Genomic DNA, 1,140,963 nt, shown 5'->3' with positions numbered 1-1,140,963 from the left:
CTCCCTCTCCCTCTCCCCCTCCCCATCCTCTTAAAAAAAAAAAAAAAAGAGTAGTCAGGCTTTCCTTGAGATCCTTTTCACATGGGGGCTCCAGAATTATCTTTAGTCAATATGAAACAGCCTGCAGTGTGAATGTCAAGACTTGAAACCTGAGTGACATTACCTTCTCTACATTTGGTCACCAGCCCTGTGTTACTTACCAAAGCCTGGCGTCAGGCTTGACAAGGGTGCAGGCTGGGTTTGGAGAATGGATTCTAGAGGACTACAGCTTTCTACTTCGGTTAAACATCTGCAGGTTGCAAAAGTTAAACCTTGACATCCTGGAGAGTCAGCACCTCCTGAAGAAGTGTGCCAGGAAGGGAATTTTGGTTGCTATAAATCCTATTATCAAATGGACAATTGCCTGCAGTAGAATCTGCTTCCCTGAGTTGGGCCTTGGGGGCAGACACCTGATTGGGGATCCCCTGGCCCTTATCTCTGTGTTAAAAGTATTTGTTTCAATAGTGGGAGAACAAGTTGGATTAGGGCAGGTCAGGATGAAGGAAAAGGTAAACATGGTATTGAGTTTCTTGTTCCGTTCTTACTTTCTTGAGGCCCCTTAATAGGACAAAGAGGGTGTGAAAATGGGGAATAAAGAGTCAGGAGGTCCTCCTAAAGTTCGGTCTCGTCTTTTGTTGGTGGTTCAGGACCTGGACATTATTGGACAAGACCTTACCAGGGATTAGATCAAGATATGATCTGAGATGAGAATTCTATCTCCAGGCTTTCAAAAGATATCCAGAGATTGATAGAGGTGATCCATGATGGCCTAGTCAAGGAGTCTCAGGGAATGAAATCTGAGGAGAGGGAGAGATGTCTTCTGATAGGCTCCAACCCCATTTATCACATTGGTCACCCCTATAGAACTCAAATTTGCTTCCTTTTCTTTTTGTTCACAGACACTGTCTTTGCTCAGGCTCTCAATTTTTCCTGCTTGAATTTCTGCCAACAACCCCTCAACTATTCCCTCAACCTCCAATCCTACCCCTCCAGTCTTTGCTTCACCCTATGGCTATAGTGATCTTTCATGTATAGATCCAATCCCAGTCACTTCTCTGATGAAATGCTCCAGTGGAGCTCATTATGGACAAGGCGAAAACAAATTTTTTTTTGGCCTGCCAAAAAAAAGCACTTTTTAAGAGCAGGTGTCTCTCTACTCTCCATCATAATCTTCTTCATGCAGTAAATTCCAAAAATATTTATTGGTTGCTGATTACATACCAGGCTTTGCTCAAGGCCCTGAAAACTGCAGTGAGTGAAAGAAAAATTCCCTGCCTTTGTGGAGCTTGCATTACACTGGATGGGCAACAAACACATAAATAAAATGTGTGGTATATCAGATTGTGCTACGTGCTCTGAAGAAAAATAAGGAAAGCCAAGATAGAGATTGTGACCTTGGTGGGGGTTGTTCCAATTTTAAATTGAAGGGTCAGGGAAAGTAGTACATTTTGCCAAGGACTTGAAAGGGGTGTGGGGGGAGAAGCAAGAGAATATTTGAGGAAGGACCATCCCAAGCAAAGGGAACAGGCAAGTGCAGAGGTACTAAGCTAGGAATCTCAAGGAGAGTGGTGTGACTAGTCAGAAGGAGTAATAGGGGAGTAAACAAGGAAGTTGAGTGTTTGTCTTTTTTTTTTTTTTTGAGAGCCCGATTTTTTTTATAAACATATAATGTATTTTTATCCCCAGGGGAACAGGTCTGTGAATCACCAGGTTTACACACTTCACAGCATTCACGATAGCACATACCCTCCCCAATGTCCATAACCCCACTTCCCCTCTCCCAACCCCCCCTCCCCTCAGCAACCCTCAGTTTGTTTTGTGAGATTAAGAGTCACTTATGGTTTTTCTCCCTCCCAATCCCATCTTGTTTCATTTATTCTTCTCCTACCCTCATAACCCCCCCCAAGGTGCATCTCCATGTCTTCGTATCAGGGAGATCATATGATAGTTGTCTTTCTCCAATTGACTTATTTCACTAAGCATGATACCCTCTAGTTCCACCCATGTCGTCGCAAATGGCAAGATTTCATTTCTTTTGATGGCTTCATAGTATTCCATTGTGTATATATACCACATCTTCTTTATCCATTCATCTGTTGATGGACATCTAGGTTCTTTCCATAGTTTGGCTATTGTAGATATTGCTGCTATAAACATTCCGGTGCACGTGCCCCTTCGGATCACTACGTTTGTATCTTTAGGGTAAATACCCAGTAGTGCAATTGCTGGGTCATAGGGTAGTTCTATTTTCAACATTTTGAGGAACCTCCATGCTGTTTTCCAGAGTGGCTGCACCAGCTTGCATTCCCACCAACAGTGTAGGAGGGTTCCCCTTTCTCCACATCCTCGCCAGCATCTGTCACTTCCTGACTTGTTAATTTTAGCCATTCTGACTGGTGTGAGGTGATATCTCATTGTGGTTTTGATTTGTATTTCCCTGATGCCGAGTGACGTGGAGCACTTTTTCATGTGTCTGTTGGCCATCTGGATGTCTTCTTTGCAGAAATGTCTGTTCATGTCCTCTGCCCATTTCTTGATTGGATTGTTTGTTCTTTGGGTGTTGAGTTTGCTAAGTTCCTTATAGATTTTGGACACTAGCCCTTTATCTGATATGTCGTTTGCAAATATCTTCTCCCATTCTGTCAGTTGTCTTTTGGTTTTATTAACTGTTTCCTTTGCTGTGCAAAAGCTTTTGATCTTGATGAAGTCCCAATAGTTCATTTTTACCCTTGCTTCCCTTGCCTTTGGCGATGTTCCTAAGAAGATGTTGCTGCGGCTGAAGTTGAAGAGGTTGCTGCCTGTGTTCTCCTCAAGGATTTTGATGGATTCCTTTCTCCCATCGAGATCCTTCATCCATTTTGAGTCTATTTTCGTGTGTGGTGTAAGGAAATGGCCCAATTTCATTTTTCTGCATGTGGCTGTCCAATTTTCCCAGCACCATTTATTGAAGAGGCTGTCTTTTTTCCATTGGACATTCTTTCCTGCTTTGTCGAAGATTAGTTGACCATAGAGTTGAGGGTCTATTTCTGGGCTCTCTATTCTGTTCCATTGATCTATGTGTCTGTTTTTGTGCCAGTACCATGCTGTCTTGATGATGACAGCTTTGTAATAGAGCTTGAAGTCCGGAATTGTGATGCCACCAACTTTGGCTTTCTTTTTCAATATTCCTTTGGCTATTCAAGGTCTTTTCTGGTTCCATATAAATTGTAGGATTATTTGTTCCATTTCTTTGAAAAAAATGGATGGTATTTTGATAGGGATTGCATTAAATGTGTAGATTGCTTTAGGTAGCATAGACATTTTCACAATATTTATTCTTCCAATCCAGGAGCATGGAACATTTTTCCATTTCTTTTTGTCTTCCTGAATTTCTTTCATGAGTACTTTATAGTTTTCTGTGTATGAGTGTTTGTCTTTTATTAGTGGGAGTTTGACTTCTACTTTGGGTGAAATGGGAAGCTACTGGAGGGTATGAATTTGGGATGACATATTCTAAAAGGATCATTTGGGATACAGTGAGGGGAATAAACCATAATAGAGTTAAGGGCAGAAGCTAGGAGATCAGGTAGGAGGCTAGGCAAGAGACTAATGGCTTGAATCAGGGTAGTAGCAGTGAAAGCAGTAAATTCTACAATATCTATTAAAACATATTTTAAAGATAGAGTCAAATAATTCACTGATGGATCAGATGTAGGGATAAGAGTAAGAGGAGTCAGGGCTGACCGAAGGATATGGTTGCCATTTTTCAAATATGGGGAGAATTAAGTTTGAGGTAGAATTCAGGTGTTTGATTTGAGATATGTTCATTTCAATGCCTGTTGAACATTCAAGTAGGAATGTTGGAGTAGGCAGGTAAATACACAATCTGGAGTTCAAAGGAGAGGTCCAACCTGGAGACATACATTTGCAAGTCATCAAGATAGAAATAGTACATAGAACCATGAGGCTGGATGAGAATACTCTGGAAGAGTGAGAAGATAGAAGGAAGACAAAGGAAACCATAAGAAGGAATCACTAGCAAGTTAAGAGGAAAACAAGGGGGTGTAGTATCCTGGAACCCAAGAGAAAAAGGTGTATCAAGGAGAAAGGAGTAATTAGTTATGTTAAAATCTTCAGAAATATTAAGAAAGTTAGAGACTGGATATTGACCATTGGATGTAGCAAGATTGATGTTATTAATGACCCTGACTAGAAGACATTCAAGGAATCATAAGCATGAAAATCTGTGGGGAGGAAAGGAATTGGAGGTAGGGAAGATAGCCAACTGTCAGTGTCTAAAGGGGATGAGAAATGGGATAGTAGATGGAAGTGAGGTCAAGAGACAGTTTTTTGTTTTGTTTTGTTTTAAGATGGGAGGAATAACAGCTTGTTTACTAATTGGTGGAAATGGTCCAGGACAGAGCGGAGAATGGTTAGTGTGATGGAATAAGGTGTACACGAGTAGAGAGTTGGCCCAAGTTAGGAGCACATATGGTTCATCCTTATTAATAGGAGGGAAGGTTGACTGAATGAGCCTAGATGCAGGTAGGTGGGGAGATGATGTTCAGGGAATTTGTGAACATTCTCTTCTTACTCTTTTTATTTTCTTGGTGAACTAGTTGACAGGGCTGTCATCTGAGTCTGAGGATAGGAAAGAAGTTGTAGAAGGTTTGAAGATAAAGGAGAAGGTATGTAATGGCCACTAATGAGGAAGGGTTAGTAACTACAAGGTTAGTAACTACGCTAGGGTAATGTAAGTAAGATTGATGAGTGACATTGAAGGCCTCTGCAAGGTACATGGTCATAAACTTAAAGTGAGAGCAGTTGGCATAGGTGTGTGAATTTTCTAGCTATGTTCAGCTGTTGCACTTGTGTAGACATAGGTGGAGAGTTAGATTTAATTAAGGCTTGTGTTCTATCAGAGAGTGTAATGAAATGAGAGAGGAGAAAGGGAGCCAAGGGTGTATTCAAAAGAGTGATTATGACAAAGAGTCACAGAATCTAAGTGGGATGAGAGGTGAAACAAGGACACGAAGGGAATAACTGAGCTAAGGAGGAGGACAGGCTTTCCGAGGGGAGGAGGTCAAGGATTTTAGAAATAAGCATTTTGGAAGGATTGTCGTAAGGATGTTGAGATTGTGTCAGAGCTGGGTTACGAAGGAAGAGTGGCCACATGGCTGCAGTAAGAGTAACATAGTCTGGTTAACCTCAGAGTCAAAGCTGGGCAGGGTTAAGAAGGAGGGAAGCAGAATGTTCTGGAAGCAGCAGTGGCAATATTAGAGATAATAAAGGACAGTGATTATTCCACTGTAGGATATGAGAGAAAAACAGCCACCACTTGAGAGGGCTGTGGAGGAAGCAGTGTCCTCAGAGGAGGCCCCAGTTTCCAGAGCAAATAGGTGAAGAAAAAATTCAAAGACTTGAAAAAAAAAGAAGGGGGGGCGATTTTGCTGATTCTGACAATGAATTGCTAAGGGTTTCAGGACGTGGAGGAGCTGGGAAATGAGGGTCAGAGAACGAGATGGACAGGGCCATTTGGGATGAAATGTGAGAGATAAGGAACCTAGGATCCTAGGCTCCTTGTGTGACTGGCATGAAGCTGGATAAAGGGAATCATGGTAACATGATGGTTTTGGGGAGGACCATCATTGGGTTATTGACTTGGTCTATGGTCTCAAGGTGGCCAAACTAAATACTCTTGGTAGTCCGGGGCCACTTGTTGATGCTTGGCACTGACGATGTAGTGGCAGGGCAGGGGTGTTGTCTTCTCCAGAGCACCCAAACTCCAAAAATTTAGAAACCTCATCCTGGGGAGAACTAGTCTCTCCACTTCTGCAAATGATGCACAGCATCTGGAGTCAGCTTGGTTGAAGGAACTGGAGTTTTGACTAAGGAAGGAAGGAAAGTCCTGGTGGTGCTTGCAGCACTGACTGGCAGTGAGTTCCTGGGTGCTGGACCCAGATGACAAGGCCATTGTCATGGCTCAGTGGTGCTGTTAGGTGCTATCTTTCTGTAGACCTTCAATCTGGGGATTATTGTGTCAATAGTCATAAGAAGGCTGCTGCATATCTAGGACTTACATTCTAAATTCCAGACAGAAAAATGGGGAAAAGAGGTAAAGGATATATACATCCTATGAGGCAAAGATGTGCACGTACTTGAAATCTCTGAAGTTCTTCTTAGTTCACGTGGGTGGTTCTGCTAAGCATACCTGCCTTTCTCTATGATCTAGCTAACTTCCATTCTCTTTCAAGATTCAACTCTAAGTCCGTATCACCTTCTCAGGGACACCATTCCTTATCTCTGTAGGCTGAGTTAGGTGCCTCTGGTCTTTGTGTTCAGAGCCTATGATAGATTACAGTGCTGACCCCAGCTCTCCCGTCTCTCTACCTGTGCCCGGTGCCATATAACTCTGATTCTAGTCTCAGCCATTGCTTTGACCAGTTGGGGTTTTTTAAGCAGGAGCTTAAATTCACTTCTGTAGGGGCACCTGGGTGGCTCAGTGGTTTAAGCCTCTGCCTTCGGCTCAGGTCATGATCTCAGGGTCCTGGGATCGAGCCCCGCATCGGGCTCTCTGCTCAGTGGGGAGCCTGTTTCTCCCTCTCTCTCTGCCTGCCTCTCTGCCTACTGGTGACCTCTCTCTGTGTCAAATAAAAAAAAAAAGTCACTTCTGTAGTTAGGCTTGCACTTCCTCTTGTGTCTAAGCCTCAGTCATGAGAACATCCTGTTGGAGGATGAGAGACATGTGAAGCAGAGAGGAACCATTTTTATGAGGCCATTCTAGATCAGCCAACAGCAGCCAGGCACTTTGGGATGCCCAACCAAGATCATCAGAACTGCCTAGGCAACCACCCCAGATGTATGACAAATTAATAGTTATTGTCATATACACTGAAATTGTGTGGTTGGTTGTTACTCAGCATGACGGTGGCATTGGATCATTGCTGTGGAATCCCTTGGACATAGCTCTGCCCCAAGTCTTAGTCCTGTTTCTCTAACCCATGTTGGGGAACCCCTTTAGGATGGGTCATATTTTATTGGTGTATAACTAGCACCTAGCACAGTGCCTGGCACATAGAAATTACTCAGTGAAGCTTGTGAAAGGAATGAATAAATGAACCTTTGTTCAAGCTTTAAAAAGGAACTTGCTGCACAATAGGTGCCATAACTAAACAGTGTGATCGAATGAACTCACCCACAGAAAACCCGACAAGGTATGTGAAACTACAATTAAAAAATAAGCTCTCATCCCAGATTAAAGTGCTTTTCTACCACAGATGGTCATGTCTTAAACACTGGGGACTCCGTTTCATAGTTTATTATATTGTGTAGGAAGTTTAGAGATAATCTAAATCCCATAAATATACTTTATTTTTTAAAAAATTATTTATTTATTTGACAGAGAGAAAGTGTGAGAGAGCACAAGCAGGGGTAACAGCAGAGGGAGAGGGAGAAATAGGCTCCCCACTGAGCAGGGACCCTGATGAAGGGCTTGATCTCTGGACCCTGAGATCATGACCTGAGTCCAAGGCAGATGCTTAACTGACTGAGCCACCCAGGTGCCCCTGTTTTTTTTTTTTTTTTTTTTTTTTTTTTTAATTTTTTTAGGAACCTCCATACTCTTTTCCACAGTGGCTGCACCAGTTTGAATTTCTACCAACAGTCCTTGAGGGTTTCTTTTCCTCCGGTTCCTCACGAACAGTTGTTTCTTGTATTTTTTATTGAAGCCAAAGAAGATCGTATTTGTGAAAGGTCAGCAATCACCTGGTATGGCATGTTTTGGGAACTTAGAGAGTATTTTACCAATGAAGAAAGATTCTGCAGAGAACTAGTAAACAAGACTGGGAGTAACTAATATAATGTTAGATGTCAGTTACATGTACATTTTTATAAAAGGTTGGAAGTGGCAGGGCAGAATGGATTCCAGTTGTGGAAATCCTTGAATAAAAGGTTAGGGACATTTTGACATTATCTTTTACTCAGGAGAGATAGTTAAACAGCTCTTGAGCAAAGGAGTGACATAATAAAAGATTGGGTGAATCTTAACTGCTAGATTCTAGCAGTATTGTGTGTGATGGTTTTCACAGGAACACATTTAATAGTCATATTACATTTATGATTCATGCTGGATGTAAATGACCAAGGAATTATTTTGAAATCATAAGATATGCTATTCTCTTCCTGAGAGTCATTTAGCTTGTGTGTTAGGAGTCCTTGATCTACTATCTTTCCCCCTCTCTCAGGCTGTCTCATTTTCTTCTATTCTGATTTTAATACACTCCCCTGTCTCTGCTTGTCCAGTTCTATAAAAAACTGTTACAGCCAGGGGTAGAAGTCAGAAGGTAAGATCACATGGGACTCAAATGTAGCCAAAACCAGAATCAATATTGGGATAAACTTTTCTAGGCACCTTTTCCAAAGACACATCTCACCTGAGTGTTGGTAGTATTTACCTTGGGTGTGAGGGTGTCATTGTGTTGAAAATGTTTCTTAATCTACCAATTATATTTGCTACATGGGTGTCACTATTTCTTTTTATTCAAGTGGAACTTAGAGTCAGGAAGGTACATATCTTACCCAAATATTCTGTCATGTTAGTGATAGAAGCATGTCTTTTCAAAGAATGTTCTCCTCTCCACCTAACTTCCAATTTCACCTTACAAACTCCCATTCAACTTTTTAAACCCTGTTCAGAAATGCCTTTTCTGTGCAACATTTCCTTATCCCCATGCCCAGTTCTGTCTCCTCTCATCCCCACCTCCCTGATAGAAATGATCATTCTCTGGGTTGTACGACCGTCTGTAATTATGCATATTCCTTTTCATGTCTGTCTCTCCTGTTGGACTGTAGGAGCCTTGGTGTTCCTCCCTTTTGTGTCCCCAGCACCAGGCTGGGATACACAGTAGGAACTCTGTCAACGTTGGGAATCCAAAGAGAGAGAATCAAAAAGGAAAATTCTAAACTCTCCTAACAATCTAAGCAGAAGATTAAGGGGCCACACCCCAAACCATCACCACCTAGATTCATGTTTTTCGTCTTTAGAATGTTTGGGAGTGGAAGTTTCCCAGCCTTCCGACAGCCTTCAAAGAGATGTCAGTGCTGCCCCTCAGGGGTTCCCCCACGGACTCCTGCCGTTGTGTGCTGAGCTCTTCCCAACTTGACCCCTACCAGGGGCCCCGCCAAGTGTGGTTCCTTCTTCCGGCTCACCGAGTCTTCTGTGTGGATGCTCACTCTACTCGCTTTGTCCTGGTTTTCTCACATTTTCGCCTTCCAAGAACTTTGTTTTCTTCCTCAGGAGCAGATCCGTCTTCCCCACCACATCCTCCTCCACCCACTGCTTCCCAGGACAGCAGGCAAAAGGAGGCATTGTCTGGGCCCTCTTGTGTGTTTTCTTTTCCTTGATGTACCTTCCCTCCAGTTTTTCAAATCTGAAATCAAATAGGCACGAAGTGTAGTCAGTAGGCAATGAAGACTGAATGAACGCGAGCGCAGTTTCTTTAGGGGGCGAGAAAGAAGTCTACACTGGCAGGCCGGCTCTTCCAGCTCCTTCCAGCTTCCTACAGTTACAGCCTCTGGTACCACTGGCTTCGGGCTGAATCTGGCACGTGGGTCTCAGGGAAGCCAAGTCACAAAGCTTCACACACATCTCGGTTCTCAGGGTGCCAAAAGAGCCAGGGAAGGAGCAGGCAAGTTTCAAGGGCTGGGCAGGGGACCAGTTAGGAGAGGCTGAGGGTGGACAGCGGGGCAAAAGTGTGCTGATAACCCCTTTGAACTCCTCAAATGTGTAACAAAGCACAGCCCAGGTGATCCCACTGCTCTTACCTTTAATGTCTTTTTCCAGGTACTTTCCCCGGTGGCACAGTCAGGTCATTGTTCAACCGTGCCCCCCCCCACCCCAATCCCTGCATTTCATTGAGGGAACAATTCATATAAGAGTCACCCCTGGCCCCAGACTAGAAATTGTTGGAAATGGAGAGTTTGGCCTAGGAGAAGAGAAGGAAGCAGGGTTGACCAGTTCTCTGTGGAGAGAAAGTAGAGAAGAGATAGAAAACACGAATGGTGATTTTTCCTTGTATTTTTCTCTAGCAAGTCTCCACAAGAAGGATGTTTCATGCTTGTATAGCGACAGTTTTCCTAAACATATAATATAATCACATAAAACAATTATAATCTTTCTGGAGTCTTGAAATTAACAAACATTTATTTTTTTAAAAAATGCAAACATCTGAGACCTGAAATGTTGACAGTGGTTGTTAACAGTAATAAGAAGTAGAAGGTACACAAAGTTGCAAGTTAGTAGGGAATTTAAACTTACAGAAATGTAAGCAGTGGGCACCTGGGTGGCTCAGTGGGTTAAGCCTCTGCCTTCAGGTCAGGTCATGGTCTCAGGGTCCTGGGATTGAGTACCCCATTAGGCTCCCTGCAGGGAGCCTACTTTCCCCCTCTCTCTGCTTGCTTCTCTGCCTACTTGTGATCTCTCTGTCAAATAAATAAATAAAATATTTTTTTAAAAAAAGAGAGAAATATAAGCAGCATTAAGGGAATCAAGAGAACGTGAGTCTGGCAAAAGCAGGAAGCCCTTAGCACCTACAGGCCTGAAGGAGGAAAGGGAGCTCTGTGAAAGCTGAAGGTGTGGGAGAGCGGCCTCTGGATGGGAGCTGTTTCTGCAGCAGAAGCAGCCACTGCCAGAACTGTGATGAGAAGGGAGGGAGTGGGAAAGAAAACCCATCCTCTGGTTTCCTCCGGTGCTTCCCATTGTCTGAAGCCAGATGGCGAAGAAGCCCACTGATGCCACCCTCAGGGATCAGCCTCCCAGGGCCGGGAAGAGGGCAGAGGAGGGCAGAGAAGGGATCTGGGGGACTGGGGACATGCAGGGAGTGACCAAGCCCAGTCAGCCCCAGAATGAGGGTGAGGAGAGGGAGACTGAGTGAGGCAAATGCAGGGTGGGATCCTGCTTTTATTAAAATTTAGGCATTGTGTCATCCTGGATTTTTGCACTAATTTTGTTTTTAAAAAACTATTGCATTAAAATATTATTTGTCTTGGGGGCGCCTGGGTGGCTCAGTGGGTTGAACCTCTGCCTTCGGCTCAGGTCATGATCTCAGGGTCTTGAGATCTTGCCCCGCATCAGGCTTTCTGCTCAGCAGGGAGCCTGCTCCCCCCACCAAGGGCTCTGCTTCTCTCTCTCTGCCTGCCTCTCTGCCTACTTGTGATCTCTCTCTGTCAAATAAATACATAAAATCTTTAAAAAATAATGAATATTATTTATCTTGATTACTGAATTTTTTAAAAGATTTTATGTATTTATTTGACAGTGATCACAAGTAGGCAGAGAGGCAGGCAGAGAGAGAGGGGAAAGCAGGGAGTCCAACATGGGGCTCGATCCCAGGACCCCGGGATCATGACTTGAGCTGAAGGCAGAGGTTTTAACCCACTGAGCCACCCAGGCGCCCCTGATTACTGAATTTTTTTAGCATTGCCTGCCCCCTTTAAATTTTTTGCCACTGGCCACACTGTCATCCTGGCTCTAGAGGGATTCTCTCTGGATAAATGTATTGTGGGTGGTTTTAATTTTCTCATTTTTGCTGACCTGTATGTTCTAATTTTTCAAGTGAACATGTATTCCTTGTATAATAAAAACAAATGCAAAATTTTCCTCTTTGAAAGTAGGGATCCTGGAGAACCTGAGTGGCTCAGTCAATTAAGCTGTTAAACATCTGCCTTCAGCTCAGGTCCTGATCCTGGGGTCCTGGGATTGAGCCCTGTGTTGGACTCCCTGCTAAGCAGGGAATCTGCTTCCCCCTCTCTCTCTGCCCTTCCTCCCCAGTTCATGATCGCTCTGTCTCTCAAATAAAAAAATAAAATCTTAAAAAAAGAACTTAAAAACAAAAGTAGGGACTCATATTCGTGCAACATGGAGCAGACTCAGCAAGAAAATCAAATGTTTGTTGAACGAGTGAATTAAAAAATGTGTATATCAACTCTATTTCCAAATCCCACCTCTTCCCAAGTTCTAACTCAAATGCCACTTTCTCATGAAATATTTCCTTATATCGCTAGTTACATTGGCCTGTGAAGGCCTACACAATGTGTACATGGGGCACCCCGTCTCATCGTGACGCCCCCTCCTCCTGCCACCTTCCCTATCCCTCACTTGGTTCCTCTACATTAGCCCCCTCCTGGCTATCACTTCTGGCACGTGGGGAGCAATTGATTAATATTTGGTGAATGAATGAATGAATGAATGCATGAGTGAATGTGGCCTCTCCCTTTTTTTGTATCATTCCTGACATAATCTGTTTTGTTCTATATAGACGTGTATTTATCTTACCTCCCCTATTCTTTTTTTTTTTTTTTAAGATTTTATTTATTCATTTGACAGAGAGAGAGATCACAAGTAGGCAGAGAGGCAGGCAGAGAGAGAGGAAGGGAAGCAGGCTCTCTGAGGAGCAGAGAGCCCGATGCGGGGCTCGATCCCAGGACCCTGAGATCATGACCTGAGCCGAAGGCAGCGGCCCAATCCACTGAGCCACCCAGGCGCCCCTTACCTCCCCTATTCTTAAGCAACTCAGGCCGTCTTCCTACTCACTTTGATGGACCATTGGTGCCTGGCACATGGCTTGGAATGTAGTTAATGATAGCCACTAACAATGAGAGGAGGGAAAGTCATTTTTTTGAGCCAAGCCTTGTGTTATACATTTACAGGTATCCATCACTTCATTTATTTACCTAAATGGCTGTGAGGCTGCAACATCCGTAGGACTGGACGTAGTCGTAAAGAGAACTTTTGTTTTTAGTTGCACTTTACAGCTAAGGAAGGTGAGGCGTAGGAGGTTAAGTCGCATGGCGGAGATCACATTGCTAGTAAGTGGCGTGACAGGAAACTGCAGTTCCAAATTATACCAGATCAGTAGTTCTCAGAGCGTAGTCCAGGAGCTACTGGGGTTCCCAGAACCCTTCAAGGGGTCTGTACACTGAAAACCACTCTTGTGTGCCTACAGTGATTTTCTCAAGGCTACATGGCATGTGCTATCAAACACCTAAAATGCAGAAGTAGGGATAAGAATCCTGCTGTCATCTGTTAAGCGAGACACTAAAGAGATTTCCAAAAATGTAAAAGAATGCCAATCTTTTCACTTCATTTTTTAATGTTTTATAAAATATGGTTGTTTTTCATAAAACATGTTGTTTATGTTAACATGTAATGTGATTACTACTGTTATTTTAAAATAAATTAACAAATACTTAAAAATTTTATTGGTGTTAATTTCTAAGATGGTCAATATCAGTAGATGTGGCCCACATTTAAACAAAAACTCTTTGGGGTCCTCAATGTCTTTAAGAGTATTATGGGGCCCAGGGATCAAATTGCTTGAGTATTAGATGTACTAGGTAATATTTAAGTTTCTTAGCAGCTCTAAAATTTCAGGGTTCTCTACTCATGAAGCAGTTTAGGTCATACATAACTTTTGGAAGGCAGGGGCAGGGACTCCAGGTCACGAGTCAGTCTCTGGGGCAGCTCAGGGAAGAGGGGCCATCTTGGGATCGGATTCTGTGTCTAGGTTCCACTTTGTTTTACTGGTCTTGGGCACCTGGATTTATTCTGCTCTTAATTGCTCTGTGGACTTCTGGAAACTCCTGTTCCTGTTTTGGACTCACCCATAACTCCCAGTTATGACTCAGTTCTCCAAGACTCATTATTTTAATCTTCGTCCCTTGTCCTCTTTTATGCTTATATGATGTGTGTCCGTGTTTACCTTGACCCTTGACTAGACCCTGCTGCCAACTTTTATTTTATCTTCCAACCAGGTTTATTGAACATATAAAAATTCTGTGTACAAAGTGACGTGGACTGGCTGCTTCAAAACATGATCCTTTCTTACTAATATTTTGATAAGTCAGTCCACTGAGTGTCCAAAAGCAACTTACTCTAAAATTAATAGGAAAGTGCCCAATACACACTAAAGAAATGGCCTCACTACTGGAACTTTAATAGTTCTACAAGGTAATTAACATTGAGCCCCTGTGACAGGCTGTGGGTGAACTTATATGAGATATTAAGAGGTCATTTTGTGCAATGCCACTATGATGCCATCATATTTCTGGATCATCATGTTCCATTATCTTTTTTAAAATTATTTATTTATTTGACAGAGAGAGATCACAAGTAGGCAGAGAGGCAGGCAGAGAGAGAGGAGGAAGCAGGCTCCCTACGGAGCAGAGAGCCCAACACGGAGCTCCATCCCAAGACCCTGAGATCATGACCTGAGCCGAAGGCAGAGGCTTAACCCACTGCGCCACCCAGGCGCCCTTCATTATCTTTATTTTTTTTTTTGTAGTTTTATGGTTTTATTAACGCAAATATGACGTGTACATAAGCTGACTATTCATTTTCTTCGCGGCGCAGCCTGGCATTGGGATTGGTAACTCTGACTGCCAGTTGGGCTGCTCTTTCCACAATGGCTTTGTGGTTCTTGGAGGAGACATTGTGAGCAGTCGCTGCACAGTAAGATTTGTTGCCCATCGGGAGCACTTCAAGCTCCTTGACATTGTGGACTAGGAACTTCCATAAGGGATTTCCTTGCAGAGTGTAGTTAATGCAGTTAATGTTATTTTTTGTTTCTCCCATAACTAATGTTGGGAATCAAGATCTGGCCCTTCACCCTTCAGCGCACCCTATTGTCAATGCCTCTGGGCTTCCCGCCTGTTGCGCTTAATTTTGACCTATCGTACTGACTGGTGCCGGATGGACTTCTTGGTCCTCTTTTTAATGATCTTGCGCTTCACCAGAGGTCTGAGGGCAGCCATGATGCCCAGTAATAGATGGCTGCCACCTGTGCAGGCAGAGCTGAGGAAGAGAGGGGAACCATGTTCCCATTATCGGATTCCAGACACACCACAGGAATATTGGTGAGGTCTGAGGTTAGATGGCTGCTTGCTGGACTAGAACAGATATCACCCCAGCATGCTCATATGATGGCATCCCACAGCAGCCCAGATTAAGTCCTTGCACATCTATGCCCATGACTCCAACAATGGCTCCATTCTTCGTTGTGTCCTCCAAGTGCTGCTCCAAGGTCGTCTTCATCCTGCCTACCGTCCATCCAGCCCTGCCCTGCTGCCAACTTTCTATACTTAGTCTTCCATAAATGAAGGTCTTACAATACCCAAACACTTCCTGATCAACAGATTAGCCCCAAATATCTTATTTCATGTTGCCTGAGGGATATACGGGGTTACAACAGATTTCATGATTTAAATTCTTTCTCATTGATTATGTCTGGGGAGGTAAAGAGGTGGAAGGGAAACTCATTCTTTTATAATATCTTTTGAATTACTAGCTTCCTTGTTAGACTGACATCATTCTACCCTGGGAATGCTCATCTTGCAGGGTGCTTACAGAAGTACAAAGTGTATCACAGATCACTGGACAGTGAAAAATGAATGTGCCTTTTGGAATGGAAACTGCTTTGGGGAGCTTTATGGTGTTTTTTTTTTTTTTGGTTTTTTTTTTTTCTGCTTTTCAGTTAACCGAGTCACAGTTTGATGGAAGAGACTAAGAATATTCATGGGCCTCTGTTATTTCATGAAAATGATATTTTATAAAAATCCACAAACTTCGATAGAGTATATATTGTATATATAGTATACCTACTGGATATGCTTCATACTTTCTGTCAATTTGCTGGTATTTGATGTAATTGGTGATTTCTTCATGCTCTGTGGATGCATGTGGAGAAAGAAGGTGCTATTCCCAACCAAGTCATTTATCTGCTGTGAGATCTTTGGCCAAGTCTTGCCCTGGATCTCCATGACCCACGTCTGTCCCACAAAGGGAAGACTTAACTTTGAGGGACAGTTGTGAGGAAAACATAAGGTCCAGACCTCAAAGCCTTTTGGAAATTTAGAAGTACTATTTGAAACCTAAGTAGTAGTAGTAGTAACTATTTCTCGTGCTTAATTCTCAGAACACTATGGAAGGAAACCGAAAACTAGACATTGGCTCAGCTTGCCAGATTAGAACAAGAAGGCTAAATTCCAAAGCAAGTCAGTGGTGGAGCCTGCTCTACCTGCCTTTCTCCAGCCCAAAGAAATATCCTCAAAGCTGGAGGTCAGTCTGGGTCAGTGGTCTTCAAAGTGGGAATAGCACCATCTATTTCCAGATCCTCAGCTTTGTGTGGGAGCGGGGCTGCTTGCTCGCTCTGGTTCTCCTTCCCAAAACCCCACCCTCGGGTTCTCCTTCCCAAAATTGATTTCACAATCTACCCTTCTGCTTGATAAAAAGAATGCGTGCTCCTAACCTGCCGTGAACTGCCTGGGGGAGTCAAACCTCTGGGGCACCAAACAAAGAGACACTTTGAAATATAGATTTCTGAAAAGGATCCTTTAATAATTAATCAAAGGGAAAAAAAATCCTGCCTCCCTTTTTTCTTCCATTGTCTTATATATATTTTTTATTGGGAGGAATTGGCCTGTGTTATGACAGTCTGAATTCAGATACTGTGTACTGACGCAGCGGGGTGCAGGTGACTTCTCTCCTTCTATCTCTAGTTCATTGTTGAAAAACCTTTGCTCCTAGCAACAACCCCAGAAATCAAAGCAAACATCCAGTCCTCAGAATGCCTACCCCCCCCATATTTAAGATAAGCTGTTCCATTCAGTATGTTTCATTCAGTACTCACCCCAGGACATCTTTTGTGGAAAGAAAAGGTACCTCTAAATGGGTACAAGTTAATAATGCTGATTTCTTTCAAGGAAACTTTATCTGCAACTATCATATTATTCAAGATATACTGCATCAATTTGCCAGCAAAAGTTCCATGTGATTTCTTTCAGATTTCCTGTGCATTAATCGATACAGTATTTAATAAGGTGCTTTTATCAAAGCATATCCTGAAATATTTATTCCAATAGCAGTCAGTTCTCATCTTATTTCACTTATAAAATGTTTAATGATGCAAGTGTTGGGCTAATTAGCACAATATGCCTTTCTCATTCATTGGAAAGTTCAATCATGATGTCAAGCAAAACTAGTAAAGTTAAAATTCTGATTTTTATACATTGCTTTATTTTCAAAAATTGAACACCAGATATTTATGTACATGCACACATCAAAGAAATATTATATCTTCCTTGTATTTCTTGCTTTATGAATAACTTACGATGTTAGTTGAATTTATATTGAAACATAATTAAGTGATGGCAAATAGCATAGTTACCTTGTTTTTATAAATTATTCTAAATGTGAATGAATTAATTATATAAGATCTGCATTATTTGAATCTTACCTGCTTTTAGTAGTGTGTTGTACCTGATGTGTTCCATAACTTATTTCTCAGTAGTTGTTATAATATTCCTCAAAAATGCCTATTAATACATTTACTTGACTTTTAAAAGTTAGGCAGAAATTAACTCTGATGTAGTTTATTGGTTTGAAAATGAGGATCAGAGTTGAAAATTAGGTAATATGAGGCGTGTTTTTATTTTTTTTTAAAGATTTTTATTTATTTATTTGACAGAGAGAGATCACAAGTAGGCAGAGAGAGAGAGGAGGAAACAGGCTCCCTGCCAAGCAGAGAGCCTGATGCGGGACTCGATCCCAGGACCCCGAGATCATGACCCGAGCCAAAGGCAGAGGCTTAATCCACTGAGCCACCCAGACACCCTATGATGCGTGTTTTTCATAAATGGAATGAGACTTATCTCCAAGACTTTTAAAAAATATATATTTAAAATGTGGGATGAGGAAATTACTTTTATTGAAAAAATATTGAATTGGCTATGATGCATTAGAATTAATATTTTTTTCCAATATTTTCTGAACATATCAGATTAAACAAGATGTCTCTTACATGAAAGAGTAACAGGCAGGGACACCTGGGTGGCTTAGTTGGTTGAGCTTTTGACTCTTGATTTCAGCTCAGGTCGAGATCTCATGGGTCATGGGATGGAGCCTACCTCAGGCTCCATGCTCATTGGGGAGTCTGCTTGAAGATTCTCTCCCTCTACCTTCCCTTAACCCCCATGTGCACTCTCTCTCTAAGAAATAAGTAAATCTTAAAAAAAGGAGTAACAGGCATAACTGTATAATTCTTAATATTAACAATTATATAATCTGATAATAATTCTTAAAGCTATTTGAGTATACTACTTTTCAGAAATTAAGAAAGTGAATGACTCTAATTAGGAAACAGATTATTTTCTGGTTTCCAACTATTTATTTTCATTAAAACTGAAGGAAGAGGGGCACCTCGGTGGCTCAGCTGTTAAGCGACTGCCTTTGGCTCAGGTCATGATCCCAGGATTCTGGGATGGAGTCCCACATAAGACTCCCTGGTCAGAGGGAAGCCTTCTTTTCCCTCTCCCATTCCCCCTGCTTTGGTTCCTTCTCTCACTGTGTGTCTCTCTCTCTGTGTCAAATAAATAAATAAAATCTTAAAAAACTGAAGGAAAAACGTAATGAAATGCTGGATCTAGGCAGTGATCATTAATGGCTGCTAAACCATCAGGTGAAAAACTGATGGAGACCTTGGTAATGGGTAGATACAGCTAGTAACACTGAACCCACTGATACGGCCTATCACACACACACAAAAGAAACCCAGACTTTAGGTACCTCCAATGAAATAAAAAGTACAAACACACCAGCCATGAAGGACTCTTGCCAAAGTATCAAATCTGTATCTAATCAAGGCTCAAGATCTAAATATCAATTTTCAGGAAATACAGAGACCAAAGAGATGTAATCAACAAAATCCAGAACATCAAAAACATATCCACAGGACAAGTGACCCAGTTCTTCAACAAATCAATTGCAAAGGGAAAGAAAAACAAGGAGAAAGAATCTATTGATTTAAAAAAAAAAAAAAAAAGAGGGGCACCTGGGTGGTTCAGTGGGTTAAAGCCTCTGCCTTTGGCTTAGGTCATGATCCCAGGGTCCTGGGTTCAAGCCCCACATCAGGCTCTCTGCTCAGCAGGAAGCCTGCTTCCCCCTCTGTCTCTCTCCCTGCCTTCTGCCTACTTGTGATCTCTGTCTGTGAAATAAACAAATAAAATCTTAAAAAAAAAAAAAAAAGACTTGGGGCACCTGGATGGCTCAGTGGGTTAAGCCTCTGTCTTCGGCTCAGGTCATGGTCTCAGGGTCCTGGGATCGAGCCCTGCATCAGGCTCTCGCTCATCGGGGAGCCTGCTTCCCCCCCCCACCCCGCCCACCACCTGCCTCTGCCTGCCTCTCTGCCTGCTTGTGATCTCTCTCTCTGTCAAATAAATAAATAAAATCTTAAAAAAAAAAAAAAAAAGACTTAAGGGGCACTTTGGTGGCTCAGTCAGTTAAGCACCTGCCTTCAGCTGGGATCATGGCCTCAGGATCCTGGGTGATGCCTTGTGTAGGGGCTTGGTGACATCTGCTTCTCCCCCTCCCTCTCTCTCCCTCTGCCCCTCCTCCTGCTTGTGCTCACGCACGCATGCTCTCTCTCTTTCTCTTTCAAATAAATAAAGTCTTTAAAAAAAATTAAAATAAAAAAAAAAAAGACTTCAGAGGGGTGCTTGGGTGGCTCAGTCAGCTAAGCACCTGACAATTGACTCTTGATCTCAGCTCAGGGCTCGATCTCATGGTTGTGAGTTTAAGCCCCATGTTAGGTTCCATGCTGGGCGTGGAGCCTACTTAAAACAAAACAAAACCAAGAGAAGTATGAATAGAGCCAGATGTAATTTGTGGGCGTTGTTAGACTCTTGAGTTGAAAAACCAACACTGAAATCCAAACCAAATCAAAACAAAACCATGTAGGATATAATCTAGGGAAATTTGGACAATGGCTGGATATTGGATGATTTATATTTCTTAGGTGTACTGGTTTGTTTTAAAAGTGTCCTTATTTTTAAGAGATATTTACAGAAGTATTCTTTCTTTTCTCATCCCATGATGATTCTTGGGCTTTGCTTCAAAATGATCCAGCGGTGGCAAAGGGGTGGGAGTGGAGGACAGACAGCAGGAAAGGACTGAAATGAAAGAAGGCTGGCTATGGGTTGGTGAAATTGTCAAAGCTGGATGGGAGTCATGTGGAGATTCATTTTATTATTTTTCTACATTTGTACAGACTTGAACTTTTTAATAATAAAAATTAAAAGATAAAAACAAATCTAGGGGCGCCTGGGTGGCTCAGTGGGTTAAAGCCTCTGCCTTCCGCTCAGGTCATGATCCCCGGGTCCTGGGATCCAGCGCCGCATCAGGCTCCCTGCTGAACGGGGAGCCTGCTTCCTCCTCTCTCTCTGCCTGCTGCTCTGCCTACTTGCGATCTCTGTCTGTCAAATAAATAAATAAAATCTTTAAAAAAAAATCTAAAAAAAACTCATTGAAGGAGTACCTACTCCAGCTCTCAGCTGATAGATCAGTAAAACTAATTTTTTTATGATATATCACTGTGTGATTTTTGGCATATACCTTGAAAGGATTGAATGACTGATGTTGGTATAACAAACCTCTCCATTCCTGTATGCCTGTTTATATGGACAGTGCTTAAATGTGTAGAGACAAAAACAAGCAATGATTGTTCATGCGGAACTCTTTCATTTCATTTTTTTAAAAAAGATTTTATATATTTATTTGACAGAGACACAGAGAGAGAGGGAACTCAAGCAGGGGGAGTGGGAGAGGGAGAAGCAGGCTCCCTACTGAGCAGGGAGACTGATCCGGGGCTCTATCCTAGGACCTTGGATCATGACCTGAGCCAAAGGCAAATGCTTAATGACTGAGCCACCCAGGCACTCTGAACTCTTTTGTTTTAGCAAGAGGTGATATTTATCCATGAATTCATGAGCAAACAGGAAAAAAAGAAAAGCCCCATCCAGTCTTTTAAGAGACCTGTGTTTTCAAGAATTTTTTTTCTTTTTATGTTTAATAGTTGCTTATATTGTTATTTCTTTTTAGCGAGTGGGGAGGGAGAGGGAGAGAGAGAAACCCAAGCAGGCTTCATGCCCAGTGCAGAGTCTGACCTGGGGCTTGATCTCACAACCCCGAGGTCATGACCTGAGCCTAAATCAAGAGTTGGATGCTTAACCAGCTGAGCCACCCAGGTGCCCCAGTTATTTATATTATTTATCAGAGTAATATTTATGTTGTTTTGATCAATTATATACTAATGCCAACTATAACAACCCAATCCAGAAGAAATCTTTAATATTTGGAGACTTTGGGATCAGGAAAAAAAAAACTTCAAAAATTATACCAAAAGGGGTACCTGCGTCGTGCAGTCAGTTAAGCATCCAAAACTTGCTCTCAGCTCAGGTCATGATCTCTGGGTCATGAGATTGAGCCCCATTTGGGACTCCGCACTCAGTGGGGAGCCTGCTTGGGATTCTCTCTCTCCTTTTCCCTCTGCTCCTCCCCCACTCTCCTCTCCAAAAAAAAAAAACTTAGAAAAAAAAAACCAAAATAAAAATTACACAAAGATAAAAATCTAAGGGGAAATGTAATGGAAATATAATTTTAAGAAGAAAAAGGAATGATATAACTTAGAGTTACACAAGAGATTGTTCATATACTTTTAAAAATAGGTGATGGGTTTGGGGTGCCTGGCCGACTCCGTCAGTAGAGCCCGCGACCCCTGATCTCAGGTCGTGAGTTCGAGGCCCATGTTGGGGGTAGAAATTAACTTAAAAAAAATAGGCGATGGGGTATCAAATTAGAGCATTAAGATCATATGGATGTATTTAGAAGAATGACGTAACCATTTTATTTTGAAGTGTTATTTATGATATACTGTAGAGCTGCCCTCTACGCCCCCAGCAGGGCGTCGGTATCATATGATCTACCAGCAGTTACATCCTTTGCAATTCTTTATACTTATGTTCAAAAATGTTAAATATTAACCAAAAATATGTAGGGAGACTTTTGTTATGGAATTTTTTATTGAGTTAAGTTCACATAACATAAAATTAACCATTAACCACATTAAAGCATACAATTCGTGGCATTTACTATGTTTATAATATTGTGCAACCACCCCCTCTATTTCGAGACATTTGCATCATCTCAAAAGGAAACCCTGCACTCCTTAGGCAATAACTTCCATCCCTCCCCGCCTGTTTCCTAACCTGTTTTCTGTCTCTATGGATTTACCTATTCTGATTCCTATAAATGGAATCATGTGATATTGGACTCTCTGTGTCTGGTTCCTTTTACTTAGCGTAATGTTTTTGAGGTATATCCAAGTGGGAGCATGTACCAGCACTTACTTCCCTTTTATGGTTGAAAAATATTCCATTGTCTGTATATACCCCATTGTGACTATTCATTCATCAGGTGATATACATTTGTCTTGTTTCCACCTTTTGGCTAATAGGATCGTGTTGCTATGAACATGAGTGTACCAGTATTTGTTTGAATATTTGTTTCCAACTCTTTTGGGTTTCTACTTAGGAGCAAAATTATTGATAATTCTGTTTCACTTTTTGAGGAACTGCCAAACTTTTCCACAGCCACTGTACCTACATTTCCAGCAACCATGGGTTCCAATTTCTCTGCCTCTTTGAGAACTCTTGTTATTTTCCATTAAAAAAAATTGTGACTCACCTGGTAGGTATAGAGGGGTATCTCACTGTGGTTTTGATTTGCATTTCCCTAATGATGTTGAATATCTATTCATGTGCTTGTTGGCCATGACTACCTAGTTTTTACAGAATTATTTTGGGGGGTGTGCAAGCAAAAGTGTTATGGTCCACAGCTGTAGACATAAGCTGTGTTTCTGAAGGTCTTGTCTAGTACTCTTCTGTTCTCCAGCAGCATCATGCTCTCACCTCAAGGCTTTGTGAATTTGTCTGAGTGACCCTCCTCCCATCTAGAGGTGCAGAACTAAAAATAAAAAAATACTTTCCTTCTCAGTGGGGTGGCTGGCAGGTCTGTGCAGACTGAAACTACAATTTATAATACCAAATCTTCTTTCTCTGATCCCTGCTAAAGGAGCCCTCCTATGTTTTGAAGACATTAAAAAAAAGAGACTGAACTAATGAAAGGTTTAAGCAACACTCAAGGACCCACAGGGTATACTTACTAGTGCCAAAATAATATCTACCATTGATTGAAGGTCCCATGTGGGCCATGGTCTTGTGCTAGGGGATCTATTTACATGTCAACAAATAAAAAGACATCTAATTCAATAACAGTACTACTAATAAATAGGGCTGGCTTAAGGAATAGGCATGTCAAAAGCTTTTGAAACATGTTTTAAACCTAAGTGATGTACATAATATTTACACATTGTGAGTATGCTCTTCAGTCTCATGTGGCAGGATGTAGATTGGCTCACACAACACTCTTTCTTCCTCTTTCTACCATGGAAGTCAGAAGGCCAAAAAAAAAAAAAATTGCCTTCTAGATTCTCTGTTGTTGGGAGTAGCTATGTGATATAATTTTGGCCACTAAGAATGTAAGCTCTATGAGAACAGGGATTTTTGTCTATTTTGTCCTCTACTGGTCAAAACTCACCAAATTGTACACTCTAAAAATATCCAGTTTGCGTGGGGGATTAGGAACATTGTGGGAGTGGGAGGACATGACTTACTGGAACTCATGGCCACTGAAATGGATGATTCATGCATTCCATGGACACTGAACTACCATGAGTCACACTGTGCTGGGACTCAAGTGTGAGTAACGACCAGTCCTTGTCCTTGAAGAGGTCAGACTTCAAAACAAGACAAGACATCTAAAGAAATTCTTTAAAGAGGATAAGCTAAGATGTTGTTCAGGGGTACAAACTTGCAACCAGTAGTAAATAAGTCCTAGAGATCTAACACACAATATAGTGAATATAAACAACAATATTGTATTATAGTCATCAAATTTCCAAGGACTAGAACTTAATTATTCCAGCCACTAAAAATAAATTATAATTATGTAACACGAGAGAGGTGCTGGTTGTTGCTATAATGGCAATCATATTACAATATGTAATGTACCAAATTAACACGTTGTACACCTTAAATTTACATGATGTTATATGTTAAATATATTTCAGTTTAAAAAACATCCCGGGGCACCTGGGTGGCTCAGTCGGTTAAGCATCTGACTTTTGATTTCAGCTCAGGTCATGATCTCTGGGTAGTGAGATCACGTCAGGCTCCATTGTGGAGCCTGCTTAAGATTCTCTCTCTGTCTCTGTCTATGTGCCCCTTCTCTGCTCCCATGTGGTCTTTCTCTCAAAAAAAAAAAGAAAGAAAAAGAAAAAAGAAAAAAAAAAGCCATCCAGTTTGTTATATAATTTTATTTCAATAATGTGAAAAATAAGAGTGATTGTTAAGAAAATCAAAAGGCAGGTTACAAACTGGAAAAAAAAATAACAAATTTCTTAACCCTGCAGGAATCCTGAGAGAAAGGGAGGCACCAAGAAACCTATTTCTCGAAATTTCAAGTAAATTGCAGAGCTAGCTGATATTTAACCAGCCAACACTAGATGTCACCATTGTGCTGTGCAAATATAGCTGGCAGTCAGGCGTGCTATTTAATATTTAGGACGGGGTCAGGCTTTTCGAACGTTTCAAGATTGCTCATTTTTTCACCCCCGTTTGATGCTGGAATATGATTATTGTAGCTTTACCAAAACTCCCTGAACCTTGATCTTCTCTTGTTTATGATTCATTCTACATCTCTCGTGCTTGGTACTGCTTGGAGCCAAGCTCTAAGGGACACACCAAAGGGGGGTACCAGCCTCAGTGCTTCCTGTGAAGGATGGCCACGTGCAAGGTTCCTGTGTATCTCTGCCTTGGACCTGTGCTTGCGTCTCCTTGGAGGTCTCACAGGTGCAAGCCCCACTGCTAGAGCTGGAAAGAGAGCAACCCAGGGATGGGGGGACCATGAGGGAAGTGTGTGCAGGTGGCACTGCCCAGGCGGGAGAAAGGAAGAGACAAGGAGCCCACCTCCTAAGGGGCTAGATACACATTTAAAATGGGGAGACTTCTGGGTCCTGGGAAACTGAACAGCCTCCTGGGTTCTGTCACCAAAGGCTGAAGCTTTAACCAAGGCTCTTATCCAGTTGTTTGGTACAAGAAATCACATGTAATACACAGAAGTTATTGTTCCCAGTCTTTAATGATTCCTGGCTTTAGCAAGAAATATTAAGAAAGAATGTATTGTACACAAACTATAATAAGGGAGAAGAGAGCTCACTTATATTTAATTTGTTGCATGAGTAGTTAGTAATTTAGGAATTTCTGTTTAGGATAGTGTACTTCATGGATACCTGGGGTTTGTCCTGAGGGAAAAGAGGAAGCGCTCTTCACATATTAGAAATACAAGATCTCCCATTTGTGAAGCTATCTAGGTAAAGGCAATAACCCTATTCACAGGCTTATTTACCCTTGTACTTATGGAAAGTAACCCAGTCATCTAGGCAGAGTATGTCTCATCCATTTGGTGTATTGATGCTTTTAGGAATATTTTAACCTGTTTACATTTAATGTGATAAAATTCGGTTTGACATCTGTCATCTTAAATGCTTTTAATTTTTTATTTTTATTGCTGTCCTATTTAGTCCCTTTTGCTATGTGGACTTGGCTTTCTTTACTCTTTTATCATCCTCTGGTATTCTGGAAGATTTCTCCTGTTTTTATTCTACTAATGGTACTGTTGAGATTTTAAAACAGTCTCAGAAATATTTTAGGTGTAGAAAAATAGCATATAGTAAACCTTTGTGTACCTCCCCTTGGCTTTATCATATGTGAACGTTTTGTTATGGCTGTTTCACATGTTTCTAAGAACTAAAGCAGTGCAGATGTAATTGAAGTCCCCTGTATTAAATTGCATTTCCCTAATTGATAGATTTTTTTAAACTTGTTATATATGGTTATTTCCATAAACAACAGCACATTATTTTGCACATTTTGAATCACTTTCTGCAGCTTACTTTTTAAATTCAGCATGATGTGATTGAGACTTTTAAAAAAGATTTTATTTATTTGAGAGAGAGAGAGAGCATGAGCAGGGGGAGGAGGAGCAGAGGGAGAGAGAGAATCTCAAGCAGGTTCCATGCCCAGTGCAGCGCAGGGAGCCCAACATGGGGCCCGATGCCAGGATCCTGAGTTCATAACCCAAGACAAAGGCAGCCACTTAACTGACTGAGCCACCCAGGCACCCCTGTAATTTAGATTTAAACGCATAGTTCAAGTTCATTCATTTCTATTTATGTTTAGTATAGTATTTCATTTTGTGAGCTAAAGGTCAGTTGATTTAGCCATTGCCTTAATAATGGACATTAAGGTTGTTTGAGTTTTTTCTTTTGAAAAACTGATGCAGTGAACATTATTGGACATGTTTCTTTGTGCACATGTGAAATAATTTTTCTCTGACATAATTGCTGGGTCCATATGTAGGGTGAGGGAAAGTGTAATGCTGGTGATAAGGAATATGTAACTGGCAACAAGGCCTGGTTGATTTTTCTACCTTGACCATTTCCCTTTTTTGAGATACTGTGTATTTCCTTTATAATAGCCTCGGCTTGTCATTGGTTAGTTGAGGTGATTGGACAATGATATTCAATAGTCCTATAATTTTATGATCCTGTTTCTTTTTCAGGAGCAATTAAAATTTTTTTTTTAATTTTTTTTTACATTGGGAAGAGGCAGATGAAGAGGGAGAGAGAGAATTTCAAGCAGGCCCCATGCCCAGTGCAGAGCCTGACAAGGGGCCTGACACAGGGCTGGTCCTACAACCCTGAGATCATGACCTGAACCAAAATCGAGTCATACGCTCATACAGCTGAGCCACTCAGGTGCCCCTCAGGAGCAATTCTTAAATGTAGTATTGTTTCCCACTTCTAAATACAGATGAAGTAACCAAGACTGCAAATAAATTCATAATAACAAATGATACAGCAAAGGAAGAGATTATGCTCTCTAGTAAACTCCAAAGAACATTTTCCAAGGAACTACCTTTCTTTAAAAAAAAAAAAAAAGATTTTACTTATTTGACAGAGAGAGACACACGGCAAGAGAGGGAACACGAGCAAGGGGAGTGGGAGAGGGAGAAGGAGGCTTCCTACTGGGCAGGAAGCCCAATTCAGGGCTCCATCACAGGACCCTGGGATCATGACCAGAGCTGAAGGCGGATGCTTAACAACTGAGCCGCCCAGGCACCCCAAGGAACTATGTTTCTAGAAGACTACAGACTGAAGAGACAATGGGAAATATCCACGGTGGGGAAAGGGAAGGGGAATAAAAGGTTTTTTTCCAGCAGGTGTGGACAGGATTAGAATCTCCACTGGAGACGTTATTTTAGTCAAGGTGTAGACCTTTTATTGGTTTTAAAGCATTCCCACTAGGGAGAAGTCCTATGAATGTAGGATATGTGGGAAAGGTATCAGCTTTAATTCAAAACTGATTCAGCACTGAAGAATGTACCTGAGGGTGATACTCTTCAAATATACAGTGTGTAAGAAAACCTTTGGGTGCAACTCCCAACTTAGCACTAGAGAAGTCCACAGAAGAGTTTTGAAGCTATCTCAACGTAAGGAACGTGGGAAAACCTTCTATAGGAGTACAAAACTAACAGCATTGAGCCACACTGTGGAGAAACCCTGATTTTTAAAAACTCAGCATGATTTTTATGAGATTTACATGTTGAAGCTTGTAGCTCTAGTTCATTTTAACTAATGAATAGAATTCTCTACAGCCTACTTATCTACTTTTACTATTTCAAGGAGTGCCATAGTGAATATCCTCAAATGTGTTAAAGAAACAAACTCAGGGCACCTGGTGGCTCTGTGGGTTAAGCCTCTGCCTTCAACTCAGGTCATGAATCCAGGGGCCTGGGATCAAACCCCGCATGGAGCCCCGCATGGAGCCCCGCATGGAGCCCCGCATGGGGCTCTCTGCTCAGCGGGGAGCCTGCTTCCTCCTCTCTCTCTCTGCCTTCCTCTCTGCCTACTTGTGATCTGTCTGTCAAATAAATAAATAAAATTTGAAAAAAAGAAACAAATTCAAAGAGGTCTGTAAGAAGAAAGCAAAGGTGTCTTCATGTTTAATAGTTGGTAAGTACATGCTACTTATATAACAGGGTTACAGAATGAAGGGGATGACTCACAAATAGTAAGAAATCAGTAGAGGTAATATGCTCATTACATATTAAGTGAATAAACTCAACTTCGTACAACAAGCATATACTAACAAGTGTGGTTTTTTTTAAGCAAATAGAGCACACAAAACAATTTCCCACAAAAAATATGTAAAAAAGTTTGCAGTAATCATAATCTTGCTTTAGGGTAGGTTACCTAGGAGGCAAATATTAAACTTTTGTAGCCAGTGATAATGCTTTCTCTTTATTAATGGAGGCCTTAGACAGAGACTCAAATTCTACGTTAGTCCTGCATGAATACATCTACCAGTGAAGCCCACTCAGAAGCCCACATATGGGACACTTGGTATTTAGCTTTCCATCTTGCAGTACGGAAAGACACTCCAGAAGAAGGCTGGTAAAGATGCTGAATGAAACACTCCACGGTAACTACCACATAGCGTTGCACTGATTGGACTCATACTACATTGGTGTCCCATTTGGCTTATGCTCCTCTTTTTAATGCCTTTAGGTAACTGATATGTAATGTTTTAAAATACTTCTTTAGAGAAATGTAGGCATTGATTTCTCAAAAGCATGTATAAGAATATTCAGCCCTTTAAAGGTTTCTCTTTAAATACCATTGTTACTTACAGTATCAACAAAGTTTTAACCATGACTGAATCAAAGTTTCGGGGCTTATAGTTTTTTATTTATATAGAATGACCCCCTGTGCATGTGTGCAAGAGTTTTTTTAGGTTATAGGAATATAACCTACAGGGTCATAGTGCAATGGGTTTTCAATTTTATGATATTGCTTGGTTGCTCTTCAAAGTATCTGTATATTCACATTGTTAACAAAATATGAGTACCCATTTCCCTGTATCTTTCTCACTTGTTCTCATACTTACTATTCTCTTCCTTTGGATATTTATTAGCTGTATAATGGATATTATCATTTTTATTCTTGGTATTTCTTAACCTCATTTGTATTTTCCATCTCTGTGAAACTGTGCTATAGTGTGTAGTTTCACTAAAAGTTTTATTAACTCCATCTCCTGAGCCTCTAAGAACATGAATAATTATCCCCAAATACTAGAATTCCCAAATACTAGAACATGAGAAGCCAATGTGCCACAAGCCATGTCTAGCGAGAAGCCACCACGTGCCCCCTACCCATCCCCCAAGAAGAGACTGTCTGGTTGTATCAGAGCAATAGACTAGTCAGAAGAATTCTGCCTAGAATTGAAGTTCCCTTTGTATTGTTCCTACCTAGTTGAATTTCAGCTGAATTACAGAGCTTACAGTCCAACCTCCTCAGGACCTGCTGTTTATCTGTCTATGGAAATACGGAACTGGATGCGTTTGCAGATTCCCAAGTGAGGCTGAGGTCCTCAGTGACTGAGCTGAGGCAATGAGAACAGAGATAAAAGCCAGGGTCATAATGCAAAAATGGCCAAGACGCTTCCTACATCCCTGTGAGATCTCTGATGTCTTATCTTTCTAGGATCAGTTCCCTCAGTGGAATAATAGATCTTGAGGTGAAGAAGGCACATCTCCAACATTTTGTTTTTTTGTCAAGCCAACGGCACTGAGACAGAATAAACATTGGCGATTTTGGAGCTGTTTGGGTGCTGATCATGTGTAAAGGGAAAGTAAGAACACTTAAAGATTAATTTCTAGAGAGATACCATCCAGAAGGCTGAATAAATGTGTACAGATAAATATGCTTGTGTGTATCTACAGTTACAGCTGCTTCCCGTTATAGAACAGCCTGTGAGAGATGTTAATGGTAGAGTTCTAGATAGTACTGCGGCCATCCAGCTCTTCATCGTCGCTGACGGGGAGGTTTTATTAGCCTTCTGATTGCTCTCTTGCCTATCTTATATGCATTTTTCACGCTGCAATTACAACTTACAGATCTACAACGAAATCAGATCTGGTCCAAAGAGCAGAACCAGCTCCAGTACAGCAAATAAGAGAATCCCCAAATACTAGCGCTCATCCAGGATGGCCTTTGGCTTCCTCCGTCTCTTGCGAAGGTTTAAAGTCTGTGCCACCACAAGCCATTCAAAGAGCAGGTCGCCTCCTCCTCGCTGAGGTAGGCCCGCGTAGGGACCGCGCAGGAATCCGAAAAAGCTCCGGCCTCCCGAAGCCAAGGAAGGGCGAGTCCGGGAGACGCGCCGGCGGTGACGCACTTCCGGCGCGCCTCCTGCGGTCCACGGGCAGTCCGCCGCCCGCCGCTCACCTTCTGAGGTGAGTGAGAAATGAGAGGCTTCGTTATGGAACCTGAGGCTGGCAGTTCCGTGATTCCCGAGGACTCTGGGAGGTCGTCCCGGGAGGTTGACCCAGGAGGGAGTCAGGCGACGGCTTCGCTATCGAGGAGAGCGGAGCGATTTGCAGGCTGTCCGCCCCTTCCCCCCGCACTCCTTCACTCGTCGCGGCGGCCACTTCAGGAAATGGGGGTCGAGGCTGTGGGCCGCCGGTGGAAGGTGTGGCCCCTTGGGTGACCGACGTGCCGCAGTTTAGGTTGTTACCCCACTGAGCGCCTGTTAAGTGCAGTGTAGTTCCGGTTCCGGGGATGTAGCACTGAGTAAGACAGCCGCGAGGACTTTGAGGCTAACGGGGAAGTGGCTATTAATTCTGATCATGCCTCTGCCCCTGCTCGTAATAACCCCATTGATTTTGGACAAAAACGCTCTGAGTGTTCACGGGCCCCGCTTGGCCTGGTGTCTCGTAGCTTCTTTCTCCTCGGTCTTGCCCCACACTCCCTTTGCCCCAGCTTCAGGCTTCTTGGCCTTGTACTTGTAAAACATGCACCTTCTGGCCTAGTTAATTCCACTTCTCAAGTCTTCCCTCGACTGGGGCCATCCCCTGCTTGCACTGGCACTGTTGGCCTCATCATGGGTTTTCAGACCATTATATACCCAGCACATAACAAATGTTGTAACCTCACACTTACATTTTAGTGTAAGTTACACGAGAAGTTGTTTGAATCCCTAGGGCCAACCATATTGTCGTGCACACAGTATACCCCGATAAACATTGACTGAAAGGGCAGATGTATATTTAATTGCAGTGTAAGGTTATATATATCTATATAGATAGATAGGTAGATACTTGATATAAGAAAAGAATATAGGGGTCGCCTGAGTGGCTCACTGGGTTAAAACCTCTGCCTTTGGCTCGGGTCATGATCCCAGAGTCCTGGGATCGAGTCCCGTGTCGGGCTCTCTGCTCGGCGGGGAGCCTGCTTCTTCCTCTCTCTGCCTGCCTCTCTGCCTACTTGTGATCTCTGTCTGTCAAATGAATAAATAAAATCTTAAAAAAAAAAAAAGAATATACGCCCACCAGATCTCACTTAATTTGGATCTTCCAGGATATGACTTTCAGATTGAATTCTGAAGCTGTGAAGAGGAGTTAACAGGTTAAAAGGTGGGCGAATTGGGAAAGGCTGTTGGAGGCAGGGGGAAATAGCAGGTGCTAGGACGGATTTGGGACCCAATAAGCCATTTAATAGTTGCACTATGACATTTCTTTTAATTTGAAAAGTAGTGATGTATTTCTAGTAAGCAGACTGGGGAAATAAAGTGGCACAAAGGAAAAAATCATCAGTAAGACTACCATTCAGAGATACTGTTTTCAAATTTATATCCATTGAGTGGTTTTGTAGATATTTGTAAGCGCACACATGATTTTTATGCAGTTGAAGGTTGAAATAAATTTTCTCACAGCATTTGAATATTTTCCTATGTTGTGAAATACCCTACAGCATTTAAAAAAAGATTTTATTTATTTATTTGACAGACAGATCACAAGTAGGCAGAGAGGCAGGCAGAGAGAGAGAGGAGGAAAAAGGCTCCCCATTCAGCAGGGAGCCTGATGCGGCGCTGGATCCCAGGACGCGGGGATCATGACCTGAGCCGAAGGCAGAGGCTTTAACCCACTGAGCCACCCAGGCGCCCCGTACAGCATTATTTTTAATGGCTACTCTTTTTCTGATTTGTACTAGATATTTGGATATTTAAGTTTGCATCTTTTTCATATTAGAAATAACTGTGATGAATTGCTTATGAGTAGACACATCTTTGAACACATCTCAGATAAGTTCCTCAAGTTGAAATTTTTAAAAATTAACTACCTAAGCAAAGTTATTTTATTTTATTTTATTTTTAAGATTTTTTAAAAAAGATTTTATTTATTTATTTGATAGACAGAGATTGCAACTAGTCAGAGAGGCAGGCAGGGAGAGAGAGGAGGAAGCAGGCTCCCTGCTGAGCAGAGAGCTCGATGTGGGGCTTGATCCCAGGACCCTGGGATCATGACCTGAGCTGAAGGCAGAGGCTTTAACCTACTGAGCCACCCAGGCGCCCCTATTTTTAAGATTTTATACCTAAGCAAATTTAAACAGTACTGCATGTGTGTGGTAAGAAAAAAGGTTACTTAAGATTGTATAGTAAAAAAGAACTCTCCCTCTCTGTTTGGACCTGCAGGTCCATTCTCCATAGGTAACCCCTACTAACAGTTTTCTAAATTTGAGCAAATCACACACAACTGAATTGGCATTTTATACTTAACAGTATAGATAGGAATATGTTTAAGTAGGTATTTGTTTTGAGGAAAAATGGAACAATTTACATTCCTACCAGCAGATACTGGTTTTCTGTATTTTCTTCAGTATAAAGCATTATCTTTTTTTTTTTTTTTAATTTATTTGACAGAGAGAGATCACAAGTAGGCAGAGAGGCAGGCAGAGAGAGGGGAAGGGAGCAGGCTCCCTGCTGAGCAGAGAGCCCGATGCGGGGGCTGGATCCCAGGACCCTGAGATCATGACCTGAGCCGAAGGCAGCGGCTTAACCACTGAGCCACCCAGGCGCCCCTATCTTTTTTTTTTTTTAAGTTCCCAGTTGGATAGATAGAAAAATTACATTTTATTGTTTTAATTTGCTATCTTTATACAGTAAAAGGTAAACAGCTTTTGGCGTGTTTGCTGGCCACGTATAGGTGAATTGCCTATCAATGATATTTTCTAGGATGCTTGACTTTTCTTACTGGTATTATAAGGACCTGGGCTGTTTATACTTTTTACATATTTTGTAGAGTTAGTTTAAACCAGAAATTTTAAAGTAGTTTAATTTGTCATTTTAAGAGTTTTCACTTTGCTTCTTTGCCATTTGGCTTGTGATCCTACCACTGTGCTGGAACTGCTTGTGCTAGACGTCTCTGCACCCAGGGATATAGACTTACCTTTATTTTCTTTTAGTTTTTTTTTTTGTTTTTCACACTAAGAATTTTAGTGCATATGTAATTTATTTCAGTGTATGATAGGAGATAATTTAATTACACATTTTTTTCTTCAGTAGTTAACCAGTTTTTCCAATGTTGTTCATTGAATAATCTGTCCCTTTTCCCCACTGATTTGGAATGCCATCTTTCTGATTTACTTTTATGCTTTAGTCTTTCCTGGGTCTTAGATTCTGTTTTATTGTTCTAGCAGTTTGTTCTTGTACAAGGGTACCTTTTTCGTTACACATTTTGCATCTGGCATTGAAAGTTTTTTCTTTCCTATTTTCCGTTTTTATTTAAGTTTTAGTGACTATTTTGACTGTTCTGTATCAACTTTGGAATCACTTTATCAGATTTCTAAATAAATTCTGTTCATAATTTTCTTGAAAGTAATATTGGTTAGCTGCTTACAAGTATGGCTCTTGGGATCTGACCAACTTGAAATCCAAGTTTGGCCTAAAATCCAGGTTTGATTCTCTGTTCTTTGTGTGAACATGGTGAAGTTAATCTCGTAGCTTTTGTTTATCCATCTGTTTGGAGGGGGTTGGGAACCCAAAATGTAAATTTCTTTTATTTTTATTTATTTTTTTGAAGCTTTTATTTGTTTATTTGACAGAGACACAGTGAAAGAGGGAGCACAAGCAGGGGGAGTGGGATAGAGAGAAGCAGGCTTCCCGCCAAGCAGGGAGCCTGATGCGGGGCTTGATCCCTGAACCCAGGGATCATGACCTGAGCTGAAGGCAGACTCTTAACAACTAAGCCACCCAGACACCACCTTAAATCTCTTTTAAAGGAATGTTGTGAGGAGTAGATGAGAAGATGTGTATAAAGCATTGTAGTGTGGTGCTGAGCATGCGCAAGCTCTTTGTAAAAGGAAGTTATTACTAAATATGTAGATTAGTTTGAAGGAAAGTCAGCATTTGCAAAAAGCTTAACATTGATTGTTTCAATCTGGAAACATGTTTTACCTTTTCGTTTATGTTTGTCAATAATATTTTATATAATTTTCTTATTTCATATTTCTTATTTACATAAATTTCTTACTTACAAAAATTTCTTTTTTTTTTTTTTTTTTTTTTTTTTTTTTTTTTTTTTTTTTTTTTTTATAGAGAGAGAGAGATTACAAGTAGGCAGAGCAGCAGCCAGAGAGGGGAGGAAGCAGGCTCCCTGCCAAGCAGAGAGCCCGATACGGGGCTCGATCCCAGAGACCCTGAGATCATGACCTGAGCTGAAGGCAGAGGCTTAACCCACTGAGCCACCCAGGCGCCCCACAAAAATTTCTTATTTCATATTTCTTACTAAGTTTACTCCTGGGCTTTTTTTTTTTTTTAAGATTTTATTTATTTATTTGACAGAGATCACAGGTAGGCAGAGAGGTAGACCGAGAGAGAGGAAGGGAAGCAGGCTCCCCGCTGAGAAGAGAGCCCGATGCGGGGTTCTGTCCCAGGACTCTGGGATCATGACCTGAGCCGAAGGCAGAGGCTTCAACCCACCGAGCCACCCAGGTGCCCCTGGGTTTTTTTTTTTAGATTTCTAAACAAACCATTATATTTAAAAATGTGTTAAGGTACATGCTAAAATTTGAACAGTTCAAAAGGTATAGAGTTAAAAGAAAGTCTGTTTTCTGTCCTGGATTCCAATTTCCCAGTTTTCCTGCACCAGAAGCAACTTCTGTTGCCAGTTTCTCACATAGATTCCCTGGGTTCTTTTTTTAAATGTTTGCTTTGTTTTGCTTTTGTTTATTTATATTTTTGCCCTGCTGTATTGTTTTTACCGAGGAGAGATAGCACTACCTAGTGGTTATGAATACAGCTCTTGTGGCCTAAAATAATTACTTAAACTTTCTAAGTCTCCTTTCCTTGTTTTGGTAAAATGGAACAATGGTTTTACATATCCGCTAGTATTGTAATGAATATAAAGTGTTGAGTTCTGAAGCTGGCACATTGCAAGCCTAGAGAGAATGTCAGTTGTTATAGCAGCTAATACAGATTTGCACGTTTAAAGGAAGGTCACTGACTGGGCCAGGCTCACTCTTGGTTCTCTTTGCTTCTTCCCTCAGCCCCTGCCCTTCATTGAGAGGGAGCCCAGGTGATGGCAGCCATGCCCCTGAACGCCTGGCACCAGGTGAGCTGTGACTCCCTCAGATCCTTCAAGAAATCTTATTTGAAGGAAATGGGAAATAAGAGGAGTGATTTGCACAAAAGTGTTAGCAGGAAGGCCCTGCTTCATCCCCACAGTGTGACTGGACAGTGACAGATTGAGCAGCCAGAGACCCCAGCGTCCAGGAAACAATGGCTGGAGACGGCTAGAGAGGGTGAGGAATCAGAAGTACAGCCTCTGAGGATCTCTGCTGAGCTGAAGAGCTCCCAGGTTCAGTAGGGACCCCGACAGATTCATGAGATCTCATGAGGGGTTCATGAGCTAAGAGACTGAGACTGCTGGTGGAGGTATCCAGTGTTCAGTAGGAGTATTCAAGATCAACAAGGTGGCAAGATTCTTGGGAGGTGGGACCAGAGGGATGGTAGGAGAAACACAAGAAAAAGGGAGCCTATAGCATTTGTCCTCCAAAAAGAGAGCAAGTTAGAGGCTCGGGATCAGTGAGGAAAGAATTGGTTCCAGGAAGGGCACATGAATGTCTGTCTTGAGAGTCAGTACTTCTGGTTGAGGCCAGCAGCATGCTGCAATATGAAATGTGGTACTAGGTGACAGGAAATTTAATTTCAGAGATCTCCATCAGCCCTCAGGGGCGCTGTGACTTTGAGCTAGTCACCTGACCTCTTTGTGCCTCAGCCGACCTCATCTGTCAGATGGCAACAGTGCTGCTCATTCCAGGTTAGGAGAAAGATTCTGCCAGGTGCTTTGCAGCTCTGCAGTTTGCTGGGTTGTTGAGTGCTGCTTGATGGGCTTAGTCTTCTTCAGGCTTTTTCATGTCGCATCTCGTCATCCATGATCCTATCCCAAGTACCATTCCCAGATCATCCATCATCTGGGTTCCTTTCCATTAGTATGGCCTTGCCTGGAAGCCTGATCTCAACGCATCAGTTTATTGTACCCGTTGTACCTCCCACTTCTCCTGCACTTCCTGATAATTACAGGTTTCCCCATGTCACTATCCATGGTCACTGTTTTCAGATTTTTATCATTGACTCATCACTCTCCTTTGTCACCTTATTCATTCAATCTAAGTTCTTTTGTTCTTTTTTTTTTTTAAAGACTTTATTCATTTATTTGACAGAGATCACAAGTAGACAGAGAAACAGGAAGAGAGAGAGGAGGGAAGCAGGCTCCCTGCTGAGCAGAGAGCCTGATGCGGGGCTCGATCCCAGGACTCTGGGATCATGACCTGAGCTGAAGGCAGAGGCTTTAACCCACTGAGCCATCCAGGCATCCCCAAGTTCTTTTGTTCTTATCTCAGCAACCATTTGTCCCTTCTTTGGCTTTCCTGATTTTTTTGAAGATTTTATTTATTTATTTGAGAGAGAGGCAGAGAAAGCACGAGTGGGGCGAGGGGCAGAAGGAGAGGGAGAGGGACAGATTGACTGCCTGCTGAGGGAGGAACCTGACACAGGGCTCAGTCCCAGGACCCTGAGATCATGACCTGAGCTGAAGTCTGACATTTAACTGACTGAGCCATCCAGGAGCCCCTGGCTTTCCTGATTTTATCATCCCTTTCCTGGATATTGTCAGCAGAGCCTCTCCGTCATTTCGTTCATCTTCAATCTTGGGCCATCCCGTCCTCTAACATTTATTGCCAGTAAAATTCAGGCTCAGGTTCTTGAATTTGAGTTTGTTGTTGTATGGTGATCCATCTAAGTGCATTAGCTCACAGAGTTGAGGTCAGATTCCCATTTTATAAAGATCTTTCTATGTGCTGGACAAAGGTGGACTTGGAGGATAAGCCTGGAGTCAGGGATCGCAAGTTGCCATTGTCCAAAGGACAGTTGCTGAGGAGTTGAGTTATATGGTGACTCATGATGTTGCATAGGAGTCAGATCCAAGAAATATTTAGGAGAGAGAATTGGCAGGATTTGATTACTGCTTGCCAGAACTAAGCAGTGACTAGGGAGATAGTTGAGAATGATTCTCAGGTTCCCATCCAAGGGGACCAGGCTGAAAGTGTTGCTACTGGCTGAGACGGGAATCTAAATAATGACCAGCATCAGATGTGAGCACTTACCATTTGTTTCCCCTTGTACTGAGCAGGATTAGAAGCACTTTAAGGGAGAGTGACAGGCTCAGAATTGAACATGTCAGAAATATAACTGGCATGTGGGTCATTGACATCTGAGGCCAGCATGTGACTGATGTCAGGACCACATGAGACCTTGGAGTGGGGATCATGTTCACATGGGGAAGGCACCAAGGAGACAAGAAGGACCACATCATTGTGCTGTCTTGTCTGGGAAAGAAGAGTTTGGGCTGGCGGGCTGTTTGATTGGCAGAGGACAGCTTATCCGAGAGGTATAGAGACAGCCAAGGAGCCACTGAGCAGCAGTTAGGATCAGGAAGCACTTTGTCCTAGGAAGACTGCTGGGAGTTAAAGAGGCTCTCCCAACACCAGAGTTCTTTCTGAGGGAGGGGCTCAAGCAGAGGCAGCATAGCCCCCTTTGTGAGGGTGGAGGGGTGGGTGGCACAACAGGGTTCTGTATCAGGTGAGGCCTTCAGAGGGTGGGGCCCGTTTGGACAAACCATGACTATTCTCAGTAGGTGGCTGTGAGGATTGGGGTAGGCAGGTAGATGTGGACATATAGCAGGGCTCGGTGTAAGTGCGGGGAGCAGGATGGGTAGGCTGGACCCTGATCAGGAAAGTGGGGACGGCAGCAGGGACATCCCTGGGATGTCACCCATGAGAAGTATAGTTGGAGGCCAGTCATCTGTTCATAGAGTGTCTGAAAGACCAGAAGGGCATGTGCAAAAATGAAGAGGGTTTACTTCAGGGAGGCAAATTTGTGAAAGATTTTCTCGCTTCCAGTTTTCTATATTGTGACATTGCCTCTTATAATAGTAAGTCTCATGTGCAATTAGAAGTTGCTCTGACGGTGAAGGGAGTCTCAGAGTTGCTGGTTGTAGGTGTGGTCATTCATTAGCACTCAGAGCCATGTCCTTTTACTCTTCATTTCCTATCCATCATGGGACTATCCCTCAGAATCTCACAATGTCTCCTGTGCTCCACACTCTGGCTCTGAGCCAGATGATTGGCTCTGGGGCAGCAGGAACCTCTTGTTTTAGGAGGCGGTGACTTTGAAGGACGTGGCTGTCTACTTCACCCGGACAGAATGGGCTGGCCTTTCTCCTGCACAGAGAGACCTGTACAAGGAGGTGATGCTGACAAATTATGGGAACTTGACTTTCCTGGGTAAGGCTACTTTGCCTTTGGGACTCAGATACCTAGGACAAGGGTAGGGTGGATTGTGGTGTGAATCTCATAACCTTTTACCTATTTACAGGGGCAAAAACTTGCTACACCCTCAGCCTCAGAAGATGTCAGGCAGGGATGGAGGGAGAAGTCTGAGGTTAGTTTGGGTCTAATGTGGTTTGGCCATTATCTGGTGAGAACACTTCCCACCATAGGAGTTCTGTGCAGGGCACCATGGGAAAGAAGTATCTTCTGTTGAAGGTAGCGCCTTCGACTCTCCCAGTGGTGTAAGGAAGACTTCCCTCATTGCTTTTCTTTGCTTGCATGTGTCTCACATGACTTCACTGACAAACTTTAAGTGATTTTTCATGAAGAGGTCACAAATACTCAGTTTCTCTTTGATCAAAAATCTCCTTGGGTTCCCCATTTTCCAGCCCACTTCTGTGGGCCTTATCCTGACTGAGCTGCTTTGGGGTTTCCTCCTCTGACTGCATACACAGCCATATGTGGTATCTCAAGAACACTAACATGAGACTCCCTTCCAGTGCCGTTTTCTGCTTCCTTTTCAGGATACCCAGTTTGCAGACTTGCCCTGATCTCACTTCTGGAAGGAGGGGATTTGCCTTGGGGTCTGGAGCCACAGGACGATCCCCCTGCACAGGGTACCAGTGATGTCTCTAAAGGTGAGAACCGTCAACCATAGTCCTTCGTTAGATGCGTGTTTTGCCAGTTTTTGAGCACTTGCGGTGTGCTAAAATAGCACTTCCTTGTTTGAGAAGCTCTGGAGGATACTAATTATGGAGACAGAGAGCTAAAGAAGAGTTAAGTACTTTTAAGTACTGTTGGTATATTGTTGGTATATACACCGCAGGCTATGACAAGTAGGAAGGGTTAGACGAATTCCCACCTCGAATATCAGGTGACACTTCTTCAGTGGCAGGCTACGTGTTCTGCATGCAGCAGATAAGAACACATTGCCGATGGGGTGGGGGAAGATAATCTGGCTGGAGGAAAGGAATAATATAAGATCTAGTGTAATTCCTGGCATAATATAATATCTGGAGAAGGATTAGTGTCTGGAATATATAAACAACTCTGAAAACTCAGCAACAAAAACAAATAAACAACCCAGTTAGGAAATGTATGAAAGATATGGACAGACATTTCACCAAAGGGAACACAAATGAAAGCTTGACATCATTAGCCATCAGGGAAAGGCAGTTTAAAACCACAGTGAGATATCACTACACCTTGATCATGGATGTCACCATATAATTGTGAAGAGCTTCATCGTTTGATGTGCAGGAGAATTACCTGGGGAGTGTATTTTAAAATGGACATTTCTGGGGCCAGCCTGTGAGCGTTCATTGTTCTGTCTTTTTAAGTAAGTGTTTAGGAACATAGGCTTAGGACTGAAAGCCTAAGCAGGACTTCCTTTTGTCTACTTCTGTGCAGTTGACATGGTGGCCACTGGTTCTGTGTGCTTACTAAACTCTTAAGCACTTGAAGCGGGGGCTAATTCAAATTGAAATGTCCTTTAAGTATAAAATACCAGATTTTGAAGACTTAGTTAAAAAAAAAAAAGTGTAAATGAGCTCATTGATACTTTTTATGTTGACCTCATGTTGAAATAATATTTTAGATTTATTGGGTTAAATAAAATACATTATTAAAATTAGTTTTACCATTTTCTTTTTACTTTTTTAGGGTGGCTCCCATAAAAACAAAACTACATGTGTAGCTTTTGTTTATGGCTCACATTATATTTCTTTTAAACAGCCCTGCTCTACTACAGAGCATATCGTTAAGCCCTCTTATTTAGCCAACCATGCATAAACATCGTTGGTGTGTCTAGAAAAGCCTAGAACATAGAGGTTATGGCAGATCTGAAGACCTGAAGACTTCTGTCCTAGGGAACTTATTGCATGGAAATAGGAAATGAGAGAGCTGGCAAAACAACATGGAGCAGGAATGGGGACCCCTGCCACAGTGACCTTGCCACTGGTGGCATATGACATAAGCCCATGATTGCTATGTTTTAAAAATATTAGCTGGACCTCATATATAATTTGATTGGACTATGGGGGAAATTAAGGTATAAAATCCTGTTACATTGTTACTGTATTGCAGTTAATAACTTCAGAGGCCTGCATAAGGGTAGGGACAGGGTGATGCAGGGATAGAAAGGACTGTAGAGGTGTCAGGGTAGCACTGATAAAGCTTATCATAACATAAAGCTTAACATAAATGAGTCTTGATACAAAAATAGCTTTTATGGTGACAAGCACAGTAGAATTATCCCATGAAATTTGAGTTTCTCTGGAACATACAGCTCCCTGGGTATAGCAGGCTCTTGAGAATGCAACTGTGATGTTGGGACAAGGTCAAGGCTGGGATTATACAGGGTGTCAAAGTCTGGAAACCTAGGCAGGCGTACATAACGGTGTCAAAGACATCTTCAGTCTATTAAAAAATACATCTGCTTCCAGACTTTATGATCACCCTGTATATGTGAGAGTCCTCTAAATCCGTGGTTCTCACTAGGGCCAGCCACTTTTGTTCCCCCAGGGGACATTTGGTAATGTCTGGAGACATTTTTGTTCAGTATACAAAGGAGGGCGCAAAGCAAACCGTGTTCTCCCCTTTCTAAGTGGTTGAGCAGTCCCACAAGTCCCACATCAGCACATACTCAGCCATTTCTAACAGTTAGATGGCATATGCTCAACTCTTGTAGCTCAGCAGGTGTTGCTTCTTGCTCTTAGATTCTGTGTTTCTTCCTCTGTGAGCATTTTCAAGCATTTAAGTACTGTGAAGTCACAAGTTATTGGGGACATACAAGGGACAAACTCAAAATCTCATTTCCTCTTCCACAGCTACTATTTTCTGCCTCTGTGATATTTGGCTCTTCCAGTTTAATAGGTTTCTATTTCTGGCAGGCTACATGGAGGTTGGGATAGTAATCTCCAAAGGCTCTATAATTTTAGTGCTCTATTGTTTCCAGAATAATTCTCAGGTGGCATATGTCTTCCATTTCTCATGTCTGGAATATTGCCGAGACCAACATTGACAGTGAGTCCACATCCACTCAGGGAATTTCTGAAGAAAGAGATGAGATGATATCACATGGGCTGCCACAGAGTGTTTCTCCGGAAAGTGACTTTCCAGAGACATGTGAACCAGAGAAACACCAAGAAATCCCCACGGTGAAAAATATCAAAAGAAAGGATGAGAGTATCCTCTGTTCAAGGAAACACTTCAGATTTGAGGAGTGTGGGAGATGCTTCACCTTTTTTTCTTACTGTGTTAGACACCAGAGAATCCACACTGGGGAGAAACCCTTTGAGTGTAATGAGTGTGGGAAATCCTTTAATGGCAATTCTTCATTAATTCGGCACCAGAGAATCCATACTGGAGAGAAACCCTATCAGTGTGAGGAATGTGGGCAAGCCTTTAATAATAGTGCAGATCTGATTAGGCATCAGAGAATCCACAGTGGAGACAGGCCCAGTATCTGCCAGGAGTGTGGAAATGGCTTCCCCAGTAGTTCAGAGTGTCCACACTGGGGAGAAACTTTATGAGTTTAATGAGTGTGGAAAAGCTTTCACTGTTAAGTCAACACTAAGTAGGCATCAGAGGATCCACAGTGGAGAGAAACCATATGAGTATCTTAAATGTGGGAAAACCTTTGGAACTTCCTCCCAGCTACATCATCATGCATATGCTCACCCTAGAGAGAGACCTGTCCTGGACCTCGGTTCCTTTGGCCTCCCAGCATTTTTTACCCCCTTTCCATGGTAATTACCCTCCTGCTTTGTTTTTGGAAAGCCACTCAGCTCTCACTCAGCAGTTGATGTGGTATGTAGGTGAGGCTCCCTACCCCACTGCAGGGGTGCAACGTGTGGCCTAGTCTAACCCATCTATACTGTTCCTTCCTCTGCCACAGTGTTGGGTTCAGGTGACGAGGCCCATCTAATCAGGTGCTGAACCTACCAGGAAGCAATATTTCATTCTGCTGGACTCGGGTGTTAGCCTTGATCCATCATGAAGGGTGAGAAGAGGCTAGCCCTGCATATAAGAGAAATGCAGAGAACCAGATCTACCTCTGGGTGTTTCAGTGACATGAATCAATAAATTTCAGGTTTTTGCTTAAGTAGTTTTGAGTTGGGTTTTCTTTCCTTGGTGATACTGAGCCATTTCAATGTCTCACATGTTTCAAAGCCTTCAGAGTTAACATAAACTTAATTTGGCATCATTGAGTCCATGGTATGCAGAAACCTTTCATATGTATGATATGTTGGAAACACTGTAGCTGTGATTCTGATGGTTTGTACAGAGGCACTCTAGTATGAATGTGGGAAAGCCATTAACTCTCAGTTAAGGCATGTTAACATTCAGGTATCCCAAATAGATGGAAGTTACAGAAATTTAAGCACTGTAATGAAAATTTCAAGTTACTGTAGGTGCTTTTCTTTGTTTTAAGTAGGCTCCATGCTGAACATAGGAACCGAACTCATGAACTGAGATAAGTCACATGTTCTGGGGGCGCCTGGGTGGCTCAGTGGGTTAAGGCCTCTGCCTTCAGCTCAGGTCATGATCTCAGGGTCCTGGGATCGAGCCCCGCATCGGGCTCTCTGCTCTGCAGGGAGCCTGCTTCCTCCTCTCTCTCTGCCTGCCTCTCTGCCTAGTTGTGATTTCTCTCTGTCAAATAAATAACATATTAAAAAAAAAAAAAAAAGAAGTCACATGTTCTACTGAATGAGCCAGCCAGGTGTTCCTTCAAGTTACTCTAAAACTAAATCTTGGGGCACCTGGGTAGCTCAGTCTGTTAAGCATCTGCCTTTGGCTCATGATCTCAGGGTCCTTGGATCGAGCCCCACATCAGGCTCCCTGCTCAGCAGGAAGCCTGCTTCTCTCTCTCCCTCTGCTGCTCCCCCTCACTTGCTTCCTCCCTCTGTCAAATAAATAAAATCTTTAAAAAACAAAACAAAACAAACAAAAAACTAAATCTCTATCAATGAATATTCTGTAGGGAAGATGTCTGTATTAAATGGAAAGCCTTGTTTACTTCCTACTCAGTTTCTGACAGAAGTGGATGCTGAATTTTTAATCTTATTTTAGATCTTACCAGATGTTTCCTTTTTGACCGATCTATAGTTAATTATACTAGTGTTTTCCTAATATTTAGTCATATTTATGTTCTCATAATCCTAGTTGGATATGGTGGTACACATTTCTTTATATCTTGCTGGATAGTATTTGTTAGTATATTTAGGATATTGTCGTCTATATTCATATGTGTGATTGCCCTGTAATTTTTTTCCATCTTTGCCAAGATTGGGAACTGAGTTATATGAGATTGCTAGAAATATCTAGGAGGCTCTTCTTTTTCTGTACGTTAGAACAGTTTCAAAAGCCTAGCTATTATCTGTTCCCTGGAAATTTGGAAAAAAGTCCACCTAATAATAATGCTGGCTGGGCCAGTCGCTTTAGTTGGGGGTAGAGTAGAGGACAAGAGATCTTTGATTCTTTCCTTCTATGGCATTGATCCAAATACAGTATTTCTTCTTGAACCAATGTTGGTAATTTATTTCTTACTGACATTTACAAATCATTAGCCCTGCCTTTTACCCAGACTGTCCAATTTTTAAAAATATTTCCAGTGTATGTTCCTTGGCATTCCTAAATTTGTTGGTCATCAAAATATGAAGAGTTTTTATTACTCATACACTTGCATGCAAAAGCTTGACATTCATCCTTATAATGTCTGGAATAACATGGCTGCCATGACCTTTGATTTGGTAGCGGACTCTAATAACCGAGGAAATGACCTTGGTTATCTGTCTGCAGCAGGGTTCCTCAAACTTGACACTGTCAACATTTGGGACCTGATGATTTTTTGTTGGTGATATCCTGTACATTGTAGGATGTTTAACTTACCTGACCTCTCCCCACTAGATACTATTTGTAACACTCTGCCTGACCCCAGCCATGAAAATCGGATTTTTGTCCCCTAATCTAGAGATCATAAAGGTATAGTTTTGTAATATTAGGAGCAAATTCTCTTTTTTGCATGCATGTCAATCTGTGCCTTGTTTTGTCCCATGCCTCCCCGTACTATCATCTGCTTGTCATGACAGTTCTCAATTCCATATTACCTTGCTGTCTGCAATCTTGCCTTGAGAAGACAGCTTTATCGTCTCCTCATTTGACGGCAATTTCCCCAGTGGGGAGGACATTGGGAGGTCATCTTTCAGTAATGGACTTAAAATTGTGCAGAGATGCCAAAAGTGATTCAAGCAAGGAAATGGTTGAAGTCACTTGAGTAGAGGTTTGTTTGTTTGTTTCAGTTGTTGCCTCCCCAACAGAATATTAACCTTTTATTGTTATAGCTGTTCTTTAATAAACACTAATAACCAGCATATTGTGTGTGCTTTCCTATGCTAGGTAATTCCCATTAACTGGATCCTCCCAGCAGCTTTTGAAGTAGATACTGTTATCTTGTTTCAGTTAGGAAATTGAAGAACAAAGAGGTTAAGTAGGTTGCCCAGAGATACAGCTAATAAGTGTTAGAGCAGACTCAAACCCAGGCAGTCTGACTTAAGAGCCCTTGCGCTAACCATTACCCAGTATTGCCCTCCTGTCTCCACTGCTTGTTTTTTTTGTTTTTTGTTTTTTTTTTTTTTAGCTTTATTGTATGATTGACATACAACTGAGTCATTTTATTCACTTCTGCAAAAGGCTTTGCTGGGATTTTGATTGGATTGCTTTTAATGTACAGATGAATTGGGGAGAATGGACATCTTAACAATATTGTTTTTCAGTCAATGAATAATACATCTCTTTGTGTATTAGGTATTCTTTCATTTGTCATTATTTTGTAGTTTTCAGCATGCATATCTTGGACATATTTTTAGATTTATACCTAAATATTTTGTGTTCTTGTGCTATTGTAAATGGTACTGTTTTTGAAAATTTATTAAAATGGCATTTGTATCATAGAAAAGATTACTATTAGAAATTTCAGTTTCCAACAATTAATTTTTTTCTTTTTTGTACCTTGACTTTAATTCTTGCGAAACTCACTTGTTAGCTCTAGGAAATTTTGTAGATTCTTTGGGATTTTCTTTTCTTTCTTTCTTTCTTTGACAGAGAGAGAGAGAGAGAGAGAGAGAACACAAGCAGGGGAAGCTGCAGGTGGAGGGAGAGAGAGAAACAGACTCTGCACTGGCAGTGATCCCCACATGGGACTCGATCCCAGGACCCTGGGATCATGACCCAAGCCGAAGGCAGACTCTATTTAAAAATTTTTTTTATTTTTATTTTTTTTAATTTTTTCAGTGTTCCAAGATTCATTGTTTATGTGCCACACCCAGGACTCCATGCAGTAGGTGCCCTCAATACTCACCACAAGTCTCACCTACCCCCCCACCCCCTTCCCCTCTAAAACCCCTGAAGGCAGACTCTTAACTAACTGAGCCACCCAGGTGTCCTGGGATTTTCTGGGTAGACAGTTATGTCCTCTTGCAAATAGTAACAATTTTATTTCTTCCTTTCCAGTCTGTACGCCCTTTCTTTTTCTGGCCTTCGTTGTACTTGTTAGGACTCCCAGTACAGTGTCGAATAGTAGTGGTAAGAGCAGACATACCTGCCTTGTACCCAATCTTGGAAGGAAGGCATTCTTTCTATCACCATTCAGTATATTTTCAGCTGCAAGGAAACAATCCATACCAAATCCTATGTCTTTGTAGCCACTGCAACAAAACATTGAGTTTTAACAGTGCCTTTTTGGGCAGCCAAGTTTTGTGTGTGAAACTTAAGTTCCACTATAACTTCAGTCTACTTGTGGCCAGGCGTTTCAGAGAACTGGGAGAGAAGTTGATATTTTCCCAACCACTTTAAAGTCAGGAATAACAGCAAATGTGTCATGATCATATGCTATATTCTGGGTCTTAGTCTAAATTTAAGTTGATAACACAGGAGTTAGAGGGAGAGCCAGGTATTCAGGCCATGAAGTGACCAAGACAGGAAGTGGCCTCTGTTGGAATCTGAGGAGTGGCCAAGGCTTTAAGATAATTATGTTTGATGGTAGATACCACAATAGACCTGGGTATGAGTCTACATTTTCTTGTAGGTGGTACAATAGAACAGTACCAATTAGCTATTTATTAATCCTGAAGACTCAACTGGAATACTGTGTGGGCAGCTGGGAGTGGAAATTACTCGCCATTTAAGCAAAAAGGATTTCAGGTGGCTAGCTTTTCCCCATTCTAATGATCCTAAGGACATTGGACTAGAGTCTTGGACAGGGAAACCCAGATTGCAAAATCCTAATGAATTTCTTTCTAAATATCAAGAGTAGTGTGCACTCTGATTCATAAAATGTGACTATGCAGGAAATAAGTAACACTGCTTAAGTTCTAATTCTCCCCCATAAGTCACCTTTGACAGTAATTGTTCACCTGCCATTCACCTGTGACAGTAATCTTGTTATATTTACTAAATAATTTAAAGGAAAAAAAGACTTGCGTAAAAATCAATACAATGTCATGGAGAACAGGGCACCTAAGTTCAAGCCTTGGTAGGACATATCTGCTAATGCTCATGGCCAGGGTTGAAAGATGGCGCAGTATGTAGTTTGTCCAAAGCACTTCAGAGTACAACTCAAATCACACTGTCTCTCTGCTTGGAGTGGTCATTTACCAGAGATAATTGAGACATTTCTCCTCATTGGGGTAGTCTTTTGTTGTTGTTGTTGAGTTTGTGCAGATTAAAAGTATAGCAACACTCTTCCCCAAGCAAAAAAATCAAGCTCTTCCCAAGTCTTGCCACTCAATAAACACATAGGTTTCCATTATTCTAAAGACTAATAAAATTACCAACAATAAACACTTTGTTTCGTGTCCAGATTTAATGGACGTTGTATGAGTAAATGCCCAGAATCGGCAAGTCTGTAGATCTGAAAGTAGATCAGTAGTTGTTTGGGAATGGAGGAAAGCTTCACATGGGGGTTGTATTAATTTTCTGTTTGCTGCTGTAACAAATTACCATGAACAGTGACTTAACACACATTTATTCTATGTATTTATTAATTTATCTTATAGTTCTAGAAGTCAGAAGTCCAAAATGGGTTTCACTGGGCTAAAATCCAAGTTTTTTTTTTTTTTTTTAAGATTTTATTTATTTATTTGACAGAGAGTGATCACAGGTAGGCAGAGAGGGAGGCGGAGAGGGGGAAGCTGGCTCCCCGCTGAGCAGAGAGCCCGATGCGGGGCTCGATCCCAGGACCCTGAGATCATGACCCGAGCTGAAGGCAAAGGCTTAACCCGCTGAGCCACCCAGTGTTGGCTAAGGAAGGACTATTTTCTTGCCTTTTCTAGTTTCTAGAGGCTACTTTTCCTGGTTTGTGGCTCTTTTCCTCTAGCTTCAAAGCCAGCAATGTTGGGACAAGTTTCTCTCTGGTTTCACCTCTGTGGTTCCAGTGACCTCTTCCAGTGATCTCTCCACGTTTAAGGAATCTTATGAGTATACTGGACCCGTCTAGATAATCCAGGATAATCTTATTTTGAAATCAGCTGATAAGCAATTTAATTCCATCTGCAACCTTACTATTTCTTTGTTATGTAAACTAAGATACAAGTTCCAGGCATGTTTGAGGGGACCATTACTCTGCCTATCACAGGGAAGATGGAACGTGAGTGCTAGTGCTGATGGTTATGGGGTTTCTTTTTGGGAATGATGAAACTGTTCTAAAACTGATTGTGGTGATGGTTGTGCAATTCTTTTAATATACCAAAAACTACTAAGTTGTATACATTAGTGTGGGATATGAATTACATTTTAATAAAGCATGCGAGTGTGTGTGTGTGTGTATTCAGTGTTTCTAGAACCAGTTTCTGTAATCTTCCTGCCTGAGTCCAGCTCCTCTTCCTGAATTCCTGAATTAACTGAGTCTTAGTTAATGACACCGTCATCTATCATGTCACCCAACCTTTATGGCTAGAATAGATTGCTCCCTTTCTTCATATCTGTTATTTGATCTTTTTTAAAAAAGTCTCCACTGTTTTCACTTCCTAAATAGTTCTAAAATAGTATCCCTTCTCAATCCTGGTCTTTCTTTCTTTTTTTTCTTTTTTTTTTTTTTTTTTTAATCCTGGTCTTTCTTAATGTGACTGGATCTTTACCCCTGAGGACAGGGTTTTTTTTGTTTTTTTGTTTTGCCTAACTATCTCTTTGGCGTTGTGATGACATCTGTGGACCACTCTAAAACTAGTTATATCAAAACCGTATCAGGCTCTCTGCTCAGCAGGGAGCCTGCTTCCTTCCTCTCTCTGCCTGCCTCTTTGCCTACTTGTGATCTCTCTCTGTCAAATAAATAAATACAATCCTTAAAAAAAAAAACAAACTTAAAAAAATACAGTTAGGGGCTCCTGGGTGGCTCAGTGGGTTAAAGCCTCTGCCTTCGGCTCAGGTCATGATCCCAGGGTTCTGGGATCGAGCCCCACATCGGGCTGTCTGCTCAGCAGGGAGCCTGCTTCCTCCTCTCTCTCTGCCTGCCTCTCTGCTCACTTGTGATCTCTGTCAAATAGATAAATAAAATCTTAAAAAAAAAATACAGTTAAATGGTTTAAAAAAAATCTGGGATACATTAGTTTATGTGTGCCTTTAGCACTGTGGTGAAATGAAATGACAAAATCTAAAGGTGAGCCCTAATAACAACGATGACAATTTCAAATTAGGGATGAGAATAGCTTATATTTTGAGATACCTGCATTAACTGATATGATATGAAAATATCTGTGATTTCTATTGGTGACAAAGTCACAGGTACTGCTGATAGTAATGTGGTTTGTTGCCAATACATAATTGAAGGAAATGCTAAATTTCGGTTAGAGATCAGCGAAAGCAACAATCAACTTTCTCTGCCATTCCAGGTCTCCGAGGACCGCAGGTTAAGAAACCCCCACCCCCCGGGGCCCGAAGCCTGGGGGCAACCGAGCGGCGCTCCGGCGTCCTAGAGAGGAGCTCGTGAGTCTCTGGCGACAGGGCCGGGAGGTGACGCGCTTCCGGTCATGCTGCACGCTGCGCCTTTTCTGAGGTGAGTGGTGGGCCTTGTCGCAGGGCGTCTCTGCTAGGGGCGCACCCTTCGCCCTTGGAGGAGGCTGCCTCCTGCGTCCCGGAAACCGTGGCGGAGGGAGGCAGAGGGAGGCGGAGGCTGGCTGGCTGCCGGCCGGTGCTGCCCTCCCTTGGGAAGCTTCGCTCGCCCCAGCCCACAGCTGCCGCTTTGGGACGAGGAGCTGTGGACGGAAAGTAGGCGCTCTGTGTGCACGACACAGCTGCGGACCCTGCCCCTTGGCCCCGCCACTGTTTACCGAGCCGCTGCCTGACAGCTGCTGCTCCAAGTTCCGGGGATGCCGTTGGAAAGGAGCCAAGCGTGGGCCCCACCCTCCGGGAGCTTTTAGTTTAGTGGGAAAGTCACATAGTCATCAAACCTGATCCTTTCAGGCCACCCGCGTGGCAACCCAGTAGCTGTGGCCTGTTGCTTTCCCACTAAAGACCAACTCAACGTGTGCACAGGTGCCCGCATGGCTCCATCTTCTGCAACTGTGCACCCTCGTTTTGCAGCACACTCTTCTTTGGCTGTGCTGCAGCCTTCCTGGCTTTTCACCTCCAGACCATGCGTTTTTAACTTAGTTAATTCCTATCCCTAAGTCTTCCCATCTAGGATAGATTTCCCTGGCACTAATCACAGTTGCGATCTTTTATGAGAATCTTTGATTTGTGTGTGTCCTTTCTTTAGTCTAGACAAAGCTCCATGACAGAAGGTCACACCCGTTTTTCCTCTCTCCACTGTATCTCACACTTGGCCTAGAGTGAGTGAAGTATATGATAAATGTTTGTTGAGTGAAGAAAGCACAAATTAATGCAAATGTATAATCTCCGACTGGGAGAGGTGCTATACAGTAAAGGGAACACAGTATGAGTGCAGATTCTAACATGGGAAGCTAACCTGGCTTGTAGAGACAATCTGAAGGATGATCTAGTATTATCTAGGTGAAGTAGGGTCAGGCTGCTGGAGAGTATTTTAGGCAGACCGTATCAGTTACAAAGGTCCTAAGGCTGGAGAAGAGTAGTTCATACAGAGGCAGTAGCGGGTACGAAGGCCCTGAATTAGCACAGTAGGGGAACTGAAGGAAGGCCAGTGTGGCTAAATAGGGGGTGGCACAAGATGAGGCCAGCAGGAAATGACAGCATGCAGTGAGGTTAGGGAAGATGGTGGCTTTGGGGCAGAATATGACTGCTTAGTAAGAACACGAAGTGTCGGGGCACCTGGGTGGCTCAGTTGTTAAGCATCTGCCTTTGGCTCAGCTCCTGATCCCAGGACCCTGGGAACTAGCCCCGCATCAGGCTCCCTGCTCAGCAGGAAGCCTGCTTCTTACTCTCCTACTCCCCCTGCTGGTGGTCCTGCAGTGTCTCTCTTTCTGTCAAATGAATAAGTAAAATCTTTTAAAAAATCTTAAAAATCTTAAAAAAAAACAAACAACAAAGTGTCTGTAGGGGATGATATAGTTGAAGTAATAACCTAGCATTTTGGCATGGTGAGGTGGCCTTTCACGGTCCTTTACTAATCAGTCACCACTGGGTCCTAGAATGGAGTGGTGAACAAAGAGAAAAGAAAGACTCTGCGATTCTTTTCTCTCGATTTTCTTGGTGACTATTCCATAGTAACCTCAGAATCACTGTATCAGGTTCACTGGGATTATTACTGGAAGTGATCTAGCGTAGTTAACTGAAAACCTGACCTTTGGAATCTGGCACATCTGGTTGGAATCCAGGTTCATCTACCACCTTGTGACCTTGGTAAAGAAAATTATTCTCATAGCCTTGTTTTCTCATTTGGGAAAAAGAAAATTCAGAGCATTAAAGTGGAGACTGAATGAAGGAATATGTATTTTACATCCAATAACTTTTTTTTTCTTTTTTAGGTTTCTCTGTAAAAGTTTTGAGTTTTTAAAAATTTTTATTTATTTACTTGTTTGACAGAGCACAAGAGTGCGAGCAGGGAGAGGGACAAGCAGACTCTGCACGGAGGGGTGGGAGGGTATTCAGCGTGGGAGTGGATCCCATGATCCCTAGATCCTGACCTGAGCTGAAATCAAGAGTTGGATGCTTAACAGACTGAGCCACACAGGCTCAGTTTATTTTTTTAAAAATAAAGGCCTGGGTTTCCTCTTCTTAGGGTTTGCTCTTTGGTCTTTGCTTGTTTTGCTGTTTGTGTACTCCTGTTCCCCCTGTACTTACATCTTACCCAGGACAGGCAGAATGGCTTGATGGTGGTACAGGCTCCGGTGCCTGAGGGCAAGTTACTTACTCTTTCCAAACCTATTTCTTCCGAAGTCACACTTCATTGTATGGAGTGGGGTGAAGGAAGAAATACATGCCACTTCTCCAATGGGCATTGGATAAATGATGGCTGCTGTTGTGATTGGCCACAGGTTTGTTGGTTTAAAGGAGAGCCTTTGACTGGGCCAGGCTCACTCATGGTTCTTTTTGCTTCTTCCTCTCAGCCCCTGCCCTTCACTGAGAGGGAGCCAAGGTGATGGCAGCCATGCCCCTGAACGCCTGGCACCAGGTGAGCTGTGACTCCCTCAGGTTAGCCTTCAGAGACCTAATTTGAAAGAAATGGGGCAAGAGAGGGATGATTCTGGCAAGACTCTTAGAACCAAAGCAGCAGGAAGGCATCTTTTGATTCTCTCTCGTAGGACTGGATGTTGGGGAGAAAGTGGATGGTGAGGGGCTAAGCAGCCAGAAGGCTGGCAAACACTGGCTGAGGAAGTGTCCCGGGAATCAGTGGTCTCCTGTTCTCTAGTTCTCTGCTGAACTGGAGAGCACCCAGGTTCAGCAGGGACCCCCATGGAGGGATCTCAGAATGAGGGACTCAGGTTGGTGGTATAAGTATCCAGTGTTTGGTGGGAGTGATCGAGATCAGTGAGGTTTCAAGGTTCTTGGGAGGTGGGGGCAGAGGGCAAGCAGAAAGAAGACAAGAAAAAGGGGCTCCTAGATGTCACAGCTGCTGGTTAAGGTGAGGCGCCACCAGGCTGTGATGGGGGAAATGTTCTGCGCTAGGACAGGACACCTGAATTTAGGGATCCCATCAGGACTCTGTGGTCTTGAGCCAATTAGTTGAACTCTGTATTCTGATGGACTTTCATCTGTAAAGTGAGCATTAAGTACCTTACATTTGTGGAACTGGGAAATTGATTTCTTGAGTTGTGGTTCACTTTTTAACTGGGGAGTTGCTAGGTGTTGATTATCATTTCCTCTTCTCGGGACTTAATTTATCCAATAACTTAACATCCATGAACCATATCCCAAGTCCCAACCCTGGATTTCTGACATCTTGTAGGTCCCTCTCCCTCACTTTAATCGATGCAGTATCTTCCCGATAGCTTCCACCCTCTTCTGATCTTCTGTAAGGGCTGACGAGTCACTGGTACCACCGTATCACACAGTCCTGACCACTCAGTTTCCAGATTGCTGAGCGGTTGTTGACTCATTCTCCTTTGATACCACTTCTAGAGAGGCACCAAGTCAACTCCTTCTGCCTGCTGTCTCTTTCACTTGCCCCATATTTTATATTGCCATCATTCAGGGTTTGTCATTCCTTTTCTGGGATTTTTGTTGGCAGGTCATTCCAACTAGTTGCTCTGTGTACAGTCTCATGCCTTCCTCTCACTACTTATCACCTGATGCAGCTCAGTCTCCTGAGCTTTGATTTTATCCTTTCCAGGGTTCTCAAACTCTAGTGTGCTCCAGAATCATCTGGAGGGCTCATTAAAGCAGAAATTGCTTTCAGGTGGGGCCTACCAGTTTGCTTTCCAAAAGGTTTTCAGATTCTGCTCCTGCTCCTCCTCCTCCTCTCCCCTCTTTCTCTCCCCCACCTCCCCACTCCTCTTCCTTCTCCTGGTCTTCCTCCTGCTGCTGCTTCTGCTCTGGGGGGAACCACACTTTAAGAACCACTGTTGTAGTTAGTGCTGACTCATTAAGTCATTGAGTTTAGTGGGTCATGTTGTCATTTTAAATAGATCATTGTATGTGCTGGCTGAGGATGGATTCAGTGCAGGACAGCCTGGAACTGGAGCTGTTTAAGTGTCCCCAGCTGTTGAGCTAGGGTACTGATTGTATGATGGTGAAGAAGAGTCAGATTCTGAAAATATTTGGGCAATGAAACTGGCAGGATCTGATTACCAGCTGCATATGAGAAATGGGGAGTGACTGGAATGAGTTAGTCTCAGGTAAATTTCAGGTTGTAGTGTAGGTGTCTGGGCTGAAATTGGTACTGTTAATTGAGGGAAACAATATTGTCACTCATTGTGCCAATCAGTTTATATGAGTTAGAAAAGCCAGTTTTGGTTGGAAGATAAATTCGGTGTAGTTGATGAGTCAGGCATATTAGGTCACGAGGGATTGCTGGAACTAGTGGAAGATGGGGATCAGCAGAATCAGTTGAGGCATTAGAAAGTTGGAGGATATTCATTGCATGTTCAGTTAACTAGGTTGATACTAAAGTCTAAGGAGTGGGTAGAGGGTCTAATCCAGATGCTAGCACTTTCTGGGGAGGTAGAGCTAGGGCAATTGGAGAAGGGAAAAGGGGGGCTGTTGAAAAATCTTGAGACTTGGTTGGTAGAAGCGACTATAGATTGTTTTGGAGGTATAAAGAAAAGCAGCTAAAAGAGCTGTCCAGCAGCAATTTGATTCCAAAAGCAGATTCTCCCAGGAAGACCCATCAGGAAGTCCATCAGAATAGACTGCTCCAGGTGGCACTAAGATCTCTGCTAGATGTCCTTGAGTACAGGCAGGATAGCTCTTCAAACACAGATCCGGGTTGGATGGGACAGGCTCATCAGAGCAGACCATGATGCTCTCTTGTTAAGATGGGCTTGAGATTTGGGGCAGAATGAGCACTTGTGGGTGCCTGGGTGACTCAGTTGGTTAAGCAACTGCCTTTGTCTCAGGTCATGATCCCAGAGTCCCGGGATTGAGTCCCGCATCGGGCTTCCAGCTCCATGGGGCGTCTGCTTCTCCCCTCTCATGCTCTCTCTCACTGTCTCTCTCTCAAATAAATAAATAAATAAAATCTTTAAAAACAATTTAAAAAAAGAATGAGCATTTGTCGGGTACAGATGGATTACCTGAGGCAGTGAAGGGGGAACGGGTAGGTCCTGACATGCTACCTGTGAGTGAGAGTCTAGATCGATTGAAGCTAATGTCCATTCGTAGGTGTAACAACAAAATATTAGAAGTATTTATAAAATCAAAGAATTTGCTTTGGGAAGTTTAATTAGTGGGAGATTATCCAAGGTTTTTGAATGTTACCATGTTATAAAATATTGTATTTCATGTCTTAATGGAAGCTCTTCTGTTAATGAAAGAAGTTTTGGATTTTTGGTTGTAGAAATAGTGATTTAATGGTCCAACATCCAGTTTCTTCACTTTTTCTCATTAGCTATCCCTATTAGGACCCCTCACTCATAGTGTCCCCTATGCCCTGTACTCTGTCCCTGAGTCAGAAAATTGGCTCTGGGGCAGCAGGAACCTCTTGTTTTAGGAGTTGGTGACCTTTAAGGATGTGGCTGTCTGCTTCACCCGGACAGAATGGGCCGGTCTTTCTCCCACACAGAAGGCCCTGGACAGAAACGTGATGCTGGAGAATTATGGGAACTTGACATCCCTGGGTAAGGCTGCTTTCCTTCTGGGACTCAGAGCTGTGCTTTTCTGTTTCCTTCCTTGTTCTCTCCTACTAGGCTGGGTGTGCAGTGTGGAGAGGGAGTGGTTGTCTCTGGTATCCTCCACTCTGGCTCCAGGACTGAAACCAAATGACCCACTTCAAAGGTTCTGGGTAGGGAGAGATCTTGGGTCAGTTTGGTCGCAATTTATGGAATTGCTGTCCCCTGGTAAGAGTACATCTCATCTTCTAAAGGGCTCTGCACAATAAGGAGTGCATAGTTTCCATTGCCAGAGCTAATTTCTTAGCTTGTCTAGGGAAGGGTGTGACCCCTTCCCTGTGTCACTAACTTATCTATTCTTTAAGTAGGAAAGGATCACAGATGCTTGGTTTCTTGATCAAATCTTGGCTTTCTCCAGTCCTGAGCCGCCTTCTGTGGATCTTATCTTACCGAGGCCCTTGGGGTTTTCCTTCTTTTGACACATTGGACACACAGCTGAAAGGTGCCGTTTTCTCCCCCTTTTCAGGATACCCAGTTCCCAAACCTGCCCTGATCTCACTTCTGGAGGGAGAGAATTTGCCGTGGGGCTTGGAGGCACAGGAGAACCCATCTGCAGAGGGAACCAAAGACATCTGTAAAGGTAAGGAGGAAGGTTTAGAACTGGCAACTATGGAGCTTTATAGAGCACTGTATTTTCTTTCTTTCTTTTTTTTTTTTTAAAGATTTTATTTATTTGTTTGACAGAGATCACAACAAATAGGCAGAGAAGCAGGCAGAGAGAGAGGAGGGAGCAGGCTCCCTGCTGAGCAGAGAGCCCGATGTGGGGCTCGATCCCAGGACCCTGAGATCATGACCTGAGCCAAAGGCAGGGGCTTTAAGCCACTGAGCGACCCAGGCGCCCCAAGAGCACTGTATTTTCAAATGAACCATGCTGGGAAGAATTTAAATAAATGGTTGATTTCTCTTATAAGTAAAATAAGAAACCTTTCTCGTTAATTTTAACTCTTAACAAGATAACAGGTTCCCCTTAGGGTTCATGTAGTTTTTGAATCCATTACTCCTTTCTGAGTTTCAGCGTTTCCTATCTAAGTGGTTCCCCCTTCTTTGGACAAGATGGATTTGTTTAGAGGTGGTTTTCAGCACTTGCCATGTGCCAAGCTTTGTTTAAAAAGCTCTGGAAGATACATGCTATGAGGATAGATGTAAAGAGCTTTTAAAAAGTGTGTTAAAAGCTGTTGCTTGTATATAGGTAGTGGGCTGTGGAAGCACAGCAGAAGGAGAAGTTGGAGAAATTACCATTTAGAAGCTCAAGTAAACTGCTTCAGTGGCAGGGTTTATGTTCCAAGTTTGACTTACAACAATGGATCCCATGTGGAAAAAAAGGTAGATTATCTGGCCTAAGAAAAGGAGTAGAGGATCCAGTAAATTGTTCGGAAGAGTTTTGCAGTTTAATGTTCAGGGACAGTCACCTGGAGAGCATATTTTAAAAAATGGATATTTCTGGAGCACTTATAAGTATTTGTCTTTTCTAGTAAGCAGTAGAAGAGCATGAAGCTTAGGACTCAAAGCCCAAGTAAGCTTTCTAGAATCTGAGGTTAGCCTAGTCTACAGTATACTCTGATCCTTTTTACTTAGCCAGTGGTGTGGATGAAGGTAGTTGCTGTGTCTTACCACTCAGCCTTGTATGGAAAATCTAGAATGCAGGGTGTGTGGTGGATCTGAGGGCTCTATCCTTTTTTTTTTTTTTTTTTTAAGATTCTGTTTATTTATTTGACAGAGATCACAAGTAGGCAGAGAGAGAGGGCGAAGCAGGCTTCCTGCTGAGCAGAGAACCTGATGTGGGGCTCGATCCGGACCCTGAGATCATGACCTGATCTGAAGCAGAGGCTTAATCCACTGAGCCATTCAGGCACCCCCTGAGGGCTCTATCCTAACAAATTTGGGGCATGGGAGTAGGAAATGACAGAGCAGGTAAAAGCAAACAGGGAGCAGGAGCAGTGACCTCTGCCACTGTGGCCTTGCCTCTAGTGACATAGGCTCATATTTGGTTGTATTTGTGAAATATTAACATAGTATGTGCTTTGGATTGGCCTGAAGGAAATTGAAGGCACTGAATCTTGTTAAACTATTACTATACGCCAGGTGTTAACTTTGAGTTAGCGAATTGGGTAGGGGATAGTGGCATGCAAACATGGAAGAGGAAAGAGCATGTGGAGCTAACATTGATCACGTCTTATCAAAACTTGGCCTTCAAAGAGGAGAGTTGAGTCAGATAACACTGGGAAGTCATGACATAAAAGAAACTTTAAATTCATATGAATTCAGGGGTGCCTGGGTGGCTCAGTGGGTTAAGCCTCTGCCTTTAGCTTAGATCATGATTCCAGAGCCCTAGGATCAAGTCCCATGTCAGGCTCCCTGCTCAGTGGGGAGTCTGCCACTCCCCCTGCCTATGCTCTCTAGCTCTGTCAAATAAATACATAAAATCTTGGGGAAAAAAGGGGGTGTCTGAGTGGCTCAGTGAGTTGAGCTGCTGCCTTTGGTGCAGGTCATGATCCTAGGCTCCTGGGATCGAGTCCCGCATCGTACTCTCTGCTCAGCGGGGAGCCTGCTTCCTTCTCTCTCTCTCTGCCTGCCTCTCTGCCTACTTGTGATCTCTCTCTCTCTGTCAGATAAATAAATAAAATCTTAAAAAGCAAAAATTCATGTGAATTCAGATCTGAGCACAGAGTCTGAGGTTCCTTCAGAGTATGTGTAAATGGACGGCCAGGGCAGAAGGCAGGTGTAGAGTCTGAGGTAAATGTCAGGTCTATAGGAGTAGATGCAAGTGTACTCTACTGGAGTTTTCATTGAAATGGCACCCAGAGGGCAAAAAGAGCTGAATCTTAAATACTAAGGGATATTTAAATTTTACTGAGACAGGGAAGAGAAAGTAGGCAGAGGAGCGTCCCTAAGAGGGAACGTGGAACTGAAGCCAAGGGTAGGAGTTTCAGGGTAGGTACTTTGTAGAGGAGTAAATGGGAGATGAGGAAATTGAGGCAGCACTTTAGATAAGTTTTTGGTAAGTTTAGAATGAAGTATAACCATACCAACTCTTTTTTTATTATGAGCTTAATAAGTTGGTATCACATTTTATATACTTTTTAGGTACTTTGAGACTGGAGTATCAAGAGACAAAATTTACCTTGCATTGCAATATATGTGAATTCTGTTCTAGGTTAGGCTAGTATATTTCTTTCTTTTTTCTTCTTCTTTTTTTTTTTCAAGATTTTTTTAATCCTTTTTTTTTTTTTTTTAAGATTTTGTTTCTTTATTTGTCAGAGAGAGAGCACGCACAAGCAGGCAGAGTGGCAGGCAGAGGCAGAGAGAGAAGCAGACTCTTTGCTGAGCAAGGAGCCCAATGCGGGATTCGATCCCAGGAGCCACTCAGATGTCCCTTTAATTTTCAAGATTTTATGTATTTATTTGACAGAGCTAGAGAGCACAGGCAGGGCGAGTGGCAGACTCCCCACTGAGCAGGGAGCCTGACTGGGACTTGATCCTAGGACTCTGGAATCATGACCTGAACTAAAGGCAGATATTTAACTGGGCCAGCCAGGCACCCAGGGCAGCAGATGGCTTGAAATGAGTGGGTGTAGAAATGGAAGGGAAAGACATTGAGGGCCCTGCATCTGGGCAGCTTTGTTCTTTCAGCAGGAAGGTGGCGGTAATGGCTAGGAAGGTGGTGGCTTGGAAGAACTGCTGTGGGGATCCTGATCTAGATGATGGCAGATTAGGGGGCAGCAGGAAAATAAACAGTATTTTGGTCATTGATTGCCCAAGTCCTGGTTTTATCAGTGAGCACCCCAGTAGCAAGAAGGAGGCAGGGTGTGAAGAGCAGACCGCCAGGTCTCAGTTGTGATCACTCTCTTCCATACTGCTCGTTACCCTGTTCACTTCAGTCTCCAGTGTCTCCTCTCCCACTTCCTTTCTCCAAGGGCTCTTACTAGTTTAACTCACACTTGAAGGATGAACTTGATTAATGAGCAGAAGAGTCCCAGGTAACCCAGATTAATGTCAAAACAAAATTAGTCCAACATTTTCTATAAAACAGATTGACTTGGTGACACCTGGGTGGCTCAGTTGGTTGAGCATCTGCCTTTGGCTTGGGTCATGATCCCAGGGTCCTGGGACTGAGCCTGGCATTGGGCTAGTTGCTCAGCAGGGAGCCTGCTTCTTCCCCTGCCTGCTGTTCCACCTGCTTGTGCACTCTCGCTCAATCTCTGACAAATAACTAAAATCTTAAAAAAAAAAAAAAATTAGATTGACTTTAACGGAGGTAAAATGGTATCCACTCTTGGAATACAAATGCCATTTTATAGGTGGCTGTGTGTCTTCTTTTTCTAAAATGAGAAGAACTGCTCTGCAGTCTTGCTGTATCTAAGTAAACTGTATTCTTCCTTTCCAAATAAAGTTTCTGCATGTTTGAGATTCAGACTTTTGTGAGAGTCTGATAACAAGACAGGAATTTCCAGCAATTTTAGGGAAGTTCATCGTCCTCTGTGAACCTGCAGTAAACAACTTTGGGGGGATGCCCTGCAGCTGAGAACCTCTGAGTGGGATTTCCTTCTCTCTCTGCCTTGTCACAGCCTAGTGCCTTTAATGCTTAGTGTCTCCAGGCTTTGGGGCCGTTTGAGTATATGAATTTTTTAAAAGAATCTTTTTCCTTCACCTTTGTGTTCTGACCCTGTTCTGTTGTTCGTTCTGACTCTGAGTCTCGCCAGCCCCGGTGTCACCACTTGCTCTTAGCGCCTGTGCCTTTGCTATTTTGTAGGCCTAGGAATATGGTGAGGTGGAAAGATAATAGAATGTATCAGAGAGAAGTTATTCAAAAAAATCTGGAGTCTGGAAAACTTTAGGAAGCAACCTGGTGTGTGCTGTGTATACCAGTATCCTATCTGTCCTCGACTGTTCTCCGTGTGATATCTGGCACTTTGATTTTGGTAGCCTGGTCTTGCTAGCCGTCCAGTGTGGGGGTTGGAATAATAATCTCTAAAGGCTCTGTAATTTCCAATACTGTTTTGTTTCTAGCATAATTCTCAGGCGGCATTTGTGTTTTCTGTTATATTAGATACTGAGACCAGCGTTGGCAATGAATCCACATCAACACGGGGAGTTTCTGAAGAAAGAGATGTGATATTGTCACATGAGTTGCAGAAGAGTGTTGTTCAGGGGGCCAACTTTCTAGAAGCCTGTGAACTGGAAAAGCACCAGGAAATCCCCACAGTGAAAAATATTAAAGGAAAGGTTCCGAGAATGCACTGTGCAAGGAAACCCTTCAGATGTGAGGAGTGTGGGAAATGCTTCAGTTATTTTTCGTATTATGTGAGACACCAGAGAATCCACACTGGGGAGAAACCGTTTGAGTGTAACGAGTGTGGAAAAGCCTTTAATGGCAATTCTTCATTAATTCGGCACCAGAGAATCCACACTGGAGAGAAACCCTATCAGTGTGAGGAATGTGGGCGAGCTTTTAATGATAATGCCAATCTGATCAGGCATCAGAGAATCCACAGTGGGGACAGGCCCTATCTCTGTGGAGAGTGTGGAAATAGTTTTACCAGCAGTTCTGAGTTTGTTATACATCAAAGAATCCACACTGGGGAGAGACCTTATGAGTGTAATGAGTGTGGAAAAGCTTTTGTTGGTAATTCACCACTACTTCGACATCAGAAAATCCACACTGGAGAGAAATCCTATGCATGTAATGAGTGTGGCAAAAGCTTTGGAAGGACGTCCCATCTTAGCCAACATCAACGTATTCACACAGGGGAAAAGCCTTATTCTTGTAAAACATGTGGGCAGGCCTTCAATTTTCATACAAAACTAACTCGGCACCAGAGAGTCCACAGTGAAGAGAAACCCTTTGACTGTGTAGACTGTGGAAAAGCCTTTAGTGCTCAGGAACAATTAAAAAGGCATCTGAGGATCCATATTCAGGAGTCTTCCTGTTTATGTGATGTGTGTGGAAAAGTCTTCACTGGCAAAAGAAATCTCCTTCAGCATCAAAGAAGCCATACTGCAGAGAAAACCTATGAGTGTATCAAGTATGGAAAAACCTTTAGGACTTCTTCCAAGCTAGGTTACCATGAGCGTGTCCACCCTGGAGACAAACCTGTCCTGGACATTTGTCATTTTGGCCTCCCAGAGTTTTTCACCCCCTTTTACTGGTAGTAGATTACTGAATTTGCCTTTGGCTTTCATCTTCCACTCAGGAGCAGCATGTGTGACACAGGCCTGGCTCATTCCTGCACATTCCTTCCCCTCAGCCGTGGCTGGTGGTTCAGATGTCAGTAGTTTACCCAGCGTGGTCCAGTCCCAGCTGCAGGACTTGGCAGGAGTTACTAGGAAGAAATACTCTCCTTTTCCCCCCTTAGTCTTAAAGCTGAGAGGAGCTCTTCAATTCTTGTGGAGGCTGAGGAGAACGTCAATGCAGCAAAAGAGAAATCAGAGTTGAAGAGCAATCATCCTCGAAGCTTCTGTTTGAACAACTACATTAAACTATATCTGAAGCCAGAAATACAGCTTGGTTTTTGAGTTCCAGTAACCAATACAATTTAACTTTGTTTTGGTTTTGTTGTCTTTTTGTTCAAACAAGATTAGGTAGGTTTTCTTCTCTTGTAAGAGAGCCACTGTAACAAAAATCTTCCCAAATAACAAACCTGGTGGAGAAACGTTTTTATATGTATAATGTGTGGGGAATTTTTTTTTTTAAAGATTTTATTTATTTATTTGACAGAGAGAGATCACAAGTAGGCAGAGAGGCAAGCAGAGAGAGTGAGAGGGAAGCAGGCTCCCCGCCAAGCAGAGAGCCCGATGCGGGACTCGATCCCAGGACCCTGAGATCATGACCTGAGCCGAAGGCAGTGGCCCAAACCAGCAGTCCCTGTGATTGTGACGAGAATGGAAAACCCCTTGTAATGCAGGAGCCTGGGCTACATCGGGTACCAGCTATTTAAGCTCTGTTTCAGTGTTACTGCAAAACTGTGTCTGCGTCAAGGAGTCCTTTCTCAAGATTTAAGTCCTGACTTCGAAACCAATAACTACTGCTCTTAAGGCTTTCATATTTTTTTTTTTTTAATTTATTTCACACACAGAGAGAGATCACAAGTAGGCAGAGAGGCAGGTAGAGAGAGAGGAGGAAGCAGGCTTCCTGCTGAGCAGAGAGCCCGATGCGGGGCTCAATCCCAGGGCCCTGAAATCATGACCTGAGCCGAAGGCAGAGGCTTCAACCCACTGAGCCACCCAGGCGCCCCAAGGCTTTCATTTTGTTTACCCAGTTTTTATGTGGAATGGATGCTTTTCTAGGCATTAAACTGGGAAATGCCAAGCTGTTGTAGCATTTACAGCACGCCGTTTACCAGTTTGTCTAGAACAGCGTGCCCGCCGTGCCCTTCGATGTGGTCAGTGGGCCAAGGAAGTGCTCTAGTTCTCTCATAAGAGGGAGTGCTGAGGTGTCTCAGTAGGAAGACAAAGAGCTGGCCCTTTTACTTAGGGGATGAGTGTGGTCTGCGCCCTTCTTTGTCTCCTGTGTCCTTTTGCTGCCAACCATTGTGGCAGTCATCCTGCCACACTCCAGACTTACCTGCTCCCTGAAGTCTGGCACCTGGTGGCTTCACTGCCTCTTCTTTATTCACTAGCAGTTGGATGAGCAGTTGTGTCACATGCTTGGATTGACCAATGAGTGATAGGCTGGGGGAGTCACTTAACTTAAAATTTGAAGTATGATATACACACAGGAGGGGCGCCTGGGTGGCTCAGTGGGTTAAAGCATCTGCCTTCAGTTCAGGTCATGATCCCAGGGTCCTGGGATCAAGCCGCATCAGGCTCTCTGCTCAGCGGAGAGCCTGCTTCCTCCTCTCTCTCTGCCTGCCTCTCTGCCTACTTGTGATCTCTGTCAAATAAATAAATAAAATCTTAAAAAAAATAATATACACACAGGGAAATGTACCACTTGAAATATTACCAAGAACATAGCCTTATAATCACCGAGATCAGGAGAAAGTACATACCAGTACCTGATGCTTGGTTCTAGTCATTACTTATGTCCCCCGGTAATCTCTGTTCTGACTTCTACCATCACAAATGTTCACGTGAATGGAATCGTTAGTATAGATTCATTCTCAGTGCCACATGGTGATCTGTTAGGTGAAATGCCATTATTGCCTGTTGTTGGTAGGGATGTGGGTTATTTCCAAGGTAGTCTTTTTTTGTCTTTTTTTTTTAAGATTTTATTTATTTGACAGAGAGCATGAGCAGGGGGAGCAGCAGGCAGAGGTAAAAGCAGGCTCCCTGCTGAGTGGGGAGCCTGAGGGGCTTGATCCCAGCACCCTGGGATCATGATCTGAGCTGAAGGCAGTTGCTCAACTGTCTGAGCCACCCAGGTGCCCCAGGGGGATTATTTTGAGGGCAGGTCATGTAAAAGTCACTCAGAATAAAACTGGTGAGAGTAACAGGCTCTGGGACTTAGTTTCACATGTTGCCACATCAGCCATAGCTGCCCTTCAGTAAATGATGTCACAGCAGTGATATGCTTTTGACACTCATCCTGTGCCAGGCACTTTCCTAATCACTGCACACACTTAAAACAATTGTATGAAGTAGTTGTTGTCATTAGCTCCATGTTACAGTTGAGGCAAAGATGAATTTGGCCACCCAAGGATACAAGTAGCAGAGCAGGGGTTCAAACACAGGCAGCCTGGTTTCAGAGCCCGCCAGTGTCCTGGCCATCCCAGTATTGACCCGTTGAGATCAGAGGGAAGGTCAGTAACAGAAGAGGGGTTGTTGGAGGAGACTGATAAGTTCCTTAGAGGTGGAGGAGAACATCAATAAGTCAAGATGAGGCTGTACCCGAGGGGTAGATGGGGAGTAGGCAACAGCGAGGGAGAGCATAGATTGAGCTAAAACAGACAGTTTACTACAGACAGTATCTTAATATGGCACACCCAGGAGGCAGAGAACTTGGCTTTTAGGTCCCTTCTCCCTCAGAAACACCATTGGAAAATGAGTATTTTCTATCATGTACCTGAACCAGAGAGCTGGGTGTTTCAGCTTCGAGATGTGGTGACAGCCTGAGGGATGTTTAGATGTTTTCATCTTTGTGGACTTCTTTATTGAGTCATTAGCATCCATGGTCCCTGACCCCATGGCCACTATCAGGAAGCCCCCTCCAACTTAGTAACCATCTTTGAATTAGTCATGGTTAATGTATTAGTTTCCTGTGGCTCTGTGACAAATTATCGCAAATTAAGCAGAACAAAACAAAACAAATTTATTCTCTCAGTTGTGGAGGCCAGAAGTCTGAAATCCATTTTCTTGGGCTGAAGTCATGATGTTGGGAAGGCTGCACTCCCTGGGGCAGCTCTAGGGCAGAATCCATGCCTCTCCTCTTGCAGCATTTCGTGGCTGCCAGCATTTCTTAGCTTATGGCCACATCAGTCCTCAGTCTGTGCTTTTTGTCTTCACATCATCCCCTCTATGTCTGATCTCTGTTTGCTTCTCTCATAAGGAAACATGGCATTTAGGACCCACCAGGTGATCCCATGTTACACCAGCAAAAACTGCCATTCACAGCAATATTTACCAGGTTCTAGAAGTCAGGACCTGGTAGCTGTTTGGCTGTTACTCAGATGCACAAACGAGGTGGAAGGGGAAAGAAGTTAACAATTGAGCAATGCCTGAATCCCAGGCCATGCCGTGCACCTTAAGTGAAACAGCATATAGTATGTACAACAACTGTGTGCTCTTAGCCCTTTTTTTGGTTCAATGAGTGGAGGTTCAGAAAAATGAAGAGGTTGCCCAGTGTGTCATAGTTAGTGAAGGAGCCAGGACTCCTCAGTGTGATCCCTGTTAGGTCACACTGCCTCAAAAGCTGGCTGCTAAGTGTTTTGCACTTCATGAACAGACAGTGTTAAGTTACTGTACTTGATAACATAAAGAACTTATCTGTTTGTTTCTTTTTCATTTCCCGCCTACCATTTTTACTGCATTTTTGCATGACCTGAAGGTACAAAGAACAGTGGGGTGTTAGCAGCTTGCTGTTATCTAATGTGGTTTGTAATGTGGCCAAATGAGGGAATTCAAGGAAAACTACCTTCAGGAATCAGAAGTACTTGGTTTGGCTATTGATTTAGTCCCTGCTTTTTTATTATCATCAATGTGATCTTTTCTTTTTTAATTGGAATATTTAATCACTTGTATTTGATACACTTGCTAGGTTTAAATCTATCATCTTGCTGTTTGTTTTGTTTGTCCTATAGTTCTCCCCTTCCCCAACTCTATTCCCTTCCCTTTTTTGAATCAATTAAATTTTTGTGATTTCATTTTATCTCCTTTTCTGGCTATTCAGCTATAACAGTTTTTGTTTTAGTGTTTCTTTAGGATTTAGACTATGTTTCTTAAACTTAGCACACTCTACCTTTAAATAATATTATACGACTTTATGTAAATCATAAAAGCCTTATAAAAATGTATTTCCATTTATCCTCTCATAACCTTTTAATGCTGCTAGAAATTGTTCCACAGCTCATGAATGATCTGTTCATTTATTATTTAATTAGACTTTTAATTTTGAGATGATTGTAGATTGACATGCACTTGTAAGAAATAATATGGAGAGGTTCCATGTGTCTTTTACCAAGTTTCCTCCAAAGGTAACATCTTGCAAACTAAAGTGCAACAATCATGATACTGACACAGATATAGTCAATATACCGCACCCTTCCATTATCACAGGGGTCCCTCATGCTGCCCTTCTAGAGCCACACACAATCTTCTCCTTCACTCCTGGGAGCCACCAACCTGTTCTCTATTTCCTTTTAAAAGATCATTTTAAGAATGTTATGTAAATGGTACCGGACAGTATATAACATCTTGGGATTGGCCTTTCTTTTCACTGAGTGTAAATCTCTGGAGAGTGAATGAGATTGCATCCATAATCTTCCTTTTGATTGCCGAGTATATTCCATAGTTTAGATAACCCGCAGTTTGCTTAACTGCTCACCTGTTGAAGGACATCTAAGTCATTTCTAGTTTTTTGCTGTTATGAATGGAGCTGCTATAGACATTTGTGTACAGATTTTTGTATGAAAGTTTTCATTTGTTCGGAATAAATGCCCAGAAGTGCTGGGTCGTGTGATAATTGCCTGTTTGGTATCCGAAGAAAACGGACTGTCTTCCAGTGGGACTGCACCATTTTGTTTTACTTTCCACCAGTAACATATGAGTGATCCAGTTGCTCTCCATCCTCGCCAGCATTTGGTGTTGTCACTATTGTTCTGTTTCAGTCATTCTGATAGGTGTTTATGTTAATGATACTGTGGTTTAACTACATTTCCCTAATGGCTAATGATGTTGAACATCTTTTGTCATTTGTGTATCTTCTTTAGTGAAGTGTTTCTTCACATATTGCCCATTTTCTGATTGGATTGGTTGTTCTTTTGCTGTTGATTATTTTTTTTTAAGATTTTATTTATTTACTTGACAGAGATCACAAGTAGGCAGAGAGGCAGGCAGAGAGAGAGAGAGGGGAAGCAAGCTCCCCGCTGAGCAGAGAGCCCGATGTGGGGCTCTATCCCAGGACCCTGAGATCATGACTGGAGCTGAAGACAGAGGCTTAACCCACTGAACCACCCAGGCGCCCCTGCTGTTGAGTTTTGAGAGTTCTTTATATATTCCAGAAGTACAGCAAGAAGTATGGGCTAGCACTTGTTGTATATGTGTTTTGCACATATTTTCTACTCCGTAGCTAGTCTTTTCATCCTTTTAACAGGATCTTTTGTAGAGAACATTTTTAAAATTTTGATGAAGTCTAATATATCCATTTTTCCTTTTATGACTAATGCATCTTGTTTTATGTCTAAGAACTGTTTGCCTAGCCCTAAGTCCTAAAGATTTTCTCTTTCATTTGTTTCTAAACATTTTATATTTATATATTTATAGTTTACTTAATTTCATTTTGGGTTTATAAGTTGTGATACCTAGGTTGAGATTCATTTTTTCCCTATGAATGTCCAGTTGCTCCACCAGCATTTTTTGAAAGAGCCACGAATTGTTTGCATACTTTGTAAAAGAAATAAGCATATTTATATGAGTCTATTTCTAGGTTCTTCATTCTGTTCCATTGATCTATGTATATATTCCTCTGCCAATAATATACAGTCTTGATTGTTTTAACTACATAATAAGACTTGAAATTGGGTAGACCTATTACTTTCATGTTATTCTCCTTTTTCAAACTGGTTTACTTACTCTAGATTCTTTGCCTTTTCATATAAATTTTAAATCAGTCTTATCTATATCTTCAAAAAATCTGCTGGAATTTTATTATGAATTACATTAAACCTGTATATCAATTTGGGGAACACATGACATCTTTCTTGTGCTGAATCTTCCAATCCATGAACCTGGTATTTGTTCCCAATAGTTTAGATCTGATTAGATTTCTTTCGTCAGCATTTTGTAGCTTTCACCATGCACATCCTTTACATGTTTTGTTAGTGTTCATTTATTTTTAATTTTCTTTTCTCTGTGTGTTTCTTTCTGGATAGTTTTTAGTGCTATGATTTCAAATTCACTACATTTTTTAAAGTTTTTTTTTAAAAACATATACTCAATTCTGTCCAGTGTATTTTTTATTGTACATTACAGTTTTCATCTCTGGAAGTTTGATTTAGGTCATTTCTATATTTTCCATGTCTCTACTTAATTTTTGATTCTGTGGGATGCAGTTATAATAACTTTTAAAAACCATTGTCTCCAAATTCTGTAGTGACTATTTCATTAGTTTGCTAGGATTCATATTTAATTTCTTGGGTTATGAGTTCCTAGTTCAAGTAGTTAGTATTAATTTTAAACTATGAACTCAGTAATACAGGCTGTGATTATAATTTCTTAGGTGACACCCCCACTATCACTCCAAAACTGAGGCAAGGACTATAACCTCTTGCTATCTCTCTTTGTTAGTGGGAAGTTTTTTTTTTTTTCTAGTTCATCCTTTCATGGGTCCAGACATTTGGGTGGGGTAGGTGTGTGTGTGAGAAGCCCCAGTTCCTACTCCTTGTTTCATGTGGCCTCCTGAATATTATAATACAGCCTCTGCAGATATCAAGATCTTTACATCTCCACTATTACCAGTCATGTCGGCCAAATCAGCCAGGGCAGCTACCCTATAGTTTTTTTTTTTTTTTAAAGATTTTATTTATTTATTTGACAGAGATCACAAGTAGGCAGAGAGGCAGGCAGAGAGAGAGGGGGAAGCAGGTTCCCTGCTGAGCAGAGAGCCCGATGTGGGGCTCGATCCCAGGACCCTGAGCTCGATCCCAGGACCCTGAGATCATGACCTGAGCCGAAGGCAGAGGCTTAACCCACTGAGCCACCCAGGCGCCCCTATAGTTTAGTTTCTTGTTCAGTTTTAGTACCTGGGTATATTTTCCTGTGAGCTAAGTATAAAATGATGTTATAAATTATATCTTATTCTAAATTTCTAGATACTAGTTTATATCATTCACTATATTGCCTTAAATGGAATCCTACCTAGTGATATTTTTTGTCTCAAAATCATTGCTATATTAATATAGTTAATGCCATTATTCCTTTAGCTTAACATTTGTCTAGTATATCCACTCTTTAACATTCAATCCTTTTGCATTTTTATGTTTTAGTAGTACTTCATAAATATATAACATTTGTTCCCTAGGTGAACCTTAGAATCATTTCACAAGTTCCAAAACAAATCCTGTTGTGGTTTTACTTGGGTAGGGCAATTCCTCCCACTTTATTCTGTTTTTTCCCCCAAAACTATTTGAAATTGAACTTATAGATTAAATCAAGGTGAATGCCATTTCTTTGAAAAATTACATGCACCTTTCCATATACAAGTTTTTATTGGTGGTGATGGTGGTTATGGTTTAGCCCCTGAATATTTACGTTTCTCTTCATCTGTCTTAAACATTTATTATTAAATTTGTTCTTAATTTTTTGATTGCTTTGTTGCTTTTGTGAATATGACCTCTCCCTGCCCTGTATCTCCATGTAATAGATTGAGTGATTTGTTAATTTAATTCACAATATTAATAAGGAAATTTTTTTTAAGATTTTATTTATTTGACAGAGAGATCACAAGTAGGCAGAGAGGCAGGCAGAGAGAGAGGAGGAAGCAGGCTCCCTGCGGAGCAGAGAGCCCGATGCGGGGCTCGATCCCAGGACCCTGAGATCATGACCTGAGCCGAAGGCAGAGGCTTAATCCACTGAGCCACCCAGGCGCCCCAATAAGGAAATTTTTATAATATTGAGACATTCTTGAATTCTTGGAATGAACCCCAAACAGACTTTTGTTGTTTTCCCATAATTTTCAAGATAAGTAGGCAGAACATCCTTTACTATGTTATCTTAAAACTGGAAACACCAGAAACAGATACTTTAACTGGAGGAAGATCTGTCATTTCCTCCTGGTGGTCCGGGAGGAAGGGTTTTGGGGAGGTTCTGGGACTGTAAAGACAGAGGGTACTTAGAGCTGAGCAAGAGGATTCTTGGTTGCAGGCCCAGCATAGAGATGGACTTACAGAACAGTAAAATATGAAAACCAGCCTAAATTTTTAAGTGTGTTTGGTTTTAAGTATGTGCATATCATGTTTCCATCATTCCTCATTCCTAGAGGTATTCTATAAGGCTATGATGCTGGGTACTGATTTGAAGAACCCAAATCTGTGTGGCTCATTAAGCATGATGAAAGCTTATTTCTCACTCATATATCATCTGAAGGGAAGTAGTCCAGGACTGGTACGGCAGCCCGGTGGTAGCTCCTAGCAGCTCTGTCATCCCCAGGGACAACATCCTCATTCACATGGTTTACCCCCTTGTCAGCATTCCATCTAACTGAAAGGGATATTGGGCCAGGAATGGCATGTTCCTTTTCTTTAAGGGCATGGCATCACCTTTTCTTATAGCCTATTTGCCAGAAGTTGGTCACCTAGTCACACTTTAAAGAGGGTCATATGTGTCAGCAGACATGAAAACACCATTAAGGGTGCCTGCATGGTTCAGTTGATTAAGCGTCTGCCTTTGGCTCAGGTAATGGTCCCAGGGTCCTAGGATTGAGCCCTGAGTCAGGCTCCTTGCTCAGTGGGAGCCTGCTTCTCCTCTCCTCCTTCTCTCTCTCAAATAAATAAAATCTTAAAAAGAAAATTTAAAGAGGGCCAGAACGTGTTATTTTTTCTGGACTGTCTTTGGCTTGCTAGAAATTCTGTTAATATATATAAAGGAAGAACAGAGATTAACAGCTCTGCTTCTGCAGGCCTTTTGTAACTTGGCATGTGCCTGTGCTAGTCCTCTCAGGAGCAGGAGCTTCAGGTTCTTTAGGAGGCCTTCCTATCTGTAAATTTAGTGGCTGGTTTATGATCCAACATTTGGGCCCAGCATTTCTATGACACTGTGATCTCCTAATTCCTTCCTATTTCTTTAGACAAGCCCTCAGTCCTTGCTGAAGTTCTGCTAAATGAAAAAAAAAAACCCTTATTTCCAAGAGCAATGTAATCCCCAGTTATCACTCTGCCAAATCTTGGGACTGTTTTCCTATCTGAACAAGAGAAGCTGTGTAAAATGCTCATTTTAGGAAATAGCGATGATCAGGGACAAGGCAAAACAGTAAGGGCTCCTGACAGTGTTCAGTGTCATGATTCTAGGCATAAGATACATCCTACCTCCAGGGGCCCAGAAATAAAGAAGGGTCCTACTCTAGAGTTGGGGTTGGAGCCTTTGGATAATGTCAACAGGAGGTATTTGTTACATGCCTCCTTTGTGCCCGGCCTTGTGCTTTAGCTGAGGATAATGATGCTGAACAAGATAGATACAGTCCCTGCTTCCTGGAGTGAGCAAAGACAGTTAAACTGAGAAATACAGAGTGCTATGATGGCATGGAACTTGGGGCCTGCCTTATTCTGGATGGTCAGAAAAAACTCGCTTTCCAAGGGAAATGGGATTTGAGCCTAGAGTTCAAGTAACAATCAAGGTGGAGGGTGGGAATAGGAAGGGCATTCTAGGTTTAGAGAACAGTATTCAGCAAGTGGGGCTGAAGTTGAGAGAGGAGGAGGAATGGGAGAGCTAGGAGGCTGGGAGAGAGAAGTCGAACTGACTGCCAACCACATTCTAGTGCTGTAGCATCTCAGGGATCAGAGCTAGAGGAAAGGCCCACACTATCAAGGTTGGGAGGGAATTTAAGGATGGTCTAATCCTGCGGCTTTTAGTGCCATTCCCCTTCCCCCTTGGCTCATTTTGAAGTTTTATGGGAGTATTTTTGTATCAATGTTTGGTGGTGTTAGATGGGAACCAGGAGTGTCACGAATCCCGAAAGGCAAAGAAGGGTTCCACCTACTTGGAAAAGTTTTCACAGACTTTTTGGTCTTTCTGGATGTTCATGTAGGGAAAAACTGTTTATAAATGACCGGAATCTAGAACCTGTTTTTCAGCTAAATGAATTTTTACACAGTTTTAACATATGTTGATTTTCCAGGAATATAACTACTGTATAATCAAAAGAAGATTATACTGTTTCACTTAAACCTTACCAAGAAGCGTTCACCATTTTGGATCACAGTTTGCGATTTTTTGAAACATCAGTAAAAGACAGCACTGTGGCTTTGCCGTTCAGGTACATTCAATATGAAAATGCAAGTATCTGACCTTTCGATCTATAGCAGTCATGACCAGACATTTACATATTGAAATGTGTATTTTTACAAATAATTTTCCTTTTATTTCTCCTCTATGAAAGCATAGTATTATGGGGTTTTTTTTTTTTTGGTAGTTTCAAGTATTTATTTAAATTCTAGTTAGTCAGTGTATTGTGTAGTACTAGTTTCAGGGGTAGAATTTAGTGATTCATCACTTATATACAACACCCAGTGCTCATCACGAGTGCCCTCCTTTATACCCATCATCCATCCAGCCCATCCCCTGCCCACCTCCCTTCCGTAACCCTCAACTAATTTTCTATCCTTAAGAGTTTGCTTTATGGTTTGCTGCTTTATCCCCAGTGTTCATCTGTTTCTTTCTTTTTTAGAAGACTTTTATCTATTTATTTGACAGACAGAGATCACAGGTAGGCAGAGAGGCAGACAGAGAGAGAGGAAGGGAAGCAGGCTCCCGCTGAGCAGAGAGCGGGATGCGGAGCTCGATCCCAGGACCCTGGGATCATGACCTGAGTCAAAGGCAGAGGCTTTAACCTACTGAGCCACCCAGGCACCTCTGTTCTTCTGTTTCTTAAATTCCACATATGAGACATACGGTATTTGTCTTTCTCTACCAACTTATTTCACTTAGCATATACTCTCTAGCTCCAACCACACTGTTTCAAATGGCTAAGGTTTTATTTTTTCATGGTTGAGTACTGTTCCACTCATCTATCTATCTCACAACTTATCCATTCATCAGTTTTTAAAACTTGGGTTGTTTATATTACCAATGATCTTCTAAGTCATGATCTGTGAGCTTCATGACAGAAGAATAAAGCGGTCACTAGAAAACAGTTGTTACAAAAAGGCAGGGGTGACAGGTGTGACAGTCTGTGCACAGTGGCCCAGCCCAGAACTCCCAAACCCGGTTGCAGCTGCAGCTTTATTTCAATACAGATACCTGGCGCCACCCCCAGGGGTAAATCCAGCTCTCCCCTCTGATGCTTCCCCGGCCCACCTCGAGGAATAATGACCCTGCGGCCAGGTCCCACAAGAGAGGGGCGCGGGACACAGGAGGTCCTCTTACTGACACTCGGGCTGCAGGGGCGGGGCCAGAGCACCACCAAGAGGGAGCAACGCTGCTCCTAGAGAGGCTCGGCCGCGGCCTGGTGACGCACTTCCGACTGCGCCGTGGTAATGTCCGCAGCGGAGGTGAGTGTGGGACTGCGCTTGGCGGGGGCGGTACCCTGGTCGGTGGCTGTGGGTTGGGCAGGGATGCCGCTTGGGTAGGGCGATGATCCGCGGTCCTCCCGCGTCCGGCCTACATTCCCGCTTTGGACTTGGTGACCGAATTGGAAGGCGCAGCGTGGATTACTGCCACAGCACTCTGTTCCGGGAAGATGCCACTGACCTTTCGGGAAGATGTGTCGGAGCAGCCAGGGTGTGGAATATTTGCAGGGGTGAAACGGATTATGATATCGCGAGTCTTGACGTGTTGAACTCGTACAGGGACTGTTACCTATATGCACTTCTAATATGGACTGTATGCGCCTTGACCCTTAACATTGGGTAGTGAATCAGGGTTCAGTGAGCACAGAAAAAGCAGAGCCCCTCCGGGTCAGCGGGGAGTAGAAGCAGGCGGCTTTTCGAGAGCATTGTCTTCTGGAGCTGGCAGTTCCAAAAGGTAATTTGGCCTTGTCTCGGGCTGTTGGGATGACATGACTTGGGGATGATTTCTATGTTGTAATCACTTATTTACTCAGTTGAAGAATACACATAAAATACACATCATAAGATAGCTCCAGAGTGGCTCATTCATACCGTAATGAAAGTTACACGAAAATTATGCTACACTAAAATTATAAAATAGTAATTAAAACATGAAATACAAAAAAGAAAACCTCTGGAATGTGGCTAATCGTGTATTCAGAGGAAAATTTACATTCTTATAGGTTTTCATTGCCAAACAGGAAAGAATGAAATAATACATCGTGCATCTTCAAGAAGCATTTGGGCAGAGGTTTTTTTTTTTTTTTTTTTTTAATTTTTTTTTTTAGATTTTTTTTATTCATGCATTTGACAGACAGAGATCACAAGTAGGCAGAGAGGCAGGCAGAGAGAGAGGAGGAAGCAGGCTCCCTGCGAAGCAGAGAGCCCGATGTGGGGCTCGATCCCAGCACCCTGGAATCATGACCTGAGCTGAAGGCAGAGACATAACCCACTGAGCCACCCAGGCGCCCTGGGCAGAGGTTTTTTAACCTTATAGTACCTATTACTAGTTAAAACACTACTTTCCAAAGTTATTTAGTTTTTTTCTTTCCCACCACTTCAGTGTGGTTATGTTACTCAGTTGTAGCATAATTAGGCTCATTTGATGTTTGTATTCCTTTTTGATTTGTCACCCCATCCCATCCTGGTTGGTTTATTTAATATATGTATATTTATTTATTTATTTGGATATGTGAAACGTTACTATGGTTATGAAAGTCAGAAGAAAAAGGCTAACTCAGAAGCATCACTGCCCCCCTCATCTCTTCTACCCGATTTCCTTTCATCCTCTTTTCCATCCCAGGCTCCTTTCATTTCCTGTCCATATCTGCGGCAATGATTCTCCTTAGTTTCTTATTTATTCTTCTATTTCTTTTTTGTACAAGTGACCAGATACACACATATTTTTTTTAAAGATTTTATTTATTTATTTGTCAGAGAGAGAGAGAGACAGAGAGAAAATCACAAGTAGGCAGAGAGGTAGGCAGAGGCAGAGGGAGAAGCAGGCTCCCTGCCGAGCAAGGAGCCGGATATGGGACTCGATCCCAGGACGCTAGGATCATGACCTGAGCCGAAGGCAGCCGCTTAACCAACTGAGCCACCCAGGCATCCCCACACATATTTTTTTTTATGCTCCTGTTATTTGTACAAGAGGTAGCATACTGCCTTTTGCACTTTGCTTGTTTCATTTGACAATATGTTCTGGAAATCACTCCTTTTTATAGAGCTAAGTATGCTTTTTTAAATGTTACTCATGCATACTGAAGACTTCCTCTAGCATGGCATTTAAGAAGCATAGTAGTGGGGCGCCTGGGTGGCTCAGTGGATTGGGCCGCTGCCTTCGGCCTTGGGCTCAGGTCATGATCTCGGGGTCCTGGGATCAAGCCCCGCATTGGGCTCTCTGCTCCGCAGGGAGCCTGCTTCCTCCTCTCTCTCTGCCTGCCTCTCTGCCGACTTGTGATCTCTCTCTCTGTCAAATGAATAAATAAAATCTTAAAAAAAAAAAAAAAAAAAAAAAAAAAAAGAAGCATAGTAGTAGCAGGGCGCCTGAGTGGCTCAGTTGTTAAGTGTCTGCCTTCAGCTCAGGTCCTGATCCCAGGATCCTAGGATTGAGCCCCTCATTAGGCTTCCTGCTCGGAGAGAAGCCTGCTTCTTCCTCTCCCACTCCCCCTGCCTGTGTTCCCTTTCTTGCTGTATCTCTCTCTGTCAAATAAATAAATAAAATCTTTAGAAAAAGAAAAAAAAAAGCATAGTAGTAAAATGCGTACCCATGAACACACCACCCCACTAAGGAGAACATTTCCAGTAATGCTTCTCAACCCAGCTCCCAGCTTCCCCACCCCTCTAGAGGTAACAACTATCTTGAATTTTGTGTTAGTCATAGTCTTACCTATTTATAAAAATAATTTTATCTCATAAAATATGTCTGTAAACAATGTTTAATTTTTGAGCTTTATGCAAATGGCCTTGTAGTGTCTGTAGTCATCTGGGACTTGTATGACTCAATATTACGTTCCTGAAATCATCTCTGTTGTGGTGTGTAATTGTGAGCCATTCATCTATGCTGCTGGATAATATTCCTTTTTAAAAATGAGGACAGTTTATTTATGTATTCTAAATGGATATGTGAGTTGTTTCCAGTGTTTGGTATTCACATACTCACAATGAATAATTTTGTACATGTTTTCTACATAATGAGGGTTTCTCTAAGGCATAAATTCTAAAATGTAAGCATGAGTATTGAATTTTATCAAATGCCTTTGGCATCTGTTGGGATAGAGAGTGTGTTTATCTTTCTTTGATTTATTCATGTGGAAAAGTGTACTAATCTGTATTCTAATATTAAGCTTTACTCGCATTCGTGGGAAGATCCCTTTTAGTCATGGTATGTCACTGTAATGAAATACTGGAGTGTATTCCTTTATATTGGGGATTTTTCTGTCAGTATTCATAAATGAGACTGGTTTGTGGTTTTTGTATCGGTGTTGTGCTGGCATCATAAAAAGGACCAGGAAACTTATTTTGCTCTTCTCTCCTACAGTTTCAGTTGTGCTAGAATTACTCATTTCTTAAAGACTTGAAAAGATTTGTCCGTGATACATACAGGCTCGGTGTTTTGTGAGAGTTGGCTCTTTACTGGCTGTCTCAGTTTAATTAGGTAAAAGTAATCAGGGATTCCAGAGAAATAGCTACATAATAAAACTAGTAGAGTTGATTTACTAGATCCGAATAGAATTACATGTTCTTCTCTCATAGAATAAGTTTTCTTTGTAAGTACTCACACTTCAGCCAACAGAAAAAGACCTCAAAATCTGTAAAGCAGAAGTAAATAGATCAGGTTATTTAAACCCTGTGCAGTAAAGCCAGAAGTTATGAACAGAGAAGAAATTAGCAACAGACTATCCTAACAGTCTGTGGTCGGAGACAAAACACAATTGCTGACAGGCTATAAAATGTAATTAACATAATTAAAACATGAAATACTAAAAAACCTCTGGCATGTGGCCAGCGGTGTATTCAAAGGGAAAATTTATGGGTTTACAGATTTTAATTGCTAAATAGGAAAGAATGAAAATAAATGAATAAATCATGCAACCTCAAGAAGGTAGAAAGAAAGGATGCCTGGGTGACTCAGTCGATTGAGTGTCTGCCTTCAGCTTGGGTCATGGTCCTGGAATCCTGCGATTGAGCCCCGCGTCAGGCTCCCTGCTAAGTGGAGAGCCTACTTCTCCCTCTGCCTGCTGCTCTCCCTGATTGTGCTCTTTCTCTCTCTCACTCTATCTCAAATAAATAAATAAAATCTTAAAAAAAAAAAAGGTAGAAAAAAGCCTTCTGTAGTCCAGCTTCCCCCAAAAGCAGAACACAAGACAGAAATTTGTGTGCTGGCAGTTTACTTGGGAACGTATTCCAAGGGCAGAGTGGAAGACAAGGGGAATGAAACAAGAGGGAGAGCCAATACGAGGGTACGTTGTCGGGCTGGCTTGTCGACAGGCTACTGGTGCTCAGTTTTGCAGGATCATTGAGAAGCCTTGGAATCTCAAGTAGGAGACTGAAGGGGAAAGTATTTATCCACTGACCTCTGTCCCCTGTTGGTCATGAGTATTCTCATAGGCATTAACTTCTGCCTATCAGGACCTAGCAGGTGTCCCTGGGTATCTGCAGATGTCCCCCACAGGACACCAGAGAAGCCCCAGGGCAGGAATCAGCCATATGTGGTATAGATCCTTGAGGATGCGTTGGTGGGTTATACCCGCACAAAGCCGGTCAAAGTCTCTGGCACTGGACTGAGACCAGAGGATTTAGAGGGGAACAGAAGGTGTACCTCTCACAGAGGTACTAAGGAAACAAAGAAAGCCGAACTTAATGAGCTAAAAGGAAATAGAAAAGAGTGGTGTTCTAAAATAAATAGAAAAATTTGTTGTTTAAAAATAAAACAACATTCAGGTAGACAAACCATTGTTCAAGTTAACTTTATTAGTCTGCTCAGGCCACCATACAGAATACCATAGACTGCATGTTTCAAACACCAGAAATTTATTTTTCACAGTTCTAGAGGCTGAAAGCCCAAGTTTCAGGTGCTAGACAATTTGGCTCTTGGTGAGGGCTCTCCTTGGGTTGCTGGACCCAGCAGACTCACTGGGTCTGCATGTAGTAGAAAAAGAACGCTGGTGTCCTTCCTCCTTTTTGTAAGGGCACCAGCCCTATCAGAGTAGGGCTCAGATTTATGACTTTGTTTAACCTTATTACCTCCTCACAGGTTCTATATCCAAATATAGTCACATTGGGGGATAGGACTTCAACATATGAATCTTGGAGAGGACACCTTCCATCCGTAACATTAACAAAGGGGAAGGGGTCTAGAAAACACATGTATTCTTGTATTCAAAAGTGGGAAAAGCAAAGTAGCTCCAGATATGGAAGAAATGAAAAGAATCACGAACCAGTGGTTTCCACAACTCTGCACTCAAGTTGAAATCCTGGAAGACATGAATGGTATTTTAGGAAAACACGTATTTTCAAGATAAACGTTGGCAGCAGCAAAAACCTGAAAATAAGCAGTCCATATGTTTTGAATACGGTGAACAAGGGGTGCTGGGTCCTGGGACCCTAGATGATACAGTGACCCCCTCTCTCAGGGAGCCGAGGCTCTGGCTTCTTCACTGTCAGAGGCCGGAGAACAGGAGGAGGCAGCCTGGGACCTCAAAGGTAAGCCTGGGCCGTGCGGGAGGCTGGCGTCCCACGGTCTCTACAGAGATAGTGGGGCTCTTGAGGACACTCAGCTGTGGGAGGGAGCAGGCAGGTTGGGGGGGTGCGGGGAGCGGGCAGCTGTCTCCTTCAGCTCCCAGGGGCCTGACTCGGGTCTCTGTGTGGGGGCCGTAGCCCGGGCAGCTTGGCTTTTCTTGCAGCGTAATCGAGGGTGTTGCTTGTTTAGAGGGAAACAAGTAAGTCCAGGATCTTGGTAATGTTCTATTAAGCTGCATTGTTGCTATGTGGGTCTTTGTTTTGTTATCCTTTAGGCCCTGAATACTCTTTATGTCTGCCCGTGTGTGTGTGAGATCCCTGGGTTCCTGACAGCATCAGTGTCATGCTGGGAGGGGCCCTGGGCACTGAGCCAGTGAACGGATCACCCCCTTCTTTGCGTCTGGACAGTGGCTGCCTGCGTCTCACATCTGTGAGGGGCCGTGTGGTTCCTTCTGGGACGGGGCTCACCTCACGCTTTCTCTCTGTTTTTCCTCAGCTCCAGCCCTGCTCTGAGAGGGAAAGCACGTGACGGCCGCCATGCCCTGGACAGCCGGGCCCCAGGTGAGCTGTGGCTCCTTCAGCTCTTCCTCCGAACAGTTTCAAACGGAAGAAAACCGAGAAGGGAAGCTGGTGAGCTTTGGGGTGGAAGCTGGAGGGGCCCTCCTCGCTTCTGCCCGGCACTGGTGAGAAGAGCAGTGATGGGACGGGACGGAAGCAGCAGGAGAGCATCCCCGAAGGCAGGAGTGAAGTGTTCTGCACACCGAGGTGCTTCGCTCCTCTGGTGACAAGGAAACACGGGAGCCGCCCGTGGAGGGTGCTCCATTCGTGGGTGTGGATGGAGGGGTTAGCAGAGGATGAGGCTGCCCAGGGGCTGGGCCGTAGGTGAAGAGGAGTGGTGGGACTGGGTTAGCATGAAGGCTGGCTTGGTGGGGGCAGGGAGACGAGAAGAGTGGGGTCCCTAGGGGGGAAAGAAAGTCCTGTGGGACAGGATGTCTCACTGCATCCCAGAGAGGCCTTCGGGGCTTGGGTGCAGGAGCTCCAACTTTGGGTCTCTGTTAAGAGCTCTGGACCCTCCCCCGGCTCAGAGAAATAAGCATGCAAACCACGGTCTCCATACAGTTTCAAGTTCATGGGCCTCCATGGACTACAGTTTGGAAATAACGGTAGTCAAAGGAACTCCAGTAACATTGTTTGAGGCTTGCTCTCCTGCGGGCACCCCATTAAGCACTCGGGTGGATTGCTTAGTCCTGACACCCGCCCTCTGCGCTAGGGGCTGTGTTGTGCTCTTTCTGCCACAGAAAACATGAGGGCAACGGGGAGTAGAATGCCTTGCCCAAGGTCATACAGCCAATGTTTGATTTTTTTTTTTTTTAAGATTTTTATGTATTTATTTGAGAGAGAATGAGAAAGAGAGAGAGCACGAGAAGGGGAGGGCCAGAGGGAGAAGCAGACTCCTCACAGAGCAGGGAGCCCAACGCGGGACTTGATCCTGGGACTCCAGGATCATGACCTGAGTCGAAGGCAGTTGCTTAAGCAACTGAGCCACCAGGCGCCGCCCCCCCGCCAACTGTGTTTGATTCCTCACTGCTCATCCTTATGATACGTGTGCGACCCGTGAAGTTAATATGGTCAGAGTTGTGATGGCTTTGTAGGGAATAATTTTTAGGGGTGATTCAAAAAGAAGCTGACCACTTCAGTAAGAATTCCATTGGTCCAGGTTGGTGTGGGCTTCATCAAGGAAAGTAGTTGTTAAAGAAAAAGAATCCAGCTCAAGTAATACTTAACATAAAAAGCTTTAGGATGTTGAGAGTCAAAGGACTGGGTGGGGGGGTAGGTAAGGGAGAGGGAGGAATCAGGAACAGTCCCCAGGGTTCTGGCTGAGGTTTCCTGCACACGTGGTGGGGGATGTTGGGGTTCAGGAAGAGGCGCCAACTTCCTAGGGTGAAGGGTGGTGGTGGCGGCGGTGAAGGCATTTAATATTGATCAGAGAAGTTCCGTGACCCATCCGAGGTCACAGAGGAGTGACTTGCAGACTCATGCAGAGGTTGGACTAGAATTGCTGATGGCTGGAGGTCAGTAGAAGGAAGCAAGACAGATCCTGGAAGAGAAGAATTGAGGGCATATCCCTGCCAGTGTGTCTCCAGGGTTGTTGGGAAGGGGGCAGAGAGAGAGAAAGCGACCAGAGGCTACAGGTCCCCCAAAGGGAGGCGTCAGCCCTGATGGCAGAGCCTGTGCTGAGCACGTGGAGTAGTGACGCAGAGAGGAGCAGCTGGAGGGGTGGCCGAGTAGCTGGCCAACCGGAAAGCTGATCTTCCCTGTTTCCCGAACCTTCTCAGAGAAACAGTGAATTCTTGGGTGAAATTGAAAAGGAGGAGAGGCATGAATGGGAGAGGGTAACAGAAAATGTTGGATTTTCAGCAAAGATGCCTCTGGAAGCAGAATGGGCCGCAGCCCCCACCTTAGCCAGTCAGGACAGTGCCGAGTCTGGTGGCGCTCAGGCAGCTGCATTGCCTTTCGTAGCAGCAGCAGTGACAGCGGGCGCTGGACCAGATGGAGGCCAGAGCTCTTCTTCCAGGGTGGATGGAGGTTATCGGGAGGGGAGCAGGATGGAGAAGCTGAGATTTCGAGTGGGAATGCTGGTGGCTTGGTCCTGAGCTGCATCTGCCTCTGAGGATGGGGCCTAACGGAAACAGTGGAGTTGCCGTGGGGGAACTCGATTATGGGAATTTTCTTCCTGTCATCCCAACTTGGGATATCGTTTTTAAACGTAAAATATGGCATGAGGTTCCCTGCCATGAGAGAAGTCAGATATTCTCCATCATGTACTTTCCAGGTGCTATTTCTCAACCTGTCCCCTTTTCATTAATTCTGTGCTCTTCACAAGCTCCCTCCCCAAGCCCTTATACTGCCCTCTGCCCCTCACTTAGGGCCTGAGCCATGGAATTGGCCCTAGGGCAGCCGGAACCTGTTGTTTCAGAAGTCGGTGACCTTCGAGGACGTGGCTGTGTACTTCACCCAGACGGAATGGGATGGCCTGTCCCCTGCACAGAGGGCCCTGTACAGGGATGTGATGCTGGAGAATTATGGGAATGTGGCCTCCCTGGGTAAGGCCTCTCTCCCCCTGGGACCCGGACTCTGCCAGTTGGGGTTTCCTGGCTTATTGCCCCCTAACGGATTGCAGGTGGGGTCTCTGGTAATCCTTTACTGAGTGGGAACCCCAGGGGCTGAGATTCCTAATCCCCCTTGAGTCAGGGGTTGCTGGGAAGGGTGAACCTCAAGCCTTTTTTGGGCCCATACAGGACTTTGCCAGGACTGGTGTGCACTCTCTATCCACCCTCTAGAAGTTGTGGTTTGGATACAGTGTGGAAAAAAGAAACTTACTGTTTCACACAGCGTTATCTTTGGGTTCACCCTCACCCAACCTGCGTATCTTGAGGCCTTCTGGGCCCAAGTCTGGGCCATTCTCAACTCCTCCCACACCTTCTCAGGCACTCCCCCACGTACATATACCTTGCAGGCCTCCCATCTTTCCAGTTGTCCCCCCGAACCCCCTCTTAGCCATAGTCTTTAGGCACGGGATCCCCTAGAACTCTTTATTTTGCCTTCCCATTGCCAAGACAGTCTGAGGAGATGCTTAAGAACTCATCTGTGGGACATTATTCACCCATGTTTCCCATTTCTTTTCCCCTAAACAGGATTTTCGCTTCTCAAACCTGCTGTGATCTCACAGCTGGAGGGAGCAGGGGAGCTGGGGCGCCCATCTCCACTGGTGGCTGGAACAGAAATAGGCCCCCAGGGCCTCTGGACTGGTAAGGGACATACAGGTTGCCTAATATGGGGGAAAGTTTAACTCTTTAAGAAGGAGGTCAGCTTAAGCAGCATATAAGCATGCCAGCTGACAGAGTAAAATTTAAATAAATGATGATTTATAGAGATAGGTACAGTTGGACCTCTTTTTCTAATTTGTTGTTTCTGATTCCAAGAACAGATCTGTTTTCAGATGTCTCATTCTGATTCTTTCCAGTCCTAATTTTGGAATTCTACCTTTCTCAGATGAAATGAATGGATTCTGTGTTTAGGTCCTTGCTACTTCTAAGCATTGTACACTTAATGTGATGGGTGGAGAATTAACAGTCTTTTTATACAGAAAGACAGAATAGCCTGGCGGTTAAAAGTACAGTCTTTGGAGTAGACTTCCCTGAGGTACCATCCTAACTGCTCTTCCTAGTTACATGACTTCCTACTTGTGACTTTAAGCAGGTCCATTATTTGAGTTCTCTAAGGTATTCAGTGTTTTTATCCCTGAAAATAGAGTAAGAAAATGAGAAAATAGTGCTGGTCTTACGGGTTGATTACACAAGATAATACATATTAAGTGCGTAACTTGTAGTGTGTTCTCAATGAAGTATTAGTTTTTATTAGTTTTTGCTTTGGAGAAGACAGCTGTATAGTAAGCTGTGGGAAATAAGGTGGAAAGGAGAAAGTGCTCTCAATTCAGTGCTTCTCAAATGATATGCAAATGAATCACTTGGGTGTCTTGCAAATATGTCTGTTGTCATATCGTAGGACCAAGATTCTGCATTTCTGTTAATTCTCAGATTCTGCCAATGTTTCTGGTTCCTAGACCATACTTGAAGTAGCATGTTACTCATTGGCTTAAGCAGAGTAGTTGCGAGATGATTTCCCATTTCCCACTTGTGTCCTTTCAGTGAATCCTTCTTTTTAAAAAGACAGTTTCAGGGCACCTGGGTGGCTCAGTTGGTTAAGTGGCTGCCTTCGGCTCAGGTCATGATCTCAGCAGGGAGCCTGCTTCTCCCCCTGCTTGTGTTCTCTCTCTCTCTGTCAAATAAATAAAATCTTTTTCAAAAAATAAAATAAATAAAATAAAAAGATAGTTCCAGTGGATTTTTGTTCCTTGTGACCATTCAGCCAGATGATCCCTGACCAAGGAAGACATGTTTTGCAAAATGAGGAGTTTAAAACGCATTGCATATAGAAGGGAAAGAAATGATGTTGTGGAGCTCCTCGAAGGAGTCTGAATTTCATTCTGTAGTTAGCAGAAAATTCCGAAGTCTGAAGTTTTCGAATAACCATCATGATCTATGCTGAGAATGAAACATTAATTAGTGTGTGAAGGTTAATTGGAGCAAGGAATCAAATGGCTTTTAGGCAGACAGAAGGGGAAGGTAGGTACAGGGCACAAGGCCCATGTCAGCAGAGTGGACTCTCTTCTAAAAAAAAAAAAAAAACTTTCAGAAAACAAAAAACAAAAACTTTCAGAAGTCCCAGTTGGTGACTTCTGTTTAAATCTCATTTGCTGGAACTGTCTTATGGCCCCCCTACTGCAAGAGGTAGTTTTTATTGCTACCTCAAAAAAATTGGAAAACATATTAGTAAGGAAGAAAGGGAGAATGCAGTTGATTAAGTAACTGATAGCATCTGCCACACCGTCGGATTTGGTAAATAGAAAGTCACTAGTATAGAAAAATTGGCAAAGAATATAAGTGTGATCCACATAAGAAGTACAGATTTTAATACATGTGAAAAATCTTCACCTTCTTAGAAACCAATGAAATACAAGTTAAAATAGAGATGTTCCACCTAACACACTTGACATAGGTGGGCTGGGTCCAAGGACCCGGGGGTGGGGAGGCTCCTGTAGGACCAGCCAAGAGGGTCCTGGCTTTGAGCAGGACAGAAACCAAGTGCAAGCCAGGAGGAAGTGAGAGCAGAGTTTATTGCGTACATAAGTGATAGCAGATAGCAGATGGAGGGTTTGGGAGACTCAAAGGAAAGAAAAGTGAGTGTCTTCTTTGCTTGGGGTCTAGGGTTTTTACTGAGGACTGGGGTGGGTCCAGTATACATGTCCTCCTCAGACACCCAGGAGCTGGTCAGAACAAAGACAAGTGCCTAGGTGTCCTCCATAAAGCACTTATTACCTGGAGTGAGGTGGTTTTGGCATCAGGAGTTCTAGAGTCAGTGGTCTAGAAAATGTACATGACGACCTGCTTGGTCATTAGATGCTATCACCTGTGCTGGAAGACTCCAAAAAATCATTAACTCCTTGACCCTTGTAAGAAGGACATACATCATTTGTACTGTAAGGCATGTACAAGGCAGGGGTACAGGTTATAGCAAGAACAGAAGCAGGAAAAGAAGCAAAAAGCAGTTTTTCATGGAGTTCCTTCAGTTTCCCTAGTTCATACAGAGAACAGTTATATTGATGGAGAGAATACACCAAACTGGAATAGAGTTTTGGAGGTGAATGTGAATCTGTAGTCTTTCTAGAAAGTACTTTAGCAGTACATATCAAGAGCTTTTTAAAGTCTGTCCTTAATAGTCTGGATATTTTCTCCTAGACTATCCTAATAAAGTAATCAGAGACACAAACAAAGATGTAGATGCACAAAAGTTCATCATGATTTTATATAATAAAATGTTGGAAATAACATTTCCAACAGACATTCAGTATAGAGCCATTCAGTATAAAGAGAACTGATTAAATTAAGATACTTCTACAGGATGGAATGCTATTTAAAAAATATTTTTATAGGGGAGCCTGGGTGGCTTAATGGGTTAAAGGCTCCTGCCTATGGCTTGGGTCATGATCCCAGGATCCTGGGATCAAGCCCCGCATCAGGCTCTCTGCTCAGCAGGCAGCCTACTTCCCCTTCTCTCTCTCCGCCTGCCTAACTACTTGTGATCTCTGTCTGTCAAATGAATAAATAAAATCTTTAAAAAAAAATTTTTTTTTTACAAACTAAAGATACTGGAAAATTGTCATTATTAGTGTTAAGGAAGAAAAATATTTTCAATTTTGAATAAAAACATTTTTAGAAAATGATTGGAAGGAAAAGTCTTTGGGGAAGGAGATAACATCAGAAAAGTAGGTGTAGTTGTTAGATGGTTATATTTCATGTAACTTGAATTTTCTTCTTGGCATGTTTCTGATATTAGGGATGAATACTATTTTTATAATTAGGAAAAGACCAACAGTGCTTTGAAAATGATTGCTAGGGAAATCCACGTCACTTGGGTCTCTTGAGGGTGATTAGAATGAAATCCTGGGGCAGGGGGCTTAATACATGTGTTGAGGCGAGATGGGAGATGAAAAGCAGAGGCAGCATTTTGAGATCAGTTTTGAGAAGTTTGGGAACAAAGACATCCCTAGCTCTATTGGGACTGTAGAGATTCCAAAAAGAATGTTAGGAACAGGAGCTCCTGGGTGGCTCAGTCCCCTTGCCTTCAGCTCAGGTCATGATCTTGGGGTCCTGGGATTGAGTCCCTTGTCAGGCTCTCTGCTCAGTGGGAAGCCAGCTTCTCCCTCTCCCTCTGCCTCTCCCCCTGCTTATGTGCTTTCTCTGTTAAATGAATGGATAAAATCTTAAAAAAAAAAAAAAAAAAAGAAGAAGAAGAACAACATTGCATTAGGGACTGACCAGTTTTGGGATTGAGGGAAGAAGAAGGAAAGGCAAGGAGAGTTCTGCAGAGCTCTGGAGGGGGGGCGGGAAGAGATGGATCAAAGGGATAAAGTGGGCCTCAAGACTGCTTATCTGAGGAGAGAAAAAAGAAGGTGAAGGAGGAATTTTGGAAAGCCATGTGTTTAAGTTCTAAAAAGAGAAACCAAGTTCTTTCCCTCTCACCTCCTGGTGCTGCAAACTCTTGCCGTCCTCAGTGTTGCTACATGTTGTTGGATCCTGTGCCTTTTCCTTCTTAAGCAGTGTCCATTGTCATCAACAAGGGACTTAAGGACACGGGGATAGCAGAGACAAAACTGCGAATATAGTAAAGTGTGGAGTCATGGAAAGAATGCTCATCCGGTGGATAAAACCTAGGATTTTATTCCATTCCTGTCCCACTTAACCTTTATGTTACTGGTTATTTACGTCGAGGTTGGTAATCTTTTGAAATTGTTCATGCTCAAAACTGTACAGGAAGTGTGGAAAGCACACTGGAGAACAAAGTCTCCCGGACTTCCTGTACTGATTTGCTCAGTTTCTTGTGTGTTCTTCCAGGAGTTTTCTAGGCATGCCCATACAAATATATAAGTATATATCGGCCCATTTATTTTTCCCTCATGCAAATGGAATCTGCCTGACATCCATTTGTCAGCTTGTTTTTCCATTTAGTAGTGTATCTTGGACATCTTTTCACATCAGCACATGTGGATTTATTTCTTCTTTCCTTCCCCCATCCCCCCTTTTTTTAAACCAGCTACATATTGCTCTACCTTGTGGATGAACCTTAGATTCTTTGACCTAGTTTGGTGATTTTCAAGAGACTCTTGATTAATTATGATTCTTTATTCCTTTTACCATAGTTCTTTTCTCTAACATGGTTCTTACATGATATTTTGTGTTTTCTGGTTTTTTTTAATAGTAGATATTGATATCCAGACTGACAATAATTTGACAAAGGAAGTGTTTGAAGAAAAACACAGTACATCATTTGAACTTCAGAGGCACTTTTCCCAGGGAACAGACTTTTCAGAAGCCTGTATTCTAGAGAAACAGCAGGAAGTCCATTTAGTAGGAAGCATGAAGAAAGAAAATAGCGTCATTGATGGAACAGTGAAAGACGACACAAGCCCTGTGGAGGGGCGTTTGTTTAGTCAGAGTCCCAACTTGGGTCAGTGTCACGCCGTCAGCCCTGGAGAGCAGCCTCCTGAATGTATAGGATTGGAGAGAGCCTTCAGCTTTGACACAAAACTTATTCAGCATGAAATAATTAATTCTGGGGACAGACCTTTTAAACGTGAAGAATTAGTGGAAACCTTCAGGTGTAACTCTGAGCATCAAGATGGCCACACTGGGGAGAAGCCCTATCGGTGTAAAGAGTGTGGCAAAGCCTTTAGCATTAATGCAAAATTAATTTGGCATCAGAGACGTCATAGTGGGGAGAAACCCTTCAAATGTGTGGAGTGTGGGAAAAGCTTCAGTTACAGTTCCCATTATATCACACATCAGACAATCCACAGTGGGGAGAAGCCCTATCAATGCAAGGTATGTGGGAAAGCCTTCAGCGTGAATGGGAGTCTAAGTCGCCATCAGAGAATCCATACAGGAGAGAAGCCCTATCAGTGCAAGGAGTGTGGAAGTGGCTTCAGCTGTAGTTCTGCATACATCACACACCAGAGGGTCCACACTGGAGAGAAGCCCTATGAGTGCAAAGACTGTGGGAAAGCTTTCAGTGTGAATGCAAAATTAATTCAGCATCAGAGGATCCACACTGGAGAGAAACCTTACGAGTGTAATGAGTGTGGGAAAGGCTTCAGGTGCAGCTCCCAGCTGCGGCAGCATCAGAGCGTCCACACTGGGGAGAAGCCCTATCAGTGTAAGGAGTGTGCAAAAGCCTTCAGTAATAACGCAAAACTCATTCAGCATCAAAGAATCCACACAGGCGAGAAGCCCTATGAGTGTACTGAATGTGGAAAAGCCTTTAGTGTCAAAGGGAAGTTAATCCAGCACCAGAGAATTCACACAGGTGAGAAACCCTATGGGTGTAACGAATGTGGGAAAGCCTTCAGGTGTAATTCCCAGCTGCGGCAGCATCTGAGAATCCACACGGGGGAAAAGCCCTACGAGTGCAGTGAGTGTGGAAAGGCCTTCAGCGTTAATGCAAAACTAATGCAGCATCAGAGGATTCATACTGGGGAGAAACCCTTTGAGTGTAATGAGTGTGGGAAATGCTTTACTTCTAAAAGAAACCTGCTTGATCATCACCGAATCCATACTGGAGAAAAGCCGTATCAGTGTAAGGAATGTGGGAAAGCCTTCAGTATCAATGCCAAACTAACGAGGCATCAGAGAATACACACTGGGGAGAAACCTTTCAAATGTATGGAATGTGAAAAAGCATTTAGCTGTAGTTCTGACTATATTGTACATCAGAGGATCCATACTGGAGAGAAACCCTTTCAGTGTAAGGAGTGTGGAAAGGCCTTCCACGTTAATGCCCATTTAATTCGGCATCAGAGAAGCCACACCGGGGAGAAACCGTTCAGATGTGTGGAGTGTGGCAAAGGGTTCAGCTATAGTTCTGACTGTATTATACATCAGACTGTCCATACTTGGAAGAAACCCTACGTGTGTAACGTGTGTGGGAAAGCCTTCAGGTTTAGCTTCCAACTTGCTCAGCATCAGAGTGTCCATAGTGAAGGAAAATCCTAATGAGAAGGATGTAGAAAACTCTCAAAGTTAATGAAATGGATCAAGTATCATCAGATTCGCTGTGGTAGAAAAACCTTGAGGGAAATGAATATGGCATCTTCCCATGGAAACACATATTTCCCCTCTTACTTTTTAAAATCAGGAATGATGACTGGTTAAAAAGTAACAACCAAAAATATATAGCTTGTCTTACACCGACAACCAATTAGAAAATATGAAAAGATCCCATTCCCAACATCATCAAGAAAAGTGGCTCTCCTGGGAATAAACTTAAGTGTTATACAGGATTTATATGGAGAAAGAAATCTCCACTGAGGGCCATAAAAGGAAAAATAAATGGGGAGAGAGGGAAACCTTGTTCTTCGATAGGAAGACTCATGAAGATCCTCCCTCTACCTAAGTCTACTTCCCTTTCATTTTGGACACCAAGCATGTATCCCTTTTGTAAAGAGGATAAACAATAAAGATTTCCTTAGAAAGAAAGGATGAGTAAATTCTTTATGTTCATGGAAGGGAGAAAACCTTTCCTAAGCATCATATGAAAGCTAGAAACCAGCCATAAGGGAAAATATCAACACACTGGCTTTTCAAAATATTTATTTTCTTGGTATAAGAAACAAAAGAACAAAATGACAAAAGAAAAAAATATTTAATATTAAAAATATTAAAAAAATAAATATTTATTTTCTTGATAACCCCAAATAAAGTTAAAAGGTAAAGCACAAAAAGTAGAAATACCTTTGTGCAATTTATAAGTCTTTAATATGTAAAGATAGATTTTATAATCAAAAAAGTAATCTAATAAAACCGAGAAAAATGACATCAGCAGGCAGTGTTTTAAAATATTAAAATAACTTAATAAAGGGATGTTCAGTCTCAGTCCTCTAAGGATTGAAAATGAAACATGCACACAGTTGTACACAGGGAGCCCTCCGACCTCTCTTCCACAGACCCTCCAACAGATACACACATAGCCACAATGTCCCCTATGTATGCAGAGACGGTACACCTCCAGAGGCCACTGACACCTGCCCCTGCGTGTTCTGTAGCTGAAGCAACCAGTGTTGGCTAAGGATGCTATCTTGAATATTTCAAAGGAACCATTCCTGTTAGAAAGCAAATGATATGATATAGGACCCCAGCAGAGCGTCAGGGGGATGCCATTGTGTGTAACTCCCATCGCTCTGCCCCAAGGCTCCTGGGAGCTGAGCAAGGGTGGAGGCCAGACCCTGGAGCCCCCAGAACATAGGAAGGAGCATGGCCTTTCTTCCCACTGACCATCTGACCCTGCTCCTCTGGCTGTTCCAGATGACACACTAAGGCCCAAAAGTGCCCCAGGCCATGGGTCCAAGTCCTTCATTTACTTAGAAACAGGCCCAAAGATGGATGCCACTACCTCTGGTCACAGCAAATCAGCTGCTGATGTGGTCCCTTTACCCAGGCCACAATGCCACAGCACTCCCCAAACCATCCTGGTCCATGAGCAGCCATTAGTTGGGTTTATACCCAACTAGGCCTGGCCCTGGCTCGCAGCAGGGTCTGGCAGTTTCTCTGCCATGGCAAGACCAAGGTGGGGATTCTAGGAGGGTCAAGAGCCACTAAGGATAGAACATACTGTCTGGAATCGGCTACCAGTGTTCTGTGTGACCATGGTCTCTCTCTGGGTCTCAGGCTCTTGTCAGTGGGTAAGGGATGGTCCCAGAATTCAAGGCCCTTCCCACCCAGATGGTCCTTCAAGGTTTTCTTCCTCTCTGTAGGTTTGTTACTGTCCAGGACAGGTCCTCTGCTCAGAGCCCAAGGACAAGAGAAGGAAGAAAGTTAGACACCTGCAGAACCTCCTGAAGTCACATGGCTCCATCACCTAGTAGTCCCGCCATCTTATATCCTCAGTGCTCTTTACTGCAGCCCAGAGCTGCCTGGGTCCAGTGGAAGCCTTACCAGGTACAAAGGAGCCCTGGCGCTGGAGACCTCGGCCCCCTCACAAAAGCTCTTCTCTTTTTCTGAACTGGAGCTGTGACCCCAGAAAGGCCAGGATTAAATAAAGCCTTTCTCCCTTAGTCCCACTCAGTGTGTTCTATCCCTATAGCGCACCCTTCCAGCCTGGCCTGTACACTGGAAGGGCCCTCAGAGAACATCTGGTCCTGTCCTGTCCAGGTCAGAGGAAAATGGCTGTCCACGGTCGCCCAGCAGGTCAGGGGACAACCTGGGGAGAAAGGCCAAAGCAGGACAAGTCTTCAGTGTCATCTAGGGGAACAAGAGGCCCAGCACAGCTACTCCCGGGCTGGTATCCCTCTCCTCCTGGCACAGAGGCTTCTGGACCTCCACCTCTGAGGTCCCCACTTTGCCCAACCACAACCCCACTCTGTGCCATCCTGTCTGTTGATAGGGAACTGAGGATACCCTTTCCCTTCCACGGACCAAGTCTGACCAATGCTGGGGAACGGACGATGAGGCCAACCTCGGAAGTCCGTAGTCCCCCCGTGTACGGGCGGGAAGAGCTCCCTGCAGTCCCTCCTCCCCCCCACCCCTCCCCAGGCCCGGGCGCTGTACAGACCACGTGGTCCCCAGCAAATCCAATTCCTGCCAGAGCTCCCCGGGGCTATAGCCCTAGGTTTGAGCCCACTCTGCTGGGCCCTGGCTCCTCCGCCTGTCCTCGAACTGCCAGCGGCCCGAGCCTCTCTTCCGCTCCAGCTCTCCCTGCCACGGCTTGCCAGCCCTGGGTGGCTCTGGTGATCCTGCAGTGTGACCCCCCACCCTTGCCGGCCACCGAAATCCCACCCGCGCTCAGCCGAAGCCCAGCCTCCAGGAAACCCCCGCGCTGCTCCGCCGACTTCGCCCAGCCAGCTACGGTAAGGGGCAGTTGGGCCACCCGTTCCGCGTGTCGGCCACCCTCCTTTGGCCTGCGAGCCCTTGGCCCACGTGTTCCCAGGGTAGGGACCGGAGGTTCCGGATCCCAGACGCCCCGGGCCACCGCGCGTGGGTAGGGAGCCAGGCGACGGCTTTCTGCGGCCGCCTCACTCCCCGGCCCGCACGGGGGCGCCTCCCGCCCTGGCACTATTTTGGCCTCTGTGTGACAGGGGGCCGGTCGCGCGCGTCCAGGGCCCTGCGACCTGCACTTGGGCATGAGAATCCATTAGCAGCCAGCGGCCGCCAGCCTCGGGCCCCTGCTGTCCCCGGTGGCCGGTTCTTTCCCTGCAGCGCTCGAGACGCCCAGCCCGCTCTCCCCAGAACCGCCACCGTGAGGCTGCCGGCCGCGGGCGGCTCCTCCCCGCCCTGATCCCCGGGGTATCCCTGGAGCAGAGTCCTGGGGCAGCTGAGTCTGAGCTCTTGGTGCAGCTCTCCCGGGGATCCGGCGCGGGTGGGCGTGGGGTGGACCTGACCTTAGACGCCAGGAAGGGCGGGGTCCCAAGGACCCTTAGAACGCTTAGGCCAGGCCAGCGTATTGCAAACTTCTCAAGAAGTAGATCCCCCTCGACCCATCCTCTCTTCCCGGCTCCCCACCGCACAGGGAAATCTTAGAGGCGCATATTGTATACCCTTAAGCCTCTGTGGAAGACCGGGGCGGGGCGGGGTGGGGTGGGGGCAGTTGCCAGTGTGTCCCAGAGTCAAGGGCAGGGGTTTTGCTTAAGGATGATGCCTTGGAAGGTAAGAGGGGACACAGGACGGAAATCGGAACGCGTTCCACAGAATCCAAGAGTCCCACGCAGGGCCACGGATGTGAGGTGGCTGGGAAGAGCAATAGACGAGGCAGATGGGGTCCACAGCCCGGCTCCCCGGTGAAGGGCACATAGTAAAGAATGGTGAGTTGGCCTCCCCATGACAGTGGGGGAAGAGAGTTAGTAGTTAGTACAGGCAGCGGAGGCCTAGTCATGCTTTGCCGTGTCCCTTCTGCCCAGAGGGCTCTCTCTGCCTTCAGACTGAGCTCACTCAGCCAAACTCCACACCCGCCTTGCTGGCCTCCCTGGTCTCCTTCGCCAGCACTGGGTGCCCGGCCCTGTGTCCTCCACCAGCTCTCTGAGCCCTCGACCTGAAGTTGCTGTTTTACGACCTTATCCTGTGGACCACGAAGTCACTGGGGGGTGGGAGTGGGGGCAGCTCATCCTGCTAGGCCAGACCTTGCTGGTTGAAATCATTTCAGTTGAGCAGATAATGTTAGTGAGTCAGTAAGGGAAGAAGTGTTTCGTGCCTGTGTTTATATGGTTTATATGTCTTCATCAACAATGGGTGTCCAGGTGAATTCTCAGGGAGGCTCTTATGCTGAAAGAGAAATAAATTCCCTGGCTTGGGAGCCATCAGACAAGCACAGCCATCAAGCACAAAGGCCAGGAGAGCAAACATCTTAGAATTTAGTTGCATTCCGGTTGCCCACCAGAGGGCGCTCCACCCCCCAAATAAAGATCTGGAGGCTGACGTTGGAGATCCAGCTCTGGTGACTCAAGTTCTCTGACCTCAGTGTTTGCCCCCTCCCCCGGCCCTGCCCCAGTTGCTGCTGCGCACCGTCCCCGCCCACAAGCTGCCATTAGACTATAGCTGGCCAGGGTGTCTGGGGACAGGGGCACCTGCAACTAACTGGCTCTTCTCCTTGGGAAGCAAAGGTTAAGAAAACCACCAGCTAAACTGCCTGGTGTTTGCTAGATGAAGGGGGGGAAAATGCTGTGGGAACTTGCAAGACCTCTAACGCATGACAAAATGACAATTTTTATTTCTTTATAGTGGTTAAATACACATAACATAAAACTGACCATTTTAACTATCTCAGAGTGTCTAGTTCAGTAGCATTAGGTACATTCACAGTGTTGCACACCCATCACTACCACCTAGTTTCCGATCTTTTTCATCAACCCAAAAGGAATCCCCTATTAAAAAAGCAGTCTTGGGGCACCTGGGTGGCTCAGTGGGTTAAGGCCTCAGCCTTCAGCTCAGGTCATGTGGGATGGAGCCCTCCATCGGGCTCTCTGCTCAGCAGGGGGCCTGCTTCCTCCTCTCTCTCTGCCTGCCTCTCTGCCTACCTGTGATCTCTGTCTGTCAAATAAATAAATAAAATCCTTAAAAAAATAAATAAAAATAAAAAAGCAGTCTTCCATCCCCAGCGCCTGGCAAGCACTAGTCTGCTCTCTGTCTTTATGGATTTGCATATTCTGGGTATTTCCTTGAATGGAATCAGACAATATGTGGCCTTCATGTCTGGCTTTTTTCACTTAGTGTAATGTTATCAAGGTTCCCCCACACTGTAGCATGAATCGGCACTTCCTTCCTTCTTATTGGCAACTAATAAGTCATTGTGTGGATAAAGCACATTTCGCTTATCCATCCATCTGTTGATGGGCACTTGGGTTGTTAGCTTCTGTTTTCAGTTCTCTCAGGTATATACCTAGGAGTGGAATGGCTAGTTTATGTGGTAATTCTGTGTTTAACTTTTTGAGGAACTGCCAAACTTTTTTCTACAGGGGCTGCACCAGTTTACGGTCCCACCAAGAGTGCCCAGGCATTCCAGTTTCTCCACATCCTCATCAACATTTATTATTTGCTGTAATTTGTGTTGTTGTTCTATCCATCCTAGTGGGTGGGAAGTGGAATCTTGTTATGGATTGAATTTGATTTCTATTTCCCTGGTGAATCCTAATGTTGGGCATCTTTTTTTTTTCAAGATTTAAAAAAAAATTATTTATTTCTTTGACAGAAATACAGCGAGAGAGGGAACACAAACAGGGGGAGTGGGAGAGGGAGAGGGAGAAGCAGGCTTCCTGAGGAGCAGGGAGCCCAGTGCAAGGCTCCATCCCAAGACCCTGGGATCATGACCTGAGCTGAAGGCAGACACTTAACGAATTTAGGAAATATTTCTTAAATAAGACTCAAAAAAAAAAAAAAAAAAGGAAAAGAAAAGAAAAAAGGGCTAACCTCAAAAGACTAGATAAGCTGGACTGAATTAAAATTAAGAACTTCTGTTCATCACCATTAGGAGAGTTCAAAGGCCAGCCCCTGACTGGCTGGAGACACAGCCAGGGCATGTGTTCTGCCAAAGGATTCGTAGGCAGAGCAGAGGAAGAACCCCTATGACTCAATACAGCTCCCTCACAAACATGTTTTTTAAAAATCACGTAGGCCTGGCTTTGGACCCTAGCTCTTCTCACCTGTTCAGTGAGATCCTGTCCACGAGGTTCTGAGCCCCCGAATTAATTCTTGTATTTCCAAACTGGGGATAAAACCCCTGCCTCACTGTTGTGTTTCCTGTAAAAATCAAAAAAGGGACTAATTCGCCAAAAATGGATCATCGGTCAGCTGGGGAATTCTATCAATAGCCCTCTGTCCCTCCCTCCCACATCGGAGCTCTGCAAGGACTTGGGGGCAGGTGTTGGGCTGGTCTCTGGTAACTTGTTCAGAGTACAGGGGAGTGTAACTATGATATGTGAGTGGACAAAGAACAACATTCCTGGCTGAGGGAACAGCATGCGAGAAGTGTGAGGGTGGAAAGGTACAGTCAAGTTCTTTGGGGGTCGGGTTAAGGTACAATCAGGGGAAAAGTGAGAACAGGCTGGGCTTGGCAGAGGACAGATCTTAAATACCTAACCAAGGATAATGCTGGGTATTATTGGGAAGGCCACAGGCAACCATAAAAGTTTTGGGGACAAGGGGCGCATAAATGATGGGGAATGAGGGAGAGACAGAGAGCTTTGGAGATGAGATGAGGGGTAGTAAAATATTTCTCTGTACGCAGCAGCCATTTCAGGAATTCTGCTTCGAAAGAAGGAAGAAAGGAATCGGAGGGAAAGAGTATGTACTCATGGGGGGGGGCAGAGGTAGGGGGAGCGTGAGGTAGGGGAGAAGAGCGGGAGGGGATCACCTTCACCTCCTGCTCGCTCCTGTGGAAGGGGACCACCAGACAGAGGGGCTGGCTGGGGTCTCAAGTGGGGCACCTTGTTGGAAACAGTCTGGGTCCCCATCCCACACCAACAGAATTAGGGTCTCTGGGGTGGGTCCTGCACTCCAGGGGATTCAGATGCTCAAATCTGAGACTGTCCTGGCCTGGTAAGACAGCCACTGAGGAGAAAGGCCTCCCTGGTCTTCCCTTTCAGAGACACTGGTAAAAGAAAAAGGGTCACAGAACCAGGTGCATTCAGGGAGGCGGAGGTGGCCCCCCTCCCCTCCCTCTGTAGCCCATAGTGGCCTCACCCCAAGCCAGGCTTCACCCTAATGGGGTGCACCTGGAGATGAGAATCTGCACCCCCTCCTGGGGGCATCTCAAGCAGCTCTCCGTCTCTCCACAAACACTGGCTCTTGGGGCCGGCCCGAGCCAGAGCCTAAGACCTAGCCCTTAAAACTTTATCTCTCCATCTTGCCTCCTGCCCTTGACTTTCCTTGGCGGACCCCCATCCCATCCCTCTCCCAAGGCCACAGGGGCTAATAGGAAGAGGCCAGTGGTGGCCACGCCCCCGGAAGACACCTGCCCCAGGTTCTGACCCAGGGCTTGATTATCAATTAAGCTAAGGTTTAAAAATAGCAGCCCTGCAGGGGAGAAGGCTGTACCTTGGCGTGGGAGGGAGGGTCCCAGCGCGGGTTCAGTTCTGCTGCCTTCTCTGCTCCGCCTTTGACCTTCTACTTTCAGGGGTGAGTTTCCTGCCAGTGGGGGGATTGGTGAGGGCCTGACTTGTGGGCAGGAGGGACCCGTCCCCCTCCTCCCCCCCTCCCCCCCAACTAACATTTTGTACTGAAGCTTACACAAGAATTGCCGGTAAGGGGAGGGTCTCTGCATTTCCAGCTCTTGGGCGAGAGCAGAGAGGGTTTCAGTGATGTTGATTCTGCCCTCTGCTCTCTCTAGAAAGCCTTGTCTTACTCTTAGGGTGAAGTCCTCTCCATATGTGAGATCCTGGCTAATTGGCCTCACTGCCTTTAAGCTTCACCTGAGGGCCGCTTGCTCGTCCCTTCCCGCCCATCCTCACCACACTGGTGGGGGGGGGGGTGCTCTGCGAGTCGGCCCACTTCGAGGAGCCTGATGCGTGTCAGGGTGAATTTGTTAAAATTTTTTTTTTTTTTTTTTAAAGATTATTTATTTATTTATTTGATAGAGAGAGATCACAAGTAGATAGAGAGGCAGGCAGAGAGAGAGAGAGGGAAGCAGGCTCCCTGCCGAGCAGAGAGCCCGATGCGGGACTCGATCCCAGGACCCCGAGATCATGACCTGAGCTGAAGGCAGCGGCTTAACCCACTGAGCCACCCAGGCGCCCGAATTTGTTAAAATTTTTAAACAAGTACCTAGGCATCATGAGGACCCCAAATTGTCCTTTGGGGGAAGATGCGAAAGAAGGATTTGGCCAAGAAAAAGACTCCAGGTCTAGCAATTTTAAATTTAGGTTCAAAGAGCCACACCTGCGCAGAAACGATCCCAAGCTGGGCAGAGACCTTCCTCCCGCGCGGCAATTTGCATTCCCAAAGGCAACAACTCCTCCTAGGTTCTTAGGTGCGCACAAACATATGCAAAGACAGGTTCTAATGGCCACCCTTCTCTCACACCAAGCTGCATATTAGGCACTTTGTTCTGAACCTTGGGTCCACCCCTCCCCGCACCGACCCACCTGGGAATTTTCCTGGTCCTCCAGGCTGTGTCCTTTTTTTTCACAGCGGTTTCGTATTCCAGGCGATGCAGCCCTGTAACGTTTCACCGGTCCCTTCCCCGTGGCCGCGGGGTTTGTCCAGTCACCTGCTGTCCCGGCGGGCGCTGCGGCCCGAGCCTCCTGTTGCCTGGACTTCAGTGTTAGGTCAGAGGGCAACGGCCTTTGTACCATTTTTGGTTTTTTTGCCCTAGAGGGAAGAATCGGGTGGCTGAAGAAGTGACTGTTTTGTCTTCCTTCTGGTGGGGAGGCAGGAAGGACACGGCTCAGAGCCAGACCTGGGCAGGGAGGAGGAGGTGGATTTGAACCTTTTCCTTGTGTTTTCTAGTTATTTGTTCACCTGAGCTTCAGTTTTTAAAATATGGAAAATGTGGGGAGGATGCCGTGGGGTCACCTGCGTCAAGAGTTTAGTTCAAGGCCAGACGCAGAGCGAGAGAGCTCGAGGCGCCCAGAGTAGCAGCGTGTGGCGGTACAGCTGCCCGACATTGTCCCTGGGGTGACTCTGGGGTGACTGCAGGTGCATGTCGGGAGTGTGGGGTCTCCGAGCAAGGACTGAGATTGGTCGGCCGGCATTGGTTCCCTGGGGAAGATCCCTTCGTTTTGTCCCTGAGCTGTTGTGCTCCACTGTGGAACACTGGGGCTCCCCAGGCCCTTTCTGGGGCTCCCCGTTGGGAGCCTGGAGGGAGAAGGCATGTGGTCTGCCTTACGTCCTCAAAGCTCCGGTCCCTGGCAGAGTCCACAGATGAATGCACGCGCTGCGGGTGACAGGGCTGCCGCTAGCCGTACAGAATCTGTGTATTCCACCTGCATGATTCCATTCATTCCTCAGAGTTACCCCGTAGGGTAGGAGAGAGAATAGCCCCACCAGCCAGCCCCTCGGTCATGGCGGGGCCTAGCTCCATCCAAACGGAACCTCGTGTTTGCCGCACGCCTCTGGATTCTTCCACGCTGCCCCCTCAGGGCAGGGAAGGAAAGGAGCCTGTGACATGAGCCGAGTTGCCCCATGTTCACGCTGGGCATGAGTCCTCCGTGGAGAGCTATGGTGCCACACTAAAGGGTGACTTGGATTTCGTAGGCCTGGAAGTGTCATCTGTGGGTCTGGAAGGAAAAACAAACACCTGCTACTAACATCCCGAAATGTCTGTGTGACATTAACACCATCACTGCTGACATGTAGGATAAAACACTGGTCAGCAGCCAGTCTCTGGCATCCTTTTGGCAACACCGTGTTCTCAGACCCTTGCACACAGACCCCCAGCAGGGCCCATGCCTGTATCTGCGTCTGTTCTCTTGCTGCAGGAGCTCAGGACGAATTGGCTGCCCGGGCGCTGTTGGAACAGCCGTAGAACCCGGTGTCTAGGGGACTGCACTGATCTGAGAACATGAGTAGAGAGAAGGATGAGGCGTTGTTTCGTATACTCAGTATTTATGATGAGCCAGAGGAGACGAGGAACGTTCCCGAAGGCTCTGGCATTTCTTCCCAGCGTGAGCACCAACCACAGTCCCAACTAGAGTGGGTGTATGGGATGCCCCAGCAGGCCCCCGGTTCCCTGACACAGCGTGGACTGGTTTGTCAGGAGATGAGCTCCGGGACCCCACAGCAGTGGGTCCTCCAGACTCTGGGCAGATCTGAGTTCCCAGCCAGTTGTCTCCCCCAGGCAGAGCCAGCAGCCGCCGCACAGCTGGCCCCCAGGTAGGTGTTGCTTGAACCAGACTGGGGGAGGGAGCGGGAGCTGTCCTGGGGAGAGGAGATCCTGGCCCCGAGCTCTCCAGATCACACTGTGTCCCCCTACCCTTCGTCCACGTGTCATAGCTTCCTGCCAGGACCCACGTTTGGTAAGTCCCAGCTCGGACGCGTGGGCAGGGAAGGTGGCAGCCCAAGGCCGAGCCTTGGATGGGGGACGAGGCGTGAGGCCTGGTGTCGGGGAAAGCAGGCTTCTCCTTGGGTCCCGCGGTCCTGTTGCTGTGGGCCGCCCTCTCCGTGAGCCGGTGGGCCTTGATATTTCCCTGCAGGCCAGCCTTGCCCCTCACCTCTGCCCAGTGAAGAAGTCTGGTCGTTCCTCAGGACAATTGTAAGTGTCTTATTTTTTCTACACTTGGGATCTTTGCCTTCCCCACTCCTCCCCAAAAGAGAAGCTAGTAAGGAAAGGGGAGGGCGTGCGGTGTGCCTGGATTCTCTCCCATACCATAGGTGGGTGTCCTGCAGCTCCCTGCTGCCTTTGAACTTGGATGCCAAGTTCAAGTTCAAGTGAGGCCTTCCGCTCACAGTGTCTCCTCTTCTAGAGCTGTGTCGGGAGCGGGGGGTGTCTGAGCCGGACCCTGCTGTCAATGCTGGTGCACAGAGCTGTCTCAGAACCTCGGGTGAACACTCAGGAATTCAGTCAGAGGACGGGGCAGGTGGTTGGTTGCTCATGGGCGATGGAAGGCCACACTGTGCCCTCTGATGGGCACCCGCGTTCTCCTCTCCCCAGCCGCCCGTTCCCAATGAAGCGGTGGTCAGGCAGAGGGTCCCCCGGCGGTGCTGGAAGGTTGGCAGGCTCCGCCACGGAAAGAAAGTCTACGCCGTGGCCATCAGCAGCTCGACTCACCACGTGTACACGTGTGGCCACGGCTACATTAAGGTCTGGGACGAGAGCGCCCTGCATGCCCTCAGCAAGGCCCCGCAGGCCCAGCTGGACTTGGAGGTGAGGGGTGTTCGGGAAGGGCTGGGGGAACCTAGACTTGACCTCTGTTGTGTGACTTGGAGCCTGGCCCTCAAGGAGGTTAAGTGAGGGCGGGGACCATTCCTGCAGGACCACCAGAACTGTGTCCTGGCCTGCAAGCTGTTCCCGGACGAGCAGCACCTCATCACCGGGGGTCTGTCCCGGAGCCTGACCCTGTGGGATCTGGCACCCACACCACGCGTCAGGGCCCAGCTGGCCTCCACGGGTCCCCTGTGCTATTCCCTGGCGCTCTCCTCCAATGCCCAGATCTGCTTGGCGTGTTTCAAAGGATTTGTCGAGATTTGGGATTTGCAGAACCAAATCTTGATCAGGTACGCCCCCGGGGAGGGCTGGACGGTGAGGTCTTTGGGAAGGCTCGTGTCCCTTTCTGGACCTCCCTCTCCCCTTTGTGCAGTAGGACTCGGTGAGTCCGTGCGGAGACTAGATGTGGGGGCTTCCTGGGCCCAAAACGTCCTGGTTGTTGAGCCAGTGCGTGAACCTTGGAGATCTTCTCCCGCCAGGAAGCATGAGGTCCCCGAATATGGGTCCCGCTGCGTGGACATCGCAGGCAATAAGTTCTGGACAGGAGGCGAAGACACCAGACTCTATTCCTGGGATCTGAGGAGCTACCAGAGGTTACAGGAGCACGAGTTACGGCATGAGGTGTCTGGCAGACCCCAGTGGGCTGAGGGCGGTCCCTGTGCCCGGGATTGGGGGCCTGAGTTCCACAGGGGGGCGGGGTGTGAATGACAGTGTAGACCGCTTGGACCGCTGACTCGGGTCCTCCTTCCAAACAGATCCTCAGCATTACCCACGAGCCCACTGAGGAGTGGGTGCTGGTAGGCCTGAGAACAAGCGACATCATAATTCTCCACACACACCGGCCGGAGAAGTTTAAGGCGGTCTTGCATAAATACGTCAACCACCACAACCTCAAGTTTGCCTCCTGTGGTGAGTGGAAGCCAGGCGGCCCCTCTAGGAGTCCTGTCCCCCACACCCCCAGGATGTCTGGTCCTCTGCAGAGTCTGGGTCCAGCCTTGTTTCAGGCTCTGTTCTTCCCTCCCAGCCCCAAGCCCGGCTGAGTGGAGACCCAGGTGTCCGGTTCCCCACTGCTGTCACCCCTGCACCCACATCCCCCTTCCCCACTGCTGCTTCTTGCCCCATCTCCTGGTGTCCTGCCCGTCTTCTGTCCCCATCCCTCTCCTCTCCGACTCTCCCTGTAACTGTGCCTTCCTACACAGAACAGCAGCCTGGAGACGAGGGCCGGCAGAAAAGGCATGAAGCCCCATCTGATTGTCCTTTTGTGCAGTGATACTGAGCCCCATCCCGTGTGGGGCTGGAGAGAAGGGCCAGATGAGGGAATGGTTTGGCTCTTGTCTCTGGTTTTTCTAGATGGGCACAGTGGGCCAGAGGAAGAGCTTCTCTTTGCTCAGTCACCTTGGGGAGGGACCTGGGCCCGGAATGCAAGCTTGGTCTCTGGCTTCTCCATCTGCCTCTCCTTCGCCAGGGAGCTACTTTGTGACTGCGATCGACGAGTCGATCCACTGCATAGCCGCACCATCTCTACAGAGGTTGTTTCAGGTATCGGGAGGAGGACTCTGCAAACCCAGGCTCTCAGAGCTCACAGGCCCAGATCCCAGTGGGTTGGGTCCCGAGGACAGTGATGGAAACTATCCCTGGGGTAGTATATGGGGCCCTTTACTAGACCCAGGGGAATGAGGACTCAGGGTTCTGTGACCTCATGGGCTCTGCCGTGGGCCCCGAGACCTGCCCCGTTTTCTCCAGACTGAACCTTAGGTCTGTCCTTCACCTTGAAACTGCCCCCAAGTGAGGCCTTCATCTGTGGCCCCTGCCTGGCCCCTGCCTGTGATCACTCTTCTGGCCTCCTTCCGTGTAGGTAGAGGAGCCGACAGATGTCCTGTGTTGTGATGTGTCTGCTGACAACCAGTATCTGGTCACGGGCTCCAAGAACAGTGCCACGGTTTACCAGCTCTTGTACTGAAGTTTGCGTGCTGTGTTCCTGCTGGCGAAGACCCAGAGGAGGCCAGCAGGCCGAGGGGATGGCAGCCTCCATGGCCAGATACCTCTACCTGACCCTCGGTGGTTGGGCCTCTGTCTGTTCCCTCCGCCCAGGACATACCTCTCCTGTGCTCGCAGGTTTTTGATACGATGTAGGGGTTTTTCCTTTGTTACTATTCTTACTGCTGATTTCTGGATTTGGGTGGGGGAACTTGCCTTCGTAATGAACAAAATAGAAAAGCAAAAACCAAAATGGCATGATAACGGGTCAGTTTTTTCAAAGAGCAAACCCCTTGTGATGGATTTCTTAGACCCTCCTCAGCAACTACCAAGGTGGGGAAGGAATTTTACAGCAGACTTCGTTTGGCTTGCAACTTTTTTGGCTGGTCAGAGATTTCTTGGAAACTTCAGAAAGCTCAAGAAGAAAGGCATGTACCTGTGCAAGCCTTCAGGCCGTGTCACGGAGTCAGCACACCATCAACACCCCATTCCTGACCCAGATTAAGACTCCATGAGCTGGTGTAACCATATCCCAAGGAAGGGCTCGCACTCTCCCTCTCCCTCTGTCCCCCCTCTCTGCTTTTAGCCACTGCGTGAAGATAGGTGGCTTTATCTGAGTCTTTGTAAGGCCTGATTTTTGTTCTGGCATTCTGTAATATTTTTGTCTGGTCCTCTGCAGGTGGAAAAAGCCCAGCTCCTGAAAGCAAGCCATAGAGGCCTGCTTCCTTGTCCTTGTCCATTCTGCCTCCTCTGTTTAGGGTTGGCATGGCTGAGATAGCTCAAGTTTGTAGCTCAGAGTTGTCACTGGGAAGAGATGCAAAGCCAGGGACCAAGTGTGCCATCCTTTGACTAAGATACAGTCAGGTACCTGGGTCTTGCCGAGGGATCTTGAGTGAGGAATGAGTCTCTCGTTCCTGGACCAAGGCTAAAGGAGTAGGGGGCATCCCCGCCTCCCGCTCTGCCCCCAGGTTCTGGGTCCCCTTCTGCCAGCTCAGGGCAAGGAGGTGGAGGTCCTTGGGGACTGCAGGGCCATGAGGTGGAAGCATCCACTGGGCCAGACACAAAATTACAACAAGTGTCCACTGATAGGTGAATGGACACGGAAAATCTGATGTATCTGTAATACACACACAAGGGAATGTCGGGTTCAGCCTTTAAAAGGAAGGAAATTCTGACCTCTGCTGCAACACGGATGAACCCTGAAGGTCTTGTGGGAAGTGGAATGAGCCAGTCACAGAAGGACAAATACTGTGATTCTACTCCTGTGAGGTCCTCCGATCACTCCCAGAGACAGGCAGCAGAAGGGTGGTTGCAGGGGGCTGAGGGAGAGAGAGAAATGGAAGGTTACTGTTTGATGGGGATAGAGTTTCACTTCTGCAAGGTGACAAGGATTCTGGAGATGGAGGGTGGCCCCAGTGACACAGCAGCTTGGGCGTGCTCAATGCTGCTGACCTGTACACCTCCAGGTGGTGGAGATGGTGTAAGATCTGTTACGTGCATTTTACACAATTAAATCAACAACTAGGGAATTACAAAGATCAAGTTCAGAATAGTGGTGATCTCTGGGGAGGGAGGGAGAGAAACTGGGTTGTAAAGTGACAAAAAGGGAGCTTCGACTCTATCTGCAGTGTTTATTTCTTCAAAACTGAAGTTAATCAGAATAAAAAATGAGCGCCTGGGTGAGACCATCAGGAAAGGGGACCGACAAGCCACAGAAGGGGAGAGGATTTTGCAAATCCTATTTCTGGTCAGGGACTTCTATCCAAAATACACAAGGAATTCTTATAACTCAACAATAAAAAGACAAGTAAACCAATTGTACAGGGGGCGAAGGATTTGACTAGGTTTTTCTCCAAAGAAGACACACAGATGGCCAGTAAGCACGGGGAAGGATGCTCACCATCACTGGGAAAGCGCCAATCAAATCCACCCGCTAGGAAGGCTAGAATAAAACAGACAACAGCAAGTGTTGGTAAGGATGTGGAGCAACTGGAACCTTAAATGGTGCAGCTCCTTTGAAAAACAGTTCGGTAGCTCAAAGCGCTCACCCTAGTTACCACGTGACCCAGCAATCCCATTCTCAGGCATGTGTCCGAGAGAACTGAAAGGAAAAAAACCATGTAAGGGGGGAGGCAATAACTAGAGTGATAAAAGGGTTCTAAACTTTTTTCTGGAAAGGTGAAAGCCTGGAGTGCTCAGTTGGCTCAGTCAATAGAGCACACCACTGTCGATCTCTTAGGGTTGTGAGTTCGAGCCCCATGTTCGGCAAAAAGATTTTTTTTAAAAGATTTTATTTGACAGAGAGACAGTGAAAGAGGAAGCTGGGGCAGTGGAATAGGAAGAAGCAGGCTCTCTGCTCAGCAGGGATCGGGGCTCCATCCTAGGACCCTGGGATTACGACCTGAGCCTAAGGCAGGCGCTTAACAACTGAGCCACCCAGGTGCCCAAGATTATTTAAAAAAAAAAAAGGTAAAAGTCCCAGTTGATAGTAGGCTTCATAAGTCAAGTAGTAGCATTGGGATTTCTAGGTTAACTACTAAAAGAATATTAAATAAGGGTACAGTTTCAAAATAGAAGGAAAATGCTGGCATTATAGAACATAAGAATAACATTAGTATTTATAATCAGTATAATCTTAATATATATAATTTGATATTAATCTATTAATATAAACATAATAAAGCATTCCAAAAGAAGAGAGAATATATATTAACAAGAATTTTAAAAAAATTGTTTAAAAGATTTCATTTATTTGAGTGAGAGAGAGCTTGCGCGAGTGAGCGGGAGCACATGTGTGTCCACATGTGAGTGGGCAGGGGGGAGGGGCAGAGGGAGAGGCAGGCTCCCCTTTGAGCAGGAAGCCCAATTTGGGGCTTGATTCCAGGACCCTAGGATCATGACCTCAGCCAGAGGCAGACACTGAAAAGACTGAGCCTCCCAGGTACCAGTTAACTAACTAGAATTAAAATAAAACAGACAGAACAAAAAGGGAAACCTTATTCAAATGGTAGATTTAAATCCAGACATACCAGTAATTATATTAAATGCAAACAGAGTAAATATTCCTATTAATCTGTAGAGGATGTATGACTGGGTTAAAAATATCTCAAATATGTGTTTAAGAAAGACATATATGTATATTTAAAGAGATATATTTAAGAGAGACATATATATTTAAAGATTTTGTCAGAGAGCCCAAGCAGGGGGAGCAGCAGGCTCCCCACTGAGCAGGGAGCCCAATGCAGGACTGGATCCCAGGACCCTGGAATCATGACCTGATCTAAAGGGAGATGCTTAACTGACTGAGCCACCCAGGTGCCCCTAAAAGAAACACTAAAACAAGGATAAAGTATGAAACTCAGAAAAAGATGCTTCTTCTACACACTAAATCAAAGCAAGCTGATATTACTATTAGACCACACGTAGCTTAAAATGAAAAGCAATACTGGCAGTAAAGGAAAGACTTCGTAAGTGTTCAATTCAGGTTCATTTCAGCAGGAAGACAGGAGAATTCTATGCTTCATGCATTACTATAGGCTCAAAATATATATAAATTGACAAAACAGACAAATCTATCAATAACCAATATTTCAAACAGACCCCCCCAAAATAACAGATTTTAAAAAAAGAATATAGAAGATGAACATGAGTAGAAAATGTAGTTCATCGCCTATGACCAATACAGAATACATACTTTCTTCCACATACACAAAAAGCATTTACAAAATGCGATCATACCCTGAGCTATAAATTTCAGTGGATTTAATTCTTATAGAATGTATTCTATGACCAGGGTGCCTGGCTGGCTCAGTTGGTAGAGTATGTAATTCTTGATCTCAGGGCTGTGAGTTCAAGCCCCTCACTGGTGTAGAGCTTACTTTAAAAATTAAAAATAAGTTAAAAATGTACATTTATAAAAACTATATAATATATATATTTTATTGATGTGAAGAACAAAGGCAAAATAAAGGAGATAAAATTAAATTTCCTTCTAACTTGCAGCCCACTGACAAATACTTGAGGCAGGCAGAGTATGACACTCTCCAGAAATTCCCGATGGTTTTACCCTTAATGCTTTGCTAGAGGGAAAAACCACCCTGGCTAGACATCCCTACCTAGGCCTCCAGGATCCTCTAAATCTTTAACATACGAAAATCCTTTTGGAAACTTCCTTTGTCTTGATCTCCCCCATCTCCAAAGCAGATCACCACTTGCCCCTCAACAATCCCAGCTCCACTCCTTCTGCCCAGGGTCCTGCCCCGGGTCTATAACAAAGCCACCTTTTTGCACCAAAAACCTCTCAAGGATTCTCTCTTGACTCTTTGTTCCGGAGCCTCACTTCAAACACATCGCTATGACCACAGTGCGACCAATTAAGATAGAAATGAATAATAAAAACTAGAAATTTCCCTATTTTGGAAAATCAGAAATATCCTTCTAAATAATTAATAAAAGACTAAATCACAAAGTAATTGGAAGCTATTGTAAACCGAATAATGAAAATTTGCAGGGGTCAGCTGGAGCTGTGGGTAGAGCCATAGCCTCGCCTGGGCCGACAGGGTCGAGCCCCACCTTGCTGTCGTGGGAGACACGTGGGGGGCGCTCCCGCCCTGAGCGCCCAGGTCCCCGCCCCCCCCCCCCCCCCACACACACTTGGGCGGGCTCTTGAAAGCGGGGTCTGGGATGGAGCGAGGAAACAGTCTCTGGAGACAGCCGGAAACGGACGTACAGACCGGGTTCTGCTCCGAGTAAAGTTGGAGCAAAGGCAGGGGTCCAGGAGACGCGGTTTCACAAGTGCTGCAAAAGCAAACGCACCACTCGGCCACGCTCTGTCCATCTCCCCGCAGTCGCGACAGCACGGCGAGTTCTCTCACTTACGGCTTTTTATTCTTGGGAAGGGGCCGTGGTCCTTGCTCCCGCCTGGGGCTTGCGTTCCTGCTGAGTGAGGTCCCCGCCAGCTGGGGTCTCCTTCCTCGGTCTGCGGCGGCTCCGTGTCCGGGGGGCTTCTAAGCACCGTCGCAGCAAGTTTTTCTGCACACAGTGCATTGGAGCGCAGCAAAACTCTCATGCCCTCTCTGAGGCTCGAACTCAGGACCTTCAGATTATGAGACTGACGCGCTGCCCACTGCGCTAAGAGGGCCACGGCGAGAAAGATTTCTTTTTATCACTAAAGGGACGTGTCTATGGCCCCTTCCGCCTCCTGAGCCACCTTCACAGGTCTGTCTCTCCCTGCAGACCCGGGGGTCCCTGCCCCGCGGCGGGCCCCACGCCGTTGGCTTGTACCGACACGCGAGGGAGGAGGGTCGCTCCTGGGAGAGGAGCGGTTTCCGCGGAGAGAACGCGCGCCGAGCCCCGCAGCCCCGCGCGGACCCGGCCCTAAGCCGAGGCACGCCGGGCACGTGCCCAGGCTCCGAGGGTGACCCCGCCGGCGCGCTCGGGCACTCGGAGGGCGCGCGCCTGGCTCGGGTGCGGACAGGTGAGAGGGGGCCTCCGAGTCCAGGTGTTAGTCCAGAGGGCGGGGACGGGAGGGAGGACCTCCGGCTGGCAGTGCTGACCCGCTGGGACAGAGCCTGCGGGTGGGCGGCAGGGGGCGCCCCCGAGTAAGGGGTGGGTGGGTAGGGCCCCGGTAGCAGGCGTGGGGGGCTGAGCGGATGAGGGGGAGAGCGGGGCATGAAGTCTCCAGGCTTGGTCTTGGGTTAGGGGTGGGAGTGAGGTAGGGGAAGGGAGGAAAGATTTCAGAGGACTCTTGGGATGTGAATTCGGGAGGGAAGCACGGGGAGGAAACAATGGTTACTATGGACTTGCCAGTTTATTAGATTCTATTTTTGTATTTTCTTTCCAATGATTTGCTCCCTTGTTACATTTAAGGGCATCTCATCTGGAAGGTCAGAAGACTGGCACCATTTCCCCCAGCAGGGTTTTAAGTTTCATTGTAATAAGATGGGTGGGTGAACAGAACATACAACCATCCCTAGGAAGGCTTTCCTTCCTTATTCCTTTTTTCCCCCTCTTCCTTATTCCTGAAGGGAATTTTGTGCTGCATATGCCCAGACAGATGGCTCCCAAGGAATCATTCATTGCCTGTCCCATGTACCCAGCGATTATTACAGGTAAGATGACTACGTTGGACTTGTCAGCTTATTCGCTCCCCAGCTCTTGTGCGATTCTTGCTTTCACCCGAGTAGCAATATGTTTTCATATCTGGTAGGACTAGCCCTTCCCCCTCCTTGCGCCTTTAAGGGTTTTGGTGCTCCATTGCAAACAGGTTTCAAGTCACTCTTGTAACACAGTTCACACTGATTTCCTATCCTGTGCTTCCAGATTGTTCTCAGTTGTTCCCTCTGTGTCAGTTCTGCCTGCTGTCTTGACTGGGTGTTCCAGTCAGGTCTTCCAGGGACAGGAGCTGACCCACCTCTAAGTACGCCACATTCAGAAGGATGGGTGGCGGGGCTCTGGGCCCCACCCCAAGCCACCCTCTGCTGCCATCTCCTGCCCAGACCCAAGAGCTGGTGGGAGAGTGTGCACTGAGCAACGAGCGCTGCATGGAGAGTCAACGGCTTGGGTTTGGTTTTCTCTCAGCTGCTACCCAACCTTGACTTTGTGGCTTCCCCTTCTTTCATCCTGGGGTGGCACAAACTCTGCCCCAAGAATAGGAGGCCGAATCTGACAGGGGAAGGGCTTTTCTGGGGGGGGACGGGGGTTATCGGAGCCGTGAAGCCAGAGCTCCCTCTACCTCTCCCACCTTGAGAAGTTGCAGAGGGAAGGACACACTTTGTTCTAGGAGTCTCGCTAAACATGCTTTGCAAGGTGTCCCCACACCCAGGCTTGAGCCGTTTCTCACTGTCCTTTAGGGGAAATAGCCATTAGGTCCCTGCAGTGGTAAGACAGACCCTTGGCCTCCCAGCCAGGTGAGACATACCGTCCATCCATACTTCCTGCCGTCCTCCCGTCTGTCTGCTCTTCCTAATCTGTTTCCTGGGCTCCTCCTGCACAGCGGCCCGAGACGAGCAGAGATGCTTCTCTCTCTCCATCACTTCTTCGCAAACTTTCCTCTTCCCCTAGGATGATTGCTCTTTCTTTGGGGCAGAGGTGGGTGTGGAATCTTCTGGATCCTCTGCAGCAGGTATATAAGAACTAGTTTCAGCTTATTGATAGGCCTGAGAGGGGAGGGCCCGAGAGGAGAGGCAGGTGTGGCGGGGGGGTGGGGGTGGGGGTCGGGGCTTATTGTGAGGAGTCAGTGTTGGGAGAACCCCTCCGCCCCAGGACATGGGTGGACAGGGAGTGAGGAGCTGAGGGGAAAAGCAGGCCCCAAGGAATGTGAGGGGAGTTTCTGTCTTCTTTCTTTCCCTGGGGCTTTCTTACAGGTTTCTTCATTACTAAAATCATTCCCTCTTCACACTTAGCTCAGCTATGATGCCTCCCACGAGCCCCTCCCTTGATTCGCTGGTGGGGATTTGGTCCTCCCTCCTGTTCCCCTCCAGCTCTCTGGGCACTGCACATTGTGTTTGAGACGCCCAGCACCTTATCACCTCCGAGGAGATGGACAGGTTTATTTTCTCACATTTGGTCTCCTTGGCGTCCATCCCAGGGCCTCCTCCATGAATGAAAATCCATTCTCTCTGGGTGTTCCTGCAGTCAGTGATTTCAGGGATGCAGGGAGGAAAAACTGCTTTGTGTGTGTTGGGCCCCTGAGAGGACTTCGTTGACAGGGTCCTGGGGATTCGGCAGGAGGGCACTAGCAAATCAAGTAGAGCCTCCCGCCCTTCTGCCCCGGCAGGGAGGGTGAGGGTCTTGAAATCCACCAGCATGCAGAGAGAAGCCTTTCAGGGTCCCAGGAAGGGATGCCTGCAGTTTTCTGGCTCTTCCGCCAGGGGGAAGCCTTGCATCGCCTCTAACATCCAAATGGTTTGCACTGAATGCCAGGAGCCTTGCCTGTGAGACCTGGCCTCTCTGGTCTCTGTTTTGGCTTTGACCAGCTGCATGATCTGCAGAAAGTCTTCACTTTCTGGATTTGCTTCTCCTCTGTGAAGGAACAGGGCCAGTCCCTTCCATCTTATTCTAGGTTGCCAGCATCCCATAAATTCCCTGAGCTGTGGCCATGCCGCCGGGGAGGGGGGACTAAGTCCTCTGCCGTCTACTTCTCATAATGCCCTTACAAGACCAGGTCTTGGAGACAGCTGTGCACGGCTGCTGGAGTGAGGTGCCTCTGTTCGTCTCCAGGTCGGCCGTGATTGGTGGCCTTGACCTCTCTATTCCCGTAAAGTGGTGACCACACCTGCGCCGCCTCGCCAGGCTGCGGCCTCCAACCTAGCATGGACAGGCAGCCGCGGTGACTGTTGCTCATCACTGATCGTTTGAGCACTGTGAACCGGAGGACCTTTTCTGGCTTTGCTGAGCTCTGCTGCTCACTGCCTAGTGTGGAGGGGCCAGCATTCTCAAGGGCATCTACTAGAGAACAGGAGCAGCCTCCCAGAGCTGCCCCACCCCAGTCCCCTTGGTTCTAGTACCCTGGTGTCCAAACCTGGCTGCCCATCAAAATAACTGAGGAGTGCTTGTTATCCACCCACAAGAAAAGTACTAATTTAAAGCTTTAAATTCGTCGTCAATTTCTGAATTACTTATAGAGCTGAGAGGAGCTCAGCTAAGAAGGTCATTCGGGAGGAGGAACGCGTTCAGGCAGTGGTCTTTGTAGTGGTCAGTTTTTTTTTTTTTTTTTGGTTTTGTTTTGTTTTTAAGGATTTTATTTATTTATTTGACAGAGAGAGATCATAAGTAGGCAGAGAGGCAGGCAGAGAGAGTGAGAGGGAAGCAGGCTCCCTGCCGAGCAGAGAACCCGATGTGGGACTCGATCCCAGGATCCTGAGATCATGACCTGAGCCGAAGGCAGCGGCTTAAACCACTGAGCCACCCAGGTGCCCCTGTAGTGGTCAGTTTTTGAAAAACCCCAAACCTCAGATTGTTGTCTGCGTGCACCTTCTTGGACAAAAGGAAATTCTTAACTTGGGGAAGGTGCATATTGCGTCTTCTCTGTGGGTCTCAGGGAACTAACTGTATGTGGAATCCTGGGGGGGGGGTGGTGAGGGGGGCTCAGGGGCTCCTCCTGGGTGGGGCTGTGCTGGAGCTCCCTGGTGGAGCGGGCTTCTTTGTTTTGGGATGTTCATGGGAATCAGAGATGACAGGTGGCCGGTGACATCCACTCTTTCAAGGGGAAGGATTTCTTTTTTTTTTTTTTTTTTAAGATTTTTATTTATTTATTTGAAGACAGAGATCACAAGTAGGCAGAGAGGCAGGCAGAGAGAGAGAGAAGGAAGCAGGCTCCCTGCCCAGCAGAGAGCCCGATGCAGGGCTTGATCCCAGGACCCTGGGATCATGACCTGAGCCGAAGGCAGAGGCTTTCACCCACTGAGCCACCCAGGCGCCCCAAGGAGAAGGATTTCTTATATCTATTGCTGGGACCCCAGCTGGGCCAGCCAGGAGGAGGCCTGCCATTCGCTTGACACCCCATGTGGCTCCTAGGAACTGGTTTTGGGGCTTCGGGCCCATGTGGAAGAATAATATCCCACAGACTGGCTTCTTGTTGGTGTTGGGAGCCAGATTTCACCTGTGCTGATGGTTGGGCCAGAGGAACTCTCTGGCCATTGGGGGTGTCTTCTAGGAAGTTTCTGGTGACTTCTTACTTCTTGGAGTTGTTTTGAGGGATGTGGTTTGTTGATAGTAAGATTCATATGAAAAATAAACTCGCTAGACTATCCAGGGAAACACTGCAGTGTTGAAAAGGGGGAGGGTCCGTTAGTGCTTGTTTACCAGACATTCAAGCAAAAAGCAAATCCTCTGTAATTAGAACAGCGCGGCCGTGGCCCATGAGTAAACCAGTGGAATAGAACAGAAAGTGCAGAAATAAACCCAAGTACAAAAGGAAATTGAGTGTGGGATAAAGGTGGCATCTCGAATCTCAGAGGCAATGATAGCCTTTTTAATAAATGGTGCTGGGAAGCGGGGCAGGTATTTCAAAAGAGAATTAAATTCGTAGGTCACATCGTATGGAAGAGTGCACTCAGATGGTTCATGAATGTAGATGTAAAAAAATGAAACCATGTAAGTACTAGTGTGAAAAGGAAAAGCATGGGTAAATTCTACTTAAGCTCCATGTAAGGAAAGGATTTCAAACACCATAAAGTCAAAAGACAACTAAAAAATAGGGAGAAAGTATTTGCAACACCCAAAACTAAGAGCTTCGAGACAAAGAGGAAGAGCTTATGCTCCTAATACACAGAGAACTCTAGAGAACGGAGAGACAGAGGATGAACTCTCCAAAGGAAAAACGGGAAAAGACTCGAACAGACAGTTCACACACGCGCCCCAAGACCATGGTCTGCAAAAGTGGGACATAGTGAACACGCGTATTCGTAGCCGGAGATCTGTCGGTCCCAACAGCCGAGTGCCGGGTGCTGCCCTGGCTTGGCTCCTGGAACGTGGAAAGGACATTAATGAGCAACTGGCGAAATGTGAGTGCTGTCTGTGAATTAGTTAACGTCTCCACGTTCAGTTCCTGCTTTTGCTCCTGGCGTTTGCCGTTACCTAAGTGTTAACATCTGGAGAAGCTGGGTGAAGCGTGTGTGGGAGCTTGATTATTCAGTCGGAAAATGACTTTAAGAGAAAAGTTTTAAAAATTAGAAAGACAAACGGATAAAAGTGAGCGCCCTTTCGTCTCCCTCTAGAGAGTCTCGTTAGTGACTCCTTAGGGGGCTATGGGAGTTCTGTTTTTAACAAGCTCTTTTGGTATTCGGGTTCAAAGCCCCCTGGACCAGGTAGACTGTAAGGTCTGTTTTATTCATTGGCGCAAGGAATGTCTGAGAGTCTCCAACCTCAATAAATAATAAAATCTGCAGGCATAATGGCTGCCCGAGTTGGAGCTCAGACCTGGGCCGTGGGTGTGCCGGGCAATTTCATGTTTCTCTGTCAGGAAATACATCTGATATTTTTTAAAAAGTGTTAATTTTTTAAAAAGCATTTTATTTATCTATTTGACAGAGAGAGCAGGCAGAGAGAGAGAGAGAGAGGAGGAAGCAGGCTCCCCGCTGAGCAGAGAGCCTGATGTGGGTCTCGATCCCAGGACGCTGGGATCATGACCTGAGCCAAAGGCAGAGGCTTTAACCCACGGAGCCACCCAGGTGCCCCCATTTTTTTTTTTAAATCAAAGGCTCCCTGTGGATCAGATACTTTCTGCATTAACTGAATCCCCGAATTCATTTATTCAAAATATATCGATGGCTTTGTGTGCCAGGCTAACCCCATTTTGTGGGGATGAAAAATGGAAGAAGAGTCAGTTCCTGTCCCCAAGGAATTTATGATTCACTGGCTGAGACACACCCTGGGAAATAAAGCTAACAGACGCCAGAGTGTGGTCAAGTCTCAGGGGGGCTTGGATTTGAGCTGGACCTGCGGGGGCTGCAGATGGGCGGTTGGTCAGTTGGAATGTGGGGAAAGGGAACAGCCCAAGAGGCAGTTAGGGGGGTTGGTTCCGAGCAGAGAGGACCGTTGGGGGAATGAGAAGGCTGCTGGAGAGGGATGGCTCAAGGGGACAGCTTCAGGTCTGAGATGACTGGATGGAAAGGTAGTGCTATGAGCCAAAATAGGGGATCCGGGAGGGCTCGCTGGTTTGAGATAGGCGAGTCTCCCTTACCGTGCTCGGGTCTGTGAGCGGCCCCTGAGAACCCTACATTGGGGGCAGGAGACCAGCATGGCCACGCTGAACTAGCCTTCTGGAGAGAGTGGACCCCGTGCTCTTGGGAGGGGGGTGGTGGCTGAGGCCGGAGGGAAGGGTCAGGCACTTGGAGCTCGTCTGGTTTCAGGGGAAGACAGACATCCGTGTGCATATATTTCCCTGGCTTTTGAAAATGTGGGTCTGTTGAAAGGAAAAGAGGGAGGCTCAAAACAGACTGGCCCCCACAGCTGCCGGGGGAGGGGTTATGGAGGGAGAAGGGGCAATATGCACCGGGGCTTAGGAGAGGGGTGTTTGATCCAGTAACACCCGTTCTGACCCCTATTGTGTGCAAGTGGGAGCTCTGTCCTTCTTGAGTTTTCCCGCCTTTAAATCGGGAAGGAACACAACGAGTCTGGAAAGCACTGTGGTAGGATTAAGTGGCTCACATATGTAAAGTGACCTCAGGTTGTGTGCAGGACTTATAAATGCTACCATTTAATTAGGGGTCAGGAGGAGACTGAAGGAGCAAGTCAAGGGACTGCAGAGGCTTCCCAGACCCTGGGAAGAGTGAGTCCCAAGAAGTGGAATGGAGTCGTCGTGATTTCAAGCAGCCGCTAGATGCCAGGTAGGGAAGGCATATTAGCACGGGCAGTCCTCACTCTAACCTCAGGAGGGATTTTTTGGTTACCATCCCCAGTCTATGCTGACGTAGGCTGAAGGCACAGACTTACATTTTCTGTTCTGATCTGGACTTTGAGTATTAAGTGGCCCTTGGGTTAAAGGTTGGCTGCCCCTGGAGATGGTCATCTGCAGGATGTCTTTAAGTGCTGAGGCTCTGCTAAGTGCAGGTGACCTTACGATGTCCCCACCCTCCCTGGCTGGAGTGCAGGTTGATCATAGCTCCTGCAGAGAGACTGGCCATCCTTTGTCCTGGGAGTCTCTAGAAGCACACTTACTATATCTCTTTCCTGCATCCAGCCTTCCAGCTGCCGTCTGGGAAATAACTCCTTGAGATGTCCCACATCCGGCGGGCTCATCCTGAGCCTTCCTGCTCCAAGCAGGAAGAGCTTAGCAAGAGCAAGAGTTAGCAAGAGCTCCTAACTCTGCCTCTCCATCCCACCCATGCAGATCCTGCCGCCGCTGCCCATAGGGACCACATCCCTCCCTCCTTAAAAGGGGCCAGAGTGAACTTGATCCTTCCTCTGAACTTGGAGAGAAACTTCCCTCAGCATGACTCCTTTATACCTTTCCTGCTTTCCTGGGAGGATTTCTCTTTCTTTGGATGGTTTAGACTTTGCTGAGTTCCCTGGGTAAGAAATTGAATTCTCAAGTGTCCAGATTGAGGACAGGTGTGGGAGGGATTCAGGAAACCCAAGTGTTCATCAGCAGGGCTGAGGTAAGAGGACTGGGAGAGTCCCAGGGATCCCGGCAGACATGGACCTGGCCAGAGTGGCCAGCCAAGAGAGGTGGGTAGATTCTTGAGGTGGACAGCCACTGTGAGCCATGGTGAGTTAGGAGGGAGAGCAGGAGGAAGGAAGAGGAAGCAGTTGGGACAAGGGATTAATGAGGACAGACGTTGGCTGCGTCTGTTCCTGCCCCCAGAAATGCCTTTCCATGTTCTTCTGTCTCCCTCGGTTTTCCTCTAGAGCTCACCGTATCTGCCACTAGAGTATCTCACCCCCCATCCATTTGCTTGGTACTGGGTCCCCCATCCCTCTGCACTCACTCCATCAAATCTTTGCTTCACTGTTTCCTTGGTTATCTGCCTCACTCTGGAAACTCCACGGGGGCTGGAACCGTGGCTCACCATCTCTGGTTCTTAACGTACCAGACCCAGAGGCTGGGCTGCCAAAAGCCACCAATATGTGATCCTGACCAGACACATTCAGGGATACAGCAAGGGAGAGAAAGGACATGATGGTGAACATGAGTTTCCCGTTACCAGGGATACTGGTGGTTCCTCCGCTCCGCTCCGGGCTTGTCTAGAGCGAAAGGAGAAACTCCCCAGGAGGGGTACAACACTGACCCCCACCTTCAGCTTTCCTGGGCAGGGACCCAAAGAAATCTGGGAGGCCTACCTGAGGTTTGGGTTCGTTAGCAGTTAGACAGAAGGAGGCGCTCTGGCCTCACCTAGAGCCCTGCTCGGACACCCTAGTCCTCTCCCTCCGGCCGGGAAGTGCTGACCCCAGCTGCAGGATGCCCACGGGTGACTCCGTAGCAGCTGGGGACCTAGGGCAGCTGGCTGGCTCCTCTTCGTGGGGCCGAGGGTGGGGGAAGAGACCCTCCTCTTCACACCTTCCAGCCCATTCTAGGATGCAGACCATCGCCCAGATCATCCCGGGCTGTGGTGCTGCTCTGTGGACCCTCCATGCTCTGTGGCTTCAGACATTGCCCTTAGGGGACCGGAGTCCAGAAAATCCACGTTCTCCTGCTGTGGGGACTGGCCCTACACCGGGTATTTCCCATCCCCTTCCCAGAAGCCATCCAGACACAACTAGGGGGACGAGCAAGCCAGGCAAGGAAAGGAGCCGGGAGGAGCCCCAGACAGGGCCGGATGGAGGCCGTGTTGCACGCACGCGCGCTTGCGCACGCACACACACACACACACACACACACACACACACACACACACACTCGGCAGATGGGGAAGGGCTGTTGCCCGGGGGTGGCTGTTGTTTTCTGAAACAAAAATTTTCCCACTGGAATACGACTATTTGCAAACTCTCAGAAAAATGTGCCTGGGAAGACAGTTGGCTGGAACGCAGTCTCCTGCTTGTCACAGGCCTTCCGGGGACGCGAAGGTGCCACGCTGGGTGCCTTTCCACAGGAAGCTGGTGGTGAGACCGGAGAGTCGTCGGCTGGAAATGAGGACAGAGGAGGAGTCCGTGCCCGGGTGTCGGAGCGCGGGCATCGGTCTCTGCTGGAGGAGGAGAGTCCCCTCGGTCCCCGCACCACAGCCAGCCCACCCGCGCCCCAGCCATCTCTTGCCATGGAACAAAAGCAGAGACAGACTCAGGGACCAAGGAGAGGTTTAATGGAGGAAGAATGAGGACTCCTCAGGGAGGGACTCAGGTGATTCATCATTTCCAGAGGCTGAGTGGCTGCGGGGGCCTGTGAGGAGCTCAGAGAGGGGCCCAGAGGAAACCAGGCTGGGTGGCTTTGGTGCCCACAGATGCACAGGCCATGTGCCTTGGAGCTGACTTTGCTGGCTCCGTGAGTTGATCACTGGGGCGGCAGGTGGTGTCCACAGGCGAGCGTGGTCGGAGATGACCAGGCACTGACCTGGACCCCTGCTCCCTGCCTGGCCTGAGCCCACGGGGGCCCCTGCCCAGCCCTGCCACTCGGGGGAGGCGGCACGAGACCCTCTGCCCGCAGATGGGGCCTCCAGGGGAGGGCACTGCCTCCACATTGGTGGGGGTCCACGCCCACGCCAGCGCCTGCAGAGCTGCGGCCCCGCGCAGGGTGCTGTCACCGCGCTGGCCCGCGAGTGGAGGGTGGCCCAGGAGCGTGAACCCCATGGAAAACCAGCCCGGAGCTGGAGTGCCGGGGCCTCGCCTGCGGCTCTGCCACTTGCTGGCTGTGCCAACGTGGAAAAGTTTTCTTAAGACTCTCTGTGCCCCAGTGTCATCGTCTGTCACATGGTGATCTTAACAGTTCTGACCCGGTTACTGGGCTGTGAGGTCTAAATGAGGTAATACGGGCCACAGGTTCTTTTGAGCAGGATTTCTTTTGCTTAGAAGGACAAAAAAAAAAAAAAAAAATTGGAATACTCCCTAAGAAGTGTTCCTGATCTCAGTATCTTTGGGTTCCTGATGTTGGGGTGGGTGTGTGGAAGGGCATCAGGGGTTGAATGGCATCAGGGACTCCTCCAGACCGCAAAGCCTTGTGTCTGCGTGTATGTGCGTAAGTCACTTGCCCCTCCCTCCCCAGCGCAGGTTCTATATACTAAGATGCTGGGGGGGCGGGTCCTGACTGGAGATTGGATGCCTGGGTTGGGGGCGGGGGAAGGGGTGGTTCAAGTGTCTTTATTTGAGACCAGCGTTTCTCAGCCTGGGTGCTATTGACATGTGGGGCCGGATGACTCTGTGCTGTGGGGTGCCGTCCTCTGCATTGTAGGATGATTAGCAGCATCTGTGGCTCTTCGCCACGAGATGCCAGTTGTGGCAATCAAAAATGTCTCCAGATGTTGCTAAGTGTCCTCAGGGACGGGAGAGGGGGACAGACTGCCTCTGCCTGAAAGCTCCTGCTTTGTCCAGTTTTCTAGGCAGTGAGCCCTCCCTAAGTAGATATTATTCACTGTCCTGAAATGTATAACAAAGTCGCTTTTCTGAGCCTCCATTTGTCTGCGTCCTCCTGTGCACAGTCCGCATGGGGTCCAGTGAAAATCCTGGCAAAGGGTTTTTCAAAATTGGTGGACCGTGGGCTTTCCAAACCCCAGTCCCGCCTGATATAAATTACTGGTTCCTTAACCTGGCTGGGCAGCTGGATCAATTGGAACTTGGTTTTTATTGTATTTCTTTTTCGCTCAAACCTAAAGGGTTTTTAGAGCGTTAAGTGCAACATAAATCACTCAGTCCTTTATTATTAAAACCCGAGCTATGATGAAAATTAAACAGTTAATTCTGTGGAGAACAAGATCTTGAGGTAATCTTCTTTTGTGGTGAATACATTTTTTTTTTTTTTTTTTTTTTTTTAAAACCACAGACCTCAAATGGGTAGTTCCTCATTCAGGGGAAAGGCCAGAGAAGGGTTTTAAGGAGAAGACCCAGCAAGAAACAGATGTGGAAAAGGAATCAGAAGCATTGGAGGTTCCCACTGTTTAGGGTTCCCGGCTTGGGTGCCCTTGTGCTGGGGCATCCTGCTTTTTTCCTAAATGCTGTGGAGCTTGCTTTGGGGCAAGTCCTTTCAGCCGTGGGTCTGCCAGCACGAAGGCCCCCTGTCTCGGGACCAGGGTGCCCAGGAGCGGGCATCAGAGGCAAGCTTTGGAAATGCTAGGGTTGCAGCCGGGAGCGCCTCTGGGTGATGGACCGTCTTAAACAAAGCGGCTGGTGTTTGCCCTGTGGGATTTGGGAGGTCTTGTCAGTAACACCCGGGGTCAGAAGCAGCATGGCGTCCACCTCGCTGAGGTGCGTGTAGGTAGCACTGAGTGTGGTCATTTGAGTCCCCTTTGTATTCGGTGGCCTGGGCTGTCATCTGCACAGCTGGTCCTGTGAGCACGGTGATTAAGATTCCAACCAGCGCCTGGGGACACCGTGGCTGTGCCAGGGTAGATGTAACCTATGCCGAGACATCTAGGGTCCGGTAAGGGGTGTGCACCCCGGCCAGGATGCTGGCTGCTTGGAAGGCATAGAGACGGCTCTGGGCAGAGCAAATGGGGCTCTTATCCCGGGGTTTCTTAAGAATGCACTTGGATGCTGTTCCGTGTAGACCAAGTTGATGCTGTGGGTCATCCTAGACATGAACTGTAGGAGACTTGTGATTCGCAGATGGGCGTGGCAGCCCCAGGGCAGGGATATCTGCGGTGAAGTTAGTTGCAAATGGGCCCCTCAGAGAGGATGTTTCTTCAAGCCAGACAAGCTAACATCAATGGTTGTGGTGCAAATCACCCTAACAGCATCGAGTTGTTATGTAGACGATCTTGCTGTGTAGACTGCGAGCTGATGCTAGAGTGGATCCGGTCTCCACTGGTGGGGCCACAGTCTCATTTAGAAGAGCCAGGGAGGATGGGTGGGGCAGACGATGACCGGGTTGGCCCTGGATTGGCCATCTTTGTGGGCACCGAGTTGGGTCCTCTTTGACACTGTGACACAGTGGTTCTCCTGCACTTGCCTGCCAAAGTGAAGGGTTTCAGCGAAGCACAGAGATGAGGTCAGGGGCCTGAGACCTCAGACAGGCCTAGGACAAGCTGTGGGGGCTTCCTCTGCAGGCCTGGACCCTGGTGGAGGCTAAGCTCCTCCAGTGAACCATGAGGAGAATCTTACGGTTTGGCTCATTGCTGGTGCTGGAAGGAAGCAGTTTGAGCGATGGTCTTTGTAGTGGTTAGACAGTTTTTTGAACCCCCAAACCTCAGATTGTTGTCTGCATGCACCCTCTTGGGCAAAAGCATATTCTTACTTGGGGAAGGTGCAGATTGTGTTTTCTCAGTAGGTCTAAGGAGAACCACAGGTTCTGAGCCTTCGTTTGTCTGCCTCCTCCTGTGCACGGTCCACATGGGGTCCAGTGAAAATCCTGGCAAAGGGTTTTTCAAAATTGGTGGACCGTGGGCTTTCCAAACAGGTGGAAGGACAGGAAGCCCTTCTGGGTGGGGTGGTGATCTCTGTCCCCAGTGGGCTGGGCATCTCCATCTTGGAAGTCGTGGAGACGATGGAAACAGCAGGTGGCCTGTGACATGCAGCTCTTCAGAGGAGAAGGATTTCTTGCCTCTATTGGTGGGACCCCAGCTGGGCCAGCGAGGAAGCCTGCCATGCCCTCAAGGCCTCAGATGACCCCTAGGAGTTGGTGTTGGGGCTCCCAGTCCAGGTTGGACTCCTTCAGCAAGAAGACCCTATGGGTTGGCTTATTTTCGATGCCAAGAGGCAGACCCCACCTGTGCTGGTAGCTGGGCCAGAGGAGCTCTCTGGTCATTGAGGGTGCCTTCCAGGAAGTTTCTGGTGACTGCTTACTTCTTGGAGCTGTTTTGAGGGACACCGTTTGTTGAAGCTCTCTTTCTATCTTGGTGTGTTTGTCCTAAAACATATCTCAGATTGGAGGCGTCCCATCTCTGTGGCAAGAGCTCTTGCAATGTCCTGTGCTGTGAATGGGATTTCATGGCTTTCCTGTTTAAAATGCAACTGTAAATTTTACAGGACCTTTCTTGATGGTTGTTTTTGTTTTTTTAGTTTTTTCTCCAGGGCCTGGATTTCCTGCTGGTTCATTTTCCCTTCCTCAAGCAGCTTCTGCTCTTTCCCTTTCCTGCTGGGCTGTCTGTGCGTGGACATGATGTGTTGCCCATGGACTTCATTAGGGCCTGCGGGGTGCTGCCTTCCTGCCCCATGCTCCCAGCGCAGGGAGCACCTGCCTCCTTCACTGCTTCATGCCCTCTCGCAGTTCTGGCCGCCGGCCCCATGGTCCTGCGGGGGACTGGACGGCTGCATCTCTCTCAAACCACTCTCTTTCTTCCCGACTCTGTGTTGCAGAGCCATGACCCGCTGCCAGCGGCCTCCTGAAGGCTTGTGTGATGTTCTTCTCGATTTTGGGGTAGTGTCTGAGCCATACATATTCTTCCTTGCTCTTCCCGCTACGCCCTGGTGGCCCCTCCCTATCCTGGTGGGAGAGAAAGAGGCTGCCCGTTTGAAGCCAGGCTGGACAGTATTTCTGTCTTGGGATGATCATGATCTGACACGATCATCAGACTTTGTCTTTTCTCATCCTGGGCTTAAACTGCTTTCGGACTCGTGGTGCGTTGGAGGCTGGTGGGGGAGGGGGCTGGCGGTGTGAGCCATGGTAAACGCCCCCGAGGATGTGGACTCCTGTCCGGCCTCCTTGGTGGAGGGATGCGGTACAGGTGTCAACTCTCCGGAGCTTTCGTAGCCTCCTCACCTTTGGGGGCCAATTTCTTTTGCCTGTGGCTCTTCCGCTCCGTCCCGGTTAATCCAGCTGTGGTTTCAGCTGCGTGGTCTTTGATGAAATACCCTGTCTTCTGAGGAGTGTCTCCTGACTTCAGTGATTTTTCACGAAATCAGAGGCCAGAGAAACAGTGGCCCCGGAAAGGGGTGGCGAGCAGCAGCCCGGCTTCTCAGGACTCAGACTACCTTTGGAGAGGGATGAGGACTCTGCCCTCTAGGCCGCGCCTGCCTTCAGTTTCTCCTTCCTGGGCGCTGACAGTAACCCCTGGGGGTTGCTCCACCCTGAAGCCAGGGTCTTGTTGTGGGGGAAGAAAAACCCTTCAGAACTTCACTTTGGTTTTTAAAATTACCATTCCCAAACCTTGCTTTCCTTTAACCCTTTAAAATCTGTTTGCAGTTTCTGCTCTAACAAATTGTGTCGATCCCTTTTAAGGAGAGGGGAGTCCGTGAGATTCTGGGTCCTGTTCGGAGCAGTTAGTGGTGAGAGCCCGGGACCGGGCGTTGCAGGCAGGTCTGTCCTGTTCGGCCCAGGGCTGGTGGTCAGCAGCTCACTGTCCGTGTCCCAGAGGGGCAGGGTGGGGTGGGGATGGGGGGCGCTGGCCTCAGGGACTTCCCCCCCTCCCCTTGGTTTAATGCTCTGCTGTCATTGTCTTGAAATTCTTCATAATTTTTGGAAGAAGAAAGCCATGTGTTTTCTTTTAGCACTGGGCCCTACGAATCACTGACGTGGTTCGTCCCGACCAGGGGCAGTTCGCTGAGGGAGCTGTGGAAAGAGGCTGAAGAGGCTGGGGTTGACGAGCGGGGTTAGAGGGTGGGCGCGGACAGGAAGGGAAGGAGCCGTCTTAAAATCAACGGGATGCGGACGGCGAGATTAGGCATTTTGTATGGGACTCAAGGCAAGAACATCCGTGTGATCTCATCAGACTGGGAGCCCCGGGCAGGCGGGGACAGGTGCGCTTTGGTTCTTGGCTCTGTCACCCCCGGCATGGGCGCAGCACAACTCATGGTTGTAGTTAACCCCCCAGAGAATGGTTGTCAGACAGTGACAGGTCTCAGAACCCAGCTGAGTGACAGCGGAATGTGCTGCTATGGCAGCTGGTGAATTTCCTCCTGGTCAGGGCACTGGTTAAGCAGAAACCAGCTCCTTATTTGATGTTGTCGTGACGGTTTTCATGCCGCCTTTGGTGCATTCCTTTCCGTGGCCCTGAACTTGTGGATTACTCTGTGCCTTTTGAAGAGCGTCGTTCTCCCAGCCTCTGGCCCTCCAGTCAGGATTCTTTGTGTCTCTGCTGGGTTCCTTTTTCCTAACCGCCGCGACCTCCCCCAGTTGGGCACCATGGCACTCTTAACTCAGGCGCCTTAAAAACGTCCGCTGAAGGGGATGACGGAGTCTTCCTGCACGTGCCTCCCCGCTGGCTGGCACTCCCGTCCTCATCCCTGCAACTGAACCAACCCTCTGGTCACCAGTGAGGTGGTCTGAACATAGTGAAGATGCTTGCATGGCATCTGAGCTCTCTACCCTACCCCGACCTGCCTTCCCTGTCCCGGGAGCTAATCCCTTCCAGCTTGTGGGTGTGGACGTTTCCCTGCTCGTTACTGTGCCGGGATTTGCTGGAAAAACGCCTCCGGGTGATGTGTCTCTAGGAAGGAGATGGTGCTGGAGCCTATGAGAGGGTCTGTGTGTGGTGTCTGCTCCGTCCTATGCAGCTACAGCTCAGTGGGGGAGCCCAGAGGTACTTTGTTTTGGGGGTGGGGGCTTGGGATCCTCCCCTCCTACGTGCAGAGGGTTAGTTTAAGCACATTTCTCAGTTCCTGGCAGGTCATTGTCAGTGGGCTGTGCCGGGTCCCTCTCTTGGTGTTGCACTCCCTTTGGGTGAAGTTTCCCACGGCCATTCATCTCCCTTGGGGACAACCATTTGGGATGCTCAGTGGGGGTCCTTTTTTTTTTAGTGCTCTAACAAAACATCGTTACTGTCTTGTGTATAAGCACGTTTAGTTCACATAGATGAAATTGTTATGCCATTTCTTATTCTGTTTCCTTCCTCCTTTAGCACTATGTTTTAAGGTGCAGTCTTCCGCTCGACGTTCTTAAAATGTATTGCGATTACCCCAAGAGATTTTGTTTATGTGGGTTAAAACTATTGATACTTGCCCCATTAGAAATCAAAACAGACGTTTACAAATTTTTTTTATTCATTTCCAAATAGAAATGGTGAAAACATTGCAAGTTAAGATAAATAATATTTTAGCACTGTTATGAAAATAGTTTTGACCCTGCAGACTCCTTGCCCTGTAGTAAAGTGTCCCTTTGTTCCAGGATCCAGAAGGATACTATGAAGGGTGAGGTTTGGAAAGTGAGTTTCATTTGTCTTGCTTTATAAAATCTGCATCTGAAGAGAAACGGTGAAATGTGGTGTATTGTAGGAAAGTTTGCTCAGGTTTGATGGGCTTTGCCTCCCTGGTTTACTGATCATTGCCTGCAGTATGGAAGTTTGTTTTAGATAGCAGAGACTCTGTGTCTTACCAGAACACTTTTTGGTGTTTTATGTTGAATTTGTCCTGTTGTAGGATAGGTGATTTTAGTATATGTGCTGCCGAAGCGAGCACAGGATAGGTGATTTTAAAACACAAAAAACCAAAAACTTATCCGTTATGAACATGCCATATGTATATATGTATATGTATATAAACAGGCATTTCCTGTTTATTTTATAATCCATAAGGATTTTTTTTTAAGGAAACGAAGAGGATATTCACTTATTTTTGGTCTGTGGTTTTCAGTATATTATTAGGTTGTGCAACCATCCCCACTATCTAATTCTGCCTGATTCCAGACAGAATTAATTCCTAATTAATGAATTCCTTATTGTTAGGGCCCTAATTAATTCCCCAGCTTCCAATGTGAAAATGAAACCCTGCGCCCACTAGTGGTCGCTCCCTGTCACGGTACCCCTTCCCCGCCCTGGCAACCATGACTCTACTTCCGGTCTCAAGGACTTTGTCTCTCGTAGCCTCTTGGTATACATGGTATCACCGGAGATGGGGCCTTTTTTGTCTGGCCTCTTCTACATAGCGTCACATTTTTGAGGTTCATTCGTGTTGTAGCACGTGTTAGCACTTCATTGCCTTTTGTGGGCGACTCTCCAGTCATCCCCTCGTATGGATGTACTGTACTCTGCGGGTCCATTGCTTGATGGACATTAGACTCGCTTCCACTCTTTGGCTATTATGAATAATGCTGCTGTGAACACTGTGTACAAGTTTTTATGGGGACTGAGGGCTTCTCATTAGCCCCGTGTCCGCTTACTTTCAACAATTGGCACTTTTTGACCTGGATGACCAACGGGTTGTTTCTCAGGCGCCCATGATCGTGTATTAATCAGGTGTCCAAATCTCGTCTGACAACTCTTCAGATGTTTGCCTTCTCAAATAATTTAATAAGTAGAGGGGAAAAGAAAACAGAGGAAAGGGAACTTTTTAGGATATCTTCTACACCTGCAGTGGTCTTTGAGGTGCCCCAGAGGAGCCCTGGAAAAATCACAAAGATTTGGGATTGCTCCTTATTAAAAGAGGGCTGCTAGCAATTATTAGGTTGGTTTGAAGTGTTCCTGTCCTAAGATTTGCATTAGAGGAGTTGTCAGATCAGAAGACACGTTCTGCCTTCCTGAAGTTAAGCTTATATGGATGAAATGTGAGTGTAAATGTTTTAGAAGAATTGTGAGTGTGTGAGTGTGAGTGATGGGAAGTCCCTGGAGATTTGTCAATGACCTCACTGCCCACATGTGTGTGTACCCTCGGGGGAAGCGCCCGTCTAAAGTCTTAGGAAATAGTTCTGCACTGTCCTCAGATAGAGACATGTCCTCTCCTCCATTCTGGTGATACTGGTGAGAGTAACAGACAAGCCACAGCTACACAGGCTTTGTCGTCATACAGGCGTTCTGGGGCAACACTGTACAGCTTGTTCTGGGACACGCTTCCTCGGGGGCTCTGCTCTAAGTCCCAGGATGCAGTTTGTGTGTCTGAGACAAGGGACAGTCCTACAGCCTCATGAAAAATGACTGTACCAGGTACTTCCAACCATCCCGCCTTGAAAGAATAGACTCAAGGGTGTGAGCTTCTGAGCAGACGTCGCTAGAGCAGCTCTCCGACTAGCCCTGTGGGCCGCATCAGGATTTCCAGAACTCTCTTTGTTCCAGAAGCAAGACGGCGTCCTGAAAGCCGACCAGTAATCCAATCTCCAGTGGAACAAGAATGGATTATGTAGGACTGCATGAAATGATGTGGGAATTTTATTGTGCTTCTGTGTTTAAACTAATAATGTCTTGTTGCTCTATATTTTTCTGGTTCTGTGGGGAAGACTTTTCTCTTCTTCAGGCTCCCTGTAATCCACACAATTTAGTAGATTCTGCTTTTTGAAACAGAAATAAGGCATTTAAAAATGATCCTTGGGGGCACCTGGGTGGCTCAGTGGGTTAAGCCGCTGCCTTCGGCTCAGGTCATGATCTCAGGGTCCTGGGATCGGGTCCCGCATCAGGCTCTCTGCTCAGCAGGGAGCCTGCTTCCCTCTCTCTCTCTCTGCCTACCTCTCTGTCTACTTGTGATCTCTCTCTGTCAAATAAATAAATAAAATCTTTAAAAAAAAATGATACTTGGTTCCCTCTGGTGTGTAATGGTATCTCATCTCGCCAGTGGCTAGTGATGTCAATCTTGTGTTTGTTTTCAAGTAGGCTCCCTGCCCAGGGTGCAGCCCAGCGCGGAGCTTGAACTCACAACCCTGAGATCAAGACCTGAGCTGAGATGAAGACTCAGATGCTTAACTGATTGAGCCATTCCGGCGCCCCAGTGATGTCCATCTTTTTTGTGTTTGTTCGCCCCTCGCAGACACTTTCCGGTGTCTTCCTGCCCCTGCCAGGGGGTCAGCATGGCCTGCTCAGCTCTTCAGCCATGGCAGACAGACCTGCGCCCCCATCGCAGACAGACTCCTGCCTCTGCCAGGGGGTCAGCATGGGCTGCTCAGCTCTTCAGCCATGGAGACAGCCAGACAGGACTCCCATTCCTGCAGGAGGGCACAGTGCACCAGGCAGTCACCTTCTCTGAAAGCTGAGGAGGACTTCCCAGATTTGGAACCTGCTGAGTCCCTGAGAGTCATGGGGCAGCCGGGAACTCCCAGCTGGGGGTCGAGGAAGCCTCCGGCTCTTGGGCCCGGGCAACCTTGTGTCTCTGGAGTGGACTCATCAGCTCTTGCTGCTGCATTTGTCACAGTTATCACAGACTTGGGGCCTTAAAACAGCACATGCTATTATCTTACCGCTCTGGAGGCCAGAAGTCCAAAATGGGCTACTGTCAAAGCCTCGAGGGGCTTCTGCAGGCTCTGAGGGAGAATTTGTTTTCCTGCTTTGCCGAGTTTCTAGATGCCTCCGGCTTCCACCTGGGATGGCTGAACCTTTCCCACAGTGCATCCCTTGACCTCTGCCTCCCTCTTTCCCATCTAAGGCCCCTTGGGATTACTTGGGGCACTGGGGTGATCTCCCTAAAGTCAGCTGATTAGCAACCTTAATTCCTTCCAGGACCTTAATTCCCCTTTGCCTGGTAAGAGAACGTATTGACTACGTCCTGACATCTTTGGGGGCCCCTAATGCAGGGCAGTGTTGGGGTACTAGGTGGGGACCCGGGAGGAATGGGCTTGAGGTGTGTGGGTGCAGCAGACATGCGTAGGGGGAGCTTGCCGCCCTCGGGAACTCCCGCTCTGGCTGGGGGAGCGCCCGGAACACATATCAGGTCACATGCTCATGGTGCCATGGGGGAAAGTGCTGCCGGGAGGAGCTAGGGGTGATTGGGCCTCACTGAGGAGGTTCTCCATCTGAAAATAGGATCCATCGAATAGGATTCCTGCAGCATTAAATGTAATGTCAAAATGCATCCTGTAGACCATGAATGATTGAATTTTTAAAAAAAATAGTGATTTCTGTATTCTAGGATCTCAATTCTGTGGATGCCTGGGCCAAGCTGGCCCCCTGCCATGGGGCATCTGAGGAGTGGTGGGGCTCATTACATTGGGAGGAGGAGAGGTTGGATTCATGGTGGTCTAGACCTCCTGGTTGGAGGTGTCCCCAGCTTGGAGGACATCACCTGGTCCCACTGTTGCCACACCCAGCCGGTGTCCCTCCTAGAGAGAACGTGGGTCCAGTGTGTGGGAGCATGCGCCGGCTCTGCCCCACACTGCCCATGAGAGGTGGGGCTCTTCCTTAACCTCTTCAGTCTTGAATTTCCTTTTCCGTGCAGTAGAGGCGGTCACAGCACCTCTCTGCAAGGAGTGGGGGATACCTCAGGTCCACCGTTTAGCATAATACGGGCACTTCGCTTTCAGGGAAGGGATCACTGCTGGCATTATCTCAGAGGTGAAGAGACAGACATGCAGCAAAGAAGGGACAGGATGGTGAAGAGACAGGCAGGGAATGATGCAGCTAAGCCCAGAGTCCTGGGGTCCTATGCCCCTGCTTTTTGTGGTTACTCCCCGGTTGGGTGGTCCCAGTGTCTCCCCCCTCCCCACCCCATAGGACAGGCGCGCTCCTCAAGAGCTGCTGCCTGGAGAGAGAAGTTGACCACTTGACTAGAACTGGGTGAGCTTCCACGCAGAACGTTTCCACTTTATTGTCTGTAAACTCTTCTTTGGTAAACAAGGAGACAAGGAACCCACAGAGCAAAGGAGCACGCGGAGTCCAGAAGACAAAGGGCCAGCACCCTCCACGAACAGGGACTCTGGGAAGACAGCTATGCCATTAGCGAGGTGGTGGGTGGAACTGGGGAGTTTGGGTGGGTGGTGGCACGGGGGAGAGGGGAGTGGGAGGTAAGAGTCCACCTGGTGGCACAGAGAAGCCTAGATCATACAGCAGAGGAGCTCATGCATCACAGCGAAGAGGGGCAGGGAAGCTCCGCCCATGTCCCCGCCCACCGCCCACGAGGGTGGTGCACTTCCGTGGGCAGAGCGGCGTCCGGGTCGGGTCAGGTCCGGGGAGGTTGGAGAGGGCTCCCGGAGGCCTGTCAGCAACCCACCCTCCTCTCCTCTCCTCTCCTCCTGCTCTGCAGGCTGGTGGGTGCAGGTGGCAGGGGCGGAGGACGGGTGCTCACGATCTCGGGGGTCCGGGGAGAAGTGGCAGGGCAGCGGGGGCAGGGTTTGGGGGAGGCGGAGAAATAGCCCCCGACCCCGCTTTACATGGGGGGCTCGCTGCAGAGGACGATCTCCAGGTCCTTGCGGTAGAGCTTCCCCGCCTCAGCCAAGGACATGACACTCTTTCTGTAGTTGGTGAGCTGCTGGATATTCATTTCCTAGGAGACACGCGGAGAGAGAAAGAGCCCCTCACTGGATGGCTCCGGTGGAGCGTCCTTTCTGCTCATTCACAGACACACCCACCAGAACGCTCCTCTCCTCCCATCCCATCCCAGCAAACGTGGGCTTTGGAGTCAGAGCCCTGCATTAAACCCTCTCTCTTACTGGCTGCCTTGCTTTGGGGAAAGTAGTCAACCTTTCTGAGTCTCAGCTCAGCTGCCTCATCCGTAAAATGGGTACATTAACAGCGTCTGCCTCATTGAGGTGTTAGGATGGTTAGCTGAAGGAATGAACGCAAACGATGGGCAGTGCGCCCCTGGCACACAGCGTACCCTCCCAAATCGGCTAGTCCCTATCTCTGCATGCCTTGTATCAAGTTCTTGTGTCCCTGGGGCTCTGGTACTTGCTGTGGGTCCTTGTAGGTGAGGAAGAGAACACCAGGGAAGCTCCCTGATCTTGTCCCCTGGCCCCACGGAAAATACTTTCCTAAACCTTCCCCATTTGAACAAGGAATCCTAACTCCTGCCGCCTCCCAGCAGCAAAGCTCTCCTGCCTACTTCTTGTTCACTGGCTTCTGTGGCCATTCAGAGGCCACGAGGACAGGTGAGCCACGGACATAGGGCCACTGTCTCATGTAAAATGGAGGCCAACATTAGAACATCAATACCTAATATGCCTCGGGTTGAATACATGCTTTACAATAACTGATTGGGGTACAGATAACCAATAGGTCTAACATACAGCGGAACCATCACTTACACTATCTTTTTGTCTCCCTTCCTCCCTCCCTGGCCTCTTCCCTCCTCTTGTCTTGGCAGATCTTCCTTCCTCCCTCCTTCCCTTCGTTTCTCCCTCCCTTCCTCTCTCTCTCATTCTTTTCCTTTTTTCACCACCCCTTTCAGGCTGATGGTCTTTATCTCCATTCAGCTAATGAAAAAAACGGAAGTATAAAAACTATGGTATTTGTTAAAGGACTGGACCAACTCTACAGCCACGATATCCTCGGTCTCCCAAGTCTCGAAGTCTATGTAATTCTTTGCCTGGCTCACCTGTCCTCAGTCACCTCTTTTTGGAGTGCTCAAAGGTCAGACCTTTACGGGGGGGTCCCAGGACATCCCCTCATGTTACTGATTCCTGGTTCTGTGCCAGCAGCCACCCCGAAGGCACTTGGCAAGCATCGTTAGCTTTGGGGAGCATCTTCCCTAAAGGTCTGAAGTCCCTGGAAATACCACCTAGTTTGTTATACTATCCATCATTCAAGTTAGGAGCCAAGGAAGGGACCCCATATATCAACACGGAGCTGGAGAACCACCCCACCCCGCACGCCGATTCAGTGAGAGGGCTGTGCTCACTTTCGGTATCTAGAAGGTCTGCTTGAAGCTGAGGAAGGCTTTAGTGAGCTGCAGTGGTCCCAGGGGTGGTGAGAAATACTGAGGTTTGGGGCGCCTGGGTGGCTTGTGGGTTAAAGCCTCTGCCTTTGGCTCAACTCATGATCTCAGGGTCCTGGGATCCTGATCCGGCTCTCTGATCAGCAGGGAGCCTGCTTCCCCCTCTCTCTCTCTGCCTGCCTCTCTGCCTGCTTGTGATTGCTGTCTGTCAAATAAATAAAATCTTTAAAAAAAAAATACTGAGGTTTGATCGCACCAGCCTGTCCCTCAGGGACCTCAAACATGAATCTGTTCAGAATCCATGTCCGAGACCTCGCTCCATCCAAATGGAATGTGCACCTGCCATGTGGGTTCACAGAACACGGCCAGCTCCCCTCCCGGCACAGGTGCTGTTTCCAGGCCTGTGGCTCTCTCTGCTGGTTCTTGCTCTCCATCCCCAGGGGCCACATCCCGAGCTTAGGGCAGGTGGAAGACTCCCAGGTAAACGACTGTATTGGAATTATTGTTCTCAAACCTCCAGAGTTGCTTCCTAACCCCCAACACCTGTTTTTGTTTCTACATCTTCAGTGAACCTGTGTGGCTGTAGGATTTGTATTTTGTGGTAATTAAGAACCTAGGAGCACCTGGGCTCAGCTGGGTTAAGCATCTGCCTTCGGCTGAGGTCATGATCCTGGGGTTCTGGGATCGAGCCCAGCGTTGGGTTCTTAGTTCCGCAGGGAGTCTGCTTCTCCTTGGCCTTCTCCCTCTGCCCCCTCTCCCCATTATGCTCTTTGTCTTTCAAATAAATCAGTCTTAAAAAAAAAAAAAAGGTGAAGAGCAGAAAATTGAGGTCACTCCCAAGATTTAATGCTTGCCTTCAGGGTCGATTAACCTCAGGTGTGGAGCAGGGCCACATGGAGAATAATGATGCCTCATTAATACAATTACAGTTAAAGATATTTTCCACTAGGATGCCAACATTCCTTGGACACATAAGGTTGCATAAATAATTTTCTCTTAGAGTTTGGTGCCAGGAAGGAGTCCGCTGAGTTCAAACACCTAGTGAAGACATCCTTCTTCCTACGAAGCATATGCTTACTTATAATTTATTTTCTGCCTCTTTTAGAAAGCATTTGTAGGTAACAAAAAAAAATGTAGGATGAAAGAAATGAATCATGATATTCAGGACAAAGATGAAGCGGTCAGAAAGCAAGCAAGTGGCAGGGGAGACAGATTCAGGCTGCCGTGAATTTTTTCCCCTGAAATTGAGCAGTAAATTTAGCTTGTGCCTGGCAGGCAAGATGGTTAGGCAACGTGAGGAAGTATGGAGTGTTCATCATCTAATGAAAGAAAACAGCAAAACCATTTGCTTAGAGAAAGGCATCCCAGGAGGTGAAGGAAGGTGGCTGCTAAGCCCAGCTGTAGGCTCCTGGTGCCCCTGCTGCCCCCGGCCCCCTCAGCCCCAAGATGAGCCCGCCGCATGCAGTCTATCCTTCAAGCAACACCACCAGGCAAAGTAATAGTTTGGTTCCCTGCCTTTTGCCTTTTCTTTGAGGGGAACAAATGCTTCCGTGGCTCCTCTTAGCCTCTTGCCCACCTCCAGACTCTGCATTTTTTTTTTCAAAATTTTATCTATTCATTTGAGAGGGAGAGAGCGCACATGCACACACAGGCGGGGGAGGGGCAGAGGGAGAAATATCTTCACCTCCCACTGGCCCCTTCTTTCCCAAATCACTCCCTTTTTTCCCCGTAAATTTAAATTCAGTGAACATATATTATTACTGGAGGTTCTCCCAACTCTCTTGGTGGGGAAAGTCTCTTCTGATGGCGGCCATCAGTCGGGCTGCCGGCACCTCATCATCGCACACTGCCGAGGGCCAACAGGTGGGGACACCCCGAGTGTCTGGGGATGGCTGAACAGATAGAACGTGGTGGACACAAACCCTGGAATATTACTCGGCCTTGAAAAAGGAAGTATGTCGGTGCTGCCACAACATGGGTGAACCTGGAAGGTGTTATGCTCAGGGAGGTAGGTCCGTCACAGAGACAAGACCTGGATGCCACCATTTGTAGGAGGTGCCGAAAGCAGTCAAGTTGTAGACATGGTGGCCTGGTGGGGGTCTGGGGGCCTGGGGGCTGGGAGAGGGAGGGCTGGAGAGCTCTTGTTTGCTGGGCGCAGGGTTTCGGTTTGCAAGAGGAAGACCGTTCTGGACGGGGTGGTGATTACAGTGTGGGTGTCCTCAGTACTGCTGAGGGAGGCTCAGAAATGGAGAAGAAGCTTTGTGCTAAGGGGGTTTTACTGCAATTGAAGGAAACGTCAACCGAGCATCCATCCAGAAACCAAACAACAGCCACCACACTGCCATTGCCTAGTCATGGGTGATCAGAGGAGAGCGAACGCACCCCGCAGGCCTTCCCCCCTCCCTCAGAAGCCTCTCTCCTGCCCCAAGGCCAGCTCCCTCGGCCTCGGGGCTCAGCGGCTCACCTTCTTGTTCTTCTCATACAGGTCCTTCAGCAGCGCGTCCAGCTCATTCTCGTCGATGTAGCCGCTCCCGTCCTGGCAGTGGGGAGCAGGGGCACACAGAGCTCAAGAATCAGGCCCCACCACCCTTGACCTGGTCTTCCGATGCCCCCAGCTCCTCCCAGGGAGCCTGCAGAGTCTGACCTTCCCTCTGCTCTGTGCAGAAGGCGTTCATACTCGGCGGTGTCAAAATAATGCCGAACTGCTGACTTCCCCAGCCAAGGCAGGGACAGGACACTCTGGGGCAAACGTGTGTCCCGGTGTTTTGCATTTGCATTGAAAATACAGATGAGGTTCCAGAAGCATTTAGCGAACTCCCTAAGATGTCAGGATGAACACAGGGGCTATTTAAAGCTTACCCTCCAGGCTTTGGTTATAAGGGAGACTACCGGAGTCACCCAGGTGGGGCAGCAAAGGAAGGGGTGACGGCGGGGAGGGAGTCCTCTCCCTCCCAACTGCCTAGCAAAATAGTTGGCTCCGATGCATGATGATGAGCGGGCAACAAGGGAGCAATACTGAGCACCTCCTTCCCCCAAAGGACAAAGAAGAGCCGGTGGCTGGGGATCCCCTGCTGGCGGGGCCCCTGCTTTTCCGTCCCACACCTCTCTCCGTCTTACCTTGTCGTAAAATGTGAAGATCGCGTTGAACTCCTCTGAGGTCAGCTTCATGCCCTGTAAGGCCCGAGGTATTAAAGAGAGAAGCAAAAGCCTGGGAGAGTGTGTGTGCGTGCACGTGCGTGTGTGCATGCCAGTGTGTGTATGCAAATTAGCTCACCGCTTGTGTGTGCACGAGTGGGCGCGTATGTCCGTGTGCACGTGCGTGCACATGTGTGAGTGAGTGTGTTTGTGTGCACGTGGGAGCGTGTGTACATATATGTGTGTGGATGCATGCGTGTACAAGTGAGCAGGCACAGGGCTGTGTGTGTGCGTGTGCATGTGCGTGTGCGCACGTGTGTGCTGGAGGGCGAACAGGAGGGTAACAGCATGAAGTGCGTGGGGATGAGGGAAGGGAGGCAGCGAAGAAAAGCAGAGGCTTTTTTACCTGAAATTTAAGCAGGAAGTTTTCCTGTACAGGCAAGAGTCTGGAAAGGAAGCGTTAGAGCAGAGCTTAGGAGACAGGGCAGAGGCTGGATGGGACAGAGGGGGATGTGGAAGCCACACCTGTGGTTCTGGAAACCGTCTCTGAGCACAGAGGAATTAGTGGCAAGGTCTGCACGGAGGGAGGCGGACACACTGAGGTGCTGGGACTCTCTCTAGCTTGGTCTTGAGCTTCATGACACCCGACGTGTCACTTCTTACAGCCCTCCCCCCTTCCCCGACTGGTCTTCGAGCCAGGGAGGGTGGCACAGAACCGTAGGCAGAGGTCCTGGGAGAAGTGACCCTGGGGTGGGCGCGGGCACTTACCGGGACATCTCCGAGAGGCCCAGCTTGCCATCCCCATTCAAGTCGAACATCCGTAGCTGTTGGGGACAGACAGAGGTGCCTGGGTGATTTGCTTTGACCTTTCATGGGGGACCTTGACCCGCCATCCCCTTGCATTAGAGAGAAAGGGAGAGGGGTGGGTGTGCTCTGCCCCCTCTGAGGTCACCCGGAGGCCAGAGACCAGCAGGATCTAAATGGGTCCCTGCTTCTCTCTCCTCTTCTCGGGGTGAGGGCCCCAGGAGCCGGGCTGGCCAGCGGCAAAGGCCCACCCTCTCCCCGAGCTGGGGAGGTTGTCATGGAAACAGATGCTCCCGTCTCCTCCTAGCTCAATGAGGATCTCAGACGGAGGGTGTGTGATGCCAGGGACCAGCATCCCTTTTGCCACCGGGAGTCACTTCACCAGGGCCTGAAGACTCAGCCAGCAAAGAACCCTGGAAACCCCGAATCCCGCTGGTGTGGGGCGGGCCCCAGCCCCGTGCCTCTGTCCACTCACTATGGTTTGGGTGTATTCCTGCAGCTTGGGTTCATCATAAGGCCGGTTCGCCTTCTTCAGCAGGTCAGACAGAAATCCCTAGAACACAAAAGGTCTCTTGAGAGCTCCTGACACAGTGAGCCCCTCCTTCATTACTTGCTCCTTCAGTCAGTCAACACTGTTTTCTGAGGTCTCCCGTTTGTATGGCTTACGTCCCCCCTGATTCCCTAATCCCTAATGCTTGTGGGATGACCAGGAAGGCCTGGATGCAACTTCAGCCCCCAGGAGAGGCTGCAGGACTGGCTCTGGCACCTTAGGGATCCCAGGACCCAGGGCTAAGCAGCGCCTGGGCACCACTGGTTGCAGAGGGATGGTGGGGTAGACTCACAGGTGGGGGACAGATCTGCCGGAATTGTCTTGAAGGTGCCTGTCCCGGGCACTGATGTGCAAAGGAGTGGAGTGTGGCCAAGCTCCCCCTGGCCCCGTGGCTCCCTGTTACTCATTCACGTGGCCGTCCTGAACACGTCCACTGATTCGGAGTCGGGCTTAATTCCTGAGCATTCCATAAACCCATATTTCCCACTCAACAGATCCTCCCTCCCCAGGTTCCTTAAACCTACCACCACTCTGGCCTCAGCCCCATTCTCTGTGCCTTCCACGCCCTCCCCAAGGCCCATCCTACCTTGAGCTCGTTGGCTTCAATGTAGCCACTTCTGTCTGTGTCATACTTCCGCCAAGCCTGCAACGGACACAACAACCTATTTGCAAGGACCCGGCAATACCTCTAAGCCTCCTTCCAGTTCCCTTGAATGGACCTGGTTGGGTCTTGATGTTCAAGAATACTACCGGGGGATGGGGACGTGGAGATGGTCTAGCCCAGTCCCTTCCGGGTCACAGGTGAAGAAATGGGGAAATTGTCTTGGCCAAGGTCATACACAGAAGGGGAAAAAAAAAAAATCCCTGGGACGATATCTACCTACTCTCAACTGGCCTGGGTCTCTTTTTGGATCATTTTGTAACTACGGTTATGGTTTTCTTTTTGGGGACAGGGGATGGTTTTCTAAGGTGCTACCCAAGCAACTTCTAGCACTAGGATCTGGTGGATCCGATTTTTGCTGTGGGTTTACAGCATGTTCTTTTACTGCTCAGGAAGCTTCTGAAGGTCTGGGGGGAGGGGCCTGGGCCAAGGGTAAGAATCTTATGGAAGGGTCAGATACGGTCACTGTACTCCCTCCTCCATCCCTTCATCGTGGTGCCCCTGGCATCCACAGCCGAAGGGGAACGGACGTGGTAATGCTGTCAGCGCATTTAGACTGTCCCAAGGCTACTCCCCATCTATGTGGTAAAAAGCATTTCTTTCTCTGTGTTTTTAAGGAAACCACCCCTCTCCCTGATCAATCCAGAGGGCCCCATTTCCCCCAAATCTTCGATCTAAGCTGGTGCCTGAATATATTTCTTCTATTTTCTTTCAAGGTTTCTTCCCTTGACTTTTTCTCTCTTCTCCCTCACCTCCAAAGTGCACACCACACACCAGGGACACCGGGTTTACTAAGACTCAGCAGGTACTAACTATTTTGCCAAATTTGGATCCCCAGCATCCCCTCCCTTCTCTATGCCATGCCTCCCTTTTATTATGTGGAGGGTGAGTTTGCAGATAACCCAGCAAACAAGGCTGTGTAATTCTCATGGGATAGTGGTGACTCAGGGAATTTGGTAGTTTTTTTTTTTTTAGCCTGATTGTTTAAAAAGTTATGAGACCTGAGCAAATCCCAGCAAAAAGTAGACTTATGCCACAGACAACTTGGATAGAAGGTATTTGATCAGGGAAGTGTCTTTTCTCTGGCGAGGAAAATGCTTTGGTTCCATTCAAATATTCCTTTCTGTGCCCAGAAAGCTGCCCTTGAGAAAGAACCAGTAAGAGCAGGTTTCTCAATATGACGTCACCAACCACCTGCATGTACCCAGTGCCTTAGAGTTTAGCTCATCTGAGTCTTGACTGAGAAAATAGGCAGATAGCCCCTAAAAGTTGGGGCTAAAGTTGCCTAAAAGGAGGGTAACCTGGGGGTGCCTGGGTGGCTCAGTCGGTTGAGCCCTGCTCAAGCCCCACATCAGGCTCCTTGCTCAGCAGGAAGCCTACGTCTCCCTCTCCCTCTGCCCCTCCCCCTGCCCTCTCTCTCTGACAAATGAATAAAATCTTGGAAAAAAAAAAAAAGGAGGGTAACCTGAAGGCACCCCAGTCCTCACTCAGAGCAAAGCATCGCTTTGCTTTTTGCTTTTTTTTTTTTTTTTTTTTGGCGGGGTTGGGGGTGGGGCGCGAAGATCCTCGGCTGTTCTGACTTTCCTTCCCTCCTGGCCCCGCCTCCTCCCCAAGCTCTCCCCGTTCACTTCTCTTCCCGCCAGTGCTTTGTGCTCCTCCATCAGTGAGTGGGTCATTCTCTTCCCATTCAAGGAAAAGAGTTCAAGGGACCTGGGCTTTGTGAAATCTCAAAGAAATCCTGAGGCGTCACTAAAATTAGAAATTACAATGTTGTGCTTAGCAGTGGGACGGAGCTCTCTGCCCGCGCTAGCCTTTCAAGGCGGCCCAGGGACCAATTCCTGTTTCCAGCTGATGAAAATGGAACAAGCGGCCAAGCCCAGGGGGGTGGCGCTGCGGGATGGTGGGGTCCCCGGGAAACTCGGGTTAAAGGATGAAGACAGGTAAGAATATGGAATCATATCAACGACACGGAGAGAAACCACTAACGCCTTTGAGAGAGGGGGACACACAGAGAGAAAGGTCTTTTTTGCTTCTCTTTAAGTATTTCCAGCTCCCCTCACCCCCACAGACTATTCATCATCCAATTTTTGGCTGCCTCCCTCCCCATCAGGGAAGGAACCATCAGGCATAAGGCTCCCTTTTCTACAGACAGAAAAATGGACTCTCACAAAAGCAGCACTCTGGCAAGGAGATGCAGACTTTCCACCCCACCAAAAGACAGGCAAGAGAAGGACTAAGAACAGAATCCAGAATGTCAATGACTAGCTTACAGAATCTGGCCATCTTGAAAAGCCTGGAGAAAATCCTTGAAGGCACCATAAAATTAAATCCATATCTGAGGCTTAGGCAAGCTGCCACTTAAAAAATGACTTTTCTGCCCTGAGAATTGGTTCTTTCTAACCAATTTTCTACCCATGTGGGGAACTCCATGCCGTGTGGGTTTCTGGGTTAACTCTCCATTAGTTTTAGGCAGTAAATCACGGAGAGGGGATTACCGGTGTCTGGACATGGATTTAACACGAGGAAAGTCAAGTTGAAGGCCAGTCATTCTCTTAGTAGGCAGTGTGTGTGGGGTATTGGTTAAGTTTCCCTCTGGGGGACACATATCTTGAACAGCTAGGGTGCAGAGTCCAGAAAAATACCAAGAAATAATCATCAGTTTGCCAGGTATCAGGATTAGTCATGTATTTGGTTGAATCATATGGAATTTCCAATTTTTAATAAATCAAAAATGGTCAAATATCAGCGATTTCACCTGGCTGCTTCTATTGGTTCAATATTACTCAAAAAAAATTGAGTTTGGGTGGTCTGCTTCACTCGAGGATTTCAAAGAGTTTCTTTTGCAAAGATCTCTTTTAAGGGGGGGGGGCACTGATGTGTATACCACAGTGAAGAATCAGAACTGGAAGGGGTTTTTCCACTGGGTGGCTCAGTGGGTTAGAGCCTCTGCCTTCAGCTCAGGTCATAATCCCAGAGTCCTGGGATCGAGCCCCAAGTAGGGCTCTCTGCTCAGCGGGGAGCCTGCTTCCCCCTCTCTCTGCCTGCCCCTCTGCCTACTTGTGATCTCTGTCTGTCAAATAAATTAAAAAAAAAAAAAAGAGTCAGTACTGGAAGATGCTGCAAACCGAAATTCCACCTCTCCCCAGGCTTTTCCAGCTTTGGGGTGACACAGAAATCCATGCTCCCCGCTCATGCTCCTTGGAATCCTGACCTCAAGGGACACCAGTGTTATTGAGAACACAGTACGTGAGCTCTGGAAGCCAAAGGACGTGAAACAGGTCTCTTCATTGCAGGATTTCTGAGATACGGCAAGATGCAAATGACTATGGACCAGTTCCCAAAGGGGAGATAAGTGTGTACCCGGCATTTCCCACATTTACTTCTCACCGTGTTCTGCACACTTTGATGTGCACATACCATATGGGGATCTTGCTGAAATGTAGATTCTGAGTCAGTGGGTCAGGGACTCTGCGTTACTCACACCCACTCAGGATGTCAGTGATGCAGATGGCGCTGGTCCAGGGACCACACTCTGAGTCATGGAGCTCTAAAGGGTTTAGCATCGCCCCCCGGGGGACCACTCCCAGGCACTGGGGTGGGCCTGACCTGAACATGGGAGAATGGCAGCGCCTTGGCCTCACCTCCATGAACTCGGTGCTGGAGCCCACGTGCTGCCGAAAGCACAAAAGGAAGTTCTCTTCCGTTGGCAGGATTTGTGCCAGCTGCGGGGGGGCCAGAGAGCAACAGAGAGACACAGAGACGTTACTGGAGGGCCCCGCCAGGGAGCAGAGCCCACTCTGCCAGAGGGCGGTGAATGGCCAGTGGCAAGGCAGCGCGGGAGCAACATTTTGCTCTTTTTGAGGACAGCCCCTCAAAAGGGAAGAAGGATGTTCTGAGGAGTCTGGGTACCCACCACCACAGCTAGAGGGACAGATAGTGGAGCCCCTTTAAAAAATGCAAGTGTCCTGTCTCCCAAAGAATACTTAATAGATGATTCCAGCGGTATAAAATTCTAAAGAAGGCAAACGAATCTGAGATGAGTGGTGGCCTGGGATTTTTTTTTTTTAACCACAATTTATTATTATTTTTAAAAATTTTTAGTAAACATATAATGTATTATTAGCCCCAGGGGTCCAGGTCTGTGAATCGTCAGGCTTACACACTTCACAGCACTCACCATAGCACATACCCTCCCCAATGTTCATAACCCCACCCCCCTCTCCCTCCCCCCCCTCCCCCCAACACAAAACAGTTTGTTTTGTGAGATTAAGAGTCTCTTATGGTTTGTCGCCCTCCTAATCCCATCCTGTTTCATTTATTCTTTTCCTACCCCCTAACTCCCCCACCGTGCCTCTCAAATTCCTCATATGAGGGAGATCATATGATAATTATCTTTCTCTGATTGGCTTATTTCACTAAGTATAATACCCTCTAGTTCCATCCACGCCCTCGCAAATTGGCCTGGGATTTTTAAGGGCGGTAGAAATGCTCTATCTTAATCGCGGTGGTAATTATATGGCTATGCACAACATCTAAGTTCCCAGAACTTGGCCCTCCCAATCAGTGCAGCTTATTGTATATAAATTATACCTCAACAAATCTGATTTTCAGAAAATGCAAAAATACCCTTGTTCAGCCCCTTTGATTTTGCTCCCAGCTCCCAAATCCTGATTGGTCTGAGTCAGGTAAATGTGCTAATTTCCTTGCCAGGGATTGGCTTATGAGCAGGCATGTGACCTAGTTCTGGCCAATGGGATGTGAGGGGAGGTCTGCTAAAAGTACTCCCTGCAAAGCTTTCCTCGCTCCCAGAAGGAGCCAAATGAGAGGGATCCTTTCTGCATCCAGATGTGGGTGCTTGCAGATGCGATGGCTGGAGCAGCAGGCCAGCCTGAAGATGAAGGTGTTTTGGGGGGCAGAGAAGTGCAGAGAAGCAGAGCTGGGGACTTGGCTTCCTTCATCTAGAGCCATTCCTTCTCCTAGCGCTTGTCTCACTAGGAGGCTCTCATGGTTTAAGCCAGGAGTAGGTAAACAATGGCCCCTGAGCCAAGTCTGGCCCAATGCCTGTTTCTATAAATGAACTTGTCTTGGAACATGGCCATGCCCATTCATTTACATACTGTCTATGGCTGCTTTTCTGCCACAGTGGCAGAGTTGGAAGAATTGTGACAGAAATGATATGGCCTAAAAATCCTAAAACATGTACCATAATCTGGATCTTTCCAGAAAAAAGTCTGGTGACCCCCGGTTTAAGCCCACTTGAGTCAGGATTTTCTGAGACTTGCAGCTTAGACATCTATGCTCTTGGTGCCCTTCCCAAATCCCCCTTAGCTAGGCTGGTGGGCCAACCCTCATGCCGTGATGAACACCTGCTAATGGCTCAGAGCTGCTGCCTGCATCAGAGCTGCCCTCCAACAAACCACCACTGCTTCAGGCACCCACCTCCACCTCCCCGACCTGGAGGGGGCAGCCTGTATCCAAGGACCGACTGAACGGGGGGGGGGGGGGGGGTACAAAGGACCACCCCATCCCTTGCCCCACGAGGAGACCACCTCTGGAGCAATCCTCATTCCAGAGCTCCCTGTGAGATCAGGTCAAGACCCAGCTCCATCGGACACCACGTCCTTCCTTACCTCCTTCCTTTGCCTTTTCCTGCTGCACGCTTCCCTTCTTTCGAGAGTTCTCTCTCAATGAATCCTATCCACTTGAGTCCTTTCTCAGTCTTCGCTTCCGGGGCACTGACCTAAGGCAGCATCCCACCCAACCCACCCTGGGAGGAGCTATGTCCTCTTTCCTGCGCTGCCATCATTTTTCCTGAGCCTTAGACCACACATTATGAACTGATGGCTGGCGGCACGCGCACGCGTATGTATAGGAATGTATGTATGGATATGTGTGGATACGTAAGTTGTTTAATTAGACAAGGAAGCCATTAAACTTAGGTGACCTTAATGCCTTAGGAGCCTATGTGAACAAACCCAAATGGAAACCAGTCACAACAGCCCAGGAGGGGTTCCCAAATAATACAACCACTTAAGCGACAGCCAATCAGATACCTTCCTTGCTCTGTTCCCACCTCTTCTCTATAAGAGTCCTTCCCTGGTACTGTTGGGGGAGTGTTTCTGATCGCTTGTGGTTTGGCACTGCCCCATTTGAATCAATTTTTGCTCAAATACACTCTTAAAATTTTTAATATGCCTCAATTTGTTTTAGCAATATGTATTTATGCAAATGTATGTGTGTATATATAATATATAAATGATATGTGTTATATATGTAAATTATGTGTTTTAAAATTAATTAAGTAATTAAAACTATTGCCTTGGGATGCCTTTTGGCGGGCATGAACTCTCCTGTTCTCCAGTGGTCCTGCTCCTTCCTCTCTCAAGCTGGGCTCCTCACCCATTCGCAGTAGCTGCTGGGACCGTGAGAGCATGAAAGGTCTCCCTCCCTGTCTTCTTTCCTTGTGAGGCTCAGAAAAAGTCCTGCCTGTCCTCGTTGATCAGCCTAAGTGCCGGAGGTGGGGTGGGGGCTTCCAGACCACCTTCCCCTCTTTTAGAAGCTTAGAAGGACACTTGTGCTTGGCAGAGTGGAGGTGACGGGAACCCCCCTCCCCCATAGCTCTTAGCCAGGATGTAGGACTCACCTCTGCCATCTCGATTTTGCCGTCGGAGTTCTTGTCATACTTCTGCATGAACTCCTTCATCTTCTCCCCAAAGTTGTCACTCTTTGACATCTGGGGAAAAACAGAGGGGGCTGACTGTGCTGCCAGGCCCCACGGGAACCACAGATCTCTCACCTGCTTGGTGTGGCAGTGGCACGGAACATTCTACGCCCCAGATCTGCAGGCCTGGAACCGGGCCTGGCCGACGCTCTGACTGGTCAGGGCCCCACTCATCTCCTTCCCGAGATCCCTCCAAGTCCAAGCGATCTCTCCTCTGAGGCTCGGTCACATGGGGACACACACCCCTGTCCCGTGTAATTCATGCAATCAAACACGCCCCTCTGCCTTTGAGACAGGATTAAACCATAGCTTTGTCAGAAGGGCGAGGACTTATTCCCATCACTCAGATGCGAGAACTGAGGCCCCAACATTTTACCAAGGCAGCTTCTCATACAAGCCAACTTATTCCAGGAGGAAACTAGCACTACCCCAGAGCAAGGTAAATCATGCATTTTCTTCTCTCAGGTCTAAAGGGAATTCATGGTATTTTTCACTCTGATTTTAAGCCAGGAGGAAGGTGAGGAGAAAGTCTTCATATAGCTGAGGGGTAATTTCAATCATCTGTGAGATTATTGTGACTACTCCAAAGCCAGAGAACTTCAAAAGCTCCTTTGGCCCATCACTGCCCACCGTAAATCTAAGGTTCTCTGAAATTCTCCAATCTTAGCCTGTTTTGGGTGTGGCTGAATAGTTCCGTGTATGAACACGGTCTTCCTTAACCCTCACCGATGGGCAGTCTACTTGCGCAGCTGATGGCGTCTCTTGCCTTCTCTGATGACTTCTGGGGGGGTTGGGTGCTTCCTCGGATCAGGCCCTGGAGAATTCTACGCGTTCTTCAGGTTAGAGTCTGTTCTTTCTACCTGGGAAGTGGTTTCAATTTGCCTGGATTTATTCATCAATATTTCCTGCCTTATATGTTCAAGTGTGCACGGAATGCTCCTAGGCCTGGATCCCAGATGGGGTGAGCTGATTTAGTTTTCACAGAAGCCCCGGTGGGGTGAGTTGTCTGTCCATCCTACACACCAGTGCAGGCTGGGGTGCCGTGTCTTCTCCCGAGGTCACCAGCTGGTGTAGCTAGAATTGGAACTTGTGGCTCCCGCTTCCAAGGCTACTATTCCTTCTGCCCTGTAACAGCTGCTCTGAACACGAGTCGCGGAGGCTGTCAGTTGAGATGTTGTTGACAGACTTGAGATTCACCCCTGAAGCCATCTGAGGAGGGGAGTGACTAAGATTTCAGACTAGAAGCACTGATCCCAGAATCAGTTTTGATGCCTGGGATTTCTGGGATGCAGGCTTCATTATCCTAGTAATGAGGGGTGATGGGGGAACAGTTGATAAACCCATGAATCACTGCCGTCGCCTAAGCCCATGGCTGGACCTCCTTCTGGCTGGGGCGCTCTGCCGGGCTCTGGACCAGGAGCTCACTGGTGGATTTGCTGCTCGTCTCCCAGACTGCCCCATGGAGACTTGCTAAGAGGCAGGGGATCGGCCAACAGACACGTAGCAGGAGAGAGTGGGGAGACCCCCAAGGGACCAGCGGGAGCTGGGGGAGGTGACGGGTCTGACTGTGTATATCTGAGAACCAGACGCGGGGATCGTAATAAACTAGGTCCAATTACCTCAGCTTTTCGGTATTTCAGACAGTCCTCCCAAGGCTTTCACGAATTTAATAGTGTAAGCTTGTGACTACAGGCCCCACAGTGACCCTGCCGTGAAGGGGTGGGACGTGATTTGGAGTCGCTACAGGCAGGCTTAGAAAGGCGGACTGACACCTCCATGAACGAGGCCAGGCCGTACTCTCTGGTTCAGATGCTGGTTTGGAGCAACCAAGTTTCCCTCTAGGTCCTTGCTGAGGATTCCAGACTCTGTTGGTCTAGAACAGTGGTTCTCGATGGGGATTATTCTGTGTCTCCCACATGGGACCCTTGGTAATTTCTCGAGACATTTTTGATTGCTACACCTGGAAGGGGATGCTTCTGGTATCTCATGGGGAGAGCCAGCGACGGTGCTATATATCCTACAATCACAGGACAGCCCCCCCTCCACCTCCCCACGACAAAGAATTATCCAGCGCTGTCCATAGAGCTGAGGCTGAGAAACTCTGGTCTCGAACAAAGACACTTGAAACTCCTGAGGCATCCAATCGAGTCATGACCCCCCTGAGAATCTTAGACAGGCTCTGGACTATTCCTTAGGAAAATAAAAGTGTTTTGTACACATATACACAGACACAAACTTTGCAGTTTTGGGGGGTTCAGTAACCCTGGTATCCATTCACGAGCACCCCTCAATCCCAGACACCCAAAGGTATTGCAGGAAGGTTCTCTTTTTAAGGGATTATTCCAATTTTTAAAAAATTCTTACAAATGAAAGAAAAACTTGGAAGGTCAAGACCAGAGATGTCAGGATGGCTTAGGATATACAGAATTTGGGACAGACAATGCTGACCTAAGCCACGATCAGGTTGATAGAAAAAACCAAACAGTTTGACAGAGTACTGGGCTTACCATGCCAGAGCCTTTTCTTGCTTTCTCCAGCTCTTGGAAAAAGTTTTCTAGCTCTTTACCTTCAATATACCCATTTCCTGTGAAGAAAGCAAAGAAAAAGAAAAAGCAGTTGACCTCAGAGCTGAATAGTAAGACTGAGGGGGTGGGGGAAGTCAGGGGCTTCAGGGAGAACTTCTCCTTGGTTAACAAGCAGGTGTGTCTGGGTTGGCCTCCGACCACCGTACAGCTTGAGGGACGTGGGTCCTGCCCTCAGGGTGTTTCCAACTGTACAGCTGCAAGATCACTAACCGCGGGCCTTTGGGGTATACATTCAGTAGACGGAGAACACTGGGAGGGACCAGGATCCGGGCCAAGCTGGTAGAAGTGGGCGGAGCCGGAACTGGCTGCAGCTGACTGGGTGAGCCCAGGAGAATCTAACGGGGACACAAGGTCATCAGCATCCCAGCTAGTCAGCAAGTGGCAGACCCTGGTCACAGGGTCGAGACCGAATTTGGGTCTCTGGAATGGGAGGGTATACTGAGTTGAAGAGTGTCCCCCGTGCCCCCAAATCCATGTCCATGGAGAACATCAGAATGTAACCTCACTTGGAAATAGGGTAATTAGTGAAGCTGAAGCCATAGTAGATTAGGTAGGCCCTAATCCAATGACCTGTGTCCTTATAAGAAGGCCATGTGGAGACACAGAGAGACACACAGGGAAGAAGACTGTGTAAGACAGAGACAACACTGGAGTGATGTATCTCCAAGCTAAAGAATGCCATGGGTTGCCCGCAACCACTAGAAGCTGGAAGAGAGACACGGAAGGATTGTCCCCAAGAGCCTCCAGAAGGAAGCAGTTCTGTCGACGCCTTACTTCTGGATTTCCAGCCCCAGAACAGGAAGAGAAAAAAACCTCTGTTTGTTTAAGCCACCCGGTCTGTGGGACTCTGTTGCAGCAGCTCTGGGAAACTAACACAGAAGGGAAGAGTGGGGCACCCGAGAGCATCAGTCACCAGGATTATGAGGAGGGGAGGCAACCCACTGCACGGCCATGAAGAGAGGAGGCCCTCTGGTCTGTGAGCACCTGGGAAAACCCTGTTCTGCTCGCTCACTGCCTGTAGGACTTTGGGAAAGTTATTTAACCCATATCAGCTGCAAAATGAGTTATGACACTTAAATGGGATTTTGTATGTACCAAGCCACCCATTATGAGTGCACCGCAAATGTGACTGTTGTTCCAGTTCAACGGCCAGAACCTGTGTGGAAGATGGAATGAATCAGGGCAAAAACTGCAATGATCAGGACTGGGCCCCAAGGTCAGTGCCTGACTTTGAAGATCACATTAAGTGGTGAGAGGCCCTTTAGGTTCTCAAGTCTTAAACCAAGATGGCCTAGAGACTGGGTAAGCTGAGCCCATGGCCAAGGTCACTAGTCCCTGCTGTGATTGAGAGCAGGCATTTGTGGGTTGGAAATCAGACAGGCCGAAGGTAGTGCTTCCCCACACTCCCCCAAACTGGAATCTCCTGGGATCTTCTTTTTTTTTTTTTTTTAAAGATTTTATTTATTTATTTGACAGACATCACAAGCAAGTAGAGAGGCAGGCAGGGAGAGAGAGGGGGAAGCAGGCTCGCCACTGAGCAGACAGCCTGATACAGGGCTCGATCCCAGGCCCTGAGCTGAAGGCAGAGGCTTTAACCCACTGAGCCACCCAGGCGCCCCTCTCCTGGGATCTTTAAGAAAAAAACATATGGGTGTCTGGCTCCCACCCTCAGACGTGCTGGTTTGGGGTGTGAACTAAGTAAGCATCGGGTTTTTTTTTGTTTTTTTTTTTAAAGCTCCCCAGATGATTTCCATGAGCATCAAGTTTGGAAACCACGGGCCCAAAGTCAAGTTTCAAATCTGATCTAAAACAATTGAGCAAGGTTCCTATAGAGAATCGCCAACTGGTAGCTTTCTTCAAGGGCAAATGGAATTACAAGTGAAACAGAAACAATAAAAAAGGAGTATTTATCCTGGCCCTTGGGGGTGGGATGGGGTTGCGGTGGCGGTTGGGGTTCTCCCCACCCTCTGCCCCCTGGCATCCCCTGAGAATTTAGATTCCCAATTAATAGCCACAGAGGCGCCCCCTAGTGGAGAAGATGCCACAATAGACATGGCATGGACAGGATCCCCTGAGAGAAATGATGTATTTTTGTCAGCAGGGAAAAGATGTGATTGTATTTAGGGGGTGGGGGAAGGGGACTCGAGCTCCCTTTTCCCCCCTGGCATAGAATGGTCATCGTCTTGCGACAGTTGGAATTTCATGAGCGTGCCTCTAATGGCCTGTGAGGCCAGCGGGAGAGGGGGCGTGAGCGGAAGGGCCAAGGGCTTTCTAGGCAAAAGGCCGTCTAGTTGATGATGGCTCGGAGTTGAAGGAACAAGTGCTTTTTCTCTGCCTCGACACTCCCTGCAATGATCCGGAAGGATGGGTTTCAGCTCTGACCAGGATCTCACCCCACCCTCAGAGCTGGCCCTGCTCTGCCACTTCCCCGCCAGCTCCCGCACCTGCTGTAGAAGGGGGTAGCGGCCGGTTACCCACACTCCTTGCAGAGGCACCCACACCCACTTCTTCTCCTGCTGCTATTACTCACTGTTTCGCTCTGGGATGTCACCTCTCCGGACCTGTTTCCTCACCTATAAAACAGGGATAATGACGGTGCCTGCCTCCTGCGGTTGGCAGTGAAGACTCCACGGGGGTAAAAACACATGGAAAGTGCTGGCCCACAGCGAGCCTCCAAAATGCCAGTGGTCATCACCACCACGGGGAGTGTTTCTGCCCAGGCCTGGGGACAGCTTGCCCTTGGGCTGCTTGCTTCCAGCCAGGAAGAGTTGGGGTGCAGATGGAGGCCAAGCAGGTGAGGCCCGCACTGAGCCACGTCCCACTGAGCAACATGAACGGGAAAGAAGAAACGTAGAAGAGTACAGGCCTGTGGGACCCACCTTTCCCTTGCGGTTTCTCTGAAACTTACTAAGAATAAATGCCCTTGTGTTTATTCCTGTTCTAGAAAGGTTTTAAGATGGTTTAATAACCTCCAGAACCTGACAATCAGCCTGTGCCTTGCCCAGCAGGAGACATGGATACTTGTGAACATCAGGAATGGCTCATGGATACGCTTTTAATTTTTCAAAGCACATTCGCTTCTCTCTTTGCTTCAGGAGATAATCTGAAGCCTCACTATGTGTGAAGCCCTGTGTAGGTTGTCATGGGGGGTATATGACACAGCACAAGGCCGAGCTCCCATCTTCCAAGTTGTCATAATCCATTCAGACACATAGGATGCTAACAGGGCCGAGTAGAATCCTCTTCTTCGGACAAAGAAACTTGAGGCACAGAGACGGTAAGCAATCTGTTCAGGGACACACAGCAAGGCGGCACCAGAATTGGAGTATCCTAGTTGCTGATCTAGGTTTCATCCATTCATTCATTCATTCAACATTTCTTGAGCATTCACTTTGTGCCTGCTGTATGCTAGACCTCAGGGGTATAAAAGTGAGCTAGACGGGGTCTGCCAGGATGGGTCTTATGTTCTAACTGGGTGGGGATGGGTCAGGGCAGACAAACAGCAAGGAAAAGGAAAGAGGATGTAGTAGAACTGCGAGGGACTGCCAGGGCTACTTGACAGGGTGGGCGGGGAAAGCTTCTCTGAGAAACCCCAGCTACCAGAAGAGGAGGAGAAAGGGAAGACTAACAGTGGAGGCCGGGGGAGGAGCCAGGACCCAGCGACGGTAGAACGAGGTCCCCTCCCCGAGCCCACCTTGCACAGCCCTAGCAGCAGGAGGGCCCCAGAGGCTGGTAAGCCCCTCACACCCTACTAGGAATCCCACCACCACTTCCTCTCCGTGCCCCCAACAAAGAGACAAAAGGTGGCTTAATTCAACAAACCCATACTGTTGGAAGTAACAATAGTTCAACTAACCCATACTGTTGGAAGTAACAATAGTTCAACTTTGTGCCTGGTGCCCGGCGGTGGGGGGGTGGGGGGATTGGGGGATTTGGGGGGCTATAGACAGGTCCTCCATGTGGGCTTACTCCCCAGAGCGGTTCATGGTCCAGTGGGGCAAAGCAGCCAAACAAGAATTGTCAGGATCTACCAGCTGAACGCAGAGGGAGAGGGGCGGAGACTGGATAGGGAGGCAGGGGCTGTGGGGCCCAGAAGAGGGCATCCTCCATCATTGGAGGGAAAGGCCTTTGCTACTTGGTCTCTCTCAGGGCAAATCCCATCCATCCCCCAGGAGGCAGCTGCTATCCTGGTCTCGTCTGGATGGGGGGTAGGCCCGGTTGACCTACATCCTTCCAGAGCAGACTTCAGCACCAGACGAATGGATTACTTTTTCTCTGACCCCGGTATCAGGGCGTGGGGTGACTGGCCACCGAGCTAATCTCATGTGCACGGGTATTGATAAGAATGCGGTTACCATGGCAACCACCACTCCTTCGCTTCCTATCAAACCGCATCCTGAGAATAATATTAGGAAGAGGGGGCTGGGTGGGAGTCAGAGACCCTGCATCTTTCCTTACTGTACTCTGGCTACCATTCTTCGTCACCACCGTGCCTCAGTTTCCCCCAGTCGAAATTGAAACAACATTTCTTGGGGGCGCCCGGGGTGGCTCAGTTGAGTGTCTGATTTTGGCTCAGGTCGGGATCTCAGGGTCCTCGGATGGAGCCCTTTGTCCGGCTACTTCTTCCCGCTCAGTGTGGAGTCTCCTTATCCCTCTCCCTCTGCTCCTCCCCTCCCACTCGAGCCTGCACGCATGCACCACCCCCCAGATAAACAAACATACAAACAAAAGTCCTAAAAAAAAATAAAGTGAGACACCACTTCTTTACTATTAAGCTGATCACAGACACCCGGAAAGCCTTGACTAAAGGATGCTTTGCCCCCGTTGGAAAGAGGCCCCCTTGTTTCTCACTGAGATTCACGTGTACAGATTTTCTAAGAGTTGAACAGGGAAGAGAGTAAGAGGTATAATTCTGCTACCAGCTCCGTGACTGCCCGTGTGACATCGAGCGAGTCAATCTCACTGAGCCTCCATTTCTTGATCCCTAAAATGGGTATAACTGTTTATGCCCTTTCTGCTTTATAGAGCTGCTGTGGGAGCCACACAAGGCGTTATTGTGAAAGCAAATCCGGAAAATGTAAAATCTCACATGAATGGATGAAAAGCATCATTTCTAACCTCTGTCCTCTGAACCAGTCCATGGCTGTCAACTCTTCAGCTCAGAGTAGCGAGTACTGGTTTTCAGCCAAGCTGTCTAATAGAGTCACCTGGGGGGACACCTGGGTGGCTCAGTGCGTTAAGCCTCAGGTCATAGTCTCAGGGTCCTGGGATCAGAGCCCCACATCGGGCTCTCTGCTCAGCAGGGAGCCTGCTTTCCCCTCTCTCTCTGCCTGCCTGTGATCTCTCTCTGTCAAATAAAAAAATAAAATAGGGGGTGCCTGGGTGGCTCAGTGGGTTAAAAAATAAAATAAAATAAAATAAAAATTAGAGTCACCTGGGAGGCTTTTAAAACACCATTGCCTGGGTCCCGCCCCTGGAGGTTCAGATTTAATTGATGGGGGTGGGGACTTCTTGTGAGCCTGTTTTCAGAAGCTCTCTTGGTGATTCCAGCGTGCAGTCAGAATTAAGGACCGATTTATGGTGAGTCTCAAGTGTTAAGGTGTGCAAGAATTACCTGGGGATCTTGTTAAAGTGCAGAGTCTAATTCAGCAGGTCTGGAGGGTAAGGGCTTGCTGTTCCTAGTGGGGCATCAGAATTACCTGGGAGCTTGTTACAAGTGCAGAATCCCAGACCTTCCCCAAGAACTCCTGAGGCAGAAGTGCTGGGAAATGCCAAAATCTGTGTTTTCACAAGGCCTCCTACGCTTCAAGTTTGAGAACTAGGGGCCTGGACGCAGTAGCGCTCACCAGTCCGTGTCTCCCCGTGATGCACAGGTTAGAGAAATCCAGGACAGCGATTGCCAAATTCCAGACGTCCTCATTAAGGAATGTTCCTGAGACCCAGCCACCTGGTTGTCTGTCCGGAGTTCAGATTTATGGAAAGGCAAAGAGCCCTCTGCCCACCCAAGCCTGAGCACCCTTCGGGACCGTCAAACCCCACCCCCTGGGGCAAGAAATTTGCGTCCTCAGATTCTGCCCTGATATTAACATTATTTTCTGGGGTGTGCATCATTTATAAGGGGCGTCCCCTTCCCCACCCCATCTGGTTTCCAGGGCTCGGCCAGGTAAGCAGGTGAGGACGCTGGAGAGGGGGAGTTTGAGGAGGGAAGGAGAAGATATGAGTCACAGCCAACAGCCTCTTCATCCCCGGGGATCTCTGCCCACACCTGCATTTGTCCTGGCTACTCTCCTGGTCTTTCACATATGCGCGCGTGCACACACACACACAAACACACACACACACACACACACTCCTGCACACTCTTTTCCCAGGGGCTTCCAGGGGTGAGAAAACACAGTTTTCAGACATGACTTTCAGTCTGTGTTTCTGGGCCGAGCTGCTTCTCGAACAGTGATTCTGGAGCTGGGCTGGGTCCTCTGAGTATGGGGACATCTGGCAGCCGAACGCTGGGCTGGATCCCAGGCTTGGGGGAGGCCAGAAGAGAGCCAAGGAGGAGTGGGGGAGGGCCAGGCGAGGCCAGAGGCCCCAGATGGGTCTGGCTGGGCCAAGGAGGGCATGGCCTGCCACAGGCCGGGAGAGCTGCCAGGAGAGGCCCTGTTTTCCAGGAGCCTCGTGCTCGTTCTAGTAATTCGGGCTCCCCAGGTGTTGGAAGAGATTTCCCCGAAGGGTCTTCTCAGCCCTGGAAACCTCCCTCAGGGGTTCAGCCAGGACAGCCACTGAAGTCCGGAGGGGGATAAGCTGGGCGAGCGGGCAGGGACGCAGGCTCCCTGGGCTGGCAGCTTGAGCCCGCCGCGGGCTCAACCTGCCTTGTTTGTGAAAACTCGTCCCAGGGCTGCCTCCCCGGGGAGCCTCAGCTCCTCACAGATACAGCACCTCCCTGGCTGGTGTAATCACCCTCAAGGGCAGCTGCGGGGACCCAGGGCGTCCCCAGAGGCCACCAGTGCAGGGCGACCCAGCACGCTGCAGACACACCACAGCAAAGGGCCCTGTTAGCAAAGCATTTGGGGGTTTAGGGGTGAAAGTGGAGTGGGGGCTGATTCCTAAGGCTTACCCCGGGTGGGCCAGGAGGCCACCCCCAAAGAACCCCACGTCCTGCCATCACAACCCCCAAGCCCGTCCTTTGCTGTCCCTGATGAGACCCACAGACCCCCTAGAGATTGGCAGACAGGGTTAAAAGACAGCTCCCGCCTCGGATCCCCGCGCCAGACCCCTTGGACTCTCTTGTGCCAAGAAGCGATCGTTTTTAGGAGTCCTGGGATCACCCTAGGAATGGCGCAGCGATACTGCATTGTACATGTTACAGTGTTTGCCTAAACACTTAATATATACCAAGTCTTCTGTAACCCTGTTTGGGCAAGTCTTTTTTATGGTTCCAAAAGCCTTCACTTAGTATCCCAGTGCAAGCGGCCCCGACCTCTCCCCACCTTGGAGAGGCCCTGGGGCTTCGCTCTCCTCGCCTCTCCCTGCAGCCACAGCACGGACTAAGCCGTGAGGCTCCACCAGGCCTGCCTGGGTGCTCAGGCCTCCAGGTGCTCACGGTGCCTGGATCTGAGGGGACACTTCTGTTATTACCATCGGGTGTGGGAGGACATAGGAGGGAAGACAGGGCAGGGCCTTCCTCTCACTAATTTTCAAAGGCCTCGAGGCCCCCATGGGTAGCAAACAAGGCTCACTCCCTGTAAGAGGCTTTGACCCCCCCCCCCCCCCAACACCAGGGCCACCTGGAGGCAGGCAGATGCGCTGAGGCATCTGGGCAGATTCCCACACCTGGAGATACAGATCTTCTTGCATCTTTACTGTTTTGCGGATTCACCCCAGACACATAAGCTCTTAGAAAATTTGCAAACACGCCGGAAATTAACTTAGTTAAAGCAAATGCCTTCTAATTTTTACCTCAGCTGCGCTGTGGAGAGAACCACCATTTTCCATTCCCTATAACGTGTGGCATTCTCTCGAATATCTTCCAGCATTTGAGCTTCGTGAATAGTGAAAATGGGCTCATATGGTAATAGTGTCCTGCTACCATTAAAAAAACCAAACACCTTAGTAGTCCATCTTGGACATTTTCCCATGTCAGTGGAAAAGCTCCCCCTCCCTCTGCTTGGTTGCATAATATTCCCCTGTAGAGATGGGTACAATTCATTTTTCTGCTCCCTGGTGAAGGGCATTTCCATTAAAATTTTCAGCATTCCCAAGAACTCGGTAATAGATGCCCTTGTTTGTCTAACTTTTAGTACACGTCACGGTAGAGCTATGTCAGAGAGATTCCGGGGCTGAGTTGCAGTCCCTGTTTGGATCCAGGTGTCTGCTGGCCTCTGGGAGAGAGCCCATCCTGTCCCTGTGATTTCGTGTGGCTTCGAAAGGCTATGGTATTTTTCCCTGTTGAGCCACACCTTGGGTCTCCGTGGAAATTCCTACTGGTCATCCGTGGAACCGGAGCCTGATGACCCATCTGATCGGAACCACACAGACAGGCCAGTGTGGGCTCCGAGCTGGGCCTCGCACGGCTGCTTAGATAGTGCAGAGTAAGGACATTCTGGAGAAAGAGGTGACCGGGCAGCATGGGACGGGGCTCAGACATGGAGGGCCCCGTGAGGCTTACCCCGGGTAAGCCTCCGAGCATGGAGGCGGCATGTGCGGCAGAGCGTGGGCTTGGCTGCGGTCTTCCCTACCTCTGCCTCGGGGAGATGACATCTGAATTTTCCCAACTGCATGGCTGCAGCTGACCTTGGAGGGAGAGTCCAGGGATGGAACCAGGCACGAGGAGACAGGATCCCTGGGTGCCCCCCATCCTCCCACTTTGCTGTGTGGTCTTGTGAAAAGAACTTTGCCTCTCTGAGTCCCAGTTTTTCTCTCTCCAAACACCTACTCCTTCCTTTCTCCATGAGACTGATGCGGATTTTGAAAAGAATCTCTTAGGGCAGCGTCACCAGGATGACCTTCCTCCTGGTTAGTAACAGGCTGAGTTAGGGTCAGAGCCCCCCGCCCCAGCTCCCCTTCTCTTTGGCATCCAGCTTCTCCTAAGTTTGCCTCGTCTTTGTTTCCTAGAGGGTCTGGAAAGAATGGGGCAGTGGCTCCCTCCCCCGGGGGGCTCCAGGGTCCTGGTGGGCTGCAAACGGGAGTCCTCCCAGAGCTCTTTAAGTTAGTAAGAGGTAGGGGGACTCTGTATCAGGGAGCAAGTCCAAAGTATACACAGAAGCCAGACTGAGTAAGGGGAAGGCCCAGATAGGGCAGGGAGTGCCTCAGGGGAGAGGGGTGGCCTCCCCAGAAGTCTTTGGGTGTGCGGGAGGGGTTAGGTAGGGAAGGTATGGAGCAAGGCTGTCCACAGCCTCTTTCTGGATCTTTCTGTGGAACTCCAATCTGGCTGTATCCTCCTTTTCCTAAATCACCTCTGCGCCATCTCTGGCACTGTAAACCCCTTTGTTTTCTCTCTCTGTTAGGTCTGGGGCTCCTCCTTGGGACCTCTCTGAGGCAGTAGCCAGAGAGGGCAATGGGGTGTCTGGTAGGCAAGAATCAAGAAGCAAGCATTGAGCTCCCCTTTGCCATGGGAGCAGGAGGGAACCAGAGTCACAGTGTGGCTTTGGGGGGTGTGTGTCGAACTCTTGCGTCTAGTGTAGCTTAGCTGTGCTCCAGCCCACACCAGGACCCCTTTCCGAGATTAAAGAAACAGCTCATTGCCTCTGAGGCAGGGGGTGGTAGAAGGTTTTTGGTGGGCAAGTGGGAAGGTGGTTTCCAGCGTCACAGAAAAATCCCTCTTGCAACCCAAATGCATGTTCCCAGGGAATAAACCCTGGCCGGGAAGGAGCCCCACGACTCCCTTGCTAAGCCTGTGAGAACCCGCCCCGCATGCCCCCGTCCTCACCTGCGCCAGGAGCACCTCGCCTGCCCAGCAGCCTCACAGGGACTCCAGGAGGTGTGACTGTGTTTGGAACAGTATGAAGTCTCAGATAGATGTAAGGATTTGCATGATTATTGAATGTGCTATTGGTTGTCCCCATGAGGACAGGGGGAAAGTAGGAACCATGGAGTCCTCTGTTTGTTATAGCTGACTCATCTGGCAGGAGGCCGGTGGTATAACCTTGGCCACTGGTAACTTTCCTTGAATCCTGCAAGTCTCTGGTGCAGATAAACTGGCAGAAGCATCCTCGGGGAATGTGCACGTCATCTGGAATGCTAAGAGGCTGCACCCTACAGCCCTTTTCACCTAGGCAGTCTTATGGCTCAAGCTGGGGATCGGAAGTACCAACCCTCCTTAGCCCCATTTTACAGATTTAACAGCCTACCCGCCTCCTTCGGTAATTCACAGGCAGATCACCATCCCAACCCGGGGATTACCTGCCCGGTCCTCTGCCTGGCTCCCAACCCAGCTTTCTCAGGTGGCTCCCAGGGAAAAAACTTGACTCATTAACTTTGCTGGACATTAACCCTTGCCTCTCCAAACACCCTGGGCAGAGGGCTTCTGTTTAGCCACCTGCATGCCCTGCAGAGATGAGGAAAGGAGGAGGGAGGAATTAAGTGAGCCATCTCTGGTCCTCCCTCTGGTTCCCAACACCCCTCACTGTCAATCCCAGGCTAAAACCCTGATGCCACCACCCTGCCAGTGGTCCCAGATGCCTGAACATTTGGGATGCCCATCCTGGCCAGGCCCTGAGAAGGGAATCAGGTCACTTAGTTTTTTTTGGAAGAGTGGAGAAAACGTCTCTAGCAAGATCAGAGGCTCCTAAAGGGGTGGGGGGGGGGTCTCCCTTTATGCCTGAATCAGACCATCATAGACTCTTAGAATGCCAGCCCAGGGAGACATCTCCTAAGGTCATTCATTCTGGCCCTTGATTTTGGGGGGAGTCAGTGTCTCAGTAGGCATTTAAGATTGTGCTTCCCTCCACCCAGTGATGTCACCTAAAGCAGCCAGGACTATCACCATGAGGGAATATGTCAGGTTGTTCCCCCAACCCTGCCCCCACCACACCCACTGCTGCTGTGCACGGACCCATTTGCCCAGGGAGGATGGGAAATGGGCAAAGGAAGCCCAAGGGGTGTTCAGGGCCCCCAGGTCACTCTCGACTCCTGCTCCCAGCCAGTTCGTCTGGGGGAGGCCCAGGCTTTCCCTTTAGTATCCCCCAGCTGGTCCCAACCTCCAGGACAGAGGGTGGGGGCAGGCTAAGCTGGCATTAAACAAAAGGAGAACCCTAAGAAAGAAGCGAGTGGGCTTGAGACCTGTGGCTGCAGCAGCTGAAGGCAGGCCATTGCCTCGAAGAGAAAGGCGGGGATGATAAGATGGCAGGGGGAATCTCGGGGAGCCTTGCCCGCCCGGGGCCTCCTCTCCGGGGAAGCTCCAACTTGCCCAGAATGAGGCTGCAAAAGCTGGCGGGCTCTCCGCCGTCTATGTCGGAGAAGAAAAGTTGCTGACAGTTGTCACCTGAGCAGCCTGGGCATCTCCCAAACTCCAGACCCCGACCTCAGCAGGCTTTGGGGCCCAAACACCACCCCCCTCCCCGCCCCCGGGACGAACGTACACCTGCCCGCTTCAGCGCCGTCCCCTTCCCCTCCACCGCAGGTTCCCTGGGGGCCAACGGGCCCAGAAGTTGAGAGATCTACTGACCGTCTGCGTCAAAGTGCTTCCAGATTTCCAGGAACTGGGATGCCGTCAGCTCGGCCAGGTGCAGGTAGGGAGGCTGCTGCTGCGGGCTAGCCATGGCGAGCTGCTGGGAGACCTCAGGCGCACAGCGTTGTCCCTGCGCCCGGCTCCGCTCCCGCACTCGGCCAGGTCCTGCGCGCCACGCTGCCTTTATATATGGTCCGGAGGCTGCGTCCGCGCCTGACCACCGGCAGGGGGCGCGCACGCTCAGAGAATCGGCCCGGGGCTCGGTGGGGCGGCGGCGCGGGACTTGGCCGGGAGCGCGGGGTAGGGGCCAGGGGCGCGCAGCTGGGCACTGAGACCCCTGGAAGCAGAGGCCCCCAGGTGCGGAGGCTGGGGAGAGGCTGCTCTTGCCTCTCTCTGACCTTCTTGAGTACAGTCGTCCGGTATTGTTACTAGCACGGAGCAGTAGTAATAGCAGTAGTAACAGCAGCGACTCGAGTAGTAATAATACTATGAGCTTGACAGGCGGTAGCACTTCACCTCGCAGCTCCCTAGGTCTCTCTCAGGGCTCCTCTCGTCCGGCCCTTCCACGGTAGCAAGAACAGGGACCGCTTTTCTGAGGAGGGGACTTGAGACTTCACATGAGGAACTGACTTGCCCAGCAAAGAGGGGCCGAGCTAGAATTTGAACCCAGCTCTTTCCCATGCTCTCATGGCCCCTCAGTACAGCCCATGCTTGGGGGAGAAGCCAAGAGTTCTCAAGGCTTTGTTGGGGCGGGGTGGCTGGAAATCAGGGACACCCAGGGAGGATCCAGATGGAATGGAGGAGGGGCTTCCACGGTCCCCTTGGGTGGTGGTTGTCGCCCTCCCCTGCCTGACTGTGTCCCTCAGCGCACTGGTTACCCACCTGTCCCTGGACAGGCTCTGAGGGCTTTTAGACAGTTGTTCAAGGAGTGTCTCCCCTACTGGGGCTTAACCCCATCCACCTAAGGACATCATGGGAACCTGCCTCCGCCAGTGGGCAGAAAACATCCATTGCTGACCTTGGAATGTTCCATGCTGGTCTCAGAGAAAACAGAAGTAGCTGCTGAGGGCACAGTTCTGAGGACAGCTGACCGGACTCCCCAAGCTGGGCACTGGGCTCCCTCCCCATTCTCTCCAGGAGCCTGAGGCCTGGAGGCTTCGGCTGGCTGTGGGGCTGACTGTGGATACCCGTTACCCCTGGAGCAGGCCTCCTTTCTCCCCTCTCCTGCTGGCTTACTGAGAAATGAATTGATGCTCATTAACACGTGCTAATGAGTGTTAGCTGAACTGCCTTCCAAAGGGAGAGAGAAAGGGAAGGAGGTAAGTGAGAATCAAAAGAAGGTTGCTGGGGCAGAGGAGCCGGCAGGAGACAGAGGGGGAAGGTTGTCCCTTGGAGGCAGAGGCTTTAACCCACTGAGCCACCCAGGTGCCCCAAGGTTGTCCTTTGGAGGGAGGGACAGCCTAGAGCGAGACTCAGAGGGGCAGTACAGAGCGAATGCTCCAAAACCTCTTGATTTTGCAAATGTGTTTAGAGTCTCTTGCAGGAACACATGAAGGGAGAGAAGGAGTCCTAAAAAGCCAGAGGCCCAAATGTATTCCCCCCCTCCTTGTGCCAGAGGAGAGTCCGGGGCCTGGGAAATTCACCAAAGCTGCCGGGTTTCTCTTGTACTGCCTCTGGGAAGGCAGAATGGCTCAGGAGTTGGGGGTGGACACTCTGGAATCAGGTCTGAATTCCAGAATAAGCTGTGTGACCTTGGGCAAATTACATAACCTCTCTGTGTCTCAAATGTTCTCTTCTGCAAAATGGGAACGTGGGTATTTACCTTTTAGGATTGCTCTGAGGTTTCAGTGAATTGATGTTCCCACTGCCCTTCATGGATCCAGAGATCAGCAGTGATTAGCTTGGCAAGAGATTCCTTGGCCAGCATCCCTCCCCGGGGTAACCATGGCTCCCAAAGGGGCCAATCCCAGAGGGAGGCCAAGGGGAAGTCTAAGCACAAGGTCTTCACCACAGTGCTGCAGAGTCCCACAGGGTGCAGGCTCAACACCTTCCAGCTCTGTCCTTTGGGCTCCTCTGTCTCGCCCTCTGGCTCCTCCCCTGGTCCAGATTGGTGGGGCCAGTGAGCTCATCCCTGGTTCTCTAAGGAGCAAAGCCAGTACTTCCTTGCTGCTTTGGTTTTCCTGGTGAAGAAGAGAGAATAGAGCTCATGCTTCCTACTTTCTGGAGGCTGAGATGGGTGTTGGGTACGTTGCGGGGTTTCAGGGGGGGGATGTTGGCTTGCCTGGGGACGTTCTGGGTATGATGGCAGCGTGGCCACTGTGACCACCAACTCTGCCTTGGGACAGCCAGGCATCATTCATGTTAGATGCGTGATTGGAGTCTTTCTGGGAGGCCCGTCCCTGGGCCCATCTCAGACACAGAGGGCTGCAAAGCCCAAGCAAGTCCCTTTGTCCCCAAGCCAAGCACTGCAGAAACAGTTGTGTTGAGGAGTTACAAGCTCTGCTCAGGGGTCAGAAAACTGCAGGTTCAAAACCTACTTAGTATTTGTGAGGCCGTGAGCAAGCTCTTTGACCCTTGGAAAAAAATAGAGGTTAAAAAAAGTCATATTGGGCACACAAAGTCAGAGTAGGCACCAAAAATATTGTAGTCAAGGAGTTAGCTAGCAAGAATCCTGGCAGTGGTGTTTGCTTAACCGAAACGTAGTTATTATATGAACACAGGATATTAGAAGGAATTTTTCTGGTTATTCTGAAAAGGGGCCAAGTACACCACTTGTAGAGCTCTTGCAGAAGCCAGGTACCTCCTGTCTGCAGGACTTCTGAAGCCTGACCTTCACTTCAACCCAGGCCATGGGCTGTACCGAGAGAAGGCTTTGTGTGTGTGTGTGGGGGGGGGTATAGGGAGGGAGCCTCAGTCTTTGGGGAGTGCAGCCTTTGTGGGTGCTATGAAGCCACGTTTTGTTGGGGGGTCTCCAGAAGACCTTTCCAGATCAGAGGGAGTGCCTACAGTGGGACGGGGTTGGGGGGCTGTGACCAGCCCAGCCTGTCCTGCAGCAGAATTCTGGAGTCTTGGTCCCCTGTGGAGACGGAAGTGGTGCTGTTTCAGACTTAGAGTCATCTGAAGGCCCACATTGTCCTGTCCAGTGCCTGGAAGGATGGCACCCCATCCCTGCTCCGAGCAGCCTTTGGAGGTCGCTGTGCCTCCCAAGAAAGGTACATGTTGTTGAAGGGCATAGCAGAAGCCAGACCTGCTTCAATACCAGCCTTTGGTATTGAAGGAAGTCAGGGTAGAGCTGAAAACTGATCTAGGAAAACCTTTGTTCCACTCTGCTAGACCCTGACTCCCCGGAGCCCAGCAGCTCCTCCAGCCCACGGGGAGCAGGTAGGTGAGAAGAGCTCCTCTTCTCCCTCTCCTCCTGGGGAGCAGCTGTCCCAGAGCCAGGCCCCCTCCATCCCCTGCATCATGCTTAGCCCAGGAGGGAGCCAAGGTCCTTGTTTGGCTGCAGTGGGGGGAATGGAAAGCTTTGCATCGGAGGAAAGACTGGGGTTTCGGTTAGAATGGACCAAGTTTAAATAACTAAACATGAAGAGAAAACCGTGGACTCAGAAGATTGCTAAGGGATGGGAAAGAGATTCAAGGAGTGTGTTTGAAAGCAGTGATGACGCTTGTCTCTCCATGAATGGAGACTCTTATAATTCCCTTAGATGGCTGAGGTTTTGCTACCCTCCCAGGAGCTCCCTCTCTCATTTATAACATTAAGAAGGATGACGACCATAAGCATTCTTTAAATGCTTTGATAGAGGGCTTTGGTATGTATGTTTGGTTTGGCCTTACAACTAGCCTATCGGATAGGCAATGCCCATTTTAAAAGATAAGGATACCAAAGCTCAGAGAGATTAATACCCAACCCAGACCCAGCAGGGGTGGGATTCCGGGAACACTCTGGCTGCTGCACTTTCCAGTTTTCAGGGTATATGCAGTTCTTGGGGACCAGGTGCCAGGCCCCCACATTCCCCCAAGTGTGTGTATGCAATATGCTTCCTAGATCCTGGCCACAGGTTGCTTTCCTGTGGCCGGGAGTGAGGTCATGTCCACTGTTTCCAGGACGCCCATGAGTTCAAGTGCTGGCTGGCTCCCCCCCTTCCCCAGAAGGGGAAAATTGGGTACCTCTTTCCTTTTTGCTCCCCCAGCTCACCAGCTGCACCCCAGGTGCTGCAATACAATGTCAAGGATCGGCAAGGAGGCTTGCCCCACTCGCCCTCTGCCTCAGAGCCTTGAGTCGCTTTCCGAAGGGAGGGGGAGGGCCTGCAGACAGTGAGGTGGTGAGAGGCTGGAGAACAGATGACAACTTTGCAGCCAGCACCCACTGGGCCCAGATAATTGGCAGGGCTCCTCAGAGCACCTGGTGTTAGTTTGGAGCACATCAAAGAGAAAACCAGAAGCCCGATCCGGTTCCTCCCTCTGCCTGGAACTATTTCTTCCAGATATTGCTTCCTTGGTCTTTATAATGGTCAGGCCTAGCGGCCCGGGTGCCAGAAAGCTGGCTTTACTTCCCGGGAAGGAGGATAAAAGGGACGCAGGAGCCCAGCAGTTTCCATGGAAACGGATCAGGTGGAGGAGAATAGAATCCAGAGGAACCCAGAGGTAGGAGCAGGACTTTTGAGTAAACTCCGTCTGAAGCCTGAGAATCTATGGACAAAACAGTTGCCTCTGAGGAAGGGATTTGGGTCACTGGGATAGCAACAGGTTGTGGAATAAGAAAAGCCGGAGGGGGGCTGGTGAGTGACACTCACCCCCAACAGGCAGGGCACGGTGGCTGAGAGTTCAGGCTCCAGAATCCCATAGGTCCCTTTCAGGTTATGCTTTTGCTGCTAATCAGCAGTTCTGGCAGGTGATGGCTGTGTGAGCCTGGACAAGGTATCTACCCTCTCTGAGCTTTCATTTTCTCATTGGTGAGATGAGGACAATTCTAGTAACTTCCTTGTACGACTTTTGTGAGGGTTAAACATGGTAACTCATGTAAAGGGTGATGTAGGGCCTGGAACGTCATAAGCACTCAAATATTGTTACAGGTGGGAAAACCGATGGCAGTTGATAGGTCTAATTCAATCAGTGTAGCCCATCCCCCTGAACAACGTGACCAGTTCAGGGATAGGCAATGAGAAAGATTGTTTCTCAGAATGTGAAGGAGCTACAGAAAGGGCTCCCTCTCCACTTGCAGACGTTCTGTTATGAAGCTGTGAGGTCTGGAATTGCTGCAGCCATCTTGACACCATGAGTGAAGAATCTAAAGTGGCCTAAGTTGAGGAAGGGCACAGGATGGAGACTGATGATGAAGCCCACGTTGCAGAAGGTGGGTCAGAGAGACTGTAAGAAATTGGGTTGATATGATGTTGGGGTCCTGGAGCAATGGTCAAGAATGAATTCTTGAGACATTTTTGGTGCAAAAAAGTGGTTTTATTATAGCATGGGGACAGGACCCGTGGGCAGGAAGGGCTGCCCTGGGATTGTGAGGAGTGGCTGATTGTATGCTTTTTAGCTAGTGGGGATTAGAGATGGTGTAAGTCTTGCTTCTGGGAAGATAAGATTCATGAGACCATTCAGATGTATTATCAGTGGGCCATGTGTTTGAAGGATGATTGCTAGCATATATCTTGTGGGGAGTAGAGATAAGGGAAGTTTCCGAAGGGATTTTTATTTATTTATTTTCATTTTATAAAATTTTTTAGAGAGGGAGAAGAAGAGAGAGAATCTCAAGCAGACACCCCACTGAGTGTGGATAATATGGGGCCTGATCTCAGACTCTGAGATCATGACCTGAGCTGAAATGAAGAGTCGGTCGCCTAATGGACTGAGCCTCCCAGGTGTCCCCCCAAAGGGATTTTTGAAAAAGACTTACGGGATCTCGGAGGTCAGGCTAATGTCAAGGTAAGTTTGCTTTTCTCATGCAAAGTATTAACATTAAGGCAGTTGAGTTCCTCAAGTGAGGTCACTCTGCTTGTCTCAGGTACTTGGGCTGCAAGTTGTAAGGAAATTTTATTTTTTTACATTTCTTTGGTCTTTGACATCATTTGAACTGTTGGATCAAGCCGAGCCTGAAGTACCTTTGGACTTTCTGTTGTGTGACTCAACATACACCTATTAGTGTTTAAGCCCGTTTAATTTGGATTTTGTTTCATTTGCAACGCAAAAGTTCTCAGTCTTGACCCAAGAAGAGGGCAGTTGTTCTAAAGGAAGCAGGAATTGGGAAACCTTTTGGAAACAGGGCTTCTGTCTTTTCTGTTTTCTTAGGGTACCAGGACTCCCTTTCATAGATTCTGCCTCCATCTGGATCCTTCCTCCATTTTCTGCTCTCACACAGCAGGGACCCTCACACCTTGCCTTTTCCTTCCTACCGAGAGCCACACAGCGTCAGTGTGTTCTCAAGAATTATAGCTTCCATTTCTCCCCACAGCTTCGGCCTCTCTGTTTCCCTGTTCCAAATTCTGAAGGAAGAATGTGATTGGTCCAGGTCGTCTTCTTGTGTCGGGCCATTCAGATCTTAGGTTGCTGTTACGCTGGGCATGGCCCCCACCCCCTGATCCAGTCAGCCGTGGATCAGGGAGCAAGGGCAGTGCAAGGCGATCATAGTCTCTGTCTCAACTACTCAGCTCTGCCTTTTTAGCATGAAAGCAGCCACAGAAAATATGAACAAACAAATGAACATCACTCTGTTTCAATAAAACTTTATTTACAAAAACATGTGCTGAGCTGGATGTGGCCTATGGGCCATAGTTCACTGACCTCTGATCTAGTGGAAAGAGTTCTGGACTCTCTCTAACCTCTCCAAGTCTCAGTTTCTTCTATGAAACAGGGACCATAATAGCACCCATGTAGAAAGACTGTTGGAACACATCAGTAAAACGACGAATGGAAATTATTTAGCACAGTGTTTGGCACAGGGTGATAGATACTGGCTGCTTTGATTCTCTTTATTGTTGGATGGGATCGCAAAATAGTGGGATATTAGATCCACCAATTTGCTTTGTGATCGAGAAGAGTCCCTTCGTATTCTCTGAGCTGAGCTGGGAGTGGGTCCTCTCCTCTTCTCAGAAGGTGGGATGGGATTACCAAAGAAAGGTTTGGAGGAACTGGAGAAAGGCAAGGCTCAGGCAAGGAGGGCAAAGGGAAACGTAGCTGCCGCGAATCCAAATCTGTGTGGCCTCCTTGGGAGGCTGACTTGGCCTCTGCTCAGGGACCTGGCAGGAAGCCCTGGGCTCCATTTGCAAACAAACCTGCTCTGTTTCCTGCCAGCATGGGACTTCCTGGTGGCCAGGAATTTGGAACCGTTCACCAAGGCTGGGAAAGGGGTCCCTGAAGGATCAGTGTCCCAATTCCAGGATTTCCCAGGATGCAGTGGGGATGCTGGGATGAAATGCTCAAAGATAAGGGATGCATTCCATTCATGAATGAATTCATTTAAAATTTAATTCCTCCACACCGAAGTGGGACCCGTGGCCAGGGAAGGGGATGGGGGGGTGGGCGCCCAACAGTAGCTGCTGCCCCCAACTTAGGACCAGGTGCACCTGAGCGGTCCAGGCGGGGAGAGACAAGGCTGCCATTCTGGACCAGTGGCCATGGGGAGGACCCACTGTTTCTCCAAGTGACCTCCGCCCCTCACCACTAGGTCTCTGGTAATCCCTGCCCTCCCTCATACTCAGACACTGTCCTGGAGACACAGACAAGAAAAGGATGGAAGAGACAGCATTTATCCAAAAGAAACGAACTCCTCCAAAAGTTCCCTCCTAAGCCAAACAGTACGGTATTGCTATAAATCGGCAATTTTAACGTGTGCTCCCGCATTCCTGTCCCTGCTTCCCAGTAGGATGGGAACCCCTGGAGGATGATCACATCAACTACGGGAAAGAAAAAGCCTGTGTATTCCTTGTGCATCTGTCTGAGTGATCTGTGACCCTGCTACACTCAGTTTCTTTGTCACCCCCACTGGAATGGAAGTCGGGACCCGTCTGTTCGGTTCAGATTTTCCCAGCTCTCCTGGGCACTCAGTGAATAATTGTTGAATGAATGAATGAACGAACGAATGAATGAATGAATGAAGGGCAGCAGAGAGGAAGAGGATGTTTCCGTGTATAGAATCAGGACCCTCTGCAGGCTCTAGAAAGGACCCCAGGCTCTGACCTGGCCAGCTCATCTCCTGGCAGTCAGGGCCCAGGCAGTGGGCCCATCTGGGTTGCCCTCAGGAGGGCAGCTGCTCTCTCTGTCGGGGGCTGCAGCACCGGCTGGTGGGGCGGAGCGGGCTGGCTCTCAGCATCTCCTCATTCACTAATTCCCAGGCCTGGCTCCGGGCTGTGGCCTGCCCTGCCCTGGCTTCCTGACCACGTCACTGGGAATCTCCTCAGAGGCAGGCCACAGGATGGGGCGTGTGGGGAGCGGTTCTAGGCTGGAAGAGACCGCAGTGGGACACTTCCTGGAATCTTCAGCTGCGGCTGGGATCGCCAATGGTCTGAGACAGGAGCCAGAAGGCCGGGCCAAGCCTAGCCCAGCTGGTGCCGGAGGGTGACAGAGGAGCAGGTTCAGAAGGAAGAGGGGGAGTAGGGTAGGGCAGGGAATGTGGTTTTTCAGGAGATGCAGAGCTAGTTAGTGAGGTCTGGGCCTCCAGGGTCACCTGCTTCTAGTGGATGCCAATGGCACCCTGCCAAGGTCCTTCTAGCAAAGGGACAGCATTCTCCAGCAGCTGCGAGTGTTGACTGCTAGGACATTGTCCTCTGGAGAATTGCCACCTCGTCCGGAGATGCTCCGCACAACCCCACATGGGCTGACGACAGCCAGTGACTGACGGGTATATGGTGTCATGGGCCGGTCCCTTGCCGAGAGAGAGAGAGAGAGAGAGAGAGAGAGAACCCTGCGGCACCATTCATGCTCCAGAACTCCCTGTGGGATCTGGCCATGACCAGACCAGCAGAACCTGCACCTTTGCCCGGCTTTTCCCCTTGCCCCATCCCTCTTCCCTGCTTCTCCCAGGTTTCTCCTAGGGCCCCTCCCCATTCCCGCAGTAACTCCCCAGCACAAGAATCCCTGTCCCGGGCTCTGCTTTCAGATCAGACCTAAGACATAGCCTCAGACTAAAATCTCTCTTGCCACTTGCTGGGAAGCCCAGCTCTGCCGTCAGGACCCTGGTTTCCCACGGTGTCTAGAAACATGCGTTTTCACATGAGGGCAAGGTAGTTTCCAGAATCTCGGTCTGTCAGTGGCTCTGACACAGAGCTCTAGCACCACCGCTCATCAGATGCTTGTACCTGGACCAAGACTTTAGCTTCTCAGAGTTTCTCTTTCTGTGTCTGAGGCATTGGGGTCATTGACACGATCTTGTGGGGGGGCTGCGAGATAGGGAGAGCCGGGGAGCCAGGGACAAAGAATCTTGCTCGGAGTCAGAGAGATCTGCCCTGCTGCGTGAACTTGGGTGTGTGGTTAATGTTTCTAGGCTTTGTTTTCTAATCCATAAGACAAGGATAATATGAGTAGTGAAGGCACAGGTTCCTGAGGGCACTAAGGATATGTATAGCACTTAATACAAAGCCTGGCCCCTGAGTAAACATGAGCCAGAGGAAGTTTCTATGGGGCCTGCCCAGACTAACTACTCAATACAGAGTGAATGTTGTTCTTAGTAATAGGTATATGTCTACACTTAGTTGGTAATAATAATAATAATAATAATAAGCTTAAGTAATTTGGGAGAGGTACCTAAAAAGTGACCCAGGAGTGTGGCATGTTGGACCCTTGGGGCCTGATGCGTGGGGTGTGCGCTTACAGCCGGTCAGCACAAACCCCGAGACCACGGTTCTGCAGCCCGTCGCCGTTTGTCACCCTGCCATCTCCTCCACACTTGAGAGCCATTCCCCAGGGATTAGGCGCCAAGCACGCAGAACAAGGAGCCGCTTTTTTCTCTAGGTCTGGAGGAGGGGAAGCAAGGATGGGGAACAGCGAAGAGTGACCAAGGGCTTGTCCTTGCAGAGAGGATGGTTTGGTGGGAAAGGTGCGAGTTGTGCCGCTCAGGTGAAGCTGGGGTCAGTGACGTGTGGCTCCCACGTGCATCCAGCCGCCTCCTGTGTCTGTGTAGCCTGCAAGCTTAGGATGGCCTTTTCCATTTGTAAGCGCTTGGAAAGAACGAAATGGAAAATGATATTTTTAATGAAAATTTTATATCCCTTTTCGTTGTCTATAACCGTCTTACAGAGACCCAGCCGTGCTGTCTGTGGCTGCTTACATGGGGCAATGGCAGAATGGAGAGCTCCCAGCTGAGACCCAATGACCCGCAAAGCCAAAAACATTTGCTCTCTGGCCCTTTCCGGGACAAGGTGGCCAGGCCCTGACTTAGAGCATCATGCTGATCAAGAAAGGTCAGAAAGACAGAGTGCCTGGGTGGCTCAGTCATTAAGTGTCTGCCTTCAGCTCAGGTTATGATCCCGGGTTCCTGGGATCGAGCCCCACTTCGGGCTCCCTGTTCAGCGGGAAGCCTGCTTCTCCCTCTCCCACTCCTCCTGCTTATGTTCCCTCTCTGTCTCTGTCAAATAAATAAATAAAATCTTAAAAAAATAAAAAAAGAAAGGTCAGAAAGTAAGAAAAGCAAAAAGCACGTTGCTTCTCCCCTGCTCACATTTTGGTTTTCCTCTGCCTCCTCCCTTTAGTAACATTTCCCTTGCAATGCTCGGTCCTCTCTTAATGCCTGGCTGATGCCAAGGGATGAATCTGATTAATAAACTCGCACTAAGGTGTTGGTGACCTAATGCATGGCACCCTTCTTCTCCCGGGAGACTAGACTCAGGGAATAAATCTTTGCATGGTGGAATTTGGGGAACCGTGGACTGTGTCTTTGTGTGCGTACGTGTGTTTGTGCACACGTGCGTGAGAGAGACAGGAGAGGAGACTTATAATCCCAGAGAGTGGAAGCTGCTGAGTCCTGGCCCAAAGGAAATGGCCAAATAGATTCTTTGGGAACAAACTGGGGAATGAGCGGGAGGAGCTCACCTTAGCGGCTCCTGGAACCTCGGAAGACAGGTTAGATCAGGTGTTTCCTCTTCTGATGTGAGTTCTAAAGCTGCTCGGGGCAGGCTCCTTTGATGGCCAGAGGAGCTAGGAGGATGTGAAATCCGAGGACAAGGTGGGACAGTGGGGTACTCCCCTCTCCTAATGCTCTGCCCAGAAATTCGACCCCCTCCCCATGGTGTGGCCAGAGGACAGGTGATAGCTGACTTTGTGCCTTTGTTGGCCTCCACACTTGGCTCTGCCAGCCTTTGGTGCACCTTTGTGCAGCAGTGCACCTTTGTCCTTCTCTTCTCCCTGCTGCCTGGATCTGAAGGGCAGTCCCAGTGGGAGAGCGGGGCGGTTCAGTGTGCCCGCTGCTGTTCCTCGGCTGTCCCGCAGACTGCGGCTTCAGCCTCCTGACTTCAGGCTCTCATTGGCTGGACAGCGGCCATGGGGTTCTGCCCAGCCTGCCTCCCCTGCTGTTAATTCTCCAAGTTGCCCTTCCTTACCAGAACCAGGGCGAGCTTTCTGAAATGCCAGCTGTTATGGGCTGGGTTGTGTCCCCTGTCCCCCAACTCCTGTGTTGAAGTCCTAACCCGCAGTACCGCAGGTATGACTGTGTTTGGGGATAGGCCCTTTACGGAGGTCATTAAGTGAAAATGAGGCTGTTGGGGTGAGCCCTAATCCAATCTGGTGTCCCAAGAAGACGATATTTGGACCGATAGAGAGATACCGGGGGTGCACACACGGAGTGAGAGGGTCTCCGCTTGCAAGCCCGAGACAGGCGTCCAAGGGAAACCCGCCCTGCTGACACCTTGATCTCGGACTTCCAGCCTCTAGATTGCATGAAAATAAATTTCTGTTGTTGATACAATACAGCTATGGGAGCCCTTAGAAGACAGACGCCAGCTTACCTCTCTGTCTAAAATCCTTGACTCTCTATCATGTGCCATGCCTTGGGTTGGAAAGCTCTTTCCCCAACCTGGCAGATCGCTCCCACCTTCTCGATTCCTTCCCAGTGCACCTGCTCTTTTGGCCTCCTTGAGGGGAATGCCAGGTGGGGCTGTGATGGCCGTTCCAGGCTGGATTCCCCAGCAGCCAGTCCGGGTGCTCCTGGCGGACGAAACCTGAACCTCATGGATCCCTGTGGCCCCAGGACTCCGCTCACCATCGGACCTGTGGCACACGTGGCTCCTCTTGGTGAGGCACTGTTGGAGGTCAGTGCTGGGCTGAGACCTCACCTGCATGATCTCATTTACCTTCCAGCCCTAAAGTGGACGTTCTGCACTTTCTGTCTCCTTATTCTGCAGCGAGGAGTAAATATAATGAACCTGAAGTGCTTGGCACAATGACATGGGCGTGTGACAGCTTCTATGGGCTTTGCTTCCACCAGCTTGCACCTGCTCCCTTCTTCAGGGACCCCCCCTGCCGTCCCCCCCCCGCCAGCTGCTTCACCTGCAAGGGGATAGGAAGTGCTCATATGGGGTCAGGAAGAGACCAACACTTTATTTGATGTCACACCCCCGCTTGGCCTCCTTCCCTCTCTGTCCTGCTCCCTCACCCCTTACCTGGTTACTCTCGTGGCAGCATTTCCTTGGTAAATCACTTCTCTCAAGTGATTTGAGACACACAGATAAATCACAAATCCTTGTCTCAAGCTCTGCTTTTGGGAGAGTTGGATGTAAGATGGGGTTGGCAAACTTTTGCTGCAAAGGGCCCGATAATAAGGACTTCATAAATATTGAGGCTGTGTGGGCCAGATAGTCTCTGTCCTAACTACCCAACTCTGCTGTTGTAGCAGGGAAGCAGCCATAGACCATATGTAAATGAATATACATGACTGTGTCCCAATAAAACTTTATTGACAGGAAGAGGAGGGGGGCTGAATTGAGTCTGGGGGCAGGGCTTGCTGATCTTTGGCTGAAGACAACAGCCCTAGAAGCTTGGTGCTCTGTCCCATCCTTACAGGTGAGAACACTGAGGTATAGAGTAGCTGAGTAGCCGGTCCAAGTTCACGTGTGGGTCATATACAGCCAGGGCCTGCGGACTGGTTCTGAGTCCTGTATGCTGAACTGGTCCCTGTATGCTGAACTGGTCCCTGCAATTAGAGGTCTAGTAAGCCGATGGCTCCAGGTGTCCAGCAGGGAGGTAAGAGAAAGGAGTGGCAGGGGAGAAAGTCCTCGTTGACTTATCTCCCTTCCACCTCCAGAAGGAAGACTGGCCAGTGTGTGCGTGGGGTGGGTTGGCAAGGATGCTTGTCCCCTAAAGTCCTAGGTGTTTGCCGCTGATTTTCAGTCTGTTCACTTGCCTCCCTAAAACTCTGGGTGAACTGAAAAGGACTCCTGGAATCCTTTGCGAAACCTACGTGTTGGAACGATTTTAAAAATAGCACAGGGCCCTTTGACAAGATGAGCGTTAATTACCCTGAAGCTTTGGGGCCCCAGCAGTGTGCCGCGCGGCGGAGGCTCAGAGGGAGGCTGTCGGTACGCCCCGAATTTTCCAGCTCAGGCCAGGGAGCTGTTTCACTGTCAGGGTCTCCAACCTGAATGTGATTCTTGTAGGGAAGCGGCAGAACCTGCTTTCTGGGGCTGAGCTTTCTGGCCAGCCGTGTGTGTGTGTGTGTGTGTGTGTGTGTGTGTGTGAACTTTTCTTAGTAAAAATAATATATATTTATTGTAGTAAATGCTGCTAAACAAAAAGGAGAAAACCCACCCGCAATCCCATGCCCCAGGTTAGCGATTTATTAATACTTTGGTTTAATTCCTCCCAGTCTTTTGTCTGTGCTTGTCTCTAGATATTATTGTTACAAAAATGGGATCCTTCTGTGCCTACGGCTTAGTGTCAATGGCATATATTGACCATGGCATTGTATACCATTCTACAGTGCCTTTTGAAATGACCATGCATACTGTACTGTTTGTGTCTGGACCCTAACTTCTCTACTTACCAGTTTGCTATTATTAGAGAAAAAGCATCAACTGCAGTCTTTTTTTTTTTTTAAGATTTTTATTTATTTATTTGACAGACAGAGATCACAAGTAAGCAGAAGGAGAGAAGGGGAAGCAGGCTTCCTGCTGAGCAGAGAGCCTGATGTGGGGCTCAATCCCAGGACTCTGAGATCATGATCTGAGTCGAAGGCAGAAGCTTAACCCACTAAGCCACCTAGGCACCCCAATTCCAGTCATTTTACTGTTATTTTCTTTGAAGATTTTATTCATCCACTTGATAGAGAGAGAGAAAAAACGAGTAAGGGGAGGGGCAGAGGGAGAGAGAGAAGCAGGCTCCCCACTGAGCAGGGAGACTGATGTAGGCTCTATCCCAGGACCCCAGGATCATGACCTGAGCCAAAAGCAGCGCTTAAGTCATTTACTGTCATAAACAGAGCAGCTAAGTCTTTGTTTGCGTCCTTGATGATCCCCTTACGTTTTTAGGTGTGGAATGGCTGAGCTTGAGGGAGCCATTGGGGCAGTTGAAATCTCATCGAACTGTTATAAATGATCTGCAGCCTCTTGACAAGACATTCTGAGGGAGCAATTAAGGGCACAGGTTCTAAAGCTTGAGCAGCTGGGCTTGAATCCCAGCTCTGTCTAAAAAAGTTTTGGGACCCTGGGCACATTACTTAACTTCCATTTCTTTATCTAATGTTGGAACGACAGTACTGTCCAACTTTGTGCTCCTAGGATAACCATGTGACTCTCTGCCACTGCTCTGGCAGGGTTCCCTCCTGCTTTTCCCTTTGTTCTGCTCCCCCAGCCTCACTGAGGGAACATGTGAGTGGCAAGTCTACCACAGGGCCTTTGCACTTGCTGTGTGGCCATGGTGCCCCCCTCTCTCCCCTCTCTGCTCCCTTTGCAAGGACACTGTCCCTGCTTCCCCAAACACAGCATCACCTCTCAGTGAATCCCTCCATGAGCTGTTTCATTTTGAAGAGCAGCCAGGCGGCTGGAAGGCCAGGGAAGAACTGAGGGCCCTTCCTAGTCCTGAGCTCCCTCTCTTTTGGAGCTCCATTTCTGTCCTCATTCACACTCATTCTCTGCTGCAGTGGTCTGGAATTGCTTGCTGCCTTGAATGCTCTCCCTGCCTGCACCCCCCCTCCCCAACTTCAATGCTTTTAGTGCTGTTCTTTCTGCAGGGGGGAACTTTCCCTCCCCGCCACCCTCCTCCACCGCATCCCACTACCTCTTGCCCATCCTTTCAGGGTTCAGCTCGGGTCTCTGAGAAGTGCCCTCGATCCCTGCCCCCCACCCCAGCCTCATGAGTCTGCAGCCCCCATGCTTCTGTCCACGTTGCTTTTCTCACACCGTGTTTTCTTACTGGCTTCTCCAACACAACTGTCCTGGTGGACCCGGGGACAATGCAGCCCTCACTGTCGTGTCCTCCATGCCTTGCCTGACCCAAGAAGGTGCTCGTATTGTTGGGTGAATGAATTTATAATGAGGAAATAAGGCACCAAAAATGTCGGGGGTGGGGGGAATGGCTTCTGGGTGGGATACCTGCTTGTGGTCGTGGGGTGAAGTGGTGCCAGGGCCTGGGGTGTTGGGGTCAGGGCCTGGGGTCTTGGGCTCTGTCTCGGGCCAGGCACTTCCGCAGTGTTTTGGATAAAGCATCCTTATGTGTCTGGGGGAGTGACATTCTCTGCTTGGTGTCCCAGCTCTGTCAGATTCAAATGCTTTAGCCAGTTTCTATAAATGTGAACATTTCAATCGGGCAGCAGCTGCCATGGTAACGGGCTGAATCTTAGAACTTGGGGACTGGGAGCAGACCAGAGACCAGATAACTTTCAAGAGGCCCTTTTTGAATTGTGCTGGTGTGTGGAAACTCACTAAGGAGATCTGTCTTTGCCCAAGCGATGCTTGATATTCAGCGCTTCCCTCTCTCTGGGAAGGGACCTTCAGGGGTTTCACCAACCATATCTGTGCTATCATCAGCTTATCCTCTTGGACCCCAGGCGGTTTGGGGCTCAGATGAGGTAGGCTGAGATTTTTCTTGGGACACTGAGGTGGTAGGACTGGGAAGGGACATAGTAAAGCAGGGAGAGGAAGGTCACTCTCACCTTTAATATTCTGCTCTGGTCAAATTTGGAAGTGACAATCCAGGCTCATTGGCACATCCTCCTCTTGGAGCTTTCTCAAGTGGTAGGACATTGTTTTTTGAAACATTAACTAGTATTATTTTCCTCATGGCATTTTTCCCTTCCCATTCAGACTGTACTGCTGTGTGGTCAGTATTTTGCCACACATACAGCTGTGCATATGCATACAGTTGTTCAGGTTGTGCACTTTGCAAGTCCATCCAGGCTGTGTGTATGAGTTTCTCTGAATTGTGCAGTGTGCTTGCCCTGAGAAGGGAGATAACAGAAGAAAAGGGATATGCTTCAGGGATTTTGCATTCAAAAGCCTTGGCCTTGGGGGAATGAAATGAGCTCTAAGTATAGATGAAAGGATGGGGGTGCCTGAGTGGCTCAGTTGGTTAAGTGACTGCCTTCAGCTCAGGTCATGATCCTGGAGTCCCAAGATCAAGTTCCGCATCAGGCTCCCTGTCGGGAGGGATCTGCTTCTCCCTCTGACCCTCTCCCCTCTCATGCTCTCTCTCTCACTCTCTCTCTCAGGTAAATAAATAAAATCTTAAAAAAAAAGAAAAGAAAGGATGAGAGAATGGTGGATAACCAAGAATAAGGATTCTTCAGCCCCAGTCTAAATAAAGATTCCTTGAGGTATCAGAGGCAGAAGAGAGGTAGTAGCTCATTGAGAAGAGGACCCTGAACTCTGCAACCTGGCCCAAGTCCAGGACAGGACATGGGGGGTGTATGTGTAGCAAAAACCCCACCAGTCAGCTGAATCTGGGAGTCTCCGAGACCTGTGCCCCTTTTCCCAGATGGTGTTCCAGAAAAGAAATTGCTGCATGGTAGATCCAGGTCTCACAAGGTGAGGCATAATGGGATAATTTCCTTACTGTGGGCACAGCATCAGAGCCAGCCACGAGAGATGAACGATCCTGGGGCAGGATGGGCCATGACTGAGCAGACTTCTCTGTGGACCAGCAATCGGGGAGGTTGGGGTGGTGGCCAAATCAGGGGGCCCAGGTGGGGGGGATTGCTAGAATCAGATCTCCCTCCACCACCATCCTCAATGGTCTTGGAAACCCAGGTACAAGTATGTGGGGAAATGGGACCGGGGGTCCTCAGTTTGGTCCAGATTTAGTGTCTATTCTATGGCAGATGAGGAGTGAGAGTAGAGATTAAGTTGCAGTAAAGACAAAAAAGGTCTAAATTTCCATGGAATTTTTTTTCTTCAAGTAGGAAGAAAAGAAGAAGCAGGAGGAGGAGGAGAAGGAAGGGTAGGGGCTATTCCCTAGATAATCCCAAGTTAGAGCAATTTCAGGTTGTCCTCACAGAGAGAAGTCTGGGCCTCCAGGGGACACAGCCATGTCTCTCCGCCCCAAAGATCGCAGTGCCTACCAGCCAGAGAGACACATGACTGGTGACCTAGACCGAGATTCAGGAATCACAGCAGTGAATTGGATAATCCATTTAGAGGCAGCTGGCTGAGCTGGCCTGGTGGAAGGGCTACTGGGAGCCTGGCATAGGCAGAGAGACCTGGGGAGCAAGGGGTTGTGTGTCCTGGGCCTTGTAAAGCAAACAAATCCCATTTTTTAAGGTGGTGTAGCCCTCCTTAGAAGGGATCACTGGGAAATGTATCAACCAATACTCCTTATGAAAGTAATACAGCCTTAATAAGATGTTATTAAATAACATGACAAAAAATCGTATCGTGTGGAAGGAGCCAGATATAACAGAATATAATCTATAATATTTCATTTATATTGAACTCAAAAAGAATAGAATTAAACTATGTTGTTTGGAGATACATGATTAGGTGATGATTTTAAGAAAAAAGAAGGATGTGAGGAGAATGTGTATCTTTTTTTAAAAGGAGATTTTATTTATTTGAGACAGAGAGTGTACACAGTGGAGGGGCAGTGGGCAGAGGGAGAAGCAGGCTCCCCGCTGAGCAGGGAGCCGCACACAGGCTCAATCCCAGGACCCTGGGGATCATGACCTGAGCCAAAGGCAGATGCTTAATCGACTGAGCCAGCCAGGCACCCCAGAGAATGAGTATTTTTAGGGGGGAAGGAGGGAGCTAGGGTCAGAAAGGACACAGGTGGGGCTTCTGGGGTCCATTCCAGGTGGTGGTCATGTGGGTGTTTGTCCTCCGATTTACGAAGCTGCAAATTGATGTTGTATGCACGGCCCTCTAAATGTGTCCTGTTTCACGACATGGAAATAGAAACTATATACTTTGCCCGTAGGAAATTAGGAAAATAGGAAAAAGTACAAAATAGAGAAAAGTCACCTATGATCACTCTACCTAGAAGCTGACATTTTGGTGTGAATCCTTTTGGAAGGCGTGGAGCTCGGTAGTTAAGGAGAACACTCTGGAGTTAAACTGACCCAAGGTTCAGACCTTGGCCTTGCCACGTACTAAATATGAGAACTTGGACAAGTGATGTAAGTTCTCAGCTGCCAAGTAAGGGATCCTGACAATACCTGTCTAGGAGCGTTGTCATGGGGATGGAATTAAATAATGCACGAGGAGCACCCCGAATGTAATAAATGTCCAATCAGTGTTAGCTATTTTTAGTTCACTCCAATCGTTTTTAAAGCATATGTATATGTATATCTAATTTGTATATTATATGCATGTTTATGTAATCTATATGTTGTCTGAAATTATGATCACAGTTCTTAGTAGTTCTGACTTGAGACAATTAAAAAAAAGCAGTGATCCCTTACGGAAGTCTTTAGAGGGAAGTTTGATACATTAAAGCCTGAATAGTCTGATACAGCCTCCAAAGCTGTCTGTAACCTGCCCGGCTCCGTCATTCTCCAAAGGCTGAGTATTTGTCCGTGCCTTTCCTTACACACCCCCTTTGTCTGGCATCCCTTCTCTTTTTGCTGGTTGAAATTGGACTCATCCTTTGGGACCAAGTGCAAGTGCTTTGCATGACACCCTCCTTCATCCTATGAACTGGGGCAGAAGAGATTAGTCCTCTGCCTGGACATATCCTGCGGTGGGGTGGGGAGGGGGGGAGTGGAGAAACCCACACCATCTCCTACCACCAAGGAACAGGTGGAGCCTTAGTGTTTACCTATGAGGGTGATGGACAGGTCCCCAGATTGCTTCCTGCTGATTTGAAAGTCACAGGAAAAAAGTCTCAGGTCAAGGTTCAGGGTGGGAATAACCTACCTAGATGCTAGGGCCTTAGCAGAATTTTTTTTTTTTTAAAGATTTTATTTATTTATTTGACAGAGAGAGATCACAAGTAGATAGAGAGGCAGGCAGAGAGAGAGAGGGAAGCAGGCTCCCTGCTGAGCAGAGAGCCCGATGCGGGACTTGATCCCAGGACCCTGAGATCATGACCCGAGCCAAAGGCAGCGGCTTAACCCACTGAGCCACCCAGGCGCCCGGGCCTTAGCAGAATTTTAAGCAGTTCAAGCTACTCTGACTCCTTCCCTTCATTTCAAAGCTGAAAAAGATCACAGACTTGAACATAAGAGAGACTTTTTCTCATGTCGAAGAAATATGGAGGGGGGCACCTGGGTGGCTCAGTGGGTTAAAGCCTCTGCTCTGATGGGAGCATCACCCAGGCCACGCAGACTGATATGGCCCAGAATTACCCCGAGGATCCCTGCCGCCTCCTCACCACTTCCAACCCAGGGGAATCGAGACCAAAGGGGGATTTGAGAGGTGTCTGGGAGAGGCTGCAGACGTAGCAGGAGGGAGCGATAAGCATCTTCTGAATTGTGAGCTGAACCTCTTTGATCTGAAAGTCCATGGGAGGAAATTGGTTAGACCCCAACGGAAGCCTTTCCCTGCCACGGTGTCTGGGCGGGAGTTCTTGAACTTGCTATGGTCGCCAGGCCTGCAGCGTTGTGACACCCTCAGGATGGGCCCTGCTGCTGCAGCCATCAGACAGAGCTCTCCTTCTGTCAGCACTAAACAGGAGGGTTTTTTTGGTTTGTTTTTATTTTTTGCTGGTTCCGGCCCATGCCGTGACCTTGACATCTCTTCCCCACTATTTGGCAGGCACTGTCCCAGAGTCCAAGCTGCAAGATGAGGGCCCAGATTTAAGAGACCTTAATAGAAAATGCCAGCTGGACCCCAGCAAAGCATCATGGATATCCCACAGGGGACAGCTCGGGGCTCTGTCAGGTCTTCCCAGCTTCGTCCAAGGGCTGAGCACTGTGGCCAGCCAGGCCTTTGGGATGCGTGTGCTGCTGGTTTGTCCTGTTAATAGCTCTGAGGTTTTCTCTGGCCCCCTTAATGGTTTCAGGAGCACGCAGGATGAGCATGCCCAAAGCTGGAAGGGAATGCTACAATCACCTTGTCCACTCCTGGATCTCCAGGCTGAACCAGACCTCCTGGGAATATTTGCCAGTTGAAAATAATTCAGCAGGTGGTCTTATACCCTGCATCAGCGCCTGACATCCTAGGTACTCAGTGAATGAACACCGAATGAATGAATACAGGAATCGGTGGCCTCTGTAACTAACGACTTTTGAGCCAGGAAGTTCTTCAGGGAATGCTGAGAACTCGTGTTTACTCATTAGTTGTACGGCACCCAAGACAAGTGTGAGCTCAGGAAACTAGAGTCTCAGTAGAAAGAGGGGACAATAACAGCAATTACATATTTAAGATCTTGCTATTTGCTAAATGCTTTATACGAATGATCTTTTTAAATACTCACAAAACCCTTCAAGGTAAACATTATCCTCCTTTTAAATATTAGGAAACTGAGGGCCAGGGAGGTCAAGCCACTTAGCCAAGGTCAAACACCTAGCGAGTGGCAGATCCAAGATCCAAGTCAGGTTTTTCCAATATTAAAATAGATGGTCTTAGCCAATGTACTTAAAAGAAAATCTTTGGGCTCTGAAGCTAATACTAAAAAAATCTTTGGGGGAAATTCTCACCTCTCTTTCCTTCATTTGCTTCTTTCCTCTTCAGAGAAAGTCTTTCAAGAAGTGGGTAGAGTGTGGGCTGATAACCCCTTGCGTGGTTGGACATTGGAGCCACTATATTTCTGCTGAACCACCTTGATAAGGAAATAGTCTCTGATAACTTTGAGGTCTTCCATATATTTCCTCTTCTCAAATGGGGCCCAAGATTCATTTATCCATCCATCCATCCATCCATCTATCCTCCCATCCATCCATCCATCCATCCATCCATCCATCCATCCATGTATCACAGAATATACGATGCTCTGAATATGTTCTATGCTAGGGATACAATAGAAAATAAAATGGACACAGTGAATCCCTGTCCTCATGAAACTTACTGTCTCCTCTCTGAGTACCTTTGGACAAAGAAGGCCAATTCTATGATGGGCAGTGAGAGTGACCTTATACTATCCTCTGGTCTCCGTAGGTAATAGAAGGAAGGCAAAGTAGTAGGGTATAATACAATAGAGTCAAGTGGAGGGATTCTGGTTAACTAGAAAGCTTATGGCCCACCTAAAGCAGATAGCCAGTCCTGATTTCCAGCTGAATGTGGTCCTGCGACCCAGTGTGGTTAGATATTTGTATTTTGTCAAAAGAGGCTGGATATTTACATATCTTTGTATGAGAGAGCTCCCACTTTTTTTTTTTAAAAGATTTTATTTATTTATTTGACAGACAGAGATCACAAGTAGGCAGAGAGGCAGGCAAAGAGGGAGGAGGAAGCAGGCTCCCTGCTGAGGAGAGAGCCTGATGCGGGGCTCGATCCCAGGACCCTGGGATCATGACCTGAGCCAACGGCAGAGGCTTTAACCCACTGAGCCACCCAGGTGCCCCGAGAGCTCCCACTTTTAAGATGCGAACAATTCATTCTAGTAAATCTTCCCGTCTCCCCCACCACCTCTGTCCCCCTCCGTATACATTCTCAGCCCCTCCCCCACCCCCCATCATGAGTCTGATCAATTTTTGGGCTGTTGGTTTGCAGTTTTTCTTTATAGCCACTGAGTAGATTACGTAAGAGTGGAAATCCACATTAAAGAGATACTAATTCATCTTTGCTACTCTTTGATCTTTTTCAAAATTCAACCTTGGCACTTTAGCTCTACAACTATTATCCCTTAAGAATAATTTCTCCAGGGCGCCTGGGTGGCTCAGTGGGTTAAAGCCTCTGCCTTCAGCTCAGGTCATGATCCCAGGGTCCTGGGATCAAGCCCCACATCGGGCTCTCTGCTCCTCGGGGAGCCTGCTTCCTCCTCTCTCTCTCTGCCTGCGTCTCTGCCTACTTGAGATCTCTGTCTGTCAGGTAAATAAATAAAATATTAAAAAAAAAAAAAGAATAATTTCTCCAAAGCTTGCCTCTGGCGAGTAAGATTAGTGAGGTGTCCCTAGAGGGTGCAGGCATGAACGTGCATTTAGCTATGTGTGAATTACTATGATTGTGAAAGCTACCTTATTTAAGGTGGTTTAAGGAAAACTCTTTGATCTTTCAGAGCCCGCTTCGAAAGCAAGAGTAAGAGCAGAGGGACAGGACAATTCAGCTGAGAACCTAGAACTGGGACACAGACAGTCTTTCCTGTCTAGGTCACTGAATCGCGCCCAGCCTGAGGCAAAACTGTCCAAAAAGTGTAAGCATCAACGGCTGCCCAGTGGACCATGTGTGAGGGACTCGGGATCTCAATTTGCTACGATATTTGGGTTTTCTGTCCTGCTTCGCAGCTGTGCTTAGGTGCCACCCTTGAGAACAAAGACGTGCTCATCGCCAGCCAGCGCTGTCATTCCCTGCTCAGTGGCCCTAGGGACGGAGGGAGGGGGGGATGGGCTGCGGTGTTTAGCGAGCCCAAGAAGAAGCCACGCTCCAAGGAGCGATCTTGAATTTAGGTTATTTGCCTGCCGTGCGCTTTTCCTCAATGTCAGGCGCTCCTATGTCGCCCTGATGATTCTTACCACATCTCGGTACTGCCTCTGCTCTCGTTTACACAGGTCAGAGCAGTTGACCCATATTTTTTTGCTTGAATAATTTATTCTATAAGGAAAATTTGTCTCACCACCGTTAGGCCAAAGCCATTGTTGCTTGGCATAAATAGAAGGTGATGATAAGGTTTGCTACACTTTTATAAAGGCTTATCTGCACGTTTTGCATTTTGCACGCCATTTGTGGGATGCGTGAGGTCTGAGTCCTTCTGTGTGGAGAGGAGCGGATGCCGAGATGTGGGTCATACATAGGTAACGGGCTAGGGACCCGGTTCTCGTGTCTCTCTTTCTGGGAAGCTGTTAGTTCACCAGTGCATTCATTGGCTTGACATTCATTAGATCCGTCCTCTGTTCCCATCCCCATGATCCGTCTGCAGTAAGATCATCTCTGTGGGTCACGAACGCTGTCGTGTTCTGCCCTGGGTGTTTTGTGTGCTTCTTTGGTTGCAGACTGGGCTGATCTCCAGCCAGCACACACCAGGATCGTCACCCCGATGTTTATGGCTCCCGCCTGGTCTGATTGCTCGAAGCCTTGCCTTTGGTTCGTTCAGGTGGGTTGGTTGTGAAATATTTTGAGTATCACTCTCAGTGGCAACCAACAGAAACGGATTCAAAATAACAAAGTGGGGTGGATTCATTGGAAGGAGTTGGGTTCTCATAGAACTTGGTTGGAGGCTGAAGAAGCTGGCTGGGGATGGGGCAGAACCGAGGTCAGTTTGGAGTGGTGTGATGCGGGACACACTGCTTGGTCAGGCCCCGATGCTAGTGGGGATCGACCCTATAGGGCCCAGTCTCTTTGTCTGATCAAGACTAAGATCCAGAGAGGGAGAGTCTGATTGCTATAGGCCTTGGTTAACCAGATGCAACTTGAGTGACAAAGGGCAAGGCCTGGATTATTGTATCCCAAAGAGGTGAATTCTCAAAAGGAAACAGAAGTGCTAGGTAGTCAAAAAGCAATGTGTGTGGGACACCTGTGTGGTTCAGGGGGTTAAGTGTCTGATTCTTTGTATCAGCTCAGGTCTTGATCTCAGGGTTGTGAGTTCAGGCCCCTTGCTGGGCTCCAGGTTCAGATTATATTATATTATATTATATTATATTATATTATATTATATATAAATAGGTAACTTGTATCCAATATATCGTCTTGTCAGATCTGGGGGAGAAAAACCTAGGTACCTTGCTTGTTACTAGAATAATTGTGGGATGGGAAGAAAATGAGTTTTCCTATAAAAAATAAGGTTGGAAAATAATGGTAATATTTCCCCTCTAACCATTTATGGGAAAGAAGTGCCTTTTTCTTAGAGATTTTACATTTCCATGCTACGTTATTGTACTAACCCAAACTTGTGTATTTAATGAGAAAAATCATTGTAGCTCGAGTGTAAGTTTCTTATTTTGCTTAATGTAGGTAAAACTCTGAGTTAATATGTATAAAACAAGGACAATGAAACCTCACAGATGTGGGATTTAATGAGTATGTGACTAGAGTGTTGTCTTTGAGCCACAGTTCCTTTCACTGAGTAGTTTGTGAGATCTCTGGCAAATGCTTTCTAGGAAAGTTTTCTGTGGCCTGAGGCCAAGGCAAACCTCCCAGTATCTCTCTTGGGTTGATATTACCCAGGTAGGTATTCTGCCACAGATAAGTCTGTGGAGGCCTCCCTAAGTCATAAGCACTTTTACTGGTGCCTCAAAATAAACTAACTTGTACGTAGCACTCCCCAATTTATCAGCCTTCTGTGTGTGGGGGAAGTAGTAGTTATTTTCATGGCATCAAGTAAATCGAACCCTGAATGTCTGACTGAACTTTTTAAAAAAGACTGTATGTATTTGAGAGAGAGAGAGAGAGCAAGAGAGAGTAGGAGTGAGGGGTGGGGAGAGGGAGAAGCAGATTCCTTGCACAGCAGAGAGCCTGACATGGGGCTCGATCCCAGAAGAGTAGTTTTTTTGGTGAAAGTCATCTAACGGATCAGTGCTTTTCCAACTTCTGACAGATACATATATATTTTTAAAATTTCAGTACACACACACACACAGAAGCACAACATTTATGAGATAGCATGTAGCCTGACTACATGCAAGTACACTGTGAGTTTTTGTTCCTTTCTTTTCTTTGCAAAATGCTGATCAAAACCCCCTCTTATGGATTTTGCACAGTTCCACAGTTTTAAAAACAGGGGTAAAGATGGTCCAAGTTCAAAGCCAACAACTTCTGCCCTACTTGTTGTTGGTGGAGCTGTCCATATTCTTGATTTCTGCCTCCTAGACTGACTTGTTATATAGGAAAAAGCATCCTACAACCTCTTGAGTTAGCTAACAGAAGAGGCACTTTTTATTTTTTATTTTATTTTATTATTTTAAAAATTTTTTATTTTTTTTATTAACATAATGTGTTATGAGCCCCAGGGGTACAGGTCTCTGGATCACCAGGTTTACACACTTCACGGCACTTACCATAGCATATGCCCTCCCCAATGTCCATAACCCCACCACCCAGAAGAGGCACTTTTCAATATTAATTTTTTTAAATTTTTTTCAGCGTAACAATATTCATTGTTTTTGCATCACACCCAGTGCTCCATGCAATATGTGCCCTCCCCATTACCCACCACCTGATTCTCCCAACCTCCCACCCCCGCCCCTTCAGAACCCTCAGGTTGTTTTTCAGAGTCCATAGTCTCTTATGGTTCGCCTCCCCTTCCAATTTCCCTCAACTTCCTTCTCCTCTACTTGACTCTCTCTGCTTGACTTATTTCACTCAGCATAATCACTTCCAGTCCCGTCCATGTTGCTACAAAAGTTGGGTATTCATCCTTTCTTTCTTTTTTTTTTTTAATATAAACATATAATGTATTTTTATCCCCAGGGGTACAGGTCTGTGAATCACCAGGTTTACACACTTCACAGCACTCATGATAGCACATACCCTCCCCAATGCCCATAACCCCTTCCCCCTCTCCCAACCCCACCTACCCCCAGCAACCCTCAGTTTGTTTTGTGAGATTAAGAGTCATTTATGGTTTGTCTCCCTCCTAATCCCATCTTGTTTCATTTATTCTTCTCCTATCCTCCTAACCCCCCATGTTGCATCTCCACGTCCTCATATCAGGGAAATCATATGATAGTTGTCTTTCTCCGATTGACTTATTTCACTAAGCATGATACCCTCTAGTTCCATCCACGTTGTCGCAAATGGGAAGATTTCATTTCTTTTTTTTTTTTTAAAGATTTTATTTATTTATTTGACAGATAGAGATCACAAGTAGGGAGAGAGGCAGGCAGAGAGAGAGAGAGAGGAGGAAGCAGGCTCCCTGCCAAGCAGAGAGCCTGATGCGGGGCTCGATCCCAGGACACTGGGATCATGACCTGAGCTGAAGGCAGAGGCTTTAACCCACTGAGCCACCCAGGCGCCCCAAGATTTCATTTCTTTTGATGGCTGCATAGTATTCCATTGTGTATATATACCACATCTTCTTTATCCATTCATCTGTTGATGGACATCTAGGTTCTTTCCATAGTTTGGCTATTGTAGACGTTGCTGCTATAAACATTCGGGTACACGTGCCCCCAGAAGAGGCACTTTTATGCTCAGTTTTCCCTCTTTCCCACCCTGAAAAGATATTCTTGGGCCACAGGACTGGATGTATCAATGCAGAGCTGTGTGTAATGGAAACAGCCCTTGCTAACAGTCAGCCATGGCTCTGAGCGCTTTGCACACGTTCTCTCTCTTCATCCTTGCAATAACCCCATTCAGAAGAAGTAGACCTAATTCTCTCTTTTTTTTTTAAAGATTTATTTATTTATTTATTTGACAGACAGAGATCACAAGCAGGTGGGGGGGGGGGGCGGAAGCAGGCTCCCCGCTGAGCAGAGAGCCTGATGCAGGGCTCGATCCTAGGACCCTGAGACCATGACCTGAGCTGAAGGCAGAGGCTTAACCCACTGAGCCACCCAGGCACCCCAGTAGACCTAATTCTTATCTCTATTTTCAAATAAACGGATTCTGAAGGAGATTTTGTAACTTGCTCAAGGTCACACAGTTACGGTGAGGTGGGGTTGAGATTTCAACCTTGACCTCTCTGACTTCAAAGATGTTCGGTAAAATTTCTCCTTAACAAGTGTGGGTGCGGGAGCTGAATAATTCAGATCAATTCCACAGCACAGTATTTAGTTTTTCAGGGAAGGTCCAAATCACAGCCCTCACCCCTGGGGCCCCAGGCTGTGGCGTATTGTCCTAGGGCACAATGGTACGGGAAGATCAGCACCGGTGACTGTGACTGGCCAACACTGATGACTCCACCTTGCTCATGGCCCACACCGCATTCCTCTGAGCTCCAAGCAGGCTGCCATCTGGAGAAATGCTTCTTTTATGAGGAACTGCTAAGCCCACGAGACCCTCCTGTAGCAGAACATACTTTCCACTTGCCTGTCTCTTGGCTTCTCGCAAGTCCAGCCAAGGGAGCGCAGCCAACTCCCGAGAGCAGGGAAGGAGCGTACATATTCAAAGTACGTCTATTTGCAATCCACATAAATACACTCTCTAGTTCAAACTAGAGAGTCGGAGATACCTATGTAAATGGCCAATATTGTACCAGCGCAAGCTTTCCCAAGGTCACCTGGGCATTGCAACATTCTGCAGTCCAGACATCTGACATGAACCAGATGGCTCCCTTCTTTTTTCATAATAACGTGTTTACTTCTTCTCATCCTCTGTCTGACATTTATGGAGTACCTGGTCAGACGAGCAAAGAAAAATAAAACAAGGCTCATCTGCTATTGAGGTGATGCTGTCTCCTCCCTTCCACAGCTGCCTGTCACGGGGCTTTGTGCCTTGCCCCAGGCATCATCTGTCTCTTTCGGTTCTTCTGTTCTGTTTTTGCAAACTCCTCCCTCCTTTCCCCAGAGACGAACACAAATTAATGTGTGCAGTGAAGACCGGCGCATGGGGACATCAGGATTTGAAGAAAGCCAGTTTTCCCTGTGGTGGACATGATAGGCTCTGCTCCCCATGGTTCCTCCACTTCTAACCAACTATGCTAATTTGAATCTCGTAAACAAGCAGACGGTGCCTTCAAGGAGGCAAAGTGTGCAAAGTTGTTCTGAACTCCGCTGATGTTGTGGGTTCATATTTCCTGTCCTTTGTTCTTCACCAATAAGTATTGTTCTGCTCTCAACCTGCGTTCTCTTACCTACCACGCAGGATTCCCGAGAATATTTTGCCATCCTTTTTATCATAGTTAATAAGTGGTACATACGGAACTTCGGTATTTGGTCCATTGATACTCCACAAGGGTAGGTATTGGCATCTTTTCTGATCTCCTTTTGACTGCATGTGGTAGGTCTGGGTACATGCTTGTTGAATTAATTAATTAGAAAATGACATGAGCCAGGGTCCGTGTGATGATGGTCTTCATACCAAGATGTGGAATAAAGCCTGGCTCCATCTAGAAATGGTTGTGTTGTTCCTGGTGGTGTAAGATGGAACATTCTCAAGAGAAAATACAAAATGAGAACCCTGAGAGTCAACAGACATCTCTGGTTTAGAGGCAAAGGCCGTAGCAGCCAATGTCAACCACCATCTTTTCTGATGGTGCCCTTTTGATTGTCATGGGATGTGATTATGGGCATATCGAAGAATTAAGAAAACTAAACCTAGGAGTGGGCCATTAGGTATCACCATGAGAGAAATTTTGGGGGCATTTGCCCAAATGGAAAGATGATCAAAGCCTATTCCATAGCTGGGCCAATGCCCGTTATCTATAACATCTCCTAGAATTACAACAATCCAGACAGACCTCTCTTCTCTGTATTGGCTCAGGACCCCAAGATGCCCCCAGCATTATTGGAATTTTAGAGCTGGAAAGAATTTTTGATATCGTTGAGTTCAAATGACCTTGCTTCGTAACCGTCTTGGGCTAATTGAATTCCTTCATTTATTCATTGATTGAACCTCTGTGTCTTAAATGTCTACCAGATGCCAGGCACTGAGCTCGTGTTACTACAGGGGCACAGTAGTAAACAAATCACCACAGTCCAGACTACACTCTTAGCTCTTGTATCATTTACGTTCCAATGACAGAGAGAAAAGCAGTTGAAGAAGTAAATGAGCGAGATGGTTTCAGATAGTGGTGAATCCTATCTGGGAGGGAGATAAAGCAAGGGGACGAGACCGTGTCTGAGAGAGGGCTGGGTATGAGAATAAGGGAACATGCCCCTGCAGTGAATATTTGAATTGGCATCTAAATGACAAGAAGGAGTCAGCTTTGCACAGTTCCTTGTGAAGAATTCGCAGCTGCTTCTCTGGCAAATAGCACAAGATGAGAATAAGTCGTGAGATTCAAGAGCAGAAAGAAGACCAGTGTGACGGGATCACCGTGAGGGAGGGGGAGGCGAGAGACGGGCGGCTGTCATCTCATGCTCGGCTTTGCAAGTCATGGCAAGTGGTTTGGGTTTCAGTCTGGGTGCAGTGGGAAAACATGGGGGAGCTTTAAGCAGGGAAGCGAAGTGATTTGATACTGTCTTTTTAAAGGACTACTCTAGCTGTTTAAGGAAAACAGTCCATGGGCTGACAATGGAGAAACCTGATCCAAATACGTGATACCTCCTTAATCACACAGTGACTTAATAGCAGAGCCAGGGGTAAAAATACTAGGTTTCTTCCAACAACAAATGGATTCAGTTCAGTTGGAAAAACGTAAAAATAAAAGAGTAGTTACCATTTATTAAATGCTTCATGTTGCCAGGCTCAGTGATGCAACATTGTATCTAATAGTTGTCCTAATCATCGGAGATGAGTCTCATTCTTCTTCTTTCTATTTTATGAATAAAGAAACTGAAGCTTCAAGTTCACACAGAAAGCAAATGACAGAGAGGCGGAGTGAGGATTAAAACCCAAACTAACACCCATAGAGTCCACATGCCCCAAAGCACATCTCGTTATTTGCCGTGGGGGCGGTCTAGCCTCGTGGTTAGGTCGGTGGGTGTTGGAGTCCTGCCGTGTGTGTTCAAACTCCAGCTCTCTTGCTTACTACCTCTGTCACCTTGGGCAAATCAGGTCATTGTTTGCAATATGGTTGAAATTTTTGCTATATCGCATCCCTCTTCCCACCGCTTCCCATGGTGGTCAGTAATAAAACTCTGGGAAGCATATGACCCTTGTGCTTTGTCTCTGCAAAGAATGGAGAAGCTGGGAAGTCTGGGTCCAGGTTATAGCTATGGTTTATAGGGTAGATGGTACCGGTGCCTCAGGGAGAGGAACAGGTGCCTATCTTCTGCATTCTCAAGGAAAAGGAAAAGTGGAGCTGGGTGGGAGGATTCTGAATTAGTCCTAATGAGCGGCCTTGGGGCTGGGAAGGCAGAAAGTCCTGGTGGGTTCCTTGGTGCACATGTGGTCTGGCCTCTCTGAAAGTCAACTTCACGGGTTTCACACTGCTCAGTGTCTGTGCTCTTCCATGTGATGGTCAGCAGGGGGCAGTGTAGCCAATGTATTCTTTGTGAGTGAGGGGTTGTCTGCCTGTAGCCCAGGGGTCTGGGAGAGAGTTGATGCAGCCTGAAACTGCACCTGTCTGAGCAGCTTCTGAGTAGAGAACACCACCTTCTTTCTCCTCCGGGACCCTAGTCTTCCGTGTTTCCTCGTCTCCTGCTCTATTCTACATCTTTATCCCTGCCTTACATGCTCAAGTCTCACCTTTTTCTTTGTAAAGCATGCTCGTACCTGTTCCCTTCTGGCATCTTCCCAAATATTCCTCGAGAGAGGTGGGGGCAGGGTAGATATCTGTCATTTACAGATGAAGAAACAGACGCTCAGGGAGGTGTCCGGTCCCTAGCCCCAGTTCCTCCCTCCAATATACATACAGGACTGGAAAGCCAGGGGTCACGGCATGTCCTGTTTATCATTCTGGGGAAGGGGACTCCACCACCAGTGAACTACCTTCACCTTGGAATTAGAGCGAAAGCCGCCAAAGTAATAAAACAAGAAGGGGCTTGTTCAGAGCTGTGGGCCCTGGGGAACTGTCTGTCTCATGAGGGCCTCCAGGGAAAGCCAAGTCAGAGGGCAAAACCCTTTGAATACACACACACTCAGGACCATGTGGGGGATGGATCAGCTTTGTGCCTTTTAAGAAAAGAAGCTGCCGGAGTCCCTGGCTTAGGGCCCAGTTGGTTGGACTGAACCAGTGAAAGCTAAGATCATGTCCTCTGTGCAGAAACATCGGACCGTAAGCAAATGTCTCCATCTCTTTAAACCTTGTTTCTTCTCATGTACGATTGTAATTGGGTAACCGTAATGGGGCAGTCGTGGGAGAGCCTACACACTCTGCCCTGAGCCAGTATTGCTCTTGGTGAAACGGGGGCTTTACTATTTTCATAGCCACTCATTATGGAAGGTTGATTACCTCGATGGCTCTAATTAATGACTCCCTGTATCCTTACCCTCTGCCATGATAATTTCTGGACCCTACCCTCTCTGGCTCCAAGCTGGCCCGTGTCTTGCCTTGGCCCATAGGATGTGGCATCTCTTAGTGTCAAGCCTGGGCCTTCAAGAGCCTTGCACTCGTCTGTAGCCTCTTGCTTGCTGTTGAAGTCCTGCAACAACTGTATGAAAAAGCCCAGCTAGCCTGCCAGAGGATGAGAACCATGCAGTGGGAGACATCAAACCAGGCTACAGCTCATAGACCTCCAGTCACACGAGAGCGCCCAACTAAGACCAGTAGGACTGCCCACCGCACACACGGTTGACCTCAGATACACCAATAAGTTCAGCTGGGACCAGAAGAAGTGCTCAGCGGACCCATATATCATGAAAATAGCAAGTCCTTATCGTTTAGTGTTGCTTAATTCGGGGACAATTTATTATGCAGCCATAGCTAACTGATGCACTAAATTTTATGTAGGCTAACTGTAGGAGCGTAATGTGGTGGTGATACTCGGAGGGCTATAAACTGTGTTACTGAACACTTAAAGCAGGATGATATTTTTAGAGGCTCAAGGTCGGATATAGTTCATGGTGATTCGGCGTAAACCCTGGAATAAAACAGACCTGGTTCCAAATCCCTGCTCTACCACTTACTAATTGGGCACCTTTGGTCCAATTTCTCTAGGACTCAGTTTCCTCTTCTGTAGCATGGGGATAAAAATAGTAACTGGAAAGGTCATGACGATAAAGTGGGCTAAGGTATGTAATTAGCATGGTACGTGGCAGGTAGCAAGTGTTGAATAAATGTTAAGCGTTCTCACTGGTGGCATATTTAAACTTCACATGACATTGCTATATAGAGTCACATGGTTGGTGCAGGTCCAACTGGTAACCCAGGACAGGGCTTTGCCGGGAAGGTAGCCTTGGAAGGCTTCTACCGCTCTGATAAAAGAAAATTGCGATTGCATGTATATTTTTCCTCCTTTCTTTAATTAGAGCAGTCATCTCTATTGTATACCTTAATCAGAATCTCTTCAAGGGCAAAATTCCTGATTCAAAGAAAATCTGTATTGTGGGCTATGACTTACAATTATGAATATTGAACCCTACTTCAGTGCCTCATGGCAGACCTTATTTTCTTAGAAAGGAAATGTGCACACCATGCTCAGTGGTGAGACAGGAGCATAAATCTCTTTGCTGCAAGTTGCAACAGCCTACCTCCTATTTTGTTGAACAAGGAAACAGCAATTATCCACAATATCAAAGGTGGGAAAAAAAATCATCTGACTATAGAGCTCTCATGTAAAAGGCTTAACAGGAGATCTGAAAAGGAAATCAGATGTAGGTTTGATGTTCAGGGCAAAACTTCCTTCGGTGATCAATTCCTCACTGGCTTTCAGATAAACTAGTTGATGTTTATTCCTAGTGGAGAAGGACAGCTGTGAGGGAGATGGGGAGTCAGGGTGGAAATTCTTCCTGGACTGGAGAGGAATGCCGTGCTAACGTTTTGGTCCTGAGCAGAAGTAGGTTGAGTGAGCATTCACTGATTTTGTTGGCTCACAGTTGATTTAATTTAAACAATAACAAAAAACCAAACTTGATCCTTTCCCCAAAACATTGGCTCTTAGCCTTTTTTGTTTTGTTTTGTCTTGGTCATGTCATTGGGGTATCTGATGTTAATGATATACCTATGAACACCCACAACACTCTGTGTATCCCGTCAAGGGCTTCCTAGTCTCTCAAGTGCCTCAGCGAGCCTCATGGTTCCATTTTAAAGGGAATGACAAGTGTCCCAAGTTCCATTACCCAGTGATGGATCTTTTCTAGCCCCTTCTCACACAGATCGGATGGAGGCATTTCCTCCCCGTATGTTCTTCCAGGGATCACAGTGAATGCACTTGACATTATCACAAGAACTCAACTGTGAGTCGTCTGGCAGACACAGACTCTCCAGTGGGCCACAGAGGAAATCCGTGATCACACTGAGGTTTCTGTCCTAGGCTGCCGCCGGACTCCCACTCAAGTGATTCTGAGGTTCTTGGGTCAGACCTCCCTCCAGCTTAGCTCCCGGAGGGCGGCAGGGTGGTCAAGGTGAGTGGGCGCTCTGCTTCAACCTGGCAAACAGCTGATGGGCTCTGAGGGTCTAGAAATGGGGCTGCACCAGATGGTTACAGTAGGTTCCGTCTGGAGTGTTTGATGTTTGGGCCTTATTGGTTACTAGACATTATGACTATCCCCCCTGGATGCAAGTGACAGAAACCTACAGTTTTTATCATACGTCTCCAAATCAGGGGAGGAAGCATAGTGCCTTTCTCTCTTTCCTCATACCTGGTTCTCTCTCCTTATCTTTGAGCACAGCAGAAGCTAGCTGACTGACAGTTCCTAATTAATATCGTTTCATTTCAAGCTTCTAGCAGAAAATAACCAGTTTCCAGGTGGCAATTCAGAATTCTTGGGGGAAAGGTATCCATTGGTCAGGTTTGGGTCAGGTGTCCATCTCCAGGCAGCTGTGGCTAGAGGGTCACGGTCACGTGATACCATTTAGCCTGCCGTGGGAGTGGTGAGGAGGAGGGCAGTTACCCGAGAAGGGCACTGTGGCAGGCAACTTCTGAAATGGCTCCCGGTGATCACTGTTTCCTGGGGTTCCCACCTCTGTGCAATCCCCTCTCCTGGAGCGCGGCTGGCACCTAGTGACTCTTGATTCGGCTGAGTGGACTACACCCAAATGAGGTTGCAAAAGACTGGGACTTGCGTCTTGCTCAAACTCTTTCTCTCTGGTTCTTCTTGTGTCCTTATTCTGATAAAGTAAGCTGCCATATCATGCCCAGGGACGGAGAGGTCCATGGGGTAAGGCATGGAGGGCGGCGCCTGGCCAAGCATCAGAAAGGAATTAAATTCCGCCAATAATCATGAGAGTGAGTTTGGGAGCAGAGCCTTCCCCATTTGAGCCCTGACTGGCCTCCTGAAGGTAGCCTTGGAAGACACCCAGAGCCAAAGGCACCCAGCTAAGCTGGGCCGGGATTCCCGACCCACAGAAACTCTGAGATAACACATGTTTTTTTTTTTTCAGGCACTAAGGTTTGCTCCACCATTCCGGAAGCCCTGCCCCTAAGCTTCTAACTTTTGCGGTAGTTCATTTTGTAACAACAGATAATGAATCCAGGTACTTGGTGGGTGAAGGGGCTCGGAGGCCACGTGACCTGTGTCTTGTCCTAAGCGCACCATGCACCAGCTCTGTGGTTTTATGCCAGTTATCCTACTGATTCAAGTCACATTCTCGTCTGCAAAATACGCATAATAGTACTAATAAGGTTGTTATGGGCACTAAGTGAGTAAACCCAATGCCTGCTTGCAGATTAGGTATGCTAAGATTAATAGCTAACTAATTAATTAATGTTAGTGATAGCAATGAGGTTCGCTACTGTTCACAGCTCTGCTAACCCTAAACACTGGGGTTACGGGTGCCTCAGTTTCTTCTTCAAAGAAGTCTAAAGAACTCTGTGCCCCTTATGGAGATGCTATAGAGAGGAACATAAAATACCCAGAAAGCTCTCCGAAGCAAATGGCTACTTAGCTACTAAATACAAGGAGCTATTTCCATTCCACTCATTTTGGTTTTCATAGCGAAGAACCATTTCGGTATCACGGAGAAAACGAATGACAGAATTCATGCTCTCAGATTCAAAATGTCAAAAAATATGTGGGCTGATGGAATGGAATTTATTTTCGCAGTTTTTCCCTCACACAAAGGCATCCAACAACTGTCTGCAGCCAATTATTTGCTGTGTGGAAATGCCAGGGCACGACGCAGGTGGCAATTTATCACAGAGACGAGACCTGAAGATGAAGAGCGCGGGGGTAATCATGGGTGCTTAAAAGGTTTCTGCCTTTGAGGCCAAAGCCCGTGGTGTCAAAAGGTTTGATGGGATTTGCTCATTAATTCCAAAGCTTGGATGCTTAGTTAGCATGTTTTCATTTCTCCTCAGGGATGCTGTTTTTCTCCCACTGGGAGCTTGGCGGAGGTGGGAGAGGGCTGAGAGGGGGGAAGGAGGTGTTGGATTTGCAAAGTTCCCACTTGCCTCACCTCCCTCTTTACAGCACAGCATCCCAAGGTTGCTGCCCAGGCCTGGATTTCCTACCTGTCTCCTGCCACACTGTGTGTTTGGTGTAGCACGGGGTAGGGGTGGGGCTGGGGGGGTTGCTCGACGCACCTTCCCCTCTTCTCCACTCATTCACAGGGCTGAGCTGCGTCTGTCTGGAAACTGGCTGCTGAGTTTGGGGGGGGGGGGTGTGCTTTCTTTTTTTTTTTTAATCTTTTCCCTTTATTATTTTTTTATATATTAAAAAAATTTTTTTTAATAAACATATAATGTATTATTAGCCCCAGGGGTACAGGTCTGTGAATCACCAGGTTTACACACTTCACAGCACTCACCATAGCACATACCCTCCCCAATGTCCATAACGCCACCATGGGGGGTGCTTTCTGAGGCTCCCTCACGTTAGCCATCCTAAAGTTAAGCACAACAAAAGTCCTTTGTGTTGGGGGTGACCCACTCCTTGCTGAGAAACCAAGGGGCAGGAGAAAGACTGGAAGGCAAGTGTGGTAGCCAGACAGACTTCATGAAAACTAGCAGGCTCCCTGAGTAGGGCCTCTCACCACCAGGAGACTGGTGTCTGCTTGGGTAATTGCATTTCACCTTTTTTCCCCATCCAGCCCTGTCCCTGAGGATGATGGGGAGGGTAAAAGTGCCAGTCTCCTCACAACAGTAAAACAACACGTTTTGGCTTCCAGAATCACCATCCTCTGTCATTCAGTGGAATAAACGAGTTAAAAACCATTACTACCAACAATGAAACAATGAAAGAGGTTATCCTTGTGCTTTAAACCGAAAAGTGCCCGACGAGAAGAAAAACAGATTTTGGTGTGAGTCAGTGCAGTTCCTAAATCACCCTTTCCCCTACAAGTGATATAAGGGAAGGAAGTGACTTGTAAAACTTTGAGAATTCTGCCCAATACCCCCTGATTTGGATAGGAGACGATGAAGTTGCTATAGGAAACTTAGAGAAAAGTCAAAGAAATCTCTTCCAAGAGCAGAGGTTCCCGTCTATGATTTCAGTATCACAGGTAAGTCAGGAAAAGCCCCCTGCTGCCATATCTGCCAGGATTCCTTGCTGAATCAGGGGATTTGAGTTGAAACCTAAGGATACTATCCCCAAGGGAAAAGGGGTACCTCAATCTGGACTTTAACAGTAAGTCCAGTGATATACCAAAGGCTGCAGGAAATTAGCCAAATTCTTTCCACGTTCCTGCACCCAGGCTATAAGAAGGTGGGTGGAATGCAATTCCCAGGCCTGGAAATGTTGCTGGAAGGGAAGAAGGTCCCAGAAAAGGTTCAGAAGTGGTTAATGAGAATCCATCCATCAAAGCAAAAGGAAGAACCGGGGAGAGCTTTCTCTTTGAAGCCTGAGCAAGATGAAAAGAAGCAACATGGCAACTAAGTGAACATGCTGCAGGTGAGTGAAACGAAGGAAGAGTTAAATGAGCACAGCCAGTATAAAACAGGTAGGAGACTGCAAGGGAAAATAAAAAACCCAGGCAAACAAAAACCACGAAGGAACGTAGGAGAAGTCCCCTGCAATTGCTTTGAGCTACAGAGTAAATTAATAAGAACATGAATTTGATAAGACCAGAGTAAAAAACAAAACAAAACAAAGGAAAAACCTCATTTCAGGGATAAAATTTAACAAACCAAAAGATGAATGGAGAGGTCAAGGAAAGAAGGGCGAAGGCAGTGCTCACCAGCAGTTATCACGGAATGAATTCTACAGACTTACTGGGAAAGAAAGTCTAAATGTCTTTCGAGGATAAAGGGCATGCGAGACATTTTTAAACTTGCTCAAACCTGGCACTTACTAGCCCTCTTGAAAAAAAAGTTCTTAAAACCATGGTAAAAAATGACACAGATGGAGAAACAATGGTAAAAGGGCTCCAGATGAATCAACTTAGATATGACGACACGGAGGAATGAGTGACCATCTGTTGACATGTGGGCTGCTGTGCGTGGAAGAGGGCTTTGGGGCTAAAACTCGGTTTCAGTTCAGTTTGAGAAGCCTGTGAGGCATCCCAGCAGAGAGGTTGGGTAGGCGGCTGTGTATAAGAGACTAGAGGTTGAGGGGCGCCTGGGTGGCTCAGTGGGTTAAGCCTCTGCCTTCAGCTCAGGTCATGATCTCAGGGTCTCTGGGATCGAGCCCCGTATCGGGCTCTCTGCTTGGCAGGGAGCCTGCTTCCTCCCCTCTCTGGCTGCTGCTCTGCCTACTTGTAATCTCTCTCTCTCTCTCTCTCTATCTGTAAAAAAGAAAAAAAAATTAAAAAAAAAAAAAGAGACTAGAGGTTGAAAAAGAGATCTGGGAGGAAGATACACATTTGAGAATCACAGATGTAGAGAGGACAGTTGAGGCTTGAGATGGGGTGAGATCACCCCAGGAACGGATGTAGAGATGAAGGCCAAGGAATAAGACTTGACTTCCCCCAATGTTAAGAGTCAGGGATAAAGGAGAGGGAAGGTCAGTGAGGGAGGAGGTAAATCAGAAGAGGGTGGTATCTGGAAAGCCAAGAGATAGATGGGTATCAATGAGAAGTAGGTGACCAGCTGTGTCAAATGCTGCTTGTTGGAAGATCAAAGTAAAATAGGATTTTTCATTTTCATTCATGGGTGACATGATAAGGGCCATTTCAGTGGAGGTGTATAGTTGAGAGCCTGATTAGAGGGGGTTTTAAAGACATTTCAGAAACTTTTGCTGCAAATAGGGCGAAGAAGAGGGGCAGTAGGTGGCTAGGATGATGGGTCAAGAAAATTGTTTTAAAATGGGACTCGATGTTGTGAATAAAGAAGAAGAGGGATGATTTCTAATTCTATCAGGCAATTGACTGGCTGGCTCTAGCCTCAGTAGTGGGCTCTGGGTTGGAGAAGTAAATCTGGGAATCAGCAACATATTTAAGATTGTCTGGAAATTAGCTGAGATAACCTAGGATTACTGTTTCAAGAAGGAAAATCACAAGGTTACATAGTGCCAGGAATTTAGTAAAGATAAGGGCAAAAAGGGGAACCCTCTTACACAGTTGGTGAGAATGCAAGTTGGTGCAGCCACTTTGGAGAACAGTGTGGAGATTCCTTAAGAAATTAAAAATAGAGCTTCCCTATGACCCTGCAATTGCACTACTGAGTATCTACCCCAAAGATACAGATGTAGTGAAAAGAAGGGCCTTCTGTACCCCAATGTTTATAGCAGCAATGACCACAGTCGCCAAACTGGAAAGAACCAAGATGCCCGTCAACGGATGAATGGATAAGGACGATGTGGTCCATATACACTATGGAGTATTATGCCTCCATCAGAAAGGACGAATACCCAACTTTTGTAGCAACATGGATGGGACTGGAAGAGATTATGCTGAGCGAAATAAGTCAAGCAGAGAGAGTCAAGTATCATATGGTCTCACTTATTTGTGGAGCATAACAAAGAACATGGAGGACATGGGGAGATGGAGAGGAGAGGGAGTTGAGGGAAACTGGAAGCGGAGATGAACCATGAGAGACTATGGACTCTGAAAAACAACCTGAGGGTTTTGAAGGGGTGGAGGATGGGAGGATGGGGGAGCCAGGTGGTGGGTACTATGGAGGGCACAGATGGCATGGAGCACTGGGTGTGGTGCAAAAACAATGAATTCTGTTATGCTGAAAAGAAATTAATTTAAAAAAGATAAGGGCAAAAAATTCTAGGTTGGATGTAGCAACAAAGGAGGTTATTTGAGGTTTTTTAATAAAAGACTTTCAGGGGTATAATGAAGGAGAAGCAAATTTTTTCATGAGTTGAAAACTTACTGGGAGATGATGAAGTGGAAATCATGAGGACACAACTCTCTTAAGAACTCTGGCTGAGGGGCACCTGGGTGGCTCAGTGGGTTAAAGCCTCTGCCTTCAGCTCAGGTCATGATCCCAGGGTCCTGGGATCGAGCCCCATGTCGGACTCTCTGCTCAGCAGGGAGTCTGCTTCCCTTCCTCTCTCTGCCTGCCTCTCTTGTGATCTGTCTGTCAAACAAATAAATAAAATCTTAAAAAAAAAAAAGAACTCTGGCTGAAAAAGAGGTAGAAGAGAGATAGGGCAGTAATTGGAGGAAGATAGAGGTTTCAGAAATTTATTTTCAAGATGGTGGAGACATGCATGTCTAAATGTTGCTGGAAAGTTTCTCATGGTGAGGAGAAACTCCCCTGTGCCTTTGGGATGCAGTTTGGGGAGATACAGAAAGGAGAATGATAAATACAGGAGAACAAGAGAGAGACAGAGAGAGACCAAGAGAGAGTGCGTTGGTGGAATCAGTTTCCCTGAGAAGGTAGAAGGACCTGAGACATAGAACAGAAATGATTAGTCTTAGACACCTGCTCCATTATGAGAGGAAGGATAAGAAAATGGGTATAGATGCACATAAATTAGTGGTGGGTTGCAGAATACTGGAGTTCTCTTTTGATGACTTTGATTTCCTTTGTGAAGGAGGAGGTGAGGTCATTTCCTGATAAGGAATGAGCGAACGATGGGGCAAGAATTATGAGGAAAGTGGAAGAATTTTAAAATAATCTTTGGGAAAGAAAAAGAGACTAGTTGCTTAGAAACATAGAAAAGGGAGTAGGAAGAATGTAAGAGAGTCAGAATATAAGAGAGTTAATTGTTCCCCTTTCTCCTTTGTCCACTGTACCCGAGAAATGGACCTCTTTCTTTGTTAAAATGTTCAGTGTTCAAAATGGATGCTCAAGGAGGATGTGGATAAGTTGGGCTTGAATTCCTCTAGGTATCTTTTTAAAATTTTATTTTATTTTGCAGCAGGGGGAGGGACAGAGAGAGAGAGGGAGAGAGAGACAATCTTTTTTTTTTTTAAGATTTTATTTATTTATTTGACAGAGAGAGACACAGCGAGGGAGGGAACACAAGCAGAGGGAGAGGGAGAAGCAGGCCCCCCCACTAAGCAGGGAGCCTGATGTGGGGCTCAATCCTAGGGCCCTGGGATCATGGCCCAAACCAAAGCCTTGAGCCAGAGAGAAAATCTTTTTTTTTTTTTTTTTAGATTTTTTTTTCAATATTTTATTTATTTGACAGAGAGAAATCACAACTAGGCAGAGAGAGAGAGGAGGAAGCAGGCTTCCTGCGGAGCAGAAAGCCCGATGTGGGGCTCGATCCCAGGACCCTGAGATCATGACCTGAGCTAAAGGCAGAGGCTTTATCCCACTGAGCCACCCAGGCGCCCCCAGAGAGAAAATCTTAAGCAGGCTCCAGGTTCAGCGCAGAGCCCGACACAGCGCTCACTCTCATGACCCTGAGATTATGACCCTGAGATCATGACCTAAGCCAAAATCAGGAGTGAGACAGTTAACTGACTGAGCCACCCAGGTGTCCCTCCTCTAGGTTTCTTAAAGGTCATTGTCAACAAACTCCTTTTGTCCCTTCTGGTCTCAGCTTTGCAGCTAGTTTTTTAGTGAGCCTACCTCAATTCCTTGGCTTGGAGACATGAGGGGATGTTGATCTAACTCCAACGGGCACTCTGGAAACATTGGAACTGGGACTGTAGAATTTGGGTTGAGGCGGAGAGGATGTTCAACGAAGGAACTAGACTGTGAGAGTGCTGTTGACCATCTTCTATAGCAAGGTCACAAGTTTGGCCCTTGGGCCACATCCAGTTCCACTGCCTTTTTCTGAAATAGAATTTTATTGCAATAAAGCCATGTCTCTGCTTTTCAGCTACCACTTCAGAGTGGAGTGGTTGTGACAGAGACCTTCTGGACCACACACTGAAAATATTGACCCTCTGGTCCTTTTATAGAAAATGTTCATCAATCTCTGTTCTAGAGGAAAGATGGGAAGGTTTTAGAGGAAATATAACCTTGAGAAAAATCCCAACTCTGTGTCTATTTCCTTTTCTGCAGAATAAGGACACCATTCATTAAATCATTCTTTCATTTAACAAACATTTATTGATTGCTTATTATGTGCCAGAAGCTGGGAGTGCAGAGATCAATAAGATCCAGCCTTGTCCTTTCAAAGCCCACAGCAGAGACAGATGGGTAAACAAATCGTTGGAAGACCTAGACATAAATGCTATGTGAGTGCCATGGGGATGACGGGGAGGTGTCTCACCTGGCCCAGATGGGACTGGGAAGGCTTCAGAGAAAAACAGAAGAGGAGGGGCTGGCTCATCAGCCTGTAGGGTTGCTAAGGATGAGAATGAAACCAGCCAGGGATTATGTAGTGCGAGTAAATACATGGGGTACCTGGGTGGCTCAGTGGGTTGAGCGCTGGCTCTTGGTTTTGGCTTAGGTTATGATCTCAGGGTCCTGGAATCAAACCCCGTAGGGGGCTCCATGCTTAGTGAGGAGTCTGCTTGAGGATTTCTCTCCCTCTCCTTCTGCCCCTCACTGCTGCTCTTTCACTCTCTTTCTCTCTCTCAAATAAGTACATAAATCTTTTAAAATAGATAAAGGAAAGTCAGGGAGGGGGGGATTCTAGAAGCACCAACTTAGAAGGGGTAGGTGATGGCAGCTGGAAATGAAGCAGTGAGAGATGGACGGAGAGTCAGGAAATTGTCAAGAATATTATTGGGACACACAGGGAACCATCCCTTCACCCTGCTCTTGACACAGCTCCCTCCCTGATCATGGCCTTTCCTGTGGAGCCCAGATGTAGTTTCTCAACTGTCTCAGCAGAGTGCTCTGGCCAGCTGCCATTAATCAGTTGGAGTTTATCCCTGACATGAACTCTGTAGGGCATCTTAAGGTACACACAAGCAATTTGTTAATTACAAAACACCCCCAACGTGTAATGTGGTGTGAAAGAAATGAAAATCGAGTAATATGATAATATGTGTGGCTCAACCCAGATATCAGAATTTGAAGTATATTCCAAATATTTTGGCAATGTATGCCAAACACAAAACAAAACCCATTTTTCATGGATTCATCATAATTTTCTCTAATGGAAGCTGAGAAGCACACTCTCATTCCTGAAAATCGTGCATACAATGTGATTTGGCTGGACAGATGGATTTCTAAAGTGCATGGGAGTTTGAATAGATTTAGAAATGAGGCCAATGGTCTTCTTTTCTTGGTTTAAAATTTTTGGGAAATATTTCAAACACTCAGACAAGAGAATAATGTAACACCCATGCATCCACTACCTGCATTTTCAAAGTGCCAATATTTTGCTAGAGGTTCAGAGCTTAGTAAAAAGAATAAAGAGGCTCCAGATACAGTTGATGCCCTTTTTAAGTCTCAGTGCCATATCTTCTGCCTTCCCAGAGGTTACCACTCTCTGGAAGTGAGTGTGTCTTTATCATCTGGGTTTTTTTTTTCCGTATTTTTTACCATGTTTATATGGATAAACATTAAACAGAATTGTCTCATGTGTTTTCAAACATTATGTAAATGTCAGGCAACGCAAGACTGTTCTGCAACTTGCCTTTATCACTCCACATGTTTTTGAAATGTATCCACATTGATTCATGCGTTCATTCATTTTTTTTTTAAAAGATTTTATTTATTCATTTGACAGATAGAGATCACAAGTAGGCAGAGAAGCAGGCAGAGAGAGAGGGGGAAGGAGACTCCCTGTGGAGCAGAGAGCCCGATGTGGGGCTGGATCCCAGGACCCTGAGAACGTGACCTGAGCTGAAGGCAGAGGCTTTAACCCACTGAGCCCCCCAGGCGACCCTGTTCATTCATTTAATAGAGTCTTCTTTCTGCTCTTTGAAACCTGCCCAAATTGTTGAAAACAGAAGCAGAAACATCTGAAAGCTTCTCAGTGACCGATATGACATAATTTGGTCTCCATCATCTTCTCTCGCTTCCCTTTCTTCTCCTATGACTCCCTGACTCTTTTCCTCTCTCGCTCTGTTAAGGGTTTTGAATAGAAGAAGAAACAGCAATGGGAGAACCTTGTAAGGAGGGTCTGAATTTAGCACCCCATCTTCCGGAAAAGAACAGACATTTTTCAGGAGCAGCCCACATCTCTCAGATGCTGGTGAGAGCAAGAAGCCGGGCTCGGCATTTTTTATTTGTCAAGTAATCCTCAGTGTGACCCTTGGAGGTCTGCCTTGCCCAAGGTCATATAGCTAACAGGTGGAGAGTTTAACACAGGCGCTCAACCCAAGTCCGTGCTGTCGTGCTTAGCCGTTCAAAAAGAGAAGCCGTATTGATCCCAAAGCGGGACAGCACTAGGTGAGCTATTAATAGGAAGGAGTCCCCCCCGAGGCTAGTGCTTTAACAACTTTTGGTATTGATTCCACTTCTAAATTAAGTACCATAATCATTGTTAATAATAAATAATAATAAAGTGGGTACTTAAAAAAATCACAGGGTTGAAGGTCACTTTCGTTTTCTCACCTGATCTTCAGCCACCCACTGATTTCCAGCTCCCTCCGGGTGTTTCTGCCTGACTATTCCAGGATCCTCCCTAACACGCTGTGAACTAAACACAGTCATTTCTTTTCCACTTGACCATTTCCTCTTGCAGCGGATTCTGGCACCTCAGTCTGCTTCCATGGTCTTCTGGACTCTGGCTGCTCAGTCCCTGCTGTGGACCGCGTAGTGCCCACAAAATCCAGATGTTGAAGTCCTGGCCCCCGGTGTGATGGTATTTGGAGATGCAGCCAGATTGGGAGGTCATTAGGTTTAGATGAGCTGATGAGGGGGAGGTCCCCATGATAGGATGAGTGTCCTTATAAGAAGAGACCAGAGAGCTTGCTCTCTCTCTGCCATGAGAGGACACAGTGAGAGAGTGGCCATCTGCAAGCCAGGAACAAACTCCTGACCAGGAACCCAATCTGCCAGCGTGTTAATCTCGGACTTCCCAGCCTTCAGGGCTGTGAGAAATGTGTTTCTTTTCTTTTCTTTTTCTGTAAAGATTTTATTTATTTATTTGTCAGAGAGAAAAAGTGCACACACAAGGAGGGCAGGCAGAGGGAGAAGTAGACTCCCCGTTGAGCTGGGAGCCCGATGCAGGACTTGACCCAGGACCCCATGATCAGGAACAGAGCCGCAGACAGATGCTTTAACTGACTGAGCCACCCACGCATCCTAAGAAATACATTTCTGTTCTTTAAGTCCCCCAGTCTATGTTATTTTCTGATCGCAGCCTGAAGTGACTGAGATACTATCTCTATAGCATTTCAGTCTTCTTAACCTTCCATCCCTTTTCTGCAATTACCTTTCTTGTCCATTGATTCACCCACATATTTTCCTGAACTAGCCTGGTACTCCCTCTCCCCAAATAACAGCAGCCTTTTGAGATGAAAAGTGAAATCTCTTCTCCCCATCTTTTTCCTACTAGTTCCCCATTTTTAGACTTTGAAATACTCAGTCTGTACCATACAAGGGAGCACTTAGTTGTGTAATGTTATTTATTTTTAAACATCTTGTGTCTGCAGTAAAATGATTTATTGCTTCAAGGGTGGGCCATGTCTTCTGTGGTATTCCATATGCCGATATTTCCCAACTTTTTTTTTTTTTTTTCAAACTGCGCTTATCTCACAATAATATATGTTGTTTCTTAAACCCTTAAGAATTTTTGAAAAAGTCATTTTGGCGCTTTTTACATGGGAGAGAACAAAGATGTGATTTTTTTTTTTAAAGATTTTATTTATTTATTTGACAGATAGAGATCACAAGTAGGGAGAGAGGCAGGCAGAGAGAGAGAGGAGGAAGCAGGCTCCCTGCCAAGCAGAGAGCCCGATGCGGGGCTCGATCCCAGGACTCTGGGATCATGACCTGAGCGAAAGGCAGAGGCTTTAACCCACTGAGCCACCCAGGCGCCCCCAAAGATGTGATTTTAAAAAATAAGTATTTTAGGTCAATGTAGTATTAGTGATTATATTATGAATCTTATTCTAAAGTTCATTTAAAATATCATGATATTCGTAACATAATACTGATATTCACAACATAAAAACACATGTTTGGCTTTCCCCCATTTAGTGACTCAATCTATTAACTTTTTTTTTTTTTAAAGATTTTATTTATTTATTTGACAGAGAGACACAGCAAACAGCAAGAGAGGGAACACAAGCAGGGGGAGTGGGAGAGGGAGAAGCAGGCTTCCTGCAGAGCAGGGAGCCCGATGCGGGGCTCGATGCCAGGACCCTGGGGTCATGACCTGAGCTGAAGGCAGACACTTAACGGCTGAGCCACCCAGGTACCCTCGATCTATTAACTTTAACTAGGTAAGGATATAAATGAATTATGAAAAAATAAGTTTTAAGAAAGACATTTCATACTGTATCTTAGTTCTGAATATTTATTGAAGTGCAGAATGAGGTTTAATTATGTGTTATAGCACCCAGACAAGATGAAAACTGCTTTCATAACCCGCTGTTTATAATTTTTGTATTTATGCCTAAAAAGTAATTGATTTTGTTTTAATATTTTTTGTTTAGTTCCTAATCAGTAAGGAAGGAGAGATTTTGGCTGTTTTCAAGCACTTTCCCACAAATACTACCATTCAGATGCTCTACCTAATAGTTGAATAGACAAATTGGTTATAATTTTTGCTGCATTTTCTCTTTTTAACAATGTATTTTAATGCTGTGTAAGAATTTTGGTCAGAATGCCATTTAAAGATCTAGTGAAGATCATTATGAGGGAAACTGGAACATTATTAGCAAGTTTATAAACTTTGCTGGCTTCTGGAATTTCCACGTCCATGTTGCCTTCCTTGGTTTGCTGCCTTTAAACACTTTAAACAATGGTCCATTCCATGGGGCGAGAAGAGAGTATGTGGCCCACTGTGTGACCAAGAATGGGAACAATTTAAGATCGTGTAATGGTCAAAACCAAGCTTGAATGGGGTTCACCAAGTCAAATAAATGGTTCGAATGACTGAGCCATAAGAACACAGGTCTGGTTGGCACCAAATCTGTGCTGGTTCCTTCATGCTCATTCAGTGGTTCTGATTCCTGTGTTAATAGGAAACGCTAGATACTCATTGTATGTATGTAGTTTTTTGAATAGGAAACGATGCCATTCCTGCTTTTTATGATGTGAATCTGTATATTTTCCCCACTATTTTATCATGAAAAAATTTCAACACAGGAAAACTGAACGAATGAGTGCACAGCCATAGAATCCACCATCTAGATTCTAAAAATTGTGGACATCACATGACACTTACTTCACCACTTATCCACTCTTCCGTCCGTGTATCAGTCCATCTTACATGTGGTGCATTTCGAAGTAAGATGCAGAGGTCAGTACACTTCTCTCTAAATTCTTCAGCATATGGGTAACTAGAGTTCAACATTTGAATATTTGTTTACGGCTCTCTCTTTTTTTTCCAAGGTAACATTTATGTTTAGTGAAATGCTCAAATCTTAATTATACCATTTGATGAATTTTGACAGATACATATACTTCTTAACTTAAACTGCCTGTCTAGCTATAGACCATTTCAGACATCCCAGCCAACTCCCTCTGGGATTTTGGAACCATGATTTATACATTGTTGCCCCGCAGAATGGGTCTGAAGATGTAGTTAGAGACTCAGCAAGTTGATTGGTTGATAAAGGACCACAGAGCAGTTTTGTCTCTGTTTTCTTTGACACAGAAGTATAATCAGAGCAGGGACTGGAGAGCTGGTTGCTTTAATTCTTGTATGCTAATTATTTTCTCATTGTCATGCCAGTTGAGTATAAAGAATACTCAGAAGTTGGAAAAGAGTAACTAACCGTAGCTAACTTCCATCCAGACACTTACGCATATTTGTTAAAGTACATATTTAAAAGTTGGTACCAAATGCATTCATATTAACTGTTCATTTTTATCCAAATTTCCAAATACATCAGTGCAGGGCTTGGTTATTTTCCTTGAACTTTTTTAAAGTTTCAGATATCAGTTTTATTCATTCTTAACCTTTCATCTTTCCCCCCAATTTTGTAAACCCTCCTGCTCTTAGGACAAAAGAAATGAAACTTATCATTTTAAATAAAACTTCTGGCCTCATATAAGCCTTTCTCACCATGAATGTGTATTATAAAGTTGTTTTTAAATTACTAGAGGCAATTTCTAGGAATTATCTGCAGAATAGATTGGCCTTCGAATGAGGCAGAGCCAGGACTAAACCCTGACTGTGCTAAACCCTGACTCCATGGCCTTTGGCAAATCGCTTAATCACTTTGATCCTTGATTTCTCTGTTTATAAAAGGGGGACAATACACATATCTACTTCATGGAGTTGTTGAGAGGATTAAATGAATTTAAAAAGGCAGTTTTCAGTGCTGAGCACATATCATGTACTCAAAAACTGTTAGTTAATGTTATGATTATTTTAGTAAAGACTGGCTCAGTATATGCTTTGTTGTTTGAAATACTCCTGATAATATTTAATAAAGCTCAGGGAACATAGTAATTGTATTTAAGAGATCACATAGCCCTCATCTAGCATCTAATCCCCTAAAAGAACAATATCCACAGCTTTTCACTTTAAATTAATATTTATCAAGAATCAGAGGTAAAAAGCAACCAACTCCCACCAATAGCTAAAACGAAAGATTCACGACACCAAAAGTTGGTGAGGATGTGAAGGAACCAGAATTCTTTGTTGTTGTTTAGTTTTTATTTCATAATCATAAACTTAACTCTGTAATTGTAATCTAAGTTGACTTGGAGGGGGATAAGGAATATATGGAACCATGGAACTGCCCCAGGGAACACAAAGATCATAGGATATTTTCAGCAGATGCGGGTGATGGGGTTCTCTCCTAAGCTACAGGAGGGAGAGTCTGGTGCTTAAGATAGGACACAAGTCAAATTTATTAGATTTGTCCACATCAGCAATGGTGATCTTCTTGGTGGTCTTGCCCTTCCTGGATCCAAGGTGTTCTGTGGCTGCTACAATATTCCTGCCCTCTCTCACCTTGCCAGAGACCACATACATACATGCCATCTAATCATTCAGTTTGGGCAGTGCAGATGGAAAACTGGGAACCATTTGTGTAGGGTCCAGCATTTGCCAAGGACAAGATGCCAGTACCCATATGCTCCAGGATGAAATTCTCATCAAATTTCAACCCCCTGGAGGGATTTGCTGCCAGGGCCATTATGGTACATGAAGTCACCCCCTGGCTTGTAAATCCTGGAATAATACGTCAAAGCAGGAAATTTTATAACCAAACCCTTTCTCCCCGGTTCTCAGAGCATGCAAGTTTTCTCCTGTCTTTGGAGGTTTGTCTGCAAACAGCTCAAAGGAGATGCACCCCAAAGGCTTACCGTCCCTGGCAATGTCGAAGAACAAGGTAGGGTCGACCGTGACTGGGTGGTGTCTACAAGGGCCAGAATTCTTAGGTATGGTGAGTAGGAATGTAAAATAGTTCAAACACTCTGAGAAAACCATTTGGAGGTTTCTTCAAAGTTACACATAGATCTACCTACCCAAGAGTAAAGAAAACATATGCTTACAGAAATGTCTTGTGCTAAAATGTTCATAGCAGGTTTATTCACAATAGCCTCAAACTGGAAACTGAACTCAGATGTCCATCAACAAAAGAATAGATAACCAAATTGTGGTCTATCCATACAATGACATACTAATTAGCAGTAAAAAAGGAATGAACATCAAATATATAAAACAACATGAATATTGAATATTGACAGGGTGAATACTGACAGGGGTCAGAACGTGCTGCCCCAAAATATGGTGACTGGCATATTAAATATTTTAAGTTAAAGGAATTTGAGAAAAGACAGGTTCAGGAAGGACCCTCTGACCTTGCCCTGAAGCAGATCACGAGATCCTGATGTGAGATAGGCATTCCCTAAAACTGGAGGAAAGGAACACCCTTATCTGAAGATGGAAAGACTTCAAGAGGACTCTGGATGAACAGGCCTTCCTAAATTTCCACGACTGTACTACTCTTAGCTCATACTTGTCACACTTTCCCACAACTTTCTACTCCTCATTAAACTTAGTACAAAAATACTCAGATTTAACAGTTTCTCTAGATCTTCATTTCCTTGGGGAGGCTCCCATGTCACATAAAACATGTTAGTAAATTTACACGCTTTCCTCTTGTTAATCTGTCTTGTGTTACAGAGCCCCAGCTGAGAACTTAGAAGGGTAGAAAAGATTTTTTTCTCCCCTACCAAAAAAAAAAAAAAAAAAAAAAAAAAAAAAAAAAAAATTACTGGGTGGAAATGGGCTGCAAAGAAACAAACTGAATTTATAAAAATTTATAAAAATATAAATTCAGTAATGACTGAATTTATAAAAAATTCTAAAACAGGCAAAACTAAAATGACCATATAAAACAGCAGTGGTTGCTTCTTGGGAGTGGGAGATTGATTGGGAAGGGGCTTAAGGGAACTTTCTGGAACATTTAATAGGTGTTTGGCAAAAGTGGTTGAATAGTGCCTGGAGGATTTCAGCATATGACTGCATATAATTAGAAAATTAAAAAAAAAGAGGGGGGGGGGGCAACCAACCTGTCTATTTGGAAGTTCTTGGGAGATCTTTTCCTTCCAAACAGCTTTCCATTGGTTGCTCCTCATGCTCTCCAAAACTTGTATTTTTCCTTTTTTGTTTTTGCCAGTATAATGTGTAATTGTAATTCATTACAGGGTTAGTTTACATTTCCCCCAAGACTAATGAAGTTGGGTATCTTTTCATATGTTTATTGGACTTTTGGATATCATCTTTTAGAAGTGTTTGTTCTGGGACTTTTTTTTTGGCCCATTTTTTCCACTAGGGCATCTTTTCTTATTTTTTTTGTAGGAGTTATATATTTCGGATACAAGGCCTTTGTCATATGTATGTACTGTATATATCTTCTCTCACTCTGTATATTGTCTTTTCACTCTCAGTGGTGTCTTCTGGTGAATAAACATTCTTAATTTAATATGGTTCAATTTATATATTTTCCCTTTCAGTTTAGTGCTTTTTCTGCTTTGTTGTAAACTTTTTGCCTACTTCAAGGTCACACAGATGTTTTCTTATATTTTCTGCTAAAAGTGTTGCTTGACTTTTGAAATATAGATTGGCAACCCAAATGAAATATATTTTTATGATGGAGGTAAAAGTCCAAATAAATTTTTTCCATATGAATAGCCAAATGACCGAGCATCATTTTTTTGAAAAGACAATTGTTTCTCCTCAACTGATGCACATCCTGGAGGACTTGTAAAATAATGTATTTTATATATATATAATTTATATAAATAATTCAAACTCTACACACAGTTCTGTTTTCATATTTTTATGCAACACTGTCGACACACATAACCTATTATTAGCTGAATAGTATCCCATAATATGGATGTATCATGAAGAATTTAATTATTTCCCTAAAAGCAGACATTTAGAGTTTCCAGTTTTTGTTACTGCTGTTGTTAAGGTGCTGAAATGAACATTTTGTTCAAAGAGAGTGCCTGTTTGTTTCCTAAGGATAAAGTGCTATGCGCGGGAATCCCCCGGCTCAGGTGCAAGGGCATTTTAAAGTTTGCCTTCTGTAAAATTATGCCAATTTTTATGCTCACCCACAGTCTAGAAACGTGTTTCATCATATTCTCGCCAACAGTGGCCATTATCGATTTTTTTAATCTTTGCTAAATTAGTTGAAAAGGAAATTTATTGTTTTCATTTCCAACTTTTTTTTTATAATAGGTTAAAATTTTTTGTATATCCTTATTGGCAGTTTTACTTGTTTTGGATGGCCTGTTCAACTTTTCGCCCAATTTTCCTTTGCGATTGTCTTTTCCTTACTGGTTTATAAACATATATATGTTATAATAACAGAGTGTTCTCTTGCAGTTTGCCTTGTTTGGCTTTTAAGTTCATACTGTCTTTCGAGCACCGGTTTTAACTCAACTTGTATTACAAATCACCTTCTGCCTAACAGCCTTAGAAAGCCTTCCCTGCCCAAAGGACAGGTGGGCGGAGCCAGCGTGCTCAGGAAGGGTTGCCCCACCCCTCCCCACGGAGGGGGCGGGGCCAAAGACGCCCCGCCTCCGCGAGCACGCTCCGTCGTCATGGAAGCCGTGGGTAGGGAACTTGGCGCTTCCCAGCTTCAGTACCCGGCAGAGAAAGGAAACCTAGGTAGAGAGGGCTTCGGGCGGCGAGAGTCGCCGGCGTGCGTAACGTTGACGCGTGACGCCAGCCCGGCCTCGAGGCGCGTGCGCAATGTGTCTTTCAGGGCCCTCGGGCCACCGTCTGCCGACGTTCGGCGGCGGCGGGACCTGGAGGTGGGTTCCCGCTTCTGGTGTGGCGGGGGCGGGCCAGGGCCTCATTCTCGGCCTTTCGGAGAGCCACCTATCTCTGCAGTGGCAGGGAGGCTGGGGGCGCCGCAGACCTTTAGGAGCGACCGTTCCGGGAAGCGGCCCGGGAGCGGAAGTGGAGGATGGTTCCCTCGAGTGAGGAGAGAGCGTGAAGCTCTGCCTCTCTAGACTCGGGGGGCCGAGGTGGGCGTGAGCGAAGGTAATCAGACCCGGGTTCTGAGGCCGGGTCCTCTTGCGACTTTCCAGAGGGTGAAGCAGGGGCTGGGACTGAGGTTCCCTCTAGGTCAGGAGGGATCGGCCGCTCAAATGGAGCTTAGGACTCACTTCCATCAGGTGAAAGGTGCTCGTGGGTGCCCCTGGCCCAAATTAAAGCGCTGGATACACTCTAGCTAATTATTTTCACCGTTGCTGGGAGGAGGAGTTGCCAGAAACACTTCTAAAACTCCTTTGTAAGCGTTAATTGGAGAGAGCACTGTTGATGAGATCTTGTGGGTTTTGTGTCAAGCCCACGAATTTTGCAGGTTCTTCCTTTGTGGCTTCGAGCAGGGAGCTACAGGACTTTTCCACTCTAATCTGCAAAACAAGAATGGTAATGCTGACCCTCCTGGCAAAATTATGATGCCCCAAAGCTCTATGGAGTGCTTAATGAAAGGGGCAGAGGAACATACGGAAACTTTTTTCTTCTATTCTGTAAACCACGCGTTTTGTTGTTGTTTTTTATTTTTGGTCATGCATTGAAGTGCTGGAGTGAACTTGAAGTGAATTATTATGACACCTATTCAGAACCTAATCAGAGGAGTGCCCTTTGTGCTAAGTATCATATACATTCATTTGTTCAATAAATACTGTGTGTTTACTGTGTACTAAGCACTGTTGTAACCTTGGGGTGATAAATGAGTCAACAAAGGAAAGATCCTTGCCTTGTGGAGCTTAGATTCCAGTTTGGGGAAGAAAAAAAATAATAAGCACAATATATTAGAAGGAAAAGAAAGTCATGGAAAAAGAAAAGTACAGCTAGGCCCGTACCTTTACCACTGGTGGTAGTGCAAGATGGAACTAGGGTATCAGGGTAGATTTCATAGAAGAATTACACTTGAGTAAATATTCTAAGGAGATGAGGGGGTTAGCTATGCAGGTAATCTGGAGGAAGAGGGTTCCAGGAAGAGGAATACGAGACTTGCAGGTTGCATTGTACCTGGTGTTAAGTGAGCGGCAATAAAACTTGTGTGGCGAGAGCAGAATGAATAAGGAGAATAATAGACCATTAGGTTAGAGATAGGTTGGGGCTGGAGGGCACAAATCTTCAAGGTCCTTGTAGGCCACTGTAAAGACTGTGGCATTTACTTTGAAATGGGGAGGAAAAGCAGGCAAAGATAGAAGAGACCAGTTAGAAGGCTATGGCAGTAATCCAGCAGAGAATTGACAGTGTCTGCAATCAGGAGGCTGGTAGCTGGAGGTGGGTGGCTTCTGGGAATTTGATAGGAGGAAACGAAGGCTGGATTATAGACCTGAGCATTATTCAAAATATACATATGTATGTATGTGTGTGTGTGTGTGTATAGTCAATATCTATAATTTTTATATAAATATATCAGATACAGTCTTGAATTGTGTACCACAGGTGTAGTCTGGAAGAACAGTGGAGTGTTTGAATCACTTTAGTATTTATCATGTGAAGGTAATTGTCTGTTAGCTTAGGTAAGATTTCAGAGCTTACCTACAGCCATTAATTAGTATGTGAAATTAGACTAAACTCAGATTTTTTTCCAAGATAGACTAGAGTTGCCATCTAAACATGGTTGCAATTTCCAGTAAGCACAGTGGAAATTAAGACAAAATAACTTGTAATAAACCTTTGCTTGCTTTTATTTAGTATTTTATTGAATGTGACAATGCCTCATTTTTGCCTTCTTTCAGAAGTCTGTCTGAATATAGCTTCTAACTAAAAAAAAAAAATCTAAGATAAGAAAAAGTTATTGCTGGGCAAGTGTGACCATTAACTATACTTTACTCGTATTGTAAATATACTGTCACGAACAGAAATGGCTAAGAAGATACTTGTTACTTCAAGAAGTTTACAAGCTAGTGGAGTATATAGGGTTGTAAATAATTTAAACAAAACATAAGAGGATGAAAAAAGTGTGCCAAAAGAACAGTACAAAATAAATGCTAATAGAATACAGTCTTTCGGGTATTGTGTTTATCGTGCCTCAAGCTCACTTTTGTTTCCCATTTTAATCATGAAACATTGGCTTTTTGCGGGATGATGGTTGTGTTGTCAATTTTTTGTGTTTGACAAATTTAGATTCCTTTTGAAAAACTGGTGTAGAATGCGTTGAGTATACTAAGTAAATGCAGAACTTAGGAACTTAAGTGCCTATTAATTAACACTGAGCCAACAAGTGCTATGTAATACTTACAGTTCTGTCTTCTGGGCTGTATAACTTAGGCCAACACTATGCCATTAAGCCATGTTTCTTTCCCTTGTATCTCTTTCCTTCTCCAGTGTTTTTGGTTTCTTAGGTGGTGTTAGAACACAGAATGTAGGTTGAGTTGTTTATAATTTGTAAATTCAGTGAGGATAGTTCTTCAATTTAAAGATCCTCTATCAAAGTGTGTTACATTTTGGTGGCAAGAAGATACAATATTTTATAGTGGAGGCATGGAGTTGTCTGAGCAGATAATATAGGAATCTAGTTTAGAGACATGCCAGGTTGAGCTACAGTTCAGTTTCAGCATTGAGCTGAATAGAGGCTAACCAGTCAGGTACACCACAGTTAACAAGCAGTATGGTGATGAGTGTTAGTTGGTGGCTTGTAAAGGGGATTTGGTACCAATGTGTGGTACCAAAGTGCATGTCTTAGCAAGAGTGTGAGATCTGGATGGAGGATGTATTTGGCAGTTGTAGGTAAATAAGTGTGATGGCAGAGAGGCCTGGTAGCAATACCAGTAATGGGTTCAGGTGTAGAATCTTTTCCCGGAAGGAGGTGAGATTTGAAGGGAACTAAAAAAAGCCGAAAGTCACTTGTTAAAGCTTGGTCAAAGTTCAGGGGATGAATCTTAGTCCGACAGTGTGTTTGGGACCATGTGGGTGGTGTCTCAGCCATAGGTAGAGGAAAATTTTGGGTAGGAGCTATATAGATTATTCTGTTAATATGAGCTGCCATCACTGATGAATATTCGCTTTTTATATGCTAACATATTTATCCTCATCTAAAAAAAAAAATGATACCCTAACGTTTTTTAAAATAAGAAACAGGCTCAAAGATGTAATTTGCCCTGGCCCACTTTTTAACTGTGGATTTGAGTTCAGGTCTGTTGGATGTAAAAGCCTTTACTCTTTCTTTATTCCGAATTGCTTCATTGTGTACAGAATGTGCTGACATTAGTCTTCCCATTTTAGGTAGTTTGTCATGAGTATGATCTGATTTGCTGTGGATGAGATTTCACTTACTAATAAATTTGATTCATTTAATTATGTGTTTTCTTTTTCTAGATTTTAATTTAATTTGAAAATGAGTAAGTGCAGAAAACCACCACTGGGTTCAAGTCCTGAGACATTCAGCCCAGATGTTCTTGCTGACATTTTTGAACTCTTTGCCAAGAACTTTTCTTATGGCAAGCCACTTAATAATGAGTGGCAGTTACCAGATCCCAGTGAGGTTTTCACTTGTGACCACATGGAATTTAATACATTGCTTGATTTGAAGAACTCCCTAAATGAAGTAAAAAACCTTCTGAGTGATAAGAAATTGGATGAGTGGCATGAACACACTGCTTTCACTAACAAAGCTGGAAAAATCATTTCTCATGTGAAAAAATCTGTGAATGCTGAACTTTGTACTCAAGCATGGTGTAAGTTTCATGAAATCTTGTGCAGCTTTCCCCTTATTCCACAGGAGGCTTTTCAGAATGGAAAACTGAATTCTCTACACCTTTGTGAAGCTCCTGGAGCTTTTATAGCGAGTCTCAATCACTACTTAAAATCCCATCGATTCCCCTGTGATTGGAGTTGGGTAGCTAATACTTTGAATCCATACCATGAAGCAAATGACAATCTTATGATGATTATGGATGACCGACTTATTGCAAATACCTTGCGTTGGTGGTACTTTGGTCCAGATAACACTGGCGATATCATGACCTTGAAATATCTGACTGGACTTCAGAACTTCGTAAGCAACATGGCTACTATTCACTTGATCACTGCAGATGGGAGTTTTGATTGCCAAGGAAACCCAGGTGAACAAGAAGCGTTAGTTTCTTCTTTGCATTACTGTGAAGTTGTCACTGCTCTGACAACTCTTGGAAATGGTGGCTCTTTTGTTCTGAAGATGTTTACTTTGTTTGAACATTGTTCCATAAACCTGATGTACCTGCTAAACTGTTCCTTTGACCAAGTCCATGTTTTTAAACCTGCTACTAGCAAGGCAGGGAACTCAGAAGTCTATGTGGTTTGTCTCCACTATAAGGGAAGAGAGGCAATCCATCCTTTGTTATCTAAGATGGTGCTGAATTTCGGGACAGAAATGACCCAGAAAGCTCTCTTTCCGCATCACGTGATTCCTGAATCTTTTCTTAAAAGGCATGAAGAATGTTGTATGTTCTTTCATAAATACCAGCTAGAGACTATTTCTGAGAACATTCGTCTGTTTCAGTGCATGGGAAAAGGGGAACAAACAAAGCTGAATAATTTAAGGGACTGTGCTGTTCAATATTTCATGCAAAAGTTTCAGTTGAAGCCTCTTTCCAGAAATAATTGGCTAGTGAAAAAATCTAATATTGGTTGTAGTACAAATACAAAGTGGTTTGGGCAGAGGAACAGATATTTTAAAACCTATAACGAAAGGAAAATGCTGGAAACCCTTTCATGGAAAGATAAGTTGGCCAAAGGATACTATAATAGTTGGGCAGAAGAACATGCTGTGTATCATTCTGGGCAAAATTCTCTCTTAGAAGGGACCGCTGCCAGTCTTGAGTGTCACTTATGGCATATTTTAGAGGGAAAGAAACTGCCAAAGGTAAAGTGTTCTCCTTTCTGTGATGGTGAAATTTTAAAGACTCTTAATGAAGCAATTGAAAAGTCATCAGGAGGAGCCTTGAATTTGGATTCCAAGTTCTGGCCCAAACAGCAGTATAACTGTTCTTGTCACATTTTTACTGAAGAACTGATATTTTCTGAGTTGTTTAACCTAACCAAGTGCCTTCAGGATGAGCAGGTGGTAGAACCCAGCAACCAAATGAAGTGCCTGCTTGTGGGCTTTCCAACCCACGGTGATATCAAAACACATATGCCACTGGAAGTTCACCTCTTGGAATCAGCTGAACTCAAGACTTTCAGCTGTTCATTGCTTCATGATGGAGACCCGACTTACCAGCAGCTGTTTCTGGACTGCCTTCTGCATTCATTGCAGCAGCTTCATACAGGGGATGTTATGATTTTGCCTGTACTTTCTTGTTTTACAAGATTTATGGCCGGTTTGATCTTTGTACTGCACAGCTGTTTCAGATTCATCACATTTTCTTGTCCCACTTCTTCTGAGCCCCTGAAGACCTGTGCGGTCCTGCTGTGTGTTGGTTATCAGGACCTTCCCAATCCTATTTTCCAGTATCTGCAGAATGTGAATGAATTGTTGCGCTCTTTGCTTAAATCTGACGCACCCCAGCAGGTTTTACAGTTTGTGCCAATGGAGGTGCTCCTTAAGGGAGAACTACTTGATTTTTTGTGGGATTTGAATGCTGCCATTGCTAAAAGGCATTTGCACCTAATTATTCAAGGAGAGAGAGAAGAAATCATCAGCAGCCTTCAGCTATGATGTTGAACTTGTCCTGAGATTTAACTTTATGGCTTCTTACAGTTTCTATTGTTATTTCGGTCCTTTGCTATTTAAAAACCATTCATTTGGGGGAAAGGCCAACTTTTGCATCATTGGAAGTCTCATTATTTTGGGAAAACCACCAGCTAGTTCTGATCTCCTATACATGCCTCTAGGCACGGAGTTTGCCACGTGGTGCAGTCTCTGCAGTGATGATATTCAGTCTCAGATATGAGATGTGTGTATACAGTTGGGATGGACACATGCATACTTATTTAAGCAGTTTACTTGGTCTTACTTATTTGTTTTAAGATTTGCACCCACGTGCCTTCCTTCAGATTAGATTTTTTCCCAACTGATTTCCTCAGTGGCTAATGCTGTTAATAAATCGAGAGAGGTCTCTGATGAAAGGAGGTGAGCCACTCCTCAGCAACGCTGGTGTTCTTTAATACTGACTGTGTCAGTTACGGATTCGGGGGAATGCTTACCAGATGTTCAATATGTGCCATTCCTTGCCTTTAGGCCACTGACCCAGTTTACTTGTGTGGTTCAAATGAAGCTATGTGCTGTTTTCTGAATATTTAATGACCACAGCCATCCATCCAGAAAGGATATCAGGACAGCTTCAAACCAAAGATCATGTTTAAAACAATGAAAAATCACTGTGTCTAGTACACACTTGTATCATGAAAAGTTTCATTTAGGAATGGTGTAGAAATCTTTAACTTCTGGGAAATAATCTGTGAGCTAACAGATTTTTTTTAGATTGTAAAATAGTGTGTATGGACTCCTTTTGGGGACATATGAATGTAATGAACATAGTGAATCCTAAAGAAAAATTTTAACACTTCCAGAATGACGGTTCAGCATTCAAAATTTTTCAGTCTTGTTTCTTTGAAAGCAGCACTTTACCAAAAGATTGACCATGAGATGGTTATTTTATCAGTTGTGTCTGATTTCTTTTGAATTGTATGTATTTGACGTGTAAATGAGCTTTTCTGGCAAACTGTATTAAGCAGATCTTCATTACTTTGAAGTTCCACAAAGTGGGGAATGTTTATATTCTCACATGTGCATTTTAGACATTTTTGTTAGTTATTAAAAAGTAGATGTATTCTCTGATGTATTTGGTTGATAAATATTAATCTGAATTTTTTCATGTTCTTTGCTATTTTGAGTTCCATTATAGATTCATGAATAAAGTCATTAGCAGAGAGATTTTGTGTTCGTCTTTTTTAAAGAGAATCATGGGGGAAGTTAAAAATATATCTTGGAAACATTTTTTTAAAGGAAGGTTTGAATGGGAGTTAATGTTCCTTCATTTCCTCTGATTTGTATTCATTAAAATTTACTCCTTAATATTATAATATTTATGGAATTTCTACTTCAGGAAAGAAACTGAATACTGGTACTGGTATTAAAACTTTCTTTTAAGCACCTCAGATAAGCATTGAATGCTTATGTGTTTTTGTTTTTTTTTTTACACTAATCCATCTCTGTTGGAATACATAGCATAGTGGTATATATTAGAATATATTTTGGTATTTAACTTGACTTTTGGAATCAGTTGCTGTTCATCTGATTTTTTTGGATTCACATTTGCTCCATAGGTGAGAATAGGACTTGAAGGTTCAGATTGAACTTGATGTGGATGACAGGTACCAATGACTTATAAGAACTTCTCTTTGAGAAAAAAGGGAGAAAAAATGCTGTCCAAAAAATGAATGACAAGAAGACTCTAAGGTGAGACATGATTTATATATTAAAATAGCGTTCTTTAAAAAAATTATTTTTGTAGATCTTGAGATTTTTAACTTAATTGTTGAAATTAAGAGTTTTGTTGAAAAGAGTTTTTTAACAACCAGAAAATGTAAACTTCATAAATGTGTTTTCTAAAAACTTAGATGAAAAACAGGTCTTGTAAATTTAATTTTTCCACTGTTCATTTTTCTCCTCCCTAAGAAAAAGTTTTATATTTTAGTGGAGGCCTTTATATGTTATCCTAATGTTGCTTAAATATTTTAATGTGTTGAAAATATCTTTTCTCGAGTAAATTAAGCATCGAATTTGTGGACTCTACTCCATCTTTAAAATAGTTTTTTATGTTTAAAAAGATCCAGAGCGGGCGCCTGGGTGGCTCAGTTGGTTAAGCCTCTGCCTTCAGCTCAGGTCATGATCCTAGGGTCCTGGGATCGAGTCCCCACATCAGGCTCTCTGCTCAGCAGGGAGCCTGCTTCCTCCTCTCACTCTCTCTGCCTGCCTCTCTGCCTACTTGTGATCTCTCTCTGTCAAATAAATAAATAAAATCTTAAAAAAAAAATAAAAATAAAAAGATCCAGAGATCTTGGAGTGGAATGAAAGAAGCATTTAAAATACTAGGAAGAATTGGAAAAAAAAAAAGTTGTTCGATGCTTTTGTTATTTTACTTATTTTTGATGAGAATATACCTGGTCTTTAAAAATATGTAAACTTACTATCCATTTCCAGTTGAACTCATAATAGATAGACTGCTGTGGCATGGGTAAATGAAATCAGTTAATCCCTTACATTCTCATATTTTTAGAAATGAAAATGTTGATTATCAACTCAACCAAAATCTTATTTTCCATGTTTAAATACTTTTCCATATTTAAATTGATTTGAAAACAAAAGGGCAACACTGAAACTTCATTTAGTGTATTTTTGCTTTATTCTGAGATGAAAGAGATAAGACATTTTCAGGTTCAATTTTTTAAATTGAAACAAATGTTATCATTTTTAATTTAAGAAGTACAAAGATTTTACAGCATTAGGTTTTTTTTTGCTAATTTTTATGTTCTAAAAAATAACATTAATTAAACTGGTACAGTTAGGCCTTATTTAAATGTCCTTTGTTACCTGTTTAATACATTTTGAAGAAAACTTAGACTTAATGTAAATATTATCCTCTATTAAAATGATGAAAAATTATTATGCGTAGATGGGACAGATATGCAAGGCCTGACTGAAAATTTGTTTATTACATAGTTACTATTGAAAATAGAGATTCAATTGTTTGATAATAGGCCTCCCCAGCCCTTTTCTATTCTTTTTTTTTTTTTTTTTAATGGATTAAAACTCATTTCAGGCTGATTTTAGGAGAAGAACTAACCATAAAACAAAAATTTCAGTATTCCCTAATGAATTTCTATTTGGATGGAAAATATTTTTCAGAGCTGGCCTCATGGTAGCAGGTGAACCGAAAGCATATGACATATAGTAACTCATAATAAATAGCTATTTAGGGCATGTAATTAAAGCAGAAATTCTCAAAATTTATAATGAGTTCCTACTATTTTGTACTTTCTGATCAATGTATTCTTTATGTAAAGTAGCAGTCTTTGAATATGGAGTTCTGCCCCCCCCCAATCTGTTATTTATATTTTCTTAGTTTGAACCAATACGAATCAAAGTAACTTACCTTTGGATAAGTATAAGTTTATACGGTAATGTTTCGGGAAGAGGAGAAGCTGCTTTATAACCACAGATATGGTGAAGTTGTCCGTTGTTTTTTGTTAGTAAAAATATTTAGAACTTACCTGTCATTGATCATGGCTTAGCATTTAATCTTACTCAAGTGAAAATTTTATTTAAAAGTCTGATATGCTTGTGGTCACATACAGGTTGTATACTCATTTACAGGTTGTACCCAGAGTAGTGTTTTCTCTAATTTTCTTGAGATTTTACTCTTTCTGTCTTTCCAGAGTATCTTTATAGACCCAGTGAGGTGTAATTCTGTGTTTACTGTGTGCCAAGTGTAGCAGCATCAGTATAGCCTGTTACTGGACTTTTAATATAATTTATTATTTAGAATTGCAGCCACATTGTTCATTTGTGGGCTAAATTTGTCATGATATAATTAAAACATTTGTAGAGATTGCTCTTTAAACTGTTTGTGTACATTTTGCTGAAAAGCTACTTTTAGTAAAATGATTCTATAGACCTTTGTGGATAAACATATTATATTTACCTGTGTATCTGCATCTTTTTGCTATTTAAGCTTGTGCTTCAACACCAAATTATTTTACTCGGCAAGACAAATGTGCTTTTACGGTCTCGACTCTTGAGAATTTCTATTATTTTCAGTGAATTTCGGGATTGAAAAATTAGTCTACCTACTAGACCGGTTCAGAAACTTCAAAAGAAGCACAAACATATCCTAGTGATTTTTTTTACTAGAATAAACATCATTCCTGTAACCATTTGATAACTCCAGTAATATTAATCTCTTCCTGGAGCTGTTACACTTACTGCTTGAATCATTCAATCTGAGCATTACCTTAAATAAAGCAATATTACATTTTTCCTTTTTTTTCACCATTCTTTCATTTTCTTTCCACAATTACAAATTCAAGGGCAGAGTGCTATGGCATATGTTTATTTTAGATTTCATATTGCCAGTACAGGTGTTATTTTATATTTCGTGTAGTCAATTCATTTGTCTTCAGAATACTATTTTTTTTAATTATAGAACATTTACAAACATACACAAAATTAAAATCATACTAACAACCTTTGGCCAGATTCCATAACCACCAACATTTTGCTTAACTTGCTTTATCCTCCTACCTTTTTTTGGTGTATTTTAAAACAAATTCATGAAATCTTAACAGATAAGGACTTTATTGCATGTGACAAAATTAATATCACCCAATACTTAGTCCATGTTCAAATTTTTATGGTTGGTTCAAATAAGGATCCAAATAAGGCTAGCACATTTTATTTGCTTAATGTGCCTCTGAAGTCTCTCTATGTAAAAGTCCCTCACCCTGTTCTGTAGCTCCAACATTTTCTTTTCTAGGCCATCTTAACTGGCCTGTGCTTTTCCTCATGCTGAATTTGATTATGTTTTGATTTTTATCTCTATGCCACATATTTCTTATAAATTGGTAGTTAGAGGTAGAGGATTGATGACCTTTGGCAGGAAAACTTTGTAAATGGCATTGTGTACTTCCTTTTTTCATAAGATCAGGAAGTACAAAATGGCTAGTTGCCCCGTCTCAGTGACATTAAGGTCAGTTGGATTGAAATGTCAACCTTATTTATACACTGCATTTTTCTGTTGATCTTTCACTTCATCATTTTATATTTAATAGGTAATGATACTTAGCTCTATTAGAGTTTGCAAGTTATTGATTAATAACATTTCTTCAGTTATTAATTGGACTTTATAATATGTACTGGAAGTCATCATTATTTATTTTTTAGAAATAGTTTATTCAGGAAAAACCATGGAAAAAGTGCTTCATTTTTTAAAACACTTTATCAGTTTTCAGAAAAATAAGATGATGTTTTAGCAGCCCTCAAAGGTGACTAATGAAATTTTATTTGGTGGTTTTAAAACTATCTTTAGGAGCTCATGGATGGTTATGTATTTGATGTATTTTATTTATTTATTTATTTATTAACCAGTTACAAGTACTGTTCTCATTTGATGCTCAAATTATCCCATTTTGACTTGGATGGGTGAGGGGTGGGCTCCTTCAGGTTATTACCTACATAATTTTTTACATAATTTAAACAGCCTTTGAAAGCTTCTCTACTTTCTGGCACGACATACGCCCATGTCATCTATACTTCTGCTCAGACCTGATATCATCCTGACCTTAATGGGAATGTCTACAGTGCAGTGGTTCTCAAGACTCTTTTCCTTTCTTAAAAATTACTGGAGAATCCAAAGAGCTTTTGTTCATTGGAATTGTATCTCTTGAGATGTTCCATGTCAGAAGCTAAACCTCATAAACATTTTAAGTTTCATCAATTGAGAAATAACAGTGATAAAAGTATTGTGTTAACATAAACATATTTTACAAAAAATGACTTTCAAAACAAAAGCTAGAAACATGGAAGTGTTTACATTTTTGTAGATCTTTTTTGCATTATACTAGAAGATAGATTCTCATATCCATTTTACATTTAGTCTCTTTGTACTGCATTGTTTTAGTTGAAGTACTTAAGGAAATCTGGACTCCCAGTAGGTAGTTGGAAAAGGAAGGAGTATTTTAATAACCTTTTCGGATAATTATGGATGTTCTTTGATGCTTTTCTAAAACTTGACAGGTGATAAAGTTGATTGCAGAGAAGAATCTTAAACTATATTAATGAGACTTTTTGTACTCTGTTAAAATCCATTGGTCTGTCTTGTACTTTGAAGGGATTGCTTACCCATACGTGGTTTTGTAACCCCACAAATTCGTCATTTGGAAGATGAGTTCATTGAGTTATGCAGATCTTGCAAATGTTTTTGATATATTTGATTTATATGGTACCAAAAAAAAATCACATTTTTAAACTCACTGCTGATCTTTTTTTTATTTTTTATTTGTGCTTATTTAAAAAAATTCTTTTTAATTTTTTTATTAACATGTAATGTATTATTAGCCCCAGGGGTACAGGTCTGTGAATCACCAGGTTTACACACTTTACAGCACTCATCATGGCACATACCTTCCCCAGTGTCCATAACCTCACCACCCTCTCCCTACCCCCGCTCCCCCCGGCAACCCTCAGTATGTTTTGTGAGATTAAGAGTCTCTTATGGGTCTCTTATCCCATCTTGTTTCATTTATTCCTTTCCTACACCCCAAACCCCCCACATTGCCTCTCAACTTCCTCATATCAGGGAGATCATAGCAATCGCACTACTGGGTATTTACCCTAAAGATATAAATGTAGTGATCTGAAGGGGCACGTGCACCCGAATGTTTATAGCAGCAATGTCCACATTAGCCAAACTATGGAAAGAACCTAGATGTCCATCAACAGGTGAATGGATAAAGATGTGGTATATGTATATACAATGGAATTCTATGCAGCCATCAAAAGAAATAAAATCTTGCCATTTACAATGATGTGGATGGAACTAGAGGGTATTGTGCTGAGCGAAATAACTCACTGCTGATCTTAAGAGAAAAAAAAAATCAAAGTATTGAAAAGCTGTCGAACTCGGGGTGGTGGACAAAAATTTTCTAAAATTTTAATTTTTGTTTGAATGCTTGAATTCTCTCTAAGTGACAACTTTGTCAGTTTTCCTTGAAGTGAGAGCTCACCTTATTAATTATTAAGGAAATATCTGTCGAATACCCAAGTCTATAACTATAAACTATAATTACCAACTACATAATAGCTATAGTTTGTCTCCCAGTTGTTCTTCCAAGTAAATATGATGTTCCATGAAAAATACACAATTTCAGTTTGCAACTCAGTTGCACAAATGTTTTTCCTGGGGACAGCCATCCTACTTTGGTATGCAGCAGAAACGCTTTATATGTACTTCCCATTTCTTCACCTAGAATATTTAAGGCATTTGCTCAAGGGTCAAAACTTAATAAGATGGATTATTTTTACTACTTCAGGATATTCTTAAGTTAAAAAATCGCTTTTTTCCTACTGCCGTGACTATGTGCATTGAAGAATGCAGTGACAACTTTTTTTTTTTTTTTAAGATTTTATTTATTTTTTGACAGAGAGAGAGAGATCACAAGTAGGCAGAGAGGCAGGCAGAGAGGAGGGGGAAGCAGGCTCCCTGCTGAGCAGAGAGTCCGATGCGGGACTCGATCCCAGGACCCCGAGATCATGACCTGAGCCGAAGGCAGCGGCCCAACCCACCGAGCCACCCAGGCGCCCCTGCAGTGACAACTTAGAGGAGTTTTGTGCCACTACCTTGATTTGTGCTAAGGCACCAGCAGTTTTGCCCACCACTGCTTTTGGATCATCGTAGTATAAAGCGGAAATACATAATGTCTTGGTTTGGATCCACAGACCATAGTTTGAGAACTGCTATCCTAGTCTATTTCCATTGTATCAGCTGCTAATTTTTTTTAAATTAATTAATTAATTATTTATTTTTTTCAGGAAAGCAGTATTCATTGTTTTTGCACAACACCCAGTGCTCCATGCAATACGTGCCCTCCATATTACCCACCACCTGGTTCCCCCAACCTCCCACCCCCGCCCCTTCAAAATCCTCAGGTTGTCTTTCAGAGTCCATAGTCTCTTATGGTTCACCTCCCCTTCCAATTTCCCTCAACTTCCTTCTCCTCTCCATCTCCCAATGTCCTCCATGTCATTTGTTATGCTCCACAAATAAGTGAAACCATATGATACTTGACTCTCTCTGCTTGACTTATTTCACTCAGCATAATCACTTCCAGTCTCATCCATGTTGCTACAAAAGTTGGGTATTCATCCTTTCTTTCTTTCTTTCTTTCTTTCTTTCTTTCTTTCTTTCTTTCTTTCTTTCTTTCTTTTTTTTTTTTTATAAACATATAATGTATTTTTATCCCCAGGAGTACAGGTCTGTGAATCACCAGGTTTACACACCTCACAGCACTGATGATAGCATATACCCTCCCCAATGTCCATAACCCCCTCCCCCTCTTCCAACCCTACCTCCCCCCAGCAACCCCAGTTTGTTTGTGAGATTAAGAGTCATTTATGGTTTGTCTCCCTCCCAATCCCATCTTGTTTCATTTATTCTTCTCCTATCCCCTTAACCCCCCATGTTGCATCTCCACGTCCTCATATCAGGGAGATCATATGATAGTTGTCTTTCTCCGATTGATTTATTTCACTAAGCATGATACCCTCTAGTTCCATCCACGTCGTTGCAAATGGGAAGATTTCATTTCTTTTGATGGCTGCATAGTATTCCATTGTGTATATTTACCACATCTTCTTTATCCATTCATCTGTTGATGGACATCTAGGTTCTTTCCATAGTTTGGCTATTGTGGACATTGCTGCTATAAACATTCGGGTACACGTGCCCCTTCGGATCACTATGTTTGTATAATTAGGGTAAATACCCAATAGTGCAATTGCTGGGTCATAGGGTAGTTCTATTTTCAACATTTTGAGGTACCCCCATGCTGTTTTCCAGAGTGGTTGCACCAGCTTGCGTTCCCACCAACAGTGGAGGAGGGTTCGTTCCCCTTTCTCCGCATCCTCGCCAGCATCTGTCATTTCCTGACTTGTTAATTTTAGCCATTCTGACTGGTGTGAGGTGATATCTCATTGTGGTTTTGATTTGTATTTCCCTGATGCCAAGTGATGCGGAGCACTTTTTCATGTGTCTTGGCCATCTGGACGTCTTCTTTGCAGAAATGTCTGTTCATGTCCTCTGCCCATTTCTTGATTGGATTGTTTGTTCTTTGGGTGTTGAGTGTGCTAAGTTCCTTATAGATTTTGGATACTAGCCCTTTATCTGATATGTCGTTTGCAAATATCTTCTCCCATTCTGTCAGTTGTCTTTTGGTTTTGTTAACTGTTTCCTTTGCTGTACAAAAGCTTTTGATCTTGATGAAATCCCAATAGTTCATTTTTGCCCTTGCTTCCCTTGCCTTTGCCGATGTTCCTAGGAAGATGTTGCTGCGGCTGAGGTCGAAGAGGTTGCTGCCTGTGTTCTCCTCAAGGATTTTGATGGATTCCTTTCTCACACTGAGGTCCTTCATTTTGAGTCTATTTTCATGTGTGGTGTAAGGAAGTTGTCCAATTTCATTTTTCTGCATGTGGCTGTCCAATTTTCCCAGCACCATTTGTTGAAGAGGCTGTCTTTTTTCCATTGGACATTCTTTCCTGCTTTGTCGAAGATGAGTTGACCATAGAGTTGAGGGTCTATTTCTGGGCTCTCTATTCTGTTCCATTGATCTATGTGTCTGTTTTTGTGCCAGTACCATGCTGTCTTGATGACGACAGCTTTGTAATAGAGCTTGCAGTCCGGAATTGTGATGCCACCAACGTTGGCTTTCTTTTTCAATATTCCTTTGGCTATTCGAGGTCTTTTCTGGTTCCATATAAATTTGAGGATTATTTGTTCCATTTCTTTGAAAAAAATGGATGGTATTTTGATAGGGATTGCATTAAATGTGTTGATTGCTTTAGGTAGTATAGACATTTTCACAATATTTATTCTTCCAATCCAGGAGAATGGAACATTTTTCCATTTCTTTGTGTCTTCCCCAATTTCTTTCATGAGTACTTTATAATTTTCTGCATATAGATTCTTAGCCTCTTTGGTTAGGTTTATTCCTAGGTATCTTATAGTTTTGGGTGCAGTTGTAAATGGGATTGACTCCTTAATTTTTCTTTCTTCTGTCTTGTTGTTGGTGTACAGAAATGCAACTGATTTCTGTGCATTGATTTTATATCCTGACACTTTACTGAATTTCTGTACAAGTTCTAGCAGTTTTGGAGTGGAGTCTTTTGGGTTTTCCACATATAGTATCATATCATCTGCGAAGAGTGATAGTTTGACTTCTTTTTTGCCGATTTGGATGCTTTTAATTTCCTTTTGTTGTCTGATTGCTGAGGCTAGGACTCCTAGTACTATGTTGAATAGCAGTGGTGATAATGGACATCCCTGCCGTGTTCCTGACCTTAACGGAAAAGCTTTCAGTTTTTCTCCATTGAGAATGATATTTGCGGTGGGTTTTTCATAGATGGCTTTGATAATATTGAGGTATGTGCCCTCTATCCCTACACTTTGAAGAGTTTTGATCAGGAAGGGATGCTGTACTTTGTCAGATGCTTTTTCAGCATCTATTGAGAGTATCACATGGTTCTTGTTCTTTTATTAATGTGTTCTATCACATTGATTGATTTGCGGATGTTGAACCAACCCTGCAGCCCTGGAATAAATCCCACTTGATCGTGGTGAATAATCCTTTTAATGTACTGTTGAATCCTATTGGCTAGTATTTTGGTGAGAATTTTTGCATCTGTGTTCATCAAGGATATTGGTCTGTAGTTCTCTTTTTTGGTGGGATCCTTGTCTGGTTTTGGGATCAAGGTGATGCTGGCCTCATAAAATGATTTTGGAAGTTTTCCTTCCATTTCTATTTTTTGGAACAGTTTCAGGAGAATAGGAATTAGTTCTTCTTTAAATGTTTGGTAGAATTCCCCTGGGAAACCATCTGGCCCTGGGCTTTTGTTTGTTTGGAGATTTTTGATGACTGTTTCAATCTCCTTACTGGTTATGGGCCTGTTCAGGTTTTTCTATTTCTTCCTGGTTCAGTTGTGGTAGTTTATATGTCTCTAGGAATGCATCCATTTCTTCCATATTGTCAAATTTGTTGGCGTAGAGTTGCTCATAGTATGTTCTTATAATTGTCTGTATTTCTTTGGTGTTAGTTGTGATCTCTCCTCTTTCATTCAGGATTTTATTTATTTGGGTCCTTTCTCTTTTCTTTTGGATAAGTCTGGCCAGGGGTTTATCAATCTTATTGATTATTTCAAAGAACCAGCTCCTAGTTTCATTGATTTTTTTCTTTTTTTTTTTTTTTTTTGGTTTCTATTTCATTGATTTCTGTTCTGATCTTTATGATTTCTCTTCTCCTGCTGGGTTTAGGGTTTCTTTCTTGTTCTTTCTCCAGCTCCTTTAGGTGTAGGGTTAGGTTGTGTACTTGAGACCTTTCTTGTTTCTTGAGAAAGGCTTGTACCACTATATATTTTCCTCTCAGGACTGCCTTTGCTGTGTCCCACAGATTTTGAACCATTGTGTTTTCATTATCATTTGTTTCCATGAATTTTTTCAATTCTTCTTTAATTTCCTGGTTGACCCATTCATTCTTTAGAAGGATGCTGTTTAGTCTCCATGTATTTGGGTTCTTTCCAGCTTTCCTCTTGTGATTGAGTTCTAGCTTCAGAGCATTGTGGTCTGAAAGAATGCAGGGAATGATCCTAATCTTTTGATACCGGTTGAGACCTGATTTGTGACCCAGGATGTGATCTATTCTGGAGAATGTTCCATGTGCACTAGAGAAGAATGTGTATTCTGTTGCTTTGGGATGAAATGTTCTGAATATATCTGTGATGTCCATCTGGTCCAGTGTGTCATTTAAGGCCTTTATTTCCTTGTTGATCTTTTGCTTGGATGATCTGTCCATTTCAGTGAGGGGAGTGTTAAAGTCCCCTAGTATTATTGTATTATTATTGATGTGTTTCTTTGATTTTGTTATTAATTGGTTGATATAGTTGGCTGCTCCCACGTTAGGGGCATAGATATTTAAAACTGTTAGATCTTCTTGTTGGACAGACCCTTTGAATAGAATATAGTGTCCTTCCTCATCTCTTATTATAGTCTTTGGCTTAAAATCTAATTGATCTGATATAAGGATTGCCACCCCAGCTTTCTTATGATGCCCATTAGCACGGTAAATTGTTTTCCACCCCCTCACTTTAAATCTGGAGGTGTCTTCGTGTCTAAAATGAGTTTCTTGTAGGCAACATATTGATGGGTTTTGTTTTTTTATCCATTCTGATACCCTGTGTCTTTTGACTGGGGCATTTAGGCCATTAACATTCAGGGTAACTATTGAGAGATATGAATTTAATGCCATTATTAGCCTGTAAGGTGACTGTTACTGTATATTGTCTCTGTACCTTTCTGATCTACTACTTTTAGGCTCTCTCTTTGCTTAGAGGACCCCTTTCAATATTTCCTGTAGAGCTGGTTTGGTGTTTGCAAATTCTTTCAGTTTTTGTTTGTCCTGGAAGCTTTTTATCTCTCCTTCTATTTTTAATGATAGCCTAGCTGGATAGAGTATTCTTGGCTGCATGTTTTTCTTGTTTAGTGCTCTGAATATATTATGCCAGCTCTTTCTAGTCTGCTGCCAATCTAATATTTTTACCATTGTATGTTACAGACTTCTTTTCCCGTGCTGCTTTCAGGATTTTCTCTTTGTCACTAAGACTTGTAAATTTTACTATTAGGTGATGGGTTGTGGGCCTATTCTTGTTGACTTTGAGGGGTGTTCTCTGCACCTCCTGGATTTTTTTTAATTTTTTTAAAAAATATTTTATTTATTCATTTGACAGACAGAGATCACAAGCAGGCAGAGAGGCAGGCAGAGAGAGAGGAGAAAGCAGGCTCCCTGCTGAGCAGAAAGCCCGATGTGGGGCTCGATCCCAGGAGCCTGGGATCATGACCTGAGCCAAAGGCAGAGGCTTTAACCCACTGAGCCACCCAGGCGCCCCGCACCTCCTGGATTTTGATGCTTGTTCCCTTTGACAATAGACCTTCTGCTCTCCTCTCTCTTTCTTCTTCTTCTGGAATCCCAATTATTCTAATGTTGTTTCGTCTTATGGTGTCACTTATCTCTCGAATTCTCCCTTTATGGTCCAGTAGCTGTTTGTCCCTCTTTTGCTCGGCTTCTTTATTCTCTGTCATTTGGTCTTCTGTATCACTAATTCTTTCTTCTGCCTCATTGATCCTAGCAGTGAGAGCCTCCATTTTTGATTGCACCTCATTAATAGCTTTTTTGATTTCAACTTGGTTAGATTTTAGTTCTTTAATTTCTCCAGAAAGGGCTTTTATATCTCCAGGGAGGGTTTCTCTAATATCTTCCATGCCTTTTTCGATCCCGGCTAGAACGTTCAGAATCGTCATTCTGAACTCTTGAACTGACATAGTAATCAATGTCTGTGTTGATTAGGTCCCTAGCCTTTGGTACTGCCTCTTGTTCTTTTGTTTGTGGTGATTTTTTCCGCCTTGTCATTTTGTCCAGATAAGAGGATATGAAGGATCAAATAAAATACTAAAAGGGTGGCAAGGACCCCAGAAAAATGCACTGTAACCAAATCAGAAGAGACCCCAAATTGTGGGGGGGGGGAGAAAGGGGATAAAAAGAGGTTCAGAAAAAAAAAGGAAAAAAATATAAACAAAGAAAAAATATATATTTTAGATAAACTAGTCAAAAAACATTAAAAATGAAAAGAGTAAAAGTTTTAAAAAATTTAGCAGAAGAAGAAAAAAGAATGAAAAAAGAATTGAAAAAAAAAATTGAATTAGCCACAAGACTAAAGAATCATGGGGAGAAAGCCATGAGTTCCGTGCTTTGCTTTCTCCTCCTCTGGAATTCCGCTGCTGTCTTAGGTATTGAACCTGCTTTCCTTGATAGATGAACTTCATCCTAGCTGGATATTTTATTGATCTTCTGGGGGAGGGGCCTGTTGTAGTGACTCTCAAGTGTCTTTGCCCGAGGCGGAATTGCACCGCCCTTACTGGGGGCCGGACTAAGTAATCCGCTTGGGTTCGCTTTTGGGAGTTTCTGTTCCCTGAATGCTTTCCGTAGAGTTCCAGAGGACGGGAATGAAAATGGCGGCCTCCTAGTCTCCAGCCCGGAGGAGCCCAGAGCCTGGGGCCCCACTCCTCAGTGCGCCCCCAGAGGACAGCACCCAATCACTCCCATATCCCCAGCCTCCAGCCGCGCTCCGAGCTCACCCAGCCCGCGACCAGTTCAAGGTAACCCCGAGCTGAGAGTTCAGTGCTCGGCTCTGTCTCTGTAGCCAGCTTCTCCGTTCTAACACCTGTGAGCTCTGGGACACTCTGACACCCGATCCTTCTGTGACCCTCCGGGACCTGGGGCCATGCTGACCCCACGTGGGCTTCACCCTGGTTTAGCCTCTGGAGCAATGTCCCTCAGTGGAACAGACTTTTAAAAGTCCTGATTTTGTGCTCCGTTGCTCCGCCGCTTGCCGGGAGCCGGCCCCTCCCGCCGCGGTCTATCTTCCCATCGTTTTAGATTCACTTCTCCGCCAGTCCTACCTTTCAGAAAGTGGTTGATTTTCTGTTTCTAGAATTGCTGTTCTTCTTCTCTTTGATCTCCCATTGGATTTGTAGGTGTTTGCAATGTTTAGATAAGCTATCGAGCTGATCTCCTGCTACCTGATGTAGTCTCAGCCTGCTACTTCTCCGCCATCTTGACCTCAGCTGCTAATTTTTAAAAATGCATTTATTTTTAAAAAATTATTTAAAGTTTATTTTAATATTATTTACATCCCTGCGTTATTCCTATTTTTGAGGCTTTTAAAAAATATAAATGTTCAGTTTTTCCATTGCTAAAATCTGTGGAGATGAGTACATTTTTCTCTTTAGTTCTTTTTTTAAAATTTTATTTTATTATGTTAGCCATCATACAGTACATCAGTAGTTTTTGACATAGTGTTTTATGATTCATTGTTTGCATATAACACCCATGCAAGTGCTCCATGCAATACATGTCCTCCTTACTACCCATCACCGGGCTCACCCTCCCCCCACCCCCTCCTCTCTGAAGCCCTCAGTTTGTTTCCCAGAGTCCACAGTCTCTCATGGTTCGTCTTCCCCTCTGATTCCCCCGACCCCTTCAGTTTTCCCTTCCTTTTCCTAATGTCCTCCATGCTATTCCTTATGTTCCACATATAAGTGAAACCATATGATAATTTACTTTCTCTGCTTGACTTATTTCACTCAGAATATTCTCCAGTTCCATCCATGTCGTTGCAAATGGTGGGTATTCCTCCTTTCTGGTGGCTGAGTAATATTCCATTGTGTATATGGACCACATCTTTATCCCTTCACCTGTTGAAGGGCATCTAGGCTCCTCCACAGTTTGGTTATTGTGAACATTGCTACTATGGACATTGGGGTGCATGTAGCTCTTCTTTTCACTACATCGGTATCTTTGGGGTAAATACCCAGTAGTGCAATGACTGGGTCAAAGGGTAGCTCTGTTTTTAATTTTTTGAGTAATCTCCACGTTGTTTTCCAAAGTGGCTGCACAAGCTTGCATTCCCACTTACAGTGTAAGAGGGTTCCCCTTTCAACACAACCTCTCCAACATCTGTTGTTTCTTGCCTTGTCAATTATTACCATTCTAACTGGTGTAAGGTGATATTTCAGTGTGGTTTTGATTTGAATTTCCCTGATGACTAATGATGTTGAACATTTTTTCATGTATTCAGTAGCCATTTGTATGTCTTTGGAGAAGTGTCTGTGCATGTCTTCTGCCCATTTTTTGACTTGATTATTTGTTTTTGGGTGTTGAGTTTGAGAAATTCTTTATAGATCTTGGATAACAGCCCTTTATCTGTAGTGTCATTTGCAAATATCTTCTCCCATTCTTTGGCTTGCCTCTTTGTTTTGTTGACTGTTCCAGTTGCTATGCAGAAGCTTTTTATCTTGAAGTCCCAAAAGTTCAGTTTTGCTTTGTTGCCTTTGGAGACATGTCTTGAAAGATGTTGCTGTGGCCAATGTTAAAGAGGTTACTGCCTATGCTCCCCTTAAAAATTTTGATGGATTCCTGTCTCACATTGAGGTATTTCATCCGTTTAGAGTTTATCTTTGTGTATGGTGTAATAGAATGGTTGAGTTTCATTCTTTTGCATGTGGCTATCCAATTTTCCCAGCACCATTTATTGAAGAGACTGTCTTTTTTCCATTGGATATTTTTTCTGGCTTTGTCGAAGATTATTTGACTATAGAGTTGAAGATATATAGCTGGGCTCTCTATTCTGTTCCCTTGATCTGTTTTTGTACCAGTACCGTGCTGTCTTAGTGATCACAGCTCTGTAATATAGCTTGAAATCAGGCAATGCGATGTCCCCAGCTTTGTTTTTCTTTTTCAACATTTCCTTGGCGATTCTTTTCTGATTCTTTTCTGGTTCTCTACAAATTTTAAGATTGTTTGTTCCAGCACTTAGAAAAGTAGTTCTATTAAAGTGATTAATGGATTTCCAAATATTGAACCCCTCTTACATTTCTGGAATAAACAAACACTACTTGATCATGATGGATTTTTGGATTGTGTTTGCTAATATTTTATTTACAATTTTTGCATTAATATTAATAAATGAGATTGGTTTATAGTTATTTTATTATGCAGTATTTGTCTAGTTTTAGAATTGATGTTAAATTTGCATTATAAAAATAATTTGGATGTTTCTTTCAGTGCTCTGAAATGGCTTAAGCAGCATTTACATATCTGATATGTTTACATATATGATATGTTACATATCTGATATCTGTTTACATAATCTGATCTTTACAAGTTTAGTGGATTTCTTTGTGAAACTGAATGAGTCTACTATCTTTTTGTCAGAGGAGCTCTTTTATGACTTTCTATTTCTGTTTTTCTCTTTACATAATTCACTTGTTTAGAATGTTTCATATAGTTGTACAAAGTAGTCTCATGATTTTAAAAAAATCCCATTTTGACCTTATTTCTTTTGTGTGCTTGTGCTTTCTTATCTTTTAGAAATCAAGTTAACAGTTTCTGTTTTGTTGATTAGTTTTCAGAGAATGAGATATTTTGGTTTAGTAACTGGTTTTTTCTAACTCCTTGATTTATTTCTAAAAATTAAGATATAATTGACATGTAATATTATATTAATTTCAGGTATATAACATAATGGTTCAATATATATATATTGTGAAATGATCACAATAAATTTAATTTACATTTATCACTGTACAGTTATAATACTTTTCTTACAGGAAAGATCTGCTTTCTTTTGACTATAACACAGTATTATTAAATATATATTATATATGTATCATATATGTTTTGTGTGTGTATTTATATATTATGTGTGTGTGTGTGTGTGTGTGTGTGTGTGTGTGTGTGTGTGTATTTATATTTGGATGAAACTCCTGCCTCTAGGGTGCCTGGATGGATCAGTTAGTTAAGTGTCTGCCTTTGGCTCAGGTCATGATCCCAGGGTCCTGGGATGGACCCCTTCATTTTGCTCCCTCTCCTATGTGCTCCTGCTCTTTCTATCTCTGTCTCTTTCTCTCAAATACATAAATAAAAAATCTTAAAAAAAAACCCAAAAAACCCTGCCACTGGCAAACACCAATCTGTTCTCTGTGTTCATGAGCTTGTTTAAATTTTTAAAAATATTATGCATATAAATGAGATCATATGGTATTTATCTTTTTCCATCTGACTTATTTCACTTACCATAAAGCCCTTAAGGTCTATCACGTTGTTGCAAATGGCAGGATGTCTCTTTTTTTAAATGGCTGAATAATATTTCATCGTCTTTATTCATTCACCCATCAGTAGACACTTAGGCTATTTCCATATTTTGGGTATTGTGAATAATGCTGCAGTGAACATGGGAGTGAAGACAACTTTTGAGGTAGAGTTTTTGTTTCTTTCAAATTAAAAACTCAAGTGGAATTGCTGGATCATATGATAGTTTTGAGGAACTTCCATACTGTTTCAGTGGAGTAAAACATAGAGGCTGCACCAATTTATATTCCCATCAACAGTGCATGAGCATTTCTTTTCCACATCCTCACCAACATTTCTTTCTTTCTTTCTTTTTTTTTGGTAATAGCCATTCTAACAGGTGTGAGGTAATATCTCATTGTGGTTTTGACTTGTATTTCCCCATTGATAAATAATGTTAAGTGTCTTTTCATGTACCTATTTGCCATCTCTATGTCTTTGGAAAAATGTCTATTCAGATCCTCTGCCCATTTTTTAATTGGGTTGTTGTTGTTTTGCTCTCAAGTTGTATGAGTTCTTTATGTACTTTGGATATTAACCCCTTATCTAATGTATCATTTGCAATTATTTTCTCCATATCCATGAACATGGAATATCTTTCCATTTATTTGTGTCTTCTTTAATTCTTTCATCATCGTCTTATAGTTTTCAGTGTATAGGTCTTTTACCTCTTTGGTTAAATTTATTCCTAGGTATTTTATTTTATTTTTTGACACAGTTGAAAATGGGATTGTTTTCTTAATTTTTCTTGTGTTAGTTTGTTATTAGTGTATAGAAACATAATAGATTTTTGTATATTGATTTGGTATCCTACAACTTTATTGAATTTTTTTACTAGCTCTCACAGTTCTTTGGTAGTCCTAATATTTTCTGTTTATAATATGTCAACTGCAAAGAGTGACAGTTTTACTTCTTTCTTTCCAATTTGGATGACTTAAAAAAACAAAACACCATTTACTTGAGAGAGAGAGAGAGCATGAGTGGGAAGAAGGGCAGAGGGAGAGGGAGAAACAGACTCTCCACTGAGCAGAGAGCCCAACACTGCCAGATCCCAGGAACCTGGGATCATGACTTGAGCTGAAGGCAGTTGCTTAACTGACTGAGTCACCTAGGTGCCCCATGGGTGACTTTTATTTCTTTCTTTCGTGAAGTGCTCTGGCTAGGATTTCTGATACTGTTTTGAACAAAAGTGGTGAGAGTGGGCAACATTTTTTATTCTTGATCTTAGAGAAAAGATTATAGTTTTTCACCACTGAATATGACATTAGCTGTGTGACTGTCATTTATGGCTGTTATGTTGAGGTATGTTCTCTCTATACCCAACTTGTTGAGAGTTTTGATTATAAGTAAGTGTTGAAATTTGTCAGATGTTTTTTCTACATGTATTGAGATGATCATATGACTTTTACCCTCATTTTGTCAATGTAGTGTAAAATGTTAATTGACTTGGCAGATGTAGAGCCATCCTTACAGCTCTGGAATAAATAAATAAATAAATGCTGGACTTGTAAAATGAGTCTGGAAGTGTTCCTTCCTCTTCTGTTTTTTTTTTTTTTTTTTTGGAGTTTGACAAGAGTTGGTATTAATTCTTCTTTAAGTATTTTGTAGAATTACCAGTGAATGACTGTCTGGTCCTGGACTTTTGTTTTTTTGGTGGTTTTTATTACTAATTCAGTCTTCTTACTAGTAATCTGTTCATATGTTCTCTTTTCATGGTTAGGTCTTGGTAGGTTGTATGTTTCTGGGATTTATCCATTTTTTCTAGGCTGTCTAATTTGTTGGTATGTATTCATAATAGTCTCTTAGGATCCTTTATTTCTGTGGTATGAGTTTTGATGTCTCCTCTTTCATTTCTGATTTTATTTGAGCCCCTTCTCTTTTTTTCTTAGTATAGCTAAAGTTTTGTCTTATTAGTTTATTTTTTAAGAAAAACAACTCTTAGTTTCATTAATCTTTTCTGTTATCATTTTAGTCTACTTCATTTATTTCCGCTTTGATCTTTATTTTTTCTTTCCTTCTTTTAATTTTGGGCTTCGTTTATTCTTTTTCTCGTTCCTTGAGACTTAAGAATAAGTGGTTTACAGATACAGATGTAGTGAAAAGAAGGGCCATCTGTACCCCAGTGTTTATTGCAGCAATGGCTACGGTCGCCAAACTGTGGAAAGAACCAAGATGCCCTTCAACGGATGAATGGATAAGGAAGATGTGGTCCATATACACGATGGAGTATTATGCCTCCATCAGAAAGGATGAATACCCAACTTTTATAGCAACATGGACGGGACTGGAAGAAATTATGCTGAGCGAAATAAGTCAAGCAGAGAGAGCCAAGTATCATATGGTCTCACTTATTTGTGGAGCATAACAAATAACATGGAGGACATGGGGAGATGGAGAGGAGAGGGAGTTGAGGGAAACTGGAAGGGGAGATGAACCATGAAAGACTATGGACTCTGAAAAACAACCAGAGGGTTTTGAAGGGACGTGGGGGGGTGGGAGGTTGAGGAACCAGGTGGTGGGTAATAGGGAGGGCAAGTACTGCATGGAGCACTGGGTGTGATGCCAAAACAATGAACAGGGTTATCCTGTAAATGAACAACAACAACAAAAAAGAATAAGTGGTTTATTTGAGATTTTTCTTGTTACTTGAGATAGGCATTTATTGCTATGAACTGTCTAAGAACTGCTTTTGCTGTATTCCACATGTTTTGGTATGTTGTATTTCCATTTCCCTTTGTCTGAAGGTGTATTTTGATTTCCCTTTTAATTTCTTCTTTGACCCATTGGTTGTCTAGTAGCATGTTGTTTAATCTCCACAATTTTGGAATTTTCCTGTTTTCCTTTTGTAATTAATTTCCAGTTTTATACCACTTTGATTGGAAAAGGTGCTTGATCTTTTTTCGGTCTTTAAATTTATTAAGACTTGTTTTGTGTCCTAACATGATCTGTCCTGGGAAATATTCCATGTGTGCTTGAGAAGAACATGTCTTTTGTTGCTTGTGGATGCAATGATCTGTATAATATATCAAGTCCATGTGATTTAATGTGTTTTTTTAAGGCCAATGTTTTGTACTGATTTTCTGTGTGATTAATCTATCCATTGATGAAAATAGAGTATTGAAGTCCTTTGCTGCTATTGAATTGCTGTCTATCTCTCCCTTTATCTCTGTTAATATTTACTTTATCTATTTAGGTGCTCCTATGTCAGGCCCCCCCGTGGCAGTATAGGCAATGACTGGAGTCAGGGCCATCTCTGAGTCTACAAGCCATTCTGGGGGCCTTAACTATCTACATGCAGATGGGGAGAAGCTGTGGGGCCCTGGGCTGGCATCTTGCATGCACATAGCTGTTGAAGCTGATGCTGGCAGTATGGACCGGGTTTTGGTGCGGAGGGAGCATGGAGGGACTCAGGTAGCTGGTATCTGTGAGCCTAAAAACCTGCAGGGTGAAAATATCATGGCAAAATCCACAGGGCATCTGTCTGCAGGGGCTGTGCTAGCTTTTGGCTTCCTCAGCAATAAAAAAAGCTGGTGGGGTCCTCTGTGAAGCAGTCTGCTGAGGGCTGTAATGAGATTCTCAGCAAAGAAAGCAAGGGTTGGGGTCTGTAGCATCTGCAAGGGCTGTTGAGGTCCTTATCACTGAAGATTTTTGTGGTCCTCTGCAGAGCAGGCCACTAGGAACCACAGTTGATAACACTGTGAGTGATATTGGGAGGCCCTGCCCTTGTTTGTTGTTCCTAGCCATTTCTAAAGGTCTCAGCTTTGCTGGTTTCTGGGTAGGGTAAAACTGAAGTGGGTTCTTTGTGCAGTGCTCTGAAAGGCTGGGGAAACTTGTTGCTCACCCTGCTTTCCTTTTACCAGCATGGGGAACTCTCTTGGGCCGGGAGAGTTCCCTCTTGGCACAGAACAGTGCCAGCCTGGGGGATGGAATGATGCAGGCAAAATGAAACTTCTTTCTACCCTTTATGTATGGTTATTTTCATGTTTTTTGCTCTATTGTGTTGCTGAAGTTGCTTCTTCTTCTTCTTCTTCTTCTTCTTCTTTTAAAGATTTAATTGTTTATTGGGGCAGGGCAGACGGAGAAGGAGAGAGAGAATCTCAGGCAGACTCCCTGCTGAGCAGGGAGTCTGATGCAGGTCTTGATCCCACAACCCTATGATCATGACCTGAGCCAAAATTAAGAGTTGGATGGTTAACCAACTGCGCCACAGAGACACCTCTGTTGATGAAGCTTCTTAGGTGGACTTCTGACCTCTCCCAGAGCTATTTTTTGTTCATGGCTAAGTATCTAATTGTTTGTGTGTGTGTGTGGGGGGGGGAATGGAGGCTGGAGTCAACTCCTCCTCCATCTTGATGTCATTCTATCATCCAGTCCTCAAAAAATGTCACTCTACTGTCTTCTAGCTTGCATGTTTTTAACAAGATGGCTATTATAATTTGTATGTGTATTTCTCTTTATTAATTTTCCCCTCTTTGGCTGCTTTCAAGATTTTCTCTTTGTTTTGTGTTTTCAGAAGTTGGATATTTATCTTGCTTGGTGGTTTGATCTGCAGTTTGATAGATGCCATTACTTTTGAAAATTCTTAGCCATTATCCCTTCAAATATTTATTCTACCCAATTCCCTGTCTTTTTTCTTCTTTCTGGAATTCTAATTGTGTATGTGTTAGATCATTTGATATTGTGTGTATATATATATATATATATTTAAATTTTTACTCTTTTCTCTCTTTCAGTTTGGGTATTTTCAGATTCAGTAATTCTTCCCTTAGTTCTGTTACGTCTACTGATGAACTAGCCAGTGACAATCTGGAACTCTAACACTGTGTTTTTTATTTCCAGCATCTTCATTAATTTTTCTTAGTTACCATCTCTGCTGAAATTACTCATCTGACAATGAGTGTTGCTACTTTTTCCATTGGAGCCCTTGACAAATTTTTGTAGTTATTTTACTTAAAAATTTTTTATGAGATTTTATTTTTAAGTAATTTCTACACAAAATGTGGAGCTTGAACTCACAACCCTGAGATCAAGAGTTGCACACTACATGGATTGAGCCAACTAGGCACCCACATAGTTATTTTTTATTAAATGTTGATAGCTCCAACATCTGTGTTATATGTAGGTTTGGTTCTGTTGATTGTTTTGTCTCTTGGTATTATGAAGTTATTTCCCTTGATTTTTTTTTTTTAATACCACATCACCAGTGATTTTTTTGTTTGTTTGTGTTTGTGTTTTTATAGGGGACATGGAGAAGAAGAATCTGGACTGGGCTCCATGGCCATCCTTCAGCAGCTGCTCTTCCTTGCCCTTAAGCCTGTGCACGTATGAGGGATGCCTTCTCAGGACTCTTGCCATCATTTTTTTTTGTGAGTACACATTGCTATCTGTAGAGAGAGAAGCCTGCAGGTGGTGGTAACTCCCCTTATATCTGTAATCTTTAGGGCTCCCTATTGTGCCACCAGCCAGTACTTAGCCTCCACTATTTTGTTAATAATTCTTTAAAAATTTTTTTAAATTAACATATAATGTATTATTTGCCCAGGGGTACAGGTCTGTGAATCGTCAGGCTTACGCACTTCACAGCACTCATCATAGCACACATCCTCCCCAATGTCCATAACCCAACCACCCTCTCCCAACCCCTCCGAAACCCAGCAACCCTCAGTTTGTTTTGTGAGATTAAGAGTATCTTATGGTTTGTCTCCCTCCCGATCCCCTCTTGTTTCATTTTTTCCTTCCCTACCCCCCAACCCCCCCACTTTGCCTCTCAAATTCCTCATATCAGGGAGAGCATATGATAATTGTCTTTCTCTGATTGACTTATTTCACTAAGCCTAATACCCTCTAGTTCCATCCATGTCGTTGCAAGTGGCAAGATTTCATTTCTGGTGGCTGCATAATATTCCATTGTGTGTGTGTGTGTATATATATATATACACACACAATATATATATATACACACACTGTATATATATATGTATATATATATATATAATATATATATAAAGATGTGGTATATATATATACACTATATATATATAGTGTGTGTGTGTATATATATATATATATATATATATATATATATATATATACATACCACATCTTCTTTATCCATTCATCTGTTGGTGGACATCTAGGTTCTTTCCATAGTTTGGCTATTGTGGACATTGCTGCTGTAAACATCCAGGTGCATGTGCCCCTTGGGATCATAACATTTGTATCTTTAGGGTAAATATCCAGTAGTGTGATTGCTGGGTTGTAGGGTAGCTCTATTTTCAACTTTTTGAGGAACCTCCATGCTGTTTTCCAGAGTGGCTGCACCAGCTTGCATTTCCACCAACAGTGGAGAAGGGTTCCGCTTTCTCCACATCCTTGCCAGCATCTGTTGTTTCCCAACTTGTTAATTTTAGCCATTCTGACTGGTGTGAGGTGGTATCTCATTGCGGTTTTGATTTGTATTTCCCTGATGCTGACTGATGTGGAGCACTTTTTCATGTGTCTGTTGGCCATCTGAATGTCTTCTTTGCAGAAATGTCTGTTCGTGTCCTCTGTTCATATTTGTTCTTTGGGTGTTGAGTTTGGTAAGTTCTTTATAGATTTTGGATACTAGCCCTTTATCTGATATGTCATTTGCAAATATCTTCTCCCATTCTGTCAGCTGTCTTTTGGTTTTGTTGACTGTTTCCTTTGCTGTGCAAAAGCTTTTGATCTTGAAGTCCCAATAGTTCATTTTTGCCCTTGCTTCCCTTGCCTTTGGCGATGTTTCTAGGAAGAAGTTACTGCGGCTGAGATCGATGAGCTTGCTGCCTGTGTTCTCCTCAGGGATTTTGATGGATTCCTTTCTCACATTGTGGTCATTCATCTGTTTGGAGTCTATTTTTGTGTGTGGCATAAGGAAATGGTCCAGTTTCATTTTTCTGCATGTGGCTGTCCAATTTTCCCAATACCATTTGTTGAAGAGACTGCCTTTATTCCATTGGACATTCTTTCCTGCTTTGTCAAATATTAGTTGACCACAGAGTTGAGGGTCTATTTCTGGGCTCTCTATTCTGTTCCATTGATCTATATGTTTGTTTTTGTGCCAGTACCATACTGTCTTGAGGATGACAGCTTTGTAATAGAGCTTGAAGTCTGGAATTGTGATGCCACCAACTTTGGCTTTCTTTTCCAACATTCCTCTGGCTATTTGAGGTCTTTTCTGATTCCATATAAATTTTAGGATTATTTGGTCCATTTCTTTGAAAAAAATTGATGGTATTTTGATAGGGATTGCATTAAACATGTACACTGCTTTAGGTAGCATAGACATTTTCACAGTATTTGTTCTTCCAATCCTTGAGCATGGAACATTTTTCCATTTCTTTGTGTCTTCTTCAGTTTCTTTCATGAGTACTTTATAGTTTTCTGAGTACAGATTCTTTGCCTCTTTAGTTAGGTTTATTCCTAGGTATCTTATTGTTTTGGGTGCAATTGTAAATGGGATTGACTCCTTAATATCTCTTTCTTCTGTCTTGTTGTTGGTGTATAGAAATGCAACTGATTTCTGTGCATTGATTTTATATCCTGACACTTTACTGAACTGTACAAGTTCTAGCAGATTTGGAGTGGAGTCTTTTGGGTTTTCCACATAAAGTATCATATCATCTGCAAAGAGTGATAGTTTAACTTTTTCTTTGCTGATTTGGATGGCTTTAATTTCTTTTTGTTGTCTGACTGCTGAGGCTGGAACTTCTAGTACTATGTTGAATAGCAGTGGTGATAGTGGACATCCCTGCTGTGTTCCTGACCTTAGTGGAAAACTCTCATTTTTTCTCCATTGAGAATGATATGCATTGTGGGTTTTTCATAGGTGGCTTTGATGATGTTGAGGTACGTACCCTCTATACCTACACTTTGAAGAGTTTTGATCAAGAAAGGATACTGTACTTTGTCAAATGCTTTTCAGCATCTATTGAGAGTATCATATGGTTCTTGTTCTTTCTTTTATTAATGTATCACATTGATTGATTTGCAGATGTTGAACCAACCTTGAAGTCCTGGAATAAATCGACTTGGTTGTGGGGAATAATCCTTTTAATGTACTATTGGATCCTATTGGCTAGTATTTTGGTGAGAATTTTTGCATCTGTATTCATCAAGGATATTGGTCTGTAATTCTCTTTTTTGATGGGGTCTTTGTCTGGTTTTGGGATCAAGGTGATGCTGGCCTCATAAAATGAGTTTGGAAGTTTTCCTTCCATTTCTTTTTTTTCTTTTTTCTTTTTTTTTTTTTTTCTTTTTGGAACAGTTTCAGAAGAATAGGTATTAATTCTTCTTGAAATGTTTGGTATAATTCCCCTGGGAAGCCGTCTGGCCCTGAGCTGTTGTTTGTTGGCAGATTTTTGATGACTGCTTCAATCTCCTTACTGGTTATGGGTCTGTTCAGGTTTTTCTATTTCTTCCTGGTTCAGTTTTGGTAGTTTATATGTCTCTAGGAATGCATCCATTTCTTCCAGATTGTCAAATTTGCTGGTGTATAGTTTCTCATAATATGTTCTTATAATTGTTTGTATTTCTTTGGTGTTGGTTGTGATGTCTCCTCTTTCATTCATGATTTTATTTATTTGGGTCCTTTCTCTTTTCTTTTTGATAGGTCTGGCCAGGGGCTCATCAATCTTATTAATTCTTACAAAGAACCAGCTCCTACTTTTGTTGATTTGTTCTACTGTTTTATTGGTTTCTGTTTCATTGATTTCTGCTCTGCTCTTTACTATTTCTCTTCCTCTGTGGGGTTTAGTCTTTCTTTGCTGTTCTTTCTCCGGCTCCTTTAAGTATAGGGTTAGGCTGTGTATTTGAGACCTTTCTTGTTTCCTGAGAAAGGCTTGTATCACTATAGACTTTCCTCTCAGGACTGCCTTTGCTGTGTCCCACAGATTTTGAACAGTTGTGTTTTCATTATCATTTGTTTCCATGAATTTTTTCAATTCTTCTTTAATTTCCTTGTTGACCCATTCATTTTTTAGTAGGATGCTCTTTAACCTCCATGTATTTGAGTTCTTTCCAACTTTCCTCTTGTGATTGAGTTCTAGCTTCAGAGCATTGTGGTCTGGAAATATGCTGGGACAGATCCCAATATTTTGGTACCAGTTGAGACCTGATTTGTGACCCAGGATGTGACCTATTCCGGAGAATGTTCCATATGCACTAGAGAAGAATGTGTATTATCTTGCTTTGGGATGGAATGTTCTGAATAGATCTGTGATGTCCATCTGGTCCAGTGTGTCATTTCAGGCTTTTATTTCCTGTTGATCTTTTGCTTTGATGATCTGTCCATTTCAGTAAGGGGGGTGTTAAAGACCCCTACTATTATTGTATTATTGTTGATGTGTTTATTGATTTTGTTATTAATTGGCTTATATAGTTGGCTGCTCCCATGTTGGGGGCATAGATATTTAAAATTGTTAGATCTTCTTGTTGAACGGACCTTTTAAGTATGATGTAGTGTCCTTCCTCATCTCTTATTGTAGTCTTTGGCTTAAAATCTAATTGATCTGGTATAAGGATTGCCACCCCAGCTTTCTTTTGATGTCCATTAGCATGGTAAATTGTTTTCCACCCCTTCACTTTAAATCTGGAGGTGTCTTTGGGTCTAAAATGAGTTTCTTGTAGACAGCATATTGATGGGTTTTGTTTTTTATCCATTCTGATACCCTGTGTCTTTTTATTGGGGAATTTAGCCCATTTACATTCACGGCAACTATTGAAAGATATGAATTTAGTGGCACTATATTGCCTGTAAGGTGACTGTTACTGTATATTGTCTCTGTTTCTTTTTGGTCTACTACTTTTAGGCTCTCTTTGCTTAGAGGACCCCTTTCAATATTTCCTGTAGGGCTGGTTTGCTGTTTACAAATTCCTTTAGTTTTTGTTTGTCCTGGAAGCTTTTTATCTCTCCTTCTATTCTCAACAATAACCTAGCTGGATATAGTATTCTTGGCTGCATGTTTTTCTCGTTTAGTGCTCTGAATATATCATGCCAATTCTTTCTGGCCTGCCAGGTCTCTGTGGATAAGTCTGCTGCCTATCTAATATTTTTACCATTGTGTGTTACAGACTTCTTGTCCCGAGCTGCTCTCATGATTTTCTCTTTGTCACTAAGACTTGTAAGTTTTACTTTTAGTTGATGGGGTGTAGACCTATTTTTATTGATTTTGAGGGGGGTTCTTTTTGCCTCCTGGATTTTGATGCTTGTTCCCTTTGCCATATTAGGGAAATTCTCTACAATAATTTGCTCCAATATACCTTCTGCCCCCCCCCCCTTCTTCTTCTGGAATCCCAATTGTAATATTGTTTCATCTTATGGTATCACTTATCTCTTGAATTCTTCCCTTGTGGTCCAGTAGTGTTTGTCTCTCTTTTGCTCAGCTTCTTTATTCTCTTTCATTTGGTCTTCTATATCACTAATTCTCTCTTCTGCCATTTATCCTATCAGTAAGAGCCTCCATTTTTTATTGCATCTCATTAGTAGATTTTTTAATTTCAGCTTGTTAGATTTTAATTCTTTTATTTCTCCAGAAAGGGCTTTTTTTTCTCCAGACAGGTTTTCTCAATTATCTTCCATGCCTTTTTTGAGCCCGGCTAGCACCTTGAAAATCATCATTCTGAACTCTAGATTGGACATATTACCAACGTCCATATTGATTAGGTCCTTAGCCTTCGGTACTGCCTCTTGTTCTTTTTTTTTTTGTGGTGAGTTTTTCCACCTTGTCATTTTACCCAGATGAGAATATAAGAACGAGAAAATAAAATACTAAAAGGGTGGCAAAGACCCCAGAAAAATGTACACTAACCAAATCAGAAGAGACCCCAAATTGGGGGGAGAAGAAAGGGGGTAAAGGAAATTTTAAAAAATTTTTATATATATATATATATATACATATATATATATATATATACACACATATACATATATATATATATATATGTATATATATTAGTATATTAGACTGGTGAATAGAACAGAGCCACCCACTTGATTGTAGGTGTATTTTGGTCTCTTGGAAGAAACTATCTCCCCAAAGTTTAAAGAAAGAAAAACATATATATATATATATATATATATATATACCAGAATGAGTAAACACGATGAAGGGATGGAATATGACTGTAAAGGTGAAAATAAAAAAAATTCTTTAAAAGGAATTGATAAGATAAGTTTGTTGGAAAAAGAAAGTGGAGAGAATTTGCTCAGGCTCGAGACCAGAACAAAGCCCTGTGCAGATTTAGGGTATATATTGAACTATTGGAAGAAATTGTATCCCAAAATTTTTTATAAGGAAAAAACCTATATGTATACAAAAAATAAAGTTAGATACAATGAAGGATAAAAAATGACTATAATAATGAAGGTTTAAAAAATTTTTTCTTTTTAGAAAGGTATTGTTAAGATAAACTAGTTAAAAAATGTTAAAAGAAGAAAGAGGAAAAGTTAAAAAAATTAGAATAAGAAAAAGATAAAAATTTTAAAAATTTAATTTAACTTTGTAAGACCAAAGGATCATGGGGAAAAAGCCATAAATTCCATGCATTGCTTTCCCTTGTCTCTGGAGTTCTGCTATTCTCCTTGATCAGTGAGCTTGTTCTTGGCTGGATGTTCTTGCTGATCTTCTGTGGGAGGGGCCTGTTGTAGTGATTTTTAAGTGTCTTTGCCCTAGGCAGAATTGCAGTGTCCTTGCCAGGGGCCAGTCTTGGGAACTTTTGTTCCCTGAATGCTTTCTGTAGAGCTCTGGAGGATGGGAATGAAAATAGTGGCCTCCCAGTCTCCTGCCTGGAGAAGCCAAGAGTTCAGGGCCCCACTCCACAGTGCACCCTTGGAGAAAAGCGGTCAATCACTCCTGTCTCCCTGGTCTCCGGCCACGCTCCGAGCTCACCTGGCCTGTGACCAAGTGTTTCTGTCCCTGGCACACAGCCCCTTTGGAGTCTCCAAACCCAGCAGATTCCTGCCTCCAGAGAAGGAAGGTGAGTCTCCCCAGATCTGCCACTTGTGGGGTCCCTGCTCAAAGAACAGTGGTCCAACTGTGCCACAGATCACAGTTTAGGGTAATCCCGAGCTCAGAGCTCACTCCTTGGCTCCGTCTCTGTAGTCGGCTTCCCTGATCTCATACCTGTGAGCTCTGCTGCATGCAGATACCCCCGATCTTTCTGTGACCCCGTGGGACCTGAGATCACACTGTCCCTGCGAGGGCTCCACTCCCGCTTAGCCTCTGGAGTGATGTCCCTCTGTGGAGCAGACTTCTAAAAGTTCGGATTTTGTGTTCTACTGCTCCACCAGTTGCCGGGAGTTGGCTCTTCCCCCTGTGGTTTGTCTTCCTGTCGCTTCGGATTAACTACTCCACACATTGGACCTTACAGAAAGTGGTTGATTTTCTGTTTCTAGAATTGCTAGTCGTCTTCTTTTTGATCTCCTGTTGGGTTTGTAGGTGTTCAGAATGGTTTGATAACTATCTAGCTGAACTCCTGCGACCTGATGTCATCTCAGTCTGCTACTCCTCCGCCATCTTCTATTTCGTTAATAATTCTAGGTGAATTCTTCTTCCCTGCTCCAAGTAAACAGGGGCTTGTACTCAGTGTCTCTCTATAGGCACTTGTCTCAACCCAGATTTGGGACCAGTTGGCATTTCCTCAGCTTCATCTGTGATGGATCCAGGAAAAGTTATTCACTTGCAGTTTGTTCAACTTCCTTTCTCTTTCTGTGTGTGTGTTTTTTTTTCTTTCTATTGTCAGGATGGGAGGGATATTCATTCTAACTCTTTTCCAGCTTTCTATAACCAAGTAGAAACCAGAAACTGGATCTCCCTGTTTATTCCTGATATCACTACTGGTAGGGTGACTATTTGTCCTGGTTTACACTAGTATAATTATTAGTAGCATCCTCCTTTCACTCAAGAGTTTGTTTGAATGATAAATGATCATCCTCTCCTCAAAAACATTACATAACGAAGTTTGACCAGGAGCATGTGTTAAGTTTGGATGGATTTGTTTATCCTGGATAAAACTAAAATATTGATCATTTTGGTGGTATTCAAAAGGACTTTGGGAGAAAAGGTGTTAATGAAAGACACATCAACCAAACCCAATATGTAGTCTCTGGGTCTTGTTTCACTCTGAAAGGATTTTTATTAGGCAATCAGAGACATTAGAACATGGGCTAGACTTATTGTGATTTTGTCAAGTATTATAACGATATTATAGATATATTTTAAAAAAATATCTTATTTGTCAGAGATAAATTCTGGTGCATTTCAAGGTGAAATGGTTTGACAGTGAGAATTTATTTTAAAATACTCAAAAATATTGACGAGGAGAGAAATATGGTAGAAGAAAAACAAGAATGATGAAGTGATAATGACCGAAGTTAGGTAATGTGTATGTGGGGTTCATTATTTTATTATCTCATCTTTTTCTTACTTTTATCAATTTCTATAATAACTTTAAAATAGACAATGATATTATCAGGAACCTAGTTCTTAAAAAAAAAAAAAAAAGGTAATTATCCTACAGTTTACACTGGTGGAGGTGAATTTTTTCTTGTGGCTGATCAGAGAGGCCAGGTAGCCATGCCTAAAATTTCTTTTGGAAACTTTCTATGCTTCTGTGGTTATTTAGCAAACCAGATAATTGGTGGTGTGCTAGGTACAGGGAGACCAAAAAGAGGTGAAATACCATGGTTTCCACGCAGTTCAGTCCTGCAGTTCACACTGGACCAGGAGGAGGGCGTCGTGTCTTACTGCTGATTCCATTTAATGTCTCCTTTGTACGAACTTACGTTAGAAGGGGTGCACTCTTTTTTCTGGTGCAAGCTTCTGTTAGAAGGGATTCATGCAAACTTACATGAGAAGTGGGGGGTAACAGGGCTATGACCTGCATGAGGGGAAGGACTGTTCACTGTTTTTTTTTAAGATTTTATTTATTTATTTGGCAGAGAGAGATCACAGGTAGATAGAGAGGCAGGCAGAGAGAGAGAGAGAGGGAAGCAGGCTCCCCACTAAGCAGAGAGCCCGATGCGGGACTCGATCCCAGGATCCGGAGATCATGACCTGAGCCGAAGGCAGCGGCTTAACCCACTGAGCCACCCAGGCGCCCCCTGTTCACTGTTTTTAATAGTGGTATACCTAGTACCACTACTGGCACATAAAAGACATGAAATAAATATTGAATGAAGAAATGAATCAAGTCACATCTGCTTCTTGCCACATAAAAGGAACCTAATAAATGCTGTATTTGTTGAATTGAACTGTGAGTGACAGAATTGAAAAGAGAATTTCAGAGTTTATGTATCCATTTAGTGCTGGACCTCTTCCAAGTCTTTGAAAGATGCTCAGAAGAACCGAATCAGCCAATGTGATGTATGTGAACAGGAAAGGGAAGCCAAAATGAAGTGCAGTTTCATTTGAATCTGAAAGAACAATATACAGTTACATACATTACACCTTCTTCTTTCAGATATATTCATGGAAATGATTAGGAGAGGACGGTGATTCTCTTTTCCCTCTAAAAGTCCTCATGCTACATACCGCTCTGCAAGGAAATCAGGAGACTCTGTAATATCCTGTCGGCAAAATTTGAAACGACAGGTATCTTTAAAGATATAGGTGTAATTAATCATGGTCTGCTTGTTTTGATGAGCATGCAAGAGTGACAGGTTAATAATAAATCTCCCGCTCATCCAGGGAAGGTGGCTAGGAGGTGCTATGGTTTAATTTACATCTTTGGAAGCACCGAAGATTTAATAATCTCCCTGCCTCATACATCAAACTAACACCCCCGAGGCAGAAAAGCAAAACATTTTTAACTCTTAATCTGAGAAGCAATAAAATCCTATCTCGGGTCCCAAATAAATTGAGTTTCTGGTGGTTTCAATGGACGCCTAGTGTGTGTGATTTATTCAGATTCCAAAGCTATTCAGGACCCCTGGGAAGCTTGGCTGCAAACCCAGCAAGCTGGGAACGCCATGGGGATCGCCAGTCTAATCAGAAGGTCTAGACCAAGGGCAGTGACTGATTTTACCTTAGGTCTACCCAATTTATTTTACTTTTTATGTCAACTACCCGTAGATTATGGAATACAAACATACGTGAATTTGAGATTCAGTTGTAAATGATTGCTTTTATTTGGGATTGTAGCCATCTTTATGCGTATATAGTACCTGTTCTCAAAAGAGAAAAGGCTGTCTTGAAGCTTTACTTTCAAAGCGTAGGATTTTAATTTGTCTGGAGAAACTGGGATGCAGGTGGGGGGAGTAACCCTTCAAGGCACGGTGAGCGATTTGCAAAAGCTAAGCAATGTTCAGACTTCCAGCTCTTCATTTCTTAAGCAGCTAAGCTGTGAATTATATTGAATTTATTCGTTCAGAAAATGGTTTCCTTATTGATATCATCTTCCTTGTTTAAAGGAAGGGCCATAAGGATCTCAGAGAAAGAGAAAGGTAGACTTTGTGCATTTGCAGTACGCATGTGTGTATGCATTGCTCCAGTTTGTGAAATAATTTAAGGAATTAGACTATAAATTGTGGTCCCAGCTCATCTTCTTACTGATGCTGCTTTTAATTTCAATTAAATCATTTGTGGTATTTAATGCACCATTATAGGACATGGAAAAAAGAGCCTAAATTGGTGCCCTAAAATAGCTTATTCCCCCCCTCCTCTATGTCCCTCCAGCACTCCCCCCCACCCCCCATGGCTCTAAATTCCAGCTGTAAGTTAGAGTTGCATTTTGTCATGTCTTCCAAGGGCACGTTTACTGACATAGAATGAGCTTCAGGTTATTACTGGCGCCGTCCATTCAACTTAGCAATTAGGAAAACATTCCACCCCAGATATACCTGGGCTGCTTCTGCCTCCCTCTAAGAAAGGTTAGATTCTTCCTGTCAGGAGTTCAGGTAGGGCCAGGTGGGAGACACCCTGGAGGAGAATCTCTTCCCCCTTCTGTAATTAGCAAATGTCTATTGACCACCTTAGGTCCTGGGGATGTAAAGGCCCTATGAGGACAGAGGCAAAGAGCACCATGTCAGTTTCTTACTGCTACCATTAACAAATGACCACAAATTTAGTGGGTTAAAATAACAGAGATTATGGTCTTCCTCTTTTGAAGTTCAGAAGTCTAACATCAAGGTATTGGCAGGTTTGGGTTCCTTTTCAAGGCTCTGGGGGAGAGTCTATTTCCTTAACTTTTCCAGCTTCTAGAGGCTGCCTGCTTTCCTTGGCTCATGGCTCCTTCCTTAATTCACATCAATGGCTTCTTCTGTTGTCACATCTGCTGCTCCTCAGTGTGATCTCCTATCTCCCCCTTACAAGGGTTCTTGTGATTACATTGAGCCCATCTGGGTAATCCAAGATAGTGACTCCACTTCAAAACCCTTAATTTAATCTCATGGCAAAGCTCTGTTTTTCCATATATGGTAACATTTTCAGGTTCTAGGAATTAGGATTTGGATGTCTTTGCAGAGGCCATTCTTTGTTTCTTTAAAATTTAATTTTATTTTTTCAGTGTTCCAAGATTCATTGTTTATGCACCACACCCAGTGCTCCATGCAATACGTGCCCTCCTTAATACCCACCAGCAGGCTCACCCATCCCCTCACCACCCCCCAAAACCCTCAGTTTGTTTCCCAGAGTCCACAGTCTCTCATGGTTTGTCTCCCCCTCCAATTTCCCCCAACTCCCTTCTCCTCTCCTCCCCATGTCCTCCATGTTATTCCTTATGCTCCCAAATAAGTGAAACCATATGATAATTGACTTTCTCTGCTTGACTTATTTCACTCAGCATAATCTCCTCCAGGTCTCAACCATGTTGATGCAAAAGTTGGGTATTCTTCCTTTCTGATGGCTGAGTAATATTCCATTGTATATATGGACCGCATCTTCTTTAACCATTTGTCTGTTGAAGGGCATCTGGGTTCCTTCCACAGTTTGGCAACTGTGGCCATTGCTGCTATGAATATTGGGGTGCATGTGCCCCTTCTTTTCACTACATCTGTATATTTGGAGTAAATACCCAGTAGTGCAATTGCAGGGTCATAGGGTAGCTCTATTTTTAATTTCTTAAGGAATCTCCATGCTGTTTTCTAAAGAGGCTGCACCAGCTTGCATTCCCACCAGCAGTGTAAGAGGGCTCTGCTGGGACCATTATTTAGCACAGAATTTGTCATTGGATAGCTCTGCCCCTCAATAACTTAACATGACCATTAAGTAAGTTTCTTAACCTTTCTGAATCTGGGAAGTGGCATAGATAATACCCATCTCATAGAGTTGTGTTAAGGATTAAATGACTAAAAACTGTAACGTGTCTGACACATATTAGTTGAGTGAATGAGAAGTAAATGAATTATTGTTCTTAACAATTCAATGATATCAGGACATAGTTTCACCTTTTTGAGGACTTCTGAGTCTAGTAGAAAAGATGAACAGGAAAACCAATAATTATAACTGTGAGGCAATGTGACATAGGCTGTATTTGTCTCAGGCTCCAAGAGTCTTCCATGTGTGACCTCAATCAGTCCTTTATAGATGGTCACCTAACTTTGAGTTTTGAGGTGAAGGAAGGCAGAATACAGAAAGTCATCTGAGGCTGTGGCTGACATAAAATGTCAGGTCCAAAAAAGTTGTGTGGCTTTTTGTTTTTGTTTTTGTTCTGATGAGGTCATGTTTTTTCTAAGCAAAAGCTAGTTCCTGGTCTTGAGATATTCTATTAACTCTCTTGGCATAGGGTTTATGCGTTTTAACAAGCTGGGTCCTAGGAGAACTTAAAACTGTGTTGTATAGTAGAAGGAAAGACAGTTGTGTGGGTCTATAAGATAAAGTTGAAAGTCCTTCTGTTTTTTTTTCTCTTCTGCTTTCCTCCTCTTGCTACTGACCTTCATGCTTTCTATTCCCCAGGCAAAAGAGTGCTGAGCTGATTGGAAACATTCCAGGGTTCTAGTTGGGCCAAGTTGGCTAGAGACTCTGAATCCCTGTGTGAAAATACGGGCACTCTGGGTGGGTACCATTCGTGTTTCTCCCCCCATCCAAGCTGCCTGAGCATTGAGGACCCAGTCCACTGTTTTCCTTCTGTGTATAGCCTTTCTCTGTGTGTCAGCTGGATTGGACATGCATGCTCTCCCTATACTGCTTTGTTTCCCAGTTCTTTCCTCATCTTACTTGACCTTTCAGCGGCATGGGACACAGAATCTTCATCTAGCTTCTAGAACACTGCTTTCTTCTCTTTTCTTCCTATTCATGTCCACTCTATCTCAGCCATCTCTGCTGGGTCTTCCTCACTTTCCTGACTTAATATTCAAACTTGCCAAAGTTCAGTTAGGCTTCTTCTCTTTTCTGACACCAATAACCCACCCTTATGGATTTAAATACTATCGAAATACTGATGATGTTTGCATTCGTTTCCCATTCCTACTGTAACAGATGACTACATATTTAGTGGCTTCAAACAACACTGATTTATTACATTACAGTTCTTTAGGTTCAAGGTATGACTTAGCCTCACTGGGCTAAAATAACCTGTCACCAGTCTGCATTCCTTTCTGAAGGCTCAAGTAGACAGTCCATTTCTTTGCTTTTTGCACCTTCTAGAGGCCTCCTACATGACTTAGCTTGTGGTTTCCTTCCTGTGTCTTCAAAGCCTTTGACTTCTTATCTCTCGGACCTTCTTCCATCAGCTCTCCCTCTTTCACCATAGCCAAGGAAAGTTCTTTGCTTTTAAGGCTCTCTCTGATTTGATTGGGCTCAGTCACATAATCCAAGATAATCACTCTGTCTAAAAGTCCCTATTCTTTTTTTTGGGGGGGGGACTATTTATTCATTTATTTATTTATTTATTTTTAACATCTTAATTTTCATTTTATTTTCTTCAGTGTTCCAAGATTCATTGTTTATGCAGCACACCCAGTGCTCCATGAGATACATGCCCTCCTTAATACCCACCACCTGGCCCTCCCAACCTCCTACCCCCTCCCCTCTAAAACCCTCAGTTTGTTTTTCAGAGTCCATGGTCTCTCATGCTTCATCTTCCCTCCAGTTTCCCCCAGTTCACTTTTCCTTTCCTTCTCCTCATGTCCTCCATGTTATTACTTATGCTCCACAAGTAAGTGAAACCATGTGATAATTGACTGTCTCTGCTTGTCAAAGTCCATACTCTTAATCACATCTGCGAAGTCTTCCCCTGCCCCCCGCCCCCCGCCATGGGAGATAATATATTCCAAGGTTCTGAAGAGTAGGTCATAGACATCTTTGGGGAGACCTTGTTCTGCCTACTACAATGCCCATATACATGTCTCTAGCCTGGATCATTCTCCCAAATTCCAGAATGACGCATTCAACTACCTACTTGTTTTCTCCATTTGGATGTTTAATAGACACCTAGTTTGTCCAAAACTGGGTTCCTGAGTAGCTTCCTGCACTCCTGCTTCTCTTGAGTCTCTGTCATATCAGTTGGTGGTGCTACCTTTTTAGTTGCTTGGGTCAAAACCCAAGAATGATTTTTGACTTCACTCTCTCTGTCTCTCGTAGCTATCACTAGTCCTTCAGGTAAATCCTGGTGCCTCTACTTTTAAAGCTATCCATAGTGTGGCCACTTTTCCCCTCCCTTCCTGCTATCACCCTGTCTTAGCCACCACCATCTCCCCTCTACATCATTACAGTAGCTTCTTAATTGGTCTCTCTATGCTTTCCTCCCTTGTGTATTCAACACAGCAGCAGAGCCCTCTTTTTAAAATGCAAGTTGTTTAAAGTCTTTCCTCTTTCAAAAAAGTCACCAATGATTTCCTACACGATTTAGAGTAAAAGCCCAAGTCCTGAAAGTGGCCTGCAGTGGTGCTCTGTCCCTTCTGACATTTACATTACTCCTTCGACCTTCTCTTCTCTCTTCACTTTGTTTATTCCAGCTCTAGCCATAGTAGCTTCCTCATCTCCATAGCTTCCTTACTATTTCACAAATACTCAAAGCACATTCATACCTCAGGATCTTCACATAAGCTATTTTCCTCTGCCTGAAATCTCTTCCTTGAGAAAAGCACATAGCTTCTTCCCTTACCTCCAAGTCTTCTCAGTGGGGTCTACCCTGAAACCACTTATCTACTATGTTGACTTTTCCTGCTTTGTTTTTCTTGTACTCTATAGTATACTTATTTTTCTTGTTGTAGTCTGTTTCCTCTCACTTGAAAGTAGATTCCACAAAGGCGAAAGTTTTTTCCTGTAGTGTTCACTTTTGTATTCTTAGTCCCAAGAACAATGTCTGGCCCATGGTAGGTACTCAATAAAATTTGTTGCGTGGATGCATTGAGTTCCCTTTAGCATTGGTGAGTGGTTTTTAGGTTAGCCTTCCTTACATTAGAAAAAAGATCAAATTTGAATGTTGGGAGACTAGAGTGAATAATATAACATTGGGAGCTCTAAATTTAGGGTAAGATGCTTCTAGAAGTTGAACTGCTTGCTACTTGTAAATGTTTCTATTAGAGAAATAAGCAATTTTAAATAAAAAAATTAAGACCCCCAGATCTGTCTTTTAGTGCCTGGAGTGAGAAAAGGTACAATGAATTTAATCATTGTAATACTGTGACAGAAGAAATACATAAATTTGTTCTTCTTCCCTTGTGCGTAGTACAGAGCTCCTAAAATTTGAATTTCCTGAGTGATAGGGTTGATGGGAACATCTTTTTATCATTCATTATTAGACCCTTTCAACTACACCTGAGTTTATGCTAATTAAAATTAATAAAGGTACAGAATTAAGTATTCTGTCTTTGCTGTATGAACTGTGTTCAGGGAAAAATAGCTGATGAGGAAAGTTATTTTTTTGTTTCAAGTTTTATTTAAATTCTTGATCATTAACATATAGTGTAATAGTGGTTTTAAGAGCAGAGTTTAGTGATTCATCACTTACATATAATGCCCAGTGCTTATCACAAGTGCCCTCCTTAATGCCCATAACCCATGTAGTCCATCCCGCATCCATCTCCCTTCCAGCAACCCTTTTTCTATATTGTTTATAGTCTCTTATGGTTTGCTTCCCTCGTTTTTTTCCTCCCCCTATGTTCATCTTTTTTTGTTTCTTAAATTCTAAATATGAGTGAGATCATTTGATATTTTTCTCTGACTGACTTATTTTGCTTAGCATAATATACCTTCTAGCTCAATCTACGTCATTGCAAATGGCCAAGATTTCATTCTTTTTTATGGCTGAAAAATATTCCACTGTATGTATATATACACTACATCTTCTTTATTCATTCATCAGTCGTGGATGCAGGAGTGGTTCAATATTTCTGAATCACTCAATGTGATATATCACATTAATAAAGATAACCATATGATCCTCTCAATAGATGCAGAAAAAGTATTTATTTAATTGTATAATATTTTCTTATTTTGAAATAATCTCAGATTTACCAAAAATGTCAAGGATAGTACAAAAGCTACTTTTCCCCCCAAGCCATTGGAGAAGAAGGTACCAACCTGATGTCCCATCACCCCTGAACACTAAATACGGTGAACTCTTTTGCATTTCCTATAAATAAGGACATTCTCTTAAATAACCACAACACAGTCATCAAATTTAAGAAATTAACATTGATGTCCAGTTGTACTAATAACATCCTTTGTAACAGAAGTGCTTCCTTTGTACTTTTGTGTCAGGTGGTGTCTGATTTTGTTGTATCCCAATACTGATGATGTTCATTTTGATTAGTTGATTAAGGTGGAGTTTATCAGACTTCTTCACTGTGAAGTTACTCTTTTCTCTTTGTGATTAATAAGTATTTTATGAGGAGGTACTTTGGAAATATTTAAATATCCTGTTCTTCATCAAACATTTATTTTATTCATTTATTTATATCAGCAAATTCATGCATTCTCATTTTATTTAATGGGTTATAATCTGCTAGTCATTATTTATTTTGATGCTCAGATTTCTCAGTTTAGAAATACAGGAGCCCCACCAATCTGGCCTCTGTGTCTGTCCCATCCTACTTGGAGTACTTCCTCACTTCCCGGCACAGGATGTGCCCAGAGCATCTTGTACTTTCCTTGCTCTAAGCCTGGGGTCAGCCATTTCGCTGGTTCCTTTTCAGTGGAGAATAGTTCTTAGAGACCAAGATCAGGTGTTACTGCTGCTGGGTGTCATTGCCCCCAGTCCCTCTCACCCTCCTAGTGGGTAGAGCTAGAGAGAGAGAGAGAGAGAGAGAGAGAGAGAGAGTGTGTGTGTGTGTGTGTGTGTGTGTGATGTAATGTGTGGACCTTGTTTGTATTTAGATTCAGGTGAACTAACTGGGGAAACTTTATAGGAACTTTATAAAGGACTTGTTAATTTTGTTGCATGCAATAAAGACCTTGTGGTTGTGTCTTTAAAAAAGGTCTTTAGGGGTGTCTGAGTGGGGCAGTCAGTTAAGTGTCCCACTCTTGGCTTCAGCTCAGGTCATGATCTTGGGGTTATGAGATTGAGCCCTATATCGGGCTCTCCAGTTAGTATGGAGTCTGTTGGGATTCTCTCCCTCTTTCTCTCTCCTCCTTTATCTAAGAGAGGCAACTGACATACTTACAGGTGAACTCTCTCTTCAAAGTGGTTAAATGAGATGATAATAATGTAGGTAGAAAGGACTATGTAAATAATTTATTATTCCATATATACACATATGCTTATGTTCATGTATATACATACTGTATACATATGCATACACACATGTAAAGACACACACATGTATATAAAATAATTTGGTATATGAGTGTCTGAAATCTCAGCTCTCTGTATCCAATGTCTAGAGCTCATGTAATCCAAAATCTCCTTGTTAAACTGAAGTTGTATCACAAGCCGTGTGAGACACAGAAAGGTTTGGACTGTGTCTAGAGGAGAAGACTTGTTTCCTGACCCTGAATTTTATGTATTGTATACATTTTATTCCAAAGATAGAACTGATGGTCGGAGACATCATAACGTATTCTTGGCTTTGTTTCAGTTTTTGCAATGTTAAACAGTTATTTAGAACCAAATGCAAAATCTGTCTTTCGTCCTCTGTGAACTGTCATGGATGTGCCAGGAAAGACTGATACAGACATTAGTTCTTCTGTCCTGCACTGGGTATGGAGGCTGGCCTCTAACCCCCACAGCTGTTCCCTGCTGGAATGGTCAAGTTCCTGCGTGCTCTTTGACCTCCTCAGCAGCTGTAACAGCAAGCAATTTAGTGCAAAAGAATCTATCAATTAATCTCTTTGTTATTGGACGTTTCAGACACTTGTGTCTTGGTTCATACTGTAAATGAGGTGGGAAGTGGCATGACTCTTAATTGTCACAGGCATGTCCCATCGTGGTCGTCCTGCCTACTCAACCAGTGACCCATGGGGGCTCCAGAGCCTGGAGAAGAAGAGCGACAGTATTAGGACATGAGGCTGTGGATTATACATAACTTCCTCACCACTGGCAGTGATGCTACCCTTTATATCCCACTCCAGGAAGCATAGCAAAATGAATGATTTTCATTCATTTTGAATGAAAATGAATGAAATTCACTCGAGGCTAATAACCTCGAGTCTTCTTTAACTATGAAATTAATTATTCAAAAACTTAAATCCTTGGAACATTGCTAACAAGTAGTGTCAGGATATCATGGTCTCGAGCTACTGCTCTAATGGAATAATTTTAGTAAAGAAAAAAAGAAATAAGGCCACCTGAGTGGCTCAGTCAGTTAAGCACCTGCCTTTGGCTCAGGTCATGATCCCAGGGCCCTGGGATCAAGTCCCCAGTCGGCTCCCCGCTCAGCGGGAAGCCTGCTTCTCCCTCTCCCTGTGCTCTCTCTCTCTCACCCACTACCTTTTTCAAATAAATAAATAATCTTTAAAAAAAATTTAAAAAAAGGAAATGTAAAACGATCTCTACACACTTAGGCAGAATTGTCCAGAGGTCTGACTGTTGTCAAAGCTGAAAAATCCCTTGGAAATCTTCAGCTTCGCAGTTAATTACCACCTCCTTTGGCTGTTTCTCTTTTACTGCTCTTCTCTCCTCTTCCTGTGATTTTCCTTCTCGCTGCCAAACACACTTTCTCTTCCAGACATCATCAGTTTTCAGAATACATTTGCATTTCCTTTTTCCTTCCCAACATGTCCCTTCTTTGGGGCCTGTATTTCCCCCTCATGGGCTGCTTCTGTGTTACCACATGGACTGGTGGGAGGGAAAGCCGTGGCTTGTAGAACTGAAATATAACCAGCAACCCAACAGAGGCATTTTTTTTTGGGACTCTATGCTCTATGTTCCTGGTGCACCTACTCCCTTAAAGACCTTAGGGCACAGGTTTTAGTTTGGAGTATGTCTTTAAACTATCTTTTGCTTGTTACGAAACTTCAAAGATTTCAAAGTGTAAAAATGAGAAAATGAAGGCCATTCTGTCCAACATCGGTCGCATTCCTCAGAGGAACATGAACTCCTCAGCTACACACAATGACCGCTATCAACGGTTCTGGTCTTTATGCCATGTGTGTATCAAAATGTGAAATATAGAATATATGAAACTTAAAACAAATTGGGTCATGCTCTATATATTGTTTGCTGTTTATTATTTTACATAAACATCATGGGCATCTTTTCATATCAATGCACATAATGTTTCTCATTACATTTAAGAACTGGGATTCCAGAGTATGAATGTATATGATTTACTTACCTGATCCATTACTAATAAATATATTTTTCAAATTTCTCATTATTACCAGTGCCTAACATGTTTATCTTTATGCTTGTGTAGCTATATTTGTAGAATAGTTGCAATTGCTTTATCAAAGGATATGTACATTTTACACATTGGTGGATACTGGCCTAAACTTTATATGTAATCACTAATAGAAGCCCAGCATTTTCTCCTCTCAGTTATCGGAGATAATAACCAGATGAATAATAATAATTTGTAAAGGAAAAGTATTTTATAAGTTATTTTTATTCTATTTGTTGAACAATCACAGATATGCTAGGGGGAGGTGATAAAGAAATGGAGATTCATTGAGATTAAGCGATTCGCCCAAGCGATTTACTTGGACGTGGCTGAGCTGAGCCCAAGGCCCTCCTATTTAGAAGCCTGAAATTCCTACACTTTGTCCTACAGCACTTTGGCTTCTCACTTGGAGCATCAAAACTTGCACTGTGATAGAAGGAGTGAGGGTAGGTGAGGGAGAGGGAATGTGGTGGCCAGCCAACTTTATGCTAGTGTGGGCCACCCGTGGACATACAGACATTTCTCTCCCTGCCATTACTCCCTTGGTAATCTCATCCGGTCTCGGCTTTAAATACCATCTGCACGTCAATGACTCCCAAACTTGTATTTCATTCTCTCCTCAACATACCCTAGACCCAGCTCTGGCTCTTCCTCTCTCAGCCGGCTCTACCTGCACCGGCACCATCTTGCTTGTAACTTCTGCACCCTTTTAGTTTGTCAGGCCCAGATTCCTGATTTCCTCTTTCACACCCTCATCCATGGGCACTGTGACCAAAGGCCTTAGTGGGACTCCTGACCAGGTTTGGAATTAAAATCCAGGCATGTCTTATTCTCCAACATACCTAGATTATACTGCTTTATTCTAATCCTGTTAGCTTGAAAGGCAGTTCTGATCTCAGTCTTGGAATTTGCACTCTAGTTTAGGAGACTGTGAACTGAGTGAATGTTTGGAGATGAGATCAGATTCTCAATAAATTTATTTCTACTGGTTTTTAAGACTATAAAAGTAGAAACTCCGAGTTAAATTTATTGAAAACACAATTTAATCTTAGCTGAGAAGCTCAGTGGGCCCAGACTTTGCAAGCACACACGTCCTCCCTCCATCAGTTCTTCCACGTTGCGAGCACATTGATGGGGAGGCAGAAAATGGGGATGCGTGGAGTCTCAGAAGTGAGCCTCTTGCTCTGCTGCTTTTTCTCTCCCTCACGAGAGTACAGGATCAGAAAGAAAGTCTTCAGGTGGAAAGTGATTTTGAGGGCTTACACAGGAGCTGGGGCAAAGTGTATCTTCCTGAATGCACAGAGGAAGGCAAGCTCTTAAGTAAACTATGGTGAAAAGCTTAAATTATTGATCAGAAGGGGGATTTAACTTGTCAGGAGGCACTGTTATTAATTTTAGCATATCCTCTTGGTACTGGTGCCTCTGTGTCTATGTTTGTATATTGGAAGTTGTCGCACTCAGAAACCAAAGGTTGAATAGTTAATATATGTGCTCTTTTAATTATAATTCACTTGTCAACTGGGGCCTTCCTAGCCATAGGAAGTTTAGGGAAACTTGGTTCAAATCCTCCCTTTTCCAGCCTGGCTAGAGCTAGCCTGGCCCAGAGGGCATCCTTGGAATGCTAACATCGGAAAGTTCTGCATAGACCGCTGCACGTTGGTTGCCCCAAGCTCAACTGAGTCAGGAGCCATCCCTACACATCAGGCTGTTTCCAGGCTGCTTGCATTTAATGAAGTAAGCAGCTCCCCCGGGTGTGTATGCCCCCGCCCAGCAGCCGTAAACCATGTCTTTGGCTGCTTCGTGTCCCTCTTTCTTTCTCTTCCCTGCAACCTCTGCTGTGGTCAGCAACTTTGATTTCTTTTTCTCATCCAGAGTAGTTCTGCCTCTCAAGGTCCTTGGGGGCAGGGATCACACATTTTATTCCATGGAGGTATACCGTGAAATGTATTAACAAAGGTGGATCTCATCTAAGAGAAAATCTTAACCCAGCTATGTAGAGAATAAAATTGTGTCTATTACATTACATAATGAATATTTTGTACAAATACGGATGAGAATTTTTGACTCGGTTTGGAAAATAGTAAACTGTCTTCTTTCGGTCTCTCTCCCAAGATCTTATAAGATATAAATCCACCCCCAATTACACATTTTTTGTTCTTTTCTCCTGGAGTTTGTCAGGAAGGGCTAAACTGAGGATAGATCTTAACTGTTTTCTTGTTTTAGGGACATCATGGAATTTTACTCAGAGGTGTGTGGCTTGATGCATTAGCAAACCCCTCAGGATACTGGCTTTGCAAGGGGAATTGTGTCTGCATCTTAAAAATCAAGTGATGCATTTTTTCCTAATGGGAAGCATTAAAGATTCAAGTCTGATTTTTGACCAGACACCATAATAATGAGAAACTTGTCAAAGCCATTTATCAAGAAAGAGCTAGAGGGAGGTCAGGTCAGATGGATGAGACTCTGGGTGACCTAGAGCCTCCGAGTCAGGATCCCTTCTGTTCCTTTTGGACTGGGCACATCTGAACAAGGGTGGGGACCTGTTTGGGGTGGAGGTCAGAAGTCTCACCTGGCTTTCATTTCTTCTTACTCAATATGTCTGGAAGCAGGGAGAGTCAAGGAGTGTTATTTGTAGGGAAGTTAGCCAGGAGAAGAGGGAGGCGTGGGGAAAAGCATACATGGGAGATGGAAGGTGGGACAAGAGAATATAACATGTTTAGGAGCTTCCAGAAATCTCTGTGCCCGCACTTGAAACGTTGTGCTCTGGTCACCAGAGAAGAAGAATAATGATAATGGCTAGCATTTATTGCATGTGTACTCTATACCAAACACAGTGTTTAATGTGTGCATGAGAAGGTGTTCAGCTTTATTAAGTCACCAGAGAGACACGAATTGAAGCTACAAGGTGGTAATGCTACAAACCCATTAGAGTGGTAAAAATGCAAACATCAACAAATGCCAAGTGTGGGAAGGATTTGGAGCAACTGGGCTCTCTCTCTTGTACGTGGCTTGTAGGGGTTTCAGTCAGAATAGCCACTTTGGAAAACTGGCTGGGGAGGGCAGTCTGCTCTGATGGAGAAATTCTACCTGACCCAGAAATTGTCTACATATGTTTACATATATTTATGCATATGTATTTTACATCTATTTCTGTATAAGAAATTTCGAAGCAAGACTACTTGTCGAAGCCCCAAACTGTAAACAACTGAAATCTCCATCAAGAGTAGAACAGATACATAAAGCACAGAATATTCACAGATGGTGCTACTGGGTAGCAGTCGCAGTGAGTGGGCTCCGACGACGGGCAACACTGGCTGAATCTCATTCACTCAACGGTAACTCCGTGAGGTAGCTCCTTGTCTTACTCTCATTTTGCGGATGCGGTGAGTGAGGGCAGAGACGGGACGTTACTGCTGGAGCCCCAGCTAGTGAAGGAGCTGGGATTCAAACCCTGGCAGCTGAGTCCCACCCTTTCAGCACTGTGTCCCGCGTCCCCAAGCCTCTGGCCACACACACAGTGGGCGTTTCGTGTGCGTGCTGCGTTGGTGGAAGACACCGTGGAGCTGGTACCGGCCTGTCCTGCAAAAGGCATCTTCCAGCTAAGTGCGGTCACCACATGCCAGGCTGTATACAAGTGCTTCACCTAGAACGTCATGTCTCATCCTCACAACGGCTCTTTGTATCAGACACTGTTGTACCTGTTTTTACAAAAGGAGAAATAGATCGGGAGAGGTAAAGTAATTGACTCAGGTCTTATCACTAGTATGTGACAGAGCCAGGGTTCAAAGCCCAGTCTGTGTGCTGCAGAGTCTGGGCCCTTGACCATCCCAGACACGCCTCTCCGTACCAGCCAGCGCTGCAAAGCCGCAGGGCCAGAGGCCAGCAGGAACTACTGCTCCTGGTCACAGGACGTGAGTTCTTTGAGCTGTCCCAGTTGACAAAAGTGATGAGAATTTGAGACCAATGGGGGACAACTGGTTTCTGGGAAAAGTATCCACCATAGATGGTCTTCACCCACTTCCAAGGGAAGAAGCAGCTTGCATCTCTAAAGCCTGGACCACATCTTTCTGGAAACAAATAAGATCGTTGGTAATCTCTGCTGTTCTTCAATCCGGAGCTGAGAGGACCTGTACTAGGGAGGAGCGTTTCTTAGCAGATGGTGGAGCCGCACATGGAATTCTCCAGTGAACTCTGAAGCAGGCATGGGCCTATACCCTAAGGATCTCTAATGAGAGGAGGTCTGGACACTGACACCCTCTAGCCACTGGCTGCTCAAGGAACAGATGTGAGGCCTTATTGCTTTGCCAAGAGCAGAAGACTCTGGGGACTCAAGTTCTTTTGCTTGACTCTGTTGGAGGAATGAGAAGCAGGAGCATTGAGGCATTTCAAAATATTTCCTCCTGATTACGGAGTGACATCAGACTCCAGCCTGAATCATTACAGTGGGCTCCTACCTAGCCTCCCTAACTACATATAGCTTTTCCTCTTCCAGACTGACGTTAAGTCCATACCCAAAGCTCTGGCTGCCACTGCCCCAAGCACACCCGCGCTGTTGACTCTCCTGGTGTCTTTCCAAGTGCTGAATACTCCCTTTTTACATGAAAAGAGAGAACTCTTTTTTTTTTTTTTAAAGATTTTATTTATTTATTTATTTGACAGATCACAAGTAGGCAGAGAGGCAGACAGAGAGAGAGGAAAGGAAACAGGCTCTCTGCTGGGCAGAGAGCCCGATGTGGGGCTCGATCCCAGGACCCTGGGATCATGACCTGAGCTGAAGGCAGAGGCTCTAACCCACTGAGCCACCCAGATTCGATGGCGCAGTTCAAAGACCTCTCCCTGGCTATCCAAGGGCAATTAATTGTTTCCTCCCCAGTATGCCCAAAATATTTTTTCCTCTCTCTCTCTCTTTTTTTTTTAAGATTTTATTTATTTATTTGACAGAGAGTCACAGAGAGAGAGGGGACACAAGCAGGGGGAGTGGGAGAGGGAGAAGCAGGCTTCCCGCTGAGCAGGGAGCCCAATGTGGGGCTTGATCCCAGGACCCTGGGAACAGGACCCAAGCCGAAGGCAGATGGTTAATGACTGAGCCACCCAGGCGCCCCCTTTCTCCATCTTTTCAGTATAACATCCCTGCTCTAACAGATTTAGAGACTATTTGCAATCCTGTCCTGAAGTTGACTGTGAGCTTCCTATGGGCAGGAGCTGCGGCGTGCTCATCACAGCCCTAGCAGCTAACAGCACTCAGCTTGTCTTGGTGCTGAAGATACAGTTGTTGGATGAAATCCAAAAGCACAGAGTTTTAAGGTGTTAGATCATAGTTTCTTTGTAACCCCAATATAGCACTGACCAAAAAAAAAAAAAAAATGCTTTTCTTAGGCTAGCTTTCCTCTCTGTTGTCACATTGCTTTCTCATATGGACCCTTCTTGTCACTTCAGTGTTCGTACCAGAAACCCTAGCATTTAAGAACAGGTCATGAGTTGCTTTCCTCCACCTCAGCATTCTCATTGGAGTGGGTGGTGGGATGGCGATGGACGTACCAGTGATGTGATCTATTATGTAACGGAGTATTTGTGCAAGGGGAGCGAGAGCTTACTTGCTTTCTGTGCTCTGCCCCTCCCAGCTCCCATGATGGGTTAGCAGGTGTCAAAAGCTTTAACAAGCAGATTTTTAAAAATTTGATTTTACTTTGTAGAACAGTTGACTAAAGTTTATCATATATTGAGGCTTCCTTAGCTTTTTCCCGATGTTCTTTTCTGCTCCAGGACCCCCTCCAGGATAAGACATTACATTTAGTTATCCTGCTGACTTAGGCTTCTCTCCACTGTGACCGTTTATCAGACTTTCCGTGTTTTGGATCACCTTGACAGTTTTGATAAGTACTGGTCATATATACTGTAGGATGTCCCTCTATTAGAATCTGACTGATATTTTCCTCATGATTAGACTGGGGTTATAGTTTTGGGGGAGGAAGATCACAGGTAAGATGTCATTTTCATCATGTCATGTCAAGAGTTTAAGCAAACGTCAAAAAATGTCAACGTATAATAACTCTTCCCTCTTCTCAATTTTGCGTTCCTGTCTGTATTTCGTATCTCAGTTAATGGCTTCATCACACACGTAGTCATGATGGCTACACATTGCATCTGCTCTTTCTTCTCCATCTTCCGTCCAACTAGACATACTTATCAATTACAAGATGCTAGTGTATTTTTTTGTATTTTTTTCCCCCCATCTCTCATTCACTCTGCCTCTGGTTAATACTGTGTTATTTTTTCCTAGACTGTTACCCTAGCCCCCTACCTGGTCTCTCTGATTCCATTTCCTGACCTCTTCATGTCATTGCTCTTCATAGCCTTGTTCTAACATCAGCTCTACCTTCATTCATCTCAGAATGGTTCCCTGTCACATACAGAATAACATTTAAATTTGTTAGTGTGGAATTCAAGGCTCATCTAGTGCTAACTCCGAACAGCCTCATTTGCTACAGTAAATACTAGTTCCCTTACTCTTACCGCTAATGGTTTTTGGGAATATATTTATCTCAAAAATAAATAAATGCTTTCTATAAGTAACCCCCCCCGCCCCCTTTAGAGTAAATGAAATGGGGTGTGTGTGTGTGTGTGTGTGTGTGTGTGTGTGTGACTCGTGTATCACACCGGTGATGTGTATCTCTCCAGGCCACAGCTTTCTCTGAGAAAAAGAGCTACCCATGGCTGAAAGTCTGATATGAATAGGATGGGTCCACTTGCTGCATAGTTTATATCAAGTTAGAGAAGAGGAAAGGGAAAAAGAAGGTAAGAAGGACATCCTGTTGCTCAAAGGTAGGGGTGTGTGTGTGTGTGTGTGTGTGTGTGTGTGTGTGTCTCCGCACTCAACAAAACCTCTACTTGTTTTCCTTCCTCAGGGGCTAGATCTACAACCTCTATTCTCTCACACTCTCTGTGGCTCAGGAGCCTGGCCCAGCTTAGCTGGCTCCTCCACCTCTGGGTTTCCCACAGGGCCACGCTTTCTAAAATTCACGGGCTAAACCTCACCTCCTTCGAACTTCTGTAACTCAGAGAGCTTTTGTCACACTCCAGGAATGGTGTTTAAATGAACGGCAAATTCCTTCATTGTGCTTGAGTGTATAATATGGCTGTCCAAAATTTTAATGAGCAAAAGAAATTGGCTTTCAAATTCCATCTGCCAATTAGTCATGTAAGTCCACGATCTTCATTATTAAAGTTTAGAAGTGCATGAGGAATTTGTAAAAGTCTCTTCGGTGCCTGCTGCAGAATGCATAAGCAGTGTAGACCAGGGACCATTTTTTATGCCCAGCACTAGACGAAGAGAAAGGCTAACAGGGGTGGGAAGCAAGAGTGGAGAGAGAGGGAACCACAGGTCCAGGAGTGCTCACAGGCAAGAGTTTGGATAAGTCATTGAATTAATTAATCAGAAAGATTAATGCCCTCTCTGCATGCTTAGAAATATTGAGCTGTTAGCAGCCCAGTGAAGCTGTGTTTTGGGAAAAGGCAGAGACTGTGCAGAAATAGTTATACCGATTCAGAAATGTTTTCATTTTCTGAGCTCCTAAATGATGAAACTGTTTTCTGAGAGTGGAATAAGAGCTGTCACTCTGGGATGGGAAACATCCACAGATCATCCAATAAAAGCGGCAACTATAACCAAACCACCGATGTTTTCACAGTCCGAGAATCCCATTTATCCACGGTGTAGAACGCTTCCATTTTACTCTGGATAACTCTGTGTTGCCTGCAGCCGAAATAAAGACTGTTTATTAAGGGTTTCGGCGACAAGGTGCAGACCTTGAGAGACCAAGACAGTGGGTCAGAGATAGGAAGAACACATGGAGGGAACATGTCTTGTAATTCTACTACATCCATGTGGACTTGAAACAAACACACTCACTGTCCACCCATGTATGTATCAGCCATGTTCCTCCACTAGGCTCCCAATTTTCCCTCATTAATGCTAACAATATTTTGAAATACTCACTTTTAGTGTATTATCCACGTTGGTTATACCTTTATTAGTGCAGGTAGGCAATACTTGATTTAAAAAATGGTTGGCAATGTTGCTGCTACCTGATTTGAATTTTTATTTCCCCTCTCTCCCCCTTCCAGTGGGGGGGGGGGTTATTTTTCTCAAACCCTAACATAATTTTAGATTTTACCTTCCCCTTCATTGCCTACCAAAAGTCATTAGCCTCAGATTTCAAAGTCATAACCATCTCTATAGGGTCAGCAACTAGGACCAAACCATATCAGGGTCATCACTGGCTGTCATTAACTCCTCTGATGTGTCCATCTGCTTTTCTAATGAGGCAGGGACCTGAGGACTCTCCAAAGCTTCAATGGTTTAATGGGAAGATGAGGGCAATGGAGAACTTTTAAATTTGTTTTCATATTGACTTCTAGTGTTGAGTCTGCTCAGCTTATAAAAAACTACTAGCCCAGTCCCTGCCTCCTTCTAGCCCTTTCCCATGGCATTACTATGGAGGCTCTATCTTTTATGTTTAGTCTGCCTGGAAAATAAACAACTGAAAATTTTCCTCTCTTTGTCCCTGGTATCTGACACAGCTGATACAGTCTTGAATATCTAGGTATCTGAGAAATACGTGTTTGAATGAATGGGTGAGTTCTTATATATTCGTCTTCATTTCTCTAATAGGATATTATGATTATCAGGCAGACTTTTTATATGGACTCAAATCAAACATTTTCTTTTGGAGGGGGAGGGGGCAGGCAGAGGAAGAATCTTTTTTTTTTAGTTTCATTTTTTTCAGTGTTCCAAAATTCATTGTTTATGCACCACACCCAGTGCGCCATGCAATACGTGCCCTCCTTAATACCAACCAGCAGGCTCACGTATCCCCTCACCACCTCCCAAAACGCTCAGTTTTTTTCTCAGAGTCCACAGTCTCTCATGGTTTGTCTCCCCCTCTGATTTTCCCCAACTCACTTCTCTCCTTCTCCCGATGTCCTCCATATTACTCCTTATGCTCCACAAATAAATGAAACCATATGGTAATTGACTTTCTCTGCTTGACTTATTTCACTCAGCATAATCTCCTCCAGTCCCGTCCATGTTAATACAAAAGTCCTTTCTGATGGAGATGTAATATTCCATTGTATATATGGACCATAGCTTCTTTATCCATTTGTCTGCTGAAGGGCATCTTGGCTCTTTCCACAGTTTGGTGACTGTGGCCATTGCTGCTATGAACATTGGGGTACAGGTGGCCCTTCTTTTCACTATATCTGTATCTTTGGGGTAGAAACCCAGTAGTGCAATTGCAGGATCATAGAGTAGCTCTATTTTAAATTTCTTAATGAATCTCCACACTGTTTTCCAAAGTGGCTGCACCAACAGTGTAAGAGGGTTCCCCTTTCTCCACATCCTCTCCAACACATATTGTTTACTGTCATGTTAATTTTGGCCATTCTAACTGGTGTCAGGTGGTATCTCAATGTGGTTTTGAATCTCCCACAGAGAGAATCTTAAGCAGACTCCACTCCCAGTGGAATTTGGTACAAACACAAACTCGACACAAAAGTGAATTTTTTTTTAGGATGAGTTGTAACAAATTATAACTTTAAAAGAACTGATGAGTACCACACACATCACAAAATAAAAAAATAAGATTTTTATTCATCAGCTGCCTGCCACATTTTTATGATGATTTTCTTCTCTACTCTTGTCTACCTAGTCTTTGATTGCCTCTTCATATAACAGTGATTCTGTCACATCATTTTCTAGAGAAAATAGTTCAGTTTTTTCTTTAGGATGGTTGGCATAAATTGGTGTTTTTAATTATCATCAGTTTCATGTATATCACTGTGTGCTACCTCACACACAGACCCATTCACTCTTTGTAGTTCTGCTACACCTGTGCGCCCTGCAAACACAGGAACTCTATTATGTGAGATTTTCATCAAGAAGGGAAAGAAAACAGAAATGCGTCTGTAGTTGTATATACTGCATTATCAAGTATTTTCCTAACAGGAGACAATTTTGACTTTGCCTGCGTATTGATAAGAATGAAGGCCTCTGCTTGAAACCATACATACCTGATGATTGGCAGAATTTTTTGCAGATGAGCTCTTGGTCCTTCCCTTTGAAACTGTAGGTCTTCTCTACCACACGCTTTTGGTTCCATATGACACCTTCATGTCATGAATCAGTCCCTGATTCTGGGTGTTCACATCCACGACCGTTTAAATTATGACTCCTAGCTGCCAGACACAACAAGCATCTCATGTCTCCTAATGACAAGTGTCTCTCTCTGGGTCTCCCCTTGACAGTTAATCACAGGCAGTGCAGTCCTGTTGGCAGTTCTCTGATTTGCATTTTTGGGAAGTCACAAAACAGAATCAAGTCTGCTTTTCAGTTCTCTTCCAACCCAGACATAGTCTATATTGACGAATCCTCAGGACATGAGGCAAGATATATTTCCCCTACAAGCAAGAGAGTGGGTCATTAAACATGGTGCTGATAGTTTTTATTCCTAGGCGCTGTAAGAACATTATAATTAGTCTTTTAATTGGTGAGCTGAGTCTGATGTCCTAGCAGGAGAAGTCCAGCTCCTCAAATGGAATAAATTGAAATTGCTCACAGCCAAGGGACAGGCACAGAAGATGGCGTGTATGTAGAATTAGATGAGGAAACAGGTTGACATCAATCTTGGTGAAGACCTTAGTCTCAGGCCAGACAGACCTAATAAGTCCTTCCACTTACTGCCCAGGTGATTTTGGGCAGGTGACTTGTGCTTTGGAGCCTTAGCTCCATCTGTGAGATGAAGAGAATAACCCCATGGGCTTGTGAAGATCCCTGTGTGTCTCGCACTCTGTACGGATACAAAGGGCAAGGACTTCATCAGAAACGTTAGGTACCATTTCTTCTACCATTTCTTTCTCTTCTACGTCTATCTAGATGTCTAGCTCTCTGATATCTTTGGCTATTTAAGCCTTTTTCCAGAATCCAGCCTCTTCAGCTTTCTTCAAAACCAACTTTTTTTTTTTTTGATAACATTGTTCAGAGCTAAGTCACTTTCTGCCTGTTGTGCCTAAAAGTCACGTTTTGCAAATAATAACCCCACCCATTCATGTAACAATCTGCTATTTTTTTTAAAAGATTTTATTTATTTATTTGACAGAGAGAGATCACAAGTAGATAGAGAGGCAGGCAGAGAGAGAGAGAGAGAGAGAGAGGGAAGCAGGCTCCCTGCTGAGCAGAGAGCCCGATGCGGGACTCGATCTGCTATTTATCAAGTGTTTTCCTTCGCTGTTATTACTCAGTCTTCCAAATGGCTCTTTCTCTAATGGTGGTGTCACCGAGCTCACCATGCTCCGTCCTTCTCTTGCCCGTCAGGAGGCTGGTGCCCGGCAGGGACCCCCCACCCCCGCACCCCCCCTGCATGGGCAGCTCCTCCCCTGTGGATGCCTGGCTGCGGGTCATTCAATCTCACCACTGGGGTCCCCTTTCACAGGGGCCTCTGGCTCAGCCCCTCAGCTGTTCTCCATCATGGCATCCTACTTTACTATCCTACTAGCACTTTTCACATCCGATATTTTGTTCTTTATCCAAATTCTCATGCTACAACGTGGGCCTTGGGAAAGCGAAATGTTTTCCTCTGTTTCCTTAGGCCGTGTGTTCTTAGTATGGGTGACCTTATCCCCAAGGGGCAAAAACTGGTTCTCAAGGGAGCAAAAAAAAAAACCCTTCAAATATCACTTTTTAAGGCATAGAATGCAGATTTATACATAACATATAGACCAATATACAGCGCATACATATTAACATTTCGGAGGCATCATTAGAACAAATGTGTCTAAAAAGTCTCCTTAGGGGAGCAGTGCTGGGAAAAAAAAAAAAAGGTTGGGAACACTGCTTTACAGGATAGAGCACTTTTGAGCATAGAGTAGCCTCATAAATATTTCTTGAGTGTCTGAATCGTGCCTTTTAGTAGCTGCAGACACTGAGGTTAGGAGAGGTGAAGCGGTTAGCCTCAGCACCGAAAGGTGGTGGGCTGTAGAACTGAGCCTCCGACCCAAGTTTACCAGTTCTGGGGCTTTTTAGTCCAAGCTAATCAGTGAATGTCCAGTACATGCTTTTTGAGTTGATTTGAACATAGTAGACATTTTCTCAAGAGGAGGCAAAATGAGCTCATATTTTCTAAGTGGCACAGTCAATGTTCTCAGACATTCTATCCAGAAAAGTCATGCTAGTCTTCTCCAGGGGCATTCGTGATGTGTTCTGCATGGCTCATCTTTGAGATGGGACTCAATGCCATCTCCTGCTCTTGGTGAAAGTGTTTTAGTAATTGTTTGGTGTAGTGTCTTAGTAATTGTTTCACAGCATCTGTGGGCCAAAAGAAGCAGCCAACTATTCTGTTTATTAAGTAATCAGGCCCCAGATAGCTTAATAAGTACATATGTCCTAACAACGTAGTGCCTGTTGATCACCGCACACCTTCGCAAACCTTGGAAGCATACCACACACCACCCTCCGCATTTCTGTGCCACACTGATTTTCAAGTGGTGCTTGTTTTCATCATAGCACTTATTTGAAAACCCGCTTTGACATGATTTCGTCATTGGAAACAGTATAATAATCTAGTGTTGAAACTGTGGACTATCTTAATGCACTAGTTTCCCACAGATGTTGCTGTGATTCCTGTGAAAATTTAAAACATCCAGAGACACCACTGTGAATTCCATGTGGTACCCTGAAGTGCCTCAGCACACACTTTGAGAACTGTGGCGCTAGACCAAGGCAAGATATGAAGCCGGCTTGAGGTAGATGAGTGGCCAGAGAATTGGAAAGAAGTGGGAAATTTGGTATATATGGAGAGGTGAAAAACTAAAGCCAGGGAAAACTGGTCCAAAACGGTGAAGGAACAGGGTGTGAGGATGGAGGAAAGAATGAAATTTAGGGCCTGTTTGATTGGAGAACTCCCATGTAGTAGATATGGCTTTAAGGACTCTCACTTTCTTGAAAATGACCACAGTCCTCCATACGGGGGTGGCCCTGGCCACCGTACCATTCAGTGTGGCTCATCTCTAGCAGATGACTGAGCTGGAGGAATATGTTGCACTCGAGTCAGCCTAAGCCACTTGGATTTTCTCTTCTAAGAATTTGGAATTAAAATTTAGCATGTTCGTTTCCTATGACTACAGCAACAAATTACCACTAACTAGGTGGCTTCAAGTAAGAGAAATTTATTCTTTCACAGTTCTGAAGGCCAGAGGTCTGAAATCAAGGCACAGGCAGGCCTGTACTCGCTTTGGAGGCTCTGGGGAGAATCCTTTCATGCCTCTTCCAGTTTCTTTTCTTTTTTTTTTTAATATTTTATTTATTTATTTGACACAGAGAGAGAGAGAGATCACAAGTAGAGCAGCAGACAGAGAGAGAGGGGGAAGCAGGCTCCCTGTGGAGCAGAGAGCCCGATGCGGGACTCGATCCCAGGACCCTGAGACCATGACCTGAGCCGAAGGCAGCGGCTTAACCCATTGAGCCACCCAGGCGCCCCGTCTTCCAGTTTCTGATGGCTCTGGTGGTCCTGGGCTTCCTTGGCCATACCACTCCAATCCCTGCCTCTGTGGTCACATTCCTACCTCCCCTTTATGTGTCTGTGACTTCTCCCATTCTGTCTCTTACACAGTTGGTCGATTTAGGGTTCACCTGGATAATTTAGGATAATCTCATATCTCAGGACCCTTAATTATACCCTATAAGACCTTTTTTTTCTGAATAAGGTAACATTCACAGGGTATGGGTATTGGGATGTGAACATACCTTTTTCAAAGCCACCATATAATCCACTACTTGGGGATGCTTGGGCACTGAGAGGATGGGTATATGGGGCACTGGGATGACTGCTTTGTAAGATTTGGTAGAGAATAGGCGCACCTGGGTGGTTCAGTCAGTTAGGCGTCTGCCTTTGGCTCGGATCATTATCCCAGAGTCCTGGAGGTGAGGTCAAAGAGACAGAAAGCCAGACTGAAGGATGGTGACAATATGCATAAGAATGATGGCTTTCCTTTCTTAAGCTCTTGGTTTATGTTATTATCTTAATTCCGTCCTCACCGATCTGGTGCAGTAGTTCTCCTACTGTACAGATGTGGCCACTTAAGCACTGAGAGGCTATGGAGCAAAGTCCATACCGGGAGTAAGTTCAAAACTGGAGTCTTGTCACTATAGTAAGAAAAATCATTGCTCTGGTATTGTCCTAAAAGTTTTATACACATTGATTTCTACAGCTTTTTATAATGGTGAATCCATGATTTCTGGGTATTTGCACCCTAAGTTCTTGACCATGGCTCTCCTCTGCGTGGGCCCCATGGATCAGGATTGCTGAGGCTTGAGGCCCCAGGGCAACAGGCATATTTAACCACTGAAGTCAAAGGAAGGCTCAGTCTTCACTGCTCGTTGACCCAACTACCAGCTCACACTTTAGAAAGAACAGGCCCTGGCCTCATCTCTCACCCAATACAAGTGTGAGGTTCCATAGGGATCAGGCAGATCTAGAATAGGGACCGTCTTCATCCTTCCTATTGAAGGCAAATAAATGTAAGTGAAAGATCCCCAAATTTGATCTACTTATGAATACCATTATTAATTTTCAGTGGGATATCCATTTCTAGACGCAGGGTTTTTTTGTTTGTTTGTTTGTTTTTGTTGGTTTTTGCATTTGTTTTTCCCTGTGTTGCCTGCCCACCTGTCTATCTGGCAGTGAGAACAAGCCAAGCTTTCATCCCTATGCAGCAGCTGCACATGGGCCCTGAGGGAGCCCCAGCTCTCAGAAGCCCCAGACAGGCCTTTGGGGATTGGGGATTAAATGCTAGCTTAGGTCTGGCTCTGAGGTTCTCTGTGTCTTTAGATAACCTCTTCTTCTCCCTGTAATAATATGCACTTCAATCCTTAACTTTATACATCGACTGCTCTGTACACTTCAAGAATAACACACGTTCCTACTTGTATTTATAAACTGTCTCATATTTCTTCTGTAACCCTTCAGTCAGACAAGCGTGACTTGTGGCTGCAGTCATAAAGCAACTTGATTTTTGTCTTCACGTTTCTCTTTAAAATGTCTCTGTGGGACAAATGGTTTCCCTGCCCATTGGCTGAACGCAGTCAAGTGCCAAGACTTTTGTGGACCCTCCTGAGTGTCAAAATCCAGTCTCAGGACAGTTGTTAAAATGTTCTGTCCAAGGTGATAATCAAAGCTTTGAAAGTTGTGGCTTCCCTCCTTTTTGAGCTTGGGCTTCTGCCAGTAGGAACCCTCCAGCTGGGGAACAGAAGCGAGGTCACCTTCTTCTTTCCCGTTGTCTTCTATTTGGGCTCATTGCCCGCCTCCACACCTGAGCCCCAAGTTGGGCAACTCTTTTCCAGTTCTGTTGGGATTAGAGCATGAAGAGGGAGAAAAGAAAAAGGCAGTAAGAAAATTGTTACTTGTCTGATACTGCCATGATTAAGATGATACTTCCACCTGCGGGGCACTTTCAAGAGTCTTTCAGAAAGTTTACCCTCATCGCCAGGCATCTGTACCCTGCTGTTCTCTTACTGGGGTCAAATGCATTCCCCATTTACCTGGTTCTTTGCTTTTCCTTGGCCTCTAGGAACCTTTGCTGAAGTCCCTTTGTCTCACCAGATTTTCCTCTTAGAAAGGATCCAAAATAACCCTACACATCTTTTTTGAGTGGCCCATAGGAGCTCTATAGAAAACCCTCATGCCTTTTTTTACCTTGATACGTCCTGGGGGCAGGGGACAGGTTGTCCCCAACCAACGAATTCTTGCTTTGCTCTGCTGTATGCTGACTAGTTCACCCATCCCTTACCCTTTAGAATTTCCAGGTGGGATTCAGACACAAGCCCCCCTGTGACCCCGATAGGTTGAACTCACTGGTGGTCTTTGCAAAGCCTCCTTTTTTTGATTGAAGCATAGGGGATGGGGCTCACAGCTAGCTCTCTTTAAAGAAATCCTCCCCAGTCACCTACTCCTGACCCTTTTATGTACTCATGTGTGAAAGGCTTAAGAGTTGTCTGACCTATTTTCTTTGTAAATTCTTTATCTACTTCCTCTCTTTGCAGGTTGCTATCTATCCTGCCTCAGTTGAAATATCTATTTTATTTTTAAAAAGTTATTTATTTATTATTATTTTCTTAAAGATTTTATTTATTCACTTGACAGATAGAGGTCGTAAGTAGGCAGAGAGGCAGGCAGAGAGGGAAGGGGAAACAGGCTCCCCGCTGAGCAGAGAGCCTGATGCGGGGCTCGATCCCAGGACCCCGGGACCATGACCTGAGCTGAAGGCAGAGACTCAACCCACTGAGCCACCCAGGAGCTCCTTTATTTATTTATTTTAAGTGATCTCTACACCCATCATGGGGCTCAAACTCATGATCAAAAGTCATGTGCTCTTCTGGCTGAGCCTGCTAGGTGCCCCCTGAAAGTTCCATTTTAATATCTGTAATAAGATGTCACTTGTTTATTCAACTAGCATGAAGTTCCCACTAGACCAATGCTAATAGAAATATAATGCAAGCCACATACATAATTCAACATTTTCTAGCAATTAGATTAAGAACAAGAAACAAGGGGTGCCTGGGTGGCCCAGTGGGTTAAGCCTCTGCCTTCAGCTCGGGTCCCTGGTATCAAGCCCCATATCAGGCTCTCTGCTCAGTAGGGAGCCTGCTATCCCCTCCCTCTCTGTGCCTGCCTCTCCACCTACTTGTGATCTCTCTCAAATAAATAAATAAAATCTTAAAAAAAAAAACAAGAAACAAGTGATAGTAATTTTAATAACAATCTTACTTAACCCTATATATCCAAAATGTTATTATTTCAGTATGAAATCAATATTAAAAATTCTTAATGAGATATTTTACAGTCTTGTCTTGCACTTGGTGTTTGACATCTGGAGTTTATATTGCTCCACAGTCCAGTTTGGACCAGTCACCAGCTGAATGCTCAATGGTTCCAAGTGTCAGGTATATACTATGATAGACAGCGTGGCTGTAGACTGTGAGCTTTACAGGCAAGACTGGTGCTCTTCTTGTTCATTACTATGTACCATAGGCCAAGAACTGGATATCTGTGAAATTGAACTGAAATATAATAGAATGAAGAAGTTATCCAGGGAATTGTTCAGTGGCTTTGCACAACACATATAGTCTAAATCACTCAATTCTACATACATTTAGTTAGCCTACATAGTTTGTAATTCATTTATTCTACAAGCATTTTTGCTTCATAAAGGCAGAGGTATCTGTCCTATTTCCATGATCCACTGTAATTTCTAGTTTTGTGATACGGGGGTTCATGTAGTCAACAAATATTTATTCAGTGTCCATGCCGGGCCAGTTATTTTAGGTGCTGGGGATCCTGTGTTGAGTGATGTCTCTGTCCTCTGGGAGCTCACAGACATTGCAAAGTCACAAGGGCTATGAAGGAAAGAAAGGGTGATGTGATAGGGTGTGACGGGGGATGGGTGGGTGACGGAGGAGGGAGGAGGTGCCAGTCCTTTGAAAAACCAGGGGAAGGGCAATCTGATTGTCTCCTTGACAGTCTTACAGGCTGTCTCCTTTTCAGATGTACTGGCCTTTCATTTTCTCTAATATTCAAATTCATTTCTTTTGGCTTTCTGTATCTGTTGCCTGTGATGCTGTCTTCCTTGCTCTTCTCCAGCTGGTGTCTTTTCACATCTTGGCTCAAATGCATTCTCCTCAGTGTGAACCTCTCTGAGCACCCTATCTATAGGACATGTTACTTTAGACACTTCCTGTCATATCACATTTTGTTTATTTATTATCATAAACTGAAATGATCTTGTTTATTCATCTGTTGTTTCCCACACCACAAGGAAAACTCTGAGAAGTCAGGGACTTTGTCTTCACAATTGCTATACTCCAGTAGCTAGAAAGGCACTTCTGTGTCAAATGTATGACTCATAATTAGTGATCAGTAGATATTTATTGAATGAGTGAATGAAAGTCAAGAGTTAAAGTCCTTGACAGATGTCTCAAGGCAGGATAAGAGTGAGGCCACCGTCTAAATGAAGTCTGGGAAGAATCACACTTTTTTTTTTTTTTAATTTCTTCCATTTTATTTATTTTTTCAGCGTAACAGTATTCATTCTTTTTGCACAACACCCAGTGCTCCATGCAAAACGTGCCCTCCCCATTACCCACCACCTGTTCCCCCAACCTCCCACCCCTGACCCTTCAGAATCACACTTTTTATCTGTGGTCTCTGAGAAGAAAGATGGGGTTAATACATATAGAAATTATTCTTTTGGACTGTCTCGAGTTCTGGTTCTGGCTCCTTTGAGAATCTGTAGTTATGGACCATCCCTACTGGGTGAGTGGACACAGACATTTGCATATAACTTAAGAGGGTTCACGGACATTCTACCTGAAGATAACATTGGCGCCAAGTTAAAAATTTCTGTGGAAACGAGAACCGTCGCAGTAACAAGGAGAGACAAATGTTTCATGAGACAAGGCATGAAGCACCTTTCGGAAGTGAGGACGGGTGCCTGCTGGAGGGTGCCTTTAGGGAGAGAGGGTGTCTGAAGAATTCCTGAAAACCAAGGTCACTGCCACCAAACAGCGCAGCCTGGCAGTTGCTATGGACGCTTGCCTTGTCCAATCACAGTGCGGCTTGCTAGGCTGCGGGGTGCTTCGTGGTTGCTGTGGCAACGGATGGCAACAGCTCGGGCCGGGAAGCTGGAGGTGAGCCGGCGGCTCGGAGCTGCGTGTGGAGCTCCTCGGCTGCGGCTGCGCCTGTGAGTTGGACGCAGGGTCTTGGTGAGGAGCTGGGGACAGAACTTCCAGGCAGTCGCGGGCATTCCGGAGGCGGAGGTCCTTGCAGTGATCAAGGGGTCGCAGTGCTAGGGGCTTAGGGACTGGCCGGGGCATCTTCTCCTCATGTTCCCACCCTTTATCTCGTGGGTTCCCCAAACTTTCGAGACCCCGCTCCTCCTCAGCCTTCTCTGGCCCCTTCTTCTTATTCCCATTAAAACAGCAGAACCTCCGACCTTGGTGTTCACTTTGCTCCTAACTTCTATTTAGCTGTGAGGCCTGCGGTCCAATCATTTTCCATATATCCTCCCCCAGATAAGCTGCCCCGCTTCCATCCCTCCAATCCTTCCCACTTTCCTTCCCAGGAAGACTGTGAGGGTGAATGACTGACCCATACATCCTCAGACATACTTTCTCTCTGTGGTTACATTTGACAGCCATGGTCCTGTGAGGTGATTTTAATCATGAGCCTGCCTTTATTCTGGAGCCTTCTGGGCTCAGAGACTGCCCCATGATGGGGACTAGCGAGTGGCTGTTGCTATGACTCTTAATCCCCACCTTTGCTGGATACCAGGTGTATTGTCCTCTGTGTGTGCTCACCTGTTTGCCTTGGATTTGTTTCTTGTTCCTTTCCTCTACTGGGTCTTGTCCTTTTCGTTTCATAATACTTCAAATACTGTATTTTATCAAGAGGATTCTTCCCCGCTCTTCTTTACTCCTTAAAGTAATTGAGGTCCTCCTTCATGTCCGGTACTAAGGTAGGCGTTTTGCTGGAATGAAAAAATACTGTTACACATGAGATCTGTGTGCCCTCGATGAGGTTGTATGGTGGACTCACATTTTACTGTGTTAAGTTCAGAAGTCAGCGCTAAGGTCAAAATCGGATGCAGTCAAAAATATCTTGAGACAATCCCTTTAAATCACCTCGAGCAAACCAATTCTGAAATCGAACCATCGAAAAGCTTTCATTCTGAGAATATTTAAAATTCGAATTCATAGACTTTTCCTGTATGTCTCCATAAATTAGAAGAAGAATAAACTTGTCAGTTCCATTACGTCTTTATTCTAAATTTTGCTGTGACCCTCATTTCCTACTTGAGTTCCTTTCTTGACAATGTTGAGGAGGCTGGCACCCTTTGAAAGGCTACCTGGACATCACTCTTTGCTTCTTGGGCTGGTAAATCCTTCGTATCATTCATGTGGACCTTCCGGGGTGTCCCCAGCGTGTACTGGACTGACCGATTGTTCCAGCAGTGTTGACGCCAACACTAGCATTTTCAGGATTGTCTCACCTCGTCCTACAACCCGCTGACTGGAACAGAAAAGACAACCACCCAACTATTTATTTTATTTTTATTTGTTTGTTTGTTTTGACCACCCAACTATTTTAAGGGTTATTTTTCTGTATTTTGATTCAGCTAAGTATGAATATAGTTGAAATTCCATCATCCCCATTGATGTAACTCTCCTGGGGTCTTATTTTAGAGATTGTATTTGCTCTGCATAGGCATCAACACTTGATATCCAGAGTTTAATGAGTTTGTCTTTCTAATGGAAAAATAATGATTATCACTTTACTATAATTTGCATTTTCCAGATTACTAGTGAAATCGAGTGGTTTATGTCTGTTCACTCTTGATAATTGGTGGGGATTGCCTTTTTCCCAATTTAAATTTAACTGTCCTTCTTGTATTGATTTGTAGGATTACTGTACATACCCTGGATACTGATACTTTGTATGCTATGTTGAGATATGAATTAAATTAAATTTTCGTGTGTTCTTAGCTATTTTTTAAAGTCAGGTTGAGGATGTATAATTTATGTACTATAAAATTCACCTCTTTTAGGTGTATAGTTCCATGTTTTTTGAAAAATATTTAGCATGTAACCACAGTAATATATAGAACGATTCTATTAGCTCAAAAAGTTGTAGTCAATCCCCTTTCCCTATCTCCAGCCCTTGGAAACCAATGATCTGCAGCCCTTGGAAACCAATGATCTGATTCCTGTTTCCGCGTTTTCCAAAATATCAGGTAAATGGAATCATAAAATACATAGCACTTTTTGTCTGGCTTGTTTTATTTAACACATTGATTTTGAGATTTCTCCATGCTGTCACACATAACAGTAGCTCATGCCTTATTGCTGAGTACTATTCAGTTGAATGGATGGACACCTGTCAAGGGACTTGGGGGTTGCCTCCGGTATTTGGTGATTACGAATAAATAAAACTGCTATATACATCGCAAACAGGTCTTTGTATCAACATATGTTGTTTTATTTTGGATAAATACCCAAAGTGGGATGGCTAGATTAAGTGATAAGTGTGTGTTGAATTTGATAAGAAACTGCCAAACTGTGTTCCAAGTGACTGTCCCATTTTGCACTTCTGTCAGTATAGTGTGAGAGTTTTACTTGCTTGACAACCTTGCCAGCAGGTCACAGTTCTGTTACTCTTGATTATTCTTGTAGATGTGTAGTGGTATCTCATTCTGGTTTTGATTTGCATTTCCTTTATGACGAATGGTGTTGAACAATGTGTGCTTATTTGTTACTCTCTTTTGTCTTCGGTGAAGTTTCTGTTCATGTCAATTGCCCATGTCCTATTTGGTTGTCATCTTGTTGAGTTGTTTTTAATTTTGAGGAAGTTCAATTTATCACAGTTTTCTTCCATGGATTATGCTATCTAAAAACTCTTTGCCTAACCCAAGGTAACACCAATGTTATTTTCTGTTTTCTTCTCAAATTTTTATATTTTATTTTATTTTCATTGTTTTATTTTAATCATTTTATTTTGTTATTTCATTTTATTTGTATATGAGCAAATTTAGATTTATTTTGAGTGTGAGAATGATTCCTATAACGAATCACAAAGCAGAGAGGAAGTTATTATTTGTTATTAGTTAGTGGGTTAGTTCCACAATCTTCAAAATAGTTTTGAAAATGTTTTTCCACATTAGCAGCAAAAACATTTAGAACATAAAAACTCTTCATCAAGTTTGAAAGAAGCCCGCATAGCTTGTGAGTACTGCAATCATGTTTTAACTGATACACTTTGGGATCTGTGTAAAGTAGTGATTCTTGATCCTGGGTATGGGGATCTTTAGATTTTATGTTTATGTTCATCTAGTGGCAGACAGGGTTCCGAGCTTTTCTCCGATTCCTAGTGGGACTGAGACCTCAAAGGTCAAAGATTAGAATGAGCTTAGAATGAGCAAATATCAGAACACAGGGGCTAGTAATACACTCGATTATGGTCGTTATCACTGAAAGTGAAGAAACAACCATTTCCTGTAGGCAGTCTCTTCTCAAATGATTCCTTCCAAGATCTGTTCCCTCATTAATGCTTCAGAGGCACTTAGCATTTGGCTGCTCTTCATATACAATATCTTGCAAAGGGAATGAGGACTTGAAATAAGGCAAAAATGATTGTAGGATCATGGCTGGGAGGATTTCAGGTTGGGCAGAGAAGGATAAGTAAGAAATTGACAAATAACCAGATGCCTCCACCGTGATTTGATTTGAAAAACTGTGCAGTCTTTTTATTTCTTTGAGAATTTAAAATGCTTAAGTGCTGATTTTTTTTTAAAGAGTCATAGTTACTCCTTGTGGTAGGGAAGAAAAGTGGGCTTTTAAAATGGCATTCTTGGCTTTTAAAAAAAATGTTCTTTGCTTGATTGAAAGGCTTGTCAGAAAGTATATGATCTTCTCAAAGTAGTGCTCTTCATACAAAACAGTTAACTTGGTTGACTTTAAAGAAAAATTAGTGTGAGATGACTTAGGAAGAAATCTCTTGTAATTTCTTGGCAGTTAGTAATCTCCTGCATTTTATTTGGCATCTTCTTGCTTTAGTAGACTATCTAAAATGTCCTGCAAGTTTGCTCTAATAATATTATGATCTGACTGTGTCTGTATCTGTTTTTATTTCTGTAAACCACTATTGTAAGCTCAAGTTAAATAACTTTCCCTAATTCTATGTTCTGTACAACTATGTTGTTGATGCTTGTTTTTATTATAAACAATCCACCCAAGTTTACCACCGTGGCTTTGAAAAATCCCTAATTAAAATGGATTTCAAGGTTAAGCTATTTTTATTCATGCCTGAAAACAATTACCAATACTTGTGGCTCTTAAAATAATAACAGTGTTGTGAGCATATTTCAAAACCAGGAAGGCAGAAATTTGTGTTTATGAAAGCCAAAAAATTAGTCTTGCAATGCTTGGGAATGTCCCTGGTAATTAATTATAGGTGATGTGTATTATATGGAGCTCAAAGATTTTAGCAGGGAAAAAAGGGGGCCTGATGTATTTAACTTCTGATATAATTCCTGTCATTCTCAGAGGGAATTAAAGTTTAATAAAAAGGAATAACAAAGGGATATAATCTGAGAATAGTAATTAATAACTTTGGCTTGAAAAAATAAATAAATTTAAAAAAAAAGAAAAAAAAAACTTTGGCTTTACCAGGATGAGATTCCATAATAAACAGTAGGCTGTCATTTGCTAAATCATGAAATATTGTGGAGGGAAAAGGCAATATACTTTCACAATATGGCTCATCATGTTAGAACTGTTAGTGGTAGGGGAGTTTTGTACTTGTGAAACATTTGTGTTTTTACATCGCTGCTTGTAATTATAATTAAACAGATGGTTCCTGAAAAGAAAGTGTGTTCTTAGCAATTAAAACCATGGCAAGCAGCTTTTCCTCTTCCCCAACATACAATTAAACTGAATGGAATCGCACACCCTGTGGGTGCTTCAGAGGAAAGGTTCTCTGCAGATTCAAGTAGATTAGTATTCTGTTCCCCAGCCCTGTCATCTTGCCCCCTGCAAACTGGGAGCTTTGCAGCTGCAGAGGACTTCCAAACATGGGTTTTAGGAAGTAGTTACCTCTTCTCTGCTTTCTCCCCAAATCCTACTATTGCCATAGGAAGACTGACATATTATGTTTTTATTTTTAATTTTTAAATTAAAAAAAAAAAAGATTTATTTACTTATTTGGGTGAAAGAGAGAGAGAGAGAAAGCATGAGAGGGAGGGGCAAAGGGAGAGAGAATCTCAAATAGAATCCATGCTGAATGTGGAACCAGACGTGGGGCTCGACCCCAGGACCCTGAGATAGTGGTCTGAGCCTAAACCAGGAGTAAGACACTCAACTGACTGCCACCCAGGCACCCCTGATAGATTCTGTTTTTAAATGGGATCTTTGGAACAGTCTCTAACAACCATTGGATGTGTTGTTTCTTACATGGCTTTCTAAATTTTGGTCACTCCGCCCATGAAATTCCTTAAGGGCACAGGAAAATTAGACTTTTTTTTCTTCTTAAGACCATGAATGTTGACATGTTTTGCTTGTGACAAAAATCCTTTCATTTCAGAATTTTTATCTAAAGAATATAGAATTTACTTTGGATTCTAGGAAAACCAAATTCTGTTTCATTTACGATTCCTATTACAACAAAGAAACTTAAGGAGATTTTTTTTTTTCAACAAGGATTCAGCACCCTGTGAAATATTTCACCATTTGAAATACAGCTTTATGGCCAGTGGTCCCTCCCTTGAACTAACTCCCAGCAGTGTTAATGGGTCTCCCCCAGATCAGTGTGGTTTGAGCCTGTGGTGCTCTGTTCACAGATGAAACCTTGGAAGAAGTGTTTTGTTTGCACGAGCACAAATAGGCCCAAATATACTTTCAGTGATTTTAGGTACAGGCTTTTGTGCCCACAAGTAGCAGTTATTTGCTGGGGTAATTAACCATCTGCACCTTATTATGGGAGTGCAGCTGGCTAATTATGCCCAGTGGCATAGGGCAGGTTCAACTTCTCATCTGCATAAGAAGCGGATTTGCAACAAAGAGCACTGACCTTTACAAATGAGTCCCTAAATTTAACTAGTTCATTTGGAGGTCACCACTCATGGATCTTTGTTTTGTTTTGTTTTGTTCAGAAGTGAAATTTATATATGGGTAATGATATTTCTATTTGTAAAGCAATTAATAGAGAACCATAGGACAGCCATATTATTATGAGCCAGGGACAATGAGATCCCTGCTGAGTTCAGATTGCTTTGGTTCTTCATTTTGAAAAAGTGGAACATCAGTATGGATGTACATGTATTCGTGAACTTGTATGGAGACTTCAAATAAGGCAAATTGGCATATTAACCATTTCAGAATCATTTTCAGCGATGGTCATACATTATTCTTGTATCCATCCAATAGTTGTACATTACTGGATGGTTTGTTTGAGGAAACAGCAGAATCTTACATTTTAGGGCAGTTCAAATTCACAGACAGTACTAAGTGTGAAGGAGATCTGCTAGGATGAACATCCCATAATTTTCTGTCTAAAATTGTCCATAATTTGCCACTACTCTTGAAAGATATTTTTGCTGGTTATAGAATTAAAAAATGGCAGTTTTTTCTTCCAGCATATTTGAATTCATCATTCTACTATCTTCTGGCTTCCACTGCATTGATAAATGAGCTCTCAATGTAACCACAGATCCATTGAAAATAATCTTTTTTATTGGCTCTTTTAATAATTTTTCTCTTTATTTTTGGTTTTCTTTACCCTCTCAAAGACCAGTCCAGGTATGGATTTTTTTTTCTCTCCCATATATGCAGCTTAGAATTTGATGGGCTTTTTTAACCTGTATATTGGTCTTTTCCAACATTGCAGCAGATTACCCAGCTATTAGTTTTCAATTATGTCCTCTAACTCTTCTCCTGTCACTCAAGGCTCCCATGACATCAGTTCTCTGTCCTTCGTGTCTCTGACTTCCCTTGTATGTTTTCTCTTCCTCTGTCACTCCATGTACTGACCTGCCTGATTCTTCTGATCCATTTTCTAGTTCAGTCATCTTCTCCTCAGCTGTTTAAAATATGTTTTTACAGGGCACCTGGGTGGCTCAGTGGGTTAAAGCCTCTGCCTTCAGCTCAGGTCATGATCCCAGGGCCCTGGGCTCGAGTCCCACATCAGGCTCTCTGCTCAGTGGGGAGCCTGCTTCCCTTCCTCTCTCTCTCTGGCTGCCTCTTTGCCTACTTATGATCTCTGTTTGTCAAATAAATAAATAAAGATCTTTATAAAAAATAAAATGAACACTGTTATGCTGTAAATAAACAAAAAACATAAAAAAAATAAAAATAAATAAAATGTTTTTTACTTTTCTGAGAAATTTCTAAATTTAGTCACTGTATTTTTCATTGTTAGATGTTGTATTTGAATCTTTTTCAAATCTGCTATACAACTTCTTCTGACAGCATTTTGTTTTTTAAAAATTTTCAAACCTGAAGAAAACTTGAAGTAATTGTACCAAATATCCTTTACTTGGATCCATCATTTGTTGTTACACATTTGCTTTTGCTCACTCTCTCTTTCTCTTTTGAACCATTTGAAAGCAATATATGACTTGTAGAGGGAGACGTCATGACACTGCTCCTTTATATAAGTTAGCAGGTATTTGCGAAGGTGAAGAACATTCTTTTACATAACCACACTGCTGTTATCACATCAAATTGATACAGTATTGTCTGATACACACTCTATGTTCATGTTTCCCCATGTTTTTAAAGATTTTAATTATTTATTAGAGCACACGGGTGAGCCCAAGCAGGGGGACAGGCAGAGGGAGAGGGAGAAGCAGGCTCCCTGCCGAGCAGGGAACTTGATGTGGGACTTGATCCTAGGACCCTGGGATCATGATCTGAGCCGAAGGCAGATCCTTTACCAACTGAGCTACCCAGGTGCCCCTCTCCAGTTTTTGAATAAAATAAAATAGTTGTTTTTTAAAAAATGAAATCCAGGATCCAGTCAAAGATTATATGCTATGTTGAGCTATGAAGCTCTTAATTCCTTTTAATGTAGAACAGTTTCCTTGACATTTGGTGGTGGTGGGTTGTTTGTTGGGTTTTGTTTTTCAGGACATTGGCATTTTGGGAGTCCAGTTATATACAGAATTGCTGTAATTTAAAAAAAATGGATTCGTGTGCTCTAAAGATATCTTCAGGTTTGTCTATTAGTTCTTCAAACAGGAAAAACACAGTTGTTTTATAGTCTGTATCTAATAAGTCTCCTATATGAAAACTTTGATGATCTTTCTGACATTTTTAGTTTCTGCTAATTTTGTTTATGGTATCTAGTTTTCTTGTGTGTTTGCTTATTTCTTTTCCTCATTGTCCTTAAAATATTATTTGTAAGGATTTGTACTTTCTGAGGTATGGGATTGAAGCAAATTACATTTCCTTCTGTGAGACAACTCAAGATCTGTTAATGTGGGACTATCCTAGACCTAGCTCATGGCTTGACGTTCTCTGGCCAGTTTAGTGGATGAGCTTGGACTGCAGTTTGAGTCAGTAGTGTCCCCAACTTGTGGAATATTTTTTACCCTTTCCTTTTCTTTTTCTTCTCTTTCTCTGCTTAGCACCATCACAAATTCTGCTATGGCTTTCTAGGGATGATGATGGAGTGGCCAGTCTTAATTTTGGTCCCAGCCTAGGGTGAAGAGATTTCTCATTAAACTTCCCATCTACAGTAGGTTCTAATTGTTGAATTCCATCTCATTGCCCAGCATGGCCACCAAACAAAGCCCCAATTTTTTAAGAGTAGCAAATGCCCTGGAGCAGAAGGGGCTATGGAGTTTTAGTGCTTCACTTTCTCCTCTGGTGTTGACTACATTTGGATTTTGGTCTGGTAATTGCTCATTATATTGAGAGGCTTTTAAAAAAAATATTTTATTGATAGGCTTTTAATACTTTTAGGGAGATTAACATTTATCTCCCCTAAAGTTTTTAGTAGTGTTCACATGAATGGTTGGTTCAACCATTCTGCCATTTCTGGAAATGGAAGTCCTCTTTAATTTTAGGAGAAAAATGTATTTTTGTCCTTATTAGAAATGTAAGTTGGATATAGGTATTTTTCATAGTATCATAAAGGAAATCGATCTGGCCAAGCTCTGTGACACCAACACACTAAGAATTTCCCAGTCAGTATTTACCAATGTGATAATGAAAGAAGAGAAGGACCCTGTTATACGCCAGAGAGCTCAGGTACAGTTTTATAGTACGCAGCTAATCTCTGTCATTGGTTTTCATTATTGAATTCTGTTATGACAGCCAACCAGTGTGAATTAAAAGAAATACATTTGACATTTTAATAAAAGGTAGACATATAGCATTTAACAAGTAGCTGCTGGTGAGGATGTATGAGCTAGTGATTAGTGTTGAAAGCACTCAGTTTGATCAGGGTCAAGCTAACTTGCTGTTCATTTGTTCCTGGGAATTTCCACACCCTTAAAGGCTGGCAGAGACTGATGAAAGCCCCGGTCCCTTTCTTCATTGATGTTAAGCCCTGGAAGGGTCAATGAATAAATCCAGGTTCGCTCTAATATGTATGGCTGGCTTTCTTAAAGGGATTCTAAATATTTTCTGTGAAAGGAAATTTGATCTCCAGGCATTATTTTTGTCAGAGGGATTCGGTTAACAAATAAGATCACTTTCAAATAATGTTTGCAAAGAACCCAAAGTTGTTAATACTTAGAGGAAATGCATGTAAAATGTACCAGTTTTCTGTAAAGAATTTTCTCTGTCACCCTTTATAGGGTTATATGCCTCTTTAAAGTATGAAAATGAAGTATTTTGCACCCAGATGACCTAGAATTTTTGGATCAATGTGAACTTCCGCAGAGATCTTGCTATGTGCTAGTTTTATTCACATGTGAACTTGGGAAGAGCAGAATTATTTGTGTATGGAATTACCTGTCCTGTGTTACCTAATCCAAATATCTAATGCCTTTTCATGATTTTCAGATTTTTAGGCATCCTGGATGGTACATCCTGATTGATACCCTGATGGTTCAAATGAATTAGTCTATGCATTATATACAAGTGCAAAATGTATAAGCTTATTCTCTTCTATTCTAATAGAAGTAAGGTATTTTCAACTGGCTTTGGAAATAGCAACTCACACCATCACATATTACTTATTTGCAAGTCTTCCTAATAAACCCCAGGAGTAAATTTTAAGTAAATGTATGATTTCTGGGATGCCTGGGTGGCCTTGGTTAAGCAGCTGCACTTAGCTAAGGTCATGATCCCAGGGTCCTTGGATTGAGTCCTGCATTGGTCTCCTTGCTAACTGGGGAGCCTGCTTCTCCCTCTGCCTGCCTCTCTGCCTGCTTGTGCTCTTTCTTGTCAAATAAATAAATAAAATCTTCATAAAAAATTTACAATTCTTAAAAATAAAACAATTATCCATTTGAGAGTGATAAGTTTCAAGTAATAGAAACTTAGTTCAAACTTCAGTACAGCTTAATTAGCATAAGGAATTTATTAGTCCATTTAGTTAGGACACTAGGATGGCTGATAAGTTCAAAAGATGAACCACTTGTGTCAGGGCCTCAAGGTTTAGAACTGCCTTCTTTTCCTTTTTATTTATTTATTTATTGATTGATTTATTTTTTAAAGATTTTATTTATTTATTTGACAGAGAGAGATCACAAGTAGATAGAGAGGCAGGCACAGAGAGAGGGAAGCAGGCTCCCTGCTGAGCAGAGAGCCCGATGCGGGACTTGATCCCAGGACCCGAGATCATGACCTGAGCCGAAGGCAGCGGCTTAACCCACTGAGCCACCCAGGCGCCCTCCTTTTTTTTTTTTTTTTTTAAAGATTTTATTTATTCATTTGTCAGAGAGAAAACACGAGCACAAGAAGGGGGAGCGGCAGGCAGAGGGAGAGGGAGAAGCAAGCTTCCCGCTAAGCAAGGAACCCAGTGTGGGACTCCATCCCGGGACTCTGGGAGCTGAAGGCAGACACTTAACCAACTGAGCCCACCCAAGTGTTCCTAGAGCTCCTTATAATAGCAGTGTAATTCACTCATCTTCATCATTCTTTCCTCCTATCATCTGTCCATCCTTTTCACATTTCTGCTTTTATCTCCTTGGCTTGCCTTTTTTTTTTTTTTTTTTTGTTTTGTTTTGTTTTGCAAAAGATGCTTTTTCCATGCGGTGGGAAAGATGGCTGCCACTAGCTTTAAATTCATTTTCACCCCAGCAAAACCAGGGAAGAAAATTCTCTTTCTCAATAGCCAGCTATCATTAAAGGGAAGGATTCTGACTGACATTATTAGAGTCCCATGCTCATACCCAAGAACAGTCAGAGCATAGGAGAATTGAATAATTTTATTTTTCAAGAAATCCATACTCAATTAGGAATACTCTCCAACAGCTCTTAACTCCTTTTAACAATGTACTTTTATTTATAAAGTATTATTATTATTATTATTATTATTATTATTATTCCTTTGCTTATGTTTCTTCAACGAAAGAGTCACAAAAAAATGGTAGGCTGCAGATTTTTAAAAAATTATTTTTAAATTTTGCTAAGCCAGCAGGAGGGAGCCATTACATTTGTTGTTGATATTAAAATATGAGTAAGCCCTCATTGATTTGATGGTTAAATCCAAAATAAGGAATTTTAGTTATCAATTTCAGTATCTCTTCTTCATTGCAATAATTCACAAATACATGTGTATTTGTTTCATACAATGAAAATAGTAAGAATTTCCTGGTATTCATAAGAAGCTTATAAAAGAGTTCACCTTGAGTGATGTGTGTGGTGTGAATTGAAGCAAATTCTCCAAATGAACATTCCTCATGTGTAACAGCTGTAGAAGTCAGAGGCATTCTGTTTATATTTCTCCAAGCCAACTGGTCTTTAGAATCTGGTGGTAACAGACTCAATGGTATATAAAATGGAAGGTACTATATATATTTTAAAAAGATTTTATTTATTTATGTGACAGAGATCACAGGTAGGCAGAGAGGCAGGCACAGAGAGAGAGAAGGGAAGCACGCTCCCTGCTGAGCAGAGAACCTGATGCGGGGCTTGATCGCAGGACCCTGAGATCATGACCTGAGCCAACAGCAGAGGTTTAACCCACTGAGCCACCCGGGCACCTGGAAGTTGTTATATTTTAATAGAGCAAACATGTATTTAAAATATCTTGTCTGTTATATTTACATTAGCATATTTGACAAAATGAACAAGACCATAAAAAACTGCTTTTGCACGTTTTGATCTAATGGTTCTCAAGTTATTCATGCTGTAGTTACACATTACAAATAATGGACAGACTGCAATGATTTATAATGAATTCACTTTGTCAGGAGATTGTGGCCACAGAGTACAGCTCAGATGACACTTGTGTCAAAGAACATTAATTGGCTCATATAGCTCGGAAGTTCCTGGCTGGATCTCAGGATTTAAATGATGTCATCAGAACTCAGGCTCATGGTACTGCTTTCATGTGTGGCTTCATTCTTAACAGCCTCTCTCCTCTCATAGGGGCAAGAGGGCTGCCAGCAGCTTCAAGCTCATATCCCACTTTTTGGCAACCTCAATGGAAACAAAGCGTCCCTCTTTTTCAGCAGTTCCAGTAAAGTCAGAATTAAGCCTCATTGGCTATGATTGGTTTGCCTTTAGTCATTTGGCATGTCCAGAACCAATCGCTGTGGCCAGAGAGATGTGATATTAGGATAAATCCCTCTGGCATTGGGGTAAGGAGTGGGGTGCTTCCCCGAGGAAAAATGATATTAATACCTGAAGAAGGGTAAATAGATGCAGGGTAGTAAAAACTTACAAATATCTGACAAATGAGTCCTTTTTAAAATGAAAATATCTTTGAGGGGCCCATGGGAGGCTCAGTTGGTTAAGCATTCAACTCTTGATTTCGGTTCAAGTTATGATCTCAGGGTCATGAGATTGAACCCCACATTAGGCTCAGGGTGCTGAGTGTGTAGACTGCTCCCTCTCTCCTCTTCCCCACCTCCCTCTCATTTATACTCTCTCTCTCAAAATTTATTTTTCTTAAAAAAAAAAAAGATATCTTTGAGAAAGCGAGCATAAGTGGTTTAGTGATTCACCTACCCACCTGACTATTCAACAAATATTATTGACTCCATACTAGGCATTATGTTAAGCAGTGTTGAGGGTGATGGTCAAGGTGTCTGACCCATGGAACTTGTTCTCTGGTGAAGAAGACAGACACAGAAATCTAGTTACAGGGCACCTGGGTGGCTCAGTTGGTTAAGGAACTGCCTTTAGCTCAGGTCATGATGTTGAAGTACCAGGATCAGAGTCCTGCATCAGGCTCCCCTCTCAGCAGGGAGTCTGCTTCTCCATCTGACCCTCCCCCATCTCATGCTCTCTTACCCTTTCTCTCAAATAAATAAATAAAATCTTTTTTTTTCCATTTTATTTATTTTTTTCAGCGTAACAGTATTCATTGTTTTTGCACAAATAAAATCTTTTTAAAAAGAAATCTGGTTACACAAATTATTTACTCAATATGTGGGCAGTGAAATTGCTATGAGACTTTAGGAAAGGCTTTCTAGAGGAGGCAGTGATGTTTCAACTGACATCTGTAGGGTGAATCCAAGTTAGCATGGAAAAGCGGGACTGAAGGAGAGGGTTCCAGAGATTTTACCTCTAAATAACCTTGTAGTTTGATCAGGGCAAACAGGACAGCCTAACAACCTAGATTGAAGGGGACCAGAGTACACTGGTAAGGTTAATGGACTTGGAATGAGAGGCTAGGCATTCCAGAAATAACTATGCATTTTACCATGTCATCCGAGGGTGTCTGTAATAGTGTCTCATAATTCAGATCCATACATGGACTGAGACTCTTTCTGAAAAATCTAGCTAAAGCTCAGAGAGTCTCAATTTTAATATACATTTTCAAAATAATTTATTGCTTTTTGTTGTTATTGTTCTTCAAGTGAGAAAAGGCTGGGAAAATATGTCTTTGGTTGCTTGGTGGAGAAATGTAAAATGTTTACTTCTGGCCATTGAAGTTCCACAAGTAGGTATTCATTGTTAATATAGCAAGTTGTCAATATAACAGTTGTTTCTCAACCTGATACCTAAAATCAATCACAATGTCATGACAACAGCTCTATAAATCTTGGATTAAGTGACATGAATGGATAATCCTGGTTAATTTTAGGAATCTGAGCAGTGCTTTATCTTCATTTCCTGGGAACTATTTGTATTATGCTTCATTTTTGGGTTTTATCTTCAAATTAAAAAAAAACAAAAAAAAAAACCAAACCTCTATTTTTGCATTGGAAAATTCTTTAGGCATGGATTAGGTTTTCTCCCCTTATACAGTTTACCCTTGGTAAATAAGGATTTCTGTTCTGAGAAGGGTAGAATGGGTAGCACTGGTCTGTCCTCCTGTAGAGGACAACTGGAAAACCTGGCCTGGTTATCAACAGGAGCTTGCTTCAGGTAACTAGAAGGATAACAAGACAGTGAAGAATTATCAGGCCAGCTCTAAGGGGAACAGGGACCCAGAGAAGTGAGCTCCAAACTTAGAACCCCTGAGAGCACATGCGCATTCCAAGGAAGACGCCAGGAGATGAAGAGTCAGCACAGTGTTTGTGGGCTAAAGCAGCAGGGATTGGTGACCAGGGCCTGCCAAGTATAGAGGGGGCCCAGTAAATTCCTTTTTGGGTTTAGACTTCAAAGGGCTGCTTAAGAGGAATAGGAATGAGCTGGAATTTGGCACATAAAGCCATTTGAATTAAAAAAAAAATCATAGAGTGGGCAAAGACATCTGCAAAGATCTATAACTGAAAAGTGCATCCAGAATATTTGAAGGACCTCAACAAATCAGTAAGAAAAAGACGACCCAACAGGAAAAGTCAAGAGACTTGAATACTTCATAAGACCTTTCATAAAAGGGGACATCCAAATGGTCAATCAACATATGCAAAGATATTCAATCTCATTAGTAATCAGGGAAATGAAAATTAACCACAGTGAGCTATGATGATACCCCCACCAGATGGCTAAAATTTAGATTGCTAATAGCAAGTGTTAGCAAGTTTGGGTGGCCCCCAGATCTGTCATACTCTGCTAGTGAGAGTATAAAATAGGTACAATGACTTTGGAAAACTGTTTAGCATTATCTCCCATAGTTTAAGATATGCTTACCTATGACCCAGCAATTCCATTCCTAGATATACACTCTTGTGCACAGACAGACATTTGTAAGACTGTTCCTGTCTTTTTTTTTTTTTTTAATTTATTTGACAGAGAGAAGTCACAACTAGGCAGAGAGACAGGCAGAGAGAGAGGAGGAAGCAGGCTCCCTGCTGAGCAGAGCGGGGGGGGGGGGGGGGGGGGGAGGGGGAGGGGGGGGGCTCGATCCCAGGACCCTGGGATCATGACCTGAGCCGAAGGCAGAGGCTTTAACCCACTGAGCCACCCAGACACCCCTGTTCCTGTCTTATTCACCATAGCCTCAAACTGGAAACAACCAGATATTAACCAATAGTAGAATAGATTAATGAATAATAGTATATTTCAAACAGTGAACTATTAAACTTAAATGAAGAGAAAGATTACAGGTATATGCACTGAAATAGATACATAAAGTAGAACAAAAGAAGCCAGACAGAGAAGATTGCCTACTGTGTGATTCCATTGCTTCAAATATTAAAAACTGGGCAAAACTGTAATGTTTAGCGATGATTACTTAGGTAATAATGTCAAGGAAGTGATTTCTAGGAAAGTGAAGATGCTGATTGCCTTAAGTGGGAAGAGATGGCTTAGTGACTGAGAAGGGATGTGTTTGTCCTTGGGGGGGAGAGTGGGGGTGGTGTGCTGACAGCATTTTTTTCTCTTTACCGGGATGATCATTTCATAGATGTTCACTTTGTAAGAAATTCATTGAGCTGTACATTTTGGAGATATCTTTATGTATGTCTATAAAATTTCACAGTAAAGTATTTGAAAAGGCAATATCACTTTATTTTTTATCTACCTCATTGTAACTAAAAGCGGAATTTATCAAGCGGTCAGCCGGCAACAATGCTTTTCACTTAGAGATGTGACCAAGCCTGAATGCGGGTGGATATGCAAAGCCAAAGTCAAATTCCAGTTTGATTTCTGGGTGCTTGTTACTGTATGCTGGAGGTCATATCATTAAGTTTCATCTTCACTCCTCAGAGCCAATATGATTTTTTTATAATTAATACAGTGCTTCGGAGATAGTAGATACTCTGTTAAGTTGAAAGATAATTGAATTCCCATGTGAGAAAAGGAATCTATTTTGAAACTGTAATGTTTGTAGATTCTTGGTTTAAATCATGAAAAGGATGTGAATTGGAGCTCACAAATAATAAATAAGAAATTTCTGCAGCTGTGGCTCTCTCTGTTCCTGTTGTTACTGTTAAAAAGAAGACACAACAGAACCCAAATACTGTCGTTTGTGCTAAGCTCCTGTCAACAAACACAGACTTAATATCTAATATGAATGCAGTTTCAGACTTTCCTAGGAATGTTACTTTGAACCAGTCAAACTGGAATTACCTGGGCAGCACTAGTGAGGTAATTTACCTGATAGGTCCCATCCATCTCCCACAGGAAAGTGAGGTTGCCTGAAAAAATCCATTATTTTGACTTTCTCTTCCTACCCTCTTCTGCCTATTAAACCTGTCTGTTTTGTAGGGCTTTTTGAAGCTCCTTTCTTTTTGCTCAAAGAGATGCTGCCTAATTCATGAATAATTGAAAAAAGTCAATTTGATCTTCAAATTTACTCTGTTGAATTTTGTTTTTTGTTTTTGTTGTTGTTTTAGAGAGAGAGCACATGCATGAGAGAGTGAGCAGGGGAAGCGTGGAGGGAGAGGGAGAGAGAATCCCAAGCAGGCTCCACGCTCAGTGCGCAGCCCAACTCCGGGCTCTATTTCGCAACACTGAGATCACAACCAGAGCTGAAACTGAGACTGAGCCACCCAGGTGCCCCTGAATTTTGTTTTTTTAACATTGCCCTCTTCCTGTATGGTCCATAGTTGGCTGTTTGACTTTTCCCCTGCCTGTGTCTGGCCTGGTTCTGCAGTTTGAACAAGTTTCTAGCACTTGACATTTTTCTTTGAGAAGCTGTTCTTTTTGTAATTTGACGCTGAAGAAAATTAGTTTTCACCAATGCATCTTGTGATATTTTGATTTATAATACAAAATACGTATTTGGTCTTCACTATTTCTGGTACAGAGGTCCTAAAACCCTTGGAATTTCCTAAGTAAGGAAAGCAATAAAGGGGTCTTTTGTTATGGTAATGAGCTAATTTTTGGACTCTGCATAAGGGTGAGGAGCCTGGTTGCCAGGAAAACCAACCATCTAATTAGAGGGTTACAACTTTCAGTCCCTGCCTGCTGACCTCTGGGGAGGGGAGGCTGAAGTGGGGAGGCTGGAGGGGAGAGGGGAGGTTGAATGGCCAATGGTTTAATCAGTCATGCCTATGTGGTAAATCCTCTTTAAAAGTTCAAAAGGACAAGGTTTGGAGAGATTCCAGATCAGTGAACATGTAGAGATTTGGGGAGAGTGTTGCCCTTGGAGAGGGCATGGAAGTTCTGCACTCCTTCCACTATCTCGTCTTTTGCATCTCTTCTATCTGACTGTTCCTGAATTATATCTTTTATAATAAACCAGTGATCTAGTAAGTAAAATGTTTCTCTGAGTTCTGAGAGTCACTCTAGTGAATTAATATAACCTGAGAAGGAGATCTCGGGAGCCTCTGATTTATCTCTGGTGGTCAAAAGTAACACTCTGGGCTTGTGACTAGCATCTATTGGTAATGGGGGAACATGGTCTTATAGGACTGAACTTTTAACCTGTGGAATCTAATGTTGTCTCTGGGTAGATGGTGTCAGAACTGAGTTGAATTGTAGGACAGCCAGCTGGTATCCTGAGTGTTGCTTGTTGGTACAGGGAATAGTGTCCCCCTTTTGCCCTCCCCTCATTGAATTGGTGGCCAGAACAAAACACATCTTCATTTTCTTTTTCTTCAACATGGGTCAAACAAGAGGATTCTTTTCTGAAATTTGTCTCTTTTATCTATATCAGATATCAGAGGTCACACATTCTGCAGAGACATTATTTTCAGGAAGTATTTCAAGGAGAAGAGAGCAGAGGCCAGTGTGAAACCTATGAAATCCAAAGTAATCCAATTTAAAAGAGATCAAGCAGATAGAAAACCAAGGAGCATAACAGCTTTAGAAACAATAGAAAAACAGAAGATGAAGTAAGATTAAGAAATTAAAATCAATCCTTTTATTCTGAGTTCCTGGAGAACCCCTCACTAACGACAAAGTCATGTTGTATTTGAGCATTTTCCCTATTTTTTTTCTTTGATCTTTTCCTGCTAAAATGGTGTTTGGGGGTAAAGAAATATTTGTTAATGTTCCAGAGTATAATTGCCCTGCACTCACTGTAGCAGTATCAGAAACTGAAGACACGAACAGATTCATTGCTTTTTTTTTTTTAACCAAACTTTCTGTGAATACTAACACTAAGAACAATTATATGCCAGATACTGTGCAAAGTGAAGTACTTTACACACATTATCTCATCTAATCCTCACGTTGAACACCTTGAGTAGAGGTGGTAGCTGGCTTCCAAGATGGCTCCCAGTGATCCTCCCTTCCTGGTATTCACGTCCTTGTGTGGCTTCTTCCACAGTGAATAGGACTGATCGGTGGGACTGGTAGACGTTGCATGAATGTTGGTGGTGATTTTGGGGTCCACAGAGGACATTGTAGCCTCTCTCATGGTCTGTTGACTGCTTGCTGTGAAAGTCACCACTCATCATGCTGCAAGGACACTCAGGCAGCCCTGTTGAGAGACCCATGAGGAGAGAACCGAGGTCTCCCACCCAGAGCCATGTGAGCCAGCCATCTTGGAAGTGGATTTTTCCAGCCTTAGTCAAACCCTCAGATAGCTGCAACCCTCACTGCCATCTTTGACTACAACCTAAGAAACCTGAAGCCAGAATCACCTAGACCAGTGTCTTTCAAATTCTTAAATCACAGAAACTGTGAGAAGTAAGAAACTACTAAGTTTGGGGGCAATTTGTTACCTGGTATTAGGTAACTACCGTTATCTCCATTATACAGAGGAGAGAACTAAGGCTTGGGAAGATTGGGGGGAAAAGTTGGTTTTTTTTTTTGTTTTTTTTTTTTTTTTCAAAATTATGCGAAAGCATTTTTAGTCAGTCAACCTATATATTTAGTAAAATGTGTTAGAGGCATGTGGGCTAGTGAACTGCACCGTAAGTATGAAATATAGTGTTTCCAATGGGAGTTCTTTGAGATTTGTTTTCATCTTACATGTTGCTTGCTGGGTAGAAAAGATTTTCACTTGTTCTGAGATCTAACCTGGGAACACATATGCCAGTTTTTTATTTGGCTTTGCAACAAAGGAGAGACTTGGGAATGGAAGAAGAAGGTAGGAATAAAAATGCGAAATTAGTCTTTGAGACCTTCAGGATGAAGGGAAAGCAAGAAGAAATGGGTAGAGATGAGGGATGGGGTGGAGTTCAGGTGATCATGATATAGTTATTTATGCGACATGTACATGTCCCCGCAGTGTCGGGGGACGTTCACTAATTTAATGATAGATGTCATGAAATTCTGCTTTACCAGACAGCAACCCATTCTGCATTTGACTGCTTTTAGACTCCGCTCCCTTATGACTTCCTAGAGGTGAAAAAAACAAGTTTGTGCAGAAAATGAATTTTGTGCTTAAAATATCTTAAAACTTTTTTAAAAAAAGAATCCAGTGCTGCAAATCAATAAGGCAGATCTTTAATGCAAACCCCATCCTGCCCAGTCTGCCTCCTAAGAGTTAGCCGAGAATACATTTTCTTGTCTTTTCTCTGAAAGAAGATATTGTGACTTAACCTAGACTCTGTTCCATAGAAACACAGAAGGAGCCCAAGGTTGACATTTAAATTAACACAAAACAAAAGGGAGAAAGAGTTCTTCTGAGAACTATTTCAGTCTTGTGAAAATTCTCTTTTAGTGAATGCAATTTAATATTAAAATAAATTCAAATATTAACTGAGCCTTTTTTTCCTTTGCATTCACACATAATCCCTACAGTTAAGGTTATATTCTGGAGGTAGAGACAGGCTTATAAGCAAATAATTGCAATAGAATGTATTACCTTCAATAATAGAGGCATATGCAAAGGACAGAATGATTGACACTGTTTGTATTAGGGAAAGCCTTACTTCTGAGGATCCTTGAGATGGTTTTTGGGGGATGAATAAAAGTTGGCTGGGCAGATGGGGATAGGGCAGTGAGAAGAAAGGATGAGCTTATATAAAATGGATAGAGGTATGAAATAGCCAGGTACATTTGGGGACTGTGGAAAGTCATTTGTAGGGATTAATTAATGAATTTTAGCACATATATTAAATAAGCGTATATCTCATACCATAGCGGGCAGTGAGAATACAGTGACGGAAAAGACAAAGTTTCTGTCCTCAAAGAACTTACAGTCTATGGGCAGTGGGAGATGAATAAATAACCATGACAGGGTTGAGCATGATATCATAAAGAAGAGGCCACCTTGGAGGATCAGAGAAGGCTTTGTGAAGGAGAAGCCATCTGAGCCCACAAAGACAAATGGGAGTTAGTGGTGGGGGTGAGAGTTTGGAAGGGAAGGGGTTCTGGGTGATATGTACGAGTCTGGAGGTGTGTGGACATTTGAGAGATTGTGAACTGCAAATTGAGCATAATGTACAAGAAGAGTGAGTTCCTGGTACATATGTCATGCTAAGGAGCTTACAGAATATTCTGGACTAAAGGATTTTAGGTAGGGAAATGACATGACCCTGTTTTCCCTTTAGAAAGGTCACTGTGGCATCAGTGCAGAGAGTGGCTGGGGAATAGGGCTGTTGTGAGGATGTGAAGCTAGAGTCAGGGAGGTCAGGTAAGAGGTTGTTCTGGTCAAGACACGAGGGTTACATTAACAAAGGAGGACCACAGGGATGAAAAGGAGGAGATGGCTTTGTGAACTATCCCGGGGGTCGAGGCAGAGTAATGTCATGATTAAGCATGTGGACTCTGGAGCCGGAGTGACTGGTTCTCCTCTCAGCTCTCGCCTTTACTAGTATGGGAACTGGGGCAGCTTACTTACCTTCTCTGTGCTTCTGGGTTTTTAAATCTGTGATTTGGGGAGAATAATAGTACCTACATCTAGTGCATAATGCTTGGAGCACTGTTCTGGTTCATAGTAAGTGTTCAGTAAACAGTTATTCATATGACTGATTGGAGGAAAGGCCAGTCATAGATGACACCTGAATTTGGGGAGTGGGCAGTTGTGTGAATGGCGATTCCATCACAGAGGAATGAATGCAGGAGAGAGCAGCTCTGGGGGGCATGCTGGGCTTGAGGTGGCTGTGGACAGCCAGGTGGAAATAGCTCGTATGCAGTGGGGTCAATGGAATGGAGCCCAGAAGGGACCTGCGGAGGCATAAATCCTTTAGAATTGCAGGAGGGCATGGAATAGAGGGGAGTCCTGGAATAGGCTGCCGAGGAGAGAGCTGACAAGGACAACAGGATGGCAGGTGTACAGGGACCAGCAGAAGCCAGCGACTCTGAATTTGTTGTGGTCTGCACTCTTGCGCGGTTTTCTCCCGCCGTCTTCACCGTGTGGGGGTGGGTGGGAGAGAAGCGCAGCTGGACTGACCCAGGGTTGGGGTTTTACTGGCTAAGACAGCAAGATCTGCAATCAGGATGTTGACAATACTGCTCAGAGACCAGGCTGGGGTTAACTGAGAGACGTAGGCACAGAGGCAAGACTGAAGACGTGAGAAGGGGCGAGGGAGCAGGAGTTGAGTGTGATTCTGGGACCACTGGCTTAGGAAAGTGATCATGGAAAGCACATCCGTGTGCACACAGACTGTACAGGGGAATGGAGGGTGGAAAGAGAGATAATGGCTACTTAACTAAAATAGAATTCTAGGAGTTTCTGAAGTTAATTTTAACAAATAATTTATTCTTGGTGGAAACTAAAGACTTGGCAATATGCCTAGCTGGTACAGTAAATGTCCTAATAAAAGTATTGTTATCCAGACCTCTTCAGTTAAAAAGTTGTTTGGTTAAAAAAAAAAAGTTCTTTGGTTCATGGCTCCTTTTTCCATATTTTTGACCTGAGGGTGGTCATTAAAAGCAGGGTGTTAATGGAGTACACAAGTCAAGGCATTCCAGGGACATTAATGCATTTGGCCTATTTGCATGGATTCAGTTTTGTGTTAGATATTGGAACACTGGACTAGGTGATTGTCATTTTTAATAACACTCCTGAATATTGACTCTCTCTAATTTACTGGTCGACTGTTCATTAGAAATTCACAGGCGTCCATTAAATGCAAGAGTATGCATTATAGTCTCTACCTCAAGGAGTCTATGGGCTGTTAAGATCAGAATACACACACACATAACTGTAAAGTAGAAAGTTTTTGATGTCATAAAAGAGAGGAAAAAGTAAGATGCTGGAAGGTCAGAGATGTTGAACAGTCACTTCCAGCTGGTAAGATCAGAAAGAAATTGCTTCGATAAGGAACTGACATTTGAATCAGGAAGGGATCTGTGCAGAGGTAAAGAAAGGACATTGCAGTTGGAAGGAGCAGTGTGAACTGATTTTTAGGGAAAAATATCTTAACCCTTGTAGTTAAGGAGCAGCAAAACCACGATCCAAGTATGGCAGGCTGGAATTGTAGTAAGGTATTTAGTGACCAAAACAGGAAAAAAAACAAAACAGGAAAATAGTTGAGATTTTTAAAGTACTTAAGAAATCATTTATAGAAAGAAATAAGTTTTAATAAAAAATACCCCAGGGGCACCTGGGTGGCTCAGTGGATTAAGCCGCTGCCTTCGGCTCAGGTCATGATCTCAGGGTCCTGGGATCGAGCCCCACATCGGGCTCTCTGCTCCGCAGGGAGCCTGCTTCCTCCTCTCTCTCTGCCTGCCTCTCTGCCTACTTGTGATTTCTCTCTGTCAAATAAATACATAAAAAATATTAAAAAAAATACCCCAGTCATCAGATTTTAAGATAACTGCTTTGTATTTTGGTTTGATAAAGAGGAAGTCATTGTATTTCTATTCTGTTGACATAGAATGGTCAACTTATGTCATAGCCATAGCTTATGAATACATCTTTTTTTAAAAAGATTTTATTTATTTATTTGACAGAGAGAGATCACAAGTAGGCAGAGAGGCAGGCAGAGAGAGAGGAGGAAGCAGGCTCCCCGCAGAGCAGAGAGCCTGATGCGGGGCTCGATCGCAGGGCCTGGGATCATGACCGGAGCTGAAGGCAGAGGCTTTAACCCACTGAGCCACCCAGGCGCCCTACATCTTTTTTTTTTTTTTTAACATCTTAATTCTATTTTATTGTTTTCAGTGTTCCAACATTCATTGTTTATGCATCACACCAGTGCTCCATGCAGTACATGCTCTCCTTAATACCTAGCACCAGGCTCAGCTAATCCCCACCCCCATCCTCTCCAAAACCCTCAGTTTGTTTCTTAGAGTCCACAGTCTCTCATGGTTCATCTCCCTCTCCAATTTCCCCCAACTCACTTTTCCTTTCCTTCTCCTAATGTCCTCTGTGTTATTCCTTATGCTCCACAAGTGAGTGAAACCATATAATAATTGACTCTCTCTGCTTGACTTATTTCACTCAGCATAATCTCCTCCAGTTCCATCCATGTTGATACAGAAGTTGATTATTCATCCTTTCTGATGGCTGTGTAATATTCCATTGTATATATGGACCATATTTTATTTATCCATTCATCTCTTGAAGGGCATCTCAGCTCTTCCCAGAGGTTAGCAATTTTATTTGAGACAGAGAGAGAGAGTGTGCATGAGCAGGGAGAGGAGCAGAGGGAGAGGGAAAAGCAGACTCCCCACTGAGCAGGGAGCCTGATGAGGGGCTGTATCCCAGGACCCTGAGATCATGACCTGAGCCAAAGGCAGGCACTTAACCAACTGAGACACCCAGGCGCCCCATGCATACATCTTTACATTCTTGGGGTACATCCACCAGCAAAAGATATTTACTCATCAAAGGATATACACAGTCTCTGAGCAGTTTTTAAAGATGGCCAAAATGAAGTTAACATTTATATGCCACCTGTAGCATGCAAATGTCCACCTTTATAACATCCTCATCTACAATGAGTTTTGCCTTTTTCACTTTTTCTTAAAAACTTTAAAAATAAATTTTCCTTTGAAATAACCATAGATTCACAGGAAGTTGCAAAGAAAGTACAGAGAGGTCTTATGTACCCTTGACCTCCTATTCCCCCCACGGCTATGTCTTATAGCACTATAGCATAATATAAAAATAAGAAAATTGTCATTGGCACAATGTATATGTATAGTTCAATGTGCGTTTATTTATATAACTTCCTCTACAACCAAGATATAGAAAATTCCTTTATTATGTTCAGTAATAGCACTGGAAAGTGAACTCATACCTTATAAGAAGTGAAAAGCTTACTATAAGCAAATTTTCTCTTATTTACCCCACCTCTATAAGCCTTAAGATTTTGCCCATCATCTTATTTCTTCTCCTTGTCATCACTACAAACATCCCCTCTCCACCATCCCTAACCCCTGGTGACCACTACTTTGTTCTTCATCTCTGTAATTTTGTTACTTGAGACTATTATGTAAATAGAATCACACAGTATGCAACCTTTTGGGATTATTACGTTTTTTCAATTCTTTTTGTCCCTGAGATCCATTCAAGTTGTATTATCAATAGTCTGTTCCTTTTTATTGCTGAATAGTATTCTGTGGTACCAAGTACCATATCTGGCTCACCATTCCCCTGCCGAGGGACATTTAGGTAGTGAAACCTGCCATGAGTAAGCAGGCACAGGATTTTGTATGTATTGGTATTTTTAATTATGAAAATTTTAAAAACGTGCCCAAAGTGGAGAGAATAGTATAATCTTCAGGGGTTGTCAGTATTCTCCCATTCTTATTTCTTCTATCCTCCTCCGTCACACACCCACACACCTATACCTGCATTCATATTCCCCACATGCATTTTTCCCCTAGAGTATTATAAAGTAAATATCAGATGTACCTGTAGATGCTACATATCTCTAACAGATAAGAACATTCTTTTGAAAATTCATACCCATTATCCTACCAAAGAACCAATAATTGTTTTATATTATCTACTATTCATTTATTTGAATCCTGATCTAAACGAGGCGCACCCTTGCATTTGGTTGGTTTAGAGCTCTTTTAGTTTATGTTATAACTGTCCCCTGCCCACAACTCTCTGATGCTTTTTATTCGTTGAATAAAGTAGGCCGTTTTCCTATAACATTTCTCACATTCTTGATTTGGCTTAATTGTATTCCTCCAGAATATGCTTGCTCCTCCATTCTCTGTGTCTCCTGTAACCTGGCTGGTAGGGCTAGAGGTGTAGACCCACCAGCCACATGGCTGGTGCTCTGTAGAGCATCATGTGGAGGCAACATGGTGTGTCTGGTTTTCGCGCATTTAATGTTAGGATTAGTTTAGAGGGCTCCAGTGGTGTTAGCCCGATTGAGTCATTATAGAGTTCTTCAACAACATCTTTCCTAATGGTTTTAGCATCAAATGATCTTTTGTTTCATTAGGGCCTGCATAATGATCATTATTTTTCTGTTGCTTCTTCTGAGTTTATTAGCTGGAATTCTTCTATGAAGGACTGTTTTCCTTCCTTAATGATTTGGTTAACTTGCAATGCAATTTGTACCAAAAAAGTACATGATAATTGGCTGATTCTTTCCTTTTATTTTTTCCAAAATAATCAGTTTGGTGCCGTCGCAACTTCCAAAGGTGACCAATGATTTTTTTAGTATCATTTGAACTTAAATTTTTGAGACACTTATCCATTGCAGACTTTAAAAAAATATTCAAATTGTCCTATCTTTGGTGAATGGGAACTCTTTTAGAGTTCTCCAGTGGCCTTTGATAATGTCCTTGTTTTATAGTAAAATAGAATATTCCAAGTTCATCTTATACATTTCATGCCTCAGACCTCAAATTACCAATTTCTCTAAGGAGCTGTGGTTCCTTTTAGTGGGAAATGGCATTTAGAAGCCATGATATGTCCTTGACTGTTATTGCTTACTGAGCCTTCATTGTTTCTGGGCCCTTTCAGTAGACGCATTATTCAAAAGAAGAAAATAATCATGAACTCATACTTGTTTTCAATTTAAGTGTAAGATTATAGGGTTTCTTAATAGAAGAACTTCTTTGATTTTATTTTTTTCTTAAGCTGAATTGTTTGGTTCCTAACAATATTCCTTTAACTACTTGTTTTGAAAATATTATTACTGGGGCACCTAGCTGGCTTAGTCAGTAGAATATGAAAACTCTCGATGTTGGGTTTGTGAGTTCAAGCCCCATGTCGGGCCTAGAGCAAAAAAATGTATATTGTCACTAATATTATGGCTAACAGTAACACTATGATTTAATGAAGACAGTCAAAATACTGTGTTTGAAGGTCAGTTGGAGTAATTGTTTTCTCTTTGTGGTTTACAACACCAGCCTGATATACAGCAAGGTTCATTCCTTTCCGTTGGTTTTCAGTTTTTAAGAATTGATTTTTTTAGGGGCACCTCTGTCAGGTGCCAGTCCGTTGAGCTACTGACTCTTGGTTTCAGCCCAGGTCAGTCCCAGGGCTGTGAGATCAAGCCCCGCATCGGGCTCTGCACTCAGCGTGGAGTCTGCTTGGGAATTTTTCTCTCTCCCTGCCCCTTCTGCTTGTGCATGCTCCCTCTCTCTCAAATAAACAAAGCTTAAAAAAAAAAGTTGATTTTTAAGCGTTTTAACATGTTATACACAAACTGAATCATGGAACACTACATCAATGATGTATTATATGGTGAGTAACATAACATAATAAAAAAGAAAGAAAGAAATGCTTCACAGAATTCTCCAGTGAAACAAAAAAATTAAAATGTATTTTTAATAACCTTATTGAGATAAAACTCACATACCATACAGTTCACCCCTAAGGTGTATATACAACTCAGCAGTTTTTAGTGTATTTACAAATATGTGCAATCATCACCACAGTCCACTTTAGAACATTGTCATCTTAGTAAGATAACCCATACCTTTTAGCCATTAACCCCTGCCCCATCCCTTCATTTCTTCCAGCCCTAAGCAACCACTACTTTATTCCTTCTCTCTAGAGAGTTCCCCATTCTGGACGCTTCATGTGCATGGACTCATACAGCATGTGGTGTTTTGTGACTGGCTTCTTTGACTGAACATCCTATTTTTGAGGTTCTTCCATGTCTCTGTGACCCAAGGGGGTATTTCAGGCTCAACCCCTGGGTTCTGGGATTTTCACAGAGGCATCTTGTCTGTGGGTAGTTTCTAGTTGGTCTTTTTGTGGGAGACTGAAGTTGGCTCTCACCCATTCCAGTGTGCTGCTGACATCACTTCCCATATTACCTTGTGTTGTATCAATTAGACGCATCACAGTTGATTCATTGTCTTTTTGTTTAGTATGGCTACTGTGCTTTTTCTTATTTCTTTTGGTATTTAGGAAGATTTATGTTTAGTAGTTTTTGGTATATAAACCCTTTAAAATGGCTACATTAGTAATTTATTGTTGTATAATAAATTACCCTAAAATTAGTAGCTTAAGACGGTGAATATTAGTTTTCTCAAAGCTTCTATGGGTCAGGAATCTAGGTGTGGCTTATTAGTTGGGTGCTTCCTCCTCAGTGTCTGTTATGCATCTGCAAGCAAGCTGTTGGCTGGGCCTCTAGTCATCTAAAGGCTCAAATGGGGCTTGCAAGTCTGCCTTCAGGCTCATTCACAGGGTTGTTGGCAGGCCTCAGAAGACCCACTTCCAAGATCACTCATGTCATTGTTAGCAGGCATGGTCCCTCACCACATGGTCCTCTCTCTAATCTTTCTGAGTTTCCTCACAGTGTGGCAGCTAATGATCTGAGAGTGCGCCAGGCAGTACCTAAGATGGATCCAAGTCTCTTTAAAAGTAATCTCAGAAGTGACATTCATCACTTGTGCTATATCATATTTGTTAGAATACCTAAGGATAGCCCACACTCAAGGGCAGGGAATTAGCAAATACATGCGTGCTTGGAAACAGGTGTCATTGACTGCCATCTTATGGGCTTTCTACCATAATTCCCATAAACTCCTTTATTCTACCTGGGTAAACAGTTTGACTCCTACCTAATAGTGATAATGATCTTGTTTTACTTTTCTATTTTTAACTTTTCTTTTAAAATTGCATTCTTTCAAGTTTGTCAGAAAATATGCTTAAATTCTATTTTCTCCTCATCTTCAACTTCATTATTAAAATTAACTCTATAATTAAATACATGAAATGCATTTAATTCCTAAACATTTAATTCCTAAAAATACATGAAATGTATTTAATTCCTAAACATTTAATTCCTAAACATTTTGTATTTGAAAATTTCATTGTCAGTCCTTTTGTTGAGGTTCCCCAGTCATCTACTGGTTGGCTGAAGCCCATCCTCTAGTACATTCCTCAGGAAGGGAACTTGTTCACAATTTTCCCTGAGCTTTTACATGTTCAAAACTCCCTTTCTGTAGCTTTGGTAATTGAGGGAGAGCTTGGCTGTATATAAAATTCTTGGCTCACACTTCTTAAAGTTTTGGAAAATATTGTCCTTCACTTTCCCATTTCTTAGGTTCCTTTTTCAAGGTCCATTGACATCTAATTCTCTTACCCCTCTAAGTTATTTTACCTTTTTTGTCTGGAAGCTATGAGAAGTTTAAAAATTTCTCTAAAAGTCTAATAGTTGTGCTAAGATATAACTTAGAGTTGACCATCTGCATCTGTCTTCATGGACACCTACCAGTACCTTTTCATTATGTTTTCTCTTTTGGGGGGAAGCTTTTTATTGGATGATAGTTTTTTAAAAAAAATATTTTATTTATTTGACAGAGAGAAATCACAACTAGGCAGAGAGGCAGGCAGAGAGAGAGAGGAGGAAGCAGGCTCCCTGGGGAGCAGAGAGCCCGACGTGGGGCTCGATCCCAGGACGCGGGGATCATGACCCGAGCCAAAGGCAGAGGCTTTAACCCACTGAGCCACCCAGGCGCCCCTGGATGATAGTTTTAAATATTAGTTCCACTCTAGAACTTTATTTTTCTTCTTCATGGGTTCCAGTTATAATGTACTGGATCTTCTTTTTGACTGTCTGCTATTTCAATCATTTGTTCTCTGATTTTTTTTTACCTTTTAAAACATTTTATATTCATTTCCTGGGGTGTTTTATTGCTTTACTTCAGTGTACCTTACTGCATTTTCATTCAGATCTATTTTTCTTTATTCACCTCCTTCCTCACTGTTTTGGACTGGTAATGACTTACTGTCTTGTGAGCTTTTTAATGACTTTTAAGGTTTCTTACTTGACATTGTATCCAAGCATTTTTAGTTTTTGTTTGTTTGTGTTTTGGGGGCACAGAGTTGGATAAACTAGCCAGCTATTACTGAAAACAGAAATCCCCACTTGTCACAAATGGGCCTCCACGGTTGCAATTGTTCTACTAAAAGGCATAAGGAAGGATATATAGAGGGGAGATATCCTATCTCTTTGATTTCGAGATATAGAGTGGCTATTTAATGACTTATTTATGACCATAAACTTCAAAAATTCTCCAGAAACTTCCTCTTCCTTATCTTATCTCACACTGCTTTTTTAGTCTCTGCTCAGCTTGAAGGCCTAAAGCCTTATGTTTTTTTTCTGTTTGGAGGGTGTCATGAGAAAGAATTTTCAAATAAGTATAAAGTGGCAAACTATGAAGTGTACTTATTGGGCAGGGTCTGTTTATCTGGGAGGATAAAAGTACCAAATGTGGGAACTACATGTATATCCGGGCCTTCCTTGAGCTCAGTCCTGAATCACTTGGTTTGTCTAAAAGGATTCCTAGACTTCGGGATAAGGTTAAACCTGGACTAATTACGTGGAATAGACTGCTCTAGTTAAGGCATTTGTTACAAGCATTTGATGTATTTTTGAATATTAGTCTTTCTAAACATTTTGTATTTGAAAAATCTTTAAAAAAATTGTGACTTGTATTCAGGAATTAACTGTATTTGTTCTAAAACCCTTTTTTTTTTCACTTCTAGGTGAATGAAGGAAATAACTAAAAATGACCAGTAGAAGACTTGAGGAGTCTATGGGGGCTGTTCAGATGGGGTTAGTCAGAATGCTGAAAGGATTCCAAAGCAAGGTTCTGCCACCCTTGAGTCCAAAGGTGGTTACAAAAGAAGAAGCAAATCCAATGGTAAGGTACCCGAGACTTTCAAGTGTGAAAGACTTAATGTAGTCTCCTCAGGAGGGTGACAGCTGCTACTTGGCATTCTCAGAACTCAGGGAATTACTGACTGACAATAGCAATGTAGGTAACATGGTAGCTTGCTGCGGAGCAGAGGCTCCTCTTAAAAGCCTGAGAAGTTTTTGAAATTACACGCCTCAAAGTAGAGACTTGAATTGCTTAAGCTAATCAGTTGAAGTAAAACTATGCAATGAAATTATGATGGTTTTCTAAATGTTAGGCTGAACCCTATAAGATTGCCGTGTGTGTAGTTCAAAAACAATGAGGTATCAGAATTTCATAGGGTTTGACGTCAACAGTATAATACCTGTTGACTGGCAAGAGTTATTTCTGTTTGCATATTTGTAGAACAGAGAGTATCAAAATGATGACTATATGGTATCAAGGAAAAATACACTTTTTCTCTGTCCTTCAAAATAAAACATACTTCTATTTTTAATAGGCTATAGTAATGTGATGAGAATGGAATTATAAACTACATGCTATAGAAAATATCAGTAACAATTTACAGGGTTCAAGATAGTATTCATCAAATTTTAAAAACCAGACTCAACTTATGTTCTGAGGAAAAAAAATAAAACCTATCATCACTCTCTTTTGTGGTGGTCATCATTTCATATTTAAACTCCTGACTTTTTGCTTTTAAGACTTTATTATTTTTATTTAAACTGTGACACAGCTGATACCTCTTAACATTTCAATATTCAAATCTGGGTTCCAATCAAAAAGAACCTAAAAAAAAACAAGTAAGCAGCAGCATAAGAAATATGTTTTCATTTATATGGATTCAATCACAGAAATTAATTTTGTAGGGATTTTGAAGAGCATTGATTTTAACCCAAGGTGAAATGAATCAGCTAAATTATATACCTCTGGCTGTTTTAAAAGTCTTGGTGCATACTTAAGCATTATGTTGCTGTGAATGATCATCATCCCCTTGCATATAAAGTAAGCCCTGGAACATTCTAGAAAAACAAATAATTGTGTAAATAATTGTGTTTGGTCCTGGGTAAATAAGTCTCGTTGGGTTATTTAAATGCCTTTATTTAAATGATAGGTTACATTTTTTTTTCTCATAACATGAGAAAGTGTTAAAGCATTTGTGTTCCTGTTTTGGTGTGAGTAGGAGTGGCTGCTGGATCTGATCATGGTCTTAGGGCTCTTTTAAAACAAGGTCTAAACTGCTCCTGGGATTTCTAAAAAGTTCAAACTCATTCCTAAGCTGTGCAGTCACACTCCCTAGATCCATCCATCCATCCTTCCTTCCTTTCTTTCTTTTTTAAGATTTTATTTATTTATTTGACAGAGAGAGAGATCACAAGTAGGCAGAGAGGCAGGCAGAGAGAGAGAGGAGTAAGCAGGATCCTCACCGAGCAGAGAGCCCAACGAGGGGCTCCATCCCTGGAGCCTGGGATCATGACCTGAGCTGAAGGCAGAGACTTTAACCCACTGAGCCACCCAGGCACCCCAGATCCTTTCTATTTCACAAGATTCCTCCTGCTGTAGCGGGATAGCTAAATACCCAAACTTTGCTTGTTTGTTGTAACTTCAACTGAGAAGTAGAAGCATTTCATATTCTTCGGCTCTGAAGACCAGAAGTGATTTTTGGAAGTAGGGTTTTATGCTCAGATGCTTCTTCTGAGCGTAAATGTTAAACTCTTTGGATATGTTCCAGTGCAATTTCTTGACTCTCCACCCCCCAGTTTCTTTCGTGTAATTTCTTCAAAATCACATGTCATTTCAAATTAGTGTGCAAAGAGCTCAAAGTGCACAGGTACTTCTCTTGTATTATTTAGTTAATTTAAATATTTCATAAGGGAACTTAGTGGCATTCCGCAATTATCCTGAAAGCTGCAAACACAAATTATCCATTACTGGCACTTATGAAAACACTTTTTCGGTATAACCATTTGTGAATCTTCAGCTGTTTTTTATTTTTTTATTCTTTAATCTAGCTGACACCCTCGGAATTCCTGAAGGAAATGTCCCTCACCACAGAGCAGAGACTGGCTAATACACGTTTGATGTGCCGGCCACAGATCATCGAACTTTTAGAGATGGGGGAAACGCATCAAAAGGTAGATGCCTCCTGTCATACTTGCTTATGAGGCAGGCCCTGGAATAATGTGAACATTCTAGAACCACAGGAACTAAGTCATGGTTATTGTTTCTGGGCTAATTCCTTATTGAGTTTGTGTTATATATTCTTTTTCTACCTCTATTGATCTTGATATTTGTTGATTTAATATGGAGAGAATTGTAATTAATAAGTACAAATAACTTTTGACTAGTCACAATTCTTGGTTACTTCTGGACACTATTGTTTATAAGTCAGGAGTAGTTCCAGGGATTATAGTGGCCAAATCCAATTAAGTCGTCATCTTAACACAACAAGAAATCCCGTCTTCCCTGAGCTGTCATCACTAGAAAGGAAGAAGGTGGAATTGTTTATTAAAGGCGGCATTTGTTATCTGTTCTGGCTTACTTCCAATAGCAAATGTATTCTTTCAGTCTCTAAAGAATAGTTATTTTAACCTGTTTCCATATTCTAATATAAACCACGAATTCTAGGCTTTAGGAGCCTATGGTTATAAAATAAGGTCTTATTTCCTACTTTTAAATTAATTTCTTGAATTAGATTCTTTATTTTTTATGTACAAATTATGGTATGAACCTCCATTAGTCAAACTGTTGGAGATCTGCCTCCTCTCAAAGGCTTCCCTGAGCTATTCCTGAGAGATTTTCAGGGGAAATCTCCCCTGTGATGAATGAGCTCCTGAGGCTCTTTTGCACTCGCTGCAGCACCATTGTCTTCCCTGTGTAGGATCTGCACAAAATTTGCTCTTTCTCTGAGCCTTGCTAGCTTTAATTATGGTTTCTTCTCTTCTTTGAGGCCAGGAACATGCATTCTCCCAATACTAACTTGTCCTGATTAAGGGCTATTTGCTCCTCTCCCATCACATAACTGAGACCAGCCTTATTTTCCTGAATGTACTGCTTGTGTGTATTTTAACATATTTTGACCCCTTCTATGAAGGATGACATAATTAGTACACTTTACTGTATCTCACCATTTCTCCTCTTTTTTTCTCAACTCATTTGGTTATTTTTACTTTATTTTCTGGAGTTTTATTTGTTCATAGTTGGGCGACAGTCATCTTCCACCAATATCTTCAAGAAGAGCCTATGGACACTGTACTTCCTTGGTTTTGTGTTTGACAATATTTGCCTGTTGCCTTTATGCCGAATTTCAGATTTGTTAGGTATAAAATTCTTGGGTCACACATTTTCCCCATAAAAGCTGTGCAGGCATTTTCCTCACTACCTTCTGGCTTTAATGGTAAGCAGAAATGTGATGAAGTCAGCTTGATTTATCCTGCTACAGATATGTCAGTCTTTTAGCTCTTATGGCCAAAGACCATTTATTCTAATTTAGTATGCAGTGATTTTATTAAGACATGACTAAACTTTTCTTGAGATACTACTATGTATCTTTAGTTTACTTCTAGAAAGTTTTTCTTGAATTACCCAGTATTTGTTCTTTTTATTTTTCATTCTTCTTCAGGACTATCAATTATGAATATGTTGGACCTTCTTTGTCTACCCTTCTACATATTGTATTCCCTTGCCAACCATTTTTAATTTTCTGTTCATTTCCATTTCATTGTAATTATTTACATCAGGTTATCCTCTCTGTTCCTTACTTTGAGTCTTGCGTATATGTGTTTCTCTTATCATTCATCCTTGAGTTTGACCAGTTCAGCACTTCTGGATTGTCTCACAGCATTTGTCTCAGTGTCCCTTTTTATTTACTTGTAGCTCAGCTATCATATTCCTTTTATTTTCTTCCTACTTCACTGGTTGTTTTTATCTTATTTTATTTTTTGGAATGCTCTCCTGTTCCTGATCACTAACTGTTGGAACTCCCCAGTACTTGGTCCTTGAACTTTTTTTTCTTTTGAACTCATTCTTCAGGTGACCCTTTCTAGGAGCAGACTTTAAATTCTACTTTTTAAAATGTTTACTTTCACAACTGTTTATCTAGCTGTGGCCCATCCTCTGAACTCTGGGTCAGTTATTCAGCCCAATGAATGATTGGCGCCTCAGACTTAAAATATTCAAGCTCTAATATTTGTGTTTCCTTCCTTCCCTAAAGTTAAAGTCACAATCTTATCTCTTTTGTCCCTCCATCTAGAATATATTTTATCAGGCCAGAAACCTACCTTGGGATTATCTCTGATGCCTCTTTTTTCCTTCATCTTATATGAAATCTAATGACAAGTGCTATAAACTTCTGCTTTCACAAATATGGCTTTAATCAAACTGCTTCTCACCAGCTGCACCAATACCCTCCCAGTTCAAACCACCATTCTCTAGACTTCTGAAATAGTCTCCCTGTTTCCATCTCATTCCCCCATCATCAATTCTGCACAAAGAAGAAAGAATGATTTTTTTAAAATGTAAACTAGGACATGTTACTCCAATGTGTAAAGCCATCCAACAGCTTCCTCTTAACCTCAGATTTATAGGGTCCTGCATTGTCTAATCCTATTTCCCTCACAGACATCTTTTCCTTCCACTCTTCCCTAGCTCATTCTCTCTAGCTGTGTCCCCCCTCCTTTTGCTGCTCTTCAAACACTCAATGATAATCTACACCTCAGGGCCTTTGCACCTGCTAGTCATTCTAACTGTATCTATTCTCTAAGATCTTTGCAGGATTTGCTTAGATCTCTGCTTGGATGTATTTTCCTCAGAGAGGCTCTCCCTTGACACCTGTTGAAAAGAGCATACAGCCTGCATTCACACTGTCTCCTTATCCATTAGTTTTCTATGTAGCCCAAGTCACTGCCTGACCTCATATTATACATTTCTTTATTTTTTATTCATTTCCCCAAGAATGTCAGCTTCATGAGGGCAAGGGCTTTGTTGGCTTTGCTCACTACTGTGTGCTTAACATTTGGAGAATATTGGAAACTCAATTAGTATTTATGAGTGAACACATGAATTTTTCATCACTTTGATTGCTTAAGTCCTCCCTGCCTCTTAATTATTTGCTTTGTGGTTTCTTTTTTTTTTTCCATTATGTCTTTTGGGTTTATAGTCAAACAGTGTAGCCAGTATTTTCATTGGTTCATGGCAACCTTCCTATTAACTGTTCTTCACTTGCCATTTTCTTTATTCCTTTGTTTTCCTTGAATATCTTTGCACTGATCTTGATTTATCAAGATATTACTATTATTGTTACCACTCATTTTTGGAGGGAAGAGGGGCATTTTTCCTGGACTTGTGATCTGCAGGAAATTCTTGTTGAGGCATGTCCTAGTGTCCCAGACCAGTAGGAGTCCTTCACGATTCTCAGCATAGCATTTTATGACAGAGGATTGTGTGCATGTGTTTATTTGGAAGGGAGCTGAGAGGAAGGAAGGAAGAATGAGCTGTGTTAGCCTTTTCCCAGAGTTGTGACTTGTGGGGACCCTTAGGAATCAGAATCTTTCTCTTCTAGCCTGCCTCAGTGACAAACTCCTTCCTGTAAACATGTGAATTTATGTGTTGCCCATTTGGTCCTGCCTTCCCTACTGTTTCCTGGTGCCAAATGGCATACAGGTAATTTCTTATTGCCATTCCTAGTATTCCAAACAAGGAGTTGGTGGTTTTGTTTATCAGAGTATGCCACCTGCTTAAGAAGTCTGTATAGTGCAAGCCTTACCTGAGATCTGAAATTGTGGGCGTTCTCACTGTGTATCTCTTAACCCTGGTTATTTGTGGCAGGAGGGGTGGGGAAAGGAGCTCAAGCTGCCAGTTAAAACCTATACAAAGTCCATCTTGGAGTCTGTCATTTATGCTGAAATCCATTGTTTCCTCTGCACTATAGGGCCTCTGTCATAGGTCCAGTGATCTGTTTCTGGACATTTCCACACCACTGGTCAGTTTATTCAAATCCAAAACACAGTATTTAATTTCCATATATATATATATATATTCATATAATATATATTTCATATAAATATGAATTGTATATCTATAATAAAAACAGTGGCAGAAGAGGGGCAGAGGGACAGAGAGAATTATAAGCAGGCTCCATGCCCAGGGCAGAGCCTATTGAGGAGCTTGATATCACAACCCTGAGATCATAACCTGAACCAAAACCAAGAGTTTGACACTTAACCACTTAGGTCGTCCCTAAAACTGTATATATATATTTTAAGATTTTATTTATTTATTTGACACAGAGAGAGAGATATCACAAGCAGGCAGGGAGGCAGGCAGCAAGAGGGGAAGCAGGCTCCCCGCCGAGCAGAGAGCCTGATGTGGGGCTCGATCCCAGGACCCTGGGATCATGACCCGAGCTGAAGGTAGAGGCCTTAACCCACTGAGCCACCCAGGCACCCCCAAAACTATATTTTTAAGTAAAATTTTTATTGAATTTGTGTGTGTGTATCATGAGCATATAGCTTGATGAATTTTAACAAAGTAAAGATACTCATAGAACCACCACTCAGATGAAGGAACATAGGCTTCAACATTACTGACATCTTAGAAGCTTTATTCTAGGACAGAGAAGCTTTCTTATGCCCTTCCCAGTCATTACCTCTTCCTCTTCTCCAGAAGAACTACTAATCATAGGTTTATTTTTCCTTTATTCAACCTGTGCTCTAATTTCTGACTAATTTAATATATTGTTTTGAAGATTTATGTTGTTGTGTATAATAGTAGTTCATTCATTTTTATTGCTGTATAGTATTCCATTGTATGGCTATACCACCAAGTGTCTATTCATTTTACTGTTGATGAGCATTCGTTTTTTCCCACATTTTCCCACATAAATGATAGTGTTATAAATACTCTTGTACATTTCTTTTAGTGTATAAATATGCAGCATTGAGCATATATGTGAAAGTGGAATTTCTAGGTTATAGGCTATGCATATGTGCCTCTTTAACAGTAATTGCTAGTTTTCTAAAGTGTTTATACTATTATACCTCCATTAGCTGTACATGGAAATTGCAGCTGGAATTGATAATACTTACTAATACTTAATATTGTTAGTCTCTTTAATTGAAATTTTTCTGTTGGGTGTATAGTGTTGTCACACTGTGGTTTACTTGCGGTTTCTTGATTTCTGATGAATTTAAGCAACTTTTTATGTTCATTAGCCATTTGGATATCATCTTTTGTGAATTGCATGTTTATGTGTTTTGTCCATTTCTTACTGATTTGTAAAAGTTCTTCATATATTCTGGAGACTAGTCCTTTATTATTACGTGTATTTTAAATAATCTTCTCTCATTCTCTGGATTTCTTTTTAATTTCTTAAAGGGTATCTTTTTTTTTTATTCGTTTATTTGTTTATTTACAGCATAACAGTGTTCATTGTTTTGGCATCACACCCAGTGCTCCATGCAGTACGTGCCCTCCCTATTACCCACCACCTGGTTCCTCAACCCCCCCCCCCCCCCGCCCTTCAAAACCCTCTGGTTGTTTTTCAGAGTCCATAGTCTCTCATGGTTCATCTCCCCTTCCAGTTTCCCTCAACTCCCTCTCCTCTCCATCTTCCCATGTCCTCCATGTTATTTGTTATGCTCCACAAATAAGTGAGACCATATGATACTTGACTCTCTGCTTGACTTATTTCGCTCAGCATAATTTCTTCCAGTCCCGTCCATGTTGCTACAAAAGTTGGGTATTCATCCTTTCTGATGGAGGCATAATACTCCATTGTGTATATGGACCACATCTTCCTTATCCATTCATCCGTTAAAGGGCATCATGGTTCTTTCCACAGTTTGGCGACCGTAGCCATTGCTGCAATAAACATTGGGGTACAGATGGCCCTTCTTTTGACTACATCTGTATCTTTGGGGTAAATACCCAGCAGTGCAATTGCAGGGTCATAGGGAAGCTCTATTCTTAATTTCTTGAGGAATCTCCACACTGTTCTCCAAAGTGGCTGCACTAACTTGCATTCCCACCAACAGTGTAAGAGGGTTCCCCTTTCTCCACATCCTCTCCAACACACGTTGTTTCCTGTCTTGCTAATTTTGGCCATTCTAACTGGTGTCAGGTGGTATCTCAATGTTGTTTTAATTTGAATCTCCCTGATGGCTAGTGATGATGAACATTTTTTCATGTGTCTGATAGCCATTTGTATGTCTTCATTGGAGAAGTGTCTGTTCATATCTTCTGCCCATTTTTCGATATGATTATCTGTTTTATGTGTGTTGAGTTTGAGAAGTTCTTTATAGATCCTGGATATCAACCTTTTGTCTGTACTGTCATTTGCAAATATCTTCTCCCATTCCGTGGGCTGCCTTTTTGTTTTGTTGACTGTTTCCTTTGCTGTGCAGAAACTTTTGATCTTGATGAAGTCCCAAAAGTTCATTTTTGCTTTTGTTTCCTTGGTCTTAAAGGGTATCTTTTGATGAATGTCACAAGCAGGCAGAGAGGCAGGCAGGGGGGAGGGGGAAGCAGGTTCCCCGCTGAGCAAAGAGCCAGATGCTGGCCAATCCCAGGACCCTGAGATCACAACCCGAGCCAAAGGCAGAGGCTTAACCCACTGAGCCACTCAGGTACCCCCTTTTAAATCAATTTCTAATGTTAAAACAACTTTGAACTTCTGAGACAAATCCAATTTGGTCATGATATGTTATCCTTTTTATATATTGTGGGTTTCAGTTTACTAATGTTTTGTTCCTTTAAAAAAAAAACCTATTGTATATAACTAAGATTAGCCTATAGTTTTCTTTTCTCCCGCTGTGTTTCTTAGTTATAAGAACATTGTAATGTCCTTATTTTCATTCTTTATATTGGCTCTTTGTGACTTCTTTCTTGTTTTCTTGATCATACTCACTAGATATTTTATCAATTTTATTCGTCTTTAAAGACTTGACTTTTGGCTCTGTTGATTCTGTAGTTTCTATTTTATGAATTTTTATTGTTTTGTTTATATCATTTTTTCCATTTTTTTTTTATGTTTGCTATTGCTTTTCTAAATTATTGAGATGGATGCTTACATCTTCATTTTGCAGACTATACTAAGGTCCCCCAGGGTGCAACTGTGTACTCACAGAGCAACACGGAATATTCTAAAATTTCAAGGAAACACAGCCATGCTCAAAACCTATTGGATTCTACCCAAGCTAATAGCTTCAGATAATTCACACTTTTGACATTAGATCGTACTGTCTTGTTAAGCTCTTCAGTTCCTTCACACAGATATTTGTTGATAGAGTTTTTCTTATTATTTTCATAGGGAAATCATGATCTTATTCACCATTGCTGTAAATGGAATTTTAGGTTGGTGTTCTAATTAGCCTGTATTTTTTAAACAAGGACCAAATCTTCTACTTTCTTTTGTATTAAACAAGTTGTTCACAATATCTTCAGTACTTACAACAATTATTGCCTATAGTAGTTACCCCTTTCTGAGTGTTTTGTATGTTTTTAGTATTAACATCCATAGGTCTATGTAGTATTTTCACTTATTGTCCTGTCATTTCTGCCACTGTGGGACTGTATAATGAATTTACTCTTTCAATGCAGTCCTCAGGAGTTGACCTGGATCAGGCATTATTCCAGCCCTTTCCATCAGAAATTGTGTTTCAGAACTACACTCCCTGTGAAGTCTATGAAGTTCCACTCATTTTGAGGAATAATGACAAAGTGAGTATGTTTGCTGAATGTACCTTTCATGGATATATAAGGGATTAAATAAAATGGGATCCCATAGGGTCTTGATAAATTCTTTTATTTGAGAGACCTAGAAAAGTAGATTAAAAACATGCCCTTTGACTATAAGTTTAATGAAGACAAGATTATGTTGATTTACTCATGTGTGTTCAGGCCCAGATCAGTGTCCACCAAATGATCAATGCCCAATATGTATAGTAACATTTTGTTGAGTAAAATATTAGCTAGGTAAATGTCGCAATTTAAAAAAAATGTTTATTATTTTAGAGAGAGAGAGAGAGTGAACGGTGGTGGTGGGGTTGCGGGTAGGGAGTGAGAGAGCCTTAAGCAGACCCTCTCTAAGCATGGAGCCCAACTTGGGGCTCGATCTCATGACTCCAAGATCCTGGCAGGAGCTGAAACCTAGAGTTGGCTGCTTAACTGACTGAGACACCAACGTGCCCCAAATGCCATGAAATTCTTATGTGTGACCAGTTTAGCTAGGTTTTCATTCAAGACGGGGTGAAACATATATTCATGTTTTCTGCATTAGAGCCGCTGTAAACTCTACTCATAAGAATTGCGGTTGTTGAGCTAAATTATTTATACTTTATAAATTGTACGTTTTAAAAAACTTCAGAACAAATGTATCTCCCTTTCTCCTTTTTCTTTCTCCAAACTTCAAAACAGATATATCTCCCTTTCTCCTTTTTCATTCTCCTCCTTTCTACCTTAGATAGCCTTCAGATTTTTGTCTACAGATCATTTTGGACAGCTTCTCCCACTGTCTATACCTTGGCCTTGTGTCGTGGCAACTGAGAGTTTCTTCTCCATCCATATGCCTTTTTCCCCGCTAGAGATAAATTATGGTTTACTTCAAGAAAAGATATTAAGTGCCCGAAGAGTTCCTTGACATCTAACAATAATGGAAGAAAGAATAATGTGGGAAGTCAGCATGAAGCACAGTTAAATGTGAAAAGTAATCAGATGGAGAGGAAGGCATCTGAGAGATACTGAACTTCAGATGTGAAGACAGGAATACCTCAGGAGTTCAAGAATGTGGAGACAAAAATTCTAGCTGTAAGAAAAAAAAGGAAAATAAATGAAGACTATGCAAGAAAACTTTTAGTTATATTTGGTACAATAGCTCATTAAAGGAATCACTGATGCCTTTCAGAGATCAATGGGGTGATGTGGTGACAGCAAAGTCAGACTCTGGAGAAAATGGTATATTTAGTTCTTGGCTACAGGAGTGTTAGCAAGAGAAGCTCAAGGGACAGAAGTTAAAAGGGTAGGCAGAGAGAAGAAAAAGAATCTGAGATGCTCAGAATTATGCCCCTAGACCTCAAGAAGAGATGTATTCCATAGACATCAGGACTCTCTCTTTTCGTACAGGCTGCCAACCAGGTCCCTTTGTCAATTCCAGTTCTCTTTTTCCCTTTCTCCATGACTTTTCGACTCTTGCTCAAGTATTTTAAGGCTGTTAAAGACAGAGAGGAGCTAGCCCAAGGGATATTTTGATCACTCTTCCTTGGCCCTAAACAAGAAACGATTGCCAATGGGTATAATATGAGCAAGTAAAGGGTATAGGCCATTTGTAAGTTTTGTCTGCCAGGGGGCACTAAGTTCTCATGGATAACCCAGCACCTCTTGGTTCAATGCTGCTACAGTGTTACCTCATGAAAGGAAGGTCCCCATCCAGGGAAAGCCCAGCTACCAAAAGTAGATTGATTTCTCTAGCCTAGGCAGGCTTGTCCTTGGGTAAGTCACCCAAGAACAAGCCTGCTTCTCTACTTCCTTAGTTCATGGACTCATAAAGAACTGCTGGGATAGATATGGGCCACAAAAAAATGCTTTCTATCTTATTTGCCATTTATTTCCTTCATCATTGGCACTGAATGCAAAAGATAGAGCCTGTTTGGTCATTATTTCTCTATCTCAAAACACAAGGTGGGAGTAAGCTATGAACCCTCTACAAACCTCAACTTGATTCTACTTAGGATATAATCATTAGCACCCAGACTCTAGAGTCAGACTAATCTGGTGGATTCCAGCCGAGCTGTCTCCCAGCTGCAGACCGTGGGTAAGTCGCTTCGCTACTCTGGGCCACGGTGGTACTAATAGTACCCATTTCAATTGACTGTGTGGAGTATTAAATGAGGTAATGAACGCAAAGCGTTCAGCTGTGTCTGTCACATAGGAAGCACTAAACCATTATTATTGTTATTACTATTACTATTATGTAGTGTTGCTGGTATTTTCCTTTTTCATTTTTAATCTATGATTCTGCTCTTGCCAGAAGTATTCCCAGCAAGCTTCCACAGTGTCGTTCTGTCCATCATAAATGACACTGCACCTTCCCCTTACCAGCAAAGCCAGACGGACTCCTATCACATTCGCACGTCTCTGCCTTACCCCCCACTCTCTAGTCTTAGCATCTCTCTGAATTCTCTCTCTGCATTTCTTTTTCCTTTGCCCATCTAGGTTTCAGTTTTGAGAGGTTGTATGGGTTCTTTTGTCCTCATTTCGCACCTGAGGCTTCTCTGTCACCTTTAACTGTATAGTTCACTGTCTTCTGCCCCCTTTGAGTCTTCAAAAAAAAAAGAAAAATCTTTTCCCTTTGCTTGTGTCCCTGGAACCTCCAGCCCCATTCTCCTTGCATTTGTACATCTTTTATTGCTTAGACTGTGTTAGATAAACAGAGACACGTACTCTGGGCAAGGCAAGCAGAGCAGAGGAGGACTTGAAGAGAAGGAGAAGCTATTTGAAGCTGCTCTGACACTGGCCTGGGGACCCTGTGCTGTTGCTCTGTTCTTGCTCTCAGTGGTGTCTACTGAGGACTGTGCCCCAGATGGAAGGTGGACTGAGGCTGGGGCTTGGTGAAGGACACTGAGGACAAGTGTCCTATTCCGCGTCTGTAGAATGGGGGTCATAAGGTAGCTCTGAGGGTACTGAGAGGATTAAGCGTGCCTCTTGTGCAGGGGGTGGTCAACAGCAGGTGTGCAGGAAGCGTGAATCAGGAAGCGTGAATTCTTCTCCCGGAGCACTTCTCAAATGTTGGGAAATCCAGCTTACCTCTGCTGTGTGGGTGGGGTTTTAGCTGATCAAGCCGTTCCTCTTCAAACATGGCCTTATTTATTTAGATTTTAGTTATTTACTTGACAGAGAGCAAGGGCACAAGCAGGGGAAGCGGCAGAGCGAGAGGGAGATGTGGGGCGCGATCCCAGGACCATAGGATCATGATTGGACCCAAAGGCAGACACTTAACCTACTGAGCCACCCAGGAGCCCCGAAGATAGTCACATTTAAATGATACAATGACAATTTGCAATAACAATAAAAATGAATAATAACTTCAGTAAAAATTAAAGCTCAAATGCACGGAGTGAGTCATCTCACAGCTGAAACGGAAGTTAAGCCTTGACCAGGTCGTGCGTGGCTAATGAGAAGCCGATGGAGATTTCCTAGGGGACAGCAAAGCCCGTGCCTCAGCATCTGTCTTTTCACAGGCACAGTATCCGCCATGGTGTGTTTCTCTTGCAGATTCCAAGGACGGTTAAAGTTACCGGGGAAAGTTCACCTTACTTTAAAGTCATCAGCCCCAAAGATTCCGGCCACAAAGTAGCTCCCGGCGTGCCATCCATATTCCGAATCCTCTTCTCTCCAGAGGAGAACAAGGTAGGAAAGCAGTTGACTACGTGTCACTAGCAGTTTGTAATTACGAACATTCGCGGAGGTGGTGCTGGCAGTGTTGTCGTCAGTGGTATCGGAATTTGTGTCGCTGATGGTGTTGGTGGCAGTTGGTGGTGTTGAGGGGGTGGTGTTGGTGTCGATGGTGTTAGTGGTGGGGGTGGATAGGGGAGCAGTAAGGGTGGCCGAGAGGAGGGGGCAGCATACCCCTGGGAATGAGGGAAGGCCTGTCAGAGAGACCCGAGGGCTTCCATGAGCTGAAAGTAGCTGGGGTTTAAAGATGGGTCATCCTAAAAAAAAAAAAAAGAAGGGTCATCCTTCTGGGTGCTCCCCCCACCCCCCTCACCCACCTCAGCATACTTAGATTTGACGACGAGCCAGAGGGTCACCAAAAAGGAAAAGGTGTGCTCTAGATGCAGGGAGTCGAGGCAAAAGATAGAGATTATGGCTTCTTGGAAACTTGGGATCTTAGTTAGTGGCGTCCCTCCTCCCTGGATTCTAACAAGTTTAGAAGAGACCGAAGACCCAAATCTTGATCATGGTAGGATTCTTATTAATGGCAAAGAATGTGGCCAGTACCTGAGGCCCGGAAAGAGCCTTCTCCTGCTCCCCAGTGTTGGCAGGTAACTGGGCCCTGGGGGGCTGACGCCCAAACAGATCAGCTAGAGCCAAGAGCAGAGACCTGCCTGGTACACTCAGCTCTGTCTGCACCTCGAAAGACCAGAAAGAGCCAAAGTTAAAAAACAGGCCATTTGCCCTCCCCACCAACCCAGCTCTGTTCCCAAACCAGTCCATTCTGAAGCCCTCTCAGTTGTAGAAATTCCAGTTCCTCCTGGAAGGGAGGACCAGCTAAGGGGGACTGAGGATGAAGGCTTCCTCCCCAGCCCTTTCCAGGAGTACAAAACTGTGGGTTGAGTTTTCGTCTCTGTGGGCCAAAGTGGGGACTTGTGGGGAGGAGGAAAGGGCTTTTACCGGCATAATTGAAGGAGTGAGGATGAAAACAAGGCTCAAACAAGCAGAATAAAATGTCAGGTTATATATAATATTAATGGTGTGGGCTCGTCTGTATTGTGCCCTTAGGATTAGAACCACAAAAGCATGTTAAGAGACAGAAAGAGGGCGCCTGGGTGGCTCAGTGGTTTAAGCCTCTGCCTTCGGCTCAGGTCATGATCTCAGGTCTTGGGATCGAGCCCCGCATCCGGCTCTCTGCTCAGCGGGGAGCCTGTTTCTCCCTCTCTCTCTGCCTGCCTCTCTGCCCACTTGTGACCTCTCTCTCTGTCAAATAAATAAATAAAATATTTAAAAAAAAAAGAGAGAGACAGAAAGAACCAGCTTCGAATCCCTGCTTCTTCATCACTAATACATATCAGCCGCTTTAATGCCATTACTCGTATTACTGCCACCATTGCTACTATTCCTGCTTCCTGGAGAGCAGGGATAGAGAATATCATGTGGTCGGCCAAGTGCGTATCCTTCTAGTGAGTGGGTAGAAATTCTCTTGTAATAATGCTGCTGTTATAATTCTGCCACTTTGTAGCGTTACTGTCTATTTCTTGGGTTGTATTCACGGACCTATAATTTTGCCTGGGGCCCTAGGGAAATAAATGGAAAGACAAATAGTTCCAGAAGTAGTGAGATTTTTGATGTGCTATTGTTGTTCTCTGCTATCACAGTCCTTGTTTTTTTCTTGAGGATCTATATCTGAATACCATCTGTGAAGAGATTGGTATCTGGATTTAGTTTGGGTGTCAAATTCCTCCCCTGTCATTTGGGTAGGAAGCCTTTGTGCAGCTCGAAATAGAAAGCTTGCTGGATTCGAGGAGCTGAGTTCCTTCCTTCTTTTCTGTGCTGGAGAAAATATGTCTTCTGTTGGATAAGTATTGTTCTACCTGTAGGGAGTCTGGCTGAGAAATGAACACATTGGAGTTTCTGAGGAGGTGGAATGTTCTGTATGTGCGACAAGTGTGTGGTTATATGGATGAATTCATTTGTCAAAATTGTATGTTTAATATTTATGCTTTCTAACATGTCTAAATTCTACGTTAAAAACTATAAAATAGAATAATTGCAATGGAAAGGGGGAGTGGATGGAGATCTAGATGAAGCCAGGATGGCAGAACGTGAATATTTGTTGAAACTGGCTTGCAGGGACACGGGGCTTGTTTCACTCTTTTGTTTACAACTTTCTCTAATCAGAAGCTGAAAGGGAAAGATTTTATTGCTGCTTATCTATATAGCAAACAGATAACCAAAATGTATGTTAAGTATGTTTGTATTTACTGTGTAACTATGAAATGGTAACCTTCCTGTTGAGGGTTATGACTTGTCTGTATTTTGTGGCTGCTTTTCTTACTCCTCACTTTTGCATTCCCTCTTACCTTTCCATTTCACCAACAAACCCCTAATTAAAAAAAACATATTGACAAACCCCTGTCTATTGGCAAACCCCTAATTAAAAATATAATTAAGTTGAAAGTTGCCTTACTGTTTCTTCTAAGTATTTGAACGTCATCAAAGTCTACGTGTATGTAGAAGGAAGCACAGAGTGAGAACAATGGCTACCTATGAGAAATTTAAACAGCCAATTTTGGATACAGTACGATTTTTCTGGGCTTGGACTCCAAGCTATAATATAATTTCCAGGATGTGTTTTTCTGAAATACCGTGATTTCTCCTCTTGCTGGCTTGTCTAAGACTAATGGTGGGAATTTGGGGAAGCTCCTGCTGCTAGCTAGATTTCTGCCAAGATCCTGTTGCACATGCCCCATCAGCAGGGTCCCCTCTCAGGAGTTTGTGCCGGTCGTCTGGGCATCTGCATTCACTCGCTGTTGGAAAGCCAGCAGGCCCGCGCACAGAACGACCAGCAAGGGTGAGTCGTGCTGTCGGCAGTGCTGCTCCAGAACATGGCACAGGAGCCAGGTTTATTTCAGGGCAGAGAGAAGTCAGTCTTTTCACCGTGTCACTTTCTCCTCAGTTGGCCACATTGATAGGCAACATACATATGTACTTTTCTTCCTTATCCCCTGCTGATCTGAGCACACTCCATTCTCATTTACCCTCCTCACATCTGGAGGGCGAGATATGTAAATTGCAGCATGCCACAGCTTAATAAGTCAGTCCCCTTTCAATTGGATTTTCAGCACCCATGTATATTAGCCCGTCGAAGATGATAATATAGTTTACATTTTTCCCTGTCATCTTTTAATCTGGCTTCCTGGGATTTAACTTGTTAAGAATGCCAAGTGCCCAGATAACAGGTGCAGCAGATTCACTCTGGCTTTCCTTAACTCTTCTTGTCAAATAGACTTTTTAAAAAAAAATGATCTGATATCTTATTAATCTAATAATCCTGGTGTATGTTAATGTGATAGAGATATATTAGTGTTCTCATTACACTGTAAAATTCTGGAGCCTTGCACTTTCCTTGACCTCTTGAATTTATATCTTTACTATTAGAAGGAGAATGAAAAGTATTAGGCTTTTGTAGGAAAGCAAAATTGGGTGCTTCCTTAGACTTAAGAAAGCATCTGTTTACTATAGAATTGTCATATGGATATGATTGTGGTGATTTAAAGAGTAATTTTATTGCTCAGTTATGTTTTAAGGAAAAATATAATGTGTTGTCAAAATAGTTTTCCTGGTTTGCTACTATAAAATTTAAAAATTGTCCAAGAAGACTAGAAAAATGTTTATGTATTTTATGCTATCTAGGTGTACAATGATAATGAATTACATTGTTAGTGTCTTTAATTAAAGTATAGATACCATAAAATTTTCCAGAATCAACCATTTTTGTTGGCCAAAACTGTGATAGGTATTTGTCTTCTTCCTGCCTGGAATTCACCGTCCCTAAGTCTGTCTGAGTCATCCCATCACCCCAGTGCCTAGCACAGTGCCTGACAAATATGAAGCATGCAGTAAATATTTGTTGAGTAACGTAAGTAAATAAAAATTCATCTCAAGAAAATCTAAGGTAGTTTCTTCAACTTGAGGATGGCCTACAGATGATCAAAGCAAAAACATATAAAAAGGGCTCAAATATCTTTTTGAGCTATGAATGTATTAGACCTTCACTTTTTCTTGTTTTTCTCCATTTTATGTCACATCTTCAGTGAGTGTCTGTCACCACTGTTTAGCATTCTGAACTTGATAAACATCGTTTTGTAATAAAGCTAATAAGGCTGTTGGGAATTCTCTTTGTGAAGAACTCTTGATAGTTTAGCACCCAAATAAAGATATTAAAAATGAGTAATATTCTTTCACTCACTCTAGGCCAGGACTAGTTCTATGAGCCAGAACCCACTGGAGAACAAAACAAGCTTTGGCCTTCATGGAGCTTATGTTCATCCATGAATAATAGGCAGATATATAATGGAATGTCAGCTACTGACATGGCAGGGAATAGAGAGTGATGGGCTCTTGTTTCTTTTCAGTGGTGGTGGTGGGGGTGTGTAAGGGAAGCCTTCTGTGCTCAGGTGACACTGATCAAAGTACCAAATTAAGCTGCACACATCTGTGGGAAGACATTTGCTGGGGAGAGAGTATGGCAACTGCAAAGACATGTGGCTGAAACATGCTTGACAGCAGGCTTGGGGAAGAGTGGGGAGGCATGTGGCGGGCGTGGAGGGACCTGCTAGAAAATGATAGCTAGATATATCTCAACTGGGAAGATCTGGATACTGACTGGACATTTGATGATATTGAGGAGCTACTGTAATTTTTTAGGTATGATAACAGTATTGTGGTTACGTTAACTTTTTTTTTTTAAAGATTTTTTTATTTGTTTGACAGAGATCACAAGTAGGCAGGGAGGCAGGCAGAGAGAGAGGAAAGTAGGCTCCCTGCTGAGCAGAGAGCCCGATGCGGGGCTCGATCCCAGGACCCTGAGATCATGACCTGAGCTGAAGGCAAAGGCTTCACCCTCTGAGCCACCCAGGTGCCCTGGTTATGTTAACTTTTTAAAGGCCCTTATCTTTCAGAGACAAACAACAAAGTATTTACAGAGGAAATAATATGGTATATGGGGCTTACTGCAAAATCCACGGAGCAGGAGCAGGATAGATGAAGCATGACTACTCAGGTGATGAGAACTTGGAAATCTGGGTGATAGATATAGATACACATACACATACACTTATACACGTATGTATACATATAGGTAGATAGTTTTTAAGTTGGTTTGCTTAAGTCAGGGTCCAGACAAAGACCTGAATGTATCCCCGTCAGGTTCTGCCAAATGGTCCTCTATTCCCTACATTTCCTATAAACTGGTGGTTACATCTAGAGGCTTGACTGGATTCATAGTTGATTGGGGGGGGGACAAGAATTCTTAGGTGATTGGTTCTTGTATTACATCAGGAGGCAAAAAATGTCCGTCATTCTGTTCTGTTTTTGTAATGATCCATTGAGGATCCCGAGGTGCAGCTCCTCCAGAAAGATAGGATACAAACGGAATCCTTTTCCTTTACCTCCCACAGTGGGTTTTGCTTAGGAATGCCATCTCTGCCTTGCATTTTGGGATCTGTCTGGTTGCTACATGAGGATAGACTGAAGGGACTGTGAGGCGTGGCAGCGAGTTGCCCATCCCTATCATCTAAGAGAATCCCAAATTGGGATTGGAGTCCCTGCTGCCTAAAAGAAAAGACTGCATTTCCCCCAGCCTCCTTTGCAGCTATGTGTGTCTGTGTGTTGGCCAGAGACGTGAGCGAGGTTTCCAGGTGTGTGCTTGCCGAAAGCTGACTCAGCGTGCGGGTGCTTCCTTTTGCCTCCCTGCCTTCTCCTTTCGGCCTGCCGCCCGCCTGGGAGAGAAGCTGGCATCCCAGGTATTACTGTGCTGCAACGGGGCGACATTGAGGGTAGATGCTGAGTACAGTCATGGTAGAGCAAGAAGGTAGGAATTTGGGTCTCTGGGGACACTGTGGAGCCACCATCCCAATCCAGCCTGCTTACTTGTCAACTGGGAGAGGAATAAACTTCTGTCTGTCTAATCTAAGTTGCTCTGATTTTGTTCTGTTTCCTGTTATATGCACCAGAACCCAACCCTGTTTACCACAGGCATAAGAGGCTGTTTCATAGTTGGGGTAAAAGATGAGGATGATTTGAACCAGGATAGTGACAGCGAAGGTGTGGGAAGTAGGTGGACGAAGGATACACATTTTTGTGGTAGAGCTGTCAGGATTTGCTGATGGATTGGATAATGGGTGTGAGAAAGGAGTCTAATTTGACTCCTGGTGTTTTGGCAAGCAGCCGACTGAATGGCAGCACCATTTACTGAGATAGGGAAAAGTGGAGGGAAAGCAGGTTTGTGAGGCTGAGTGGGAGTAAAGCCGGGAATCGGAAGGATTCAGGAAATCTGGTGTTTATACATTAAGTTGTAACTTCCCTTTAAGCATCGAAGTGGAAATACCAAATAGGCCATTGGACACAGTTATCTGTGGCCAAAGGGAGAGGTTGGCTAGAGACAAATATTTGAAAATCATATAAAGATGATCCTTTCCACCAAGGGCTGGATGAACTGATGTTGAGGGCAAGGGTGCATAAAGAAGCAGTTGGGAGAAGGAGGAGGCGCCTGCAGAAGTCGCTTCTCAGAAGAGGTGGTCATGAAGTCGGAGGGAAACCGGAAGATTATAGTGCTCTGGAATCCCAAATGGATGCAGTACTTCAAAAAGGAGGGAGAGATCAACTTTGGATTACGTCCAAAGCTATGAAAAGTAGAATAGAATAAGGATGCTGAGTTAGCCACTGGATTTGTCAAAGCCATTAGTGACCTTGGCAGGAAGAGTTTCTATGGAATGCTGTATACAGAAGCCTAATCGGGTGGGTTGAAGAGAGAGTGGACAGCAAGGAGGTGGTGATATTGAGCACAAGGAACACCCGTGAGCGGTTTTGCTGTCAAGGATAACTAGAAAAATGGGGCAGTAGCTGGAGGTGGATGTTGGGCTCAAGGGTAGATTAGTTAATATTTAAGAGGAAGCTATGCTGATGTGTCAGTGTTCAGTAACGTGGGAAAACGGATGCTTCAGGAAAATCCTAGAGTGAGCTAGAGGGATTGAGATCTAATGTACAAGGATAGGGGTTGAGCTTAGGAATAGGAGTGAAGGCAGAGTAGACGGGTATGGGTGTTGGTGGATTAGTAGATCTGGGGACAGCTTGGAAAGCAAAAAGTTACAGGGGAAGTTAATTACCTTAAGTGGATCATTTCTATATGAATCAGAAAGTAACCACATCATCACCATACACTACGGATAAAAATGGTTAAAATAAATTCGGAAGTCTCAGGTCTCTTTTCATGCTAAAGGTCAGAGGCCATTCTCTTTGAATAGACAGAGAAATGTAACTGCCGCCAGGAAGCTGAGAACCCTGCTGAGTCTTATGAAGAGTCGGTGGTAAAGGATAAGGCCCACGGTGCCTGACCAGTCTCGTTTTCAAACTGATTAGGACTTCAGAACTGATTCTTTCCTGCAGAGGGAAGAATTTCAGATTGAGATCATATTTAATAACTATTTTAAGTGGTTAGAGAATCCATAACGTTTTCCAAGGACATCAAAGATTAAATTCACTGAGTCCTAATCAAATATAGTTCCAGTTTTACTCTGTGCTAGCCATTCTTCCATCAGCTTTAGGAGTGGAGGAAAGGCACAGGGAGGAGTGTGAGGGTCTAACCACGCTTGCCTTTGATGAATGCCTGGAGAGTCATTGGCTGCAGGAGAGAACCCGATTTTCCTTTGCCCGAGACTGTGAAGGACAGAATTATTGCCATGTTTGCTCTCTATCATGGAGCTAATATAAAAATCAAGGTTCATTCTTCTCCCTCCTCACAAAGTCAAATCTGCCATTTTCATATTTTGCTGCTCTGTTTTTTAAAGTTTGGGGGCTAGGTGTTTTGGAAGGAAAGCTAATGGACAAAAAGTAGACTGGATGTTTTGTCTGGAGAGCATTTTTATAAAGGATAACCTTTTAGGATAGATAGTAACTCATGGCTATGTCTGTCATAGTAGAGCGGAAAGAGCTTGGAATAAATATTTTGGCTCTGAACGGTGACCTGATTGCTCTGAATCTAAATACAGTGGAAAGGGAGTATATAAACTAAAGTAATTGCTTAGCTTGAATGAAGGCTGACAGAGTCTCCCCAGGCATTACGTCTGAATTAATTGTAAGCCAGTAGAGCAATATATAATTGTATATACATAATCTAATATAGTCATATTAAATATAGAACTTCAGAGATTAGAATACATTTTTAGGGAGTTTAAAAAATTTCTTCATGTTCTTTTATGAATATATGAATTAATTATGAAAAAAATATGTACTTCAGACCAAACTTCAAATCTTCCTCTGATGGAAATTTGAAAAGGTTTGAAAACATCTCTGGATATTTCAATTAGTCTCCTAAACTGTTTTATGCTGTATTCAATTTCTTATAGAACAAAGCAGAAAGTTTGTAAATATAGAATAAAATAAGACAAATTACTTTGGGATCACATCTCATTCTGGATTCAGCAGCATCTTTTGTTCTTTCTCTCAAAGCCTCTGTTAATATTAAGTCTCCACACATGCCAGAGCTTTCCAGTTCCCAATTCCCAACAAAACCTTTGCTTGCTGGGTTTGATCCACTAAGAAAAAATGAAAACAGTACTTATCTCTTTAGGATTCTGATGAATTCAGACTAGACTGTTTCATTGGTGAATTCTGTGGGGTTTTCTAGGATTAAGTATGCTTAATGCAATTTGTACTCCCTTATGTGTGATTAGCATAATTTTTTTTTGATTAGCATAATTTTTGAGCCTGGCATTTCCATCTAAAAACCAGAATCAGTTGAAGAGCTAAGAGTCCAACAACTCAATTTTAATAAATTGCATGACTGCTCTCCATTAGTTTTTATTACTTATTGCTACTGTAAGGTCTTTACATTTGCAATTCTCCTTGCTGGGAACACTCCTTTCCTAGATCTCACCTGACTGGCTCCTTTTGCTGTTCAGGTTTCTATCCAAAGGCCACCTCCTCAGGAAGGCCTCCTTGGTTGTTCTAACCAAAAGCAGCCTCTTCCAGCATTATCACTTTATCATGTTTTATCTTTTTCAAAGCCCTTGTTGCTTTCTGAAATTATCTTGTTGTATTATTATCATCAGGATTATCATTATTATTATTCCAACAATAAGAGTAAACACAAGTTGAGCTTTTCCTGTATACCTTACCCAAGTCCATGTATTTAATACAGCATTTTAATAATGACAGCTAGTGTTTATGGAGTACTCACGACTCGCCAAATGCTAGACAAAGCATGTACCACACTAGGCCAGGCCACTGCCTCGCTGCGTGGACTGGTGCAAGGGTTCCCTGACTCTCCTAGCTTTTCCCATTTTAGCTTCTTACAGTTTACTGCTCACAGAGCAGCTAGTGATCTTCCTAAAACATAAATCAGCTTTCAACATCAGCAGGCTTTCGGGCATCTTCAGGTCCTAATTAGGATCGGTGGGATCTGGCCCCTTTTACCTCCCTGCCCCGTCTCTAACCTCTCCTGAGCTCTGACCTCTGGCCCCAAATCACACTTCCCTCAGTGTGCCATCCAGCCGCACACGGCTCAGGTCTCACTCTGCTCAGATCTCTGCTGAATTATTACTGCTCACAGAGGCCTTTCCCAAGCACGTCATGTAAACAAGCAAGCAATCACTTTCCATCCCTTCTCATGCTTCATTTCTCACCGCTGCTCAACATTGCTTTACTCATTTTCCTGCCCTCAGCAAATCTTTTTGGAATGTGTACTACATTCTGGGCCCTGTTCTAGGCACTGAATACACGAAGTCAGCATGATGAGCGAAGTCCCTATTGATGCTGGAGATATCAGGGACAGGCATGTAGTGGACTCAAGAAATAGGTAAAATACAACTATGTTGGATGCTTCAGGAAAACTGAGGTAGGAGGAAAGGCTGGGGAGTGCTGGGGGGTGGGGGGTAAGTTTAAACTAGGGCTGCTAGGAGAGACTTTGGTGAGCCACGAGCCTTGCCAAATCCTGAAGCAGGTGAGGGAGTGAGCTCTGTGAGTGACTAGAGGAAAGCGTGTTCTGCTCAGAAACACTATCATGTTTGCAGGCTCTGGAGGAGGAGTGGTTCTAGCATGTTTGAGGAGCGACGGGGAGTGAGCAGTGGGGAAAGGGGCTGTGGCCGGAGAGGTGACGGGACACCAGGCTGCAGCATTCACAGGCCCTCCAGGTCTCAGCCTGGCAGACTGAACGGACGAGCAGCCTGAACTGACTTACATTTTAACTGGACCCCCTCGGGCCCTTGTGTGGAACATGACTTTAAGGGAGCAAGGGTGGAAATAGAGGCCACTTAGCCCAGGAGAGATTGGAGTGGCTCGGGGTGAGGGTGGCAGGGCAGAGATGGGGAGAAGGGATTGTGGTCTGAATATATTTGGAGGTCAGTCCTATAGAATATCCTAAGAAACTGAGAAATAGAGGGATCAAGAATTCCTCATTCCAGGGTTTTAAATCCAGGCCACTGGCACAGTGGTGATGCCAATACCAAGATGGGGAGGCAGTAGGGGAACAGATGGAGGGTGCAGCGAGGGCCACGAGCAGGACCCAGATGACACTGTAGAGCCTATGTGGGCATGAGAAAAAGGGTCCCTCTCTGGGCTGATGCAGTTGGAGCCAGCCATGTGGGCTGGATGCCGGCCCCTATTCCTTCTCCATCTTCGCACAACTATAGGCAGCGGCATCGATCAGATTACATTTGGGACATGCCTCCAGAGAGGTGCTGACTGGGCAGCTGGGTCTGGAGTTCAGGGAGACATAGAGACTCCAGGTGTACCAGGCGCTGTCATGTGAGCATTCCTGGCCAGTTCATCTTTATATATGTGTTACGTTGTATATTAGAAGCGCTTTATTTACCTTCTCATTATCTATATTGTTATGCAAGCTTGAAGCGATCCACGTCTTGTTTTCTGCTTCAGTGTATTCGCATACCTAGCTCAGTAGCTGGTACCTGAACACTTAATAAATGTGGCTGAATAAATAAACGAACTGGGGTGACCATTGCTTTATCCTGGTCCTGTGGGTTGCCTGAGATTGAGGGCATGGTCAGGTTTATGTGTCAAACTACATGTCAGACATTCCCATTCCCACTCTTTACCTAAAGCCCACGGACAGATTTTCTGAAACCTCCACCTTCTAATACCATTTACTACATGGCTGCTGAAAGAAAATTTAAGTTCCAAATGGATTTTGCATTTACAAATGTTGCCATGCATCTAAATGATGGGAAAACTTAAAACAAAAGCTTGGTTTAGATAAATTCCTTTCATAGTAACTTCTGAGCTTCTGATCTATTCTTGAGGGGACTACAAATACTTTCCTTTTATTTCTAGTTTTGTTTGTTGGTGAGGGTTCCATTTTTCCTTTTTCTTTGGCATATTGAAGATGAGAGTTCTATTTTTCTATCTTATGAAATGATTAAAAAAAAAAAAGGTGACTTAATTTCAGCATTTCCTTGCATTTAAATCCAAGACTGGGGAAAATACATGTCTTGGACCTCAGCATTTTTATGTAGAATGGTCAGTGATGGCTTTGCACAAGAGATGAGGTTTAAACTGGGCTATGTAACAGTTTGTTATTGTCTGTAGTAACAGATTACCCCTAAACCCACTGACTTCAAATAATAAACATTATTGCTCACAAGACTCTGATTCAGGGGTCTTGACTGGGCCCACTCATGCATTGGGTCAACAATGCTGCTTATCTTGGTTGCGCTCTCTCACGTATCTGGGACTGTAGGCTGGTCTGGCATGGTCCTGGCTGGGACATTTGGGCTCTCGTCCTGCAGTAGGCAGGACAATGTTTACTCATATGGCAGTGGAAAGGTTCCAAGAGCAAGACTAAAAATGCCCAAAGCTTCCTGAGGCCTCAGCTTGAAACTGGCAGAGCATAATTTTGACCACGTTCCATTGGTCCAGGCTTGAGATGCAGAGATAGACTCTACTCATGATGGAGAAGCTGCAAGGTCATAATGCTAAGAGAATGGGCTTGGAGGGACCATAAATTGGAGCCATTAATCTAACGGCTTGGAGGATAAATAGAATTTGGAAGAAGGATGTGAAGCAACCAGTGTGAACTTCCTCCGATCTAAAGAAAAATGTACCTTGGCTGCCCGCATCCCATCTCCCTAATATCTGGAAAACACATGGAGCATAAGCTTCTCCACTGACTTGTGGGTTTTAACACTTGAACTGTTCTCTTTCTCTCAGAAAAAAAGTGTCTTATGGAAAGCACATCTATAACTGTCTTGAGCTTTCATAGAAGACATTAAGTTGGTTTGCAAGGCACTGGCATGTGGCCATTTTTCTTGCACAGTTATCTTGATCATGTTGGCATCTTCACAAATAATGATTATGCCCTTCTCTTGTAGGATTATGCCCATATTTTGACCTGTATAACGGAAAGAGAAAAGTTTATTGTACCCATCAAAGCTAGGGGTGCACGAGCCATCCTAGACTTTCCCGACAAGCTGGATTTTTCCACTTGCCCTGTCAAATACAGCACTCAGAAGATTCTGCTGATACGAAACATTGGCAACAGAGATGCTGTGTTTCACATGAAAACCCACAGGTATGCCTTCCTCCAGTTCTTGTTTTTGATTGATTATAGCTAAATCTTTTTTTTTTTTTTTTAAGATTTTATTTATTTATTTGACAGAGAGAGATCACAAGTAGGCAGAGAGGAAGGCAGAGAGAGAGGAGGAAGCAGGCTCCCCGCAGAGCAGAGAGCCCGATGCGGGACTCGATCCCAGAACCCTGAGATCATGACCTGAGCCGAAGGCAGCGGCTTAATCCACTGAGCCACCCAGGCGCCCCATTGATTATAGCTAAATCTATTCAGCACAGGTAATTTGCTAGAACAGCAGTCAGGGTGGAACTGCTTGTTTTCGTCTTCAGTCGCAGGGCCAAGAGACCTCACCAACACAGGGCCAACTTCCTCTTCATTCCAAGAGGAAACTGAAATTCAGGAATCACTTGGGGTTTGGGTATGGGTGGTTTTTTGAATGTTAGTACAAATCTTTTTATTTAGCATAGAGAACGGCCCATGGAAATCTATTAGTAAATATATCCAGTCTTTCTAGGTATTTTCAGGTTATCTGTTCTGCCATACTGTAGGTAGTCGGGCTGCTGGGGATTTGGGTGGAGGGCACATTCCTTGGGGGGAAGTTTGTGTTTAGTCTTTACAGGAATGTCCCAGGAGCATCACTATCTCTGAACAGTTTCATGTAGACCTAAGTTTATGTCTGGATTCCTATTTCTTCTGGCTGAAATATTACTTTTAATATTTCTTGTAGCACAGGTCTATTGGAAATTCTCTTCATTTTGTCTACTTGAAACAAAGCATTTTGCCTTCATTTTTGAAAAATATTCTCTACAGTTTAGAATTTTGGGTTGACTGTTATGTATACACGTAATTTGTTTCAGGGGTATAAAGATGGCATTTCATTGTCTTTTGGCTTACATTTTTCTTATGAGGTCTCTGCCAAAACTCTTTGTTCCTCTAGATGTAATTATGTCTTTTTTTGTGGGCTGCCTTTCATATTTGGTTTTTAGTAATTCGAATAAGCTATGTCTAGGCATGGGTTTTTTGTGGTTTTGTTGTTGTTTGTCTTTTTTGTTTTAAGGATTTTGTTTAGTTTTGTTTTTGTTTAGTTTTGGTTTTCATCCTGAGTTTCCACACTTGCTACATCTTTCATTAATTTTGGAAAATCTTAGCCGTTATCTCTTCAAACACTAATTCTGTTTCATTCTCTCTTGCACTTTCTTCTGCCCGTAGGGAAGTTCTGTCTGCTCCCGGTAAAGCAGTTTGCACCTTTCCCTCTCCCTTGGGGGCAGGGGAACTGTCTTATCTTCAGATTTCAGTTTGCTTGTTTGCTCTGCAGTGTCTGCTCTCTGATTCGTTCAAGAAAAGCTGTGATTTTGTGTTTACCTGCTTTTTTTTTTTCATTGTTAGGGTGGGCAACCTCTTTCTAGCTTTCTGCATCCCAGGCAGAAGCAAGACCCCTTGAACTCATTTAGCTAAATCAGTCAGCAAAGACAAAGTTGTTTTGAAGATCATTGTCTTTTGACCTTGTCCCTAAGTGCTTATATGGCCTTTGTCATCTCCTGGTGAGATTCACAGAGTTTGAAGGAGTAGGAAGCAGGTTAACTGGATTGCCATGACTTACAAAGGAACGAATCCTTTTGGATTTAAAAAAGTCCTTCCACAACCACTTTCCATAATACACACTGAAAACTTACTGTTATACTCATATTTTTCCTATGAAAAAGAAAATCAACCTAAGGTGGAAAAGCAAGAGCAGGCAGCATATCTTCCTGGACTGAGGCTGAATCTTAAAAGCTACCTATAAATGGCAATTTACTCCTTATTACCTTCATACAAAAGTGAAGTAAAAACCACTTCGTAGATGTCATAGTGTGAAGTTGCAGGAAGAGATGTAAAACTTTTCTACCCATGTAACTATGAATGTGAGTCATCTTCTAATATAGAAATACTTCCAAGGTAAAATAGTGAGCCAACTCAAGGACTAGCTAGGAATCATAAAGACGTTAGAAACTCTAGTCCGACATTCCCTTTTTACAGATGAAGGAAATAAGGCCCGAGAGGGGAAATGACTTATCCGAGTTCCTTCGTGAACTAACACCAAAACCTGGATCAGAACAAACATGGGCCAGTTCTGGGCTTACTTACCCTCGGATCCACTCCTTCCCTTTCCCAGGCTTCATTCAGTATCTCTCGGCAGTTAGCTTTCCTAGCTGCCTCAGCCGTATTGCAGCTGACTTTGACTACTGCAGGACACTAGAAGGAGAATGCAGAGTAACAGGGGCCGGGGCATTTCTCCTCCACCCTCTCTGCCTTCAGCAGAGGCCCCAGCAGAGGCCACATCTCCTCTATGGTTCTAATTCCTGTCGGCCTAGCGTGCCCATGATTCCAACTTCTGTCAGGTTCCCAGGATCTGTTAACACTTCTTCCTCTTCTTGTCTCCAGCCCAGGGGTGAATCGCTAACTGCTGTTACTTATCCCTGAGAGATCCTGTCATCTTAAATTGGGCTTCTCATTTCTCTCATCTTCTGGACAATCAATCTCTCAATTCAATTTGTTTGCAAATATTTTTGCTTTCCTGTTTAGGTATCTTATCTATTCATGATAGAGTAGTTTTATGTTCTTTCCACAAAATGCATGTTTTCTAAGCATGCCATCAACTCTTTGAGCTACCCCAAATCCGCCCAGTAAATCCGTTTTCTGTTTAAGTTAGCCAGAGTTGGTTTCTGTTGTTTGCAACTGGGAACCCTGGGGGTTGCAATGAGAAAGGATGTAATTGAACTTGTGGTCACATTGTATTAAATCAAAATCTTCAGGGAGATGCCCTGACAAGCGTCCATTCTAAAAAAAAACAATGCACAGTCCAAAGGTGAGGACCACTCTTTCAGTTAACATGATTGCCAATGTGGTAGAGCAATGGATATATTGTGAGATTTTGGAGTAGAAAACCCAGGGTCTGCTCTTACTCTGATCACTTTAAGAGTCAATGCACAGAAACAATATCTCAAGGGAAATTATTTTAAAAAATCATATTCTTTTCATTGAAATAATGATTGAATTAATGGTTAAGCTTATAAATGGTTAGGTTCTTATAAATTATAAAAAATAAAATGTTCCTTATATGTCTGTTGCCCCCATTAGAATGTGAGTTTCTCAAAAGCAAGGGTTGTATCTGTTTTCATTTCTATTTTCCCCACATCAAATATAGTGCCCAGAAGAATTAAGTGCTCAATAAATGTTTATAGGATGCCTAACCAACAGTATATCACAAGGCAAAGCTACAACTATAAACCTATACAATAATTTAAAATAAAAAAAATGGTCCTAGTACTATAAAATAGGCATAATGTTTTTATGCTAATAAAAGGAGTTGCAGTGTGCTATAAAATATACAGAGAATATAAACCATTACTCTTCAAGTTTATTGCAGATTTGACCTGAAACTCTTGTAGGTACCAGAATAATTCTGACTATTAAAGTGGGATTAATTTTGGAAGGTGAAATAGGAAAGATGAAGAAGCAGTCTCAAAATCCAAAACCTTATGTCAGGAATCAGTTAATAAGAAAGTGTCTGAAGAAAATATACTAATATTAAATTCCATATTTAATATAACAGAGCCAGTATTTAGCCTTCTGCTAAAATATCGATTTGTAAGGATGGAAAAGTTTTAGTTCTCAAGAGCAGTTTATAGTGGGTTGAACAAAAAACTCAAAATCTTTTTTGTGGCTCATGATTTTTCTTGAACCCAAGTTTCCTCCCTAATCAAGCATTCGGTATTAATGGGGCTATTATATCAAAACCAAATATTTTGGTAGACAGAGCTAGCTCTATGCCCTTGAGAAACAATGCCTTTTTACCTCTTTGTTAAGAGTATTTTCTGATACTTGATATTTTCTGGCCGGTTCAGCCTGACTGCCTGTAGTAAAATGAAGTACAAAATCAAATTATAGACAATGTTTAAGTGCCAGAACTTAACACTCTACCCAATTAACATCTGATTTATTGAGAAAGCTTAGGCAGCTCTAAGTAGCAATTGTTGTCCCCGGTGTTTTGTTTTTTTGACTACTGAAGAAATTTAGTGTAATATAAACCCAACAGTGAGCACAACAGAAAAGTATCTGTTACTTCTGTACAGAATTTGGATTTCTGGAGGTCCTAGAGAAGGGTCTCTTTGTCCATAGAAAATTAGCTTAGGTTCTACTGTCCAATACCATCCAATTCATTTCAAAACTGTTCTTTTCGCTACCAAGAAATGTTTGAAAAGAAAATGAAAGCGCCATGTAGGAAGAAAAAATATTAGGACCCAGGGAGGCAAAAAAGAAGAAAATATTACAACATTGTTCCCAAAGTCAGGAAACTGGGCCCACTTCTCAGTTCTTAAGATTCTTACCGACACCATCAGGGACCAAAAGGAACTTTTAAGACTGTGAGCCTTACTTTGGATCTCCTACCTTCATCTCAGGAAGCAGAGATTCTTGGGATGCTAAAAGTCTGCTCCTTTTCTGTTCCACCAAAATGTTGTAAAGGTGACATAATGATTACAGATATTTTTATTTCCCTCTGAAAGGTGGTTGTAATTCAATCCACAACCTCTTCTGAGAGGCTTCTTTGAGTAAAGAACTGTGCATAGGGTGAGAGACACAAAGATGTATCTCTTCAGGTGGCTTCAATGTTCAGGCATGGTTTGGGGAGGCAGAGAGAACTTGAACTTGCAGGCAGGCTTCTAACCCTGCTCCATGGCTACTTCATTGGGTAACTTCGAGCCAGTTTCCTGCCCTTTTAGAGCATCTGTTTTCTCATATCTAAAGTGGAAATAACAATACCTCCTTTCTGCAGATTTTCCCCAGGATTAAGAGGATTGGCGTACAGAAGGGACCCAACATAATTAGGGCCCGGTGTGGAGTTCATGCTCATGGCAGCTTATTTGCTTTCCCTTTCGTGTTGTCTCAGGAGTCTGTAGCAACAGACAGGAGCAGGTGTGAAAACTGACTCTAGTACAAGGTGAACTGAAGTGAGAAGTAAAAAGAAAGTTCGAGCCTCTGAGGAAGAAGACTTTGTTAACAAGACAGAATCCAGGAAGATTCTAGTTAAGAGGTGCCTTTGAGTCTGGGCAGTGATAAGTGACTTTGGAGGCAGCAGGACCTGTGGAAAATGATAAGTATTCTTGTGGGAGCCTAGCAGCTGGGGAATGTCTGTGTAGGAGGCGCGGTCTGGTTGGAACAGAGAGAGGGGGCGGGCGATGCTAGGTGAGGTTATGGTGAAGGGAGCAGAGCCCTCCCACCCTTTCCCTCTCCAGCTGATTTGGAATGTGACAGATAACGTGGGACATTTGGGCAGATGTATGTGTTTAATGAAAATGTAAATCTGGTTGAGAGCAGATTGTGTGGAACCTCAAATGCTTAGGACTTTGAGCTTTATTAGGTACATTATGAGGACCACTGAAAGTGTTGAGATGCATGTGTTAGGACCTGTAGATGTTTTTTTACAGTATCCCTAGAGCAGTGTGAAGGACTGAGAGGAGAATAATAAAAACTTGACTTCATCTAAACACCCAAGATCATCCTCAGGCTCATCATCCATGTAGAGGCTGCCAGTGATGGAGATAACAGAAATAATAATAAACATTAGTTTAGCACTGCCTAGTGCCAGGCTTTGGTCTCAGCACTTTACCTGTGTCTGCTCCTTTGGTCCTCCTGACGACCCTACTGAGTAGGTGCTGTCTTTATCCTCATCTTATAGACCAGGAGACCGAAGCTTCAGTGACTTGCCCCAAGGTCATGGCAGAGCTGAGTCTGGACCTTTTCCAGCTGGCTTCAGGCTAGGGACCACTACCCCCATAGAGCCTCTACACAGTGCCTGCGGTTCACTAGAGAGTTGGTGAAAAGGACAAGGGAATGGGAAGATAAAGAAGTGAACGTGGAGGGAGATCTAAATAGAGAGCCCCAGAGAAAAGAAACAGTTTCCCATGGTGGGAAGCACTGCAGAGAAGATCTCAGGTCCATGTCCTACCCTCACCATGGCTTTGTACCCTCACACAAGCTTAGACTTTCAGACATTAAGTTCATTACCTAAGGGAAGATTTCAGGGATGAAACTAAAAAACAGTTGTGATAGAAGTAAGTAATCAGAAACAAACGTAGCCTGCCAGATACCCTGTACAATGCATTACTTTGAAAAACTAGCAATTTAGAGAAGTGAAATGGACCATGAAAATAATTAAATGGGCTGGGTTTTCTATTTAGAAGGAGAACTCTGTAAGTTATTTAAGGTATCTCATGATCAGATCCAGCTTCTCTCTTACTACTTCCTTCCAGGGAAATGAAGTGAAACGATTTCCTGTTCCCAAAGCCACCCAACCACCCCATCATGTCTCCGTGCACAAATTCTATTTTCAAGGCATAGAACTTATCCCCAGTTTGCCTTTCTAAATGCTCTCCACCAAGTGTCCAGCTTGCTGTCACCCAGGAGGCTGACCTGCGTGGCATGGGTCAACAGGCACCCATCCCTTTGGCTTCTGATTGGGTTCAGCCAGTGGGAGTCCTAGCAGGTGACCAGACAAGAGGATGTAAAGTCGGGACACTTTCTCCCCTAGTGTCTTCCCTGTGAGGCCATCTGGGCTGACTGTCTTTCTTGACTAAAGGTCCTTGCTCCTTGGACAGCAGCGTTCTCATCGGACTCCTGTAGGTTTCAAAACCACTCCTTCTCCTTGGCTCTTCGGGCCTAGAGGTCATAACGGCTTAACTCTTTATAACCCTGGGGGATTGTATCATTTGTAGTTCCCCTTCTCCCTTCTGTTAAGCAGACCCTTTGTTAAACTGCCCTAAAGTCATCCTCATGTGATTGTGTGATCTTCGGGAGTCTCATAGAGTTTTCCATTATGAAACCTTCTCTTCACTTAACTATCACAAAACTTGTTTTTGTTTCTTTTTTTTTTTTATATCTTTGAAGGTATTTTTCTTCTGCAAATTATAGTATTTACAGACATGTTTTAGGGCTGACTACTGGAATCACTCCATGAATGTTAAAAGAATGGCTGAATGGCAAGGACACAAACGAGAATATTACTGTATCATTTAAGTTTCTCTTACACCTGCTGGTCTAGTACTGCTGTTCTAACCTTAAAAGCAAAGTTCTTTCATGTCAGGGGAGAAGTGTTCTTTACTTCTGGATCACCGAATTGTTCTAGTGCCTGCAGTGCTAGAACTGCCCTTCCTCCATAACCTCTCTTCCACTCTTGATGGGAATGCAAGCTGGTGCAGCCACTTTGGAAAAAAGTGTGGAGGTTCCTCAAAAAGTTAAAAATAGAGCTACCCTATGACCCAGTAATTGCACTACTGGGTATTTACCCCAAAGATACAGAGGTAGTGAAAAGAAGGGGTACATGCACCCCAATGTTCATAGCACCCGTGTGCATGACAGCCAAACTGTGGAAGGAGGCCAGATGCCCTTCAACAGATAAATGGTCCAAGAAGATGTGGTCCATAGACACAATGGAATATTACTCAGCCATCAGAAGGGATGAATACCCAGTTTTTGCATCAACATGGATGGAACTGGAGGAGATTATGCTGAATGAAATAAATCAAGCAGAGAAAGTCAGTTATCGTATGGCTTCACTTAATTTGTGGAACATAAGGAGTAGCAGGGAGGACATTAGGAGAAGGAAGGGAAAAATGAGGGAGGGGAAATCAGAGGGAAAGAAGAATTATGCGAGGCTATGGATCCGAGAAACAACCTGAGAGTTTTAGGGGGGGACGGGGGTGGGGGATGGGTGAGCCCAGTGATGGGTATTAAGGAGGTCCCATATTGCATGGAGCACTGGCTGTTGTACGCAAACAATGAATCATGGAACACTACATCAAACACTAATGATATACTGTATGGTGACTAACATAACAAAATAATAAGAAGAAAAGAGAAGAAAAAAAAAGAACTCCCCTATCCTTTCCTCCTCCTCTCACACCAGATAGGAATGGGCTCTGATAGTGTGTCTCGCCGTGTGCTGCAGGCCTTTCTCCGTGGAGCCATCTTCCGGAACTCTTAATGTGGGAGAGTCCATGCAGCTGGAAGTGGATTTTGAACCGCAGACTGTGGGCAGCCACAGCAAAAGGCTTATCGTGCATTACGACACAGGTATGCATCCTTCTTTGTTAAAAGTTCTACATGTTAAGAAAGGTCAGATGGAAAATACGGTGAAGCAAAATAGGAAATGGTTATTTTGGCTGCATTAAAGTAAGCTAAGATCCATAAGGTGAAGAACCAAAGAATGAATGCCTTCCACAGAAATAATGTTGAGCCAGAAATAAATCCCACCAGACTGGCTTCTCCAATGCTTGAAAGCCTGGCAAATAACAGCTCTCAGGAAGGAAACTACACCCTGAAGTCACACCGGTAGCTTAATTGTACTTATATGTAAATGGAACATGAAGGTAACTGAATACCCCATGGATTTTCCATTTGATTTATTACTGCAATTGTCTTAACATTTAAAAAATGTAAATCCCAGTTCAGAATGTCTCCTGTGTGCTGACCAGTCTATGTAAGATCCAGTTGCCTTCATCCTTAGAATGCACAACATCTTACTTAAATGTGGTTCTGTGTTTATTGCCACCAGCATTTTCTAAAATGCTTTAGTCTGCATAATAACAAAAATTATACATTGTTTTTGCTAGTATTTAATTGATGGTCATGTAAGCTGCACATACAGTAGGCAATCCTCCAAAGTTGGTTGTTAGAATAATATTTTACCATTGCCATTTATTATTTCATGATTTTTCTCATTTCCTTCTCGCTTGTTTTTTACCCATTTGTGTTTATTGACCCAGATTGTCTGCATCAGGAGGGCACTGTAGGCAGAAAACACAAGTACACAGCCAGGTTGAAAGAGCAACAAATGACATCTGGGTCACAGTTCAGAGTTGCTGCCTTTGTGGACACATCTCTGAGCAGGGCAGATCTAGTCCGTGCTTAAGGACCCGTCGTTAATTGGTCCAAGTTCCATGATGCCTGATGGAACAACGCAAACCCAGTGGTACGACCTGTGTATCTTATCTTTCAGTGTAAGTCAGGATTCACTGGCTACTAGCAAGGCAAACCTAACCCGAACTCCCTTAAGCAAAAAGGGGAGAGTTTTGACCCATATAACCCAGCAGAGAAAGGTAAAAAGCATAGCTTATAACACATCAGGAACATGAATGTTTCCAAAGTAGCTGTGCCATTTTACAGTCACATCAGCAAAGCATGAGACTTCCGATTGCTTCAGATCCTTGCTGATAAACGCAGTTGTTGTCTTCTTTTTTTTCCTGCTACCACATAGTGTTGTCTTGTTCATTTTAGACCTACTAGTAGTATAAAGCTGTGTCTTCTAGTGGTTTTAGTTTTCATCTAATGATTAATGATGTTGAGGACCTTTCCCTGTGCTTACTGGCCATTCATATATCTTTTTTAATGAAGTGTCTGTTCAAGTCTTTTGCTCATTTTTTATTGAGTTGTTTTTCTCTTTTAAGAGTACTTTGTAACTTAGTAACTTGGTATTCTGAACACTAATCACTTGTCAGATATATGTATCGTCAATGTGTTCTTCCAGTCTGTAGCTTCCCCCTTTTCATTTCCTTCATATTTCTTCAGCAGCAGAAATTTTAAATTTTGATTATGTTAATCTTATCAATGCTTTTCCTTTAAGATTAATGCTTTTTGCCTTCTTGCTAGGAAATCATCACCTTCTCAAGGATCACAAACATACTCTATGTTTACTTTTAAAAGAGTAATAGTTGTAGCTTCTTTGTTGAGATTAATGATTGATCTTTGATTTCATATTTGTATGAATATGTGTGAGGTAGGGACTGTGTTTAATTTCCCCCCCATATGGATTCTTGGCTCTTCTCCCTTCTATAATCTTATTCTGGAATTCCAATCAGTTACTCTGTTATTCTGTTCCTTAGTCTATTATTATTCTCATCTAAACCTTTTTTTTAAATAAGAGATTAACATTTTTGAAAAAGATTTATTTGAAAGAGAGAGAGAACATGAAAGTGGGAGTGTTGGCAAAGGAAGAGGGAGAGAATCTCAAGTAGACTCTTCACTGAGTGTGTAGCCCAATGTGGGCCTTGACCCTAGAACCCTGAGATCATGACCTGAGCTGAAACCAAAAGTCAGAAGCTTAACCAACCAACCAACCACCCAGATGCCCTGATTTTTTATTCCTTTAAACCTCTATTGTACTTTTTCCATTTCTTTGTCTTTGCAGAACTTCTCTGAATACTTTTTTCTCCTCTATTCAGTAATTCCCTCTTCCATGAAGTCTCATCTGCTGAGTTTTAATTTTTCAATAATAAGTATTTTCATTTCTGAAATTTTATTTGGTTCTTGATTCAATCTGTTCTTAAATCTGATTACTTTCTACTCTTTTATTCTTCAAGTTTCCCTTTTATTTCTTAAGTATGTTAAACATTGTCATTCTCATTCTGTTTCTGAGCATTTAAGTATATTAAATCTGCTTATTTAGTTAGTTTGCTTTTTATTAGTTCTGATGGTTTTCAACCACGATATCTGTGGGGGAGGAAGAATATGGTTTTCCTCCACTCTTCTAAGCTTTTGACTGGGCCCCCTGTAGCAAAGGACAGATTAAAAAGAGAAAAACATACACATTTATTTAACGTAAGTTTTCCTTAATGCATGCAGGCCAAATCCAGGAAGCCTGAGGGGTTCCACAAGATCAGCCAAGAAGGTCCTTGGCTTCACTAGGATGGAAATCAAATGGGAGCCCACAGGAAGTGAGAGCAGAGTTTATTGAAGATAGGGAGAGAGCAGACAGGGATGGAGATTCTGGGAGACTCAGAAAGGAAAAGACGGAGTCTTGTCTTTGTCAGGGTCTGGTATGCATATTCCCTCAGGCATCCAGGAACTGGTTAGAATGTAGAAGACAAAGGCCCAGGTTTTATTCCTTGGAGCCGGAGGGCCTTGGCATGGAGATATCTGGAGCCCTGGTCTGGAATGCGCACATGATGACTTCCTTAGGTCATTCTCACCTGGTTCTTCCTTAGATGTTATCTGTTCTAGAGAAATCATTAACTCCTTGTCCCTTACAAGGAGGATATACTGAGGGATGTGTTAAGTAGGGTGGGGGTCCAGGTGCTGGTAAGAACAGAAGCAGGAAAAGGAGCGAAAGCAGATTTTTACCGAGTCTTTCTCTTTGCCTATCTCCTCGAGGCATGCAAGCTTTCATAAGGAAATGAAGACCTGGAGGAGTGGTTAGATCTGAGTTGGTTTTTTTGTTTGTTTGTTTGTTTGTTTGTTTGTTTTTTGCTAGGTTTGATGAAGAGTAGAGAACTGTTGAGAGTAGAGAACTGACAAAAGACAGCCTGGGCACTACACTATTTCTTGCAGTTTTTCACTTTGATGTTCTTATTTTCTGATAGGGTTAGTGATGGATTTTAAAGTAGTTTAAAAACTATTTTTATCAACTATTTTAGTTATTTCAGTCTCCAGTTTAATTTGCTGCTTAAAACTGATTCTATGTCTTTTTTCACATCATTCAGCATGATTTATGGAGTAGTTCATCCTTTCCTACTGTTCTATAATGCTCTCTATGTAGTATAGTATGAATATGGTTTATCTCTCATGTATTTAGGTTTTCGCTAATTTCTCTCAGCAGTAGTGTTCTGGGTAGAAGCCTTGAACATTGTGGTTAGGTTTATTCCTTTATAGTCTTATTTTTTATGTTTATTATTTACATATTTATTACGTAATCTTCATTACATTTTTTATTGAGGTATAATCTAGATACAATAAGATGCACAGTTCTTCAGTGTACAGTTTGGTGAGTTTTGGCAAGACCTGTGTAATGACCACTCTGTTAAGGATAGAGAACATCCCTGGCTTCCATGCCCTTTCCAGTCAGACCCTCCATCCCCGTCCTAGACATTCTGCATCCTCTCACCCTATAGTCATGTTGCTTGTTCTTGGACTTGAAATAAATATGCCCAATAGAGTATATAGTCTCTTGTGTCTGGTTTCTTTCACTCAATATAATGTTTCGGAGATGTATTTATGTGGTTGTGTGTAGCAAACTCCTTTCTTTACCCGTGAGCAGTATCTCACTGTAGGCTTACCCATGGTTTATTTGTTCTCCTGTTACTATAACTTTAGTTTGTTTGAAGTTTGGGATTATTATGAATAAAGCTCGAATAACCATTCTTGTACAAGTTGTGTGTGTGTGTGTGTTTATTTTTCTTGGGTAAATGTTTAGGGGTAAGGTTGCTGGGTCATAGAGTAGGTATATGTTTTAACTTTCTGAGAAGCTTCCAAACAGTTTTCTAAAGTGGTTGAAACATTTTAAAGACCAACCACAGCACCGCCCCCCCCACCACCAAGCTAGGTGATAGATAGGTCTTCTGGTTACTCCACATTCTCATCAGCTCTGGGTTATTGTTGATCTTTTAATTTTAGTCATCCTAGCTGCAGAGTTATTATTAGCCAAATATAAACAAAAGCCTATATATTTTTCTTTTTTTAATATTTTGTTTTTAAATGGCATTTCTCCAGTGACTAATGATGTTGAATATCTTTTCATTTGCTTAGACCATTTTTATGTATTCTATTCTCAAGTATGTATTCAGAGTTTTTGCTTATTCTTTAGGAGGTTATTTGTCCTTTTGTTATTGACTCATGGTGGTTTTTTTTTCCCCTCCAATACAGGCTTGTCAGAAACAGTTATTGCAAATATCTCCTAAAAGCAGATTATCTTTCTAATTTTCTTACTAGTATCTTTTCACTAGCAAAAGAATTTAATTTTGATGAAGTACAGTTTATCACTTCCTTTATAGCTGGAATGGTATGTTTCTTCTAATTTTATTTTCTAAATTTTGGGGGCATATCAAAAAGGAGTTGTATTTTGTATATTGATCTTTTGTACCTTCAAACCTCGATAAATTAACTTATTGACTCCTACTTTATCTGTAGATGATTTTGGATTTTGTAGCTCATCTGCAAATAATGATAGTTTTATTCTTTCTCAGTCCTTAAGCCTTTTATTTCTTTTTTTTAAAGCTTTTTATTTATTTATTTATTTGACAGACAGAGATCACAAGGGGGGGGGGGGAGGCAGGCTCCCTGCTGTGCAGAGAACCTGATGCAGGACTTGATCCCAGGACCCTGAGATCATGACCTGAGCCGAAGGCAGAGGCTTAACCCACTGAGCCACCCAGGCACCCCAATCCTTTTATTTCTTATTCTTTCTTGTACAGCTAGACCTTTATCAGCGTTTAATGGAAATGATGACAGCAAACATCTTCCTCTTGCCCTCAGTCTCAGAGTGGAAGTTCTCACTGTTTCATCATTTAATATGATGCTCTTAATGGATACTCTCTTTCAGATTAAGAACATTTCCTTTCATCTCTACATTTCTAAGAACTTTAATATTGAATGGGTGTTGACTTTCATATATTACTTATGCATTTGTTGAGATGGTCATATATATTTCACTTTTGCATGCAATGACTTCTTCTTTGGTCTAAAAAAACAAATTGGTCTCATAAAACAAGTTGGGAATTATTCTACTTTTTCATTCTCCACAAGTATTGTCATTTCTAATATTCATATTATTTCTTCTTTAAGGGTTTGAAAAGTTCACTTTTCAAGCTATCTGGACCTAGATCCTTTTTGGGAGGTTTTTAGTTATTCAGTTTATTTAGTACATTTAGATCTACTAAGGTGTTTCTGTTTTGTTTCCTTGTGTAATTTTTAGTAAACTTTTTAAAGAAAATTTTCAGTTTAATCTAAAAATTTAAATTTGTTGGCATAGAATATTCATAATAACCCTAAGAGGGGAGGGGAGTTGGGGAATGAATGAGCCTGGTGGTGGTTATTAAGGAGGATACTTATCGCATGGAGCACTGGGTGTTATATGTAAACAGTGAATCTTGGAACACTACATGAAAAACTAGTGATTTGTTGTATGGTAACTAACATAACACAATAAAAATTTAAAAAACAAAACAAAAGAAAACAAAAAACCCTAAGCTTTGTGATATCTATAGGTTTTATAGCGGATCTCCTCTTTCATTATTGATATTGGTAATTTGTGTCTTCTCGCTTCCTTCCTTCCTCCCTCCCTTTCTTCCTTTCTTTTTTTATTCTTAAATATCAACAAATTCCTTTGTGTTGTTAGTGTTGATAGTGGGTGAAAGTGGAAAATATGAATGTTAATAAATTCAATCAATGATATATTTCTTCCATCTGGATCTCTATATCTTTGTGAGTTGTCATTTTCATTTATGTCAGCCCCTAAAATTAAGTATTGGAAAAAATGTGGCCTTAGAATTATGTTTGGATTACTTTATCACAAGGTGTTTTAAATCAGGAGTTTAAAAAAGAATGAAGCATAGTCAATTTTTGTTGGTAAACATAATTGTTGATAAACATACCAAATTATCTTTAAAATATCTTTCATCTTTAGCTCATTTTAAATATTTTGAATCATATTTTTAATGCATTTGACATATGAGTACTCTAGTACTCTAGTCCTAGTACTCTAGTACTCATATGTATGTATATGTATGTATATAATATAATTATAAATGAACAAGTGTACATAGGGTGGTGGTATTATGTCAAAAATTTTATTTGGTTGGGTTTTGAGACCAACAGTTTAGACTGATCCATAGCTCAATAGAATCAAAGCTTGAAAGAAGACTTAACTAATAATCAAATCTAGATTTTACAAATGAAAAACTGAAGCTTTAAGAAACCAAGTGAAAAAGAAAAAAAAAAAAAGAAAAGAAAAGAAACCAGGTGTCTTCCAAGTTTGCTTGAGTAGCAGAAGCACAATTAAAACCCAGGCTCAGACTGTAATCCCCTGTGCAGTGCTTTTTCCACCAGAGTAGATCATCTCTATAATCTCTCATGTCACTACCTAGATACTTTTACTCCCTAAATTTATTGACTGTGAAATGCAGCTCTCACTGGCCTTCAATCTGTATTTTAACTTTTGGGTAAGTATTTGAGTTGAAACCCATACTTAAATTTATAGTCGTGTGCTAAAGGAAACAAGTATTCGTGTATTAAAATTGAATCACCATGGCAAAGTTGACTGCCACACTGTGAAGTTCTGGCGTCAACTTTGGTTCACAGTCATTTTCTGAAGATGCACATAGAGGTAAGCTATCTTGTAGCATTTTTCTTTACATGAAGTGAACTGCTGATAAGAATATGCTTTCATCTTTATTGTGGGTTATCAATGACCGGAACCTATAACCTTTCATTAGTGAAGAACAGTAATGACTGTCTAAACACAATCATGGAGCTTTTCCAGGCAGCCATGATCATTGCCTTCTCATTTCACTAACTAAACATCTGATTGAATGTTCTGCAGCTGTTTCAAGTATGAATTGATTTGAGGAGGGAAATTTCGCTTGGATTTTTTTCATACTTCCTCAAACAATGTTCCAGAAGGAGGAACATTGATAATCCTCAGCAGGAAGTACTCAATCACATTTCTAACAGTTGTGTTTATGCCCTTCAGTTGCTGGTACTCCATTGGATAGAAATTCTTGGTTAAATGCAGCTAGGAGATTTTTCTTTTTCATCAGAGTTTGTACCAGTGCTCTAGAATCAAGGAGGTTGAGTGTAAATTTCACCAATATCTAATATTTTACTCATCAGTGTTTACCTGAACCAAAACTCTTCTGTGCTTTCTTCTGTATATGCCTTTCTGTGGTGAAACCAAGTTTGTTTAGGAAATTGATTTAACCACAGAAATGATTTTGTTGCCTTTTTATAACAGTCTGAAAGAGAAGAACTGAAGTAACTTGATACCTTTTACAAACCAATTCTTCCAGAGGAGATTAAGAACACAATTAGTCAAGACTACATTCTTTTTTTTTTTTTTTTAAGATTTTATTTATTTTTTTGACAGCACAAGTAGGCAGAGAGGCAGGCAGAGAGAGAGGAGGAAGCAGGCTCCCTGCTGAGCAGAGAGCCCAATGCGGGGCTCGATCCCAGGACCCTGAGATCATGACCTGAGCGGAAGGCAGAGGCTTAACCCACTGAGCCACCCAGGCGCCCCTCAAGACTACATTCTTAAAAACAAAATAGAACAAAACCAGAAACAAAACAGTTGAGTAAACTAATTCTATCATTTTCAATAAAACTGAGATGTGAGAATATTATTTGATTCTTAAAAGATAAATAAATGGTTAACTGCTTAAGTTTTGTACTTTTTAACTGGGTATTGAGAAACTTTACGTAATCTAGGGGTTCAAGGAGATACTAGTATTTAGAACAGGCTTTAAGGAAAAACATATTCTTATTAAATCTTTGGTTACTGGAATGAACCCTAAAAGTAAGAGCATAAAAGTGTTTTTTATTCAATGCCTGGTGAGGTTGCTGTCATCTTAGAGGTGACATTAACCACTGGCACAATCAGGAAATGGAGCTGATGCACTTACTCAGCATTTTTAAAGTATTATGTCTTTTACTGAAGAGGAGATATTTCAATTCAGGAGTCAGAAGTTGGCAAATAGGCTCTTTCCCCCCAAAGATATCATGATGTATTATTATTAAAGATAAAAGTAATCATAATATTAGTACTTCAAAGGACAACTTTATAGTCATTTATATATTGTACACTAATAAACCATAAAGAAGATCTTTTTTTTCCTCCTAAAGGCCAAGAAAGGAATACCAAAATAGAACATAACAAGTAATTGAGTGCAATTTGTTATCTCACAGTTGAAATTACTAAATAATATTTATCTGAATATACTGGTGCAGACCTCCCTGTATAAGCTTTGTTTCAGCTGTGTGATTATTATGATTAATTATAATCATAATTATAATTATGTGTGTGTGTGCTGCTATAATTAGAAAACCTAGCAAACATAGTTATGGTAGGGGCTCCTGGATGGCTCAGTGGGTTGAGCCTCTGCCTTTGGCTCAGGTCATGGGGATCAGGTCAGGGTCCTGGGATCGATCCCCATGTTAGGCTCTCTGCTCAGCAGGGGGCCTGCTTCCCTTTCTCTCTCTATCTCTGCCTGCTTCTCTGCCTACTTGTGATCTCTCTCTGTCAAATTAAAAAAAAATCTTAAAAACAAAATAAAACAGTTATGGTAAAAGAGTAAGTGTTTTAACGTGGCTTCAGAGGCAATGGAAACACTCCTTGACCATTTCCTTTTCTGCATTTCTTCTTCCATACCTTAGGATAGGGAATAGCACAAGTCTGGATGCACAGATGGTCGGGATTGTTTAGGAGATTGGAATGAGGTTTCTGTCAATTACATAGCAAGTGAAGACTTGAGTCATGAGGTGTTCACATTTAAAAGGACATTAGAGGACATCTCTTAACCCCATTATTTTATATTATTTAAAAAAAAATCTTTTGATGTATAGTTGACACATAATGTTATATTAGTTTCAGGTGTACAACATCGTGATTGGGCATTTATACACATCAGAAAACACTCGTGTAGTTGCCATCTGTCGCCATTCAAAATTAATGCAATACGATTGACTATATTCCCTATGCCGTACTCTTCATTCCTGTGACTTACTTTATAACTGGAAGTTTTTACCTCTTAATACCATTCACCTACCTCACTCCCCCCATCCCTTTTGCTGCAATCACCAAATTATTCTCTACATTTATGGAACTCCCTTTATTTTAGAGATGAGTAAACTGAGGTTCAGAGACATTAAATAACTATACACCTAAGTAAAGCTGGAACTTGAACCCGGGTCATTGGCATCCTCTAAGGCCAGCATAACTTTCTGTAATCCTCCAATGCCTTCCATGGAGATGGGGAATACTGACTTTGACGTTACCACATTTGCTGGGTGAGCTCAGTCAAGCAAGTCTTGGAAGCTGTTTCCTGTACCTTTCAAAGAAAGAGCACTTCTAAAGAAGTTTGATTCAGCAATTCACTTGCATGGGTGAATTTGACCCTGCTGTGACCAGGAAATGAAAAACACTCTTTCCATCAACTTGCTAGTTCCTAGAGAATCTATGGCTCCACTCATATGTTTTATTTATTGCCCTCTGTTGTCTGAAAGTATTGAAACCACAGTATGAAATATATTGTGTATATAGCTGGCTTCATATTTTTTTGGTAAACTTAGTTTTGTTCATTTTTTGGTTTTGTTTTGCTTGATTGATAGTAGCAAAACTAACAAGAGCTAATGAGACTTCCAGAAAACATTTTTTACTAGGATATAATAAATGACAGTGGCTAACCTCGTCTGCAGTGATCACACCATTCAACCCTAGAAACCAAATCGGAAGCCGAATGGGAACAGGCACTCCAAGGAGAGAAAATTACCAGTGCTGGGGAACAGCAACCTTGTCCACTCTGGCAGGCATAACATCCCTTCTTCCAACCAGTTTTCTAAGTAGCTAGGGTTGGGAGCCCTTTCTAAGGTTGTCTCCATGAGAGTGGGTAGACAAAGCAAGTCACATTCCTAAAGTTGTGGAGACAAGGGTTATTGCTTCCTCTACTTTGTAGATCTGATGATTTTTGAAGATGGATTTAAAAAATCAGTATTAGATGGTTTTCAAAAGAGTATAGTGGTTTTTGCTATATTTCTAGAAGAAAGAGCTTTGCATTGAGCAACTCAAATTGATGACATTAGTCCCTCTGACCCTGAGATTTGAATGAACTAAATAAGCCCTTGAATCTTTTTCCTTGATTAGACTTTTAAACAATGAAATATTTCAAATCACAACAGAAGCACAGAAGTAATATAATCAACAACGATTATGTTTAATGCATCTCAACATTTTGCTATACACATTTCTTTCAGATGTTTTATTTTATGGATAACTAAACTGAGTACAGATTTGAAGTCATCTCATTACTCTGTCCTGATCTGATTCTCATGGCTTCTCAGAGGAACTGTATTTGGTTCATTTTTATGGTATTTTTACATATTTATCTATAAATCGTATGTTATTGTCTCGAGTAGTTTTTTTAAAAAAGAGTATTTATTTATTTATTTATTTGAGAAAGAGAGCACAAGAGAGGGCCCAGAGAGAGGAGCAGAGGGGGAGGGAGAGGGACAAGCATGTCCATGCTGAGTGAAGAGCCTTACACAAGGCTCGATCTCATGACCCTGAAATCATGACCTAAGCTGAAACCAAGAGTCAGTCACTTAACCAACTGAGTCACAGTCGCTCTGTTTGAGTAGTTTTAAACTTCACATAAATGATATCATACAGTATATACCATTTCCCAACCTGACTTTTTCATTCAACACTACATTTTGAAGATCTAAGCATAGATCCATATAGCTCTGATCCATTTTAACTAATGTAACACAATCCGGCATGTGAACATGCTATAATCTGTTCTATTGGATATTAGGATGTTCTTCCTAGTTTTCTGCTATTATGAGCAATACCACAATGAGTATCTCTGTATATGTCTGGTGTAGCTGTAGGAGATTTTCTTTAAGAAGTGAAATTGCAGAGTTATGTGTCAGGAGTATATTGGGCTTTCCTGGATACTAAATTGTTCAGTCATATGGTTGTACTAATTTGTATTTTCATCAACATTATATGGAAATTCTTGTTTTCCCACATCCCTACGACATAGTTCCAAAACAGCATTGCCCAACTATTTGATTTTTGTCAATCTGATGGTTATGAAATAGTATTTTATTTTATATTTCTCTCAGTAGTAGTGTTATCTTGCAGCTTTACCATGTTTCCTGAAGACCCTATAATCTTTCCTTATGTTAAAGTTTTGGATAAGTAATGTATTCAAAAATTAAAGCAATGTCTTAAAAATATGTATTGAAAGGTGTCATTTCTACTTTGCCTCATTCACCCACCCAGCTCTTACTTTATTCTGGTGTTTTGTGCACACAGATGCAAACATGAATGCAGGTTCTTATTTTCCCTCCTTACCTAAAAATAGCATACTATGTGAATTGTTCTAAACCTTAATTTTTCCACTTAATCATATATGCTGGAGATCTTTCTGGATCACCCTGTACTTGTGCACCGCATGGCATTCCCCTTTTAGGTGTAGCACAGATACTTTAGCCAGTCTTCTCTTGGTGGGTACTTTGGCTCTTTCTTCTTTGTTGTTACTAAGGTCCGTGTTTTAATGGATGCTCTGATCTTGTTCTCACTCGCCGATAGGATAAATTCCTAGACGAGGGTCAGAGGATAAGTTATATTGCAAGCTTGATAGATATTTTAATCTGCGTCACCCAACTCACTCCATGAGGGAGGAAGAATGCACCACTTTGCATTCCCATGGCAACAGATTATGTTCTCAAACTTTTATGGTACCCAATGTGTTCGGGGGAATGGTATATAGATACATCTTTAGTTGTGTCACTTCTATTATGAGAGAAGTTGAGCATCTTTTAACACATATAGGAGACTTGTATATTTCTTTTCTTACAACTCTCTTCCATTCTTGTACTGGATTGTCATATTGATCTCTAAGACTTATTTACATATTTGGGGATTTAATTTATTTGTTTTAGATATGAGTTGTAAATATTTTGACCACTTTTTCTTTTGTTCTTAAGTTTTTGTAGCATTCAAAATTTCTTTTTTCTTTTCTTCTTCTTCTTCTTCTTTTTTTTTTTTTTAAGTAGGTTCCACATCCAATGTGGAACCCAATGCAGGACCTGAACTCACAACTCTGAGACCAAGACCCGAGCTGAGATCATGAGTCAGACACTTAACCAACTGAGGCACCCAGGCCCCCCAAATTTCTTTTTTCCTTTTTATGTAATAACATTTCTTAATATTTTTTAGAGGAATCTGGATTTTGAGACATGGTTTGAAAACTTTCTCCTCAAAAGTTACAAAAAAGTTTTCCTGTGTCTTGTTCTACTTTTATGGTTTCATATTAAACACTTAAATATTTTATTCATTTGGCATTTATTCTGTTGCTAGATATGAGGTATGTTTTTCCATATGGCTACTAGATTGTCCCAATAGTGCTTTTTTTTCTTTAAAGTTTATTCTTATACCAATAATTTGAGATGCTGCCTTTATACTATAATAAATTCTAGCATGTATTTGGGCCTGTTTTGACTTTTTATTCTATTCCATCAGTCTTTCTTTTAAAGCTGTCTTAATTACTGAGGCTTTATACTATGTTCTAATTCTACCAGTTCCCAAGGGGTAATGACAATAATTCACAGTTCATAAAGCTCAGCAAACCCTTGTTAGTTCAAATACTCCTGGAAACTAAAGCAAAAAGAATGTCATAAAAGGAGTCAGAAGAAAAAAAGACACATTACTTGAATGGCACACTAATAATGCTGACTGCAAAGTTTTCAGCTGAAATTATGGAAACCGAAAGACAGTAATGTGATATTATTCAAGTGCTGCAAGAAAAACAGTGCTAATTTACAATTCTTTTACCTATTGAAAACATTCCTAAAAATGAAGATAAAACAAAAATGCTTATAGACAGACAAAGTCTGAAAAACTATAAATTCTGGTTGGCATTGTTTCCCCCTTCATCACATTGAAGAAGCCATTCCATTTTTCTTTTCGTTTCCATTGTTTCATTTGAAAAGTTAGCTGTAATTCCTCTAACTGCTTTTAGGACTTTCCCTTTGTCTTTGATTTTCTTTAGTTTCACTACAATATATACATGTATTTAAGTTTCTCCACTTGACATTCACTTGGGCTTTTTGAATTATAAACTGATGCCTTCAATCAACCATAGAAAACTCTTAACCCTCATCTCTTGAAATATTGTCTTTGCTTCATTATATCTTTCCTCTCCTTCTGAGTTTCCAATTAAACACATATTTTCTCGCTCCATTTGCCTACTATTTTACTCATTCATTGTTCATTTTTCATGTATTTTTATTTCTTCATATTGCCTTTTGTATTTTCTGAACCATGGTCCAGTTCACTATTTTTTTCATAAAATTATTGAAATTCTTTTATTAATCTTATTCTTAGAGATTTAAAAATTTAGGTGATTTTATTTTATTTCTATAAGAGCCTAGTATGGCTCTTGTTCAAGTTTTCTAGATCTTTGTTTGATTTCCCACTCCTTGGCTATAGCTCCAAGGTCATCCTTTATTTCTTTAGACACAGTTGGTTTACAGTCTGTATGTGATGATTCTAGTATATAATAATTTGTTACTCTCGTTTTGTCTTTCTTACATTTGCCAGTTCAAACAAATGGAGCTTTGTTTCTTTGCATGCCTGGTTATGTTTGAATGTGTATTTTTAAAAATGTTAAAAATTTAAAATTTTGGATATAAGTACTTTCCTCCAAAGAGAAGTGTGTTAACTTCTGCTAGGTTTCTGAGAGTGAAACTAGTCCATGATCACCAAATCCAAGGACTGAAATTCTGTTCAATCACAGACAATTCCAGCATAGTATTTAACTCTGAATTAGGGCGAGTCTGCTTCTAATTCAAACTTGTCTTGAGGGTACACTCCTTTGAGGATAAGTTATTGTGGATAAAGTCTTTTTGTTTGTTTTAAGTCTCCCTTTCTTTAGACTTAGGGTTTTGATTTCCATCCTTCCTGCCTGCACAGGAATAGCTCAACATTGCCAAGGGTACCATATCCATGGGTCAAAACTTTCTTCCATGCAATGATCTCTTTGGTCATTTTTTCGTTTAATTTTGGCCTGGTAGTTCTTTAATGTGACAGTGGTTCTGAAGTGACTTTAAGAAGATGTTTGTTCATATTTTGTCCAGATTTTTAAGTTATTTTAGCAGAAAATCCCATTAATTAACCTACCTTATCTTTGCTAGAAAAAGAAAATTAGCTATGTCTCATTTTAAATAGTACATCAAGCCAGACCTATTTATGGTCTCCTTAGTTTCTGTAAGAAAGGTGCTACTTTTTTTTTTGTTTGTTTGTTTATTGGGATGGTTTAATGGGATGGTTTTTTTTTTTTAATTTACTTATTTCTTTTCAGTGTAACAGAATTCATTGTTTATGCACTACACCCAGTGCTCCATGCACTACACCTAATGCTCCATGCAATACGTGCCCTCTGGAAAGGTGTTACTTTTAAAGGGAAGGTGAAAGTTGAGTTTCAAAATGTAATTTTAAAATATATAAACTTATTTTTAAAAGCCATAAAGGAAAGAATTAGACTACATAAAGACTAAGAGAAAGGAGACTTGACTTGGAAAGCAAAGTCATACAGAAATTCAAATATCTAATGGAGAAAAAAATTGCAACATGAATAACAAAGAGCTAATTTTTTAATATCAAAAAAGTCTCACAAATCAATACGCAAAAGGTAAACTTCTCAAAAGGAAAATGAACAAGGCTATAAAAGGCATCTCACAGAAAAAAGTGTTTTAAAGTTCTTTAGTCTATGAGAAGATGTTCAACATCATCCATAATTAAGACTATGCAAATTAAAACAATGGTTTCTCACTTATTATATTATTAAGCTTAGCTCATCAGAAAGTTTAAACGTTGTCAAGAGTACGTACCTTGATTTGGCAAGGGAGTACATGAAAATATTAACAGCTCTTTCCTTTGAAAGGCTGGGCTAAGATTGAGTGAAGGGGAGAAGACATTTTCTTTTCACAGTGTATGCTTTTATGGTATTTGAATGTGTATTTAAAATATATATATTTTTAATAAAAATATATATTTTTAAATATATTTTTAAAATTTTAGAGTCAAATGCCTGGATACTTTCTTCTGTGTTCAAAGCTTTTCTGTGTTTAAAGTGATAGAGCATAAAGGATGTTTGCACTGTATAAAACATTATTAATTTACTAAGTGCCTGCTTGGTTAATACAATGGTGAATGGAGCAGAAATGTTTGCTAAAAAATAAGGTACAAGTGCTTATGCTTTTTGGGTTCTGATTAAACTTAGAGCAGCACAGGACCTTCCTGGTGTTTAAGTATTTCCTTTTTCTACTCTGATGTCAGAGTGAGGCACCCTCGTGACATTGCAGAGATCAGGTAGAACATAGTTTGTATGTTTGTATCTTCTTGGAAGCCCAAGGGGCCTCATGTTTTACCTAGAATCAAGGGAATTGGTGCATCTTGAATGAAATCAGGAACTTAAATTACTATGCTGAATAAAGGTGTTCTTAACATTAAGATTTTTAAAATTTACACATAGCCTTGGTCTTAATATTTTGTTTTCTTTCTGTGTAACTACTACCTAGATATAGTATGTATATGTTTCATTTTTGTTTTACTTACTGTTTAAGGAAGTGATTCCTTTTAAATAGTTGTGTGGTTTTTGTTTTTTTTTTAAACTAATGAAGTTATTCTTTTTTTTTTTTTTAAGATTTTATTTATTTGACAGAGAGAGACACAGTGAGAGAGGGAACACAAGCAGGGGGAGTGGGAGAGGGAGAAGCAGACTTCCCACTGAGCAGGAAACCAGATCTGGGGCTCGATCCCAGGACCCTGGGATCATGACTCGAGCCAAAGGCAGAGACTTAACCCACTGAGCCACCCAGGTGCCTCTAATTCTTTCTTTCTGATGCCCTTTGGATTGGACTTCGATCCTTGTATGCTGAGCATCTCTTCCTGGATATACTTGGTACAGGTACAGTTACTTTAAGAATCAGAATGCTAGCTCATGCTTGGGATAAAGAAGAGGCAAATGGTTATATTCTAGAGCACAGGTACCCTTGTGGTCAGGCTATAGGATTTAAAAATATTACCAAAAAAGGGGCATCTGGGTGGCTCAGTGGGTTAAGGCCTCTGCCTTCGGCTCAGGTCATGATCCCAGGGTTCTGGGATCGAGCCCCACATTGGGCTCTCTGCTCAGCGGGGAGCCTGTTTCCCCCTCTCTCTCTGTCTGCCTCTCTGCCTACTTGTGCTCTCTGTCTGCCAAATAAATAAATAATATCTTTTAAAAAATATATTACCAAAAAGGGGCACATGGGTGTTTCATTCAGTTAAGTATCTGACTCTTGGTTTTGGCTCAGGTCATGAGATGGAGCCCAGTGCTGGGCTCTACACACAGTGCAGAGTCTGCCTGTCCCTTTCCCCCTGCTCCTTCTCTCTCTCTTGAATATATAAATAAAATCTCCTCAAAAATTACAAAGAAGAAAACGTAACACCCAGCATAACAATGTTTATGATTTTTACAGTGACCAAATAAGATAGTTTGACTCTCCATAACTTCACCAAACATAATACTTAAGTTTTCTGATCATGTCTGATCTCTGGATTGATTGCGGGGTGGGGGGAGCGGAGAATGAAATATCTAATGCTTGTCCTGTAACTTCACCTTGGGGAAAAAGTGACCTAGTAGTCATTCTAGAATAAATCTCAAAGTGTCTTTGTACTTTGTTAATTTCTAGGTGAAAAAGTCTTTTTATCTCTGTATGGAGCTGCCATAGACATGAATATAAGGCTGGACAGGAATTCCTTGATCCTTGAGAAAACCTACGTATCTCTGTCCAGTCAGCGAATTGTAACTATTCACAACCGCAGTAACATCATTGCCCACTTCCAGTGGAAGATACTTGCTACCCAGGAAGAAGAAGACAGAGAAAAGTATAGGTTTGTAAGAAAAATCACCAATACGCTGTAATTTGGGGGAACTCAAAGCTCACCTATCATGAAAAATCCAAGACTTTGTGGTAAATTTTTAACCAACTCATATAAGGTCAGATTTTTATAACTTGGTCCCAGTGTATGATGCTTCCTTTTTCATTTAAAGAACTTGAATTGAGCCATGTGGACCACAGTGTTGTCCATCCATGGTTATTCTCAACCTGGTTATAATTTATTAGTGGCTAAACTCCTAGATTTTTAAGACCAAATATATAATTTTTCACTAGTCTCTCAAAACTAGCCTATAGGACTGTATTTTGTTTCATAAACCTAATCAGATTGGTCAGATTTCATGGTTTCTAAAAATAATCTCTTTTGGATTGGGATCAGTGTGGATTTTTTTTTTCAATGAGAAGGTATTTCCAGAAAATATGAAGAACGAGGAACAAGAAGGGCTTAAATATAATGGCTTTTATATTCTCAGCTTTAGTAGCATTGCGCGATCCCTGCTAACCATGTAATTTAATGATTTCCTGTTGGTATCTTTAATCTTTTCCTTTTTAAAATACTTCAGGCAGGGGAGAAAATTAATAAAGTGGCAAGCCAAACTCTTTTAACTAATCTCATCACTGTTAAATTTTGAATATTTCTTTTTACTGAATCTATCCCTGCCTCTTCTAAAGTCCATTTTCATTTTTATCTCCTTCCACCCTCCCTGAATTAGTGCTTTTGCTGCTTTCATTGGACTTCATTTCAGCCTTTTTTTATTTGCCTCTCCATTTTTATTAAAGATTAGCCCTGGGAAGCTTCAAAGCTTTGTTTAAAACCAAGTTAGTATGTGATAAAAATAAAAGTCTTAGGTCCACAGAAACCGGGCAGAAATCCCCCAGTGTTCTGTCCCTAATTGAATCAGAAGGAGCTGTGACAATGGCGGGACCCAGTGGACCAGAAGCTTTATCATTCAGACAATGAACTTTAATCACTGGTTTACCACTGTGCCATCTTTAAAAAGTGTAAACCTGGCGATTCACAGACCTGTACCCCTGGAGATAAAAATACATTATATGTTTATTAAAAAAAAAAAATTTGGAAGGGGAGGCGAACCATAAGAGACTATGGACTCTGAAAAACAACCTGAGGGTTTTGAAGGGTCAGGGGTGGGAGGTTGGGGGAACAGGTGGTGGGTAATAGGGAGGGCATGTTTTGCATGGAGCACTGGGTGTTGTGCAAAAACAATGAATACTGTTACGCTGAAAAAATAAATAAAATGGAAAAAAAAATTTAAAAAGAAAAAAAAAAGTGAGAAAAGAAAAGCCTTTCCTGCCTCAAAACTTCAGTTCGCCTCATAGCATAGAAATACCAGTACTTCAAAAAGGCAAGAGGAAACTGCTTATCCACTGCTTTATCTGTCCTGATTCCCTCATTCATGAGTGTCCCAACAATAAGAATGGTCCAAGCATGCTTAAAAAGGAAATGGGAGAGCAGGTACAAACGAAGAAACCCCAGCAAACAGTGTTTCGATATCCTGCTTGTCCTGCGGGCATAATCTTTGGGGAGCGTGGGTACACACTGCCAGAAGGAAAGCCAGCTTTACCTTCAACATGTGCATTTGACTATATGGCTAACCCATGCCTGATGCCAGGGCCATGTCCAAAGTGTTTAAGGAAATTAATCTCAACAGTGAAACTCACGAAAATCTTGAACCAATAATTATCAGAGATGCCAGGGACAGAGAATATAATTTCAACGACGCCTGGATAGACACTTTTTTCCTTTTATTCCTCTACTCTTTATCTCTTCCATCTCATCCTGAGGCTTCTTTTTCCTTTTATCTTGTGTATTCTTTCTTTCACTATCTTTCCTGCTCTCTTAGTTCCTATAGAATTTTTTTTTTTTTTGTAGCAAGGGAATAATATGCAATAACATTTTCATAATCGTGATTGGCAGCCTACTTTAATCATCTAGGATTTTGCCATTCCGTTAAACAATGAACTTGAAAAGTAGCTTCAGATGACTAAATAAGAATACTTCCATTTTCACTTTGGGTGACAAATGGCAACACGACTCATGTTTCTCCAAACTGGATTGGTTGATCTAAGTGCAGATGTTACTGAATACACTGCTCTTTACCTTCTCCCTCTGCCTTTCCTCGGGCCAGATGGCCAGGGCAAGAGGGGAAGGAGAGTTAGAGGGGAAGTAGGCCGTTTATGCCCAATTTCTTATTTGGCCAGGTTGTCTTTTCTGTTTTATGCCTCTCTTGTTCCTTGTTATATCCCCAACCATACCATAACTTTTATATTTTTTAATGTATTTTTTAAATTGAAGTTCATGTTATTAGTCATGAATTCTTGTCCTTGACATAATTGGCCATGGAATGACTATCCTCTCAAAAAGCAAGACAAATACAGAGAGGTTTGCCTTTTACTGAAGGCAGTTTGGCCCTCAGTTCGGTCCTCAACTTGGAACAGAGAGGATCTGCTCTAAATGCGTTCATGCATACTTTGCGAGAATAAAGTTTCCCTTTGTGACTCCCCAAGGACCCAAGACTTGTTCTATACACGAACTCCTAGAGTCCTCAGTGGAACCCCCCACAAAGTTGTCAGCATGGATATATTCCTCAACTTTCAGGTACAGAAGTGACATGTTTCTCTAGATAGACCAGTTTTAATGAGCTTTGAGCCTGCCACCCAGCTAATAGTAAATTTAATCGTAGTTGTGTTTGGGAGTCCCTTCTCTTCCCCAGGGTGATGCAAGAATCTGCTGACTTGGACGGTAGCTTGGTAAATAGGAAGGCAGACCTAGTCTTCGATTTAGAATAGTCATCACAGAGTTGCTTGGTGTCCAGGGTCACATCGTCTATTTGAAGATGGATGACTTCATCTTTTCTATGCCAACTGCGGACATGAGAATATTTCTCTCTTGAAGGCCAAAGCTCTTAATTTTTAATCTCCTCAGCATCCAGGTACACTTCTTGGGGGCACTGCAAAGGAGCAGGGTCTCTAGCACCTCAATATAAGGGTGCATTTACTGGTCCAATAAACTGTACCTGAGACACAAGGCTTTCCCGTTCATTATAATCCATAGGCCGAACGGGACTTGATGCCTGAATGTGGCTACCAGACCATTTGTAAAATGGGTTAAATCCATGGTTTTACTGAGAGAGAGGGCTAGTGTGTGGTTCTGCTGTCTGATGAAAGGTTTCCTCATCTGTAAATCAGAAGCACCTCTGAATGTCGGAGACCATGAACAGCAGCAGGACAAGATGGCCCAAGCAGGACAATAGACCGAGGGTTAGACGAGCTGGAGTCAGCTCAGCTCAAGGTGTTTCACGTTCCCTTCTTAGACTGGCAGCCTTGATTCCAGTGCTCTAATCAGAGGGCAAAGAGGAGGACATACGGTGCATCACCACCCTTTTTGCATCATGTGGCTGTCAGGGGTTCCTGGGCCCCAGCAGTGTGGGAGAAGAGCATTTGGGAATTTTTCTTTCATTCTCTTCTGTTTTCTGTCTTGAGGTTTGAGTTAATCATACTCATCAGTTCATGCAGCATTATCATCCTTGGTCCATATAAGACATTTTATTTCTACACCACACTCCCAAGAACCCCCTCAAGAAATAGAATGTTTATGATTCCCATTATTTGTTGAAATAATTTTTCAATCTCTCACATCAAATTTACCTACACCTGTTAGTATTACAGCAAGCACTTCAATGAACATCTTTCTGGCTGTGTCATTGCTTTATATCCATGATTGGTTTCTTCAGGATATATTCCCAAAGGTAGGTGTCATAAATTCCACTCACAGGAGTAAGTGGTTTCCTTTCTTTCTGTGAACTGACTTCTCTTTATTTGACCTGCTCAGCCCAGCAGTGTAGAAGGACTGCTGCTCTGGTTACCTTGGACACTGCTTTCCAGCTAACAATGAAGAGAAAGCACAGGGTGCTTTCTTCCTGGGACACAGAACACATTGAACCCATTTCTTTGACTTCTTTATCTTCTGTGACCAAAGGGCCCTGAGTGCTAAGTCATTAAAAAGAGCTGTTTGGTGTTGCTGAACATATCGTCTGCATGAAGTCATTTAGAAAGTTGTTGGGGCTGGGACAGGAATTCAGCCACCCCAGGTTCTTACTGAGCACTCGCTTAACTGAATAAATTGTCTCTCACCTGTGGCAATATCAGGAAAATGGTGAGAAAATGGTCCTATGTCCTGGGAGGAGATAAAATCCAGTCTTCAAAGTGCAGATGAAGTAACAGGTCCTAAGAGTAAAGGGAACACAGCTTTGGTGAGGACAGTGAGGAGAGGGTTGGGAAAGGCTGCTCTTCTGACTTATCACGATGGATATCAAGAGCTAGAAGGAGAGAAAAAAGGAGGTGTCTCGAGCTGTGGTTTGAGCATTTTATAAGTTTGAGAGCTGGATAGTTGCTTATGACTGACCTAGGGAGAAAACAGTATTTATGGAGTACCTGCTCTGTCCCAGGACCTGTCAGGTCCTTCATCGCGCTTTATCCTCAACACATCTTTATGAGGGACGAGCTCCTAGTATCTCTGTTGGATAGATGAAGGCACTGAGTTTGGGAGGACTTCTGGAACCTCCAAAGTCATAGAGCTAGTAAATGGTGGCAGAATCAGCATCCAAGCCTAGTCCTTGCTGGCTTCAGATTCTGTTCTCTAGGTAACTAACAGCTAAGAAAGTATTAGAGCTAAGTCTAAAAAGAAAAAAAAAATGTTTTTCAAGTCTGAGAGGCAGGGTAGATATTATTTAAAAAGCAGCCTGGAAAACATAATTACCTGAAAGAAAAATATTTGTCTAAATGTATATGAGGGTTCAGTAATAAGCAAATGGGCATTGAGAAGAACAGGAAGCCCAGGCAGACTTATTGAAGGAAGCGACTAAAGGTGAGCAAACTGATGCTCTTGAGAGGATGAAGTCCAAGGTCACTCAGCTCATATGTTACAGACTTACAGCAAAAAAGGACCACCTCAGGGTGATGGGCGAGTCCACTTCCAGGAGGATGGACTGGAGGGGAACACTTTACAGTGTTCTTCATGGGAGTACCAAAACAAGTCTCATGTTTCCTGTATTTTCTTTAGGGTCTGTGATGACCTGAGCAAAGAGGAAAAGAGTGAGACCGATGAGTTTCTTGAAGAGTGCATTATTGATCCTTCACTCCGAGAACGTCTTTCCATTCTCTCCCGCACCTTTGAGAATCAGAGGAGGCTGGTTCAGGCAGACAGCATGCTCTTCTTGAGCAACATTTTCACTATTGAGCCCCTGGTGAGCACGTAAATAAAATCTGACCATACAATAAACATAAGTGGGGACACAGGGCTTATTTTGATAGAAGTACTCACTCTGGGATTGATACTGAGTTCTGGGAGCATAAAGATTTCAGCTGAAAGCCTCACATCATCATGAGACACTGAATGAAGTCTAACGGTAAGAATGTTCACAGGTCACATTCATAGGTCATACTTTCTACCTGCCAATTGCTGTGTTAAACATCTCATATGTGTTACTCGATTTATCTTATTTATATATATGTTATCTTACAACAACCTTATAAGATATAATCAGTTCTGCATTCTATAGATGGGAAAATTAAGACTTAGAAAAATTTGATAACTTGCTCCAAGCCAAGTAGTGTCTGCATTTAGAAGTGTATCCCTGACCAGCCTGACTCTGGGGCAGATTTTCTCAACCTCTGCACTGTTGACCTCTGGAGCTAGATAATTCTTTGTCCTGAACATGGCAAAATGTTTAATAGCATCCATGACCTTTACTCACCAGATGCTAATTGTGACAGCCCAAACTATCTCCGGCTATTGTCACTTGTTACCTTGGCAGGCAAAATCACTTGGGTTGAGAACTACTTTGTCCTTAATTCACTCAATAAATACTTACTGTATGTTCTATATTAGGGGCTATGTGTGTACAAGGCATAAGTGAACAAAACAGACTTAGTCCTTAATCTCACTGGTGAGGGCTGGGCCAGACCTAGAACAGGGTTGGTCTGATTCTACAGACCCAACTCTTGACCACATTCCCTACTGCTTCAAAATGAAAGTAGCTAATACCATCTATATTTACTATGTGGTAGGCACTGTGCATGACCTTACACCCAATAAGTGTAGAGTGATATGAGGGTAAATATAGCAATAGAAGTTGAGAAAGCCTTGGGGTGCTTGGGTGGCTCAGTTGGTTAAGGTTCTGGCTCTTGATTTTGTCTCAGGTCATGACCTCAGGATCATGAGATCGAGCCCCACGTCTGGCTCTACATTGGGCTCCACACTGGGCAGAGATGCTGCTTAGGATTCTCTCCCTTTCCATCTGCCCATCCCCCTCTGCTCATTTGCTGCGTGCTTGCTCTCTCTCACTCTCAAGAAGTAGAAGTAGTAGTAGTAGTAGAGAAAGCCCAAAGCTAATTGGAGCTGCTGGATTGTTACTTCCAAACCATCTGGAGAGAAGACATGGGCACGTGGACACGTTAGAATGCAAGCTTACTGGTGGTAAATGCCACTGACTTGTGGAGACCTGTTTTCCTTATGTCTGTGCTTCCAAACTGTTTTTAAAGGATAGAAGATAGAAAGGGGATTCCATAGCTGAGTAAGTTTCACAAATAGGGGTTTCAATATTTTTTGAGAGGTTTTGAAAGATGTCTAAGTTTTTAATATGATAATGTGCATTATAATTTCCAAGAGAGAGCCTTCTCCTTGGAGACCTGCTTTGGGACTACTGTTTTGCAGGACCTGCTGTGTGAATGTCTGGTAAAGATAGTCAGTATACTAGTTCAGAGATTGAGGTAATTAGCATAGGCCAAATTAGAGAAGGTTTCTTGGTAGAAGAGCCTTGAGTTAGGTCTTTCAGGACAGGGATTTTGAAAAACAAAATGGGGGATGTGTATGGCATGGATAATTCAAGGCTCCAGGAATGGATCAGTTTGCTTGAAGTAAGGGGTTGATGTGAGTAGTAAGGTTGGAGATAGGACTTGAGGCCAAATTTTCTCTCACCTCAGAAGACTGTCCAGGGCTCAATTAAGCAAAGGGGTCTTCAGATATGATGGGCTAGACCAGCAAGAGGTTAAAACAAGACTAACATGTAGTCTTGGGAGAACAGGACAGGTGCCTGTGATAATAGGTCAAGCCAGAATATGTTAGGAAGGCATTATAAGTCCAATCAAGCCAAGGCTGAGCTGGACAGAGGCAGGGAGGAGTAGTCAGTCATGGTAATCTTAAACACGTTGGTAAGGTCCAGAGCATAGAAGTCCAAGATTCTTCCCAGCTGGTACGGGAGATCTGGGCTGATGACTACTGTTCTGTTTGTCCTAGCCTTCTGGGAATGAATAGCTTTGGGATGGCAAACATTGGTGGTCAGGAGTGGATGAGAGGACCCCAGGTGAGTTTTGTACATTTTCAATTCAGAAAGTAGAAAGACTAGGGTCACCTCAGATTTACTTCTCTTCATGAGCTCTTCCATAACTTAAAGCTTCTTATGGAGACTGGAGAGATACATGTGTGTTAAAATGTGGTATTTAATATGATTGCTTTTGAACTCTAGATAGGAACTGAATTGGGCGATATTATCACAAGGCGTCTTTTCACCATTAGGAAGAAAAAAAATTTTTTTTTAAATAGGGATATAAAGAAGTGGTATCTTTCAAATAAATAAGACTAATTTTGTTTATATTGTATGAAAAAATCACTGGAAACAGGAAGGGGATAATATTCACTTAGAATGTAAGTGGTATTTATGACATCTATAATGATTTTGTTTTTTCTGTGTATGATTCTCTTTTCTTCTCATAATATTCACTAGCCAGTTCTTGACAATTTTTACAAAATGAAAACAAAGGCATGGAACTTCCTAGTGTCTTCTTAAAGTTATCCTGGTCAAAACAGCTGAACTCAGTGTCAGTAACAGTGAATTATTTACTAATGTTAAGTCTCCCTTTTTTCTCCTCCTTCGAGATCCTAATGGTTCTATAGAAATGCATTTCTTGTGAATGTAATATAATCTTACCTGGTAAATTAATCTGAAGCTATTTGATAGGGAAATTTTTGCCATTTTATGAGCTCCTTGATGCCACTGTGAGCTATATGCATTTTCTGCTGTTGAGGTTTTGGTCTTCTGATCCAAGTAAATAAATGCTACGGTAGTTTTGGATGAGAGAGTTGGGAAAGGACTTACAGGAGAGACGAGACCTGAACTGAATTTTGGAGGAAGGGTAAGTGGAAAGGAAGGAGAATATTTCCAGCTGGGGAAATTGTGAAACTAAAATATTAAATAACAACGAATGGACCAGTTTTGCTGGGGCAGGCAGTCATGGAAGGATGGGAAGGTGCGTAGAGGAAGGTCTGGGCTGCCTGGCCCAGCTGTTGAATGGTAGACTGTAGCCTCCTGCTTCCCACAGCGTGTGTCTGTGGACTCGGTCTGAGGGGGGTAATGTGCATTCCTTGAAGAAAGGAAGTTCTGTGGTCAAAGAAGTTTGAGAAACACTAGCTCAAGAAAAAAGATTCTCCAGAGGGTAGAGTGCAAGCAGTATTTTTCCCCATGACCATAGACCCCCTTCTCCCACACAGCATGCCCAGCATAGTGGAGGCTCACTGTGGGGTTTGCAGTAGGTGAGTGAGGTGTACAGCTGTTTTAGAAATATTACCTGGGTAGCCACAAGTCGATCAAATTGGAGGAAGATGGATTGGGGCCGGGAGAGGGTACAGGTCAGGCAAAATGTGCTACGACAGGAAGTGCCAGGGAAACGGAACGTCTCTACAGGCAAATACAGGGTGATGTGTGAAGGTCATGCTGACCTGGATGGTCAGCCTGCTGATGATTGGAAACCAAAGGAAATGGCAGATGTGGGAGATACTCAAAAGAAAGGTATTAAATTGCTTTGTGATTGGTTGTTGAGGGCAAGACGTGATGAGGAATTACATGTCTCCTCAGATCAGAACTAGAGTGGCTGGGAGAATTACGATATCTTTGATGGAAATTAGCAAATCAGGGGTCTTGGGTTTAATTCCTGGCTTTGCTAATAGCATATGTGACCGTAAACAAGCCATTTGATCTCTCTTGGCTTTGGTTGCCTTGTACACAAAATAAGGATGTTGGGGTAGGACACTTAGGTCCTTTTTGATTCACAAATTTTGATTCTCCAATTCGGTAACAAACTTTGAACTCCTTAAGTTAAGGAGTACCTTATCCTTATCTGTACCTCAGGCCTACCACCCTGCCAATCAATGGAGGGTGGAAGGAGGGAGGGAGGGAGGAAGGCAGGGAAAAAGGAAGGAATGGAAATCACCTGATGATCATGAGTCTGGTTCTGAATATGTTGAATTTGAGACGACAATAGACGTCCAAAAAGTTTTGGAAATGCAGTGTTAAATATGGAGGAGAGGAATCAGAAGTGGAAGCAAGATTTATGACTATTATATAGAAGTCTTCATTGAAGGCATGCAAAGAAGATGGGAATTCTAAAAGCAGAGCGAACGGGGAAAATGGCAGAGGGCCCGATATAGCCCTGACATGCTCACCTTTGGGGAGCCTACAAAGAGAGGAGAGGCTGTAAATTCACAGAGAAGGATGGCTAAGAGGAGAAGCAGCCATCTGGGAGCACAGCGGCATATCTCATGTACCTTTCTACCCTACTGGGGCAGGTTCTTCACCGTTTTCTTCTGAGGTTTTCTTCGGACTCTTACTCATATATTAGATTGGCTACGCCAAATGGCCACTATTTAATTTCTGACAGATGAGCTATGCATCAGCGATTCGTTTTTTTATTACAGTGTGATTCCTTTTAATTAGCTTCTTGATTATGAGTTGAGTTCACAGTAGAAGCAGGGAAGATTAAAACCAAGCAGTGTTACCTACTGATCTGAAAAATCAATCTATTGATTTTTATCCAAAAAAATAAAAATAAAAGGCAGATATCAGGGCTTAGAGACTACCTTGCTTTCTGAAGGATTCTTCAGCCTCTGTGTCCCCTGAGGAAGGACATTGTCTTCAGATGAAGTAAACTGAAAAAGGAAAAAAAAAAAAACAAAAACCTGTTACCTTAGGGTCTAGAAGAAAGTAAGAAATGATATGCTTATTCTGTCAGACCCACATCTAAATATTTGGCTCTTCCATGCATCACCTAAAACCAAGTTTAGTTTAGCCCTTACTGTCTTCTGTGCATATCGAATGTTTTATGGGAACATTGTTCCTATTCTATGCTATGCTCTTGTAATTTAAAGCAAGTAGATTTAGGATCCAGATCAGTCACTGTCCCTAAAAGGCCCACAGGTAGTGATGAGTATGAATTTAATGAAACTGTATTAATTTGATCATGTGAGAAGTAGTTTAACTCAATGCTGATCCAGATTCTAGAACTGCAAGTTCTTATTCTCTTCTACCACCTGTTCACCACTTGGTCACTGGGTAGTTGCATTGTCTTAGCTCGCTTTCTCCTCAATATGCTCATCGTATAACATTGCCATAGAGTCTGTTGTTCAAACCTGGAGTCATGCTGGCATGCCTTGAATATGTACTGATATGGTCTCAGAATGCAGAGGTAAGGGTTTATCTTTTGAGAGACCCCAGAGGTGTTCACTGGTAGAGAAAGGGGGTAGACAGGGACCCAGAGTGACCACTGGGGTCATACAGGACAGATACAGGACAGAGGTCTGGAAGGATTTTTAAAAATCTTGGTAATTTGTTGATCTTCTAGTGGTAGGCCATGATTATTGTTCTAGTCATAAATATATGTGGTATATTACTACTATTTATATCAAGTTTCTCATGTCAATTCTTTTGATAATATCTTGGAATATTAACCTAGAATTTTCCATTTATGCCTTGCCTAGGGAAGGTACTGAGTTCTGCAGAATACTTATTATTTCTCAAGCTATCTGCTTCTGTGTATTTTTCCCCCACTTTGGAAAAAAATTGGAAAACTGAGTCTATTATGAATGTTTTGTGCCTTCCAGAAAAGCAAGTGGAATCGACTACTTTCAGAACTATAATATTCTATTTGACTAGATGGACTCTGGCTATACAGAATTTTGACAGTCTCATTATGTTATATCCTCTGCTTAGGTCTCTTGGGTACCCTGAGTGAGAGAGATTCAGAGACAAAAACCACAAATCTGAGAACTGCGAGGCGGAAGAGTATCACAGGGCAAAAAGAGAATTAAGCTTTCAATTTCCATGGGTGTCTGGGAGTCCTCTGAGAAATCACAGCACAGACGTGCTGGCCTTGTTTCTGGACTCTGGTGCTCCTGGTTCAGGTCACACTTCTAAGATGTAGCAATTTTTCTGAATATTGAACACTTGATATTTTCTCAAAAAGAAAGGCCTGGGAAAGTAAAGATATTTGCCCAAACTGATCCTAACTGACTGCCTGACATCGGCGAGCCGAGAAAACATTTCTACTTCTGTTAGCAAATGTCTTTTCTGTTAAAGAAAACTTCATCCAGTGTCCCTAGGGAAGCTTTACCTTAATTTAACTAAGCCTCGAAAAGGGAGGGAAACTTGATCATTCCTTTATTACCATGTAAGTAATAGTAAACCATGCTTTGTCGTAACCTAAGCCTACAGAAAACATGTGGTTCAGCAATTCGAACTGATAGCAGAGCTCAGATTTAGTTTGCTTTATTTTTCCCAGATCGGCATAGCATGTAGGCTCAGCAGAACCAGGTTGGGTGGAAGCCCAGATCGCTACTGAAAGAGGAAAGATCTAGCTCTTTACTGCAAACCCCTCCACTTCTTGTACCATTAGTCATGAGTCACATTGCAAACATGTGGGAGCTGACTCCTCGGAAATGGACACCAGAAGGGAGAAAGGAGGGCAGGAATCTGCTGAGAGCAAACTGTCCTTGACAAGTCACAGCTCTTCTGTCAGTATGATTTTCCATCCTTCAGCCTCCCTTTATGATTCTTTGTCCTCTCTGGTCCTTGCACTCAGGCAAACCTTTTCCAGTTGTGCTGGTACGTCCTCTGTTGTACTGGAGAGCCTTTGTAGGTCATGAAATAAGTTAACGGCCTTCACTGTTGAAAGAGACACGAATCTTGTCCCTCTACAGAAGGGCATGAACATCACACACAACTAACTGCCTGGGCTCCTAGAAAACCCCAGTGGAATTTTCATTGCGTGGGGGTTGGGGTATCTCACTGAAGACAGAACACAACTTTAGTGAGACTTGCTCTGGCCAGAGCTTAGACCCCTCTCTTAGAAAGTTTACTGGTCATTATTTTGAGATCAAAACTTTACTAAAATCACAGTGTCTTGCCCCAGGAATTACAATGGAGTAGAAAAGTCTCCTTGAATACCATGTGCCAACTCAGTCTTTTCTCTCAATGATAATTAAGGTAGTTTATCTTCAATGTGTTAGCTTCCATTTTTTTCCTTATGTCTCTTTGAGACAACTTCTTGCCCTAAGTGGTGATAAAGGGAGCCATGATTTCTCTTACTGATCTGGAAGATTCTAGAACAATTGTAGATGGTGAAACATTATAATTTCTCATCAGTGCTTCTCTTTTTAATTGATAGGAATTTAATTGAGAAGTTATTTTTATTTCCCAAGAGAAATTTTACATTTTTTTCCTTTAATATGATAACACAGCTAAAGATATTTGTTTACATAGTCAGGAATTTTTCCATTTTCCATTTGGTGGAACATGATGAAATTCATCACACATTACACAGCTGCTCTTGAAATCAATTTTCACTGACCTTGTTCTGAACTGACTGCACCTTGACCCAACCAGGATAGCTTTATAAGGACCTTCCAATACATTTCTGAAGAGCTCCAATGCATGAATGTTGACTGTGTGTCGTCCAAAGGAGCCTCCTGTGAGTCACCTTCCAATGTACCTGCACATAGGAGCATACAGTGCCTCCTACTTTGTTCACCAGGTCCTCCTGGCCTCATCTAAGCCTGGTTATTAGTTGTAATGTTTTTAGATTTCTTCTGGCATTTTTTTTTTTATGATGTGAGAAAGGTGAGGCCCGATCTTTTATTATAATTACAAGGGGTTCAGGAAATTAAAGAAAAATATATTATAAAATCCCAGTTCTCCCACTTAGGTTGGTGTGGTCTTAGGTGAGATACTTAACCTCTGTTTTGTTGTCTCATCTTTAAAATGGAGATAATATTTAACAAGATTGTAAAGTTTGAGGTGGATATTGTACATCAGTACTTACCACAGTGCTGGGAACACGAGCTCTCGGTTAATGGTTGCTGATATTACGATTTAGAGTTAGATGTGATTCAGTCTCATCAGATTAGGGAGTATGATTGGAAAATGTAACATTAGAGTGGCAAACATTGAGATCAAACTTTAAGTTGGGGGTTAAAATGCAACTAATTAAATTGACAAATGTAGACATTAAGTCATCATGTAAACTATTTTCCAGATAAACCAAGTGGATTAAGTGTATTTGTAACTCTGTTCTTACAGTTGGGTTCTGATTTTGCAAAATTTGCAAAAATAATCCTTCATTGGAAGAGAGGCAGTGAGGGCTGAAGGAAGGAAGGAGGAGGGGAGATGAGTGATAGGTGGGAAGGAAGGTGATTTTTAAGGTATTTTCCTTTTTATTTAAGGATTTTCATGGGAGATTTTTAAAAGAACCACTTTAGTCATTGTCAATGTAAGTTTTTAAGTAGATAATTTTAAAAGGACACTTTTCTTTTTTTTTTATTTGTATATTTTCAGCGTAACAGTGTTCATTGTTTTTGCACCACATCCAGTGCTCCATGCAGTACGTGCCCTCCCTATTACCCACCACCTGGTTCCTCAACCTCCCACTCCCCCCCCCCCCCGCCCCTTCAAAACCCTCTGGTTGTTTTTCAGAGTCCATAGTCTCTCATGGTTCATCTCCCCTTCTAGTTTCCCTCAACTCCCTCTCCTCTCCATCTCCCCATGTCCACCGTGTTCTTTTTTATGCTCCACAAATAAGTGAGACCATATGATACTTGACTCTCTCTGCTTGACTTATTTCGCTCAGCATAATCTCTTCCAGTCTCATCCATGTTGCTACAAAAGTTGGGTATTCATCCTTTCTGATGGAGGCATAATACTCCATTGTGTATATGGACCACATCTTCCTTATCCATTCATCCGCTGAAGGGCATCTTGGTTCTTTCCACAGCTTGGCGACCGTGGCCATTGCTGCAATAAACATTGGGGTACAGATGGCTCTTCTTCTCACTACATCTGTATCTTTGGGGTAAATACCCAGCAGTGCAATTGCAGGGTCATAGGGAAGCTCTATTCTTAATTTCTTGAGGAATCTCCACACTGTTCTCCAAAGTGGCGGCACCAACTTGCATTCCCCCCAACAGTGTAAGAGAGTTCCCCTTTCTCCACATCCTCTCCAACACACATTATTTCCTGTCTTGTAAAAGGACACTTTTCTCATGAAGGTATCCATCACCGGTGATGAACTAGTGGCAGTGTGTCCATAGACGTCTTACAGAAAATCTTGGAACTGAATCCGTCAAGTCACTTGGTTGGTTGTAGTTATTCTAGATGGAAAGATGAAGTTCCATTTCCAGAGATATTTAATATTTGAGTAAAAGCTGCAATATGAGAGTTCACTTTAGACCTGAAAACTTGATTCAAATTCAGTGTTCAATTTGAATTCAATTCAGTTCAAAGTTGATTCCTTCTAGAAGACCACTTGATCAGTAAGTGAAATGTAGCTATGAATCTGAGGGAAAAAACAAAACATTAAGACCAAAAAGGAAAATATAACATAACTGGAGGCCATTTTGACAATTGTCTTCAAGAAACAACATAATAGTCACTCACAGATCATATCCTAGATACTCAGTCTTTCATTTGGAGCGGGAGAATAGACTGACGGGAGAGGGGTCATGCACGGAAGGAACACAGAGCAGCAGGGGTTCTGTGCCATGAGGCTGCTTTCCGAGGACCAGGAAGAAAGGATATTATGGAAGAGCAGCCAGGAGAAATTCTGAATGTTTTCCTTTTCAGAAAGAGATTTTAGAACTGAACAATAGCAAAGGGAACATTCTTTTCAGAGACTTAATTTCAGGAGGGTTGGAGAAGTGATGTGAAACGTTTCAGAGCTCTATAAGTAAAAAGTGGGGTCAGTTTAGGCTGATCGCCTGTTCCTGAGGTTTATTTTCTCTGATTTGCTAGAAAGTGCTATGTTGAGTTTTTGCCATAAAGAAATAGAAGTTATTTCACTTTTATTTTAATCCCAACTGAAAAATAAGTGTCCTTCTACATGTTCTTAACTCCTTCAAATGACCTAATATTGCAAACATCCCTCTGTGCAAGGCAACTGAATGACCGCGCTTCTGTCTTTATAGATACACGTAGTCCTCTTAATGCACATGACCTGCGACAAGCCCATTATGTTGTCCCCTCAAGAGGGCTTTAGAATCGGATTTGTCCTTGAATTTCCTCCCAGGCCTCAGTAAAACCTGCAAGTTACTCACAGCTGTCCCAGGCCTGGTGAAACCCCTGCCGCCCAGGATAAGACAGCGCTAAGCCCACAGTCCCATTCACTCAGGCTGAACCCTCTGGACTCAGACTCCCTCACCAAGCAGAAGTGCTTCTCAACCCCGGGAGCCTCCATATCAGATGATCCTCTTACGGATCACATCCAAGCACCAGCACTCCCTCCTCTGGGGGGTTTCTGGTCACCCATGGATTGTGCCTTCCCACCATTTTCCAACCTACCGGTTCTGGTAATCAGACTTCTGTGATGATGGGGTGTTCCAGGAATGCTTCCGGGATAGAACTTAAGTGTGTTGCCTTTTTGTATGCATATGGGCTTTGGGTTCTCTTGCTGGGATAATGTTTTTGAAAGTGGTCTGGCTCACCCCAAGCCATAAAATGCTTGAATTTTCTCGCAGGTACTGAGCTTATCTGATTTCTGGTGTATCCTTAAGGGCCACTTCCTCCTGTCCTGGTGAGACTCTTCTGGCATAGGTTTTCTCGGATCCAGGGTAGCTCCTTTGGTCAGTCAATTTGGATAGAAACAGGGCAGTTGTGTCCATTCTATACCCCCAAACAACGCAGTGTTAAACCCACCAGGGGAATACATTTGTCTCTCAGGAGGAAGCCCGGGTCTTCAGCTGTTCGGAGATGGAATGCCCACTGATGGACCTGGGAATAGATGAGTCACCTCTTCTGCCTGGCCTCTTTGCCCAGTCTAGCCATGGGTGTTCCTAATGCTCCATGTCATTGGAACCCCCACAAATCATTAAAGGGCTAGTATTTTCCATTTATCAGAAGGGAGCAGGTACTTGTTTCAACGTTTCAGAGCAACGCCTCAAAAAGTGAAAATGCTTAGGGCTTCCCTCTTCCCCACAGGCTCTCAGAGGCTCCTTTCAGCTCTAAATTTGCACGAACTTGGGGTTCCAGTTGAGGAGAAAGTGGCAGAAATAGGTTGCAAAGTTGAATAGGCATCTGTTAGTAAGTACACAGTGTGCAAACTGTGTATGCTGATTGGCATATGACTGATTGGATAATATGTCGAGAACTATGAGCCACCAGTGGTTTAGGGCCGGGAACAGAGTAGTCCCTGTGTTCATGGGGCCTCATCCTCATGAGCTGATCTGGGCTGTAAGAGCTCCCAGGACCCACGGGATGCTCATGGTCCTCACTGCTGCTTCTGTGCCCTTTGTCATTGTGAAGTCAGGGGACACTGCCTGGGAAGTACACTAATCAGTCTGTTACTTTCATAAACAAACCCTAGTGGGTTCTAGTTTGCTATTTCCACCCTCCTGTTTGATGTCTGCATTTTAAACCATTTTGTTCTCTGCTCGAATCTTTACTCCAGCACTATGTTCATTTCAGCCAGACTGGAGTAAATAGAATATGTATTGGGGATTTTCTGAAACTGGAGCCTAATTATTTACCAGGTTGTCTTTTCTTATTTTTCTGTTTAGTTGGTGGGATCATTTAAAGATCTTTGGATGTGATTATCACTTATGCCTAATTTAATTTTTTAAATTTTTTTATTAACATTATTAGCCCCAGGGGTACAGGTCTGTGAATCGCCAGGTTTACACACTTCACAGCACTCACCATAGCACATACCCTCCCCAATGTCCATAATACTTATGCCTAATTTGATCTATTTACAAAAATCATTGAAAAAATACACGCTTTTTCCTCCCCCTATTTTTCAATACTTTCATCTTATTCTTTCCAGGTGGCATAAAAATAATATCAGTTATAGTAAACATTTTTTGAGCTCTTACTAAGTACCGAGCCTGGGGCAAAGCATGTGACCTGCATGACCTTGTCAGACCTTGGGTGGGAAACCCTTTGAGGCAGGTAGGACTACATCTCCTTTTATAGCCCTGACAAGTTCATGAAGAGGCCTTGGGTTACATGGTCAATACAACAATATTTTTCAAGAGATACTTCAAGGGAATTTCTGTATGTGGCCTGTTGTATATTATAATTTCAAAACTAGGTTTCTTTATTATGACTTTTGAGTGGTTTGCATTAAAACAAGAACTATCACACTGGATTAGAATCAGTGTTTGACCGTAAGAGACTCTTAATCTCACAAAACAAACTGAGGGCTGCTGGGGGGAGAGGGGTAGGGAGAGGGTGGTGGGGTAATGGACAATGGGGAGGGTATGTGCTATGGTGAGTGCTGTGAAGTGTGTAAACCTGGCAATTCACAGACCTGTGCCCCTGGGGCTAATAATACATTATATGTTAATTAAAAAATTAAAAACTAAAAAAAAAAAAAGAATCAGTGTTTGACCTAGTCATTGTTTTGCCTTGGACCATTGTTATGTTTGCACAGAATTACAGTATTTCATTATGTTGTCACCTCAAGAGTAAGTTAGCCCATCTGGACCTTGTATGCATATATATAAGGCGCAGCATGTCCCAGGTATATTACACAGTATTTGTATGCACATTTATTCCTCCAAGATGTGGGTTCCATGCAATCTCAGACCACACCCGTCTTTATCTCTGCAACGTAGTGCTGGTCATCTATTGACATACAATGAATGTCCATTGAATGCACAAATATTGAAAATGTTCTAAATATCCAAGCTTCCTTTAGTAATTATATATTCATGAACTCACTGAAATTACCTTTGAAGCTCATTTCCAAATTGTACCACCTCTTAGCAAGTAGCATAAATTTACTATCTGTTGGGTAAAATAGTACTTTCTTTAATGTGTTGTAAAAATATTTCCTTCAAGTTTCTTGAGGTTATAACATAGGAGCAACACTTAAAAAGCAGTGTCTTTTCTTCATCACATTGGGGGTTTGTTTGGTTTGTTTTTGTTTTTAAAGATTTTATTTACTTAGAGAGTGTGCGAGCAGTGGGGAGGCGCAGAGAGAGGGGGAAGGGAGAGAATCTCAAGCAGAGTCTGGGCTGTGCATGGATCCTTATGTGAGGCTGGATCTCAGGACACTGAGATCATCGCCTAAGCTGAAATCAAGAGTCAGATGCTGAACTGACTCAGCCATCTGGGTGCCTCTTCATCACATTGTTTTTTAATGATTCTTTTCATGGTTTTCAGGAAGGTGATGTCTGGCCTAACTCATCAGTTGAAATCACTGTGTACTTTAATCCTCTGGAAGCCAGGCTCTACCAACAGACAGTTTACTGTGACATTTCAGGTAAAGACTTTCTCTATGTGGCAAACTCTATGTGGCAAAACCAATGCCCAGAGTATCAAGTGGGGTGCCTCTGTGTGTGTGTGTGTGTGTGTGTGTGTGTGTGTGTGTGTTCAGACTATAGGAAGTGCTTTGATATCAATAGAAGAATAATAGAGTCAAGTTACGCACTTCTCATTTTATTCTAGAATAGATCAGACTTTGCAGACTTTGAAGTACATTATAACAGTTGTGTGGTCAGGGCAAGGGCGGATGGATAACCATGGATCTGGGTTTCCTCTTGATTTTTAGAGCAGTAGCAATATTACTTGACCCAAATTTTCAGAATTTTATCTTTTGTTCTTTTTATAATATTTGGCTATTTAATTTTTCCTTTTTGAGCTTTGAATCAAAATAATGCATGCCAAGGAGGATGGAAAGGCAGCCTGGCAGTGGCCAGAATCAGCATGGGGGAGGTACAAGGAGAGTGGCAACTTGGTAGCTTCAGAAGATTGGATACAGAGAGAAGAGTTAAACAAAAAAGTAATGAAGATAACAAGAGCCAGAATTATTTTTCTCTCTTGGAGGAGGCAGAAAGATATATATATATACCATATATATGAGAAAGGCTAAGATGAGTCTTTGGTATTGGAATAGAATTGGAGTTATCGCTATGAACCCATGGTTGCTATGCACAGATATAGAATGTATATGTAAATGTGGGTATATGTTTATGTATATTTCCTACCTATGAACACTGAGAGGTCCTGGCAGCTTTGAGATCCTAGTAGCAATGAGAACGCCTCATACCCAAAGCTTGGTTTCTGAATCCCAATCTCTTCTAAGAGGGACTTTTTCCAGGACTAAGGCAGGGAAAGAACAAGATGAACCTTGAACACCTTTTCATATTGGAAACTAAGGAAATGCTCAAAGAATGACAGGGACATGTCAAAATGATACGGAAACCAGCAAAGGGACTCCCACTGACCAAATTTGGAACAAGTGAAGAATCAAGAAAATAATGATACTAATAGATTATAATCCACTGAACAAATAGGAATCTATGAATCCACTAAATAAAAATTTACTGTTTGGCAATCATGGTAATAATCAGTGCAGGTAAAAAAACATTCTTAAGATTTAATGGCCCTCAAAATATCCTACCTTAAAATGCTTATTAACTATCACGGGAAGAAATCTAACTTTACAATGAAGAAGTCTGGGAAATGTCATTTTAGTTAAGACCAGCAGTAATATGGCAGGTCAATCTCATGGACAACTCACTAGGATACCATCAGACCATAGCATCTCTTCAATGATTAGGGCCAAAATATCTAATATGGGTCTAATTGTGGGAAACATTAGACTAACCAAGATTGAAGAACAGAACAAAATTACCAGCCTGTAATCCTCAAAGACATCAAGCTCACGAAAGTCAAGAAAAGACCGAAGAACTATCCTAGATTGAGGGAGACTCAAGAGACACAACATCTGGGTGTAACACATGAGCGTGGGCTGGATCTTTGCTATAAAGCAGATTATTGGGTAAAGGGTGTATGGAAGTTCTTTGTACTACTCTGGAAACTTTTCTGTTTTTAAAAAATGTCTTGGAATTCTTTTTTTAAAGGCTGGTGCTGATAAATATGTAAAACAATTAGATAGCAAGATTAAAAAGTTATCTAGTAGTCTATTTCTCCAGTGTTACTTTTAAGAAGCACTTCTAGCTGTTTCTTGAAGGGGTAATTTTCCTTGCTAGTTCTATGCTTAAATTGATTGCTGTTTGTTGATTTATCAACTTCAGATACTACATGTGAGTCCCCACTATGAAAGACGAGAATTTAGTTCACATATCTCATTGTCCCCCTTGCTGGCCTTATTGAGTTATAATTTACATGCAATGAAATTCACCCTATTTTGGTGTACAGTCCTGTAAACTTTGACAAACCTAAACAGTCATGTAACTAGCACCAAAATAAAGACTCAGAATATCTCCATCATACCATAACGTTTCCTCATGCCACTTTGCATGCAGTCCCATTCCCCCATCTCAGCCCCTGGCAACCCAGTTATTTTTATTATATTTTATTTTATGAGTTTTATTTATAGTCTTAAATAATATACTTAAAACTATATTTTTGTTCCATCAACTCTACAGCATTTCTTGACGTGTAAGAATATTGGGACCCCAACCTGCCCTCTGCCATTCCACCCTGTTTCTCCCTCTTACCTTCTGTCACTTGTTTTACTTTCATATTAGAATTGTTGGTAACCATATTTAAGTTCTCTGTTTTGTCTACATGAATATTATACACTGAAGGGCTTAATTTATTCCAGGATTACATTTTGCCCTCCATCGGTTGAATGTTCTGACCTCTGTTGGCGGATGTAACTGCTCAAAGAACTCCCCTAAGGTCTGTCTGTGTCAAGTAGTTTCTCTTTCTTCGTTGTCCATAAGTTTTCACCATTATGCTCCATTTTAGCTTACTCCATCATTAAATTGACTCTTCCGTGCAGGCTTTGGGTTCCCCCCGCCCTGACCTATATTTCTAATTTTTCATTTCTTCACTCTTGTCTAATTGTAGAATGTGTGCTCTTCTTTTCCTTGAAGACATCTTTCTCAGAGCCTACCAGCTTCTCATTCTAAATCAGATCGACCACCTCCTACACATTTGTTACTCAGGAATTGTTAAAGTTTCTATGTGTGTTCCATTATAACTTTTTACTCTCACTTTGCTAAAGTAGCTTCCTCAGAAAGGGTCTATAGGAGGGAAACTTTGATCCTTGAATGCCTGTTAATGTCTCATTCACCCTCCATATTCACTTGATGGCTTGGCTGATATTTCTAGGTTCAAAGTAATCTCTCCTCAGAAGGTTGAAGATATTGTGCCAACTTTATGGTATAAGTCCAGAAGTCTGAAGTCACCTAATTTGCATTCCTTGGTAGTTGGCCTGTTATTTCTGTCTCAGTGTTTTCTAGAGTTTTCTTTTTGTACTTGAGGTCTGAAATGCCATGAAGCCATATCCAAGAGCAAGTTTTACAATTTATCCTCCTCAGCTTGCTGTGGGCCATTAGAGTCTGCTTCCTCATGTATTACTTCAGTTCTGGGAAATTGTATTATTTTTTTTAATGTACTTTCCGCCATTATTTTTCATTTTATTCTTCTGAAACTCTTAACAGCCTGATATTAGACCTACAGGATGGATCATCTGTTCTCAAAGAACCAGATTTTAATCAGACATGAGTAATATATGACATTAAATGCCATTTAATGCTATTAAATAAGGGTGCCAAGAGAAATATTTATTTGTTAGAAAATTCAGGTAGAAAATACCATGCAGTCATAGGGATACTTCCAGTGCTTTCTGGTCCATGATTGTCCTTTGTGTATAAGAATGAGAAAACAGGTTCAATTTTCAGAGTAGTTAGTGCTTCTTACCCCTCCTAACATGTAGGTCTCCCAGGATTTACAGCTGTGGTGGCTATTTTGATGACAAAATTTTAAGTGGTGAGAGAGAGCAGCAAGAGTGCATGATCATTAGTGGCTTCAAGTACAAAAATCCCACCATTCTACTCTACCTCGCATGTTTTTAGTCCGCATCTACATAGTCACTTTTCTCTGGGTATCAAGGGGCCAAGCAGTGTAAGAACAATGCAGAAGGATGGGCTGGCTGCCTTAGTCAAGACTGTGCTGCCCTCCTCCTCCCCCAAGTATTGTGTCCCTTCCTGACGATGTTTCCCTCATCTTCCCTGGAAGTAGCCACCACTTTGCTTTTTATGATAGTTATTTTTGTTTGTTTTCATGTGTAAGTTCACTGCCTATGTGTTTATGTCTAAGCAGAATAGTATGATTTTTCTGGTTTAAAAAATGTATATATTGAAATTATACTCTGTGTCTAATGCTGTTAGCACTGGGAAGATAAAGCCCCTCAGTAAACATTGATTAAATGGATGAGCAATTACATGAAAAAAATGAATGAATGAATCCTAATTTGATCTGGTCTTTCCCTTGCCCATGAATGCAAGATTCTTAGGATGGCCCCAGAGTGAATGCAAGATTGACTAGGAGTTTCAGGATTGACATAAATCTGTTTCCACACTTCAAACCAGCATCCTTTGTCCCAGACTTCTTAACGGGTCTGGAGGAAATGCTGGTACAGCAGTGTTCAGACAGAGGCTGGAAATGCTCCAGTGTCCCCCATGCCACAGGTGGTGGGACCTCCCTCCCAGCTCTGACTCCCCCGGGATGTCGTGCTTGGCCATGTTCCAGAGGGTTGGCTGCTCTCCAGGAGGTTCCCAAACATTACATAACGAGTTGTATTCATCTATTGTTGTGTTTGCAATTCTGAATTCTGCCACAGAATTCACATCCTGGATAAACTGAATAGTATAATTTTCCATCTGCATGACATTCTCCTTTATTTTGTTAGTGGTTTATTAAAAGACATGATTGCCAGAAAAGGGTTTTGTTTACATTGTAATTCCATATTATCTTCCTTGTAAATTCCATGTAATTCTGTGTCTTTTCAAGGGCTGGTGATGATTCCTTAGTATTATCTTCAAAGAGCTGGTAAAAACCTCCTGGTTTTAGGTCACTAAGAAATGCTTCTTAGGCAGATAGAAAAAGCCCTTTCCCTTGTTTCGTTTTGCTTTGCTTTTGTTTTTTAACGGACTTTGAGCATATAGAAGCAAATACGTACAGCTATGCTTCCCCCTCGTGCCTTTATTACATAAACGATAGCATACTTTACACAGTGATTCTTACACTGCTTTTTAAATATTTCAGATTATTCCATTAACACTAAAGAAAAAGAGTCATTCTCTTTCATGATCATATAGGAATCCTTTGTATTTACATACTGTAGTTTAATTTTTAACCATCGTCACTAAGAAATAGGACATAGCTCCACAAATGTGCATGAAATATACTGTGGTGGGTAGAGTAACAGCTTCCCCAAGATGCCTGTGCCTAATCCCCAGAACCAACGAATATGTTGCTGTGTTTGTGTTACATTACCTGACAAAGGGAAATTAGGGCAGAACGTGGAATTTAGGTTACTAATAAGCTGACCTTAACATAGGGAGATTAATCTGTATTATGTGAGTGGCTCAGTAGATAATCACAAGGGTCCTTAAATGTCAAAGAGCGAGGCAGTGTTACCAGTCTCAGTGTCACAGTGATGTGATCCGAGAAAGGCTCAACCATTCTGGCTTTAAAGATAAAGGGCCAAAGGCTGGAGAAAAGCTGGAAAAGGCAAGAAAATGGATTTTCCCCTGGAGCCTCCTGAAGGAAACGCAGCTCTGACCACACTTGGATTTTAGTCCAGGGAGACCCAACTTAGATTTCTGACCCCTTCTCTCTATTTTTTATTGTGTTACATTAGTCACCACATAGTACATCATTAGTTTTTGATGCAGCGTTCCATGATTCATTGTTTGTGTGTAACACCCAGTGCTCCATGCAACCTGTGCCCTCCTTAATACCCATCGCCAGGCTCACCTATATTTTTTAAGATAATAAACTTATGCATTAATTTTTTAAAATATTAATAATCTGAATATTTTTATATTCAAAATATATTTTGAAATATTTTAAAAATATTTTTAAATATTTCAGATTATTCCATTAACACTAGAGAAAAAGAATCATTCTCTTTCATGATCATATAGGAATCCTTTGTTCATGATGATCTGTCTCAGCAGCAACAGGGAACTAATAATACATTACATATGTATTGTCATTACAAGACAAATATTATGTAGCTGCTACCAAGATCCAGAATAGAATATTTCCAGTTCCAAGAAGCCCCCTGTGTGTCCTTCCCAGGGACACTCCCCTCACTCTGACCTCCCTCTGGGATAATCACCATTCTGTCCTTGATGGTCATTATTTCATTGCTTCCATTTATAGTTTTTACCTCAAAGTATGTGCACATAAATAATGCAATTTGGTACTGCATGTTTTGGAAACATACACAGTTGGAATCAGTCTGCATGTCTCATCCAGGTTGTTGCTTGTAGCCCTGGTTGTATTTCACTTTCATTGTTGTGTAGTATTTTATCCCAGAAATATACAGACAGGAAGTAGTCGGGAAGGCCCTTGTCATTGGTCTTGAAGGAAGCCTCTTGACATACATGAAATGTAACCCACATCTCCAGCTGCAACTTTTTTTTTTCCTTTTGCAAGCTTTTATATCTAGGGATCATGAGTACAAAGATGTACAAAACCAGATGCCTTGTCCTCAGTAAGAGTAGCAATGAGGGAAGAAAATGACAAGTAAACCAACACTTACATTGCAGTGCTATCCAGGGAATGAGTGTGTAATAGGAGAGTGTACGAGGCACACAGCTCGGTCTGGGGTTTTCAGAGAAGGGTCCCCAGTCAAAGTGACCCTTTGACGTGTTCATTAGTCCAATAAAAAAAGGATGTGGGCCTGGGAACCCTTTGTGCAAGTATATGGCAAGAGCATGAAATGGCAAAGAATTGCAAATTCTTAGCATGTGGCTGTGGGAGAGACAGAGACTGGGCTGGGAGAGGTGGGGGCAGGAGATGGGGCTGGAGGATTGAGGAGTCAGTAGCTCAGGGAGGGCTGCCCTTGACTGCTGGACTAAGAACCTTGGAATTGCTCCTGACTGTAGTCGGGAAACACGGAAATGCTCTAAGCGAGGGAGGGACCTGCTTATATCTGAACCCAGGTAATATAACATCGCTTTAATCTTTCCAGCTCACCTGAAACTGAAATTTTTTCTTCATTGAAATTTTCAAATTTTCTTAGAAGTAGTTAAACTATGTTAGATATAAAGACTTGCTGATGGTCCACAAGCTGTGGCTTGAAACTACTTCCAATCTGTCTTGACTTTCCAATATAATGTGGAAATTCCTAATCTAATCATGAAGATTACCTTTAAAAAAAAAAATCAACGGGAAACCGCACATATTTGGTTTGGATCACCATATGGGAACTTCAAAGGAAGCAACACTTACTGATTTAAACTGTGAAATATATTGCTAGATAACATCGTTAGTGGGTGCTTCAGAGTCAAATGTGACAAAGCAGCATGGTGGAAAGGATGCCAGATGTACCTGCTTCCTTTCAGGACCCAATTAAAATGAAACTGGAGTGTCCATTTTCGTCCTGTCAGAAGTAGAATCTGAATTGTTAGCACAATTTAGAGCTTTTGATCATTATCCTAACTGAACTAAAGAATGGACACTTAGGAGAGAGAAATGTTGAAAACATTTTTGAGTTTTCAGAGTGATAATTAAGTAATGCTCTACATATGTGTAGGGTTTCTTTCTCAAAACTCATCAGACTGCCACCTCATCATAATATAAGGTGTCTTGATCCTATGGATAAGAAATTATCTTCTTGATCAACTACACTATTTGCTTTAAGTCAGATGTTCAGTTATCAAATATTTCAAAAATAAAGAACACAAGGAATAATATCTAAGCGTCTGTATATGCATACCCAGATTTAGGAAAACTTGAACAAATGGAAAGGTCTGTTGATGCTTTTTTGGTCAGGAAAAGTCAACATCATAAATAGGTCAGTTCTTCTTGTAAATATAATGTGATCCCAATGGTAACATCAACATTTTTTTTTCTTTTTTTTCAAATTAGGTTGATTCCAAAGTTCTTATGGAGGAAATAAATGAACTAGAATTGCTTAGAAAATTCAGAAAAACAAGAATAATGTGGGAGGACTGGCCCCACCATATGTTAAAACTTATTTAAAATCTATAATAAGTACAATTGGGTGGTTCTGGAACATGAAAAGAAAGAAGCTATTGAATCAATATTCATTCTTTTCATCCTTATGCATCAGCAGCAACAGCAGCATGCCCTAATCCCCTAAGCCCTCCCCTCCCCTCAAGCCTCATTTCCCAATGTCCTTGGTATGTGAGCAAAATAAGAACCCTAATTTATTTAAGCTACTTTGTTCATCTTTTGTTGAGTAACAAACCACCCTAAATTTAGTGGCTTAACATAACCAGCAGCCATTTCTTTTGCTCACCGATCTGTAGTTTGGTCGGGATTCCGCAAGGACAGCTCCTCCTTGCTCTACCTGGGGACAGCTGGACAGGCCAGAAGCTGAAGGCTGGTATCATTTTACAGCTCACCCACCTGCATGTCTAGCAGTTAATTGTGGATGTTGGCAGGGACCTCACCAAGTTCTGCCTCCCTGGATCCCCTATCCACGGCCTCTCCATAAGGCTGCTTGCTTGTAGCTTAGACAACAGACTAGACTGTTGATGCGGGAAATCTGCTGCAGTCTGATTGTTGTTTCTTTAAGTGACCCGTCTCCTGTGTCAGACTGATACCCAGAATTACTTCATCCTTTGGTATTCTACAGTTTCATTGCATTGGATTTGCCTTTGTTTATCCTACTTAGGTTCTTGGTCTGCTTCCTCAGTCTAAGCATCTTTCACCACTCCTGGAATTTCTCAGTAATTATCTCTTCAATATTTTTTTCTCTTGTAATCTCAGGTTTCTTCTTCTGGAAACTCTTTCGGATATATGTCTTGCCCATGGAATCACTATGTCTTCTAACCTCTTCATTACATTTTTTATTTCTTTGTTTCTCTTTGATATATCGTGAGTATTTTTCTAAGAGGTTCCTCTCAGTTGACTAATTCTTGAGCATTTTCTACTCTTTGGTATTTATCTGTTCAGTTTTTAATTCCATCAACTTGGTTTTTCAGTTTTAGAAGTTCTATATCATTTTAATACTTTCATTTTTTTCTCCTTCATGATGGTTTCTTTTTCTTTATTTCCCTCTTGAAAGATTTTAAGAATGCAGTGTTACAGTTTCTTTATGAGTTTTCTATTATCTCCCAACTCTTGGGGTACTGATTTGCATGTTTATAGTAAATACTTTCCTCTTACCGGGTTGTTTCATCAGATAGCTTGAAATGTTTGCATTATAAGTCCATCTTTAGCACACGTTATGGACTGAATATTTGTGTTCTCCCAAAATGCGTATGTTGAAACTTCATCCTCCGTGTGATGTTTTTTTGGACGTGGGACCTTTGGAGGGTGATTCGGTGGCGAGGGCAGAGCCCTCATGATTGGGATTAGTGTCCTTATAAAGGAGACCCCTGAGTACTCCCTCACTCCTTCCTCCATGTGAGGACAGTGTGAAAAGATGGCTCTCACCAGACACTGAATCTGCTGCCACCTTGATCTTGGAATTTCCAGCTTCCAGAACTGTGAAAAATAAATGTTTGTTGTTTAAGCCACCCAGTCTCTGGTATTTTTGTTAGAGAAGCCCAAACAGATGAAGAAAGCATGGCTATTGGTTCATGGAAGTATTCTTTCATAGCATTTTTCAGGATCCTTCAACTATTATTTCCTCAGCTTCTGATTCTTTTACCTATTATCTAGGGTAAATTTGGATTTCATATCTGTACTTGAGACTTTAATTTCTCATAGGAACCTCTGTCCACTATTGAGAGATCTAGGTAGATGACAATTTTCATAACTGCTTCCCTAGACCAATAGATAGAATTTTTCTTCTTGTTTCCTTTCCAGAAAAAGGTATCCTTTCCAAGGTCCTGTATTTATGCAAGGATCTAAGTTCAGGTCCTTATTCCTATGGAGGAGCAAGGCCAAATGACCTGTTTTTGTGAGGGTGTTAAAACTGAAACCACTAGACCATAAGACCTTTATGAACTTTACAGATCTCCAAATTCTTTTCTCATTTCTGTCACCTGGTATTTTCCTTTCTTCCCTTTGAGCTCAGATAAGTATTAAAAATACATATTTGTCGGGGCACCTGGGTGGCTCAGTGGGTTAAGCTGCTGCCTTCGGCTCAGGTCATGATCCCGGGGTCCTGGGATCGAGTCCCGCGTCGGGCTCTCTGCTCAGCAGGGAGCCTGCTTCCCTCTCTCTCTCTGCCTGCCTCTCTATCTACTTGTGATCTCTCTCTGTCAAATAAATAAATAAAAAATCTTTAAAAAAATACATATTTGTCATATTTTTAATAAAGCTTTTTTAAAATTTGAAATGGAGGATTGGACTGAATCTTACTCTGCCATGTTTCAGAAGTTAACATAGTTAACAATGTTCATGTTTCTTGAGGAAACATCCCCAGAGAATCTGCATAGACTTACTCTGGCTGATCATTAACAATGGAGATTCTTGGGTTTCATCTATGTTTTATTGAATCAAAATCTGTGGAAATTGTGTTCGAGAATATCTGTCTTAAATGAAGGCCAAAAACTGTGTGGCAAGGTTACAGGATACAAGATCTATATAGAGAGAATCAATTGTGTTTCTGTACATTGAATAATGGGAAATTGACATTTAAAAAAGCAATATCACTTATAATAGCATTAAAAAATCCTAAATACTGAAAGATAAATTTGACAAGAGATGTATAAGATCTATATACAGAAAATCACAAAACATTGCTGAGAGAAATTAAAGTGTATATAAATATATATATACTTTATATATATATATACTGTATAAATGGAGAACTATATCTTATTAAAAAGTGAGTGAATTCAGTATCATTAAGATGTTATATCTTCCTCATGTTTATCTATAGATTCAGTGCAATCCAAACAGAAATTCTAGCTGGTGTTTGTGTGTGTGTGTGTGTGTGTGTGTGTGTGTGTGTGTATTGGGAAGCTGATTCTCAAATTCATGTAGAAATGCAAAGAGTCTAGAATAGCGAAAACAATTTTGGACAAGAATAAAACTGGAAGGCTACTACTACCTGATTTCAAGACAGTTTTTAGGCTGCAGTAATGAAGGTAATCTTGGATAATCTCCCCATTTCAGAATTCTTAACTTAATCACATATTTTGCCATATAAGGTAATATTCACTCTTTTGCCATATAAGGTAATATTTACAGGAATTAGGACACTGACCATCTTTGGAGGCCATTATTCAGTCTACCAAATGTGCCATGTGGATGCCCAGATGTTTTGGCTCTGTATAATCTAGTCTGTCTTCCTGTGTTGATGTTCAGCCCCTGCTCTGTCATAAAGTAAATTCATATAGATGTGTACATTTATTCTGAGTTCTGTGTTGTTTCCTTAGTCATTTTGCACATTTTGCCCCAATACCACATTATCTTAATGACAATAGCTTTATAATAGATCTTAATATATCAAGGAGCAAGTCGTTCTCATTTTTTCCTTTTAAAGAATGTCTTGCTTTTATTGGCCCTTTGATTTTACATCTAAATTTTATGATCATCCTGTTAAATTCCACCAAATTCTGCCTGCCAGCATTTTGTTTTAACAGAGCATTGAAATTGCAGATATAGATCCATTGGAGGAAAATTGACAATTTTATGACATTGAGTCTTCCTTTTCAAGAACATATCATAGCTCTCCATTATTTAGATCTTTGTTAATATATTTCAGTAAAGTTTTTTTTTTAAAGATTTTATTTATTTATTTGACAGAGAGAGAGATCACAAGTAGGCAAAGAGGCAGGCAGAGAGAGAGAGGGGGAAGCAGGCTCCCGCTGAGCAGAGAGCCCAATGCGGGGCTTGATCCCAGGACCCTGAGTTCATGGCCTGAGCCAAAGGCAGAGGCTTAACTCACTGAGCCACCCAGGTGCCCCTCAATAAAGTTTTATGATTTTCCCCATGAAGATTTTAAGTATATATTGTTAGATTTATTTGAGGTACTTTATATTTTTGTTGCTATTATAAATCGTGTCTTGAAAATTAATTTTGATTGTTGCTGTATGTAGAAATGCAGTTGACTTTTGAATATTGACTTGGTTACCACCATTGACTTGGTTACCATTAATAAGATAGAGTTACTTGGTAACTCTATCTTATTAATTTTTAAAAATTGTTTATAGATTCTTAAGGATTTTCCAGGTAGACAGTCCCCAAATATGTGAATAATGGCAGCTTGTTCTTCCTAGTTATACTCTCCCCCCTCTTCTTTCTTGTCTTGCTGCACAGGAATGGAGCTCAAGTATAATATTGGACATCTGAGATAGCTGGCAAATTTCTGAGAACTCCTAGTTACATTTCCTGGAATTTAATGCAGTGTGATCTTTTGCATTCAGGGACTTCAGGGCTGTTGAAGGGGGTTCTGCAGTACATCTCTCTGCTGCTTGTGTGAAACCAAGACACTGTAACCAGAGATGGGAAACTTCCCTATTTTAAAAAACATTGTAATATTTGGCTCTTCTAACAAAGACTCTGTCATTAGAGCTTACTAGTTCCTTCAGGTTTGTCCCTCTTACTGTCTTTTGCTAAGACAAGACAAATCCCTGCTTCATAAATCTTGCAGGAAAGTAGCATTTGTAATACAACCTTAAAATTTAGACTAACTCTTGCAAAAGCAAGGCTGGTTATCACTTGTACTCCCGTTCTGTTCTGGCTAGCTACAAATAAGACAATCTCCTTTGAAGTAATTAATAATTCCCAAAGAAACACTGGCTCACTGCTTTATTATAACACAACTCCTTTTTTTGTTATTATTATTAAGGAAAGCAGTCAGGGTAACAGATGGGGAAAGCTTTAAGCCTGACAGTTATAAATAGTCTGGCTGTTTATTCCACAATATATGTGCAATTCTCTTTCTTTGCCATTCTGAAAGTTGGATCCCTGTCAAAATACTTTTCTCTTGACCAAAGATTACAAATCATTGCCAGTAGATTAGAACTCTAAAATAATGGAGGAAGTTGATGAGGTTCTCTGAATATTTTACTTATATTTTAGAGAATTGTCAACACAAACACCTGATCTTCAGAGAAGGACCTGTTTTCCAGGGATCAGATGGATTGGGGGAACTCTTTGAATGAATCAGCTGTCCCAAGTATTGCTAAGATTGCTCTTGTTTCTTATAATCAAAGTAATACTTGCCTAATGATCACTATGTTGCCATGCACTAGAGGGGACACAGAGACAGTTAACTCCTGAGTAAAAAGACAGGCATAGAGAGAGAGCATTAGTTAAGTAGCAACAAAAGACTAGAACACAAAGTGACACAAGGCACTATATTGATGATAATGTAAGTTAGAAATACTATTTGGTTGTTGAAAGCGCATTTGCTCTCATACTAAACATTACATCCAACCAAGCATCAGAGTCTTTTTAGTGTTCAAAATGTTACACACAGAGCAAATATATTATTTTTGCTTAAAGAACTTTAAATGGGGTAAATTTAAGGATAACCTATCAAATTATCAAAGACTTTCAAAAATGGCAATATCCCCACTGTCAGGGAGGGTATGGAGAGATAGAAATCTTTAAATACTGTTGGTGTTTGTGTACAAATTCCTACACCCATTCTGGAGGGCAATATGGCCATAGCTTTCCAAAATGTTAAATGTGCATCTCTTTGTTCTGGCGATTCTATTTCCATTAATGGTGGGCTAGACAATTTGGATTCTCTCTCCCCTCCCCATCTCCCTCTAAAAACAACTAGAAGAGCAAGGCAAAATATTTTCAAAGTCTTTTTTGAAGGCAAAAGAGAACTACAAGAACAGTGAGAATTATAGGGCTGAGATCCAAGAGAAGAAGGAAACCAAGACAATCAGATTGTGGGGGTCACTTTATCCTCAGCAATACCACCTTTTTGGTAGATACCACAGAGAAGATGAAGTTAAGTAGAGTTAGGGAAGAAATGTAGGATTTCACAGGATGCCCAAAGAGAAAGGGCTCTAGTAACCTCCTAAACTTCAGGATGGGACCGAGGGAGGTGAGGACTGGAAATGTACTGATCCTCACAATGCCTGAAGCTCAGCTTTGGTTTCTTTTTCAGTTATCAATTTGATTACAACAGTTCTTCTTCACTAGGATTCCAGGAGATGATCTCTAATGTTCTAAGGCATCAGTTGTGTATGAGGAATTAACATCTCCTTTATATCTAGGATAGATAGTACTAGCTATATACCCTTCTTGGAAAAATTGAGAAGCTAGTCACTCAAATGACTTGGTACAGGGCTTAATTCTCTGCCAGAATCTTAGCTGAGAGTGGTAAGATTAGGAAATTCTAATGCCCCCAGTCACCAGCCAGAAGCTAGAGGAAGATAATATCTTTTCAAGATTTCAAACGACCGCTCCATCATTATATACACTGACCAGCACTCAGTCAAAAATAACCACGCATATCAGGAGACAACACAGTCTGATAGAACACCAAGATAAACAATAGAAATGCCATAGAGAGCCAGAAAATAGAACTATTTGGCAGATTTTTTTTTTTATGTCAAAAAGATTTTCAATGTTCTTTTTTAAAAATGATTGAGCAGAGGCCTGGAAACTCGAAAAAATCTAATGGGAAGTCTGGAACTGAAAAGTTATAATGACAAATTAAGAACTTAATAGAATTGAATAGACCATTAGGTACAGCCAGAGATAAATTTTATAAACTGGAAATTAAATAATTCTAAAGAAAATGCCCATACTGAAGCATACAGAGACAAAATATAGAAAAGGGCATCAGAGCTGAATAGGATGTAGCAAAAGTTTATCTATCTGGATGGAAAGAAGTGGGAAAATGGAGCTTAGGCAACATTTGAAGACATAATGACTGAACATTTTCCAAAAACTGATGAGTGGCATTCATCTACAGATTCAAGAAGCGCTACAAAGCCCAGGAAGGATACATGCAAACCACACCTGAGAACATCATAGTAAAACTGCTGAAAACTAAAACCAAAAAGGAAATCTTAATGCAGTCAGAGGAAAAGACATATTACCTCCAATGAGCAGTAAGACAATAAGCTGACTTCTCAACAGAGACAGTGGAAGACAAGAAACAATAGAATATCTTCAAAGTGCTTAAAGAAAATGTAGGAAAATTGTTCATAAATGCATTCAAGGTTATTAATTATATTGTAATTTGTTGAGTGAAAAGTTGGAAGGCTTTCTCCCTCTGTCCCTCCCCCCATTGGCTCTCTCTGTCTCTCTCTCAAATACGTAAATAAAATCTTAAAAGAAAAAAGAAAAGAAAAGTTGGAAGCCATTTAAATGGCTTCAACAAGAGGGACTGGTTAAAAATACTTACCTCATCTTCAGGTGATGGTATGTAAAAATGTTGCAGGTATGTTTTCAAGTAAAAAAAAAAAGCAGGTTAAAAAAATAATATAAGCATATGCTCTCATTTATATTAAACTTAATATAGTATTTACTATTTAAATATAATTTCATGTTGTGTTTTAGTATTAAATTTGATTAGGTATGGAAGGATAGGCACCAAAATACTAATAGTGATCTTTGGGTAGTGGAACTATGTGAGAATTTTCCACTTTCTTTATAATGTTTTTATAAAGACCATGTATTATCAAATGAAGAAATGCCCATTTTATAAAAGGAAACAAAACCAATCAATACTTTAAAGTTGTGCTTTCTGTCCGCCCTGGGTCCACTGTGGATGTGCAATCATGGATATTGTTTAGTGGATCCTATTACCTCTACTGAAAGAAAGTCTGCAAAATAAGGGTCAGGTAAGACTCCTAGACCCAGATCCCTTAATACTCTGGTTTTCCTAAATCTAGGGAAATCAGTGAGAACAATGTCCTTTGGAGCCCTAAGGTGACTCTCATTTTTTAAGAAGCATCAGTCAGATGTCACCCTTCTCTAATTTAGAGAAATTACTTTTTTTTTTAAATAAGAAACTTAAGAATACCATTAAGACTGGGTTAAATTTTTTTAATTGTTTTTTTTTTCCTGCTAAAATATCAGCCTAAATTAGAATATAATCTGCTCCCTAAAGATAAGAAACTACCGGTGTTCTTGTTTCCGAAAGATAAGCTAAATCCTCGGCATTGGTTAAATTGGAGTTCCCTGGGTCCAGTGCAGTACTGCTGATTGCTTACATTGGCAACACGTTGTGCATAATTTGGGGGTAATGAAGCATCCTTCAGGGTAATAAAGTCTGAATTGTTTTTATAGGCCGGGAGATCCGTCTGCCCCTCCGAATCAGAGGGGAAGGAATGGGACCAAAGATTCACTTCAACTTTGAAATGCTAGACATTGGAAAAGTTTTCATTGGATCTGTACATTGTTATGAGGTAAGCACTAAAATTGTTCATTGAGACTCAAACAGTACTTAGCTTTTTAGGTTTACTTTATTTTGTGTATGTGTACATTGATAGAAAATGTGCACCATCCCACCCATTTGCCATTACTCGTTCTTGGACTCTGGAATGATCTGGCTCTTCCTTGTCTCCCTAGCCGTGTTTAAGGTCTCCCCTCTACATTTCCTCAAGGCAATGAAGTCATACTTTAAGTGGATTTATCCTCATCATCTTGTGGATTGCAAAGGGGAAAATCATAATCTTCTCCCATCCTTTTATGTTGTTCTCGACAACATAAATCCTACAGACCAGAGAAGAGAGAAATGTTCACATTTTCCAGAAAGTCCTAATGAGGCTAGCTGTTTTCACACTTCAGTGTTTTCTCTGAATGCACTAGTCTCCAATCCATGATTAAAAACCAGTCATTGTACTTTCTGGAACTTTCTTTTAGAAACTTCCCTGCTTTGTCTTTCCAATTAGCTAGAAAATGATCCTTTTACAAGACGTACTCACGGGTTGTTCAGAATCAAAGTTACTTCACTGTCACTTCACCACTGAGTTTGTATCTTGGGTACTTTTTTTTTTTTAAATCAAATTGTAACCATTGATTCCTAAAATTTAAATGTTTATATTTCTCTAAAGGTAGTAATGAAAGCAGTTACTTAATGAGAGACAAATAGGTGTCAGGTTCCATGCTTCCTCGTGTGTGCACGTCTGTCTACGTGTGTTTAGCTTCCAGTCCTTACAAAAGTGTGAAAGGTGGGTTTTATTTTATTGTCCCTGCTCTACAATGAACAAGAAGAGGCAGAGAGTGGTTCATACCATCAGCAACATCATCCTTCATGTACGCTGAGCGCAATACCAGTACTTTGACGTTCAGTAGTTGGCTTGGCCCTCACTAAACCCTAGGGGGTAGGGGCAATGACAGTTCCCTGGCACTTAGAGAAGTTTTGCCAGTTAAGGTAATGCTAGATTCTGTAACAAATACAAAGACCCATACTCTCTGAGACGTGACAAGCCTATTTCCCTGCTTACGTAAAGTCTCAGGCAAGGTCACCTGTCAGCTGACAGCCCTCTGCCAGCGGAGCGTCTGGCCCCAGGCTCCTTCCTGCCCGTAGCTTTTCCACCGCCTCCCCCTGCCCCATGTGGCCTGCAAGATTGCAGACTCACATGTGTCATGCGGGTGGGAGGGGAAAGAGCACAGAGAGAGATATCGGGAAGATCCCTCTTAGCAGCTGGCCCTATCGGTGGCACACGCGGATCTGTTCGCGTCCCATCAGCTGTGCATCGCTGCATGAGTATCTGGGAAAGGCAGTCTCGTTGGGCGCACAGGAGAGAGAGGAAGTGGCTTCAGTGAAGGGCAACCCTGACCCTCCCATGTCTGTTAGGTAACTCGGGAAAGTCATTCAGCTAGTAAATGTGAACGAGCACTGGGTTACTAAGGCCCTGTATCCTGGGAAGAGAAGGTTTTTTGCTTCCAGCCTGCAGCCAGCTCAGCTCTCAGCCCAGCCTAACCTTGGCAGGGGAGGCAAATGCCTGGCTGCGGCTGCGAGCTTCCCGCTGTGTCATTTATCCCCACATCCACTAAAGTAGCTGTGGCTTAAAGGGGACAGCGTGGAAGGTAAATAGAGATGTGAATGTCGTAATGAGATGGAAGATCCATGGAGCACGATTTAAATGAAGAACGCGGTCTCATGACTATCATGTCCTGAAAAATGGCACAGCTGCTCTGTTGCATTTTCTTTTGCATTTTGAAAAAAGGGTCACTTTGGGAGGAAAAACATATATGCATCGCTTCTTATGAAATTCACATTCCGTCCATAATTTATCCAGTGTGAATTTCCCTTACATCTCACAGACTGTGTCTTGTGGATGCCACATCAGAAAAGGACCTTTAGTTCTGATGCAAAATGGATAAGTTTTCCCCGAGCATAATAATAATTTCTTACAAATTTAACCGAAGGGCATTTGAGGCCACCACTTCTCACCCTCCTAGATTTGACCAGTAAAGTAAATCACAGGCAGCTAAGTAAGTGTTAGATGAGGTGCTGCATCAGATCGGACAGTTTGGAGGGCTGCGCGTTGGCAGAGAAGGACATGGTAAGGTGCTTCCAACAGGAATATTTTGCACTCTCTGCGTATTTAGTGCTGATGCCTAATTGCATCTCTCTTTCCATTTATTATGTTACCTACTTGAGACGAATTTGAATAACTACCTATTGCCCTTAGTCATTGCTGAGCTTAGCAAACACGTAAAAAGTAAACCACAGCTCCAAGAGTGTACCCTCTTCCCCAGTGTAATTAGAAGGAAAACAAGGTGCAGCTCTACTATAAATTTTCTCCTCCCCAAGGTGTTGCACTGCAAAGGTAAGGTAATCAAAAGGTCTCAGAATTTCATCCCAAATGCCTTGCTGGATTCTTCGTACACATGAAGATGCTCCTTTCCCAGGGGGAGAGGAATGACATGCATGTTCTCGAAGTTGGAAGACTGGATGCCTTAGACAAAATCCAAGTAAACCAAAAAAAAAATTAAAACGCAATCTGTGCATCTCCATAGAGGGAAAAACAATTCCCTTTGAATGGAGTTCCCTTTGAATTCCCACTAATACCTTTGAGTTGCCTTGAAGTTCCCAATAACATGTTGCAGTCCCTTCTTAAGCACAGGCAAATTTCATACCTTTTCTGTGTGGTGCTGAGAATAGAGATAGTGATCGCTGGTGTTGATGAGCACACTTTGGGAGGCATCCTCGTCTAAGAATTACATAAATTAGTTTCATCTTCACAGCAATCTGAGAAGTTGATGGTACTTAAACTTTGCAGATGGAAAACCTGGGGCACAGAGAAACAAAGCAGGTTTCCCAAGGTCACGCAGCTAGGAAGTCAATGGTAGAGCTGGGATTTGAGCCCAGGTAATTTGGCTTCTGAGTCCCTGGCCATAAACACTTTCTACATGGTTTGCTTAAAAGAAATGAAGGGTGAAGCATGAATTCTGTGACCAGGGAAATTTAAAACTGAGTGAGGAGATGGAAAATGAACGTAAAAAGATGAATAAAATATCAAGCAGCAATTAGTTATAGATCTCTTTTGGCGCATCATCCTTCTTCTCTGGGAAGAAGTGGTGGATTTCTTCTGTGAAGGCCCCTGACCCTGTTTTACACATGCTCTTGATTCCTCCTTCTTTGCTTCTCAGCAGGCAAGCTGAGCTGGTGGACACCCCACATCGACCCAGACCCCACTCCCTTGGTTAACCAGCCCCCGTCTCTTTCTCCAGTAAACATGTGGACCAGGGACTGAGCATGCATTATCCCGTTTAGTATAAATATCCTGGGTCTCCTCCGCCATACTCGCCACAACTTTGCCGCCCCCACTCTCGCTCCTCTCACCCTTAGTCCTCTCCAAACAGGAATCTCAAATAATCAACCACTATTTCCTCCCTACCCACTCACTCCCTGAACATTTGGACTCTGGGTTCTGCAGTTACACTCCACTGGGGTTCCTTTCTTGTTCAAGGGCAGGGATGGCTATTAATTAAAAATAAAAAATCTGTGACATTCTCTGAGTCTGTTCCCCTTCAGCTCTGCCTGCATTCAACACCTTCTGGAAATTCTCCTCCCTTGGCTTCTTCTGGTTCCTGACATTGGCCCGCATACCTTTCTGTACCTTTCTTCCTGCTCTCCTGTGCTCTTTCTCCTTGGTGCTTTGAGTGTAAGTCGAAGGCAGTATGTAAACAGAAGAACATGCTATCCACCTGTTCAGGTGTGAGCACTGGCAAGAGACAGAGACCGTCTTAGGAGCCCAGGAACAGAGCTGCATGGTTAAAGCTCATTGGACAGGTCCCGCAGGAGATAGGAGCAGGAGCGATGGACTGAGCCAGGTGTGGACAACTCTGAATGCCAGGCACAAGCTTTTTACATACATACGCCTAGTGTGCAAGCAAATACGGGCCTGTGGTATATAGAAATGAAACTTTTCTATAGTAAAACAGTTGCTTACACAAGCATCCCCAAACAATAGAGTTGTATCCCTGCAATAGAGTTTGAAGTGACAATATCCCAATAGAATGGAATCTAATAGCACAACAAAGAGAATCCTTGTCCTCTGGAATCCACAGGCTACACTAAGAACACAGGTGTAGGTAGTTCTTACCTACCTTCCCTCAGTTACCCTACAAAGAATCAGAAAAAGGCATTTTAAGGATCCTTTTCAGTAGATGTAATTACAATCAGTATTTATAACACGACTATATAGTACATGTGACATGTAACTCTGTTACCAAGAGGATACTAAAAACACAAAATTACTTCAGCATTGGGTTTCTTATCTTCAGATGTTCAAGGCAGAAGACTGTTCATTTCTCCCCTGGAGTTCTTCTCTGGCTTTAATTCCTGCAGCTCTCTCTGCGTTGGTGTTTAACAGTACAGCTATATGCTAATATGAAAATAAATTAGATGTCCATGCTCTTATCTTTGCATTCTTGGCTTTTTATTGATATAGGCAATACTGTCCAACAAAGGCAGCATTGACGCCCTCTTCAACGTGATCCCTCCAACTTCAGCTTTGGGGACCTGCTTTGTTTTCAGCCCCAGGGAAGGCATCATCGAACCAAATGGAGTCCAGGCGGTCCAGATCTCTTTCAGTTCTGCCATTTTGGGTCACTTTGAAGAAGTGTTCCTGGTCAATGTCAATGGGTCCCCTGAGCCTGTGAAATTGACCATTAGGTAAGATATTATCTATAACTAATGTGGAAGCTAACTAAAGCTTTTATCTACTGCTTTCTTAAACTTCAATACCAGTTCATGTCTTGGATGTCCATAATTATCTTTGTTGGTAGGAACACATCAAAATAATGGAGTGTTTTAAATTTCCACTGGCATTTACATACTGAGCATGTGTAACTTATCATTATTGTAATGTGGATACAGATGCTTTTTGGGGACCTAGTTTTTCTACAGACTACAGCTTTATAAAATAAGGACTTAAAACACTAAACTAGTTTCCAGTTATACTCTGTTTTAGGATATTCAGGGAAAAAAATCATTACAATAACACCTAGATAAAATTATCTTCTGGACCAGGCTTTAGCTATTATCCTAATTTCTCTAAACTTTCATCTTCCATTTTTATTTTAAGGAAAAATTTTAAATGCTCATACCTCCGGATATCGTAAAAGAGTCTACTTAGAGCATCAGTTATCCAAGGCTAGACTTACAGCTTTTGTGCTAGAAGTCCTTTGATGGTTTTTCCGGCTCTTTGTGATCATTGAAATTCATTAATAGCAGAGTTTGCCCTCGGGATTTAAAAAGAAGTACTCTATGACCAACCCACTGGGCAGATCTACAACTTTGGTTCCTGGTGCTTAGAAAGATCATGTCTTCAGAACACATTGCAGATCCTATTTGGATTTTCATAGCAACAGGGTGTTAATTACGATGGCAGTCTCTCTTATTATGGTTACTCCTAGCAGGACCTCCTTCCATCTATAGCTAAGGTCTCCCTCAGAGTCTGAGGATAACATAGACATTGTGGTCTGAAGAATCCTAGGAAAATTTGTTGCTCTCAGAATATCTACTGGAAATTCAGAATCTCAAGAGAAACTTAAAGTTATTACCACTTCTTTCAATTCTTCCACCTAAGTGTCCCTGTTATGGAGTGAATTGTGTCTTCCCAAATTCCTATATTGAAATTCTGATGCCCAGTACTTAAGAATGGGACTGTACTTAGAGATAGGGCTTTTAAAGAATTAAGGTAACATGGGGTCGTGTGGGTGGGCCTTAATACAATGTGACTGGTGTCCTTTTAAGAACAGGCACACAGATAGGAAAACACCCTATAAAGACATAAAGAGAAGATGGCCATCTACAAGCTGAGGAGGGAGTCCCTCAGAAGAAACTAACCCTGCTGCCACATTGATTTTGGACTTCCAGCCCATAGAGCCATGAGGAAATAAATTTCTGTTGTTTAAGCTACTCAGGTTGAGAGAGCCTGCCATAATCATAAACTTTTTTTTAAGTCTCAAGATTTATCTGAAGCATTCAGAAGGCATTTATATTTTCTTCCATAATGCACCTGTGCTTGTGATAATAGAAAAAAAAATCAGTGTTGCTTTCTAAATATTTGAATAACATTTACTCTTCAAGAAGATGCACCATGGGGTGCCTGGGTGGCTCAGTGGGTTGAGCCACTGCCGTTGGCTCAGGTCATGATCTCAGGGTCCTGGGATCGAATCCTGCATTGGGCGCTCTGCTCAGCAGGGAGCCTGCTTCCCTCTCTCTCTCTGCCTGCCTCTCTACTTGTGATCTCTGTCAAATAAATAAATAAAATCTTAAAAAAAAAAAAAAAAGAAGATGCACCATGTTCATCCTGGCCCACGGTTGACATCCTTCAGTGATAAAAAGAACATGAGGAGGGCAGGAGTATTTTTCACATTATATGAGCTCTTGATCACCTCCCACCTCAATAACAATTCACATTTCGTGATAAGCAATGGAGGTGGTTATCTGGAGAAGCAGGAAGAGTAAACCTGCAAATGCAACCTCTGTCTCCCTTTCAGAGATTGTCTGATCCTCGAGGGTCCTCAGTAAGCTTCAGGAGATCAGCTCTTCAAAGTCCCATCTGAATAAGGTCTCCCAACTTCCTGACTTCAAGAGCTATCACTCAGCCTCTTGAGTATCCTCTACAACATCCAGCATCATTGATGGGCCTCCATCCAAAACAGGGAAGACAAAACCTTAAAACTCTGCTCTTATAAATATTTGAGATAAAAAAAAAATAATCACCCTATTTGAAGGCAAGAATGTATAGTATAAAATGACCATTAGTTTACTTTTCATGAAGGAAAAAGGAAAATACTTGCCAAGACAGGCCAGTTGTCCTTCAGATTGAATAAGAAAACCCATCCCAGTTTCATGTGTCTGCTCTCTAATTAAGTGCAGCCTAATAATTAATACTGCATTTATTAACCCATATACATAAACATTGCAACTCTATTAGGAATACATGTTTGTTTTGGATATTCACTTAAACTTTTTTTTTTAAAGATTTTACTTACTTATTTGAAAGAGAGAGAATGAGAGAGACAGCATGAGACAGTGTAGGGTCAGAGAGAGAAGCAGACTGCCCACTGAGCTGGGAGCCTCATGTGGGGCTTGATCCCAGGTCTCCAGGATCAGATCTGAGCTGAAGGCAGTCACTTAACCAACTGAGCAACCCAGATACCCCTTCACTTAAACTTTTCTTGAGTACCTTCTACATGCAAGGTTGTATATTAGGTACAGTGACTGGCAAATTTGAGTTTGTTAAGACATTCCTGTTGCATGAATCTTACTGTGTGAACCTTTGGCTCTGTGAATAAATTTTCCAAATTCAGGATGTGATTGCCCATTCTCTCAAAATTCCCAGACTAACTAAAAAATATAGTGAAATGACAAGGGAATTGAAAGGCTAAACTAAGAAAATATCCATTTAACATAAAGAAAGGCAATAATGGAGAAAAAGAAGAATGAGATGGCATTAAGACATATAAAAAACAAGAAGTAAAGTATAATACATGAATCCTACTTTATCGATAATTATATTAAATGTAAATATATTTAACACTTCAATTAAAGGCAGAGATTAGCAGAATGGGTTTTTTAAAAACCCACAAAACACAATTCAACTATATTTAGATCCAAAAATATGAAAAAGTTGAAACTAAAAGGGATGGGAAAAGATATACTAGGCAAACAGTAACCAAAAGAAAGCTGTACTAATATCAGACAAAATAGACTTTAAAATAAAAATTGTTACTTGAGACAAAGAACATTTTACAGTAACAAAAGAGTTAAGCCATTACGGAAATAAACAATTATAAACATATATGCACCAAACAGCAGAGCCCCCAGATATGTGAAGGATAAACTAACAGAACCAAAGAGAGAAATGAGAATAGATTCGTGGTTGCTTAGGGCAGGGGATGGGGGATAGAGCATGATAGAGCTATGATATGTATCTTATCCACATTAATATTCTGTGCCTTTGGTTTGGTGCTCTGTCTGCTCTGCCTCATTCATTGGTAGGAATTTGGTGATGTTAACCACAGCAACATTTGCTAAAACCCAGTGGTTCGAGTCTTGAAAAAGAACTCTAAGAATCACTGTGATAGACCATCATCTCAAAGTTTCTTTAAGTGCTAGATTCTGTACTTGATTTAAAGCCATTTTACCGTTTTTGGACTTAACCGTCTCCCTAATTCATAACTGTTACTCTGAATTCACTGGACTCCCTATCCACTCTCCCAATTTGTATTCCTACTTCCAGAGGCTGCGTCATTGGACCTACCTTCCATTTTAACGTTCCTGCTCTGCACTTTGGTGATGTTTCCTTTGGTGAGTGTTTTTCCATTCGAAGTTAAAAATTGAGTGGAATTAGTTTTCCTTCTACATGGAAGGAGGAAGGTTTACAAGGAACCTCTCTTACCATTTTTTTTATAGGTAACAGCTAAATGGGTCTAGAAATGTTCTCTCCTTTCTCTGCAGTAGTGCATTTTGATGTCATTTCCGTTCATGTGTGGAAGTTATAACCATGTCCCGGGCACTAAGAGCTGTCAGGCTGTGGTCGCCTGGGCTCTTCCAGCAGTGGAAAAATGGAAAGCCTTAGATTTCACACTCCTATCTGAATGTTCTGAACACTCTATCTATCTACCATCAGATTTTTTTTTATTATTCTAGAGAGAGAGAGAGAGAAAGCGCACAAATGGGAGGAGTAGAGGGAGACAGAAAGGTTCTCAAGCAAACTCCACACTGAGCAGGAAGCTCAGTGCCCAGCTCGATCTCACGATCCTGAGATCATGACCTGAGCCAAAAGCAAGAGTCAGATGCTCAACTAACTGCACCACCCAGGAATCCCCTGAACACTCTATTTATGTGCAGATTCTGATTTGCCAGTCTGGCCACAGCAACCTGTGCACAGAGATGCTCTCAAGTTTCAAGTGAATTCAGTGGTCGTTTGACTCAGGTGTTCTATCACTCCAAATGGAAGACGTCTATATTTTTGTGTTGTTTTCTTGCTCCGTTACTTCCCTGAGTCATTTCTTCCTGTCTCAGCATTTCCAATAATAAAAATGACAGCATTAGCAGTGAAAGTTTCCATTTATTGGTTCCATCTTATATTCTAATCACTGCTAAGTGAATTACATATAGTACTACATTTAAACCTTTTGGCAGTCCTTTGAGGAGATGCTATTTAGGATTCCCATTTTGGAGCTGGAAAAACTGAGCATTCAAACAGTTAAATAACTTCCCATGGTCACACAGCAGTGGCAGAATGAGTATTTCAAATGAGATCTGTCTAAACCATGCACAGTGAATGGGGTAATTGTATTTTGGGGGTTTAACAAAAAAGCATTGATCTAATGAATGTTTGTGCTCCTCCAAAGTTCAGTCCCATCCAATAGAATCTTATTCCTTAGTAACTAATTTTCTCACTAGGGAGAAATTAATCTAATTTAAATTACATTTAATGAATCGATTTCATGGAAAATTAAATCATCACAGTGGTTCTTCGAGGAGGTGATAATAATTTAGAAAAGGCTGAGAAACCCTAGTCTGAATCCATAGTCCACAATCCTTTCCATTTTTCTTTTGTTTCCTCCATTTTGACTTTCATTTCTTTTGCCTCAAGTAAGCCCATCTACTTGGGGGAAAATTTTTCTTCACAATGTATCTTTTTTTACAAAAAGCTGATTCATAATTCCTTTATCAGTTGCTTTAACACTTAACATTTCCTAACATGTAAGAAAATCTATATAAATGGAGTTGAATGCCTCTTAATTACCATAGAGTATGATAATGGCTGGAGAAATTTTTATAAATTTATTATGCATTTTAAGTCATAGAGTTTTTGAAGGGAAGTAAAAGTGACCTACAACTTCAAAACTGTCTGATGGCCAACCAAGAAAGACATACTCTTTCAAGGTAATTTTGACTGATCCACAATAAGAGGTGAATTACTTACCCAAAGATCTATGCAGTTATCCTCCAAACAGCTCACCTGAGTCCATAGAGAGGTGTGGGTAACTGATGCATGACTGCGTCATATCCTTCCACAGGCATTTAAGTATGAACTCTAACATGGAATATTTGGAAAATGTGCCCACTGTCATATTGCCTTGGAGGCAGAAAGCAGAATCTAAATAAGCACCTCAGTCATTCCAAGGAATCTCATTCTGATTCATTGTCTAGAAACTGTCTTATTGTTCACTGCTGAAAGGTTAATGTCAATACTAAACCAATGATAAGCCAATTTTTGAGCCCCAAGAATATCTGAATCTAAAATTTAAAAAGCACCTAAGCCCCTAATAGTACATTTCAACAAAATATGGCAAACAGGAAGTGTATGTTTATGCCTAAGATGCCATTGATTTATTCAAAATGCTGTATTTGATGTTGGCAAGCTCTGGCTAACACAGTGGATAAAACCATGTATGCATGCTCTAGAGCTAGGTAGGTATTTATTCCCCTATTAATGTCTTCCACTTGGTCTGTTGTTATCCCTAAGTATACAAGAAAGGCCATTATTGGATAATTAATTCATTGTTTCCTTGAGCTATAGAGATAATAATCAATAGCTATTTCTCATGGTTGGTCCAGCTAGAAGTTTTGGTAACTAGCTTAGGTGAAAATTAGAAACAGCTTATTTTTCTTTTGTTGTATAACATCTTATTGGGTCACTTGGTGATAAGGCAGCTAGGCAAGAGGTGGGAGGACACTGCAGACCCATGACCCAAGACTCCCCAGGGCTGAGATAGGAAAACTTATCCCTCCTAGGTCCACCTTCAAAATTCAAGTCTCATTTCTTTTAGTCTGGATATAGATTCCTTAATTTTGTCTGCAGTGTGGCAGGAAATGTTAGCAAAAACATACCTTTTTGCTTGCCAACAGGACATCTAGGGCTATTTCATTTTCAAAACCAATTAGGCCAGTTAACTCAAGCTACATGGCTGTGCTTTTGGATTCTGTACCCTAAAAGCCAAAGTCAGAGATAATTTTATGATACCAAAATTATTTTATGATAATATTTTTAAGTCCTGAAGTTGGAACTAGAGCTCTCTCATGACTCCTACTGAAAGTATCGTTATTTATTTCTCTAGAAAGTTTGGCCTCCCATCACAAAGAAACATCATCCATGATGTTTCATCCATCCTGATTACTATCTCACGTGTGTAATCAGGGCTTTGATGAGGCAGACAAAAGTAAACATGTTATTGGCTCAGGGATGAAAGACCAACAAGGATGCATATAGTTCCAGATGCAAGAGAAATTAACTGTTACAGGAATGAGCCAGGGACTGGAAAAGTTTTCTTCCAAGATGATTGGCATATTGGATAGAGTAAACAAGGTTTGCAGAGACTCAGAGTGTTGGGGAGTACATTCAGCTAACTAAAGTTGGTAATATTGTCCCTGTATTGGCACTAAGGCCCATTCTTGAAGAGGTGTCTGTTACAGGTTAGTGTGAGAGACAGGGCGTTTATTTACTTAAGAGACAAAGATTCTAGATTTGGCATCAGGGCCTGTTGGGATTGATGGTGTTAGGTCATTATTAATATACTAAAGTAAACGAGAGGTATTAATCCTGTTGGTTGGTATCTAAAATGTTTAAAGTATGGCTATAAATATTTTGATGGTAGGATTAGATGTTAGATGACATATCTAATGATTAATTACATTGACTGAAGCTACAGTAGCATGAGAGAGTCAGATTATAGAATTTGGGTGGTGATTGTCCCTGAGGAACACTGAAGCTTTGCTAAGTCCTCAGATTCACCAAAGAGTAAGTAACAACTGATATGCCAAATGATAGGCCCAAAGGGGCAGGGTCCGTATCTGCACACTCACTATTTTTCAGGAGCTACAAGAACATATTAAATGAGAGTAAGGAGTTTAGAAGGCTTCAGGTACTCAGTGGATCTGACCATTGGGTAATTTGGTCAGAGAAATTAAGGTGTGAGGACAAATTTGCTGGGGTAAATATAGGGATTTTTAAAAAGCAACATGGTAGTTGTCTTCCATGGTCCAGGTATGAACTGGTCATATTTCACTCAAAAAGAAATATTTAGGGGTGCCGGGTGGCTCAGTGGGTTAATCCTCTGCCTTCAGCTCAGGTAATGATCTCAGGGTCCTGGGATCGAGCTCCACATCCGGCTCTCTGCTTCCCCCTCTCTCTCTGCCTACCTCTCTACCTACTTGTGATCTCTCTCTGTCAAGTGAATAAATAAAATCTTTAAAAAAATAATAAACAAATAAATAACCTTTAAAAAATAAAATAGATATTTCAACTGAGGCAAACTGCAAATAGAATCTTAATTTCAATGACTATAGAAAATCTTACAAAGGTTAGCAGAAAAAAATCATAGAAAGCATGCGGAAAGCCCTACACCCTGTAGTATTAGGAGTTGGTGCAAGCAGAAGCCCAGGGGATAGCACTTGTATTCGTAATGAGCCTGCAGTCTTTAATAAAATAACATCCTCTTCTTTAGTCTCCTTAACAACAGTGTGGGGTCTACCAGTAGTTATGCAAGGAATTGTTCTAGCTAGGAGGTTATAACTGGCTTTATTCTCGGAAAAACTTTTAGTTTCAGGGAAATAGTCTGAGCCGGTCATTTGGAAGGACCCATCTGAAACCTTACACAAACCATTTCCAGAGCACACCCGACGTTGTAAGAGTGCTTCTCCCCTAAATGGTCAGGTGGAGTAAGGGCGAGGCATCTATGATTGCAAGAATCCTTGCTGGGAGAGCTCAGGAGTTGAATGCAGCCATACCTGACTGTGAAACTGACTTTGGAGCAGTTCCCCTGGAATTGCCAAGAAAACCCTTCAGGTCCACTTAATCAGGCAATTATTTTCCATAACAGATCTCTTCCAAGTAGATTGGCAGGTGGTATCACAAAGGAGATACAAATGTGTTTCATCCAGCAGCCCTGATGTGTCGACAAAGGCTCAGTCATGGGGACCTGGAGAAGCAGATGTGGTCACAATACCCCCTGCAGTGACATAGGAACTACTCCTGACCCCAACTGTGTTTTACTGCAGTAGGGTTCAAGGTGGAAAGAGTAGCGTTGGCATCTATATGCATACTTGGCATAGAAGTATAGCGTTGGCATAGAAATATGCCTATTTGTTCTCGTTTCATTCTGAAAGTAGTGGCAGATACAGTGGCCACCTCAGGAGTCCAAAATTAGAGCTCAGTTTATAGCTTGCCAGACCAGGAGGATCCATATCTCTTAGAAAATGACCAGGAGTCTCCCAGAACTGAATGTAGGAAGGCTAGATTTAACACGACAAAGTAGCTTTGTCTAGGGGAGGTAAAAGCCAGTATGGCAGTCTCTGGCTGGCTCAAATGCAGTTTGTAAAGTCTCTCTCAGGAAAGGCTATTATTCGATTTTGTGTCATCGACCCTGAGTGCGTAAGCCTCAGACAGGTCCACGATGAGTTATATAATGTCTTGGCAGGCTCTAGGTCACACAGCGGGGAGAACCACACAGGCTTCTCCTTTAACACACTGGCAGATAAAAAGAGCAAATATGATTCAGTTTCTTTAAAAAATCTGTATTCTATGCAAAAATTAAATGCAAAATATAATTTTGGAGGGCAAGTCGCCAAACAGGTAATAAGAGGCTGTTTGGATGGACCTGGGGGCCTGGATGGACATCAAGGCATGTCTATTAATTTCATGTCTATTGTTGCTACATAGTAAGTGTATAAAAGTATTCACCGAAGAAAGAAAAGGAAAGGGAAGGGAAGGGGAGGGAAAGGAAGGAAGGAAAGAAGGGAGGGAGAAAGAGAAATAAAGAAATGCATTCGTTTGTTGTACGACTGAAGACTATCAGTGGGAGGTGGAGTTAAGCCAGTAGCAATGAGCCGCATAGATATTTGAGAGTGTTGACAATGCTAGCCAAGGTTGAAGTTCAAGGGAGGCTACACTGGGGCTCTGACTTCTTACCTCACATTTTGTTTTCCAGGCTTCCCTCATACCTTGATATGTTCCCTCAATAATACCTCCTTGGTCCCCATGACCTTCAAACTGCGTGTCCCTGGGGATGGTGATGGCCATAAAAGCATTTCAAGTTGCCAGTATTCAGCCTACAAAATGCCGTCTTGGAACAAGGACGAAATACACATAACGCAACCACAAGAATTCACCATCACTCCCAGCAGTGGCACCATTCGCCCCCAAGGATTTGCTGCTATCAGGGTAAAGTGCACAGCCTTCCAGCACATATGGGCAAGGGCCAAACTCTCAAATATTTATTAGGGCCACAGCTAAGGTATGCTTTCCATGCCCACCGTCAGTGGGAGGCAGTGACCCTAATTCACGTGGAAAAGTGGGCCTTTAAGGCAATAAACTACCAGGGCCAAAGAAACCAGATACAAATATATTGGGCAAAAAGAACTGACACTGCCCTAGTGGATTTCCATCAATCTAGATACACTGCCTTCACCAGAACAATGGATTCTAGCGATCTGTAGTGCAACCACCGCTCTGTATAGACAGTACACTCCTGGATACAAATAGTAAAAGGTTTAAGAATTCATTGATAATTAAGCCCTACTTTCCTTTGGAATCTAATCGTTTATACCAGTAAAGGTCCAGATTTGTGCCCCAGATGATAACCCAGTTTATTCAGATTTTTAATACAAATCTGGGCTTCATGGTGAGTGTAGATGTGATATTCCTCACAGCGGTTTATATTTAGACCCATGGTGTGATGCTCTGGTAATGGCCACCAGCAGAATTATTTCACAGCTGACTGAGAAAGGTTTTACTGTCTTTCCTCACCGACTCTTGCTTCTCCAAATAGTTGGGTCTAGCATTATTGAAGGCTACTAAATTGAAATTATTTTATCTTTTCTGGGAAAGAAAAAGTAAGATTTCCATAGCTAAGGTTGGTAATTTTTTCTTTGAATATTTAATTCAGCTATGGTCTTATCCCTTCACATTTTAAAAAATGTTTTATATCTCACCATGAATCCATTCATCCTCAATCTTTTCTGGGACTTTTTGGCTCTTCGAAGGGCTTCTCCATGGACCTAATGAAATTTATATTATATATCATTACAACTTCTCCAGGGCGTGGTACTTAGTCGGCTGGGGCTGCTAATTTTACCAACACTCAAGTCTGAGTGGCTGATAAACAACAGAAATTTATTCCTCACAGTTTGGAGACTGGACGTCTGAGATCAGGGAGACAGAATGGGAGGGTTCTGGTGAAGGACCTCTTCCGGTTGCAGACTGCTGACTTCCTGTGTCCTCCCATGGTGGGAGGAGCTGGGGAGCTCTGGGGGAGCTTACTTATAAGAGCTCTACCCTGAAGACCTAATCACCCCGCAGTGTCCCACCTTCTAATTACCGTCACACTACAGTTTAGGATTTCAATATAATGAATTTTGTTTGGGGGTGGGGAGCGGGGTAGGGAGGACACAACCATTCAGATGATTGCAGTTCCGAACTGTGACTTTCCCAGGAAGAAGCGCTGTTGCAAACAGCCTACACATTACCTGCCTTTTCTTTTTGCCTCTCACACATGGCGCAGGAAGATTTTAGGAGCCATAGCATCCACCTAGCAGCCTTCTGCCCGAACTTCTTGTTCTTCTGCCTTCTAACCGTAGCTCAGACAGAAACAAGGCCTCCTCACTCCAGGCCCCTCTGCACGTCGGGGCAGATACTTCTCCCTGAATCTGACAAGTTTCCTTTCCAAATCCATGGCTCCATCTTCTTTTCCCTTGTATATTTGGAAAAGCTTTCTCCAAGCTTCAACTTTTGCTCCTGAACTATACTTCAACCATGTCTGTGTAGACTCGAATTTGCATCCAATGATTCCCTTTGCAACCAAGAAAAAGGTTTTAATTAGTCCTTCATACATAATTTATAGGTAGAAAAGCTTCTACTTCTGCCAGAAGCTGTTCTCCCCACTTAGAAGTGTCTCTTCCACTACAAATCATCTTTAAGCAATTAAATATTGTGACAAGACTTCAACAGACTGAATGTAAAATTTCACAATAATAAATAAAAAACATAGGTATATATATATATATATATACTGGGCACATATTGTCCTTGAATAGACCTTTATTTGGAGTTTCCTGTTTTTTGCTCTAATGAGGAATATGGAGGGTAAAGGAGGGAGACGAGATTTTGATTTTTCTTTTATTTTAGGTTTTATTTATTTGTCAGAGAGAGAGAGCAAGCATAAGCAGAGGGAGCGGTGGGCAGAAGGAGAAGCAGACTCTCACTGAGCAAGGAGAACAATGCAGGACTTGATCCTGGGATCAGAATCTGAGCTGAAGGCAGACGCTTAACCAACTGAGCCACCCTGGCATCCCAAGATTTTGATTTTTCTTAAGAAGAAAATTATCTAAGGGTGCCTGGGTGGCTCAGTGGGTTAAAGCCCCTGCCTTCGGCTCAGGTCATGATCTCAGGGTCCTGGGATTGAGCCCCACATCGGGCTCTCTGCTCAGCAGGGAGCCTGCTTCCCCCCTCTCTCTGCAGGCCTCGCTGCCTACTTGTGATCTCTTTCTTTCTGTCAAATAAGTAAATTAAATCTTTTTTAAAAATGTATAGCTTTAAAAAATATATTACAAAAAATTATCTAGTTGATTCCTTATGCCATTTTCTGGAACTGACATGGTCATGTTCATTTATTTTGCTCTAAGAGAGACTTAGCTATAGTGTTTTATTGGTGTATTGAATTTTCATAATTGACAGAGCTCAGAGGCATAGAAAACAATTTAAATTGAGTAATTAAAGTTTGTTTGATATGTCTCATCCTTCAGGGTCATTTTTCCCCTGATGCAGGTGTATGACTTCTTTGATACAGTCTTCTCAGAAATGAGCAAACCTATTGTGCTAAAAGCCATTTGGTTTCTAACCTGGCCTTTGAAAAAACTCAGCAGGCCCTGACCCCGAAATGTAACTGTTCCACTAAAAATGTAAAATGCCATACATCCCATAATAAAGTACTTAGAAGCCGTACTCCTTGTGGTCCTCCCCTGTTCCTTTCCCCCCTGCGCAGGGGGAGGGCTGGCCTTGCAGAAGAGCCTCTTCTCACCTTTTCCTTTCCAGGTGACCTTATGCTCCAACACTGTGCAGAAATACGAGCTGGCCCTGGTGGTGGATGTGGAAGGCATCGGGGAAGAAGTGTTGGCGCTCCTAATTACTGCAAGGTATCCCCCTCACCTGCTTTCTCTCTTCCCCAGCCCCCCTGAGCCACCAGTAATGGGCGGGCTGCCTCTCCCAGAGGCAATGCGCCTGCAGTCTGTTCACACTGCATTGGTTCTGCTTTCCTGAGGAAGGAAGCTGAATCTGATACTCAAAGGACAAAGCTTTGAAACAGCCAACTGCCCCTTTGGTGGAGATAAGAGAAGGGATGTGCACGTGTGTTGCAGGTGTTAAGGATAATAGTGCTTTCTAATGGTCTGACTTTCCCAGTATATAACTAAAAAGGTTTTACCAGAAAGAGGCAAACAGTTGCTGGTTTTTATTTTTATCTTTAAATATAGTACTCCAGGGTTATGCCCAGAAAGAACAGTGCTGCCAGTCCTGCTGTGGGAGATCCATTTAGCGAGACAGTCCTGCTTCAGGACACTGTTATCATGAGTTAAATGCCACCCGAATGAGGCCCTCTAACCACATCAACTCCTCAGAACATCCCCACCTTCTCCGTGTTTTAATAGAGGCAGCAATGGGTTCAGGTGAAGATCCTGGCTCTGCCATTTGTCACTTGTGTCTCCTTGACCAAGTTACTGTCTTTTCCAAAGGTTGGAGCATAACACCAACAATGACGGTCATCCTAAGTAAATAAATAAAATCATGGCCCACACTTTTGCCAAAGCAAACAGGTGTCCAGGTCTGAGCCTTAAGGGAGTATGTATGAAAATGCCACCATCTATATGAAATTACTTAGTAAAAACCTGATAACTCATCCATCCCTGGGGTTTAGGCCTCACGAATTGCAGAAGATATACTGTAAAGGACTTGAAGGTCAAGGCCTTGCTATGGTCTCCTTAGTCTTCTTTCCAAAGACCTACCTAATGATTTTGTTTATTTAAAAATAGCAAAAACTTTCATCTGGTCCTTTCTATACCCAGGTTTACCTTTTTTGCCTAGTCTTGCATTTCATTTCTTTTCCGTGTGGGTTTATTCTGATACTTCCCCCCTCTCAGCCCCCTTTCCCAGCAGATATCAATAGCAAATCCTGAATTTAAAAAAGGGGGGTGCAGGGGATCTTAAGCAGCTATGAGTTTCCTGCCATATACTCTGTGACCCAAGTCAAATACTGCAAGTCATATCAGCCACCATATTTCAGGTAGTAAAGGATTAGCTTTATGAAAGTCATTGGGTCAACCGGCAACTCCATTCTAGCTAAAAATGAACACCCATCCCATTCTAAACCTCAAACTTCGGGTTAACAAGACTCTCGTTTCATTATTTTTGGTGTAATCTGTTGGAACTGCTTGAAGACCCTCAACAAAAGAATTGCTTTTAGAACTTGCAGAGAGCAGCCAGTGACAGCTTGCTGTGCCCTCTACCACAGGTTAATCATCTCTCACTGAGTGAGCTCTCGCTCAGGGCTCTGGGCACTGTGCTATATTATTCATTCGCGATACCTCCTATATTTCCCTCAACACTCTGAGAAGAGTTCATTATGCTAATGTCAGTCCCTAGAATTACCTTCATTACACCTCTGAGCAAAGTGGGACCCTGGGAGGGAAAGCTACTTGCTCAAGCTTGTACTTGTTAAGGTCAGTATTCGAGCCTGGCTGTGATTCAGACGCCAGGGCTCCCCACCGTGGCACTGTATTGTCACCACTGTCCATGCCAGTTCCGGGTTGAGCAGCTGTCTGAGCCTACAGCTCCAGGACAGCTGTTCTGCATAGGAATTTGAATTATTACCATAATTTAGATGGTACAGACTGTAGCTAGTCCTTGGAGGACTCTGACTGGTCCAAAGTGTCACAGCTAGTTATAGGACCCCATGCTGGTGGCATTGGCCCTATTTGACTTGGAAACGCACCCACTACCCTAAGGATCTTGCACTGTGGGGGCGCCTTGGGGAAACAAGGCCAAATATGAAAAACAATGTAAATGTTAGTCATTACCCATGGAGGACTGCTGTTTAAGGAGTCCTGCTTCTAACCCTTTTCTGATTAAAAAGTGGTGACTGGGGGCTAAGGGATAAGGACGACAGGAGAGGAGATTTGAAAATGATTAATGTAGTCGTTAGAGAAAAACTTTGTGACAGTGACAAATGGTGTTTAACTTGGGACTCAGCCTTCTCCGTGTGTAAACAAGCTCTCTATCCTTTTGAATTCTTTAATGGTCTCCTTCCTTTGAGCAGGTGTATTGTACCTACCCTCCACATGGTTAACCCAGAGGTGGACTTCGGGCGCTGCTTCCTGAAGTACCCCTACGAGAAAACGGTCCAGCTTGTCAATCAAGATGACCTCCCAGGATGCTATACGGTCCTGCCTCAGGTGAGTTACGTTATCCTTTTCCAGTGTTGATTTTTCCTCAGTTGGATTTTCTTGATGAGAAAGAGGAACCCTTCTAAAGAACCATGTTCCTGAACACATGACCTTCTGTACTTCCTATTTTTTTTTTTTAAAGATTTATTTATTTGACAGATAGAGATTACAAGTAGGCAGAGAGGCAGGCAGAGAGAGAGAGAGGAGGAAGCAGGCTCTCAGCCAAGCAGAGAGCCCGATGCGGGGCTCGATCCCAGGACCCTGGGATCATGACCTGAGCTGAAGGCAGAGGCTTTAACCCGCTGAGCCACCCAGGCGCCCCTGTACTTCCTATTTTTAACCCTGAGAAAATCTGGGCACGGGGTCATAAAGCCGCAGCTGGATTGCCACCCGCATGATTGAGCATCTATAGATGTAAACAGTTATTAATTTCCCAGGTAAATTGCCTTTGATAAAGAAAGGAGAGGGTCAATTAAGCCAACATGAAGAAGTTATACCTGCAAATAATTGCCTATGAATTAAACTAGGAGTTTTCATTTATGACCATGCCTGTGGCTTGAACAGCATCACTAAGATACAATACTTAGAAGCAGACTTGTTGAACTAGAAGGCTAGAGTTACTACAAAAAGAAGAAAAAAAAGGAAATCATCTCCTAATGTTTTATGAAACGGATCTGTCTGTATGCCTCTACAGCTAAGTGGGACACGAAGCAATTAAACACATATGGATTAAAGATTCAAAAAGATCTCTACACATCAAAGAAATGGAAGGTTACTAATGGGATGCAATTTACTAAGAATGCCTTTGTATTTAAGCTCTATTGCTCTGGCATGCCTGGGTGGCTCAGTCAGTTGAGCGGCTACCTGGGCTCGGGTCATGATCCCCGTGTCCTGGGATCAAGTCCCACATCGGGCTCCCTGCACAGCGGGGAGCCTGCTTCTCCCTTTGCCTCTCTGTCTGCCACTCTACCTGCCTGTGTGCTCTCTCTCTGACAAATAAATAAAAATTAAATCTTAAAAAAAAAAAAACTATGCTCTGTAAGGACAGTACTTTAATAAAAATTCATACAAAAAAACACAAAAAACAAAAAACAACCCACCCCCCAAAACCCAAATCATATGGGGTTTTTATGTGACTGTAGGCTCAAAATGAGTTCAAAGACCAGTGTGGAGGCCATGGAACCAAGACAGGTTAGGCTGTATCAGAGGAACACAGTGGTCGGCCAAAGGAAGAAGATAGCCATTGGTCAAGGCAGTGCCAGACTTTGTGTTCAGATCTTGACATCAAAATTTTTAGTGGAAACATTAAAAAAAATTATGTGTGGAGTAACCAGATTGGCAATTGACATCATCTGGAAATTCAAGTTCTATGAGAAGCACAGTGTTTAAACAGGAACAGAAAAGACTTAGCTAGGATGAAATAACCATCTTTTACTAATTAAAGGGCCATTATGTAAAAGAGGAAATTAGAATTACCCTATGGACTTCTCTGAGATAAAACCAGAAGCCAAGGGTTGGGTTTGATGAGAGACAACTTTTCTAACTTTTAGGTGATCAACAATGGAATAGGCTAGCCTTGAGGAGCACACGATCATCTCTAGAACTCAGAGAGGGCCTGCCCCTGACGTGATGAGAGAGCTTTTTCTGCACACCTGGGCTGGGAGAAGGGTGAGATGCTTGCTTGGAGCACAGAATTTAGAGGGGAGCCCAAAAACTCAGCCATCAAGATAAATCATATTTTCGTGTTACATTTTAAGAAATCAAAATTAATGCAAAATTAAAACAAAATATCAAATATTAGATAAAGACAGAATCAGCATTGCTGATCTTCCCTTTGGCTTCAGGCACCCTTAAGGCTGGGCAGAGCCCTGCCGCATTGACCTGCTGAGTTTGATTAGGCCGTGTTAGCACATTCCAGGTGCACAAAGACCATGGGGGTCTCTGGACAGCTGAAATCTGTATGCTCTGTCTTTTTTCTCTAGGAGCTGAAATTTCCCAGAAGTACCCAAATTTATTTGGCCAATGGGACTTTTCAAGTTGTATTTGTTGCTGTTTTTCATAAAAGCTAGTAGGGCACCTGGGTGGCTCAGTCAGTTAAGTGGCCAACTCTTGATTTCGGCTCAGGTCATGATCTCAGGGTCCTGGGATCGAGCCCCGTATCTGGCTCCACACTCAGCAGGGAGTCTGCTGGAGATTCTCTCCCTCTCCCTCTGCCCCTCCCCCTGCTTGCGTTCTCTCTCTCTCTCTCAAATTAAATAAATAAATCTTAAAAAAAACTAATAATATGTTAAGAGCAGGGTTTTGAAGAACATACAGTGATAAATGCTGGATAACATTTGTTCATTCATTCATTCATTCATTCTTTCACCTACCTACATTGCCATTTAATAAAACACGGACTGAGCATATGTTCTGGGCCAGGAAATGGGCATGTGTTGAGGAGAGGCCCGGTCGTGCCCTAGGAAGTTGACAGTCCGTGCAGCAGATGGACACACAGATAGTACACGCTGTGGACTAGGGCTGCAGGATGCCCCCTGGTGACAGAGGACATCACCTCTGAGTCTAGAGCAGGGTGGGTACCTGCAAGTGTTCAGGATGGATGTGCAGGTCAGTCAAAGGGAGGAGGCGTTCTAGGAGGAGTAACACACGTGCAGAGGGCTGGAGGTAGGAGGCAGTATCGTGCTCAGGAAGGATCAGGAGCCTCTGTTGACAGAGCACAAGGGAATGAGGTGGTGGGGGATAAAGCATGAACACCTGGAGGACCAGGCAAGGAATTTGGCTTAGGGACTAATTCACATTGCAGGTAATTTCAGCATCTTGCTGGGTTGTGCACTTTGGATTGGGGCCGAATGCACACCCTGCTTTTCTTTAGCAGAATTGAGGTGCCCGTCCCCATTAACTTGCCTAAATGGTGACACACTCTTAAAAAACCTCCATGGACTCAGGATGACACTTGTTTCAAAATAACCTAATAGGCTATTTATTTCATACCCTGCCAGGGGCTTCCTTATCCATCCAGCTTGTCTCTCCCACCAGGTATATGGAGAAAAGCCTGCTGTGTTACTCTCCAGTCCCACGCCCTGTGGAGTCATCCCTCCCCGCAGCACCGTTCACATACCTCTGGCCCTGGAGACCCAGGTCATTGGGGAATATAGGTCCACAGTCTACATCTCAACTTTTGGGAGCCCGGACCCGCCTATGGTGAGAGCCAGTTTTCAGAATTACAGTTAAAATTTCTGTACTTCTTGCAGACTCCATATATGTGTGTTTTCTGGTTTTGCATTTCACTCTGCAATAGTAAAATACTAGTGCCGTGTTACTCCAGGAATCTGCCTTCAGAGTCATGTAAACAAAGTACCGTTTTATAACATTTGTCCTTTTTAATTTTTTATTTTGTGTTTTAACTTGTAAATTTTTTAGTTTTTCAATTTTTATTTTTAAATTTTTTTAAATTTTAACTCCAGCATAGTTAACATGCAGTGTTATGTTAGTTTCAGATGTACGATACAGTCATTCAGCAAGTCTATATATTATTATTATTACTCAGTGTGCATCAAGATAAGTATCCTCTTAATCCTATCACCTATTTCCCCCATCCCACCTATCTACCTCCCCTCTGTCGTTCTATACAGTTAAGAGTCTGTGTTTTGGTTTTCTCTTTTTTTTCCTCCCTTTGTTTTTTGTTTGTTCGATTGTTTCTTAAATTCCATATATGCATGAGAGTGTATGTTATTGGTCTTTCTCTGACTGACTTATCTCACTTTGCATTGTACTCTCTAGATCCATCCCTGATGTCACAAATGGCAAACTGCCTTCCTTTTTATGGCTGAGTAATATTCCACTGTATATACAATGTCTTCTTTATCAATAGCGTTTGTTCTTAAACTCCTATTAGAAGTTTCTCTCTCTCTCTCTCTCTCTTTCTCTCTCTCACACACACACACACACACACACACACACACACACACACACACAGTGGGGGCCTAGCCCGCCTCCAGAAACACTGAGGAGAGAGCCCATCTGTGTGTGGATCATCCTCCTCCGTTGTTCCCGAGCAAAGCTGAGTATCCCTCACTGGCTGCACGTGGGCTCTGAGCATGACTTCAGTCACTGCTCGCTGGATCTTTTCCTGTATTTTGACTGGACTCATAGCCCAAATGAACCTACCAAAGCTGTGGGAAGAGGGAGATGTGGAAAGTGATCTGCCACTTGAGCTGAATCAAAGGATACATCTTGAACCTTGAAGTTGCCCAGCAGGCTGTGAATCCCTAGACATTTGGTTTAGTTGGGAGCTGGGCGATGTGGGTGTACATTTATCTGAAGTGATTCTGAATGCTTAGAGAGTAAACTAGGGTTTTGCTTTTATCTCTTCATATAAGATGCCATAGATAAACCTCCTGACCTAGAAAGCAGCCTCACAAAGGCAGGCCAATGGGAAAGCTGCCCCCAGTCCAGGCACCCCGTCCTGCACAGATGCAGCCCAGGACGAGGTCCCATGCTAAGCAGGCAGCACTGTATGAAAGAAGAAGGCCCCTCCTTCCTCAGGCAGATACAATGCCTAGTGGAGGCACAGGGCTAGCGGGAGCAGAACAAGGTGGCTTTCAGTCCCCAGACTGCACAGCTGTGTGCAGTGGACAGCCCTGTTGTTTCTCTCAGTGTGCGGCTTGGGCTGACCAGGCAAGCCAGTCATCCCTTTTGGGGAGGAATTCCAGGCTGGGTTCTTGGGTCTGACCAGCATGGCCATCTCTGTGTCGCTCTGACCACAGAGTACAGAGGGAAGGAATGACAGTTCTCATAAGCACCCTTTAGTGCCCCTACTCTTCATAAAAGGAGTGAAACCATCTCCAAGGCAAGCCATTTTTCAGCTCTTCTTCTGTTTTTTTTTCTCTTGTATGAAACGTAGGTCTGTCGCATAAAGAGCATCGGAGAAGGCCCAGTTATCTATGTACATCCCACTCAAGTTGATTTTGGCAATATCTATGTCCTAAAGGACTCCTCAAGGGTTCTCAACCTGTCTAACCAGTCCTTCATCCCTGCGTTATTTCAGGCACGCATGGTGAGTAGATGGCGGCTGTTGTGGGGTGAAAACACAGCTTCGCTCCTACCTTACAGGCAGCGGTCCTGTTTTCACAAAATGCCTTTGAAAATGGTCAACAGAAGCAGAGATTTCTATGGTTTGACTGCATTAAGCTCTGTCATTCTCATCCTCAGTTCCTCTCTATTATAATCCCTTTGTTGACTAGGAAACACAATGTGCATACAGTTTAGTAAACAAGCAAATATATTTAGTGTGATGTTGGGAGGATGCTTCCAAGACCCTCTTACTGAGCTATACCTAAGCCCCTCCCCCACCTCTGTAAAACACATCTTAGATGTCCCTGTAACTGAAAATGCCTTTTTATATTTAATTTGGACACTTTTGGTCACAAATATGTTACTATGCTAATTCTAGTTTTATCCCCTCTTCCTTTTAGCAATATTTTGATGTAATTGATAAAGATACATAAAGTACAGCAAGATATTTGCCAAAATTCAAAATTAAAGAAAACTAAAACAAGGGGTTTTTGATACAAAAAAAGATATGTAATAATTCTAGAAATGAATTTGTCCTATGTCTGCGTATTTTATAATATACACATCTGCTGGTCTTCTATAAATTCATTTTTAACAGATAATACCAATTTTTACAGAATTTAGAAACTTCTCATCCAGCAACTGAAAATATTTTTGATTTTAGAAAAAGGTTTCTAAATTTAAATATAAAATATTAAATAGCATAGTCCTCATCCTTTCCCCAACTTATTGATATTTGAATGAACGCTAACATTTGGTTTCAGTATTTGTCAGATATTTCTGAAAAATCAATTATTAACTTTCTAAAAGTCACCATTAGAAGGAACAGGATCATGGTTGTCTGCTGACTTGTCACAGCTCCTCAGAGCCATTGGTCCCAATATATATTCATTCATCATTACTATTATTCCTTCTTCTTATCAGTTGTCATTAGTCCTTATAAAGGCAGCCATTTCCTGCATAGTCACTGCTCTTTGCAGCATGAGGTTCAGACACAACCCCACCCTTGTCCGAGTGCCTTGTGGATCTTGTGTGGAAAATAATGTCTAATAATGTTGAAAGAAAAATCCTACAGAAAAGATGCCTCGGCTAGTCTTCATCCAGTGAATTAGTTGATGCGTTTGGTGGAAAGCAAGGGGTATTGCTAGGGAGTGTTGCTTGTGGCCTAGCTTTGTGTGTGTGGAGTTCACAGTGGAGGAGGCACAGAGGCAGCCGAGCTGTCCAGGACACTGAGAGGTGGCCCCGGAGGGCAGATTACAGAGGGGGAGATGAGCAGACCACCAGACCACTTAGGTACCAGGGTAGCACCTGCCACTTGGTTAAATTCTCGGGTAGTTCCAGGTTTCGCTTTTTGACACACGTTAAAAACCAAAAAAACACACCAAAAATCTATAGGTTTTTATTAATATAGTGTATAGATTGAATGACCTAGCTGGTGTTAAAATGGGACTTTTTCTTTTCCACAAAGGTTTCCTGATTCCATCTTTTGATCTTTAGTATCCTCTTAAATCAGCAAGCTCCAGTTCCAAGCAGCCAAATGTGTGATGTAAAGCGAGCGGTTGTAGACTCTGTTTCCCCACACACCCGCTCTTGGAAAACTGGTGGTGTTGAGCTGATTGTCCTTCCAGCATAAAAGTAGTTTCAACTGTAATTCTCATGAGTGAACAGTTCACTCCTTTTATATTTCAGCTGGAGTTTTGATGGTTATCCTAGTAAATAAATACTAACGTGTGTTAATATTATAGGAATTGAATGACACTAACTGGGACATTAACTACAGTGGGAAGAAATAGAAATACCATTTACTAAATTTTGAAATTGTTGTACAGCGCTGAACCTGCAAATTCATTCTCATAGAAATTACCAGGCATTAGGAAAAAGTTTCAATTAGTAGTTGTTTTTTTACCCTAACTAAGCCAAGAGCTCCGTACCCAGGCTACTGGTGGTCCAATATTTGTTGCATTTCATTTCTCACTCAGAGAGAAGCAGGGCAAGGACACACTCTTCACTTCTTCCAAGATTACTAAGGATTCAGGTCTGAAAGCTCTCTCTCTCTCTTCCTGCTGGATGCCCTGACAGGCGGGCTCATCCTCTCTCCTCTCTTGGCTGCTGGAAAATGTCAGCCCTCCCCTCATGTGGCTCCCACTGTCAGCCACTTGCCACGCTCAGTCTTGTGCATGGCCTGCAGTCACAGCAACCACTGTGATTACATTCTCTCTTGCTTGGCAAGAGACATGTGTTTGTCATCAGCTGGAGGGGTAGGAGATAGGAAGCTGGAAGCCCACCTTCACCATGCTATTGGGAAATAAATTACACTTGGAGTGATTTTGAATTTCTCAAAAATAAATGCTGTATTAAAAAGTGATTAAAACCCCTGAAACTTCTTAGTATAATATGGAGCAAAGGAACGGTGAAGAATATATCTTTTCTGTTTCAGTAAAGCTTAACTTGTCCTGAGTCTAAAAAAAAATGATTAGTAAAAGCAGAGAGTTGTGTGACCCGGAGCCACAAGTTCTCCTTTGCTTTGGAATGCTTGAAACACCAGCCTCCCCTAACAGTTCCCTGTGGCTGATTTATTTGGATTTAAGATGAAAGACTCAAAACAATAGAGTAAGTCACCTCTGGTTTGGAGGTTAAAAATATCAAAGTGTGAGAGCAGAGCAGAGAAAGGCCATTTTGGCAAGAGTATGTGGGCTCTGCTTCACACATAGCACTCCTCCCTTCTCTTTGGGTGACAGCAGAAATAAGGCAAGAATATGGTAGTTCTCTGGGCCCTAGGACTTCAGCATCAGGCTGGAAGATAGACATCTTCTTTTATGGGTGCCCCTCGCTAAGCAAAGAATGTGCATTGCCCAGCACTTGTTCAGAAACATCTGGAATCTATTCAACCTAAGGGAACAGTTAGCTTGAGAACTTGCATCCAGATGTCCGTGACATCTTGGGATTCAGCTGGCACTAAAGCATTTTGCATGGGCTTTCTGTCTCTGTGATCTGTGGAAGAGGCCATTACAGTTAGACCTTTAGAGTTTCCAGGATCCAGGAAATGAGAATTCTGATGCTTCATTCAAGCTTGGCTCCTTTTAAACATTTATTTACTTTGTCACTTGCCGAGCCATACACAGTGATAACAGCATCCAGGGAATCATTGGGATTTCACATCTTCAGGCCCTAAGCCATTGGGTCCTTTCCTTATCTAGGTAGAGACCCCCTCTTTATATTTACTTGTTTGTCTGCTTGTCTCCTTCAAATGATGAGTGTCTCTGATCTGAATTCCCAGCACCTAGCAACAGGCTTGGAATTATGATGATGACAATACGATGGCATTAATTGTAACTAATGGTTATTTAGTTCTATTGCCATTTTATGTACAGTATTTCACTTACTATAACCTGTGAAAGAAATATTGTTATAATGCCCATTTGAATGAGGTAGAAGCAGAGGTACAGACAGGTTCAATAAATTGCCATAACCTATAAGTGGCAGAGCCTGGTTCCCAGGACTAGTGGTCTGACTTCAGACTCATACTCTTTTCTACTGTACTGCCTAAATTTGCCCAAGCAGTGGTTATCCAAAAGGATGTGAAAATGGGGAAAGGATTTTGGTTTCATGTCCATGAAAGACCCTTACAGGTAGACATGCCTAGAAGAACAAATTTTTCTAAAAAGTTGGGGGAAGAAATTAAGGAGTGTTTCTGAAGTAGACTGTATTAAGAAATGAAGAGTATGATATAGTGTCATACTTAAAGGATCTATCCAACAAGATTATCTAACAATTGTAAATATTCATGTTCCCAACATGGGAGCAGCCAATTATTATTGGCTATATAATTGATTATAAAATCAATAACCAAAGTAAAGAAACACATTGATAATAATACATTAATAGTAGGGGACTTGGGGCGCCTGGGTAGCTCAGTGGGTTAAAGCCTCTGCCTTAGGCTTGGGTCATGATCCCAAGTACTGGGATCGAGCCCCGCATCAGGCTCTCTGGTCATCAGGGAGCCTGCTTCCTCCTCTCTCTCTGCCTGCCTGTTTGCCTACTTTTGATCTCTGTCTGTCAAATAAATAAATAAAATCTTTAAAAAAATAGTAGCAATGGACAGATCATCTAAGCAGAAGATCAACAAAGAAACAAGGGGCTTTGAATGACATACTGGACCAGATGGACTTCACAGATAATATAGAACATTCTATCCTAAAATAGCAGAATAATCATTCTTCTCGAGTGCACATAGAACTTTCTCCAGAATAGATCACATACTATGTCACAGATCAGGTCTCAACTGATATCAAAAGATTGGAATTATTCTCTGCATATTTTCAGTGAAAACTTGAACTCAATCCCAAGAGGAAATTTGGAAGGAGCTCAAAACACTTGTAGGTTAAAGAGCATCCTAGTAAAAAATGAATGGGTCAACCAGGAAATTAAAGAATTTTAAAATTTCTTTTAAAAAATCATGGAAACTAATGAGACTGAAAATGCATCTCTTCAGAACCTTTGGGATACAACAGAAGTGGTCCTAAGAGGGAAGTACATTGCAATACAAAAAAAGGCCTCTCTCAAAAAATTTGAAAAATCTTAAATATACGAGCTAACTTTATACCTAAAGGAGCTGGAGAAAGAACAGCAAATAAAACCTAAACCAAGCAGGAGAAGAGAAATAATAAAAATTAGATCAGAAATCATTAACTAGAAAGCAGAAGAACAATAAAATAGATAAATGAAGCTAGAAGTTTGTTCTTTGAAAGAGTTAATATGATAGATAAACCTCTAACCAATCTTATCCAAAAGAAAAGAGAAAGGACCCAAATTAATAAAATCATGAATAAGGGAAGAGATCACGATTAACACCAAGGAAATAGAAATTATTAGTAGTAATCATTACCGGCAATTCTATGCCAACAAATTAAGCAATCTGGAAGAAATGAATGCATTCCTGGAAACTGATAAATGACCAAGACTGAAACAGGAAAAAATAGATCATCTGAATAGACTAATAACCAGCTAGGAAATTGAAGCAGTAATCAAAAAGCTCCCAAAAAACAAGAGCCCAGGGCCAGATGACTTCCCAGGGGAATTCTACCACACATTTCAAGAAGAAAGCATACCTATTTTACTGAAGCTGTTTCAAAAAAATAGAAATAGAAGGGAAACTTCCAAACTCATTCTATGAGGCCAGCCATTACCCTGATCCCAAAACCAGGCGAAGACCCCATCAAAAAGTAGAAGTACAGACCAGTATCCCTGATGAACATGGAGGCCAAAATACTCAACAGGATTCTAGCCTATAGGATCCAACCGTACATTAAGAGGATTATTCACGACCAAGTGGGAATTATTCCTGGGATGCAAGAGTGGTTCAACATTTACAAATCAATCAGCATGATAGATCATATTAATAAAAGAAAAGAACAATATTATCCTCTCAGTTGATGCAGAAAAAGCATTTGACAAAATGTAGCACCCTTTCTTGATGAAAACTCTTCAAAATGTAGGGCTAGAGGGATCATACCTCGATATCATAAAAGCCATCTACAAAAAGCCCACAGCAAATATTCTCAATGACAAAAAACTGAGAACTTTTCCCCTAATGCCAGAAACACAACAAGGATGCCCACTCTCACCACTTTTGTTCGACATAGTACTAGAAGTCCTAACCTCAGCAATCAGACAACAAAAAGAAACAAAAAGCATTCAGATTGGCAAAGAAAAGGTCAAATACTCACTCTTTGCAGGTGACATGATACTTCATGTGAAAACCAAAAAAACTACACCCAAAATTGCTAGAACTCATACAACAGTTCAGCAATGTGGCAGAATACAAAATCAATGCACAGAAATCAGTTGCATTTCTATACACTAACAATGTGACTGAAGAAAGAGAAGGAATCAATCCTATTTACATTTGCACCAAAAACCATAGGATACCTAGGAATAAACCTAACCAAAGTGGCAAAGGATCTGTATTTAGAAGACTATAAAACACTCAGGAAAAAAATTTGAGGAAGAGAAGAAGACACAAAGAGATGGAAAAACATTCCATGCTCATGAATCAGAAGAGGAAATATTGTTAAAATGTCTGTGCTACCCATAGCGATCTACACATTTAGTGCAATCCCTATCAAAATACCATTGACATTTTTCACAGAGCTGGAACAAATAATCCTGAAATTTGTATAGAAACAGAAAAGACTCTGAATAACCAAGGGAATTTTGAAGAAAAAAAAAAACAAAAAACAACAGCAACAAAGCTGGGGGTATCATAATGCCTGACTTCAAGCTATATTACAAAGCTGTGATCATTAAGACAGCATGGTACTGGCACAAAAACAGACACATAGATCAATGGAACAGAATAGAGAGCCCAGAAATGGACCCTCAACTCTATGATCAACTAATCAGGAAAGAATATCCAATGGAAAAAAGACAGTCTCTTCAATAAATGGTGCTGAAAAAATTGGACCATTCTTACACCATACACAAAGATAAACTCAAAATGGATACAAGATCTAAATGTGAGACAGGAATCCATCAAAATCCTAGAGGAGAACACAGGCAACAACCTCTCTGAACCTTGGCCACAGCAACTTCTTGCCAGACACATCTCTAAAGGCAAGGAAAACAAAAGCAAAAATGAACTATTGGAACTTCATTGAGATAAAAAGCTTCTGCACAGCAAAGGAAATAGTCAACAAAATTAAAAAGGCAACCTACAGAATGGGAGAAGATATTTGCAAATGACACATCAAATAAAGGGTTGGTATCCAAGATCTATAAAGAATTTCTCAAACTCAACACCCCAAGAAATAATACAGTCAAGAAATGGGCAGAAGACATGAACAGACATTTCTCCAAAGAAAACATACAAATGACCAAAAGACACATGAAAAAATGCTCCACATCACTTGTTATCAGGGAGCTACAAATCAAAACCACAATGAGATACCACCTTATACCAGTTAGAATGGCTAAAATTAACAAGAAGGAAACAACAAATGTTGGCAATGGTATGGAGAAAGGGGAACCCTTCTACCCTGTTGGAGGGATTGCAAGCTGATATAGCCACTCTGGAAAACAGTGTGGAGGTTCCTCAAAAAGTTAAAAATAGAGCTACCCTATGACCCAGAAGTTGCACCACTGGGTATTTATCCCAAAGATACAATGATATAATGAAACAAAGAGGCACCTGCACCCCAGCGTCCCTAGTAGCAATGTCCACAGTAGCCAAACTGTGGAGATGTCCTTCTACAGATAAAGATGTGGTATAAACCATATAAATATACAACATTCCATATACAATGGAATATTACTCAGATATTCAAAAGGATGACTACCTACCATTTACATCAGTGTGGATAGAACTGGAGGGTAGGGGCGCCTGGGTGGCTCAGTGGGTTAAAGCCTCTGCCTTCGGCTCAGGTCATGATCCCAGGGTTCTGGGATCAAGCCCCACATTGGGCTCTCTGCTCAGCAGGGAGCCTGCTTCCTCCTCTCTCTCTCTGCCTACCTCTCTGCCTACTTGTAATCTCTGTCTGTCAAATAAATAAATAAATCTTTTAAAAAAACTGGAGGGTATTATGCTAAGTGAAATAAGTCAATCAGAGCAAGACAATTATATGGTTTCACTCATATGTGTAATAAAAGAAATAGCATGGAGGATCATAGGGGAAGGGTGGGAAAACTGAATGGGAGGAAATCAGAGAGGTGAGACAAACCATGACAGATTGTTGACTCTGGGAAATAAATTGAGGGTTGTGGAAAGGGAGGTGGGGGGCATGGGGTAACTGGGTGATGGGCATTAAGGAGGGCATGTGATGAGCACTGGGTTTTATATGCAATTGATGAATCATTGAACATGACATCTGAAATAAATGATGTACTATATGTTGGCTAATTGAATTTAAAGTTTAAAAATATTAACCATGTACAATAACACTGTTGAATTTTGTGTGTCCATCTGTATCAGCCTTCAGTGTTGCCACACATCTTTTAATTAGTTCTAATTGTTGGTAAACGCTCAAGTGCAGAGCGTTCCAGTCCTTATACATTCCTTCTCATTCTTGCCCCATCACATTGGGTAGGATCTTCAATGTAATATTGAATAGTAAAGTACGGTAGAGTGAGCATCTCTGTTTTATCTCTGACTTTAATGAATAAGCTCCAAATGTTTTACTCTAAGCATAATATCTCCTACAGATTTGTGGTAAATACTTATGTCATGTTCAGGAATTTTTTATCCATTCCTATTCTGATATCATGAACATGTACTAAAACTTAGTGCATTTCCTGTATCCAAATGATATGATTTTTCTCCTTTAATATGTTAATACAGTAAATTAAGTTAATAGATTTTCCAGTTGTGAATCATATTTACATTCTCTAGGATGACTCCAACCATTGTATTATTTGAGTACACTATTGATATGATTGCTGTCATATTATTTAGATTTTTGTATCTGTTTATAATTTTTTACATTGCATTTTTCTGGTTTTGGTATCAAGAATCTCATATTCTTATAATATGAGTTAACTTTTCTTCTTTTAAATTTTTGAAAAGATCTTTATATAATCTACATAAAGTAGGATCCATTCCTTGATGATAAAGACAGTCATAGGAAGTTCATGTGTTTTTTGAGGGTGGAAAGGTATACAAAACATGATGAAATTTTAACTAAGATTCGTTTTGTGTAATGATTATTTAAATTTTTCTAGAAAATTTTCATTTAATCTAAATGCAAATGTATTGGCATAAAATTATTCCAAATATGATTTTGATGATTTTTAAATGTTCATACACTAATTTCTGCTCATAAAATTTACCACTTTTTCCTGCATTATTTATAATTATTTCATTCTTTTTCAGGAACCTTAATTGAAATGTTTAATAATACTTTAAATCATTTTAATCATCATGCCTTTAAAGCTTATAAATATTCTCTTTATGCAAAATTTTGGCTCCATAATCATCACTTTTATTTGTAATATTTTTTTATTATAAATATTTGGTAAATTTTACTGTGATTTTCTTTTTAAATTGTGAGTTATATATGGGAGTATATATTTTTAATTCTTTACATTTCCCTTTTTTATAGAATTTTAATAGATAACTTTTAACTGTAATGAAGTTGGAACACATTGATTGCATGATACATAGTCATCGAATTTGTATTTTGGGAGACATAGTTATGGTTGGTTTTTATAAATATTTCACATTACTTTTTAAAAGAATATAGACTCTCAACTGATTGGGTGTGAAAGACTGTGTGTTTATATTTGATCAAACTTATTGATTATATTGTTTAAATCTTTTATAGCCTTATTAATTATTTGTATGATATAATAGTTTCTGATAGAATTTTATCAAACTCTTACACTTTTTCATTTCTCCTTGTAATTATGTCAATTTTTTTCTCCATATATTTCAAAGCTATGTTAATAGGTACACATAAATTCATGACTTTTATTTCTCCTTGGTATGTTATTCCTTTTTTCATAGGATACTGTGTATTTTAATTCCTAAATATGCTTTCTAACTTAAATTCTGTTTTGCCTGATAATAATATTGCTACTTTAGCTTTCTTTCAGTTAGCATTTTCCTGGTATATCTTTCCAGTTCCTTGTTTTCAGGTTTGTGTGTGTCTGTGTGTTTGTTTTGTGTGTCAACTTAAAATCTCTTTTAAATAGTGTATGACCCAATTTTTAAAAATCTAATGATAGACTCTGTCTTTTAATTGACAGGAATATTAGTTTCCTATTGCTGCTGTGACAAACTTATTATCTTACAGTTCTGGAGGACATTAATCTAAAGTGCATCTATAAAGCTGTATATATTTTTTGAAACTCTAGAAAAAAATCGAATTCCTTGCCTTTTACAGCTACTGGAGGCCACCAGCATTCTTTGTCTTGTGGCCCCTTCCTTCATCTTCAAAGCCAGCAACAGACCATCTTCCCTCCTCCCTGACTTCTGCTTCCATCCTTATATCTCTGACTTTTGACACTCTTGCCTTTTTCTTATAAAGACCTTTGTTACCACATTAGGACTATCCCAATAACCCAGGATAATCTTTTCATTTCAAAATCCTTAATCACATCTGGAAGCCCCTCTGACATGTGAGGGCAGCATATTCACAGATACAAGGGATTAGAACATGGACATTTTTAAAGGCCCATTATTCAACCTTCCATACCTTTAAAAATTTATTATAATTATTGATGTATATGAGCTCACTTCTACCCTGTCATTTCCCATATACTATGGGCTTTTTCCTTCTTTATTTATTTCTTTTTCTGCTTTATATTGTATTGATGAATTTTCTTCAAGCCCTCCTCCAACCACTACTACCTCTCATACATTTCCTATAGTCATTTGAAAGCTAAAAATCTTATTTGATTTAATTAGCTCTTTTTATATTGTTAAGAAATATCATATCATTTTCTAACAATAATGAAAGAATGTTGGTCCTCCTCAAGAATAAGACAAGGAGCGAACCATAAGAGACTATGGACTCTGAAAAACAACCTGAGGGTTTTGAAGGGTCAGGGGTGGGAGGTTGGGGCAACCTGAGGGTTTTGAAGGGTCAGGGGTGGGAGGTTGGGGGAACAGGTGGTGGGTAATGGGGAGGGCACATTTTGCATGGAGCACTGGGTGTTGTGCAAAAAGAATGAATACTGTTACGCTGAAAAAATAAATAAAATGAGAAAAAAAAAAAAAAAAAAAAAAAAAAAAAAAAAAAAGAATAAGACAAGGACTCCATCACCCATTTATTATATCTTGACCTTTCCCCTCTTCCATAATTTTTTTATTATTATGTAGAATTTTGGATCTTCTCTTCTTTACCACAAAGTTGTTGATTTTTGTCAATAATTAATTACTCACTAGTTAACAAAATTGTTTGCTGATTTTTCTTTATTCTTTTGTATCTCTCTGCTTCCTTCTTGGTTTGTATTTCTTTGTGCTAAATTATATATCTCTAAGTTCTGTGCTATATAGAGGTCTCATAGTTTATGTATATTTGACTATATCTCGATTTCACCTTCACTCTTGTACAATAGTTTAGCTAAGTATGAAATTCTATTTGACAGTATTTTTTCCTTTGAAGATTGATCTCTGGCATGTCATTGCTGATAAAATTCCATTGTTAGTCAGATTATTACTCCTTTATAAATCATTTCTTTTTCTCACAAGGTGATTTTAAGATTGTGTTTTTATTCTTGGTTTTTGTAGATTTCTCTTTAAAGGTGTTGAAATATTTGACCTTTCTAAATACTGGAAAGTTTTTGCTATTATCTCCTCAAATGTTTCTTCTTTGTCCATCCTTCTGTTTGTCTCCTGCTTTGAGCAAACTACACACACACACACACACACACACACATGTTCTAGTACATTACTACATGTCTATTTTTATTTTTCATTCATGTCTTTGATCTCTTCATCTCTCTCTGCTGCCTCCTCAGTAGTATGCTCTAGTTTACAGATTCTGCCTTTGATTTTGGCAAATTTAAAGTTTATCTCATCTATTTTATTTTTTAGTTTAATTTCAGTGGCTATATTTTTCAATTCCAAGATTTATAATTGATTACTCATAAGCACTATTCTTGATTCATATCTGTTTTTGTTTCATAATTTTTGTTTCATATATATTATCCTACCCTGCTTCTCTTTGAGGACCTCAGAAACACTTTCTAATCAATTTCACTTAATTCTATAGATTTATTGAGAATTAATTCATTAGCTGATTGTTTGTAACTGTCCTTCTTAGCATTTGGAATTTTAAACGATAGATTAATCTAGCATGAGGTATATTTTTTCTCATTCTCAGTAGTCTGGCCTCCTTGTCTAACATTTTCTTCATTTGCCTTAACCCTGAACAACTATCACAAGCCTGGAATCAAGTGTTGAGCCTTTTTTCCCCCATGGGGATACTGGAAAAATCAGATTCAGTCATTATACTTGACAATGGCTTGACATAGGACCTGTCTACATGACAGTCTGTACTTCACCACCACCACTGGCCCAACTGTGTATGTATTGCCTTGGGAACATCACAGCTTTGCTCCACCTTCTTTCAAATTCAGGGAAGCTCTCTTGGCTGGGAACTCTAGCTCTTATCCCTTACTTCCTGCAAAATCTTTTTGGCTTTCTTTTTGTCCCTCAAGTTTCCTTTTTGATTTTAGGACCTAGAGCCCAGGAGATCTGTGTCTTCAGGACCCTCTTATTGCTTCTGTTCCACATAGTGTTAATCTTGTTTTGGAGTATAGCTATGCCTGGTTCTTCCTTGTTTCAAATTTGTATTTCTTTTTTCTATGTGTTAGAGTGAAGGTTGTGTTTCAGATATTGATTTATAGTCAGTTCTCTATACTAATTTTTATACTGAGTACTTACAGAAGGATGGTGAATTTTGTCTTCATTTGGCATAAAGGAGCAGAATTTTCTTATATCTTTGCTTTAGTTATGAGAAATCTATAAAAATAAATTCACAAGAATAGGTAAATAGGATAACATTCTAGTTTATCATGGTGGGCATTTTTTCTTCAACACATGAATGTCATAGCCATTCCAAAATGGATTGTGCTTTTCCTGACAGCCATTCCAAGGGACTTATTCAGTGACTAGAGAATACAAAGGACAATAATAAATATCAAGAAACTTACAGAAGCAAAGGATTGTGCTTGACAGAGAGGTGTGAGCCTCTTACCCTGACTCTCCCTTGAGACTTCTTTTAAGTTGGCAAAGCTAAATGTGAAACCCAGAAGACAGATTCCAGCAGGTCATACTGATTATAAACCACACTGTAAAAAGGAAAGCTATCAATTGAATACTAGGTAACATGATGGGTCAGCACCTTCCCTGAATTTAGAACGACAGTTACTGGTTGAATATGATTAGTTTGAATGTAAGCTAAAGCCAAAATGAAAGGCAGAGGTTTTGTTCATTTGTCAAATGAACAGGGTATTTCTGGATACAGGTTATCTAGAAAATAAAAGAAAAATATATGAGTTTCTTGCATGATTTGCAAGACTTTCCATCTTCATTCTGCCTGTTTCACCTCTTAATTAGCTTTAGCAAATTGTTTTTTCTAATTAATTATTATTCAGTTTTACAGTTAATGCTTGTCACCACAGAGGGAGATTAAGGAAAACTTCCTTTATATTGATCAGATGTATTTTTCTTTCCAAATTCTACTTTCCCTCCTCCATAAAAATTTATAGCTTCTTCTCCATTACCAGCAGCATCATGAACTCAATCATTGTGGACTAAATGTTTGTGTCCCTCCAGAATTCATATGTTGAAATCATAACCCCCAATATGATGGTACAAGTAGGTTAGGGGTTGGGGAGGTAATTAGGTCATGAAGGTGGAGTCTTTATGAATGGGATTGGCACTCTCAAAAACGAGACCCCAAAGAGCTCCACCCTTTCCATCATGTGAGGATACAATGAAAATAATGGCTGTCTGTAACCTGGAGGAGGGCTCTCACCAGGACCTGACCATTTTGATGCTCTGATCTCAGACTTCCACCCTTTAAAACTATGAGAAAAAAGTTTCTCTTGTTTATAAACCACCCAGTCTATGTTAGAGCAGCCTTAACTGACTAAGATACCAGCTCATGTCACTTTTAAGGGATGGCTATCATTGTCATTATCAACAAAAGAATTTATTCTGGGGCACCTGGGTGGCTCAGTGGGTTAAGCCTCTGCCTTCGGCTCAGGTCATGATCTCAGGGTCCCTGGATCAAGTACCGATTCAGGCTCTCTGCTTGGCAGGGAGCCTGCTTCCTCCTCTCTCTCTCTGCCTGCCTCTCTGCCTACTTGTGATCTCTCTCTGTCAAATAAATAAATAAAATCTTTAAAAAAAAAAAAAAAAGAACTTACTCTGTGCATGGAGAGCAAACAGTCATATTCAATAATAAACTAGTAAAATGAGGCAAAAATGGGGCACCTGGATGGCTCAGTGGGTTAAAGCCTCTGCCTTCGGCTCAGGTCATGATCCCGGGGTCCTGGGATCGAGCCCCACGTCGGGCTCTCTGCTCCACAGGGAGCCTGCTTCCTCCTCTCTCTCTGCCTGCCTCTCTGCCTAGTTGTGATTTCTCTCTGTCAAATAAATAAAATATTAAAAAAAAAAAAGAAATACGAATTCCCAAAATAAGAAATCAAAGAAAAGCTTTTCCGAAAGAGTAGGGTCTTTCTTTCTTTCTTTCTTTAAAAAAAAAAGAAAAAAAAAATAAGCTAGTAAAATGAAATAAACACTTTTATATCATGAAAAAAGACAAGAAGAGATGTGATAAGTGGTATGGTGTGCAGGTTTATTAATAGTATGAGATCACCAACACACATATGTCAAGATTATATAATGTTTTTCAGGAAGAAAATCATACTCTTTCTTAGGCCCATTTCCTCTTCCCTGTCATAAGCAAAAAAGGCAGAAACTGGAGGGGCATAAATGACATGGGAGAGCTCTTCATAGGATGACACTTGTGTCTTTTATAGAGACATCTGTGATGAAATTGTTGCATGCATCATTAAGTTTCATACTTTGGAAGGAAAAAAATCCCCCTCTGGAATGTTAGTACGTTAAATTGGGATGTGTCTGAGAGGGAAGGGCAACATTCTCAGAGGGCAGGTATGATCATGTGTCACACACAGTTGTCTAACATATGGTAGTCACTCAACAAAGAGTTGTTCAATATATGAGTGTTGAAGTAGTATTCCATACTATCAAGAGTAAGGATGTTGTAGTCAGGCAGATTTGGAATGGAGTCCTAATTCTACCCGTTCAAACTCTGGGAAAGTTATTTAACCTTTCTGAGACTGACTCCTTTCCTTTAAATGGAACTAATAATGGCATCCAGAAGATTAAACATGATAATATATCTAGAAAGTGCCTGGTGAAAAATAAGCATTTGGCATTCAATAAATGCTAGCTTTGATTATTAATGTTGACAGCCAAAAAGATCTAGGTGAAATGACTTGTGGAAAGACTTAAATCTTTATGACACTATATCTTAAGATCCTTTATATTATTTTCTTAGATAAGAAAGAGAAATAAATAAGGCACACTCAGAGAGGCCCTAAGATTTCAAATGAACTGATCCATATAGTACAGAGCTCTGTGAAATGGGAGCTCTAATGCTGCCTTTTTCCTCACTTTTGTTTCTCTAAATTTTTGACAGGGAAGCCTTCTTATAAAATAGAAAATATTTGTATTAATGAATGAATATATGTTCTTCCACATCAAAGAAAAGAGGCTTATTAGAAAATAGGTTAGTATTTAGAAATTTCAAGTTCAATAGCTTTCTGATTCTCTATCTCCTTGGAGCTTATTTATTCATTTATTTGTGCAGATGCTCCCTGAAATTTGTGTAAGTCATGTCTACATGCTTAGGAGCTGTCCTCTTTCCTTTTAGTTAACTATCTTCATGCTTTGTGTTTGATCTGACAACGTTGACTGAGTTTTGAGAAGGCAGTGACTTTCAGAAAGGACATTACAGTCCTTGTTTAAAGACACATCCTAGTAACCTGAAAAGATTGTGGTACATATTACTTACAAGTGATGTAAATTACATATACCTGCCTCCCTCATGCATCTAAACTCAGCTGGCCTTAAAATTCTTACAGACTTTTTCCCTCACAAATGGGGAAACCAAAAGGTAGGGCAATTATTTGACCACTAAGAACTTTCAGCAGATCAGTGACCAACCACTTCTTATTCAATCTACTACGCCAAACTACTTCCCTTTAAGAACAAGGAGAGAATCTGGGCAAAATTATGAAAAACTGTGAGTTTGAAAGTACCAAAGCCAGTGACAAACAAAAAGAAAAAGGAAACCAAGAAATATATGCTCAGCATTTGTGACTGTTTTTCCTATGGAATCCCTGCAGAGTTTGAAAAACTAAAAAGAGCATTCAGAAAACTCACAGGTCTGTGAAGATAAAAATTGAAATCTGGACTTGCTAGAGAGATAAAAATTGGAGAAGATTGGACTTGGTAAAACTTTCAGACTTTTGGTTAGGACTCTGATAAAGCTACACCTTGGGACCAAAAGTAAACTAGCACAGATCCTCATTTCAAATTATTTTAATCTCTGCCTGGATAAAGAACATCTAGAATTGTTAGTTTTTCCCACATCTTTCCCAGAAGCAAATATATATTACTCTCCCCAAGGGAGAAAACATTATTCTAAGCTTTAAATATTTTGTGTATCTACAGTTTTGATATACAAAGTCTAACAGCTAATTTAAAAGTAACCAGCCATACAAGGAGATAAGACTACTGAACAGAAAACTACGATATACTTAATGTGCTCAAGGAACTAAAAGGCAAGATTTAAAATTTTGGTACAACTACAGGAAGTATAGAAGAGAACAAATGGAACTGATGACCTGAAAAATACAATTGGAATTAGGGACTCGGTGGATGGGCTTAACTGCTTATTAGATACAGATGAAGAGAGAATTGTGGAAGCGGGAGATATGTTAGAAGAAACCACCCAAAATGAAAAGGGAAAGGACTAAAGGGATGAAAAATGTAGAAGAGCTGGTTACACAAACAAATGCACACAGAGGGTATGGTGTTTGGAGTACCAGATGGAGCGAAGAGAATGGAGAAGAAGAGATCATGGCTGAGACATCAAGCCAGATTCAAAAAAGATGATAAACATAAAGCAAGATAAATATAAATATAGGCACATTATAGTAAAACTGCTTCAGACCAGAGAATAGGTATTAAAGGCACCCAGAGACACAAAGACTGTTTACTTGGAAAGGAATAATCGTAAACTGGCTGCTGACTCTCAGGCACTGCTGAGGGCAGGCTACCATTGTGAAAATAAGAGGACTACTAGCAAGTCTTCATTCTGAAAGGCCCCCTTCTCCCTTAATCCCCAGCACATGAGCAGCAGATTGGAATATTCTCTGGGCGCTTTCACTAACTTCAAGGAAAGGCAGAAATAAACTGATAGCTGGGCATTTAAAATATCTGATTTCCCTTGAGCACATACAGTTTTAGTGCTTCACCAGGACTGAATGAAGCTGCGTCAAGAAAGCCTGTAATGCAGCAGCAAGGAACCAGAAAACATGAAGTTGAGAACCTGGAGGAAACAAAGGCAATACAGTGAGAAGAAAGCTTAAAATTATCATTAGTAATCTCAGGAAAATAAAAGATGATTTTGCGTCCATGAACAAGAACGGGGTGATATATTTTTTTAAAGGAGCAATAAAATTGTCATGGAAGTTAAAAATACAATCACATAAGGGAAAATTTTGATAAAAGAATTGAAAAATAAAATTGAGAAGCTATTAGAGAGTAGAACAACAGGAGGAAAAGCTAGAAACAAGGAGAAAAGATTAGAAAATTAAATGATTTTTTCAGCATTTTAAAGATACAAATAAGTAGTTCCAGAAAGAATAAATTTAAAAATGGAGGTGAGGAGATTATGCAAGGAATGTCTCCAGAACTAACAGAGAAGAACTTATGGAAACTTATGAAAATGGAAAATGGAAACTCATCAAAAATGCTGCATAATTGATGAAAATAACTTATGGAAACTTATGGAAAAGACTCATCAAATATGCTACATAATTGATGAAAATAAGCGCATTAGAAAACATACCTTTAAATTCCAGATAGAAAAGTATTAGTGCTCAAAAAAAAAAAAAAAATCAGGAACCAGAGTGACCTCTAACTTCTAGATGGCAAACCTGGGATGGAAAAAAGACTTTTTGAAGGAAAATAAATTTTAGTCTTGAATTCATCATCCAACCACAAGATTAATCAAGTGTGGGGGTAGAATAAAGATATTTCAGGCGTGCGAGATCAAAACATTTACCCTCCATGAATCATTCCTTGGGAAGGTACTGAAGAACATTCTCCACCAAAGTGAGGAAAATACGAGATCTGGGATACAGGGGTTCAGATACAGGAAAGAAACTCAAGGAATACACAGGGCATGCCATGTGGCATTCTTAGGAGGCCAGCCGTGTTGCAGGCCCAGAGAGCAGCCACTCCAGGCAGGGCTTGCAGAACAGATCACTCCAGGAGAGATTTATCTTTAAGAAAATGCAGCTGATACAAAATCGATGTTTCTGAAAGTACTGAGAGGACATTTACCCCTTTGAGAGTTTGGGGATGCGTCCATGATAGATACATTAAACAACAAGCAAAGACAAGACACTAACTCCTGGGAAAATAAAAGTTGTACACAAATGGAAATGTAATCGCAGTATGCTTTTCATAGCTGTGAATAGTATTTGCATGCTTGTAATAGTATAGATTCTCACCAGAAAGTAAATTTTAACTATATTTGGGTGGATGTGGGCGGGGGGGGGGGGGAGAAAGTGATGGAGAGAGGAAAAGAAGAGAGCTGTCATTGTCTTCTGTAGAGAGAAGTAAATTGGTAATGCTCAAATTGTAAAGTTAAGAAGTAGCAGTAGATGCCTTAGAGGAAGGCAAATGCCAAAAGAAAATGCAAAAAGAATGGATAGCTGTTGCCTCTGTTAATGGGCAAAGATGGGAATAGTGGGGAAGAGTGGGAGTAGGTTCAAGGGATTACTGTTTTTCATGTTGTTTTTTCCTTAGAACCATTTGACTTTGCAAATTATTTGTGTACATTTCAGAAAAAATTTGAAAATTTAAATCTTGCTTCAGGAAAGTATTATGCTATTACCATTTGTGTAAGAAAACATAGTATATATGTAAATGGGCTTTTTTTTTTAAGTCATAAAGAATCTCTGGAAAGATATGCAGAAAGCCACGAACAGTGGCTGCCTCTCGGGATGGCAGCTAGTGTCCATCAACAGACAGAAGAGAGAGAGAGAGATTCTTGACCCTTAAACTCATTTGAGTTCTATGCTGTGTACCTGTATTACTTACTTACAAAGAAAAACTTCTAAGAAATAAAGAAATTGGGAATGAAATGGAAGCAAGAGAGCAAACAAAGTTAAAATTACATGGGCTCTAAAGAGAGTGCTCATATCCTTTTAGGACAGGTTCTTTCTTCAATGAATACAAACGCATGTCTTCTTACCATGCAATTGACATTATCCTTGTAGAACAAATGGAAGAAGGAAAAAAACCACTCACGATGCCATCAAGCATATAATCACTCTTAAATTGTCAGTGTATATCTTCTGAAACATCACTGTGTGTGTGTATGTTTGTGTATTTCTCACCCCTCCCATGGGATAATAGTACTTCATTTATGGGCTATTTTCACTCGACAATGAAGTGTAGTCACGTTCGTTATGAATCATTAAGGAATATTCCTGTTCAGATCATTTCAGTGACTGATTTTATTTCATCTCTTGGCTCCACCACAGTTGATTCATAATCCCCTACTGATAAATTGTTTCCAATTTTTCACCACCATAAACAATGCTCGTGTCCTAATTGCCGATCACATTCCTCACTGTTTCCTTAAACTGGGCTTCTAGAAATGGTCATTTGGCATGAACATGACTAAAAGGCTTGACACATCTTATAAAATTATCTTCTAGAAAATTTATACCAATTTACATCCTACCCCCAGCAATGCTGAAGAATGTCACCATCTCCCAGACCCTTGCCAGCATTTGGTTTATTTTTGCCAAATCTGGCAGATGAGGAAAAAAAAATTCATATCATAAGTATTTCTTTGGCTTACTGGTAAGGCTGAATATTTTTATATATTTATTGACAAAAAAAATTTTTTTTAACACCTTCTCCATGCCTAGTACTGTGCTAACTGAAGTGAGAGGCATCAAAACACACAGGATGGTCTCTTTCTTTGAAGGGTTTACAATCTCAGAAGAGGAAATGAATACACAACCAATACAGTATTATAATGCACTGTGTTATGATATGTAACCACAGGGAGGAAGGGATTAATTCTTCTATAAAACTTAAAGTGTTCAGACATAAAACATTTGAGTGGAGACTGGAAGGATGAGGAGGAGGACAGGGAAATGGGGTGTGCGATCCCAGAGAGTAGCGTGTTTAAGTGCAGCGACGATGTACGGTACCCTTGAGAAGGATGGGTGAGCTGGTAGGGTGGAAGCCAGGGGTGCATGTTGGAAATTGACAGTTCCTGGGAAGGAAGCCTAGAAAAGTGCACTGGGGCCCTCTTATGAAGAATTAGGAATAGATTCTCCAGACCAAAGGCTTCTGTCCAGTATTCCAGTCTTGTTTACAGGCTTCCATGTTGCAAACAGAGTAAGTGGCAAATATCCACCATGAACCCTAGAAATTATATGTAAAGTGTGTGTGTGTTTACATTTTCTGTGGTGGGTTTCCACTGCATTCTCAAAGGGGATAAAGGATTCAACACCACTGGTCCAGACCTTGGAGAGCCTTCCAGTATCTTCAGCAGGAGAGGAGCAGGATCAGGCCTGTGAGAAAGAACCCTGTCACTAATGAAGACTGGGGAGAACACAAGCAGGAAGGGGAACTGGACGTGACGTTTTGATAGATAACGTTAATAATACCCACCATTTATTGAGCATTTACTCTGCGGTAGACAAAATGCTGGATGCTTGGCACCTATTTTATTTCATCTTCAAACAGCACATTTAACAAATGAGGAAACGGAAATGGATTTTTTAATTAATCCCGGATCATGTGGCTACAAATGGCAGAGTCCATGGTTGACCACCAAGTCATGTGACTTCACAGCCCACTCTTGTAAACATTACCCTTCCCTGCCTCTCTTGTAAAGCCCCAGACCATTTCTTTCACACTTCATCTCCTAATTCTCAGTTAATTATTTTAAGTAGCAAAGTGACTCACTTCAGGGAAGAGAATCAAATGAGTGGAGATAGCATTTAGCAGATGAAAAAGAGAAAGGCCTCTGTGACTGTTCATTGTCCTTATTCCACAAAGAATTGATCGTCTGCTGAGATAATAGCATTAATCCAAAGAAATCCCTAGCTCTGCACATTGGTTTCTGTTGTTATTTGTGCCTTCTCATTCCACGGAAGGAAATTCTTGCGGATTTTAACTGGCAAACAAGTCATTTCGAAGAAAGCGCACAGCATTTTCTTCAAGCTCCACAGCCCTTCGCACCATGGATGAGGAGGTCTGCCTAAGTACATTCCCTCTCATTTACTGCTGAGATGACAGGTGCAAACAATAGCATTCACTTCTGCCTTTCATGGCAAGTGTTAAATACACCATGAGGAAACTTGTAAAAGCTCTGACTGTATTACCTTGGGAGCTGAACGCTGCCTAAGAACTACGCTGATGCACTATTATCAGGTAAAAAGCAAACATTATCTTCAGACACGTGAAACCTCAGGGTGTCACACTCATCAGCAGCAGGCACAGAATTCTGAATTGCAGAAGATCACCATCTTTCCATCTTTCACAGCCCCATGGGCATGCATGTACTAACCTTCTGTACGTGTCGTTCAAGGGCTGCTCTGAGGACTTGGCCTTTTTACCTCCAATTCTCAGAAAAAAACCAGAACCAGAGACAGCTATTGCTGAAGTTTAGATGGAAGGCTAGGAAAGCTCATTTTTGTCATTTTTGGAACAAATATGTGAAACTCTAAGGGCTCATCTGGTCCACTAAGGATAATCTCCCCCACCTTTTTTGTTCTGTTTTGTTTTGTTTTGTTTCAGAGGTGATTTAGTGATTCATCAGCTGCCTATTTAACACCCAGTGTTAATCACGTCCAGTGCCCTCCTTAATGCCCCTCACCCAGTCACCTCATCCTCCCACCCACCTCTCCTCCAGCAACCCTTAGTTTGTTTCCTATAGTTCAGAGCCTTTTATGGTTTGTTTCCCTCTCTGTTTTCATCTTATTTTTCCTTCCCTTCCCCTATGTTCATCTGCTTTGTTTCTTAAATTCCACATATGAATGAAATCATGTATTTGTCCTTCTCTGATTAATGTATTTCACTTAACATACTACCCTCTAGTTCCATCCACATCATTGCGAATGCCAAGATTTCATTCTTTTTGATGGTTGAGTAGTATTCCGTGTGTGTGTGTGTGTGTGTGTGTGTGTGTGTGTGTGTACACTACATCTTTATCCATTCATCTGTCGATGGACATCTGGGCTCTTTCCACAGTTTGGCTGTTGTGGACATTGCTGCTACAAACATTGGGGTGCACGTGCCCTTTTAAATCACTGTTTGTATCCTTTGGATAAATACTTAATAGTGCAATTGCTGGGTTGTAGCATAGTTCTATTTTTAACTTTTTGAGGAATCTCCATACTGTCTTCCAGAGTGAGCCAAATCCCTTTGAAGGGCTCATCTGATCCACTAAGGATAATCTCCCCATCTTAAAATCAGTGGACGTGGGACCTTAACTCTATCTCCAAAATCCCTTCACAGCCCTAGATTCATGTTTGATTAAATAACTGGAAAAAGGTACCCGTGCACCAGGACACAGACACCTTGGGGGCCACCTTATAACTCTGCCTTCCACAGACCCCCACACGCTGCTTCTCTTCTGGCAAAGGTAGTATCTGTCATATGCTTTCTTAGCATCCCTCTTTGTTTCCTCAGTTTTGTAATCTTATTATTTTTAGCAAATACCAGTGAGCCTATAACCATGTGTCATGTGGAGCATTTCGTATTTTGGTGAAATGATGACAATGACGTCATTCGTGAGGACTTACGCTGTCAGACGCTGCTCCAAGTTTCACATGCGGGACCTCGCTGAAGCATCACCACCGTCAGCACAGAGGGTGCAGCTGGTGTCTCAAGCTCCACACGAGAACACTGAGCCTGGGCATGGCTAAGTAACATGCCCAAGATCCAGTGGTTGGAAAGCAGTGACGCTGGGATTCAAACCCACATCCCTTTCCTTCAGAGCCCTTCTTCCTAACCCATTTCCATCATCTTACTCTATTGGGGTTTTGAAAGGTTGTGCAGTGTCCTCCATAGCTATGATGATCTTCATTCGTCCCTTTCTTCTCCCATCAGAACTGCCATCTGATAACAGAAAATATCACATATGCCAAGTCCTTCCTAGTAGCAAAGGACACCCCTAAAAGTCAAAGAGCAAAGAGACACAAGGGTGTTAGAGCAGTTTAAAGCTTGACTTTGGAGAAGAATAGTCCAGTACCTTAGCAGCTGGCATTTTAATGTGCCTTATTCGTGAGTTCTATGATATACTTTGCTGCCTGGTTTTATGCCAAACATTGATTAATAGGCTTCATCAAAAAGAAAGCTCACCAATTCAGCCCTGGAGAACAACTTCATATCTTCTTTCCAGAGTAGCCAACCTGTGTCAGCAGGAATCAGGATAGAAATGGTACCCATCCACTGAAAACTAATGTCCCCTGACTCGAAATAGCACTTATACTGGTGACACGCTATCTTCGTTGTGAACAGAGGGTTGACCTGTGCTACTGGCTAGAGGAGGAAAATAAATGGCTGTAACAGGAGAGATGACACCGAAAGAACCTTCTTCTGAAAGGCATTTGCTTTTCGATAAAAGAAGGAAAAAGTGGCATTGATTTATGTCTTATTTGTAAGCTGAGTCTCATAAATGAGTAAAACTATGTAGAGTACTCCAAGACCACTAATTTGGGAATAAGGGCCAACAGCTGAGATGATCTGATCTAGAACTTTCTTATTTTCTCTTGTATCTGCCCCTCCATGTTTCCTAACAGCAGACAGGTATGAACCCCAGGCCTGCAATTCCCATAGGAGTTGAAATGCCAAGTTATGCGTCCATTTCTGTGTTCTGATGGAGTAAATTCTTCACCTTCCCCAATCTGAGATCCGGGGGTCGTGGGGGGGAGTGAACAGAGCAAAGGGGATCAGGAGTACTGGGGGGAAGGTTTGCAATTTAAAATGTGATGGGCAGAGTAGATTTCGTTGAGAGGTATCATTTGTCCAAAGACCTTAGGGAGGAAAGAGTGAGCTATGAGAGTCTAAGTGGTTAACAGAAATAGACTGGTAGGCATCACTTCCTACTGTATTAATGAGTCCTATCATGCATTTCAAAATGAGTTTGAGATATTAGCAAATGAAATTCCATTGATTATTATGAAATATTAACCCCTGTATTGTGTTCATTAATGAAAGTTGTTCATCCTCACTATAACATCATAGAAACTTCGCCCTTGAAAAACATTTGTTTTAAAAAATTACAGATTCCAGGAAAGATGCTGTACCTTCTGTTGGTATCTCAGAATTTGGAGATTAGAGCAGATCATTAGTATAAGCTTGTTAGAGAACTGGACTGTCATCCTGAGAAAGAGATACAAAGAATCTTCACAGAGCATTCAAAAGTGGAATTGTAGGTTTGCTCTTCAGAATCAGATTGCTTTTTGAAAAAAAGAAAAGCCAACAAACACCCAGCTGCTTTGATTCAAAAAAATAATGTTTGTCTCTGATGTGGAGTTCTGCAGTGCCAGCCATTTGAAGTCTAGAGAGCTTTGACAGGAGCAGAATGAAAAGCCAAGAATATCTTCACTGTTAACTTGTAGTCTTGTGTTGCAGGCACACAAAAAGTCCCTGTGGACGGTTGAACCCAGTGAGGGCATGGTTCCCCCGGAAACGGATCTTCAGCTGACACTGACGGCCAACGTGAACGACATCCTGACATTCAAAGACACGGTCGTCTTGGACATAGAAAATAGCAGCACTTACCGGATTCCTGTCCAGGCTTCTGGAGTTGGCTCCACCATTGTCTCAGATAAGCCCTTTGCTCCAGAACTCAATTTGGGAGCACATTTTAGGTAGGGAGACTTCCGGGATTGATCCTTACAGATACTAGAGGTGTTGCATTAGCTGAGCATCTCCTCTACCTTGAAAAACTTTTATTTCTTTTAAAAGATTGTATTTATTTATTTGACAGAGAGAGATCACAAGTAGGCAGAGAGGCAGGCAGAGAAAGAGAGAGGGGGAAGCAGGCTCCGTGCTGAACAGAGAGCCCGATGCAGGACTCGATCCCAGGACCCTGAGATCATGACCTGAGCCGCAGGCAGAGGCTTAACCCACAGAGCCGCCCAGGCGCCCTGAAAAACTATTTTAAGTAAACAGAACTGGCGTCTTTAGCCTCCCCTCCCTTTTCCTGTCTTTATTCTCCCTCCAAATGGGAACATCATCTGCCAGAAGACATTTCCTAGGTACAGCGTAGTGGAGTTCTCCAAGCTGTGTCCCTCCACACTAGAGAAGAGACTTCTGGAAGTGCATTTTTCTCTCAAACATATAGTGGCTTCTTTGTGACAAATTTAGAATCTCAGCCATGGTGTCTCCTCTTCAATTCCAATGCGCTGCTCATTCCTCTCCATGAATGTAGAAAACACAGATGCAGCTCGGTGGTGACCTGAGTAGAGCATAACTTGGAAGATTAAAAATGTATTGTATGTGATCAGTTCTTGCAAGGCTGGTAATTTTTCTGGTATTACGTCCTCTGCTTGTCTCCCCATCCAAGCACCAACAGTGGAGATGGTCGCACTGGACTCCAGCTGGAAAGCTAGAGACTCTCCATATTTAAATAAAAGGTGGTACAGGATAGACATCTCTGACTAGAGCAGTCTAAAGCCAGCTCTGAAAATGTATGAGGTTTGAATGCTAACAGGGGAGGATATATATGGGAGTTTATTCATGGCTCCTCAGAGGAGTCACATGGCTGCCGCTAGTGGGCTCTTGGGGGCCAGCTGAATCTGGTCTGTCTGTGGCAATACTGTGAACAGATCTCAGAGGGGTGCTCCTGCCTGGTGTAACAGGCCTTGAAACCAAGACGGACATGCTATACTTAGAGAGGATGTGCCTGACAAAAATCAGTTAGGGTTCCTCCCCAAAAGCCCATCCACACCCCTTTTCCTCTGCTCCATCTATAACACAGGACACTTGATGGAAACTACATTAACCAGTAGGCATGAAGTAACAGGCGAGTCAGATCGTTGAATTGCACATGTTTTCAGAGAAGCATCCAATTACAGTTTTTGTGTCAACTAGGTGTAAAAATACTCCTCTCCACCCATCTCGTGGCCATAAGCTAGGGCATTTTGTCATTGCATATCATGCTTCTATTTCCAAATTTCTTGTTAAGTGCACTCAAATATAATTATAGAAAACAATACACTGCACGCCAGACTTAATTACATGTTCTCCTTAGTCTCCCAATAGTGTCAGATAGCCCCCGAGGATTTTCTGACACTTGCCTAGAAATGGAGGGTTAGCTAATAGTTGTCTATGAATGCAGAAGCAAACAGCAGCTTTCAGCTGCCAATTTCTCCTCTGGACAAACCCTGCTGTTTTTCTTTTCACCATAAAATCATGATGCCAGCCACCTCCAGGAGAAGCATCAAAAGCAGGGGTGGGTAAACAGCAGCCCACTGCCTGCTTCTGTAAATGCAGTCTTACTGGCACACAGCCGTGCCCATTCCCACACAGACACTTTCTGGGGCTCCTTTCACACTACAATGGAGAGTTGAGTTGTCGTGACGGACCACATGGCCCACAAAGTCTGAAGTATTTATTATTCATCTCTTTACAGAAACAGTTGGCCAACTTTTTGAACGTAATTGTCTGAAGAAAAACCCATATGGCGCCTCTTCTGGTTGTGTATACTGGGGCCACGCCCTTGAATTTTCAGAGCTTCTATTTCTTTACCTATAAGATGGGAGAAGATATACTTACTATTGCTGGGTTGCTGTGAGGATGAAAGATACACCTACTATGTACAAGTGACAGAGAGTCTGCCTACTTTATAAATAGTTTATATTATTATTATCTCCCTAAAGCCTCGACTTAATTGTGAAGTCGAGCTACTGCAGTAAACATGCTCTGTGGACACATAATTAGAGAGAAAAGGTTACATGGGACAGCTGGCAGATACTCGTTATTTATCCGCTGCTTCAACTTACTTATTAGATATGATGCTATTTGTAATGAGAAACAGAGGGGATGAAGTCTGAAAGCCTGATGAAATTTTAAAAATAAAAAGTCCTCCATTCTGAGATGAGTTTTCTCCCTGGGGAAAAAAAAAATTTTCAATAAACTTATAAATCAGTTATTTTATTTTATTTTTATTTTTCTAATCTTTCTTGTTTATTTGAGAAAGAGAGACAGAGATAGCAACAGAGAACATAAGCAGGGAGGAGAGGGAGAAGCAGGCTCCCCACTGAGCAGGGAGCCTGATGCAGGGCTTGATCCCAGGACCCTGGGATCATGACCTGAGCTGAAGGCAGATGCTGAGATGAAGGCAGATTAATCAGCTGCGCTACCCAAGTGCCCCTAAATCAGTTTTTAAAAAAATACTAAACAAAATCATGTTTGAGCCAAGGTCTTAGAAATCCCAGTGTCTCACAAAGAGCCAATCAAGAGGTTCTTTATAAATATTGATGGTATAGATGAATGAACAAAGAAATGAATTCCTGAATGAAATAGCAGCATTGTTAAAGGACTACTCTGAGAAAAATGACCAATCCAGCTGAGGTTGTGGTCCATCATACAGTCCCCTTGAGCTCTGGCCGGGCTTGCTGGGTATGTGTGGTTTCTCTTCCAAGTGCCCTTCAAGTTGAGCACATCACAAGGTATTTTGCTCAGTCAGTGGAAATTTACTCAACAGGGGTTGAAATATATTTCTCCTCCAGGAGGTATTTTGCCTTCCTTTCACTCCTCAGAATCATTTCTCGTAAATTAGAGTGGTTTTCGCACATACTGTGTCTGTGTTCTGTGCTCCTTCCCTGGTGATGGCAACTCAGGGACCAGACCCAGGTGCCCCACTCAAGGCTGTGGACTCCATTATATTTTAATGGACATAAAAGTGTCCCATTACTGTGGTGCCTCCTCATAACCTCATCACGTAGCCTTCCTAAATTTAAAAAAAAAAAATAACGTCCACTTCTTTACTCCCTTTTTAAATACTTTCAGAGGAGTAAATTCCAAGTGTGGAAAACTGAACAGAATACCCCAAAGCTGAGTGCTCTCAACCCCTGCCTCCTCTTTTCCAGCCTGGACACATACTATTACCGCTTCAAGTTGACCAACAAAGGACGTCGGGTCCAACAGTTGTTCTGGATGAATGAAGATTTTCATCCACAGGGCAAGCTGAACAAGAAGGGCCTGGCTAAGAAGGGTCTTGCTAAGAGCCAGCCCCAACCTCAGGGCTCCCAGGAGTCCAAGGCACCCCTGGGCCCCGTGTTTCAGCTCCATCCCGTCAGAATGGAGCTGTACCCCGACCAGACGATCGACGTGATACTCGAAGGCTATTCTGCTACTCCCAGGGTAAGAGGATAGCACATTTAGAAGCTATTTTTCTCCTAAATAAATCTTTGCTCTATTTCTTAGGAGAGTCCCTTGACATTTATCTGAAGAAAGGATGTGGTTGCTCATTTCACACAGCACGGAGTTACCATGGCAGCACCCATTGCTCTCAGGGTTCAGCTCTGCTCAGTTTTCTGTTTGTTTCCACAGCTACCACGAACCCAACCTTACACTTGCCATATCAAGTAGGTTCTCCTCCCCAGGATCAGCAGGGACCAGCCAGCAAGTCTCTGGCAGAGGGACAGCCAGTGTTCAGCCAAAGCTAAGCCTCCTCTCAACACTTAGCAATATTAATTTCACATTTCTTCAAAAAGGATGTGTTCAGAGATACTCTCAGCCAACTCTCCTATCTAGGGATTGGGACTTCTTGGTCCCTTCCCTCTCAACCTGACACAACAGTTTCCTATTTATAACCATCATTGCTTTGTTTGTCAATTAAAAAGCTGAGTTACGGTCAGCTTTGATGTCCTGCTCATATTTATATCATCACTACTCTGCCTTAAACATTTAAGCAGTTCCAAATCATTGTCTGTTTATTCGTATTCCCTCATGGAAATTGGAAACTGTCAAAAAAAAAAAAAAAGAAACATCCTCAATCACACCTCTTCTACCTCACAAATGCAGGCTCTGTGCATGCGAGATGATCATGCTTGAGCTCCTGCTGGTGTCACCAAAGTAGGAGGTGATACCGAACTTTGTTCTCACGCAATAGGAAAGGGGAGAAATTGGTCTCCCAGCAGACAAGATGGGAAAGCCCGTCCCTTGCCTTAGCTCCTCTAGGATCACAGACTTTATTTCCTTTACATTCTTTCTTCACAGAGCATTTTCAGGCAAAACACATCCCTCAGTGCAAAAATGAAAAGGTTATTTCCCATCGTGGAGTAAATAATGTGCTCTTTCAGGGATTCAGCCAACTTTTCCCAAGTACGTACCCCATGACAAACCCCGTGCTAGGCACTGAGGCTGCGTGATGGCTAGAATGCAGCCCCTCATCTCAAGACACTGGCAGTCTGTTGCGGGAGCACATCTACAATGTTGTTCTCGAGAGCGGATCATATTCTTAAAGGCATTAAATCTGAGCAGCTGGGATTCTAAATTCAGTTTAAGATTTACTAAAAACTTCCTGGAATGTTCTTCCCTGTTGTAGTACATAATTGAGAAGAGACTTAAATTCATTAACATCCAAAACCTGAATATTCCTCAGTGTAAACTATTCGTGATATCACTTCACTCTAAGCCCTTTGTACTTTATAAAAATCTGGGCCTCTTGGGTCCAAAGAAATATTGGTTTCTATAGCATGATTTTTAAATACTCAAGAATGAAAGGCAACACTTTTCTAGCCATAGCTCCTGACTAGCTTGATAAGAAATCTTGTATCTACCATTGAACTTTAAGCCCAGGATGGATTTTACCTGCCTCGTCTGCCACTGTTCTGTATGTCCAGTCCCTAACCGTCCTGATACATAATACATGTTAAACTGAATGTAAATCAGTTGTGTCCTCAGAGCAGTTGGAAACCAACATGGGATCCACCCAGGACATAGTTGGCCAATCAGACTTTAATAATAGTGTGACAGAGAGCAATCCCTGAAATGCACCGCTCAGAAAAATGTGCTTTTTCCGTGGGGTTTCCAGGCAGGTAGTTGAGAATCAGCTTGCTGATTGTTGAGAAATAAGTTTTCGGAGCAATGGATATTCTAAAAGTGCCAGTGTATCTCCTCTACAGAAAGTCAAAGAAAAGCTGGTGTGCCATGCCATGATCGGGGCACAAAAGGGGAAGAGCTTGGTGATGACTGTGAATATCCTCTGTGAGTTCATAGCGCCGCTTATCCAGCTGTCCACGAAACAGCTCATATACCGACTGGAGAAGGTCAGTGCGGCTTGCTGCCCGGGGTGGGTCGGGGAGGGGTCAGCATGTTCACATTTTCATTTTGGAAGCTAAATTAATGGGAAGATTGTTGACACCCACACCCAGCCAGTGTTTTTTCAGCTTCAGAAGCCAATACACATTGAATTAAAACTTCTGAATCTGAACCTACATTCCTCTGAAATGTAAATTGCTATGGAAATTCTACTTCCATCATTCCTGATTTAGAAGACTGAAGTAAATGAAGGGGTATTCCAACACACTGAAAATGCATTTTAGTTGATCTTTTTACTCTAAGTAGATTAAATAAACATCATAGTATAGAAAAGGTTGGAGTAGAATTATTGATAATTATAATCGGTAAGAATAGGTGCCACTAGCCACCTCTTTGACCTCAGCCGTAGTAAATTCTTACTTGACACATCACCGGAGGCGAGGAACACATTAACTGTTGGGACTTCATCAAGATATAAAGCTTCTGCACAGCCATGGAAGCAATCACAAAACTAAAAGGCAGCCTGTAGAATGGGCTATATTTGCAAATGACATATCTGATAAAGGGTTAGTATCCAAAATCTGTAAGGAACTTATCAAAGTCAACACCCAAAGAACAAATAATCCAGTTAAGACATGGCCAGAAGACCTGAATAGACACTTCTGCAAAAAAACACATCCAGATGGCTAACAGACAAAACAAAATATGCCCAACATCACTCAGCATCAGGGAAATACAGATCAAAACCACAATGAAATGCCACCTCACACCAGTCAGAACAGCTCAAACCAACACAAGAAACAACAAAGGTTGGTGAGGATGCAGACAAAGGGGAACCCTCTTACACTGTTGGTGGGAATGCAAGCTGGTACAGCCACTCTGGAAAACAGAATGGAGGTTCCTCAAAATTAACACTAGAGCTACCCTATGACCCAGCAATTGCAGTACTGGGTATTTACCCAAAGGATACAAAAATGCAGATTTGAAAAGGTAACAACACCCCAGTGTTTATAGCAGCATAATCAACAGTAGCTGAACTATGGAGAGAGCCCAAATGTCCATCAAATGATGAATGGTTAAAGATGTGATAGAAACAGTGGAATATTACTCGGCCATCAAAAAGAATGAAATCTTGCCATTCATGAAGACACAGATGGAGCTAGGGTGTATTATGCTAAGTGAAATAAGTCAGTCAGAGGAAGACAGATACCATATGATTTCATATGTGGAATCTAAGAAACAAAACAGATGAACATATCAGAGGGGGGAAAGAAGAAGAGAGGGAAACAAACCATAAGAGACTATTAATGACAGGGCACAAACTAAGGGTTGCTGGAGGGAGGTGGGTAGGGGATGGGCTGGATGGGCGATGGGCATTAAGGAGGGCACTTCTGAGGAGCACTGGGTGTTGTACGTAAGTGATGAATCATTGAATTCTACTCCAGAAATCAATATTGCACTATATGCTAAATAACTAGAATTTAAATAAAAATTTGAAAAAAGAAAAAAAAAGAATAGCCGCCACTTAACTGAATGGTATCCACTGGCGTCAAGCTGTGCTTCGCACATGCACTTTCCCAGCTGTTTCCTCACGACAATCTGTGCTGCAGCTTCTGTTGTCGTTCCCATCGCACGTGTGGGGAAATAGAGATGCAAGTTAAGCTGTTATGCAGATCACCCAACAGCGCCTGAGAGGTATCAACTTAAACAGATTCACACTCTTTAATTTATGTGGCTATAAATGCCCATGACTTTATATGGCCATTAGGGACATGCAATGAATGGAGGCAGAGGATGGGGAAAGCTGGGAATGGTCGCTGCTCGGTGCAGGGGGTCAGGATGGTGAGGAGGTGGGCCACACTTCACAGCAGGATGTCACCTATTCCTAGGCAGACTTCCGTCCTAGAATTATGTAAAATCCAAACCAGAGACGTAGAGAATATCTCTTCCAAGTTGAGGACTGTATTGGTGCTGGAAATCTGGTGAAACAGCCTGACATAGTCAAAGCTAAGAGACTGATTGAGGTTACACACTAAACAAATTATTAAAATTATTTGTTTAAGATTCAATTTTAAACAGTGCCATGGAAAAGAGATAGAAGACTGTGAGAACATGTCTTGGAGACATGGCTGTATTTGTACATGTGGTCACAGAGGGCTTCCTTCAGCAAGGGCCTCATGCTGAGACTTGAAGGAGAAATAGAAGTTAGTCTGGTGACTAGGACAGAGCAGAGAATCACAAGCTGAGGGAACAGCACATACGAAGGGCCTGAGTTAGGAAAGATGTTGGGAGTATACAGAACTGAAAGGTCACCTTAGAGAATGTGCCCAAAATGACAGGAGGTCCATCTAGAGAAAATGGACAGAGGCCAGATGAGTCTGGCATGACTGGGAGGCATGTTCTCAACTTTGGGTTTTGTTCTGGGTGGCCATTGGAGGGCCATAGGCAGGGAGAGGAGTGACATGGTCAGGTTTATTCATTGGATTCATACTGGCTGCCTAATGGAATATTTATCAAGGCCTACCACATACCAGGCACTGTGTTGAGACTAGGGATAGAACAGTGAGAATAGTCCCTCCCAGAAGAACCTCACAGCCAACTGGGAAAACTAAGTATTAATTAAGCTGCTGTTCCATAGTGTGGAACATATGTAATCAAAGCTAGGTCCTGACATGGTGTCATACAGAAGGACTAAGTTTGGCAGCGCCTAGCTGATTATGGGGCAATCCACCAGGAATCCTTTTGTTACCTGGAGACTCGCAGGGGAATGTTCAGGACCATTGTTTCTGGTAGTAGATTCCATTATATTTTGTTCATATTAAACATCTCTTGAGCATCCACTATAGATAAAGAGCTCTGCTAGGAGATGAATAAGGGAGCTTATAATCAAGGAAGGGGAGGGCAGGTGTACAAGTTCACTTCAAGCCAACAGATAATTTGGGGGCACTTACATCATATTGCAGCAAAGACACAGCAAAACCCTGGCTTAATAGGCTAATGGGGAAAGTAGACTTTGAAGAAATAGAATAGGGGTTTCAGCTACAGGATGGTCAACTGTGACAAGCTCTATGAGATATATAAAAATTAATACTACGTGAGTTCCTGCTTAGTTATTACATTTTCATTGCTCTATCTTAAAATTTTCCTTTTAAAGTAATCAGGAGAGAGATTTATTGGCAACAGCTGCACCAAATTCAGTGGCATTGCATTTCCTCTAAATTTGGTTATTCAGAGAGAATTCAGTGAATATTTATTAAATATTTTATGCAAGACATTACAGTATATGTTAAATATGCAGCCTGGTTTCTTATTAGATTTTTTTTGTGTGAGCCTATAAACACTCATAAAAATGTGTGCATAGTGTTCCTTTCCTTCTTTTTATATCCTGAAGCCTTAGGGATTTTTTAAAATTCTTGTTTAAATCTCTGTTATCACTAGAATAAAAGAGCAAATATTTTGAATGTGGTAGCGACTTATTGAATTAAGAAACAAATTATCATAACTCTGTGTTCGTTTGTTTTTGCCCTTCTCTTCTTCCCCCCAAATATCATAATTGTGAACTCTGTTCAATGACTGTGTTTTTCATTATTTCCCACTCACATGTAAGCCATATCAGGGACAATGAAGGAATGCAACTTTATTACCCAGCATGCACAAGAGGCCTGTTGGTGTTGGTGTTCCGAGTTAATTATGTAACACCCAATTATCTGTCCTGTCTCTTTTGGGGCTCAAGGCAGTGGGTCTGATTTAGGACGTTAGACTCTAACGATACCAGCCCTGCCTATGGGAAGAATTCTTCTACAACTGTTTCCTCAGATTTGATCTACTTTATATGTGATACCATTCATAACCACACAGATGAAGCCACATCTCTGTGGAATTGAAAAGGTCAACTGAAGGTAGCAGCCAGTTTGCTTCATGAAGTCCAGCAGTAAATCCTGTCTCCTGATATGTGGGGAGAAAGACAACCCAGAGAGAAGGGGTTATTTTAAAATAGAATGGCTCTCTGTGCATCGACTCCTTCTCATTGTTAACCTCTAAATGGCCTCTTGCCAAAACCGACCAAGTATGGCTTCTTTGCGTCATGGCTTCCTGAGGTGGCAGAGCTGTCTGAAGGAAGGTCACTGGGTGGTTAGCCTTTGTATGGCCCCAAGGTGCTGCTTCATCCCTTCCCCAAACTGTATTATATCATCTGCAAATACAAGGTGAAGTCAGTACCTGTATTAGAGGGAGGGAAACAACGGCTGGCATCTCATGCCAAGTGCCAGACTGAACCCCTGAAAGAACTCTGGGCGTGCACAGGGGACCAGTGGAGTACAACTAAGGCAGAGGAGGCTTAAGCCAGCTATTAAGGACTGAATGTTTGTGTGCCCCCGAACCCCCGACCCCAGATTCATAGACTGAACTCCTAATCCCCAGTGTGATGATGCTGGAGGTGGGGCGCTTTGAGAGGTAATGAAGTCGTGAAGACAGAGCCCTCAGGAATGGGATGAGTGCCCTGAAATTCGAGACAAGAGAGATGATCTCCCTCTCAGCCATGTGAGAAGATAGCTGTCTAAAGCCAGACACCAGATCTGCTGGCACCTTGATCTTGGACTTTCTAGCCTCCAGAACTCTGAGACATAAATGTCTGTTGCTTAAAGCACCCTGTCTATGACATTCATTATAGCAGCCCAAACTGACAGAGACATAACCGACTCTGGTTCCCCGAGCCCCTCCGAGCTAGAACCAGGGAACAGGGACCACAGCAGAAGGAAGACTGTGTCAAACAAAGAAGCAAGGACAGAGTCAGAAGGATTTAACTGAAATTGGAACAAGGAGAAAAAGCAAAACAATGAGGCCTGGTGAAAACAGGCTAGAGTTGTGGGCATGATTGGTGGGAGACTCTCTTTGGAAGCCGAAGACTGAGCTTGTGGTTGCCTCCTACTGATATTAAAGGATACCCTTTCCACAGCACACGAGAAATAACACAGGCTCCCACATCAGAATGAGAAAAATGTTCAGCTCAAGATCCATTTTTATGCTTTCTGCAGTTGAAAAACTAAATTTGATGTGTCTAAGAAAGTGAAAAGAAGCTTCTAAATCAACTATCCCTGTCCTACCAGGAAAAATGTACAGGAAATGGTTGTGAGCATTTGTCACTGTAACAATATATTGCAAACATATAAATTTTTGCAAATTGGATATTTTAAGCATAGAAGAAATATTGTATAAGGAAAATGTTCTGTTCGTTATAATGAGGTAGGGTTCTTCAACAAGATATCACTAATTTATTAAGTTTTGTTTTGTGATACTAGAAAACTATAGTAACAGTACTATCCAGAGGCATGGCTTGTATAGGTGTGTTTACCCTGGCGACAAGAGAGTAAGAAATCTAATCCGTGTTTTCTAGCTTACATCAGTTCAGTTCATTTATCAGTAATCCACTATAAATTGCAAATGATTTATTTAAATCCGTTCAAGAGGAAAAGGCAGAGAGCAAGGATGGGTAAGGAATGAAAATTCTACTGTTAACAATGAACATGAGACTTTGATTGCTAAAGGCTTACTATTTTTACCATAACTCGCTTTCCTCTTTTCCCTCTTTTGCAGAAACCTAACACTATCCTGGAACCTGATTACCAGCCCTTGGTTGTGAAGAACATTTCCACCCTGCCTGTGAATATGTTACTTTCAACAAGCGGACCCTTCTTTATCTGTGAGACTGATAAATCTCCCCTGCCATTAACTCCCGAGGTAAGTTGACAGAAGGCTGTCCTAACGAGCTCCTGGGAGAGTTGTGTGTGGGACAAAGGAAGAGAACAATGTCAGTATACTACCCAATTTCCGCCTAGACAGATAGAAAGAATTCAAGAAACAAAGAGGGAAGAATATAGAAACTTTTAAATGTCATAGACTCCGATGTCAACCAACTGTTAGTAAGAGTGTAAGAACTTTGGCTCATTAAGATGATCCTTCATTCCTGCCTATTGGAATCTCCAGAAAACAGTGACTTCCCACTGATGACATTAGAGATCTTTTAATTCTACTTTCTCAAATCGGACCAAAGCTCCCTACTCTAGCCAACAGGGAAATAGTTAAAACCAGTTCCTGGACCAGAGAGCCCATTTCCAGATACTAAGAAATCCAAACCGGGCTGAAGGAGAAGGCTGTGAGCTTACTGAGCCCCTGGTCTGAGGCAGGATGCAGTAGTCTCTAAATATCCCTACAGGATCACCGCCGTGGTTCTTTGCTGGGCATGAGGACGCCAGTGGAAATGGCCAGGCCATGGGGCAGGTGGCACAGAAGAGCTGGAGGGAAGGAGGGAAGGAGAAACCAGATCCACACACCAAAACACAGCTTCCCAGGCTAGGGAGACAGCTCATGAGGGAGTGACATAAAGGAGGAAGGGAGGGCAGGCCCGACAGTGCGATCTCAGAAGAGGGAACCTATGACTGAAGATTTGCCATGAGCCTCACTCAGGGAGATGGATCCTGGGGGGAGCGGGGGGACAGAACTGCTTAGGGAGAGGGTTGCCTATGGTACCCAGCTGGTGGCTGTAAACTGCATGACCGCACTCCCCTCCCCCCCCCCCAGTTTTTTACTGGGTTACCTTCAAACCTGAGCTGGGAGAAAAAAAACAGCTAAGATCTTTGAATAGAGGAATAAAAGAAGAGGCAGAAGAAAAACCTACTGCCAGGGAACCTACAGAAGGAAGAAGACCAAAAGTATAAATGTTGTTCTCTATAGTCTCAAAGAAATGATAGATGGTATGACCTATCTTTTAAAAAAAAAAAAATCTTAAAGATGAGATACAAGTGTTCTAAGTGGAGACAAAGACTAAACTCAGAGCAAAGGAGAACAAGTGGGATGACAAAATGAAAATTCAGACATGACCAGCTTTCTCGGTCTGGGTGGTAGATCAGACCCACTCTCTTATCCCTCCTGAAACTTGAAGATAAAAGTAGAAATGATGAGAAGGAAAAAGCCCAGAACAATAAAATCAAGTGGGAAGAGGATGGAGATAACCAGATAATGAGAGATTTGAACAAATTCTAGAAGAGAGAATAAGGATGGAATGGGTTGACAAAAAGCCACAAAAACCTGCATTCTAGAAAATTCTCCAGTGAAATCGCAAAGATGTTGGAGTCATTCAGCCTAAATAGCCCGAGCTCAGAGGTAACAAGTGTGAAGCAAGCACTAGAAATAGAGGAATTCCACGTGCACTAGACAGCTGTCCCTCCTGACCCCACACAAAAAATATGGGCAGCTGGCTCTTATCCTAAGACCTAAAGATAAGTGCTCTTCCCCAGAGAAACTGATAAAAATGTCAGGGGAAATTTGATGTTTCTAGTGTGAGTTTCACCCCTTCAGCATTATGCCTGGCGTCTGGAGTATGTCCACAACTTGATCATCCCTTCTCTGCTCAAGGAAGAAGCTGTTCTATGGACCAGCCCTATAATATGAATTGAGACATGGCAGCCTCTGGATTGTTGGGATGCCAGGTTGGGTCAGGAACTACCGCTTCTTGTAGTAACTTTTAAAGCACAGTCTGACCTTTCATATTATTTGCATGTATAACTTTAATAAAAGCATATGTATAGTTCAAAAAAATAAAGAGCCCCTAGAAATCAATAGGAAAAATACCAATAGCCCATTAGAAAAAGAGACAAGGGAAATGAACAGAGTTCACCGAAAGAAAAATAAAGCAGTTCTTAAACATGAAAATGTGCTCAACTTTAATTACATTAGAAGAAATGAAATTCAAATTACGATGAAACACATTTTTTTCCTATCAGATTAGCAAAGAGCAAAAATTGGGTAGTTCTCTGTGTTGGGAAGGCATGTAGAAACAGTGTTGGGGAAGGCATACATCAGGTGATATGGCTACAGCTGTTAAAATTTAAATTTAAAATTTTAAATGCCCATACCCTTTGACTTACTTCTTCTATTGCTAAGAATTTACCCTTCAGCTGAATTTACCCTTCAGCAAGGATATTCATTGCGGCATTGATTATCAGAGCAAAATATTGGGAGCCAATATCTATCCGTAGGAGACTGGTTAAGTCAGTGTTGGCAGAATTTTATGATAGAGTAAAATGCTGCTGCAAGGCAACTCCATATGCTCTGATGGGTGATCTCCCAGTGGAAAAAGCAAGTTGCGGAACAGGAGTGCACAGTATGCTCTCGTGTGTATAAAAAATTTAAAAATACATACATGAACATGATTTTCTATTCACACAATATCTCCAACAAGGAAAAGCAAGACACTTGTGACCTTGGTTACTTCAGGGGAGGGGAACTAGTTGGCTTGATTAAGAGGTTTCCATTTTTTAAAGTAAGGCCATACCTTGTCCTGGGACAGAACGTTATGAAATATTCAACAGGGAGACATATCTTAGTTCCTGGTCTTACTGATACCCAAAGAGTTCTATGGTCTCTAAGCAGAAAAGAAGGGGCCCATCAAGGGAGGAGTTTAGACTCAGCACAGACTTCTCCACGATAATACCTAATGCCAGATGACAAGGGAGGGATTACTACAGAGTTTTCCAAGAAAGAGCAACCCAGCTACTGTCCTTTGAGTGTAAAGACAACAGACAGACACTGTCAGAATGCGAGAATCAATGAACACAGCATTCAAGACAACTGGGGCCAGTGAAATTACAGCCATGCAGGAGAAGAACCAAATAAAGTAGCCGGCAATGGAAAGCCCTCTAAGGGAAAGACTGGTGGGAAGCACTGAGCCCATTCAGCTGTAGAACTGAGACTACACGACTTTGGTGGTTATGACTTGGGAACAGAATGTTTGAAAGCTCTCCATTTAAAAAGGAACACTACAGCCAATAAAAATTAGGAGATACAGGGAGCATAAGTGTGTTGATATTTCCTTCCTTTTCACAGGCGGCATCAGTAAGCTATTATCTATATTTGAAACTGCTTAATACTTAGCTATCTTCTTTCTTGATCATAGGGATACTAGTAGTAATCAGCATTCATATACCATACTTGCACCGTGTGCCAGCCACTACTCTGAACACATTACATAAATATTAACTTGTTTTAGGCTCTTAAAAAAAAAGTAGGGACTGTTATTACCCCTATTTCACAGATAGAGAAGCTGAGGTCTAGGAAGGCTGGGCAGATTTCCTCAAATTCACAGACCTGGTAATGGGCAGAAGCCAGATTTGGACCCAAGCAGTCTGGCTCCAGAATCAGAGTATTTTTTTCAGGTGTTTTGTTTTTGTTTTTAGGAAAAATCCAAATATTTAAAAAAAATAAATTAGTCTAATTTCATTTTTTGTAAAAACCATATTTACCCGTCCGTTCTGTCTGGACTCATGTTTAAAAAATGTTAACTCTGAGAAATAATATGTGGTGACATTGTGGATGAGTTTCTCCTTTCTCCTCTTTGTGCTTTTACACGCAACACAGCTTTCTGCAGCCGTGTATCGTTTCTACAAAACGACAAAGGGGAGAAAGCTGTTAAGTCGATCTTCGAAGATACTGAAATGGCGGGCATCGCAGTCACTAGTCCTGGACATGGCGGCAGCCACAGGAATGCGCTGTCGGTGTGCCCTGGCCGCCCGCACAAGTGGCCGGCTGTGCTGGCCGACGGGATGAGCTGACTGAAGGGTCCCTGCCCTCCCTCTGGTTCTTGAGTCAGGTGATTGGCTTTAGCCACCAAAGCCATCTAATCCTGTCACACTGAGGTGCACAGGGAAAGACCTGAACCCTCAAACTCCGAACTCCGCTGAGAGGCAAGAGCTCTGTAAAACACTCAGTCCTGCCTCCAACTGCCTCAGGGCACTTTCTGCAAAACCAGGAGGTGTCTTTCCTGCGGTTAACTGTGGGAACTGAGCAACTCCTGGGAAAGCCAACTGGTAGCCAGGCTTTGTATCCGAAGGTGTTCCAGGGGCCTTGGCGGCAAGGAACACATCAGGATTTGAATCAGAGAGAAAAAAGGATAAACACCGTCCGCTAAACAAACTCTGCCAAGCTCCCGAGTGTCATTTTAAGTTGAATGGAAAACAGCAGAAAGTAGCTAACACAGTGCTCAAGAATTAGAATTGCAGACAGGAGTAAAGAAATTAAATTGCCTCATCCATCCCTTTCTGGGTCATCCGCTCCAGAGCCCCTCCCCAGGGCTGTAGAAAGCTTTTTAAACATTTCTTAAGCAGCAGATTTTCCCCACTTGTCTAGGAAGAGCATTTTAAAATCAAATTCATTTTCAGTTAAGAGTATTTTATAATAGTTATTCATTGCAGACTTTCCCTTTTGCAAGTCCTCAATCCTTGTCATTCCACAACTATTACCCAAATCCCTTCCTTCAAATGATTCCTATCCAGATTCTCCTTGCTTTTGTTTCCAACTAATAAAATATGTGTGTGTGCATTTATGTATATTGAATACCTATAGTTATTGATATAGTATAGATATCTATATAGATTTAGATATACTAGCTATTTAATTATGCATAAGTGTGAATATATAATTAGGGACCAAAGAAGTGTGGATATATATGCATTTCGTACTAATCTGTGTGTACAGATGTGTGCATCTGTGTTTGTGTATGTGCACCAATACATATAGATCACTTTGGTTGTCCTGTTTCATGGAGCTTGTTGGAAGTGCACAGTACAAAAGTTAGTAATTCCCCATTATCTTGCTTGTAGCCTATTAAACTGGAGATTGATGGAGAAAAAAAGTTGCTGGTTAAATTCGACCCTTCCTACAGAAACGATTTGAACAACTGGGTGGCAGAAGAGATTCTAGCGATCAAATACATAGAGCACCCCCAAGTAGACAGTCTCAACCTGCGGGGAGAAGTGAACTACCCCAACCTCAGCTTTGAGACCACGGAGCTGGATTTCGGCTGTATCCTGAATGACACCGAGGTCATTCGATACATGACAATCACCAACTGCAGCCCCTTGCTGGTGAAGTTCCGCTGGTTTTTCCTGGTGGACGACGAGGAAAATCAGATCAGGTACCACGTGCCCGGCAGTCCCTCACAGCCCTTCTCTGCTGGTCATTCTCCTCTCCTGCAGGCTTTGCACTGGGTTTCCTGAATTCCATGTTCTAGTCTTTTCGAGTTTCCGTTCCGACAGCTAATTATTAACAGAAAGAACAAAGGGCCTCAAATCATGGTTCATCCTAGATTTTCGAACAGGAAAAGCAGATAAAACATCTTTGAAAGCACCAATTACCCCCAGATTAGCAGCACAATAACTATAAGCCTGCTTTAATTTTGAATCCAAGTGGTTGGATCATTAGAAATTTGCTGCTAAAAAAATGAAGTCTTTATAGCATTCTCTTAAGCATTTCAAACCCAAAGCATGAATCAAGGATTACGATACAGGGAATATGTGCTGCACTGAGCTCCACGCTCTGCATATTTCAGTGGGTTTCAGTCTACCCCATATATACGCACACATGTCCATGCGGACATATATATCTGCACAAGGCAGTGGGAGGTGGTGAGTGCCGAAAGAGGAAAGCCGTCTTCACAATATTTGCATTTCGAAGTGTCTCTCTGTTCAATTAAAAGCTAAATCCAAACTTAATTTGGAAAACACTCTTTAAAAGAATATAAACAGCCTGTTTCGGGCCCCAGGAACATTTTCTTGGGAGTCCAAAGCCTACTTCTTGGATGTTCAGCCGGCTCTGTGTTCGGCACCTGAACGTCCAGTAGCCGCTCTGAGAAGCGAAGGCTCATGTTGTTTCCTCGGCTTATCGGTACTTCCCGTATGCAACCCTCATCTTGTCAATGACAGCCAGCTTTCCCCTTCCCTTGCTTGTTACCACGGTAACCACTGCTTGCTCTGGATGTCTTCCGAAGACATCTAATAGCACTGAAGCCGGGCTGGGGCCTGAACAACGGGGCCTGCTCATTAGGTGCCAAGGACTGTTTCGGTTTGGGATGAAATCAGCCAACCTGACCTAATGAGCTTTGAATACCAGATTCTGTGAAGTTATTTTTGATGTAACATAGCGACATGAATTTATTCTATCTGGGAGCAAGGGACATGCTTTGTTTCTTTTTCATTTTTGAGAGGCCATTTCCATAATTAAAATAATGGTGTTTTGAAAATGTGCTTGACCAATCCTGGAGATGATGTGCTTAATTTTTCATTGGTCTGAATATCTTTTTAACCATTTACCCCCGTCTTCAGGATCTTCCTATATCTCAATACCAAACTTCTGCTTATAATTCATTTGTTCACTCATTCACTCAGGAAACATTTGATAAGTGAATCTTTTTTTTTTTTTTTTTTTTTTTTGATAAGTGTGTGAGGTGTCAGGGATATAAAAGTAAGACATTATCCCGGGCCTGAGGCTCTTGGGGAAGCGGAGGGAACATGTGATCACACCAGGCTCTGAGGAAGGACAGAGCGGGGATGACAGCCAGAGGGATCCAAGAAGTCTGTCCTGAGAAACGCAGTTCAGTGTCTCCGGCGGAGCCACGAGGAAACACTCTGCCTCACAGGAATAGCATGTTTATGTTGCTGGGATTCATGATTCCATTCTGTCACAAGTGACAGGAAACCTGATCCCAAACAAAAACAAAAAGGAAAGGACATTCACTGGCTCCTACAACTCAAAAGTCCAGATTCACTCTGGCTTCCGGCCCAGCTGAAAGCGAGGCTCAAACAGTGTCACCAGACCCAGGCGCCCCATCCCCCAGCTCTGCTCTCTCTTGTGTGTTAGCCAAGTTCTCGGGCCAGCTTTTCTCCCCTGGTCCGCACATGGCTGCTGACACTCCCGGGGCTGCATCCTTGCAGATCTGAGCTCCCAGAAAGGAATATTAGGCCTTGTACCAGAACTCTCTGGAGATTCACTCTGATCAGACCAACTCAGTCCCATTTCCTGTCCCCTCCCCAAGTCAGTGGCTCCACGGAGGGTGAAGCACTGATCAGCGCGGGCCTGGCTCACCTGCCCCACACCAACGGCTGCCGTGGTGACCTCAGAAGCCCATGGACTGAATGGGGTAGGAGTGGGGCAGATCTGCAGGCAAAAGCCGACGTGTGGGAGGACGAATGCTGGAAGGGCAAGGAGGCCTCTATCTACAGTGTCCGCAGAGGGCCCGTCAGCACGGCTGCTGCACAGAATTCACCGGCTGGGAGAAGCCAGGGAGAAGTCTGGGGTGTAGAACAGCAGTCGTGAGTGAGAGTCCTGGTGTCCAGGATAAGGCGTTTACTCTTGGAAGTAGTGGGGAGATTTGTAATCAGGAGGCAACAAAGTCTGCTTTTTTTTTTTTCTTCAGAAAGAAAACTCAGCCTCATTCAGCATAACTCCCCAACCCTCCTTCAGAAACACCTGCCTTCCTTGCTTTGAATAACAGTGCGCTCTCCTGCTTTCCTGCTTCACCCCTCGACCTTCCAGTCCTCCTCAGCCAGGAACAGGTGCGCTGTGTGGGGGACGCAGGGCTTCCTCCTAGGCGCCGCTCTTCTTGCGAAGGCAGTTAACCCCTGCCGCAGAGGCTTCTGTGCCTCTCCACCTAGACCCTCTGCTGGGTCCCGAGAGCATCTCCTTCTTGACCTCTCCTCTCGGGTATTTCTCGGGTGACTCATGTCTAACATGGGCCATGCCTAAGTCAGTACTCTTCGCTGGCCCCTCCCTGCCTCTCTTCCAGGGCCCCCCGTCGCCCAGAGTGACAGCGCCGTCCTGAGAGGCATCCAGATTCCTTTCCGTCCCTGACCTCACTCAGCAACCCATCACCAAGTGCTACTATTCTGCCTTCTCAAACCCCCTCCTTCCCATTTCCATGGTGATTATCCTAGTTCGGGTGCCGTCCTCTCTTCCCTAGACCGTGTTGAGCCCCCAGCCGGGCTTCATCACCCCCCAGGTAGCCAAGTGATGAACAGATCATCGCCGGGTTTTCAGCCTTCAGTGAGCACCTGTGCTTCTTAGGATGAAGTACAAAATACCTACTGTGCTCCGTAGGGCTCAGCGTGGGCCATCCCTATGCTCCTCCCTGGCTTCTCACTTCGCTCTACCCTCCCCATGCCACCCTTTCCTGTCCAGTGCAGTCCTGTCTAAGCCCTCGCTCTGTGCTGCAAGCTCTCTCCATGCCCCGCCTCACCAGCCCCTGCTCCCTTGTCAAGTCTCAGCCCCAGGAGGCTTCCGTGGGAAGCCGTCTGGAGACCCTTCCCTACCTGACCTCTCTTGTCATAGACTCTGGGAGCCCATCTCCTCCGGGACACATCACACTTGTAATTATGGTCCAGAGTCTGATGTTCCAGCTGGCCCTTCAACCCCTTGAGGCCAGGGAGCTCCTCTGTCCTGTCACCTCTGGATCCCACAGCCCAGCGCAGAGTGGGCAGCACAGAGTAGGTCTTCAAAGGGTATTTTCTAATTTGTGACTGCTCCCGCCACCCCGGGTATTTGTGGTAAGGTAGAATCATTTCATCACTGATTAAAGATTCTTTTCTGTCGGCTTCTTGGCATCTGTCAAATGGAAAGGTTCAAGGTATAAATGTCACCTTGATTAGGAAAAAAATGCCACTTGCCTTTTAGACAGGCTTTCCCTGCAGGCAGTCTGAAAAACATAAGCCACTCATTGGCTAAAGGTCACTTTTATCAGGTGTCCAACACTAACCTTTCTTTTCCAATTAGAATTCTCCTAAGCCTCACTATTAGTAAGAGAAACAGAAGCTTGGAAGAGGATGCCCAGACACTCTCACCATCTCTCCCTGTCACACACATGTGTACACACACGCGTGTGTGCATGGGTGTGACTTTGTAGGCAATCCTGACCGGGCCATTTAAAGCATCTGTCTTGTTTGAGCATTTTTTTTTCCAAGTTGGCCCTCGTGTCACATAAAAGAGCAAAGAAAGAAACCACATGGACAAGCACACTAAGAAAGCGCTCTCTCAGAGGAAAGCCGGCCTTTGTCTTAGACTCCTGCTCATCCCCGTGAGTTCATGAGCGTGACTGGGTTCTGGACTCTGGTGACTGACAGGCCAGGCCATGTGTACACACAGACATCATGAAGAAGCTGGGGTGAAAATTAAGGTGTGGGTGTGTCTGTGGGTAAGAGCCAGCAGTAGGAACATGCCCCTTGGGTCTGTCTCTTTGGCAGGACTGCTCAGCTGGTAGAGAACATGCCGCTTCACTGCATCCGTGGGAAAGACACACACAGGGTAGCCCAAACGCGAAGCACCCTTTACCCCTTGGAAGCCAGAGAGAGCCACGCAGATGCTGGCTCAGCTGCTGTCTCTGCCCTAGCTCAGGGCCGCAGAGCTGAGGCGATGCTGAAACTAGGGCACGTGGCCAAGTGGTCTCCAATGACACTGTGGCCTTTTATAAAAATTTATTTTTTAATTTAAATTCAATTAATTAACATATAGCATATTATTAGTTTCAGAGGTAGAGTTCAGTGATTCATCAGCCTTCTACCCAGTGCTCATTACACCACATGCCCTCCTTAATGCCCATCACCTGGTTACCCTATCCCCTCACCCCCCTCTCCCCCCAGTAACCCTCAGTTTGTTGCGTATGATTTAGAGTCTCTTATGGTTTGTCTCCCTCTCTAACTTCATCTTTTATTTTTCCCTCCCTTCCCCTAGGATCCTCTGTTTTGTTTCTTAAATCCCACATATGAATGAAATCATATGGTGATTGTCTTCTTCTGATTTAGTTATTTTACTCAACATAATACCCTCTAGTTCTAGCCATGCTATTGCAAATGGAAGATTTCAATTTTTGATGGCTGCATAGTATTCTATTATATATATATATACCACATCTTCTTTATCCATTGATCTGTCGATGAACATCTGGGATCTTCCCATGATTTGGCTATTGTGGACATTCCTGCTATAAACATTGGGGTGCAGGTGCCCCTTCAGATCACTATATTTGTATCTTTGGGGTAAATACCCAGTAGTGCAATTGCCAGGTTGTAGAGTAGCTCTATTTTCAACTTTTTGAGGAACCTCCATGCTGTTTTCTAGAGTGGCTGTACCAGCTTGCATTCGCACCAACAGTGTTGGAGGGTTCCCCTTTCTCCAGGGTGGCCTTTTTGTTTCCAAATCAGATTATAAATAAATAAATCAAGCACAGGGGCCTGAGGGCACCGAGCCCTGCAGCAAAGGAATGTGTGTAGTTCTCACATTGATTTTTCTGCAATGAGCATCGGTTGTCCAACATTGTGATTAGAAGAGGAAGGTAGAAGGACTGGGAGGAAGGTCGGGGAAGCCTCATTTCTGGATGCTTCCATCTGTCTCCATCATTCCTCAATTTCTGTTGTCCCCACAGTGGAACTGTCCTAAGACATATTCGCGGTCATTTGGGTCCTGAGCCGTGGAGTCAGACATGGCTGGTTGCAATCTGGGCTCTGTCCTCCTGGCCATATGACCCCGTGCTCCAGTTTTTTACTTCCCTGTAAAGTGCAGATAGCGTAGACACCTAGAAGAGATGTCGTGAGAATCGAATGAGATGTGTCTGTGACGTGCACGTGTCTCCGAAATAAGAAAGAAAATCTGAAACAGGTGGCTTTCGGTTCTCCAGGGGTCCCTTCCTCTTCTTCATTCCTTCACACCAAGTGCCACTAAGTGAAGCACTCCCCGGGACCCTAAAGCGTTGGAGCTCCAGGGTCCTTAGACACCAAGGTGACGGACCCAGACCCCTTCCTTTCTGACAAAGGGTAGAAAGTCCTTTCCTATGACAGGCTGTGTTCACCAGGGCTGAAGCCAGGCAGGTGCACCTTCCTGTCCTCTTCACCCCAGTTCTCCACAGCCAGGTTCTTTAGTTTTCTTTTGAGACAAAAACAGCTTTATTGATTGCCTGGGGGCATGCCCCGGGTATCCCTCCGTGCAGCTGTCCCAAGCTGCTCAGCGAGGCCTGCCCCATGTGACCTTGGATTCCCCTACCAGCAGAGCTCTTGAAGCTGTGCCTGTCCTGTAATACATGCTCAGTAAATGCCAGCCCTGACAGACACCCCTTTACTGAGGAAACCGAGGCGGCTACTGTTAATTAATGTTCGTTCATTAAATGTTAATACCAGACCATGTTTGAGAAGCAGCATCCCAGGGGTGGCTTTGACACATTTTTCCTGAAATCAGTCTGAAGCCTGAAGCCTGAGGACTGCAGGTGCCTCTCTCTGGCCTAAACTTCAGTCCCTTCCATAAATATCCCTCTCTGTTCCCCACCAGCCCTGCATGCCTCAGAATGCTTGAAGCTCCTGCATTCACAGTTTTCTTCTTTTGCACCTCCCAGAGAAGTTTGGATAAGCAATAAAAGCAAGCAGGGAGCCTGGCACAAGAGGAAATGCAGCTCTGATGAAGGAGCAGAAGGGGCCAAAGTGGGAAGAAAAGCTGTGGCCTCAGCCGGCCTTGGGCACAACGCCGAGTCAAGCTCCAAGCCCTTCCAGGCCCCTTTTTTCTTCCTTAACTCTCCCCAACCTGTTTCTCAGCCAGGATAATTTCACAGCCCAAGGAATGAAGCCAGTGGGAATGGGGGCTATCCTCCACACCCTCCTCCTCATATCATCATCAACTAGTGGCTTAAAACAAAATAATAATGTTATTCTCTTCCCGTTCTGGAAGTCAAGAATCTGAATCCATTTCACTGGGCCGAAGCCAGGTTGTGGACATGGCCAGGCTCCCTCTACTCCCTCCAGACGCTCTAGGGAAAAATCTAGGAATAGCCTCCTTCTTGCCCTTTCCGGCTTCCAGAGCTGCTTTCCTGGCATTCCTTGGATCCTGGCCCCTTCCTCCATCCTCAAAGCCCGCAGCAGTCTTCCCATCATTCTCTCTCTGCTGAGATCACCACATCCCCTTCTCTCCTCTCGACAGTGGTATCACGCTCTGCCTCCCCCTTGTAAGGACACCTGTGGTTATACCATTGGCCCCACCCAGATCCATCGCCCCATCCCAAGACTTTACTTAATCACATCTGCGAAGTCCCTCTTTAGCCACCCCTGGAGACATTCACAGGTTACAGGGGAGTCCAGCAGGGACATGTGGAGGATGCCCCTTAGTCAACCTACCCGACTCCCCAGCTCTGCCAGCCCCAAGCACTCATGCTCCCTCCACTCTCTGCCAGTCCAAATTGGCGTCTAAAAATGGATTTTTCAATACTGACTACCGTATAAGGCCAGAAGGAACTTTTTGGTTCTAATTTTTAGCAAATGGGAGTCTAACTTAAAAAAAAAAAAAATGCCTTGGCCCGTGTAACGGGAAGTGTCTAGGTGTGGGCTTCAGGCACAGCTTGAACCAAGGTCAGCCAGTGCCAGCTGGCCCTCCTGTGTCTCCCACCATCCCTTTGCTCGGCCATCTGCTGTGCCGGCTCCACTTTCGGGCCGATCCCGCACACACAGTGGCAAGATGACTCACGAGCTCCAGCAGCGCCAGCGCTCGTATGCCAGGTTCAAGTCCAGGGAGAAGAGGTAGAGGCTCTTTTTCTGCAATGAGCACTGGCAAATGTTTTGCTGCAACTCTCTGGCTGTGGTTGGTTCCTGTGTCCATTCCTCAGCTGAGGCTTGGGGAGCCCAGTGGTGCCCTGGAGTTAGGCTGCCTTGACCTTCCGTGTGAACGACAACATCCCCATCTTTGAAACCTTAGGATCAGACCACCGATACAGTGAACAAATCTGTATCTTTACTGAGAGAAAAACCTCTTCTAACAGCCTTCCTGAGCAAAATGTGTCTCCCATAGCAGTTATCTCCTGTAGACAATTGTGTAAGGCCAAACATGCCTAGTATGAGACCGAGAGGAAGATTCTGTAGTTTTGACCGTGGAAGTCATGATAATTGTGTTGATCATGGGCCAGTCACAGTTACAGCCCATTACGTATCTTAGCTCACATCACACGGCAGTCCTGGGAAGTATTAACATTCTTCCCTTGAAACTGAGCTCCCACAAGGGACCTGGACTCCGGGTGTACACTGAGCGCAAAGCCCCTGCCTTTACTTTACTGACATATCAAAGAGAGTTTTTCTGTATATCCCATTACTGGATATCCATCTTTCATTTAAATGAAGGTTCATTTAATGAAGACGCAAGGACCTCAGGAACGTGAGCGCTGTCATGGCCTGTAGCCAGGTGGGAGGTACGCTGGAGGAGGCCCAAACAGGACTGGCTGAGGGGCTGGCTGAGAGGGGGAAGAAAAGGCTCTGTCAAGGTCAGTGCCTGGATTTTCAGTTCAAGGAACTAGCTGAGTTGGAGATAGTGCTGTCGGGTGAGGAGAGAAACAGTCCAGATTTGGCAGTGGAAGGAGAAAGAGGGTCTGGACCTGGACAGGATGACAAAAAAGTTCCGTGAATATGTCCCCACCCCCACCACAGAACAAGAATCAGTGTAGAAACTGGGCTCCTTCAGCACAACCTGGTGGGTAGCCTGGTGCTACATGACACCCAGTAAACAATAGAAATAGTTTCCAGTGAGCAGGACTTCACAGATGCACTTAAAAAAAAAAGTAACAGATTTGTAAATCTCTGTCGTAGACACTTAGCTCCTCACAACTCATTTACAGATGGCCCTTCGCCCCATCTGCTCATTTAAGAACTTCTGGCAGAAACAGGGGATGGCAAAGATGAGGGTGGAAAGCAGTTCTTCTTCTCAGTCCTGTGACAACATGCGAGAAGTTTGTGGAATGTGCAGTTTTGTCGTCTTTGGTCTTTCTTCTTTCCTCTCTGCTGAGGAGCTGCTGGGGATAACAGGATAAGGTGCTTTCTCAGGTTAGCATTCTGAAGTTCGAGGAGGCCCAGGAAGGGGACTCTGATTGGAAGAGTAGGCAAAATTAGAGGACTAGGCAAAGAAGACTGAGAAAGAAGAAAGTGGCCACAAAAACCAAGAAAAGGGAATTCGTTTTTAAATTACAGGGAAACAGTTCCATTTCCAGTAATATAGTGGGCTAAAATGCCAATTTTAAAATATATATTTATTTATTTTAAATAAATCTATTTATTTATTTATTTATTTTAAATTTTGAGGTCTGGATAAGCTAACAGGAATTCCCACAGAGAAAGTTCGAAGGAACATTGAACGTTTATATTAGTGTGCTATTTTATGTTAGTTGGCTTGTTTACCTCAGACTGAAAGGGTAAAACAGAATGTATTTTCTCACAGTTCTGGAAGCTAGAAACCTGAGATCAAAGTGTTGGCAGGGTTGGTTCCTTCTGTGGGCCATGAGGGAAGGACCCGTTCTAGGCCCTCTTCTTGGCTTGGAGATGACTGTCTTCCCTCTGTGCCTCACCTCTGTACATGTCTGTGGCCAAATTTCCGGATTTTATGATAATAAAGCGAATGTTGCCTCACCCCCTGTTATAAATGTGACATTCTTCATAAATTTAAGCCCCTCGTGAAAGAGAACAGTGTGAGGCCAGCCTCCAGCTAACCTGCTTATACTCCATGGTGAAGCCTCCTAGAAGCTTCCCAGGCCTCCCACAGCCTGGATCCTGCAGCCCATCCACCCAGGATCTTCTCTCCTGCTATGACAGCCCAGTGAATTTATCTGACCCCGGGGGGTCAGATTAGCCTCTGAGACTGATGGGAAGACTGTAGCCATCTCTCAAGTCTGAGCTTCCAGAGACCAGTTCCTGTGTAGTGGGTCTGCAAGAGATCAAGGCCAAGAGCCTTTGAAGGAGAACTTTGAAGAGGGTGAGCCTTTTGCTCATTTCATATTTAACTTAAGGTGATCACTGGAAGAGATCCTATGGTTTACTTCTGTTTGCCGCCGTTTCATCCAATTTCCTGAGATACCACATCCGTTACCCCATCGAGAAATGAACTGAGCTGTTTTTCATTTCAGCTTCGAGTGTTATGAAACTTTTCGTCCTGCTTTAATGTTGTTACAGTAGAACTCCAGTCACCTTATTATAGATTCATTCTTTTTAAGGCGTCTTCCCAGTGCCTCCAGCACTGGCGGAGGGTATCAGCCTCGTAGCCGTTCAGCGCGAGCAAAGCTGGCTTCTAAAGAAATCAGTGGAAAGCGTCAGTGTGCATTTGAACCTGAGTTAGGGCTATGTCTGCTTCGTTCATTTAGTGATCTGACTCTTTAAAAGAGCCTATTTGATTTATCTGTGTGTTCATATTAATTAAAATGCCCCACAGCTAGCTACCTCTCCTGAAGACCCAACATTAAAAGAAATCAACTTGAAAAAAAAAACCATCCTGTTTTGAAAGTATTTGTAAAGGGCTTTGAAACTGATTACAAGGGAGATGTCACAGCCTGCCTACCTGTTCGGCAGTCTTTCCAAGAGTATGTAGCAGTGGGGACACCTTCTGGAGCTTTTATAGAAGTGGCCATTTCTCACAGAAATCCCTCTGGAGAGCGGCAGGGAAATTCTGGGTACATTCCTCTACCGCTCACCTTGCAGCAAAACTCTGTGGGAAGTCGCTTCAAGGCAAGGTCAAATGTGGCTGGCTTTTCCTTACCTAGATTACAATCAGGATGGAACCCTCATTGTCCAAGAGAAGGGTTCTAGACAATACATTGTTCTTTATGTTGTGCCTTTCAATGACCCCTAAACTGAAAAAGCCTGTGAGTCACTGCCATGGGCCTGGCGTGGCAGACGTAACCAAGGAGAAGCCCTTACCCATGAAGGAGGTGGACTGTCCAGCAAACTGGTGGACAGTGAGCTCTGGAGCCAGGCTAACTTACTGGCTCTCTGAGCTTCCGTTTTGTCATCTGAAGACCGAGGACCCTTGCAGTACCTACGTCATTGAGCTGTTGTGAAGATTTAATCAGGCAGACCTTATCGAGTGTTTCACATAGTACCTGGTGGAGAGTAAGTGATGAGTTGTGTTGGCTGCAGGTACCTACCTCGGGCCTGTTTTCGTCTGTTTGGATTGCTATAACAATCCAAGCACCACACATCCATCTCTCACAGCTCCGGAGGCTGAGAAGCCCAGCGGATGACACAGACAGACTTGGTGCCTGGTGAGAACTGCTTCCTGGTTTGCCGATGGTGTCTTTCTGCTGTATGCTTAAGGTGGAAGGTCCGAGCTCGCTCTCCAGGCTCTCCTGGATAAGGGCATGAATCCCATCATGAAGCTTCCGCTTCCTAAACACCTCTCAGAGGGCCCACCTCCTAATACCATCGCCTTACAGGTTAGGATCCCAGCATACAAGGTCTTGGGGGGGACACAAATATTCAGACCATAGCAAGGCTCTTGTTTGACCACCAATTTTTGTGACCTTCTCGTCACCATCTTCTTTGTGCTTGGTACTTGGCCTTGAGTGCGCAGCAGAATCGTGTTGGAAGCTTTTAAGTATCCTGACTCGAAGTGAATCAGATTCTCTGCAGTTGGGACTCGGGCATCAGCTGATGTTACAATTCGGCACGTGATTCCAATGGACAGCTGCAGGAAGAACCACTGTTCTAGAAGCTCCAACTGCAACTCCTTTTGAGAACCTTTAAAAATATGATTTTACCCCCAAAGGTCTGGGGGTGAAAACTTGAACTTTGGCTACTCATTGATATTCTGCCAACATCCCCCATAGCATAGGTGACCAGTTGGAAGCATTCTGGGACACGATCAAGTCAAAGGGCTAAGGCAGGCTGCTTTCATAATGGGTATGTGACTGCAGTTTGCTTCCCTTCCTCATGTGCCAGAGCTGGGACGAGCTGGTAGGGAAGGCACTGAGCCAGGCCCATCTGTCATTTGGCTCCCGATGTGGGAGGTTCAGCAACTGTAAGACTACAAAGCCAGGCAATAAATAAGGAAACGTGCTTGGGACTTTGTGCCTAGAGGGGCTCAGGAACTTGCCTACTTTTCACTTGACTTAAAGCAATGATTACAGTCTCCACTTAGAGATAGAAAACAGGGGCCAGTCTTATGTGGAGCAGGCTTGTGATGAGTGGAGTTAGAGGAAGGGAGGGAGGCAGGAAGGGAATTCATCTGAATTCCAACAATGAAGGTGTTCCCCAGTCAGCCCCAACACAAGAGCAGCTCAGCGCATTGGACTTCTGCCCTGACTCAGGCACCCTGCTGAGGGTCCCCTGTAAGCCTCAAACAATCAGGTGAGGAGGACTCTATCACCAACACAGTACCCAGGTCACATAGTGTGTGAACAGGGAAGCCGGAGTTCAAACCCAGGCTGTCTGACCCCTCCCACGCCCCACCCACTGCCTTGAACTGAATCACTGGGCACTCCACACATTTTGTTGTCGGAGCACTCGTATTCTGAATGATACCTGTCCCTATGTCTCTGACCGTGACCCACTGGCCTCTGGGTCCTTTGAAGCAAGATTTGGCTTTCTGATCTTTGATAAGCATGCAGTGCTGTGGTCGTCTCCCTAGAAACAGAGCCTGAGATGCTGATTCTTGGCTTATCAAGGGAGGCTCTCTGGAGAAACTGTGAGAGAGTAAGAAAAATGAGATAGGGCAAGGGGAGAACTAGGGCATCTGCCTGACCCCACTGGGGAGCTCTGGAGTGTAAATTGCCTCTGAGCCTGTCCCATTCAGAGCCCTCACTCTCATCTAGCCATCCTAGCCTGCAGATGGCGCCCTAAGGGGAGGGAGGGCATAACCTTCCAGGCATCTCAGGGTCGGGGAAGGAAACTCCTACCAAGGAGCCAGAGAAAAGGGCAGCCGACACCCAGAGCATCCAGCCAGTGGGGGCATCGTTCTGGTGAGAGAGGTGTGACAGTATGCCAGCTACAGCTGTCAGTATGTGTATCCATACATTGGCAACACATGAACCAAACGAACAACTTTAGTCCAGCCAGGGATGGTTTTCACCCTTTGTAGGCACACTCCCAGAATCCAGGTGCAAGGAATCACTGGATTAGAGGTCACTGTGTCTCCTGCAAGGCTGCTCCCCACCCCACACACGCCCCCCAGCCACCCCGAGACTGTGGCTGCCTGCCCCGATGCCAGCACACAACCAACACACACCCTTTGGTCTCCACGTATCATCTGGACCACGGCACAGCATCTCAACGGAAACAAACATGTTTGAGCCGTTATCCCTGCTTCCGGTGAAGGGAGAAGAGCAAAAAAAACTGGAGCACTTTTTTTTTTTAAGATTTTATTTATTTATTTGACAAAGAGAGATATCACAAGTAGGCAGAGAGGCAGGCAGAGAGAGAGAGGAGGAAGCAAGCTCCCTGCTGAGCAGAGAGCCCGATGCGGGGCTCCATCCCAGAACCCCGGGATCATGACCCCAGCCGAAGGTAGAGGCTTAACCCACTGAGCCACCCAGGCGCCCCAAGACTGGAGCACTTTTAAAGTCTGCAGCACAAAAGAGTGTTATCGATCCTAACTTACTCAAGAGTTGAAAATAAAATAGGAGGAGGGGAAGCCTCGGGGCCCAAACCAGTGTGGCTGACAGACAGGGTGTCCAACGTCCATGTGATCTGTCACAGCTAAAGGGAGGGTTTCTTTCCTGGCTTCTCTGGGGATGCTCATATGGGGAGCTCTGGAATCGGAGCAGTATTGATTTTCCTTGTTTGCTATGTACTCTCTTTTAAAAATAACTGAACCTAATCCTCTCGGAGTCAGCATAACAGGAAAGCAATCACCTGTTCCTGAGGGTAAAATGAAATCCGATCCCCCAAACCACCAACATTCTATTTCAGTTTTTTTGGAACAGGTATTTTATTTGCATGATAAATTAAAGCCTTCACTATGACAAGGGCTTCCCTGTCTCCTTATGGCTTCGTCTGTGAGCAGTGGGGCCACTCTCCCAGGCTCCTTTGTCTCCAGAGACCTCTCACTTCCAATTGTTCAGGTATCACGATCCACGGAGGTGTTGTTTGTCCTCAGGTCTGCAGACACGCTACAGCGTTGAATTTTTCCTTTACAGATATTCCCATAGGCACTTTTTTTTTTTCCTGTGCAGCACAACATCCCAGGAGTGTGCAAATGTTGGATGAGAGAGTGCTATTATGTGGGGCAGTGCGGCCGGGTCTCCCTGGGCGTCTCTGCTGACCTGGGGTGATTTAATGAGTGCACGGAATCGTCCTCTGCTCATCAGCACTAGCCCTCGCTGGGAAGCCTGAGTGATGACCTCCTATTAATAATCAGCCCCAGTCCTAGCCATCGTGCTGCCATCCCTACCCACCGTGGGTCCTAAATCTGGCTATACATTAGAATCACCTGGGAAGACTATTAAAAATCGCACTCCTGGGCCCTGTCTGAGACCTGTCGAATCAGAATTCACCCAAGAATGGGGTTCAGGCATCTTTATTTTATTGAGCTTTCCAGCACCCAGCCCAACGAGGACCCTTAGCCGAAAATGGTGTGATTTCGGCGTAAGAGAATGTCAACTTGAGACATCTGGCATGGAATAAACCGCAACGGAAGCTCATGGAAGAAGATGAAAGGAGCTTTTGCGCTCTTCTCCAAGGTCTTAGGGAGTGGGGCGGGTGTGGGTTGGGTGGAGGTCCAGTGCAGCCCTGACAGGTGGTGGTGCCTGGTTCTTTCTTTGGAACGCAAGCCCCTGACTTAAGCTTTGATTGTCGCTGCATCTGTCTCAAAGAGGCACCGCCTCAGAGGCTGAGATCTCCAGTAACCAACTGTCATCCTTACAGCTGGAAAAGGAGCCAGGCCCCTCCGCTCACTAACGTTCCTTCAATTTCAGAATCTTGGTAGATTCGGATAACCGACCATTTGGGCTACTTGTCTCTGCTTGACCCTGTACTATAAATTCCCACCGAGCACAGGCAGGCAAAAGCTGACGCATGCCTGTGCCCCCCCCCCCCCGCCTTTGTAGGTTCGTGTCATGGCCGAGGGAGGCCTACAGTGCCCCCGTGTCCCAGGCGGAGTCCGTCCCGCTCACCTCAACTTCTGCCAGCTCGCAAGCAGTGCCAGCGACAGAGTCCCCCGAGATGGATCTAAATGATTTTGTTAAGTAAGTGCAAATGCAAAGCCAGATGGGGTTTTTTAAATAGCAATTTCTTTCCTCCACACTGACTTACATTCTCAAACTCATCCCTTATTTATTCAACTGGCCACTCACTAGTTAACATTTTAGTGGGGCTTTCTGTGCATGATGCCCTCGACTGTGCCTCTGGGATAGAGTAGAAAATCATTTCTGCTCTCAGGAAGTCACAGCCTCCTGAGCCCTGGAGGACTAAGCCCTTCCCATCACACTGCCCTCTCCATCCGTCCAGGGTCTGCAGCCAGGGTCAGGTCAAGTGTAGCAAGCTAAAAAGGATATGGCAATTGGCCAAACAGTATATCTTCACAATAAAATGCGCCAGTAAATAATGAAAGTTAACATGGAGCTCTGGGGATACAGCAAATTGTCTGGAGAACTTCTAGAGCTTCCCAGAATTTCTCATAATTTGGACGTAGGCTCAGTAGGCCAGGAAAGAAGGGTTGGAGTCTATGGAAAATTGGCCAGCCTGATGTCCCAGAGTCCATGTTTGAGGGCAGGGAGTAACAGAGCACTGCCCATCTGGCCTCTTGAGAAAAGCATCCTTTGAGTGAGAACCCACTTATCTTTTGGGGTGCAGTAGAGGAGAGAGGAAGGTGGGGGGTCTACGACGTAGCTGAAGACCGTGTTGTGATGATTGCTGAATGAGTCATTCAACACATCTCATTCAACTCTCTCCAGGACTGTCCTCACAGATGAAGGTGTCGGGTGTGAAGAAAGAGAATACAAGAAAGTACAAGTGCCCACCGTGGTCATCTCCGATGTACAGTTTTCAGTCCGCAGCATGTCTTGGCAAGCCGAGGGTCCTTCCTCTAAAGGACAAACAGAGGCAGAAGCAATGGCAAGTGTCGTGCTGGGGTTTGGGTGGGATGAGGCTGGGAAATGTCATCCGGGTCACTTCCCAACCGAACACCCTCAGAGCCATCATCCCACCGAGAGCCACACACCTCAGCACATAGATTTTTCTCTTTTTTTTTTTTGTTTTTTTTTTTAATTTATTTATTTATTTTTATTTGCTTATTTACAGCATAACAGTATTCATTGTTCTGGCATCACACCCAGTGCTCCATGCAGTACGTGCCCTCCCTATTACCCACCACCTGGTTCCTCAACCTCCCACCACACCCCACCCCACCCCCTCCCGCCGCCCCTTCATAACCCTCTGGTTATTTTTCAGAGTCCACAGTCTCTCATGGTTCATCTCCCCTTCCAGTTTCCCTCAACTCCCTCTCCTCTCCATCTCCCCATGTCCTCCATGTTATTTGTTATGCTCCACAAATAAGTGAGACCATATGATACTTGACTCTCTCTGCTTGACTTATTTCGCTCAGCATAATTTCTTCCAGTCCCGTCCATGTTGCTACAAAAGTTGGGTATTCGTCCTTTCTGATGGAGGCATAATACTCCATTGTGTATATGGACCACATCTTCCTTATCCATTCATCCGTTGAAGGGCATCTTGGTTCTTTCCACAGTTTGGCGACCGTAGCCATTGCTGCAATAAACATTGGGGTACAAATGGCCCTTCTTTTCACTACATCTGTATCTTTGGGGTAAATACCCAGCAGTGCAATTGCAGGGTCATAGGGAAGCTCTATTTTTAATTTCTTCAGGAATCTCCACACTGTTCTCCAAAGTGGCTGCACTAACTTGCATTCCCACCAACAGTGTAAGAGGGTTCCCCTTTCTCCACATCCTCTCCAGCACACGTTGTTTCCTGTCTTGCTAATTTTGGCCATTCTAACTGGTGTTAGGTGGTATCTCAATGTTGTTTTAATTTGAATCTCCCTGATGGCTAGTGATGATGAACATTTTTTCATGTGTCTGATAGCCATTTGTATGTCTTCGTTGGAGAAGTGTCTTTTCATATCTTCTGCCCATTTTTTGATATGATTATCTGTTTTGTGTATGTTGAGTTTGAGAAGTTCTTTGTAGATCCTGGATATCAACCTTTTGTCTGTACTGTCATTTGCAAATATCTTCTCCCATTCCGTGGGTTGCCTCTTTGTTTTGTTGACTGTTTCCTTTGCTGTGCAGAAGCTTTTGATCTTGATGAAGTCCCAAAAGTTCATTTTTGCTTTTGTTTCCTTGGCCTTTGGAGACTTATCTTGAAAGAAGTTGCTGTGGCTGATATCGAAGAGGTTACTGCCTATGTTCTCCTCTAGGATTCTGATAGATTCCTGTCTCACGTTGAGGTCTTTTATCCATTTCAAGTTTATCTTTGTGAACGGTGTAAGAGAATGGTCGAGTTTCATTCTTCTACATATCGCTGTCCAGTTTTCCCAGCACCATTTATTGAAGAGACTGTCTTTTTTTCATTGAATATTTTTTCCTGTTTTGTCGAAGATTATTTCACCATAGAGTTGAGGGTCCATATCTGGGCTCTCCACTCTGTTCCACTGGTCTATGTGTCTGTTTTTATGCCAGTACCACGCTGTCTTGGTGATCACAGCTTTGTAGTAAAGCTTGAAATCGGGTAACGTGATGCCGCCAGTTTTGTTTTTGTTTTTCAACATTTCCTTAGCAATTCGGGGTCTCTTCTGACTCCATACAAATTTTAGGATTATTTGCTCCAGCTCTTTGAAAAATATCGGTGGAATTTTGATCGGAATGGCATTAAAAGTATAGATTGCTCTAGGCAGTATAGACATTTTAACAATGTTTATTCTTCCAATCCAAGAGCATGGAACAGTCTTCCATCTTTTTGTGTCTTCTTCAATTTCTTTCATGAGTGTTCTGTAGTTCCTCGAGTACAGGTCCTTTACTTCTTTGGTTAGGTTTATGCCCAGGTATCTTATGGTTCTTGGTGCTATAGTAAATGGAATCGATTCTCTAATTTCCCTTTCTGTATTTTCATTATTACTGTATAAGAAAGCCACTGATTTCTGTACATTGACTTTGTATCCTGCCACGTTACTGAATTGCTGTATGAGTTCTAGTAGTTTGGGGGTGGAGTCTTTGGGGTTTTCCATATAAAGAATCATGTCATCTGCGAAGAGAGAGAGTTTGACTTCTTCCTTGCCAATTTGGATACCTTTTATTTCTCTTTGTTGTCTGATTGCCATTGCTAGAACTTCTAATACTATGTTGAACAAGAGTGGTGAGAGTGGGCATCCTTGTCGTGTTCCTGATCTCAACGGGAAGGCTGCAAGCTTTTTCCCATTGAGGATGATATTTGCTGTGGGTCTTTCATAGATAGATTTTATGAAGTTCAGGAATGTTCCCTCTATCCCTATACTTTGAAGCGTTTTCATCAGGAACGGATGCTGGATTTTGTCAAATGCTTTTTCTGCATCAATTGAGAGGACCATGTGGTTCTTCTCTCTTCTCTTATTGATGTGTTCTATCACACTGATTGATTTGCGAATGTTGAACCAACCTTGCAACCCAGGGATGAATCCCACCTGGTCATGGTGGATAATCTTTTTAATGTGCTGCTGGATCCTGTTTGCTAGGATCTTGTTGAGAATCTTTGCATCCATATTCATCAGTGATATTGGTCTGAAATTCTCCTTTTTGGTAGGGTCTTTGCCTGGTTTGGGGATCAGGGTAATGCTGGCTTCATAAAAAGAGTCTGGAAGTTTTCCTTCTAGATTTTTCTCTTTAATGAAAAAGCTGGTTATCTGTAACCCAAGGCATTCTTCCCAGCTCCCAGATAGAGCCTACAAAAGGAGAAAGATTCTCCTCAGTCATCCCATAGTGAAAACAAAGGGAAGACCAAGGGATTTTAAAAATTCATACCCTTGGGGCGCCTGGGTGGCTCAGTGGATTAAGCCGCTGCCTTCGGCTCAGGTCATGATCTCAGGGTCCTGGGATCGAGCCCCGCATCGGGCTCTCTGCTCAGCGGAGAGCCTGCTTCCCTTCCTCTCTCTCTGCCTGCCTCTCTTGTGATTTCTCTCTGTCAAATAAATAAATAAAAATCTTTAAAAAATAAATAAATAAATAAATAAATAAAATAAAATAAAAATTCATACCCTTAAATTCTTCGAGAAGGATGGCCTAAGGAAATCATTGGAGATATAAAGATTTAGGTACAACGATGTTTGCCACAACACTTTAGAAATAGAAAAAAAAATAGAAAAATAAATTAGCATATCTCCATGGACAATATAAAATCTTTTAAAATAGGGTTTGTTGGGACATCTGGGTGGCTCAGTGGGTTAAGCGTCTTCCTTCAGCTCAGGTCATGATCTTAGGGCCCCCTGCTCCTCTGCCTGCCACTCTCCCTGCTTGTGTTCCCTCTTTCTCTCTCTCTGGCAAATAAATAAGTAAAATCTTTTTTAAAAAATAAAAGTAAAATAGAGTTTGTCTCCGTCGTGGCAGAGTGGGAGTAAGCAAGCATTTTCATGCTTTGTAGGTAATTATGAACTGGCATAGCCTCCGTGAAATACAATTTGGAGAGTGTATCAAAATTTAAAACGCACAGTTCCTCTGCTACGATACTCTTCTCTGGATAGGCCTTTATGCTCTCATAGACATGGACTCTCCTTATACACTGAAGCTTTGGTGGTAAAAGTAAGAAAAATTGGAAACAACTTTACTCCATAGTAGGAGACTTGCTAAATAAACCAAATTGTAGTTGCACAAAGCAATACTAGAAAATCTTTTTTTTTTAAGGCAAAAGATTTATGCAGTCTGAAGAGAAACCAGAGTATTAAAAATCTTTTTTTTAAATGAGGAAATTCTCTAATACTGATTTAGAGCAGCCTCTGATATATTAAGTAAAATAAATCCATGTTCTGTATTTATTTTTTGTTTTAATTGCAGTAGCGTTAGCATACAGGGTTGCGTCAGCTTCAGGCGGACAACATAGTGACCCAACTATGTGGGCAGCGCACTATGTCGTCACTATGTGACTCATCAAGTCTGTTCATTACTCGGTGCTCGTCGTGTGAAGTGAGCACTTTGTCCTCATCCCCTGTTTCACGCATCCTCCCACCCGCCTCCCTTCTGGGAACCACCTGATTGTTCTCTGTGGTAAAGAGTCTGCCTCTTGGTTTGTCTCTTCTTTTTCTTCGTGGAATTGCTTTGTTTCTTAAATTCCACATATGAGTGAAATCAGATAGTATTTGCCTTTCTCTGACTGACTGACCTCCCTTAGCGTTATACTCTCTAGGTCATTCCGTGTTGCTGCAAATGGCAAAATGTGATTCTTTTTTAGGGCTGAGTGATATTCCATTGATGGTATATATCCCCCCCTTCTTTTTTATCCATTCGTCTATCAGTGGACACTTGGGCGCTTCCATAATTTGGCTATTGTAAGTAATGCTGCAGTAAACATAGGGCTGCATCTATCCCTTTGAGTTAGTGTTTTCAAATTCTTTGGGTAAATACCCAGTAGAAGAATTACTGGATTATATGGGGATTCTGTTTTTAATTTTTTGAGGACTCTCCACACTGTTTTCCGTTGTCTGCACCAGTTTGCATTCCCACCAACAGTGCACAAGGGTTCCTTTTCCTCTACATCCTCACCAACACTTGTTGCTTGTGTTTTTTGACTGTAGCCATTATGACAGGTGTGAGGTAAGAGCCTATTGGGGTTTTGATTTGCATTTCCCTGATGACAAGTGATGATGAACATCTTTTCATGTACCTGTTGGATACATGTTCTATTTTTAAAAAGTATGTTAGGGGCGCCTGGGTGGCTCAGTGTGTTAAAGCCTCTGCCTTCGGCTCAGGTCATGATCTCAGGGTCCTGGGATCGAGCCCCGCATCGGGCTCTCCACTCAGCAGAAAGCCTGCTTCCCTTCCTCTCTCTCTCTGCCTGCCTCTCTGCCTACTTGTGATCTCTGTCAAATAAATTAAAAAATAAAAAAATTAAAAAAAAAGTATGTTAGGTAATCCTTGGGAAGAATATTTAGTCCACATGGACGGCAGCACTCTTATCTACTGACAAGTCAGAACACAAACACATATCCTTACATAAACACATTATACGCCCACACATACATACGTATAACTTAGTGTAACTTAGTAATTGATTTATGTTTCTCTTTGAAGCTTTCTGTGTTTTCCAGATTTTTAGAATACATGTGTATATGTAAAACAGTTGTCTTTTAAATGTTTTCTTTAAGAGGTTTGTCCTAGAAAACTCAACAATACAGAAAAATGAAAGCAATAATTTCCTCACAATGCCACCACTCAGGAAAAGTGCTACCGCAACTTTAGCAGACAACCTCTCAGCTCGCTGTTTGATCTCTGAATGAATTTGCACACGCTTTTACCTTCGGGTGTGATCCCTGGGTGTGTGCAATTGTACGGAAGTGGAACTGCTTCTTCACTCCGTAATGTGTCGTGCATCTGATTCCCAGTCCCGAAATATACACTGAATCGCCCTCAGTGGGTGCAGGTGCCACGCCCTCTCCATTCGCAGTGATCCCCCGTTGATAGGCATTTCGTTTGCTTCCGAAGTTTTGTTGTTTTAAGGAGTTCTGCAGTGAACATCCTTATACATGTATTTTGGGCATTTGTCCATTGATCTCCACAGGGGAAAAAATGTACTATTTTTAAGGTATGAACAATATACTTCAATTTTCTGTCACTGAGTGGGGAGGAGCACATGGAGGACCTGTCGTGGATGCTTGCTAGCTTTTCCCCACACCTCTAATTTCTAGGGATTAAACCTCAACTCTGATGAAACAGAAAAAACAGACCCAAACCCGAGCCAGGTGGAGGTTCAGGAACCCCCATGGATCCTAGAGCAGGAAGAAATATTTTCCATCGGGATCGAAGAAGTAAGTAACACCTTCTGGGCCCTGAAGTCAGGTGAGACTGACTCTGCTTGCTGAGCACCTGCCCCAAGTGGGAAACGTAAACCTTGGCAGACCACTGTGCCTCCGATTATCATCACTTACGTGCAGGGTGCTGGGCGAGCCACCTTTCACAAAGTCAAATAAGTTAAGGTCAGGAATTAACCCGTAAATGGACGAAAGCTTACCCTACCTTCATCCCGGCTGAGGCCCTCCCACAGGATGACTTACCGGTGTTTGCTGTTCCAGGTGTTTGATATTCTGCCCCTCTATGGAGCGCTGCAGCCGCACAGTAGCCACCAGATGTCATTCACCTTCTACGGACACTGTGACATCATTGCACAGGCTAAAGCCCTGTGCGAAGTGGAAGGAGGGCCCACCTATGAGATAATGCTGAAGGGAGAGGCTTCCCTGGTCAACTATTCCTTTGACACCAAGGATATTAACTACGGGTTACAGGTATTGCCAACTGCAGGGAGGGGACTTCCCGGTTTCTCCTCAAACATCGCACACAGTTCCGTGCTCTGACATCTCCTGGAACCTCGGATCATCACAGTCTCGCCACCACCCCAACCTTGATCCCTGATCTGCCTCCCTAAACCTGATCATCTCACCGCCAGCTGTTGGCCAGGCATTTTTCACCTGCTTCTCTGTCTCCTAGAATTCGTGTTAGATGCCTTCCCTCACAATCCAGAAGCCCACACCAAGCCCTGCTTTTCTTCCAACAGCACGGTCACCTTCTCAGTCCCTTAAGCTTACCATCTCCAAGGCATTTGCCGCTGCGCTCTCGCTACTCGCTACCGCCTCTCCATCCTTACCGGCATCGGGGCTTTCTGATTCATCCAGCAGGATCCCTCAGCATCAGTGTGCCCTTCCCATGGCTACTGAGGTTCTCAGGGCTCGGAGGCTTTTCAAGCCACGCCTGAGATAGGACAGCAGTCCTGCTCAGCCCATACCATGTGCACGAGTCCCCCAGGAATCTGCTTCCAGGGCAGGCTCTGGTTCAGTAGGTCTGGGGTGGGGCCTTGAGAAAGATGACTCTCGCAAGCAGTTCTGCCAAGCTCCCAGGTGAGGCCGAGGACCCCACGGAAGAAGGGATTACACCGCACTCCTCGCTTCCGCCACCAACCCGTCTACACAGCACTGCTACACAGACTTTCCCAAACCTGCATTTTCATCTTCTCAAGTCCCACAACAGTCAACCCCAGCAGCATTTGGGAAAGTGACATAGGATTGAGAAAGGAGTGTGGTTTTGTAGTCAGAAGAACTGGGATGTCACCCCAGCCTGACTTCCTACTCGGAACCTTAAGCACATCAAGACCTCTCCAAGCCACAGTGCCCCTCATCTATAAAGTAAGAATGGGGTAGCAGTGCCTGTCTCCTAGGTGGTTGTGGTCATTTAAGTAAAGTATCTGGTCAGTCCTGTGCATGGGGCAGGGAAGCCTCCAATCCTGAGGCCCTTTCTCTGTCACCCATTGGATCAGAGTCAAGCTCTTCCATGTGGGTGAGGGTCTCCTAAGCCCCTCTATTAACTGATGCTCCTTACAGATTAAATTTCATTTATTATAGTTTCCCCTTCGAGCCCGTTCATCTGTTTGTGACCAAACTAGTTTACGTGCCGACCCTATTACTTTCCAGCCCTCCCTGCCCCGATACTTCCTCTCATATTATCCCTCTTGTCTACTCTGCCAACCCCAAGTCTCACATACTATCAGACTCAGCCCCCCTCCATCCTCTACTTTTTTCCCTCTCACTTCACGTTCTCTTGGCATTTAAGTATATTCTTTGCCATCAAATAATGTACATTCTAGTTTTTATTTTAGAATACTTGTGAATTCTATGTCTGTACACCTTCTTTTTCCCAATTAGATTTGTATTATGTACTCAGAAACCATATCTCCTACCAAATTATAATGGGAATTACACACACACACCCCATTATACAGCTCCTGCATGTAGAATTACTGAATTGTGGGTGAGCGTGTGTTTATAGGTTAAAGAGTGTGCCTAGAAGCAATCCACCTGACACCTGTTGAGACTTTGTCCACTGGGTTGACCAAATGGAATTCTCTTTCGTTCCTTATCTCCAGAGTCTTCTGGGCAAGTAATTCTGGCTCAGCTTGCAGTATATTCTTTGAAACAGCCAGTCCTTCCCCTAGCTTATCCTGAGAACCCCCAAAGTGGCCTGAGTCTGTGGTTATTGGCCCTGCTGCTGAGCTGCTGAGCTGTGTTAGTAAAATCCAAGAAAAAAGAGTATGTTTTGCCGATTACACCATGTCTCTCCCTATAAATAGAAAAATCCTAATTCTGAATGCAAATCTCATCCAAAAGATAAATATTAATATGGGAAAGTTTACTTTTAAAATCCTCCATTATGAGCCTTTGTGGTGCAGAGTGTTAGACACCCCCACACGCGGCCCCGCTAACCTGAACTTGTCGTCAGTAGAGCTAACGTGGAACCAGGCTTCCAAGGTCTGGTGCTCCTCCCACCCCAGGGACCGCCTTGGTGACAGTAAAATGTGGATTGGCCAGCGTCTAGATCATGAAAAATGAAATCCGTGTCTGTGAGGCTTGTCCACTGCCCTTTGCCAGGATAATAGCAGCATCCCAAAGGGTGGCTGACGGCAGTCCCTCTCCTTCTCATCTCCAGCTGTTCGACCACATCTCAGAGAATGAGATCACACTGAGGAACACTGGCAAAGTTGGCTTTGAGTTCAAGGTCCTGACTGACAACCTGTCTTCACCAGACCACCTTCTGCCTGGAGTGCCCCTAATCCTGCCCGTTTCGGTAAGTAGCCTCCTTGCCCATGATGGCTGTGGGGCAATTGTAGGGAGGACCCAAGTTCAAACCTGCAAGCCACACCCCCAGTGGAATGTGGGATTATGTTAGACATTCACTGCCAGGATGATGGGTGTGATTTTTTTTAACAACAAATAAAGTTCTCTTGGGCGCCTGGGTGGCTCAGTGGTTTAAGCCGCTGCCTTCAGCTCAGGTCATGATCTCAGGGTCCTGGGATCGAGTCCCGCATCGGGCTCTCTGCTCGGCAGGGAGCCTGCTTCCCTCTCACTCTCTCTGCCTGCCTCTCTGCCTATTTGTGATCTCTCTCTGTCATAAATAAATAAAATCTTAAAAAAAAAAAATCTTTAAATAAAGTTCTCAGAAACAATCAATCAATAAATCTGAGCACTTTAGTCATTTATTAAGCAAAGGATTTATTGAGTCGTGCATGAGCCAGGCACTGCCCAGGCACCAGGGATTCCCCTGTGAACAAGAGAGTCTAACCCAATGGTTTGGCTTTTTTTTTTTTTCCCATGATTATAAGAATGGTTTGTTTCCACTCACATCCTCATACTTCCCTTATAATTCCTTGAAGCCAGGGGCCTCCTCCCTACTTGGGCTTACCCTTTCCTTTTTTTTTAAGATTTTATTTAAGAGAGAGAGATCACAAGTAGGCAGAGAGTCAGGCAGAGAGAGAGGGGGAAGCAGGCTCCCTGCGGAGCAGAGAGCCCGATGCGGGGCTTGATTCCAGGACCCTGGGATCATGACCTGAGCTGGAAGCAGCGGCTTAATCCACTGAGCCACCCAGGCACCCCACCCCTACTCTTTCCTTTTTAAACTGCAGTTTTATTATACATGGATGCATCCTTAAACTGCTTTTAGTTTATGAATTTTTCCAAACTTTTAAGCACCTGCTATGACCAGGCACTTTCTTGCCAATTGGGATAGCGTAGCGTAGTAAACAAAACAGACAAATATACTTGATCCTAAAACTTGGACATTTTGCTTTATCAGATTTTGCTTTATCCAGAGTTTTGTGAAAATGGCACTGGTAATGTCATCTTGTACCTTTTGCTTTTTTTTCACTCAATATTGTGTTTCTAAGACCAGTGTACATTGTTGCATGTAGCTGTAGTTCATTTATTTTCGCCATTAAATAATATCCCTTCTTTAACTATATTGAAAGCAGTCTTTCTTTTTCCTGTCAGAGCACACTTGGTATTTTTTCCCCCTAAAATTTTGCTGTTAGAAACAATCCTGCTACAAATATTCTCATACCTGTCTCCTGGTGTACAGTTGGAAACATTGTCCTGGGGAATTTTCCTAGGAGTGAAATGTTTGGGTCATGGGCTTTGCAAGTGTTCAATTTTGATAAGATTTTTCATAGTGTTTTTTACCTCCCCCCCACCACTGGCATTCCCACCAGACATATATAAGTTTCTTTTGATACATGTTCTCACCAAAATTTGGTCCTTTTTAGCAATATGTCATTTTAAAAAAATTCATCATGTTCCTAGTTTCATTTCCCTGATTGCTTATGAGGATGAGCCTCTCTTACTGCATTTATCCCCCATTCATATTTCCTTTTATGAAATACCCATTCACGTATACTACCTACTGTTCTCTTGCTTGTCGTTTTCACATATCTTCATGTGACTGAACGGGGGGTAAGCAGCACAACGGGCCTGTGGGACTGTCCTGTCCATTAAGTCTCCAGAAGCAGGGTCCATTGTAAATATTAACATTCTCTCCGGTCTTTGTGCTGCGTAGGGTTTTATCAGTTCACATCAAGAGCAGGAGCTGAAGATTTACTACTTACCTGGAGTGCCTGAGGTCTTCCAGAGGAGTTTCCAGATACAGATTGCACACCTGGACCCAGACAACGTCACTCTGCGTGGAGAGGGAATCTTTCCCCGAATCCGCCTCGATCTCCCCAGGAAACTCCGCGGTATTGCTACCCTCTATAGAATTTCCCCACTGGGGGACAAAAGATGCATTCTGCTTTGTTTATTCGAAGGTTGATTGGCACTCCCGTTATTTGCTTAGCAATCTTCACTAGTTTCCTTCTGCGTGATTCCTCAATTAAAAAAAAAAATCGAATTGAAATTGACCCAGTGACCCGAGTTTAATGAGACAGAATATGGTCCATGGCAGTCCCAAAATTAAGACCCTGGCCAGTTTTGCCATCGGGGAACCGCAATCCAGAGGGATCAGGAAGTTGCACTTGGAAAGGCCTTTTCCTCCAGCTGCAGTCTGTCCCCGAATTGTCCCCACTGTGGCAGGCTCACAGACGGCCACTGACGCAAAAGGCTGATTTTACTCCAAGGAGTAGGAATCACAAAATAAAAACTGTACAGAAAGGCAACCAAGGTTCCGACCCCTTTTGTGGTTTGGCATTACACATTTTAGCAGCTAATTTAGACTTTGATTAGTTGTCTGCTCACACATTTAGCCAAGGTTTCTCTGGTAACATCTAGCCCCTGGAGCCATCCCTCTAGACCAAAAGACTTCCATTGTGGCAAATCCCAAAGCTCAGCTGAGTGGCTGTCTTAGCCATGGACTCTCTGGCTCTTTCTTCCCGACATGGGGTACAAGGTGAAGGGTTAAGACAAAGTTCTCATTCTTCTCTGTGACTCCTTCAAGCTCCTTGAAATCTTCATTCCACAGATGGCTTCAGACGGAGCCCTCGTACTCAGCCTTTCCCCCTCCCCTGTGCCCCAAAGTCACTGGCTCGCCTGCTGATTGATGATCATCTGTTATATCCTGACTGATCCCTGAAAATACAGACACAACTGTTGGTCCATTTAAGACTAGGTTACACTCTAGGATCTAGAGTTCCTGCCAGCCAGATGTTAGTTAGAGAAGTGTCAGGACGGAAAGCCTTTGCCACTTGGTGGAAAACCCGGTTCCCAGCCGGCCTCGTTAAGGCAGTAGCCACGTTTGGCCAGCAGAGGGCTTTCAGAGAATGTCCATCTGAGTACTGTGAGCACTGAATGAACTTCTAGCTGGGTCTCCTGTGCTCCAGTTCGTTCCAAGTCCAACGCTTCCTACTCTTCCAGAGGACGCACTTCTCTTTCTTTGCCTACTTCATCCCTCAAGCATGTGAATTCGCATTGGCCAACGGGTGAACTTGGGGGTCTGAAATCTCTCCACTGATTGCCTACATCCCTGATTGGGGGAATTGAAACCTATTTAATTGCAATTGTATCTGCAAATATCGTCCTTTGGTTTGCTGGGATTGAATAAACGTGCAAAGTGACCTAAAGGATGACTGGGGCCATCTGAGTGTGTCCAGCATGGAGGGGGCTCCCAAGTCATGCAGCGTTAGTGCTAGACCCAGAGGAGCACCGAGGAAGCTGGGATCTGCTTGCTCACCCTGTGACTTAGGCTATTACTGCCACCAAGTTCTTGAGGACCAGTTGGGGGCTCACTACAGCATAATCTCCTTAAACTCCGTGGGGTCTCTGAGACAAACTGAACTCACTCACAAACTACATCACCCTCTGAAGCAGAGAAAACATGGCGGATGAAGCATCAAAGAGTTCACTTCCCTTCTCACTCTATGCACCCTGAGCTGACAGTCTGTGTTTTAGGCATAATTCATATATTTCTAATCATCCTTATTTCCTTCTCCTTCTAATCCCACAGGAAACGAAAAGTATGAAACCTTTTTGAATCAAGCCAGAAAAAACCTAGAAAAAGAACACCACAAGAAACATGAAATATTCATTCACTTAGAGACGACTGAGGAAATGTCTGAGGATGAATCTTTGGAGGTAAGACTAGCTTCACCCTGCACAGAATGATGGTGGCAGAACAGGAGGTGCAAAGGCCCAGGGGCAAGAAGGACATGGTATCTCTGAGAAACAGAAAGGAGAAAAAGATGTAACTAGAGCAAAGAAGGGGGAGACGTAAGGGGTCCCCTAGGGAACCTATTAAGGGTTTCGAACTTTATTCTGAGGGCAACAGCAAGTCACTGAAGTGTTTCAAGTGGAGCCTTGGGTAGTCAGATTTGCATCTTTGAAAAATCTCTCTGGCTGCCCTGGGGAGCTCCGAGAAGCTCTCAGGGGCCTGCGGGGGATGAGAATAGATGTGCTGAGGTGTGCTCAGTTTCTTAGAAGCTGATGGGGTAACTCTAAAGAGAGGTGGTGGTCGTGTCAACAAGGGTGATGACACAGGAGGTAGGGAGACTCTGGTAGGTTCAAGAAATCCTCTGGGGGTGGAATGGTCAGTGATTAGGGATTGGTTGGGTGTGAGGGTGAGACAGAGGTGACCCACTGAGATGGGAAAATCAGGACCTGAGGAGAGAGGTGGGCTGGAGAAAGTGCTCTGAGTCACCAGACGGTCATTGTGATCACAGGAAATGGTGAGATTTCCCAGGAAGTGTACCAAGTGAGCAAAGGAGAGCATCGATCCAGAGTAGAGCCTCTGGTCTCCAGCAGCTAAGTGGGGGCAGGGGCAGCCAAAGAGGTTCAGCATGGTGTCTCCAAGGTGGGAGCCCAGCCAGGAGTTGGTCTTTTGAGGGAGAGAGTGACCCAGCTTATAAATAAAGGCTGCCCTTGTGGGGGGAAGAAAGTAAAAAATCCCAAAATGTTCTCCCTCACTATTCCCTGAAATGCTTCTCTCAACAGTCCATTCCTCACCATGAAGGCTGCTTTCTCCCTGTGCTCATCTTTTAAAATGCAAATGTGCATGAGAATATGGTCCTGGGGAAGAGTTACTTATGAAGCTAGCTAGAGAGCCCTTCGGCTGGGGAAGACTGGGAGCCCCAAAGGCCACCTGCGATGGCTTGTTTTGCTGAAACTGCAAAGGTTTTGCAGACCTTTGCTCCACGGATGATCATAATTAATAACATGAGCAACCATTTACCGAATGTTGCCCAAGCCTGTGTCACCCTACGGACCTGCATTCAGTCGCCCCCTCCCATGGTGGCGAAGAGCCATACGGTGCCACTCTTGTCTCAATTTCACAGTATGACAGGATTTGTGGAAATGAGGTGCAGGTCCCCAGGCAGGCAGCCAAGCTAGGCTCTGAATCCAGGCCTGTCCGACTCCCAGGACTGTGGTCTTAGCCTCTGTCCTGTCCCCTGGGGCCCCCAGCTGTCCATATGGGACAGCAGCACGTCTCCACTCTGCTCACAACATTGCCAGGAGGCTCCTCACTGGAGCCTTAGCCCCGCCGTCTCTGGCGGCCCCTCCAGTTCCGGGCTGGGGCTTCTGAGAACTGGCTGAAGGCCTCGGCAGAGCGAGCTTGTCCTCGGGCCCAAGGTAGCAGGCCACCTCTCCTGGCTCCAGACAAGCACAGGGTGGGCTTTGCTTGTGTCGGGATGACTGGACACACTTGTCCGTGACGCATGCGCCTCTCCGAGCAGCTCACCGCTTCCTGTGGTCTCATCACGGGACCCTCCATACATTAACCTTCCTGCTTGGCCCCAGACCTAAGGTGTGAGTCTTCGAGAACAGTGTTTCTCAGCCTTTTTTCACTCTCACCTCCCAGGACACTTTTTTTTCTAACCTCCCCCCACCCCATGAAATAGTCTTATTATATTAAAAAAAAAAAAAACTCTTTGAACACTTTGACAATAAAATTTTTTAACTTTTCATTTTGCAATATCTATAGATTCACAGGCTGTGGCCAAAGAGAAATTATTTTTCCCAAAGGTAACATCTTTCATGACTTGTAAGACATGGTACCACAATAAGAAAACCAGGAAATGGTCATCAGTACAAGCCGCAGAGCATGTCAGATTTCCGTCTGATTTGCGCTCATTTGCGTGTGGGGTTCCACGTAATTTTTTTGTACATGTAGGTTTCTGTCACCCCTACCACAATTAAGGTACAGAACTGTTCCACCACCACAAAGATCCCTTGTGCTTGAGGAAATAGTATTAAAAACAAAATCTCCTTCCAACCCAGAGAATCTCCCCACAGGGGGAGAAGAGAAAGAAAAACAATTTTATTGTTGAATAAGCATTAAACCAGGATGTGATCTGCATTACAGACCGTCCACTAAGAGACTGCAAACGCAAAAAGAAATTTCAGCCTTTTATATAACCAAACATATGACCTCTTATATACATGTTCTTGAGGTAAACACTAACTAGCCCTTAAGCAAGAACTATAACTAACTATAACTAGTCCTCAAGTAAGAGAACTTGACAGCACCACCCATCATACATCATTCATCCTGAATTCACACGGTAATCGGGGTGACCTCTGGGTTAGATCATTGGCTTTATCCAGAGGGAAACCTCTCATGTTTGCAGGGTAGGGCCCTCTGAAGTCGGGCTCCTAGCCTCTCACAGAAACTGGGAGATGGGGCCTCCATCTTACCTGATGATCACATTTTGAAGAGAAGGTTCCCGGGGCCTTGAGGAAGACACTGCTGCGTTATACAGCTGACCAGAGTCTTGTGTAGGCTTTAAGATCTATATGTATTTCAGAAAAACAGAGAAAGAACTCACAAGCTTTTAAAGCAATTTGTCCTAAGAAAAGGGAGTGGGAAGAAGTCTCTCCCCTTATTTTCAACAAGGAGAATTCAACCTCTTATCTTTCATTTGTATTTGGCCTTACAAGCTACTTCTTCATAGCCACCCCCCAATCTCCAATCCCTTACCCCGGCACCCATTGTAGTTCTCTGTCTCTATACTTTCATTATTTCAAGAATATTATGTAAAGAGAATCATCCAGTGTGTAACCTTTTTCATTGAGTGTCATGCCCTTGAGATCCATCAATATCAATAGTTCTTTCCTTTCCATTATTGAGGACAATTGCCTGGTGTGGACATGCCTGTTTACCCCCAGCCCCACCACCCCTATGGAAATTGCAATACCACAGATATACTGTAAATCTGCTTATGTATTGTGGCCCTTTGGAAGGCCACAAATCACTGTAATATCTAAAATTTTTTTCATCCCCCCACCTCCATGAAGCAGTTCTTTCCCTCTTAGAGATGACTTGCCCCATTGAGAATGCATGTTCGCGAAGAATTTGCTCACTTGCTGTTCTCTCCTACTCCAGTTAAGTCCTCAGCTCCAGATGGAAGTAGAGCGACTTATAGTCCAAGGCTACGCCATAGAACATCAGAAAACAATTATCCCCGATTCCACAGATGACCTGAGTTATCGGAGTCGTCAAAAACTAGCCAAGTGAGTGTCGTTCTGTTTTGGGCTTCTTTCAGAGGGCATCAGAGCAAACGGTGTCACCCACCATATTGCAGCCTGAGTTAATTAATGGTTGATCATCTAGAAATGAAATCTACTCTCCTTCTGTATCTGCCATCCTCCAGCATCCAGCCAACCAGGAAGGTCTGTGCCTCTGAAAGTCAGAAACCCCTGGCTTTGCCTAATGGAGAGGCTGGGTTTCAGGTTCATGAAGGCCTAGGCTGAATGTGTTTTGAGATAGTGACTGAAACAGCAGTATGGACTCCTGGGCGTGGGGGAGCTTCTTGTTCCTAGTCTTCTCTCTGGAGGGTGGTTCTTCTCCATTCCCAAGGACAAAATTGTGACAAGAGATAGAAGAGAACAGCACAATCTCTGTTTTGGAAAAGTGACTGGTAAAGAGAGATCGTTAACTGTTTCAGAGTCCAGCTGCCAGAGTATATCCTGGATTTTGGCTACATCATCCTTGGTGACGTCCGGACACATATCATCAAGATCACCAACACCAGTCACTTCCCAGTATCCTTCCATGCAGAAAAGCGTGTCCTTCATGACACAGGTAACCAAGCTAGGGAGACCTCTTCCTCATGCCCTTGTCATTTCTAACAAGGTGCCCAGCTGTACTGTTCTGCTGGAATTGTGTTCATGTTTTTTTCTGGGATCAGCTGAAAGAATTCTTGGCCCATTAACTGAGACTTGGAACGGTCATCCTGCCCCAGAAGGATTCTACCTATGGCAGCACTTGTTTGCTCTTCCTCTTTCCCATAAGAAATTTTGTTTATCTTGGTCCAGGTTTCAGTACTGAGTTAGATCGTGTAAAGAATCTCCCTTACTGTGAAACGGAAACATTTGAAATCAAATTTGACTCACAAGGAGCCAGTCTTCCTGTTGGAAGCAAAGAGGTCATCTTACCCATCAAGGTACGACGCAATGCAGGGCCCAGCTGGTCATCCCCAGCTTCGTTACCCCTAGAATGAGCCAGTTACCATTTCAGAGCCCCAAGTCTTCTCCCAACCCCATGCCACATGGTGACACCAGCTTTATGCCTGTTCTAGGTGGTTGGAGGGCCAACAGTTCACATCTGTCTCCAAGCCAAGGTGACCATTCCCACTATGACACTGTCTTGTGGGAAAGTGGAGTTTGCCACAGTTCAGTGTGGACAGTGCCTCGTGGAAACTGTTCAGTTTTCTAATCCTCTCCAAGTTCCTTGTGAATGGTTCGTCCACAGCCATAAGCCAGTTAACAAGGTAAACGGGCTGTGGCCCATCAATCTGCTTCTTCCATCTCCATTTTGGCCAAAATCATGATTCGAGACCTTCACACTTTCCTTATTTCAGTCTTTGGCTCAAGACCTATAGTGACAACTGTTGCTTCATAAATACAATCTAGGCTTTTAGCCCTCCATTCAAGGACTTCCCAGGCCGTGCTGTGTGCTGGATGTCTTACTTATCTCTATAGCCCTGGTATCTACACATTCCCTGACAGCTGGGAGGGACTCAGTAAATGTAGGCCGACTGAGTGGAGGATGGAATAAATCCATTTTCCATAGTAGACGATCTAATTGTCTAATATCTATTAACCAGATGGAGAAACACATGCCAAAATACTTAAGACGGAAACTCCATACTGAATTAAAGCCAAAGACACGCATCTTTGAGATCCAGCCCATGTCTGGGGTCTTGGATCCTGGGGAGAGGTCCAACGTGCAAGTGAAATTCATGCCTAAAGAAGAGGTAAGCTTTAAGGAAATGTGATTCCATTCAGACTTTTCGGGTTTCTTTGAGCTTTCCTCAAAGGCCCACTTGCTGAGGCCGGTGTCCAGGGAATCTGAGTGACCTTGGCTTCGGTATTGTGATAAGGACATCAAGTACTTGCTTCATGTAGGAGCGGTGTGACCCGGTAGTTAAGAGCACCAGCTCCAGAATCGGATCTATCTAGCACATCAGCTTTTATCAGCAGACCTGGGTGAGTGGCCTCCTGCTTCTGCACTTGGAGGCTGCGGGGCTTTGAGTAAATCTCTTCGCCTATAAACCTCAGTCTGCTCATAGATAAAATGAAAAATAGTATCACATGTCAAAAATCCCCTATTGCAATTCTAAAATCCAATAAGCTCCAGAAACCAGAGGGGAAAATTTCATAAGTTTCAGACCCAAAGTCATTTGGTGGAAAAAACCTCATCTGAACTGACAGGAGACTACTTAACCTTTATTTATCCCACTTAGTTTGCGGACTCAAACCTTGCAACTGCGGAAATATTAGTGTCTGGTTTTTAGGGGACCTGCCCCAGCCCCCGCAGAGGATATTATATAACAGAGAGTCTGTACATTGTTTACCTTTTAAAAATCTGAATTTGAAAGCTTCTCGCTCGTAGGGTTTCAGCTAAGACAGTATCAACCAGCCATACCTATTTCCTAGGGTTATTTTGAAGATTAAATGAATTAATGTGAATAAAATGCACAGCAAATGGCTCTATGCGTAGTAAGTATCTCAGTAACTATTTACTGTTGTCATCGGTTGTTGGGATAAGAAGAAGTACTTCCTGGTGGATGTACTCCCTGGGCCTCATAGGCATTTCTTTTTTGAATACCATTAGCACAAAACTACTCCTAGCAAAGAAAAGAGTAAAAATAAAATCTTCCAGCCAGAGAGGATCTCACGGGGTTACCCTGTAAAGACTTGTGCTCAAAGCTTAAGGCATTAGGGAGATGGCTTTCTCTCCTTTATTCTTTTAAAAGAAGAAAATCGATGTAAGTTTTATAGAATGCCTACAGTTAACGCCCATTTTCCTGGTAATGGAAATGCTTTGAAGAAATGCTGTAGAGTCTGCAGAGAGAAAGAGGAAAAGGGAATGACTTCATTCTGATTCTAAAATAAAGCCCCTGCTTCTTTCATTATCAAAATCTCCTCAACCCTGTCTTTGAAAAGCAAAGAGAATTAATATGTTTGTCATTCTTAGAGTCTTAAGACTTTTAGGAGTTTTATTATCAGGGTTGCCAAGATTTGTGGTACTTTACTAAAAGAGGGACATATCAGTAAAGAAGTAAAAAAAAAAAAAAATAGATTTGTTCAGGTGGTTCCATAAATGTTGAGTTCGAATAGGTCAAAGTTAATAAAGTGTTTCCACCAACTGGGAGAGCAATTTATTGGCAATACGCAAGGAATTGATTAGCCTTGCAACCCACACAGTCCACATCTCTGTCTCCTTCAGCATTGGCACCACAGGAGAAATCATGGATGTTATACCAGATGTTCAGAATACTCTGTTAGAAAACAAGGAAATGAATAAAATGTCTTGGAAATATTTCCATAAAAAGCAATCACAATATAGACGTTTGGATCAAAAGGTGCTAAGTCCATAGTTACGTAAAAAACCCTTTTAGCCAATAATTCATTCTCTTATTTTCTCCAACAATATTTTGTGGGTATGAATCTATGTCCATCCACATTCTACCCAACTGATTTTCCTTCTTGAGCTAAGATTCTTAGAAACTCTTCAAATCGTGAAGCCAATCATGCTCTCCAAACCCAAGCCATGAGCCTAACTATATCAGAATGACGTGGGCATGTGGTTAAAAATGCAGATTTCCCAGCCTTTCCCTCTCCCTGTCAAGTCAGGATCTCTAGGGCTGGGCCTGTGAATCCACATTTTTAATAGGTGCTCTAGTAAAACCAGATTAGGATAGTTGGTATCCCCATCAATTGGTATTCAGACTGTAATTGTATCTGATAAACTGAATGCCCCAGCTGACCATCCCTGACCCGCTGCTTAACTGTATTTTCAAATAACAGAAATATGTTCATTCAGAATCTACCAGAAACAGACTTGGAGACAAGGATTCAAGTGCAAGCAGATTAACTGAGAAGTGCAGGAAACACTGATGGAGAAGTAAAATGTGGTTGGGGAAAAGAAGGCAGCTAATAGGGTGTGCCAAGTGAGGCAGCTGCCTTGGAGACTGGAATGTAATCCTACTGGGAAACTCTGAGGAAATGGACAAAATGCACATTTCAGAACTACCCTTTCCCAGGAGCAAGGAACCTGAGGTGTTTATGTGATGTTTCCTTAGTCACTGGTTGAGGATTGCTTCCAGAAGATGTTAATCCCAGTACTTCTGCCCTGCCCCGCCCCCATGCAGCAGGGCCCATGACATGAAAGCAGAAGTATAGATAGTGCAGACCTGAAGGATGAGTATGGCATCCAAAGGGCCTTCTGTGAGTGATGAAGCACTTGGTACAATGCCTGGCATGCTGGATACCCAGTATTAATGCAGAATTATAAATTGTTCTCATGCAATTTTACATAAAAAATTTCCTCTCTTAATGTCAGTTAGCATCAGTTTTGTCCCCACATGGTTTCCAGGTTTGCATCGCATGTGACAAAAAAACAAAGTTAAGATGCTTATTCTGTTTTTATGTCTTCTAGAAATTCTACAGCCAAACCCTGGTGTTCCAGATTGCCCAGAGTGCTCAGAAGCTTATGCTGCTGGCACAGGGGCAAGGTCTAGAGCCACGCTTGGAATTTAGTCCTTCAGTTCTGGAGCTGGGGCCTCTGCTGCCTTGTGCACCTGGAGACGAGGGTGAGGTGGTGGTGAAGAATCCCTGCAGCTTTCCCATTGAGTTTTACTCCTTAGAATTTGACCAGCAGTATCTCTTAGAAGAGAAGGTGAGCAGAGGCCAAAACCAAATTTCATTTCCTCCCTGTGCTGGGCCCTACCGAGTACTGGTGCTCTTCTCCCAGTGTGGAGGACTTCCTCCTGACCTTTGCCCCTTCTTCCCCTTAAACCCTTCCTTGTCAGTTTAAAGATCACTTTGTAGCGTTTCCTGACCTCCTTCCCTTGCGGTGAGCAGAATTTATTGCTTGTTTGTGATCTCATTACACATTTTAAAGAACTAATTGAAAAACTAATACATGTTCATGGTTAAAATTCAAACAGTAAAGAATGTAAGCAGCAATCATTGTATTTGAAGTGAGTTTCTTGTTGACAGCATGTAATTGGATCTTTAAAAAAAAAAAATACACTCCAGTAGTCTCTGTCTTTAATTGGTGTATTTAGACCATTTACATTTAATAAAATTAATGTCAGGGCTTAAATCTGCCACTTTTTTTTTTCTGTTTGTTCTGGGCTCTATATTTTCCAATTGTTCCTCCATGTACTTTTTAAAAAAAAAATTTTTTTTAGAGCAGTTTTAAGTTCATAGCAAAATTGAGGGAAAGTTACAGAGATTTCCCATATAACCCTGCCCCCACACATACATACTTTCCTCTTATTATCAACATCTCTGACTAACATGGTACATTTATTACAATTAATGAATCTACGTTGATACATCATAATCACCCAAAATGCATAGTTTACGTTTGAGTTCACTCTTGGTGTTGTACATTCTGTGGGTTTGGACAAATGTCTAATGACATGTATCCACCATTACAGTATATCATACAGAGTATTTTCACTGCCCTAAATATCCTCTGTGTTCTACTCATCCCTCCCTCTTCCCAACCCCTGGCAACCATTGATCTTTTTACTATCTGCATAGTCTGGCCTTTTCTAGAATGTCATATAATTGCAGTCATACAGTATACTTTTTCAGATGGGTTTCTTTCATTTAGTAATATACATGTAAGTTTCCTCCATAGCTTGATAGCTCTTTTTTTTTTTTAAGATTTTATTTATTTATTTGACAGATAGAAATCACAAGTAGGCAGGGAGGCAGGCAGAGAGAGAGAGGAGGAAGCAGGCTCCCCACCAATCAGAGAGCCCGATGCCGGGCTCGATCCCAGGACCCTGGGATCACGACCTGAGTCGAAGGCAGAGGCTTTAACCCACTGAGCCACCCAGGCGCCCCAATAGTTCTTTTTTTTTTTTTTAATACTAAATAATATTCCGTGGTCTGGAATAGCAAGTTTTTTTATCCACTCACCTACTGCAGGACATCTTGGTGGTTTCTCAGTTTGGGCCATTATAAATAAAGCTGCCGTCAACATCCATGTGCAGATTTTTGTGTGGACATAAATTTTTATCTTGTCTTTGGACAAGTACCAAGTAGCACAATTGCTGGATCGGGCGGTAAGAGTATGTTTAGTTTTTTAAGAAACTGTCAGAGAGTCTTCCAAAGTGGTTGACCATCTTGCTCTCCCACTAGCAGTGAGTTAATGTTCCGTTGTTCCGCATTCGATGTTGTCAGTGTTTCCGGTTTGGGCCATTCTGATAGGTATGCAGCCTGCTTTGTTTTGATTTGCATTTCCCCGCTGATCCCTGAGGTGGAGCATCTATTCATATGCTTATCTGCCGTCTGTGTATCTTCCTTGGCGAGGTGTCTGTTAAGGTCTTTGGCCCATTTTTTAATCCAGTGGTTTGTTTTCTCTCTGTTGCAGTTTAAGAGTTCTTGACTTATTTTGAATAATAAGTTTATCAGAGTTATCTTTTGCAAATATTTTCTCCCGTTCTGTAACTTGTCTTTTCATTCCCTTGACATTGTCTTTTGCAGAGCAGAGGTTTTTTAATTTTAATAAAGTCCAGCTCATCAATTATTATTTTCATGGACTCTGCCTCTGGTGTAGTTTGTAAAAAGTTGTCACCACACCCAGGGTCATCTGGATTTTCTCTAAAGGCACATTCTAGGAGTTTTATGGCCGTATGTTTTTCATTTAGGCCTTTGATCCATTTTAAGCTTTGCGAAAGGTGTCCCATCCATCTAGATTTGCGCTTCTTGCATCTGGATGTCCAGGTCTGGCATTGTTTGTTGGAAAAACTATCTGCTCATTGCATTGCATTTGCCCCTTTGCCAGAGGTCACCAGACACATCACTTGGGTCTATTTGGATCTCTGTTCTGTTCCACTGATCTAGCTGGGTCTGTTCTTATCATTTCCACCCTGTTCTGCTACCTTGAGGCTGGGATGTATAAACTATCCTTTTATCTAATACCCTTAGTACTCTACCTGTTAGAGACCGCTTCTTAGTTCCCTACTGTGAGCAGTAATGAAATTAGCTACTAATCTCTTTTTCTCTGACCTCACCACCCTCTAACTTAAAATGATATTCTTCTCAATTAGTGCTTACTGGGTAATCATGTCACCTGCACTCACTCCATATTTTGCTTCTTGTATCCTATCTGTCATGTCAGCGCTTACAGCATTAGGATGTCAGAACTTACTTTCTCTCACTTAGTCTTAGTTCTGTATTTACGTGTGTTCAGTGTTCAGCCCCAGTCCTTGTGATGAAACTTCTCCGGTCCCCTCTGTGTGGTCTGCAGTGGATTCCTCAGGAGGGGCTCATGGGAACACTAATTCCTGAGTACATGCCTGGTCGTGACTATTCACCTGCGGCTTTTATGCTTGAAGATAGGTTTGGTTGGATACAATACCTTTCTCTCGGTTTGCACTTGAATATCTTAAATGCATTGCTTCATCGTTTTCTCCTATGTTGCTCATGAAGTCTGATGCTTAGTTTTTTGTTGTATATTAATTCGTTATCTATGGCTGCAAAACAAATTGCTCCCAAGCTTAGCAACTTCAAACAACAAGCGTTTGTTATCTCGTGTTGTCTGTGGGTCAGAAATTTAGGAATGGCTTGGCTAAGATGGTTCTGCTTCCTCCGGACCTTCCCCCAACTCAACCTGTTTGTCTTCTGTCTTCTTTACATCTAGTGTTTATGCTCTGCCCAATTTAGATTCTGCATCTAGAAGTTTTTCTCAGAATGGGAATTTGTCCCTGTGGACGGGAGTCTTTTCATTAGGTATTCATGAAGCGCTCAGTGGCTTCTGTTGGCCCCACATCCTCTGCGGTGTGCCAGGTTCAAGGGAAAGGCGAAGCAAAGGCCCTGAGACGTGCGGCAGGCTTCATAAGGAGCACTCTCGGGAACAATACCAGGAAACAATAAGACGAGCAGACCTAGACCTGGTCAGAGAGGCGGTCTCCGCAGAGACCTCCGCGGACCCCACAGGGAGCTCCAGAGCTGGACCGGCTCTTCAGAATTGCCCCAGCTGAAGCAAGCTGGCCAGGCCTTTGTGTGTCTGCATCACTAGTCTTTGGAATGTTCTTTCCTTTCCCCACTGACCTGCCATGCCAGCTCGGTCCTATATCAAAGCACCATATGTGAATGGATTTATTATAAGCCTTCTTTTCTATATCGTCTCTGGTCAGTTAGTCTACCCCAATATCATTTCCATGCTGACTGTTACCCCAGCTTCAAAGTCCTTATATCTAGTAGGGCAGTCCTCTCTCTTTATTCTTCTTCATTAATGTTTTAACACTCTTTTTATTTTAAGATTTTATTTGTTTATTTGAAAGAAAGAGAGAGCATGAGCAGAGGGGTTGCCAAGAGGGAGAGGGAGAAGCATACTCCCTGCTCAGCAAAGAGCCCAACACTGGGCTCGATCCCAGGACCCTGAGATCATGACCTGAGCCGAAGTCAAAAGTTTAACCCACTGAGCCTACCTGGTGCCCTAACTCTTTCTTTTTTTTTTAATACCATTTTTCATATTCAAGTATAATTAACATACGTGATTATATTAATTTCAGGCATTTCAACTATTCTTAGCTCTTTATTCTTCCATATAAATTTTAGAATGAGCTTCTTAACAGTGGTTTTCACACAACTAAAAACAGTGATCCTAGAGAAGGAAAGGTTACTCAACAAAACAGAGTTTTCACATAAACTAAGCCATATAGGAAGCGAATGCTTTCTAGAACTTTATTGTACTGTGTCTTATAAATATACATACACACTAAGTTTACCAGATTTAGCAGAAAGAAAAACAAGTTACACAGTTAAATTTGAATTTCAGATAAAAAACATAGGACATATTTTACATGGACATTTTTATACTAAAAAAATTATTCATTGTTTATCTGTAATTCAGATTAAACTGCACATCCCATATTTCATCTAACAACCCCAAAACACATTCCCTCCCTACCCCCACATTCCCCCCCAACACATTTATGCATACACATACTTAATACCATTTTACCGGTTTTTCCCTGGATCATCTATTTGTGAGACAATCGCCTTCCTTGTCTAACATTGCTCCCCACAGGATTTTTCAAGAACTTGTCCCTCAGAGTGGATAATGGAGCTCTGTACTTTTGTAAATGGGAAAAAACAACAAAACAGTGTATGTTATTTATAAAACAAGAGGAAAATTCTCTCCCACATGTGAAATGCCCAGGCTCACATGGGGCAAAATTCAAGATCTTATATCCCCAGATTCCGGGCCCAGCTTTTCTTTTTAGACCTCTGGGAAGGCCCATGCTGCACACCACCCCCTCAGGCAGAAGCCAAGGTCTTATAGGGTGGGCAGACGTGAGGGCTGTCAGGAGGAAGCTTCCAGCCAGCCAACAGCCATTGCTCTCCTCTTGCAGATCTTACGAACACTGAAAGGCTACGATTCCTACAACACCCTGCTGCTGCCTCCCCGCCTTCCAGGGGAAAAGCTGCCCCCAGAGCTGTACGAGTACTTTAAGGAGATGAAGCGGTCGAAAGAGGAGCAGATGAAGGCCAAGTATCTGGAGAGTCTGGTCCAGGAAAACGGTGAGAGCTCAGTGCCAAGAGCCCGGCTTCAGCCCCTGTCCTGGCGCCCCAGAGGTGTCCCTCTTAGGAGGCCAGCCAGGCCGTGCTAGGCGCCTCACAGATTTTGTTTCTAACCCTCCCAGAATGGGCGTGTCATCCCTGCTGCATGGAAGTGGAGACAGGGGTATGTTCTCCTCTCTCTAGAGTCTAGCAAGAAGTTAAGACCTCAAAACAACGGGTGCAGGCATTAAGGAAGGCACTTGAAGTAATGAGCATTGGGTGTTCTATGCAACTGATGAACACTGAATTCTCCCTCTGAAACCAATATTACAGGATATATTCAATTTAATTTAAATAGTAAGTGATATAGTATAGAAGAACACATGCTAGATACCCAACCCTGTGCTGAGGGCTTTACACATAGAGATGAGAAACTAAAGCACTGATAGGCCAGGTCTGCAGTTTGAAGGGGTAGAATCAGAATTCGAGCCCAGATCTCTCTGGCTCCAGAGTCCATGGTGGTAACCACAGTGCTCCACAGCTTCTGTGTGTGCGCAGGTGATGCAGTAACACATCCCACAGGGTATAGCTTGGTGCCCTAAAAGAGGTAGGGAGTGGGGGTTCACACAAGGAAGAGGTTGGCCCTCCATGGTCCTCAAGGCCAAACCCCAATCATAAAGCTTGACTGTGCTCTTATAATGTGCCCTTTCCTGGCCCACTGTCCCTGAGTTACCCCATCATACACCCATGGCGCTCCCTTGTGTGCACTTGACCTTCAAGGCTCCTGGATGACCTGTAGCCTGATGCATGCTTCTCCTTCCTGCTTTCCATGCTCATCCCGGAAATTGCCCTCCCTGCTGTTACTCTCTCTCTTTTTCTGTGTAACAATCATCGTGTGTATAATTGTTTTCTTCGTGCCCGTCTGCCCCCCAAATGAGAAGTCCCCGTAAAGGCAGTGATCACATGTTCCCCAATAAATACGTTCTTTGATAGCAAATGAATGAACTGAATGAAGTCCATTTTCTCCCACCCTTGAGCTTATCTTGCCTCTCAAGGAAGCTGATCAGAGAATACTAGTTTGTCCTTTTAGGACAAAGATGAGAGAAGACGACCTCTCCCCGCATTCTCCTGGTCATGTCATTGAGCACTATTGGTACTCAGATGTTAGAAGTGCCATCATGGAGACCACAGACTGGGGACTTAATGAACAGAAGTTTATTTTCTCACACTACAGGAGGCTCGATGTCTAAGACCAAGTTGTCAGCAGGGTTGTTTTCTTCTGAACCTCCTTCCTCGGCTTGTAGATAGCCATCTTCCCCCCAGTGTTGACATGGTCTTCCCTCTGGGTGTCTGTTCAAATCTTTTAAAGACCACCTGTCATACTGGAGTGTGGAGTGTGGATGGAATAGGACACTCATATGACCTCATTTTAACGTTATTTGCCACTTTAACTACAGTCACATTCTGAGGTATTGGAGAGTTAGGATTTCAACGTATGAATTTTAGGGGAACCAGTTAAGCCTATAACTAGCTGCCATGATGTATGTTCCAAGAATGGAGCTGAAGTGTGGTAAACAGATCAATAAAACAAGACCCTGTGTTTGAGAGCCCCAGGGTCAGGAAGGAGGTGGGAGGACAGACACTGACACTCAAACCCACTGTCATGGGGGCGGGAGGCCCGGGGGTAGACAGCTGCAAGGGCTGCCAGGTACAAAGGTGTCATGACCTCAGAGAAGGGCCCTGTCACTCTCGTCCCCATCCTTACAACAGTTCAGTGACAGGTTCATTTTTTCAATTGGCCCACTGAAAGGTGGCAGAGAACAGGGACCCAGGGGGCCAGAGGGGGCCAGGCAGGTGCATACTCTGCTTTTCTGCAGGGCTTTTCTGAGCCTTTGCTCCCTCCGCTCTCATGTGCAGACTGTCCTCCCTGCTTCCCATGCCATGGCCAGCAAGGCCCGTCACAGGAAAGCTCCAACCTCTCCGCCTTAGATGTAAATGCCCCACACCTCCCAGGATCAGCGTCTTGGCCCCCCCGGGGGAGGGGGGCCATTTTGTGCAATCACAGCCCAATATCCCCATTGGAATTATGGAATAGTGCCAGTGGGGAGGGCTCTGGGCAGACAAAATGGTAAATATTCTTAGCGAGGCCATGGACAAATGTTCATGACAAGGTAAGGGGGAAAACAGTCTACAATTGGAATATACACTATAACCCCAAGTTCAGCTTGGAAAAAATGAGAAAGGAACAGTCTGAGAACTTGGAGCTCTCCTGTTCTGGTATGAAATGCAGTTACAATCACCATTTCTTTGTCTTTCCATCTCTTTCGCCAATGAATTTTATAATTCCTGCTCTTCTGAATTTTCTAAATTCCCTGAGACAACTGTATAATTTTTGTGGGGTTTTTTTTATGTTAAAATGTAGAAACACTCTGGGCAGGGAAACTTCTTAACAGCCAACCGACTGCTGTTCTCATTTCTTGGGATTGGCTAGTCCAGGGTGATGGTGACCAGGTCCGTGACTCTCCACTTTGTCTCTCTTTCATTCTGTGTCTCCATCGCCCCGTCCCCCTCCCAACTCTTCCGCATGTGTGTTTGCGTCCTTGGCTCTCCTGCAGAAGAGGAAGATGGGCTGTCGTCCGATCTGGGAACCTCGGCCAGTACAAAGAGGACCTCACTGAGCCGAGGGATCTCGGTCACATCCAACCTCGAAGAGCGGCACCTTCCCACAGCCGAGTCTAAGACCTACCCAGATGAAGAGGAAGATGACGAGAGCCTGGAAAAAATCATGTTTCAAAGTAAGCAAGCATTTTAAGATTTTGGTAACAGTTCTCCCTATGCAGGGTTGAGAAGACTGTCCAGTACCTCTTCACTTTTTTCCCTGATAGGCACCCTCAAGCCTTCTAGCCCTGCTGGGTGTTAATTCTGCATATGAATATGCCATCATATTTATTCAGCCATCTCCTGTCATGCTACAAATTCAGCTAGTGTCTAGTATCATTTTTTTCAGCAGGGCACATTCCCCCAAAATAGAGTTAACAGTCAGAGAGTATATTTCCATTCTAGTGGTTGTGGACAAACTATTAGCCAAAAAAGTCACTGCCATGTGGGGGAGTGAGAACACTGGCAGCAGGTGATTTGTAAAACAAAAGCGTCAAAGAAAGGAAAAGTTGTCCCCCTTTCCACCAGACCCTGTGAATCCCAGGCGTGTCCACATGTACTTACTTGCACATGTATATTTTTACTTTGCAGCTGACAAGTTACAGAGCATTGACAGCCACTCCACAGAAGTTGGAGAAGTCGAGAACAACCCAGTAAGCAAGGCGATCGCTCGCCACCTGGGCATTGATATTTCCGCAGATGGCCGCATATCCAAGAACAGGAAAGGCATCGCCATTATCATCCATGGGACGCCCTTGTCTGGTATGCACGGCCCTGAAGGGTTGCCCCTGTGGGGTTTATGGTGAAGTTTGCACATGTAATTTTTGAGACAATAAAAGACTCTATCGTTTGAAATTTATATACCACAGGACTATCCCCAAACTACTCAATTGCCAGCGTCAAAGATAAAGAGTTAGAGAAAGAGCAGGGACCCCTTATTTTTAATTAATACATCTCTGACTTGTTTGAGCTTATATTCTTTAAATAATTTAAAAACATTAAACTATAAAAGAAAAATCCAAGATATGAAATCATTTGAAAAGAGAGGGGGAGAAATGTACAAATCTTTTGAACTGGCCACATTCCTTCTATAAATTTATCTTGGGAAAATATTGAATGATGTGGACGAAGATGAACAGCATGACCACTCGCTGCAGCATTGCTTGCCATAGTGAAAAACGGGGAGCGACTGAAGCATTCAGTGCGGAAGACTGGTTAATTAAGCCTCAGTACATCTGTAGAGTAAATTAATTTGCCACTAAAAATAGTGCTGCATGCACCCGTGTTCATAGCAGCATTATTCACAATGGTCAAAAGCTAGAAACAGCGCCACTGTCCATTGACAGGTGAATGGGAAAACGAAATGTGGTCCGATAGGCTATTACTCAGCCTCAAAAAGGAGGGAAATCCTGACACCTTCTACAACATGGATGAACACTTAGACATTATACTGAGTGAAATCATCACCCAAAGACAATCACTGTATGATTCCACTTATATAAAGTACTTAAAGGAGTCAGACTCATAGAAACAGAAAGGAGAGTGGTGGTTTCCAGGGACTGGGGAAAGGGAGGATGGGGACTAATTGTGTGGTGGCTACAGAGTTTCCACGTGGGAAGATGAAAAAGTGTTGGAGCTCGATGCTGGTGACCGTCACACCACAGTGTGAATGAACTAATGTAACTTACCCGTACACATACCCATGGTCACAATGGTAAATTTTGTGTGTTCATCACCACAGTTTTTTCAAAGTGCCATAGAAGTATATTGCATGAATAGAAAGATATTCATGATGCATCATTTTAAGTGAGAAAAAAATGTCATCCTTAGGATTTGCAATCTGTATTAGTTTCCTCTTGCCGCTGTGATAGGCAGCCACATACTTAGTAGGTTGAAATAATATAAATTTGATGTCCTTTCTGAAGATCAGAAATCTAAAATGTGTCGGGAAGGCTGCATTCCTTCTGGAGGCACATAGGAGAGGATCCATTTCCTTGTCTTTTGTAGCTTCTAGAAATGTCGCCTGCATTCCTTGGCTCAGGGCCCCTTCCTCCGTCTTGAAAACCAGCATCATAGGAGCGCCTGGGTGGCCCAGTCGGTTAAGCATCTGACTCTCGATTTCAGCTCAGGTCCTGATCTCATGGTCATGAGATCATCCTCACACTGGGCTCAGCGCTCAGCAGGGAGTTTATTTGAGATTCTCTCCCTTTCCCTCCACCTTCCCTGTTCATGTTCGTTCTCTCTCTCTCTCTCTCTCTCGAAAATAAATAAATAAATCTTAGGGGAAAAAACCCAGCATTGTAATGTCTTCCAGTGTCTCTTCCTTTGCTTCACCATCACATCCCCTGTTCTGACCGGCCCTCCTGCTTGTCTCCTGGAAGGGCCCTTGGGGTTACCCTGGGCCCACCCAGACAGTGGGAGATAATTTCCGTATCAGGATCTGATACTGCAACTGCAAAGCGGCTTTACCACCCCAGATTAACATTTCCACAGGCTGCAGGCATTTGGATGTGGATGTCTTTGGGAGGGGTCTTTGTTCAGCCTACCACAGAGCAGGTTTCTTTTTCCTAAGAAATATAAATACATGAGTTGTACATGCATACTTAGCAGCCATATGCTAACTATAATATCTCTGGATGAGCAAATTGTGGATCTTTTTTTTTTTTACTTTTCTCCTGTTTATTTGTATTTTCTGCTTTCTTTTTAATGAGCAGACATTTTGAAATGAGAAGAGATCCACACAAGTTACTCTTTAAACCAAAAAAGTCTTCCTGTTAGAATCAGACAGTAGAACTACATAAAAAAAAAAAAAATTCTTTTAATATTTTATTTATTTGAGCGAGAGAGACATAAAGAGAGGGCACTCAAGAGTGGGAGGAGGGGCAGAGGGAGAAGCAGACTCCCCACTGGGCAGGGATTCCCAATAGGGGACTCGATCCCAGGACCTGGAGATCATGACCTGAGCTGAAGGCAGATGTTTAACCGACTGAGCCACCAGGCACCCTTAGAGCTACAAAATTTTTAAAGATCGTGACCAAATCACCTTTAACTGAGGAGACAATTCAGAGAGGATGCATGTTGCCACCATGCTGTGCACGGCACACTGGTGGTGGAATGAGAACCAGAACCCCTGTGGTTCTGGTCTTGCCTCTGTTTTCTGCTGCCACTTCTGACCACATTAGAGACTTAAAGGCAAAGCACTTGGGGAGATCACTTTATAGCAGTCTCCATTCTAGAAGCTTCTTCTTTCTAGAACACTGAGCTGCTGAGAGCCACTAAATCTAATCTCCTGACCCTTTTTTTTGCAGGAAAATCGGCCACTGCAGTCAGCATGGCCAAATACTACAATGCAGCCTGCTTGAACATTGACTCCGTCGTGCTGGAAGCCATCTCCGATGGCAGCAACATCCCGGGGATCCGGGCCCGGGAGCTCTGCATTAGGGCTGCCATAGAGCAGTCCATGAAGGAAGAAGAGTCTGGTAAGAGCCATTTCCCCTGACTTTCTGTGCTCAAGTGCCCAGCACCCCTGCTGTTAATTCCCATCTTCCTTGTGTCCCACGCTGAGCTTTTCTCCCCACGCCTGGCTGAAGGCTGACTTATAGCATGCTGCCAACTTATAGCCCGAGGAGGAATTCTCTCCACCAAGCATCTACAGCTCTCCATGCTGCCCAGTACAGGCACGCACTTGGCACTACAGGGAACAGGACAATGAATAGGATACAGCTTGCACCTTTGAGGGTGGCCCGTGAAAGGCGAGCAGACAGGGATTTGTTCAGAGCAGAGGGAAAGAACATAGCAGGAGGGCAACTTTGGGATGGCTGGGTTCCAACAAGCAAGATCTCAGGAACTTTTAGTGGAAATGAGCTTTGAAGGAGCAGGTGAATGTTGACAGGCAAAGAAGTAGACAAGGACATTCCAGCCCAAGAAAGCAAGGAAGCTGAGTTTTAGGAAAGGAAATGAGTTTTAGGGAAGATGAGTAGACCCACAGAAGAACAGAGGAGGGTAGGTAGTTTGGTACATCCCTCGTGGATGTAAGTGCCAGGTGCGGCTTTGGGACAATGGAGTTCCCTTTGGACGCCTCTCTTTAGGGAGATAAGGGAAGTTCAGAGAAGCCTTCTTCCTGCCTTTGCCCACAGCTCAAGTGCCCACAGCTCAAAAGATAGCAGCATATTCTGGGGTGACATATCCAGAACTCCGCTCATCGTATTTTGGGGGTGGCCTAGTCTACCTTCAGTGGGGACTCCACGCTGCATCACAGTTCTGGCTCTCTCAGATTTTTGCTTCCTTTTCTCTCAATTAAACTACACTTCACAGAGGTCTTTGGAGCTGTGTTAGTGTCCCATGACACACTGGGGATTCCGGTTTCCAATCTGAGAGGGTAATGTCAAGCTAAAGACAGAACTGGGGGAGTCTCCCTCAACAAAGCCAGAGGTTCAACTGCTGGAAGAGAAGAAATCAACCCAGAAAGCTCCAGAAAAGGGCACTTGGGTGGCTCAGTGGGTTAAAGCCTCTGCCTTCGGCTCAGGTCATGATCCCGGGGACCTGGGATCAAGCCCCACATCGGGCTCTCTGCTCAGCGGGGAGCCTGCTTCCTTCTCTCTCTCTCTGCCTGCCTCTCTGCCCACTTGTGATCTCTGTCTGTCAAATTTAAAAAAAGAAAGAAAGAAAAGAAAGCTCCAGAAAGAGGAGAGGAATGGAAAGGGACATTGCGGAACACTTACATTTTAGGAGGAGGGGGTGAAGGAGAAGCCAGGAAGTCCAAGAAGGCAGAGTGAGGAGGCTCAGATGGCTGGGCAGTCAGGAGAGCAGGGTGCAGGGAAGTCAGGGAGGCTGAGGTGTGGGAAGGAGTGGTGCGAGAAGGGCTTTCACACCTCTCGAGAGCCCCGGTGGTCTGGGGGACCCTTCCTGACTTGTTTGTCTCATAGGCCCTGTCACTGGTTCATATACCACTTCTGTGACTTCTTTATTCTACTCTCTGCCGACCCCGCCAGAATGTCGGCTGGAAGCAGAGATGTGTGTTAGTTCTCATCGCTGAGGTATTCCCAGCCCCTAGCATGGTGCCTGGCACAGAGCAGCCACAGAGTAAAGACTTCCCAAAACGTATCGAATCAGTGAGGGAATGTAGTCAGAGATTGCTGAAAGTACAGATAGAATGAGCCCTGTGAGAGGGCCACTGTGGCTCACAGTTCAGAGGTCACCGGGCACTTTGGAGAAAGCCCTTTCAAGGGAGGGGTTAACCTCAGACCTCTACTCTCTGTTCGCTGTGGGCGATCCTGCCTGTCCCACACCACAGCCACTGGCCACTTGACATGGGACCAGTCCAGACTGAAACGTGCTGCTAGGATGGTTGTTTGAAAACGTAGCGTGAGTTAAAGGCTATTCTATGCAATAGCAGAGTAACCATTTTTATGTGTTCTTTACATGTTGGAATGATCACATTTTGGATGTGGAGGGTTAAAGAAAACACGCCGTGGAAAGCCATGTGTGCTTTTTTAATGCAGCTACTAGAGATTTTCAATTCCGAACATCTTACGTGTCCACTGACAGATGCGGCCCACACTACGGTTTTCGAAGTCAGCCTGGGAGGGAAAGGGAGCGGGTGTCGCGTTGATGTCTGGAAAGAAATGAAAGAGCTGGCTTTTTAGGATAGGGCAGAATGACGGCAAGGACCGGGAAAACTGAGAGCCGTAGAACAGCCCAGAAGAGACTGCACAGGCATGGCGGAAGGGGTGGGGTGGGGGGGCGGGAGCGCAGGACTCTGGACCAGCCGAGCGGGTGCGGGCAGTGGGAGGCCAGAGCAGTCGTTATCAAGGCAGAGCCGGAGGTGGCGGTGACGGGGCCCCATGAGTGCGGGACTGGCCTGCAGATCTCTGGTGCAGTTGCTCTTCTGGTGGCTTCAGGCTCTTCGCCCCTCTGCCCCCACACTGCCCCCCCACCACCTCCAGGTGCAGTATGGAGTCCTTGTACCTATAATCGCCTCCTGGGGGAGAGACAGAGGGAACACATGAAAAGATAGAGCGGGGTAAGCATAGTGACAGCTCCCAAGGGAGTTCTGAGGACCTATTTGCTGAAATATGGTCACCGAGGAGTAAGGAGCCTTACCGAGTCTGCCCGTGCACTGGAGAACCGTGGCAGCTGCCTGGGCACACAGCCGCATCACCCCGTCTTAGTGTCGGGGCCCTAGCGCACCGGCGGTTTCACAAGCGCTTGCCCTCAGGGCTGGAGGAGAACGTAGGGCGACTAACACGGGATCCGCTTGGATGATGGGCCTGGGAGAAACCCGCAATCCAGCCTCGCGGCCTGCAGCCTCTTCTCCCAGCCCCTCCCAGCCGGCTGCAGGCCGAGATGGCTTTGTCCTCAAGAGGGTCACACCTGTCATACCAGGTGTTGTACCATCCCCACCATCATTTCCTTGCTATCCTCGGGTGACTTTTAACATGAATCTACTCTCTCTCTCTCTCTGTAGCCCAGGAGGCTGCTTCGGGCCAGACCGCTGTGGGACAAGTACGTCTGAGCAGTGAGACCCTGGGCAAGCTGACCTCAGATTCCACGCTGGTCACCCCCGAAATTAAACCTACGAAGCCGCTGCGCGGAAGCATGGTGATCGCCAAAAGCAAGGCGGAGAGCCACGGCTCCGGGTCTCAGAAGCAGCATCACCAGCATGCGCCTGAGACGCCGCAGGTACAGGTCAGGGCCCACCCAACAGAAGGTTGGGGTGCTTCCCCCTGCCCTTCCTCCTCAGCATCCTGCAGCCTTGGCAGCACGGCTTCGTGGCTGGGGGTGCCCTCTCCAGGCTCATGGTGCAGGCGCTGCCAGGCGTGCTCCTCCCGCAAGGGTTCAGCAAGAACTTTCATGTGAGGCACTGGCCTGAGTGCTCGCAAAGCGGAGATAAACGAAGCAAAAATCCCTGTGCTCACGCTGCACCAAGGGTCCGATGAGGGAGATGACCGCACGTACACATATCTGCAATAAAATGAGACTGGTGACAAAAGAGGTTTGTGAAAAAGAACCGGGGCGAACCATACGAAATGGCCAACAACAGCAGTTTTGTGCGGCTCAGCCTAATCCTACAGGAACGCTGAGGATGAAACCATTCGTATCAACTGCAGGGCCAGGGGAGGCTGTGCGAGAGTCTGGGAGAGTGTATCAAATGCACCAGAAAATCCCAATTCTGACCCCAATCCCCGTTCTTTTTCGTTTTTTTTTTTTTTAAGATTTTATTTATTTATTTGACAAACAGAGATCACAAGTAGGCAGAGAGACAGGCAGAGAGAGAGGGGGAAACAGGCTCCCTGTTGAGTGGAGAGCCCAATGTGGGGCTCGATCCCAGGACCCTGAGATCATGACCTGAGCAGAAGGCAGAGGCTTAACCCACTGAGCCACCCAGGCACCCCTCCCCTTTCAATAAATATTAAAACCTATTCAAGATCACCCCATCCCCCATGTGGCTGCCACAGTGTGACAGGACTCAGGGTTTGGACAACAGTCGCCCTGTTGCAGTGTCTCACCCAGAATTGGCTGTTTGGTTTTCCAAAGCTCTGCTAAAGCATGAATTCTCCAATGACTGGAGTTTAGTCATGTTGCAAGTGGGAAGAAATGTGTACTAGGTCATATAATGAAGATATGACCTGTAATATAAGGTCATTTATTTATAAATCACCATGTTCTAGGAGAGCACCTGCTGAAAATCCTGGTCTTTTGAATGACATTTAATCCAACACTTACACTTCTCAGTTCCACGGCCTCCTCAGGTACTCACTGCCATGGTCATGTTCTAGAACTGGTCCATCATTACCCATAAACTCCAAGACCTCTGCCTTACACTTCCTACTTCCTGACCGCCATCTTCTAACTTTCCAGATGACTTACTCCAGGAAGTAATTGGTCCCATGCAAACCTTCAGTCCCTATCTTCACTGCCGGCCCCTCTTCAGTTGTTTTCTTGCCCCATTTGGAATCCGTGACTGTCCCCGTAGGGTCTCCCTCGCCCCTTCCTCTTCTTCATGCTCTCCAAGCAAAATTTCAGCCCTGGTAAACCCAATTCTCTGCCTCCTGAGGCAGGGTGGCTGAACACAGCTAAAGGCAGCCCTCCTATCTCCTGAATGGTCTGCATCCAAACTTAAGACCACAGATCTCAAATAGATCCTCTGGTCTTCCCTAGTAAATTTGCACTCCTTCTCTTCAAGATAACTATTTTATGGAGGTCATCACTCTCCAAACCTCTAAGGCCCCTTCCTGTTCCCCATTCCCAGCTAATGATCTCTCTCCTGGCTGCATGGAGGGAGCAGCAACACTGGCAGGCGACCACCTGATTCTCCCACCACCAGATCTCAGAGCCAGGCTGCACCCCAGTCCAGCGCTGCCGCGCCTTCCCTGCCAGAGTCACCGCCCCAGCTCTCACTTGAGGCCCTGCCCCTGTGTGCCAGACCCCCCCCCCCCACTTCTCACTCAAGAGCTAAGCTCCTGCAGTCATGCCCTCTCTCCTGCTTGCATTGTGCTCTACCTAGTGACTCCTTCCCATCAGCATCTATGCACGTTATACACCTCCCGTCTTTAAAAATACTGCCCCAAAGCCCCAGACCGCCCTCCCGCTCTTACCTCCTCCAGTCAACCCCTCTTCCCAGCTGTTCCTCCAAAGACTTGTCACGGGCCTTCCTCCTCAGCCTCACCACATTCTTTCTTTGACCTATTCCAGGGAGGCCCTTGTCCTTACCACCGCTCCTCTCAAGGACCACTCCTCTCAAGGTCACTGCCATTCATCTTGCCAGATCCCGGGGCCAGTGTTCTCATCCCTTGTGACCTCCCAGCAGCTGATAACGCCTCCTCCTGGAAGCACTTCCTGGCCATCGGAACACCACACTCTTCTACTTTCCTTCTGCCCCGTTAAGGACTCCCTCCTCTCCTCCAGCTTCTCCACCTCCTCCAGATCCTTAGGATTTTAGACTAGACTAGAACTGAGTCATCTCCTTTTGTCATCTACCTTTTCTCCACAGGTGATCTTATCAGCTCATGGCTTAAGTACTTAAATATTTTCAGTATATGCATATGACCTTCAATTTCTATTTCCAACCCTAGTTTCTTCCCCAGCTCAGGTGCATACATCCAAACTCACACTGAATGGCTTAGAGACCCCTCAAAATTTACATGCCTGAGGAGTAATTCTGGCCCATTCCCAAAACAGAACAAGACAAAAACCAAGAAACAGCTCTTCCCGCAGTTTTTACTTTCTTAATAATTGACTTTACCATTTTCCAACTTGATCAGGCCAACACTCAAGGAGTCATTCTTGGGGCCCCGCTTTCTTTCGCATTCCCTTCCAAGTCCTCGGGGAATGGGATGTGAAGGAAAGTGTCAACCACGTCTCCCCACCTCCACCATGACCATCCTCATCCCTGCCGCCATCATCTCCTGCTTGGAGCGTGGAAACATCGAACTAACTGGCCTTCCTGTTTCCACTCTTGTCACCCAGACAGCAGGCACACTGGCCTTTCAAAAATAAAACTCAGATCACACATCTGGCTGAAACATGCCAGGAACTTCCCATAATACTTGGAATAAAATCCGAATTCCTCCCTGGGGTCTACAAGCCCTGCATGTTCACACCTGACTATGCCTTCGACTTTAATGAAGCCCAGCCCTCTTCCCCATCACTCACTTGGCCTAGTTACACAAGGCTCCCACGTACTCCCCAGATCCCGGCAAGCACACTCAGGTTCTTGTCCAACTCTGTCACGCCTCTCTGTCCCTTTTCCTCATGCCGTTCTGCCTGGCATTTGTCACTACTTGAGACTGTTGTTGATTTGTATATTCACGTGGTCATTTTCTGTCTGCCCCGCTTGCAATAAGGACCATGTGGGCAGCAACATTGCCAGCCTTATTTGTTGTTGTACCCCTAGTGCTAGAGGGGACCCTCATGCACAGTACGTGCTCAATTACTATTTCTTGAATGAACAAATTCAGGGTGTTCAGTACATACACAAAGCAGCTTCCATAGTGTCCCTGCTTGAAGCTCACAGCAATTCTTTAAGAGAGACAGGAATTTTCCATTTTACGATGCAATCCCCATATTACAGATGAGGAAATGAGGCGATCTCATCATTTCCGTGAGGTCATGTGGCTTGTACGTGTGAGAGCTGCTGGGACACCAAGCTGGATTCTAACTCCTGATCCTTCTCCCTCTCCACAGGTTTCCTCCAGCCCCCTCCCTACGGGGCCCACGCAGCGCCGGCTCAGTGTCAGCCCCAGTATCGGAGGTGAGACGGGGCTCGTGAGCTGTGTGCTCCCCGAGGACCTGCTCACCCAGATCCTGGCTGAGCGCATCCAGGTGCGTCTGTGCCCCGCCCCCCAACCCCGGCACAGAGCTACGGGGCTCCCACTCCATCCCTGCGCTAGGAGCTGAGGTTCCGATCCACAGCCCACCCACAGCTGCTCAGAACCCAGGGGCCCTGGACAGGAAGGATGGGTTTCTTCGTCCCCAACAGCCATTTGCTTGTCCTTTTGATATCCCTGGTCAGTCCTTGGCCCTGGCGCAGTCTGCATCCTTAAAGCTCCAGTGAGCGGGTTACATATTTTTTTAAAAATCAGTCATGATACAGCCCTCTGGTAGCATATTAAAAATCATCTCATGGAGTCATGGAAAGTTAGAACTTCATTAATTTCTATAAAAAATCATGTTCAATATGTTATTCAGTGAGAAAAGCAGATTATGAAATAATACATAAAGCAAATTTCTATAAAAGTATTTCTAAATGTGTATCATACAGACCTAGTAAAAACTCCCAAGGCACATGTAACTGGTTATCTTTGGTTAACAGGATAGTGAATTTTTAGTTCTCTCCATACATTTCTGAATTACTTCACAATGGCAGATTGCTTTTAAAGTCAAGAAACACAGTAACTGTTTCCATTTTTTTTTTTTTTTTTCAGAATGTGTTGTACAGTTAAAAGAAAACAAGATCAGCAGGAATGGGGAGGGTACCACCTAAGCCTGTTTTCTGCTTATGGTTTCCAGAGAGCTAAATTTTTCACCAGGTCCTGGAGTTGTCTGTTTGCCTAGGTTTTCTCGAACTGGGCCACAATAGTAGTTGCGCATTTAAATATAATGAAACGGGGCCTGAACTTCCCAAGAGGAGTGTTAATATAAGAAATGACTCGAGTTCAGGGTTTTTTTTGTTTTTTTTTTGTTTGTTTGTTTGTTTTTATTTGAGAGAGAGACAGTGAGAGAGAGCATGAGAGGAGAGAAAGTCAGAGGGAGAAGCAGACTCTCCAAGGAGCAGGGAGCCCGATGCGGGACTCGATCCCAGGACTCTGGGATCATGACCTGAGCTGAAGGCAGTCGCTTAACCAACTGAGCCACCCAGGCGCCCCATCTCGAGTTCAGGTTTAATGGCTATTGCGCTCAAGGTGCTGTCCCTTTCGGTGGATGTGAGCCAGGAGGGCCAGTATGTGTGTAGGTGTGCCACAGGCCCAGGTTAAATCACGGGGCAGCTAAAGTGGCCCCACAGAGCTGACCTACTTAAAACGCCCATCCTGTACGGAGAAAGGGGAAGCCTCCTACACTGTTGGTGGGAATGCAAGCTAGTGCAACCACTCTGGAAAACAGCATGGAGGTTCCTCAAAATGTTGAAAACAGAACTACCCTATAACCCAGCAATTGCACTACTGGGTATTTACCCTAAAGATACAAACGTAGTGATCCGAAGGGGCACCTGCACCCGAATGTTTATAGCAGCAATGTCCACAATAGCCAAACTATGGAAAGAACCTAGATGTCCATCAACAGATGAATGGATAAAGAAGATGTGGTATATATACACAATGGAATACTATGCAGCCATCAAAAGAAATGAAATCTTGCCATTTGCAACGACGTGGATGGAACTAGAGGGTATCATGCTTAGTGAAATAAGTCAATCGGAGAAAGACAACTATTATATGATCTCCCTGATATGAGGATATGGAGATGCAACATAGGGGGCTAGGGGGATAGGAGAAGAATAAATGAAACAAGATGGGATTGGGAGGGAGACAAACCATAAGTGACTCTTAATCTCATAAAACAAACTGAGGGTTGCTGGGGGGAGTTATGGACTGAGGGGCTTGGGGGGGTTATGGACATTGGGGAGGGTATGTGCTATGGTGAGTGCTGTGAAGTATGTAAACCTGGCAATTCACAGACCTGTACCCCTGGGGATAAAAATACATTATATGTTTATAAAAAATAAGAAAGAAATAAAAAATTTTTAAAAAAACACACCCATCCTGGATGATACATGGAGCTTGCCTGCTTCTTTCATCCACAGTCTTGCTACAAAGAAAACGAAAAAACAGCAGTTGCAATAAATGGTGTCTTTAGTGATGTAGTTGATTTACATTCTGACACAAGATTCTTACCTCATCAAAAACCCGGTAGTGATGGGGCACCTGGGTGGCTCAGTAGGTGAAGCATCTGCCTTCGGCTCAGGTCATGATCCCAGGGTCCTGGGATCGAGCCCTGCATTGGGCTTCTTGCTTAGCGGGGGCCCTGCTTCTCCCTCTGCCTCTGCCCCTCCCATACTTGCTCGCTCACTTGCTCTTACTAACTCTCTCAAATAAATGAAATCTTTTTTTAAAAAACCGCAAAAAAGGGTGCCTGGGTGGCTCAGTGGGTTAAAGCCTCTGCCTTCGGCTCAGGTCATGGTCCCAGGGTCCTGAGATCGAGGCCCGCATCGGGCTCTCTGCTCAACGGGGAGCCTGCTTCCTCCTCTCTCTCTGCCTGCCTCTCTGCCTACTTGTGATCTCTATCTGTCAAATAAATAATAAAATCTTTAAAAAAAAAAAAAAAGGCAAAAAACCCAGCTGTGATCAGCCTTTGCCCAGGGGCGCTCCGTGTGCGTACGACCCTTGAGTAACACGTCAGTGCAGCAGAGGGCGCTCTTCCGTGATTCACGGGATGGAGCTCTTTCCCCACCACGGCTTTACTAACACTGAGAAAGCTACAAATGGCCCACCGGCTCTCGCGGCACTTGCTGTCTGTTATTCAGTGCATGGGAATATCTTGCCTTTCCATCTTCCATCCTGCACCCCCTGGACCTTCCCAGACCCTCACTTTCACATTCCGCTTGCTTCCCCCATTTCCATAGCGACAGAATCAACCTTTCACTCTACAAATACAGATAATGAAGATCTATTGTGACTGGTAAACTCTTTGGGTGTTTCTCTTGTATTTTCTAACAGCACGTTGAATGTAGCAGGTGGAAGGGTGGTTCCTCGGTGTTTTCCCAGGGGCGCGGTAGGCCTGCTGACCCGGTTGCAACCCCAGGGAAAGCGCCCGCAGAGGAACAAGCCGCCCTTCTCCGTACGGAGCTGGGTAACTGCGGCCCTGCTAACCGTCTCTGCTCACTGCGCTTTCAGCTGAGTGACTGCCTCCGGGGAGTGGTGTTTGACAGCCTGGAGACCCTCTTTGCTCGGAACATGGCCGTGGCTCTCCTCTGCCTTCTGAAGGCCATCGGCTGCCGGGACCACATCTACGTTATCAACATGGCCCAGGATTACACAGCCATGAAGTCCCAGGAGAAAGCCAAAAAGGAGCAAGAAGGTAAAGCCCCATGCCTTCCTGGGCTGTCCCTCTGGCACAGCCAGGGGCCGTATGAAATGCTTCCCCACCAGGCTGACCCGCTGGGAATATTCCATTCGCCATGTCTCCCCTCCGTCCTGTAAGGCACCTGGCAGACACAGGCGACCTGTTGAGAGACGACAGGCTGAGGGATGAACCCAGCCGGCTCTTCTCATAATAGTCACATTCCCCTTCCCCCCGATATTACAGTGTGTCCCTTCATCTTCTCTATAATCGCAGTCAACCCAAGAGGACGCCATCACCATACGGTCCCATCCTGACTCAGGTGACTCATTAGCTGCTTGCTTTTGCTTATGACAACTGTGCACTTCTTGCCAAGCTGGAGGTGCTGAGAAACCTCACGAGCCCGTTTCTACATCTTAGCCGGCTCTGTCCAGCCATCGCAGCAAACGCTCTGTATGTTTGAAATGCCTAGGCATGGCACCTGGGGTTATTTGATCCTCTCAATGACTCTCTGAAGATCATTGTCCCCCCTTTACAGATGAGGAAAATGACTCTTGATTTTGGCTCAGGTCATGATCTCAGGGCCATGGGATTGAGCCCTGCGTCAGGCTCCACGCTCAGCGGGAGTCTACTTAGGATTCTCTCTCTTCCTCTCCCTCTGCTCTCTCTCCCCACTCATGCTTGCTCTCTCTCCCTCTCTCAAATAAATAAATATATTTTTTTTAAATATCACACAGCAATTAGTAAGGTCTGTGTAACTCTGAAACCTTTGCATTTTCTGTTGCTACAACAGTGACCTAAAAAAAATTTCAGCGACTGAAAAATAGATATACACACATACACAGTAAGGTCAGCTTGAGATCCTGCTGTCGTCAGAAGCAGTCGTAACAAATTTTGGAAGGCAAAGTTCTGCTCTGGCCTCAGCACTGATCACATTACTGCCCTTCCTTACTTGGCCTTACCTCTGTCTTCTGGAAAAATCTACGTAAATCGTAATGCTTTTCCATTAAGGGAAATAATTACAAACATGAGGTCTCTCAGCTCTTAAACAGAGTTCAAAGACTGCTTCCTTACATTCTCATCCAGAGAAATATTAAGAAGAATGATCAGGCGTCCCCAGCAGTGTTCCAACCTCCAGCTTCCTAGTTTTTCAAAAGCTCATTTCCAACTTAAAAGAAAATACCTCTTTCATTTTCTCAATTACCCGCGGATTGAAGTTTTTCGCAGTTGCATTATGGGCTCCTCTCCCTTTGAAGATTCCTCTGCCTTTGAAGAAGTCCTGAGACAGCATCCAGTAACAATAGTATTGTATTAAAATCTAATTTTTACTGAACATTTATGAATCTGCCAGGCACTAGCCTAAATGCTTTACAGGATTACTTATTTGATCCCCACCACAGCCCGGGAAAGAGGAATCATTATTCTTATCTGTTTCTATCTCTTGATAAGTGTTAGAGAAAGATCTCTGGGTGCATCTCTCTGAGCCCAAAGCTCAAACCTGGAAGAACAGGTCGTGGGAAGTTGTGCTGGTGACGCGTGAAAAGAGGCCAAGAGCCTTCGTGCTGGGAGCGAGCGTCGCTTTTGGACCTGGAGTCTGAAGGGTGTGGGAGATGGTGCCCCTCTGTCTGCACATGGCTCTGTCACCCTGAGGACTCTGGTGGCACATGTTCATCATGGATAAAGTCAGCAGGTGGCCTGTTCCTTCCCTATCGCTGCAGTGGCAACTTACCGCAAACCTAGTGACTTCAAACAACACAGGTTTACTGTGTTGAGGTTCTGGAAGTCAGGAGTCCTAAAAGCGGGTATAGGCAGAGCTCTGTTTCTTTGAAGGTTCCAGGGAGAGAATCCTTTCCCTTGCCTTTTCGAGCTTCCAGAGGCCGCCAGCCTTCCTCAGCTCACGGTCCCTACTTCACAACCTTCTGACCTCTGCCTCCATCATCTCCTTCTCTGACTCTGACCCTCCTGTCTCCCTCTTACAAGGACCTTTGCGGTTATACTGGCCCCACCCAGACAATCTAGGACCGTCTCCCCAGTTCAGGGTCCTTAGCATAACCGCACCTGCAAAATCCTCTCTGCCATGCCAGTTCCCACAGTCACCCTTCTGGGGACTGGGACATCTCTGGAACTGCTATTCCAGACAGATAGCAGGTTTGGAGCTTTGTGAGTGAAGCAAGGCCCACCAGAGATCAGGCACGCGGCCGCAGCACCAGCCCCCTGCCCCTGCCACAGGACCCCTCTGCAGCCGGTGTGGGCTGGGAGCTAAGCCACAGGGGCACCCCGCAGCCAAGGCTGGGGACTTACCTCCCCTCCCCTTCCTGTCTTTGTTCCCTCCACAGAGCGCAAATGCAGGGAGGCACTTGAGAAAGAGAAGGAGCGTCTCCAAAATATCGATGAGGATGAGTATGACGCCATGACAGAGGAGGAGAAGATCGTGTTCAATCGAGAGGTTCAGCAGGCCCTTCGCGAGAGGAAAAAGAGGTCAGAATCAAGGGCCAGGCAGGGCAGAAGTGGTTCTCCTGGGAGTAACACACAGCCCGTCCTGAAGGCTGGGGTCACCTTCCAGGGGAGCAGCCATGACCAAGGGAGACCCCGGAGGATGACCTGCTAAGAGCAGGAAAACATGTTGTCCATCAAGGGTGTTCGTTGCAGCAGCTTTCCTGGGTTTCTCCCATTCTCCTCTCCTTCCTTCTCTCTGGAGAGCATCTGACTAGGGGGAGGTTATATGATGGAACAGGGGGTACTTCTGGCCCCTGTGCTGTCCTGGGGCTCTCCCTAGTTTCCCCTGACACCTGTCCCCTAGGTCCAGCTCATCGACCAGCCTCTGTGCTCAGTTGTCCGCAGCTGGTGACCGAGAGGCCACTCTCTTGACATGAGCTTAATGGTTGTCCCCCAGAACTCGGCCATTTCTCCTTCCCCAACCACCATCGTGGCCTTTGGTGGTGTTATCTGTCCCCTGAGTTCTGGCTGCCTCTCCCACTTGATCCTCTGCCTGGGCTTCGCCGGAGACCCTGGGCAGGCTCTAAGCCACTCTCTGTGCTCATCACTGGGGACCACATAAGAGTGACTAGATCCCCTCCACACCTCCTGGGGCCCAGGAGACTCAAGCTTTCTCAGCTACAGGTTAGGCAGAGGATAAATGTCCTTATCTGCCTTCAGATCTTCAAACATGCCAGGGAAAGAGGGCGGGTTTCTTATCTTCCATAGAATTCCAAACATTGCAAGGGGCAGACCCAAGATACTTGCCCTTCTATTTAACCTCCTCCTATCTGCTTCCTCTACTTCCAGATTACTCCCACTGACCCCCAAAGAGCTTTTATGTCCTCTCTGCCCCCACAGTATGCCCTCGTTTCTTCATCTGGATGGTCCCTTGTAAAAATGCCTGGGTCTCCAGGGGTATAAAAAGCCTGGCTTTGGGATTCCAAAGGAAAGTCTTTTTTTTCTTGTCCAGGTCATTGCTTTCAGGAATTCATTTCATGGTGCACTTAGAAAATGGAAATCTGATCCTCAAAGCTCAACAATGATTTGTTTGTCACACACACACACACACACACACACACACACACACACACACACACATAATGAAGATTTGGCTTCAGTGGGTAGTCACAGCAACCAGGACCAGCCAGGGATTCCTAGAGGTGGAGACAGAGGGGTTTTGTATTTTCAGAAATGCTGTCGTCTCCACAATTGTTTGTACGTGGTGCCCTCTCTGCCACTGGCAGCAGGACACGTACAGCTGAATCCATAGCAGGGAGGCAGGAGAGAGAGAGAGAAGAGGAAGGCAGCTTTCAGATCCAGTGCCGTGGCCCTAAGCCAGACATTAGGGACTGCTATTTAAAATACGATTTCTGGTTGTCTGAACATCAGACATGACAGTGTAGGAAGCTGGGCCTCATCTGAATTGCTTATTTATTCATTTTAGCTAGAGAGAGAGAGAGAGAAAGAGAAAGCGCACACAAGAGCAGGGGAAAAGGCAGAGGGAGAGGGAGAGAGCAAATCTCCAGCAGACACCCTCTCCCCACCGCTGCCCTGCTGAGCACAGAGCCTGACACGGGGCTTGACCCAGGGCTCAATTCCTTGACTCTGAGACCCTGACCTGAGCTGAAATCAAGAAGTCAGGTAAAGGATTACCTTTACCTGACTTCACCTCCTCCAGGTGCCCCTGAAAGTTACTTTTTAAAAACAGTTAACATCAAGCTTCTTTTAACCCTTGCCTTGTTCTCTTAGGAAAGAAGATTGGAATAGAAATACAGACTGAGAATTCCTCTTTGTTGTGTTGGAGTTCATCAGTTTTGCTGAATGACCGTTCAAAGGCCCTCCTTTCTTTCCTTCTTTCCTCCCCTTCCCTCCCTCCTTCCTTCCTTCCTTCTTTGCTTTCTTCCCATTTACACAGATTTCTTTTGTTCGTTCTTTTTATGCCCAAGAAAACTCTTCCCTGATCCATCCATCAGACCCTCCCAGGCAGAGGAGGGGCTCGGGGCCGGAGGGGCTCTGAACTCTATTTTCTCTGCCCGGTTTGATGAAGGGAGCTGGAGAGGCTGGCACGGGAGATGCAGGAAAAGAAGCTGCAGCAGGAGCTTGAGCGGCAAAGGGAAGAAGATGAACTGAAACGGAAAGTCAAAAAGCCAAAGCAATTACCAGCAAAGGAGGAACCTCCCCCGAAGAAATCTCAAACCAGCCGGCAGGTAGCAACCCTCACTCGCTCCTCAGCAAGAGGCAGAACAGAGGGAGCGGTCACGGTCACTGTAACTAGCCCCTCAAGCCAGCACATGTCCCTTCCACAAAACTGACCTGATAGCGTTCGGGTCTCGTGGTGGAGCAGAAGGTGGGAGGGAAGGGGCCGACATTTGCTGAGAGCCCATCGTGGGCCAAGAGCTCGGCCTGCACTTTATTTGGCTCCGCTCCCATCCTCTGGGTTCAGAGACGTGAGCCCCACCCCAAGAGAGTTCCGGGACCCCAGCCAGTTACGTCTGACCACAGTCCTTGCTCTTTCCACTGTCCCCCCAAGTTCCCTGGATGCTGCTGAACAGGCTGCCTTAACAGCTGGCCTCCAGTAAGCCGCAAAGTCAGGGCAGCCCCTGTGTTCAACCAAGGGCTTATCTTGACCACAGTCTAGGGAGCCACTCTAACATCAGCTTGGCCTTGCAGACCTGTGGCGGTCGTTTATCTGCCTGCCAAGCTTAGCAGTCACGCATCTTACCAACGATGGAGAAAGAGAGGGTAGTGGCCAAGCCCCCTCCCTCCTCGGTGAGCAAGCGCTCTAGGAGACAGCTGTGCCAGCACCGACCGGTCCACGCTCTCCAGGCTGTGTTAGAGATTCAGACAGATGTGGAGAAGGAGGCGTACAGTAAGGCCAGGGGGCAGCCAACCCTGGCCAGGCCTGCCTCCAAGCCCGTCCTTAGGGAGGAAGAGCACCGTCGCCTGGAACGGGGACTCTGGGCTGTCTTGCCAGCTATCATCATTAGACTCGACTCGACTTTATGTCACCAAAGAATGACCAGAAACCTGTGGAGCCTCCCCAAGGATTTCATCCAGGGGAGAAGAAAATCAGAGCCCACAAAGCAAGTTTAAAAAGAGAGAAAGAATCAAGTTGGTTTCTCTTTGCCAGGTTACGTAAATAAATACATATTTTTTTTTCATTATAAAAATTGTTAAAGGGATTTCTTTATTTATTTTTTTTTTGATGTGACTCAGAGAATACATATTTTTTTAAAAGCCTGGGGCACAGCCAAATTCTAAACTTCTGTTTGTTGCCAACAAAGGGCCATAGAGAGGATGTATTATCAAACAACCCCCACCCCCACCCCGGTGATCCTCAGACAAAGCCCTGACGTAGGCAGGAGGCGCCTGCAATCCTATGGGGCCTCTTTAAGAACACAGTGTCCTCTTGTTCTTCCTCAGGCAGTTTTTTCTCCCTTAAAGAATTGTTTTAAGCATTTTTTTAAAAAAAGATTTTATTTTTTTATTTGACAGACAGAGATCACAAGTAGGCAGAGAGGCAGGCGGGGTGCGGGGGGGAACAGGCTCCCTGCTGAGCAGAGAGCCCTATGGGGGGGCTCAATCCCAGGACCGCGGGGACCATGACCTGAGCCGAAGGCAGAGGCCCCAACCCACTGAGCCACCCAGGTGCCCCATGTTTTAAGCATGTTTTATGTGTTTTGCTTTCTAGATTCTTACTTTTTCCAAATTAGAGGTCAAGCCGGATGCGCTGGAAAGGAAAACATCTGTTAGGGAACATTTAAATGAGAAGGATGATCTAAGCAAGAAGAGGAAGAACCAGCTGGGAGACATCCACCTGCTCGGGCTCCCCCTGGTGCAGGAGCAAGAGGACAGTGAAGGGGACCTCCTGAAGGATGCTGACAAGCACCTGGCCCAGAAGTTTAAGACCTACGAGTTGACTCTGAAGGATATTCAGAATATCCTCCTGAACTGGGACCGGAAGCAAGGCATTCTGCTGCATCACGCCGGCGCCGAGGACATGACCCACGAGCCTGATGACCAGCGCCAGGTCCCTTCAGGCGGGCGCCGAGGCCGCAAGGACCGAGAGAGGGAGCGTGCAGAGAAGGAGCGGGCCGAGAAGGAGCGCCAGGAACGGGAGAAGGCCGAGAGGGAGCGTCTTGAGAAGCTCAGGGCCCTGGAGGAGCGGAGCGATGGCGGAGAAGGGGAAGGAGGAGGGGAGGAGGACCATCACGAGGGGAAGAAGGATCTGGGTGTGCCATTCATAACCATCCAGACGCCTGACTTCGAAGGCATGAGCTGGAGGCAGGCCATGGAGAATGACAAGCTTCCCAAAGGGGACCAGGTACAGACTCTTCTCCGGGATGGAGACATGATCAGTCAGGTAGTGGGTACTGTGCTAATCGCCATTAAAGTGTTCCTTTCTGTACCCCCTTAATTCCAGTCATCTCTGAGGTCCCCTTGGATATGAGACAACTGTGGCTAAAAGGACCTTTTTCTACTTGGTGAAAATACATGGGAATTTCCACAGATCTAAATTACTCCATCTAACCTCATAAAAAACTGCTTATAGAGTTTATTGGGGGGGAGTATTTTGTTTTTATTTAAATTCTAGTTAGTTAACATATACTGTAATGCTGGTTTCAGGAGTAGAATTTAGGGATTCATCAGTTACATATGACACCCTGTGCTCATCCCAACAAGTACCCTCCTCAATGCCCAGCACCCCTCCAGCCCACCCCACACCCTCCTCCCCCCAGCAAGGCTGTTTATTCTCTATCATCAAGAGTCTCTTATGATTTGCTTCCCTCTCTTTTTTTTTCCTTCCCCTATGTTTATTTGTCTTGTTTTTTAAATTCTACATATGCGGAAAGTCATATGGTATTTGCCTTTCTCTGACTGACTTATTTTTTTGAAGTAGGCTCCACACCTGACGTGGGGCTTGAACTCATGACCCTGAGATCAAGAGTTGCACACTCTAACAACTGAGCTAGCCAGGCACGCCTCTCTAATCAACTTATTTCACTTAACATAATACTCTTTAGCTCTGTCCACATCACTGCAAATGCAAGATTTCATTCTTTTTGATGGCTGAGTAATATTCCATTGTATATATACACCACCTCTGCTTTCTCCGCTCATCAGTCGATTGACATCAGGGCTCTTCTCCATAATTGGCTCTTGTTGATGCTGCTACTATAAACATTGGGGTACAGGTACCCCTTCAAGCCTGTATTTTTTTATCAGTTGGGTAAATACCTGGTAGTGTAAGTGCTGAATTGTAAGGTAGTTCAAGTGTTAACTTTTTGAGGAACCTCCATGCTGTTCTCCAGAGTGGCTGCACCCGTTTGCATTCCCCCCAGCAGTGTAGGAGGACTCCCCTTTGTCTGCATCCTTGCTGACACCTGCTGTTTCCTGTGTTGTTAGTTTTAGCCCTTCTGACAGGTGCGAGGCGGCATCTCATTGTGGTTTTGATGTGCATGTCCCTGATAATTGATGTCGAGCACTTTCTCATGTGTCTGTTGGCCATCTGTGTGTCTTCTTTGGAGAAATGTCTATTCAAGTCTTCTGCCTGTTTCTTAACTGGACTATTTGCTTTTGGGCTTTTGGGGGGTATTAAATTTAGTAAGTTCTTCATAGATTTTCAGAGTTGATTTTAAATATTGACAAGACTAGTGTTATCAGCTGGCAAGATAGGTATACTGTGGAAGCAAGAGTCTCAATTACTTGAAAATCTTGTTCCCACAAGCTTCTTTATAGTGACAGAAATCATACTATTAGATGGCTTTTTGTTCCTAGAAAATATTGCATTGCCAGAAGCCCCTGGGTGAGGGTTTGGAGGAGATGGTTTTTATAGCATTTTGTCCAGAAATGAGCTTTTTCTGCAAAACACCAGAAAGCAAATATTTCAAGCTGCAAGTCGTACCGTCTCTGTCGCAACCACCACCATGTAAATCAACGGACATGACTCCGTCCCAGTACAACTTAATTTACAAAAGCAAGTAACGGGCCAGATCTGACCCGGGGGGCCACAGTTTGCTGATTTCTAATTTAGTTGATCAGAAACTAGATGCAACCTTAACAAGGAGAGAACAGAGCCTGGGAGGAAGGTTTGGCAGGTGAGATTTGACGGGAAAACACAGGTAATTCCTCAAAGGGGCGGATTGGGGTGGGGTGCGGCCACACACCGAGAGTCTTGCCACAGTGGTCCGGGTAGGCCAACGGCTGGAAGATAATTGGGGACACGTGACACCAGACCACTCGTTTCACAGCTGTGCCTCCGTTTAGCCTGAGGGGAGGACTCTTGGCCACTTTTCTCCCCAGAAATATGTTTTTTGAAAAAGAACTTCTTCTCATCTTGTTTTGTGTTCCAGGACTATAGCCAAGGTTACCTTCTGGCCTGTTCTCATCCTCTCCACACCCCAAGCGACAGCGCAGACTGTTGGTTACAGTTCTTTACTCCTGGCTCCATTTAATAATTGGTAGAAACTACCCGTCCCTTTCCCTCACAGACATTGAAACCCTGGGAGTTAACACTGGCTATGCTTAGTCAGGAAATGCCTTTGGCGGCCTGACCTGCAGGTCGGAAACCCAGATTCCGTGCACACAGCTGCCGGCTCGGCCTTAGTGCCCACTTGGTCCACAGAGTGGACGCCGTGGCGGGCTGGCCAGTTTACTGTCGTGACAGTGACTTCTGCGGAGATCGGCTGCTTGGGCTGAAGGGTTTCCATGCTGAGAAGGGAGCTGCTGCAAAACGCTCAAGCCACTAGCTCTGGAGGGTGCCCACCCAGTTGAAACAGAGCAGAAGGGGAGAATGCTGGAGGAATGCATTTTCTCTTTGGTTTCTTTTCGACTTCTCTCTTCTTTCCCATCCTTTACCCAATTCCCAGAACCCTGACTTGTTTCTTTGCCATACTTGACCTGCTCCAACCCTCACTTACTTTCAGCATCAGAAAGAAAGAACATTTAAAGGTAACTGAAAGGGGCGCCTGGGTGGCTCAGTGGGTTAAGCCTCTGCCTTCGGCTCAGGTCATGATCTCAGGGTCCTGGGATCGAGCCCCGCATCAGGCTCTTTGCTCAGCAGGAAGCCTGCTTCCTCTCTCTATCTGCCTGCCCCTCTGCCTACTTGTGATCTCTCTCTTTCTCTCTCTGTCAAATAAATAAATAAAGTCTTTTAAAAAAAATAAAATAAAGGTAACTGAAAGATTAACATGGGATCTGGAAGCAGATGAAACGACTCTGTACTGTAGACATCAGAATCTTAGGACCTGGCGTCTGAAACATACTGGGCGCCTGCTGTGTGCTCAGCCCTGTGCTGTAATATCGGCCTAGCTCCTGTCCCAGTGCAGTTTACATCCATTTGCAGAGACAGACATGATAAGGGGACTAAGACCATGATAAGAGAAGGAAAGGGGGCACACAGTCCACAGCAATAGCCCCAGCCTGCTCTGGGGGCACGGGGATCGAGAAAGACCTGCAGAGCTGTGTCACTGGCCCTTCACCCCCCTTCCCCAACACATGCCCCTGGCAGTGGCACCTCCCAAGAATGTTAGGAAGAGGCAGGAGAGTCTAAACCTCCCTGTGCTCACTCAGGGGAGCAGCTGGGGACACCCTGCCCTCTGCATCAGAAATTAACCAGTGGCTTTTCCTTTAGATCCTGGACATCTTGGGTCTGGGTTCCTTGGGACCACCCATCCCACCTCCCGCCTTATTCTCAGTCATCTCCTACCCCCTGAAGCGGCTGCCTTTAGCCACAACAGAGATCCTGAAGCATTTCGTGTTTGTGATGTCCCCATCTGAAGAGCTGTCCCTGCTGGAGGAGAAAAGAGAAGGGGAAGCAGAAGCAGATCTTTTGGGCGCCGCCGGCTCTGGGAAGGTACGGAGCAAGCCAGCCTCTTGTTCTCCTGACTTTGGCAGGACTTCAGATGGGCAGACAAGGAAGGTCACCCTCCGCATGGTCAAAAACAGGGTATGATGTTGGGTGTCACGTGTTTGCCATTGACTCATCGCGTATCCCACCTGGGGACCCCACGTGAGCCTCTCTCAAAATGCCTGATTCTCATCTTCCACCCTTTCCGGTCCCCGTGGGATGGTCTAGGGAACTTGTTGAATTGCTCGAAAGCTCATTCGGGAGAAATAATAAGCAAGAGCAGCGCTCGCTCTCTTTCTCTCTCTTTTTCAAAAGCAGCTCTTTTAAAACAGAGATGTTAGAATGTATTGGGAAGCTAAGGTCGTTCACATAATACATGAGAAGACAAAAATCAATAGACTCAAGTTAAGGGAACACACAACACTAAGAAAAGGACAGATTATCAAAGAAGTTATGAGCATGAGACTGGATATTGTGGTAAACTCACTTTTTCTCTCTTTGCCTGACACAGTAGAGTAAAATTAATTCCAGCTAGATCAAAAATATGAGTAACTGAAATGAAATCACATGTAAGTAGAAGAAAATAGATATGCAATTAATAGAATAAATCACAAAGGAAAATAGGTTTGACCAATAATATGCAGAATGTATGTCTATTAAAAGCTAAAGAAGGATTATTTATCCCCCAGAGAAATGTGGTAGCCCCAAATTTGAATCTCTCCACACAGCTTCCTACAAGCCAAGCACATCAGCAAAGAATAATAAAATCGGCAGGAAATAAAATCACCAGTAGGCCCTGCCTCAGCCTCAATTTGGGGAAGAGATTGCCTCAAACTTCTATTTAAAAATAAATGGGGAGGGGCGCATGGGTGGCTCAGTGGGTTAAGGCCTCTGCCAGGTCATGGTCTCGGGTTCCTGGGATCGAGTCCCGCATTGGGCTCTCTGCTCCGCAAGGAGCCTGCTTCCTCCCTCTCTCTCTGCCTGCCTCTCTGCCTACTTGTGATCTCTGTCTGACAAATAAAAATATAAAATCTTTAAAAAAATGTTTAAAAATAAATGGGGAATTATCATCTGAGATCAGCAGCAGGAGTGGACACGCCCTACCAGAAAAAGTCCAAATAAAAAAGAAAAAGGAAAAAATTGCCCACATTGGAGGTGATGATAACACCCATTTCTTTCCTTAAAATTAGCCATTAACAGAAAAGCATTAAGCATTCTTGAACTTAACCATTCTAGGGGGAAATCCAGTTCATCCCCAGTTAACAAAGGAAAGCTCTTCATTCTAGAAGAATACCAGCCAAAACTATAGAAAGAATAATAAAATTAGAAATGAAGTAATTAATTAAGGAGCACCAACTGATCTTAAAAGCAGTACTTTGTTGGGAAACAAGATACTACAAACCAGAACCTCATCCCACAGGGGACTAGCTGGCAGCAAAGGGAAACACCCACATTATGGAGGCCAGGTCTGGCGGGTGCCATTCCAGGGTGAATACAGTGCATCACTAATCATGGGTTGATGTGGCTTTTTTTTTTTTTTTTTTTGGTCCCTTGTGGTGATGGAGTGTGATACATACAATACCTTCTCTGAATCTCATCAAACCTTATGCCTACTTTCCAGTTTACAGAAAATACAGGGAATGAAGGAATAAGTGAAATGACGCTTGAGGAATAGTCAGAAAATTTCAGAGTATGGAATATTCTATAGGAACACAGATCTGGTCTGCCCACAAGTCAGTGTGATTGGGAGAGGGCGAGGGGTCTGGAGTAAAGGATACTAAAAACACACCACAGCAAAACGCAGTGCAGGAAACCTCTCCCTGCAGCTTGAAGCTTTCTCTGGGCTCCGGCCTCCTCTTCAGGGAATGGGGGGCCCAGGAAAGCACCAGCTCCCCTCCTCTTCTCCACTAGTGCAGTAGGCTGTGCCCTCCTCTCTGTCCTCAGCAGCTGCCAGCATCCTGAACATGCAGCACACACGTATTCTAGGCGTCTCTATCTTCCGTTCACGTGTATGTCAATGAGTATTTACAATTTGTGCTTGTGTTTAATTAAGACCCAGGAGGAGCAAACCACCTCCTCTAAGGGGAGCAGACAGAAACCAAAGGAAAAAGCAGACCAGGCCCGAGAGACTCAGAAGGACAAACGTCGCATGGCCTTAAACAGGAAGGGCCTCTCTGCGGGAACAGCCGGAGCCATTGCCCCCTTGTCGGACGTGGACCAGAGCAACTTCGCGGGGCAGTTCTCCCAGGAGAAATTCATCAGGTGGGCCTCTGAGTCACCCAGGGAAGCGAATGCTAGACCCCGAATAGAAGGCGGGCCTGTCCTGCCAGCCGGCCCTCCGGATGGCCAGGACTTCTCCCAGGCAGCAGCCCTGTCTGCTCTTAGAGGCCCAAAGGAAGTCTTCTCTCTTTAAAAGGTCTGTGGTCATTTGCAGGCTGAACCATTTCCGGTGGATCGTGCCAGCCAATGGTGAAGTGATGCTGCGAATACACTTCTCTTCCAACGACCTCGGGAACTTCGACCAGACGTTCAACTTCGAGATCCTGGGAACCCGCCGCCAGTACCAGCTCTATTGCCGGGGTGTCTGCAGTTACCCCTACATTTGCCAAGACCCGAAGTAAGTGTATTTTACCTTAAAAGAGAAAGTTGATCGAACTGGAACGATACATAGAAGCATAGCCCTTGCACACAGACAGCATGCAGGTTCATGAGGTGTCCTGTATGTTTGCACACCAACACCACAGGCTGCCGGGGCCGGACCGTGGGGTATATCCAAGAAGAAATAAATCTGTAGGCCTTGCCTGTTGATAAACAGTATCTACACCTAAAAGAGAGAGAGAGAGAGTTGAAAAATATTGAATAAATGAGTGAGTCGACAAACATTTTCTTTTGGTCCCATGGCGCTTTGAGCAAGGTAGCTCTTACTGCTAATGTGGAACTGGGGCAGCACCCAGGCCCTCTGGTCTTTTGAGGCTTCAGTGTCTTGGACACGACAAAGCCACAGGAATAGCGTAGACCACCAAAGTGAGCTACAGAGAATGTTAATAGGTGCGAAGGCCAGGGAAGCGTCGTCCTCTGGCCAGTTAGTTTGCTTATTTGACAATGAGGCAAACTTAAGCAGGTTTTATGTGTACTCTCGGATTTTTTTTGTCTTGTAATATCACTAAAGGTGTGACTCTCCATTTTTTTTTCTGAGCTACCAAACACCACCGTACCCTTATCCACAACATAAAGTCACCCAGCTAGGCAAGCTAGTGGGACAAACCCTCCAGGGCTGAGGCCTTTTATAGCTTATCCACTAAGAGGATCTTTTTTGCAGTTCTTACCAGGGCCCACACTGAATGAGGAACTCTGAAGCTGGTTAATGTCTACCAGAACTAGTTTTCCATGGAGATGTTCGGTTTTTCTAGTTGGGCACACTGGCATGGGAAATCTGTCTCAGCTCTACCATCAGCCACTCATTATGAAAGACACCTGGGAATCTTTTTCTCAAGTTCAAGCTCTGGGGATGATGGAAGGGAGGGAGAAGGAATAAGGGCTCAACTGAGGTCCTCAGATTAAAAATCATTCTGTCTCCAGATACCTGAACGCTTTGCTGAACAGGGAGTGTTGGGTTCAGGTCAATATCAAGTGGAGGCATTGAACTTGCACTCAGACAGCCTCTCCTCCTCTTTTCCTCCCCTGTGTTCAGAGTGGTATTTCCTCAGCGAAAGCCAGACATGAAGCGAAACGAGGTCATCTTTAAAAAGTATATTATGAGCACGGAGAGGTTTTACTTCGGGCCCCTGCTTTGCGGAAAATCAAGAGATAAGTACGTGTTCCATTATTTCAAGGCAAATTTCAGACTTCCCGTTGGACTCACCAATGGTACATGCCGGGGTTCTCTGTGGACATAGCTTTTACTACTGCTGCCTCGGTTAGCTCTGAACCACGGGAGGACTGGGTTCTTGCATCCCAAGTTTCTGCTAAGCCACCCGGATGAATGTGGGTACCATCTTCCCAGATGGAAAAGCCTGGAGAAGGTCGAGCTTTTGGTGGGGAGAGAGTAGGACCAAGTGTCTACTTTGGGATATGTTGCTTGAGATGCTTAGGAGTATACCTAGTAGCCACACACACCAAGGAATAAGCTCTGTGGTCTGGTTCTCTGGGGACATCCATGGGGTTCAACAACAGAGAGGTCCTAGGAGTCTTAGCAAAGGTCTTTTTGGGGATTTCTGAGGATGAAGTCTGAGCAAAGTGAGTTGAGGAATCAGTGGGAGGTGAGAGAATGGAGACCGGGTGTAAAGGCTGTGAAGAGAAGTGCAGGCGGCCAAGGACAGGAGGGGACATGGGATCCAGGAACACTGCTCACACACTGTGGTTCCTATGCTGTTTGGATGCCAAGGGGACACAGGGAGGTGGAGGTGGGCATTTCCAGAGGAAGTAAGGGCCATTGGTGGTACAGTTCCCTGAGACCACACAAACGGGGTACAGAGATGCTGTTCTTGCCAGGAAGAGGGCCCACCACCACCCACTAGGAGGAGTGAAGGCGGGCGGCTTCGGGTGCAGATGTGGTTGGACCCGGGAGAAGGTTTCCATGCTACGGTCTGTTTTGTCCATGACACATGTTGTGAGGTCATCCCTAACAGGAAGGGAAGCAGAGGGAAGATAAAAATGTTGGGAAAATAGAGAGCAGATGAAACAGTTTTTGTGGAAAGTTGGAGAGGTAGAATAGGAGAGAAACAGAGGAAGGTTGTCAGGCAGAATTCGGGCCCTGGCTGAGGTTAACGGTCACATGTTTTTAGAGATACCAGTTTTTTCTGTTATGTACAGACTTCTCACTGTGTAGGCAGGGAGGCGTGACCAGAGCTGGACCCAGCTCTAAGCACATCTTAATTCAGTCTGGCATGTAGTATGGTAATTAGAGTGTTTGTGTTCATGCTGACTTGGTAGAACTAACAAAGCCTCCTTGTTCTCCAGCCTCTTAATAACTGGAGTTTGGTTCCTTAGAGGCTGGACCAGAAAGCCAAGATGTAGGGGGTTGACTGATGCTGGAGTGGATCTTCCTCTAGAAGGGGCCCAGCCGAAGGGCTTCGGAGAGAGAAGGAGGGGGCTCAGGTTGATGAACATGATGGACACTGCAGTCCAGGGTCAAGAGTAGGGAAATCGTTGCTATTCAGAGAGGCATGTGTCCTGGCAGCCCTGGAACCGACCAGAACTTGGGGCCAGACAGCACTGGTCCAGGAGGGGAGGGATTACAGTGGCCCAAAAAAAAACCAAGACCCAGTACAACCGGGTGTTATTTATTTTCTCAAACCCTGCTGAGCCTCAATGTTCTCATCTGCAAAATGGGAAAATAATAGCAGCTGTCCGCAGATTTGTGAAACTGAACTGGATAATGAGGACTTAGCACATGGGATTTAGCACAGTTAAGGCCACCACCCCTTTGGTAGTGCCGCAGAGAGCACTCTGCCTCTCTGACCCTGATTTGCTCTCTACCATTTACTGTCCTTCCTTCCTCTATCCCCGCATATCCATCCAAAAAGCTTTTCAGACTGTCCCTGGGCACCAGTGGGTGCTACGGTGCCTTTGCTCTGCTCTCTGACAATGTGCATCTTCACGGCATTCCTTGTACTTTCTGTGGTTCCTTTTCATTACCATTAACTGAGCAGCTTCTAATGCCCACAGTGCTCACCTCTGTGGCTCTTTCCCCAAGTCACAAGGGAACAGAAACAGCCTTGCAACAGTGAACCACGCCAATCCATGTCAAAACAGCAATGTCTTGTACGGGTCTAGGAGAAGGAGGTAAATGTGATCATCTCTAAGGCAGATGGGAAAGAACAAGCTGCTCTCAAGGATTATATGTCCTGGGAATATAAGCCCTGGGAAGGGTAGACCCTCACGTTTCTCAGAATTCTTTGCAATAATGGAGCACCTGGCTGGCTCTGTTGATAGAGCATGTGACTCTTGATCTCAGGGTCATGAGTTCGAGCCCCACGTTGGGTATAGAGATTACTTAAAGAAATAAATAAACTTTTTAAAAAAAAGAATACTTTGCAATAATAGCTACCATCTGGGGGCATTTGATATCTGTAGCTGTCCTGAAGAGCATTAGGTACACCATTGTGTGTAATACTCATAGGAATCCTAAGAAGTATTATCATCCCATCTTAGAGATGAGGAGACCAAGGCTTGGCAGGGGCGGGGGGTGGAATCAAGTGCAGCTGCAAGTCTTCACAGCTGTGAAGCTTAGCTGCCAGGCCGCTGCCTCAGTGTACCATCTTACCCTCTGGCACTGCCGTACGCCCCACAGTCTCCTTTGCCTTCTGAACTCCCAGTCCATCCTTACATCCACACCCCTGATCTTTGTTCACTTCCAGGTACAAGTCCTCCTTATTCCCAGGCAACACAGAGACGCTGACCATCCTGAACAATTCCCCAATGGTCGTGGAGGCATTCTTCTGTTTTCAGAATGATGCCAAAGCAAACACCTACTTCCTGGAGCCCATCAACATGACTCTGAAACCCAATGAGAAGCAGGTACAGCCACACGGAAACAAGTCCACCAGGACAAGTCTTTCTTGGGAAATTGGAGGTTGCGGCATTCTTAGCATCAATGTACTGTTTTGATGCTTCCTTTAGATTCTGAATATATGGGCCTACCCTACCGCGGTCGGTGTCTTTGATGACTGCATTGTCTGCTGCATCAAGGAGAACCCAGAGCCAGCTGTCTTCAAGTTAACCTGTCAAGGGGTCCGCCCAGAACTCGAGCTGGACTCCAAACAATTGCATTTTGACCGGCTCTTGTTGCACAGGTCAGAGTTCTGGATGATACCAGAACTGCAATGGGCTTTAAAGAACATTTAGGCCTAGGGTGGGCAACTCATCCCGATTTTCTCAGCCCTCTCCTTGTTTTAGCACAGAAAATCCTACATCTGGGGAAACTTCTGGTCCTGTACAAACCAAGATGTTTCGCCCGTGGGGTCCAGGGCCAACCACCCCCCAAAATTAACTGCCAGAATGTGTGCGTATTTGCATTTTTCTCAGAAGGGATCACTTTTTCCAAATTCTCTAAGCAGTCCCTTGCCCTCAAAGGTTAAGAATCTTTGCTTTAGAAGTTAAAGCACAAGTAAGTGAAACCACATAATAATTGTCTTTCTCTGCTTGACTTACTTCACTCAGCATAATCTCCTCCAGTCCCATCCATGTTGACGCAAAAGTTGGGTATTCATCCTTTCTGATGGCTGAGTAATATTCCATAGTATATACGGACCACATCTTCTTTATCCATTCGTCTGTTGAAGGGCATCTCAGCTCTTTCCACAGTTTGACGATTGTGGACATGGCTGCTAAGTACATATACACTGAGGTGCATATAGCCTTTCTTCTCACTGCATCGGTATCTTTGGGGTAAATACCCAGTAGTGCAATCACCAGGTCATAGAGAAGCTCTATTTTTAATTTTAATTTTAAAACCCCACACTGTTTTTCAAAGTGGCTGCCCAGCTTGCATTCCCACCAACAGTGTAAGAGGGTTCCCCTTTCTCCACTTGTGGAACATAAGGAATAACATGGAGGACATTAGGAGAAGGAAAGGAAAAGTAAATTGAGGGAAATCAGAGGAGGAGACGAACCATGAGAGACTGTGGACTCCGGGAAAAGGGGTTCTAGAGAGGAGGCAGGGTGGGGGATGGGTGAGCCCGGTGATGGGTGTTAAGGAGGGCACGTATTGCATGGAGCACTGGGTGTTGTATGTAAACAATGAATCTTGGAACAGTGCATCAAAAACTAATGCTGTATTTTATGGTGACTAACATAACAATAAAAAAAATAGATTCTCCTGGAAAAGGAAGGAAGGAAGGAAGGAATTAAAGCACAGGGAACACTAGACAAAAACTGGAACTTAACATCTTATCCACTGGCATTATATTATTCTAAATAGAGAATGTTTATTTCCGGGGCTACTAGCAGAGACTGTAATGATATGTATCCTGCATTCCTTCTTCATTACCGCAAGGCCCTGTCCCCTGGTGAACTCCAGTTAGTGAGCTAAGCAATGACTAAAGTAACCAGAAGGGCATTTTCGGACCTGCCTGAATAAATCAGAATCATGTGAGATGGACAAAACTCCTTTTGGTCTCTGCAGGAAAGAATGCAAAGTGCTTCTTCTCCGCAACGTCACACCCCTGCCGGTGGCCTGGAGGATCACCAGCCTGGATCACCTGGGCGATGACTTCGCCGTGTCCACCATGCAGGGGACCATCCCCAGCAAGGCTGAGTACAGCCTGCAGGTGTACTTCCAGCCCTCCAAGCCTGTCAACATCAAGAAGGTGATCCGGTTGGAGGTGAGGCGTCACACATCTCCAGACTTGGCCATCAGAATGTGTACATCCTGGGTTCTCTGACAAGCACACACTCACACACACACACACACATGGAGCCACGTCTCTGTGTTACACACTCCTTACTGATCCCTTTTTGACAACCACTGACCCACGGTGTCTTGCTCTGCACCCAACTGTAAGCTCCAGGGGGGGTAGTCTTGTTCACGGCTGATTGCCCGCTGCACAAACAGCACGCTCACTCGGTGCGGACGGACGGAGGGAGGGAGGGGATGGTGTTACTATCCCAAAGTAAGCCTGAGACTCCCGATTCCTCACTCTGAAACCCTGTCACGGCTCAGACCAGATGCCTATCTCGGTACCATCACCTTTCACCCAGGTGCTCCCAGCAGACACCCAGGAACCATCTTCCCTCCTTCCCCTGACAGCCTGCCCTCCAGCTGCCTCCCAGCCTGTCTCCCTCCCACCCGCTCCTCTGCCCACACTGCCACCGCCCTCTCCCAGGCTGCCCACAGCGCGTCTCTTGCCTGCATTTGGGCCCGATTCCCGCTGTGGGTCAGTCAGGTCAAGCCCCTCTCCTCCCCGCAGCAACCTGCTGGCTCCAGCCGCAGTGAAGATGGAGCCCAGGGTCCCCACAGGCTTCTCAGGCCCTTCCCGCCTCAGTCCCTACCCTAGCTTTCACACCTCAGCTCTGTCACGTGGTCTCTTGGCTTTTTCCTGCCTCAGGCCCTTGGCCTTGCCACAAACCTGCCAAGAATGTTGCCCCTAGGCTCTGCGGGCATCTACTAAACAACACTGCTCCAACTGGGTTCCACTAATCACCCCACAGAAGAAATCCCCTCATGTGCAGTCCCTCACCCTGCCTTCTGTTCTCCAGAGCGCCTCCCCCTGGTGGATGTCCTGTTTCTTTAGTTTCTCTCGTGAACGACATCAGGACAAGGTCTTGCCTGACTTGCTTATCATTTGTTTTCATGCCCGAGAGCTGATGTAACAAATGCCCACAAACCACCACAAACTAAGTGGCTTAAAACAACACACATTTATTCTCTTACAATTCTGGAAGCCAAAAGTCTGAAATTGAGGTATCTGCAGAGCCACATTCCCTCTGAAGCCTCTAGGGAAAAAACTTCTTCCTCGCCTCTTCCGGCTCCTGGTGGCTCCAGTTCTTGGGCTCGTGGCTGTGTCAGTCCAACCCCTGCTTCCGTCTTCACACGGCCTTCTTTGCCTGTGTCTCCTCTTCTGTCTTTCATGAGGACATGTGTCATTGGGTTTAGGGCCCACCAGATAAACCAGGACGATCTCATCTTGAGATCTTTCATTTAATTACACCTGCAAAGACTTTTTCCAAATAAAGTCACATTCACGGGTTCTAGGGGTTAAGACATGGCCGCCATTCAGTCCGCTGCCCCATCAGATCCCCAACATCTAGCACAGGCCTGAACGTAGAAGTTACTCAGGAGAATTTGTAAGATGAACGAACGAATGAATGAATGAGTGAATCTCATTGACTTTTGATGCTTGTTGCATCGATTCTGCAACAATGAAGGGATTATCCAAGCTTCTCTTTGAATACTTGCAGGGATAGAAAACTCACTCCCAAAGCAGCGTGCTCTTCCTTTGAACAGGTCTATTAATTCTTCCTTGGGCTGGGTTCAGATTTCCAACTGTGACTTCCATGAATTAATCCTGTTTCTACTTTCGGGTCCGCTCAATGGATCCAGGCTCTCTTGTCACCTACCTACGACAGTCCTTAGGGTAGCTGAACACAGATACTGAGAGATTCATTTAATCAACAATTGGTTTTGAGTATCAGAGGGTGGTAGTCAACATTTTAAACACCAGTCTCTATACAGACAGGGTCTCTACACAATCACCCAGGCCGCATGGCTGGTGTAGGGCCCCAGCTTTGTCAGCTTCATCCTTCTGTGCTGGGTCATGGAACCCCCAGGGGTTCCTGTGTGGGGGTGTGGGGGAGGCAGGCGAGATGGGATACTTGGAGAGGTCATGTGACAGATGTTTACCAGCTGGTATGGAAACATTTCTTTGTTTTAGGGATGATATGACATCCCTGTGTGTTCCAGTCAGAGCACACACAGTGGGTTTCCCCTCAAGCTCCTTAAAGTTGTCTAAGATTTCTCTTCCCCAGATTCCTTCAACACCTACATGAGGAAATGCCTTGCTTTCTGGTCCCCTTGGAAAGTGCTCTGGTGAACTCACTTTATTTTATTTGTGTACTTCTTAACTTGTTCGTCCTATTTCCCTCAGTTACAAAATTTCATTTCCACCCTCTATTCCAATAAGAAAGCAAAGGAAATAGAATGCTCTGGGTGCGTGGCATCTATCAGGAGAAAGGTGCTGTGTAAATTATGGAAATGATAATCCCGATTGTTTGTCCTCTTTGCCCTCCTGCTGCCGGTCCTTCTTGTCATCTCTGAGAGAGGCTGAGCAGCAAAAGAAGGTAAAACTTAAGTCGGTCCAATTTGCTCTGGGAAACGTTGGCAAAATGCACAAAGAAAGAAAGGATGGAAAAACTTGAGTTTGGTGACAGCTACCCATTTCCCCCTTGACACCAGGCACAAGTCATGGAGAGCTGGTGACTTTATTTCTCAATTTGAGGCACCACCGGAGAGGCAGGGGTTTCCGGGAGAACTACCCCCCCATGGCCAACGGCTCTTCCCCTTGATAAATGGACACTTTATCACCCCCTTGTCTGTCTTGGGAGTTAAAAGTAGGATCCGGCTGACAGCTGACAGCAGTTCAGATGCTCCTCGGGACAGGGAGGGAGGGGACCGTGAGCACCTAGGGGGCGGGGGCAGGTTTGCATTTTTTTTTTTTTAACACTTCCAACTTGAATAGCAAAGGTGTTCACTTAAATAAAACATTTGAAATTTCCTGGAGAGAAACATTAAACACTTATTTTATATGAAAATCTAGTGCTTTTTCCATAGGTTGAACCAGAAACAAAGAACAGGGGAATTCAGATTTGTAAAATCAGTAAAACAAGGGTAATTGACAATGTGTAAGTTTTCTGTTTCAACAGGCAGAAAAATGCTCTTCAGGTTTATTTTATTTAGAAGTTCCAAAGAACACTTTGCTTTGTATGTATACTCACAGCCCTAAACTTCAATAATGCAGTGAAAGTCATGCAAATAATTTAATCCTCGTAAGTGGACAAGATGAAAAATGCAGTCGCTTTTCCCCATTCTTATATTGATTGTCTACACTGGCATTTCCCAAAGGATGTTATGAGAACACCAGTCATACCAAATGGTCACCGAAGACAAAAGCTAAATACATCTTTAAAATATTCTCGACCACATCTCCTTCTTCATCATTCCTGCTGCATGGCATGTAGTTCAAGCTCCAAGTCCCCCATGGATCTTGCTTTTACTGAAGAATCCCTTTTACCCTAACAGGTTTTAGATGCAGAAAATCTTGTTGGTGTGGTCCAGGTCGAAAACATATTGGTCTTTGCAGAGTCTTATGACGTCGCCTTGGACATCACCTTCCCCAAAGGTCTGTTGACCCCTTCAGGGAAAGGGTGTTTAGAAGTTACATCTTTGAGTGCAATGTATTTCTTTTTTTTTTTTTTAAGATTTTATTTATTTATTTGACAGAGATCACAAGTAGGCAGAAAAGGAGGCAGAGAGAGAGGAGGAAGCAGGCTCCCTGCTGAGCAGAGAGCCCGACGCGGCTTAATCCCAGGACCCTGGGATCATGACCTGAGCCCAAGGCAGAGGCTTTAACCCACTGAGCCACCCAGGCGCCCCTGAGTGCAGTGTATTTCTTATGTACGGGAAGACTAATGGTTGTTGGGGAGGATGTGGAATTTCAGCAAATAGTGACGCAAGCCCCAGAGTAATGTCGGCAACATGGCTACAAATCTTAGTTTTCTCCAGCTAGAGATGACAAGGGGTGGCGATAATTACGAGGTTGGCAGAGCTCTTTTCCTGCCTGCATCAGTCTTCCATCACTGCTGTAACAAACTGCCACGAATTATGGCTCAGAACAATACGGATTTATCATCTTACAGTTCCATGGGTCCGAAGTCCAAAACTGATCTAACTGGGCTAACATCAAGATATTAGCAGAGCCACGTTCCTTTCTGGAACTCTGGAAGGGAATCCACTTCTTCACCTTTTCTAGCTTCTAGAAGCTACCTACATCCTTGGTTCATGGGTCCTTTTTTCTCCATCTTCAAAGCCAACATCGTAGGGTCAGGTCCTTCTCACACCATCATCTCTCTTGTTCTCCACTTCTATCTCCCTCTTCTACTTGTGTAGTGATTACAGCGGGCCCACCCAGAGAACCCAGGATACTCTTTCTTTTTCAAAGTCAGATGATAGACAGTCAGCTGATGAGCAACCTTAATTCCATCCATCATCCCCCTTTGCCATATGATCAAGCATATTCACAGGTTCATATGCATATTCACAGGGATAAGGACACAGACACCTTCTAAGGGCACAGAGCATTATTTTGCCCACCGCACTGACCTCACACCCAGGTTAGACCCTCCTTGTTGGCATGCAGTTTTCCATTATTCTTGCTTCTTCTGCTTGCCCTCCTTCTCAGCAAGATTCAGAGAACATGAGAGTTGCCTGTTTGCCTAGATGTCATGAGTCTTATGTACAAGGATATTTATTGCAGCATTATTTGTACTAATGAAAATTGGAAATAAACTATCTATTAAGAATGGAACCCTATTGGGGCACATGGGTGGCTCAGTGAGTTAAGCCTCTGCCTTTGGCTCAGGTTATGATCTCGGGGTCCTGGAATCGAGCCCCCCATCAGGCTCTCTGCTCAGCAGGGAGCCTGCTTCCCTCTCTCTCTGACTGTCTCTCTGTCTACTTGTGATCTCTCTCCCTCTGACAAATAAATAAACAAAATCTTAAAAAAAAAAAAAGAATGGAACACTATTGCCATAGAAATAATACTGTAAATTATAGAAGAGCATATCGTGGTATATTATATGACCATTAAGATCATCACATTTATAGGGGCGCCTGGGTGGCTCAGTGGGTTAAAGCCTCTGCCTTCAGCTCAGGTCATGATCCCAGGGTCCTGGGATCGAGCCCCACATCGGGCTCTCTGCTCGCCGGGGAGCCTGCTTCCTCCTCTCTCTCTGCCTGCCTCTCTGCCTAGTTGTGATTTCTCTCTGTCAAATAAATAAAATATTAAAAATAAATAAATTTTTTTAAAAAGATCATCACATTTATAAGGAGTTTTTAATTATGTGGGGAAATGCTTATGAGGCAGTGCTGAGTCAAACAATACAAATTTGTATGTAATATTCTAACTATGTTGACTATATACTTGATGCAAACAATTTTTTAGCTACTAGAAGTTGGTTTTTTTTTTTAAGATTGTATTTATTTATTTGACAGACTGAGATCACAAAGCAGGCAAAGAGGCAGGCAGAGAGAGAGAGAGAAAGGGAGAAGCAGGCTCCTTGCTGAGCAGAGAGCCCGATGTGGGGCTCGATCCCAGGACCCTGGGATCATGACCTGAGCTGAAGGCAGAGGCTTTAACCCACTGAGCCACCCAGGTGCCCCGCTACTAGAAGTTTTCACTGATGGAAAGCATGAAGAAAAGGACAGCGGCCCTAAGATGGAGGGAGCTGAAGTAGGTGCCAAAGCAGAGTCCATCGTTTGTTTGCTGAGACTCGGTTACGGGCAGTTTTCTCAGCTGCAGTGTTTTCAGAACATAAATTTTCTGAGCTTGACACCATGGATTTTCCATGGGAACTTCAATAGGAAGTTCCTCTGCCTCTGACTCCCATGCCATCTAATCCCCCTCCCCACCCTGGCCGCTGCTCTCTACAGGAGCTGAAGGAGGCCTTGACTTTGGCATCGTGAAGGTCATGGAAGAGGTGAAGCAGCCCCTCCAGCTGAAGAATCGTGGGAAGTATGAGATCATGTTCAGGTAACCTGGAATCCATCAGGCATATGGTCATCCACCTCCACTCATGGGGAGGAAGCGCCATCTGGGAGGTAAAAACAGAAACCTGATTGAGGAAATCATAAGAACCATCTCTGTTTGTAGCCTCTCTCAGGCTTCAAATGAATGAAATTCCAACTGCTAAGAGCAGAGGTTTTCATGCTGCTTTCAACTCTGTGGCTTTACAGGGACCCTTGAAGTCCCTCTCAAAGCACCCAGAGCCACAGGGCCCTGGGGGTGGGAGAGAGACTCAGAGGGAGAGGTCAGGAAGAAGACGTGATAGGTGAGGGGAGGTCCAGGGGATGGAGGGAGAGATTGGAGATGGAGACCTGGCCTTCAACTGGCCTGTCCTCCTCTTGGCTCCAATCTGTTTCATAAGTTGACATTCCATGTAAGATTTCATATGAAAAAAAGGGCTTTTTCCAATTTTCTTTTTTTAGTTTTGAGAATCACTGTGTTATAGAACCCAAATGGTGGCCTGGCAGAATGGAGCTCCAGCTTGTGCTCATCTCTCGAGATGAGAAATGAAAGACTAAATAAGAGATTTCTCAGAGAAGAAAGGGTGGTGCCAGGTGGGGGGAGGGAGGAGGTAACTCAGGTAGGGCCACACAACCCTTGGGGGCAATGCCAGCAGCCATGGCCAATCTGTTCTGTGGAAGATGATCCTTCTCCTGGAAGAACTCGCGGTTGATGAAAGGACTTGCCCCTCACAGACTTAGAAGGAATTCCGTGCTTTCACAATAGCTTCATTTCAGCTAAAAGAAGGCTGAAATGAGAGAAGTCCCACCTCAGGCTACCATTATTACGCCCATGCACTGAAATAGATAAATATAAATAGAAGCTTAACAAACTTAGAAGAAAACCACTGACCCCTTGGAAGTAGCCCTGAGTGGGATCCTGCTGGCTTCTGAGTTTTGTTGTAGGTTATCACAGAACGTTAGTTCTGCTCTTCTAGATTACGTGGACCAGTCAACCTCGGGATGGAGCAGGTGATCAAAATTCATAGAAGGAACTTGCGGGAAAGTGAGGAAGCTCAAGCACCAAGCATGCAGCAATGGCATGGCCATGTCTCCTGGAGCGTGGGGGTGACATTTAGGTCCCCAAAGAAACTCCAGGTGTCCCACCTCCACTTAAATTCCTTGCTCCTGTTGCAGTCCCTCTGCCATTCTCATGAGTCAGCTGCTCTCTGTGGCTTCCCACCTCGTCCCCACTGGACCATGGCCTCCCTTTCCAAGTGCCTCTGCTAAATGGCTTCTGCCCCCACTTTCTCTCTGTCTTTAGATCCCCTGGCTTCTGCATCACTGTACCCTGTGTATGTGCTAATATTCAGTCCTATAGAGGGGAGGAAGGGAGACAGAGAGAGAAAGGGAGAGATAGGGGGAGAGACAGACAGAAAGATGAATTCAATTAGTTGGTCCATATCCAGCATCAAGTGTCCCTGTTGGACAAGAGATCTCCTGCAAAGGCACCTCTTGACCTCAGGCTAGAGATGGCTATCTTTGCCTCAAGCATTACTCGCCGGCCTAGTCAGTCCTGGCTGCAGAGGGGTGCTCATAGAGCACAAAGCACAGTGGGCACTTCCAGACACAGTGCTTGAGCAGACATGGCAGACACTCAACCATCTGGAGTCTCCTCTCTAGTATCTCGGGTTCCCCAGAATGATTTCAACTGGCCTTTCATTCTCATCTTTCAGCTTTTCTGTGGACTCCTTGGGGATTTTGGCAACCAATGTAAATTCCATGATCTCTATCCAACCCAAGAAGGGCTCATTAACCTCAGCGGAAAAGCCCACAAATGTCCAGGTGTTATTTCGGGCAAAAAAGGAAGTGAAGATTGAACACCAACCAATTCTGCGCTGTCAGGTAAAATAGCTCAAAGGGAGGATTCACTCGGTGACAGGATTTTGGGACTCATGCCCAAAAATAAATAAATAAATAAAGGCTACATCACCTAGCCCATGCTCCAGGGTTTGGTTAGGTGGGAGGGTGTGCAAAGTCATCAGCAACCAAGAGTGCCAGACAGGCAATAGAGCCACGATCTTTGGAGAGCTGAGTTCAGACATCAAGTGCAAGAAAAGAGTGGGGAAGTGAAAGAGGAGGTCAGCTCGGTCCACGTTGATCCATGGCTAATACCTAGTAAGTTTGATATCAGTATTTTCTAATACTCTTGGAGCAATAATATGAAGAAAATGAAAGAAAGAATGAAATTGGCTTCATGGCAGTAATGAAAGCAGAGAATGAAGTAGATAGTCCTGGAAGTCCTGGAGCATAGTGACTGACATCTTCCCAATCCTTCCTCACTTTCTAGATTATTGAACCCAATATCACAGAAGGAGGTGAAACCATTGCCAGCATCCCAATCAAGTTTTCTGTGAACGCGGTGTACTCTAAATACAACATCAGCCCCTCCTCCATCATCAACTTTGGGGCTTTGATCTGTGGCACCCGGAAAAGCACCACCTTCAGCATAGAAAATCAAGGTGTTACTGACTTCAAGTACGCCCTCTATAGGCTGACCGGGGAGAGCCCCATTCATCAAAAGAAAGTGTAAGACAAGTCTATACTTACCTCATGCCATTCGCGGGCTAATTAGGGAATTGTATTTTATGAAGAGCTTTCAAATATTTTATCTAAATTCACCCAATCCCCTTTTCCTGGGGTGAGGTCACTAAGGTTTAGAAGGCATGTCTGGGGCACCTGGGTGGCTCTGTGGGTTAAAGCCTCTGCCTTTAGCTCAGGTCATGATCTCCGGGTCCTGGGATCGAGCCCCGCATCGGGTTCTCTGCTCAGCAGGGAGCCTGCTTCCCCCTCTCTCTCTGCCTGCCTCTCTGCCTACTTGTGATCTCTGTCTGTCAAATAAATAAATAAAATCTTTTAAAAAAAATAAGAAAGAATGAAATGCTTGTCTAAGATTAGGCAAGAAATCACCAGTAGATCTCAGTTCTGAACCCACATCTCTGCCCTCAGATTTCATATGTTTTCTTACTGTCACACATGTGATAGATTTAATTGAACAAATATAAAGTCTTCCATGTGCAGTTGTGTCTGTTGTCCTGGTACTTCTAACATGCTGCAGGACTCACAGTAAGTCATTGTCCTATTTATTGTCCTGTAGGATGTGGAGGAACTAGTGTAACCACAAACTAAGTCAAAAGAATCAGAGCTGTGCCTCACATGGGAGGTGGTAGAAGGTACCCCAGAAATATAGACAAGGGAAGCACACTGCTGCCTTCCATCTACTGGGCCCTGCTTTGACCTTCTCTGCATGAAGGCACTGTCACAACAGCTCTCTTAGTTGTTCCAAAGGCAAAACTCTGTATTCTTCACAAAGCAGCTCTTAATTCTCTAAAAGACTTTACCTTTTTGCATGCTTTTGGCTTTTGATGGTCATATCCTTTCTTTGGCAAATTAAGTACAGTTTTACCAATTCCCAAGGCTCTTTGTCCTAATTAATTGACTCCCTAATTAATTAATTAGTTTAAAATTGACTTTCCAGTTAATTGTTTTAAATCAGACATGCCTTGTTTATAGTTGTTTTGCATTTTTGTAGATACTCTCTTCCATTGTGGCTAAGTTTGAACATATTAAGAAATGTGGGCTAAGCTATCTAAAATCTCCTTCTAAAGAGAAAAAAAGCCCTAGCCTTTTTTCTTAGTAGCCTTTATAATAGAAGTTGATGCATGATTCTTGCTTATTAATACTAATGTTTGCTTCACACACACAAAAATAAGTCTCTTCCTTCCAAATTTAATTTCAATTTAATTTATGCAACTTTTTAAGCATCTATTTTATCATAATTTAATACTGTTTATAGATATTATGATATATTTGTATTTGCTTTAAGTTGTTTTAGTTTTAATTTGTTTTTCATCTTAATGTGTACAAATTCATGCAAAATACTCAAAGAGGGTTGAAATGTAATTGTTCTGGTCATTGAGCAAGTGAATGCTGAACTAGATAAAACTCTCAAAAGTTTAAGATTGCACCTCAAATGCATTGGACATTGTAGGTTAACTGGCCTCCAGAAAACTAATTATTGAATAAACTAGCTTCAGGTGAAGCAAACAGAACTTATGTTCAAGCTATTGCCTAAACTCAGTTTAAAAACACCATGACTGGGGCACCTGGGTGGCTCAGCAGGTTAAAGCCTCTGCCTTCAGCTCAGGTCATGATCTCAGGGTCCTGGGATCAAGCCCCACATCGGGCTCTCTGCTCAGCAGGGAGCCTTCTTCCCCCCCCAACCCTCCCCCCTGCCTGCTGCTCTGCCTACTTGTTATCTCTGTCTGTCAAATAAATAAATAAAATCTTAAAAATAAATAAGAATAAAAACACCATGCCTATAAATGTGAAGAAAGGGGACAAAATTTAAGTTTTTATTTGACATCTCATTTTTTTATTAATTAATTAATTTATTTTTTCAGCGTAACAGTATTCATTGTTTTTGCACAACACCCAGTGCTCCATGCAATACGTGCGCTCCCTATTACCCACCACCTGGTTCCCCCAACCTCCCACCCCCGCCCCTTCAAAACCCTCAGGTTGTTTTTCAGAGTCCATAGTCTCTTATGGTTCACCTCCCCTTCCAATTTCCCTCAACTTCCTTCTCCTCTCCATCTCCCAATGTCCTCCATTGACATCTCATTTTTTTTAAGTAAGATCAGGTTACAGATTTTTCTACAAGTTATTTTCTATAAGTAATTTTCACACACTGCTTTCCAGAGAATTCAAGTAAACACTTAAACATTATTGTTTTCTTGCAGCAATTTTCAATGTCCTTATGAATCATATTCAATAAGTCCAATATCTTTATATAATTTTCTTATCATTGTTGAATGAGGTCTGCTAATGATAAATAAGCTGACTTTCCCAGATGCCCCCTTGGCTATCTCTCCCATTCTTGGGAGAAGAGAACATGCAATTAGCTGACAGATCATACTTAATATCACCACCCCAACCTGAGGGTGTCCTCTTGCTTCTTTAATCAGAGTCAGCCATGTCAGACGTGCACGATCCCGGGAAAGCGAGAGCTTCTACAAGCCTGGCCCTTCCAAAGCAACCAAGTTCTCTGATGTAGTTCAGAAAGAAGTAAATGTCACAAACCAGGTGAGCACCCTTTTCCTTGTCAAAGGAACCCCAGAAGGCTGCCTTCCAACTAGCTCTCTCCTGCCTAGTTCTTGCCACAGATACCTCCCTATGCTAGCAAGATCTGAACCTACCGTGACAGGAATACAGCTCTCTTGAAATATCACTTTTATTTTCAGGAAAGGCATTGACTTTTCATTTGATATCCTCTCTTGTTTTAAAATCTTCATTGGTTCTCATTGCCTTAAAATTAAGTTTCATCTCTTCATACATGTTTTAATCATGGATCATCTATTTATAAGAAACAAAGCCCATTTGGACTGGCTTAAATAAAAGCAGGTTTTAAGACTTCTGCTTTAGTAAGATGAAATAGATATACTTCATCTTTCTTGCCAGAGTGATGTCAGAGAAGCCCCACTCAAACAGAAGATCTAAATAAGATTCTGAGTCTCATAATACCTAAAAGTCCCAGGTTTCAAATCAAAATCATGAATCATACCAAAAACAAGGAAGATCTCAAATTGGAAATAGACAGGGAATAGGTGCCAGCCTTAATATAACTGTTAGAATTATCTGACAAAAATTGTAAAGCAGCCAACATAAAAATGCTTCAAAGAGCAATTACAAACATGCTTAGAACAAATGAAAACATAGTTCTCAGCAAAACAAGAGAAGATGTAAAGAACCAAATAGAAATTTTGAAAGTGAAAAAATAACCAAAAGTTAATTCAGTTGGTGGGTTCAACAAGAGGATAGAGGGGATAGAGGTAAAACTCCATGAACTTGAATACAGAACCATAGAAATTCCTCTCTCTTTTTTTCCTATTGCCCTCATAACAAATTACCTCAAACATAGTGGCTTAAGACAATACAAATTTTTTAGCTTATACTTCCATGGTCAGAAGCTTGACATAGGCCTCACTGGGCTAACATCAAGGTATTAGCAAAGCTGTGTTCTTTTCTGGAGACTTTGGGGGAAAGAATCCATTTCCTTACCTTTTCCAGCTTATAGAGGACACCTGTCTTTCTTGGTTCATGATTTCCTTCCTCCATCCTTAAAACCCGCCATGATGGATCAAGTTCTTCTCACATCCTATGACTCCAGCCTCTTCCATAGTCACATCCCCATCTAACTCTCTTAGGTTTGTTCCTTCCACATATAAGGACCCCTGTGATCACACTGGTCCCAGGATAATACAGGATAATCTCCCCATCTCAACATTCTTAATTTAGTCATATCAACAAAGTTTTTTTTTTTTCCATGTAGGGTAACATATTCACAGGTACCAGGGATTAGGATGTGGACACCTTTGGGAAACCATTATTCCACCCAATCTAAACAAGAGAAGAAATAAACTCTGTTTTGAGTTCTACTCAAAATAGAAAAATCTATTTGAGTCTAATGAATTAAAAAATGAACAGACCCTGAAGGCCTGTGGAAAAAATCTAATATCCCTGTCCTCAGATTTCCAGAAAGAGATAAGAAATAGGGTTGGACTGGGGCAGCTAGCTGGTACAGTTGGTAGATAGTGTTTTCATGTGACTTTTGATCTCTGGGTCATGAGTTTGAGCCCCACATTGAGGATAGAGATTATAAATAAATAAACTTTAAAAAAAGAAAAGAAAAGAAATAAGGTTGGGCTGAAAAGGTACTCAAAGAAATGATGACCAAAAGCTTCCCAAATTTAGCAAAAGATGTAAACTTATAAATTCAAAATCTGGGCAAATCCCAAATAGGACAAACCTAAATAAATCCACACCCACACGCATCATAGTCAGACTTCTCAACACAAAAGACAAAAAATCTTAAAACCAGTGAAAGAGGAATGACCTTACGTATAGAAAGGAAACTATTTGAATGACAGCAGATTTCTTATCAAAAACCATAGGAGCCAGAATAAAGTGGCTCAACATTTTGCAAGTGCAGGAAGTAGACAATTGTAAAGCCCAAATCTTACGTACAGGAAAAATATGCCTCAGAAATAAATGGAAAATTAAAGTATTCTAAAATGAAGGAAAATTAGTTTGTTATCAGCAGGTCTCTCCCAAAAGACTGGCTAAAGGAAGTTCTCTGAACAGAAAGTAAATAATAAAAGAAGGAATTGTGGAGGGAGCTAGCTGGCTCAGTCGATAGAACATATATGACTCTTGATCTCAGGGTCATGAGTTCAAGCCCCACATTGTGGGTAGAGATTTCTTGGAAAAAAATCTTGGGTGGCTCATTCAGTTACGTGTCCAACTCTTGATTTTGTTTCTTCATGATCCCAGGATTGTGAGATGGAGCCCCATGCTGGGCTCTGCACTCAGCAGGGAGTCTGCCCCTCCTCTCACCCCCTCAGATAATCTTTTTTTGAAAGATTTTATTTTTAAAAAAAGATTTTATTATTTATTTATTGTTTATTTTATTTATTTATATATGTGAAAGACACACAGTGAGAGAGGGAATACAATCAGGGGGAGGGGGAGAGGGAGAAGCAGGCTTCCTGCTGAACAGGGAGCCCAATTTGGGGCTCAATCCCAGGACCCTGGGATCATGACCTGAGCCAAAGCCAAACACTTAACAACTGAGCCACCCAGGTGCCCTAAATAAATCTTTTTAAAAATCTTAAAAAAAAAAAAAAGAATTATGAAACACCAAGTAGGAAGTAAAATCATGGCAGGCAATTATGTATGTAAATTCGATAGACTTCCCTTCTCCTCTTGAGTTTTCTAAATAATGTTTATCAATTAAAGCAAACATTAGAACACTGTCGATATGACTCTAAATGGATGTAGAGGAAATATTTTAGACACTTATGAAAGGCAGAGGGTGAATAAGCAATTGATCGACAATGTGGTAAATACTAAAATTGAAGTGTGTGTGGAGGGATAAGCCTCCAGAAAGGTGAAGGAATAAGTCCTGCTGTTCCTGGTAACTGTTACAAGTCATTGAAGGCTTTCTAGAAGCCTTCCTAGTGCATTGTGGATTATGTTTAGCTACAAGTAACACCCCACCAGTAGTGGTCTAAACAGATAGGATATGGGGGTTTTTTCTTCTTTTTTTTATTAGTTTAAGGGTAGAATTTAGTGATTCATGAGTTGCATATAACACCCAGTGCTCATTACATCAAGTACCTTCCTTAATGTCCATCACCCAGTCATCGCATCCCTCACCCTCCTCCCCTCCAGCAACCCTCAGTTTGTTTTCTAAAGTTAAGAGCCTCTTAGGTTTGCCTAGGATATGTTTAAATAAGGTAGGTAGTTGCTTGTGTTGGCTTGGAGGCTCGTTGAAGTCTGTGAGTCTCTTGACTTTTCCTCATGGTTCCAAGATAGCTGCCACAGCTCTAGCCAGCACATGTGCAATCAAGGCAAAAATAGAGAGTAGGTACTCTGCACTTTCTGGACATCAGTAATTGTTGGCTGCATTTGGATTGAATTTTCTACATACTGGTTTTTATGTCTTCTCAAGTATTTTCCTCTTCAACAGAAGCCTTCTATTTAATTAACATGCATAATTTTCTACATGTGTTTCTATAACTCTCATCCCTTCTAACATATGTATCTTCAGGGTTGGGGTTTTTTTCGTTCATTTTCACTTGTTTGTTTTGCCTTCTTAGCCCACTGTATCTTCTTTACTCCCAGTGAAGCAGCCTCTCTCTAATACCCTACCTCTTCGTTCCAATGACCCTGTCTGCCCTCCCACCTTGACACTTCACTCTCAAGGTCACACCCTGGATCTCCCATCAAAGGAAACTGAGGTGCTTCTGAACTCTTGATTTCTAAGGTTCCTTCACCATTCCTTTCTCGCTACTTGCTGTGTTGAGTCTACACTTTCCTGCTATTCTTTGCCTTCAGTGTGACTTTGTTCCTTTAAGACAACATTCAACCATATTCTTATTATTCAAACCTTCTCCTTCTTACCAATTTATATTCCTACCAACAGTGGACAATAATAAATTTGATACTAACCATTCAAACAGGCATGAGGTGCTATCTTGTTGTGATTTTGATTTGCATCTCCCTGATGATAGGTGATCATCTTTATTGATAGATTTTATGAAAAACCTTGAGATAAGGGAAATTACCCTGGATTATCCTCTGCCCAATGTGATCACGAGGCTCTGGTAGTGGTCGAAGGAATGGGGAGATGTTGGTCAAAGGGTATAAACTTCCTTTTAAGATGATTAGTTCTGGGGATTTAATATTTGCTTGGTGACTCTAGTTAATAGTACTGTATTGTATACTTGAAAGTTGCTGAGAGAGTAGATGGTAAATGTTCTCATCATACAAAAACACAAAAGGTGATTATGTGAGCTGATACATGTTAACTAACATTATTGTGGTAATCACTTTGTGGTATATTCCAGTATCCAATCAGCACATTGTAGCCTTCAACTTATACAATGTCCTATGTCTATTACATGTCAGTGAAGCTGGGTGTGAGGGGAAGAAGAGGAAGGAAGCTCCTAGGAACCAGAGGAGTGTGTGATAATATCCCATTTTCTGAGCCTTCATTCTGTGCCATATGCTAGGGGAAGTGCCTCACACACATTTCTTCCTTCGAAGCCTCCAGTGATTCAAGGTAGAGGCTTTAGCCCCATGTCATGGATAGACAGACTCAGAGAAGTCATTTGCCCAAGGTCAAACAGTTAAAATCTAGCAGGGGTGGGAGGATTCAGACTCATGAGTATCTGACCCAGCCTTACCTGGAGTTCTGTCTGGGCCCCTCCGCCAGGAGATTCCCATCTGGTAAGACTTGTGCAATGTGGAGTATGTCTGTCTCCTTGAGCTCGCACTCCGTCACAGCTGGTCAGAAGGAATGGGCACAGACGGAAGCACTGAGGGAGCCCAGCCCTGAAGATTCCCTGAGCTCTCTCTGTCTCCGAGAGAAAGCTGGGGTTCGGAGAAAGCCTGTGAGGAGAGGCCCCATGGGTCCCTCTCGACGCCATCTTACAGGCTCTGCTAGAAGAGCTCTGACTCTTTCACCCCCTCTGCCTCCATCGTTTCTGCAGGCGCGTTTCACCCACGGCATGTTCACTGTGTACCCCGGATTCGGCTCCATCCCTCCAGGAGGAGTGCAGGCCATCACTGTCGACTGCGTGGCTGACCCCGTGGGAAGGTGTGAGGAATTCATAGCGATCGACATATCTGACCGAGACCCAAGAGACCAGCCTGCTGGCATTCCTTACAGTTTGCTGGCCGAAGCCTGTCTACCAGGTACTGGGCACTCAGATTGGACAGCCTCTCCCCTGAAGGGCCCTCCCCTTCCCACCATGCATGTGATTGGCACATATGGCCACACTGCTTCCTTTGGGTCCTTAGAACTTTCTGTAGTGTCTTCAGCCATATTTTTCCTTAAAGACTTGCAAGGCATATACCCCTAAAAGATGTTCAGTTTTAAACTCCTAGTCTTCCTGAGTTTGGTCCAGGATTCTCAGACAAATAGAATTATCTGGGAATGGTGTAATGGGGTATGACACAGGACCTGGGAACACCAGATCTGGCCATTCCCTGTGGACAACATATGCAGAGAACAGTGGTCAGCGACTGCACGTACTCTAACTTTAACTAAGCAGGATTCAGGTAAAGCACAGAGAGAACTCCTCTTGCTTTGACTATAGGCACCGCACAGCTCACGCCATGGGCCAAATGCCCACCCCAGATCCTGGATCTAACCTGTCCTTACCACTGGGAGGAACACCGGGTTGTGCTCTGACAGCCAGCAGGAGCAGTGCAGAAAAGGAAGAGAAGATAGAATTTGCGCCATCACTCCCACCCCTCCCCTTGTGGGAATTCCCCTACATCTCCTCTATGCCCACCCTCCGTCAGAACGCTAACCTTCACACTAGCCATGACAGAAAGCAGGAGCTGGGCCATCAGACCTCGTCCCTCCTTCTCCCCAGCCTTTGTGACCGACGACAATGCCGTGATATTTGAGGAGCACCAGATCTGCAGCAGCGCCTCTCTGCCCAACATCCTCCAGACCATAGAGAGTGGGGGGCTCTTTGTGGAGGACGAGAACAAGTTCATCTTCTGCAACGTCCTGGTGGGTCATCAGGCCAAGGCTCGGTTCAAGATCAGCAACGTGGGGAAGATCGCGTGTGATGTGAACATCGTCATTAAGCCCATCTCCAACAAGGTAAGCAGCCCCAAATGGCACTAGCCCACCAGAGCTGGCATGAAGCCTTGGGAAGAGCTCGTGAAATCCTCCTGTAGAGCTGCTAGAACTGAGTGGGGACAGCCTGGCTCCCAGGCCCTGCCGGAAGTCGGATGAGGTCACTGGGTAGTTTCCCAAGAAACCGGACATTTGTCCCAGTGGGTGCTTCCTCTGGGTTTTAAAATGGTCCACACCAACGAGCTGCTCACTCACCCATCCAACACTCAGCTCTGCATCTAATAGATGAAACATTGTGGCGTGAGCCAAAGATGAGTGCCGGCTCGGGCAGGCTGTTTTGTGCTGCCCATTTGTCTGAAAAGGAGGGTTTGGGGGATGTCAGATGATCTCATCCCTCTCAGGCCCTGGTGACATCCAGTCATTTCTCTCTGACCTTTTTCTGGACATGAAGGGGCAGCTTTTTTCCTGTTCTGCACGAAAACCATAAAAAGGGAACAAGCCTGATTTCTCCAAGATAGGTTTTTACCAGGGGATTTCAGACATATATTTACCTCCTCCCTAATTCGCAGACTATCCCTTGAAAAGAGCGAAGAAACCTTAGTGTTCTCAGCTTAAAATCAAGAGGGGATAGTCAGTCTCAAGTCCCACTGGCCAACCTTAAGAATGAAAAAATCCTTTGGGGGCCTTCCCAGGGTCCCTACAGTCCCTCCAGTCTTCCTAAAACTCGGCCACAAGGAGGGGACAGAGAAAATGCTGACACACGCTGATCCCTGCTGTCCCTCCCCAGCTCATTGCCCGAATCACTGACATTTTTGAAGTGGAACCTAATAAGATGTGTGTTGCCAGCCGCTCACATGCCTTTGCCACGGTGACCTTCACCCCGCAGACCATGCAGACCTACCAGTGTATCTTCGAGGCTACCTTGGATGGCTTGCCCAGGTACCAGCTCCCCTGCCCCTCCCTGCAGGATGAGGAGGCAATGCCATGCCCCGCAGGGCCCTGCAGACGGGTCTCCCTCTTCCGGTTCCCTGCAGCAACCTGACCAGGAACCGCAGCCTCGGATTTGATATCGTCGGGGAAGGGACCCTCCCTCGAGTGATCGTGGTGCGGCCGGTTCTCTGCAACCAACATGGAAACCCCTTGCTCCTCTTCAAGAGGCTTCTTCTCGGTCAGTCAGAGAAGCTGCCTCTCGTCCTCAAGAACAACGGCACCATCCCCGCCCAGGTACTGCGGGGGGCAAGAGTGGGACGGAAAGGGAGAAGAGCGACTCAGAAGTCAGACTTTCGGCTTTGAGGTCTCTGCCATCCCTGACCTGCGAGGACTTTGATGTTCCTCACATGTTAACCTGTGTAAGGCGTGGGGCACGCAGAGCCGAGTCAGCCAGAGTGTCTGCCCTCAAGGAGTGTACGAAAGCAGAGCACACAGCTCGCCGAGAGTTCCTGCGTGAAGCGTGTGCAGGGATATACCCTGAGCCAAGCAGGGAGGACTATGGGTATTCTTGGTGTCTTCTTTATCCTTCCATTTTTTTCTGTAATGAACATTGCATTTTTAATAAGGAAGAAGCAAAAAAAAACCTCAGTAGGGGTGAGAAATGCCACATCTCAGGGGACTCTTGGTTCAGCAATTAAATTGTGGGGTTACTTTAAGATTTTTTTTTTTTATTTACGTATTTGACAGACAGAGATCACAAGTAGGCAGAGAGGCAGGCAGAGAGAGGAGGAAGCAGGCTCCCCACTGAGCAGAGAGTCTGATGCGGGGCTCGATCCCAGGTCCCTGGGATCATGACCTGAGCCGAAGGCAGAGGCTTTAACCCACTGAGCCACCCAGGTGCCCCTAAATTGTGTTTTTATTTTTATTGGTTTTTTTTTCTGTTCACATCCTTGTTTTACAAAAAAAAAAAAAAAAAGAGTGATAAATTATGTAAGGGTTCCACGAAGAACCTCAGGACTTTTGAGAGTGATCTACTCCCATCTAGGGGAATCAAGGAAAATTTCACTCTAAAATGACACAGAAGCTGGGCATTGCAGGACAGCTGGGTTTCAGGAAGGGCGCGTGGCAGGGACTGCATCCCAGCTGGGGAAAGAAAACTATTCAGACAAAGGCACAGAAGCAAAAAATGTGTCCGGCAGGAGGCCCCCAGCTCCGTGAGAGCACAGCGGCCGGAAGAGCAGTGGGAGATAAAAATAGAAGGGAGAGTAAGGACAACTCACAGGAGGCTTTGGATTCTCTCTGTATTTTAAACACTGCAAGATGTTCTTACTATCTTGTCGGGGGTTTTTAAAGATTTTTTTATTTATTTGAGAGAGAGAGAGAGAAAGTGAGAGACAGAGCAGGAGCAACGAGGGAGGGGAGAGGCAGAGGGAGAAGCAAACTCCCTGCTGACCAAGGAGCCCGAGGTGGGGCTCGATACCAGGACCCGTGGATCATGACCTGAACTGAAGGCAGACGCTTAATGGACTGAGCCACCCAGGCACCCCTCATTGTCGGGTTTTGTCGTTCATACAGTTAAGGCTCACTTAGATTTACCCACATTTGTCACTTTCTTTGCTCCCCTTCTTACACAGCCCCCCTTCCCTCTGAGCTCCTCTGTCTCTACCCGCTGAAGAACCGCCTGTACTGTTCCCTCAGTGCGGGTCTGCTGGCGGTGAATTCTCTCAGCTTGTACTTGAAGATCTCCATTTCTTCTTCATTTTAATGTCATTTTTACTGGCTGTAGAACTCTCCCTCAGCAATTGTTTTCTCCCAGCCAATGAGAGCTTTCATTCCAGTGTGTTCTGGTTTCCACTGTCTCTGCTGAGAGGGCAGCTATGTCTAAAATGTCCTGTTAAGGTGATCTTTGTCCTCTGACTCTGTCTGGCATTTTCGCTTTGTGTTCGTCTTCGTGGTTTCGCGATGACGTGAATAGGTATGGATTTCTTTTCATTGATCCCGCCCGGAATTCACCTGGCTTCTTGATTCTGCAATCGATGTCTTAAATCAGTTTTGGCATTTTTCTCTGGGCACCATTCTGGATAATCTCTTAGGACCTGTCTTTAGCTCATTAACTTTCCTTTGAGCTGTGTCTAATTTTTATTATACCTTCCACTGAGTTCTTCAGTTATTATATTTTTCAGTTCTAGAAGTTCCATTAGGCTGCTTTTCAAATATATATATAGTCAGTTTGGAAGATTTCTGACTTTGTGCTGAGACTGTCAGTCTTGGCTTTATTTTGTGAACAAAGTAATTACAGCCATTTTACCATCTATACCCGGTCATTCCAAAATCTGGATTCCCTGTGGGTCTGTTTCTGATATCTGCTATTTCTGCTCATTTTTGCCCATGTTGTCCTTTCTCCTCATGTGCCTAGTTATCTTCGATCCCGTGTTGAGTATGATACCTGAAAATTATTTAGAAGTAACAACACTAAAGATGATGTTCCTTTTCTTCAGAGACAATTTTCATTTGCTTCTGCTAAGAACTTTGAGACATTAGAAACTTAGGATCACTTAACACTAGTTTTAGGGCTTGAGATTTCCTGGACTCAGAGCAGGATTGCTGCCCGGGGGTAGGGGCGAGCTGGGTTATAGCCAACCTGTCTACCTTTGGTCCTATCGGCAGGTTCTTTGGGGTCACCATCTACTGGAAAGAAAATGCCCACCTTTCACAATACTTTTGCCCTCTTAGCACCAAGAGGCCATCAAAAACACAACTTGAGCCTCCCACCTACCTCTTCTAGCCTAGCAAACACTCCAAGTCAAAAACAGCCCAGAAATGTAGGCTAACCTTCCTGGATTCCTGTGCTTTCCCAGATCTTGGTCTGGCTGCTTTTCATTACCTTCTTAGCTCTGTGATGCTTTTTAAAAATGTGTTTTTCCTGTTGTTGTTGTTGTCCTGGGGTTTGTTTGTTTGTTTGTTTTGAGTCCACATTACCTAGTTTCCCATTGCCCTGTATGGTTTCCATTATTGTACCTTTATAAAATGTTCTAGCATCTAGTTTAGTAAATTCCTGCTCACCCATTCCCCATTTTTCTAATTTTTCTTGACTATTTTTACATACCTATTTTCTCAGATGAACTTTAGACATCATCTTTCAGTGTTCTTCAAAAGGTCCAATTGGGAATCCTGTGAATTATTTGGGAAGAACTCCTTAGAAGTATTTTTTTAAGATTTTATTTATTTGTCTGAGAGAGAGCGTGAGCAGCAGGAAGGGAGAGGGGGAAGAAGGCTGAGCAGGGAGCCCAATGTGCGGCTCGATCCCAGGACTCCAGGATCATGAACTGAGCCGAAGGCAGACACTTAACGCACTGAGCCACCCAGGCCCCCTTGGGAAGAACTTCTACTGTTAGAGTATTTAGGCTCTCGGGAGCAACATTTCGAATTCCCATCCATTTATCTAGATTTTTTAATGTCAATTTTTGTCATATAACTCCTCCATATAGTTTCTTTCTAAGATTATTTCTAAACATATAATTTTTTTTATCTCAGAAGCTTCCCATGTAGTATCACTATTTCTTTTTTTTTTCATTTTTAATTTTTTTAATTTCTTTTCAGTGTACCAGAATTCATTGTTTATGCACCACACCCAGTGCTCCATGCAATACGTGCCCTCCATAATACCCATCACCAGGCTCACCCCCTGCTCACCACCCCCCCGCCCCTTCAAAACCCTCAGATTGTTTTTCAGAGTCCATAGTCTCTCATGGTTCATCTTCCCCTCCAATTTCCCTCAACTCCCTTCTCCTCTCCATCTCCCCATGTCCTCTATGTTATTTCTTATGCTCCTCAAATAAGTGAAACCATATGATAATTGACTCTCTCTGCTTGACTTATTTCACTCAGCATAATCTCTTCTAGTTCTGTCCATGTTGATACAAAAGTTGGATATTCATCCTTTCTGATGGAGGCATAATACTCTATAGTGTATATGGACCATATCTTCCTTATCCATTCATCCATTGAAGGGCGTCTTGGTTCTTTTCACAGTTTGGTGACCATGACCATTGCTGCTATGAACATTGGGGTACAGATGGCCCTTCTTTTCACTACATCTGTATCTTTGGAGTAAATACCCAGAAGTACAATTGCAGGGTCATAGGAAAGCTCTATTTTTAATTTCTTAAGGAATCTCCACACTGTTCTCCAAAGTGGCTGCACCAACTTGCATTCCCACCAACAGTGTAAGAGGGTTCCCCTTTCTCCACATCCTCTCCAACACACGTTGTTTACTGTCTTGTTAACTTTGGCCATTCTAACTGGTGTAAGGTGGTATCTCAATGTGGTTTTGATTTGAATCTCCCTGATGGCTAATGATGATGAACATCGTCTTTATTCTTTTTGCCTCATTTCTTATATTGTTTGATCGTATTTATGATGGTACCAGCGTGACTGTCTTCTAAAACTGTCTGCTGATTTCTTGAACCTAAAATCAGAAATATGGCTTTTGTTTTTGCATCCGCTATGGTGGTCCAGAAAATAATCCCTTTTCTTCACCTAAGCCATAGGCCTACTTTGGCTTTCTTTTAAACTTGGCGGGCTGTTCCATATGACACTATCAGGCAACTGATGGATTAACACCTAGGAGACAGTGGTTTTGGGAACTCATATTCACGTAAACCTTGATAGAATGAGGAGTATTCATTTCCATTGTATTACTCCAGAGTATATTTAGCAGCTGCCTCTGTCAGCAGCAGAGGCGTTGAAAAGCCCATCTTGACACTACATAGCTTGATCATCTGTAAAGTCACCCCTAGTCTCTGGACCTCCAATTCCTTACTTGTTTAATAAGAGCTGAACTAAGCTTTCCTTTTCATCCCCAGGTCTAATATTTATTTTATTTCCCTTTTAGTAAGAATTCAAAAAAGTGAGCACTGGGCACAATGACTTTTTGAATACTTTCCAAACACCACTGTATCTCTATCCAGACTCAGAACCCATGAGCCACCTGTAAGCTTAACACTCGGCCTTGCTTTCTTTATGCCAGCTGCATGTCGATCTGAGGGACCAACTAGGCGTCTTCTCCCTGAAAGGGATCCCCACCACCTCCTACCTCTACATCACAGAGGAGAACAAACCACATGCCAAAGGTAGGTAGAGGGAGTGTAGCTTCTGGAGGACGATGGGTCCCAGGAGCTGTTTTATTAGGGAACTAATAAGGACCCAGCCACAGTAGGATACTCAGTCTCATCACCAGGGGCCTCCGTAGGTAAGGCTCACTCCCACATAAAGCTGCCCTCCCTTGAGTCAGGATCTGTCTGGTTACATCTTCCTTTAAACTAGTTCTAAACCTCATGTCTCTCTCTTTTTTGCAGCAAAGAAAGCTCACACGGCCTCCCTGGTTGTTCTGCCTGGAAACACAGCTGGATTCGATGTCGTTTTCCAATCCCAGAAGGTTGGGAGAATGAAAGGCACCATTCACTTATCAGTGGTCGACAACCAGTATGAGGAGACAGTCATCCACATGGTGGGAGAAGGTTATGAGGATGACATCACCTTGGGCAACATCCATGGGCTGGTGGTTTCCGGCAGCCCTGAGACCCCAGAGATCTCTGAGATCATTGAGGAAAATAGTTTGGAAGACTTGGTAACAGGTGAGAGAAATGGAAGTGAGTTACCGATAACTGTTGGCTCAGGCCATTTTAAATAAGAGTGAAACTTAAATAACAGCTCAGCCAGCTTCCTGGGAATTTGGGAGAGCATCTCCTCTTCCTTGCTCTATGCCCCTTCATTTGTGGCTCAGACAATGCCTTCAATCACGTGTTCCCTCAAGGAACATTTCTTGAGCATCAACATGCCTGAACCAGGTACTCTGCTGAGCCCTGGAACTTTAAAAAGAGTAAGAAGAGAGTCTCCGCCTTGGGGAGCTTAGAGTTTTAGCTACTTCCAGTTTAGCTAATAAGTGAAATTCAGAGTTCACATTCCAGATTAGCTAAGTGAGCACGTATCTCTCTAGGTTTCCCCATTTCTTTCAGCTGGCTTATATCCGCATTGTCTGTTTCATGTATCCTAGACATTCTGCGAGAAACTGTGGGCTTCTTTAATTATGGAATGTGTAGGTTTGTGCCCCCTCTAGAACATCATTCTGTTGGTGTCTGAGGCCCTGCAGCATCAAAGGCACCTGGGAGCTTGGTAGAAATGGGAATGGCAGGGCCTGCCCCGGCACCTCGGGCTGACCGAAGCTGAGCCTACGTTTTAGCAAGATCCCTCAGTGACTTGTGTGTGTCTTGAAGCTTAAGATGGGCTCCTCTGCGGTCCATCTTGCACTTCATTTAGTTGACTATGGTCTTTGTGGCAGAAGAAAATTTATGTCATCACTATTATCAAAAAGCACTTGTTAATCACCTTAGTTGTATAGCTAATTGGTATGAATTGAGTTATAAACACATTCTCATCATCTTTCTAGAAGCTTTTTATAATCGGACAGTCTACATGACATGACTTAAAATCAACACTCCTCACACATATGGCGTTTCACCCGTTAGTAGCTACCAGGTGACATCTCTCTTGTGAGGGGTCAAGCAGGAGCCAGCATGAACCCCAGTTCAGAAATCAGATTTCACACTTACAGTAAGGTTACCAGGTTTAGAAAATCAGAATATGGGAGTCCCTGTTAAATTTGAATTTCAGATAAAAAGCAGAGTTTTTTTTTATTATTTGTGTATCCCCAAATATTGTATGGAACATACTGATACTGTAAGTGACTCATCAATTATTTATGATTCAGGTTTAACAAGGACTTTTTAATTTTTATCTTATTTTAACACTTAATAATATAGTTTGAGCAAACAAATGGAGTAGGCACCCCATATTTTCTCTTAGAGGTGAGGGCCAAGGTCGATGGGTAGATGTGGATGGATGGATGGATGGACGGATGGACAGACGGACAGACAGACAGATAGACAAATAGATTTCCCAAGGAGGGAAAGCTTAAGCTAAGGGACTCCAAATTTTTCCAGAGTAATCATCAAAGAAGGGAGGGATGCATGAGGGTAGGGCCCCATGTCTTTCAGGTTGCTGCCTCCTTAGGGAAGTGAGCCCTAGGAGGAGGCCAGGGACGACTCACAGACCTTCTGCTTCTGTCCGTAGCTTCTCTGGTGGACCACATCCAGTTTGGGGACTGCCACATTGGAAACAGCTATAACGTGAGCTTCACAATCACAAACCACAGCCAAGTGAACGTGATACGGTTCGAATGGCCCCTTTTAGCTACAGTTTCCTTTTCCCCACAGGTGAGTGAAAGCCATTCACTGTTCTCTGGACTTTCATAGGCATAAGCCAACATCAAATTGATTGTCCATCTCTTCCCGTATGTATTCCCATACATAGGATGGGATGGATGGTTCTCAAGCTGAGAAACAGCCCAGGAACTATCCCTTACTCAGACCAGGTGCCAGAGAACACTGTTCATGTCTCCTAGGGTCTAAAAACAGAGAATGAGGTCTGCCGAGATGGTTGCTAGGCTGGTGTTGAGGAATTCCATGGAAACCTGTGTGGATGAAAACAGGTCCCGTCTTCCTGTCCCCGAGTATAGACCTGTGTCCCCCAAAGTGTATGTTCTTTAGAGCATTAGTCCTGCAAAAGTGGTTCATTGAACGCTAAAATGGGGGTGGCAGGTTCTGTGAACAACTGAGATTTAGCAAATTTGCATATTATATCTTTCTCTTAAAGGTGCCCAGTGCTATTCAGCACACTAAAACCTAGTTAACTTTGTTTTACCTGGAATTTTCTGGCCCCTTCTTTTAGCATCTCACAGCACACCTTTTATGAATTCCTAACCAAATCTCAATGTCCCACAAGGCCGAAGAGAATGTGGTAGTAGATCTAGCCTCTGGCTAGTTGTTGTTTTTCATAGTTCACTGTTGAGTTCCCAGAACAGTGGATATACCCAGATGTGTCCACTGCTCCTCACCAAGTCTGTTCACACATGGACAGGGGGAGAGGGCAAGGAGATTTGGGGACCCTACTTTGTCACCTTTATTTTTTAGGTTTTTTTGTTTAAGTAGGTTCCATGCCTAGTGTGGAACCCAACACGGGGCTTGAACTCATGACCCTGAGATCAAGACGTGAGCTGAGATCAAGGGTTGGACTCTCAACTGACTGAGCCACCCAGGCACCTGCTTTGTCTCTGTTGAATCTTTGCATGCTCTCAGGGAGTTTGGCTTCCTGGAGGGATGTAAAGTATCAAAGTAGGCAGAAATGAGCTCAATATAGTGCATTTAGTGCCCCATGGGCACACACACTCCTGCATAGATGCCCCCACCACCCACGCACACATTTGTGGCCTTGGGAAATACTAAGCTTTCTTCTCCATTTTCCAGTGGAGAGTTTTTAGATCTGTCAGAAATATTATAGGACTATTTTATATATATATATATATATATATATATATATGTGTGTGTGTGTGTGTGTGTGTGTGTGTGTGTGTGTGTGTTTATATATGTTAAACCATAAATGATTTTATGCTATAGACCAAATTAAATTTCCCATTTATCTGGTATGCTTCAGTGAATCTCAGCTTTTCTGGCCTCGGGACTCCTTTACCCTATTAAACATTATCAAGGAACTCAAAAAAGCTTTTGTTTATGTGGGTTATATCTGTTGATAGTTACCTTATTAGAGATTAAAACTGAGACTATCTGAAAACATGTATTTATTCATTTTTAAATAATAAACCCATTTATGTTAATATAAGTACCACTTTTTCATGAAAATGGCTATGTTTTCAAAATATAACAGCTAGTGAGAACAGTGGCATTATTTTACAGTTTTACAAATCTCTTCAATATCTGGCTTAGTAGAAGGAGCTAGATTCTCCTATTTGCTTCTCCACTGATCTGCCACAATATCGTTTGTCATGTAACCTCTAGAACATTCCATTGTATACTCACGAGAAAATGAGAGTGAAAAAGTCAACTAACATCTTAGTATTGTGATGAAAGTAGTTTTGACCTCATGAACTTTTGAAAAGGTCATAGGGGTCCCAGGGGTCACCTGACCACACTCTGAGAACTGCGAATATACTGAGTGCGCCTGTCCCTGGTCCATACGGGTCATATGGAAGAAGAAGCACAGGTAGTTTAAGAGTGCGGTACCATCTACATAGGCAGGTTTGAATGACGTATTTTTTGCCAAGATTTTTGGCTCTACCCCTTCTCTAGAATGTCACCACCAGGTATCGAAAGTCCTTAAGCTCAGATTCCCAAAAATACTAATACCAGGGTCTTTCCCAGATGGGCCACCTCCACCCTGGGTGTGCCAAGGACACAGTGGTGACCATGAAGTCAGACGTGCCCATCAATCTGAAGAAGATGGGGATCAAGTGTAAGCTGTCCAGGATCACGTTTCCACTCCCTGCAGAGCAGGTCCCTGACTGGGATGACCGCATGCGCACAGTCAAGTGGGTGGATGTGCTCAGAAACCCACTCGGGACTTTGACTACAAAACGAAAGGTGAGTGAGGACATCAGGCACAGATCTGACCAGGCCTGCCGGGCTGGGGGTCCGCTGCTCTCTACTTCAGTGTCTCATCATTGCCTTCCAACAAAAAAAGAAAAAAAAATATTTCCCATTCTACTTGACCTTGATTTCAGAAGTGACAACTGAACTTGCATGCCCACCCACACATCTTCATCTGTCCAGCTTTGGTTTCAGTCTGGATGCCTCACGCAGCAAGTCCTCCCACTTTTCAACAGCACAGGGCCTTGCCTTTCGGTCAGTTCCTCTTTCCCTCGGGTGTCCAGAATTAGATTAGACTTTGGTTCATGACAGAATCTCATCTGTGATCCAAGCATGCCCCTCTTTTAATCAGTCCTTGGTTGGTTTCTTTTGCACAGTAGAATAAACAGAGATGAACTCACACCAACACAGGAAGTAGAACATGGAATACGTGTGTGCTTGTCAGCCATTCCATCCCCCTGCCTCGCCCCTTAGATGTAATCACCATCCTGAATCTCGTTTACCTATTCTCTTGATTTTTGGTTTTTTTCTTTCTTTTTTAACCTATGCATTCTTTTTTTTTTAAGATTTTATTTATTATTTGACAGAGACATAGCGAGAGAGAGAACACAAGCAGGGGGAGTGGGAGAGGGAGAAGCAGGCTTCCCCCTGAGTAGAGAGCCCGATGAGGGACCCTGGGATCATGACCTGAGCCGAAGGCAGACGCTTAACAGCTAAGCCACCCAGGCATTCTAAAAGGCATACTGTTTAGTTGTAGTTTTTCACTTTAGTTTTTTAAAAAGGTTAGATTGCATGTGATCCACATTGTCACATGTGGCTATCGTGCACCCAGTTTTACTGCTCTATAAAATTCCATTATTATTTATCATTCATGCTTCTTTTGAAAATTATTTGCAATTTTGCTATCACACACAGTGTTTCTGTGAACATTACCGTTCCTGTCAAGTGGTGTTCATTTGTAAGTTTATCTTCCTAGAAGTGGAATTGCCAAGTCATAGGATATATGAATTTCAGCTTTCCAAGGCAATGCCCAAATGTTTTCCAAAATGGCTGTACTAATGTATACTCTTACCGGCAAAGGGATCTCACCGATCCACATTTTCTCCACAACTTGGCATTCCCAGACCTCTCGCTTTTTATCATTTCTGTGAATGAGAAATGGTCTCATTTGGGGGCTACTTTGCATTTCCCTAGCCACTGATAAAGTTGAATATGTCTTCATATGATTATTGGCCATAATAGTTGTCTCTTATATAAATGCCTTTTACCTATTTTTTAATTAGCTGCTTATCCGTAGTATGAGTTATTTTATTTTTTATAAACTGTACTATTCCTTCCTATTATTTGTCTGCAAATGTCTTCACCAAATTTAAAGCTTTTCACTTTTTTTGATGTATCTTTTGATGAACAAAATATATTCTTAATTTTAATATAGTCACATCTATTAATCTCATTTTCTATATTTATTATTTTTGTGTCTTATCTTTAAAGCCCTTCCCTACCAGGGAAGAAAAATATGCTTTTTTAAAAAAAATTTAAGAACTTTGCTGTTTATATTTAAGCCCTTGGCCCACGTGGATTTTATGTATGGTGTGAGGCAAGGATCCAATTTCATAGTTTTCCATCTAGATAACTAACCTGACCAAATCCTCTTTTTGGTTAGCCCTTCTGTTTCCTAGTGATCTGCCATGACTTCCTTGTCATCTAAACGTCATACATACCTAGGATGTTTCTTGTCTTAGTATTTTGCTTCATTGTTGATTTGTCTATCCCTATGCCGGTTTTACCCTGCCTCAATTTCTATAGCTTCACAGTCAGCCTTGTTATCTGGAAGGGAAGTCCCTTTTCCCTACTGTTTTGTTTTGGAGTATTTTAGTTATTCTTGGTCCTTGATTTTTCTGTCCAATCTTGGAATCCACTAACCAAGTACTATGGAAACACGAATGGAAGCTTGATTGGAATTGGATTGCATCCATAAGTCAGTTTAGGAAGAATTAACAATTTTACAATATTAATTTCTCCCTTTTATTAACAAATTTTATCTCTCTAGTTAGATATTTAAGATTTTTTTTACTACACTTCAGGTTTTTTAATAGTGTTGGGACTCTTCAGGCTTTTGGTTTGTTCTTGAGTCAATGTTATTAAATTATTTTTCTAGGAATTTGCCCTTTGACTAAGTTTTCATATGTATTTTCATTAAATTATTTATAATATTTTCTATCATTTGTTTAAATCTGTAGGGTTGATGGTGATGTCTTCCTTTTCATTTTTTATATGGGTTATTTGTATTTATTCTTTTTTTTTTTTTCTTGATCAATCTCACTGAAGACTTTTTAAGTCATTCCAAATAAACAAATTTTGGCTTCATTGGTCCTCTCTGTTTTCAATCTATTCTTGATTTCATTAATATCTCTGCCTATCTTTATGACTTCCTTTCTTCTGCCTTTTTCTGAGTCCAAAAAACCAAAAAACCTCATGTCTCTGCAATCCTACTACTCTCAGTAATTTGTTTCCTTCCCCATTTAGGAATCATTTAGGTTTGCCTGAATCATTTATTCTGGAACTTGAGTTTGTGTGTTGGTGCTCATTTGCGCGGGTAAAATGTAGTACCATTCTCCCCCACAGCACTTTATTCCTGTGGGTTAACTGGCTCCACCTTTGTTACAGGTGATAGAGACAGACCCCGAGCCCACCCACTCTGTAGTAGAAGAGAACTATCGAGAACTGCGTCTTCAGATCAGTGCCAATGTGAATTTCGCTTCGTATGCATGCCACACAAGCAACGTGCACTTTAAAGAAACGCTGGTTTACCAGACCCGAGTGTTCAAGTGAGTCTTTGAGAGCCCCCACCCTCACAGGGGCGCTCTTCCATTCCATCATCTGCCCGTTCCTTCACCACACATTTCTTCAGCATCTCTGACAGCGCATACGAGGCAACAGAGCCGCTTAGCACTCACCAGAGCAACTCTGCAGGTGCAGTGAAACCTTCAGACCCACAAAGCTGTGGAAGTTCCCACTTGAAGTCAAGATATGGGCCAGGAAACACAGTCTGCCAGTAGGGGCAGCATCCTGCCATCAAGTCCCCGGTGGGGACCATCCTGGCAGCAGCAGTCCACACCACCAACCAGGAATGGCTCTTTTCTTCCCAACCCCAGGTCACATTTCGGACAATATCCACACTGATGGCAATAAGTCCGTCTCAGCTTAGAAGCCCCACAACCTAGAGAAGGCAACACTCCTCATAACCATTCCATAGGTGCAGCTTCTAGGATCCCTGTGGGGGACATCCCCAGTTACAAGAGTCACTATACTAAGAAAACCCCAAAGCTATATCTTCCCTCCAGGGAATCATAATTCCCTCCAGACCAGATGCAATTTACCAATCAGGGGTCATTTTTACTATAAACAGGGTTGCCTAATAATACAACTGGTATTTCTCCTTTATCGTGTTTCCAGGGAAACAGAGCTAGAAATTTCACTTGTAGCCAAAATTGTCCTCAGAAGGAAAAAGAGTTATGTGAACTCATGCACAGGAATACAGGATGTCGTGGGCCCCCATCTTAAGGAGCTCATGGTGGGTGAGGGGAGGATGGGTGAAAATAGGTGAATTGATAGTTGTGGTGTGGTGTGGTATGTGTACTGGAGAGTACCTAAAACAGCCCAAGATGTGGGGACAATCAGGAAGCAGAGAGCTCATCAGGGAAGGCACCCCAGACGAAGCAGTGCCCCGCTGAATTGCGGAAGATGAACAGGAGGTAGCCAGATGAAGAAGTGAGTGAGGAAGGAAAGGGCCTTCCAGACAGAGAGAGCAGCACATATAAAGACAGACTATTCTTTAAGAATTACAAGCACAAAAATGTAAACCACTGATATGTTTCAACTTTGTAAGAATTAGTAATTAACTTGTACCCTTCATTTTGCATTGGTTACACTTTACATGTTCTCCCCAATTTTTATAGAAGCAAAAGAGATAAGGCAGGAGGCAGGACCTTCTGTTGATACCAATTTCTCCTAAAGTAGGGGTTGGCAAACTTGGCCCATGGATCAAATCCAGCCAGCTGCTTCTCATTGTAAACAAAGTTTCTTCTGGCCAGGGCCATGCCCATCCATTTATGTGTTGTCTGTGGCTGCTTTTGCACTGCAACAGCAAAGTGAGTAGTTGCTACAAAGACCTATGGTACACAAAGCAAAATAAATAAATAAATAAGTGCTACCTTGACCTTTGTTTTTAAAAAAAGGTCCAAGCACTTGACTTTGGGCATACCTGCATGGTCTACCTGGATTGGATAATGGAAACCTAATCCTTACACCCTACTCTTACACCTAGTGCACCCCACCGCAAACTCTCAACTCCTACCACTTCCCTAAAACTAGGATAGCACTTGTGTTTTTTTCTCTAGGACAATCATTTTCTTGTGTCAAAGCTTCATCCTTCTGCTGTGATTGTGATGAAGTTTTAATGTGATTCCAGAAAAAAGATTCTGTCTCTTTATCTTGTCTTAGATGCAGGGAAACTTGAGGCAAGAAAGGGCTCCGCTAATTCAGAATTTGAGACAAGTCTCAGCCAGTGAAGGAATCTCAGGCAGGGGTAAAGAAGCCTCTGACCACAGGGACATTGTTCCCAGTGGGAGATGCTTCAGGAAGGGAGAGACTATGAAATTTGCACCTAAAGGAGGTACTGTCATGGGAAACACATTTTGATTCCTCTCTCATGGAAATGTTTCAGGATTACAGCAATGCTTGTGGAGAGCTCATTGCGTAGGGTACTTACTGGTGGTGTTCCAGATGATTTTCAGTACTAAACATTTGGATAGTTTTATTTTTAATAGCTATGTATATATTTTATATGTTTTAGAAGAAAATATAACTAGCATAGCAAATGCATAATGTTGGATAAAATGCTTAAAACTTGCCTCTTGAAAAAATGTTTAAGAAACACAGTGATGACTTAGAGAAAGAAGTTAAGTAACAGTATAGATGATGGGCAGACCGAAAAAAAATGCTGACAGCACATTTCTCAAATCCATTCTCTGATCTATCTGAAGGTTTGAACTGGTTAATTCAGGAAGCGTGCAGCTGGAATTCAACTGGGTCTCAGAAGAGACTACAAAGGCTGTCAGTTTTGCAATGCCAGATAACCAAGGTAAACACAATGACAGGCAAAACCCAGGGTTTGAACCGAGTGCCCAGTTAATAGGAGAGCCGAGTTCATGGAGCAGTGAGCACTGCCCCCCCAGTAGCCAAGGAGAAGCAGAGAAAATGTCTCATGGTGTCTGCAGAACCAAAGGGTCTGAGAAGCTCAAGAGCTGACCTCTGTCCTCCTGGAGCCTGAACCCTGGCCATCCACCAGGCCACCACCCTGACCACAGAGCTCTGGGAATCTTGTTTTTTAGGCCATACCCTCTTGGAAGATTACAGACCCTTGCTGAAGCTATGAAATATTTCCCCAAGAAAATGCACACCCATACCCAATATGATACGTATAAAGTCCTTGGAAAAGGGCTCAACACTTGGTGGACAGATACTTGTTACTGTTGTTGCAGTTTTGGAGATTCACGGACCTTTTGAATGGGCCCCCAGGTTGTGAACCCCTTTTTTTAAAACAATGATTCTCCAAAAATTAGGTTCATATCCCCTTATTCTTGAGGCAGAATACCTAGAGACATCTCTTTGACCCACCCCCTTGAGCCAAAAGGAAACAGCTTGAAAAACTTGTAGAATTAATAGAAGTATTTTCAGGAGTCTCCTATGAGAGATGTAAGCCAATTCCTTGCCCCCAGTGCCCAAGATTAAGCATACCTGCTAGAAGAGGTGAGCCCACAGACCCCACAGAGGGTCCCTCTGGACCTGTGAGTGTGTTGCCTTCCACCTGCTCTCCCACTGCAAATGCAGAACATCACTGGCTGTCTCTGTTTTCCCCCAGGTTCCTCTCAAAAAGACCAGCTTAGCCAGGGCACGCTGCACACGGTCAGCACCCTGGACAGCGCCAACGACCACTGGAACGACGTTTCCCTGCCACCCTTCTCTGTGGAGCCCTCCTCAGGCACTGTGCCTGCAGGCAAGACTCAGAAGCTCAAAGTGAAATTCTCCCCGCTGGAGGCTGGAGACTTCGAGGGCCATCTTTTCTGCCAGTAAGGAGAAGTGCTCCCAGAACAAAGTTTGGCATCTCCTGTCCTCTCTTTTGTCCCACCACTACCACTATTCTTTCCAGCCTTGGGCCCCTCCACAGCACCTAAATGGTCACATTTCCTTTTTGGAAGATTCAAAGGGGCCAGGGCTTGGAATATACAGAGAATTGGGCCTTTTGTTTCGCTCACCAACACTCTCTAGACTCTTCCTCCTGCCCCCTTCCTCCTGCCCAGCCACATACAGGATTCCACTGAGCAACAGAATGGCTGACAGACAGATGGGTTCCAGTCCTTGGGCACACACGAACTTAGGAAAACTTTCTTGTATGTTTTCTGAGACTTGGTTTCCTTATGTAGAAAGCAAACAGCAATACCCACCTTGTACTATCACCATGAACCTTAAATGAGCCAATTCAAGTGAAGACTTAGCAGAGAACCTGACACACAATTATCCCATACACATCCCTGCTGGTGGAGGCGTGGACCTGACACGTCGGTGAGGAATAGAAGGGCCCACACCCAGTTCCAGAAAAGCCAATCTAGTAACTTATAGCACTGAAAGCTCCTGATATGCTAACCACTCCCAGGAAAGCTCCATGCAGAACACCCACCTACAGAGGACTGTATGAACCCCAGCATGGGGTAGACAGACCTACATGGGCCATGAGAGCCTTGTGGAGTCCCACAGTCCACCACAGGGACCCTCCCCCACATCTGCCTGAACTTGGTGCTGGGGCTAAGTCTGACCACATCCACCTCACCTTCTCCAAGGCACTCAGGATACTCTTTTAGGATTTTTCTGTCCCATGTTCATATCCCAGTAGGTGCCTATGAGAGGACCCAGAGGGTAAGACTCTCTGCTCAGTTTACAACAGGGAGATTTTGTCACCACTGCTGGAGGGATAACCCGAGGCTATACTTAGATACAGAAAAGGAGGCAGAATTCAACCCCTCCTCCTCAGCGCATTCCTGAGTCCATCCACTCAACAGTTAATGAGTCAGCACCTACCATGTATCACGCACTGTTCAGGGACTGAGATTGTGTCGTTGATCAGGACAGCCTCTGCTTTCTTGGAGCTCACATTCTGGTGGACATAATAATTCATTTCCAACTCTGAAAGCAATAACTGATTTAAAAATAAGTAAGAATAACTTTATCCTCTCAGGATTCCTAACTTGCCGCCCGGGGAGCAGGGTCCAGTCCTAACAACGAAAGGGCGGAGCTGCTTGCCCTTCTGCCATTTTGACCTGAAACACTCCGACTACATCAGCGGTCATCGGCGCAACCCAGACCTCCGAGGGCCTGGGGGTGGGGCTCTGGACCCCAACACCCGGGTGATTGAGTTCACCAGTGTGGGCATAGGAGGGAAGAGTCTCCGGTGAGTTGCCTAGGTTTGCATCAGTTGAGTTCCCATCACTCTGTCCTTCTAAAGAATGGGGAGGAAGAATTCAGGGAAGTCAGTGAGACTAAATCCTAAAAGTGAGCTTGAACTACTGGGGTTAGACTTCAGAGAACTGCTCTAGTAAGGAAGCTGGATTTGGTCTCCTTAGTATCAACACTGGGAAAAATTTGGAAGACATAAACAGAATCCCTGACCACCCCCTTACCAACAGAGGATCAGTGGGACAGAAGCACCCTGGGCATCATTATTACTCCAAAGTCCAGTTCGCCAGCCGTAGTCTGGAGCCCCAGTTGAGATGCAGTTTTCATTTCTATGTTAATGAAGTGCCAGATAAGTTCTACTTCCCAGATAGGGAGGGCTGTGCTAGAGAAGATCGTAAGAAAGTGTGTCTTATTCCTCAACCCCCCCGTGTCTCTCTCTGTGATCAATTCTTCCTCCTCGGCCAGGACTTTTACAATCCTGAACCCCACTAACACCACCTACACCTTCTGCTGGATCTCCGAAGAAACTGAAAGTCTCCAGAACCCTCCAGCCTTCACATGCCTTACAGAGAAGGGCCTCATCCACCCGGAAAAGAAAGCTGAGGTGTGTATGTGAATGAAGACCGCCTGATGAAAGACTTTACACTCTCTCTCTCTCTCTCTCTCTCTCTCTCTCTGTCTCTCTGGATAGCAAGTGTGCGGTAGACCATAGGTAGAGTGAGGGGCACAGCCTGAGGGTGCATGAATCAATAAGGATTTCTTGAGTGGCATAGACAGGAGGCTGTCCTCATGAACAAGACATACCTGCACTCCCTTGGTTGGCCATGGAGAGATGGAGAGTTCTAGCATTTGCAGTTTTAAAAACTGAAACTATTAAAGCAGGGAAGAGGAGCTGGGCACTAATGGCTGGGGATTCTAGGACCCAGAGAGAAACAGGAAGACTTGTTTTTTTCCCCAAGGGACTGACAGTGGTAAAAGTATACAGGTATGTTTTTACTTGGTCAGAAAAGTGAGTCCTGTCCCACAGCTCAGTCCTCATGTTTACGCAGCGGTGTGGGGACTGGAGTGTGGGGTCAGACCTAGGGAAGCATGAATTCATTGGCCAAAACAGAATGATAGACCCCATATCCTATAAATTCCACAGAGAATCTCAGGCAGAGATAGATCCAGGAAATAGAAATGATGAATTCAAATGCCTTAAGGCAGGTCCCACGAATGAATGGAGCAGGCCCAGGGGACAATGACAAGGAATGCTGAGCCCACCCCTGGCTGGCTGCTGTGCTTCTCTGTCAGTTGACCATATACAAACAAGTGACCCAGGGCTGCCAATTTTCCTGAACTTTTTGGGAAAAGCTAAAATTCCATATTTCTCTCAGATTCTCTCTGTTTTTACATGCCAAACAAAGACATGGTGTGAAATATGGCAGTCCAGCCACCAGAGACTGTGGGGAGGAGGGTAGACCCCCTCAGAAGGACCTGTGGGCAGGGTCCAAGCAGACATTGATGTTGCTGAAACAGCTGTACTTACATGCCTTCACAGAGACAGCAGAAAGGGAGGGGTGACCTGATAATGTCAGCCATCGTAACCCCAGCACCAGGAAGCCTCCAAGGGCATGTGGAACAAGCAAACAGAAACACCTTTTACCCCTCTGTTCCCAACTGTCTTCTTAGATTACCTTCCAGTTCACACCTTCCCATCTGGACATCACAGAAGCCTTCTGGACTTTCTTAATCCCTGAACACAACATCACCGTCCCTTTCCTACTGGTGGGCAAAGCCACCGATCCTCTCATCAATCTGGACAAGTCACACCTCAACTTCAGTTGTCTCCTCATTGGTAAGCCTGCCCTGTTGGTTTATGTGTGAGTTGGTGGGACCTGTGAGGGCTGACCCAGCAATGACTTCCAGGAGCAGACTTGGGTGGCAAACTTGTCCTGGTGCCCGTCAGAGGTTCTCTATCACTGTTCACAAAGCCAAGAAATATTTATCTCTCCATCTAACTTCCACCAGGTATCTTCTAAATCCACACACTAATAACCTATGAGAATTCAGGAGCCTTGCTGCAGATTCTGCTTGTTAGGTTCCTTGAAGGCCTGGACTGACTGTGTCCATTTCCAGAGCCCTGTGTCATCCCTGTCTTCCTTGCACTTGCCTCCGGAGGACGTACTGTACTTATTCGTCTCTCAGTCTGCGCCCCAGTGATCAGATTTCTCTGACATCTTTTCATGTATTTATTCAGCTCAATAAGTATTACTGAGCCCTTGTATGACCCAGGCACGGTTCTGTGAGCTGAGAATGCCGTGGGTAAAGCCAAAGTCCCCACCCTCCCAGTGGTTATATTCTAGTAATAGAAAGCAGACCAGCAAGGGAGGCCTGGGGAGCTCAGTCAGTTAAGCACCTGCCTTCTGCTCAGGTCATGATCTCAGGTCCTGGGATCAAGTCCCACATTGGACTTCTTGCTCAGTGAGGAGCCTGCTTCTCCCTCTGCCTGCCTCTCCCCCTACTTGTATGCTCTTTCTCACTCTCTTTCTCTCTCTCTCTCTCTCTCTCTCCCTGGTTCTCTCTGACAAATAAATAAATAAAATCTTTAAAAAAAAAAAAAAGAAAAGAAAGCAGACTACTAAAAAAGAAAAACATACAGCATGTCAGATGTTAATAACTATTCCAGAGAAGAGTAAAGCAGGGTAGGTAGAATAAAGATGCCACTAGGCAGTGGGAAAGTGACATTTGATCAGAGACCTGAAGGAAATAAAGGAAGTGATCACCAGGTCCCTTATCACATGGATGCAGGGTGTGTGTGTGTGTGTGTGTGTGTGTGTGTGTGTGTGTCTAAAATACAACTAAAGGAGAGGATTTTTAGTAACTCATTAGATTTTTATATTTAGAAAAATAATATACTTCATAATAAGACAATAAGTCTATTATATAAGGAAAATTTATTTTATCTCCACCTATCCTTTCCATCAAAAGAAGCCCATGTTAACAGTCTGTTATGTACTATTTCCATACATTTCTTATACTGATACATATAAGTATGTGGGAGGAGACTGTGATGTTCCAGAGGGTTTTGAACAAATAAATGGCCAGTACATCATAAGAATAATAACAGTACTCTTGACTATAGGGAACAAATGGATGGTTACCAGAGGGGAGGGGTAGAGGTGAAGAAACAGGTGATGGGGACTAAGGAGTGCTCTTGTCATGATGCGCACCGGGTGGGGTATGGGAGTGGTGAATCACTATATGACACACCTGAGCCTAATAGAATACTGTTAACTAACTGGAATTTAAATTAAATTAAATTAATAGAGGGGCTCCTGGGTGGCTCAGTGGGTTAAAGCCTCTGCCTTCGGCTCAGGTCATGATCTCAGGGCCCTGGGATGGAGCCCTGCATTGGGCTCTCTGCTCAACAGGAAGCCTGCTCCCCACCCCACCCCCGCCTGCCTCTCTGCCTACTTGTGATCTCTGTCTGTCAAATAAATAAATGAAATCTTAAAAAAAAAAGATTTATTAAATAAATAGAAACAGCAACAGCAAGACGAACAGAATTTAATCTGGGAATGCAAGGGTAGTGCATTTCAATATAATGATTATATCAACAGATTAAAGAACAACCAGGTGATCATATGAATATACACTAAAAAGTCATTGCAGAAATTCTTAAGAAAAATTCTAATTGTAAGATAGGAAGGAATAGAGGGGAAAACTTAAATAGAGAAGACTATCCAGGGGCACCTGGGTGGCTCAGTCAGTTAAGCATCTGACTCTTGATTTCAACTTAGATCTCAGGGTCATGAGATGGAGCCTCGCATGGGGCTTTGGGTTGAGAGTGGAGCCTGCTTGGGATTCTCTCTCCCTCTGCCCCTCCCCCCAACCCTGCTCACACATACACTCATGCTCACTCTCCCTCCCTCTCTCCCTCTTCCTCAAAAAAAAAAAAAAAAAAGACTAACCAAAATCAAGAGGCAGATATTATACTGTAATTAAACACTGAAACCACTTCAGTGAAAAATCAGGAATTAGGCAAGGATGCTCATTATCATCATTATTATTGAATACTTTCTTTGTGATTTTAGTTAGCAGATACAATAAAACAAGAAAATTCAAGAATTGGCATAAACATTAAGGAAAAAGAGACAAAACTATCTCATTTGCTGTTGCTGGTGACTTCTTACATAGAAAACATCCAGAGGCTCTAGAGAAAAGCAAAACAAACCACTAGAATCAACAAAAAAATTTAGTAAGCGGCTAGATGCAAGACAATTATGTAAAAATCAAGTTTTCTCTTTCTTTTAGCAATAGGCACCCAGAAACAGAAAAAAAAATCCATTCGATATTGACAAAACCTATATAATATCTAAGGATAAATGTAACAAGAAAAGCACAGGACTTATATGAAGAAAACTATAAAATCTTATTAAAAGGCCCTCAAACAAGATGTGAACGTTTACCAGTTCTCTCAAGATTAAATACAAACTTAATCAAGTTCCAATTAGAATTCCAACTGGTGTTGCCAGATAAAATACAGGATGCATAGTCACATTTGAATTTCAGATAACAGTGAGTAATTTTTTAGTATCAGTATGCCAATACAAGTATGTCATGCAGTATTTGGGACATACTTTTACTAAAAAAATATTTCCTAAATCTGGCAGCCTTAATCCCAAAAGAATTGGGGGCAGAGGGAGAATTAGATAAAATGGTTCTAAAGTGTATGTTAAAAAACAAATGCTCTACAATAATCAAGGAAAGTAAGAAGAAGCAAAATAGTTACAGAAGACATATTCAGGCCCTGTCAGGACTCTCACAACATACCTGAGCTCTGATTCGAAAGAGTATAATGCAGAGACTATCTACAGAGACATGGCCTGCCAGGGAGGGTGAAGCCCTCATTACCAAAAGCAGGAAGGCATTGGTTCCAAAGGAACAAAGAGAGAAAATGATGTCATCAGAATCACCTCGGGACAGCTGCGACCAAGGCAGAGGGGCCACCCAGCAGGAGCAGGAAAGTGATGGAATAAAGTTCTAGAAGGAGAGAGGTGAATCTCGCCAGGGGAAGCAAGTCCCTTGTGGAGCAGAAGGAAGGGAGGTAGTCAAAGACTGAAGAGCTTGGGAGAAGAGAGAAAAGAAGTTGAAAAGTTTTTTCTGTGAAGGCTTTTCCTCTTGTTTGAGGAGCAGTATCTGCTGAATGCTTCAGGAGCAGGCGTGAGGCCTTCATTCAGGGCTGCTGTTTCTCCCTTAGGCAGAGAAGCCAGGGAGACCGTGCACATCATCAACAAGGAGGAGCAGGGGTTCTATTTTGCCTTCCAGGACAACTCCCGGTATTCCGAAGGTTTCAGCAACAGCCTGGTCATATGTCCCATGGAAGGTTGGATCCCACCACTGTCCAGGTAAAGAAAAAGTCCCCCACAACCACACACCCCCATTATAGCAAGGGTTCTAGACCTGCTAGCCAGGAGAATGCATTTCCCCCAGAGTGCTCTGTATCACATCTCTTCCGACTCTAAAATTTATATGAACAATCCCATCCCTGTCCTCCTTCTTTTCCATTGTTCATTTTCCTGATAAATTGTAGGACACTGAGAATTTTAAGACCTTCTTCTCAATATTTTTCTCTCATGTTTATATTCTTTTCCTTTCTTTCTGTTCTATCTGTGAAATCATAAAGCAGTGTCCCGCCATGAATGGCAAATCTTCAAAACTCATCGTAATTTGGAATGACAGTTCCTTTTCCTCATAGAGCGTGTGCTAACCCATCAGGCTCACATTCTTTAGCAGGTTATAACGGGTTGGCCTTGGCAACTAATCTGCTCTCTTCTTCCCCAACCAGGTTCCCGGTTGATATTTTCTTCACACCAAAGCAGGAGGGAGATGTGAACTTTAATTTGATCTGCAATGTGAAAAAGAAAGCTCACCCTCTGACTTTAAATGTCAAGGCTGAGGGGTACACTATGAATGCAGAGGTCAAGTGCAAGGACAGGACTGGCTTGATCACTCTCCTGACTCCCAAAGAGACTAACATTATCAACTTCTATGAGGTAAGAGTGTGAGAGAACCTTGATTCATTCTCTCTCTCCTCTGCCTCTCTCTCTTTCTCTGTTTCCATACTGGCTGGGAAAGGCAATACAAGGGAATGTTAGCTGTATCTCTCTGTTTCAAGTGCCAGGGAGACCAGAAGAACAGCAACATGCCAGAAGCATCTCCACCCTCAGAATGCATATAGTTTTGATGTGAAAACTTATTTTATCTTTCAGGGGGTGGAGAGATGGTAGGGAAGGGAGGAATACTTGATTTCAACATACAGGAAGGATGTTTGTCCACCAAGGGCTGTCTAAAAATTAAATTGCCACCTGACACTTCAGGTATGAGGCCCCCCATCATTTAGTAGCTCTTGGTGGAATATCTGACTACATGAAGCCCATGATACTCAGCTCACTAACATCATCTCTCATCCCTATCTCCCAAAGGATATTTTTCCCCAACATTTTACATATCCTAACCCCAGAGAAGGGAACCATGATTTGCATTCCGTGAACATACTACTCTGTTCTCTGTCTCTCAGGTAGAGTTGAACGAATGTGTTCAGTGTGAACTCAGCTTTATCAACACTGGAAAATTCAACTTCAGCTTCCAGGCGGAACTATCTGGGCCCAAATCCCTATTGCAATACTTGGAATTTTCCCCCATCGATGGCAGTGTGGATGTGGGGCAGACTGCACATGCCTCTGTGTCTTTCCAGCCATTTAAGAAGTGTGTCTTGAAAGGCCTGGAACTCAGAATCAAGGTGAGACCATTTAACATTGTCTGACCCTGAAAGCACTCCCAGCACTCTCTCTTGAGAGATTAATTCTCCTGTATGTTCCTTGTCTTCTCCACCCTTCCAGAAGCTCCTGGAGAGTGGTCGTGTTGGAAACAGTCTCACAATTTCTAGTATAAAGGGTTCATCCACAGTTGAGGTGCCCAGTGGATAAGTGTTCATTGCAAAGCAGTGAACCATCCATGCACTGGAATCCTATGCAGCTATTAAAATGAATAAGGGAGATGGGTGGGAGGTGCAGAGGAAGTAAGAGAGACAAAATATGTATAACATTTTCCAAGATACGTCATTGAATGAATAACCAAGGAATCATGATGCCCGCAGGAGTGGCAGAGAAGGACCGCCAGAGAGCTGCTCTCCCATAGTGATGAGAACACTGGCAAAAACTAGCAACAGCATTTTTTTCAGAACTCTTGAAGTTAACCAAAGGCTAGCAAGAATCTTAGGATCATTTATTCAAGAAAAATGGCTGAATTGTGTGTATATGCCTCATTTTCTTTATTCACCTGTCGAACATTCGGGTTGTCTGCACACCTTGACTACCGTGACTAGTGCTACACTGAACGTGAGAGTGTTAACACCTCTTCAAGGTCCTGACTTCAATTCTTCTGGGTACCAAAGCCAAACAAAGACACCACAAGAAATAAAAGCTATGGGCCAATATCTCTAATGAATACAGGTAGAACAGTCCTCAACACAATACCAGTAAATCAAATCCAACAATACACTGAAAAGATCACACACTACAACCAAGTGGGACATACCTCTCAGATGCCAGGATGGTTCAATATACAAAGACCAATTAATGTGATATCGGACATTAACAGAATAAAGGATAAAAATCACATGATCATCTCAATGGAAGTGGCAAAAAGCATTTGACAAAATTCATGATAAAAACTCTCGACAAACTAGGATTAGAAAGAAAGTACCCCCAACATAATAAAGGTCAGATATGAAAAGCTCACAGCTAACCTCATGCTCATCAGTGAAAAGCTAAAAGCTTTTCCTTTAAGATCAGGACCAAGGCAAGGATGCCCACTCTCACCACTTCTGGAAGGCCTAGGCAGAGCCATTAGATAAGAAGAGAAAATGTATCCAAATTGGAAAGGAAGAGGTAAAATTGTCCCTGTGTGCAGACAACGTGATCTTATATATAGAAAACCCAAAATATTCCATTAAAAAAATCTGTGAATAGAATTGGGGCTCCTGGGTGGCTCAGTTGGTTAAGCCTCTGCCTTCAGCTCAGGTCATGATCCTGGGGTCCTGGATCAAGCCCCACATAAGGCTCCCTGCTCTTTGGGCAGTCTGCTTCTCCCTCTCTCTCTGCCTGCTGCACGCCACCCTCCCCACATGCTCTCTCTATAAAATGAATATATAAAATTTTTAAATTAAAAAAATCTATTAGAATTAATAAAATAATTCAGTACAGTTGCAGAACACAAAGTCAACAAACAAAAATCAGTTGCTTTCCTATACACTAACGAGAAATTATCTGAAAAGAAATTAGGAAAATAATCTCATTTACAATATCACAGAAAAGGATTCAATTCTCCTGAATAAACTAAGGTGATGAAAGACTTATATACTGAAAACTACAAGCACTGATAAAAGAAATTAAAGACACAGACAAATGGAAAGACATCCTGTGTTCATGAGTGGAAAGCCTTAATATTGTTAAAATTTCCATGCTACCCAAAGCCATCTATGGATTCAGTGTTATCCCTATCAAAATTCCAATGGCACAAATACAGGAAAACAATTCTGCGATTCACATGAAGTCACAAAAGACCACAAATAGCCAATCAATCCTGAGAAAGAAGAACAAGGCTAGAGGCATCCTTCATCCTGATTTCAAAATATATTATAAAGCTACCATCATCAAAATCGCAGAGTACTAGCATGGAGACAGACACATAGACCAATGGAACAGAATAGAGAGCCCCAGAAATAAATGCACACATATACTGCCAACCAATCTTTGACAAAGTTGCCAAGTACCCACAAAGGAGAGCCTCTTTGGCAAATGGTGCTGGGAGAATTGGAGATCCATATGCAAAAGAATGAAGCTGAGCCTTTACACCATACCAGGAAGTCATCTGCAAATGGATTAAAGACTTCAACATAAGTCCTTAAACCATAAAGCTTCTAGAAGGCAACAGCAGGGGAGAGTTTCATGAACTTGGTTTGGCAGTGACTTCATGGATATGACGCTAAATGCACAGGCAACAAAAAATAAAATAAAATAAAAAGCAAGACTATCTCAAACTCAAAAGCCTCTGCATAGCAAAAGCTAGAATTGACAGAGTGAAGAGATGAAGAGACATGGTCTTTATTCATATCCTTAGAGAAAAGGTGACTGACAGGGAACCAGGGGGTATGACAATTGGAACCCAAGGTCAGTTGCTGGCCAGTTCATAATTTAGAGGGACATGAAGTCATAGTACAGTCTAAAAAAAAATTTTTTTTTCATTAGAAAAAAGTAAAATTCCTAGTTTGGAACTCAAGGGCAACGTTGCAGCCATCTTACCTGGGAAGAGGCAGGCCCCCTGCTGACCCCACCTCAGAAGGAGCCCATCCCTTTGGAGAAACATCTATTTTTTTTAAGATTTTATTTATTTATTTGTCAGAGACAGAGGGAGAGAGAACAAGTGAGCACAGGCAGACAGAGTGGCAGGCAGAGGCAGAGGGAGAAGCAGGCTCCCTGCGGAGCAAGGAGCCCGATGTGGGACTTGGTCCCAGGACTCTGGGATCATGACCTGAGCCGAAGGCAGCCGCTTAACCAACTGAGCCACCCAGGCATCCCTGGAGAAACATCTTTTTCAGAACTTCCATGTTTTCCTGAAGAAAGAAACATCATACACACACATCATAGTACCTTCCTGCTCTAACTGGCAGAAAAGTTGAAGGTGGTCAATTTTAACCCTTTCTAGGCAATCAGTCACAAAATATAAAGACTTTAAAAGCCTTAAACTGTTTTTCAGTTTATAAAGTTGTTTATGAAAACTTGTGCCAATGACTGTTATAATGCTTCTTCTAATGATATTTAGGATAAATAGCAGATATTTTGTTTTAAATAAATTTTCAGCTTCCAAATTTCATATGCTAAAGTTTCTGAAGAGCAAATTAAGTTCATGTCCCAATAGGCACCTGTGTCATCTTATCGAGAACCCAGGGATAACGCATACTGTTTCTGTCTTCCACTCTTTCGCCCTTGACATAGGGTGCTTTGACGTCATCCTTGTCCTTTCCTGGTCGCAGGATGGCCATTTCCCCCTGCAGCCCTAGGTCTGCATTCAAAGTGCAAATAAGAGGGAAGAGCCTGAAGGCAAAACAAACAAAAACCAACAACCAAGCAACCCAGCTCTCTCAGCAAGACCACCTCTGTATTCAAAATAGGACACCCTCTTGTCCTTTTCTGTTTATATCCTGATGACCAGAACTATGTCTGAGGACCACCCTTAGCGTCAAGGAAGGACAGGAACTCAAGTATTTTCCCCCAGGCGCATTGGCAGCTAAGCAGAGTCCTGCTAATAGGGCACCCCTGGGAAGCAGATGGGGGGCAGTAACCAGCAGTGTCCGCCACACTCCTGCCTTCCGGCTGAATCCTCGCTGCCAGAGCCAATGCGGGGTCTGACTGCGACTGTCTCACTTTGCTTTCCTCAAGTAAACAGACTTCTAACCTGTGAATCAGATTCTCTGCCCATGGAGTCCTAGCACCTGAATTTTTTGGGGGGGTTGGGGGGAATCACCAACTGCTTTCCTCCTTCACCTGGGGACTCAAGGAGCCCTTTGCTCACACTTGTAATCCCGCTCTGCCTGCCATTGCCTCCCCGCAGATCAGCCACGGCCCGACATTTCTGTGCAGCCTCTCAGGCTGTGCTGTGAGCCCCGCTGTTCATTTCTCCTTCACCAGCTACAACTTTGGGACCTGCTTCATCTACCAAGCTGGGATGCCCCCATACAAACAAATCCTGGTTGTTACCAACAAGGAAGAAACGTCTATGAGGTAAGCAGACTTCCTGGAGCTTCTAGATGAGTCTGTAGCTCCTCGTGGGTCGTATAGGTGAAGTGCTGTCGAAACAGAAAAGGATTATGGGAAAGAGTCAAACACAGCTGGGCATGAATCCCGAGTCTCCTTTCCCCACCTCTAATACTTGGGTAGCCATGAGCTGCTCTGCTGAAAATCTTGAAATGAGGGGGCAATGCCTGATGAGAGGTTCAGCGGCTTCCATTTATTTTCCCCACATAATAGATATGGAAACCAAGGTTTGAAGAGTTAAAAAGTGAATTTCTCAGGCCATTACTTCATAGTGAATAACAGATTTATACCGAGCTTAAGTCTCTGCACCATTCCAGTGTGGAATGTTCCAGTACAGGTTTCTGGGCCTTATTCCAGACCTATCGAAAAAGGACTTCCAGAGACTAGCCCAGAGACCTGTGTTTCCTCAAGGCTTTCTAGGTTACTACTATGCATAGAACTTTCCTGGACGCGGGAACTCTTACATGTCTGTGCTTCCAGTATGGCAGCCTACGACTCCATGCGGCTGCAGAGCACATAAATTGTGCCTGGTGCAACTGAGGGACCGAATTTTTAGTTTGTTAAATTTTAATGCATTTGAATTTCAATTTGAACAGCCATATGGGTCCAGTGGCTGCCGTGTTGGGTAGATAGCACGGGCCTAAGTTTGAAGCCCAGCTCTTCCCTAGCTGTGCAGCCTTGGGCACATGTTCTCACCTCTCCTCGCCTGAGATGGTGGACAATAATAGAGCCTCCCATATGGGGCTCTCAGGAGGATTAAATTAGCCCCCAGAGAGAGCCCTAAGAGCAGTGCCTGGAACATAGGAGGTGCTCAGTTATGGTTATCTGCTGCTGCTGCTGCTGGGATGCTGATGGTTATCAACCTGAAGGGGACGTTACAAGAGTGTCATGTGATTGGAAATGCTCATTAAAACTCTTATCTACCTGCACTCTTTCCTGCGTGATTCAGTTCAACCGGAAAGGCATTCAGTTCCGTTTATTGGCCTAGCAGGACTCCTTCTCTAAATACCTGGAAGACAGACAAGGAAGTACTGAAATGGGGAGGTCTCGTGCCTTCCTACCCACAAGTGGATGTAGAGTGGACATGGTCTTCGAAGACGCCATGTAATTGGGCAACTAGTGATAATGAGAACAGATCGCCTTTGTGGAGTCTTTCCTCCGTGCCCTGCTTAGTGACTCAGTCACTCTATTCCATTTAATGCCCCCAACAGCCTTACGAGGTAGCTGTCACTACCCCAGCTTCACAGATAAGGCAATAGAGGCTCATAGAGGCTCAAAGGGCAAGTAACTTTTCTCAGGTCTCATGGCTGGTTAGTGCTTAGAGCCCAGATCCAAACTCCTGTGTATCTGATTCAGAACACACACCTCTCCTCTGTGCTTTGCCCCCCAGTTACTTAGGAAGCACTTCTCCTCCTCCTCCTCCACCTCTTTCTCCTTTTTTTTCCGTAGAGAGAGAGAGAGCACTCTCGCAGGGTTGGGGTGGGGGGAGAGGGCAGAAGGAGAGGAGAGAGACTCTTAAGCGGGCTCCATGCCCAGCATAGAACCTGATGCAGGGCTCGATCTCAAGACCCTGAGATCATGATCTGAGCTGAAGTTAAGAGGCAGACACTTGACCTACTTAGCCACCCAGGCACCCCAGGAAGTATTTCCTTCCTTTACATGGAACAAAGGGCCATGGCACGTTTGAGTTTGAGGCCCAGTTCTGCCAGGATCTCAGGGTGTGGTTTGGGGTAAGGAAATGGATTATACCAGGGAGTCGTGGCCTGGACCACTGCTAAGGTCCCTTCCAATGCTTACCTCCTCTGACTTCAGGGCAGAGGGCAGGAAATCCATCAGTACCCAGCTCAGAGAGAGAAGGGGACGGATTCGGTCTTTCTGGGGGACTTAAACATGTGTTCTGACCTCCAGGAGCACAGGCTGGTCCTGGAGATCCTCTTCCTTTGTAGAGAAAATGGAAATATGCGAACCCTCTAACTTCTACACCTTCCTCCTGATTTTCTGCAGCTTAGACTGTCTGTATACCAATACCACATACCTTGAGGTGAACTTCCGCGTCGATGTGATAAAGCCAGGAAAGACACTGGAGATTCCAATCACCTTTTATCCTCGAGAAAGTATCCAATACCGAGAACTCATCCCCTTTGAAATCAATGGGCTCTCACAGCAAATAATTGAAATCAAAGGGAAAGGAACCGAAATGAAGGTAAGAGACCTTGATGAGATCCTTAGGCTTGGCACCCTCCTTTTTGCCCTCCTAGCCACCTGTGCCCCCCTGAGCCCACTCTTCCTCCCCTCTCCTCCTGTCTGGCCCACAAACTCCTCTGTCAGAGGCCAGCCAGTCCCACTGAAGGGTGAACTGTCAAATCTGACTCTTCCTCAGACCAAACTTCAGTGAATCATAGGCTATAAGGAATCACGGGCACCAGAGAAACATTCTTTTTCTTGGACAAGTTTGAGACTATCAGATGCATAATCCCAAGCACGCCCTTCTCCTCTTACGTCAGGGTGTGTTTTGTTTCAGGTTTAATAAGCTAGATTTGTTTTGGATAGCCATTTATTTTGGCTGTGTGTGCACATGTGCGTTTCAACTGTGGAACATCTTTCTCTAATGCCACATTGAGTAATGATCTCTGCCAGACACAGATCCCAGGATTATGCTCGACTGAGGGCATGGCTTCTAAGTAGGCGCTCCTAATGAAAGTCCTGTGCTAATCCCTTTCTCCCCAGTGTCTGGTAAACCTTTAAGGTGTCTGTTTGGTGAGTATATTTGCATTTTACTAGGATGTTCTGGAAGATGGAAGTCTTTCCCAGATGCTCAGAAATGCACAGGACATTTCTGCCACAGACAGAGAAGATGGGGCAGGGTTGGGAGGGAGGTGTCCCTGGCAGCCTTCCAATCAAACTAGAGGAACCTCAGGACATGGCCTCCTAGTGTGTCTGCACCAAAGCTGGACAGGGCGGGGGGGGGGGGGGGTGGGTCTCTTCTGATCTCACCGCTCATTCAGTCACTCACTCACTCTGTACCCACTGTGTGTAGGTCCTTCGGGAAAAATCCTGAGGGGACCTCCAGGAGCACAGGCTGCTGCTAGGGACTCTCAGCTTTGGAGACCGAATGGAAACGGCTGGATATCAAGAAAGCTGAGGAGCAGGGGGTGTGCACTTTAGGGACTGAGCAAATGACAGTGACCCACGCAGGGGCTGCTGCAGAGTCCCGCGGGCCAGGCGCAGCCTGACCTTGATCCATCCCGGCCAACACCGGGCTCAGGGCCTTGTGAGGACTTGGAAGCATGTCCACTGCGGCATCTCTGCAGCCGCCATTGTAGTCTCAATGCTCAGCTCCTGTCACCTTCCAGCCCGTCTCCAGAGAGACGCAAGCCAGAGCATTCCCAAAACATGCGTCTGAGGGGGTCACTCCATGTTGTCCTGGCTTCCCGCTTCTCCCGGCACGAACTACAGCACGAAAGGCTGACTACCTGCCAGCCTGTCTTCTCGGGGCAGATCTCGTTCCCGGCCACAGGCCTTGACTGAGCCACTCCTCCGACTCAGGGCCTTGCCACAGAGGGTGCCCCTGCCCCCAGGGTGACCTCCAACCTCACACCCACCCCGACTCAAACTGACTAGATCCTGCCCTTCCTTTAGCTCCCCGGTGCAGTGTAGACATGCCCTCTCAGGGACGCCTCCCCAGAACCCCCAGCCAGTTCAGCCTCTGTAGTGTGCTCTCAAGGTACCCTGAGCGTTTCCTCCACAGCCCTTCACCCTGTTGGAATTATGTAGCTCTGTAAGGAGCCACTTAGGGGTTCCTTTATGCCCATGAATGTCCACTCCCCATATGAAGACGGCGGGACACCCCGGGAGATGAAGCACCCTCGCCTCGCCAGAACAGACGGGTCACGCCGGTGACTCTTCTCCGTAACCGATGAAACCCTCCGTCCCTGCTCTCTTTCCTGTTCCGCAGATTTCAGTGCTAGATCCAGCCAACAGGATTGTGAAGTTAGGAGCTGTCCTGCCGGGACAGGTAGTGAAGAAAACGGTTTCCATCATGAATAACAGCCACACCCAGCTCACATTCAGCCTGTCGGTCCTGTTCTCAGTTCCAGAACTCCAGGAACCCAAGGTTGGTGCTCAGGGCTCCTGGTGGGCCCCTCACGCGTCCCAATGGTACGGATGACTGTGCTCGCAACGCTGACCACCCCCACTTCTCGTGCACCTGCAGTGTGCCCGGCCGTTCCAAGAGCTCCCCGCGTGCTACCTCGGAGTGTCCTCCCAAAAGCAGTGTGGGGCCGGTGCTTTCTTTATTCTCACTTTACACAGAAGGACACAAAGGCTTAGAGAGTCTGCACACTTCGAAAGGGCAGCAGGTGAAAGAGAAAGGGACACGATTCAGTAGATCTGGATTCTCATGAATGTATCCTTTTTTTTTCTAAAGATTTTATTTATTTATTTGACAGAGAGAGATCACAAGTAGACAGAGAGGCAGGCAGAGAGAGAGAGGAGGAAGCAGGCTCCCCACCAAGGAGAGAGCCCGATGTGGGGCTCGATCCCAGGACTCTGGGACCATGACCTGAGCCGAAGGCAGACGCTTTAACCCTCTGAGCCACCCAGGCGCCCCATGAACGTATCTATTCTATAAAAGTCACAAAGAAAACCATTTTCCCCATAATCTCACACCCGGAAACAATCACTTGCCAATGACCGCCTTCTTGCCGTATGTCCACCCGGTGGAGAGACAGCGAAATCGAGCTCTGGTGTCTCTTCTCACAAGGGTTCTAGTCCCGTCACGAGGCTCCCATTCTCATGACCTCATCTAAACCTAATTATCCCCTAGAGGCTGAACACCACTCACATATGAATTTAGGGGGTCACCATTCAGGCCGTAGCAAGGTCATATGACATAGACAGGTCTGGTGGAGTTTCCAGTCTTCAGGGGTCACTGACCCAGAAATAGCACCCAAAAAGCCTAGAAACTGCAGAGGCCAGATGTGAGTTGGGAAAGGGCAGCTCAGAGGACAGCTGGGGGTGTTGGGAGGCCTCACGGTGGAGGGAGGCCTGCACCGAGGCTAGGGTGAGAGGCGAATGCAGGCAGACAGGTTGGGGAGAGGTGTGCTCGCAGGCAAAGCTCCGTGTGCGCGGGAGACTCTGCTTGTGGACGTCCAGGTGGGAGGCGATGCAGCAGGAGCACCACGAACCGTCTGCGGGTGGCCAGGAAAATGGGCTGGGGAGCTAACCAGAGCAAGAGAGCCGGTGGGCATCTCACCCCATGGCCATGCTGCCATCCAGAGACAGGATCAACTTGTTGCTTCCATTTCCTCATTCATCTCAGGCGACGTCCACAGTGCCACTGGCCGGGGCCCCTGACCTTTGGGCCAAGCCACTTTTGTCTCTTTCGGGGATGAGTAACCTGTACTGGCCCAGTAGCCTTGGGCTTGGCCTCCAGCCTCACAGTGTTTGCAGAAATCGCAAAGATCGCGGTCCCGGTGCAGTTTCTAGCCCATCTCACCGCAGCCACCACAGTCCACCGCTCTGCACTCCCGGGGAGCACAAGCGTCAAAGGAGCCCCGGCTTCCTTAGAGCTGACTTTCATTCATTTCTGCCAGGACAGAGCGGGAAGGGGAGACGTTACGAATTTAAACAGCAGTGCCCAGACTCTAGAACGCGTGGGTCAGGGCACTTTCGACGATGCGAGTTCCAGGCTCTCCCAAAATTCAGTCGGCCTGGGGAAGGACCTGGGAATCTGCATCTGAAACAGCACACCGGGGAGTGTGGTGCAGGGAGCACAGGGAGCCCTCCCTGGAAAGACATCAGAGCGTTGAGCATTTTCCATTTCCCCTTACCGAACTCTTTCCTCCACCGGAGAGGAGGGGTCATGTGCTGCAAGGGGTTGGAGAGAGAATTAACATTTGCGGAATGCCAATTACCTGCAGATGATCTGAATCTTCACACAGAGTAAGTCACAGAAAGCTTAAGTAACTTGCCAGAGATGACCCAGCCAGTGGGAGGGAGCAGAATGGGCTCTGACCTCTGGGCTGTTGCAGCCCTAACAGCAAGACCCAGAAACGGATGCCTCCAACGCCCCCTGCCCTCAGCAGCTGAGTCTCACTGTGCTTCTGTCCAGGTCCTCACCCTGATACCCTTCCACAACATCACTCTGAAGCACAAAGAGGTCTGTAAGCTGGAAGTCATCTTTGCCCCAAGGAAGCGCATCCCTCCCTTCTCTGAGGAGGTGTTAATAGAGTGTGTGGGGCTCCTGCGTCCCCTCTTCCTACTGAGCGGCTGCTGCCAGGCCCTGGAGATCTCCCTGGACCAGGAGCATCTCCCCTTCGGGCCAGTCGTGTATCAGACACAAGCCACGCGTCGCATCCTCATGTTGAACACGGGTGACGTGGGTGCAAGGTAGGAGAGCGGTGTGCCCACCCCGAGGCCAGCACAGCCCTGGGACACTGGCTGTGCCCTCAGTCTGGACAGGACATCTGTGTTACAAGTCTGGCCACTTGTTACTTCTTTCCCCTCCATTTCACATCCCCTCCCTTTGCTCAAGATGTGACAATGGTGGTCCCCCTTGGGTGACTGCTGCTGCCAGGAAGACGAAAATTAATGTCATCGAGAACATTTGCTTGGTGCCTGTTCTATGCCCTTTACATGGCTCCTCTTGGCTAATCCCAAGCAGTTCCATCGCTGATGCATTTTACAGATGAAACAACTGAGATTACTTTACCAAAATCATGCATTTAGCAAGGACTCACCCTGTGCAGGTGCAGTGCTGAACATTCTAGCAGATAAGCTCCCATTAATTATCCCAGGCCGCTGTAAAGTCCTCTGCTATCCCCATTCCACAGATGAAGGTGAGGCTTAAGGAGGTTAGGTGATTGACCTGAGGTCACTTAGGCAAGAAATGAGAAATATGGGATTGGAACCCGAGTATATCTATGACCATTGTCCTCTCCAGCCTCTTCCCCCAGCTAGCAGGCGCCCACCCCAGTCACTGCTCAGGCTTGCCACCATACCCATGCAGGCAGGCACTGCATACCTGCAGGGGGCGCCCTTGCCCAGACTTCAGTGAGAACAGCACCCTGAGGGGGTGGTGGGGTGGCGCCCCCCCACCCCCCCCCCTCCAGTGCTGGAAGCACAGCTCTGCCCTGCCCACCCTCTGTCTCCTGTCTGGCCCCCAGAGGGATGACTACACAGGGCCCTCAGGTCCCAGCACCACCAAGAGCAGGTGTAGCGCTCACAGGAGGGCATCGTCTCTGCCCTGCTGGATCTGACCTGCGAGACAGTGCAGGCAGGGAGTGCTGATAGCCACGGTCTCGGGGAGGCTTCAGTCCTAGCCCAATCCCTTCCTAGCCGTGTGATCTTGGGCACACACGTGTTAGTGCGTTCATGCACATGTTCCCCCACGAGACACTTGTGGACTATAAGATAATATGCGGCCCCTTCCCACCCTGCTCGGTCCGAGAGGCCGCTGAGCCGTCTTACCCAGGACCGACCCGGCTCTCGTTCCCACCTGCCCCTGCCATGCCCAGTGATGGTCCTCCTCACAGGTCCCAGGGTGTATTCAATGGGGGTAAACCTCCCAGCTAAAAAGCCCAGGCAACATCTCTTGATCTCAGCAGCATTGAAGACACCCCCAGGATACTAGTAAACTGCCTTTCTTGTCTCCTTTTGTCTTGGAAAAGGTTTAAATGGGATGTCAAAAAATTTGAGCCTCATTTCTCCATCAGCCCAGAAGAAGGCTATATCACGGCGGGCATGGAGGTTTCTTTTGAAGTGACCTATCATCCCACTGAAGTGGGCAAGGAGAGTCTCTACAAAAACTTGCCCTGCTTCATTCAGGGAGGCAATCCCCTGAGCCTGACCCTCTCTGGAGTCTGCGTGGGACCACCTGCAGTAAAAGAGGTCAGTAAATGCTGCTCACAGATGGGCCAGCAGCCGGAGGGGTCTCGGCAAGCTCTGCAATTAGAAACAAGTGACTCGTTCAAACAGTCCTCGGTGCCAACACCAGACATTCAGACCTGCTCCCCGACCCCTGCCACAGGGCTTTTGCATATTCTGTTCCCACTGCTGCAATATTCATTTTCCCTTTTCATTTAGTTCATTCCTATTCACTCTTCAGCTCTCAGCTCAAGCATCATGTTGTCAGGGAAGCTTGCATAGCTGTCTCTGGCTAGATCGACTTCTTCCAAGCTCTGTAAGGAAAGGGTACGCACCTTTCTCTCCTTCTCTCTCATGAAAAAAAAGGGGGGGGGGGGAGAATGGGGCTTAGGTTAACCCTCTGCCAGCCATGTCCACAGAAACCGGAGAGGGGACTCTGTTTCACTTACGGTAAAAACCACTTATGCTAAAAATAACACCCAGTCTTCATCTCTGTAATCCCATTATTTCAAGAGTGTTATGTAAATGGAATCATACAGGGGTGCCTGGATGGCTCAGTTGGTTAAGCATCTGCTTTCAGCTCAGATCATGATCCCAGGGTTCTGGGATCAAGTCCCACATCAGGCTCCCTGCTCAGCGGGAAGCCTGCTTCTCCCTCTCCCACTCCCCCTGCTTGTGTTCCCTCTCTCGCTGGGTCTCTCTCTTTCAAACAAATACATAAAATCTTTAAAAATAAATAAATAAATAAATGGAATCATACGGTATGCTATGAACATGTCTCTACAAGTCTTGGCAAGAACATATGCTTTCATTTTCTTGGGTAAATATCTAGGAGTCTGGGTCATAGAGCAGGCATATATTTACTTTTTTAAGAACCTACCGAACTGTTTCCCCAAGTGGTTGTGTCATTTTACATTTCTACCACCAATGGCTGACATTTCTACTTATGTCACATCTTGCCAACACTTGGTATAGTCGGTTGTTCCAACTTTAGTCATTCTAACAAATATTGGTGGTGTCTCCTTCTGTTTCTTAATTTGTAGTTCCCTGATGACGAATGATGTCGAGCATCTTTGTGGGCATTTATTTGCCTCCATATATCATCTCTGTTGAAGCATCTGTTCAAATTTTCCATCTCTTTAACTGGGTTGTTGGTTTTCTTCTCCTTGAGTTTTGAGAGTTCTTCATAGATGCAGGACACAAGTTTTACAATTAGATCTTCAATCTGTTTAGAGTTAATTTTTGTATGTAGTGCAAGATATAGATCAAAATTCTTCTCATTTTATATTTTGGGATATGGACATGGTTGTTCCAGCAGCCTTTGTTGAAAAGCGCACCCTTTCTCCGCTTGAAATACCTTTGCACTTTTTTCAGAAACCATTTGACACACAGGGGCAGGTCTATTGCTGAATTCTGTTCCTGTCTCCTAATCTATTTGACTCTCCTTACCACCACTGACACGGTGTCCCCATTGCTACATTCAGCGGTTAGTTCTCAACTGTTGACCTGTTGATAGCATTTGAAACCTTGAACAAGTCCCTTGAAGGAGGATCCTTCCAACACTTCCTCACATGGCTCCTAGGCTACCACCCTTTCCTGGGTTTCTTCCTACCTTATTAGGTGCTCCCTCTCATCTCCTCTTCTGATTTTTCTTAATGTGGGCATGTGCCAGCCAGGAATTCGTTCTTAAATGTTTCTAAAACCAATTAACTTCTTGACAATCTCATCCAGCTTCTTGGTCTTAAAAAAACAAAACAAAGCAAAGCAAAACACTGCTGTACCCTCAACTCCCAAATATGTATCTCCAGCCTAAACCTTTCTTCGAACTCCCCATTTGTAAGTTGCACTGCCTGCCTGAGGTGCCTGCTTTCTCCCAGGTGGTGAACTTCACCTGCCAGGTGCGCTCCAAGCACACGCAGACCATCATGCTTTCAAACCGTACCAACCAGACCTGGAACCTGCACCCCATCTTTGAGGGTGAGCACTGGGAGGGGCCTGAGTTCATCACCCTGGAGCCCCATCAGCAAAACAAGCCCTATGAGATCACCTACAGACCCCGCACCATGAACTTGGAGAACCGCAAACATCAGGTAGACGGAGGCTTCCCCCACCCTCGTGGGTTTCCCTGTGTGTTTGGAGGGGGAAGAGTGGTGCAAAAGAGGTAAGGGGGTGCCTGGGTGGCTCAGTGGGTTGAGCCTCTGCCTTCGGCTCAGGTCATGATCTCAGAGTCCTGGGTTCAAGGCCCACATCAGGCTCTCTGTTCTGTGGGGAGCCTGCTTCCCCCTCTCTCTCTGCCTACTTGTGATCTCTCTCTCTCTGTCAAATAAATAAATAAAATCTTAAAAAAAAAAGAGGTAAGGAGACAGAGTTTGGAGGCTCAGGAATGTTCAAATAAAAGGGGACATCTCGAACAATGTTGGAGCAATAGGGAATCATGCAGATTATTGAGTCCAAAGCCTCCCTCGGTGTCCCCATGTTTTCATGTGTAGGGGATTCTCTTAGAATGAGGGACACAGTTCTGGACAGAGTCCTGGACTAAGTAAGCATCAAGCAATTAATATTTAGCTTAACTGCACAAATACCATCATCATGGCTGTCATAAAAATAAAAAAGGAAAGAAGCTGCAATCATCCACCCTAAAAAAAGGAGGACTGTTCTCTTCTATCTTCACTATCAGCCCTCACTCAGATACAGCCATAGCTGCCATCAGCGCACCCAATGTTGCCTTCTGCTCATTTTCACTTTACATTAGATCATGAACATTTTTCTGTTTCACTAGTCTTTGTGATCATCATGTTTAATGATTGCCTAATATTTCTTTGGACGAGAGTTCTATAATTTATTTGACATTCCCCAGTTGTTGAGTATCAAAGTTATTACCAAATTTTCATCAATATTATAAATGGGGTGTGTGTGTGTGTGTGTGTGTGTGTGTGTGTGTGTGTTTGTGGCTTTTTCCTCTGAAGGGCTTTTTAAGTTCCCTGGGATAAGGTTGCCGGCTAGCTCAACTGGTAGAGCCTGAGACTCTCAAGTTCCTTGGGGTGGGGTTCCTGGTTCAAATACATATGAACATGGTTATGACTCTTGAAACATACTACCAAGCTGCTTTCTAAGAGTTATGCTTACGTGAGGGCCTCCATTAACCCTGAGTCACTACTATGCCTGAGCAGTAGCTAATAAGAGATCTTCTGTGCCTTTCTGACCATGCTTCTCCTCCTCAGGGCACCCTCTTCTTCCCCCTCCCCGATGGGACTGGCTGGCTATATGTGCTACATGGGGTTGCCGAGCTCCCCAAAGCCGTGGCCAACATCTTCCGTGAGGTACCATGTAAGACGCCCTACGTTGAACTCCTGCCAATCAACAACTGGCTTAACAAGCCCCAGAGGTGAGGGAGTGGGGCGAGGGGTCAGAGTGGAGGAGATGGAGGGAGGATGTCCACTGTTAGCCTGGCCTTTCCACTGGTCAGCGCCTCCAGAAGACATTGAGTGGCTGAAAGATTCAGAGATGCATTTCCCTAATGTGGCCAGGCACTTCCTGACCTCTAAGCTTCCAGACACCCAGGGCTATCCGTGCATAACCAATTACCTAAGTCTCCTAGACCAGGTCTTGGCATGAAATAAGTGCTCAGTAAATGTTAGCTGTTATTATTATCAAAACAAGAATCGTAGTGGTTATTATCGAGTGCTCTACCATATCACCTAAGTCACTGGCCAGAGAAGGACATCCCTTGGATCTTTAGTTGCAGTGGGAGTAGAGTAGAATACAAGGGCTAGAGAAGCTTGAGGACCAGCAGCCTGGTCCCCTTCTTTGACAGAGAAGGAGCCAAAGGCTGGGGAAAGAGGCTTCCTTGCTGAAGGCTGCCAGGTAGCATAGTGGATGGAGGCCCAGACCTAAGTGTGAATCCTGGTTCTACCAATAACGAGTCATGTTATCTGAGCATGTTTCCTCTTGGCCTCTATCTCCCCATTAGTCAGATGGAGGTGATGACATCATATGTACCTCCCCGTGTCACTAGGAACACATGTGGAGCACTGATTCAGCACCTGGCATGTAACAGGTGTCAATAAGTTGTTGTTATGGGTGTTGTTAGAGACAAAGTGAAGACCAGAACCCTGGACCCATGTGCTTGTCACAAAGTCAAGAGTAGAAATAACACCTTTCCTTCATTCCTTTGGGCAGACCGTCTCATTTTCTCTATCCTCTCTTCATGTGCTCCTATGTCCCCCACCTCCAGATTCCGGGTCATTGTGGAAATGATAAAACCAGAGAAGCCAGACCTAAGCGTCACCTTAAAAGGCCTTGATTACATTGATGTTCTGTCTGGCTCTAAGAAAGACTACAAGCTGAACTTCTTTTCCCACAAGGAGGGACTATACAGTGCAAAGGTATCTACACGTTAAAGGCATTTCCCTGGAGCCCTGGGGGTTTGCCCCTGAGGCTGATGACCCTGATGTTAGGGAGTGAAGATGTCCTCCCACTGCCAGCCTGTCCTTAGCCTATTGGGCTAACCATTTAGTGACCTGGCCAAGGCTTTCAGGATTCCCAGCCTCTTTATGATGGAGCCAGACTGCAGGGCCCTCCGTCCATCATGTGGACCCACATCATGTGGACCCACATCATGCAAGGCAGGAGAATCATGAAAATCCTTGAGCAGTAAATAAATCTGGGCCAGCAAACACCAGACCACAATAATAAGAAAAGATCCCTGTTTCTGAGTTCTGATAATGACTAGCACCATACTGAACACTCAGTACACACATCTAGTAATGTCAGAGCCAGGATTCATTCAACTCAGAGCCACCACGGGGTCTTTCATGCATCAGTCGTTTCTCCTAATTCATTCATTAGTGCAACAAGTACCTATGAGCATGTCTGCCACATACTATACTGAGTGTTGGCAACACAGCAAAAATAGGCAGAGCCTCTGTCTGCAGGGAATGCACAGTCCCGTAAAGGAGAAGGGCATTAATGGTACTGTGAATGTTTAATCACAAAATGAGATACGTGCTTTGAAGGAAAGGAGCAAATATAGAACAGTAGCTCACGGGAGAGGTTAGGGCTAAAGATAATATATGAAAATTACTCATTTATAGATAATATGTAGAAATTACTCATTTATACTATGGCTTCTAGTACATTTATGGATAGTACTAGAAGCCATGACTAAGGATGGAAAAAGCGAAGGAAAGATTTTAGAGTGAAAAAAGAAAAAAACCTAAGAATGCATCTCCTCCCTCCAGAAGAGATACTGGGAAAACCCACACAGTAGGATGTCATCCTTTCCTACAAACACTGAGGTGGGCTGCTCCTCTCAGATCACATTCACAGGCTAACAGAGTACCTTAAAACCAAGGTCCCATGAAACATCTGAAGAAAAAAAAAAACCACTATAAATAGAAATACCAGCTCAAAAAAGAGGAATCCCTAAAATAAAAGATGTATTAAAGCAAACAAGATTTTTAGTGAATATTATTAATATCCTCAAGGAGATAAAGGAAGATAATCCTACCCATACTAGAAGAACAGGTTATTGTGAACGATAATCAATTAGAGATCCGGAAAATTGAAAAACAGTATGTTTTAATAGAAAACCAAAGAGAAAGGCCGAATAGTGTAATGAACTCTGAGGAAGAGAGAACTAGTAAGTCAGAAGATAGAGCTGAGTAATAGCACAGACTTTAGCACAAAGACATGGTGAGAGTGGTAGGAAGTAAGAAGTGCTGGGGAAGGGCGGCGAGGTTGGATCCCTCAGGCATTGCTGGCAGGAGTGTAAATGGTGCAGCTGCTGCAGAAGACAGTCTGGCATTTCTTAAATGGTTAAACAAAGAGTTACCGTGTGACTCAGCAATTTCACTCGTGAGTGTATACCCAGGATAAATGAAAACATATGCCCCCACAAAAACCTGTATGTAAATGTTCATGGCACATTATTCATAAGAGCCCCAAAAAACCCACCAAGAAACAAACCAAATGTCCATCAATCCAAATGGATAAATACAATGGAATATTATTTGGCAATGAAAAGAAGTGGAAATGAAGTGCCAATACATGCAACACAAGAGAGAACGTTGAAAACATTGTGCTAGCTGAACAGAGCCAGTCACAAATGGCCACATATTGTATGATTTCATTTATATGAAATGTCCAGAATAGGCAGATCTATAGAAAGAGAAAGCAAATTAGTGGTGTCTATGGCAAGAGTGGATGAGTTAGGAGGAAATGGCGAGTGATTGGTTACGGACCCTGAGTTTCTTTTCAGGGTGATGAAAATGGTCCAGAATTGATTGTGGTGATACTTGCATCACTTTTTGACTATACTAAAAACCCCTAAATTGTACACTTTAAATTGGTGAATTATATGGTATGTGAGTCACATCTCAGTAAAGCTGTTTCAAAAAAAAAGAATGAAAGGAAATGTGAGACATAAAATATAAATCAAAGAGTTCTGATATCCACCTAATAAGAAATTCAACACCCAAAAATCAAATAATCCAGTTAAAAAATAGGCAGAAGACAAAAAGAAAAGACTTCTTTTCCAAAGAAGACATCCAGATGGCTTACAGACACATGAAAAGATGCTCAACGTCACTCATCATCAGGGAAATATAAATAAAATCATGATGAGCTACTACCTCACAACTGTCAGAATGGCTAAAATTAACAACACAGGAAAAAATGGGTGTTGGCAAGGATGTGGAGAACGGAACCCTCTTGCACTATTGGCAGTAACATCAGATTTCTCATGGTAACACTGAATACAAGAAATGGGGAGGGGCACCTGGATGGCTCAGTAAGTGTGACTCTTGATTTTGGCTCAAGTCATGATCTCAGGGTCATGAGCTTGAGTCCTGTATTGGGCTCCACACTGGACATGGAGCCTGTGAGCCTGCTTAAGATTTTCTCTCTCCCTCTCCCTCTGCCCCACCCCCATCTCATGTGCATCTGTGCATGCTCACTCTCGTTATTCCAAAAAAGAAAAGGGGGGGACAATGGAGTAAGCTATTCATATAACTTAGAGTGATGTTCAATCTAGAACTTTTTCCAAACAAAACTATTATGAGGACAAAATAAAGACATTTTTAAAGCTGCAATGACTCAAAGTAACCCACTCATATTCATATATATATATATATATATATATATATATATAATCCTTGTTTGAAATAAGTACTATAAAATTAAAAGTTTTTAATTAGCAAAATTTTAAAAATAAGTAAGTGAATTCAAGAGGAAAACATAAGGATACAATGAACAAAGAATCAAAATTCAATTGATGGGTAATTTCAAATAATTGTTGAAAAGAAATCTGAAATAAACATTTCATATGGCCCCAATATAGGAAATAGCCAGGGGAAGAATAAAATAAGACAATGAAAAATATTTTCTCATTCATTGGGAAACAAATAGGGAAATGAAAGATGTTCTTTCATTCATTGGAAGGGTAGGGAAAGAGTAAAGACAGTCATAAACTATAGATGTAAACAGAAAGATATAAGTAAATTTATGTTTTAAAGCATTAAGTGAAAATGATGGTGAACCCAGATCACAGAGTCTCTTTACAATAATATATATTAAAATTAACAAAAGTTCTTTAAAAATCAAAAGCACTTCTTCTGACTATAATGTAGTAACTACTCTTCCCACCATAAATGATCATAAAACTGGACAAAATATCTGAGGCAAGTCTTCTCAGGCATTGACAACAGGCAGCACAATACTGCAATCCATCAAAGAGAAGAAAAGCTAATGAGATGAATCTCCATAATTGTCCTGGCTCACTGCCAAGGGACAATTTCCTGACTGCAGTGCAGGGAGCTGGAGTCTAAGCAAGCACAGCTGCCCCCATTGAACTGAAAATGCAGAAATCAGAGTTTGGTGCGGTTGAAATAGCTGTTCTCTACAGGGTGGGAGAGGAGTGGAGGGAGCAATGCATGGAGTGGCAGGGTCTGGGGGTGGGGAGAGGAGGGAGACCGAAGTCTGTGTGGAAGCCCCCCTCAAAGTCTTTGGCTGAGAGTTGTCCTGCACATGCACAAGATGAGACTATATGGGATTCATCAGAGAACAGCTTCCAAAAGAGTTGATAAAGGAACAAAGATGCATTAATCGGTGCTGGGGAACTTTGGAGGTTTAGCTCAGCCAGAGTGAAGAGGTTGCATGAACATCTCACCAACATCCTAAGAATCCAGTTGAAATATCAGAGAGGCCAAAAGAAGGACCGTACCCTTGGGATAAATCCTTTTAGACCCTTAAAAATCCTAAAACTAAGCACCTACAAGATCAGGGAGGACAAAATTTGGAGATTGAATCCCACCAAGTTGGAAGGTCTTGAGAAACACCTTGAGCTTTCCATACATCTGCTCTAACAAAAGCTACACAACTTTAAGGTGATAGGTCAATAAGTCAATGACTGAACTGCCTCCTAGAATAAAATCAACACTCTTACAAGGAAGATAACAGAATCCAGAATCTCTACAATGATGACCAGCAACATCCAGTGCACCAGCAGAAATGACTAGACTTGTGATGAAGCAGGGAAATGTGACTCATAGTCAAGAAAAATGCAGTCAATGAAAATGAACTCCAAGATGGGTGAGATACTGGATTTAGCAAACAAAGACCTCAGAGCTATTATAAACATGTTTAGAACTAAAAGAAAATATTTTAAATAATTAAATATGGACAGGTAAGGAATCTCAGCAGAGAAATGGAAACTATAAAAAAAGAACCAAATGGATATTCTAGAATTGAAAACTACAATAAACCAAAAAGAAAGTTCCACTGGATGTGCTTAATAGCAGATTGAATGAAAAAGATAAAAGATTTGCCATTTGCAACAATGTGGATGAAACTAGAGGGTATTATGCTTAGCGAAGTAAGTCAGTTGGAGAAAGACAACTATCATATGATCTCCCTGATATGAGGAAGTGGAGATGCAATGTGGGGGGGGAGGGTAGGAAAAGAATAAATGAAACAAGATGGGATCGGGAGGGAGACAAACCATAAAAGACTCTTAATCTCGCAGAACAAACTGAGCAATGCTGGGGGGAGGGGGGTCAGGAGAGGGTAGTGGGGTTATGGACATTGGGGGGTTGTATGCTGTGGTGGGTGCTGTGAAGTGTGTAAACCTGGTGATTCACAACCTGTACCCCTGGGGCTAAAAATACATTATATGCTTATTTAAAAATTTAAAAATTAAAAGAAAAGATAAAAGATTGAATAAAAGGAACCAGCACCTTGGGAACCTGTGAGAAAATATATAATTTTCTAATACATGAGTAAGGAGAAGAGAGTGAGATAAGGGCAGGACCATGAGAGATTGTGGACTCTAAGAAACAAACTGAGGGTTTTGGAGGGGAGGGGATGGGTGAGCCCAGTGATGGGTGTTAAGGAGAGCAGGGATTGCATGGAGCACTGGGTGTTATACGCAAACAATGAATCATGGAATGCACTACATCAAACACTAATGATGTATTGTATCGTGACTACCATACCACACACAAAAAAGAAAGAAAACTACTTGAAAAAAATTTGTGAAACTTCCCTGCTATGATTTTAAAAATAGATATATTTACAGATCCAAGAAACTTGGCAAACCACAAGCAGGGAAAATATAAAGAAAACCATGCTATATGAGAAAACCATGTCTGTGCACATCATAGTAAAACTGCTGAGAACCAAAGATAAAGAGAAAAGCATAAAACAACCAGATATTTAAAAATCTGTTACAGGGGTGCCTGGGTGGCTCCATGGGTTAAAGCCTCTGCCTTTGGCTCCGGTCATGATCCCATGGTTCTGGGATTGAGCCCCGCATCGGGGCTTAGCAGGGAGCCTGCTTCCTCCTCTCTCTGCCTGCCTCCCTGCCTACTTGTGATCTCTGTCTCTCAAATTAATAAACAATCTTTTTTAAAAAATATGTTACATATGGGAGACAATAACAAAAATGACCACTGACTTCTTCTTCAGATATAATGGAAGCCATCTGCAAAATGCTGAATGCTATCAACCAAAAATTCTCCATTCACTGAAAATATCCTTTAAAATGGGGATCTTTTCAGATAAAAGGACACGAGGGAATTCATTGCCAGCAGACTTCCACCACTGGACAGCACACTAATAAGGACTCTTCAGTCTGAGGGAAAATGATACCAATAGAAATCTGGATCTACTGGCACGAGAAGCTTGTGTCTGTCACAGGGGTGAGGGGACAATGTTCTGCTGTCGCAAGGATGGGCTCTGGCGTCACGTCAACCTTGTTCAGATCCTGGATCTGACACTTCTCTCCGCGTGGGACCTTGGCAGGATACTTAACCTTACCGAACTTGAGTTTCCTCGGGAAAAAAACAACTGTGACAAAACAAAACAAAAACAAAAGAAAGGAGGGAAACAGCAAGGGGAGTAATAATGCTGCCTACAAGTTGTGTACATTAAACAAGTACTTCTAGTGCCTGGCACACAGGAATCGTTCACTAAATGTTAGATGCTGTCATTACCGCTATGGGTATTTCTGTGGGTTCCAGCAGCAACTGGCAGAGGAGTGAAGCCCTCTTGAGGTCTTGCTTGTTTTCCGGGGCCAGCTAGTGGTCCCCCCAGGACACCTTCACCTTCAGCACTAGACAGTGCTGCTCTGGCCTCTTCTGAGCAAAGCCGGGCTGTTCCATCAGCTCTCACCTGGGAGGAGCCAGAGCAGAACCCTGCAGGAGAAAGGCTGGCTGGTGGGGGTGCAGACCATGTAGGAGTGCGGGTGTCAGCCCAGGACCTGCTTCATGTCCCCAGGCCACGCTAGCAGGGAGAAAGAGCTCCTTGAGGCAGCAGGAGCCCCTCCACTAACCACCCCCCTGCCCTGATTCCTCCCCCTCTCCCAGGTGATCTTCCGAAATGAAATGACCAGTGAGTTCTTACACTACCTGGTGAGTTTCAGGGTCATCCCTTCAGGCGTCATCAAAACCATCGAGATGACGAGCCCTGTCCGGCAGAGCACGTCAGCCTCCATCAAGGTGGAAAACCCCCTGCCCTATTTGGTGACCTTCTCCACGGAATGCAGGGTGCCTGACATCAGCCTGCCCTCCCAGTTTGTGGTGCCTGCCAACTCCGAGGTACGGTGCCTGCCAGCATCCAGGGCCCCCCTGATACCTGTGACGGGTGCCCTGCCTCTGAGGGGTTGCATCCTTGAGGTTGGGCCCGCCCTGACAGTGGTTGGGAAGGCAGAGGACGGTCCCTCAGTCTCACTCCTGACCTCTCTTTCCCCCTTCTGCCCAAGACCTCACATAAACACGGGCATATGAGCTCTTTGGTTCACACGTGTAAACGGGATTTACTAGCTACGAAGACCCGCCTCTGTCATATGCTTCTCTGTTTTGTTCAAATTGCAACTATTTTCGGTTTTTGCTAATTACAAAGGTAACATAGAGTATGTGTCGTGAAAGGGAAAGCAAGGGACATCACGTTATGGAGTGACCAGCATGTGCACTGTTCATACGCCCGCTTGCTCATGCGCAGACCCCTGCAGGAGGGAGGCACAGAAAGCCTGCGCCCGGCTGGGAACACACGGCCTGGAATTCTGAGCGCGTGTGGCAAGGAACTTCCTTTTGACTCTTTTAAATCTATGGCTCCAAACTCTAACTGTACAGATTCCTTCAAAATTCCTTCTATTTCTCCAACTGGAGCTTCGTCCCTGGGCCCACTCCATTCTTCCTTCCCCTACAGAACCCAAAATCTGTTTTGTTCTTTAGAGAGTCGCCATGCCCTTCATTTTGTCTTTATATTTTTCATCATGAATTATACAAACCTATGCAGGAATGTATAACGCACATATATACTTAATATATATGTGTAACATATACATATATATAAAATACACTAAAACATGTTTACTTAACTACAAAAGAAATATCTGTAGAACCAATACCCAGTCCATGATGTAAAAAATTGCCACCACCCAGAAACCTCTATCTCCACTCACAGTACTGTCCCTCGCTCCGAAAACTTACCACTGACCTCATTTTATAATAATTTCTTGCTTTTAAGGCGTATGGCTTAGATTTTCTGTTTTTGAACTTTATACAAAAGAAATCATACTATAAACACTCTTTAACATTTTATGTCTTTTGCTGTTAAGTCTTATGTCGTGACGGCCATCACGTTGATGCACACAGCTGAGGTTCTTTCATTCCCATCGCTGTAGAATATTCCATCACATGACCATATCACAATTTAGATAGCCATTCTACTGCGGCCAGACACGTGTGTTGGTTTTAGCACTTGGCTATCATTAAAAATGCTGCCGGGGACCTCACCACACAAGTGCCTTCCTGATGTACACAGCGTGTGTCTGTCCACAGTGTGCGCCTAGCAGGAGAATCACAGGGTGGTAGGGAGTGCAGGCTTGTAACTGCCAATCAGGAGATAACCTCCAGTCAGTAATGAGATTTGACCAACTTTTGGCACTGTCACATTTTTAAAGGCTTACCAATCTGATAAAACTTGGGATAAACTAATAGCGCCTCATGACCTTAATTTACCTTTTTACAAGCGGATTGACCTCAGTTGGGTAACAGCCTGTGTGGGAGATCTGCCTGCTTGCTCATGAGTGAGAATGGACCAGTTTTCCTTTCTTGTCCTCTTGTCCAATTTGAGCATCCATTCTGCGAGTGACAGAAGATAGTGATAGCGATTTCCCTGCTGTCTTGATTCCGTGCAAGAATTCATGAGAGATTGAAGTTATGTGTTCTTCGAACTCACGGATGAAGCCACTGAGCCCTGGTGACTTCTTTTGGGGAAGAATGTCTGCTCCTGACTTGGTTCCTCTCCTGAGTTATTCAACTATTTAAATTTTCTGGTCCTTCCTGAATCAGTAACAAGAGCATGCTATTTGATCCGTATATTCAAAATATTGACACAACATTGTTAATATCCTCTTTCCACCTCTTCTACATGATGTTCTTTTCTCATTTCTAATCTCGGTTATTGTGCCTTCTATTTCTTGATCTGTTTTGTTAGAGGTTCCTTGGTCTTTTTTTTTTTAAGATTTTATTTATTTGTCAGAGAGAGAGCAAGAGTGAGAGAGTGAGCGAGCACAAGCAGGGGGAGCAGCAGGCAGAGCGAGAAGCAGGCTTCCTGCTGAGAAGGGACCCCCCCCGATGCGGGACTCGATCCTGGGACCCTGGGATCATGACCTGAGCCGAAGGCAGACGCTTAACCGACTGAGCCACCCAGGCGCCCTGAGGTTCCTCAGTCTTATATCTAATATTCAAAAGGCATCTTTTGGCTTTATTAGTACTCATTATCTGTATTGTGTGTTTGTTTTTTAAGTTGCTTGATTTCTGCTTTTAATCATTTCCTTCTTTCTGCTTCTTGTGTTACTGGTGCTTTATCTAATTTCCAAGCTCGATGCTTGGTGCATTTACTTCTAGTCCTCTTTATTTTCTCATACACACGTTTAGGCCACAAGCCCCCTCCTAAGTGCTGCTGTAGCTGCAGTGTACAAATTTTTATATGCAAAAGTTTTTATCATTAAGTCCAAAAATGTTCTAACTTTCATGATTATGAATACTTCTTTTTTGACTCATGGGTCATTAGAAGTGTTTCTTCATTTCCAAATGTGGGGATTTTTCTACATGTTGTTTTTCAAATTATTTTGTGGTCAGGGAATATCTTCCACATTGTTTCAGTCCTCTAGAATTTGTTTAGACTTGCCTTATGGCTAAATAGATTATCTTTTTTTTTTAAAAAAAAACAAAACCTCCATATATTTTTTAGAAGTATGTGTTTGCCATTTTGATGTTAATTCTCTGATATTTTGGTCTACTTGTTTGGTCACTCTTAAGAGAGTATGTTAAAGTCACCACTGTGATGGGGATTTGTCCATTTGTCCTTGTAGTCCTTTTTTGTTGTTGTTGTCCTTGTAGTTCTGCCATGTTTTTGCTCTATATAATTTGAAGCTACATTACTAAATTAAAACCGTACCAACCTTCTGATAATGTTATATTAAGACTTGATCATCTCTTATATTCCTGTTCTTCCAGCATAACTTGGCCATTCTTGGCCCTTTGCTTTTCCATATAACTCAGCTTGGGGCGCCTGGGTGGCTCAGTGTGTTAAGCCTCTGCCTTTGACTCAGGTCATGATCCCAGGTCTGGGGTCAAGCCCCGCATCTGGCTCTCTGCTCAGCAGGGAGTCTGCTTCCCCGCCCCCTCTCTGCCTGTCTCTCTGCCTACTTGTGATCTCTGTCTGTCAAATAAATAAATAGAATCTTTTTAAAAAATCAGCTTGTCAAATTCCTCCAAAAACATTAAATAACCTGTTAGGATTTTTATTGCATTATTTTTAGAATGTTAGCTACCTCTAATGATCTACCTCTAATGGTCCATAACGTTACCCTAAAAATTAGCAACTTAAAACTGCAAGTGCTTATTACTACACCATTTCTGAGGCTCAGGAATCCAACAGCAGCAGCTTAGCTGGGTGGTTTGGGTTGAGGATCCTTCATAAGTTTGGAGCTAATTGTCACCTAAAAGGCTTGACTGGGGCTGGGTAACCTGCTTCTAGAATCACTCATGTGGTTGTTGGAAAGGCCTCCATTCCTTACTGGCTGTTGGCTCAAGGCTTCAGTTCCTCACCATGTACACTTCTCCTCAGAGCTGCTTTCAACATGACAGCTTGCTTCCCCCAGAGCGAGGGACCTAAGAGAAGCTGAGAGAGCAAAGGAGAAGAGCATCCCCAAGACAGAAGCCACTTCTCCTCTTAATCTCAGAAGGCACTTTGTATATGCCATCTCTCTGCCATGTACTGGGGGTCACACGGACCAGCCCTGGTCCAACATGGGAGAGGATGACTCAAGAGTGTGAGTGGCAAGAGGTAGGGCTCACTGGGCACAATCCCAGAGGATATCTGTCACAAAGTATTCCAGTCTTTATGCTCTCAAGACTTCCAATCCATGAGCACATCTCTATTTATTTAAGTCCTCTTATTTAATTTCTCTCAATTAATTTTTTTTTTAGTTTTCTATGTACAAGCCTTATTCATCTTTCATTAGATTTATTTCGAGGCTTTATTTATCTTGATACTGTTGTAAAACCTTTTTAAAATTTTGTTTTCTATTGTTTCAAGTATGTAACAATATCCATGATTTTTGTGTATTGACTTTGCCTTTATTTTTTGGCTTTTTACGTTTTTGTTTTAATTCCAATTAGTTAACACACAGCATTATATTAGTTCCAGGTGTCCGATATAGGGATTCCACACGTCCATACGTGACCTGGTGCTCGTCACCAGAGTGCTCTCCTTCATCCCCACCACCTCTTTCTCCCATCACCCTATCCACCTCCCCTCTCGTAACCTTCAGTTTGTTCTCTATAATTAAGAATCTCTTTCTTGATTTGTCTCTCTCTTTTTTCCTTTCCTCATTTGTTTTGTTTCTTAAATTCCACCTATGCATGAAATCATATGGCATTTGTCTTTCTTTGAGGTATTTTGCTTATCGTTATACTCTCTAGATCCATCCATGTCATTGGAAATGGTAAGATTCCATTCTTTTTGATACCTGAGTAATATTCCATTGGTGGTTATATATACCACCTCTTCTTTATCTATCCATCAATCAGTGGACACTTGGGCAGCTTCGATATCTTGGCTATTGTAAATCCTTCTGCAATAAACATCAGGGTGAACATATCCCTTTGAATTAGTGTTTTTGTATTCTTTGGGTAAATACCCGGTAGTGCAATTGCTGGATCTCAGAGTAGGTCTATTTTTAACTTTTTGTATACTGGCTTTGTAACCAATCACCTTAAATAATTCACTTATCAATAATAATCATTTCAATTACAGATTTTTAAGTTTTCTACATGTACAATCCTGTCATCTGTATGTAAATACAATTTTGTTTCTTCCATTATAAACTTCTTCCTTTAATTTCCTTTTCATGCCTTATAGGGCTATCCAGAGCGTGCAGAACAATGTTGACTAGAAAGGCAATAAACAGCATCTTTGCCTTTCCCAATCTTGAAAGGCAATCTTTCAAAGTTTCACCATTTATTGTGCTTATTTTGGATTTCTTATAGATACCCTTTGTCAAATTAAGGATGTTCCCCCCTTCCTAATTTTCTAAGAACTTTTTTAAGAACTCCATAAATGGATGTAGAGTTTTATCAAATGCCTTTACTGTATTGAGATGGTTGACTCTTCTCTTTGTTCTCTTTTTAATCTGTCAGTGTGGCACCTGACAGGTTTTTCTAATGTTAAACCAATTTTTCATTCATGGAATAAACCCGTCTTTGTCACAGAACATTATCTTCTTTATATATTGCTGGATTCAGTTAGGTAACGTTTTTATTGGGCACTTTGTATACGCCCCCCCGAGGGGGACGGGGAATGGCATCCACTTTTCTTTTCTCCTATTAGCCTTGTCGGGTTTTGGTGTCAAAATCCTGCTATCTGAATTGGGTTCCCTCTTTTTCTCTTCTTTGGGTGAATTTGTGGAATGCTTAGATTGTCTAATAGAACTTACAAGTAAATCTTTATAATCCTGGAATTTTGTTAAGGGCAATCTCTTTTACTATTGCTTAAATCTCTTTAATGGTGACAAAAATACCTATAGGTTTTCTTTATCTACCTGAGTCTGGATTTGTAAGTTACATCTTTCATGCATTTGTCCATTCTCATCTAATTTTTTAAATTGTGCTAAAATCATCTGAATTTGTATCCTATATTCTTTTCCGTTCAACAGCTACAACAAGTTTAATGATACCCTCTTTTTATTCTATTTGTCAATGAGAAGAACTAGTTCTTTTTTTAAAAAGAAACAATACCACCTCAGAATAAATACAAGATATTAACTACACAAAAGTATATGGAAGAGAAAATCAAAGTCCCCAAACCCCATTTCCTTCAGTCTAAGATAACTACTGGTAACAATCTGATACACATCCTTGCTGTCTCTTTTCTATACCTGCATAGACATATTCTTCTCCACAAAAATAGGCACGTGCTTTATATACATTTATGGAACGTCCTTCCTTTTACTTACAGTATCAACACCACCACCTTTCATGGCAATGTTTATAGCTCTGCCTCTTGCTTTCTGATGACTACATACTGTTCCATCAATGTGGATAAACTATGACTCATTCAGCCAAGTTCTTACTGCTAACTCATTTGAGTTGTTTCCCTTATTTTGTTATATAAGCCATACTCTTTGGTCCTGGTTTTGTTTTGCCATGGGTGATAGTAGAAGGAGGAAGAGAAAATCTTGCCCAAAAGAAGGTAGAACCCAGGAAGCTGTCCTGAGATTGGCTAAGAGCAAAGAAGGTGCTGCTGACCTTCAGCTCTCCTGCTGGCAACACTCACTGCCATTACCATACGTGTGTGCTCTCAAGAGATGATCTAATACCTGTTAGATGCAAAGAAATTCCAGGTATATAAATACTCCTAGGGTATTTCTAGGGAAAGCTAGAAAGGATACAGAGGAGAAAAAGGGCTATTTGGACAGAGATTCCCTGGGCTCGAGATCAGTGTGAGCATTTGCTGTGAAGCACCATTTCTCCCACCAACCTACTCTGAGGTCCCTGGGTGGGAAGGTATGCGTTGGACTTGGCCTTACAGGAGCCTCTGTCTTCTCTTGCAGGGCACATTCACATTTGAATTCCAGCCCCTCAGAGCTGGAGAAACCTTTGGGAGACTAACACTGCACAACAGTGATTTGGGCTACTACCTGTATGAGCTCAGCCTGAAGGCCACCCCAGCACTGCCTGAAAAGCCCATCCACTTCCAGGCCATTCTTGGCAGTGGTCAGAGCATCTTTGCCAAGTTCATCAATTACACCCGGCAGAAGACCGAATACTACTGCAGGGTGAGCAGCCACTGTCCCACCCTCTGCCCTCCCCTGGCCAGAAGTCTGAGCTTAAAAATAATAGGAGGAGGATACAGGGGGTGCAGAGGAAGTCAGCAGGTTCATCTAGCCTGGAAACTCCCAGCTAGAAACAAACACTATCAGGCCTGGGTTCTTCCTTACAGACTCTACCTTAACAAGCTAGGGTGGGGTGGGGTGTGGGAGTTGTGCTTCCCACAGCATGACAGTGGTCACGAGAAGAGACAGTAGTGCTTAGTGGTCATGAGTATAGGCTGTGAAATCGAACAGCCTTGGATTTGAACCCTGGCTTCACCACTAACTCCTCAAATACTTTACTAAAGTTCTCTAAACTCTTCTAGAAATGGTACTAATACCCCAACCTCCCAGGATTGCTCTGAGGCTTTTAAAAGATGCGTATAAAACTGTCTCCGTAGAGCCTGGCTCATAGTAAACGCTTATATATGTTACCTATTACGTAAGTTGGAATCCAGTTTTAACTACTGAAACAGAAACCCAAAGTAACAACAAAGTAAAAGTTATTCTTCTCTGAGATAACAGTGTGAACATGAGCAGTTTAGGCTGGAATGGCAGTTCCATGACATCAGGCATCCAGACTTTGGTCCTGATGCTCTTCCCTGTTGAGAGTTGTTTGGTCCACAGGGACCAAGACGGCTTACCATGATGTCTGCATTCCAGCCAGTCCCAGGGGGATGGCAGGGAGCTATATATATCCCTTCCACTCACATCCCCTTGAACAAAACAGCATAAGACCATACCTGGCAACAAGGGGAGCTAGGAGGCACACCTTGTGCCCTGGGTTCCATGGCTACGGTCAGGAGGCATGGGCTCTTGGTCCATCATACCAGTCAGGAGAAGCTAGGTTATGCTGTAGTAATAAACAGCCCCAATATCTCAGTGGCTTAAAACCACAAAGGTTTGTCCCTCATTTGTGTTATCTATCCAGTGAGGGTCAGCGGGGGCTCTGCCCATCACAGCCATTTGGGGATCCAGGCTGAAGGACCACTGCCAGCTCAGATGTCACCAGTCATAGTACCAGAGGACTGAAAAGATCCTAAGGGGACCTGAGCACTGGCATTCGAGTACCCTGGAGTGGAAGTGACCCCTTTCACTTCTGCTCAAAACTAACTGACAAGAACATCCATGAGGATCCAGAGTGTTCCACCTGTCATGGGTGTGAGAGAAAAGAAGAACAAGATGGGGGCGGGGAGTAGCCCCAGAAGAGGCCACACTGCCGTAACCCAGCTTGGTGTCTCTGGGCAAGTCACTTAACCTCTCTTAGCCTTGGTTTCCTTGTAGTAAAATAGGTATAATAACTAGTATTACCTATTCTTCAAGGGACTTATAAGGGCACAACTTTTTTTTTTAAGGTTTTATTTATTTATTTGACAGAGAGAGAGACCACAAGTAGGCAGAGAGGCAGACAGAGAGAGGGAAGCAGGCCTCCTGCTGAGCAGAGAGCCCAATTCGGGGCTTGATCCCAGGACCCTGAGATCATGACCTGAGCCGAAGGCAGAGGCTTTAACCCACTGAGCCACCCAGGCACCCAAGGGCACAACTTTTAATGACCTACCCAGCCTCGCACAAACATAGGTTACTTGATGTCTGAGAGCAGGTGGGCAGGGAGCAGGGGGTGGGCCCAAGCCGCCCGTGTGTCCTTTGGGCTCCTGTGCGAACCAAGCTCATTTCTTCCTCTTTCAGACTGACTGTCAAGACTTCCACACGGAAAAGATCATTATCGCAGCCCCAGGGGCTCAAGGAGGCACCGAAGTCAGTGTGGAAGTCTATTTTGAGCCCAGCCACCTGGGCGAGACCAAGGGCATCCTGACGCTGTCATCGATTATAGGCGGGGAGTATATCATCCCCCTCTTCGGAGTGGCTCTGCTCCCGAAGCCCCAGGGTCCCTTCCTGATCCGAGCCGGGTACAACATAGTCATCCCCTTCAAGAACATTTTCTATCATACGGTCACCTTCTCCTTCATCGTGGAGAACCCAGCCTTCTCTGTTCGTGCCGTAGACTCCGTGCGGCCCAAGAAGATCAACAATATCACCGTCTCCTTTGAAGGAAACCCATCGGGCAGCAAAACACCCATCACCAGCAAGCTGATTGTGTCTTGTCCTCCCAGTGAAGGCAATGAAGCAGGGGTTAAATGGGTTTATTACCTGAAGGGGATCACCCCTTAGTGGTAACTGAGGTCAGCTGCATCAGTGGAAAGTCATCTCCCCAGCCTTCAAATGTATGTATTATTCAACCCTGGCAAAGAATAGAGAATTCTACAGCTACTGTTTAATCTCCTCCTTCAAATATAAGGGCACTTATTTCCATATTATATGCTCCCCAAATATATACCTGAAATATATACAGACACATTTCATATTACACAGGGTAACTACAAAAAGGGGGGCGAAGCTATATTGTACTTTTTAAGGGCAAGTCCCTGAATTTGGTTTCTAGTCATATCCTCAACACTCAAGGAATAATCTCCATTTTTAACAAGATGACACAGATGTCACACGCATGACCTCTTATCAGATAGCACTTAGCGCATGACATTAGACCCCCACAGTGCCTTTTGAAAATCCTTAATAGCTTCAAAAGCCCTTACACATGACTCTATTTTGATAGGATATTTTATTCTGCTTTCACATAAAAGCCAAATAAGACACTATTTTCAAAATGACAACAGATGACACCTGCCCATTATTGTAGGGCCGGGGGCCAGGGAAGCTCCCTCCATCTCGGAATCCCATATCTGTTCCCCACAGAAAGTTCTTGCTGAAGGCCAGGTCCTGGAGAAATGCAGAGCCCACAGTCCCCCACTCCCAAGCCCAGCCCTGTGCCTAGCCGTCCGCCTGTAACAAGTAGTCAACGATTCCCTGCCCGCCTGCACGTCTGAATTGGCCAATTCTGCTCCAGACTTCCAGCCCATGTTCTGATTTAATTGGTCTGGGGAGCAATGAGGGCTCCCCATTCCAAAGAAACTTTGGAAGTTTCTCTTCCAAACTTGTAGAGTGGCATAGAGAACCTGTGCTATAGATCTTACGCCCACCTGGCCATTAATGCTGCAATGGAGTCAGGAATCTACTTCCAAGGGAGGACCGCACCGCAGTCTGCTAATGGTTAAACTGAAGCCATCTTGTATGTGCCGGGTGAGGTCTAAGACAGCGCCTTTCCTAAGAAGGATAGCCCTGGGGAAGCTCCACCTCCAAGTGGATGTGGGACATCTGCCTTAGCCCAACCTCTGGCCCTGGGTCCTGGAACATGTATTAGTAGGACCACTTAAAATAATAATAATAATAATAGGACCACTTACCTGTTGGCACCACCTGATGAAATAAAGATGATTGCGGACTGGCCCTGGAGTGGATTTGCTTCTGCACTCACGCCTGAGGGACCCCTGCCTCCACCTCACCCCCTCCGCATCCCCTATAGCCTACCCGCATAGACAGGGAGAAAGCACAAAAGGAAATAGCCAGTGCTCCGAACCAGCGGTTCTGTCCCGGCCCGGCAGTGACAGCATCCCCTAGGAATGTATCAAAAATGTGCATTCTCAGGGCACACCCAGACCTGCAGAGTCAGAAACTCCAGGGGTGTGGCCCAGCAACCTGTGTTTTAAGAAGCCCTTATTGCTTTTGGTGGTGTGGTGTTTTTTATTTTGTTTTGTTTTTAATGGAGGGAGATTCTTCCAACCCTTCTGTACCTCCCTGCCAACCCTCAGCCCAGTAGACCCTGCGCTCAGCTAAAGTATTTGCAGAGCTACACGCAATAGCTGATCTGCAGAACTACCAAAGATGCTGCTAACGGGATGAAGATAAACACTAGATGACAGATTTTCCAGATGCTTAAATGAGCAAAGATCGCACTGCGCAGCCATCTGAGAGGATGTGGAGATCAACGAGCGAGTGTTACTACTAGCAAACAAACGCCCAGAGTCTGATGAAACCAAGGCTTTTCGAATTGTGTTACCTACAGAAATCACCCAGAGGGCTTGCTAACCTACGGGCTGTTGGGCCCCATCCCCACAGGGTCTGATTTAGTAGCTTTAGTGGGCTTGAGAATTTGCGTTTCTGCCAGGTTCCCCATGAGGCCAAGGGTCCCGGTCCGAGGAGCGCCCTGCCCAGCACAGCTGGGCAGCCGGAGCCACCTTGCTCCAACACCACCTGGGAACGTGCTAGGGATTCAGCCTCTCAGGCTGCCCCAGACCTCCTGGATCAGCATGTGCATTTTAAGGCATCTCTAGGGGATGATGCGTACTCCACAGCCAAGAGCGGCTGCCTTAAAGGCAACTAGGGAAGTTGACCCTTTGCAGAAGCCACAGCCCTGGTGCTTTCCGTGAGAACCCTAGACACTGCCTGCTACAGACAATGGCTACTTCCCAGTGTCACCACCAGCCAAGTGGTGCCAGCTGGCCAGGGCAATTCCCATACCTCAGCCCTCCTCCAGCTCCCCAAACCACTCAGTCCAGAGCCCACAGCCTCCTGGCCTGGAGTGAGGAGGCAGGCCATCTCCCTGGGACCAAAGCTCCGCTCACACCCTGCCCTAGCAGGAACACCTCTCCAGGAAGACTTGAGATGTGATACATCTCTTCCCTGGAGATCCTGCTCATACCTTCTCTGCCTCAGAAAGACAGTAACAGAACTACTTCATTTTGGCAAACCTGGAATGGCAAAGGACCTCAAGAGAGTGCTGGGGGAGAAGCTTAGTGAAAATGAACATTCTGACACAAGCTAATGGAAATTACCTTGAAAGAGATCCATTCTCAGCAAAGCAGACCTGCTAGCCTAGAAGTGTCTGAGTGTGGCCAGCCTGGCCAGAGCTGGCCACCAGGGTTAGAGGAGTGAGCACATGAGAAAGCAAGGGTGGCCTTGGGCTTTCTTCTCATTGCCACAGCCGGTCCAGGAATACATAAATAACCTTAATTAGTTGGCATTTTCCAAGGTATGGGAGAAAAAAAAGCACCTTCCCCCACCCCCAGGAATTTCTAAACTAAAGGTAGGACAAAGCAATGGTTTGAGCTTTGAATAAAAAAACTGGTTTCTTAGCAACCTACTCCACAATGTGATTTCAGGAGAAAAGAGTTCCTTCTGGTCAAAACATTACTGTTTCAATTATTAAAAACTGTATCTCGCTATGACCCTCGGGAAACTCAGTTCACCTTTAAGAAAAAGCCAAACCAAACAGCAAAAAAAACAGATGAAATATTATATTAGAAACAGGTCCAGTGGACATGAATACACACTGGAGAAATAGATCCACATCATTCCCATTGATTTCATTTTTTTTTCGTTGTTTTGCATCAACCATCATCAAAAATCCTACACATAAACTTTGTGAAGATATTTGGAAATGTCCTTATCAGTGCCACCTGGTGTCAAGGTAAGAGGAAGAAACTGTGAAGCAAAACATTTTTTCTGGAGACAAATCTAAATTTGGAGTGGTTTCAGATTGGAGGTCCACCCCCTCCATTCATTGGATTGTGCTGGCAAAGTTTTTCAAAGCTTTACCGACTGGTAAAGGAAAGCACTTTTTTCACAGATTTTTCTAGACAGAATTCCTCCATGACTTACTGAATTTTGGGTTAGCTTTTTGTACTTGTTTCTATGGCTGCATAACAGATTCCCACAAACCCAGCAGCTTAAAACAACACAAGTTTCTTATCTCACAGTGTCCATGGGTCAGAAGTCCAGAATGGACTCAACTGGGTTCTTGGCTCAGAGTCTCACAGGCTGAAATCAAGATGCCAGCCAGCCGCATCTTCATCTGAAAGCTCAACGAAGAAAAGATCCACTTCTGAGTTCTCTTGGTGTGTTGACAAAATGCATTTCCTTGCAGCCACATAATTGAAATCCCCATTTTCTTGGCGACGGACAACCCTCAGGAGACCACTTTTGGCAACTAGCGGCCATTCTAAGGTCTTCAACATGTGGCCCATCATGGTTGATTCACTTTTGTTACTGTTTACTCTTCAAGGTCAGCAGGAGAATCTCTCTCCTGCTTCAAATGCCTCCTGGCTACTTTTCAGGCCTCATCTGATTAGGTTGGACCCACCCAGGATAATCTCCCTTCTTATTAACTAAAGTCAACTGATTAGGGACTTTAATTACATCTACAAATTCCCTTCTGCTATATAATGTGACAGTTCACCATATTTACAAGTCTTGTTCACACTCAAGGGGAGGGGATTATACAGGGTATGTACCCAAAGGGGTGGGAATGTTGAGGGCCATACTGGAATTCTGCCTACCACACCCCCTCACTGGTGTCCCATAGATTCTGATCTATTATGGATTGAGGATAAGAGTCTATTTTCAACTTCGTTCTCAGATTCACACGCATACTTTCCACTCAGAAAAAGTACTGTCGTGTATGATGCTCATATTTAATACTCTCTGGGCTCCACTGTGGTCTAGCCCCTGTCCTAAGATCCCTGTCCACTATGGAAGCTTACAATAAGGCACTCTGTCTGATGGCTCTCCTCATTAGCCACAATACATCCATACAGTGCTTTTAAAGATTTTGCCACATAAAAACAAAACAAAACCAAAAAACCAACCCTTTAAGGTATCCAAGCACAATAAACGCACTCTCCTGAGTCCCAAATGGTGGGGTGACAGCCACTGTTGGTACCTGGGATTTTTAGGTAGTAGACAGGTAGTACTGTTTTTAATTGAGAATTTATTTTAATGTTTTAAAAACATACCTAACTATGCACAGCCACGTTTTTATGACATAAGACTAAAGTAAGAATTTAAGATTTTCGAAAGTAAGTTGGTTTGAGAAAAATGTTTTTTTATAGTACAAGTGGCTAGAATATGGCGAAACTAACGACGGAATTACTCCAATTGGGCAAACACTGCCACATGCGAAACTGGTCACTAAATAGTAAATGTACTACTGGGTTCACTGAGTATTTAGCAAGCTGTGCTACGTAAGTCAGGCTCCACGAACCCCTTCGTGCTCCTAAACGTACACAGAAGCCCACCACGCGCCTTGCCAACCACATGCAGACACTTGAGTGCCCGGACCACGCGCCCCGCACGCACCACCTGGAACCACGCGCGGGCGTGAGGGGAGGAGACGGACCCTTGTGGGCGTGGACAACCCACCCGCAGCCTGCGTGCGGGGGCGTGGCTGGCGAGGGGACGGTCCTCGAAGCGGAAGGCGGAAGCGGCTGCAGAGTCACATGATCCATGTAACATGGCCGCTGCCCCTTGAGCACTGCCGGTGCCGGGCGGGAGCGGGTAGCGTGAGCCGTTAGGCGGCCTGGAACAGGTGTGCGGGGGCGGGGTCCAGGCCCGGGGTTCCAAGACAGCGCGAGGCGGCGGAGCGAGACAGGCAGGCCCAAGGCGGCGTGGTCCATGAGCCGGCGCCGGAGGCAGCGCGGAGCCGCAGACTCCCCCGGCCCCGGCGCCGCCCGGGCAGCCGCGGGCTGAGGAGTCTCGGGGCTCCGGGGAGCGCCCGGAGCTGCCACCATGAACCCCGAGAAAGACTTCGCGCCGCTCACGCCCAACATCGTGCGCGCCCTCAATGACAAGCTCTACGAAAAGCGGAAGGTGGCAGCGCTGGAGATCGAGAAGTAAGCCGCCGGCACCCGGGTTTGGGCGTGGGGAGCAGAGCCAGGACCCCGCCCTGGCTGTGCAGGGCTCCTGCTCCTCGCTGGGGGACTCTTCACGCCTTTCCAGCCAGCTTTAGGCCCTTAGCGCAGTGCAGGAAATTAGGAGTCCTAGCTTTGCTTTTGACGGGCTGTATGACTTGGGCCAAGTTCTCTAACCGCCTGGTGCCCCCAGAGGGTTGCCGTGCGGTTAAAGCGACAAAGCATATGTGTAGTGCTGTAGCACTGTGCCTGACACACGGCTCGTCTTGCGTGTGGACTCCATCAAAACCTGCAAATCAGAGAGGGGTCTCTGTGATGGTGGAGGTGAGAAGCATGAGCATATGCTAATGATGTTGACCTGCCTCATTTCTTACCCAGCTTCTGAGAAGTGAAAGGGACTGTTGGGTGACCAAGTGGAGAAATCAGGTCCGAAATCTCAAGACTCAGAGGACTGTTCATTATATCCCTGCCCTATCACCCTTCCCTGCAGGTGGAAGGAGTAATTTGACCTTTCTTACTTCTACAGTCTTACTACACGTATGTGTAACCATGACCTGACATTTTCCTTTATTCCCCAATGTACAAAACAAGGTGTTACACTAGGAATGTTTCCTTAAGATTTTCTGCTATTCGTTTACATTTGTATTCCTCCCCCCTCAAATCTTTGTGATAAAGTCAGGTGGGTGGATGATTTCAGAAGAGCAGAGAGAATCAAGCTGTGAAACTTGACAGAATGCCAGACTGGGAGTCAGAACACATAGATGGTAGTCCTGCCAGTAGGCTAGCCACTGACCCTCTGTGGTTTTTTACACAGAAGTTACTAAAGATAAAATCAAAATTTCAAATCCAGTTACCCATATTTCAAATGTTCGGTAGCCACGTGTGGCTGTGGCTACCATAATGGGCAGCAGAGGTCTTAGAACCTTTCTGTTGCTGCAGAATGTTGGACAGCTCCAATCTAATCCATGGTATGATACTCATTCTTTGACCTTGGGCGGATTGCTTCACTCGGGGTTTCTTAACTTCAGCACCACTAACATTTTGGGGACAGATGAGTCTTGGTTGTGGTGGGCTATCCTGTGCACTGTAGGATTTTTAGCAGCATCCTTCATCTCTACCCAGTAGATACCAATAGCTCTCTGTCAGTTCTAACGACCAAAAATGTCTCCAGTGTCTCCAAGTGTCTCCTGGGAGTGCAGATATCACCCCAGGTGAGAACCACTGCCTTAACTGCTCTGGGTTTTCCTTTCCTCCTCACCTAAGCGGTTTGGATTGTGTTAAGAGGACCCTCTCATTCAGCACTAACATTCCGTATGTCCCAAACCACCTAGCTGCTTCTCTCATGAAGCACCGCTTTCTGGTCTGCTCTGTTTCCGTACTTCCGCTTGTTTATGCCCTGGCTCTTACTAATGCTAGTGAGTCTTAAAGATAAGGATCACTGTACTGAGTAGGAGACGCAGAGCTGATGTATCGACGTGGCTCCACGTCCATGGGATTTATTGGCTTTGAAGCTACACTGACACCCGATTTTGGTGATCACCCAGTCTGTTCTCAGGAATGTCTGATTTTCCTCAGAGCTTGAATTATCTGTTGAGTCCTTGACTGAGGTATTCATCTGAGCATTACTGTTGCCTCAAGCATAGCGCATTAAGTGCTCTTACTCTGCGGGCTCTGCCGTTAGGGTTTTGTCTTTAAGGGGGTTCTTTTTGTATTCGACATTGCCCTTGATTTGTGGAATTCAGAGAAACCTAGGGACTTAACTAGACTATGGACTCCTTAAGCGCAGAGACCCTGTTTTATTTATCTTCAGCACTTGACACAGCATTTGATGGTTGGTGTCTTGATGAGTAAATGACAGTACATTTTTGGTGGGGAAGTAACATTGCATTCTAAGGACTTTGCTACCCAAGAGTGTGGCCCACAGACCGGCAGGGTCAGGATCACCTGGGAGCTTGTTAGAGATTCTCCAGCCTCGTCCCAGTCCTCTGGATCAGAATCTGCATTTTGATGAGACCTGTAGGTGATTTGTGTATGTACATTAAAGTCTGAGAAGCACTGGTGTAGAGGGCCCTGATCTGTTTCTAGCCTTCTTTTGCCGTACTTGGAATGTGGAGTGCCCGTTAGGTATTTTCCCCAATATATGTATCACAAATTGCTTAGGGATAGATGGTGGCTTATCTCTGCTTCACCAAAGAGCTCTCTGGCATCTCTGCTGAGGAGGACACTAATCCTGTTGGATCAGGACTACAGCCTAGTGACCTCATTTAACCGTAATTTCTTCCTACAATTGTAGACCCTGTCTCCAAATACAGTCACAGTGGGGTTTAGAGCTTCAACATGCACGTTGTTGGGACACAATTCAATCCATAACCCTAATCGTTTAAAAAAAAAAACAAAAACGATCTTGCGTGAAGCGCTCTCTGCCTGATTTGGGAAAGGAGGGTAAGGAAGCCTCCCTTCATTTGGTCATTGCACACCCCTCATCTCTTTATTTTGCGTGGCTTCAGTATACGATCTAGGTGATGGCATTTCACAGACGAAGAGACAGAAGATCTTGGAGGTTAAGTACTCTTCCCAAGGTCTCACAACTAGAACCTGGATTAAAAACCCAGGTTCATCTGTCTCAAAAAGCTTCCCCACTGCAGTGAATGGGTTTCCCTACCAAGAAGAGCACATGTATTGAATAAAGGAAGTTTCATACTTGAGCATTTCCATGGTTGTTTTAACTGCCATTTTTGGTTTTCCAGAAACATCTGTTCAGTTGGACAGAGCCAGTGCTGCATATGTTTTTCCAATGAAGGATTAAAATTCATAGTAAAAGGAGGGCGTTTTTTTTTCTTGATGACGGGACTCTCAGACACTAAAAATGCAGAGATGTGAATGTGTAGCTCAATAGAACCTTGAACTCCAGAATCTCAAGAGCAGGCTGGGTTAATGACCGAAGATCTGATTGCTAAATGTGTGAGCCTGATGTGCGCGGTCCTGGAGAGCTTTTCCCTCCACAGCCTCCCACCAACATGCCCACACAGTTTGCTAAAGAATAAGGCTCTTGCGCTAGGATTTTAGAATGTCTGTTTCAGGTTTGGTGGGTTCTCAGTTTCAGGGGATATAGTCATGGATCAGTCCTGATGAAAAGGTTGGTAAGACCCTGGCCAGGCTGTGCTCTCTAGGAGAGTGTAGTGTGGGGGGAGAAATGCCAAAAGGCACTTGGAGAACTGCAGGGGATGCTCGCTGAGGGGGCGGTGTCCCACTCTCTGGCTCAGAGTGGCCCTCCACTGCAGTCTCAGAGAGATGGTGGCCTTCATGGTAACCAGGGATGGGCTCAGTACTGAGTCTCTAGTGTTCCTGAACTTTGAGTTTCAAAAGCCAGCAAATGTAGGGGCCTAAGCCTTGCCCCTGAGAACACGAAAGCCCGAGGGGGGGGTGGGTCATGGGATAATGCGTCCTTTGCCTCCCGGAGAGGAGGCAGGGATCCTTGGCACTGGGTGATCAGATAAAGGTTAACTGTTGAGTTTGACCTGGCTCTGGAGCCTGCTGCAAGGAGACACTGTTTATTATCACCAGTGGCTTAAGGCAGGCATGGGTTACTGGATGGAATCAGCAGTAGATTGCTCAGTCCATGGGTTACAGACCCATAGCTAGGGGCTGTGTCCTGCTTATAAACCGGTTTGAGTAGGTCTGAACTGCAAGGTATTTTAATTGATAAATTTCACAGTGAAGCTTAGGTTTCCGGCTTCTATTAAGAAATGGGAAGTGTGTCTCTGTGGAGCTCACCATCCCACATAGCAGATAAGGGGGACCTAGTGGCCTCCCTTCTGGCCAGAACATGGTATCCCCAGTTTGCTTCTTGTAATGGCACGTTCACCACAACCTTTCCTTCCTTATATCTCCTGCTTGGTGCCTATCAGCATGTGAGTCTGTGACCTCTGGTTTCATTCCTCTGTGCCTCAGTTTTCTCATCTTAAACACAAACGCACCTTGAAAACATTAGGCTAAATGAAAGGAGCCGGTCACAAAGGGCCATGAGTTTCATTTATATGAAAATTTCACTTCTGTGAATTATCTAGAATAGGCAAATTCAGAGAGAGAAAGTAGATTAGTGGTTGCCTAGGGCTTAGGGGAGGGGATTTGGGGAATATGGGGAGTGACTGCTAATGGGCACACACAAAAAAACCACTGAACCACACGCACTAAAAGAGTGAATTTATGGTATGTGAATTACAGCAATTTAAAAAAACTAAGGGTTGTGTTTTATTGCAGTGAGGGAAGCACTCATTAAGTGGTCACAGTTATTGTCACCTGAGATTCAAACAGCTGCTGTCTCGAACTCGTTTCTCCTTTATGGTCTTGCCGCTGATTCCAGCCAGTGGAAGCTTGTTGTATTTTGTCCGTTAACTCTGGAGCCTTTTCAGAAGGTCTTTGGTCCTTGCTCAGAGGCAAACATTACACTTTCTGTGTTCACTTAGTGGAGAGTAGTGAGCAAGTGGAAACCAAATCACTTAAATACTCAGCCGAGGAGATGGACATGTTTACCGAGATTGTCTCTAGGAAGTTGCTGCCCAGATATGTCATCGGAACACAGCCCGTGATTACAGAGAAGCGCAAGAGATACGTGAACTCGGCAAGATGAGAAAAGGCAGCAGCCCAAGTCCACACTGAGAGCTTCACAACACGAGAATAAACACAACTCTGGATTCCTCTTCCTCTCCTTTTTTGGGGCCAGGAGCATGGCAGGTTCTCAGTCCACGTTTAGGGAGTGAACGTGATCTTGTGTGGTGTGTGCGAGACCACAGTCTGTCTCTCGGATTCTGACTTCACACTAACACTGCTCTGGGGGCATGTGCAACACAGAGCACATTCCATGCCTTCTCTTATTCTCTCGAAACAGTGTAAGGTCGTTGAAATGAGTGGCCCCACCTTATAGCCAAGGACGTCTCCTCTGAAGACACAGGAACATAAGTGCAGTGACCAGTGACCTGGCTGGGACATTTGGACATCACCAGATGAAAAGGGTTTAGGATTCGATGACATGAGAAATGTCAAGTGATGGCAGCTGGTAGGATGAGCAGCAGCTGGGATGTTTGAGGACGGAGGATGTGCAGCGTAGCAGGAACAACTTTAGACCTTGGAGTCAGGAAAACCTAGGTTAATTTCTGCACCTGTTGTCTATAAGTTGCGTGACCTTGTTGTTTTTTTTTTTTTTAAGATTTTATTTATTTATTTGACAGAGATCACAAGCAGGCAGAGAGGCAGACAGAGAGAGAGAGGAGGAAGCAGGCTCCCTGCTGAGCAGAGAGCCTGATGTGGGGCTCGATCCCAGGACCCTGGGAACATGACCTGAGCTGAAGGCAGAGGCTTTAACCCACTGAGCCACCCAGGCACCCCGTGACCTTGTGAGTTTCTTAACATCTCTGAGTCTCAGTTCCTTCCATCAGTGGGTGTTGTAGTACTTAACCCAAGTGTTTGTTTTAAAGTTTAGGTAACGTGGGTAAGACATCCAGCATTTATCACCTCGCAGCTAGGAAGTGCTCAGCAAGGGGTTACTTACTTCCTGCCTTCCCAGTAGGAGTCCGGCTGGAGAGCGTTTCAGAGCATCCCCAGGGCTCCCTGTGTGTGGTGGAGGGATGCTTCAGGGATGTCTGAGCACTGAACAGGATGGGGCAGTGGTGGAGAACGCTGCATTTTGCTTAGGGCCTCTGTTCTCCACGAGGAGAGTTCGCCCTGTCACTGAGTGCATTCGCTGTGCAGCTTTGGTTTCAGAAGACGGGCGAGAGGACCTGGTATACAGCTGCAGGGGCTCGGGTTTTGACGGGGCTCATGGGTTGAGATCCTCTGTGAGCCTGGGCAAGGGGACTCAGTTTCCCTGAGGCCGTCTCACCTCTGCAGGATGAGACAGTATTCAGAGCAGAAGGAGGTGGTTCCACGAAGAAACAGAAGTCCTCAGTGTAGAGTGTCCCTGGGAAGGCGTCCACCACCTGTCTCTTACGGGCCACGATTGTCGCCGCTGTGTTGCACAGGCCAGGGGGGTCCAGCATGGGGCTGTGGTTGTGTTGCTGAGACGTTGGCCCTGGGTTTCCTTCTGATGAAATTTCCAAATGTGTCCTCCCCTGTCAGGGGTTTCTTCTGTCGAGGAGGGGAGCATCGGTGTGGCACCACACACTGTTGGGGGCTGCGTCATGAGCTTGGAGTTGCCACTTTGGGTTTGTGTCTTGTGGGGATGGCTGTTCCTGCCGGCTGGCGACACCTCTGACCGCGAGAGTGGAGGCTCCGGGCAGCCTCTAAGGACACCTCCTCAGCCCCTCTTCCCCAGCACACAGGACAGTAGAGCCTGTGACCTTTACGTCCAGGAGGGTCCCAGGGATTTGTGATCGTGCGAGTTTCTGGGCCAGATACTCACTTCAAAACTAGTGCGGCTTCAGATCCCCGCCTGTGGCTCGCGGCCGTGGATGAAAGAGGAAACAATGCGGTCTTTTGAAGAGAGGTTCGGCCTGCAGCCGGCACTGCCTGGAGTTTCAACTTCACTTAACTCTGCCTCCCTTTGTAGTGCGTTTTTCTCTCCTCACGCTCCTGCGAAGTGGAAAGGCGAGTCTTGTCGCAGGGCCTGTTTTGGAGCACCTCTTTGGACAGAGGGCTCAGAGCGCGCCTCCGCCCCTCGGCAGCAGGCCTCCGGAGCGCGCCGTGGCTTCTGCATCTGTCCCCAGCCACAGCTCAGGTGACCTGAGCCCTTCGCGCTGTGCCTTGGGGAGCCAGTAACGGTGCCCTTTGCTCCTCCTAAGTTGAAACCTAACCCTCGGGCTGAGAACCCACAGATACGATGTGGTTAAGCCAGCGGGGTAGGTTTCGAAGAGTTAGGCCGCCCCATGTCGCCTGTACGGCAGCATGGGGCTCTGGCCATGTTTGCCCCACAGCTCGCTGCCGGCCCCTCGGCCCCGTCCCCAGGCCGCGCCGGCTGTCCCGCACGTCCTGTGCACACAGCACAAGACCCCGAGAGGGGTGGCATGAGAGACGCAGGGGCTCCGGTCTGTCCTCAGGGACTTCAGTCAAGGGACTGTGGAGACAGAAATACACACCTGAGAGTGACAGTGGCCTTGGCCAGTGTGTTGCTGGGAAGAGAAGGAGAGGGTCACTGACTCCTTCTGAATTCAGAGGAGGAGGGACCCCTTCCTGGGATGTTCCGGAGAAGCAGGGGGGATGGGTTCATAGGCTTCGAAGGCTGGGTGGGATGTGGAGCAGGACCTTTCCCGGGGAGTGGGGGGAGGGAGCCCTAGGGCCAGAGGGAGCAGGGCCCAGGTTTACAGGGCGAAGGCGGCTCTGTCTGGAGTGGACGGTTACGCAGGGCAGTAAGACGAGCCAGGTCAGCCCGGTGCTCTTGTGGTTGCCCCAAGGGCCAGGCAAAGAGTGTGGCCGTGACTTATGAGACAGCTTTTCCCACTGGAACCCCAGGGCCTGGCCCACCGAGCCAGCCCCAGTGTTCTCCAGGCTGCTGGCGTTGGCGAGCGCGTTCTGATGGCTTCCCCTTTCGGGGGAACCATTTTCTTGTCTTCTTCAACACATCCCCAAGTGTGCGGGGTTCTGGGGCCAACAGACTTAAACGAGTCACTATTTTTGTGGTGGCCTGAGGTGCCCTGTGTTGAGCCCTGGAAGGATTCGGGTGGGGAGGCCGATGGTGTTGGCGTCGAGTAAGTGAGAAGTGCTCCTGGGGGGGGGGGGTTGCTAAATACAAACCAGCCTCCTGCTTGCCCATCCCCTGCCGTCAGGAGACCCTGGTGCTCGTGCCGGCTGTCGCCCCAGCATTAGAGCCCCATTCCTCGCACCCGCACCATGCAGTCTCTGTAGGCCTTCGGACTTCTCGGAGCTCCCCGACACCATTCGGACCCTCACCACCCTCCGCTGCAGATCGCTCTTACCTTCCATGGCTCCCCACTGCCACCAGACATAAATGCCCGCTCCTTTGCCATGCACAAGCCTGGGAGCAGCTTCACCGGCCCTGTCACGCATTCTTCTCCACCTGTGTCCTTCACTCTGCCAAACAGGATGCCTCCCTCCTTCCTCTGAGCCAGTGTTCACACTGTTCCTCTGTCTGGGCTTCCTGGTCCCGGACAGTTCCAGAACGAACACCGCTCATCCTTCAGAGCCTCTCTCATGACCCTTGCGAAGCCGTGCCCGATCCCTCCCCACCAGATGGCAGGCCTGCTCCCTCTTGCCGGCCCTTCTCGCCTCTCAAGCTTCTCACCGGATCGTTCTGTCTCTGCTTTGCACGCAAGTCCTGTGTGCCGTCTAGTTTCCTCTCCAACCTTACCCCAGCAGAGAGCCCCTCATGGCAGGGAATGCATCTGTATGCTGGCTCCAAGAGAGGGAAGAGTGCCCTTGCCAGGTGCTTGGGGACTTTTGTGGCCTGAAGCAGGCAGACAGGCGAGGCCACGGTTCTGGGGTGGCACATGCTGCTGGCACAGCTGGCTCTCTGGCGGGTGCCCTGCTGAAGCCTCATGGGTGTGCTCAGGCCCACTCTGGGTGCTGCTCGAACTTGTCCTGAGCAAAAGCACGACCTGGCTTCCTCAGGAGGGCTCTCGGCACCCAGAGCCCCTGGGCAGGCTTGCTGGGCAGGAGCAGAAGGCACAGCTGCTCAGTGGCTTTGGTGACCCCCAAATCCTGGCCTCCTCGAGAATAGGGAGGCATGGGTTCTAGATGTTTGTGGAGTCCAAGACACTGAGTATTTTTCATCAAAGATATTTAAAACTCAGCTAGAAACAAGTCCTTCTCAGTTCTCAGACTGTAGTCGCATATTCTTTAGGCAGTGTGACCTCTCAAATCCAGGATTCTCGGATTCAAAAAAAAAATTCTGCTGTTTGCATTGGCCGGGAATCGAACCCGGGCCTCCCGCGTGGCAGGCGAGAATTCTACCACTGAACCACCAATGCTCCAGCTGTGAGCAGCTGTGTGAGCACCTCCCTTCAACCCCCGTCCTGAGCCTCCTTATAGCTCTGCTGATTCATAGGCTGTAAGGCCAGGCTCTGATGCTGCCACATCAGCACAGCTGCGGGAACAGAGAGCTTCGGCTCCAGAGCTGAAGAAAGGAGGCAGACGGTGTGTGTGTCAGAAAGAGAGGCAGAGAGAAGTTGCTTTGCCTTCAGACATCAGGACAGAAACCAGAGCTGGGGTCTCTCTTCAGTAGCCAAAAGCACATGGAGATTTCAAATGACTTTGTGCTCCTCGCATGTGTGGATCCCCGTTCCATGCCCACCGTGTGCCGAGCTGCTTTGCAGTTCTCAGGTTTCACCCCAGCTTCCCACCAGAGACTGGCCAGGCGGAGTCCCTCACAGGTGGAGGGCGTGAAGGCCTTGGTCCCCACAGCCAGTGGTGCCTCCTCGGAGAGCCCAGCTGCTCTTCCTCGGCTCACTGAGCAGGGAGATGAGGTCAAATTCCCCGCGCCCTGGGCTGCGGTAGGCCAGTTCACAGCGCCCTGGGCTGTGGTAGGCCAGCTGGGTTGAGGAGATTGGCTCCTCCGGCAGGATCTCTGTGTGAGGGGAAGCCTGCCAGGAAAAGGCAAAAAGAGCAGTTCTGCATTGGCCGGGAATCGAACCCGGGCCTCCCGCGTGGCAGGCGAGAATTCTACCACTGAACCACCAATGCTCCAGCTGTTCTGTGGCAGGTCTGCCTGGCTTTTCTCAAGGGGCTGTGCCTGTGGGTACTCGGGAGCTTCAGCAGATCACTGTGCCTCACCTGGCTAGTTTGTCCAGTTTGGGAAGCCAGACCGGTTTACAGAGAACCATCCTTGCTGGGCCTTATTAGGCTGCTTTGGGAAGAGGGGGAAGGAGGGGCTTGGCGTGTGGAATTTCACCCTGTAAAGTTTAAAAAAAAAAAAAGAGGCACCTCGCAGGCCATTCGTACACCACCTTCCTGAAGTACCCATCCCTGCTCCCACATCCACGAGCTCAGGAGCCGGGCCTGTTTGGTTCACAGCTGTGTTCACAGTGCTTGGCCCAATATAACTTGCTGTATTAAATCTTCATCAAACCGTGTCAACCCCTCATTGAGCAGCCGTTTTGTGGGAGTGGTCATTGCCTCCTAAGGCGACACGTTTACTTTTGGACAGTTCTCATTACTGGCAGCTTCGTGACACTGAGCTGGAACCACATGGACGAATTGGTGCCTTTTGGACTTAACTGTCCATAAAATCCACTGGGCCAACTGGAGACCCCCATTCATGTGGCAGGCAAGCAGGGGGCCCACCACGATGGACACAGAGCAGGTAGCCAGTGAGTCCAGGCAGCTGCTTTGAAAAGTCCATATTCTGTAGACGGCCCCTTGGCTGCCCCACTGGTAGCAGTCTCCCTCACACCTGGACGATGGGATGGGCTCCATCCATCTCACAGCTCCCTAAGACACTCTTTCCCATGCTCTTCAAAAACTAGGAAGCTTCCTCATTGCCACGCTGTGAGATTCATTCTCCCTAATCTGAGACGGCCGGGGTGGCCACAGCACCCCCCTCCCCATCCTGGTAGGTCTCCCGCTGCTGCTCTGTTCTCTGGGGCCCCAGACAAGCTTGACTAGAGCTGCCTCCTGGCCTTGGCTCTTATGTTTCCTCCCGCCCAGAATGCCCCTGTTTCCTTCTCTCTCCCTGCCTCCTTCAAGGTCTGGCTGAAAGCGCACTTCTGGGAAGGTGTCCCTGACACCCAGGCCTTAACTCCGCATCTGTTATCTGGGGAGCTGGTGATCAGTTCTCAGAGACTGGTCTGTGATGGAACAAGGCCGCCCTCTGCTCCGGGCAGGGCCTGCCGTGGGATCATCCCCCAGCGTGACCACAGGAGCTCCCTTCCACGACAGGGCCCTCCCTCAGACCTCCTTTCTCCCTCAGCGTTACTTCCCAGGTGGACACCTTGGAGGCCCAGCTGCCTTCCTGGCCTCCCGTGTTCCACGGGTTCCTGATGCTCTTGTCTTCGAAGTACAGCAGCCCCTCCTGCTCTTTCCCACTGCCTCAGGCATGTTTCAGGCCTCCTTCCTGACCCTGAGGTTTTTCGGTCTCCTGTCAAACCCACCCCCACAGCCTAGCCTCCCCAGGCCGCCACCGGGAATAACCTGATTAAAACATAGATCTGAGCATGTCATCTTGTTGCTGGAAAACTGTCACTGGATTGTCTTCCTTGAACTGTCTGGCCACTCCTTCCACAGGCCAAACTCCTGTCCTTCTCTAAATATACCATATTTTTCAGGGCTCTTTGTGTTTGGCCAGTCTCTGTCCTGTACCTTGCCCTTTACTTGAAAAGTGCCTGCGGGTGTTTTCCAGATCTGGCTTGTGATGGAACGGGGCCTCCCTCCGCTCTCCTCTCCGGGCAGGGCCTGCCGTGGGATCATCCCCCAGGGTGACCACAGGGCACCTCCTGTTCAGCCCAAGAAGATGAGCGCGTGGCATTTTTCTGGCTTCCGTGGTATCAGTCGCACCACATTGCACCATTTACTTGTTTGTGTGTGGATCTTGCCCCCTGGACCGGAACCTGATGCAGCGCCATCCGTGGACGTGATGGCACAGACGCAAAGAACCTCTCTCGGGTGCGGGATTGGGGGGCGGAGCCAGTGTCGAATAAGAGTGGTCGACTGGCTGCTCACGTTGCCGTTTTTGGACCCACGCAGACATTCCCTTGCATTCTCTCAGACCCCCAGAGGTGAGGTAGGTCTGCCCTTCCCTGTCTGTTGTACCCAAAGGGAGACTGCGACCCAGAATAGGGAAACGGCCTGTGACCCCACCAGTACCTTCCAGTCGGTAGCGGAACCGGGAAAGGCCCGCCCTGAGGTACAGGACTTCCGATTCCTCTTTCTAAACAGGTCATCTCCCTGCCCCATCCCCGGCCCTGGAGCCAGCAGCCGGGGAGGGGGGGGCCTGACCCCACTGCCCTGCATCCCCTCTCTCCTCTCTCTCCAGGCTGGTCCGGGAGTTCGTGGCCCAGAACAACACCGTGCAAATCAAGCATGTGATCCAGACCCTATCTCAGGAGTTTGCCCTGTCTCAGCACCCCCACAGCAGGAAGGGGGGCCTCATCGGCCTGGCCGCCTGCTCCATCGCACTGGGCAAGGTGGGCCTTTCTCCTGAAGGGGCAGACACAGCAGCAGTGGCCCTCGCTTTCACCGCCCGGCCCCAGCGGTCTGCCGCAGACGTCCGCTTTACGGCCATCCTCGCCACCCCTGAGACCCGCTGGGCGGCCGGGCTCCGCGGCGGTGTGGCCTCTGGCCCGGGAGGCTGACTTGCCCAAGGCCAGGCCTCACGCGACGGCCTGAGCCGCTCCACGGGAGCCGGGATGACCGCCGGGGTGGGGCGGGGGGCTGTGGGCCCATGGCCTGGCCCACCTTGAGCCGTGCCTCCTTCTGCCCCCACCCCCGCAGGACTCGGGGCTGTACCTGAAGGAGCTCATCGAGCCCGTGCTCACCTGCTTCAACGACGCCGACAGCCGGCTGCGCTACTACGCGTGCGAGGCGCTGTACAACATCGTCAAGGTGGCCCGCGGCGCCGTGCTGCCCCACTTCAACGTGCTCTTCGACGGGCTCAGCAAGGTGACTGCCCCCGCCGCCCGGGGCCCACGGGACCCCTGGGGCCCCTCCCCACAGAGGCAGGCGAGCGGATGAATGCAGGCCTGCGGGCGCCTGCCGTCTGTGCAGTCTCATCATTGTCTCTGATGGCCTTGGGGGGACGTTTGATTTTTTTTTCCACTTCTCTAGTAACTGATTTTTATCACAGTTGATGAAAGTGTCAGTCCCCCAGAGTGCAGCGGAAACACAGGCAGTTTGAGGAGTCCCAGCCCCCCTTACAGAAGGCGAAGACGGTGAATCCCTAGTACAGACTGTATTTCCCCCAAGAGGGCAGCACCCACTGTAAGCGCTAGAAAAAGCTCTGCTTACAAAGGCCGAGGAGCCCCTGACACAGTGTCCTCCGGGCGCACCTCCGGGCAGAGCGGCCTCAAAGCTTTGCAGCCCGGCCGACCACCCCAGTCATCCCCAGGCCACCACCTCGGTCCCCACCTCCCAGAGCGGAGCAAGGACCCAGCGTGTTAGGATGGGAAACCCCTGAGGAAGGTCGGTGGGAACCCAGTACCTGGCCTGGTGGCAGCCAGTGCCAGAGGTCCCCCACGCGGAACCAGAAGTCTGCGCATGTCCGTTTCTCAGCCACGTGCCATGTTGCCTGTCCCTACCTCCTCGCCGTCCTTCGGTTGAGTCCCTGAAGAAGGTGCCTGCCAGGGACTTGGCTCTCTGGGTTTTTAGTAGATTCCTGGTCCTGTATATTGACTGTAACCATCTCTTTGTTTTTGAACCTCTCATAGTTGGCTGCAGACCCAGACCCCAATGTGAAGAGTGGATCTGAGCTCCTAGACCGTCTTTTAAAGGTAGTACTTGGTTCCTACTTTTATTTTGGAATCTGTCTCTTCCATCTGTCTAAACAGCTTATAAATTTTGTCTTTGGGGTCGCTCTTCCTATTTTTTCGGGGCACCTGGGTGGCTCAGTGGGTTAAGCCGCTGCCTTCGGCTCGGGTCATGATCTCAGGGTCCTGGGATCGAGTCCCGCGTCGGGCTCTCTGCTCAGCGGGGAGCCTGCTTCCCTCTTTCTCTCTCTCTCTCTCTCTGCCTGCCTCACTATCTACTTGTGATCTCTCTCTGTCAAATAAATAAATGAAATCTTGAAAAAAAAATTTTTTTTTCATTTATATACAACAGAAGTACCTCTGGTGTACAGTTCTTGTTTATTTCATTGACTTGTGTATTTCTTTGAGAGAGAACACAACTTGGGGTGGGGGGGGGGAGAGGGAGAAGTGGATTCAGTCCCAGGACGCCAGGATTATGACCTGAGCCAAAAGCAGCCGTTTAATGAGCTGAGCCATCCAGATGCCCTCAGTGTACAGGTCTGTGACAGGTGTAGACTTGTGTCACCAGCACAATCAGAATACAGAAACATTCTGTCACCCCAAATATCCCCTCCTGCTAGCCACACCCAGGACAAAGAAGAGTGCCCATGCCCTCCCATTCCCACCCCGCTCCCAGTGACAGGGGCTGCCGATGGTCAGCTGACCAGAGCGTGTAATCAGATGTGGGGTTTTACTGTGTGATTATCCTCTTGACTCTGATTCCTGCTTTTACCCCAGTGTTTTTGCTCTTCCCTTGGCCTGTGCGAGGGCGGTTGCTCTGGGACCGCTCTGGGTTGCTCCTCCGTAGCCGGAGCTCTGTCATTTTTGTCTGCAGCCCCCTAACCCCTGGAGCTGGACCCTGGGCCCATAATTCAGTCAGGTCAGGCTGCCCTTGGCCTCTGGCTCGTAGCAGCTCACGTGCCTTTGATCCACAGGACATTGTGACGGAAAGCAACAAGTTCGACCTGGTGGGCTTCATCCCTTTGTTGAGGGAGAGGATTTACTCCAACAACCAGTACGCCCGGCAGTTCATCATCTCCTGGGTAAGGGCCAGCCCCGTGACAGTTTTTCTAGCCATAGGGAGCCTCTGGTTCAGTAGGATCTGCCCTCTGGCACACCCTGGGCAGTTCCTGTGGTTGAGAGTAGCCTCACTGTTAAACCTCTAATGGCCAGTTACGTAAGGTAATCCAGACACACTTATTCCAGTCTGCCCCAAAGCCCGTCATGTTTGCCCCCGTGATGCAGTCCTTTCCTTGTCCCGGGAAACACCCCCATGTCTCTTTAAAGCTGGGGTGCCATTGTCAGCAGCCATACCTCTTCAAGCCTTGTCTGTCCTTTCCCTTCTCCCTTGGAGCCAAGTCACCATTCTCCCGCATGTTTAACAAAAGCCCTGTCTGGGGGGGTGGCGGGGGGTGCTGTAGGGCCATGAAATGCACCGTCAGCAGGGCCGCCTTCTCCCTGCCCAGTCCCAGAACACTGGTGAGGAGCAGACGAGGGACTCCAGGCTGGTGTAACTTTCCCTCCCGATTTCTTTCCCTGGGTCAGATCCTGGTTCTGGAGTCTGTGCCAGACATCAACCTGCTGGATTATTTGCCGGAGATCCTGGATGGGCTCTTCCAGATCCTGGGCGACAACGGCAAAGAGATTCGGAAAATGTGAGTGGAGGGAGGGGGCGGGCAGCTGCTCAGTGTGCACACGCCCCCCACACCCAGCAGAGGGGTGGCCACGGGGGAATAAGTTCAGTCCCTTCGTCCTGGCTCACGTGCTTCCTGCCTCGCGGGAAGCTGAGAGCTCGTCTACCCCCGGCAGCTGCGAAGTGTGGTCCCCTCTCAGAGGGCCCCCCCAGAGCAGAAGCGGGCACCAGGAGAGGGTCCTCCAGCGCTGGGTGGTGTGTGCTAGTTTCCTTCTCCTGCTCTCGTCGGTAGGTGTGAGGTGGTCCTTGGAGAATTCCTGAAAGAAATTAAGAAGAACCCCCCCAGTGTTAAGTTTGCAGAGATGGCCAACATCTTGGTGATCCACTGCCAGACCGCAGGTGGGTTTGAAGGCCCCGTGGCCCCCGCCACCTCCTTGGAAGCAGCAAGAGCCCCGGTAGGAGTATGAACCTGCCCCCAACTGGACGGGGGCAGTGCGGTGGTGGGGCCCTGGGGGAGGGAGATCAGGTCCTCCGTCACTGCGGAGGCCTTGTGTTTGGTCTGACCTTGGAGTAAGAACTGGAGACCGTCTTGCTGGGAAGCTTGGCATTTCACTGTGAATTGAAACGCTTGCAGGTTGGGACTGTATCCATGAGCTTCTGCTGAGTATCAATCCCCCGCAGAACTGACTGCCTCACGAGGCGGCTACTTAGTGTTGGTCAGGAATCTCTAGGTCAGCCGGATAGCTCCGTGCACCTGGGCCAGGCTTAGCCGCACTTGGTTATACAGCCACAGTCCACTGAGGGGTCCTCTGAGGCCGGATGGTCTGGGATGGCCTCACTCATGTCTGCCAGTTAGCTGGCTGTCACCTGGGAAGCAGGGACCATTGGTCCATGTGTCTCATCGTCCAGCATGCTAGCCCAGATGCATTCACATGGCATCAGTGAGGTCCTAAGACCTGCGGTAGAGGGGAGTAAGGCCTCCGGAGGCCTGGGCTTGAATCCGCCACACCTTCGCTTCTGACACCTCTGCTGGCCGCAGGAGGAAGGCCAGCCCAGACTCAAGCGATGGGGAAGTGAAGTCACCCCTTGATGAGCGCAGCTGTGGAGCCCCTTTCTGGGTGCAGAGGGTGGCGAATCCTGGCCACTCTTACGTCTGCGGCAACATCGTCGTGCCCTCCCACCTGGCACCTGTGTGGATCTTTGGAAGGCAGGAGAGTATCCGTGAGGCTAGAAGCAGTGCGGGCCCTCGGGTCTCCTCCAGTCCCTTCCTCAGGCTCTGCTCAGTGGGAGGGAGCGCTCCGGCTGCTCATGCCGACCCTCCTGGAACCACCAATTCCTCTTCCAGATGACCTGATCCAGCTGACGGCCATGTGCTGGATGCGGGAGTTCATCCAGCTGGCCGGCCGGGTGATGCTGCCCTACTCTTCCGGGATCCTGACGGCTGTCTTGCCCTGCCTAGCCTACGATGACCGCAAGAAAAGTATCCTTTGCTCCGAAGGAAGCTGTGACATTGCGGGACCCTGGTGTGGGAGGATGGGAGTTCCCTTATGATCCGTAGTACCTCCAGATAGCCCCTGGCACCTAGGAAGCCAGCGGCAGAGCAGGACACGGACAGGGGGCGCCGGGGCAGCACCAGGGACATGGCGCTAGCAATGTTGTCCCCAAGCCTGTCGTCCCCAAGCCTGTCCTGCTTGCTTACAGATCTGGAGCAGCTCTTCCAGGTCCCACAGTTCCAAGCCCATGAGCTCACACTGCCCTGGGGAGTCCTGTTGGAAGGAAGCCCACCAGGAAAGGTCCTACGAGAAGACAAGAGCATTTCACAGGGACTCGGGGCAGACTGTCCACCAATCCACCCCCCTGGGGGGGACCGAGTCCTTGACCAATGCCAGTGACATCAGGTTTAGGGAACATCCCTGGGGTGCGGCTACTCCTTACATCAGTGGATTCAGGCATCAAGGAGGTGGCCAACGTGTGCAACCAAAGCCTGATGAAGCTGGTCACCCCCGAGGATGACGAGCCTGACGAGCTGAAGCCAGTGCTGCAGAGACAGGCAGAGCCTAACCCCGATGATTCCCTGGCCAAGCAGGAAGGGACACCCAGTGGTGAGTGGGCTCTGCCTCCTGCCCCTGCCCTCCCAGGGTGACTTGATGTGGGCCTTCCTGAACCAGCCCTGGGGACTTCCCAGGTGTCAGTTCATTTAATTCTGGTGACTACCCAGTGAGGTAGCAGTTGCTGTTCTCCCCATTCTGCAGACGGGCACAGAGAACACGACCAGGATCTGCGTTAAGCCTTTCTAAAACTTTTTTCTGTGTCTGGTGCAGGAAATGGTTGTTTCCAATGTGGGAAGCTTTAGGGCCTGGCAGAGTGGTCCAGGCTGCAGGGGTCATGTGGATCTTGGCCATAAATGTCCAGCTGCCCAGAAGCCGGCTGTCTTGACTGTGCCGGCCACTCCGGGAAGGAGGCTAAGAACGCTGCAGATGCAGCCTCTTCAGCCCTGGGGGATTGCGCTGCCCAAGTCGGGGTCTTTGCAAATGAAATGGCTCTGCCATCCTTTCAGACTCTTTTGACATTATTGTCTTATTTCTCCAAAACATGAGGAAAACCACTCTTATGTCAATTAGAGTCTGGAGTTTGATTCTCTAAATCTTATCTCAAACTCTGGCTTTTTTTTATTAAGGGGCTTCTGTCCTCCGTGAGAGGGCACTGATGAGCTGATGTTCTCCTTTGCGGAGTCAGCCAGAGAGTACGCTGATGCGGGGCTGACTCACATTTTTTAAGGCTGACAGACTCAGGTCTGGAACCTTACTTCCAGGAGCCAAAAGAATTTCTAATGCATTTTCTCCCGTCGCCATTCTCCGACTTCTCCTGAACATCTGAGCAGTATGTCAGGCACCTGAGCCCCATGGGCCTCCTGGCCTGGCCTTGGCTGGCCGGAGCAACAGCATTCCATACGCCGGACCAGCTCTAGTGTCCGGTTACAGCTGTGCATCGCTTTGGTGAGCCAGAGCAGCAAAACAGCTGGAGAGACAGCGGCCCGCAGGTGGAGCATTGGTGGTTCAGTGGTAGAATTCTCCCCTGCCACGCGGGAGGCCCGGGTTCGATTCCTGGCCAATGCAGTAGCTGTAACCTTTTGGGCAGCTCCTTGAAAAAGAAAATTTGGAGAGATAAAGCTCCTCTCAAGGCAGGAGCTTTCTTACCAGGAGAAACTAGAATCTCAGGAATAGACCTGCTTACTGTACTTTGATGTATGAGTATTTTATTATCTTTTCATTTTTAGATTTTCATTTTAGAAAAATTGAAACTGCCCCCTCCAAGAGGGAATTAGTGTAATCTTGGCATTTTTTTTTCTATTACGTACATAAAATAACATGTATGTTTTCCATATACATGTGTGTGTACATATACACATATATGTAATGAGATTATACGGTTTACATAATCCCATATCCTGCTTTTTTTGTTTGTGGGATGGCTTCTTCTGGTTTTTGTTTTGTTTTGCTTTGTTTTGTTTTTTGCTGGAGAAATTGCGACACGGAGAAGTTGTATTTTACAGTGACTTTAAAAGTTAATGCCTCTTAACCCGTTGAGTCAGAAAGCAGGATAATGGTCGCCAAACTGGAGGGAAAGAGGGAATTGGATACCCGGATATCCTGGATATCTTCGGGGGATGACGGAAATGTTCTAGAATTAGACAGCGGTGAGCTTACAGAACTTCGTGGTTTTGCAAGCAACCATCCAGTTGTATGCTTGAATAAATGGTGAGTTTTGTGTTACATGAAATATGTCTTATTTTTTAAAGAAACTTGCCTCATCCCCCAAAACGGAACCAGGCAGCCCCAACCCCACCTTTTCTGCTTATGTGGCAACACGTCAGGCCCTGTGGGAGGGAAGCACTGTCTTCTGCAGGTCGTGGCCGCTGCTAAAAACCCCAGCCGGAGCACTGGGGTTCCACAGGAGTACCCTCGCCTGCCAGAAACCAGGGTGCCGCTGCCAGCCAACGTAGCTTCTTTCACTTTTTTCGATCGTTTTCCTAAGCACTCTTGCAACAGCTCCCTGCTTAGGAGGCTCTCACGCCAGACCGGGATACAGTCAGGCAGCTTGGCTCTGGCTTTTACTGCCTCATAAACAGCATTTCAGCAGATGCAAAGCTCAGTTTCTAGTAGTTGCTAGAGATGATGACAGCTAATCTGGGGCTCCACATCCACGCAGACCTGCTCAGCTTGTAACCACCACTGTGCCAAAGGGCTGGGAGAAGGCCCCAGCAAGCCAGGAGACGGCGATGATTCAGCTGGTTGAGTCAACAGGTTCATCCCAGCGTCTGGCCCTTTTTCTCATTACTGTTTTGCTCCACTGCTCCAGCCCTGGTCACCTGGCCAGAGGCAGGAATTCCTGCCTCCTCTCCCTCATCATTGGGGAGCGCTGGGCTGCTGGGGGGAGATAAGATCCATGACGAGGCTTATCAGCCAGGCCTTCTGTGCGTGAGCGTACACGTGCATGCGTGCCCTTTGCCCTCACCTCTGGCCACAGGGCCTCTGCTGTGCCACACTGTCCCCAGCCCCTCTCCACTTGCTCTGGCTTCCCCTTGGCCCTGCCACTTCAGGGGTCCATAATGCAATGCCCTTGCTCCAAGTTCTTGTAGCTCTTGATGTAATCTGTGTTCCCTCTTCCCCTCCATGATGCTGCCTGAGTGTCTCAAGAGTCCTGGTCTAGATTCTGGGGTCAGAGTGGCCTGCTGCTGAGTCCTGGCTTTGTTAACCTCCTTTCTGTTGCCGTTGGACAAGCCACTGAGCCTTTTTAAGTCTCCGATTCCTTATTTGGGTAACAATAATAATACCCAAGTGTGATGGTGAGTTTTAAGTGAGATTTTTGCTTATATTAGCCCCGGGGTACAGGTCTGTGAATTGCCAGGTTTACACACTTCACAGCACTCACCATAGCACATACCCTCCCCAATGTCCATAACCTACCACCCTCTCCCTACCCCCCTCCCCCCGGCAACCCTCAGTTTGTTTTGTGAGATTAAGAGTCTCTTATGGTTTGTCTCCTTCCTGATCCCATCTTGTTTCATTTATTCTTTTCTTACCCGCCAAACCCCCCACGTTGCATCTCCACTTCCTCATATCATGGAGATCATATGACAGTTGTCTTTCTCCAGATGACTTATTTCGCTAAGCATAACACCCTCTAGTTCCATCCATGTCGTCGCAAATGGCAAGATTTCATTTCTTTTGATAGCTGCATAGTATTCCATTGTGTATATATACCACATCTTCTTTATCCATTCATCTGTTGATGGACATCTAGGTTCGTTCTGCTTTTAAAGCTTTTAGCATGTGGCAAAGGCCAGACACTCTCAGCAACAGGTGCTTTCATGTCAAATTGTAATACATGCATAGCACATACCTACCCCCTCAGCAAGGCTCTCAGCGCAGGGCTTTTAGGTCCTTGTTGTTTATCACCAGCCTTTCCCAGATGGGCCTCTGGTAGGTCCTAAATGAGGGACCGTAGAGGGTCAGGGATAGAAGTTCATGTGGCAGGTGAGGGGCAGAACTGTGGGTAGGGTCTCTAGGAGAGGGCTGCCAGCCACTGTTGGTGGGCATGTAATGGACTCCATCCGTTTGCAAGACTTTGACGGGCCTGGACCTCTCAGCAGCGTCTGTGGGCCCTGTAGATGCAGGTGGGCTGGACCTGGGTCCTGCCTGCAAGGAGCTCAGGGCCAGAACCACAGCTGCTCACCCACTCAATCACGTGTGGCCCTCCATGTGGTCGCACAGGACTGGGGGCTCCGCGCCAGGTCCGTGTCGGGCATCTGAACTGAATCTGTTCCTTCTCCTTGGCTCCCACTCAGCCCCCGCCCCACCCAGCATTTGACTCTGATTGTAAAGGAAAGACACGTGCCCTGTGGAGATTGGCGGGGAGGAAGCGTTCCCAGTGAGAGAGGCGCAGAGCAAGCCAGTGAAGTACGGTGTCTGGTCGATCTGTTTGGCAGCCTGTGTCGGAAGCCGTAACGTTTCAGAATATGTGCTTAGGAAATCAATAGAGACGTAGGTGAGGTTTTTCATTTTGTGACGCTCCCGGTGAAGCAGGTGTTAGCTCTCGTACTGTCCTGACGAGCCCGTGCGGTCGGCACTGGTTAGCCCGTCATACAGGTGAGGGACTGGCGGCGAAGTCAGGTGAGCCGCCCGGGGTCACACAGCTGCTGCCTACGGGAGTCCGGGCTCAGACTTGGGCCCAAGGGCTCTGAGACCGGGCCGCTCGCGCTGCTCACACCCTGACTCCCTGAGGAGGGAATAATCCAAAACAGGAAGCCACAGATGTACAGCTTGGCGGGGAGTGGGAGCACTGCAGAGTAAGACAGTCTACCATTTTTACTCAACTTGGCAAAACTGTGAAAGATTACTGAGACCCCTGTGGGAGGCTTGCTGGGGATCGACTGCTCCTGTGTTCCTGAAGTGCAGTTGTCACCGGTAGAACCTTCCTAAAGAACAACTTACCAACGTGGTTTAAAACCTAAAATGCCTGACCCTTTCCCCAGCAGCACCCCCCGACATGGGATCCCAGAGAAGTGCGCTCACACAGGAGGAGGACACGTGGAGGAGGGGAAGAGTGAAAGTTAGGAAACCATCGAAATTAATTTGATGCCTGTTTCTGGCACCGGGTCATTTCATCTACAAATGTGCGTGTTTCTAGAAATCAAGAGGGAAGAGGCCACCGGGGGCGTGGAGCCCTGGCTGCCAGTCCAGGCTGGCCCACCCAGGCTTCCCTGCAAGTCCTCCTCCCCTTTGGGCCCAGACATGTTCCATCAGCCCCAGCCCACACCTATCCTCACCAAACTGTGCCCCATCCCCTAAAGGGCCTCTGGGACTAGAGGAGACAGGCAGCAGCTCGGAGCCTTTCTGTTCAGCATGGAAATCAAGGCCCTCTTTACCTGGGGACTGGGGGGGTGGTCTGTGGTCCACAGGAATAGCACTGCTTTAAGACATAGTACAAGGTAGGACCAAAAAAAAAGGCAGAATATATCCTATGATTCCATTTGCGTTACAGAACAAAAGGAAGGAGAGCCAAAGATGGGGAGGGATACTTGCCTAACCAAAAGTTGTTACCTGCACATAGAATGAAGTAAGATTGAAGGTTAGGGAGAGATGGGCCGTGCTTATAATTTTTAGCATGAGAATGTTTTAGTTGTGTAATTTAAAACTTCTAAGAGGTCAAGGCTAGTACCATTTGAACAACAATACATAAATAATGATAGTTTTATTTTGTAACCCACAGAATAAAAAAAAAAAATATATATATATATATATAATGATATAGATGTTTGGGAAGGAGCAGTTTTTCCAGATAGAGGAATTCCAGTTAATAAATGTAGAAGGACAGAGAAAAACAGAAGATCACCACTAGGGAAACTCTACAGTCATTATTATTACAGACCCCACCAATGGATGCAAAATCTGCAGGGGAAGGTTTGAGGAAAAAACTGGATATTTGTCTAGTCTCAGGTCTTCCCCAAGATATTTACTTATTACAAAAAGGAGACTAGTAACTCAGGAAAGAAACCCAACAGATGCTACCACAATCGGATGATTAGGTTAGCACCACTGATAACAACACAGACATCACATCTCGCCGCCCCCCAACGTGAAGGCGATCACTGTGGGGTGCTCTTCCAGAAACGTAACTTCAGCCTAATCATGAGAAAACACGCGACCAGCCCAAGTGGCAACACATTCTGCAGAGTAACTGGCCAGGACTTCCGTGTTACCGAGTTCATGAAAGATAAGGAAAACCTGCTGAACGGTCCCCATTGGGAGGGGATGAAGCCAGGACAACTAAATGCAGTGAGTGCTCCTGGATTCTGTCCTGGAGCAAAGGGCATGAGTGGAAAAACCGGTGACATTCCAGTTTTGTTCACAGTCCCGTGTCAGTGCGTTTTCTCTGGTTTGGTGACATAAGATGTTGACACTAAGAGCAGCGAGGTGAAGGGCAAACAGAGGTCTGTGCTATTTTTGCAACTTTTCAAAAATCTAAAGTTATTTCCAAATAAAAAGAGTTTTGTTTTGCTCTTTTTAATTTAAGAAAATGGGTTTCACAGCATCTTACCCCTAGCTCTTGGCAACTTCTAGTCTATGTTCTGTCTTTATAGATCTGCCCGTTCTGGACATTTCACACAAATGGAATCCCTACAATCTGTGTGCTTTTGCGACGAGGTTCTTTGCCTTGGCATGTTTTCAGTGTTGATCCACATTGGAGCACGTATCAGAGCTTCACGCCTTGTTATTGCTGAATAATAGTCCATTGTACGGTTCTAGCACATTTTATTGATCCATTCATCAGCTGGTCGGCAGTTGGATTGCTCTGAACGTGGTGTGCGGTTCCGGTGTGGCCAGAAGCGCCCTTTGCTCTGGGGTACCCGTCTCGGAGTGGAACTGCCGGGTCATAGGGTAACTGCCTGAGCCCTCCAGAAATTGCCAGGCAGTTTGCCAGAGCATCCGCATTGTTCTGCGTTCCCACCCACGGTGTCCAAGGGTTTTCATTTCTCCACAGCCTCACGCGGCTTACTGTCTTTGTTTTGGCCCCCGTGGTGGGTGTGAAGTGGTCCCTCCCGGAAGCTCTGGTTTACATTGCCCCAGAGGCTGATAATGTGGACCCTTCCAGTGGTTTGTGACAACTGCTGCCCTCCAGCCAGCAGTCCCTTCTGAGACTTCCCAGATGTGTGAGCACGGGTGTCCTCCTTTTGATATCGCGGCGCCTAAAAACTTCCAAGCATGGGTGCTGTCCAGCAGACTTTGGGGAAGGAGTGGCATTGTGTCCTCGGGGCTCCCGAGCTAAGTCCTTTTCAAGAGCCAGAGTCAAGGTGTGGGGAGCTAGAGAGTCTGTGTCCTTAGAGCGGGGATCGTGTTCCCTCCAAAGACTCCAGCAGCGCTCAGGCATGACCCCTTGTTCCTCTCACTGTCCCCAGGAGGCCCCGATGGCTCTTGTGACTCCAGCTTCAGTGGTGGCGGCAGCAGCGTCTTCACACCGGCCAGGTAAGTGGCTTGTGCCAGCCGGAGGTGTTGATAGAACGCAAGTGGCCTAGATCTTTCCTGGGTACCAGAGACCGCAGGGAAGACCCGGGGCAAACTCTCCATCGGAGGGAATCTGCAGGATGCTGAGCGAACCCACTCCTGCAGCTCTGACCGACCGGTGGCCATGGGGAGAGATTAGAAGCCGCTGGGAGTCAGCAAGTACGAGCTGTAAAAAAAAGTACCACCAGTGCGTGGTGGCCATGGGAGACACATACAGATGCCTTTGCCCAGTGCTTTTGCTTGTCCGGAGAACGTGGGGCTGTTAGGACTGACAAGGTGAAGGCCCATCCAGAGGCCAAGGGCGCAGAGACTGGGCAGCCTAGGGCCTCTCCCGGGCACCAGGTCGGCTGTCGTTGCGCAGCCTTCCACGTGGGGGCGGTGCAGGCCCAGCAGCAGGAGCATCCCCTTCCCCGAGGTTCCCCACATCCTGTGTGCAGGGGCTGGCCTTCCCCCCCAGAGGGAGTTCTGGCCATTCTGTCCCTGTCCTGAGTCCCCTGGACTTGCCCCATGTCAGTTTTTCTGTGGGGCTGGCAGCGGATGGCGCTCTCCTGCCGTGGGTGGATCCTTCTGAACTCAACACTGCACCCGGGCCCTGGGGGACAGCTCGCTCCGGAGGAGATCTGCACTCAACCCCCAGAGGCTCTCTTCTCCCCAGACTTTCAGGATCTTTCCTCCCTTTTGTGTCATTTCTTCGTTTGTTATCATCTCTCAGGACCCTGTGGGGGTGTTCACAGTGTGTGAGTACAGACTGTGGATGTGGATCGCCCCAAGACCTCTCCTAAGCGCCCGAGCGAGGCAGTAGACGTGTTCCTCCCGTTAGTTGTCTCATGTTCCAGAGCACCTGCCTGCGTCCAGCCCCGTAGGTTCCAAGATGGGACCCTGACTGTGGTCCCCAACCTTGAGATTCTCTAGTGGGGAGACAGAAACAGGACAGTGGTTTCTGTGGGGAGGCTTAGTTTTGGGGACGAGCCATGGTGCCTGAGCCTCAGCTCTCCAGCTTCATGGCTGACAAGGCTGATCACGCGCAAGTGCTTCCTCGGCCCGCCCTGCCAAATGCTTGTCACATCATTGGGTCTTGCTGATGTTTAAATCCCACGGGGTCATTAGGAGTAGTATTTCCTGCATTTCTGGGCTCAGGAGGGCCAGGCGATCTGGGGGCTGCTGTGTAGAGCAGGGGTTGACGAGAGGTCAGGCGAGTGCAAACCAGCTAGGGGGCCCACAGCGGCCACCCTCCAGGACGAGAAGAGGCTCAGCCCTAAGAGGCAGTAGAACATGGAGAAAGTTGGAGAGGTTTTTTCCTCCGTTTGGAAGGATGAATTGACAGGATTTGCAAATTCACATGGTGGAGCGAGAGGAGAGACACGAGGGGAAGAATAGCCTCTAGATTTGGAGCTTGAGCCAACTCAGGATATCCTGCACTTCCCAGGCTGGGCTGGGAGGAGGAACAGGTGTGTGAGTGGGCCAGTCAAGGCCTCTGTGCCCGTGGCCCTGAGCACCCCCGGGGGCAGTTAAGGAGGCGGGTTTAGATCGCGGATTCTGGACCTGGGGGAGAGATGTGGATGGAGGTGCGGGGAGCTGGCACCCTGCAGAGGGGTCAGCTTCTGTTGTCAAGGCCATGGGAGCCTGCCTGAGAAGTGGCAGGGCCGTGTGCAGACCTGGGACTTGGGAGGTCCTCTGACAGCCCCAGGGACGGTCCGTGCAGGAGGGGCAACAGTGGGAGCACAGGAGCCCGTCGCAGACTTGTCACTGTTGTCTAGGCCACAGGGAATTGTCCTGCTCTACGAGGGTGGCAGTGTGAGGTGAAGGGAGGCCTAGGAGGAGGCAAAGATTGGATATCACGGACCGACCGTGCAGGTGGGCACAACTCTCTGCCGTCTCACTTAAGAGGCAGGGGCGCCATTTGCCAGGGCAGCTCTGGATGCCGAGGCTTGGAACTGCCTCATTGGAAGCAGGCTTCGGTTTATACCTGTCACTGCGGAGCCTGTGCCAGATCTACCCTTTTGAAATTAAAAACCCAAGAGCAAATCATCTCATGCTTTCCGTCTCCCACAAATGGCCATTTCCTCGTGGCACCTGCTGGTCTGCATCAGAGTCATGAAACCTGAGCCAAGGTGCCGGACCCCCTACTCCTTGGAGACAGCAGCGGAGGACAGTAGGGTGGGTGCATGCTTCCTCCAGTAGGTGCTGCCAGAGGGGGACTGCGCTTGGGCAAGGAGGCGCCTTCTGGAATCACCAGGACGCACAACCTGCCCTGTGACCGTCCAGCCCCATTGCCTGCCTGCCCGCAGCTCCCACGAATCCTCTGCGTAGTGGAGTGTAGCCACCTGGACACACGTCCTGACTCGGTGGCCTTGCTCCCTGCCTCAGTTTCCTCATCTGTAAACTGGGTGCAGTGATAGTACCTACCTCCTGGGGCGTTGGTGCGCCTGTGAATTGAATATATAAAGAGAATGGAATGGTGCCCAGCCGGCGGAAAGCACTTTACATGTTTTTGCAACAGTTACTATAATGAGAACCTCATCATTATACCCATTTTACAAATGAAACAGGCCCAGAGAGTTTAACTTCTTGCCCAGAGTCACTCAGCTACTTCCTGGCCAAACTGGAATTCTCAAGCTTGGCCGGTCTGCCTTCCAAGCCCACCTTTATTGGTCACACTGGGAGAGTTAGAGAAGCTTTGCATGTCAGCCTCCCTCACTCAGCTGCTGCAGGAGCCCGGGACACATTGTCATGCACACTGGCAACCGTTCGGATGCCCTGGGCCTCGCCAAGGACCGTGGTGTCCTCCGTGACATACGGTATAGGTCTCCTGGTATAGCTGGCTGCAGAAAGGCAGGCAGAAAGATCTGGAATTCAGGGCTTCCCAACTTTTAGCATCTGCTCACTGAAAAGGTGTAAAAACACTTTATGGAAAACCAGTGTTGAGTTCAGAAACAATGATTTTTTTATTATTAGTTAACTTTCTTCTAGTTTGATTAGCGATGTACCACATGAGTACCATACAAAGGTACTAACAGAGTTAGACGTTACAGACGTGAAGCGCCACCTCCCAGAGAGAACCACTAGAATTTGTCGTTATGTATTGGTCGGACCAGAAGCATTAATTTATGGGTCGGTATTGTAACAGCCACAGTAGTGCAATGCGCTTGGAAAACATAGTGCATATATGTGTAAGACGTGAGTTATGAGATGCCTTATGAGAAAATGCACAGTGGAAATGGAGTTTTGCAGACACCTTGAAATAACTCCGAAGCCCCCAGGAGTGACTAGTCTAGACTTTTTGGAACCGACACAGAAATATGCTTTAAACCAGGAGAGAGCTCCCTTCTGCTCTCTGGGTAAGGCAGGCCGGGGCGGAGGCCACCCCATCTCCGACCCCAGGCCAGCAGCAGCTCAGCAGCCGAGCCCACCATGCAGCCTGCCCTCCGGAAGAAGAGCCTGAGTTCTCGCAGGGTTCGGCTTCCCGCAGAGCATATGGGGGGGCCCAGCACACAGCAGCCGGCCCCACCCAGCCGAGCAGCTGAGAGCCGCCTCCTCAGCAGCTAGTGGGATCCTTCCCGGGCACGAAGACCAGTTCCCTGGTGCCCTGGGGTGAGCCTGCATCCCATGAGCCTCCCCTCCAGCCAGCCAAGGGAAGTGAGACCCGGACAGAGTCCAGCTAAGGGAACAGGTTTTCAGGGCATGGCTGCGTGGCCCTGAGCAGGTCCTGTACTGTCTCATCCGTGCATGGAAGGATCCAGTTACATGAACCACGAGGTCCCTTTCAGCTGTGCTCTTCTTTCCTCGCCCGCGATCTGAAGGTGCCCGTGTCTGGGGAGCTTGGCTGTGGGGGATGCCGGAGAATGTCAGGGCACAGGATGCTGCCACTCCGCGCACACCGGCTCCATGAAATCCCTCGTTGTTTGGCGTTGACACAGGGCCGCCTGAGGGGGATGCCACCGAGGGCTGACCCTTGCTTTGTCCCTCAGTAGAGACACTGAGCTGGCCGGAAGTGAAGCCAGGGACCCCCGTAAAGCAAGGAGCCCAGCTGCCCCAGGGACCATCTAGCATCTTGGAGCCCTCCTTGGGCCACTAGCGTCCCCCCAATACAGATCAGACCACGCTTTCCCAGTTTTCTCTGTCGCCCCACACGGAGACTTTGTCTACCGTACTGATAGGAAAATACATTGAAAAGCATATGTGATGACCTCTTTCCGCCTCCGGTACGTGGGGCTGCCAGGTGTGACTGGCCAGGGCGCCGCCGGCCCACAGAGGGGCTGCCATCCTGCGGCCTCCGCCAGGGGCCAGTGGGAAATGGACTCTCCTGAGCCTGGCCCATTAGGAGGCGGTGGAGTGTGGTGAGCGAGGCCACTCTAGACTCTGACTGCTCACATTCAAACTGCTGGTGCTACCGCTTCCTGACTGGGTACCCTCTGGGCCTGACTGCAGGGTGGAGGTTGGGGAGCTGGGCTTGGCGCTGCCTTCCTCCTCGCGAGGAGCCGAGGACAGTCGTTGCTGCCCAGTACAGCTCTGACTCCCCCGGGGGAGTGAAAACAAGGCCTGGCTCCCACGGACGCCATTTCGGCTAAGAAAGTAGTGGTGGCCTGCAAGGCACAGGGTCCTCCTGGCACCCTGGACCCCGTGTGGCAGCACTTGAGGGAAAGGGACTCACTGTGGACCGGGGGCTCACCAGGTGAGGAAGGAAGAGGCCGGGACGGGGTGGCTTCCGCTCCTTCCTCACAGCCTCCCGAGCTCCTCCTTTGTTAAGGCCTTGGGCTGCAGGTATGCTTCTGGAACTTCTCCAGCTTCTCAAGGAGAAGAGCTGTAATATGCCAGAAGAAGCCAGGTAGGAGGCCAGCAGGGTGGGGAAAAGAAGGACTTAGAGATGAGATAGTAAGTCCTGGTCATTGGCAGGAGCGGAGGGAGTGTCTAGGAAGTTGTCAGAGAAGAATGCCCTGGAAGCCATAGGGAGCTTATTAGCCGGACACTGTGCGCTGTGTCATCTGTGGTGGTAGCCACTGTCAGGGGGCTGCTGGGCACGTGCCACGTGGCTGGTCTGAACAGAGGTGTGCTGTCGGGGTGAGACGTGTGCTGGATTTCAAAGACTTAAGACACAGAAAAGGACATGAAATATCCTATGAAGACTTGTATGTTGATTTATATGTTGATCCCATGTTCAAATGCTACCATTTGGGTATGTTAGATTCGTCAATAATATATCGTTAGAATTGTACCTGTTTCTTGTTACTTGTTAGTACAAAACTTGAAAATGTGAAATTCCATCTGTGGCTCTCATTCTGTTTCTGTCAGACAGCGTAAGAGAGGAATTGGTGGAGAGATTGGCTGGGAGCTTGTGTTTGCCATCCTGAACTTGTCTGTCTGTGCCTTAGTTTCCCCATCTGTCTTAGGCTTCCAAAGAATCTAGATGTGTGGCTATTCTCAGAAGCCCCCAGAACTTCCGGCCACACTACTCCTGGGGAAATCTCAGGGGCAGCCCAGCCAGAGGCTCGGCACACCCAGCCCCTCCGGCTACCAGAGGACAGGAGTCCCCACTGTCACCCCTGGAATGAGCACCACAGGGAGTCATCGGACCATACTAAATAGCAGCCGCTGAGCAGTTCCAGAGCTGAGAGCGGGGCCCTTTAGGGATTCACATCAAATGAGCTTCAGAGAGGCTGCGGGCGAATTAGGGAAGCGCAGCCATCGAGTTCCTGCTGCAAATGAATAATTGAGCAGCCTAGACATGCCACGCGAGACCGTTTTGTACCGACAGGCAGCGGACCTGCCTGGCCGCGGTCCTCAGGAAAGGCAGCCCTGGGTTGCAGCTGTCATGACACCTCTGGGCAAAATACAGTATGACTTGTCGCAGAAAGAGAGCCCCTCCCTAATATCCAGGAGGTTCTCTGCCCATGCTGTCCCGTCCCCAAGAACTGCAGCCTCTGCCTGGGAACCGCGCTTGGGGCCGAGGGCTGTGTCCGTCACCATGCCAGCGGCACTCAGCCTTCTCAGGGCTGCTCGGCAGGACTTCTCTCTCCCTGGAGACCAGCGAGGCTTCGGGCCTGGGAGCCTGCGTCCCACCAGAGCAAAGCACAGTCGGAACAAGCTCTGTTTCTCAGAGGCAGAGGCTGTGTTGCCCCTTCCCCGGCTCAGGTACAGCTTCACAGGCAACTCTCAAGGCTTCTCAACTGAGCCAGGCCCCATGCCAAATGGCCTGGGGTATGGCGAGATCTCAAGCCGCGACCCCGTCCTTACTCGAGAATGTTCTTCGTTTGCCTGGTGAAAAGCCTGTTGGCTCCTCAGGCTGCTTGCAAGGCTCTCCCCGGGACTGGCCAAAGGTGGCGGGTTGGTTTTGTCATCAGAGGGTCTGGACTCCATGCCCTGAGGCCTGATGGGGCCCAGCTCAGTGACATCAGATAGGTTTTGTCCTGTCCAGGCCAGGCTCTTGCTGGGGAGGCAGGCGTGCACGCAGCAGACTGGCCCTCTTACCTTGCGTCTGGTTGTCACGGCTCCGGCCTTGGAAAGGATGGTGGAAGGCCGAGGGGGTGAAGCCAGCCCTCCGGGAGCCATGCCGGGAGGGTACCACCTGCCCGCCCCGGACCACCGTGCCCAGGAGAGGGACGTGGAGTGCAGTTCTCAGTGCTGTGGCCTTGGCGGACCAGCTCCGGTGGCTTCAACCTGGCTCTCCTCCCTAATCTTGCCCACAGCACTGAGAGGGCCCCAGTTACCCTCCACCTCGATGGCATCGTGCAGGTCCTCAACTGCCACCTCAGCGACATGGCCATTGGGATGATGACCAGGATCGCCGTCCTGAAGTGGCTATACCACCTGTATATCAAGACTCCCCGGAAGGTGAGTCCCGGGGCCCGTGAGCCCCAGACGCCCTTCCAGGCTGGGGCCTGCTTCGGGGCCCACCTTGGTTTTCAGGGCCTGTCTTGTGCTTGGTGAGCTTCTGATCAGTGCAATTCTAGAAAGCCCCAGGCAGGCAGAGGAGTGACAGCTGCTGGAGGGGCCCCGGGAGGATGTGGGGGTGGTCTGTGCGGTGTAGCGAGACCCACTAAATCCAGTGGTGGAGCAGGGGAGCTGACGGGTGGTCGCCTTCTCTGCTCTGCAGATGTTCCGGCATACCGACAGCCTCTTCCCCATCCTGCTACAGACGCTATCGGATGAATCCGACGAGGTAGGTCCCCTGTGCCCCCTGCCGTCTGTGCTCGGCTGCCCGGCCTCCCCTTTTGAGTGGCTGATGGGACCTGGTAGATGAGAGGTGCTCGTTCTGTTATTGTTTCTTAAATCGGCATCCCCAGAATTGCTCTCTTCCTATCTGGTAAAGTGTGTTGCTTCCAGGGAAAGCTGTGTTTAATGCTCTTGGCTTTGGGAACAAGGACTTCCTCCACCAGCCCTTCTCAAGAGCACCGGCTCAGTGCATGGGCAGAACACCAGCCTCGGGGGGGATGTGGTGAGGGGCAGCTCAGCTGTGGGCTGGGCTCCCGAAGGCAAGGTCTGGCCCCACTTAGCTGCCTGGCCATGAGTTAAATCGCTTCACAACTCTGCCCGTCCAGTTCCTTCTCTGCGCAGTGGGGCAGTCACAGCACATGGCTGTGAGGGTGACCTGACCCTCGGAAAATGCTGAGTGCCGGGCCACACAGTGTGAACCCGTCCGGAGCTCTGGCTCTGTTCATTTCACCCAGACCTCTTTCTGCCTTCTGGTTTGAAATTGTCCCTTTAAGCTTTGCTCTGCTGGGGTCATCAAGAGCAGAAGGGGGAGGCTAGGCCAGAGAGGGGGAAGGAGAGCTGGGCCCTGCGACCTTCAGCCGTCTAGGGGAAGCCCCACCTGTCCCCGCCCATTCTCGGCGGCATTCCATTCTGTGCAGTTAGGCTAAGGCAGTTCTTTTTCAGGACTCCCCAGCCTCCCGGCCAAGGGGCAGGATTTGCCTGTGGGAGTTGCCATCAGCCAGGATAGCATCCCTTCTCTCCACCCATGCCAGCTCCTGGCTGCCTGTCAGATGCCGGACGAGTGGGCCTTGACTGCTCCCTCTCCTTCCCCCTTCTGGGCTGTGGGCAGCTGTGGGCTCCAGGCAGAGCTGTGTGTGCCCCATGAGGTGGTGGGCATGGGAATCTGCACTGCCCATTGGGAACGTGGGAGGGGACAAGATCTTGGGGGGGAGGGGACACCGCTCACAGCTTTTTGTGCATGAGGCGCCTGAGGCTGGTACCAGGCTGTGTGGGGCCCAGGGTAGTTTTCCTGCGGCCTGAATTTGTTTTCTTGGACCTGAGCTGAAAAGAGATGCACATAGGCAAGTGTCTGCCTCTCTGTCCTCTGAGGTACTCCACATTTCCAGAAAAATCCGAAACAGATGGTCTGGGCATCTGCCCTTGACCCCACCTGGCTGTCCCTCTCACGTGTACGCGTGCACGCATGCACACACACACACACACACTCTCTCTCTCTCACTCATGGTCTCTCTCTACCTTCCCCTCAGCACCCCACTGCAGTGTGGGGCCCAGGAGGACACAGCCCGGTTCTGGCTGAGTTAGGGGTGTGACTCACTGCACAGTCACAACCCTCATTTCAGTACAGAGAGGAAGAGCAGAACTTTGCTGATTGGTTCCTTCCCTAGGACTTCACTGGAAGCAGCTGAGTTTTCAATCCTTTAAATTGAGTTGTTTAATCCCATCCAGCTCTCTCTGCTCGTGACGGGTTTCTGTGTGCGTGTGCATTTACGGAGCGGGAGGAGATGCAGTCCATTAAACAGCTCTGTTCGGGTTGCGGCTGTGGAAACTCGATTTGCTGAAGTGCCAAATGTTCTCGGAGCTTCGGGCATATCTTGTGGGCTCCTGCTGGGAAAGGATTGCTGCAGCTCTTGGGGACAGTCGCAGGGCTGAAGGGGGGCTGTTGCCGTAACAGGAGCAGAGAGTCCCTGCTTCCCCATCTCTCCAGGGAGGGAGATGGGGACCAGCATAACTGGTGGTGAGTCCTGATTCTGCTAGTGCTTCACCAGCTCCCATTCCTAACTGTCCACTACCCATCTCTTTGGCAACCTTGAGGGCATACTGTGTTCTTGGCAATGGAAATACAGCCATGAACAACACAAAGTCCCCCTTCTCCTGGAGCTTCCTTCCCGGGGTATCTAGAAATCACTCTTTGGTGGGTTTTCCCAGTATTTCCAAACACAGCCCTGATTTCAAATCAGAGCTCCCTGAGGTTTAAGACCCTGAAAGCCCATTCAGTCGAATCAGACCACAGCCAGACTGGTGGGGACAGGCCCCTTCCTATGGATGGCCTCACGGAGACTCCTTCACTGATGGAATTTAGCTACAGTGTTACATCTAGCCGAGGGGCCTCAAAGCTCAGGTTACCCCCTGTTTGGGTGATCCTTATCCACAGCTCGCATGAAGTCCTTCCTGTGCCAGGAACTGCGCTTGATCCGGGGTACCTGGGGAAGCCTCGACAATCCCGCAGGGAAGGAGTTACCATTTTCATCTCACAGTTCAGAAAACTCAGAGTGAGGGAGGTGAAGCGCCTCACAACAGCTCGGAGCTGTGAGGCCAGACTCAAAACCAGATCTGTGTGACTCCAAAGCCCATGCTCTCGTTCGCTCAACCGTCGCGCCTGCGTTCCCCCAAGTGTTGGTCCCAGCCGCCCACATCAGTGCCACGGGGAGGTGGGGAGCTTGTGTTTGGTAAGTCAGCAGCCCCATCTCTGGCTGCCTTCTCCTGTTCCTCAAGTTCTTCAGAACAATTCTCCAGGAAGTGTGGAGAGAGCTGGGAGTGTCCTACAGAAGCTTCCGCTCCCAGACCCTTTGTCTGTTTTATCGATCTGGAGAAGCTCTTTGAATATACAGAGAGGACCGGGGACGTTCCGTTGCAAATATTTTTCTCTCCCAGTTTGATTGTGATCAACTCACATGCTTCTCACCCTTGGTGAGAGTTGCTGGCCTCAGGGAACAGAGTGTGCCCAGGTGTTCCTGATACACGAGCTGGGCGCAGGGAGGGGCAGAGCCTCAGAGACCCGCCATGTTCCACGGCCCCATTGGCACGTGACCTTGCTGGGGTGTCTTGCCTGTCATTGTCACTCAGTTCTTCTCCAGTGATGCTTGGTAGTCCACACCCTTCTGGCCCCCTCAGTTGATTCTGCTTTTCCGCATTCAGGATAAGTGGCTGTTTCTTCAATATCGCCTGATCCTTGCACACTTCTTATGAAAATCCCTTTTGTCAGAAAGAATTTGCAGGTGTCCAATTAAAATTCTTGGCACCAGACAAGAAATCCTCCCATTAGCTGGAGATGCAGTTACATGTTTTCAAGTGAAAAACGCAACCCTGATTTCCACAGCACGGAATGTAGGTGCTCAGAGCTTCCTGCCGGACCCTGGTAGGGAGGTGGGCCTACTTCTTCCCCTGCCCGCAAGATGCCAGCTGCCGGCTACCTCCAAGCCTGCAGCTGCCTGCTCGAGCTCTGCCCGTGAGCCCCAGGATGGCTTCTCTCAATGTCCCTGAAGGTGTGGCCAGTCCCGAAGAGGCGTTGGGACCACCCTGAGTCCTCACCCCCAAGCACCGCTGCCTCCCAGCCTGCATCCAGAATCCTCGGGGTGTAAAGCTGGGCGTCCACTGGTCTCCATCTGTCCAAACCCATAGAACATACAGTGCCAGGAGCGAGCCCTGAAGTAAACTGTGGAACTCTCCCACCCAGGCGCAGGGCTTATCCCTGTTTCTGTAAGTCATTTTGTAAAGCTTTCAGGCCTTTTTTGTAGGTCTTACTCATCATGAAGCTTATTTTCAGTATTTTAAATTTTGTCGTGATGTTGAGTGGCATCCCTTTTCAGTAACATTTTCTCCCCAGGTGACAGTGCACCTTGATGGTTTAAGAACACAGGTTTTGGGGTCGGCAGTCCAAGAGTCTGGTCCTGGCTCATCACTCGGAAGTTGGTTCACCTTGATCTTGAGCCATTGAGCTGGTCTCCCTGAGCCCCACTTTGCTTATCCAAAAACCGAGAATAATGGGAGAGGCACCCTCCTAGGTCTGGCCTCCCAGGTGAGCATTAAATGAGGTCATGGGTATAGAGTACATGACACGTGTGAACACGTGGCAAATTCTAGCTCCTCTGATGCTGGTACTCGTTTCCGTCCAAACGGCAAGGATACACATGGAAATCAGGAAGATAGGCTCTGCTCCCCACATGCTTCCTGTCCCAGCTTCAGCTGCAAAAGCCAGAACAGAAGCCGGTCTCTGTCCTCTGTTTCCCTGCCTGTCTTAGGACCGCACAGACCCCGTGTGGATGGCCGGTGGGCAGGCTTCTTTGGGGGCTCATTGTCCATCTCCAGCCATAGGACCACCAAGGGGAAGGCAGTGAGCAGTAGGACCAGCACCCCTCTCTGTATCTTCCCCCTTCCCCACCCCCCTCCGCCAGCAGCCCCAGCCCAAGTCAGCGGGCTATGTTGGGCATCGCCGGTGGAAGGGTGGTGCTGGCTGCCCTGGCTCTGGGGGAGAGAGGAGGGAGGGCATCACCGGCAGAGGGCCGGCCTCAGCGGCTTCCGAGCTGCTTGCCCAGAAGCAAGCCTCAGGGTCCATGGAGATCCAGAGGGCACACACTCCCCTGAGGCCTCCAGAGCCAGCCCGCGCAGAGTCCTCTCACCTCTCGGAGCCAAGGTGTCCTTAATACTTCAGAGCAGAGTTTCTCATCCCAGGAGAAATGCCCCCTTCCAGTCCCCTAGGCTCCAAGGATCAGTGAGGAGAGATTGCTGAGGGGAGTTGATGGCTCATGATGTACAAGCGGAAAAAAAGAATGAGCCTTTTGTCAATGAGGAAGCCTGCACGGTAGGACGGTGAGGGCTGCCCGGGCAGCAGGGGCTGGTTCCAGGGCTGGAGCCCATGTGCCGCGTACGGGGTGTGGCTGGCCCACGCAGGCAGTGTGGCAGGCTGGCTGTAGGCAGTGATCGGGGGCATCTCTTCAAGCACCCCGCGAGAGCGGTGACATACCCTGGTCCAGGGTGACCGGGGCCTTCACTGTCCTCGACCCCACAGCACAGCAGAGGAGCGTGCAGACCCGTGGAGCAGGAAGCCCAGGGGTGGCTCTCACTTTCGCCATGTCCTGGAGGAAAGGGGGGACACAGCTGACTTTGGGGGAGACAGGAGAGAATTTCATGTTTTCATGGTCTGGGTCCTAGGAGAAATGGAGAGGTTTTCCAGTCTCTCAAAGGAAGGTGCTCACCGGGCTTGCCTTTCCTGGGGACTCTTATCACTCTGGTCTCGTGGGTCCGCCACTTCAAAGGGATTTAGTTAGTGGGGACAAGGCCTTTGCCAAGGGGATCTCCCCCCAGAGGGAGGCCCCAGACTGAGACTATCCCACTGGATTCCTTTTCTTACTCAGGATCCAGGGTGGTCGGGGCTGGGCTCTCCTGTCCCCAGGGGCGGTGCGGGGGCAGGTGCAGCTAGTGGGGTGGCCGGTCGCTCAGCGTCTGCCCCAGCAGTGGGGTTTCCACGCCATTACAGCCTCTTCCGTTGAGGGCAGCTCAGAGAGCTGATGGCCCACCCAGCACCCCCACCGCTGGCTGCCCTTGGAATCCACAGTGGGTGCTGTGCTCAGACCCCGCATCCGTGGAAGCGGCTGGGAGCCGGAGACGGCGGAAGGCGAGGTTGATGGGGCGGGTGCCCTACTCAGAGCACGTTGTTTCTATTGTGACCACTCGGCCTGGCGCTCTTGGGCTGCTTTTCATTATCCCCAGTTTGACTTAAAAGGACATCCAAGTGTGAGGAGGGTAACTTGCTCAAGCTCATTTCGCCAGGAGCCAGAAGTTGGGTCTGTCTGTTCTAGAACATCTAAAAGCACACAATAGCTGACCTCAGTGCAGAGCAGGGGTCCAGGCAGGGTAGAGTCGCAGCGTCATTCAGGCTGTCGCCCTCTCCCCTCTTCGGTTCTGAGCACCGAACCTTGACCTGCCCTGTTGGGCTGCTCGCCCTCCCAGGGCCCGTGCCAAAAGAGTGGTGCTGGTTGCTGGGCCAGCGAGGGACGGTGTGGGAAGTGGCCTGAAGAGGACCGAGAGGGCAGGCCTCTGCCCTGCACTGCCCCGCTGTCCGTGGGACCCGGCACGTCCCCGGCACCTCCTTGCCTCCATCCAGCGCACTTGGCCTGCTCTGCGTTCGTCCCGTCCAGCTCTGACTCTGTGTGGTCCTGACCCCACTCCCTGGAATACTAATGGGGCGAGCTCGGAGTGGACCGTCTCCCAGAAGAATGGGGTTTGCTCCTCCTCCTGAGATCCCTGCCTCAGTTTTCCTTTCAGTCCATTTTCATCGCCTCCACTCTCCAAAACAAACAAAAACAACTCCTCCTCTCCCGTCCTCAGTCCCCAGGACTCCTTTACAGTCAGGTCATGCCTGCAGGGCAGATACCAGCCAGAAAACCAAGGGGCCACACGTTGGGGGCCAAGAACCTGGTTCCTCTTGCCGAGAGTTCCCCCAGCCTAGGGAGGTAAGCTGGGTCCCGGCAGGGACAGCGCAAGCAAGAAGAAGGCCCTCGCCTGCCATAGCCTCCGGGAGCCACCCCCCACCCCCACCCCCTGCCCCAGGGCTGCGTTCATCCACACGGCTCTTCCTGTGGGCTCTCCTTGTGGCTGATGCCGCCGCTTCCTTTGGGGGGTTCTGAGAGAGAGAGAGGAGGGAGGAACGTGCAGGGAGAAGGGCAGCAGAGAAAACTCAGGGTTGTGCTCACAGTCCCCAGGGAAAGCCAGCCCGGACCCACAGCCCCACGGAGGCATCAGCAGTCACCGCTAGGGATCCTGGAAGGATTTGGTCTAATGAAAGGAGTTCTGGCAGCAGATCATTGCTGGAGAGGAGAGAGGACCACCTTGGTGATGGTTCTAGAATTGTGCCTGGTGAGATGGCCACAAGTGAAGGGGGACCCAGGTAACCGCAGCCGGCCTAGTAGCACTCTGCTCTGGGGAAGGCAGGTCTGTGTGCCCACAGAGTCTGTAGTGTTTCTGTCTAGGTGGACTCCTTGCCCTGATGTGCAGGTGAGAAGCCAAAGCTGCCTGGTGGCCCCGGGCTCCCGAGGAAGGCAGGGGTGGGGCTCAGAAGGGGAGAATAAGGCCCTCCCTGATAGAGGGCCCAGCAGCACAGGAGGGATTCCACAAAGGAAAGCCAGTTGGGGACTGCCTCCCCCTGGGACAGGGCTGGTGGCTCTTGGGAGGCCAGGCTACAGGGCTGAGTGACCTGGAGGGGTGAGCACACTCCCTGGCCCTGGGCCTGACTGCCTGCCCCATCCTACCCCCTCCCCACCGCCCCTCTCCCCTTGAACTCAGGAAGCGATTGATAATCTTACCTAGAAAGGCCAAGGTCCACTAACCCAGACGTCAGCCCCACAGTGGAGCCATCCACACAGGAGCCGCTGTCAGAATCCTCTGGAGCTTTTTAAAACCCAGCTGCTTCGGCCTTGACCCAGACCTCCTTAATTGTTCTCTGAGGTCGGGCCTCGTCGCCTGGGTTCTGGTATTTTCCATTCACTTGCTGCCTGCCAGACCCTGCGCCAGACAGCCTCGAGCGTGCATTACCTTAGCACATCTCCACAGCAACCCTTCCCGGGTGGCCTCTGCTGTGTCCCCCACTTCACCGAAGCAGAAACCGAGGCTCAAAGGAGGGAGGTAACTTGGTCAAGACCTCAGCTCAGATGCCCCTGGAAGCCTAGTCTCACACCGCCCCTTCTCCTGCACATCACACAGGACCCCGTCTGTGTGTCCCAGCGTCCTAGGCCCTCACCCTCCCAGAGCCCTTGTCACACTTTGGGGAGACAGAGGCTGTGTCCACTATGTGCTCAAAAACCATAGGAGGGGCCGTGGCTGGTGAGCCGACCCTTCCCCCGCCTCTGTTGGGCCCCAGCCCTGCCAGAGCACACCTGTCTCCTTGGGGCCGGGTGCTCCTCACCAGCACGTACACTGGCGTCAAGCGGGGGCCTGGTGGAGGGCAGGGGACGGGGAGCCCGGCGCTGCTCTCCCAGTTGCCATGGACGGGTGCCCGGAGACAGCTGGGCCCTCGGCTCATTACCTGGTAACCGAGTGCTCGCGGTGTGCACGCTGTTCCCATGCTGCCTGGAGCACAGCAGGACCTTCCCCCGCCTCTGGCTCGCTCTCGGTAACACTGAGTGTTACCTGAGTAACACTGAGTGATGCACTCCCACCCCCACCCCCGGCCGGGGGCCTGGCGGGATGCAAGTGAGCGAAGGCTGGCATCACCAGGAGGGACATCGGGATCGAGGGTGCACAGTGGGGGGACTTGGGAACAGGCCTCCAAGTCGTCTTACCAGGGCTGGCCTTTCTCTTCTCCTCTACCCTCGGAGCGATGGAGGTTAGAACGGTTTAAGCAGCCAGAGCCCACACTGTGTTGTCACTGTTCAGGAGACGTAACTATGAGCACCAAATGCTGGCCTTTCACACATATGGCACAGAACTGGGCACTCAGGGAAGGATTTCAAGGTTTATTAAAAATGAAGGGAAGGAAGGAAAAAGAGAAAAGAGAAGAAGAAAAGAAAGTCTCGAACCCTATTTGCGTGTGTTCAAAGTCAGGCCAAAAAACAAGATACAGTCCTTTTTTTAAGTTGTTTTTGCCTTACTGAGATCGAAGAGGTTTTTAATCAGAGTGGTTTTCTCAATGGGAAATAAAACAGATCTGAGCCTAAGCAATCGTCTCCCGCCCCCAAATCTGAATTTCTGGCAGCGCTTTCCTTGCTTTTGCTGAAGGCAGGGCTGAGGGACCCGCCCCTCCCCCCCAGGAGATGCTGGGCTTGGCCCACTCTGACCCTGTTCTGGCCAAAAGCTTTTCTGGGAATCCCACCCCTTTCCTGGGCCTGGCTGGGCCCGATTGCTGCCTTCTGCAGCTCGGGTTTACTCCGTGTCTGGGACGGGACCCTCCAGCCCTGGTGCTGGCTGCTGCTGCTGGGTGCCTTCCTCCAGAGCTCCATTGGGGGACTGCTCTGGGGCCCGTGGGAGATCCCATGGCCTTCCTCAGTACCCCCAAGGGGATACTTCCTAGGGCCAGTTCCTTGGCGGACTCCACAAGCCACAGGAGCCATTCTGTATGTGGTCAGAGACTCGAGGCCTGACCCGCGGGGCTGTACCCCTTGTGAAGGAAACGATCAGGCCTGTGTGTGGCAGGAAGCAGAGGGCCCCAAGGCTTCGTGGATAGCCGGCCTCGGTGCCTCCACGCTTCCTTTCAGCTCCACTTCCCAAGAACAAGAAGCAGCCTGACCTGACCCAGATCTCAGGCGCAACCCTGTGGCCCCATGGCTGTGGGCAGAGGCATCACGTAGCCTTGGCAGTGGCCCCCACCGGCCAGACCCTAGCCCCCAGGGCCTTTGGCCCGAATTCACCTTTCCTGCCAGCACCTAGCTGTGTCCCTTGGAAAGACACTTGCCCCTTCCTCCTGACTAGGACTGGAGAGGGCCCAGTGTGAGGATTTCCTTCCCTCCTCGCAGGCTGGAAGGCTGAGCCAGTTGACATCTGGGGCCTAATCAGCTGACCAGGGGCCAAGCCAAACTTGTGACAAAAGTTTCTCAGAGATAAGTGGGTAGAGTGAAGTGGAGGCCTCTCCAGCCATCCCCTTGGCAGAAGCTCTCAGACCCATCCGCGTCTTCCATTTCCTGCGGGGCGCTGCCGGTCAGCAAGGGCTCAGTCAGCATCTGCGCGGTGCTTCACCCTGGGACGTCGGAGTCAGGAGCCTCAGTAGGAGGCCAGGACGGACCCCCTGCCCAGGGAGTCGGCCTCGTTCAGCGCTGGGTCTCCAGCAAAAGCACAGCCGGGAACAGCCAGGGAGAGTGAAAGAAGGGGGGCCTCCCACAGCAGGGGGTTTTCCAGGGCTGCTCTGTGGACAAGGTGCTGGGACAGGGAGGGCCTGGTCGGACTAATAAAAGGAAGGCAGCGCCACCCTGGAGATCCTGCCTGTGGCCTGCTGGGGTACAGTGCAGTGCCTGCCTGCAGGCGCCCCGTCCGGATGGCCACTTCCCTCCCACGCCGAAATATGCCCTTGGCCGGTGTCAAGTCTCCCAGAAGCAAGGGCTTGCTCAGGAATCCTTAGGCCTCCTTGACCTTGCTCCCCAAGCCACAGCGGGTAGGCCGGCCCCCCCTCACCGCCCCCCCACAGCGGTCTTCCTCTCAGAGTTGCTTTGTCAGATGTTTTCCGCTCCCAGTTGTCACCGACCCTTTCACTCCACCGGTGGCCAGCTCACGGCTCACCCCACTCCGGGACCCGGACCCGGGACCAGCCGATGTGCCTTCCCTACCACCGCTTACCCCCACCCCAGCCTGTTGCCATGGCAACTGCAGGCACTCCTGCCCCTGCAGAATATTGCTTTCTTGTAACCTTCTTCCTCCTCCCTCTCCCCCCACCCTCTTTCTCTCACACAAAAAGAAAGCACAAGTGTTTTATATTCATTTTGCAGAAAGCTGTGTAGCGCATACTAATTGGCGCGGCTTCCTCCTGCTTTCTTTGAGCCTTGCCTCGTTCTCAGAGCCAGGACTGCAGGCCAGCGTAGGCTTGGGCCCAGCCAGCCTGCTCCTTGGAAGGGGACGAACTCCATTTCCAGCGGCCGAGCTGCGGGCCTTTCATCCAGGCCTTGAGCTGGTGCCTTCCGAGCAAGGCTGCTGAGATCCCCGTGTCCTTGTCCCAGACCTTCTTGTTCACTGACCAGAACCCTTGGTTTTGGTTTTTGGAGCACCAAAACCCTGGCCTGGCACAGAGATTCAAAGCCAGGTTCAGCCGGAGGGCAGAGCGAGGCTCCCCCTTGGTCCCTGTTGCTTGGTCCTAGCATCCACTCCCACCTTAGCACTGCCTCCCTGGACCTCTCTGCGCTCCCTGGGCCGAGGCAGAGTCCTGGCCTAGGCCTGTGTCAGGATTATGGCTCAGTAGCCTCAAGTTCAGCCCCTAGGGCTCAGTGGGATTTGCTGTGAGCTAGGAGAGCGCCAGTATCTGGATTGGATGGGCATAGGAGCCCTGGGATGGTCCCCACAGATGCCCCACTCTCTTTTCAAGCTGTTTCTTGCCCTCCATTTTGGCAGCCCCTTCCTCTCTTTGCGTCTTGGAGGCTGAAGGAGATGGTGGTGCTCTTCTTGGACTCCCATTGAAAAGAACCAGGAGAGTGCTATGTGCGTGTGTGTGTGTGTGTGTGTGCGTGCACATGTACGTGTGTGTGCACGCGTACTCTCATGTGTCAGGGACACATGGTATTGTCCCAGGCAGGGCTAGCTCTCAGATTTTTGCCAGTCCCTAAGGACCAGAGATAAATCTTTGGATACGTAAGCACTAGAGGAGTGGCTGGGATGATTGAAGGAACCTGTAGACAACATCTCCAGCTTTAATTGTGCAATTGAAGTATAATTTACATTCATTTGCCATTTGGTGTTAAACTTCCCAAAATAAGAGAATTCAAAATGTAAAATACACAGTTTTGCTGGCTGCTGCTCTCCAGTGGGGCTGGAGGAGGTGGTACAAAGATGTCCATGCAGATTTTCTCTTTGGTAGAGAAATGAAGTCTGGAGCCCGGCACATATGCGTTGGTGTTCCTGCCCAGTCCCTGAGCCAGGACCACTGACCAGGCTCAGCTGCGGTACCAAAAATCTCATAACAGAAGGGGAACTTGGAGTGTCTCCTATAATGATGACAACCTTCTGAGGGCGAAGCTCTGTTGGCACATGTGAGGAAACAGACTCCCTGTCACCTGCAAAACCAAGTTCACACCTCTTTGTCTGGGTCATAGCTCTTGGTGGACCTGCCCCTGCCTCTAACTTTTGCCTGATTTCTGGCTGTGCCCCCTGTTAAATAACCAAAGTTCAACTGAGCAAATATAAAGATCACAGTGGCCTTATTCTCCAATTCGTGAAACAGGCAGTAGCATCCCCCCTAGTAATAGAGAGAAGCTGTAGGAAAAGAGAGGTTTTTAAAGGCAGAAAGGGACAGAGAGAGAAAATTATTTGCAAAGAATGCATTGTTTCAGACAAGGTCACCTTTCTAAGAGGACCGGAAGGGGTCTGCTAGGAGGATTATCTCACTAGTGCTGACCAGGTAATTCCACGTTGACTGGCCAAACGTTGAAACTGCAATTACAATAGATATTAAGTCTTGGTGTGTTGTGGGATTTAGCCCAAATGACTCCGTTTAGGGCCTGCTGTCTGCTGTGTAACACCTACCCCAACCCCATGCCCCACTCCAGAGCTGGATCAAAGCTCTGGTTCCTGGATCGTGCCACGTGACTTGGACTCCGTGTCCATGAAAGGTGGATACTAGTTAAGAGAATGCTTTGCGTGCCTCCCTCTGCGCCTGGTTCCCTGGCAGACCACTCTCCCAGTACTTCTGCGGCCTCTTGCTCCCCACAGGCCAGTTTGCACATGCACAGCATTGTAAATGTTTGTTGACCGCCTGTCTCCCTCCCTAGGGTCACTGTCTTGAGAGGCAGGACCATCCAGTTGCACTTCGTCTCTCCAGCCAGCACAGTCTTTGGCCCACAATGGGTGCTCCATGGATCTAGGGGAGGGGTTCAAGGGGTGAAGTTAACTGACTGCAAGTCAGGACACTGACCACAAAGCCCAGTGTAGCTCATCGGGCTCTGGTTTCGGGGCTGGAGTTGTGTTTGAAGCAGGCTCCCTGATCCCTTGAGCAGGTCACTCTCTGCAACAGGAGACTGAGAGCAAATGAGGGCATTTAATTCTAGCTGGAGAGGAGAGCTTCCTTCTCTGGTCTCCTGGTCCCTTGCAGCCTGGCCCCGGGCTGCTCTGAGGGTGGGCCAGGCCTGTCAGGTGCCAGTGGTTCTTCGCAAGCATCTTTTCTCGTAGGGGAATAAGTACCCACCAGAAGCCTGGTGTGGGCCCCTATGGCCCTCGTGGGGTCGAGATGTAGCCGAGTGCTAGCCTGGCCCCAGCTGCCCTGCGCTTTCCTCACCGGCCACATCTGACCGCCAGGATTTGCCGCCAAGGGGATGTGTGCCCCGGCCCGGCCATACAGCCGGCCCGGGGAGGAGTAGCCTGCGGCTCGGGGCCACAGCGGGGCTGGCCGATGCCGGGAGGTGCAGGCACACAGGGCTCCTCCCTGAGTGCCCTCAGCCTTCCCGGGGGTCAGAACCAGGGGCAGGATCGTGGGGAGTCAGCGAGGCCCCACCACCCTGGGCCATGGGCACAGCAAGAACAAACTACTCCACACGTACCTCTGGACCGGGACTTAGGGCGCCGATTTGGGATTTTGACTTGATTCTCTTCTGTTTTTAGATACAGTTCGTCAACCATAAAATTCACCCTTTTAAAGTATATAATTTAGGGGCGCCTGGCTGGCTCAGTTGGTGGAGCAGGCAGCTCTTGATCTTGGGGTCGTGAGTTTGAGCCCCATGTTGGGTGCAAGGATAACTTAAAAAAAACCTTTTTAAAAAGTAAAATATGCACCTTAGTGGGTTTTAGTATTTTGACAAGGTTGTGCAGACATCACTATCTAATCCCGGAACTTTTTTCCCATCCCAGAGAGAAACCCTGTACCAACCAGCAGTCGCTTCCCATGTCTCCCTCCCCCAGCCCCCGGCAGCCACAGGCTCTGTTCTGTCTCTGTAGATTTGCCTGGTCTGAACATTTCACGTAAATGGAATCATTGTACAGTATGTGGCCTTTTGCATCTGGCTTCTCTTACTTAGTAAATGTTTTCAAGGTTCATCTGTTTTATAGCATGTATCAGAACTTCATTCCTTTTCTTGCCAAATAAGGGGTCCTGGCGTGGATATGCCCTGTTCTACTTACCCATTTATCGGTTGATATACATTTGGGTTTGTGCTGTTGTGATACACAGTGAACAGTACATATTTGGGCTTCATTCCTCGTTCGGGCACACACAGGTCCAAAAACCCTTGGAATTTCCTGAGTGTTGAAAATAATATAGGTGACTTTTGTTAGGTTAGTGAGGCAACATGGATGCCCAAAAGGATGGGGGGCTGGTTGCCAGGAGAACCAACCACACGATGAGAGCATTGAACTTCCAACCCAAGTTCAAGGAGGAGAGAGGGGCTGGAGGTTGAACCAGCTGACAACAGCCAGTGGATTTCATCAGCTCTACCTATGTGATGAAGCCTCCGGAAAAACCCATAGGATGGGGTTTGGAGAGCTTCTGGTTTGGTAACCATCCGGAGATTTGGGGAAAGTGATGCCCCAGGGAGCATGAAGCTCTGGGCTCCTTTGCACAAACTGTCCCCTGTGCCTCTCTTTTATCTGGCCGTTCCTGAGTTAGATCTTTTTATATGAAACCAGTGATCTAGTCAGTAAAGCATTTCTCTGAGTACTGCAAGCCGCTCTAGCAAAGGACTCAAACCCGAGGAGTGGGTCATGGGAACCTCTGCTCTACCGCCAGTAGTCAGAAGCACAAGCGACAGCCTGGCCTTGTGATTGGCACCTAAAGTCCGGGGGAGGGGAGGGAAGGTCAGTCTCATAGGACTGAGCCCTACCCTGCGGGGTCTGCCGCTCCCTCCAGGCAGCTGGTCAGAACTGATTGAATTGTAGGATCCCGCACCCCAGCTGGTATCAGAAAAAAAACGCATCAGAATCAGTGTCAGGACCTTAGGGTTGTTTCTGTTTTCTGTCCGTGATGAACACTGATGCTGCGAACACGTCTGTGTGAGTCCCGGTTGGACACGTTTTCCGGCCTCTTGGGTAAACACTGGGGGCGGAAGTGTGGTAACTCTGTTTAACTTTCTGAGATAAGCCGTGAGTTAGTTACTCTCCCCTCACCTCCCTGCCCTTCGGACCATGACTTGCTTGGACGGTGGAGCATCTTGAGTGTGTAGCCCGTGCTCAGGCCAGTGTCTCGTGGAGTGTGGCGCTGTGGCCCGCCTGGCTGTCTTTTCCCCCAGCCCACCCCCCTCCCTCTGTGTCCACTTCCGCCGCCGTGGAAGTAGAGAGCTTCCTGGAGAGCAGATGGCCAGGGCCTCGCGGCTCCTGAGCCTCGCCCTACCAGGCCCCCAGCTCTTGGCCTGGGCACAGGGGCGCACTCGTTGCTGCCATCTGTCTAGGCCGCTTAGCCGCCACGATCTTCAGCCAGCACGGATCCGTCCCCTGCAGGCCCAGTGGTCAGAATGTTCCAAAATTACACATACCTGTGCATGAGAGGCCAGGCGAGCGTGGGTCTCCCCGCTGGGCCATGCGCAGAGGCATGTTGGATTCCCCTGCGGCCCCGGCACCCAGCACAGTGGCTGGCACTCCAGGGCGGGGGTGCGGGGCACTCAGGTGGTGCTGAGAGCCAGGGAGCAACGACAGAAAGGACACAGTTAGACGTGGGAGGTGATGTGTGAGTGAGCGCTGCGTCCAGCCTGAAGGAGGCTGGAACATGGCAGGATGGGGAGCAAAACCCTCGTGGGCTTGTGGGACAACTGAGCGCTAGGCACGCTGTGCTGCCGGGAGCAGGCCTCGGGCCAGGGCTGACGGAGAGGATACCAGAAGTGACGAGCAGGGCCAGGCAGGAGGATGCATTGGCAGGTCACTTGCATTGAGACAGGAACCACTCTGAAGCTTTGAGGAGAGGATAGTAGCTTTGTCCTTTTTTTTTTTTTTCTTTTTTTAGATGAAATTTGCCCTTTTAAAATACATAGTTCAGGACCCCCGGGTGGCTCAGTTGGTTAAGCGTGTGCCTTCAGCTCAGGTTATGATCCCCGGGTCCTGGGATCAAGTTCCACGTCGGGCTCCTTGCTCAGCAGGGAGCCTGCTTCTCCCTCACCCAGCCGCCCACTCCTGCGCACGCTCTTTCTCTCTCTCTTAAATAATTTTTTTTTAAATCTTTTAAAAAATATATACAGTTCAGTGGTTTTTAGCGTGTTTACAAGGTTGTGTGACCATCACTACTATCTAACTCCAGAGCATTTCCACTATCCCACAAAAAGCCCTACAGAAGCCTTATCTTGACTGTTGTCACCATATTCCAGCCAGCTGGTCTGTCATGGTACACACGACCCACCTCCCCCCACCCCACAGTGGCCCCAGCCACCGGTGCTCTGTGTCACTGCCACGGGTCCAGGACCAAAGCCCGTGGTTGCCATGGCAATTCATCTGTCCCTAGTCACCTGTCCGTGCCCAGCAGGCACCCGCCGAGCACCATGGACAGTTCTGGGGGCACATGTGTGCTATGCAAGGCACATTCCTCTTGCGAGCAGAGAGGAATGGGCGGAGGGAAGGGGCAGGCAGCCCTCCCCGCAGTGTGCTCAGCGCCCTGCTGGCTGTGGATGCGCGTGAAGAGCAAGAGGAGATGAGTGCTGTGCGGGGCAGGCAGCCTCTAAGGCATGGGGGCTTTGGGTTCTGAAGCAGCCTTGGGGAACCTTGCGACACACAGCACCGACTGGAGCTCATGCTCAGCTGTTCTCTGTGCTCACCTCTGTGTCTTCCCTGGAAGAACACGGCAGGCGGGGGTCAGGCCTATGTATGACCATCAAGGAGGCAGCTGAGAATTGAATGATATGTCTGGGAGTTAGGGAGTCCCCCATCTTGGAGCCCAGAGTCCTGTTCTGAATGTAGAGAGTAGCCTGGATCACCTCTGGAGGAGAATCTGCTCTGTGACTGGATAGTGGGCTGAGCTGTGGCCAACACACCAGCTGTGTGGCCTAGTGAGCACTGTCAGTCCCTCGCAGGGTTAACCTTGGGTCATGGCCAACCCAAGAGCCCTGGGATACACACCACATGGGCTTCGCACCGGTGCCTGAGTCCCACATCTTCCGGGCACCTCTCAGATCCCTGCTTAGGGGACTAGAGAGGAGTGGTCATGGGAGAGCTTACTCCCATGCTTCCGACTCCAGCTGCTTTCCTCCACTTGCTCCCATCTTCTGCCTGTGTTTTCTTCAATCCTTATCTTTTGCAGAACTTTCTGAGCACTATTAACAGCCATAGTCTTGCCGGCTCTCAGCAGCCTGTCACCCTCTGCAGACCCCTCTCCACTCCCTGGAGGCAGCTCTGTCTCCAACCACAGCTCTCCAGAGGCCCTTGTCCTTCATCCTTTGTTTTTCTCCCCCAGGTTATCCTGAAGGATCTAGAGGTGCTGGCAGAAATTGCTTCCTCCCCTGCAGGCCAGACGGATGACCCAGGCCCCCTGGATGGTCCTGACCTCCAGGTCAGCCACTCAGAGCTTCAGGTGCCCACCCCTGGCAGAGCCAACCTGCTGAACACTCCCGGTAAGTAATCCCCTTCTGGCTATAGCCGGGGGCCCTGGGAATGCTGGTGCTCAGTCTTATCCTAGACCGGGCGCTCTGGGCTGTCGCTCTTGAGCCCCGGAGCTCCACTAGGGTGTGAGCAGTCAGAATTTTCCTCTGCTTTCTGAGAGGCAGGCAGACCTTGCCCTCCTGCTGCCTCCCCACCCCCGGAAGAGGCCCTCACATCCCCTTTTTCTCATCTTTGTGCTCCGTTCATACTTTTGAACCATCAGCTAAATATAAAACCATCTGAATCAGCTGGTTGTCTCTTTCGCTGGGGCAGCGTCTCCCCAGTCAGGAATCAAGGGGCTTTGGAGCCTTGGGTCTCACAGGTAGAAGTCTAGGCAGCCATTTCCTTCCCCATCAGGGAGCTAAAAATAGCAAACAACATGGCAGGCAGCCCAGGCAAGAGAGGAGATGATTCAAACAGGATGTTTCTGGACAGTCCTTGGACATGAAGATGGCCATGGTGTTCCTGGGGCTCACCCCTCGGGATCCTTCCAAGTGGCAGGAGGCTCTCCTCCCTAGGCCAGTGCAACTCCCAACTCCTCCCTCCCAGGCGGACGTCAGTTCCCTCTGGGGACATGATCCTGGGAAATGCCAAGGATGCAAGTTGACAGGAAAGTCCCAACAAATCTTGGGTGTTTGCCTGGGGTATGTCTTTGTCTCTTGAGTGGTTCTTGACATCCAGTTACAAGGTCCTAGATGGCTCCTCCTTTGATGCCGAAGCCAAAAGTCAAAAAGGTTGAGGACCTTGCAGCGGCAGCTTCCGTCCTGCAGACTGTGCCCCCGGAGGCGCTCTGGTACCCTGTTCTGAGAACACCTGCTCAGCAGAGCCGCTGGGGCCCTGCTGGCCTGGCCACACCCCAGGGCTGCCAGGCCAAGTCACAGAAGGCTGGTGCACCAAAGACATCTCCCTGGTGAATGTGAAGTCAGGGGCTCCCCCACCTTCTGCAGTGGGGTGTCACGTAGGACCTCAGGCTTCAGGCCAGTGCTGCTTCCCGTGCTCTGCCTGCAACTGGTCCCAAGTATCCAGCTGTTTCTGCCTGAAGCCAGGAAAGGGGCTCTGGTGGCAGCGCAGTTTCCTTCTGTTTCCCCCGGATGCAGCGGCTTCCTTGCCCAGGAGCCCAGTTTCCTCCAGGCAGGCGGAGGCCATGCTTGGGAGGCTCCCACATCCTGACCCTGGGACCCTCGGGGAGGTCCCCACCCTCTGTTCCACAGCCCAGGAGTCCATTCTCCATCCTGTGTCCCACGTCAGCGCTCGGCACCCCTAAGTCCCTGGGACAGATGGCAAGAATGCCAGAGGTTGAGTGTGGGCACCAAGGCGTGGCATGGGGGTGGGGTCTCTGTGAGAGGGGAGAGGAGCAGCCGCAAGGGGCTGAGGGTGAGAAGGGACTACAAGAGGGGCAGAGCGAGGAGAAGGCATCCTGTGGGTCGGAGCCAGCCCTCAGATCTCCCTCCACAGGAAGCAGTTGTCCGGAAGGAATCTTCTCTCCTCCTCAGGGTGAGGGAGGCCAAACCTGAGGCAATGCAGCCTCGGGCAGGGAAAGGACATCCCATCTCAGTCTCCGGGACTCCCAGATCTGTCCCTCCACTTCTAAGGTGTTTTCCTCTTTCTCTGGGCTCCAAGAAGTTGATGACTTCTTAAAGTGCTTACTCATTAGCGGAGGGATGTGCTGGCAAATGGCCTAGGGCCCAGGTCTGCTGGAGTGGGTGGGCCATGTGCCCCCCCCCCCCGGAGGCCCAGACCTGGGAGCTTCGGGAGCCGCTGGGGAGCAGGAGCTGAGGGGAGTCTCAGACAACTAGGTGCTCGGAACCCTGGCTCCTGGCCCTGCCGAGGTGGGTGGGCTGCTGACGGGGCTGAGGTGGTAAAGATTTGCCCCAGCTCACCAGGGCTGTTGGACTGGCTCACATCAGCCAGGGACTCACCCTGAATTCATAGAAAAACAACCAAGTGTGCCAGATGGAAGAAATTCCATCCTGGAAAGAACACTAAGGAAGTGCCTACAGTTAATATCACTTCTTGCCTCGAGGATCTGCGCACTGTGGGCCACCACGTGCGCTCAGCCTGAGACTCACATGTTCCCTGCAGAGAGTGTGGGAACCACACGTGCGTGCCTGTCCACTGCTGGCACCAGATTTTTTAAGTGGGTCCATGATTTCAAAAGGTCAGGTTCAAGCCAGTAAAGAGAAGAACACAGGAAACCAGAGCTGGGCCCCATCCCCTTTCCTGCTTCAGCCGCCCTGGGGAAGGCACTGGCCAGGCACCAAGGACGTGGGGGGTGGCTGTTTGGGTCAGAAAGCACGCAGGAAGTGTACAGCCACTCATCTGTGTACTGCTCCTTCTCCCAGGGCTTCTCAGGCATGCAAGAGGGTCATTCTTTCTGTTTCCATCCGGGCATGCACGTGGACAGAGGCTACAAGGCCAGCCCCTCTTCCTGTTTGGATTTGGCTTTCCTCTGGCTCTCTGGGGCATGGCTCTGAGAACTTACAGAGTGCTGTGCTATGTCCTTTTAGGATAGAGAGCCCCCACCCCCGCAGTAAAGGGTCTTTCCGGAAAGCCAGGGAGGCAGGGAGTGGAGCAAAGATGAAATAAATCCATGCGTTTGCAAGGAGCTCAATGGCCCAGCCTGCTCCCTGGGTCTGTGAACTCAAATGGTGCAGGTTTACTGCCAGGGCTGGGGCAGCATGACCCCCTGGGAAGCTGCCTCCGGGGCTTAAAGGCATCTTGGCTACAGTCCCTGGGGCCTGCAGAGTTGCCTACAGGGGGCGTTCCTCCCACCGGGTCTTATTCAGACATCGCTCCCTCCAGTGCAGAGCGTGCGAGCAGAGCTGATGGTCTTGCTTCTCTTACCACCACTTGGTTGCTGACCTTCACAGAGCCCCAGGCCGGGAAGAGGCTCACCTCAGGGGCATTCAGGAGGGGGCTACCTGGGTGGGCGACCCTGAAGGAAGCCCGAGTCCTGCTGTCTCCTAATTGCGATTTGGTGAAATGAAACTGAAACAACCTCTTGGGGCTCCTCTGGGTGGGCAGCTTTTGTTCATTCTCTGCCCGTCTCCACTCAGGGATGCCGGCTGAGGCCCCCTACGCTCTGAGGAGAGGGGGTGATGAGCCCCCTTCAAGCCAAAGGCTCAGCAGAAGGAGGAGACTTCCAGGATCAGTCCCTTATTTGAGACATGCTGGGCCCTCCTGGGCCCTGGATGTTCCTACTGCAGGACAGGGAGTGGCCTTGGCCAGGCGCCACAGCAGTGTGGCTGTCTGAGGTCAGAGGTCAGCCCAGGACTGATGTTTGCCCCCAAAACCCAGTCTTCCCTTTCCTTTCCTTCCAGCCAAGCAGGCACGTTCTTAATGGGATAACTGCTTACATCGGTGAGCCCTGTGGGGTTCTCTGGTCCAAGGTGGAGTTTGACCCCGGCTCTAAAAATGGGCGGAGATGAAATGTTCTGATTCCATTTCATTCCTCATCATCCTGGCTGGTGTGGCCAAATTCACAAACAAGTTCTAGAAGAAACCCAAGAAGCCATCCCTGGGCATTGTTCCCAGTGGTAACAGTGACTGTAATACACTTGTTAGGACCAGACGCTTGTCCAGTGTGTCACCTCACGGAAATTCGCTGTGGGTTAGCCCCTCGACTCCTCACGACAACTGTGAGAGAGGGCACTGTTGTCATTCTTAGCTGGGAGGGGAGGGTTGTAGTAGGTGTTGGTGCTAAGCCAGGAGCCCAGCCTGAGAGTCTCCTGTCTTCACCCCAGCACTTAGAGGAGAAAAGCATTTGGCCAGCACTGGAAATTCTACTACCCAAGGAGGGGTGCAGAGCAGTGGTGGCCAGGCCAGCAGTCCAGACTTCTCCTGTGGGGCGGTGGGCCACGGCCCCAGCCTGGCCTATCTCTGGAGGGTAGCCCTCCTCTGCACAGTGACTTCAGGGGCCCCTTCTGGCCTCAGCGGCCTCAGCAACCCGTGCCTTCTGCCTCCACTTCCTCCAGCCGCACCAGACGAGTTCCCAGCCCCAAAAGCCTTCTCTGTTGTTCTTGGAGCCTTAAAAGGCCTCCTTTCTACATACTTTTCCAGATGGCCTGGGTGCCAGGGTCAGAAGGCTCTAAGTTGTACTCATCTCTGAATGCCCATAGTTAGGTGCCCAGGAGGCGTTAGTACCTTTCAGAGTCATTATCATGCTGGAAGGAGGGGATGCCAGACCCGGCCGCCCCGTCACCAGCGCCATATCGAACATTCCCCTAGCATCACTGCGCAGGTCTGCGCTTTTCGCTTTTGCAGCCTAGCCCTCTGCATCCCAGACTCGGTCTCAGAGATGCTCCTCAGGGCCCCTCCTCCTGTGTCACTCCAGCGCCGCCCTGGCCCCCACCTCCGGCAGCAGTCTTTCCTGGCGCCGCCCCTCTCTACTGCCCTGTCAGCTGGAAATTCCTTCAGGGCCCTGCCGTGGCCCATTAGCTTATCTCTTCCTCTGAAGCAGGCAGCTGGAAAGCCCCCCGGATGTGGGTGACTGCCCAGGGCCGAGGGCTCCCCGCCTCAGCTGAGCCGGCTCACAGTAAAGAAGGTAACTGCCCCTTGGATCGAGTCCCAAGGGTGCCGTTGCCACAACGTCTTCGCCACCCTTTTATCCATGTGGCCTTGAGGCCTGGGCCCTCCGATTCAGCAGGCTCCACGCCTCCCCAGACCCTGCTGCTTGGAGTCCAAGGCCTCCTTTTCTTCCAGCCCCTTGATCCCGTAAAGGAAGCTGCCCCTTCCCCACCTGCGTCCCTGGGTTCCGTGCCAGCCTCCCAGTCATGCAGCCCCCACCTCGGAGAGTCCCCGTGCCAGGCACTGTGCTAGGCTCCTTACCCCCGTGGGGTTCCCAGACAGGAACTGGCCCCAGAGAGGGCGTCACTTCCTCAAGCCTGCCCTGCCAGTCGGCCACAGGGCCTGGATCTGCCCCGGCCCCCCGGCCTTTCCTCCACACGCTCTGGACGGCGGGGTCCAGATGCCCCCCGCCACGGGGAGGGAGACGGGCAAGAGGGCGGGGAGCCAGCAGGGACCCCCCCGACTCTGGTCTGGGCCACGAAGGCTTTTGCATCTGGTTTTGTTGAACTGTAAGTCGTTTTGCCTATTGAGGCCAGAGCTATTTTTATCCTGACATGTGAAGCTCCTTCGCGTCATAGCCACAAAACTCAATCTAAAGCATCCCAGGGAAGGCTGTTTGTGAGGCGCTGTGCGGATCCTCATGTCGCCACATCAGGTTTCACTTAGCACCATCTGCACGGCTGGCTCCCTGGCCGCCCACCCCACCAGCCTGGGTTTGTACTCCCAGCGCTGCCGACAGCATCTGTCTGCCCCTCGGCCAGCCAGCAGTCACGGGCACTTCCTGCCAGAGCCCGCCTGTCCAGACTTCTCCATCGAGACGTGCCGGGGGGCGGGGGGTGGGGTGGGTGGGGGGCGGCATTCAGCTCAGGGGCCGGTCCTCGGCAGGGTCGGGGAATGGAGACCCCGCGCTCCCGGGCCCCCTGAAGAGTGTGCCTCTCCGGAGACCCGAGGCCCGCTTGTCCCCAATCACCCCCGCTTGCTGGGCCCCAGCCGGAAGAGCTGGCTCCCCGTCTTTAGCGGGCCCGCAAGGCTGTCGGCAGCCGTGCCACCGAGCGAAAGCCTCCCGGCCCTGGCGGCCCCGCAGCTCCCGGGGGCACAGTGTTGGGGCGCCCGCCGGGAGCTGGGTGCTGGGCTCCTGTCCAGGCTCTGCCTCTTCCTAAAGGACCAGCGGCACCTGGCCCAGGGCCCCACCCTGTGGGAGAGCCCAGCAGAGGTGGCTTTTGTGGGAGAAAAGAGGCTGGTTGCCCACCCGGCTGTGGAGGCTGAGAAGAGCGAGCGCGGGGAGGAGCGGGGAGAGGTGGCCCGTGAGGCGCTGTGCCCTCCATGGGGAGGAGCGGGCTGCAGCTGGGCAGACAGGAGTTCAGCCCGGAGAGGCCCGTCATTCCTCGGAGTAACACTTCCCGGCATGAGTCTGCCATCTCTCCGCCCCACCACCTCCTCCCTCGCCTGCAGCCCTGATTCTCGCAGGTTCTGTCTGAAGCCAGCTGGGCCTGAGGGGCTGGTTCCTCAGAGAAGTGGCTGACGGGCCAGTGGGAATTGGAGGCTCGGAGAGACCAGGGAGGCCCTCACCATGGGGAGCCCCAAGGGGACCCTGTCCTCAACCAACCCACCCAGGAAGGGTTTCTTGCCCTTGCCCAGACCTGCGTCTCGACAGTCGGGCCAGGATTGTAGGGAGCTTTCCAGGCTCCTCCTCGAGAGAGAGCCCGTTCTGGCGGCTGGGACAGCCTGAGGGACGAAGGTCCCTGCCCAGCAGCTGCAGGCCCCGGCAGCTCCCTGACACTCCCATCAGTCGGGTCTGGCTCTCAGGCCAGCGCCCGGCCACCACTCAGCTTGCACCCAGCCTCCCCTCTCCGTAGTCTTTACAGGGGAGCGCCGGGAGGGCTGAGCTGTGGAAGCTTCCCAGCAGCCACCGGCTGTGAGAACGTGAGTCATCCGCCGGGGCTTCTCCCAGATGTCTCTCTGCTCCTCTCCCTCCTGCTGGGGGGCCACGGCTCCAGGGGCTGCCATGCCGACCTGGACATTGAGCCTTACTCGTGTGGCCCGGAGGGGGCTATGACTAAAACCAGGATGTGTTCAGAGCAGCCCCAAGCCTTCTCTCCTACCATCTCAGGCCAGCTGCCAGCCGAGAGGCGGGCAGCTCTCCCTCCCCAAATGTGGGGCCGGCGCTGGGGAGAGCCACAGGTGATCCCATCTTCTCACAGCCTGCCTGCCTCCCAGCAGAGCCCTGGGAAACTGTCCCGGATCTGAAGTCTCCGCTCAAGAGACTTTCCAGACTGTCCCGCAGCCCTCAGTCGTCTGTTCCAAGAGGGAGAGACGGGCACAGTCTGCCCCTTGCAGTGGCCCGGGTTCTGGCGTGTTTGCTAATAGCAGCAGCCCCCGTTCACTGAGCACGGATGTGCGGCAGGCCCCGGGCCCGGTGCATCACATGTTTAGTCTCATTTAAAGGGTCTCTTACTGGGTGTGCCTGGCTGGCTCAGTCTCTTGCTCTCATGAGTTCAAACCCCACCTCGGGCATAAAGATTACTTAATTTAGAAAAAAAAAAAAATTCTTTGAATGGAAGGAAAGGGTTTCTTATTGGCCCCACCTTACAAATGAAGAAACTGAGGGTTGGGGGAGAGACTTGCCCAGAGTTGAACAGCTAGTAAGAGGCAGACATCCGATCTGAACCAGGTCTCATGGACTCCAAAGCCTTGCTCTAGAACACCACGCTCGATGTTTTTGCCTGCCTGAGATACCAGCTCCTTGGAAATGGAGACCGTAGCCCCATGTAGTGGAAGATTTCTTTATGGTCACTCCCTGTTTGGGTCCCTTTGTCCTTTGGAATATGTTGGAACCTAAATGGTCCCTGAGCCTGGAAATGATGTAGGTTGGGGTTGCACATACAGAAGCAAAAAGGGGACAGGGACACAGGAGCCCTCACAGATGAGCACGGAGAAGGTTCCAGTTCACACACGCAGCGGGCGTTGGGGGTGTGCAGCCGGGCCACCACGGGGGCAGTGCGGGGCCAGGGGGAGGGGCTCTGGCAGCTGCATCTGCGGCCACCGCTTCAGAGATCGGCCCCAGCTGGGCCCGGGGTGATTCGATCTGTAAGAATGTGACACTTGATTCTGCAAACAGTCCCTCTGGGCCAGGGAGCAGAGACTGTTTGCCATTCCGGAGTCACTCAGGACCTCCCAGGCCAGGCTGTGCTGGGCAGGGACCCAGAATAACGAACTGCAAACATCAAGAAGTTCAGTGAGGTCTGCCCTCGTACTGGGCTTCTTACTCAAGGCTTGCCCCTTGCACACGGTTCACAGGGGCTGTCCAGGAGGCTCTCCGGAGAAAGGACAATAGTTTGAAGGTATGGCTCCTAGTAAGGAATTCTCACAGAGTAATTCACAGCTGGGAAAAACAAAACAGAAAGGCACCCCTTCCCGTTCCCAGCCACACCATGCAAGGACATCAGGAAGTCTGAATTGAGCAAAAAGACGGCTCCTGAAAGGAGGGTTTTAGTGCTTCTTCTGGCCACTGGCATCTTGTGAAGTCAGCCCATGGGGCCTCTGTAGGCCTTGCTTCTGGTCCTGTGGATGGTTCCATACATTCATGTTGTGTGGAGGGGGGAGCTGATGCTTCTGGGACCCAAGAGACCCTCACAGCTAAGCTTGGTTCCCTGTTGTACACAGGTATGTGGCCATCCTCTCCCTGGTCTGGGCAGGAAGTCAGGACTTCAGGGCCAGAGAGAGGCCAGCCTGGCGCGTGATGGCCCACGTGTCTCTGCTGGCCACCGTGCTTGCCCTGCTGTCCTCCCTGAGTTCCCAGAGGGCTGCAGCCAGGTGCTTCCTCCGCAGCTTCTCCAGTGCCGCTGTCTCTGTGTCCTCCGTCTTGGCAGGGCCTTCGTTCCAGTCTTCTGCCTCTTGTTTAGGAACATACCGCCCACTAACCTGCTAACCCCAAACTGCCCCAACACCAGCACCCAAGGGATGGGCAACACGGCGGAGCTGTTGAAACCAGCTGCGTGGACTCCGAGGCCACCACTCATCAGCTCTGTGACTTTGGATTGTCCTCAGCCTAATTCACAGCTTCTCCACCTGTAGAATGAGAAGAGTAGTAGCCCGTATTTTCGAGGATTATTTTGAGGTTTAATTAGATGCTATGTGTGAAGGCTTTAGACATGCATAGCACATATTAAGTCCCTGGTAAATGGTAGCTCTTGGTTACCTATTAAGATACCATGTTGGGGTGGGCACCTGGGTGGCTCAGTGGGTGAAGCCTCTGCCTTTGGCTCAGCTCATGATCTCAGGGTCCTGGGATCAAGGCCCGAATCAGGCTCTCTGCTCAGCGGGGAGCCTGCTTCTCCCTTTCTCTCTGCCTGCTCTCTGCCTACTTGTGATTTTTCCCTTTATCAAATAGATAGATGAAATCTTTAAAAAAAAAAAAAAAAAGATAACCATATTGGGGAGATACTAGTCAAAGGCTACAAGCTTCCAGTTAGAGTTTAATAAGTTCTGGTCATATAACATACAAAACAGTGCTGATAGTTAATATTACTATAGTATACTTGAAAGTTGTTGAGACAGTTGATGGTAAATGTACACAAAAAAGTAATTATGTGCATTGAGGAAGGTGTTGGCTGACTCCAGAGCGCTGTGGTGTCTGTTTTTTGCAGTGTGTCCAGGTATGAAATGCACACATTGTACACCTTGAACGTATATAATGGTATAGGAAATGCTATCTCAATAAAGCTAGAAAAAATACAATGTGAAAAAGCATCGGGGCAGCTGGCTGGCTTAGTTGGAAGAGCATGTGACTCCTGGTCTCAGGGTCACGAGTTTGAGCCCCACATTGTGGATAGAGATTACTTAAATAAATAAATAAACTCCAAAAAAACTTCTTGGAAAAAAAATAAAGCACCTATAAAGTGAAAAGAAAGAAGATATCATGTTATACTAAGACAATTAGGTATCCATCCACATGCAAAAAAATTTGGACATCTTCCCCACACCATATACAAAAATTAAAATAGATGAGAGACCTAAGTATAAGAGCTGTATTTTTTTAAAAGACAATTCTTAGGAGGCACATCAGTAAATGTATAGGACCTTGGGATAGGTAATACTTTCTAGATATGGCACCGAAAGCACAAGCGACCAAAAAAAAAAAAAAAAAGATAAATTGGACTTTATCAGAATTTTAAATCCTGTGCTTCAAAGGACACCATGGAGGAAATTAGAAGGAAAAAAAAAGAGAGAATGGAAGAATATATCTGCAAATCATACATTTGGTAAGAGACGTGTATCTAGAACTCTTACAACTCTGCAATAAAAAGACAAATAACCCAATTTTAAAATGGGTAAAGGACTTGTATGGACATTTCTCCAAAGATCTGCAAGAACCAGTAAGCCCATAAAAAGATGCTCAGTGTCATTAGTCATCAGGAAAATGGAAATCAAACCCGCAATGAGATACTTGCCATCCACGAGGATGGCTCTAATCAAAAGACAGGTAATAACAAGTGTTGACAAGAATGGACGCTCACACTCCGCTGGTGGGGATGTAAAATGATCTAGCCCTTGTGGAAAACGGTCTGGCAGTTCCTTAAAAGTTACATATAGAGTAACCACATGATTAAGAAATTCCACTCCTGGGTATACAACCAAAAGAAATGAAAACATGTTTACACAAAAATTTACGCATGAATATTCAGAGCAGCATTGTCCTTTTTTTTTTTTTTAATTAAGTAAGCTCTACGCCCAATGAGGGGCTCAAACTCATGACCCCGAGATCAAGAGTCACATGCTCTACCGACCAAGGCACCCAGGCGCCCCACGCCATTATTCTTAATAGCCAAAAAGTGGGAACAACCAAATATTCAGCAACTGATGAATGGATAAAATATGGTATATCCCTACAATGAAGTATTATCCAACCACAAAAATGAATACGAAGTAGATACATACCACAAAGTGGATGAACCTTGAAAACACTCCGAGTCAAAGAAGCTGCCTACTGACTGATTCCGTTAGTACAAAATTTCCCGAAGAGGCAAATCCAGAGACAGAAAGTAGATTAATGAATGCCAGGAGCTAGAGGAGGGGAGGATGGGGAGTGGCAGCTAATGGGTACGAGGTTTCTTTTTGGGTGATGTTTTGGAATTAGTGGCGATCGATGCACGATTTTATGACTATACTGTCGTAAAATACACTGAATTGTACACTGTGAAAGGGTGAACTTCATGATACGTGAATTGTATCTCAAGCTGTCATGTGTGCGTTTTGTGTCCTGTTAGTGCCTTGGGCAGAGGGAGTGAGGATTCCTACAATCCCTAACACCTTCCCAACAGTGCTGTTGAGGTCAGCATGGGTGGCAAAGAAAAAACAAAGATCGCATGGGGTGTATGAATGTGCTACATGGGGATCAGCCAGGCGTTCTGTCAGCCCTGCTCTCATCCCCTGCATGACTGATACCTTGCGGAGGGGACTGGACCTGGCCCTCGGTGTATTTTTAGCTGGGATGCTTATCAGGGGGCAACTCCGAATGTGCTTCTGGTTCTCAAGCCAACTCTGGATTTAGGAAGTCTTTTTCTTTTTTTTTTTTTAAGATTTTATTTACTTATCTGACAGACAGAGATCACAAATAGGCAGAGAGTCAGGCAGAGAGAGGGGGGAAAGCAGGCTCCCTGCTAAGAGAGAGCCCGACACGAGGCTCGATGCCAGGACTCTGAGATCATGACCTGAGCCAAAGGTAGAGGCTTAACCCACTGAGCCACCCAGGCGCCCCAAAGAGTGTGCGTTTTGTTGACTGTCGAGGTTGTTTGCCTGTTTTACCCCTTTCTTCTCTTTGATTTCTCACCTGTCCTTAACCAGCCAAAACGAAGCCCAAATGTACTTTATTTATTGGGATGATAGGTCCAGGTGTGTTCTATAAAAATTTCCCAGCACGTGGCAGCGGGTCTCCCAGATAGGAGGTGTTTGCTAAGTCACTGGGGGCTGGCTGGAGAGGGGGACCCGTGAGTGGGTGTTTGTACAGTAAGCAGTTGTATTTGCTCACACGTACTTGTATAGTCCTTGCTTTTCTGCCGTCGATCTGAGGCCCTGGATTGAGGGTTTTCCCTCACCTTGCTTTGCACACAGCTGCACCCCCCCACCCACCCACACACACCACCTTTCTGGCATTTGCGATGGCGTATGTTCCGTGGGGGTCCCACCATGCTGCGGGCCATGCAGTAAATCTTGGCTCTGTCCCTTTCTCTGCAGGTACCAAAGGCTTAGAATGTTCTCCTTCCACCCCCACCATGAACTCCTACTTTTATAAGTTCATGATCAACCTTCTCAAGAGGTTCAGCAGTGAACGCAAGCTCCTGGAGGCCAGAGGCGCTTTCATCATCAGGTCAGACTCGGCGCTCTTTCTCCTCACAGCCACGCTTTCTCACTGCGCGCCGCGCCAGGCTGCCAGCAGACGTTTTCTCTTCCGCTTCTCTCCCCTCCTTTTCCTTTGCATTTACTCTTTTTTTTTTTTTTTTTTTAAAGATTATTTATTTATTTGACAGAGAGAGATCACAAGTAGATAGAGAGGCAGGCAGAGAGAGAGAGAGAGGGAAGCAGGCTCCCCGCCGAGCAGAGAGTCCGATGCGGGACTCGATCCCAGGACCCCGAGATCATGACCTGAGCCGAAGGCAGCGGCTTAACCCACTGAGCCACCCAGGCGCCCCTGCATTTACTCTTAAAGAAGCAAAGGTGCCCCCAGCTTCACATCGGGCCTGCTGGTGCTGCCAACACGGGCCAGGTGCATGTCGCCATTTCTTGAACGAACGAATTACTTTTCCACTTGTCAAGACACTGTTTTCCCTGGAGGTTAAAGGTCCTGTTGGTGTGTCCTTGTTGGAGTCTTTGGGGAAGAAAGTAGGTGAGCTGGATGGAACACGAAATGGGGCTCAGGTGCCCAGCTGCCCACACGGGGTTTGGCCAGGGCTGGTGGCAGCAGTCGCTCCAGCGGAGCTGGGATCTCGAGTTGTGTGAGCCTGGCCTTGGCCAGTCCCAGAGCCCTGGCTGATCTCAGCCTCTAGAACTCCTGCCACCAACAGCATGGCCAGCTCTGGCCCTTTGCCGCCACCTCAGCTCCAGGTAGCCAGGGTCACAGAAGAGTGTGACCTTAAAGTCATCAAAATCTAGATGGGGCAAAGATTTCTCCAGCCTCCCCCACAAAGCCAGGGAGAGGAGTTTTCTGGAATAGTCTGAGTAGCTTTCGGTGCTCTACAGCAGTAGCTTCCTGTCAGTCACCTAGGGCTCTCACCCTGATGCGTGAAATAAGCACCTCTGAGGGGACAGGGTTCTAGAGCTGTCCAGGGTGCTCGGGGAGCTGACTAGACAGTGGTGCATGTAGTCAGGAAGGCTCCTGAGGCTCTCTGCGGAGTCTAGGGATTGAAGGGGGATTGCTGGCAGAGGGTCCAACCTGTACGGAGTCTTCAAGTCTGCAAAGAACATGAAGCGTTCATTCTGCTGTGATCCACAGGGCAAGCGGGAGAGGGGCCCAGCCTTGCTGGCCACACCGAGGTTGGAGGCCTTCCCCGAGGCCAGGGGGAGCCACTGAAGGAGCTTGGTTTGGGGGACAGTGTGACCAGATTTGTGTTTTTAAAAATTTCTGTGCTGCTGACGAGAAGGGGTAGGTGGAGAGAGCAAGGCGGACATGTGGGAGACCAGTTGGGAGGCTGTTGTCCAAGTGGGAGATGGTGGCTGCTTGGGAGGGGGATGGGAAGAAGCGGCACCATTCTGTAATTTGTAAGATGTATCATTGATTAGTGACTGATTACATGAGGGCCTGAGGGGACAGGCTGTTGGGAGTGACACCAGGGCTCTGGCTGGTGGTGGCAGTCCCTGCGATGGAAGCTCTGGAGGGAGGAGGGTCCTGTGTTTGAGCTGGAATTGCTTTGGTAACATCAAAGGAGAGATGATGAAGCAGGTTGCTCCCTGTGACTCTGAGAAGAGGGACCTGTGCCCAAGATAGAAAAGTGGAAATGGATAGCATAGTCCTTCATCATTCTCTCACTCACTCATTCATTCAGCAGATGGTATTACTGAGTACTGACTCTGCCAAGTACTGCTCTAGATGGTTCCATCCTCACGGAGCTTTCATTCTTTGAGAATAAGAACAGTCAGTGGTAAGAGGGGCAGAGGAGGTAGGGAAGGGGCCTGAGGCCAAGCCTCAGGGAGCTCCAGTGTGTAGTGGTCAGGGGGAAAAAGAGAAGCCAGGAAAAGAGGCTGAGAAGAAGGCCCTGAGAGGTGGGAAGAAGCAAAAGGGGGTGGCAGGAGGCAGCGAGGGAAGGTGAGGCCCACAAGCTTCTGCCGGGAGCCATGCCAGGAGCCTGCCGGCCATGATGTGAGCCGAGGGAGGGAAATGGAGGGAGCAGGCCCTTCCCTCTTCATCCAGAGCTGCCTGCCAGGGCCCTCACTTGAGGACTGGGGGTGGAGTTGAGGGCGTGGGGTCAGAGGACCGAGCTGCAGGAGGGGACAGGCCCGCCTGGCCAGAAGGACAAATAGGACCACAAAGTTTCTGCCCATCGGCGGGAGGGGCTTCTGATAGTCCAGACCACCAAAAGGTGTCCCCGTGGTGGTGGGAGGCTGTCATGGAGAGCAGGGTTTCACAGGCTCGGTGCTGTTGGCATTGGGGCTGAATGGTCCCTGGTGGTCGGGCCCGTCCTGTGTACTGTGGGATATGGAGCGGCACCCGCCCTCCCAGCTGGAACATCAGGAATGTTCCCAGACAGGGCCACAAGCCCCTGGGAGCAGAATCCTCCCAGGTGAGAGCCCCACAGTTACACAGGGACGGAAGCGGATTCTTACCCCGCTCAGCCAGAAGGGGAGGACTTCCCGTTTTGCTTCACATCAAGTCGGACAGTCCGTGGGATTGAAGTGGAGATTAGAAGTGGTTCAGGAGACCCCCCCACTGGGAGAGCGACAGTCTGTCCCCACATGAGTGACAGTGTGTTTTACGTGGTTTTCTATACTGCAGACATGTCCGTGCACTTGATGAGCTCCCCCTTGCCTGGAAGCCTTTCAGGCACCAGTGGAGAGAGAGGCCTTTGAAGAAGGCCATTTGTAACTAGTTCCCCTCCAGAGAACCTGACTGTATTGGGTTTTTCCATCCTCCAGCAGCCTCCCTTGTCCCATCAGGGGCTCGGAGAGAGTGAGCTCAGAGCAGTTAGCAGAATGCCAGGCTGCACCAAGCAGAAGTGTGCGCAGCAAGGGTTCGCGTCGGTGTCCTCCCCACCCGCTCAGGGACCCTGGGCTCCCTGAAGCTGGGGGCCCAGCGGCCACTGCATATTCCCATTTACAGCCTCAGGGTGGTGAGGCTTTACTTGCTTTGTCTAGTGTCTTCCTAGCCTCCTGGGCTGACGGGCATCCTCATTTTGTAGAGGGAAATGAGAGGAAGCCCCGTGCCTGCCAGGCTTGGCGGGAGCTGAGCTGCAGACCCTCGCGCTCTGCTAATCACCGCTTCATCGCCTCTGTGAGAGAGTGCAGCGGCCGGGCGCCTTGCGAGGCTCGGCGCGGCCTGTGACCCCGGGCCCTGGCGTAGGAACCTCGGGGCTGGGCCCCTCCCACTTGTCCCTCCTGGTCCGTGGCATCATTTGTCCAGCCTGCCATTGCCCCCCAAGAAGCAGCACCAGCACCTGCTTCCCCTGAGCAGCGCGGGCCCTGTGGGCCCACCGCCGCTGACCAGCCTGGGTCACAGTCCCCGCCAGCCAGTCTAGGCTCTCGGGGGGGGGGGGGGGGGGGCACAAAGCACAGCGTCAGGCGTGGAAGAGGCCTTGAAGACACGGCTCTCCGCCTTCCTGTGATCAGACGGGAGAGTGAGTCCCTTCAGCCGAGTTTGCTAGGGAGCGGCCGTCAGGAGCGTCAGCCTGCCGGTCTGCTTCTCATTTCATTTCCTCCTTTTTTGCTGACAGCTTTAAAGAAAAGCATAGTAGTGGTCCGTGCAGACTGCCGAGATGAAGCCACAGGCCTGATAAGAAACAGAGAGTGATTTAACCCTCTCCTTCAGGTGTTAAGCCAGTGAAAAGCCGTCATTTCTACAGTATGTGTTTAGCTCGGGGAGCAGGAGGGCTCGCCGTCTAGAGGACAAGAGCAGCCAGAGTTGCTGAAGACAAACATCTGGTGGGCGTCTTGGCGTTGAGGAAGATGCTTGATTTCCCTCAGGACCCTGGAGTGTTTCCTCTCCCCCACACAGCTTTCCCAGGCTGCACCTCCGTTGGGGGTGGGAGTGGGGCCCCCAAGCTCCCCCCAGGCTTCTGGGCGGGTCAGACCTCCTCTGTGTCCATATGGCCTTGTTATCTTATGGACATAACAGTTTAGCTGCGTAGTGAACTCGGGGAGGCCCGTGGCTCCAAAGCCTCATCTCGGCTAGACTCGCTGAGATGCACTGTGGGCCCAGGCCCTCCTCTCAGCTTCAGGAGTCAAAGCTGAGCCCACAGGTGGGGAAGGGGACGTGGGGGAGGGGTGCCAGACGTGGGCAGCCCAGAGCCCTCCCCATGCCTCTCCCCCTTCCCTGGACCCCACTGGAATGGGGCCCATAGGCCTCCCACAGGTGCTCGGGATCCGGATTAAGATTGCAACTCCTGGAGTCCAGGAGACTTGGGTTCAAATCCCGGTTCTTCCAGTTTTTGGTCACGTGATCTGTTTCTGTAGTGGTGCCAGCTTTGTCGTTTTGCAGAGAGGGCTGCATAAGACGGTGCCCGCCGTCATTCCCAGCACAGGTTGGTGAAGGGGAGCTCTTGTTCCGCCTCGTGACACGGCCTCAGCCTCCAAGGGTGGTCTGTGAAGACGGGAAACCAGACTCCAGAGAGGGCGAAGTAATTAAGGCTTCTGTGCCGAGAGCTGGCCCTGGCGCGCCAGGCCTGCGGCCCCAGCACCTCAGACACCCACCAGCGGCCCGGCCCCAGCCCCGTTAAAACAACTCTGCCCCGAGTAGGTGTTGGTGTACATTTCCCTCCTCCGGTCTCTTCCCACCCTCCATGCCAATGCGGCAGAACAAGCGCGGGGCTGTTTTCCCATGAACCGGGCCACTTATACTCAGTAGAAAGGGAGAGGAGGGAGAAAACGCAGCTTCTTTGATAAACTGATAGGAACTGCAGCGTGATCCGACAGCTGTGATCCTTACAAGGCCTGCTTCTGTGCTGGGAAGGGAGCGAGTCTTGGGACACCCCACTCCGCCCGCCAAGATGGCCCTCTGGCCAGCCGTCCTTTGGCTTAACCAACTGTGCTTCCCCCACCCCTTCCTCCCTGCTGCCTTGCAGGGAGGACTTGCCAGAGAATGCTTTCTTTTCAATGAGTGCCTGCTGGGACCTCAAAGGCTCCAACCCCAGCCAGCCCCACCGATGGTGGATGAGGTCCTGAGCACCCTTCCCGGGGACACAGGTGCCCCTAAGATGAGAGCATTTGAAGAGCCTGGGTCAGGGGCCCAAGTGGGAGAGCAGGAGGCAGTCCTGCATCTTCTTCCAGGAGACCTGCACCCAGAGAAGCCCTGAGATAAAGCTTCTCGTTCATTCTGGTCCTCCTCTCACCTCTGATAGACACAGGCATGGCAGCCTCTCCAGGTCAGCAAATGCTCACAGTCCCTGTGATGTACTCCTGCTGGTCCTGCCCCGCTCCGCACCCACCCCCCCCCCCCAGGTTTGCATAAGAGCCCTGTGCTTGATGGGGAGTAAGGGAGATTGATTAGCCGCTGAGGTGAGTGGTAGGGCCGGAGGCCTACGAAGCCACTGGAAACTGGACTTGTTTTTAATTGCATCTCGGGCAGGGCCTCGAGAAGCAGCTGTCTTTCTTGCTGTAACTGAGGAATTTCACTTTGCTCTCCTTGTATGGTCACCTGTGAGATAGGCTGTCATCCGGGGCCACATCACCACTGTGGCCAGGGCAGCCCACACCGGCTGACCCTCCCCACCCCGCTCCCCTTCTCTCTCTCTGTCCTCCCAGACCTTCCCAGCCCCCAGAGCTCATTGACATTGGTTACCCCCCTTAGTTTTCAGAGGCGCCACTTGCGTGCTAGGGGGCCTTAGCCAGGCGCCCCCACCCAAAGCCCATGGTGCTGATGCTAATGCAGGATGAATCCAAGTAACGTGGCAAGACCCGGATCCCTGGTTCAAACGGCGTTTTAGGATAGCACACCTTGCCTCTGGCCCCCAGCCCGCAGGAGAGAGCTTCTAAGAGGCCCTCCTCGCTTTCTTTCACTCTCCCCTTTAATGGGGTGCGTTCATTTGCTCCAAATAGAAATAAATTGCCTTGACGAACATGTGCCAGCCAGAGTCTCTCTGCTTGAAGGGACCCAGAATGCAGGTGGGGTTTGAGCTTTTATTCGTCTGAAGCCATACGGGTGGGGTCCCCCACTGAGGGGAAGGAGACGGGACCTGAACCGGGTTGGAGGAGTTCTTCCAAGGAGTTTCTTACTTTCCTTTCGAAGCTTCTCTCCTTGCTGACTTGAAGTAAGTCTGCCTGACTCCTGTGTGCATCTTCTGGAAGTTTCCACAGTCATTCTTTCCCCAGAGACCAGGGGCCTGGGGTGCTTTTGTTGAGATGCAGGTTGGAAAGGGAGTGTGTGGCAGAAGCTGTTTTGCACAGCCTGCTCTTGGCTTTGATCTAACTGGAAGCACTGAGAGTACGTGACTGGCGGGGAGGCACGATCTGACACGCCAGACAAGACTGAGAGAAGAGTCCGCCCTCGAAGGTGAAATACGAAGATGTCCTTGGGGAGGGCAAAATTCAGGCAGCCCAGAGAGCCCGGCCTGGTGTGTTTCCACTGTCTCCTAACCCATGGAAAGGTGCCACCTCCCAGCACCTCACAGAACCATCTGTGACCCCGGAGGGCTGGCGACCTGGAAGCAGGCCAGTGGCTTTGCTCTGCCTCCTCCAGGCAGTCTCCAGGGTCCCACTGTCACTCACACACACACACACACACACACACACGGGCACTCCCTGTAAGAAGGGCGTATTTTCTTCTGGAAAACGGGAACCACATGTGGTGGGCCCTGTCAGGCAAGGCTGGGATTAATTAGGTCCTACGGCGGGGGGACAGAGAGGAAGTGCTGGCCAGAGGGAGCCCTGCACGGTGTGTGCTGAAGTCTGAGGAGCTTCAGAGGAAAGCATCTCCATGTTTCAAGGGTTCTGGTGGATCCCTGTGACAGGGGACTGGAAGAAGGCCAAGGGTCCGCTCCCTTTAGCAGAGCTTGTGGGAGGTTAGAGGTCACAGATGCACTCGGTGGGAGGCCACGTGACCCAAGCAGCCCTCCTCCCACAGGGCCAGCCATTCACGTTGCAGCGAGAACTCCTGTGGACGGGGTGAGCGTCAGGAGAGACTGGCGGGAAAGGTGTCTCGGTGCCCCCGCACGGCATGCTTCAGACCCCCAGTGCGCGGGTGCTGGCACCTGCTCTGTCCTTCCCAGCCTCAGCTTAAAAGCACTTTCTGGTAGTCGCCACACCTACAAAGCCATCAGCTCCCCAGCCCATGGCTCAGGCAGCCTGCAGGGCTGGGGGTGACTGTCAAGAGCTGTTGCCAGTGGCTGAGAACTTGATAATGAATTTCCTTCTGAAGTTTGAGAGCTTTTCCGGATGGAATCGGCAGTACTGTCTGGATCTGTTTATACTTTACCTAAGGATGCCAGGAAGCCAACAAAGTTTTGACCTTGGTAAGTCAGACAGCTTAGTTAATTAGCACGGAGCTGACGGCTATCATAAGGTAGCATCTTAACAAAGCAGTGGCAGGAATTGGCCGCTAGGAGTCGTTTCCATCCTCCTGCCTCCTTGGGGTAGGACTGCATCTGAGCCAGGACAGACAAAAGGGCGTCCTTGCTTCTAAAGGTGCTTCTGAACTCCTTCTGGAACAGCAGTTCCAGAGTGAATCCCATTCACCCATCGTAGAATGTTTCTTAGGAAGCTCTTTCTTTTATCCTGGTATCCTTTCAGCTTGGGTTTTTGGGGCCTCTGTGTGGGTTCTGTGTGGGTTCTCCCCTTTCCTTTAGCAGGTAGCCATGAAAACACACACATGCACACACACACACCCTGCCGCCCCCCCCACACACACACATACACCCTGTCCCCCGTCTTCCAAAAAATATAGAGAAGGTCTCTATCGTGTGCAGTTTGTGAAAGCCCGCCCAGAACAGCTGCTCCTTCCACAGAGGAGGGTTCCTGTCTCAGCCTGCATGGTGGTTCTGTCTCCAAGGAGTCTCACCTGGGAGAAACTTGGCACTGAATTGAGCCTCCGAAGACGAGCACAGGCCCACGAGGAGTACATATGGCCCTCGGGGAAGGGTGCTCTGTGACCCAGGCTGTGATGGCCCACCGAAGCGGCCCTTGGGGTCCAAAGTGGAGAATGGCACTTCCTTTAAAAGTCGGCAGCTTCAACTCCCAGGAGCCCCCCGCCGTCCTGGGTCCTGCTCCACGCTCCATAGAGCTGCTGGGTAGCAGGTCAGAGACCCCAGAGCGGGGTGTCCTGGTTTCTTCCAGACTGGGGGGTGGAGGCCATTTGGGAAAAACTGCGGTTTCCCGTCTGGACTCTGCTTTTCCTCAGCCCTCACGGGAAGGAAGCCGTGCTCCCTCATGGTATTTCCCTTCCACCCAGGGTGTGTTCGGGAAATCCCCACCAAGACCCATCCTGATGTGGCCACCGATGCCTCTGCCAGGGCTCTCATCCCGCTAGCCACCGCCTCCCATGCAGAAGTGAAATGCTGAGTAAATCTGCATGTCCTTTCCTGCCTGCCTTCTGGGCCGCGGCCTCCAGCCTGCTGCCCGTCCGTTATCCTGGCCTACTTCCGGTCTATATTTAGATGACATAATCTCATTGGAACTGCTTGGTACTTGGACTGGGAGTGTCTTTCTGGGTCTAAATCTCTGTTTCTACTTGCTCAAGTGATCTGCCTCACCCCCCCCCCCCCACCCCGACCTTCTCCCAGATGATACGTTCTACCTTCCGGGTCACTGCAGTCAGTTGCACCGTCCACGTTAACCTCTCTCGCTAAAGCTGGGCTGGGGTGGATTTCAGGTGCACTCCAGAGTCTTCCCTCATTTCTCCCCTGTCCCCTGCCGGGCGTCCCATGCCGTCTGTTCTGAGCCTTGCCTCTCCCCTTGGAGGCTGCTATCCCGTGAGCTTAGTGTTCCGTCTTTCTCCATTTCCTGGGCCATACACCCAGTTCCAGCCCTCACGCAGGACGGGTTTCCTGACATGGAGACACCTGAGCCTCCTTGTCGTGCTCCCCCAGAGAGCTGCTGCCTTCGTCTGTAACGGTGCATCTGTTTCCAGTTCATCCTCAGCCTTGTCGTCAGTGAGCTTGTCCTCGGAGGGCCCCTGTGCCCCAGACTGCCACCTGAGTATCCAGCCCCTCCCCATGAAGGAAAAACAGCCCTTGTATGGCTTCAAAGGAGCATGTATCTCGGAAACTGCTCCGTCCCCAGGAGTTCTGACTGGTTTTCTGCTCTTTCTGCTTGTTCTGCCATCTCTGGCAAAACCCCCTTCCCTTCTTAAACGGTTCAGTGCCCAGATCTGTCTTCTTCCCTCTCCCGATCAGGGCAGTGCGGCAGCCTTACCTCCCTCCGAGCCTTGATGCCTGTGATGACTTTTTCGATGTAAATTTTCATTGAAAAACAACATACTGTCTCAACGTGCACAAATCATAGGTGTACTACCACTCAGTTATTTTCACGAATTGTCTACACCCGTGTAACCAGCACTCAGATCAAGAAGTGCAGCATTTCTGGCACCCAGAGGTCCCTTTCATGTCTCCTCCTAGTTAGGACCCCTTTCTTCCTCCCCAGAGTAGCTACTGTCCTGACTTCTAACACTACAGTTTGTCTTACCTGGTTTTGAACTTGATATAAACTGAATCCCGCAGTTCGTACTTTGACAAAGTGGCTTCTTTTTGATGCATTTTGTGTCTGTGAGAGTCGCCCCTGTTAGATGTGTAGTAATTAGGGGCGCCTGGGCGGCTCTGTGGGTTAAAGCCTCCGCCTTCAGCTCAGGTCATGATTTCGGGGTCTGGGATCAAGCCCCGAATCAGGCTCTCTGCTCAGTGGGGAGCCTGCTTTCTCCTCTCTTTCTCTCTCTCTCTCTCTTTCTCTGCCTGCCTCCCTGCCTACTTGTGATCTCTGTCAACTTAAAAAAAAAAATCTTTAAAAAAAACAGATGTGCAGTAGTTCGCGCTTCGGGAGCGTGTTCAGGGTCTGAAGATACCGGGATTCGCGTACCCGTTCTGCTCCTGTCGGGGCCTTGGCTTACTTTCAGTCTGGCGCTGTTAACGTGAACATACGGGCTCGTTCCTCTTAGACACATGTCTAAGAGTGGCTGGCTCAGCCCTACATGGTTTAGCTTTGGGAGCTATTTCCGGGGTGGCTGCGTCGGTGTCCATTCCCATAGCCTGTCCGGGTGCTCCACGGCTCTCCCATCCTCACGAGCGGCTGGTATCATCAGTCTTGGCTTCTAGCCCTTCGGGTTGGTGTATGGCAATACCCCTTGGGGTTCTAATGTGTGTTTCCCTGAAGACTAATGGAGAACTTCTCATCACTTACTGGACTTTTGGATATCCTCTTCTGCGATGAGCCTTTTCAAGTTACTTCCCCATTGGGTGTTGGTGCTTATTTGTTAAAGTTCCGTATATATTCTTTATGTATTCTGGATTCAAGTCTTTCTCGGATGTACACACTACAGTCCTCTTCCCCTACTCTGCGGCATGCCTTATCATTCTCTTAATAGTGTCTCTTAGTAAGTAGAAGTTACTGATCGTTAATGTCGTGCAGGTGGTCAGTTTTTCTTCACAGTTAGCGTTTATGTTTTGCGATGCTTTTTCAGGGGATTAGGAGCTCCTGAAAACGAACCATAAAGCTGCCTGTTTCTGGGTGACGTTTGTCCAGCATTCTCACCGAGCTGGAATATTACTTCACCTCCTGCCCAAGGTATTATTTCTTAGCTCTAGCCAGGGTCTTGGAGGCCACCTAGTCCGGCCTGCTGGTGCTTGTCAAAGCAAAGATCCCGAGTCACCCTCCATCCTCCCAGCCAGCTGAACCCCAGCGGCTTCTGATGCGGCCAGGCCGGCGGTGGTCTGCAGCCTGGGATCAGGAACCACACACCTAGCCATATTGGTGGGTGCTCTGAGTGGCAGGAGGCAGGAACCCAGGTCACAGGTACCACAGTGAGCAAGGGGTTTGACGAGCCTGTGTGACCAGACAGAGGCGGAGAGCAGCAAGTTACAGGAACTCGGCGTTTCCCTGCAGTGCGGTATTTCTTCTCAGCCCTTGTTTGGGGTCAGCCTTGTTGTCTTGGTCTCTTCAAGGGTTGGGGACATGGCCACCACGTCCCCGCAGGCTGTGCTCAGTGGCTCACGCTGGGTCATGCGCCAATCCCATGGGCCAGTGGCGGCCCAACCAGAACCCGCGTGGAGTGGGGAGCAGCAGGTCTCCAGAGGAAAGGGGCCGCTCTGCCCACGAGAAAGGGAAGGATTTGCCGACCGGCAGCAGCCCCGGGGGCCCGCCGGGCTGTGTGCTTCCCTGAGTGGTTGTCTCACGTGGAAAGTGAAGATGCGGGTCATTACTCTCGCCTGCGAATGCTCGGGAGGGTGTAATGACGTAACAAGAAATATTCCGAAGCGTGTCCGGCACCCGGTAGCTGTGACAGCGGTTGTGATGAGTGGCATCTGCTGTCTCTCTGGCAGTCTGGAGCTTGGAACCCGGGGCCTGGGTGGGTCGCTGGCCGCTGCCCCCGGCCGCCCCCTGCCCGGCTGCTCGCTCGCTCTGACACAGCGGCTCCCTCCCTGGTCTGGGGCTGGCCCGCACGGTCTCTTGTCTTCTGAGGAAGGGTGAGGGAGAAGCCACTGATCAAACCAACACCTGACCCCAGGTGCCCTCTCTTCCTCTGCCCCTAACCTCGACCCTGCCCTGTTCAGGGCGGCCCGTTCAGGGCTCCTGACTGCGCGGGACGGAAAACCAGCTCTCGCTGTGTGTCGAGAGACAGGGCGGGAGTGTGCGGTCAGGGACAAGGATTGGCTCGTGTCCTCAGGACTTGGTCTCACCTTCTCACCTCTGTAGCTGGCTCTTCCTCCTCCATCAGCTGCGGTGCTGGGCTTGGGGCTCACGGACCTGTCGCCGTGGCCAGGGAAGCGCCGTGCCCTGGTGGTCGGGGACCAGATCGTGGGCCCGCCCGCAGGTGCAGGGGAAGAGCAGTCGTCCATGGGAACCAGCACCCCAGACCGCGGGTGGGAGAGGCAGCCCCAGCTGGTGTCCACGCTGTGGTTGAGGTCCGTATGCGGCCTGAAGGGGGACGTGAAGCGGGGCCCATGGTGGGGCGGCAGCAGGAGCCAAATCCCCCCTCCATCCAGGAAGGGGGGAGGGGTAGGGCTGTGTAGTGCCTGGTGACCCTTGACCCTCCCAGAGACCACCCTGAGGGCAGGCAGGGGAGCCTCCAGCTGACCCTTCTCTGTGGCTTCTTTCCTTTTGAACACTGCGCCCCGCCAGAGGCTGTAGGCCATGGCCTGTGTGACTGGCTGTGGACTTGGAGGTTAGACACGGGATTGAAGAGAGACCAGGAGAGTCTGCGTCTGGATTTTAGGCTTAGTTTGGAGTGGTCAGAAGAGACCTTACAGGTCAACTGAATCTTTCACACAGGAGGAGCGGAGGGTCTGATTTTTCCAGACTGTTTGCATGTGCTGCCTTCATGCCGCAGCCTGGGCTAGGCAGACCCAAGCCCAAACGGCACAACAGGCAGAGACTCAGATGGGCCTGGGGTGCTGTCAGAGGGACAAGCTCAGGCTAGCCCCACTGGGACTAAGGGTCAGACATTCACTCTCCACAAGGTCCTTTCCATGACTTGCTGGAGCTGGTGCGGTCTGCCAGGCCCCACGCCAGCCCTGCGCATACACTAGACGGAGAACCCGTCCCTCCCTTCACCGAGGGAGCAGCTTAGTGACATAGGCAGACAGGTGACAAGTGACCGAGAAATGTGTGTCCTTGCCGTTGTGATCGAGCTCTGGAGGAAACTGCAGAGGGGAAGGGTGGTATGCGGGGGACAGGGGGGTCCTCAGGTTTGGGCTTTGTAAAGGGAGGGTACCCCACAGCTTCAGGGGAGCCAGGAAGCTGTGACCTGGATCCGATATTTTCTTAGAGCATAAAAGTGTGCCCTAGTTTTCCCTCTCCTCGGGCTCAGCTGAAGCTATGCCAAGAATTGGCTTTTAAAGGCTGCCTGAAATGCAGTCTGCAGCCAAAAATCTATAGAGCCAGTGCATTTGTGACCTTGTTGAAAATGCTTACTGAGGAAAATCAAGGGGGTAGGATTTGGGGATTTTTTTTTTTTTTTTCTTTTTAAAATTTAAAAAACAAGTCAATTTGGCCCTCCTCTCCCCATCCCTTTCCCTCTTGGCACATTCCCGCCCCAGAATGCCTGAGTCCTCCAAGCCCCACTGAGCTCATCTCTTCCATTTGTCCACTCCTTCCCGATTCCCCAGTCCGGCTCCATCCCCACCCCCCGTGCTTCAGGAATGAAAAATACCAAGTGGGTTAAAATAAGGAGCCTGGGTATAGCCCTGGAAATTAGGCCACAGCTGTCAGGCCAGGCGAGAGTCCTGTCTCTGAGAATGGAAATGCCTGGAGCAAGCACCGGCCCCTCCCCTGCAAGGACTGATAAGAGGTTCTGCCCCCTCGCTCCCCCCACCTCCCCAGGAGGCAGCCAGGAAATGCCATTTGCCATTGAGCGGACCTATCTCAGTGCCCACTGGCGAGGACATCATGGTGGGCAGAGCTGGTCCCTGCCCTCCCAGGGACAGTCACAAACACCAGCAGCGATGGTGGTCTGGGGGAGCCAGTGGGGTGGGGGTAATGCCCAGTCCCGGTGGAGGGGTCCGGGAGAGCTTCAGGAAAGAGAAGCTGTCTAACTGAGCCGCGAAAGAGAAGTAGGGACTGGGTGAGGGTGGGGAGGAGAAGTTTCTGATGGAGCCAGCAGTCTGCTCAGAAGCCATGGGGCCCATGCCCTGGCACCCCAGGGAGCTGGGAGTGCCCCCCCTGGGACCTCTGGCTGTCTCATGAGCAGCCCTGGGGCACCCGGTGGACCACTGAAGGGCCTGAGTAGGTTCAGAAAGCTCTCTCCACCTGCCGTGAGCATGCATAAGACCCTGAGAAGAGAAACCCCTGGTAGGTGGCCACCCCTAGAGTCTGCAGGATGGCACCGAGCTCCTGAAGAGACCCCCCCCCCCATCTCCCCCAGCCAAGGAAGGACTGCAAGTCTGTGTGAGGCCACGCTGAGGTGGCTGGGCACCCCACCTGCCCTGCCATGCTTCCAGAACATCCAGGGAACAGAAGGGAAGTGGGGCCCAGGGCTCACAGGGTGCAGGGGGAGACTCAAGTATATGCTACCTTGTGATCTTACTATGGTCTCTTCCCCGCCATTAGCTTCCCAAAGCACCAAAGACTAGTTAAGGAGTGGTTCAAGAAGCTTATTTGACAAGGGATTGGGCTGTTACCTCTTCCCAGAAGATTCAGTGATGCTGGGAGCAGCAGTTTGAGCAGATAATCTGGACTAAATTTAAAACCTTCCTCAGCACCCCAGATGTCCCTGCCCCAACTTGTTTGACTGCTTAGGGACCCTGTCTTCAGCCAGTTCAGGTGCCTGGGACTTCAGCCGGCTGGCTTTGTCCAGTCATTTCTCCCTAGAAGAGTCAGCTTTTTTCTCCCTCCTCCGTGAGCTGAGCCCCTCCTTTGAGCCCCTTTCCCAAAGGAGCCCCCCCTGCCCACCTATGTCAGTGGCCTCTGGCCCAGACACAGTTGGCCAGTTTTCCTAGAGTGACCTCACTTCCTTCCTGCCCTTGAAGCCTGAGCAGCCGCCCCCGGTCCCATCCCTTCTGCTTCTCCCAGCCTCCCAGTAGCGTGGTAATTGCTTTCTTAGATCTTCAGCTGTGCCCCCTGTCTGGGAGTATTTCCCGGTCCCCTGACCCTCCACAGGAAGACCTGTGATCTTACTGCCGTGGGGACCCTGAGGGTTGGGGGCCACGCAGACCCGGCTGCTCTGTCAGCTGCCCGCCCCTGCAGTCCCTCTGCTCTCTCGCAGGCCAGGAGTGTCTGAAATAGCAGCAATGCCGCCGCTTTCTGCCCCCGGCCCCCCACTGCTGCCCAAGGTCACACTCTCCCCAGGATGGGGCTCTGGGACTCGTGTGACCAAGCAGCTGCCTGGTGATATCTGCCCCCAGCTCGGCTCCCGGAATGAGTTATCTGTCATCATGATTCTCGGAAGGTCACAGATTTCATTGCATTTCTGTGGTGTTGGGAGAAAATGTCAAGCTTCTCCACATGTTCAGTCTTCCCAAGCCAGCAGGATGGCGGGGCAGGAGGGTGGGGACAGGGAAGCCCGGAGAGAGGAAGGCCAGGATGGACAGACCCCAACAGGCTTGAGGCCCAAGGGGCATGAGGACAGGGGGCGGGGGCCACAGCGCAGTCTTGCCCACAGCTGTGCCACTTCTCAGGGGCCGGGAGCCCTGGCATGACCTCCAGGGAGGACGTCTCCCTGAGGTTGCATCATCTGAGTCCTCCTGCTCTGTCTGCACCCTGCCCCCAACAATCTCCCAGTCCACGCGCTCCCTCAGCCTTCACTCCGCTCTGCCCTACCACTCTGAAGGGGCATCTGGAAAGACAGCCTGTATTAGACCCTCTGTATTTCTACTAGAAGAAGGTGACTGCGTGGGGCCCTAGTGACGCTAGCAACAACAGCCCAGGGGGTGGCCTTGCCCTGCGCAGCTGTGGCCACACATGGACATGCACTCACGCTGTGCACTGCTCGCACCCACAACCCCGGGCTCCCCGACCAGCGGCGTGGGGCAGCTCTCCTGCTCTGACTGAAGGCAGGGGCTTCATCTCCATTGAGACTTTCTCCTCGTGATTCTATTTCCGGAGAAAGCCTCCCATGTAGTAGGCACTCCTGCCTCCGAGTGGAGCCAGGCCTTCTCTCCTGCTCGTATTATGCTAATCACTCCTTGCAAACAGGCAGACTTTGTAGGAGGTTTGCCTGGTTTTAGATGAAGCCTACGCCTTTGAAGCAAAGAGCCACGGTAGCTAAAAATACCATCTCCCTGCTGTTGATCCTCTCATTTGTAAAATGCATGTTTCCATTGTTAAATCTGCAAATGTGCAGCAGCCCCCGCCAGAGAGACAGAGCCTCTCTGCCGTCTGGGCCGGAGCGGGAGCCCGGACACCCTCCGAGGAGGCGCCCCCTTCCCGGCACCCTGCTCCCCGCGCCTCCCCTGAGAATGTCTCTGACGGAGTCCAGATGATCCCAGAAGAACTTCCTTCTTAGCTCGTGTCGAAAAAAATGTGAACCACGTAAGATAGAAACGCATACAGTGCAGAAGACGTAGCATAAAATGTAAGCCCTGCCACCACCACCTCCTGCCCAGGAGTAGCCTCTGTTTTGGTGCCGTATATTTCCTTCCAAAACTCAGTCTTGCGCTCGTGAGTGCACAGCGTGGCTGAATGTGGTTTTGGCGGTGGCTGTGCATTTCCAGCAGCAGATCCGGGACTGCCCTGCCTTGTTTGCGCACAGGGTTTGGCTCCAAGCAGAGTGGCTTGGGGTCATCCTCCCTCTTCGAGGCCACCACCTCACCGTGTTCCACTCCACCGCCTGTCCTCTCTGGGCGTGGTGACCCCGTCTCTGCTCTGTGGCAGTGGCCGGGCAGGACGGCCGCTCCCCAGCAGGGCCCTCGCCTGGCGCAGCTCTGCTGCGGAGAACCCGGTCTATAACTGAGACCTGGGACTCTGGATGGCTGCAGACACTTTCCCGAGAGCCACTTCAACGCACACCTCCTGCCTGGGGCCCTTTCTCACTCTATTCATTTAATCCAGTGTGCATTTCCTGGGCTGGAAAGGAACGGTTCAGATGAAAAGCCCATTTCATGCATCTTAAAACTCCCTGAAAATGACTGATCACAAGAGGAATTTTAACAGCCTCCTGGCAGGGGGTAGAGGAGGGTACAAATAGGAGAAACCCCCTTCATTCAGCCACAAAGGACCGAGAGAGTCCATTTCTTGCTGTCTTTGTCCTGTCGCTTCTGCTGTGGCCCTTCCTTCCTCCCAGCCCTTTCCCTCTGATCTTCTTACCATTTTCCGACAGACTCAGCAGCGAGGTCACTGTGATATTTGCTCTGTGACCGGCAGTGCGGTGTTCCTGTTTCGCTTCCCATTCTCCTGCCGATGCTTCTCTTTGTGCCCTGTAAGCAGGTTCTTGTGAAGAGCTACAGATGGCAGTCTCAGTTTTTAAGTGTCCTAAGACCCACAAGAGTAAAGATTCGAAGGCCAGCAAGGCAGGGGCAGCATGTGCCCAGCGCCGCGGAGCCGGGCTTCCGGCGCGGGTCTGGCCTGAGTGTTGCCGTCCCTTTCCTTCCCTTTGAACAGAGCGAGTCGGGGCTGCCCACGGCCGGCTTGGGACCCCTCGGGTGGAGATGGGCAGGGAAATAGCGAGACACTGGGTGGAAACCTAGGAAGACCAGGCCCGGACTCTGGGGAGGTGAGGGGACGTCATGAGGACCCCCAACCCGGGGCCTTCCCCAAAGCTCCATGGCTGCGCATCCTTTGGGACTGCTAGTGAGAGCTCCCCATCCCTCCCGAGAGCGGCATTGCTGGGCTGGTGGCAGTAGCTCTGGGGAGGCTGTTGGGGGCAGTGGCTCACAGCCCCGACTGTGAAGGCCGTTAAGAATACAGATCGCCACTTTCTGGAGGGGGCCTCAGCGTGGTCTTGGCGTCCCATACAGTCTTCAGCCAACTCCGGCATACAGCCAGGTTCAGGGGTGTCTTGGGAAGGCACTGTTCCTGGCTTGGAGGGCCTTTCTGGTTCTGAACAGTAATTGCCTGACTTTGGGGGGGGCTAGGACACTGGTGGGACAAGGGGTGGTGGCTCCCCGCTTAGATGTGGGGGGGCTGCCAGGATGGAGAACCGAGGTGCCACCAGCAAGCAGAATGGCAGCCCCTGGTTGGAGCCCTGCAGGGCACATTAAATCCCTTGGAGAAAAGTCACCACGGGACCGAGAGATACAGGAGCATCGCTGTGCAGACCCAGAACCCACGACTATGAGGGCAGCTGGCCCTCTTGGATGAAGGGTTTGGGGGGGGAGGCATTCTGGCTCCAGTGCGGGGACAACGTGAGCAGCAGGCTGCTGGGTTCGGGTGGGCGGCAGGGCTGTGAGGTGAGAGGGGCAGAGCTGTGGGGAGTCCTCGGTGTCTGGGCTCAGCGCCGAGCATGGCGGAAGGGAGATGCTCACCGTCTGGAAAAGTTTGTGGTCGTAAAAGCAGCAGTGGGGAGGAATCCCTTGGCCTGGAACAAAGGACCAATTTGGGAATCATGGGATGAAGTGGTAGAAAATCTGCACAGAGCAAGTCTGTAACAGGAAGCCATTTGGGACAAGAGGTGTCCCCAGGCCATTCCCACGGATGATGGAGCTGGGCCGGCTCCTCTGGCTCCCGGCACTTGTCCTACTTGCTTGCCTTTGTTCTCAGAATGTCACCTCATCACCTCTGTAGTTTGCAGCGGAAATGGCAGAGATGGCTCAGGGGAAGGGGGACTTTCCCTTACCCATCCTAAGGCAGACTCTATGTCTCTGTCTACTTCACTCCAAGCCATGGGGCGAAGCAGTGCCCCTGCACCTGACATTTGTGTCGCAAGGCACCGGGGCTCTCTGTCAGTGGGAGAGAAGGGCTGCGCCAGGGAGGAGAGGACTGTCCTGCAGGTGCCACGCCACGTGGGATGGTCTGGCAGAATGGGACAGGGACTCTGCTCCTCCGTGGGCCTGGCAGTGTGGCCTAGGATGGCAGTGTGGCCTAGGACCGGTGCTTGGCTTCACTTTGGTCCTCCATCCCGTGAGCACAGGATCCCTGAGGACATCCATGCACCTGGCTGGAAGTTGGCCGGGGCGTGGATGGGCCGGCACGTCTGGGGCCTGATAACAGTTTGCCAGGCTCTGTGTGTGTGTGTGTGTGTGTGTGTGTGTGTGTGTGTGTGTGTGTGTGTGTTGGCATTAGTGTGCGGCCACTTCGTGGCAGGGAGGCTAAGCACATCCTTGGGAGGAAATCCTGCTTGGAAGGGTGGGAACTCAGAGGGCTTCAAAGGGAGAGAAAGTCTCTGTCGGTGATTCTCTAACAGTTAGCCCAGGGGGGCTCCCAGACACAGAGGCTCTGAGTTGCTGTTTGCCTGACTGTGTGGGCCCGAGTTCAGAGCCCAAGTTCAGAGCCCTCACAGTCATTGTATTGAAATCCCTCCTCCCCACCTGAGGCCTCAGGCAGCAACTGACCTGCCACCTGTGCTCAGGAGCTGGGGCTCCCAGCAGAGGTGTCTGGGCAGCTGCTGATGGGGTCACCTGCACAGAGTCGTCCCCCCTACCCCCACCCCAACCAGATCTGAGTTTGGGTTCTGACCGTAGCATGGCTGTGGGTGCGGTGCCCGGACTCTGCCTCCCACTCGACCACCAGGAGAAAAAGCCATGAGAACTCAGCATCAGCACAGGGGGTCAGCACTGTCCTGGCCAGGTGTGGCCAGTATGGTCATTGCCTGCCACCCACAGACCCAGGGGGAGGGTCAGGTAGAGGGACCGGGTTTGTAGGTAGATAAACTTCCCTAGAGTCACAGGGAGGTTCCAGAGAAACTCGGGCAGGCTTCGGTCCATCAGTGGGCCCAGTGATATCTACAGCCAAGGTATCCCCAAACCATCTTCGGAGCCCCTGTGCCACCTGGGCCGTGAAACCCACGGGCTGGGTGTGTGGCCAGGCAGCGGCTCAGAGCGTCGGGGCTGGGATGGGCCACCAGACAGGGCCTTGGCTAGGCTCTTACTTGGGCTTCATTCTCATTCTCTGCTAAGAGTTGTGGGGGGTTGCCGAAATCACACCTGTCCCCATGTTCAAGGGGTTCAAGGTCCATGACATGCCCAAGGTGGAGAAAGCACTCACAGATGTGCCACGTGTGTCGTTACTGGGCAGAAACCTCCGTGACAGGGACCCGGCTGTTCTCAAGGACATACTGTGTGTCAGTGGTTCTTGGAACTGATCGTCCTGGGGACAACAGGATTTCCTTTAGCGAGCCTTCCCTTTGTTTTCCTTTGTTCTGAGTGTTCAAAACATGAAATGCTCGGGAGCCGGGAGCCGTGGGCTTCTTGACCGAGGGTGCAAGGCCTGGAAGGATGGCCTCCTGCTCATACCACCTCCCCTGCCTCCCAGTAGCACCTTTTCCTCCAGCACCAACACGACTCAGCCCGGCCCCCAGAGTCTTCCCTGCAGGACTTGTGTCCTAGGCGCCTCCAGCACGGGGATCCCGCCCCTGCTATCTGACCTATATTCCGGGGTGTCTCCGCCATGTGGGATAGAAGGTGGAACCTCTTTCTGGGGCACAAACCTGGACCTTGTCTGTAAGTCAGAGACGTCTTCTGGCATAATCTGAAAGCGTCTCAGCGGAACCAGACCCTTCACAAACCACCTCCCCCATGCAGTGTTCAAGCCGTCCTGAGTCCCATGCGGTCCCTTCCATAAGCCAAGTTCCGTAGCTGAAGGAATCCGAGCCGCCGTGCTCCTCCTGGCCATTCATCCTCTATTCCATAAGCTTCCGTCCCTGGACCGGGCCTAGTGGGGTTCCAGATGCATTCTGCACTGGGAAGCATAGGTTGAGAAAGGAGACACACCACGAGCTCCACAAGGTCAAGCTCAGGAGGGTGGGGACCACACAGAGCTTGAGGGAGGAGATTGTGGGACTAGCAGGGGTGGGGCAGGAGAGGGGTCAAAGGCCCTCCCAGGGGTCCTGTTTGGGGACAGCTTGATCAAAGGCCTGAAGGGGGCTGGAGAAGTCCCTGCGGATGGACAGTGGGAAACAGGCTTGGCCAGATTGGTAAGAGCTCAAGGAATATGGGGCTGGGGCTGTCAGGGATCTGGTGCAGGAGACAGCTTCTGTCCTGGGGAGCAGGCGGGACCCCTCACACGGTAGGGAGGCCCATCTGGCCACCCTGGCCATGTACAAGGCAGAGGGTCCACTTTCCCGGCTCTGCGCCGCTCCCTTCTCGGTCCCTGGAGACAGCCCCGAACCCAGAGACAGGTTGGCTCACCCCAACCAGCTGAGACCATTTGGTTTTCTTGGCCACTCCCATCCAGATCCGGCCTTCGCTGGAGGGGTCTGCCTGAGCCCCGCCGGGATGGCTGTGGCCCCGGGGAGCTGGCCGGGCTCATCTGTAAAGTGGAACAGAGAACTGAGTAGATAAAAGACCCTTTCTTCCTCTCCCCCATCATGCTGCGGCCCTCCCGCCATCCCTTTCCACCAGCTCCCAGCAAGACCCAGAAAAACAAGTCCTCGTGCCTCCTCCCACCCTCTCCCCCCCACCCCAGCGAGACTTTTAAACGTATCAGCGGCATCGACTGCATTAAGCACACTGAATTTTTAAGGCGACTGCATTAAGCACACTGAATTTTTAAGGCGTGAGTTGGCAGGGTTACCGTGGTTGCCTCTGCCCTGAGGGGCACACTGCTGAGGACTGATTGAAAGAAATAGAACAGATTTACAGTTTTCATACTTGGGAAGCAGGGAGCTGGAAGGGAAGAGGAGTGTGGGGCGGGGCGGGACAGGGAGAAGTGGGGGCAGTGAGGCTCTGGGGCTTTCTGAACTACAGATGGGAGGCCGCTCCTGCCTCCCGGTTCAAAGGTTCTAATGTTACCCTGACCTGAAAGCTGCTTTCCCTTTAAATGCCTAAAGGATCCCAGCTGTCCCCCGGGGGCAGAGCCAAGGCCAAGGCTAGAGGGCCCTTTCCAGTGGGAATGGTGGCGGTAAGGTGGCGGTAACTCTGGGTCCTGTGTTTTCTGCACCTGACATAAGGCTGCCATTGGGAGTCTTAGTTGTGAGATCCAGGCGTCTGCCAGGATAGCCCATGTCCCCTTGGCCTCAGACACTGATGTGGACCCCAGCCAGGGGCCAAAATAGGGAAGTGAGGGCCTGTACCTCAGTACGTGGTGTTGGCCTGGTCAGTTCACAGGCACTGGGGATGGAGATGAAGGAAGGAAGCCCAGCTAGAGGGAGAGGGGAGGGCTCTGAGCAGAAATGACTTGGCCCTGCTGCCAAGGACACCTGCACCAGAGGTGCCTGAAACTTGTCCCTCAGCCCGATGGGTCTGGCCCTGGGGCTGCCTCGCAGAGGGCCAGGGGGTCTACCCCGCCGGAGCTTTGCTCCAAGGCAGCATCCAGTTCTAGCCTCAGCAAGGGAGCTACATCTGGACCTGCACACCCAGTGACCCTCCAGACCCCAGCCCAACAGTGTTCTCCACCCCAGAGCTGATCCTCCCTTCCCCAGGCCACCCGCTGGAGAGCTGAGCCGCAAGTCAGGTTCAGCATGGCCTGGTGAGGCTGGAGGCCTGGACCCGTCTGGGCAGGATCCAGGGTGCCAGGGGGCCCTGAGGCCACAGTGCGGAAGTGGAGGTGTGGGGCAGGGCAGCATGGGTAGGCAGGTTAGGAGCCGCAAGCAGACCTTCCTGTGTGTCTGTGGGAAGCTGGTTACTGGGCCCCGCCCAGCAGGAGGTGCCGGATGGACTCGACCATGGGGCCACCTCGCGTGTGACGCTAATGGCTCAGTTCCTCTGGGTCTGGACAGCCCTGGAGGCCTCGTCCCCTTGATCGCATGGAAGATGGGGGGGTGGGGGGGGGGGCTGTTCCCAGGGCACTTGGCCCCGAGGGGCAAGAGCACTGAAGCAGGAAGGGAGCGTGACTAGCAGCTGGGAGAGGCTGGGGGCGGGAGGTGGGTTCCCTGGCTTCTCTGTCAACAGTGACATCGCCTTCTGCGCACGTGTTAGCCCAAGGCTCTCCGTACCGGGCCAGCTGTTCATGGCCTGTGCTGATGGCTTTCCCGTCAACTTGGGACAGTCAAGAAAGGGAAAGGCCTCCATCTCCCCTTAAACTTCTCTTGAATCCATCGGGGGCCCTTCGCACACCCCTGCCTAGTAGCCTTGGGCCGAGCAGCTAGCAGGGCCAGCTGTGTCCCCAGCACCTGAGAGCCAACGCCATTGGGCCACCAGGTGAGGGAAGCGCTCCTGGGCCCTCCAGGCTGAGCTCACTCCAGGCACCCCTTCCGAGGATCAGACACACCATCTGCTTCTGCCTTTCATCTCTCTTTAAAAAGCCAGGCTTGGGGCACCTGTATGACTCATTGGGTTAAAGCCTCTGCCTTCCGCTCAGGTCATGATCCCAGGGTCCTGGGATGGAGCCCCGCATTGGGCTCTCTGCTCCACAGGGAGCCTGCTTCACCCTCTCTCTTTCTGCCTGCCTCTCTGCCTACTTGTGATCTCTGCCTGTCAAATAAATAAATAAAATCTTTTAAAAATAAAAGTAAAAAGCCAGGCTTGTGGAAGGAGAGAGGGTAGGGGAGTGGAGGGCGGCAGCCAGTGTAGACTAGCTCACTGCACTTCCCGGGCCAGCCCTCAGCTCTGGGCTCTGCGTCAGAACAGTCGAGGCGGGGTTGTGGGGGCATTAGCATGCCCTTACTTGGGGATGGGAGCCGGAGGAGAGCCCCAGGAGAGAACCAGCATAAGCATCTTGCAAATGGCCCAGGGGCCTGGGAAGCATCAGCTGACCGTGAAGGAGGTGTGGAGGGGCTGCAGTTTCTGACCTTGGCAGCTTTGCTGGTCTCGTTTCCAGAGGGCACAGGGAAGTGGGGTCATGGGAAGAAGTGTGACATCTTCCCCAAAGCCCCATGACGTGGTTCAGACTCCCCCAGCACAGCATGGCGGGGAGCCGGAGGCCTTCCTCCCGAGAAAGGTACGTGTCCATGCTGAGGACTCGACCCTCCTGGGCCCACACCCCGGTGTGGGGTCCCTGCTCCTGCAGACCAGCCTGGCCCAGGGAAGGAGCCTCCTCTCCAGCTGCCCCCTCCCCTGGGCCAGCCTTGCCCTTCCCCAGGCCCTGGCGTTCATCCGCCCTGAAAGGAACTGCTCACCCTCTTTTTACCACCAAACGGGCTTCCTCAGTGCTGACCCCTGTCCTTCATGCCCTGCCAGGCCCTGGGGGTAGGGGGCAGGGCTGGCCCATTATAGAGAGGCATCTGGAGGCAGAAGCAGCCCCCACTCACACCCGAAGAGGTGACGGCCTCTTCTTTCCTGTTCTGCACGTGGCCCTCAAGGGGGAAGGGGGTGCAAAGCCGCTGGGCAGGTCTTACCCTCCAAATCAAGGCTTGGCCTGGCCTGAGTTGGTGACCTGTCCTGGTCCCTAGAGGAAAAGCAGCATGTGGCCCCTTTCCCACTGCCAGGACAGGGTGAAGGACAGTAACGGGCCCCCTGTTGGCCTCGTAGGGGTCAGCCTGTGCCAGGCCTGTCTCCCCTGCAGCGGGCAGCTGCTGCTGATTCACGGCGGGGTTCTCCCGTCCGGCCTGGGCCACAGGACCTCAGGGTGAGACTGGCCCATCTCGAGCCACCTGCAAGGCTGCTCGATGCCCTCCTCCTCCTCCCTGCTCTGGCCCACAGGTGGCCTGAAGCAGGGGCTGTGGGTGGCTGCCACACGGGCTCAGGAGCACACCTTCCGCTCTGGGCCACCACTGAGGCCACTGGCCGTTCAGGGCCGGAGTCTGGTGAACGAGGATGCTTAGCCAGTGTTAGTGGTTGAAGAGACAGTGACACAAAACTCATGCCCCCTGGCAGGTGTGGTGTGGCCATTTCCAGGCGGCCCCTCTCCAGAGTGCCTTCCCCTGGCCCTGCTGTAGACCTTGGCCTTTTGAAGTTACCCCCAAAGAAGGCACCTCTGTGGAGAGGCAGTGTCCTCTCAATCCATTAGAGAAACTGGGGGTCCCTGTCTAGGGTCAAGCCCCGGGCAGGTTGATCCCCTGAGAGGGACCAAAGAGAACTGTTCCTTCCCTGGCATGAACCCAGACCCAGAAGCAGGGCACCAGCTGCACAGGCAAAGAGCAGGGGACTGGAGGAGGGGGAGGCAAAGCCCATCCACAGGGCTCTGGCCTGAGGTGAGAGGCTGCATCCCAGAGCCCCCCTCAGGCCACATGCGAGTGGACCCCCGTCCTCCAGCCCTGAGTGGGCTGCGGGCTGTGCCCTCCCAGACTTCCTGGAGGTTTCCTCCTGCCCGACCTCTCTGCCTTGTCCCCAGGTGTTCTCCAAGCTGCAGTCTCATGATGAATAGTACTTTAATATGAGTGTTAACAAATAGGGGCAAATGTTTCAAGCTTGCCAGCCATGTTCATGACCGCTGCCATGCCTGAAAGCCGGGCAGGCCGCCCAAGCAGGGCTCAGCAGAAGTGAGGACACCGCGGCCCCGCGAGGCTGCCACCTGCCCGGCTCCCGCTGGGCGCCGACGGGCCCCAGGGAGGCGGAGTAGGAGCAGGAACCGGGTTCTGGAAGGGGACTCTTCTGGGTCTGGATCCTCCCCCGCTCCCCTGGTCAGCGGTGTGCCTGGCAGCGTAGTGTGAGGACTTGGCTCAGCGCCCTGGGAGGACCCTGGGGCTGGGCCTCTGGAGACTCGGAGGCCCCCCCGGGCAGGCCATTTCACGGGCTTGGGGTTGAAGTGAAGAGTGGGTCCCTCCGTCCCCACCGCCCACCTTCCTACTCAAGGAAGAGGAATCGGCATCCTGGGCAAGTACTCAGAGCCCTCCAGGCTACGGCCCGGTTGACCTACCCAAATTACCCTTCTCCCTCCGCCCGAGATGCCTATCATCCAGTGAGCCCACAGAGACCTGGGCTGCTCTGCTTCCCGTCAGCCCTGGCCCATCCCGCGAGGACGTGCTTGGCGTGTGGTAAGAGCTCCCAGTGAGCCGCTAATACTTCATTGTTCCTGCCTTCTGGAGGCTTCGTGACCCAGCAGGCTGGGAATTGTTTTCCTTCTTCCCAAACCTCGGGTGACCTTGGGATGGGATGGAAGAGGCTGCATGAGAGGAGATGGGGTGTAGCCCCTGCCTCCGAGGGTGGCCCAGCCACAGGGGTGAGGGGGCAAAACAGCCCCTGCAGGCTCTGCCCAGCGGCCTCCTGGGGCCGGGAGACCGCCCTGCTGAAGGAAACATCCAGAGCATGGTGGGGCTTGAGGCTCACTGGAGGCTGTGCCCCCGCCGCCACTCCTCTCTGAGTGTTAACAAATATGGGCAAATGTTTCATGCCCCTTCCTGGCTTCTCCCTCTTCCCTTCTCCTGCTGGTTTAACTAGGGGAGCTTCAGGGCGGCTCCTCAGGGTGCGTCATTGCTGTGTCCTGCCAGCGCGCGTTCAGGGGTCTCCTGAGCCAAGCCCCGGGCAGGGCAGCCGGGCCCTGAGTGATGAGGGGGGAAACATAACATCTGGGAAGCCACTCTCTGCAGAGTGAAGGAGGTGAGTGAAGGAGGAACCCTAAGAGCTGAGTGGGAGAGAAATGACCAGAAGATGTAAGATCCTAGAGGTGTGGTGAGGAGTTGGGATTTGTTCCAATCCCATGGGAAACTGCTGGAGGGTGGCATGCTCTGACTGGCACTTTTCAGGGCTTTCCCCAGTGGGCAGTCCTCTGGGAGGGTGGATTGTAGGGAGGAGAGAAGCAGTAGGGAGACCAGTGAGGAGACACCTTGGAATTGACCAGAAGAGGTGGCCAACACTTGCCAGGCTGGCGGGTGCACTGGACAGAGAAGCCAGGGGTTCAAGAGCGACTCCTTCCTTGGGCAGAGCAGCAGGGACACTGCTTCCTGAGATAGGAAGGCAGGGAGCCGGAGCGTGGTGCGTGGCCCTGCCAAATTTGAAATGCCTGTTGGGCAGCCATTTGGGATGGCCTTGAAAACATGGACCAGGCGTGACCACCGAGAGATGCAGACGAGAGAGAGAGATGGAGAGCACACGTGCGCTGGGCCACCACAACACGAGAGGAGAAGCAGTCACTGAAGGAGGGAAAGGCCAGGATGATGTGCTCTCACTGGTGATGAGAGAAGAGCGTTTCTAGAAAATGCTGGAAATTTCTAGAAGGTCCGTGACCTTCTGTAGCACCATCAGTGTTCCGGGTTCTGAGGGATGCCAGGAGGCCTTGGCACCCGCCTGTCCTCCCCACCACCATCCCCTTTGCTTACCCCTCCACGCTTCTCCAGCTGTCCTCATGTGAGTGCCCCAGCCCCGCCCTCTGGCTGCTACAGGTCCCCATGCCCCGTGGTCCCCGGAGAGTGCTGCCTTGGCAGAGCCTCAGCTGTTGGCCTCTGTCATGGAGACGGCAGCAGCTGCAGGCGACGGGCATTTGTGACCATTTGTCAGAATTCTCCCCTTCCTCCCTGGCCTGCCCTTCTGGAACATTTCTATCCCACGGCCCTGGAGACAGAGCTCATCTAGGGGTGGGAGGCCCAGGAGGGGACGGAAAGTACTGTCTGTGCTCTGCAGGAGAGCCAAGCTTCTTCCTGTGAGCTGGCTGTCACCCCCACCTGTGGTACCACTGGGGTGCCCAAGTAGGGTCCCGTTAACCATGTACTGTGCAGCTCTCTTCTGGGTGACCCCCATCTTGCATGGGGTATTACCCCCAAGTAGGAGGTGAAGAAATTGTGGCACGGAGACACTGGGGTCACACAGCTGGTTGGAAGTGCCAAGCTCTGGGGGCACACAGGTGAGAGGGGTGCCACCCAGGCAATGGCAAAGCCCCTCCCTCGCCACTATCCAGCCCCAGCCCCCACCCCAACAGCCTTGTTTCTACTTCTCTGGTGCTTTCTTCCCCAAGGCTGCTAGTTCCAGTTGGGCCTGGGCTGAAGACGGCCTGCCCACTGTTTGCACTTCGTGGTTTGGCCTCTCTATTACCAAATGCTCTGGGATTTTTCTGGAGCCGGGGGTGGGGAGGAATCTGCTGTCTGGCCCCAAGGCATGGCTGGTATTCAGAGGGAAGCAGGAAACCAGAGCCTGATAAATGCAGAGCTTAGTGCGAGTTCAGTGACCTGGGATGGCTGTGTGTCCAGCATCTTGGCTGCAAATGTGGCTCATGTTGTCCGGTTCATGTAGACCTTGAAGCAGGCCCCAGACCTTTGCACCCACAGGCCCATGTCTGGGTCTGTGTACCTGCCAGGAGCAGAGGCGAGGAGTAAGGCGGACATGCGTGCACCCTGGACGGGACACAGGGCAGGTTAGGGAGAGGATGCGGAGCGCAGTCAGTAGCTCAGTGGCCATGCTCCCGACAGGAAGGCCCACTCGTCCCTTCGAGGCCCGGCCTCCATGGGCGCCACGGCAAAGAAAGGAGCTCAGCAGGCTTCCTCCGAGCCTGTCCTTGAGACCTGCCTCTTACTTGGCCCAGGAACCCTGGAAAATCTGCTTTTCTCCATTCTCTGGATTGCCTGTTTTCATTTTTATAGAATGGAGACTCCTTTCCACAAAACATAACCCTAACCCTACAGGACTTCCAAGAGGAGAGATGGGAAGGACAAGTGGCCCTAACTCATCCTGTGACCTCAGTCAAGTTATTTGCCTCCGTGCACCCGAGTTTCCCTTATGTGAACCGCGGAGATAAAACTCGGGGTTGTCATTGGACCCGTCCATCCCACAAGCACGCACTGAGCCCTGCAGCCCACAGACACCATGCACTCTGGGTGGGGGTCGGGGGGTCACGCCTGTGAACAACACAGATAGGTTCCTGACCCCGGGGGGGCCCGCAGAGGACAGCACATCGATGACCAGTGTGTGGGTTACTTGTCGCATAAAGGTCATCTGTATCCAATAAAGTAAAGGCAGGAAAGGGTAGGGAGTACCTCGGCACGTGGGGGCATTGCTGTGACATGTGGGAGGTCTGGAAGATAATGTGGGGCTTCTGCAGCGACAGTGGTAGGCAGAGGCCTACGGTTCCTCTTAGAATTCCATCTTGGGGTCAGGGGCAGGGGACGGAGGTCAGTCCAGCCTGTGGGGCTCCAGAGTTGCTGGGTCAGAGTGAGCAGGGCTGGGAGGCATGGAGCCAGGCCCCCCGTGAGCCGCACCCCACCCTCCCTCACGGGCCTGAGAGCTGGGGTCCCAGGCCAAACCCAGGAAAGAGCGGGTTTCGTCAGGATGCTACAAGACCTGGGAGAGGCTCCCTCGGTTAAGCCCAGAGGTTTCTGTAACCTCTCTTTGGCCTGTTTTCCAGGCAGCTCTGCCTCCTGCTGAATGCAGAGAACATCTTTCACTCAATGGCAGACATCCTGCTCCGAGAGGAGGACCTCAAGTTTGCCTCGACCATGGTCCATACCCTCAACACCATCCTGCTCACCTCCACGGAGCTCTTCCAGCTGAGAAACCAGCTCAAGGACCTGAAGACTCTGGTACTCCGCGTCCACGGGCTCGGGTCCCGGGTTTGGTCCCGCGCGCACGCAGGCGCACAGGCGCACTAAGCCACCCTCGCCCCGGGGGACTCATAGTGGGGGGGGAGGGGGAGACGGGACAAAATCTGAGATCTCCGGGTCCAGTGTGAACTATGGACTTCCCTGGCTTGCTGCTCAGTGCCAATCATGGCAGTAAGTCAGAGGCTGTCTCCTTGGAGCCACCTGCTGCAGAGATTTCTGCCCACGGAAGGCTCTGGACTCTGCTCCAGGGTCCGCGTGCCCTCCCCGAGCTGCCAAAGACTTTGCATTTTCCCCTTGTTGACACCCCACCCCCTACCCCGCACATCAAGCAGACTGGCTTCTGGGACCCAGTGGCTCACGCCTCCTGGGCCGTGCTGCCCTGTGTGAGTCAGGCTTCTGGGTTAAATAGTTGCCAGACATCAGGGATCGTTGCTGTCCCTACCCTCCTCCTCAGCCGTGGTCCTTCCCTCAAACAGGGGAACAGATCTGTCTCAAAAGGCCCCCTGTCCTAAGCCAGGGTGTCACGGTGCTGCCTGGCCCAGGCTTTGGATAAGGGCCCAGTGGGGCTGATCAGTGAGAGTGAGGTGGGGGGCTGCTCACTGTGCTGCCAGCCTGCCCTGGGGTCAGTGTCCGGTCAAGGGCTTCGCGTGGCCCACGGGCAGGAGGCTGAGCTTCGGAAGGCCTCCGGAAGTGGCTGCCACTCCGGCTGTGCTCGTGGCTCCAGCGGTTTCGTTCCCCGCTGTGGGCCGTGGTCTCCACCCCACCTCCTCCCCCGGCTCAGACCCCGTCTCTGCTCCCTCTCAGGGAGTCTCAAGGATGTCCACGCCTGCTTTAGGGCATCTCAGGCCAGGAGACTCAGAATGACCAGGCCACACCTCTGCCTTCTTTCTGTGGTTCTTTCCACACACTTGCAGAGGACTGACTTAAGAATTTTCCTCGGGGCAGGGGCTCCCTGCGTGTGGGCTCAGCTCCTGGGCTGGTTCCTGAGGACCAGGCGGGCTGGAGAGGAGGGAGGAGATGTGGCATCTAAGCATGAGATGGGGTGCTGCCGGGGAGACCCCCAAGGCCTGAGGAAGCCTTCTCCCAGCCCCACAGGCTCCGGGACCACAGAGTTCCGGGGAGGACAGTTACCGTTCTTTGCCGAGGGCAGGAACGCCAGCGCAGAGGACAGGCTCACGCCCGACCAGGCCCTCACAGCAGCACCACGTGGCTCTGTGGGACTGGAGTAATGACAGGGTCTGAGGAGGAGCTGTCAGCGTTTCCTTTGTGACGGCTTGTTGCCCAGCTGGGCTGCCAAACACAGCCCTGGGTGCTGAGCTGGCTCCCCGGCACTGCGCAAGAGCCCCCGGATCTCAGGCCCCGGGTGGGAAGGAGTCGGGGCTGCGTCGGCCGCTCACACCGCTTCCCCCTCAGGAGAGCCAGAACCTATTCTGCTGCCTCTACCGCTCCTGGTGCCACAACCCCGTCACAACCGTGTCCCTGTGCTTCCTCACCCAGAACTACCGGCACGCCTACGACCTCATCCAGAAGTTGTATCCTTCCCGTTCATCCGCCCAGGTGGCAGGCCCAACAGCCACGCTCCTGCCCCATCACCCCCCTCCCTGCCTCCAGGCCTCGTGACCCCAGGACCTTGGAGGACACCGAGACGGGTGTATTTGAGAGCAAGCTGGGGGCAGCAGACCGGGTCATCTGGGTCTCGTGGCAGGAGCTGCCCTGGCAGAACCTTGTAAGCCAGGGATCAAGGCTGAGGGGTGCTGACGGGGCCACCTAGGTGCGGGCGCCCCTAGGTGGGGGCAGGGAGAGGCCCCGGGAATGGGGAAGGTGGGTGGACTGCAGTGGGGGGACCTGGGTGAGGCCTGCACGCTTGAGTTCTGGTGTCTGCACCATTGCTGGTGAACTCAAGGACCTTTGGGGGCCACAGAGCCAGAGGGAGCCCAGGTTGGCTGGGACAGCGGGGAGAAGCAGGCCGGGGGAGAGGCCTCAGCCAAGAGAAGACCCGCAGCTCGCCTTGGGGCCTGGAAAGGCATCCATGGGCAGATTGGTCACAGTTCTTAGAAGGCTGAAGCACACCAGCTTCCTCTGTGAATGCCTGGCGCATGACCCTGGATTAAAAAGCTGCTTAGGACACAAAATGGGCCTCCTTTCCTGATGGGACTGGGAACTGGGGGTTAGGAGAGAAGGGCCCTGAGGGTTGAGTGGAGGGAGGGAACCCTCCACTGAGGGTTGGTGTGGCCTCGCCTCACTCCCTGAGGGCCTGCTCTCTGTCCACACCCTAGATTTGCTTTTCTCAGTCATTGGCGTGGCCCAGAGACTGTAGGCCACATGCTTGCGCTTGCGGCAGCCCTGACCTTGGTCCTGCCGACAGGCGTCCACCCAGGCAGGAACCGGGACCTTCCCTGCTCAGCCTCCCCCCCGCCCGCCCCCTCCCCCCAGTCTGCAGGGCTGAGATAAGAGCCTTTCAGAGCCGGGAGGGCACAGAGAGCCCCCATGCAGACCGGAGTGCCCACGCCGGGGGACCCCTGGGCCCTTTTTCACTGAGACGGATGGAGAGGCAAAGAGGCAGGTGGACTGGTGGACCTTTGTGCTTCAGCAGAGCAGGTTCTGCTTCTGAAGCCAGGGCCCGGGTGGGAGGAACACACGTTCCCAGCCCCTGAGTCCCTGCTCTCAGGCGGCCTGCACCCCCATGGAGGCCCCTCCCAGAGACCGGCCATCCCGGCCCAGTAGTCAGACTTTCCTTGACCCCCACGCAGCGGAGACCTGGAGGTCACAGTGGATTTCCTCACAGAGGTGGACAAGCTGGTGCAGCTGATCGAGTGCCCCATCTTCACATGTAAGAGCCCCGCGGGGAGGGGGCGGGGGGGCTCCCCCCACCAGCGGAGGGCGGGGGGGGGGGTTCCTCCAGTGCCGGAACAAAAGACCGGGGATGACAGGGCTGGGGCGTCCAGTCCAGCAAGACCGGGACGGGTGGCATCAGGACGAGCGCCTGAAGGTGGGTCTCGGGGACGCAGGCCATCTGAACGTGAATGACATCCCCGCTGGGGGACCCGGAGCGGCCCGTCCGGAGCTGTTTCCGTGCCCCCTGCAAAGGCACTGCCCTATGCCCCCTCAGACACTGCGGGGCTCCCCGGGCCCACCTGCAGGGGCTTCTCTGTGCCTGGGAGCCACGTCCTCCCCTCTCTGCAAAGCAGAGCTGGTGTTCGCGGGGAGCAGCTGGGCAGGAGCTGCCAGATGATCACATTCAGGCTGAATGTGCAGAAGGGGCCGCTGGCCGCCGGCTGGGGCGCACAGCCCTTGGCATCTCAGCGCACCTGGCACTTGCTCCCCAGAGAGGGCAGCCCCTGGAATAAAAATCCCGCGCTTGCAGTAAGGTCAGGAAGCAAGGAGGCAGCCCTGCCGGTGGCCTCCCTCCTGTCCTGCTGGTTGCCCCAGACTCCTGCTCCCCGGCAGCGCCTCAGACCCATCTGAGCTTCTCCACGAAGCCGGCACCACGGGGCTAGAGGCCCAAGACAAAGACCCTGTTCCCAGCGGCGTGCAGCCAAGCCTATCCCACGTGGTCCCCTGGCCTCACATCTCACTTCTCCAAGGGCTTTCTGGGGCAGCCAGGCACACACACTCTCCCGAGGTCAGGTCCAGCCTGATCCTGGAGAAGCCGCGAGCGCCCTCTCACCAGGTCCAGAGCTTTGTAGGGGTGACCGCACCAGATACACCCTGCTCCTGCTCAGCTCCGCATCCCGCTCCCGGCTTGCCTGGCCCCTCCTGGGGACTGGCTTGGTCCCTCCTGGGGACTGGCTTGGCCCCCCCTGGGGACTGGCTTGGCCCCACAGCCCCAGCTTCCCCAAGGCCCGGGGTGGGGACTGGACTGAAACAGGCTCATGCCCCTGCTACTCAGGTCTCCACGGGCGGCTCCTCCCTGCAGCAAGAAGAGGGTTGGGGTGCGGGGGCTGGGGCAGCTGGGCTTGGCTGCTCTGGCTCCAGCATCAGCCCAGACCCCCGCACGGCTGCTGGGGTGCCATGGCCTCTCCGGGTGCTGGCGGCACATTCCCCACCGGCGATGCCTGGGACTGGGCCTTCGAGACACAAGAAGGCAGGAGCCCGTGATTCTCCCGGAGGGGCTCAGAGGAAGGCAGCGTGGGGCTGCTGACTTGGGACAGGAGCTGGGCAGGAGCGGGGCGCCGCTCCCATCTAGCTGGGTCCTGACAGGGCTGGTGCCTGAGGTGGCTTTCCAGAAGCACCTACCGGACACTCCGGAACTTGGTGTGTGTTTCGCCACACGCACCAGCGTTCTTCCATCCTGCCCTCCCTTAAAGCTGCCCTAATCCGGGCTTTCTCTCCTGCTCACCCTATTTATAGCTCTCTTGTGTTGGCACGTGCAGAGCGGACCGGGGAATCTGTTACACTCCAGGCCCCGAGCCCCCTATTACCAGGCTGCAGTGAGGGTAGGGGCTCAGGGCCGAGGCCCCACGGCAGCACAGGGGTCATCAGGCCGAGGGCTCGCCCAGCACAGATGGGCAGGAAGAAAGAGGGGGGACGCCCCAAGGACAGGCGAGATGACCCTGGAGGAGGGGGCGGACACATCTGGCTGTGGGGGAGCCGCCGCCTCCCTCTAAAGCACCGCCCTCTGGCTGGCCGGCTCCCAGGCAGGCCTGGGGCGGTGGCTGAGCCCTGACCTCTCCCCTCTGCCCCGCCACAGATCTGCGCCTGCAGCTCCTAGACGTGAAGAGCCACCCGCACCTGATCAAGGCCCTGTACGGCCTGCTCATGCTGCTGCCGCAGAGCAGCGCCTTCCAGCTGCTGTCCCGCCGGCTGCAGTGCGTGCCCAACCCTGAGCTGCTCCAGACCGAGTGAGTGCGGCTGGGGACCGCTGCCCCCCACCCCGCCCCCAGGGGAGGCCGGCCAGAGGGGTCAGGCCCAGAGGGGTCTCCCTCACCTCGGAACTACAGCCCCCAGGCACCATGGAGACCCGCCACCCCACTGTCACCGGCCCTCGGGCCTCTCGGGGCCCCAGGCGGAGGGGCTCTAGGATGGTTGACAAGGTGGCACAGGCTAACGATACCTTCTCCACGTGGTCAGGGTTGAGTTAGTCAAAAACTAAGAGAGCATGCCAGAGTCACCCAGACGGATGCCCCTGGAGGGAAGCCGCTTGCAGGACGTGGTGGAGGGAGTTCAGTTCACATCCTAGGCCAGAGATAAGCGCCCAGTCCCATGCAGGCAGGCCTGAGAGCCCGGCCTTGAGTGGCCCTCTCCTCGGTCTACGGCAGAGGCTCCAGCCTGGGCCTCAGAGAGACCCCAGCCTCCCTGCGACCTTCCGAAGCCTATCCTGGATGGGATGGGAGACGGGCTGCAGGGGAAGAGCAGGTCCTGGGCACACCGCCACCACAAGTCCCAGCATGGCCACCTCCAGGCAGGAGGGCTGTGGCCCCGGGGGCGGGGGGCTGTCCAGCCCGGCTCCCACCCCAAGCCCACGGCTGGCCCGGCCCCCAGAGCCTGCGGGGCTGTGTCTATATTTGGTAACCCTTGCAGGCTCTGCCTCATCCACAGGCATCTGGCATCCGAGATGGAAAATTTCACTTGTCAGGTCGCCATGGAAACCAGCAGAGCCACTGAGGAGATTTACGCTGAATGGAGCGCACACAGCTTGCATCAGATGCCCTGTGTGTCGAGAGTTCCCTCCCAGGCTGTTGGAGCCACTTGGCAGGCCTGGCACCTCGCTCTCGTGAAGGGCCTCGGGCTTCGGCCCCTGGGACTGATGCGGGCAGCCTTGGAATGGGCAGCCTGACACTCAGGGCCCCGGACCCAAGCCCCTGTGCCCTCTGTGGTACTGGCTTTAGGCTCCCACCACCCCTCCCGTCAGGCTTGACCTCTCCAGAGGCTGGTTGCAGACCACCTGACAGGCTGGCTACCTAGGCCGGTTGGAGGGGCTTGAGCCCCCCGCAGATATGCCCCTACCCCCCACCCCGGCCAAGGCCCAGCTCCTGCCTACCCCACCCACTTTCCCAGACAGCGGTGCTCCAGGAGGCAGAGCTGGGCACAGTCCTGGCTGCTCCTAGTGATGCCTGAGTGATCCCCGGGGAGCAGGGAGTAGCGTCCCTGGCCTGGCCTCTGCACCAGCCTTTCTACTGTCCAGTGAGTGTTAGGGTCACCTGGCAGGCACGTAGGAGGAAAGGTGCAGCTGGCGAGGAGGGGAGAAGGAGGCAGGAAGGGCTGCTTCCTGTGACCTTTGGTTCTGGTCCCCACCCCCAACCAGCCCGCCTTCCAGACCCTGCAATGCTGAGGGCCATATGCCTATCAGAGCTCTGCCCACGACATCTTGTGGGGGGTGGGGATGTAAAGCTCACGGTAGTAGGAGCCCTCACGGCATGCTCCAGGCCCAGGTACAAGTTTGCAGAGGGAGGAGAGCTGGGGAAAAAGGATTCTCCCTAAGCCTCCCATAGTCGGAGTCAAGGGAGTCTTGGGCCAAGGGTTTGAGACCTCTGGGTTCTCACGTCAGTGGGCAGGTCACAGGCCTGGACTAGGATCTAAGTTTTTTTTTTGTTTGTTTGTGCGTTTTGTTTTTTTGTTTTTTTTTCTTTTAGTTTAACAGAGACAGAGATCACAAGTAGGCAGAGAGGCAGGCAGAGAGAGAGGGGGAAGCAGGCTCCCCGCTGAGCAGAGAGCCCGATATAGGGGTTCAGTTCCAGGACCCTGAGATCATGACCTGAGCCGAAGGCAGAGGCTTAACCCACTGAGCCACCCAGGCACCCCCTGGACTAGGATCTGATCCAGGCTCTGCTAAAGATTTGCTGTGTGACCTCAGATCCTCTCTTGGTTCTCGGTTTCTTCCTTAGTAAATGAGCATTTGTGTTAAACGGATGCTTGAGGCTCGGCCCAGCCTTCAAGGCCCCAGGTGCCCAGCCTTTCCTCGCAGGGACCCTGGAAGAGTTGGCACAGATACGCGCAAGGAGACATTGGGCGGGGAGGGGGCCCCAGGAACAGCTGGGGGAGGGGTCAGATTGCAGGGTGGGCACAGAGGGACAGCTCACACCCAGGAAAGGGAGACAGGGACAGTCTCAGCCCTGGGAGGGGCAGGCAGCTGGAAGACAGCTTTGGGTTGCCTGACAGGCCTGCAAGCCAGGAACAGCTGGCGGGGGGGGGGGGGTTCTGTACCCCTCCCCCATCCCTCATTCTGTGTGCTCAAGGCACCAGCAGGGCTCGGAGACCCTGGCCACGCTCAGGCTTCCAGGCCACTCCCCAGAAACCATCTCAGTGATGCAGGAGGGAACCTCTGAAGCAAAAAAGCTGGTCACAGGTGCATGGGTGGGGGTGGCAGGAGAGGGCCAGCTTTGGCTCTGGAATCCCATCTCCGCTGCTGGTGGGGTGTCCCCCAGCCACTGACTGCCCGCGGGGTGTTGTCAACAGAGCAGGAAGGGCTTGCGCAGCAGCCGTGCCCACTGTGACAGGCAGGGAGAGGAGCCCTGGCCCACGTGCTCAGAGGAGACCTACCCTACCCCCACGGGACACGCTTCTCCCCACTCCCCCCCCCACAGAAGACCTCAGGCCAGGAGGGGTCCAGGGAGGGAGGCCGAGTCACCGAGGGCCCAGGGAGCACAAGGTGTGGCCCATTCCTCCCCACCCCCACACGCTGCCCCAGCCACCTCTGGGCAGATCCCCTGGGTTGGCTGCCACTGCTGGCGTCTCCACGGAAACCCCTAATCTCAGTCCTGCCTCTAGACCTGACGCCTGGGCTTGGCATACACACCCACGGACGCCCAGGCACGTACTGCAGTGTCCCGTCTGGGCGCGTGTTCCCAGGCCCACAGGTGTCCCGCATCTCTGCCTGCGGGGCTGGGGCAGCGCCTGGCCACTCCCTAGCGAGAGCTCTAAGCCGCAGGGTGTCCCTCGGCTTCCCCAGAAGCCCAGGTTACTCTCTCAGGGCGGTGACACCGGGACCGCAGAGCTACTGTGACAGGGAGCCCCCTTCCCCGTTCCCAGGGGAGCTGAATACAGGAGCTGGAGTTCAGAATGCTGCCCGCAGTCTGCCCCCACCAGAGCCACCCGGCTCCTGCTGGCCTTTGTTGAACCGATGTTGCCTGAGGCCCAGGAAAACGGGGACCACGCCACTGTCTAGGGTGCCTTCAGCAGGAGGGGAACATCCTGAGTAGGTAGGGGGTCACCTCCAAGCTCCAGCCCCATCCTGACCACGGGAAGGGTTCCCACCGCCCCTGGTCCTGCCTCAGCAGCCAGGTGAGTGGTCGGAGAGGCCTGTCAGGGGCCAAGCTTATTGGGGAGGGTTTCCTTTGGGTGAATTGCCATCGTTTTCCCCCCAAGTGGACTGAGCCGCAGATATACAGGCGGCCTTGAGCTGCTGGGCCCCGGCTGGCCTCACCTCAGAGGACCAGGGTTGTAGCCACAGTGGCCGCCCATCAAGCTGGGGCTGAGCACCAGGCTAAGCTCTTCGGTGTCGAATCTGAGGGAACCCTCACACCTACCCCATGGAGTGGCTTCTGTGGCCGTCCCCCTCTTGGAGCCACGGGTCCAAGGTCCAGTGGCTAGGAAGTGGTCATATTCCAGTCGGATCCCAGCTTATCTAGCTTGCGTGCTCAGCTGTTGTGCCTCAGTGTTGGGGTCTGTCTGTGAACTCAGGGGGCCAAGGATTCTCATGAACAGCCCACAGGCTTCATGAGACCCCCCACCCCTTACTAGGGCCACCAGGCCTCAGGGGCTAGAAGCAAATATTTTTCCAGCCCACACAGATCTGTTTCCTAAGCCAGGGAGGCTCAGTTGAGAGAAGCAGACTTCCAGGAGACTCTCTGAAGGGGTGCTTATACACAGGGCAGGGTCCCACGGGATCTAGTCCCTGGGGCAAGCTGAACAGGGCTATTACCCTGCACGACCCCAGGGAGCATCAGGCACATTGTAGCTGCGTTCTGCACGATCTGTGCAACCGTACAGAGCAGGGCGAGGGGGTAGTAACGACAGGAGTTGTAGGAACCGTCAGCATGCCCGGTGGTGAAACCAGCTCTTCTCCCTCAGGGACAGAAAATGACCACAGGTCTTTAGACCTCAACACTCAAAAATCGATGTCCTGCCAAAGCTGAAGGCCCAGTAGAGTCTCTTCAGGAGTAGACAATCCCTGTTGTCTGCAGGCCTAGTCCTGCCCCAGAGAAAGGGCCAGGCTGCCTCCTCCCCCTTCTCCCTGGACCCTGTTCCAGGCCCCAGCTGGCTTCCTGGCTGGCTGCTAGCCCTGGCTTTCGCCCCAAAGGGAGCCAGTCGTAAACAGGAAATGCTTCCCGATGCGGTGCCTGCTCTGGGCCCCATCACCAGCCCACAGACTGAAGACCATATCCAAGCAGCCCTGTTGACCGGTCCCAGCACTTGAGGGGGAGGGGATGTTCACGGGGCTCCCCTGCTTTGGGGCTGACCGTTGGGCAAGGGATCCCGGGCCTGAGGCAGACCTCCTCCCCAAAGTTGAGCTCCGTGAGCCTGTGGCCCTGCCCTGACCCCGGCCCTCCTATGCCTGGTGCCACCAGGCCCCCAGCTCCCTCCCGGCCTTGCCGAGACTGATGCTGGGCCCTTCTTCTTCCCCAGAGCCAGTCTACAAGCAGCCCCCAAGGCGCAAAAAGCGGATTCCCCCAGCATCGACTATGCAGAGCTGCTGCAGCACTTTGAGAAGGTCCAGAAGAAGCATCTGGAAGTTCGGCACCAGCGGAGTGGGCGTGGGGATCACCTGGACCGGAGGGTTGTCCTCTGACGGTCCTGGCATGGAGAAGGGCCCAAGGAGTGGCCCCATGGAGCATTCAGGGTCTTCGGGTCCCCTCCCTGAGGAGCTCAAACACCTGCCTCAAAGGCGGGGCCGGGCCTGGCCACCAGTGCGGGGTAGGGGTACAGAGGCTGGCCGCTCAAGCTCCTCACACAGCCCAGCCCTCAGGGCCCCCCCATTGCTGGCAGCTGCGCCCTGGTGCTCAGGCAGCCGGCTTCCCACCGGGGTGCGGCCGAAGCCTCAGCCACCACCGTTCTCTGGGACCAGTCTCTTTCTAACATCCTCTCGTAAAAGAGCTTGACCTCTCCAGCCCGCCAGAGCTCTGGCCTCGCGCTGTGTGCGCACACTGGAGTATGCATACCTGTCTGCAGACAGGGACCAGCCCGGAAGTCCGTATCAATGACACAGCCCCTGCCTCAATAAAGAAGTGACGGGAAACTCTCAGCCGCACGTGCTTGCTCCTTCCCACTGGCACCGGCTCTCTGCCTGCCTGATGCCCACAGCTGCTCCAGGACCATGTTGCCCCAAGGAGCGCTGGCTGCACCTGGAGGCTGGTCACCTGACAGTTCCCTGATGGGTGTGTTCTGGGTCCCACTCACACCACTGGGACCCACCCCTTCCTAGAGACCACCAAGCACTGGCCTGGCCTGAAACCCTGACCCCTACCTTCCCAGACACCTGACTTTTCCACCCAGATTCCCCTGGGGAATGCGGCGACGTCCCCCTTGAACAGGGGAACCAAACCTTGAGTTTCTGAATGAAAGGGCATGCCCTGCAGGCTGCACTTCACTGGAAATGGAAGGGCAGGGATTGAGTAAGCATCTCAGGTGCCCACCTTGATTTGGCTAAATAAGCCGCATTAGCACAGGCGTGGGCCTGAGTCCACCAGACTCCAGCTCTGGGCAACCTCTGAGTGGCCTAATGAGCACCCAGGTGGTTCTCATGAAGGCGCCCGGGGTGGGGGAGAATGAGTTTGTGCCTCTCGGGGAGGGTGGGTTTCCCGGCCTGGAGTCTCCAGGACCAAGGGCTGTACGCGCCCGTCGTCCACGTGAACACAGCCTGCGTCCCCACACACGTGCGCCCAGGCGTCGGGGACTGGGGCCGGCAGCCCACCTCTGCCCCGCTGGTCTGACACAAGCCCCCCCGCTGCCGAGTAAGCAGGTTGCCCCGACCCGGTCACGACACCCCAAAAGCTCATCCTACCCCTTCCCTTACCCCCCAGTGCGAGTGGCTTCGGTCCCGCTTGGAAAAGCAGCCAAAGAGCTTTTGGAGGACCGTGCGGACTCATCATTGCCGGGGATGGAACGTCCCAAGGCGGGCAAAACCCCACGCCCCCCACCCGCTGTGTGTCGTGTATTGCGCCCGCGGGACGCCCCCAGAGGAGTCCAGCCCACCGCCCGATCCCTAAAAGCGACCGAAGACCCCGACCCGAGACCACAGGCTGGAATAGGGGTGCCGAGCCCCTTCCCGGGGGGTTGGGCAGACACCCAACTCCCGGGCTCCACCCGCCAGGCAGCCCCGCGGGCCCCGCCCCAGCGCCGCCCCCGGCCCGCTGCGGCGCCCGAGCCCGCCGGCCCCGCTCGCCCGGCCAGTCCGGCTGCTCCCGGGCTCGGATTTCAAAGCCGGGCTCCGGCGCTGAATGGGCCTGCGCCCGGCCGGCCTTTCCCACAGCCCCCGCCCCCCACCCCCGCCGCGGTCCTCCCTCCGCCGCGCCCACGTGACGCCCGAGCCGCCGCGGCTCGGATTACCGCCGGCGCTCCAGTCCCCGCGCCGAGGCCGCGCCGCCAGCTGCCCGCGCCGCGCCCCCCGCGCCGCCCGCCCGCCCCGCCGCGCCATGGCCCGCGCCGCCCCGCCGCGGCCCGCTAGCCCCGAGCGCCGCGCGGCCGGCCGCTGAGCGCCGCCCGGAGGCGGAGGCCCGGCCCGGCCTCGGAGCGAGCGCCCGCCGCGCCCGGCTCCCTCGGCTGCTGGCGCCCCGCGCCCCTGCCCGCGCCCGCTGCTGCCGCCGCCGCTGCCCGGCCGGAGCATGGAGACGGCGGAGAAGGAGTGCGGCGCCCTGGGCGGGCTCTTCCAGGCCATCGTCAACGACATGAAGGTAACGGGGTGCGGCGGGGCCGGGTGCCCGGCGGGCGCGCGGGTGCGGGTCCCCCTGGGGACGAGTGGCGGCGGGCATTCGGGCCCCGCTGTGTGCGCGCGTCGCTATGTGTGTGTCCTTGTCTGAACGCGTCCGGCCTGCGTCGGCTGTGTGCCTGGGTCTCGGCGTCCCCGTCTGAGGGGTGTTGGTGTTCGTGTGTCGGGATGTCCAGGAGGTGCCCGGGGTCGCCGGGCCGTAGCGCCCCCGTAGGGTCCCCACCGGAGGCTGCTCACACGCGGGCTCCCTGTACCCCCAGCCCCCAAATCATGAATGAGGTTTGACTCGGGTTTTGACTCTACGGTCCTAATGTGATGGGTCCCGGGTCTCGCCGGCCTCCGCCCCCTACCGCTACGGTGCACCCTCCGCCGCCCCAATTCCGCACCACCACCCCCCGCCCCCCGATGGCCCTGGAACCCAGACAATGCTGTCACCGCCAAAGCAGGGGAAAATAATAAGGCAGAGAACCGTTAACTCCTTCACCGCCGGCCTCGGCCTCTGTGCTCCACCCTGCGACTCTTACACCCCCCACCCCAACACACCCCTGCCCAGGTCCCCTGAAACAGACCCTAGGAAGCTGCAGGACTCCAAGGTCTCCAGGCTGACTGTCCCTGCATCCCAAGGCCTCTGTCCTCACCTTGGAAGGAGGAAGGGAGAGGATCTGGGTTTCTGGAGGATCCCCAAGGGAGAACCTACTACCACCCCAGGCCTTCACCAACCCCCAACCCTGCACCACCACCCCCCCATGACTGGCCAAGGCTGGACAGGAGCAGGCCACCGACTCTTGGCCCACCACTGGCTCACTAGGTGGGGAAACTGAGGCCTGGGACTGGCTCAAGGTCATTAAGGAGACTGTCTGACTCTGTCCCTGACCTCACTCCTCTCTGTTGATCTGGGGAGCAAGGGAGATCCTCTCCCCAGAGAGGCCAGGGTTTGGCAGGGCTGCCCCAGGCTGACTAGGCAGAGAGGAGTTGCAGCCCCAGCGACAGGATGGGGGCCGGGAACAACGCTCCTGCCTTTCTCCTCTGAAGCAGGATTGTGGGGCAGGGGAAAGAACCGGGCTCTGCACGTGAACTCCAGAGAGCCCCCCTCCCCCCGTCACACGCTCCCAAGTGTACAGCAGAATCCCACGGTGACATGACAGGCCCAGGAAGAGACACCACACAGTGTCTAGTGCAGCTAAGCCCCACAGTGCCCAGGCAGGCCCTTTCAGAGGCTCCCAGTGCTACCCAGGGAACAGCCCTAGGGGCAGCTGCTGGATCCCTGCCCCTGCAAGAGGCCTGAGGCCATCGCCACCTAGAACTACAGGGTGAGCAGCATACAGATGTCCCCCAACCCCACAGAGCGTGCTCCCCTGAGACCTCCATCCCTTGCAACTCTACCTCTGGGCCATCCTACCAGCCCTCAGAAGTCCTGGCCCCTCTCTGTCCTCAGCAGACCCTCCTGTCCTGGGGACATCACAGCCCTGGCCCTGGGATCCCTTCCTAGGACCAGACAGCCCAGACCGCCTTCCCCCCGCTACTTCCAGGGCTGGCAGAGAATGGGACCTTCCCGCCCCCTCCTCCCGCCGACAGCCTCTCCGCTAACACTGCAGAGAACAGCAGCTTCTCTCTTCAGAAAAGAGGGACAAAACTGTCCCTCTCTCCCCAGGCAATTTGCAAGGAACTTTGAGATCAGACAGAAGGAAAAGGGAGATATAGCAAGAGATTCAGGCCGGGTTTTCTGACATGTGGCAGTTTCACCTGGGGTGATGCCAAGTACCTAGGACATATGCATGTGTTCAGGCCAGGGACAGAGCAGGGGACTGGGCCACCTGGAGGTTGATCACCTGGTTTTGGGGGGCAGCTTCTGGCTGTTTCCCTCACTGGTCTGAGCCCCAGAAGCAGCGGGGGCTTGCATAGAGGAAGGGGGCTGAGCTGGGGAGACTGAGCTTGCCCCATGAGGCCTGTCCACAGCTCCCCTGGAAGCTCCCCTGGAAGCCCTGGCTCTGGCCTGGGGTTGGCAGCAGAGGTGGAGGGAAGCCGCCCCAAGCTACACCTGGAGGAGGACAGAGGCCCCGAGCTGCACCTGGAGGCCGGAGACACTGAGCGGCACCTGGAGGGAGGCCGGAGGCTCTAGCTGCACCTAGAGGCTGGAGGGCTGGGAAGAGGCTTCTGAGTCAGGGTTGGGGTGGGGTGCTCAGGAGCTTTCTCTGCCTCTGTGCCTCACTTAGCTCAGATGCCCACTGGGTGGTTGCCAGGCCGCCCACTGAAGTTAAGAGAGGGGCAGAGGCTTGCCCAAGATGGCAGGACAGGGCGAAGTGCCTTCAACAGAGTGTGGGGGGCTTCCACTTGGCACTGAGCCATCCAGAAAATGGGCCCATCAACTTTGCCTGTCCTCCCATAGGCCCTACCCTGTGGGAGGGGCCTCTGCAGACAGGCCCGCAGACAGGCAGGGATCCTGTGTCCCCTGTTTTCAGCCAGCACTGACGGAGCCCTGTACTGGGCAAGGTGCTGAGTGCTTCTCCTACAGCGCCTCCTGGAGTCTCTACCCAGACCCACAGATGTAGGTGCAGTTCCCAGTCCAATTTGACAGGTGAGGAAACTGAGGCCTAGAGTGGAGCCCTGGACTACCAACCCCTCCCTCCCAGGTCAGAGACCGAGTCTCCAAGGGCCAGGAGTCCCAGCCACCTCCACGGCAGTCTCGTGCCATCCACCTGAGCACCTCTAGTGACGAGCACTGGGGACAGAGCGGGTGTTTCTCCCGTCCCTGCAGTTCCCGTCCCCTCCTCCCCTCGCAGCTCCCAGATGCTCGTCGCTCTGTACCCTGGAAGTGGGTGTAGTGACCGGTCAGACATGGGATCAGAGCTTGCCCCTGCCACCGGCTTGAGCCCGTCAGTTAATCCCTCTGAGCCTCAGTTTCCTGACGTGTAGAATGCGGGTGACGGTCGTGTTTATCTCGCGGGGCTGTGCTGAGGACCCGACGCGCTCCCACGGCTTCACACAGCGCCTGGCTGCGGCGAGCGCTCGGACAGCAGCAGTCACCGCCGCGAGTGGTGACCCAGAGTCTCTGAGCCTGACGACCTGGGCATGGCCAGGGTGAGGGCGTGGGCCCAGACGAACCCTGAAAACCCTCCCTTGGGACCCTGGCTGCCCCAGCCGCCCCCCCCCCCACCAGCTCCACATCTCCGGGGTCCTTTATGAATCACCTACCAGTGGGGGGCAGAGACCAAGGTGCGCCTGTCCCTCTGCTGAGGGCCCCTCAGGCCTCCCCCACACCGTGTCTTGCCCCCTCCCCACTGGGAAAGCTGACGGGGTGAAAGTCTAGGAAGAAGTGAGCCTGGCTGGCTGGAGGCTGGGGAGATGACTGGTCTGTCCCCAGCTTCTCCTAATCCCTTGTGCTCCAAACCTGCCCAGAGTCTGCCAAGGGGCTGAGAAGGTGTCCTGGGGGTCGGGACACCTGCCCCTGGACTCCTGCCTCCTCAGCACTGGCCCTTCTCCCTGGGGGTCTTAGCAAGGCTTTGGGGCTGGGATGTTGAGGTGATGTGAGCGCTCCACCTTTCAGAAGACTTTTGGGGGTGCCAAGGTGAGGTTCAGCTCCTTGGGATTGCCAGGGACAACCTACCAGGCTCCTTGACCCTGAACTTTACACACATGGAGACAGCCCACCCACAGCCTCCCCTGGCCTGCGCCAGCCTGTGTGAACTTCTCAAATATTTGCTTTCTCTGGCCACTGGCTGGGCTGGGAGGAGAGGGAGTGTTTCTAAGGCTGTCAGAAGCTGTCCTGTCTCCTGTCCACCCCTGCAGGCTCAGCTGGAGAGGTCTTCTCGAATCTACCCTTGGGTTCCAGTCTGGCAGAGCCTCCTTCTGAAGCCTTGAGGCCTGGGGTCTCTGCCTTCCCCGTTTCCCCAGCACCGAGCGCCCCAGCCTACATGGAAGGGAGACGCCCTCTGGGGCCGGGGCTTTACTGGCCTTGGGCTCCCCTTCAAGCATCCAGGCCACCACGGGGCCCTCAGGCCAGGGCTGAGGCTTCTCCGGGACCCAGCCACCATGGGAGGGCGCATTAACCAGAAAAGCCCCTTGATCAGACTGGACAACTTGGTCGCCAAGAGCCCAGCCTCCCCACTGGGAAACCCCCTCCCAATTCAGAGCTTTGGGCCAGACTGGGATAAAGGCCACACTGTGTCCCCAGGAGGGGAGGGGAACTGGGGGTGGAGAAAGGTGGCTCTGTTGGCCGCACAAGGCCCCATTCAGCCTGGGGCCTGGCTGTCCTGGGCAGGCTGGCTGGCCTTGGAGCAGTCACAGCCTCCCTGGGCCTGGGAGCCACCGCTGCCGGCCTGGGATAGATGGGTGTCCGGGCCAGTAGCAGCTTCCGGGGCCTGGGATGGGGGGACCCTCCCAGAGGCCCCAGTTTGAGACCGGCATCCCTGAGCCCTGCTGGTGCACACTGGCCCTCTGCACCCACCTTGCTGTGTGGACTATCCCGCCTGTGTCCACAGGGACATGGTTCCCCTCATGCAGTTCAGCCCAGAGTCCCTGCCAGAACCCAGGGGAGCCCCGAGAGACAGAACCTGCCATTTATTGTTTCCGTCTCCCCTGATAGAGGATGTAGGCCGAAACGGTGGCCACTGTAGACCATAGGCCAGGCTTCCTGTCAGGGAGGGAGTGATGAGCAAAGGCCGTCGTTCCCACGTCCAGGCCTTCCTTCTGCCCCATGGCTCTGTCCTCGGTCCTCCATTGTCCCAGAAGGCCCAGGAGCCTCCGTCTCCATGGGGGCAGGGCCACTGTCTCAGAAACTGCCCAGAAATCCTGACGGAGGCAGGTAGGGAGCCCAGACCAGGTGGAGCCTTGCAAGCCTCCTCAGTCTCATGACCTCTCCATCTCCTCTGCAGAGCTCCTACCCCATCTGGGAGGACTTCAACTCCAAGGCCACGAAGCTGCATTCCCAGCTGAGGTGAGGCTGCTGAGGGTGCCCCCACTGGGGAGGGGACGGGCAGAGGAGAGGACACCTCACCCACAGACTGTCCCACTGTCCATCTCCCCAGGACCACTGTGCTGGCTGCTGTGGCCTTCTTGGATGCCTTCCAGAAAGTGGCGGACATGGCCACCAACACCCGAGGTGGGGAGGGGGCGTGGCTGGAGGTTGGGTATGCCCCAGGTTGGGCTTGGAGGCTGGGAAGGCTGATCGAAATGTGAACCAGGGAGAGGACCCTAGGCCCAGAGTTGGGACCCTGAATTCTGCTCCCTAATAGAATAGGCTGGTTGTGGAGAGAGTGAGCCTCTTACCACTAATGGCATGCAAGCAGGAGTGGGCGAACGGTGATAGGGATGTTACTGCGGAGGTTCCTCGATCAGTTCGATCCCTCTGCCACAGTGGTTCAGCCTTCTGTACACTGCGTCTGACCATGGCTGCTTCTCAACCCCCTCTAATCCGTCCGTCTGAGAACACGCAGGGGCAGCCAAGCCCCTGTTGGCCTTGGGGTCTCCTCTGCCTTCTAGTTCAAGTAGCAAGGACCCGGGTCCCCTGAGAACCAAGGTAGCGGGCGCTTGCTCGCACTCTCACGCCTGCCTCTAGGCATCTGGAGGGGGTTCCCGCCAGGGCTGGAGGGGATTTGGGCAGGCCCTTTGGATGGTCTCTCGAGCTGGCCTGACCACCAGACCACCCGCAGCTGCAGCGGGCGGGCACGGCTGGGATGGGCAGGGCCTTGGTCCCGCACGGAGGGCAAATACTGAGAACCGACCAAATCCCGCCCCCGCCCCCAGCTCCCGCTCCGGCTCTTGGATCGCGGGATCCCAGTGCGGGATCGCGCAATGCTGGGGGCGGGGCACCAGCTGCGAGCTCGGTCTTCCTGGGCCGGCGCTCCCCCTCGTGGCCGAGGCTGGGACTGCAGATGCCCCAGCGGGCACTTTACCAAGCTGCGCGCTTGCCTCGCCAGGGGCCACCCGGGACATTGGCTCGGCGCTCACGCGCATGTGCATGCGCCACCGCAGCATCGAGACCAAGCTGCGGCAGTTCACCAAGTGAGTGGGCGCCACGGGCGGGCGGGCAGGGGGGCGCAGGGAGACCCTGCTGGTGGCCCTGACCCTCCCGCGCCTCCCACAGCGCGCTGCTGGAGAGCCTCATCAACCCGCTGCAGGAGCGCATCGAGGACTGGAAGAAGTCTGCCAACCAGCTGGACAAGGACCACGCAAAAGGTAGGCCCTGGGCTGGGGCCAGGGCTCCCTGCCCCCATTGTGCAGAGCGTACTCCCCCCGCCCCATCATAGCACTCCTCTCTCACCCCATGTGCAGAGTACAAACGAGCCCGGCACGAGATCAAGAAAAAGTCTTCAGACACGCTGAAGCTGCAGAAGAAAGCGCGCAAAGGTAGAGCCCACCGCGGCCCATGGACCCGTAGCCCCACGGGGCCCCTCTCGGTACCCCCCACACCCTATGGGGTGCCCCAGGGAGTCATCCTGACTGGAGGGACCCTATCCTGGACAAGACCCTCCAACCTGCTGGGTGGGACAGAGGGAGCCTCCCTGCACCCCAGACCTGGCCCAGGCCCTCCCCTCTCAGGGAGGCAGCAGGAGGCCCCACAGGCGCAGGCACCCACACCCCTGCCCCAGGAGTGGCTCTTTCCATCCGGCTGTCTTTCACACATTCTTTCTTTCTCTGTCTCTCCTCCTCTCCTCCTCCCACATCCTTCCTGTAGAGCTACTTGGTAAGTCAAATGTCCGTCCCTCCAGCTGCTCCTCCCGTCCTTGTCCCATTTGTCTGTCTCCCCCAGCTCAGGGCCATTGGAAGGAGCCTCTCCAGGCCAAGGAGGAGCGAGGAAGGCGGTCGGTCCAGCGAGGGAGGGGCCCGGGGCACAGTCCCCCGGGGGTCCCTGGCCAGGGATGAGTCCCAGGCCACTGCTGGGTCAGTCTGCCAGGCCAAGAGGGGTTGGAGTGGGCAGGGTGGGAGGCACAGGCCCTGGCTACCCCCTCCCACCAGGCCTGCCCCATTACCTGTTGCCTTCTCACTTCCTGTCTCACCATCTCTCCATCATCCTCTTGCCTCTCTCTCTCTCTCTCGCTGCTGCTTTGTGTCGCTGTTGCTGTCCTTGTACACCACTCCCTGAGCTGAGAAAACCCCCTTCCCTTCCCCAGAGGCCCAGCCCCTAGTTCTCCCGGCCCCACACCCCTCAGTGGGCTGGCCTACAGCGGAGCCCTCCGGCTCTACTTTGTCCTCCGCCCACCCTCTTCCTGTGCCCGGTGAGGTGAGGGGGTGCTGGCCCACAGGCGGTGAGGGTACCCCCAGGACTGGAAGTCTCAGCTGTGGAGGTCTCTGCTGGACTCACCTGGGCACACCTGCTCCCCGGGTGGCTCCCGGTGGGCTCCGCCCACTCCAGGTCCCCGGGTGGCTTTGCAGCTTTGGTGTCTTTCGTGTGTGTGTGTGTGTGTGTGTGTGTCTGTCTGTCCTCTCTGCCTGCTCTGGGACCAGCCCCGGCACAAGCCCCGGAGTCCTGGCTGCCCTCCCCAGTCCCCGGACCCCTGTGGCAGTGCCCAGCCCCACCGCCAGGGACGCACCACGGGGCCTGAGGCACACACGCGGCGAGCCGGGCGGCGTCCCCAGCGCGGCCTCTCCTCCCCGCCCCTCCAGGGAAAGGAGACCTGCAGCCGCAGCTGGACAGTGCCCTGCAGGACGTCAACGACATGTACCTGCTGCTGGAGGAGACAGAGAAGCAGGCAGTGCGCCGGGCCCTGATCGAGGAGCGCGGGCGCTTCTGCACCTTTATCACGTTCCTGCAGCCTGTAGTGGTGGGTCCCTCGGAATCTGCGCGTGTTCTCAGCATCCCTGCCGTCGGGCTAGTTGAAGGGTCTCCAGGAACCTGAGAAAATCCCAAGAATCAGGATTTGGGAGCCGCTGCTGGGAGTCCTTCTGGGTGACTCAGAGGCCCCAGCAGCTGGCACCAGGCTCAGGGTTGATCCTGCGACCTCTGAGAAAGGCCGCGGCTCAGTCATCCCTGCTGTGCGCCTTCAGAGCCGCGTGCTCACCACCCAAAGGCAGGTCTCGTAGCTCGTGATGCGCTAATTCAGGCTGGACAGATGGTCACAGTGGCCCCAGGGTGTCCGGTTCCAGCCTCTGTCAGGCGTGAGCAGCACTGGTTGAGAGAGGAGAAGCCAGGGGAGCCCCGTCCCTCCAGGGTGGGGGGCATGGGCAGGGCCGGTGGGTCTGACCCGCGGCTTCCGCAGAACGGCGAGCTGACCATGCTGGGAGAGATCACCCACCTGCAGGGCATCATCGACGACCTGGTGGTGCTGACGGCCGAACCCCACAAGCTGCCCCCCGCCAGCGAGCAGGTGCGGCCAGGCCTGGGGCTGGGGACAGGGGTGGGGATGGCCCGCCCTTGGTTGGGGACGGTAGAGGAAAAAAGAGGACAGAGGACCAGACACGTCCTAACACGCGCTGTGGGACATCCAGGAGTCCCTGCCCCAGGGAGGGATGGTGTGCCCAGGACCCAGTGGGAGCCTCAGTCTGAGAGCAGAAGCGGGAAGGTCCCATGGCACTGGGCCCCGTGTCTGCCCCCAGGCTCCCCCTGAACAAGCCAGACCTGGTGACGCTTTCCTGCCCTCTGTAGCCAAAACCTGTCCCCTCCCCGGGTCCCAGGCACAAAGACACACCTGCCCACACCTGCCACCTGCTCAGCTCACCGCTGTGCTCCCACTGCACAAGGGGCAGTCCTCCCCGACAGGCCCGTGAAGTTGCTGTCACCCGGCACCTACCGTGTGCCCGGCACTCTGCCAAGCACTTTCTACACCATCCCATTGACACCCCCCCCCCCATGGCCCTTCAGGACAGGAGCCACGGGCTGCTCACGGGGCCACTGAGGTTCCAGGAACTTGCCCAAGGGGCACAGCAGAGCCAAGATTTGAACCCCACGGTGTCCCTCGTGGTCACTCTCTGGGCTGCTCTGCCAGGACAGTGAGTCACCAGGGACACTTGGTTCTCCAGTGGCTACCCCCAAGGAGGGGGCAGCATCCCTGAGAAGGGGGGGTGGGCAGAGTCTCCCTCGATGTTCCTCTTCCCCCTCCTCTGAAAGCCCTGCTTTCAGACTCTCCTGGAGGGTCTCTTGCCGAGGCTTGCCTCTCAATAGGGAAGAGAGTGGGGGGCCTCTGGCCCTACCAGATCTCTCTGGAGGCCCCCAGAACACAATAAGCGTCTTTGCAGAGGAAGGCTGCCTCCGGTGACCCCGTCCCTGTCCCTGTCCAGGTGATCAAAGACCTGAAGGGCTCGGACTATAGCTGGTCCTACCAGACGCCCCCATCGTCGCCCAGCGGCTCCGGCTCACGGAAGTCCAGCATGTGCAGGTCAGTGCAGGGTGGATGGGTGGGGGGGCGCGAGGCCAGGAGGCGGGGGCCCCCAAGGAGAGGATGGGGGAGCGCCCAGCAAAGCTGCATCAAGAGCTGCTTCCGGGCCCCAGAATTCACACAAGTGCATCACAGAGGAGTTTGCGTGCAAGCACGGAGGACAGACATATCTGTGTGTCGAGGCTGCTGCCCGCGCGCGCATGTGGTAGCAGGAAGCAGGGCGGTGGGGGCAGGAGCAGCTTCGTTTACGGAGCAGTCACTGTGCGCCAGGGGCCATGCTAAGTGCCTTATGTGTTTTCTTCACTGAATCCTAACACCACCGTATCAGGTATGGTGGTATCTCCATTTCACTGAAGGGGAAACTGAGGCATGGGTCATGGTACTGCACGACCGTCGGTCGGGGTGGAGAGATAGTAAGAATCTAAAATCAGGGAGGGGCACAGATGCTTCTGGAAAGGTGTGCTGAGGCCCCAAAGTAAGGGACATTCCAACCTGGCTGCTTCCTGAGCTCTGGTTCCTGGCCACTGCCTCTGGCCCCCAAAGTCTCGTTTGATCGTGGTGCAGGCTTAGGATCAGGGACACCTCCAGGGCTGGCACTAGGACAGCATTTGGAGGAGACATTTTAGATTCGAGGTTCCTTAGGGGGGAGGGCAGTGAGCACAGAGTGAGTTACTGGTGGGAGCGGCCCCTCTCTCCCAGGCTCCCCTTCCCCAGAACCACCTCTGGGCACCTGGGCACGGGAGGTAGGCCGGGCATGGCCATCAGCAGCTCCTGTGGAGGGAGGGGGCCCAGGTCTGTTGGACCTCAGGTAGGTGTCTATCCCGGCAGGAAGGGTTGATGGCAGAGGACACCTGTGACCCAGGGTGGGGGCTGAGTAACTTCAGCATCTCGTTCAGAAAGAAGGCCACCTTCATTGGCCAAGAGTGAAGGGTTGCACAGAGGGTGTGAGCTACGGAGGGCAGGACACAGTCAGGGGGGTGGAGGGGATGAGGACAATGGTGGGTCCAGGACTCACACAGACGGTCACCGCAGCCTAGATACCCAGTTAGGATTTCATGGCAAAGATCAGACTGAGGAGACAGTCCAGAAACAGACTTGTGTTGGGTTCCAGCCCAAGTGGGCCAGGGGTTGATGCTTTGTGACGCAGTTGTTAATGGCAAAGTAGGAAGCAGAGTGACTGTGTGGCCCTAGGGATGCCCTGGAACCCTGGGGTTCTCCGGGGGCAGGTGCTGGGCCAGCTCTTGGGTGTGGTCCCCTGCCCACCCCTACCCCCCACCGTCCCACAACCCAACTCTTCTGTGGCACCCAGGTCTCACGACTTGTAGTCTGACATTGTCTTTTCCTTCCTTTGCCCCTCACCTCTTTCCTCCACCCTCGTCTGTCACCCTCTCCTCCACACGCACCCTTGTGTCTCCCTGTCTGGCTGCTGTCCCCCTTCCTGACTCCCCCAGTGCCCCCAGCAGCAGTAGCGGTGCCAAGGGTGGCGGAGCCCCGTGGCCTGGGGGTGCCCAATCATACTCACCCAGTTCCACCTGTCGCTACCGCAGCCTGGCCCAGCCAGCCACCGCGGCCGCCCGCCTCTCCAGCGTCTCGTCCCACGACTCTGGCTTCGTCTCCCAGGACGCCACCTACTCCAAGCCCCCCTCACCCATGCCTTCCGACATCACCAGCCAGGTGAGGAGTGTCTGCAGGGCCTGCAGCTGTTGACATAGGCCTGGAGGTCCCCAGGATCCCCTCACCGGGGACCAGCCTGGCTACGGAGAGGTGGAGAAGGTTAGAGCCACCTGCATGGGCCACAGAGGCATCAGCCGGGGGCTTTCGTGGCCCCACTTCCTCACTGTTTCCTGATTCCCTATCTCCTGCCTTCTTCCAGCCATGGGAGCCCCGAGGGGGCTGCTTAGCAGCTCTGATCCCTTGTGACCCTCCCCCTGCATAGGCTTACTGTGATGGGGTGGCTGGCCCCAGAAGTCATCCCCTGGAACCCCACAAATCTCCCCAGAAGCAGGCTTAGATCCTGCAGCCTCAGTGAGATGGACAAACAGAGGGACCACAGTAGAAGACAAAAGAACGTCAGGCCACCTGCCCAGAGGGCTATCCTCGGGGTGTCAGGAGTGACTGCATTTGGATCCAGTCTGCTATTCCTCCCCATCTAGGCTAGTGCCTCCATTTGGGCTCAGTATTTTAAGTTTTGGGTTTTTTGCTCAAGGGTATCCCCATTACACTTTCAATCTCTCTCCCTGTGCTGGCTCATTCCCATCAGTAACACAAACAAGCTCTAGCATCATGCATCTTAAAAGCTCTCCCTTCCCCCGATGTTATCCTCCAACCACCTAGTATCCTTCACAGCAGAACTTCTTGAAAGAGTTGTCTGCCCTAACCATCTCTACCTCATTTCCCATTCACTTCTGTCTGCTTCACCTATGTCTAACTGAAAAATTTTAGATTTGTTAATTTCTCCCATATAGTTCTATGCGTGTTTGCTGTATATATTTTGAGACTCTTATTATTATTAAGTGCATACACATTTAAAATGTCAACTTTTCGTGGTGACTTGAATCTTCTAACGTGATGTAGTTGATCCTTTGTTCCTTATAATGCCTTTCATCTTAGTCTCTTTTGTTGGATGTTACTACAGCTATCTCAGCTGTATTCTGTTCAAGATTTATATTATTTTTCCCATCTCTTGGCTTTTAAACTCACTGTATCTTTATGTTTCAGTTGAGCCTCCTAAAACAGCAGATGCTTAGGTTTTCTTTTATACAGGTTGACAATCTCTATCTTTTCATCGGTATTTTTAGTCCATTTATGTTTATTGTGATGACTGACATATTTGGACTCCTGTCTTTTTTCTTTTTATTCATTCTGCCTTTTTTTTTTTTGCCTCATTTGTCTCTCCCCTTGCCATTTGTTTTTCTTTTTCCCATTTGTTCCCCTTTTTCCCATTTGTTCCCCTTGCTAGATTCTGTTATACTGTGTTTCTTTTCTTTTACAGGGTACCTTGAAATTTTACCATCCATCCTTACAAAGGGTCTCTCTTCCTGAATAATTCAAGGATCTTAATCATTATTTTAACTTGGTCACCCACTTCTTCCCAACTTACAAGCTATTATATGTTACTCTCTATTTTTTTATAACACTTACAAATGACCTTTTTTTCTGAACTTCACTGTCATTTCACACAGACAATATTTGTCTAGATTTCTCCATGTGTTTACACATTTCTTCATTATTTCTTCTTGCACCTCAAGTCTTCTTTCCAAAGTATAGCACTTCCTTTAGAAGTTCCTTTTTTTTTTTTTAAGGTTTTATTTATTTATTTGACAGAGATCACAAGTAGGCAGAGAGGCAGGCAGAGAGAGGTAGAAGCAGGATTCCTGCTGAGCAGAGCGCCTGATGCAGGGCTTGATCCCAGGACCCTGGGATCATGACCTGAGCAGAAGGCAGAGGCTTTAACCCACTGAGCCACCCAGGCTCCCCCCTTTAGAAATTCTTTTAGAATAGATCTGTAGTAGTAAATTCTTGGGTTTTGTTTATCTGTAAACATGTGTCATTTTGTCGTCTTTCTTGAAAGTTTTGCCAGGGACACGATTCTGAGGTAGTAGTTATTCTCTCCACACTTGGGTACTTTTCCAATGTGTGTTTTGGCTTCTGTTGTCGATTGAGAGGTCTGCCATCTGTCAGACTGTTGTTCCTTTGTGAGTGAGCTTACTTTGCTCCCTGGTCACTTTGAAGATCTTTGCCCTTCAGTTTGTGTCTAGTTGCAAATTCGTTTTTACGTAGCCTCATTTGATGTTTGTATATCTCCCTCTTTGTATTCTTGTCTTTCATATGTTCTGGAAGTTTTCAGCCATTATTTATGTATTCCTCCTTTATTCTTGCTATTGGCTCCCTCTGAGATTCCAATTCAGTGTGTTGCGAAACCTCCTTATTTATTCTGCTCTGTATCCTTCTCTTAATTCTCACACTTTCCCTCTCCTCCCTTCTCTAGATGATGTTCTGGATCATTTATTCAGGGCTGTCTTCCAGTTTCCTTTTTCTCCATGTCACAGGAACTTAACCTCTCCATTGAGGCTTTTTTCCAACTTGGTATTTTGAAATAATTTCAGACTTGTAGGAAAGTGGTCAAAAGAGTACAGACTTCTCACCTCCCCCTCCCAAGCCTCCCCTGATGTTAACCCCTCATGTAGCCTCAATACTATTGACACACCTAAGGTCTTTTCTCAAATGTTGCTCGTTTCTCTGGTCCAGGAGGGCAGGATCCGGCCCAAGACCCTGTGTCGCAGTTAGTTGTCGGATCTCTTGTGGCTCCTCAAATCTGTGGTGGTTTCTCAGTCCTTCTTTCCTAACTTTGATACTTTTGATACCAGTCAGCTGTTTTGTGGAACATCTGTCGGTTTGGGTGTGTCTGGTGTCTTCTCATAATTAGACTGAGGTCCCACATTTCTGGCAAGACTCCTGTAACAGTGGGGGGTGGCTGCTCCTTGTCCGCACCAACCCTTGGTGTTTTTACATCTTTTTCATTTTAACTATTCTGGGGGGAACATCTGGTAGTGCCCTGCATTTGTAACGTGCGTGTCACTGATGAGGAATGAGGTTGAGCACCTTCTCGGGCCACTTGGCTGTCCTCTTTTCTGAAGGACCTGTTCACGTTTTTGCCCATTTTTCTACTAGGTTTTTTTTTTAAGATTAAATTTATTAATTTGACAGAGATTGCAAGTGGGCATAGAGGCAGGCATGGGGGTGGGGGGAGAAGCAGGCCCCCCGCTAAGCAGAGAGTCCGACGCTGGGCTCAATCCCAGGACCCTGGGATCATGACCTGAGCTGAAGGCAGAGGCTTAACTCATTGAGCCACCCAGGCGCCCCGGTTTTGTTTTTGTTTTTGTTTTTTTTCTTATTAATTCCTAAGACTTCTTATATATTAGGGATACAACTCCTTCATCTGAGATCTCTAATTCTGTGGGTTCCCTTTTTACTCTCTTAATGGAGTCTTTAATGAGCTAAAATTCTTTTTTTTTTTTTAATTATTTTTCTTTATTTGACAGAGAGGGATCACAAGTAGGCAGAGGGGCAGACAGACAGAGAGAGGGGAAAGCAGGCTTCCCGCTGAGCAGAGAGCCCGATGCGGGGCTCGATCCTAGGACCCTGAGATCTTGACCTGAGCCGAAGGCAGAGGCTTAACGCACTGAGCCACCCAGGCGCCCCTAATGACCTAAAATTCTCAATTTTAACGGATGTCCATTTTGTTCCACTTATTCATTTTTTACATTGTGCTTTTTGCGTTCTGAGCCACGTTTGTGCACTCCAAAGTCACAAAGATGTTTGCCTAGAAAAGTCTTTCTCTTTTACCCACATCTGCTGCTCATCAGGAATTGTGTACGTGTGCACGCACGTGTGTAAGGTGAGGTAGGGGTCATTTTTCCACGCAGATGTCTCATTGGCAAGTTGGTGAAGAGGCTGTGTCTTACCCCACGGCACTACACTGTCATCTTTGCCAGAAATCAGGTGTCATCTATGTACCTGTAGCCGTTTGGGGAGTCTGTATTCTGTCTGTTGGTTGATTTGTGTTCTCATACCAAGACCATACCGCCTTAATTATGGTCACTTTATACAAAACTTCGATCCGCGCTAGCAGGAATCTTCCAGCTCTGTTATTCTTAAGTATGCCCTTGTCTATTTTTGGCCCTTCGCAATTCCTCGTATCCCTTAATGTCCGCTGGTCAGTTCCCATCAAAAAAACAGTAAGAGGGGCGCCTGGGTGGCTCAGTGGGTTGAAGCCGCTGCCTTCAGCTCTGGTCATGATCTCAGGGTCCTGGGATCAAGCCCCGCATCGGGCTCTCTGCTCAGCAGGGAGCCTGCTTCCCTTCCTCTCTCTCTCTCAGCCTGCCTCTCTGCCCACTTGTGATCTCTGTCTGTCAAATAAATAAAATCTTTAAAAAAAAACAAAAAACAGTAACAGCAGCTTCTGGGGTTTTGACTGGGGATTGCTCACGTCTCTCCATTTATTTTGGCTTTTGCTTCTCTCGGTGATGTTTCGTAGTTTGCACGTAAAGGTATTCCACATCTATCACTGGATTTTTTTTTTTCGGGATATTTGATGTTTATTGATGATATTTATTCATTTTAAAGATTACTTACTGATTTACTTACTTACTTGAGTGAGTGAGTGGGAAGGGGACAGAAGGAGAGGGACAAGCAGACTCCACGCTGAGCGCAGAGCCTGATCTTAGGCTGGACCCCATGACCCTGAGTCCATGACCTGAGCCGAAATCAAGTCAGATGTTCAGCCGACTGAGCCACCCAGGCGCCCCTGTTGATACTTTTTTTTTTTTTTTAAGATTTTATTTATTTATTCGACAGAGATCACAAGTGGGCAGAGAAGTAGGCAGAGAGAGAGGAAGAGGAGCAGGCTCCCCGCTGAGCGGAGAGCCCGATGCGGGGCTCGATCCCAGGACCCTGGGATCATGACATGAGCTGAAGGCAGAGGCCTTAACCCACTCAGCCACCCCGGCGCCCCTGTTGATACTATTTTAAATTATATTAGCTCCTTAGGGGTTTTTTTAGTTTGTTGGCTGCTGATATTTAAAATTTTGGTTTTTTTCTTTGGCATATTGATCTTACATTGAATAATTTTATTAGAATCACTTGTCATTTCTGGTAACTGTAGACTCGTGAGAATTCTACATATACAACCATCATGTCTTTGATGAGTAATGACTGCTTTTTTCTTCCTTGCCAATCCTTTTGCTTTCTGCTACTTCTTGCCTCACTGCCCTGCTAGGATTTCCAGTACTGAGCAAAAATGGTGATCGTGGGCATCCTTCTCTTTCCCACCCTCCAAGGGAAATATATTGGTATTTGTCTAGACACTCTTTATTATCAGATTAAGGAAGCTTTTTCTATCCCCAGTTTAAGTATTTGTTCATGAATTAACATTGAATTTTTCCACTGAGTGTTCCTAATGCTTTTTCCGTTGGTTTTTGTTTGCTTTCACAATTATATTCGTAAATCCACATTTGTTTCTTGTTTCATCTGAAGCCTCACCTGTGGTGCTTTATTTCCTTTTATTTTGGTGATCTTGGTTCATCAGAAACCGTAAAAAAAATCGGGGGGTCTAAATTAAGGAGAATTTGAAGAATTTGACAGGGCAGGTGTGGTACAAATAATGGACCCTTTGCATGCCTCTTGCTGGACCCTTCATTCGGGCCATCGCAGGGCTTGCCCCTCACCTTGGCCCTTCCCCAGTCTCCCAGTCACTGTATTGCTCTCAGCGTGTGCCTCAGGGAGCCCTTATGGTCCTTCGTCCGCCCTGGCTGCTGCTTTGGTCTTCACTCTTGTGTCTTCTTTTGAGTTGGGGGCTTCCCAGGCCACCTGATCCCTGCACCTGCCCAGAGCAGGAGTCTCCCCTGCACACGTGGCGTGGACTCCCAGCCCCCACCATTCTGTGACCTAGTTCTTGAAGTCCCCAGGGAGGCCTCTGTGCCCTCATCTGATAGGCCCCTGGCAGCGTTAGCGCCGCTGCCTGTCCCTCTTCCATGGGGCAGCTCCTTCTGAGTTCTGTAACATCGTCTGCTGCTGGTTTTCTTCCCACTTCTCTGGCAGCTCCTTGCTCATCCCCTTGGCTGGACCCTCCTCTTCCCAGTCACTGACCGTGGGCCTGCCTGGGTCCTTGTACCTTCTCTCTAACGGCCCCTGCTGCCGAGGTGACCTTACTCTGTCTCATGGCTGTGGATTGGTGGCTGCTACCCTTGTCTTCTCTCTCAACCCCAGACCTGTACACGCGGTTGCCTGCATCGCGTCTGTGTGTGGACAGCAGACAGGCAGCTCCGCTCTGCACGTGCAGGATGGAACTCCGGACTCCTTGCTTCCCGCAGGCATGTTCTTCTGACACGACAGGACGCCATCAACTCCTCCACCCTCCCTCGTGTCTCTCTTTCCCTGGCCCGCCACATCCAGGCCGTGGGCAGCGAGTCCTGTTGTGAATTCGCACTACCTCTGGCTCTTGGGCTGGGCCGCGGAGTCGGCCGGTGCCCACCATGTGCACTTAGGGTGCTGAGATCTGCCGCAGACGCTCGCAGGGGTGGCGGGGTGGGGCACCGAGCCGGAGCGCCCCGCTGCATGCCGGCGCTGTGACCAGGTCTGTTCTCTCCTCTCCTCCTGGCCTCCCCGCCCCGTCCGCCCGCCTGCTCGCCTCTGCATGGCAGAAGTCCTCCAGCTCTGCGTCCTCAGAGGCCTCGGAAACCTGCCAGTCCGTTAGCGAGTGCAGCTCCCCCACCTCGGTCAGTGCTCCCCACCTGCAGTGGGACGCAGGGAGGGTCCAGGGTCAACCAGCGGGGGGTGCACCCGGTGCCTGCTCCCCACAGGAAAAGCCGCCTGGGCACACCTGCAGCCACTCCCAACACACATCTTTCCCTCCTGGGACATGCTGTCCTACCCCTGGGCCTGGAGGGACTGAGGGGTCATGGTACCCTCCATGCTCTGTCCTTGGCCATGTTCATGGGCCTGACACCCATATGGGCCTGAAATCCCTGAACCTCAACAATAGTGAGGGGACCCATCACTGCGGATGACAGGGCCAAGGGCCCCCTGACCCATCTGCCACCCCCTGCAGGACTGGGCCAAGGCGGGCCCCCACGAGCAGCCCTCGGGCACCAGCCTGCAGCGGAGAAAGGACCGAGCGGAGCACCCCCGAGACACAGAACCAGGCCTGGCCGGCGGGGGTGCCCTGGGCCCCAGCGGCGAGGAGGCACCACGACCCCGCATGTCCCCTGCCACCATCGCAGCCAAGGTAGGCGCCCGCTCTCGGGCAGCCCAGCCAGGGCCCCACCTTCACTCCCAGGTCTGCTCCTGAAGGCCCAGTAATTGGTGTTGGGGCCAGCCCTGGCTTCTTGGCGGGAGCCACCTAGAATCCAGGTTGAGGGGGGCAGCTGGGAGCCGGGCTTCAGCCTGCAGTCTTCCCACCCCCAGCACGGCGAGGAGGTGTCCCCCGCCGCCAGTGACCTGGCCATGGTGCTGACCCGCGGCCTGAGCCTAGAGCATCAGAAGAGCAGTCGGGACTCGCTGCAGTACTCCAGCGGCTACAGCACACAGACCACCACGCCCTCGTGCTCCGAGGACACCATCCCCTCCCAAGGTAGGCCCTGGGGCCGGGGCCGGGGCGGATCAGCCGTCCTTCCGAGCCCCGGCCCACCGCATCCCGTGTCAGCAGGCTCCGACTACGACTGCTACTCCGTGAACGGGGACGCAGATGGCGAGGGCCCCGCCGAGTTCGACAAGTCATCCACTATCCCCCGCAACAGCAACATCGCCCAGAACTACCGCCGCCTGATCCAGACCAAGCGGCCGGCCTCCACCGCGGGGCTGCCCAGCGCCTCGGGCGCGCCCCCCGGCGTAGCCACCATCCGCCGCACGCCGTCCACCAAGCCCGCCGTGCGCCGCGCGCTCTCCAGCGCGGGCCCCATCCCCATCCGGCCGCCCATCGTCCCCGTGAAGACGCCCACCGTGCCCGACTCCCCCGGCTACGTGGGACCCACGCGGGCGGGCAGCGAGGAATGTGTCTTCTACAGCGACGAGGCCGCCTCGCCCCTGGCCGCGGACCTGGCCAAGGCCTCCCCAAAGCGGCTGAGCCTGCCCAACACGGCGTGGGCCAGCCCGGCCCCCGAGGCGGCCGGCTACGCCGGGCTGGCGGCGGATGACGACGACGAGCAGCAGCAGCTGGCCGCCAACCGCCACAGCCTGGTGGAGAAGCTCGGGGAGCTGGTGGCCGGCGCCCACGCCCTGGGCGAGGGCCAGTTCCCCTTCCCCACGGCCCTGGCCACCGCCGCTGCCGCCGCCCCTGCCGAGGAGACGCCCAGCCCACCCCCTGCCGCCCCCGGCGACCCCCCGGCCGAAGACATGCTGGTGGCCATCCGCCGCGGGGTGCGGCTCCGCAGGACCGTCACCAACGACAGGTCGGCGCCCCGCATCTTGTGATGGCGCCGCCCTCCCGCCCTCCGGCCCCGCTGACGCAGGTGGCCGGACCGGTGACCCACAGCCGCCCAGAGCAGAAGGCACAGCGAGGAGACAGCAGAGCCAGGCAAGCCTTTGGTTTTCTGTTTTTTAAGTCACGTGTGATGGAAAGACGCTCGTCTTGGATTTCAGCATTTACACGGGAAGTGACTTCTTTAACCAAGCCCGCCAGCTGGGAGCCTGCAGGCCTTGAACTGGATCTGGAGCCTGTTTTATCTGTTTCCTGCCTGTTCTGCCCCTCCTCTTCCTCTTCCTCAGGCCCTGCCTCTCCCCCCGCCCCGACCCGCTGGGAGCACCCTGCCCGGGGTCCTCTCCTGGGGACCAGGCCCTTCTCCCTCCTTTCCCTTTCTCTCCCTTCCCCGAGTTCTCTCTGTCAGGGAGGCAGGCTCTCTGCAGAGGGGCCCTGCGCCCCGTCGGCTGAGGTGTGAGCTTTGACTGAAAAGCTACACGGGATGGCGGGGAGCAGGTTGAGGTTGGGAGGCGTAGCCTCCTGTGGAGGGAAGAGGGCACAGGCCCAGGGCCCTGCATTGAGTCTTGGGGACGTGTTTGGAGAAGGCCATGGCGCCTAAGGTGGCTTCAGGTCCTAGCGCGCCGTCGCTGGGGCAGTGTGACTGCGGAAGAGGGGCAGGCCACGGGGTCCTCTGGCCGGCCCCCCGGGAGCTGCTTTCGGATGTGTGGCCCTCACATGGGCACGTTGAGAATTTAACTCTGGTGGCACTTTGGTCACGGTTTCGGCCACCTTTGGGCATAGGGGCTGGAGCTGGGTAGAGGGTGTGGGGGTTATTTTATGAATATAATAGCGAAAGAGCTGACTAGACAGGACTGTGGGGGGGGACAGGGTGGACCGTACAGGGTGTCCAAGAGTGCCTGAGGGACAGGGGTCCTCACAGTGGCCCGGTGGGCCCATGGCAGGAGGAGGAGGGACAAATTGCTTCCTCAAAGCCAAGGGGCAGCTGTTTTTCCCTCCAGTTTCTGGAGCAAAGCCAAAATAAGGTTGGAGAAGGCCGGGTGTTGGGGGTTGGCCAGCACATCGGCTTGGATGGGGCTGGGGTGCAGCCCAGGGAACTTGGCTTTGACTCTCTGTCGCCAGAGGAGATGCCAACCCGGTGCAGTCCCCCCGGAGTCCGGTCCTGTGCTGGCGCTGGGTGCGGGGTGGGGGTGCCCTCCCCTCCACGTGCTGAGTCCCGCCAACTCGAAGCAGGTAGAAGCAGGTGCATCTAGGGCGAGTGGAGGGCTTCCTGTTGTCCCGCCGGCCAGCAGTGAGGGTGGCCGGGCTCGGGGGGCAGCAGAACCACAGGGCAGGGGGCCTCCTGGGGTCGGGAGAGCAGGGATTGGGTCTGAGTCTCAGCACCGGGCTAGAGCTACTGGTAGTTCTTGTGCAGGGAACCGGAGTCCAAGCAAGGTGGCCAGGCAGGTCTGGGGCACCAAGGTGGCCCCTGGGTGTCTGGAGCCCTCCCCCCTCCAGGCTCCCAAGGGCAGAGGGAGGATGGATGGTATCTGTAAGTTGCTAGGTCTGAGAACAGCCTTGCTGACTGCTCAGGCCAACCTGAGAGCCCAGGTTAGGGCATCTTGAGAGAGGGCCCAGGTGAGGGAGGGCCTGAAGAGGACAGGAGAGCAGATGGCCCGTGGGGGAAGGCGGCGGGGCGGGGGCAGGCGGGCAGACACACTGCCCCTTCCCCGCAGCGCTGTGCTGGCATCTCCCTGGGTGGGCTGAGGGAGTGAGATGCAGGGTGTATGGTATGAGCAGGGCAAGGAGCAGTGGGGTAAGGGGGTGACTTGGGAGGCCCAAGGAGGGGGGTGACTTGGGAGGCCCAAGGAGGGCAGTGGGCATGGCAGAGCCTCCCCCCCCCCGCCAGGCTCAGGCCCCCTCCCCCCCAAGCCACCCCCGGGCTGTACATAACTCCTCCATCCCCTTGACCGCCGTCTCCCAGCTAGTGACCACCTCTTAGGCCCACCCCCTCGGGATCCGAGCCAACCAGCCCCCATCACAAACTTTGGTTTGGGGAACTTCTTTACGTTCGTTTCTTTTCTTTCTTTTTTTCTTTTTTTCCCCCCCCCATTTTGTACAGAGAAATATTCTTTTCAAAAGCGTCTTTTGACTGAAGTAACTTTTCTGGTGCTGTTGTTAACTTGTTCCTTTTTTTAATTTATTTCCCCACCCAGGTCTCTGCTCCTGGTTCCTACTCACCCTTTCTTCCCTTCCCACCACACCACCCCCCCCCCCATCCCATCTGACCCATTTTGTTTCTTTTCTTTCTGTCCGTTTTTGGATAAATTATCCTCTCCTTCCTGCCCCCTCCACCCCACCCCCCCTTGATTTAAATAGTCACTGCTACAAGTAACAAATGCACTGTGAAGATTCCAGTATTAATAAAGTTGTACTGTAATTAACACCCCTGCGTCCGCCTGGCTTCCTCCCTGGCTGCTCACCGGCCCCCTGCAGCAGCCATGCAGCCCCGGCCCCAGATCGGGCCTGGGGCAGGGGCACCCGGGCTCCACGTGCAGGGGGGCAGGAGCAGCCGGGTCTGGCGCCAGGACCTATGCTTTCGAACCCAGCCAGATGGAGCCAGGGAGGGCGATCAGGGGGCACAGAGGAGGACCAGCCTAACACCCTCTGCCCCACGGTCTCCGTCTCACTGAGGCCCCGGCAGCTCGGGCAGGTGTGGAAGGAACTCGGGCCCTCAAAGACCACTTCCAGGCCTCCAGGCTAAGGCTTCATCCATTCCAAATCCAAATCTCGACACCCGGGCCCCAGGGTCTGACCAGCCCACCTGCCTCCTGAGTCCTGGAACTCGGAGGCCGCAGAGGGGCTCTCAGGCCTCTGGGGTTCACTTTTGCAGATGCAAACCAAACCAAACCGAAACAAAACAAGCAAGTGTTTAATAGAAAATATAAGGAACTGGAAGAGCATCCACTGTGGCAAGACGGGGTGCGTGGCCCGGCCCCCACCCTCCCCGTGCTCGCCCGCCTGCCCGGCACAGTCCTCGCCTCTGCAGGCCACAGGAGACACTCGGCAGCCCAGGTGGTGCAGGAAGAGGAGAGACCTCTGTCCCCCTCCAGGTACCCCCAGACCCCCGCTGCTCCAGGTGAGACCAGGTGAGGTACAGAATGCGGGGAGCTGAGCCCTTCTCAGGCACAGAATCCCCTCAAAGGAAAAACACTCTCCTGGGGGCTCCTCTCTCAAGACGGGTAGGGGGCTCCTCACCACGGCCCAGAGAAGTCTCAGGTTCAGCCAAACTGTGGAACACCTCCAGCTTCCCCATGTAAGTCACCACGCGGGCCTCTCGGGGCAAGAGGTCTCTGCCTGTGCCCTCAGCAGCTTCACTGAGCCGGGGGTCCGGTCTCGGATCCTGGGGAGCGAGGGAGGGAGGTAGGGGGCCGCTGGGACAGAGGGTAGGGCTGGGCAGCCGCACACTGCAACGAGGGATCCGGGCTGTGGGGCTGAGGACTCGGCACCTCACAATCCTGCCAGTTTAAGACCGAACTTTGTTTACCTGCAGGAGACGGGGGGGAACAAAAATGACTGCAGGAGTGGTCAACAGCCCTCTCGGTCCCCAGCCCACGCCACATTGGCTCATCCCCGTACCCGGGGCTCCTCTTGGCTTGCAGAAGTGCCTTAGAGCCCCGGGAAATGGAGGGCAAGCGCAGGAGGGCCCTGGCTCTGCTCAGTGACCCGAGCTCAGAAACCTGGGGTCCAGCCCCCAGCACCAGCCCCTTGTTCCTTACAGCACGAACAGTACAGCAGTTCCATGACCCGGAAGCAGTTGTCCAGGAGGGCTTTGGGTCGCACCAGCTTCAGGCTTAGCCTCGGGGCACTCAGGAGTGACACTGTCGCATCCACCTTAGGGCCGACCTCCACATCCTGGAAGGGAGGAGGCCCTCAGGACCGTGGGTACCACCGCCCCAACCCAGGGAAGAGGCAGGGCCACATCCCAGGAGAACCCTGGAAACTGCCCTGCTTGGAGCTGCTCCAACCCCGGAGGAAGGGGGCTGTGACCAGAAGGCCTATGGGTAACTTCTCTACTGCTTCCTGCGGGCGCCAAGGTACCTCGACACCCTTCACCCAAGCCCAACACAGAGGCTCCTCTTTTTCCATCTTTGGAAAAATGACTGCAGGAAGCAGTCCAGGATGGGGGAAAGTAGGGGACATCCCTGCTGTTCCAGCCCAGGCCCAGCCACCAGCACATAAGGAAGGGGTCCTGGGCCCAGGACACTGTCCTCCAGGCTTCAAAGATCTGCACTGCCTGCAGGGAACGAGACAAGGGACCCTCATGAGGACACCTGGGTGCCAGGCATACTGGCCAGGCCAGTCTCCGGCTCCAAGCTCAGTGTGCTTCTGTCCACCATATGCAACGATAGGGAACACGGTGGGGAGCAGGCAGGCACACCCAGGGGACGGAACAGGGGGCCAGAGCTGGTGCAGGAGACATGGCCTAGAACGGAGATGCGGGGCCTGAGCCTGGGAAAGAACGTCCTCAAGGTAGTGTCCTGGGTTGAATTGCCCGTCCCCCTAATCCCCCCCTCCAAAAAAACTATGTCCAGCCCTGGGACCTGTGAACATGACCCTATTTGGGAAGAGGACATTTGCAGATAGAAGTAAGGCTCTCCTGCTGAGATCTGTTTGAATGTAGGGTAGGTCCTAAATCCAGTGCCTGGCGGCCTTGCAAGAGGGGGCACTCGAGGGAAAGGCCACGTGAGGGACATGTGGCCACAAGCCAACAGCAGAAGCAGGGAAGAGGCAGGAAGGGTCCCTCCTCCCCAGAACCTTGAGAGCGAGCACGGCCTTGCCACCCTGAGTGCAGGGTTTCCGGCCCCAGGCCTGTGGCAGGAGAATTGCTGTACTATTCCACCAGTTAGCGGCCCTGTGTCACAGAAACTCGAAAAAGCCAGTCTACAAAGGCTTTGAAAGAGCAGTGAGGAGGGTGCCTGGGTGGCTCAGTGGGTTAAAGCCTCTGCCTTCAGCTCAGGTGATGATCCCAGGGTCCTGGGATTGAGTCCTGCCTGCATCGGGCTCTCTGCTCAGCAGGGAGCCTGCTTCCTCCTCTCTCTCTGCCTGCCTTTCTGCCTACTTGTGATCTGTCAAATAAGCAAATAAATCTTTTAAAAAAAGAAAGGGCAGTGAATGTGGCAGGAGAGAGAAGGCGCCCATCCCCATGGCCCCGTCCCTGGCGGGGAGAGCCCACTGCCCACCGGAGGCTGGGCATATTCGGAGTGGGGCACAGACTGTTAACCCCGTGAGAATGAAGACGGACTTAAAGCCAGTTAAATGTGAACAACCCAGGGGGCCCACCGCCAACCTCCTCCACGGCTCCCAAGAGCTCAGAGTCGGGGCTCTCTCGAGGAAAACCAAGGATGCAAAACTGTCTCTTCAGGTCAGCTCCGACTCATGCTGCCCACGGGCACAGGAGAACCACCAAGGAGACCACTGGGCCTCCGAGCCTCCGCCCAAAGCAGAGCCTCCCCAGAACTCCCAGCAGCCGTGAGCTCCTAAATTCTGGGGCCGCCCGCAGCTCCCAGCTCTGGCTGGTCAGCAGGTGGGGCTCCCCGGGCAGGCTCCTACTTGGCGACTGGGGCAAAATGGGGGTGTGGGGAGGGGTCCGCAACACACCCATGGCCTGCAGGGGCTCACACTGATTCTGTGACCTTGGGCTGCCGGCTGGCTTTATAGAGGCCTCGTATCAACCCTGCCAGGCAAGCCACGATCAGGAACCTTCTTATGACATCAAGCCCATAGTTTACTTTGCGCTGTACGAGCTATGGACTTTAATAAACGTAGGATGTCCTGTGACCACCTTTACAAGTAAGCACTTCCTTACCCTAAAACCCGTGTTCATTCCTCTAACTCTTCAAGCTTCCTCTCCTCTCCCGGAAGAGGAGCCTCCACAAACAAAGCCAGAGGGATCGATGACTTGGCCAAGATCCCAGGTCAAGAGAGACACAGCCTCTCCTGCCCCCAGCCAAGGCCACCCACCGGGCACTGGCCCTGTCTTCCTCTCTCATTTCTCCCACGCCCTTTAGGACACGCTGAAACTTTACACGTGTTCACACCTCAACGGTCCCTGGCCGCCACCCATGCGCTCACGCGCGTCCCGGGCCCCACAGCTGGGCGCAGCTCACCGCGAGGCTCTGCTGCACGTCCAGCAGCAGCGTGCGGACCTCCTCCAGGTACTTCCAGGACGGGTGGCCCTCGAGCAGCACCTCCTGCACCGACTCCGTAGCGCTGAGGCTCACCCAGACCCACAGGTACCGCAGCTCCCGCTGGCTGACCCGCGCCCTCTGCTGCGGGGACAGGAGAGATCGCTGAGGCCGGCAGACATGTGCCTCCGGGCCCGCCCCGCCACTGCTCTGACCACCCCCCACCCCACACGGCCCCACAAAGGGAGCAGAGCACGGGCAGCCATGGTAAACAAGGAGCAGCCTCGGGGCCTCAGCCAAGGGCAGGCTTGGTCCCAGAGCTGGGAAAGGCCCCTGGCAGCAGGACCTGCCAAGACCAATGTGCTTCTCAGGCTGGGTCCGTGGGGTATCCCATGAGGCAGGGGTCTCCCAGCCCAGGAGGGGTTCTCACCAGCCTGGTGATGTTGGCCATTCTGAGCACCCCCTCATAAGGCACGCTGACCCTGTAGTTGATGGGGAAGTAGTGTTTCTGGGGAAGTACAAGAACAAACCATGAGGTCAGAGTCAGAAATGGCTCAGACAGGCTCCCCCCGCTCCCAGACAATCTGCTGGAGGAGGAGAGGGCCAAGGACCAGCCCACTGATGGCAGCGGTGGCCTTCGAGAGAGAAGATGCCCTCGGTTCTCCACTGGGGTAACGGCCGCTCTCCTTCCTCTGGGACACAGGGGAGGCGGAGACAAAGTGTGGAGTTCCTATGATGGCAGAAATTTTAGGCCAAGAAGTGGTTGGAGGACCTGGTATTCCCAAGAGTACCATATTTTTGGGAGGTGAGGAAAACTAGCTCAAGTAAGATGATCTAAACTTCTTATGGTGCCGGCTGCAGAGCTTTGCCGGATGCTGAAAACCGCTGAGCTGTACACTTAAACGGGTGAATCGTGTGATATGTGAATGACATCTAGTAAAGCTGTCAAGGCGAAAAGAAAAAAGAGAGACTTCGAGAGCCACAGTGCCAGGTCCTTATCTATCTGCCCTGCCAGTAAGCGCCTGGGACTCCCGCAAGGCTTCCTGGAATCCACTCGTGACTCACAGGGTAAGTGGCATGGGTGGAAAGGATCAAAGGTCAGATCAAGCAGCGGGGGTGAAGGGCCAGGGGGGACACCTGGGAGGGGACAGTCAGTGTGGACCAGGCACACTGGTGCGTGCCGTGGAGAAAGAGGCCATGGGCTCAGGGCTGACACAGACCCATGGCGGGGCCCGCAAGGTCCCACACCCTGGGAGCCCAGGGGGCTTCGGCAGGTGCCTACACAGTTACCATGTACTGAAGACGGTTTCTGTACTGTAGCTTGTCCCGCAGAAAGCCGGTAACCGCGCACTCCTCGGTCTGTGTCAAGGGCCACATCTCCAAACCTTCGTTCCCCAAGGCCATGCCAAGGAGGATCCCGAGATCTGTGGACCAAACCCAACAGCAACACATGAGCACCCTGTGCCGCTCCCCGGCCCCCCGGGTGTGGCCTCCCTTCTCCCGGCCATGGGAGGAGTAGGGGTGCAGAGCCCGGAGGATGCCTGAGCCTGGACCCTGGAGGGGAGGGCATCCTCCGGGCAAGGCCAGGTGAGCACGAGCAGTCCAGCTGGTGCACCCCCGCCCCCAGCAGGCAGAGAGTGTCCCCAGCAGTCACACCCTGAGGCTGGTGTCAAGTCTCCTCATGGGGCAGGCACAACCTCCTTTCTAGGGTAGCCTTGGCCCCCAGCCCCTTGAGGGCTGGAGTGTCCTCAAAGCCTGGGTCTGCATTTCCACCTGGGGATTCAGGAGACACGGATGCTCGTTCCAACTCTGCAAATGACTCTAAGGTGACTAGAGCCATTTCCCTCCCTGCTGTAGCTGATCTTGGCATCCCTCTAAGACGCATGAATCACTGTGGCCCTTCCAGTGTGCTCATCCTGGGGAAGCCTGCGACTCTCGGGCCGGCCAGCCAACGGTCTGCCTTCGAACATTACCAGCTTTCACCACTGGGGGGGGGGGTCACTGTGACTTCAAAAACAGCTTTTGTGATTTCCTGGACCCGAACACACTTACAAAAAATATCAGAGAGCTTACAACAAATATGAAAATGCTTCAGACTCATCAGAGCAGAAAGAAAACACAGATGGGCAGGAGACGTATCCCAAAAAAAAGAAAAACTCCCCAATAAAGGTAAAGAAATACATATTAAAACAATCAGATGCCATGTTTCACTTATCAAAAAGGAAAGTAGGGTTTTTTTACATTTCATTTTCATAACACTTGATGCTGGCAAAGTCGTGAGGCAGGCGCTTTTATCCTGGAAAGCATTTTGGCCATTTTTTTAAATTGGTGGATGTAATAATGTCCACACCCGTTGACCTATTAAGCCTAAAAATTTTTCACATCCGTTGACCTGCTGGAGTGCCTGGACTGTGCAGCGCGTTAAGCATCTGACTCTCGGTTTCAGCTCAGGCCCTGATCTCAGGGTTATGAGATCGAGCCCCGCATTGGGCTCCGTACTCATCAGGGAGTCTACCTGGGACTCTTTCTCCCTCCGCCCCCCCCTCAAGTAAATACTCTTTAAAAATTTTTTTTGTAAATGTTCACATCCTTTGACCCATTGAATTCATTTCTAGGGATAAGCCTGAAGGAAAACAAGAAAAAGGACCATCGCCAAAAGTCTCGTGGACAAAGAGTCCCACTGCGGTTTTCTCTCCCTAAGAATGACAATCTGTCAATGGCCCATATGTTCATTACCAAACGTCACCAATCAAAACCACCTTGTCAGAGAAGGTTTATGCTTCCTCCCTCCCTGGCCTGGGCCCGCTCCTGGCCACCTCTCCACCTTCTCAGTGCTGCCACCTGGGAATGGCTCTGGCTGGACCCTCCCAGGAGCGCCCCACATGGCCCCAAGCCCGTGGTGGGGCCAGCATCAGCCCTTCCTCGCACAGCAGTCCGCCAGCCGTACTTTTCAAGGTTGCAAATTTGCAACCCATCTTGCATTTCCTCTCTCTTGCACTGGATTTTGGACAAAAGACCAGATAAACACAGACCGAACCAGCATTTTCTGCTGCTTCCTATCTTGCCTCTAAATCATGAAGCCCCTCAGCTTGGCACCACGGCAAACTGAGATCATTCCTGGTTTGCAGTTTTTTCTCACACTTTGCCTCTGCCCTGGGTATCCTCTCACATAGCAGACCTCTCTCAAGGTCTCACCGAGACTCCTTCCCCCAAGCCCCAGTCAGGCTCTCCCCTGCCTGAACCAGCCCCCATAGTCTCGGTCTCTAGCACCATCTGTCCACCTCACTCATTGTCCTGACCAGACAAACCGGCCCCCCAGTATGTGAGTCCATAATGCAGTTAGCCACACCATAGTCTTGTTTTACTGAGCACTATGGGGGTTCATCTTGAACAAGGGATCAGGAGCATGCATCCCAATTTTCTGGAAAGCTGGTTAAGGCCCAGAGAGTCTGAGTCAGGAAGTCTGAGGCAGGCCCAGAGAATTTGTATTTCTAGCAAGTTCCAAGCTGCTGCTATTGATCTGGGGACTACACTTGGAGAACCACCGACCTCCAGAGACAGTCGCAAACTCGTGTCCCAGGGGCCACAACTCAGTTCACAGAGACTTCACGTAAAAATCTGAATTTGCATCTTGTCTTTAAAATCGGTGTCTCTGTCCACACTTGGCCTTCCTTCCCGTGGGCCAGTCATCCTGAAGTCCCACCCTTGCTGCCCTCACCCCTGTCCTGACAGCAGTGGGCTCCTAGCACGAACAAGTCAGAAAAAGCCACCCTGGCATGCATGGGCTGAGCCAGAAACCTTGTCCATGGGTCATCTGCCTTCCGCCAGACCCAGCCTTCCTTTAGGTCTGCAGACTGACCACCACCTCCGAATTTCAGCCCCTTTTCTGCTGCCTCCACCCCAAGAAACGGGGAAGAAACCAGTGACTCCCCGGGGTCAGCATGGCTGTAGCCTCACAGCAGCTCTGAACCCCAGAGAGTCCCACCACCAGCGCACCCCTGACCCAGGAAGGGGGCCGCTCTTGGTCCCCCACCCTCCAGAAGGAAGACACCCCCAAGACAGAAGAGGAGGCTGAAGAAAAAGCAAGTGAGGAAGGAACTCCCTTCTCAGATCCTGGCTGGGAAGGGGAGGGGCGGCACCTCTCCTGGGGACAGACCCTTGTGGAAGGACAAAGGGGGCTTGTCCGTCACCCGCGGGACCGAATCTGAACCTGTGCAGAGGGTTTAACAGCATCCCCCCAAAATCCTTGTTCACCCAGGGCTTCAGATGTGACCTTATTAGGAAACGGGGTCTTTGGGGATAACATGAAGGCCCGACTTAAATCCAATGACCAGATGTCCTCATAAGAAGTGGAGAGGACAGACATGGGGAAAGTGTCAGGAGGAGACAGACACAGACCAGTGCGATGGCACCCCAAACCACGGACTGCCAGCCACCACCGGAAGCAGGAAGAGGCAGAAAGGAGTCTCCCCTAGAGCTTCAGAGGAGGCGTGGTCCTGTCCCCGCCTTAATTTTAGACTTCCGGCCTCCAGACCTGGGACAGAAGAAATTTCTGCTCTGCTCAGTCACCGAGTTTGTGGCAATTTGTTACAACAGCCCATCCTTCTCCAGCTCCCAGCCCCTCTACAGGCCCCCGACCTGCAGCCCTCCCCGCCTCCTACCCCACAGCCCATCCCCACCCCAGCGGGCAGTCGGCCTCCACCATGCCTTCCGCTCCCACGGCCATCTCCGGAACAGACCCTCATCACTTCCTGCCCACCAGGTCACAGCACGGCCGGCAAGTAGCACAGACTGATCTTCCGAAAGCAGAGTAACTCCCAGTCACAACCCCACTCCCGGATCTTGAACCTTCCAGGGCTCCCCGATGTCTCATGAACTGGCCTTTATGGCCTCCACCATCTGAGCCCAAACCGGCTTTCCAGCCTGGCCTTTCATGGTCCCAAGGCTGAACCGTTACTCACGCTGTTCCCTCTCCCTGAGACACTGTCCTCACCTTCCTACATCCACCTGTGTGAACACTGTCCGCTCAAGTGTCTCCTCACCACACCGCTCTTCTTGCTCCTCGTGACCTGGAAGCTTCCAGAACACTGGGTCTGGGTCCTTCTGCCTGTTCTGCGTGTCCCGACCCTTTGCAGTATCCCTCCACAAGGGCCAGCCTAGACCCCTTGCAGGATCAAACCCCAGACCTCATCCACAAGGCACATAGCTCCAAGCGCCTACCTCCGCGCCAGGCATCGGGGAGAGGGGCACGAGCTAGCCCAGTCCTTGTTGCCATGGCAGTCACTCTCCAGTGGGCGTGTGGGAGGCACCAGAAAAATGTGTTGAATTTGAGTCAGTTCAATTGAATCTTGGAGTCTGAAGGGATCTTGGTCTGGCCTCCCACCAGCAGGCTTGAGAGGCTTCTAGACACGTTCTGTCCTCATTTCAACTTATTTTTCTTTTTACCAACAACACTGTTCTCTTTCTGCCTCTTAATTTTGTTCTGTCACGGAGGGAGGCGCAGAGGGAACAGGCCGCCTCCTCCAGCACCTGGCGGCTCTTCTCCCACGGGTCTTGGGAGACACTTCCACAAGCTCCCGCCCCCGGCTGGCCACACCCGGGAGACCAGAAGTCCTCTCTGCCCCCTCTGCGCCCCCTACCCCGTGCACCCCAGCACCAGACGGCCCGAGAAGGTGCTGCTGCCCCTTGCCCCCCGTGCCTGCCCCATCCCCTTGACCACCCACTGACCATGCCCACCCAGCCTAGGACCTGTAGCCACACTGCGGGTCTGAGCTCCGGCGGGCTACAGCCAGGGCAGAGCGCGGCCCCGGGAGTCCCCAGGCTGTTAAGCTGGGAAGCATCTCAACTTCTCACCAGCAGGAATGGTCCGGTTGCCTTGGTTACAGCAGAGCCCGGCTCTGGGCCAATGCCTCCCGGGGCAGTCTCCACGGACACCCCCCACCACCCCGGTACTCACAGTGCAGCCCGGCGATTCCCCAGGACATGATGGCGCGCCGTGTCCCCCAGAGAGCAGAGGCAGTGTCCCCGGCCGTGTGTGTCTCTCCACAAAGGCCCAGATGGGGCCTACATGGCCTCGGGTCAGCGAAGGTGCCCCAAGGCTGGGGAAGGGTTGGCCACAGAGGAGCTGCCCGGCAGGGGGCGGCAGGTGCTCCCGGGGCAGTGCCCGCCCTTATCTGCCTGGCCGAGCGGAGGGCAGCTGGGGGCCGGAGGCTGTGAGTCCCATGGCAGCTGGTGGGACCTGGCCTGAGACTCTGGCCTCGGGGTCTTCCGTCTCAAGCCGGAGGAGAGAGTCCCCAGCAGGCCCCTCGGAATCCGGGGCTGGGTTGTGCTTTCTCCGATTTCTCCGTCTGCAGCTGCTCAATGTGAAATCTGGCTCTGGAGGGAGAAAGGAGGAGAGAAACCGATTATGTAAGAGCAGCGCTGCCACTCAGACATCAGCCACGGGCACCGGGAGTCTGTGTGCGCGCAGCACCCCCAGCCCGGCCGGGGACCCCGGGGAGACTCCGGAGGCCGGCGACCCGCCTGCGCGTGAGAAGGGACTTCAGAATGTCCCAAGGGCAGTGCTGGCCCAGGAGTGAGTTACAAGGACACCAGCTGCCAGACATGGGCCTGAACAAAAGCAGGACCAAGCAGTGAATGGCTGCATGGGTTCAATCCCGGGCACTTCCTGAAGGAGGTGAGGTTGCAAGCAGGTGAAGTACCCGAAGGACTCGGGCTGCCAGGAGGTGAAAACCGCAGCTCCCTGGGCAGTCTCCTCGCGCACGAATCTCCCAGAAAGGCCTTCGGTCCTGAATGCCACCATACATCCCAGACCCCCATGCCCTGACAGAGAAGCCAAGAAAGGAAGAAATGGGGTCACAGCCGCATCCCTCCAGGATGGAGCACATGTGGGAAAGCTGAGGGAGACACCGAGTGGCGTTGCCTGATGACTCGGGGGCTAGAGACTTTGGAGTGGCATGGAGGAAAGTAGGCCCTTTCCCCGCAAATGGGGCCAGACCAGTGGCCTGACAGTCGTCTGCCTCAGAGAGTGGCCTTCCCCACACCTGAGAGGGCACCCCTGTCCCCCCCCCCGCCTCTCTCACGGGGGAGGGGGAGGAGCTGGAGAACATGCCTCTCCCACGTCACCCCGGGCTACCCCCCAGGTGACAGCAGGCATGAGGAAGCTCACACAGGGGACAGGTGTGTAAGAAAGTATATGCTGGAATGTTCTGCGCAGTTCAGTCGTGAATGCGACATTTTTAAAAAACTATAATCACGTTACTATTATTGCACATTCCCAAATCAAGAATTCCTGATATCATCTAATACAGAACCCATGTTCAATTTTCTCTGATTGTTTTACAAAATATCTGTCTCTTGGAGCACCTGGGTGGCTCAGTGGGTTAAGCCTCTGCCTTCGGCTCAGGCCATGATCTCAGGGTCTTGGGATTGAGCCCTGCATCGGGCTCCCTGCTCATTGGGGAGCCTGCTTCCCCCTCTCCCTCTGCCTGCCTCTCTGCTTACTTGTGATCTCTGTCTGTTAAATAAACAAATAAAATCTTTAAAAATAAAGAAATAAAATAAATAAATAAAAATAAAAATATGTCTCTTTTTTTTAAGTTGCTTTGAATTGAGAGTCTAACAAGGTCCATTGATTGATGTGTCTCTACATCTTTTTTCTTTTTTTTTTTTAAATATTAAGATATACTTTACAGGCCATAAAATTTGCCATTTCCAAGTGTATAATTCCATGGGATTCTTTTAGTAGATTCACAAGGTTGTACAACAATCACCCACAATCTACTTTCAGAACACTTTTTTAAGATTTTATTTATTTATTTGACAGAGATCACAAGTAGGCAGAGAGGCAGGCAGAGAGAGGGGAAGCAGGCTCCCCGCCGAGCAGAGAGCCCAATGCAGGGCTCGATCCCAGGACCCTGAGATCATGACCTGAGCTGAAAGCAGAGGCTTAACCCACTGAGCCACCAGGGGGCCCCTCAGAACATTTCATCACCCCCAAAATAAACTGTATTCATTTGCAGTCTCTGTTTATTTCTTCCCCCCATCCAGTCCCTGGCAAGCAACCTACAAATTTGCTTTCTGTCTCTATGGATTTGCTTCTTCTGGACGTTTCTTATCAATGGAGTCACACAGTGTGTGGTCCTTTAGGACTTGCTTCTTTCACTTAGTGTAATGTTTTCAGGGTTCATTCATCTTGTGCTGTGTGACAAACTCAACGTGTCCCCCTAAATTCCTAGGTTGTGGCCCTCACCCCCAGTGTGGTGGGAGATGGGACTTTGGGTAGGTAATTAGGGTTAGATGAGGCCACAAGGGGGGGGACCTCATAATGGGATTCGTGACTTTATAAGAAGAGCCACTAGACAGAGAGCTTCCTCGCTGGCTCTGCACGCCCCCTCCACCCCACCGAGGGAAAAGGTCATGTGAGCACACAACGAGGTGATCACCTGCAGCCCACGGGGAAAGTCCACACCAGAAACAAGCCATGCTGGTCCCCGAGCTCGGACCTCCAGCCTCCAGAACTGTGAGCGAGTGCACTTCTGTTCTTTAAGTACCCAATCCATGGCATTTTATTACTGCAGCCCAAACAGGCGAGGACATGGCATCTTTCAGTCTTCATTCTTTTTTTTCTAATTTTTAAGAAAATTTTTAAAGATTTCAATTTTAAGCAATCTCTATACCCAACATGGGTATAGAACTCACGACCCTGAGATCAAGAGTCACATGCTCCGCCAAATGAGCCACCCAGGTACCCCCGCCTTTTTTGGCTTTTAAAATAAAGTTAAACAGGAAAACAAAAATCCGCAAGCCGCTTCCCTGTCCATCCCCTTCCCCTCTCCCACGCCCGCACTTGGCGCCGGCCCCCTTTCCCTCACTCACTCACACAGACCCAGGCGATCCAACGGAAAACGCCACAGTGCTCCAAGTACACAGAGATGAGGAGAGAGCAGGTGAGCTGTGTCCACATTCCAGGTCACACTGGGCACATCCACACTCTCTGGGTTCTGGAAGGCTTCCTCTCATTACCCAAAGTGAAAAAGTAAGTTCCCAGGACCAGATGCTTGTCCTCCTCATCCGCGTCCAGTCCGGTGTCAAAGTGAGTCTACTTCCCGGGATGAGGGAGGAGAGCAAAAACTTTGCTGACTTCCTCGAACGTTCTCTCCTCCTCCTCCTCCACTTTAGCCCTGGCTCCCCCTGGGCCGTCTGGATGCTGCTTCAAGGCTCATTGCGGAGAAGTTTTCTTGATCTCGTCCTCAGAGCCGTTCACATCCACTCCCAGAACCTTGTAGAAGCTTTCCTTCAGCTCCGGCTGTGCAGTGGTTTAGGAGCTGTGCAGTTTCTTATGTTTTCTCCGTCTGATACGCTTTTCCGCAGTCCTGTCCTGCTTTTGAAATTGTTCTGTATCCATGGAACACTGAGCTTTTCCCAAGGAGGCTTTTAATTAAGTGGCCCCAAGCCTCGCTACATTTGTACAAACTTCCGTTGCACCATCCAGTCTCCTGAGCTTGGAATGATCTATACCCCAGTTACAGCAGGGTTCGGCATCTGTTTTTATATAGCTGGGGGTCTGTCCCTGGGGCTTCTCTATATAGCTCATAGGCCAGTTTGTCATTTCCTCCTTTAAATGCTTTATTCCCACCTTCTTTCTCTGCTTTAAGGGCTTTGGCATTTCTGCAAGCAAGGCGGGCACTTTTGTGGTCAGGAGTCACCCTGGAAGCCCGTATAAAAAACTGAACTACTTTCTCAATGCGGTCTTCCTAATAATGGCAGAGACCTCCTACACACAGAGCATAGCCCTTAGTGGAATGTCACCGGCCGCAGACTGTCCTTCTAGATAATGACCCAGCATGGCTAAATATTGTGCTTTGGTAATTTTGAAGCAACGGCAGATGGAGCAAACTCTAGGGCACCATCCATGCTGAAAACCACTTGCCAAAAATCCTGCTTCTCAGAATCTGTTTCTTCTTTTCTCATGCTCATATATATTATTGTGCCTGAACACTTTTGTGAGCCAGTTCTAGAGCTCTCTGGAAATGGTGACATGCCACCATGGCATTCCCTAGAGGTCGGGGGCATTGGCCTTCCCATAGACGTCCGCAGGCAAAACTATCATTCAACCTCACTGCTATGCGTCTCCAAAAGCTTCCTGGAACATTCTGAGCATCATCAAAATGACCACTCAGTTCTCACATAGCTAGCATTTTTAGGATGCATATCTAGGTCTTATTTATTTTTTTTTAAGATTTTATTTATTTATTTAACAGAGATCACAAGTAGGCAGAGAGAGAGGAAGGGAAGCAGGCTCCCTGCTAAGCAGAGAGCCTGATGTGGGGCTCGATCCCAGGACCCTGGGGTCATGACCTGAGCCGGAGGCAGAGGCTTGAACCCACTGAGCCACCCAGGCGCCCCCATATGTAGGTTTTAGTACAATAATTATAAGCTTCACTCTCATCTTTATTGGCATGGTTTGCATTTCCTTTTTTCCTTGGAAGACTTTGCTTCCCTCTTCACCGTGGAGCAGCTCCGGCTCTGTCACCGCCGTGACCACATGGTGCTGGAGGCAACCACCATCCTGCCCCGGAGACGACCACTCCACTCTTTTCTACTGTCGAATAATATTCCATTGTGTGGATACACCACATTTTCTCTAACCATTCATCAATTGATGGACATTTGGTTTGTTTTCACTGGGGGGCTATTATGAATTAATACCCAATGGAAAAAAGACAGTCTTTTCAAAAAATGGTGCTGGGAAAATTGGACAGCCACATGGAGAGAAAGGATACTGGACCATTCTCTTACACCACACACAAAGATAAACTCTCAATGGATGAAAGATCTCAGTGTGAGACAGGAATCCATCAAAATCCTAGAGGAGAACCTAGGCAATAACCTCTTCGACATTGGCCACAGCGACTTCTTTCAAAACATGTCTCCAAGGCGAACCATAAGAGACTATGGACTCTGAAAAACAACCTGAGGATTTTGAAGGGTCAGGGGTGGGAGGTTGGGGGAATAGGTGGTGGGTAATGGGGAGGGCACGTTTTGCATGGAGCACTGGGTGTTGTGCAAAAAGAATGAATACTGTTACGCTGAAAAAATAAATAAAATGGGGAAAAAAAAGAAATAAATTAAAAAAAAAAAAAAAACATGTCTCCAAAGGCGAGGGAAACAAAAGCAAAAGTGAACTATTGGGACTTCATCAAGATAAAAAGCTTCTGCACAGCAAAAGAAACAGGCAACAAAACAAGAAGGCAACCCCCGGAATGGGAGAAGATATTTGCAAATGACACCACAGATAAAGGGCTGGTATCCAAGATCTATAAAGAACTTCTCAAACTCAACACCCAAAAAACAAATAATCAAGTCAAAAAATGGCCAGGAGACATGCACAGACAATTCTCCAAAGAAGACATACCAACGACTAACAAGATACATGAAAAAATGTTCAATGTTATTAGCCATCAGGGAAATTCAAATCAAAACCACATTGATACACCACCTTACACCAGTGAGAATGGCCAAAGTTGACAAGGGAAGAAACAACAGATGTTGGAAAGGTTGTGGAGAAAGGGGAACCCTCTTACACTGTTGGTGGGGATGCAAGTTGGTACAGCCACTTTGGAAAACAATATGGAGTTTCCTCGAAAAGTTGAAAAGAGAGGTGCCCTACAACCCACCAATTGCACCACTGGGCATTTACCCCAAAGATACAAATGTAGTGATCCAAAGGGGCACCTGCACTCCAATGTTCATGGTAGCAACGTCCACAATAGCCCAACCATGGAAAGAGCCCAGATATCCATTGACAGATGAATGGATAAAGAACATGTGGTCTTACTCAGCCCATAAGAAAAAAAAAAAGAAATCTTGCCATTTGCAACAATATGGATGGAACTAGAGGGTATTATGCTAAGCAAAGTAAGTCAATCAGAGAAAGACAATTATCATATGATCTCACGGATAAGCAGAATTTAAGAAACCAACACAGAGGATCATAGGGGAAGAGAAGAAAAAAATGAAACAAGATGAAATGAGAGAGGGAGACAAATCATTAGACTCTTAACCTTAGGAAACAAACTGAGGGTTGCTGGAGGGGAGGGGGGTGGAGGGAAGGGGTGACTGGGACACGGGGAAGGATACGTGCTATGGTGAGCGCTGGGTATTGTGTAAAACTGATGAGTCACAGACCTGTACCCTTGAAACAAATAACACATTATATGTTCATAATAATTTTAAAAATTTTTTAAAGATAAGATTAAGTATTTTCTCCCATTTTGTAGGGTGTCTTTTCACTTTGTTGATAGTGTCCCAGGATACACAACAGTTTTTAAGTCTGGATAAAGTCCAATTTATCTTTTTTTTTTTCTTTTTGTTTTTGTTTGTGCTTTTGGTGTCCTATCTAAGAAACTGGGGCCTAATCCAAGATCACAATGATTTATAAGTATTTTAAGAGTTTTATAGCTTTAGCTTTTCTATTTAACTCTGTGATGCATTTTTGCATATGGTGTGAGGTAAGAGCCCAACTTCATTTTTGTGGGGCTATCCAACTGTCCTAGCACCATTTTTTGCAAAGACCATGTTCCCTCTATTGGATGGTACTGGGACCCTCACCAGAACTCAGCTGACCATAGAGGCATAGACAGATAGGGATTTACTTCTGGACTCTCAATCCTGTTCCACTGATCTGTATGTTTATGTCTATGCCAGTACCACACTATCTTAATTTTCCCTTTTTTGTTATTGTTGAAGAAACTGGGTCATTCTGGATTTGGTTGACTGCATCCTTGGAATGCCATTCAACATACTTATCGATGCATTTCTTAATAGATCAAAAACCTTCATTAAGTTTGGGTATAGTTTTCAGAGGAGGTACTGCCTTACAGCAGGAGGCACCAAATGTCTTCTCACCCTCCTTTAGTGAGCTAATGTCAAGTTCTTTCGCCATGATTCATCTATTATAAAGTTCTCCATCAGCCTTTCATTTTATCTTTCATCAAACACTGAGGATTCTAGCCCACATCCAGTATTCCATTAGTCGATCCAGGTGGTGAATTTGTTTCTATTTTTCCTTCTACATTTATTACTGTGATCCTCCTAGAATGGAGAACTTTCCCTCCTCCTCTGTTTTCTTACCGCAAAGTTTTTTCTGTATAGAAAAACCAGGGTAATAGTTTGATTCTTTCCCTTGGCTTATGTACCAGTTTTCAGAATGGGTTCTTCCCTAGAATCCTCCAAAGGTAACTAGTGATGACTCTTCGGTATCATTTTGAATTCATTAATCTTCTAACTTCTATACTTCAATCCATTAAAGTTGCTTTCAAGGCAGGTTGACTGAGGTAAAGTTGTATACACTGAAGTTCATCTTCTTTAAGTGTACAGTTTGATGAGTTTTAATAAACACACACAAACACGTTATTCTAAGATCTGGAACATTTCTATCACCCCCAAAACTTCTCCTGTATCCCTTTGTAGCCAATCCCTTTCCCCGCTCTATACCTCTGATGAACATTTACCTAATTGTTATTCCTGATAGGGTCCCCCCCCCAAAATATTATATAAACAGAATTATAAAGTATGTTGCCCTTTCTGTTGTGTCTTCTTTCACTTACCAAATGTGTTGGGGATACTCAACAGAGTGTATCAGTGGTCTGTTCCTTTTATACTGAGTAGCATTCCATTATATCACGATTTGTTGATCCATGTATCAGTTGACAAGCATTTGCATTGCTCCCAGGGTTTCCCAAGTATGAATAAAGCCACAGGCATTTGCATACAAATGGTCTTTCACTGGAAATATTTTATTTTTCTTGGGGAAATATCTAGGGGTGAGTCACTGGGCCATGTGATAGCTGGAGATGTAACAATAAGAAATTGCGAAGTTGTTTGTTATTCTTCTTGGTGCTCAAATTATTTCATCATGAGGACAGTGGGAGCTCCTTCCAGTAGGGTCCTGTCCTACTAACATGGCTCCGGTAGTCTTCAACAGCTTCCTTGCTTTCAAGCATGAATGGAGTTTCAAGGCTCATCTTGGACATTTTCTGCCTCGGATTAGAAATGAGCTACTTTTCCGCAGAGCTCTGTTTGTGGGGATACTCAGAAATCAGAGCCTGAGCTCTAGGGGTGCTTAATGGTTGTCAGTGTCCATAGCTCTTCAGGCGGACGGACCTTTTTTTTTTTTTTTTTTGAAAGAAAGACACAGCGAGCCCACATCCAAGTGGAGGGGAGGGGCAGAGGGAAAGAAAGAATCTTAAACAGGTTCCATGCTCAGCATGGAGCCCAGTGCGGGGCTTGATCTCACGACCCTGATCTCATGCCCTGAGCTGAAATCAGGAGTCAGACGCTTGCCCAACGGAGACACACAGGTGCCCCAGAAATTACTATTTTTAAGTAGAAAAATAATCTGTAGATAAATCATTAGAATTATAAGGTTTCTTTTAACTTCCTTGGATTATGTGCATCTCTCTGCCTTGTACTGAGAATGTTTTTTCTTATTGACACTTAAGATAATTATTTGTTTTCTCCTTCTGTCTGGACAGTAGTTTCAAAATGGTAACACTGATATCACTTAACAAGAGAAAAGTCCATGCAGTTTAAGATTTCTTCGTGGTTCTATGTTCAGTTATCTCCTCACTAGACATGTACAGTCCAAAAACCATACATTTCCATCTGCTTGTTATTTTTAGGGATTTTTAAAAATTTTAATTACATAAAACACCTAATTCCAAAGTAAAAACTAAAGAAAGTATGTTCAGAAAGTTCTAGCTTCCAGTCCCTATCTTTGGCCCCTATCATTTCCCTCTCCCTGAAGATAAACATTTCATATATTTTGATTTATCACTGAATTGTTTATATTTCAAGACAGAAGCAGGGGCACCTGGGTGGCTCATTTGGTTAGGCATCTGACTCTTGTTGCTATTTTTTTTTTTTAAGATTTTATTTATTTATATGGCAGACAGAGATCACAAGCAGGCAGAGAGGCAGGCAGAGAGAGAGGAGGAAGCAGGCTCCCCTCTGAGCAGAGAGCCAGATGCGGGGCTTGATCCCAGGGTCCTGGGATCGTGACCTGGGCTGAAGGCAGAGGCTTTAACCCACTGAGCCATCCAGGCGCCCCCAAGGCATCTGACTCTTGATTTCAGCTCAGGTGTTGATCTCAGCGTGCCAGGTTCTAGCCCCGGTCAGGCTCCAAACTCAGCCGGAGTTTGCTTGGGGGTCTCTCTCTCCCTCTCCCTTTGCCTCTCCCCACAATCATGCTCTAAAATAAATAAATAAAATCTTGTTTAAAAAGCATATTTTTCATAGCTTGTGTCTTTTTTCCTATAAAAGGTAGCGTATTATTTTTTAAAGCATATTGCTTTTTACTTTTTTAAAAGATTTGAGAGACAGCATGAGCTGGGGGAGGAGCAGAGGGAGAAGCAGACTCCCCACTGAGCAGGGAGCCCAATGTGGGGCTTAATCCCAGGACCCCCGAGATCATGACCTGAGCCAAAGGCAGACGCTTAACCGACTGAGCCATCCGGGCACCCTTAAAAACTTTTTATTTTAAAATAAAACACAGATGGGCCACCTGGCTGGCTCAGTCAGTAGAGCATAGGACTCCTGATCTCGGGGTTGCGAGTCTGAGCCCCATGTTGGATGTAGAGAATACTTAAAAATAATAATACAAAATAAAATATTTAAAATAGAACACAGGGATAACATCCAACAAATGTACTGTTTAATGAATTACCGTAAGACAATCATGCCTTGGAACTATCACCAAATCAAGAAATAGAAAAGTTGGCCAGGCACCCCAGAAGCCCCTCCATGAGACCTATCCCAGCCACAGCACCCCCGTAAGAGCAACCACCGTCCTAGGACAGCATTCACCGTGATGGTTTCTTTATGGCTTTACCCAGCACACTATCAACTGTGCCTCCCTCAACACTATAGCTTTCAAGCTTCATCTTTTTCTTAAATTTCATGTATCCTTTAAGTCTCTTTTCATCTACGGAATTTCCCTTCCATCCCATCCCTCCCTTACAATTCATCTGTGGATGAACCCAGGATATTTGCTCAGTAGAGTGCCTCTGGTCCAGACTTCATCGATGGCACATTCATGGTACAATTCAATATGTTCCTTTGTCCTCTGTTTCTGCACATTGGCAGCTGGATCAGACTCAAGCTCAAACCCTTTGTTACCAGTGTAAGTGCAACTGGGTTATTTCAACAGGAGGTACGTGACATCTGATAATTATTCTTTTCTGATGTTGACGGCCATTGATTCTTCATGCCTAGACCCGTTATTTCATTGACAGTTGCTAAGTGTGATATTCTCACTTACTTCGGTATCTGATCGAGGCTTTTCCCACAAGGCAAGCGGAGGCAGGAGCAGATCAGCAGTTTGGCCAAGATGCCTGATACAAATGAAATATTGTGCTTTCCTCCCACAGCTGACCTCTCTATGAAATCAGAAGGGCTCAGGGCCTGGGATCTGTTTTCGAGTGCCTGTTTCCCAGACTAGACTGGACGGGATCCAGATAGGCCCTGCCTTTACACTTGTCATCCAAAGTCACCTGGCAGGTTTTATCAAGTGAGCCCCACTCCTGGGCCCACAGACCAAATGCTTGCAGCAAGCAGGATGCTCCTGGCAGGTGCGGCATGTAATGATTAGGAGCAGCTGGGAGGCTTGGCACCCAGGCCAGATCCCTTGGGCACCTTCCAAGTTGGCGTATTGTCTTAAGTGAAACAGAACATGAACACCTGCCCAGTTCAACAGATGACAGAAGCGCTGAGACAGGAAGACATGGTCCTCAACTCTCCTTGGGGTCAGGTGCCTAGCCCAACACCCTTTGGGCTGTATTTACATATATTGAGACATATTTCTCTATAGTCACTCGCCTTTTTACTCATATTAACTTGTAAAGAAAACAGGATAACACTTTCGTTAAGAGAGAAACAGTTGTCACTTGCCAAAATGAAAAGGTCACATCAAGAAAAGCAAAAACAAATGTAATTAAATTCTAGTGAGAAAGCTTTGCCTGCTGAAGGCTCTGAGCTATAGATCTGCTCTCTTTTTTTTTTTTTTTTTTGGAAAAGGGAGACAAGCAAAGGTTAGAGAACTGTAAGGAACAAACTGTGGGTTGCTGGAAAGGAGGGGGTTGGGGGAGGGGGTAAGTGGGGGATGGTCATTAAGGAGGGCATGTGATGTAATGACCACTGGGTGTTCCATGCAACTGATGAATCATGAACTTCTACGCATGAAACTAATAATACACCATATGGTAACTAACTTGAATTTTTAAAAAATCATTAAAAAAATAAGAAAAGGAAATATTTTAGCACAGAAGGAGTCTTTTCCCCAGAGCCGTAGTTCTCAACCAGGAGCTGGATTCTGTCCCCCAGGTGACACTGGGCAATGTCGACAGATATTTTTGGTTGTCCCAACCGGGGCTGGGGGTGCTGCGGCAACGGTCTCGTGCAAGCAGGCCAGAGATGCTGTCCACACCCTCCAGTGCACAGGGCAGCCCCTCACAACAAAGAATTTTCTGGCCCCAAATGTCAATAGTGCTGAGGCTGGGAAACCCTTCCTAGATAAGTCAGGAGGGTTGAAAAAGAACAGCAAAGTTACTTCCTCCCTCTGGGACCCAATGCGATTTAACGAGGGAGCCAGGGACCTGTAACACCATCTAACGTGAACTAGGCTGCAACCCCTCACTTAGAGGAAGCTGGAGACGCAGGAAAGCAGGGGAAGCACCAGCCGCGGGTGCTAAAAGGAGGCTCTTAGCCGAAGGCTCACCGCGAAGGTGAGCTCGCAGCAGCAGTACTGGGCGCCATGCTCCTGCACTACGCATCCACTCCGTGTGGCTGCCATGCTGGGAACTAGTAACCGGTGATTCCTGTAAGAGGCTCACAGGGCGGTGGGGCAGGCAGGAGGGAAAGACACAGGTACAAAAGAACATCATGAAAATAATTTGTGCAGCCAAAGGGAAGATGAGGAACCACCCACCGGGGGACCCCAGGTCAGGGAGGCAGGAAAGGTTTCCGAAGGAAGAATTGATTCCAATTCTTAACCCTCACAAGCAGCTCCCTCTGGGTAGAAGCAGGGCTAATTCAAAGCAATTCAAAAACTAATTTTGAATTAATGAATTCAAAGCTAATTCAAAAGCAAGGCGTGCCTTCCAGGGGAGCGCAAGGACCCACACTTTTTTTTTTAATAGGGAACAGAATAGCTTTGGGATGTATAGGCTTTTTTTTTTTAAGATTTTATTTATTTATTTGACAGAGAGAGATCACAAGTAGGCAGAGAGGCAGGCCGGGGTGAGGGGGTGGGGGGGAAGCAGGCTCCCTGCTGAGCAGAGAGCCCAATGCGGGGCTCGATCCCAGGACCCTGAGATCATGACCTGAGCCGAAGGCAGAGGCTTAAACCACTGAGCCACCCAGGCACCCCGGATCCACACATTTTTAAGACAAATTTGTAGTATGGATCAAGATCCATAAATGTGCTCTCCAATAATTTTTTTTAAGATTTTATTTATTTATTTGACAGAGAGCTTTACCCCACACCGTGCATAAAAAGAACCTGAAATGGACCATGGGCTTAATAGTAAGACCTAACACTATAAAAATTCTAAGCAAAAACCCAGGAGAAAATCTTTGTGGCTTTGAGGTGGTCAGAATGTTCTTTAATATGAAACCAGAAGCAGAAACCATGAAAAAGAATGGTGGTGAGGAAGGATCAACAGGACCCAGTTGGAATTATGTTATCAGAGCGTTCATTTCTGTGGCTATTTATAGCAGGTGATGTGGTTCTCCTATTAAAATAAACGTGGCTAGGTCTTTCAAACGTGAATGACTCTAAGGAAAAAAACGTGCAGGGAAGATACAGACTATGAGGCTAGAAACGGAGTTCAAACCCTGGCTCCACCTTGCAGTAGGAGAGGTGAGGATTCGCTTCCTGCCTCAGGCTCCTCATCTGTAAAATGGGCTTGATATGAACTTCCAGCATCAGTGGGTTACATGAGGATTTACCAAGTTTCTATATATGGAAAACTCAGAACACGAGCTGGTGTAGCGTTCCAAGGACTCAGTATTTTTCATTGTTATCATTCACTATTATAAATAGCAGTAGAAATGAGTTTTGGAAAACGTATGCCTCCTCATTTATTTTTGAATGATTTCCTTTATTGCTGTTGCCTTTGCATCCTCAATAGAGATCTGTGAGGAAAAGACTTACTTGATTGTGAAAGAAGAAAGAAGCCCAGTGTGGAAGTAGTCACATGGGACCCCTGTACACTCTAAACAGCCCGGACGTTGAGAAAGCCGCTGCTGTCCCCTTCCAGGACCCTGACCTCTGACCCCCAACCATTAACCTCCAACCTCTGACCTCTGGCAAGCAAGGAGACTCAAGAGTAGAAGAACAGAGTGTGGAGGCTCCACACTAGTGCTATTCTTGGAAGACAGGGATAGTGAACAAAGGGATCCCAGCAGACCTTAGGGCCTGAAAACATCTTTGGAGCAATAGCATAAAAAAGAAAACAAACCAGGGGCACCTGGGTGGTTCAGTGGGTTAAGCCTCTCCCTCCGGCTCAGGTCATGATTCCAGGACCCTGGGATCCAGCCCCGCATCAGGCTCTCTGCTCAGCAGGGAGCCTGCTTCCTCCTCTCTCTCTCTCTCTGACTGTCTCTCTGCCTACCTGTGATCTCTCTCTGTCAAATAAATAAATAAAATCTTTAAAAAAAAAAAAAAGTAAAAGAAAATAAAAGAAAAAGAAAACAAACCAAAGCAAAAAGCGGTGAGGTGGGAGTCGGTAGCCGGAGGGTCTTCAGCCTGGCAGCACCGTGGAGGGACACCTCCGCAGAGGGCTACCCTCTCTGGGTGTCAAAGGAAACAACCAGCACCAAGGAAGCAGCAGACACAGAGCAGCGGAACTCTCCCATGTCACCCTTGGAAGCGTCCGCCAGTACAATCACTGTGAAGACTGGCAATTCTAATGAAGTTAAACATACACCTGCCCCATGGTGTAGCAATTCCATTCCTCATACTCAACCTGGAGAAATCAAAGCCCGTGTCCACCAGAAAATGAACGAGAAAATGCGTTGCCACTACATCCCATTTTGAATCATCCAGGGCTCCAAAAGCTGAAAACCATCCGAAAGTCCATCCATGCAAGAATGGATGCAAAAACTGTGATCTGATCACACAACGCAACACCACGCAGCAAGAAAAAGGAAAAACCTACTGCTCCGTGCAAAAACACGGCCAAATCTTAAAAACACTGTGAGCCAAGAAGGCCAAACGCCAAAAAGCGCAGGCTACAGAATTCCATTTACAGGTGAATGCAAGGATAGGCCAGAAAATTGGTCAACGGTGATAGAAATCCGAACGCGGGTGGTGTGGGGTGGCTGGCGGTGGTAGGAATTCCCGGGAAAGGGGCATGATGGTGACGCTCCAGCTCCTGACTGGGGTGGTGGTCGTCTGGGAAGACACAATGGTCAAAAAGCATCCATGTTGAATAGCGTCCCCTGCAAAATTCACTGTCCACCTGGAAACTCAGAACACGACCTTACTTGGAAATAGGTCCAAGGAACTGTGCAGATGTAATAAGTTAGAGTAAGGTCGCACGAGACTGGGGTCGATCTTAATCCAACGACTCATGTTCTCTTTTTTTTTTTTTTTTCTTTTAGATTTTATTTATTTATTTGACAGAGAGAGAGGTCACAAGTAGGCAGAGAGGCAAGCAGAGAGAGTGAGAGGGAAGCAGGCTCCCTGCCGAGCAGAGAGCCCGATACGGGACTCGATCCCAGGACCCTGAGATCATGACCTGAGCCGAAGGCAGTGGCCCAAACCACTGAGCCACCCAGGCGCCCCGACTCATGTTCTTTTAAGAAGAGTGGCAGAGTACCACGTGGGGATGAAGACAGAGATGGAAACGGCGCGTCCACAAGCCAAGGAACGCCAGGAACTGCAAGCAACCCCCGGAAGCCAAGAGGAGGCTGTGGGAGATCCTCTCGGGGGACTTCGAAGAGATCGGGGCCCTGCTGACACCTGGATTTTGGATTTCTAGTCTCCAGACCTGTGAGGGAACACCCTTCTGTTCCTTTAACCCCCAGGTTTGTGGTACTTTGCTTGTAACCCTGAGAAACTAATACACCACCAAACTAATACACCACCTACATATAAGGCCTGTGCATTTTAAGTAAATTATACTCCAATTTAAAACATTTTAGGGGCGCCTGGGTGGATCAGTAGGTTAAGCGTCTGCCTCCGGCTCAGGTCATGATCCCAGGGTCCTGGGATCCAGCCCCGATTCCGGCTCCTGGCTCAGCAGGGAGCCTGCTTCTCCCTCTCCCTCTGCCTCTCCCATTGCTCGTGCTCACTCTCTCTCAGTCTCAAATGAATAAATAAAATCTTTAAAAAAATGAAAAATAAAACATTTTCAGTAGTTCGTTGGAAACAGCAAGCTAGTGCTGCCGGCTCCCCACACTCGAAGGAGAGCCAGCCCAGTGACGTTCGCCGGGAGAACCCAGACACTGTCCAGCTGGACCCCTCTCCCTTTACACTCATCCACCATTCGAAGCTGTCCCCTCTGTCCACAGCAAAAATGTCCCCTACACCCGCTCAAAAACTGATACCACAGGTGTGTATGGGCAGCAGTATCCAAAACAGTCACCTTGCAGCCGCCACGTTCAAAAGCCAACCAGCCCACTCTCGAGGGAGCTCTAAGCCTTGGAATTAAAGAATACAGAAAAACCTGGTCAAAGGCCAAGAGCGTTGGGCCCCCTCCTTTTCCTTAGCTCACAAATATATTATCTGAAATGTCGACCTTAAGGAATCTTTCATTCCCCTGCCTTCTGCAGCCCAGACACTGACAAAAGATTTTCCTTCCTTCATAGTTTGCTTGATCTTAGAAGCCTTGAGAACTTGCTGACCTTGAGAACTTGCTGATCACTTGTCTAAGCGCACCCTGCAGATATCAGCCGGAGGGCTGAGGTCAGCGAAGGTCAGGAAGGTCACTGAATGCAGGGACCACGTGGTCCCATCCCCACTGGATTCTTTAATCCCCACTCACGCTCCCTAACATTTATTGCAAGGAGTTCGCCATATACTAAACTTACTGACTCCTCAGAACGAGGCTAGACAGGGGAACTGTTCTCATCCTCTCTTTGCAGTAAGGAAACCGAGGACCAGAGGTGCAAAGTAACTTGTCTGAGATCACACAAGTAGTAAACCCAAGAGCAAGGACTTAACCCCAGACAAACTGGCCGAGCAGTTACTGTCTTAATCACTGGGCGGCACTGCCAAGTGGATGCCTCTTCTACGGACTGGGCACGGCATCCCTCCAGTGACCAAGAACCCAGAGGTTTTTCTTTGTTACAGACCCAGACTCTTAACTTTTTCCCTCTTCCTGAGAAAAGTTAGGACAGTGAGTCCCAAGTTTATAATATCCCAGTGGCTCTAAAAGTCTTTTGCAACGTCCTCTCAAGTATTAGGTAAACGAAACTGAGTCTAATAAAAATTGTTTAGCTACATTTGGCGGGGGGGGGTTGACATGCTTTGTTTTGAAATTAATCAAAACAATAATGGAACTAAACTGAAAAAGACTAAGATCAGAATCATGCAGTTTTCCATAAATTGATGGAAAACCCCAGTTTCTTTTCTTTTTTGAAATAAGCTCTATGCCCAGTGTGGGGCTTGAACTCATGGCCGCCACATCAAGAGCTGCCTGCTTTACCAGCTGGGCCAGCCAGGTGTCCCAACCCTGGTTTCTATTGCCAGGAAAGAGTCTCAAGCTGGAATGCCGGGAAGAGAAACAAACTAATGGTTCCTTACTTCAGAAAGGGCCACTTCAGCCCACATGCACTGACTCTAATATTTATAGACCCTCTCCAGCGGCGTTCACGGTGCCAACTGGCTCTGTCAACAAAGCTTCCCCAGCAGGGCGGCACCGCATAGTAAAAGACCACAGGGAATTTATTTAAAGAAGGCAAGGACAGTTCAATATTAGGAAACTTCTGAATACAACATAATAATAGATCCTAGGAGATCCATAAATGTAATAAACATCTGACAAAATTCAACACCATTTTCTGGTAAAAAAAAAAAATCCTCATTAAAGTAGGATGTGAAGGATAATTTCTTAACATGATAAAACATATAAAACTTGGATAAAAGCCAGCATTTTGATTGACTGGAAGACCCTAGAAGCATTCCCACTAAAGTCAAGGCACATGTACAGGTACCAACTAATTGTTATACAGAAGGTATTAGTCAATGCAATTAAATAACCACAAGAAATTAGAGATGTAAGAATTGGATAGGAAGTAAAATCATTTCCACTTATATATAGTATGCATTCCATCCAAGAGAACCGAGAAACTACTACAAACAATAGACAGAAAAGGCTCCACAAAAAAAGATAAATGTCTAGGAATAAACTTACCAAAAAGTATGCAAGCATTTTACTAAAAAACTATGAACAATACTGAAGGACACAGAAAAAAGATTTTTATGGAAAGACATACCATGTTCTTGGATAGAAAGATTCGACATCATGTTACATATGTCCATTCTATGAAGTTAATGTGCAGATTTAAAGCAACCTCAATACATTCCACCAAAGAGGATATTTAAATAGCCAACACCTATATTTTTAAAGGTGCTCAAACTCATTGATAATTAGAGAAGTGAAAAGTAAAACCAAAATTAATTACCACAACACACATCAGAATGAATCAAACTTAAAAGACCAACAAAACCAGGCTTTACAAGCATGTAGAAAAACTGGAATCCTCAGACACCACTGGAAGGGGGGTAAATTGTTACACATCTATTTGAAAGACAGTCTGGCAGTATTTTCTGAAGTGGAATATATGCATATCCCATGGCCCAGACATTCCTCTTATAAGTAAATATCCAACAGAAATATGTATATATAGACACCAAAAACTGTTCATAGCAGCCTTATTCATGACAGCCAAAAGCTGGGAACAGGGGCAGTTGGGTGGTTCAGCTGGTTAAGTGGCTGACTCTCAGTTTTGGCTCAGGGCATGATCTCAGGGTCCTGGGATGGAGCCCGGCATTGGGCTCTGTGCTCTGTGCTCAACACGGAGTCTGCCTGAGCTTCTCTCTCTCCCTCTGCGCTTACCCCCACTCACACACATGCATGATCTCTCTCTCTCAAATAGATAAATAAATAAATAAATAAATAAATAAATAAACAAACAAACCTGGAAACAATTTAAATGTCCATCAACTAGAGAACAGATAATTCTCACAGAATTATATACAAATATTAGAAAATATAAAATATTACAATATATGCTATAATTATAATTCTATAATTATAATATAATATAAATATTATAATATATTATAATAAAATATCATAAAATATAAAATATGATAATGTTGAGCAAAGAAGCCATCTACAAAAGAGTACCTATACACAAGGTTTTGGGTTTTTTTTTTTTAAGCAACACAACCAATCTATTACGAAATAAAAGAAGATGATGATTACCTTTCAGAAGAGACTGGCATCTAGGGGGGCTTCTGCACACTGCTTATGCTCTAGTCCAGATCTGGGGAACAGTTTACTGTGTGTTTGCTTTGTGAGAACCCATTATGTTGTATACTTATAATTCATTCACTTTTTTGTATGTGCGTTATACTTCAGTTTTTACTAAAGCAATTCCAATAAAAACACCAACATGCGTGTATAATTAGATATAAGATTTTAAACTTCAAATAGAAAAGTTAATATGCAAAAATAGCCCAAAAGAGAGCTAAGAGTAAGTGGAGCAGCCCTTCCATATACTAAAATATATGTTTAAATATTATAAACCTTAGCAAGCATAACCGTGGGAACATGAATGCACATGAATTAAGAGAAACCAATGGAAAAGACTAGCAAATTCTGGAAGAGACTCACATACCACAAGGAAAGAGCTAATGAAAAAGTAGCTTCTCATTTTACCAGGGAGAAGATAGGCAGTGGGGCGGGGGGTGACTTGGATTTATACTTCACACCATGCATCAGGATAAATTCCAAATGGATCAATATCTGAATGTCGTAAGTCAACATTCAGAAACATAAAAAAACTGATAAATTCGACTGCATAAAGTTAAAAAATGCATGCATACAAAACAAATAAACCATCCACAAGATAAAAGAAAGGCTAAAACTGGACACGACTTGTAGCAAAGCAAAAGGCTAATCTCCCTAATAGATAATCACCTAGAAATGAAGAAGGAAGAGGCAACGATCCAATTTTAAAAATAAGTGAAGACGGAACAAAGGAAAAAAGAGAAAGAAAGCCGACTCTTAACTATAGAGAACTGGTGGGTACCAGAGGGGAGATGGGGGGGGATGGAGGGAACAGGTGAAGGGGATTAGCACTGAGTAATGTACAGAACTGCTGAATCACATTATTGTACACCTGAGACTAAAATAACACTGCATGGTAACTGTATTGGAATTAAATTTTTTAAAAACAAATGAAAAATACTTTCATTATTGTAATCATTTCACAGTATGTGTAAGTCAAACTGCTATGCTATATGCCTTAAATTTATACAATGATGTATGTCGACTGCTCAATAAAACAAAAAATAGTTTAATTTTAAACCCCAAAAAAGAAAAGATTATGAGTAAGTCAGCTATAGAAAAAGAAATTAAAATGGTCCTTAGACGTATCATGAGTTTAAAACTTCTCTTAACAGGTGCCTGGGTGGCTCAGTCGGTTGAGCCTCTGACTCCAGCTCAGGTCATGACCTCAGGGTCCTGGGACTGAGACCCGAGTCAGGCTCTACACTCAGCAGGGAGTCTGCTTCTCTCTGCCCCGATCCCCTCCTCATTCCTTCTCTCTCAAATTAATAAATAAATACAATCTTTAAAAAATCTTTTCATAACAAATTTAAATTAAGACTCTGTTGAGTCATTTTCTCACCTATCAGATTGGTAAAAATCCAGTGATGTAACAATTTCTTGCGTTGGCAAAGATGTGGGAAAACAGTAACTTCTCATCCGAAGCTCGTGGAGGCCTATTAGTAAGCAGATACCTAGAATCCCGTTTCTGGGAGTCTATCCCGCATATATAATAGGCACCTGCAAAGTACCCCACGCACGAGCAGTGTCTTTGACAGCAGACACCATACAACCCGAGAGTTCACCGCACCACAGAACAGCATGACACATTCCACGAAACAAGCAAGGCACAGAAGTGTGTATTCGATCTTGTGAACTGTGCTCGGCAGAGGGGGCAATGCATTTTGTTTATTTTATACACACACACACACACACACACACACGTATATGTGTATGTAGGTTTCTAAATGCAAACAAGCACATACAAGTTTATATATATATAAATATACTGTATATATAAAAATATATATACTTGTATTTGCATGAAAAATCTCTGTATTAGAATAATTCACACTGAAGTATGAATGACTGGCAGCTCAGAACTTCCCAGAAATAGCGTATCCTTTAAAGAAGATGCCTGTTAATAAACAAATAAATACATCTGTAATTTGATGGATTTTTTTTGTCAGGGTGATAAAGGGAATTGGAAAGATGCTCATCCACCAAGTCTGGAGATTTGGGGAGTCAGGAGGGCAACCATGTACCAGAAGATTCCTTAGTTTCCCCAAGGATCAGCCTTAATTAGATTAGACCCAATAAACTCAAAACTCAAAAAGTTGCCTGGGTGAGGAGGGTACTGGGTGGTTATAGAACAGGTTATGGGGACTGGGTGGTTATGGAAAAGAAAAACTTTCACTACAATCCTTTTTAACAAGATGTTTAAACTGTAGGAATGTATTATCTAATCAGAACAGTGAATGGTACAAGAGAAGAGGGTCTTGATCAGGAACCCCCCCAAGACCCACCCCAGCACCTGTCCCAAGAGCCTCTGTCATTTACAATCAGGTAATGTTAAATATTTACGAGGAGTTTTATCACCCTGTAAGAGCTGGCAGACTTTACCAGAAACATAAATATTGCAAAACACAATGTGATAGGAAGATTGTGAGCAACTCGTTTCACCTACCTTAAACTTTAAGTTGCCTCTTTAAGACAGCAAAGAAGGCAAAAACACCACAAAATCGCTGTGAAGTGCTGGCAGGTGAGCCTTTCCGGAAAGCAGCTCCAACAAGCTCTGCACACCACAGCCAAGCCTCAGCCCTTCTCAAAGGTCAATGTGCTTCAGACGCACCGGGAGGCGCCGTGAAAACACAGGCTCCCTGTCCCCACCCTCAGAGACGAGACTCATTAGGTCTGGGGCCCACGGACTTGTATGTCTAATGAGCCTCTACTCCAGGGTGATCGTTTAAGGGCACATTTGAGTCATCTGGTCCACAGCAAGGCACCACAACCTGGAATGTGTGAATAAATCACGGGGGAAGCTTATTAAAATACAGATTTGGATTCAGAGAGGTCTGGAGCCGGGCCTGCAACTCTGCATTTCTAAACAAGCTCCCAGGTGTTGCAGGGGGGATACTGGTCTGCAGACCGCACAGAGTACCGAGGTTCCTGAAAGAGCCAACTCCATTCATTTTACAGAGAGAAAACTGTGCTTGGGACAAGGTAAAGAATTTACCCCAGGTTCCCTGGACAGACAGAGCAGAGACCAGCTGAGGCCCAGCCCACGATGGCCAACACTGCTCAGGGGTGCCTCCCTGAGCCATCCCCAGACCTACCCCACAAAGCAGCATGAACCAACAGTGATGCCTCTAGAAGACAGCGTAGAATTTTTTTTTTTTTAAGATTTTATTTATTTGACAGGCAGAGATCCCAAGTAGGCAGAGAAGCAGGCAGAGAGAGGAGGAAGCAGGCTCCCTGCTGAGCAGAGAGCCGGATGCGGGGCTCGATCCCAGGACCCTGGGATCAAGACCTGAGCCGAAGGCAGAGGCTTTAACCCACTGAGCCACCCATGTGCCCCAAGAAAGAAAGAAATCTTCAAACAAAATTATTAAAGCATAGAAAGTCCTCCACTGGGGCGCCTGGGTGGCTCAGCCGGTTAAAGCCTCTGCCTTCAGCTCAGGTCACGATCCCAGGGTCCCGGGATCAAGCCCCGCAAGGGGCTCTCTGCTCAGCAGCGAGCCTGGTTCCCCCTCTCTCTCTGCCTGGCTCTCTGCCTACCTGTAATCTCTGTCAAATAAAAAAATAAAATCTTTAAAAAGAAAAAAGAAAGTCCTCTACTCTTCTGAGAAATAAGCCACATACCAGAGAGCTTGTTTAGCCCCAATCACCAGTCTGTTCTTTTTTTAAACGCACTTCTGGCAAAATTTCTTCAGCTTTAGCACCTTCCCCTCCCGTGACTCACACCTCTGTCAGGCCCTGCTGTGGGAACCCTGGGGAGACACTCAGCACTTCTCAACATGACTGGTCTGATTCTGGGGGAGGCAGGGGGCAGATCCCTGCAAAAGCTGAGGAATCTATATATGGCTCCCGAATGACCTCAAAACCTGTAGACTTGTGCTGTTTGCCTTTTGCCAACTCACTTCAACATCCTGAAGAAAAGTCCATCACATTACAGATTTACTGGGACTAACAAGCATCTTCTTTTCAGGACCACAGTCTCTGAGCTGCCCGTCTCTCTCGCTTCGCAGGCAATTATGCTGAAACCGAGGGAAACCGGTAGAATTCAGGACACAAACGCCTGGGACTATTGGAGGCAGAGGGAGCCTTCCCTGAGGTGGAGCTTGATCCGGGAGCCCAGCTGCTGCTTGGCCTCTGCTCCACCAGCACCAGTAAGCCCCACCCCACCCCACCCCAGTGCCTCGGAGCTCTGAATGGTTTGTGGGAGGGCTCTGCTGCCAACTGGCTGTGTGGCTGAGTAAATCACAGTTTGAGACACTTTCAGAGCTGCAAGGAACGGGTCCCCTGGTCCTCTGATCCCAGAACCCCAATTTCTAAACCAAAAAAATGCATGGCCCCTAATGGCCTGCCTGGGGTTGGCTTCCCCAGAAGCAGAGCCTGTGACAGGGGTTCAATGTCACATGAGGTGCTGAGGGCGTGCTGTCGGGACAAGCCTGAGAGATAATGGGAGCAGGATAGGGAAGGGCCGTTCTGGTAGGCTCGGAAGCATTTTTATTTATTATTTATTTATTTAAATAGGGGTGTTTTTTTTTGTTGTTTTTTAAAGATTTTTCATTTATTTATTTGACAGACAGAGATCACAAGTAGGCAGAAAGGCAGGCAGTGGGGTGGGGAAGCAGGCTCCCTGCTGAGCACGGAGCCCAATGCAGGGCTCTATCCCAGGACCCTGAGATCATGACCTGAGCCGAGGGCAGAGGCTTTAACCCACTGAGCCACCCAAGAGCCCCTCTGAAGCATTTTTAAATGACACTGCAGAGTCCTCCCAACTGAGGCAAGGAGGCTGGGCCCTGACTCAGTCAGGGGTTCCCCTGGGTGGGGAGAGGTATAAACTCCCAAGTATCTCTGGCAAGGTGGCTTGGAGGAGGACATCGGTCTGCCGTCGTCCCAGCCCTTCCCACCCCACGGCTGCTGGAAATGCATGCAACAGTGGGTGAAGGGGATCTGGTGGACCGTCTGAGAGCGCCTCGGATGTGTGTCTGAACAAGAGGCCCCAAAAATCACAAAAGAGAGAAGGTAAGAGAACACAAGCTCCCCACCCCCCCTTCCAAAAGAATGTTGGAATCTGCACCTAGAATAAATCCTAACCGCTCTCCTGACTTCCCGGCAGGCAACAAGGTGGCCCCTCCCCCAGCCCCGCCCACTGACGTCAGCCATACCTCAGACTGGCTCCTCCCTAAGGACTTTGCCTGTTCCCTCTGCGTAAATGTTCCAGGCCAGATTTTTTGCCCAGCGGCTCCTTCTTGTCAACTCAAATACCACCTGCACAGAAAGGCCGCCTCTGACCATCCCAGGTCATTCCCTGTCCCACACCCCCGTGGCACTTCAGGGTAGCAGTGGCCACTCTGACATTATCTTAACTCTGCATTATCTGTCTCTCCTTGGAGAGGAGCCTTGCTCTGGTCTCACCACTGCGTCCCCAGAGCACACAGCTTTGTACACAGGAGACCGGAACATCTGAGGAATAACCTCGGAAGGAATGAATTGGACATTTGGCAGGATGCCGAAATGCCAACAGAGAAGTCGGTCAGCTAAACACTCCGCACCCCAAGGAGGAGGAAAACCAGGCAGGTTGGGGAAGGAGAGACGCTACCACAACTTTCCTTGTCTCCCTGATTCCTCTCTCCTCCCCCAGCTCCCTCTCCCAGTGCCTACCCCTCAATTTGGAGCCAGAGTTATCATCAACCTTGGGGAGATCCTTCCCCTTTCAGACCTCTCGAAATGACCACGGGTTCCAGTTCTAGCTCTAGCTCTGATCCCCCCTTTCCCCATGGATACCCAAGTGAGGCACAAGGATTGTGCCAGACATGGAGGCACATGGCTCAAACACACACCACCGAAAAGGTAAGCCAGCACAGGGTAATTTCCTGTCTCCTTGCAAGGCCCCATTCCCTCTCCTGGCCCCCTCTGTGGCTCAAGCTTTAGGACAGTCTCCACTACAGCTGCAAGGACTCTGGTCACCTCTGAGGTTAGGCAGCATTTTCAATATGCCAGGCCCTGCACCAGCTGCCTGATAGACACTTGCTCGTTCACCTGCATGACCCTGAGTTATCGTGGCTACCCCACATCTCGCAGCAGCATGATCTCCGTTTTACAAATGAGGAGACTAAAACAGAGAGATTCAGCCACTGGCCAAAGGACACACAGCTAGTGACTGGGAGCATCCGGATTCAAATCCCAGCCTTGGATGCTTGAGTCTCATTTAAGCGGTTTGTCACCATGGGCTTACTGAATACAGCAACCCAAAAAAGACAGATCATGACCTTCATTTCACAGGGGAGGTAACTGCCCACAAGCCCTGGACCTGGTGGGCCACGGCCCCATGCACCAGGGGACGCACTCACGAGGTGCGCAGACTGGCCAAAATCCACGGCCGCTACCACCATCTTGGTTTGGTCCCAGATATAGAACTGGATTTCTATTTACTAACACCGAAGCTGGAAACAACCTACACACACCAGCAGGTGAACAGATTAAAAAAATATAATAGACCAATACAACAGAAAGAATGGACAATCGCTACACATGACATGGTGAAGCTCAAAACTGTCATGCTGAGTGAAAGGAACCAGGCATCCCCCAGAGAAAGATTACTGCTGTATAATTCCATTTATTTAAAACTCTAGAAAACCCAAACTAATCTATAGGGACAAAAAGCAAACTAGTGGCTGTGTGGGGAGGGTGGGTGGGAAGAGAGGAATTTCAAGGGTGAAAAGAAACTCTTGCCCATGATTGATATGGTCATTAACTGGGTTCTGGCATCAATATTCAAAATTAGCAAATTGTGCACTTTCGTGTAGTCTACCACACCTTAATTTTACCTCAATATGCAATTCTTTTTTTTTTTTAAAGATGTAATTATTTATTTATTTGACAGACAGAGATCACAAGTGAGCAGAGAGGCAGGCAGAGAGAGAGGAGGAAGGAGGCTCCCTGCTGAGCAGAGAGCCTGATGCGGGGGCTTGATCCCAGGACCCTGAGATCATGACTGGAGCCGAAGGCAGAGGCTTTAACCCACTGAGCCATCCACGGGCCCCTCAATATGCAATTCTTTAAACACTGCGTATAAATCAAGGTCCCTGCAACAGGCAAATTCATAGAGACCGAAAGTAGAATGGTGACTGCCAGGGGCTGGGGAGAGCTGGGAAGGGAGAGTTACTGTTTAATGGGTGTCGAGTTTCTGTTGGAGATGATGAAAAAGTTCTGGAAATAGATAGTGGTGATGGTTATACAACACTGTGAATGTACTTAATGTTACTGAGTTGTGTACTTTTTAAAAATGCTTACATTGGTCATTTTTATGTTGTGTATATTTTCCCACAATTTAAAAAATGTAAGGGAAAAAAAAACCTCAAAAATATGGCATAAATAGACACTTGTATTTGAGGGGGAAGATGAGGGCTCTCTGCTCTTCTCAACGGAAAAGAGGTGTCTGTCCTCAAGGAGGTTTCGAACAGCCCTTCTCCCATAGGACAGACAGCCTTCCCCTCTCATAGAGCAAGACCCTCAAGAAGCTTTGCTCCACGGACTCAGGATTGCCAGGGGACGGTCAGGCCCCCACCTCTGCAGCAAGCACCCCTCCACGAGGTCTGACTGGCCGCGATCCCTTGGACTTGCCACTCCCCGAGCGGAATGCCCTTCCCTCCTCACATGCCAGCCCTCCCACTTTCTCCCTTCTCCGTGCCGCACCTCCACCCAGATTCTCACACGCCACCCTTGACCCACAAAAGGCTGCCAGGCTTCTGCTTGTTCCAGATGTCCCCCTCTCCAAAGGGGTTGCCCCTCGGTGCCCCCAGACCCCCGGGGCCCCTTGTCCTTTGGCCCTCGTCACGGTGTCCTGGGCATCTGATTTCTCATCTCTGAGCTGGGAGCTCCTTCAGGTCGGGGACTTTGTCTAATTTCCTCTGTCTCCAACTTTCAGATTCCAGTTTGGAGCCTGCCCAGCCCATCAACTGTCAGGATGTGGGCTGAACCAGTCCCTTCTTTACCAATGCAGGAATGTCCCTAGTGGAGAATATGTGGGGAAACGGCATTCTTGGTGAACAGAGCAGCTTTGTTTCTGAGTTTTGGCTCATGGAGGTCGAACTCTGGGGACTTGGGCAGACCCGTGCCCAGTGCCGGGAAACCTAGACTTGGCTTCTCCTTACGGACTCCCCTTCCTGACTTGGGACCCAGAGAGGAAATCATTTCCTTTCTCTAGACCTCACTTTCCTTATCTGAAAACAGAGCTCGGAGAACTCCAGTGATGGAGGGAACATGGGAGTGTTTGCAGGGGTCCCTGCCCGGACAGCAGCTTGGTCACTCAAGGCCCATTTTCCTGCAGAGCTTTGGCCTCAGACTCGTTGAGTTTGGTTCAAGTCTTGCTCTTCCTAGGGTGCCGGTGGGGGTGTCCCTGCCCTTCACAGGCCCTTGTGCACAGGTGGCCCGTTCTGACTCATGGTCGGATTGGTTTTTGTTTCACCTTCCACAAGCAATGTGGATCTGTGCTTGGAACAACAGTGTGCCTGAGATGAAACGGTCATTCACTGTAGCCTCCCATCTCTCTCCCCTGCTGCAACACAAGCCCCTCTGAATTCCTAGCTACGCCTATCATAAGACATAGGGTGGGTGTGCGGCAAAGGGCGGGGCTATCTTTCCAGCTAACATGCATCTCTGTCACAGCTAAGGAAGGAGACACGCAGCCCCTGTTCCTGAGTCACTTCCCTGAAAGGGAAGGTCTGGGGCCCGGAGAGTCACCAACCTCCTCACTACATCCCTTCCTCCTTACTCACATGGACCCGGTCTGATTCAGGACTGGCTTGGTTCCACCAGGAGCCCCACTCATGTCCCTACTTCCTTCTGTAAGAACATGAAGCTTTTTATTTATTTATTTTTTTAAGATTGGGATCATGACCTGAGCTGAAGGCAGAGGCTTTAACCCACTGAGCCACCCAGGCGCCCCAACATGAAACTTTTTAAACAGGTCATGGCGTCTCCACAAGGCTAAATTCTGGCTTACACACAGCACTGTAACAGAGCCTGTCCCGCGTGCCCAGAGCTTTGCACACAAAGATGAAAAGCTTCGGGGCGCCTGGGTGGCTCAGTGGGTTAAGGCCTCTGCCTTCGGCTCAGGTCATGATCCCAGGGTCCTGGGATCGAGCCCCACATCAGGCTCTCTGCTCCGCAGGGAGCCTGCTTCCTCCTCTCTCTGCCTGCCTCTCTGCCTACTTGTGATCTCTATCTGTCAACTAAATAAAATTTAAAAAAAAAAAAAAAAAAGATGAAAAGCTTCGAGCCCCAGTCTGGAGCAGCGAGCCCCTGGCCACGGAGCAGGCTGGTAAGGGGGAGAAAGTAAGCACCTCAGCAAACAGGACAGAAAGGACAGGAGACTAGGAAGGGGGTGGCAGCCTTCCTGGAGCAGGAGCCTGAAGGGGGCCTTCCCACCCTTCTAACAAATGAGGACAAACAGCTCCGTGTACCTCATGAGTGGACCCAATCTAGGCAAGAAGGGTTGTTCCAGAACTTTGAGAAATATTTGTTACCTGCGTCAGGGGCCCAGCAGCTGGCAGTCAGGCCCATCTATCCTCACCAGAGAGGTACAGGGGGTGAGCAACCTTGGGTTCTAGGAGCCCCCTAGCTTCCTTCCTCCTCACCCAATCCCCCAGACTTTCCCACAGTGGGCCTCAAAGCCAAGCACGAGTTGAAGGAGCGCCAACTGAAATCCTCTTCCCTCTTTTCTCTGTCCCAGTTCTACTTCTGGATCTCATATGCTTCCTTCCAGAGACATCTCATAGGTATACTTTTTTTTTTTTTAAGATTGTATTTATTTATTTGACAGAGAGAAGTGAGCACAAGCAGGGGGAGCAGCAGAGGGAGAGGGAGAAGCAGACTCCTGCTGAGCAGGGAGCCCTATGCGGGGCTCAACCCCAGGACCCTGGGATCATGACCTGAGCTGAAGGCAGACGCTTAACTGACGGAGCCACCCAGGGGCCCCTCAAATGGACAATCTCTACAACCTCCACTTCCTCCTCCCATTCCAGAGTGTCCGACATAAGCAAGCATCTCTCTCTCTCCCTCTTCCTTTTTAATCCAACCATAGTACACCACAGCGCTTAAAGTGTATTGAAGAGTGGCCCCCAAAGTTCCCAACCACCCGGAACCTCAGAATGTGACCTCATTTGGAAATGGGGTCTTTATAAATGTAATCACTAGGATGAGGTCATGCTGGATGACGGGGGGCCCTAAATCCAAGGGTGAACGTCCTTCTAAGAGGAAAGAGACACGCACACAGAGGAAGGCCATATGAAGACAGAGACAGAACCACAGCGACACAAATACAAGTAAAAAAATGCCGAAGACTTGGGGAACCACCAGAACCTAGGAGGAGGCCAGGAAGGACCCCCGTTCCCAAGCATTCAGAGGGAGCACGGCCCTTGACCTCACACTTCCCGTCTCCCATCTGGGAGAGGAAGCATGTCTGTTGTTTTAAGCCAAAAAAAAAAAAAAAAAGAAAGTGCCAACACCTGTCCTTCCACAACTTTCTCCTTGCTCACACTAAACCCTGTGGACAAACACAGAGGACGTTTGCTCACTTGTATTAATACAATCAAATAACCAGATCCACCGAATTTGTCCCCCGCTTCGCAGTAGGCAAATCTGCAAGTCAGTATCATAGTTGTGTTCTCCTATAGACACAAACACACCCATTCAGAGATCACCCTCCGTAAATGGGATTGGAGCAGACATGCTGAACGCCAAATGTTGGAGATCTTCTCAGTGCAGTCTTGAGACCTCTTTTTCTCCTCCTTTCCCTTCTCTTCTCCCCCTTTCTTCTCCTGCAGCCTTACCCAAGCAACCCTGCTGGGCAGTCTTCCCTCTCTCCCTCATGCTCACGGATCTGGTTTGTTTTTTTTTAAAGATTTTATTCATTTATTTGACAGACAGAGATCACAAGTAGGCAGAGAAACAGGCAGAGGAAGAGGAGGGAAGCAGGGTCCCTGCTGAGCAGAGAGCCCGATGCGGGGCTCGATCCCAGGACCCTGAGATCATGACCTGAGCTGAAGGCAGAGGCTTTAACCCACTGAGCCACCCAGGTGTCCCTCACAGATCTGTTTGGAAATACACACCTATCCGCAGGTGTGGGGCTGTGGGGTCAAGTGTTTCTTTCTGTGGGGCTGCTTTGGAAAAATGGGAGATTAGCACCCATCTCCATTCCTTAATTTTTCTCACTCCATGATAAAGCCCCTCAGGGAAATCCTTCTAAATCGTTTAATGGCTCTGGAATATTTCCTGGCCGCAGGACTTTATTTCCAGCTGTTGTGGCGGTGGTGGGTTTTGTTTTGGTTTTGGCTTTTTTGGACATTATGAGTGATCCCACAGTAAACATCTGGGGACATTTATCCTCTTTCTTTTTCATTCTTGCTGCTTCACTCCCTGCTGGTTTCCTCGTGTGTTTTGCAATTTGTGCTTTTCTCTCAAATTCAACAAGGATCCTACAGGCAGCCTGAGCAGGCTGGGTTGAAGACATAGCCCTCCGAAGAGGTAATGCTTTTGTTTCTGCCAGGTGTCCCAAAAAGACACCAGTCAGAATTAGCTTTTTTTGTTTTCCTTGCAAAATACACACATTAAGTTTACCATCGGAACCATTTTTAAGCATATCGTTCTGTAGTGTTAAGGACTTTCATACGGTTGTGCAACCAATCTCCAGGACTCTTCATCTTGTAAAACAGAAACTCTAGGTCTTTTAAACAACTCCCCATCTCCCCCTTCCCTCATCCTCTGGCAACCACCACTCACTCTACTTTCTGTCTCTATGGACTTTCCAGCCGGGAATAGCTTTTATGTTCATTTCCTGGCCTAGACACTCTAGGATCACATGAGTTGCCTAAATTGAATCCCAGATTCAAAAGAAGGCAGGAATGTAGTCGTACATTTCTCAGAAGAGGCCTTCCCCAACCAGGCCAGGTTAGAAGAGCTTCCTTCTCCTCTGCCTTTGAAGGTGAGTATATTTTTTTCTGGCCGAACTTGCACTGGAAGTTTAAGCCCTGGAGGGTCCCAGCTGTTTGTGGGAGTCACAGTTCTACTCTCTGCTTCAGGTAGGTTCAAAACACTGTTCTTGTCCCTGTGGCTATTCAAACCCAAGTCCCTGCATTGTCCAGACGAGCAAAGGGCCGCCAAAGCAGCCTCACTCCCTCCCCAAAAAAAGGCTCTCAACGTCTTTTATGTCTCTTGCTCAAGGGCTATCCTATTTCCATGCAGCTCAGCTATGCCAAAAAAGTGTGTTGACTGTTTTCCATCCTGTTTCTGGATGTTTTATAGTTTTCCCTACTAACTATCAAATCTTCCATCTTGCTGGAAAGCAATCTCCCTTACATTCCTTTTTCTTTGTATAGGTTATTTTAGCCTTAACTTTGCATGGCTCCTGCCTTATTTCTCCAGTGGAGCTAGAGGTCTGGATTTCACCAGGCATAGTCCCCTCTGGACATACAGGACATGCCCCATGAAAACCAGAAGTATGAGGGGAAAAGAGCCAGAACTCTCTGTAAGGGATGGGGGGTGGACCCACAGATGGTGCTGCCCCTGCTTCAAGGATGTTTGGGGCCCATAAAACTTTGTTTATACCATTGGCAAGGGTCCACAGGATGGACTGGGACTACCTTCAATGGAATAAAGGGCTAGCGGGACAGGAATAGTGGCTAATGTTAATCACTTTGTCCCTTAATTCCTACACACACACACACACACACACACACACACACACACACACCACCAGAGTTAGGAATTCTCACCCTCATATTAAAGATGAGAAAACCAAACTGATGGTTGGGAGAAAAGGTAGGGGGAATGGGGGAAACTGGTGAAGGGGATTAAGAGTACATTTTCCTAATGAGCACTGAGTAAGTATAGAATTCCTGAATCACCATATTGTACACCTGAAATTGACAGAACACTGTATGTTAACTCGGCGGGATTAAAAACAAAAAAGGGGCGCCTGGGTGGCTCAGTGGGTTAAAGCCTCTGCCTTCGGCTCAGGTCATGATCCCAGGGTCCTGGGATCGAGCCCCACACAGGGCTCTCTGCTCAGCGGGGAGCCTGCTTCCTCCTCTCTTTCTGCCTCCTTCTCTGTCTACTTGTGATGTCCATCTGTCAAATAAATAAATAATATCTTTTAAAAACAAAAACAAAAAAAGATTTCACATGTGGAAAAAAAGGGACAAGCTTTCATATGTAAATTCCCTTTACTATATTAAAATCCCCACCTATTAACCAAAAAAACAAAAAAACACTCAGATGAGGAAAACAAAGCCCAGAAATTTTGACAACGTGCCCAAGGTCACATGGTAGCAAGTGGGAGAACAAGTATCAAATCTAAGTATGTTTGGCCCAAAGCCCTTGCTGATAACTGCGTGAGAGGGCGGCCTGCAAGCAAAAGGAAAAGACCACGTGCCCCCACTCAGCAACTTTCTGCAGCCAGAGGAGCCTGCCTGTGCCGCCAAGAGAGGCCTGACTCAGGGGACAGAGCCCACGAGGGTGTGGAGCTGAAGGGTTGACCTGAGCACCCTGCCACTCACAGTCACAACCCCCAGGCTGCATGCATGGCCTCAGCTGGTCACGGCAGGACACTCCGGCCGGAACTCCGGCCCCTGGGCCTAGAGAGGAGCTATTCCTCTTCACCACGGATGGGCTGGCTCTCTGGGCTTCCTCAGAGGTTAGACAGTCTGTGGCCCTTGCCCTTTGGTCTCCCCTCACCCCTCCCTGTCTGGGCTTACACTGGGCTAGGAGCTCAGTTTTGTCTTCCCAGCTGGGCAACCGGCTGGTCAGGGGCACCCATGAATCCAAGGCCATCAGAAGGCCCCTCACAGGTGAGGGAAGACAGCCTCTCGACCCCCTGTCACCACCCCACAAGGGCTGGGGATGTTGAGATCCCAGTTAACAAGGAATCAGCCTCTGAACCAGCATAGACACTGCTGGGACAGGAGAATGGAAGAGAGTAAGAGCTGAATCATATCAGAGTGATTCAGGAAACTTCTGGAGTCAATAGGTGCCCCAATAGGGCCCTTCCCCTTCCTTCTCTGCACACCCCCTCTTCTCCCGGGGTTCCCTCATGTCTCCCAGAATTCCCCACTTCTCCCAGCATCCCTCATGTCTCCCAGAATCCCCCACTTCTCCCAGAATCCCCCACTTCTCCCAGCATCCCCTCATCTCCCAGATCCTTCCCACATCACCTCTCACTTCTCCCAAATACATTCTCCCAGGTCCAATCCAAAAACAGCTATCAACAGATTCTCATGTCAATCTGTAACAGCATTCCCATCGAGTAATGTTCTTTTCAAGTCTAATGCACAACAGATTGTAAAATGCACCAATATTTTATACCCCACTAAGAAACAGGGAGGGGGAGCTGAGCTGTCAAATTATGATATGCCATTGATCCTGATTTCAGAGATGTTAAAATGTGGGGAGTGGGGGAAAGGTGGTTTTTACAATCTGTGGAATATGGTAACACTAAGAGCCTTGTTGTGCCTTTGTTGTCTTGCCGGAGGGTTACAGGATATTTCCATGTGAAACTCACCGTGAATGGCTAGTATGCAGGAACTGTATGCCCAGAGCCATCCTAGACTCTGGGAGTCTCTCCTTTTGGAAATCACAGTCTAGTAGGTGATCTTGGAGGCAGGCCCAAAGCACATCTACAAAAGAGTTAAAGGCCAGCTTCTATAGTGTCAACAATAAATACAGTAAGTGTTTGGAGAAGGGACGGACTAGAGTTGGCCCGCTGGTAGAGGAGACTTCATGCAAAGAAAAGGGGTAGACAAATTAAGCTACAAGATGAAGGACAGAGAATGGGGATAAGAAAAGACTAAGAAGGGAGAAGTGGAGATAAAGTGAACAAGGCATGGAGAGGAGGCCCGTGGCAGATACTCTGGATGGCAAAGAGAAGGTTGTTTATCTGGAGCAAAGAAGCTGCATCGGGGTGTCATGGAATCTATATCGAATAGGCAAAGTCAAGGCCAGACTACAGATCATCTTCAGAGCCAGGCAGTTCTTGATGGGACATGCAGCTGGGAGCCAGTGCAGATTCTTGAGCTGGGGAGTGACCTGATGAGCCCATTAACTTAGGGACCACTGATTCGCAAGTTGAATTGGAGGCAAAAGCTGGAGTGATGAAGAAAGACAGCCTCTAGGGCGTGTCTAATGGAGCTCATGTGCCCAGAGGGGCTGAGGGGCAGTTCTCCCTGGCACTTTGAGCCATGCCTAGATGGGAAGGAGTCCCAAGCCCTTTTAAGAACTGTCCCTTCAGGGCACTGGCCACCAGGCATTTGCCTGGTCTATTCCAGGGGTGCAGCTGTATAAGGAACCATCTTCGACTCAGTAAAACTGGTGCCATTCAGAAGCAGAGGCCGCAGGACACAGTGCTCACATTTGTGCAGAATGTAATTATCATGTTAAGTGAGTCCTTTCTGCCTCCAGGAATTGGAGATAAGAGGTACACATGTCTTTGATAAGAGGTATGTAAGTCTGATGCGTGTTCATTGATAAAATACTGCAATCTTTCTGAATGGGCCCTACCCGACCATTTGTAGTAAGAACCATAAAATCAGATGAACCCCATGAAAGAGTAACTCCTCTTTACAGGGTGGGCCCTGAGAATATCAAGTCAGAAATGGCCCAGAGCAAGGCCACTGGGAGAGGGGAGAGCCAGAGAGCTACCCCAGGGCCAAACAGAAGGGAAGGGTCTGAGCTGCTTAAGTGAGGCACCTACAAGCCTATGAAGCTGGGGAGCAGGGCCGCCGCTCTGAGTGCCCCCTCCTGGGTGCTGGGACCCGACAGCGGCAATGTAGTGTTACAGCAAAGATTTTGCTTCAGGGCCCATTTCCTCATCTGTAGAATGGGAATGAAGTGTCCGCCAATGGCCATCTTGGTCAGTGAGGAGCTATTATTACTCCAGGTGTGACAGACAGACAATAGCCAGACGTAAACATTCTTAGCAGGGCCGGGGGACAGGTAGAGGGCAGCATGCAGGGGGCTGTAGGGCATCCACTGGCCCCAGGGTCTGAGGCAGAGGTGGGAAATGGGAGGCCAGAGAGCCTAGTGCCAGGTCTAGGAAAGTTACCTCCAACCTGGCAGGGAGACCCAGTGGGGAAGCCAACTTGGTCCAGACTTGCCACTCTGATACTCAGCCCTCAGCAGCCCACGGCTTCTCCGCAGCTCTCCATCACAGCCTGTCCTGAACACGCGGCCCCTTCCATGCCTCTGGGGAGACCCTGGCCATTCCCCTGACAATGTTGATCTCAGTATGGATAAATTTATCAGTACGGATACATCCCTTTTCTCCTAGGGTCAGCCAAACAAGGGTAGGCTGGTCCCCAGAAGAATGTGTCTAAGCAGCTAGAGAGAAAACAAAATTAAGGAATTAAAACACAGCCATCTAGTAACAGGATTTCTAAATCCTTATTCTGACAGGAATCTGGCCCGACTGGGCTGCAGCCTCCTCTACCCGTCTCCTCCCTTCCTCCTCATTGGTACCTATTTGCCTTGGCAAGAAGCCCTCCCTTCCAGAACCTGCTTCCTCTGGCCTAGAGCAGCATCAGCCCTGCGCCTAGCTCTTGGCAGGACCAGCCTCTCTGCTTAAGCTCTTGGACAATTCAGTTGGCCCCTGAGAGCCCACCTTTGGCCCTCAGCCCTCCCACAGGGATAATAATACCTGCCGGGCAGAGTCCCTGTGGGGACCGGAGAGATAGTTGGTGGCACCAACTACAGTGACTGCGGCTACAGGGGGGCAGGACCCCCTCTCGTCCTCCGTCCCATCTCCTGCGCTTGACCCACAGCGAAGGCTCCTGGATGTTTGTTGAATTCATAATAAACATTAACAGGAGCTCGAGTATATACATACCATCTCTAGAAGGATCCACAAGAACCTAGCATCAGTGAATGTCTTTGGATAATTGAAAATAGAGACCCAAGGAATAGGATACAGAAAGGAAACTACTTTTCACTGTAAATCAATCTGTATCCTTTTTTTTTTTTCTGTGCACATGTATTACCTGTTTGAAATTAAAACCACAATACCATTTATGTTAGGACCAAAACAATGAAACACTTTGGTATAAATCTATCAAAATACGTAGAAGATCTATATAAGGAAATCTTAAAACTCTGATGGAAATCAAGGAACACCTAAACAAATGACTAGAGATTCCATGTCAGGGACAGAAAGACACAGTAATTTTTAAGATGTTTGCCATCTCAATCAAAATGCCATCTCAGTCAAATGTCATCTCGATCAAATCCCACAGGGCTATTTTTGTGGATATCTACACACTGATTCTAACGTTCATGTAGAGAGGCAGAAGTCCCAATACTGAGGAACAAGCCTGGAGGGCTAATGCTACCTGATTTCAAGACTTAGCACAGAGGTGTGCTAATCAAGACAGTGAGGTATCCGCAGAGGAAGAGACAAATAGATCAATGGAACCGAATACAAGCCCAGAAACAGACTACCTCTGAAAGCGAACATTCATAAGCTAGAACTTAATCTAAGGAAACCTAAAAGGTATAAAATAAAATGCATTCATCCCATGTTTTGTGCTTTGCAAGCCCAGAATTTAAGATCCTGAACCAACCTCGGTTTCCCTCTCTGGGGTCAAGACTCAAGCTTTATGGAGCTGGGTTAACGGCTAAGTTGTCACGCAGTATGACAGTCAAAAAGTACGTTGCCTGTGTGATTTCCAGGGAAAAGGAGAGGAGTGGCCTTGTGGCCAGGAGGGGATCCAGGGCAGAGAGGAACCCTTGGCAGAGGTGTCACTCAAGGAAGGTTTCCCAACTGTGGATACACACTGGAAAGTACCTGGCCCCAGCCCAGCCTCCACCGGGCCAGCTAGTCAGCCGGCCTCTGTGAATCACAGTTTCACTGGGGCCTGGGACAGCTCCTCCAAGAAGGCAGGCAGGAGGGCTACAAAGACCACAGTCGAGTGTGGTGGAGGTGGGAGGGCACCTGGAGGGCAAGACCAGGCCAAAAGGACCACCATCCTGTCCTGGTGTGTCCCTTCTCCTGTAAGATGTTGGAAAGCCCCTGATCGCCTTTTTCTTCCTTAAAATAACACACCCAAGACCCATCCCAGGGTGGCAGTGGGGAGAAAGCGTCAATGTAGTTATTCTACCAAGCAGTAGGTGGAATGAATATTGCTCTCAGACCAGCAACAGACACCGAGTCTCAAAGGCAGCCGCGGAGAGGAAAAAATCTGGTTTTCTAAACACATGGTTTAACTTCTCCAATCCTCACTCTCCTCATCCTGACTAGGGGAATAACACACTCTTTTATCTCCCAGCTTCTGTATGAATTAGCAACTTGCCTGGCCCTGAGAAGTCCCTAATTGAGAGCTCCATGTGCCTTTATAAGGTATGAATGCCACCCCAGAAAACTGAGTAATTCTAGATAAACCACCATCCCAGCCAGGGCTTACTCTGTAATCCTGCTCAGCCCTGAGGACAAAGGAAGGCACCACATCGCCACCATGAGAGATAGAACTTATTGCCTTGCAGGTACCAGACTGGGAACTTGGGACCATCTGAATCATGTGGACAAGGTCTTGGCACCCAGAGAGCGAGGTTGGGGGAAAAAAAAAAAAAAAAAAAACACTGTCGCAAAAAAGCAAAATGTACTCAGCTACGGGAAAGACTTTAAGCCCTGAAAGAGAGTTTTTAAGGAGGGTCCCATTTAGCGGAAGAAGGGGGGCACTAAGCAACAGACAGCCTGGCTCCCAATCAAAGCCAATGTTGTCTGCAGTTTTATCCTTGGACCCTGGGGACACAAGCAGGCTGGGCCTGGCTCCACAAAGCCACCAGCCAGAGGGAGGGGGACAGCACCGGTTACCTGGCAAGCAGAGGTGGTAGCAGCTGAATCCACACCTGCCAGAGGGTCAAGAGCCTGGGAACTGTCAGCTACTACCAGGCACAGGAAGCAGCCAACTTTTTGGCAGGTGGATTTTGGAGATTTTCACTCAATATAAAGGGCTAGAGCCAGATGTCTAGGTTGAAGTCACAGTTCTCCATCTACTTGGCAGTCTTGAACCAGTGACTTAAACCTTGGGCCTCAGTTCCCAGCTGTAAAATGGGGCTCCAGGAGCACCCGCTGCACCGCGTTGTAATAAGGATTCGAGACCAAGCATGTTCTGCACTGAACAGAGTGCTCGCCTGAAGCAAACGGCAGCAGCTGTTATTACTGTCAGTTAGGGCAGGTCTAGGAAGCAAGCCTTCCCACCTGCCTGCCCCGTCCCTCCCTCTGACTTGGGTCCTACCTTCACATAGGCCTGTTATGTGTAACTTTCTGGACTGGATCACATCAGAGAGGCACAGAGCCTTGGTGGGCCCCCGCCACGCCCACCGCCCCGTGCAGGAGTCTCCTCCACAGCTGGCCGAGTCTCTCCTTCCGTGGCTCCAGGAGTGGGCGGTGCTCCACATGTGGAGGGCTCTGATCACAAGTCCTCTAGGTGGAGCTGCAAACTGGCTTACCGTGGGAGTGATTTTTCCGCCAGGGACTTTCCAGTGTCTGGAATCCACCCATCCCACAAACACTAGGATCACCCTGAGCAGTATCCTAGGAAGTCCTCCAGAAAGTCCCCCTGAACCCCACACTGAGCACCTCATGCAGAATGGCACTCCCCAAGAGGACACACACACACACACACACACACACACACACACACACACCCCGACACCTAGATCCAAGAGGCACAAAGTCCAGGGTGTCCCCAGACCTGACACCACCAATAGTTCACATGCTCTGCCTCACGAGATCCCTGTGAGGCATGTTCTGTTTTCTCCCCCAGTTTAAAAAATTGTGGTAAAATACACAGAACATAAAACCTGCACCACTTCTAAGTGTCCAGTGCGGTGGTATTAAGCACATTCCTAACAGCCATCACTAACCTCCAACTCCAGAACTCTCCTCATCTTGCAAAACTGAAACTCTATACCCATGAAATAATAACCTCTCCAGTTCCTAGCAACCACCACTCTATTTTCTGTTTCCATAATCGGGACGACGCGAAGCCCCTCATATAAGTGGAATCATACAGGATCGTCTTTGTCTGGCTTATTTCACTGGACATACCATCCGCCAAGTTCATCCATGTCGGAGCCTGTATCAGAATTTCCTTCCATTTTAAGGTTGAGTAATATTCCATTGCATGTGTTTACTACCTTTAACTTATCCATTCATCTGTGGATGGACACTTGAGTCGCTTCTACCTTTTGGCTACTGTAAACAAGGCTGCTTTATTATAAACACAGGTGTACTATCTTTTCAAGACCCTGCTTTCAATTATTTGGGGTATGTACGCAGGAGTGGTATTGCTGGATCATATGATAGTTTGATTTTTAATTTTTTGAGGCACTGCCAGACTGTTTTTCCTGGCATCTGTACCATCTAACAACCCCACCGAGAGCACACAAGGGTTCCAATTTTTCTGCACCCCTGCCCACACTTGTAATGTTTTGTTTTTGTTTTTTAATAGGAGCAATCCTAAAACATATGCAACCTATAGGGAGAGCCTAGTTTTTATCCCTGCTTCACAGCAGAGGAAAGCAGGACTGGAGAGGCACTGTGAGCTGCTCAAGGTCCCACAGGCAGCACATTTCAGAGCTGGGATTCCAGCTCAGGGCTGTCTGCAACTGCCTGGTACTCTCGACAGCCCCTATCCCCATGAATGCTTGCTGTCCAACTTGTCAGTGACCTCCCTGGGGTCTCCAGTGTCCTCAGAGCTCCTTTCAGGGCCTGGCGAGGGAGGAAGACCTCCCCACCCCCAAAACTCCAGCCCCCTGGATCTCCCAGACCCAGGCAATCCCGAAATCGGCATCCAACAAAGGCGTGACCCTGCACACAACCCACAGAGTCTTTGGCCTGGAGGCCTCATCAGGGGGCCTCCTTCTTGGCTGGTCTGCCTAACAACAGAGAGGGATTCAAGCCGGCTCCGCAGCATCTAGAAGGAAGTGCAGGAGGGGAGGAGCTGGAGGGGCTGGAGGGGCGCCCACGCAGCTCTAGGATTGTGGATTCCGGTTTCTTTGCGGGGGAGGCCCGGACCAGAGAGGCTGGAGGGAGGGGTAGGGCTGCTGAGAAGGGCCAGGCAGGCATGCAGACGCAGAGCCCCGTGCGTCCCTGGCCCTGCCGCGTCCCGCCTGCACGAACCGTGGACAAGCTAGGATTCCCTACCTCTCAGTTTCTTCATCTGCAAAATCGGGAAGACAGTCAAAGCTTGCCGGGAGCTGCGGGTACTGAACAATCACTGGATCACACCAGGCCAAAGACTGGGCCCGACCGCGGGCACCACTGCTGCTTTCCCCGCTCTTGCGTCTCCCGACTTCACCCCACAGCGCTCTGCTCTCCACCAGTGGGCGATGGCAGAGCCTTAGATTAAGGGTCCACCCTGCCAGGTGACTCCTTTTAGGAGTAACACATTTGAATGTGTTAGTGCTGGTCGGCGTCTTAGAAAAAAACAAATAAATAGGGCACACCTGGCTGGCTCAGTCCACGGGGCATGCAACTCTTGATCTCACAGGGTTGTACGTTTAAGCTCCAAGTTGGGGGTAGAGATGATTTAAATAAATAAATAAAACTTAAAAAAAAAAACCAACAATAAAACCTCCAGACAAACAAAGACATGGTCGCAAAGATGTTTGCTACTGCATTATTTGTAACAATGATAATTTGGTACGCCCTGAATTTCATCCAAGGGGACTAGCTGAGCTAGCATCTTACCATGAAATAGGATAGTGTATGATTACTATAAAGGAAATTGGAGCTCTGTATTTATTGGCATTTCCATGGCAATAAATGTTGAGTGGGGAGAAAACACAGGTTATGACGTAGGTCATGTACAGACGATCCCACAGAACATAGATCTGCCTGTGTGTGTGTACAGACTACAGGTGCTCCAATGGCTTCCTGATCAACTCAATAGCATCACCTAAGAGCGTGTTAAAAATATAGAATCTTGGGGGGGGGGGGCGCCTGGGTGGCTCAGTGTAAAGCCTCTGCCTTTGGCTCAGGTCATGATCCCAGAGTCCTGGGATCAAGCTCCGAGTCGGGCTCTCTGCTTAGCAGGGAGCCTACTTCCTCCTCTTTCTCTCTCTGCCTGCCTCTCTGCCTACTTGTGATCTCTGTCAAATAAATAAATAAAATCTTTAAAAAATTATATATATATATGTATGTATATATATATATATATATATATATATATATATAATCTTGGGCTCCATGCTGGGCGTGGAGCTTACAAAAAAAAAAAAAAACTATGCAACTTGTGCCTACCGCAGGCCTCTGGAATCAGAATTTAACAAAACGCTCAGGTGATTCCTGTGTAGTTTACAGTTTGAGAAGCGATGAAGTAAGGCATTGTCTGGAGAGTTGCCCAGTAAAGTATCATTAGGGGGGTTACCTTTGGGGGAGTGGGAGTGTGGGATTAGGATTTTTTCTTCTTCTGCTTTTCTGAATTGGTAGTATTTTTTCGAATAAGCACATGTCATAAAAACAATAAAGCCTTTAAAATGCTTGTAAAGACATAAGATCCCGGCTCCCAGGTGGCTCTGTTGGTTAAGTGTCCGACTCTTGGTTTTGGCTCAGGTCATGATCTCACAGTGGTGGGATCGAGCCCAGCATCGGGCTTTGCACTCAGTGCATAGTCTGCTTCAGATTCTCTCCCTCTTCCTCCTGCTCACTCTCTCTCTAATAAATAAATAAAATCTTAAAAAAAATAAATAAGGGACCCCTGTGTGGCTCAGTCGGTTGGGCCACTGCCTTCGGCTCAGGTCGTGATCCCGGAGCCCTGGAATCGAGTCCCGCATCAGGCTCCTTGCTTGTCAGGGAGCCTGCTTCTCTCCCCACCTCTGCCTGTCGCTCTCCCAGCTTACGCATGTGCGTGCTCTCTCTCTGACAAATAAATAAATGAAATCCTTAAAAATTTTTCAAAATTAAAAAAATAAGATCCCAAAATACAAAACTCACATAGGAGAAAACCAAGTAAAAAAACTTCGTTAACACTGGACTTAGCAATTATTTCTTAGCTAGAGCACCAAAGCAAGGACAACAAAAGCAAAAATAGATAAATGGGACTACATCGAAATTGAAAAAACTTCTGTGCATCAAAGGACACAATCAACAGAGTGAAAGGGCAACCTATGGAAGAAAATATCCACAAATGTAAGGGTTAATATCCAGGATATATAAAAACTCCTACAATTCAACAACAAAAAGTCCGATAACCTGACTGGGGAGAAAAATACACAAAGGAATTATATATACAAATGGATATGTAAATGGCCGACAGGTATACAAAAAGATGAGCAGCGTCACCGTCACTAGGGAAATGCAAATCAAACCACAATGAACTACCATCCCACATCCATTAAGATGGTCATTATCAAAAAGGCAGACAATAACAAGTGTTGGTAAGGATGTGGAAAAACTGGAAGTTCTCCAGGCGTGGTCACTGGCCCCTCCTGGCTGGAATGCACAGACAGAACTCTCCAGGCAGCCCCTGGGAAACTCTGGAGGCAGGTTCCCAGGCTAAATGTAGCTCAGATCCCAGCTGACGTCATCTCCTACTCGTGGGACAGGACCCTCTCATGTTAAGTGTGTAAGAGGGAGTCTACAATTCCCCTGGGGTTGCTACAGGCCTGGAGGCCACCGTTCTCAGACCTCCGTGGAGTCCCCCAGCATTAAAGGGCCAGATTGCCCATTTCAGACAAAATGTCTTTATCAAGACCGAGTCAGGTACTGCCACCAGACAGTACTGCCTTGGGGAGGGGGACTGGAGAGGAGGAGAACTTCAGCTTCCAAAGACATTTTGCAGACCCCCAGAAGAAAGAGCTATAGGAAGCCTACCTGCCCTGAACTCTCAACTGAGGCAGAAGAGGGGACCCACCCACTCTGGTGGTGAGCTGGGATCAGAACCCCAGAACGCAGCACCCCAACTTCCAGGCCAGGCTCTCTCCCACACTGAGCCTATCCTGTGCATTTATTTAATTGGGGTACCATTAAAGCCCCTGAGATGGGGTGGAAGGCTGGGTGCATTTCCAACACCATCCCCCAAAGCCGCCAGAACAGGCATCCCCAATCCCACTTAAATCTCCACGTCCTTAAGATAAAGTACATATTCTCACTAGACTTATCAGCGTCCTTCAAAATTTGGTCCCCGCTGACTCCTCTCACCTCATACCCCACTCTTCCGGCCTTGCAGCCTCCTGAACTCCCCACCTTCCCCAAACTCTGCTCCCGCTTCTGCTTAATGTTCTTCCTTTGTAAGCAGGGAGCTGTCCCGGAGCCGCCAGGCTGCTCAGTCACCGTCTCCTCTGCGCCTGTGAGATGGGCTGTGTGCCTATATCGAGAGCATGTAATCTGTCTTCTGCATCTTGCCTGTTTCCAGCGCCATGGCCAGCCAGCCCAGTAAATGATTATTGACCAAGAAAACAAAAGCATGTGAGTTTTCGGCCTGTCTTTTATGGCTAATTCTGGTATCTTCCTAAAGGCTCTGGAGCATGGCTTGACCTTCCACAGTAATGGGCCCCCATGTGTCAAATGCTTTACCCATGTTATTGTATGTAATTCTATGGCATAGGCATTAACTTCCATTTTATTGAGGAAGAAATCAATGCTTAGAAAAGTCTAACGAGGGGCGCCTGGGTGGCTCAGTGGATTAAGCCGCTGCCTTCGGCTCAGGTCGTGATCTCAGGGTCCTGGGATCGAGCCCCGCATCGGGCTCCCTGCTCCGCGGGGAGCCTGCTCCCTCCTCTCTCTCTGCCTGCCTCTCTGCCTACTTGTGATCTCTCTCTCTCTGTCAAATAAATAAATAAAATCTTAAAAAAAAAAAAAAGTCTAACGGGGGGCACCTGGGTGGCTCAGTGGGTTAAGTCTGCCTTTGGCTCAGGTCATGATCTCAGGGTCTTGGGATCGAGTCCCGCATCAGGCTCTCTGCTCAGCAGGGAGCCTGCTTCCTCCTCTCTCTCCACCTGCCTCTCTGCCTACTTGTGATCTCTGTCTGTCAAATAAATAAATAAAATCTTAAAAAAAAAAAAAGAGAGAAGTCTAATGACTGACCCCCCCACAGCCAGGATTGGAACCCGGCCTGACCAGCCTGTGCTTATTCCACTGCACCTCATAGATGGCCTCCCAGTAACTTGCTAGAGGGGGATAACAGGTGTGCCTGCGGAATTCTCCACTCTGTCTAGGGAGCCCTTAAACTGCACTTTGACCCAGGAGGCTGAGAGATGGAAGGGTGACATCTTGATCAGATGGCAGAAGTCAAGAGTCTGGGGAACCTTCAGAAATAGAGGGGCTGGCAGCTGACCTGCTGTCCTCCCCATACGCAGCGCTCCAGCCGTAGTACAGATAGGGGCCTAAGTAAAAAAAGAAATCCTCTCTCAGGGGAGAAGCCTTTCACTCCAGTTATAAAGGGGCTGGAAAAGAAGAGTCAAGGAGTCAAAAAGATGCCCTTGGGATGACCTTCTCAATTCCGCCCAACTGGTGAAATGACCCAGAGAGAGCCGCAGGCTTGAAGAGCCTGCCAGGGGTGCCTTAAGTCCCAGACTTTGTGCCAAGCGCTTTACAAATCTTCTATCAGTTATTAAATTTTTTTTTTTAGAAGGGATCATTTCCCTTTTTTTTTTTTTGACAGAGAGAAATCACAACTAGACAGAGAGACAGGCAGAGAGAGGAGGAAGCAGGCTCCCCGCGGAGCAGAGAGCCTGATGTGGGGCTCGATCCCAGGACCCTGAGATCATGACCTGAGCTGAAGGCAGAGGACTAACCCACTGAGCCACCCAGGCGCCCCAGTTATTAAATTTTTATCATCTCTATTCAGCAGATGAACTGAGGTACAATTACTAAGTGAGAGTTCAAGGCCAAGAGGTTATGCATACAAACCCAGGTTTGCCTGCCTTCAGAGGTCATTGTCTTAACCACCACGCAAACTGCCTCCTTCCTGAAAAATCCTCAGAGAAAACAAGTTCCTTATCCACCCCCTCATACCATCATGGTTCTGAAAATTAGGAATTAGTCACATAATTGAGTGAGTTCACCCCATGTGTATCATGAACCATAAAAATGTTCTTGCCCTATGCCCCAAGTGTTCATTCATTCTAGATGGAAAATAAACTCCAAGGAGAGGGGGAAGAGTGTTTAAAAACTTTGAAAAAGTTATTTTCAGTGTTGTCTATAAAAGCCAGATTACTAACTGCAAAACACCTGGAAGCAACCCAGCTTCCCAACTGAGGGGCAAAGGCTGTGTGCTGGGATGGACTTGTTAATGTGGTGGACAGCACATAAACCTTGAGTATGCATGACCTATAGTAGTTGGGTTGTGTGCATTTAAAAGAAATGTCAAGTGTAAAAGTAGAACTCGTTTTAATTTCAGAATACCACCTATGCCATTTTCTTTCCCCCCTTTTTAAAGAACTCTAAGTCGATTAATTTTTGATAAGGTAATTCAAGCATGTGATAACTCATTCACACAGAGTACTTAAAGATCTAAAGACCTAAAGCACTATGCAGTGAACCCACAACAATCGTTTAAAAATGTGGGTTTGATGATTTACAAAACCCAGAAGAGAACACGGGAAAGTAACTTGCTTTATGGTTATTTGGATCTGCCTTTTTCCCTGCAAGCCTGAAGAAACACGTAGAGAATTCACATTTCTGAGACATAGTGCAGAGCTGCTTGGTGGGAGTGGGGGGGCTGTCTTTTTCAATCTTGTTCAAATCCCTCTTGCTGTGATCTGCAAAAGTAGCAGCTAAGTTGAGGTGAAGTCAGGAAAAGGAAATCATATTTTTAAAAAAAATGCCTTCTTACCTGTTCACCCAGGAGGATATGGTTTTCTAGGGCTTTGCTGAGGATTTCAATGGACTCCAGGACTGGAGCAGGTGCCCAGGAGCTGGGGGCAGTGGGTGCTAGGTGGGAGGCTGCGGCTTCCCTTAGCCTGCAATCCAGTCTTCCTGACTGATGAGAAGGGCGGGGGGGAAAGCAGGCCACTGCAGCTCGCGATTCAGAAACTGAAGCCAGCAAGGGCGGGGCAGGGCCACGTGTCCCTAGCCTGCCTTGGGAGTGCGGGTAGGAGGGGGCCACAAACCCGGACGATCAGCCAGGAACTGTTTCCTGGCTCAGAGTCCCTGGCAAATTAATGGCAACAGTCCCCAGAATCAGATTTTGGCTCCCAGGCAGGTTGGGCCATTTTAAGGGGATACCCTAGCTCCTCTCCAGAACACATTTACTCTGGCAAAAAAATTCTTACAAAACTTTATTAACTGGATGATGTGGAAATGACTGCAGTGCATATGTACACAGAGGGACAGATGGAGAAAAGGCCTTTGATAAATATCACCACTGCTAAGGACCAATCCATTACCCAGTGTACGGAGAGAGACATGAGCCCAGAGAGATGAAGCCCGGGACTTGCTGACATGACTTCTGGTGTAACTCGTGATAGGACACATAGCACAGGGAGTTCCTGAGGACACAGAAATGAGGCCCTTTGCTCAGCCTCACCTCTGAGAATAAGGGTACTTTCACTTTGCCTGGGTCAGATCAAATGCTGAGAATGGTTCTGCCCAGCAGAGTTCCGTGGGCACCACGGGAGGCTCCCCCCCACCCACCTAGTTTTCACAGCAAGCTCCATGTATCTGGAGATCTTAGGGGTGCGCCAACCTCCCAAAGGATCCTTTAGCGCTTCCTCCAGAGGATGTTACCAACAGGGATCAGGGGACATGGGAAGGGCTGTGTTCAAAGCATTGAACTTTTCAAGACAGTAATTTCCAGCTCCCATTTCTCTGAATGGGAGCACAAAATTTTTATTAAAGGACCCCTTAATAACATCTAGAATTCCAGAGTACCTAGTTTGAAAAATGCTAGCCTAGATGTTAACATGTTCGATTCTGAATGCCAACATCTGGCACAAATAGTTGTTTAAGAAATGATTTCTCGGGGTGCCTGGGTGGCTCAGTTGTTAAGCATCTCCCTTCAGCTCAGGTCATGATCCCAGGGTCCTGGGATCGAGCCCCGCATCGGGCTCCCTGCTCAGTGGGGCACCTGCTTCTCCCTCTTCTACTCCCCCCACTTGTATTCCCTCTCTCACTGTGTCTCTATCAAACAAATAAAAATCTTAAAAAAAAAAAAAAAAAGATTTCTCAGTTGGGTTGACAAAATTGGATTCCTGGTTTGGCCCTGAACTTCCAACAGGACAAGGCCCTCACTGGAATGTACTTGGCTAATTCTCCCCCATCCCCAAGGCTGTGCCTACGCCAGCCACACCCTCCCACTCTACAAGGCCTTGGCAGACTGTCACGGGGCCTGGAGGGAGGGTAGCAGAGTAGAAGTGAAGGGGGCACAGCCCTAGGAGCTCATGGGAGCCTCGCAGAAGCCCGAAAACTCCACTGTGCCCTCTTTGGGGCCCCTCGCTTGGAATGTCCCTTCCTTTCGAAGCCTTGCACATAGGACTGCAGTTCAAGATGAGATGGCTCTAGACATCCCTGGGTTCCAGACCCAAGTTCAGTGGCCATGCCTCCTCATCCCCTGGAGGCTTAGAAACAGCACTTTGCTGTTATCATGACCCCTGAAGGTTGGTTTCCACTTTATAGACAGGAAACTGAGACCATGTTTAGAGACTGGTGAACCCAGGTCGTCGGACTCTGTGTTCAAGGCTCTTTCTATGGCCTTCACTCCAACTTGGCATTTGAGACAGGATTTTGACTGTTTTCCGTGGTAAAGTGGCCTTTCTCCAGCCGCAGCATCAGTTCAGTAAAGGCAAGAGACTCCCCAGACTGCTTTGTTAACAACACTAGGCTCTAATAACCCACAGTAAATGTAGATACTTCTCATGACCATCATGTCACTAGCCTATACACATCTATTCAATGGCCCCAAATTATTAAATGTGTGAAAACCCTAAATGAACTAATGCAAAGCATCTCACATTCCCTGAGATTTTGTTTGCTGTCAGAGAAGGCAAGTTCTGCTGGGCAAGCCTGTGAATGAAAATGTGAAGGCTCTAGAAGACAGAGGTGAGATACTGAGATGGGTTTGCCTTTGGGCTTACAAAAAAACCCACTGAGGGGGTGCCTGGGTGGCTCAGTGGGTTAAAGCCTCTGCCTTCAGCTCGGGTCATGATCCCAGGGTCCTGGGATAGAGCCCCACATCAGGATCTCTGCTCAGCGGGGAGCCTGCTTCCCCGTCTCTCTCTGGCTGCCTCTGTGCCTACTTGTGATCTGTCAAATAAATAAATAAAATCTTAAAAAAAAAAAAAAAAAACCCACTGGGTATTGGCTTCTAGATTTGGGGGGTGAGGGTGGGGGTGGGTGGTGCTGACAGGCCTGGAGCTACCTCCAGTTGAGTCTCCCAGCTTTTTGCCCCCAAACTGGAATTTACAACCTTGGTCTATTTATTTATTTGGCTTCATTTTGAATAATAAACACTGTTCCCTCGTTCCCTACTCAACCCAATGATTTCTAAGTCTGATGACCACCAGACTGTGAACTATACACATGCCCAGACACCAGGAGAGATTAAGAGTAATCTGGGGACAAAATGCAGCAATCTGTTCTGACAAACAGATGATCCTAAAGTCCAGTTAAGAGTTAAAAACCACTGGGGACGCCTGGGTGGTTCAGTGGGTTAAAGCCTCTGCCTTCGGCTCAGGTCATGATCTCAGGGTCCTGGGATCAAGCCCCACACTGGGCTCTCTGCTCAGTGGGGAGCCTGCTCCCCACCCCCCACCTACCTCTCTCCCTACTTGTGATCTCTGTCAAATAAATAAATAAATAAAATCTTTAAAAAAAAAAAGTTAAAAACCACTGCACGCTGCAATAGGTTTCTTTCTCTTTCTGGACTGAAAACCTTTGGGTACCCACCATCCACCTTTTTCAGATTCAGGATCTTCTGACTTTTCCCACAAGTCACAAGGCTGTGTCTGTTTTAACTGAGGAGACAAAGAGACGTGGCTCTTCAGAAACTTGCCGCCAGGCTCCTAGCAAACTCACAGAACTGCTAGGTTATAAAAACTGTCCTTCAACTTTGGGTGCAGAGCAGACCTGCAAGGAGATGGCATGTAGTAGGTGCTTAGTAAGTACTGGTGGAATAAATGAATCTGTCAGCATCCTCTAGTGGGTTGGTCATGTCTTCTAAGGTTGGTTTTCAAGCTTCTATAGGCATAGTTGGCTAGGCCGGTGCAGACTGATGGAGGGGACTCTTCTGACCGCTGTGTAGTGTGTATCTGCTGATTTCAGTTTGCTCAACTTCACACGAGCCCCACACACTGGGCTAACAGATCCCCAAATGTAGTAGCCACTGACCACAGTTGTTTAATGACTCCCTACCACGTACCCAAGATTAGGCCCTATGGCCCCTACACTTATTTTTGTGGACAAGGTTTGATTTCAGCAGCAGAGATGGTTCTTCTGAGGTCTTGATACAGCCCTTGAATGTGTTTTAAAGGTACAATAAACAAAATACCCACATACAGCATACCATATGCACGTGAGCAAGTAGATGACTCAGGCAAATACATGTCATTTCTTTTTTGAACAGAAACAGAATTCAGGAATTTTTAAAAAAAAATCGGAAGCCGGGTTGATCTCATCTGAAGAATGTTCCCAACGTTTCTGGCTTCCCACTAATGAGAAACTCAACAGAGACTGCATCACAGGAGCAGCACACATTCTGAAGACAAGTGCTCTTCTCCCCATGACAGGAGTGAACTCCAAGTGCCTTTCCCAGCCACAGCAGTCTTGCTAGCAATACATTAAAAAAAAAAAAAAAACAAGAAAAGCAACATTCCATCCATAGTCCAACTTGGCCCCCAACCCCACGCCAGGAATGCTATTCTTGGCAAGAGATCTTCCAGAGGAAACAGCATCTGCAGAACCTCTAACTGTGAGGTCAGGGAAAGATGAGGCAGCTGAAAACTCTTCAGTTCTTTCTTAGACCCAAGTTACAGGGATCTAACAGAGCAGCAGGGTGGGAGCAATCCTAGTAACTCAGGGCAAATGCCTCAGTCTTGACATTTTTCCTTTCTGAGTTCCATGGAAGACTCCGACGTGTTCTGTAAGCCTACAGAGTTCCCCATTACCTGGCTGCTCAGTTAAACCAAAGGAGTTCATTAATCCCCCTAACACCTACATAGATGGGATCTGTAACTTAGTCTCATCCTATCATCAAGTTTTATTAACCACATTTTATAGCTTCTGGGACAAGCTATGAACTAGACAAAATTCCTGAGCTCAACATATTCAAGCCTAATTCCCTGTGCCTGTGCTCCAGAAATTCTACTTGCAGATCACAAGCAAATTTATGGGCAAACAGATGAAGGAAGCTCAATGGCGACAATTCCTGGGTATGACACCTTAAGCACAGGCAACAAAATCAAAAATAAACAAGTGGGACTACATCAAATGAAAAAGCTTCTGCACAAAAAGAAAAATCAACAAAGTGAGACGACAGCCAACAGAATGGGAAAAATTATTTGCAAACTAAGTATCTAGATAAGGGGTTAACATCCAAAATATATAAAGAACTCATACAAGTCAATAGCAAATAATCCCATAAAAAATGGGCAAAGGGGAACACTGATTCAAAAAGACACATGCACTCTTATATTTATTGCAGCATTATTTACAGTAACCAAGATACAGAAGTTGTCTAAACGTCCATCAATGAAGATGTGTATATATATTATGGAATATTACTCAGCCATAAACAAGAATGAAATCTTGCCCTAGGCAATGACACAGATAGAGCGAGAGAGTATAATGCTAAGTGAAATAAGTCAGTCAGAGAAATACAAATACAGTATGCTTTCATTCATATGTTGAATTTAAGAAACAAACGAACAAAAAAAAAAAAAAAAAGACTCTTAAAAACAAAGAACTAACTGGTGGTTGCCAGAGGGGAGAGATTGTGAGGAGTGGTGAAACAGAGAATCAAGAGTACACTTATCCTTTTTTTTTCCTTTAAGATTTTATTTATTTGAGAGAAAGAGAGAGAGTACATGCTCTCAGGCATAGGGGAAGGAAGAGGGACAGAATCTCAAACATGTGGGGCTTGATCTCACAACCTAGGATCATGACCTGAGCCAAAACCAAGAGTCGGACGCTTAATTGACTGAGCCACCCAGGCGCGCCTAGAGTAAATTATCTTGATGAGCACTGAGTAATGTGTAGAATTTCTGACTCATTATGTTGCACATCTGACACTATTAACACTGTTAATTATATTTCTATTTTCAAAAAAATGGGCAAAGGAACAGACATTTCTCCAATGTAGATACACAAAAATAAACTCAAAATGGATGAAAGACCTAAATGTGAGACCAGAAACCATAAAAACCCTGAGGTAACAGGCAGTAATGTCTGACATTGGCCATGCCAACATTTGCCTAGACAGGTCTCCTGAGGAAAGAGAAATAAAAGCAAAAATAAACTACTGGGACTACATCAAAATAAAAAGCTTTTGCACAACAAATGAAACAATCTACATAACTAAAAGGCAACCTACTGAATGGGAGAAGACACTTGGCAAATGACATTTGATAAATGATCAGTATCCAAAATATAAAGAACTGATACAACTCAACACCCAAAAAACAAATAATCCCATTAAAGAATGGGCAGAAGACATGAACAGACCTTTCTCCAAAGATGGCCAACAGACACATGAAAAGATGCTCAGTATCATTCATCATCAGGAAAATGCAAATCAAAACCACAATAAGGTTATCACCTCACATCTGTCAGAATGGCTAAAATCAAAAGCAAGAAACAAGTGCTAACAAGTGTTGGTGAGGATGTGGAGAAAAAGGAACCCTCATGCAGCGCTGGCGAGGATGCAAACTGGTGCAGCCACGCTGGAAACAGTATGATGGTTCCCCAAAAAGTTAAAAATAGAATTACCCTACTATCCAGTAATTGCACTACCGGGTTTTCACCCCCAAAATACAAAAGCACTAATCAAAGGGATACATGCACCCCTATGTTTATAGCAGCATTATTTACAATCACCAAATTATGGAAGCAACCCAAGCGTCCATCAATAGATGAGTAGATAAAGAAGTGGTATGTAAACACACACACACACACACACACACACACACACAGCCATAAAGAAAGAATTGCAGTCTTGCCATTTGCAACAACATTGATGCGGCTATAAAGTATAATGCTAAGTGAAATTAAGTCAGTGAGAGAGAAATACCGTATTATCTCACTCATATGTGGAACTTAAGAAACAAATGAGGAAAGGGGAAAAAAGAGACAAACCAAGAAACAGACTCTTAACTATAGAAAACAAATGGATGGTTATCACAAGGGAGAGGAGTGGAGGGATGGGGAAATAGCTATGGGGATTAAAAGTGCACTTATCATGATGAGCACTAAGTAACATAGAATTGTGGAATTACTGTATTATTGTACACCTGAAACATTAAACACACTGTGCACTGAAACACAACAGAACACTGTATGTTAACCAGACTGGAAAATAACATAATAACAGAAGTCATGACACACATATGTGCAATGGAATATTACTCAGTCATTAAAAAAGAAGACTACAAGGAAATCTTGCCCTTTGTAACACAGGTGGACTTAAACTTAGGGTATTACGCTAAGTGAATTAATTCAAACAGAATCATGTATGATCTCACTCTCTGTGGAATCTAAAAAAACACCTAACTCCCAAAAGGATATGAGATCTGTAGTTGGGAATGGAGGTGGCAGCGGTGTTGGAGCAAGGTGGTCAAAAGGTATCAACTTCCAGTCCTAATTATTAGACATATAATGTACAACATGACTATAATTAACACTGCTATGTAATATATGTGAAAGTTGTTAAGAGAGTAGATCCTAAGTGCTCATCCCAAGGAGAAAAAAAGTATTTTTGCTCCTTCTTTTTACTCTATCTCTGAGATGATGAATGTAATCATTTTACATGATATATTCATCAGCCAAACCATGATGCTGTACACTTTAAATGTATACAGTGATATACGTCCATTATACTTCAAAGCTGGGGGGATAAAAAAGATAAAAAATCTTTCCAGCTCTTAGAAACCTGGTAGAGAAATCAAGTCCAGAAGGCTTCTAAGTTACAGAGCTGAAATGTTAACCTTTATATCCCTCAACACTCTACCTTATCTAGCACCCATTTGGGTAAGTCAATAGAGAATGTGATAAAGTCAACAGACACATCAAAAGTAAAGCAGTATAAGGGGAAAAGAAAACATCCTAACAGTGTGTACTGGGTGGGGAGGGAAGGAGACTCCTCTACGGTTCTTCCCGGACTCTTAAAGGAAAATGGAAGACTTCACTGTCTTCCTAAGTCCCATATATGTAAAGAGCTTAGGTTTCGCTCAAAGAGCACCCATTATGTGCTGAGCTCGGTGCCGGGTATTCCGGACATATTCATTTTACTCTCACACCAACCCTGTTTATCTCGTTAGGGTGATGCAACCCGCCTTACCAATGTCATAGATCTATTCAGAGAGGCAAAGACTTGACTGAATTCAGGCCTGTGAGTTCATGTCTAGACTTATTTACAAGTTCCCGTTTTAGACTTAGCATTTCACAATCTTTAGGGGAAAGTGCCCAGGAATCTATATTGAGTGACTTAAGGGATGATTTTCATGATTAGAGAAATATGAGAGAAAAAAATTAATAAAACATACTAACAAAATTTGTACTGCCCAAAGGCATAGGGTCACTTTGACTTTTTTGATAATGTTGGGACTCTTAGGAACCAAGATGCTGTCTCAAGTAAGGTTGAGCAACATAGTAAGGGACTTGCATGCAGCTTATCTGACATCTCTCCCTTTAAGATGGGGGAACCAAGGCTCACAAATTTTAAATGGCTTGCCCAAATTCACTCAGCTGTTATCTGGCCAAGCCGGATCAGAAAGGTTGCCTGATTCTAGCTCTACCGTAAACACATTTTGATTGTTTCACACACAAAAGCCTTTTCTCCCTACTAGGCTATTAAGTTCAACTGAGCAAAGCCTGCAAATTTCTTACTGTGCTTATTATTAGTACAATGATCAGAATATTATTAGCTCATCATTTGCTGTCATCTACCACCTTTTGCAATAAGCACCCACATGTCTGTGACAATCCCACTGAGTTTGTGATCATTTTCCCCGGGCTTTGGGTTATAGAAGAATGGGAAAGGAGGGAATCTTATATGAAACCTTTGCCTGGCCTACCTGTAGCTCTCCAGTGGGGCAATACTCATTCCACACATTCCCAGCTGTGGCAAAAGATCTAAAATTAAGATTCAATATTATATGCTGTAAAATTAAAAAGGCTTCAAACTGCCTAAGTGCAAGTTCCCCTCCCAACTCTGCTCTTACAGATAAGGTTCCCAGCCTAAACCTAAACCCTCTTTATCAAAGGACTATACCATTACTGATCATTTCTGGGCAGCAGAAACCAATCTATAGATTTATAGTCTATGGATTTATTCCAACAAGCCAATCATAGTCACATCTTCCCACGGGAAGGAGGCACCCCACCTTCTTGATATTACAAAGCCTGCCTCCCTCCCAAAGCCCCTAGCTGTTTACTGAGTTAAGTGCAACCCTGACGTGGCGTTGCATGGCATACAGTGCTCTTTTCCCCTTGGCTGTGATTTTGTAACTGATGAAGTGCTGTGTCATCCCCCCACCTCCTGTGTATAGACAATTCCTAATTCTATACAGAGATCAAGTTTTCCTTTCTTACATAAACCCCCTATGACTACAGGAAGCAGTACTTCAGGAGAAAATTGGGCACAAGGGGCCACTGCTCAAGCATCTATGCGCAGTTTCCCAGACTACTACATGTCAACATCAGACAATCTGACAGACTGAATGGAATGGATGTAGGTAGGGCTCACAGGAAAAATGAGTCCTGGAATTAGGCCATAAAAATGTAATTCTAAAGTGTCACCTGCTATGTGAATCAGTGAGATAATGAAAGTGTTAACTAGCGATTCAATTCCTGGCAAAATCTGGACCTCTCCTCACTGCTCTAAAACCTAGTCATGATTAGCAATATGTAGCATGAGGAACCCTCTCGGCAGTGGACTGTGGGCTGTTCAGGGCCAAAGGTTGTGTCTAACCACCACCACTCCTGATTCTAACACAGTGCTAGCCAGAGAATCTGCTCATGGAAGTGGCTGAGCCTACGCACATGAAGAATGTTTTACTCTGTGGAAGACCAAGAACAGCAGTGAGCTCAGGTCTTTCCAGGTTCAATAAACCTGGGGAACTGCCTGGAAGATTAAGGCTGCCTTTTCAGGTGTGGACATTTACAGGTGACAGGCTACCAGTGCTGCCTCCTCATACTCCAAAGGCCCTCCTGAGTTTGCCTAAGACGTCCAATGCTGACAGGAGTCCCCACCCCGCAACCCGCCCCCCCCAACGGTTACCCATGAGCCTTTAAATAAGGACCACATATACTGATTTTGTTCCCAAGAGCAGGTTAGTATCTGAGTTCTTCTGTACTTACTGATCCTTCCCAGGAGTCATATGTCAAACAATCATTTCAGGAGCTGTAGAAGTAAACGGAGCATCTGTTAAGAGACCACCCACCTAGAATGCATGCCAAATCCTTCACTCTAAGACCTCAAAGTAGAAAGAAGCTAAAACAGGGGAAAAGAAATCAGCCACCATTCCTCAATATCCAGTGGGAAGAAGCATGGCTGACCACATGGTTATTACTGAGCCCAAGTTTCATCTGTATTGCAAAAAGAACTACAAGAAGCCAAAAAAACCCACCATGGAACTGGGATTGTGAGGCGACAAGGTGCCAGAAGTACAAGCAGGTAGCTGGAAGGAAGGAGCATACTCCATTCTTCATGCTCTAACTTGGGCTCAAATTCCCCACCTAAATTCTCACCCCCAGAAAAGACACATGGACACAAGTCACCTTAAAAACTAGATCTGTATTTCTGGTTAGATTTCAGAGTGGCAGAACTCAGGAGTTATACTATATTCAACCTGGTCCCCACCTCAGCTTGCCTCCCTCCCTCCCTCCCACAAAGATAACATTGTACAAAACTATATTTACAAGAAAACCAGTTAAAAACTAAGGGTGTATACAAAAGTAGACAAAGAGACCCAGAAATATCAATGTAGGGAAAGGTTTGGGGGAGAGGGAACATCTTATTACACACCAGAAACTGGGAGCAATGTATTAGGTACTAGGCAAAAGAAGCATAGCAAATTTCAGTGCCAATTTTAGGGGGAACCAGTCACTCCAGGGAAAGAGTGGATAGGCGAGACCTACTAGCTTTAATATTACAAAGTCTTATCCAGCCACCCTTCTTCTACCATATGGGTTCAGAGCCACGTGGTGGGGAAACAGAACAGTCTCTGACACAAGTCCCACAGGAAAAGCAAGGGCTCAGAAGGCATAGCGGGTCCGGATGTCCTCAAGCTTCTTGGACACCTCAGGTGGGGTTCGGTCCAGTTCTTCAGAGACGTTCTTCTGTTTGTTGGGCTCCATGGAGTTGAACTGCTCACAGAGATCTCCATCTATCACATTCTAAGACACAGAAAAATGAGGAAGAAATATGTCAGATGCTTAAAGAAAGTGGCATGCTAAAGCAGCAGCAAAGAAAGCTTTTATTCTCTCTCAGGTATCTGAACCATTTCAGAGGCAGGGACACTACTCTAAGTTCATCCTTAGTATCCTGTGTTCAGCGTAGCAAAACTGGGTGAAGCCTCTTCTCTGGCTGTGGTCTGCCCTGGGGGAAGAGGTCCTTGAAAACCACTAGCCATTCTTCTCCGCCATTACTGACTCCATCAATCCACTCCTTTCATGTTCCTTCAATCAGGACTACTCTGATTTTCAAGGGAGGGAGGTCCAGAGAAAAGACAAGTTACATGGGGCAAGGATCCCCCATTTCAACTCAGATTTCCAACGAAGACCTACCTTAACAGGGAAGTAATATGAACGAAAACTGAGGTGGTCTCGCCCACAGAGAGGAGGATGCTCAGACCGTAGATGCATTTCTACATGTTGGAAGAAGTCATGGTCCTGGTGGAAGATACAAAGAAATCTATCTCTAAAGAACAAAGTGATTTCAACTAGCCTACAGTTTCCAGAAGCACAACAGACAAGCCACTGATCTTTTTTTTTTTAACCATCCAAACAGATGTTAACTATCAAACTGCTCCTGTGACAACCCCAGGTTTTCCTGCTATAAGATACCTAAAACCTGAAAGAAACCCCACCTATATTTGCAGAACACAAGAGAACACCATATGTAAAGACAAATTTGTAAAGTCAGATTCATTCCTGATCCCTGCTTCCTTAGCTGGAATGACAAAACCCAATTTAGCCAATCCTAGAGCTGAGTCGAGGAGGCAGCGAGTACATGGTCTACCTCACTATAGTAATCATCATTCCTAGTCTGGGGTTTGGTTCTGGGGCTTAGGCCATTAACTCTATACCCATACCAGAATGAAACCAAACCCTGGGGTGCCTGGGTGTCTCAGTTGCTTAAGCAACAGACTCTTGCTTTGACTCAGGTCATGACCTCACGGTCCTGGGATCAAGCCCCAGGTTGGGCTCCATACTCAGTGGAGAGTCTGTCTGAGGATTCTCTTTTCCTCTCCCTCTGTCCCTTTCCCTGCTTGTGCGCTCGTGCTCTCTCTCTCCCTAAAATATCTTTAAAAAAGAACTAAACCAAACCCTGGTACAGTATAAAAACAAATGGCTTGGAGGAAGAGGGAAATCAGGATTCCTATTTTCTCAGGCACTTCTATCACCTTATATTTCCATAACCTGCCCAGCTGCAGGTGGGGACAGAAGATTTGCCCTCTTAGGCTGATTCAGCACCAAGAAACAACCTTGTGAAGGCAAAGGTCAGAAGAATATGAGAGATTTCACCTCATGGGATGTGAATGGGACAAGGATGCCAATTCCCCCTGACAAGGTGGTGTAGACAAGCGATTCAGAGCCTCCAGGGATCAGTGTGGTCTTCTGTAATGACAGCACGGTCTCGCCCACATGGTAGTTCATGATCACCTCTGCCTGGAAGTTGAAAACAGACAAGTAACTGTGCCCTTGCCCTCCGAACCTGTTCTAGATTCCCAAGAGCAAGCAGTGCCTCCAAAGAGCAGATTTCACCTTCTTTTAAATCCAAACATTACTAACATATAAAAATGCTTTAGAATGTTCTTAACATTTACTTGAGATTAATGTCACAATGCTGAAGTTAAATCATTTCTGATAATTATAATAGAAAAATATTTTGTTAAATTACCAAAGCTTGCAATAAAAAAAACCACAGATAATTATTAAAAAGCAGCAATCATTAGACTAACTCTCTAAAACAGACCTATTTTAAAAGTCCAGACATGCTCTACTACAGAAGTATATACCTAGAGGAGAAAAGTAAAGAGCCCAGAACAACCCCTCAGAGAAGAGCCAGTTAATATCAGGAATGTGTGCAATGATTTTTTCCAAGGAACACACTATGCTCTAGTCACTGCTAAAATGTCTTAGAAAAATTATACTTTGCAGTGATAAAAATGGACTCGGTCACTGTACATCAAGCCCAGCATCTACCCATCACAGGCTATGAAAGGACGCCCACGAGCAGGAGAGAACTCGGCATAGTCAGGTGCACTGCAGAGAGCTGATTACGAAATGTTCCCTCAGTATGGGTCATGGGGAATGTAGCCTGCAGGCTGATACCTCTCCTTCGGGGTCGCTTCTGCAATCTTACCTTCTGAGAGGCCCCGTTGAGCAAGCCCCGGTCCCAAAGGGCTTTGTTTCCTGTGGGATCCTCATCCACTTCGTCATTGGTGTTAGGTGGGAGCCTCACCTATAAGGAAGTGACAGAGTCATGGGGCTGGGTCCTACACCGACTCACCTGGATCACCAAGCAACATGTTTGCCCCAGATCCTTGAAAGCAAGCCTGGGACCACCACCTTCGGCAGAGGCCTAAGCCTGTCTCCTGCAACCTGATGTCTGAGTGACAAACTCTGGAGATTCAACCCGTGAGCAAGAACAAAACAAAGGCTATAAAACATATACAAGAGAAGTCAAATTGGGCTTAAAAAGAGAAAACCAAAATTCTCGCACAGATAAAAATAATTCTTACTCATTAGCTCAAGCAAAACCTATCATCACTATTAAATCATATTCCATAAGGAAGAGGGAGATGGACCTGTACAGGTGATGGGAGGGATGGGGACAGGGGATTCTAAAAGATTGGTAAGAATGGGGAGCTTAGGGGCGCCTGGGTGGCTCAGTGGGTTAAAGCCTCTGCCTTCGGCTCAGGTCATGATCTCAGAGTCCTGGGATCGAGCCCCGCATTGGGCTCTCTGCTCCACAGGGAGCCTGCTTCCTCCTCTCTCTCTGCCTGCCTCTCGGCCTAGTTGTGATTTCTCTCTGTCAAATAAATAAAATATTAAAAAAAAAAAAGAATGGGGAGCTTGACTGGCTCAGTAATAGAGTATGCAACTCTTAATTTCAGGGTTAAGTTCAAGCCCCATGTTGGGTGTACAGAATATTAATAATAATAATTTTAAAATCTTTAAATATAAAAATAAATGACTGGTAAGAGGGCTTAAAGAGGGTGCCTGGGTGGCTCAGTCAGTTAAGCGTCTGCCTTCAGCTCAGGTCATGAACTCAGGGTCCTGGATCAAGTCCTGGATCGGACTCCCTGCTCACGGGGAGTATGCTTCTCCCTCCCGCTCTGCCTTGCTGGTCTCCCTGCCTGTGCTCTGTCAAATAAATAAAATCTTAAAAAAAAAAAAAGAAAAAAGAAAAAAGAAAGATGGCTTAAAGAACACAAAATTTCCTTTTTAGAGCTGGCTTTAGGATTAAATCTTATACCCATTTTCAATTTCCATATTAGAGATCATAGTCCTATGTCCTTGACTTTACCACTGAAAAGAGCTGGTTTTCCTACACATCACTGTAACCGACATAAACATCAACTCACCACACAAATGTTGCCAAATTTGTCTGCCCCAGCCACAGTGTCATAGTCCAGGAGGCTAGCTGTAGTGACCCATCGTGGGTAAGTATCATCGGCGAAAATGATAAGTTGGTTCTCATTACGCTTGTATCGAACCCAGATGAAACTTTCTTGGACATCAGACACAATTACCCTGTGTCCAATAGTCTGGATCCCAGAGATGTAATTGGCAATATGCTGGGAAAAACAAAGACATCAATGGGTATAACCTTGAGATTCAGAACCCAGAGAAAGTTCAGCTTCTCCTGACTGAAGCGTATATTTATATATGACCTACAGAATGGCAGTCAACAATAAATTCCTAAACAATGGAAAAAGATTAAAAAAAAAAAAAAAGATGGAAAAAGAGCTAACTGGTTTTAATACAGTGGAAATGTATGCTCAGTTCTCACAGTTAAATACTCTGTATTTAACAGAAATATGGTTCTTAGTGTGTCCACAGGACAGAAATATAGTGTGAAGTGTGAAGAAGTCAAGAAACTGACCTAACTTTTGTCCTTCTCAAGTCACAAAGGCCTAATTCTAAAGCTGGAATTGAGGATCTACAAGGTCCTAAAAAGACATATGATTTTAAGTTACTGTCCACTATCACACCAATGTTTCCTCCTTCCTCACTAGTTAGTTCTGATGCCCTGTACAAGCTATTTACCTTGTTCTCACACTTTCGGAGTAACTTCTTCTTCCCCAGGTCATAAACTCGCAGAAGCTTCCCCACACCAATCAACACCCTGCCCTGGAATGGGGCGATGGCAGCAGGGACCTCTTCCACTGGAGTCTGTGAGAAGAAAAGCAGGCAATGCAGCTATCAGAACACCAGCCACATGCTAACCGTACCCTCTTGACCCGAAATGTCTACAAGACAGTGTGTGATCACCTTTGGCTCGTTAGAGAAATAAACCACACACACAAGTCTCTATGAACAGGTCGCAGAGTGCACTGCACGTCACTCAGCAAATGGATCAGTGCCACAAGCCAAAGGAAGCCCCGAGGCCTGATAAATGTGGTCTCAGAGCCTGTGCTAATTCAACTGGTGCCACAAACAATGAAGCCTCAATGCAGAAGTGATTCCTGGTTGTGGAGGATGGGAAAGAAGTGCTAGTGCCAAGTGACATCTCAGTTGTAAGGGAGATACAACGAGTTCAGCACAAAGAAAGAACATGAGTAACTACTTCCTAGAGGACATTCCCCTGGGGAAGGGCTAGAGGAGCTACATGCATGTGCTATCCATGTGGAAGAATGGGATATTTTTCCTCTTAATTTAAAAATTGTGATAAGATACACATAAAATTTATCATTTTGAGCATTTTTTAGTATACAATTCAGTGGCATCAAACATGTTCCGAGTGTTGTGCAACCATCACCACCATCCACCCCCAGAACCTTTTCATTTTTCCAAAGGGAAAGTGTACCCATTAAATGTTAATTCTCCAGAGGTCACAAATTGCTGCCTGCTTAGTAAAACCAGTACACAAGGGGCCAATTCTGTGTGCATCTATGTCACCACTGTGGCTGGTTAGTATACAGGCTTCCTGTGAGACTCCCAGGCAGTGGAGCTTCACTGGAGCATAAAAGCCCCAGCATTTTCTGTGTGCCGCCAAAAGATGGAACATAATCAATGAGCTGGCTTCCAAAATGGTCACCAGAAGACCTGACCTACAACTTAAGCAAAAGTGGGAGGGACCAGTAGGACCTAAGATCCAGGAGAACTAATGGCTGGTTCTTACCTTGTGCAAAAACTCCAGTTTTTCCCCATTGTTCACGAGCTTGTAGGTATAGACGAAACCCCCGGCTACAGATCTGGGATTGAGAATCAGGTCTTTGGCCACGCCCACCAACACATACCAATCATCACCAGTGTTGGAAAACCTGCATACAGCCACACTGTAAACAGAGAAACAGGAGTCAGGCATTAACTATGGCCCAGAGAATTCCTGCCCTCAAAACCCTAGATGTCCGGAGCTCCTTACCTAAAAGCGGCCTCATTCTGTTCTAACTGGACAAGATCCAGCGTGTTCCCTTGAATAGGATTCATCACTCGGATCACAGAGGCCCACTGCCCATTGCCAGCTTTAGGAGCTCCAAAAATGGACTCAGGAAGGTTTTCATTGAGGAATGCTGCCGCCATCTCTGCAGCAAGCTCCCGCTCATCCTCCCCTGCTGCTTCTACCATTTCCTAAATTAAAAAACAAAATCACAAACACAAAAACAGAAGAGTTGGTATATTCAGAGGTAGGTGATGGGTGAGAAGTGGATAAGTAGCACAACAGTTCATATCCTGAGTAGCAAAGTCTGTAGGCCAAAACCAGATTTTTTCCCAAAATGAAGATTAAAGGGAAAGGTGTACAGACAAGGGGAAGAGAGAAAACCACTAAAGGGGAAACCAGGTACTTCATTTTTTAATGTCCAAAAAACCTAACATTGATTGTGGCAAATACTTGGCAAGTGGTCTCAGATACATAAAACAAAAACACCACTTTTCTACCTAACCTCCCTGATTTCCCTTGCTATGACTCCTTGTCTCATCTCTTCTAGTCGAGACATAGTTTTGCATGATGGGGCTATTTGGGGTTTTTTTTTTTTTTGCTGGGAAATGATTTCTAGAAAGAACTAGTGTTGTGGAGTATTAAACACTGTCTCCTTTGGGCCCAAATCCAGGAAACACATACACAGGCTTTTTGGGAAACTCATGGATTGATGAACTCTGTTCCAGAAGGAAAGCTGAAAACTCGATAAACCCAAGGTTCGTGTAGTAGTCCCAAGTCCCAAGAAAACTTCTAAAACCAAGGATAGGGGCAAAGGGCTCTGCTTAAAGGCCCTGAAAAGAACCTGGGTCTCTTTTAATGTATAATATACTATAGATGTATATATAGATACATATATAAAATGTGTAATATGATCAGCAATTACACAAGTTTAAACTTATCAACAAAATTTCACAGGAATGCCTTTTAACTAAACCCTAAGGTCAGTCCCATTACCTCTGCCATTTGCTGCTTCCTCTGAGCTTTTGTTGCCTCAGTGTAGGCATTGTGGTCCGTCTCAATGATGATAAGGTTGTTACTCTCAGGGTGAATGACAAATTTCCTGGGTGTGTACTGCAGTGGAAAGGCCACTTGATTGAAGACAGCACCTAGCTTCTCCAATGCTAAAATCCTATGGGGGAAAAGGCAGGGAATCAACAGATCACTCACTCAGGATTTAGAAACTCCTATCAAAATGGTCTGTGACTGGTCACACAAACGCATCGATCCCTAAAAGCTCTAACGTTGGGCATATTCCTCTCTTTGGAGAGAAACACTGAATCAGGTATTTTACAAACATCTGAATGATGAAATTAAGTGTTTAAGCATCAAAAGTTGTCATCTGCAAGAAAAAAAAATAAGTTTCACATAAAGAAAACCAAAACCCAAGCCACTGATCCTTCAGTTTTGATTCTTCTGGTCCAACCCACATAATGATCTGTCTTATAAAGGCACCCTACCACAACAAGCAGATTCAAAGTAGAGAGAAAACCTGCTCTAGGGAGACACCCAACACAGAAGGCAGCACAGATATTCCCATGTTGTCTTCCTAAGAAAATATGAGGCTAGTCAGCATCTAAGTAGAACTTAGACCACTGGTGATACCCAACAGGACTTCAGGCAGTTTTCAAATGGACTTTAATAATTAATAAGCCTTTGTGTGCCAAAGAACATCAAGAAAGTGAAAAGACAATCTACAGAATGGGATAAAATATGCGCAAATCTTATCTGATAAGGGCATTACAACTAGACTATACAAAGAACTCTTAGAATTCAGTAACAAAAAAAAAACCAATTATCCAGTTAAAAGTAAGCAAGGGATCTCAACAGTACTCCAAAGAAAAATAGCAAGAAAGCACATGCTTATCATTAAGCATCAAGAAACTGTCCATCTAAACCACCATAAGATTCCACTTCACACTTACTAGAATGGCTGGAATCAAGAAGTCAAATAAATGCATGTGGGTGAGGATGTGAAGAAACTGAAACTCATACCTTACTTGTGGAAAACAAAAACAGTGCAGCCCCTTTGGAAAGCAATCTGGCAACTCCTCAGAAAGTTAAATACAGAGTTACCACAGAATCCACCATTCCACTCTTTCAGATATATGTCAAAGAAAAATGAAAATATATGCCCCCCAAAAAACGTGCACAAGAATATCCACAGCAGCATTATTCATACGTGGAAGTAACTAGTTTTGACAGTAATTACTCTAAACACTGGTATTACCAAGAGTTCTGCTGTTAACTATTTCACACAGTGGCCTTCCCTGAAAGATTCTGTTCTGGGGAGGAAACGCTCTTCTGCTACAAAAGTGGAAAAATCTGTGGCTGTGCCCACATTTATAGGAATTCAAAAGAGAAGAAGCACCCATAAATAATGTGAATGTCCATGAATGAGGCTAGGTCTTGACTGGCAGAGATGTAGGTGGGAAGCATGCCAGGGTACAGAGTAAAAAAACCATGAGAGAAGAGACAGCAATTCTGTTGGAACAGAAGGTACATAAAGGCGTGAGGGTTAGAGAGAAAGAATAACGACTGGAAAGATCCTGAAAGGTGCTGCACAGAAATCTGGGAGTTCACCTGGTAAGTTACCCACATAACAAGAGGGTATAGTTCCTCTTGATAGGGCTCCTCTTACAAACAGTTACAACCAGGGCAAGAACACAGGTGGTGTTAAAAGATTAAAGAAGAAAAAACAAAACCCGAAACTTGAGAAAGTCAAACTGAATACAGCTTATTTTTCAAACTGAATAGCCATCTTGCAACAGAACAGTGCTCACTCTAACATCATTGTGTAAACAATAGTTATTCAACTTGCAAAAGGCCTAAACAATTTATACTGAGGTTAAAATTAGAAGATGTAACACTGCAAATGACAGGACCAAATGAGAAAAAGTTATCAGTGAACCAACGCCTGCCAGCTCTAAAACTAATCCAATAGTACTACCCTGGAAAAACAGATGGTTTAATCTCAAGGAAACTGAACCATACTGCTGAGTGTATTAGAACTTGGCCCTGAAAATCGAAACAGAAGCTACAACTCCAAAAATCAAAACTTGGCTACCAGGTACTTAAAATCCTGAGACAAACGAAGTTTCAGTTGCAACACTCTAGTGCCATGGTGAAGAGCTGGCTCTCTGCCATCGCTTCGTAACTTCTTCCAGCACTCTGGCAAAACCATAATCCCAGCCACTGGCAGAAGGGATTCCCACTGGGCTTGAACCATGGGACTCTCACCTCAGAGTATTGGTGGAGATGGCCACAATACCCTCAGGACACTGTTCAGAGGCAAAGCCAGACGCAAACTCCAGGGTCTCATAAGACAAGGGGGTGAGATGGAAACGAGACTGGTAGGAATAACTCAACCACGATCGGCTTGACATGGCCAACACCTGAGGAAAGAAAAACATTCCAACATGCTTGGGAAAAAGACAAACATGGAAAGCTAACCAAACACCCTATCCACAAATTTTAGTCTACAGAATATCCCAAGGAATTTTTGAAACCTAAGACTACCTTAAGAAAAAAGAGCACCAGAAGTGCCTAGGTGGCTCAGTTGGTTAAGTGTCCGACTCTTGATTTTGGCTCAGGTCATGATTGAAGAGCCCTGAGATCCAGCCCCAGGTCAGGTTCCACCACTGAGTGAGGAGCCTGCTTGAGATTCTCTCTCCCTCCCCATGTGTCCCTCCCTCCTCGTGCGCACGCTCCCTCTCCTCTCTAAAAAAAGAGAGGAGGAGGACTGGAGAAGAGGACTGCCTTAGTATTTGCTAAAAGCACGGGCCACAAGCTGTATGACCTAATCACTCAATCTCTCTAAGCCTCTCTAAGGCTCAATTTCCACATCAGTAAAATGCGAACACTGTAACAAGGGAGGATAGTTTCAAGAATTAAATGCAGTAACAAATAAAGAACTAGCATAACACTTGGCAACAAAAACATTCTTAGTTACAAAGGACACGATGTTTTCCAACCTCTTTCACGTTACATAGTAAACCCTGGTATTGATATAAGGTTGCTCATGGGTAGTTGTACTCTAGATAAGAGGTTTCTAGCTACCTCTCAGTCAGCTCCATTTGCCCACCCTAGAGCTGAACAGACTGATAACCTATTCCACCCATAACCAAAACATAGCTCAGTGCCATGGAAAACTCTGCATGAAGGGACCCAAGACTTCCCATAGAAAAGCTAATTAAGAGAAAGCTAGTATCAAACTAACTATGTAAGGGTGAATTACTGAAAGAAAAGCTGATGCCACTAATGTCCAAAAATGCAGCCTGCCCCCTTTCATTACTTACTGCTTCCTGGCCTTGCATCCGGACACGAAAGAGTTTCACAGGACGGGACCCCAGGTACCTAGTGCGTGTGTCAGACAGATCCCCAGTCACAGGGTCCAAGACAGTTCTCAGCAGCACACCATTCTAACAAAAAGGAAAAGAGTGGGTGAAGCCTACCGTAATGGAAGCTCCTTATATATTCTGGCTACTGCATAGAATATATAAGTTCAGAACAGGTGAAAGGAAATGACAGGGTTTAAAGAATATTCCAATAACCATATAACAACTCATTCACTCTCTCACTAAATCACTCACTCAAGTAGTTACTGAGCATTTACTAAGTAAAAAGCACTTATTTTTCACTACATATCTGTTAAAATTCTTTCTACCACGTATGTTAAACTCTTCTTTATAATTTTAAATCTTAGGACATATGCATAGTTAAGGGGTGCCTGGGTGGCTCAGTCAGTTGAACATCCGTAAGACTTAGTTTTGGCTCAGGTCATGATGTCGTGGGTCATGGATAGAGCTCTGCATCAAGCTTCATGCTCAGTGGGGAGCCTGCTTAAAGAGTCTTTCCTTCTGCCCATCCCCCAACTCATGCATGCACTCTCTCTAAAATAAGTAACCCTTAAAAACAAAACAAAACAAAAAAACATGTATAGTTAAAATAAACAAGGCCTGCTGTGGTTTCTAAATGCCATTTCTCCTAAAAAGATTAAGACTCTTGGGATGCCTGGGTGGCTCAGTCAGTTAAGCATGTGCTCAGGTCATGATCCCAGGGTCCTGGGATCAAGTCCCGCATCCGGCTCCCTGCTCAGCAGAGAGCCTGCTTCTCCCCCTGCTTGCACTCACTCGCTCTTTCTCTGACAAACATAAAATAAAAATAAAAATCTTTAGAAAAAAAAAGAAAAAAAAAGATTAAGACTCTTAAGAGAAACAGCTAACTCAGGTCTGGGGAAAGACTATTTCAGGTGAATACAGGGGCACTCTGTTGTACCAGAAGGAAGCACCCAAAGATAACAGGGTCATGTTAAAAGGACAAAGGAACTAACTTCAAAAGGGAACTCCCACCCATCTAAAATGAGGCAATTTAGCATCCAAAAACTGAAAGACCATAATAGTTTGAAGCACAGATACAAAAAAATCGTCAAGTTCATAGGTTATTAAAAAAAAATTTTTTTTATCAGTCCCCACTTGAGATTGCTGTGGCACCAACTCCTTACTGTGAAAACAGATGAACAAAGGGGAAAAAAACAAAGTATTTATCCTTTCCCTATATGAACTATCTTTTGGGGTAAGAAAATTTTGTCTTTTGAGAAAAGTTCCAGGTAATGAAATGAAGAGTGCAATAGAAAATCATCATTTCTCAATCCCTAATGACATAATGGATCTAGGCAATGGGCCTAGTAGCAATGCTACTGGGTAAAAGGCTGACAGGGAGCAGATAATTTAAAATAGATACAGACATTCTAACGCCACTAAAATAGCATAACCAGACATTACATGCCTCCTGATGTGATGTAATAGAAAGTAAAGGGCACCACTTATAAAACATTGTCTCCCACAAAATATTAAATCTGAATCTAATCAATCTCTCCACCTGTGCTATCCAATTCTATAATCAAACCACATGTGGCTAGCCAGAATCGTGATGTGCCATTAAGTATAACAACATATGAGATTTCAAAGACTTTGTTCAAAAAGAGAGAAAATAAAGTATCTTAATTTTTACACCAATTACAAATTGAAATGACATTTGAAGAATTCTGGGTTAAAGAAAACATTAAAATTAATTTCATCTGTTCCCTTTTTGTGGCTACTGGTATATTTAATTGGCACATGTGGCTTGCTCTGTATTTTAAATGGACAGCATGGTCTAGATCCACCACTACTTAATAGGAAATACAGATGATAGACAAACATTAAACACACAAGGAAAGACTGCCAAATTCAGAAGGTGGAAATTTTTCAAGACAAATGATCTGGTTTCTTAAAAAAAAAATAGGGAGGGGGTAAAAATTATTAAAAGACACATAAAGGGATAGGTCACGCAAGACGCAAACTGCAAATGACTTTCTGCAGATCCTAAGTACAACCAAAGGTAAAACATTTTTGGAAAAACAAACAAAACAAATCAAGAAAAGCCAGAACAGGAGCAAGATATCAGATATCAAAGAACTGCTGTGTTGGGCATGGTAATAAAATTGTGGCCTAAAAAGAAAACAACACGTACATCTGTTATAGCTACATTCTCAAGTATTTATAGATGAAATGACAAATCATCTTAGATTTGCTATATCATACTCCAGAAGAAAGAAATAAGGGGGAATAGATGAAACAACAATAGTATAATGTTGGTAACTAATAAGACTGGTGATGGATACAATGAGGATTGTTACATTTGACTAACTCCTGTGCAGTTTGAAAAATTTCTAAATTAGGAAATAAAATTAAAAAGCATAAAGTATCAGAGCTAGATTATTTACCCAGGGGGTTGAGCAAATAATCATTAAGGAAAATGGAAAGTATATGGTCAAAAAATACTGACTGACACTGTGATACCCTTAGGTTCCTGCTTTTCATGCGAAAAAGAGCCCCACTGCTTTGACAGTAGGGAATGTCCAGGGATCCGTTACTAAAGGAGCCCATTATACATCAAGAGGTTTTAGTTTCCAAAAGCTGCATACTCTAAGAACTGCAAAGGACTCTTGAAACCCCTCTAGTTCTGGGGCACCTGGGTGGCTAAGTGGGTTAAGCCTCTGCCTTTGGCTCAGGTCATGATCTCAGGATCCTGGGATGGAGCCCAGGGTCTCTTTGCTCAGCAGGAAGCCTGCTTCCCCCTCCCTCTGCCTACTTGTGATTTCTCTGTCAAATAAATAAAATCTTAAAAAAAAAAAAAAGAAGAAGAAACCCCTCTAGTTGTGACCCAGAGTAGTGATGACAACACATTTGTATCAAAGACTATGAAAACTTTGTCCTAGACCTGACTTGTTCTAATTAGAGCTTACAGAAACGGAACACAGAGCAGCACCGTTCACTTTTCATAAGATAGTAAACTGTAAAAGGCACAGTAAATGCCCGTATTGAACAGGTACTGCACAAAAGCTAAAGAAGGCCTGAAACCAACAATGTGAGCCTTAGATCTCTTACCTGTAACCCAATATTCAGGTATAGGAAGCCAATAGAGCCCCTCTCACCCAGCTCATCTTGCTTCTCAGTGCCACCCATTTCCACAATACACAAGGACTCAGGCTGAGCTGGGAGAGCCTGCATGCTCAGAGGCTGCAAACAGTCCTAAGGAGGAAAGAAAAAAAGAGTAAAACATGGGAAATGACCAATTTTGGAAAAATCTACCCAGAGAAATCTAACTGGAGGAATGGAGAAACAACTTTCTTGTGGACAGGGGCATCCTATATAGTAAGTTCTAAATGGGTTACTACTAGTTAAACCAAATCTTAGAATAAGCTCTGGAGCTCTGAAAAGAACCATGCTTTCCTTTCCGTAAAAGTGGGTAATCCGAAGTAAATAAGCAAAGTATACCTATTCCTGAAAGTTAACCAAAGCCCAGGGCCAGTCCCAAATCCTTTATAGCAAACAATCTTCAGTTGTTTTTTAACAAGGCTTAAGGCAAGAAAGCATTTAGTAGTCCGAGATGAGGATCTTTAAAATACTGAGGTGTGTTAGAAGCAGCCAGTGCTGACTGCAGGGACTAGCCCAGCTGATCCCAGAGAAGCCCACCAGGAGTGGGCCAGAAGCTCAGGTCCCAGTGGGAAGATCCTTGAAGTCAAGGGTAACACTCACCGACGGATCCAGAGAGATGATTCTAACAGTATTGTCCACCAGCCCCACAGCCAGGAAGCGAGACCGCTGCTCTCCAGGAGGCACATTGGCCAGACTCATGCACACTACATCTGCCGACATCTCCTTCCGCTCTGTGTACTCATTCAGCTGTCCTGACTACAGAAGTGAGAAAGAGAAAGGTGACAAACCACTCCGACTTGCCCCTAAACCCTGGGCCTGGGAAAGGAAGGAGGACTGTTAAATTCCTTTTCACTTTTTCTCACTTCTCTTACGATCATCAATGACCAAGAATTTCTCTACTTAAGGTACCAAGACTAAATACTTTAGGCTAACAGAAAGCAAAATTACTGACAAGACAATCAAAAGACAACCTAATGTCTTTGTCTTTGAAAAATTCAACATGCTGCAAATTTTTTAAAGCAAACCTAGTTCTCAGAAAATAGAAATACATAAAATTATCTGTTCAAGAGAATACTCTGGGTGAAAGAGATTTCAAATATTGAACTTAAAGACAAAGAAATCTCAACCAGAGGTACAGTTAAAATCTCAGGTTGGCCACATCCAGAAACTAAGAGCATGTAAGTATACCCAACATCCTTCCATACAGAAAAGCAAAAGAATATTTCTGAAATGGCTTCAGATTATAAAAATTAAAACTTACGGCCAATACTTGGTGGAAAAGGAGAGTGTAAAGGGCAAGAGAAGCAAATATTTCACTGCTAAGATGAGATTTCATAATTCTAGTTAGAATTAAGATATGAACTTACCCTTCCCCTCACCCCCACCCCCAACCCCACCAGGCCAGAGTGGCTTATGTATACTTTCCCTCTTGAATTTTCCTGTGAATATCATCTAGATACTGGACTCCAACTCTCATCTTTACCTCTGGACCCTAACACCAAGTCCCACAATGAATGATAAAATAACATACAGGATCCATCTCAAAATAGACCAGCTCTCCTCCTGTCAGGGCAATCACCACCTGTCGCTGGTTCACTGCACATTTTACAATCGTTTTCTTTCCAGGGGTCTTCCATTCATTGACTCGCTTGTCTGCTCGGATGTGCCGAATACCATCAGGATACACCTAAGTCAATGACCAGAAGGAAACTGGACTTTAGCAATGTGACTCACTGCTCAGCAAGACCCACATACCTAACAGATGGGTCACTCTTGTCAGAATTGGAGCCATTGCATTTGAGTTGCCATTGGGTCAATGACAAAAAGGAGTTACTAGGCCCTGTATAGGTCAACTTAAAACAAGTTCATGTTTGCAATGTCCACTTCAAAAGAGTTTTTCAAAGGTCATTAATGTCAGCACAGCAGCCTACACCACAATAAAAGGACAAAGTAAGGCGTGTAAAGTACTCTCTCTCTGGGAATCCTCACCTGCACCAAGGCATCATCTCCTAACAACGAGCAGGACAAGGTTGGGGTGGTGCCCAGGAACCCAGAGTCAGTCACTTCTTCCACAGTCTCTCCGATGGACAACACCAGTGTGGCATTCACGAAAGACACAATGATGTAGGCATCAAACTCATCTGCAAGAGGGAAGAGAAGAGGAGATGGTTAGCTAAGAACTCATTAGTTACAAAGCTAATTGAGACATACTAAGTTTTCTCTTCAGAAACCTTCCAAGGCACTTCTTCTATGTGTAGCCATCACACACACACACACACACTCATGTGGCAAACAGCACAGGATGATCCAAAAGATAACTGAAGGTCATAGCAGCCTACAGATATACTCTGCTTCCTTAAACGCCTAAATACATTGAGTAGATATACCCACCCCAATGGCTCTGAAAGCTAATTTTCCTTGAGGCATTTGCTGGAAAAACACAAGATGACAAAGCAGGGTAACCAGGCAGGAAGAAATTTTGAAGACTATAATATTTACATATACTGAAGTGAGAGCTTGTTTATTTGTGCCAGATGCAAATCACAATTCACTCTTAAACATAACCCTTAAAACCAAGAAAGGTCTCCAGCCTCTTCTAAATGCAGTTTATGTGGGATCATAAGACCTACTGAATAAAACAGATTACTCAATGAGACTATCATTCTCAGGTTCACAATGAGAATCCCAGGATGTCCCAATAGGAAGGAGATAAGAGGATTACCAGGAAGTGGGGGTGGGGTGGGGTCTGTTTATATTGTCAGTCCTTGACCTCTCTACTCTTATTATTTAAAAATGCAACTATTCAGTGGTGACAAGCAATTCTATTAGGATTTGCCTTTCTTTTAACAAAACATAGTTATGGATAAACAAACACTAGTGAGTTTCTCAAAGTAAGAGGATCTGAATACAGGCAATCCCAGAAGTTTCTCATACAGACCCCATAGTTAAAGGCCACCTATTTCCCATATATTCCATCCTACACATAAAAACAGCTTCTATGCGTCTCCCACATCCAGCACCATGTTTAGCATTATGCTTGATAAATGCTGAAGAACAGCATTACTTTTCATGAAGGACAGAGATTTCCCTATTTTACATCTGAATTTTCTTTATCAATTCCCCTTTCTGTCCCCCTTCCCTCATAAGAAATCAGGTGAACAAGGGACAGAACTACAAGTAGACAAGGTACTAAATTAAATTTTGTTTTGTTTTATTTTTTTGGAGAAGGTACTAAATTAAAGTGGCTACCTCACTCGTAGTAGAAGGAGCTATAGGGCGCTGTGTGCCTGAGCCCTTGTCCAAAGCTTAGTACCATAGAGCTGATCCGCTCCACTCCCATCAAGGACAGTTTGGATTCTGATTGCTCCAAAGGTGGTTCAGCTGAACCAAGACTATTCTACTAGTTCAGCAGAATCAGTGTTCTTCACAGAAAAAGAGGCCAACTGAAGACATATCACTAGTATAGCCTAGACTAGTACTCTGCCCTATGAGCAGAACATACTCAACTTGACAGACTATAACCAGCATTTTTAAACAGAAATACATAGAAGTAAATATAATTTATGAAATTGCTTTACACATGAAATTAATAACCCAGTAAGGGTGAGTATTACTTTCCAAACTCATACTTAATACATGCGTATACTGACTGGGAGGCTGAAAGGCAAGTATCAAAGATCTTTCCCAATGGGTATAATCCAATGGCTATATCAGGAATCCAGAATAAGGGTTCAAGTTCCAAATCATAAACACTGGAGAAATAGATAGCTAGTTTTAGATTATCTTTGTTACAACCGTTAAGATGTATCAAATGCTTTGGGGACACTTTATTAAATGGCTTCATAAGACAATACTGTTTACCACCATGTGAGTAAGGACATGGTTATCCCTGAAATGGATGACTTAATAGTTTATAACAAAACCAAAATGAATCTCCACACAATACCAAACTTGGAAGCTTTACTCCAGCTGCTTTTGAACTGGAAATTTGTAGTGTGTAAAAATAACAGAAATTGCTTAATTTTAACTATTATTATGTCCTTTTCCACACTCTCATTACTGAAACCCAATATCCTAAAAGCTGTCCCAGAGCAAATTAAAGCCAAACAACAAACTCTTAAATGGTCAGGATTTCTGGTATTTTCCTTCAGACAAGGGGAAAGGGAGAAAATTCCAGCAGAGACCATGGAAATTTTAACTAAAATGCCAGAGAATGAGGAGAGGAAGGAAGGTGGGCTGCCTGGGTCTTTACCCTCCCTTTGACCCAAGGCCCCAGACTGCTCAGATATAAAGAGCTCAGTGGACTTAAATAGCATCTTACATTCCCTGAGCAATTCAACAACCACTAGAGCTACTTTTACATCACAGATTCCCTCATAACATCCATTACTCTGTGAAGACTAACCACACTCTAACTTTCCTCTCCATTCTACAGCCAGGAGGACCTATAGCGGGCCAGTTGCTCATGTCCTAGGGAAGTTATAGGTTAAGAGTTGGAATTCAGGGGGCGCCTGGGTGGCTCAGTGGGTTAAGCCGCTGCCTTCAGCTCAGGTCATGATCTCAGGGTCCTGGGATCGAGTCCCACATTGGGCTCTCTGCTCAGCAGGGAGCCTGCTTCTCCCTCTCTCTCTGCCTGCCTCTCTTGTGATTTCTGTCAAATAAATAAATAAAATCTTAAAAAAAAAAAAAAAAAAGAGTTGGAATTCAGAACATAACCAAGCTAAATGACCATAAATAAATGCCTTGCCTTTTTCCAGAAGCTACAACTTTCATATAAAAGAACATTAGTTCAGGGGCACCTGGGTGGCTCAGTCAGGTAAGTCTCTGCTTTGGCTCAGGTCTCCCAGGGTTCTGGGATCAAGCCCCATGTCAGGTTGCCTGCTCAGCTGTGTTCTATCTTGTGCTCTTGCTCTATCTCTATCTCTCTAATAAATACAAACTTTAAAAATAAAAATCTTACCTATACACGTGTGTGTGTGTGTGTGTGTGTGTGTGTGTGTGTATGTGTATATAAAGGACATTAATTCCTACCTCAGTGAAGAATCTACCAGGGTATGAGAATGCATCTTTCTCACTTAAATAAATAAAACTTCTGAGCACTGCTAAAGCAGCCCACAGGGGAGGGAATACTTTATTCTTCTTTCTTCTGCCTTAGTATCTGAAGCTCAACATACAGCTCACTCTAAAAGGCAAAGTGAGTGACCATACAATGACTTGAGCTTCCAATATCCCATTCTCACTTTATACTTGGGACTACTTGGTGCCTGCCTTGCCTCAGCAGTCCTGATTATACTCCCCCAAAAGGCAGCTTTCTCTAGGACTTGAGTCAGTACAGCTGGAACAGATAAAACTCCAAAGGAGTGTAGGGAGTTAAGGTTTTCCTAGCTATACTTTCTTTCAGCTTAGTGAAAGACAAATTAGTCATATTTTCCACTAAGGGAAAAAATAAAGAAGGCTGATTCTTGCCTCAGACCATGTAATAGACAGGCAGATGGGCGTGCATCTCTATAATGCACAACAGCCAACTGCAAATTACCCTCTGAGAGATGCCATCCGGGCAGTCTTATTACTTTGTGCAGATCCCTCTCCCTGGGCAACTATAAGACCCCATGGTAGACCCTAGCAGTACGTACACACCTGTGGTGATCAGCACCTTCACCAGCCACCTGTGGAAGAGAAAAAAAGGCTTGGTATTGGTAGTGTGCATCACCACGTACCAGCCAAGGTTAGTAGTTGCCTGGAAGACTACAGCATGTGTGGACATGTGGGCTATTCACTCAACAGTTAACTTGGGAGTATCTGGAAAGAGAATGAACAGAGAGAACCTGACCTTTTTTTGTGGGTGATCACCCAAATTACAAGTTTCTAAAAAGTAAAATTTATCAGGATGTAAGTCTTTTCCTAGATTTTGGTATTTAGAGAAGAAAAAATTTCCACTACAAGTTCCACATGCAACATACTGCTGATCACTGACTCATTAAGCACTATCAAAAAAGTCTTTTCTGATTCTCCAACGTAACCCCATTCCCTGTCCTCTAACACACCCTAGCAACATGCCTGTGCCTTTCTTTACAGCAGAACACACAGCAGTTTTGTATACTTGTCTTCTTTTTTAGATGGCAAGTGCCCTGAGAGGAAGGATCCTATCTTAATCACTCTGAGTGCAAGGTGGAAACCCAGAAAGACTGCAGGATAATAGAACTTAACCTAAAAAACCAGCAAGAACCACAGACACCCACTACAGGGTTAGTCAAATGAACACTGAATTGGAAGTTCAGAGACTGTGCTTTCGGTTTCCATTACTTCAATATGCTATCTCGGAAAAGTCAACCTGTGTGATTTTTTGGCCTTCATCATAAAAATGAGGGGTAACCTTCTTATAAATCTAAACCTATGTTAAAGTTTAAGAAGTAGAAAATGAAACACAAAGACAGGAAGGGTATGCAATACTAGGATTATATCTCAAGGGCTCAAAAAATTCAAAGTGTAGACAATGTTTGCATCGAGCTATAATATCAACCAGCCACAAAGCTAAAGGTGAACATCAATACTGACCAGTTTCTCTATGAAGACATTAAACAAAACGAGGAAATCCTTCAAAATCAATCATCTAAAAATTATCTTCTCAGCAAAAATGAACCTACTAATTTCCTGTTTGCTGCTTCTTTTTTCTTTCTACTCATCTCAGACTTGGCTCAAATGTCCACATGAAAACAAAATCCACCACAACGTGCATTCTACTAATATGAAAAGGTTTCCCTCCTACACATTTCCCAGCTCCCATAAAATCAAACATTAGAACATCAAAATATCAGGAAGATTTCCAGCTGTTTTCTTGAAAATGCTTTGTATCCTGGCCAGGGTGCTCTTACTCAGCAGGCCCACATTCCTAAGGAAAACAAGAGGAAGATGAAGTCTAGGAATAGAAATGACCTACACCCCCAAAGAATCCAAGGGAAAATGAGAGTTAAGTTTCAGTTCTCAAATTCAATTAACCCAAGATTTTCATGCTGGCTGTTGCCCTATTATGCATTTTCACATAAATTTCAAAATTTTAGGATGAAATGGCCCATTTTTTATCCAGGAGCATGGACTCCTGTTGCCTCCATCCCCTCTTTTTCACCCACTCTAATTCCATTCAATCAATCTCAATCTGAACTTTTCTAAAGCACAACTACGCCCACTAAGCAGGACTAATAAGCCTCATCAAATCTCTTAATACCCAGAACAACACCTTCAACTTCACCGTGGTTTCAGCACAACAGAAGAAAAACACTGAAGAAAAATGAAGAAGTGAAAACTTTCTCTCACACCACACCTCTTACACAGATGGAACGAGTACCGTCAAGATGAATACAGTACCCTTACTTGTGCGTACAAAAGGGTGAAGGCATCCTGATTCAGAGTCTGAGAAACATGATTTCAAGCCAGAAAATGTTTCTAGTATATTGCTAAAAAAAGCAATATAGAAATATTATGAATGCAGACACCTAAGCCTTCTATCGTCAATGTCACCCAGACCCCACTTTCTGACTATTGGGAATGGGCTGCTTACCTTCAATGTGCCGACGCACTGTCCAGACAGCATTGGGGTTACCGGGTAACTCAGAGACAGCCATTTCTGATACCTGACAGGATAGGAGACAAACCACAGATCCAGTGAGCACAGAACTTAGCTCCTTGCTTAAAATACACTAGATAATAGGATTCTGAAAAGGCAGTGTTTACACTGCATGTTGGATTAAAAGAGTGGAACCAGGGCACCTGGGTGGCTCAGTCGGTAGAGCATGTGACTCCTGATCTTGGGATTGTAAGTTCAAGCCCCATGTTGGGTTGTAGAAATTACTTATTTTTTTTTTTTAAGATTTTTAAAATTTATTTGACAGAGAGAGAGATCACAAGTAGGCAGAGAGGTAGGCAAAGGGGGAGGGGAGGAAGCAGGACCCCACTGAGCAGAGAGCCCAATGTGGGGCTCAATCCCAGGACCCTGGGAACATGACCTGAGCCGAAGGCAGAGGCTTAACCCATTGAGCCACCCAGACGCCCAGGATTACTTAAAAATAGGGGGGAAAAAACCTTTTTTTACAAAGAGAATGGAATCATTTTATTAAAAAAAGAAAAAAAAAAAAGCTGAGAACCAAAAAGGGCTGGAAATATAGGCAATCCCCCTAACAAACTTAGCAAAAAGTGATGGAATATTTAGGATAGCTGTTGCATCAAAAACTATGCAATTTCTTTCAGTATGACATGCCTGTATCTTCCGCAAGAGAACACATAGAATCAAACAGGCCATGATCCAAGTTAGCATCCCATTTCTTCCCTAGCTCCCTTAAGGCCAAATCCCATCTCTCTTCAAGGACCAATTCAAATGCTACATCCTTTAGGAAAAAACCTTCCCTTATCCTCTTGTGAGGCAGTCCACTCTCCCTCCTATAAGCTCTCAAAGAAATCACCGCCTCCTAGGGCATTTATCTAAAAAGTGATTTCAGGAATTGTTCTATCCTTCCTACTAGATTTTATGCTCCTTAAGGTTAGAGTCAAGAATCCTCTGAATATCCTATAGGCTCTCAAACATGAGAGGAAATGAAATATTTGAGATGAACTAACAATAACCTAGAAGGGAAAACTAAGTGTAGGTTACACATGAACTCACGATACAATCCCTGTATTTTTTCTGTAAATACAAAAACCATTCCAAAATAAAAATGTTACTATTTTTAAATGACCCAGAAATGATTTACTTAATATATTGTACCATGTAACCACATCTTATAGAGAGAACTCACGTATACCCATTAAAGGCAGTAACCTTTTTTTTTTTTTAACTCAACTAATAAAATAATAGGAATACCTTATCATGGAACAGGAGAACTGAGTAAAACTTCATCACCAATAAAACCTAAGTGTTAGGAGCGCTATACTCTGTACCAAATGCAACATGTGACAGTGACCCCGCTCAAAAGAGACCATAATCTAGCTTAACAACAAGGTTCAACAAATAAATATGGAGCAACAAGTAATGTTTAACAATTTCAAAATATTTTTCTGTGTAACAGAGATCTTTTGTAGACCTGGAAAAAAGTGGAGGGGGTGGAAGACTCGAAAACAACAATTCTTAATTGGATCCTTTATCTCTTACACTGTACACAGAATTTTCTGTTAATGCACAAATGCACTTCTGGTGGAGAATTTCGCTTTTGTCAAATGCTGGATGGTATCTGATGAGTAATCAAAAACTGTTAGTATATACTGGATTTAAGTCATTAAAAATTTACTAGCCTGATGAGTATTTTGACAGAGCCAAAAAATTTTCAAATACCCTGAAACAGCAATATTAATAGCTAGCATAAATTAAACAGATACTCTATGCCAGACTTTGAGCTAAGTGCTTCTCACGCATTCTCTCACTTAATTCACACAACAATCTTTTTTTTTTTTTTTTTTTTTTATTTATTTGACAGAGAGAGAGATCATAAGTAGGCAGAGAGGCAGGCAGAGAGAGTGAGAGGGAAGCAGGCTCCCTGCCGAGCAAAGAGCCCAATGTGGGACTCGATCCCAGGACCCTGAGATCATGACCTGAGCCGAAGGCAGCAGCTTAAACCACTGAGCCACCCAGGCGCCCCTCACACAACAATCTTTAAAACAGATACTATTATTAAGCTCATTTTACAGAAGAGATGAAACAAAAGCTTAGTAATAGCTACTAAGTGGTAGAGCCAGAATTCAAAACCAAGGTCAGTCATCTTGTCTGTATTCCAATAAAAATTTACAAACACAGGCAGTGGGTCACTGAGAGCTTATAGCGTGCCAACCCCCAGCTCTAAAGCACATTGCCATAAGAAGCTTTATTTTGCTCTTAACAGAATCAACCCTAGGGAACTTGCTAAAAAAAAGGATCAACTCTAGAACCAAGAGGATGTGGGATTTGAGTGTCCATGTCACTTAAAAAGATCCAGCAATAAAGAATTAAATAAATTCTGATCTATCCACTACAGTGGAATATTACAGAAACATTAGGGGCGCCTGGGTGGCTCAGTGGGTTAATGCCTCTGCCTTCGGCTCAGGTCATGATCCCAGGGTCGTGGAATTGAGCCCCGCATTGAGCTCTCTGCTCAGCGGGGAGCCTGCTTCCCCCTCTCTCTGCCTGTCAAATAAATAAATAAAATCTTAAAAAAAATTTAAAAAGAATACAACATAAAAAAATAAACTTAATAAAATAAAATATACAGTATTAATATAGTTACAAACACATAAATACCTAAAAACTTTGAATACAGACCAAGATTAGAAGAAAACAGAATAAAACGCTCCATGCAGATTTCCTCCATGTTTTAGCTGGTGAACGTGGAGCCAGTAGGGGTTATTTCACCCCCTTTCAACCCCATTTGCCAATTTTTAAAAATGTGTCTCTTGTATTAACATGATAACGATTAGGAAATTTAAACTTTGTTACAGAAAAAGAGTAGAAAGAAAAACATTTTTTCTTTCACAGAAACATTAATCACTTATCTCATCAGAATAAAGCCATAAGCCGCTTTTTCAATGCTTCTCTCCAAACCCTGCAGATAATCTAAATAAAAATGCCCAGCTTACCTCAAGTCCATGCCTTAGGACTCTCAGAGATGATCGGGGTCCCCTACCACAGGCCACATAGAGCTGTGGTGTGTCTTCATTGGCCAGATCAGCTATCTGAACAGAGAAAAAGGCAAAAAAAAAAAGCCTACTTGTACCAAGTTTTCAAAACTAAACCTGATTTTCTCGGGGGACAAAGTACTTGTTAGTTTACTAAGATTATATATTGGCTACAAGCCATGGTAGCATTATGGGGAAAACCCTCGTGTTCCAAAAAGCAAATCAGTTTGAAGCAACAAACTTTACTAACAAAAAAAGGCTTGTATCAGTTTTTCAGTTAGCAAATTATTTTTGTACAGCGAGTAAAATGACTGTTATACAGCCTTGAACTGAAATTTAGTATTTCCTTTCAACTAAAAATATAAACTACAGTATTATTACAGTATCAGTGACTGTCACCAATAAAAATGACTATTCATATAACATTAAAATTTATATACCTCCAATTATTCCTCTCATCACTACTTCAAAATTACATTCAATAGATCTGCTAGACTACACATTATCAAAGTTGCCTTATCAACAGATACTCCTACAATGTAACTAACTAACCACTGGGTAACTACACCTGACCAAGCACCAAATGGGGAAGACATGTGTTATGTTGGTATCCCAGACATCTAGCTGCTTTCCAGTACATTTCTTGGTCAATAATGAGTCCAACCATTTGTACTATAGTTTTGTCAAACAGGTCAGTTCAAGTGAAAATTCTTAACTGTAAGATAATACAGCTTACGGTAACACGGACAAATGTGTGTTGAGTGCATACAGCCTTCACAATGATCTCTTGTTTAAAAAAAAATTAACTCACCTATTTCAAATGCACCATCTTGTTATTTAAAGCCTTGATAAAGAAGCACATCAATTACTTTTTCATAACTGAAAAAATACCTTGTTATCTTGGTTTATGTTTATTACTACATGCATTTAAAAATATTATTCAGACATAACATCTTAAAAAAAAAAACCAAAAGGAGCGCCTGGGTGGTTCAGGCTGACTCCTGATTTTTGCTCAGGTCATGATCTCAGGGTTATAAGACTGAGCCCCACATCAGGCTCCAAACTGTGCAGAGTCAGCTTGAAAGTCTCTCTCTCCCTTTGCCCCCTCCCCTGCTCACATGTGCATGCACACATGCACGTGCTTTCTCTCTAAATAAATAAAAATTTTAGAAATAAATAAATATGAAAATATTATTCAGAGAAGAAATCCAGTTGCCTCACCAGGCTAGTAAAGACACCATGGCACAGGGGCACCTGGGTGGCTCAGTGGGTTAAAGCCTCTGCCTTCAGGTCAGGTCATGATCCCAGGGTCCTGGGATCGAGCCCCGCATCGGGCTCTCTGCTCAGCAGGGAGCCTGCTTCCTCCCTTCTCTCTCTCTCCCTGCCTCTCTGCCTACTTGTGATCTGTCAAATAAATAAGTAAAATCTTAAAAAAAAAAAAAAAAAGACACCATGGTACAAAAAATACTCAGCCCCGCTACAGATACCTGAAATTTCTGTTAATTTTATCCTTTATCTACAAACCTCTCTCCATTAAAAGTGTGATCAACTAGACAGGGGCTGATGCCTAATGGTCACTCAAACCCCAGCAATCCAGGATACAAACGCATGGCAAAATTCCTGCTACAGCTGAGTGTCACCAGCAGGGCACAGTCCCCATCCTGGCTACCTTGGGTTCCTCCCTGAGAATGTATTTTAAAAAGCTGTTCCTGGGGCACCTGGGTGGCTCAGTGGGTTAGGCCTCTGCCTTCGGCTCAGGTCATGATCCCAGAGTCCTGGGATCAAGCCCCACATTAGGCTTTCTGCTCAGTGGGGAGCCTGCTTCCCTTCTTCTCTCTCTGGCTGCCTCTCTGCCTACCTGTGATCTCTGTCTGTCAAATAAATAGATAAAATCTTTAAAAAAAAAAACAAACAAACAAAAAAAAAGCTGTTCCTGACTGATCCCAATGTCTCTGGAGAATTGTAAGAAACGGTGTGTTAAAATAAGGTAGAGGTGCTCCTTGACTATAAATATTCATAACTATTAAGCGCTAAAAGATCAATTTCAGAACACTATAAAGTACACGAGCCAATTTATATTAAAAAGAAAGAGGTGAGGCACCTGGCTGGCTCAGTGGGTTAAGGGTCAGACTCGGTTTCAGAACATGGTCTCAAGATCTTGAGATCAAGCTCTGCATCAGAGAGCTCTGTGCTGGGCCTGGAGCCTGCAAGAGATTCTCTCTCTCCCTCTCCCCTCACCCAACCCCCTGCACACTCTCTAAAAAATAATAAAAAGAAAAAAAAGAAACATATAACACACACAAACACACACGTCCACTGACAGATCCAACAAAAATGCCTGTAAGCAAACACAAGAAGTTGTTAATAGCAGGATCCTCAGTGGATAGAAAGTTGAAAATAAGATTGGGAGTAGGAATTTTACCATTTACCTTCTGTATGGTGTAGAATTTTTATATTGCACACAAGTTATAGAGTTAAAAAAAAAATCTAAGGATTGATGGAGTGGTTTTTAGTTCTCCACTTTTCACCTTTAACTGCTTCACCTTTACACTCTGGTGATTTCTACAGATACGCTGATGAACCTCATTCTTAGGCTACATCTAAATTTAACTGCAGTTAAAACTTTCCACTCATTCAGATACAAAAACATTTGCCTGCTACTGCTCATTGTGAAAGTGACTGGAAAGACCCACACCTGGCAAAACAAAATGGGAGATAGGCTGTCCAATTCATCAACCAGCACAAGGTTTTTGAGTGGTCTTGGTTGGAAGAAGAATGTGTCTCCTTCTTCCAGAGGCATGGCAGATGAAAACTCAGGTTCTTCATCATCATCTCCGAGATGTGCAATTTGATATAAGTAACTGGGGAGAAGCACAGAAAAATTTAATTAAGCACCTTCTGCCTAAAGATTATGTTTACCATAAACACAATGCTCAGAAAGCACTTTCCAAAGATCTAATCAAAATTCTAACATGCAGTATTGAGTCAGCGTCTATACTTCCAAATCTGTTTATCTGAGTGCGGTCTTCTTTCTTAGAACAGAATGGGATGAAAAAATTAAGACTACTGAATTCAGGGGTCATGTGACTGGCTCAATCGATAGAAGATGCAACTCGTGACCTCAGAGTTTTGAGTTCAAGCCCCATGTTAGGCACAGATCACTTTAAAAAAAAAAAAAGACTACTGATTTCAGATTGGTACAGTAAAGAACCTTAGCACCACAGTGTTTAAAAGCACCTGGCTTCCACTAGAGTACCTAGGTTTGAATCCCAGCTCTGCCCCTTAACGACCTACATATTATTAATCTGTATGTGCATCACTTGTATCAATTTATAAAAATAAATAGTACCTTCCCATAGAATACAGTGAGTATGTAGAACTGAGTATGCATGGAACCTAGTGAGACCAGTGTTTGTCAAATAAAATGAAATAAACAAAATCCAAAAAAAAAAAAAAAAATCCCAATTACACTTTAGGGAATTGGGTCACAGAGAAATTTGTGAAATTTGTAAATCTGTGACAGAAATTTGATCAGACACTAAAGTCCCTAAAATAAAATGACATAAATGAAATCCAAATAAAATCTACAACCATTTCCTATTTTAACCAAACCCAGGCCAAGTCTAACAGAAAATAAGAACTGGTGGTCACTTTGCAGTAACATGCAAATATCACAGTATCATTCCCCCAAACACTCCCCATACAGACATTACAATTACAGTATCATTCCCCGAAACAAAACATAAACATATCAAAGGTAATAAGCAACACAATCATTCTGTCCTTCTCCTGTCTGTAATCTGGCTAATAATACTTAGTGAAATGATTTACCAAAGAAAGAAAAAAAAAAAGAGGTAAAGGAACTTTAAGAGTAGATAATCTAGGACAATATACCATCATCAGCTGAGTATGCACTTAGCTTTTGGAAAGCTCAATTTAAAAAAGAAACACCAAATCACTGGTCACGTTAACCCTTTAAGTAATAGACCAGGACCTTTAATATACAGCACTTTAAACAACTGTAAGTTTAGCTTTTTAGAAGCAGAATAAAATGACTAAATCAACATCTGAAATACATAGCTATTCAAGAAATATTTACAAATAAACCTCAACATTTAACACTTTTGGTAAACACATCAGATTCTATGCTAAATTACAAAAAAAGGAAACAGATTACCCTTCAACAATGTATAAAAGCACTGAAAATGTAAGATACACATATAATAAGTTAATAGGTATAAATTCCTCACTCAGACAAGAGGTGTACACACAGATGATAAAGTCCACCTGACAAAAAATACCTTCAGTATCTACTAACTGCCAGATAACCAAAAGGATGCTAGGCTCACTACCTCCCATCAGAGGGAAGGTTGGTTAAATCTTTTAAGTTTCTGTGACTACGGTGTTGTGGTTCAGAGCAGAACTTTGGAACCAGATGGTCTGGGACTTAGGTGTCTGATCAAATTTCTTCCACAAATTCTCTGTGACCCAATTCCCTAAAGTGTAAATGAGGTAAGGGCACTGTCTCACTGAGAATGTTATGCATTGATATTATGTTATTTGCAGCGCTTAGAACAGTGCTTGGAACACAGTAAATACTAAATGCTAAATGTCTGATAAATAGGCTGCTTTATGATTGAGTTAACACCCACAGTACATGTTCCTGAGGACCCAAATCAGCACTTTTTTTTTGTTTTTTATTTTATTTTATTTTATTTTATTTTATTTTATTTTATTTATGTGACAGAGAGACAGAGAGCGATCACAAGTAGGCAGAGAGAGGAGGAAGCAGGCTTCATGCTGAGCAGAGAGCCCGATGTGGGCCTGGATCCCAGGACCCTGAGATCACGACCCGAGCCAAAGGCAGAGGCTTAACCCACTGAGCCACCCAGGCACCCCCTGTTTGTTTTTTTAAAGATTTTATTTATTTATTTGACAGAGAGAGAGAGATCACAAATAGGCAGAGAGTCAGGCAGAAATTGAGGGGGAAGCAGGCTCTCCGCTCAGCAGAGAGCCCGATGCGGGGCTTGATCCCAGGACCCTGAGATCATGACCCGAGCCGAAGGCAGTGGCTTAATCCACTGAGCCACCCAGGTGCCCCTAAATCAGCACGTTTTAAGTGCTCCAGACTTCAGCTTCAGTTCACCAACAATGGATAATTTTTCACAAGCTCAAACCCATCCCAGCCTGATAAATACCTGCCTGTATACTTGAGTCTTTCTACTCTCTGCCCCAAGAGATAAATTTCAAACCAGAAAGTTTTGGGAAATGAGTAAAAGAGCAAATAATAAAATCACCCATAATCCTAGCAGTATCCCAGAATACTCACATTAACATTTCACTGGATCCACTTCCAGTATTTTTATTTTCTAGTTTTTGTATGTAATTTTATTTTAAAGAACTGCATCATTCTATAAAAAGTTACTTTTTAAATAAGCAGTGTATCTTAAAATATTTTTTGTATCAGTATGTTTCACTTAAAATTTCTATTTATTATGGAAATTTTTAAACACATACATAAGAGAGAATAGTATAATTAATGAACCCATATGTGCCCACTGCTCAGCTTCAACAATGGTCAAACCATGACCAGTCTTATTTTATTTCCCATTTCTCCAAAATAATATTAATTTCTTGATATTTTCAAATAGTATTCAAATTTTACCACTGTCTGATTTTATCACTTCTTAAAGATTTGAGAAAGCCTACACACACACAAGGGAGGGGAACAGAGGGAGTGGGAGAGTGTCTTTTTTTTTTTTAAGGTTTTATTTGAGACAGAGAGAGAACAGCGAGAGGAAGAACAAGCAGGGGAGAGGGAGCCCAATGGAGGACTCAGTTGCAGGACCTGGGATCATGACCTAAGCCAAAGGCAGACATTTAGCCAACTGAGCCACCCAGGTGCCCAGGGAAGACAATCTTAAGCAGACTCCACACTGCGTGTGGAGCCTGGTACAGGGCTCAAACTCACCGCCTTGAGATGATGACCTGAGCTAAAACCAAGTCAGATGCTTAACTGACTATGTCCTGCCTGTCTCAATATTTTTTTTTTTAAGATTTTATTTATTAGACAGACAGAAATTACAAGTAGGCAGAGAGGCAGGCAGAGAGAGAGGAGGAAGCAGGCTCCCTGCTGAGCAGAGAGCCCGATGTGGGGCTCAATCCCAGGATCCTGGGATCATGACCTGAGCCGAAGGCAGAGGTTTTAACCCGCTGAGCCACCCAGGAGCCCCCTGTCTCAATATTTTTATAAAGTTGATTTGTTTAGATCAGGATCTAAACAAACCCATACACTGCATTTAGTATACAGAAAACATTTTTAGTGGCAGCATATCTTATGACCATGCCCAATACTGATGGGATATTTAGTTTGTACTTTTGCATTCACAAATAGCGCTATAGTGAATATCGTGGGTGCATCTTTGTGTGTTAATCAAATATAGCCAGAGCTTAAATTCGTAAGTGCAGGAGGAAATTCTGATAAAGTCAGTAAGGATGAGTAACAGGCATGTCTAAGAAAGGAAAAACAGTTGGATAAAGGCAGAAATGGGACAGAATTCTAGAATCCTAGACACGACTTCATTTTAATCATGAGGAAACAGCATTAGTTAAGTGACTGCAGAGACTTCAGCAAATACTGACAAGACCTAAACTAAAAATAAAAGGCAAGACCAAGTCGGGGCACCTGGGTGGCTCAGTGGGTTAAAGCCTCTGCCTTCGGCTCAGGTCATGATCCCAGAGTCCTGGGATCGAGCCCCACATCAGGCTCTCTGCTCTGCAGGGAGCCTGCTTCCTCCTCTCTCTCTGCCTGCCTCTCTGCCTAGTTGTGATTTCTCTCTGTCAAATAAATAAAAAATATTTAAAAAAAAAAAATGATCTTTAAAAGGCAAGACCAAGTCACTGAGTAATTTGGAGACTTAGATATTGGTCTTAAATTCAAGGCTAGAGTTCAGACTATCCATTTGGTAATAAAACGTCGTCAAAGTGGGGCGCCTGGGTGGCTCAGTGGGTTAAAGCCTCATGATCTCAGGGTCCTGGGATCGAGCCCCACATCGGGCTCTCTGCTCAGCAGGGAGCCTGCTTTCCCTCCTTTCTCTCTGCCTGCCTCTCTGCCTACTTGTGATCTCTGTCAAATAAATAAATAAAACCTTTAAAAAAAAAAAAAGTCATCAAAGATTTTAACACAGGGATAACGGAAAGGATTTCATCAAGGTTGTGTCCTAGCTGCTTAACGAGTTTTACAGGAAAAGAATGAAATGTAGTAAGAAAACTAGGGAAGTAGTTTTAGACTAGCACTATAAAAAAAAGGAATAAAGAAGTAAAAAGAAAAGTTAACACTCAAACGAAAGTGGTTTTTTGTCCACAAAAACTGAGATGTTAAATTCAAGTTGCTAGGACTCACCCATTAGCCATTAACAGAAGTACCGAGGTTGGGAAGGTTAGTGACATGGCCAGGCAGCTGTGGGTACTGATAAGCTTCAACTTTAGATTTGTACAAGTGAAGCCTTGGTAGAACATGAAAGTAGTTTCACAAATATTCAATAAAATGTCCGGCAAGAAGCTCAGGAAAGATCACTTTTGAAGCTACTTTTGCAGCTACCTGAAGATAGTGACTAAAGTCACTGAAGTAGAGTAAATAACCAAGAAAAACAATGTAAAGGGGAAAGGAGGGCAAAACCTTTGAAGAAACTAGAACATTCTTTTGGAAAACTCTATGGCCTGAGAGCCACATCTCCCTCCTGCCAACTTTTAGAGTAACGAGGGTGAACTAGGGTAATAAAAGGATTACTCACTGGTTTCCAAATTCTGATGCTACAAAAAGGAAGCCTGTTTTAAGCACACACATGGCAGCAGCAACGGGCACAGTATCAAAATACTTTAGCCGTATCTCAGTAACCTGCAGGGGGGAAAAAAAAAGATTCTACCATGTAGGCAAGTGAAGCTAGGCCACAGAAGGTAGCCCAGTATTGTAAGACAGCAGAAGCAGAATAACAAATATTGTCCTCAGTATCTAAACCCAGGATTACCAAACGAAAACCCAAGACCAGCCTAATTTGTTTATGTACTTCCTATAGCTGCTTCTGTGCCATAATGGCAGAGTTGTATAGTTGAGACAGAGAGTATATTGCCCATAAAAGCTGCAAATGTTCATTACTGGGCCTTTACAAAAAAATTTGCCAACTCCTGAGCTAAACAGGTATCTAAAAAATTGCTCAGTTGTTCACAGAGCTCCTCCACAGGATGAAAACAGTAACAGATCATGTGTATTACCAGTTTTCAGTAGACATCAAGAGCTTTTTCTTGCTACTCACTAGAAGTGGCATTACTCAGTCCTATACATGAGACTACCAGACAAGGAACCAGAGAAAACCTACATTTCTATACCAGTTGCACATATAAAAAGTTTTAACACCTTAGACAATCACTTTTTAAGATATTATTTGCATTTTATTAACTTGTAAAGTATTAACTGTCCTATCTCAGAGTAGTTCTGAAGAAAAGATGGTTTATAAAACCACTCTGTAAACCTTAAATGTACACGTAAGTACCACTTTTTGAATTAAGATTATTTAAGTATATCAAAACTAGAATACCATAGGACATTTTATCAAACCAGACTAACCTAACAAAAGTGTTTCTTCATGTTTTTTCCCTCTCCATCCACAGTCTGCTTACCATATCTTCATCTGTCTCCAAAGTGATCTTGAAGATATCTCCCTGCTCAGTTTGGGCCAAAAAGAAGAACATCGATTTGGTCTTATGGGTGGCAGAGCAGACAAAAATCATTCCTCTTTCAGGATCATCCAGGTCATTCTAGCAAAGTCAAATATAGAACCAACAACTTAGAAATGAGTACTTCTTATTTAGGGAATCCAGCACCTTACCAATAGGGATCGTACAGGTCACCCACCCAAGGCCTAGAAATAACCCCACAGTCCTTTATAAGTTTTGACCCAGAGAAGCCTGTTGGCCAAAATATAAAATGCGGTAGCCAAAATTCTTGTTTACTATAACTATGTGACAAAGCCTGTGTATAAAAAAACAGCCACAGGGCACCTGGGTGGCTCAGTTGGTTAAGCAACTCCCTTCGGCATAGCTCATGATCTCAGGGTCCTGGGACTGGTTTTCTGCCAGTCAGGCTTTCTGCCCAGCAGGGAGCCTACTTCTCCCTTTCCCTCTGCCTGCCACTCTGCCTGCTTGTGCATGCACTCTCCCTAATAAATAAATAGAATCTTTAAAAAAAAAAAAAAAAAGCCACGATTTTACTCTACATTCTGATCCAATGAGTAAGGAAAAAACTTTCTTCAGACAAAAATGTCAAAGATATGAAATTTAAAGAGCCATCATTTCAGACTATGAAGAAAGTCTTACATGTCCATGATACTACCATCCAAACTATCCTTCATTAGCCTTGTTCCACATCATCTTAACTCCTACAAGGCAACTCTTTGACAAATGTTCCCAACATTTTGTATTTCTCCCACTGAGTTAGTTCTTCGAGGGCAAACACGTTTTATACTTTTTTATAATCCCAAAACCAAGTACAATGCACAGCAGTTAGGTGCTCAGTAAATGTCTGATGAGCCAAACTGAACTTCCCACCCCTTACCAAGAATTTAACTTGACAGATTTTTTCTCAGATTTCCTAAAATTCATGGACTCTTATCTGGATATCATATATTAGATCAACTAAGTAAGACCTATAAGGTTCAACCCCAGAACCTATAAGTTAATATTAAAAAGATATAAAACGAGGGGTGAAAGGAGAGACTGAGGAAGCAGAGATTAAACGGGATTAGCTGAAGCTGGATATACAGTTCATTATATTCTACTTTGCATATCCTTAATAATTTCCACAGTACATTGTTAAGATTAAAATTGATAAAACACCACTTTTAATCACCAATGTAGGAACTGAACTGAGAGGAAATGCATTGTGTGAAAAGATGTTAGGGAAAAGAATATTTACCACCTCAAAATTCACCACCTACTTCCACACCAATTACAAAAAGGAAAAAGTACCTTCACAATTAGGCAGCACAGGCAGATACTACCTTAACAATTTATCATCACCAAGTCAAACCAACATTCTGTACCCCTAATGTGATAGAATTGGAACTATGCCACTCCTTCTGTAATGATTCTATCAAAAAATATTAACATGGATACAATCATATGGAAAAATATGATGGGACAAACTTCAAGAAAATTAGCCCTCACTCAAAAAAAAGTCAATATAAGACCAAAAGCAAACAAAGGTGAGACAAAATATTCTAAAAGGGCAGTAAAAGTAGGTAAAAGGGTACTTTTGAGGACAATGAGAGAAATTGGTATATGAACTGTACATAAGATAACTGTATTACACAAAACAGTATATTTCTTGCACATGATATTGGTAGTGTGGTTACACAGCAGGAAAATTTCTTTTTAGGAGCTACATCTTAGGAGATTCTTAGAATGTCATGATGACTGCAACTTATTTCCAAAAGGTTTGTCTAAAAATGTATACAGATATATCGTAAGAAAACCACCCAAAGGATGCTTGGGTGGCTCAGTCAGTTAAGCGTCTGCCTTCAGCTCAGGTCATGATCCCAGGGTCCTGGGATCAAGTTCCACATTGGGCTTCTTGCTCAGCAGGGATGAGCAGGGAGCCTGCTTCTTCATCTTCCTGCAGCTCCCCTCTGCTTGTGTGCTCTCTGTCTCCCCCAACCACTGACAAATTAAATCTTTGAAAAAAAGGAACAAAACCCAAATGCAGTAAAACATTAAATTGGTGCACCTTTTTTTGTATATAAAAGACAAATAGGAATTCATTTTTCTATTCTTTAAAATTTCCTGTACATTGGAATGGAGGCAAAAAAGACAAAACAGTAGAAAACAATCTATCTCCAATAAATATGTCTGGCTTCTTCAAACTAGAAGCGCAGGAATTTCAAACTGATCATCCACAGAATCTTCTGAAATGGAAACCATGTTTAATTCCTTTTCTCAAAAAATTTGTTTTGCTTTCACTAAAATACCAGCTTCACCGAGACGCCTGGGTGGCTCAGTGGGTTAAGCCTCTGCCTTCGGCTCGTGTCATGATCTCAGGGTCCTGGGATCGAGCCCGGTACTGGGCTCTCTGCTCAGCAGGGAGTTTTGCTTCCCCCCCACCCCACCCCGGCCTGCCTCTCTACTTGTGATCTGTCATCTAAATAAAATCCTTAAAAAAAAAGTTTTATTACAAACAACATTTACAAAGTAAAATCTCACAACAAATAAACTAAGAGGCTATGCTGTAATTACAAAAAATAAATTAACTTCACAAACACAAGTATCTTTTCTTATGGCAAAGATTTTTACCCGTCTCCTGGGAATTGGACAGCGGATATCTGGTTGGTCACCGAAGTTCTTGTAAGTGATATAGTTTTCAGAGCAGATTAATACTCCACTTGGACCATCTGACCCTCCGGGAACTACAAAAAAAAAAAAACAAACAGAACTTAGCAATGATAGAATGTAGTATGAATTATGATTTAGCTTTCAATTCCTTCTCTCCTTCAGCACAACCTGGATGAAGGTGTAAGTGCCCGAGACTAAGAAATACTCAAAGTGTTTCTTTTCCCTGATACTAGCATAAGACAAGGATGGAGTGTAGTTTGGGTAGCCTTAGCCTGTGCAGGTACCTGATGCCGCATCTAAAATTTCTAGCTGAATCAAAACTCAGTTCTCATCTTTAGCCCTATAACCCAACTGTGTATTGGACACTTTTACAAGGATACTCCACAAGCAGCTTAAAAATACACTGTATTGGGGTGCCTGGGAGGCTCAGTGGGTTAAAGCCTCTGCCTTCAGCTCAGGTCATGATCCCAGGGTCCTGGGATCGAGCCCTGCATCGGGCTCTCCGCTCAGTGGGGAGCCTGCTTCCTCCTCTGTCTCTGCCTGACTCTCTGCCTCCTTGTCTGTCAAGTAAGTAAATAAAATCTTAAAAAATAAATAAATAGACTCCATGCTTTAAAAAAAAAAAAATACACTGTATTCATAAACAAACTCAAGTTCCTTCCCAAATCTTTTCAACCTCCTGAGTCCTCCATCTCAGAGAACACCACTATCAGTCAACAGACCAAACCAGAAACTTGGGTGTCCCTCTTCAAGTCTCTGTCCCCTCACAGCTCCACTGAGTCTACCTTCTTAGCAGTGCTCATGCTGCCAATCCCCTGGGTTAGTAAAACAGCTGCCCAATCTGGCTTACATTCTTATCCTCCACTTAATTAGCCAAAATGTAAAGAAGTGATGTTTCCAAAATATTCATCTTTAACAGATTATTCACTGCTTAAAATCCTTCAGTCACATCAACAAAAAATAAGTTAAATAAAACCCTTCAGTAGCTACCTTCCCACCACAGCCCTTTATAGTGCTATTGATCCATGAGCTCCCAAAAGTTCTTTGAACAAACAATGTTCTTTCTTTGCACATGAGCCTTTGTGCATCTTGCTCTCCTTGTCCACAACAGAAACTCCTTCCTCCAACCCCTTCCATACCTAAATAACTAGTCCTCCAGTCTCGGCACAGAGCTCTTCTCCAGAAAGATTTCTCTAACATATTCCTTTCTTTCCCTAGGTTAGAGACCTCTCCTCTAACCTGTCATGGCATTTGACACACTCTCTGGCAATTTTTTTGTTGCGTGGACAAATTCATCACCAGACTCAACCTTGCATAAAAGGAGACACCACACATAATTCTTCACCCAGGAGACTGACTCTGCACATACTGACTGTAGAGGCTCAATAAAAAATCGGTGAACAGGGCGCCTGGGTGGCTCAGTGGGTTGAGCCTCTGCCTTCGGCTCAGGTCATGATCTCAGGGTCCTGGGATGGAGCCCGCATCAGGCTCTCTGCTCAGCAGGGAGTCTGCGCCCCCATCTCTGCCTGCTTCTCTGCCTACTTGTGATCTCTCTGTTAAATACATAAATAAAATCTTTAAAAAAAAAACTGGTAAACAAATGAAGACCTGTCAGCAAAATGTATGGTAACGTTTCAGCAAATAATGAGATGTGTAATCTATTTTCCAAGGTTCTTCTGTTTAATACATGGCCTCTTTAATTAAGACTTAATGCTCACAGACAAGTGCTATCTTATTCTCCAAAATCTTCCCCCAACAGGGCATATTTCACTTTAGACATCAAGTGCAAATGACTTAACACAAAAAGGACTAGATCACTGTCTTCCCCAAGACAGTGGGGAAGAAACTTACAGACCACAAATATACATGTCCCAGTTAGTCTTTTAATATAATAAATTAAACTGATACTGACTTTCTTTTTCAAGGTTTCGTTTTCTATGTAATCTCTCAGCTCAACGTGGGACTGGAACTTAACATCCCCAAGATCAAGAGTCACATGCTCCACTGACTGAGCCCATCAGGCACCCTGGATACTGATTTTCTAATCGTAAACATCTCCAAATGCCTATAAAAATCTTACTTAGCTCTGATGCATTTAAAGCAAACTTCGATTTTCTAAGACCTTAGGTTTTGTATTTATAACCATAACCAACATATATAGATTTTTGTTACTAGCCTTTCCCAATTTTGATACTTAAATTACATTAGGGTCATAAAGTGATACAATAGTTGTTGTTTTTTTTTTTTTTTCCTATCTCTGGAGAAATTTAAGATCCCTAAAAATCCTAGACCTTAAATCTTTTGGGGAATATTTCTGACTACTGCTGCAATTTCTTTAATGGATGCTGGTCTATTCAGATTCTTAATTTCTTATAGGGTCAATTTTGGGAACTGCCTTCAAAAATATTTCTATTTTACCTAAGTTTTTAAATTCATGGACATACATACCATTTTATCTTGTTGATTTACCCATTTCATTTGTCTTTTCAAAGAATTAGGTTTTAGTTTTCTTAATGACACTGAAAGACTGTCTACAGTAAAAATATCGGAACACCCAACAGTAGTCAATATTCCAAGCTGAGTGCTCTCCCCATCCTTTCTTCCCTGCCCCCATTAGAAGATAACAGTCAGCCACTCCATGAACTTCTAACTTCGCCAAAACATAGGCAAGGTACTTAGATTTACCACAAATGGATTATAGTTTCCAAACCCTATTAAGTAAACTCTCCTAGGTTTGCGTACAAAATGGGCCAAGCAAAAAGGTACAGAATAGGGGCGCCTGGGTGGCTCAGTGGTTTAAGCCGCTGCCTTCGGCTCAGGTCATGATCTCGGGGTCCTGGGATCGAGTCCCGCATCGGGCTCTCGGCTTGGCGGGGAGCCTGCTTCCCTCTCACTCTCTCTGCCTGCCTCTCTGCCTATTGTGATCTCTCTCTCTGTCAAATAAATAAATAAAATCTTTAAAAAAAAAAAAAAAAAGGTACAGAATAATTCTGAGAATAAAGTACCTGTAAAGGCATCTGGATGCCTCTGTCAGTTAAGCCTCTGCCTTTAATTCAGGTCATGATCCTAGGGTTCTGGGATCTAGACCCACACTGGGCTCCCTGCTCAGTGGGGAGTCTGCTTCTCCCTATCCCCATCTCTGCTCTTGCTCTCTCCCTCTCTCAAGTGAATAAAAAAAAACTTAAAAAAAAAAAAAATACCTGTAATAAGAAAGTTGCCATGTTCCTCCAAAGGTTCACTGTATTTTCGGACCACATGATTTAAACCAAGGTCTAATTCATAGAAGGTAAGAGTCTGCTGAGTATTAGCTGCTGCTTCCCCTGTTGGATCATTGTCTGCTTCCTATAAAGAAGGACAATGGCACAAACATAGCATTAGGATCCCTCCATCTCATGAATGGGGAAGCAAAGGTCCTCAACAGTTTACCAAAGCTCACACTACTAAATAATGGCAGAGCTGGAACACAAACCTGGGTCTCCTATTTTTGGGATCAAGGTTCCCTCTAATGAAGGCTACACCCTTCCATTCAAGGCAAAGAATAGTATGCCCCACCCTTCACCACCACCCTGAAAAAAAAGTCCCACATACAGTTTCACATCCTTTTTCAGACAGCTCTTCCCCCTAAAATACCATTTTTATAGGGAGATTGTTCGAATCAGAGTAAGGTGCTATTATATAGTTAAAGTTAAGCTGTGAAACACTCCAAAGACTCCCGATAAGACACTGAGAAAACAGAACAGATTTGTTAACAAAGGAACTGTAAGACAAACACAATGAAGAAACAATCAGGAAAGCACTGAGGTGAATCAAAGAAACCATCGTGTGGGGGGAGGGGGAGAAGAAAGAAGGGGGAGAGAGGAAGAGAGCAGGGAGTCAATGAGTCCCCATTACCTCATAATCCATTTCCAGACAAGCAAACATTGGATTTTCAAATCCCACATCTACTCCAACCACATGATATACTAAAGTGTTCGCTTTGTGGGCTTCTAGGGGAGATGAAATGGTAAGCCGGGCTGCAGCATCTCTGTTTAAGATATATACCAATTTCTGTTTTTCAATGGCACCTACAGACAAAACAAATAAAATTTCCAGAAAATGTTAAGTACGAGCTTATAGAACAGCCAGACTCGCAACACAACTGATTCTTTAAAATTATTAATTGCCAACATTAACTCCACAAGTGCATTAACTTAGGATTTTACTATCAGTAAAACAGACAACAGAATTTTACTCCCTTCTTTCCTAATAGGAATCTTAATATCCCACTAACTCTTCAAGAAAACTTTTCAGCGTGCCCTATATTTAATGATACCAGGAAACAAAACGTTAATTCCTAAAATTGCCAGCTTTATTCTCTGAATTAAATCTAATGATTTCGTGACTTGTCAAAAGAGTTGCCTTCTGGAGGCCTGATCAGATACACAGAAATTTCTTCAAGAGGTATATCAGAGAAGAGACATGAATGTGAATCATCACTTCAGGCTGATGAAAGCAACCATATTCACTGCCTAATTATGTACAATCATTTCATTGTAGGCTTTCCGCTACACAGAAATGGGAAAAACATCTAATTCAACCAGAAAGGAAATAAAAAAGGTGTGTTAAAACTATTGCCATTGTTTTAAAAGGAAAAGCAACTTTAAACCATGGCATTAAGCCAAATGTGATCCAAACTTTACCCAGGTAAGGTACTTACAGGCACGCTGCCAAAAGCACAGCACTACTACCCCAAACTGAGAATCTATGAAGTCTCAAAGATATACTTAATAGATCAAGTCACTCACTAATCATAACAGCTCGCCCTTTGGGATCCACAGCTAAGAACTGGCCAGGAACAATGCGGCGGCATCCGCTCTTGCCAAAGGTTTCTTGGTGAATTTTCTCAAACATATTCTTAGATGGCTGGTATTCCAAGATAACAATCCGACCCGAGTCACTGCCAACCACAATGTAGTCTTTGGTGCCACCAGTCAGCCTAAAGGCCATGAGTGACCGGATAACACCAAATACTTCCACAGTTAGTAGAGTGTGTACTTTGCCAGTGTTGGGGTCAGGGCGAAGCAGCTCCAGTATCTTCCCACGGGAAACAACAATTTCCTGCTGTTTGGTTCCTAGATCACCAAAACAATAAAGATCATGAATAATCAGAACTAGTCCAAAAAGTAAACTGGATGGGTCAAAATGCCACTCAAGATAAATATAATTAGGGGAGCCTGGGTGGCTCAGTGGTTTAAGCCTCTGCCTTTGGCTCAGGTCATGATCTCAGAGTCCTGGGATCGAGCCCCACATCGGGCTCTCTGCTCAGTGGCGAGCCTGTTTCTCCCTCTCTCTCTGCCTGCCTCTCTGCCTACTTGTGACCTCTCTCTCTGTCAAATAAAATAAAAAAAATATATATATATATACATATATATTTATATAATTAAGTTGAGGTATTTTTTAAATTCTATTTCATTCCTAGAATTGATGTGACTTAACAAAAGTGGTATCAAAGAAAAACTTTTACAAAATGGTCACACAGGGGCACCTGGGTGGCTCACGACATTAAGCGTCTGCCTTCAGCTCAGGTCACAATCCCAGCAACCTAGGATCCATCCCTACATTGGGCTCCCTGCTCAGCAAGGAGCCTGCTTCTCCCTCTCTAGCTCCCCTGTGCTTGTGTTCCATCTTTCACTCTGTCAAATAAATAAAATCTTAAAAAAAAAAAAAAAGTCACATAGGGATGCCTGGGTAGCTCAGTCACTTAAGCATCTGCCTTTGGCTCAGGTCATGATCCCACGGTCCTAGGATGGAGCCCCAACTCAGGCTTCCTCTCTCTGTCCCTCCTCCTGCTTGTGTCCATGCATGCATGCGCATATTCTCTCTCACAAATAAATAAAATCTTTTTAAAAAATGCTCAACAGGTACTTTTTAAAAACCCTTTTTATTTTTCTAAAATTTGCCATCAATCTGCATAATTGGGAGTTGTCTACAAATCCTTATTAACATACGTTTAGCTTCATAGAATTAAGTATTTCCAAGGCTCTTTTTAGCTCATCTTGAATGCTACTACACTAGAAAATCATATTCTGGGGCGCCTGAGTGGCTCAGTGGATTAAGCCGCTGCCTTTGGCTCAGGTCATGATCTCAGGGTCCTGGGATCTAGTCCCACATCGGGCTCTCTGCTCGGCAGGGAGCCTGCTTCCTCATCTCTCTCTGTCAAATAAATAAATAAAATCTTTAAAAAAAAAAGAAAATCATATTCTTATCTACCTCAAACAACTTTTAAAGCTGCTATCTAATATATACCATTTATTTCTAAATTCTGTCCTAGGTGGCACCTGGGTGGCTAAGTCATTAAGCATCCACCTTCAGCTCAGGTCATGATCCCAGAGTCCTGGGACTGAGCCCCACATCAGGCTCTGTGCTCAGCGGGAAGCCTGTTTCTCCCTCTCCCACTCCCCCTGCCTGTCTTCCCTCTCTCACTGTCTCTCTCTGTATCAAATAAATAAATAAAATCTTTTTTTAAAAAAGCATACTTTAAAATAAGTAAATAGGGTGCCTGGGTGGCTCAGTGGTTAAGCCTCTGCCTTCGGCTCGGGTCATGATCTCAGGGTCCTGGGATCGAGTCCCCCATCGGGCTCTCTGCTCCGCGGGGAGCCTGCTTCCTCCTCTCTCTCTCTCTCTCTCTGCCTGCCTTTCTGCCTACTTGTAATCTCTGTCTGTCAAATAAATAAAATATTAAAAAAAAAATTTAAAAAAAAATAATAAAATAAGTAAATAAATAAACTCAGTCCTGGGAAAATTCACTTGCTTTCATAACCATTAATGACATTTTCAAATGCATTAACAGTCAATTTGTCCCCATCTCTCCCTGCCTGCTACACAATTCCACTTGGATGTGTTGTCATCAACTTTTTTTTTTTAAGATTTTATTTATTTATTTGATAGAGAGAGATCACAAGTACACAGAGAGGCAGGCAGAGAGAAGGAAGCAGGCTCCCTGCCGAGCAGAGAGCCCAATGCGGGACTCGATCCCAGGACCCCGAGATCATGACCTGAGCCGAAGGCAGCAGCTTAACCCACTGAGCCACCCAGGCGCCCCTCAACTTTTTTTTTTTTAAGATTTTTTTATTTATTTACTTGAGAGAGAGAGCGCACGCGCACGCATGAGAAAGTAGAAGGTCAGAGGGAGAAGTCGACTCCCAGTGGAGCCGGGAGCCCGATGCGGGACTCGATCCTGAGACTCCAGGATCATGACCCGCGCTGAAGGTAGTCACTCAACCAACTGAGCCACCCAGGCGCCCCATGTTGTCATCAACTTTTAAATGAATGTTTAAAATAACTAAATTCCCTCTTCCCAAATTCCCTCTCTAGTCCCAACTAACCTGCTATCATATCAATGTTACTGTTATTTTCTCTACCACCTAGGCTGTTCTATCTGTCCCTGCTTTCCTAGTACAGGTCTTCACTATCTAATGCCTAAACATCCTCCTCGCCTATCAGATATCTGACTCCTATAAACCCCAATCCATTCTCATTTGCTCATGGCCACCATTTATCAGGTCACCTTACTTCCCAAAGGCCCTCTCCAGGATCAGGTAAGATCAAGTACTTCAAATGGCTTTGGAGACTATAAAGCGTTACATAAATGTTGCCTATGATTCAGAAAATTTTTTTGTTATTTCAGGGAAAATGTTTGCACTTGATAAAGGAATTTGAAGCATGAAACTAGTTAATGTCAAAAATGTTAAATTCAGGGGCGCCTGGGTGGCTCAGTGGGTTAAAGCCTCTGCCTTCAGCTTAGGTCATGATCCCAGGGTCCTGGGATCGAGCCCCGAATCGCGCTCTCTGCTCAAAAGGGAGCCCTGCTTCCCCTCTGACTGCCTGCCTGAATGCCTACTTGTAATCCCTGTCTGTCAAATAAATAAATAAAATCTTTTTTAAAAAAAGTTAAATTCGCAAAGAAAATTAACTGCATATCTTACCAGAGAAGTTGCCATGAATGGCAAAGCTGATGCCTGTGGCTCGCTGCAAGGTCAAGTTGTATAGGAACATGATGGCAGCAACACTGAGATACTCACAACTCCACAATCAGGCCACAGTTATAACGAGTCAAAACAAGCTAGGAGCACATAAAAGCACAAAAATATCAGCTGGGAGACTTACTTTAACAGATATTTCTGCACAGGAACTTCTGGCTGAAGAGCAGAACCATACAGTAAGGCTTACTGATGAATAACGTTATTTATAATGAGAGAGCATTCTACATGCCATGCACTAGACTGTATACTTTGCCTCTAATCCCTCAAGAAACCTACAAATAACTCGTTATACTAATTATACCTATGAAGAAATTGAGGTTTAGAAATTAAATCACCTGCCTGAGATCATTAGCAAGTGGTAAAATCTTTGGGATCTGTACCATTAAGAAACCGTGTGCCTTACTGTCAAGAAACTAAGTATCTCAGCATGTTCTTGTATTTGCACAGGCTATACACACACATGGTTCAGAATTCTCTAAAAGCACAGCAAAAATCTCCTTTCCATCCATTCCCTAGCTTCCATCCCTTCTCCCTGCGCCAAAGGAACATCACTGCATTCAAACTTCGCAAAATCTTCAGGACAGATACTAGTGTCCCCCCACTTTGCAAAAGATAAAATTGAAAATCAGCGAAGGAAACAGTTGCCCAAGTACCAAAACACGAATTCAAAAGAGGGTCTTGGCACCAAAAACTGTTTCCGTTATTTACGCTTTCAACACACTGAGACTTCCCACCTTACAGTTGGCGTGTCGTTTACGTCCATCTTAACCCCTTCTCTCACCCACCCCCGGGCCTAAAAGCCGGGCAATTTCTTTAAGTCTGACTTTGATCCAGGCTTCGTTCCCACCTTGGAGACGGAAGTGGGACACGACTCCTGAAAGCCGTTTTCCTACTCAAGCAATCCCCTCCACCTCTTTCCCTGGCCTGGACCTTACGGGCCTAGGCTGCTTCAAAACCCGGCCAGAAGCCCGGCCAACCCTCCTACATGACCCCTCTCTGCCTCCCCAGGTCCGGGAAACTTGGGAGCCTTCTTCTTTACCCTGCAGCAGGAAGGATGGCGTAGATATCCGACAGATGCTGAGTTCTTTCAAGGCCTAAGCCACCGCCAGCTTCAACCCACCGGCGTCCGCCATTAGCTCCTAAGGCAGGGACCTTCCGGCGGGCGCGCGGCGTATAAGAAGTCCCCAACCGGAGCCTGAAAAATATATATGTAATTTTTTTTAAATGTTTCTTTCTTCGACTCGACATTGAACATAACTTAAACATACCTTATGCCCGTCACTTTTCCCAGGAGAATAGAAAGCAAATAGACCTTTTAAAGTGTACTTTAAAAAAAAAAAAACTACCCATAAATCCGTCGGGCATTTTCTTGGGCAGCCGCATGACCGGGCGCGCAAACGAGGCGGGGGCCTCGCGGGGCCGGAAGGGCGAAATGGGGACCAAGATGGCGGATCTCGAGTCCCCTCAGAAGCTCTCAGGAGTTCCTCCGCCTGAAGGGATGGGAGGAGGCTGCTGCTCGGAAATCTCTACCGAGCTCATTCGCTCCCTGACCGAGCTGCAGGAGCTAGAGGCTGTATACGAACGGCTCTGCGGCGAGGAGGTGGGGGGATGACCCAGGGGCAGGGGGCTTAGGAGACGTCAGTCTTGGGAATTCCGGGCTGTGGGAAGTTCTCTCCCCGCCTCTGCCGAGGGAAACAAGCACTTATTGAAGAAGGAGGAGTGTAGTTGAGTGTATCTGGGGGGACGTGACATCTCTGTTCACTTGATCTGGGATCCCTAAACTTGTTTTCCCTGTTACTTCGGCGATCTGCTTCGTTCCCTTGATTTCCCTGGCCCTTAATCTAAGTTTTTTCGGCTAGAGCAGTTAGAGTAAACTTGCTTGCTTCTCAAAGTAAGAAAGGCTCCCTTGCATTGAATTAGCAATTTAAAAAATTACGAAACGCTTTCATCGCGTTATCTCCTTTAAGAAGGAAGTCTTTGCAAATAAATCTGAAGCGTTATAAGACTTTTGTAGGGAATGACTTGAGGGGGGTAATTTTAGCGTTCGGTAAGTGCACAGCTTTGTAGAAGCTTGAGGTTTTAAGACAGGCACAACTGTCTAATCTTGGACTAGGAACTTTCATCTTTTGGACCCCTGGATTGTGTCAGGGGCATAGACTATATTCTCTTGAGGATTCCTTGCGCCCTCCGTTTTCCGTGGCAACCTGATGCTGTCAGTATATTTTTAAAATATCATTTGGGTTCCTTGCCACTCAGAAGAAAGTGATCTAAGGTCTGATACAGTTTAGTAGCTGTTCCCTAAACCAAACTTTTAATTAAGTTTGAGTACAAAAGGCAGTTTCAGCGGGAGGGAGGAGGGATTATTGATATCTAAGAATATCTTCAAATATTAAATTGCACCAAGTAAAGCAGTTTATGGTAACATTTTTCAGCAAGATGTGCTTTATAAAATTTAGTATTCTAACAGTCCTAAGCATGCATTCATTAAGTCAGTCAATTTATAAGGTGAAATTAAGCCCATCTTCCAGACAGAACAGTTTTAGTTCTGTATTTGTATTTGATGACCGTCAAGGGGACGTTCCCCTCTGGATCCTACTGAACTTTTTTAATAGAAATATGTAGCTGATATTGATGGCTATTAATAAACAATACTTCACATACTCTGTTAAGCACTTTATGTTTGTTACCTTGTTTGGCTCTCACAACAGTCCTATAGGATATGTATTACGTTTTACAGATGAAGAAACTCAAGCATTTAAGAAGGTTAATGTCTTTTGCAGTAATGCAGTAAATAACTTTGCTGAGAGAATTACGTTTTTATCCCTTCTGGGTACTGACTGTACACTATGAAGAGACTTTATAACTTCCACCTTGAAAATTTCATTTAGCCATTATATTTTAAATGCCTTCCTGCACTAGGTACTATGCTAATTATATTGAATTAAAGTTTACTTCTGGCCTTTATGGTGTTCATCTGCTAGGTGGGATAAAATAGATAAAAGGTAGCAACCAGCATGCCATGTGATACATGTAAAAATGAAGTGTTGTTGGTTGAAGTCCTAGGAGAACTCAGTGAAAGGAAAGATATTCGAAATGGGATTCACCCTTAAACTAAGTGGTTGGGTTAGAGAACTCTTAAGGTTCCTTCTGACCATGCTGATGACAAAATGCTTGTCTGTGTTTCAGAAACTGGTAGAGAGAGAACTGGATGCTCTTTTGGAACAGCAAAACACCATTGAAAGTAAAATGGTCACTCTCCATCGGATGGGGTGAGTCTCGCAGCTCAGCAAGAGCTATTGTCATTCCGACAAGGTCCACTGGATAAATTACTGTTTTTCCTAACTTTCTGTTATAAAATGCCACTTGACTTTGAAATGTAGAGGAGGATTATTTCAGGGTGAAGTGAACACTTAAGGGTATAGTCAAGTGGTTCTCAAAAGTGTCCTTGGAAGTATCAAACTCATTGGGAAACTTGTTGGAAATGGAAATTATGAGGCGCCACCCAAAACCTACTGAATCAGAAACTCTGGGGGTAGAGCCAAGGAATCTGACAAGCTTTTAACAAGCACACCAACTGATCCTGATTATGGTTCAAGGTTAAGAACCACTGTTTTTTACAAACTTTGGGTATTTGCTAGTCATAAAAATTGCTCTTTGATCTCATCACCCTCTTTGATTGTTGGTTGGTGCATTTTATGCTCAGCAGTGGGGAGCATCTATTCTCTGGTTCTTTAGCAATACCTGTTTAGAGGTCTGTTTAGTAGTTATAAAAAGTAAATTTTAAATTTAGTACAGACCTGAGTTTTCAGCAAAATACTCTTTAGGAAAAGCTGTGAGTAGAGTGAACTGAGCTAAAAGTTGTGGGGAAGTACAAAGACAGTAGAAGACATAGTCTCCATTTACAAAAAAATTTTCCATCTCTTATTCCTACCTTCTGCCTCTATGGATGTGTATGTGCTGCCATGTGTCTCCAGTCCCAATCTGCAGTTGATTGAAGGAGATGCAAAGCAGCTAGCTGGAATGATCACCTTTACCTGCAACCTAGCTGAGAATGTATCCAGCAAAGTCCGTCAGCTTGACTTGGCCAAGGTAACCCCGTTGAACTTCTGATGTTTGAGTTAGTGGGGGCAGTAGAGAGGCCACCATATTAGAAATTAGAGTAGCACCATTCAGTAGAAATCTAACAACACCAACAAACCAAATCTAGCAACACATGAAAAAGAATATATTATGACCAAGTGGGATTTATCCCAGGAACGCAGGGTTGCTTTAACATCTGAAAATCAGGGGTGCCTGGGTGGCTCAGTCGACGTGATCTCAGAGTCCTGGGGTCGAGCCCTGCATCAGGCTTCCTGCTCAGCGGGAGGCCTGCTTCTCCCTCTCCCACTCCCCCTGCTTGTGTTCCCTCTCTCACTCTCTCTCTCTCTGTCAGATAAATAAATAAAATCCTTAAAAAAAAACACCTGAAAATCAATTAATATATCCACCACATCAGTAGAATAAGGGATAAAAACACCTGATCATCTCGTAAACTCAGAAAAGGCATAAACTCAAAAAACTTGTAATAAAAGGGAACTTCCTTTTGTAAAGGCCAATTACAAAAAACCCACATCTAACTTCATACTTACCAGTGAAAGACTGGGTGCATTGCCTCTAAGATCAGGAATAAAACGAGGATGCAGCTCTTCTTTTCTTCAACATTGTACTGGAGTTTCTAGACAGACATTTAGGCAAGAAAATGAAATAGAAATTATCCAAATTGGAAAAGAATATAAACCATACATTTAACTTTAGATTTTTCTAGTGGCCATTTTTCTTCATTTTTCTATTTTTCCTTCTTCTTTCTTTTTTCTTTCTTCCTTCCTTCTTTCTTTTTCTTTCTTTCAAGTAGGCTCTGTACCCAGCATGGGTTTTAAATGCATGACCCTGAGATCAAGAGTATCATGCTCTCCTGACTGAGCCAGCCAGGTGTCCCATTAGTAGCCAATATTTTAATTTTTTTTTTCATTATTTTAAAAAGTAAAACAGAGGGTCGCCCGGGTAGCTCAGTTGGTTAGGCGTCTGTCTTCAGCTCAAGTCATAGTCCCAGAGTGTTGGTATTGAGTCCCACATCAGGCTCCCTGCTCAGTGGGGAAACTGCTTCTCTCTCTCCCTCTTGCTCTGTGAAATCAATCAATCTTTTTAAATTCAAAAATAAATAAAATATTTTAAAAATAAAAGGTAAAATAGAAATAGGTGAAAATAATCTTAGTAATATGTTTTATTTAACCCATTATATCCAAAATACCATTTAAATATATGATTAGTATAAAATGGTATTAATGAGATATTTTGCCTTATTTCTATACTAAATCTCTGAAATTCAGTGTGTGTTTTACACATCTTAATTTGGACTAGCCACATTTCAGTGGCCACAGAGTGTTAATGACTACTGTAGTGAAGGGCAGAGGATCTGGGCTCTTGAATAAGTCAGTCCCAGCCTCAGTTTTCCCCTGTGAAATACCATAACTCTTTCCAATCTATTTGTTGAGATTTTGTAAAAATAACTTACCACAAAATGCTAATAGACACACAGCCACCAAGTCACATTGTTAAGGTTTTTTTTAAACATTCTCACTTACTCTAGGGGAACCTGACTGGCTCAGTAGGAAGAGAGCACAACTCTTGATCTTAGGGTTGTGAGTTCTAGCCCCATGTTGGATGTAGAGATTACTTAAATAAACAAAATTTAAAGAAAAAAAATCTTGTCTATTCTCAAAGAAAAATACTTTCCACACGTTTCACTTATCTTATTACGTGGTTTATAATGTTCTCTTCCCAAATGTTAAATACAGCCTGATTCCATTATTAATTTAACAGCATCGGCCAAATACAAATATGGCTTGTCCCTGTTCCTGCTTCCATGAAAATGAATGACCTCGTCACGTAAATAAAATTGCATGATACTGTCGGTGCTATTGATCATCATCAATAACAGTTTTGTGACTGGTCTTGGTTTTGGTTCAGGGCCTCGGGTTAACTGGATTCTCCCCCTGAATCTCCCTACCTTGGGAAGAGATGTTTTGAAAGAATAGGGCATTGTTTCTAAGCACCAAGTCTTTTTGCAGAACCGCCTCTATCAAGCCATCCAGAGAGCTGATGATATCTTGGATCTGAAGTTCTGCATGGATGGAGTTCAGACTGCTTTGAGGAATGAAGATTATGAGCAGGCTGCGGCCCACATTCATCGCTACTTGTGCCTGGACAAGTCAGTCATTGAGCTCAGCCGACAGGGCAAAGAAGGTGACATCCATCCCAAACTGTCGATTTCTACAGTCGTTACCAGTATCTGTAATCTGGTTTAAGCACCTATAAATTCTGGTTTAGTTACAAGCATCTGTAATCTGAACAAGGCAAACTCACCCAAGAAAAGGGTGTCAGGCAATTTCCTTGTCTGGTACTCAACCCTGTAGAGGTTGTAGACTACCCTAAGACAGGGTGTTGTTATTCCCATTTTAGGAAAAAGGAAACTGAATCCAGATCTACTGTTCCTCTGGGCAGTGGGTTTTCACTTGACCATATCGCCTACTTACAAAATTGAATTCTTAGCCTGGCTTTCTAGGCCTTCTGTGATTTCAACCCACCCTGTCTTTCTCACTTTGTTTCATGCTATTCACTCATGCATCCATTCATTGTGCACGTATATAGAATACTGTGTATGCCAGAGTTTATATTACTTGCAATACCCTAGAAATATTTTTTTCATCCTTTTATCTCTATTCCTTTGCTCATTTCATTCCCTTTGCCTGGAATGTATGTACTTGTTTTTCAGGTATCAAAACCCTGCCCGTCTTTAAAAGATAAGATTTCATTTCTGGGAAGACTTTTCTAATTACTTCAACTGCAGTGGGACTTGTGGACACTTTCTTATTACACTTATACACTTAGTTTGTTATAGTTACTTGTGCACAGATCTAATTTTTTTTTCGCTTGATTAGAACTTCTGTGTATATTTTGAACGAATAGTGGTGCACAAAGTGGCATGGGCCTGAGAGAGTACCATTCTTTACATTATTTCCCATTTTCCTCCCTTTGTGCAGGCAGCATGATTGACGCTAACCTGAAATTGCTGCAGGAAGCTGAGCAGCGTCTCAAAGCCATTGTAACAGAGAAGTTTGCCATTGCTACTAAGGAAGGGGATCTGCCCCAGGTGGAGCGCTTCTTCAAGATCTTCCCACTGCTGGGTCTACATGAGGAGGGATTAAGCAAGTTCTCAGAATACCTTTGCAAGCAGGTATGGCCCCTGATTGCTTGGTAGGAGAGTGGTATGATTTTCTGCCTGCAGATTGGGGCACTGTGTGGGTCCAGTTTCTGTGGATATTTTCTCACTTCTGGATTTAACTCCCCTTTCCTGCTCCCACTGTAGCAGGACTGGATGCATACATTCATTCAACACTTATCCAGGTATGGCCTAGACATCTACTGATGTACATTCATTTCCGACAGACCAAGTGAAAACATAGGAAAATTAAAATGCAAATTCTCTGACAAGTTGAATCACCCTTTTTAAGATGTCAGCCAGAAACTGGCTTCTTTTAAGAGCATGCAGAGTTGTTGGCTAGTTGTTTTCAGACTTCATAACCAGGATTGAGTCTCAAAATAAGCCATGTTGAGATGAAGGAGGTGAGGTCGCTTAAGGTTAAATCCTGAAAAAGAAACAGGTTTCAGTTAAAGTCTCAGCCCCTTCCCCTTGACCTTAGATGGAAAGATGCAAATCTCAGCAGACATGTGTGCAGAGGGTTATTGTTTATAACTATATGTCAGAGTACATCCTGCCACCTCCCCCCCAGCAAATTCTCTGTGATAGAACACTGTTCTGCATTAAGAAAAATGAGACAGTTCTGAATATGCTGACCTGTTTCATTTTCTTTTTTTTTTTTTTTTTTTTTCTGTTTCATTTTCTAACATATGGTTAAGTTAAACAACTATATGCAACATTTTTGCTTCAAATGACAGAGGTGGCAATAAAATACATGTTTGTATAAGAATAGGGTACTTTTCAAAGGGTTAATGATGGTTTTCTCTGGAGAAGAGACTTAGGAGACTGAGAGACATAGGTAAAGAAGAACTGCTTTTCACTGAGCACTCCTTTATTCCTTTCGAATATTTCAGTGTGTGTGTTTTAGCCATTCTCAAATATGTATTAAAAACAAAATATAAGGGGCGCCTGGGTGGCTCAGTGCATTAAAGCCTCTGACTTCAGCTCAGGTCATGATCCTGGGGTCCTGGGATCGAGCCCCACATCAGGCTCTCTGCTCAGCAGGGGACCTGCTTCCCCTCCACCCCCGCCTGCCTCTCTGCCTACTTGTAATCTCTGTCAAATAAATAAAATCTTAAAAAATAAAATACATGGGGGATATGTTGGGCTGGCCATTTTTTATCAGTACTTTGCCATCTTGACCTATAAATGGCTTCTACTTTAACCCTTTAAAATAAATAAAATCTTGGGGCACCTGGGTGACTCAGTGGGTTAAGCCTCTGCCTTTGGCTCAGATCATGATCTCAGGGTCCTGGGATTGGATCTCTGCTCGGCAGGGAGCCTGCTTCCCTCTCTCTCTCTGCCTGCCTATCTGCCTACTTGTGATCTCTGTCAAATAAATAAATTAAAAAAAAAAAAGAGTTATAAACTAAATAAAATCTTATAAAATAAATAAATAAATCCCTTTAAAATCCCTTCTGCAGTACCCACATTCCTTGTCCTGCTCAATGAAGCACCATTTTTGTTTGTTTGGGGTTTTTTTTAGGATTTTATTTATTTGACAGAGAGAGACAGCCAGAGAGGAAAACAAGCAAGGGGAGTGGGAGAGGGAAAAGCAGGTTTTCTGCTGAGCAGGGAACCCGATACAGGGCTTGATCCCAGGACCTTGGGACCATGACCCAAGCTGAAGCAGACACCTAACGACTGAGCCACCTGGGCGCCCTCAATGAAGCACCATTAATGATAACTTTGAGTTATCCTTTGAGGTGATTATTGGAAGTGGGGACTCTCTGCTTTGGCTAATGGCAATACATACCTTCAAAGAAAAGGAAAGCATTATTTATATCTTTGAATTAAAGAAGAGTTACCACTATGCTCAAGTTCTTTGTCTTGCCTGAGGCCCAGACAACTCAGAGCCCCCAAGGGATGTTCCTCTGTCCTCTCTAAGCTTTCAAGCATCAAAGCAAACAAGGGAAAAGAAAGTCAAGGGAGGTCTTTTTGGAAAACTGAAACTAGCCTTTGATCTGAGAATTGTTGTGGATTTTCCACTTTTCAGGTGGCCAGTAAATCTGAGGAGAATCTGCTGTTGGTGCTGGGGACAGACATGAATGATCGGAGAGCTGCAGTCATCTTTGCAGATACACTCACTCTTCTTTTTGAAGGTAAATCTCCTTTTCCACTTGAGAGAGACTGGAGACTTCACCACTTAACACCCACACCCTAGGTTTTCTTCTCCCCTTGCTAGCCTGATGCCTTCATTTTACTCCTATAACTTGCTGTGTATTGATTGATACATTGGAGAATTAACCTTTTTTTTTAAGATTTTATTTATTTATTTGACAGAGAGATTACAAGTAGGCAGAGAGGCAGGCAGAGAAAGGGGAAGCAGGCTCACTGCTGAGCAGAGAGCCCGATGCGGGGCTCCATCCCAGGACTCTGAGATCATGACCTGAGCCGAAGGCAGAAGCTTAACCCACTGAGCCACCCAGGCGCCCCTGGAGAATTAACTTTTTAATTCAGTATCTAATTAGCAAAAATTAGTCTCTCAAGTCTTTTAATCCACCCTATTCCTCAAGACCCAAAGGCTAAGAGTAAATTTAACCATAAAGTAAATTATTGGGAAGAGAGTGATGCTGATTTCTAAAGATGCTCCTGGTAAACTATCATACATAAAGTAAATGCCTTCTGATTTACCAAGCACTGTATATATTAAACAGACAAATTTGCTTAGCAATTCCCAGCACTGGCAAGAACCATTTGTATTCATTTGGGCAGATGAAATAGCATTAAAGGGTTGAGTTAGACCCCAGGCCAATCCTGGGTAGAAGAAAGGAGTTTATTTTGTGGAAGGAGTATTTGGAATTCCAGCCCTCTCATTTTCTCCGTTCTAGGTATTGCCCGCATTGTGGAGACCCACCAGCCAATAGTGGAGACATATTATGGACCAGGGAAACTTTATACTCTGATAAAATACCTGCAGGTGGAATGTGACAGACAAGTGGAGAAAGTGGTGGACAAGTTCATCAAGCAGCGGGACTACCACCAGCAGGTGAGCAGGGGAAGCTGCAGGGGGGTTTGGACACAGTGTGAGCCAGTGATACTGAATGCAATAAATTTAAGGTGCGATAGGGAAGAGATGAAAACAGAGGTAGATAGAAAAATACGTGCCAAATGCAAACTGCCTGCACCTTGGCTCTCAGCAATTTACTTTGGATTTGAGGTATTCTGATGATATAGTACAAGACCGAGAAAGAAGTAGAAAGGGCTTCTTGAAAGAAACACAAAACAGAAACATTAGAGCACCTCTCTATCACAGAATGTGCAATAGTACCTTCTAGTGATATAAGGAGAATTCTGTTTTTTAAGGTCCTATTAAGTGTCAAGTCATTTGTCTCAGATTTCTCCTTAGTTCTTTAAGTGCTCACAGTAACACTTGCTTTTTTGTGAACTTTATTTCTCCTTTCCTTTGAGCAGAGGAAGTAAGTAGGATTTAGAAATAGGGGTAGCCGTTCAGCTTTATTTCTAGAACTCTAGGAGAGTACACAGTAGTTCATTCGAACACCATTAACATCACTTCTAAGTGCAATAATAGGGGAGAGCATTAGCATCTAAATCAAAAGTAAATTTTTGGCTCATCATCCTGATAGCCTACTTTTGGCCTGTCTGTTAAGCAAACTAAACTTAAACATTCTTTTATGCCAGAAGTTTGGAGGGACCATCAAGAGGGAGATAGAAGGAGGGTGGAGAAGAACATTCTCATTTCTTTGGTATATTGCAGTTCCGGCATGTCCAGAATAGCTTGATGAGAAATTCTACAGCAGAAAAAATAGAACCAAGGTAATAACCCTCTTTTTCTTAGCCCATAGGAGTTTGAATTGGTAATCATGTATCATTCAGAGACTGCTCTATTACTATGTGATCTGTGTTTTAGAAATACTCTATATGACTCAAGCTTTTTTTTGATCTAATAAAAATATGCTTGTTAAAATTCAAACATTAAAAAAATGTATTCATTCAATCAGTAAACTTTTACTGAGTACACATTTTGGGTCAAACACTGGTCTTTGGAAAAAAAAAAAAAACACTCGTCTTTGGTACTGGGGATGTGGCAGCAAGCAAAGTAAGCAAACCAGACATAATTCTTTCCTTGTGGCATCTGTAGTCTATAAAGTAGATAATAATAATACCTAACATATATATAGTGTTTACTATATGGCACGCATTATTTTATGTACATCTTAACAAATATTTATTTTTTTATGCCTTTTTAAAGATTTTATTTATTTATTTGACAGAGAGACCACAAGCAGACAGAGAGGCAGGCAGAGAGAGAGAGGGAGAAGCAGCCTCCCTGCTGAGCAGAGAGCCCAATGCAGGTCTTTTTTTTTTTTTTTTTTTTTTTAAGATTTTATTTATTTATTTGACAGAGAGAGAGATCACAAGTAGGCAGAGAGGTAGGCAGAGAGGCAGGCAGAGAGAGAGGAGGAAGCAGGCTCCCCGCGGAGCAGAGAGCCCGATGCGGGGCTCGATCCCAGGACCCTGAGATCATGACCTGAGCCAAAGGCAGCGGCTTAATCCACTGAGCCACCCAGGCGCCCCCCAATGCAGGTCTTGATCCCAAGACCCTGAGATCATGACCCAAGCCAAAGGCAGAGGCTTAACCCACTGAGCCACCCAGGCGCCCCTTTAATGCCTTAACAAATATTCAGGCATTTATTCAGGGGTTTTTCAGCCTCTTACTATTGTCATTTTGGCTAGATAATTCTTTGATAGTGTGGACTGTGCTGTGTATTGTAAGATATTTAATAGTAGCATTCTTGGCTTCCACCTACTAGATGCTGGTAGCATGATGTCACCAGACACTGACGGATGTCTTGGGGGCAGAGAGTGGGATGAAAATCGCCTTCAGTTGAGGGTCACTGATTTAATCCAGAAACGTTTTTTTACAGAGGAGGAGACTAAGGCCTGAAAAGGTCAAGTGACTGGCCCAAGGTCATACAGCTAGAAGATCACAGAGCCAGGAATAGAATCCAAGCAGTCCTACTCTAGAGTTCATATTGTTAATCATTATGATATACTACATGTAGGGTGCAGGAGAGCATGTAATAAAGGGATCTAACTTAGCTTAGAGGAAAAGGAAAAAGTCTCAGGAAATGACCTTAGATCTAAGACCTTAAGAGTAACTAGAAATGGGGTGCCTGGGTGGCACAGTCGTTTAAGCCTTTGCCTTCAGCTCAGGTCATGATCCCAGAGTCCTGGGATCAAGCCCCATATCAGGCTCTCTGCTCAGGAGGCAGCCTGCTTCTCCCTCTCCCTCTGCCTCTCTGCTTGTGCTCACTTGTGTGCTCTCTTTGTGTCAAATAAATAAAATCTTTAAAAAAAAAAAAGTGACTAGAAATAAGATGTGAAGAGTTTTCCAGGTAGAGCAGGGAAAACATACTCAAAGTCGCTGTGTATTTGAAAAACTGAAAGAAGAGCAGTGTAGTTGAAGTACAGAGCTGGGGAGAACCTGGTCTGAGGTAAATCCAGATGGTCATTAGAGTCAGACCACTCAGGGTGCTATATCCTAAGTGCAATGGAAATCATGTGATTATGGTATGACCACATCTATGTTTTTTTTTTTTGTTTTTTTTTTTTTTTTTTTTTAAGATTTTATTTATTTGACAGACAGAGATCACAAGTAGGCAGAGAGGCAGGCAGAGAGAGAGAGGAAGAGAAGCGGGTCTCCGGCTGAGCAGAGAGCCCGATGTGGGGCTCGATCCCAGGACCCTGGGACCATGACCTGAGCCGAAAGCAGAGGCTTTAACCCACTGAGCCACCCAGGTGCCCCCACATCTATGTTTTGAAAAGCTCTTGTGGAGTTCAATATGGAAAATGAGCTAATTTGTGCATATAATGTGAGGGAGGGATTCAATTTCATTCTTTTTTAAATTTATTTATTTATTTATTTATTTATTTGACAGATCACAAGTAGGCAGAGAGACAGGCGGGGGGTGGGGGGGAAGCTCTCTGCTGAGCTCAATCCAGGACCCTGAGATCATGACCTGAGCCGAAGGCAGAGGCTTTAACCCACTGAGCCACCCAGGCGCCCCAACTTCATTTTTTCTAATGTGGAGATCAGTCATCATCACAGCACAATTTGTTGAAAAGACTATTCTTACTGAATTGTCTGAGCACTTCTGTTGGAGATCAGTTGACCATAATGTAAGGATTTCTGAACTCTAATCTATATGCCTGTCCTTAATGCCAGTACCACACTGTCTTCACGCTGTAGCATTATAGTAAGTTTTCAAATTGGGAAGTATGAGTCCTTCAACTTTGTTAATTTTTTCAAGATTGTTTTGGCTCTTCATCTGAATGGGTGTGGGTCACAGTTTAATAGTGTATCCGAAAATCCCACCACAGCTAAAAGGTTGGGGAGGTGTGGTTCCTTTCATGTGAAGCATGGGTAATTTTTACTCAAACCACTAGCAAAAATACACCTCCCATTCTCTTATTTAGCCCTGACAGTATTTTAGTGATGAGTGGTTCAGGTGAAACAGGTAAGTGGAGTATGTGGTTGAAGCTGTCTCTGAGTATAATCGGGCCAGCAGAGCCAGGATGACTCTCTGGCAGAGCTGACCCTTCTGGGCCCGGTGGGAGAGGGGGTTTGGGACTGTGTTTGCCCTATAGTTCTTATATCTGGGAATCCAGTGTCCTTCTTCTTACTCCTGCTCCATGTGTCTCAGGGAACTGGACCCTATCCTGACTGAGGTCACCCTCATGAATGCCCGCAGTGAGCTGTACTTACGTTTCCTCAGGAAGAGGATCAGCTCTGATTTTGAGGTGGGGGACTCCATGGCCTCAGAAGAAGTAAAGCAAGGTAAAAGGCGTTTCCCATATTTTCTGGGAGGGCTAGGACAGAGTTGTCACTGATCTCTTAATCACACTACATTGATCTTGTAAGCCACAGATCTCTTAACAAGGAAGTAACTAGCGCTTCTTAGCCTTTGTAGTCTGTGGGCAAACTGACTCCCAAAAAGAAAGACAGACTTACTGAATATTAGAATTAGACTGGCTCTATGAGACCATATAGTCATTTTACAGGTGAGGAAAGCTAATGTCCAGAATAGTTAAATTATTTCCTCTAATCTTTTCTCCACACTATGTTTCGTCGCCAGCTCGACTTAGGGATTAGTATTTAATATAAATGGGTGATATGGGCCACCTGGCTGGTTCAGTTGGTAGAGCATGTGACTCGATGTTGGGATTGTGAGTTTGAGCCCCACATTGGGTATAGAGATTACTTAAAAATAAAATCTTAAAAAATAATAATGAAATAAATAAATAAGATAGGTGATTTGCACACATGATGTGTAGGTACACGGAACAAAAAGATATACTTAGTTCTATAAGGAAACTTTTGGGAGTGATAGGAATATTCTAAAACTAGATTGTGGCTATTATTACAAAACTCTGTAAAGTTACTTTAAAAACAAAAACATTGAAATGTACAAATAGAAGGTGTGAATTTTATAGTATGTAACACTTCAGGGGCTCCTGGGTGGCCCATTTGGTTAAGTATCTGCCTTCGCCTCAGGTCATGATCCAAGAGTCCTGAGATCAAGCTGTGCACACTTGCTCTCTTTCTCTCTCTCTCTCCCAAATAAATAAAATCTCTTTAAAAAATAACACTTTAATACAGTATTGAGCCATAATATTGAGGAAAGAGTATATATTTTAAAGAGTATATGAAAAGAGTATGTAGTATAAAGAAAGCCTTTCACTCCCTCTCTCAGTCTCCCAGTTCCCCCAGTCACAAGTTTTGAAGGGATAAATACATTGGGAAGAAATGTGTGCCACAGTCCAGTTTCATTTACAGATTGATTCTCTGGATTTTTAAGAAGACCATTTAATTCCTAGTGGTTAAGTATATGCAGGATTCCCTGAACTAGAGACTTGAAACTATCACAGCATCTCTGGCATTCTACATGACTTTAATACATGGCAAGGAAATTATTTATATGACCCAGAATGGTATTGCTTTGATTTGATGTTTAAAGGAAGATGTATGCTCATTTGGATTTGATGTGCATTGCTATTCATAAAGACTGTCACTGTTCAGAGCTGTGTGTCCAATACAGTAGCCACCAGCCCCGTGGGACTCTCTAAATTTACATTTAACTAAAATTAAGAATTCAGTTTCTCCAAACTGAGGGTTGCTGGGGGGAGGGGGGGAGGGAGAGAGTGGTTGGGTTATGGACATTGAGGAGGGTATGTGCTGTGGTGAGTGCTGTGAAGTGTGTAAACCTGGCGACTCACAGACCTGTACCCCTAGGGCTAATAATACATTATATGTTAATAAAAATTTAAAAAATAAAAGTAAAAAAATTTATAAAGAATTCAGTTTCTCAATTACATTAGCCACATTTCAAGTGCTAAATAGTGGCTACCATATTAGGCAACAGATATAGAACATGTTTATTACCACAGAAAATTCTGTTGGACCGTACTGGTTTAGAAAATGAAACATAGTGTACCCAATATATTTCAGTCTTTGCCCTGGAAACTTAAGAATTTTAAGGCTTACTAGTTAATTCTAATGGGAAAGAAGTAAAAAGTCCTTTGTGCAAACACTTTTACTGTAAGGGTGCCTGGCCTTCTCAGTCAGCGAGTATGCGATTCTTGATCTCAGGATTGTGAGTTTGAGCCCCATATAGAGTACAGAGATTACTTAAAGATAAAAATCTTTTAAAAATTACCATAATCTGCAATTACTGTGGTTTCCAGTTATCTCTAATAAGGACAAAACATTTAAAAATAACCCAAGTGTCTAAAGATAGAGTTTAGGGGCACCTGGGTGGCTTAGTGGGTTAGGCCTCTATCTTTGGCTCGGGTCATGATCTCGGGGTCCTGGGATCGAGCCCCACATCGGGATCTCTGAACAGCAGGGAGCCTGCTTCTCTCTCTCTCTCTGCCTACTTGTGATCTCTCTCTCTCTGTCAAATAAATAAAATGTTAAAAAAAAAGTTTTAAGAAATGTGGACTGTCTGATAAGATATCACACAGCCTTTAAAAATAAGTAAGTTAAGAAAAAAGAAGCTTTGTAGAAACATTGAAAATATTTATGATATAATCTTTTTTTATTAATTTTGTATTTGAGTATAGTTGACATACAATGTTACATTAGTTTCAGGCATATATAATATAATTTTTTAAAAGTTTTATTGGTTTTAAATAAGAGATAGAGCATGCGCATTGCATGCAAGTGCACGAGCAGGAGGGGCAGAGGAGGAGAGAATCCTCAAGTAGACTCCCCGCTAAGCACAGAGCCCTCTGCAGGTCTCCATCTCATGACCTGACATCATGACCAAAATCAAGTCAGGCGCACAACTTACTGAGCTACTTAGGTGCCCCCCAGGGCATATAGGATATAATTTCTTAAAGCAGAATACAAAATTATGTACAGACTGGGAGCAAAGACTAGAAAGGAACCTGGGAAAATTCAAACAGTTGAACTTTTTCTCTTGAGGAAGAAAAGTGAGTATCCCTTTCCTGGCTGTCCCCTAGAGCACCAGAAGAGCCTGGACAAGCTTCTTAATAACTGCCTGTTGAGCTGTACCATGCAGGAGCTCATTGGCTTCTATATCACCATGGAGGAGTACTTCATGAGGGAGACTGTCAACAAGGTAGGACAGAGGATACAGTCCTTGGAAATGGGGCTTCCTGTGCAAGAAACCAGACTGGAGGAATGGCCGAGGCATGTCACATTTCTTGGCCTGCTTTGAGAATATCCTTGCATGCCACTGAGCAGTACCCCTTTGTATGATTAGAGGGCATTTTTAGAGTTGTCATGCTCTCCAAAGAACTAGCTAGGATGTCTTTCCCAAGAATCACAAAAGAACACCTCAGCTCCTCAGGGAGCCTACTTGTGATCCCCTCCCAGGGAGCCTACCTACCTCCCTAGAAGTATGTGAGTAAAGAACCTCAGGAAGAAGGGCCTCTCCTGATGTCTTATGTCCTGGGTAACAGGTGTCACCAGGGCAAAGGCTGTAAATGCTTAATGTCCTAAAATAGTCATCAGTAGGGAAATGAGCTGTTTTGGCAAGGAGGATCCACACCAGGCTGTGACCAGAGTAAGTCATGTTGAGAGAAACAAGGGCAAGCTCAAAAAGAAGCAGAACCAGAGCCTATTCCAGAACCATCTAGAACAGTGGCATGCAGAAATGGAACCCTCACTGGCTGCTTTGCCTTTTGGTTAGGCTGTGGCTTTGGACACCTATGAGAAAGGCCAGTTGACATCCAGCATGGTGGATGATGTCTTCTACATTGTTAAGAAGTGCATTGGGCGGGCTCTGTCCAGTTCCAGCATTGACTGTCTCTGTGCCATGATCAACCTTGCAACCACGGAGCTGGAGTCTGACTTCAGGTAGGGTTGACTCCCTTTCTACTTTCTAGGAAGGAGAAAGGTCCTAGTTTGATTTAATATTGATTCCTGAGGCCCATGTTGCTTCCTTTTTTTCCCCATATGATTCTAGTTCAGTGCTATATAGGATAAAACTCCTATCCATGGTACAACATCCTTGCGTCCAGGCAGCTGTAGAGCAGCTGTAAGATATCTCACAGGCTGCATCTGTGCTCCCTGAACTGGACTGGAGGGGTTACTGGCCCTGAGGCCTAGGAAAGAGAACAGGCAGCTCAGGTGAAGGCAGTAGGTATAATATAGCAATCATAGTTACCATTGCTACAAACCAAGCACTATACTAATTTCCTGCTCTCATTCAGTCCTGATAGCAACCCTATGATGTAGGAACCATTACCTCTCTTACAGATGAGGAAACTAGGGCTTGGGGAGAGCAGGCACCTCATAAATGGTGGAATATGGAGTGAAGCCCAGAACTGACACCCAAAAGCTGTTCTCTTACCACTTACATGGTACTGCCTTTCACTAAGCTCTGTGCCTCCTCTTGCGTTTGTTGGAGCTCAGTGGCGATAACTGAAATCCTCATAGGAAGCAAAGAACTGGCCAATCACCTCTATATGTTCTGGTCGTATCAAGGCCCTTAAAGGGGCATTGGTCTCTCTCATACCCTGGATGCTCAAGTTCTCCTACAGTGGTCTCAAGGATTGGTTATCCCCCCGAAAAGAGCAACTCATGCCACTGGGTTAGGGTCGTGCACCCTCTCTTCCGCCATCCTGGAAGCCAGATTGAGTGCTGTCAATCCCCATATGCCATTCTGCTCCCCTCCCAGGGATGTTCTGTGTAACAAGCTGCGGATGGGCTTCCCGGCCACCACCCTCCAGGACATCCAGCGCGGGGTGACGAGTGCCGTGAACATCATGCACAGCAGCCTCCAGCAAGGCAAATTTGACACAAAAGGCATTGAGAGCACTGACGAGGCCAAGCTGTCCTTTCTGGTAGGTAGCCCCATAGATTGGAGCTGGTCCATTTATTTCAAGAGGTTAAATTATGACCTCTAAGCCACAGTGTAATTGGCTTTCAACTAGAGACTTTTCATCCATTCCCTCTATAGAAGGAAAACTCCTCCTTTAAGAAAAGCTCCCCTTAGAAGGTTCTGAAACCACTTCTTATTTCAGGGACCTATTTCTGAGCAATCCAGTCCAGGACATCACTGTTCCCTGCCTGGAAGTCTGGGCTCCTCAGCTCTCCCAGGTGCTCATTCCCAAGAGCACTAGGCGGGGCTCCACTGAGTATCAAGCCTGGGTTGCATCTGCCACAGAACCGACTGTAATATCTGTGCCAAGCCTCCAACCCACTTCTCTGAGGGAAGTCCCACAACATGGAGGGGTCCTGATCATTTAGGCCTAACAGGGTGGTTTTCCTAGCACACTTCTTAGGCTTTCAACTTCTCAGAAGGATGACCTTTTTGAAGCTCTTAGCCAGAATGATGGACAACATGAAGCAGTGTCTTACCAGTTGTATGACAGCTGGGAATGGAAAACATGGAAGGATGAAAGGGCTTATACAAGGTTAACAGCCAGTTTGTGGTAAGTCAAAAGAATATAGATGAGTCCTGAGCCTGTGATCAGCCCTTCCTGGCATGTGCTGTATTGGCATGAGTGGTTAACAGTGCTGTCAGAGGTCATTCTGCTCCACCCCCACAATGGCCAGGCTCTTGAGTCTTCTTCGCTTCTGGGGTTCAGAGCCTGAAGGAAACACCCAACAATAGAACTCTCCATCTGTAGCCTACAAAGAGAGTCTCTGGACACCCTGGGGTTAGATGCCAAGTCTGTACATTTTTTTTTCTCCCTGGAAGCAGGGTCCTTGGCTTTTATCAGCTTCTTAAAGGTATCCGTGACCCCTGAAAGAGTTAAGAGCTGTTGTTTATGGAGACAGTAGCAGAAACATACTAATATCCACCCACCTGTGCAAGTTAACCCACAGTGACTCATCCTTAGGCAGATTCAGTATGGAGGCTCCTTAGGCAGCCCCGCTATCTTCCTGTCCCTGAAAATATTTTCCCTGAGCATGGGTTCTAGTGATTTGGGATGTCCTGGTTGTTTCCAAGAAAGAGGATCAGCTCCAAGAAGCTTCTGAAATCCGACACCTTTGGAGAACTTTGCCAAAATGTCTGGCAGCCAGTTTCCTGCGATTACAAACTGACTTAAATTTTTCATTTTGTTTGCATTCATTTCATTTTCTACCGAACTTACTTTTATTCTTTCATTTCTCTGCTCAGAAATGACCACCTAGCTGCTGACCACCTCAGAGCTCTGCCTCTTCACTTGGTGGTTTGTTCACAGCTTCCAGAGACTCACCCATCCTGCCACACTAGTGCTGTTCTCGTCCCCATGACACTGGCTGCCACACAGACAGCTTCATTGTTTGAGGGCCCAAAAGATAAGGCCAACAAGAAAGGTGATGCTAAATGCTTTGTGACAGGTTTCCCGTTCTCCCAACACCATCTACTTAAAATGTCATCACTCCCACTGCGGCACTTACTTCTTCTGTCACCTTGATTCATTTGGCTGTCAAGATGAATTCCCCATCGGTGCTGACATATCAGTCACCACAAGCCACGGATAAACCCAGTGAATCCATGCTTACAAGGACTGTCAGTAAAATGAAACTTTGATATCAATAGCTTTTGAACTCAAATCCATTTTCCCCTTATGATAGATTTTTCTTATGCCCTTAAATGCCTTGGAAACATTTAAGTTGTGGCCTTCATCCTTGAGCTGTCGTGACAGTGCACTTATTCCTCTGCTGGCTTGTGAGGTTGGCAGCCTTGTGTGTGGCATGCTAACGAAAGGCTTTAAGTCTTACCCATCCCCCACGAAAGCAGCCTTGGCACTGTCAGCAGCAAGATCTTTCAGTATCGGCTACAGGACAGTGAGGAGGGAAGCACTCGTGAGGACACAAGGGGGGTCATCCTAATCTCAGTCCTTGGAGTTCTAGGATTATTCTTTTACCCCCAAATCCTGAAACTTCTGACTCATCTCTTGAAAATTGGCTCCTCCCTGCCTCACCCCTGCCTTCATGGTCATGCCCCCAGCACACCAGTTCAGAGAGAGTATGATCCTCTCAAACTCTGTAATTCCACCCCCGCACAGCCTCTAGATTAGTATTCCCAAACCACATCTGTGCGCATCCAGCGTTCACCTGGTAGGTAGTCATCCTCAGCGCCACCCCGTTGTGCACAGGAGAGCCTGGCTTCCAACTTCTAGTCTGGCTTCACTCACCTCTGCAGCTTTACCTCTTGCCATTTCCTGCACATATCTGTGCACTAATTCTGCTGATCCCCAAATACCTTTTGGGGTTTTCTGCCACTCTGCAACTGTGTGTGTTCTCCCTTCTGCAGAACACATTCATTTACTCATTCATTCAACAAATACTTACTGAGATGGTTCTATGTATTAGGCACTGCTCTAGGCTCTGGAACTGCACCGCATGATGCAGCAGCCAGTAGGCAGAGATGGCTATTTAAATTTAAACCAATAAATAACATCTTTTTTTAGAAAGGGGGTAGGGGATGCCTGTGTGGCTCAGTCTGTTAAGCATCTGCCTTCTGCTCAGGTCATGATCTCGGGGTCCTGGGATCAAGTCCTGCATTGGGCTCCTTGCCCAGCAGGAAACCTGCTGCTCCCTCTGCCTACCTCTCCTCCTGCTTGTGCTCTGACAAATAAATAAAATCTTTTTAATAAGTAAATAATAAATTTAAACCAAAAATCCAGTTCCTGAGTTGTACTAGCCATATTTCAAGTGTTCATTAGCCTCATGTACAGATGGTTAGGGGCTACTGTACCAGACAATTAAGATTTAGAAAATTTCTATCATCAAGAAAGTTCTGTTGGGCAGTGTCCTACTAGAGATATAGCTCTAAAGAAAACAGAATAGATCCCTCCCTTTATGGAGCTCTCATTCTACCGGGAAAGGCAAACAAGAAGCAAACAAAGTAATACTGGGTAATCCTAAATACCATTAAGAAAATATCAAAGGGGCCTGACAATGCACTAGAGAAAGGCCGATGCGGGTGGAGAAATGCACTTACCCTCATCTGTCGGAATTACTCCAGCCTTTTGGAGCTGAATTAAGTTCATCTCAGTCACCAGTTCTTCCAAGGAGCTTTCCTCGAATGCCTTAGACCAAAATGTTTCTTTCTTCTAAATGACCATAGCAGTTTGTGCCTTAATCATCACTTTTGTTACACGCTGCTTTTTATGATTCGTATTTCTGCACCAAGCTTATAAGACAATACGGTTATGAAAGAAGGAGCTCTTAGCTAAGAGTAGGGAGACCTGATTTCTATTTCTGGCTGTAGCCCTGTGGCCTGTCACTAACTTTCTGTCCTCTCACCCTGCTTTATTCTGCATTGTGTTTATCGTTATCTGATATTTCTTATCTGACTTGCCTTCTGGAATATGAACTCTATGAGAGGGTAGATTTCAGGAAACTTTTTTTTTTTTTTAAGATTTTATCTATTTGACAGAGAGAACATGAGCAGGGGGAGGGGCCTACGGAGAAGCAGATTCCCCACTGAGCAAGGAGCCACACATGGGGCTCGATCCCAGGACTCTGGGATCATGACTTGAACCAAAGGCAGACGCTTAGTGGCTCAACTGAGCCAGCCAGGTGCCCCAGAAAGCATTTCTTAAATGAATGTCAGCCTTTGCCTCACTGACCTGGGCTTGGAGCTCAGGACTTCTCCCAGACCTATGTGCCTAAACATGGGACAAAAAGACCTGAAACCTTGAGTCACTACCCCTGACATTAGATGGCTTTGCTGCCTTAGTGTCAGGCACAGGAGAAAGAGCAAGCCTGGTTCACCATTCTGCCCAATCTAAGACCTGAGCACCCTTCCAGATGACCTTGCTGTGTGTGTTCCTTAGCACTCCTCTGAGCCTCAGGAGTACAGCTGTCAGCCAGTCTGGCACTGGAGTGGTTCAGACACCAGTGAGCAGGAAGTCACATTCCTCTGTCTTCATCTCCCAGGTCACCCTGAACAATGTGGAAGTGTGCAGTGAGAACATCTCCACCCTGAAGAAGACGCTGGAGGTATGGAGGACATTGTCACCTGCAGCCTCTCTGGGCCTGCCTGTGCAGGGAGGGCTGTGCACTGGTTCTGGTGGGAACTGTGTGTCCCCTGGCGTGGACCTAGTCTTCCTTCAGAGCACCAGAGGGGATTCGCTTGTGAGCAGCCCACCAGCTGGAAGATCAGAATTCAAATTAGCACTTCCAGCACATACTGGGCCTGCGACCTCAGGCAAGTCCCTTAACTCCCTGAGCCTCAACACTCTCATCTACAAAACAATCTCCTTCCTGTCCTCATTTGGGTTTATTGGCATAATTAAAAAGGGGTTGAAAGCACTTTAAAAAATGATAAAGTCCTATAAAAATATTAGGAAAGTAAGATGAAATAGGGTTTACCAAACCTGCTACAAAGCTATTGCTGTTACCATTTTTTTTTAAAAGGAAGGCTCCATAGTGTGGTATAAATTGCTTGGGTTTAGAAATCAGATCCCCCTGGGTTCATAGCTCTGTTTGACCACTGACCAGCTGTGTGGCATGAGGCGGGTTCTCTAACCTCCCAGAGCCTCAGTGTCCTCATCTATAAATAGGGAGAATGATACTTGCCTCACAGAGTTACAAAAATTGAATGTGATAATATAAAATACCTGGTTTGTGAGAGACATGCCGGGAAGTTAATAACTGTACTAACAGTTAATAACTAATAATAGCACAAGATAATTATTTTGCTAAGTATTAGAAAATGAAGGGCCGACTCTCCCCCACTCCAAAAGTCTGCCTCTGGGAGAGGAGGGGAGCCAGGGTCCTGCCATCCCAGCGGACACTGAGTCCGAGGAGTAAACGTTACTGCAGAGACACAGGGCTCAGCACACAGGCTGATGGTGAGTGTTGGCTCAGGGGTGGGCAGACTGAAGGGGCCAGGAGCCAGCACGGGGGGCGAGATCCTTGTAACTGATGGGGTTCCTGAAGGAGGCTGAGAGAGAGCAGCCAGGTGGGAGATTCAGATTAGAATCTCACCCAGGGGCACCTGGGTGGCTCAGTGGGTTAAAGCCTCTGCTTTCGGCTCGGGTCATGATCCTGGGGTCCTGGGTCTCTGCTCAGTGGGGAGCCTGCTTCCCTTCCTCTCTCTCTGTCTGCCTCTCCCTACCTGTGATCTCTGTCTGTCAAATAAATAAATAAAATCTTTAAAAAAAAAAAAAAAGAAACTTACCCCCAAAGGCCTTAAAATGGAATAAAATAAGAGTGAACCAAAAGCATAGTGTTCGTCACACAGTACATTTGCCAAGGTAGCTGTCATCATTGTTGAGTCACAGCACCTTTTAGATTGTATTCCTGACTTTGTTCTTAAGATTTTGTCCTTAGGATATTGAATTTGGAAGGAGTATTTTGGGAAATGTTAGAAATTTAGACCTGAGCCAGCAGAATTAGCAAGTGAAAGAAAAGGGTAGCAAAGAGCTGAGAAAACTGGTCCCATGAATCCCACCCATCTTAGACGTGCATTTCATGCGTGTTCTTCCTGAACCACACCAGCAGCCCTTCGGGATAGGTCAGGTGGCGTGAGGAGGTTACAAGGCCGGGCAAAGACAGTGCGTGTTCAGCTACTGTGGAACTGAGGGCTCCCGCCAGCTGCATCAGGTCCCTTGCAGCTCTTCCGCACTGCTGCCTGCCGTAGCCAGAAGCGCACAGACTTCTAAGGAGCTCCTGGCAAACCAAAACCTGGTGAGTTTCAGGCAGCTCCACTTGTGATGTTCTCCGTACCTAGGCTGTTGTATGGGCATTAGGAACAGGCACTCTGCAGCCAGGATCCCAGCTGGAATCCCAGCTCTACAACTTTACTGGGTGGTGTTAGACCAATTACTAACTCCTCTGTGCCTCAGTTTCCTCATCTATACAAAGAGATAGTAACAGTACCTACTTCTTAAGACAGGTACCTTAATTAATAAAAGTTAAGTATTTTAAATAGGGCCTGGCATACAGTAAGCACTTAAAACTTAACTGTGATCATGATGATCTCCCTTGGGCACCCAGACCAAATTATTTTATTTTGTTATAAAGATTTATTTATTGGGGTGCCTTGGTGTCAACACTCGACTGACTGAGCCACCCAGGTGCCCCAGGACCAAATTATCTAAAAAGCAGAAACTATAACAATAAAGGCTCGCATCACCTGAGTGTCCACTGCTTGCCAGGATCTGTGCTAGGCACTTCATACATCATCTCCTCCAACTCTCCCAACTACCATGGGGATAGGAATTTGTGTTCCCATTTTATAAACAGGGTAATTGAAGCTCAGAAACTTTTTAAATCACTTGACCAAAGTCACTTAACCAGTATGTAGCCAGAATTTGAAGCTAGGAATGGCTGACTCTAAAGGTATGAAAAAACTTCCGGTTTTTATGTTTTTTATTCATACCCCCTGACACCAATACTGTCATCTTACAAAGGGAGAAATGGGAGCCAAGTGGCTAGCCACTGGGATAGAATCCAAGTTTTCTGAAACCTATCAAGGACTCTTGCCTAGGAGTGTAGTGGACTGTAACTGTTCCCAGGGAAAGCTGGAGTCAGAGAAACGGCTGCTTGCACGTGGGCATCCTCTCCACCCTCCCCGCACCCGCACATCCCAGCCATGCTTGGAAGCCTGATAACTGGGTACTCTCCCCTAGAGTGACTGCACCAAGTTGTTCAGCCAGGGCATTGGAGGGGAGCAGGCCCAGGCCAAGTTTGACAGCTGCCTTTCTGACTTGGCTGCCGTGTCCAACAAATTCCGAGACCTCTTGCAGGTAAGCCCCAGGATCAGTTGCTGACTGAATCCTGTGCCTGTGTGTTGCTCTGAGAATATTGTTAATGGTTGATTATGGGATCAATATATATAAGGAACAGGAGAAGTGAGGGAATAGCATGCAAGACACTGAGCTCATGTGAGCTCCTTGAAGATTAGTTTTTCAGCACTTGTCATCCTGACAAGCCATTATTGTGGTCCTTTTGAGTCTCCACTTGGCCTCCAGTGCCAAGAGCCCAGAAAGGTGCTCAGAGGAAGTGCAACCACATGGTTACTCAGACCCGCAGCCTGGCCTTAGGCAAAGGTGCTGCCCACTATCAGGTACTCAGAAGTCTCTTCTTTTGAGCTTGCCAAACCAACCCCATAGCCTGGACCTGAATTGGCACAGATCTGAAAAGGAACAGGTTGTTTCTGACCTCTTCGATTAGCATTTTCTGGTAGACTTCAGACAGGCCCACAGGAAAACCGGAGAACTAGACAAATGCCCTGGCAGTCACAAGAGCAGAGGAAAGGAAGGGCAAGGTGCATGCATCTTCGTGTCTGATGTGTCTCTGCCTTGTCTTTCCGCAGGAAGGGCTGACGGAGTTAAACAGCACAGCCATCAAGCCGCAGGTGCAGCCTTGGATCAACACCTTCTTATCTGTCTCCCACAACATCGAAGAGGTCAGCCTGACCATAGGCAGCCATCAGGCCCAGAATTATTCCTCATTCTCCCAGCTCCCTGGCTGGAGGGCAGTGTAGCTGTCTGAACAGCCCAGCCCTTCCCTGCCTCTTTGGCCCACTTTCCTCACCCTGGCAGACGAGGTTCTTCCCAGGAAACAGGTTGTTCCTGCAGACAGACGGGCTCTGAAAGACACCTGTAGGGGGTTTTCCATGACCTGGCACATCCTCTTTTATTAAGGCTTTTTGCCCTACCTATCACACTTACGAGCTTTTTTCTTAGCCTAATGATGTCATTCCTGCAGAACATGAGATCCAAAAGGAAATAAAATGCCAGGAGCTTTACCATATTGTGTGGCCACTGCTGCAGCCCAGGGCCATTTCTGGATCGGAAGTGTGATATAAAAGCAGCAGCTTGGATGTCCAAGCTGCTTCACCTGGATGAGTCAGAAGCTAGAGGGGAAAGACCTGTCCCTCTGTTTTCTTAGAGGGGTGAAAGTGGGGGGTAGGGGGAATGGTACTTTCTGGAGAAACTCCCAGTGACCCAGCTTGTTTCCTGACAGGAAGAATTCAACGACTATGAGGCCAATGACCCCTGGGTACAACAGTTCATCCTTAACCTGGAGCAACAAATGGCGGAGTTCAAGGTGAGCAGGGGCTGAGAGACCAGGTTATGGAATTACCCACTTCTGTCCAAATCAGCAGCCTTTGGCTTCTCATCACACTCTACTGGGAACCCCGAAAACTCTTCCAGGCCCCAGCCTGTAGACATACTCCCTGATGGTCTTTTGTAACTGTGCCTACTCCCTAACCCCCCAAAGACTCCTGTTGGAGGCAGAGGGGCTTAGGTAGGACTCCCGCTTATGTCTAACCTCTTGTGTGCAGGCCAGCCTGTCTCCAGTCATCTATGACAGCTTGACCGGCCTCATGACCAGCCTTGTTGCAGTCGAGCTGGAGAGAGTGGTGCTGAAATCCACCTTCAACCGGGTAAGGTCCGGGGAGTACAGGTCCCCAGCTCTTGTTTTTCCTCTGAGGAAGACAAGACCTGCCATCCTAGGCCTTGCATCCCCTCAGTCTGCTGCTTGCAGCTCCCTGCACATCCAGCTGCAGTCCTTTCTGGCATCTGAGGCCTTGGAGCTGACTGAGGCACAGGAGGGCCAGGCCTTGAACGCGGACTGAGCTTGCGCTCCCTTGCAGCTGGGTGGTCTGCAGTTTGATAAGGAGCTGAGGTCACTCATCGCCTACCTTACCACAGTGACCACCTGGACCATCCGAGACAAGTTTGCCCGGCTCTCCCAGATGGCCACAATCCTCAATCTGGAGCGGGTATGTGTGGCTCCCTTGACCTGGTGAGGGAAAGGTAACTGGGACTAGAGGCAGAAACAACATTTGGATCCCTGCCTTTTCTCAAAACCAAGTGTCCACCAGCAGTCCAGCCCTACAGAGCACCTTCTTCCTGGGCACTGCCCTGCTCTGCCTCTTCTCGGGGTAGCCTCTCATTGCTGACTTGCTAGTATTCTTCCCCACAGGTCACGGAGATCCTAGATTACTGGGGCGCCAACTCGGGCCCACTGACGTGGCGCCTCACCCCTGCCGAAGTACGCCAGGTGCTGGCTCTGCGCATGGACTTCCGCAGCGAGGACATCAAGAGGCTGCGCCTGTAGCCGTGGCCCATCTGGCCTGTCATTCTTCAGGCCCTGTTCCCTAAGTGGCCACGGCCAAGTAGCTGAGCAAGGCCGTCTGGCTTGGGGAGCTCTGACAGCACAGGCTGTTCCACTGCGGACAGCAGGAAGTAAGGCCCAGCTGACCCTGCTGTCTGCACTCAGGCCTGTCTGCGTGGTGCTTTGCAGGCAGCCTCCCCCCACCAAGAGAGGTGAGTCCCTTGGGCTCCTAATTATGTGGGAAAGCCAAGGCAGGCCAGCTTTCTGCATGGGCGGTCATTCTCTCTTCCTTAGACACTACAGCAAACAGGCTGCCTTCCAGCCAGCCCTAAAGGACTTGGGTATATCTGGGGACCCGGGAATTAGGTTTATTCTGAAAGGCTGTGATGTTTATGATCACCCTGAATAAAGACACTCCTTGGAGAGATGCCAGCGTGCTGTTTCCAGGGAGGGCTGGATGGTACACGGTAAGATAGGTCCACAGTTGCACTGAAGTGTGAAAGCAAAAGCCTAAAGCCTCAGCCTCCTCCTGCACCCCGAGGGGTGCACAGCCACCGTCAGGACCCACATGGAAGCACGCACCTCAGCCTCCTCTAATCCTGGATCCTCATGCCCCTCTTGGGCCCTTAGCACCAGAAGCTGGATCATCTCAGGGGCAGTTCCCCACAGTGCCAATGCAAGTGGGAATTACTCCTGGCAGGGACAAAAAAGAGCTTCATGAAAACAGCCTGGAAGGGCAGAGAAAATTTATTCCAAGAAGGTTGCAATCCTGAGAATCAATTGCCCATAGGCACTGGGACATGTGGCATCGTCCGTAGTGTTAATGGTTAAGGCCTCTATTAGTGGTGACTTGCTGTAAGACTGCATTGGCTCATGGCCACAAACAGGAGTATGGACCCACACCCCTGTTCCGCCTCCTCCATCAAGTCAGACTAGGAATGAGTGTTGAACAGGAAGTCTCTTCTCAGGCAAACGCCTGCCCTCTAAGGAAGGCCACAGGAAATGCCACAGAGAGCCTTTTCAGGGTTGGCCTTACCAAGGGACCCCAGCCATCTGCTAAAGCTGGTCATCCTTTTTCCAGGCTCTCATGGAGAATGAGGAGGCCAAGGCCCAAGGTGGGCCTTTGTAAAGGCCACATGGGACACTGAGCTTAGGACTTTCCTATGTCTAGATGGAGCAGAGGCCAAGCCTAGGCCACAGTCAACCAGAAGGTCACAGTCCTATTCCCAGGCACCATCCATTCCCAAGCTCCAGAAAGGGCTGGGCCCAAGCTCCCGGCGGCTGGCTTCCTTTGGGAGCAGGTTCGCAAAGGGCTGGGTAGAGAGTAGAAGGCTGACACTCCCATGGGGGAAGGAAGGGCAGGGCCATTGTAGCTCCAGGTTTTCTCCTCTCACAGAGAGACAAGCCTTCTGGGAAGGAGCATCAGGTTGAGGTCTCACCCCCCAGTAGCTGCAGGCTCAGGCCCTGAGTGTCCACTTGTACCAGGTGGACGCTGTAGTTCCCGAGGCCCTGGGAGCAAAGGACAGGAGGTATTCAGAAGATAGGAGGCTCTGAGCAGGTCTCAGGCCACAAACTTCATGCTGCTAGGTGTTAGGGGATTTGCAGCTGTAGCCCCTGCTTAGTGGTGGGCCACAGTGAGGGCTCCTGTCCCCCACCAATAACCACACCCCCAACACAGGTACCTCAGTCTTGGCCAGGACAGCCTCCAGAGCCTCCTTTTGCCGCGGCTCCTTGGTCAACAGATAGAGAAAACCCCCACCACCTGCCCCTGCCAGGCTCTGGCCATATACGTGGGGGGCCAGGACATCCATCATACGCCGCACAGCCAGGGGCTCACAACCTGGAGCCATGAGCTTCTTCTGTTCCCAGTATGAGGTCAGGCACTGGCCCAGCAGAGGCAGGTTCCCTGGAGAGGGGACAGAGAGGAGTGGCCTGCCTGAGCCAGGATATTCCTTCAACACCCATTTGTAGACCGAATGAGGTGCCAAGAGGCACTACTTAACCAGTGTCATGGTTAAAAACCTAGGTCCAGTGCTGGCTGGAAACAGGAGTGCTGAAGCCCGCCACACAGGGTTGTTTGAGGACTAAAGGTACATAGAGCGGCTGGCATGGGGCCCAATTCAGTATTCAGTCAACTGTGGCCACACACATGGAACCCTGATCCACTGACTCTGGAACTCAACAATGGGGCTGAGCCTCCTCCCAGTCTGCTGCCTGGCCGGTGGAGCTAGAGGCCTGCCTCGTGATGCAAGAGTTATCCTAAGATAGGGCTCCCACCTAAGTGTGAGACCCCACAGACAGTAGACTTCTGTCTCCAGGGGCCTCATATATGGGGTCTGAGCCAAGCCTGCAAAGGCTCCTGACCTCAGATCCACAGGCGACAAGGAACTCACTCCCAGTGCCGAGACCCAACAAGAAGGACCTCACCTTGGCGGAAGGCTTCAGCACATTCCTCGGTGTGCTGTACCAGGCTGTGGGCATTCTGCACGACGGCAGGCAGCCGGGCATACCAGTTCCTCAGCACATCCTGCAGATGGGGCAGGAGGGAGGCAGTAAGGATATGGGCCCAGCAGAGCTGTCTGTCTCCCTCCCTCCTGGGGCCAGGGCTCACCTGCAGCAGATTCCGTGCCAGCCGGGTCTTGCCAGTGTACACCAGCAGCAGGTGGTCATTGAGCTGCTGGGCAAAGCCCTCAGGCACAGTGATCTCTTCCACCTCCACCTTCAGTGGCAGCTGAGCCCGGGAGCGCCCCACCTTGATGCCAGGCATTAGGCCACCCACTTGGTCCTGCCAGCCACCTCCTGCAAGCCCAGCATCCCTAGTCACTTTTTGAACCTATCTGGCTCAACTTCTGTCTCCCAGCTCCGGCTCCCAGCCCTACCCCCTGGGCGGGACCAGTGTGGGAAGACAGCTTCCCCCAACTCAGGCTGGGCCAGGTTAGCTGTGTAGCTTCTGCCCCCAGACCTGGGAAAAGGACAAGCCCAGCAAGGGGAAAGGGTTTCACTCTGGAGCCAAGCTTGGAACTCACAAGGTCTGAGTTCTGTTGCAGACCTAACTGTAAATGGAATTGGGTAAACCACATCAGAGGGTAAGCCCTAATGGTAAACTTGTCCCCTCCAGGAGAGATGACATAGGACCTTCCCTGCAGCCTCACAGGCCCCTGCACCCTGTCTTTTCTAATAAAGAGTGCTGCTGTTAGAAACCAGCTTTTCAGCATCTCTCATCATTTTCAGCAGCATCACTGAACTTGAAAGAGCTTGTTCACATCTTGCTTTAGCAATGAACGGTATGGATCCCCTCCTCTTGCAGCTATATAAAAGTGACACTATTTGAGAGAATTCTGAGATAGGCCTTTCATATCTGGATTTAAAGCAAGGATTTAAAATACAAAATGGCAATGGCAGGAAGCATCTGGAATTACAACCAAGACATGGCGGTTGGCGTCGGGCCCCCAATGTCAAGAACTCTTTACCAGCACCCCTCTCCTTCAGAGCACTCAGCACAGTGTGTAATTATACATTCGTCTGAGTGGTTATTGATTAAGGTCTGTCTCAGTAGGTGATAGGATTTCTGAGGGCAAGAACCCTGTTTTTGCTCACTTGTTCATTTTATCCCCAAGCCCCAGCACAGAGTGGATACTTAACAAATCGTTGTCAGTTGGCTAAATGAAGGATTTGAAGGGTACACCTCAGAAGGAAAGTGATAAGCCCCCTCCCCCCATCCTGCTAATGACTACCCTTTCTGGGGTGTGAATCATGGCAATGAAGGGAGGAGGCTGGGCTACAAAGTAGCCAGAGAAGATGCCATAGTCAGGCATCCAGCTTCCTTCCCAGGGTCCTGCAGGTGAGGCCCTGCATCCGGAGGTGACCAGAGCGCCACAGGATCTGGAGTCAGACAAACCTTCAGCTGCTCTCCCTTGTGCACGGATTCCAAGGGGCCATGGTAGTGTTGGGGAGGAAGGTGCCAGTAACATTCCATTATGACCACAGCCATGTATGGGGCCCTCTGCGCACCCCCCATATGGTAGTGGGGGCCACATGTGTCCAGAAGACAAGCTTAAAGTTCTGTCCCCTATTCCAAACCCACCTTTGCCCAGCCCCACCCTGAGGGACAGCCCTTGGTGGGGACAGAATCATGGGCACTAGCACTGGGTATAACAGGTACCGAGTAATACACAGGAAAGCTACAGCACCGAATCTGTCACTTAGCAGGTGCTCCTGAAGCATCAGGCCCTTGGAGATTGAAACATTTCAAGTTGAAAACCAACCATAAAGGATCAGGGGAGTAAGAAGGACACCGTAGCCACTTTAAGTAGTACAGTTACATGGCTGTCTGCAAGTCCAGGGAGCCCCTGGAGGGCCTCGGAGAAATGCCCGTGACCTCCCTCCTGCCCCAGGGCAGTCCCATACCTGTGGTGAGCACCTGTTCCAGGTGCAGCACTGCATGGATCAGGGCCTCGGTGCCCACCACCCGGCCCGCGGCCCTCTGCAAGGCAGCCAGGGCTGCGCCTGCCAGGATGCTGCTCGTGCCTGCAGGGGGCCAAGGAAGACACCAGGCATGAAACAGCCCTGCCTGGCCCCGTCCTGCCCCATCCACTCCCTCCACTGGGCAGAGGTCGGGGAGGGGATCAGAGGGGAGGCCGGGGGTTGGGGATGCAACCGGTGGGCAGCAGGGAAACAAGACCCGCTCACCAAGACCAGAGCCATGGGGCAGCTCAGACCAGGCGTGCAGCTCGAAGCCTCCCCCGAAGGTCTGCAGCAGCTGCTCTCTCAACGAAAGCTTGGAGCCGACATGCACAATCCCCGCACAGATGAAGGCTGCCTTCAGCAGAGCCCCTGCGAAGGGACCAGCAAGGAATTTGGTCTCCAAGGGTAGAAGCAGATACCCCAAGCCACCTCCACGACTGCCCAGCCCAGCATGGGGCTCACCAGGGGACAAAAGCCCAGCAGTATTGTAGGCCCCATCTCTAAGCCATAAAAGGCCCCCTGATGACTTCGGGGCTCCTCCACCAGACAGGCTCACCCTCAGGCCAGACCTCTGTGGCCTGCAGGGTCTCCAAGGTTCTGCCCGCCCCCCTCAGCTGGCCGTGAGTGCCATCCCCGCCTGTAGATGTCACAAGTGCCCTGACCTGGGGCATGGGGCTGGCAGTAATCCTGCAGGTCATCCAGGCTCCAGCATACCATCTTCATGGCCATCCTGTCCTGCCGAGACCCCACTGCCAGCCACAGCTCGGGCTCCGGGATGCGGCGTGCCCTGGCCCCGATGGGCCGGCGGCCATCCACTCGCACAGCCAAACCCAGCACTGCCCCACCGAGCTCATAGGCAAGGGGTGGCGTGTCACTCCAGCCACCTTCAGCAATTAGACAAGACCAAGTGGGTCACAAGGGCTGCGAGCCCAGCTCTGGGGTGGCTACCCTCCCCCCCACGCCCCTGGGGCTCACCAGAGAAATCCACACGAGCCGGGCACTCGGCCACCACCCACTGCCCGGGTGCTGGCTGCTCTACCGGCTCCGTGGAGACAAAGTGCTGGGCTGACATCACAGCCTGGCGGAGGAGAATCTGCCCGGCTCCCTCATAGTGGCGGGCAGCTCGCACCAGCAAGGCCGGCCTGCCAAGAGGGCAGGGAGATAGGCTGGCATGCAGCCCCAAGTTGGGAATGGACTGCCTGGGCTTGGGGACCCGACTGCTCTGGGTAACCCCACCTCCCTGTGGGTCTCCACCTCCAAGGATGGCCAAGGACCTCTCCAAAGGTCTTGATGTCATTAGCACCCACCTGGTCAGCCACTTGTCCCGCTCCTGGGCCAGCGCCTGCACACCTCCCGCCAGGTCTCCACACTCCAGGTACGAGAAGGGCCGCATCCACCCAGGGTTGGCAGCTGGCCCGCTCCGTAAGCCTCCTCGACCCTCCGCCATGCAGCCCAGGACATCGGCCACACAGGCCAGAGCCCGGGCTGCCACACCAGGGTCTCCCGCACCAGCTGCAACTGAGAAACCAGGAGTCAGTGTGGTGGGAGAGGGGCCTCCCCAGAAGACTACTTAGCCATCCCCAAACACTCCAGGTCCCTCACACCTCTTTGCTTTTGCCCAAGATGTGTCCTTGCCCATGAACGTTCCCCGCCTTGCTGCATGGGAAAGTTCTTCTCATCAGCCCTACTCCGGATGTGCCTCTTCACCCCTCACCCGGGATGTCCCCAGCGGTTGGGAGCTCAGGCTTCCTGGTCAGACCACCTGGGTTTACTCTCAATCCCAGATGAGGTCTGCCCATGAGACTAAGGCTGAGCCCCTAGCCAGTGTGCCTGGGCCTCCAGATGGAGCCAACCACATCCCAACCTACTGCAAAACACAAAGGGGTTGCCAATGCTCCAAGGACCCAGAGGCTCAGTCCTAGGCCTCAGCCTCTCACCAAACTCCCCATGGACAGGGATGAAACTTCCCACAAAGTTATAAGTACACTCTACTGCATCTCTCCCCTGCTTTAAAGTCTCCTGGCTCCCTAGTACCCTCAGACTGATGACCCAGAGGGCAGGTGACGGTGGGACAGGCCTTCCAGTACACTCACCCTGGTCCAGCGTGGCCAGCAGGGGCCCAGGACAGCCCTCTCGGACAGCGGCCCGGATCAGCGGGCGCAGGCTAAGGTCCTGCCGGGCCTCCAGCACACGCCTCGCCTTACGCAGGGCCTGGCAGAAGAACAGGTCCCGGCGGGAGGCCAGTGTGGCAGCCCGGTCCAGGCACGGCTGCAGCTGCTCCCAGGACAGACGCCAACAGGCCCGCCAGGCCCGTAGGGCCTTGCCCCCATCCTCCTGGGGGTCCAGCATCCACAGCAAGTCCTGGGGCCCCAAGGCCCTCAAGGGGTGGAGCACAGGAAAGAGGCGGGCACTAAGAAGGCAACGCTCTGCAGGGGGAGTGTCTGGATCCCACAGATCCCAGTCCCTGATGTGAGGAAAAGGCACATTAGCGGGGGGGGGGGGGAAGCCAGGGCTCCTGCCTGGTCACCAAGCCCTGACTGTCTGTCAGCCGGGAGCTGGCTCATTCATGGGGACAGGACAAACTCCTCCGGAGGCAGCCCAAGTAGACAATTCAGAGAGGGAGGCCCAGATGCCTTGCCTCCTTTCCTAGACGACTGGACAAAATCCCAAAGCCTGAGCAGAGCCAGGAATTTGGAGCTGCCCAGGAAGATGCTGGGGCAAATCAGGCTGCCCCAAATTACCGCAGGCCCCAGGGATGGTTGGAGGGGTGGGTGCAGCTCTGTGGGGCAGGAGCAAGGGCAGGGATGAGCCCCAGACAGGCAGCCCCCCCAGCTGCCGAGGCCCAGGGAGGCCCGTCGGGGCCACCCACCTTACCGAACACCTGTCTTCTGGAAGAATTCACTCCAGGACATGTTGAGATACGTTCCTGTACCCTGCCTCTGGGGGAAGAGGAGGAGACAGTCAGGGCATCGGGGGCGACAGGAAGGGGTGAGGGACACTAAGGCCAGAAGGGACAGGAAGAGAGACGGACGGGCACACACACAAGCAAGTTCTGAAACACTGCACCAAGCTCCGGAGCCTCAGTGCTCCTGCCCAGGTTCTAGGAACTCAGAGTGGAAACCTGTTTCTAGGCCCATCATCGACCATAACTGGCTCTGCAGTCCAAGGTGGGCCACCACCCTCTCTGAACCCCAGCATCTGGCCTACCCCATGGGCATAAAAATCCCCACCCAGCCCGCCACACAGCAGACAAGGAGGGAGGAGGGAAAGGCCTGCTGACACTACCGGCCGCACCCTCCTCACCCCTAGGAGCTCCCCAAAGCCTTACGGCGGGCCATGAGGGATGTGGGGAGGACACCTACCTCCCAGCTGTCTAGACGGCCAACGAGGGTGAATACACGGCCTGGGGCACCATGCAGCCGCACATGGTGTCCCTGCAGGACGAGATCGTGCAGCTCCACGCCACGCAGGGCCTCGCACTGCGCTGTGTCCAGGCCACTCACAAGGCAGCCAGTGCCGATGTGAACGGGGCCCTGGAAAAGAGAAGGCAGGCATCCCAGCACAGCCCTTGGTACCCACACCAGTCCACTCTGGCCCCGGGCCCCTGGAGCCCTGCCCTCCCTCTGCCCTGCTCCCTGGCCTCACCTGAAGGTGGCAGTGTTGCAAGACACTCCCAGCACCCAGCTGGACGGGGCCCTCCAGCAGGCAGCTGACCACAGAGCTGCCGCCGCCCAGGAGCTCCGGCTCCTGTGAAGCCAGGGAGGAGGTCATGAGAGCCCCAAGCCCAGGACTGCCCAATCCCCTTGAGCATCCAAGGCCCTGGCCAGAATTCCTGCTGCTCTCCCCAAGCCTGATGGCCAGCCAGATCCCTCTACCCTGGCCCCAACCTCAGGCCAGCTCCCCTCACCCCTTGTCCACACTGGCCCCTAGTGGCACACTTCTCCCCCAGACCAAGTCTGCCCTCCGTGACAGAGGTCCCCCATGACGGCTCTCCCGGGAATCCTGTCCAGCCACCCCCACCCCTGCCACCCTGAGGGCCACCTGTGAGCTCTCTCTACCTGCTTCCTCAGCCCATGGCACTGACCCTGGCCTGTCGCCTCAAATGTGCCTGTCTTCCCAAGCAGACCCCACAGAAAGCGTGGAGTGAGTTATCTCCAGTTTCTCAGTCAGGCAGACCTGGCCGCTCGTGGGCTCTGTGGCTTTAAGCGAGATACTTAACCTCTCTGAGCCTCCGGTGCCTCATGGGAACGATGAGAATAATCACGCCTACACTCGTAGGTGGTCTGTTCCAAGCACGGGCTATCCCTTCCCTTTCCTGAAGCCCCCGCCCCACCCATCCACAGGTACCCCGGCAGGCACTTCGGCCACCCCCTGCCCCAGGCAGGCCTTACCTCCACCTGGGAGTGCACTACCCAGGCCCTGGGAGCCCCTGGGAACGTGAGGCTGCACAGGAACGCACTGGCCGAGTTGCTCAGGTAGCTGTAGCTGCCGTCAGGGACGTAAGCTGTAAAGATACAAGGACTGACCCCAACCTCGTGCCTGCTGTGGCAGATGTCAGGCCAGGCCTCCCACCAGAACACACATCATCAGGCCCCGGGAAGGCAGGCAGGCCAATGAGCCCACTGTGCCCCTGGGGAAGTGGGAATCCAGAGAGGCTCAGCACCTGTCCAGGTCATCCAGCTAGGAGCAAAAAGACTGCGACTGGAGCCCGGGAACGAGACAAAGGAGAAGGGAAGAGAGTTATGGGTTCTGGACTGGGAGAGGGTCATTGTCCGGCAGGCACTAGGCCTGTCTGGTCTGGGAGCCTGGGGTCCATTGAGGGGCCCTCACTCCTGTGGTCTCCACGCCCCAGAGAGCCAAGCGGCAGTACTCACCCATAGTGAGGGGCTGATCACGAAGCTCCCTCCACAGCTCAGCCCGGGCAGCCTGCAGATAACCTGCGCCGTCCGAGTCACCTTGCCCCATCTCCGGGGGCTGCCCCGCCAGGAAGTCCTCCCTGTTCACGTTTCGGGCCATGCAGAGCAGGATGTCGAAAAAGAGAGACAGCTGGGGCAGGGGTAGGAAGCACAGCTATTGGGAAGGTTCCTGGGCTGAGCTGAGGAGTCCCATTCCCAGAGACACTGACCCAGAGAGAGAAAAGGACTGGCCCAAGGCCATGCAACGAGGCAGTCAGTGTCAGGGTGTCTATCCAAGGGCTGGGGACCCCAGCCCACACCCCTGGTCACCTGGACAGGCCGGGCTCCAGAGTCCAAGCCCATGTACGTGCAGGCATCCAAGGGTGGGCTCACATGGGTGGCCAGGAGGTGCTCAGCCGTCTCCACAGAGAAGAAGGCGACTCCGGAGACCTGAAGAGGTCAGGGTCAGGTGGGGAGGGGGGTACGCTGGGGCCAGGCTTGGGCCAGAGTTGGGAAGGGTATGGGAAGGCCCATGCAGACGGGCCAGGCAAGGTTGGCTGCCACACCGGGCAGGGTCCTTTGTCTGGGCCACTCCAGCACCCAGGCTCCAGGCTTACTGGGAGTGGCTCCCACTCAGGGACCCCTCGACAGGCACGTTCTGACACCCCCCTCAATTTTCAGGCCTTCCTGAACTAGAGAAAGAAAATGAGAAATAGTTCCCTATCTTCCTCAAGGTCCAGTCCCAAACACTTACCCAACAGTCCTATCCTTGTCTTTCATTCTAAAAGCATCCCCCAAGTCAGATTCTAGACTTCCTCCCAAATGCGTCCCAAAATTACCCACATTCTGGTTCGGGACCAGACCCTGAATTCCAAGGCCACACCTTCCTCAGATTCTAGCTCTACCTGCACCCCTGAACGCTAGTTCTAGACCTTACTCAGCTTCTGGTTCTGGCCTGCCCCAGAATCCTCTGGAAGGAGTGGAGCTCTGCCCTGAGAGGGAAGGCAAACACTCCCTGCTTCATCCCAGAATGCCTCCAAAGCCCCCAGCGTGGGTCTAGCAGCCCTACCAGTGGCACCCGCCCATCCGGCCTGGCACACCGTTGTATCTCTGCCTCGGTGCCTTGGTAGTAAATGTCCAAAACGAAGCCCTGCGAGGGGTGGGGAAGAGAACAGAGTTAGGGCAAACAGCAAGGGAGGACCAGCCGGGAGGGGACCGCAAGGTGTTCTCCAAGCGAAAACCAGGTCCCATGGGGGGGGGGGGGGGGACACGAGCGCCGAAACTCCCACCCCCCGACAGTAGAGGGCAGGCTCTGAAAGTCTTCACCGCCTGAGTGCGAGCGCATCACCCTGCAGGAGCCAACTAAGTGAGCACAGGAGCTGTTTTCAGGGGAACTGCTTCTGGTCCACACCATGCCAGAAAGCCCAGGATGAGCGGCTTCCCTGAGCACAGGGCCAGGAGGCCAACCCAGATGGTTCAGTGGCCCACACCGCTGTCGCAGGGGCACTACCTGGGCGTCAGTGAGGAAAACACCATGGTTCCGGGCATAGGCCATGCTCCCTGGAAGGGCAATCACTCTGGCTCCCCGGAAGTTGTCCCAGCAGATCCCTGTGAGTGAGGCAGTCAGGCAGGTCCCTGGGGTCCCCAACCCAAGACACAGGGACCCCAGCCAGGAGGAGGCAAGAGCTCTGGGCAGGGGCATCCAGACACCTCTCTAGGGAACATGGTCTCTGAAGACAATGGACATTCCTCTGGGAGAATGACAACACCTGCCCTCCCAAAACTCTTCCACAGAGCCCTGCAGAGCCGAAGGGGGGGCGGGTGTCTCCATTCTCTAACCAGAGGGGGAAGGGAAGCCCAGAGACCACGTGAAGAAAGGTGGCTGGCTGTGGCTAGGGTAGGCAGTCCCAAGCCTTCTCAGGCTCACCTGGGTTCGGAGGAACGGACAGCAGCATGTCGGTGCTGCAAATCCACACACCTGGCGGGGAGCCTGGGCCCAGCTGTGGAGGAGAAAGAGCATGGAGCCGGTGGCCTGGCCCAGCTCTCTGCTCCCACACAACCCAGTGGTGGCCTGTCCAGGAGGACTCTGGCTGCTGGGGCCTCCCCCGACCAGTGGTGCCGAGGCCGGTCCTTCCCTCTACTCTGAGGGGGACACCTCTCCACCGGCATGGCCCAGACTAACTTCCTGAAGCTCTAGTTCTGGGCACCCCCAGAGCCGTTCCTCCTGGCGTCTCCTGTCTGCACCAGCACAGACGGCATAGCCGAGGGTGCCGTGGGAGAGCCGTGGCTCTCTCTGGGGTGAGGCCCCATGATCACCGCCAGCCTCACCCGATGGCTCATGATGTCCAGCAAGCAGTCCAGGTTGCAGACCACGGCCTCCACGGGCGCCTCGGGGTTCTCCACAGGAAGGCAGGTGAAGGCCCGGCCACAGTCCTCAAAAGGGAAATCTCGGCCCTAGGGAGGGAGCAGCCACAAGAGAAAGCAATCTCAGGGCAGAGAGCCTGGGGACACCCTATCAGCTGTGCCAGGCAGGAAGCCATTAAGCTAGAAGACTTTTTTTTTTTTTTTTTTAATATTTTTTATTTATTTATGTGACAGACAGAGATCACAAGTAGGCAGAGAAGCAGGCAGAGAGAGAGAGAGAGGAGGAAGCAGGCTCCCTGCGGAGCAGAGAGCCCGATGTGGGGCTCGATCCCAGGACCCTGGGATCATGACCCGAGCCGAAGGCAGAGGCTTTAACCCACTGAGCCACCCAGGCGCCCCAGAAGACTTTTTACAACATACATTTTCTCCGGCCCCTGGCTGGCTTAGTCTGTGGAGCATGCAAGTCTTGATCTCAGGATCGTGAGTTCAAGCCCCACACTGGATACAGAGATTACTTAAAATCTTTTCTTTTTTTTTTTTTTTCTCTTTTTTTTAAGATTTTATTTATTTATTTGACAGACAGAGATCACAAGTAGGCAGAGAGGCAGGCAGAGAGAGAGGAAGGGAAGCAGGCTCCCCGCTGAGCAGAGAGCCCCACGTGGGGCTCGATCCCAGGACCCCGGGACCATGACCTGAGCCGAAGACAGAGGCTTTAACCCACTGAGCCACCCAGGCGCCCCGAGATTACTTAAAATCTTAATGTGAAATGTGTTTCCTCAGTTGTTGTTGTTGTTTTAATTTATTTGAGAGAGAAAGAGCCCAAGGAGAGGCAGGGAGAAGAAGAAGCAGACTCCCCTCTGAGCAGAGAGCCTGAAGTGGGGCTCGATCCCAGGACCCTGGGATCCATGACCTGAGCAGAAGGCAGATGCTTAACTGACTGAGCCACTAGGGCCTCATCAGAGTCTTTTCTTTCTTTCTTTCTTTCTTTTTTTTTTCAGAACTTTAAAATTTTTTTATTTTTATTTATTTATTTTTTAAGATTTTATTATTTATTTGACAGAGATCACAAGTAGGCAGAGAGGCAGGCAGAGAGAGGAAGGGAAGCAGGCTTCCCACTGAGCAGAGAGCCCAATGCGGGGCTCCATCCCAGGACCCTGGGATCATGACCTGAGCTGAAGGCAAAGGCTTTAATCCACTGAGCCACCCAGGCACCCCTCAGAACTTTTTTTAAAAAAAGATTTTATTTATTTATTTGACAGACAGAGATCACAAGTAGGCAGAGAGGCAGGTGGAGGCGGCGGCGGGAGCGGGGGTGGGGGGAACAGGCTCCCCGCTGAGCAGAGAGCCCAATGTGGGGCTCGATCCCAGGACCCCAAGATCATGACCTGAGCCAAAGGCACAGGCTTAACCCACTGAGCCACTCAGGCGCCCCAGAGTCTTTTCATATAACGTTTTCAATTACATGATTATGGTGAAAAATTAGAAAGTGCAGATCTGCAAAAATAAAACAATTCCTCAGGGATAATAGCCATTGTCCTCATTTTGAGTTGTATCCTTTCAGATTTTTAATTTTTTAATGAGATAATGAGCAGGTGGAGACAACAGAACTTAACACACACACACACACACACACACACACACACACACGCACAAACTACAAGTAAAACCAGGGGAAAAGACTGGGAATTACATCAATGTCAATATCCTAGCTGTGGTTACATTACAGATCTCGAAAATATTACCACTGGAAAAATCTGGGCAAAGTTGGCAAAGGCTTCTCTTTGTATTATTTCCTGCACGGGGATCTGTATTCATCTTAATCAAAATTCCAATTAAAAGGGCACTTGAGGGGCACCTGGGTGGCTCAGTGGGTTAAATCTCTGCCTTCGGCTTGGGTCATGATCCCAGGGTCCTGGGATGGAGCCCCGCATCGCATCGGGCTCTCTGTTCAACAGGGAGCCTGCTTCCACCTCTCTCCATCTGCCTGCCTCTCTGCCTACTTGTGATCTCTGTCTGTCAAATAAATAAAATAAAATCTTTAAAATATAAAAAAATAAAAAATAAAATAAAAGGGCACTTGACTGGCTCAGTTGGTAGTGTGCAACTCTTGATCTCGGGGTTGTAAGTTAGAGCACCCCGTCAGGTGAAGAGATTACTTTTTTAAAAATCTAAACAAGGGGCGCCTGGCTAGCTCAGTTGGTTAAGTGACTGACTCTTGATTTTGGCTCAGGTCATGATCTCAGGGTTCTGGGATCAAGCCCTGCATAGGGCTCCCTGCTCTGCGGGGAGCCTGCTTCCCCCTCTCTCTCTGTCTGTCACTTCCCCTGCTTGTGTGCGTGCGCTCTCTCTCTCTGTCAAATTAATAAATAAAATCTTAAAAAAAAAAAAGCTGAGGTCATTCTATATAAACTTATGTGGCTGGCTCTTCCCAATAAACAATGAAAACACATTCCCTGAATGCTCACAGCGATCCAGGCCAGGCCCTGTTTTTAGCATTTACGTGGATCATCTCAGCTCTTCCATGTGAAGTAGAAACTGGTGTCACCCTTTTTTTACACATGAGGAAACTAAGGCCTAGAAAGAAAGGGTCAAGTGACTCATCCAAGGTCACAGACCACTTCAGTCTCTGTCCAGGCCAATGCATAGAGTTGGCTGGACTTCTAAATCATAATAAATCACAACAATGTAAGTGCAGCTTATATTCAGCCTGTTCCCTATTTCTGGACACTTGGATCAATTCTGACTCTGATTCTTCTGGATTTGCCCAAGGAGCACCTTGCATAAACACAAAGATAAAACAACTATCTAGGGGCGCCTGAGTGGCTCAGTGGGTTAAAGCCTCTGCCTTCAGCTCGGGTCATGATCCCAGGGTCCTGGGATCGAGCCCCTCATCGGGCTCTCTGCTCCGCCGGGAGCCTGCTTCCTCCTCTCTCTCTGCCTGCCTCTCTGCCTAGTTGTGATTTCTCGCTGTCAAATAAACAAAAATATTAAAAAACAAAACAAAACAAAAAAAAAAACAACTATCTAACCCAGGGACCAATGGTTCCAGGCTTCAGCATGGCCCCCGGAGAAACATGCGGCCCCCTACTAACCATGTGCAGGATGAGGATCCGGGCCGACTGCAGGACATCAGATGTGACCACCTGTCAAAAGTGCAAGAGCCCCATTGCAGAAGCCTCGGCGGACGGTACCCAAGGATGCTGTCCTCTTGTCCAGGGAAAGACCCCAACACAAATTCACTCAGGTACCAAAGGAAGAAAAGACAAGGTCAGGACCAATGGCCACAGGCAGGCAAGGGGTGGCCCTAGCCCCTTCTGGAGGAGGGAGGCTAGAGGCCCTCCACCTGGGGGAAGCTATATGCAAGAATGCGGGGTTAGCGGGGTTACTCACGGTAAGTCACCTCCATGGCAACCAAACAGTGGTGGCCTCCCCTGACATGGCCACCTCCGTCCCCGTGACCAGCCTCACTCCCTACACCAGGGAGCCATGAGGGCAAGGTGGCTGAGTGAAGGGACTGTGTGTGGGGGGGTGGGGGTGGGGACATGGCCCCAGTGGGAACACTGACCCCTGTGCCCTGCACAAAGTGGGTAGCTCTATCCCAGTTCCGGCAAACAGTTGTCACAGGGGAAAGAGAGGCCAGGAGAGCAAGATGGCGGTTTTCAAGAGAAGCTGGAAAGGCTAATTCTGAGATCCTGGCTCCACTGTTCTAGAACCACTAGAAGGTCTGGCCCTGCCTTCCCCCTGCCCCCCACCTGGTAAGTCTGCCCAATTTATTGGTATGAAAATGGGTACCAGATGCTGAACTGGCCAGATGATGGAGCCCAGAGAGCTGGTGACCTTGGAGACCATCTGTCATGAGACCCCATCCCTGTTCCGACCAGAGTGCATGCGGGAGGAGGGCGCGCCGTGAGCACTCACCGTGAAGCCTGCCCGGGCACTCAGGTGTTCGGCAGCCACCAGCAGGGCATTGAGGGTGGCCCCTCCGCTCCCCACACGCATCTCAGGGTCCTCCACGGCCAGTAACAGCGTCCCAGGCGGGATCTGCTCCCGCTTCTGGCGTACCTCCAGCTCTGGGGTCAGAACGCAAGCTGGGACCAGCTGCCAGTCTCCCCACCCCGGTCCAGACTAGCAAAAGCCAATCTCCTGAGAGTCACTATTTTCTCTTCATTAACTCAGGAGAGCTCATTTTCCACTGAGGTATAATGGACATATAACATTCTGTGCATTTCGTCTGTACAACGTCATGATTCAGTATTTGAAAAAGAAAAATGGAATGTGGCACAAATTTGCATGCCAGCCCTGCAGAGAAGCCACTGCTAACCTGTGTGTGGTTCCAATTTCAACATACGTGCTGCCAAAGCAAACACTTAGTGGCTTTCCATGGAGCCACTCGTTAGATCTTCACCCAACTCTATGAGTAAGTACAACCAGTCCCATTTAATGGACACAAAAAACTGAGTCTCAATGAAAATGACTTGATGGATCTTGAGGTCACATGGCTAGAAAGCAGCAGAATCTGGGCTTTAACCCAGGTCCTCCCAGCTCGTGAGGCTGTGAGGGTGTGATGAGGAATCTACATCAGAGGCAAAGTGGGAGGGAGGGTCCCCTACCTGTCTGGAAGACGTGGACACTCTCCTGGTACTGGCATGTCAGGATGATGACTGTCCAATCGACCCCCTTGGGCTGCTCCATTCTGGCCAAAGTTCAGGGCTCCCTGAGACAGAGACGAAGGTGTGTGTGAACTTTTGAAAAAAAAAATTATCTTACCCTAAAATTGATTCCTGCTGGTACACAGTTCTATTAATTTTAACACACGTATGGGGCCGCCTGGATGGCTGCTCGGTCAGTTAAGTGTTGGACTCTTGATTTCGGCTCAGGTCACAATCTCAGGGTTGTGAGGTCAAGCCCCTGCTTAAGATTCTCTTTCTCCTTCTTGCTCTGCTCTTCTTCCCCCCTCTCTAAAAAAAAACTCAAAAGACAAAAAAAAAATCCTGCATGCCATCCCTTTGGGCACACCCCCCTTCATCCTTCACCCCTGACAACCACACTGTTCTCTGTAGCTATGGTTCGGCTATATCTTTTGAGGTTGGCTTCTTTCACTCAACATAAATGTCTTTTTTTTTTTTAAGATTTTATTTATTTATTTGACAGACAGAGATCACAAGTAGGCAGAGAGGCAGGCAGAGAGAGAGATGGGGAAGCAGGCTCCCTGCTGAGCAGAGAGCCCAATGCGGGGCTCGATCCCAGGACCCTGAGATCATGACCTGAGCCAAATGCAGAGGCTTTAACCCACTAAGCCACCCAGGCGCCCCTCAATATAATGCCTTTGAGATTTATCTGAGTTGACTGTGCATATCAGTAGTTCTCTCTATTCGTCAACTGCACGGACTGGCATCCGTGGTCTCCATCCACCCATTGAAAGACACCTGAGCTGTTTCCAGGTTTGGAGAATCATGGACAGGAGCTGCTACAAACATTCGTGCGCGGACTGAGTGTGAACGTAAGACCTCATCTCTGCCAGTGTACACCCCAGTATGGGATGGCTGGGTTATGGTTGAGTGTATCTGACTTTCTCAATCTGGTCGCGTGTGATGTCCTCAGGAGAGGGAGTAAGGAGAGCAAGGTAGGGTTGACAGTGAGTCCCCATCTGAAAGCAAAGGGTTTTATTCAATCTCACTCATCATTCAGCTATTGGCTGTGAGCTAGGGGGAGGGGAGGGGAGGGGAGGAAGGTTCTAACCTCTCAGGCTCCTGAAGCCAAGGACAATTTCCTGGAGAAGGGAGCAGCTGTGGGAGGGATGCACCAACCTGCTCAAAAGGATAAGGCAGGGTGCCAACAGCACCCACTAAAGGGACCTTAGAGGGGACCTTCCCTTCCAGAAGCTCCAAGCCAGAAGGGGGCTACAAGGCACTTGGCAGCCATCTTCCTCTAGGGCACTCTGAGCAAGTGAGGGGTAAGTGGGCCAAAGCTATGGCTTCGCCCTCTCCTACCCACCTCAACATTCCTCTCCTACCAGATGGGAAATGAATCTGACTCTTGAGTCCCCAAGACCACGTGTAAACAGTCCTCAAAAGTCCCCTGGCATCCACCTCTGGCAGAGGTCTGAGTGCTGTCCCACAAAGCACCCCCCCCACCTCTTCCCTCTGACTTCCAAAGCTGAGCATGGGGAGGGATGATGAGGGGCCCAGAGTGTGTGTCCAGGAGTCAGCCCACTCTCCACTAAGAGCCAACAGCAACAGCATCTCTCACACCAGACTCTGCAGCCATCAAGCCTATGGTTAGGGCTGACAGACACCACCACTTGGCAACACCCACACTCCCACCAGCTTTCAGGGAGAGCCTCCACCACTAAGAGAAATTGCTCTGTTCCCCGCTAAGCCCAGGAGGGAAATCCAGAGGGGAAGTCCGAGCTAGAGATCTTGGCCAGCCACCTGAGGAAAAAGGCATTCCCCAGGATGTCCATCTGGCCTTTCCAGTAAAGGAGCCTCGTGGGACTCCAGCTTGGCCACAAACTTACCGTGTGATCTCCGGCACCCTAACAGCCTCGGGCCTCCTGCAGCAGAGAGTATAACTGACAAGTACCCCCAGCTTGTTCACATGGAAGCCACGCTTCCACCAACTCTTCCCAACCCATCAATGACTCTGTGCAGCAAGGACATGAACACAGACCAATTCCTGCAAATGGGGGTCCTCTGAAAGGCAACCTGGGCTCCTGGAGTTCCCATCAACCCAACAGAACTGTCTCAGAACTGCAAGCATGTCAAATATCCTTCCTATCCTCCTTCCTTCCTTCCTTCCTTCCTTTCCTTCTTCTGGTACTCCTTCACAGGCAGCAGCCTGACAGCTCTCCATGTCTCCTCGAGCTCGCTCCCCTTCTTCCCCCTTCCCCAATAAATCTCTTGCAAGTCTAGTCACATCTTTGTTTCTGCTTCTCCAAGGACCTGAACCAAAATGGGGAGTATAATATCATCCCTCTCTTGGCACCTTCAAAGGAAAAAAAAAATCACTTGTAAGAACCTCTAACTTAAAAAAAAAAAAAAAAAAAGAACCTCTAACTTCATGTCAGGGAAGTACTATCTTTATCCTCAAAGATTAAGAAACTTGAGGCACAGAGAGATTAAGTAATTTGCCCAAGGTTTCACAGCGAGCAAGTAGCACAGCCAAAATGAACCAGACACTTTCTCCAGAGTCCATTCTTTTAACCACTACACTGAACTTACTTTGTGGGAACAAGGAAAGAATGAAAGGTGTAAATATATGGAAAGTGCTCAGAGTGTATTAGCCATTGTGACAAAGTCTAAACAAATACAAGGTGATAATGAAATGAGGTCAATGTTAATGATAACAGCCGCTGGGACTGAGTTAACGGACCCGCAGTTAAGACATTTTGGTTTTTTATCCTCACAACACCCCTGCAGGATAAGTATTATTATCTCCACTTTAAAGAAGCTAATGGATGCTGCAGCCAGGACTGGGACCTGGGTCACTCTAATTCTAATTCAGGGGACAGTGATAATGACATTTGGTCCCAAGCAAAGGTGCTGAAAGGGAGCAAGGAAGAAATGTCCCAAGGAGGGTCCAAGGACGCAGAAAATCTGAGCCTAGCCTTGGTCTCAGCATAATGACTGGGAGACATGGACAGGTGACAGATCATGGCCAGAGGGGAGGAGGGCAGGCCTATCTGCACTACACCCCACTAGAGCCTTAGGTCAGAAGAGCAGTCCCAAGCTGAAAATCAGCCCTGGGAGCTCTGTCCCCATCCCTGCCTCCTCCTGTGTGATTTTGAACAGGTTAGCCCATTTCTGCAAGCCAAAGATACCAACCTCCTAGGACTGATGCCAGTATTAAATAAAATGGAAACAATGGGGGCGCCTGGGTGGCTCAGTGGGTTAAAGCCTCTGCCTTTCGCTCAGGTCATGATCCCAGGGTCCTGGGATCGAGCCCCGCATCGGGCTCTCTGCTTGGCAGGGAGCCTGCTTCCTCCTCTCTCTCTCTCTCTCTCTGCCTGCCTCTCTCCCTATTTGTGATCTCTATCTGTCAAATAAATAGATAAAATCTTTAAAAAAAAAAATGGAAACAATGTGGCATGGGGGTAAAGGGGGTGCTCAATGAGTGGTAGTCCTCTCCCGCAGGGAAAGGAAACAGGAGAGTTTAACTTGACCCTGAAGCCGGTGAGAGTGAACACTAGCTCTGAAATATTCTCCAGGTCAAAGGTGTCCCAAAGATTAAAAAATCAGGGAAGGTCTAGGGATATCAAGCTGGGTGAAGCAGCAGGCTTTACCAGAATACCCAAAGGTATTTTATGATAACACAAAAGGTGGAATGATACTAGTGGCTAAAGTTCAGCGAGTGCTTTTTTGGCAACACCACCGGCATTGCATAATCAGCTCACATGACTCACTCAATAGACCTATGAACTGGATCTTATCACACACAATACAGATAAGGAAACTAGCTGAAAGAGATGAAAAGAGTTTGCTCAGTCATACACAGCGGTACAGGCAGGCCAGGTGTGTGCAACGCCAAGGTTCATGCTCTTCAGCACCCTGTAGGAGTAAGACACCTCTCCTGCGGTGTATCCCATCATACCTGACATTTACAGAAAAATTAGAAAAGAATACAGAGCTCTATTCCAATATTCTGTCCACTTTCAATAACACTTCATCTACCGAGGCCAAGTTTAATGTACTCAGCCAATTTTCCCCTTCCCAAAATTGGATAGCGAAGGGGAGCCAGGGACAGAATAAAATAATAAAACCTCTTCATATATGCTTGTTGGAAGAGTGGTGGGGCAGGGATTTTGCATTTCTGAGCTTGAAAGGTCAAAACAAAACAAAACAAAAACAGGCTCATGAAGGGATGTGTCTTGCTTTCTGGAAAATAAAACGGCAAACTAAAGTTGACTGGGAGTAAAATCACTTTGTAAATTATACAAACGTCCTGTAATCGAGATTTGTGCATAATGATGAGCCCAGATGGGGTAAACTAAGGCAGGAACACAGCCTCAAAGCAGTCAGCAGCGCCGGCATCCAGCGCTCCACCTGCCTCAGGGGTGAAGGGCCTCTGGGGTCCGTATCCCTCCCTGCCCCAGACGTCCCCAAGTGCCCCGCACCGGCCAGGTCCCAGGGCTCCCACTGAAAAGACCCAGACCAACGGGTAGCAGACGTTCCCTACAGCCACGGACGCCCAGGGGCGCTGGCAGAGTTCTCCGACACTCTTTTTTATCGGGAACCTGGAGGCTACTGGCCAAGCTCGGTCCTGCCGGCCGAGAGCGTGGGCCAATAAACAGTGGCTGGAGACCGGGCGCGCTAAGCGGCGACCCCCCACAGACCTACATACCTGCCTCCGCTGGGCTTTCGGCGCCGCGGGCTCTTTAACGCGGGTCGCTTGCCCCTCCCCCTCCCCCTCCCCCCCCCCCCCCCCCCCCCGTCCTCGCGGTGCACCCTAGGAAATGTAGTTTCGCCTGTCCGCCTGTCCTGGCTTGTCCTCCCCAAAAAACTAACTCGGAGCTCTGTATAGCACGGGTGCACAGATTTGGCGAGGGCAGCACTTCCCTAAAGGACAATGTGAGTTCAGATCGAGAAGGGAGGTGAGATGAGACGGGGGCTCCATAGCCCAGCAAAACTACAACTCCCAGAGGAAGAATGCTTCTTAAAGACATAGGCTCGTTTTTCTGGGACTCGAGGTTCCTCGATTGGGGTCTGTTTAGACCCCTAGCCAGGACCTGGGGCAGCTGCTTTTCTCAGAAGAAAATAAAATCCATTGAGGGGGGGAAAAGTAATAACAAGTGTTGCCCGAGTGTAAGCGGCTACTGTTGGACTGGCAGTTGGCTAGTGCTTTCGTGGCTATCATGACATGGGTCCTTCCAGAAGAAACTTTGCAACTCTGCAGTAGGAAGAGAATCTGCGGAGTTTTTGGAAAAGTTGTGAATGGCAGCATTGTTTGTAATAGAGAAAAACTGTTTTTTCTCTATTCTCTAGGGTACATCCATGCCATGGGATACTATGCACAATGAGAAAGAAGTAAGTAGAACTGTGTGTACAATAGGGAAGTGTTCAAGGTAGGGAGAAAAAACGTAGAACCATATGTACAGGAAGACACTCGTGTCAAAAATAATGTATATGGGGCCCCTGGGTGGCTCAGTGGGTTAAAGCCTCTGCCTTCCGCTCAGGTCATGATCCCAAGATCCTGGGATCAAGTCCTGCTTTGGGCTCTCTGCTCAGCAGGGAGCCTGCTTCCCTTCCTCTCCCTCTGCCTGTCTCTCTGCCTACGTGATATCTGTCTTTCAAATAAATAAATAAAATCTTTAAAAAAAATAATATATATGGATACATAGTATTCATAACAGGATGGAGACTGCTGGGGATCGAGATGGGCAAGGAGAACTTGAGTTTGGTAGCTATTGTTTGCATTTCTCTTTCAAGAATGTACTTTCCAAATCTACTGTCCTCAGTAGGGAGCCTGAGAGGCCTTGGCATTGATCTCAAAGGAGATGAGGGAACCTGCTCAAACTCTGTGTAACCTTAGCCAGTCACCTGGCTACTCTGTGTCTCCTTGTCACCATCTGTAAAACAGGTTAATAACAGTATCAAATGCCTGACATTGTTGTGAGGATAAGATAACTTCCTGACTCCATGGTAGGTGCTCAAAAAGAGTCCTATTAATCATTAATAGGATTATTTTCATTGTTCTTCTCATGTTGCCTCACTAAATCAGGGTCTTTGGTTTGTCTGTGATTGTATCCTCAGTCCCCAAAACAGTGCCTAGGACATTGTAGGTGATTAAAATATTATTTGTCAGATGAATGAATAAACAATTCCCTAGTCAGCCCCCACTATCCCACCTCCTCCCCCAAATCTCTCTTCTTCCCTTTGTCTTCTCCCCCTGGGGTTGTTTCACTTGGCCCAGGTCTGACCCCCCACTTCAGTGCCCGCTCTTTGTCTTCTGTGAACCCAGGAAGCCTCCAGGGAAGTGATGAGCTTTCTCCCACTGCTGCTGTTCTCAGCAATGCAGATCCCTGCTCTGCAGTGGAGTGGAAGGCAGGGAAGCCTCTAACTGCAGCTCTGGCAGGGGCTCCAGGAAATCCATATGCCCCAAGGAGCTCAGAGGCAAAGGGGTTCACCCCACTTCCTAGGGCAGGCACACTGAAGGGGGAGCTCCAACAGCACTCTGGAATTCCTTGGTGTGAGTAGCAATGATACTCAGAACATTTTTTTTTAATATTTCATTTATTTATTTGTCAGAGAGAAGGAGAGAGGAGAGAGAGAGCACACAAGCAGGCAGAGAGGCAGGCAGAGGCAGACAGAGAAGCAGGCTCCCTGCTGAGCAAAGAGCCCATGCGGGACTCGATCCCAGGACCCCGGGATCATGACCTGAGCCGAAGGCAGCGGTTTAACCTACTGAGTCACCCAGGCATTCCTACTCAGAACATTTTTAATAAGATGAAGCTCTGAGCACACTCTTTCAGCAATAGACATAACAACACGTACCTCTCCTCTGTACATAGTCCCACTGTCTCAGGTAGAGAGACGCACAAAAATAAAAGTTCTGATACTATAATTTAGGATAGAGTATAGTGGTTAAATACAAGTGTGAGAAATCAGACAAATGCTCCTTAGTTTCCGTTACTTTCTTACTGAGTGAACAAGACACTCAACCTCTCTGAGCCTCATTTTCTTCATCTGTAAGAATACAAGAGTATTTGTCTAATCAGCTTGTTTGGAGGATTATGCACTAATGCACACAAAAGGATTAGCACAGTGCCTGGCCAGAGTAGGCATCCAATTTCCTTATTAAATGCTGCAGGAGTGTGAAGGCCCAGGTCCAGGAGGGCTTCTTGGAGGAGGTGCAGTCTGCAGGGCCCCAGATGAGACACATGCCTGCTGCTGGTAGCTGGAAATACCTCTGGGAGCCAGGGCTACCCACAGGGATATCCTAGGTTGGGCTCCCTAGATGCAGAGCCTGAGACATGGATTCTTGCGCAAAGGATTTATTAGGGTGGTGAGGGAAGCAGGATTAGGGCAGGGTTAGAAGCCAAGCAAAGATGTCTAGCCTCAGTCTGATCCTACAGCGAGCTCTGGGGCATAAAATGCAACAGGAGGTGTATCTCTCTCCGAAGCAAGGGAGCTGGACTTTGTATACCACATCAGTCATTCATGGGCTATGGGCCACTGGGAGGTAGGGAAAGGAGGAGCATAATTTCCCAGGCCCATCTGGATGAAATAGTTCATGTGGGCTGAGGACAATTCTCCGGAGAAGAGTAAAACTGTGAGTAATTAGCTGCCAACACAACAACTGAGAAAAGTGGAGAATCGGTGCACCATTGCTGTACAGGGGTGTAGCCCACAGCATTTACTACAGAAGAGTAGAGAAGACATGGGGACTAGTTGAGGAAAATGGAGAGAGGATGTTAAACTCTTCTGCTGGGACTTCCAAGGAGAAAACAAAACAGCTGGTATGGTTTTTAAAAATTATTTTTTTAGGGGCACTTGGGTGGCTTGGGTCAAGAACTCTGGGTCCTGGGATTGAGCCCTACACTGGGCTCCCTGCTCAGTGGGGAGTCTGCTTCTCCCTCTTCCTCTGCCCCTCCTTCCTGCTCTCTCTCTCTCTCTCTCTCTCTCTCAAATAAATAAATCAATCTTATTTTTTAAAGATTTGTTTATTTATGTATTTGAGAGAGACTGGGAGCACACAGACAGGGAGGGGGAGGGGCAGAGGGAGAAAGAGAATCTCAAGCAGACCCCATGCTGAGCAGGGAGCCCAGTGCCCAGCTCAGCCTCAGGACCCTGAGATCAGGACCTGAGCCAAAAGCAAGAGTCCAACGCTTAACCAACTCAGCCACCCAGGCACCCCGAGTGTTTTAATTTTTTAAATGTCCAACTCTTGATCTCAGCTCAGGTCTCCATCTCTCAGTCTTGAGTTCAAGCCCTGCATTAGGCTCCATGCTGGGTGTGAAGCCTACTTTAAAAAAGAAAGAAAGAAAGAAAAAGGAAAAAAATAAATGAAAATTAAAACAAAGACTTGACAGACTAAAAAACGAGCCCTTTCTGTAGAGCTTTTCAATGTACTTCATCATTTCGTGGACCCTCTTCCCCAAATCCTGACCGTTACCATCCACAAATATCTTGTGTAGTATTTTCGAAAGACAGCTTCTGTAAGATGTTAACAAGGGTTGCTGCAAATGGGGTGTAGAACCACGAAACAAAAGTAGACAGGCTTATTTTCTTCTCACAACTTTAAGAAACCAATATATTAGATAAACAAAGTATAGTATATCGATGCAGTGGAGTGGTATTTGGTCATAAACGAATGAAATACGGACACATGCTATAACATGGGTGAACCTTAGAAACATGATGCTAACTAAAAGACGTCAGACACGAACGACCGTATTTTGTATGATTCCATTTATGTGAAATATTTAGAACAGTGAATCCATAGGGATGGAACATAGTGGTTGCCAGGGGCTTGGGGGAGGGAGCATGAGGCATGGTTGCTTAATGGGTACAGGATTTTCTTTTGGGATCATGAAAATGTTTTGGAACAAGATAAAAGTATTGGTTACAAAGCACTGTGAATGTACTAAATGCACTGAATTGTATACATTATAGAAAGTGGTTCATTTCTGGGTGCCTCCTCCAAAAAAAAATTAAAATTAAAATAACGAAACGGATAATTTTATGTTTTGTGATTTTCACCTCAATTTTAAAAACAGCCATGAAAGCTCAGTTGCTAATGGGGTATCACTGCTCTCAGGCCTTCTCGATGGACAAAGGTAGGGAAAAAATACCTGTATGCATGGATAACTTTACACTCATGTATAAAGCATTTCACACACAGGTTAGAGAATCCTTTTTTTTTTTTTTAAGATTTTATTTATTTATTTATTTGACAGAGATCACAAGTAGGGAGACAGGCAGGCAGAGAGAGAGGAGGAAGCAGGCTCCCTGCTGAGCAGAGAGCCCAATGCGGAACTCAATCCCAGGACCCTGGGATCATGACCTGAGCTGAAGGCAGAGGCTTTAACCCACTGAGTCACCCAGGCGCCACCAGGGAATCCTTTATATAGAAGCAACCTGCACACCTTTGAGAAGGCTGATCCAGTGCATGGAACATTGGTGGGAAATGGTTCCCTGAAATGAGTCCCCTGGGCACTAAGGATGGGCACAAATGGAAGGATGACTTCTATTTTAGTCAGCATCTTTGTTCTGCTGCTCCATATGGCTTTTGAGAAACTACTTCTCTGATCTGTACCTCAATTTATCCACCAGAACAATGGTTTCCATAACTATTACTGAAAGGACATAAAAAAAACTTGGTATTTGGGGGGTGCCTGGCTGGTGCTGTCGGTAGTGTGTGTGACTCTTGGTCTCAGGGTTGTGAGTTTGAGCCCCACATCGGGTGTGGAGATTAAAATAAAATCTTAAAAAAAAACAACAACACCAAAACCTTGATTTTTTTTTTTTTTTAAGATTTTATTTGGCAGACAGAGATCACAAGTAGGCAAGAGAGGCAGGCAGGGAGAGAGGAGGAAGCAGGCTCCCCGCAGAGCAGAGAGCCTGATGCTGGGCTTGATCCCAAGACCCTGAGATCACTACCAGAGTCGAAGGCAGAGGCTTTAACCCACTGAGCCACCCAGGCGCCCCAAAACCTTGATATTTTTAATGGTGTGCCAGAGTGCTTTGCTAGATTTCAATCTCTTAGAAGGTAGGATGCGATTTTTCAATTTCATAGTGCCCTCCATCGTGCTCTGCACATAAGGAATAGGTAATACATATTATATATGAATGACCTTAGACAAGCCACTTAACCTCCTTGAGCTGCCTGCCAATTCAGTTCTGCCAGAGACTAAGAAATAATTTCATTAATTTAATCAATATTTCTTGAAGGTCTGTTTTGACCTACAAAAGCCAGTCCCCTGCTCTCCAATAGTTTCTTATCCACTGAGCTAATGATAACAAAAGACACCATCAGTTGAAAGGTCTTCAATCTATCCATTGACTCTTTAATTTGGATCATGAATATTTATTTATTTATTCATTTGTTTGTTTGTGAGAGAATGAATGGGGGGAAGGGGCAAAGGAAGAGGGAGAGAGAATCTCAAGCAGACTCCATGCTGAGGATGGAGCCCAAACTGAGGCTCGATCCCAGGACCCTAAGATTATGACCTGAGCTGAAACCAAGAGTCGGATGCTTAAGCGACTGAGCCATCCAGGTGCCCCAACATACAGATCTCTTTTAGTCTTTGCTACAAATAGCCATCCCTGTATGCAACTAAGAAGATGTGTAAATAGGATACTTTCTTACAAATTGCTGGGTCAAATGGTGTGTGCATGTATAATTTGAAGATATTACTAAGTTACTCTTAGAGGCTGTACCAGTTTCCAGTCACACTCACAGCATACAGGAATCCTGTTCCCCACACTCTTGCCAAGATAGTTATCAAGCTATTTGGTCTTTGCCAATCTGATAGGTGAAAAATGATATTTCAGTGTGGTTTTAATTTGCATTTATTTATTCAGCATGAAGCTCAGAAAAAAACGGTTGGTGAGGATGTGGAAAAATGGAAACCCTCATCACTGCTGTGGAAATGTAAAACAGTACACCCATTATGGAAAATACTATGATGGTTCCTCCAAAAATTAAAAAACAGAATTGTCATATGATACAGCAATTCCACTGTTGGGTATATACCTAAAAGAACTGAAAGCAAGGGGGTGCTTGGGTGGCTCAGTGGGTTAAGCCTCTGCCTTCAGCTTGGGTCATGATCTCGGGGTCCTGGGATCGAGCCTCACATCGGGCTGTTCTGTGGGGAACCTGCTTTCCCCCCTCTCTCTGCCTGCCTCCCTGCCTACTTGTGATCTCTCTCTCTGTCAAATAAATGAATAAAAATTTTTTAAAAAAGGAACTGAAAGCAGGGACTTAAAGAGAGATTTCTATACCCATATTCATAGCAGCTTTATTTGCAATCGCCAAAAGATGGAAGCAACCCAAGTGTCAAATGATAAATAAATGGATACAATGTGGAACATACACACAATAGAATATTATCGTGCCTGAAAGAGGAAGGAAGTCCTGACACATGCTACAATGTGGATGAACATTGAGGACATTATGCTAAGTGAAACAAACCAGACACAGAAGGACAAATACTGTCCTCATGCTGATATGACTTCATAGTCAAATTTATAGAGATGGAAAGGAGAATGGTGGTTGTCAGGAACTGGGGGGAGGGGAAAATGTGAGGAGTCATTGTTTAATGGGTACAGAACTTTTCAGTTTTGCAAGATGAAACTAGCTCTGCGGATGAGTGGTGGTGAGGGGTGCACAACACTGTGAAATGTACTTAATGCCACTGAACTGTGCACTGAAAAATGGTTAAGGCAGTGGGAGCCTGGTTGGCTCACTTGTTAAGTGTCTGCTTTTAGCTCAGGTCATGATCCCAGGGTCCTGGGATCAAGCCCCGCATCAGGCTCCCTGCTCAGTGGGAAACCTGCTTCTCCCTCTCCCACTCCCCTGCTTGTGCTCCCTTTCTCTCTGTCTCTCTCTCCCTCTGTCAAATTAATAAATAAAAAAATCTTTTTAAAAAATGGTTAAGGTGGTAAAGTTCATGTTATGTGTATTTTACTACAATTTTTTAAAAAACGGAAGCTGTGGGGTGCCTGGGTGGCTCAGTGGGTTGGGGCCTCTGCCCTCGGCTCAGGTCATGATCCCAGGGTCCTGGGATCGAGTCCCACATCCGGCTCTCTGCTCAGCAGGGAGCCTGCTTCCCTTCCTCTCTCTCTCTGCCTGCCTGTCTCCCTACTTGTGATCTCTGTCTGTCAAACAGATAAATAAAATCTTTAAAAAATATAAATAAAAAACAGAAGCTCTGCATCTTTCATATCAGAGCCATTGTGTTTCCTTCTTTTGTGAACTGTCTATATAATTTTTACATTTCCTATTGGGTTCTTGGCCTTCTTACTGATTTACAAAAGCATCTTATATTAGCTCTTCACCATTTTTTTTAAAGATTTTATTTATTTATTTGACAGACAGAGATCACAAGTAGGCAAAGAGGCAGGCAGAGGGAGTGGGAGAAGCAGGCTCCCCGCTAAGCAGAAACCCTGATGTGGGGCTCAATCCCAGGATCCTGAGATCATGACCTGAGCTGAAGGCAGAGGCTTAACCCACTGAGCCAGCCAGGAGTCCCAGCTCTTTACCTTTTAATATAAATTCCAAAAATGTCTCCCATTTTCTATTAACTTGGTTTTTGGTGGTGTTGTTGGTGGTGTTTAGCTAGGTATGAGGTAGAGATGTCACTGAAAAAGATTTAAACCATTTTATTATGGAAAACTTCAAACACATGCAAAAATAGAAAAAATATTATAATGAACCCCAAGTAACCATCATTCTCCCCCATTCCAATAATGTTCATTCAATCCAGTCAACCTTGTTGTATCTATACCTTCATCCAACCCTGAATTATTTTGAAGCAAACCCCAGACATCTTATCATTCCATAAATAGGATTTCAGAATTTCAGTATATATTATTAAATGAGATCTCTTAGACAAAAACCTAACCACAACACCATTAGCACACTTAAAATTAACAGCAATCATTTAATATCCAATGGTCAGTGTTCAAGTCTCCCCCCCTTTTTAAAAATGATTTCATCCATTTATTTGACAGACAGCTCAAGCAGGGGGAGCAGCAGGCAGAGGGAGAAGGAGAAGCAAGCTCCCCACTGAGCAAGGAGCCTGACTCGCTCCATCCCATGCCCTGGGATCACCACCTGAGCCATGACTAACCAATGAAGCCACCCAGGTTCCCCAAATTTCCCCTCTTCTAAAACAACTTTTTTCTGTTGTTTGAATAAAGTCCATACATTGTGATTGGTTGACAGGGCTTTTAAAATTTACAGATTCTCTTCTAGGTCTTTTTTTTTTTTTTTAATTTTAAAGGTATTCATTGAAGAAACTGGTCATTTGTCCTGTAAGGTTTCTCACTGCATTTTCTTGATTGTCCCTTACATGGTTTCAAATAACCTGGTCCTCTGATACCAGCATATTCTGTATATTGGTGTTGTTAGCTTTGGGGTGATTTCTGTCTTCAACACTACTTTCAGAGTGTCTTACTTCCATGGATAAAGTATGGTTGTCTTTGATTTTCATGACACTGAGAACTACTGGTGATTTTTACTTCAATCCACTAATTTAGTCACTGTTGACTTAATTTTTTAGCAAATGGTTCCCCAATTGTCCCTGCGTCATTATAGAGTAATTCACCTTTTTTCCGATTATTTAAGAATGTACCTTTACTACATGCCAATTTCCCTTTAGTATTTAAGCTCATTCTTATGAGTATTTGAGTTTACTTCTAGACTGGCAGGCCTGTCATTGATCGATCATACCCTTTAAGGGTAGACTTTATAACATGTTGACTATCTGAGAAGGCTAACACCCTTTACTACCGTTAGTTTTTTAAACATTTCCTGACTACTCTTGCTTGTTATTTTTCCAAACAATTTTTTAAAAAGATTTTATCTATTTATCTGACAGAGAGAGAGATCACAAGTAGGCAGAGAGGTAGGCAGAGGGAGAGGGAGAAGCAGGCTCCCCACTGAGCAGAAAGCCCAATTTGGGCTTGATCCCAGGACCCTGGGATCGTGACCTGAGCCCAAGGCAGATGAGTGAGTGACTGAGCCACCCTGGCACCCCTATTTATCCAAATAATTTTTAGGGGCGCCTGGGTGGCTCAGTGGGTTAAGCTGCTGCCTTCGGCTCAGGTCATGATCTCAGGGTCCTGGGATCGAGTCCCGCATCGGCCTCTCTGCTCAGCAGGAAGCCTGCTTCCCCCTCTCTCTCTGCCTGCCTCTCTGCCTATTTGTGACCTCTCTCTGTCAAATAAATAAATAAAATCTTAAAAAAAAAATGAAAGGTTTATCCAAATAATTTTTAAAAATCAATTTATCTACTTCTCTCTCCCATCTCCAAAAAATGAACAACAACAAAAAGAACAAACAACCTGCTAGTATTTGTACTGGAATCACAATAATTTATAGATTAACTTCATTTATTTATTTTTTTAAAAGATTTTATTTATTTATTTAGAGATCACAAGCAGGCAGAGAGGCAGAGAGAGAGAGGAGGAAGCAGGCTCCCTGCTGAGCAGAGAGCCCCGATGCGGGGCTTGATCCCAGGACCCTGGGATCATGACCTGAGCGGAAAGCAGAGGCTTTAACCCACTGAGCCACCCAGGCGCCCCAACTTCATTTATTTTTTATAGTCTTCCTACCTAAGATCATAGTATTTCTTCAATCTTTACAGCAGCTCTAAAAAATGAGGTCTTTTGGGGTGCCTGGGTGGCTCAGTGGGTTGAGCCTCTGCCTTCAGCTCAGGTCATAATCTCAAGGTCCTGGGATAGAGCCCCGTTGGCATCAGGCTCTCTGCTCAGCAGGGAGCCTGCTTCCCCCTCTCCCTCTGCCTGCTGTTCTGTCTACTTGGGATCTCTCTCTCTCTGTCAAATAAATAAGTAAAATCTTTTTTGAAAATGAGGTCTTTGATTATTATTATTCCCATTATACAAATGAAAGAATTGTGTAACTTGCTCTGGGTCATGCACAGCAGGGGGTCAGGGGAGCTGCCAGACTGGGTCTACCTTTAAGCCTCTGTCCCCCAAACAGAACCCCAGGGTGTGATGGAGCCAATTCCTCTCACTTTGCACCTTACTATTAGTAGCTGTCTGCCTGCAAAGCCCTGTGCTCTCCTCTGCCATGTTCCAACTCCCAAATGCCCATTCCTCTTCCTCTGTTGCATCGGACAGGTCACTAGCAAAGCTAGGCTTTTCAAAGAATGATTCAAATCCAAACGCTACCCTGAGGCAGTTGGGGAGAACCTTCTGGAGGCAGGAAAACTCAAGGCAGACTTCAGACAGGCAGAATTTGGATTAGCGGAGGGGATGGGAAAACAGAACCAGCAAAGGGAAAGGGGTGAAGCAATGTGGCATCTAAGTGGAAGGTGGTAAGGGTGAGGTTAAGGGTCTCTGTTGGAGCTGAGGTAGAAAGAAGGTCTCTTTGCCCTGTCCCTGAAAAGGGCATCTTAGTTCTCCCTGAACCATCTGCCAGCAGAGATTCGGGAGACGAGTGGAAACTCGAAAAAAATTCATGAACCTTCTGCAGGCAAGGGAATGTCGCCATGGCACGTGACTCAGGCACAGAGGCCAAGCCCCTGTAGGAAGGGCCTGGCAGCTGGTTTTATGGAAAGAGCACGGGGTTGCATGTGGATGACTTAGCTCACTGGCCTGTGATGGAGACACAAATCTAAAAGAAACAGAAAAGCATCCCAGAGTTAACTTTAGTCAAGGTCCAACGCCTCTGGTGGCCACTTGGCTACTTGCCCAAGGACCTGGGAGTGACTCACCCTTTTGGCCCTCAGTGGAAGGGTGGAAGACGAGAATCTGGGCCCTGAGGACTCAGTGTACCCACCCCTTGTGTCAAAGATAAACAAAGCCAGACACCAAAGTGTTAGGCCAGATTTTAACCAGGAATATACTACTGCAATAAGGAAGAGGGTCCAGTGTGAACTGAATTCGGTTTCAGTTTGTAGAGGTGACACATTTTAAAGAGAGAATGAGGGAGTGCGGAGGGAGGGGAGAGGGGCTCTGGAGTCAGGGAAGTGAAAAATGACCAAGGATTGGTGGGTGTAAATGATTCGGCCTGCTGTCAGTTAGGAAGTTAGGATGCTATCCTCCCGGAGCGGCTGGGAGGCCCAGGCCCTGCCCTTCCTGATGATTACATTTCAAAGGAAGGACTTTCAGGTCCGGGGGAAAGGCACCCCAGAGCTGCAGGAGCTACATATACATCTCAAAAGGACAGAGGAAGGAGTCACAGTTGCAAGCCCTTTGTAGTAAGTGTTTAAGTTGGAGCAGTCACCTATCTTCTGCGGTTGGCTACAACAAACAACAAATCCTTTCCGCAGCTTTGAGGTTTACCTGGCCTGCCCTTGAGAAGAGCTACGGTCATCCCAGGGATGTGGCTTTGAGATGTTAGAAACGATGTTACTGTGTTTAAGTCTTTACTGTGCAGAACGGAGGATGAATGAAATCATTTGTGTAGAGGAGTGCAGTTTTTACAGACCAAGCTTGAGGCCTATGGGAGAAGAGAGCTCATACGAGCCTGGCTTAAGTTTGGTCAAGCAGTGAATCTTTGTCACCTTACAGCTGGTAGAGTCTAGGATTGTGTCTGAGGGCAATGGTCACCCAGTGTTGTCTTCGCGGGTTTGTAGTTCCCAGAACTACAAGGTCAAGGAGCGTCTACCTGAGAGGTCAGGAAACCACCTTTCCATCTTTCACTACCCATCTTTCACTGTTTCATTTTTATTTATTTAATTCATTTTTTAAAGATTTTATTTATTTGAGAAAGAGGTAAAAAAGCAAAAACAACAACAACAACAACAACAAACAACAACAACAAACGAACATGGTTGGGGGGAGAGGGACAAGCGGAACCCTCACTGAGCAGGGAGTCCAATATGGGGCTCAATCCCAGGACCTTGAGATCATAACCAAAGCTGAAGTCAGATGCTTAACCAACTGAGCCACCCAGGTGCCTCCCCGACCTGTTTTAGGTCGTAGCCCACCCAGAGGGAGTGGATTCTACTGAGCTCACTGTACTCCCCATTTGAGATCACACTCCTTGGCTTACATCTATGGAGGGGAGGGGCAGTGACCACCAGAAAACCTTCCCAGCTTTAGAGAAAACACCAAGGGCTAAGATCAGGAACACCTTTCAATCAGATGGCCCACACCCTATTTCTCTTTCCAGGATGAACTGATTTGTTTATTTATTACAGTTAAAAAGAGCACTCCTGTGCTAAACTACGCTAGGACCTTGCCTTATATGGCCTGGCTTTTCCGAGGCTAATATTCCACAGCAGGCCCATCCTTGAAGGACAAAGTCAGAACTAACAGCAACAGTAGCAGTTCTCAAAGTGCTTCCCCAGACCAGCAGTCAGCAGCCTCACGTGGGATGTTGCTAGAAATGCAAATTCCCAGGCACACCTTAGAGTTAATGAAATAGAAACCGCGAGTGGGGAGCCAGCTGTATTTGAGCAAGCTCTCCAGGAGAATCTGATAACACGCTAAAGTTTGAGAACCACTGACCTACGGGCTTCCGCTCTGCCAGAGGAGATGAAGCTTGGAGGACGAAAGTGCAGTCGACCTGGAGCTTCTTGAAGGGTTCCAGTTAGATTTGGAAGTTGGGGAAGGTCCCTGATAAGAAAAGACATGGAAAAAATATTTAAAACGTGCGCGCCTTACCCTGAACAGTAGGGAGGGAGGTAAGAGCATCTGACAAAAGAGAGCGCGACTGGAACGAGGCGCTCCGGGAAAGTCACAGTCACTCGGCTCCCTTTTCCCGGGTGGGGAAAGCCCCACGCCCACGCAGCTCCTGGAGCCCCTTCTTCTCTCGCCTGAGCGCAAAGGCCCCACCACAGCTCCTCCGGCTTGGAGAGCCCGGGCACGCAGCCAAACTGGTCTCAGGTCATGGCTCTTTGGGAGCGCGAGTGGGAACTGTACCCGAGGCTCTGTTCGGGGGCCCGCAGGCTTCCCCTTCAGCCGGACTCGGCCGCATCTGGCCACAAACGCGTCTGAGAGGCATCCTGGGCTACAGTTTGCACCTCCCTCGGGATTCAGGTATTCAGCCCGAGCCCGGAGCACCGCAGAACCCCACACCCTCTGTTTCAAACGCCGGGAGCCCAGCCTTCAGGGAATGGAGATTTCCCATCCCCCGCCTCGCCGACCCCACCTCCTGCGCGGTAGACCCCCCCTCGGGTCCCGGACGAACTACAAAGCCCACAATCCCTATGGCGCGCGCGCTGTCTTCCGGGAGCTGTAGTCCTGCATGTGGCGCACCCCTAGCGGTCCAGCGCCGGCTGCACTCCATATCCCAGCATGCGCGCGCGGGTGCGGGTGGAGGAGGGTGGGGAGAGACAGAGAGGATGTGAATGGGGAGGGGGCAGTCGTCCCCTTCCCCCACCCTTCCCTTCAAGCCGGGCTGGGGTGGGGGGAGGGGCCGGACTGAGGCGGCGGCGGCGGCGGCTCGCTCCGGGAGGGCAGAGCCGGCAAGGGCGGGACTGGCCCGCTGCGGACGGAAGAGGGAACCGCGGAGCTAACGGGTCCCGACGTCGCCAGCGGCGGCGGCTTTCTGCACGGGCGGAGGCGGCGACAGGAGCTGCGAGCATGGCCAGCGCGGCGCCCGGCGCTGACTGAGGTGCGCGGGCGGGATGAAGGCGGGCGGGATGCGGGGCGCCCCGGGCCCCTTGCTGCCCGAACCCCTTCACGCGGGGGCAGCTGGCTTGGCCCAGCGACCCAGACCCGCCCGGTCCACCCCGACAACTTCCCCGGGGTCTGGGCTCTGGGTTGCCCCCATGGGGGCCCGGGTCCGCTTGTCTTGGCCTCAATCCCCATCCCCGCCTTCTGCTTCTGCACCTCGAGCCGCTCCCAGCCCTTGAGGCGCGACTGTTCCACTCTTTGGTGGCAGCCCCCAGCCCCAGCTCTGGGAAGCTCTCGCTGCCCCAGTCCCGACTTACTGTCCACTGGCTAGTTCGTACCCCCAACCCCTGCGCGTTCTTGGCCTCTGAGCTACCTGGAGACCCCTGCCCCGCTTCCCTTGGCCACAGGCTGTCTTTGCAGCATCAGCACCTCTCTCCTCTTTCCCCTACTTGGCACTCCCCCAGCCACCCCCGATGGCCCAGTTCCCTCTGATGAGACCTAACAGCTTGACCTCCTTCCTACTTTGGAGAAACTGAGGCATGACATAAACCAGGAACTTGGCCAAGGCCATGCCCCAGCCCTTTGAGGGCTGTCCTGAGCCCATGCTCAGGAATGGAAGTCATTTTTTTTTTTCCTTCAGCCATTCCCCTGTAACTGGACCGGACTTCCCAAGCCTCCTGATGCATCCCAGGGCTGGGCTCACTTTAGGTTCCCCTTTAGCTTTCTACCACTTCTGCTAACCCCATCCTCCTTCCCATAGCCCACTTCTGGTCCTCTCTGCCTGTGAAGAGTCACCCACCCATTGCTTCTTTGCTCAAGTTAGCCTTTCAATTTCTGTTCTTGCCAACTGCATCCATCTCCCATCTTGTCTCTTGCTTTACAGTTGCATAAAGCACTGAAGAACAGAGTCTAAGGTATTGGGGGAAAGGGAGAAGAGAAGTGCTGGTGGCAGAAAGGGAGTGGCAGCCTCTTCCAAACAAAGCCTCTGAGGGGGCGTCTGGGCACTCTGGGGCCTCTGAGAAACAGTCATTCCTCGCAGGGTAACTCACACTCCCATCTTGTCTTTGGGACAATTGCCTAGAGGCCAGTTGGTTATTCCTTCCTCTTACTATGCCTGGTGGGCTCTGAAGTCCCTCTGAGATGGAGGGAACCTCCTACCTTGGTAGAGATGGGGGCATAAGAGGAGTCTGGGAGACCACACCCCTAAAACTTAGCGAGATTCTGCTGCTAACTTTGGAAGGGGTTGCCTGGTTCAAGGAAGGATGCCTGCTTATGTGCCCCGAGTGCTTTGTGGAGGAAGGCACAGTGTCTGTAGGCGGTAATCTCGAGTTTAGTCGTGGTGTTCGGGATCTGAAGGAAACGGGGAACCAGGGCTCAGAGAGGTGGCACAGACTTGCCGAATTCAGGTTTTTGTTTTTTAGTCTTCCTTTGGCAAATTTGCCTTTGGGTCACCCTTTTCCAGCCCCATCTTCAGTTTCCCTGTGGGAATTTGGGGGAGGGAGGGAAACCTGTGAGCCACCAGGGAGTTCGCTGGGGTCCTGAATGAGCAGTCATGATCTGAACCAGATGGCTAGCTGCTTCAGCACCCCCTCTTTGAGCCCTCCCCTTTGGCTGTGAATAGGATGCCTTTAACCTTGTAACTTGAGATTAGAGGAAGAGAGGCCAGGGGGCCAACTGTCTGTGTGTTCATATCTGCATCCGCACACTCGTGTGCAAGCTTGCCAGGGGCCTGTGGGAGTGACCCTGCCCAGGAATGCATTGTTGTGATGTGCTGTGGCATGTTCATGGCCCTCCAGGAACTTTCTGAGCCCAAACCTCCAATAGAGCCATTTTCCAAGTCCCTAAGAACCACTGGGTGTGGCCTCGTGGGAGCATATCCCCACATGTCAAGCTTCTGGACCTGAGACATGCCTCTGGGCGAGGATCACTCCTCTTGAGAAAGCTACCCGAGGTGGAAGAGTCCAGGATAGCAGCATTGGGGGTGGGTTTCCAGAACTGGTGTTCTCTTTTCGCAGCCATGGCAAGAGAAGGTCTGAGGGGTAGGAGTCTGAGGGAGAGGGGTGGAAAGTGATTGCCTTGACTTCTTTTAAGCCACATCCTGCCTAGTGTATTTGTGTATTTCCCCATTAGACTGTGGAAGTTCTTCACATGTGTCCTCATTTCTGGAATACCATCTCCTGGCTGGATCCTTGGTACATAGCATTCAGCAAATGTTTGAGTTAAAGCAGAGGGTCGTGCTATGAAAGGTTTAGGACAAGGTTCGTCATATTTGAGCTGGCGTCAGACTCCCCCCTCCCCCACCCCAGAGCTGTTAAGGCACAGATTGCTGGGCCCCACTCCCAGAGTTTTCTGATTCAGTCACTCTGGGTGGGGCCTAGAATTTGCATTTCTGCTCAGCTCCTCAGAGAGAACACTTTGAGAACCACTGGTTTGGGCTGTAACAGTTGCTTAGGATATTAATCCAGGCAGATAGAGGTCTTAAGAGGGACTTCTGCCTTGCTTTCCCAACCCAGGCTTGTTCTGGCCGCTGTACTGGATTGGCCTTTGCCTTTCATTATGATGCTGTGCAGTGTTGACTAGGTTGATGGTAGGGGTGACTTGCAGTGCCTGAGCTCCCAATCCCACTGTTACCACATAGCAGACACTATCCCTTGGTTATTTGAAGGAAGGCCCCACGAAAGCAGGACATTTAGGAACTAAAGCTTTGGAAAAGGGATGGCTGTGTGGACATGGGGAAGCAGATGCTGAACCACACCATCATTTGCCCTGACTCTGTCTCTCAGACTGAGCAGGTTGGAGTATTTGCAAGGTGAAGTCCTGCCATGGTTGTGCCCTGGGCAGGACGCCTGAGAATCTCTGAAATTTTAGAAAAGTGGGAGGAATCACTTCCGTTGTGCTTTTACTTTGTGAAGGATTTTCTACTATTGTTTTTAAGGCAAATCCAGATCCAGGTGGGGTTACATAGTAAGCCCTGGGACTCCTGATTCCAGCCCTCTGATAGAGCATCTGTTTTTGTTTTTGTTTTTGTTTTTTGATAGAGCATCTGTTAAAGCAGCTACTAATAGCTAGAATAATGGCTGATGTTAACTGTGTGCTTACTGCTAGCAAGGCATCATGCTAGATGCCCTCACATTGAGAGTTTGCATTATTGTCACTATCTCATAGACAAAGTACTGAGACCTACAGAAATTATGAGACTTGCCTGGACTCAGATGGTTCAGTAAGTGGAGGATCCGGAATTGAGACTCCAGTGTTTCTGATGACACACTCCACATTCTTTGTCACTCGCTGTCTGTTTTGCCCAGTGAGCCTGTAAATGTCCTTTGGGTTGTCTGCCCCCAGAGTCTGGTGAATTTTACTGAACCTGAAGCTATGCTGGGTTCCTGGGGTGGGTGTTGTGGAGGGAATAATGACCAAGTCATTGTCCCCTAGGAGGGGGCTAAGGCAGGTACCCCAGTGTCTACAGTGGAAGAAGTGGAAGAAGGCAGAAGGGGCAGCTAGTGGCTTGTTGCTTTAAAGGAAGCCGAAGCCCTCCCCATAGAGGGTTCAGAAGAGGCCTTTGGGCTCTGAAGGGTCAGGTAGAGCTTCAGCAGTGCCTGTGGGCTGGAGAGGGGCCAACGGGTGCTGAGGGAGGCCATCGTGGCATTTATAGGGAGCTTTCCCTTTTGGCTAGAACATAGGAAATGTATGTCAGAAAGTACTAAGAAAATCGTCTTTGGTTACAAGCAACAGCTTGGCTGATTTTGGCAGGAAAGGACTTCCTTAGAAGATTGTGGGGACTCCCAGAATCAGAGAGATGACTCAACACCCACGTCCCCTCCAGGGTCTCAGAGTGGGGACAGCAGGAACCAAAGGCCAGCTGCCATCAAGGTAGCACTATGGCCAGGATAAAGCTGCTGCAGCCCTGCTCGGTAATTTTGTCACCAGGGCTCAGGATGCACATCCCAGGGAGGAGATGTGAGGTTGGCCCAGCCTAGCAGGGTGGACTGGTGGCATGGTAGGCAGTGCACCCAAACTGTATCGAAAATTTAAAGTCCCCAGAAGTAGAGGAAATAGGCACTGCAAAAGATCAGCCCAGAAAGCCACTAGACAAGGACTTGAATTGGCAGGTGGCAAGTGGAGCACTTAGTTCTGACAAGTTCTTGAGCAAGCAAAGGGCAGACTGGGAGCAGGATATATATAGCTGGTCATAAGGGGAGGGAGGAAATAGAAAACTGGGTAGATAGGGTCCAGGTGAGATGTAGTGAAAGCTGGAATTTGGCAGCAGACATGGAAAAGAAGAGACTGATTCTAGAGAGATTGCGAAAGTAGCTATCATCTTGCGGAACAGACACTTGGTTGGCTGGGGTTTGACATTTCAGTGCCTGGGCGATGAGGTTGGTCCCTTTAGCTGGCATGGGGAAGTCAGGAGGAGGAAGAGTTTGCAGGAGAAGGTGATGGACTCTTGCTTTGAAGGAGCTGTGGACAGGATGCTGACGGCACATCCGGAGCCTTGGCAAGCTTATTACTCCTGACTCCACTCTGCCTGAGGTTTGGGGCCTCAGCCCTGAGGATGTGGGACCCCAAAGCCACAGGACCACTGCACATCCTGAAAGCACCTCGACTTTGTGGCCAACGCTGAGCGCGCCTACATCTCTTCTCTCTCCACCCATAAGCCTGGGGTGGGCTTCTCCTTCCTTCCCCTTCTCTACTCTCCGTTCCATGTCCCAGCTTCCCTACACTGTGTTTTGCAAACCTGAGCCCTTAGCAACTTAAGGGCCTAGCTCACCTCTCTGGGGATCTGGATTTTCAAGTTTTCCTCCCTTTCTGCTCAGAATGCTTGTTAACAATAAGTCCTTGCTAGCTATTAGGGCAGACATCTCCAAGTGACATTCTGGAAAGAGAGGGTCTAAATTTGTTATCTGGGGAGAGCAGGCTTTTCCTCCAGTTATGCTGTGCTCCCCAGGGATGCCTGCGTGTGTCCCTAACCAGCCATTCTAGAGTACTTCTTGGTGCTGATTTATGAATCATTATCATAATTACAACATATTATCAGTGGAGACTTCATGTTGCCATTACAGATCTCCTCTAAGGCCCTGGGGCATAGGCTGGGCTTCGGGCCACCCCAACTTGCTAGCTGAGAACTGTGGAAATTTTTTCTTACAGGAATGGGAGGGCAGGATCAGGGTCGTCTCTGGGGCTGGGGCTAGGGGAGCTGTTGCCACAGGGTGCTTTATCCCCACAGATTCTCAGAAAGATGGTCATCTTCCTGGAGTGAAGAGGGCTATTTCCCTCAGTCCCAGCTATTGGGTTTCAAATACATGTGGTCTTTTGCCATCTATAAATACAGTGCATAGTACTGTGGATAATAAGGTGAACCAAAGACAAGGGACATTGAGAGAAAAATGTAATTTTAGTTTTGATAACAATAATATATTTTTATTTGTGTATAGTAATGTTAAAAAAAAAAAAACAGTTTTGATATTGAATGCTACAAACATCCTCAACCCAGCTTTTTCCTTTAGGGGGATGTGACTGTGCAAGTGAGGAAGCCCAGGGAGGGTAAGCAAGCGATTTCCTGGCTGCTGAGGTGGGAAGGGAGCCAGAGTCAGTTAGTCTGCAGCCCTGAGGGACTTTGTTCTCTGTCCCATAGTCCTCTGATTTTCGTCTCTTCCTGGGTTATCATCTTTGCCCATTAGGGTCTCTCTTCTCCTTCTCTTCCTCCATAGGATCAGGGTAGGAAGCATCCCAGAGGGACCTTGAAAGTGGCTCCACTTCTGTATGGAGCTTTCCTCCTGCTCCCAGAAGAGCAGCAGGGCCTGAGAAAGAGCAGGGCGCCCCAAGCTGTTGTGGCATGACGTGCGGACCCCAGAGAGCAGTCCTGGTCCTGCTCTGTCCTTCCTGGAATCCTTCAGCTGTCAAGTCCTAGCACCACCAGAAGGCCTCCCAGCCTCACCAGGTCAGTAGCCTTCCTTTTTTTTTTTTCTTTCTTTTCTTTCTTTCTTTTATTTATTTTTTTTAAGATTTTAAAGATTTTATCTGACAGAGGGAGACATAGCAGGAGAGGGAACACAAGTAGGGGGAGTGTTAGAGAGAGAAGCAGGCTTCCAGTGGAGCAGGGAGCACGACATGGGCCTCGACCCCAGGACTCTGGGATCAATGACCTGAGCTGAAGGCAGATGCTTAATGACTGAGCCACCCAGATGCCTGGTCAGTAGCCTTCCTCAGAAGGCTCCTTCTTCAGCAAAAAGTGCAAATAGCTAATTGGTCTAGGGGGAGCTGTTCTGGTGAGGAAAAATCAACAAGTTATTTATTTGTATGGCTAAAGGGAATTTGGAAGGATAGTGAAGAAGGGAGGGTGGGAGGTGGTTGTAGAAGGAGGCACAAGTGAGGGGACAGGGAGATGAGTTGGAGATGTCCCCCTTCTCACTCCTTTCACCCCCACAGCTCCACCCCCCCTCCCTCCTTCCTTCTTTTCAGGCGTTCTTTGGGTTGAAAGGGACATTAGTAGAACTTTGAATCTCCCCTGACCTGTGAGTGGAGATCCCTCCAGCCTCATTCCCACCCAAGTTCAGTTAAAGACAAAATACCAGTCCTTTGATGCTGATGGTGAACTAGAACCAGAGTCAGGAGGAAATGAAAGTCTCCGTGGGCTGGGCCGTGCTGAGTCCTTCAGCTGTGCGGGTAAAACAGCAGCCAAAGGGAATGAGGCTGTATGTGCAAGGCAGGGGGAGGGAGAGAGTCCCTGAGGCCCTCCTGGTTCCTCTCTTGCTTGAGTTCTCTAGGGAGCTGTGTGAGTCTGGGGCTGCCAGGCTGTGAGGGAGTTTCCAGGGGTGGCCTTCTCTGTTGTGTTCTGTTCCAAAGGGCTTGCTGTGTCCCCAGACCCACACCTGTGTTTTCAGCCTATGGCTTCCTGGGGCCTCTGGCATCGCTTAGGGAGAGACCCTAGGTATCCCAGGAGAGAATGAAGGGGGTGAGGAGAGGGATGGGGACCCTGTGCAGGCTCTTCCAGCAGACAGGAAGATGCTGTGAAATGGGGAGTAGAGTAAACAGTTTACATCAAGAAGGTTCAGCCAAGGGCTAGAGTGGCAGCTGTTTGATGAAAGAATTTTCTCAGTGCCTGAGGAGTAATTCACGCTTGACCCTAAAGCAGCAATGGGCAAACTTGTAAGGTGAATGGAAGTTTTAATCTCCCAAGTGGCGTTTCCGCTGCATAACAAGAAGATTCCTCACATCCCTTCACATCGGGTGAGGTATTTTTTTTTTTAAATGATTTTATTTATTTATTTGACAGAGTGAGAGAGATCATAAGTAGGCAGAGGGGCAGGCAGAGAGAGAGAGAGAGAGAGAGGAGGAGGAAGCAGGCTCCCTGCTGAGCAGAGAGCAGATGCAGCTCGGTCCTAGGACCCTGAGAGCATGACCTGAGGCAAAGGCAGAGGCTTAACTCACTGAGCCACCCAGGCACCCCTGGGTGAGGTATTTTGAAGGGTGTCATCTTCCACCCGAGCCACCTATCCTAGTCATTCCTACTCATCTGGGATCTGTGGGCCTACCCTCCCCTTTACGCTGTGCAGAACAGGTTGCAGCCAGCAGGCCCTGTGTTAGCAGCCTGTGAGGCCAAGGTGGAGGCCTGGGCTGGCTCAGGACTCCAGGGCCTCAGGGCAAGGCTCTTTGGCTTTTCTAAAAGGGAAGCAATTTATTTGGTGAGGGGGCCCTCTCAGTGATTTTCACAGCCCAGGGCCCATTCCGACTGTGTGCATACAGGGCCCTACTGCCTTAGCTACCCACAGAGGTTTGACGCTGTGTGACTGAGGCTGAGTTCCTGCCTCTCTCTAGGCCTCAGAGTCCTCCTCCAGGAATACAGAATTGGAAGGCCTTTTCAGGGACTGGCTCTTAAGCCATCTGGTAGACCCAACAGAAAAACACTATGTCCTGAATGAGACAGTGGTGCTGGGGACCCAGGATGCCACTATGCGGCATTTATGGGAATCAATTTGACCTTTCTTCGAACCTGCTTAGATGATTAAACAGCAGCCAGGCTCCTCTGGCGTCTCTGGAGAAGTTGGGCTCTTGTAGCTGGGAGATCTGTCCCCCAGCCTCCCGTTGTCCTCATGCTTACCTCCTCCTAATCTTTAGTCTAATTCTGTACTGAGTTCTAGCAGAAAAAACCATCTGGTCTCTCATCACATTCCTCCCTTCCTACACTGGCCACCAGTTAGGTCCCAGGGTGACTGTTTGTAGGGTTCCTGTTTCTGTTCCCAGTTCCCTCCACCTGCTTATGCCCTGGGCTCTGCTCTAGCCACGTTTCTTTTTATCCCAAAGCCAGGGTGGGAGATGAGAGTATAGGCTGATCACGGGAAGGGGCATATCAGTGGCACGAATCCAGGGCAAGTTTTCCCAGGAGTTGTGAACACGCCTGGAAGGGGGTCGGGGAGGACTTCATAGTAAAGAGAGAAGAAGGTTGGTGAGGAAAAGACCACCCTCACCAGGATGAAAGGCCTGATATGAAAGGGCAGGGCATGACTAGGGACCTTGGGGAGACTGGTTCGGACAGAGCATAAGGTATGTTGGATGATTGCCAAAGAAAAAGGGGCAGGATGGAAGGGTCTAGCTGAGAAATGGACCCCAAAACCCACTCTGATGCAGGAAGGCACAGGCTTTCTTGCGGGACTGTGCTGGTCGTGAAAGGATTGTGCACGCGGAAAGGTGCACGCGGAAAGTGTGGGAGGGGTTGTTAATGACTGTTTGTTCTCCACCGGCTGTGTGGCTGCCAAGGGTCAGTCTGATAAGAGAGAAGAGATAGACTCCTTGAGTTTTATACTCCCGACAGCTGCCTGCTCTCCTCCAGCCCCAGTCTATTGTGGTGCTGCTCTTGGCCTATCTCCTCCTCTCCTTCCTGAAATACACAGTCTCTGGCTTCTGCCCAGCTGGGTTTCCCCTGCCTGGCTGCGGGTTCCTATTCCCATCTGTGGTCAGATGAGGCCTGCACTGGGGGAGGGGTCAGTCCTGGCAAGACCATGCCAATTCTGAGCCTGACCAGGATGGGAAGACACCCCAGGTTGGGATCAGGGCTATGGGCTAAGCAGTGACTCCCAGACCTACCTGGTTCATTTTGGTCTCAGCATTACTTGCTACCTCTCAGCCAGGTCTGGAGCCAGAAGGCATTTGGGGAGTCCTTCCTTTGTCCCAGAGCATTAGGAGGTCTGGCCACTTTGCTGGGAGGACTGACTCAGAGACGGGGGTTCTGAAGGGATCTGATAGGATTTGCATTTGCAAAGATCACTTTGGCCTATCTGTTGAGAATGCATTGGTAAGGTCTCTAGTAGGTCTGGGGCTTCAGTCGTCAGGGGACTAATGTAGGTGAAAGATGACAGATCCTTGGATAGTGTGATGATAGACACAGAGAAAAGTAGAAAGATGAGAGATCTAGGTGGTAAAAATTAGGTGGACTTGGTACTAGGTTGCCTGAGAGGTATTAGAGGAAGGAGGGGGGCATAGATGGTCTTCAGGTGTCAGAGTTGGATGGATAATGTCCTTTTCCCTAGGGATAGGAATACAGAAAGGAATATAGGAATACAAATAGGAATACAGAAAGAGGACCAGATTTGGGGCTTAGAGCATACATGAGTTTGGTTTGGGGCAGGTTGAGTTTTGAGGTACTTTGGGGTCCTCTAAGGTGTGTCATCAAGGGGTGGCACCCAGAAATGAATGGAATAGATGGGTCTGGAATTCAGGGGGGTGTTTGGTACCATATGAAACACCATATGTGACCCTTAACAGATTAAGAAACAGGTTTGGAAGAGGAGCCCCCCAAATCTATTGCCAGACAAGGAATGGAATCTAGTGTCCCGACTTCTTATTGTATCCCATGGTCAGGGTCATAGTCTCTTTCCTTGACTGATTCAGTTGGTTCAGGATCCTGGCCAGGCACCAAAAGGCACAATACCCTCCCCTGCTGAGTCATCCCTGTGGTTGAGGGGCTCTGGCAGTGGACAGTGCTGAACCCAGGCCACCCAGGAAGACTATGCATGTCAGAGCCTCCCTCACCGTCTGCAAATCTGGGCAGTGTCCCTTGCTGGAGAAGGACTTGGGTCCTGGCCAGAACTGAGCTACTGCTGGGAATCCCAGCACCACTTCTGTTTGTGTGGCTGTTGAGCCGGTTTGACCTATCAGGGATGGGATTTGGTGGACAGGTTCAGGGTAGTCATTCTATGTCAGATGGCAAGTTATACAGTAAGTGGCTTTAAAAAATTTTTTTAAGAATTTATTTATTTATTTATTTGAGAAAGAGACAGTGAGAGAGAGGATGAGAGGGGAGAGGGTCAGAGGGAGAAGCAGACTCCGATGGAGCTGGGAATCCGATGTGGGACTCGATCCCAGGATTATGACCTGAGCCGAAGGTAGTTACTCAACCAACCGAGCCACCCAGGCATCCCTAAAAAAAATTTTTTTTTAAATATTTTATTTATTTGACAGAGAGAAATCACAACTAGGCAGAGAGGCAGGCAGAGAGAGAGGAGGAAGCAGGCTCCCTGCGCAGCAGAGAGCCCGATGCAGGGCTCGATCCCAGGACCCTGGGATCATGACCTGAACCGAAGGCAGAGGCTTTAACCCACTGAGCCACCCAGCCACCCCTAAAAAAATTTTTAATTGAAATTCAATTTAGTTAACATATTGTATTATTAGTTTCAGGAGTAGAATTTAGTGATTCATCAGTTGCCTAGAACACTCAGTACTCAGTGCCTCAAGTGCCCTCCTTAATGCCCATCCCCCAGTTACCCCATTCCCGTCCACCCCAGCAGCCTTCAGTTTGTTGTGGCTTTTTGAAAATTCTTCTAAATGAAATGGAAGCTGACTATACATGTGTGCAAGATTCTATCCGTTGGACTTGCTCCATCACAAAGGCTAAAAATCCAGCTTGAAGAGCCCCTGGGTAAAGGGGAATCTGTTGACTCATTCCTGAGCGTATGGCTGGCTACAGGCCGGGAAGATGGGGGACTCAAACCACATCCCTCTCACTCTGCCCTTCTCCATGGTGATGCCACTCTCACTTCCCACATGGTAGTCCCCGGTGGCCTACCAGCGGGACCCAACCCTGCACCTAGTACTCTGACAGAGTGCATTTGATGCTGTGGTTGGCCAGGCCTGGGTGACACGGCACAGAAGGGGAAATTTGAAGAGAGGCTGCCCCCCAAAAGAAAATAGGCAGCAGGCAGTGCAAGGTGTGCGCTTGGACTCAGGGAGATCTTGCAGTAGTTCTGTGGCCTGCCTTACATGCCAGCAACACCACTGTAGACAGTTGATAAGAATGTATTACCATTTCTTAATTTACCTTGCTTTTTTTTAAAATATTTTATTTATTTGACAGAGAGAAATCACAACTAGGCAGAGAGGCAGGCAGAGAGAGAGGAGGAAGCAGGCTCCCCGCGGAGCAGAATGCCCGATACAGGGCTCGATCCCAGGACCCTGAGATCATGACCCGAGCCGAAGGCAGAGGCTTTAACCCACTGAGCCACCCAGGCGCCCCTTAATTTACCTTGTTATAAGCTAACTGCTGAACTGTAGAATGGAACTTAGAATCATTGAGTCATTCCATTTACAGATCAGGAAGTAAAAGTTGAGAAATTTGCCCACTGTCCTCTAATCCGAAGGTAGAAGCACTGAGAAGAGAGCCCAGGTCATCTGATGTGGGCAGGGTTCACACTTCCAGTGTGAAGTGGGTTTTTGGTTTTTTTTTTTGGTTTTTTTTTTGGGTGATATCTATTCCTGTTAGCTGCCCATACATAAGGACTGATTCATCCCTTGGACTACAGGTCAAAGAACTGACAGGCAGGCAAAGGGTCCCTTCTTCCTGGTGGCCCAGGGCCATCTGCATTGTGGATGGTGTCATGCAGGGGTCTGTCTGAGATGGGGGAGACACTCACTGTGCCTTCAAAATGGTCTCAGTAAACAGAAGAAGCATTGGCCTAACTCTGGTGGGCTTCTACCCTGGTGCTAGCTTTGTTTGTCCTTCCTCAAGGCTCACCCTCCTCTGAATTGTTTCCTGGTGGATCCTGGATAAGGATGTAGCTCTAAGACTGTTGTGCTTTCTGGATTAGGTTGGGTTATTTCCTGTTGGGGAAAATTGTGCCCCTCTGTCTTCTCCTTTGGAAGAGGAGACCCTAGGACAGTGGTGCCAGTTTTAGGTACAGATAGACAAATAGCACAATTTGACTTCCTTTCATATTGCCTCCAATTTGTGAGGGAACAGAGATTAGACCCAGCTTGGCAGAGCCGGGAATGAGGTGTTATAGAAAGAACTCTGGGCTTTGAGCCTCTGACTTAGAAAGAAGCTTCAAGTTCAAGTTCAGTCTGACACAGGCTTCTTGTCTTGGGTGGCCTCTGATGCAGGAAGGAGAGGCTGTCCCCAGGAAGGGCTTTGGGGTATTTGAAAGTGTGAATGTAAATTAACAAAATGCTGGAGGTCCTAGGAGCTTGAGGGCAATTCTCACCAAGTCCTTAGTGCTAAGGGAGTGAGGTAGGGTCTTCTGAGTTTGGGACAGAATTCCTCTTTCGTTCTGACCATCTTCTCATACATCTTTCCTCCTGCCCTTCAGATAGTTGCTCACAGCCGGTCAGTTCTTCTCTCCCTAACTGTCTGCTAGCCCACGCTGGGTATGCTCTATTTGCCCCTCCTGCTCATCTCCCAGGGGCCCCCTGGTCTGCCTCTTTCTGTCTGGGACCGTGTTCTAAGTGCTCATGCGGCCTGGCTCAGACCTCTGTGTTCCCTTGGCTGAGCCACAGTGTCTACTCTTGTCCCTGCCTCTCTCTGTTCTCTAGGAGGCTGAAACTCCATGCCGCCTCGGGTCCTTAGTGCATCTTACAGTCATCGCTTACTTCATCTTGGCAGGGACTTTGTGAGGCAAGTGGGGCAGGCATTATCAAGCTCATTTTACAGATGGAGGACAGGGGCCCCGAGAATTATGATCTACCCAAAGACACAACTGTCGAACAGCAGAACCAGTTCTAGAATTGAGGTACTCTGGGCGTAGTCCAGAGTTCACTATATAAATTTTAACTCATAGGCACGTGTTGGGGTGAAGATGCCCCAGTCTCACCAGGGAAGGCAAAAGGCTGGAAAGCAGGCCCTGGGCCCCTCTTTTCATAGCCCCCAGATCACCCCTGCATAGCCCCAGTCCCAAACAAGCACAGCCCTTAGTGACCACAAAAGACATAGTAAGCCACACAGTAGAGGCTGCTCCCTGGGGACCATTGTAATAGTCCCTGGTCTGTGTATTCCTCCCTTCCACATCCCCCCAAAGTTAACAACAGTAATGCATGTCATGATGGATATCATCTTAGCCAGATCCAGGGGGGTGAGTCATTTCTTGAGAATAGGACTGGGGAGGGCTTCTTGCTCCCACACACCTGACACCCCTCACCTGGGAGGGAGGGTCAGAGGCAGTGCAAGGAGAAGGCTCCCTTTGCCCCTTCTCGTAACAGCTGATATTGATATTCCCGCCACTTGGCAGAGGTGGTAAAGCACATTACCCAGCAACCTGGAGAATGGTCTTTATCTCAGGAGCCCTGCTTCAGGCAGTCACAGTGTGTTATCAGCTCCTCTCTAAAGAGGAAGATTGCTCAGCCAAAGCAAGGGAGAAATGAAAGCAAGTGTTGGGCATGACTCAGAGCTGGGCTCTCCAGTTTACCGGTCACTTGCTCTATACCACCTGGAGGAACACAGGGAGAAGCAGGGGGTTCGGGTACTGAAGGCACCAGGCTGAGCATGGACTCGGAGCCTCTAACTGGAACTTCCAAGGTCTCCACTGGAAAGGCAACAGCCAGTGGACACAGCCACCAAGCAAGGGGCCTGATTCTGGGCTCCTCCATCCTTTTACTCCGCTTCTCGCTACCTCCACTCCCAGGGGAGAGTGAAGATGTCATTTCCCTTTAATCTCTTGTGCAAGCATGGCTGCAAATACCTTCTCTGAGTTTCCATTAGCGTAGCTGCCATAGGCTGACCTTTCCAAATGACATTACTAAACATAAAGGAAGAACAAAACAAAGGTAAGGAGAGAGAATAAAAGCAGCCTGGCGCATAAAGTGCAGTCGGCAGGTTTGTTTTCAGCGTTCTCAGAGTACTCCACGGCTTGGAGATCCCTGCCTCCTGGCCAGCGCCCTCTGCGTGCCCTTCTGCCAGAGCCTCTGGTCTCCTAGCACTGACCTGTCTCCTTGTCTAAGGAACCTATACTAGAACCTGTATACTAGAACCTATACTACCATGATCCTCTCCAAGAAAGTTGGACTACCTCCTGATCAAGTGCCTGGCCCACCCTCCTCTTTACCCAGGGCTCACTGGCTCTGGTCCTGGGTCCCAGGGCACCAGGTACCTACATGACTATACCTTATAGGAGTTCTGTCTTATTCTAAATAAACCTTGTAACAGGACCCATCTCCTGACACAGTGCTCATGCCCCAGCTTAGCCCACAGCTGTCATCATAGGGCCAATGGTTCTCCAACATCACATCCTGTCCGGAACTGTACAAATCTCCCCCCACCTGGTTCCTTTCTCCCAGGGAGCTACAAGAATAGAAGCTGATAAGAAGTGGGCCCATTCCGTGGGAGTTTTTTGGGTGGATTGGGGAAAAGATTGTCTGTGTTTAAAAACAAAACAAACAAAGAAAAACACCCCCCGAAGTCCTCTGGTCTTGATGAAGGAAGTAGATAAGAGCCTGGTCACAAAGCTGAGTTTCCAGCCTTCAGCACGAGTCTGTGTCCTGCTTGGCATGTGAGAGGCACCCAGGAGCCAGGTCTCCACACTCCAGACTGCTGCCTGCCCGCATGCACGATGCTCCCATTTCATACCAAATGTTCAAATGAAGACAAAAAATCAAAAGAACCACCACCTCACAAGGAAATGTGGGGGCAGGATGGTTAGAAAAAGGGAGGCTGCCATCACTTACAGCCTGCTGTCCTCACCCTGCTACGGTTGGAGCCCTTTAGAGAAATTTGCCCTGTGCAGAGTAGGCCTGGACATTTGCCCTGTGCAGAGTAGGCTGCATGCTTGCAGCCCAGACTGTTACCTTCATGATACTGCCCGGTCCCAGAGGCCCTGGCAGACATCCCCCGCCCTGGGGGGGGGGGTGGCACTCAGCTAGGCCACGAGGACTGAAAAGGTAAGCCATGGATCATACCAGCCCAGTGGAAGAGGGATGGCACATTACTGGGGCTGATGATAGAGAGCCCCTCTCTCACCTGGACCTTCACGCATACTACTAGCCCTCGCCGAGTGAGTGTGCTGCTCCCGATTTCGGCCCCTGGGCTGGGAGAGAGGAGAATTCTGGAACCAGAGGTGGTACACTCTGAGAGAGTGTCACTTCTGGACCCATATGTCCCAAAAGCTCTGTCAGCATTCTTTTTTTTTTTTTTTAAGATTTTATTTATTTATTTGACAGAGATCACAAGTAGGCAGAGAGGCAGGCAGAGAGAGAGAGAGGAGGAAGCTGGCTCCCCACCAAGCAGAGAGCCCAATGCGGGGCTCGATCCCAGGACCGTGGGATCATGACCTGAGCCAAAGGCAGAGGCTTAACCCACTGAGCCACCCATGCGCCCCTCTGTCAGCATTCTTAAGGTCATGGCTTGTCCTCTGCATTGGAGCTTTAGGCAAAGCCTGTCCCATTATGCCACCCAGGAAGAACTGGTGTCTTCCATCTGCTTTCCCGAGGGCCTGGAATCCTGTTGGGTGCATATGCAAGGACTGCACAGACCTGTCCTGCAGCCTTTCTTGCCAGTGAAGCAGGCGGTTACCCTGCCTCCTAGACCTCTTTTTTGTGGGTTCATGGTACTGGCAGCTGGGTTAGGACCTCTTCCCTGGCATTCTGTCCCCTATCCTCTCACAGAGGATGGGGGCATAGATCCTAGAGTTTAAAGTCCTATAACTCAGCCTGGGCTAAGGCCTAGCTGGAATTTTGAGTGACTGTGGCCTTGAAAGTTTCTAGAAGAATAGCTTCTCTCCTCCCTAGGTGTGCATTGGCAAGACTTGAATGTGCCCTAGCTCATCCCTTCTCCATCATCCCCTTGCTGGGGTCTACTTAGGCCTCAGCCTTTTTGTAGGTGGCCAGCCTTCATGTGCGTACAAGTGGAGGGGAGGGGGAACCCTGTCCAGAGACCCTTGATGTGGTCCAGGCTTGGAAAGGGGCAAGAAAGAACAATGGCAGAAAACAGAAACACCAGTCCTGTTCCTTTTCCCAAAGTGAGGGCAGAAGTGTCTAGAAAGTTTGTCAGAAATTCTGGTTTTGCTCTCCAAGGGCTGGGAGAAAGAGTGCTGGTTGGAATTTAGGGAAGGAAGGCCCTGTTCCTCTCCACCATTTTGTATGAATCACACTCCTTTAGGAGGGCATTTGCCCTTTGCCCCCAGCCCCTGGAGCTTCCTTCTCAGTCTGCTAGTTCCTGCCTAGAATTGTTCTAGAAAACTGTTTGGGTATGGTGGGTCATGTTTTCACTGGCTGATTCCCTGCCACGTGGGTGCCAAAGAGGGTTAAAAGTTGCCTGGAGGGGCGCCTGGGTGGCTCAGTGGTTTGGGCCGCTGCCTTCGGCTCGGGTCATGATCTCAGGGTCCTGGGATCGAGTCCCACGTCTGGCTCTCTGCTCTGAAGGGAGCCTGCTTCCCTCTCTCTCTGCCTACCTCTCTGCCTACTTGTGATCTCTCTCTGTCAAATAAATAAAATCTTTAAAAAAAAAAAAAAGTTGCCTGGAGAAACCACTACTATTTCCTTTCACTCCCCTTGGTGAGGGGGAGCAGTGCAAGAAGGCTCTCTTCTAAACCTTCCCTAGACCTCCTGCCCACCCCCGCACAGGGTAGAGGGAATATGTGTGTTTGCAGGGAGCCAGTGTTAAGGAGGATTACATTAATCCATGTTTCTGAGAAGAGCAAGGAGGGCTCCCTTTGGTAAGACTGAGTTTGATGCAGAGGGTGGTCCTTTTCACTAAGGCGGCCTGTAAGGTGAAACTTGACTCATCTCTTCTGTCTCAGAGCCTTCATCTCTGTCCTCCACCAGTGCTCTGGCTGGTGGGTGCTGCTCTCATATGCCCCCCACCCCAATCCATGTGTTTCCATGGATAGGCCATGGAAACACATCACTAAATCACACCTCTTTAGGGGGAAGGGCTTGCAGTCTGGACTTGGAATGCTGGTCCCTGAGGTCATCTGCCCCATGGCATATCCTTGGTAGGGCAGCCCTCCTAGAGGAAGCCTGGCTGGAAGAATGAAGGAGCCCTGGGTGGCGGGCAGGTGGAAGAGGCTGAGGGATGAACTGCATTCTCTGCTCTTTGACAGAGCAAGAGCCACAGGCTGTAGAAAGAAGGGTTTTGCTAAGGGGCGGTGATGCAGCCATCAGAAGAGGGAGAAGACCGGGTCCTTCCCGTGGGTCCTTCCCATTCTGCCACTTCTTGGTGGTGGTAAATATTTGTTGAACGAACGCATCCTCTGCTTTTCTCTTGAGATTCAGGGTATACCCCAGACATCCAGACAAGTGCAGGAGGAGAAGGAAGCCCCAGCAGCGTTTCTGGGGCTCTTTAGTTCCACATCTGTGGTGTGACTGAGATCTGAACGTAAACAGTGATGAATCACCAAGCCACCGGCACTGTGAACGTTATCTCTAAAGAAAATCAGAGCACACTGTAGACGTTCTAGTCCCCTGTCCCTGGGAGGTGGTACGGTCAAGTGTAATTATCCCGGGGAGACAGAGTTTGGCAGTAAGATCTAAGCTCCCACCTTTCCAGACTCCTGTCTGGCTTGCCCTAGGCCACCATTCCTTCCTCCCGCTCCTGCTTCCTCCAAAAGTTCCCAGAGAAACTTGGATTTATTTTCTCATCTCCTGCCTTCAGGGTCTTCCACCTGTCTCCTGCCTCTCTTAACGTCTGAGGTTTTTCAGCCCTATGGAGAAACTCCTTATTAACTTTGTCTTTTCTAGAATCTTGCTGCCAGCTGTGGCTAGAGAGCCCATAGACAACTATGGTTGGGCCTCGGGGAGCTGTTTAAGACCAGCTCAGGGCAGGCCTGCGTTCTGTATGCTCTAACGAAGTAGCAGTCAGGAAGGATGTGACAGACCCCGTGATACATAAGCTCTGGGATAGACAGGATAGACAGAGCACTCCTCTCTGTGCAGCCTGGGGTGAGCATCAGCCGGGTCAGAGCTGACTGTGAGACCTCAGGTCTGCATGTCCACCCCACCTCCCTGGAAACTGCTGCCTGCCAAGGTGAGGAGAAGGGGCAGTTTCCTGTGATGAGCCAGGAAAGAAAGTTGTCAAGCAAGACCCTGGTGGTGCTGGTCTGGGAGGGGCTGCTGAGGAATCTGGGCCAGGGCTGTGCAGTGGGGGCTCTCCTCATGATGCCTGGCCGAGGTTATGGGGTCCAGCCCAGAAGAGTTGCCCAAACTGGGGCTGACAGAACCGTGACCCTAAACCGACCCAACCCAGGCACACAAGCATTGATCTAGAAGCTTTATGCCTTTCCTCCTTATAGAAACCCTCACAGAGATGGGTGATATTCCCATTCTACAGATAAGGACACAGATCGGAGAGGTTAAATGGTCAGTAGCTGACACAGGTGATGCCAGAATGTGAGCCAATGTTTTTCTGGGCACTTTCTTCTGGGAGGCTCGACTGGAAAGGGGATATGAGCTGGGGTGAACAGACCAAGACCTGTCTGGAAAGAACTACAGCCAATAGCCTATAGTGCCTAGGGGAATGACTGGAGAGAGTTCCTTCCTTTTTTTTTTTTTTTTTTTTTTTCCTTTTTAAGATTTCATTTGTTCATTTAAGAGAGACAGGCAGAGGGAAAGGGAGAAGCAGACTCCCCGCGAGCTGGGAGCTCACATGGGGCTTGATCCTAGGACCTGGAGATCATGACCCAAGCAGGCGCTTAACCATCTGAGTCACCCAGGTGCCCCGAGGGAGTTCCATTTTAGCAGCCCTGGTGTGTCTCTGCTGACAGAAATTGAAGAGCAGGGTACTTTGACTGTTTACATACACACATTTCCCGTTGCCTCTGACTTGTTAAATCTGGTTTGTACCTGAGGCCACATGTTTCTTGGTAGTCCACAAGAAATTGGAGAAAGCTTGCACTTCTAGAATGTCAGGGCTGGAAGAGTGGAGGCAGAATATAATTATCACTTCCATCTGCGTCCTTATATAATGATTTATAAAATGATTTCAAAGCATTTCTTCATTACCATGACTTCCCCTGATTCTTACAGTCCTGGGGTTATGTATGGAGATGATACTCAGCTGGACAAGTGTTTTTCTGATGCTGTTATATGTAGGCCAGTGCTAGGTCCCACAGTGATAGAGAAATGATGAGTTAAATAACATGGTCTCTGCACAACCAGAGTTGATATTTTGAGTGAAGGAGATGGACATGTGCGTGTCTTTTTTTAGGCTCTGTATAATATCTTAATAAATATGGTCCAGATTTGGCCTGTGGTCCAAACTAGTTCATAACCCCTCGAGGGTAGGGTACAGTGAGAGATGAAGCTTAGGAGGCGGCCTGGTGTGGGAGGGTCTTTGAATGCTATGCTAAAGAGCCTGACCTTGGCCATTATGGGCACCCTATCTCCTGTGCTTTTGGGTGTGGGAGCATGATGAGCTTGTGAAGTCTGAAGGGCCATATGAGCATGCTAAAGAGGCTGTTGAGAATATAGGTCTAAAACTCAGAGTATGGGGCACGTGGGTGGCTTGGTCAGTTAAGCCTTTAGCTCAGGTCAAGATCCCAGGGTTCTGGGACTGAGTCCCACATCGGGCTCCTTGCTCAGCGGGGAGCCTGCTTCTCCCTCTGCCTGCTGCTCCACCTGCTTGTGTGTATGCTCTCTCTCTGACAAATAAATAAAGTCTTAAAAAAAAAAGAAAAAGAAAATCCAGAGTAAAAGGATAGCAATGGATTTGGAAGGGGATGGGGCAAAGAAGCAAAAACGGCTACGGGCAGAAACTTCAGGACGCATTATAAGCTGAAACTGGAAGGTGTCTAAATCAAGAAGGTAGACTGCAGTGACTTAGGCATCAAAGTGGCGGTCAGTAGGAGCAAACAGGAGATCCTCAGTGAAGAAGAAGCGAAGGTAGGATTGCTTTTTTCTGACTGCTCAAGAACCTTGGCCTTGAAAGAAAAAGTGGCGTGCTGCCTAGTGACAGTCTAGACTAAAATTTGGCTCCTGAACCTACTCCTGTCCTTCAACTCCTCCTCCAGTTGTTTATTTGTTCATTTATTTATTTAAGTAATGCCTACACCCAACACGGGGCTCACACTCGTGATCCTGAGATCAAGAGTTGCCTGCTCTTCCGACTGAGCCATCCAGGCGCCCCATCCCCTGCTCTTCTGATGTAATTGAAACTGAGGGCTGGGCCTGCTGCAGGCAGGCTGGGAACTCAGAGTCACATGGGCCTTTCATCAACGGTGTGCTTACAGCCAATGTGCATTTTTCCCTGGCCAAAAAAAGACTGCAAAGTGGTCAAGTGGTGTGGAAGAGAAGCTGACGGCTGGGGTGGCCTTCCCCTGTGAGGGCTTGCTCAGACCACATCTGAAGGATCCTATTTAAATGTCTGTCCACCTCGGCCCTACCCCCAAGGGGGACTGGAATGAAAATGGGGTGGGGGTGGAGAGCAGTTTTCACTGGGACTCCTGATCAGCTCACCCCGGGCTATCGCAGTCTGCTTCCTTCCCCAGCGCTGGCTGGAGTTCTGTGACTCTCGTTAGAGATGGTTTGATATGCCTTCCCAGGAGACTGATATTGGCAGGGATCCCCAGTTCCTCGGTACAGATGGTTTAATCCAACTCATCCAGTCAAGATGGCACTGTAAATTTATATCTAAACACATAGCAGTCATACACAAAAAGATAAAATTCTAAAAACATAGTCATACACTCCCCCTCCTTCCCCACACATGAAATGACAAACATCCCTGTAATGAGAAAATGTAGCAGGAACACAAAGAGGAGAACAGGGCAGAAGCTGCTGGTCTCTGAGTCTGGAAGCAGGAAGAAGCCACTGGAAATCTGGGGTAAAGAGCTATAAAGTTCTCCACATGAAGCATGGAATTAGAGTCTGTACACTGTTCAAATCCAGGGGCTGGGGAAGCGGGCTGAACAAAGTTGCTTCCAACCCTGCCTTAGGGCTACCACTTATTATAAAGATGCTTATTTAGGGAGAAAGAACCTCCCATCCAGGACCTAAGCTGAGTCACTGCTGTAAGATTTGATTCTAGCCTGGGAGAGCCTGAGGACCTGGGAGACAAAGGTGAAAACCCCTAGGAGGGAAGGAGGCCAATTAAAATATAAGAGAGAAGATGAATTTGTACACTAAATTTTAGAAGCATGCAAGGAAAACTAACGAGAAAAAAGAACCAATAAAAATCAAAGAAAAATTGGGGCACCTGGGTGGCTCAGTGGGTTAAAGCCTCTGCTTTCGGCTCAGGTCATGATCCCAGGGTCCTGGGATCGAGCCCCACGTCGGGCTCTCTGCTCCGGGGAGCGTCTGCTTCCTCCTCTCTCTCTGCCTGCCTCTCTGCCTAGTTATGATTTCTCTCTGTCGAATAAATAAAAAAAAAAATTTTTTTAAATCGAAGAAAAATTTACCCCAGAAGAAATGAAAACAACAGAGTAATTAGAAAATGTCTTTAATATAAATAGGCTAAGGACCCTCGGAGAGATGGGAAAAAAAATGAAATCCATTAAAGAAAAGAAAACGAAGTTATGAGAGGCACCTGGCTGGCTCAGTCAGCAGAACGTGTGACTCTTGGTCTTGGGGTCAGGAGTTTAAGTCCCACATTGGGTGTGGAGCCTACTTTAGAAAAGAGAAAGAAAGAAAAAGTGAAGTTGTGAAAGGGAAAAGAAATGGGAAAATATCAGTATGAAAAGTACTAAAAATTCAAGCAGGGAAATATAGTGTGAAACAATAACTAGCCTGGACACACAGAATCCATGAATTGGAAGCTGGCATTGAGGACGCCCCCAGAAGGCAGTGTACAGGTGGAAGACAGATTGATAGGCTTTAGCCTGCATCGAATAGGATTTCCAGATATGAGTCAAGAAAATGGCAAAGAATTAATATTTGAAGAGAGAATGGCTGAGAATTACAGAACTGAAGGAATAGCACGAATACCAAACAATCAGTAGGTATCTGGGCGAATATAGTGAAGCAGGAGGCAAGAAAAAAGAGAAAGATACTAAAAGCGACGGGAAAAAACAAGAACTCAGGAGTGACAATTAGACTGATGTACATCTCATCAACGCTAGATGCCAGAAGATGATAGAAGGGTATCTTGGGGAAGCTAGAACTCTCCACCTAGTATCATTCAAGAATGAGATGAAATAAAGGTATTTCTGGACATACCAAAGCAGTTTTATCACCTTCAGACCTTCGCTAAAAGATCTGTGAAAGGTATGCTTCGTTAAGAAGAAAAGTAAACCCAGGGAAGAGAGCAGGTTGTTAGCACCATCAGGAGCACAGAAATTGACACGTAATGTTGATAAATTTAATTAGCTATAGGACAGCACATCAGGGTGCTTTCTGCTGTAACAGAATAACCCACAGTGACTTAAACTCTAAAAACAAACAAACAAACCAAAAACAAACCTTAATTCGTTTATAATGAGAACTATGGAGGTAGGGAATTCCAGGGTTGGAGCAATAGTCCAGTAATGACAAGAAGGACACTGGCTCATTCTGTCTTCCTGCTCTGCTATCCTCAGGGTGTGAGATCTCTCTTCTCATGGTTTTGAGATGACTGTTGCAGCTCTAGGCATTGTATCATTTCCCCATAACATCCCAAGCAGAAAGGCAAGGAGATGTTAGCCAGAAGGAAGCTTTGAAAGTGTCCGTTTTTCAAGAAGAAGACTCTCCCCAGGAAAACCCCTGCAGATGTCTCCTTATGCCTTATTGGCCAGAGCTGGTCCATCCTTAGACCAATTCCAGATAAAGGGGAGCAGGTTTACTGTGGTTGGCTTGGACTAGGTGTGCCTCCTCTCCTGGGACTGGCTCCTTTGTTGCCTGAGCAAAATCATGATTTTGTTGGCAAGGAATAAAAGGGGGGGAGTAGCTGCTGATAGTCAATCAACAGTGCCTGCCACAGATGGCAAAACACAAAAATTCAGGGTCTGATTTGTTTTTTAATTAAAGAAAAAAAAAAAAGGAAAACAAATTGTTGACCACACTGTCAGGGAAGAATACGATTAGAATAAAGTAGGGAATTTCACTGTTAAATCACATCCAGTTGCTGCCTTGTTCAAGGGAATAGCACTGCTGAAAACTTGCACACTTCATTTAAAAAATGAATATATCCTAATAATATAAGATAACCACTAAAAAAAGAGAAGTGTAATTTCCAAGCCAGGAGGGAAAAGAATGGTGGGATCAGGGATAGCGTAGTATGACAGTCCAACAGAAGTCAGGGAAAGCAAAAAGAACTAAAGAAATAATAGAGAAAACACAAAGTAAGGTAATAACAGAAGATGCATTAATATAGTGGAATACATTCATGTGTTTAAAAAAAAAAAACAAAAAACAAACCTGCAGTCACCTGGGTGGCTTAGTCAGTTAAGGGTCTGCCTTTGGCCCAGGTTGTGATCGCAGAGTCCTGGAATCAAGCCCTGCATCAGGGTCCCTGCTTAGTGGGAAGCCTGCTTCCCTCTGCTTGTGCACACTCTCTCTCTCTGTGTCAAATAAATAAGTAAAATCTTTTTTTAAAAAAAGATTTTTTACTTGACAGAGAGAGAGATCACAAGTAGGCAGAGAGGCAGGCAGAGAGAGAGGGGCAAGCAGGCTCCCCACCGAGCAGAGAGCCCGATGTGGGGCTCCATCCCAGGACTCTGAGATCATGACCTGAGGGAAAAGCAGAGGCTTAACCCACTGAGCCACCCAGGCGCCCTAAATAAGTAAAATCTTTAAAAAAAAAAACCCTACCATATTGTGTAAAAAGCAAATAAGTGGTCTGCAGCATGGAGAGACCTGTCGGTGAGACTTAGGGACTTAACTAGGAAAGGTTCTGGCGGTTGTCACCAGCAGGTTCTGTTCTTTATTTTTTTTATTTTTTTTTTTTTTTAAAGATTTTTTATTTTTTTTTTTTTTATTTTTTTTTATTTATGACAGAGAGAGATCACAGGCAGAGAGGCAGGCAGAGAGAGTGAGAGGGAAGCAGGCTCCCTGCCAAGCAGAGAGCCCGATGTGGGACTCGATCCCAGGACCCTGAGATCATGACCTGAGCCGAAGGCAGCAGCCTAAACCACTGAGCCACCCAGGCGCCCAGGTTCTGTTCTTTAAATGACTTTCTATCCTTTGCCTCATCTTTTCTTTCTCTCCCCCCCTACTGTTTCTGCCTAGCCTTGTCTGCCTTGCTTTTCAGAGAGCATTGTTTTTCTAGACTTTGCTTCCTGTATGGATGAGTATAGTGAATTCCTGGACTTTTCCCCTGCAAGAACATTTGACACTGGGGCCCCTTGAGTGGAAGCAGAGCTCAGCCAGAATGGAGCAGGGAGTTGATCGGAAGGAGCCCCACATCCCAGTGCTCCCCCTCCCCCGCCTCTCCCAACCCCCAGAGGCTGGCATTCCTTCCCTGAGAGCCTACCTCTTAGGTGAGACATCGATCCTCTCATAGTGAAGACTGATGGGTTATTTTTCTAGGACCTAATTGGAAGTTAGCCAGAGTGATGACCATGGGCTTGAGGAAATGTGTTCGCTCTCGTTCTCTGCTTTCCTGACTGCTAACCCTGAGCAGGAGCAGCAGAAGTCCCAGAGCTGAGGTCTCAGAATGAAGGTGAAGTCAAGGAAGGGAGGCCCTGGAGAGGCAGAGGCTGCCCGAGGGTGTGTAACTGGGGCGCTAGGAGGGCCTGAGTCACTGGGAGAACTATGATGGGTGCGTGCCAGGGGCTGGCGCCCGGATGTTGCAATGAGGTGACGTGACTTAGCCGAACATGCAGAGGTGAAGCACCCAGTTCTCAGGCACATCCAGGGCATGCCTCACTGGGGTTGAGATGCATGTGAGGGCGGGACTGTCAGGCCTCTTCCTCAAGCTCTTGACTGGACCCCCAGTGCACCTTCTGCCAGGGTAGGCTGTTGCTACACCCAGGAGGCAGGCAGTTTGCTGGGTTGCTAGGTTGGCAGGGATCTGGGGGGCATAGAGAGCCCTTCAGTTGTCGTACCCCAGTTAATGGAAAGAATGTCTGCGGTAGCCAGTGGGTGCTTGTGACAGGAGCACTGGCCTTGGAGCCATCAGACCTGGAGTGGCATTAAAGCTCTGTCCCTTACCGCCTGGCTGACCTCGTTTGGTTAGTCTTGGGATTTCTGTGAATACTAAGTGAGAGGCTATGCCCCCAAATGCTCAGAAGCTCCTATAATATGCAGTATGAGTAATCTGTGGTTCGATGCCTTCACATTGAGGCTCTGGGACGCATCCTCAGGCTGTGTGTCAGTGGGTGGAAAGGGGTACTTAGTCAGCATCTTGCTGTTTTTCTTTTTTTTTTTTTTCCATTCTCCCCACCCATTCCAGATCCAAGCCTCCCCTTCCCCCATCCTCTGAGCCTTATTTTGACATTTCTTTTCTCTGCCTGCCAAGAAGATTGTGTTCAGCTGCGCTGGGCTGAGGCTATGCTATCCTGTGCTTCATTAGGTTAATTCGATGGCTTGTCTCCTGGGAGCTGACTGGAGGAAGGCTCGAAAACCACCCTACCCTCCAAAAGCCAGTCTCCCTCACCCCGTTCTTCTTTTGGGGCAACCTCTGGTGCTCGATCCCATATGCCTTCTCTTCCTCTCCTCTTTGAGCTGAAAGCCCCCTTTAGCTTCCATTGCTTGCTCAAGCGTGCATCCCTTGATTGGTAGAAGGCTCTAGGGGAGAGAGACCATCCATTATTCAAGGCCCTTGCTGCCCCTGACCTTCTGGATTATGGTCGCCAGCTCCTCTGTTCGCCTCAGCATCTCAAGCTCAGCCAGCCATGTCAGGGGACATGTATTGTTGAATGGTCTCACCAAATTTGCTAAATTTGTGACCACAAACCAGTCAGAAGACCCAGCATTGCTCTGCTACCTACTGAATTTCCCATGTGACTTCCTTTGTCTCTTGAGGACTGTTTCACATCTGATTTCTGTCAGTCTCCAACCCCAACAATAAAGAGACCCTCATTTTCCTGCTATGCAGCCACTCCCTGTGTCTGTGCCCCACACTCTGCATTGCCTCCTGTTTCTCAGGTAGACCCTCCCCGTGTAGGCACCGGCTCCCATCCCTTCTTACTACTCCAGGATTTTGGGTTTTTTTTTGTTTTTTAAAGATTCTAATTATTTATTTGAGAGAGAGAGACACAGAGGGAAAGAGAGAGGGTGAAGCAGACTCCCCGCTGAGCTGAGAACCCTGTGTGGGACTCCATCCTAGGACCCCAGGGTCATGACCTGAGTCGAGGGCAGACACTTAAATGACTGAGCCACCCAGGTGCCCCAAGGATTTTGCTTCTTGACTATCTTCTCTTTCTCCTGCAGCATTCACTTTTCCCTCTACTAGCATATAAACAATCTCTCAACTTAACTCCCCCATTCCACTTTATCCCATTCCTTTTTCTTTGGTAACACCTTCATTGAGTTATCATTCACATACCGTACAGTTCACCCATTTCAAGTGTATGGTTCGGTGGGTTTTAGTCCATTCACATGGTTATGCAACCATCACCACAAACAATTTGAGAATATTTCATCACCTAGAAGGTAATGCCAAACCCATTAGCAGTCTACTCCCTGTCTCCCCACAACTCCCCGCTCTAGGCAACCACTGTCTGCTTTATGGTCTGGAAATCTTATATCGTATATACGATACGATTCTTTAAAGAATGAAAATTTGAACTGTTGTTTCTACCTGCTAGATTAAAGAGTAATACATTACCCAGTACTTCTGAAGCCTCTATAGGCCCCTCCCTGATCTTATCTACCTTCCTGTCCCTCCAGAGGAATTTCCCGAATTTACACCATTTCTTCGATTTTCTGCATTGTTTTATCTTCTGTGTATGGAGACATATACTTAGTTTTGCATACTTCCTTTTAGTGAACTCCTACTGCTGACATTCATCCATGACTTACTCTTCTTGCTCAAGATAATAGTTTTTTGGACACATTCATCCCTACTGATGTCTGAAACTAGAGTTCATTCATTTTTTTTTCCTGTTGGTACTTTTCAGCTCTTACCTAGTGATGTCTTGAACACCCTCGTGTGTCTCTTGGTGCACGTGTCCCTATGTACCTGGTGGTGGAAATACTAGAGTTGATTGCACACCTATCGGAAAGGCCTAAAATTTTAAAAATAGAAAATGTCAAGGACACGGGGAAAATGGAACTCCTGTACATTACTGGTGGAAATGTAAAATACTCCAACCACTTGGGAAAACAATTTGCTTATTTCTAGTAAAGTTTAGTGAACACCTATCCGGTAATCCCACTCCCAGGTATTTGCCCAAGAGAAATAGAGTGAGTATCCATAAAAAGACTTACACAGGAAGTACAGGGCAGTTTTATGCATAACAACTCCAAATTGGAAGCAACTCAAATGTCCAAATGTGGAAAAGAACGGACTACAGACACTTAAGGTATGGACGAGTCTCCATAACATTGCACTGAGCGAAAGAAGCCACATACACAAGAATATGTGTTTGGATGATTTCAAGAGCAAGTAAATATAATATATGGTGAGAGAACTCGGAAAAGCAGGGGACTGCTGGGTATTGATTGGAAAAGAGCACAAGGGAATTAACTCTCTGCGGTGATCGAAATGCTCTGTTTTCAAATGGGTGGTTACACCAATGTACACATAGTTAAAAATTCATCAAGCTTTACATTGAAAGACCTCTGCATTTTATTATGTATGAATTAAACTCCAGTGGGAAAAAAACAGATTGTCCCAAGTGGGGGTGAGATTTGCGGGGGGGCAGAGAATGAGACCCTATTCTTAACCTGTTGTCAGGGTTCACCTTAAGCTTTAAATCTGCTTAAAATTACAAGCAGGCTGAACTCACTGGATTTGTTTGTGATTCTAAATATTCAGCCTTTCAGTGAGAAACCATTCATTCCCACCCAAACCTGAGGAGGATTAATCTCCGAAGATGTCCACACAAATGAAGTCATAGAGTAAATTAGCCCGGGACAGATGGGGGAACTTTCTAGTCTCACAGTCTGTTCCCACACCATGTTTTCTGTGGGAAAGATGGTTTTTAATTTTTCTTTTAAAAAACATAAAACACCAGTGGCATATATTATGTCTGTCTTTATTAACTAATGCCAAATTATCTTTTTTTTTTAAAGATTTTATTTATTTATTTGACAGACAGAGATCACAAGTAGGCAGAGAGGCAGGCAGAGAGAGAGAGGAGGAAGCAGGCCCCCCACGGAGCTGAGAACCTGATGCAGGGCTCGATCCCAGAACCCTGGGATCATGACCTGAGCCAAAGGCAGAGGCTTTAACCCACCAAGCCACCCAGGCGCCCCAATGCCAAATTATCTTGAACTGTTGTTTCTACCAGCTACATTAAGGAGTAATGCAGTATTTACTGCATTTATTGTCCCAAAAGAGGTGTCTGAGTGTTTTTATTTTATTTTATTTTTTAAAGATTTTATTTATTTGACAGACAGAGATCACAAGTAGGCAGAGAGGCAGGCAGAGAAAGAGGAGGAAGCAGGCTCCCCGCTGAGCAGAGAGCCAGATGAGGGGCTTGATCCCAGAACCCTGAGATCATGACTTGAGCCGAAGGCAGAGAATTAACCCACTGAGCCACCCAGGTGCCCCTGTGTGAATGTTTTTAATATAGTACGTCCTCTCCCAACTCTTGGTACCCAGGCGCCCAAGTACTATTACTTTCTTTAAAATTTTCCTATAAAAATCCTAGAAGAAAGCTCAGGTAGTCATGTCTGTGACATTGGCCATAGCAACATTTTTCTAGATGTATCTCCTGAGGCAAGGGGAATAAAAGCAAAAATAAACTATTGGGACTACATCAAAATAAAAAGCTTCTGCACAACAAAGGACACAGTCAAAACTAAAAGGCAGGGGCGGGGCGCCTGGGTGGCTCAGTGGGTTAAAGCCTCTGCCTTCAGCTCAGGTCATGATCCCGGGGTCCTGGGATCAAGCCCCACATCGGGCTCTCTGCTCCGCAGGGAGCCTGCTTCCTCCTCTCTCTCTGCCTGCCTCTCTGCCTAGTTGTGGTTTCTCTCTGTCAAATAAATAAAAAATATTAAAAAAAAATCAATAAAAAATAAAAGGCAGGGGCACCTGGGTGACTCAATGGGTTAAAGCCTCTGCCTTCAACTTAGGTCATGATCTCAGGGTCCTGGGATGGAGCCCGGCATGGGGCTCTCTGCTCAGCAAGGAACCTGCTTCCCCCTCTCTCTGCCTGCATCTCTGCGTGCTTGTGATCTGTCTGTCAAATAAATAAATAAAATCTTTTTTTAAAAAAACAAAGAACTAAAAGGCAACCTGCAGAATAGGAGAAGATATTTGCAAATAACAAATAACAATAAAGGGTTAGTATCCAAAATATATAAAAAACTTATACAAATCAAAACCCAAATAAACAAATAATCCACTTAAAAAATGGGCAGAAGATCTGAACAGTCATTTCTCCAAAGAAGACATCCAGATGGCCAACAGACCCATGAAAAGATGATCAACATCAGTCATCATCAAGGAAATTCAAATCAAAACTACAACAAGCTATCCCTTTACACCTATCAGAATGGCTCCAACCAAAACCACAAGAAACAACAAGTGTTGGCGAGGGTGTAGAGAAAAAGGAACCCTCATGCAGTATTGGTGGGAATGCAAACTTGTGCAACCACTGTGGTAAACAGTATGAAGGTTCCTCAAAAAATTATAATTAGAACTACACTGTGATCCAGCAATCTCACTACAAGGTATTTTCCCAAAGAATATAAAAACACTAATTCAAAGGGATATAAGCACTCTTATGTTTATTGCAGCATTATTTACAATAGCCAAATTATGGAAGCAGCCCAGGTGTCCATTGATAAGTGAATGGTTAAAAAAGATGTGGTGTATATGTACAATGGAATATTATTCACCTGTAGAAAAGAATGAAATCTTGCCATTTGCAATGACACGGATGCAGGTGGGGAGGATAATGCTAAGTGAAATAAGTCAGTCAAAGAAGACAAATACCATATGAGCTCACTCATATGTGGGTTTTAAAAAATAATATAAACGAGCAAAGAAAAAGGAAAGTCAAACCAAAAAAAACAGGCTGAGCTCTAGAGAACAAACAGATGGTTACCAGAGGGGAGGTGGGTGCGGGGATGGGGGAACGAGGTGCTGGGGATGAAGGAGTGGACTTGTCCTGAAGAGCACGGGGTGATGTGCAGAACTGTTGAATCAGTATTTTGTACCCCTGAAACTAATGTAACACTTTATGTTAACCATACTAGAATTAAGAACTCCTCCGAGAGCCCATTTTAAAATGTAAATCAGGTCAGGACACAGCCCTCTTCAAAACCCTGCCTTCAGATTCGTAATAAATCCTAATCCTTTCAAAGCCCTCTGTGGCCGGCTGCCGCCTTCTCTGCCCTCCTCTCTGCCACTCTCCCCACCCTCGCCTGCTTCGTGAGCCTTCTTCTCTGTTGTAACAGATCAGGCTTGTTACCTCCTCATTCTCTTTGCACTCTTTCATTCTTTTGTTTTCTCTCATGGCTCGCTGTAATTTCCCTTTGTATTTGCACCTAGACCAGAAGCTCTGTGAGGACAGGATGCTCTGTGAGGACACTGTCCCTGCGGCCCAGCGCTGGCCCATTAAGAATCAGTGGAGTGAACAAGTCCCCAGCAGCCAGGTGGCCCCAGATGACTGGCCTGCTTCCCCTTATGGGCAGCAGAGTGTGTGTGTCCTCCCTCCAGCTTTTTTATATGGGTGTGTGCATGCACGGGCTTAACATGAATGATCAGGGCAGCTGCGAGGGGAGAAATCAGAATGAGGCCGTGGCAAATGGAGGGCACGGGATTCCACTGGAGCAAACAAGGTGTGCGAAAGCACTCCACAAGGGGCAGCACTGGGTGACTTCTGGGATTTGGGGTTCACGTCTAGAAGCCTCTGATGATTCTTGGTCTCAGCAACGATTCCTCCCTGTGTCTCTGCCCTTAGCACATGTTGAGCTGCTCAAGCTTCCGGGAACAGCTTGGCCACGGGGTTCACAGAGCAAGGGCTTTCGCTGGTTACTGCACTTCTTTGCTCATCCCAAACACACTGACAAAACTAGGGCTTTCTCTCTCCCCCACAAAGGAGCTGGTTACCTCAGATGCCCCTTTCGTTGAGTTAGAATCCCACGGAGTTACTGACTTCCCTGGTAGGGGAGAGATTTCCTTTGGAGCTGCCTGTGCCAGCGTCTGCCCAGCCCCCACCTTCAGTGGCCTCAGTGGGCTGCCCACCAGGCACCAGGTCCCCGTGGAGAAGCTCTTCAGAAAGTCACTGCTTTCTTGGGCCACTTGACTCGTGGTTGGCTCTCCCCAGGTCACAGGACCTGGAAGACCAAGTTCTTTTCCTTAGCTGCTGAGTGTGGAAAGGGACAAAGGAAGAATGGGAAGAGACAGTGACCTGGCTTCCTATTTACAGACTGTCAGCCAAAGACCATGCATGGAGTCTGGCCTTCCAGACGGGTGCAGTAAAACATCTGCAGTAAAGCACCTTGGAGCCGGTGCTGCGGGAGCCCCTGGGAATTAGAGCCAGGAACCCTGGGTGAGACAAATGAGGAAAGCTTCACTCTTGACCCTGGGAACCAGCTCCTGGGTCTCCAGGTCGCTCATCTCAGAGCCCTTTGGTAGTTGAAAGAACTCACAGGCCTCTTTCTCTGCGCCTTGGCCAGTCATAGGCTTTGGAACCAGATAGACCCGGACACAGATCTCACCTCTACTCCCAAGACTGTGACCTTAGGCAAGTTGCTTTACTTCTGCAAGTGTTGTTTCTCCACCCAGAATAATGTTCTCCTTACTGGAACATGCTAGTTCCGTTCCCCGATGGCTTTGTGGTTTGGCTTGGCTCCAGAAATTTGAGCTGCCACGAGTGGAAGGGGCAGCTGAGGTTCTTGAACACAGAGTCTGAGACGCCTTCTCGAAGCTGCCGGCAGCCACCAGAGGACCCAGGAACAGAGAACCCAGCCAGGAAGGGCTGGCGGGAGCTGGGGCTTTCAGCAAGGAACTGTGAGGCCCTGGGGCCAGATCAGAGCTGGGGCTAGCTGGATTTGGAGAAAAGCTGGTGGGGATAGGCGGGCGGCCAGATTGAAATGATCCCCGCGGTGTGGAGCCAGGGCCTCCACCCTCAGCCTTGTCCCTGACCCTGGCCCAAACTCCCTTACCCACGGCATGGATTCAGACTCCTTTTCTCAGGGCTCATCCCCAAACTGCCAGCCCTTTCTCCCTGCTCTTGCCCACCAGGACAGCACAAGGCCTCAGACTGTCCATGCCCCCCAGGGACCCTGGCATCCATTTCATCCATAATGTACAGAAGAAGGCAGCTGCCCAGTCGGCTGTTTGGTGGGGACGCTGAGCCCAGCACCTCCGCATCCTGACCCAGTCGGGTGCTCTCCTCCACACTAGGGTCGGAAGGATTGTTAATGTTTCACTGAGCTAACCCAGAAATACCTCATCTAGAGCCCACACCCGGGAGAGGAGGGGGCAGATCCCAGGGCAGAGGCCTACCCCTCCTCCACCTCCCTGTCTCTTGCTCAGAGGAGTTTGTCCCAGGTGTCACAGGCACGCGGAGGGTAGAAAGCCCTAGGTTGGGGAGTCATATCTGCAGTCTCCTCTAATCTTCCTCTGGGCCGATTTCTCTTCGGTTTCACCTGAAATTAACCTCACCTAGTTGGACTAGGAACTTTCTAAACCCGGTTCTTCCAGTGAGTCGCCCTGGACTCGGGGGAAATCACTTTATGTCCTTGTTTACCTTCTGGCTAATAAGTGAGAGAGGGAGCTAATCTCTTCATCTGCAGCAGGCAGAGAGCTGTCTGTGGGTCGGTGGACGGGAGAGCCCTTTCTTTTGTCCACCCTTTGGTTAAGTGTGCGTCTCCTCTACTGCTAGGTGTGTCCCCTCTGGGGCTTGGGGGCGGGGCTGGGGGGCAACCTGTGTGTGTGTGTGTGTGTGCAAGCGTGCGCGCACACGCCATTTATCTGCATGCTACTTTTCCTCTCTGCAATTTCAGGGTCATGCTGCGGCAGCCTGGTGCCTGACGAGTGAGGGGGAACCTGCCAGGGGATTACTGCTAGCAGGAGCTAACAGCGGGACAGCAGCCCTCAGGGGACTGGGGATGGGCAGAGCAGCCTGCCTGCGAGCCGGGCCGGCAGCACCAAGGAGGGCTGGGCCCTGGCAGGGAGCTCGGCACATGTTCAGCTGACCCAGACGGCGTTGGAAGCAGGTCCCTGCTGAGCAGCAGCTGTTCCCAGGCCCTGGAGGATCTCCCAGCAGGAACAGGAGCTCTGCGAACCACCCTGTAACCACATTTGGGGCTGCGACCCTCAGAGGGGCCCAGCACCTCGAATGGGAAGTGGCAGGGCAGAACCTAATGCAAGGAGGATCTCGGTCTCTGCAGCAGAGTTTTCCGACAGCCACAGCGCTTCTTGGGTTTCTTCTTGCAGGACTGGGGCCTTGTTCCCTCCTCTGGTAGAGGGATTGGGCCAGGAGGGCCAGCTGCGCTGGGGAGGACTCTCAGATGGAATCCAGGCCATTTGAAGCCCATGTGCTTTCTGCTGTGATTGGGGTTTTAGGGTTTCCCCACTGCAGGGGACGAGGGGCTGCCTCCGTGTCTGCTCATGAACCACAAGGACCCCGAATGCTCCAGACTGGACCATTTCGAGCCACCAAAGAGGGGGCCCCCCAGAGCTGGCAGCCAGCAGCCCCAAGGGACTAGAGGGCTGGGATGGACTGACCTCCCCCTCTTCAGGGCAGCAGGAGAATCAGAGCCTCTGTGGCCCAGCTAGTGACAGAGAGACCCGATGAAGCCATAAGCTGGCATCCGACTGGCTCAGGGACAGGGGAGTCACTCCTGCCCACTGTGCTTTCTCCTTACATTGAGGGAGGGTGTGGTAAGGGACCCCTGCCTCTCTCCCCTCCTCAGCACGTGTCCCTATGCCCTTTGCACGTGGTGCCAGAAGAGGTAGGCTCCGCTGTGGCCGGCCTGTCAGTGGGCTGGGAAAGGAGTGGCCACGGTGACACCCGCCCGCCCCCCAGGCTGGTGGTCTAGCCCCCCGAGGCGCCAAACCATGAAGTGCTCGCTGAGGGTGTGGTTCCTCTCCGTGGCCTTCCTGCTGGTGTTCATCATGTCGCTGCTCTTCACCTACTCCCATCACAGCATGGCCACCTTGCCCTACCTGGACTCGGGGGGCCTGGGCGGGACCCACCGGGTGAAGCTGGTGCCCGGCTATGCTGGCCTGCAGCGCCTCAGCAAGGAGGGGCTCACGGGCAAGAGCTGTGCCTGCCGCCGCTGCATGGGTGACGCTGGCGCCTCTGACTGGTTCGATAGTCACTTCAACAGCAACATTTCCCCCGTGTGGACCCGAGAGAACATGGATCTGCCTCCAGATGTCCAGAGGTGGTGGATGGTGAGAGCTGCGGCCCCTCCTGCCTACCCTTTGCTGCCTCATCTCCAGGGGTCTGTACCCCTGTTTGGGAGTCACTCTTCCAGCCCTGCCCCCACCCCCCAGCCCTGGGATTTGGGCTGTCTGTCCTCTGGCCTCCAGAGCCCTGACAAAGTATTAGGTCCGCTTGACCAGAGCCATCTACTAGGGTCATAGATTCTGAAAGGCAGAGCAAGCTGTGACCTGGAAGGAGGAAGAACTGTTTTCTAGTGCCTGTAGGGGCCAAGCAGAGATGAGGGAACATAGAAACAGGCCTAGTAGGCCTGGGAGGCCTAGTAGTAGGCCTGGGAGGGCACATAGAAACAGGCCCCAAGGAGGAAGATGTGAGAGGTCAAGGCCGTGGCAGGGAGAGGGTCTGCTTTTGATAAAGGACACAGCCTAGCTCAGCTGCAGCCCCTCTTGCAGAGGTGTGACCACCCGCCCCCCCACTGCTGCATCTTCTGACCTTTAAGAGAACCCAGAAGTCCACAGTTTCTTGCTAACTATCCTAATTTGTGAATGTTGGCTCACAATAATTTTAAACACTGTGAGGGCCACTCTTTTGTTTTTTTGGTTTTTTTTTTACAATTGCTGGAAAAGGCTTTCTTCTGGGCTGGGGATAAGTAAACATTGTCATTTCCTCTGGGTGATAAGGAAGATGAAGGGGAGGGGATGAAGGGACAGTTGTGTCCATGCCTCCCTACTCTTCTGGATCCTGTCATCTTTCTGTTGCTTTTAATTCCCTTTCATCCCTGTCATCTCTGGAGCATCACTCCCCAGGCTCCACCCGGGCCATCTGGTTGCCACACGTCAGGTGGAATAGTGTCAGTACTTTTCCCAGGGGCCCACAGGCTGCCTGCATTCCTTACTGGGGGACTTGGGAGGCAGCTCATGGCTCCTGGTTTCCCCACCTGGCAGGTGGGGTGAATGATGACTCCCCATTTTTCTCACATTCAAGGAGGCAGTAAGAATGAGCTCATGTGATCAGGCTTATCAGAACAACTTACAGATCCCACTTCCTGACCCAGACTGTCCAAGTCCCTAAGAATGGGGAGGTCGGCAGAGCAAGGGTCACCAGGAACTCCACAGGCCCGTCCTGTGACAGCCTGGAGCTCTTGAAGGGTTCTGCTTTTAATCATAGTCACAGCCTTCATTTTGTGGGGGAACATCAGTGTTTAGATAGTGCACAGGGTTTGCCCAAGGTCATAGGTCTCTGTGGTGGCCATCGAGAGCCAAAACAGGATACTAGGCAGAGGTAGACCCATGGGTGGGAGCTGAGACACCTTCTTCCCTTAGGAATGGCACTCAGAGGCAGTTTAAGCACCAAGCATGTTCCTTGGCCAGGAGGCAGCAGAAGCCACGTCTCTCCTGCTCCCCACAGTCACCCCCTTTTGCTGTGAACTTAGAAATTCTTGTCTCAGAGCTGGGCTTCCCTTCCACGTTCAGTTTTGTTCCTGTTCTTAGGAGGCTTTCCTGTGGTCAGAGAAGCAGGCCCACCACTTCTCCTTCATTTATTCTGTCCCCTGAGCACCTGCTGCTCAGTCGTAACCCCCGTGTCATGGCTCATACCACAGAGCATTTTCTTTTAAGAGAGGGAGGAGAGAGGGGCAGAAGGAGAGAGAGAAACTTAAGCAGGCTCTACGCCCAGTGCAGAGCCCAATGTTGGTCTCAGTCTCGTAACCCTGAGATCATGACCTGAGCCAAAACCAAGAGCCAGATGCTTAACTGACCGAGCCCCCCATGAGTCTCCTATAGAGCATATTCCTTGGTTTCTACCTTACTGATTTGTGGCCTGTCGGCCAAGTCCAGTATGTTCATTTAAAAAAAAAAAAAAATTGTAGGGGCGCCTGGGTGGCTCAGTGGGTTAAAGCCTCTGCCTTCAGCTCAGGTCATGATCCCAGGGTCCTGGGATCGAGCCCTTCGTCGGGCTTTCTGCTCCACGGGGAGCCTACTTCCTCCTCTCTCTCTCTCTGCCTGCCTCTCTGCCTGCTTGTGATCTCTGTCTGTCAAATAAATAAATAAAATCTTTTTTAAAAAATTGTAAAGATTTTATTTATTTATTTAGAGAGTGCATGAGAGTGGGGGAGGGGAAGAGGGAGAAAAAGAAAGATAATCTGGGGTAGACTCTGCGTGTAGTACAGAATCTGACATGGGGCTCAATCACAAGACCCTAGGATCACGACCTGAGCTGAAATCAAATTGGCCGCTCAACCAACTCAGCCACCCAAGCTCCTTTTTTTTTTTTTTTTTTTGCTCAATATTTTTAAAATATTTATATTCATTGCCAATGCTTAGGAATTAGGATATTTCACATGAAGTGTATATTTGCAGCTTCTCAAAAAACTGGAAAATTTGGTCTTTTTGGGCTCACAATACCACATGGCAACAGTTGGCTGATGTCACTCGTTTTTGCTGGGGCCTCCTGCTTGCCATAGGCTCCATCTGATGCTTCCCTCTGAGCTTTGCTTGCCTGGCGTGTAGGCATCTGAGGGCTGCCCCAGCTTCGTGTCATGGTCTTTCATGGTCACTGGTGGTGGGAAGCTCAGGGAACCAGTTTCATTCCAGCCATCCTGACTTGGAAGGAATTTTTGTACATCACTGCCTTCCCTCCTCCTCCTCCCAGGGCTCGGGGAGGGGGTTGGGTACCTGCCTTTATCTCTTGGATATTGTCTCAGATGCGCTTTTGTATCCCTGAGCCCTCCCGCTAAGTACCAGGGGCGCCCTCTGTAGGCTGGTTCGGGATGAGCCCCCAAACTTCACAGGGTTTTCCACATTAACCGCACCTCGGAATGACGCTCAGGTGACTTGTAGCTTCCCTGAGAGGACAGCAAAGCAGGAGTGTCTGCAGGCATGACAAGCCCAGGAATTTTCTCTGCTTTGCGGTACCACTTGACCCCCCAAGCCCCCTCCAGTGCATTAGATCGCTCCTGATGAGCAGGGCACCAGTCTGAGAAAGGGACATTGCTAGTGTTGGAGAAGGGGAACATCCTCAACGCGGAGACGATTTCGCTCCCTGAGACTGGAAAGTGAGGGCAGGCAGGTGGGCAGGAATCCCTCCCTGCTCGCATAATCCCCTCACCTTCCGTCTCCCCTTGTGTTGGCAGATGCTGCAGCCCCAGTTCAAGTCCCACAACACCAACGAGGTGCTGGAGAAGCTGTTCCAGATAGTACCAGGCGAGAACCCATACCGTTTCCGGGACCCCCACCAGTGCCGGCGCTGCGCCGTCGTGGGGAACTCGGGTAACCTGCGGGGCTCTGGTTATGGTCCAGATGTGGATGGGCACAACTTCATCATGAGGTGAGCCCCGGGGGCGCCCAAGGGTGGGCCCAGAACAGGCCTCCAAAAGGAGGGACTGGCTTCCTTAGCCTTTTCTGCAGTGGAGGAGGTGTCTGCTGTTCTGAGTCTCTGATGCCAGAACCTTCCGTAAACGCTTAGGTCTCTCTCTTGTTCATTGGGTAGACGGGGAGTCAGAATCCCCATTGTATACTTTGCTTGAGGCCAGCACTCAGTCTCTAGCTCTGAGCTCCTCCTGAAGGAGCTGAGGGTAGAGTCCTGGCTGTTTTCTGGTGAAAACTCCCACCAGAGTTACAGCCCGATCCCCTCAGTCTAGGCCAAAAGTGATGGCCTACACTAGAGTCTTGTTCAATAGCCACAGAGGATCCTTCTGGCAGACTCACGGAAGACAGAGGTCCTGGGCAGGAAGAGGAACGGCTCAGTGCTTGCTCTGGGCTGCTATCCCTCAGCTTTATTTCATAAGGTTTAGTTTATTTAACGGATATCTGTGCCCAGCCTTGAGGAAAGGAGAGGGGTTGGGAGGGCGTTTGTTTCAAAGACACAGAGCTATGAGTCTGGAGGTGAACAGGGACTAGATGGAGGACTACTTGTTTTTTGTTTTGTTTTGTTTTGTTTTGTTTTAAATAGGCTCCTGCCTAGTGTGGAGCCCAACACGGGGCCTGAACTCATGACCCTGAGGTTAAGACTTGAGCTGAGATCAAGAGTCGAACCTTTAACTGACTGAACCACCCAGGTGCCCCTAGATGGTAGACTTGTAACTTGAACATGGGCTGCTCATTCTGCTCCTGACCTGTGTTTTCTGACTTCCTCCCCGACTTGGGGACAGGAAGTGCCACAGTGGGGTTCTTTGTATCCCACTCCTTGGTGGAAGAAGCGCCTTAAGAGTGAAGATGCTGAAAACGCCCAGTTTTCACAAAGCATCTCTTAGGATGAGCTGTTGCAGAAAGACCAGGTTCCCCAGGAGGCAGAAGGAAGGGCTTTGTCTTAGAAACTGTTGCTGTTACCATAGCAACACCAAGGCAGCAGTATGTCTCTGAGGCTTTCACCGTTCCTTGCGAAACCTTTCTCATGTTACGAATGGTGGGGGTTGGGGGAGAGGAGGGATGCTAGGCTTCATCCAGGAGCCCAGAGGCACCTGAGATTCTCTCCATCCTCCAGTTGCTCGTGCTCCCAGTGTGAGGGAGGCACTCTGGTTGCTGGAGAGGGAGTTCTCTCCACCCAGACACAGCGAGTGGGGAATGAGACGTCCACACTCCCCTGCAGCCTTGGGACCCTTGGAAAGCCCAGGGAAATGCTGTTGAGTGCCTGAAACGCCTGCTGCCCCTGCCCTCCCCACTGTACCAAGTGGGTGCTTTCACTGTGCATGTCGATGATGGCTCCAGGGTCCATGGAAGCCGCCAGAAAGGCTTGGTTTCTATGACACCTGGCTGGTACCCGGTCAGGCCAGGCGGCTGAGAGAAATTTACAGAGGTTCCCTTACCTGGACCAGGTTCAGAGATGTGCATTTTGGAGTGGACCCCAAAATTGCTTTGTGGAAGGGCTGACCCATAGTGAATTGGCTTTTTGCTAGGCGGTAGTGGAGGCGACTCTTTGCTTATAGGCACGTCTTGGTTTTGGAACCCCGGGGGGGAAGCCTCCCTGCTCCACAGAAGCAGGACCAACATAAGACCCCACTGAGCTGGATTACAGTGAGATGATGGCTCTACCCATACTTCCCTACACGGCTCTCCAGCTGCCTCCTCCTCCTCTGTGTCTTCTGAGCCCTGCTGGTGACTCCAAATGGAGTTGAGCTGGTCCTGCTCAGCCAACCAGCAGATAGATCCACAACTCCTAAAACAAGCACTGGGCAGATTGTAGGCTCACCACAATTACACGAATGAATGAAAGAGACAAGGCAAGCGGATACCAGACCCTAAGGACGAATCCGCATCCACCTTTCCTGTGCTGCGACCCTCAGGTGCTTCTTTGACGGGCAGAGGGAACCAGGAACAGACAGACTCCTAGCATACTGTCCCCATGAGTCATGGAGATGTAGTTCTTCCTCCATCCTGCTCGGGCCCCTTTCCAGGGCTTGGCTTCTCCAGAATGGATCAGAGCCTCGACACAAAATCCTGTCTTCAAAAGCATGCCCTGCACCTACCCTCTACCTTGGAGGCTCTGAAACATCTTTTTGGACCTGTTTCTCCATTCATTCCCAGACTTCTGAAAGCTGGTGCCTGCCCAGCAAATGGAAGGGACCGAGGGAGCTGGAGGCAGTGATGCTGCCTGACAGGTCTAAGAAGGGACTTCGTCAAAACTGTGGCTGTAGACGCAGTGGGAAAGGCAGATGGGGGGCTGGTGGGTGTCTTCAGAGGCCAGCCTGGGCACTTGCAGCCCTTTGATCTGTGGGACCAGTTTGGCCTCTGCACTTCACGTGAGATGAGGTTTGTTTCTTAGGTACTCACCAGAGTGAACTTTGACCCCCGCTCCTGCCCAGTCCAGGCCCAGCCAACTTGAGTGTCACCCACCCAAGTCTTCTGCCTCCTGCTACCCCCTTACGTACCCCAGGCAGCTGAGAAACACCATCCCTGTTAAGGCTTTCTCTCCAAACTGCTCTGTTCCTCCCAGACCCCAGGGCTGATGTGGCAGAAGACAGAGCCAGACTGTAGCTATGGTGACCACAGGACATACTAGTGCTCTGTGCAGAGCTATAGGAGCCCCAGCCAGTGGTTACAATGGTTACTAATACGTAGGAAAAGATACTTCTAGGCTCTTCCAACAGACAATACCTCTGAGCTCTAAAGACCAGCAGAACAGAGGGGCACCAAGACAGGTGGCAGTGCGGCAGTTAACCGAAAGAAATGGAAGCCACAGCACAATCCTTCAGGGAAGATTCTAGGCTTCTGCTTGAACCAGACTAGAACAGAAGTGGCCAAAAAGAAAGACTCACCCTCTAGTTCCTAATCAGGCCACTCTTAGGCTTTATGGCTTCCCAGCCCCAGAAAGTCTCCAGTCCCTGAAGGGAGGGGAAGCAGAGAGGAGGTACAGCGACGTGACCAGCGGTGGGGCGGGGGGTACATTCCGGACATGGTTGCACTGCATCGTGCCATCAATGGGAGATGGGCAGGAGGAAGGCATTGTGGGAGCCCCAGTGTCACAGGAGGTCTTTACCCAGCCCAGCTAGCGGTGCCGGCCACTGTAAGGACACGTTTTATGGATAGGCATAAAAAGCAGGGAAAGCACCTGGAGACTTGATTCCCTCTCTCCCAGGTCCCTTTGTTGCCATTGGAAGGCAAGGCTATGGCCATCTCCCTGGGTAGTCATGATTCTGCAAGGTGGTCCACGCGAGACAGGAATGTTCTCATAAACGGTCCCAGCAGAAAAGGCTGACACACTTGTGTTCAAACCTGTATCACCTGTTTTGGAGATGCTCTGCAAAAGAGGGAGCTTTGATTTTATTGATCCTGTGTTTTGCACTGTTTGGAAGAAAGTAGAAGCCGTCTTGGCTTGTTATACCCAGGAGGGTGGCGAGCCTGCTCTGGGTTTCTGAGTCCTTCCATAGCAGCACGGGAGAGACAGAGCCACACTGCACATCACCAGGGGACAGCTGAGGTGGGTGCTGTCAGAACTCGGCGCATCCCCCTTGCCCTTGGAACGAAAAGACGGATAAGAAGGTGAAGTACAAGGACAGAGGGCCTGGGCCTGGCGCTTTAGAGGCTGTCATCCAGCCCCGGGGCTGAGGGAACACTGCAATTCTTTTTTTTTTTTTAAAGATTTTATTTATTTATTTGACACACAAAGATCACAAGTAGGCAGAGAGGTAGGCAGAGAGAGAGGAGGAGGAAGCAGGCTCCTCTCTGACAAGCAGAGAGCCCGATGCGGGGCTCGATCCCAGGACCCCGAGACCATGACCCGAGCCAAAGGCAGAGGCTTTAACCCACTGAGCCACCCAGGTGCCCGAACACTGCAATTCTTACCGTGCTTCTACCGTCTTCTAGGAAAGAGGACAGAACAGCCAGGGAAGGTTGAAGCTGTAGAAGGCTGTTCTTTTCTTTAAAAAAAAAAAAAAAAAGGCATAAGAGTAATATGTGCTTATTAATGGGGGGAAAAACCCAGAAATGTATACCCTGAAAGATGAATTATCCCTCCTCATCCCAAGAGTAAATTTTGTTACCAGTTTTAGTACTCTTCCAGATTTTGTTACATTCGTATAAAAAAAATGGTACCACATTATTTAGTTTTCAGTTTTTCTTTTTAGTTTTCAGTTTTCCTTTTGTGTGTTGGTAATTCCCTCCTGCAGCACAGAGCAGTATTCAGAAGATACACATTAAAAAGAAAGAAAGGGGATGGACACCTCACACCACGTGGTTTTTTCGCTGGAATTGTTTCTTACCAGCACACGTAAATCCGCTCCACTCCTTCTCATGGCTGCATGGTATTCCATATATGAGTGTGCCACAATGGACTGACTGGTCTTTATTGTTAAATTAATTCTCCTTTTCACAACTCTAAAAATGAACGCAGTGAATATCTTTGTACACATGTCTTTGCAGACTTGGGCCACCATTTCTGTAGGGTATGTAGAGATGGAGCTGCTGGGTCACGGTGTACACCCGTTTACATTTTTTTTTTTTTAAAGATTTTATTTATTTGACAGACAGAGATCACAGGTAGGCAGAGAGGCAGGCAGAGAGAGAGAGAGGAGGAAGCAGGCTCCCTGCTGAGCAGAGAGTCCAATGCGGGGCTCGATCCCAGGACCCTAGGATCATGACCTGAGCCGAAGGCAGAGGCTTAACCCACTGAGCCACCCAGGCGCCCCATTTTTGATGGCAGTACCAAATCAGCTTCTAAAAATCTTGCGCCGGTTTCCATGGCGGCTCCTTCTCATGTTACCCTCTTGTCCCCGCAGGATGAATCAGGCGCCAACCGTGGGCTTTGAGCAAGATGTTGGCAGCCGAACCACCCACCATTTCATGTACCCCGAGAGTGCCAAGAACCTGCCCGCCAACGTCAGCTTTGTGTTGGTGCCCTTCAAAGCCCTGGACCTCCTGTGGATTGCCAGTGCTTTGTCCACGGGGCAGATCCGATTGTAAGTCACTCTGAGGACTGGGAGTGGAGTGGGGAGACAGGAGCATTTTGAGAGGACTCTTCCCAGGGATTGGCTCTGAGAATTCTTTTAACTGAATATTTTGACCAAGAGGGGCTGGCGAAGAGGGAGGCCATCGCTGTTCAGTGTCACTTCCTGCATAGTCACCGCGGGCATACTGGTAGTAGACAGGCGAGGAAAGGTTTTGGTCTCCTTTCCAGGAAGTGGCTCCTGACTGTGGGAACTCTACCATCTGAGAGTTTTCTGTAGAGGCAGTTGCTGGGAACCTCGGGAAATTCAATTCACCAACTTCCTTTCTTCCTTCCTTCCTTTCTTCCTTTCTTTTTTAAGATTTTATTTATTTATTTGTCAGAGAGATAGAGAGAAAACAAGCTGGGGGAGTAGCAGGCAGAGGGAGAAGGAGGCTCCCTGCCAAGCAGGGAGCCTGATGCAGGACTTGATCCCAAGACCCTGGGATCATGACCTAAGTCGAAGGCAGACGCTTAACTGACTGAGGCACCCAGGGCCCCTCCCCACCTTTTTTAAAAATTGAAGTATAATTGACGTACATGTTACATTAGTTTCATCACCAAGTTGGTTTTTGTGGGTTTTTTTTTTTAATTTTTTTTTAAAGATTTATTTATTTATTTATTTGACAGAGAGAAATCACAAGAGAGGCAGACAGAGAGAGAAGAGAGGAAGGAAAGCAGGCTCTCCGCTGAGCAGAGAGCCCGATGTGGGACTCGATCCCAGGACCCTGAGATCATGACCTGAGCTGAAGGCAGCGGCTTAACCCACTGAGCCACCCAGGCGCCCTTGTGTTTTTTTTTTTAAGATTTTATTTATTTATTTGACAGACAGAGATCACAAGTAGGTAGAGAGGCAGGCAGAGAGGAGGCAGGCAGGCTCCCTGGTGAGCAGAGAGCCTGATGCGGGGCTCAATCCCAGGACCCTGAGACCATGACCTGAGCCGAAGGCAGAGGCTTTAACCCACTGAGCCACCCAGGCGCCCCACCAGGGATTTTTTTAAACAACTTTATTGAGATACAATTCACATGCCATACAGTTCGCATGTTTAAAGTATACCAGTCAGTGGCTTTTATTAAATATAGTGTTGTATAACCATTAGAATTAGAACTCTTTCATCTTCTTAAAAAGGAAGATTAAAGATCTAAAGATACCTCTGTATCCCTTAGCCTTCGCCCTCACTCTCTCCATCCTTACCCTCAAGGCCTAGGCAGTAGCCAATAACCTACTATCTCACCATGTTTGTGTGTGTGTGTGTGTGTGTGTGTGTGTGTGTGTGTGTGAAAATGTATATAACATGGGACACTTGGCTGCCTCAGTCGGTGGAGCATGTGACTCTTGATCTTGGGGTCATGAGTTCAAGTCCCATGTTGGGTGTAGAGATTACTTAAAAAGCAAAAATAAGTAAAAATTAGCTTTCTCAGGTCACTGCCCACATCCTCCACCAAAAATATAAATAAGCAAAAAAACTGTATATAACAAAATGTATTTTAACCACACAGTCCAGTAGCATTAAGTACATTTTCTTTGTTGTGCAAACATCACCTTATCCGTCTTCAGAACTTCTTCACAATTTCAGATGGAAATTGTACCTATTAAATCATAATTCCCCATTTCCTCCACTCTGTAGGCCCCTGATAACCACTAGCCTTTCTGTGTCTATGATTTGACTGTTGTAAGTACTTCATGTGAGTGGAATCATACTCCTTTTGTGTCTGGTTTATTTCACTTAGCATAATGTTTTCAGGGTTTATCCATGTTGTAGCATGTAGAGGATTTCATTCCTTTTAAAAGCTGGATAGTATTCCATTATGTGGATATACCATATTTTATTTATCCATTCACCCATCAGTGGCCAATTAGGCTGTTTCTACCTTTTGCCTGCTATCACATTTTTAAAATCTTTTTTTAAAAGATTTATTTTTTAGAGAGAGCACAAGTAGGAGGAGCTGAGGGAGAGGGAGAGAGAAACTCAAGCAGGCTCTGAGCTGAATGAGAGCCTGACACAGGTCTTAATCTCACAATCCTGAGATCACACACAACCTGTTCCGAAACTGAGAGTCAGACACTTAACTAACTGTGCCATCCAGGTGGCCCTGCCACCACATTTTTTTTTTTAAGATTTTATTTATTTGAGGGGCACCTGGGTGGCTCAGTGGGTTAAAGCCTCTGCCTTCAGCTCAGGTCATGATCTCAGGGTCCTGGGATCAAGCCCCCCGCATCAGGCTCTCTGCTCACCAGGGAGCCTGCTTCCCGCCCCACCCCCCACCGCCTGCCTCTCTGTCTACTGTGATCTCTACCAAATAAATAAATAAAATCTTAAAAAAAAAAGATTTTATTTATTTGAGACAAAGGGAAGATGAGTGGGGAGGTGGGGGGGTGGGGGTGTTGGGGAGGGTCAAGCAGACTCCCTGCTGAGCAGAGCCTGACCTGAGGCTGGATCATAGGACCCTGAGATCATTACCAGAGCCAAGGTCAGACACTCAACCAACTGAGCCACCCAGGCGCCCCACCACATATTTTTTTAAACACAGAAATATAAGTTACCATTTCTTAGACATTATCTTATGTTTGGGAGACATAAGGGCTAAAATAAGTGCCATTGAATTTAAGTCCCATAATACTTAGGAGTATAGATTATAGGTGCCATGGTGGCTAATAGGAAAGGAGGGATTTGTGCCAAATGTGAGGATAGTAGTGAGAGGGTCATCATGGGCACAAGTAAGACAGGGACGCAGTGGGCGTGAAATGATTGGCTAAATCAAGTGGGGGAGTTCACAACTGGGTGTCGTGGAAGGCAAAGTTGCGGCTGGATAATGGGAGGCCCCAGTGTTTGTCTATAACATCCTCGTTTTCTCCTGAAGGACATGAGTAGCTTCTGAAGGTTTCTGAGCAAGGTGCTGCAGAGGTGTGCTATGGGAAGCAGTCTGGAGGCAGGGATCTTCTGTAAGGTTGTCATCACTCAAGCCTGGGAGGGTAGAAAGGCATCTCTGAGCCTTTCTAGATCCCAGGGGCCATCTAAATGTTACCTTTCTCTCTGCTTGAAGCACCTACGCGCCAGTGAAGTCCTTCCTTCGAGTGGACAAAGAAAAGGTAAGCTCCCTCTTCCTCCCCCTTCTTCATCCCCATCTCATTGGAAACAGTGCAGACTTGACTCATGGTGTGCCCAGTCTGGTGGCTCAGGTATACCCCCAGTGCCCTTCCAGAACCTTCAGAGTACCACTCCCCCCCCCCCAATCTGCTGGTATGCCTGACCCCCTTAGAGGCCATAGGAATGAGGGAACATGGACAGACAGGTCTGCTGGCAAGCATGGAAAAACTGGCAGAAGCTGCTCAGAGCCTGACCTGAGTCTTCAGACCCCCAAAGCCTCTCGTGCATCTGTTCCCTTCTCTCCTCCCAGGTTCAGATCTATAACCCAGCCTTCTTCAAGTACATCCATGACCGGTGGACAGAGCATCATGGGCGGTACCCTTCCACAGGGATGCTGGTGCTCTTCTTTGCCCTGCATGTGTGTGATGAGGTGGGTAGCCCAGTGTTAGGGGTAAAATAGGGATACCCTTGGAGCAGAGGGAGTCAGTCCTTCTTACTAAGTGGTAAGAGCAAGGGAAATGAGTTTTTGTAGGCAGAAACCAAGTGGCTCTGATTTTCCCCATTTCTAGGCTGTAAAGTATACATCTTCATTTCCCAGAGTCACTATGTCCATGATTTTACCAAACCTGAAATCATTTCAGTGGAAAGTTGAATTTATTTAAAAAGGAAATAGACTCCTACCACCATAATTGGTTATTACTTGCCATAAAGAAAAGAAATAATCAAAAATATAAATAGAAAGGAAACGATGTAGTTAAGTTCCAGCGGATGGTCTCCCATAGCTGTGGGCACCAGGCCTGCCCTGTGTTAATCCTGGAGGCCGCTTCTCACTAGCAACCGGGCTGCTGTGCCATGCTCCGCGGTGCTCAGGCCCAACACACCCACTTCTGCTAGTAAAGTGTGTAGTACTGGAACACTGAAAAGTACTCCAGAAGTACCCCAAAACCAAAACCAGAAGGGATGTTAGCAAGCTTGGAGAGCTGTCCTGGCCCTAGACTGAGGGTCCTGGTGCAGGGAGCCGGGCGTTAGAACCGAAAGGGAGCAGCCGTCTTCCCCGGGCGGTGTCCTCAGCTCCAGCCCCGGCTGTCCCGTGCTCCTCCCGGTGCCAACCGCGCTCTGCGAACCGGCCGCGGTCCTGTCGCCGCGGCCCCTTTCTCCTAGCCCACCAACGACCCGAGGCTCTCCCGGCCCCCGACGCGGGGTGACGTGCGCTGCCCTCCCCTGCAGGTGAACGTGTACGGGTTCGGGGCCGACAGCCGCGGCAACTGGCACCACTACTGGGAGAATAACCGGTACGCGGGGGAGTTCCGGAAGACGGGAGTGCACGACGCCGACTTCGAGGCCCACATCATCGACATGCTGGCCAAGGCCAGCAAGATCGAGGTCTTCCGAGGCAACTGAGCCCGGCCTCGCCGCGACCCTTTCGGCCAGCCGCGAGGCGGCGGCGCGCGCTCCCAGCCGGGACTCTGGGCCAGCCCCAGGGCGGCGGCCTCGGCAAGAGCGCGGTGCCCCATTGGGCATCTCCAGGCCTTGGGGGCGGCGCGGCCGCGGTCTGGACCAATCATGCTGCAAGTCCGGCAAGGGCCGGCTGTCCCCTGCCAATCAGGAGACTCTGGGGGCTGGCCCGGGCCTGGCACCCAATCACCGCTGCAGTCGGAGCGGAGACTCTCCCAACCAATCATGCGACTCAAGGAGAACTTCCGGCGCTGGGCCCGTCTCTTCCAATCAATGGCCTTCGGAGGCGGGCTGGCGGCCGCTGAATCCCCACTTCCTTATGCTTTGGGTAGGATTTTATTTCATGCTTTTTAAGGAGTAGTGTGGTTGGTTTGGCCCCAGCGAAGTTCTTTCCTCAGGCTCTGCAGGAAGAGTGTCAGTTGTCTGTGGGCCTTACTCGGCCGGGGGCAGCGGCAGCTGGGCTTCCCTTTGCTGGGCGCCCCTCGTGACCTCGGGGTGCGCCGAGGGGCGTTGGCCGTTCCTTTCTGGCGGTCTAGGGGAGATCAGGTGGTTTCCAGGGAGCGCGCTTTCATCCCAGGGGAAAAGCTAGAGCCCTCCCAAACCGCTTCAGGCCTCAGAGAATTTGGGACCCCGTATTTCTAAACCTGTCAGGCTCACATGGGTGAGTGTAAACCCACCAAAGAAATGCAGTGACGTGTGGGTCCTCTCATCCCCCCTTCTCCCCATCCCCACCTTTGGCCACCCTGTGGAATGGCCTTTCTGACCAGGGCATTGAACATCTCACCGGAATACTAAAACTGTATTCACCTCTTGCTAGGGGGCGGAATTTGCCTAGGGCCTAACTCTGGAACACAGGTGTAAGGAACAGGGCAGGGGACAAGGAAGCCCCGTCACTTCAGATGTAAGGTGCTTCTCACTCTCGTGTACTCTCGGCCCCTTACTGTTCACCCACAACTTTTTTAGTGTCTCTCCCTTGGCCCTGGGCCTCCTCACCAACCTACTTGTCCTGGAAAAGAAATCAAAACTTGCCCTGGGATTGGGGGGGCACTGCTGCTTCTCCACCCCCGACCCCCCACTCACTCGTCTTTGGCCGGCTCTAGGGATTGGGAGCAACACGTGGGAAAGAAGGCTGGAGTTGGGGAGCCCAGCTGCCTGGTGCATGCACCTTTTTTCTTCACCCATCACCCCAAAGAGGAGTAGGAAACCTCTTGCTTGGGGGTGAAATTTGCTTTGGTCTCCTAATTTAATTAACTTGAGGTTGCTAGGGATGGCTGACCAACAAAGATTCTTTTAAAATTTTAAGCTGGCCATGCAAATAGTTGGGATTCTAGCTGGGGAGGAGTAGACTTGCCCGCCTGCATGCCTCCTCTCCTCCCCATGCATCCCCATTGCCCACGCTCACTTCCTGCCTCCTCGCTCTAACCCATTTTCCATTTCCAGCTCTAGAAGTGCAGAGATGCTAACAAACAGGGGTTACACCTGGAAGTTACTTGCATGACTGAACCCAGCTTAATTCCCAGAGGAAGCTGCTGATGGTGTTCTCACCCTTTGAGTTTGGGGAAGTTTCTCAGAGGAGGGGAAAGGGCTTCTGTGAAGCTTCCAAACCACTAATAGGATCCCCCTTCCCAACAGTGAGGAACACAAATACCACCCTTTATCTTAGTGAGCTGGTCCGCCAAGCAGCCTCCTAGCCGTTGGTGTAGTTCCTGCAGCTGGCTGGGGAAACAGTAATGAAGAGGAGTATTTTAGAGGAGGATTGGGGCAGGGCAGTGGGCACTCCTAAAGTTAATATATTGAGAACTTAGCTTGAGTCTGTTCCTTCCAAATTCCAAAAGTACAAGGAAGGAGTAAAGAGTGAGGGTGGATTTGGGGGGCCTATAGCGGAATGCGTCTTTCAGCCCCCCCACTCCCCATCTTAGAGTCAAGGCACCAGCCATTCTTGCCAGTCTCATCTCAGTGCTTCCTGGAGAGGCTGTTCGGAGTGTTTAGAAGATGAAAAAACAATGCAATTATGCCAAACAGTATTGAGCAGAATAATTTATTTCCTTTTGTTCCTTTTCCTTCTTGTTTTGTTTTGTTTTGTTTAAACATTAATAAACCCCCTTTCTGGAAGACATAGGTCCCAGCATCCAGCCCAGATCTCCTTTTCTGCAATAGTTATTTAAACAAATGTTTGTTTGTTTTTTTTAATTTTCTTCTCTTTCTCTCTCTTTCTGAATTAAAAAGAACAAAAAAACCATATAGTCATTTGTCTATTCTGAAATGGGTCCAATTGTGGAGAAAAGGCCTCTCTGTCACTGGGGAGTTGTGACTGAGTAATGACCGAGAACATTGAGTGGAACATAGGAAGGAGGGAAAAAATGACTCCTGTTAGGTCCGTAATCAAAGGAACAAGACTGATACAAAGTGAAGGTCAAGTAAAGCTTTATTTCGCACCAAGCATCGAGAATCAAACCAACCGTTCCGGGCCGCCTCTTACAGAGAGGGCGACCCCGACTTTTATAGAGCAAAGGCCATGTGGTTGAGTCTGGCCACACACGGGTGGCCAGTGAGGTTGTAACACACAGAGAAAGCTGCACAGTCATGCTAGGTCACACACAGGTGGCCAATTGAATTACAATTCACCCCATAGTAGCTATTTGAACTAGCCTATCACCTTGGTCAGAATTGGCACCCAAAAGGCAAGGCCCACACTCCTTGGTAGCTAGGGAGACAGTATGCGCACCCCACTGATTGGATGTCTCCACCTGACCAAACTCATCCCTGCATTCTGCTGTTATCTCCACGTGACCTGACCTGCCCTTGTATTTGGGCTCTGTTATCTGGGACTGGTCAACCACATTTTACTGGTTTCCGGGACTTCCTTTTAAGTAAGCCCCCTGGGGTGGGGGGACAGGGTCAGTTTAAGTTTTACTGCATAAACAACAAAATGGCTGTTCGACCAGATGGAGCCGCTCTGGCTAAATAAGGCCCTTATAACTCCCAGACACCCTCCCCTTGTACATGAGGCCTCCCAACCCCGGACTACCCCAGATGCCCTCTGAAACCGTGGTTCTCCACCACTGTCTTTTGGGGCACCTGAGTGGATCAGCAGGGCAGGGGCCCCATAGCATGCACACCCAACAGGCACCGGGATGGGGCTTTAATGCCTACATTTCCAGGCTCTGCAGATGCTGTATGAGTTGGTTGGCAGGAAATCAACAGAACGGTAGGAGCAGGTGCCACCGGCATCTGAGGCACCTCCTTGTACCATTTTCTTGGACCATCTGGATCCCTTCAGCCTACTGCCATCAGACAATGGAATGCCACTGAATGTCCAGTTTTATAGTTCAGTGGATCAAGTAATATGGATCTCTCAATGGATAGCTAGAGTCTAAAGTCACTTGGTATCCTGCAATTCCATTTGTGCCAGTGCCCAAAAGCAAGCCAAGAGTTGCTTTTCAGATGGAGAACACTTCTTGGTGAAGGAGGGTATTGGTCTTTTTCTAAAACCCTAGAACTTGGGCCTATAATTTTCTTATTTGGAGTGTTTGGAGACTCCATACATCTCTGTCTACCACAGATGCTCTAATAGCATTTGGTTGGCTGAGTCCTAAGGCCTGGTGGCAGGACAGCGCACACGTAGCCTGGACTGCTGAGAACCATTTCTTGTCTGGGTCCCACTCAGCTGCCTGCTAGGTCACTGAGATTGGTTGGAGCAGCTCTCCCAAATATTTTACCTGTTGCCTCCAGAATCAAGAGTCCCACCAAATTGTATCTCTCTCTCTCTCTCTCTCTTTTTTTTTTTTTTCATGTTGGCCAAGGACTATGTTGCTTTGATCCCACAAAGATACCACATCTGGAACCACAGGTTAGCAGTACCATTCGATGGCATTTGCAATAAACTACTATCAATATCTAAGACTCAAGATGACGAGTAAACAGGATGAGGAAGAAATCACCCATGTATAACTCAAGTTTGATGGCAGCACCAAGCTATAGATCCTGCCAGAGTGGTATTGATTTTCTTCTTCTTCTTCTTTTTTGACTTTTGACTTGCTATCTTGGAGAGAGTTCCAGGGACTTATGTTTGGCCCATCCTTCTTAATCACCCTCACTCCATGGGTCAGGTTACCGATATGGGGACTTTGCCAGGTAGTAAATGTCTCTCTTTGGGAACTGAGGAAATTACAGGCATGACTAATATTTTTGCACTTTGCAGACAGTTTTTTTGTTTGTTTTTTCAAATTGAAGTTTGTGGTGACCCTGTGGCAAACAAGTCTGTCCATGCCATTTTTCCAACAGTAGTTTCTCATTTTGTATCTCTATGTTACATTTTGGCAATTCTCACGATATTTCAAACCTTTTCGTTATTATCTTTGGTGTAGCAATCAGTGACCAATAATTACTGCTTGCTGAAACCCCAGAAGATGGTTAGCATTTTTTAGCAATAAAGTATTTTTAATTAAGGTATATACATTTTTATACATACTATTGCACACACTTAATGAGCTATAGTATAGTGTAAAGCATAACATACACTAGGAAACCACAAAATTCTTTAGATTCGCTTTATTGTGCTATTCACTTTATTGCTGTGGTCTGGAGCCCTACCTGCAATATCTCAGAGGTATGTCTGTACCCACTTTTTTTTTTTAAGATTTTATTTATTTATTTGACAGAGACATAGCAAGAGAAAGAACACAACCAGGGGGAGTGGGAGAGGGAGAAGCAGGCTTTCTGCTGAGCAGGCAGCCTGATGCAAGGCTCAATCCCAGGACCTGGGATTATGACCTGAGCCAAAGACAGATGCTTAACAACTGAGCCACCCAGGCACCCCCCCTTTTTTTTAAGGTAGGCTCCACACCTAGGATGGAGCCCAAGATCGGGCTTGAACTCATGACCAAGAGCTCAAAACCTGAGCTGAGATCAAGGGTCAGATGCTTACCAACTAAGCCACTCAGGCACCCCAAATATGCTTGTGCCTTAAAATGGGTCTGTGGTCTCCTTGCGCCCGCCATTAAATAGACTTGGATCAGAGCTCCATTTGTCATTTGCCATAATAAGCTCTGACTCTAACTGGTGGACAACTGGTACTCAGACATCAGAGCTAGTGTCTGATAATTCCTGACTCTCTGGGTACTTACCTTTCCCTAGGGCACTGTTACTCCAGAAAATGGGTCCCTCTGGAAAGGCTTGGGCAAGATTCATGCTACACACCTGAGCTATGTCAGAGAGTCACTCCTCAAAGGACCCTGGGCTCCCCTTGAAAAAGAAGTTCCATGTGTGCCCTGAATTAGGTCTGAGAACTAGGTGAGAAGCTGTAAATCCCCATCACTTTGACTCCGTTTTCTCAGCACTCCTCGTTTTTGTCCTCCCATGCCCATTAAGCAGAACATTAGCAGGCTGTCCAGCATTTATGTCATTTCTAGAGACTCTAATGGTCCATTAACTTGTCCCAAATCCTTGTAGGTCAAAACTCCAGTTACCATACTGCGGTTTGTTGTGGTAAATGTGCTTACTACCATCTCAGGCATTTAGGTGCCAGTTAGGCGTGTCTTTTTGGCCTTTATCCTGTTGGGGTCGCATTGTTCTATGACTTACACAGGACAGCCACCACAGAGTTCCTCAAAGATGCTGGTGTACCAATCACTAAATGCATTTTTAAAATTAGTTGTTTTTTTTTTTTTTTTAATTTGACAGAGATCACAAGTAGGCAGAGAGGCAGGCAGAGAGAGAGGGGGAAGCAGACACCCCGCTGAGCAGAGAGCCCGAGCCCTACCCGGGGTTCGATCCCAGGACCCTGGGATCATGACCCGAGCCAAAGCCAGAGGCTTTAACCACTAAGCCACCCAGGTGCCCCTTAAATTAAGTTTTTAAACTATTTTTGAGGGGCGCCTGGATGGCTCAGTGGGTTAAAGCCTCTGCCTTCGGCTCGGGTCATGATCTCAGGGTCCTGGGATTGAGCCCCTACTCAGTGGGGAGCTTGCTTCCCCCTCTCTCTCTGCCTGCCTCTCTGCCTACTTGTGATCTCTCTCTCTGTGTCACAAAACAAACTATTTTTGTCGTGGAATTTAATACATATGCAGAAAAGATTTAAAGATTAATGTACAAAAACAGATCATGAATTATTATTTTTTAAATGCTCCATAATGGAAATTTATTTGGCAAAGCAAAGATAGGATAGTATTATCTATAATAAATATATTTATAGATAGCTTTCTGTGGTAGAGGAAGAACAATTCCCACTGCCATTTGGTTATTGAAATGGAATAAAGAAAAGAAAAGAAAAGGGGTGGTTGAGCATGTTATATGGAAGAATTAGAAAAAGTAGAATGTTGTGTATTGTTCCAGCTTCATTAGATATACCGACAGAGAACACTGTGTAGATATATAAGGTGTACGGACCCATCAAAGGTATACAATGTCGTGCTTTTCTATGTGTATATATTACAAAATGATTACCACAATAAGGTTAGTTAGCCTTCTTAAATAGCGAAAATTTTTCGTGTGTGGGGTGAGAACTTTTAAGTCTACTCTTAGCAACTTTCAAACATACAGTATTGTTAACTATAGTTACCATGCTGTACATTTCATCCCCACAACTTACTTATTTATAACTAGAAGTCTGTAGCTTTTGACCACTTTCACACCCCCACCCCCAATCCCAGCAACCACCAATCTGCTGTTTCTATGAGTTTGTTTTTCTAAGATTCCATTTATTTAAAAAAAAAAAAAAAAGGTAAAAAAGATCCCACCCAAAGTGAGATCATACACTATTTCTCTGTCTTATTTCACTTAGCATAATGCCCTCAGGGCCCATCATTACAAATGGCACGATTTCCTCTTTTTTGACTAAACGATACTCTATTGTATACACCCACACCCATACAGACACACCACACCACATCTTCTTTGTTTATCCATTGATGGACACTTAGGTTGTTTCCATGTCTTGGCTATTGTAAATAGTGTTGCATTGAACATGAAGGTGGAGGGGCGCCTGGATGGCTCGGTGGATTAAGCCGCTGCCTTCAGCTCAGGTCATGATCTCAGGGTCCTGGGATCGAGTCCTGGGATCGAGTCCCGCATCGGGCTCTCTGCTCCGCAGGGAGCCTGCTTCCTCCTCTCTCTCTGCCTACTTGTGATCTCTCTGTCAGATAAATAAATAAAATCTTTAAAAAAAAAAAAAAAAGAACATGAAGGTGGAGATATCTCTTTGAGACCGTGATTTCATTTCTTTCAGATAAACATCCAGAAGTGGAATTACTGGGTTACAGAATAGATTTTTTTTTTTTTTTGAAGATTTTATTTATTTATTTGAGAGAGAGTGAGAGAGAGAAAGCAAGAGCTGAGGGAGGTCAGAGGGAGAAGCAGACTCCTTGCTGAGCAGGGAGCCCAATGTTGACTCCATCCTGGGACTCCTGGATGGTCATGATCTGAGCCAAAGGCAGTCTCTTAACCAACTGAACCACCCAGGCGTGCTATAGAATAGTTCCTTTTTAAATTTTTTTTAAAAGATTTTATTTATTTATTTGACAGAGAGATCACAAGTAGGCAGAGAGGCAGGCAGTGGTGGGGATGGGGGAGGGGTGTGTGGGTGGGTGGGAAACAGGTTCCCTACTGAGCAGAGAGCCTGATGCAGGGCTCGATCCCAGGACCCTGAGATCATGACCTGAGCCAATGGCAGAGGCTTAACCCACTGAGCCACCCAGGTGCCCTTATAGAATAGTTCTTTATTCGCGTGAAGAATGAAAGTCAATTGATCTCTGTCTTCCATCACTCATGAAAATTAACTCCAAATAGATTAAGGACTTAACTCTAAGACGTGAAACCATAAAACTCCTGGAAGAAAACGTAGGGAAAAAGCTCCCTGACATTGATCTTGGCACTGATTTTATAGATATAATACTGAAAGTACAAGTAGCAAAAGCAAAACAAACAAATGTGACCACATCAAACCACAAAGCGTCCGTTCAGCAAACAAAACAACAGTGAAAAGCAATCAGCAAGATGAAACGGCAACCTCCAGAATGGAAGAAAATATCTGCAAACCGCGTATCTGAGAGGGGCTAATATCCTAAATACATAAGGAGTGCCTACAAGTCGATAGCAGATAGATAGACAGACAGACAGACTGTTTAACAAGTGGACAGAGGATCTGAATAGACATTTTCCCGAAGTAGATATTTAGATGGCTAACAGGTACAGAAAAAGGTGCTCAGCACGACTAATCCTCAGGAAATGCAAATCGAAACCACAAGGAGTGATGATAACCTCACACCTGTTAGGGTGGCTGTTACCCAAAAAACGAGAGCAGGGAGCCCTGGTGGCTCAGGCGGTTCAGCGTTCAACTCCTGGTTTCAGCTCAGGTGATGATTTCATGGGTCATGAAATGGAGCCCCTGCGTCTGTCAGTCAGTCTCCCTGCTCAGTGGGGAGTCTGCTTGGAGATTCTCTTCCTTTGCCCCTCCCCCCAAATAAATAAATCAATCTTAAAAAAAAAAAAAGATGAGAGAGAAGTACTGGTAAGGATGAGGAGGAAAGGGAGCCCCCATGATGGGAATAGAAATGGGTTCAGGGCGCCTGGGTGGCTCAGTGGTTTAAGCCGCTGCCTTCGGCTCGGGTCATGATCTCAGGGTCCTGGGATCGAGCCCCGCATCGGGCTCTCTGCTTGGCGGGGAGCCTGCTTCCCTCTCACTCTCTCTGCCTGCCTCTCTGCCTACTTGTGATCTCTCTCTGTCAAATAAATAAATAAAATCTTTAAAAAAAAAAAAAAAAAAAAAAAAAAAAAGAAATGGGTTCAGCCAGTATGGAAAACTGTGGAGCCTCCTTAACCAACTTACTTTCAGATGAACCCTCATAGCCGCCACCCAGGCTGTGGGAGTAGTCCCCACTCCATCTTCCCTGCCAAGCACAAACCCCTTCTTTCCTCTGAGGGTGACCACTACCCTAATGTTCCCATGATCATGATCACTTCAGTCTATTTCTGGATACTCTGTTCTGTTTCATTAGCCTGATTGCCTAGACCTGGTCTATATAGAAATGTGGTTAATCATAAAGATGGCCTCTCAAATCACATAGGAAAAGAGGGAGGTTCAAATAAGTTTCATTGGGACAACTGGATAACCATTTGGAAAAAGATAAAATTATGTCCATACCTTAAACCAGTCACCAAAATGCCAAGTGAATCAGAACTAAATGTAAAAAATAAAACTCTAAAAGTGGTAGCTCTTTGATATATTCAAACAGATTTTATATATATATATAATATATGTATATAATATATATATTATATATATATAAATTGTTTTTCCCAGCTTTGTAGCTGGTTTTTGGATTGGTATTATTTTTCATGCTCTATATAGTACCCTGTATTGCTAAAAATGGGAGCTTTTCATCCTATTTGTGTGTGTATGTTCCAAACATTTTGTTAAATTCCTTTCCTGCTGATGTAATTGCCCCCATTTCATTTGTCCATGGGTATTGATCCCTTTTTCATTCCTTCCTTTAGGTTACAAGGGTTGTGGGAAGGAAAGTTTGGTATGTGTGATGTTTACTCATGTACTTAGCAGACACATTTTCCTTCCTTGGTTTCCCTCTGACTCCACAGAGTAGCTTTTTTGGTGGTTGTTTATTGAACCCATCTCTGGCTTTTTAAATAATTGGGAATTGACGATTGTTTTCTCTTCTGAGATAGTGGGTCAAGAAACCGCTTGGGAACTTTGTGTACATGGATGGGGCTTACCTACTATCCAGATTGGCATTAGGGGGGCCGGACGGGGAACCAGTCATTCCATAGCATGGAGGGTAACGATGAGCTAGGTTATGTTATAGTAACAAACACCCGTGAAACTCCTAGTGGCTCAAAATAGCAATGTTTATTGCTCCCTCAAGCCGTATATCCACCCTGGGGTTCTCTGCTTATCACGGTCTCTCAGAGACCCAGACTGGTAGTGGTATCATCTGGGATGGATCTGGGGGCTCTGGGGCAGGGAAAAGAGAATCTTGTGATCCACATACTTGCTCGTAAGGCTTTTGCTCCAAGAAGTTCTCAGGTTCTTGATGCCAAAGAAGTCCCATGCCATGCATGAGCTGAGCAGAGATGTGTAACCCTTCTCTGGGTGAAGCAGCATATTGGATGATGTAGTCATACAGTCCATGACACAGAGGCCTCTTGGAAGAGAAGTGCTTGGATTTATGGTCTGGGCAGGGATAGATGGATGCTAGGGAAGGGAAAGAAGGGGTTAAGGGTTTCCCCCATCACAGGAACAGCTGCAGGCTGCCATTCAGCAGGCAAGGAGCTGGTTCCTGTGACATATTTGGCAAGGTTAAGAAACATCTTTCCTTGCTAGGTGAGGGAAAAGATCAGATCCTAAACCTGTATTTTTAACAATTAGAATATTATTTTCTGAGTGTGATTTTAGAATTGGTGCCCCTTCTTACTATCCTTCCAGAAAAATCACAGCTTCTGCAGCAACAGCCTGGATGACAACTAACCCACAAAATTGCAAGAAGATGCCCCCTCCCCCCACTCTTGGTGAACCATGGGTATCGGGACCAGCGTGTTCCTCTGAAAATGTAGAATTAACACCTTTCATCTAACAACTGTTTCTGTGCTGGAGAATAATAAAGGCCCTTTCTGGCAGCATGGCTTCTCTCCAGGGAGAAGGCTTGGTGAGGTAGAGTGAGCATATGGTGTCTGCATTCAGAGGGATCTGACTTTAATCCTGTCTTTGCTATACTCTGCTAACTTTGTCTCTTTTTTTATATTACAAATTACAAAAATAATTGAAACAATTCATAAACATATAAAGTAAAACATGGGAGGTTTTCTTGCAATAGCTCATTTGTATTTATAAGTTGTCATAAAACAGGTAAAGGGGCTCATAGAAGGAACCCTGCCCCTTTGAACCACTTTTCTTGTCTCCCAGGCTTTGTCTCCACAGCTCTTCCTGTGAAATCTGCTTCCACGAACCACCACACTAAAGACCATTCAAGGGAAGGGTCTGGAATCTCAGCTTTCTTTGCTATGAAGGACTTAACTAAACTTGGTATTTCTAAAATATCAAAGTCACCTCAACCAAGTGATCAAAATCAACGTCACCAGTCTATACTTACATAAATACATAAATGCACGGCTCCCCACACCTTAGCTGTGTGTAGCAACTTCCTTTCAAAGAGGAAGGTATGGAAAGGGAGAAGAACGTAATTTTACAGTGGAAAAACCTGACAGACCCTACCTCTGCCAGGTCACAACTGATGTCGTGCTAATTATATGTGCCTTTGGTACGATGTGAAGAAAATGAGAATTTACCTCTGTGGTCTCCTCCATCCATCCATCTATCTATCTATTTATGAAGGGGGTAGAGGGAGAGGAAGATATACCCTCAAAAAGACTCCCCACGGAGCCAGGAGCCTGACGAGGTGCAGGCCTAGACAAGGGGCTCCATCCCAGGACCCTGAGATCACGATCCAAGTCAAAACCAAGAATTGGACACCCAACTGACTGAGCCACGCAGGTGTCCTGATTTATTTTTAAAAGATTTTATTTGGAAAAAAAAAAAAAAAAAGATTTTATTTGAGGGGCGCCTGGGTGGCCCAGTGGGTTAGGCCTCTGCCTTCAGCTCGAGTCATGATCTCAGGGTCCTGGGATCGAGCCCCGCATCGGGCTCTCTGCTCCATGGGATGCCTGCTTCTCCCTTTCTCTCTGCCTGCCTCTCTGCCTACTTGTGATCTCTCTCTCTGTCAAATAAACAATCTTAAAAAAAAAAAAAGATTTTATTTGACAGAGACATAGCAAGAGAGGGAACACAGGCAAGGGGAGTGGGAGAGGGAGAAGCAGGTTTCCCACCAAGCAGGGAGCCTGATTGAGGGGCTTGATCCCTGGATATTGGGATTATGACCTGAGCCGAAGGCAGATGCTTAACAACTGAGCCACCAAGACACCCTAAAGATTTTATTTTTTTAAAAAAGATTTTATTTATTTGACAGAGAGATCACAAGTAGGCAGAGAGGCAGGCAGAGAGATTGGAGGAAGCAGGCTCCCCACCGAGCAGAGAGCCAGATGCAGGGCTCCATGCCAGGAACCTGAGATCATGACCCGAGCTGAAGGCAGAGGATTAACCCACTGAGCCACCCAGGCACCCTGAAGATTTTATTTTTAAGTAATCTCTACATCCGACATGGAGCTCAAACTCACAGTCCTGAGATCAAGAGTCACATGATCCACCGAGCCAGCCAGGTGCCCCTGTGATCTTCCTAAAGGACTTCCATGTTAGACTTAAAAGCAAGAAATGGGGGGGGGGGGGGCGCCTGGGTGGCTCAATGGTTTAAACCTCTGCCTTCAGCTCAGGTCATGATCTCAGGGTCCTGGGATCGAGCCCCGTGTCGGGCTCTCTGCTCAGTGGGGAGCCTGTTTCTCCCTCTCTCTCTGCCTACTTGTGACCTCTCTGTCAAATGAATAAATAAAATATTTAAAAAAAAAAAAAGCAAGAAATGGGTTTTTTTTTGTTTGTTTTTAAGTAAGCTGCACGCTCAGCATGGAGCCCAACTCAGGGGCAATGGGGGACAGTTGAGCTCACAACTGTAAGATCAAGACCCGAGCTGAGATCCAAAGTTGGATGCTCAATTGACTGAGCCACCCAGGCTGAATCTACTGGAATTTGGATTGTGTTTTAATACTTTTTTTAAAAAGTGAGAAAATAATTAGAATTTTATTTAAGATTGTACGCTTAAGTAATCTCTACACCCAACTTGGGGCTCGAACTCAATCCTGAGACCAAGACTCCTATGCTCCACTGATAGAGCCAACCAGGCACCCCCAAGAGGATAATTAGGATTTTATTTTTTTTATTTTAAAAAAGATTTTATTTATTTCAGAGAGCAATCCAGCAAGAGAGCATGAGTTGGAGGAGCAGCAGGATCCCTGCTGATCAGGGAGCCTGATACAGGGCTCGATCCCAGGACCCCAGGATTATGACCTGAGGCTGAAGGCAGATGCTTAACCGACTGAGCCACCCAGGCAGCCCTAATTAGGATTTTAATCTAGGATTCCCATTTATTGACTTTATCTCAATGACTACCTTCCTCTTTTCTTAAAATTTCTAATATTATTTATTATTTTATGCTGGTGAATTGTCTAAAAACAAAACACTGATTTGCAGTTTGCTGACTTTGATGGTAAACACTCCCAGCACCGCCAGCTTCCAGTTACCAGTGACTTAACAGCCAGCTTGTGTTGAGTTTCAGGTTTTGGCTAAATTTACTTAGTAATTTCATGCTCTTTTTAGTGAAATGCTTTTTTTCTCTTAACATTCATACGTACTTGAAGTCTTTTATCAGGCCATTCCTTAAAAGTAGTTTCATCTGGAGTGAATTTGCTGTTTGTACTCTTTCTTAGCATAGATTCTTCCTCCTGACAATCCACAGGTGGGTCTAGCAGTTGGCTCCATCCATCCTGCCCTTTTGGCTTTTATTCTAGAACAGGTCTGCTGACATTTAGTAGTCTGGGGATCTCACAGAGCAGGCAGAGTCAACAGGATCGTGTCAGTTGCCTGTTCTAACAAGGGGTGAGTGGTCCAAGTCCTCCCACGTGCTTCATGGGTCTGGGTCTTAATGAAAGTCTCACATCCAGCCAGCACACAGCTCATGTTCCAGTCTGGCTCCCTCCCAGCAGTGAGCCTGGCTTTGGTTCTGGTCCTGCACGCAATGCTTCCAGTGGCCTCCACTCCGTAAGACAGAACAGCTGGTAGTTACTCTGTTTCTGGACTGAAGCCCAGCAAATTTTTGGCTTCAGCCCTGGCTCACCACTTTGCATTTTTACCCTATTGCGGGTCTACAGAAATATCAATCTTGTTTTGGGGTCAGGCAGGGTGTTTTCTGGTTTTTACCTTTTTGTATCACTGTTGTTTTGGGTCGTAGTGGGTATCACTTGAACTGGAACGCTGGTGCCCCACCTGGCCTCCTCCATCTCATCTCCCTTCAGGACCTCTTTCCCCCTCTTGTCCCCTCTCTGGAATCTGGCTCCCCTTCTCGCCCACCTCTCTTTTCCAAACCTCCCTCCCACCTCCAGCTTGCATCCACCCCTCACGTACTTGCAGCCACTCTCCTGCACCTGGTGACACCTGCAGGGACACCCAGCCCTTCATCTGCTCACATCCGTTCCCAGTGGACCCTCTGTATCCCCATTCCCTGGGGGCACGGACTCCAGCCCACACCCACAGCTCTGCCATCCACTCACTCGAGGGACAACCATGATAATCACTTGCTGCAAATAAACAGGGAAAAACATTTAAAGATCTACAAGAATTTAGAAGACTTACTCCCCAACAATTGCCACCACAGGAAACATGAGTAAATAATCTATAATACTGGGAAGAGTACAGGATAAATTGGGGTTTATGCCATAGGGATGAGGAAAACTTTTCTAGCCATGGCATAAATCCAGATTTCTTAAAAATGAAATCTGAGTAATATTAAACCTTTGTGTAATATTATGAAAACTGAATTTATAAAGACAAATGAGGAAAACATCCACCACTCAAGATGAAGTCCAATTTCCTTAAAATAGCTGTGGCTTAAAATCATTAAGGGCTGACAATTCAAGAGTAAAGTGATGAGGCAGGATGGGTAGTACCCCAAAAGGCAAAAATACGAATATCCAGTAAACTGAAAAAGTTTGCCAAAGCGCACTAAATACAAAATGCAATGATGCCATTTATTTTTGCTACTCGAACTGGCAAATTTGTAGAAATTGACAATAGAGAGGACTGGCCAGCAGGAAAGAAAATAGGTACTTTTGTTATCACTACAGCAATGTAAACTGGGGAAAACTTTTTGGTCGGGTAAACTGGGAATGGATTAAAATCGTCGAAGTCTCCACTCTCTGACCCAGCACCAGGACTTCCAGAACAGATCCTAAAGCGACTTTCAGAGGGCAGAGGTGAGTGAGGATGCGGGCGGTGGCCCCGTGGCCACCTCCCACGCCTGTTCCTAGAGAAGCCATGAACGCAATGCTGGGGCCGCTAATGCTATAGTGAGGCCACTGTCAAGCGTGAGCATACGCCTGTGTGCTGGACATGACACGGCCGAGATAACGCTGAGTGAAAAGGCGCGGTGCACTAGAGCCTGAGTAGGGTGTTCACATTTTTGTAAAAACGTGGATATGTAAACAGAAGGAAATATTATCGAATGTTCATCAAAATGCCAGCAATGGTGATTCTGGAGAGGCGGGGAGAGACAGCACCTGCTCCTTATGTATGTATATATACACACACACACATACCTTTTTAAATGAGCATATATTAGTCTAATTAGCAGAAAAATACAAATAAAAATGAATCATGATTAGTAAAGCCTTTCACAATTACCTTAAAATTTCTGAACATAATGAATGATGGGTATAGCTCGAATTTATCTGTCCTTATGCATATAGATGACCTCTGAGTTAAAGTAGCCAACAGGTCCACTATTACAGATAAAGAGCACTATCAGAGTTTCCGCTTGGTCCTAACTTCCTTTCCAAACTCTGCTGCTCACCTCCAGGCACAGTGTGACACCCCGTGGATAAGACCCGACTCACTTGGCCAGGTGTGTGTCAGAAACTCAGCTGGTGTCTCCTGGGTGCCATGACCGACCACCAGTGCCTGAGCAGACACAGCAACGGCAGGAACAGGAAGGCCTAGATTCTGAAAGGGTTCACCTCCCCTTGCCAGACCAATCCCTCTGAAGATGCACTGACTTCTGTGTTTCTCTCCAAACTGGAGATTTACAAAAGTACCCAAGATGCTCAACCAAAGAGAAACGGACATCCTCTGGCACAGGGAACAGAGGTAAAAGGGATCAGCTGAAACGTCACTGGATATAGAAGGAAGATGGCCCCAAGGGCAGGAGACGTTGGCACCAGGTCTCCAGGAAGGGACTAAGAAGGGGAAAGCTCATGGGTCTGTTGCTGCTCCCCACACTGCATCTGTGCAGCGGGGGCCGCACACCTGTGCTGTGAGGTCTCTCTCGCACTCTACATCTACCACTTCTGCAGGGGCGGGAGACTGGTCCTCTCACCCCACTGACAAAATAAGCAGGGATTCCTAGGCTCCGCGATTATCCATAGCAACCAGATTATTATAAAGATGGGAAAAACCATGGCTTAAAGGGGGGGAGGGGCAGGGGGAGGACGACTTTTTCCAAAATGCAAAATTTTCCTTCTACCTTCCCCCATCATTTGCACAATTTTTGTCGAGTCCAAACGTAATTTAAAATGAGGTAGGTAGTTTCTTCTCCTCTGCCTTTGTCTTTGTGGTGACCGTCGGGGCCTGTGCCGTGAAAGCACTGGTCTCCCATGCAGGCGGAGTGCCGGGGTGGGCACTGGTGACTGGTGGAGCGTCTCAGTTGGCTATTTTCTCAATCTCGTCCAAATCATCCGTGTCCAGTCTTTCTATTTTCTTATCTGGGGAGGAAAATGAGAATTCGGAGAGAAATCAGGGCGGGTCTACCATGGAGACACACACCTAGGAAAGAGACAGCACGGCAGGGAGAGAGGAAACACAGCGTTCTGCCCGGCCTAGGAACAGGACCATACCTCTAGCCACAGCAGTCTTGCACTTGACCCCAAAGACTCCCGGTGCCCAAGTGAGGGACAGAGAGAGCCCTAGGTCCCTCGGCCTGGCCAGGAGGGCACTGTCCTTTGCATCCCTGACCCTGAAAACTTGCCAGGTGTGCTCTTTGAGAACTTCCATATTGTAGAACAGAAGGGGACTGTGTGACAAGGACACGGGCCTCTCTCGGGGCCACGGGAGAACCGACCCTTCCCCGCTCCCTGGGGGCCACTCCCAGGCACTCACTAAAGTGCTCCTGGATTCTGTTGAGGATGTTCATGCTGTGCTTGCTGTCAACCATGTTCACTGCCAGGCCCCTCTTGCCAAAGCGGCCCGTGCGCCCGATCCGGTGCAGGTAGGTCTCGTTGTCCGGGTTCCCGTCCTTGTCCACGGGGAGGTCAAAGTTGATGACGACAGAAACCTGTTCGACATCAATACCTGCATGAAAGGCAGGTGGAGAGGAGTCAGGACGGGAGCCGAAAATCACTGCCAAGCAAGTGAGGCCGACACACACCAGCTTCGGGTGGAAGGAAGAGTCGGGCAGGCCAGCTCTGGGCTTCGGGGACCGGGGGCATGCAGCAGAACCCAGAGGGAAAGACAGAACTTGGGCAAGTGCTGACAAAAGTATGACCTCAGGAAGCCTCTGCTAGACACAAGTACCAGAAAACGCAGCCGAAACCTCCGTGGGGGCCCCAAAGAGAGCACACACCGTCCTGGGCCAGTGAGCTGCTGGTCCACGTCCTTCCAGCACATCGGCGCCTCTGGCTTCTGTGACAGTTCTCACGTGCTGGGGGAACCCAGTCTCTCCAAGAGAGAAGCCAGCCCACGTGGACTCCCCCAAACCGGCGGGGCGCCCCGTACAGGACTCCCTGGCTACCCGGGGCCTGGCGGACAGACACATTCTCTGCTCACCGCGGGCACACACGTTGGTGGTCACCAGCACCTTCTCTTTGCCCTCTCGGAAGCGCTCGATCACCGCAGCCCTCTGCTCCACCATCATTTCGCCACTCAGCAGCGCCACCTGGTGGCCTTCTTTGGAGAGCTCTGCTGCCAGCCAGCTCGCTGTTTTGCGGGTCTGGAGAGAACAGAATTGTTTTAAATGAAGATACTTGTTAAAGAAAAAAGAAAGATAGCAGCAAAAAAGTGGCTTGTTGCCATTAAAAGTCCATGAAGACCTGCTGAGTTCAGTCATCAGGATAGGCTTATCAATTTCAAAAATATTTCTAGCCCTGTCATTTTTTTTAGGTGAATAACTTAAATCATCTCAATATTCCGCTAGGAAGAGTGTGGTGTGAGCCAAAAGTCTTCATTCCCCAACAGTCTATATTCTTAGTGTTTTATACAATTATTTCACTGGATGTTATTTGGACTTTTTTCCAAGTTATCTCTAAGAAGTGGGACCAAAGAAGGGTCAAATCTTCATAGTCTTTCCCTCGTTAACTCGTTAAGTCTGAGAATACCCCCTTGGGCAGGTGGAGGTGATTCATCGTTTCCTTTCGGGCCACACAGGGCAGCTGGCCCGCCTCAGCCCTGAGGTGGCGCTGGCTGACAGGAGGGGCAGGCACACCCGCCAGGCCTGCCGCCGCCACTGCTACTCACATGGCAGAAGATCATGGCCTGAGCGATGGTGATGGCCCCATACAGGTTACACAAGGCCTGGAACTTCTCATCTCTGTTATTGCACAGCACGTAATACTGCTTGATGGTGTCCAGTGTCTCCTCCTCGCGCTTCAACTTGATAATGTTTGGGTCTGGGACCACTTTCTGGGCAAACTTCCAGACAGAGTCTTCGAAGGTGGCAGAGAAAAGCAGCATCTGGCAGTTCCTGGGCAGCATCCTGCAAGGGAAGACCCAGGTATGGGGCATGATCCTGAGTCTTTTCTGGAACAAACAGAAGACAGCGGTCCGGGGCTTGCATGGGCTACGAGCCCAGGAAAACAGCAAAAGGGGGAGGAGAACAGCGGGGAAGAGGTGAGAGCAGCCACGGGGCAGGAGTGGGGTTGGGGTTAGATTCCCTAAGTCTCCTTCCTCAACCCCAGGTCAGTGCTGATGAGGAAGTGGCCCATCAAACAAATGCTTCTGGAGGTACCAGATAAAGAACCTGATAGGAGAAGTAAAAGGAGAAGATCTGCAGATCGGGAGGCTGAGAAGTTCCTCTTGACTCAAGAGTTCCTACCTCTGGATGCGGATGCTCTGATCTTGGTGGCCCTGAGTAGCTATCATCACGTCGGCCTCATCCAGAACAAACACTTTGATCTTCTTGGGGTCAATGAACTTGAGCTTGGCGCACCAGTCCAGAACAGTCCCAGGGGTGCCAATGACAATGTGCTCACTGATCTTCTGACCTCTTTCCACTGTGGAGACAAGATGTTTTCTGTGGGGATTTCCATGGCAAAACCAGCTTTGGAAATCAAAGCTTTACCCATCCTTCCAGAGTTAGTAAAACAAGTTAACTCCAGATGTCAAAACACATACACAGGAGTGTCATCCAAAAGTCTTGGGTTCTTCTACTGTAAGGCAGGCACAATGGCACCCATCTCACTGCATCGTGGTCAGGATTCAATCCTTTGCAGTGAATCCTCAATAAGCATCATACCTCTTTCCTGCTTCCTCCTGTGATTCAACATCATCCCGCTCATTCTCAACATCACTCTTACCCACTTCCCACCATACATTCAGTCACGGTTCATAGGTTTTTCTTTAGTTGGTACTTCTGAGTCCCAGGATCCTGGCCCAATGTGTTTTTGCTTTGTCAGACATTCTAATGTGTAGACAGTTTTCCTAAGTACAAATTCTCTGGTTTAAAAAACATATTACTTTCAAATTACAGCTGGTGGGAGCTGAACTGGTACAACCACCTATCAACATTACTAATGTGCACAGCCTGTGACCAATACTCCATGATTAGGAATTAACCCTATTGTATATTAACATGTGGGAAACAACACATATGCACAGATATTCAAGCATCAGAAGGGGCACCTGGGTGGCTCAGTGGGTTAAGCCTCTGCCTTTGGCTCGGGTCATGGTCCCAGGGTCCTGGGATTGAGCACTGCATGGGGTTCTCTGCTCAGCGGGGAGCCTGCTTCCCCCTTTCTCTCTGCCTGCCTCTCTGCCTACTTGTGATCTCTCTCTGTGTCAAATAAATAGAATCTTAAAAAAAGAAAGAAAGAAACCAAAAAGTTTGAGAAGCACTGCTCCAGGCAATTATAAACTGCTTGGGTCAAAGGGAGGTCTGTCTATAGTTTTTCTAAGCAATGCCAAACTGCTTCCAGAAAGTTAACTGTCCCATTGTATACTCCCTACCAGGAATGTATGGGCATTCCAGTTTTTGGACATCTCCGTCAATATTTAGTATCATCAGACTGCTTCACTTCTGCTCATCTGAGAGGCATACAGTGGTTTTAACTTACATTTCCCTGATGACAAATGAGGCTTTTGTGAAGTGTCTGTTCAACTGGGCCTCTTTTACTATTGGACTCTTTCCTTATTTAGACCGCTTACTTTTTCCTTACGACTTATAGTTTTATATACTCTGATAACTTTCTAATGAACCATTTTCTACCTGCCCCTCCTCTCCACTTTACTCCATGTTCTCTACATTACATTCTATAAAATACATGGGTGATGGGGCGCCTGGGTGGCTCAGTGGGTTAAAGCCTCTGCCTTCGGCCCAGGTCATGGTCCCAGGGTCCTGGGATCGAGCCCCGCATCGGGCTCTCTGCTCAGCAGGGAGCCTGCTTCCCCTCCTCTCTCTCTCTAGCTGCCTCTCTGCCTACCTGTGATCTCTGTCTGTCAAATAAATAAATAAAATCTTTAAAAAAAAAAAATACATGGGTGAAAAAAATGGTGGAAGGATTTCTGGTTTTGATAAGACCAAGTTATCTGTATGTGCTCTTAGCTCACTCTTACTAAAGCTGTGCTTGTTTTTAAACTAAGGGATATGACTCCAACCTACCATCCTCACACCTACTAATCCCTTGTTAGTAATAAGCAGTTTCGAGAACTCTGCATGCTGAATTCAAAACCCTGTTTTCTCTGGGAAGAACGCCAGACTTTAAGAACTCCATGACTCATACAAAGAGTTTTTACAACTCAAAATCTTTTAAGAGTAGAAACGGGAAAAAAAAAAAAAAAAAAGAGTAGAAACGACTGTTACATAGCAAGTTTAAAACAGATTTCCTGAAAGTGATGCAGTGGGCCCTAAGATCAACTGAACCAGAAAATGTAATACTATCGTACCTTCAAAATTCAAACACCCAACCACCCTATCCTGCTCACTGTTTAGCTCTCAGGCCTTTATACTCACATTTATTGCCTCGAACAGCATAAGCAAGCTTTAGTTCTGGATGAAATTTGCCCATCTGCTCAATCACTTTTCCCGTCTGAAGCGCCAGCTCATATGTTGGGGAGAGGCACAAACACTAACAGGGAGATCATAAAGGTTGAGTTTAGAAGAGCCTTTCAGTAATAGACAACAGGCCCTAAAGCAACAACACGCTGACCTTACCACCACTCAAAAGTGCAGGGAACCACATCCTTTCCAACCAGGCCCACGTTTCAGCTGTAGACCCAAACCTACGGCAGGGAGCCCTGGCTGGGGGGATGCCTTTGGAAGCCACTGTCTAAGACTGCTGCTTCTGAATGAATTCTACCCAGACTGTGGCCTACCCAGAGCATGACCTGGCTCTGCCTGAGCCACAGGAAACATTGAGACCCCTTTAGGGGCACCACCATTAACCCCCCACCGTATGGCACTGCGTTGCCCAGGGCAGGCAAGCCAGGGCCCTCAGGATCCCCCAGCCCTCACCTGGGGGTATTTCTCTGCTGGTTCCACTCGGCTGAGCATGGCCAGGACGAAGGCAGCTGTTTTACCCGTACCCGACTGAGACTGGGCAATCAGGTTCTGGGGGCTGGATCAAGGAAGAACAGAAATGAAAATAATACTGTTTAAACACAATACAGTATCAAAAGTTCTTTTTGGGTGATAGGCATGCAGAGCTTTCTCCCTTTAGTCTAAGTTTTCTGCACTGAACACAATGGTGTATTTTTTATATGTTGTCAAAAAACTGCTTAAATATTAAGGGAGGTAATAATTTAGATGGGTTCACGCCAAGAAATCTTCACTCTAGACTCCAGCACAGCTAGCGTACCCCAGTTTTGTACCCTAGGGGCCCCATGGAAATTAACACTGTAGGTAAACTCTATGCTGAGACAAATCCCTGAAGGCATTTTCTGCCGAGCTATAATGCGTCTCCAGGACTTGGCTCCCTCTGTGTGTTCCCTTTCCCTTCTTTACGAAAATACAAGACACCAAGTCAAACAGATGCTTTAGAGGGAACTTTCACATTTTATTTAACGTAACCCAGTCAGGGAGATGGGTAGAATTTTTGTCATTAAATAAGGAAAATAATGGAGTTGAATGGAAAAGGTTACTACATAGAGAAGGATGCCAATTTTCTACTGCTCAAGTCTCTCTCCTGCTCTGCCCCTCCCTGCACTCACTCATGTGCATGATCTCTCAAATAAATAAATCTTCTTTTAAAACCCCCAATTTAAAAATGGCACAGAATAACAACATTAGCTCTCTTCATCAGTTTTGTTTGTTTTAAAGATTTTATTTGAAAAAAATAAAAAATAAAAAAAATAAAGATTTTATTTATTTGAGAGAAAGAGTGTGGACACATGAGCAGTGGGAGAGGGAGAAGCAGACTCCCTACTGAGCAGGGAGCCTGATGTGGGGCTCAATGCCAGGACCCTGAGATCATGACCTGAGCCGAAGGGAGCTACTTACCCAACTGAGCCACCGAAGTGCCGCTGTTTTAAAGATTTTATTTTTAAAAGTAATTTCTACACCCAATATGGAGCTTGAACCCACAACCCTGATATCAACAGTCATATGCTCTACTGACTGAGCCTTTGCCTTTGGCTCAGGTCATGATCTCAGGGTCCTGGGATCGAGCCCCGCATCAGGCTCTCTGCTCAGCAGGGAGCCTGCTTCTCCCTCTCTCTCTCTGCCTGCCTGAATTGTGATCTCTCTCTGTGTCAAATAAATAAATAAAATCTTAAAAAAAAAAAAGATTTTATTTATTTGAGACAGAGAGAGAAAGCGTGTGCATGCGAGTGGGTATGGGAGTGGGGAGAGGAGCAGAGGGAGAGGGAGAGAGTCTCAAACAGACTCCATGCTAACTGTGGAGCCTTGTGTGGAGCTGGACCTCACAACCCTGAGCTCATGACCTGAGATCGCAATCTGAGCTGAAACCAAGAGTGCGATGCTTGACCGACTGAGCCACCCAGGCACCCCATCAGTTTTTACTGTTAAGTGGAAAGGCAGAAGCTGTACCATATTTCAAATGACTCTCTGCACTTGCTCAAGTGGTTTTCCTGAAGAAACATGCTGTCCCACACATCCCATCTTGCTCTCAAGAACAGTTAACAGTTATTGGTGTAACACATTAAACCAAATCCTGCATACTCACGGCTCAGCAAGCATCATGGGTAATGCGTTCTCTTGTATCTTGGATGGTCGATTGAAGCCCATGGCATAGACTCCCTGGAGAAGCTGTGGTTTCCTAGGAGGCCAGGGAGAGAAAGAATGGATTCCTAGTTGCTCAAATTGCTTTAAAAGCCTAGAATTTTTGCTTTCCCTAAATCTAGCAAAGAATGTTTCCTATCTTTGTCAGGCGTATTTTTCTAATGCCTTAAAAAATATCTAAAATGAAACCAAGCCACCATCTTTTCCTACTAAATCTCAATCTGCAACTCTTTTTTTAAGGTTTTATTTTTATTCATTTGACAACACAAGCAGGGGGAGCAGCAGGCAAAGGGAGAGGGAGAAGCAGGCTCCCCACTGAGCCTGATGCAGGGCTCGATCCCAGGACTCTGGGATCATGACCTGAGCTGAAGGCAGAAGCTTAACCGACTGAGCCACCCAGGCGCCCCTTAATCTGCAACTCTTGTGCAATTCCGAAAATACAGACTCGCTTCAGTTCTTGGAGAAATTCATGCTTTCAGCAGATCCACAAATATGACTGGCCTTGAAGGACAAATGTTCCCTGAATATTGCAAGAGTGGTATGTATTAATTCATATCAATCTTATAATTTGCATAAAATGAATTATAAAAGACATAGTTAAAAATATACTGCTTACTATACCAGTAACATACAGAAGTCCCCTTAAGGAACGAAATTCAGTTTTAATTTCTTGAGGCAGAAGTTAAACCGAACCACAGTCATTTTGTATTCCATGGTCCTCTTAAAGCCAGCCGTGCAAATACTCAGGACAGTTAAGAAATAAGAAAATTGCGGTACCTGGGTGGCTAGGCTGTTAAGCAACTGCCTTCGGCTCAGGTCATGGTCCCAGAGTCCTGGGACTGAGCCCCACATTGGGCTCCCTGCTCAGCAGGAAGCCTGCTTCTCCCTCTCTCACTCCCGATGCTTGTGTTCCCTCTCTAGCTAAATAAAATCTTAAAAAAAAAAAGAAGGAAATTGATTCAACCAGTTTCTATTACCTGATCTACAGTAAATAGGTAGGAGTGTTCAATTACCATACTTAACTTTCCAAATGTTCGTATTTAGTTATTATGTCTAGTCAAAAATGAACAGGAAAGCACCAGCTTATGTAAGTAGATGCACAACAAATATCAAATTCAAGTTGCTCTTCCTTTTGTTTTTTAAAAAAATTTTTATTTATTTATTTGACAGAGAGATAAAGAGCACGAGTAGGCAGAGTGGCAGGCAGAGGGAGAGGGAGAAGCAGGCTCTCCACTGAGCAGGGAGCCCAATGTGGGACTTGATCCCAAGACCCTGGGATCATGACCTGAGCTGAAGGCAGAGGCTTAACCCACTGAGCCGCCCAGGCGCCCCTCAAGTTGCTCTTCCATTGCATTTACAATTAGCTCTCTGCGACCTCCACACTGACAGGGTGTTCAACAAAAATCCCACCAGACTATAAAGAAGAGTCAAACCAAGTCAAGACTTCTGTTCTCTGAGCCCTCCTTGGAGTTCACAGGCTCTCTAAATGGCAAATTGTTCTGGCATATGAGATACAAAGACCTGAAAGCATAACCTGTGGTGTCTTCTGTTTGGAAGAAAAGGCTATGAATCTCAGCAGATTTTGATTTGGTTGCTAAGGAAACAAAGTCACAACTGATGAAGATCCAAATGATCCAAGAGCTTCCAGTGGTTCATTATTTTTCTCTTATTTTGAAGATTAATTAAAAAATTTTAGGTACAAAAACAAAGCAAGGCAACTTAAGTTTCATTTTTTGTTTCCTCCAGCCAACAACTACTAAATCAGAGAGAACTTGACTTTTCAGAGAGGACAGTTCCTCACTGGTTGGGCTGAGAGCTCAAGTCCTTTAAATGAAATGGGGTTTAAAAACCATCAATCCTTGGAAAAGCAAACTGTCGCTTCAGGAAACAAAAGAGCACAACTCGCTGCCCTGATCTAGTTTATAAACCGAGGCAGAGATGACAGATTTGCTCAATGAAGCCCCTGATGGAGGGAATACACAAAGAAAAATATAATTTCCTAAGAACATTAAAAAAAAAAAAAAGTCATGCTTTAAAAAACTTGTTCTTAGCTATCACTTTAGTAATGACTTGATTTGGTTTAGTTAGCTCTCATAGTTTAAATGTCTCTTACTCTAAAGCAGTGGTAATAAGTTGGCAAGAATGTAGCCCTTATTTGCCCACAGTGGCATACTATAGATTTTGCTGATCAAGGCAAAGAATCTATTAATTCCACCACTTTCTTGTTCACCAGCTATTTTCTGTCTGTGATTTCGGTCCTGGCAGGCAGCAAGAACGGTAGTTATGTCTTCTGTTACTCATGACACTCAGTTCAGTGGCATGTATGTAAACCAAGGATTCATAAATACTTCTTTACTAATATGCTGAGAGAAACAAAAAAACTTGGTATGACCTTCCACAATTCTGCCTTTAAAGTAAAGAGATGTTAGAAGTCATTCTTAGCACAGTGCCATAAAAGTGCTACCTTGCGGCTTAATTCTGGGTTCTGAATTGGTTTTTGTTTTTTGTTTTTTACATTCCAGAATACTGAAGGCTGCTTTCCGCCGTAGGTACTAGGAATCCTGCATCACAGGCTCTTTTGATTGATTATGTAAAAGCAGATAAAGTGTTCTCAAGACCGTAAACCCTGTAGTCTAACGAAAGGGCTTACCTAATAAGAAATGTTCCTGACATCCAGAAATCACCTGTCAGCCAATATTTTATTGAAAGTTCTAAGAGCATAAAAGAAAAAAGACTTTCAGCTATGATGAATCAATTTGTGGCATTTAAAAATCCCTCCCAAGAGGAGGAGAACTGGGTAGCCAAGAGACAAGGGTGGGAGGGAAACCATCACCGTAAACTTTTCCAAACTTTCTCACTTTTGAACCATGTGAATTATTAGCTAGTCAAAGAAGTAAATACATTGAGATTCTTAAAAACAAAGGCAAAAAGTAAAATTCCCAAAAGATCTCTGAGATGCTCAGCTTTAGAAAGGCGGGGCCAACAAGGAACAGCTATTCCAGGGAACAGACACTCACAGCCGAAGCTCCTCGAAGGACTTCACGGAGTAGAGCGGGGAGTTCGGGTCCCGCTGCAGGACTTCCACCTGGTTTGTGTTATCCACCAGGTTGCTTCGGATCAGCTTGTTGAGTAAGGACTGGGCAGCTCTGTCCTCTGTCGGGAAGAAACCAGCAGATCACTTTCATACTCATTTGGGAAACCCACCCTCATGAAATCTCTTTCTCCCTGGCTCTGCACCAGCACCTGGGCCGCTGAGCACGACTGGAGAAAAACAATCACACTGACAGGTCTCGCTTTAGATTCTTGACCACCAGACTCAGTTGGGCTGCCCTGCCCTGTAAGTCTTCTTGTTTCTATTCTCTACTCATTCACTCTTCTCAGATCTCCACCTCCACCTCTCTTCTCATCCCTCCTTCTCACTCATCTGATGAACCCGCGTCTTCCTTTACAGAGATGTACAAGTGATCAGAAGCACCTCAGACACTGTAGTAACACACCTACACACCCACCTGCTTTGTGCGCATACTCTCTGTGTTCCCTCTGGTAACCTGGGAGGAACAGCCTGTGCTTAAGGCTAACCCCTGCACTGGTGCAACAGGTCCCAGCCCCTCTTGCCTAGAAGGATATTTCTCCCGACACTAACTCTGTCTTGCATTATCATTATCTGTCTTCCCCTTGCACTGGAACATTCCCGCACTGCATGTGCATACATTGTAACATCTCATTATGAACTTGCTTCTTCCTTTAGTCCCCATCGCCATCCAGTTGCTGTCCTATTTCTCCCTTTATAGGACATTCCCTGAAAAGGCTGTCTACGCTCATTGTCCCCACTTCCTGTCCTCCCCTTCTGCTAAATGTACACTGAATAGGCTTTTGTATTTAGCCTCTGCACTTGAGACCTCAAAGGCCCTTGTTGAACACACCAGTCGCTTCTACGCTGCTAAATCAAGTGAACAATCCATTTTTATATCTTCCTAATCGATTTATTACCTATATTTGACTACCTACTTTTGGAACACTTCCTTCTTCTGGTCTCTGGAATCCCTCTCTTTTGGTTCTCCTTCTACCTCACTGACTGCTTCTCAATCTCCTTTGTGATTCCTCCACATCTCTTTGATCTAGTGCCTCTGTCTCCAGAAAGGCAAATCTTGGGTCACATGCTGTTTCTTGCTACAGAGTTTTAAAAAGTAATTACCTTTCTCTTCTTCTTCTGTTTTCTCTGCAGTGGCACTGGTTTTAATAACACCTACACAAGAAAACAGGTGTCATCATAAAGGCAAATTTCAAACCCATCTGAAAGGTGTGACAACATAAATACTGAATCTTACATAAGTGATCAAAATGTAAATATTTGGCATTTCTTTATATTTAATGGGTTTTTATTCCTAGAAAGCACATACGAAAATTTCAACTTTCTAGATATGTTGGCTGACTTCATGCTGATCAGAATATGTCACCTCTGACTTGCTTATCCTATTTTAAAATATACTATTATTTAAGCAAACACAATTAAAAATTAAAAGGAAGAGGTAAAATGATCACTTTTTGTGATTACAGGATTGTAAACCTGAAGGACTAAGTATTAACTTAAAAATGACTATAAAATAATATATCTGAGCAAAAGATAAAAAAGTACAAAAGAAGTAAATAGAAATCAGTAGCTTTCATAAATACAGAAATATAACTTAAAAGATCCTAATAATAGCAATTAAAAAGATGAAATCCTGCACCCAGAAATAAAGTTAACAAAAAATATGCAAGACTTATATGAAGAAATCTTTTAAAAAATCATAAAATAATGCAAAGACTATAGCTAAAATGCCAATGATAAATTAAAGTGGAATTCTAAGATATTCAATTAACCCAAAAGGCAGGAAGAGAGGTAGAAAAATTATGAAAGACAAACAAATCAAATAGTAAAATTGCTTAACTAAACCCACCATATCAATTTTAACCCACCATTTATATTAAATGTAAATGGATACAAAAAATAAAAGGCATCCAAATTGGAAAGGAAGAAGTAAAACTGTCAATATTTCCAGATGATATATTATGTACAAAAAGCCTCAAGATGCCATCAAAAGACTGTTAGAACCAATAAATGAATTTAGTAAAGTTGCAAGATACAAAAATTGATACACAAAAATCTGGCGAGTTTCTGTACACTAATAATGAATTATCGGAAAGAGAAATTAAGAAAACAATGCCATTTACAATTACATTAAAAATAATTAAATACCTAGGAATAAATTTAACCAAGGAGGTGAAAGGCCTATGTACTAAACACTGTAAACATGAATGAAAGAAACTGCTTTGTGTGCATACTGTGTTCCCTCTGGTAACCTGGGAGTAAGAGCCTGTGCTTAAGGCTAACCCCTGCATTGGTGCAAATAAATAGGAAGGTTTTCCTTATTCATGAATTGGAAGAATACTGTTAAAGTGTCCATATACCAAAAGCAACACACAAAGTCAGTGCAAACCCTATCAAAATTCCAATGGCATTCTTCACAGAAATAGAACAATTTAAAAATTTGTATGCAACCACAAAACTCCTAAACAGCCAAAGCAATCTCTGCCTCCACCCCCCAAAGCAATCTTGAGAAAGAAAAACAAAGCTGGAGGTATTATGCTCCCTGGCTTCAAACTGTATTACAAAGCTAGATAATTAGAACAGTATTGTAGTTGCGTAACAACAGACACAGTGACCAATGAAATAAACCATGACCAGAAATAAACCCATGCATACACAGTCAACTAATGTATGACAAAGGAGCCAAGAATACACAACAGAGAAAGGACAGTCTCTTCAGGAAATGGCGTTGGGAAAAATGGACAGCTACATGTAGAAGAACAGAACTGGACCGCTATCTTAACCACACACAAAAATTAACTCAAAATGAAAAAAAAAAAAAAAATTAACTCAAAATGGATTAAAGACTTGAACATTAAGTTCTGAAAACTTCAGAAGGAACCAACCCTACCGACATCTTGATCTCAGATTTCTGGCCTCGAGAACTGTGAGATAAGAAACTTTAACTGTTTAAACCACTCAATTTGTGACCTGGAATGGTCGCCCTACCAAACTAATAGAGAGTGACCACTGGCTAAATGACAGTCCGGGACAAAAGGGAAGACTTTTACCTGTTTACATGCTGAATTTTGAACCCAGATTAACTTTTCAAAAAATTAAGTTAAAGATGTAAAGAAACACTACCAAAAGAACAGTGGCAGGAGCCAGAGACTAGGTAAAACCTGTAAAACTAACGTATCCTCTTCAGCAACGGAATTTACTGGCTCTCAAACACAGTGCTGTCATTTGTGAAACATCATGCTAAGTGAAAGGCCCTTTCACGCTGCAGCTACTACTGCCAAGCAGGAAAGCAGGAGAGCGCATGTACCGTGTGTATCCACCTAGTACTTACAAGTGACTCACCATTGGTATCTGGTTTGACTTTTTCTTCCTTGATTTGCAAATTAGTCATCTGAATGGAAATAAAAGGAAACAGAGTTAAGCAAATGACCCAATCAAAGGAAAGGAAGTCCCTTGAGCAAAGAGAAGTTCCCTAGTGAAAGTCTAGCTGCATCTATCTTCAGGGAGTGGTCCTGCTCCAGCAGAAATCCTACAAGGTTGGGAGAAGACATCATTTCACATCTTCAAGAACCTTAAAAGGGGAGGGGGCAGGGGTGGACTAACAGAGCAGATGGGAAAATAAAGTTTTGTTTTAAGATTTTATTTATTTGAGAGACAGAGAGAGAGAGAGAGAGAGCACGCCCGCGCGCTGCGCATGCAAGGGAGGGAATACAAGCAGGGGAGTGGGAACTGGAGAAGCAGCCTTCCCGCTGAGCAGGACCCTAGGATCTTGACTTGAGCTGAAGGCAGACGCTTAATGACTGAGCCACCCAAGCACCCCAGATGGGAAAAAAGTTTGACAGCAGTCCAAACCTCTACTTTTCTTTCAACTTATGCTCTTCCTAGAATATCTACCTTCATTAAATACCTATGATAGCCTTTCAATGGCAGACACACTCACAGTTTTCCTTCTGGATACGGTAAAAAACAATACCATCTCAGCTTTTAGTCCTGAAACCCACGCTGTATTAATGCAACACTTAGCAAATAAACTATAGCCTTCTTTCCTGCCTTATCAACCACCTCCACTATGACTTAAGTAAAAAAGTTACTTTATTTTTTAAAAAGATTTTATTTATTTAGTTGACAGAGATCACAAGTAGGCAGAGAGGGAGGCAGAGACAGAGAGAGAGGGGAGCAAGCAGGCCCCCTCCCGAGCAGAGCCCGATGTGGGCTAGATCCCAGGACCCTGAGATCATGACTCAAGCCAAAGGTAGAGGCCTAACCCACCGAGCCACCCAGGTGCCCCCAAAAGTTATTTATTTTTGATGAAAGAATCAACAAATTCATATTCCTGATTTAGACTATTTTGGAAACTTGAACAAAAGGTTTTTTATTTTGGCCACTAGTCCTGGTCAATGCAAACTTGCTTACTAAGCTGCAAATGAAAGTACAAGCAGACCAATAATTTATACATTTGTAATGAAGTTTCCGATCTCATGAGAACTATTTTTCCATATTCAAGGTATTCTTTTTTTTTTTTTTTAAATATTTTATTTATTTGACAGAGAGAAATCACAACTAGGCAGAGAGGCAGGCAGAGAGAGACGAGGAAGCAGGCTCCCTGCGGAGCAGAGAGCCCGATGCAGGGCTTGATCCCAGGACCCTGGGATCATGACCTGAGCCGAAGGCAGAGGCTTTAACCCACTGAGCCACCCAGGCGCCCCAGTTCAAGGTATTCTTAAGAGTAAGGGTATGATACAGACATGGGTATTATAAAGGTTTGTTACCAGGGTCTGAAGAGCACCCCCCAATCCAGCGCTAGACCCCAAGCCCTTCCTTCAAAATGATCCCTCAACTGATGCAATCATTCATTATCCTTATGATGACTACCACTGTTTCCAACTGATGCAATCATTCATTATCCTTATGATGACTACCACAGGGCCTTGAGAAATGTTTCCTCCTCCATTCCCCCTCTCTTCAACCGACTCTACTCTTGGTCTTTGGGAGAAGTCCACCCTCACACAGTGGGAATATTCATCTCCTCTCTTTAAAACCAGGTCTTCCAGAGAAAAATCAGATCAACACACTACTGCAGATAGACACCCTTTCCCTAAGGCCAATGGGAAAGCTGGCACACAACAGAGAAGGTATTTTATACCAGAACTTAGATAAGTTCTGATTAACTGATTAACCCCTATTTTAAGGCTAATACCCAGGGATCCGCAGAAGCTGACTAATCTTGGGATGGGCTGAAAATGCAAATGAGGCAGTCTGGTATGCCCAGTTCAACCAAGTTGATTAGTCTCAAAGCCTGACTGATGAAAAAGAAAACCATAACCAAACCCACTGTATTACAATTTGTTTGATAAATATATGTGCTAACAAAAGATGACAAGCTTAGAAGCTAGAGAGATCTAAGAGTCTGTCAGCATTTATTAGGCTGTATTCCAGGGAAAAACTACTGGCAGATGAGTATTCCTGTCTTGAGACGTAACTCCACCAAGGGAAAGAGGCAAGCCAATCAACTCTCATTCTCCTTCATTCTGTATTCATCTTCAGTGAGGAAGCTTCGGATTATTAATCATGCCTCTCACAGAAGGCAGTGTCCTTGACACTGGACACAGATTTTCAGTTATGATAAAAGCATCCTTCCCCTATCCAAACTAACAGAGTAGCTCCTGAAGGGTGGCTAACGTTCCATCGGTCCCACCAGAGTCCCTGATCCATGAAGGGGTGAACTAAAGGCACTCAAAGACACTTCAACAAGGCCTCAAGACCTACCTCTGTGACAACTCTAACTGCAAAAGGGTCAGATTATGTCTCTAAAAGAGTCTTAGGGCTGCCTTCGGGTTTTTGTTTTTGGCTGATCAGGGAAAAGGAAGGAATTAAACTGGTGATTTGGCCAAAAAGAGGCAACAAAGGAAGCCATTTGTGTTGGAAGAGATGACAGTGACAAGTGACCTGGCATCAGGTCCCTTCTACTAAATCAAACGCTCAGAAGTTTTTATCAGGGTTCCTAAAACTGCAACCAAACTAAACTTCCCGACCTCTCCTTCTCCTCCAAACCTGTTTTTATATGTAGGGAAGACTCTGAAGGCACATCCTTGACTACGTAAGCTTAAACCGAACAAAAATCCTCACGGTGTGTAAATTTAAATCTTTATCATTGTGCTTTCTCTGTCCTCTTCTCTGTCCTCTTCATCTACTACCTGTACACTCGAGAGCACAGCCACATAACCTAACAGCATGAATTATTTTTTTTTTTAATATTTTATTTATTTATTTGACACAGAGAGAGAGATCACAAGTAGAGCAGCAGACAGAGAGAGAGGGGGAAGCAGGCTCCCTGCGGAGCAGAGAGCCCGATGCGGGGCTCGATCCCAGGACCCTGAGACCACGACCTGAGCCGAAGGCAGCGGCTTAACCCACTGAGCCACCCAGGCACCCCAGCATGAATTATTCTTAAGCTAAGGTACACAAGCCCACATGGTAAAATAAAAAAAGGGGGTGATCTTCCCCAGCTAATAGGAAGCAGTGTTTTGTTTTGTTTTGTTTTGTTTTTGACAGAGAGAAATCACAAGTAGGCAGAGAGGCAGGCAGAGAGAGAGGAGGAAGCAGGCTCCCTGCGGAGCAGAGAGCCCGATGTGGGGCTCGATCCCAGGACCCTGGGATCATGACCTGAGCCGAAGGCAGAGGCTTAACCCACTGAGCCACCCAGGCGCCCCAGGAAGCAGTGTTTTATTTTGTTTTAAAGATTTTACTTTTTTGCACACAGAGAGAAAGAGAGAGCTTGTGCAAGCAGGGGGTAGGGGCAGGGGGGAAAGGAAAGGGAGGGAACCCCAAGCTGACTCTGCTCTGTGCTCTAAGCCCGACACGGGGTTACATCCCACAACCCGGAGATCGTGAACCGAGCCGAAGACTAAAAGCCGCACACTCCAATGACTGAGCCACCTAGACGTCCCTAGGAAGCAGTGTCGTAACACATTGATTTATACCAGCTTCCTGAGAAGTAGAGTGATTAAAACCAGATACCAAGTATGTTTGGACCTATATTTACAATAATCATAGTATCACAGCTAGATTAGAGTCATAGGCTTACAAAGATTTGAAACCAACTCTCTTTTAGGGAAGCTCTGGTGCGAAATAGTGGATTTTAAATCCTCCTATGTCAGAACCTTAACCTTTGTCATACTCTTTGATTTCTTAGTGGGTAACAGCCTGTTTTATGACTTGCCCTAATTCTTCCCATGACTCCAATGCCACATCTCCAAACGCAAGATTGGTGCTGAGCAGAAAACATAACACAGCTAACAGTTTCCTGTCCTTAGGAAAGCCAGCTTGCAAGGCTGGCCCCTGTCCCGCATCTGGGCTCTTGGACTTCTGAAGGGTTCCCACCATTCCTAGAACTGCTGAGTTTGCTATGCCTGAACTGTTTGTAAAAACATGTGATTTATGTTAAACACCTGCTTTCCTTCTCCAAGTCTGGAATTTTGGTACACGCTAGGCAGAGGGTTAGTTTGTGACAGCACCCCTCCCCCCCAATAAGAACCCCGAGCACTGAGTCTCTAATGAGCTTCCCTGACAATACTTCACATGTGCTCTTACAATAGGCTGCTGCAGGACTTAAACTCAAATTAAACTTGGAAGCTGGTGCCTGGTTTCCTCTGGACTTTGCCAGATGTGCCCTTTCCTTCTGCAAATTTTGCTTTGTATTTTTTCATTGTAATAAACCATAGCTGTGAGTACAAACATATGCTAGGTCTTGTGAGTCTTCCCAGGAAATCACTGAACCTGGACTATTCTTGGGGATTCCCAAGACAGGTACCTACCAAGAGACCTCCTTACCTCAAAATAAGAAGAGCCAAACCTGAACTCAACATCGTCCATATAAAATCTGCCCATCCTCCCACTTCCCTAGTCCTGTTATTAGCATCTTACTAATACCACCTGTGGGCTCCTGACTGCAAACAGCAACCTTTGCCTTTTTCCTAAATCCCGTTATTTATAATGCCACAATTCTCTTGAATCTATCTCTTCACTGTCACTTCCACCAACCAACAACAAATGCCCTTTCTGGACTAGACCGCCATAGGGATTGCCTTTCCTTTGGACATCACTCCTAATATTCTCTGTAGTTCGATAAATCTTGACAGCTCTCAGATCTAATCTTGTCCAATATCGTCCCGAAAAATCCCCAAATCAACCAAGTTAAGTCTCTCCTCTTTAAGTTTTCAGTGAATGTTGCAAAGTACACTATACAGTATTTTCTGTTCAGCTTCTACTACAACCCATAAACTGAAGTTGTAGCAAAAATGAGTTCTGATTCTTGCTCTCTAGACAAGTCCAGCCCCTCTGAGCATTTTCTCCTAAAACGCCATTCACCTCTCTCTTAAATGACTCATTCTCTAAAATCCATTTGAAATAAAAACTTCTTCACAAGGAATTTCGCTATTTCCTACTCATAAACGGCCTCTTTCCACTCAAAGATCACGTATCACATTATTCTTACCATTTTCACAGCACTTCCCACATTCTCACCCTCCTAACTAGACTGTAAAGATTCTTTTTATACTCCACTGGATTTAGCCCGTAACATTTGCTGACAAACTGACAATCCTCCCAACGTAATCAAGGATGACTGGGAAAAAAATGTAACTTAGCCATTAAAAAGTTATATAAGACTTCAGACTATCAAACAAAAATTCAATTATCATTATCACTAAACTAACCCTAACTAAGATATCAGAACAGAAAGCCAGTTTACACTCTAATTACCTTAAGTTGAATGGGTCTTCATTAATCAAAAAACCAGTATATGAAATAAAACGTCACTTCAAACATCAACGAAACAATCTGAAGGGCCTTCCGTTGACATCTGCAGTAGACTGAAACACTAAATCTGAACCTGAGTGTTATTCTTCAAAGCGCTACAAACTGCCAACCGTGTTAAGCACCGACCGAAAACCAATGTTCAGCAGAGAATCACTCAGAAAACAGACAAGAAAACTAGCATCTAAACTGCCCTACAAACCCCACCCCTAAAAGGAAGTGCAACGGAAAAAAAAAAAAAAAAAAAAAAAGGGCATACAAAGTGGGGAAAAAACTTGCTACAGGGTAAAAAAGTCTTTAACCCGCCCAGATGAACAGAACAAGGCCGACGTTGGTCTCTTTCGCCCCAGGCGCAAATCGGGGCTACATGACTCCCGGCAGCAAACTCTAGGGAGATGTGGGCCACAAGCCTGCTCAACCCGGGTAGCTAGCTCCCTGGGCTCGCATCAGGGTTCGATCGGGCCCCTGCTATGTTCGCCCCGCGGGAGCTGAAGCCACTGACCGACTTGACAGCCGCTTCCTGCTCGTCCACTGCCAGGGCCCACGAGTCGGTGGCCATGATCCGGCGGGAAGTGAGGTCGACTCGCTAAAGAATTCACCGCACGCGCGCCAACACCAGTCCTGAGTCCGCTGTCTCCGCGAGAACCTCCCCCACGAGGACCGGAAGCGGAGGTGCCGAAAGTGACGTCAGTTCCTGCCCGGCGCAGGGCGTCACTATTCCGCGCCGCGCCGGGCGTGTTCTTCAGCGTCGCCTCTTCCGGTCGTAGGCTGACGCGCGTCAACAGCGGGCTGGAGCAGCGTTGTCGCGCCTAGAAGTCACCAGGCTGTGCGAAGTCAGACTCTTAGTCCTGGCTTTATTGCCTTACTTCACACTGAGGTAACCCATGCTTTATTTTAAACCTGTCACGTGTCTCTGAATTCTAAAGACTTACACAAAGGTAAGTCTCCATGAGAATGCTGTAGATGGCTGGTGTCTGCTGTTAACGCGGTAGCATGTAAGACAAAAATCAAAACGAAACCGAGAGCCGTTAGACAACCCCCCCGCCCCACCCCGCCGTAATTCCACCACTCCGAAGACTACACGCAGAAGCGTTTTATTTTTCTTCTGGGTCCTTCCAGTTTTCGTCCATATGCATCAAAACACGGGTGTTTTACATAGACCTAAACAACGTACGCATACAATTTTAAATTTGACCCTTTTATTATATGGCTAAGTATTTTTTTCATGTTATAGTTATCGATTTCATGGCATAATAGTCCATTAAACTCATATCACATAAATTACCTAATTCCCCCGACCTCTGTCACCTTGGGGATATATATAGGTTGTTTCCAACGTTTTATCGTTTATACTCAGTGAACATCTCCATCCCATCAAAAATCATCTTGTTTGCTTTTGGTTTGCTTTCTGCCTCTCGCTTCCCACCCCAGAATATGGATTCTTCGAGCAAGAGCAAACATTTTATGTCTTAGTCACAGCTAATTTGTGAGAAATTCACGACACATAGTAGCCTCTCGATAAATACTTTTTAATGTGTGGATGAATATGTTAATAGAGATTTTAGTTCAAAATGTATTACTTTAGGACATCTTTTTAAAAAGACTTTATTTATTTATGTGTGTGAGAGAGAGAGTGCATGAGAAGACCTAAGGTTCAGAGGGAGAAGCAAACTCCCCACTGAGCGAGGAGCCTGCCGCGGGACTCCAGGATCATGACCTGAGTGGCTTAACCAACTGAGCCACCAGGTGCCCACTTCAGGACTTTTTTTTTTTATAATAACACAAATTTATTTTTTCATGGTTCTTTTTTTTTAAGGTTTTATTTATTTATTTGAGAGAGAGAGAGAGAGTGAGAGAGAGCATGAGAGGGGAGGGTCAGAGGGAGAAGCAGACTCCCTGCTGAGCAGGGAGCCCGATGTGGGACTTGATCCCAGGACTCTGAGATCATGACCTGAGCCACAGGCAGATGCTTAACCAGCTGAGCCACCCAGGCGCCCTTCAGGACTTTTTAATTGCAACATTTATGTCAAAATGTGTGAATGACTTGAAAACTTTGCAAAAGAGGATACCGTTGTGGTGAGTAAGCTCATGAAAAAGAGCTGGAAATCACTGGTTATTAAGGAAATGCAAATCAAAGTGAAATGCAAATCGAAGTCACCGCATAGAGATACCACTGCACATTCGTAGAATGGTTAAAACTAAAAATTGACCTACCCTGTGTTGGTAAGAATGTGGAATGTTAAAAAATATTCAACGAGGGGCGCCTGGGTGGCTCAGTGGATTAAGCCGCTGCCTTCGGCTCGGGTCGTGATCTCAGGGTCCTGGGATCGAGCCCCGCATCGGGCTCTCTGCTCCGCAGGGAGCCTGCTTCCTCCTCTCTCTCTGCCTGCCTCTCTGCCTACCTCTCTGCCTACTTGTGATCTCTCTCTCTGTCAAATAAATAAATTAAAAAAAAAAAAAATCTTAAAAAAAAAAAAAATATTCAACGACATGGTAGAGATGGCAAGGCACACAGGATAGGTATAGGGAACTCTACAGTGAGATTTTTTGGTGAGGGTGAGATGCAACATGAGGGAGAGGGAATTTATAGCTGAGGAGCAGGGTGGTGGTGGTAGGGAGTGGTCAGTGGATCGAAAATTACTAAGAGGAAACATAAAGGTGTAGGGGAATTCTGTTAGTGGAATTCTAACCTAACAGGATTCTTGCTGATGAATCAGACCTCACCTGGGGGATGGTGCTGTCAGATACTGAGGTGGCCAGATACCAAGGGTTTGGGAGGGGGGCGGTTCTTGCTAAAACTGGCTTTTACAAGGAATGCGCAGATAGGCTTAGTAGAAGGTTCAAGAACCTGACTAAAGTTTGGTCACGCAAAGAAACTTTGTGAGGAGCAACTGGAACTCTCAGAAACTTCTGCAGAGAATGTAAAATGGCACAGTGGTTTTGTATGTTAGGCAGTTTCTTAAGAAGTTAAACTTATAGGTACTCTGTGACCCAGCAAATCTACTCTCAGTTACTATCCAAGGGAAATGAAACGTATATCCACATAAAGACTTGTACCAAATGTTTATAGCAAAATTCATCAAAAATAGCCCCAAACTGGAAACCCAAATGTCCATCAACAGGAAAATGGATACACACATTATGGTATGTTTATTCATTGGATTACTACTCAGCAATGAAAAGGAATAAACTATTCATGATGAAGTAGGTGAATCTTAAGAGATGTTGCATTGAAGGGAAGAAGTCAGGTATAAGGGATGCAATACTGTAGGATCCATGTATATGCAAGTCAAAAATTGGAAAAGGGGGGCACCTGGGTGGCTCAGTGGGTTAAACCTCTACTTTGGCTCAGGTCATCATCTCAGGGTCCTGGGATTGAGCCCCTCATTGGGCTCTCTCCTCAGCAGGGAGCCTGCTTCCCCTCTCTTTCTGCCTGCCTCACTGCCTACTTGTGATCTCTGTCTGTCAAATAAATAAATAAAATCTTTTTTAAAAATTGGAAAAGGGAAATCTGTAGTGAGAACAGTCACCTGAGGGCAGTGCATCTGGATGAGGGAAGGTTGAGCAGGACACAAGGGAACTTCTGGGTGATAGAAATGTTGTGTATCCTTTTTTTTTTTTTAAGATTTTATTTATTCGTTTGACAGAGCACAAGCAGGGGGAAAGGCAGAGGGAGAGTGAGAAGTAGGCTCCCACCGAGGAAGGAACCCAATGTAGGGCTCGATCCCAGCACTCCAGGATCGTGACCTGAGCCGAAGTCAGACGCTTAACCGACTGAGCCACCCAGATACCCCTAAATTTTATTTTTAAGTAATCTCTACACCCAACAGAACCCTGATATCAAGAGTCACATTCTCCACCAACTGAGCCAGCCAGGTACCTAAAATGTTCTGTATCTTGATTGAGGTCCTGGTTACATAGATGTATAAATTTGTTAAAACTCATGGAACTGGGGGTACCTGGGTGACTCCGTTGGTTCCAGCCCCATGTTGGGCTTCCCACTGAGTGGGGAGTCTGCTTGCTTCTCCCTTTCCCTCTGCCACTTCCCCCATCTGCTTGTGCTCTCTCTGTCTGTCTCTCAAATAAATAAGTAAAATCTTTAAAAACAAAACAAACTAGTGGAACTTTATATTTCAAATGTCATGTTATTATATATAAATTATCCTTCCCAATAACATTGATTTTAAAAAATAAAAAAGGGAATGAAGTACTGATAAATATAGCAACAGAAATGAGAGTTCCGCGGTCTTATAGACATTATGTTGAGCAAAAGAATCCAGAGATAGAGTGTGTAGTACATGTTTCCATTTATGTAAGTTCAAAATAGGTATGTTATATATAATCTCTAGAGATAGAAATCAGAACAGTGGTTGCTGGGGGATGGGCTGGGGTGAGTAGGATTGTTTGGAAGGGCAAAACAGAACTTTCAGGAATGATGAAAATATTCTGTATCTTTTTTATTTTTTAAATGTTCTGTATCTTAATTGGAGTGGTGGTTACAAAGCAATGCAGTGAAAAAAACCTAAATTTTTAAAAACACAGGTAGTAACACTTTGTACTGTAAAAAGTGTTTGTGGGGGGTTTAGAATGTTTCTCAGCTCTTACCTGCTCATTTAAAAAGAGGGCATGCACAGGAGTATACCCTATGCTATAGAAAAATGCCAAATAGTCTTCCCAAGTAACTAGTTTAATTCCCAGCATCCTTAGCACCAGTGAGTTGGAAAACTACATTATTTATAAGGAGCCAGCACCATGGTCTAACTCTATGTGGGGCAGCAACCCTGAGAGAGACTGCTAATTGCGTTTCTGAGGAATAATGTTTCTTCTGTCTTACTACTGCAGCAATTGCTGAAAACACCAACAACTAGATTTTGAGGCACCTCTCCCTCCTAGTCTGTCTTATCTCAAACATCTATGCAGCAAACTCTCATGAAAAGCAAAAGCAAGAACACGAACAGACTCGTTTTTCTAAGTTCTTTGGGGACAGAGGATCTTTCATGGAGCACAACTGAAGTCTAGGAGTCCAGTCTCCTCTTTTGATTGCTGTGTTTTTTTTTTCCCTTAAGATTTTATTTATTTGACAAAGAGAGCTCACAAGCAGTTAGAGCAGCAGGAAGAGGGAGAGGGAGAAGCAGGCTCCCTGCTGAGCAGAGAGCCCCGTGTAGGGCTCAGTCCCAGGACCCTGGGATCATGAGATGAGCTGAAGGCGGACACTTAACAGACTGAGCCACCCAGGGGTCCTTGATTGCTGTTTTATTACAAAGTCAGCTGCTCTGTCACTGAGAGGGTGACACCTACATTGTTTCCACTGACTCACAACTCCTCAAGCTAAATATGGTCTCCTGGGGAATTGAGGATGGGACTTTTGCTTGCATCAAATATGTAGGGTGTTTACTGAAATTTCTTTTTAGTTCACCACCTATTCCAGTTAGAAGGCTGGCGGGCATTTGCTTAGTCCAGGTGAGTTCTCTCCAGGAGATCTAGGCTGAAGCTCTAGCCAGAACAGTGAAACCAGCCAACCTGTTTTAGGGCAGCTCTGGGCAATAGAGAACTCCTTGCCAAAGCTATCCTCAGTTAGCATTTATATCCCAAAAGGAGGGCATCCAGCCAGAAGCCACTGAGAAGCCCACTCTTCTCCAGACCAGTGGCTGACAGGAAGGGCAAATTCTCCTGAAGCTGCAGAGTAGAGAGTCTCCTGCTCTGAGTAAGATTCAGCTATGCTGGGCAGTGAGGACGTAATGTGTTAACATTTTAAATGCATCCTACGTGATTTACTTGAATTATCTAATTAACTTTACTTAGTTAATCTGAAGACTAAAAAGTTAACTTTTCCCAGGTACCATGTGGCCTAAGTGGCAAATATAGGATTTGAATTCAGGGCAACCCAGTTTCAGAAATCATTGGGCAAGTAAACCAGAAACTAAGGGCAGAGTGAGGGGCCAGCATTCCTGGGATACTTTTTTTTTTTTTAAGATTTTATTTATTTGACAGAGAGAGGTCACAAGGAGGCAGAGAAGCAGGTAGAGAGAGGAGGAAGTGGGCTCCCTGCTGAGCAGAGAACCCGATGCGGGGCTCGATCCCAGGACCCTGAGATCACGACCTGAGCCGAAGGCAGGGGCTTAACCCACTGAGCCACCCAGGCGCCCCTCCTGGGATACTTTTTAACTGGCCCTTTCGACCTTGGTGAGCTTGAACTGCATCGTCCACGGAATTGCCTGATCACATGATTGTTTGAATTTCATCACTCAGCTGGGAGTTCTGTGGGCTGGGACCTTACCTGTTTTGTTCACATTTGGTTCCCCAGCATCTTGCCCAGAGCAGGGATACAGTGAACAGTTGAATTAGGTAGTGAACAGATCAGTGAATAAACTGGTGATCAACAAATAACCATCTCTCAGGGACACACCTGTCTTTGTGGCGTCATTTCTTCTGAGTGAATGGGTACAGGGACTTGCATTGTTTGTTCCTCTGGTGAGGGTGGGCCTGACAGGACTATGGCTCTGCTCTGGGAACTACTCTTCTCTCAGGATGCCACTATGTACAGGAGGCAACGGGAGGGGAATGGGAAGGGAGATGTTATAAGGATTCAGAAAATTTTTTGAATAACAAAAAACTATGAAAAAGTGATTGGGGATAATTTTAAAAGAAAACATGTAAAATGTCTTCCGTGTTTTCATTAGTTAACACATTAGCAAAGCAGATTTCTCTGTAAAACACATCCTGCTGACGGGAATTCAGTGATGATTGAGTAAAACTACTTCCTGCCTTTACTATCCTTAAGGACAAGGAACACAGACACCAAACCAGCAGTCTTAAACCTAGGCATATTTGTATGTGAAGCATATACAGCCTAGTGGTTAAGAATGTGGCCCTGGGGACACCTGGGTGGCTCAGTCATTAAGCGTCTGCCTTCAGCTCAGGTCGGGATCCCGGGATCCTGGGATTGAACCCCAGCATCTGGCACTCTGCATGGTAGGGGAGCCTGCTTCTCCCTCTGCCTGCTGCTTCCCACTGCTTGTGTTCCCTTCTCTGTCAAGTAAATAAGTAAGTAAATATTAAAAAAAAGAAAAAAAGAACTTGGCCCTATAGCCAGACTGCCCAGACTCAAGGCCTGGCTTGCTGCTTCCTGGCTATATGTTGTAGGGCAAATTCCTTAACCTCTCTGTGCTTGTTCCTCATCTGTAAAATAGGAATCATATTTTTTATAGCATATTTCTTATGAAGAGTTGCTAAGTTAATCCATATAGACCTTTAGAAGGTTATTTTACAGAACGTTAACAAGGCAAGTACAGGACTTGATGGGGGATTATGAAGGGGAGTGAGGCATGCCTTCCTGAAGAAACAATTTTTACCACTGAAATTGGAAGGACCAGGGAGAGACAGAAGAAAAGGAAGGATTGGGAGAGGAGTTTCAAGGAGAGGTGTAACCATGGCAGTGGATGCAAATGGTCACAGGTTGTTAGGGGGCAACTTGGGGAGGGATGAGTCCCTCCAGGCTCCTCTCCCCATGAAGGGTATCCCAGTCTCCTGTGCTCTGTTGGGGGTAGGGGCACTTCCAAGAGATCAGGCAAGAGGGAGCTCCCCATTGTGGAGCAAAGGGAGTGTCCTCTGAGCTTCTTCCACACTGCTCCCTAGCTGCCTGCAGCACTGGAGGGCTCCCATTTTTAGCTACGTTCTTTCCCCCCAATGTTCATCTTAGCCACAATCCTGGAGGTGAAAACCTTTTCTAGCATTATCTTTGAATTTTTGTTTCAGCTTCAGAGTGGGCTGGAGGAGGAAATACGGTTTTGAGAAATTGGGAAGGGAAATGCACAGGACCACCACCTTCTGAGACATAGCCCAGCCCCAGGGCAAGTTTCAGTGATAGTGGAGCAGAGAGTATGAGGGAGAAAGTGAAGCAAGTAAGGCATCTGATCTGGAGAGCCTAGTTAGTACCTACCATCTTAGGTAGTTTGGGCTTTTTTTTTTTTTTTTTTTTTTTAAGATTTTGTCAGTGAGACAGAGAGTGCATGTGCACAAGCAGGAAAGGCAGCAGGCAGAGGGAGAGGCAGGCTCCAGGCCGAGCAAGGAGCCTGGTGGGGAACTTGATCCCAGGACCCTGGGATCATGACCTGAGCCAAAGGCAGATGCCCAACCAACTGAACCACCCAGGCATCCCCCCCCCCTTTTTAAAAATAATTAGAAACCTAGCGGGGAGGCGGGTGGAGCAGAAGGAGAGGAAGAAGCAGATTTCTCACCAAGCAGGTAGCCTGTCTCAGGGCTCTATCCCAGGACCCCCGGATCATGACCTCAGCCGAAGGTAGATGCTAAATGGACTTCTGAGCTTATCTCAAGAAAAATGGAAAGCGTGTATGGGGGTAGGAGATGGTTTTAACCTGAAGGGTGGGATCATCAGACTGAAATGTTAGATCACTCTGGCCGCTGTGTGACAGTTGAACTGGAGGAAAACCTGACTAGAGGCAGGAGCAACTGCTAGGAAGCTAATGTAGTAGACCAATGACAATGGTGATCTAGACCAGGGTGAATTCAAGAAACATCAGGTTGAACCATGTGAAAGTGCCACTTTTGTAGGTCAATTTTTTTTTAATTGGTTCAGCCTAATAGAAGGTGGTAGATTAAAAATAGCCACAGATACTTCAGGCTTCTCCCATGAGAAGAGATTTATTTCCCCATCATCTCTGCACTGGCCTTGTCATTTCCTTCAACTAAAAGAATGTGACAGAAGTGGACTGACTGGGGAGGAGCGCCTGTGGGGCTCAGTTGGTTAAGCATCTGCCATTGGCTCAGGTCATCCCAGGGTCCAGGGACTGAGTCCTGAATTGGGCATTCCGCTCAGCAGGGAGCCTCCTTCTCCGTCTCCCTCTGCCTGCTACTCCCCTTGCTTGTGCTCTAGCAAATAATGAAATCTTTTATTAAAAAAAAAAAAAAGTGAACTGGGGAGTTCTGAGCCAAGGCTTCAAGAGAACTTGGAGCTTCTGCTCTCCCCTCTTAAAACCCAGAGACCATCTACCATGTTATGAAGATGAAAGACCCGTGGACGGGCCCAGCAGTCTCAGCAGAGTCCACACAACAGCCAGGGGAATACAGCTGCATGTGTGAGCCTGGCCAGCAGAGCCACCCAGACTAAGTTGCTTTGAGCCATTGTTTTGGGGTGATGTGTTACACAGCAGCGGATAATAGATATGAAAGGACTTGGTGATTATTGGTTGGGGGTCAGAAAGTTCCTGATGAATCCAGATTTCTGTCTTGAACAACAGACAATTGCAGTGCCATTTTGTGAGGTAAAGTTAAAGGAAGAGCCAAAAGCAGAACATGAGTTTTTTGGAGTGGTGATGGTTGGTGGTATACAAGATGATGGGTTCAGTTTTGGATATGTTGAGTACAGGATTCCTTGAAGACATTCCAATTGCAAGTGTCATGTGGGCAGTTCCTATAACCCTGGAGCTCAAAAACTGGGTCTTGGTATAGATTTTAGAATTGCTAGCAGAAAGAAAGCCAGAGGAATGAACAAGATTGCCCACAATAGAGAATGAGGAAGAAATACCCCAAAACAGATCTATGAGGAGTGCTCACATCTAAGAGGTAAATAAAAAAGCCTACCAAGGAGACAGAGAAGTGGCCAGAGTGAAAGAAGACCAGTAAATGTGGTGTGTCACTTTAGTCACCAAAGAAATGTTAGAGGAAGGGCCTGTTCCACAGTAACCAAACTATGGAAGGAGCTTAGATGTCAATCAACAGATGAATGGATAACGAAGATGTGTGTGTGTGTGTGTGTGTATTATGGAGTTATCATGCAGCCATCAAAAAAAATATCTTACTATTTGCAACAACGTGGAATGAACTAGAGGGTATATGCTAAGTGAAATGAGTCAGTCAGAGAAAGACAATTATCATATGATCTTACTGATCTGAGGAATTTGAGAAACAAGACAGAGGATCATAGGGGAAGGGAGGGAAAAATGAAACAAGATGAAATCAGAGAGGGAGACAAACCATAAGAGACTCTTAATCTCAGGAGACAAACTGAGGGTTGCTGGAGTGGGGGGGGGCTGGGAGGGATGGGGTGGCTGGGTGAGGGATACTGGGGAGGGTATGTGCTATAGTGAGTGCTGTGAAGTGTGTAAGACTGATGAATCACAGATCTCTGTGCCTGAAACAAATAATACACTGTATGTTAATAAAAAAAAAAAAGAGGGACTGTTATGGTGCTAAATACTGTTGAGTCAAATATAAGTACAAAGTGTTTTTCAGAGGTGCCTGGGTGGTCAGTTGGTTGAGCATCCGACTCTTGGGTTCAGTTCCAGTCGTGATGTCAGGGTCGTGAGATGAAGCCCTGTGTTGGGCTCTGCGCACAGTGGGGAGTCTGCTTCTCTCTCTCTCTCTCTCTCCCTTTTCTCCCCGTCCTCCTTGGGTATAGTTTCAGTTTTGCAAGATCTGAAAGAATTATGGAAATAGATGGTGGTGGCTTTATAACATTATGAATGTATTTCATACACTGTCCACCTAAAAACGGTTAAGATGGTAAATTTTATGTGTATTTTACCACTAATCCTCCTCCTCCTCCTCCTCCTCCTCCTCTCTCTCTCTCTCTCTCTCTCTCTCACACACACACACACACACACACACACACACACACACGGAAAAATTGATGGGGGGCGGGGGGGACCAGCTAGTGGCATGGGAAAAGTTGAAAATATGAGAAGGAGAAGATGGAGCAAGTACTTAAGCAGCCACAGTAGAGAGAATTTGGTGCACTGGTAGAGAAATTTAGACAGAAGGCACTTCTCCCATTGTAACAGGATGGAGAGGGAAGGATAGGCGTGCTTGGGAAAGGTCTGGTGGCAGAAAGTTGAGGGGGTTTCCTTGTCTTGACTGTTTACTCTGAGTATGGAGATAATGGAGTTGAAGATTGAGGGGAGTCTTAAAAGGGTCACTGGACAGAGTGGAAGAGTTCATCTGAAAGGACTGATGAGGGGCACCTGGGTGGCTTAGTTAAGCGTCTGACTCTTGGTGTCAGCTCAGGGTTGTGAGTTCAAGCCCTGAATTGGACTCCATGTTGGATGTGGAGCCTATCTAAAAAAAAAGGAAAGGACTAATGAACCAGGAGGCTAGAGTACTGCAGCTGTTTCTGAAGTTGTTTCTTCCATGGGCATTAAATACGAAATCAGATGAATAGAACAATATTTGTCCCTCTAACATAACCTTGTTTTAGAAATTAAACCAGTGCCAAACACTGGGACCTGTGCTGTTGTTAAACCTGGATTCAACTGGCATTAATTTATCAGGACATTTCTCGTGTAAATTCAGAAGCTGTTGGTGTGAGAGGAATACAGACCAGAGAACCACACCTAGCACATTTGACCACACACCCGACCAGGGCTGTCTCATGTTCTTTCAAGTCTAAGCATGGGGATGTGTGCTCTCAGGGATAAGCTAACCTGAGACTACTTGGCTTTCCTCCAATGGGAGAATTCCAAAAATGGTGGAAGTATGTGGATAAAGATAGAACAGTTGTTAAGAACCTAGAAATGTGTACTGGTACTTGTAGTAGAGTTCCATTTAAACCCCTCCCCCGGGGCGCCCGGGTGGCTCAGTGGTTTAAGCCGCTGCCTTCGGCTCAGGTCATGATCTCAGGGTCCTGGGATCGAGTCCCGCATCAGGCTCTCTGCTCGGCAGGGAGCCTGCTTCCCTCTCACTCTCTCTGCCTGGCAGGGAGCCTGCTTCCCTCTCACTCTCTCTGCCTGGCAGGGAGCCTGCTTCCCTCTCACTCTCTCTGCCTGCCTCTCTGCCTACTTGTGATCTCTCTCTGTCAAATAAATAAATAAAATCTTTAAAAAAAAATAAAAAAAAATAATAAACCCCTCCCCCTGCCTCCCCCGGCCAGGGAGCCGACTAGAGCCCTGGGCTGCAGACCTGCAGGGTCAGAAGATCTGCCACCCTGCCTGAGAGACGGCTGAAGTGGAAGTGAGGATGATCTCACCGGAGCCGCTGACACCAAACCATGACCTATCTCAGACCACATCCAGTATTTTCCTCCACCTACCCCATCCCCCATCTTAAAACTGGAATTACTATGGAGCCCCTTGCTCAGATGAATACTCACACCAGAATGGTTTCTAAGTCAAGGCAGAAGCATCTAGCAACAGGGGCTGGAGAACAAGAGGGCATTAGGTATGAGTATGACAGATACCCTCCAAAAAGATCTCCACCTGGCCTGACTTCCAACAAGGTGTTTGAGTTATTCTGGGAAAACCCTGTCCCAGATTCAGGACTGGGAAAGCAGGGTCCTGGAGCCTCCTAGCATCAGCCCCTCTAGTTCCCTCACCTCCATTGTGTCATTTTTAGAAGATGCTGCAATCTGATTCAATCAACAGGATAAAGAATAATTATTCTCGAGCAGAAAAAGTCAAGTCAGGTAAAACTGCAGAGTTCCTAAGAACCTGACATTTGTGTCTAGGACCAAGAAAAACCTGAAGACCCCTGAAATCTACAAGATGAGGGGCCAAGTCCCTGCTTGTAGAGGTGTCAGGCCTGAAATCATACATGCTGTGTATGAGACTCAACCCTGATGCATCTGTTCTTTCCAAACCTTCCCTTTGGGCTTCTCCCGAGAATTATTTTGCACAGTGGATCTTTCCACAAATCCTTTTTGGAATAACAAGTAGGTATAAAAGCCCATCATTTTGCCTGTGATAACCGTCTAGTCTTCCACTTTTGTGCTTTCAGTACAACCTTGGCACTTGCTGTGTGATGGGACTACACAATCATCTTCAAACTGTTTTCTCAGATGCCTGCCTTTCCCAGCTCCAATATATCCTACCAACCTCTGCTAGACCCTCCCCCCCCCAAAAAACCCACTAATTTCATCACTCCCTTTATGTGATTTAACAGTCTCTGACTGTTCACTAATAAATCCATACACTGTTCAATCAAGTTTTCGTTTTGTACCTAACAAGACTTTTCTCTGTCCACATGGCAAAGCTGCTCTCCTCACTGCCCTTCCAGTATGCTAGGTTTATCCTGGGGAAGCTATTTTAGTTGTAATATTACTTCCCACTGCCTACAGCACTCTCCTTGTCACTTTTCTCTCAGAAGCAAACTCCACTCCTTTATGGAAGCTCTAGCCTCAGAAATCCTTAATTTCTGAGTACCACTGACACTGAATGAAACTGCCTTCATGCTAAATAATAAACAAGATGAAACCAAGGGAGAAGACCTGCTTCCAAGGCCTCTTTGTATTTCTTTCTTAGGACTAGAAAAATAGAATGTAAGGACTTTGTCTTTATTGGCATCTACCTTCTTTCTGATTAGGTAGCCAGTGTTCTCTGGGTTTACCAGCAGGAAAAAAGGAATGTGAGGAGCACTCTGGCAACCGAGAGGGGTCCTTGGCCTATAGAGACATTGGAACTGTTCATGCTGGAGCAATGGTAATTCTGACATGGAGTAGTGGGATCAGGTAATGACTAGCCTATGGAATCTTAAGTGTCTCGACTTAAGCATGATCACTAATTCCAGCAACCCAAAACATACTTTTTATACTCATTAATGGTATCCTCGTAACATGCACACTTCATAATTAAATTCATTTAACATCAATAAGAAATACATCAGCAATTGACCAGTTCTTACGCACACAGCCATTCCATGACACTCCAGAAAATCCAATAAAAAATCCATTGTTTATGGATGAACATATCCAGAATCTTCCATTGGACCAAAAATCTCTTTTTCCAAGTGAGTTTCTCTGTTCTAGGACAGTTTATCATTCCACACATGAGAACGTACTAAAAAGAATAAAAGAAACTCTGGGGACTGAAGCTTACCAAGGGCTCAGTGCATTTTCAGTACATCAGTGATATCTCAAAACAGCACATAGAGGCAGCTGTGGACCACTGAACCCTGGGAGCCAAGCTCTAGCAGGATAAATATGGATTGTGACGAAATATGGACTGCAATGACACGGGGGTGACGCTGCACAGCCAGCATAACAGTGAATCTTACCTTTTTAAAAGACACTCCTTTGGGAGTCTCGCCCCAGGAAAATGCATCTAAATTCAAGATATGGCACATACTTCATAGACTCCATGAAACCCATCTAGTGAATTCTTAAGAGTCCAAGCCCGCAGATACAAACCTGTTGATCTAGACTTCTACCAGATATCTATTTACTCCTAGTATTGAGAAGTCTGAGCCTATCCCTTCCCCTTTTCCTGCTTAGATTTAGGGCTATGCAGTAGGCAGGTTACACATGTTGTGAGAAGTGGGGAAATGGGGGTCACCCTGCAGCTTTGTGAGGAGTCCGTACTCCTTTAATTATTGCCTTTGATTTAGTTATTTTAGGGTTGGTCCACAGCACTGCAGGGGGTGAGAGACAAAAACTTCTCTTCTTAAAGAGATTCCCAAGGTGGGTCAGAAGTTGGCCAGAATCGGAGAACACTCAACAGTCAAATGCCCACTGGGGTGGCGGATTGGCAGTCTTTTGGTCTGTCTGCAGTATCTGTAATGTCAGGTTAAGGAAACCACCTGGAGGCTGGTATTGGCACCTTCCCTTCCCAGGAAACAGATCTGGCCCTAAAACATGGAAACACTCACAAGGAGAATCTGGGATTGGAACAGTTCTCATCATAGAAAATTCCTCTTCCAGGCCTGGGCCTAGACGAAGTAGCCATTCTGTATCAAGGTCAAAACTGGAGAGGACTCCTTGTGGCTGGGGTTTGTTTCATCTCATCCTTGCTGTGTCATTCTGTGGGTACCATCAGCCTAGGCCAGGTATGAGAAAGCGTCCATCACTAGTATCTGCTCGGACTATTCTGCACAAAGATGCCCAGTAAGGAGGGAGCCATTTCCTTGGCAGTTACTCCAGCCTTGCACAGGTGAATGGCCACAGTCCTTCTAGTCCCTTATTGCACTCTTTGTATTCCAAGAACTGTGAACACAAGCTGTTTGGAATCACTTCACAACCAAGACAGCAAATAACTGAAATAATACCCCGGCTCTGACAAATCTTGCCTTCTGGGATCTGGAGACAAAGCAAGTATTTGTGACTACTGCTGACCACTTGTGGAGCTGCCTTGAAGCCAGCCACAAGCGACCGGAAGCTGTAATTTTCACTGGAGATCCAAACCTTAGATCGCCTTTTATTTGCTTGGGGCTCCTAAGGGGTCAGGGTGACAACAGAGATTATAAAAAAGATGCTGCAAGTGCCTGTGAGCCCAGGATGTGCGGCAAGCTCAGGCCACCACTAACTCTCCAGGATGACTTGTGCACAGGCCTTGCTCAAGCACACGCAGGGGACCCACCAGTAATCAATGTGCACCGCAAACAGCAATGTGCACCTGCTGATGAGAACCAGGAGGTCGTGGTCCTGCGGCACAAATCTGCATTCACCGAAAGTCTCAGGGTGGCACTTTGGTCCATGCTAAGCACATCCCTTCCTGGTGTGGGCATCAGGACAGAGGGAGATGACAACATTCAGATGAGCTCTGCCACCCCAAATCCAGAGCACCAGCTCACAGGCCTCATGCCATACAACAAACATGATGGCTGGCTGACGTATCTGGCCTACTTGGGTCTCTATGTCCCTCTTCACCTCTGTTCTGCTGGAGGCTGTTCTGAACACTCCTGGCCAGAGAATAGACAGAGGCTGCCACAAGGATCTTGAGCAGTGATTAGCCACAGCATCTAGATGGGGGAAAAGGTGGCCAAAAAAAAGACGGAATTTCCAAAAAGTGAATTTCTCTGTATTCACGCCTAATCTTCAGAAGTTGTGTAAACAATTTTTTTCTACCTTCCCCCATCATTTGCACAATTTTTGTCGAGTCCAAACGTAATTTAAAATGAGGTAGGTAGTTTCTTCTCCTCTGCCTTTGTCTTTGTGGTGACCGTCGGGGCCTGTGCCGTGAAAGCACTGGTCTCCCATGCAGGCGGAGTGCCGGGGTGGGCACTGGTGACTGGTGGAGCGTCTCAGTTGGCTATTTTCTCAATCTCGTCCAAATCATCCGTGTCCAGTCTTTCTATTTTCTTATCTGGGGAGGAAAATGAGAATTCGGAGAGAAATCAGGGCGGGTCTACCATGGAGACACACACCTAGGAAAGAGACAGCACGGCAGGGAGAGAGGAAACACAGCGTTCTGCCCGGCCTAGGAACAGGACCATACCTCTAGCCACAGCAGTCTTGCACTTGACCCCAAAGACTCCCGGTGCCCAAGTGAGGGACAGAGAGAGCCCTAGGTCCCTCGGCCTGGCCAGGAGGGCACTGTCCTTTGCATCCCTGACCCTGAAAACTTGCCAGGTGTGCTCTTTGAGAACTTCCATGTTGTAGAACAGAAGGGGACTGTGTGACAAGGACACGGGCCTCTCTCGGGGCCACGGGAGAACCGACCCTTCCCCGCTCCCTGGGGGCCACTCCCAGGCACTCACTAAAGTGCTCCTGGATTCTGTTGAGGATGTTCATGCTGTGCTTGCTGTCAACCATGTTCACTGCCAGGCCCCTCTTGCCAAAGCGGCCCGTGCGCCCGATCCGGTGCAGGTAGGTCTCGTTGTCCGGGTTCCCGTCCTTGTCCACGGGGAGGTCAAAGTTGATGACGACAGAAACCTGTTCGACATCAATACCTGCATGAAAGGCAGGTGGAGAGGAGTCAGGACGGGAGCCGAAAATCACTGCCAAGCAAGTGAGGCCGACACACACCAGCTTCGGGTGGAAGGAAGAGTCGGGCAGGCCAGCTCTGGGCTTCGGGGACCGGGGGCATGCAGCAGAACCCAGAGGGAAAGACAGAACTTGGGCAAGTGCTGACAAAAGTATGACCTCAGGAAGCCTCTGCTAGACACAAGTACCAGAAAACGCAGCCGAAACCTCCGTGGGGGCCCCAAAGAGAGCACACACCGTCCTGGGCCAGTGAGCTGCTGGTCCACGTCCTTCCAGCACATCGGCGCCTCTGGCTTCTGTGACAGTTCTCACGTGCTGGGGGAACCCAGTCTCTCCAAGAGAGAAGCCAGCCCACGTGGACTCCCCCAAACCGGCGGGGCGCCCCGTACAGGACTCCCTGGCTACCCGGGGCCTGGCGGACAGACACATTCTCTGCTCACCGCGGGCACACACGTTGGTGGTCACCAGCACCTTCTCTTTGCCCTCTCGGAAGCGCTCGATCACCGCAGCCCTCTGCTCCACCATCATTTCGCCACTCAGCAGCGCCACCTGGTGGCCTTCTTTGGAGAGCTCTGCTGCCAGCCAGCTCGCTGTTTTGCGGGTCTGGAGAGAACAGAATTGTTTTAAATGAAGATACTTGTTAAAGAAAAAAGAAAGATAGCAGCAAAAAAGTGGCTTGTTGCCATTAAAAGTCCATGAAGACCTGCTGAGTTCAGTCATCAGGATAGTCTTATCAATTTCAAAAATATTTCTAGCCCTGTCATTTTTTTTAGATGAATAACTTAAATCATCTCAATATTCCGCTAGGAAGAGTGTGGTGTGAGCCAAAAGTCTTCATCCCCCAACAGTCTATATTCTTAGTGTTTTATACAATTATTTCACTGGATGTTATTTGGACTTTTTTCCAAGTTATCTCTAAGAAGTGGGACCAAAGAAGGGTCAAATCTTCATAGTCTTTCCCTCGTTAACTCGTTAAGTCTGAGAATACTCCCTTGGGCAGGTGGAGGTGATTCATCGTTTCCTTTCGGGCCACACAGGGCAGCTGGCCCGCCTCAGCCCTGAGGTGGCGCTGGCTGACAAGAGGGGCAGGCACACCCGCCAGGCCTGCCGCCGCCACTGCTACTCACATGGCAGAAGATCATGGCCTGAGCGATGGTGATGGCCCCATACAGGTTACACAAGGCCTGGAACTTCTCATCTCTGTTATTGCACAGCACGTAATACTGCTTGATGGTGTCCAGTGTCTCCTCCTCGCGCTTCAACTTGATAATGTTTGGGTCTGGGACCACTTTCTGGGCAAACTTCCAGACAGAGTCTTCGAAGGTGGCAGAGAAAAGCAGCATCTGGCAGTTCCTGGGCAGCATCCTGCAAGGGAAGACCCAGGTATGGGGCATGATCCCGAGTCTTTTCTGGAACAAACAGAAGACAGCGGTCCGGGGCTTGCATGGGCTACGTGCCCAGGAAAACAGCAAAAGGGGGAGGAGAACAGCGGGGAAGAGGTGAGAGCAGCCACGGGGCAGGAATGGGACTGGGGTTAGATTCCCTAAGTCTCCTTCCTCAACCCCAGGTCAGTGCTGATGAGGAAGTGGCCCATCAAACAAATGCTTCTGGAGGTACCAGATAAAGAACCTGACAGGAGCAAGAAGAGGTGTTTGAAGTAAAAGGAGAAGATCTGCAGATCGGGAGGCTGAGAAGTTCCTCTTGACTCAAGAGTTCCTACCTCTGGATGCGGATGCTCTGATCTTGGTGGCCCTGAGTAGCTATCATCACATCGGCCTCATCCAGAACAAACACTTTGATCTTCTTGGGGTCAATGAACTTGAGCTTGGCGCACCAGTCCAGAACAGTCCCAGGGGTGCCAATGACAATGTGCTCACTGATCTTCTGACCTCTTTCCACTGTGGAGACAAGATGTTTTCTGTGGGTATTTTCCATGGTAAAGCCAGCTTTCCTCTCTGATAAAATCTAAAGCTACACTGTAGTTTAATGCCATCTCTTTTGATGTTTGCACTAATATCTTAAGGAAAGTTATAATATCACCATAGTATTTAATAATGCTGAAAAGACATAGGATAGAAACAGTGAAAAGATGAAAGCCTCTTCAGTAGTGTTCTTGTCCGTTCTCTGTGGCCATCCAGTTCTCTTTCAAGGAGGATCTGTTGTTATCTTTATTTCTTCTCTGTCAGCATCATTCCCCCAGCCCAGGGTTGCTCTTCTCACAAGCAGACTTTCACCGCTCTCCGGTGCACTTTGCCCCTCAGCTATCCTGGCACCCACATCAAACAAGCCAGTTGCCTTTACATACCCTTGCCCAGGTCAGAAAATAGGATTCATCATGAATGGCTTTGCTTTCTCAAAGAAGCAGAAACTGCCTCTCTTAGGTAAAGTGCTTCCCCGAACAAGGCCTCGCGGACCATGGCACATTCTTGACTTTGTGTGGTTTGAAACAGATTTGCCTCTTCGTTTTGAATTAGATGGCACTTATATATTGAATTTAAGTCCTTTAATTACAACCCTGACCTGACATACACAATCTCCCTCTTAATCACTGCCAAAATTTTGCCCAAATGTGAATGTTGAGTAATTCAAAGCTAATAAATGCTTCTTCTTACTTAAACTAATTACTGCCTCACACAAAAGTTATTCAGACTCTGGCATTCTAACTTTAACCCAGTTTGCAACCAATTTACATAATAAATGTATGTTCACCTTCTACTAAGTTTTATAATTATATTACTTTTTAGAAGCAACTTCAAGTTGGTATTAGTTGGTATTGTACGCTGAGTGGATTTGTGAGTCATAGTTACACATGTTAAAGATTCACAGCCAAACTTTCAACAGTTTTTGTGTTACTTAAATATTGTTAATTTGTTGCAAAACAAAAGTACGAAGATGAATAAAGAAAGAATAATAAACATAAGCTCCAAACAAAAACAGACTCTTAAATACAGAGAACAGATTTGCCATAGAGGAGTATGTGGGGGTTGAGTGAAATAGATGAGGGGGATTATCCTTTACATTTTTTTTTTTAAAGATTTTATTTATTTATTTGACAGAGAAATCGCAAGTAGGCAGAAGCAGGCAGAGAGAGAGGGGGAAGCAGGCTTCCCACTGAGTAGGGATCCCAGTGCGGGGCTCAATCCCAGGACCCTGAGATCATGACCTGAGCTGAAGGCAGAGGCTTTAACCCACTGAGCCACCCAGGTGCCCCTATCCTTTACATTTATTACACTTATTTTGATGAGAACTGAGAAAAATAGAGACTTGATCTATCATTATATTACACAGCTGAAACTAATAAAACACTGTTAATTATAATTCAATTTAAAAAATGCCAGGGGCGCCTGGGTGGCTCAGTGGGTTAAAGTCTCTGCCTTCGGCTCGGGTCATGATCCCGGGGTCCTGGAATCGAGCCCCGCATCGGGCTCTCTGCTCAGCAGGGAGCCTGCTTCCTCCTCTTTCTCTGCCTGTTTCTCTGCTTACTTGTGATCTCTGTCTGTCAAATAAATAAATAAAATCTTTAAAAAAAAAAATTAAATGCCGGGGCGCCTGGGTGGCTCAGTGGGTTAAAGCCTCTGCCTTTGGCTCAGGTCATGATCCCAGGGTCCTGGGATCGAGCCCCGCATCGGGCTCTCTGCTTGGCTGGGAGCCTGCTTCCTCCTCTCTCTCTTTCTGCCTGCCTCTCTGCCTACTTGCCTACTTGTAATCTCTATCTGTCAAATAAATAAATTTTTAAAAAAAATTAAATGCCAGTTAATTGTCATGAATATTCGAGAACATTTTTGTTCTTCTAATGATATTAAAAAGAAATTAGGCAATTAAAACCAGAATGTGCAGTACTTTATAAGCAACTGATCTGGCCCATTCAAAAAGCCAGAAGTAGCAGGGAGGAGAAGGTGGAGGTCCTACTCTTGACTTAAAGAAATTTAAGAGCGACGACACCAAATGCAGTGCATTCACACCAATTTGATCTTGGTTCAAAACCAAAACAGCCATAAAGACCATGGGACTTTTGGGACTATTAGGGAAAAATAAAAATAGACTAGGTACTAGTTATTAGAGAACCCACTAATTTTCTTGGTTGTGATAGGATTTTGTGGATATGCTGAAGAATGTCCTTATTGTGAGATGCATGCTAAAGTATTTAAAAAAAAATTTTTTTTAAGATTTCCTTAAGGGACACCTCAGTGGCTCAGTGGGTTAAGCATCTGCCCTCAGCTCAGGTCATGATCCCAGGGTCCCGGAATCAAGTCCCCCATGAGGCTCCTTGCTCTGCAGGGAGCCTCATTGTCCCTCTGCCTGCCACTCCCCCTGCTCATGCTCAGTCTCTCTGACAAATAAATGAATGGAATCTTAAGAAGAAAAAAAAAGATTTTTAAAAAATTGTTTAAGTAGGGGCGCCTGGGTGGCTCAGTGGGTTAAAGCCTCTGCCTTCGGCTCAGGTCATGATCCCAGGATCCTGTGATTGATCCCCGCATTGGGCTCTCTGCTCAGCAGGGAGCCGGCTTCCTCTCCTCTCTCTGCCTGCCTCTCTGCCTATTTGTGATCTCTGTCTGTACAATAAATAAATAAAATCTTTTAAAAAAAATTGTTTGGGCCCCACTCCCTTTGTGGAGCCCAATGTGGGACTTGAACTCACAACCTTGAGATCAAGACCTGAGCTGAATCAAGAGTCATATGCTTAACTGACTGGTAGCTATCCAGATGCCCCAAGATTTTATTTCTAAGTAATCTCTACACCCAATCTGGGTGGAGACTCAAAACCCTAAAGTCAAGAGTTGCATGCTTTCCTGACTGAGCCAGCCAGGTGTAGTATTTAGGAGTAAATAGTATAATGTCTACAATTTACTTTCAAATGGTTCCCCAGAACATGCACACAGAAAGCAAATTTAGCAAAATATTAAGTTTTCAAATCTAAGTGAAATGTTAATTTTTATTATTTCAACTACTGTGTGTGTTTTGAAATTTTTAGAAACAGAAGTTATGGGTGCCTGGGTGGCTCAGTCGTTAAGCGTCTGCCTTCGGGTCAGGTCATGATTCCAGAGTCCTGGGATTGAGGCCCTTATCGGGCTCCCTGCTCGGCGGGAAGCCTGCTTCTCCCTCTCCCAGTCCCCATGCTTGTGTTCCCTCTCTCACTGTGTCTCTCTCTGTCAAATAAATAAATAAAATCTTAAAAAAAAAAACAGAAGTTGTTAGCTTAATGAATTAGGATCACATATTCATACTCACATTTATTGCCTCGGACAGCATAAGCTAGCTTCAGTTGAGGGTAAAATTTGCCCATCTGTTCAATCACTTTTCCTGTTTGGAGGGCGAGCTCGTAAGTTGGGGAGAGGCACAGACACTGGCAGGGAGAGAGTGCAGAGTGAGATCTCAAGGGCAGTGGGGAGTCACCATCAGGACTTGCTCCTCCAGCTGAGGCTGAGGAAGAACATTAAAGTGCATGCCATTTGATTCTTTAAGCTGCAAAGTCATAGGGTTAGAACTCTGGTTGGGTAAATACACTTGAAAATAGCTATTGGCCACAGGAATACAAAACCCACATGTGAACAAGGATCTGAAATCCCAGGTGGAGATTAGCTTCCTTTTCACGTACTCAGGAAGTTCTCAGAACTTTCCAGAGGATGATAGCTGTAGATAGAAGAGGTTTTTCCTGAAAGTAAATGGGCCAAGCAGTATCTCAGAACTGGCAAACCGTGGAAAGGGAACAGGATGCATGTTGCTACCAGAAGGTCAACCATATTGTTTGTGCACGACAAGGGTTCTGGTTTATGTAAAAAGTCATAGGCATGGGGCGCCTGGGTGGCTCAGTGGATTAAGCCGCTGCCTTCGGCTCAGGTCATGATCTCAGGGTCCTGGGATGGAGCCCTGCATCGGGCTCTCTGCTCCGCAGGGAGCCTGCTTCCTCCTCTCTCTCTGCCTACCTCTCTGCCTACTTGTGATCTCTCTCTCTGTCAAATAAATAAAAGAAAAAAAAAAAGATTTAAAAAAATAATAATAAAGTTTAAAAAAAAAAAAAAGTCATAGGCATTTTGGCTTTCAGTCCATCACATGTAATTTCTAGCTGCACATCAACAGAAAATCCAAATTCACCAGGCCCTTACCTGGGGGTATCTGTTTGCAGGTTCTACTTGGCTGAGCATGGCCAACACAAAGGCAGCTGTTTTACCAGTACCAGACTGAGACTGGGCAATTAAGTTCTGTGGGCTGCACAAGAAAACAAATTGTTTAGCGGCTTAAGTCTCAAGTATCCTTTTAGTTAGTAACAGTGAAGAATAAATGAGTTTATGGAAGGAGGCTTTGATTGCTCAGTAGTTTACACACGCTAGTCCCACAAACACCAAGCACCACAAGAGAGGACGAGTGGAATTTAAAGCACTCCCTATCTCTTATTCTTGACAGGGCAGCCAGTGATTCTTTTAAAATGGGAGTCAGCTCATGTCACTGCTCTGCTCAAAAGCCTTCCAGTCACTCCCCATTTCATTCAGAGTAGAAGTGCAAATCCTTCTGCATTACAAGGTCCAACCTGATCTGGCTCCCCAGGGGTTCTCTGTTTTCATGGGCTCCCTTACTCATCGTACTACAGAAGCCTTGGGGCTGCCCCAGGTCCAACCTGATCTGGCTCCCCAGTGCTTCTCTGCTTTCAGCTCCTACCATGTGCTCCTACTCATCATACTACAGAAGCCCTGGGGCTGCCCCAAAAGCCAGCCAGCCATGCCCCATCCCAGGGTTTCTGTACTCTGCTGGGACAGCTGTCCCCAGATGACATGTCACCTCTCTCCTCTCCTTCAAGGCTTTGCTCACATATCACCCACTTGATGAGATCATACCCTAAGCACTTGATTAAAATTTTAGCCTATTTTGAAATGCCTTAAAAATTATGTATTGGTAGATAGATATGTGATAAAGTTTAGTAAAATGTTAGTGACTGCATCTAGGTGGGGGATATATGGGTGTACACTATAAAATCCTTTCAAGTTTAGGGCACCTGGATAGCTCAGTTAACTGTCCAGCTCTTGATTTTGGCTCAGGTCATGATCTCAGGGTCATGAAATCTAGCCCTTTGTGGGGCTCTGTGCTGGGCATGGAGCCTGCTAAGATTCTCCCTCTCCCTCTCCCTCTGCTCCTCCACACCCCACTAGTGTGCTCTCTCTCTCTAAAAAAAAAATCCTTTCAACTTTGTTTTTTTGACAATTTTCATAATATAATGTTGGGGGAAAACTGCAGTCAGTTCCCTTGGTATTCCTGATCTCCCTTATTATGGTTTCTTTTTCTTATTTATCATTTTTTTTATCACCTTTTTAAAAAAAAAGGATTTTTTTTTTTTTTAAGATTTTATTTATTTATTTGACACACAGAGAGAGAGATCACAGGTAGGCAGAGAGGCAGGCAGAGAGAGAGGAGGAAGCAGGCTCCCTGCAGAGCAGAGAGCCCGATGCGGGGCTCGATCCCAGGACCCTGAGACCATGACCTGAGCCGAAGGCAGCGGCTTAACCCACTGAGCCACCCAGGCGCCCTAAAAAAAAAGGATTTTATTTATTCATTTGACCCACAGAGAGAGAGCACAAGCTGGGGGCGCCCCTGATGTGGGGCTTGATCTCTGGACCCTGGGATCATGACCTGAGCTAAAGGCAGAAGCTTAACTGACTGAACCACCCAGATCCCCCAGTATTTATCACCTTTTTAAAATACAGCTTTTAAGTGTACAATTCAGTGGCATTAATTACATTTATAACTTATCTAACAAACTATACACTATATATCTTATTTATTTTTAATAAAAATAAATGATCTATACTCCAGACCACGCTCCTTAAAGACAGGAATTTTGGTCTGTTTTGTTTTCTAATGTAACCAAGTGCCTAGAATAGTATCTGTTACACACCTGCACTCAATACATATTTGTTAATGAAGAAAGGTACTAGATAATTCTCTCAGGTCTCTTCTAACATTGATGATTTAAAAATTGAACGTACTTAGAGATGCATAAATGGAGTATTTGTTTCATACTGGTCATTCGTTTTTTGTTTGTTTGTTCTTTAAGATTTTTATTTATTTACTTGACAGACAGAGGTCACAAGTAGGCAGAGAGGCAGGCAGAGACAGAGAGGAAGGGAAGCAGGCTCCCTGCTGAGCAGAGAGCCCGATGTAGGGCTCGATCCCAGGACCCTGAGATCATGACCTGAGCTTAAGGCAGAGGCTTTAACCCAATGAGCCACCCAGGGGCCCCTGGTCATTCGTTTTTTATCAATCTCAATGCTTTCATAGACGTTCAAAATGTCAAGTTAAAAAGAGACATTATTGGGGTGCCTGGGTGGCTCAGTTGGCTAAGCAGCTGTCTTCGGCTCAGGTCATGATCCCGGCGTGATCGAGTCCCACATAGGGCTCCTTGCTTGGCAGGGAGCCTGCTTCTCCCTCTGCCTCTGCCTGCCACTCTGTCTGCCTGTGCTAGCTCTCGCTCCTCTCTCTCTGACAAATAAATAAATAAAATCTTTACAAAAGAAAAAAAAAGACATTATTCGGGGCGCCTGGGTGGTTCAGGGGGTTAAGCCTCTGCCTTCGGCTCGGGTCATGATCTGAGGGTCCTGGTATCGAGTCCCGCATCGGGCTCTCTCCTCTCTCTGCCTGCCTCTCTGCCTACTTGTGATGTCTCTCTGTCAAATAAATAAAATCTTAAAAAAAAAAAAAAAAAAGACATTATTCATCATGAAAAGAGTCACTAATTGCTTCTCAGGCTTCTGGCTAAGATCAAGTGAAAAAAGTCACTATTTTGACACAGAACAAAGAAAACTTTAATACAGACCTAAAGTTTCTATTTTTAGACTCTATGAAAGGAGTTTCAGGATTCAGGATCAGATGCAGTACAACTTTCCATAATCATATATAATGTAGGGATCAGTTTTTATAAAAAGCTCCACATGCTCTTGAATCTTGTTGCTCAAAATGTGGTCTGAAACTAGTAGCATCAGCGTCACTAGAAGCTTCTAGAAAATAGTGAACCTCAGATGGACTGAAATGAGGATCTGCATTTTAATAAATTCCTAGGAGATTCATGTGCCTATGAAAGTATGAAAAGCACTGCACTACAAAACAACCTTGGTAATTACCCTATTCTGATCTCCCAGAACCCTGTTTGGTTTTTGCTTACTGTTTCTGACACAATAAATTCTATCTATCCATCTAATGAAAGCAAGGGGTGTATGAATGATAAATGTTTATTTACCAACATAGGATGATCATCTCATTAAGTTTTTAAAAAAGCATGTAAGATTTTATATGGTTCTGTTTTTTTAAAAAGGTATAAATATGTGAGTTTATTTTTAAAAAGTCTAGAAATCTCTAAATGTTAGTATAATAGGTTGGGGAAGATTGCAAACAATTTTTCTTATTTTTTAATTGTTTTCTAACTTTTCTAAAATAAACATGTGTTACTAGTATAGATTTTTTAAAATAATAGAAATTTTAAAAAACGGAAACTTAAAAATGGGATAGAGTTCTATCAGGACACATACGGCTCAGCGAGCATCAAAGGCAGTGCGTTCTCTTGTATCTTGGATGGACGGTTGAAGCCCATGGCATAGACTCCCTGGAGAAGCTGTGGTTTCCTGGGAAAGCAGTTAAAGATGAAAGTCACCATCTCTTTGGTTGAGGAAAGAAGCCAAATATCCGAGGGATTTTTTTTTCTCTTTCTTACTATTGTTACACACAGTTTATTTACAATAAAATAATTGTACAATTCACATTACCTAGAAATTTTACTTAATAGGCCAAAGCAGCTAAATTATTTGATTAAATTTGTACTGGCTGGCAGCAGCTCTTTCTGCCCATGGATCCTGTGCTCCGCCTTTAATAAAATCACCTTTTATACCAATAAATAAATGAAGTAAAAAAATAAACTTGTATTAGCTAAAAATGTTCTTCTGTTATGAAAAAAAATGTGTGTGTGTTGTGTGTATGGACTAACAGTGTTAGTCTGTATCTAACACCAAGGGGAGAGTCAGAAAGTAAACACTCACAGCCGAAGCTCCTCAAAGGACTTCACAGAGTAGAGCGGGGAGTTCGGGTCCCGCTGCAGGACTTCCACCTGGTTTGTGTTATCCACCAGGTTGCTTCGGATCAGCTTGTTGAGTAAGGACTGGGCAGCTCTGTCCTCTGTCAGGAAAAAGAGAGGAAAGAATTTTTTTTTTTTTTTTTTTTGAGAGCAAAGAATTTTAAAAGGCCATGAAATCCACCATGAGCTCATCTGAATTCACTTTTCATTGGCATTTTAAGCATTTGCATGTATTTATGCTAGGACTTATAATTCAGGATATATCATAGTTTTGATTTATAAATAGAATTAAAATTGCTTTATTAAAGAAAAAGGTTTTAATACTGGTATCATACATTTGGGCCTCATATTCCTCTCCAGGACTCTCTTCCAAGCCCTCCTCTTTGGAGGTTATCTATTCTTCCTATGTACTGACTTCCTCTTCCAAGTACTGACTCCCTCCTTTGTGCTCAATAGAAAATTGAAAATTATTAGCTTGGCCAGCACATCTCAATAATGAAAGAAAAAAAAAAAACCCAGAAATTAGCAAAGTTTGTATCTTGATATCATATAAGCTGTTTGTATATTGTTATCCACTTTTAATGTGTTCAAATAGCATTAACTTTAGTAGACAGTGGGGATTCAACTTAACATTTCTTTTATAATGTCCTGTAAAAGATCATCATTCAGGGCTTATTTCCTGCTGCTGCTGCTGAAGTCCATCAGTTGTTCAAAGTAAAATTTCTCTAAAATGGAACCACTGAGAATTCCTTCACCAGCAACCGTGTTGAGTGTTAGCAATATGACTCCCTTTAAAGTCAAGCCAAGTTGGGTCTAAAAATGAACCTCGTAACAATCTATTGTCTTAAGATGGTGGAATCTCATGGGTATAGCTCTAGGCTGTTACCTTTCTCTTCTTCATCTGCCTTCTCTGCATTAGCATTGGTCTTGACAACAGCACCTTTATCAGACACAAAGTGGCCGTCATTCAATATCACATACTATACCCAATAGCGGAGACAATTCAAATTCTATGAGATACTAGAAATGTAAAAGGCCTGGGAGCAGAAAAATAAATGAGGAAACCAAGCCACAGATAAAACCATTTTATTGTTCTTAAATAAACAAAGGTATGAAACACTGTTGCTTATATTTCAGTTCTTTCCCATTCCGAGTCCTCTCACGGTACATCAAACACTAATGGGACATTCCCTCATAGCATCAGTATTTCTGAAATGTTATAGAAAGATGATCACAGCAGGCAATGATCACAAACCACCTTGATGCTCAACAGAGGAGTATCTGCAAACTGTATTTCATCAGTATGTGAACACTATAATGCCATTAAGATTCTATGTATATAAATTGTTTAACAGAAATGTATATTCAAACAACATTGTAGGTATGAAAAAATTACAGAAAAAGATTGTAGATGAATTTGGAATGAGGACCCCCCCCCCCATGATATGTACATCAATGAAAATTTAATGGAAATCTTGGATTTGGGTAGATATGATTTCAGAATGACAATAGGTTAACTTTCAGGTTGTTCATACTTTGTATATTCTCATGGTCAGCAGTAAGTTTGGTAATAAGTAAGTCAGTTAGGCATCCTCATGCTTATTTTAAGCACAAGACAAAGCAAAACAATCCAGTTTAGTTCCCAAATCAAATGACTGCCAGTATCTGCCAGCCCCCTGCTTGTACATATACAGTTGTTTTCCAGACAGTTATGTCAAAGCAGAAATACTAAAGGAAATCACATTTGTTTTCAAACTAGCTTTTACTCACCATTGGCATCTGGTTTGATTTTCTCTTCCTTAAGATGCAAGTTGCTCAACTAAATGGAGAATATGGGGGGAGGGGGGACAGTGTCAGGAAAATCACTTAAAAGATTTTGTATCAACAGAGCCTCCCCAGTGAAGCAGGGGAGAAATGAGCCACTCTCAAGATCTATTCATTAAGTTGCTCTGCTGGGCTCCTTTTGTCGACTAAATGTTTGAATGAGAATAAACAAAATTTCCCATAAACACAGCAGTAGAAAAAAAACTGGTTACACAAAATGACTCAAAATCCACACTTCCTAATTACAGTCCCTAGAGAAAATTATAGTTTATGAGTTTGCTTAATGCCCTGATTACAAAGACTCTCTCAGTAGAATACCATTTGTCATTCTCTCATATTCCAAACGATAGGAAAATTTAAAAGGTACTGGAAAATGCAGTCACACTTCACACAGACAACTTCAAGGTGGGAGTCTGCTCCCTGGCACGGCAGGTTTGAGCTGCAGGACCACAACGTGCAGATAGGCACCCTCATATCCGGGTTGCCTTGATTTTTGCCTTGTGGTGGAAGTCTAATATTTTAAACTGAGAGCAGTCTGGGGCATCGTGGCACACTGTGTAATCAAAATACCTAGCTGCAGTGGGAATACAAAGGAAGGGACAGAGCAAAGAGACATTTCAAAGAATTATTAGGACTTTGATCAAACACCATAAGTTAGGCATATCGTGATGGACTTATCTCCTCTATTAGAATGAAAATATCCTTTTATTTGTCACTTCTACCTCATAAATGCTGGGGGGGGGGCAGAAAATACCTTAAAGACAGGAATATTTTTATTTAATTGATCTTTGGATGTAGCGCAAAGCAGGTGCTCTAATCATAAAATATTAAGTGGGGTTTAGGACCTCATCTAGTGATGGGTAACAATGAAAATGGCTATTTCTTAAAGCACCACCTACACTGGTTGTTTATGTTTTCAGGTTCATTCTGTCTTTCCTCTAAGTCCGGGAAAGGCAAGAGAGGAATGAAACAAATGTCTGTTTTAATAGGTGGTTAATTAGGGTTGGAGGAACTACACTTCTTTTGTTGCTAACTGAAAAGGGAGTTTCTGGTGTCTCTGCTTTGGTGTTAGGGGAGGGAGAAGTAGGAGGGAACATACTGGAGAGACTGACAAGAAAGGAAATTGGCAAAAAAGGAAATCATTGGGGCACCTGGGTGGCTCAGTGGGTTAAAGCCTCTGCCTTCAGCTCAGGTCATGATCCCAGGGTCCTGGGATCAAGCCCCTCATTGGGCTCTCTGCTCAGTAGGGAGTCTGCTTCCCTTCCCACCTCTCTGCCTGCTTGTGATCTCTGTCTGTTAAATAAATAAATAAAATCTTAAAAAAAAAAAGATATCAGAAAACAGTAAAAATCCTGCTTTAATTCCAAATGATAGCAAACACACTAACAGATAATGAATATGAAGGGGCCAGCACAGTGCCTGATAAACAGCAGGTGTTCAATATATTTTAATCTTCTCTAAAGCACTTCTCCATATCCTGCTGACCTGACAAACCCTGTTTTTAGTATCCACATCTATGGAGAGGGAGAGGGAGAGAGATTGCAGGGCAGGGACAGAGAGACAGAACGAGTCTAGACAAAAAGACTGCCTGACTTACTGGCAATACTTGCAACAGTAAACTTAATAGTACTCACTCCTAGGGTGAAAATTGCTAGCTAAAGCAAATGACAGAGCTGAGGTATAAATGAGTTAATGAAATATAAATGAGTTACAAACACCTATTACAAAAAATTGTAATGATAAAAAGGACAAACCATTGTTTTATTGATACATTGTTCAAACTGAAGTTAACAGTAAATATAGTAACAGTTAAAGTAACTAAATGCAATATGTAGTAAAGTTGGTAGCAACAATGTAAATGAAACCAGTAGATGTTTTGATTACAACGTATCAGGATTCTGAAGAGGGTCCAGTGAATCTAAAAACAAACTCCTCCCTTGGCTATAAGGACCTTAAAGCCTGTAAAGCAGAGACAGTGACATCTGTATTACCCAGTGGAGTGTCAGTGAACTGAACGCTGAAACTTCTATTGAAAGTACAGTTAGATACCTTCTTTGCTCTGTTTACTTGGACCAAAAAGGAGAAACCGGTTTCTTTTGCAACTTCGTCAGAAACCATTTTGAAATTAACCGAAAGGCAAAAAAGCAAAAACATCCACTTTGTAATACCCACATTTTCTCTTTTTAAATTATTTTTTATAGATTTTATTTATTTATTTGACAGAGATCACAATTAGGCAGAGAGGCAGGCAGAGAGAGAGGAAGGGAAGCAGGCTCCCTGCTGAGCAGAAAGCCGGATGTGGGGCTCGATCCCAGAACCCTGGGATCACGACCTGAGCCAAAGGCAGAGGCTTCAACCCACTGAGTCACCCAGGCGCCCCTGTAATACCCACATTTTCAATGCCTTTAATATTTTAGTTTTTAAGATGTTAAAATAATTGAAAACTCTACAGTTACACACTGCATTTTATTCAAAAGCTACTTGAGAACGCATTCTTGAGACATAAAAGATTTAATAATGAACTATAGAGAACAGGGATTATCTCTGCCAAAATGGTGAAGCAGAGGACATAGAGTCATACTCATCAGTTTTCTTCTCTGTCTGCCCTCCTCTAAAAAGAGATCTCCCAATGGAACAGAGGGGAACAACGACAGGAGCCACTGGGGGATGAGGAAATAAATATAAATAGAATCTAGTATTTTCTTACCTACAATAATAAGGAATGAAGCTTAATATTTAAAATTCAGTAACTACGCACTACACACGTCAGTGTTACCTATGTCACGCAATGTCCTCAGTGAGAGTTCCATGAGGCAGAGGGTAATAGAGGCGTCTTTACTCATTTGCTCAGTTTTGGAATATTGTGATCTAATTTACCTGTGCATGGTTAAGTAGATTCACAAGTCTTATCCAGGTTCAACTATCTAATCCATGCAATATGGACAAATAATTTAAAAGATTCCTGCAGGGCACCTGAATGGCTCAGTTAGTTAAGCATCTGCCTTTGGCTCAGGTCACGATCCCAGAGTCCTGGGATCCAGCCCCATGTTGGGCTCCCTGCACATCAGGGAGCCTGCTTCTCCCCCTCTCCCCCTTCCTCTCTTGCTATCACTCACTCAAATAAATAAAATAAATAAAATAAAAAAATAAATAAAAATAAATAAATAAATAAATAAAATAAATAAAAATAAATAAATAAATAAATAAAAATAAAAAATAAAAAAATAAATAAAATCTTAAAAAAAAAAAAAAGATTCCTGCATTGGAACTGTGATACATAATAACAATAACATAATAACAATAACAATAACAATAACAATAACATAATAACAACAACTGCTATTACTTACATAGCACATACAACAGGCATGTCCATAACTCAATGAGGTAGGTATTATGATTATCTCCATTGTACAGATGTGGAAACCAAGGCACATAAAGATTGAACAATTTTCCCAAAGTCATAGAACTAGTAAACCATGGACCTACAATACAAATCCTAAACTGTCTGGCTATAAACGCTAAGGTTTTAACCTCTACACAGTAGTGCCTGCCATAGATAATACTAATCTCATAGAAAGTAATTATTTTAAGGGTGATACAGTGGTGCAGCCACTTTGGAAAAGTCTGACAGTTCTTCAAAAGTTAAACATAGAGTTGCATAATCCAGCAATGCCACTTGTGGGTGTATACCCAAGAGATTTGAAAATAAAGGTCCATACAAAAACTTGTACATGAATAATCACGGCAACGTTATTCATAATAACCAAAAAGTAGAAACAATCGAAGTGCTCATCAATGGACACTGATAAGCAGAGAAATAAAATGTGATATATCTAGACAATGGAGTATTATTTGGCAAGAAAAGGAATGACATCTACTGCAACATGGATGAACTTTGAAAACATTATGCTAAGTGAAAGCAGCCAGACACAACAGACCACATATGGTATGATTCAACTTATATAAAATATCCAGAATAGACAAATCTCAAGAGACAGAAAACAAATCATCAGTTGCCAGAGAAGGGTGGGGAGAAGGGAGTGAATGTGAAAGTTTGAGGGAACTTTGGGCAGTGGTGGCAATGTTTCGTATCTTGATTGCGGTGATGGTTACACAACTGAATGCCTTTGTCAAAATTCACAGAACAAGGTGAGTTTTATTATTTTATTATTATTTTTTTTTTACAAGATGAGTTTTAATATATGTAAATTTTACCTCAACAAACTTGACTTAACAATTGGGCCACTCTGAGATATCCAACAGTCAACTAGTAAGAATTCTTGAAAAAGCAAAGAAAAAACAAAGGGGGAGAAATAAAAAATGAAAATTTTTAAGAAAATTTCTCATAACTGAAGGATAAGAATTTTCCAGATTGAAAGGACCCACCCAAGGGCACCAGGCTGGCTCAGTTGGAAGAGCATGCGACTCTTGATCTTGGGAGTGTGCGTTCAAGCCCCACACTGGGTGTAGAGATTACTTAAAGGTAAAATCTTAAAAAAAAAAAAAAAAGGATATACCCAGTGTCCAGCAAAATGGATGAAAACAGACCCATACCAGTTATCAGGAATGTTCTGTATACTGGAAACAGAAGATTGTTCAAGTTTCCAAAGGGAAAAACAGGTCACATCAGGAATCAGAATGGTCTCAGACATCTCAGTAACCAATAAGTCTAAAAGGCAACGAAACAATGCCTTTCAAAATTATTAGGAAATTCATTTCCAACCTACAGCTCTACAGCCAGCTATAATACTATCCAAGTGACAGGGCAAGATAAGGCATTTCCAGAAATGCAACAGTATCTTATACAAAACAAAACAACAACAACAACACTTCTGATACACCTCCAGAAAGCCGATGGATGGTTTCACCAAATCAATAAAGCTGAAGAGAGGGGATCCAACACAAGAGAAAAGTGAATCCCCAGAATGAAGGTGAAGGGAAATCTGGCCTGGTCCCTCCAGTCCCTGAAATGAGTTCTGCTCTAAGCACAGGGAGAACTAGTCCAATGTGAAACAGGCTGAAAGACCTGGGGGAAACAGAATTAATAGAATACTTTTTTTTTTAATGCAAGATTTTATTATTTATTTTAGAAAGAGAGTGAGTGAGAGGGGTGGGGGGGGGGAAGCAGATGGGGAGAGAAAGAGAATTTTAAGCAGACTACACACTGAGCGCAGATCCCCACGAGGGGATCGATCTCACCACCCCAAGCTCATGACCTGAGCTGAAATCAAGAGTCATAGGTTTAACTGACTGAGCCACCTAGGTGCTCCAAATTAATACCTAATGTGTTTGAACATCCTGAGATAAACTAAACAATCAGCAAAGAGCTTGGGGTTGAGTTGGTGATAAGTACAAAAAACATGAAGCAAAAATGCAAGACAATTACAAATTCCAGGGGAAAACAAAGTTTTATAGGAAAGTAAAAGTATTCATAAGTTACTAGTAATGTAAACATGAAATACTGATCTAACTGAAATTACAATATAATGAAAAGATAGGGAGTGGGGCGGTGTGCATGGGTGGTAAAAGTATGGAGGAAAGAATCAAAATCAGTAAATAGGCTAAACTGAAGGTTCAAAAACTAGCATAACATGCTATTTGGAGAACAAGAAGGTCAATTATGTAAATTACCTTCTACAGAACTATTAGTTGTCTCTGAGGAGGAAAAAAATGGTGGTGGTGGAACCAGTTTTTAAAACTGTGACTTGGGGGGCGCCTGGGTGGCTCAGTGGGTTAAAGCTTCTGCCTTCGGCTCAGGTTCCTGGGATCGAGCCCCACATTGGGCTCTCTGCTCAGCAGGGAGCCTGCTTCCTTCTCTCTCTGCCTGCCTCTCTGCCTACTTGTGATCTCTGTCTGTCAAATAAATAAATTAAAAAAAAAAAACTGTGACTTGGGATGCCTGGGTGGCTCAGGGGGTTGAGCCTCTGCCTTCCACTGGGGCCAGGATCCCAGGGTCCTGAAAACAAGCCCTCTGTCAGGCTCTCTAGCTCCGTGAGAGCCTACTTCTCCCTCTCTCTGCAGCTCGCTCTGCTTGTTCTCTCTCCTCCCCAACCCCGCCCCGTCTGTCAAATAAATAAAATCTTTTAAAAATTCTAAAACTATTTGGCTCTTTGAATTATGTGCATATAATCTACTATCAGTTATATAATAAGACCAAGTCCTTGTTCTCAAGAAATTCACAGATACAAGGACTAACAGAAATAGGTTCAAATCATTATCAGAACTTAGAGTGTTGAAGTAGAAGGAATTAATTCTACATAGTCATGTTTAAGTCGTATCTTGATTGCTGTGTGTGAGCCCCGGAACAAAGTTAAGGTGAGAAGAGGAGTTACTGACTACCGGGCCCACAGAGTCGATCATTCATCATCACTAAGCAAGCAAAGAAGTACACAAAGAAGAGTAAGCCGCGGTCACAGAGCCCAGAAAGCTCAGAATCCAGAGGTGGAGAATGACACAAAGGTGATTATACTCCAAGTGGGGAGAGTGCAATCTACGATAAGTCTTGATTCCAGGAAGACAGGCGGCTGGGCTCTTTATCCATGGGAGTACTCACCTGCTCTCATGTAACCCAGGGGCGGATGGATAAACAAAGCCACTCAGAGTCCAGGCTCCATCCTCCATCCTCACACGCACCCCGTACCCGTCCTGACCAAAGTAGTGAGTGTCTTATCCAGGGATGATCCCCGGCCCAAACTGACCCCCTGATCCTTTTACGGCTGAAGTCAACTCACCGACTCCGCCGCCGCCTCCTGTTCGTCCACTGCCAGGGCCCACGAGTCGGTGGCCATGGTCCCAGGCGCTGGTGAGACAGACTCGCTGGCTGGGGCGGCGCGATCGCGGACTCTCCGGGGTCGCAGCAAGCCCAGCTCCAACCCCACCAAGGGAGAAGTCTTTCGCTCAGCCACTGAGAAGCGGAAGTGGCGCGCCGCCGTGACGTCAGACTCTGCGCCCACCCAGCCGCCTCGCCCACTTCCAGCTGTAACTTCCACCGCTTTCAGAGCCCCCAACCTAACCCTTGGTTAGCTCACGCTCTTTTCTAACGCCCGGAAATGCTGGCTGCCAACTGGCTCTCCACCGCCCGAGCAAAACCACATTCCCACTCAGCACGCCGGCATAGAAGCTCATATATATTGAATATGTCAAAACACAGAACCATTACAGGTAAGTAGCCACCAAAAGCGTATTGGAACATCTTTTTCTCTTCAGGTTGGTCATTTTCAGTGCCCAAGGATTGGCAATCAGCCATGTCAAACACCATTTGGTTAAAAATTTGTCCCGTAGACTGTGTGGCAATACCACTTAGAGGAATTTCACCTTCAAAAATACTCAAGCGTGGTGCTAGGGAAATGTGTTCCAGGTGAAGGATCGGAAAGAAGAAAAAGCAAGGAGGTTTGAGTCTGAAGGACACAATTCCTGCGGGGATTGACAAGAGCCAGGGATGAAGATTGGTAGTAGATAGAGGCAAAGGGCCATGCAAAGCCGCTTAGTGAGCAAATGAGTTCATTCCAGGGAACTCTTCCCCATCTGTCATGACTTTTGGAGTTACCTGTGCCTGGGTTGGAATCCCAGCGCTGGTTGCGTGGTTGGGAGAATTTTTTTAAAAGGAAAAAATACCTTGGGCTTTTAGAAGAGGTAAAATAAGGATTAAATGTGACACTCGCTTTCCCTTAACTGGAAATAAACAAGGTCCCTTCCCCTTGTTACTTAACTAGAAAGAAGCTGGATATTTTCCTGCAGCTGAGAAAATGAATCCCCACTTCTGTTTGCCGCTGTTCTACTCCAGTGAATTAATTTCAAGCAGTCGTGGGCTCTATCTGGAATTTTACCTGTAGAGTGTAAGAATGTTCAGGAAAGGGTAAGACAGTTCCAAGCGATACTCTATTTGCCATGATTCTTTTTCTCTTGTACCCTGGCGGGGGTTAATTTGGTGAAGATTTTTTGGAACCTACAGGGGAGGATATGCAAAAAGAAAAAGGCAAACACACAGCCAGGGAAGCCACGACATACATCTCATCCTATTCAGAAGCAATCCTAGGAATATTTTGCCAACAAAATTATATTGATCACTGGACTAATGTAGGTTAAGGATTTTTAGGTTAAAAAAGAAATCATCCAAGGTGCAGGACTATATACAATAGGATCCACTTGTGAAAAAGAAAACTCTCATGTGCTTGCAGACACTATAGAAAATGTATGAGAAACACACAAATCTGTTAACAGTAGTTGCTTCTTGCGAGGGATCTAGAAATGTGGGGTGGGAGAAGACTTCCTTTTCGTTGTGTACACTTCATCCTCTGAAATTTAGTTTCCATGTGCATGTTTTCCTTTTAAAATTGTATTTCAGGGGTGCCTGGGTGGCTCATTCAGTTAAGTGTCTGCCTTCAGCTCAGGTCATGATCCCAGAGTCCTGGGAGCTCCCTGCTCATCCAGGAGTCTGCTTCTCCCTCTCCCTCTGCTTCTTCCCCCACTCGTGCACTCTCTCTCTCTCTCTGTCTCAAATAAATAAAATCTTAAAAAAATAAATTTGTATTTTAGACAAACAAGAAAGGGAATAATACAATGAACATCTAGGTTCCCACCTTAGGGCTTAAGAAAGAAAACAATTAAGATTTTTTTTTTTTTTTTTTTTTAAAGAGAGTGTGAGCGGGGGCAGGAGTGGGGACAGAGGGAGAGAATCTTTTTTTTTTTTTTAAAGATTTTATTTATTTGACAGAGAGAGATCATAAGTAGGCAGAGAGGCAGGCAGAGAGAGTGAGAGGGAAGCAGGCTCCCTGCCGAGCAGAGAGCCCGATGCGGGACTCGATCCCAGGACCCTGAGATCATGACCTGAGCCGAAGGCAGCAGCTTAAACCACTGAGCCACCCAGGCGCCCAACAATTAAGATTTGATTGAAGGCGGCGCCTGGGTGGCTCAGTGGGTTGAGCCTCTGCCTTCAGCTCAGGCCATGATCCCGGGATCCTGGGATCGAGCCCCACGTCGGGCTCTCTGCTTGGGAGGAAGCCTGCTTTCCCTCCTCTCTCTGCCTGCCTGCCTGCCTGCTTGTGATCTCTGTCTGTCAAATAAATAAATAAAATCTTTAAAAAAAAAAGATTTGATTGAAGCCCCCTGTATGACCATCCCTAAAGACAGCAGCTGTCCTGAATTTGGTGCTTATCCTTCTCATAAATGCTTTTTACCATGTGTTGCTTTCTCTATTTAAAAAACAAACAACCCGGAGGCACCTGGGTGATTCAGTGGGTTAAGCCTCTGCCTTCGGCTCAGGTCATGATCCCAGAGTTCTGGGATTGAGCCCGGCATCAGGCTCTCTGCTCAGCGGGGAGCCTGCTTCCCTCTCTCTCTGCCTACCTCTCTGCCTACTTGTGATCTCTGTCAAACAAACAAACAAACAAATAAATAAATAAATAAATAAAATCTTTAAAAATTTTTAATAAGCATCAGGATGCTAAGGTTTCCTGTCTCTAGCTGTAGATACCAGCTCAACGTGAGACACCTGCTAAGAAGCAATCTGCTTTCCAAAGCAGAGCGTGGAGAGGAATCAAGGTTATAAGAGCCACTGGATTAGAATGCAACCTCCTGCATTTACTCCCACATGACTTTGGCAGCCTCCACATTCTCTGAAGTTGTGGGTAAGTACCCACTGCACCATTCAATGATTCAGCAGTCAGAGGTTATGCGATGTGGCGACTGGCCTCCGGCGAAGGCTTGATAAATATTAGCTATTATTACTACTCCCGACTCTCCCCTCCATGGGTGGGGGTGGTCTGGGGTGGGGAAGACGCCTAACTGTGGAAAAAGGGTCTTATTTCTAACCTCAGAAATACTCACATCGCCCACGGGCAAGGCAAGCGGAAAGCACCGCAAGGCGCGGCCTTGGATACGGCCAGCGGCCCCAGCCATCGCCCAGCAGCATGGCGGTTTTACCTCCGCCAACGGCCGCTCACTGCCGCTGCTTCATTGGCTGAAGCCTGGGAGCCAGTTCGTCCAGCCAATCAGCGGAGGGGATGGCACAGCCTCGGGCACGCGTGCCCAGGTAGCTAGCGGCGAAAGGCTGAGCCTTGGCTCCAGCAAGGGGTGCTTTGTGTATTGAACTTTGTTATTTTTTGCTGAATATCCAGCTCCTTCGCTAGACTGAAAACTTCATGAGGGCAGGGCAATTTGCATTCTTTAATGTTGACCTTCAGGGACTAACGCATAATAGACACCCACTTGGTGAATGACTAGATGAGGAATACACATCCCCCAGAGAGGTCAAACTTTTAAATCTTTGTCTCTGAACAAATAGGGGAAGAAGCTCATTCCTAGTTGATGCCCTCGCTACTCCAATGTGATCCTCCTCCTCCAGCAGCAGCAGCATAGATATCAGTAGGACCTGTGGAAGTCCATTAGAATGCAGAGTATCAGGCCTCACTCCTAGACGCACCAGATCAGGATCTGAATTTAAAGGTATCAGGTCATTTCTTAACAACTTATGGTCTGAAAACTATTCAGTCACTCTCATTTGACCTGATAGCAAATAAATGAATGGTCTAAGTCCATTTTATGGGTGCTAAAAATATTTTAGGTGCCATGGGAGAATTAGAACCTAGGACTACATAATTCCAAAACTTAAGTATTTAAGTTGTCCTATCTTGAGCTCTATTAGCTTCCTCATTTCCCAAGAGGTTCAGCCAATGTTTTACTTCAGAGTAAGTCATGTGTATAGCACTTACTCTTACCTGCAAGCCTATTTGCTTAGTCCAGAATAAGAATTTTCCTATAATACACAATTTGTATGTAGCATTAAAATAGTTTTCCTGGGGCACCTGGGGGGCTCAGTGGGTTAAAGCCTCTGCCTTTAGCTCAGGTCATGATCCCAGGGTCCTGGAATCATTCCCCCGCATTGGTCTCTCTACTCAGCAGGGAGCCTGCTTCCTCTTCTCTCTCTCTCTGCCTGCCTCCCTGCCTACTTGTGATCTCTGTCTGTCAAATAAATAAATAAAATCTTTAAAAAATTGTTTTCTTTCTATTATATAGTTGCACTACCAACAAGAGAAACATATCATAGAGAACTGGATAATTCAGGTAGAATGCTTAGAAAAATGTTACATTTGGGCCTCAACTATTTCTCTTCATGTGTATTGACACAGTCATTGGGTGAATGAAAAAAAAATTTGTAAATATGTCTCTAATTCTTTCACGAGTGAAGGTGCTATCCTAATAGCGACGGCTCCAGCAACATAATAAAGGTATTGAGACTACAACCAATATCACTTTATTTTATTTTGAAAATATAACTTGTATAATTTTGGCTTTCCCTTTTAATTGTGGTGGCACAAAAGTTTGACCCATTTCTCAGATTGTTTAGGCCAAATATGCTATTTTGGGCCAATGTGGATCAGAACAAACACTTTTCTTTCTTGGTTTTGTGCTCTGGGTGCCTCAGTCTCCTTAGCTGTTAAGAACAGGTAATAATTAGTAACTATTATAAGGTTGTTGTGAAGATCAGCTCGAAAGCGTACATCACAGTGCCGGCTGCATACTACATGTTCAACAAATGTTAGGTGGGATAATGATTAAGGAGTTGGGGAGAACTGGGAAGCTAGTTAAAGTGTTTTTTTTGTTTGTTTGTTTTTTTAAACTGGCTTTTGAGCTTGAGCGTCCTTATGTATAGAATGCACTTCTATATACGAAAGTAACGTATTTCCACAATGAACAGAACTATACACCAAGAGCTATAACTTTTAACAAACACATGTCGCCGGTTACCGTTATTAACCAGGTCGAGTATTAGGACTTTGCAAACCAAAATGTCGACCTCCAGAAGCCCGCAGCCTACCCGGTCACGTGACGTATCCCTGCCCTTCAATTCCCGGCCATTGCATCAGCCGACATAGAGCCGCCTTTCTGGAACCAACTAGTAAGCTGATTTGTGCTCAGGTTGATTGGCATCTAGACTGACCAATAATACCTCGTAAAGATAAGGCTGGGCGGTGCACTTTCCATCTGGGCGCTCTGACTGGGCAGGGTTGTGAGGGCTGCGGTCTGTCGTGGCTCGCGGCCAGTGCCGCTGCGCGTCTGCGGGAACAGGTAACCTCGGTCTCTGGGTTGGGGGGGTCCTTATGGAGGAGTTGGGGAAGGCGTCCCTCGGGAGAAGTAGACGGGCCTCGGAGAGATTTGCGGTGTCGCTAGAGCTGCTAGGTCGTAGGCCTGAAAGCGCAACCGTCCCAGCGGGTCCCTGGGGCCAGGCCCCACGAGGCCTCTGGAACCAGGGCCTGTGGTGGATTTGGGGCTGAGGCAGCCGCCCGGCTACAGCACCGCAGGGGAGCGGCATCTTCAGACCCCTGGGGCGCCGCGGCCCGAGTGGCCTCGGGTGGCATTGCGGAGGACCAAGACCTTGGGAGGATCACGGTTGCCATTGACTACCTGCCCAAAGCTGAGGTTTTATCTCCTCCGGTTTTAACCCCTCGGGGAGGGCGAGGAGGTTCTGAGTGTGTTGGGGGCGGGGGGTGTGTGGGAGGGTGGGCTAGATGGATGGAATTCCTCTGTGAGCCATTTCCTAGATTCTTAAAACTAGGCGGTACTTGTTCAGGTTCATCTGGAGGCACTGCCTGTGCCCCATCATGTTCTGCTATTACTTTCAAAGAGAGTGCGTTTCCCGGTGTGCTTCCAGTTCGCTCACCGTTTGCTATTAAAGGATCATACCTAATCCTGAAATATTTACTTAGCAGTCATTGGACTAGATGTTGAGGCTATTCCCGTATGGTGAGCAGAAATCAGTCATGATTCTCACGGGGGTGGAACTTACAGCGTGATGGGGGAGATGGACGTTGAACAAGCAGTCCAGTGGGTGTAGACGTTTTAAAGGAAGACACCTGAAGCTACGGGGGGGGCGGGGGGGGGGAATAGGGAGAATCTGGTCAAGAAGGAGAAGGCTTCTTAAATGAGTGTCTTCGGAATTGATATATCAAAGTCGAGGAGTTACCTAGGAAATGGAAAAGAGGGGGTAGGGTAGACAGCTTACTTGGCAAATGAAGAGAACATTGAAAGGTCCTAGGACTGGAGCCTTAAACCCAAAGGCCGGTGTGATTTAAGGTACTCCAGACCTTTACAGCCTCTGCTGGGAAGTAGAATCCGAGGACCACCCTTTCTCCCACTTTTCAGTGGATATAAATACTATACAACCTTCCAGTATATAGTGAATAAATGAATTTGTGATGGCGATGTGGCTTTTAAGAGTCCTGTCTCTATATGGCATACTGTGAATATATCGGATCCTTATATCATTTGCAGTTCTTTCTGTATGACTGTCTCCCCGTTGGGTGCGTAGACTCATTCTTGGTCCCTCGCACAGTATGCGTTTATATATGTTGAATGAGTAAGCAAAATGGGAAGTCTACAAGTCTTTTGGGACACAGCTCATTTACCTCAGCCTGTTTAGAGGAGGAGCAGTGAACGTTTTGAAACTGCTCTGATGTTGCTCAGTCAGAATTGGCACTGTACATTAATTTTTGTCACCGTTAAGTTTGATTGAGAGCCACGATGAGGAGGGATGGGGTATGGCAAAGTTTCTAAAAACCCTGGCCTTGACTCCTTTGCGTGGGCATTAAAGTCCTTATCTGTGGGAGTTTTAGTCTGCTCTGGGGCTCTTTCAGCCAGTGTTTCACCATCTTTTTGCCCAAAGGGCTTTTGTTTCCGTAAGTAGTTGATTGAATTGTGAATTAATCATTTGAAATTGTGGTTAGCCATGAATCACTGTGTGCTTCTTTATCTTCTTAGAAGGAGGGAAAAAACAACTTTGCACTAAGTGACGTGAAGTAATAGCATCCATGTTCCTTTAGGGCTTTCCAGTTTACAAGTTTCTTCCAAGTGCCGGATGGGTTTTGAGTCTCACAACAGCGGGGAGTAGGCAGCGTAGATACTACTTTTTTACACAAAAAGGAAACTGGGCTCAGTGGGTTAAGCGTCTGCCTACAGCTCGGGTCATGATCACAGGGTTCTGGGATCAAATCCCACATTGGCTTCTCCTCCCCTCCCCTGCACTTGAGTGTGTGCACTCTCTTTCTCCATCTCTCAAAAAATAAATAAAATCTTTTTTTTTTAAGATTTTATTTATTTAATAGGCAGAGATCACAAGTAGGCAGAGAGAGAGGAGGAAGCAGGCTCCGTGCTGAGCAGAGAGCCCATTGCGGGGCTCGATCCCAGAACCCTGGGATCATGACCTGAACCGAAGGCAGAGGCTTTAACCCACTGAGCCCCCAAAAATAAATAAAATCTTAAAAAAAAAAAAAAAACCCAAAAAAGAAATTTGGGACTCAGTAACTTATTTATGGTTAGAGTTGGGTCTCGAATTCTAGAGACTCATGTCAGCTAGATGGTTCCCATTTTTCTGGACAGCCAGTGCTGATGGCACTGTAGTACCATGCTGATGATTGGCACCTGCTCACCAGGGACTGTCACTTTTCCCCAACCTGCCTCTCAGGGAAATCGTAGTAAGTGTGAAAGAGCTTTGAAATGGTCAAGTCTCATTTCTTAATTTCTCTCTCTTCTGAACCCCTTTCTCTTTGCTCTGAGCTCCACCTCCTCAGTGTGGCTGCAGCATCCTCACCCCTTAGTAACCTAATAGCTGGGAAGGTAGCAGTCTGCCAGCCAGTTGTTCTGGGGGTGCTCAGGCAAGGTGGAGGCAGGTATAGTCCTACTTGCAGACAGTTCCTTATATAACTGGCCCCATCTCCAGGTCCACTACTGTTGACAGCAGCTTCCCTAAGGTGGTCAGGCCAAACCTAAAGACCCTGGCTTTAGGGGTCATGGGACTATGCACGATTCTAGGCATGTAGATGAACACAGAGCTGGAAGGGGCCTTATTGTTCATCTCATATGGACCCTTCCACGTGTTGCTGAAGTGAAGTAACTCCATTAAGGATTTACAGCTAGGACTGGAACCCAGGTCTTCTGAGCATCCCCTGCATCCACAGTAGGCTTCTCTGCTAGACTGTAAACCATGAGGTTTTTATTCCCATTTCCTAATTCCTGGCCTAGGCCTTGGCACAGAGGATGCGCTGTACATCTTCATATTTTGGAATAAATGAACACATGAAGAAACACTCCTGCTCTACTTGATGTGTTGGTGTATTGAACCTATTGAGGTTGGCATGGGAAGGAAGAACATGTGGGACTGTTGTCTGCTAGTGCAGCAAGTTTTGCTTCCATAATGATTTTAGCCTTGGACGTTACAACATAGAGGTTTTAGGATCAAACAGCTTTCCGGTGTCCTGATTTGATTTGGCTTAAGAAGCCAGGAGTCTTGTGTAATGCCTTCTTATCTCTTAGTTTCCGTTCCTCTAATTTTCCTTCTTTTTTTCCTCTGCTTAGTTCCGTAGGGTTATTTTCAAGATGGACTCAACCCTAACAGCAAGTGAAATCCGGCAGCGATTTATAGATTTCTTCAAGAGAAATGAGCACACCTATGTTCACTCATCTGCCACCATCCCATTGGATGATCCCACTTTGCTCTTTGCCAATGCGGGCATGAACCAGGTAAGTGTTTTTCCTTACTCTTTCTTTGATTTAACATTATTTATTCATTTAATTTCTTTAAATTTTTTAAAAAGATTTTTATTTATTTATTTGACAGAGAGACACAGAGAGCAATAACACAAGCAGCGGGGGTGGGAGAGAGGGAAAGCAGGCTTCCCACCAAGCACGGAGCCTGTTGTGGGGCTTGGTCCCAGGACCTTGGGATCAATGACCTGAGCCAGACAAAGGCAGATACTTAATGACTGAGCCACCCAGGCACCCCTAATTTATTATTATTTTTTTATTTTTAAAGATTTTATTTATTTATTTGACAGACAGAGATCACAAGTAGGTAGAGAGGCAGGCAGAGAGAGGGGAGGAAGCAGGCTCCCCACTGAGCGGAGAGCCCAACGTGGGGCTTGATCCCAGGACCCTGGGATCATGACCCGAGCCGAAGGCAGAGGCTTTAACCCACTGAGCCACCCAGGTGCCCCTTATTTTTTTTAATTAAGCTCTATACCCAACATGGGGCTTTAACTTAGACCCTGTGGTTCAGGAGTTGCATGTCCTATCGACTGAGCCAGCCAGGTGCCCCTGCTCTGTATAAAGTTTTGCCTTTACTTTCTTCTAAGGAAAAAGCTGTGTTTTCTTAGCCACTGGCTAGATTAATCTTGCCGAGCTCCAAAGAGACCTGTTAACCCAGCTACTGTGAGTTTCCTTCACTTCTTTACTTTCTTTGTTTTCTTTTCTTTTTCTTTCTCTTTCTTTTCTTCTTTTTCCTCCCTCCCTCCCTCCTTCCTTTCTTCCTTCTCTCCTTTCCTCTCTTTCTGATTTTATTTATTTATTTGAGAGAGAGTGCACAAGCAAGGGGAGCAGAAGAGGGAGAAGCAGGGAGCCTGACACGGGGCTTGGTCCCAGAATCCTGGTATCATGACCTTAGCTGAAGGCAGATGCTTAATGGACTAAGCCACCCAGGTGCCCCCCCGCCCTTATTTTTTTCTTTATAAAATAAGTGAGTACTTATTTCAGAATTATTTCAAAGCTTTGCTTTTGTTCACATTCTGAGTCATGTAACTTTATTGATTTTTTTTACCTTTTATTTTAATTTTTTTTTTTTTTTTTTTTTTTATTTGACAGAGATCACAAGTAGGCAGAGAGGCAGGCAGAGAGAGAGTGAGAGGGAAGCAGGCTCCCTGCTGAGCAGAGAGCCCGATGCGGGACTCGATCCCAGGACCCTGAGATCATGACCCGAGCCGAAGGCAGCGGCTTAAACCACTGAGCCACCCAGGCGAGAGAGAGTGTGTACACATGTGTAGGGGTCAGTGAGAGGGGTAGGGGTAGTGGGAGAGAAAGAGAAAATCTCAAGCTGATTCTCCACTGACCTTAGAGCCCACATGGGGCTTGATCCCAGGACCCTGAGCCCATGACCTGAGCCAAAATCGAGAGTCAGATGCCTAACAGACTGAGACACCTAGGAGCCCATAATGATTTTTTTTTTTTTTTTTTAAACTCTTTCTTGAAGCTACCGCCACCATTGCCAGTTTGGATCCACTGCTGATTTATGTTTAGGGTGGTGAGCTTTAAAAGATAATTTGAAAGCTTTGTTGTAATATTGAACACTGTATATCAGACTGATTGTGGCCTGGAAGTGGATTCAGGTTACATAATGCCTTCAGGGCTTTCCTTTGGTGGTTTTCTTGGAACCCTTAGCCCCGTGGACCGACTGGCCCTTAGAATGTGTCTCACTCTGTACTAACTGATAAGTTGATATTTTCTTTCCTTTACTGACATAGAAAATTAGAGGCAATAGGAATAGGAACATTTTCTTTCTTTGTTTTTTATTTTTTTAAAAGATTTTTAATTTATTCATTAGAGAGAGGGAGGGGCGCCTGGGTGGCTCAGTGGGTTAAGCCGCCGCCTTCGGCTCAGGTCATGATCTCAGGGTCCTGGGATCGAGCCCCGCATCCGGCTCTCTGCTCAGCAGGGGGCCTGCTTCCCTCTCTCTCTCTGCCTGCCTCTCTGCCTACTTGTGATCTTTCTGTCAAATAAATAAATAAAATCTTAAAAAAAAAAAAGAGAGGGAGAGAGAGCACGTGTGCCAGTGAGAACTGGAGCACAGGGGAGGGTCAGGGGGAGAGGGAGAAGCAGACTTGCCACTGAGCAGGGACCCTGACGCAGGGCTGGATCCCAGGATCCTGGGATCATGACCCAAGCTGAGGGCAGACACTTAACCAGCTGAGCCACCTAGTCACCTCGGTGGGAACACATCTTGTATAACATTAACGGTATAATTATACGCATGTTTTCAATTATATATGTGATTCCTTTGTCTGCATGTGGAATAGGGGGCACTAATTTTTTTTTTCTTAAGATTTTATTTATTTATTTGACAGACAGAGATCACGAGTAGGCAGAGAGGCAGACAGAGGTGGGGGAGGGAAGCAGGCTCCCTGCTGAGCAGAGAGCCCGATGCGGGGCTCTGTCCCACGACCCTGGGATCATGACCCGAGCCTAAGACAGGCTTTAACCCACGAGCCCCACAATTGCCCCAGGGGGCACTAATTTTATGTGGACTTTCGAGGTGATGGGTTTTCTGGAGTCCTGGGAAGTTCTCTTCTACTCCGGCATTCCTAGAGTTTTATCTTCTCCCACATGTGCCAACTATACTTGGTAGAAGAACCATGGGAGTCCAGTGTTTGCTTTTATTTTTTTTTTTAAGATTTTATTGATTTATTTGACAGAGAGAAAGACAGCGGGAGAGGGGACACAAGCAGGGAGAATGGGAGAGGGAGAAGCAGGCTCCCTGCTGAGCAAGAGCCTGATATGGGTTCAGTCCCAGGACCCTGAGATCATGACCTGAGCTGAAGGCAGACGCTTAATGACTGAGCCACCCAGGCGCCCCAGGAGTCCAGTGTCCTAATGTTCTCTGAATAACAGTAATTATTAGACTGATATATTTTGCACTTACTATGTGCCAGGAATTGTTCTACGTCTTTTATGTGAGCTGACTCATTTAATCCTCACTCTGTATTGATGCAGTAACAGCTCAGGTAAATTGCCCAAGCTGACATAGCTGGTGAATGCTGGAGTATGGATTGGAACCCCAGCAGTCGTTTGCCTAGCTTAACTTTTGTGCTGTATTGCCTCTGACTGCTTCTTAATCAGAAATACGTTGATGGGTTTTTGCCTTTTTTTTTTTTTTTGAACATTTAAAAATAGTATTTATTAGGCAATCTGCCCTTTTTCAGGTACTATGCTAGGTACTGGATATACAAAGATAAGTAATACAGTTTTTGCTTTTAAGGGGTTCATGGTCTAGTTCACAACTGTCAAATGGAACTTTGACAATGATGGTAATGTTCTATGGCTATGGCTGGGCTGCCCAGTATGGTAGCCATCAGCCATGTCTGATGATTTTTTATTTTAGTTTTTTATATTATTTTATTTATTTAAGTAATCTCTATACCTGGCATGGGACTCAAACTTATAACCCCAAGATCAGAAGTTGCATGCTTCACCGAATGAGCTGGCCAGGTACTCCATGCATGATTACTGAGCTGATGTGACTGAGGAACAGAATTTTTGTTTTTAGAAAATTTTGATTAATTACTGATAATTTCATTTTAATTAATTGTACAAGTCACAGGTGACTGATGGGCTACCAGATTGGATAGGTCTAGTGAGTGGGAAAATAAATAAACTTACATAACAATGTTACATCAAAGTGTAACTTGATAAATCCTCAGAGCAAAATAATACCTTTTCTGCACATTGGTCGTTCATCAAGGTTTGCTGATTTTACTCCCTTAATAGGTCTCAGTTTTGGGGCACCTGGGTGGCTCAGTGGGTTGAGCCACTGCCTTCAGCTCAGGTCATGATCTCAGGGTCCTGGGATCGAGTCCCACATCGGGCTCTCTCTCAGCAGAGAGCCTGCTTCCTTTCCTCTCTCTCTGCCTGCCTCTCTTGTGATTTCTCTCTGTCAAATAAATAAATAAAATCTTAAAAAAAAAAGTCTCAGTTTTTTGTTTTTTTGTTTTTTTTTTTTAAAGATTTTATTTATTTGACACAGAGAGAGAGATATCACAAGTAGGCAGAAAGGCAGACAGAGAGAGAGGGTGAAGCAGGGTCCCTGCTGAGCAGAGTGCCCGATAACCCAAGCTGAAGGCAGAGGCCTAACCCACTGAGCCACCCAGGTGCCCCTAGGTCTCAGCTTTTTATTTTCCTTATCACCTTTACCATTAAGCCTGCACATCACTTTTTTTAAATAATAACTTAAATAATAACAATAATTAATTTTAAAGTAAGCTCTGTGGTCAATGTGGGGTTTGAACTCATGACCCTGAGATCAAAGAGTTGCTTGCCCTACCAGCTGAGCCAGCCAGGTGCCTCCAGCACATCACTTTTAGACTAAGTTCCTCCAGAAAGATGTCCTAAGCCCTGACTACCAGAGACTCCTGAGGAAGCGTGCGTTTCACCACATCAGCCTCTGGCTGTTACACAGATCCAGCAGGCGTTTCCCTGGTGCAGGTGGTGTTGCTAGCAATAGTGGAGACCGTTTGAGAACAAGGACCAGGGAGAAGCTGCTCTAAGATAGGCTGCCTCTGCCGCTGCCCTGTTAGGCCACGTGCCTCACAAGTGTTTGTATTCCAGGCTAATTAAATAAATCACAAACAGCAGTTTCTGTATGGTCTCTTCCTGCCACCACGTGACCACCTGATAGATCGGCATCTCCTTCAAAGCTGAAATGTTCCCTTTCTTTTTTAGTTCAAACCCATCTTCCTGAACACTATTGACCCATCTCACCCCATGGCCAAGCTGAGCAGAGCTGCCAATACCCAGAAATGCATCCGGGCTGGGGGCAAACACAATGACCTGGATGACGTGGGCAAGGATGTCTATCATCACACCTTCTTTGAGATGCTGGGCTCCTGGTCTTTTGGAGATTACTTCAAGGTAAGCTCAAAGAGGAGATCTACGCCGTCCAGGATGCAGTGCCTAGCATTTGATGATTCTGATTTATGTTTTAGATATCTTGTATAAATTGTTCCTGAATTTGTCTGGGTTGATAGTAAAGATGTTGTAGTTTTATATTTGCATTCCTCGGGTCTGCACTTTTCTACTTAACCTAAATAGATTTTTGGCTTGGCCACGTTCCGCATTTTTCTTTTTGTTCTTTTTTTGTAGGAATTGGCATGTAAGATGGCTCTGGAGCTTCTCACCCAAGAGTTTGGCATTCCAGTTGAGAGACTTTACGTTACTTACTTTGGTGGGGATGAAGCAGCTGGCCTAGAACCAGACCTGGAGTGCAAACAGATCTGGCAAAACTTGGGGTAAGAATGCATCTCACACGTTGAGTGTGGAGGAGTGAAGTGATTTCTGACTTGGTACCTCGGTGGGCTATTAGGGCTTGGAGTGCATTGCCTTGTCCTGTTTCAGGCTGTGCATTTTGAGATGGAGGTGAGTGACTAGGAACAATTATCCTTTGGTGCATTCGTTGCCTTTTTTTTTTTTTTAAGATTGATTTATTTGAGAGACAGCGCGACGCAGCGTGAGTAGGGGGAGGGGCAGAGAGAGAAAATCTCAAGCAGGCTCCATGATGAGCAGGGGGCCAGGCATGGGGCTCTATTGCAGGGCCCAGAGATCATGACCTGACCTGAGCCGAAACCAAGAGTCAGGCGCTTAACTGACTGAGGCACCCAGGCGCTCTGTTCATTTTCTTCCTCTTTTTACTTTAACTCTTAGAAAAGGTATAGTTTTTTACCACACTTAGCGGTTTTCCTGTTTCATTCATTCATTTATGAATTAATTACTTTGACTCCAGTAATACTACTCCAATCCAGCTTCCCCTGGTACTAGGTCTGAAACCCCTCCTTGCTTCGTTTCTGTCATCTACGTGTACTTGGACATTTTGGCCAGTAACACACGCGAACCTTAGATACTTGGGTGGGAATCCTGTTTTGTTTGGCCTGTGTGTATCTGGACCCTGTTTATCCAGTGTGCACAATCTTTCCTGAGTGCCTGTCTTACCTAGCAGCTCTCAGGAGAGTTCAGTATTTTGGAAATAATTTTAACTTTACTAAATTTTAAGGTGAGAAAGTTGACTAGATTCATTTTAAGGTGAGAAAGTTGACTAAATTGAGGCATAGAAAAGTGACTTGAAATACTCAGCAGCTATTTTAATGCTTCTGGTGTTTCCATTTTTTAAAATGAAGGAACATTTGCAGAGTATTTGCTTAAATTCAGGTCATATGAGCATGGATGTTTTCATTTTCATGTGTTCTTTCTAGGCTCTGTCCCTGTCTTTGCCCATTTTTCTTTAGTTATGAACGTAGCTTTATGTATATTTTGTATTCTGTTGTATTCACGCCTGAGAAGAATCCTGTCCTGCTTCCTTAGCCCCTGCTGTGTGGGCCCAGCGTTAGTCCTTGCCAATGAAGGTGTCTTTTTTTTCTTAAATAGGAATGCATAAGGATCTCTTTTAATAGTGTTTAATAGTGGATACAAGTCTGGGCAGAATCCTTGTCAATGGGGGCACCTGGGTAGCTCAGTTGGTAAAGCGACTGCCTTCAGCTCAGGTCATGATCCTGGAGTCTCAGAATTGAGTCCCGCATGGGGCTCCCTGAGTCTGCTTCTCTCTCTGACCTTCCTCCCTCATGCTCTCTTTCTCTCATTCTCTCAAATAAATAATAAAAATAAAATCTTTAATTAAAAAAAAAAAAAGAATCCTTGTCAATGGCTGTAACCGGGCTTATCTTCCCTACTCTCCACAGGCTGGATGACACCAAAATCCTCCCTGGCAACATGAAGGATAACTTCTGGGAGATGGGTGACACGGGCCCATGTGGTCCCTGCAGTGAGATCCACTATGACCGGATTGGGGGCCGGGACGCCGCACACCTCGTCAACCAGGATGACCCCAATGTGCTGGAGATTTGGAACCTTGTGTTCATCCAGTATAACAGGTGGCCTTGGGGTCCTAAACTCTTCCTGCTAATAGCAGCACCTTTCCCCAAGCCAAGTAGAGAAAGAAGAACTCAGAGCACAGGCTGTCTTCTCATCCTTGTCTTTGGGATAGTGGAACAGAGCTAAAGCAAGACTAAAGACATCAGGGGATCTTGTGTACATTATTTAGATTTTATTTCTCGGGTTTTCCATATGATCTCTGAGACACTGGTGAACCTAATCTTTTATAAATTAGTTTATTTCACATAGTACCTGCTTTAGGACTATTCCTATAATGTCATTTTTGCTATAATTTGGACTGCGATTTTATTTTATTTTTATTTTTATTTTTTTTAAGATTTTTATTTATTTATTTGACTCAGAGCAAGCAAGACAGAGAGCAAGCGCAAGCAGGGGGAACAGCAGGCAGGGGAGAAGCAGGCTCCCCGCTGAGCACGGAGCCTGATGCGGGGCTCGATCCCAGGACCCTGGGACCGTGACCCGAGCCGAAGGCAGACCCCCAACTGACTGAGCCACCCAGGCACCCCTTTTATTTTGATTTTTTTAAAGATTTTATTTATTTATTTGACCAGAGAGAGAAAGACAGAGTGGGAGAGAGAGAGGGAGAGAGAATCTGAAACGGACTGTGCGCTGAGTGCAGAGCCTGATGTGGGGCTTGATCCCACAACTGAGAGATCATGACCTAAGCCAAAACCAAGAGTTGGATGCTTAACCAACAGAGCCACCCAGGTGCCCCGTGGACTGCAGTTTTAAAGCTCATTTCCTTGAGACTTGCTTCACCCTTTATTTTTTATTCTTTAAAGATTTTATTTGAGAGAGAGAAAGAAAGCACAAGTTGTGGAAAGAGGCAGAAGGGGAGGGAGAAGCAGACTGCCCAGAAGCAGGGATCCCGATGCGGGGCTCGATCCCGGGACCCTGGGATCATGACATTTAACTCACTGAGCCACCCAGGCTCGTGCCTCACTCTTCCATAGGCCCCAGAGTACTTCTTCCCTTTTTCCCCTCCACCCTCCTCCCACCAAATCAGGCAGAGGCAGATGGCAAATAGTCACAGCCTGTCATCTGTGCTTCATAACAGAGTTTTAACCAGCGGGGAGAGGTGGCACCTAGGGCCCTTGTTTCAACTTCTCTTTCTCTGGATCATGCAGGGAAAGCGATGGCATTTTGAAACCTCTTCCTAAGAAAAGCATCGACACAGGGATGGGCCTGGAGCGGCTGGTGTCTGTACTACAGAATAAGATGTCCAACTATGACACTGACCTTTTTGTTCCTTACTTCGAAGCCATTCAGAAGGTACTGGTCCTCTTGCAAACATGCAGCTGTCTGTGGAGGTTTCTAGGTTGTACTGTCAGCGGTACTGCCAAAGGTAAAATAAGCATGTCTTTGTCAGCTAAGGGTACCTGTGACCATCTGTTAATTGAATTGTTAATAACTTGAGAGGCTCTAAGCATAAGGCACGGTGGTTTGTTGAGTGCAGGGGTCTGGCTGGAGGCTCTTTCTGTCCCTTTTTTTAGTATTAAAAGATCTGGGAAGAGGGTCATCCTTTCCCTTATGCCCATTCAGTTCTCTTGGAATCTTCTAGGGCAAGGCGGTGCCAGAAGGGTGCTTCCTAACAAGCTGCCTCCTGGTTTTTATCTGTAGGGCACAGGTGCCCGGCCATACTCGGGGAAAGTTGGTGCTGATGATGCTGATGGGATCGATATGGCCTATCGGGTGCTGGCTGACCATGCCCGGACCATCACCGTGGCACTGGCTGATGGTGGCCGACCTGACAACACAGGGCGGGGGTAAGTCTGTTACACATGGGGCAGGGTTAGGACTGCCACTGTGAGTTTGATGACTCTCCGTGGAACTTAAAGCCATTCTTTATGCTTGTTTTCTTTGTCTTTTAGGTAGTTGGAGGGATCCTTGTATTTTTTTAGGGATTAAGAGAGTTTCAGCTTGTGTTACAGAGTTGCCACTCTTACTAAATCTTTGTTGCTAAGTACAACATAAGATAGAGGTTGTATTTTAGGTTGTCTGGTAGGATATTGGAAGGGTGGGATGGGGTCCATATTGATTAGCCCCAGGCAGTTTTCTTACTGATAGGCAGGTCCTGAGATTTGAGTCATCAGCTGTCTGGGCTGAACTTGACTACATCTCTGGGTCAGCAGAATGTGGTAGAAAAACACATATTTGTTGGGTATATTCCTGAGTTTTCTGCTGGAATGAATGTCCTCAGGGGCTCACAAAAAAAGGACTTAGATAAAAAAAAGTCTCTGGAAGAGTCAAAATGCTGGTCATGTTGCTTTGGGTAGAATTCCAAAAACCCCATTAAAAACTGCTTGGAAGATTGTCTAGAGGAGGTGGTCTTCTGCCTGTTTCAGGTATGTGTTGAGACGGATTCTCCGCCGGGCTGTCCGATATTCCCATGAGAAACTCAATGCCAGCAGGGGGTTCTTTGCCACGTTAGTAGATGTTGTTGTCCAGTCGCTGGTAGGTGTATCTCCTTGCTTACCTCTGTTCTGCTAATGCACGTAGCTTAGAGGGCTGGGGTGGGAGTTAGCATACCATTAGTGAGAGTTTTTAAGGCGCTCATGGAATGGTTCCTGTCTTCAATGAGTCCACGTCTCTGTTTCCCCTTTGCCAGGGAGATGCGTTTCCTGAGCTGAAGAAGGACCCAGATATGGTGAAGGACATCATTAATGAAGAAGAAGTGCAGTTTCTTAAGACTCTCAGCAGAGGGCGCCGCATCTTGGACAGGAAAATTCAGAGCCTGGGAGACTGTAAAACCATTCCTGGTAAGGACCCGTTTGTTTCTTTCTTCATCCAGGTTCGTCTTTCCAGAAGAGGCAAGCCCTTTTTCATAATTGACAGTGGAATCCCCTGTCTCCAAGGGCTAAGGATAGCTTGGTTATACTGCGTTTGGTATAAAATGGGGTTTAAAATTGTAAAAGTAATAGGTTAATGTGGCAAAGTATTTAACACAGAAGTAAAAAACGAAGATTCTCTTTTCTCCTGTTAACCTCATTTCTCAGAGGTAACAGTTCTTAAGAGTTTGTTGTATAACTACTCAGGACTTTTCTCTGTTTGCATACATATGTATGTAGGGGCGTGTGTGTGTGTGTTTTCTAGCAATAATGGAACATACGGTATGTACTGTTCTGCAACTTGGCTTTCTTTCTTTCTTTCTTTCTTTTTTTTTTTTTAACTAGACTGGAAAATTAAAAAAAAATTTTTTTTTAACTTCTTATTGCAGTATAATGCACAAGGGGAAAGCCTGATGAATTTCCACAAAGGGAACACACTTGTGTTCCGATTAAGAAATAAAACTTTTCTGGGAGACCCCTTGTACTTCCTCCGGGTCAATCTGAAAGATTTGTTGGGTTTTTTGACAAGTACACAGAATCAATAGTAACTAGCCTTGTCTCCAGTTGCTTCTGTCACTCCCAGCTTCCTTTGAGAAGGGCTTGAGATGGCAAAGGAGGGGGGACTTCCATGTGATTCTTACACAGTTCCTTTGTGCCATGCAGGGGACACTGCTTGGCTCCTCTATGACACCTATGGGTTTCCAGTGGATCTCACAGGACTGATTGCTGAAGAAAAGGGCCTGGTGGTGGATATGGAGGGATTTGAAGAGGAGAGGAAACTGGCTCAGGTAAAGAATTTGGGGCGTGAGCTGGAAACCCAACACTGAACAAGGCAGAACTTGGCTGCAAAGAATAGGAGTTTCCCTCCATTAAAGTCTTCGGAATTCCATTTTTCCCAAGACCAGTGAGTGTCTCGCAGGGGCATTTGGCTCCAGAGGATATTTGGCAATAATATATGAAGACATTTTTTGGTTTTCACAGCTGAGTGTGGGATGCTGTCAGCATCTAGTGGGTAGAGGTCAAGGGTGCTGCTCAACATCCTACCCTGGACAGCCCCCGAGAACAAAGAATTACGGGGCCCCAAATGTTGGTAGTGCTGAGACTAAAAAACTGTTCCAGAGCTTTCTGTTGGGCTTAGTTTAGCAATCTGGGGTCCTTCAGAATTCTTGTTCCCGCATTGGGGTAACTTCTGTTTATTTTTCTTACTGACAGCTGAAATCACAGGGCAAGGGAGCTGGAGGGGAAGACCTCATTATGCTGGACATCTATGCTATCGAAGAGCTCCGGGAGAAGGGTCTGGAAGCAACAGATGATTCCCCAAAGTATAATTACCATTCGGACTCCAGTGGGAGCTATGGTGCGTTCCTGTGTTACTGTGCGTGCCTCAGCCAGGTCTCAAGATTAGGAACCTTTAGGGTATTTAGCAGAGCCTCTCCTGTAGTCCTGCACAGTTGTGTTCTGTAGGTTTATACTCCTAGAGACCCAAGGCTACTAATTTTCTAATCCTTTATTTTGGAAGAATTACAGATTCATAGGAGGTTGTGAAAAAATTTATAGGGATAGTCCTCGTACTGTTTACCCAGTTTCCCCTAATTGTAACACCTTTCAGGAAACCAGGAAATTAGCATCGATACAATCTTCAGTGGCTGCTGAATTTTGCATCAGGATAGCGGCATTCTAGGGGCGCCTGGCTGGCTCAGTTGGTAGATCATGTGACTCTTGATCTTGGGGTCATGAGTTCAAGCCCCACAGTGGGTACAGAGATTACTTAATTTATTTTTTATTTTTGAAAAAGTATTTTATGTATTTAGTTGAGAGAGACAGAGATAGGGAGAGCACAAGTGGGAAGGAGGGTGAGAGACAGACTCCCTGCTGAGCAGGGGGCCAATGTGGGGCTTGATCTCAGGACCCTGGGATCATGACCTGAGCTGAAGGCAGACGCTTCACCGACTGAGCCACCCAGGTGCCCTGAGATTACTTAATTTAAATAAATAAGTAAAGAGAATAGGATAGAATAGAGGCATTCTGAAGTTAAGAATCAAAGAAATAGGCAATATGTGTTTTTGCTTTTTTGCATCAGCAGAGATCCCTAAATCTATCCAAGCAAGCCCACAAAATGAATATATTCTTTGTGACTTGACCTTGGGAGTAGGGAATTTATTATTGCCCCTAAATACTTCTCAGATTCACTAGGTTCCTGTTCAACAGCTCAGAGGTAGAGTGACCAGAACTGTCCCAGTGATGTGAAAGTCTCCCCTGGAAAACCCCTCGGTCCGAAGCAGACTAACTGAGTGTTATATTCCCGGCTCTTAAGCCCTTCTGGGGAGTCTGATGGTTGATTGTAAAATGACATCAGACAGTTAGGCCCTAAGGAGAGTTTGAGAAATAGAATCCAGCAAAGACAGCCAAGAATGTGTGAGTGAAGTCCTTGACCCTCTTTTCCCCCTTCTGTGCAGCATTTGAGAGCGCGGTGGCTACAGTGATGGCTCTGCGCAGGGACAAGATGTTCGTGGAGGAAGTGCGCACGGGCCAGGAGTGTGGAGTGGTGCTGGACAAGACCTGTTTCTATGCCGAGCAAGGCGGGCAGATCTATGATGAAGGCTACCTGGTGAAGGTTGAGGACAACAGTGAAGACGTGAGCCAACAGTTCGTCCTTGTTAGCCGGGGACGGGGGCATCCAGTAGAGGGCTGGGCCTGGGTTGGGGTAGCTGCTCTGGCTTCTCACACTCCTGGCCTTGAGGAGCAGACACAAGTGATCTCTGGGTGTGGTCCGTTGTCAATGTTTCTGAGGCCAAGGGAGCTGCCTCTTGTACCACTGATCCCACTGCAGTTAGGTCCCTCTCAGCAGGATCCCTGTGGTTGGGCTACGTTGGTTGATCCTGGACTCCGCCAGCTTTCGTCATGAATAAGAGGTAGCTCTCTGGAGGGCAGTCCCTTGCAGAAGCCTCAGCCTCTAGCTCTGCCACTGCTGGCTCTGTGATCTTGGAGGAGTTACCTCGTCTCGTGGGCTTCAGCTTCCTGACGATGGCTTTACATTCTCTAGCGTGCTCCTTAAGGGAACGTCTGTTTCTGTGTATATACACGCAAATATTTGTACACATATAAAGTGGTCTGTATCTTTAACGGTAAATACAGATACGGTTCAACTGTAAAAATGAAACCAGTATTTCACCAGGAAAAGTGAGTTTATTGGGAAGTAGCAGAGAATTGCAATTTGGGACATGCAAGCTGTGGCAAAACCACAGGCAAGTCCAGCAAAGGAAGGAGGGGAACTGGCATTTTATGGAGAAGGAGGGGGAGGAAGTTGGGGGTGGGGGTTATTTTAAAGGAAAGTTCACTGGAGAAAATCACAAGCTTGGGGTGATGGTGGTTTCTCATTGGCTGAGTTGCAGGGGTAGTTGATTTCTCCTAGGAGATGCAGTGTATCTTTCCTTGTGAGGGCCTGTACCTGATGGTTCTTTCCTGTTGAGCATTCCACTTGGTTCGGTAATTGAGAGATTCTTTCTGAAATTATTACTGCTCCTGTTCTAGCTTCCCCTTCTAGCCACTGGGCTCCACTTCTGTGTGATTCCTATTGATTAATTTTTAGTGGATAATGGTGTGTGTGTAGGTATACAATAATGGTATTAATGGCATAATGTGTGTATAACGGTATATATATATACACACACACTAGGAAGGAGGAGTGTAGAGAATGTGTAATATGTAGATATAGAGAGAGGATATCATATGTGTGTGTGTGTGTGTGTGTGTGTGTGTGTGTGTGTGTGTGTGTGTGTGTGCGTGGATTTACTTACATATTATTCTCCTCCTGGACTCCTCTTAGAAAACGGAGTTCACAGTGAAGAACGCTCAGGTGCGAGGAGGGTATGTGCTGCACGTAGGGACCATCTATGGCAGCCTGAGAGTCGGGGACCAGGTCCGGCTGTTTATTGATGAGGTGAGTTACATTATGCTGCTTGGCATTGGACCTGGTTAGTAATCCTCTCCCTTTTATCTTTATTTTTGTAATTTAAATCTCCGCTTTATCAAGGTATAGTTGGCATATAAAATTCTAAGATATTTCAAGTGTATGTCATGGTGACTCGATATACATTATGAAAGAAATCATCTCCTTTGGCTCTAAATTGGTCCAGTCATGATTGTCACTCCTAAGTGAATTCGTGAGATGGTTCTAAGTCTGATGCAAGAGAACATTTTGTGATGGGTGCAGCTGTGAGTTACTAAATGGATATGTTCTTAAGTCAGAGGACTGTGGTTTTATGTTACTCTATCTTAATTAATTTATTTTCAATAATCTGCACCCAGTGTGGGGCTCAAACTCATAACCCCGAGATCAAGATTAACCAGCTCCTCCAGCTGAGCCAGCCGACAGCGACTTTAGTTGAGATGTATAGACTTGTTTCATGCATGGTCTTTCTCCAGACGAACTGCAAATACTTCTTCAGGAGCCTGGGATCCTGTATTAGTTAGGAAATAGGTTGTGTTCATGTGACTGAGCTCCAAATTATCAGTCACTTAAAACGAGGTAGAAGTGTGTTTCTCATCTCCAAGTCCAAGCTGATACAGATACTCTGCCCCACAAAGTCATAGGGCCCAGCTTTTCCTTGCTTGTTTTTCTGTCCTTTCCTGCGGTGTTGCCCTTCATTTCATAGTCCAGGAAGGTTGTCACTGGATCTATTTCTAAGCCAGGAGTTGGCAAACTTTTTTTTTTAAACAAAGTTCCAGATAGTCAATATTTTCAGTTTTGTGAGCCATACCGTCTTAGTCACAACCATACACCTCTGGTGCTGAAGCATAAAAGCAGTGTAGATAATGTATAAACATGTGGGTCTGGCTGTGTTCCAATAAACCCATTTATAAAAATGGACAAAAGGCTGGATTTTGGCCCACAGGCCAACTCTTACTTCTTATTCTAGGTGTGGGAAAGAGGAAGGGGAGGGCATGTTCCTTCCCTTTAAGGGTGTGTATCACATCTTCTCACAACACACTGACCGGAATGTAGTCATATGGCCACAATTTGCTGCAAGGGAAACTGGGAAACGTAGCCCTTAGTCCAGGCAGCCACGTGTCCAACTATGAATTCTGGCAGTCGGGAGGGAGAGAGCAGGGATTGCAGGATGACTGGCAGACCTCTCCACCAGCTGCCCCTGCCCTCCACAGCCCCGACGGAGGCCCATCATGAGCAACCACACGGCCACACACATCCTGAACTTCGCCCTGCGCTCCGTGCTCGGGGAAGCGGACCAGAGAGGCTCCCTGGTTGCTCCCGACCGCCTTCGGTTTGACTTCACTGCCAAGGGAGCCATGTCCACCCAGCAGATCAAGAAGGCCGAAGAGATAGCCAACCAGATGATTGAGGCAGCCAAGGTAGGTTGGATTGTGCATCAGCTCTCGGGCCGTGAGCCCTGCTTCTTCCTGCACCGGTGTCTTTCTCCGCGGAGCCCTCTCCGCAGTCCTGATGCTCTTCCTCATGGGACCACATCCTGCTGAGCACACAGATTTGTTCGAAGCAGTCATTCTCAGCTGCATGGGGTGGAGGGGCAGTGGTGGTATCCTGTGGAGAGACCTCAGGGCCTCTAGGGAGGGGGCGGAGGGAGGTCTTTGCTCCGCTCTGTCCAGAGCCCTTCTGGTTCTGTCTCACATGCAGCACATCTGTCTACGATCCGGTGCACCAAAAAAAAGAAGATTCGGTTCACAGTTTAGCAAAGTAATTGGAAATTCCTATTTTGAGCTCCTTGACTTTACACCTGGCTGCCTTATTCCAGGAGGCTCAGGGCACATGATGAGAGCCAGGATTAGAAACCAGAGTCCGGCCTGTAAGACTGTGCTTTCCCTGCTGCTTCCTGCTGCACCTGCAGAGATCTTTTCCCAACTTTGTTCTGTTTTCTTCCCCTGGCAGCCCGTCTACACCCAGGATTGTCCCCTGGCAGCAGCCAAAGCCATCCAGGGCCTACGGGCTGTGTTTGATGAAACCTACCCGGACCCTGTGCGAGTCGTCTCCATTGGGGTCCCCGTGTCCGAGCTGCTGGATGACCCTTCTGGCCCTGCTGGCTCGCTCACTTCTGTTGAGTTCTGTGGGGGAACGTGAGTACATCGGGAACAGTTGATGGACTTGCTTTTTGTTAATTTGGTGCTGTCCTTGGAGGATGTGAGCAATAGGCTAGACCCACTCTTATTTTTCTAAGGCTAAAACAAAGTTCTCGGACATATACTTGCAGACAGTGTGCTCAAGAACTTTAGGGTTCTCTGAGCTGGGGAGTAAAACCTGTTTACGGGATTGTGGTGAGATTTTAAAGGTAATCCTTGGATATTCTCAGCTAGTGGCAGGGACAGAAGAATACAGTTTCTATTCCAAAGGGGAACAGAAATAGAATGAACACAGAGTCTGACAGCAGGAACATTGTGTTGGCCATTAAGGATTACAAAGCACTTTTGTTTGATTTCATTTGAGTTTCACAGTAGTCCAGTGCGGGAGAATTCTCCGCATTTTATACCCGAGAACACTGAAGCTCAGAAAGGTGGTGTCTTGCTCAGTGCCTGCGTGTTCTCAGCCCCAGCTGGGCTTTCTCTGACTTGCTGGGCTTCCTGGCCTGAGTCCTCCCCTGAAATCCACGTGAAGGGCCTCCTCCCCTTGTCCTGTTGAGGGAGCTTCTCCAGGACCTCAGAGACCTCAGGTCCTCACCAGGGGCTCCCGGGTGCGGTAAGGACCAGGGTGCGTGGGCTCTCTGGTCACTGTGGACTTTGCGTTATTCCATTCAGGCACCTGCGGAATTCAAGTCACGCGGGCGCTTTTGTGATTGTGAGTGAAGAAGCTATTGCCAAGGGCATCCGGAGGATCGTTGCCGTCACGGGGGCCGAAGCCCAGAAGGTAAGTGTAGCAGCTGGTTTGCTTATGGAAACAAGGCAGGAGTCATGCAGTCTGTGAGTCTATAGTGTAGACGGTTCCATAGCTGCTGTGCTCAGAATTGGAAGTACAGTGCTACCCCCGAACTGTCCTCCAGTGACCCCCACGTGGCAAAAGAGAGCCACCACTGTGCAGAACTGCCTAACTGTGCTGCCTGTAATCTTTAAAAATATACATAAATTCTGCTGTTTGTTCCATCATCTGTCGGCCTCTGTGAGGGTAAGCCATAATTTGGCTGTAGCTTCCGGTGCCCCAGCACTCACTCACATCTCCCCAGGGGTACATGCCTAGTTTGAGACGCACAGTGCACGGGGATGGTTGCCCCAGGGGTGGGGACTGTAGCTGGGGCCCGAGGTGTGCTGAGGCTTGAGGATCAGTGCTTGTGTTGGGGTGAGAAGGGCTCCTGACTCAGGAGTGCTTGGTTCTCCCTCGAGCCTGAGTGGTACAGTCTTTGTGCTAGTCAGGTGTGTGAGGAGGGCGCCCCTCCCGGGGCGGGAGGCTGCCAGACTTGGTCCCTAAAGAAAGAAAAACTTCTGCCATGTTGGGGGTGTGTTGTTCCGTAGCCTGCCATCAGCGCACCCGCAGCTTACGGATAGAGTGAAGCTGAATGTTACCGCATGGGGGTTTACAACTCTGCCCTTCTCTAGGCCCTCAGGAAAGCAGAGAGCTTGAAGAACTCTCTCTCGGTCATGGAGGCCAAAGTGAAGGCTCAGACTGCGCCAAATAAGGACGTGCAGAGGGAGATCGCTGACCTTGGTGAGGTACGGGCTGCCTCCCTCGGGCCCTACTGAGGGCTGGATGCATCGGACACTCCCTGCAGAAGCCTCAGGTCCTGGTTCTCAGTACAATGGCCCTTTGAACTGACTTCTATTGTCTGGCAGCCTTGCACAGGGGGCTCAATGGATCCTGGCCTGTGGACCCCCGGAATCCGCTAGCTGCCCCGCAGCTGACGGCAGGGCCCATTCTCAGCACGAGGGGGCACCAGTGTTGAGGGAGTTGGGAGAAGGGGTGCCCACTGTTCCCAGGCCGCCTCATGTCTGTTATGTGGAGGCTTCCTGTGAGCCTGTCAGTCTACATTCACTGCCTGGTAGGGACCAGCTCTCTGTGTCTGCCCCCTTCCCACTCGCCCTACTCGGTATGGCACCCGTAGTTGCTCATGGAGTGACTGATCTCTAGGCCAGAGGATACCTTTTTGTTGTTTTTTCTTTCCTCCTGGATACGAGTCAGGGAAGACTTTGGTGTTCAGAGCCAGAAGGGTGGGCTGGTCTTGGGCCTCACATCTTAGCTCCTTGTGGTCTGGACTCCAGTGGTATTGTGGTTCTGGTTCCAGGCCCTGGCCACTGCAGTCATCCCCCAGTGGCAGAAGGATGAATTCCGGGAGAATCTCAAATCCCTGAAGAAGATCATGGATGACCTAGACCGGGCTAGCAAAGCCGATGTTCAGAAGCGCGTGAGTCCTGCCGTGCTGGTGGGTGGAAGGGAGCCTGGAGGACCCAGGTGGAGACCGTGTGGACAGCTGTCTGGGCCTCTGACCTGAGGCCTCTCCTCTGGATTTCCTTGCAGGTGTTGGAGAAGACAAAGCAGCTCATTGACAGCAACCCCAACCAGCCCCTTGTCATCTTGGAGATGGAGAGCGGTGCCTCGGCCAAGGCAAGGGGCTGGGACGCCACGTGCTGCTCTGTGCCTGTCCAGTACTTGTCTCCTCTTGGGGGATCAGCCCTCTGGTGGCTGAATTGTGAGCTTTGTGGCTCTGCATGGAGTGGTGGCCTGAGGGCCCGCTCTCTGGGATTGAGGTTAGGTTGAGCCGTGGAGAGATCTGGTGACTGGAGAGCTCCAGCTCCTTGGGATGGAAGGCGAACCTCAGAGCTGGCGTGTGGGCAGAGCCTTGTGCTTGGGTTCTCTTCCCCATATAGTCTCCTGGGACCAGCACCTGCTCTGAGAAGGGGCACAGGGGATGCTCTGAGAACTGGGCTCTGCAGACTCGCTGTACAGTGGAGAGCTTGGCTCCCCGTCCCTAGGCCTGGCCTGACAGCAGGTTTTCCCACAGGCCCTGAATGAAGCCTTGAAGCTCTTCAAGACACATTCCCCTCAGACCTCTGCCATGCTCTTCACAGTGGACAATGAAGCTGGCAAGATCACGTGCCTGTGTCAAGTCCCCCAGGTCAGAATACCCAGCAGCCCCGTGCCGGCGGGGCATGGTGTTGGAAGCGTGGCTCTTCTCACAGTTGTTTGCCAAGACCCTTCTGTGCGTGTGCCCCCAGTTAGAAACAGCCATCCTCCTGGCCCTGTCTGTCACCTCCTCCAGCACCCCTACCCTCAGGCCATGTCCTTGGGGAACACGTTCCACTGTGCGGATACCTGGGCTGGGGCACCAGCTGTAGGATCCGTCTCAGCCCTGGCAGCTGTACCCGGAAGGGCAGGAGTCGGGCTCAGGGGTTCCCCATCCTTTTTCATTTCCTCCCCTCTCCATGTCTTCCTCAGTCTCGTCTTTTGTCCTGACTCCCACTTCTTTCTCTTTTCCAGAATGCAGCCAACCGGGGCCTGAAAGCCAGTGAGTGGGTACAGCAGGTGTCAGGCCTGATGGACGGCAAGGGTGGCGGCAAAGATGTGTCAGCTCAGGCCACAGGCAAGAATGTGGGCTGCCTGCAGGAGGCGCTGGAGCTGGCTGCTTCCTTTGCGCAGCTCCGCCTGGGAGATGTGAAGAACTGAGGGGGAGGGGGAGCTTCCACTGGGAGGCATCCTTCCTTCACCCGATGGATCCGTCCAGCCAGCTCTCCCTCTGCCACGAGGACATTGGGACCTTGGGACCTTTAAACAGCCCTGTCTGCTCCTAACCCAGCAGTAACTGGAACTCACTCACCTGGGAGCTGGCCTGTGACTCCTGGCCCACGTTCCGTATCTGTCCTGAGCCCTACACACCAGCACCATCCGTCTGAAACCACTACCCCAGGATTGCTATTTATCACTGTCCTGCTCGTGTCTGTAGATAGAGTTCCTTGCGGGCCTGAGGGTCTGGGTCTGCAGGGAGGGGTCCTTTGTGCCGCAGAGAATAAAAGGACTATGTGCAATAGCTGATGATGCCATGTGGTCCCGTAACCGCCCGCCTCCCCGGAGCCCCTGTGTAGCAGCCTGCGGCTCCAGCTGGCTTCTGGCTCTGGTCCTCACCAAGTCCAGCTCCAGACTCCTGAACTAAGGGAATGGCTGCTGGGAGGAGGTGACCCATAGAATGGGGAGTTGGGGGTGAGATGGAGAGAGACGTTAATCATTGGATAGAAGATGGGCCATGGGGTTACTGGAAGCAGTTCATAGGAGAAGCTCTCCACTTCTTCCCTTCCCTTTTGATGAGTCGTCGGGGGTGAGACCAGAGGTTTTCTCTGGTATGGTACATACTTAAGGTGCATTAGTTGCCTAGCCCCACCTCTCTGACCCAAAGATGGACCATGAGGATTGGGACCTGCCTGGTCCTGAATCCTTCACTCAGGTCTGAAGACAGCTGGGCTTGGAAACTATGTGCAGGGGAGGTTAAAGGTAAAGGTACTGCTTGATTGTGCTGGCTCTGGCTGATTCCATGTTCCCTGGGTATAACAGGTGGCCATGGGGCCCAGGTTCACTTAGGTCTGCTGACATGGGAGGAGGAGGAAAGCAGGTCTATACTGGGAGAAGTAGCAGAGGCTAGCTGTCACCAGTTGGGGGTGAGGGGCTGTCCTTGGGGTGAGAAGCACTCAGGGAGAGGGTGCTGAGGACCTGGCTTCACGAAGCACATGCCAGGTGAGGACTCTTATGGGTACAAAGAGTACACAGTCCAGTGCAAGAGAGAGGCCGTTCCATCTGTCAACAAGCATGATGCCAGCCAGGGCACTGAGGATGGGAGGAATGACCATGACAAAAGGCCAACCCTCTTGGCGAAGTCCTAGGGAAACACGTAGGTGCAAAATAAAAATAATCACAACCTTCACAAGTGAAAGGATGAAGACGTACACCCTAGGATTGCTCGGGCCCGAGAAGCTAGAGGTCAGCCAGGCCGGACCGGGTCCCACTCCTGCAGGCCTGCCCAGGCTGTCTATCCATTTATCCGTCCAGATCCCGGGGTCCTTGAAGCGGCTGGGGGATCGGCTGTGCTGGGGTTCTCCCTCCAGGACGGCAGGGGGCGGTGCGGCGCCGCACGCCGCTATCCCGATGGCCCTCGCGCGGGCGCGCGGCTTTAAGCGGGCGGAAGAACCCGCGCGCGAGGCCGGGACGGCGGGCGGAAGCGGCTCGCACAGTAGGCGCAGCCATGCCCGGGGACCATCGCCGCATCCGCGGGCCCGAGGAGTCGCAGCCGCCGCAGCTGTACGCGGCCGACAAGGATGAGGCGCCCGCCGCCCGCGACCCGACGCGGCTGCGGCCCGTGTACGCGCGCGCCGGGCTGCTGAGCCAGGCCAAGGGCTCGGCCTACCTGGAGGCGGGAGGCACCAAGGTGCTGTGCGCCGTGTCCGGCCCGCGCCAGGCCGAGGGCAGCGAGCGCGGCAGCGGACCGGCCGGAGCGGGCGGCGAGGCTCCAGCCGCCCTGCGCGGCCGCCTGCTCTGCGACTTCCGCCGCGCGCCCTTCGCGGGCCGCCGGCGCCGCGCGCCCCCGGGCGGCGGGGAGGAGCGCGAGCTGGCGCTGGCCCTGCAGGAGGCGCTGGAGCCGGCGGTGCGCCTGGGCCGCTACCCGCGCGCGCAGCTCGAGGTGTCGGCGCTGCTGCTTGAGGACGGCGGCTCGGCGCTGGCCGCAGCGCTCACGGCCGCCGCGCTCGCCCTGGCCGACGCGGGCGTCGAGATGTACGACCTGGTGGTGGGCTGCGGCCTGAGCCGCACGCCGGAGCCGGCCCCCACCTGGCTGCTGGACCCCACGCGACTCGAGGAGGAGCACGCCGCCGCCGGCCTCACCGTGGCGCTCATGCCGGTGCTCAACCAGGTGGCCGGGCTGCTGGGCAGCGGGGAGGGCGGCCCAACCGAGAGCTGGGCCGAGGCAGTGCGTCTGGGCCTGGAGGGCTGCCAGCGCCTCTACCCCGTCCTGCAGCAGTGCTTGGTGCGGGCTGCTCGCCGGAGGGGCGCCGCCGCGCCGTCCTGAACCAGAAGCCCGAGCCAGGACGGACGGCGAGGACCTAGCTGCCGCCGCCCTCCGAAGGACCCGTGCCGTCAGCTTCCAGACTGAGCGGAGCTGAGAATTCGGAGGGCCGGGGCGGGTCTGAGGAGGCGCGCACAGAACTGATGCACTGGACTGCCGTGTTGGAACGGTTTTTGTACAGACTGCCGTTAAAGAAACTTTTCTGCTTGAGCTGGTGCTTCCCAGCTACGACCCAGTTGAAGAAACTTGCGAATGCGGCCTGACTCCCGAGTTGGAAAGGACTTTTCAGGAGGACTTGCCTGGAAAACGGGACTTGGAGCTTTTGTCTTGTAAGGGATGGACCCTGTGCAGGCCAGCTAGTCACTCCCTTCTGTAGAACTGGTCTGCTCTTGAGAGAATGGACAAGAGGGCTGGGCCTTCTCATTTATATCTGAGCTAAAACAAACTCCTTTGTATCTGGAAAAGTCTTCTATTGTGGTTCTTCTCAGTAGTGAATTTAAAGGAGCAAGGCTCTTTTGTGACAAGTAATGGACCCTTGGTATCAGGGCTTGGGACCGCATTGTCTTGCATGTGTCCTGTTCCTTAGACCAACATATGTAGAAGAGACCGGCTGAAACTGAAAGGTGCGGGGGCTGGTGTGGGGAAATGTGCCTTGAAGTAGGAGAACCTGCCCCTTGAGTAGCAGAGTTGGCCATTGGTGAGGTGCGACAAGAGTAGGGAGGGTTGTGTGGGCCCAGGAGCACTCTGGGTGCTCTCTCCAGCCTCTGGTTTGGTGCTGAACCACAGCCCAGGGTTGGGTCCCTGGAAGGGGTTTGGTCCTGGGTGGAAGCTAGAGGCCTCCTCCACTACTGGTAAGAAGAAGTAGGAATCCAAGCTGGCTTTCTTTTTTTTTCCTTTTTTCTTTTTGAGATTTATTAATTTAGAGAAAGTGCATGCAAGGGGGCAGGGGTCTGGCAGAAGAGAGAGAATCCCACAGACTCCATGCTGAGCATGGAGCCTGATGCAGGGCTTGATCTTAGTGACCTTGAGATCAGGACCTGAGTTATAATCAAGAGTCGGATGCCTAACCGACTGAGCCACCCGGCTGGGTTTATTATTTGGCGCCCCTGATCCAGTCTTGGCTCCTGGGGGAGGGCAGATGAACTTCTAGGAGATAAGAGCTTTTGGTTGTTGGGAAACCAGATGCAGCCCGGCCATCATTCCATGTGGTGGAGCTGGCCTGAGTGACCACAAGAGTGGGATCTTCCCTGTGTGGCTGCTGAGCCCAGTGGGTTTGTGCCCAGGTCTGAACTGAAAGAAGGCAGGCAGCCTGGTCCCCTCTGTGTGCCCTGGTTTAGGAGGAGCTTCTGAAGTTGTGTGACTCGGGGGCCTGCTCAGCTTCTCCAGGAAGACCTGACCTGAGGCAGCCCCAGGACCAGAATGAGGCTTGGAGACCACACCAAGAACCCCTGGACAGGGTCGTGAAACACAAATTTTATTTTTGCCCTTTTGACATAATAGTATTTCCAGAGCCGATCTGAAGTACATAGTGCCACACCAGCAAGAGACAAGATAGAAATAGGACGTAAAAATGATACCCCTATTCTGAAGGATGGCTTTATAGGGTAGGTGAGGAGTCTGGAACTAGAGGGGGTTTTGTGGGGACACACACTGAGGAACTTAAAGCTCCGTTTCAGACGGGCAGGGGGACTGCAGGCACTTGAGTTGCCTGGGCACCACTGTGGCTGGCTGCTGTGGGACGCTCCACACTGGGGACTGGCAGTGGGATGGGGAAGGGCAGCCAGCGCGGTACCCGCCGTCCTCAGGAGCTGACGTGTGCCTGAGGGGGGCCTGGGCAGCTGCCCCTTGCAAGACGGCCTCAGCTTCGTGAGCACAATGAGCTTGTGCTAGGCAGCTGCAGGCCTCCCTCTCGGCCCCTATCATCTGGAAACATGACCTCCAAAGCAAAAGCCACCATTAACGGGGGAGGCTTCCTGGCTGGTCTGGCTGAGCCCTGCTTCCGCTTTCACCGCGCTCATTCTAGAACGGGTGCCTCTGGCGGCACAGTCGCCTTCGGGAGGCCTTCAGGAATCCACACGAGGCAAGCAAAGGAGCCACTTGGGAAGGAGCCTGGAGGGGTTCCACCCTTCTACTGGCTGCCCTCCGGGTCTGATGCATGGTTCTTCCCCTGTAGGAAAAACAGAAGCAGGACTCTGGCCTGGAGGACTGAGAGGCATGGAATGCCTAGGAAATAGAGGCCTGCCTGCTAACCTCTCCCCTCCACCCCATGTTCTTGGCAGCTTCGGCAGCTCAGGGCCACTCCAGATTCTTCCTGAAGCCTGGAAACCCAGAACCACCAAAGCAGCCTCTTCGTGTAGGCCTGGGCAGCGGTAAGGGCCCTCTAGAGCTCAGTGGTCCAGGGGACAGGGCCGGATAGGTGGAGGCAGGAAGGCTCGTTACTGCTAGCCCCTCAGCATCGCGGACCTTGCAGAGATGGCCCCAACAAGCGTGGGGCTGGGCCTGCTGCAGGGACCTCCCATCAGGGAGGAGGACATGGTAAGGCAGGAACATTTGGGCCCTTTAATGCTGCCCAGAGCGCTGTTACCAGATCCAGGTTCCGACGGTCTCCTTCCACGAAGGCCGGAGTACCACAGCTCCCCTGGGAGCATGGTACCCCACGAGATGTGGGGGCAGGGCAGGAAAAAGGCAGCAATGGGTCTTCACTGGTTCCAGGCCCTCAGACAAGGGGTCTGGGCCCATGAGGCATACCTAGGGCATGGTGTCGTGCTCAAAGCCCGCCTCCCAGTTTCCAGGAGAGGGTGGTATGTCAGGCCACAACCAGCCCCTAGTTCCCTGAGTTCACCCAGCCCGAGGTGAGAGGGGAAAACAAGCAGTGCAGGGCCCATCTCCTGGGGGGTCGCATGGGGCACATGTCCCAGGTCTCCCCTCAACCACCACTGTAGGTGCCTGCACGGACGTGAGTCTCTCCCTTGTTCACAGGGAGGCCACAAGGAGCCAAATGCAAGGAGGTTGAGGATGAGGGGAAATGCCGAGCCACTCACTGACTCCCCTGGGTCTGCGCTGTCCTCAAAGCTGTCTGCCTCCGGATGGGCGCTCTGGCCCCTGGGCTCCTGCTGGAGGTCAGTGATTCTGCATGAGGAACCCTTACTGCCTGGGCCCTTGGTTTCTTCACTGTCCTCTGACCCTGTGCAGGGAGAGTCACCAGTTAATGGCCAGTTTTGGAGGCGCCAGCTGATCTCAGGCCCACTTGGCGCCCAGCACTGATCAAGGGTGCCTAGGGCTTGAGAGGACAAGATGGGGAGGGGCTGGGACACTGCTGTGCCTCCAGATAGCTGGAGAGTGGATGGGTGGGTGGGGGTTGGGGAGGCTCACAGAACAACCTAGAAGCCACAGGCCTTCCAGCCATAGGAACAACCACAGGGAGTCGGGGAAAGGAGGGTGGGAAGGAGCCCTGCAGAGGGAAAACCTCGGGGCAGGATCCTGGTGCCCCTGGGATCTTCGGGAGTGGGAAAAGCTGGAGCTCACTGGGAATGTGGCCTGCGTCCACAGTTGGTGTTCCACCTGGAAGCTGGTCCCTCTGCTGGTCCATGCATTCCAAATTCTCCAGGAGACGGTCCACCTGGGCTTTGATCTGGCTCAGCTTGCCCCTGATGGAGTGCAGCTCCTCAGTCTGGACTGTTTGGAGAGGGGCCAGAGCTGGTGCCCACCAGGCCCGGAGGGCAGAGGGCTCTGCTGCCTGGGCTCCCTGGCCTGCCCTCGCTGCTAAGGTCCTCCCAGCTCTTCCCCAGCCTTGCAGGTGAGGGCTGTCCCCCCTCACTCACGCTTTATCTGCTCTCGGGGCAGGTGGCTCTTTCTGGCGCCCTTGTGGGGACTGAAGCTGCTCTTGACCCCCAAGCCCACCTGGGTCCTCCGGATCTTGACAGGCACACGATTGATGAGCGGAGGGATCCTTTGGTACTCATACACCCTACCGGCACAGGACACAGGGAGTCAGGCCACACAGCCCACCCGTTTACCCAGAGGACCGAGGGTTACGACTCACTGACCTGTAAGGGACATCTTCCCTGTACAGCTTGTAGCCCAGGTCGTAGTTACTCCTGCTGCAACAGAGACAAATGGAGAGGGGGTCACTCTCCATGGCCAGAGTCCTCGCCTAGACCCCAGTTTAGCTTGAAACTGAGGCATGCAACTTTTCCTTAGAACCCCAGGATTTTCCACCAAAGGAGCCCTGAGGGACTTAACCAAGGTCATTTTGGGGGACCGCAGCTTCCCCATGTCTGGCCTTTCACAAGGGGCACGTTCTAGGTGACAGGAGAGAGACAATTGCCTGCAGCCTTCTGGCCAGCCAGACAGGGGCCCTCCAAAGTTTCCTCTCTGCCCCAGGAACAGCTGACATTCTGGAACTTAAGTCTGGCAAAGGATGAAAGGGAGGAGTGAAGTCAGTGCCCAAAGCCACAGTGGGTGCTTGAGAGCCCTTAATCCTTGCGTTGGGATGGCCAGGACGCAACCCAGCTCTGGCAGGGCCAGCCAGGCACTTGTCAGGGCTGTGGCCAGGCCATCTTCCTCTTTGCTCTAGGCCTGCGGAGAGAGGAGTTTGGAAGGCCCCAGACTCTCACTGCCTGTGTCTCCGGTGTCCTACATCTCCAGGGAGTGAACTGTTGCCTAGGAGGGATGGGGGGATGGGTACAAAGGGACAGCTGGGTTGGGGCCTGGGCAGCGACGCTCTGTGGGGACACAGCTGCAGGAGCCCCCTGCGCCTGGAGCCGGAGGCCTGATGAGGGGGAGGGGAGGGGATGTGAGCGGGGGCAGCACAGTTTCTAAAACACATTTCGGGTGCTGTGTGCCCACGCCCCCAGCTCGGGCCCAGCCCACGAGGGGCGAGGCCGATAGAGCCACCAGGTCAGAATGGGGGACGTTGAGGGGACCCTTTCCCTTTTTTTATCCTGGCTCCCCCACCCCCAGGCCGGTGGGTGCGAGTTCCGACCACCCCCGCCCCTGCCTTCTGGCATCAGGGGGTCTGGAGGGGTGGCCTGGAAGCAGCAGGGAGGCTGATTCCGGTGGTGGGAGGCCCGTCTTTGGAGGAAGGAAAGCGTCAGGAGAGGCGCACCCAGCCCCCGGGGGTCGCGGTAGGGGCGGGGGTCCCCGGTGGGGTGCCGGACTCGGGCATCCTGGGGCGGGGCTTGGGGGCTAGGGCCGACCTGAAGCTGCAGCGTCTCAGCTGGGCGCGACTGCTCGGAGAGAATTTTCACTGGTCCGGATCCCCTTAGATTGGCGGGCGGGTCCCCCAACCCGTCCCCCTAGACAGGCCAGAAACTTCGGCGGAGCGCAGAGGCGGAGGCGGCCGCTGCAGACCCTCTGGGGCTCTGTGGCGGCACCGGAATCAGTGGAGCATTGGTGGTTCAGTGGTAGAATTCTCGCCTGCCACGCGGGAGGCCCGGGTTCGATTCCCGGCCAATGCAAACTCTTCTAGTTTTATTTTTATCCCCCCCGGCACCCCCCACCACGCAGTTTTTCCTAAAATGACATTTTGAAGTAGCCAGGAATGAATGGTACAGGAATGATGCTTCACTGACCACTTAGCACAGACTTGAGAGCTCCCGAGTGGAGACGGGGCGGGATCGGTTTGGGAGTTAGGGGTCAGGCTGCAGGCAGACGGGCCCCCTGGGCCTGAGGAAGGGGGGGGTCCTGCTTCTCACCCTCACTCCCCCGCACCCCACCCCTCAGCAATCAGCCAGGGCTGAAGCCTGTGCCCTGATCCTGTGTGCTTGCCTCTTCCCCGCCAGGGGGCAGCGCCTGCGCCCCAGGCTGCACAGCCGCATCTGGTCCCTGGTCTGGGCTAATTGGTACAGTCCGCAAGTTGGGGCTCCCCGCAAAAAGAGAAATAGGGCGCAGCTTTAGAGTGGTGTCGTGGGCAGAGATCAGGCCCCCTCCAGTGTCCTCAGGGCCAGGGGCAGGAGGAGGAGACTTGGGGCAAGTCTTTGACCACAAAACTTTGCCTTCAGGTTGAAAATTTCCATTTTCAGGCCTCGCATTACCCAAGTACCAGTCCACACGGCCTGGACTTGACGCGTTCTCACGGGGAGGTCATCCCGCAGTTCAGCGGCCACCAGAACCTCATCCCCACCTGCCCTTCCTCTGGGCACTATCCCAGGGGCCCGAGCCACAGCCACCACTGCCCCCCCCCCCCAAGGCTTCATCCTCCCTCCTGGAGCGCCCCCAGGATAGAGCATTACAAAACCCCTAGAGTCTCCCACAAGACACAAGGCAAGCCAACAGAGCGCGTAGGCAGCTCCGTAGCACTGAAGATACGCCAAGTTCAAAAACCTCGCATTACCCAGCACCAGACACCGGCTCATCCGCCCAATACAAAAGCAGTGGCAAAACCACCCACACTGGAACACTCACAGGGCGACACACACCCCGGGCGGGTGCTGGCAGGGAGGGATTGGGCCTCATCTATGTCAAGGTCAAGCTGAAGGTGCAGAGACTTCTGGGAGCAGCCCCCACCCCATCCCTGCCATCTCCTTTCTGGGAAGACGAGGCAAGGCGAAACCCAGAAGGCACAGGGCATTTACACAGCGTGGTTCCTAACAGCAAACCCCTGGCCCCCAGCCTCTTCCACCACAAGGTGGGAACCCCCGCCACTCCCCCCCACTCCCCCCCCCCCCACAGGAGGGCCAGGAGCTGAGTGAGGCCACCACAGATGCCCAGCTCAGGGACACGCTCGCCTTATGCTGGTGAAAATGGCACGTGGGCCGGCAGAATGTGGGACACTCCTTTCTGAAAACGATTCAAGAGTTCTTAACATTTTCTTTAGGATTCCCAGGTTAGGGGCAAGGTTTCATCCAGGCCAAGTTCCCATTTGCGACTTCTCTAGCTGGAAGAATCTCCCAGGCCCCAGGCAGGTGGGACTCCCTGGGGAGGACCCACTCGCCCCGGCTCCAGGTGGGAGAAGGGGTACCCAGCCTCTGCCAGCAGGATGGTGCTGGGTCGCACCAGTGACAAAGGCCCTGGGCATGAACGGTGTCGTCTCCCTCCGTTCACAGACAAAACCTGAGACCAAGGGAGAAGAGACGTCCAGGTGCCACAGTGAGTAGACTGAGCCGGCCTCCTGGGGATCTTGTTCCATCTCAGGGGAACCCAGAGCCTCGGACAAGACAGCCACTGGCCTCCTTCCCCTGCAGGCTGCAGGCAGCCCTGGACAGACTCACCAAGAGAGGGCTGTGCCCTGATGCCTCTTCTCACCCTGCTGGGCAGGGCCCGGCCTGGCCTCTCCAGCCATGACGAAGTCTGAAGAGAGAACAAGAGAGAAGGTCAGAGCCTGAGGGGGTGAGGGGGGCTGCATTGAAAGGTCCCAAGAGCACATGGGCCCCACTGGCATCCAGGCTAGCCCTTCCCTGCTCCTCCACTCCGACACCCTGGGTGTTGCTCCGTAAGAGGCCGCAAGGCAGAGCACCGCCCTGGTCAGTGGGCCGCCCTGTCTGACCTCCTTCCACCCCAAACCCCCGATGGGAATCAACCCCATCGCCCATGCCCTGGAATTGGGGGTGGTACCGTCAGAAGGCAGGAGGGAAAATATCCGTGATCTCCGTGTCCTCTGAACAGACACCTAGCCCTGGCCAGAGGCAATTCTCGAATGTCCTCCTGCTGCTGGCTTTGCCTGCCTGCTGGTGGCCCACGCGCCCCCGCCTGCGAGATAAGCCCGGGGTGGGGGGGCGCTGGCCGCGGCGGAGCTGGCCAGGGTGGCTGTGAGTGAGAAGCAAAGCCAGCAGCTGGCCTGGGCTGGGGAATGGACACCCTGCTGCCCTCTGTCGGAGGGGGAGGTAAGAGTCCACTGAATCCACGCAGGGGAGGGCTGGCACACCCAGCGAGGCGGCATCAGTACACTGTGCACGGCAGATTGTCCTGTTTCTGGGCTTCTGTCCTTTGGTGGTCCCCACTTGAGAGAGCAGTGCTGTGCCCACGGCAGAGGGCGGGGCTCCGGTTCACTGCGCAGCCCATTCGGTGCTCAGGGCCTGGCGCTCAGCAGGTGCCTGCTGATGTCCGCAGAATATGTAGATGAGAGTCCATTAAATCAATTCAGTTTTTAGTTTGGGGTTTGGATCAGACCCCAGAGTTTCCCTTGTGACTTTAGGGCCCCTCCCTGACCCCAACCCCTTTCTTCCTCAATCTGTGATCATCCTCCGTGGTCCACTTTGCCAAGACGGAAGCGAATGTGAGCCTTCTTCCCCCTTTCTCCAGACTTCATGCTACATGAGCGCCGAGAGCACTCACTCAGCCCCTGCTTGCTTCCGGGGAGAACAGGAGACTGGCCACAGTGTCCCCGAGGCACTGACGATCCAGACCTAGTGTTTGATTGGATGGAAGTGGGCAGGTTGTCACCTTGGCCTTTCTTTCTCATCTGTGGTCCTGATTCATCCTCTCAAGGACACATCACACAAGTGCCCTGTGCACTAAAGCAAACGCCCACATTTCCATCTTGTCTGGCTTCCTGCATCCTTTCCCTTGGCGTATCTTTATACCTGTGGTCACTTTCACATTTGCAATATCCAGAGGGGAGAGAAAATCACACCCATGTCTACCACACAGGGCACAGACACTTAGAAATGCCTGCTGTGCCCCAGATAGAAGGCAGAGCATTCAGATAAGCTTTCCATTCTCTTTGCATTAAACATCATCTCCTAAAAATGGGAATACCGAGTGAGACGTGGTTGCCCAGAAAGGAGAGAATGCAGAAACCTGCAACACCTTCCTGGGGCCTCCATCACAGGAACCAGCTTTGGGTCAAGTGCGAAAAACCACTCAGTGGCCCCTAGACTGCCAGTTATGGGCGCTAGTGGAGTATCTGGGAAGTTCACCATCAATGGCAAACCTTGTCCGCATGTGTAATAGGCATCTTCCTGGGCACCTTCTACCTGCAGCTCAGAGCAGACAAGCCTGGGGGCATGGCTTGACTCCATCCCCACTCAGGAGCTGTATTAGTCAAGATTCTCCAGAGAAACAGAACCAATACAGAAAGAGATTTATTATAAGGAATTGGCTCACATAGTTGTGGGGGTGCTGACAAGTCTCAAGATCTTTAGTCAGCAAACTAGAGACCCGCGAGAGCCAATGGCATAGTTCCAGTCCAAAGACCAGCAGGTCTGAGACCTAGGAAGATTCAAAGTTTCAGTTCAAGTCTGAAGGCTTGAGAAAAAAAAAAACAAAAAACAAAAATGAGTGTCCCAGCTCAATGGTAATCAGACAGGGAAAGTTCCCTCTTACTCTTGGGAAGATAAACCTTTCTGTTCTAGGCAAGCCTTCAACTGATTAGATGAGGCCCACCCACACTGGGGAGAGCAATCTGCTTTACTTAGTCAGCCCCTTCAAATGTTGATCTCATCCAAAAACACTTTCACAGACTCACTCCAAATAATGTTTGGCCAAGTCTCTGGCTGACTCCCTTGTGGCTGACATTGAAACATAATATTAACTATTATAGGGGCCGAGCACCAGAAACAGGTGAGGTTTTTGCTCCATATTCATCTCTCACAAAGGGACACCCCCTCTTGCATTCCCCCAGGCTGTGAGTGCCTGATTCATGGAACACAGGTGGGATAGTTCATGAATAGGTGTCATAATGAGTGACAGCCGATGACACAAGGACAGGGGACATCAGCAGTCAGGTGGGAAGAAAGCAGAAGACAGAAACAGACCAAGTGAATGGAAGGACTAGAATAAGGACAAAGGAGAGAAGCAGGGGGTGGACATCCTGGACAGCTGGTCTCTAGAGCTCCCCAAGCTGACTCCCAGATGTGTCTATCCTGAATTCATCAAATGAATGCAAAGTGGTTCCCCGATTTTCATAGAGCCCCCAGGAAGAAAGGAAAGGGCCATTGTTTAAAATATCGTAACCAGCCACCGGAAATGATTGCATTCCAACCATCTGCCGGCCATCGTGCTTTCACAGGCATCATCTCAGTCCCCTGCCTGGCAGCCCCTACCGTGTTCCAAGAAGTTCCAGAGGACTCCTTGAAGGTCCTTGAAGGTCCCCAGTGGGATCAGCTGGAGGCAGGCTCTGGTTCTGTGAGCACCTCCAGGCTGCGATTTCTTGACCCCAGACTGCTCCGTGAACCCCTCCACCCAAGGGGGAGAGAACCCTGGTGAGGGCTTGGGCTGGCAAGGACACGCTGCAGGCCAGGGTCCTGGCTTACCTAGTGGCTTCTTGCAGCGGACACAAGTCATTCTTTTGGCGGCTCCACATCTGAGCCCGCTTCCCGGGTTTCAGGTGTCCCCTAGCTTGGAGACAGAAACCGCCTCTCGGGAAAGAAACTGAAAATGCCCCTTTCTGCCTCCCTTTCCCGGCCTTCCTTGCCCCTAGTGTCTGGGCCCATACGGTGGCCCCTGTCATCAGACCCACAGGCCTGACTTTGGATTCGAGCCCATCTCAGCAGGTGAATGGCGGCAGCAGGAGCAGCTACCCTCCAGCTCCCTCCTCCCTTGGTGACACTGACTGGGATGTCTGCGCCCGACAGAGGGAGCGAGGTGTCTTCCAGACCTGATCCTCTGAGCTTTCCAAGAGCTCCCAGGAACTAACCAGTCTCTTTGGCAAATTCCTTTCCTGCGTAGAGTCGCCAGAATTCATTTCTGTTGCTTAAAGCAAGGATCTTGATTGATACACATTGGACTGGGCACGGAAGGAGCGAGAAGCCCAGAGGGAAACGGTGGTGATTGAAGGCTGGGGAAGTGGCCAGAGGATGGTGAAAATCCAGCTGGTATTAAGGCACAGGATGACGGCAGCCCATGGCATGCCACGGTGAGACACTTGATCCTGTGGTCCCCCAGAACAAAGTGCCCCTCAAAGGAAAGACTTTGGTGATCTGGCGGCTCCTGACAGAGGAGAGTATAAGGATTACCCGGAAGTCGGGGGCTAGTGTTCAGAGGGTGGTGCTAATAACATCACACAGCTTGAAGGAAAGAAAGACAAGCTCAGGGGTGCCTGGGGGCTCAGTCAGTTAAGCGTCTACCTTCGGGTCAGGTCATGGTCCCGGGGTCCTGGGATTGAGCCTAGCGCTGGGGTCCCTGTTCGGTGGGCTCCCTGCTGGGTGGGGAGCCTGCTTGTTCCTCTCCCTCTGCCTGCTCCCCTTGCTTGTGTGTGTGCATGCTCTGCTCTTTCTCTCTCTTTCTCTGTCAAATAATTTTAAAAAATTTTTAAAAGGAAGAAAGAAAAAAGAAAAGAAAGAAAGAAAGGCAAGCTCAGAGTCCAAATTCTCTGCTCAAGGCATGGTTAGAAAGCCAGGGAATTTTTTTATCTTGCACCTACCAGAATGAGTGAGTGAGAAAACAGCTTGATCAATGGCTAGAAAATGAGGCCATCGGGTGGCCTCATACCGTTGCCTGGTCTCTAACTGGGAAGGAATGGAGAGTGGAGGGCAGGGGCCATCAGAGCGGGGCTCTTCGGGAAGGTGGAAGACTTAGGTACCCCCTACAAACACACGCACCCCAATAGAGCCGCTCTGGTCAGCAGCAGCCTCCTCTTGGTCATTCTGAACATCCTGGAAGCAGAAACTTGCTGGCTACTTCCCAAACCCATACCCCTTCCCTGGGCGTGAGTATCGTTGGGGTTTCTTGCCCTCCCTCATGGTTAGTGTGCTACTGGGCTGAGGGGCGGCCAGCAGCTAGCGTTTCTTTAAACAATAGAGCCCCGAATGACCTTGAGGTGACCTACCCCATCAGCCCTTGTTTTCTCTGGACTGAAATAACAAGTCAGGCCCCAGGGGGCTGATGACTGCGAATCGAAAAGGAGGACATTGAATCACCAAAAGAACCGAGAGATTTTGCTAATGTTTTTCCTCTTTAATTTATTTAATTGACAGAGAGAGAGAGAGACAGCGAGAGAGGGAACACAAGCAGGGGGAGTGAGAGAGGGAGAAGTAGGCTTCCCACAGAGCGGGAGCCTGATGCGGGCTAGTCCCAGGATTCTGGGACCATGACCTGAGCCGAAGGCAGACACTTAACGATTGACCCACCCAGGCACCCTGAGACTTTGCTTATTTATATTGGCCAAATTTGGCAAAGTGATCAGGGGAGGGTATCCGAGACCAGAAGCCTGGGGAGGGAAGAGTGTGAGACCGGGTTTATTGTACTGATACTTAGAATTCCGCAGGGCCAGTGTGAGTAGCTGGGATCGTTCTTTTGTTGTTGTTGTTTTCAAGATTTTATTTATTTATTTGACAGAAAGAGACACAGTGAGAGAGGGAACATGAGCAGAGGGAGTAGGAGAGGGAGAAGCAGGCCTCCCGCCAAGGGAGCCCGATGTGGGACTCGATTCCAGGACCCTGGGACCACGGTCTGAGCTGAAGGCAGATGCTTAACTGATGGAGCCATTCAGACACCCCAGCTGGGATGGTTCTAATTGTTTGCTCCGATGACTGATTGAAATTGACTTCATTGTGGCTAGATAACCTTTGCTAACAGCGAAGAAGGAAAATGAGCTTAAGACTTACTGAGCATTTACCAGCCACCAGGTTTTAGACTTATTTCACAAATTAGTTAGCAAGTGAGGTTTCGATGCTGTTCTGTGGATGAAGGAATAGAAAAAAATGAGGGCATGAGCTCAGCTGAGCTGACATTCATCCGTGTTTACCGGTCTCAGGCTCTGGTCCAGACACATTAGTGTACCAACTCAATCAATTATCCTCATTTTTTTTAAATTTAAAGAAGTTTATGTACTTATTGGAGAGAAAGAGAGGGAGAGGGAGCACACGAGCGTGCTGAAGTGGGAGAAGGGACAAAGGGAGAGGCAGAACCAGACTCCCACTGAGCAGGGAGCTCTGACATGGGGCTCTATCCCAGGACCTTGAGGTCATGACCTGAGCCAAAGGTAGATGCTTAACCCAGTGAGCCACCCAGGTGCCCCTATTATCTTCGTTTTACAGGACAAGTACACGAGAGATGTATTAGGGAGACCTGGGACCCAGGGGTTTCCCAGCAGGTGGGATGGGGACTGTTCTAAGACCCAGACAGCTCCAGGCAGATGGGGGGGGGGGGTAGGGTGTGTGTGTGTGTGTGTGTGTGTGTGTGTCCGGTCTCCTTGTTAAGTAATTTGCCCAAAGGAACGCAGTAAGTGGCGGAGCCTGTCCTGATGTTCAGGTGGTCTCAATTTTGTCTCAATTTAGGCTCAAACTCTCCACCTCTGCCCGTGGTTCTCGCGTCTGAAGAGCCGGTGTCTGAAGTAGCTGGAGATCATGCTAAGAAAAAAAAAAAAGCCCCCAGCCCTGGCCTCAGCCTCACCATTCCGTCCAGTGGGGGTGGCTGAGAATTTGCTTCTCCACCAAGTTCACGGGTGACGCCGGTGCTGCTAAGCTGCGGACGGATATGGACAATCTCTCCATTCTCCGCCTCACCTCCGGATGAGAAGCCTGGGCTCGACTTTTCAGGTAGGACCTGGTCACCGCCACCTGCGCTCACAAACCCTGCCGTAGCGCTGAGAAACGCGTGGGTGAGGGAAAGGCTCCGGACCGGGTGGGCCGCCGGGGGAGGCTGCTTCTGGGTGGGAAGCTGGCGTCCGGGCTCTGGAGGGCGGGGCTGGGGTTGCCACAGACGTGTTTCCAGGGCCTGGCACCACTGGCCTAAGTGTCTACCTGGCCTGACTTTGCAGCAGAATTTGGAGCCTGGGTCTCTGACTCTCTCCAGGATTCTGGGACCAGGCCTTTTTTTAAAAATTGAGGTGAAATTCGTATAACATGAAGGTAACCCATTTGGGGCATCAAGTCCAATCACCATGTCGTGAGACCACCACTGCTAAGTTCCAAAACATTTTGGTTCCAAAATAAAACCCAGAACCATGGAGCAGTTACTCCCCATTCTCCTGTCGCCCCTGGCAACCCCCAGTATGTGCTTTGTTTCTGTGGGTTTACCTGTTCTGAGTGTTTCATCTGAATGGAGTCGTGCAGTACGTGAACCCCTGTGACTAGCGTCTTTTACTTAAAATAACATTTTCAAGCTTTGTCCGCCTTGTAGCCTGTATCTGTTCTTCATTCCTCTTAATGGCTGAGTAACGTTCTATGGCATGTTTGACTGGTTTCCATCTTTTGCTGTTGGCAGTGATGCTGTTGTGAACTTTGTGTGGAAGGACTTGGGTACTTGTTTGCGGGTTCTCTTGGGTACAGACCTACAAGCGGAATTGCTGGATCAAATAGTAGCTGCTCTGAACTTTTCCAGGACTTGCCAAACTGTTTTCCAGAGTGGCTGCCCATTTCCTGCTCCCACGAGCAGCCTGTAAGGGCTCCAACTGGTCCAAGGCCTTATCAACATTGTCTTGTCTGTTTCTTTGGTAACAGCTGTCCTAATGGGTGTTTAGATGTGAATTTAGATGTGAATTTCCTAATGACTAGTGATATTGTGCTTGCTGGCCATTTGGATAGCTTCTTTGGAGAGCAGTGGATTCACATTCTTTGCTCATTTTTTTTTTAAAGATTTTATTTATTTGACAGAGAGAGACCACAGGTAGATAGAGAGGCAGGCAGAGAGAGAGAGAGAGGGAAGCAGGCTCGCCGCTGAGCAGAGAGCCCGATGTGGGACTCGATCCCAGGACCCTGAGATCATGACCTGAGCCGAAGGCAGCGGCTTAACCCACTGAGCCACCCAGGTGCCCCTCTTTGCTCATTTTTAAGTCATGTCTTTTTGATTAATTCCTTTTCTGCTATTATGAGTCAAAGCTGAGTTTCTATGTTTCTCCTGGTTGCAACCACAATAAAAATTGTGGCTGCTACACGTGTCCCCATTCCATGGTCCGGACCACACTCCCACCTCCAACCAGCAAAGCGACTCCACAGTGTGCAGATGGGGCCGGGGTGCTTTCCAGACCCTAATGACAGTCCCTCCCAGCCTTCACCTCCCACACGGCCTCTCTCACCACTGCAGGGAGCGGAGGGAGAAGGGGCCATGACCCACCCCTGCTCAGATAATCACAAAGGAAGCAGGAGGGACATGCAGGAGCTGGTGTGGTGACCATAGGGGAGTGTGTGAGCCCAGCACAAAGACAGAGCCAGTGGTGAGAGGAGCTGGAGCAGGAAGTCAGGGGTGCATACAGAGCTTCTCAATCTGCACCCCTCAGGGGCTAAGACCAGAAAACTTCCAGAAGGTGGTCTGGGTCATGCAGGTGAGCAGGGGAGAGACTGGGGTGAGTAGTGGGCTGCCGGCAGTGAGGCCTCTCAGGCGCCCTCTGGTCTTCCCGAGATCATCCTGGGTCGGCCGAATTCCCCTTCAAAACAAGCGGTCATTGGGGCGCCTGGGTGGCTCAGTGGGCTAAAACCTCTGCCTTCCGCTCAGGTCATGATCTCAGGATCCTGGGATCGAGCCTTGCATCGGGCTCTCTGCTCCATGGGGAGCCTACTTCCTCCTCTCTCTCTGCCTGCCTCTCTGCCTAGCTGTGATTTCTCTCTGTCAAATAAATAAAATATTAAAAAAAAAACAACCAAGCGGTCACAAGTTCAGCTGATTCATAACTTAGTTTAATCCTTTGTGGGGAGCACCCTGGGCAGTGAGGAGCCTCCGTCTGCCCCAGAGGGTCCGGCAATCATGGAGGAGGGTGGTCTCTTCTGGCTGCTGGCCCTGCCTCCTGTTTGGGTGCCTGACCCCCACCTTCCCGATCCACAGCAGGCCGAGGGGCCCCAGCTCCCCTCCCCCTGGAGCAGACTCCCTCTGGGGCTGACTTGTACCCCCTGCCTCCCTTCCTGCAGGGTCTCTCTGAGACCTCTGCTTACTGGCTTGCGGTCCTGGGCTGGCCCCGGTTCCAGACAGGTGGGCAGCTGGCGAGTGGCTGAGTATCTGGGTGCTGGCAGGGGAGAGGCACGGCCGAGTCTCAGGGCCCCAGGTCCCACCGGGAAATGTGCTCCTCAGCTGGAAAGGAAGCCGGACAGAGCGAGGGTCACTGACAGCCCAGGCGGTCCTAGGATGGGGACCTTTTGGCAGTTGGTCCTGAAATGGCTATGCTCCCAGTTGGAGCTCCAGACCTTTCTAGCAGGTACTGCTGGGGTCAGTTCTGGGCCACCTCTCTTCCCTGCTGTAGTTTACTGGGCTCTAGGGAATCAGAGAACACGGGTGAACCCAGCAGGTCCTTAAGTTGCAGCTTTGGTGACAGGAGGAAAGCGACCCTGGAGAAATCCCTGGCCAGGCTGTCATTCCCGTCCTGCTGCCTTGCGGACATGAGCCTGGGCTTCTCACTCCCCCCTTGGCCTCAGGAGCCCGCAGGTCCCACGGAGCTCGGAGCAGGAGGTCCCCGGGCCCTGCATGCTTAGGTGCTTTCTGGGTCTGTGACCTGGACATCCTAGCACCTGGAGCGGGCCAGCAGGGACCAGAATAGGGAGCTGTGAGGGGCCCTCACCAAACTGGCAGATGTAACGGTTTCGGGTTTTGCAGCGCTGGTCATTCCAGTTGAAGGCGGCAGACGCCTGTAGCTCCACACAGTTGCCAAACCTGCCAGGCCGAGATGCTGGGGGCTCAGTGCCGGGGAAGGGAAGTAGGAGTCCGGAAAGGCTTCCGTCTTCCCCTCCAGCAGGTCCCCTATGTCTAATGGCCCCAGTCCACAGATGGGGCTTCTGGGAGCCAGGCCCACTCTCATGTGAAGGCTCAGCAAGCCGGCCCAGGGGAGGGAGGGCACCCCAGACTCACCCCTGGTTGTCGGGCTGCCCAAAGGCGAAACTGGTAAAGGACTGGTGCTCCCCCGTGGTCCAGCGGAAGGAGTCCTTGGTGGTCTTATAGGTGAGCCCTGGGCCGTGGCAGGTGAGTTGGCCTACCACCCCGACCCCCCACTCAGAGCCCAGGCTCCCTGAGAGGAACTCCCTGAGCTTGGATCCTGTTCCCCTTTCTGCTGCCAGCGGGCCCTTAGCCCCCTTCCTAGCTCTTCCAGCCCCCCGTGGCTCTCCCTCTCCCTCCCTTCTGTGCTCTCCCCAGGGAAGGAGGTTGCCTGACCCATCCTGGGTCCCTAGCCCTCACCGCACCCTTACTGTCTGCTGATGGGTTTTCACAGCCCAGACACCTGCACCCCCAACCAGGCACTCACCGATCCAGAAGTTTCTCGTCTCAAAGTCACTGTCGGTCACCTCATTGGTGGTCTCCAGGCGGCCCAGGTAGAAGGCGAGGATGTCCTGCACTTTCTGGCTCTCGATCTGGGCCAGCACCCCGCCCTTTCGCTGTAACCCCCAGTCCAGGTCACCCCAGCAGGGCCCCAGAGCTCAGACCAGCCCTTCCTGCCCACTCCCCCACGGCCAGGGACGTCCTCTTCCTCTACCTCCCCCTTCTCAGAGTGGGGGTCCCCCTTCCTTGCCCCTGCCTGTGTCTCCCCTCTCTGGGCACGGACGGTGGGGAGCCAAGGCTGACCGGGCCCTGCCCTTGGGAAGCTTTTGTTTCACGTGTTCAGTGTCCTGAACACATGTGAATTGGTTGCCAACATGAACACCTCGAGAGACGGCAATGAAAATCTGAATTTCTGATTCTCTTGGAAAATCCCAAGTTCTGGCCTTTCTGCACTCAGTGACCTGCCGGGCAGCCCTCAGCTAGAGCTGACTCAGGGTGGCTCCTTGGTGGGGGGGGGCTCACCCCTACCCCATCCCAAGTCCCTCAGCTTATTCAGTGACCTCCTGGCTTCCGTGGGCCTCTGAGTTTGGGGCCCCTGCTTTATCCTAATGACCAGAGTCAAGTCAGGAGAAATTGTAGGAACCATCTCTTCACCCAAGGTCCGTCCATGAGGACCCTCGCTTGAGACCCTGGGGTTCCCTGGGAAGGCTGGGGTGCACTGTCACCTGGCATTTCATCTTGGCTCCGTAGTAGGTGTCTGCCTCCGAAGACACCAGGAAGCAGTCTCCGTCGATCCTCAGGTCGCAAGTGTGGAAGGGAAAGTGCACCTTGGCTGGGGACAGGGGGGCCCGACTGTGCGCGTGGGGACCTCAGACGCATTACGCCTTCCACCCTGCCAGGGAGCTAAGCTCAAGAAGCCCCTTCCTCTGGCCGCTGTCTCCAAGCTGGGGCAGGGGGTGGGGGGTGAGGGAGACAGCGGCGTGCCGGGGAATGTATGACTTCCAGCTTGTTCTCTCTTCCAAAATAAAGAACGATCTGTAGCATTTGCCAGATTCTGCGGGGGGAATGCCACCAACGTGATGTGATTGCACGGGGAGTCAGGAGATGTGCCCAGTGAGGGGCTTCCGGGGGTGGCCTGGCTCATCGGGGGACCTCGGGGCAAGACTCACTGGCACACTGGGCTCCCCCGTAGCCGACATCACAGACGCAGGAACACTCCTCTTCCCGGAACCGGCCGTGAACACACTGTACGCTGCAGCGCACTGCCGGGGGTGGGGAGGAGGAGAGCAGAGCTCAGCCCGCAGCCCCCGGACCCCGTGCTGCCCCTCGCGGGCCTCGGAGTGTGGGCAACGGCCAACTGTGACAGGAAAAACCCTCGAGGATGGGACCCCATCAGGGCTTCCCGCTGCGGCTACGCTTGGTGTCTGGTTGGATCTCCATCGTAGAGAGAAGCAAATTAGGGTTCAGGGGTGACCTGCTTATTTATAGTCACAGAGCTGGGAGGGAGACAGTGGGATCAGAGTCTACTTCCAGATCCTGATAGTGTCCTCCTCCCGCCCTCCCAAGACCTAAGGGCCAAATCAAGATTCCATCTTGAATCCCCTACATGGCTCAGGCTCCGGCAGGGGCTCAGGCTGTTGTTGGTCGAACGACTACATGGTGTTCAGGTCAGCAAGTACCCGGTCGGCGGCCACACACTCCCTCAGGGCTCTCTCCAGACACTCGCAGTGGGTGCCCCACGGCCCCTGGACACACCGCACAGGGACGCATGGCCCTCCTCACCCCCCGCGGCTGCCTGCCTAGGCCCTGGCCCAGGCTTCACTCACGGGGTTCCCGGGGGGCTGTGACCTGGAGCTCCAGGTGCCCCTCACCTTGGCAGTATCGGCCTGTGTGGCCGGGGGGACAGTGGCAGTGGCAGGTGCTGACGTTGAGACGTCCATGGTTCCGGCAGCTCATGCGACATGGGTTCCTGGGGACCTCTGGTCAGATGAGGATGACCTCTGAGAGGGCGCCTCCTTCCGGCAGGCCAGGGGGCTGCTTCCCAGGGTGCCAAGGGCCAGGGCTTCGAGGACAGTCCCACCAGATGTTGCCACCCTCCACAAGGGTCACCACACGGAGTTCTCTTGTACCCGCTGCCCCAGCAGGAGGCAGGCAGGGTCGGGCACTTACCACAGAGCCCTCCTGCGTGGTCCCAGGCTTTGAAGCAGCCCGAGACGCTGGCTGTGCAGAGCGAGCACCAGGAGCCCTTCTTATAGGGGACGATGGTCTTCCCGTTTACCTCCCAGTTGCCCCTGTGAGAGCAAGCACCAGAGGGCTGCAAGGGCCTGGCCTTGGGCAAGGCAGGCATGGGCCCTGCTGCATGCCTCAAGGCCCCTTCAGCTCCTTCTGGCCCAGCCCAGGAGTCAGGGAGCTGGAGGAGACACGAGATGTCTAGGAGAGGAAAGATGGCCTCCAGACTAACAAGAACACTCCATTCTTCCGTGGGCCGAAGCAGAATAGTGCTGCCAAGGAGGGGTGTCTGAGGAGAAGCCACATTCTGCTTGGCTGCCCACTTCCGCACCCATTCCCTTCCCTCCTGCCCTCTCCCCAAGAGGGTGTGGACCCAGGGGCGACGGCCTTTGAGTGGGTGGCTGAGGGTTCTACCCTGGGGGAAGGTAGGCGGCCCTCCCCAGCCCGCCCAAGCCCAGCGGGGTGGGGCCTTACCCGGGAGAGTAGGCACAGACGAAGGCTTCCATCTCGGCCTGGGCCCCAGAGCACCGATGCCGCCCACAGCCCAGCTGGCTCGAGGTGGCCCACACGAGCTGCCGGAGACACAGTGGCTCAGGAACCCTATCACAGGCCACCCCCACTCCCAGTCTGGGGGCCAAAAACACTGATGATGCTTGCCCTGGGGGAGGCAGACTGACAGACCTCGGGGCCTCAGGAGCGGTAGCTGTGCTGGGCAGAGCTGTGGGGGCAGGTGGGCACAGCCTAGGAAGGCTTTGTGGGTGAGGGGCGGGGAGAGGTTTGGATCGGCAGATACCTGAAGAAAGGAGAGAATCTTGGCCGGGGGGAAGGAGTGTTGAAAGAAAGTCTTGGACCTCAAAGTCTTTGTGACAGACCCCACATGTCCCTACAACCCTTCCCTCCTCCCTGCAGGCCCCTCTTAAAAGTGCCTTTGCAGTTCTTTGCAATGAGAGGAGGACTCTCTTTTCTAGCCTGGACCCCGGCTGCGCCTGTGGCTTGTGTTGGCCAACAGAATGCAGCAGAAGTGATTCTGAGCTGGGGGGGCCTGGGTGGCTCCGATGGTTAAACGTCCGACTCTTGGTTTAGGTTTAGGTCATGATCTCACGGTTGTGAGTTCGAGCCCTGTGTCAGGCTCTGGGCTCAGTGCAATCTGCTTGGGATTCTGTTTCTTCCTTTGCTCTACCTGCCCCCAGCTCCCGTGTGTTTACTGTCTAAAATAAATAAATAAAATAACGTCTTAAAAAAAAATGATATTGAGCTGGTTTTAAACCTAGGGCTGGAGACCCCACAGGCACGAGGGAGCCAGGTGAGGCCCCTCCAGACGGCCAGCTCCCAGCCCAGGCAGCGGCTGACTGCACTTGTATTTGGGCCCAGCAAAGACCAGAAGAACCTCCACACAGGGCCCAGCCCAAGGATGCTAAACTTTGGGGTGGTGTGTTAGCAACAAAAGCCAACGGGTACAGGTCTCTGATAGTATTCAGCACTTGGATTGAAAATCTTAAAATCTGTGACAGCTTGGAAACAGCACAGCCGATACAGGGGAACTAGTTAAGCAAACTCCTGTGACATAGCCATGAAGTAGGGAGACACGGACACAGGTGTCCAATAATTCGAGAAAATACATTCTTTTTAGGAATGCACAGAACATTTGCAAACATTGGCCCTGCACTTAACCACAAAGCAAGATTCAACAAAAACCAAAGGAATAGTATCCCATGGGCTGCATTCTATAAATTCAATGCGATACAATCTCCAAGTAAATAACTTAGAAGTAAGGAATGGTTGGGGGCGCCTGGGTGGCTCAGTCGGTTAAGCGTCTGCCTTCAGCTCAGGTCATGATCCAAGGGTCCTGGGATCAAATATAAAAAAATAATAGAGTAAACTAAATAAAGTAAAAGAAAGTGAATAAGGGGCACCCCATTAAAATATATAAACTTTAAAAAAGGCAAGTAAATAATAAAAGTAAATAATAAAAATAGCAGAAATGTAAAAGAAAGAAAAAGGATAAAACAAGCAAAGGCTTACTTGTTAAAATAGACACATCTCTGGGAAGACTGGCAAAGAATGAGAGACAGAAGGTGCGTGTAAACAAAGCTGAAAAGTTTAAAAGGATCTAGCAACAGACACAGGAAATTTTTTAAAAATTTATTTGTCGGAGAGAGAGCAAGAGAGCCAGCAAGATCACACAAGCAAGGGGAGAGCCAGGCAGAGGGAAAAGCAGGTTCCCTGCTGAGCAAGGAGCCCCATGTTGGGACTCCATCCCAGAGCGACCTGAGCCAAAGGCAGATGTTTAACCAACTGAGCCACTCAGGGGTCCCAGGAAAATTTTAAATCCTTGTTTAATCCTAGTTGTGTTTTTTTTTTTAAGACTTTATTTATTTTTTTATTTGAAAGACAGAGTGAGAGAGAGAGAGAGCAGGGTGAAGGGTAGAGGGAGAGGGAGAATCCCAAGCAGACCCCACACTGAGCTCAGAACTCAACGCGGGGCTCTATCTCACAACCCTGAGATCATGACCTGAGCCAAAACCAAGAATCGGATGCTTTACTGATGTTCGGCTCTTATTTTTTTTTTTAAAGATTTTATTTATTTATTTGACGGAGAGAGATCACAAGTAGGCAGAGAGGCAGGCAGAGAGAGTGAGAGGGAAGCAGGCTCCCTTCAGAGCAGAGAGCCGGACATGGGACTCGATCCCAGGACCCTGAGATCATGACCTGAGCCGAAGGCAGCGGCCTAAACCACTGAGCCACCCAGGCGCCCCCGGCTCTTATTTTTATTATTTACTTTGTTTTTAAATTTTTTTTTTTTGTTTTTTAAACCTTGTTTTTCTTAATAATCTCTATACCCAATGTGGGGCTCGAACTCATGACCATGAGATCAAGAGTCACATGCTCCACGGACTAAGTGAACCAGGCACCCACATTATTTACTTTCTCCTACTTTATTCAGCTTACTGTATTTTTTTATAGTCTTTTTAAAAAAGACTTATTTATTTATTTGACACAGAGAGGGAGACAGCGAGAGAGGAAACACAAGCAGGGGGAGTGGGAGAGGGAGAAGCAGGCTCTTCGCTGACCAGGGAGCCCGATGCGGGGCTCGATCCCAGAACCCTGAGATCATGACCTGAACCAAAATTAAGAGTCAGATGCCTAACCGACCGAGCCACCCAGGCACCTGCACTCTGTTTAATCCTTTTTTTTTTTTTTAAGATTTTATTTATTTATTTGACAGAGAAATCACAAGCAGGCAGAGAGGCAAGCAGAGAGAGAGGTAGGGAAGCAGGTTCCCCGCTGAGCAGAGAACCCAATATGGGGCTCGATCCCAGGATCCTGAGGAGCCCAGGACCCTGAGAGCCCAGGACCCTGAGATAATGACCTGAGCCGAAGGCAGAGGCTTAACCCACTGAGCCACCCAGGCGCCCCTGTTTAATCCTAACCTTAACTCCCTCTTCAGTGCTGAACAATTCTGCCCAATCAATTGGGAAACATAAAATGGACAGTTTCCTAGAAAACAGAACTTGGCAAAACAGTCTCAACGCGAAGGAGACCATTTCCAAAAGTTGAATCAGCAGCTAAAAATCCACGCGTGCATAGCATTTGAGAGAATCGGGAGCCGAGCACAGGCAACACAGTTTTGAACAATAATAAAAATATGGGGAATTTTCACTTCAAAAGTTTCTATAAAGCTGTAATAATTAAAACACGATTTGTGCAGGGATTTAAAAAAAAGCAGCAGAATAGAATCAAGAACTCAGCAACAGATCCATGGGCACCTGTGAGCTTGGTGTGTGACAGGTGGACTGTGAGTCAGTGGGGGAAGGGTGGAATAGTCAATGGAAGGTGCCCATTTGTGGGCTTTAAAAAAAAAGATATTATTTATTTCTTTGAGAGAGAGAGAAATGGGCACAAGCCGGGGAGCAGCAGAGGGGGAGGGAGAAGCAGACTCCCCCTGAGCAGGGGAGCCCGACGCGGGGCTCGATCCTGGGACTCTGGGATCCTGACCCGAGCCGAAGGCTCAACCAACTGAGCCACCAGGTGGGCCTAGTTGTTTTTTTCTTAAGAGATGAGAACAAATATGGTTAAACATTGTCTAAGTGGAGGTCACGGGTAAAAGGGAGTCCATTACTAGATTTATGTTTGAAATAGTTCGTGCTTAGAGCTGAGAAGAAGAAAACTACAAACCGCAGAAGGGCAGCCACGGATTTGAAGACGACCGGCGGCCCTTCTGAGCTGACCCCGGGGGCCGGGGGCCAGGGGCCGGCGCCACAGCCTCACCTGAGTGTAGTGGGTGCAGGTGGCGTTGTGGGCACACTCAGCGGCCGCGTGGCTGTACCACCGCCCCTCTGCGAACCACAGGCCCACCACGCCGACGAAGGACGCCGAGCCTGCCGGCAGCAGCTGCACGTTCCAGCCCACTTGCTGGGGGGCCCGAGGTGCTGACGCGGGGCTCGGGACTGGGGCACCGCACCGGGCCGCCCTGGCCTGAGCCCATCGGGCCAGGCTCTCGCTCCAGTCCTGGGGGCGGCACAAAAAGAGATGTCAGCAGGGACCTTTGGACCAGGCCTTAGTGATCCCACTTCCCCCACCGCCCCCGCCCTGGGGTAGGGGTCACGCGGAGAGCACTGGATGGGGAGTCCTGTTTCACCCACTTCACTCTGGGGCCAGGGAAGGCCAGACCGGGCCTGCGAGAAGCTCTTGGCGATGCGGTGGTGAGAGCACCCACGAGGTCTGGACGCCTACCCCGGAGCTTGGCTCCAGCCGGGCCTGAGAGCCTCCCTCCTCCTGACTCCCACTTAGGTGATGCCCGTTCCTGAGGGAGCAATGCCAGCTCAGGCCACGGGATGGGCTTCTGTGGTAGATTTTTCTGTCCAGTAATGTGAGCCCGGGCAGGGTCCAAGCCATTCAAAATGGTTTTTTGCCGCCGTTAGGTACAACGGGCTGTAGCCATTGTCAGGAAGGCTCGGTTGCTCCCATCTGGCTTTTCGTTGATGAAAAAGGCCTCAGCGGCCAGCCTGCTTTGTCCTGTCCCCCTTACTCACCTGGCCTTGTGGAGGGGTGCCAACAGGGACGCAGGACCAGAGAGGCTCCCGGCCTCGGGGCTTTGGGCCCAGCCAGCGCTGTTGTCTGAAGTGGCCCTAATCTTCCCTCCCATCCACACACCAGCAGACTCACACCCCCTCGGCTACCAAATCGGCCCCCTCTCCTCTTAAAGGACGGGCTCAACAATCACGAAGACATGGGTCACCTCACCCCAGCTGCGTGGCCTCTAGTCCCTAATCTCCATGAGACGCAACATCCTCTGTAAATTGGGGCAGTAAGATACCCCCAGAGGAAGATTATCACGGGGACTCAAAGGGTACAGGGGGAGAGTGCCTGACCCACCGTGGGCTGGACAGCTGTTAGGATTTCACCTCTGAGGCAGACCGGAACCGGAGCAGTGGGGATTGCCTGGGGGGGCGGCCCCCTTGGCCGCCCTGCACCACCCTAAGCGCCTTAGCCTCCCTTGGGTAAAAGCACTAGAGGCCCACACAGGTGAGGGAGGCTGAGTGGTGGGGCTCCATTCTCATCTTCTATGAAATGCTGATTTCTAAGACTTTGGCCAAAGAGGCATGAAAAGCGTCATCACCGATGACCCGATGAGGGGGAGCACCTCCCTGCCAGGCACTTGAGCTGGGAGCACCGGTGTGGGCAGTGGGAGCCGGGACCCGGGCCTGAGAGGGCCAGAGCTGCTGCAGAGCAGGGAAAGGGAGAGAAGCATCCCCCTACCATTGGCCCGCCCCACCCCCACCTCCTGGGAAACTGACCCAGGAGCTCTCAAGGTCACCCGCCGCTGAGCCAGCCTGGAGGAGTTTATGGGAGGCAGCCATGGGGAACCCTACCCACCCCCACACAATCCCGCCCTCACCCCCCGGGGCCTGTTGGCATGTGCTGGGGCAGTGTTTCTGGGCCCTGGGATGACACCACCAACCCTGCCGTCCTACGCCAGCCCCCAGAGGAGCAGAGACCTTGGAGGGGCCCCTCCTAGTCACCCAGATAAACCGTGAAGAAGCACTGGGTCCTGGTCACATTCCAGGCCTTTCCCTCAAGCGGGACGCTTCTCCCTCCCAGATCCTACCGAGAGTCCTTTGTGGAGCTCCTCTTTCCCGCTCCTTCCATGTCTTCTGGTCTCCAGGGCAACAGGATGGGATGCGAGGAAAGGCCAAAGGACTGGCCCTTCTGGGAAGCAGGCCGTGGCAGAACCCTAGCAACCAGGAACTGTCCCCGCCGTGGGCAGGGTGACTGGCTGTCCCCCCGTCCTACCCAGGCCGAAGGGTGCCTGTCACAGGCGTGGCCTCCTGAGCCGTCTTCAGGATTGCCCCTCTGGCCACCGCCTCGCCTTGGGGTACTCACCATTCTCTGCATGTTGGCCGCGGGGGGCTGCACCCGGCTACGCAGGCGGTTGTGCACGGAGAGGAGCAGGAACGTCTCCTTACTGCTCAGGGCTGGGGTGGGAGACAAAGTCAGGCCCCCTGCACAGCGGGACCTGGGCTCCCCTGGGGTGACCTTGGCTGTGGCAAGCTGAGAGGGCTGCCCTGCCCTTAGGGAGCAAGAGCTGATGGGGCCGGGGGCACGGGGGATCGTGGGGGGGATGGACGGCCTACGGGAGACCGAGAGCTGGGGGTCTGGAGGGAGGCAGGTGTGCAGGGGCCCTTGAGCTGGAGGCTGGGCTGACCGGAAGGAGGTAGGGCCAGGGGCTGGGGGTGGGGGGCAGCGCTGGGGCCACCAGCTTTGGACTTTGGGCTGCTATTCCTCCTTGACCCCCATGGCTGGGCCCACTCCCCTTCATTCTTCCTGCTCCCTCCCAGCCTCCGCCATCCATCTTGGGTCCCTGGACTACCTTTGGGGCAAGGGGGCTCCTATTTAAACCACACAGGTCTGCCCAGAGCTCAGGCCTTCCTGACACCACTCTGCGGCACTCCTAGCTGCTTCTCCTCGTTCCTCACCCCAGGGCCCCCTTACCTCCAGGCATTGGAGCCTGTTCCTCCTGCAGTGGGAGTAACTTCGACTCCGTCCAGGCCATGCCAAGGAGAGCCAGGAGCACAGGCAGGAGGCTGGGCCGGGGGCCCCCCAGCCGGGCGGAGGGCGCCGGCCCCAGCATGGGCCTGTTGGGCGCTCCGGCTCAGCCGTCCAGCTTGCTTCCCAAGCTAGACAGAACTACTCACAATCTCAAGGAGGCAGGCTGGACGGGCAGACAAAAGGGGGAGGCTGGTGTGAGTAATCGGTGTATCCAAAAGGCCTCCTGTCGACACTGGCATGAAGAGCCAGCCAGCTCCAATCCCAGGGCTCCCTCCCTCCTCCAGCCGAGGGCCTGGCCAGCGGCCCTGCCCACAACAGCCAACCAGGCAGTGTGCACTGACCCTGTGCCCCTGCTAATCATTGCAGGATTATTGGAGCCCTCGGGGAGCCCCTGGAGACCCCGCTGATTGGCCCGCAGACATTCCAGGGCGGTGGATTAGCAAATGATGGCCGGGCCCAGGCTGGGACAGTGTCCTCTGGGCCCACCAGCAGCCTCTAGTCCCAGTTCCAGGCCCAGGGCAGGCAGGCAGGAACTGGGCAAGACCCCAGGGGAATTCTTCCCTTTCTTGGGAAGTCCATCCCAACCCCCAGCCATGAATTAAACATGATGGACGTAACCACAGAGCAGGCAGGTACCACCGCTGGGTGGGGGCACTGGGAGGTTGGGTTTGTAGGGGAATGGGCTAGGGCTGCACCTGTAGGAGGGAGAGAGTGCCTTAGGACTCTGGGCAGTGTCTGTCTGGGCAGTGTGGGGGGACTGGGCCCCAGCCCCAACAGCCCCTTTGTCCCCAGCATTCTGCAGGCCAGGAGAGGGCCCCCGCGAGCAGAGGAGAGCACACGATGCCCTTGGCTGACTGGAGTCCTGCCTGGAACAAGTGGGACCCTAGATGACCAGGCAGAGTGGCAGGCGGGCAGCAAATTGCCGTGATGCTTTGGGGCCTGGCTGAGGCCTCCATGCAGATCTGCCGCAAGGCCCACGATTCTTAGAAAAGACAAGGCGATCCCGCAGGCCCTGGCCAAACGCCCACACTCCACCTCCAGGCCGACCAAAGGTTAATCACCCTCTGCAAAGGACTGCCTTGGAAGCCAACTACTTCCTCCTTCTGGAGTTTGTGTGACCCCTGACCTTTAGGCCGACCCCCTCTCAGAGCTGGGTGTCACCTACTTGGGAAATTCCATTGAGATGCATTGAGATGTGGGTATGGGGGGAGGGCATGGGGGCAGGACCAGGCACAAGGACCTCTAAGCTGGCCTGGGGTTGTGCATTCCCCCACACAATGCCTGGGGCCTCCGGAGTTTCTTCTCCCTCCAGTGGGTGGCCACACGATTTCAGATTCATCCTGCCCGGGGCCTAGCAATGCTTAATAATAGTGACCTTTCCTCCGGAGCCCACAAAGCACAGTGACACGTGTGGCTTCACTGAATTGTCACAACACTAGGGCATAGCAGATGCCATGGCCGTCTTGTAGATGACGAACCTGGGCTCACCGGGCGGGCACACGGTATGTCCCAGCTGACCCAGGCTTCCTGTCTTCACATTCCTAGACCCCGGTGCAGATCGGCTTTCATTTACGTTGTGGCCCTCCGAGTTCAAGTCCCACCGCCCTGCTCGATGCCGATGCCGGGGAACAAAGCCCGATTCTTGCTCCCGGGCTGCAAAGGTAAATGTGGCTTTTCTCCTGAGTAGCATCACACCAGGTCATTGGGGCTGCTAGGGAAATAGATTTTGACCCGAGATGGTGGCTTTTGAGGGGTCTTGGCTTACTGCGGATGGAGCCCAGGGTGAGGCCAGCCTCAGGAGCTAGAAGAAGGAGCTGAGGGATAAAATGCCAGACCGCTGAAGACATGGGTTCTAACCGAGACTGTGTGACCCTGGGATTGTCACTTCCACCCCCGGGCCTCCATGTCCACCAGTGTTAAGCAGGACTCCCTAACCAAGGGATTATACCTTACTTTCCATGGCATTTCAGGCTGGGTGTTCGGGGTGGGTGTTGAGAATGGGTAGGTCCTTTCTTGCATGGCTGATCTCCCCAGTGAGCAACTTCTCTTCTGATTTCTACCACCATGGATTAGTTTTCTTATACTGAATGTCAGAAGAACCGACTCCTAGGATATGCACACTTTAAGGCCGAGATTCCTTTGCCCTCCGTGCCTATGAGATTCATCTATGTTGTGGTCTGTTTTAGTAGGTTGTTTTTGTTTGTGTGTTTTTGGGGTTTTTTACAAAGATTTTTTTTTTTTTATTTGGGAGAGAGGGAACACAAGCAGGGGCACAGCAGGAGAGGGAGAAGCAGACTCTCCTCTGAGCAGGGAGCCCGAAGCGAGACTCGATCCCAGGACCCCAAGATCATGACCTGAGGTGAAGGCAGACGCTTAACCAACTGAGCCACCTAGGCACCCCATGTTTTGGGTTTTTAAAAAAACATTTATTTATTTATTAGAGAAAGAATATGTGAGGTGGGGAGGGGCAGAGGGAGAGGGAGAGAGAAACTTCAGCAGACACTGCTCACTGTGGAGCCCACGCTGGCTCGATCTCATGGTCCTGAGATCACAGCCTGAGCCAAAACCAAGAACTGGGTGCTTAAGCGACCGCATCACCCAGGTGCCCCTCTTTGTTTTTAATTGCTGGTAGTAGTTTATATTTTCATTCTCCTAGAGATGGACATTTGGGTTTTAAGCTTTTGTTTATTATAAACAAAATAAAACAAATTTGTTTATTATGAATATTATGAATAAAGCCTCTGTCAACATGATTGTACAGTTTAAAACTTTCCCTTCATAAACAGCTACAAAAGAAAGAAAAGACAAAATTTCCCAAATCAGGAGGGAGACATCATAACAACTGATAGCATAGAAATAAAAAAGTTGTAAGAGAATATCTTTTTTTTTAAAGATTTTATTTATTTGACACACAGAGAGAGATCATAAGCAGGCAGAGAGGCAGGCAGAGAGAGAGAGGAGGAAGCAGGCTTCCCGCCAAGCAGAGAGCCTGACGCGGGGCTCGATCCCAGGACCCTGAGATCATGACCCGAGCCGAAGGCAGCGGCTTAACCCACTGAGCCACCCAGGCGCCCCAGTTGTAAGAGAATATTAAGAACAACTTTATGTCAATAAAATAGACAATGTACGTATAATGGACGAATTCCTAGAAAGACAAATCACCAAAATTGATTCAAGAAGAAATAGGAAATCCTAATACCCATTTAAAATTGAGAAACCAAATGGGAGAGAATTTCTCAATATAATTAACATTTTTAAAAATATGCTTTTTAAAGGGGCACCTGGATGGCTCAGTGGGTTAAAGCCTCTGCCTTCAGGGGCGCCTGGGTGGCTCAGTGGGTTAAGTCCTCTGCCTTCGGCTCAGGTCACCCCGCATCGAGCCCCGCATCGGGCTCTCTGCTCAGCAGGGAGCCTGCTTCCCTTCCTCTCTCTGCCTGCCTCTCTGCCTACTTGTGATCTCTGTCTATCAAATAAATTTAAAAAAAAAGAACCTCTGCCTTCGGCTCAGGTCATGATCCCAGCGTCCTGGGATTGAGCCCCCCCACCCCCGCTGCCTACTTGTGATCTCTATCTGATAAATAAATAAAATCTTCATTAAAAATATGCTTTTTATTATATCTGAATAATTGCAAAATTTAAAAATGTCCATACTGCTTATAGTAAAATCCACTTTTAAAGATTTTTATTTATTTGACAGAGAGATCACAAGTAGGCAGAGCAGCAGGCAGAGGGAGGGGGAAACAGGCTCCCCGCTGAGCAGAGAGCAGGGCTCTATCCCAGGACCCCTCGGATCATGACCTGAGCTGAAGGCAGAGGCTTTAACCCACTGAGCCACCCAGGCGCCCCTAAAATCCACTTTTAAAGTGTAGCTATTTATGTTTTACTATTATATCAGAATTTTAAGGAGGATCAAAGAAAATGAGCAAAGATTAGAAGTTTATACAAAATCCTGTGAAAATCCTACAGCGAACATCATACGTACTGATGCAGGACTAAATGTTTCTCTCCAAGATCAGAAGCAAGGCAAGAATGTCTGCTCTCACCACTCCCGCTCAGCGCTATCCTGCTGGATGTGCGATTAGTGCAATCAGTTGAAATAAGCAATTAAAGGCATCCAGATGGGAGAGGAATCAGTGAAACTGTCTGTGTTTGCAAATGATATAATCCCGTATGTAGGAAATCCCAAGGAATGTTGAAAGAAAACCCTACTAGAACAAAGGTCTCAGGATACAAAATAAAGATACAAAACCAATCGTATTGCTACAAGATACCAACAAGCCCTCCAAAACTGACACTGAGAAGACAATCCCATTGACATCAAAAAGAAGAGCACCTAAGACTAGAAAACCTAAGATGAGAAAACATTGCTGAGAGAAATGAAAGATCTTTTATGTTTTGAGGATTTTATTTATTTGACAGAGAGAGAGAGAGAGAGAACACAAGCAGGGGGAGTGGCAGGCAGAGGGAGAAGGAGAAGCAGACTCCCTTGCAGAGCAGGGAGCCTGATGGGGGGGCTCCATCCCAGGACCCTGGGATCATGACCTGAGCCAAGGGCAGTCACCTGACCAGCTGAGCCACCTATGAAAGCCCCACATGAAAGATGGGAATGGAGAGATGCTGCACGTTTATGGATTGGAAGACTCAGTGTGGTCAGCGTGGCAATTACTCCTAGATTCCATACAATTCCTAACAAAATCCCAAAGCCTTTTTTTCTTTTTTAAAGATTTTATTTATTTAATTGAGAGAGAGAGTACATGAGCAGGTGGAGGGGCAGAGAGAGAGGGAGAAGCAGACTCCCCGCTGAGCAGGGAGCCCGATGCGGGACTCCATCCCAGGACTCCGGGATCATACCCTGAGCCGAAGGCAGACGCTCACCTGACTGAACCAGCCAGGATCCCTGCCTTTTTCCTTTTTGAAGAAAGTGAGAAATAGATCTTAATGTGGCAAAGAAAGGTGAAGGAATTAGAATAACCAAAACATTTTTGAAAAAGAACAAAGTTTGAGGACTTCTACCTGATTTCAAAATTTGTCACGAAAACTACAGAAATCACAAATACGGGCTACAGAGAAAGACAGACGTACAGATCAAGGGAACAGAATAGACAGTTCAGAAAGAAACATTTTAGGGTCAACTGATTTTTGACAAAGGTGCCAGAACAATACAATAGGGAGAGGATAATTTTGTCCACAAGCGGTGTTTGGCATAGTTGGATATCCACATTTAAGAAGATGAACTGGCTGTCATTTCACACCAACCACAAAATGAATTTCAAATGAATCATAGACCTACCTATAAAAGCACGAACTGTAAAAGATCTAGGGGGAAAAATACATCAGAGAAAAGCTTAGTGACCTTGGGTCAGGCAATGATTTCTTAGATATGACACCAAACAGATAACTCATAAAACAAAAAATCAATAAAGTGGATTTCATAAAAATCAAAACTTTTCATTCTCAAAGACACCATAATGAAGATGAAAAAAGAGGCCTCCTCCTGAGAGGAAATATTTTTAAATCCTTTATCTGGTAAAGGGCTTACAAGCAGTACATTAAGAAGACAAATGACCATTTAAAAAAGTGAGCAGGGGCGCCTGGGTGGCTCAGTGGGTTAAAGCCTCTGCCTTCAGCTCAGGTCATGATCCCAGGGTCCTGGGATGGAGCCCCACATCGGGCTCTCTGCTCTGCGGGGAGCCTGATGCCCTTCTCTCTGCCTGCCTCTCTGTCTACTTGTGCCTACTTGTGGGGCTGGGGCCTGACTAGAAACGTCCATGAGAGAAGGCTTCAGGTGATAAGGACGTTCTGAACCCGGATTGGTGGTGATAGTTGCACAAATGTATAAATCGGCTGAAAATCATCCCACAGTACACATAGGATGGATGAAACTCCTGGTGGGTAAAATAGATCCCCACGAAGCTGTTTAAAAAATGAACAAACGGTAGGAAACACCAACTCCTTTTGTGAGTCCGGCATTACATGGACACCAGAAGCAGACAGAGATAACACAAGAAAAACATGTAGGGTGAAGAGCGCCCATGTCTCCATTTACTTTGAAATGTACCGAAACCAAGACAGATGAAAGAATGGATGTCGGGATGGCCCGACGAATAAAGAAGTGACAAAGGATGTCAGTAAAATGGGAGCATCTAGCATCAGGTATTTGGGGTTCGCTGCAAAATTCTTCCAACTTTGCGGCGCCTTTGAAATCTTGAATAATAAAACGGAGAAGGGGAACGAAATCATAGCACGTGACACGGCTCAGTTGTATTTTTTATGAAGTCAAAGAATGTAAATAACACTGATTTCATCCAAAAGGGAAAGGAAAAACAAAGTTGGGAAACTAGGAGGCAGGGCACCTGGGTGGTTCAGTCTTTTGGGCATCGAACTCTTGACTTCAGCTCAGGTCATGGTCTTGGGGTCATGAGATCGAGTCCTGCGTTGGGCTCCTTGCTCAGCAGGGAGTCTGCTGGAGATTCCCTCTCTCCCCCTGCCCTCCCCCTGGGCTCCCCCGCGCCCCCTGCACGCTCTCTCTCTCAAAATAAATAAATCAGTTTTTTTAAAAACTATGTGGCAAGTAGAGGGAATGAGTATGTGTGTGGTGTGAGGGCTACCTTGCTGTCGAAGTCAGTGGAGAATACTTAAACTTCAGATCTGAGAAATAAGGGTAGATTTAGAGACTGACTCAGCCACAGGAAGAAAGATCTGTAAGACTTGACTGAGAACCAGATCGGGGGAGGCTGGTTAGGGACCTGCTGTTTACCGTTATCAGCCTTGTAGTACTGGTCGGCTTAAAACTAGTGTCTGCGTTACTTTGAAAGTAAACATCAGATCATAAAAATTAGTCATCAAAAGCACATACTTAAGCTCTTAGAAGAATAATAAGGCCTGAGGCCTTTGCATGGTTGAGGTGGACAGTCAGGCAGGACACCAAAGTTGCCTAGGGCTGGGTCCCTTAGGTCAGGGCTGCTTCTCTGGGGCAGGGGCGGTGCTGGGGGCGCCCCTCACCCTCCAGAGTCCCCAGATCCTGCCTCTGCCTTGGCTGGTGCTGTGGAAGTTGGAATTTGCAGGAGCCTGGAGGCTGCATCCCCATCCCTTGTTCCTCTTGGGCTCCTGGTTGGCTGATGCCTGGCATCCTGCCTGGAGGAGGAAAGCAGGGCCCAGCTGGGCAAAGAGATTTTTACATTTGGGATGAGGCATGGCACCAGGTCATGTGGAGGGGGTCTGGGCCTAACCCTTCCTGAAAAGAGTATAAGGATCCCATGATTACAAAGCATTTTGAGAAGAAAAGGTGGAGCCTAGAACAGGCACGTGTGTCATCAGGCCCAGACCTCTGGACTTAGTGGATGTGGAAAGGAGAATGGGACCTCGCTCTTGCATGCCCAGCACTCCATGCTTGTTGCCACTGGGATCTCTCCCTCCTGGGATTCTGTCAAACTTCCATTTGAGAAGCTGCAGGAGAAGGAGGGCCTGTCACAAGTGGGCCATCTCTGCTGTAAGAAGGCTCTGGCCAGGATCCCCTCTTCTCTGTGGCCAGGGGTCCCAGCTGTCTTTGCTCCTCAAGGCTGGTGGGCATGGGTCGCGTGTCATCATGGGCTGGAGAAACTAGATGCAGAGCTTCCCTGGGAGGCTGCTGTTATGTTCTAAGCTGGAGCCTATAGGAGCAAAAGCTGGGCATCCAAATGGGCCCCCCAGTAGAGGAGATCTAGGGCATAGCCAGTAGAGCGGGCCAGCTGGTCCAAGGAGGGAATGAAGTGCAAATATCCAGCTCCATGTGCAGCCTTGAAGAAGCAAGAGAGTGCAGGGGCCAAGATTCCCGGAGGCCCGGGGTAGCACTGCTCACACACCATCTACAGAGCTGCACGGCCTGGGCATGAGAAGATAGCTCACCGAGGGGCCCCTGGCTGGCACAGTTGGTTGGCAGATGACTCTTGGTTTCAGGTCATGATCACAGGGTCCTGAGATCGACCCCTGCATCAGGCTCTGCACTCAGTGGGGAGTCCAGTTGAGGTTTTCCCATTGTCTCTGCCCCTGCCACTCATGCTCTCTCTCTCTCTAAAATAAGAAAGAAAGAAAGAAATCTTAAAAAAAGAAAAAAGTAGCTCACCGATCTTAGACAATTTTGTAGAGCTCCCGGACACATCATGGAATAAATTTACATCTAGCCCAGGTCTTTATAGTAAATAGGTCATGATAAGCGCAGTTCAAAGGCATTAGCCCCACTGGCACTTGGGGACTGGAGCCCAGCTTTTGTTGTAAGCATCTGCCTAACAGGTCCTTTGTTCCTCGAGCTTCATGACTCTGATTCCCTTTAGGTCACCGAGTGTCACTCATCCCCCACAGTCTCCCCCCCATTAAGGTGCCTGGCCATGCAGCTCACCTTGCAAGAGTAAAAAACAAACAAACAAACAAAACCAAAAAACAAAACCCAGCTGTTGTGCTCTCAAAATTGTGCTCTGAGCCAAGTGTTTTATCCCATTATTTGACTCTTGCCCCAAAAAAAGGAAAGAAGGAAGGAAAGGTGTCATGGCCAACTTTCCAAGCAGGTAGACAGAGGCTACGAAGGTTAGTTTCACATGTCAACTTGGCCAGGCCTGGGTGCCCAGACATTTGGTCAAGCACTAGTCTGGATATCCTTAGGCAAGTGTTTTCTTGATCTGACTAACACCGAAACCCATAGACTGATTAAAGCAGGTCACCCACTCCAACGTGGGTGGGTCCCATGCACTCACTTCAATGCCTTAAGAAAAGGACTAAGGTCGGGATGCCTGGGTGGCTCGGTTGGTTAAGCGGCTGCCTTCAGCTCAGGTCATGAACCCAGCGTCCTGGGATCGAGTCCCACATGGGGCTCCTTGCTCGGCGGGGAGCCTGCTTTGCCCTCTGTCTGCCTGTGTGGGCGCTCGCGCTCTCTCTCTCTCTCTCTCTCTCTGACCAATAAATAAAATCTTAAAAAAAAAAAAAAAAAAAGAAAAGAAAAGGACTAAGGTCTCCAGAGGAAAAAGGAAAAAGGAATTCTGGCTCCAGACTCCCCTTGAACTTGAGACCTCGAAACCAGTGATTCCTGGGGTCTCCACCCTGCCTGCCTATCCTGTGATTTCAGACTTGCCAGCCGCCAAATCCTTCAGATAAATCTCTCTATATACATGCACATGCTCCATGCCCCCCCTTCTCTGTAGCCGGTATTGGTGACAACGAGAGAGGAGGCTCGGGGAAGGTAATGTCCCAGGGTCACACACTAAGGGGGAGGCAGTGTGGGCATTCGGACCCAGGCCAGGTCAGCTCCAAAGTCATGTTCTTAACCAAACAGGACAATGGCCCTTTCACCCTGGACTCTGGGGAATAAGACAGAGGATGCCCCAGAGCCAAGTGTCTGAGGTCCCTAACTCCACAGACCCCTCCAGGGGAGGACAGCAGGACTGAAAGGGCACATCCCTCCTTTCAAGGCTGCACAAAGGAGCCTCTCCTTTGTGCCCCGTATGGCCCCTCCTGAGTCACGGGGACCACACGGGGTATCCTCTCTCAGGGGGAGATTTGATTGGTCTGATTTGGGTTTCTAGTTCACCCTGAGGACCTACACCCACTCCAGATGCAGGACTGGAAGGCCCCAGGGAAACCTCAATTTGTGTGTCACAGCGCCACCTACTGGTCGGATTGAGGGTCAGCTGCAGTAACCAAATGCCCTCTGCTCCCTGAGGCCAGGACATTATCCCATTTTACAGATTGGCAAAAGGAGCTTTTGCTCGAAACTTTGCCCCATTCGCTCAATCATGTGTTAGCTGCCAGGCACGATACTAGATGCTGGGGGTTCAGAGAAGCCAGTCCTCCTCGGAGAGAGTGACAGAAGGCATAGGCGAAAAGACCAGGAAAGACAGAGGTGGAAAGAGTAGAGGGGACATGCCAAAGGGAGGCCAGTTGTCGTGGGCAGGAAAGGCTGCACCACCATCATGGTGATGGTGGGCAAAGGTTTTGGAATTCCAGAAGGATCTGCCAAGCTGACATGAGGGGTTTCAGGGCATCATTTGATTCTCAATTCAGAACTCTTCCCCAAGGACAGAAGGACAGGTGCCAGGAAGGGCACCTTAGTGAGCAAAATATGGGCTTGGTGGAGTGTGACTTGAGAGGAGGGTGGGGGACAGGATCAGTCGCACACAGGGGCAAACGGGCCAGGATCCGAGCCCCGGAGTCACACACAGTCGGCCCCAGCACTGCCTGGGCCTGCTCTGCCAGCCCCACTATGGAAACAGAGCTCTGTATGCTAACGAGTCTGAGCATGGTCTCCCCAGCAACGGGGAGTCCCGAGGAGCTGCTAAGTTACACCAGGGAGTAAAATGATCTGATGTGCTTGGGAAGGACAGCCCTGCAGAGTGAGGATGGGGGGAAACCAGAAGCAGGGACATCATTTTAGGGATGGTCATTGCAGCAAGGGATGCCAACGCTCAGAACTCCAGCGGTGGGGGTGGGGAACGAGATGCCAGAAGAGACGAGATCTGGGGACCCAGCCTTGGTGGAGCTGGGCGATGAGGTAGAGGTCCAGGGAGAAGCCGGGGGAGGGGAACAGGTGACTTCCCGGTGTGGGGCTCAGTGAACCATTCGTGGACCTGAAATAAAAGGAGGTTTGGAAGACAGGATGAGGTTGTTGCTGATGTGTTAGCCTGTGGGATTCCCACATGGAGCCGCTGGAACGTGGCTTGGATGAGCAGAATAAAGACCAGTGACTCCACGCTGGCAGCTAGTGCAGAATTCCTCAAGGGGATGAGGCCCTGCTGGCATCACTCCTACACGGCCACGCCATCAGAGACCCCCTACCTGAGCTGCACAAGGCGGCAGATGAGAGAGAAGGCACCGAGAGCTGGTGCCTTCCACAAGCGTCTCCTCTCGAGCTTGTGGGCCTGCAGGTGACTGAGGTTTGGCTGGGCAGCGGATTTAGGCTGCGGGTCAGTGGGCCTCACACGGCCTCCCGGCCACCCGCCCTGTGCTACAGTGCACGGACCTTTCTGGTTCAGCTCCAGCCCTCCCCCCAAGCTGTGTGATCTGGGCAACGTCATGTTCCTTCTGAGCCTCCAGCATCCGCTGAAACCTCCCCTCCCGAGATTGTCATAAAGGTTACATGGCTTGGTGTATAAGAAACCCCTTGTCCTGCTCAGGGACCAGCGGAAGTTCTCCCTAACCCATGCGCCCCGCAGTCTCTTAAACAGTCAGCATCCAGTAGTTTCTAGGCACAAGAGGAGTTCCTGGACGTGTCTCAGAAGTCCTGAGCAGATTTCCAGCCCTGTGGGTTCCGATTCACTTGGAGCGGATTGCTTTAGGTGCCCCCAGATGACTCTCGGGCACCACCGCTGGCATCCAGCCCACGCTTAGCACTCACTGACGAGTTCACAGATCCGTGTGTTAGAGACTTAGGTGTGAGTCCTCGTGACCTTCAGGAGGAGGGAGGGAGGGAGGCTTTCCATCTCTAGCCAGGCCACCACCGCGTGGAGGGTGATGTAATCCTGTGTCTGCGGGACCTCGGAGTCCCGAGTCTGTTTCGCACTCTGGTGACACAGATGCAAACGGTTTCATGTACCGTGTTCAGCCTTTGTGATGGCAAATACATACACCAATAACGAGAGATGAAGAGTGTTTCACAGGTAGACACGGCCAGAGTAAGGAACGTGTCTGTTTATTCATTTACAAACCTAGCAGCATGAAAAGAACATCTTAATTAAAATCTGGCTTGACAGAAGTACAGGGAACGATGTTCCTACCACCTTCATGGAATCAGAAATGCTGGTCGTTCTGGGTGCCAAGAGTCACCAGGGCTCCTGAGAAAGATCCTCTGCCCTGAAGTGCCTCAGATGTCCTCAGGACCTCTTGCTGTCGCTGCTCAGGGACGGAAAGGGGCTGAGCGAACTGCATGCTCACAAATGGAAATAAGGAGTTACAGCCCTGTGCAATCATTACAACGGCATTTCCCAGACCAAGGGTAGACCCGAGAGTGAAGTGTGAGCTGGGCTGCTAGAAACCCCTTGACTGAAACCAGCTGCGGAAAGGCGTTTGATGTGGGGACAGGAGGTTCTGCGGGGAGGATGGGAACCCTTGGAATGAGTGAAGATGCTTTGTTGTTCTCTTTCCTGTCTACACCCACCATGGGACATTATGGAGTAAGGCCCTAGAACCCGGCTTGGAGAAGAGAGGCGCTCCAGCTGCCATTCTTGGTGTGCAAAGGATCAAAAGATCCAGCACAGATATTTTGAGAGAGATGCGAGAAATACCCTCCACACCACCTTTTAATATCTGTCCTTGAGAGAAGGCAGAAGTTTTACAAAGGTGAATCCAAATGTCATGAGAATAAAGTCCCCCTAGGAAGTGTGTAATTGTGCATGGGCAGCTCTGCTCTGTGAAGTATCGTGCAAGAAATCACTCCGACCTTTCACACACAGGAAGGCAAAACAGAAAACAATGTTCAGTCCTCTTGACGAACAGTGCAGTGGGTGGGTATGAGAGCCTACGAAGTACAAGAATCAACAAGAAAGGAAAATAAAACGAGGCTTGGGACTTTGCAGAGATGATCGACAGCGATGGTTTATGAAGTAGGGAGAAAGCCATACAGCTTGTTCACCACGCGTTGTGTGTCCACAGAATGGAATGAACACGTTAACGATCACTTTACTTCACCCACCCGTTCCCACCCACAGCGAGGTTTCTCCCAAATTCACAAGCCTGCAAACGGCATAGGTCAAGCTGCTCGTCAGGAAACTGTCAAGATTTTCTCCCCACATCGCCATGTCTGGATATCAGTAGATCAGGAAAGACTTGCCCAGGAATACACCTCAGATGAGTTAGTCTATTTCTGCTTCTTTTGGAGCGGTCAGGTGACACCAGGCTCTGGGCCATTAGCCAAAATATTCAAGTATTTCTCTAGCACAGAAGCCCAGAACGTCTTAAACCGTCATTGGGCACGCTAGCCAGGGACAGACCTTCTGTCCTCAGGCAGCGAGAACTCATCTGCGCTGTATCGAGTGAGTTGACCTGCGAGTCTAGGCTAGAAAGTGTGCAGCTCATGGGCTGGCGTGGTGCCACAAGGGTCCCTGGAGCTTTCTTGCCACCCCCTAACGGAGGAAGCCCTCTCTTTCTTGTGCACTGCTGAATCCCATCGCCCCGCAGGGCGCCTGGCCCAAAGAAGCCATAAGGAAACAACATGGGCTCAGTGTGGTGAGCGGGAGCCCGAATTTAAGGACCGGGAAAGAGTGTGGCGCAGCCCACAGGGGCCGCTGTACCCCCAGAACGCTCTCCATTCAGAGAACTAGCGACTGGACGAGGTGTCAAGCAGGGCTGCGAGTGCTGAGGGCATAGCCGTGCCTCAGACTGAGGTTCTGTCGAGAGATGGCAGGCTTGCAACTGGCGGGAAAGGCAGTGGACCACCACAGACTGCACCTGCCGATGAGTTCCACCAGGGAAAGAAAACGGGGCCGCTGACGGTGAGGAAGGGCTGGACGGGGGCCTTGTCAGAAGATGCACTGAGAGAGTCCATTTCCTTGGTCCCAAACAAGCCAGGAAGGTGCAGAGTGACCTCGGACCCAGAGCCCAGGGCCTCTATAATCTCGCCTCGCCCGGGGAAGAGCCGAGAGCCTGCGGGTCCAGAGCGGCTTTGAGCCTCGATCCACACGGGGACAGAAGTGGGAACGCGTCTGGAGGGCAGAGCGAAGCTCCACGCTACCCACAGCACCGCAGGGCGAGCGGCCCACCGCGGACCTCCGTGTTCCACCTGCAGAGGTCAACCCGGTGGGCGGCCCGAGGTCAAGACCACCGGTGCCACCCAGGCAGAAGCCCAGGGACTAGGGGCGTGGCCTCTCAAGACCCAAACAAGTACCACGTGGCAGGGGAGGGGCCGCCATGGGGACGTCGCGGCGCGCGCGTGCGCGGAAGCGATCTCGCGCCGGCGTACCCTTGTGGGGGCCGTAAAGCGCGGAAGGTCGTGGTCCCCGGTGTTCCCCGGCACTTTTTACTCCCTCTGCCCCGCCTCTTTTCCTTCTCTGTTCCCCGCGTTCTGGTGCCGGGACCCCTCGCAACTGTTGTGCCTGCTGCCCCGCAGCCGCCGGGGTGGTGCTGACCGCGGAGCGCTCGGGGGCGCGTGAGGTAAGGAAACCGCTGCGGGGCCGCCCCTCGCGCGTCTCAGCGCCCCCCTTTCCGCTCTGGTCTCCCTCGGGGCTGGTCCCGGCCGCCCCGCGTTTCGTGTCGCTTCCGCCGGGTGGCCTCAGGACTCTGGCGGCCGGGGCCGAGAGGGATTCGCCTCATCTCTCCCAGCCTGTCCGGGGCTGTGCTCCGTCCGGCCCAGGTGGTCCGGGTCTCGGAGACTAGTGCTCGGCTGCCCCGGGGCCTGCACAGCGGCCCCTCAGGGGGCGTCCGCCCGCTCAGCCCGACGTCCAGAGCGGGGGCGGTGACCGCGCTTCGCGCTACCGGCCTCGGGCTTGCAAGCCCGCAGCATGGAGGAGGCCGGGCTCGCCCGATCTTCGTCCGCTGCGGGCGCAGTTGGTTTCCCGCCTGGAGACGTGCTGCGGACTGCCTGCGCCTCACTAACTTGCAGGACTGCTGCAGAGTGCGGCAGCCAAGTTACGGGGAGAGCGTAGGCCCGGGGCGGTGAGCCGTCTTCGTGATGCGTGAGCACTCGGCACCGATGTGAAGGACACTGAGATGGGTTGCGGGCATCTTCAGGTGTCCTTTGCCGGTGTGTATGAGCGTGACGCCGGGGCTGCGGAGGGAAGGAGGTGGGGAGCCGGGCCCTAGGGCACACCTGGCCGCGCTGGCGGTTCGTATTGATTTCTTTCACTTGTCTGATCACCCGGTGGCACTTGTTGAGAATTACACACCCAGGACCGGCAGGGTCCGACTCTCCAGAGGCGGAGCGTGGGAGAGAAATGTCCTGGGTGGCTCTAGTGCTGAGGCAGGTGTGGGACACGTTGTTAACCGCTGTCCCCTCACCAGTCTTCCTTGTCCCCAGCGGCCCGTTTGTCCACACGCTGTGACCGTAGAGAGGAACGACTCAGAGGGACTTGGAGCTGCCCTGTTGCTCGTGTTGGTGTAAGCAGATGTGGGCATACCTAGTCGCGATGTTGAGTTTGCTTGGCAGATAATTTTTCTTCTTAGCAGAAAACATGGTAGGGTCATCTTAGTTTTTTTTTTAATATAATTTTTTGGGGGCGCCTGACTTATTTAGTCGGAAGAGCATGTGACTCTCGAATGGGGTGTGGAGAGTACGTAAATAAAACGTAAGATATGTATTTTCTCACACACTTATTTTGAATCCGGTTTTCGCTTTTCTTTCCTTGTTTTTGACAGCTTCGGTTTCTTGTCTAGTGACTTTCCCTTCTTTGTCATCAAGCGTGGCCTAGGTTTTGCTGCCAAACCTACTTGGATCCTCTGGCACTTGCCTTTCTTTGTTTGGATCCACTTTAAATCCTTTTTGGTTCTTGTTTGCCTCCACCACTCGTTGATTCTTTGAAGGTCACGATGCCCACAAGGTCACAAATCCTTTACTTGGTTCTCATCACCCTAGGCTTTTTTTTTTTTTTTTTTTCCTGGATCAGTCTAGGTTTTTAGCATTGTTTATTTCATCTTAAACCTCATCTGTTAATACCTGTCTTCTGTGACATTTGCAATTTCTTTTATCCTGCCAGGGGATGTGTCTTGTGGTTCTGTCCTCACAGCTTACTGCTTCTTCACTCGTCTGAGGTTGTTTGAAGGGTAGCAGGGAGGAAAGATTCTAGGGTAGACTCTAGGGTGCCATCCCGACAGGGTCCTACTCCTGGCTCTGCCACTACCGGCATTAGAGAAGCTTGGACGAGTTCCTACCCTGTGCCTCAGGTTCCCCAAGCAGTAGAAAAGTTTTAGTGCCTTATAGGGTTGTGAGTTGTAAGTCACTTGTACACCTAATGCAGCATCTGGTAGATTGTAACTGCCTTTGAAAATATTCCCATGGCTCCTGGGTGGCTCAGCGGGTTAAGGCCTCTGCCTTCGGCTTGTGTCACGATCCTAGGGTCCTGGGATCGAGCCCGGCGTCGGGCTCTCTGCTGAGTGGAGAGCCTGCTTCCCTTCCTCTCTCTGCCTGCCTCTCTGCCTAATTGTGATCTCTCTGTCAAATAAATAAAATTAAAAAAAAATTCCCATTTTCTTTTTAAAAATTCTTTCACGTGATTTAGATATCGCCTGAAGTCTGAGAGCCTAGCCTTGAGATCTCTGAGTCCTCATTGAACTCCCCCCTCCCCACCCCCGGTGTGTTCTCTCTTCTCATCCATTCAGCGATTTATATTTCCTCGGTGCCTACCCTGAATGCTGGGAAAAGCATGATCAAATTATATCATTGGTCCCAGCTCCCAGAGAGCTCCATAGTTACAGGACACTAAAAAGTACCACTTATTGAGTGCTTCTTAGGTCCAGTGGTCCTTCTTGTGTGATTGGGTGTTTGTAGCAGCTGTGTGAGGCAGGTAGTCCTAGCTCGCCTCGCGGATGAGGAGCCCAAAGCACGGGGATGGAATAACTTGCTGCAAGTTGTAGAGCTAATGAGAGGTGGGCGGAGGCTTTCAAAGCCCCAGCTGGCTGCCTCTCTGTAAAGCCTACATCCTCAGCTGGGCTGTTGTGCTATTTCCCTGATTGACAAACAGACTGTGACATGGTCCAGGAGGCTCTGTGCTGGGAGAACCCCAGGGTGCGATGGGAGAACATACAAGGGCCACCTGACCCAGTGCTGGGGGAGAGGTCTCATAAGATTTCAGGCTGAGAGCCTTGGCGGTTACGTTTGGGGCTTGGGGGAGAGTGGCGGGAGCTATATACTGTTTGGTTAGAGGAACAGTGTGCCCGGATCCCGGGAGTTTCCGAATCCTGTTCTGTTTGAGGAATTAGTTACAGATAGGTTCAGCCTGGCTCCAGAGAGAGAGCAGAGATAAGAATTGAGCCAGACAGAGGACATGGACAGACATTTCTGCAAAGAAGACATCCAGATGGCCAACAGATCCATGAAAAAGTGCTCCACATCACTCGGCATCAGGGAAATAGAAATCAAAACCCCAATGAGATACCACCTCACACCAGTCAGAATGGCTAAAATTAACAAGTCAGGAAATCACAGATGCTGGGGAGGATGCGGAGAAAGGGGAACCCTCCTACGCTGTTGATGGGAATACAAGCTGGTGCAACCACTCTGGAAAACAGCATGGATGTTCCTCATAAAGTTGAAAATAGAGCTGCTCTATGACCCAGCAATTGCACTGTATATATATGCAATAGAACACTATGCAGCCATCAAAAGAAATGAAATCTTGCCATTTGCCACGACGTGGATGGAACTAGAGGGTATCATGCTTAGTGAAATAAGTCAATTGGAGAAAGACAACTATCATATGATCTCCCTGATATGAGGAAGTGGAGATGCAATGTGGGGGATTTGGGGGGTAGGAGAAGAATAAATGAAACAAGATGGGATTGGGAGGGACATAAACCATAAATCATAAGAGACTCTTAATCTCACAAAACCATAAGAGACTCTTGATCTCAAAAAAAACAGGGTTGCTGGGGGGAGGGGTGTTGGGAGAGGGTGGTAGGTTATGGACATTGGGGAGGGTATGTGCTATGGTAAGTGCTGTGAAGTGTGTAAACCTGGCGATTCACAGACCTATACATCCTGGGGCTAATAATTCATTATATGTTTATTAAAAAAATAATTATTAAAAAAAAAAAAGAAATGAGCCAGATAGTGAAGGGCCTTGCACTTCCTGCGAAGGAGATTGTCTTTTCCTGAGGGCATCAGAAAGTCACTGAAGAGTTTTAAGCAGCAAATGAAAACAAGATTTTCATTTGAGAAGACTGGCTCGGAGTCCTGTGTCAGGATTGTGGGGTGTGGGGAGAACGGGGTGTGGAAGGCCCGTCAGGAAGCTTCTGCGGTAATCTGAGCACGGGTGGCCGCCTGTACTCAGGTAGCCGCAGCAGCGGGGGTGGGAGAAGTCGGTCCACCTGAGGGAAATGAAGCCTGTGGAATCCTTGGTCCTTGCAGGTGGGCTGCATAGAGGAGCCAAGAGAGGAGGAGCCCAGGGTAACACCAGGGTTCTCGTATATGGAGTCACACTGGGGACACAGAAATGGAGAAGATTTGGAGATTGAGGAGGATGGGTTTCCCTGTGGGATGTGCCCATTTTGACTCTGGGAGCCCGAGCCGACTTGCTTGGATGTTGTTCCCTTGGATGTGCAGACGCAAATGTTGGGGCCGCTGTGGGTTGGACCCTCGGTCAGGGTAGGCAGTGGAATCCCCCGGAGAGTAGGGGACCGAGGGGAGTAGCTGGTCCCAGAGCGCCGTGAGGGGCATGGACTCGGAAAGACGGACAGGGGAGAGCAGCCAGCAAAGATGTGACCAGGGTAGTAGGAGTCAGGATTAAACCAGGAAAGAGGGTGTGAGTAGAGGGAGCGATGGGCGATATGCGGTGCTTGGAGAGGACCTTATGAGAGGGGGCCGGTGTCCCCAGAAGTAGGCAGCATGAGCCTTCTTGGTGAGAGCAGCATTCCTAGCTCAGGGGGACAGAAGCCCAACGGCTTTGGGTTTGGGACAGACAGGAAATGGGGGGAAAAGGGACAGATCATACAGGAAGCCCTTTCCTGAAGGTATTCGTCAAGTGAAAAGACAGGTTGTGAGTTCACATTAAGAGTCACTTCTGGCTCAGGACGCCTGGGTGGCTCAGTAAGTTAAGCGGCTGCCTTTGGCTCAGGTCAGGTCATGATCCCAGAGTCCTGGAACCCAGTCCCACATTGGGACTTTTGCAAGGCAAGGAGCCTCCTTCTTCCTCTGCCTGCTGTGCCTGCCACTGCCCCTGCCTGTGCACGCTCTCTCTCTCTCTCTCTCTCTCTCTCTCTCTGATAAATAAATAAAATCTTCAGAAAAAAGAGTCACCTCTGGCTTGACCACCGGCAGACTGTGTAATCGCTAAGGAGTAAGGGAAGAAGGACACAGCTCAGGCGGCGGCACTCGGGTGCAGAGGAGGGCAGCACATGGGACTGCTCACTTCGTATGATGGGAAATCGTTGTTTTAAATTTATATTTTTATTTGAGAGAGAGACCGCATGCATGTGCATGTGTGCCCATGAGTGGGGAAAGAGGCAGAGGGAGAGAGAATCCCAATATGGGGCTCGATCCCCGGACACCGAGATCACTCTAGGCTGAAGCCAAGAGTCCGACACTCAACCTACTGAGCCACCCAGGCACCCTGATGGGAAATCACAATTGCCTTCTATGTTTGCGTTTTCCGCCAAGACCATATTTTTTATCATTTAGAATTTTTAAAATGAAAAACCACTACTCGAAGACATTTATGGAGGCTTTGTTCTCTTTCTTCAGTGGGTTGGGAGGACCTGAGCATGTGAAAACGCTGAGGGTCAGGAGGGCACCGAAGGCCCATGGAAGAGGAGTTGGGTTCACGGACCTGGGTTCCCGGGGAGGAGGGGGAGGGTCCGGGGCTCTTGTGGGCGATGAACTTTGGACCCTCTGAGGGAAGCAGAGATGGTTGAAGATGCCAGGGGGATTGTCGGTGGTTTCTGGGGAGGAGGTCAGCGGGGTTATCTGCTTTGAAGGAAGGAAGAGAGGAGGTGGGGTCAGAGGTCTGGAGAGGATCAGTGCTGCGGGTTCAGAGGCCAAACACACACAGACATCTGCCTGTGGCTGAACCCGCGGCGGCCCCTGCGGTTAGGCAGGGGGTACCCACTGACCTGAGCCACGGAGGAACTGGGTCTGTTCCAGTGTGACCAAGCTGTAGTCCTTCTAAAGGAAGGAGGAGGAGGATGCTCAGTGCCACCCCCTGGAGGCGAGCTCAGTAGAACGGGGCTGGCCAGGAAGGGGTGGCCGGTCCCTCAGAGGATCTGCTCTGTGGAGACAGAGGTGAGAGGTACTGGGAGAAGGGCCAGGGCTTAACTTTGGAAAGGATCCTCTGGAGGGCACAGTGGAAAGGTCTGGCGGGGAGGACGGCAGGGCCGGGGGGAGGGAGGGAAGCACAGAAGTTGGTGCTGTGGCGACGAGGTTGCAGGAAGAAGCTTCTCTCTTGAGACCGTTGGGCAAAGACCAAGGGTGCGAGGAGGCCTGGTGACTACCGTTAGGCGGCCGAGTGATCCGCCCTGGTTGGATAGGATTTGATGTGGGATGCGGTGTAGGCCTTGCTCGGTCTCTGTTCTGAGATGTTTGTGGTGGATGGGCACCACACCTTGGCCTTGGACGAGTTGGGCTGTTTGGGGCCCGCATGCTGCTGGGCGTGCTGTCTGCCGGGGCTCTCCTCGGAAGTCCCCCTCCCCCCCACGCTGGTGACCCTGCCGTCTTCCGGCAGGTGGGTCTGCAGTTTGCTGAACCTTGAACAGGCCTCTGCTTTGCCGGGAGAGTAGTTCTCCCTGGTGGCCCGATCCCATACCCTTCTGCTGCTCTGCCTTACGATGCTGGTCACCTTGTAGACATGTGTGCTTGGTCACAGCCTGTGACACCCAAGGGTGCGGGATAAGCCAAGCTGGACTCACCCACCCCTGCATCTGGGAGGAGGCCTGCTGGCCCTTGAGTCTCCCTCCGGCCGGTAGCCTGTGCAGACACGGAGCACGCCGTCCCTCGCTGCGGCTTTGGGTCCTCTCTCTCCTCTTGCAGGACCTCATTCTTTGTCGCCGCCTCTCCCCCTTTTCCCGGCCCTTCCCGCCAGCAGTGAATCAGGCTTCAGGGCCCGAGCTTTTAGAGACCAAGAGCCTTGCTCTGCTCCCGTTCTTGCTGCGGGCTGGTGCTCTGCTCCCTTCAGAACAGAAAGTGAACGAACAGTCCTCACTCCCTCATCTCCTCGCTCTGGAGCTTGCTGTGGCCCCGGTTTCATCCCGAGCACTCCCCTGGGAATTTCTTTTTGGGGACACCAAGGACCTCTGCTGTCCCAGCGGACCCTTGGCCGTCGTGCTGCACCCTCAGGCACCCTCTGTAGGGAACGGCTTCTTAAAGCCCCTTTCCTCTCTCGGCTTCTGTGACACCACAGCCCAGGCCTCTTTCTGCCTCGCCACGGCTCCTTCTCTGTCTCTTGAACCACGTCTTTTTGTCTGATGCTGTCCGTGTCCCCAGCGCTCTGTCCTCTGCCCGGTACTTCTTGCTCTTCCCAGGCTCTGCCTGCTGGGGAGCCTCAGGGTCCTTCTTGCTCCTCAGCGTGCTGGGTCTTCAGATACCCGCGCTGTTCCTTGGCTTCAGGCCTGGATGTCTGGCCGCTGCTGGTCCTTCCGCCGTGGATGCCTGCCAGGCGTCTCGCGTGTAACCCCTAGGGAGGGCCGTTAGCGTGCCTGCGCCCCTTCACAGCCTCCCCCTCGCTCACTCTCCTTCCCCGCCTCCCTCCCCATCCCTAGCCCTTCACACTGTGGTAAGTGGCATCGGGTGCTCAACCCAGAAACTCTGCCATCATCCTTATTTCTCCCCTTGCCCCATTTTAACACCCGTTCGTTGGCAAGTCAGGTCTGTCGTGTCACGTCCAGAACAGTCCCGTTGCGGCTCTGACTCCACTGCCTCCATCCTGCTGAGTCTCCGTGCCCTCCCTCCAGGACCACGTCACTTCCCAGCCCTGCTTTTCCTCTTGTTCTCCAGTCCACTCCCACCGTGGAGCCGGAAGATCTTGGAAAAGCATATCCGATGATTTCATTCCCTGCTTCAGTATTTTCCTTTGCACTTGGAGTGGAATCCCAGCTCGTCACGAGGGCATCAAAGCACTGTGTGTCCTCGCTTTCTGCCTGCCTCTCCAGCCTTGTCGTGGGTCCCCTCCGCCGATCACGCTGTGGGCACATTGGCCTCCTTTCTGTGCTGGGACTTCTCAAGGTCTGCCCACCACCCCCCCACAACCGGGGCCTTTACACGTGCTTGTGCCTCTGTCTGGAAGACGCAGCCCGCTGATTCCTGGTCCCCATCAGGTCTCTTTTCCAATGTCCCCTTGTTCCCATCCGTCCTATTTGGCACATGACTTCAGTTATTCCAGCACGTTGGCTTTGCTCCTTGTTTGATCTGGGTATGGGCCACCCCTGCCATGTTCACCCTGACAGACACTCAGACGCCCCCTTGTGCTCTGTGTCTCTAATGAAAGTTGCATAAAGGTGAGGACCTCCTCCTTGTTGTCCCTTGCTGTCTCTAGAGCTGGCGAAGCTTCTGGAACTGTGCAGGGCCTCAGACGCTGGCGGAAAGCATGGCTAGTTGGTCTCTGTCACCTCCTTTCCCTTTCTCAGTAATCCCGAGCATGGAGTACGGTGGAATGAAATCTGGTTGCTTTCTCCGTCTAGTGTGAATGTCGGGGTCTCTGCCGTAGCCGAGTGAGAGCACACCTCCGAGCGCCGACAGATGGGATGTTTTTCTGGTTGCTGTCGGCCGTCTGAAGATAAAGGACCGGCCGAGGATGGCAGAAGTGCTCAGATGAGCCTGCCCTCCCCAACCCCCCACCGCCCACGGTGTCCTCAGACTTGGCCGGGCTTCCTCTGGAGCAGCGCGGACTTTGAGTGAAGATAGTAAAAGGCGTCCCCGCTCCTCACCGCCTCTTTTGTCTCGGAGGATGGCTGCTACGTGCAGGACAGGCGGGAGCGGGTGCCTTTTGGTTGGATTTAATTTGGGGGCAGCGGGTACTTGAATCAGGTGGCGAGCAGAGTTGGAGTCAGGAGAGGGTCTGCCTCGGGGGCCCCGAGCCAGAACTGCCGACTTGCGGTCCCGGGTTCGGTTCCTCGTGCTTTGCCGAGCCCTGCATTGCTCACCTGCTTGGATGCAAGAGGAACCCGGGCTGTGGGCCTCTTGTCTGTGAGGGAAGTTCATCTCACTTGAGTTCTGGGTCACCACCTGGAACCGCATTTTGGGCCTGGTGTCTCCCTGATGCTTGCAGGACAGCGAGGAAGTCCGGCTGGGGAGGGTCCAGGGGTCACCTCTAGTCTTTCACTCCTGTTGTAGTTCAGCCAGTGCAGCAGAAAGGGGATCCCTAACAGAGAATTCCGTTATCCGGCAGGATGCACAGGGGTCAGTCGGGGGACTGCTTTTGAGCCATTAAATGAAGACACGTGACCTATGTACAAGCTGGATTTCCGGATATTCCATGCTATCTTCAGAGAGTGCGTTTACGTGAGGGGCAGGCTTTCTGACTCGGGCCGTTTGGCTCTTCTGAGAAAGCCTCCTTCAGGAGTTTTTCTGTGATACAAGGGGGTCAGGAAGCAGAAGGATTTGGGAGTTTTTGAATTTCCTAAAGCTGAGGACTGTGTTTGGGTTTGTTTTTACAACTCAGAGCCCCTGCTGAGTTCTCTCCTGCGTCGCATGCCCGACCTGGAGACCCTGGAGATCCTGAAGTTGGTGAACTGCCCCGAGACCTTCACCCCGGACATGAGGTGCATCATGGGCGAGTCTCCTTCGGTGCGGGGTTACTTCGTCCTGGCGGGAATGAACTCTGCCGGCCTTTCGTTCGGTGGAGGGGCTGGGAGGTAAGTCTTCCTTGCTGTGCCGTTTGCTGGGTGCTTCCTTCCTACAGTCACTTGTTGCTCCTGTGGCGTGTCACAGGGGTAGGCAGTGTGGCACGTTAACGGTGAGGAGGTACCCGTGATCGGAGAGTTGTGCCCTGAGGTCATCACTGTGGCATATTCCGGAAGTGTCACTGTGCACGGTGTTTCGCGAACTCTTCCTTTGGAATTAGTCCGGGAGAGTGCGGGATATACCTTTGTATTGAATGCTGCCATTCAGTTATCTGGAAATTTAACAAGTAGGTTTGGAAGACACGATGAGATTGTTATAGACCCATTAGCCAATCTACGGATTCACAGATGTAGTCGCTAAAAAAAAACCGCTGGGTAAGTAAGGTCCAGTGACTGAATTTTTAGGTCATATAGTGAAAGATGTGGGTGCGTCTCTCAGTGTTCTTCTCTTCCTACTATGTGAGCAAGCACACAGTCTGTTTTGTACACGAATGTGGGCCCTCAGGTGATGGGTGATATGTCAAGGGTCAGGTTCTTACTGTGTAATCAGTAGGCAGAAGGGGAGGTCCAATCCTTCAACGAGATCGGAACCTCAGGACAGTAACCAGAGGCTCTCCCCAGGCTGCCACCACTGTGTGTAGGTTTCATGATGCCTCTAGCTTACCCTTGGTTTCCATGTGGTTTTCTTCCTCTTTGGTATCAGTATAAATGGTTTTATGGAAAGTGTTTACCTCTTGCGATGGCCAAATACATTTATTGAGTTACTAGAGATGAAGAACATTTCACAAGTGGACACAGCCAGAGTAATTAAAATGTCTGTTTATTCATTTACAAACTTAGTAACATGAACAGGAAATTTGAATTGGAATCTGGCTTGATAGAAACACAGTGCACAATGTTAATACCACATTCGTGGAGGCAGAAATTCACCCCGGGTACCTAAAGTCACCAGAGCTCTCGAGAAAAAGTCCCATCCCTTAAAGTGCCTCAGATGTCTTCAGCACCAGAAGCTGACACTGCAGAGGGACGGAAAGGGGCTGAGCGAACTGCACACTTAGAGACGTAAATAAGGAGTTACAGCCTGAACAATAATTACGATGGCATTTCCTGGATCCCAAGAATAGGCTCAAGAGGGAAGCATTAACTGTGCTGCTAGAAATCCCCTCAGTGAAAGAGGCTGCAGAAGCTTTCTCCCCCTCACCTGTCTGCTCTGGGGAAGGGAGGTGATGGCGGGGTGCCTGGGAACCCTCAGCCTGAAATGAAGTTTCTTTTCATCCTACACCCACTGTGGGACATCCTGGCGTAAGGCACGAGAACTGGGCTTGAAACGTGCTCCCAGCTCCAGTTCTTGGTGTGCAAAGGAAATCCTGGCATAGATCTTTTGAAACTGATGCTAAAAATATCCTTCCCGCCCTCTTGTAATTTCTGTCCATGAGGAACAGAAAACCGAGAAGGCAGAAAAGGTTTGTGAAGGGTAAAAATAGGTACCTCTAGATATGAGGAGAAAGCCCAGGAAGAAATGTGTAATTCTTCAAGGGATGCAGATTCTTCGCTTGGAGAAGTCAAGAATCACATTATACAATGAATAACTCTGGTGTTTAATGAACAAAGAGAAGGCAAAGACATACAAAAATATTTAGTTCTCTTGAAAAATAGTGCATTTGTAGTGATGAAGGGCTGCAGACGCAGCCGTGTGCGGATGACGGGGAGCCTTACAACTCAGCACCTGGAAGTGGAGGAGGCCGAGGGGGGCTGCCGGGGACGCGCTGCCAGGCTGAGCCCAGGGCTCGCTCAGGGCTCACTGCGAGACACGGTTAGCGCCTGACGACTCCCGGGTCAGCGACCGTTTCTGCCCTCTGCTGTGCTGCTCGGAACCTGTGCGCCTGCAAGTGACAGTTCTTGACTCGTGAAAATGTTCCCTTTGTCGTTCTGATAGAAGATTTGGGGAGGGATGTGGGTGCAGGGGGGGAAGTGTGCAAAAGGAAATGGAAACAGTAGGAAAGTTCTCCAGTACTAAGCACTGGTGCCCACACCCCCACCTCAGATACCAGAGGGGCCCTTTGCTGCTTCCACTGGTCAGGCAGCTGCAGAGAGACAGCAGGCCGAACCCAGGAGCGAACCCTGGAAGTCAGCCAGGACGCAGCCTTCTGGGGTCAGAAGCATGACGACAGATGATAGAAGATTCCCTTTTATCTCCCGCAGGTTCTCAGCGGAGGGTAGAGACTCAGATGCCGGCACGTGTGTCCCTCAGGCAGAGGATGAATCGAGCCAGAAAGCAAGGTGAGGGGTCAGCTCTCCAGTGAGGGTAAGCCGCTTCCGGAAAGCTTCAGTCCCGCCGCAGCCGGTGCGGGGGGGTGGTGGTGGGGGGTGGATTAACACTGCAGATACGCTCAGAGGCTCGTAGTGGAGGAAGGAGTTGTTACTCTTCACTTGTTTCACTGCCTCAGAGGGGAAAGAGGTAAAGCTGTTGGTCTGTACAAGGTAGAATCCACGGATACCAGGTCTCCTGGTGAGAAGCCAAGTCACGAGGCTTCTCTCCTGCAGAAATGGGGTAACTGAGGTTAATCACTGAGCCTAGTGGTCTCTGTGCCCCTGGCCTAAAGGGCAGCTCTTGTATTCGGGGGCACAGGGAGGGCCCCCTGCCCCCAGCAGAGCACTAGAAACGTGGTGGGATTGTTTGGTTCTCTCTCCTGGAGCAGGTGCCCCGTGTGGTGCTCCACGGCTCCGACACAGGTTAGAGGACAGCAGGTAGTTCTTGTCCCTTGCTCTTAGATTTTCCAAATCAGAGCGCTCCTGACTTCCGTGCCACTGGTACACACAGGGAGGCTCTCTGCTACAAGCTTCCACAGAAGACAAGTGACCGTGGTAGGGCCGGGAACCAGGATTTACACGTGGTGCCAGTAAGTGGGGGCTTAGCAGGTATTTCAGGGGAGGAGAGGGGCCGCAGGGACCTGCAGCCCTGGGTTTTCATCTGCTTGAGGCCGGTATGCTTTGTGTCTCTAGCTTCAAAGAGAAGAGCGCAGAGGCCCTCCCCCAAGAGAGCACAAGAGGTACCAGTGGATCCTTTCAGAGAAAGAACGAACCACGTGTCTGAACCCCAAGTCCCGCTAACCATTCACAGCAGTCCGGATCCCTCGATCTCCAGGGAGAGGTGAGTGGTCATCCACAGTAACTCGCGGGCCTGACCGCCGCCGAAGGGACGTCCTGTCAGGTGTGCAGGGAGGCAGGGAAGAGTCCTCCCCCTCACAGTTACGGGCAAAGAGGGAAATGACCGAATTCAGACTGACGAAGTCTGACTTAACCAAGAGATTTCAAGGGTGAGTGTTGAAGTGTCAGAGGCGAAGTGTGTGTGTCAGGGTCCTCAATAAACAGTGATGCCCTGCACAATTAACATCTTGCCAATTATAGCTAAGATACAAGTAACTAATAAATCCAGAATGTCTTTCAGATTCAACCTGAAATAGTTTTTCATTTACAAAGACGAGTGTGGCACAGAGCATGGGCTGCCCGAGTGCCGCGTTCCTTCCTCAGTTGGGCCCCGGCTGCCCACAGCTGCCGCGCCTGCTGTCCAGTGGGGCAACACCGCTGCCCCTTTCTCCTTCCTCCCCAGGGGCAGCATCTCTCTGGGAACAGAGTTCTAACTACCTACTCCCTTAATAAATCAACCAAGACCTCCTTAAGCAGTCAGTGATCAAGTAGGAGTTGTCTGGCTGGGGAAATGGCAAGCAGTGTCTAGAAGGAATCCGTCTGAGTAAACAGATCCCAAGAAATGCCACAGCGGACACAGCTGAGAATTCTAAGTCGCTCTAAAACAAAAGGCTTTTTAGTATAGAGACCTGTCTAGAGCTAATGCATCCACGATACCAAGACAACAGTTTAAGATCTGTGACAGCAGAGGTGGCCCAGCTGACCCCTACCTAACAGCACGGAGGGCCTTTCCGGTGCCCCGGGCCCTTTTCCATGCCGGAGCCCCAGGGCACTGGCTGGCTGAGAGCAGACTCAGAATGTACTCTCCACACTCAGAACTCTCAGCAGACCCATGGGGAGGGGGGCGCGGTCAGCGCAGTGTGGATCTGTTCTGGGCCAGAGGAAGCCAAACTGGGGAGGCCAGCAGCTCTCTCGAACTCAGCACGGCCAGCGAGGTTCGGTTCCTCACCAGGACCGCACAACCATCCTGTTCCAAAGGGACAGCAGTGTTCACTGGCTGAGGGCCCACTGCACAAGGGACAGGGGAGGGAGGATGGACTAAGTCAAATGCGCTTGGAGAGACTGAGCTTAGAGGCAGAAAACAGCAGCAGCGTTCTAGCAGCAGAAAACCGCCTCGGGGCTGGGCACCTTCTGAGATCAGACCCTTGCAGCTGGGAAAAGCAACACAAAAGGCAACATGGTTTTTCCCTTTCCAACACTGGCTTGTTTACTCAGGCCAACAAACACTCTTGGAGAGCTGAGCGTGACACGGAGAAAATTTGAGGCCAGTGGCCCCGGCCTGACACTGTAACACCCAGGTTGGTAGGGACCTCGGGGTGGTGCCAGGGCCGCCGTTCACTAGAGACCAGACAGCATCCACGGGATGCCTCGCGGGGGTGAGGTAGATGGTCATCCTCCTGCTAGAGGTACCAGGGGGCCAGCCCACAGCACAGGGAAAAGGAGAGGGATCCGCCTGGCCCAGCAGCATGGCCCGCGCTCGCACAGGGCTGAGCCACACACACAGCGAGCCACCGCTCCGAGAAAAGTCGGCCTCACGGAACTCCTGCCCTGAGGCCTGCACACCACCAGCTTCCCTTGCTTCGAGACACAGCATTAGAAATCCGACTGTCCCAGTTACCTACTTCCACAGGTGGAGCTGGCGCCTGTCCTGCCCATCAGACACGCTTCCTGTCACCACGGGAATCTGAGGGGCGAAGAGGGGAGGGAGGAACAGCCCGGGGTGAGCGGTAGATGGAAAAGTGCAGAGGGGAGGGGGAAGGTGGAAGGAGAAGAGGTTGCAAAGCAAAAGGTTTAAAAGCAGGTGAAGTTTAAAATGGCTTCGAGGAGCTGAGAGCTGGGAGACAGAGGTCAGGACAGACAGGGAGGCGGAGGGGAGCCCTGCGGTAGGGGCGGGGTGGGTGGGGAAGTGAGGCCAGCGGCCTTACTTCCCGTGCAAGTCACTTAGCTCTACATCCTCCTTTCGGCGCTTGTGAGTGAAGAGTGAGGTGACCGGGTAGAGCTTGGCCTTGGCCTGGAACCGGTGTCCCGCGATGTCAATCTCATACTCTCCCCGGTTAATAAAATCCGCTGTCACCACCTGTTCTTCCCCCGTGTCCTCGGAAAAATTGTGTACGAAGCCCAGGCAGACGTGGCGCTCCAGGGTGTAGCTGTAGGCACTGCTGGTGGTCTTGCCCGCGTACTGCCCGTTGCGGTAAATGGGCTCCCCCCACCACGGCCAGAGGTCCAGGTCAGTGTCGTGGTCGTCCAGGATGAACATGGTGAGGCGTTTGTACACCCCGTTCTGCTTCTGCTGCAGCAGAGCATCTCGGCCGATGAAGTCCATCCCCTAGGAAAGAAGGCAAGGCTGAGACGGGACGGCCGTGCTGGGTGCGAAGGGGCCCCTGGCGTCCCTGGCCTGGGGCCGCACTCGCCCCCCAACCCTGGTTTCCCACTGCATGGAAAACTGCGTTCACCATAGTAAAGACCTCCTCAGGGAACTTCTGTAACACAAGCATTTTTCAGATTTCAACCATAAGACCACATAGAAAAAAATATTTAGGAAGAAAAATCCTCCGAACATACTCGCTAGAATAGAAAAACTTGTTTCTGTATATGTAGAATCTCAACAAAAGCCCACGCACGTACATCTGTATTCCATGCTTGTGGGTTTGCACAGGCAACCTAAGCAGGTAGAAACTGAGTGATTATGAACAGATAAAATGGTGTGTTTTAATTTTCTTGATACTCTTTGCTATTTTCCAAAATTAGTATTCATTACTTTTATATCAGAAAAGAGTTACCTGTAACTGTGCACGGAGAAGACTACACAGCTGTACAGCAAGGGAAGGCGTAAGATCGTTTGTGCAGCAGGAGCGAGTGCGGGGAGCCCGGCTGGGGGCGGCAGGGAGAGGAGCACACGCTCGAGGGAGAGGCAGCAGCTCGGGGTGCAGACGTGGGAAAGAGACTTTTCACTAACATCCTCTTGACCTAGCACTTTTCTAACAAATGATGTTCCTATTTACTTTGAAAAGAAAGAAAACTGAGGCAGCTGACTCTAAGAGGAGTACCGTGTACAAAGGTCCATGGAATGGCAATAGAGAAACTTCCCCAACAGCCCTCTGTCTGCAGGAGCGCCAAGCAGGGCGCCCGGCTGCTTTCGACGGTGGGGTGCGTGGCTCTGGATCTCAGGGATGTAGGGGTGGGGGAGCCAAGGGCTCCGCCAGGGTTATTAGGACAGACACCTTTTCATTCTAAGGACGTCCTCCTTGTCCTTGTCCATGCAAGGCCATCCCTGGGCCTTCCACCTCAGTCGCTCCTTTCTGAGGCCACGTCCACTCCAAGGGCAGGGGGTGGGGTGGGGTGGGGGGAGGCCTTGGGCCGCGCAGACACAGTACCTTCTCCAGTTTCACCCGAGATTCTCGTCCACATTCCAGGGGGGTGGTGAGGGTATTTAAATCCTGACCCCAGAAGGCAAAAAACTTCTCAATTCGAAGACTACGAAGAGCATAGTACCCAGCATTCCGGATTCCGTATTTCTGCCCAACACTCATCACCTCGTTGTACACGTGCAGGGCATACTAGAGGGAGAGATGAGAGGTCAGCAACTCGCACATCAGTTCGATGTGGGGGTGTGTCTGGCAGTGCCCATGGCAGGCCACCTAGACTCTGACAAGGCAGAGGGTGTGTGAAATTCTCAGGATGTCTCATCTTTGACAAACCAAAGCACTACCCACCCAGGGGTAATGAGCCCGGGTCTCCCCAACCCCAACATTAAGCTCCATGAAAGCAGTACCCGTATCTTTCCCTTCTCTCCAGTGCCTAGAACAGGGAGCAGTCCTCGAGTACCAATCCTAGACGCATGCTTTACCCCACCCCCACCCCCCGACATGGCCAGGCCCATCACTGCCTCTCCAACAGCCCATTCATCTGCCACAGGCTTTGCTCTCTTGCCCCGCTCGGCTCCCCCGTGACCCCTCATGCACTGCCCGGGCTAGGAAATGTTATCACACACAACTCTGCACAGTCTCTGACTTTTCACAGATGACAGCATATTCAGACACCCAGATCAAGTCATAGAGGAGCCAGGAAGGCAGTGCGGCACTACCCGTGTCCCACAGCAGCCAGCCTCTCGTGGCATTCTTTTCTTGGTTCTAGAAACCTTAAGTATCAGATACCTTAAGCAAACAAAGTTTTCCAAATGGAAAGCGAATGCTCAATCCCTACCTAAACATGCTGTGTGGAATCTAAAGCCCAGAACAGATGACGTTATTTGCTAGAAAAACTGTGAAACAAAAACCAAAATGAGAAAGCAGAGAAGCGCTGTACGATCGCACTAAGTGGAACCCAAAACAACGAAGAAACGCAAACACAAACGCACACCCACAGAAAGACCAGAGTTGTGGTTCGAGGGCTGGGGAGTGCAAGGAGGAGAGGTGGAGGAAGGGGGCAGAAGGTAGACTCCCAGCAGGAGACAAATGAGAGCTAGGGACAGAGCAGGCCACCTGATGACCCTGGCGGGGACCCTGCTGTGTGACAGATGCAAGGGCTGTTTCGAGAGTGAGTCCCAGATGTCTTCGTCACAAGGAAAACACCTTGTGTGCTCTTCCCTGAGAGATGAATGACGCTCGTGGAACTTAGCACGGCGGTTCTTCCACGGGGCCGGTCAGTCCACCAGGCCGCGCGCAAACCTGTCCAGTGATACATGCCCACGACAAAACTGGAAAAACACCCGGCTTCCTCCTTGGCGTGGAAGTTCTTTCCCCTGGTGGAGCCCCTGCCTGCCAGGTGCATTTCCCCGGCTGAGGCAGCAGCTGCTGACCGGGCCACCCTCGGGGACAGCCTCCACGCAACCGCATCTGCACACAGCTGTGGCGCCCGTGGCGCAGACACCTGCATGGGGGCGGGCCGAGAGGACAGTGACAGGGACATGGCAGTAATGAAGGGCCTGCATCCCAGGTGCCTTCCGTTCAGTGCTTTCCGGTCTCTGGCTGAAAACCAGCGTGAAGAGGAAGGCCAGGGAAGAAAGACTCAGCGGGCAACTAGGGCTGGATGAGAAAAGCAGGTCCCGAGAACGTACTCATTTTCTAAGTGCTGGGGATTCCGTGTGAGCAAAACAAGAAGCTGCCATCTGCCACCACATTCCGGAATACATTTCCCTCAAGGAGACAAGCATAGTTGACAAGTAGAGTTCATATGGCTTTGAACCGCATGGTCCCCCTTATACATGGACTTTTGCACACAGTACAGGGCTGTAAATATATTTCCCTTAGGATTTTACAAACATTTTCTTTTCTCTAGTCTCCTAGGTTGTAAGAGGACAGTACGCAGTACACAGAGCACACAAAGTACGGTCCGTCAGCTCCTCGAGTGATCAGTGAGGCTTCCAGGCAACAGCAGGCCATTAGCAGGTCACGTTTTTGAGGAGTTGAAAGTTCTCTGTGGGGCTCTGACTGGGGTGGGGTGGGGGTGCCCCAACCCCCCCGTTATTCAAGGGTCAACTGTATAACCTTCTTGAGGATGAAAGGCAGCTTGAGAAGAACCCAGGCATAGTACAAATCACCTCTTGGACTCGTGGAAAATCATAAAAACGGGACCAGCCCAGGAGAAACCAAGGCCTTAACTAATGAAGCTCCTGGAGCCACCGAGCATCCCCGTCTTGAGCGGGTTTGGCCACTTCATGACACAGGCACCCGAGCGGCAAAGCTGCCGGATCACGTGGCGCTTCAGAATCGAGCCCTGCCTGCACAGGCACAAGTCAGCTACCTCTGCATCAGCTCTTCCCAAATCGTGACTAATCCCTTCATCTTAAAACCATTATGTCGGTCTGGATAAGGACATAAAATTCCACGGGCTGGCAAGTGCATGCTTCCGCCAGTAACGGAAAGAAAGCCTAAGGCTGTAGGTAATGCGACTAACATCAAGAATAAGACAGAGATGCCTAGGATTCCTATGAGAAACTGCAGAAATAAAGGTTGTTAAGAAAAAGCTATTACTGGGGCGCCTGGGTGGCTCAGTGGATTAAGCCGCTGCCTTCGGCTCAGGTCATGATCTCAGGGTCCTGGGATCGAGCCCCCATCGGGCTCTCTGCTCCACAGGGAGCCTGCTTCCTCCTCTCTCTCTGCCTGCCTCTCTGCCTACTTGTGATCTCTCTCTGTCAAATAAATAAATAAAATCTTTAAAAAAAAAAAAAAGAAAAAGAAAAAGCTATTACTGTATGTACATAAGATTGGACCCTGAAAATTCCAAGGACTCAACCAAAAAACTGTAAGAAAATTTAGTAAGGAAATAAAAAATATAAAAGAAAAAAATGGCTTTCATTATCACTTTGGGGCGCCTGGGTGGCTCAGTTAAGGTTAAACATCTGACTTCAGCTCAGATCCTGGGATAGAGACCCGCATTGGGCTCCTGGCTCAACTTCTCCCTTTCCCTCTGCCCATCCCCCAACTTGTGCGTGCTCCTGCTCTCAAATAAAATCTTTTTAAAAAATCATAATCACTTAGAAGACAACGGAACAAAGATACTCCTCTCATTCACAATAGCAACAAAATATTTTAACATCTATATGAAGAAAACTTCAAATACCTCTGAAAGGTCACCAAAAAAACTTAAATAAAAACTAAAAGGCTTTCTTTTTAAGATTCAGTGCATCACATCAGTTCTTCCTAATGTATAAATGTAATATAATCCAAAAAACACTATCAGTGTTCTTAACTAGATAATTATAGTTTCCAAGGGGAAATAAAACATGAATTTTTTCCCCAGAGTTTTCCAAGCTATGGAGGAGGATAAGCACGACCAAATATTACGATATGTAAGTGATCCTGATCATGGACAGACTAAGGGAACAGAAGTCCAAAAATAAAAACAGAAGTCTAGAAATAAATCAAAAACATAGAGGAATCTAGGAACCGGCAAGGGCAGCAGGTCCAATCAACTGGTTATCCATGTAGAAAAAAAGTCAGATCCATATCTCATGAAGCACAGCCAGAAACACTGCAGAAGGATGGGGCATCAAAGTATCTGAAAACCCCACAAACCCATAAAACAGAGCAACACAATTATAAAAGCACTAGAGGAAAACTGAAAAAAATCTTATAATCCTGGCACTATGCATCAAACTCTAGAAGACACAAAAGATCAACTCAATTACATAAAAATAAAAAATCTCTGCAACATGAAACATTTCTCATTTTTTAAAAAAACCTGTGTGGCAAAAAAATGAAAAGACCAATGACAAACTGGGGGGCATCTAGGTGGCTTATTGGTTAAAGCCTCCAATTTTTTTTTTAAATTTTTTAAAAAAGATTTTATTTATTTGACAGACGGAAATCACAAGTAGGCAGAGAAGCAGGCAGATAGAGAGGAGGAAGCAGGCTCCCTGCTGAGCAGAGAGCCCGATGCGGGGCTTGATCCCAGGACCCCAGGATCATGACCCGAGCTCAAGGCAGAGGCTTTAACCCATTGAGCCACCCAGGCACCCCAAAGCCTCCAATTCTTGGTTTCCGCTCAGGTCACAATCTCCGGGTTCTGAAATCAAGTCCCGCATCGGTCTCTGTACTCAGTACCGAGTCTGCCTGAGACTCTCCCTCTGCCCATCCCCCTGCTTGTGCACACACACTAAAATAAATAAAATCTTAAAAAAAAAAATGACAAACTGGGATACACCTCAACAGCAAGGACTGATCTAGACAATGCCTAAAAACTGGTAAACAGACCAATCATTCGTTACAAAAGTGCACAAAATTATGACCAGAACATTCATCCATGCAACGTTTATTAACCACTTACTATGTGCCAAATACTTCTCTAGATGCTGAGTATATAAAAGTTAAAACAAACAATCCTGCCTTCAGAGAACTTACATTAAATAAAGGTAATTTTCATTATTTATATAATGAAATAAAATACATTTTATCGGATGGTGATAAGCCTGTGGCGTGAAACACACAGAAAGCAGAGAGGGAGAGCCAGGGGGTAGGGTGGCTGTTGCGCCCGTTAAGGCCTCACCCAGAAGATGCCATGTGAACGCCACCCGAAGCAGGTGCGGCTCTGAGAGCCTCCTGCTGGGGGAAGGGCACACCAGGGATGGGGAAGAGCCACGTGCAAAGACCCTGAGGCAGGAGCAGCAGCACCGTCAAGGACTGGCGAGGAGCGGAAGAGGCAGAGACAGGCAGGCGGGAGTGCACAGGTCCTACAGATGAGTTTCTACTTGGAAACGGTTCTGAAAAGTTGCATCATCTCACAACCAAAGTGAAGAGTGCGCTGGCCGCACCGCACCTATCAGCCAACGTGTGCAAGAGCGGCCCGGGAAGACACCGGTACACACAGCTGCTTGTGACAGCAAAGGCCCACAAAGCGCTACACCCACAAACGTCCATCAGTCCCAGACTAATCACATAAATGAGGATTTGACGACATGATGTGAAGGAAGACTCACCACGGTTAAAAAATAAAGAGGAAGCTCTTCCCTTGAGGTACTGACTGGGACGGAGCTCTACGATTATTAAGAACATCCATATGCTTCCATCTGTGTTTCTAAAAAAGGGTTATGGTGTCTTTGAACTTATCTGCATATGCAAGAAATCTCGGACATGACCTACAAAAAACTAATAGTTGGGTCACTAGTGGTTGCTGGGAACTGCTCAGGTGGCACTAAATCCTTCCTATAGGTTTTGATATTTTTTTAATTTTTTTTAAAGATTTTATTTATTTTACAGAGATCACAAGTGGGCAGAGAGGCAGGCAGAGAGAGAGGAAGGGAAGCAGGCTCCCTGCTGAGCAGAGAGCCCGATTCGGGGCTCGATCCCAGGACCCTGAGATCATGACTGAGCCGAAGGCAGAGGCATTAACCCACTGAGCCATCCGGGCGCCCCTAGGTTTTGATTTTTAAACCACGCAAATGTATTTCCTATTCAAAAAAGTAAATACCTCAGTTCAAAATATTGAAGTCCCTCCACTGCAGCCTATCTCAATTCCCAAGGCCCAGCTGGAACGCTCTCTAGCCATGCCAGTGCCCAGCCGGCGTGGGGAAGCCAGCACCTTCCCCCGGGAGGCTCACCTCTATGGGGATATAAAGCATGAATCCCGGCTCTCCTGTGTGCGTCATGCTCATCACCCGGATCCCGTTCGCGTAGCCCACACTCATCTCCTGTGGAAGCAGAGGGAGCGGTTGAGCACGGGGCCTTCGGAGGTCCTGAGCTCCCGGCGCTTGCGGAGTGACAAACACCTGGGGTGAGCCCCTCTCGTTAGCTCTGCACCTCTGATCCGACAAGGGGTACATGCGAATGAAAAATTCATCCTCCAAGTGGTCTGTCTGCAAGCACTGGGGTCACCAGGAATGGAGCAGGGGCGCTACAATCTCTCTTCTCAGGAGTGCCGCCACTGCAGGAGGGCCAGCCAAGCTGCTGGTGGGCAGTGGAGGCCAAGTCTTTACAAGCAAGAAATATTTCCTTTCACACAGTCCTGCTGAGGATTTGTTGTAGTCGGGGGCATCTGGAGTGATGAAGACCGGGTCAATGTCTTCAGGGGATCTGGCAGCCAAGTCCTGGGCACCTGCCCCACAAGAGGGCACCTGACGACCACAGAACGTGGTGCACCTGCTACTCGGGTCAGAGGCAGGGCTTCTAACCCTCAGAATGTGTTTATGGAGCCTTAGTTACCTAACGGCCCTCTGGCACCATTGTTGTTCCTATCATGGAAAGTGCTAGGTCCCAGATGGCAGTGAAGCAAGCTATTCCCCCAGGGAGCCCAAGAGGACACGCGGCTCCACAGGCTCACGCACGGGGACCACTTGTCAGGAAGCAAGCCCTGCAGGGAAGGGCCTGCTGACGGCTAATGGCGTGAGCTTTCCATTGCTTCCATTCTGTCGCGGAGGAAGAGGAAAACTGTACAGTCAGCAGCTGCATCCCAGCCTGGGTCCGAACTTCGAGGAGCCTCCGTGAGTAACTGTCCCACAGCTGCTGGTTACAGGTCACCAAACCACTGGTCCGTTTAGACCTGGCTTACCAGCATTCAGTTACCACTTGTTTTACTCAGTTATCAGTGGCTACTGTTGCCAAACATAAGGAACTTACAGAAGCTGTTCACCCAGAGATACCGCACAGACAGAAGTTACTCTGTGAAGGGAAAGGGGAAGCACAGAGAATGCGGACCTGACCTTAACCAGCATTTTTGGCATCTGTGTAACAATGCTCTTCGAAAATTTAAGCCACTGCTACACAAAGCAATAAATACATAGGGCTGATAGAGAAGTTAAATCTACTTTCAAAGATCTCCTAATGCTTACTGAATAAGGAGACCTGGAAAGGTGAAAAATAAATGAATTTACTGAGTCATTTTCTTTGCTTAATGAAAACCACAACACCCTTTGTGGGCATCAATGCTGTAACCAATGCATGTAAGAACATGTAACTGCCATCGCTATAAAACAAGTATTCCCTACCCACTAAACAACTAAAACTTTATTAGCACCCACCTTGCAAAACAGGCTTGGGAAGTGGTCTGGAGTCATAGGGGCATAGGACAGCTCAGACAGCACATCCACGGCTCGAGGACCAATCAGATTGAGGGCTAAACGGAAAGGAACGAGAGATGCCAGTCCAGGTGACAGCTGGGCCAAAGAGAAAAGTCTGTTTTGGACTTGATCCAGCCAGGTGCCCCTGATAAATCTTTTAAAGGAAGATTTATCTCTTTTAGAGTGCGAGCACACGATGGGGAGGAGGGGCAGAGAGAGAGAGAGAGAGAATCTCAAGCAGACTTCACAATGATCCTCACATAGGGCTTGATCTTACAACCCTGAGATCATGACCTGAGACAGAATCAAGTCAGATGCCCAACCGACTGTGCCACCCAGGCGCCCTGTCAAATAGATAGATACACAGAATCTTAAAAAAAAAAAAAAATACTATTGGGGTCCCTGATGGGTCAGTTGTTAAGCATCTGCCTTTGGTTAAGGTCATGATCCCAGGGTCCTGGGAACGAGCCCCACGCTGGGATCCCCGTTCAGTAGGAAGCCTGCTTCTCCTCTTCCACTCCCCCTGCTTGTGTTCCCTCTCTCGCTCTCTGTCAAATAAATAAAATCTAAAAAAAAAAAAAAAACTATTCAAATGATTTACCCATTCACTTAACCAATATCTGCACTCCTCCATGCTGGCCGTAGGGATACAACAGCAAACAAAACAAACCGCAACTAAAGCACAACTCAGTGCACACCGCACTGACAAAAACACGGGTGTCAGAGAGCGATGCTGTGCGCCCAGAGAGCCTCCTGAACGCCTCTGACTCGATCCCCATTTCTGAATGTCAGACAGAAAGAAGGCAAATGGAGAAGACACATCTGGACAGGCTGGCCTTTCCCTGACCCCAGAGGGCCCGCCTACCGGTGTATTTCCAGGTGACGTCCTCCAGAAGCAGGTTGCTGTCTTCCGGCATGTGTTTCTTAAGCCAGGCCCAACAGTGGACCTGCTGGTCGGTGGGGGAAATCATGAAGAAACTGAAAGGGAGACAGAGTAATCAAAGCCAGGCAGCTGAGAAAGGCTCAGGAAGCAGGCAGTTAACTCATTTCAAAGCAACCCATGAGCCGAAGACCTAGCTTCCAGAGAGGGCCAGCAGTGCCCAAGCGCAGGATCTACCGAGTAAGCACAAAACAAGACCTGGGCTTCCTGGTGCCAAGACAGCATACAAGACCGACTACAGCAAGCGACCATCTCCGCCCCTAGTGACTGCTCTGTCCACAGCGAGTTTTATTAATCTGGGGGTTTCTCCTCTTTCCCTTGTGATTTCTGTCTGTACTACACTGCCAACGACCAGGCCAGGAGTGTCTGAAATCTGTGTCCTGGGTGTAAGCGGGTTTCTTGGAGCCCAGGGCCGGGCGCCCGGCTCCCTGCATGGAGTCGGGGGGCCGAGGGGGGCGGTGGGGGACGTGGCCCTCACCTGCGCTTGCTCAGGCGTGCAACGCTGCAGTCGTTCTCGTAGCCCCCGCCCTGGTTGAGCATGCCGGTGTGCACGATGTGGCCCACGGGCACGTCCAAGTCATTGGAAAAGAGGTACTGAAGGACTTCCAGGGCCTGGTCCCCGGTGGACTGTGGGTTAGGGAACAAGCAGAGAGCGTGAGCACGAAAGCCTGTGGCCGGGTGACACAGCGACCTGCTGAAGAGATTCCCCTCGTCATCCCCCGGCAACGATGCCTGCAGTGTTACTCCACCGCCAGCGGCTCTGGAGAAAGCTAGCTCGATTCCGATGGTAAGTGGGCCTCTGCAAGCAGATTACAACCCAGAAACAGCTCAAAATTTAGAGAAATGCTATAATACAGCGAAAACACTAAGATATAGCAGAGTTCTCACAGAAGCAGTTTTAAAGTGACAGATGAAAAATGGGGCATTCAACTAATACGCAAAGGTTCCTAATCTCTTCTTTTGGTTCCCAAGCACTTACTGTTATTTCAAACTTTGTGAAAGAAGACATGTCAATGACACACACAGCTTCCTTACAGCACTTGACCTCGGACTCCACAATTTCAAACCAGTCTGGCTTATAGAACGTCTTGCTCTGCTCCAATGCCAGGAGGTCTGTGGACCAGAAAACAACAAAAGAAAAAGAGAAAAGGAGGTTTATATCACATGGAGCTTAGTAGAGCGTGACAGATTTTTTTGTTTATTCCTCTATGAACACGTTCTAGCTATAATGCATTTTAAATGGGTTTTATTGGCCCTTAGGGCAAAAAGGAACAAAAATGAAAACAGGCCTTCTTACCCTTGTCTGGTGGCACAAAGTACTTTGGCCTCTCAAATCCATGTTTCTCCATCCACCTAGCTCCTTGCGCATCCAGCCGGTCATAGAGAGGGGAGGTGCGTAACTGCCTCCCGGTCTGGAAGTCCCAACGGGGAACCTTCAGATCGTACAGCAGAGCTGGAATAGATAAGGACAGTCTCTGCCAACCCAAACCACAGGGCGGAGAACACAGCATCCACGAGGTTCAGGACTTGCTCCTATGCACAAGAGCATGCTCTGCGGGCTAACGGGGCCTAAAATGGACCAGTGCCCAGTGCGACAGGCCGGCTCCAAAAGAGAGAGGAATGCTGCAGAAGCTGCGCTCCTCCCTCACAGTTACACGGCTGTGAGCCACAGAACACCTCCAGGTTCGAATCCGTAGGCAGAGACAATGGGAGGAAGGTCCACCTTCCCCAGCAGAGAGGAAGGCTGCATCGCCACAGCACACAGTGGGCGACAACATGTGAACACATGGCATGTGCTTCTTTATGGGGCCAGAGTCACTGAGCCCTCAGAACTGCTACAGACACCTCTCTCTAACATCTGACCCACTTCCGAAATGAAAGGGCACAGAGTATACCCTGATTTGGTGGCTGTGATATGGGACGGGTTGCAGAGCCCTGGCCCGGTGACATAGTCACGTAACAAAGCCAAGGTCAGAATTCATGTCTCTTAGTGTCTAATCTCCGACAGCAAGATGTGAAAACAGCCAGCAAGAGTGTGAGCTCGAGTCCTAGCACAGAGAAAACCTGACCTCGTGGCCTGCCACACAAGAGGGACAGCGGGCTGCAGAGGAGGCTGAGCGATGAGAGAAGGGACCCACGCGGGTTGCCTTAACTCGTGACGATGTTTCAGTCTCCTCTCACATTTAAGGTCCTACTTATGCTTCCCCACTTTCTGTTGTGCCTGCGATTCCCGTCATGTGAGAATCGGAGGTGGCCCCCATCAGTGTCACGTCATCAAGGAGAAACGAAAGCTCAGTTATAATTGGCACAGGTTCTAAAGAAACTACGGCTGGGAAAATCAGGACTCATGGCAGTTCATCATTTTAACCAAAATCTCTGCTCAAATGAAAGAATCTTAGTGGCTACCCACACTGCTGCCAGGCCCTCTGTCTCCCACAGGCCAGACAGTTCTCTGCCGCAGGCCAGAAGGGAGCACATAGACGCTAATGGTTAACCAAAGGCCTCATTGTGAATGGGCCCCCGACCCCCCGCCACTAAATCAACAATTCACTGTTAAGACTGGTGCTCGGAGCCAGTGCAAAAACTTGGCTGTGAGTATAAATATGCCCCAAATATTTAGGAACATTTTGCCAAACTCTCAGAATAATAGTTCCTCAGTACAGGACAGTGAAATGACAGTCTGATTTGGTTCAATTTCTGATACAAAAGCTGACTAAGGGTTTACTAGAAAATAAATCAGAGACAAGGTACAGTAACAAGTTAAAACGAAGAGGCCTTCAAAGCTGGAGGGAAGACCAAGGAGAACAGAAGCGTATGTTTTATATTTACATGAGAAGTGGTCTCCTATCTTGCTAGCATGTAACAGTTAATGATAAAAATCACTCCGAGAAGCCTGAAGCTTTGAGAATAATGTGGCAAATTCTCTGCCTTGGAAACCAAATCATGGCCTCAAAGATCAAGGAGGGAGCGAGAGCTTTCACCTGGCATGGGAACTCGGCAGGCGCAGGGGCCTGTGTGGGTGGCCACTAAGGAAAGCAGATGACACTAGGAATCCACATGGAAGCCCTATTCTTTCCTATTCCCAGAGGTAAATAAAAGACAATATACTAAAGAGAAGGTTCTGTAAATATCACCCAGGGCCTAATGCCTTAACCAGACATCAGAAGCCCACTCAGAGCAATTATTAAACAACTGCCCCTCAGAATGATCAAGCAGGCCCCAGGGCAGACACCTTCAACAAGGCACCACCGGGACTGGGCTCCACTCACGCATGACTTCCATGACCCGGTGACGCAGAAAAGTGCGGCTGCTCTGGAGGGCTCCGAAACGCTTCAAGTCCAGTTCCCAGATGTTTTCTGATGGGTAACCGTGCACCATCCATTCAGCAAGGTACCTGTTTAGATGTGGGGAAAGTTACTATACCTCACATGAGACACTCTCCTAACTGTACGAGGAAGCAAGAGCCAACAGAAACGGCCCGTCTTGTCACAGACTGGTTGAGAAATTCTGGGCAAATCCCTTAACTTTTCTGAACAAACAAACATGATCCATCTACTGCTCTCAAAACCGCTGTGACAATTTTAACTCTAGTAAGATTCCCTAGAAAGTGCTATAAGATAAGCCACATCTGTGAAAAAAAAAAAAAAAAAAAAAAGATGAAAACAGACATAGAGATGTACTCTAATTTATCTATCCAGTGATTTTTTTCCTGGAAAACTCTCAGAGGTTATACAGCTATCTGACCATATCTCAGCTCCAAACACTTGGGGTAACTCCTCTTCCCTGTTTTCAGAGCCATTCTACAAGTCACTCAAGAAAAATGGCCTCATCAATAAAAAATTCAGATCAATAAAATCACATCAATAAAAAATTCAGAAATTTTTAAAAAAATTTTTAAAAAGATTTTTATTTATTTATTTGACAGAGAGAGATCACAAGCAGGCAGAGAGGCAGGCAGAGAGAGAGGAGGAAGCAGGCTCCCCACTGAGCAGAGAGCCTGATGCGGGACTCGGTCCCAGGACCTGAGATCATGACCTGAGCCGAAGGCAGCGGCTTAACCCACTGAGCCATCCAGGCGCCCCAAAAATTCAGAAATTTAATTGTGGTAAAATACACAGAGCATAACAGAACACAGAACAAGACGGAACATAAAACTGAACACCTCAATCATTTTCCGGTGCGAGGTTCTGGGCGGTCTGAACCTCGACAGTGCCGGGTGCCGCCGCCGCCACCTCCTGAACTCTTCATCTTCCCAAACCGAAACTCCCTCCGCGCAGCCCGCGGCCCCCTCCGCTCCGCGGCCCCAGCCTGCCAGCCGCCCCGGCACTCCAAGGAGCTCAAAGAAGCTCAACCGCACAGTGTTTGTCCTTTCTGACTGGCTGCTTTTAATTAGTATGTAGTTTTTTTAAAAGACTTGTATTACTCAGCATGATCCTCTGTCTCACAGCACTTACTGTTTCCAAACTCAAATGCACTCAAAGGATCAACATTTGTAACCACTGCAGGAGCCCCAAAGTACATCTCACAGGCTCCGAAACTAATTCCAAAGGAAGAGTTCGCGAAACACCGTACACAGTGACACTTCCGGAATATGCCACAGTGATGACCTCAGGGCACAACTCTCCGATCACGGGTACCTCCTCACCGTTAACGTGCCACACCGCCTACCCCCGTGACACGCCACAGGAGCAACAAGTGACTGTAGGAAGGAAGCACCCAGCAAACGGGGGCACAGCAAGGAAGACTTACCTCCCAGCCCCTCCACCGAACGAAAGGCCGGCAGAGTTCATTCCCGCCAGGACGAAGTAACCCCGCACCGAAGGAGACTCGCCCATGATGCACCTCATGTCCGGGGTGAAGGTCTCGGGGCAGTTCACCAACTTCAGGATCTCCAGGGTCTCCAGGTCGGGCATGCGACGCAGGAGAGAACTCAGCAGGGGCTCTGAGTTGTAAAAACAAACCCAAACACAGTCCTCAGCTTTAGGAAATTCAAAAACTCCCAAATCCTTCTGCTTCCTGACCCCCTTGTATCACAGAAAAACTCCTGAAGGAGGCTTTCTCAGAAGAGCCAAATGGCCCGAGTCAGAAAGCAGAAACCATGCTGGAATTAAGGGACAAACCTACGAAGTGCTTGGCATAAAGACAGAGAAAAAAGACACTCGTTAGCAAGGCGAGGAGCTGTGGAAGGGCACACAACACACAGGAGGACAAGTAAGATCGCCAAGGGACTGGTACTTGGGGAAAAGCTCTTCCGTGGCACCAAAGGACAAATGCAATCAAAGCAAGGATTTCCCAAGCTGGAATAGCTTACAAAAGACAGGTCGCCAGCCTGTTGGAAAGTCAGCCCGGCTTCTGGGCATGACTCCAGGGGGATAGTGGCAACAGATGAAACCAGACTGAAGCTGGCTGGTGGGTACACAGAGGGTTCAGTATACTATTCTCTGCACTTTTAAAAGTCTGAAATCTCCCATAATAAAAAGTTTATTTGAAAAAAAAAGTCCAGGGGTGCCTGGGTGGCTCAGTGGGTTAACGCCTCTGCCTTTGGCTCAGGTCATGATTTCAGGGTCCTGGGATTGAGCCCCACATCAGGCTCTCTGCTGGGAGGGAGCCTGCTTCCTCCTCTCTCTCTGCCTGCCTCTCTGCCTACTTGTGATCTCTGCCTGTCAAATAAATAAATAAAATCTTAAAACAACAACAACAACAACAACAAAAAGTCCATTAAGGGCTTTTTGCCCTTAATGTGGGCAGGGGAAACTACAGACCATATCTTTGGAATCTGGACCACGGGACTGTATTAACTATCTGTATTTCCTTTTAATAAGGAAATAAAAATAAATTACAAAATCAAGTGGAATATAAATACTGAATCACAGTGATATACACCTGAAACTAATACAGTATCATAGGTCAATTCTTCTTCAATAAAAACAAAAAAGAGCTAAAAGGGGTGCCTGGGTGGCTCAGTCATTAAGCGTCTGCCTTTGGTTCAGGTCATGATCTCAGGGTCCTGAGATTGAGTCCCACACTTGGCTCCCTGCTCATTGGGAAGCCTACTTCTCCCTCTCCCACTCCCCCTGCCTATGTTCCCCCTCTCGCTGTGTATCTCTGTCAATATAAATAAATATAATATGAATAAATAAAATCTTTAAGAATCTTAAAAAAAAAGTCTAAAAGACTATCTTAACAAAAAGATTCTGCTTTCTAAAAATTTCTTTAATTTTCCAAGCTGCCCTACAAAAAGGTTTCTCCTAGCCTAGAATTTTGACAGTTGTATTAGGTATAGTAATAAGGCCAGAAGTCCCTTAACCAAGATCTTCGTCCCCAGAATCTGCTACCCTGTACACAGCCTTACACCAGGCAAACTCTGAAGGCTACCCTCTGTGAGCACCTCATGGCGCTGTTACAAAGATCGAAGAATGAACTCTTCTTGAAAACACTTTCAAAAAGACAGCATCTTAGACAACACGGGGCGTTACAATTATCCCCTAGTTTGCACACCAAAGTGATCCCAGTCTTCCTGCAGATTCTGAATCTCCAGCTGGTTCTTGCCCTCAGTGAAGATGGGCTTCGGGTTCTTCTCAAAGCCCCCAGACAAGATGCCACCCTGCCAGTTCCGGATATAAATCCTTCCGTCAGCATCCACAATAGCTGAGGAAGAGAAACAACAAGGGAGTGGGGGATAGAAGGTTTAGAGGTGGGCCAGCTCTCTAAATGCACAGAAAAAGCAGAACCCAGACACCCATTATTAGCTTTATTAGCCAAAGAGCATCCAGGGAATGCAGACCTTTCAAGGTCATGGGGGAGGACCTGCCCCTCTCAGATTCACAGGGGACACCGTTTCTCTGATCGGTTACCCAGAAGCTCTGACTGGTGCTCGCACCCAAACCATGGAGCTGCCGCAGTGCCGCAGGAAAGCCTAGCCGAAAAGGGGGACCGCAAGCCCATTCTCAGGGTCAAGACCTTCCAGATGATGTCAAGCCCTCTCCTGCGGCACTCGGGGCCATGGAGCAACCTGACTGGAGCTCACCTAGAAGCCCTCTTACAGTGTACACCATTCAAGTCAAAAAGTCCAGGTTACATTGCAAATATTCTCAGCCTGGACCTCTGTGTGGGGCTGCAATCAGCTTACAAAATCAACCCACCAAAAAACTGCTTCGGTGGAACGCCCGTTTTGTCCATCCTTTCGTAAGGAGTCCTTAGAGAAAAGGTAGAACTGGGTCGGCCTCCCCTGTAAACGCTCCAGAAGAGATGAGGCTCTTCTGAGCACTGTCTATCCTGAGGAGAAAGTCTTCCTTTTAAGAGGACAGGACAGTGGCAAGGAAACAAGATTAAAAACAAAGTGTAAGTCCTCACTTGGTGTGTTGCTCTGCAGAGGGGTCTCCAAGGGGCGAGTCAGAAGGTAGAAGTGTTCGCAGGCATGTAACGGGATACTAACCGGCTCCTCGTTGGACAGCCCCAGCTCGTATGCCCACTACAAATGGACAGATTGATTCGTGGGTGGGAAGAGGAAAGACAGACAAATGAGCATGTTCAGCCCGCTTGCCAGAGCTTAATTTCAAGTGGCCTGTGTGTGCGTTTGCCCCAAGGTCCGGTGTGGGAAGCCAAGGTGCAACCTGCTTTAGTTATGTGGGCGGGGAGCAACACAGTCCTTTATAAACCATAACAATTGGGCGCCTGGGTGGCTCAGTGGATTAAGCCGCTGCCTTCGGCTCAGGTCATGATCTCAGGGTCCTGGGATCGAGCCCCGCATCGGGCTCTCTGCTCCGCAGGGAGCCTGCTTCCTCCTCTCTCTCTGTCTGCCTCTCTGCCTACTTATAATCTCTCTCTCTGTCAAATAAATAAATAAAATCTTTAAAAAAAATATATAAACCATAACAATTATTTTTAGACCAAAGAACGAGAGATTTAGCAACTCGTAAAAGGAGTTCATTGGGGGGCAAGCGATGCCCTTGTTAACAGAACGCCTGATACCGCCTGATACCTACAAATCCCAGATACCGTCATATGTGACGTTTGCAAGGCAAAAAGCACCCCAGGTCCTCTGAAGATGTAGTGGAAGGCAAGGGACCAATCTGCCTTAAAAGTAGAAGCAGCTTAGTGTTCTGAACCGAATCCACACTCCCGATACAAAAAATAGCCCTGTGCTTTATTTGCTAGGTAGCAGGATGAAATGAAACACCAAAGCAGACCCCACGCCAAGGATTTCTGTCAATGCCCGACCATTTCGCAGACTTCCTGGCACCGATTAACCCAGGGTGGCGGGAGGAAAAGGTCACCACCGGTGCTCCTCTCGGAGGACTGGCTAGAGGCCTCTGATTTAGAATAAAAGAATTCTGGGGCACCTGGGTGGCTCAGTGGGTTAAAGCCTCTGCCTTTGGCTCAGGTCATGATCTCAGGGTCCTGGGATCAAGCCCTGCATCAGGCTTTCTGCTCGTCAGGGGGCCTGCTTCCTGCTTTCTCTCTGCCTGCCTCTCTGCCTACATGTGATCTCTCTATCAAATAAATAAGTAAAATCTTTAAAAAAAAAAAAAAGAAAAAGAATTCTGAGGTTTCTAGTCCAAACAAGGAACAGGTGGTCCCTGACAACTGCTGAGTTCATCACTGTATTGACCTTACATCTCCATACCTAAAATCCCAGAGGTAACAGTGAAGTGAGAAAATCAGTGACCCAGTATGGTTGCTCACCTACCTGACCAGCACAGTTGACAAAATACTGGCACTCGATCTGTCCTTTATCTGTCTCCACACCAGTAACTTGACCTTTCTTGACCATTACATGAAGAACACTGGTCCGGTCATAGATCTGGACACCTGTTCCAAGGTAAAGAAAGTTGATGCATCCATCCTCTAATGGCCCAGAATTAAGGCCTCTGTAGCGGATTCTCAAACCCCAAGAAACGCTGAAAAAGCCAGGTCAGTGATTTATTTAAACAAACAAACAAACAAACTCCCAGGAACCACATCCTGAGACTGTATCAATGGGCCTTTTCCAAGACTTAAAACAGCGGGCAACTTTAGTACACAACTCCATTCCAGGAATCATAAAAGGGGCAGGGGAGAAAAAGTTCAAATAAAGCATCTTAAATCCTAATGCACCCACACCGTGAATCAGTTCATCCAAAGTACAGAACACCGGAGACACTGGTTGGTCTTCCCCTCATTCATTCCAACCCCAGGACACAACCAGCTGTGGATTCAGTCCACTTGTGTCTTTTGACCTTGGCGCTTCTCATGTTCTTGGGGGTGGGGGGAGTCCCATAAGCCTGAAGTGCACTGATCAGTACTCAAAGCAGTTCCTTAGAACTTTAGTAAGAAAAATGTGGCCCTGAGGAAACACTGATTAACAGACAGCACATCCAAACAAACATTCTAAGAGCCAATGTTCAGAAACGGAAGCTGAACCGGTGTCACTGTGAGTTGTGAGACACCTTCTTATGTAACCTCTTCCTTCCTCACCCAGAAACCTGCTTACCATTTTGGGAGGCAGCACTGGCCAGGGCAAGAGCCACGTCAGCAGAGGACACCACGGCGTCCTCGGGAACATGCATGGCCCCCACCAGGTCGTGCACGTTGAGGAGAGGGTGAAGTTCGGCGACTTTCTTGGGGGAGATGATCTCAGAAGGGATGCCTATGACACTGCCGCAGAACACAAGGGGACAATGACATGCATGGCCCTCTGGAGAGGTCAGTCTGAACAGGAGCATCAGGACAGGCTTCTAGCCTCATACGTACTTCAGCCTTGAGTTGATGCGCTTCAGGGAGATCAGCCGGTCCTGAGTTTGGGCCAGAAAGACCGAGCCCGTCCTTATGTAACCTGTAAGGAAAACCAGCCAAGACTGAGCAGCCCAGGCCTCCCGCAGGGGTCAGGGGGGCAAGCCCCCTAGACTGTAAGTCTGAAGACCAGTGAGGGGTCCTGGCACCACCACCACCCAGACATCCTCAGCTAGGGTTTTGGGAGGATCGAGTGGGATTTTCATGTACATCTTAAATAATGACTCGTAAAATAAAAATGAGAGATACTGTTGCTACAAAGCTTTTTGAAAGGGAATGTACCCCAGAACCCATCTCCTTCTTCAGTCTTTTTAGCCTTTCTCCCCGTGGTTTTGGTGGGAGTGTGACCCCGATGCAGGCCACTCACAACACCGGTGCCCAGGGGCTGGGCCCTCCTTCTCCCACGGCAACACAGCCAGTGGGCCTGTGGCCGCAGCTCAGCCCACCAGACCCTCCTGGGTGGGATACTGGCATCCAGAGCAAGCGGGTGACCGGCTGGAGGCCGGTCATCTCGGGAGCAGCAGCATCCTGGCCAGACGGGCCGTTTCAGCTGAGGGGCTGCCTGCACTGGGTTGCCCCTGGTCCAGCCTCTGTGCTGCCTCCTCCAGCTGGCAGCCTCCCACCAACTCGACTGGCTCCCATGGCCTTCCAACAAACTCCCTTCTGCCCAAGTTGGCCGGAGTCAATTCCTGGTCTTCGCAGCCAGCATACCCGACACAGCCTTGATCGCGCTTGGGTCGGTGACAATCTCCCTAATGTGCCGCACTCTCAGTTCTGATGATGAAAAGGCTAAGTCAATCAGGCCGTCTTTTCGAAAGACAGCACAGGAGGATCTCTTAAATGCATTTCTCATCTCTTCTGAAATCATCAGCTAAATATGCCCTTCCCCGACACGACAAGAATGCCTCAGTTCAGAGATTAAATTTCAGAGACTGTTTTTTAAAAACTGCAGACAGACCAGGCCAGTGCGGTGATCGTGGCCAGTAAGGGCTGATCACACTCTGAGTCTCACCTGCAGACAAGGCTTTAGCAGTCACTTCCCACTCCCTAGCAAACAGTCCCCCGGGAGGACAGGGCCACCGTGCATGAAGCTGCACATCACAGCACACGCATGAGGCCAAACTGCGCTCTTCCCAACAGAACCACCGGCCACAACAGTCCGTCACTGCTTCACAAGCCTCCCTGTCCACTGTCTTCCCACAGAGGACTTTTAAAGTTTGGTCTAGAGCTTCCTGACATAAAATGTGCTTTATCCCAGGTTTGAAGCCATAACATCGAACTCTTAGGTTTGGTAAGAGAAGAAGGTAGACATCTGATATTAAAAAATAAGTCAGAGAAGAAATACAAATGGCCAATAGACCTAAGAAATAATATTTAAGTGGTAAAGATGCAAACTGGAATCTGATAATTTTTCCATCTCTCATATTAGTAAAAATGAAAATAATACCCAACGTGGGGCACCTGGCTGGCTCAGCTGATAGAGCACGCGACTCTTGCTCTCGGGGTCATGAGTTCCGGCCTCAAGTTGGGCAGAGAGATTAGTTAACAAGAAAGTGGAATGAAAACACCATACGTAGTACTGAGGAGACGCGGAGGCAGTACGCGCTCACACACTGCTGGTGACGGGTAGCTCTTTCGGGGGCTGATCTGGCCACACCTATCAGAGTGGAAAATACGAATACTTTTTGCTCAAATCATCAACCTTCTAGAACTCTGTCCTTTAGAAATAGCAAGAGAAAACAAATGCAGCCTACAGGGATCTGTACTGCATCACTCCAACAACCAAAAAAGGATACTATGAACATCAGGTAATGGGAAGTGAATAAACCAACGGCGCATACTGGGGCACCCTCCTCTGCAGTTATGAAAGGCAGACTGTTTTTTCTTTTTTAAAAGATTTTATTTATTTGACAGAGAGATCACAACTAGGCAGAGAGGCAGGCAGAGAGAGAGGAGGAAGCAAGCTCCCTGCGGAGCAGAGAGCCCAATGCGGGGCTCGATCCCAGGACCCTGAGATCATGACCTGAGCCGAAGGCAGCGGCTTAATCCACTGAGCCACCCAGGCGCCCCAAGCAGACTGTTTTTTCTTTAAAGATTTTATTCATTTATGAGAGAGAGAGAGCACGCACGTGCACACGAAAGCATGAGCGGGAGAAAGAGGCAGAGGGAGAAGCAGGCTTCCCGTTGAGCAGGGAGCCCAACCTAGAGCTCAATCCCAGGACCCCGGGACCATGCCCTGAACTGAAGGTAGATGCTGAACAGACTGAGCCTCCCAGGCGCCCCAAAGCGGACTTATTCACATGAGCTGCCTCACAGAGCCCTCCGTAATACGCATTGATTATTAAAAAATATTTTTGTATTTAATGAAACAAAAAATGAACACGTACCAAACAATTCCCGATACAAAAAATGGTACGAAGAGCATATGGTGAACTGATAAACACCAACAAAAGGTAAAGCAAACTTTGGAGACACACGATCTGCATGGACCGCTCATCTGGATGATGTAGTGATGTGTCAGGTTAGTAAAGGGGCAAAGACACCCCTCACGTAAATGCACTGAGGATAGCGTGGAATATCCGGAAATCCAGCTTGTACACAGATCACGTGTCTTCATTTAATGGCTCAAAACCAGTCCCCCGACTGACCCCTGTGCATCCTGCTGGGTAACAGAATTCTCCGTTGGGGACCCCACGTCCCCTTTCCACTGCACCACGGCTGAACCGCAACAGGGGTGACAGACTAGGGGTGACCCCTGGACCCTCCTCGGCCCGACTTCCTCGCTGCCCTGCAAGCATCAGGGAGACACCAGGCCCAAAATGCAGTTCCAGGTGGTGACCCAGAACTCAAGTGAGATGAACTTCCCTCACAGACAAGAGGCCCACAGCCCGGGTTCCTCTTGCATCCAAGCAGGTGAGCAATGCAGGGCTCGGCAAAGCACGAGGAACCGAACCCGGGACCGCAAGTCGGCAGTTCTGGCTCGGGGCCCCCGAAGCAGACCCTCTCCTGACTCCAACTCTGCTCGCCACCTGATTCAAGTACCCATTGCCCCCAAATTAAATCCAACCTAAAGGGACCCGCTCCCGCCTATCCTGCACGTAGCAGCCATCCTCCGAGACAAAAGCAGAGGCGGTAAGGAGCGGGGACGCCTTTTACTATCTTCACTCAGAGTCCGCGCTGCTCCAGAGGAAGCCGGGCCAAGTCTGAGGATACCGTGGGCGGGTGCAGGGGGAATCAGGCTCATCCACTGGGCAGAGGGCCACGGCCTCTTCCCTCCCCTCCTCCAGCTCCTCTCCTGGCATCTCCCCTCTGCGCGAACACAGCCACCCGCTCCCAGTTCCCAGACGTTCAGCCTTAATCCAAGATTTACACGCGAGGTGACGCTTCGCCAGAGTAGGAATCCTGTGAAAGGGAAATGCCATAAAACCTCAGCCTGTCGTCAAAACTCTGAGTACGTCAACTCTCACCTTCCCAACGACAGCCGGGTCACGGGTCACATAAGCGCTGAGCCGGGCAGCGAAGGAGACCATCTGCGGTACTTACGCTGCGACCCCCAGCTGGGCCAAGTCAGCGGGCGAGCACGTCAGGCTACTACTGACCTAGCCAGGATCGGCCTGGAATCATCTGGGATCTGAATCATGCGGGACTTCAGAAGAGCAACCTTGAAGGACACGGGCTTCCTGAATTCTCAGCTCTAGACCCGGCTACTCCCTCAGGACAACTCCCATGGCCACCAAACGGTTTCATCAGCCCCGATGTGAGGCTCGCCCCTGGGCTTCCGGCCGATCCGTCACCTGACGACACGCGGACAGGCACGCCTCTACCTTGTGACCGTGGGGAGCTGTCCCCGGGCTCGGCCCTCCCCTTCTACTTGCTCCGGTCATACTTAGCTCGCGACTCCCTGGAGTCTTTCCCCTTGAGGACACACATTAGGGAACCTACGTTTAAGCTCTTTGGTCAGAAACAGCCTTCAGAGCAACTGGCCAGGTGCCTGGGTCAGGCCACGATGTCACCACCACGCAAAGAAACAGGAGTAAGTCCTCAGTGGCTTCGTTCAGGAGCCACATGTGGCCACCTGCTAGACTTCAGTGAGTGAAGTCACAGCAAATGTCCCAGGAAGCCTTTCACATCCTGAGATGACAGGCTCTGGAAAGGATCTGGGGTAAAGATGGATCCCCTCAACCGGGGGGCAGGGAAACAGGACATGCGCAACACGCTGACAGATTCCTGCAAGGAAAAGACCCCGGCAAGCGGCAGTGCCCGGCCTGGGACTCAGGCCCTGACCACCGAACCTGTCAGCCCACAGACGGCCTGGAGCGCCGGAATCTGCGCCACAGGCTGACTGGCGAGCAGCGGATTACCTGCTTACCTGTCTGGATGCCCGTTTCTTGCTCTAACTGGTGGTAGAGCTTGTTGGAATAGTCTGCCATCTTCTGCTCGATGGTCAAGTGCCGGGCGGTGCTCAGGATGCCAGCACAGAACCGCGTGGAGCCAGCAGCCAGCCTGCAGGATGCACCCAAAATGCCGTCAGGTGGACTCACTCCCACAGCATGATGGCAGCTAGGTCAGAGACCCGCATTACAGCATTGTCCGTCAGGTGGCAAGGTGGAAGCCACCTCCCTCTCCACCGACAGCAGTGGCACCGAGCACCTGGAGTCCCCTCTATGGCAGGATACTCCACAAGGACACAGAAAAAGGAATGAGAGAAAGCTTTCCTGCAACAATACGGGAACAACCCTAACGAGCAAAGCCAGGGGAGGGACACTGTTTAAGGTGCACTACCAACCTGAATAAAAAAGTGGAAAAAATAACAAACAAATGCCCAGGTACACATATCCGAGCTGACAGATATAGAGCGCTCATATGCGCGGGGAGCATCTGGAATGATACACACGGAACTTAACCTGCTTCCAGCGAGGGAAACTTCCAGCTAGAATCAGGGGTGGGAGGCAGATTTTCCCCTGTACATTCTTTTACAATTTTCACTGAATTGTGTACATGTATTGCCTACTCAGAAATAAATACAACAGACGTGTTAAAGGTCATCCACTTTCTGGTAGGCAACAGCACAGAAAGGGGACATTTGGGGAAAAGTGAAACAGCCTGCACAGAGCATGAAACTCAGTTAACCACTGCGGCCCCCGCCGGATCCATGACATTCAACTGGGACCCCGCTCTGCAACGTGCCTCCTGGGCCGAGGCGCACGGGCACGCCGCACGACCTTCGCGACTGCTCTGTCTCTTTACCACTGCACTTGAGTGCATGAGCCCCGTGAAGGAAAGGAGCAGAGACCTACAGCCTGTTCCAGCTGGGCTCCCAGAGGAAGCTCCCGAGCCACAGGGCTGGTGTTGCTGTGGATTACAGTGGAGAGGACAAGACAGCGAGGTGTGCCGTGACCCCGAAATGAAGTGCGTCCTCTCAGGAGACCTGCCGTGCTGGAACCGGGCAGCTTGCTCTGAGCCAAAGAACATGGGCATAATCAATGCGAAACCATGTCCGGGAGGTTTTGCCTGTCTGTGGCTCTTCTCCTGCTACTTAGCGCCAGTCAGCCTGGCTACTGCTGGGGCCACGTTACTGGGAGGGGAGGGGACGGTGGGTGCAACACAGCCCCACGCCGCGTGCATCTGCTCCTTACCTGCCCTGCTCCAAAAGGACAATATCCTTCCACCCCATCTTGGAGAGGTGATAGGCCACAGACGTGCCCATGATCCCACCACCACAGATGACCACCTGAGCCTGGGTGGGCAGGGCGACAGAATGTGCCTCGGCAGCCGATGCGCCGCTCCTCCCCGACGACCAGTTCTGCCATCCTCGGCCAGTCTTTTGTCTTCGGACGGCCGACAGCAACCGGAAAAACATCCCGTCTGTCGGCAGCTTAGAGGTGTGCTCTCACTCGGCTACGGCAGAGACCCCGACATTCACACTAGACGGAGAAAGCAACCAGATTTCATTCCACCGTACTCCATGCTCGGGATTACTGAGAAAGGGAAAGGAGGCGACAGAGACCAACTAGCCATGCTTTTGGCCAGTGTCTGAGGCCCTGCACAGTTCCAGAAGCTTCGCCAGCTCTAAAGACAGCAGGGGACAACAAGGAGGAGGTCCTCACCTTTATGCAACTTTCATTAGAGACACAGAGCACAAGGGGGCGTCTGAGTGTCTGTCAGGGTGACCACGGCAGGGGCGGCCCATACCCAGATCAAACAAGGAGCAAAGCCAACGTGCTGGAATAACTGAAGTCATGTGCCAAATAGGACGGATGGGAACAAGGGGACACTGGAAAAGAGACCTGATGGGGACCAGGAATCAGCGGGCTGCGTCTTCCAGAAAGAGGCACAAGCACGTGTAAAGGCCCCGGTTGCGGGGGGGTGGTGGGCAGACTTTGAGAAGTCCCAGCACAGAAAGGAGGCCAATGTGCCCACAGCGTGATCGGCGGAGGGGACCCACGACAAGGCTGGAGAGGCAGGCAGAAAGCGAGGACACACAGTGCTTTGATGCCCTCGTGACGAGCTGGGATTCCACTCCAAGTGCAAAGGAAAATACTGAAGCAGGGAATGAAATCATCGGATATGCTTTTCCAAGATCTTCCGGCTCCACGGTGGGAGTGGACTGGAGAACGAGAGGAAAAGCAGGGCTGGGAAGTGACATGGTCCTGGAGGGAGGGCACGGAGACTCAGCAAGACTACAGCTTGGTCACACTGGAACAGACCCAGTTCCTCCGTGGCTCAGGTCAGTGGGTACCCCCTGCCTAACCGCAGGAGCCGCCGCGGGTTCAGCCACAGGCAGATGTCTGTGTGTGTTTGGCCTCTGAACCCGCAGCACTGATCCTCTCCAGACCTCTGACCCCACCTCCTCTCTTCCTTCCTTCAAAGCAGATAACCCCGCTGACCTCCTCCCCGGAAACTCCACCGACAATCCCCCTGGCATCTTCAACCATCTCTGCTTCCCTCAGAGGGTCCAAAGTTCATCGCCCACAAGAGCCCCGGACCCTCCCCCTCCTCCCCGGGAACCCAGGTCCGTGAACCCAACTCCTCTTCCATGGGCCTTCGGTGCCCTCCTGACCCTCAGCGTTTTCACATGCTCAGGTCCTCCCAACCCACTGAAGAAAGAGAACAAAGCCTCCATAAATGTCTTCGAGTAGTGGTTTTTCATTTTAAAAATTCTAAATGATAAAAAATATGGTCTTGGCGGAAAACGCAAACATAGAAGGCAATTGTGATTTCCCATCAGGGTGCCTGGGTGGCTCAGTAGGTTGAGTGTCGGACTCTTGGCTTCAGCCTAGAGTGATCTCGGTGTCCGGGGATCGAGCCCCATATTGGGATTCTCTCTCCCTCTGCCTCTTTCCCCACTCATGGGCACACATGCACATGCATGCGGTCTCTCTCTCAAATAAAAATATAAATTTAAAACAACGATTTCCCATCATACGAAGTGAGCAGTCCCATGTGCTGCCCTCCTCTGCACCCGAGTGCCGCCGCCTGAGCTGTGTCCTTCTTCCCTTACTCCTTAGCGATTACACAGTCTGCCGGTGGTCAAGCCAGAGGTGACTCTTTTTTCTGAAGATTTTATTTATCTATTTATCAGAGAGAGAGAGAGAGAGAGAGCGTGCACAGGCAGGGGCAGTGGCAGGCACAGCAGGCAGAGGAAGAAGGAGGCTCCTCGCCTTGCAAAGGTCCCAATGTGGGACTGGGTTCCAGGACTCTGGGATCATGACCTGACCTGAGCCAAAGGCAGCCGCTTAACTTACTGAGCCACCCAGGCGTCCTGAGCCAGAAGTGACTCTTAATGTGAATTCACAACCTGTCTTTTCACTTGACGAATACCTTCAGGAAAGGGCTTCCTGTATGATCTGTCCCTTTTCCCCCCATTTCCTGTCTGTCCCAAACCCAAAGCCGTTGGGCTTCTGTCCCCCGGAGCTAGGAATGCTGCTCTCACCAAGAAGGCTCATGCTGCCTACTTCTGGGGACACCGGCCCCCTCTCATAAGGTCCTCTCCAAGCACCGCATATCGCCCATCGCTCCCTCTACTCACACCCTCTTTCCTGGTTTAATCCTGACTCCTACTACCCTGGTCACATCTTTGCTGGCTGCTCTCCCCTGTCCGTCTTTCCGAGTCCATGTCCCTCACGGCGCTCTGGGACCAGCTACTCCCCTCGGTCTCCTACTCTCCGGGGGATTTCACTGCCTACCGTTACCGAGGGCAACCCACAGCGGCCCCAACATTTGCGTCTGCACATCCAAGGGAACAACAGCAAGTCGGCTCGGGCTCCCAGAGTCAAAATGGGCACATCCCACAGGGAAACCCATCCTCCTCAATCTCCAAATCTTCTCCATTTCTGTGTCCCCAGCGTGACTCCATATACGAGAACCCTGGTGTTACCCTAGGCTCCTCCTGTCTCAGCTCCTCTATGCAGCCCACCTGCAAGGACCAAGGATTCCACAGGCTTCATTTCCCTCAGGTGGACCGACTTCTCCCACCCCCGCTGCTGCGGCTACCTGAGTACAGGCGGCCACCTGTGCTCAGATTACCGCAGAAGCTTCCTGACGGGCCTTCCACACCCCGTTCTCCCCACACCCCACAATCCTGACACAGGACTCTGAGCCAGTCTTCTCAAATGAAAATCTTGTTTCACGCCCCTGCTTACAACTCTTCAGTGACTCTCTGATGCCCTCAGGAAAAGACAATCTCCTTCGCAGGAAGTGCAAAACCCTTCACTGTCCGGCTCATTTCTTATCTCTGCTCTCTCTCTGGAGCCAGGCTGAACCTATCTGTAACTAATTCCTCAAACAGAACAGGATTCGGAAACTCCCGGGATCCGGGCACACTGTTCCTCTAACCAAACAGTATACCTCCCGCCACTCTCCCCCAAGCCCCAAACGTAACCGCCAAGGCTCTCAGCCTGAAATCTTATGAGACCTCTCCCCCAGCACTGGGTCAGGTGGCCCTTGTATGTTCTCCCATCGCACCCTGGGGTTCTCCCAGCACAGAGCCTCCTGGACCATGTCACAGTCTGTTTGTCAATCAGGGAAATAGCACAACAGCCCAGCTGAGGATGTAGGCTTTACAGAGAGGCAGCCAGCTGGGGCTTTGAAAGCCTCCGCCCACCTCTCATTAGCTCTACGACTTGCAGCAAGTTATCCCATCCCCGTGCTTTGGGCTCCTCATCTGAGAGGCGAGCTAGGACTGCCTGCCTCACACAGCTGCTACAAACACCCAATCACACAAGAAGGAAAAACATGGGCACTGGACCTAAGAAGCACTTAGTAAAGATACTTTTTAGTATCATATAACTATGGAGCTCCCTGGGAGCTGGGACCAATGATATAACTTGATCATGCTTTTCCCAGCATTCAGGGTAGGCACCAAGGTCGCTGAATGGATGAGAAGAGAGAACACACGGGGGTGGGGAGGGGGGAGTTCAATGAGGACTCAGAGATCGCAAGGCTAGGCCCTCAGATTTGAAGGGATCTCCAAATCACGTGAAAGAATTTTTAAAAAGAAAATAGGAATATTTTCAAAGGCAGTTACAATCTACCAGATGCTGCGTTAGGTGTACAACTGACTTAAAACTCACAACCCTATAAGGCACTAAAACTTCTTTTCTACTGCTTGGGGAACCTGAGGCACAGGGTAGGAACTCGTCCAAGCTTCTCTAATGCCGGTAGTGGCAGAGCCAGGAGTAGGACCCTGTCGGGATGGCACCACAGAGTCTACCCTAGAATCTTTCCTCCCTGCTACCCTTCAAACAACCTCAGACGAGTGAAGAAGCAGTAGCTGTGAGGACAGAACCACAAGACACATCCCCTGGCAGGATAAAAGGAATTGCAAATGTCACAGAAGACACGTATTAACAGAAGAGGTTTAAGATGAAATAAACAATGTTAAAAACCTAGACTGATCCAGGGGGGGAAAAAAAAGCCTAGAGTGATGAGAACCAAGTAGAGGATTTGTGACCTTGTGTGCATGACCTTCAAAGAATCACTGAGTGGTGGAGGCAAACAAGAACCAAAAAGGATTTAAAGTGATCCAAACAAAGAAAGGCAAGTGCCAGAGGATCCAAGTAGGTTTGGCAGCAAAACCTAGGCCACGCTTGATGGCAGAGAAGGGAAAGTCACTAGACAAGAAACCGAAGGTGTCAAAAACAAAGAAAAAAAAGCGAAAACCAGATTAAAAATATGTGTGTGTGTGTGAGAAAATACATATCTTACGTTTTATTTACGTACTCTCCACACCCCATTCGGGAGTCACATGCTCTTCCGACTAAATAAGTCAGGCGCCCCAAACAAATTATATTTAAAAAAAACTAAGATGACCCTACCATGTTTTCTGCTAAGAAGAAAAATTATCTGCCAAGCAAACTCAACATCGCGACTAGGTATGCCCACATCTGCTTACACCAACACGAGCAACAGGGCAGCTCCAAGTCCCTCTGAGTCGTTCCTCTCTACGGTCACAGCGTGTGGACAAACGGGCCGCTGGGGACAAGGAAGACTGGTGAGGGGACAGCGGTTAACAACGTGTCCCACACCTGCCTCAGCACTAGAGCCACCCAGGACATTTCTCTCCCACGCTCCGCCTCTGGAGAGTCGGACCCTGCCGGTCCTGGGTGTGTAATTCTCAACAAGTGCCACCGGGTGATCAGACAAGTGAAAGAAATCAATACGAACCGCCAGCGCGGCCAGGTGTGCCCTAGGGCCCGGCTCCCCACCTCCTTCCCTCCGCAGCCCCGGCGTCACGCTCATACACACCGGCAAAGGACACCTGAAGATGCCCGCAACCCATCTCAGTGTCCTTCACATCGGTGCCGAGTGCTCACGCATCACGAAGACGGCTCACCGCCCCGGGCCTACGCTCTCCCCGTAACTTGGCTGCCGCACTCTGCAGCAGTCCTGCAAGTTAGTGAGGCGCAGGCAGTCCGCAGCACGTCTCCAGGCGGGAAACCAACTGCGCCCGCAGCGGACGAAGATCGGGCGAGCCCGGCCTCCTCCGTGCTGCGGCCTTGCAAGCCCGAGGCCGGTAGCGAGAAGCGCGGTCACCGCCCCCGTTGTGGACGTCGGGCTGAGCCGGCGGACGCCCCCTGAGGGGCCGCTGTGCAGGCCCCAGGGCAGCCGAGCACTAGTCTCCGAGACCCGGACCACCTTGGCCGGAAAGAGCACAGCCCCGGACAGGCTGGGAGAGATGAGGCGAATCCCTCTCGGCCCCGGCCGCCAGAGTCCCGAGGCCACCCGGCGGAAGCGACGCGAAACGCGGGGCGGCCGGGACCAGCCCCGAGACCATAGCGGAAAGGGCGCTGAGACGCGCGAGGGGAGGCCAGAGCGACCCTGCAGCTGTTTCCTTACCTCTCGGGCCCCCGAGCGCTCCGGGGGCTGCAGCCACAACAGTTGCGAGGGGTCCCGGCACCAGAACGCGGGGAACCGGGGAGGAAAGAGGCGGGGCAGAGGGAGTAAAAAGTGCCGGGGAACACCAAGGACCGCGACCTTCCGCGCTTTACGGCCCCCACAAGGGTACGCCGGCGCGAGATCGCTCCCGCGCACGCGCGCGCCGTGACGTCCCCGTGGCGACCCCGCCCCTGCCACGTGGTACTTGTTTGGGTCTCGCGAGGCCCCGCCCCGGGACTCTGGGCGTCAGCAGCGGTGGTCTGGTTGGGCCGCTTGTCCTGCGGTACTCAGGGTAGCGTGGAGCTTCGCTCTGCCCTCCAGACGCGTTCCCACTTCTGTCCCCGTGTGGATCGAGGCTCAAAGCCGCTCTGGACCTGCAGGCTCTCGGCTCTTCCCGGGCGAGGCGGGATTATAGAGGCCCTGGGCTCTGGGTCCGAGGTCACTCTGCACCTTCCTGGCTTGTTTGGGACCAAGGAAATGGACTCTCTCAGTGCATCTTCTGACAAGGCCCCCGTCCAGCCCTTCCTCACCGTCAGCGGCCCCGTTTTCTTTCCCTGGTGGAACTCATCGGCAGGTGCAGTCTGTGGTGGTCCACTGCCTTTCCCGCCAGTTGCAAGCCTGCCATCTCTCGACAGAACCTCAGTCTGAGGCACGGCTATGTCCTCAGCACTCGCAGCCCTGCTTGGCACCTCATCCAGTCGCTAGTTCTCTGAATGGAGAGCGTTCTGGGGGTACAGCGGCCCCTGCGGGCTGCGCCACACT

General features: G+C 46.7%; 22 protein-coding genes, 1 long non-coding RNA gene, 7 other non-coding genes and 4 pseudogenes across 67 annotated transcripts; 15 read left to right on the top strand and 19 right to left on the bottom strand.

Moving 5' to 3' along the window:
• Positions 1–14,075: 14,075 nt before the first annotated feature.
• Positions 14,076–15,106, bottom strand: LOC123931657 (annotated as a pseudogene).
• LOC123931656 lies at positions 14,383–14,826 on the bottom strand (annotated as a pseudogene).
• A 15,097-nt stretch (positions 15,107–30,203) lies between the features above and the next one.
• On the top strand, positions 30,204–50,013 carry LOC123930494 (zinc finger protein 19-like). Its single transcript, XM_045986725.1, is given in 8 exon segments — positions 30,204–30,316; positions 35,406–35,470; positions 38,576–38,702; positions 39,272–39,385; positions 41,329–41,336; positions 41,759–42,252; positions 42,254–42,496; positions 49,821–50,013. Coding segments are annotated over 7 exon segments (1,212 nt in total). The 5' UTR covers positions 30,204–30,316; positions 35,406–35,437.
• Positions 49,661–62,163, top strand: ZNF19 (zinc finger protein 19). 3 transcript variants are annotated; one of them, XM_045989316.1, is made up of 5 exons: positions 49,661–49,797; positions 52,268–52,332; positions 55,309–55,435; positions 55,953–56,066; positions 60,534–62,163. In XM_045989316.1, exons 2-5 carry the CDS (start codon positions 52,300–52,302, stop codon positions 61,634–61,636), a joined length of 1,377 nt encoding a protein of 458 aa, XP_045845272.1. In that variant the 5' UTR covers positions 49,661–49,797; positions 52,268–52,299; the 3' UTR covers positions 61,637–62,163. The 3 variants fall into 3 exon arrangements, with proteins under 3 accessions (XP_045845272.1, XP_045845273.1, XP_045845274.1); XM_045989318.1 differs by having other exon boundaries at positions 49,779–49,797; positions 55,267–55,435; XM_045989317.1 differs by lacking the exon at positions 52,268–52,332 and having other exon boundaries at positions 49,662–49,797.
• Positions 62,164–73,336: 11,173 nt separating this feature from the next.
• ZNF23 (zinc finger protein 23) lies at positions 73,337–89,285 on the top strand. 9 transcript variants are annotated; one of them, XM_045988567.1, is made up of 6 exons: positions 73,337–73,813; positions 78,534–78,603; positions 79,136–79,200; positions 81,617–81,743; positions 82,335–82,448; positions 87,019–89,285. In XM_045988567.1, the coding sequence occupies exons 3-6, from the start codon at positions 79,177–79,179 to the stop codon at positions 88,806–88,808; spliced, it is 2,055 nt and encodes a 684-aa protein (XP_045844523.1). In that variant the 5' UTR covers positions 73,337–73,813; positions 78,534–78,603; positions 79,136–79,176; the 3' UTR covers positions 88,809–89,285. The 9 variants fall into 9 exon arrangements, with proteins under 9 accessions (XP_045844523.1, XP_045844526.1, XP_045844522.1 ...); XM_045988570.1 differs by having other exon boundaries at positions 81,567–81,743; XM_045988566.1 differs by having other exon boundaries at positions 79,136–79,269; positions 87,022–89,285.
• Positions 89,286–98,796: 9,511 nt separating this feature from the next.
• TLE7 (TLE family member 7) lies at positions 98,797–102,213 on the top strand. The gene is made up of 9 exons (XM_045986724.1): positions 98,797–99,107; positions 99,228–99,250; positions 99,428–99,486; positions 99,886–100,098; positions 100,207–100,448; positions 100,638–100,779; positions 100,914–101,067; positions 101,624–101,697; positions 102,014–102,213. Exons 1-9 carry the CDS (start codon positions 98,797–98,799, stop codon positions 102,116–102,118), a joined length of 1,323 nt encoding a protein of 440 aa, XP_045842680.1. The 3' UTR covers positions 102,119–102,213.
• A 4,989-nt stretch (positions 102,214–107,202) lies between these two features.
• On the bottom strand, positions 107,203–107,275 carry TRNAM-CAU. The gene has a single exon. It is a non-coding gene; the product is annotated as a tRNA-Met (tRNA).
• Positions 107,276–128,064: 20,789 nt separating this feature from the next.
• CALB2 (calbindin 2) lies at positions 128,065–156,422 on the bottom strand. The gene is made up of 11 exons (XM_045988403.1): positions 156,274–156,422; positions 144,537–144,613; positions 141,952–142,041; positions 138,950–139,030; positions 135,234–135,290; positions 134,573–134,650; positions 134,062–134,117; positions 133,700–133,739; positions 133,276–133,329; positions 132,623–132,694; positions 128,065–128,769 (listed from the first exon to the last, which is right to left on the bottom strand). Exons 1-11 carry the CDS (start codon positions 156,365–156,367, stop codon positions 128,653–128,655), a joined length of 816 nt encoding a protein of 271 aa, XP_045844359.1. The 5' UTR covers positions 156,368–156,422; the 3' UTR covers positions 128,065–128,652.
• Positions 156,423–204,476: 48,054 nt separating this feature from the next.
• On the bottom strand, positions 204,477–207,289 carry LOC123930492 (annotated as a pseudogene).
• Positions 207,290–207,757: 468 nt separating this feature from the next.
• CMTR2 (cap methyltransferase 2) lies at positions 207,758–215,180 on the top strand. 2 transcript variants are annotated; one of them, XM_045989302.1, is made up of 2 exons: positions 207,758–207,946; positions 211,476–215,180. In XM_045989302.1, exon 2 carries the CDS (start codon positions 211,495–211,497, stop codon positions 213,793–213,795), a length of 2,301 nt encoding a protein of 766 aa, XP_045845258.1. In that variant the 5' UTR covers positions 207,758–207,946; positions 211,476–211,494; the 3' UTR covers positions 213,796–215,180. The 2 variants fall into 2 exon arrangements, with proteins under 2 accessions (XP_045845258.1, XP_045845257.1); XM_045989301.1 differs by having other exon boundaries at positions 207,758–208,178; positions 211,476–215,179.
• An 89,957-nt stretch (positions 215,181–305,137) lies between these two features.
• HYDIN (HYDIN axonemal central pair apparatus protein) lies at positions 305,138–607,073 on the top strand. The gene is made up of 85 exons (XM_045986716.1): positions 305,138–305,272; positions 307,279–307,401; positions 314,864–314,983; positions 318,533–318,667; positions 331,081–331,280; positions 339,262–339,386; positions 356,532–356,733; positions 361,819–362,002; positions 375,239–375,338; positions 391,196–391,314; positions 395,815–396,038; positions 399,619–399,686; positions 405,317–405,549; positions 408,418–408,518; positions 410,693–410,828; positions 413,856–414,020; positions 415,723–415,875; positions 440,326–440,564; positions 443,790–444,063; positions 445,830–445,973; positions 451,558–451,701; positions 456,618–456,931; positions 471,611–471,748; positions 472,457–472,538; positions 478,390–478,509; positions 478,774–478,983; positions 481,175–481,312; positions 483,074–483,251; positions 484,952–485,079; positions 488,324–488,451; positions 488,886–489,022; positions 489,256–489,383; positions 489,519–489,710; positions 490,047–490,196; positions 492,884–493,123; positions 497,826–497,994; positions 500,589–500,768; positions 501,223–501,393; positions 503,940–504,110; positions 507,098–507,312; positions 510,817–510,954; positions 514,023–514,206; positions 516,525–516,666; positions 518,714–518,873; positions 520,358–520,990; positions 524,300–524,521; positions 526,569–526,777; positions 526,950–527,132; positions 528,207–528,326; positions 530,875–531,034; positions 531,137–531,309; positions 532,641–532,839; positions 536,253–536,352; positions 538,662–538,761; positions 540,470–540,638; positions 541,084–541,322; positions 543,761–543,878; positions 548,849–549,053; positions 549,740–549,975; positions 550,739–550,890; positions 550,986–551,175; positions 555,911–556,013; positions 556,239–556,517; positions 558,013–558,155; positions 560,157–560,375; positions 563,049–563,209; positions 565,427–565,524; positions 566,305–566,512; positions 567,676–567,888; positions 568,359–568,497; positions 569,565–569,730; positions 573,136–573,283; positions 573,724–573,931; positions 574,456–574,677; positions 578,550–578,719; positions 580,757–580,955; positions 582,708–582,866; positions 584,865–585,142; positions 586,423–586,642; positions 588,496–588,708; positions 589,840–590,003; positions 590,853–591,003; positions 597,481–597,711; positions 604,239–604,463; positions 606,183–607,073. Exons 1-85 carry the CDS (start codon positions 305,138–305,140, stop codon positions 606,663–606,665), a joined length of 15,345 nt encoding a protein of 5,114 aa, XP_045842672.1. The 3' UTR covers positions 606,666–607,073.
• A 4,611-nt stretch (positions 607,074–611,684) lies between these two features.
• Positions 611,685–711,281, top strand: VAC14 (VAC14 component of PIKFYVE complex). Its single transcript, XM_045987901.1, has 19 exons — positions 611,685–612,058; positions 623,994–624,144; positions 624,452–624,619; positions 625,384–625,446; positions 626,397–626,504; positions 627,007–627,116; positions 627,387–627,493; positions 628,440–628,574; positions 629,044–629,196; positions 636,054–636,120; positions 642,843–642,987; positions 643,250–643,315; positions 660,134–660,290; positions 672,118–672,250; positions 700,906–701,080; positions 702,515–702,633; positions 703,852–703,931; positions 705,792–705,942; positions 710,666–711,281. The coding sequence occupies exons 1-19, from the start codon at positions 611,955–611,957 to the stop codon at positions 710,826–710,828; spliced, it is 2,355 nt and encodes a 784-aa protein (XP_045843857.1). The 5' UTR covers positions 611,685–611,954; the 3' UTR covers positions 710,829–711,281.
• Positions 620,924–620,994, bottom strand: TRNAG-GCC. Its single transcript has one exon. It is a non-coding gene; the product is annotated as a tRNA-Gly (tRNA).
• On the bottom strand, positions 621,636–621,706 carry TRNAG-GCC. Its single transcript has one exon. It is a non-coding gene; the product is annotated as a tRNA-Gly (tRNA).
• TRNAG-GCC lies at positions 630,140–630,210 on the top strand. The gene has a single exon. It is a non-coding gene; the product is annotated as a tRNA-Gly (tRNA).
• LOC123931115 lies at positions 658,253–665,325 on the bottom strand. The gene is made up of 3 exons (XR_006816223.1): positions 665,146–665,325; positions 659,499–659,566; positions 658,253–658,368 (listed from the first exon to the last, which is right to left on the bottom strand). It is a non-coding gene; the product is annotated as an uncharacterized LOC123931115 (long non-coding RNA).
• Positions 711,282–712,749: 1,468 nt separating the features above from the next.
• Positions 712,750–734,673, top strand: MTSS2 (MTSS I-BAR domain containing 2). 8 transcript variants are annotated; one of them, XM_045986984.1, is made up of 15 exons: positions 712,752–712,929; positions 717,836–717,897; positions 717,989–718,062; positions 718,880–718,964; positions 719,047–719,138; positions 719,235–719,309; positions 719,638–719,646; positions 720,567–720,724; positions 721,160–721,267; positions 722,178–722,275; positions 723,823–723,949; positions 730,477–730,551; positions 730,884–731,060; positions 731,240–731,405; positions 731,481–734,673. In XM_045986984.1, the coding sequence occupies exons 1-15, from the start codon at positions 712,861–712,863 to the stop codon at positions 732,242–732,244; spliced, it is 2,139 nt and encodes a 712-aa protein (XP_045842940.1). In that variant the 5' UTR covers positions 712,752–712,860; the 3' UTR covers positions 732,245–734,673. The 8 variants fall into 8 exon arrangements, with proteins under 8 accessions (XP_045842942.1, XP_045842943.1, XP_045842939.1 ...); XM_045986981.1 differs by having other exon boundaries at positions 723,727–723,949; XM_045986986.1 differs by lacking the exon at positions 721,160–721,267 and having other exon boundaries at positions 712,750–712,929; positions 723,727–723,949.
• IL34 (interleukin 34) lies at positions 734,298–789,962 on the bottom strand. 8 transcript variants are annotated; one of them, XM_045986994.1, is made up of 7 exons: positions 789,813–789,962; positions 744,372–744,790; positions 739,706–739,839; positions 738,846–738,923; positions 738,398–738,559; positions 736,007–736,142; positions 734,298–735,774 (listed from the first exon to the last, which is right to left on the bottom strand). In XM_045986994.1, exons 2-7 carry the CDS (start codon positions 744,397–744,399, stop codon positions 735,602–735,604), a joined length of 711 nt encoding a protein of 236 aa, XP_045842950.1. In that variant the 5' UTR covers positions 744,400–744,790; positions 789,813–789,962; the 3' UTR covers positions 734,298–735,601. The 8 variants fall into 8 exon arrangements, with proteins under 8 accessions (XP_045842950.1, XP_045842952.1, XP_045842951.1 ...); XM_045986996.1 differs by lacking the exon at positions 789,813–789,962 and adding an exon at positions 782,268–782,285; XM_045986995.1 differs by lacking the exon at positions 789,813–789,962 and adding an exon at positions 766,899–766,917.
• Positions 747,297–748,627, bottom strand: LOC123930743 (annotated as a pseudogene).
• Positions 789,963–800,270: 10,308 nt separating the features above from the next.
• SF3B3 (splicing factor 3b subunit 3) lies at positions 800,271–844,687 on the bottom strand. The gene is made up of 26 exons (XM_045988635.1): positions 844,553–844,687; positions 843,457–843,593; positions 840,277–840,603; positions 839,384–839,556; positions 838,693–838,834; positions 835,454–835,566; positions 832,787–832,924; positions 831,904–832,007; positions 826,806–826,971; positions 824,072–824,167; positions 821,034–821,106; positions 815,468–815,619; positions 815,010–815,165; positions 814,079–814,234; positions 813,428–813,571; positions 810,296–810,418; positions 809,238–809,392; positions 806,955–807,129; positions 805,944–806,149; positions 805,701–805,857; positions 804,626–804,751; positions 803,941–804,153; positions 802,716–802,814; positions 801,875–802,018; positions 800,915–801,019; positions 800,271–800,524 (listed from the first exon to the last, which is right to left on the bottom strand). The coding sequence occupies exons 2-26, from the start codon at positions 843,524–843,526 to the stop codon at positions 800,384–800,386; spliced, it is 3,654 nt and encodes a 1,217-aa protein (XP_045844591.1). The 5' UTR covers positions 843,527–843,593; positions 844,553–844,687; the 3' UTR covers positions 800,271–800,383.
• LOC123931958 lies at positions 833,382–833,467 on the bottom strand. Its single transcript, XR_006816376.1, has one exon. It is a non-coding gene; the product is annotated as a small nucleolar RNA SNORD111 (small nucleolar RNA).
• On the bottom strand, positions 839,898–839,977 carry LOC123931957. The gene has a single exon (XR_006816375.1). It is a non-coding gene; the product is annotated as a small nucleolar RNA SNORD111 (small nucleolar RNA).
• Positions 844,688–844,930: 243 nt separating the features above from the next.
• Positions 844,931–871,746, top strand: COG4 (component of oligomeric golgi complex 4). Its single transcript, XM_045988637.1, has 19 exons — positions 844,931–845,113; positions 846,700–846,782; positions 847,488–847,602; positions 849,621–849,795; positions 850,593–850,786; positions 852,807–852,912; positions 853,642–853,799; positions 854,529–854,587; positions 857,479–857,612; positions 860,300–860,418; positions 860,992–861,158; positions 861,982–862,147; positions 866,184–866,246; positions 868,883–868,999; positions 869,569–869,661; positions 870,222–870,305; positions 870,544–870,645; positions 870,856–870,984; positions 871,188–871,746. The coding sequence occupies exons 1-19, from the start codon at positions 844,946–844,948 to the stop codon at positions 871,320–871,322; spliced, it is 2,367 nt and encodes a 788-aa protein (XP_045844593.1). The 5' UTR covers positions 844,931–844,945; the 3' UTR covers positions 871,323–871,746.
• Positions 871,747–872,050: 304 nt separating this feature from the next.
• FCSK (fucose kinase) lies at positions 872,051–892,447 on the bottom strand. Its single transcript, XM_045988636.1, has 24 exons — positions 892,382–892,447; positions 887,653–887,756; positions 886,961–887,112; positions 886,135–886,185; positions 883,007–883,132; positions 882,606–882,678; positions 882,189–882,286; positions 881,748–881,828; positions 881,009–881,128; positions 880,658–880,829; positions 880,175–880,287; positions 879,429–879,530; positions 879,146–879,316; positions 878,658–878,722; positions 877,877–878,247; positions 877,091–877,301; positions 876,759–876,925; positions 876,446–876,667; positions 876,009–876,152; positions 875,727–875,846; positions 873,931–874,118; positions 873,747–873,846; positions 873,002–873,225; positions 872,051–872,828 (listed from the first exon to the last, which is right to left on the bottom strand). The coding sequence occupies exons 2-24, from the start codon at positions 887,732–887,734 to the stop codon at positions 872,742–872,744; spliced, it is 3,240 nt and encodes a 1,079-aa protein (XP_045844592.1). The 5' UTR covers positions 887,735–887,756; positions 892,382–892,447; the 3' UTR covers positions 872,051–872,741.
• A 13,597-nt stretch (positions 892,448–906,044) lies between these two features.
• Positions 906,045–956,045, top strand: ST3GAL2 (ST3 beta-galactoside alpha-2,3-sialyltransferase 2). 4 transcript variants are annotated; one of them, XM_045988638.1, is made up of 8 exons: positions 906,045–906,292; positions 912,003–912,232; positions 939,463–940,858; positions 943,978–944,171; positions 949,057–949,236; positions 952,308–952,353; positions 952,662–952,781; positions 953,579–956,045. In XM_045988638.1, the coding sequence occupies exons 3-8, from the start codon at positions 940,520–940,522 to the stop codon at positions 953,750–953,752; spliced, it is 1,053 nt and encodes a 350-aa protein (XP_045844594.1). In that variant the 5' UTR covers positions 906,045–906,292; positions 912,003–912,232; positions 939,463–940,519; the 3' UTR covers positions 953,753–956,045. The 4 variants fall into 4 exon arrangements, with proteins under 4 accessions (XP_045844594.1, XP_045844595.1, XP_045844597.1 ...); XM_045988639.1 differs by lacking the exon at positions 912,003–912,232; XM_045988641.1 differs by lacking the exons at positions 906,045–906,292; positions 912,003–912,232 and adding an exon at positions 939,301–939,320.
• A 13,024-nt stretch (positions 956,046–969,069) lies between these two features.
• Positions 969,070–989,466, bottom strand: LOC123931612 (ATP-dependent RNA helicase DDX19A). Its single transcript, XM_045988990.1, has 12 exons — positions 989,322–989,466; positions 983,348–983,396; positions 981,110–981,160; positions 979,932–980,067; positions 976,859–976,951; positions 975,190–975,292; positions 974,689–974,803; positions 972,556–972,733; positions 971,979–972,216; positions 971,292–971,454; positions 970,626–970,817; positions 969,070–970,231 (listed from the first exon to the last, which is right to left on the bottom strand). Exons 1-12 carry the CDS (start codon positions 989,376–989,378, stop codon positions 970,170–970,172), a joined length of 1,437 nt encoding a protein of 478 aa, XP_045844946.1. The 5' UTR covers positions 989,379–989,466; the 3' UTR covers positions 969,070–970,169.
• Positions 989,467–1,004,537: 15,071 nt separating this feature from the next.
• Positions 1,004,538–1,024,249, bottom strand: DDX19B (DEAD-box helicase 19B). 3 transcript variants are annotated; one of them, XM_045989100.1, is made up of 12 exons: positions 1,024,074–1,024,249; positions 1,017,286–1,017,334; positions 1,016,402–1,016,455; positions 1,015,481–1,015,616; positions 1,014,977–1,015,069; positions 1,011,569–1,011,671; positions 1,010,694–1,010,808; positions 1,007,185–1,007,362; positions 1,006,592–1,006,829; positions 1,005,905–1,006,067; positions 1,005,239–1,005,430; positions 1,004,538–1,004,844 (listed from the first exon to the last, which is right to left on the bottom strand). In XM_045989100.1, exons 1-12 carry the CDS (start codon positions 1,024,128–1,024,130, stop codon positions 1,004,783–1,004,785), a joined length of 1,440 nt encoding a protein of 479 aa, XP_045845056.1. In that variant the 5' UTR covers positions 1,024,131–1,024,249; the 3' UTR covers positions 1,004,538–1,004,782. The 3 variants fall into 3 exon arrangements, with proteins under 3 accessions (XP_045845056.1, XP_045845057.1, XP_045845058.1); XM_045989101.1 differs by lacking the exon at positions 1,017,286–1,017,334 and having other exon boundaries at positions 1,024,074–1,024,233; XM_045989102.1 differs by lacking the exons at positions 1,016,402–1,016,455; positions 1,017,286–1,017,334 and having other exon boundaries at positions 1,024,074–1,024,233.
• A 133-nt stretch (positions 1,024,250–1,024,382) lies between these two features.
• On the top strand, positions 1,024,383–1,052,623 carry AARS1 (alanyl-tRNA synthetase 1). 3 transcript variants are annotated; one of them, XM_045989096.1, is made up of 22 exons: positions 1,024,383–1,024,503; positions 1,026,805–1,026,968; positions 1,032,691–1,032,855; positions 1,037,599–1,037,787; positions 1,038,019–1,038,164; positions 1,039,605–1,039,796; positions 1,040,946–1,041,090; positions 1,041,439–1,041,584; positions 1,042,164–1,042,272; positions 1,042,427–1,042,577; positions 1,043,310–1,043,434; positions 1,043,859–1,044,003; positions 1,045,103–1,045,281; positions 1,046,473–1,046,586; positions 1,047,810–1,048,016; positions 1,048,549–1,048,733; positions 1,049,409–1,049,517; positions 1,050,201–1,050,314; positions 1,050,884–1,051,003; positions 1,051,117–1,051,203; positions 1,051,601–1,051,714; positions 1,052,077–1,052,623. In XM_045989096.1, the coding sequence occupies exons 3-22, from the start codon at positions 1,032,712–1,032,714 to the stop codon at positions 1,052,260–1,052,262; spliced, it is 2,907 nt and encodes a 968-aa protein (XP_045845052.1). In that variant the 5' UTR covers positions 1,024,383–1,024,503; positions 1,026,805–1,026,968; positions 1,032,691–1,032,711; the 3' UTR covers positions 1,052,263–1,052,623. The 3 variants fall into 3 exon arrangements, with proteins under 3 accessions (XP_045845052.1, XP_045845053.1, XP_045845054.1); XM_045989097.1 differs by lacking the exons at positions 1,024,383–1,024,503; positions 1,026,805–1,026,968 and adding an exon at positions 1,029,338–1,029,408; XM_045989098.1 differs by lacking the exons at positions 1,024,383–1,024,503; positions 1,026,805–1,026,968 and adding an exon at positions 1,029,490–1,029,759.
• Positions 1,052,624–1,053,577: 954 nt separating this feature from the next.
• On the top strand, positions 1,053,578–1,055,108 carry EXOSC6 (exosome component 6). Its single transcript, XM_045989103.1, has one exon. The coding sequence runs from the start codon at positions 1,053,827–1,053,829 to the stop codon at positions 1,054,643–1,054,645; it is 819 nt and encodes a 272-aa protein (XP_045845059.1). The 5' UTR covers positions 1,053,578–1,053,826; the 3' UTR covers positions 1,054,646–1,055,108.
• Positions 1,055,109–1,056,133: 1,025 nt separating this feature from the next.
• LOC123930491 lies at positions 1,056,134–1,064,866 on the bottom strand. The gene is made up of 6 exons (XM_045986723.1): positions 1,064,836–1,064,866; positions 1,061,854–1,061,932; positions 1,058,689–1,058,742; positions 1,058,464–1,058,609; positions 1,058,168–1,058,317; positions 1,056,134–1,057,826 (listed from the first exon to the last, which is right to left on the bottom strand). The coding sequence occupies exons 1-6, from the start codon at positions 1,064,864–1,064,866 to the stop codon at positions 1,057,342–1,057,344; spliced, it is 945 nt and encodes a 314-aa protein (XP_045842679.1). The 3' UTR covers positions 1,056,134–1,057,341.
• Positions 1,060,031–1,060,101, top strand: TRNAG-GCC. The gene has a single exon. It is a non-coding gene; the product is annotated as a tRNA-Gly (tRNA).
• Positions 1,064,867–1,069,285: 4,419 nt separating the features above from the next.
• LOC123930675 (C-type lectin domain family 18 member A-like) lies at positions 1,069,286–1,081,392 on the bottom strand. 5 transcript variants are annotated; one of them, XM_045986869.1, is made up of 13 exons: positions 1,080,923–1,081,249; positions 1,080,314–1,080,405; positions 1,078,199–1,078,438; positions 1,074,404–1,074,501; positions 1,073,870–1,073,991; positions 1,073,572–1,073,679; positions 1,072,870–1,072,962; positions 1,072,426–1,072,532; positions 1,071,687–1,071,816; positions 1,071,296–1,071,392; positions 1,071,009–1,071,100; positions 1,070,638–1,070,704; positions 1,070,457–1,070,524 (listed from the first exon to the last, which is right to left on the bottom strand). In XM_045986869.1, the coding sequence occupies exons 1-12, from the start codon at positions 1,081,059–1,081,061 to the stop codon at positions 1,070,661–1,070,663; spliced, it is 1,362 nt and encodes a 453-aa protein (XP_045842825.1). In that variant the 5' UTR covers positions 1,081,062–1,081,249; the 3' UTR covers positions 1,070,457–1,070,524; positions 1,070,638–1,070,660. The 5 variants fall into 5 exon arrangements, with proteins under 5 accessions (XP_045842823.1, XP_045842822.1, XP_045842826.1 ...); XM_045986867.1 differs by lacking the exons at positions 1,070,638–1,070,704; positions 1,071,296–1,071,392 and adding an exon at positions 1,069,286–1,069,886 and having other exon boundaries at positions 1,070,389–1,070,524; XM_045986866.1 differs by lacking the exons at positions 1,070,638–1,070,704; positions 1,071,296–1,071,392 and adding an exon at positions 1,081,321–1,081,392 and having other exon boundaries at positions 1,070,121–1,070,524; positions 1,080,923–1,081,142.
• Positions 1,081,393–1,094,889: 13,497 nt separating this feature from the next.
• On the top strand, positions 1,094,890–1,107,555 carry LOC123930831 (pyruvate dehydrogenase phosphatase regulatory subunit, mitochondrial-like). The gene is made up of 4 exons (XM_045987207.1): positions 1,094,890–1,095,088; positions 1,104,235–1,104,427; positions 1,106,618–1,106,695; positions 1,107,419–1,107,555. Exons 2-4 carry the CDS (start codon positions 1,104,264–1,104,266, stop codon positions 1,107,507–1,107,509), a joined length of 333 nt encoding a protein of 110 aa, XP_045843163.1. The 5' UTR covers positions 1,094,890–1,095,088; positions 1,104,235–1,104,263; the 3' UTR covers positions 1,107,510–1,107,555.
• Positions 1,105,219–1,140,330, bottom strand: LOC123930830 (pyruvate dehydrogenase phosphatase regulatory subunit, mitochondrial). Of its 2 annotated transcripts, XR_006816152.1 has the most exons (19): positions 1,140,163–1,140,330; positions 1,134,462–1,134,749; positions 1,133,195–1,133,328; positions 1,128,787–1,128,868; positions 1,128,527–1,128,690; positions 1,127,744–1,127,865; positions 1,126,408–1,126,525; positions 1,125,553–1,125,702; positions 1,123,804–1,123,996; positions 1,122,324–1,122,448; positions 1,120,352–1,120,507; positions 1,120,034–1,120,167; positions 1,119,533–1,119,681; positions 1,118,980–1,119,092; positions 1,118,076–1,118,170; positions 1,116,660–1,116,749; positions 1,110,997–1,111,179; positions 1,109,245–1,109,948; positions 1,105,219–1,108,773 (listed from the first exon to the last, which is right to left on the bottom strand). XR_006816152.1 is itself a non-coding variant. In XM_045987206.1 (18 exons), exons 2-18 carry the CDS (start codon positions 1,134,683–1,134,685, stop codon positions 1,109,544–1,109,546), a joined length of 2,637 nt encoding a protein of 878 aa, XP_045843162.1. In that variant the 5' UTR covers positions 1,134,686–1,134,749; positions 1,140,163–1,140,330; the 3' UTR covers positions 1,105,219–1,109,543. The 2 variants fall into 2 exon arrangements, 1 of the variants encoding a protein (XP_045843162.1); XM_045987206.1 differs by having other exon boundaries at positions 1,105,219–1,109,948.
• Between the last annotated feature and the right edge of the window lie 633 nt (positions 1,140,331–1,140,963).

This window comes from Meles meles, chromosome 19 (genome assembly GCF_922984935.1).
Source record: "Meles meles chromosome 19, mMelMel3.1 paternal haplotype, whole genome shotgun sequence".
NCBI classification, from domain to species: domain Eukaryota; kingdom Metazoa; phylum Chordata; class Mammalia; order Carnivora; family Mustelidae; genus Meles; species Meles meles.
Note: the sequence above shows the minus strand (reverse complement) of the source record. Positions and strands in the feature narration are given on the sequence as shown.

What these genes read in the sequence shown, in the direction of transcription:
- ZNF19 (XM_045989316.1), top strand. Translation starts at nt 52,300, where the DNA reads ATGGCAGCCATGCCCCTGAACGCCTGGCACCAG. An exon ending in CCCTGAACGCCTGGCACCAG is followed by an intron (nt 52,333 to 55,308) that starts GTGAGCTGTGAC and finishes CTCTTGTTTTAG; the next exon opens with GAGTTGGTGACCTTTAAGGA. An exon ending in TGGGAACTTGACATCCCTGG is followed by an intron (nt 55,436 to 55,952) that starts GTAAGGCTGCTT and finishes CCCCCTTTTCAG; the next exon opens with GATACCCAGTTCCCAAACCT.
- ZNF23 (XM_045988565.1), top strand. Translation starts at nt 79,177, where the DNA reads ATGCCCTGGACAGCCGGGCCCCAGGTGAGCTGTGGCTCCTTCAGCTCT. An exon ending in TGGGAATGTGGCCTCCCTGG is followed by an intron (nt 81,744 to 82,334) that starts GTAAGGCCTCTC and finishes TCCCCTAAACAG; the next exon opens with GATTTTCGCTTCTCAAACCT. An exon ending in CCCCCAGGGCCTCTGGACTG is followed by an intron (nt 82,449 to 87,018) that starts GTAAGGGACATA and finishes TTTTTTTAATAG; the next exon opens with TAGATATTGATATCCAGACT.
- TLE7 (XM_045986724.1), top strand. Translation starts at nt 98,797, where the DNA reads ATGAGTAGAGAGAAGGATGAGGCGTTGTTTCGTATACTCAGTATTTAT. An exon ending in CAGAACCAAATCTTGATCAG is followed by an intron (nt 100,449 to 100,637) that starts GTACGCCCCCGG and finishes TTCTCCCGCCAG; the next exon opens with GAAGCATGAGGTCCCCGAAT. An exon ending in CTCTACAGAGGTTGTTTCAG is followed by an intron (nt 101,698 to 102,013) that starts GTATCGGGAGGA and finishes CCTTCCGTGTAG; the next exon opens with GTAGAGGAGCCGACAGATGT.
- CALB2 (XM_045988403.1), bottom strand. Translation starts at nt 156,367, where the DNA reads ATGGCTAGCCCGCAGCAGCAGCCTCCCTACCTGCACCTGGCCGAGCTG. An exon ending in GGCCTCTCGGAGATGTCCCG is followed by an intron (nt 133,740 to 134,061) that starts GTAAGTGCCCGC and finishes CTTCCTTTCCAG; the next exon opens with ACTCTTGCCTGTACAGGAAA. An exon ending in TCTTCACATTTTACGACAAG is followed by an intron (nt 132,695 to 133,275) that starts GTAAGACGGAGA and finishes CCCCACTGCCAG; the next exon opens with GACGGGAGCGGCTACATCGA.
- CMTR2 (XM_045989302.1), top strand. Translation starts at nt 211,495, where the DNA reads ATGAGTAAGTGCAGAAAACCACCACTGGGTTCAAGTCCTGAGACATTC.
- HYDIN (XM_045986716.1), top strand. Translation starts at nt 305,138, where the DNA reads ATGACCAGTAGAAGACTTGAGGAGTCTATGGGGGCTGTTCAGATGGGG. An exon ending in AGTTTACTGTGACATTTCAG is followed by an intron (nt 375,339 to 391,195) that starts GTAAAGACTTTC and finishes TTGTTTTTATAG; the next exon opens with GCCGGGAGATCCGTCTGCCC. An exon ending in AGTATCTCTTAGAAGAGAAG is followed by an intron (nt 493,124 to 497,825) that starts GTGAGCAGAGGC and finishes CTCCTCTTGCAG; the next exon opens with ATCTTACGAACACTGAAAGG.
- VAC14 (XM_045987901.1), top strand. Translation starts at nt 611,955, where the DNA reads ATGAACCCCGAGAAAGACTTCGCGCCGCTCACGCCCAACATCGTGCGC. An exon ending in GCTCCATCGCACTGGGCAAG is followed by an intron (nt 624,145 to 624,451) that starts GTGGGCCTTTCT and finishes CCACCCCCGCAG; the next exon opens with GACTCGGGGCTGTACCTGAA. An exon ending in TATCGGATGAATCCGACGAG is followed by an intron (nt 643,316 to 660,133) that starts GTAGGTCCCCTG and finishes TTTCTCCCCCAG; the next exon opens with GTTATCCTGAAGGATCTAGA.
- MTSS2 (XM_045986981.1), top strand. Translation starts at nt 712,861, where the DNA reads ATGGAGACGGCGGAGAAGGAGTGCGGCGCCCTGGGCGGGCTCTTCCAG. An exon ending in CCATCGTCAACGACATGAAG is followed by an intron (nt 712,930 to 717,835) that starts GTAACGGGGTGC and finishes TCTCCTCTGCAG; the next exon opens with AGCTCCTACCCCATCTGGGA. An exon ending in TGCCCCCCGCCAGCGAGCAG is followed by an intron (nt 721,268 to 722,177) that starts GTGCGGCCAGGC and finishes GTCCCTGTCCAG; the next exon opens with GTGATCAAAGACCTGAAGGG.
- IL34 (XM_045986989.1), bottom strand. Translation starts at nt 743,690, where the DNA reads ATGGCAACAAGGACTGGGCTAGCTCGTGCCCCTCTCCCCGATGCCTGG. An exon ending in GAAACCGTCTTCAGTACATG is followed by an intron (nt 738,924 to 739,705) that starts GTAACTGTGTAG and finishes GTACTTCCCCAG; the next exon opens with AAACACTACTTCCCCATCAA. An exon ending in ACGTGCAGCAGAGCCTCGCG is followed by an intron (nt 736,143 to 738,397) that starts GTGAGCTGCGCC and finishes CCTCCCTTCCAG; the next exon opens with GATGTGGAGGTCGGCCCTAA.
- SF3B3 (XM_045988635.1), bottom strand. Translation starts at nt 843,526, where the DNA reads ATGTTCCTATACAACTTGACCTTGCAGCGAGCCACAGGCATCAGCTTT. An exon ending in CATTCATGGCAACTTCTCTG is followed by an intron (nt 840,604 to 843,456) that starts GTAAGATATGCA and finishes TTGGTGATCTAG; the next exon opens with GAACCAAACAGCAGGAAATT. An exon ending in TGGAGACAGATGAAGATATG is followed by an intron (nt 832,008 to 832,786) that starts GTAAGCAGACTG and finishes TCCCCCCTGCAG; the next exon opens with GTTACTGAGATACGGCTAAA.
- COG4 (XM_045988637.1), top strand. Translation starts at nt 844,946, where the DNA reads ATGGGGACCAAGATGGCGGATCTCGAGTCCCCTCAGAAGCTCTCAGGA. An exon ending in AGCGGGACTACCACCAGCAG is followed by an intron (nt 853,800 to 854,528) that starts GTGAGCAGGGGA and finishes GGTATATTGCAG; the next exon opens with TTCCGGCATGTCCAGAATAG. An exon ending in TCTCCCACAACATCGAAGAG is followed by an intron (nt 869,662 to 870,221) that starts GTCAGCCTGACC and finishes GTTTCCTGACAG; the next exon opens with GAAGAATTCAACGACTATGA.
- FCSK (XM_045988636.1), bottom strand. Translation starts at nt 887,734, where the DNA reads ATGGAGCAGCCCAAGGGGGTCGATTGGACAGTCATCATCCTGACATGC. An exon ending in TGGACATCATGAGCCATCGG is followed by an intron (nt 882,679 to 883,006) that starts GTGAGGCTGGCG and finishes TCTCCTCCACAG; the next exon opens with CTGGGCCCAGGCTCCCCGCC. An exon ending in CTGGAGCCCGGCCTGTCCAG is followed by an intron (nt 880,830 to 881,008) that starts GTGACCAGGGGT and finishes CCCCTGCCCCAG; the next exon opens with CTGTCTCTCTTTTTCGACAT.
- ST3GAL2 (XM_045988639.1), top strand. Translation starts at nt 940,520, where the DNA reads ATGAAGTGCTCGCTGAGGGTGTGGTTCCTCTCCGTGGCCTTCCTGCTG. An exon ending in GGGCACAACTTCATCATGAG is followed by an intron (nt 944,172 to 949,056) that starts GTGAGCCCCGGG and finishes TTGTCCCCGCAG; the next exon opens with GATGAATCAGGCGCCAACCG. An exon ending in TCCACGGGGCAGATCCGATT is followed by an intron (nt 949,237 to 952,307) that starts GTAAGTCACTCT and finishes CTCTGCTTGAAG; the next exon opens with CACCTACGCGCCAGTGAAGT.
- LOC123931612 (XM_045988990.1), bottom strand. Translation starts at nt 989,378, where the DNA reads ATGGCCACCGACTCGTGGGCCCTGGCAGTGGACGAGCAGGAAGCGGCT. An exon ending in TCCTTCGAGGAGCTTCGGCT is followed by an intron (nt 976,952 to 979,931) that starts GTGAGTGTCTGT and finishes CTGGCCTCCTAG; the next exon opens with GAAACCACAGCTTCTCCAGG. An exon ending in CACCAACGTGTGTGCCCGCG is followed by an intron (nt 970,818 to 971,291) that starts GTGAGCAGAGAA and finishes CCTTTCATGCAG; the next exon opens with GTATTGATGTCGAACAGGTT.
- DDX19B (XM_045989100.1), bottom strand. Translation starts at nt 1,024,130, where the DNA reads ATGGCCACCGACTCGTGGGCCCTGGCAGTGGACGAACAGGAGGCGGCG. An exon ending in CTGCAAACAGATACCCCCAG is followed by an intron (nt 1,010,809 to 1,011,568) that starts GTAAGGGCCTGG and finishes TCTCCCTGCCAG; the next exon opens with TGTCTGTGCCTCTCCCCAAC. An exon ending in AGGCCATGATCTTCTGCCAT is followed by an intron (nt 1,006,068 to 1,006,591) that starts GTGAGTAGCAGT and finishes TGTTCTCTCCAG; the next exon opens with ACCCGCAAAACAGCGAGCTG.
- AARS1 (XM_045989096.1), top strand. Translation starts at nt 1,032,712, where the DNA reads ATGGACTCAACCCTAACAGCAAGTGAAATCCGGCAGCGATTTATAGAT. An exon ending in CCTGACAACACAGGGCGGGG is followed by an intron (nt 1,041,585 to 1,042,163) that starts GTAAGTCTGTTA and finishes TGCCTGTTTCAG; the next exon opens with GTATGTGTTGAGACGGATTC. An exon ending in AGATCGCTGACCTTGGTGAG is followed by an intron (nt 1,050,315 to 1,050,883) that starts GTACGGGCTGCC and finishes TTCTGGTTCCAG; the next exon opens with GCCCTGGCCACTGCAGTCAT.
- EXOSC6 (XM_045989103.1), top strand. Translation starts at nt 1,053,827, where the DNA reads ATGCCCGGGGACCATCGCCGCATCCGCGGGCCCGAGGAGTCGCAGCCG.
- LOC123930491 (XM_045986723.1), bottom strand. Translation starts at nt 1,064,866, where the DNA reads ATGACTTGTGTCCGCTGCAAGAAGCCACTAG. An exon ending in AGGGAAGATGTCCCTTACAG is followed by an intron (nt 1,058,610 to 1,058,688) that starts GTCAGTGAGTCG and finishes CTGTGCCGGTAG; the next exon opens with GGTGTATGAGTACCAAAGGA. An exon ending in GGACGCAGGCCACATTCCCA is followed by an intron (nt 1,057,827 to 1,058,167) that starts GTGAGCTCCAGC and finishes CTCCCTGCACAG; the next exon opens with GGTCAGAGGACAGTGAAGAA.
- LOC123930675 (XM_045986866.1), bottom strand. Translation starts at nt 1,081,061, where the DNA reads ATGCTGGGGCCGGCGCCCTCCGCCCGGCTGGGGGGCCCCCGGCCCAGC. An exon ending in CGGGGGAGCCCAGTGTGCCA is followed by an intron (nt 1,072,533 to 1,072,869) that starts GTGAGTCTTGCC and finishes CCCTGTCCCCAG; the next exon opens with CCAAGGTGCACTTTCCCTTC. An exon ending in CCGTTACATCTGCCAGTTTG is followed by an intron (nt 1,070,525 to 1,071,008) that starts GTGAGGGCCCCT and finishes CTTCCTTTCCAG; the next exon opens with CTGAGGAGCACATTTCCCGG.
- LOC123930831 (XM_045987207.1), top strand. Translation starts at nt 1,104,264, where the DNA reads ATGCCCGACCTGGAGACCCTGGAGATCCTGAAGTTGGTGAACTGCCCC. An exon ending in TTCGGTGGAGGGGCTGGGAG is followed by an intron (nt 1,104,428 to 1,106,617) that starts GTAAGTCTTCCT and finishes TATCTCCCGCAG; the next exon opens with GTTCTCAGCGGAGGGTAGAG. An exon ending in GAATCGAGCCAGAAAGCAAG is followed by an intron (nt 1,106,696 to 1,107,418) that starts GTGAGGGGTCAG and finishes TTGTGTCTCTAG; the next exon opens with CTTCAAAGAGAAGAGCGCAG.
- LOC123930830 (XM_045987206.1), bottom strand. Translation starts at nt 1,134,685, where the DNA reads ATGTTTTTCCGGTTGCTGTCGGCCGTCCGAAGACAAAAGACTGGCCGA. An exon ending in GTCCTTTTGGAGCAGGGCAG is followed by an intron (nt 1,133,329 to 1,134,461) that starts GTAAGGAGCAGA and finishes TGCATCCTGCAG; the next exon opens with GCTGGCTGCTGGCTCCACGC. An exon ending in CAGTGCTGCCTCCCAAAATG is followed by an intron (nt 1,127,866 to 1,128,526) that starts GTAAGCAGGTTT and finishes ACCTTGGAACAG; the next exon opens with GTGTCCAGATCTATGACCGG.